The following is a 1153433-nucleotide window of genomic DNA, read 5'->3' as shown; positions in this document are numbered from 1 at the left end:
GCCCACGTGCCATTCAGGACAATGTTGCTGATCTCAACTTTGACAATGCTAAGGTGTAGGAATAGGAAAATCTCTTGATCTCTAACACACAGTCATGGCATAGGGTTCCCATGATTAGTTTTAGTCCATTGCTCAGGCCTCTGTTCCAAAGGCAGGACAGCTTTATTCCTCTAGTCATATCCAATCATACATTATCTATCTATTTCCGTGGGCACAGGATCACCTTACACCTTTTGCCCCCTTTTGTTGGGTTGTGTCCATTTGTATGTTTTGTATAATTTCAGGAACCCATATTAGTTCCCAAAATGGCGTTTGTGCCCATGTGACCCAGCTGATCACAATTTCCTCACCTTTTATTTCTCCTCAGAAGTGGTAAACAACTTCTGGATGGAACTGGTTTTTACCGCCTTTTCCACGGGGTTTCCCAGAAGGGGTTTTCGGCTCCTTCTACCGGGTTTCCCGGACCAGACTGTATAAGTCTGTCCCGAGTACTGTTCAGGTGCTGTCCATCTGAGTGACAGTAGGGGACTATCGCGGGTCTGACTTGCACTCACCAACCCATCCTAGTGGTAGAGGGGGCTAGGGTTTTCCTTTCACAGCTCTGCTTCCACTTGGGTGTGTATTTGCTATCCTATCACCTGCAAGGAGAAGAGGACAAACAGTCACATCCCACTTAACATCATCCTTCTTCAGCTGCTGTCCCCTGACGTACCATATACTCTTCTTCAGACCCAGAGGAACATCAAGGGACTCCCTAGAGCAACTTTCCAATGGCTTTCAATTAGCCAGAAGATTGAGGTTCCAGGCAACAATCGACACTTGATCTATAGAACAAGGTTTCTATTAAAGGGTTTACTTACCTGTTTATAGGGTTTATTTTTTTCCTTTGCCCTATTCATTGTACATCAATCCTTCAATACACTTTATTTGTTGTTCACCTTATTCCAACTGACTCCTCGTTATTCAAGCTGGAAGGAATCCTCTGTGGAAAAAATCAAACCAGTTGACAGATGCTGGATAGGGAGGGGTGAATCTAAGGGAACAATAAGCATAGGTCTCTCTCTGTCTCTCTCTCTCTGTCTCTCTCTCTCTCTTTCTTTGCCTTTCTGTCCTTTCCTCTAACACTTCAGAGATGAGTAGGGCTCCATCCTTGGTGTGGTAGCTGTTGTGTGCAGACTATGCCCAATCTTATTCAGCCAAGGCCAAAGGGTAGACCCAGAATGTACCAACTCGCACAACCAAATTCTTGAATCACTCTTAAGGCTAAAGTTGACATGAGGACTATGAGATCTCTAGTTGGTAAGAAGAGTTGTCACTTGCACAGATGTTGAAGACTCTTGGGATAATGCTGATGATTATGGTACCAGGCCCAAAAGTAGCTCAGCTGGGTCAAGTAGAAAGCCTGTGTAGCAGCAGAGTAGCTTGTATGCCTCCAAGATTCCTCTGTTAACTTTATTCTCTGATTTACTGCACATTAGATAGATGCACTTCATGAAATGCATACTTGTAATAGGGTGTCATTTACATCTGAGGATACATCCAAAGGCCACATCTGTTAATGCACCTAGACTCATGATGTACTGAATACTCAGCTGGAGAATACTGCTTTCACACAGGGCCAGTGGACTCACACAATCAGTCTTGGCAATACCAAAAGATCTGATGCTGCATTTATTGGTGATTGATCTTGCATTAATGGGCATGAACTAAAGCTTCAGGTTATCATCTGCTGTTTCCCAAGGATTCCAGGATTGTTATGTTGCCCTTTCCTGTGATTTAACTATGGAATATTTTGACAATAACTTGCAAAATGATTGAAACAAAAAGAGAAAGAAGATTTTCTATTATACAGCAAGGTTGTAAAAGACAGCACTTAGATTGATAATGCTAACAATACCTGGGATTACTACAGTTCATACACTTCCTTTTTGGACTGTATTCTTTCCTTTCCTTTACATTATGATGATGCTTTAAGGAAATGATTGATTAACATTACCCTGTATAAAAACAACTTTAAATTTGTTATTTCATATGGTAAAAGAGAAGCATTCTAATGTATTAGTATTATAATTTAGTAGTAGCAGCTTTGAGAAGATGACCATGCATTCAGAACATTTTGCTGACAGTGATTTTAGGCAACCAAATTTGCTAACTGTACAATATGTTGGCCAATCACTCTTCAAATGTTTTGACCTACTTTCCTCTTGAATTAGTTCCAAAATAATAATAATAAAAAATAACTAGGGAGAGAGCAGATTACACAGTTCTACAATTTCACTGATGGGAATGTGAATGCCATTACAATAAAAGTGCTTCCTGCTGGCAAACCAAGTATGTATTTGTGTGGTTGTAACTTCTCAGTGCTCATTCAGATTTTGGTAGAGATACAAGGCTAGAGAAGGACACTTACGCTAACTTAAACCAAGTCATTTCAATTTAATGGGCCATTTCTCCTATTTAATGCCCTATACAAGACATACACACACTGGATTCTGTAGCAATCATTTTATTATCATCTGGTTGCATATCAAGATTTCACATTTCACGGGGTTTATGGTAATTCAGTAAGAATTTCTTATGTTGATCTGTGACTAGCCCATTTGTTAGGCGATTAAGAGGTTAACATATATATAATCTAGGGAAATCTTTGAGATGCTCGATTTTTAAGACTTTAAAAAATATATCTGTTATCTTACTCTGTTGGATTTCTCTCTTTTCCCCCTTCTCCTTTATATTGTATTATAATACTTTTGAACACTTTATTTTTAGAAGATAAAAATGTTTAAAATTTGATCTATTCCTTTGTGTTTTTAGAGAATATATAAATCTACACAAGATAGCTGCAGTCTGCAGTTTATGTTTTCAAACTACCATCTGAAAATCTGCCTTTCAGACAAAGGTATTAACTTTAAAAAGAGGTGGGGAGGGAATTGAGAGGAAGCATTAATCCCTGGCATACAAAACCTGAGCTGTGTTTCCTTCCTTCTGCCCTAGATCTATTGTATAGTTACAGTGTTCCTCCCTGTGTTTTTGCCCCCTCCCAGGAAGAATTGTCATTTCCAGTAGGAAGATGATTTACTTAAGCCAGTTCCTTTCATGATTAGTTACAGGAAATCAGAATTACAATCTGATAGTTCATAGTGTTTTGCTTTTTTCTCTGGACGTTGTTCAAACAAATCAGATACCTCCCCTAATCCCATTTATACCCATATATGGATAACAGTTAAGACACAGTTGTGTGTTTGTAAGAACTCAGCACAAATAGGCTTCTTTCAAGGGCCATGATTCAGTAGAGAACACTTAAACATGTGCTTATAGGTAAGTATGTGCTTAAGTACCTTGCCAAATTGGGGGGTCCTATGTAAGCCATGTGTTTTACTGTAACCATGGCACAGGTTTGGAACAGCAGGAGTTTAAGGAGACTCAGTAAAAACTGAGGAGTGATATAAACTAAAAAGCAGCATTTCTGAAGCTCTAGCCCACTTAATTTTCTGAAAACTGCACATGCCTAAGTACTTTCCTTCAGTCAACAAGCAGCTCTGCTGACCTTAATCCTAAAGAATTATGTATTTAGCACAAAAAGTCTTTCTTGTATCTTGGTTTTATAAATTCTTATCTGGATTATTTAGAGAGGAGAAAAACTTACCGAATTACCCCACCAGAGGACAGTCTCTTCAAAGCAAACATGCAATATATATTCCTTTTTCTCTTTTTACAGCCAATGTTACAGTTAGTATCTTTTTCTTTGAACAATGACTCATTTTACACATCTGCTTTGGGGGTGTGTGGATTTTTCATATAGAGAGTTCTGCTTATTCTTTTCTTTTCTCTTTTTTCAAAAATCTCAGAGGAATCCCTATAAGAAAAAAAAATGTAAATGTTTCCAGAATGAACTATTCTCTTGCATATTTAAGACTGCATAATGGACATTAACTTCAGTTGGGCTACTCAACTGAGTAAGTGCTTGCTAACATCGCACAAACCAGTCCTTAATGTTTTAATAGTTTGGACTAGAGGGGAAATAGGGAAAATAAAGGAGTTCAAATTAGTTTTCAAATATTATGAGTCTCGTTTTCTTTTTTGTTTATCTTTTCATAGCATATTTATCCAGTTTCTCTTCTTGTCATGATGACAGTGCAGTTTTATGTTGGCCTCAGTTTTTAAAATATAATCTTTAGGATTAGATATGACACAAAGGTTTATCTTTACAAGAATTGTTTATAATTAAAAAACCAACAAAGCCCAACTGCTACATCCAGCAGAAAGAATGTTGACCTTAGTCTTCTGGATGCACTAGTAAGTATAGTTAGGCTGATGATAAGGTGTCTGCCAGGACAGGTGTAGTGGAAAGTTCATAATCTTGGCTATATCAGTTTTAGTATTCTATAACGTTTGTCATAATGGTAGTTGAGTGCCTATTTTAGTTCAGCTATTTTAGTTTAGATGGTTTTCTCTTCTGCATCATCTGTTAATCACAAATATATAAATATATACAAATATATAAATTGGCTAAGGTGATAAAGGAAAACCGTTATCTTCCTCATGTGTAGGTACTGAAACTATGAAAATTATTTCAGTTGGAAAAGTTATGGTCTTCTTATTCTGCTGAGTCAACTGAATTAACTAATTTACATTTGACTGGTCTCATGCTATGCTTGTAAAATAGAAGTGCCAATCTAACTCTTAGGTAGTGGAAGACATGTGCCATGTACACACACAATTTTAGGGCCAGATCCTCAGCTAGTGTAAATCAGAATGGCTCTACTAAAACCACGTGGAGTCAAAAACTCACCCCTTTTTCTTGGGTTTAGTTTTAGCTAAAGAAATTAACATTAATAAATGGTTCAACTCAAAACTTCTCTGCAGACTATGCTGTCCCAGGGTTCCTACCTGAGGACTGCTCAGACCTTACCCTAGATCCTCTCTAAAGCCACTCCCATTTTCATTATGTCCAGTGGGGGTAACAAACCAACAACCTCAGTAAGTGAGCAGAATCTCCTTCACCCTTTCTCAGCAGAATCAATACCTACTAACAGGGTAGCATTTCAGGCAAACACTGCCACCTGTTAGAAACATCTAGGCATGGTCAAGTTGCCTGAAATTCTAGTCAGAAATATATACCTTAGAAATTATACTTCAAGCAGCAACACTCAGGTTATTTCTTATACTGCCTCTTACAACATCTTAGCATTAGCAGTGTCCAGTGAAATAATTCTCATAGTTACAGTATTTACAAATCGATGAAGCTGATACTATTCCTGAGGCAGCTTAGGCAATATTTATATAAGTGGCCCAACAGCCCACTTACTGTAAGGTAGCAAAGACAGATGGAGAATCAGAGATAAGGAAGCACGGAACTGAGATGTAAGAGTAGATGGCTGCTATTCTTCCTAGTAAAAGGCCTGGTCTACACTACGGGGTTAGGTCAAATTTAGCTGCATTAGGTCGATTTTAAAATGAATGTGTCCACACAACCAACCCCGTTCCGTTGACTTAAAGGGCTCTTAAAATCGACTTCTGTACTCCTCGCTGGTGAGGGGAGTAGTGTTAAAATCGACCTTGCTGGGTTGAATTTGGGGTAGTGCGGATGCAAATTGACGGGTACTGGCCTCCAGGAGCTATCCCAGAGTGCTCCAATGTGACCGCTCTGGACAGCACTTTGAACTCTGATGCACTAGCCAGGTACACAGGAAAAGCCCCGAGAACTTTTGAATTTAATTTCCTGTTTGGTCAGCATGGCAAACTCAGCAGCACTCAGCAGCACAGATGACCATGCAGTTCCCCCCGAATTGTAGACCATAGAATGTTTCTACGCTCCCCCTATCATCTCCGTCCCTGAGGTTATCGCAGATTAGAAGGCGAAAAAAACATACTCGCGATGACGTGTTTTCTGAGCTCATGCAGTCCTCCCACACTGATAGGGTACAGCTTAGTGCATGGAGGTATTCAGTGGCAGAGGCCTGGAAGGAATTAAGTGAGCGCAAGGAGCGGAGGCAGAATGCGATGCTGAGGCTAATAGGGCAGCAAATGGACATGATGAAGTGTCTGTTGGAGCTGCAGGAAAGCCAGCAAGAGCACAGACTCCCACAGCATCCACTGTATAACCGATGACCCTGCTCCCCATGTTCCCCATAGCCTCCTCACCCAAACACCCAAGAACACAGGGAGGAGGCTCTGGGCACCCAGCCACTTCACTCCAGAGGATAGCACAAGCAACAGAAGGCTGTCATTCAAACAGTTTGATTTTTAGTGTGGCTACAATGAGCAATGTGGCCGTGTCCTTCCTTCCTCCCCCACCTCACCTGGGCTACCTTGTCCTTTATCTCATTTTTTAAAATTAATAAAGAAAGAATGCATAGTTTCAAAACAATAGTTACTTTATTTCAAAGGGGGGAGGGTGGTTGGCTTACAGGGAATTAAAATCAACAAAGGAGGCTGGTTTGCATCAAGAAGAAACACACACAACTGTCACATTGTAGTCTGGCCAATCATGAAACTGGTTTTCAGAGCCTTTCTGATGCGCAGTGCGCCTTGCTGTGCTTGTCTAATTTCCCTGGTGTCTGGCTGCTCAAAATTGGATGCCAGGCGATTTGCCTCAACCTCCCATCCCACCATAAACATCTCCCCCTTACTCTCACAGAGATTATCGAGCACACAGCAAGCAGTAATAACAATAGGAATATTGGTTGTGCTGAGGTCTGACCTAGCCAGCAAACAGCGCCAGCAAGCTTTTAAAGTGCATGATAGTGAGCTGAGTGGGCTCCATTCTTGCCGTGCTATGGCGTCTGAATGGGTAACCCAGGAAAAAAGGCGCAAAACGATTGACAGCTGTTGCATTCACAGAGGGAGGGGCAACTGACGACATGTACCCAAAACTACCCGCAACAATGTTTTTGCCCCATCAGGCATTGGGAGCTTAACCCAGAATTCCAATGGGCAGCAGAGACTGTGGGAACTGTGGATAACTACTCACTGTGCATCGCTCTGTAAGTCGATGCTAGCCACAGTAGTGAGGACACACTCCGCCGACTTAATGCACTTAGTGGGGACATACACAATTGACTGTATAAAATCGATTTCTAAAAATCAACGTCTATAAAATTGATTCAATTTAGTAGAAATAGGTAAACTGACATAGTACAGAGCCTGTTAAAAAAGATTATTGTTGCATCGATATACATTTTAAAAGAAATCTAAGCCAAATCTTCCAGTCACTCCTATACTCCTATAGTAGAGGTCCAAATCCTATACTACATTATTGATACCTATTAACTTGAGATGTCAAATGCTTTAGTCCTAAATCTCTGATCGCAAAATTAGTTTAGAGCTATTTCTCAATCCTGCAGATGGTCTCTGGAAAAGCTAATGCTGAATACTGCAGCCATAAAACTGATCCCAAAGAAATCTAGTATTTGATCTCTCAGATCCAAATCCATGGCATAGTGCTCAGGGCATGTATGCAGGCCTGATACTGGGCAAATGCACAGAAGTCAGCTGAAGGCATCCTCCTGAGGTCCAAGCCTACAGCACAGGGCTACTTAACCCCAATTTTGAAATGTCCTGAATATTTGTAATGCCCCCTTGCCCTCTCACATTGTGGAGCCAGTTTTGAGGTACTTGCATGGCAGTGGATTCTCTGGCTTTGCTGCTGCCTTACACTGTCCATGCTTTGTCTCACCAACCCCTGTGTGCTGACTCACATGCCCCCATAGAGCCAGGCTTCAGGTTACACAGGAAGTATGAACTTCCATATCACAGCCAGTCCTCACCTGGAGCCGTGGAACCACATGGTATCCCTGCCAGAGGATGCTTTGCAGTTATAGGGGATGAGTTTGGATTGGCCTCTTAGTGAATCAAATCTAAATCCATCAAGCTCTTAATTCAGGAAAGCATGTGAACACATGCTTAAGTCCTTTCTTTTTCAGGATGGCATTTAAGCATGCCTTTTTTAAAAGGCTATCATGATTTAGGAATATTTGCCTGAATCAGAAAAACATGTATGAAAATATAGTTCTTTCCCAAGCTATGCACAGTCTCTAGAAATAAAGACATGCTTGATAGGAACGGCTGCACAACTGGCAACTTTTTTTCTTTATGAAGAAAAGTTTCAAATAGTTTCCCAGAGGGTTTAGCTATTTAACATTTAAAGAGATGACAGAATGAACAGTGAAGACCACATTTCTTCCTTTTCTCTTTCTTCAGCCTCTGTAATGAGTTTGGTGGTTTTTTGTTTTGGTTTATTTTCTGTCTTATTTTTATGCAGACAAGCTTGGTCTGAGTAATATTCAATGACAGACTTGGCAGAGAAGACACATAGTATGCTTATGTGAAGCATGAGCTTTTATATCTATTTTGAATAAGTATGTATTTCTACCAATCTCTTTCAAAAACTGTCCAAAATCACCTAAAACTGGCCACATTTCATATCATATGGCCCCTTGTTAGGCCAAACTTTATTTTTGATTGCACTGGTGCAAGTCCACTGACATCAAAGGAATTGCAGTGGTGGAAATTAAGAGGTGAATTGGACCAAATTTACATTATTTAATATTTTATTGTTATCACTTACACTGTATTTTTCATTCTGTTTATAAAGTTTTCTATTTTGTAACATTTAAGGCTGCTAGGTAATATACCTGAAGCAAAATAAGCTCTGTATTACATTAAATTATTTCCACACCATTTGGTCTAAATTCCCAGCTAGTGTAAACAGAGCTACACTAATTTTCACCATTTGTAGATCTGGACCTTTTCAGTAACTTTTGCATTTAAGAACAAGCTGGATAACTCAGCCAGTTACACATACTATTTTTAATTTAATGAAAAATATTCTCAAGGGAAAATAACCCTACCTGACAGGTACAATACCCATTTCTTGTATTTTACCTTCTAAATGTTACTTTTCTTTCTATAATGAATTGGGCAGGAAACTCTACCCTTTCCTTTGAATGAGTCATGATGTAATGCAGTTAAAGATTAGAGACACAACTTGAGCAATGTACTAGGTAGGTTTTGCTCATTTCATCACATTCACCATAGTGGAAACACTACACTACATCACTTGTGCTAAAATTAGAATGTGTTTAGAGAGTTGGTGCAGGAAATCTAGCTCCTATTCACATATTTATGATTGTATCTTTACTATTTAATAATTTTTCAGCCATTTACCTGCACTTGCTATTGACTAAAATAAAGTATACGACAATCCCATTAACATCACACGTAACATTATTTAAAAAGCACAGAATACATGCCAATGAACAGTCATTTTAACACCTTAATTATTTAACACAGAACCAAAACAGTGATCTGACTGATTAGGGTTTCAACATGCAGAAAAGTTGCAGGGCCAGGCAAAAGTCCTACTGATGTGAATGGGGAATTTTACTTGTTTAAAGTAACTTTTACATGGTACAAACCCATCAGGCCCTGATTCACTGTGACTGTGCACCTTGTGCAGGGCTGCCCGGCTGGGGGCAAATGGGGCAATTTGCCCCAGGTCCCGGGCCCCGCAGGGGCCCCCATGAGACTTTTTCGGGGCCCCTGGAGTGGAGTCCTTCACTCGTTCCAGGAGCCCTGGAAAACTCTTATGAGGCTGGGGCCCCTGGAGCTTCTTCCTCTCCCGGTCTTCGCCAGTGGGGGGTCCTTCCACTCCGGGGCGGAAGGACCCCCCGCCACTGAATTACCACCAAAGCGGGACCCACCACCGAAGTGCAGCCGGGTCTTCAGTGGTAATTTGGCAGTGGGGGGTCCTTCCGTTCTGGGACCTACCGCTGAAGTGCCCTGAAGACCCGGCTGCGCTTTGGCAGCGGGTCCCACTTTGGCAGTAATTCGGCGGCAGGGGCCCCCGCAGCTGGTCTTTGGGGCACTTCGGTGGCGGGTCCCAGAGCGGAAGGACCCCCCACCTCAGAATTACTGCCGAAGCGGGAGCCCCCTGCTGCCGAAGACCCCAGGCCCCCGGAGTCCTCTGGGCTGCCCTGACCTTGTGTTGTCACTTTACACTTGGATCTGGGGGTGTGATTCCCAGCTTGAGGAGACATATTTGTGTTAGCCTGAGGAGAGAATTTTTCATACCCCTGAGTGACGTAGCTACGGTGAGCCAAATTTTAGGTGTAGACAGGCCTGAGAATCAGGCCCAATGTCTCTAAAATGACAAGCCTGGACTCACCAATTATTTCATGTGCGGAACTTCGAATAAAGTGTTCTTCCTCATATTTACTGATTAGTTGAAGGGGTCTGGTTATTCCCCTGCATAACTTAGAGCAGCTTCAGAGCTGGTATCACTGTAGCTCAAGATCTTGACTACACAGTGATCAATTCTGCGCTTGGATATGTATATGTGTCTCTCATTGAGTAATATGAATGCATCTGATGTCCAAATTAGACCCATCAAAGCAGAATTAGGAGCTTGCATCTTAAAAAGAAGGGCCTAGTCTTGTTCCCACTGAAGTCAATAAGAGATTTGCCATTGACTTCAATGAGAGCAGCACTGGGCTCTCTGGGTGGAAACCTGGCTTCACTGAGTCAATAGCAAAATTCCTGCTGATTTCACTGGGATGAGGATTTAAACGTTTGTTTTTGTTGCCAACGATAGAACAGCTTCACCAATAGTACCATCACACAAGGAAAGGATGTATTTCAGTTGGAAATTCCATCTTTACTTGGGAGTGAAGTGAAATTTGAAAGTTTCCATGTCTTTTATGAAATAAAATCTTAGTTAAAATTTAAAATAATGTTTTGACCCCAGATGGAGCAGTGCAATTTAATTTTGATTTGGACACAAGATGTCATGATAAAACTATCCTCCAAATGGAGATCTTCCTTTTTATCTTAGATTTTTGGAAGCTGAATTTAAAAATAGTATAAATCATGAACACGTTATTGGTACCCGTTTGTTTTTCCAATTTACTGTAAACTATGTATCATTTGCTTGATTTAAAGTTTTTGAATACAAATTAAAAAAAAGACCCCCCCATTCCAAAGTTTTGATTGGCTGGCTCTTATGTGTGTATAGATGTCCTTGACAAATATTCAACTTCATTATCTTCACTGGCTTAACTGCCAGTAGCTTTAATGTGCAAACATTTATATTAAAAGAATTTAAGGTGAAAGACAGTGATATGTGATTGATATACATAAGCCGAAATGTCATCTACAACTAAGCCTAAATTTCTGCAAAAACCAAGAGGGAATCCAAGAGTTACATAATAGTGAGCGTCTGTTTAATTAAATGTAATAAATTGTAAAGAAAAGATCAGACCTTACTGCTGAAGCATTAGCAGAGGATAATCTTCTGATTACGTTTGCTGTCTTCCACGTTACAAACTACTTAGTTTAAATTACAAACTTAGTTTGAGCTACTGTATTACAATAATGACTAACTAATGTCGTGTTTAATACTCAGATGTATTGAAGTAGGAATTGTAGCCTAAAATATTGTATGTGTTAAATAATTTTATTGCTGCATTGATCAACCTTGTTCAGACTTTTTTAGACATAAGATATGTCTGCCATCTTCCAAGGCTAAGTACAGTCCTTCTCTGGTGGGAAAGCCAATGTCATCCCTTGTGTAACACCACTGACCTTAGCAGAATGACACCAGACATTAATTTGAGCCTATTAGTTTTGACCCTGGTTCCTTCCTGGGGGCAGGGTTTTACCCTTATCCCAATGGAATGGGAAGAGGGTTGGGTCAAACAAACCAGGAGATGACTTTGTACCAGAGACTCGGTACGGCTCTATGTCCTCTTCCTTCTGTACTATGGGAAGGCAGATGGAGGTATGACGTTGCAGAGTCACAACCCATACTAGCCTGGTATGCAGAGTGTGATTCCAGCACTCCACCCTTAGGGAAGATTCCATAGAACCAGGACAAGGAAAGGGCTATGCTTTGGAACCTGTCCTCACCCATCTCATGCACCTCACATGAGATTTGTCTGATCTGGGCACCCTGCGCTTACAGAAGTTAAAGTCAGAAATAGGCCAAGAAGGGCATTGGGCCCTGACATTTGAGCCTAGTCCTGCATACCCTACGCTGACAAAATTAATTGAAGTTAATGGGAAGGTTTACCTAAAATAGGAGAGCAGGATCAGTGCTCTTGTAGCAAACAAATGTTTGAATATTATCCAATAAAAGTTTATGCAGTGTTTTGAAAATAAAAATCACTATATAAATCTGAAATAATGGTAGCAATAATAATGGACCTTCATGTCACAAGGCAGAGGTACTAGTAGATAGCGATGCATTTAGTTATCACATGGAGACATGGACCATTCCTTTCTATAGTAAGCCCTCACTGAAGCAAGATGTATATTTACATAAGTTCCTTGTAATTTCAAAGCAAATACATTATTATTTCTGTATTTTAAGTGACAACACATTGTACAGTATAACCATGGTCCTCTCTGGCTGGCACTGTAATATAATTAAGTGTGCTCATTGAATAACTTACAGCTAAATATGTAGGATTTTCCATACAAGATCAGATATCTTATCCCCCACAACTAATATCCTGCTTCCAGCACAAGCCCACACCTGGTTCTTTAGGGGAAAACGAAACTCCTCCCATATCCATAATTAATGTTCCTAGCAGCAAAATAGTGTACATCAGGGGAGGAGGAAGGGGGAGAGAGAGACTATTCTGAAGCTTTTGAAGATCAATTTACAACCTAAAGGTTTAATTACCACTATCTTATTATGCCGAACTAGAACTGTTATGATGATTGGTCATAACATTATCCAGAGAGACAAGGTGGGTGAGGTAATATCTTTTATTGTACCAACTTCAGTTGGTGAGAGAGACAAGCTTTTGAGCTTACACAGAGCTCTTCTTCAGGTCTAGGATATGTATTCAGAGTGTCAAAACTAAATACAAGGTGGAACAGATTGTTTAGCATAAGCAGTTAACATATATTTCAAGGGACCATTCAAGGTGAAGTGTTCCATTGACACTCCCTCCAGTCATGCAGGGAAAGGAGAGTAAAAAAAAAAAAAGGCAGCTTGTGGAGGCAGGGGTTGTGAGTGGGTTGCAGATTAATGTAATAAGCCACAAATCCAGTGTCTTTCTTCAGTTCATGTCTAGCAAAGTTCTGAATTTAGACTCCCAGATTCTTTTTTTGAAAGTGTTGTGTAGATTTCCTTTGATGATGAGAGCTGAGAAATCAGATAGAGTGATCCCTTTGTGAAAAGTGTTCATGCACAAGTGATGTGCTGTTTTTTTCTTTTATCATTTCCTGTGTGAGTTTATTAGAGAGTGTAGAGATTGTCTGGTTTCACACATGTAGTTGTTATCAGGGATTTAGTGCACTGCATGAGGTACATCACATGTGATAGATATGTGTAGGGCTTATGTATCTTGAAAGATGTGTTGTGTGGGCTTTTGATCATTGTAGCAGTGGAGATATGTCTGCAGGTTTTGAGTCTGTTTTTCTGACAGGTTCTAGTACTGCTTTGAGTTGGTACTGAGTTGTCCTGGTTTGTGGGGAGTTTGCTTCTGATGATCAGCTTGGAGAGGCGAGAGGTTGTTTGCAGGCCAGAAGAGGGGGTTCAGGAAAGATTTTTTTCAGGATGTGGTCTCCATGGAATATAGGTTGTAATTGTTTAATGATACCTTGTATGGGTTCCAGTGTGGGGTGATAGGTGACAATTAGAGGTTGGAAGGAGTTTAATTAATTGAAGCAGATTCTCTCAGGATATTTGGTGGCCTATTCCATGATTCAATCTACTTCTCTGATGGAGTATTCTTGTTTGGTGAAAGTGGTTTTAAGTATGTTAAGGTGTAAATCCTGGACTGTCTCCTTTGAGCATATTCTGAGATATATGAGTGCCTGGCTATAGTTAACAGCTTTCTTGGTATGTTTGGGGTAGTTACTGGATCTATGAAGGTAGGTGTTTTGATCTGTGGGTTTCTTGTATATAGTTGTCTGTAAGATTCCATGGTTGAAGCTGATCGTGGTATCCAGGAAGTTGATGCAGTGTGGGAGTGTTCTAGAGAGATTTTAATGGATGGGTGGAGGTTATAGTTGTGGTGGAAATCCATGAGGGAGTGTAACCCCTTTGGGGTTTAGAGAGCATGGTCCCTTTAAATCTTTTCCCAGCGGGGTGGGGGAGAGTAAGAAAAAAGGAGGGAAACTCCAGAGGGGAGGACTGGAGCTCCAGGGAGAGAGGGAGGCAGTCTGCAGGCCCTGGAGAAGGAAGCAGGGAGAACCTGCTGCAAGCCTGAGGAGGACAGGCCCGATCAGGGACACCCCAGGACCGGAGCCAGGAGGAGCCCTGTGCCAGGGAGGAATTACCTGAGAAGGACAGGCCAGATCTGGACCCAGTATCACGGCTGCCCAGAGCTGCATGGGGCTGTGAGTACTGGGGCTTGTGACTCTGCACTGGGAACAAGGAGGGAGGCTGCTAGCTAGTGAAGTGGGGAGGTGGTCGCTCTGTGGCTTTGCAGAGAGCGGCAGAAGAGGGCACCGGAGGGGTTTGCTGGGGAAAGTTCACTGGCGCCAAAGACGACCAGGAGCACCCAAGACTCACCACTAAACTAGAACTTTGCTCAGGACTCCTGAACTCTGTGTGCAGACACATTGCTCGGTGTCTGGCCTTCCAGACTGTGCTACCACTGGGACAGTGGGGCCTGGGTTTGAATGCAACCCTGTTCTACTGTGCCCCCTATATTTCCCCTTGTTGTTTTTCTCCTCTCATCCCTTTGTAAATAAATATTTCCCTTTGTTATATCTATTGTACTTTTCCTGTGGGTGGGTGTGTTCACTCTGGGGGGTTTGGAACAGGTGCCCCTGGGGTGGAAGGGATTTCTCCAGCTGCATTCCTGCACAGGCCTTCTCTTGGCCAGAGCTGCCTGCAGAGCAGACTCCATCTTGGCCACAAGAGCGCTAAAGTTACAGGAGATTAGCTTGTCTATCCAGGTATATAATTGGTTTTGTGGTGTATTTTCCCAGAAATTCTTCCTCAAGGTGGACCATGAAGAGGTTGGCAAACTGAGGAGTCATCCTAGTGCCCATGGGTGTTCCCATATTTTGGTCAAAGTGCTTGTTGAATGCAAAATTGTTATGGATAAGGATGAAATGGGTGAGTCTGGCAATGTGAGTCTGAGGGCTGTCTATTGTCTTGTAAATATTTGAGGCAGGCAACAATACCATCATTGTGAGGGATGTTGGTGTAGATGGAGGTCACGTCCATGGTGGCAAGGATGTTCTGAGGGAGGTTGTTAGCTGCCTTTCCTCCCTTCATTTCCCCCCTGTGACTGGACGGGTGTTAACAGGCCACTTCACCTTGAAAGGTCGCTTGAGATATGCGTTAACTACTTACGCTAAACCTTGTATGTAGCTGTGACACTCTAAGGCTGTGTCTACACTTACAGCGGCATGGATGTACCGCTACAGCTGTGCCTCTGTAAGGTCTCCCATGTAGCTGCTCTTTGACAGCAGAGGAGAGCTCTCCTGGCAGCATAATTAAACTACCTGCAACAAGTAGTGTTAGTTATGATGGCAGAAGAGCCTCTCTTGCCGACATAGTGTTGTCCATAGCAGCACTTTTGCCGGCTTAACTTATGTTGGTCAGAGGTGTGTTTCTTCACACCCCTGAGCAACAAAAGTTTTACCCACAAAAGTGCTAGTTTAGACAAAGCCTAAGCAAGTTTCCCAGACCTGAAGAAGATCTCTGTGTAAGCTCGAAAGCATGTCTCTTTTTTCAACAGAAGTTGGTCCAAAAAAAGATATTACCTCATCCACCTTTTCTCTCTAATATCCTGGGACCAAAACAGCTACAACAACCCTGCATATAACATTATCCAGGCACTTAAAAACTCCATTTACTCTATTAAACATAAAAACCTCCTGTGATAGTGAATTTCATGATAAGCAGAAATCATGGCTCCTAAGACCGTCCATGTCAGCATGATGAACAACCAGCCTTATTTATTATCATTGGCAGAACTAATTTCGGCCCGTTTTCTTTAAACCTATTTTAATGCTCAGAGAGAAGGTCTAAAACACTGTCAAGCAGGTGTGGTGTTTTGGCATCTTAGATCCTGCTGGCACAAACTTGGAGCAATAGTTCCTAATGTTAAAGCAGTAAAGAAGCTTTTAAGGCTGTTTGTGTGTGATGCATCAACATTACCTCTCTGTCAATAAGTTTTATGTGCGTTTGGACGAGGAGTCATTTAAATATTTTTTTTTTTAGAGCTCTCATTACTTTCAGCCGTAACCACAGTCTTCTGATCTATCCTGAATTTAAAAATGGGCAGATCATTCTGTTATTCCCAGAATCTTGCATATCCTGTTTCATATAAATAATCTACACCAGAAAAAACAGAAACAGCAGAGAAATTAAGGTCCATTTGTTTTTAAAATAAAAGTATGTTATATATTTACATGTTCACCTATTATTACAGCATTTGACACCTTTTCTTTATTTAGGGCTTGGCACACTGGGTTGCTGTATTAATATGGAACAGAGGGAGCTCTGAAGCTGGCCTTGTGTCTCATGTTTTGACTTTTTAAAGGGGTTTCATCAATGGTAAAGATCATCCAACCATCTTTTTATAATTAACTAATCAACTTGGAGCCAAATGATGCTCCAACACACAATGTTGTTTTACTGTAATGCATACAAACCCCACACTGGAGAATAAGGGGTTAAGGAGCAGCTCTGGAGCCAGGTGGCCCTACCCTGCTACACCTGCAAAACCTGCACAAACTGAAGATGGAACTTAAAAGGGGAAGCAGAGCAGCCCTGAGGGAGGCAGCCCCTGGAAGGGAGCAGACAAGTGCTCTGAGCTCTTGAGAAGGAGGACCCTAGGAGCTCTTGCTGCCTGAGGCTCGAAGATACTGACCTGACTAAGCCTGCAAAGGAGGGATGAGTGACTTTTGAAGGTCAGAAACTTTAATTTTGTGTTTGGTTCTTTATTTTACCCTGCAGGAAGAGGGGACCCTGGTAGGAAGTGATCCAGGGATGCAAGTGCATAGCACTCCAAGGTGTGCAGATCTTAGTTACCTACTATTGGGCCCACCCCCTACTAACCCCTAAAGAGGGGACAATAACAGAAATCTATCCCTTGGAGGGGGTCCTAGCTGGGGAAGATCCTAAAAGTGCAAGGGTGAAGACCCTAGGGCCCTGAGCCGGGGGAGCCTTGAAACCCTTACTGACTTCTGAAGATTTCCACATCATTGGACTCTTTATGTGTACCCTGAAATGGGTGAACTCTCAGAGAGCTGATTTGCTAAAAGGACAGACATGGCAGATCTATAGTGAGCCAGAGGAAGACAACCTGCTGCACCCTGGTCTGACCATTAGGCAGCACTGCTGGTAAGGTTCCCCTTCACACTCCCATAAGTGTTGCAATGAGAGTTGAATTCTTCAGAAAATCTGGCCCCAATTGTGAGTGTAGATTACTAGAAAATCTGGCACTTGGGATCAGTTTTAGTCCTGGGATTTGTGGGCTCAATTGACTTCAAGAAGAGTTGCATCCACTTACGCCAGGGCTGAATTTGACCCTACATGTCTTTAAACATATCTAGATTTGTAGCCTAACGTCACTGAAGATTTAATAACTAGAATAATATTTCTATTAACTAGAAGAAAAGGCCCTTACTTATTTTTTTAAATTAACCTTGAAACTCTAAGATAATGAATGACTGATTAAAACCCAAATAATTACACTGGGAAGACTATTAACTACAATGCGAAGACTAGTCACTGAGGGCCCAATCCTGGAAGCCTTACTGGAGCAAACCTGAACTGCAGGTTGGGCTTTAGTTCTTTTTTCTTAATTTTTGTAATATTTTTCCTCTTTTCTTATCAGAGTTATATCTTTATAAGGAAAAATGTCTCTAATCCCAGCTATTTTCTGTGGGCCAGATTGTGTCAGACACATTGTACTTTCTGGACAGCTAGGAAAACATAGCTGGTATGTCAGCGGGCTGGGATATTTTACATTGTTAGCAGTGATCACTCTGTTCGCTTTCTCCCTGGTTTATTTAATCACACACTCAGCATAATTTGTGTAACTCAATGTCATACTCAATTCAGAGCACATGAGAGGAAAATATAAAATCACATTGTGACCCTTCACACCTGCTGAGTCACAGTGGAAGAATGAGAAATGAAAGCATGTAATAGCTGTTCCAGAAGCTTGTGGTTTGGTTGATGGGGCACTGGACTGGCTCCCAGAGGATATGGGTTTTAGTCCCAGCTCTGCTGCTCTCTTGCTGTATGACCGTGGGCAGATAATTTCACCTCAATGTCTCTGCCCTCCTGTTCCACTCTTTGGTGTTTTGACTGTAAGGTCTCTGCCATGGGAATCATCTCTTGTTGTGTGTTTATGTAGTGTGCACAATGGGGCACTGATGTCACTTGGTGACTCTATCCATTACTGTAATACAAATAAATAACACAGTAGATTTCACTTATTAGCAACCCCTCATCTGCCAGCAAAAAGTTGCTATTATCCAGCAGTTTGTGAGGCAGCAGCCAGGGAAGGAAGTGCTGGGATGTGACTTCCTTGGCTGCAGCCCTGCAAACCTGCCCGTGGGTAGGGAGGCTGCAGCGCCATGCCATGGCTCTCTATAGAGCTGCACCGTACCTCTCCCAGCTCTCTCTGGGGGCTGGAGTTCAGCATATCTCAGCACTTCCTTCCCTGCAGGCAGTTCCCCAGCAGGACCTAGCCTGGAGTACATAGGGAGAGGCATCGTGCAGCTCTGGCATCAGGGGTGCAGCCCTTACCTCCTGTGTGGTCCCTGGGTGCAGGCAGTTTTTCGGGATTGCAGTCAGGGATGGCACATCCCAGCACTTCCTTCCTTTCCTGGCTGCAGCTTTGCAAACCTGCCTGCAGATGGGGCCTTTCTTTAAAAAAAAAAAGTTGCTAATAAGCAGCATGCGGTTGCCAATATTCAAATCCTATTAACAGTTATGTTAATGGGGTGGGATTTGTTCCTGGCAATAAGTTGCCATTAACCGGAAATTGCTAATATCAGGATTTCCATTACATGGAATCTACAGGAATATGTTCCTGACATACAGCACTCTGGGCCAGATCATTTGTCCTGCTCAGAAAGAGAACATACAAATGCAAGAATGGCCACTCTGGGTCAGATCAATGGTCCATCAGACCAATCCTATCTTCCTACAATTGCCAATCCCAGGTGCTTTAGAGGGAAAAATTACAATACAATAATTCACTGTCATTCTTTTGGAAAATATGCCTATGAAGCAAACCCAACCTCCTCCTTCCTGACCTTGAGCCCTGTGGCATCAGAACCAGTGTGGATCTGCTAGGTAGAGCACTGAGGATTTGGAGTGTGGTGGGTCTCTTGTGCTGGAGCTCTCTACATCTCTGCACAGAGAGGCTAGAGTATCCCCTGCAGATTTGGCTGGAAAATAGACTCCCCGCCCTACCACCATGTACAATTTTGATGAGGACTATTTTCTTTTCACCTTCATCAACATTTTCCATAGAAATGTTACCTCCTAGTGAAATATATTTGTTTTCAGGTTTTGATCATTCATTTTTTTTGAAAGAATCTCAAAATTTCTCCTGAAAACTACACTTGGTAACAGATAATTAGTCAAAAACCCAGTTTTCTATGGAAAAATCAGTTTAGCCAGAACATTTTTGACCAGCCATAATCCACTGCTTTCAAGCTTCTCCAGCACTCTCCCTGCTGGGGACACGCTAAGCCTTCTGTGCACTACTTCAATCGTTAGGTTGAAGAAGCTTCAGGGGAGCAAATGAATAGCTTGTCTGTTGCCTTCAGGGGTGGAGGAAGATGGCTCCTCCCCTTCTTCCATGGATTATGCCCAGGGCCCAGCTGTTCTACTTGCTCTGGGCACTGTGCTGAGGATTTGACCTTAATCACTATTTGGGCTTATGTTTTACAGAGGATTATATTGTTGCTGTCCATAACATTGTACTGGATGCAATCTGAGTGTATGTGCACTCCCATACTTGCACACTATTCTGAGACTACTTTTGTGAAAGATATTTTCGAAAATAAAGATTATGGAGCCAGATCCTTTGCTAGTGTAAATCAGCATAGTTTACCCCATACATTATCTCAGCTGAGGATATGGCACTTTGAATCACCATGTCTATGATTAAATCTTAGAAAGAGAATGGGTTGAAAGCCCATCAGTATAAACTGATGACGTTCAGGACCACATTTTGGGAAAGTTCACACTAGTTGAGTCTGGCGTCAAAAGTGGAGCCATTGTGTATAAAACTGCTGATTTGTGTACAAGATTAAAATTGAGAAAATACCACGTATTTAGAATTATGGGGGCACTGGAACGTGAATCTAAACATTTCCCAGTCCAGCCACTCCTACTTGTGAAACTTAATCAGGAGAACAAGAACAAGAACACAGAGCTGCCAAGTTGGTGTCTTTTGGTAGGCTGGAAAAAGTTCTCTGAGCTTTGAGCACAAACAGAGCTGGCTTTAGGAGTGTTAAAGGAGGGCATGAGGGGGAAGAGGGTCAATAGAAAATATATTTCAGATAAACACATACATAAATCACATCCTTTGTAGCAACCTCTGAGTACGAGCTAGCAGGAGGGATGCAAAATAGAAAGGAAAATTATCACCTTAATGACTACAGGAATTTCTCCCTTTCCATTTAAAAAAAGATCATTTCCCTCCATTCTATTTTGTAGTTTAATTCTTTTATTTGATCTCCACTCCTTTTTTCCTCCCCTGCTGGAAAACTCCCAACCTCTCTCTCCTTGTCTGCCTTCACTCTCCAGTCCTGGAGTGTCTCCCTTCCCTCTCTGAGTTCACTCATGAGTTCACCCTTCCCCCTCACCCAGAGAACACAAAAATACCTTTGGGACCCGCTCTCAGATCTGCCTGGCTCCCACTCTGCCAGCTTTTCTGCCTTTTCCATGTCTCCCAGCCTTCTACCTTCATCCCAGGAGGGAGGAAGATTCTTGTGGAAAGTCATCGATCTTACCTGTGTGTCTTTCTCTTAGGCCTGGTCTACACTACGCATTTAAACCGATTTTAGCAGCGTTAAACCGATTTAACGCTGCACCCGTCCACACTACAAGGCCCTTTATATCGATATAAAGGGCTCTTTAAATCGGTTTCTGTACTCCTCCCTGACGAGAGGAGTAGCACTAAAATCGATATTACCATATTGGAATAGGGTTAGTGTGGCCGCAAATCGACAGTATTGGCCTCCGGGCAGTATCCCACAGTGCACCACTGTGACCACTCTGGACAGCAATCTGAACTCGGATGCACTGGCCAAGTATACAGGAAAAGCCCCACGAACTTTTGAATTTCATTTCCTGTTTGGCTAGCTTGGAGCTCTGATCAGCACAGGTGACCACGCAGAGCTCATCAGCACAGGTAGCAATGCAGTCTCCTGAGAATAGAAAAAGAGCTCCAGCATGGACCACACGGGAGGTACTGGATCTGATCGCTGTATGGGGAGAGGATTCAGTGCTAACAGAACTCCGTTCCAAAAGACGAAATGAAAAAATATTTGAAAAAATTTCCAAGGCTATGATGGAAAAAGGCCACACCAGGGACTCAGTGCAGTGCAGAGTGAAGATTGAGGAGCTCAGACAAGCCTACCAGAAAACCAAAGAAGCAAACGGAAGGTCCAGGTCAGGGCCGAAAACATGCCTCTTCTACGCTGAGCTGCATGCAATTTTAGGGGGCTGCGCCACCACTACCCCACCCCTGTCCGTGGATTCCGAGGTGGGGGTTGAAATCTCAACCATGGCTGAGGATTCTGTGGAGGGGAAAGATGAGGAAGAGGAGGACGACCTTGCAGAGAGCACACAGCACTCCGTTAGCCCCAACAGCCAGGAGCTTTTTCTGACCCAGATGGAATTACCCTCCCAGCCCTCCCGAGGCACTAGCCCAGACAGTGAAGCCATGGAAGCGACCTCTGGTGAGTGTACCTTTGTAAATATAAAACATGGTTTAAAAGCAAGCATTTTTTAATGATTGATTTGCCCTGAGGGCTTGGGATGCATTCGCAGCCAGTAAAGTTACATGTCTGGGGATGGAGCGGAAATCCTCCAGGGACATCTCCATGAAGCGCTCCTGGAGGTACTCCAAAAGCCTTTGCAGAAGGTTTCTGGGCAAGGCAGCCTTGTTCCGTCCACCATGGTAGGACACTTGACCGCGCCATGCATGTAGCAAGTAATCGGGTATCATTGCATGACAAAGCATAGCTGCGTATGGTCCCGGTGATTGCTGGCATTCAAGAAACATCCGTTCTTTATCTCACTCTGTTATCCTCAGCAGAGTGATATCGTTCATGGTAACCTGGTTGAAATTCAGGAATTTAATTAAGGGGACAGAGATGGCCATTTTCCTACAGGGGTGTTTGCCTGTTGCTTACAAGAAATCCTTCCTTGCATGTAGCCAAGCAGGGGGAGGGGAGGAGGGGAATAGCGCTGAGCTTTTTCGTATTTGGCTATCAGGGATCTTCCCAGCTACCAGCTACGTGGTGCGGGGGCAGAAGGGGAGTGATTAGCAGTGATCTTCCATGATACCAGCCATGCGGTGAGGGGAGGGGTAAAGCAATCATTCTAGAGAATTGGATGTTGGGGGGTTGGCTTCTGCTGCTGCATGTTAACAGGAAAGAAGCATCACTGAATGGGATTTGTTTGGTATTTGGGAAAGGAGGGCACTGTGTATATGAAGGCTGCAGAAGCCGAAAGACAATGGCTTACCATGGCCACATGCAAGCTGAATTGTGATTCCCGGACCTGCGTCTGTGAGATCTGTAACACCAGAGCCGCAGGCACTCAATATTAAGATGTAAAATGCGACCTTGTAGTGAAATCACATGTGCTATGTAAGGTGAATAGTGTTGTTCACTGTGAAAGAGTATAACCATTGTTCTGTAAAATGTATCTTTTTAAATACTTCTCTCCCTTTTTTCCCTCCCTCATGCAGCTGCACATTTTTCAAGCCTCGCTACTCCATCCTGAAGGCTAGCTCAGATAAGGCAGAGGAAAAAGAAGACGTGAGACAAAATGTTCTCGGAAATCATGGAAGTAACCCACAATGAAAGAGCTCATCTGAATGAGTGGAAGGATGTGGTAGCAAAGTGCAGGAATGATGCTAGTGAACGTGAGGATAGGAGGGACCAACATGAGGATAGGATGGACGAACGTGAGGATAGGAGAGACGCTCAAGATGAGAGGTGGCGGCAGGAAGATCAGAGGTGTAGGCAGGAAGATCAGCGGTGGTGGGATGCAACGCTGGGGCTGCTGTGTGATCAAACTGATATCCTCCGACGTCTGGTGGAGCTTCAGGAAGAGCAATGGGGTCACAGAGTGCCGCTGCAGCCCCTGTGTAACCACCTCCACCACTCACCATGTTCCATATCTTCCTCACCCAGATGTGTAAGAACGTGTGGGGGAAGGCTTCGTGCACCCGCCCACTCCATCCCTGTGGACAGTCCAACCAAAAGGCTGTCATTACATTGAAATGTGTTTAATGGCTTTTTCTTTCCCTCCTATCCTCCTCCCAAACCACACCCAGGATACATTGTCAGTTCTCTCCCTCTTTTTATAATGACTTTTTTTTAATAAAGAATACATGATTTTTAAACAATAGGGACTTTATTTCCTTAAGCAAGCTGTAATCGAAGGGGGAGGGTGGGTTGCTTACAGGGAATGAGTCAATCAAGGGGGGCGGGAAACAAACACAGCAGTCACACCGTACCCTGGCCTGTGATGAAACTCATTTTCAAAGCTTCTCTGACGTGCACCGCTTCCTGGTGTGCTCTTCTAATCGCCCTGGTGTCTGGCTGCGCGTAATCAGCGGCCAGGTGATTTGCCTCAGCCTCCCACCCCACCATAAAAGTCTCCCCCTTACTCTCACAGAGATTGTGGAGCACATAGTAAGCAGTAATAACAAAGGTGACATTGGTTTGGCTGAGATCTGAGCGACTGAGTAATGTGCGCCAGCGTGCCTTTAAACGGCCAAATGCACATTCTATCACCATTCTGCACTTGCTCAGCCTGTAGTTGAACAGCTCCTGACTACTGTCCAGGCTGCCTGTGTATGGCTTCATGAGCCATGGCATCAAGGGGTAGGCTGGGTCCCCCAGGATAACTATAGGCATTTCAACATCCCCAACTGTTATTTTCTGATGTGGGAAGTAATTCCCTTGCCGCAGCAGTTTAAACAGAGCAGTGCTTCTGAAGACGCGAGCGTCATGAACCCTTCCTGGCCATCCCATATGGATGTTGGTGAAACGTCCCTTGTGATCCACCAGTGCTTGCAGCACCACTGAAAAGTACCCCTTGAGGTTTACGTACTGGGTGCCCTGGTGCTCCGGTGCCAAGATAGGGATATGAGTTGCATCTATCGCCACCCCCACAGTTAGGGAATCCCATTGCAGCAAAGCCATCCACTATAACCTGCACGTTTCCCAGAGTCACAACCTTTTGTAGCATCAGCTTAATGATTGCTTTGGCTACTTGCATCACAGCAGCCCCCACAGTAGATTTTCCCACTCCAAATTGATTCCCAACTGACTGGTAGCTGTCTGGCGTTGCAAGCTTCCAGAGGGCTATTGCCACTCGCTTCTCCATTATGAGGGCTGCTCTCATCTTGGTATTCTGGCGTTTCAGGGCAGGGGAAAGCAAGTCACAAAGTTTCATGAAAGTGCCCTTACGCATGTGAAAGTTTCGCAGCCACTGCGAATTGTCCCACACCTGCAAAACTTTGTGGTCCCACCAGTCTGTGCTTGTTTCCCTAGCCCAAAATCGGCATTCAATGGCTAGAACCTGCCCCATTACCAGCAGGATCTCCAAAGTGCAGGGGCCCGTGGTTTGAGAGAATTCTGTGTCCATGTCCTCATCACTCTCGTCTCCACTCTGCCGTAGCCGCCTCATCCTCGGCTGGCTTTGCAGGTCCCGGTTCAGCATAGACTGCATGAGAATGCGCGAGGTGTTTACAACGTCCACGATTGCGGTATTGATCTGAGCAGGGTCCATGCTTGCTGTGCTATGGCGTTTGCACAGTTCACCCAGGAAAAAAGGCACGAAATGGTTGTCTGCTGCTTTCACGAAGGGAGGGGTGAGGCTGTACCCAGAACCACCCGCGACAATGATTTTTGCCCCATCAGGCACTGGGCTCTCAACCCAGAATTCTAAGGGGCAGGGGAGACTGCGGGAACTACGGGATAGCTACGGGATAGCTACCCACAGTGCAACGCTCCAAAAATCGATGCTCGCCTCGGACCCTGGACGCACACCGTGGAATTAATGTGGTTAGTGTGGCCGCGTGCACTCGACTTTATACAATCTGTTTTATAAAACCGGTTTATGTTAATTCGGAATAATCCCGTAGTGTAGACGTACTACTAGTTAGTTCTAAGATCTCTATCATCAAATCCCTTTCCATAGGTGTAGAGATGTAATGGCATTCTCCATAAATAATTCAGCCTCCTGTGCCCCTGGTGCACTCTGGCCATCTGGTATTCAGAAGTAGCTTTTTGGGATGGGGAAAAGAGATGACGATGGTACCTCCTAAAGTGTGGCACCCGTCTGTAAAACTCCATATAACTAATTAAGATGAGAGCACCTTAACAAAGAACACAGGAAACCTTTGAGAAGAAAGCACTTTTCACCCAGTGCTGCTTGCTTGTGTGCTGTGTTTTGCTTTTTGCCAGAGAAATGGAAGCTAACCTCTAAAGTAGGTATTTCGGGGATCAGATTTTAAGCATTTTTTAAGCATTCTGACCTGCAGCAGTAATAATTCTTCCTGATAATGAAGTGATGCTATTTAGTTTGAATCGGGGAAAATAACTCCTGATCAACTTCAAACTGAGCCTTTATAAGAGTGCTGTCCAGCAACATCCATTTTACATTAGTCCCACAGTGTTTCCTGAGTTAAAAAATGAAAAGTATTTTGGCACTATACAGGTGAGTGAAGGTGGGTGGAAGATAGTGTTTCCATAGTGGGTTTTTTTTGCCTCTCCTTCTGTGTTATAGTTATTAAGCTCTAATATGCTCATCTCATTTGCTCTCAATTAGTTCCAAATGTGCCTATCACTGAACTGTTAAACAGATTTTATTTTGGCAGCTGAGGTTACTATTACAAGAAAGAAGGATCCCAAGTAAACCCCAGTGTGCAATGATTTCAAAGAACTGTTTTCAGAAATCTCAATCTTTCTTTCTAATCCAGAAAAAAATATTTCTAGCAACACTTTTTAAATTCATAGATTTTCTGCTAGAATTTTTTTCCTTTTTTTTAAAAATTGAGTAAAAATTTCCTTTGTTGCTGTAGTGCGGCTTGGCTGCGGTTTGTCCCTCAGCGGGGCTGTGGGGTATCCCACTGCCTCGCTCTAGTTCGCCGGCTGGTGGCTCTGCTGTCATGGGGAACAACGCACACTCGGTTAGGGGAGTTCAGACCCCAGGGCTGGGCTGAGTCAATAGTCCGAAGCTGGTCCAGAACCTAGGTCAGGGCGGGGCAACAAACATTGAGTCCGAATGCTCAGGCCCTCAGGCAGGGCTGAGCAGTACTCATAGGTTTCGACCTTCTCAGGCCAGGGGAAGGGGGAGTCTGCCACCCTGGAGTGGGGTGGCAGAGGGGACACAGGCCCTCCCACTCCACTGCGTCCCAGCCCGGGGCCCTAGCAGCGGCAGAGACACACTGCTGTCAGTGGGGATCCTGACCGCAACACACTGACATTGGGTCTGGCAGTGTTGCAGCCAGACTGGGGTTGGCTGCCCCCGGGCTACTTCCACACTCCCCCTTATAGGGTACCTGAGTCGTCGTAGTGTCACCAGCGGTCTCAAACACCATCGGTTCCTCTGGGTAAGTAGCTGATGGTATGCTCAGCTGCTCCTCGGGGTAGCAGGCAAGAGGCAGGCTTGGCCAGTGCTCCTCAGGGTAGCTGGTGCCGGGCAGGCTCAGCCAGTCCTCCTCAGGGTAGCGGGCATGGGGCAGGCTCGGCTGACTGGGTGTGAGCTCGGGCTGGCAGTGGCCATAGACATCTGCCCCCTGCGGTGGCTGGGCCTCCACTGAGCTCTGCAGGCGAGCTTTTATACTTCTGGGTCTGCGCCGTGACCTCTGAGGGACGGGCGCAGGATCCAGTGGCTCCGCCCACGGTGGTGGTAGGGGAGGTTTGTCCCTCAGCAGGGCTGTGGGGTATCCCACCGCCTCACTACAGTTGCCTAGGAATAGAAAATGTCAGGGAGATAAAGCAATTTAAGTGAATTCCTATCTGCCAAAGCTAAATTTAGATGTACCTAGGACATGTGCCTAATCTACTAACTGAAAGGTATAAATATGAAATAGTAGAGAAGGTACAAAGGCTTATCATTCTTTCCAGGCTTGAGTTCAAGTTTCCTTTTTCATTGCTTTCTCTCACGTAAGTTGTGTCCTTGAGCAAAATCCCTCTTATTTGTACTGTGGGTGAAGGGGGCCAACACAAGGCTATGTATTATGTAGCCTTAGCCTCCACAATGGAGCAAACTAGCTTGGTAGCTCTTGTGTTAGCCCTCTGAATTTCATCCTGGGTTGCTTTTATGCTTTGCAAGTGTCTAAGATCCATAGTATGCATTATGGCAGAAAAGCATAAGAGTTTCTATACAATATTTTCATTATTTGAATCAACTGTTTCTCAAACTGTGAGAACTTGCAAAAAAAATCTAACACATATTCAGCCTCCAAGGTACCAAACACAGTCCAAGCGGTTGAATCAGGATCTACCTAAAGTAATTTTGGACAATTGTCCTGTGTAACAGTGTGGCTTGCCCCTTTAATGGGTAGAGGCTACAGCCAGCCAGCCCTTGTTATTAAGGAGGCACACCTGAAAAGGAATCCACTGATTTCCTTATAAAGAGGAGCACAGAGGGGGAGTTCTTAAGGACAAAGTGTAGTATAGAAGCTGCTGCTGGTTCCAGCAGAGAAACCTGTAAACTGGGGAGTGAGACACAAGCAGGAAAGGCCAGGGTGTGACCTGATAAGGAGGTAACTGGATGGACTTGAGAACTTTTTAAATGTTTTGTTAATTTAAGAAACTGAGAAGTGCTGTGAATAGATAAAAGAGTTAGTGACTAACTGAAGAAGCCCCTTGAAGGGGGAAACTGAGGCAAGGGCCTGCCTGCAGGTCTGCTTTGAAGCTACCAGAGGGTGTGTGGGAGGTGACCACCTGATGACACCCTGCGACCTGCACGATGGCTTTTTGAATGGCTAGCAGCTAATGAGACTTTTGCACATGCAGAATGATTTTTATTTAAGGCCCTCATGGCATGTTGCAGTTAAGCTTTAAGCATTTCCTGTGGCTGGCATTATAGTGATTTTTTTAAATTTTATTTTTTATTTATGTATTTTTTTTTTTGACAAATGGTTGAAGTAAGGGACAGAAGTTATGCACCTAAGGGGAAGACTACATTAAATAGTGATTCTGGTAAAGGGCTGGGAATGGAAACAGTCCCCTGCTTTAACCACTAGTCAGCTGTCCTATGACAGAGGACAGTTATTTGATACTCTGTCCTAAATAGTTCCATGATCTCCTTAAAGGAAAGACTCCTTATGTAAGACATTTAAACTTATCCCCCACTTTAGGGCAAATTTTAGTTTTAGTCACCACATATACAGCTCCCAGTGAAATCAATGGGAATTCTATGAGTGTATCAGCATGCAGAATTTTGTTCTTGGATCAGCATTTGGTAGCAACAGTGCATGTTTTTCCTCATTACCCTTTACACAAACTCCTGGGGCAAGCCACTACAAGTGAATGCCGAAGAGGGCCACGTACACTTGTTCAGGTTCCTCCTCTGCAAGATGGACCTCCCTGAAGGGGTTCAGGGGACCACAAGTTGGGGTAGCTCATGACAACACAGAGTCACCACGCCAAGGAGCTGGATGCAGCACAGGACTTCCAATAGCTCCCCCTGGAGATTGGTTTGGGGGCCCTGTCTGTTGGCTGTAGAGAAAACAAATTCCCCCCGCTCAAACGCAATGGAGGAAACTCAACAAGTACAAACTCACAGAGAGCCTGATCCAGACTCAACAAAAGTCAATGAAAAGACTCCTATTGGCTTCAATGAACTCTGAATCAGTCCCAGAGTTTCCAGTTCCCTTAAGGTGGTGGCTGCACATGTTGGAGCATGAGGTCTTATGTTTAATACTTGGGTGTTTTTTTTTTCTTTAATGACAAAGGAAATGTTTTTCATCAAAAACTCAATATGTTCAATGAAGTTATGTTTGAGCTCCACTAAGCAAAACTAATTCTAAACATATTCAGAAACTACTCAGAACACGGTTTGGTCATTTTTAAGTTACCTGATCAAGAGCAAAGAGATCATCTTCAGACATTCACATTCTGTCTGAGAACAAGAATTAGACATGTCAGTCCAAAGTGTAATTTCTTAACTATTTACAGACATATGGTCTTAGGCGCACATCTTCAAATTCCATTGATTTCAATGGAATTTAGGAATCAAAATACCTTTTGAGGATCTGGGCCTTAGAGCACCCTTGTCACAATATACACCTGAAAAATAAGAGATTAGGATGAAATTTCTTCTTGCCTACTGCATTACACTGGTTTTATGCAGACTTCAGTGGAGTTATACCAGAGCAAAACTGGTGTAACTAAATAGAGAATGTGGTCCTAATATCTAACGTGATGGCAACAAATCTACAATATGTAAATGTAGATCATACAGATGGCTCAAAACATGGCAGACAAGCTTGTAGCAAATAATTCACTTTCAGAAAATCCTGTGGAAGTTAGAAGATGGAATTATGAACAAGGCTATGGCAGAGCCACTGCTGATAAACAGAGTTTTCAACTTAAACCCCACTATTGGGAGTTTTGAAAGTGCTTGACGGATGAGATTACTGTGCCATTCTGCATCTTTTTAATTCTTTTACAGTAATTCAGAGCAGAAGCATGGGGATAGGGCAGTGCATAAAAATGCAATTTAGTTTTCCACTGTTGGCAAGGAATAACTCTATTTTGTCATGTACCATATGTTTAGGGAACCAGCTGGCTTCACAATTAAATAAAACATTTCATAATGTAGGAGCTTGACTTTATTTCCGCCCACCCTCAAATTTTACAAAAACAGAAGTATAAAACTCCCAGAAATTTCAATGGGCCAGGATTTCACCCCATATTTCTAGGTAATATGCTCAGTCAAATTTAACCATACCTTTCTCCATGAGTTTCAACGGGTAGCCTAAAAACACAACAATTATCTTTTTTCAAAGAGAAACCACACTTTTCAGGCTACACTGGTGCCAATATGCCTTGCTAACTTCTGCAATGAAATATAAATTATGGAGCTAAAACAGAGGTCGGCAACCTCTGGCAGGTGGCTCGCCAGGGTAAGCACCCTGGTGGGCCGGGCCAGTTTGTTTACCTGCCACATCGGCAGGTTCGGCTGATCACATCTCCCACTGGATGTGGTTCGCTGTCTGAGGCCAATGGGAGCAGCAGGAAGCAGCGGGGGAGAGGGATGTGCTGGCCGTGGCTTCCCATTGCCCCCATTGGCCTGGGATGGCAAACCGTGGCCAGTGGGAGCCGCAATCAGCTGAACCTGCCAACATGGCAGGTAAACAAACTGGCCTGGCCTGCCAGGGTGCTTACCCTGGTGAGCCGCATGCCAGAGGTTGCCAACCCCTGAGCTAAAATCACAAGATGTGCACTCACCTGAGACATGGGCAGCATGAAGTGAATAACTTTTACAGGTCAAAAATAATGTCTGTGACGCTAAGAACCCCTGAATGCCAACTGGCAAAGGTTCACTGTTCTGTAACAACTCCTATCAGGACTGACCAACTCACTGCACTCCACATGCTCTTTTCTTAGTATTTACCCCAAAAGGGTCATGTAAAGTGTCTAAGAAAAGCTTATCATACTGATCTTCATAATCATTGCAGGATGTGTGTACGGATGATATTGGAGTTGTATGTACTGAAAATATGTTTAGAGACTGTGGAGACAGAGCTGAAAGCTGGCTTCTTCATACCTTATCTCCTGCCTGGATCTCTCATTAGATAATGGAAGTCCCATCTGCATACAGAATAAACAGAAGTATGTGAAGATACCTTGGAGCCAGCACTCCAGGAAAGGAACCCTAGCGAACTGTCCCAACTCGGAGGAAAAAAACAATGGACTTTGGGATATAACAGGAAGGCAAGAGGACACTTTTTTAACTCCATCACTGTGGATCCTGGCCAGGTGTGTTGGTGATGCTGGGAGTGAGAAACTACTTTAAACAAGTTAAAGTTAAGCTCTACATCTAAAGTTAAACTCTGAGAAGTGTGGTGTACTTTTTATTTGATATGTGTAACCATTCCTGTTTCCATTATCCTTACTCAATATCTCTTAAAACTTACTTACAATTGTTTCACTATAAATATATTTCAATGCCAGAATGTTATAAAGGACCTGATCCTGAATTGTGCCCGTCAAGTTGTGTGTGCACTATCCGTTGGTGGATAGCTTACGTGGCAACTTTTGTGAGTGTCCAGTGACAGGCTGGATGCTCCAGGGATCACTCAAAAGTCTTGGCCATTGGTGAGTGTCTGTCACTAGCCTGGGCAAAAAGGGTGAGGTCCATGGAGACCTGGAAGTCAGTGCCTTATACCCCCTTGCAGTCCCTCACCCTGTAACTGTGGCAGGATGGTGGAAGTAGGGGTGTTGTAGCGTGGTAATCCAGTCTAAAATGAGATAAACCACAGAGTTTCACTCTGGGGGAGTCCAACGGGATGAACACTGGCTCCAGCCCTGAAGGGATTGGAAAAGCCCTGCAGAGGGCTGCGGCTGTGGAAGGGAGTGAAACCCTGGCTGATTGGCAGAAGTGGCTGCAGCTGGGGCCACACCCCAAACTGAGCAACTAGGCCTTATAAGAAGGATAGGGCAGCCAGAAGCTCAGCAGTCTCATGTTGACTGGAGAAAGAGGCAGGCAGGCAGGGCTTGGCTTGGCTTGGCTTGGCTTGGCTGCTAGGGAACTCACCTGGGGACCTAGAGTGAGACAGGGCTGGGGAAAGGCATTAGGGGCTGAAAAGCCCTAGGCCAGCAACTCCCTAGGCTGCAGGGCCTGGTCCTAGGCCCACATAGATATTGGGGTTGCAGAGGGGCAACCTGAGGGTGGGTAAAGGCAGCCAGTCCAAACCCCTTGTTGCCTGTGATGATTAGCTGATAGACTGCAGTCTGCCCCAGGTTGCGGGGGCCAGACAGTGACTGGTAGTAGTCACGACTGAGGTGATGTGGGGATAGTGGATGGGGGTTCCTCTGGATGGGGAGACCCAGAGAGAGTGGGGTACTGCCAGGGAGGCAGCACCAAGACAAAGGCACTAGGTCCAGGAGGGACATGGGGGCCAATGACAAGTGGGACACCTGGCCTGCAGAAGGTGGTCTGACTGGTGAGCTAATTCCTGAGATGACCAGCAGGAGGTGCCACAGGGGTAAGTCTCATAACACTACAGGGAGGAATGCAGGTTAAGGCCTGTTAGTGGGAGGGAGAGCAGGGTGGGGCCTGTCACTTGGAAAGAGTACGCATGGGAGAGAGGTAACAGGTACAGCTCACCCCTGAGCTGTCACAATAATGTTATGGCAGGAGTCTCCACCTGGTGGTACTATACAAGCCTGGAAAAAGAACAGGAGTACTTGTGGCTCTTTAGACACTAACAAACTTATTTCAGCAAGTGCCACAAGTACTCCTGTTCTTTTTGCAGATACAGACTAACATGGCTGCTACTCTGAAGCCTGTAAAGTTTGCTTTCTTAGTGGGTGAGCATTGTGCTTTCTTTGAAGAAATGCCAGTGGTTATTAGTTTTGTAATGAATTTTAGTTCTGAAGGTGCTGTTGCAAGCAGGAGGAGCATTTGCTCTCTAACTGGAGTCAATTCTTGAGACAGGGTTGCTGGCTGAGAACAGGACACTAGTATTTTGTCTGTGGTCCTGAAAGAAGGAATTGCCTGTGTTCTGTTTGTCACCACCTCTGGCTAAAGACAGCTGTATATAATGTAAAATAAACAAATTGCACTTAGAATATACCAGACTCCCCATCGCTGATTTTTTTCTCCCCTCCAATTGGAAGCTGACTTGCAAGGCCCCCCAAATCTGCTACTGCTTGGCACAGAGAACAACAATAATAATGTATCAGTCCCTTGTAACTTAATTATGCTGCATGTACATACACTGACAAAGCAGATTGTGATCCTTACAAGTGAGAATATATAAGCCATGTGTGTTTATCCTTCAGAGCACTCAGCTCTGCATGTGCTGTCATCCTGCCTTGTGTATTGAGTCACTGTTCTCTTAGCATGGGACATGTCAATACTGTCATCAGTGGGGAAGGCCTTGTGTGGAACATGATTTTGCTTTGAACTTATGTGGCCATGCAATTGAGTTCTCATCTAATACTGCCTTTTAAAAGGAGATCTAGTTAAGAAATCATTAAGCAGGAGCACACAAATTTCTTAGTTCTGCATTCCAAATGTAGACAATATAAACCATGTTATCCCAGTTCAGTATTAAATTACAAGTTTATAGAGCACATGAGCAGATAGGGACTGGCTAGATCAGGGGTTGGCAACCTTTCAGCAGTAGTGTGCAGAGTCTTCATTTAGTCACTCTAATTTTAAGGTTTTGTGTGCCAGTAATACATTTTAACATTTTTAGATGGTCTCTTTCTTTAAGTCTATATAATATAAACTAAACTATTGTATGTAAAGTAAATAAGGTTTTTAAAATGTTTAAGAAGCTTCGTTTAAAATTAAATTCAAATGCAGAGCCTCCTGGACTGGTGGCCAGGACCCAGGCAGTGTGAGTGCCACTGACAATCAGCTCACATGCCGCCTTCGGCGCACGTGCCATAGGTTGCCTACCCTTGGGCTAGAACAAGTTGGATGGATATAAGAAAGCAAAGAATAAATCTTTTCTAGCATTCTTACAGAAGATTCCCCAGGATTCTATCTTCTTTAAATAATTATAAATTTCTCTACAACAGTTCTTCCAATGGAGTTGGTACAAATTTTGACATTTTGCATGCAGGACTTTTATTAAATTAATTCCCTTGTAGACATTTCTGTGGTGCTCATCATCATAGTATGTGAGCATCTGTTGAAAAGTCACTTCAATTCACTTTTTTTTTAAATAAAACAAACATTCCCATTTCTCTCTGACTTCCCCTAGGTTATATGAGCAGACACTACAGTAAGGTAGTGCAGAAACTTGTTTTAAAATTTATATCTAATTAGATTTTCAGTCTAGTATCCAGGGCTGGTGCAGCTTCTAGTGTGTTTCTGCATCCATAGCTAATATTTTGAGTGCTAATCTGTTTTCCTTTTATTTGTATGTTAATTTAATTATTTTCATCACTTTACACCCTGGGGATCTACTCTGTGTATCTAGAGGGTGGGACAGCCTTCATATTCTTTCATCACAGCCAAGTGCTCTGCAGGTGAATGTGGGGGAGAGGTCACCTTTTAAATCCTTAGAAGTGTCAGTCACCATCAATAGACAAAAATAGCTAATATGGTGATATTTAGTACTTTCTGTAGTACATTCCATCTGAAGCTGTCAAAGTGCTTTGCAGATATGAATTCAACCTCACAGACTCCCTCCTATTTAGTTTAGTATTATCCTCATTTAAAAGGTGAGCAAACTGTGGTACCCAGAATGAGAGCGGTACAGGAACTGGAATTTCCATATCAATGGGAAATTCTGTGATTTCAGAATTTGTTTTCCTTTAGAATTCAAACAAAATTTCAAATTTTGAAATTTTAAGAATTCATTATGGGTCAACTGAAACATTTTATTTTTATAAAATTTACAATTTTTTGTTTAAAAAGTCATTTTATGACAAAATTAGAATGTGCCTTTCTGAAAAGGTCAAAATAGAAAATGTTCTATTTTCAACCTTATTAAAATGCTTTGTTTCAATTTTTTATCAAAATTAAATTTTGTTGATATCAACACTTTCCCACAACATTTTGATTTCAATGAATGGGCATTTTCTGATTGGAAAAATGTTCTGCAGGAATGTTTTCTACCAGCTGTACATAGAACCTTTGGCTAACATTTTAAAAAATGTTCACTAATTTTGTGTCCTGCAGTTTTTTGTGTTCTCAACTTGAGTTTGTTCTCTCAAGGTGGGCATCTTAAAATTGAGGCAACCACAGTTAGGCCAAAATTTTCAAATATGTCCACTAACCGATGCATTCATAGACTCATAGGTCAGAAGGGACCAATCTGATCATCTAGTCTGACCTCCTGCACAAGGCAGGCCACAGAACCCCACCCATCCAATTTTATAACAACCCCTATCCCAGGACCGAGTTATTGAAATCCTCAAAAATGGTTTGAAGACCTCAAGCTGCAGAGACACCACCAGCAAGCGACCCGTGCCCCACGCTGCAGGGGAAGGTGAAAAACCTCCAGGGCCCCTGCCAATCCGCCCTGGAGGAAAATTCCTTCCCGACCCCAAATATGGCGATCAGCTAAACCCTGAGCATGTGGGCAAGAGTCACCAGCTAGCACCCAAGAAGGAATTCTCCGCAGCAACTCAGTACCCATCACATGCAACATCTCCCCGCAGACCATTGAGCAGACCTATCTGGTGGTAATTCAAGATCAATTGCCCAAATTAACGATCCTATCATAACATCCCCTCCATATACTTATCAAGCTTTGTCTTAAAGCCAGGAAAGTCTTTTGCCCCTACTACTTCCCTCGGAAGGCTATTCCAGAACTTCACTCCCCTAATGGTCAGAAACCTTTGTCTAATTTCAAGTCTAAACTTCCTAATATCCAGTTTATACCCATTCGTCCTTGTGGCTACATTAGTACTAAACTTAAATAATTCCTCTCCCTCCCTAACGTTAACCCCCTTGATATATTTATATAGGGCGAGCATATCCCCCCTCAGCCTTCTTTCAAGGTCATGAACAAAATCTCTGAAAGATCAGAAATAAAAGCAAGATTTTCTGACTCCCAGTCCTGAATGTTAGTCGTAAGGCTGTCATTCCTTTATTTTAAATACATCGCAGTTATCTGATCATCTCAAAAGCTATGGTAAACTAAGCTTTTGAGATGATCAGATTCGCATTTTCCCTAAATCTGGCTTCATGGTGACAGATTTTAATAGGAAATTATAGGTTTATTTCAAAAGAGTCTCTTGAAAGCAAGCGTACCCATAGTTACTAATTTAGAAGACTGACTGTTCATCAGAACAGGATACCACACTGATGTTTTTGTTTTTTTTTTAAATAAGCACTATAAAAATCTTATAGTTTAACTCTAGTTAACTTTAACTTTAGAATTAAAGATATAATTTTTGAAAGTTTTAAAGTAATTATTAATGTTTGTTATAGTAGTGCCCAGGGACTGACCAAGAATGGACCTTATTGTGCTAGGCACTGTCAAAACAGTAATCAGCAATCCCTGCCCTGATGATCTTACAATCTCACAGACAAGACAGGGTAGGAGGAAGGCCTAGAACATACAAGCAGAGTGAACAATGTGATGGCAAGAAAACTTTTTTTTTTTGTGTGTGAGTGGGAGGTTGTGTTAACTCTTCAATTTCTTGACTTTTTAAGGTAGTAGCTATTATTATTATGGTAGCATCTGAAGGCACCAGGAAAAGCATCTCAGTCTGCTAGATGATAAACACAAAGTCAGGTTTGAAATGCTATCCCACAAGGGTGAAGAGAAGACAGCCTTTCACACTACTGGAGATGTTGATCACCTTATCAGCTCTCATGCTGCAGGGCTGATAGCCTTTTTTATGCTAGTTAGTGTAGCTACAGATTACTTTTAATTAAGTCTTAATCCTTGTTGGGATTTTGTTGTTGAACTGGCTGTCTTGTATGGTTTCTAGAGCTGGCTGGAAACTAGAATCCCCATTCCCTAGGGAACTCTGAAATTAAAAAAAGTTTGTGAAATTTCCTACAGAATGGGAATTCCAGAATTTCATTTTAAAAAAAGTCAAAACAGCATTTCATGTTGATCTTTTCTAAATGTTTCTGTGGCTTCTGGAGCCCCAGAGCTCAGCAGGCAGGAAGCTAGGCACCTCAGGGACCCTTCTTCCGATGCTTTTGGGCTGCCGAATTGCTGGTATCCTGGGAGTCCTGACTCTCAGGCATCCTCCTGGTGAGCTGTCCTGGAGCCAAGAACCCTGGAAGTCTAGGCTGCCAAGGAAATGCGAATTTGGGAGTGAGGGCTTCCAGGCTTTTGGCTCCCTGTCAGCCTGCCAGGTGGACCACCAAGGAGCCAGGTGGGCGAGTTGGCAAAAAAATCAGGAACCCTGCCATTAGAATGTCATTACATCTGACATGTTTGTGTAAACCATTTAGCTTTCAACGAATCTGCATTTTCCAGTGGAAAAATGTTCTGCTGGAAAATTTCCAACCAGCTCTACTTATTACCTTTATGCACATTTTTGGGGATAATCTTGTTTCTGGGGATAGAAATAGAAAGTAAACTCTGGGCTGAGTAGGTTATGGGCTTGCAGACTAAAACACCTTCTAAGCCTTCTGAAACGAATGAGTCTAATGCTGCTATGGTTTCATATGTGGACATCCCCACTGAAATCAATGGTAGACTCTGCACTGAAATCCATGATCAGATATTCCTGTTTATAAGAGGATCTGCAATATGGTTTATAGGGTTAAACTCAGTCCAGTGTGCTGAATTTTACTGTATATTGAACTAAATTCAGGTTGGAAGGGGCAGGGAGAAGGAAAGGACTAGGGCTGAGGAAAGCTGGATTCTGTTTGTCTAATATAGAATTTGTAGGTGATTTTAAGTAAGTTCCTTAGGCCCCATTCCTGCAAAGGCTTATACATGTGTTTAACTGTAAGAATGATTAGTAATCCCATTGATGTTGTTGAGACTATTGACAGTGTATGAAGTTAAGCAAGTGTGTAGTCTTTGCAGGATGGGGGCCCTAAACCATATCTACTGCACATCTTTGAGATAGCAGTTCTTAATACTTACCTGCCTCACAAGGATGTTATAGGGTCAAGTTAATTAATGTTTGCAAAATTCTTTGAGGTACTTCTATGGAACATGGAAATGTATTAGCCTTGCTATAAATTATTCACACTATTGCACTCTTGTGGCATTCACTTCAGTAGAAGACTTACATGGCCAAACTTTAACCTTGGTGTGACCATGCGGTTCTGGCAGGACCCAACTGAGAGTGCCAGTTCAGGACCAATTGCTTAAACAGGGCAGTTATAGCCCAAGGCTGGGGTTTTTCCACCTCTAAGGCAAACCAAACCAACCAGACAAAGAGGACTTCGGTTTCACCCCACTGGCTAACCATAAGTCAACACAAGCAATTTCCTTAGACACTCCAGTCTCCCAGTATCACCACCAGTCCCACTCATACTGGGGATGAATGGTTATGAAAACCAAAACCCCAATAAAAGAAAAAAAGTTCTCTCGATCCCAAAGGACCAAGCCCCAGACCCAGGTCAATATACACATCTGATCTTACCCACAAATCATGCTGTTGCCAATCCTTTAGAATCTAAAATCTAAAGGTTTATTCATAAAGGGGAAAAAAAACAGAGATCAGAGCTAGAGTTGGTTAAATGGAATCAACTACATACAGTAATGGCAAAGTTCTTAATTCAGGCTTGTAGCAGTGATGGAGTAAACTGCAGGTTTAAATCAAGTCTCTGGAGTACATCCCCTGCTGCGATGGGTCATCAGTCCTTTGTGCCGAGGTTCAGTTTGTAGCAAAGTCCCTCCAGAGGTAAGAAGCAGGATTGAAGAGAAGATGGAGATGAGGCATTAGCCTTCTATAGGCTCTTCCAGGTGTAAGAACACATCTTTGTTCTTTCTGTGGAAAACTACAGCAAAATGGAGTCTGCAGTCACATGGGCAAGTTCCTGCACACTCTGCTGAGTTACAAGGCGTATCTGCCTCCTCTGAATGGGTCAGTTGTGTAATGGATGGTCCTTAATGGGTCATCAAGCAGGCTAGGTAGAGCTAGCACCAACTTGTCTGGGGTGTCTCCCAGAAGCACAGCACAAATTTAAATACAGAAAAGATAGAGCCAATATTCATAACTTCAACTACAAAATGATACATACATATAGACACCATAATCATAACTAGCAACCCATAACTTGGTTTTAGACACCTTATATGACCCCCTTTACATAAGATTTGGTGCCACTACAGGACCTTGGTTGCAAACCATGTTCTATATAGTCCCAGTTTATATCAATAACATCACACTTGGTTATACCCAAGTATTCACGATTGTATCTATTTTGTTCTCTTTATTATTTGGCTCCTAGTATTTTTGCTTAAAAATGTGTCTTGTGCCTCAATATTTTTTATTGAAATCTGGAACAAAACCCCAGCAAATTCATCAGGCTATATAGGCTGGTCAAGAATGATTAATGTCATGTGTTGGTTTTGGATATAGATATGCTGCAGATTGCAATGATTTGTGGAATCTGAGATTAAACTGTAGCCTGTCTGTGTCCTCTATATATTGTGTGATGGTTGGGGCTGATTAATCATAATCTGTTGCACTTGGCAGACTGTGGGTTATTTTGAACATATCATGGACTTCCTTTGCATGGATACTATAGAACAAAAAATTAAACTCAAGGAGAGCATTCAGTCTTTCCACTAAACTTAGTCTGAATGTTGAAATGTGCTGGCAATTAATCTTAAATTAAGTGATTGAATAGCTAAATTTACACTCTAGGTTTCATGTATTTATATTAGGAGCTAATCTTGCAGTCCTTACTCACCTCAGTAGTCTCATAGAACTTGATAGGGCTACCACATGAGTAAGCTTATCAGGATCAGGCCTTCAAATTCAGAGCTGGGGAGACGTCTGGATTTTGAGGGAGAGTTTGAAGTGTAGTTTAATATTTGAATTTTATTTACTCATAAGTGTATCTGCTTTGTTTTTTCTAGACAGTATGTTTACTGGCTTTCGCTATTAGCCACATTGCAGGGGAATTATGATTACAATTGACTGTCAGTTAAATGTTCGTGTTGAGAGTAAAAAGTGAATGTTTTCATTGTTCCTAGATTGCAATGCTTTCAAGGCAGGGATATGTCTGTCTGTCTGCATGCAGCACCTACCACAACAGGGCCCTTTCCCAGCTGGTTCTTCTGGTGCTACTGCAATACAAATAATAAATGAGGGTCAACATTTTCAAATGCATGTGCCTGAAGGTGGTTGCCTACATCATCCATATTTAGGGACCTTCAGACCTTCACTGAATTCTGTGGTACTTGTCAGTGCTCAGCTCCTTTCAGAATCAAGCCACTTGTCTTGAGGCCCCAAACTCTGGATGTTAGGGCCTAATATTCACCATTCATGTTTGAAAACCTATGCTGATAATATGAATAATTGGGTAGGATTCTTCTTGTAAATAAGATTCTGAAACATGTTGGACCCACTTTTAAAATGGGAAAAGAGTTTGGTTTCAGAGATTTGGTTGCATTTAAATATTTGCCATAATGAAAAATATTAATGTGTTGACATGGAGTGAAGCCCAGGCTTTCCCTCCTGGTACACATTCCTTTGTTGCTGTGAGTAGTGCAAATGACAAGACACAGAAATAGCTTTTGAAAGTCTTCTCTGCTGCCCCTTTTATGTGTGAACATTTTAAGCCTTCTGCCAAAAAGCATACTATGTAAAAGCCTAAGGAGCACTTAATCTCCACTCTTTTATAATTGTACCAGAATGGAGGCTATAGTGGTTCTCACTCTTGACTGATGGTAGTAATTTGTTGGTATTGTGATAGACCCAGGCCAGTTGGGAACAGCAGCATAGTAGAAGGGAGATATACTGGCCACTGGATAAGCAGTTTTCTGTTCCGTGAGTGACCAGAGCAGGGGCTGCTCCAGGCTAATGAAAACCCCTGACTCCAATTAACCTGCTAAGAGTCAGGTGAGGCTGGTAAGCACCTGACTCTATGGCCCCTCTGATGCTATAAAAGGGCTCAGGCCAGAGGGAGCCAGGGGAGAGGAAGTGTGTGTATGGGACTGGGAGCAAGAGTTGTGCAAGAAACTGAGAGTGAGCAGGCATACTGCTGGAGGACTGAAGTACAAGCTTTATCAGACATCAGGAAGAAGGTCCGGTGGTGAGGACCAAGAAGGTGTGGGGAGGAGGCTGTGGGGAAGTAGCCCAGGGAATTGTAGCTGTCGTGTACTGTACCAGGAGCACTCTAGACTGCTGCATCCACAGGGCCCTGGGCTGGAACCTGGAGTAGAGGGAGGGCCTGGGTTCCTTCCAAACCTCCCAACTCCTGACCAAACACAGAAGGAATTGACCTGGACTGTGGCTTCTACCAGAGGGGAAGGTCTCTGGGCTGTTTCCTGATTCATAGGGTGAATCTGTGAGGTGAGCAAATCCACCAATAAGTGCAGGACCCACCAAGGTAGAGGAGGAACTTTTGTCACAGTGTATTCCAGAGGTTTTCAAGTCCTGTACTGCTCCAGGTTCATGCATGGTGCTTGCAGTGATGTCAGTGTAAGGCTTACACCGACATAAGAGAAGAGTAAACACTATGGGAAGAATTCTGACCACTTTGAAGTCAGTTGGACTTTTGTGATTGACATTAGTGGACCCAGGATCTCACCCTTTACAAATGACCTTAAAGATTTGTTCTGGGCTAAGATTAGGCATACAAACCTCAGCCTAGGATGGCTATTTTTTTTCTAACATAGTTGTTTTAGATCTTTAGGCCGCTGGTGATTCACAGGAGTAAGTTTTTCTGATTTCAGGTGCTTTTTATTATCCTAGATCTGAGAAATCTTTTAGAAAGGATAATATTCATGAGTGGGAGGTACTTGAGTTTAACAGGGAAGTGTTAAGATACTGTAGCAGCCCAGGATAATTTTTTTTTTTAAAGTTATGGGTGGGCCCTGATACTGTGCTGAGCTCTGCATGGATGAAAGCTCACTGCCTTCAATGGGTCTCTAAATGAGCACCAAGAACTCACTGAAGAATCGAGAGGCCTTTAGTTTGCTTTTTGTTGCTTGTCTAATGTACCGATTTGTATCCTTGTTTGAAAAACAATAGACATATAAAAGACACACATGCACAAACAGAAGAAGACGTACTGAACTATCTCTTTTGCTTTGGGTGTATTTTGGAGAGAGCTTGCAGCATAGGAAGACTGTATTTAATTTTGTTCACATCTCCAATCAAAGAGATTGCAACCGACTTCTATGCTTCACTGGGGACATAAACTGAAACCTGTTTTGAAGGGAGTGATAATAAGGATTGGGAACTACCAGTCTTCTATTCATCTCTGGTGCTCTTCTCTATCCCTTGTAGCACTTCTGTAGGAGCAGGAGACTGATGCCATCTGACAATGGTTCTTTTCCATTGATAATATAGCAACTTTCAAATAAAAAGGAAACACACTCTGCCTTTTCACTAGTAACGTTCTGTTCTACATGGATTCTTATACCACCCTCTTTACTACAGTATCTGAGCACCTGACAGTCTGCTGTAATCCACCATGTTCTCATTTAGTCATTACGAAGTAAAGTGCTTTTAAGAATATACTTTTGGAGGAAGGTAATCTTAATGTGGATTGTGGAATGTCCCTGGATTGCGTGAGAATCTCCTACTTGTGTCAGCTGTAGCTATAGAAAGTGTCCTAAGATTCAGTCTGTAGTTAAAGAAATGTAGAAATGATTCCATTTTGTGAGGAAAATGTTGTGCCAGTATCAGCTCTATAATGTCAAATTGAGCTGAGCAAATTTTCAGTAATATCTTACTCACAGAATGTTACTTTAAAATCTTTTGAACTTCTGTATACAATTATTTGTGTACCTTCCCTCTCCCCTGCCATACAATAATTCTCTACCCTGAGTATTTATTGATATGTAGACCACTTATTTGTATCGCAGCCTAAGACCTTGGTCATTCAGTGAGCAATATGCTGGGAGAACCCTCCACTTGCATGGAGCTGTCGGACTGGGGCCTAAATTAGCAATCTATCTTTCTTCCAGGTCATCTCTGCATTCGCTTGCTTAAATGGTAGATAGTAGGCTAATCTCCTTCCACCATAGCCTTAAAGCTCCCATACCATGATTTGACTCAGTATTGCTGTAGTTAACAGGAATACTTGTTAGCAAGATAAGCAGGGTTTGACACGCATTGTTCTAAGTGGAGTGAATACTAAATTTCTGAAATATATTGCCTCTGAAAGATATTTTAAAATATTTCTCTTGCATTGTATGAGGCCAAAGATGGTGATCAGACTGGAAATAAGGCATACATTTTCACCATGAATGTAATTAACCTTTGGAACAATTTACCAAGAGTAGTGGTGGAGTCTCTTTCACTGGCAATTTTTAATCAAGATTGGATATTTTTCTAAGATATATTCTAGGAATTATTTTGGGGAAGTTCTATGGCCTGTTTTTTTATAGGGGGTCAGACTGGATGACCCTTCCTTCTGGCCTTAGAATTTATGATATAATAACTTGGCATTAAAAAGTTCTCATCAGAGTACTTGGCTTTCTGTTCTGCTCTTTTTATTCAAATCAATCATTTTATAAAAGTGATACATGGTATGGGGTCTACCAGAGACTCTTTGGGGTCTATACTGGTCTACCAGAGACTTTTTGACCTTCCCTGTGGATTCTGTTTGCAAATTACATGCTTGGATTTTCAGCTGTCCTTTGGTGTCCATGCCTTGTTGTGGCAAGACAGGTTTCATGCTTTAACAATCCCCAGAGTCTGTCAGTGGGGTTTTTTGCTCCTGGTAGGTTCAACCATACTGGATTGGTCTGTGGGGGAGAGGCCAGACAAAACAAACACCCAGTTCCTCCAGGTTGGGGGTTAGGTACAGGGCTAACAACCCTGTCCCGTAAAAAACAAAATATGTTACGGAAACAGCGATGGAGAAATTGACCATTACTGTGTGTGATGGCCTTCAGGAGTCAATGACCCATATGATTGCCAGTGGTGAAAGCCGAAAGGAAGCCACTGGTATGAAGACTGAAGTGCTCAACACCAAGGCAAAAATCAAACTTGGTTTTTGGAATGTACGACCAATGTACAAAACAGGGAAACTAGCTCAAATCACAGTAGAGATGAGATGCTACGGCTTACACATCCTGGATGCCAGTGAGAGCAGACAGATAGGATCAGGAAGATTAACAGCAGCCTCGGGAGAAATTTTGCTATATTCTGGATGGGATGATGGATGACACCATGCCATCCTTTTGAAGAAGGGAGTGGAGCATTCTCTGCTTGAATGGAAATCCATCAGCAGCAGACTTATGAGAGGCAGACAGAAAGGGAAGCATAATAATATCACCCTGATTCAGTGCTATTCTACAACAAATGACAGTAACGAAGAAGTAAAGGACAAATTATGCCTCACACTACAGGTATAGTTAGAGAGAGTACCACGTCACAACCTAACTATCATCCTGGGAGATCTGAATGCCAAGGTCAGTAAGGACAAACAACAACAAACAATGGGAAGACATGGGTGTGGCACCATGAATGAAAACAGAAAGGCTTGTTGATTTCTGTAATATGAATGACCTAGTCAAATAGGGTTCTGCCAATGAACCCTGAAATTCATAAGCTGATAGTGTTCTAAAATTGCAGAGATCAGAGCCAGATTGACCATATCCTGATAAATGGCAATGCTCACTGACAGATGTGAAAGTGAGAAGGCGGTTGCTGCCAACATTTTCACTCCACCTTGCGACAGCCTCCATCAAGCTAAAACTGAAGTGTGGGTCCACCAAACAAGGGACATAGATGTTGTTATATTGACAAGCTAAAGTCGCCTGAAATACAGAAAGCCTTCATTCTGCAGTTAAATGAAGGGGAGGGGAATTCAGATGAGATCAACAAGAAGTGGGACAAAAGTAACAATTTATAAACAGAGCAGTGAAGCCTGTCAAGGCTACAGGCAGAAAAGAAGGAATGAGTGGATTGCACCCAGCACATGGAATGCCATAGAAACCAGACAAACCCTGAAGAGAAGTTTGACACAGTCCTAGAAGCTAAGGGACTAATACCACAAGCAAGGCACACCAGGAGGTCAAACGCCTTGTGAGCAGACAAACGGCAATATAGTGATAATCTGGCAACACAAGCAGATGCAGCTGCTCATGGTGAACAAGGAACCATCTACAAAATGACACAGCTTATCAGTGCTAGATGGCAGACACCAACAAACACTCATCAGGAACAAACAAGGACACCTACTAACAACCAAAAAAGAACAAGCAGTGCCCTGGACAGAGCATTTCAAAGAATTGCTGAATAGGGAGTGACTTAAAGAGGAAGCAAACATCCAGGAGGCAGAAGAAGATCTTGATATCGACAGACACCCCAACTAAGGAAGAGACCATTCACGCCATCAAATCCTTTTTTAAAAAAAAAAAATGGGAAAGCTTCTACCAAGGGTAACTCGAATGCAGAATTGTTCAGGGTAAATCCTGAGCTAGCATCATCTATCCTGGCCCCTCTATCTACAATCAGTCTGGGAAAGGGAAAAAGTGCCAGATGAGTGGACCAATGGGGTTACAGTAAAGATTCCAAAGAAAGGAAATCTCAGTGATTGTAATAACTGGTGTGGTATCACACTTTTCTCTGTGCAAAGCAAGGTATTGTGCAAGATCATAGTCTAACATATATCAGAGGCAGTTGATGGTGTTCTCAGAAAAGAGCAAGCTGGTTTTTGGAAAGAGCATGGATGCGCAGACCAGATCTTCACTTTAGAAAACATAATAGAACAATGCTTAGAATGGCAAAGGCAACTCTACATAAATTTCATAGACTTTGAGAAAGCTTTTGATAGCATTCACAAGACAAGCCTATGGCACATTCTACAAGCATATGGAATTCCTTTCTGTATAATCAACATCAAAAGCTTCTATTTCAGCTGTACATGCAGTGTTGATCACAGAAAGCTCTGCTTTGAAGTCAAAACAGGAGTACATCAGGGGAGTGTCATGTCTGCAAGCCTCTTCAACATTGCCATAGACTGGGTAATGTGGCATACAACAGAAGACATGCCAAGAGGCATTAAAGGGATACTCTTCTCATCCTTTGAAGACTGGGACTTAGCAGATGTTGCTCTGCTATCATGTGCCCAACACCATATACAAGAAAACACAACTCAACGCATTCAGCTGCAATAAGACAGATATTTAATATTCTCACCATCACCAGTAAGGCTAGAGGATTATGTTCTCACCAATGTAGAAACATTCACATACTTGGGCAGCACCATCAGCCAGAGTGGTGGAACAAGCCAGAACATCCGTAACAAAATCAGTAAAGTCAGGAACACCTTCAGGAGCTTAAATACAGTCTGGAAATCATCAAAATACAACCCTAAAACCAAACTCAAGATTTATCAGAATGGTGTACTTTCAGCACTACTTTATAGTGCAGAATGCTGGAGAATGAGAAACTATCACATGTCCAAACTGTCTTCTTTCCATACAACCTACCTCAGAAAAATCCTCCATATCTTTTGGCCCAGAACAATCTCAAACCAAGATCTATTGACACAATGCAGACAAGAGGATCTGAGCACCATTGTTGCCAGGAGACGTTGGAGATGGCTCAGTCATGCTTCGGATGGAAACCGATTCCATCACCAGAGTAGTAATAAGATGAACACCTGAAGGTAAGTGAAAACGAGGCTGCCCGAAAACGACATGGCAAAGAGCTGTGGAAGCTGAGCTGAAAAACCTGACACACAGCTGGGAAACTATTGAAAGACTTGCCAGAAACGGACAGGAGTGAAGGAACTTCATCACTGCCCTAAACACCAGAAGCGTAATGGAAACATGATGATGATGATGGTGATTGATGGCTTTTCAGATCCAAATGATCTGGATGAGATAACAGCTGATCTATAGGGAGCACTTAAAATTGCGGTAACAGATTGAGGAGTTCCAGGAACACAGAGCTCCATTGGGTCTTTAATATGTAAAATTGTCTGTTTTTCTCTATACCGAAAACACTATTCTCAAAGGCCAGTATTCAAAAGGAGGTACCTATTCTTAGTCACCTGTATCCAGATTTAGGCTTGTAATCAAAAACCTAATTTTGAGAAATCCATGGCAGTGCAGGGTGCTCAGTGCCTCTGACGATCAGGCACTTTTAATTAGGTGTCTACTGCTTAGGCATCTTGGCTTGAATGTTTTGGTTCAAATTGTTTATAGAAATGCACTTCTACAGGTTAACTTCTATTAGACAAGGTGTTTTTGAAAGTTACTAGTCACTTTGGGTGCCTTCATTTTTGGGTGTCTAGCTGGAAATACCTTGAAGGGCCCTGATTTTTAGGAGGTGTTGAGCACCCACCCTCTGAAAATGACCCCTTCACTGGTGTTTCAATTTGAGTACCTAAAAATTGAGGCTCCCAAGCTGACTAGTCACTTTTGAAAATCTTAACCATTGTGCATGTTGAGGAAGGGTTTAAAACTAATCCACTCAAAATCAATACCAGTACTGTATTGTTTATGAACAGAGAAGTTTCTTTTCTATAAAGACCGTGGTGCACAAGTCACATATTCAGTTCCTGCACTTAAAAACGAAGTCTTGCACCCCACCCTTAAGATTTCTTGAAGTGTAATAGAAAATTGGTGTCCTTTCTTTTCTGTAAGAGACATGTTGGTATGCTAAGTGTCTAGTCCAGCAACAGATATTACTAGTTAGAGTTTATAGAGCCATTATCTATAGACTGGCTCCAAAGAAGAAACACAATTTTTTTGATTACATGTTTTGTTAGTCTTGACCAATTTATTTTGGATTATCCTATTGGAAGACATCACTGAGGTCTGGATAGCCAATGGAATTAGCTGAATTTGGGGTGACAAATGTTGTTTGCCTTTATTGTGGAAATGGAGGTAGGTAACATTATCAGTCTACATCAGATTGCTTAGAGTTCTGAAAACTATAAGGTCGTCATTGACTTAGGAAACCAAAGGTTAACAATGAAATTGTGAGATGTCTTTTCATTTTATTGGATAATATAGTTGGAATCAATTACCAGAGGTCTAGCCCCTCATTTCTTGTGGATTTTTGACCTAGTTTCAAAGCCACCGCATAGCCTAGCAGTCTTTGAACTATTCCAGGCTCTAGGCAGTATTAACTCTTACCTCTGACAGCAACACTGAATTTTACAAAATAATGGTAGAGGCTATATATAAGTAACCCTGCCTAATAACCAATAAAAAATCAGTTTGATTAAGCTTCAGCAGAAATATTGTAAAAATTCAGCCAAAACAACAATTTCTGAGAAGCTTCACAGTCTACAAAGGCTAAAATCCAACCTACTTTACAAAAATAACAGCTTGCATTGGAATAGGTTTCTGTAAATTTGTTTAATCTTTCTTTGGTTACATTAGTTATGTCTGGAGATAAACATGTTGAATTATGATGGTGTTGCAGACATTTTGGACTGAATTATCTTTTGGCCATGTTTTGTCCTATTAAAGTTTGTTAGTCAGATTTACTTGATTTACATAATTATATACTGTTTTCTGGTTTTCCTTCCAAACTGTTCCTAGTGATCTGTCAATAAGTAAAACTCTAAAGAAAACAGCTGAAGTCCTTACAATAGGATGCAAAAATTTTTGTGTAATACTTAAATTTCAGGGCAAAAACTGTACCTTTTTGTTTCAAATTTGTTTCCCCAGGATCAGCATTAAAAAAACCTGACTTTATGAAATTACAGGGATTGGGGTTTTCATTCTAATATCGAAGTGGGTCTTAAAGTAGGGATTAAAGTAACACATGAGTGTTAAGATTTGAGACTAATATTTGATTTAATTACTTGTTGAAAAGGTTTTTCAACCAGACCAACAACTATTTCTTTGATCTATGGAATTTTTCATGTGATGGATGAAATGTCACAGCTAATTAGGACAAATAATGGTATCCATGGTAATGGAAAGCATATACCGAATGGGCCTCTTTGACTACTCTGTTATACCACCAGTGTGGCTCTGTTAATGTTAGTGGAGCATCACCAGCATAAAATGGGAGTAATGAAGTTGTGAATCGAATAGTTTTTTCAGCTTCATACTGATGGTTGAGCATATAGTTTACAAAGTTGGATAGTCAGGCATCTTGGCCTAGAATTTGAAAACATGGAACATCTGCAACATGGAGCTTTGCTGTGGAGCCGGAAGCACTTCTGCACACATCCTGTCTCTTCCCCTGCTGATTCTGGTTCTGCCCCCACTGGAATCCCCAGTGTCTGCCCTTGATTTGACATTGGAGGAGGCAATGCTTTGGCACTGATCCGGCTTAAACTTGTGAATAGACTGAAGTGAGTGTTGGGGCCTTGACATCTAGAGACTGATCTGGCTATTTGCTACAGTGCAGCATCCCTGTATGATAGTTGTGAAACAGAACTGTAGCAGGGGAGAAGATATGGGATCCCATCAAGGTAAAGACAATTGCACATGACAATTCAGAAAGAAGCCCTGGTGGAAACTGTGGTATATTGAAAACTATATTAAAATTGTAAGCTATCATTTTAAATTAGGGTTGTTTTTTTCCCTGATCCTGCTTGCAGGCAAGGGGGGCTTTCTAGGGAAACGTGAGCAGCAGTTAGTTTGAAGCCAACCAGCATACAATACAATGAGGTGCAGTGTCCCTCTGTTTTTTAGGGAGCCGCCTGCTTTGTGTCTCTCTCTTTCAGGCTCATGTGTGTTAGGGTTCTGAATTCTAGGGAACTGTGTTATGGTGCAACCTTCCAGAAAGAGTATTTTATATTTTTATCTAGCTTCTCTTTGTGTGTGCTGTGAACATAACAAGAATCAAACCAATATAGAGACCTTAATTTAGTCCCAGCTTTCTCCCCTGCTGGAATTATACTGGAACTACTGAAATCCTAGGTCTGTAGTTACGCCCATGCCACAGGTAGGGATGGTGGGGTGAGAATCCAGAATGCTGCTTTAGAGGTGAAGTTCTCTATCCCCTTTAATACAGGGCAAATTGACTCCACAGACAGTTGGTCTGAATAAGTAGATTTGCATAGGTGTATACTATGTTAACCTGAGCCAGAATATGCCTTATTTTTAGTAGCAAAGGTAACAGATTATCTACTTCTACTGTACCTCTCTCTTCTAATAAACTTTAGATTTTCTTAAGAAGACATGAGATGGAAACATCACTTATTGCCTATACTTATTAAAGCTCTCCAAAAAGGCATTCACCAAACACCAGCACCACCACCACAAATGAAATAATTTATAGTGCGCACCTTCAGGACCTAAACCCAACATACATCTCTTAAAATGCCCTGGTCCAAATTATTAATAACTATGATATAAGGGCCAAACTGCAGTATGTTTATTCTCACATTGGGTAATACCCCCTACTCCACATGTAACCCTATTAACTTCATTGTGGCTACTCATGCTGTAAATTTATTCATTGTCAGTAAAAGTACTCCACTCTGACCCTAAGGAAGTTAAAAGATGCTCAAGGAAGTTCTAATATACATTCAGTGCTGTCCTCTATTCTTCAGCTGGAACTTAATACTTGTGCTATTCCACTTCATCTCATTCATACAGATCAGTGTGATAAACAGAATGCAAGCACTCCATCTAAGCTGGGCTGGAGCACAATAATTAGTTCATGTCTAATTAGTAATATCGAAAGATGTAATCCAAGTTTTATTTGGGCAATTTTGGCTTCCTGGCAAAGGGTGAGACCTGTCTCCTCCTCCTCCTCCTTCACCTGTTCCCTTCCTGTTAGATGGTAAATAGTAAATGAAACAAATTAACAATGGCATTGCTAATAACTTATCCACATCTGCTTTTAGCAGGAGAGATCTAGTGGGCTAAGCATGGAATCAGAAGCTTAGTAATGCTCTGTGCTCTCTTGATGTGGACACTCGGCTGCCTTTGTAGTCTTGGGTAAGTCATTCCAACTAACTGCATGTATCCCCCCTAACGGCCTCTGTTTTCAATCATTTTCCCAAGTGTTATGATGATTACCAAATTTAATGTTTGAAAAGTAGCATGAGTCAAAACCATGCATTCCTTATTCAGGGAAAGCACCACCAAAATAAAATTAAGTGATTTGCTGGAGTAAAGGCTGTGAAATTTAGTCCCACATTATCATCGTGTGTTTGAAATGCATCTGTTCACAGTAAAACATCAGAGTCATGATCATGCAATGTGTGGATGCCTGATTTGTAACTCTTCAAAAATAAGGATTTGGCTACTACTGCAAGTGGATAAATTTCATCTTGCACATTAGCGCTTCAGTCCAACCACCACTGAATTCAATGTGAGTCTTCATTGACTTCAGTGCACTTTGGATCTGGTCCTAGTAGAACATGTGCTTGTGTACCAAACATTGTTAGAAACGGTTATATCTGTCTGTCCATAAGACCTGTGGAATAAATACTTGTGTATATCTTCTATACCTATGAGCTAAATGAAGTAGGACCTACTGTATTTTGAAGTGAAATTTTGGAAACACATTACTAGTCAAATCCTGCTCATTTTACTCACGTGAGTAATCACATACATACTTTCAGTGGGATAACTCTGCTACAAAAGGTGAGCAGAATCTGGCCCATCACTAGAAGTGACTTAATTGTTTCTGTTAAACACTTTTTGATGGATAATGGCATCTTTTCCTGAACATATGATTTTGTGGAAAATTTTTATTGTTTGCATGTTCTAGGTTTTTTTTATGGCAACCAAAATTTCCCACTGAAAAGGGAAAGGGAAAGAGGGGGAAATAAACCACCTAAATCTTCCAGTTTTTGAAACCCAAAACACTTATTTAATTTTTTTAGAGGAAAAAAGCAATTTTTGAGGATATTTCCCCCAAAAAAATTTACATAAAAATAGCTAATCATTTTCATAACAAAGACAAACTTACAGCGTGTCCCTGTGAAGATGACTGACATACTGATTGTCTTAGTGTACTTTAGAAATGTCATTTTCATTAATCCTATTAGATTTTGTCTTGTAATCATATTGTACATCTTCACTGCAATAAAAAACTGACAGCCCCATGTCTCTCTGCCTGGGTCAGCTGCCTTGGCCTTGTGGGGCTCAGGGCTGCAGGACTAAATAGCTGTGTTAAATCTTCCTTGTTGGGCTGGAGTTGAGCCCCAGCTCTAAGACCCTCCTCTCTCCTCTCATGTGGTTTCAGGGCCTGGGCTCCAGCCCCAACCAAATGTTTTTATACTGCTACTTTTAGCTCTGTGGTCTAAGGCCCATGAGCCCAAATTAGCTGGCCTGGGCCAGCTGTGGCTATGTCATAGGTCTTTTACAGTAGTGTAGATCCCTTTTAGGATATGCCTATGTGGCACACTAAGCCCAGCCTTTGGCTCAGGTTTGGGCCCAAGTCCCCCTTCCTTTCACACACATCAGCCTGACTTGAGTCAACAAGCACTGAGGACCCAGACCCTAGATCCTAGTTGGGGGAAGGCTGGGGTCAGAGCCTGAATTCTGCTATGACTTGTATCCAAACTATCATTTTGCAGTGTGGACACAGGTCAAGCCGCAGAACCAAAAGAAAAGATCTGCGTAGTGCAGTAAGGCTATATTAGCATGACTGAGACTTGGATCTAGCAGTTGTAAATCCAGGTTTACAATGCAGTGTGGATGTTTAAGCGTGGGCTTGGGAATGCTGAGCCCACAATGTGGTCCCACAGACCTGGACTTATTGTGCAGTATAGACATACTGTTAGATGGTGACATACTTTACACTTAAGTAATAGGTGCCTTAGAAATATTTAAGACCAGTAATAAAGGAGGGAAATTGGTGGGTTTTTTATTTTGATATTTTAAATTATAATAAGAGATCCAAGAGCCTAGATAAAGGGCCAGATATTTAAAAGTATTTAGGTGCCTAGTGGGTTTTTCAAAAGCATCTAGGTTCCTAACACCTATTGAAATTAATGAGTTTTAGACTTGTAGGTATCTTTGGAAAAACTCACTAGGCACCTAAATACCTTTACAAATGTGGCCCAGAATCTCTGTATTGACTCAATTTTATTAAGCCACTTGTTTAGTACGTCATTATGGAACACGAGTTGGTGTGGTTTCCTATGTTTCTTGCTGAATAAGCTACAGTGCTGTGAAGGACTGAAACAAGGCTGGAATATGATGATATACAAGGAATTACAATAGAGATCTAGGAATGCCTCCCCAATTTACTAAATCAAGACATAAATGATATAAATATAAATATAAATCCTTGCTGGCAATTAGTTTTGTTCTGTTTCCATTGCCAAGTGCAAATATTTTTTTTCCATGTTCTATTGTTACCACTGCCACTGTGTCACAAATTATACATTTTAAAGAGATGTAAGTCACACATGGGGTAATATTTTAAGGAAGCAAGTCATTTTACATGACCTTTAGTGTTATAAATTTTGTAGTGACTAGATGCAATTTGTCTGTTTACTTCAAGGATTAGTTACTTTCATTGTGCAAACAGTATAATTTTGAGAAGCTGAGTCACTTAGGAACTGGAACAGGTTTTGAAAACTGACCTGCTGCCATTGACGTACATGTGAGAATAAAAATGTTTTTTTGTTTTAGAGTAATAGAAGATTTTAGTGCAATGGGCTGGAAGGAAATCACCTCAATCAGTAGTACGTATCAAATTGAAAGTGCACAGAATTACCACACACGTTTGAAATGTATTGTTTCTGGAAACCAATTTATTTAAATGCCCCATTCAAATTGTATTCATTTAACTATTAAAATGGTATATTTCCACACACTACTCTCCCTGTCTCTACAATTCAATCAGGAAAATTAGGTCATTGGATAGCAAACAATAGCTTTTAATTATATGCCTGTCTGTCCCCTCCAACCTCCCCCTCCCGCCACCCCAAAGCTTCTTTAAAACATTGCATTGGCCAAGAATTATATATTCACCAATGGAGTGGCCAAGAATTATATATTCACCAATGGAGTGGCCAAGAATTATATATTCACCAATGGAGTGAAGAAGCAAACTGCTCTTTCTGTGAGGAATAATGTCCCACCATAATAGAATTGTTTCTAAATTCACTAGTTAACATAATTCTTATAGTTTTATATCAGAAATCTACACCTTTTGACTATAGCTCCTTCAGCAAAAGAGGAAAATGAATAATAAAAATCTCCTCTCCTCCTTCCCCAAACACTGTCACAGAGAATTATACAATCCCAATTATGGCCCTAATTCAGCAACGCCCTTATGCATGGTTGTAACTTTAAGAGTGTGCTTAAGTATTTTTGTTGTATTTGGTCCTTTGAGGAGAGGTGTTTGGAGAACTGATACACTTTTTTGCCTCCTTTTTGGGCTGCACAGTCCCCCCCAAAATACCCATTCCCCTAGTGGACAGTGTTTTAGTAGCTGCTTTCAGCTGTCATTTCATCTTCCCATAGACTTCTTGCCTTGGAATTCTGTACCAGTACTTACACCAACAAAGCCTTTTGTGTATCAATTTCCATTGAATCCACTATGGTAAAGGAAAGATTTAGACAGGGTTAAATGTGTCCCCATCCCCAAAACATATTTTATGAATAATATCTGTCTTACAAGATGAGATAAGTGAGGCAATAAAGTTCACCAACAACTTTCTTTCCTTGATTTGTATTCTCAGACAGGGTTGCTTTGCATATGTTTTTCCAAAACCCCATTTTAAAGCTTCTGAAAAATGATTTATTTTTCACTGAAATTACAAATGACAGGGTCCTTGGGCATTTTTGTATGCTGCTATGGGAAGAATAACCAGTGTTCTAGAATATCAGAAATGGACACTAATAGAATGAAGCCTTGCCTGAAACTGTAGGTTTTTTCAAATAAAATGTCACATTTTTTACCATGTTTGCTTGCTCCTCTCTCACTTTCTTGAAGGTGACGTATAAAGAGGAAAATAAGTTGTACTTTTTTCTTTTTAAAATAAAGACGTGTGTGTGTGTGTGTGTGTGTGTGTGCGTGCGCATTTTTACACTAGTAAAATCACTTCTTGACTCTACCATATTTGGTGGAGTAACTCTGAAGGAGTAAAACTAGCATGCTTCTGACAGAAGAGAAAATTGATGGAAACCTTTGAAATGGAAATAAGTGATGTTTAGTCTGACCTTTTTTAGAATTTTGGTTAATATGTACTGTATTTTACTCAAACAGCTGACAAACACTTGGAAGAAAAGCTCTCAATGAAAAATGTGCTTTCACCTTTAGTTTGTGCTGTTCCAGTCCTTTGTTCTTAAGCCATCTGGATACAGCAGACTGAGATGATGAACAAGGGGAATATGCTACCCAGGCAGAATGCCTCTATTTGTTTACTCATCAATGACAGAGGGAATCACTGGGCCCTTTATTCATATCGACTTTTGTGGGATTGTTTTTATGAATAATTACACATGTCTAACCTGATAATTTAGGTCAAAATAGAATTAGAATCACCCTTAGAATAGTAATAGAATGTAGTCATTTAAAATTAGAAATCATCTAATTTTGTTAGATTTTTTTTGAGCTATATGAATTGTTCTGTTATTTGAAGTACTCTAAATATGATTTGGCTAATAACCACCCCCAACACTTTGCTTTAAGGATAAGCGTGTTATAGACTTTAAGGTCAGCAGGGGCCATTATGATCTTCTAGTCTCATGGCCTGCACAATGCAGGCCACAGAATTTCACCCTCCCCGCCCCCACCCTCCTGTAAGAAACCCCCGACCAATGTCTAAGCTAATGAATTCCTCAACTTGTGGTTTAAAGACTTCAAGGTGCAGAGAATCCTCCAGCAAGTGACCCATGCCCCATGCTGCAGAGGAAGGCGAAAAACCCCCAGGGCCTCTGCTAATCTGCCCTGGAGGAAAATTCCTTCCTGACCCCAAATAGGGTGATCAGCTAAACCCTGAGCATGTGGGCAAGACTCACCAGCCAGACACCCAGGAAAGAATTCTCTGTAGTAACTCAGATCCCACCCCATCTAATATCCCATCACAAGCCATTGGGCATATTTACCGCTAGTAGTCAAAGATGAATTAATTGCTAAAATTAGACTATCCCATCAGACCATCCCTTCCATAAACTTATCAAGCTTAGTCTTGAAGCCAGATATGTCTTTTGCTGCCACTCCTCCCCTTGGAAGGACATCACTCTTCTGATCGTTAGAAACCTTTGTCTAATTTCAAGTCTAAACTTCCCGATGGACAGTTTATATCCATTTGTTCTTGTGTCCACATTGGTACTGATCTTAAATAATTCCTCTCCCTCTCTGGTATTTATCCCTCTGATATATTTATAGAGAGCAATCATATCTCCCCTTATATACATGGCCAATGGAAAATTGTGATCATGACATCATAGAGCTGGTTGTTTTTCCTGTGGGTTTGCAATTTTCTGGCAGACAAACTGGATAGTTTAAACAGGATTGAAAGATGGTGCCAGGCCATCTCTCTCCTTGCAGTGAAATGAAATTGGCATTGCAGCTAGCAGGAGCAATCGTGCAGCGCTGGGCAATCTAATTGCCAGATTTCTACATTCTGAGGTAGCAAGGCATGTAATCAAGAGCTCTGTTAAGCACATTAATACAACTTAGCTACAGTGGGGGACAATCCATGTTGTAGATGCCCATCTGTTAACACAATAACATTTATAGTCTTTTGAAGCTTACAGTGATGGACACTAGAAAAAACAGATATTGTAATATCCCATTTATTTCAGTGGGCATTGTATCAGGCCCAAAGTGCTGATGTATGATGGCAATGTTAACAGGAGAATTCACTGAGCATCATGATCGTTACCTATCTAGGAAGCTCTGCTGCTGCTTGTTTGCTTTTTTCCACACCTTGGTCATGGTGGAAAAGATATAGCAAGAAGGTGGCTTCACAGAATGCTCTAAGGACCTGATTTAACACCTACTAAAGTCAAAGAAGCCTTTGCCTTTTGGATCAGGCTCTAAAAACAGTCCCATTTTTGACTTATTAGTTTATCTCAGTCTCACTGTCACAAATGAGTTTACCTGAGCAAAGACTCTCTTGAGCTCTTGCATGCTTTAGCCTGTTTTGTTAAATACATTGTTTCAGAGGAGCAGAGCTGTCTGAAAGGTGAACATAGATGTTAAATGTATGATAACTTGAAACATAACTCAAGAGATTAATAGCAGAATAAGAGCCATTTTATCCATCAGAACCTGACTAAAACAATATCTGGTAGGCATGCATGTTACTGTACATTATTGAGCACTGGGGTAAGCTGAGTCTGATGTATGCATCTGGTTTTAGTGCCTGCAGTGGAGATGTAATGAGGCTTCTGAATGATCCTTGGGTGCCTATTTCCAATTCAAATTCAATTCCCTTAAGGCTGAGATTTTTAAAGGCACCTAAGCCTTTGTGCTTTGTGGTGTTCGGGAAGCCAGGCTAGATGGTCATATTGGTGTCCCCTGGCCTTGAAACCTATGAATGTATTATTACATGAAACTTTGCACATGCTGAATAATGTGTACTAACTGGCCTAAGGCTCAGAAAATTGCAGAAAAGAAAAAATTGGGTGAGAAAAAGGGAAAAGAATAGTAATGATGTTACCGTGTGTGTGTGTGTGGGGGGCATGCTATTATAGACCACCAAATCAAGAAGAGGAAGTGGATGAGGCATTCTTCAAGCAAATAACAAGATTAGCTAACACATGAGCTAGTATTAATGGGGGATTTTAACTTACCTGATAGCCAGTGGTGAGCTGGAGCCGGTTCGCACTGGTTCGCGGGAACCAGTTGTTAAATTTTGGAAGCTGGTTTAGAACTGGTTGTTAAAAGGCTGGACAAACTCTGGGCCGCAGGCCACATCTGGGCTGTGGGACCATCCTGTCTGAGCTCCTGGCTGGGGAGGTTCCCCCAGACCCTCCCTTGTCTCTTTCCCCCCTCTCGCAGAGCCCAGCGCTCTGGACTGCTCCTGGGCAGCTCTGCAGCTTCTGCCACTTTGGGCAGCATGGTAAAGGGGTGTGAGCATACACACTGCTCTGAGCAGCATGGTAAGGGGGCCGGGCCAGAGCTGAGAGGAGGAGTAGGGACAGCGGGGCTCTGGGGCCAATTTAAAGGGCCAGGGCTCCTGCTGCCTCTACTTCCCTGGGCCCTTTAAATAGCTGCTGGAACCCTGCCACTGCTACCTCAATGCTCCGAGGGCTATTTAAAAGGCCCGGGGCTCCCCCTGACTCTCTGGTCCAGCCCTTTAAATAGCCACCAGAGCCCTGGAGTAGCAGTGGCAGCTGGGGGCTCTAGCAGCAGATTAAAGGGCCTGGGGTGGTAGCAGCAGCTGAGCCCTGGGCCCTTTAAACTGCTGCTGGAGCCCCCAGCTGCCACTGCTATCCCAGTGGGGGAGGGGGACGGCACTTACCAGAAGAGGGTTGGCTCTGACCCTCCCTATCCCTGCCCCTTCTACGGGCCAGAGGTGGCCCCAACCCAGCCCTGTACTGGTAAGTCTCTATTTCTACTTTCACCCCTGGGGTTGGGGCAGTCAGGGGACAGGGAGAGGAGCGAGTTGGGTAGGGGTTGGGGTCCTGGGGGGCAGTTAGAGTGGGGGGGTGTCTTGGGCTTGTACTCACTGGGCAGCGCTTAATAACTGGCTCCCTACGGGGTCAGTGATGGCACTTTGGCAGCAGGTCGTTCACTCTCTCCAGGTCTTCGGTGGCACTGAAAGACCCGCCGCCAAGGTTCTGCTGAAAACCCGGAGCAAGTGAGAACCCACTGCCAAAGAGCCGGTAGAGAACCAGTTGCTAACATTCTGGCAGCTCATCACTACTGATAGCTGTTTTGCTGTATTAATCTTCCATATGTCCTGAAAATTCTTAGCATGTGTAGGGAACAAACAACTAGGTGGTCAAAAAAAAAAATGACCAACAGGGATGAATTATGTGCAAACGTGAAGGTGGTTGGTAACTTAGGAGGAAGTGAGCATGATTTGAAACAATTCAAGATCCTCTGGAAAGGAGGACATGAACAGCAGATTTCAACCAATTCAGAGAAATAGTAGGTAAGATCCCATGGAAAGACCAATTAAGAAGAAAATGAGTCAGAGATCTGGCAGTTCCTAAAAGATGTAATACTAGAGGCTCAAGCTATTCCCATGCAGAGGAAAGAAAAGAAGAGCTATAGGAGACCAATGTAGCTACACAAGGAGATTTTTAGCCATGTAAAACCCCAAAGGGATACCTATAGGAAATGTCACTGAGGATATATACATGGGAATAGCATGAGCGTATAGGGACAGAATCAGGAAAGCCAAGGCAAGGAATGAGTTACAACTGGCACAAAGTGTTGGAGACAAAAGAAGAGTTTCTACAAATATGTTAAACAAAAAAGAAAGATCAGCGATGGTGTGGGTCTGCTGCTCAGTGGAGAAGGTGAGCTGGTAACAGAAGATGATTAGAAGACAGAGCTGCTCAATGCCTATGTTGCTACAGTCTTCACAGAAAAAAATAACATGCGACCGGATGACTAGTGGAGTTATCATAGACAATAAAGGGGAAAGGATGCAGATCAGGTAAAGTAAAGAACACATCAGAGAGCTGACTAATCTGAATGAATTCAATTCAGCAGGGCCTGATGCCATTCACCACAGGGTGCTGAAAGAATTAACTGAAGAAATCTCGGAGCCACTGGCAATAATTGCAAACTCATGGATGACAGGAGCTGTCCCAGAAGACTGGAGAAGGGCTAACGTAGTCCATCTTTAAAAATGGGGAGGGGAAGGAGCAACTAGGGAACTGTAGAACAATTAGCCTAACTTCAATACATGGGAAGCTACTAGATCAATGTATAAAATGTTCCATTTGCAAATACCTGGAGGATGAAGTGGTGATCACTAGGAGCCAGCACCAATTTACCAAGAATAAATCACACCAAATCAGCTTGATTTCCTACTTCAACAAGGTAACTGGCTTGGAGGATAGGGGAAATGTGGTGGGCATAATATACCTGGACTTTAGCAAGGCTTTTGACACAGTCCCATATGACGACCTTATACATAAGCTGGAGAAATGCAGGATCAGTAGAGCTACCATTAAGTGGATACATAATTGGTTAAACAACCACAAACAAACTATTAATGCAATGATGTCAGATTGGAAGGAAGTCTCAAGCAGAGTTCTCCAGGGATCCATTCTGTGTCTGATGTTTAACATTTATTAATGGCTGGATGTAGGAATAGAGTGCATGCTCATCAAATTTGCAAATGAGACAACACTGAGGGGGCGGGATTACAAACACTATAGAGGATAGAAGGACAGAACTCAAATTCAAAGGGATCTTGGAAAATTGGAGAAATGGGTTATAGACAAAATAAAATTCTACAAAGACAAATGTAAGGTGCTACACTTAGGGAAGAAAAAACAAATGCACAAATACAGAACGGGGAAAACTGGCTTGACAGCAGCACTGCTGAGAAGGATCTGGAAGTTGTGGTGGATCACAATATCAACAGGAGTCAACACTGTGGTGCTGTTGCAAAAAAAGCAAATGCAATTTTGGATTGCATTAGCAGAGGAATAGCATGCAAGTCATGTGAGGTGATAGTACCACTCTGCCCAGCACTGGTTAGGCTTCTGCTGGAGTACTGTGTCCAATCTTTGGTCACAGCTGTATAGAAAGGATGTAGAGAAACTGTAAAGGATCCAGAGATGAGCGACAAAGATGACCAAAGAGAGAATGCAAGCCATATGAGCAAAGGCTGAAGGAATTGGTTATGTTTAGTTTGGAAAAGAGGCGATTAAGGGGGGTACATGATAGAGATCTTCAAATATTTTAAAGGCTGCCATAAGAAAGATGGAGAAAATTTGTTCTCCTGCCACAGAGGGCAGGACAAGAGGCAATGGGTTCAATCTCAATCTGCTATACTGTAGTTTAAGTCTCATGAAAATGTTTCCTAACTGTAAGAACAGTGGGACAATTAAACAAACTGCCTAGGGAAGCCATGGAGTCTCCTTCCCTGGAGGTTTTCAAAAAGAGGCTACATAGCCATCTGTCATCATCCAAGATTTAGACACAATAAATCTTGCATCTTGGCAGAGGGTTAGACTAGATCAGTGGTTCTCAACCAGCGGTATGAGTACCCCTGGGGGTACGCAGAGGTCTTCCAGGGGGTACATCAACTCATCTAGAGATATGCCTAGTTTTACAACAGGTTACAATAAAAAACCACTAGCAAAGTCAGTACAAACTAAAATTTCATACAGACAATGACTTGTTTATACTGGTCTATATATGATACACTGAAATGTGAACACAATATTTATATTCCAATAGATTAATAATTATATGGTAAAAATGAGTACACAATTTTTCAGTAATAGTGTGCTGTGATATTTTTTGTATTTTTAAGAGAGTGTAACTTGGGGGTACACAAGACCAGTCAGATTCCTGAAAGGGGTACAGTAGTCTGGAAAGGTTGTGAGCCACTGGACTTGCAGTCCCTTCTAACCCTATGGTTTTATGATTCTGTGGTAGAGCTAGAAGAGCTAGAGCTTTTCAAGAGAAGAAACAAGCCTCAAACTCACAGCCCTCTGTGTATTTTAGCTTGCCTTTCACTTAAGAAAAAATTATTAGATACAACACTTAACATGTAATATCTAAAACTATAAAACCATTTTGGCTGTCTTTTAACAACAAAATTTCTCCTCTCAAAACACTGAAATACCTGGTAACTGCTGCTTTTCCGAATGTGAAAGCCTTTCTCTTTAGGTTAGTTGGATCATTGATTGTCTGCAGGAGTTTAGGTCATAATTACATGAGTTCTTCCCAAAGAATATGTATCTACTATACAACTACTGATCTCCTTTGTAAAGTGCTTTGAGATCTACTGATTAAAACATCTGTATAAGAGCGAGGTGGTATTATTACTAGATGGATACGTTAATTTTATTCCATTAGCCCACACCAATAATATATGTGAAAGTAAATTCTTTAGTTTACTGTAACACCAAAGATTTAAAATATCTTGCAGAACATACAAGCCCTCTAGTCTCTCACAATTCCCTTTTTTTTTTTTAAGGCAAAGTCTCTAAATCAAAAGCCTGAGTAAATAGCTGAGATTTACATTGTGCTTACAGGCTTTGTTGGGTCAGTAGTTTGAGTTGAAGGCTCTCTACTGAGACCATCTTGGGCTCATATAGTCCTTGGGGTGGAATTCTGGCTCTACTTAAGTCAATGGGAAATTTACTACTGGATTCAATAGGGCCAGAATTTCACCCTCAGGGCTTCCCCATTGAGAAGAACAGGGAAAAATGCAGTCTCTGAGCCAGTGTCTAAAACATATAGTTTACAGATCTAAGTACAAACAAGAATGTTCCCTCAGGATAGAAGAACGAGCTTCCTCACTCACCAGTCAGAATTGATTGAAACAACACTCTTCTGATGGTTCTGTTTGTTTGGGGATTCCTAGATGTGGTAGAAATAATTAATTGTAATTCAGAAGCGCAGAATTTGCTTTAGCCTCTGAAGAATTATTTTCTCCTTAAAAGAAAGCCTCTTTACCTGATAAGATCTACATTTTTAAAACAATTTGACTTTTCATAGTCATCTAAATACTATTGCTCCATGTGCTACAAAAACCATGCCAAAACAAAACCACACATAGCATTTAGCTCAGAATACTCCTTTGTGTTCATCTGTTTCGCATTAATTTTTTCCTCTGCTATGTACATAGTCCTTTCTTTAAAAAGTGTCATTGCATTTAGTTTGTATTATAGTTTTTTTTTTTCACTCTGCTGTATACCAATATAGAATCATAAAGTGTAGGCCTGGAAGTGACTTGCTTCCTATGGGATCTTACCTAGCAACTCCTTGAGTTTGCTAAAGTCTGCCTTCTTGAAATCCACTGTCTGTCTTGTGCTGTTCTCCCTCCTACTATTCCTTAGAATCATGAATTCTATCATTTCATAATCACTTTCACTTAAGATGCCTTCCACTTTCAATTCTCAGCCAGTTCCTCCCTATTTGTCAGAATCAAATCTAGAAATGCCTCTCCCTTAATTGTTTTCTCCATCTTCTGAAATAAAAATATGGTCTCCAGTGCATTCCAAGAACTTGTTGGATAATCTGTGCCCTGCTGTGTTGTTTTCCCAACAGATGTCTGAATAATCGAAGTCCCCTCATTACTACCAAGTCCTGTGTTTTCGATGATATTCTTTTTTAAAAAATAAAACCTCATCCACCTCTTCCTAGTTAGGTGGTCTGTAGTAGACCCCTATCATGACATCACATTTGTTTTTTACCCCTTTTATCCTTACCCACAGACTTTCAACAAGTCTGTCTCCTATTTCCATCTCAGTGCAAGAGTATACATCTTTGATAATATAAGACAACACTTCCTCCCTTTTCCCCTTGCCTGTCCTTCCTGAACAGGCTGTACCCTTCTATTGCAATATTCCAGTCATGTGTATTATTCCACCAAGTCTTTGTGATGCCAACTATGTCAGAATTGTGAGTATTCACTAGTATTTATAGTTCTTCCTGTTTATCCCCCATACTTCTTGCATTAGTATACAGACATCTATGGTACTGGTTTGATTTCTCCTCTATATAGTGGCCAAACTCTTCCCTCAGACACTGGTGAACGACTCCCATTGGAAGTCCTGGGAGCTGGGTATAGGTTTCTGAAGGCAGAATTCGCTGATAACATTTCTAGACAGTACCTCTAAGATATATATGCTGTAATTCAAATCAATGTAATGTAACTTCTTAAGCTAAGGCCAAGACAATATTAGGAAAGAAACATTGGTAAGAAACAGAAATACACCTGAACATTAAGCTCATGGTTTTTATGTCACTTTCTTTGTGCATGTATTTTTTAGCATGCGAAGAGACTGTGTGTAAGTATGAAGGGGTGTGTGTGTGTGTGTGTGTGTGTGTGTGTGTGTGTGTGTTGATATATTGCATTACTCAAATATTCCAAACCCTCTGAGCAACTTCATGTCCTGGTATAGGGTAGAGCAGCCTCAGGGAATAATACACCTACTGAGGATAGCTGGAGGACAGCATCTTCTAGCCTTTCCTCACTCCCTCTTGGGAAGTTTGCATCTGGGGCTGAGAAGAAAGAGGCTGAGCCCACATAGCCAGCTCCTATGGGACACTTCCCGAGACACTTCCCAGGACACTTGTGATGCAAAGGGAGTAGAGCAGGGTAGAAAATCTGCCCCCAAGAACTGATTGTGGTCCTTTTGACCTCTTTGAAACCATGTGTTTGACTCTCAAGTTGAAAAGTTTGGACATCACTGATCTAAAACTTTACTGAAGAATAATGGCACATTCAGAATGCATGATTGCGTAGTGTGATATAATGATTTAATTACTTATTTGGGGGATTTCATAATTTGCATATAGCTTTATCACTTGTAAGCAGAAGCAAGCATGTTTTGGAAACCCTTTTTTTAATAAACATAGTTGCTAAAGCTGATTCATGATTCAACAACTTTTTCACAAACACTTCAGCAAATACCTTTTGTTCCCATTAATTTTTAGGAAAGAGCATTTGTGAATGCAAGTATGAATTTCTTTGCTCATGAAAGAAACATGCACAATTCAAAATTCACACTATGATCAATTTTCATGATTATCTGAGAAGAGTTATTTGAAGAAATTCATTATTCTGAATAATAAATAAATGTAAGATTTTTTTCCCCTAATGGGGAGAGGAAAAAATATCTTCAGGTTAGTTATAAATATTGAAAAAATTGCTCAGTTGTGTTAAGTCTAAATACAACCCAATGTGTTAATCAGTATTTTTCCTTGTTAGGAGAGCTAATTGGCTAACTACCATTCATGAAGTCTGAATAATGCTGCCACTTCAGCCCAAGCAATAAACCAACATTCAGGATTTGGTTTATGTAAGGGTGAGAAATTGTTAACTTACAAAAGTTGTACAGTAAATATAGAAAAACAAACAGCAGGTAGTTCCTTTGCTCATAAATCCCCAACTCTGCCGCTCTAGCAAGTTCTGTGCCCAAGAAGTGCTATGTTTCCTCACAGGGCCACATTCACAAATCCTCATGGCTTTCTGCGCATACAGCCTGAAAATTAATATTGCAATCCCCGTGTTAATCTACCTGCATTAGCTCTGGTCTGGACATTGCTTTGAGTGGGCACCACCATTGTTCACAGCTGTTTTTTTTACTATCTAATGGGACTTGACCGCTTCTTCTGTTGAACCTGAAGAGTGAGTGGCACATCCACTGGCTTTAATGAGGTCTGTGGTTGGCTTTGGATCCAAGATCCACTTGCTAGAAGCCATTAGCACCTGTCATCATAGTATTGTGTTCTTGATATAATTTAAATGAGCCTAGCTATTATTTATTATCATTGTGTATTTCTTCTAGGAAATGCAACTATTTTTAAATATAGAAAACTGGATGCATCTGCTAGTGTTTCCAGGTTGATTTATAATATCTACCTTTTTTAAAGGACTGGAGAAGGTTTAATATATAAAAGTTCAAAGCAGGATGTTTTTCTTCTGTCATCAGAGAGTTCATCCCTAAGTCAAGCGATGTTTTTTTTAACTACTGGACGGAACAAACTTTAAGTTGAAACTGGAATTCTAATCTTTAGCTACAGAGCCTGGCTGGATCTAAATTTCCAAACTGAATAAAATATGAACACTTGGAGGCAACGTGCTTTTAAAACTATTTTACATTAATGTAACTTAAAATAGGCAGTGCCATGGAATAATATCTAGTAACATCATGGAAAAAACGTGTAGTAAAAACTGCTGGCTTCTAATCTAAGTAATGGCAAAATTCAATCAAAATTTATCTTGCTCTGCAATATAGAAGCTCATGAAAGGTCGTGCAAGTCCCCCAAATTTATTTTGAGGCTTGTGTGGGCTGTTGAAATATAGAAGCAGTAAGTTACCTATTTTTTTTAATTGAATCAGTCCCTAGTCTAGGCCCTGATTTGGCTCTAAGCACACGTTTAAGTGATTTGCTGACTAGACATGCCCATGCTCATGTACTTATATCACAGAAGATGTAAGATGCAAGACTTATTTTATTCCCTTCTGATTTAAAACTGACAACTCTGGAACAGAAAACTTTTGTTTTAAAAAGAGTGTCAAGTCCCTGTTGCACACCTTCTCACACACAACAGCTGTGGCATGGCATTTCACATTTTGGATAGCAATATCTGGGAAGCAGTGGAGTTCTGTAGTTTAAAGGAATGGAGATCAAAATAAGAATAGACAGAAATTAGGGTGCTTACAAACGGGGAAAGATATCAACGTAATTAAACTACATGGCTTCTTGTGGTCTCATACGACTGGACATAGTGTTTTGGAGGTTTGGCTCAGAAAGGCATCCAGAAATTTTGGAAGTTGATTTTCAGTGAGAGCAGAATTCAGCAAATGCTGAGTACTTCTGAGAATTCCATACTTCTTGCTTACCTGAACCAAGCAGCTCTCGGAAGTAAGCCCAGAGTGATATATCAGACTCTCTCATGAGATTTCCACTCCTATAGTTTCTCTTTCTGATCAAGCTAAAATATAAAAATCAGTATGTGACAACTTTGCATTTTAACTTTTGATACTAGCAGAAACCAGGAAGTGTAGGGAAATGCAAAAACAAAACTTTCCAAAGAAGGCACATTAACCAAATGTTTTGGAATTTCAAATATCAGTTCAGGTTCAGTGGACACTTTGTATGTAATTGTGGGTTAGTTCTGATTTCTATCTGATCCATTTTGCCTATTCCTAGTTATGCAACAACTATAAAGCAATGAATATCACTGGAAGTGCAGTTCTGCTTTGCAAAGTGACTATAAAATAACATTTGTGGGCTTCCCATTAATTGTGTTGCAAATAATTTTAGAATAAAATGTGTTTGATGTATAGGGAGGAGTGCTTGTTAGTAAATATTGTTCTATACCCTAAAATGTGGCTGGCTTACTGGATTTTTAGAGACAAGATGGGTGAGAAATTGGTCTAATAAAAAGATGTTACTTCACTCAGCTTCTCGCTCTAATTTCCCTGGGACCAACTTGGTTAATACAACACTGCATAAAACAATGTCCCTTTTGGTTTAGGTATGATCCCTAGAAATCAAGATTCTGCAGACCAAATTCTGCCCTCAGTTAGATATAGCCCTGTAATTGAAAATCAGTTCACAATGTTAATAATAAAACAGAAGGGAATCCATTTGTCTATAACTGTCTTGACTCTGTGTGTGCTAACAGGAATACAACTTATTTTTGTGACTAAAATAGGTACATTTAACTCTGAATGCACCCAGGAGAATGGAGGAAGGTGCCTATATTAAGTTAATTGGAGTCATGGCAATTTATAGCAGCTGATGATCTTACCCCAACTTCTTCTTAATTTAGGGTGACCAGACAGCAAATGTGAAAAATCGGGATGGGGGTGGTGGCTAATAGGAGCCTATATAAGAAAGACCCCAAAATTGGGACTGTCCCTATAAAATCGGGACAACTGGTCACGCTATCTTAATTACAAAATTTTTGGCAATAGGCTGAATAGAACTAAAAAGATCTAACTACCTGACAAGTACAATGGCATGTAGGTGCCAAAAATTCAAACCTTTCTGAACAAACGAATATTTGATAGGCATAATGTTGGTAGGTCAGTTATTTCAAATGCATGATTTATCACTGAATTGGCTGCTGCTCCTATCAAACGACTGGAGGATGTTGTTTCACCACTCTACTCGATTGACATATTCATTGTTAGTGTCCAGAGTTTACAGCTCATGCTGCCCACATGATGATTTTTACAGCCGTAAAATCAGGCAAAAGAAAGAATTTGGAAAGAGCAGTGGTGTTTGGGTGAGGGGGAACCTTATGGTTTCTGACCCTCCATCTGGTCACTGGAGAACTAATCTGTCCCTTTTACGTAGGTTATGGATATCTGAAATGGAATAGCCAGTTAATCACATCACAACACAGTGAAAATGCCAAAGTAGTAAAATACAGTAAGATCTATGATTCACAGAACATGTGAAGCATTGAACTTATGTGCCTGAGTGGAACAGGAACAGAAAACAGCAGAAGTGCACGTCTCTTCTTTTAAGAGTGATTTTTAATGACACTGGAAAGTAGAATGCTTTCTGTGATCCAATTCCTCTGACACACATTATATTCTTACATTCAATTTCTCTGGTGTGTTATCTAAAGAGAAACAGGAAAACACAACTATGATCAACTTGAATAGTGTTTCCTGTAATTAAATGACATTTTGTAATTACATTCAGGCATGTAAATTTATCTTTAAGCTGAAAATTATGCTGCTTACATAAAGTAATTGGTTCATATTCAGGACTGGTGTAAGTGGGGGAATTCATTGCATTCAATGGAAATTCACCTGCTTATACCAATTTTTAATTTGACCCCTTATGTTTACAGTGTTACCTTTACCTCCATTACTTGATTTTTTTTTTCCATTTTAACAATGAATATTATCCAGTTGGATAACTTGCTGTTTGAAGATAGGCGTTTTTTTCCTAAGAGATGAGTGGTAGAGAGAACCATTCTATAATTCTATTAGCCTGGTATACCATAATTATAAATAAATGCCTTATATAGTCATCTGTAAGACAAGACATGGTAACGTTTCAGTTATTACAGCCATTTTCCAGATATATTGAACTCTAAACTATTACCTTGCTGAAAATGAGCTAATTTTTTGTTGTGGTTCTTCATCTTCTGACCCCTTGTCATTACTATTCTTGCTTGTTAATACACCAATATAACATTAACAACAAAATATATAGAATCTGATTCCGACAATTAATCTTTCTAATCTGTCTTACATTACAGTATCATAGAAGTGTAGGGCCGGAAGGGACCTGGAGAGGTCAAATCCAGCGCCAATATAATTCCAGTCCATAAAATCTGCTCTTTGGACAAAAAAAAATCTGCCCTCCTTTACACACCTGCAACCACAAAGGAGTCCCCATACTTGAGACTATAAAGAGCTGACATCCTTCCTCCCTCAGCTGCCTCCAGTGCCAGAAGCCATAATTGAGAATTCAGTCCCAAAGGTCTAAAAAATCCCCCACTGAACAATCTATGAACATAAGGCTCTCCAGACAGACAGCAAGCTGGAGTTTTTCAGTTAGGGAGAAGGTCATCTATACACAGCTCTTTCCAAAACACCCAAGCCCATCAAAAATGCACTTTAAAGATATCAAACATTTTAAACATCTAACTTCCAAAACTTTTCTTATGATGCTACTCCCCATGCTACTCATCTGTGGGGGCACAAATGATACTGCGAGGTGTGACGCTGAGTGGATCAAGAGTGATTACAGGGCTCTGGGAGTACAGGTGAAGGAGTTTGGAGCGCAGGTGGTATTCTCTTCGATTCTTCCTGTCAAAGATAGGCGCCCAGGCAGAGACAGATGCATCATGGAGGTGAATGCCTGGCTGCGAAGATGGTGTCGCCAGGAGGGCTTTGGCTTCCTCAACCACGGGATGCTATTCGAGGAAAGACTGCTAGGCACAGATGGCATTCACCTTTCGAGGAGGGGAAAGACCCTATTTGCACACAGACTGGCTAACCTAGTGAGGAGGGCCTTAAACTAGGTTTGACGGGGACAGGTGAGCAAAGCCCACAGGTAAGTGGGGAACATGAAGATCTGGGAGATGGGTCGGAAACAAGAGGGAGCGTGGGCTATAATGGCAGAGAGAAGGGAGGGTCAGGGAAAAACTGGGAGGCAAGATCAAACCAGTATCTTAGATGCCTATATACAAATGCAAGAAGTATGGGTAATAAGCAGGAAGAACTGGAAGTGCTAATAAATAAATACAACTATGACATTGTTGGCATCACTGAAACTTGGTGGGATAATACACATGATTGGAATATTGGTGTGGATGGGTATAGTTTGCTCAGGAAGGATAGACGGGAAAAAGGGAGTAGGTGTTGCCTTATATATTAAAAATGTACACACTTGGACTGAGGTGGAGATGGACATAGGAGACAGAAGTGTTGAGAGTCTCTGGGTTAGGATATAAGGAGTAAAAAACAAGGGTGATGTCATGCTAGGAGTCTACTACAGGCCACCTAACCAGGTGGATGAGGCTTTTTTTAAACAACTAACAAAATCATCCAAAGCCCAAGATTTGGTGGTGATGGGAGACTTCAACTATCCAGATATATGTTGGGAAAATAACATCGCCTGGCACAGACAGTCCAATAAGTTCCTGGACTGCATTGCAGACAACTTTTATTTCAGAAGGTTGAAAAAGCTACTGGGGGGAAGCTGTTCTAGACTTGATTTTAACAAATAGGGAGGAACTCGTTGAGAATTGGAAAGTAGAAGGAAGCTTGGGTGAAAGTGATCATGAAATCATAGAGTTTGCAATTCTAAGGAAGGGTAGAAGGGAGTACAGCAAAATAGAGACAATGGATTTCAGGAAGGTGGATTTTGGTAAGCTTAGAGAGCTGATAGGTAAGGTCCCAAGGGAATCAAGACTGAGGGGGAAAAACAACTGAGGAGAGTTGGCAGTTTTTCAAAGGGACACTTAATGGCCCAAAAGCAAGCTATTCCGATGGGTAGGAAAGATAGAAAATGTGGCAAAAGACCACCTTGGCTTAACCACGAGATCTTGCATGACCTACAAAATAAAAAGGAGTCATATAAGAAATGGAAACTAGGTCAGATTACAAACGATGAAAATAGGCAAAGAACACAGGAATGCAGGGGCAAGATTAGAAAGGCAAAGGCACAAAATGAGCTCAAACTAGCTATGGGAATAAAGGGAAACAAGAAGACTTTTTATCAATACATTAGAAGCAAGAGGAAGACTAAGGACAGGGTAGGCCCACTACTCAGTGAGGAGGGAGAAACAGTAAGTAACAGGAAACTTGGAAATGGCAGAGATGCTTAATGACTTCGTTGTTTTGGTCTTCACTGAGAAGTCTGAAGGAATGTCTAACAGTGAATGCTTATGGGAGGGGGTAGGTTTAGAAGATAAAATAAAAAAAAGAGGAAGTTAAAAATCACTTAGAAAAATTAGATGCCTGCAAGTCACCAGGGCCTGATGAAATGCATCCTAGAATACTCAAGGAGTTAATAGAGGAGGTATCTGAGCCTCTAGCTATTATCTTTGGAAAGTCATGGGAGACGGGAGAGATTCCAGAAGACTGGAAAAGGGCAAATATAGTGCCCATCTATAAAAAGGGAAATAAAAACAACCCAGGAAACTACAGACTAGTTAGTTTAACTTCTGTGCCAGGGAAGATAATGGAGCAAGTAATTAAAGAAATCATCTGCAAACACTTGGAAGGTGGTAAGGTGATAGGGAATAGCCAGCATGGATTTGTAAAGAACAAATCGTGTCAAACCAATCTGATAGCTTTCTTTGATAGGATAACGAGCCTTATGGATAAGGGAGAAGCGGTGGATGTGGTATACCTAGACTTTAGTAAGGCATTTGATATGGTCTCGCATGATATCCTTATCGATAAACTAGGCAAATACAATTTAGATGGGGCTACTATAAGGTGGGTGCATAACTGTCTGGATAACCGTACTCAGAGAGTAGTTATTAATGGCTCCCAATCCTGCTGGAAAGGTATAACAAGTGGGGTTCCGCAGGGGTCTGTTTTGGGACCGGCTCTGTTCAATATCTTCATCAATGACTTAGATGTTGGCATAGAAAGTATGCTTATTAAGTTTGCGGACGATACCAAACTGGGAGGGATTGCAACTGCTTTGGAGGACAGGGTCAAAATTCAAAATGACCTGAACAAATTGGAGAAATGGTCTGAGGTAAACCGGATGAAGTTCAATAAAGACAAATGCAAAGTGCTCCACTTAGGAAGGAACAATCATTTTCACACATACAGAATGGGAAGAGACTGTCTAGGAAGGAGTATGGCAGAAAGAGATCTAGGGGTGTCATAAACAAATAGTTAAGGGTTAATGTCTCTTTTACCTGTAAAGGGTTAACAAACAGAGGACCAATCAGGAGACAAGATACTTTCAAATCTCAGTGGAGGGAAGCCTTTGTTTGTGTTTTTTGGGTTTTGCTTTGTTCTCTCTGGGTCCTGAAAGGGACCAGACGTGTAACCAGGTTTCTTGCCAATCTCCCTGCTACAGTCTCTTATATATTCAAAATAGTGAGTATTAAGTAGAAAAGGCGGTTATAGTCTTTTGATTGTTTTCTGTATTTGCAAATGTGTATTTTGCTGGAAGTATTTTAAATTGTATTTTTGCTGGGAGGAGGCTTCTCTCTAGTGTCTATAAGCTGAAAGACTCTCTGTAACTTTTACCATCTAAATTACAGAGACAACTTTTACTTCTTTCTTTCTTTTTATTAAAAGTTTTGCTTTTTAAGACCTGTTTGATTTTTTCCCCTTGTTGAGGCTCAAGGGAATTGAGTCTGTACTTACCAGGGAATTGGTGGGAGACAGGGAGAGAGAAGGGAAGGGGGGAAGGTGGAATCCCTTTGTTTTAGATTCACGGATCTTGAATCTGTCTCTCTCTCCAGGATAGCCCAGGGAGGGAAAGCCTGGGAAGGGGAGAGAAGAGGGAGAAAAAACCTGATTTCTCTGTGCTGTGATTCAAGGAGTTGGAATCACGGTGATCTCTTAGTGTACCCAGGGCGGGAAAGATCTGGGAGGAAGAAAGGAGGGGAAATGGTTTATTCCCCTTTGTTGTGAGACTCAAGAAATTTGGGTCTTGGGGTCCCTAGGGAAGGTTTTTGGGGGGACCAGAGTGCCCCAAACACTATATTTTTGGGTGGTGGCAGCTTATCAGATCTAAGCTGGTAATTAAGCTTAGAGGAATTCATGCTGGTACCCCATCTTTTGGACTCTAAGGTTCAGATTGGGGAATTATACCATGACAAGGGGTCATAGTGGACCACAAGCTAAATATGAGTCAACAGTGTGATACTGTTGCAAAAAAAGCAAACGTGATTCTGGGATGCATTAACAGGTGTGTTGTAAACAAGACACAAGAAGTCATTCTTTCGCTCTACTCTGCGCTGGTTAGGCCTCAGCTGGAGTATTGTGTCCAGTTCTGGGCACTGCATTTCAAGAAAGATGTGGAGAAATTGGAGAGGGTCCAGAGAAGAGCAACAAGAATGATTAAAGGTCTTGAGAACATGACCTATGAAGGAAGGCTGAAAGAATTGGGTTTATTTAGTTTGGAAAAGAGAAGACTGAGAGGGGACATGATAGCAGTTTTCAGGTATCTAAAAGCGTGTCATCAGGAGGAGGGAGAAAACTTGTTCACCTTAGCTTCTAATGATGGAACAAGAAGCAATGGGCTTAAACTGCAGCAAGGGAGATTTAGATTGGACATTAGGAAAAAGTTCCTAACTGTCAGGGTAGTTAAACACTGGAATAAATTGCCTAGGGAGGTTGTGGAATCTCCATCTCTGGAGCTATTTAAGAGTAGGTTAGATAAATGTCTATCAGGGATGGTCTAGACAGTATTTGGTCCTGCCATGAGGGCAGGGGACTGGACTCGATGACCTCTCGAAGTCCCTTCCAGTCCTAGAGTTTATGAATCTATGCTCTTAGAAAATTATGCTGATGGTCTGTTATGGCCTGTTTCCTAACTGAAGGGGAAACGGATCAGTGCTAACTATAAATTGCTCTGATCTGTTCAAGCATATGCTCCTGCCCCAACCCAAATATTGACACTGACAAAACAGTAATCGCTTGCAGACTTTAAATATGAACAGAGGAATTCTCATTCTTTTGGCTCTAAAATATAACTCCACCTAGGACCCCAGAGTGTGTAGGAAAAACCATGTTACAAAGTATTCCACCAACATACAATAGAAACAGTCTCTGTCCTCAGGGGCGGCTCCAGGCCCCAGCATGCCAAGGGGGGTGCTTTGCTGGGAGGGCGGCAGGCGGCTCCAGTGGATCTCCCACAGGCATGCCTGCGGGAGGTCCACTGGAGCCGCCTGCCGCCCTCCCGGCGACCAGCAGAGCACCCCCCGTGGCATGCCGCCCTGCTTGGGGTGGCGAAATGTCTAGAGCCGCCCCTGTCTGTCCTCATGCAGGAGCCAAGATGAATAGGTTGGGATCATAGCATAGAATGGGAGTTGCTCATATTGAGGCTCCTTTGGCAGCCACTTCCTATATTTTTATAATTTTGACAATAAGTCTACAGCCTGCTTTGTTGGTGGAAGGTCTTCTCACATCTTGATTCCTCTCTACCGCTAAAAACAGAGGGAGAGGGAGAATTCCTGAGAGGGCCAAGTGCAACTCGCATAATTGGCTCAGTGCTCATATGCTTACGGAGAGGGGGGAGCAGCACATTCCCTACTGGGTTCTGCAAACAGTGATAATAATAATTAATCATTAAGCACTTACTTCTGCTGCCTTCATACAGGCAAAGCACTCATTGACTTCAGTGGGTGTTTTGCATGAGTAATTCCTGCAGGATTATACTCAAAGTGGAGAAAAAGTGGAAAAATTTAATTTTGGTAGTGACATTTGTGAAATTTCACCACAAGGTCACAAGTACAAATTTGCGCCAGTTGGGTAATGACTGAAAATCATGATGCTGATGGTGTCTCCTACGACTCTATGTGAAATAAATTGGTGGGTCTCAGTCAGTTCTTCAAGGGCAGGTTTTGTCATGAGAGGAACTACAACCACTTTTAGTAATAATTGTCAGCTTTGTTAGGAGTTTCAGCTGAAGGGCGATGAAGATTTATTGCATTGAAAGGAAAATCTATTAAAATAGATGAAAATACAGTATGTGTCATAAAGTATTAAATATCTGAGGCCTATCATATCTAGATTTTCACAGAGCCACATTACAAAGGGCCATAACATTTCATCCATTTAAAGTAAAACATGCCCATTTAATCCACATGCTTATACATGGATGGGAAAATAGCGCCCAAAGTCGCTTGGGATAATGGAAGTGAAGAGCCTAAATACCTTTGTGGATCTTGGCCTTAGTGGTGTTTCCATAACAGTAGGTTAGGATTTTCAATGGAGACTAGGAGCTACGTGTCCGCATCTTGTTGAATTTCAGTGCAAGTTGAGCAGCCCAGCTGCCTTATACTCCTTTGAAAATCCCATCCAGAATGGTTCGCATTCAATGGCCAGTGGAGTCACAATTCACCCATGCAGTTTGATATGAATGTAATATCAAACACCATGTTGGTAGTTAGACTGGCTCAAGAATTGCTACACTTTCTCCTCCTAAACTTCCTATGCCTTAGTTTGTTTAGGTGTATTCCTTTATTTTTGCGTTTATAAAGAAACATCTAAAAAAAAAAAGAGGGAGGAAGCACATAGATGTTTGCAAAGCTAGATTCTAACGAGAGAGTCTTTCAAATGGGAACTGAGTAGCTTGCCAACATTCCACGGGTGTGTACCACATGAGTGATATTGTATGTGATTGTGAGAGGTGTGATGACAGTTCTGTATACCCCATACAATAATCTTATACTACAGAAATGCCTCTGTTATACATTTTAAGAATTGTTAGCATTAGTAACAGAGATATATTTAAGTTCCAATAGACCACAAAAGGGGAAAAGTTAAGAAGAGGCTATAAGGGAGTAACATGTTCACCGTGAATAGGAGTGGTGAGCAGGGGAGTAGGTAAAGTATAGATAAGAGCATTTTTTTAAAGCTTTGCAAACAAACAGCCCTCTCCTCTGCACATTATTTATTTTAGCTGAAGGTTAGCTTGCTAAGTAAAATTTAGCAACCAACAGAGTCTTAACACACACGTTGTTTATAACACTTACTTCAATAAAGTTAGTGGAGACACTAGCAGCAGAGGCTTGTTAAGCTGTCTGGAGTGGCCCACAAACATGAGTACCAATCCCAGCGCGGGACCATTACAAACCAGGGCACAAATCCCAAACTGGTTGTGTTCTATAATTAGATTTCACCAACCAAGTATCAAGTGTGAACTCCTCAAGAATTATGACGACTGCAACACTGAGTCCCAGACAGTCCCATTGGGTACTCTGGTTTGTCTTGCCACCTAGGCAAGCCTGCTTTTGTGATAGATGGTCCCTCACACTAAATATCATAACAAGAGTCAGGTTGCTCCCAGTCCCAAAGGACTGGTCACTTACCTATGGTTAATTGTACTTCAGATTTCACACCAAAGACAATGCTTATAGCTCCCTTAAATCCCCTGCAGACCCCACGTCTGATCTTTTTCCTCCCAACTGCCCCCAAGCAGACGTACGTGCATGTGTGTGTGTGTGTTCTTTGAATAAATAAACAAAAGAAAAGTCCTCTCTCCAATTCTTTCCCTTAGGAGAGAGGGGAGTCCACAGGAAAACAATGAGAGGCAAGTGTGGCTTAGATATCAGGCAATATTCCTGGGTCAGCCCTTCAGGTTTAGTCTAATATAGGGTCTAACTCCAGCCCCTCCTCTTGTGGCATACTGCTCTGAGGCTAGGTCATGCAGCTTTGAGAGCAGTGACGTCTGCCACTGTCTCCCTCTTGGTGGGCCTGTCTCTGCTATCTGTGGCAGGGTATCCCTTTTAAGCTCCCCCACTCGATGCAGAACAAGCCTTGCAGATATATCTTGTTGGTGTTGAACAGGCCCAGAAGAGTGTGCTAGTCTCTTCTGGGCCAGAGTGAGGGCGTGTCCCTTCACATCTAATATAAACTAACTACAGATTCATTAACTAGGAAAAATAAATGTTATTTACAAGGTTAAAGCAGGTAAACACACACACGCAAATGAGTTAGTGTTAGGTTCCAAATGGCAATAGAAGTTGTTGTAACATGCAAGCTCTATATGTCCTTTAGAGCTAACCCAGGTTATATAGCAGGGGGTCCCTTGCTTATGCTTAGAAATCTTTGCCCCCTCAGTGTTCAAGCAGCATAGAGATACAGTTCCTTCTTTGCAGGGATTTTTATTTTCTTCACCCAGATAAGTCCATTTGCACGTCTCCTCATCCTGGGAGTTGGGGGAGCAATCAATAATGTCCTTTGTCCTCTGATGTTCCACAATGATTTATCTGCTCTCTATAGGCCTTCTTTTGTTGGGAAGGAGATGACACCTCTTGTGGAAAACTAGTATTTCACATTTGGCAATGCTTCTCTCCAATTGTGTTTACAGTTTCAGAGCAAATACTTTCATAAGTGCAGAGCAAAAACTTTAAATATTAACCTATAACCTAGGATACAGATATTATAAATGAGATTAATGCATGCAGCAATTCACAAACATTTCATAAAGTCTGAATACTTTATGAATCTAATACCTACTTAACAATACTAACGCACAGGATGAGCCAGACCCATTAACACTTATGCATTTGTCAGTGTTCAGTGAGACCTAGGGGCCAGTGTCACAAGGCTGATGCGACTTATAGTACATTGCACAGCATAATTCTATTTTGGGTGGCTCACCAGCTGGGAGAAAGAACAGGAGTACTTGTGGCACCTTAGAGACTAACAAATTTATTTGAGCATAAGCTTTTGTAGGCTACAGCTCACTTCATCAGATTCATAGAATGGAATATATAGTAAGAAGATTTATATGCATACAGAGAATATGAAAAGATAGAAGTAGCCATACCAACTCTAAGAGGATAATTAATTAAGATGAGTTATTATCACCAGGAGAAAAAAAAACATTTGTAGTGATAATCAAGATGGCCCATTCCAGACAGATGACAAGAAGGTGTGAGGATACTTAACATGGGGAAATAGATTCAATTTGTGTAATGACCCAGCCACTCCCAGTCTTTATTCAAGTCCAGGTTAATGGTATCTAATTTGCAAATTAATTCTAGTTCAGCAGTTTCTCGTTGGAGTCTGTTTCTGAAGCTTTTCTGTTGCAAAATTGCCACCTTTAAGTCTGTTACTGAGCCCTAGTCTATAGTACGAGTTTAGGTTGAATTTAGCAGTGTTAGGTCAATTTAACCCTGCACCCATCCACACGACGAAGCCATTTTTGTTGACTTAAAGGGCTCTTAAAATCGATTCTGAAGAACTTAGATGAGAGGAAAGTGATCAGGAACAGTAAGCATGGATTCACCATGGGCAAGTCATGCCTGACTAACCTAATTGCCTTCTATGAGGCGATAACTGGCTCTGTGGATGAGGGGAAAGCAGTGGATGTGTTATTCCTTGACTTTAGCAAAGCTTTTGATATGGTCTCCCACAGTATTCTTGCCAGCAAGTTAAAGAAGTATGGGCTGGATGAATGGACTATAAGGTGAATAGAAAGCTGGCTAAATTGTCGGTCTCAATGGGTAGTGATCAATGGCTCCATGTCTAACTGGCAGCTGGTATCAAGTGGAGTGCCCCAAGGGTCAGTTCTGGGGCCAGTTTTGTTCAATATCTTCATTAATGATCTGAAGAATTGCGTGGACTGCACTCTCAGCAAGTTTGAGGATGACACTAAACTTGGAGGAGTGGTAGATACACTGGAGGGTAGGGATAGGATACAGAGGGACCTAGACAAATTAGAGGATTGGGCCAAAAGAAACCTGATGAGGTTCAACAAGGACAAGTGCAGAGTCCTGCACTTAGGATGGATGAATCCCATTCACTGTTTCAGACTAGGGAACGAATGGCTAGGAAGCAGTTCACAGAAAAGGACCTAGGGGTTACAGTAGACGAGAAGCTGAATATAAGTCAACAGTGTGCTCTTGTTGCCAAGAAAGCTAACGGCATTTTGGGCTGTATAAGTAGGGGCATTGCCAGCAGAACGAGGGACATGATCATTCCCCCCATTTGACATTTATGAGGCCTCATCTGGAGTACTGTGTCCAGTTTTGGGCACCACACTACAAGAAGGATGTGGTAAAATTGGAAAGAGCCCAGCAGAGGGCAAGAAAAATGATTAGGGGGCTGGAGCACATGACTTATGAGGAGATGCTGAGAGAACTGGGATTGTTTAGTCTGCAGAAGAGAAGAATGAGGGGGGATTTGATAGCTATTTTCAACTACCTGAAAGGGGTTTCCAAAGAGAATGGATCTAGACTGTTCTCAGTGGTAGCAGATGACAGAACAAGGAATAATGGTCTCAAGTTGCAGTGGGGGAGGTTTAGGTTGGATATTAGGAAAAACTTTTTCACTAGGAGGGTGGTGAAGCACTGGAATGGGTTACCTAGGGAGGTGGTGGAATCTCTTTTCTTAGAGGTTTTTAAGGTCAGGCTTGACAAAGCCCTGCCTGGAATGATTTAGTTGGGAATTGGTCCTGCTTTGAGCAGGGAGTTGGACTATATGACCTCCTGAGGTCCCTTCCAACTCTGATATTCTATGATTTCTGTACTCCTCCCTGATGAGGGGATTAGTGCTGAAATCAACCCTGCTGGGTCGAATTTGGGGTAGTGTGGATGCAATTCGACGGTATTGGCCTCTGGGAGCTATACCAGAGTGCTCCGTTGTGACCGCTCTGGACAGCACTCTCAACTCAGATGCACTGGCCAGGGAGACAGGAAAAGCCCCACGAACTTTTTAATTTCATTTCCTGTTTGGCCAGCATAGCGAGCTGATCAGCACAGGTGACCATGGAGTCCCAGAGGTACTGCATCTAATTGCTGTATGGGGAGATGACCCTGTGCTATCTGAACTCCATTCCAAAAGATGAAATGCCGGAATATTTGAAAAAAATCTCCAAGGGCATGAAGGACAGAGGTAATAACAGGGACCCGCAACAGTGCCACATGAAGCCTACCAAAGAACCAGAGAGGCAAATGGCCACTCAGGATCAGAGCCCAAAACATGCTGCTTCTATGATAAGCTGCATGCCATTCTAGGGGGTGCCTCTACAACTACCCCACCCCTGTACTTCCCTCCTCCCCCACCCCTCCCGGGCTACCTTGGCAGTTGTCCCCCCATTTGTGTGATGAATTAATAAAGAGTGCATGAATTTGAAACAACAATGACATTATTGCCTCTGCAAGAGGAGATCAAAGTGGGGAGGAGAGGGCAGTTGATTTATAGCGAAGTAGAGTGAACCAAGGGGGTGGGTTTTCATCAAGGAGAAACAAACAGAACTTTCGCACCGTAGCCTGGCCAGTCATGAAACTGGTTTTCAAAGCTCCTCTGATGTACAACGTGCCAAACTGTGCTCTTCTAACCCCCCCTAGTGTCTGGCTGCACCTAATCAGTGGCAAGGAGATTTGCCTCAACCCCTCCACCTCGCCATAAACGTCTCCCCCTTACTCACAGATATTGTGGAGCACACAGCAAGCAGTAATAACGATGGGAATATTGGTTTTGCTGAGGTCTAACCGAGGTCAGTAAACTGCGCCAGTGCACTTTTAAATGTCCAAAGGCACATTCTACCACCATTCTGCACTTGCTCAGCCTATAGTTGAACTGCTCCTTACTACTGTTCAGGCTTCATGAGCCATGGGAGCAAGGGGTAGGCTGGGGTAGGTGCTACCGTGCAGTGCTGCCGACTGGAAGAGCAGCCTGGCATGATATTCCAGGCAGGACTGAATCTCCATTAGACAAAATTTAAAGAAGAGAATGACCTGGAATCATTCTCATTTTTGTCCAGACGCCCCCAACCAACCTAACCGAAGTCGGCCAGGAGCACCCATGGGATGACTATGGCAGCTAGCAGTCATATTGCACCGTCTGCAGTCCGCAAGGCAAGGCAAGGCAAGGGGATGCTGCTGTGTAGCACTGCAGTACCGCGTCTGCCAGCAGCACCCAGGAGACATACGGTGATAGTGAGCTAAGCGGGCTCCATGCTTGCTGTGGTATGTAGTCTGCACAGGTAACCTAGGAAAAAAGGTGAGAAATGATTTTTTGCCATTGCTTTCATGGACGGAGGGAGTGGGGCCTGATGACATGTACCCAGAACCACCTGCGACAATGTTTTTGCCCCATCAGGCATTGGGAGCTCAACCCAGAATTCCAATGGGCAGTGGAAACTGTGGGAACTGTGGGATAGCTACCACAGTGCAACCCTCCGAAAGTTGATGCTAGCCTTGGTACAGTGGACGCACATGGCCAACTTAATGCGCTTAGTGGGGGACACACATAATTGACTGTATCAAATCAATTTTGAAAAAAATTGACTTATTAGATCAACCTAATTTCGTAGTGCAGACATACTCTGAGTGACCAGAGAGGTTGAAGTGTTCTCCTACTGATTTCTGAATGTTATGATTTCTGATGTCAGATTTGTGTCCATTTATTCTTTTGCGTAGAGACTGTCCGGTTTGGCCAATGTACATGGTAGAGGGGAATTGCTGGCACATGATGGCATATATCACATTGGTAGATGTGAAGGTCAATGAGCCCCTGATGGCGTGGCTGATGTGATTAGGTCCTATGATGATGTCACTTGAATAGATATGTGGGCAGAGTTGACATAGGGCTTTGTTGCAAGGATAGGTTCCTGGGTTAGTGTTTTTGTTGTGTGGTTGCTTGTAAGAATTTGCTTCAGGTTGGGGGGCTGTCTCCCAAGATCGGTGAGAGTGAGGGATAGGTTGTAAATCGTTGATGTTGCACTGGAGAGGTTTTAGTTAGAGGCTGAAGGTGACGGCTAGTGGCATTCTGTTATTTTCTTGTTGGGCCTGTCCTCTAGTAGGTGACTTCTGGGTACTCTTCTGGCTCTGTCAATCTGTTTTTTCACTTCATCAGGTGGGTATTGTAGTTTTAAGAATGCTTGATAGACATCTTGTAGGTGTTTGCCTCTGTCTGAGGGATTGGAGCAAATGCGGTTGTATCTTAGAGCTTGGCTGTAGACAATGGATCGTGTGGAGTGTCCTGGATGGAAGCTGGAGGCATGTAGGTAAGTATAGCGGTCAGTAGGTTTCCAATATAGGGTGGTGTTTATATGGCCATCGCTTATTAGCACACTAGTGTCCAGGAAATGGACCGCTTATGTGGATTGGTCCAGGCTGAGGTGGATGGTGGGATGGAAATTGTTGAAATCATGGTGAAATTCCTCAAGGGCTTCTTTTCCATGGGTCCAGATTATGATGATGTCATCATTGTAGCCCAAGTAGAGTAGGGGTGTTAGGGGACAAGAGTTAAAGAAGTGTTGTTCTAAGTCAGCCATAAAGGTGTTGGCATACTGTGGGGCCATGCGGTACCCATAGCAGTGCCACTGACTTGAAGGTATATATTGTCCCCAAATGTGAAATAGTTGTGGGTGAGGACAAAGTTCAGCCACCAAGTTTGCTGTGATATTATCGAGGATACTGTTCCTGATAGCTTGTAGTCCATCTTTGTGTGCAATGTTGGTGTAGAGGACTTCTACGTCCATAGTGGCCAGGATGGTGTTTTCTGGAAGATCACCGATGGATTGTAGTTTCCTCAGGATGTCAGTGGTGTCTCGGAGATAGCTGGGAGTGCTGGTAACGTAGGGCCTGAGGAGAGAGTCCACATAGCCAGACAATCCTGCTGTTAGGGTGTGTAAACGAGGTGGTGCCAGGGCTCAATCCTCTCTGGGGAGGAGGGGAGCCATGCCGGCTCACTCTGCTCCGGTTGGCACGGAGAGTTAGCCCAGCAGTCCTTGCGGTACTTGTCCGCCCGGCGGCCGAGGGGCTCAGGCCCTCCGGCAGGGCTGAGCCATAACAACCGCGAGGCGCCGGTTTCTACGTCAGGACGGATAGCAACACAGAATCAGTAAGCTCAGGTCTGGGTCAGGGCTGAGCAACGGTAATAGTTTAAGGCCCAACCCGTGGTCAGGGCGGGGCAGCAAAACACTGAGTTAATAGGCTCAGGCCTTGGTCAGGGCTGAGCAACAGTAGCAATTTTAAGGCCTAGCCCTAGGTCAGGGCGGGCAGCAAATGCTGAGTCAGTAAGCTCGGGCCTTGGGTCAGGACCAAACAACACTAGCAGTTTTAAAGGCCCGCCCCTTGGTCAGAGTGGGGCAGAAAACGCTGGGTCAGTAATAACAGTTATTGGCCTCCTCAGGCCAGGGAGAGGGGGAGTCTGCCACCCCGGAGTGGGGTGGCAGGGGGTACGCAGGCCATCCCACTCCACTGCGTCCCAGCCCGGGGCCCTAACAGTGGCTGTCACTCCACTGGTCAGTCAGTGGGGTTCCTGGCCGCAACACACTGACATAGGCTCCGGCAATTCCGCAGCCTGACTGGGGCTGGCTGCCCCCGGGCTGCTTCTGTACTCCCCCTCAGGACCTACCTGGGTCCTAACTTCAGCCTCAGTGGGGTCCAGGATCATTGGCTCATCATGACCAGGGCTGGGTGGTAGGTCTGGGAGCTCCTTGGGATACTTGGGCCACGGTAACACTGGTGGCTCCTCCGGGTAGCAGCAGGCATGGGGAAGCTCCTGTGGCTCCTCTGGGTAGTAGGCGCTGGGAAGCTCCGGCAGCTCCTCCTGGTAGCGAGCACGGGGAAGCTCAGGCAGCTCCCCTGGGTCACAGATGTCTCCCAGTTCTTCTTTGAGTGCTTGCTCATATCCATTCCAATTAGGTGTGCGCGTGCTGCGTGCATGTTCGTTGGAAGATTTTTACCCTAGCAACACCCGGCGGGTCGGCTGGTCGCCCCCTGGCATGCCGCCGCTATGGCACCGAATATATACCCCTGCCGACCCGTCCGCTCCTCAGTTCCTTCCTACTGCCTGTGTCGGTCGTTGGAAGAGTGGAGCGCGGCTTAGCTGATCTCCACTTCCCTAGCTATTCACTCATTCTAGTACTTGTTGTGTATATAGTTTTATAGTTGTAGTTAACACTTTTAATAACCTTTTGTAAACCTAGTTAGTGTATATAGTTCAGAGGGTTGGGAATTAGCCCCTTCCCCTCTCCTGGTGTCCAGGCCCATGCCTGGTTCACTGGGCTTCAAACCATGCTCAGCCTGCCGGCAGCCAATGCCAATGGGAGACCCCCACGGCTCCTGCCTAAAGTGCCTGGGGGAATCTCATCTTACAGATAAGTGCCGAATTTGCAAGTCGTTTAAGCCGTGGACGAAAAAGGAGAGGGACTTTCGTCTTAAGCAGCTCCTAATGGAAGCGGCCGTCACTCCTCCGTCTTTGGCACCGAGTGCCGCACAGTCCACGCCGCGGAGAAGTGCCTCGTCGGCACCGGAGAGCACTGGCACTGCCAAGATGCCCTGGCACCAGCCGTCACCGGCCTAGAAGACAGACTGGCACTGCTCCCTCTCTCCCCGTGTGCCAAAAAGGTCAGAGCTCCTGCGGCTCCAATATCTGCACCGCAGTCTGAGCAGCAGCCAAAACTGAGTCGCCTGGCACCAACAACTGCCGCGGCACTGGCAATCTCGGCACCGTTGATTCCGGCCATGCAAGAGCCATCGAGTCCAGTGCATGACAGCTCCCCGGCACACTCCTCGGTAGAGCTTATCGTTCCCACCACGCCAGAGACCTTTTCGACGGCGAGAGAACTCATTGCCCTAATGGAGCCCACCCTGCCTCAACCCCTGGCACCGCCGGTGCAGGTTATTGAGTCAACAGGGAAGCCTGCCCTGGTCAGGCCAACATTCATCGATGCCGCAGGCAGGCACCGATCGAGGTCTCGCCAGCGTTCCCGATCTCGCCACCAGTCCCGATCTAAGTGCCGCTCGCAGTCCCGGTACCGATCTCCTTGGTACCGGTCGTACTCGCGGCACCGCTCAAGATCCTGCTCTCTGGACCGATACTCCAGACGATGGTCCAGCTCCCTGCACCGTTCATGCCGCAGCCGCTCTCACCATAGAGCTTCACGATCCCGGTCGACCTCCTGGCACCACGCCGGTCGCAGGTCCCGGTCAACCTCTCGGCACCGGTATGACTCTCGGTACCACTCTCCGGTGCGGTATGACGTACGGTACCCTGCGCACAGGGCTCCTCCTCACGTTCTCTCTGCTCCGCCATGGCCATCACGGCACCCATCTGGGTCTTCGCACGCTGATAGTGCCACATATGGGGATTCAGAAACGCAGAGCTGTGTCCTCCAGGAGGCTCAGGGCATGGAACAAGCGCCTCAGTGATCCTTCTGGACACCTTGGGCGTATCACCAGGCCCAAGGCGAACCTACGGTTCCATCTCGTTCCGCCCTGTCTGAACATCGGGCACCAGAGGCCACTGTTAGCCGCCCTCCTCCAGCGGGTACAGACGAATCGGCTCTGGCGCCGGATCCTCAGGTGTTCCTGGACCCTGATGCTCCTCAGGAACAGGAGTCACTAAATGAGCCAACCGTGCCGGGTCTGTCGTCCTCCTCTTCACCAGATGAGGCAGTAGCCGGTACTTCTTCATCGGGCCCGCCCCCGATCGACCTCTGAGCCCACCAGGACCTTCTCCGGCGAGTCGCCTTAAATATCAGCCTCCAGGTGGAGGAGGTCCCGGAGGTGAAAGACCCGGTCATAGACATACTGTCAGCGGATGCCCCAACTCGCGTGGCTCTGCCATTCATCCATTCCATCCAAGCCAAAGCAGACACCATTTGGCAATCCCTGGTGTCTATCCCTCCCACGGCCAGAGGCATGGAAAGGAAACACATGGTACCCTCTAAAGGGTACGAATACTTGAATACCCATCCTCCTCCATGCTCTCTGGTCGTTCAATCTGTGAATGAGCGAGACCGCCATGGCCAGCAAGCCCCTGCCCTGAAATCGCGGGAGGCTAGACGGATGGATCTATTGGGGTGTAAAGTTTATTCCGCCGGAGGCCTCCAACTGTGGGTGGCTAACCAACAGGCCCTGCTCAGCAGGTATAATTATAATACCTGGCAATCGGTGGGTAAGTTCGCTGAACTGGTCCCACAGGACTCCCGCCTGGAATTCCAGGCCCTTCTGGAGGAAAGGAAGAAAGTGGCATGGACTTCCCTACAGGCCTCACTCGATGCTGCTGATTCGGCGGCCAGAACCTTGGCCTCGGGGATTACAATGTGGAGAATATCGTGGTTGCAGGTGTCAGGCCTACCTCCTGAACTGCAACACACTATTCAGGACCTTCCGTTTGATAGACAGGGCCATTTCTCTCAGAAAATGGACCCTAGACTCCAGAGTTTCAAAGACAATCCCATCATTATGCATTCCCTTGGGATGCATACTCTGCAAACCCAACAGAGGTCCTTCCGTACCCAACCTCAGCGCCCTTACCCCCCACCCAGGCCACGACAAGACTTTAGCAGGAGGCGTGGTCCTGGGAACCGCAGATGGCAATCGGGTTCCCAAGGGGGCCAGAATAAAGGTCCCGCCAAACCATCAGCAGGACCAAAACCGAACTTTTGAAGGTGCGCCCGAGAGCAGAGCACCAGTCCTTCCCCAGGATCCCCTTCAGTTTTCCAGCCGCCTTTCCTCCTTCCTCCTTGCTTGGGCCCAATTAACCTCAGATCGTTGGGTCCTACACATGGTGGAATTTGGATACCATCTCCAATTTATTTTGCCCCCTCCCTCCCACCCTCCCTCTTCAGTGACCCCTCTCACGAGCAATTCCTCTGGCAAGAGGTTTTGTACCCTCCTCTCCATCAGAGCTATAGAGGAGGTGCCGGAGGAGTTCAGGGGCAAGGGATTTTACTCCCGATATTTCCTAATCCCCAAGGCAAAAGGGGGGCTCCGACCCATCCTGACCTGCGTGGTCTCAACGTCTTTCTAAAAAAGTTGAAGTTCTGCATGGTGTCCCTGGGGACCATCATCCCATCCTTGGATCCCAGAGACTGGTACGCTGCTCTCGACATGAAGGATGCATACTTTCATATCGCCATTTACCCTCTGCACAGACGGTACCTACGGTTTACGGTGCACCATCAACATTTTCAATTTGCAGTCCTTCCGTTTGGCCTCTCTACTTTCCCGCGCATTTACAAAGTGCATGGCTGTAGTGGCCGCCTTCCTCCGTCGTCGGCGAATACACATCTTTCCTTACCTAGATGACTGGCTTATTAGCGGGACCTCCGAGGCTCAAGTCACCAGGCATGTTGCTATCATCACGGACCTATTCGAGCGGTTGGGACTGATGATCAATCTAGAGAAGTCTACTCTAGTGCCCACTCAAAGAATAGAATTCATTGGGGCCATTCTAGACTCCACACTCGCAACAGCCTGCCTTCCACTACCCTGGTTTCGGGCACTAGTATCGGTCATAGAAAGCCTCCAAACTTTTCCGACGACCTCGGCCCACAGCTGCTTCAGCCATCTCGGTCACATAGCCGCGTGCACTTTTGTAACCAAGCACTCCAAACTACGCCTGCGTCCCCTTCAAACCTGGCTCGCCTCAGTTTACCGCCCAGGCAGGGATGCCATAGACATGGTCGTCACCGTTCCTCAGAGCGTCTTAGGCTCCCTCAACTGGTGGCTAACACCTTCCCTGGTGTGTGCAGGCATGCCATTCCAACCGAGACAGCTCTTAGTATCCCTAACGATGGACGCGTTGTCTCTCGGCTGGGGGGCACACCTAGGCCATCGTGGCACGCAAGGCCTCTGGTGTCTCAAGAGCTAGAGTTGCACATAAACGTCCAGGAGCTGAGAGCAGTCCGCCTCGCATGCCAGACCTTCCAACATCATCTGCAGGGCCATTGTGTTCTAGTACTCACGGACAACACAACGGCAATGCACTACATAAACAAGCAGGGAGGGACTCGATCCTCCCCCCTTTGTCAAGAGGCGATCCAACTCTGCGAATTTTGTATAGCCCACTCTATAGACCTTGTAGCGTCCTTCCTCCCAGGGGTCCAGAACGCTCTGGCAGACCATCTCAGCAGATCCTTTCTCTCCCACGAGTGGTCGCTTCGCCCGGACATTGTCCATTCCATCTTCCAGAAGTGGGGCTTTCCCCACGTAGACCTCTTTGATTCCTGCAACAACAGGAAGTGTCAGAGGTTTTGCTCCTTCCAGGGTCTCTCCCTGGGCTCAATATCGGACGCCTTCCTAATCTCTTGGGCGAACCGCCTGCTTTACGCCTTTCCACCCTTCCCGATGGTGCACAGGGTTCTCATAAAGCTTCTCAGGGACAGGGCTAGACTGATTCTGATCGCCCCTGCATGGCCCCGACAACACTGGCACACCACGTTGCTGGACCACTCGATAGCCAATCCAATCCCCCTGCCCCTTCATCAGGATCTGATAACGCAGGACCATGGCAGGCTTCTCCACCCAGACCTGCAATCCCTCCTGCATGGTTAACCCAATCGGAATTACGCTGCTTGGCCCCGGTGCAAGAGATACTCCTGGGTAGCAGGAAACCTTCTACTCGGTCTACTTACTTAGCCAAGTGGAAACGGTTTTCTTGCTGGTGTCAAATGCGGAATGTCGGAGGTTCCCATCCCCACTATTTTGGACTACCTCTGGTATCTAAACAACAATGCCTCTCTATCTCATCTTTGCGAGTGCACTTGGCGGCTATCTCTACTTTCCACCCCGGAAAAGGTACTTACTCCGTCTTCTCCCACCCTGTGGTCTCGAGGTTCCTCAAAGGCCTGGAGCATCTATACCCCCTAGTGCTACGCCCTACCCCTTCCTGGGACCTCAATTTAGTTCTGACGAGACTTACGTCCCCCCCGTTTGAGCCATTGGCAACCTGCTCACTCCTATATTTATCATGGAAAACAGCCTTCCTTGTAGCCATTACATCAGCTAGGAGAGTCTCTGAGCTTCGGGCTCTGATGGTGGACCCACCATACATGGTGTTCCACAAGGACAAGGTGCAGCTACGCCCACATCTGGCGTTCCTCCCTAAAGTAGTCTCGGCCTTTCATCTCAACCAGGACATATTCCTCCCGGTCTTCTTTCCCAAACCGCATACATCTCATAGGGAGCAGCAGTTACATTCGCTCACTGTCCATAGGGCGCTCGCCTTCTATATTGACCGTACGAGGCCCTTCCACAAAACGCCCCAACTGTTTGTTGCAGTGGCTGAGGATGAAAGGCCAGGCCTTCTCTTCTCAGAGAATTTCGTCCTGGGTAACAGCGTGCATCCGGACTTGCTACGAGCTAGCTCATACTTCTCCGGGTCATATTACCGCACATTCTACCAGGGCCCAGGCCTCATTGGCCGCCTTCTTAGCTTGAGTACCTATTCAGGAGATATGTCGAGCAGCTACATGGTCTTCAGTACACACCTTTACTTCCCATTATGCCCTGGTGCAACAATCCAGAGACGATGCAGCCTTCGGCTTAGCAGTTTTGCATTCTTCAGTTTCTCACTCCGACCCCGCCACCTAGGTAAGGCTTGGGATTCACCTAACTGGAATGGATATGAGCAAGCACTTGAAGAAGAAAAGACGGTTACTCACCTTTGTAACTGTTGTTCTTCGAGATGTGTTGCTCATATCCATTCCAAAACTCGCCCTTCTTCCCCACTGTCGGAGTAGCTGGCAAGAAGGAACTGAGGAGTGGACGGGGTCGGCAGGGGTATATATTCAGTGCCATAGCGGCGCCACGCCAGGGGGCGCCCAGCCAACCCGCCGGGTGTTGCTAGGGTAAAAATCTTCCTACAAACGTGCATGCAGCACACACACTCCTAATTGGAATGGATATGAGCAACACATCTCAAAGAACAACAGTTACAAAGGTGAGTAACCGTCTTTTTCGAGCTCCCGGAGGGACGTATGTTCTCTCTGGCTGCTGGGGCTTGACTGAGCTCTGAGGACCGGCTTTTATAGTTCCGGGTCGCCGCCTGACCCTTTGAGGGGGCGGGCTCAGAGCTCCGTAGCTCCACCCACTCTGGCCTCTGCTGGGGCTCGACCCTCTCCGGGGAGGAGGGAAGCCACGCCAGCCCACTACAGGGTGCCAATACCTGAGATGATGGGACGTCTAGGATTTCCAGGTTTATGGATCTTGGGTAGCAAATAGAATACCCCTGGTTGGGGTTCTAGGCATGTGTCTGTACAGATCTGTTCCTATGCTTTTTCAGGGAGTTTCTTGAGCAGATGGTGTAGTTTCTTTTGGCAATCCTCAGTGGGATCAAAGGGTAATGGCTTGTAGAATGTGGAGTTAGAGAGCTACCTAGCAGCTTCTTGTTCATATTCCAACTTATTCATGATGACGACAGCACCTCCTTTGTCAGCCTTTTTGATTATGATGTCAGAGTTGTTCCTGAGGCTGTTGATGGCGTTGTGTTCAGCACAGCTGAGGTTATGGGGCAAGTAATGAGGCTTTTCCACAATTTCAGCCCGTGCACGTCGACGGAAGCAATCTATGTAGAAGTCCACTCTGTTGTTTTGACCTTCAGGAGGAGTCCACGCAGAATCCTTCTTTTTGAAGGATTCTGTGGGTTAGTATGTTGTTCAGAGGTGTGTTGGAAATATTCTTTAGTCGGAGACATCGAAAGTAGGATTCTAGGTCACCACAGAACTGTATCATGTTTGTGGGCCTGGAGGGACAAAAGGAGAGGCCCCAAGACAGGACAGACTCTTCTGCTGGGCTCAGAGTATAGCTGGAAAGATTAACAATATTGTTGGGTGGGTTAAGGGAACTACTGTTGTGGCTCCTTGTGGCATGTAACAGTTTAGATAGTTTAGTGTCCTTTTTCCTTTGTAGAGAAGTAAAGTTTTGTTATAAATGACTAGTCTAGTTTTTGTAAAGTCTATCCATGAGGAAGTTTGTGTGGAAGGTTGGCCTGTTGTGTAGTCTAGAACCTACATCAAAGTAAGGTCTAGGAAGAAAGGAGAAAAAAAAACTCTGGAATGCATAAATAGAGATTGGGAATCTTAGTGGTTTTGGTTTGGCGGGACTTTGTCCAACCTTTATTTTAATTTTGGCTCCACTTTTGTGCACTCTGTGACTTTTTTCTCTTTCAGGTTTAGGTTCAAATGAAGTTGAAATCTCGAAGAAGAGCTTGGGGAAACCCTTGAGTTTTCCTATTTTCAGGGTGACACTAAGTAAAGGCTTTGAGTTAGGTAATGATGTCTTTCTGAGAGGAGGGGATTTTTCTAAGTCTCAGCTCAGAATTGCCTAATGGCTGGCCCAGATTCACCAGGAAGGTTTGCAAACCTCAGCAAATCTTTTGGCATACATAGATCAAGTTTCAGCTTTATAATAGAACAACTCCAACCGACCAAACAAACAAAACAACCCCCAAAACAAACAAAACAAAACCCAAGATGAATCTCACCAGTTAAAGTCTACCATGCATAAATATTAAAGAATAAAAATAATACATTGCACTTACATAGTGCCTCCCATCAGATGAGTCCTTATTTTCCAGGTTAAGGAAACTGAGGCCCAAAGGTCTGCCAAAATCAAGTGAGAAGTTCATGGCAGAGCCAGGGATAGTGCTATCTTCTCACTCTTGTTCCTTCACCATGTCTTTCATTTTTAAAAAGTCTGTTCTGGAATTAATATTTTTATATTCTATTATACATAGGTCTGATGCCATTTATGTAGAGATCTTTAGCTTTTGAATTGAATATTATAATTTAAAAAAAGGCTAAACTGCAGGAAAGGTTATCATTTGAACTATGTGCCTGAAGTGAATTTTAACTGGTGTGTATATATGCTGCTTTGAACTGTGTGTAATGGACACCATTGTAATACCCTTATAAATTAGCTGTATATAAATTCACTTTACAAACTGCATCTGACTTTGTCAGTAAACCCTAATTCTGGTACATAGCAGAACACAGGTATATGAATGAAAATAATTGTTGATTTCATATTAAAAATCACACATCTGTTTTTCTGTTAAGTCCCTTTTATCCAATGCCACTAGATTCTTATTTTTCATAACAAGTAAGCCTTAGAAATATAATTTATAGGAATAAGCAATAAACTTGTTTTTTCACTTGTCTTAGCATAGAACTCTGCATGTTTAATTAGAAACAGGCACTAATTCTTCTTCTGACTTGTGTTATGGTCTCTTGATGTTCTGAAGAGGCATAAATAAAAACTGTTAAGCCACATCATAAAATACTTTATTTGTTTTGAGGTATCAGTTAATTTTACTTGGCATACAGTACACTTGAAACAATAGACCTCTCTGGTATAATGAACATGAAAGCGGCTTTATGTTCCTTTGTGAAATAATAGAGTTTGCCTCTTCCTTGTGTCATATATCAAAGCCACATATAATACAATAGTTTGGAGATTGGCTATGCAGATTTTTTTTTTACAATCTTGAACTTCCATCAAATAGGACATGAAGGTGCAGATTTTTAAACGGTACTTAGGTGCCTAATTTCCACTGAGAGTTTTAAAATACCTTTTGGAAATCTGGCCCTGAGTAACTTGTTATAACTGAGAAGCACTTGCTCTAGACTGGTCTTTTGTGCATGATGTAGTTAGTTCGTGCCCACTGGGCCTTCCCCTCTGCACCGCAGCACAACAGCCTAGTGTCAGCACAGTATCTGCGCAGGACACAGGAGAGGTGCTAGCATCTATGAAGTGAGTAGGGAAGAGGCCAGGCCTATCTCCCCAAACAGGCCAGCAGAGCTACGCAACCTTGAAAGGTTGCACCAGCAGCTCAACTCCTCCCACACACCCAACGAGCTCAGCAGAGGGAAGAATTGTTCCTTCCAGAGCTCCTGCTTCTATGTGCCCAAGAATGCATGGAACTAGTCTCATTATGTGAAAACCACAGTCCAAGAAACACTTTCCCCTGCCTCCCTCTTTCATTTGCTTCAGAATAGGTTAGAGGGAAGAGGATTGGCATATGGTAGGTGTAGAAGTAATGCTGAGAGTTTCTTCTCTCTCCTCTCACCCCTGTCACGGAAATCTTACTTTTAAAATGATCAGAAATAAGAATACTGAATGTTTGATATTCACTGGTATACTTTGCATCTACTTTGGTAACATAGTCAAATATCAGCACAAAAAATGAGTCAGATTTTATAGGAGGGTGGGGTTTTTATAAGGGAAGTCCTTTATCAATCCAGTAAGGGATGGTAGAACTCATTAAATCTACAAGGTCAACTGGAACTCTCTCGGATTAATGAAGAACAGCAAAAATGGCCCTTCTTTTTCTCCTTCATCCTCTCTTTCTCTCCAAAGTTGATACTTTTCTTTGAGTGTGGTCTATTTGTAGATTAATGTAAACCAATATTAGAAGAAATCAATATTTACATCAATCACAATGAATACTTTAAAATCAGTCAATATAAATCAATCAATAATATAGTCCAAGTTAAGCAATAAGTCTAATGTTTATCCTTCCAAGCTATCAGGAGCCAGTGTGTGACTTCCTATTTCCTTTAATGACAGTTAATTGCACAAATAGTCCCCATGATCTTAGTGGCACATCCATGCAAATCACTACTCGCCAGTGGGAGGAAGGGATCCACAATCTGGCCCAAAAGGAAGCACTTTGTCATATGTGTTGCCTTGTGAGAGTTATGGCTTTGCCCTAATGCGAGGACATTGAGGATAACTATATTTTTATGGATGGAGAATTGCTTTGGCTGTAATGACATGCCCCCCCATCTCAGTGTAAATTTTTTTTTCCCAAAAAATTTCTGAAAAACCATTCAGATAAGTCTTGGATACTGAAACTGGAAGTATTGAGATATCAGAAAGAGACTCTTATCTTTCTACCAGGACACTGGAGAGGTTCAACCATTCCTTACCCACTCAAGCCCCAGAACCATCTTCTACTAGATCAGAATACCCTCCTCCTTCACCTTGAATTTTCTTCAGGAGGGAAGTCTTATAGCCCTCTCCCAACAAGTATCCCACTTCATTACCCACTGTCTCGCAAATCCAGTGTAGCCCGAGGTCCAGTGGGCTTCAGCAGCATCCATGGAAACCACAGACGATAGGTTACAAGCTGCTGCATGCTGGGAGAACTTTCTGGTTCATTCCAGGAAGTGCCCATTGCCCTCCTGTCAGGAAATTTTAGCATTGAAGTACAGAGTATAAGGTAAGCAGAGAGGAGGCTGCTGGACCTTATGGAATAAAGCTTTGTTCCTGGGGGATTGTTGGAGTGGGTCTGGTCTGAGGCAAATACACCCTGACACATGCTGCAGAGCATATTGAGGCACATTAGGCCCTGCACCCCCAAAGTTTGTAAAAGCCACAAGCTAGACTTTCCCTATCTTGAATAACCCTCTCCTGTTCATCATCCCAATATAGGGGTTACACCTAAATCAAGGATCCTCTGGCACCCCTCTTTTGCTTCTTTGGGATAAGAATTACCTGCACACTCACTGTCTCACAAACCCTCCAGTTCCCCACATTTTTATCAGGAGGTGGCAGCAAGAACTAGAAAAGCTCATCTGGTACTGTTGTTGCTGCTACTAGCCTTTATCCCTCTGGTTAAGATGCCCCAGCATGCACTGAGCCGATCTCAAATCCTCAGTCTTTGGTGCTCCTGCAGATGTGGCAATTAGGGAGTGCCACCTAGCCACAATGGTGAGAGATGGGGCTTCCAGGATTCCATGGGGAGAGGATGAGTGTGGGACCCAGAACAGAATAGTGAAAGACAAAAGGCAAAGAGGTCCCCCTCACTAGCAACTTGACTCCCTCTGAGCTATCCAGCTATTTATAGCCCCCATTACGGTAGAATTTCAGCACCTCACCAACATTAATACAGTCCTCTTCACAACACCCTCACAGGAACAAACGTTTTATTATCACTAGTAAACTAAGGCATCAGGAGAATAAGTGACTTGCCAAAGGGGGCACAGGACACTTGTGTTAGAGCCAGGGATTTCCTGTGTTCCAGTCCATTTTCTTAGGCATAAGTCTATCCTTCTCTTCCCCACACCCCAATAGAGAGATGCTCTCGGTGGTAATGTTCTTTCTTTTGGCCCTTCCATGGACAGCCAAACACTTTACTGGATAATTTGCCCTGCCATCCACGTGTTAGCTACTTTTTGATAGATTGCCAAACTGTCCAGCATTTCCAGTTTCTGCACAGGACATATACAAACAGGATAGATTTACTGTGGATTAACAATGGTGTACTTAAGAATAGATTTGACCAGTTATGTTCTGTGAGTTTCAAATCTTGGGGAAAAAAATGATTGTCCTCCTTCCTTTAGTTCTGCTTCAATTTTTTTTTTTTAAATTGTGATCTGTTGTGGCACTGGAAATAAAATGACAAGACTGAGTGGAATGGGTCAAACTGAGAATCTCTGGCTTTCTGTAACAAAAAACCATGAAGCTAGTACCACTAGAAGTTTACTTCTTGATGCATTTAAAAATGTCTGCTTGTAAAGGAGGAGCTTCTTCCTTCCTATTAACTATTTATTAAAGGGCAGATTCTGCCACACTTTCTCATACTGAGTAATACATTAGACTCCAGTTCCACAGAGCACCTAAACAGAGCTGGGCAGCATTTTCCAGACAAATAGATTATTTGCCAAGAAGTGCAACTTCAAGTTGATCAGAACTGTTTGCAAATATGGGTCAAATTAGGTTAATAGTTTTAGCCCCCCCCAAAAGTAAACAAAAGCTGAAAACATCCAAATGTTTTGGGGGTTTTTTTGACGTTTTTGAAATGTTTTGACTTTTCATTTCAAAATGATATGTAATGTAGAAATTTTAGCTAGATTTTTTTACTTTTTTTTTTTTTTAAAAGTAAACCAACAACCGCCTCCCCACAACAAACCAAGAAAACCCACCCAGAAACAAACCAAAATGTTTAGTTTATGGTAAAATTGAATGCTTTCTGTTCAACCCAAACCAAGTTTTTTTCTTCAATTTTGATGAGACAAAAGCAAAATATTATCCTTTCATGTTGCCCTCGGGCTATTTTCTCCCTCCCCTTTTTATTGGTTCTGCCACAGAACAGAAAAGTTAATTATTTGCCCAGCTCTACCCTTAAGTACATGAATTGACTGGGACAACTCCTGCTTCAAGTTCAGCATATGATTGAGTGATTTTTGGATCAGAATTTGAATCTACAATCAGTTCCACTGAAATCCTGGAGTAAGATTCTACTCCATGTGAATAAGGATGGCAAACTCTGGCCCCTGGTAGCTGTCTAGAGAGCTGGTTTGATATAGCAGATCCAGTTTCCCTTTCACACACTAATATCAACAGGCACCTGCTTTGCTGTGTGAAAAACAGGACAAAAAGAATTTGAAAATCATGAAACTGCACTGTAAATTTTTCCAAGGGCTTCACTTAGTGACAAGTGAGCTTTATTATCACAAAGAGAAATAGTTTTGTAAAGGTGACATCATGGTAGATATTTTATTTTAAAAATGAAAATGGCAATGGAACGAATTCAGTGCTAGGTTTCACTTCCAAAATGATTGGAAGGGTGCTGAGAGAAGTAACATGGAACAAAACGACTGTGGGCAGAAAGTCCACTTGAGAAGGTTGGAGCAGTGCAGGACGCACCTAGTCACTGCTTCAAAAGTAGTCCTGGGTTGGTCATTTGAATACCCAAGAGGGATGAATAGGCATGGCCAGGAGCCCTAAATCTCCTGCCCTCTCTTTGCAGCTCATCATCCCCTGCTGGTGCAGGGGGATGTAGTTGACTGTGGAATGGAGTAAAGGATTTTCTGAGTTGGTTAATTTGTTCAATAAAGTTTGCAGTCATCACTTAAACCAGAGAAACAGCAGGGAGCCATGAACTGACAGTGTTGCTGATACAGCATCTCTTTAATTTAATTTACCACATTTAAACAGAACTTTTGTTAATCTCCTCAGACAAGATCAAAGCCGTAAAGGAGAACACACTGCATGGTAACAGGTAAAGCTAAACAAAATCAATTACAATGTCTATGTGAGGAGACTTATCTCCAAATACGTATGTCTACATATAAATAACCAAAAACATGCCAGATCCTGTGCAATCTCATCACAAGGGGGGAAGTGAATCTCCTCTTTGGGTTAACATGGCTAGAAGTTGCTTAATGAAGGCATGCAGTTTTTTCATCATTTATAAGATATTTCAGTAAATATTGACATGGATAAAGAATGTTAAATAACATTCCTCTTCGCAGGCATAAATCTGTCTTGCAGTGCTCCTGGAAATGGACAGCTTCTTAAATTATTCTTAATACACAAAGCACGCTTGACGTCAAAAACCCTTGTGTGACGCAGGTTATGCTTTTCAAGACAACACTGAAGCGTGCTTGGCATCTAAGTTGTCTTCTAAAATGATTGAGAGGTTGGTGAGAAAAGCAACTTCTTGCTTGTAGCAGAGGTGAGGGTTAATCTCCAGTCTCAATTATCTGCTGTGCAGACTGAAAGATATTTTTAAGACATCTGCTTTAGAGCCACTTTCAGCTTACCCTACATTCTCTTGGTATAAAAGGACAGCACAGCTGACCTATTTGGTTACACTGAGCGTACATTTGAACACAACAAGGTGTAATAAAAAGGTAAAATAATATCTCAGTCTCACAGGCACCGTTAATTAATTCCGCATCAGATTTGAGCCATGCAGCATTGTTTAGTCTGGGAAATGCACTCAGCACTTTGCTTGCTGTGACATGAGTAATAGATACTCATATCTCTTCTGCACTTATGTCTTTGAAATTTGACCTCTGAAAAGTAACCCATAAGTGGATGAAAGTTGGAAGTTTTAATGGCTAACACTGAAAATGTGTATACAGATACTCTGGAGTGACGCTCTGGTAAAGCGAAGCTAGTGCCTGCTATGTTCAGATGGGATTAGTGCCTGGTGAGATGACGTTCAATGTGTGTGTGTTCAAAGAAAAGAGAGGCCAAAGGGGAGAGACCATTTAACATTATGATTACACACCTTGAACAAGAAAAAAACTAAACGGAGAGGCACACATTATTGTGTAATATTAAAAAAAAAAAAACCATACAGGTCCAATTCTGTTCCCACCAGTCATACCACTGTAATCTAATTGGGGTTCAGAGGCTGGGGGACCTGTTTATGCAAGGTTTTAAGTGCCCTCAATTTCCATTGACCTCAATCAACAGTAGTCCCACTGACTTCAGTGAAACTGCTCATACATGAAAGTACTCAGTATATGAATTAAGGCTTTGCAATCAAGGCCAATAGCAGTTGTGAAGAATAGGGCCCCTCTTGTACTCTGACTGGGTCACTTGAATCATATAAATCTTATTCAGCTTTTCTCTGAGATGTTGCATAAAAATTTCAAAAGCACCAAGTGACTTAGAAGAACAACAGCTTCTCTACATGGTCAGTTAGTGCTTGGCAAGCTGGGTATGAATGTTCAGTGCTGTAGCTGGCCATGGACCTTGCTACCACCCATAGTAAATTCTGAGCGTGCTGTTTCAAACAGCAGCAAGTTGCACTGATTTGTAAGTCACTTAGGCATTTCTGAAAATTTTACCTATTCTCTGTCTTGCTTCCTTATAAATGCTGTCAATTACAGTAGCCCAGTACAATACTGGATTAGTGTGTTACACATAGATTTCTCTGCAATTTTCTTTATTTTTATATTTTATAACAAACTATTTGATGGGTTACAATGCAATACTGTAAGAGTGATATATGAAGAAAAGGCTAACAGAAACAATCCTCTTGTGGAAGAATTCTAAATATTACATCTTGAATGGAGATGCACTGCAATGAATGAATACATGCAAAGAAGTGTTGAATGGTTTTTCTATTTGTATCACTGAGGAAAGGCAGGTATGTCAAGACTGTGAGGAATTTTTTTTCCTAAATGCAGTTATGTAGAACTGTTGACACAATTAGATATTAGTATGCAATGATGAATATGTAAGGATCTTTACCACTATAGCAGTTGTGTAGTTGTGGGTTCTTGTATGTCACTGATATGATGAAGAGGCTGTATATCAGAGTTTGGATGTTATGATGAAAGAGTCATGGTTTACCTCCATTTCTGCCAGTGCTCAGAGGGAGTGCTGCAGGAAGATGATGCTTATGGGAAATGTTTCTGACTGATGGTAAAATACCTGCATAGTTAAATAATGTAATCCACATTTTAAATATATGAATGCTGTGTGAGATACTTTGCAAATGATCCATGGCGTATAGAATGATAGCACAACTATACAGACAGATCCTGAGAAGTGCCCAAAACCTTCAGCTTAGCACTTCTTGGGATGAGGCCACAGATTTGACATAATGATTTTAAAACTGTGGGCCTCCACCTAAGAGGCAATGAACACTTTCCGTAAATTGCTGTGCATCTTCTATTCCAGTTAAACTCATTGGTAGTTGATGATGATCAGCATCGTACAGGTGAAGCTCACCATTGTGCAGAATCAGGTCCCTGGAGATTATATTTTATGACTTTCTGTCAAATCCTGATTTTTTTTCAAGCTACTAAAGCAATTTGACAGAATTAATAATAAATCTCAAAATTAGATGCAGGATTTTATTTATCAAAGCACCTTCTGATAACTGTCTCTTTAAACTACTTTGCTTGCTATTCAGCAAAGTTCATTGCTCTAGGTTTGAAGGAATAGTCAGACCCTAAATACCACTGATATTTTTATTCAGCTAATTTTCAGACATTTTCACTTTCTTCGTATGAAAGAAAACTATGCTGCTGTTTGGAGCTGGAATCAGAAACCAGCTTCTGTGTGATGCTCTTAGGAGAGTATCTTGGGGTTTGTTAATTTTTTGGTCACTGAAGTTGACTTCCAGCTGTAAAATTGAAGTATATGTGGTTTTTGCGTTAACATGCAATGTTGGTATTTTAACTGCTCTCTGGTTGATGGCTGCTACTGTTGACTGTCAAAATTGCACATCACATATTATAAAGTCACTCTGGCTGGGAATGTGGCACTTGAAAGCTGTGATCCTGCAAACTCTTACATGAAACTCACCTAGTGCAGAGGTTGAGCACAAGGCCATGGTTATGACATGCTGATTCTTGGCCCTGTGCAGCTCCAGCCCTGGCTTCAGTGCAAGTTAGATTAGCCCAGGGCCCGTTGCAGAATTTGCCAGCTGGCCACAGTCTCCAAGGGACCATAAACCTGCTGAAAATTGGTGGATCACATTGGCTTTCTTGCCATTATCTTCTCTGCCCAACATTCATCCGACATTGGGACTTTGATGAAGGTAGTGGTAGGATGCAGCTACATTGGCTTCACACCAGCTCAGACTGGCTTCCAAAATACTGACAAGATACAGCCAGTGTCGGGTTTCCTGACACTACCTGCACAGATGTGAGGACAGTAAAATATCCCCAATAGCATATTTCCTGAGATGAAACACATTGATCTTTTCTTGCCGATACCCACATTTAATATTTCTTTTGACATGTTTTGGATCAGATGCCTATATTACCCGCGTTACTTTAACATTCACTCTTAGAGGCTTTTGGCTGGAATTGTACAGGAAAACAAGAGCAGACTTTGAAACCTCCCCCCCCAAAAAAAGTTAGAGCTGATTCAAAAGCAAATGTGGTCTATGAAGATCTGTAAAAGCAGCAAAGAGTCCTGTGGCACCTTATAGACTAACAGACGTTTTGGAGCATGAGCTTTCATGGGTGAATACCCACTTCGTCAGATGCATGTAGTGGAAATCTCCAGGGGCAGGTATATATTTGCAGGCAAGCTAGAGATAATGAGGTAGTTCACAATATGCCACACAATATGCCAATATTTTTATGGCCGACCTGGAACAATGCTTCCTCAGCTCTCGTCCACTCACGCCCCTTCTCTACCTATGCTACATTGATGACATCTTCATCATCTGGACCCATGGAAAGGAGTCTCTGGAAAAATTCCACCATGATTTCAACAGCTTCCACCTCACCATCAATCTCAGCCTGGACCAATCTACACGGGAGGTCCACTTCCTAGACACCACGGTGCAAATAAGTGATGGTCACATAACCACCACCCTATACCGAAAACCTACCGACCGCTATGCCTACCTTCATGCCTCCAGCTTCCATCCTGGGCACATCACAAGATCCATTGTCTACAGCCAAGCACTGAGGTACAACCGCATCTGCTCTAACCCCACAGACAGAGACCAACACCTACAAAATCTCCACCAAGCATTCTCAAAACTACAATACCCGCATGAAGAAATAAGGAAACAGAACAACAGAGCCAGACGTGTACCCAGAAGCCTCCTACTGCAAGACAAACCCAAGAGAGAAATCAACAGGACTCCACTGGCCATCACATACAGTCCCCAGCTAAAACCTCTCCAACGCATCATCAAGGACCTACAACCCATCCTGGACAATGATCCCACACTTTCACAGGCCTTGGGTGGCAGGCCAGTCCTCGCCCACTGGCAACCTGCCAACCTGAAACATATTCTCACCAGTAACTGCACACTGCACCATAGTAACTCTAGCTCAGGAACCAATCCATGCAACAAACCTCGATGCCAACTCTGCCCACATATCTATACCAGCTACACCATCACAGGACCTAACCAGATCAGCCACACCATCACCGGTTCATTCACCTGCACGTCCACCAATGTAATATACTCCGCCATATGCCAGCAATGCCCCTCAGCTATGTACATCGGCCAAACTGGACAGTCACTAAGGAAAAGGATAAACGGACACAAATCAGATATTAGGAATGGCAATATACAAAAACCTGTAGGAGAACACTTCAACCTCCCTGGCCACACTATAGCAGACCTTAAGGTGGCCAGCCTGCAGCAAAAAAACTTCAGGACCAGACTTCAAAGAGAAACTGCTGAGCTTCAGTTCATCTGCAAATTTGACACCTTCAGCTCAGGATTAAACAAAGACTGTGACTGGCTTGCCAATTACAGAACCAGTTTCTCCTCCTTGGTTTTCACACCTCAACTGCTAGAACAGGGCCTCATCCACCCTGACTGAACTACCTCATTATCTCTAGCTTGCCTACATATATATACCTGCCACTGGAGATTTCCACTACATGCATCTGAGGAAGTGGGTATTCACCTACGAAAGCTCATGCTCCAAAACGTCTGTTAGTCTATAAGGTGCCACAGGATTCTTTGCTGCTTTTACAGATCCAGACTATCACGGCTACCCCCTGATACTATGAAGATCCGCACAATCTACTGGAAGAGATAGTTAGTTTTGGCAATACAAAGATGGGGTTGGAAGAATATTGCTGATTTTCCATAGCTGCAAGAAGTCAAGTCCAACAGCCTAGCAGGGCCTGGTGGGGCATCTGACCATTTCAAAAGAGGGAAGCAAGCTCAGGGAGGCCAAGTGGGGCACACAAGCCTCCATGAAGAGAAGCCAAGTCCAAGTAGCTCAGCAGAGCCCATGGGTGTGTTCAGAGACCAATGAGCCCAGAGATCACGTATGGTCATACTTTGAACACTTGCACACTCTACTGTGGGTGGTGGAGCTGGGAAGAGTACTACTATTTTTTTTTTTGCCTTTCCCCAAACTGATCCCTACTCACATCCCTAGCCTGGGATGTTTTGTCCAACAATGGCAAATACCAGAGGTTTGAGAGGAAGGTAAGCCTCTCTCTCCTGTGTGAGGCCTGATCCAATGCTCGTTAAATTCAGTAGAGAGAATCCTATTAAAGTCACTTGGCTTTGGATCAGGCATTGTGTAATGCTATCAGGGGGAAAATTCCTTCCTGGGCTCCCAATGAGTAAAATTTAAGCCCTGGAGCATGAGGTTTAATATCCCATTATTTCATTCTCATAATTTGCATAACTCCCAAGTACTTATGGGTCCTAAAATTATCCAATTATTCTTAAAACCTTGTTCAAATATTTGTTTTTGATGAGCTAGTGAATTCCAGATTTACTAGTTACAGCTTGAGGTAGTATTTCTCTATTTTGTTTTATTTTAAATGTACCTTGATACACTTTTATTGAAAGGCTGATCAGTTCCATGTAACTCCACTGGAGATGAGTGAATACTTTGCAACAAATAATAATTTTTTTGCTTAATTTGCACTTGCAAAATCCAAGCACAAGCACTTGCAGTGCAAATACTTGAAGATGTGAATTTAAAATTCAGGTTAGGTGAAGGTTTTTGATGTTCATTTTGCATGCATATTTTCACGCATTATATGACTCTGAGTGCCACAGTTCCTTCTTTGCGGTGCACCGGGGGCAGCGCAACTCATAGGCAGGGCTTCTATCAAAGCTGAAGTCCTTATGGCCCTACACAGCTATGCACCCCAAATCAGAATCTAGCCCTAAGAAAATGCAAATAATTAAATTACTTGCACTTGTGTGTGTGTAGGTCTAGTATAAGTGTTGACAAGGATTGTTTTAGTGTTTGAAAATTATGTTCAAGAGTCAGACCCTGTACCCCCTCAAACACTAGCAGCCAGAATATATTATACCATTCAATGAACATGTCATTTTTCTGAGACATAACTGCACAGTGCCTAGCCAGGAACTTTATGTGCTGGTTCATTCTCTATCTTCCAACTCACTCTCATACCGCCCCTCATCCTCTCCGCCTGGTACTGTTCCTTCATGATGTTGAAGAAATTTTAGATTCACCCAGGCCCGGTAAGGATTTACAGCTCACCATAGAACTATTGGCTTTTACAGTTTGGTGGTAATTAACAGTACTGTGGCAATATGGCTATTTCTGTGGAAATGTTAATACTTTTAAATGATAATATTTTAAAGAGATACAAATAAGGGAGGTAAATATCTTTTATTGGATCAATTTCTCTTTACCTCACCCACCTTGTCGCTCTAATATCTGGGACCAGCATGGCTACAACAACACAGCATACAGCAATGGAACATTTGAATGGTGAGGAGCACTGCACATACTTTTTAAAAAATATGTTATTTACATTTAGCTGTTCTCCCTGAGCCTTAACTTGACCAAAATACGAGCAGGAAGGATTTTGTCCTGTGGAAACCAGCCATAAACTGAAGCCAAATTATTGTCACTCTGAATTTTGGCTGTTAGTTAGCTGGGCTACTAGAACAATGCAGTGCAGTTGGTGTGGGCTGCTCCCTGGGTGCAGACACTTGAGCACCAAAAAGATCCATTTTGGGTATGTTGTGACTCTTGCTCTTTACCCAACTCACCTAATATGAAGGAACCACATGGGCACAGCAGGATCCACGTGACCAAGTTTACAAACTCTAAACAACAACCAAGCTTCCGACGGCTTATGGAACACAGAAGACAGTGAGGGTCAGGAGAGGGCTCACAAATGATTTAAAGGGATACCCAACTCCTATATGCTCCTTTCTCTGGCTTGGTCCCTAACATGCCGCTCAAGCCAGGTACCAATGCAATGCGCTTTTGCCCCACTCAAACCTCCTTTTGAAGATGCACTATGCTTATACCCCCAGGGGCTTGCTACAGCTCAGATTGTGAGCAGAAACTCTGAACATTTAGCCCTAAAGCTTTGTCAGCTAGAAGAGGCACCATGAATTTCAACATTCATTCACTTTTAGGGCATGTAGTGCCTAATTTTTTTTCCAGGAAGCAGCATCTTCATGGAATTTAAAAGACTATGGAGACACAAAGGTAAATTTTTCTTCAACCAGTAAAACTGTCATTCAATGATACCTTACTTGCCTAGCTATTTGCACTAGCAACCAAGTGTTTTATTCCTGTCCATTCAAATAACATAGGTCATAGGGTGGATAAGGATTTCCTGAACATTGTGCTTGGAGGCATTAGTGAATGCTGGAGAAGACTGATACTGACCCTTTTTATTCTCCTGAGACTGATTTGGTCAGTCCTCCTGTCATAAACAGACAGTTAAGGGTTAATAGAACAGAAGTACTTCATGTCTTTTTTGCCTGTAAGGGGTTAACAAGTTCAGTGAGCCTGGCTGTCACCTGACCAGGGGACAGGATACTTTCAGATCTTGAGGGAGGGAAGTCTGTGTGTGTGCTGTTAGTTTTTGGTTGTTGTTCACTCTGGGGGCTCAGAGGGACCAGACGTGCAACCAGGTTTCTCTCCAATCTCTCCGATACAGGCGCTTATGAGTTCAGAATAGTGAGTACTAGGTAGATAAAGCGAGTTAGGCTTATTTTTGTTTTCTTTATTTGCAAACGTGTATTTGGCTGGAAGGATTTTAATTTGTACTTGTATACTTAGGCTGGGAGGGTATTCCCAGTGTCTATAGCTGAAAGACCCTGTACCTATTCCATTTTAAATTTACAAAGATAATTTTTACTGTTTTTCTCTCTTTAATTAAAAGCTTTTCTTGTTTAAGAACCTGATTGTTTTTTTATTCTGGTGAGACCCCAGGGGACGGGGTCTGGATTCACCAGGGAATTGGTGGGGAGAAAGGAGGGAATGGGGAGAGAGAGGCTAATTTCTCTCTGTGTTAGGATTACTGTCTCTCTCTGGGAGAGGGAGAGAGAAGGAGGCGGAAAGGTGAATTTTCCTCTCTGTTTTAAGATTCAAGGAGTTTGAATCACAGTGATCTTCCAGGGTAACCCAGAGAGGGGAAGCCTGGGAGAGGCAACGGTGAGGGAAAGGGTTTACTTTCCTTGTGTTAAGATCCCGAGGGACTGGCTCTTGGGGGTCCCCGGGCAAGGTTTTGGGGGGACCAGAGTGTACCAGGCACTGGAATTCCTGGTTGGTGGCAGCGCTACAAGTACTAAGCTGGTAATTGAGCTTAGAGGAATTCATGCTGGTACCCCATCTTTTGGACGTTAAGGTTCAGAGTGGGGAATTATACCATGACACCTCCACTTTGGATCAATATTCTGTTCTCTATTTCTTTGCCTGTAGCTCGTTGGAGAGCTCCAAGTCCGAGCACATCTGACACATCATAACTGGCTTTATCTTCTCCAGCTTCATTCGCTAGGAAATTCTGTCATCACAATGAGTCTTTTGAAAGCATCTGTTTATCTAGGGCAGAGGTTACCAGACTTTTTTGATGAGCGACTCTCTTTGCAGATTCATGTTCTATGTGTTCCCCTGTCATGGGCACCTGGGTGGTGGGGACGGGGTGCCTGGTGCCCATGGGCTATGGGGACACAGAGGGGTGTTCACCATGTGGCAGTTGAAGAAGCTTTCCACTCTCTGAAGTGGTCAGGTGGTCTTGGGTGCTGGGACCTAGCTACCTGCTCTTCTTGCTCCTCGCTGCTCTGGGCAAGCGAAGACGGCCATGTTGAAGGGGTGGGGTTGGGAGGACAGTGGAAGGCAGCACCCTCTTGACTCCAGCCTTTCAGTGTAGCCATGTCAGATCCTTGCACCCTCCAATAACTTTGTCAGGCATGCCCCGCAGTTTGGGAACTCTGATCTATAGGACTTATATGGTCCCCGTTACCGTAATATCTGATTACCTCACAATTTTTAATGTATTTATCCTCTCAAAATCCTCTGTAGCAGGGAAAAATTGTTATACCAAATTCACAGATGGGAAAGGAGGAAGAGAGACTAAGTGACTTTCCCAAAGTCATTGCAGAGCAGAGAATTTAACCCAGGTATCCAAAATACCAACCTAGTGCTCTACCCACTCGCCGGTCCTGCCTCGCTGAACCTAGAGGTTTGGTACCATTAAAGAACATAGGAAGAATGTTGGTGTGAAGGTGGGCGCAAGCAGGAAAAGGGTTTCCTCCTTTTAGATCATCTTTATTTTTTTTTATTGATAGCTTACCCTTTTGGAAATAATATTTTTGGCATGCGTACTGCAGTGTTAACCACAGAAGTATTAGCAGCAACATGCCCCTATTCAGGACTGATGAAATGATGACAGTTCTTTGGCAAAACCGAAGGCCCCACAGAAACCTGGATTGCCAGAGCATGTGTTGTTTTACTGCTGTGTTTCAGTTTTTCTCTTTTTTCAAATCTTTTAATGAGTCTCAGCAGAGCGAGAAATCATGTTGTATTATACAGAAGAGAGTTTAGAAGCTCAAGTCACACCCACTCTGCAGGATTTCCTTTAAAAACAAAATATTATAATGAACCAAATAACTATATGGAGCCACACTCAATCTTGGTATAAGCAGGAACATCTTCATAGATTTCAGAAGGGTTATACCTGTTTTCTTCAGGGCTGAATTTGACCTGGGGTGTTTATATTACTATAATCTTGTGAACATATGAGAGAGAATGTCTTTGTCTAAGACAGCTTGTAGCTGCTGATTAATATGATTAATCAAATAAAGCAAGAGGGCATAGGAAAAATTTGGAAACCAAGTAATGTTGGGAGAAAGTGTTGAGTAGGGCGCAATAAATCTTTTTGTTTTGGTGGGCTAGCAAGCTGAGTACATACTCAAGGTCTGGGCTTGTACTACTGGTGCTGAAGCCCACACTGCACTGTCTTCACTGCTATTGTTACTCATGCTTGCTAGATTCAAGCTAGCTCAGGTAGGCTAGATGACCGCAGCTTTTGCTGTGTAGGTATACATCTGGAATGGAGTGTATGCTAATCAAATCCACGATAAAAAGCAGCTGGATGAGACTCTGGATACTCTGTCAGACCATTTTCAGAATATACTAGCTGAGATTTTTTTCCAAGTCATGCCACTGTGCATAATAAAATTCCACAGCATAAAAGCTAGGGATCTGATTCACATTAATACTTTAAACCATAAGTGCATAAGGCATCAAAGATTAAGTAAATTATATTTACTTCCACTTTAAGTCACCTTTGCACAGCTAGAGTTGTGTAAAGTGGCCTTAGTAGAAATGGGAATCAGGCCTTGTGTGTGACTATACAATAACAAGAAATAAAAATTGGCTGTTTCCTATGGGAGTCATCAGAGGGGATTTGCCAATTCTGCAATATACTTCAGGGATTCTCCATTGGCTTTTCCCTGAGGGACAAGAAAACGCTCAGAGAGCCCTGCGGGAAAGGTGAGCAAACTTGTAGTAATCTCAGCTGTGTATTGGCAATTCTACAGTTTTCTTTAGCCAAATTACAAGTGTGAATTGCTGATCAAAAATAGGCAATAGGCTCTACGTGTTCTAGCCCTTGGTGGGTTCCCATAAAGATGCGCACACTGTGAGTCACTGAGGATTCCTTTACGAGGGCTGGCAGTGATAAATAGTGAAAATACCATATTCCGATTTTCCTTGTCAATCTTGAACACCCTGGGGTATATTTTGAGTGCGGTGCATGGGAATTCAGATGTTAACAGGGGGTGTACAGCTCCATTTGGGTGTATATTGTTCGGAAAATGTATTCTTATGCATCATAGGGAAACTTGCATGAGAACTTTGGAAAAGACCATACCAGTTCACTTGCAAGATATACAGCATCTCATTAGGACCAAGTTTTTGTTCCTCAAATTTATTATGCCAAACATTGCTTCCTCCACAGTTTGCATGTAAAGGAGTGTGAATATGTATATACTGTATACATTCCATGCTTTGTATACAGTTTAAAGATACTGATCAGTGTTTTCCTATCTGTTCATGGATATAATATTACTTTATTCAGTGGCATTAGAACTTAGTGGCATTAGAACATGAGTCTTATCCTGCTTCTTATTGGCATCAACATCTTTTCCCTAGGTGGGGAGAAGTGAGTTTTAAACTAAGATGCTGCAGTTATGATGGTGGAAAACCAAGATGTCTTCAGATCCCATCATTGACATTTCTTCATCTACGTGTTAAAAATAACACTGTTCTTCAGTCCTATAAAGATCAGCGGAATGGTATTTTCCTACTATAGTGGAGCCCATGTCACTGTTCCTCTACTCTGCAGCAATGTACAGTATAATATATCTTTAAAAAAAAAGTGAAAAATGTATTCCAGAATGCAAAGGAATGCAAGAGAAAAGAGTAAAGTACACATGAATGCTATAAGCAGGAAAAGCTGTTAGTGCACCTGCACCATTTCTCATTGCTGTGGAACATTTGAATTAGTTAGGCCTTAACTCATCACCTCAGAGTGCTGCAGTCAAAATCAATCTGCCTGTATACTGGTGGAAAAATATTTCCATAATGAAAGGTTTACAAGTTTCAGGCAAAGACACCTTAGTATACTGGGATCTGAAAAATTGGCTGCAGCCTTCTCTGGCAAAACCTACCATAATTCACTGTGTACTTGGGTGCCACTTTGTTGTTGCTGTTGCAGACAGAAGAAACCTAGTTAGCGCTGCCAGTGTTGACTGCTTTATTCTATAATCTAAAGTTTTACAAGCTATTTTTAAAGCAAGCCTGTCTTCCAGAAACTGTAGCTGAACTAGGAGGCCATGAAGATATCTGAGTAATTTATTAATCTCTCTCTATCTCTCTACACTTTCTTTATTTTCCCCCTTCCCAATACGATTGCTGTTGGCGAACTGAAAATTACTACAGCATCTGTGCATTGGATCTGCACTAATATCCAACATAGTGTTGCAAATCCATTCGTGAATCATACTAGTTGCCTTTTCATAAGATGGAATAAAAGAGACAATTGATTGACAGATACTCAAACAAAGTTTAGCCCTGCCCTCACAATCTCCCTTACCCTTTGAATCAATGAGTCAATCTAGTCCTATTCCCATTTTATAATCAAACTGTTCAGAGTTCAAGGGTGAAAGCAGCTCTTCGCATGTTGTCTGTTTTAATTATACATGGTTGACAGCAAATCTTTTGCTAATGGTAAAAGATTCACATAGGAGATCAAACAACCCATGTAATTCGAAAGCAAAATGACGTTTGGCGTGTGGGTTTCATGTTAATGCCAATGTTCTGCAGCTTATGAAGAAAATGTATGCTTTATCAGGTGCCAAATTCAAGATTAATAATAATAAAAAATAATCCCACCTGAACATGGGGAAAGTATGTTAACACTAGTCCCCAAAACAACCACGGTGGGCAAAGCTCAGGAAATTCCTACCTTTAAAACATGGCTCATTTGCTTTCTTGTAAGGAAAGAAAAATAATAATTCTAAAAGCCTTCCAGGCATTAAAATCAAGATTATTAAATTAAAAAATAGATTATGCTCTTTCCTTGCATTGAATTGCCTTTGTTGGGTAGTGATATATTATGGTTCTTAGCAGCACACCAGTGTTTACCCTGGTTACTGAAGGAATAAATTGTTCTAAGGATGCAGATGTCCAAGTAGTTAACATTACAGCCTACAGCTATTGCCAAGGAAATAGGAAAACCTGAGTTGTTCTCCTGCAAAACTACTTTAAGTTATATTTTCTTATTTATGTCATCCTTAATTTTCCCTCTTACCCAACATCCCTATGTCATATAGATTGTTTCTGAAGCTAAAATCCCAAGGCAGTAGTTGGTGCCTATGCTTTTATACAATGTAAAATATAGGCAAAGGTAAAGTTCTTGGCCAAGCATTTCAAGTAACCAGTGATTTTAGGTACTTCAGTTTTTGGCTGCCTAACTTGAAGAATCTTAAATAGGGGCAAGATTTTAAGAATGGGTATTCTTTCTGAAAATTAGGCCCTGTTACGGTGTTTAAAGTGGGTCATCCAATAATCACAGCACCCAAAATCACTAGGCACTTTTGAAAATCTTATTTTTTTATAATATTTTCATTTACTAGATGAAAAGTGCAATACCACTGAAGTGTTCTCCCCAATGGCTTATCATACCATGAGTTAATTGGTTTTAAAATGGTAAATTAAAATATCTGTACTATTTAAACTTTTCAAGTTTAAATGTAGTTTTTATTGGTCACTACATGAGACCCAGTCAAAAGACTAATGACATCAACAAAAAACCTTCCACTGATTTCCCTGGGATTTAGATTGAGGGCCTTGGATGTTGTAGTAATAGCGGCTAAGAAAAAAATAAGATACGTAAATGTACACACGACAAACTTCTGCTCTGTTGTGGTTTTATATTTCATTGGTAATTTTGTAGGCCTACAGACAAGCCTATGGTATCTTCTATGCAATTTATTAGCTTCTTTCTTTTCAATTAAGATATAAAATAGGTGAAGATTATATGGGGATATCCAATGTTAGTTAATAATCTGACTATGGCAAATCCTATATCTTCAGTATGAAATGTTGTTTATGTACTTTAATGACATTTTCTAACTTTTAATTTCTACCTTGCATCTCAATCTGCAGTCCCTGATGGCTTGGATTCTGGCTGGCAGAGCAGCTTGGACAGTAATTGCTAAATAAAAGTTCAGAAATTCTGCTGGAAAGACTGAAATCTTCCCTGAGGGATCTTTACTTTTTGAAAAGGAAGGGGCTAGTCATCTGGGTAAGATAAACAGATCTGAATCTTGCCAGTCTTCCACTCCTCTTGGTACAGGCTCCCTGCTTCACCACAAGCAACCAACCTTTCCCTCAGCTCACTGAAAGGTCACCTGGCTGCAAGTTCACCACTAGTACAGTGGTGTTCTCCAACCACAGTGAGAAGTTCTGGGTATCACCACATTGATGGCATCATTGTCTCTCTGCACCACCTCTGAAGACTGCATTCCTAGAGGGAGTCACGTCAGTCCTGGAGAGACTGAGATGCAGGCACTGTCTGATCCATCATATCTGGTGTTCCATAAGGTACATAAGATGTTTTATTTTGGACCAACCCATCACCTCTTAGCAAAGGAAGCCTGTCATTTCCATCTAAATCAGTCTGTTGGCCTACTTGTATTTTTCATCAAGCCTCATTCATTTCCAAGGAAGTCTGGGTTGTCTAGATATCTGAACCAAGACCAAGTCATTCCCTGAGCCACATAGATTGCCTGTAGAAAGTGGGAATATTACAAGGCGATCTGTTGATTTCCATGCAGAGATTGGCCAAATGGATTTGATTCTGCATCCTGTCTGCAATGAACTGGCAGGGATTCTAGTACCTATGTGTGTCAGAGCACATTCCTAAAGGTTTAAGGTAGCCACAGCTTCTTGTCTTAAATGTTTCTATTTTTAATATGCAAAGCTCCTCTCTGGAGTTCACGCCATACCTTGACACTGAATTACTCTCTGGCTATAGCTGCCAGGTCAGATGCTCAATACGGGAGAGCAGTCCTGCAACCATTGTTCAGTTGAGACTCGTTGAACCTAGCTCCTTTGGATTTAGGGACTACCTGTGAATGACGAACACTGAGAATCCAATCAGCCAGTGCCCAAAGACAAAACGCTGGTCATCACAGTAACTGTGATTCTTGGAGAAGATTGTCTACATGGATCCATATTCCCCAATTTCCTTCCCTGCTCTTCATGATTTAGCACTTGGGCCTACATTCCATGCATCACCTCAGGTGATGGAATCATGAGGAGATAGGTGGGGTGCATGTGCCATACCAACAGACACAACTACCCAGAAAGTTTCCAGGTCATGCACTAATAGTACATGCTTCACTAGCATTGGATTCATGCAGACAACCAGATTACCATTCTTTTAGGTTTGTGGTTGTATAAATTAGCAATCAGATACCATATAATTCTTAGGATCCAACTCAGACTGAAGTAGCAATTTTTTTATATTTTATTGCTCTGGGGCTAGAATTACTTTATGCCATACCACATGTTAAAAGCACGAACTCCAGGGCCCTCTTCTTCCGTGAGTACTGACACTTGAAGATTAAAAGCTTTCAAGCCAGATTCTCATCTCAATCATGCTGGTATAAATGGAAATGTAACTCCAATGAAGTGAATAGCTACTCCAGATTTAACTGGTGTGACTGAGAACAGCATTTGGCCCTTCATTCTTCATGCAAAATCTAAAAGTTGCTTTTGGAAAGCAAATAAAATAGATTTTTGTTTCACTACCATATTCTACCCTGGATCTAAATGTCTCATGGAGAATTCTGAAAACTTTTCATCAGTTGTTTTGAAATCATGAACTATGGGCTCACTTCTGCATTTTGCAAATAGATTGGGGCTTATTACTTTGAAAAGGAAAAGCTATCCATGGTATAATTCTTAAATTTATGGCACTCAGATACCATGGTGATAGACATGAGAAGAGAAGCTAGTTAAATAAATAATCTTACTCCATGACCACTTACACCCAAATAGCCATGTGAATATCTGATTTTAGGAGATGCTGGTGAAGGCTCTGAAAGGCCTCTGCAGCCTATGCTTGATATGCATTCCCCTTGTATAAGTGAATGTACAGGTCCAGATCTGGGGTTAGGAGAGTGGATTTTGGAAGCTCACACAGGAGAGCTCAGGGTAGTTTCGTAGGGTAGCATCTGTATTGTTGCACAGAGGATGTATGGAAATGAGGCAAAGGTGGGCTGGAGACAACCAGAGTGGAGATACCCCATGCAGAGTCACAGGCCATTGTCTTCATGAAGCAGGAAATACATGGGTACAACCTCAGGGCTGCAGCAGCAGCTGTGGAGCAGCCTGGGGAGAAAGATCCTTCATTCCCAGTCTAGCGGAGATGTTCAACACATGGCCCATTTACATGAGCTGTGTGCAGGGGGTGCAGCCTTTGTTCATGAATTAATATGATGGCAGTTGTGTGATCTTAAAATGAGACTATTAACAATAACAAAATGCCACCTTCAAGGGCACTCAGTTTAAGAGATCACATGGGGTAGCAAGATAGAATGGGCCCAAGTAATATAGGCCATGGGCTTGCTTTTCTTACCCAAAATAATCAGTAGGTAGTTCAGCCTCCTTACATTTAAAACATACGATGTACTAGCTTTATCTACACTTTTAACCACAGAGATAAGGGCCTAGAGATGCTTCCTTTCCATGCACATCAAACATCCATAATCAAACAAAAAACTCGCTCCTCTAATACAAGTTTCAGGATTGGTGAGTGAGCAAACACCCATATTAAGGTGTCCTGGAATCCTTTAAGAATGTGTCCGATTATTTTGTGTGTAAAGTGGTAAGAGGATGTCTGCCAAGTGAACTCATTTAATCTTATCAAAAGGCTCTTCCATCCCTTAATAGCTTCAGGAAGAAAATCAAAACCTGGATGGGGAATGGGAGTTGTAGTTCAAGCACGGAGCATTGAGAAGAGGATTGGTGGGCTCACTTGCTCTGCTCAATAAGGCCTCAGTACTGCACAGACTTAGGCACATAACTAAAGTTATGCACTATGAATTATAATGGGACCACTCACAGTGTGTAAAGTTAGGCATGTGAGTAAGTCTTTACAGAATCGGGGCCTAACTGTGCAACTCCCTTTGAAATCTGGCTGCTACAGGCTATATGGCAACTGCATTATTGAACACCCTGGGTGCCAGGTATGTTTGAATACAGCAGTTGTGTTCAACCATCTGCACTGCATGATGCATGGCAATTACTCTGAGCTGGGAGGAGTATCTGAGGTCGTATGGGCAAATCCACAGCAGAGTTAAAGAAATTCTGTTTTCCCACAGTTTAGTTCTGTTTTCCACATATGGCAGAGATTGTGCTGATTGAAGGCTTATGACAGAATACTTGGGCCAGTTTCCAAACAGTAATTTTCTGGTCATTCAATTCAGGTTCCAAATACATTATCTATGTTTTGTTAGGCTAGGTTGCCTGTCTCAGGTAGGTTAAGATTTTGAAATCCCTTCACCCACTACTCTCCCCTTTCCCCCCCGTAATATCCCCCTCAGCTTATTCAGATGTACAGAAACTGTCAAACAAAACAGTTAATTCAGTTCAGTTGTCAGTTAATTCAATAATTTGCTCCCTTTGGAGCAGCAGTTTTAAAAGACTGCAGTAGTGAAAAATTGAAGTTAACTAGAAGAGAACAAGGAATATTGTGAATAAGAATTTCCTAACATATACACATTTAAGCCCTGATCTGGCAAACACTTATGCACATCTTAACTTTAACTTGAAGGTGAGCAGTTTTTTGCAGGAAATTTATAATCATAACTTTAAAAAATGTTTTTGTAAGAGGAATAAGTTAGATGTTTCTGATTATGATCAGCAAAAGAAATAATTAACAGCATTTGCTCATTAGATATCAGTGTTTATAGCTTTTGAGATGAAGGAGGTAGGTTATAGTTACCTTTGACCGGGGATCACTGGATTGGTTCGCAGTGAGAAGATTGTCTGCATGGCATAAAGTCTGGGCATCTTCTTTTAAGTGAAAACGTCCATTCCGCCAAAAACAATGGTGATTCTAAAAACCCTCTGAGAGGCCATAAAGACTCAGAATCTGTTGAATTTCCATCTGGACAGATGTTTAGTTTCTCTAGATCAGTATTAAGGTTACCGGGGGCTTCTCATCTCCATGACACTGTTCCAGTATGCTCTGTGCCCGGGGCTGGCACTTCCACTAGGCGAGCCTAGGCGGCAGGATTTGGGAGATGGCATTTTGCAGCCCTTGGCGGAAATTCGGTGGCGGGGGTCCTTCCGCTTTGGGTCTTGGGTGGAAATTCAACGGCGGGTCCTTCACTCGCTCCAGGACCCGCCACTGAAGTGCTCCAAAGACGTGGAGGGGAAGGACCCCCGCCGTCAAATGCTCAGAGGAGGAGCTGCCGCCTAGGGCGGCAAAAACCCTGGTGCCGCTCCTATCTGTGCCTGACAGAGCCGCCTTCCCCCCAAGGGTGGGATTCATGGCTGAAGATGGACTAGGCTAGGACATGAAGTAGGAAACACTGCCCTGGAATATGTGTTGTGCTCATCTTTCCAAGCCTCAGAGAAAACACAGTGAAGAAATCATGCAGCATTAAGCAAAAAGCATCAAACAATAAGCTGCATTAACTCTCCTGCATGCTGTAGTACGTTGTGTGCTGTGTCTTTAACATTACATATATGACGAAAAAAGAGCTCAGATCCAGCTGGGCCATGGCATACACATATTGTGTGTGTCTCTTGTAGTATTGTTACTAGGCTTAGCAGAATTCAATTTGCATGTTTTATAATTTTGACAGATAATATTGCTATTTATTTTTAAGCATTTTAAACATTTTTTGTCGATTTTAAATTGTCACAGTTCCATGAAATTATGGGGAGGCTCAAACAATTATTTAATGATAGATTCACAAAGTTAAAGATTTATAACTTTTAAAACACAAATTGCCACCATCACATGTCAAAATATACAAAGTAAATATCCTGAAGTCAACAAATGTACCTGTTTTTACAATTCATCTGCCAGACCCTTTATAGCAAGCCTAATTCAAAAGTCTAAATCACTCTTAGATTTTGACTCTAAGTTCTCAGGCAGCATTTTCTTACTTTGCCTATCTGTAAATTTAGATTATTATTGTTGGAAATAGTTTTTCATTGGTTTGTGGGTGTACGGTGAAAGCAACATTTACTTATTTAAAAATCTAATCCTTCCAAGCCTAGTTAGAATTCAGACATCCTTAGCAATGGGCTCTAGGACCTGTGAGCTACGAAGTTCCCAGAGCTTGGGTTCTAGCCTGAACTCAGCAGTCTACACAGCAATGAAACAGTCTTGCAGCCTGAGCCCCATGAGCCTGAGTGGGCTGGCACGGGCCAGCCGCTGGTGCCTAGTTGCTGTGTAGACAGCACTCTTGACTGCAGGAGGTTTTAGCAGTGGGATAGGAGACAGCTGGAGCTTTTAGGACCTGGGGAGTAGAGGGAGGCAGTTTGGAATTGTGAGCTATTCACATTGGAAACAGCTGGATACTACAATGATAACCAGTGAAAAGGTTAATGATCTTTATCTTTAAATTATCATCACAAGGTTGCAGAGTGAAAACCACATTGAGAAGAATGGGGCAGTTCATACTCAAAGCTGTTATAAGACAACTTTGCATTGCTCGTGTTCAGTTCATGTTTTCAAAGTTATCTTCAGAGCCAGGAGGGCTAGAAACAGTGTTTAAGTGAAAGTTTATTTTATGCAGCAAAATATTCAGCAAGAGGTAGATTATATGACCTAACAAAACATGAAGCTCTGTTTAAAATTATCTATGCTTATATTTTCCAGTTTTTGGAAAGTAGACATTTTAACAGAAAATTACAAATCAACATTTCATTTAAAATCCAAGTTTAGTCCTTAATTTTGCTATTTTTAAAGAACTTTTATTTCATTAACAGCACTAAGCATCAAATATGAAAATGTTTTTCCCTTCTGTATTTCCATTTAAATGTAGTGATCCTGTCTACAAGAGACAAAAAGACCTCAAATTTCCTTTTTTTATTCTGATGTGACAGATTGAAAAATCATCAGGAAGTCAAAAGTCCCTGCCTTTGACCAAGTTTCTTGTACTTTGCATGACTGGCAGTTAACACTCAGTGCATTTTATTTAAAATGTAACCTTTTCTGCAGACTCTGCCTTGCAGCCCCAGCAGGAGATTTAGCAATTGAAACCTAAACATTACGCCCACAATACCTGGGAAGTCACATAAGCAAGTTAAGTATCTGAATGACCTTGATAGGTTATACTACCATTGTCAGGGTGGGAGCTGTATGTCATTTTTAAACTGCCCAAAATGTGCAGTGGAAGTATTCTGAAAACAACAAGGACAATACCATAAACAATAATGTAACTGCTGCACTCCAGCCTTGTCTATAAGAAACTGACTCATTGACGACAAAAACTGAACTAGGATTGTAAGTTAGTTAACTTCTGGGCTGTGTCTACACCAGACATCATCTTATCTGTGATTCCCAATAGGCAGCAATCTGTGTGCTAGCTCTGATGGAGGCCCTAACATAGGTGAGAGTTTAATCTCTGTGTTATAACACTGTTTTGTGCTGAAGTTATAGATGGGGCCCATTTTTTCCCCCATTCTTTGCATCAAATCCAGGAATATGTTAATGGAGAAGGTTACCTTGTTCTTTAATATTTGTAAAGGGTGACTGGGCAAAGTGCATCATGCCCAAATATTTGTAAAACTCTGAATTTTTTCAAAATGGCCAGAGGGGTACGCTCTTCCTGTCTCACCCCTGACATTCATGCCCACAATGATTCCCAAATACCCATTGCTGCCCTCGCTCACATCCCGATTGCACCAGGCAGACGGTGATTTTTCTAGACACTCCAGAGATGCAGCATGGTTGTGAAGTGTGCATTTGGTAGACTTAGATTGAGGCAATGGTATCTGACCCACACTGCCATCTGCAATATAGCTATTGTTATGTATGTCTATTGCATTCTGCTTATTCTCTGTGACAAAAAGGCTGAGATAATTAATGCATTATAGGCTATTGGGGTTGTGCACAAAATTATGCAGGCAGACACATCTGAGGCTGTGACTCACAGACTCATAGACTTTAAGGTCAGAAGGAACCATTATGATCATCTAGCCTGACCTCCTGCACAATGCATGCCACAGAATCTCACCCACCCACTCCTGTTACAAACCCCTAATCTATGTCTGAGTTATTGAAGTCCGCAAATTGTGGTTTGAAGACCTCAAGCTGCAGAGAACCCTCCAGCAAGTGACCCATGTCCTATGCTGCAGAGGAAGGCAAAAAACCTCCAGGGCCTCTGCCAGTCTGCCCTGGAGAAAATTCCTTCCCGACCCCAAATATGGTGATCAGTTAAACCCTGAGCACGTGGGCAAGACTCACCAGCCAGCATCCAGGAAATTCTTTATAGTAACTCAGATCCCACCGCATCTAACATCCCATCACAGACCACTGAGCATACTTACCTGCTGATAATAAAAGATCAATTGCCAAATTAATTGCCATTGACTCACATTGACAGAGCATGCAGTAAGTGTGTGTTTCACACTATGATGCTCTATGCACATAAGTCCCAATCCTGCGAGCACTTAAGCATGTGCTTAAGTTTAAGTATACACATAGTCCCATTGAAATTAATTCGGCTACTCACTTATGATTAAACATATGCTTAAAGCATTTGGCTGGATCAGGGCCATGTTTTGTTAGTGCAGGAGCAGGCGATGTGGCTGTGAATAATATGAGTACCTGATAAAACCAGATTGGAATGTTAACAGCTGTTGCTAATAAATACCATTGTTTGCTGGTCTTCATTTTATCCTTATATAGTAGATGTGGTTTTCTTTTTAGCTTATTTTTATAGGAATTATGTAAGCATAAGTGAAGTTAGAGAAGAGTGAATGTGTGATGTATTATGGACTCTTAACACAAGAGAAACAATTAGTCAACTTTATCAAATACATTAGTGTCCAGGCCAGTTCAATGAGTAACCAGTGTGCTGGAGAAACAAATGCTGGAAAAATATGGTTTCAGATTATGGGGACATGAACTGCATGTCCTTGGAGAAGGTTCCAGTTCTCTTTCCTGCTCTCGTGCAGGGTGTAGTGCTGGGGCAACACATGGGAGGGAAGAGTTGAGTACTGGGGCACTCCTACTATATGTCCTGGGATAGTATTATAGAAACATTAAATAAGAAACAGGTCCAGGGGTCTGTTTGTGGACTAAGAGTGCAATTTTCTTTTGTGCCTTTGCATACTCTATCTACAGTACCCTGTGGAACTACTCCTGCGGCCTACAGTCCATTTTAGAATCTTTGTCCTTGTGACAAAGTCAGAATGGACAGCTACCACAGAGTGGTGGAAGGCAGTTATAACAGCCCTAGGATGATATAGCCTTATAACAGCCTCCATGAGCTGAAAAGGGGTTACCTCAGGTCAACTAGGGACACCTGAGGTCAAATGAGGGCTGTCTGTGACTTTAAAAAAAACAACTCTTTTCTCATGGGAGTTTGATGGGAGACAAGCTGCAGTAGGACTAGTGGCAGCAGGGAGAAAAGGCTTCTGGGTGGAAGGGTGCTCTCCTCCCTCTAGGGAAGTACCCCTGCTAATGGGCTGTTTGGGAAAGGGCTAGCTGCCAGCATAACATGGGAAGGGAGAGGGATTCCCTTTTTGTGTTATGAACTTGTTTCTTTTTGTTAGGCTGAAGAGTACTCCTTGGGCCTACCCTGAGACCCACCTTATAAATATAAAAGAATAAAAACTCAAGTGAAGAATAAAAATAGCTGGTGTGGGACTGATTTACTCCAGGTTCCCCCACCGCCAAAGGGGGAAATGCTGAGCCTGGTGAGGTGAAGGAGGTACCTTCCCACAATTCTCTTGTCTTGTCTAAATAATTTTGATCACACTTACATCCTGGGTCTTTTGCTATCATGGTCTTCCTTCATACAGAGCTCAAAGACATTCAATCCATTTTAGTGGGGAAAGTGTAATGATGAAACAGAGTCTGTATTCTTGGAAAAACGTAACATAATTCTTTAATAAAAAATAATCAGAAGGCTTTTTGTTCACGAACAGCTTGTGCTCTTTTTTATTAATTAATATTTTAATGCTTATTTCTGGGCTGGGGCAACTTTGACCTTTTGGCTACAATTACATAATTAGCTTTGAAATACATATCACTTCACAGTTTCTTACTTTCCCACAAAGGTATTAGTGCTCTGTGGTATTTCCACCTCTTCCCACATTTGTATGCATATTTGGACCTCCTCAATGTACAGCAAATACAGCCAACACAAACATATTCTCTACTATTATATTAGACTCCAGACTCAGGCTGAGGAAGTGCTTTTGTATGTAGTCCTGATTTTCATTATTTTTTAAACAATTTGCGGGAAATAAAATTCATGGTTCGGTTTTCCAAACATATTTTTATAAATCAAGGAGAAATCTTTTAAACTATTAGTGCAGTTTGTTTAAAATGTACTGTTTTCCTAGTAGTGATTGTTGGGTTTTAAATGCAGACAATCACAAAGGATTCGTTCATTCGATTAACTGTCCCCAGACAGGTTATCATAATTCAGAGCCAAATTCAGATTCCCTTATTCATACTTTACTTGGTGAATAGTCCAACTGAAATAAGTGCCAATATTTGTGGAGAAAGATGCTACCCAAAATGAGTACGTGTATCAGAATCTGTCTCTCTCTGATTTCTGTGAAGAATGGAGGTATGGTGGAAGCAGCAACAAAACCAGACTGGGGTGGATTTTTTCTGCTCGAAACTCCACATATCATAGTCTTCAAATAATCTCACAAAAATAAATAATAGTACTAATAGGCACTGTTGTCTGGAAATTATGGGTGAAGACTGAAATGAAGACTTCAAGAAAGTAATCTGTCTTCTGAAATACATATTTAGCAGTTACATTGAGAGGTATCAAAAGTACACCTCCCTGTAGAAAGGGGAGCATTTGAGATTGTGACATCTCATGGGAAATAAGGAAATCTGTCAAACAATATATTGTTCAAGGAGGCCTCAATCCAGGAAAACTCTTAAACAAATGCTTAAGTTCATCTGTATTCAGGACAACACTTCAGCATATGCTAAGTGCTTTCTTGAATAGGAATGCTTTTCTAATGGGAACACTTGATGGAGGTATGATATTGTCTTGTCTTGCTTTAGTTTTCAGATCTGGGCTAATTACCAAATCTGCTGGAGAGTGGCTGCAGTTTTTTGGCTTATTTTTTCTCTCTCCCCTTGTCCTGCCCACACAGAGCCACAGTCCCTTGGAGCTCACACAAAGGAGTTGCCACGGGTTTCCAGGAAGCAGGAGACTGTCATTAAACTTCTAATTTACAACCTGCTCGTGGTTTCCTCCCTCCCTTCCTAGTGCCTTAGCCAAGGGTTCGTTCCATTCTGGACTTGTTTTAGTAGAAGAGAGAATACAATCTACACTGATTAAAAGTTTTTCATGCAGGATATCCCAACTAGTAACTCCCTAGCAAACACCACAGCCCATGAAGATAACAATCCTAGGATTATAGAAATGTAGGGCTGTAAGGGACTTCAAGACACCATCTAGTCCATTCCTCCAGCCAGAAGCAGGCTAAGTGAATCTAGACCATCCCTGATGTTTATCTAAGCTGTTCTTAGAAACCTCCACTGACAGCAGATTCCACAACCTCACTAGGTAATCTGTTTCAATGTTTATCTATACTTATACTTCAAAGGTTTTTCTTACTATCTAACCTAAATCTCCCATCCTGCAGATAAAGCTAATTATTTCCTGTTGTACCCTCAGTGGACATGGAGAACAATTGACCATCATCTTTATAACATCCTTTTACATATTTGAAGACTGTTGTCATGTCTCACCTCAGCCTCGGATAAACATATCCAGTTCTTTCAACCTTTCATCATAGATCATGTTTTCTAAACTGATCATGCTAAACTATCTCCAGTTTGTCTGTATTTTTCTTAAATTTTGATGCCCCAAATGGGACATATTATTCCAGCTAAGACCTCCACAGAATGGAATAGAGAAGACCAATTTGTATGTAAAACCTCCTGTGTCTTACATATGACACTCCTGTTAATACATCCCAGAATGATATTAGCCTTTTTTGCAACAGCATCATATTGTAGACATATTCAATTTATCCACTGTAACCCCAGGTCCTTTTCTGCAGCACAGCTTCCTAGCAAGTTATTCCCCACTTTGTATTCATGCATTTGAATTTTCCTTCTTAAGTGTAGTACTTTGCAGTTGTCTTTACTGAATTTAATCGTATTGATTTCAGACCTATTCTCCAGTTTATCAGGACCATTTTGAATTCTAATCCTGTCCTCCTAACTGCTTGCATCCCACCAATCTTGGTGTCATCCAGAAATATTTTGTGTCCTTTCTACTCCATCCAAGTCATTAATGAAAATATGGAATAGGACTGGAACCAGGATTGACTTGTCTGGGACCCCAATTGACATGTCCTCCCTGCTTGGCTGCCACAGAACCACTTTTAGACTATGATTTTCTAACCAGTTATCCAGCCACTGTAGTGTAACATCACCTAGATCCTATTTACCTAGTTTGCTTATGAGAAAATCATGTGGGGCTGTGTCAAAAGCCTTACAAAAATCAAGATATATCACATCTATTGCTTCACTTCTTCACACTTTCTGCCAATTAGCCCTTTCCTAAGGGGACTTTCCAGGAAATGTCCTTTGCAGAGCTATCTAGATTTGCCCAACAGTTTAGATATAAACCATAATCTATGCCAGCCCGGTGAATGCAAGAAGAAATTCCTCTTTGAAAGTGAATTTTAAATTTCTTCGTGAGAGAAGGCTATTAAAACCTCAGAGATCATTTCTATATGGTGAATTCTAATTGGGTCAATTGAAACTTAAATATTGAGATTTGTTGGGGAAAAGAAGAGTAAATGGAAGAAACTGAGGTTTTCCTTACTCAAAAGGGTATGTAGTTAAAACATGTGTTACTTATATATTTGTGTATTATACTAGTTATTTTTTACCCTCTGGAATTTTTGCTTCAGAGTTTATATGGTGTGTGTTTCTCATGATGATATGGAAAGGAAAGTTAAACCAGCTGAGAAAAAGTCTTGCACATCTGCCAAGGAAGCAGTGGATCTGAGTATGATTAATACAGGGACAGTTTTATTTTAGTTCCCTATTTCTGCATTTCATTTTTTTTATTTCAATTAATTTGCTTCTGTATTTTCAAGGGTGTTCACAATAAACCCTAGGCACTCATACATTCTAAAATACAATTTGTAAAAAAAAAAAAGAAAGAAAAGAAATCGAATCAACAAGCGACAAACTACCTATCCCAACAGCTCAACCTACAAAATATGGCAAATAACCAGCTAGGAAGTAAATCCCACTCCCAATCCCAAACCTACTCCAAATGCTGAGAAAATAGCTTGGCTTCATAGCATTCCTGTGTGGTGGTGGGATGAACTCCGCATTGGAGAGAGAAGGGTTCAGGAACAGTTCTGGGCCTAGGAAGCTCTCCTGGGTATGTTCCAGTTGGAGGAGGCTTAAAACTTCTCTCTCTGCCCCCAGGCCACCTCCACCTCTATCTCCAGCTCCTTCCCCATCCCCAGTTCCATCCTGAGCTCTGCCTTCAGCCCAAGCTTCCTGCCAAGAAAGCCTTGGCTGTGCAGTAACGTTTGTGTGTGTGTGTGTTTCTATTACTGGTAAGCAGGGGTATAACAGGAAAAGTTTGAGTACCACTGTTCTACTATCTTGACCTGTGTGTGATATCCCCAGGAAGAGAACTGCTGCACAGAGCCAGGACTCCCCAGCAGGCAAAGCCCCATGGGCCATATTGCAAGGAACAACAATGTAAGCCACGTATTAGCTGGATTGCAGGTTCAGACAACTTCCTTACAGGGCCCAACAGTGCACCTGGATTGGAATTCAATGGAATGGGAGGGCCTCAGTTCCCCTATCCTTTGAAATTAGGTGGGGCTGCCACCAGAGATTCTAAACATAGATGGGTGACCTGCTCCCACTCACAGTGCCCTGAAAAGCAACAGATTGCAATTTAATTCAGTTTTTGCATTTGTTAGTTCAGTTGTCCTTCTGTTTCCAGGCATTGTTCCCACCCCACCCCTCATTTCATCCTATGTGGCTCAAGAGGTGCTGTTGTCAAAATTAATAAATCAGCTATGTTGGTGGGATGGTTAAATTTGTAGGGCCCCCACTAACACTGTTTTGCTTTTGTTCTAGTGTTGCAAAGCAGCCTTAAAGCTGGTTTAATTGGTTCCTTGGGCATTCTTTGGGTGTGAGAATCCCAGAATGCATAGAGGGGATGTGGTCAGGAGTTGTGACTGCTGGCTAATCCTTGGCTACTGAAACAGCCCACTGGGATGTGTCACAAGCAACTGGATGTAAATAGATGGAGCATCCCTGTGGCTTCTCCATCTTGGATCCTCAGGTTCAAAGCAACACATTCATGGCTTACATCAAGTTGGTGTTCCCCAACTTCAGTGTCCCCAAACTGTGGGGCGCTCCCCAAGGGGCACAGAAGAACATTCAGGGTGCCACACAACAGGGCCCAGGCCAGTACCCATGGGGGGGCAGGGTCGGTGCAACACCCAGCCCCACTCTGCCCCCCAGAGGAGTCTGGCCCTGGTTGCACCTCCACTCTGACCCCTGCTCTGTCACCCAGCCCATCTCTTCCCACATTCTCTCTCTGCCCCCAGGCCACCTCCGCCTCTATCTCCAGCTCCTCCCCCATCCCCAGTTCTGTCCTGAGCTCTGCCTTCAGCTCAAGCTTCCTGCCGAGAAAGCCTTGGCTGTGCAGTAACGTCTGTGTGTGTGTGTGTGTGTGTGTTTGTTTCTATTACTGGTAAGCAGGGGTATAACAGGAAAAGTTTGAGTACCACTGTTCTTCTCTCTTGACCTGTGTGTGATGCCCCAGATCTGTCCATTGGTATTGTCATCTGAAAATGAGAGAAGAATAAATGCTACCAGTGGTAAGAATAGTTTTTGGTAATTAGTAATAGTTTCTCCTAATATCTATACTTCTGTCATAAAAACACAGCATTGTATATTGTGGGCTGCTCTTCTTGTTGAAAAGCTACAGATGAATTATTTATTTATTTATTTATTTATTCTAACAAGAGAATAAGGCTTATAATGGGAGAAAACAAACTAGCTATGATATTCTGTATTCAGCAATACAGCTGACTGAGAGCAGAAAGTCACTAACAAAAACCCGTGTAGGTGACCTGAGATAAAAAGAGAAATAATCTTCTTTAATATTTTCTATTTGTCAGGCTACATTTATAATCCTGAGAAAACACAGACTCATGGCGGGCAACCAGCAGGAGCATAATTTCTGGTCTTGATCACTTCATCCCACAACTACTTGTGGATGAGAACCCTTAGTATTATACAGTAGGTTGTTTCCCTTGTGTGGTTGGTCCTGTCTGTCTTCTGGCTGTGGAACGTATAAAATGATGTCCACCTGATGTCATGTTTCCAGTAATTGCATCTGTGTGGGGGTTTTTTATGAGTAAGTTGTAAAACTAATGGCAGCGTCTTAACCAAGGAAAAAGAACACATTCTGTATCCTAACCTAAGCACATGAAAACAGTTTGGGTAACTGAAGACATAATTAAGGTGTTTGTGGTTTCCATATGTGTGACAAGGCACAAGTTTTGATTTTTCATTCTGATCACATTAAAATGAACATATTTATTTTAAAAAAAAATACAGAATGGGACGGACTACATAATCATTTCTTTTGAAAAGCCTCAAATTCTAAATGAATTAAACATAATGGTCACAAGTTCAGATGCGGGTGTCAAAAACTGGCACCCACCATAAAACTGTATTTAAGCAACTAAGTAAGTGGCTTAAATTTCAAAGGTTCTGAGTGCCCACAGCTCTACTGATTCCAAAGGAGGTTTTGGCTGATCAGCACCACTGAAAACCAGGCCATTTATTTAGATCTTAACCATATTGAGTCAGATGTCTAACTTTAGTCTCTGAGAGCATGATCTAGCTCAACTGAAATCAATGAGAGTCTTTCTATAGACTTCAGTGAGGCTTGGATCAGGCTAAAAATTTTTTTGAAAATGTTGGTCCTTGCCACTGGGCTAAATTCTGCCCTTCACTTTTCATTTGTGCAATCCCACTAACTTTCATGGATGTAAACTTCATTTTGTTGATTGCTGTGTAAGTGAGGTGTTTTTGGGTTGACGTGTCTGAGTGCAAGGCTAAGCCATGCATCTGAAGTTAGAGATATATGGTGGGAGGATTGAAAGAGGTTTCAGGAGCCTGCTGGAGGGAGCTTAGCTGTAGAGCGGTGCGACGATTATATATTTTCTTGTAGTGTATTATTTAGCCATTACATTTTTATATGCATGGTATATATTTTCAGGTATAATGTGGGCCCTGCCAAACAAAAGAAACTAAGCTGGAACTCAAGTTGTGTTTGTAACTGTAGCTGTTTTCTTTAATAAATATTTCCTATTTATGATGGACTGTGAGTCCATATGTTATGAGAACTGTACTTAAAATATTTACAATTCCCTTTACAAATAAATAATACTAGCGTGGCAATTCTGTGGTAAGCATAGATTTTACAAAGTATGGCCTAGGTAAGCAAGGTACTTAAGCATGTGTCTAACTTTAAGCACAAAAGTAGACCCATGTGCTTAAGTGCCTCAGTGAATCAGGGAACATGAAAAAAATGAGAACATAATTTAGGCCAAACTGAAATTTAGGCCCTAGGTGAAACTTCCACCTTGCACTCCCCCAGCCTTGCAGCAGCTCCCCGCCCTACCTCCACCCTGAGGCACCTCCCCTCCCCGCAGCAGCTCTCGCCCTTCCCTGAGGTGTCCTCCCACCCCCCGTGGCAGCTTCCCACCCCCGGCCCGGAGAGCCGTGCGATACCTCCCCACCCCAGCTCACCTCTGCTCTGCGTCCTCCCCAAGCACGCTGCCCCCGCTCTAATTCTCCTCCCAGGTTTGCAGTGCCAAACAGCTGATTGGCACCGCAAGCCTGGGAGGTGGGAGAATTAGAGCGGGGGCAGCGTGCTTGGGGAGGATGCGGAGCAGAGATGAGGAGCCCTGTGGCAGCTCCCCTACTCTGCCCTGAGGCACCCTCGTGGCAGCTCCCCACCCCCTGGCCCGGGGAGCCGTGCGGTACCTCCCAACCCCAGCTCACCTCTGCTCCACGTCCTCCCCAAGCACGCTGTCCCCGCTCTAATTCTTCTCCCAGGCTTGCGGCGCCAAACAGCTGATTGGAGCCGCAAGCCTGGGAAGCGGCAGAAGTGAAGCAGCGACTGCGTGATGGAACCCCTGGGCTGCTGGCAGCAGTTCAGACTCTCTCTCCCTCCCAGCACAGCGGCCACTGAAATGCTTTAAAAATTTTTTTAGGGGTGCTGCTTTTTGGCACCCCTAAATCTTGGTGCCCTAGGCAACCGCCTAGTTGCCTAAATGGTAGCACTGGCCCTGAGTTTATGTTGAAAACCACTGCATTTTAAAATAATTTCTGTAGATTCTTGTCTGCCATTTCACATATTCAAAACCTAGCACATTTTCTGTAGCAGAATTTTAATTTTGGAATACTTTTTTATAAAATTAGTCATATCTCTATCAAGAATGCTAAAGAGTCCTACAAGTATGGTCCCAATCACTGCAGTATACAGTAGAGTTACTGCAGTGACTCTTGTCTATTTTTCTAGAATACGATGGCTGTTCAAGTTGCCCATTAAATGACAGCAGGTGAAGCAGAACATAGTAATTGTTTCAACAGCAATAAGTGACAAAGCAGGCAAATGAGCTGTAAGAAAGAAATCTTTATTACATAGGCAAACGGGCAGTATTTTATGCTGAGAGACCCTTGTTTGACCCATAGCTGGCAGGCCACCAGCTTGCATTCCAGAATTCCAGACTAAGACTAGGTCACACCAGACTAGGTCTCTCCTGAAACCTGACCCACTTTCTCAAGTCCCATTCACCTGTGCATTCTAAAGCAGTGGTTCTCAAACTAGGGCTGCTGCTTATCCAGGGAAAGCTCCTGGAGGGCCGGGATGGTTTGTTTACCTGCTGGGTCCGCAGGTTTGGCCGATCACAGCTCCCACTGGCTGAGGTTCGCCGCTCCAGAAAAATGGGGGATGCAGGAAGGGCGGCCAGCACATCCCTTGGCCTGCACCGCTTTCTGCAACCCCCATTGGTCTGAAGCAGCAAACCCTGGCCAGTGGGAGCTGCGATCGGCTGAACCTGCGAACGGGGCAGGTAAACAAACCAGCCTGGCCCTCCAGGGGTTTTCCCTCTATAAGTGGCAGCCCTAGTTTGAGAACCACTGTTCTAAAGCTTGTTATCTAAGTCCTCCATAAACAGAACTTGCTTTAATTCCACTCCTCTTCTTATGAGTCCCCCCATCTGGATGCCCTTTATGAACAGTAGCATGGAGTAGTCCCTGTAGCCACTGATGAGGTCTGCCTTGCTGTCTTCCTCAACCACATGGAGGAGGATCTCATCCTGGCAGCCTGCTTTGCCTTAGATCTTACATTGAAATCCCTGGTGGCTCTATGTTCTCTCCAACCCCCAGAAGTATGAATGTTGGAAACCTCTTTTGCTCCCAAGCTTTTGGACACCAGTGGGGAGCTGCTGCCTGCAGAAAGTTTAAGAGGACTCACCTCTGCATTGCAAACCCAATATAGCATAAAGGGTAACCTGCTATCTTCTGAACCTCTGTGTTAAGAGTACTATAAAATATAGAATCTTAGGGAGGTAGTGGGAGATCTTTACTTTAAGTTGTTTCAATAACCCAATTCCAAATGAGTGGGAAGTTTATTGTCACTAGGCTAAAATGGCTTATCTTGGTGCAGGATTAATGCCATATTTCAGAGTGCTGGCAGAGACAAGCAACTTTATAGTTCACAGTGAGAGGTTCCTGTTCCTTTTGAACGAATATATGGCTGAAGCGGTGTCTAGCTCCAAGAAATATTGAGCCCCTTCACTAAACATTGTGTTTACTTAATACTTACATCCAGGGGAACATCGAGAACTTCCCCTTGCCATCTAAGCTGCCATCTTTTTTCAGCATGTCTTGGGGCTTGTTGGGATGTGTATGTATTGGTGATAGAGGCCACAAGGGCAACGAGGTTTGCTGTCTTCTCAATGGTATGAGCAACTTCACCCCATGGTGCCTGAATTCTAGACTATAATTTGTGAGTGCATTAAATCTTGAATACAAGGGTCCATCTGCACGAGTTTTTAGTATTTCATAGAGCTCTAGATGTTGCCCTCTCCCAAGGTAGACAACATTTCTCCTTCATCAAGGTTCACTTAGCTAAAGGGTCGCATCCAGATGTGCATGACCCTTTTAATAGCACTGCCTCCACTGCACTCCCCATTTCTACTAGGAAAGAAGCTAAGGGTCCACTGTGAATCCCAAGCTTGGATCGCCTACACTGCAGGACGTTGCGCTGAAACTCTGCAGTTGAGTTAGCCGAAAACGTTTCCATTTCTTTCCACTTCTCAAATTCTCTTTTTATTCATATGTAAAAATATAAATACACTCATTTGAAGGAGTATTCCAAAGATTCCCAAGTGCTGGAATGTAAGTGAATAGATCAGCAGACCCATCACCTTTCAAAGATTCCAACATACAACACTTCTACAAACAATCCCTTCATTGCAACAAAACAGGATGTAAATAAGCTAGCAAATCTATGGGCATATGTTAAATCTGTCTTGACTCCTCAGCCACAGTATAGAAGCATTATCAGGTTCAGGTAAATTGTGATCGTGCACAAAATCAGAAGCACAAAATCTGTCTCATGGCTGAATAGGTGGAAATTGCTTCCAATAGTCTTTTAGCAAAGAACAGCTCATTGCACATGAATGTGCAAACAAGCTCTTCATTATGTCCCCTTGAAATCCTATATAATGCTGCATAATACTGCCATGGAAGATATAAAATAATCTTCTGGGGTTTGGCATGCAAAAAATATAGTAATGAGTAATGACATGATCTATTAGGAGAATATGGCACAGTAGTAATAATGCCAGCTCTCACTGTTAACATTGATTCATGTATTCAGTAACTTCCATGAAATCCTGTGCAGTACATTGCTAAATGGGACTGAAATTAATTCAGGCAGGAAGGGTTCTACATTTATAATGAGGTTTCCATTTAAAGATGTCAAAATAAGTTTTCAGAATTCTCGTTCTCTTGCAATGTTAATTTCTCTTAATTATACTGCCCTTTAAAGGGTAGACATGAGTTGTTTGGTTGACCTTTTCCTGAGTTTAAAGTTACTCATGTTTTTAAGATTACTGCAATCACTGTTTAAAAAGTCAAAGGTTACCAGCAGCAACCATATGGCAGCATCACTTATACTACATTATGCCCCTATACTTGAATCAGAAAACCAGGAGTAATTTTGCAGGGGGTCAAGGTTTGAGCTTTCTCATCCTTTGAGAGTGTGTTCAATTTTGCCCTGCCAGTAGCCTTTTCAAACCCTAATATGGCTCTGATATTAAGAGTTAACTGTTGACCTTTTAATGTTACATATAAATGTAGCAAACTAAATCTACAGTTCTAAAAGAAAATGAATTAGTGAGTGGCCTTTTCAGTTTTCTAGTCCACAGTAAGACCACATGTAGCCCATGCAACAATCATATAGTATAATATAAACTGATATATTTATAGAACCTTATCCCATAGTAAGAAACAAAATTTTGTCACTCCCCAAGTTAACTAAAATAATTCACAAAAGCACTACAGCTACTGTAGATGAGCAGTATCAAAATGCAAGGAAGAAAAAGGAAATACAAATAAATGGTTGGGGTAAAGGAAAAATGAAGATGAATTGTAAATCTTCAATACAAATATAACTGCACTACAAACAGATTATGATTATTGAGAAACTAGAATTAATTATTAGGAAACAAAGTGTAGAAAAGAATAAATTGTAACACATGTACTTGACACCTTATGGTTGCTTTTTTTGCACCTTATGGTTGCTTGGTTGTAGCTAGCATTCAAACAAAAAGCTCCCTTTAGTGGTTCCAAATGGCCCATGATGAATGTGTAATGCCCTAGGGATATCAGTATTAAGGCATTGATTCAGCAAAGCACTTAAGCATGTGCTTAACTTTAAGCCTGTTAATTCATCCCTATTCAAAAAGCACTTAAGCCCACCTTCATTGATACCCTCTCATTTTTCAAATCCCCTTTAAAAACATATCATTTTCTCTTTTTCCTATCCCTCTTAATTATTCCCTCCCACTCGATTAGCAGAAGTATAAATGAATGTCATAACTTTTTTTAACCATACCACACTATTTTCTGTAACTTATATCATATGCTGCTGTCTTATGTTTGTTTTGTAAAGCATTTTTGAATAGAGTTTATAAAGTTATACTAGTTCTATTCTATATTATTTTAAAATAAACTAAGTTCTTTCATAAAAGTTGTGGAGGATTCTTTCTCAGGTATAAAAACCCCACATAAATATAGATGTCATAGATTCTGAATGGCTCCGGTAGATTTGTATTCTAGGAGTGATACATTTCCTTGTTTCAAGAAAAGAAATGTACACAAATGTAGGAAGTCTATCTTAATCTTATATTTTAATCTAATTTAGGGCCAGTCTGCCACTCTGACTCGCATAGAATAGCACCTTAATCCACAACTAATCCCACTGAAATCAGTGGTAAAGAATCAGTGGGAATACTTTTGAAGTAAGGTGTTGTTCAGTGCAAGTAAGAGTGGCAGAATGTATTTCTTATTTAATTGTACAAAACTCTCCGAAATAGGACTATGTGGCAAAGAAAATGCCACTTGCAGCACAGAAATGTGCGATGCCTGATTGGTCTAAGTGTCCAAGTCAGACTGTGTCCTGAAACACACTTTTCCAGTTTCTGTAATATAATTGCTTTCCATCTTAAGGCAAAGTCTTCACCATGGAGTCTTTCATCCTAGCTGCTGAACAGTGCCACAGTAAGTTTTGGTTTTCCTTTATTTTTTAGTAACTTCTCTCCTTATCACATTATTTATGGTCAACACAAACTTTTTGTTCAAGAAAACCAGCAGAAGTGGGTTGTGCTTTGCCTTTGTGAATGCAGTTAAATAAACTCCAAGTTTAACCAAGTGGTACAGTTGTGGTAGGTTGATAGTCAGAATGTGATAATAGCTCTTGTTGAGTTCACGAAGAGATGTTGCTGGAAACTCCTCTCCTCTCAGTTCATCCATTTTGAGCTCCCAGTGTTTGAGGAGACAAAGGTTTATAAGGAAACATATGTTCTGTTAGGTAGGCTGTGTTATGGGGCTCTGAACATAATCTGGCCATAACAATCTGGATATTGAATGAGCTTTGTCCATAGCTGCATTGAAACACCAAATAAACCACCTTTAAGAAATAATCTTGATGAAAGATAAATTCTCTCAAATTTTACAATTACACAAAGAGGTGTAATTGTCATTTCTGTTCTTTTTCGAGGTGGTTAAGCATAAGGGATATGTGGGGTGTGTTCCCAGGAGAAAGGGCAATGCAGCTGGAGTGCAATAATATTCCAGCTATTCTTCATTACCACAACTGCCATTTGGAGTAGCTGAAAACTCAAGGAAGTTAGAGCCATCCTGAGACTGTTCTAATTTATACTAGGGGTCAGGTCCGGAATAAAGCTACCTTTGCCCTTACCCCAGTTTCTGCACTGAGGTGAAACTAGCAATTTGGTCAAAAGGCTTAAGTGTTGGCCATCAATGGCCCAACATCTTGACATTGTGTACTATTTCACCTTAAATGCCCCATTAATACAACCATCTACTGAAAAAAAGCTAATGTACAGGGAAAAAAATGTAATTTTACTCTCTTCCTCTGCCTCTGTTTTTCTCCTCATTACGGAAGCTAGAGTGCATTCTTAATTACCAGGGCGGGGGTGGCGGTGTAGCTCAAAACTAAAGTAATCTTCCATATGAACAGAATAAACTCACTGGCCTACAAATGCAGTGTGGTATTGTCTGTTCCCATAAGGTATGGAACTAGTCCAGTTCCATATGGAAAGAATCTTTCCTACCTATCCGGTTCCCTAACATAAATCAGGCTGTAAAACCACCTCTCCACGTTGAAAGGTCACAGCCCAAAAGAATAGTGACAAAATGCCACCAGGCCCACTGAAAAGCTTCCAGAAATAAACAAGGGAAGGAGAACATGCAGAAATAACAGTGATGAAATTTGCAGTGTTGTGGTAGCCATGTTGGTCTAACGATATTAGAGAGACAAGGTGGGTGAGGTAATATCTTTTATTGGATCAACTTCTGATGGTGAGAGAGACAAGCTTTCAAGCCACCCAGAGCTCTTCAGGTCTGGGAAAGGTATGCAGGCCTCGTCAACACTAGAAAATTAGGTCAGTTTAACTGCATTTGTCAAGGGTGTGAGAAAACTATACCCCTGAGAGGCATTGTTAAGCCAAAATAACCCCCATGTGTAGACACTGCTGGGTACACAGAAGATTTCTTCTATCCACCTAGCTGCTGCCTCTTAGGGAGGTGGATTACCTACACTGAGGGAGAACCCCTCCCATCAGCCTAGGTAGTGTCAGCACTGAAGCGCTACAGTGGTGCAGCTGCATTGCTGTAGCATTTTAAGTGTAGACAAGCCCTCAGCATGTCACAGCTAAATACAAGGTGAAATGTCCCATGACCTTCTCTGCAATCAGAGGACAAAGGCGGGGAGGAGTGGGTTACATTAATCCAGCGTCTTTATTAAGACCATGATTTTTAGGGTATGTCTACACTACGAAATTAGGTCGATTTTATAGAATTCAATTTTTAGAAATCTATTTTATACAGTCGATTGCATATGTGGAAGTAAAGAAAGAACTAACAGGGATTTGTAAGGGATTTTAATGCATGATAGTCTCTGTTAGCAAGAGTTAGGCTAACTGTAACCCTAATAACGTGAGATTTGTAGAAGCGAGGATTGTGTGAGGCGAGTGGAAAAGAACTGTGTGAGAAATTGTTTCAATCTTGTGTAGATAATCTGTAGATAATACGAAACATAGACTGGAGTCTCTTAAGTGAGAAAAACAAGATAGCAGGATGACCTATGTATAAACAAAATGCAGCTGTTGCTTATTATTGTCTGTTACAAAAATATAAATGCTTGCTGTAATTGTTTACCTGCTGAGAGACCTGTCTAAAAAAAAAACAACCCTATGTCCTAGTGCACTCTCTCCCTGTTGTAGCTCCTAAACAGAATAAAATATCTAACTCTACTGCACCCAACCAAAAAATAAAAACTAAGTTTTTCTCCAAGACGTATGTTCCCACTAAGCGCATTAAGTCGGCTGAGTGTGTCCTCACTACCGTGGCTAGCATTGACTTTTGGAGTGGTGCACAGTAGGTAGCTATCCCACAGTTCCTGCAGTCTCCACCGCCCATTGGAATTCTGGGTTAAGCTCCCAATGCCTGACAGGGCAAAAACATTGTTGTGGGTGGTTTTGGGTACATGACATCAGTCGCCCCTCCCTCCGTGAAAGCAATAGCAAACAATCGTTTCACAACCTTTTTCCCCATGCAGACGCCATACCAAGACAAGCATGGAGCCAGCTCAGCTCACCATCACTGCTGCTGTTGTGGACAAGTCTACTGTGGGGGCTGGTGTGATCCAAGTAGCCAATGCAATCATTGACGTTCTGTCATCAAGCATAGTGACTTTGGGAAATGTGCAGGCCTTTTTAGATTTTAGGTGCATCATATTCCTGTCTTTTGTCGCTGGTAAAGAAGTCTTTCAGCTATACATTCCAGTCCAGTCAGTGCTGTAAGACCCCATAGCACTTCTGTGGTTGACACATGTAACAGCTCCAATGCTCTTGCTCATTTGCCTTGGCTGAGGTACCTTGCCCTACCCGGACCTCCAAGCATTTGACACAGAAGCACCCGCAGCAGCTGGCATTGCTACACAGCAGCAGCATCTTGCCTTCTTAGCAGATGTGCAGTAAGATTGATAACCGTCCTCATCAAACATGTAGCTTGGCTAGGGGTTCTGAGAACGTCTTCCCTGCCCAGCTCCTAGCAACCTCCAGGGCATAGTGTGTGGCTCCACCACTTCCCCTACAACTCTGCCTTCCTGCTCTCCTGCTCTCTTCTCTTCTTTAAGTTTCATCTCATAGAGATTCAGTCCTCCCTGGAATATCATGCAAGCTGGAGGCTTCTGCCTCAGGCTGCTCTCCCAGTTGGCAGCACCATGCAGTCACACCTACCCCAGCCTACCCCTTGCTCCCATGGCTCATGAAGCCTGGACAGTAGTAAGGAGCAGTTCAGTTATAGGCTGAGCAGGTACAGAATGGTGGTAGAATGTGCCTTTGGATGTTTAAAAGCTCGCTGGCACTGTTGGTCAGACCTCAGCACAACCAATATTCCCATTGTTATTACTGCTTGCTGTGTGCTTGATAATCTCTGTGAGAGTAAGGGGGAGACGTTTATGGTGGGGTGGGAGGTTGAGGCAAATTGCCTGGTGTCCAATTTTGAGTAGTCAGACACCAGGGTGATTAGAAGAGAACAGCAAGGCGCACTGCACATCAGAGCGGCTTTGAAAACCTGTTTAATGACTTGCCAGGCTTCGGTGTGACAGTTGTGTGTGTTTCTCCTTGATGCAAACCCACCCTTTTTGTTGATTTTAATTCCCTGTAAGCCAACCACTCTCCTCCCTTTGAAATAATGTAACTATTGTTTTGAAACCATGCATTCTTTCTTTATTAATTAAAAAAAATGAGATAACGGACAAGGTAGTCAGGGTGGGATGGGGAAGGTGGGAAGGACAAGGCCACATTGCTTATTGTAGCCACACTAAAATCAAACTGTTTGAATGACAGCCTTCTGTTACTTGGGCCATCCTCTGGAGTGGAGTGGCAGGGTGCCCAGAGCCTCCTCTCTTTGCTCTTGGGTGTCTGGATAAAGAGGCTATGGAACATGGAGAGGAGGGTAGTCGGTTATACAGTGGATGCAGTGGGATCTCTGCTCTTGTTGGCTTTCCTGCAGCTCCAACAAATGCTTCGTCATGTCCATTTGCTCCTGTCATAAACAGATAGCTAAGGGTTAATGTCTCTTTCACCTGAAAAAAAAAAGTAACCTGAAACACCTGACCAGAGGACCAATCAGGAAACCAGACTTTTTTCAACTCTGGGTGGAGGGAAGTTTGTGTCTGAGTTCTTTGTCTTCTGCCTGAATCTCTCTCAGCTAGAGAAGGATTTTTCTATTTCCTGCTTTCTAATCTTCTGTTTCCAAGTTGTGAGTACAAAGTTGGTTTTTTGTTTTGTATTTACATGTCTATAGTTGCTGGAGTGCTTTAAATTGTATTCTTTTGAATAAGGCTGTTTATTCATATTTCTTTTAAGCAATTGACCCTGTATTTGTCACCTTAATACAGAGAGACCATTTGTATGTATTTTTCTTTCTTTTTTATATAAAGCTTTCTTTTAAGACCTGTTGGAGTTTTTCTTTAGTGAGGAACTCCAGGGAATTGGGTCTGCAGCTCACCAGGGAATTGGTGGGAGGAAGAAGTCAGGGGAAAACCTGTGTGTGTTAGATGTACTAGCCTGACTTTGCATTCACTCTGGGTGAGAGGGGAAGAGAGATTGACTCTCGGTAATTCTGTTCTCCAGGCTGGGAACGGGGAGGGTGGAATCCCTCTGTTTAGATTCATGGAGGTTGCTTCTGTGTATGTGGGGGAAGGGAAAAGGTTTATTTCCCTTTGTTGTGAGACTCAAGTGATTTGGGTCTTGGGGTCCCCAAGGAAGGTTTTTGGGGGGACCAGAGTGCCCCAAAACACTCTAATTTTTTGGGTGGTGGCAGCAGTATCAGGTCCAAGCTGGTAACTAAGCTTGGAGGTTTTCATGCTAACCCCCATATTTTGGACGCTAAGGTCCAAATCTGGGACTAGGTTACTGACAGCTCCCCCAACAGACTCTTCATTGTGTCCGTTTGCTCCTCCATTAACCTCAGCATTGCATCCTGCCTCCGCTCTTCATGCTGACTTAATTCTTTCCTGGCCTCTGCCACTGAATGTGTCCATTCATTAAGCTGTGCCCTATCAGTGTGGGAGGACTGCATGAGCTTGGAAAACACGTCATCGAGAGTGCGTTTTTTTCACCTTCTAATCTGCGATAACCTCAGGGACGGAGATGATACGGGGAGCGTAGAAACATTCTACAGTCTATGATTATGGGAGGACTGCATGGTCACCTGTACTGCTGAGTGCTGCTGAATTTGCCAAGCTGACCAAACAGGAAATGAAATTAAAAAGTTCCCAGGGCTTTTCCTGTGTACCTGGCTAGTGCATCGGAGTTCAAAGTGCTGTCCAGAGCAGTCACATTGGAGCACTCTGGGCTAGCTCCCGAAGGCCAATATCATTGATTTGTGTCCACACTACCCCAAATTCGACCCAGCAAGGTCGATTTTAGTGCTACTCCCCTCGTCAGGGAGGAGTACAGAAGTTGATTTTAAGAGCCCTTTAGGTCGATGGAATGGGGTTGGTTCTGTGGATGCAGTAATTTTTAAATTGACCTAACGTGGCTAACTTCAACCTAACCCCATAGTGTAGACTAGGCCTTAGTGTTTTGCAAAGTTATGACTTTATGCTCCCAGATCATCTGTTAAAGGTGTTGTGCAGGTTTCCCTTTAGGACAAGGAGTGTGTGGTCAGATATGAAGTGACTGTTTTGTGAAAATGTGCACCAAGGGTGGTTTTGTCTTTTATCATTTTTCTGTGTAAGTTATTCAGGAGCGTAGCGATTGTCTGGTTTCACCCACATAGTTGTTATTGGGGCATTTAGTGCACTGGATGAGGTACTATACAACAATATTCACTCTTTGGTTTTACCATGAAATAAGGGAAAAGAAGGATAGGAGAAACATAAATACACTTAGATTAATTGAGTCTGAGGCCAGAAAGGACTTTTAGGATATTCTAGTCAGACCTCTGGATAATACAGGCCAAAGAACCTCACACAATATTGTCTACATACATATAGCAGCCTGGGTAAATTTTTAATGAAATCAAAATAAAGGGCCAGATGCTTTTCCCCTGCTTTCGCTCTTTGTGCTTCTCTTGTAGCTCCAAAGATCTGGAAAGCTGCCATAAGAGGGCAACTGGGCATACCCCTTTGCATAGGGGAAGCCTCAGTTATTGTATAGCCAAGTCTACGCCGCTATCTCATGGCCCCTCTCCCCAGGTACAGGGGATGTATCAGAGATGTTCCTTCTGTGTCAGCTAGAGCTGGTCTTAGGAATGTCTAACCAATGCAGCCATATGTGGCATCTCGCTAAGCATTCATGTGATGTTCTTCCTTGCTGCAAGCCAGTGTCCTGATTTACACCTGGGCATCTGAGAGCAGAGTAAGGCCCACAGCTTCTGCTGAGTAAAGCGCAAATAATTTGTACCTGCCTGTTTTTATTTTCAAAATCTGTCATAAAATCTCATGCATTTATATAGCTTTTCATCCTAAATGATTCCAAAGTGCTGTACGTATTTCTACATGTAGATGTTTCTGCAACTCTATATTATGTTCAATTGCTATTTTAAATAACTTATCAATAATTCATTCCATTTGATAAAGTTGTCAAATGGGCTTTACGTCTCTGACTGATGGTTTTGAAAGCTATGATGGGTAGTTGACATGTATTTATATCTTCAATTAACCACACAGAAGACTATTTTGACATTACTGGTAAATGTCACAATTTGCCTGCAATTGACTGTTCTTCCTTCTATATGTTGCTTGTATATATTTTGAAGGAATTTGCCATTTGCTTCCCACGCTACTACAGCTGAATAAATATTTTAAAGTCAACCACAAAGAGCTAAGTCACGTGACATTCAGGGAAGACACAGATTTGAGGTCACACAAAATGAGTAGTTAAGTAAATAAGAAAGAACAAAGAGAGTCTTCTTAAAAATGTAGAGTGGTTAGTAAATTTAGTTCATATGAATCATGAATCTTTAGAAGAATCCTGAAAAATGTTACTGTTGTGGTTTATTTGGGATGTTCTAATAAGAAATGCAACTCTGTTTTATTTATATTTAAAATAAAAAACAAGATCTTTATTATTTCTGAAGGTCTAGAACAAATGCAACAATTCAGCATTTTGCAAAATCAATTTGTATGTTTGTGTGTATATCTGTATATCTACATATAGATAGATACATGCAGTCTCTTTCTAGGAAGAGTTTTGCATTTTCAGTTTTGATAATATCTTTGCTTTCAATAAATTAGTAACCTACAAACAAAACAAAAACAAGTTTCTTAGTTGCTTCAAGCATGGACAATGATTCTTTCAAATGTAGTTCCAGTTCTTTCAGCGTGAGAAAGCAACCAATTCTGTTGGGGTTGAAATCCAACATCAGATACGTGAGCTTGATTTTATTGAAACAAAACAATTCTAAGAGGACTAAAATAGGAAGAGAGAGATCCTTGGGATTCTTCTGTATTCCATTACTATATATATTGGTTGGTTTTTCAACCCCTCTGTCCCGGCACATAGCCCAGTCACATATCCCAGTTGAGTGCCCCCTGCCAGCCACCCATCAGACTGCTGTGAGGAGAATCCAAGCCTCAGGATCCTTCAGCGTTTTAAGGATCTGTGAGTTGGAATGTGGTCCAGATACTACTGCAATGTTGGGGTCCCTCAGTATGTTCTTGGAGTGCAGACACTCTGTGTAACGGTGCCTTTTGAGAGCTGGAACTTGCTATTCAGGCACCTAGCCTCTGGGATCAATGCTGACTCTTCAGACTTCCTGTAGTGTAAACATACCCTCTTCCAGAACTCCACTCCAAAGCTATGTATCTTCTGGTTTACTGCTTAACTCTCTTATAATGTACGTGGCTGTCATGGAGCATGGAACACACACACACAGCACAGATTCTGTCATTACTTTCTTATACCGAACAGATAAAACACAAGAGAATACAGATCATATAGAAAATAACATCCATCATTGATTCAGTGTCACTTACTAGCACACCCTTTCCTTGGGGCATCATTCATATTCAAGAAGTTAGGCAGAGTCTCCCATCTCATAAGGCATCTACATCAGCTCCAGCTGCTGAAACAGCCTAACACCCCAAATAGAGCAGCTCCTCCTTTTTTATAACCCTTTAGTCTCCTTTGTCAAGTGACTCCACTGTTAGCTGCAGTAGGTGAGCAGAGACCCTCCCCCCACTAGGTGACTTCGTTGTCATGTGACCTCTCCCCTGGGAGCCTGTCTACTGTATAGAGTGATTATATTTCTGTGGTTGAGCCCTTAAGTTAAATGACTTTCCATTGTCAACCTTTGCCCCATCCATGTTAGAATTCTGGAATTGAAAGAACAGAGAAGATAACTAACCCCCACCCCATTCAAAACTGAGTTTGCCGTCTGATACAGATACATATAGGGAATTCATGATCTTACACAGAATTCATGAATTGTGTAGACAGATTCTCCAATTTGTTGTAACCCAAAGAGAGCAACTGACCCAGAAGGGTTGTCAATGCAACACTAACGACCATCTCATTTTCACATTGTAGCATGTTCTTTATTTGAAAAGTAGATAGGAGAACTATACATGTCTACATATGTGTTCTAGTATAAGCTCCCATCACAGCCATTACCGCATAAGGTAATGTTAAATATGATTAGAACACACATTGGATGACTAGTTCCATTCGATCCCCCACCCCAAAACCCCTAAAGTAAATAGCTATTCACAGATAAAACCTGCTGTCATTTTTCATGTATATTTTAATATAAAATGGAAGCAGAATTGATTTGTTTAGGGCACTATGTTACTAAATACAAACAATAAGCACTTCAGTATGAAAAATCTCAGAATAATATATATGACAATTTGTATGTAAAAACAATACATGATATAACATAAAGATTTTATTTGCATAAATCCGAGATGGACTTGCTTCTTGCTTGTGGCAAAGCCATGAATGAGTTATATAGATGTCATGCTGTCTGGCATGGCTCATGATCTTGAGTGCCAAAAGCAGTGCAGATGCACTGAACTGGTGGTGTGTTCTATAATTCACCAACCCAGTACCGCATGTGAACTCCGGGAAGTACTACAATTGTCTTAAAATGGAGTCAAAGACAGTCCCCTTAGACACTCCAGTTTATCTTGCAACCCACTCTAAGGCAGGAAAAACCTTTTTCCCCCCGAAGGTTTCATTAAAACAGGTGAGCACCTCAAGGAAGGTGATGGAAGTTCTTATTGGTCTGCTGAAAATTCGATTCTATTTGGTCAGATGCACAGTTCCAAAGGCATATATTATTTGTCATTATTTGCATTGTGGTAGCTCCTAGGAGTACTAGTCATGAACCAGGATTCCATTATGCTTGGTATTGTACAAACATAAAACAAAAAGATGGTCCCTCCTTCACCGAATTTGCAAACCAGGGGCTTGTCTAACATGCACTACAGGGTAGTGATTTCTAAAACACACAAACATCCCAGATTTCAGCCAAAAAGATTAACCTTGAGAATGTTAGAAAGAATTGAAATTAATCCTTTCTCACAGGAATACATAGGCAACCATAGCCAAAGTCGTTGCTAGGAATTATTTCCTGGAATGTAAAAATTATGTATAAACTAGTTGTATTCCTGTGAAAGATTATGGAGCCATATGATTAAAATGATTTCTCATGCATGTTTGGACCAGCTTACCTGCATCCTGCCCATTCTACCATCCCCACTTAGACTTATTCTAACATTTCAAAGCTCTGATCAGATCAAAACAGCCACCATTTGTAGCCCCTGCTGCTGCGCACTAAAGGATCCATAGTGTGCTTTAATGTAATCCCATGTGAGACAGTGCTACTTTAAAGCTCACTAGGAAAGTTTTAGTGAGCATTGGCAGGTTCTACATGGACCAGCTAATGCGCAGCACATCAGTGTGCTTTAGTGCACTGTGTAGACAAGCCCTAGGTGTGTGCATCAGGTAATATCAGTTCCAATTAAGGGGATATTTCTCAAATTCACATTAGGGAATAAAGGCCAGATTATGCCTTCAAGCCACAGGCCACACTGTATGGAAGCGTAAGGCAGATCAGCAGGAGCCCCTGGAGGCTTTTTGGATGACTAAACTAGAATTCCTCCAACATCTCAAGAGCAGTAGAAAATGGGCGTTTCAAACCCGTTTGAAAGGTGCAGCACATGGCCACCACTTGACTCTACTCTGCATGCTGGGCCGGCTTTGCTGGCTAATTCAGAAATAGGCAACTCCTTTCCCCATCCTGCTGTGTCCACCCCCATGCTCCTATGGGAAGGCTAGTACACCTGACTGTGCACCTGTGATCCTGACTGTGGCTAGCCCCTGCCTGTTGTCCCATTCCTTGCAACACATAGACATTTATACCTGAACAGAGCCAGCCACAATCTAGCCATAGGGAGCCCATTTTGTGGTTGGTAGCACCTTGAATCAACACCTAATAAAGCACTTAATAAATATGAGGTTTATATTTTGGTCCATGAACACACGGGTCATGTGTCTGAGAAGAATGGATCCTGGCCCTTCCTCCTGAGAGCTGTACTGCAGGCAGTGGAAGGATTTGAACTGATTTCTGCCACCCTGCCTATGCTCAAAAATCCAAAGACAGTCCTGGATAGGTGCCCACAGATCTCCCTGACAGCAGGACTTTGCTTTGTGGAATTAGCCATTTGAGTTAGCATGATTCTTGTAGTGAAGTCATAGGCTTTCTGGCTTCCTATTTTAGTCACAGGATGGCAGCAGAGCACTTTCCAGCTTTCTCAGTTTGACACTCATATTGGAAAGGCAGAGAAATTATTACAGATATTCTGTATGTTTTAGTGGTTCCTGTCAAATCTATTACACATCCCAACCCCTAAAAGGAGGACTGATAAATGCATTTATCAAACTACAAGAAGAAAACCAGTTGGAAGCCAACACAAAACCCTTTCATTACATTTCATCTTTAGTGTACTGTGGCAGCAGTGCAGTAATTCAGGGATACATTAAAACTGACTTATTGACTTATGTAATTACATGCCATTTTCAAATATGCAGCCTGAACTATCTTACTCATTTGTGCTTTTTTTTCTTTTGAAACAAAAAAGGCATATTACATATTGTAAAAGCAGCAAAGAATCCTGTGGCACCTTATAGACTAAGAGACGTTTTGGAGCATGAGCTTTTGTGGGTGAATACCCACTTCGTCGGATGCATGTAGTGGAAATTTCCAGGAGCAGTTATATATATGCAAGCAAGAAGCAGGCTAGAGATAAAGAAGTTAGTTCAATCAGGGAAGATGAGTCCCTCTTCTAGCAGCTGAGGTGTGAAAACCAAGGGAGGAGAAACTGGTTCTGTAGTTGGCAAGCCATTCACAGTCTTTGTTTAATCCTGAGCTGATGGTGTCAAATTTGCAGATGAACTGAAGCTCAGCAGTTTCTCTTTGAAGTCTGGTCCTGAAGTCTTTTTGCGGCAGGATGGCCACCTTAAGATCTGCTATTGTGTGGCCAGGGAGGTTGAAGTGCTCTCCTACAGGTTTTTGTATATTGCCATTCCTAATATCTGATTTGCGTCCATTTATTCTTTTCCGTAGAGACTGTCCAGTTTGGTCAATGTACATAGCAGAGGGGCATTGCTGGCATATGATGGCGTATATTACATTGGTGGATGTGCAGGTGAATGAACCAGTGATGGTGTGGCTGATCTGGTTAGATCCTATGATGGTGTCGCTGGTGTAGATATGTGGGCAGAGTTGGCATAAAGATTTGTTGCATGGATTGGTTCCTGAGTTAGAGTTACTATTGTGCAGTGTGCAGTTACTGGTGACAATATGCTTCAGGTTGGCAAGTTGTCTGTGGGCGAGGACTGGCCTGCCACCCAAGACCTGTGAAACTGTGGGATCACTGTCCAGGATGGGTTGTAGATCCCTGATGATGCATTGGAGGGGTTTTAGCTGGGGATTGTATGTGATGGCCAGTGGAGTCCTGTTGGTTTCTTTCTTGTGTTTGTCTCGAAGTAGGAGGCTTCTGGGTACACATCTGGCTCTGTTGATCTGTTTCCTTATTTCCTCGTGCGGGTATTGTAGTTTTGAGAATGCTTGGTGGAGATTTTGTAGGTGTTGGTCTCTGTCTGAGGGGTTAGAGCAGATGCAGTTGTACCTCTGTGCTTGGCTGTAGACAATGGATCGTGTGGTGTGCCCGGAATGGAAGCTGAAGGCATGAAGGTAGGCATAGCAGTCGGTAGGTTTTCAGTATAGGGTGGTGTTAATGTGACCATCACTTATTTGCACCGTGTAAGGAGTTTTAGTAAGAAAGGGTGAGCCTCAAAATATGTGAGTGTTCACCATGAGTGTAAAAAACTGGATGGAAATTTTGAGAATAAACTTTCTGCCAACATTTCTGGAACTTTTGTGAGAATGTGCTTATTTGAGCTGTTTTCACTATTTCTAGTCCAGATCAGATCTTGGAAGTACTGACAAAAGGCACATTAATGGCAAAGTGAGTGGTAGAAGTAAGTTAAAGGCTTGATCCAAAGCCCACTGAACACTTCCATTGACCTAAATGGACTTTTGGTCAGGCCTGAAGTGAATATTTTTAACTCCCCAAAAGTGTGCCTTTGAACTGAGTCAGGTTATCTAAAGTGGTTTGGCCAGCCTGAATTTCGCCTTAGGTCAGGCCAGTCTTTTATTCCACTGGGCTTTTAAAATCAATGAGAGATAAAGTGCTACAATTAAGAAGATTAATCTGTTGGCAAACATATGTCTTCTAGCTTCCACTCAGATTGCACGTCATTCTCAGTGCTTTTGGAGACAGCAGGCAGTCTTTGCTGGCCAAGTAATTTCATCTGAATCCTGATTCTAATTTGTGGTCCTCAAGTTTGCATCAAACTGGCAAAGGAAATGTCCATCATATTTTAGTGACAATAGATGGCAGTATTGCATTTCTCACGAAGTTCTCAAATGAAATTCTGTGAGTGGAAAATATGTAGAAAAATACTACTCCAGAAAGTACAATCCAGTTATATGTACTGAGATATACTGAACATTCATATAATTAAAAATATTAAGTTTAAAGTGAAATTAGATTATGTAAACTTACACTTTCTGGTGGGAAATAATAATAATAAAAAAAAAATCCCCAGAGACTGACCTTAAAAACTATTACTACTCATATGAGTGGTTCTTAGCATGAGAAATCCTCATTATTGAAGTAACTGCTCACATGTTTGTCATGGGTTGCAGGATACGGCCATTGTATAACTTACTCTCTCATACTTTAAATCAGTCATCTGGGACCACAGTGGCAAAGGGATTGCTATTAGCATACTAACCCTTTTGCCTGTAGGTCATGAGTTCAAATTCAGATCACTTCTGTAGTAACTGAAAGTTGGCTGCTTTGTGCTCTATGTCAAATCAGTTTGGTGGTCACAGTTCATTTGTTAGTGGATGGATATATCTATCTCATTCAGGCAGAGCACTTAAGCATGTTCTTGACTTTAAGCATGAGTACATAATTTCAATAGGACAACTCCTATGCTTAAATTTAGACACACGCTGAAGTGTTTTTCTGGATCAGGGCTTAAAACAACCATCTCAACTTAGTAGTCACAGTAGAAAGGCCAAACACTAAGTAAGTTTGATGAATAAATTATTCTCTTGACCCTAGAGTTCATGCTGCCTCCATATCAGTGGTAGTATGAGTAAATGTCCATCAATAAACTAAGGAAGGGTCTCTAGAGATATTGGTTCAGCATTGCAACAAGGGGAGCTGGCCCTTGAAAAGAATCTGGACTTAGTCTTCCCTGTGTCAGGTTTGTCCCATTTCCCAAGTGAAGGGAAGGAGAGATGGGGTGTGGCAGTCATGTGACCAGTCACAGTTTATAAGGGCAGTCTGTTGTCAATCAGAGGAAGAGCAGCAGAGGTGGGATGAGCTCTTTAGTAAGAGAACTGGAGTACAGTTAGGAAAGGGGCTACTGAAGAGGATCTGGGAATAGAAGACAGGGAAGAAAGGGTGCTTAAGGATTGACAGCCCAATGATAGTGGAGACCTGGAGGGTATGTGTGGGTCCCTCCAGGCTGCCACCTTGGAAAGCAGTGCAGTTCTTCCTCCTGGCAAAGGGAGGAGTTGCCAATAGGTTGATTAGAGCCCAGGTGGATGGGAAGCAAAGCCCAGTGGAAGGGATAAGGGCAGACTCTCAATGGAAGAGTCTGGGGAGAAGGTATGTGTTAAATGTGTTGGGGTTAGACTTTATTTTGACATTCTGGAATGGGTGAACTCTGTGACTTAGTCCTCCAACTAAGCCACCTCAGGGCTACTAATGTCTCCTGCACTGGAGTACCATGGAGGACTATCAGCCTGGGTGATGACATTGGGAGATGTGGTAATTGAAGCAATGGATGGGCCTGATGCTGGATGGGTAAGTTCCTACCACTAGCCTCTTTCACAAGAACCTGAATTTCTTTAGATACTTCATTAAAGGAAAATCTGAAAGAAGTGTATTGTACCTCACCACAAATGTTCTTGATAAAGGGTGGAATGAAAATTTGGTGCTCTAAAATCTTGAAAGTAATTAGTTTGAAGATGCATTGTCTCCATATGAACTGTAATACGTATAGAATACTTCCATTATTGCAGCAAAAACACAGGTAAACACAAGCTGCAGATATTATCACCACTGTATGTGTACCTATTAATAAAGTAGTCCAGGGATCAGCAACTTTTGACATGCGGCCCGCCAGAGTGTTTACCCTGGCGGGCCGGGCTGGTTTATTTACTTGCTGCATCTGCAGGTTCGGCTGATTGTGGCTCCCACGGGCCGCGGTTCACTGCTCCAAGCCAATGGGAGCTGCTGGAAGCAGTGGCCAGCACATCGCTCGGCCTGTGCCGCTTCCTGCAGCCCCCATTGGCCTGGAGCGGTGAACCACGGCCAGTGGGAGCTGCGATCGGCTGAACCTGTGGACGCGGCAGGTAAACTAATTGGCCCAGCCCGCCAGGGTGCTTACCTCGGCAGGCCGTGTGCCAAAGGTTGCCGATCCCTGAAGTAGTCTAATGGGGCTGCTTACACGAGTAAAGATTGCTCACTTGAGCAGGAGTTTGCAGAATCAGGCATCAAAACATGAAATGTATTCTAGAGTTCAACTATTTAATGTATATGTCATACACGACAAAACTAGTCTATTCAACAGATATCGTGCATGTACATCTGTTGTAATTAAGTTCAGACTCATCCTGTGCCTTGCAAATGGACTGCTGTTTTATAAGTTATCATATAATGTCAGTTAGCATATTAAGATCTACTACCGTTGTAGCCTGACTGGTATTTTGTTAACTTTTGGGATAAACGTCTTCATCTCATGTTTAATGTTGAACTTAATGGCATATGTTACTTCATCTATCTATTTTAATTTCATTCCTTTTACCTGCTATCACTTGGAGTATAGAAGGCAATACAAAAATAAATATCACCCATGTACCACACACAATCCTTCTGGAACAGGCTAGTCTCCAGCAGCATCATATCAGCAATAATTAGAGCTGGTCATATATTATCCACCATGGGATATTTTGACTCTTCATCAAACCCCTTCCTCAAAATATTCAGCTGAAAACTCTCAGTTTGGACATTTTTGATGGAAACAAATCATTCTGACATTCCTGAATCAGAATGTGTTGGTTTGTGGAACTGAATTTAAATATTTCATTTTGGCTTGGGTTGATGTGATGTGAAACTGCATTGTAGTTTTACCCTAGGAATTTCAGTTCAGCTTTCCCATTACCCTGTTCTCTGTGGGCTGCATTTCTTGGCCAGACTACATCTCCCACAATACAATATGGTCTCTGAACTGCTGTAGTGTATCATGGGACTCACAAACTAAATTTCCATGAGATGTCACAAATTTCTGAACTGAACTTTTTTGGCTGATAACTTTTCTTTTTTCTTTTTCTTTTATTTTGACAAAATAGAAATGTTTGACCAGTCCTAATAATGCCATCACTTTCTAACACCTTATATAACTCATTGACAGAATGGAAACTTACTGTGCATCGCTCTTGTATCTCAGCATCTGTTTACTTCCAATGGCTTTAATGTCAATAATAAAATATTCCCACAGGGAAAAAAATTGTCCTTGTCTTAAGTTTGCTCTGGGATATTTTCTGTGAACACAGTGATACCAAAGAAAGGGTGATGTAGGACAATTTTCAGACCCCAAAGTCTCAGTCCATATGCCTTGCCAACCTAACAACATAACACCTACTCACTCCTTCATAAGAACTTTATTTCACTTGTAACATCCAATTGCCTACAATGCACACACCCCTTCTTTTAACTCACACGCAAACACACAAAGTAAGAGACGATGCAGCCAGACTGTGCTGACAAACCTAGTTGACACCTCCACAATGCTGGTGGAAATCTGGATCTGAACATCCTGTGGTTCATCAAGCAAAAGAACTTAGCAAATGAATGTTTGGAGGTTTGTAAGAGATTTGGTGGCAAGAGTTGCAATTGCTGATCAGAACCCTGGGTGAGGTAACTTGGAACTGGGGAGAAAAAATTGTAAACCAATAAACTGGCTGGCTGCTTCTCACCCTGCACTTGCTTATCGTAGCCAGCATGGTAAAAGACTAGAAACCCCAGGGCTGTGGAGTGAGGAGGCATATGGGCTACTCACAAGATCTTTGTGCTGGCCAGCTGGTCTCCTTGCCTCCTTACCAACAGGAGAAGTCTGTATCAGGAGTGTGGGTGGTGAGTCAGGGAAGCATGCTAGATGCAGGTTGCAACAGAAATGGGGAGTACCTGGCAGAACTTGACACTTTTGTCTGTTCCTCTTTTATGCCAAGTGAGGAGAATAACTATTTCATTTTAAAATTCTTGAAGTGGTCTATGTCGAAAATGTTACGATAGTGTATATGTAGTAAGTTGGGAGTCTGTGGGGAGAGTGGTGGTTTAGTTTGAGGAACCCAAAGATACTTATGCCAAACGGGGCAAAGCTTCAAAAAAAGGAGCACTTAAAAATATTTCCTTTGCAGACTCTCAAATCTCTCTCTAAAATTACTCTGCTCTCAGAAGAGGTTTTATACAAACTTGGAAAATAAATTTAACTATTAAAATATGAACGGTTCTGCTTTTAGTGCAAATCTCAATGCAACATCAGCTACATAATTCCATAATACACCAAAGCAACTGTGGCTTATTTATGAATAGTGGTAAATTGTAGGGTGTGGTCACAATGAATCATTGAGTCTGAGGTGACACATTCTCATGAGGTATTATCTGTCTTGGAAAACTCATTGTTTGAAGGAAAAAATAAATTTTATTTTAGGTGGAAATGAAATTTATTTGTCTGCTTTGAATATGAGAGAAGCAATTTGTTTTGAACAGGCTTACTAAGAAATTCCTCTTGGAATTTACTCCACATCCCAGAAAAATGACCTGTCAAAGTACTTCTATAGTGATACTCTGCACTATATTTAAACCCCTCCCCCCAGCCTTTTTGAGAGAGGTATCAGGAAAATCTTTATTTTTTTCTTTTTTAAAATGAAAACAACCTTCTGATTTCAATGTGTTGGAAGGGGGTATGGGAGGGAGTTGCCATTATTTTGTAAATAGCTGAAGGAGCTAGGATTGATTTGAAGATAAAAACTTGCACTCTTCCCTGAAATTGATCCTTCGTCTGTAGTGTGGAAAAGTTTGATTGACCCTCCAAAAGAGCTGCAATGGACAAATTCTTAATATGGCCTTTTTCCTCTTCCTACATGAAATCCATCCCTACTTACCTGTGGTGGCATATCTGTGAGGTGGGGAGGGTTGCCAACTCTACCTGAAACAATTCCAGGAGATTTCCCCCCCCCCCAACATGATATAATATCATTTTCTGAAAATATCCTATTAAAATCTCCTGGATTGCTTTCGATAGTCCCTGGGAGATCAATGCAAATTCTGGAAGACTCCAGGCCAGTCCTGGAGGATTGGCACCTCTAGAGGTGGGGTGGAAAGTAAGTGACAATAGGGGACAGACAGGATATAGCAGGGAGTCTGTTCTTTCTCCCAGTCCATAAGGACTCTGGGACATCTTGATTATGAGAGATGGTGTCATAAACAGATAGTTAAGGGTTAATGTCTCTTTTACCTGTAAAGGGTTAACAAACAGGGAACCAAACACCTGGCCAGGGGACCAATCAGGAGACAAGATACTTTCAAATCTCGGTGGAGGGAAGCCTTTGTTTGTGTTTTTTGGGTTTGGCTTTGTTCTCTCTGGGTCCTGGAAGGGACTAGATTTCTTGCTAATCTCCCTGCTACAGTCTCTTATATATTCAGAATAGTGAGTATTTAGTAAGAAAGGCGGTTATAGTCTTTTGATTGTTTTCTGTGTTTGCAAATGTGTAGTTTGCTGGAAGTATTTTGAATTGTATTTTTGCTGGGGGAGGCTTCTTTCTAGTGTCTATAAGCTGACAGACCCTGTAACTTTTACCATCTAAATTGCAGAGATAACTTTTACTTTTTTTTCTTTCTTATTAAAAGTTTGCTGAAGTCTGATTTTTTTCCCCTTGTTGAGGCTCCAGGGAATTGAGTCTGTACTTAACAGGGAAGAGGAAGGGAGGGGAAAAGGGTGGAATCCCTTTGTTTTAGATTCACGGAGTGTGAATCTGTCTATCTCTCCAGGAGCCCAGGGAGGGAACACCTGGAGGGGAAGAGAAGGGAGGGAAAGTCTGGGAGAGGCAACAGTGAGGAAAGGGGTTTACTTTCCTTGTGTTAAGATCCAGGGGGTCTTGGTCTTGGGGGTCCCCAGGGAAGGTTTTGGGGGGACCAGAGTGTATCAGGCACTGGAATTCCTGATTGGTGGCAGCTTATCAGATCTAAGCAGGTAATTAAGCTTAGAGGAATTCATGCTGGTACCCCAACTTTTGGACTCTAAGGTTCCGATTGGGGAAAGATACTATGACAGATGCCTACCTAAGCAATGCAGTGAATACTAGCAGCTCAGTGTCTTTGTAAACAATCACAGCAGCCATTGCATGCTTACCCATAACAATAGATGTCAGTAGCTGTCCGACTCAGAGAGGAGCCATTGAACAGGGTTTATAATGGAGGTACCTCCATAAAGGGTTCACAGTTTTGGTACTGAATCAGCCTTCAACTGTTTGGAGATTTATCCAGAACTTTGAGTGTCCACCAAGACTGCAGACCCTGCACCTCCACCTGTAGTTTTATTTTTGGAAGTGGAGGAGAAAGTACCTGGAAGCCTTCTTCCCCCTCCCCCTTGCCCTTAACTGATATGGACACTCAGGTTATATATGATATAACTTCTTTAATGGTATAATCCATAATAAAGCTAGTTAGAGTGGAAGGGTGTATTTTATCCAAATGGTACTCTGTAGTTACTTCCACTGCTCTTTCAGATGGGTTCCAGCTGGGAAATTTCTGCAATCCTGCAATGAATTCCCCACTTTAGCTGCATGATCAGCATCAAATGAATGTAACTATAAAATCTCTTGGTAGGGATCCACTATTTTAATCTTGCAAAAGCTCCCCCATTTCTCGCCACCCATTCTCTGTTAAACATGCTCATAAATTTCTAAGATACTTTTTCAGTTGAAGTATTCCATACTTTTTCTTGTTTAAAGGTGATTTTTAGCTTGCTTTTTTTTTTATTTGAACCAACTTATAGACTCATAGACTCATAGACTCTAGGACTGGAAGGGACCTCGAGAGGTCATCGAGTCCAGTCCCCTGCCATCATGGCAGGACCAAATACTGTCTAGACCATCCCTGATAGACATTTATCTAACCTACTCTTAAATATCTCCAGAGATGGAGATTCCACAACTTCCCTAGGCAATCTATTCCAGTGTTTAACTACCCTGACAGTTAGGAACTTTTTCCTAATGTCCAACCTAAATCTCCCTTGCTGCAGTTTAAGCCCATTGCTTCTTGTTCTATCATTGGAGGCTAAGGTGAACAAGTTTTCTCCCTCCTCCTGATGACACCCTTTTAGATACCTGAAAACTGCTATCATGTCCCCTCTCAGTCTTCTCTTTTCCAAACTAAACAAACCCAATTCCTTCAGCCTTCCTTCATAGGTCATGTTCTCAAGACCTTTAATCATTCTTGTTGCTCTTCTCTGGACCCTCTCCAATTTCTCCACATCTTTCTTGAAATGCGGTGCCCAGAACTGGACACAATACTCCAGTTGAGGCCTAACCAGCGCAGAGTAAAGCGGAAGAATGACTTCTCGTGTCTTGTTTACAACACACCTGTTAATGCATCCCAGAATCACGTTTGCTTTTTTTGCAACAGTATCACACTGTTGACTCATATTAAGCTTGTGGTCCACTACGACCCCTAGATCTCTTTCTGCCATACTCCTTCCTAGACAGTCTCTTCCCATTCTGTATGTGCGAAACTGATTGTTCCTTCCTAAGTGGAGCACTTTGCATTTGTCTTTATTGAACTTCATCCTGTTTACCTCAGACCATTTCTCCAATTTGTCCAGATCATTTTGAATTTTGACCCTGTCCTCCAAAGCAGTTGCAATCCCTCCCAGTTTGGTATCGTCTGCAAACTTAATAAGCGTACTTTCTATGCCAACATCTAAATCGTTGATGAAGATATTGAACAGAACCGGTCCCAAAACAGAACCCTGCGGAACCCCACTTGTTATACCTTTCCAGCAGGATTGGGAGCCATTAACAACTACTCTCTGAGTACGGTTATCCAGCCAGTTATGCACCCACCTTATAGTAGCCCCATCTAAATTGTACTTTCCTAGCTTATCTATAAGAATATCATGCGAGACTGTATCAAATGCCTTACTGAAGTCTAGATATATCACATCCACCGCTTCTCCCTTATCCACAAGGCTTGTTATCCTATCAAAGAATGTTATCAGATTAGTTTGACACGATTTGTTCTTTACAAATCCATGCTGGCTATTCCCTATCACCTTACCACCTTCCAAGTGTTTGCAGATGATTTCTTTGATTACCTGCTCCATTATCTTCCCTGGCACAGAAGTTAAACTAACTGGTCTGTAGTTTCCTGGGTTGTTTTTATTTCCCTTTTTATAGATGGGCACTATATTTGCCCCCTTCCAGTCTTCTGGAATCTCCCCCGTCTCCCATGATTTCCCAAAGATAATAGCTAGAGGCTCAGATACCTCTTCTATTAACTCCTTGAGTATTCTAGGATGCATTTCATCAGGCCCTGGTGACTTGCAGGCATCTAACTTTTCTAAGTGATATTTAACTTGCTCTTTCCTTATTTTCTCTTCTAAATCTACCCTCTTCCCATAAGCATTCACTATATTAGACATTCCTTCAGACTTCTCAGTGAAGACCGAAACAAAGAAGTTATTAAGCATCTCTGCCATTTCCAAGTCTCCCGTTACTGTTACCCCCTCCTCAGTGAGCAGTGGGCCTACCCTGTCCTTAGTCTTCCTCTTGCTTCTAATGTATTGATAAAAAGTCTTCTTGTTTCCTTTTATTCCCATAGCTAGTTTGAGTTCATTTTGTGCCTTTGCTTTTCTAATCTTGCCTCTGCATTCCTGTGTTATTTGCCTACGTTCATCCTTCGTGATCTGACCTAGTTTCCATTTTTTATATGACGCCTTTTTATTTTGCAGGTCACGCAAGATCTCAAGGGTAAGCCAAGGTGGTCTTTTGCCACATTTTCTATCTTTCCTAACCATCGGAATAACTTGCTTTTGGGCCCTTAATAGCGTCCCTTTGAAAAACTGCCAACTTTCCTCAGTTGTTTTTCCGCTCAGTCTTAATTCCCATGGGACCTTGCCTATCAGCTCTCTGAGCTTACCAAAATCCGCCTTCCTGAAATCCATTGTCTCTATTCTGCTGTACTCCCTTCTACCCTTCCTTAGAATTGCAAATTCTATGATTTCATGATCACTTTCACCCAAGCTTCCTTCTACTTTCAAATTCTCAACAAGTTCCTCCCTATTTGTTAAAATCAAGTCTAGAACAGCTTCCCCCCAGTAGCTTTTTCAACTTTCTGAAACAAAAAGTTGTCTGCAATGCAGTCCAGGAACTTATTGGATAGTCTGTGCCCAGCGGTGTTATTGTCCCAACATATATCTGGATAGTTGAAGTCCCCCATCACCACCAAATCTTGGGCTTTGGATGATTTTGTTAGTTGTTTGAAAAAAGCCTCATCCACCTCTTCCGCCTGATTAGGTGGCCTGTAGTAGACTCCCAGCACGACATCACCTGTGTTTTTTACCCCTTTTAGCCTAACCCAGAGACTCTCCACCCTTCCGTCTCCTATGTCCATCTCCACCTCAGTCCAAGTGTGTACATTTTTAATATATAAGGCAACACCTCCTCCCTTTTTCCCCTGTCTATCCTTCCTGAGCAAACTATACCCATCCACACCAACATTCCAGTCGTGTGTATTATCCCACCAAGTTTCAGTAATGCCAATAATGTCATAGTTGTATTTATTTATTAGCACTTCCAGTTCTTCCTGCTTATTACCCATACTTCTTGCATTTGTATAAAGGCATCTAAGATACTGGTTTGATTTTGCCTCCCAGCTTTGCCCTGACCCTCCTTCCTCTCTGCCATTATAGCCCGTGCTCCCTCCTGTTTCCAACCCATCTCCCAAGTTTTGTTCCCCACTTACCTGTGGGCTTTGCTCACCTGTCCCCGTCGAACCTAGTTTAAAGCCCTCCTTACCAGGTTCGCCAGTCTGTGCGCAAATAAGGCCTTTCCTCTCTTCGAAAGGTGAACGCCATCTGTTCCTAGCAGTCCTTCCTCAAGTAGCATCCCGTGGTCGAGGAAGCCAAAGCCCTCCTGGCGACACCACTTCTTCATTCGTTTTTGAGTTATGGGTTCATGAAGACTCATAATTTAAAACAAAACAGTCTAACCATTCTTCCTAGAATGGGGGTAAAGTCAATAGTGTCGTGGTTTAAAAAAATGGGTAACGTAAACTAAACTCCATGTTCCCCCAATGAGAAGTGGGTAAAGTTTATCTGCATTTCCCCTTGACTACACAACTGCCTAAAATGAGAAACTTGACAGGACTCATCAACCTGGTCCAGCAGCTCCTGCTATCTAAAGCTCTCTGCAAACAGCTCCTATCCACTGCCCTGTGGCTGCTCCTACTCCTGCAACTGCTCAACCTCTCCAAGCTTCTCCCCAGGTGTATTCTCCTTAGTAAGAGTGGCAGCTCAGTGGCAAGCCATTTCCCTAATATGCAACATTGCAGCAGCAGCATCAAGGACGTTTCCATTCCTATCTTGAATCTATCATTGCTCCTCAGACTTGCTGTAGTGATCAAGCTTTCCCTGCCCCCTTCAATGGGTATTGCTGCTTGCTGGATCCTAGTTTCTTGCTGGAGAGTTGGTATGGCTGATGGCCTTATTTCAGGAAGGGAAATATTTTTTTCCTTTAAATCGGGGCTTGGCAACTTCTGGCAAGTGGCTCACCAGGGTAAACACCTCAGCAGGCCGGGCCCGTTTGTTTACATGCTGTGTCGGCAGGTTTGGCCAGTCGTGGCTCCCACTGGCCGCAGTTCGCCATCCCAGGCCAATGGGGGCGACAGGAAGTGGCGTGGGCCGAGGGATATTTTGACAGTCTTGATATAGTGATAATTTGGTTTCATTGATTGAAAGTTTGCTTTGATACTTTTCTGGTTTTCATCAAAACACCTGACTTCTTGGCTTAAAAACCAAAATTTCAGTTTTTGATTTGAAGGAGTATTTTTTTCTCAAATGTGTGATGGCAAAGGCTCCAACTAACACCTCGATAGAATTTGACCAGCTGTATATGGGCCTCCTTTCTGCTCTTCCAAATTATGTTTTCTAGCAAATGTGGGGCTGCGTAAGCAAGTATCCTTGTATAGAAATGAAGCCGTGGTCTGTTGTCCTTTAACCCTGACCACCTCACCTCATAGTCACATTGCACAGATTCTGAATTTCCTGATGTTTTTGTGTTTAACTGTTAACATTTAAAGTTGCAGCTTCACTTAAATACAATATAGCTAACAAAAGCTTATTTCTGCTAGGGTCTGATATGAGTATTCTGACTCTAGAACCCATTGTACTAACATCTTTCAAGTAACAGTGTCTCACAAATAGTGATATTTTTCATTCAGTTGCCAAGTTCTGTCATATCTTCTTTACCTCTTTCTTCTAGAAAGTTACTAAAGTTGGTCCTGAGCTGTGAAATGTGGATCTTGACTTTGAGACTTTCTTCCATTTCCCCTCTCCCAAATTCAGAGTGTTCAGAGCCCAAGTTCTAGTTCATAAGTCTACATGTTGCAGAATAAATTGGTGGTGTTTGGGTTTCCCTGTGTTCTTACATAGCCCATCTGCTGCACTTGTCCCAGTCACTGGACTTTTAAAAGGTGAATCTTGTTGCCAGCCTGTTGTTATGGATACTTGTTCCTGCAGCTACGTTGCAGAATATGACCTGCAGAAAGTGCAAGAGAAATCCAGCTGGCACAAGTTACTGTGAAATAAACTCAAAATTAAATGAGAGCAAGCAGTGGGACTGTACTTTCCGCACAGCTGTTTGTATACTGTAGCTGATCTTTCTGGATCACTGCCCATTACATAAGCAAGCAGAGGCACCTTGAGCAAGTGTATGTAAAGCTGGATTTGGGAATACCAGAAGGGGGCAGTTATAATTTAGCAAAGAGTTAATTCTATCAAATACATTCTGGAAAAATAAACTCTGCGTGAAGCTGATAAAACGCAGCTGTGCAGTGCTTTGGCACATACAGTGCAAGTTCGACCTAAAGTCAATTCTGCCTTGTGTACATACTGTACATACTTAGAGAACATATAACATAATGTATGGAATGTTAGATTATCACTTCATTCAACTCTCTGGGCAGATATTTAGATTTAAGTTCCCTGTAAACTGTACTTATATCAGGTCACAACAAGCAACAGGATGATACCTTGCTGGAGCCAATTGCCTTGCAAACTAAGAAAAAAGTCCAATATGAGTCAAAGCTGGGAGGAAGAAGGAACAACTTTAAACTCTTAATTGCATAATTATTCAGCAGAGAATTCAAGACCGATCTCTTCTGAACATTACAGCAGCATTCGTGTGGAAAAAGGTCTTGGCAAAAAGTAACAGAGGAAGGTCAGCAGAGAACTTTAAGTTCTGTAAAATGACTTGCCACTGCTGTCTGCTTTGCTAACGCCACTCTTGCCTCAGTACAGAATAGCAGCCGGGGTGCAAACTATTTAGAACCTGAATTGTGAGTTTTAGTCTTGTTGTTATTTTAAATTTGGAAACAAAAGGACAATTTTTAATGATGTGGTTGTGCTAGACACAGAGACTGGTGGCAGCCCTGCAGTTTAGTCAGTTTCCTAACACACCTTGGTAATAATATCCTGAGGGACACGCCCGCCCTTGGGCAGAGACCAATGAGCTAGTACAAGGTCATGAGACCCATCCCTTTTTCCGTAGGCAGAGTTGGAGACTCTGCTTCCTGATATATAACACTAGAGAGTTTTCTTGTGAGGTTGAGTTCTTCAGAGCTTTCAGCTGGGGAGCATGTGAGGTGGCTAAAGTGTCACTCACCTACCCCTCAGAACTCCTAACGTTGGCAGTGTGACAGCCACAAAGGGAAGACATTCCACACAACAGCCCCCTGTTGTTGGCTAAGACCAGCCTTCCTCTACAGTCGATATGTGGGGATTGGACAGTAGAGCCTCTATGATTGCCTCTGCCTTACTCCTATGAACTACAATGTTTTCTGACGAAGTGGGTATTCACCCACAAAAGCTCATGCTCCAAAACTTCTGTTAGTCTATAAGGTGCCACAGGATTCTTTGCTGCTTTTACAATATTTTTGGGACTCTCTGACTCCCTCATCACCAGGCTGCTTCTCACTTTTCTTTTTTAGCCTCCTCTACAGGGGCTACTATAGTCCTAGGGTGAGAGAGGGCCCAGGATCAGTAAAGGCATAAGGGAGCTCTTTCTAGGAATATCTCATTCCTTTTGTGGGACTCATCAGTATGATGCATTGCAAACTATTGAAATTGTGGGCTATTGCTTTAAATGCTCAAGGTTTTTTCCTGGTCCTGCTTGCAGATTAGAGGGGTCTGTAGGAAAGTGTGCAATCTGGGTTTAGTACAGTCACTTATCAGACAACCAGCCTAGAGTAATGTGGGATGATTTGTGCCTCTGTGTTGTAGAGAGCAGCCTGCTTTGTGTCTGTCTTCTGGTTCTTGTGGTGAGGTCTTGATTCTAGGAAAGAAAGCAGAGATGCACTGCAGCCTTCCAGCAAGAGTATTCAACTTCTCTGTTGTGTGTTGTGAAACATAATACTTAGGACCAGGCTCTTACTGCATCATTCTAAGGTGGTGGGTTCCATGATTTGACTCCAAGACATTAGCCATCCCTAAGCAGAGTTGGCATACAAACTTTGTGGATGTAAAACTTTAAATCAATATGCAAATATTAAAAACAAATAGCCTTCTAGTAGACATGGTTTAGTTTTAAGAATCAAACAATTCTTTAGTGGAAATGTGTCAAGTGTATTACGTACCTAAACTGCATACTAGTTAAACAGATCACAGACAGTGCCACGTGAAAACTTTCCATCAAGATGGTTCTTTCATGTGAAATGTTTTTCTGATTTAAATGACATTTTTCACAAAAAGTCTGTTTTTTGGAAACTTCTAGTATATCGTTAAAAAACACCAAGATACTTTGATTCTGAAACTTTGCTGAGTTGCTTCATGTGAGTTACAGTTCCGGTGACTTACACTCATTTCAAATCTGTGGGTGGGCTTCCTACTGAACTTCATCTCCCATGGTGCATTGTGGCCACGAGGCTGCTATGATACACCATCTCCCCTCAGCAGGTGGCACAGTTGGCACCATTTCAAAATCAAAATACTTACATCTTTTGGCCAAAATATCTTGGATTTTGTTTTTAAATTTTTTCATTTTAATTGAAATTTTCCAAAGGGGGGAAATGTAAAATCCATTTTCTGACCAGATCCGATAAGATAAACCGGTGCCTAAATGTTTCCAATGTAGTTCTTGATAGAGGGGTCAGGACCTTCTAAAGCAGAGGTCGGCACCTTTCAGAAGTGCTGTGCCGAGTCTTCATTTATTCACTCTAATTTAAGGTTTCGCGTGCCAATCATACATTTTAAAGTTTTTAGGTCTCTTTCTATGAGTTTATAATATATAACTAAACTATTGTTGTATGTAAAGTAAATAAGGTTTTAAAAATGTTTGAGAAGCTTCATTTAAAATTAAATTAAAATGCAGAGCCCCCCAGAGCAGTGGCCAGGCAGTGTGAGTGCCACTGAAAATGAGCTCACGTGCCGCCTTCAGCACGCGTGCCATAGGTTGCCTACCCCTGTTCTAAAGCCTAGTGAAGAGCAGGGAGAGCAGTCTTATTGTCATCTTGGGATCCTCAGAATAAAACAGCTGAGCAACTTCTTTGTGTTCCCTGCTCAGTCTGTGACTTGGGTCTGGCTAATAATTAAGGGATATATTATTCCATTCCTTTTTTCACAAAGCTTTCTTTAACAGTGGGGAATTCAGTGTGTCAACTTATGGCATGATACAGCCGTGAGATTTTTTTGAACTACAGAGTGACTTGGGTCATTGTCTGTTACAAAAGCCAGCAGAGACTCCTTCATCAGCTATATGTGAAGTGGATTTGGAAGGCCAAAGTGGTAGTGACGTAGCTGATAAAAACTAAAATTACAATTACACCTTTTGGATGAAGTGATTTGGAATTTTTACATGCAAAATGTATAGTTTTGCATATGAAGCAATAGTGAGAGCAGCAGAAAATCTCATTACATTTAGCAGCAAAGAATCCTGTGGCACCTTATAGACTAACAGACGTTTTGGAGCATGAGCTTTCGTAGGTGAATACCCACTTCCTCAGATGCATGTAGTGGAAATCTCCAGTGGCAGGTATATATATGCAGGCAAGCTAGAGATAATGAGGTAGTTCAATCAGGGCGGATGAGGCCCTGTTCTAGCAGTTGAGGTGTGAAAACCAAGGGAGGAGAAACTGGTTCTGTAATTGGCAAGCCATTCACAGTCTTTGTTTAATCCTGAGCTGAAGGTGTCAAATTTGCAGATGAACTGAAGCTCAGCAGTTTCTCTTTGAAGTCTGGTCCTGAAGTTTTTTTGCTGCAGGATGGCCACCTTAAAGTCTGCTATAGTGTGGCCAGGGAGGTTGAAGTGCTCTCCTACAGGTTTTTGTATATTGCCATTCCTAATGTCTACAAAAAAACTTCAGGACCAGACTTCAAAGAGAAACTGCTGAGCTTCAGTTCATCTGCAAATTTGACACCATCAGCTCAGGATTGAACAATGACTGTGAATGGCTTGCCAATTACAGAACCCGTTTCTCCTCTCTTGGTTTTCACACCTCAACTGCTAGAACAGGGCCTCATCCTCCCTGATTGAACTGACCTTGTTATCTGTAGCTTGCTTGCTAGCATATATATACCTGCCCCTGGAAATTTCCATTACATGCATCTGAGGAAGTGGGTATTCACCCACGAAAGCTCATGCTCCAAAACGTCTGTTAGTCTATAAGGTGCCACAGGATTCTTTGCTGCTTTTACAGATCCAGACTAACACGGCTACCCTTCTGATTCATTACATTTAAAAGATTGATTTAAATATTTTCTTAAATTAGTTTAACTTCCTAAAATAATACCTATTCTGAGAAATACTTTTCTGATAGCAGCTGACAGGAGAATTCTCCTTTCATTGTGAGGAACTGTTACACACATGAAATAACTGCCATTCATAGGAATGCTTGAGTCAATCTTTCAGAATTGATATACAGGCTGGTGGGTTTTTTATTTTGAAAGTGGATTATTTTAGGCTTAATTATCATTTTCCAGGTTTCAGAAATATCCCCTAATGCAGCTTTTTAAAGAGCTCAACCCCTTTCCCACTTAGGACAATGGCAATGGATTAGCTGAAGCAGGATCATCACCTATGAAGGCAAATGCAATTCAATATCATGACATGCCAGTCATGGATGATTCAAAATGGGGCAGTTTGAAATTAGTCTCTGAACATCATTTAAAAAACAAACAAACAAACGAACAAACAATACTTTAATAAATTATTGAAAATGTTGCATTAGAGCAATCCAAGTACAAAATCAATGCCATTCTAGCAAACACAGAACAGGGGTCAAGTGTTTGCAATCTCTCCACAATGAGAAACAATTCAATAAGCAAATTGTCCATCAGCTCCAGTTTGTCATGGTTCTCTCCTATTGAGAACCTCCTGTGATACACCTATTATACTGCAAAATCATAATCTTAGATTGAAAATGACTCAACCTGATGCAAGATGTTGGGAAAGGAAATGGAGCTTGACCAAATGTGTTTCACTTCTGTTAATAAATATTCACCTCAAACCACAAGGTTAACAAATCCAGGCTGTGCTGGATGAAGGAGCTGAAGTAAGTTTCAAAGCTGCTGAGGACTCCAGAGGCAAACACTTTGCCTTTATTGCCAGATGATGCTATGATGGAGGTCAATACAGCGAATGAGAAAATGGGCTAGGTAGCAGTGTAGTCTGAAATAAAGGCAAATGAACCACCATATAGCCTCTATCTGAAGTGCATTTTTTTCTTTGAAAAGTGACCATTTTTTTTCTAAAAGAGAGAGGTTTTTGGGGGTTTCTATATTTTATTTGAATAACTCCCTGTCTCCAATAAATTTGCCCTGTTTACAAGAAGACATTCACTTAAACAATGCAGAACTTATCCTGAGATGTGAAAGTCAAGCTGGGTTCTTTCATATCACCAGTAATAAACATGGGCAAAATTATGCCATAAATGACAGCTATAATCTCCAATGATACCCTCAGTTACTTCTGTGCCACCCATTAGCTTTCCAAATCGGGTTGCACAGATGTTGATTGGCGGGCATAAAGTTCCTCAGGCCAAATGATTATTAGTAGCGATGTGTGAAGATCAAGGTCAAATTTGCAATTAAAAAATAACTTGTAAACTGTGTCAATTTTATATGTAACTAGTACAACACAAATATGGTGCCTCCTGATAACTTTAGTCACTAGAGTACAGTGCATTTGAATACATTTTTTAATTTTCATGTTTTCTTTTATGGTAACTTATTGCTTTCAAGTAAAATTGACAAAATTCTTCCCATCAGTGTGCATGTAGAAGATTGCTAAGGATAAATAGTGAAAATGGTGAGTCCTTTACTCAGGAACTTCAGTTAACTTGCAATGGGTCATTCAAACTGTTTTTATCTTCCTATGGACATAGACAATGTGCAAACTGCAAATAAACTTTTTGAGCGGTATAAGTCAGAGCCACGTTCTCTCCCCACCCAAAACAATCTTCTGCCTTCTGGAAAGTGAGGTTTTCAGCCTTTCTGGCTATTAAATATTTGAAGAAACCTAGGCTTATTTTTCATACCTGGCACAGCCTGACAATTCATAAATGAGAAATTAGTTGCTGCTTTTGAATCCTGAACACCATACGTTCTGCCACAGTCCTCTAATTTCCTCCATCATTTGCTTGCAGAAGACGTGAGAAGCAGCATTACTTTGTCTGGGAAACTTGTTGTTTTTCCAGTGTTTTGTAAAGTCCACTCAACTGTCATAAGAATTAACTTGCTTATAAACCTTTATTATGATTTAGCTCCAATTTCAGTCCTGTTCTTGGATTCACAGTGTACACTAACTCACCAGCCAGAATGCCTTTCCCTGGAACATATTTTTCCAATTTCAGAGTAGTCTTTTTTTCCTACTACACATCTTAAAATATAAGTGGAATGGCTTATATGGCAAGATGAAGAAATTGAGCTAGAACCTCAACTTTTCAGCAAACTTTTCTTCATTTTTATGAGGTTTTGTTGCAGAGCTAACACATTTTCCTTTTCTCATTCTAGGTTGCACGTTTTGTGATCCTAAGAGCTTCATAAGTCTAACTCATAGTGTAACAAGAACTGGCTGGAAAACAAGAATTCCGTTTCATGAACAATTTCTGGTTTCATTATACATCCTCATTAAATGAACCTTTGGAATTTTTGGTGAAAAACCAGGGATAGACCCCTGCTCCAATATAGCCAGTAGACCAATGTTTAGGGAATTCACCTGGGATCCAGGTTCAAATCCTTGCCCTGAATCAAGCAAAGCAGGGACTCAAACCTGCATCTCAGCCAGGGCTAGCTCCAGGCCACAGCACGCCAAGCGCTTGCTTGGGGCTGCATGCCATGGGGGGCGCTCTTCTGGTTGCTGGGAGGGCGGCAGGCGGCTCCGGTGGAGCTCCCGCAGGCAGGCAGTAGCATAAAAGAGACAAAAAAACCCAAAAATAAAAACAACCAAAACAATACATACAAAGGGAAATTTGTTATATGCTGCAGTAACATGACTGTAGAGTAATCCGAGACAGCTTATACATCTTACTATGTGTGTATTTATTTATATATATGGGATTAGTCTCCGGAGCCGCGGGACCACCGGATCCCCTGCAGGGAAGCCTGTGGGAGGTCCACCGGAGCTGCGGGACCGGTGAGTAGCGGAGCGCCCCTCGCGGCGTGCCACCGTGCTTGGGGCGGCGAAATTGCTAGAGCCGGCCCTGATCTCAGCATCCCAAGTGAATGCCCTGACCACTTGGCTATTGGCTATTTTGGGATTGTTTTCTGGTTTTGATCAGAAATTTCATTCTGGACCTGAAAAACCTTCCTGTTGAAAATGATACACCTCTGCGAAAGTTTTAGTTTTGATAAAACAATATTTTCTGATTAAAAAACCAGAAAAATTCCCAGCCTGCTCCAGTCATAATAAACATATGATCAGACTGGTCTTGTTATAAACAAATGCTAGTACTTCTGGGTTTCTAGTACCAGTGTGTAAAGTGTGAACTGTACATTCTAAGTCTCACGTGGAAGTGGCCCTAAAAGAATGACTTTTTCACAGTGCCACATGTATATCAGTGCTAGTCTCTTACACAAAAACAAATTCTAAGAGCTAACAAAAAAGAGCAGACAAATGGGTTCAGTCACACAATACAGGCCTAATTTTCCACTAGTGTATATAAAGTCCATGTATTAACATGACATTGCATTTGCACATGAAAGCAGGATGAGGGTGTAACTCTCATTTGGGGCTACATACATACCTTTCCTCTGGAGAAGCCTTCTCTGACGAGCCTGTGTTTTCTATTTTTCCCAGAACAAACTTTTCCCAACATGATTAAGATAATTATGCAATGTTCTGTAGTCCTTAACTCGCGTGCCAGAATAATAATGTTTTTCTGAAGTCTTTCTAGCCATGCATATATTCCTTTTATTTTATTGTCTTCCGATCTCTCTGTGCCTGTAAAACTGCAGATCAAAACCATCTGCTAAACTGACGTGGACATCTGTGGCAATGTCTGGCTGAAACATTTTCAGAAAAGCTGAACTCTGACCTATGAGACAGGTGTATATAACTCCTATCCATATGTTGGCACCCATTCTAAGGCCTCTTCACCCTGCAAGCGTGGTTCAAAAGGGCATTAGTGAAAATGAGCATATGGCCTCTATATGTTTAAAGGGGCTATTAATCTCTGCCTGTGCTACAGTGTCTCACCATTTTGAGACAGGTGAAAACACAATGTGAAAAACAAGCTAATTATGATTAGTCTCTGGGATATTTGCACTTGCCAGTTGCAACCAATTTTAGTGCAGCTGACCAGGAGGAAAACAATCAGGTAAATATCCAATCATTTTAAATGAGACAAAGGTGTCTCACAAAGCAATACTGGTCTGGATATCCATTGTCTCTACTTCATTAACATAGCACAACTGCTTGCTAGGCTGAAAGAGCATTTGGGGAAGTTGCAAATTTCTTGTTTTCAAAATCCCCAAATGAGTGTGTGACGTTCTATAATGCAGGGGAACCCCCTGAACCCCCATGTTTCTCCTTATAATATGATTGTGTGGTATCCAATGCAAAGTTTGTCATGTTGAGTGTCTTTGGAAGGTTTATGATGCGCTGAGCATTGTTGTTATAGTAATGTTATAGGTTGTAATTTCATATATATAGTTATGAGGCTTAAACAAGCCTAGACAAAACTGTTCAGGAGCAGAGGGGCAGTTCACTCTTCATCAGGGCATGTATGGGACAAACCCAGCCCAGCCTGACAGGAACAAAGGACACTGGCCTAGGCAGCAGCAAAGGATCTGTTGGACTCTTGAGTGACTCATCCCCCTTCGCTTAGTCACTTTGGGACTATGATGAGGTAATGCTCACCTGACTCTGAAAGGGAGGAGGCAAAGCCAAGAGGGAAGAAAGAACATGGTAAAAGGGAGAGACATTTGCCTCTTTCACCTCCATCTACAGGCACCACCACCAAATGACTGAAGTGCTGATCAAAGGGGAGAGCCTGGCTGTGGTGAGTAGCATCTAAGATTGTAAGGGCACTGAAAGTGTTAAGATCAGCTTAGAATGCATTTTGCTTTTATTTCATTTGACCAAATTGGACTTCTTTTGCTTTGACTTATACTCACTTAAAATCTATCTTTTATAGTTAATAAATGTGTTTGTTTATGCTACCTGAAGCAGTGCATTTGGTTTGAAGCATGTCAGACTCCCTTTGGGATAACAAGCCTGGTGCATATAAATTTCTTTGTTAAATTGATGAACTCATATAAGCTTACAGCATCTAGCGGGCATAACTGGACACTGCAAGACGGAGGTTCCTAGGGTTGTGTCTGGGACTGGAGATACTATCTAATGTCATTCACTTGCACAATCCAAGCAGCAGCTGGCCAAAAGCGCTCACTCACGTAGCTGGGAGCAGTTTACATGCTAGAGGCTGTGCGTGAACAGCCCAGAGGTAGGGGTTCTTATAGCAGAGAAGGGTAAGGCTGGCTCCCAGAGTCGAGGTTTGGAGTGACCTAGCAGGTCACTGGTCCAGATAACACAAGGGGAACATCATAGAGTGTCAAAAGAAATAACTGCTTTAGCACTTTAAATTTAGAAAGTCACCTGAATAACATAGTAGCTCCACTACTGGTCTCTAATTACCATTTTTTATTTTTATATAAGTCTAGGATACTCACCAATACAATACTGTACAAATTTATCTAAAATATGTTTGAAATAGAAATATCTATTTGAAATACATTGTAGTCTCATTGGAGCCTATGGAACAGAAGTGATCTAGCAGTAGCGTGGACTGGATGTATTTCTGTTCAAGATTAGATTAGCCGCAGGCTTTTAACATATGAGATTATACTTTGAAGTTAGCCCTGTACTAGCAATTAACTGATTATAAATGTCTTTAATGGGCTTTATATGACAAGAGCACGAAACTTCCTGTCATTACAGATTAGCTTTCTAGCATCCCCCTTCAACGACTACCTTAATGCTAGATAACAGCAGATGGTAGAACTACTTCTACAACATGAATAGCACCACATATTGTAGTGAGGAACTCCCTTTATCCTGGTACTATATTAGAGGGACATGCTGATGGAAGATGAAACACTTATGTGTGTGTATTTATGGGGGGTTTAGACAACATGGAAATTACATTTAGCACTGGAAAAGAAGAATAATTCTGTTTGGTGAAAAACGTTGAAGTTTTGAATTTTTTCATTCCACAGCACAATGAAAACGAGAATGTTAGAAATCTTTTGTGAAAAAGCACCCGCGTCCTGATAAGCCGATACCCCAGTGGTAAGGGCACTTGCCTGGGAAGTTGGACTGGGGCTGGGGACGTGAATTTATCTCCCAGGTGAGCACACTTGGCTTTTGGCTGTTCTTTGCTTCCCAGTTGTCTCAAGAAATTCCATTTTGGACCCAAGAAACTTTCCAGACAAAACTTTAACTGAAACTTATACAAAACAGAATTTTTGACAGAAAAAAAGTTTTAGAAAAACTTTAACCAGCTGTAATTACATTGTCATTCCTTACAAACGCATTCTTCAAATTTGAACAAACCAATGTTCTGATGAGGGCGGTAGCTTTCTTGTCTGTGTCTGCTCCTAAGTCAACTACTCGTTTACCATGATTCCACTGAAGTTTCCAGCAAGCTATTTTGAAATAATGCAGATTATGATAAAAAAAAACTTCTAATGGGTTAAGAGATGGCCAATTATCAAGAAAGTGAATGTAGTCTCACACAGCTAATAGAATTTATCTTTTTTACTGTATGTATCCACATACATGCAAACATATGGTGTGGGGAGGGGAATTGCTAAGGGAGGAAATCTTAGAAAGGCTCTACTTGTAGAGTCTTTCTGTTAACTACTGTGGTGAGGATAGAAGGAGGTGGCATTTGCCCCCATCTCTGAATGACGAAGAAATTCCACTCAAGACAAATGATTTGGCTATCTATTGTTACTCTGTATCAGCTCTGGGAATTCCTGAGCTGCGGCCTCATTAAGCTTCTTGCTCTCGAAACTCATCCCCAGCCCACCATATAGTCTCACAGCACACATGGGGAACTTAAAGTAAATATGATCTGAGACAGTAACTCAATGAGTGGAAAATGCAGATGCATTTTGTGGGTTCCTGGGCTAAGGCAATGGCTATGCAAAAGATCGATGTGCGCATGACTTCCATGGGACTTGTATCATGAAGGGTGCCATCCTCTATGGCTTGGTGAGGTAACACCAGGTCTAGCAAGATGTAGAACTGAAGGAAAACTTTGTTATTTGGAGGAATAGGAAAGGTCAGGAACAGGAGTTCTGCATGATTTTATACTAGATATATCCATTTGTGTCTTTGCAGGATACACTGTTCAGGAGGGCAACAGAAGATTTAAAGATTAGTTGAAACTTTTTAAAACTCCAGCGTCTTTACCTATAGCTCAACTCATAGCGAAGAATAACATTCCATTTAATTTAGTCTCCAAGTGTAGAATTGGAGATGTTAGAGCCATTGTTTGCATTGCAGTCTCATTTTTAAAGAAAGGTGGGTCAGTGATACTCAGTGGTCAAACATATTGTATTTCACTAAAAGAACAGCCAGCGAGCCAATTTTTAAATTCTTACAATTTAAAATATTTCCAAATGCTTTATTGCATTCAATCACATTTATTCAGATACAGACTAATGGAATATGTACCCTGGAAATGTCGTAATTAGAACTGTGTGAATTGTTTGTATTGGATCTTGATCCCATCTGAACTGCATCTGATTCCAGTTTGAATGTTTTGCAATCATGGGTCAAGGATGTTTGTACAATGGGAAGTTCACAAATACCATTAGAATATCTTTGGTGGTCTCATTACTTCAATTCCCATAAGCTTGTATCAGAGCTTAAGGCATTGTGGTCAAGGAATAAGTGTGGAAATCAGCCTAAATTCTGTACCTAGCTTTGTCAGACTTCTTGTATGACCTTCAGCAAGAACCTTGGTCTCTACTCCTGCAGAGGGAACCAATGCAGAGACTACACCCAATAGGAGCAGAAGCAGCCAAAGCAGGAACTGCTGCACCAGAGCTGGGTAAAATGGGGCCTATCTGAGCCACTCCCCCAGTACTCCCAGACCCAGAACTGTGCAGGTGAGACCCCAGTATGTAGGCACTAGGATCCAGATGATGCCTCCCTTCCCCCTGCCATGTGGCCTTGGAAGTCAAATTGCAGACAGCAGCCACCTGGAAACTACAACTGGTAGGGCAGAAGCAGCCAACTTAGAGACTTTCAGACAGTGAGAGAACATTTTAGAGTTTTGGTTGGACTGTCACTGCCCTGTGCTGATTGCCTATTTGCTTCAACACTCCCTCTCTCTCCTCCCTGAGTCTGCTGACCCCAGTTTCACTCCACACCTGCCCCTCTTACACTCTTCTCCCCTGCCTGTCCCTTCTCTTTTCTTTCAATTTAGTTGATCCTTCCTAAGTAACACACCTCCAAAATAAAAATAAATGTAAAAATTGTGGATGCAATGACATTTGCTGCCATCACATTCTTCACTCTTAAACTCTTTCTCCCACTCTGTGTTACAGGGACCATCTGCTACTCTGTTGGTATATTGTTCTTAAGCACTAGCGTGATAAACATGAATAACTAATCATATTCATTTTCCTCAGTTGTAAAAAGGGAGATAACACTAAATACATAAAAAGGCATTGCAGGGCTGAGTTTATAGAAGGTTGTAGAATACTTTGACAATACTGAAAAAATAGACCTTGTTACACGAATAAGGGTGTCAGCTTGCAAAGCCTTACTTACATAAGCAGAGTTTAATCATACTAATCACCCTGAAAATAGTGGGATTTCTCAGGTAAGGCTCCCACGAGTAAAGATTTACAGACATTTCATGTTTATGCTTCAATTTTTTAAGTTGCACAGACAGATTTTGAAAATGAAACTTGATTAGTGATGACACCTATATCTAATTTATATATATCTCAAAAGTGCATTAAGAAATCTCTTTATTTAAATATAACATAACAGTATTATGGATAATGTACATTTGAAATGCTATGTATGTTATGGAAGACTTTGTCCAAGGAATTGGTATGTTTAAGGATAAACTCATGCTTAGATACCTTGCTGAATTAAGGTCTTAGTCCCTACTGTATTTCTATACTGTATTAGTTACATCAGGCAATGTAGAGATTCGGTCAGTTGAGAATCAACATTTTTCCTTAACTTGCTTTTGTCAGGAACTGTGTAAGCTTGTTGAGTCGATGTTAGGGGGCTTATTCCTTCACCCTCTCACTTCCCTGGTCCTTCTCGCCTGAACAGAGAGCAACAATACCCGAAGTCCAAAGGCGCAAACAATTCAATGTTTATTGGGGTGAACTTCCAGCAAGCATGATTCCAGTTTCCTTCCTAAGTGTCCCCCTTCCCAGCTCTGACACCACAAAGCCTTGCTTGTGTCCCTATTCCTGTTCCCATCCCCTGTTCCCATTTCCCCTTTTAGCAAAACATGATCCCAATTTCCCCAGTCCCTGTTCCCATCCCCCCCTTTCTGATTGACTGCAGACTATATAGTAAAACCTGTGTTTTGCTTAGCTATTCCTTAACCAATCATTTTGCTGAAATTTAACTAACCAATCCTAACATACTGTAACATGGTTATTTAACCAATTATATTCCACCACCGTCATTGGTTGACACCCAACAAAATTAATTATACAGCAGACAGAAACAATCACAGAACCAGAGACCATGCAAATAAACATACAAAACAATACAGAAGTGAGTATTTTACAACTACTTCTATACAGACATAAGGGTTTTCCAGCTGTGTCTATTGATAAGTGAGTTCTTGCCTGACAGGATGCTCTTAAACTAAGCTTCCTTTTACATCTTCTAGGCTCTTCCCTTTCTCTGGAGGTGATAGGAATATCAGGACAGGACTGTAATCCTAATAGCCCAATAGCATCTTATTTCAATATGACTAGTTTGGAATGTGAGGATGTGATCATACACTTCCCAGCTTATGGCTGCCTAACTACATCTTAGCTGAAGGCCTTGGCCTGTCACAGTAAGAGAAGGCCATTACACAGACAGTGATTTTGATTCTTTCTTTTATACCTCTATAACTAGTTAAATGATAAGAATACACCTAAATTCTTAAAAGTATAAGCCTTTGCAGTCAGGCCTGAATATCTATATACTAACAGTCTACAACTAGCTCCAAACCCAAGCTATGCATTGATTATAAAGTTAAAAACTCATTTTGCTTAAAATGAAGTTTTATCCACAAAAGGCAATTCAAAGATAACACTGCATCAACCTTAAATCTGCTCCCCAAGTTTGGCTGCTTCTAGGGTTCCTTCCAGCATAACTTGTCCACATCAGTGTCAGCATTAATTAATTGTGAGATGTCTGCAGGATTCCAACACCTACCCTCACCATGGGGCAGAGTCTCCTACCACCCTCTTAGATTGTTTTCTGACAATACACCCAACCATATGTTTTAGACACCAATATTCTCACCCTTTGAAAAATGAATCATTTGTCAACAGCAAGAAGCTTCCAGGTAGCAACTTAGCTTAGGCTACAGAGACTATGAAGAAAAAATGTTTTACTTTGTGGCAATCTAACACCTTTGTAAATGGTTGTATCTCAAAAGGCCTATTTACCCATTTAACTCTTGATGTCATGGACTGAATGATGTACTGCTGGAGGGATAAGCACCATGATCTGGGGTAAGGGAGAATTCAATAAGAATGCAGTAGGTGTCACTCTATTAGTTTGCTCTTCAGAGTAAAAGGTTATGTTGGTTTGCTTCAGCAGGGAGTAACAACTTTCTCCCAATGCTTTTCTCCAGTATGCTCTATGTCTTGTATCATTTAAGAAGGATCCACATAATTTCACATCACTCTCCTATGTCCCCCTGACCTTTCCCCTGCTAAATGACTCTTTATCATGCCACCTGTAGTAAGATGAGGCCTTGAAACATAAACTCTTGTGTCAGAGGCCCAGTCTGAGGCCTGAAGTCTGAACCAAAGTACTTCCAGGCACTGCTAAGCAAAAGCTGGGCTGTGAGCCACAGGCAGGCCCCACTCACAGAAGTTGGTGAGAAGAGGGTTGCTAGAAACAGGTGCATCCACACATCAGGGCCACCCAGTGGAGGGGCAAGTGGGGCAATTTGACCCAAATCGTGGGCCCCACAGGGGCCCCCACAAGAGTTTTTTGGGGCCCCCGGAGCGAGGTTCTCCTGGAAAACTCTCACAGGGCCCTGGCCCCTGGAGCTTCTTCCGCTCCAGGTCTTCAGCGGCAATTTGGCAGTGGGGGTCCTTCCGCTCCAGGACCCGCCACTGAAGTGCTGGGTCTTCAGCAGTAATTCAGTGGTGGGGGGCCCCTGCCATGGGTCTTTGAAGCACTTCAGCAGCGGGTCCTGGAGCAGAAGGACCCCTCCACCGCTGAATTACTGCCGAAGTGGAGGCCCCTCCCCGGCCGAAGACCCCAGGCCCCCTGAATCCTCTGGGCGGTCCTGCCACACATAAGTGCTAATAAGAGGAACTTGTGCCAAGATGACATCAGGACACTCCACAGCCATAACAAGGAACAGGCAGTTGCATCTTAAAGACAGGGTCGAAAGGACAGCATGATGGATAGATCTGTTTGAAACAATATGATCAAAGGAGGAGACAGCACTCTAATGAGCCAAGGGACTGTACTTCAATACGTCAGTAGGGATGAGTAATCTGTCCTGTAACTGTATAAAATTAGGCCCCAGAGTGCACATCTTTGTCTGGCCTAGGGGGCAGTGGAAAGTCCTGTCACTGACTGAGCTGGTCCATTACCAGGGGGCACAAATTTGTAGTATGTCTTGTAGAGTCTACAGGAAACTATTACTGTGCTTCATTTGACAATAAACCTGGCTTGGGTTCCTTCATACCTTACTAAAGTCTGTGGGTTTTGGGGGTTCTCTCGGGGTTTGCTGTGTCAGCTCTCTGCGCCGAGCCGGGGCAGCACACAGAGGTAACAAGCACACAGCCAACTGTTATCATCATCGAACAAGAGCAAAGCACCACATCAGTAGCCGCTGATAACACCACCTAAGTCTCTTTGCTTTCCTCCCTTTAATGGGTTGTGAGATGGAGATCCTCATCTGAAATATTGCTAAAGCTATATAATTAAAAAAAATCTAAATATATACCAGATGTACAAGTGCTTTTGCACTTGTTATGGGTTCAGTAGCATCATAACAGCTCTTTCAATTATATATTCCCTTTCTCATGTGGTCTGCACATGGGACATCTTGGCTATGATCTTAGCTGCAGAACTGGGAGCTTCCAAATTCAAAACAAGTCTTATCTTAAGGTTCCTCATGTTAATTCTTACCCCTCCTCCAAACTACGTGGCATTTGCATGCTCTAACATGGCCACATCTGAGCAACAAAACTGAAGCACAGAAAAACAAAAGCACTATTTTACTTCAATAGGCTGTGGTGACAATTAATGTGGGAATTCTTGGATTAGGATCTATTTTTTAGTATGATGTGTGATACTTTTCACCATGCAGTTTGCACTGCGTGTTCTGTGACGAGCTCACTATGCATTGCTCAAAGAATATACCCAGTTTGTGCTCCAGTGTCCTTCCCCTTTGCATGCAGCATGATTACAGTAAAAGGTCTGCTGAATCTTCTAAGGTCTCAAAGATACAAGGATGACAGGGGAAGTTAGACAGAGCATATGGGAGAAGTTATAAGCTCACTGATCCAGTGCTTTCATTGGAATGTTATGACAAGGGAGTTGCAGCCAAGTTAAGTCTGACACAGGGAGACTCCCAAAAAATCATGCACCTTGAAGTAGGGGTTAGATTATTTTTTTAAGTACTGGTGTATGTGTAGTCTTCCTAATACGTGTTCCTGATTTATAATCAAAACTATACATTCAATTGGACTTTATTCAAGCTTTCAAGTCTTACTCTGACTAAATATACTGCCAACAGTTGAAAGATATACATAGAGGAGAGGAGATGACACTCTCTGCATCCCTAATGCATCCAGGTCAAGTGACACTTGTACATCTGCTATGAAGCAAGGGCTGTTTCCCTGTTTGTGCAGTGGCTTGCACAATGGATCCCAATGTTGGAATCACCTCAAGGCCCAAATAGTGATAAATATTTGTTGAAAGAACTATAGAAAGAAGCTATGAAATACCACACTCTTGGCTGGCCAAGAAGTGATATTTAGGCAGCGGATACATGAAAATAGGTTAAAATTAGTTCTATTGCTGTGGTATGTATAGATAGGGAGAGGTGGTATGAAAACAATCTTGATATGAATGTGGAGTCTTAGCACTCTAAAAATTTATATATTGAGTCGCTGCTCTGGGGAAGCAAGGCTGGAGTTGGACTGATGTTACCCAGAATCCTCCATGCAAACAAAATAAAGAATTAAGAAAATTAAAAGTTGTAAAGACTACCCTGATAAGTGGAAACTCTGCATTGTATGTGTATATTGGTAACAGTGAAGCACTGAAAAGTCAGATTACGTTACCCAGATGACAGCATTTTTCCCCATAAGATTTACAAATGGAGATGCAATCTTCACTTGCCAGTCATTCTACTTGCCAAATTCATTGTTGCAAGTGATCCAACCCTGGACAAATCATCCAATAGATAAATAACAGATATTCTATAACAAACTCTTTTCCATCTTTTTAAAAAATTGTAGTCTGATAAACTTATCCATTTAGTTCAGTCTGAAGCTCCTGGGTTTTGTCAGCCAAAGTGAGAACTCACAACTCATTCCTTTTTATTTAATCTTTGTGTTGAGACAGGCCTGCCTTAACAATGAAATCCCTGGCTTTTGTCAGTTGGTCACATACTTAACACTACTTGGCCAATATAGATCTGTTTTTGAATTAAACTTAACACCAGCTTAACTACCATCAATGCTGAAATTTGAACCATGGACCTGGAAACAGCTGTCAACTGACTAGTTTTAGGCTTTCTTTCTACACCTATAGTTAGACAGACAAGGTGGGTGAGATAGTATCTTTTATTGACCCAACTTTTGTTGGTGAGAGAGACAAGCTTTCGAGTTCACACTGAGCGCTTCTTCAGGTCTGGGCTAATCTGAATGCTTGGCTGTCTTACATCCTTGGACTAACTCAGCAACACTAGTGTATACACCTATAGATCACATTTTATCATATGCATTTTTTATTACAATGGCTTTGGCTTTCCTCTAGAAGTGAACCTTTAAAGAGAGAAGAAAAAGCCAATCATCTTTTCAACCAACTATTGTGTTTAGGGGATAAGAAAATAAGAAGCAGATTGATATTTATTGTATAAAATAACAGAAAAACAAAAGTATATACTCTTTCCAGTAGATTATCCTGTGAAACCTAAAGCTATTATTGAGAAAGAATATTAGGCTGTGAAATTTTAGTCCTCAATCATAATCTGGAAATCTATTTTTCTTAACCATACACTAGTTAAGAAAACAGAGATCCAGATCGAGTTAGTCTTCATATTGGAGGAGCGGGTGGCTGTTTACATTACAACTTCAGAACAGAGACTGGAACAATCATAACAAGCAGCTCTTGACTTCTGCAGAGCTGAAGATCAAATCTGTCTGAAGGAAGGATGAGGTAGTATTTACTTTGAGGAACTCAAGATTTGATGAGGGCTGGAATGAGCCAAAATTACATCATGACTGATGCACTTTCTGCAGAATTTAAGTTCTCTTCTTTAAAAAAACCAAAACCCACCCCAATCCTGCAAACAGTTAAGTCATCTCATTGATTTCGGTGGGACTACTCACATACACGAAGTTAAGCAGCTACATAAGTGTATTGCTGGCCTTACTCCCTGCCATATTTCAGGTTATGATGCCAAATTGCCAGGGCACTAGAACAAACTAGATTGTGGTGGTTTTTATAATGGCAAAAGTGTGTTATGTGTGTCTCCCCCGCCCCGGTTTTACTCTCTTCGCCATGTAACATGGCTGAAGTAGTTGTACTCAGACTGGAAAATTGTTCTCCTGGAATGAGAACAAACATGCAAAAATTCCTAAAATATGGAAAAAAGCCTAAAATATGTTTCAAGATTCTTTTCTTTTTTCAAAATAGAACAGAAACACTTAAACAGCTGAATTATAGTTGTTGCTGTGCATTCTACCTATAATACAGGTGTGCGTGTGTGTCTCTCTCACACTCACACATACAATGACTATGTGTGCTAGTTTTTTTACACTGTGTCATAGGAACTCCTTGTGGGAAACCAAAGACATCTCCATTCTTTCATTTCATCAATTAAATATTGTCTTTACAACCACAAACGATGAAATCCTAGCTCCAGTGAAGGCCAAAGCAAAATTCCCACTGATTTCTATAGAGGCAGGATTTTATAATGTTTGTTCTAGCCATATTGTTGAGCCAAATAGACTCTTCTTTATCAGGGACAGTCCAGTGGAATGAGTGTTCAGTGTTGGAAGTGAATAGAGAAGTCAAACAAGGGCAAACACCTTCAAAACTGTACTTCTAACTCAAAAGACCATTAATGAAACTTACAAGTTCATTCAGAACACTAAATTGCTAGGGTAAAAATGCTCTAATCTGAGAAGTTGTTTTACAGTCAGAAGCTGTCTGTAATGATACCAGCACCCTTTTTAAAAAGTGTTCATTTGTAGGACTATTGCACAACCCTAAAACAGTCACCATCAAAGTGTCCTACTTTTTAATTTTGAAAATCCATAACTATTTAATGGTTTTGTTATTATAGACTTTTGTACAAAACATATGTATTTATATATGTGTATATTTCTAAAATTTTACTTAAAATTATGGATCAGAAGTTCTTCAGAGTCTTGAGTGGAAAACTCTTGTTGTCCTGAGAGTGAATCCAATTAAGTTCTGTGTTGATGCCAAGAAAACTTATTGGCATATATTGCTAAAGCCAAAATCTACACTTCTTTCAATATGCGTTGACAGCCAAGAACGTTGACAGTTGCAGGAGATGTTTTTTCCAAGTGGTGTTGGAGTACTTTCTACAAGTTACAACAAACTTAAAAAAAGGGTGGGTGGGTGTAGGGGAAATTGCACCACATGATGAAGCGGAAGATTGATGGAATATTGAGGGAGGTACTAGTCTCTTTCCTGACTCCATAATTTCCTTAAGAAAAAAGCCCATTCCCTGTCATAAATAAAGAAAAAACATATTTCCATAATGTTTTTATTCTGATAATAGCTTGATGTTTTTGCATTGGCTCAGTTAACTTTTTCCTATCTGCTGCCTGCCAGGGGAAAAAGAAAAAGCTTGGTATATTTTATCATCTTTAATTTTAAATCTCCTATTGGAAAATCCTGCTTTCTGATTGTTATTGTATGTGTGTACAGCTACAAAGGTTCATCTCATGCTGGTACTTCTCACCTTCCGTAGAGAAGTCAATATAGTGTCATAAGTTGCATAGCACTAGTATCAGTGTAATCATGAGTATTCGTGGCTTACAGCAATTTTTATATTAAATGAGTAACTCCTGGCCAAGATTTTCAGAAGTGACTAATGATTTTCGGTTCCTCGATTTTGAAAGTCCAATGTGAGATGCCTTAAAGGGACCTCATTTTCAGTAAGTTCTGTGCATCCACCCTCTGAAAATAAAGCCCTTTATTAATGTGTCTGAAACTGGGCACCCAAAAATGGAGGCAACCAAAATCATTAATCACTTCTGAAAATCTTGGCTTTTCTCACTAGAGCAGCTACAGAGAAACACACAATAGTTCAAGAATTAAGGTCAGGGTTTAGTCACACACTTAAATCCATCCCTGTTCAGCAAAGCACACGTGTAATTTAACATTAGTGGACCTTGAGTAACTGCTTAAGAACCTGCTCCAAAGCCCATTGAATACTATGGAAAAACTCCTACCATGGACTTCAAATGGCTTTGGAGCAGACTTTTAAGCAAGTACTTAAGACCCATTAATGTCACATTACACATGTACTTTGCTGAACAGGGATTGTAAAGAATTTAGGTCCACATTCAAGTCAGTGTGTCTACTCAGAGAAAGTACCAATGGGAGATTTCTAAAGCTAGCTACAGCATTCGACTCAAGCTTTAAGAATTTGAAGTGCCTTCCAAAATCTGAGATGGATGAGGTGTGGAGCATGCTCTCAGAAGTCTTAAAAGAACAACACTCCGATGTGGAAACTACAGAAACTGGACCACCAAAAAAGAAAATCAACCTTCTGTAGCTAAACATCCAAAAATATTTAAATAAGTGATAATCTGTTATTGTTTAACAGTGCAATTAATAGCAAATAATTTTTTAATAGTGTGATTAATCACAATTCATTTTTTAAATTGTTTGACAACCCTAATATAAAGCTTATGCCCTAGTTCTACAATCATTAATCCTGTGGTTTGTCTCTTCAGTGAGAACTTTACACTCCTGGATTGGACTGTAGTGCTAATGGAGGCTTGGCCTTAATGTTAACCTTGAAGTCCAGCCTGTAGCTAGAGCATAGTGCAGCTATCCCCACCTCAGTTAATGCAGGCCAACATGAATGCCTATTGGCAGGTCTCTGATGGATTTTTGTTTGACTCTGGGTGCAAGTCAGTGTATTAATGTTGATTTTTAGACCACTAATAGCTTGTAACTCAGTTCTCTGAGGTACAGAGCTCACAATATACCCAATCACAGCTGTTACAGCTGCTCTTTATCAATTCCTCAGTCTGTAAACTATGTTCCCCATGGGAACAATTTTAATCGTAGGGCTTGTCTATACTTGAAACGCTATAGTGGCATAGCAACAGTGCTGTAGCTGCACTGCTGTAGTACTTGAGTGTAGACACTGCCTATGCCAATGGGAGAAGTTCTTCCACTGGTGTAGTTAATCCATTTCCTGCAGAGGCAGCCGCTAAATTGACACATTAATTCTTCTGCAGACCTAGCACTGTCTACACTGAGGGATAGGTTGGCTTAACTATGTTGCTTCAGGGTATGAATTTTTCACAGCCCCAAACAACATAGCTGGGTCAATCTAGGGCTTACCTTCATCAGCTTTTTCATATTGTAAAAATTATTTTACTGTAAATTACAGAAGTCTCTCCAATTTTCTGATAAGAATGCACACACTCTCTAAATCCAAAACATGAATAATTACTCAAACTTCTTTTGGTCTTGGAATTAGGCTGAAAATCCTGCAAAGTCAAGAATTCCTTCTGAGATTGCCACCACTTTCTGGTTCTAGCTGGTCTGTAAACACAAGAACAGTCTTTTTAATTTGGTAGCTCCACTGCTAGTCCTGAAACCAAGGCGCACCAAGATGTACAAAAGTGAAAAAACAAAAACAAGCAAGAGTTGTTTTTCAAGTGTTAGGGCTCATTAAGACTGAGTTCTTTCCGAGTTTTGGGAAAGGTCCAGGGCAAATATTACATAATCCAAACTGGTTCATGCATGCCTAATAATAGTATTGCCTCTTTTGTTTCATATTCCAGGCATCTAAAAGTAGGGAATTCTATTTTTACCCCATTGCTGAGCTGGTGTTTTCAATATTTTTTCCAAAATAAATACAGAAACCATGTTTTAGCTTTTGTAAAGCTTAATCAGTTGAAAAACCAAACCTGGGATGGGTTGGATCTGAACTTTAGTTTATCCAAAGCATCAAAATAACACTTGGGTAAAGGAGTTTATATAATAAGCTTCGGTTTAGTCCCATGTCTATAGTGGTTGTGCAAAACCTTGTCAATCAAGTTCTTGGTCAGTAAATCTCAGCCCCCAGGCACAGGTGATTAGGATGAGAGTTCTTTGTTATAACCCATAAGAGTGTGCACATAGAAGGCTGTACCAAGGAGTTAGAGTGGCCCTTGTCTTTAATATGATACATTTTGGAATAGCTCAGTGAAGAAATGGGAGAGAATAATATTATAAAACAGTTATTTTAAAAGCAAGTGTGTTTTGCTATCATCTGCTGTGACCCAACTTAATCCCAACTGGCAAGGGGGTACAGAGGGTTACAGGGTTCTCTTGGGTCTGACATATACATTCTAGTTCACCAAAGTATCTCACGTGAGGTCTCAGATGAAAGCCAGTGTCATGCTGGTGATCAATATCTTTGTGAAATGTATATACAGCTGTTATATAAGGACTTACGTGTATGTATACCAAATATGTTCTTAAAGTTTGTGTCTCAGGAGCTGGTCAGCAGCAAAGGTGAAAAACAAGTTTCCTGTCAGATGAGATGTTTATCCATCTACCTGTTTACATGTAAATTGAGTATTTCGGGCCTCTCTTCACCAGTTTGAACTGAATGCAAATGAAGTGTTGTGGGGACTTCAGAAAAACTAACAGGAAGATAAAAACAGCAGTGGGGACTGTACTTTATCTGGTGGTACAGATCAAAGGTTTGCTTGAGTATTTTTTGTGAGGGACAGAGAAGACACCCAGGCACCCTTCACTGAGGAACTAAAAGGAGTTTCAGTCAGGCTTGATTGAAAACTTTTGGTGAGATTAAAAACAAGAGAGTAACTTGTTAGCTAAATTTAGTCTCTAGAAAGCATGTTATGCCTTTGTTTTTACAGGTAACCATTTGTTTCCAATATTCTTACTTGAATCACCAGTCTTTGATAATAGATTTATTCTTGTTTTCACTATAAATATACCCAAGTGTCATGGTCCTAAGCAAAGTGCTGGTCCCAAGCTGAATCTTAGAAGCTGTTCTTTTGGGAACAGAAAGGCCAGTGATTCTGTGAGTATTTGTTGGATAAGGGTCTGGAGACTGCAGGACACATATCAAGGAGACGGGGTTTGTATGTGCCTATTGCTGCTTGTATAGCGAGGATGAGGCCTGCAGAGGTCTGGAAGGTAGTGTTTGCACTGCCAGAGATTTCAGAAAAAAGCAACTAGTCCTGTGGCACTGTAAGACTAACAGGTGTATTGGAGCACAAACTTTCGTGGATGAATACCTACTTTGTCAGACTAGTCCCAGATTTGGACCTTAGCGTCCAAAATATGGGGGTTAGCATGAAAACCTCCAAGCTTAGTTACCAGCTTGGACCTGGTACTTGCTGCCACCACCCAAAAAATTAGAGTGTTTTGGGGCACTCTGGTCCCCCTGAAAAACCTTCCCTGGGGACCCCAAGACCCAAATCCCTTGAGTCTCACAACAAAGGGAAATAACCCTTTTTCCCTTCCCCCCTCCAGGTGCTCCTGGAGAGATACGCAGACACAAGCTCTGTGAATCCAAACAGAGTGACTCCCCCTCTCCGTTCCCAGTCCTGGAAACAAAAGAACTTTCCTCTTCACCCAGAGGGAATGCAAAATCAGGCTAGCAAATCCAACACACACAGATCTCCCCCTGATTTCTTCCTCCCACCAATTCCCTGGTGAGTACAGACTCAATTTCCCTGAAATTTCCCAGTAAAGAAAACTCCAACAGGTTTTAAAAAGAAAGCTTTATATAAAAAGAAAGAAAAAATACATACAAATGGTCTCTCTGTATTAAGGTGACAAAATACAGGGTCGATTGCTTAAAAGAATATTGAATAAACAGCCTTATTCAAAAAGAATACAAATCAAAGCACTCCAGCACTTATATTCATGCAAATACCAAAGAAAAGAAACCATATAACTTACTATCTGATCTCTTTGTCCTTACACTTAGAAACAGAAGATTAGAAAACAGAAACTACTTCTCCAAAGCTCAGAGAAAGCAGGCAGACAGACAACAAAGACTCAGACACAAACTTCCCTCCACCCAAAATTGAAAAAATCCAGTTTCCTGATTGGTCCTCTGGTCAGGTGCTTCAGGTGAAAGAGACATTAACCCTTAGCTATCTGTTTATGACACAGGTGTATTGGAGCACAAACTTTCGTGGATGAATACCTACTTTGTCAGACGCATGTCAGAGATTTCAGGAAGCTGATCCACAGCATGCGCAGACAAGACTACTTCATGCTAAGGTGAGTACCCCTGGGGAGTGTCACATCCACTTTAAAGAGATGTTTTTAATCAACAGAATAATCAATCTCTGATGGGGTGGTCTAGGTCCGAAGGCACCCTCTTGGAAGCCTTGCAGCCCTGCCATTTCCCGTCCCAGAAAAGAGCAATAGAGAGGTTCTACAAGCTGTGCGGCAAGAAGCCAATTGAGGCCCAGCAGCCTAGTATAAGAAGAGCTGCAGGGACAACATGAGATCAGTTCCTTGCTGGAGCTGGAGGACCATGGATGGTGCATCTAGCTGGCTGAGGGAGCTACAGGTGCCCAGACAGAGCAGTGCTGGCAGAGGCTAGGGGGAAGGCAAAGGAGTTTCAGGCTGGCTGCTTGGACTCAACCAGGACAGGACCCTAAGGTAAGGGCGAAGCATGAATTGGGGACGTGGCCCACGGAATTGTAGCAGTAACACAGTTTTTGTTTAAAGGGACATAGTGGATGGCTGCTGTCTGTAGGGTCCCTGGCAGACATGCCAAACTTGTGGGAAAAAACACAGAAATTGGGTTTATTTTTGGCTTAATTGGCTTGTGAGTTGTTTGTTGGCTAATTTTTGGCTTGTAGCTTGTTTGGCTTGTAACTTGTTGTTTCTTTTTTTATGATTGGCTTCCAGCAAAGTGGGGCAAGCAGGGACAAGGAGGGAGAGAGTCAGGCTCACCACAGTGCCAGACTGCACACTGGGGTGATCTAGTCAAATCACATAGAGTGTTGGGGTTCTCAGGAATTGGCTTGTTTTAGCCTTGTTTTGAAATGGGATTAGCTTGATTTTTGGCTTATTATGAAAGTCAGGGTGCTTTTTTACCATGTGACAGTTGGCAACTGTGGTCCCTGGGCTGGGACTTGGAGTACAGGCAGGGCCTGGTCCTGTCCCAGCCACTGGGAAAATGGCCTGGACTTTGATACATCCCAGAAGGGGAACTGAACTCTTTTAGTGGCCCAGCTGAAGAGCTGGGGCCAGAAAGGCCCAGAGGGGCAAAGAGTATCTTGGGAAGGAGTCCTGGAGGACGTGTCCCGCACTAGGGGCAGGACTGCTTGAAGAGCAGGGACAATTTGAGATACCCCAGAAGTGACTGAGACAATTCAAACCAGGATACTGCTGGACTGATCGAGGAGCAAGTCCAGAGATAGGACTGCAGATCAAGAGACATTACTGGAGGGCTTTGAGAGAGGCCTGGGTTTGGCTTTTATTTCACGTACAGACTCTGTGACTCAGCTGGAGGGCTGAGCTAGCAAAGACCCACCACAAACACAGAGAGAGAGAGAGAATGAGTGTTCAGGCACATGCACTGAGACAAGGGATGCTCGTGAGAGGTGAGTGCACCCGATCACACGATCATAAATACTTCCTGTGTTCCTAGAACCAGTCTTCTGATTACTTCCCTTCTACCATTAGAAACAAACAAACCCTATTAACTGAAGCCTTTCATTGCTGACTAGTTAAGTCTCTTCCTGAACAAATGAGAGCTTTTTCCATATGAGAGAGAAACTCTTATTTGTAGCAAAGTGAGCAGATGTGGACACCCCAATTGCATACTGGAAGTGACTTGTTTGTCAGTTAGGAATATCCACTGTAACCAAGTGTCTCTTTCTGGTGTGCAGCCCAGACCAGAGAGGGCTTGTGTCACGGTCTGCCCTGTAACCTCAGGTGCCCTACAATGCTTTGCTGTTGCAACTCTCAAGGTAAATCACTCAAAGCAGCCTACCGGCACGCAGGTCACACCCTGACTTTCTGTGTACAGTTTCAGCCCAGGTCCAGCAGTTCTGACCTTGTCAGCAACACACAGCCACTCTCTGGCTTCTACCATCTTTGGTTACTACTTGGAAGGTGACCCCAACACGCTCCCAGTCCTGAATGTCCTCCCAAAAGTGTGCCCTGCAGTGTCCAGCCCTCTCCAGGGCAGTTCAAGGTTTATTGCTCCCATAAAGAGGCAATATTCAACAGTTTCCTATTTTAACAGAAGTTGGCAAACAGTTCAATTTAAACACAGTGCTGGATTGGTTTAGATTAAAAAGCTAAAACAAGTTTATTAACAAAAAAAGATAGGATTTTAAGTGAATTCAAGTATAAGTGAGGAAGTTAGAAATGGCTACAAGCAAATAAAAGTGAAAACGCATCTAAAAGTCTAAAACTTAATCTAGCAAGTTTTGGTTCAAGGCTTTGTTTAAGATGGCTTTTCTCATTCACAGTCTGCTATCAAGATGATGATTGTCCCTTTCCTTGGTCAGGATGGATCTCTCCCCAAGGTCTAAAGGGGCTGATGCCTTTTTCTTACAGTTCAGTGACCCTTTGAAGGAGATTATTCCATAGGCACCGACTTCCCTTCTGCCCCGTGGGTGCTTGACTCTCCCTCCCATGGCCCTGCCCCTGCACTGTCGTCACTCCGCCCCAGTTCCAGCCCCTTCCCCAAAGTCCTTGCCCCAGTCAAACTGCTAAGTCCAAAAAGATACATTTCCCAGGGCTGCCTGTGCACTATATGTGAAGGTTAGCACAGCAGTCCATGGAATTGACAAATCATCATCTGTAATAAAAGAAACACAGAGGAGTGTCTGTTAGACTAGTAGTTATTTCCTGGCTCAGGATTATATAAAACAACCATTTCACAAAGCAGGGGTCAAGTGTCTTGTGTCACCCTCATAGTAATCAAAACTGGCTGTCAAGATCATACTTGTGTTCCCTGGTTACAGCTACAATGCACGCATGGTGCCCTGGAGTCTGCAAACATTGAGGGTGAGATTCTGCGTTGCTCCAGAGTAAGGTGGGTATTGATGGCTTTAAATCACTTTGCAGCCCCCCCCACACCCCCATCCGATGTAACAGACAGTCCTGGAAGCTTGTCTAAAGTTATTGCAGCCTGTCTCTAAGTGTCTATGGGCTGCAGCAGTGCCCAGAATCTCCACAGCTGCCCAGGCACCCCTTACATCAGGGATTGCGAGGTTATTGTCAGAAGGCAACCTTACGGCTGTCTACCTCAGTACCAATGCTAATTTATAATTTTGGGCCTCAGTCTTGCAATTTATGATTACTGTACTTTTCCCTTTCAAAACGGGAAAATCTGAAATAGTTTAAACTACTGCACATAGTTTTAATAAGTTAAAGAAAACAGTTAGCTCCTATAGTAATATTAATGGAGCTATGTTGCAACTATTGTGTGTCTTCTATTCCTGTTTTCTCTATAAGTATGAACTGTCCCATTCTATAGTCTCATATCATGCTGTTGATGGACCATGAGACATACAATGTGCAACATAGTTTAATTTACACCATGTGAAATTTAACCTCTTTTATTTTCTAACTTCAGAATGTTTATATTTATAAATACTAATGTGAAACAAAAGCAAGCCTTTCTATTTTAATAGATACAATTAGCGAACAGATTATGAAATTGACCCTTGGATACTTCACTCACTAGCAATTTTTATAGAGTAGTTTCCTATTGGGATATATTTGCCTCTTGCTGAATAAACTTAGCAACAACAAACTATTTCACCCCCAATTCCATGGTTCTTTGTTATCTAATCTCTGTTAATGGAATTTAGCTAAATGCTTTTTGAAAACCAAACTCATTGATATGCCTTTGCTGTAAAGGCTTTAGTAACTTTAAGTCCAGCAATCTCACAAGAATCCAGGTGATTTTTACTATAATATTAAAGGACGGGATTTTCACCTAACACTGCTCACACTGATATCCGTGGGAGTACTAACATGCTTAAACTTAAGCACTTGTTTAAATACCTTCCTTAATCAAAGCCTGTTTACTAAGATCTGATTGAAAGCCCATTTAAGTCATTGTGACCCATGCCATTAACTTCAATGGGCTTTGAATTAGGCTCTAATTCCCTTATTTGGTTCCTTTAAAACTAGTAGATTCAAGCTACTTAGTCCATGTCTTGGTTTAAATACATCTAATCTCTTTTAGAATCTGTTCCACTGTTCTGTTTATTACTCTGGAAAATAAATGTAGTTTCATGACTTGAAGGTGTTAGCATCTCCATTCTCTTTAGAGATAGTCCAGTTAATTATATAACAATTGTTTCTTCATCTATGTAACTTTGCCCATATAATTGTATCTAGGGGACCAAACAAATAGAATTCAGATTGATATCAAATTTCTTCATGTTTTAAACTGCCTTGTATTTGGAGTCAAAATGGTTCCAATGTGAAGTCCACATTTTTGGAGAAGGGAAATACATTTTTACGTATAGAGTGGGAAAGCAACTGTGTATGGGATGGCCAAAAACTCAGCATTGGCCTATCTGTTCTCATTAAAATAAATAAGAATTTTACTGTTGACTCCAATAAGAGTAGAGTTAGGCCAATGAAGAGTGCTTTTGGAAAATCCCAAAATGTAAGAATGTAGTATTTGAAGAGCTTTATTGTTATATGCATTTGATATTGGGACCCAAATATGAAGCAGAAGCCCTATCATCTTGCTCTATAAACATCCTTCCCCCACTCTCCTTCTCTATGGTTCATGCATGCTTTGTTCTAGACACATGATGTAATTTAATAAAACAGTACAGTTTGCTGAGCTTTCAGGATTCCTCCTCATTGTCCCAGGAGGCTGCTCTCCCTGTTTGCTTTACTTTTCTTTATAAGGTGGCTCCAGGTGTTTCCTTACAAATGGTATCGGGAAATGACCAGAAAATAATACCTTAAACCTGCTGATGTTGGTGAACTGAGGGTGGATACTTTTTTCAGGTTTACGAGGTATTTAAGAGGGTTTCTATGTATGAGTTATGTTTGGTTTGTGTATACAAAAGGCTTATTATTGTAAGTCTTTTCCTGTAGACGTGCACCATGCATGGAATAAGGAAGTTTTTTCTTTTAGCTGGTTTATTCTTTTTACAACTATTTTTGATACTTTTGTGTTTCATGTGTTTGATTTGGTTTTCAATAGATAAATTTATTTATGTGTTAATTTAAAGTGGATTTCACTGTATTTGTAACTGGTGGTGGTGTTCACCTTGTGCTCAAATTCAATTTAAATGTCCACTGACATCAAGTTTGGATGTGCTGCCTAAAAGCTAACTTGGAATGCAGTGAGTATACTTTTCCTCCAGTGTAACTCAGACTAGTGTTAATATGAACTACTTTCTATGCAAAGAGGGGAGAAGCCAGAACTGGGAGAGCTGCTTTTTCGCTTGACTAGGAGAGACCTCCCTTGCTGCCTCTTCCCTTTACTCGAGCTCCAACTATTCCCCTAATATATCCTCTCAGCAAATCACCTTCCATAAATATTATCCCTCTTTTTTTACAGATGTAGGGGAGAGAAGATGGAAGGAATGAAGTAACATAGATCACAGCTGGCTAGTTTATAGCCAACTGTTCAAAAATGAGTCAGCCTACTTCACTTCCATCCCCTCAAAATAAAATAAAATCACAATGTTAAAAAAATGGCAGGCGACTTTTATTTGCCTTCTGGTTTTTTAGCCTTTTGGTCACACTCGTCCAACATTTGCAAGGTTCCTCTGCAGCCCTGAGGTCTAGAAATTTATTTTATGTAAAATGAGATTCCCATATATTCCTGTTACTTCAGGGGCTGGGCTTTAAAAAACCCATGAAATATTCTGAAATGTGGATAAAATCAGAGACTGAAGACTTTGAGATTACATGGTTTGCTGGAAGCCACACTGTAAATCAGTGTTATACAGCTGAGACTGGGGTTCAGGAATTCTTCTTTTCCCATGCATAATCTACTAGATTTACACTGCTTTTAAATGGGATTTGATTATTTTTGTAAAATGTAGATGATGCTTTCTCTCTGCCCTGTTCCCGTACTTTCATTGCTTGGGTGTATCAGAAAATCAATAAATATACAGCAGATCTAGCATGAGAGGGAAATATCTTTAGAGAAAAGTACCCAATAAGAGCTTTCCTAATGCCATAAACTCTTTTTGCCTGTGTTCTTTCTGAGTATTTCCAGTTCAGCCTCAGAACAAATAAATCCATGAGCTGGTTTTGATGTTTTTCGCTGTGGCTTCTGGTTTGGTTAATCAACAAGAATTTTTGATGTATTGTAAAATTCTTTAAACTGCAGTTGGAAAAAAATGAATTTCTTTTTTGCAGAATTCCAAAACTGGCAAGAAGGTAGAATTTGTTAAATTCAGTAGTGAGGCAGATTTGTTTTTGCACAGCCCTACTATAAAAATCTATAATTATAAGTCGATAGACTTGGCATGAATCCTTTTTCCTCTGAGGTTCTGAAGAAAATAAGGCGTTTCAAATGCCCTTAATAACATACAGGTAAATAATGAGTTCAGACCCAGTAACTTCTAAATGTGAGAAAAATGGCATATTTCAACTCCCACTGCCGGCTAGAGAAAGATCAGCGATTATCCATATCCTGCCATTGATATTTTACTTAGATCTTTGCAATGATTTCAATGGGGAGAGCTGGGCCTGTGCTGGTGGCAGGGTATGGACTTTTCAAAGTATTTCCTTCTGAAAAGAGCATATTGCATTATTGGCTATACTAAAAAATATCTACCTTAGTGAGTTGGATTGGTCCAACTGGATCACTACATTCAGGAGCTATTGTGTAAATTCACACCTTTTTTCTCTTTCAACATGAAATCCTCTATCCTTGCAGGTGGATCCCCCAGTCCACAAGGAGCCCCACTGAAGTCAAAGGTGCAGGGGCGTGACCACATGAAGCTTGTTGAAGAAAATAGAGCTTTCATACCCAGTCCTGCAACAGAGTGCAAACAGACTAACTTTGTGGCACCTGTTTATTTCAACCCCCTACCCCCAATACAGACTGTTAACATGTGACTGTGTGCACTGTATTTAAAAGCTCAGCTGCAGCTTTAACTATGGAGCAGCTACCACTTTTCACCAGTAAATTGCGCTTGTAAGATGATTTGCTTCTGTGAGGTTTGTAGCTCATTCAAAATAAGAATATTGGAAAATAAGAGCTCTAATAGGGACAGTCAGGTGAGATGGGGTTGGGAGGAAAGAAATGTCAAATAACTAAATATTTCACGGAAAAGGCCTTTGCATCATCTAGACAAAATTCAAGGAACTTGAGCACATACTGAGACTTAGAAAAGCTGGCAGAAAAATAAAACAGCAGGCGTCATTATTTATATAAACATTACAACTCTTGATTCAGAAATTTTTAAATTAAAATAAAGATTGGGGGAGGGGATTGCTTATATTTTCAGAGCCAGTAAAATGTTCATTTTAAAAGCTACATAAAAGTGTCTACTGTCCAAATTCATAGTTTTGTATTGATTTAACACTATTGATTACAGTGGGGTTTCAAAACAGGTATGTGTTTGGCTAACATGAAAGGTGCTAATGGCTGCCATCAGGTAGGTCTTGTATCCAAAGACAATCACAGATCTGATAAAGGCCAAAGGATGTGCCAAGCACTCTTTCAGGCTCAAGAAAAAGAGCATCAAGGTACAGTTTCCCCTAGAGCGGAGAGGGAAACCAAGAGGTGACTGTGACTGATTCATAATCTGCATCCCAGACTTGGCTTGGAACAGCACAACAAAGCACTGTCCCTTATACAGGGCTTCTGACAAATACACAAGTTTAGTTATGTTCTAAAAGTTACTTTGATATTTATGATAGGTAGCAGATAAATTGCAAAGAATTATAGAAAGGTAGGACTGGAAGGGACTGCGGTAGTTTATCTAGTCCAGTGCCCTGCACTGAAGCAGGAATAAGTATTATCTAGATCATTGCGGTTAGGAAGCTTTTCCTAATATCTAACCTAAATCTCCTTTGCTGCAATTTAAGCCCATTGCTTCTTGTCACATCCTCAGTGGTTAAGGAGAACAATTTATCATCCTCCTCATTATAACAACCTTTTAATGTATTTGAAGATTTATTATGTCCCCCCTCAGTCATCTCTTCTCTAGACTAAACAAATCTTATTTTTTCAATCTTTCCTTGTAGGTCATGTTTTTGAGGACTTGAATAATTTTTGTGGTTCTCTTCTGGACTCTCTTCAATTTGTCCACTTCTATCTTGAAGTGTGGTGCCCAGAACTGGACACACTTCTCTAGTGAAGGTCTTGTCAGTGCGGAGTAGAGTAGAATAATTACTTCTCCTGTCTTGCTTACAAAACTCCTGCTACCACATCCAAGAATGATGTTTGCATTTTTTAAATGGTATTACATTGTTATAGTAGTAGTAATTGGAGATATACCTATCTCCTAGAACTGGAAGGGACCTTGAAAGATCATCAAGTCCAGCCCCCTGCCTTCACTAGCAGGACCAAGTACTGATTTTTGCCCCAGATCCCTAAGTGGCCCCCCCTCAAGGATTGAACTCACAACCCTGGGTTTAGCTTGTGGTCCACTATAACTCCTTTTCTGCAGTACTCGTTCCTTGGCAGTCTTTTCCCATTTTGTTTTTGTGAAATTGATTATTTGTGCCTAAGTGTAGTACTTCGCCTTTGTCCTTATTGAATTTCATCCTATTTATTTCAGACCATTTCTCCAGTTTCTCAAGATAATTTTGAAGACTAAACCTGTTTTCCAAAGCACTTGCAACTCTCCCAGCTTGGTATTGTCTGCAAACTTTATAAGTATACTCTCTTTGCCATTATCCTAACAATTTATGAAGCTATTGAATAGAACTGGACCCAGGACAGATCCCTGTGGAATCCCACTGGATGTGTCCTTCCAGCTTGATTGTGAGCCATTGATAACTACTCTCTGAGTATGGTTTTCCAACCTGTTGTGCCCCCACCTTATAGTAGGTTTGACTAGACTACATTACTCCAGTTTCTTTACAACAAGGTCATGTATCAAAAGTTTTAATCTCTTCATTTAGGACTAGTATAGCATGGGTAAAGAGAAGGCAAGCTTACCCATATCTTGCTGCCAATGTGCCTCAATCTCAAGGGTATATCCAGTCAGTCTTTAGCCTCTATATAATTACAGGGTAACATACATATGCTCAGTACTACACAACCCAGAGTAAAGTAGGACCCAAACAGAAGAAACATATACAACCCCAGGCTGCAAGTCGATCTGTGTCAGTGTTCCCCTCTGCCTGTATTCAGCTCCCATGATTTCAGTAGCGTTCTGCACAAACTGGGGGCCTCTGCCAGTATGGATCAGCTTGCACTACTGGAGCTAAAATGCTGATTATAACAAGAGCTGAGCACCTGCAACTGCCATTGACACTACAGTTAATTTTTGTAACTTTCACCCTTTTGGAAAAAGGGAATATATAAAGTCTGGTATATTGTATTAGCAGCAGATCTGGAGGTCTGGGTTTCTCTCCCTATCACCTTAATTTACTCTTTAAAAATTCAGAGGTCATCATTTTTAAAGTAGCAATTTCCATTATCTGCACTGGAAATTACTAGTAATGATGCTGTAGCTTGGAAGATAGCACAAACACTAGCTCTGTTTCAGAACTTGAGTATTCAGTATTTTTTTGGGGAGGTGGTTTTAAAGTTCACAGACTGGCATTCCTCATTTCTAGCAACGATGCCTGCAAAAACTAGACCTGGACATTTTTGCTGCACAACTCTACCAATGAAAACTGATCTCCTAAGAACAGCATACTGTACAGAGTACCAGACTGGTGCATTAATAGGTACGCTGATCTCTCTATATGAACTTGCAGCATTGCTGGCTAAGGTGTGTGTATGTAAAATAAATTCACTACCAGATACAGCCAAAACATTCTGCATTAGATGCAGTTATCTGAGGCAATCTGTAAATGACTTTCCTTTCCTAGACTGCTCATCTTTGAGGTCAAAAGGTCATAAAGCATTCCAGCAGCCAACTCTGGCACACAGGTTGTCTTTTTGTTTTGTGCCTACTATAACCAAGGATAGCCTCCCTTCTCCCCCTTTTTTTTCAACTGTTCTTCTTTCATCCCTGTAACAGGAGGCCTACGTAGTTTGCTTGACCTTTAAGGAAGGTTTGTGGGAGGGAAACATGCCAGAGCTTCTGGCCTGTTGTTCATAACTGTAGCTTTATCTTATTTTGTGGCTCAGAATGCTGCTCGGCTTTCGTCAGAGAATCAGGAGTGGAGGCCCCTCTGGGGCACGCTATCTTTGGATTAGCAAAAGGATGAAAAAGTTTTATCTTAATGATGGGCTATGCTTCATCTTCTCAGCTACCAGAATTATCTGCCTGCATTGGAAAACATTTCCTGAGTGTTTCATTAAAACAAACCTGTTTTGTCAGAAAACATGAAAAAGAGAGAAGATTAAAACAGCCTGGTATGGTGTGTGATTAATGATGGCCCGTTCCTTTTGCTCCTCTGTACACCCTTACCTTTCAGCCATCAAAGAGCAGAAGATAACAACAGGAGCCAATTTCAACTAAACACTAACTTGTGGGCTGCTGTGACTGAGATTAGAAAAGGATGGATTCAAACAACCCCTTGGACCAGACAAAGCTCATGTTTTCTCCTTTTGGTGTGACTACAGTACATGCAGTGCAATAGGAGCAGAATATTTCTTGTATTAAGTCACCTTGCAGGAGGTGTTCAGTGTTTTGAAGGGTTTGGTTTTGTGATTATTATCAAGCATTTTAGTACCCAGGAAAATAAATTGTCTCCAATATAATGCATGTAAACCCGCTACTGTGGAACATTGACAGTTCCGATCATTGCCTACCAGCTATGGACTAGATTCTGCCACCTGGAGTAGTGCCTGACTCTGCAACTAGTTCCACTGAAATCAATGAAAATCAATTCAGTTTGAGTAAGGGTAGCAGAATGTGGTGCTTTCTGACTTGGTCTTTCTTGCTGTCCCTCCGGGTCACAATTTATGACTTCCTTTGGCGTTTTTGCAGCTACACCTGGATTCCAGATCTGATCCCCACATGTTTTACTCTGACTCCTAGTTGATGGCTGCGATTTCATTGACATTCACATGTGAATTTTCTGGCTGTTCTGTCCCCTGTGATTATAATTCCCTCAAGTGGCTGCTCTTCGGCCGAAAATCATAATTTTGCAGCAATTGTGATTTTTTTTCCTTTTCCATCCACAGGTCTCAATTTGACTTCCTCTCCTCTGATTGGAAGGTTCTTGTTCCTCCTGAAATCCACAATAGCAAGGGAACTATTACTCTGTCATCCATCTTTCACGTCTACCTTTACCCTAAGCACTGGATTATTAAGAGTAGCATTGACCCTGTACAAAGAATGCCAGCAGGTTTTCCTCTGCTGTATACCCTTCCTGTACATTGCTTTTGTCTTAATGTGTGCATGGTACTCATATGACCAGTGATCATTAGCCAAGCCTAGCTAACATTTAACTTTCAGCTGAATCGGATATTTGAAAAATGCAAACCAGAACTTTTGTTAAGCAACTGAGGAAAATCTGTTGCATTGGTGTTTAAATAGAAAGCTGTAAATAATGACAAATTAAGGGCCCTTAGATAGACTCAGTACTTTATCCTTTTACAATAATCAAGTTGATTTTATAAGGCGATATCTAGCAAAACTATCCACTTTATGGATGAAATGCATCCCTGTATAGCAGGCCAATACAGGTCCTAAATTAAGTATCCACCAACTTGAGCAATCTACAGTTTATTTTTTTCAGAGTATTTAACACTTTTATAGCGCTCTACATATTCAGTGCACAGATCCAACTGACCTGGGTTCCAGGTACTCTGCATTTCTGAAAAACAGACCCCAGTTGTCTCAAATTGGGCACCCAAAACAAGACATATAACTAGTGTCCTCTGTGGAAAGTTTGGATTGAGTGACCTGCCCAGCATTACATAGGCTACGTCTTCACTACCCGCTGTATCTGCAGGTAGCAATCGATTTCTCTGGAATCAATATATCTCGTCTCATCTAGACGCTATATATCGATCCCCGAACACACTCCTATCGACTCCGGAACTCCACCAACGCGAACGGTGGTAGCGGAGTCGACAGGGGGAGCGGCGAACATCGATCCTGCGCCGGGACAGTAGGTAAATCGATCTAAGATACTTCGACTTCAACTACATTATTCACATAGCTGAAGTTGCGTATCTTAGATCGATCCCCTCCCCTAGTGTAGACCAGCCCATAGAAACTCTGTGGTAGGACAGGTAAAGACTCCAATTAGCCAGGGTGACATTCAGGGGCCTTAAAATCAAGACTATCCTTTCTTCTTCTGAAATACTCTGCCTTATTCACTACACGTTTTTCAACTTCTGTAACAAATGAAGTAAGGGGTCACTATACATGTAAAAGGATGGGATCTAAATTAGCTGTTACCACTCAACAAAGAGATCTTGGAGTCACTGTGAATAGTTTTCTGAAAACATCCACTCAATGTGCAGTGGCAGTCAAAAAAGTGAACAGAGTGCTGGGAATAATTAAGAAAGGGATTGTGACGAGGCGTGACTCACTGCTGCGGCACCTCCTGCTGGTTATCCAGGGAATTAGCTCACCAGCTTCCAGAGCATCCTCTGCAGGCTGGTGTCTCGCCTTGCCACTGGCCCCGGTGTCCTTCCCGGACCCCGGTGCCCCTTCTCTTGGGGTTCTTCCCCGTGCAGTACCCTGCAATCTCACTGGGTCTCCCCTCCCTTTGGAATCCCCCAAACCCCTATCCCCATCTCACCTCAGTCTTGGGCTACTGCCAGTCACCATCTAGCCCCTGCTCATTGGGGCGGACTGCAGTATAATTGCCACTCATCATTAACAAGGAGGGTTTGAACCTGCTGCCCTAGCTTGCCCTGGCCTATACCTCTGCAACCCCAGTACCTTTCCCTGCCTTTACCAAGGCCTGCAGCCTGGGAGTTTTCCAGGCTGGAGGTCCCTAGCAACTCTAGCCTTCCCGTAGCTGTCATAACTGTCCTACTCAGATCTGAACCTTAGAGTTCAGAACATGAGAAGCTAGCATGAAACCTCCAAACTTAATTACCAGATTGGATCTGATATCGCTGCCACCAACCAGAATTCCAGTGTCTGGCTCACTCTGGTCTCCCCAAAACCTTCCCTGGGGAACCCCCAAGACTCAGATGCCCTGAGTCTCACCACAAAGGGAAATAACCCACTTCCATTCTCCCTCTTTTTCTCCAGGTGTTCCCTCCCTGGGTTCCTGGAGAGATATACAGATTCAAGCTCCGTGAATCTAAACAAAGGGATTCCACCCTCTTTACCTCCTCCTAGATTTCCCCACCCTGGGTACTCTGGGAGATTCCCTGCTTCAAGTTCTTGAAACACAAGTACCGAGAGATCTAATCTCTCTCCCCCCTCACCCAGAGGGTATGCAAAGTCAGGCTTAGTAAATCTAATACAAAGAGATTTTCCCCTTCCCTTCTTTTCTTAGCCTTAACCAGTGAAAAACACTCAAACAGGTCTTAAAAAGAAAGCTTTATATAAAAAGAAAGAAAAAGGACATAAAATGGTCTCTGTATCAAGGTGACAATATACAGGGTCAATTGCTTAAAGGAAAAAATGAATAAACAGCCTTATCCAAAAAGAATACAATTTAACACATTCCAGCAACTACACACATGTAAATACAAAACAACAATATAAACCTATTGTCTTCCTATCCTTGTACTTACAACTTGGAAACAGAAGATTAGAAAGCCTGGAGATTCCTGTGGTCACTCTCAGAGCCCAGAAAAAGAACAGACCAAGAACAAAGGACTCACACCCAAAACTTCCCTCCACCCAGATTTGAAAAAGTCTTGTTTCCTGATTGGTCCTCTGGTCAGGTGTTGTTTGTTACCCCTTTCCAGGTGACAGAGACATTAACCCTTAGCTATCTGTTTATGACAGTAGCCCTGGTATACTCCAGGTACCTTCCTCAGCTCCCAGCAGCCAGGCCCATCTCCCTCAACAGCTAGAGAGATACTCTTAAGCTCTGGCTAGCAGCCCTTTTATAGGGCCAGATGTGGTTGCTTCCCCAATCAGCATTTTCCCAGCCACAGCCCTCTCCAGGGCTGTTTTTAACCCCTCCAGGCAGGAGCAGGGTGACCACCCCACTACAGGGATAGATAATAGGACAGAAAATATCATGTTGCCTCTATATAAATCCATGGTACACCCACATCTTGAATACTGTGTGCAGATGTGGTCGCCCCATCTCAAAAAAGATATATTGGAATTGGAAAAGGTTCAGAAAAGGGCAACAAAAATGATTATGGTATGGAATGCCTTCCGTATGAGAAGAGATTAATAAGACTGGGACTTTTCAGCTTAGAAAAAAAGGTGACTAAGGGGAGATATGATTGAGGTCTATAAAATCATGAATGGTAGAGAAAGTAGATAGGGAGTGTTGTTTACTACTTCTCATAATACAAGAACTAGGAGTCACCAAATGAAATTAATAGGCAGCAGGTTTAAAGCAAATGAAAGGAAGCATTTCTTCACACAATGCACAGTCAACCTGTGGAACTCCTTTCCAGAGGATGTTGTGAAGGCCAAGACCATAACAGGGTTCAAAAAAGAACTAGATAAGTTCATGGAGGATAGGTCCATCAATGACTATTAGCCAGGATGGCAGGAATGGTGTCCCTAGCCTCTGTTTTCCAGAAGCTGGGAAGGAGCGACAGGGGATGGATCACTTGATGATTACCTATTCTGTTCATTCCTTCTGGGGCACCTGGCACTGGTCACTGTCGGAAGACATGCATCTGATGAAGTGGGTATTCACCCATGAAAGCTCATGCTCCAAAACGTCTGTTAGTCTATAAGGTGCCACAGGATTCTTTGCTGCTATTACAGATCCAGACTAACATGGCTACCCTGCTGATACTTATCGGAAGACAGGATACTGGGGTAGATGGACTTTTGGTCTGACCAGTAGGGCCGGCCAGTCTTATGTTCTTATGGTCCTGTAGTAGACAACAGCTTCCTTCACTACATAACCTTGATTCATTCCCTGAGTATTGTTCATCCTGTGCATGGAATGAGACTAGGTTCCTGTGGAAAAAATAGTATGTGAACATGTAATGTAAATACTGCATTATAATGCATATCCTTCAGGGAACTGAATTAAGTTTGCATAGGCAACCCAACCTTAACTGGCATTTCCCAACTTTTGAACCTGGCAACCTTACCTTTGCAACCTTATTATTACATTTTTGATGCCATTTCTTAATTTTTGAAAAGCAAATCAAAACAGGAATTTCATTTTTGGGAGCCTATTGAACCTAGCATGGGCCATTGGAAGAGTTGGGACCTTTTAAAGCCATAGCACACGCCACTACCATTTGAGATAATTGAGCCACTGGAAACAACAGTAGGCTAATCTATGTGGACCAGCCATTAGAAAGGGATGAGAGAGACATTTTGCCAGTGGATTTCATTTGCTGACAGCAGAAGACTGTTGGGACCAGGAATCCTTGGTTCCATTTGAAATTGTGTCTACTGGCTGTAAATCTTTCTGACTCCTTGTCCCTGCTACTGCTTCTGTCCCCTGTTTGCTTCTACTCCCCCCTGCCATTCCTGCTGCTCAGACCTCAATCTCTGAGTCAGGTTGCTTTCTCCTTGTTATTAGAAACCAGAAACTGGGGCGGGGGAAGTGAGGGCAGTGAGAACATGAGAGAGTCTCTCTCTTTCTCTGCTCTCAGTTCTGGTGTCACAGTACTTCCTGACAGTTAAGAGGAGTAATTATTCTAAATATTCTGCTCAGTCCTGAGATGGCGCATGATCTGTGGGGTAGCATATGCTCCTCCCACTTAGCAGATGGTAGTTGTGTGGGGATGTAGCATGCTCAGTGCAGGTGGAATTTTGGTTAGAAGCTAGCAGCATTGTTCTCCAAACAATTTGCATATGCTTAGTGTGGATGGAATCTTTTGAGATATCATGTTGCCAGTCTCTAACAGCCAACTCATACATGCTCAGTAGAGGAAATTTTCTGGGCTTACTAGTTGGCACACCCCTGATATCAGTGCAACCCCTGGCTAAATTTCAGGTCCCTGCTCTAAAGCCTGGAGCACTAGGGCTTCTCAATTACGCAGCTATAAGAATTTTTGAACACAGGTAAAGTGGATTTGGGTTTTTTCCCCTACAACCCAGTTCTGAGAAACAGCTGAGACATTTAAGCTAGAACTTAAAAAAGTAAACACCATAATAAAAAAAAATCAGCCAAGGTAGACACCTTGAAGTTGGTAGCAACATCTATAATATGAAAGAGAGAAACACAGATGCATAAAGGTGTGTTTTTCAAGTTGATATGTTTTCAGATCTAGTTAGGAAATAAAGATCTTTAAAAGCCAGACTCCCTGTCTTATCTTGATGCTGTACTTCTGGCTGCTTTACACTTCATACATTGACCCCTGTATCCACTGAAATCAATAGCAAAATTCCTGTTGACTTCAGTGGGGCCAGGATTCAACCCTCTGTCTGATTGCTTTATAGAATGTGAATTATATCCCTTACTTCAGCCTTAGTCCTGCATGCACTCATTACCAGATGTAGTGCTTGCCACCCTGAGTAGCTTCATTCAACTCAGTGCAATCAAGACCTTAGAAATCAATAAGGACCCTCCTGGTAGTAACCACTTAATTTAGTAGCAAGATTTTTTTTTTCAGGATTAGGACTTCATGAGGAATAAAGTGTTTGTTTAAAGGAGGCTGAATCAGTCCCTGGAGGCCTAATCCTATACGCAGTTGATCCCAGTGTAGCGGTTATTATCATGAGTAGTCCCTACTACATTACTATAAGTTGTCATTACAACTAGTAGTAAATTTTGCAGGACTGAGGCCTAAATAAGAGATCATAATACAAACAAGTATTTGTAAGGCCCTAAAGTAAGGTCCTATTCAGCATGAATAAGGTGGGCAAGATCTTGGGCTGTTAACTAGACAGGCCTGTTTCCTTTCTCTCTTTCTCCATTAACTTCATTAGGATTACTCATGCAAAAAAGAGTTTTCAAATCAGACCCAAATAGGAACAAAACTTTTGTAATTGTTATCAAACTAAACTTCGCGTGAACAACTCCTGAGAAGACTTCCTACTAACGTCTCTTTGGACAAAAACAATTGTGATCCAGCTACTAACATGCCTGTCACCATATGTTGATCACGTATGAGTAACCTTCCATATAGTTGTGTAAATACAAAGAACTCAGCCCGAGATAAACTTGGTAACAGGCCATTAAAAACCCCAACATTTATGTGTAGTGTTGCTGTGGAAGTGTTGGGCTGTGTCTTTCTCACTAACAGAAGTTGGGCCAATAAAAGATATAACATCACCCACCTTGTCTCTCAAACATTTATAGATTTTTTAAATTATTATTATTTTGTAAGGATTTGGCAAAAAGCTCAAAGCAAGAAAAGACAGCTGAGAGGAAGGAATAAGCAGGAATTCTGTATTGGCCTGCAGTTATGAATAGTTCATCGTACTTGGTGCTGGACACTGGGGCAGCAGCTGGCAGGTTAGACCAAATGCTTGTGTAAATCACAGCACCCACTGACTAATGTCAACCCTTTCTTGTTAGAAGAGTTGCTATTAGTCAACCCCCCCAAGCACTTCTCACAAGGATGGAAATTGAGAGGGAGAGGATTTGGGTGGGTGGAATTACTTTGTAAGATGGCACTTGTGAGAAGCAGACTTCTTCCCATTTTTCCCTGCCTTCCATGGTGCATGTCCTACATTCGCGTCAGGTTATGGGTGTCATTGGGCAAATATTTCTTTGTTGCTGCCTCTGAAAGGAGGTAGGTGTCTGCACATGCATTTTGTGGTAGCACTGGAAGTTGCAGTTGCACTTAAAGCACATAGGTACATCTCGACTTTAATGCAATTGTATGGATTTTGCCCATTTGGGTACATTGGGACTTCTAAACAAATGTTCTTGTTGCACTGGTATATTAAGACTTCAGAGCAAGTGAGTGGAGTTATTGGGCTTCCTCTTCCAGTAGCACCACAACAGCCTGTTAGTGTGAGTTCCCTTCCACCCCCAGGTGCTAGAGTAGTGGGGGTGGTGGTGGCCTGGTAGGCTGCAACCCAGCATAAAGCTCTGGGTGACATCTTGAAAAGTGATACCGGAGAGACAGCAGCTACCATGTAAATATTCCCTTCCTCATTACCCTGCCAGCACTCCAGACAACCAGGTGAATTTATTTGCATAAAGTGTCATCAGCCTAGGGAGGCTATAAGCTCTTGGGGAAAAGGGACTATCTTTTTGTTCTGTTTGTATAGCACCTGGGCCATGACTAGGGCTGCTAGGCACCACAGTAACATACATAATAATAGCCTCTGTCTCAGCTGGTAATGGTGCCTACACTCTACCCGTCACTTTGATGCTACTGGTCATTGTCATTCCCTTTTGCTATCTGCAGAAACCTCAGTTTTCCCCCTGCTTCTAACTACAAAGTGCTTGCAAAATGGCAACTAGAGCATTGCCAGCATGACCACTCTCACTAAGATTTGTGCTAGAACTTCCACTCAGTTAAATATTCCCCAATCAGCAAATAAAAGGGCTTGAGTCATAGCCAAGTGGAGATCAGCAGTTTCATTCACAAGAACAGTCTAATACAGCAAAAGATTTATTTAAATACCTTTAGTCATGATGTCTCAGATCCTCAGCTGGTAAAAAAATATAAAATACATCAGTGTAGTTTTCTTCACTTCAATGGAGCTACACCAATTTATGCCATGAACCACTGTTATTGTACACAAATCTGATAAGCAAAGATACATTAGAGAATTTATTTTAGCTGCAGTCATGTTCTAGATAGGACTCTAGATAAAAGGTAAAATGTAGCTTTGCAATAATCACTCATTGCTATGTTACAAAGATGCTATTACAGGTTCTGATAGTCTCTCATATAGAAATGATATTCAGTTTATACACACACGCAAAGTGCTATATTTGATGGCCACAGCCAAGTCAAACCAGCAAGCTGTGTCGTTTTCAAAACATAACCTGTCAGATGTCTGTACCATCCCATGACAGGTAAATTCTTGCTCAAAAGATAGTATTAAGTGTAGATGTAATGCTCCCAACCCCCCTTTTTAATACATATAGGTTTCTCTGGACCTAAAACTAACTTGTTTTTCTTGATTTCGGCTCTGAGGTACATGGGGAAGGGGCAGGGTTAAAAACTATAGGCTCCGGTCTGCAAACCCTTTCACACAAGTAAAATGAAGTATTTTCAGGATAGGGCTCCAAGTTAGGAATAAAAACCATATTAAAATTTACATTAGCAACAGATAATGCTAGTAAAAGAGAGAAGTTGAAAACTCTATTTAAAATGCTGACAGTTATCTGACGATCAGGAGCTAAATAAACAACTTGTTGGGTGACATCTACCAGACAGATGCTTGGTAATGAGAGGAGAGAGAGAGAGCAAGAGAGAAGAATTTTAGAAGCTTTACAGCTGTTGGAATTTTTCCAGAATTTTACATCCACTGCATATGTGTGGTCAACTGGCAGATTTACTGATTTATTTTCTGCAAATGATAGTTTTCATTGTTTTCTTTTGTTTAAATTAATATTAACTGTCTGCGTAACTTAGAACAAATGCACACTTTATCAGACAAACATATCTTCAGATGATGACATCAAATCTGAATGGCCTCTGATATGAATCTCAAGGATTGTCCTGGACTTGCTTTCTCTCAGCATTTTAATTCCTAATTTGCAAACAAAGCTCTTTGCATGTTGGGTTATTGGGCTTGATTTGGCTGCTTACTCCTCCTCAAATCCTTGGCGCCATACATCTCTTCCAGTGATGAATGATGTGTGGGTAGTGAAGAATCTCTTCTACATTTTTGCATTAAGTCTTTGGCCTGCTACCTACTTTTGTTGCAGAAGTATACATTTCCTGCCCAGCTCTAACTTAACTGTATTCTATTTCTTGTTTTGTTGAAAATTTTCATGGAATTTAATGTGTTATATCTATGCATGCTCCTGTTTTATATTGTCTGGTCTTGCATCTTTGCACTGTAAAATGGCACGGAAAACCCACGAAGCATGCAGTATTCAGGAACATACAAATTGTAAGCCATTTATGTACTTTTCATTGTCTTTTTTTATACAAATCAATACAAAATTGATAATAAAATAGCATTTTTCTTATACTTTATTTTGTAACAACCTGATTCAATCATAATATAATGCATACAAGGACAAATTCTGATCTTGGTTACGAACATATAACTCCTGGCAACATCAACAGGAGGCGTTCATGAATATTTAAGATTTCAGACTAAAGGAGAAAACCCAAAATAACATATTGAACAAATGCACTAATTAACATAGCTCTGAAACTGGATAAGAAATCCTCAAACTGCTGCTGCTTATTATTAATATGGTAAGTTATTCTTCAAAAATAGCCAAATTGAGCAAACCAAGATACTGTCCTGTTGTATAATGTAACACACACAATTTCCAGGTTTAGTTCCTTAACTGTTGTAAACGGGTATCGTTTCATGGACTATACCAATTTACAGCAGCTGAAGTTCTGGCAGTCACTTTCAATTTTGCATTATCTTGTAAATGTAGTATCATTTCTGTGTTTAACTGGAGCCATGTCTAGGAGGAATCACTTCGTGTCTTACACAGAATGGAACATTCTTCCTGAGGCCTGAAGCAAACTGTCTGGTGTTCTTGCAAGATCTGGATTGCACAAGCAGGTTCCTGCAAATTATTGCAAGCAGTTACTTGAAGCTGATTTTCTTCCATGCAAATAAAAGCTGTTTGCAGTAGCTTTTAACTAGTAACTATCTACGTGGGCAAAAACAGACTGTTTGTCGCCACTATACTGAGTGCATGATTAATGACGGTTTATTTGGGCAATCCAATACTGTAAATAAGAAAGCATATTTTTAAGGCCAGAAACAATGTGGTATATTTAGAAGTGTATATGCATACTACCGGTATTAAAGCTGCTCCAGATGAGCTTTAGCCACGTCCATCGTAGCAAAGCTATCATAGAAGACTTTCCATTTTTAGCATAATTATGACGGCACATTAGATTCATGAGAGAAATACATTGAAATAAAATAATTTTTGGCATTGAATTCTACTAGTTACTTATGTTGCCAATATATTATCAGCATCAATACATGACCATCAGAAAAAATCAAGAAAAATTGTTTCCCAGAATATAGTAAAATTGCACTTTGAGATTTTTTTCATAGCCTATTTATATTGAAAAGGTTCCTTATCTTCTGAACTTTCAGCCTGCTAGCCCATGTTTTCCTTTAGGACAGACATTTTTTTTAAAAAACGATGTGCTATAAATCTAAATGGGAAGCATCTGAACAAAAATGCAAGTGATAGTAAGGTATCTGTTTCCTGTCTGAATAAGCATGGCATGAACTGCCAAATCACAGTACTGTCGTCTGTCGTACTTTTAGGTGTTACCTCTGTGGAAGATGTAATTCTTGGATGATCAAACATTCCATACACTACTTTCCTGGAGCACTGTGATTATAGAAATTGTCTAACAAAATGTAATTTGTTTTAGATCTTACACTAAAACTTAGAATAAGGTCCTGATCCTGTCTTGAGCGCTGTGCAAGTGACCGACTGTGGACTACAGTGGGGTTGTGCTTGGGCACAGGGGTCTGCATATATTGAATTCACTGAAAGATTATGGCCTTAAACTTTGCCAGTGGTTCTTATGTTGCCTATTTATGCCCTGATCTTGCAAACTGAATTGTGTGTGGAATCTCATGCCTGCAAGGAGCCTCACTGAAATCCATGATGACTTTGTGTGTGCACAGCCATCTGTCTGTGTGGATGCATTAACAGGACTGTGCCTTAATTTGTAGGAAAATGTGCTCTCTATAGATGTCATTTTATACAAATTATAATGTTCACTGTCGGTAATATATCACATCAGAGAATAATCAATGACATGGTAAGCATTTTTGCATACAGTGTGCAGGTTCTCAGCATTTGCTTTCTTTGGCATTAGAGACTTAAAAAATATAGTATGCTGAAACCATATGTATAAAAATCAGTCCCTGCAAATCTGTAGAAACATTTCCCTTTACATTATCAGAAATATAGCTGAGTATAAGATGATTATAAAAACCTGTTGGGTCAGGAGGAAAGGCTGAAAAGCATAAAGTAGCAAAGCTCTACAGAATTTGGTTATATGTATCAATAGATCATAAATTTAAAAAGTGCATTGCAATGTTACACTGCAGGCTGCAATGTTCTTCCTGTAGTTTGCAAGACTTACCCACCTCACGGAGTTTTGGGAGTTTAATTAATTCATGTTGCTCAAGTGCTTTGAGATCTCCTGATAAAAGGCATTATAGAAATAAAAAATTGTGATACTAATAAGATCTATTTGTTTTATAAAGCTATTTGGTGAAACATTTCAAATCAGTGTGACTCACAATGGAATTTGAAACTCTAAAATGTTTTACAGATAACCTGAAAGGGTTTATTAGAATTTAGACCTTATGCCTTTTATTTTTTTATGATGTGCATATAGGATGCCTGAAAGGATTTTATTTTTTTCTCAAGTTTGTATTTTTTACTTTAGGAATATCAAGTCTGATCTTCTCTATTTATGGTGGAAGTCTCTGAGCACATTTATTGTGAAATCTCAACCTTAATTTGAATCTTCAACACTAGTACCCTTTATTCAAAACTGTAGTTAATTTTAAGTTTAGTACACCGATATGTTTAATAGTGAAAAAATACAAAAGCTAGGGAAAATGAAAGGAAAGACATCACTAATCTAGTTACTCTACTTGTATGTTCAGGCACTTATGAACTTTGATGGCTCAAAGGTTTGTTTTATGTAACATATTTTTTATACAGAACTTGTAAAAATAAGGACTTTTTTTAATTACACAATTTATTGTTTTGAGGTTTAGTCCCTATATCCCTTGTAGTCAGTGAGAATATGGGCACCCAGCAGTACCTTGTAGGAGCAAGCCTTTGATGTCTTAATTTTTCGGTCATTGTAAGTGTTGCCTTTTCTGTACTCATTGCATTCTAACACCCTTTTGTCTAACCTCACCTTCCCGTTTGATCATTAGAATTGCATACAGTATCCTTTACAGTTATTCTTTGGCATTCTAAGCTGTAAAGTGATAGTGCCCACTCATTGAAAGGGAAAGCTCTTTTGGAACATTGTTCATTGCCAGACAGGAAATGCTATAAAGAAATAGCTATTAATATATCTAAAGACTTCCCCCGCCCCCAGAATTAATCAGCAAAGTGGTCTATGTATATGAAAAAACACAAATATCCCAGTTTCAATATAGAGTATGTGCTAACTTTATATTCTATATTCAATATAGAGTATGTGCTAACTCTATAACTCTATATAACTCTAATATAGAGTTAGCACATACTCTATATTAGTTTAAATCCCACTAATGCTAGTGGGATTTAAACTAATATAGAGTATGTGCTAACTATGAGCACTAAGAAGCCTGAAGTGAGTACTCAGGTTGCAGCTCATGCTATCCCTGGCTACACTACTATTTTTTAGTGCACTAGCTTGAGCAGAGCTAGCACATATCTGTCTGTAGTAGGAAGCACACCCCTAGCTGTAGCGCAGACCTACTCTTTGTTTGTGCAAGATGAACACTTTCTGGGAAACAATACATATTTTGAATATGATGAATTCAGATACTGGGTTTCTTACAGAATCAAATGACATAGAAAACCAGTATCGTGTTCAGGAAGTGGAGTGGGGACATTTGGATAGTAAAGCACCATTCATGTCAGATCTTGTGTTCTAATCTTGCCAAGGTCAGTAGAGACCAAAAATGATAGTTGTTTGGTCACCTATGTGAAATGTGTTGGTGGTGCCAATCCAGTTCCTAGAGAACATGTATCTACTTCGCAACAATGTCAGTACACCGCTACCTCGATATAACGCCACCTGATATAACACAAATTTGGATATAATGCGGTAAAACAGTGCTTCAAGGGGGCGGGGCTGCGCACTCTGGTGGATCAAAGCAAGTTCAATATAACATGGTTTCACCCATAACGTGGTAAGATTTTTGGCTCCCAAGGACAGCTTTATATTGAGGTAGAGGTGTACTAATGAGCAGCCTTCAGAGAGAGTTTTAAATGGAGCTGGTGCGGCTCTCTCCTTCTTAGAGGCAGTCTAGCCGTCATCGCAGAGGCACACTGGTGGGAATGCTCTTGCACCGTTGCTGCTTGTGCTGTATCTTTCAATGAATTTGCTTCATTCTTACCCCCTTCCATTACCATTTGAGCGATTTTAGATTTACTGAGTGTATTAAATGTGAGCTGAGGGAACTCAGACCTCCTGGATATATTCAGTACTTTGCAGGATCAGGTGCCTAGAACCTGATCCAAAACTTGCTGTAGTCAATGGGAACCTTTCTTTTCACTGCAGTAGGCTTTGGATCAGGCCCCTAATCAGGAAACAAAGCTGACAGCCATAAGGCACTAAAATTTGAATTGTCGTTTGCAATTAATCCACAGAGCAAAACCATCATAAGATATGATGGGGACAGGTGAGCAAAGCCCACAGGTAAGTGGGGAACAAGACCTGGGAGATGGGTTGGAAACAGGAGGGAGCACGGGCTATAATGGCAGAGAGGAAGGAGGGTCAGGGCAAAGCTGGGAGGCAAAATCAAACCAGTATCTTAGATGCCTTTATACAAATGCAAGAAGTATGGGTAATAAGCAGGAAGAACTGGAAGTGCTAATAAATAAATACAACTATGACATTATTGGCATTACTGAAACTTGGTGGGATAATACACACGACTGGAATGTTGGTGTGGATGGGTATAGTTTGCTCAGGAAGGATAGACAGGGGAAAAAGGGAGGAGGTGTTGCCTTATATATTAAAAATGTACACACTTGGACTGAGGTGGAGATGGACATAGGAGACGGAAGGGTGGAGAGTCTCTGGGTTAGGCTAAAAGGGGTAAAAAACACAGGTGATGTCGTGCTGGGAGTCTACTACAGGCCACCTAATCAGGCGGAAGAGGTGGATGAGGCTTTTTTCAAACAACTAACAAAATCATCCAAAGCCCAAGATTTGGTGGTGATGGGGGACTTCAACTATCCAGATATATGTTGGGACAATAACACCGCGGGGCACAGACTATCCAATAAGTTCCTGGACTGCAATGCAGACAACTTTTTGTTTCAGAAAGTTGAAAAAGCTACTAGGGGGGAAGCTGTTCTAGACTTGATTTTAACAAATAGGGAGGAACTTGTTGAGAATTTGAAAGTAGAAGGAAGCTTGGGTGAAAGTGATCATGAAATCATAGAATTTGCAATTCTAAGGAAGGGTAGAAGGGAGTACAGCAGAATAGAGACAATGGATTTCAGGAAGGCGGATTTTGGTAAGCTCAGAGAGCTGATAGGCAAGGTCCCATGGGAATTAAGACTGAGCGGAAAAACAACTGAGGAAAGTTGGCAGTTTTTCAAAGGGACGCTATTAAGGGCCCAAAAGCAAGTTATTCCGATGGTTAGGAAAGATAGAAAATGTGGCAAAAGACCACCTTGGCTTACCCTTGAGATCTTGCGTGACCTACAAAATAAAAAGGCGTCATATAAAAAATGGAAACTAGGTCAGATCACGAAGGATGAATATAGGCAAATAACACAGGAATGCAGAGGCAAGATTAGAAAAGCAAAGGCACAAAATGAACTCAAACTAGCTATGGGAATAAAGGGAAACAAGAAGACTTTTTATCAATACATTAGAAGCAAGAAGAAGATTAAGGACAGGGTAGGCCCACTGCTCAATGAGGAGGGGGTAACAGTAACGGGAGACTTGGAAATGGCAGAGATGCTTAATGACTTCTTTGTTTCGGTCTTCACTGAGAAGTCTGAAGGAATGTCTAGTATAGTGAATGCTTACGGGAAGAGGGTAGCTTTAGAAGAGAAAATAAGGAAAGAGCAAGTTAAATCTCACTTAGAAAAGTTAGATGCCTGCAAGTCACCAGGGCCTGATGAAATGCATCCTAGAATACTCAAGGAGTTAATAGAAGAGGTATCTGAGCCTCTAGCTATTATCTTTGGGAAATCATGGGAGACGGGGGAGATTCCAGAAGACTGGAAGGGGGCAAATATAGTGCCCATCTATAAAAAGGGAAATAAAAACAACCCAGGAAACTACAGACCAGTTAGTTTAACTTCTGTGCCAGGGAAGATAATGGAGCAGGTAATCAAATAAATCATCTGCAAACACTTGGAAGGTGGTAAGGTGATAGGGAATAGCCAGCATGGATTTGTAAAGAACAAATCGTGTCAAACTAATCTGATAACGTTCTTTGATAGGATAACGAGCCTTGTGGATAAGGGAGTAGCGGTGGATGTGATATATCTAGACTTCAGTAAGGCATTTGATACAGTCTCGCATGATATTCTTATAGATAAGCTAGGAAAGTACAATTTAGATGGGGCTACTATAAGGTGGGTGCATAACTGGCTGGATAACCGTACTCAGAGAGTAGTTGTTAATGGCTCCCAATCCTGCTGGAAAGGTATAACAAGTGGGGTTCCGCAGGGTTCTGTTTTGGGACCGGTTCTGTTCAATATCTTCATCAACGATTTAGATGTTGGCATAGAAAGTACGCTTATTAAGTTTGCGGACGATACCAAACTGGGAGGGATTGCAACTGCTTTGGAGGACAGGGTCAAAATTCAAAATGATCTGGACAAGTTGGAGAAATGGTCTGAGGTAAACAGGATGAAGTTCAATAAAGATAAATGCAAAGTGCTCCACTTAGGAAGGAACAATCAGTTTCACATATACAGAATGGGAAGAGACTGTCTAGGAAGGAGTATGGCAGAAAGAGATCTAGGGGTCGTAGTGGACCACAAGCTTAATATGAGTCAACAGTGTGATACTGTTGCAAAAAAAGCAAACGTGATTCTGGGATGCATTAACAGGTGTGTTGTAAACAAGACACGAGAAGTCATTCTTCCGCTTTACTCTGCGCTGGTTAGGCCTCAACTGGAGTATTGTGTCCAGTTCTGGGCACCACATTTCAAGAAAGATGTGGAGAAATTGGAGAGGGTCCAGAGAAGAGCAACAAGAATGATTAAAGGTCTTGAGAACATGACCTATGAAGGAAGGCTGAAGGAATTGGGTTTGTTTAGTTTGGAAAAGAGAAGACTGAGAGGGGACATGATAGCAGTTTTCAGGTATCTAAAAGGGTGTCATCAGGAGGAGGGAGAAAACTTGTTCACCTTAGCCTCCAATGATAGAACAAGAAGCAATGGGCTTAAACTGCAGCAAGGGAGATTTAGGTTGGACATTAGGAAAAAGTTCCTAACTGTCAGGGTAGTTAAACACTGGAATAGATTGCCTAGGGAAGTTGTGGAATCTCCATCTCTGGAGATATTTAAGAGTAGGTTAGATAAATGTCTATCAGGGATGGTCTAGACAGTATTTAGTCCTGCCATGATGGCAGGGGACTGGACTCGATGACCTCTCGAGGTCCCTTCCAGTCCTAGAGTCTATGAGTCTATGAGTCTATGGATAAACATCAAGTAAGCATGAATATTAACTGCATTTTGGTAGCCCAGTCAGGCATTCGGGCCCATCTGTTCTAGGTCCTGTGAATGACTATAATGACTCCCTGCCCCAAATAACTTACAATCTAAGTATAAGACAAGAAGTGGCTACAACAAGCATAAGTAGAGGAGTACAATGTGACAGTAGTTTGAGTGTGAAAAATCGTTCTACTTACATCTATTCTGTGACCATAAAAAGAAGGTAAAAGTTGAATAAATTTGTTATTGTTAATTAAACAGATTACTTTAATAAAGACTTCTTACCATGGTATCTGCTGCAAAGGTTTCTTATTATAAAACCTTGATTTAAAGTAACAAATGAGCTACAGTATTTTTATGTTCCCAAGTCAACAGCGGCTCTGCACAAATATCCAAGAGAATCTAGCCACCTGATTTAATTATGGTTCTGTTTCTATTAATATAAAATGTTATATCAAGGAAATTCAGTAATTTATCTTTGCTTGTTGCTTTGGAAAACTTCCAAAATTTTGATCTGCAGATAATAATATGATACATTGGGGGAGTTATTATTTCTGGCCTTCAGGTCTAGTCTTGAAAGGGACTCAGAATTGTTCCTCCCTGCATAGAATTTTGCAGTTGCTTTTTTTGACCAGATAAAAAGAAATTGATTGGAGAATACCTTACAGTGCTGTAGTGTAAGCTCATTTAGTGTTTTTGTTAAAAGGTCAGAGAAAATGCCCACACAATTTTATGCAAAATACAAACTGAAAATAGAACTGCTTCCTTTCTTTGCAAAAATGGTAGCTTGATATTACCATTTGTTTTTTATACTACTGTATGTGACTGAATACTGTCCCAGCTCATCTTTCTACCTATAGTCTAGCGTGACAGCCTATCTTCCCAATAACTCTATGAAAAATTATTTACTGTATTATGGCTGGCTTGACATTCAGAAATGTGGAAGTTTGAGTGTACTCTATGCATTTAATGTTTTTTTTTATGGCCTGATTCAAATTGCAGCGAAACCAATAGGATTCTTTTTACTCCTTTTAATTACCTTGGAGTCAGGCCCTTAAAGGTGAAATTGTAATAGGGACAGTCTCAGTATACCTATAGAATTTAAAAAATGCTTAAAGCATACTAATATATTCCTTTTAAGTTGCATTGTGCTGCACAGTCATGGTAAACGGATTGAGTTTGTATCTGTTGCTCAAGATTCCTACATCCTCCTTATCTTATCCCAGCAGAATCATGGATCATAAAATTGTCACTGTACTCAAGCAGATGTAATCTTATGAGAGCTACTATTTTTGGCAGTGTATTTATTATTATAGTCTGTTCCAGGGTTTCTCAAACAGGGGTCTCCGCTTGTGTAGGGAAAGCCCCTGGTGGGCCGTGCCAGTGTGTTTACCTGCCTAGTCCGCAGGTCCCACCGATGGCGGCTTCCATTGGCCGCAGATCACTGCTCCGGAGCAATGGGAGCTGCTGGAAGTGACACGGCTGAGGGACTTACTGGCTGCTGCTTTCAGCAGCTCCCATTGGCCCGGAGCAGCGATCTGCAGCGAGCGGGAGCTTGAATCAGCTGGCCCGACCAGCCAGGGGCTTTTCCTGTACAAGAGGTGACCACTGTTTGAGAAACCCTGGTCTGTTCTTATGCTGCATGAAGTTGTAGAGAAACTCTCTGATAGCAAATATCAAAGGAAACAACAAAGTTTTCTGATAGTGAAAGTTTTCCAATTTCCAAGAGCTTTGTGCTCAATTTTTAATGATCTTATGTTTATCTACAGCTATATAAAATATAATAATTTACTCTGCAGAAGATCAATAACACCTTGAACCTAAAAGACAGTTTCCAGTCTGCACAATGAAAGGAAAAACAATAGCTATTTTAAATAATCCTGTGGGAAGCTCAGCAGTTTTGGTTTGTAGAGCCTTGTGTGTAACTCTGTGTTTTGGATTCAGTTCACGTTTTTTGGATGCAGTTCATGTGGGCTCATTATCATGGAGTTTTACTTTGATTTTTATGTCTCAACCATTTCCCAAGACTCTGCTTAAGACTTCCATGGTTTGCTTAGTTTTATGTTTTGAAATTTTGCAAAATCATCACTCTTTTAATTGTTTTCACTGAAAATTGTAAGTTGGCCTGGGCTTCTCCAAGTACGGTCCAAGGTTTATTTGCAAGGTTGATCAATTTCAGGTTTCAATGTGAAAGTTTTGCATCATTCTCATACTTTCTCATAATGATTATAGTAAGTCTGCACAATGTAGTACAGAACATACAGAAGACTCAGAATGTGTCCTAGTATGATAAAGACCTGAATTAGAAAGGATTTGACAAATAGAAAAACAAACAAAACCCTAAAAAAAAAAATAATAAAAAAAATAAATGGAGCGATCAGATTGTTCATGCTTTAGCTACTTACATTGTTTTTTTTATTAGTGCAGAGGAGCAAATTGCAGATGGATTTGTACAAGCTGAAAATGCTGCAAAAATTACCTTTCTTGTGGCATTGTTGTATTTCCCTTATGAAATCAGGAAATGTTGGGAATTTCTGGAAGAGGCTACCTTGTGCATATTCCAGACCAAATTCCACATCAAGGATGTTTGGGCAGGCTTCTCAACCCTTTCCCTCCCTCTTCTCCTCCCCCCTCCAAACCCTAAACCAGACCAAACAAAACCCCAAACCACAATTTATGGATACTCATATAAATTGATCCAAACCTCAACATTTTGAGGTCCGCTCATCTCTAAGAAGAATCTAACAAAATGCTAACGGTGAATACATTAGCAGTTAAGTAAGAGGCCTACCACATATTATAAAATGTTGTAACTCCTTTTCACTTTTTGTGTGTGAGTGTGTAATTTTCATTCTATTTTCCTGTCACATGTGTTGTAACAATTAGGCAAAATGAAACATATTAATCAATATATGATCTCTCTGCTGCAGACTTCTTTTTTTAAAGACCTATATGGGTCAATGAAATCTTTATTTTAATTTTTGGGAAACAATATTCATCAGGAGATCAGTTTCACAAGCCTATATGATATCCTTGGGTGTTAATGATGGCTACTCTTCATGATTGGGCAGATGGGAAATAATAGAAGTAGTAAGACCTCTCCCTGTTGCCTACACATCTAAGGTGATTCAAGGAAAAGTAACTTTTCCTTAAAAGTCGCTTATAATTGATGCTCAACAAATTGTCTCTAGACTGTAATCATTAAGGCAAAATGCCCACTTTTCAAAATAAAAATTCATCTTGATTAAATTTGCCACATGGAGGATATATGTATAATGAAATATCAAGAGGTCAAAACTAAAACACAAGACCAGATCCTCAGCTAGTGTAAATTTTAATGGGGAGATGTGTATTTGTACCAAATGGGGATCTGGCCCATAAAATCTGTTGGTCTCTATGGTTTCATCCAGCTGAAGTAATGAGACCCTTTCTGTTGACTTTACTAGCTGTTGGAGCAGACGTTAGCACTCAACTTTCTGCATTTTCCAGAGTTTTAAAATATAGAAAAGAGAAGAATTTGATTGCTTGTTGCCAGATTTGTTTTGAAGATATAAAGCTCTTCATGAAATGAATTACATGCAAAAAAGATAAAAGTATTACATTAGCAGTGGGCAAAACCACTGTTCAGAGATTGAGTTTGAGCATCCAAAAGGCACTTGGTCCTGATTCTGCAACCCTTACTTGTGCTGATAGTTTCACAATAGTAATAGATTTGTCTTTAATGCAGCACCTGAAACTCTCATTATCCTGATTGGGACTGGTAGGTACTTAGAAATTCTCAGGACTTGGACCCAAATGCTGATATATCTTCTATAACATGGAACCTGCAGACTGCAAGACTGGAAGGAAGAGACTTTCCTGTGACTATTGTGATAGTCCTTCATTCTGATAAGGCCAGAAACACTAACAGCTTTTCCTGTGGTGTTTTATCACTTTTGTTTCTCATCCCAGTCAGCAGCAGGGAGCTTGATAGCATGTAGAAAGGAGAAATGATGCTTTCAATTAAAGTTATCCAGTTGCTCAACCCTAATTTAAATGTATAGGGTCTTCCTTTGACCCTAAAATCACTGGCCTTTCATATTGGGTGGACCTTGGCATGTTTGGTTTCCCCTCCCTATGATCTGTCCTATGTTACCTGGGGAGGGGCTCTGTCCTCCTCCCACTGCGCCTGAGACTTCTGAATCGCAGGGCTTTCCAGAACCGCAGTGGCAAAAGGAGTAGAACGTGCAGCTCCTCTGGCATAGCTGTATCACCCTCAGCCCCGTCCTCAGCCCTTCCATGCAGCTGCCTACAGCAAACAGAGCTGTAAACAGGGGAGTTTGAGTGGGGCTTCTGTTCGAGGAGAAGGTATTTGTAGCTATTTGTATTTGTAGTTGTATGTATGGAGGCTGTTAGGGGCAGTGTGCTGGGAGAGAAGCTGAGCCCTGATAAGAGGGTGAGACTTCTCTGACTAGGGGTCCCATAAAGGTAGCCAGCCAGTCAGGCAGTAGCATAGACAGCTGCAGCAGCACAGAAGCCAGCAAACAGAGCTGTAAACAGGAGAGTTTGAGTGGGAATTTGGGGGAAGACTAAGGGAGGCAGGCAGAGGATCAGATGGGCTACTGAAGGGAGTGTGCAGTGTTCTAGTAGAGTCTTGGTGCTTGTTGGGGGGTTGTTTTGCTGTAGGTGGTGGTGTTTTGGTTTGGTTTGTGTTTCCCAGTTTTACAGGATTTAGGTGGGAGGGCTATGACAGATACAGAGGCAGCAGTGGTAGTGGAAGGCACAATGAAGATGACTGGATGTGGAAACTGTGGCATGTACATGATCCTGGAGTGGGTACCTGATAAGAGCTTCATCTGCATGAAGTGCCACTTGATACAGCTGATGGAAGAAAAGATCCAAGGATTGGAGATGCACGTGGAAACTGGTTGAGTTTAGAAGAAGGTTGGAGTGGATGATGGAGCAAAGACATGAGGAGTCTGAAGGGAAAAGCTCAGACTTGCAGATGGAAGCAGGACCAAAGAACTCTGATGGGAGACTGATGGGTGAGGAAAGTGGACAGTGGAAGCATGTGACTAAGAGAACCAGGCAGAGGAAAAGACGGGCCAGTGAAGGAGAAATAGAGCTCATTAACAGGTTTGAGGAGTTGGAAAATGAAGAAGGGGCACAGCAGGTGGTCGAGGAAGGTGAGAGGGCAAGGAGGAAGAGAAGAGCAGCTAGTCCTATAAGAAGAGGGGAAGAGTCAATGGAGATAACACCACCAAACATGAGCCCCAGGAGGATACGGGATGGGTTGCGGAGGATTGCAAGGGTGAATAGGAATTGAGAGGACTTGCAGCCAGAGGGAAAAGGGGCTAGATCGGAGAATTGCACTGTCACCAGGAAAAGGCAGGTCTACGTGATTGGAGACTTCTTACTGAGAAGAATAGACAGACCTGTAACTAGAGCTGATCCAGAGAACAGAAGAGTGTGCTGTCTGCAGGGTGCTAAGATATGGGATGTGGACCTGCGGCTGAAGAGGATCCTAATGGGAACGGGAAAGAATCCACTGATTGTCCTTCGTGTGGGAACAAATGATACGGCTAGATTCTTGCTGGAATGTATCAAGGGAGACTATGCCAGGCTGGGGAAGAAGCTTAAGGAAATCGAGGCTCAGGTGATCTTCAGTGGGATTCTGCCTGTCCCTAGAGAAGGGCAACAAAGGTGTGACAAGATTATGATCAAGAGATGGCTCAGGCAGTGATGCTATAAGGAGGGCTTTGGGATGTATGGCCACTGGGAGGCATTCATGGACAGAGGACTGTTCTCTTGGGATGAACTTCACCTGAGTAGGGAGGGAAATAGACTTCTAGGATGGAGGCTGGCACAACGGATTAAGAGAGCTTTAAACTAGGAATTGGGGGAAGATGGTTGGGAGTTGTCTAGGTAATCTCCATGCTGGGTTTTAACATTGAGAGGGAAGAAAACGAAGTAAGAAAGGATACAGCTGTGGGTACGAGAATGGACATACAGAGGAAGGGTAGTGTAGATACCAGTCTAATAGGTGATGCTGGCGGTAGAATGTCTGGGCCTAACTGGGTAAAGAATTAAGACATTTGTACACCAATGCAAGGAGCCTAGGTAACAAAATGGAGGAACTAGAATTACTAGTATAGGAAGTGAAACTGGATATTATAGGGATAACAGAAACATGGTGGAATAGTAGTCATGACTGGAGTACAGGTATTGAAGGCTATGTGCTGTTTAGGAAAGACAGAAATAAAGGCAAAGGTGGTGGAGTAGCCTTGTATATCAGTGATGAGGTAGACTGTAAAGAAATAAGAAGGAATGGAATGGATAAGACAGAGTCTGTCTGGGCAAAAATCACATTGGGAAAGAAAGCTACTAGAGTCTTCCTTGAGATAGTGCTTGGGGTGTGCTATAGACCACCGGGATCTGATTTGGATATGGATAGAGACCTCTTTAATTTTTTAATGAAGTAAATGCTAATGGGAACTGTGTGATCATGGGAGACTTTAACTTCCCAGATATAGACTGGAGGACAAGGGCTAGTAATAATAATAGGGCTCAGATTTTCCTAGATGCGATAGCTGATGGATTTCTTCAGCAAGTAGTTGCTGAACAAACAAGGGGGATGCCATTTTAGATTTGGTTTTGGTGAGTAGTGAGGACCTCATAGAAGAAATGGTTGTAGGGGACAACCTTGGTTCGTGTGATCATGAGCTAATTGAGTTCAAACTAGACGGAAGGATAAACAAAAATAGATCTGTGACTAGGGTTTTTATTTCAAAAGGGGCAACTAATAAGGAAATTAGTTAGGGAAGTGGATTGGACTGAAGAACTTGGGGATCTAAATGTGGAGGAGGCCCGGAATTACTTCAAGTCAAAGTTGCAGAAACTATCAGAAGCCTGCATTCCAAGAAAGGGGAAAAAATTCACAGGCAGGAGTTGTAGACCAAGCTGGATGAGCAAGCACCTCAGAGAGGTGATTAAGAAAAAGCAGAAAGCCTATAAGGAGTGCAAGATGGGAGTGATCAGCAAGGAAAGCTACCTTATCGAGGTAAGAACATGTAGGGATAAAATGAGAAAAGCCAAAAGCCATGTAGAGTTGGACCTTGCAAAAAGAATTAAAATCAATAGTAAAAGGTTCTAGAGCCATATAAATAAGAAGAAAACAAAGAGAGAAGAAGTGGGACCGCTAAACACTGAGGATGGAGTGGAGGGTTAAGGATAATCTAGGCATGGGCCAATATCTAAACAAATACTTTGCCTCAGTCTTTAATGAGGAGCTTAGGGATAATGGTAGGATGACAAATAGGAATGAAGATATGGAGGTAGATATTACCACATCCGAGGTAGAAGCCAAACTCAAACAGCTTAATGGGACTAAATCGAGGGGCCCAGATAATCTTCATTGAAGAATATTAAAGGAATTGGCACATGAAATTGCAAGCCCATTAGCAAGAATTTTTAATGAATCTGTAAACTCAGGGGTTGTACCATATGACTGGAGAATTGCTAACATAGTTCCTATCTTCAAGAAAGGGAAAAAAAGTGATCCGGGCAACTACAGTATGTACGCAAGGTCTTGGAAAAAATTTTAAAGGAGAAAATAGTTAAGGACATTGAGGTCGATGGTAATTGGGACAAATTACAACATAGTTTTACAAAAAGTAGATTGTGCCAAACCAACCTGCTCTCCTTCTTTGAGAAGGTAACAGATTTTTTAGACAGTGGAAACGCAGTGGAGCTAATTTACCTCGATTTCAGTGAGGCATTTGATACGGTTTTGCAAGAGGAATTATTAGCTAAATTGGAAAAGATGGGGATCAATATGAAAATTGAAAGGTGGATAAGGAACTGGTGAAACGGGAGACTACAATGGGTTGTACCGAAAGGTGAACTGTCAGGCTGGAGGGAGGTTACTAGTGGAGTTCCTCAGGGATCAGTTTTGGGACCAATCTTATTTAATCTTTTATTACTGACCTTGGCACAAAAAGTGGGAATGTGTAATAAAGTTTGCAGATGATACAAAGCTGGGAGGTATTTCCAATACAGAGAAAGACCGGGATATCCTACAGGAAGATCTGGATGACCTTGTAAATTGGAGTAATAGCAATAGGATGACATTTAATAGTGAAAAGTGCAAGGTCATGCATTTAGGAATTAATGACAAGAATTATTATTATAAGCTGGGATGCATTAGTTGGAAGTAAGAAAGAAGGAGAAGGACCTCGGAGTATTGGTTGATTACAAGATGACTATGAGCCATTAATGTGATATGGCCATGACAAAAGCTAACGCGGTCTTGGGATGCATCAGGCGAGGTATTTCCAGTAGAGATAAGGAGGTGTTAGTACTGTTGTACAAGGCACTAGTGAATCCTCATCTGGAATACTGTGTGCAGTTCTGGTCTCCCATGTTTAAGAAGGATGAATTCAAACTGGAACAGGTACAGAGAAGGGCTACTAAGATAATTCGAGGAGTGGAAAATCTGTCTTATGAAAGGAGACTCAAAGAGCTTGGCTTGTTTAGCCTAACCGAAAGAAGGCTGAGGGGAGGTATGATTGCTCTCTACAAATATATCAGAGGAATAAATACCAGGGAGGGAGAGGAATTATTTAAGCTCAGTACCAATGTGGACACAAGAACAAATGGATATAAATTGGCCATCAGGAAGTTTAGACTTGAAATTAGACGAAGGTTTCTAAACATCAAAAGAGTGAAGTTTTGGCAAATGCTTCCTTAACATTGGACTCAGTATGCTAATTATAAGCATGCTTCTGTTGTAAGGCATACAATGTACAATGGTCCATCAGGAAATAAGCGTCTCCCAATCTCCTGGCTGGAGAAGTTTGTCTCAAGGCACACTACCTTTCAGTGACCTGTCTTTAACTGCGAGGCCTACATAACATAATTTTCAACATATATATAACCGCTCAGATATTTTCCACACATACATCTCACAATGGTTACAATGACCAGTGTGATACAGGCTTTCATTAGAGACTTTACAAGACATTCTTTTGGCAAACCCAGGGGACCTGTACTCCTATGCCATCTGCCAGTTGGCATCAAAAGGTCGTTGATCCTAGTAGAGGCTAGATGATCCTAGTAGAGCCCATCCCTTCTGTTTCACTTGGTCATGAGGAGCCTGATCCAAGGTCCACTGAAGTCAATAAAAATATTCCCATTGATATCAAAAGGCTTTGGATCAGAACCCAAGCTGAAATATGGGCACAACACATGATTACCAGCCATAGTGAAATAAAAATATTTTGTTAAAAAGTCCTTGTGGATAGTTCATCATCTGGATAAAAGGGTTAAACTTATCAATATATTTGCTAGTAGAAGATTGCCAAGCTCTACTCCACATGCACACCTGTTTCCATATCCAAGGCTCAAGGAATTAGTAGCACGGGTCAGGAGAATAAAACAAAAAGTGGTCTCTCTCTATCAGTATCTAGCTTACAATGGTTAAAAAGATTAAGAAAGCTTCTACTTTCTAGAAAATCCTCCTTCAAAGGAAGGGTTTGTTTTCTTCTAATCGACTGAGGTTGGCTCACATTTTGGAACATTATAGTTTACATAAACCACACATCTTCCTGTGAGCAACATGTAGAACTGTATCTCTTTGTTTGTTTGTTTGTTTGAAAAACAATAAGCATTGTAACTGGTTTAGCGCCCGCAACTTTGACTGTCTCATGTGAAATCATTCCCTCATTAGCTCCAGCCAGCCATCAACAATCATTTTCAGCCAAAGATGAAAAGCTAGTTCAGCAAATCCCAACTAGGGTGTAGGTGTGTGTGTGTGGGGGATGAAAATCTATTTCCAATTCAAACAAAGTAGTGTTCAATATATGAACATCAACACTGCAATAGTTTTATTGATGCTTGGTTTTGGTCTAAACTACATTTGTTATAAAGTCTATTCTTAACAGCTGCTTTTGGCCTGACATGTAATGTTTGTTGCATATGTTTTTCAGTGATTTCTAGGTTATTCTCCATAAGTGCCATTCTCCTACCCTTTATCTGTCTTGTTTATTTAGACTGCAAAGTCCTTGGGGCAGGGACTATTCCTTACTCTTTATTTAAACTGCCTGTCATGATGGGGTCCTGATCTTGCTTGGGGCCTCTAGATGCTCCTGCAATAAAAATAATAATTTTACTATAGTCCCCTTATTTACTGTAAAATTTACCAGTAAATAAAAAGCCCAGTTGTGTTTCCTTGGAGGTCTATAGGAGTGAGTTTGTTCTTTTTGTTTCAGCTGGCTTCAGTGAGAATAAGATCAGGCCCAAATCAACTGTGTTTTGAATATGAGTGACATCTTCCCTAGCTGCTGCTGCCCCAATCTCTTCTGACTCATGTCCCATCACTAATGTTAAAAAAAGTGAAATCAGAGCAGTAGAATTCAGAATGGGGTTCCTTCTATCCTAACGGGAGAAATATGCAGTATCTCTAGATAGACTAAGATCACCTGGGTAAAGGAATCTTCTATCTATAGCTGACAACCTTCGGCCTCACCTCATGATAGGTGATAGATTGGCAGATTGAGGTGGAAGCAATAGGAGTGGGAAAGCTCCACATAGATCCTATAAATATATCAACTTTATAGGCAGTATTAGTCTCCTGTGAGTATTTATAAGGAACCTATTCTCTTCTGATTTAAGTGCCTATGATGAACAGTTTCCAACTAATAGGAGTGATGTAAAAAAAGTGGAAAAAATCAGATAGTTTCAATTTATTGGATGATGGTTATCAGCAGGTACATGGAAACAATACCTCTTCCTGTGATACCACCTGTGATTCTTGCCTGGGGAACTCCAGTCATCAGAATATCAAATCCATAGTTCTTAATTACAGACACGTCTCTTCTGAATTAACATAGATAAATAAATAAGCATATGTGTCTAGTTTCTCTCTGCTACTAGGTGGACAGTTGGGTCTCTTCTTTCCTCTTCTGGCAGACTGTAAACAGGTGAGTATCTTTTCTTCTTGGGCTCAAGCTCAAACATGCTGTCACTCAAGCTCTGATTTATGCAAAAAAAATTAATGCGGTTGTCTTGATCAGCGTCTTGCAGGCTGATGTTTCTGGTGGTCTCTTATTTAATTTTAGGTTGAATAGCCTTACTGAGTGCTCTTTTCTAGAACCACACAAGATTTCAACAAGAAAAATACATTTGTTTAACACATTTTTTTTACCAGCTTTAATGCAAATTTCAAATGTTTGAAAGGATTTTAAATTTTGAATATTTTTGAAGGGAAAAAAAGTCAATGTTTAAAACTTTCATGAGAAACCATTTTCCAATAAGATAGAATTTCAACACGTGTCCCTCTCTTTCTCCATGAGCATCTTTTTTTGGCACAACAGATATTACATAGTTTCCCCCCCCTCACTTACATTTGATAGAAAGATAGTTTCCAAACAACTCAGTGTTGGGAAATGAGAAGGTGGGAAGAACAATAACAGCCCAGTTATCATCATCATCGATTATTCACAAATTGCTTTTCCTTTTAATTGGAATGCCCTGAAAATTGCCTTGGGTTTTCCTGACTGAGATGCTACAACAACAGGAACATTAGAAATCACTTTTGACAGAGCCCATGATAACTGCAGTCATTGTTAGCTAGCCTCAAGGGCTTTGCTGTGCAGCTGAAAGGGGAAAAAGGATTTACATATTCTGTTCTTTCAAAGATATTCCAGTGGGAATCAAGCCATTGATCATTTCTTGTATCTACGCAATGTCACAAAAGTTTTATAATCAAAAGAGCTCAGTTATTATATCACTTTACCATGACTCCTTGCCAAGCCTAACTGGATGCTGCTGGGAAGAAATTATTTTTTTCATGTACAATTTGCATATCATAACTAAACAGAGGCAGGGAAGCATGGTGAGAACAACAAAGGGAGTAATAAGGGTTTTGTCTGAGGCCAGGTCAACACTTACCGCAGATAATGGTTGATGATTGAATCACTTGTACTTTGTTACCTACCAGCACTGACTGGTTTTCATCATGATGATAAAGGAAACAAACCTTGCACAATAAGCATTGATCCCCATTGTTAGAATCTGAAAGCAGTACAACTGCTTTTCACTCCAGGAAATCACAAGTGAAAAATGATCTTAAGAATATGACAGCCCTTCTTAAGTGAGTGAATTATTTTCAGTAATATACATAGTGTACAGAGCCAGAGTGAGAACACTGAGACATTTTGTACTCAGTTTAGCAGGAAACCTGAACCTGTTAAAAAATTGTTTAGCATAACCCCACAGTATCTGCTTAATGGTATTTATTTTGGCTTGCACACTGTCACAGATGCTCATTATTAAACAAGAAAAACACTGTAAATTTAGTAGATGGTTTAAAGGGAAGAAAGAAACCAGAGTAAAATTTATAAGCATATTTATATGTGACCTGACCAGGGTCTCCAGAGTGCTTTAGCCACCTGCTGGAATCTGGTTTCCTCTTGGGAGCACACTGACGTAAGTTCACTTAACCCTAATAGAAGCTATTGAGATTATTGAATGACTTGGCTAATGGGCAAATGAAAGGGGTCTATCTAGGTGAAAAACTTTCAAAGGATGTTTTCAGGTTTGGAGGAGATAAGATGTTTGTGTGGGTCTGTTATCAACTTTCTCATGCTAGGATACATTAGATGTGTCCACAGGAATTTGGCCCTTGCAGATTCAGTCATTATGTTCACATGGGAATTTTAGCTGACCTTGTCAACTCTGACAGCAGTGCTTTAGATAGCACAGAGAAACCCTTCAATAAACCTCCCCAGGTTTCAAGAGCCACGACATCTGAGAGAACACTAGTACTGGAGGTGTGAGGTTTTTAATTATATTAAGCTTTTGCTTGCTTGTGTTAGGTATGTACAATGATGCCAAAGATACATACTATATAATGGGGACATAACCCCTGGTGCTTCAGTGATACTCAGCTTCACTTCTGCTTCAATAAGTTTCTCCATTCATTGTATTATGTTTTATCATCAAATCTTTCCCCTTATTTTCAAGTTATTCTAAATGGTTTGAGATTTAAGACTCGTTACAAAATACTTATATATAATTTAATAACCTTGCACTTGTTTTGTATTTATAGATTCTAGATCCATGCATGGATTTGACTTGATGTGTGCATGTATAGTGTATAGTATCAATCAGTGTAGGATCATTCAAATATAATTGTGGAAGTAGTTCGCTAACACCATTGGTGTTCCTAGGACTTTTCACCTTTGTGGATTAGAATTAGGAGAAGAAAGAAAATCAGTCTTTTTTTTTAAATCCAGCATGATACATGTAAGGCAATAGGCCTTATTTGTAAAAATGGAATGTGAGTTGGAACTGAGTGTTGGAACATGTATTAATTCAGAACTACAGGTAGCCTAAATCAGTCACTTAAGTTCACATGGATGCATATAACAATATAAAAATAAAGGAGCACAGCCAGTGTAATAAAAACCCACTTGAGCCAGTCCAGTTTTCATCCATATAAAGCTCAGTGTACTATTGCTACACTAGACCACCAGTGGAGAAAGAGGAAAAGCTTCACATGAAGTGGAACATGAACATTTTGTGTTCTTGATGGTTTTGGGAAAGCTGAAGAAAAAAACAATGTTGGTGAGGAAGCAAAGGTTTAAGTGTCACAGAAAATATGAAGCAAAATATTTTTCCAAATATACACTTAATTTTAGTTGTTGGTTTCTCTTTAAACCCTGTTCTTTCTTTTTGCTGGAAGAGAAGGTTTGTAAAGATGCAGAAGTAAGATTCAAATCAGGGGCTGTTAAAATGGTGCCAAAGATAAAATAGCACATATAAAAAAGGGGAAAAAATTATAAATATTGCGATAGGGGAGAAGGAGTGCGGTTGTGCTGGAACATCACAAAGTCTATCAAGATAGTTTCATAATTCCTTCTATGATTTTTAAAGAGGAAAGGAAAATATTATGAGGTTGGGTTAGGAGGAGTTTGAGCTTGCAATGATTACATTCCACAGATTTCATTTTTGAAAGCTTCATTTAAATCTCATTGCCTTTGAGCGGAAACCTCTGATGATTGGTATAACTGTGGCAAGTAGAACAGCAAACTGGAAACACTGTGTGTAGTGCTGCTGGGGAAAAGGAATTTACAAGACTCATCACAGGGTTCCATATTAGCACCTTTGTTTGCATAATTGGTATCTTACCTGCTAACACTGGCTCTTTTCTGTCTGATGAGTGCATGCTTGAAGATGGTTAGGGATCACAGAATATCAAAATTGAAAGGGACTTTAGGAGATTATCTAGTCCAACCCCCTGCTCAAAGCAGGGCTAATCCCCAGACAGATTTTTACCTCAATTCCCTAAATGGCCCCCTCAAGGTTTGAGCTCATAACCCTGGGTTTAGCAGGACAATGCTCAAACCACTGAGCTATCCCTCCCCCAGCACCTGTTGCATTACATGTATCATGGCCTATTGCCTTACATGTATCATGCTGAATTAAAAAAAAAGACTGATTTTCTTTCTTCTCCTAATTCTAAAGTCCAGTCCAAAACCCATTCAAGTCAATGTGAAGATCTAATATGCAGAAAAGGCAGAGATATGCCATAATCCCAGAGTGTGAGCTATATCCTTCCTGGATGACATCAGAAATAAAAACTAGCCATCAACTGGAGAAACATCCAAGGCTAATCTGTCACCCTAATCTTACTGGCTAAAATAACAAAGAATATATGATGAAGAGAATATGCTTTAAAGAGGCTAATAGAATGTGCAATTTCTGATATTTTTTCCTTTCTTTCCAATGGGGAGTGTAGTTATAATTAATGTTTTACTCACTTTTAGGTGTTCTTGAAAGCTGACTTCCTAGATGGATTGTCTTGAAAAAAAAAAAGGTAGGGCCATGTAATAAAAAAAAATTGAATGTATGGCTTGTGGATAATTCAGTAGGAAGCTGTAATTCATGCTCAGGTGGAAGAGAACTTACGTTTTCATGAGTTCTCCACCTCTAGGCTGGATCCATACTTTTCTACCGCTTGTTGAGGAACCATTTCTTTATCTTATTCTGAAAACCAGGACAACTACTTTGAACAGATCCTAATATAGTAACACTTACTGACAAAGAAAGAATTGTGTGCTACTGCTTTGAATTTCTATATTCCCTATATAGAATTCTGCTTTTATTATTAGTTATGTCTTTCATGTCAATTTGGGGTATGAAACAGCTGCACAGTATCATACAATTCATTTTGCCTGGACTATAATATGCTAGTACAGAATTGTTGCACATAATGAAAATGTAGGTGGACTAATACATGTTAACTATATCACTAGGAATTATACACCATAGATAAAAGACTTCATTTTTCCATATGCCAGGTTTATGTGGAAAGACTCACTTGTAGTAATATACTTGTTCCTTGCCAATAAAAAACAAGGTAGGACAAACAAAGCACACAGAGGGCAGGTATGCTAAGCAAGATGATGTCATATTATGTACTCACTTTCTTGACCATAACGCCCCTTTAAATATGTTTGGCATTTTAAGTCAATGAAATTACTTCCTTTTTTGTCCTGTGAGTGCTCAGATAAAAGATGTTATTGCAGTGGTGGAGATTAAATCTTTAAAAGTCCTATTGTGAGTTACGGGAAGACTGCAGATATGGTCAGAGATTTTGACCTGTTCTTGTATTCATTACTGAAAATAAATTTAACAGTTTAATGAAGCATGAAACACAGTTTAAAATGCAAGGTGATTGGTACAGACCAATAGTTAATGTTTTACTGTTATACATACTTATCCTGTTCAGACTTGTTTAGATTTCCTTAGCTGTCACAGTTCAGAGAAACTTAGTAAGTTAACAAGCAATCAACGAGAGTGGTCATTTCCCATTATTTGTACAGTTCTTATTTCACTGTTTGTTTTATATGTGTTTATATCAGATTGTCTTCATGAAGTCAGGCCTTATTATTTTTTGTATTCTTATTGCTTCAGAATTTGGTGCAATTAATGGAAAAAAATGTCCCTCCTGTAGATGCATGTTCCCTTGTTATGGATCATATTGTATATCGGAGTAACTCCTCCATTGTGAAACTGAAGAGACTTTTCTTTGCCTAGCTGCCCTTTGATAGCTGAAATACGAATAAATCATTATGATACAGCACAGTGTACATACAAGTGTAAGTTTGAATAAAAATATTTAGTATTAATATAGCATTTTGCTTTTTAGTGTCCACACACATTCACTAATGCTCACCAATTATTTGAGTTAGTAAAGTATTATCCCATGCTATAGAAGAGGAAACAGTGGAAACAGATGTTCAGAGCCAGTTTTTCACTGAATACAGGCCTGTTATTTTTGTTCACTTTGCTTGTACATTATATCCTTTCCCTTCCCTTCTTTTTTGTCTTTCTAGATAGACTTGTACGCCTATGGGACAGGCCATGTCTCTTATTCTATGTCTGTGCAGTGCCTAGCACAACGAGGCCTTGTTATTTGTTGTCTCCTAGGCCCTACCGGAATAAAAAATAATAATAATTTGCATTACTGCAATTACATTGTTGCATATACAAAGCTATCTAGACATCTGCCTAGTGACCACTGAGCTAAATACAAATGCTGAGCCATCATGTCTCTGCTTTGGAAAATACAGCCCTGAGTGATTTGCCTAAGGCCATGCAGAAAATGAGTGGAAAAGTTGAGATTACAGTTCAGAAATTCTTGGCTCTAGTCTCTATTTTCTAGTTCACACATCCTTGCGATACTGATGACTATTTGAAAGACTGAGTAATCTAGAAGAGTGAACAGGAGTCAGACCAAAAATTAGCATCTAGCAGTTTGTCTCTAACTTGCTGTGTGAGATTGAGCAAGTCACTTCACTTTTCTGCTTCATAAATTGAGATAATGCAAAACTAGAGATGGATAGAATATGGGTGGGAAAATGACATTTTTGGGGAGTAAAATTTCATTTGCTTTAGTCAAAAATTTCTGACCAGCTCTAATACTTTGAAGGGTATTTGAGAATAAATTAATTAATGTTTGTGCAACACTTATATAATGGCTAAATGTGGTCCCCCAGATAGACTATGCCAACATGGCAACGCATAGGGAAATAGTTTCCCATACATATGTCTGTCAGAGAATATTGTACTGATGGACGCATGGTGCATGCATTTCCTCAGTATGTATAAAGTTGGATATGTGAGCAAGGGGAAAGGGAGGATTTATTAAACCATATAAAGGAGAGAGGAAATGAGTTTTTGTTATCATAATGTATTGTCTTTCCAGTACCAAATTTAAGCCCAAATTCTGCAATCACTTCACATGCTTAAGTGTTTGTAGAATTAGGGCTTTACATCAGAACTCATTCTTTCCAGAGGCAAAGAATCTCGTACATCTTGTTTGCCAAAGAGGTGCTTAGTTGAGAATTGATGAAAAGTGCTTACAAGTTACAATCATCCTTATTCATCCATTATCTTTGGAAAGTCATGGGAGACGGGAGAGATTCCAAAAGACTGGAAAAGGGCAAATATAGTGCCCATCTATAAAAAGGGAAATAAAAACAACCCAGGAAACTACAGACCAGTTAGTTTAACTTCTGTGCCAAGGAAGATAATGGAGCAAGTAATTAAAGAAATCATCTGCAAACACTTGGAAGGTGGTAAGGTGATAGGGAATAGCCAGCATGGATTTGTAAGGAACAAATCATGTCAAACCAATCTGATAGCTTTCTTTGATAGGATAACGAGTCTTGTGGATAAGGGAGAAGCGGTGGATGTGGTATACCTAGACTTTAGTAAGGCATTTGATACGGTCTCGCATGATATCCTTATCGATAAATTAGGCAAATACAATTTAGATGGGGCTACTATAAGGTGGGTGCATAACTGGTTGTGTAACTGTACTCAGAGAGTAGTTATTAATGGCTCCCAATCCTGCTGGAAAGTGGGGTTCCGCAGGGGTCTGTTTTGGGACCTGCTCTGTTCAATATCTTCATCAATGACTTAGATGTTGGCATAGAAAGTACGCTTATTAAGTTTGCAGATGATACCAAACTGGGAGGGATTGCAACTGCTTTGGAGGACAGGGTCAAAATTCAAAATGATCTGGACAAATTGGAGAAATGGTCTGAGGTAAACCGGATGAAGTTCAATAAAGACAAATGCAAAGTGCTCCACTTAGGAAGGAACAATCAGTTTCACACATACAGAATGGGAAGAGACTGTCTAGGAAGGAGTATGGCAGAAAGAGATCTAGGGGTCATAGTGGACCACAAGCTAAATATGAGTCAACAGTGTGATACTGTTGCAAAAAAAGCAAACTTGATTCTGGGATTCATTAACAGGTGTGTTGTAAACAAGACACGAGATGTCATTCTTCCGCTCTACTCTGCGCTGGTTAGGCCTCAAGTGGAGTATTGTGTCCAGTTCTGGGCACCGCATTTCAAGAAAGTTGTGGAGAAATTGGAGAGGGTCCAGAGAAGAGCAACAAGCATGATTAAAGGTCTTGAGAACATGACCTATGAAGGAAGGCTGAAAGAATTGGGTTTGTTTAGTTTGGTAAAGAGAAGACTGAGAGAGGACATGATAGCAGTTTTCAGGTATCTAAAAGGGTGTCATCAGGAGGAGGGAGACAACTTGTTCACCTTAGCCTCTAATGATAGAACAAGAGGCAATAAGCTTAAACTGCAGCAAGGGACATTTAGGTTGGACATTAGGAAAAAGTTCCTAACTGTCAGGGTGATTGAACACCTGAATAAATTGCCTAGGGAGGTTGTGGAATCTCCATCTCTGGAGCTATTTAAGAGTAGGTTAGATAAATGTCTATCAGGGATGGTCTAGACAGTATTTGGTCCTACCATGAGGGCAGGGGACTGGACTCGATGACCTCTCGAAGTCCCTTCCAGTCCTAGAGTCTATGAATCTATGAATCATCATCATGTTCCTATTATGCCTCTGGTGTTTAGGGCAGTGATGAAGCTCTTTCACTCCTGTCTGTTTCTGTCAAGTCTGTCATCCTTATTAAAGCTCTGATTATATGATTATTAAGAAAAGGACATGAAGTGCTTAAAAATAATGGTGTGAATGAGTTTACATAGAAGCTGCAGAGAGAGGAAAGGGGACAAAGGAAGCTTTACAGGAACACAGGAATTGCCATATTGGTACACTTAGTTCTCTATCCAGTCTCCAAAAATGATAAACCACTTCAGAGGAAGGTGCAAAAATACTGTGGTAGACAGTTATGGAATAACCTATCCATAAACTAAGTTTCTTCTTAATCCCCATTGGTGAGTTTGGCTTATGATCTAAACCAGTGTTTCCCAAACCTGGGATGCCGCTTGTGCAGGGAAAGCCCCTGGTGGGCTGGGCTGGTTTGTTTACCTGCTGCGTCCACAGGTTCGGCCAATCGTGGCTCCCACTGGCCTGGAGCAGCAAACTGCTGCCAGTGGGAGCTGTGATCGGCTGAACCTGTGGACGCAGCAGGTAAACAAACCGGCCCAGCTTGCCAGGGGCTTTCCTTGAACAAGCGGCGTCCCAAGTTTGGGAAACACTGATCTCAACTATCAGACCTACATGAAAGTTCTGTTTTTTTATTTGTTAAATGCAATATTAATTCTGGATATTTTTCATATCCATTTAAATGTCATGCTGTCATAAACAGATAGTTAAGGGTTAATGTCTCTTTTACCTGTAAAGGGTTAACAAACAGTGAACCTGAAACACCTGACCAGAGGACCAATCAGGAGACAAGATACTTTCAAATCTCGGTGGCGGGAAGCCTTTGTTTGTGTTTTTTGGGTTTTGCTTTGTTCTCTCTGGGTCCTGAAAGGGACCAGACATGCAACTAGGTTTCTTGTCAATCTCCCTGCTACAGTCTCTTATATATTCAGAATAGTGAGTATTAAGTAGAAAAGGCGGTTATAGTCTTTTGATTGTTTTCTGTATTTGCAAATGTGTATTTTGCTGGATGGATTTTGATTGGTATTTCTGCTGGGGGGGGAGACTTCTTTCTAGTGTTTATAAGCTGAAAGACCCTGTAATATTCCATCTTGATTTTACAGAGATTTCTTACTTTTTTCTTTCTTTTATTAAAAGCTTTTCTTTTTAAAAGACCTGATTAATTTTTTCTCTTGTTAAGGGTCAAAGGAACTGAGTCTGTACTCACCAGGGAATTGGTAGAAGGGAAGGAGGAGTGGGGGAGGAAAGGTGAATTTCCTCTGTGTTTTAGATTCACGGAGCTTGAATCTGTCTATCTCTCCAGGATAGCCCAGGAAGGGAAAGCCTGGGAGGGGGAGAGAAGGGGGAGAAAAAAACCTGATTTCTCTGTGTTGTGATTCAAGGAGTTTGAATCACGGTGGTCTCCTAGTGTACCCAGGGCGGGAGAGACCTGGGAGGAAGAAAGGAGGAGGAGGGGAAATGGTTTATTCCCCTTTGTTGTAAGACTCAAGGAATTTGGGTCTTGGGGTCCCCAGGGAAGGTCTTTGGGGGGACCAGAGTGCCCCAAAACACTATATTTTTGGGTGGTGGCAGCCTATCAGATCTAAGCTGGTAATTAAGCTTAGAGGAATTCATGCTGGTACCCCATCTTTTGGACTCTAATGTTCAGATTGGGGAATTATACCATGACACATGCTCACATACTTCTTTGAAGCTGATGAGCTCTTGGCCTCCATTATAGTTTGTGACAGTGGAGCTAACTTTCCATTGTATGGAATACGTATTTCATTTTACTCATTCTGAATTTGCCACTTTCAATGTTTTTGAGTGCTCCGCTGCCTTGTTTTTCTATTAAGTGACTAAAAAGCTCTGTTGGACTAGTATGTTAAAAAAGCCACTCTGTAAATACTACTTGGAAAAGGGAATGCACTAATAGAAGTTTCCAGGTAACTCTTTACTTTTTTATTTATTTATTTTTAAACAAAGTGCTGTGCTGGTCTTTGACCAGTGTATTACCCTTGAAATGTACAAGCTTAAAACAATGTAATAATTTGTCTTAACTAGTTATAATAACAAACTAACATGCTATGGCAGGCTAATAAAATGATAAATACTGCATTTAACTTTCATTTATAATTCCTGTTTTAAAAGGTTTGTATTGTTTGTATACACACAGGTCTATCCATTGCTAGATAGGTGGGTAGTGGATAATATAAGGACATGTCATATATGACTCCTGCATTTCTTAAAGTATTCTGTACACAATACTATGTCAATTTTTAATAATTTCTTGCTGGAGTTATATTGCAATTCAATATTTAAGGGTGCTGAAAGTTTATTCCATAGAGAATGCAGGATTGAACCTTTAGAAATATATGTACTACTTTGTTGCAAATCTTCATGCCACTGAGGACTCTTTATGCCTAATTGGAGTTCTAGCCTATATGGCTTAAGAGCTGTCAACAGCATTTCATTTTTTCAGGATTGGAGCCAGAGTCTTGTATTATGTTGAAATTCAGTATTGGTAACTATTGTATCAATATTTTATAGATTGGAGCTATTGAATATTTCACTACATAGTTCTCCAGCTAAAGTCAGAGATCTTCTGGGCATTGTACAAGCACATTACAAGAAAATTAATTTTGCATTTGTTTGTGATAAAATACTCTCTACATATAAACACATTTTTAAGTGCTACAATTCACTATAAATTCCAGATGAAGACATTTGTAACAACATTTAATACTTGAAAGAAAGTACGGCCAAATTTAATTTACAAACAATAGCCTCCATGCATTTTCTGGAAGCAATCAAGATTTGTGACTTTGACAGCTTCTTAGAGGGTGGTACACTGGGTGGTACACCAAGAAGATATTGTGATAGCTGCAAGATGGGAAAATCTGGTTGCTTTCAATTTCCACCTTTCTACAGAGTTCCTGATGCAGAATGTATTTGGCTATGATAGGTACTGTACAAAGAATGACAGTTGTGAAGTGTTCAAGAGGGATTTCTTTTTTTCAGGTCTGAATAACAATTTTCCTTTGTTTTTTTTTTGTTTTGCCATTTCTGGGATTGGCATTTCTCAGTATGATTCCATCAGCCAGATTCTGGGTGAAAGATCTCAAATTAGAATGGTTTGAATCAGAATTGACAGATTAATCATTAAAGCAGGCATACAGTTCACAAACTGTTGTATATCTTGTTCCATCCAGTCATGGTTCAACTGCTGAGAATTTGCCTCTCAATTTTTTGCTGTCATTCTGTGGATGCCTTGCTCTGGAACATCTTGTGTTTGAGTGAACTATCAGAGCTTGGGCAGCAGGAATAACTGCGGAGATAGTCCAAGTATATTTCCATCTGAACTTGAGATGCTTGAATAATTGAATCTGTGTCAGTAAGATTCCACTCCTACAAAATAGATGGGTTGGCTTTGAATCCTCTTGTTTTCCAGAAGGTAGTCAAGCATGTAAGTTGAGTTCCACATGGTGATAACACCTTCAGAGTGCTAGATCACAGCAAAGCCTATTGTGTATAATTTAAAGGTGGCAGAAGATGAATGCTTAAAATGGTTGACCAGTTTCTAGTCAAAAGAAGCAAATAACTTTCATAAACTCCAAAAGATGTGGAAAAGTAACATGATCAGCACGGATACAACAATATCATGTCTGTACTCATTTATGGAGCAGAGTCATGGTAATCTACAACAGAAATTGATAAGAAGATTAACTCATTCCAAATTAAATACCTGTAGAAGATCTTCAGAGTCTATTAGAAAGCTTGCAACATCAGAAATTCTAAGTCATATAAACCAACCTAAAGCATCATATATGGTAAGAAGATGATGAACATATTTAGGACATGCTTTAAGGATGACACCAACATTACTTCCTATCAAGTGAAAATATGAACATCAACTGGGAATAGAAAAAGAAGGTGACCTAGAGAAACATTATGCAGAACAATGGAGAAAGAAGCCAAATATGTCAACACAATACTCAGAAACCCGTACAGACCAACACAAGACTGAAATAAAAGGTGGAAACTGATGGAGGGCCTATGCACATGAGGGTGCAGGAAAAAAAATAGAAAGGAGGCACAATTTTAGGACGTGCCAAAGAGTCCCAGCAATTTTTGATAGTCTTTGAAAGATTTTATAACGTTAGTACCATTATGCTAGAGAATCATGTGGACGTTGACTTGAGCTTTCTCAGTAAGGCATTAGAAATGGTGGTTCCAGTGTTCTTTCTTTCAAAAGCCTCAGTACTGAACCACTTCTTCTGTTGAACTTCAGCCTCAGTTCCAGGAAAGGAGAGTGTGGTGGTGTTATGGGGTTCCACAAGGCAGGTTATGATTGTCATCAGGTTTATGACCTCATGAAAATGTTTATCAAGGATCATTGTGTGGTCAAACTAATTTGCAGGAGAAGAGCTGGACAGAGGGCTGAAGTAGTCTGTTTCACTGAAAAAAAGCCCAATATCTTAAATGCGGCTTCTTTTCCATAAACTCAGGAAGAGCAAGAGTCACCCAAAGGAGTGCCATTTCTTTAGTTTTTTCCCTGTCTAGGAGGCTCCCTCCTCATCCTGCTGCTACTTTCACTCCTATCATCTTTTTTGTTAGAGAATTTACTTTGAAGCCCACGTTGCTAGCTCCATGCCCTGGCATCTGGAGAGAGCACTCCAGGAAAGGAAGCATTGTAAGCAACCACACTGGCCTTACAAGTCTAGGAGTATCCAAGAAGCAAATGGATTAATGATGGTAATGTACCACTACATTCAAATACAAATAACATAAAAGTTACATTAAATATATGTATGTCCTAATTCTATACAAAATAAAACAGCTAAACTAAACAGATGATAGAATGTTACAGCATTTTCTGGATGCTAGCATTAGGAACTGGTATGTTGCAAAGAACGTATAACCAGGTGTGATACTGTCTAAACAGGTTACCAGCTCTCTGATGCAGACTGGTCAGCTCTAACCAGAGCAACAGGGCAATTCACTTGTATCTGAATATCAAAGAAGTGTTAGAGCGTGTCAGTATGTATTCAGGTCAATTCACTTGTGTTGATAGAAATCAAGAGGGATACTGAGTGTATTATTTTCATCTCTCTGTATCTTGCATTTAATTAGCCTTAGACTGAAATGTGTGTTATTGTTTAAATGTGAATTTACTTGGTGTGTAAAGCTGCATGAAAACTAATGAAGAATTGTTTCTGTCTGTCACATAGTGTTTACGTTCTGTTTGCCCATTGGAGATTAGAGCCTTGGAAATATAAATGAAGGAACACGTTGACTTCAATGCGTGGGTTGTTGTGTGTTCAACAATGCGGAATTGACAGACCCATGCAGATGGAAAGGGTTGCCAGATTGTTTTCAGCTATAAGAAGGGACCCTGGGAGCAATTCTGCATCTCTGATCTATTTGAGTGCTATCAGGGGTCATTCCAGATACAAGACAGAGGTTCCCAAAGCCACTCTGGGCAACCCTGAGAGACTTATAGAAACCAGCAGAATTTACATCTCTGCTACCAGTTGGACTTCTCAACTCTGACTCATAGTTTCTATTTTACCTGCTTTAACCTCTCAGTAATGCTCATTTCTTTTTCTTAGCTAATAAATCTTTAGTTAGTTTACTATTTAACTAGGCCGGGGTAGGCAACCTATGGCATGTGTGCCAAAGGCAGCACGTGAGCTGATTTTCAGTGGCACTCACACTGCTCAGGTCCTGGCCACCAGTCCAGGGGGCTCTGCATTTTAATTTAATTTTAAATGAAGCTTCTTAAACATTTAAAAAACCTTATTTACTTTACATATAACACTAGTTTAGTTATATATTATAGACTTATAGAAAGAGACCTTCTAAAAACTTTAAAATGTATTACTGGCATGCGAAACATTAAATTTAGAGTGAATAAATGAAGACTTGGCACACCACTTCTGAAAGGTTGCCAACCCCTGAACTAGGCTATCAGCATTGTTTCTCGTGTGAGATTGTGAGGTAACTGACCTGGGAAAAGTGACTTGCCCCTTGGAGCTGGGAGTAATGTGTGGTGATTTTTGGTTTTAATGACCTTCCATCAGAGAAGTCAAGTTTGTCTGTCTGAATGGCAAGATGTGCTGGAGAGCCTAAGGGGATCATCTGTGGCTCCATGGTAAGGCTAATTTAGTAATCCAGGAGTGCACACTTGTTACTGGTTTGGTAAAATGTAATTATAGACTATACCACCAGTTTGGGGGCATATTTCCTGACAATCTAACCTGAGTTTGGCAATCTTAGTTGTGAGCTTCATCAGCCTGACACCAGGAATATTAATTTAATAGTCTGTCAAATATAGGGTTCTCAGATGTCCTGTTTTTAAAGGGACAGTCCTGTTTTGGGGGAATTTTTCTTATATAGGTGCCTATTACTCTCCTCCCCCTGTCCCGTTTTTTTCATAGTTGCTATCTGGTCACCCTAGTCAAATAAACGAAGTCTTGCTGAGGTGTCTATGCCCATTCTTGCGACTTTAGTCCCAAAACACAGAGTTGGGAGGGGGGAATGAATCCTTTTCCAATATGGTTGAATTAGCCTATTTTGAATTATAGAGGCGTTAATTCCAAAGAGAAATGAGCAATTTCCGGTCTACAGCTCTGATTCAGCAAACTACTTGAGTATGTGCCTAAGTCTTTTTGAAGTAAATAGAACTGAGCACATACTTAAGTGCATAGCTGAAAAATGAAGGTTTTATGAATATATTTAAAGTTTAGCATATAAGGGCTCTGTTAAATCAGATCCTATTCAGGGGCCCCTAGAGTGCAAAAATGAAGTGTTTCGGGGATGCACTCAGTCACCTATAACTGTAGGAAATAATGTCAGCTCTGAGGAGGAATCGATGAGTCTATCAGAAATTATCACATTTTCAGCAAACCTCGATGCCAACTCTGCCCACATATCTACACCAGCGACACCATCACAGGACCTAACCAGATCAGCCACACCATCACTGGTTCATTCACCTGCACATCCACCAATGTAATATACGCCATCATATGCCAGCAATGCCCCTCTGCTATGTACATCGGCCAAACTGGACAGTCTCTACGGAAAAGGATAAATGGACACAAATCAGACATTAGGAATGGCAATATACAAAAACCTGTAGGAGAGCACTTCAACCTCCCTGGCCACACTATAGCAGACCTTAAGGTGGCCATCCTGCAGCAAAAAAACTTCAGGACCAGACTTCAAAGAGAAACTGCTGAGCTTCAGTTCATCTGCAAATTTGACACCATCAGCTCAGGATTGAACAAAGACTGTGAATGGCTTGCCAATTACAGAACCAGTTTCTCCTCTCTTGGTTTTCACACCTCAACTGCTAGAACAGGGCCTCATCCTCCCTGATTGAACTGACCTCGTTATCTCTAGCTTGCTTGCTAGCACACATATATATATACCTGCCCCTGGATATTTCCATTACATGCATCTGAGGAAGTGGGTATTCACCCACGAAAGCTCATGCTCCAAAACGTCTGTTAGTGTATAAGGTGCCACAGGATTCTTTGCTGCTTTTACAGATCCAGACTAACACGGCTACCCTCTGATACTTGACACATTTTCAGAACGTTCTCAAGTCTCAATGCCTTGTGCTCCTAATTAATAGCTGCCATAAATGAAATGTACTGTTCTGCTTTATTACACGTGAAAAATGTATGATCCTCTTTGTTCAATTCCTCAGTGCTGTGTATAATGTGTGTGTGTTTTGTCATCTTCATGTATATTTGGAGAATAGAAATCCCTGCAGCTGGAATATGTAGTTTTGGCCATGTTCTTAGTTCAACAAAGCCAGGAGGAACGGAGTTCAAGTGAATTCATAACGCTTTGTTAGACTTTTGGCAACTTTACTTGAATAGATTTTTACAAATAACAAATTGTGCCTGTCAGCATAACACACTTTGTGTATCTCGTAATGTACAGTACTTCTGAAATTGGCTAACAGTTGCATTTGTGCATGTGTTACAAAGAGCATGTATGTAATGTATTATATAATATAGAAATTTCTAGTGATATGATTCCTGTGCAGTTAATAGGTTTGTTTCCCTTTTAAAAAAAGCTTATGTGAAGAGAAACTCAAACTGCTAATCTTTAAATGGTCTATACTAAAATGGGCCAGTGTGGTCTGTTGCTAGTTTTGTCAGTTCACCAGAGCAATGGAGGGAAAAGGATGTGTATACATGCCTATAACACCTCCATACATTCCAGCTTAACACTTGGCACATTTCCTCCCCATTGAGCTACAAGCACTGAACATTTGGCACTGCAGCACTTCTGTTGTCCTTCCCAACTTTCAAACTGCCCTACAGCAGAAAGCAATCTTGTTCCTGCCTTGTGATCATCATAAGCGTAGGCTACGTGACTCTGAATTCCAGAGTCACTCATGTTTATCTTTAAATTACCAAAGCACAGTACTTCCATACCTTATGCAAAAGGACAAGGTAGTAATATAGAAGGCTTTAGGAACAAGCCATCTATTGTGAACTAGTCTGCTGGGTACGCTACATACTCACTTTCTTCTGAAGGAACATCAATGTATGTACAGTTTAAGATAATCAATATTGTCTGTTTTCTCTTTAAGATACCTCAGTAAATTTAAAAAGACATCCTCAAGTATTACTTATTTCTTGTTTTAAAACATGTCTTTTAGTTCTGTTTTTAACTCTCCTTTATTCTATAACTCCTAGATTCTTGAAAATAGCATTGATTTCCCCTGCTTTTATTATCCTTTTTCTTTTGGTAAAAAAATCCAACTCTCCTCGTTCTTTCTGGAGGACAAGCTAGCATTCTGCTTTGTCTATTTTTCTTTTTTGTAGTTAGTATTCAGTGATGTCATCGATGACAGCTGCACCCGTTTAGAAATAGGATTTGGTGCCGAAGTGTTGTTCTCAGTGGACTAACTGTCTGGCTATAGAAGCAGACTAAATATATCATGGTCAAGCATTTACTGGTCAGTGACTTTTCTGTAATTTTACCATGACAAAGCAGTGGGTTAAAAAAATATTAAAATGTCAAGGATGACCCCATGAGATTAGGATCATTCACTTGATCTTTGTTATAAAGTGCTTGAACTCTTAAATATTATGATCCAATTATTTCTTGCAACTCAACAATAAATTTTATACTTAAACACTGTATCTTCTTTCATTAGCACATAATCTACTAGTCATATGTTTTATAATGTGAGCATGTATCTCACTAGCAAATGCTTTTTAGCCAACAATAACATCATTTTGACATAGTTAGGAAGAAAAATATTAAAAAATAGCTTTAGATAAACCTTACTAGTGGTGAAAGTTAAACTGTTAACTCAGAATTAAAATACAATACAGAAAACACCCTCCCTGGGCATGTCCATTGTGAATTCAGAGATGGTGGACCTAGAATATTCAGGTTGGATCTTTAACATAAGGTACATAATAAGAATAATAATTCTATACACTTTAATAATGGAGACATATGTGTAAAATTAACCAGAAAAGGAAAATCTGCAAAAATAAAAGCAAGTGAAGAATTAAACAATGTTCAAAACAGGAAGAAGAATGTCCACAGCCTGTAGAGTAGTAAAGCTAATTTTGTCAAGCCTAACCAGAAAGTAGCCTGATCAGTAGTTTATGCGCAATATCGGATGTTGATTTAGAAGGTTTAAAAAAACATAGAACCAAATGCTATGATTGTATCATGGAAAACTGACAATTGTAAACTTCTGTGATGAGAAAATAAAGGTATATTCATTTGTAACACACAGCGTGTAACAGGTGGCTGACATTTATTATTCAACTTACTTATTGGAACCACATTAACATTTTCTTTTCTGTTCATTTTCTAACAACTTAAAAGACTTGGTTTCAGTTATTCACTGTGCAGTATTTATTGAAAAAATGTGCAGTTTGTATTACCGTTGGCCACTTACCTAGCCCTGTAATTAAATGTGTGTTTTGAATCATTATGAACCAGTAAATTTTCTGGTGACACTTGCTGGGTCACTTTTGTTGCACTGGTCTATTTCAGCAATGCAAGCAGCCACTTTATAGGAGATTGACATGAAAATAAACTGTTGTTCCAGTTTTGATAAAGAGGGGCACTCCTGTTCCTCAGGTTGAAGTGTGGGGGACTGACAGGTGCTATTCACGAATTCAAAACCTTGTGATTAATAATGAACATGTAGCAGACTGCAATAAAAGACTATTCTTTGTTCATATTAATTTGTAATGTCGTTAAGACACTCTACTAAATAAAAAAGTAAACTTACGTGTGTTAATGCAAAGAAGAATGTGTTGATGTCCCAAATGGATATCTTATATATACTGTTTCCTGGCTTTCCTATAAATCCGCCACTAAGGAAAGGAATTTAGAAACACTTCAACACCTTTAAAGTATATCAGCAATTCATGTTTCTGTTTTGTTGAAGTCATGGAAATGTAATGCAAAAATGCGATGTCTAGGTTGAGAAATCAAGAACAAACATGACAAGAAAATCAGTAGTTGGGAGGTTTGTAGCAACCTTAGGGCACAACTATCATACAAATAAGGAATAACAATCAAATATACATTGTACATTTCAATTGAAAACTGAAATAAAGAGGTTAACCTATTTTATAGTATATAAAATCTGTAGCATGTGCAATATAAGTGAAGTGGAGAGGCAAGATCATCTTGCGGGTAAGTCACTTGGCTAGGACTTACATTGGGGTGCAGTACCTGGCTCTGTCACAGACTCCCCATGTGACTTTGGGAAAATTGCTTTATCTCTCTACCCTCATTTTACAATTGGAAAACTGAGGCACAATAATATTTCCTTTGTCAGTCTAGTTAGGTTATAAACTCTTTAGAGTTGGAACTGTGTCTGGGTCTGTATATGCAATACATATCTCAGTAGGGGCCTCTAGATGCGACTGGAATATAAATAAATTACTGTAGGAACTTCAGGGTTAGAATGACTTTTGTGTGCTTGATTTCTCAACAGTAGTAGTGCACTGCTTTAGCCTTTTTTGAATTTAAACACTCACATCTGTGTTCTCAGCCTGTAACCTAACACTCAGATGTTGTAAGTGGAAACTCAGGCATCACTCCTTTAAAGGGCTGCTATGGTTAGACCTGAAGAATAAGCCTGCTGATCCTTACCTTCTAATTTGCTTCCAAAATGGTAATTACATGCTCTTTTTCCAAGGGGCCTGCTGGCACAGATGAGTAAGGAGGTGAATTTGATAACTAGAGGTGCTCTTAGCCTGATAGCAAATTCCAAACAGGGAAGACTCTTGCCTTAAGGAGCCTCCATTGTTTCTCACTATTATTTCTAGAGCTATTACCGTAAAAGCTGTGTTACTGGGCACTTTGCCAACTGGATATCTCTATAAACCGGCATTTATCATCATTGAAAGTCCGGTGCATAGGTGTGGGGCTGGAAAACTCCCTACCTGGTTCTGTGTGGCTCCCCGGAAGTGGTGACATATCCTTGCTGCTCCTAGGTGGTCGCATGGCTAGGTGGCTCTGCTGCTACCCCCACCCTGCCCTAAGTGTTGGCTCTGCAGCTCCCATTGGCTGGGAACCATGTCCAATGGGAGCTGCAGGGAGGTGCTTGTGGGCCGAGGCAACATGCAGAGCTGCCTAGCTACGCCTCCGCCTAGAAGCAGCAGGAACATGTCTCTGCTTGCGGGGAGCCGCCTGAGGTGAATGCCAGCCGGATCCAGCACACAAAAACCCCTCCTGTGCCCCAACCCCTTCCCCAAGCCCCAGCCCACATCCAAACTCTATCCCAGAGCCACCACCCCACAGCCCTCCCATACCTGAGCCCCTAGCCCTGAGCCCCCTCCCATAACCAAACTCCCTCCCTCTTAGTTAACCGGAATTTTTGACTTACCGGCACCCCCCATTCCGCCAACATGCTGGATAACAAAGATTTTACTGTACCTTCTAAGGGCCAGATTGTGAAACTCATACTCACAATGAACATCAATTTATACAACACACAGTCCCACTGCAGTCAATTACTCATTGTGCAGTAAGGATCTCATATCTGGGTGCTTCTGTGACACATTACTTTGTAAATCTATTGCTGGGTACATACAGCTGCCACATTTGCAATACCTCACTGCTTTCAGTTTATTATAATTAGTTATAACTATACAAAGCAGGGATAGGCAACCTATGGCGCATGTGCCAAAGGTGGCACATGAACGGCTTTTCAGTGGCACTTTCACTGCCTGGGTCCTGGCCACCAGTCCGGGGGGCTCTGCATTTTAATTTAATTTTAAATGAAGCTTCTGAAATATTAAAAAAACCTTATTTACTTTACCTACAACAATAGTTTAGTTATATATTATAGACTTATAGAAAGAGAGAAAATTTCATCCTTTTTGGAAGGTATTACTGTCACGAGAAATCTTAAATTAGAGTGAATACATGAAGACTGGACACACCACTTCTGAAAGGTTGCCGACCCCTGATATAGAGCTTTTGGTTCCTGTCGGTAAACTGACAATAAGCTTAGAAATCGGCTTTGATAAGATTTCTATGACACATTATTTAAACTTCGAATACCATCTCATTTTCTGTTCACTTTTTTGGCCACTGCAGCAGATGGACAGTTTACATTCTCACCTCAGCAAAATCTGGCTGGGCCAAAGGGCTGAAAAGTCTAACTGCTTTGTGTGGTCCATTGGTCACGTCTGAAAATGTAACAACCTATGTTTTGGAAAAAAAAATGTGTTGATAGATTTCAAAAGCTGATAAAGTGAAAGGCCCTGAAAGCAGTGTGGGTCCTGCTTTCTCTCTCTTCGTTTATATATATAAAAAAACAAATTGGTTAAAAAAAGACTGACTTTAACCACATGTACTGTACACCTGGCTTCAGTGTCCTTCCAGCAATTTCAGCGTCCTTCCAGAAATTTCTTCAGGAACCCAAATCAAACTAAGAAAAACTGAAACATTTTGGCATAGATTGTGTTATGATTATAAAAGCTCCCATGGAAGTGTTTCTAAAATGGTTTTTACATTACAAGAAACAGCTGGGTGGGAAATTACTCACAAGCCTTGCTGCATGAATATTCTACAACTGTGCATTATTGTCCTATTTAAAAAATTGTACCACTTGGTAGGTAATTTATCACTGTAATTAAATACTCTGGTTTTTGTGTGTATAGCATCTGAGAATATATATTTGAAATACCTTGGACTGATAAAGGACATTCGGAGTGACTTCTTGAAATTACATTAAAATATATGTTGTTCCTAATTTATTTTTATAACGTACAATTCTTAGTCAAAGAGATTAGGCTGTGGAGTGTGATTTTTGTTTAAAATTCAGTGGTCCTTCCAGACAAAAAACGAAGATCCTGTATATGCTCTACAATAATTTATTTTGGCATTATAATCCAAATAGTGATGGAGAAGTGAGAGATGAGTTACATTTCAGGCTGTAATATTCCCCTGGGGTGTGGCAGGGGGCTCAGGGCAGGGTGTTGATGTGGGGTGCAGCAGGGGTTTGAGGTGCAGGGCTCCGGCCCAGGGCCACTTACCTGCAGTGGCTCCAGGGTGGCAGCAGCATGTAGCAGGGCTAAGATGGGCTCCCTGCCTGCCCTGACTCTGTGCCGCACTGCTCCTGGAAGTGGGCGGCCCCATGTCCCTGTGGTCCCTGGAGGAGAGGGGGGCAGAGGGCTCTGCGTGGTGCCCACCCCTGTGGGTACCTCCCCCGAAGCTCCCATTGGCCGCAGTTACCCGTTCCCGGACAATGGGAGCTGAAGGGGGCGGTGCCTGGAGGTGAGGGCAGAGCACGGAGCCCTCTACCCCCAACCCAGGGGCTGCAGGGACGTGGTCCTACCTGTTTCCAGCAGCGGTACGGGTCCCATGGCACCACAAGGGTGGCAATCCTGCGGACTGGATCCAAAGCTCTGACAGGCTGGATCTGGCCCGCAGGCTGTAGTTTGCCCACCCCGGCTTATAGGCTTATATCTTCCGTGAACATATCTAGCTATTTTTTTAAACCATTTTTGTTTTGGCCTTCACAATATCCCCTGGTAACAAGGCCCACAGGTTGACTCTGCATTTCATGAAGGAGTACGTCCCTATGTTTGTTTTAAACCTGCTGCCTATTAATTTAATTGGGTGACCCATGGTTCTTGTGTTATGTGAAGGGATAAATAACTCTTCCTTATTCACTTTCTCCATGCCATTCATGATTTTACAGACCTCCATCATACTCCCCTTAGTTGTCACTTTTCCAGTTGAAAAGTCCTTATTAATCTTTCCTCACATGCGAGCTGTTCTATGCTCTTGATCATTTTTGTTGCCCTTCTCTGTACCTTTTCCAATTTTAATATATTTTTTGAGATGGGGCAACCAGAACTGCAGCTAATATTCAAGGTGTGGGCGTACCATGGATTTATATACTGGCATTATGATATTTTCTGTTTTATTAAGTATCCCTTTCCTAACATTATCTTAGCTTTTCTGACAGCTGCTGCAAGTTGCGCAGGTGTTTTCAAAGAACTAGCCATGATGACTAAAAGTTCTTTTTCTTGAGGGGTAACAGCTAATTTAGATCCCTTCATTTTATATGTGTAGTTGGGATTATGTTTTCCAAGGTGCATTACTTGCATTTATCAACATTGAATTTCATCTGCCATTTTGTTGCTCAATCACCCAGTTTTTGGTCCACACCTGTTCTGGCCTGGCTCCAGTCCAGCACTCTTGTTCAGTTCCTGACTCCGACTCTGACCCTTGGCTTATCTCCTAGTTCCTGACTGCAGTTCTGACTCCTGGTTTCTGTTCCTTCATTGACCCATGGCTCCAACTTCCAGTTCCTGGAACAGCAGGACATGCTGACACGCCGCGAAGTAGGGCTGAGCTAATTGACTTTTTGGTTAGGTGGCCAACCTTAAAAATCTGGAAGAAAATGTGTTGTTTTTTTTTCAAAACAAAACTGCACTTTTTTTTTTTCCCCACTGAAGTGAGGAAACTAAAACATTTTGTTCAGGATGAACTGTTTCAAAAGTCAATCTGAATCAGATATTTTTGTCAGGTTTTTTTTAGTTGAATGAATTTGTCTTATTATGAGGTTGATGAAAGAGAGGTAAGGGAAAGGCAGAAAGTAGGATCAGAGGCTCCACCAAGAAAAGTTTCATTGGCTTCTATGACACATTGCTGCAGAGTAGAGCTGGTTGGGAATTTTCTGTCAATGTTTTTTCAACAGAAAATGTGGTTTCCGCAAAATCAAACTTTTTGACAGGAAAATGTCAATTTTGCTGAAAAATTTCAATTGCCTATTGGGAGAATCAAAATGAAATATTTCAGGCCAGTCCATCTGTGTTACAGTGCCTTATGGGAGTTGCAGATGAGAGAGTAAAACTGATGGACTCTGTATGTTGGTAGTTAGTATGTTGGCCTGGGATGACGGAATTCCTGAGTCAAGTTCCTCCTTTGATTGATTTGAAGCAGGGACTCAAACCAGAGTCTGTCTTCTTTTGATGAGAGAAAACTTCAGATTAAATTGTCATCAGAATGGCTATTTCTGGAAAATACTTTGGTTTTGACTAAATCATGTATTTCTTTATTTGTAGCTCTTACAGTCACTGCGCAGACCCTTGCCCTTATAGAGTGAGATCACAATATCTTCCAGGACGTTGGCAGGGTTCCAGTTCTCCACACCGGATGAAAGATGGCCAGATGTGATTCTGCTATAGGTTCGATAGCACATTTTAGTAGCTTTGAGGAGATGCTATCAACACTGGCTGTATGTCCATTTTTCAGTTTAGAGATGGCACACTTCATTTCATCGAGTATTGGTGCATCAATATAAATGTCTGGATCTGGAACAGCAATGACTGCCAGATCATCCAGTTCGAACAAATGGCAACTAGAGGCTGGTTCAGGATGCTGTGATAATGTTCCACCCAGCGTGAGAGAATGTCATAATCCGATTTACATGAATGGCATTAGCTGCAGTTCAGGATGCCATTTGTAGTGACTATCTCTTGACCGCTGAGGCTGCGAATGGTGAGGAACGCTGGCTTCAAGTCTCCCCTGGCTAAGCCAAATTCAACATCATCCACCACTTGGTTATAATATGCCTTGTGATCGCAGAGTACCAGGGTGTTACATTTTCACTTCAGCTGATTACGAGTGTCCTTATCACCACGCTGGTGGGCTGCCACCTTCAATTTAATTATCTGGAAGGCCTTCATCAATAGCCATGGTCGGTGTGCTGGATGCCTATAGTATATCCAATCATCTGCTCAGCAGGCTGGCTGAGGGTAGAAGTGAACAGGGATAAGGCAACCTTCATGTCATCTGGCAGATTACCTAGAGCTGAGAATCTGTTGCTGATGTCAATATAAAACCTGTTGGCTAAACCTGACACACAGAGTGTGGCAATGTCAAACTTCATCATTGCAGAGGGCTTTCCTGCCTGTTGGAGCATCAATACCATACGGATGACCACTAGATGGCGATCTGTGTTCGCCATGCATTCCGCAACACAATATACTCTACAGGAGGCGAAGAGACGTCTATCTCTTGTAATGATGTGGTCCAACTCCTTCTGAATGACACCATCATGAGAGATCCATGTCATCTGGTGTATGCGTCACCACTTGAACCCTGACCCAAGAATGGAAAGACTCTGGGAGGCACAGAATGTAAGCAAGCGGTGAGAGTTATCATTGGTGTGCCTGAACCATAATGAACAACGACCTGTTCAAACACAGTTCTCAGTGTGCCAGTAACTTCTTAGGTCAGCCAGGATCACAAAATTATCATGTGGAGGGACTGTGCATGCTAGATGTTTCAACTGAATGTAAAAATGATTCATCTGTAGGCGCATAGACTAGTATGACAGTGAGATACCCTTGCTGATGTTTAAGATATGAAGTAAGTAAATGAGGAGACACGGGCATCCAGGTTGTCAGGGAGGACTTGGCCTCGCTTCGCAATAGTAGTGCTACCCTGTATAAGTGGCTGGGGCTGCCAGAATACAGAAGTAAAGAATCTTCCATCTCATGACTCCCATGATCTATCAGCCTTACTTCTGTTAGTCCTGTGATTGATATATCAAGATGGCCCATTTCACATGAGACGGCGACCTGATGACCATGCCTGTGAAGAGTTGAAACATTCCAAGTTGCAATTTTGGTGGACTGTCGGAGATCCCAGATACAATTGGATGCATTGTCACAATGTACTGCAGATGTGCCTGCCAATATCAGAGGATGCGTGTCCCCAGAGGGGCTTTGGCACGATCCTGTCATGTTTGCACCAATGGGAGACGGCACTGACAAGGCATCTACAGCTGAAAGAAAGGTAGGGGCTTTAACCCTGGTGCTGAGTACTAGGTTATTCATGGTCAAAAAAAGAAGAGCAAATGATTATCTCGGGAAATAATGGGACCCTTTTCCTGGTCTACCAGTACTGGCTTCACGCTGTTCGACCCAAACTGGTGTCTTTCTCAGCGACTTTCTTCACCTCAGGTAGCTAAGTGCAGCTGTGCCCTGCATCTTCGCCGTTGGTGTTAGCCATCATTTTCAGGGTTCACGTTGGATCTGTCCACCTCGCATAATGCCCAAGGCGATATTTCGGACAAGCCTTCATTGCTGATGGCATAGCTCCAACGAGCAATCCCCTACTTCACTTGTTATACCCTCTCCATCATGATGAGATACAGGTTGGACTTGGCGGGGGGTGAGGGGAGGGAGGGGAAGACAAGGTAGGGCAGGTAATATCTTTCTCTGGACCAACTGCTGTTGTGGGATCTCTTCTACAGTGTGACTGGATGGGATCCTACTGGGGTTTATATTTGCATTCCTAAATCTCTCTGTTGCAAGGATTTGTATCCATATAAAAGTAGTTTGAACAAGGATTGTGGCTGAGTGCTTATGTGGGGCCATAGGCTTCGTGTGAGCTATGAATGATAGCTGATTGCTGATTCATTGAATTACAGATCCAGATTATGCCATTTTGCTCTTCTTATGTAATATTACTATTTCTCTTCAACCATACTTCCCAGAAAAACATCAAGATGAGTTCAAGAAGTTAATTAAAACCAAACACTGAGTACAGCATACATTTATCAGAAATACTTCATATATGAGTGATGCCGTAGTCCTATCAAAGCAGACACAAAACATATGTAGTTACAAAACATGTGAATGTTGTGTTTCAGATCTCTTATGCCAATTTATCTCTAGTTCCAAGTTCCAATTAATAAGTTATGAACTGAAGAATGGATCCATTTAAAAGCCTATGTACTGATAAGTAGAGTTAACATAAAGAAGGTAACGAATATAAAACAGCATGAATCCTTTATGTAACTGATGGGAAAAGAACTTGTTTATATTTCTTGTTGCTGCAATCCTAACATGTCTTGAAACGCCTGCCTCTTGTCTTTAAAGAGGAAAAAAGATACCAATCCAATTATAAAACTTTAACTGTTATTTTTCCCCAAACAGTAATTTGTATGTTGTGTCATCCAATGAATGCCAAAGATTTAGCCTGAAACACATTTATAGTTACAAAAGAGTATAATTGGCAAAGGTCTTAAAATTAAAAAGCAAATCAAAATATACCTTTTAGAATATTTCCTTTGCAAAGAGTTTAGAAATAGGAAGCCCAAAATCATACGCTTAGCAAAGAAAATCTTCTGTCAATGTCCCAATCAAGTAAAAGGACAAAATCAAATCAACAGAGTAACAGAGAAATCGATTCTGAAAACTAAACAGCACTATTTGCAAAATAGTTATAGGTACTGACTCGAGCGATATTTTATACATTAGAAAATGAGTTATGGCCAAATTCTGTGTATCTGAGGAAAGAATTTGGCTTCATGAAGTTATGTAACATTTGTTATTAAGTTCATAGAACAGTCTCTGACAGCCACAAACTTTACACACATGCACTCTTGCAACAGAGTGAACTTTGCTAATTAACACGGGTGGGTGTCAATAAATGGGCCCAATTCTTGTGACTCTGTATGCTGAGTTAAGGCAGTAATATGCTATATTCAATAACTTGACTAAGGGTGTTGTTTATGTAGTGTGTGCTGGGTAATAACATGAGAGGACTTCATGTTTCTAAAACTAACCTGACTCTTTATTAAGAAAACTGTTTAGAGGTGCTGCAGCTAGCATTCAAGCCATACGCAAACAAACTGACTTCCCGGTGCCACCGTCAGACTCTTACCTACGGCAACTTGTGCTCCTTTTCTAAGTTCCATGCAGACTATTATAGGGCAAATGGATTCCCTCCAGGGTCATTTAAACCTCATACTGTCTGTACTGTTTCTGTGTATACTTTTTGCATTATTGTAAAACAGATATTTCCTATGGCCAGGGCAACATCAGAACTGAGGACAGTTTTACAAGAATACACTGCATGTCCTTGTTCTGAAATGCGCACGTGTGCACACACACACACGCGTACACACACACACACACACTTTACATTCCATGATGAAATCACTCAGAAGACAGTTTGACTCTGACACTTACAGAACAACTCATCATACCCTCTGCAGCAAGCTGAACATAAGTAGGGCACCACAATTTTCACTACTATGGATTCCATATAATGAAAGAGATCTAGTATGAATTGTCTTAAATAATGTGACCACTGGAGTTGTGCTTGTCCATTAAATACACCAAATAAAAATATAAATATCTGAGAATCCATCTTAATAAATAAAGACACAATAAAAACATTTTCATGGAAAACTTACGTCAGAACATTCAGATCACCTTGACAATGCATGATCAGTACAGTTACAATGAACATTGATGTAGGAGAACTACAGTACATGGATATAGCTATTTATCTCTATCTACTAGAAAATAAGATATAGTCTCTTTTCCCAGTTAAGATGAGTCATTGCTAAAGCTAAAAAAGAGAGCAGGGATGAGTTTTAAGTCCCTCTTCAATTTAATACTAGTATTAATATTTATTTTGAACACAAATCAATTCAACGTATGAAGCTAAATATATGATTCAGAAAAAAAACAAGAAAATTGGTGTGCTAACAGTTTGCTGTGTGTGAGAGTGAGGCCATTACAGAGCAAAACAGCCAAATTAATATAAACCTCTGCCTTGCTAAGATCAAGATGGAGCTTGCCGAATTCTGTAGTCATTCTAGGCTATAGCTTCCCGCTGAAGATGATGGTGCTTTCAGTGTCCTTCATTTTATCCAAGTGAGATGCAGCCCACAGCCTCTTGGCAAGTTGCCAGAGAGTCCTTTATTTGGGCAAGATTTTGATCAGTATGTTGTGTATTGATCAAGGGGGAGGTAGGCTCATGGGGGTTTGTGTACATGAGGCTCATGTTTGTGAATACAAGGACAGTGAGTTCACCAAAATGGGAGGGTCAACAAGTTATTAGTTCTAGCAAAGGCATTGGAGAAGAACATTTTAGTGTTTTTACTACTGCGGTCTGAAATGTATTTGTTATTTAGCAGTTTATGGCTGTCAACTATCTTGAAGAACTTTTTCACTTATTAGCCCTGGCTCATCAGATATTGTGTTAGCAAAAAGGGAGTGAGGAATCCCTTACTTTTTATGTCTGGGATATCTATTTACTGTATATTTCATTTATTATCTATTAGAAAGAAACTTTTTAAAAATATTTTTTATTTCTTTAGGGTACCATAAGGTGAAAAGGCAAAACACAAATACACCAGTTAAACAGGCAATAGCAAACTAAGGGCCATAATCATCACAGTGAAGCATTGTAGCAAAATGCACTAAGATATTCAGTAGTGGCTGAATAACATGTATTATTATTGTGACATTTTAAATGAAATTTTCTTAATATTGCCAAAGTTAAGTTGACACAACATAAACTGTTAATACTTTCCATCTACTATAACATACTTACAACAGAGATAGCAATCTAAATATATAACAATACTAGTCTCATATATGGAACTCATGGAAGATTGGAGAGATTCCAGAGGACTGCAATCTATAAAAAGGGTTATAAGGAAAGCCTGGGGAATTACAGACCAGTCAACTTAACATCTGTACCCAGAAAGATAATGGAGCAAATAATAAAGAGATCAATTTGCAAGCATCTAGAAGATAATAAGGTGATAAGTAACAGTCAGCATGGATTTGTCAAAAACAAATCTTGTCAAGTCAACCTGATTACTTTCTGTGACAAGGTAACAAGCTTATGGATGAGGGAGAAGCAGTAGACATGGTATATCTTGACTTTAGTAAAGCTTTTGCTACTGTCTTGCATGACCTCGTAAACAAACTAGGGAAATGCAACCTAGATGGAGCTACTGTAAGGAGGGTGCAAAACTCGTTGGAAAACCATTCCCATATAGCAATTATCAGTGGTTCACAGTCATGCTGGAAGGACATAATGAGTGGGGTCCTGCAGAGATCAGTCCTGGATTCAGTTCTGTTCAATATCTTCATCAGTGATTTAGATAATGGCATAGAGAGTATACGCATAAAGTTTGCAGGCAATACCAAGCTGGGAGGGGTTGCAAGTGCTTTGGAGGATAGGATTAAAATTCAAAATGATCTGGACAAACTGGAGAAATGGTCTGAAATAAATAGAAAGAAATTCAATAAGGACAAATGCAAAGGAAGGAACAATCAGTTGCACACATACAAAATGGGAAATGACTGCCTAGGAAGGAGTACTGCAGAAAGGGATCTGGGGGTCATAGTGGACCACAAGCTAAATATGAGTAAATAGTGTAATGCTGTTGCGAAAACAGCCAACATCCTTCTGGGATGTATTAGCAGGAGTGTTGTAAGCAAGACACGAGAAGTAATTCTTCCGTTCTACTCCATGCTGATTAGGCCTCAACTAGAGTATTGTTTGCAGTTCTAGGTGCCACATTTCAGGAAGGATGTGGACAAACTGGAGAGAATCTAGAGAAGAGTGACAAAAATGATTAAAGGTCTAGAAAACATGACCTATGAGGGAAGATTGAAAAAATTGGCTTTGTTTAGTCTGGAAAAGAGACGACTGAGGGGACATAATAGTTTTCAAGTGTGTAAAAGACTATTACAAGGAGGAAGGAGAAAAAATGTTTTTCTTAACCTCTGAGCATAGGACAAGAAGCAATGGGCTTAAATTGCAGCAAGAGAGGTTTAGGTTGGACATTAGAAAAAACTTCATAACTGTCAGCAGTACGGGAATTACCATAGTCTCAGGCTCATGCTTCAAAGGGGGCCCGGCCTGCTGTTCTCCACCCCTGCCACCCCCACTCTCTCCTGTGATGGCAGAAGCTTGATGCTACTGGCTCCTGGGGCTCCTGCTTCAGCAGGGCAGGCTTGCTCCAACGGCAACCAAACACCTCCCCCACCTCTTCCCCCAGCGTGCTGCATTCCCATGCCTCTCCCTCTCCCTCCCTCTCCCTGCCACCAATCAGCTGTTTGCCGGCATGAGGGATGGGGAGGAGTGGAGCCCAGCATGCTTGCTGCTTGGGGAAGGAGACAGAGAAGAGGCAGGGGCATGGCCTTGGGGAAGGGGGTGGAATCAGGGCATACCCCCTCCAGCCTCCTGTCATGAGCCGCTCAGGGCACGGGGCTGGAAGCACCCCTACAAACCCAGCCCACATCCCCAGCCCCCTGCCCTGACTCCTGCACCCCCTCACACACCCCTAGCCCCCTGCCCTGACTCCTTCACCCTCCATGACCACAGCCCTGACTCCTGCACCCCCCCACATACCCAGCCGCCTTACCCCATGTCCTGACGCATTCATCCCCCCACTTCCTCATCACCACCCCCACCCTGAGCACCAAACAGGAGCCACCTGCACCCCTCACACCAAATGGGAACTGCTCCAGGTAAGCACTCCACACCCCAACCTCCTGCCCCAACCCTGAGCCCCCTCCCTCCATCCTAGTTCCTGGCCAGACCCTGCACCCCAACTCCTGGGCTGATCCTGCACCCTAACTCCTTCCCAAACACTGCACCCCCAGCCCTGTGCTCAGTGCACCCCCACCCTCAGCTCAGTGCAGAGAGAGACAAACAGAATGGGCTAGAACCAGGGAGAATGTAGGTACCTGCTGTATGTGGGCACGGGAGGGAGGGGGATCCCCTCCCCAGCCCTGCTGTGTTTGCAGTTTACCCCCGGCCACTTCCTTGCTCCAAATACCAACCTTAGCTCCCACCCCGCTTTTGCCCCCGGCCCTTGCCTTGCTCCGGTCAGCAGGGACTAATCCTCCCCCCATACCCCACTGTGCTCCTCTTGCCTCTGGCCCCCGCCTCCACCCAGGTGGGGACCAATTCTTACCTCTATCCCATGCCCTGCTGTGCTCTTGCCCCTGGCCCCTGTCTGGCTACAGTTGGGGACCAGTCCTTCCCCCCAACCATGCCCCACTGTCAGGGTGGATAATAATCAATGATTTTTAAAAAAAATAAAAACATCAGATTTTTTTTATTTAAATCGATTTTTGAGGAAAAAACCTTTCTAAAGACACAGTAGTTTTAATTAAGATACATTATATCTCATCATGGAATAGGGATTATAAATTCTAATTCTATAGTATGAGACAATGTATTCATGTAATGTTTAAGAAAAGTTTTATAAATGAGTTTTAATAGTTTATGGATTAGGAACCCAATCATATGGGGTTCCACAGGCTTCTGTATAGATTATTTAGGTTAATCTTTCTATCTAACCAGAGGGACTCAGTGCTTGGTCTAGAAGATACCATCAGAGATGCTTAGATTTGCAGTTCTGAAACTGTGGATTTGTGTCTCTAGAGGTAACATGCTCGTTAACAGCAAAAATGTTTTTAAATAAATAAACAATATATAGAGGTGAGAAATAACAGACCTCAACTCTATTGTCCCTCTGCAAATTTGTGTAAACAGAGTTAATCCCTTACCTCTCTTTAAACGTGAAAAGTTTTAACAAGTTCAATGAATAGAAGATTGTTGGGGGCGGAATAAATGGAGATAAATGTGAGACGCTTTTTTTGTTAAAATATGTTTGCTGTTGAAGAAAAAAATTCCAGAATACTTAACATATTTGTTTTAGTTAAATAAAACAATGTAAATGTCTGTCTGGTGATGTTCTCCTCATAATGCAGCCTAGAAAAAAAATCCTCCAAATATTAATGATTAACCTGTTGAATTAGAGATAGTTCACCTTCCAGTGACTTCATAAATATCTGCTTCAATTATCTTTGGTAAATGAAATAACCAAACAATCATTCATTTTCTCATATAGTTGTAAAACGCATCTGAAAAGTTTAAAAAATAAATCAGTTTAAAAATGTATAGTGTGTACCTTCTAAAAATGAAACCTGCATCTATCTCTGAGTTGTGAAGAATACGTATAAAGTTTATAACAACCAACGAGAATGCACTTTTATGTAGACAACCATGACTGAATTGAGTCTTCCTGACTAGTGATTTAAATTATGATTTAAATCAAATCCGCCCTGCCTGCTGTGCTCTTGCCCCAGACCCCTTCATTCCCTAGGGGAGCCCACAAATATGTTTGGCACCAGGCCCACAAAAAGTTAATCTGGCCCTGACTGTTAGGGTGCTTAAGCACTGCAATAAATTGGTTAGGGAGGTTGTGGCATCTCCATCATGGGAGATTATTAAGAACAGGTTAGACAAACACCTTTCCGGGATGGTCTAGATCAGAGGTGTGCAAACTACGGCCTGTGAGCCACATCTGGCCCATGGGACCATCCTGCCCCACCCTTGAGCTCCCGGCCAGGAAGGATAATCCCCAGCCCCTCCCCCATAGTTATACTGCTGTGTGGGCAGCGCAGCTTCCAGTCCTGCCGCTCTGAGTGGCATGGTAAGGGAGTGGGGTGTGTAGGTGGGGGTTGGATAAAGGGCAGGGGGTCCTGGGGGACAGTCGAGGGCAGGGAGCAGGGTGAGGTTGGATGGGGTGGAGGTTCTGGTAGGGGCGGTCAGGGGATAGGGAATGGGGAGTGGTTGGACAGGCGTGGCTGTCCCAGGGGGCCTGTCAGGGGGCGGGGGTGTGGATACAGGTTGGGGCAGTCAGGGGACAGGGAGGGTTGGATAGGGAGATGGATCCCGGGGGGGTGGTTAGGTGCAGGGGGTCCCAGGAGGGAGCAGCCAGGGGACAAGTAGCGGGGAGGGGTTGGATAGGTTGGGGGCTCTGAAGGGGGCAGTCAGGGGGAAGGGGGCCAGGCTGTTTGGGGAAGCACAGCCTTCCCTACCCGGCCCTCCATACAATTTCACAACCTCGATGTGGCCCTCAGGCCAAAAAGTTTGCCCACCCCTGGTCTAGATAAAACTTAGTCCTGTCTTGAGTGCAGGGGACTGGACTAGATGACCTCTCGAGGTCCCTTCCAATCCTATGATTCTATATCAATGTATGGAAACTGTTGGCAAATGGATATTTTTCAGTTGTGACTATTCATTAGTTTGATAATTTTCAAAAAGAAAACAACAACAACAACCCCTCCCCAACTTGCTATTAGATAATTGATATGTCTCATTTATAACCAGTGTTATATTTTATAAGCACTAAAGTCAGCCCTGATTGCTATGATTGAAGCTGGATATGTAATTTTTCATGAGTATCTATTTTTCCTCCAGATGTTCTCATGTTTGGCAGAATCTTGAAGTACCAATGAATAATGTTTCTTAAAAGCTAAAAACTTCACTGGTTGTGACAGAAATCCACCTCTAGCTGAGAACAACATTTGACTGACTAGTCGCACATGGTGGATATCTTATAGAATACTCAAACTGCAACCCTCAGGTAGAGTCCATATCCTAGTGCATGAGAATCTGGAAGTGAACCTGACTACAGGCCTGACTTAAGGAGTCAACTGAAGCCTTTCCACTTGAATTCAGTAGGTTTTGGATTGAACCCTGTAAGTGAAAGTGAAATACAACATTCTAAATTCTAATTCATTCACTTAGCTGAGTGATAGGGGAAAAAGTAACTAAGCAGCCTAAACAATGAGAAGTAATTTAGCCTGTCAATTTAAATAATCTGAATAATGATGAATTTTTCATATCATAAAGATCTGGGGGTGGGGGTGCTCTAAGCCTCATCCTTTCAATTAAAGTTACCTTGAAAAGGAAAGAAATAGGGGACAAGTAAGAAAAAGTTAAATTTATACATTTTGCCAGTGCTGAGATTGGGTTTACAGGTAGGGTAGAAATGAATTGCAATGGTGGCGTGGAAAGCATTGGGTTTATATTTCAGCCATCAACAGTATGTAATTAATAATATAATTGAACCAGAATTTTAAAATCCAATATAGCACTAATGTTGCCATTGTCTCGGTGACTGGTGGCTGAATTAGACCAATATAAGTTCTGGCTCCATTTTTTCCTCAAGGTTTAGGCACCAAGAGTTTGAGGTTTTTTAGGAGATGTTGACTTTTGTGTTTAATGTCCATGCATTTTTTTGCATTTTCCTCATTATTTTGTTTCATTGTGACTCTAACTTCTGAGCGTCCTTGTTTTGGAAGAAGACTTTAATGTAACTGACAAGATAAACTATTTTAAACTACAGGAGGACAGATTAATTAATGACATTACACTTAACTGCCATATATCTTTTTAATATTTTGGGACTGCTAATTTAGACAAATGAATGATAGCTATAGGCCACTGTCTATGATATTAGCACTTCCTGACTGTGTATAGTTACTCTTTTCTAGGTATTTTTATGGCTTAGATATGAAGCAAAACACAAAATGGAATATGGTTTCTATATCCAAGGGAGGAATTATTATAGTAAAACAATTATGGAAGAGTAAAGATAAGTGCTTGTTACACACTTCAAAACTCTAAACATTTATTGGGTCATCCGAAACAGCTATTGCATAAATAATTAGAAAGTTGTAAAAATAAATTCAGTTATTCACTATATTTTGTAAATACATCACTTTAAAAGCTTTTTGTAAGGCAAACCACCCAATAAACTACAATGCGGAGTCAGTCTGGCTGCTGCAACATTATTTTTTTTAAAAGTAGATTAAAATCCAAATCCAAATTTCTTTTTGAGAAAGAACACTTTTAAGAAGGAAAAAGACAGGTAATGTGAGGGGAAGGTTCAAAAGGTGTTCAGAATGACCTCTGATACAGAAAAAAGAAGTGTGGAGGGAATAAGTAGACTTTTAAAAAATATTATGAAACCCTTGAAAATATGTTAATTTATTTTTGCAGTTTGTAGCCTGCATAGAGCTGAAGATGAGACTTAGTAAATATTATAATAATTTTAAATATTGTTTGTTCACTACCTCTCGAATTCTACAAAGAATGGTGGATTTAGTGGTGCAATTCTTCTTTGAAGGACTGAACTGAAAATGAGATGGGAAGAAAAAAATAGTCATCCATGCTGCCTAAATAAATAATGTCTGTCATGTAGATTCAGGGCATGAATTAGACGATAATCTCTGAAATAATTATCTGAAATGATTTTGTTGCCTTAGGGAATTAGAAAGATAAGAGGCTGTGAAAACATAAATCATACTTTATAGATAGTTTTAGACCTTCCCCTGTCTATTTACACTACACAGAGCAAGAACTAGTTTCAGCTTGAACTTCTGCAGCTGGCTTAGGGCAACACAAATTGAGAAACGGAGTGGGTCCTGCATGTCTTCTATGGCTGGTTCCTGTAATAATTCAAATTGCCATTTAGAATTGGGAAATGCTGATTATGGTGGTACCTGTTAAAGTGGGCAAGTCCGACACAGTGCTGCCAGTTTTCTAGATTCAAAACCTATGTAACACAGCAGAACTGATGCCATATAAAATCAAACAAACCATATTTTAATTGAATGTTAAAGACATGGTGGATTACGGTGGGCAAGACTTGGATGAACCCAAGAAAAAATATCCAATTAAATGAGCCCCAAACTTTAGCAAAATACTTAAAATGGACAACTATAGCCATTCACTAGAAAAATAGCTTTACCTTAGCCTTGCCCTCTTCCACTGCAGCTAATAACTTGTATGTCATATAATGCAGCTGCACAAAGTAATATTCCATGTCTCTTTCCTCCTTTCTCTGAGGATGTTTTCTTTACAATAAAAAAGCAAGTTGGTGCAAAATATTTACTGAATGTGGAGATAACTGAAATTCATCCATAACATGCAGCATCCTGTTATTTGCATCATAGGAACATAGGCTCTGACAAGTGGTCTGTCTAGTCTGGTATCATCTCTCTGACTAGTCAGTACCAGATGCTCCAAAGGGAGGTACATCCTCTGCCTCTTCCAAAACAAAAACAACCCTCCCTCTGCCGCAGAAAACTCTCCAAAACTAAACCAAAACCAAAACCTCTGTAGTGGACAAATAAAACTTTAGTCAAAATTGATACAGCTCCATGAAACATTTTGGCTTCACAATGAATAGTTCACCAAAAAGAATACTCAGTGAAAAATGTTTCAACCAGCTCTAATGCTTACTTTACCTACCTTTGTATAGATCTATGAGTTGTATGCATGGGAAGTATTATATAGATGTTAATCATTATATAGAGGCAGATGTAGCAGTATATTTTAAAGATCAATACATTTCAGTGGAAAAGTCTTTGTGGAAATACTATGTAGCTATTGGGAATGCTTCACTGGTATAAGCATTTGATTTGTAGTAAATCAGTTTTCTGGAAACATAGGTTCAAGTGGTTAGCAGGACTGACTATCCCTTCATCTTTCCAATGAGTATATTACATTTACTGAATGAGACTTGGATGAAAAAGTAATTAGAGTATTAGCCTGCGACTTGGATGACCCAGATTAAATTCCTTGCTGTGCCACAGACTTCCTGTGTAACCTTAGGCAAATTGCTTTCCCCTCATATATTTCTGTTCCCCATTTGTAATATAGGACAATAGTATTTCTCAGCCTCCCAGGGATACGGGGACCATACTCACATAAAAAGATTGTGAGGTACACAGATGCCACAATGATAGAGGCCATATAAGTACCTAAGATAGACTCATAGGACAGGAAGGGATCTTGAGAGATGATTGAGTCCAGTCCCCTGCACTCATGGCAGGACTAAGTATTATCTAGACCAGTGGTGGGCAATCTGCGGTCTGCAGGTCGCATGTGGCCCATCAGGGTAATCCACTGGTGGGTCACCAGACCGTTTGTTTACATTTGCACAGCAGCCTGCAGGCAGCCATGCAAATGGAACCCAGAAGAGCCAGAGGACTCCTCGCTGACCCAGGTACACCCCGAAGTTAGGGGACTGTGTGGTCCGGGGATAACTGACCTTAGTCTGGCTACAGCTCTGCCCGAGGCATGGTCAGCATGTTGGAGTGGGATCCCCACTGACCCAGTGGCAGACCACTCCACCACTGTTAGGGCCCTGGGTCGGGGTCAGGTGGAGTAGGGTGAGTATTGGATTTGTGAAGAAAAAGGTACGGTGTCAGATGGAACGGCAAGAACTTGTCATATAGGAGTGAACTGGCATCACATGGGGTGGGAAGGGAAGAGGAAATGTATTAGATTAAATTAATATGGATATTGAAAAGGGAGAGTATTTACTGGAAAATAGCACTTGCATTAAATGTTCCCATGTCAAAAGGTGAATAAAAATGGCAACATCACTCGTACCGGTCCACCGTATTTCAGCTAACATTGATAATGTTAGGAAAATGATGCCAGTAGTTAGAAGGTTGACTGCAAACTAAACCAATTGCTCAGGAGCAATGGCTTTAGTACAAAGCTAATTGAAGTGAATACAAAGACTCCCACTGACTTCTATGGGTTTTGGATCAGGCCCATGTCATGGTATAACCCCCACTCTGAACCTTAGCGTCCAAAAGTTGGGGTACCAGCATGAATCCCCCTAAGCTTAATTACTAGCTTAGATCTTGTAGTGCTGCCACCAACCAGGACTTGCAGTGCCTGGTACACTGTGGTCCCCCCAAAACCTTCTCAGAGGACCCCAAGATGCAGACCCCCTGGTTCTTACACAAGGAAAGTAAACCTTTTCCTCCATCATTGCCTCTCCCAGGCTTTCCCTCTCTGGGTTACCCTGGAAGATCACTGTGACTCAAACGCCTTGAATCTTAAAACAGAGAGGAATGCACCTTTCCCCCTCCTCTTTTCCCCTCCCCAAGAGGTAGTACAGATTCAAGCTCCGTGAATCTAAAACAGAGGGATTCCACCTCCCCCCCCCTTTTCTCTCCCTGTCTCCCACCAATTCCCTGGTGAGTACAGACTCAATTCCCTTGAGCCTTAACAAGGGGAAAAATCAATCAGGTCTTAAAAAAGAAAAACTTTTAATAAAAGAAAGAAAAAAGTAAAAGTTGTCTCTGTAATTAAGATGGTAAAGGTACAGGGTCTTTCAGCTTGTAGACACTAGAGAGAAGCCTTCCCCCCAGCACAAACACAGATTAAAATCCTTCCAGCAAAATACACATTTGCAAATAAAGAAAACAATCAAAAAGACTAAACCGCCTTTGTACTTGTACTCACTATTTGAACAGAAAATTAGAGAGCCTGTAGGTACGTCTGGTTACTCTCAGAACCCAGAGAGAACAAAAGACAAACAAACAACACCGAACAAAGACTTCCCTCCACTGAGATTTGAAAGTATCTTGTCTTCTGATTGGTCCTCTGCTCAGGTGGTCCAAGTTCACTGCTTGTAACCCTTTACAGGTAAAAGAGACATTAACTATCTGTTTATGACAGCCCAATATAAGGAGATGCTGTGATAGAACATTACACAAGATTGGTGCCAAGATGCTGAATAGGGTGACCAGGCAACAAGTGTGAAAAATCAGGACAGGGGGTGGGGAGGTAATAGGCACCTATAGAAGAAAAAGGAACAGACAGGCAAAGAACCAAGAGGAGAACCAGGATTTACAGGGCCTGGGATTACAGACGGGCTCTACAACAGGCTCAAAGCAGAGCCAGAGAAGCAGTGGCGGTTGTTGGCGTCTGAAAATGGAAAGCGCAAATTAAGAAATGTAAGAGTGCTTGGATCCAATTGACAATAACAAGTAAGTTTCATATAAACAGTTGTAATGGTTTTTAGGGACACAGGCACCTGCAGAATACTTTTCTGGTTCTTGAGGAAAATCTCATTACTGAAGAATAATTCTGAAACTTTAGATAACAGTTTGATATTTCAAAATATACAGATGTCATACCTGAAGTGATTACACTGCTCTACAGCCAAAATGCTTCTGAAATAAATGTAGTCCAACTTCACTAATTCTGGGTCACTGAGAACGAAAATGATGCTTAAAATTGTTGATTCGCTCTAGTTTTCAAGATATGCTATTGGGTCAGTATATACGACCCTTGACTTGGGAATGGCTGAGGATAAGTGAGTTATAAAGGGAAGGGATCTCAATTTAAACCAGAAATGACTAAAATACATCTTTGACTGGATCTATGACTAAATCTATGACTGGGTTTGGACAGTACTTGCTTTTGAGGCAAAACAATGAATGATGCAATCTGAAGCTGGTATTGCGTCATACATGATATGAATTGCATCATGTTATTCCTAGAAGTCATGGATGATGCAATCATAACGAAGCTTACATCACTCTGCTGAACAAATTGCCCTATATCAGCTCTAGAAATCATACAGTGTCATGCTCTCTTATTTGTCAGTGTTTGATTTTGCAAAGGGACACATTTCTGTTTAGCCAAAGTGAGCAGAGATGCCTCGTACTTGTGTGAACAGTGCAGATAACTTCTGCTATGTTTGTGGTGAAGTGACCTTTGCATCACAAAAGCGCAGTATAACCACTATGATTAAGAAAGCCTATCACCTTTGTTTTGGCTGCAAAATTGGAGATCAGGACAAGAGGTGGGCCCCACACATACGCTGCAACACTTGTGCAACAAATCTTCACCAGTGGTTGAACAGGAAAAGGAAATCTATGCCTTTTGCAGTGCCAATGATTTGGAGAGAGCCAACAGATCATACCAGCAATTGTTACTTCTGCATGGTGCCTCCAGTTAGGAAAGGTGTGTCAAAGAAGAAAAAGTGGACTGTGCATTATCCAAACATTCCATCAGCTATACGCCCAGTACCCCACGGAGAAGGACTGCCGGTTCCTGATGCACCAGAATCATTCTCACTTGCGTCAGAAGAGGAAGAGGATGAAACTTCTTGTCCTGAACCATCAATGTCACAGGACCCACATTTTCTCCCATCCTCCTCCTCTGAACCACACCTCATAACACAAGGTGAACTGAACGACCTTGTCAGGGATTTGGAACTACCCAAGAGTAAGGCAGAGCTGTTGGGCTCCAGACTACAGCAGTGGAATCTACTGGCAGGCTATCAGGGCAAATGGAGCCCATCAATGCTTGCAGACTATTGCTGGACAGTGACAAGAGATGCTCCATTTAATGAATACAAGAGACAAGCCAAGAAGTGCTGAGTAGACACTGAATAGGACTAAACTATGTACATAATAGCTTTTTGCCTTTTGTTTCATAATAAATTTTATTTATATAAGCCTTTTGCTGATTTTTAAAGTGTTACATAAACAGGACAGGTGAAATATTATCATGTAAAGCAACCATAAACACATGAAAAGACCTAGGTTTACAATTTATAATTAAAACTCTACTATTTACACAATATACATAGACATAAAATGTAAAAATTTAAATATCTTAGAAACAGTAGCCAATCAGTTGTTTTAATTGTCATATTTGAATTCAGCACATCAAAATACATAATAAATATCACATTTTATCTCTGAAGTAGACGACTTCTCAAAAATTGTAGACCAGTGTTATTGCTTCAAATTAATGTAAGAATTTCTCTATAACCAAAAAACTAATGGTGTACATGGTTTAATAATGTTATTCCCTTCAGTAAAACTAATATTACAATCCTATTTACAACCACTGCTGAGTTTCTCCAGCCCCGAAAAAAGATTGGAGGACTTTCCTTCCGTTTTTTAGAAGGGGAGCTGTGTTTCCATGTGTTCCCCCTTACTTTAACTAAAGATCATCAGCGCCTTTTTGCTGGGCTGATGTCAGGGTATAAGCATCTCTGGAGCTATGATCTCTGCACTTCTAGATTTCTGGGATATGATGAAGGCTCAGGCATCAATGTCTCTAGCTCAGCACCTCTACTTTGCCGGGACGATATACTTCAAGCAGCCTTTTGTACAAGGGTTATTGGCTCACTGTTTCTAACTGGGATGGTTCCAAGGCACAGGCTTGGCAGCTACAGCTACATTGCTGATGTCAAAGATGAGGTCTCTCTGAGGTCACTTGCTCCACAGCAGCTTTAGTAAGCTGGACTGAAGCAAAGGCATGTAAATTAAGATATGATTCAGCTCCTTTACTTTGATGGGCAGATACCCAGGGACAAGTTTCATTTGATGTAATTGACCAACACTTCTCAGTGGGGTTTAGCTGAGGAATGGTTTAGTACTTCCTATTAGCTTGCTAGGTTTGAGCTGTACTACACTTCTAGGAGATGACTGGTTCTGCATCTATGGCTTGTAAGGATTCATAGGTTTTAAGGCCAGAAGTAGAGGTGGGCTAAGAATTTATGTTCAACCTTTATTTTGTCAAGGCATATCTGTTTTGAGAGAGATGCTCTCTATAGACTGGTGGTCAGGGCACTTGCCTGGAATGTGGTTCAGAGCAGAGATCTTCCGCATGCTCTGGAATGAATCAAAGTGGATGGGGTAATATCTTGTCTTGGACCAATCTCTGTTGGTGGGAGAGATGAGCTTTCCTGGGACAGACAAGGCTATAACTACACTGCATGCTAGAAAGACTCCGACAGAGCAAAACGTTGAACCTGGGTCTCCAAAATCCCAATCAGCACCTAACCACCAGGATGCATATCCACATGCCTCTCTCTTCCAAAAATTTTAAAAGCTCAAAACTGAACATTTTGGTACAATTCCATTTTTACAAAAATGTGTGAAAGGTTTCAATTACATTCCAGTACAGAATATTACCAAATTCTGAAATCTCGAATGCTGCCACAAAATGGAATTGTTTTCTAGACAGTTCTAGTCACAAGGGACCATTTTATGATCTAGTTTGACCTCTTGCAAAACAAAGGCTATAGAATTTCACATAGTGATTCCTGCATCAAGCCCGTAACATCTGGTTGAGCTAGAGTACTTAAAAAGAATATATTTAGAAATGTTCTATCTCATGTTACTGTAAAACCTTTGGTTCAGATCTCCAGCTTGATGATCTGATGTCAATGAAATGTAATCTGAGAAGCTTGCTGGTGCAGAAACTGCTGGGCCAAAGCACAGGAACAGTCTTTGTGAGGTTATGGCTCAGCCCCTTTGTCTTGCTGGCTGATGTCAATGTTATGAGCTTTTAAGTTTATTGGTTCATTACTACTCCCTGGCTGAGCTGACTTCAGAGCACAGGCTTCTCTTGCACTTCTAGTCCAGCACCTTTAGTTTATAGGATTGATATCAAGCCACATGCCTTCTGAGGGGACTGATGTGGTGTATTGAAATCTATCTTAAAATTTCAAGCTATTATTTTAAGTTTGTAAGAGGTTTCCTGGTCCTGCTTGCAAGCTAGGAAACTGTCAGTAGGAAAGTGTGTGATCTGGGCCAGTCAGTCTGCAGAAAGCCAACTCACAGCAAGGACATTGAGCTGGGTGTCTTTGCTTTAGGGAGCTTTCTGGTTTTGGGTTCTTAGAATATCATAGAATATCACGGTTGGAAGGGAACTCAGAAGGTCATCTAGTCCAAACCCCTGCTCAAAGCAGGACCAATTCCCAACTAAATCATCCCAGCCAGGGCTTCATCAAACCTGACCTTAAAAACTTCTAAGGAAGGAGATTCCGCCACCTCCCTAGATAACCCAGTCCAGTGCTTCACTACCCTCCTAGTGAAAAAGTTTTTCCTAATATCCAACCTAAACCTCCCCCACTGCAACTTAAGACCATTAGTCCTTGTTCTGTCATCTTCTACCACTGAGAACAGTCTAGATCCATCCTCTTTGGAACCCCCTTTCAGGTAGTTGAAAGCAGCTATCAAATGCCCCTTCATTCTTCTCTTCTGCAGACTAAACAATCCCAGTTCCCTCAGCCTCTCCTCATAAGTCATGTGCTCCAGCCCCTAATCATTTTTGTTGCCCTCCACTGGACTCTTTCCAATTTGTCCACATCCTTCTTGTATTGTGGGGCTCAAAACTGGACACAATACTCCAGATTAGGCCTCACCAATGTCGAATAGAGGGGAATGATCACATCCCTCGATCTGCCGGCAATACCCCTACTTATACAGCCCAAAATGCCTTTAGCCTTCTTGGCAACAAGGGCATACTGTTGATTCATATCCAGCTTCTCGTCCACTGTAACTCCCAGGTTCTTTTCTGTAGAACTGCTTCCTAGCCATTTGGTCCCATTTGGTTCTTGTGTGTTATCCATCTGAATTCTGAGAAATAAAGTAGTGTTACATTGTGAGCCTCTCAGCAAAAAATATTTTATGTTTTTATCTAACTTCTGTATCTCTGTCCTGTAAACACAACTGGCCAAATACCTCTACTTTGCTGGAACATATTCAAGGTACAGGTCTCCTAGAGGTTTTTTTTGCCAAGAATCTGTATCATGCTTGGCTCTTGTAAGACACCAAGCCTTTGTTATAGTTTCTGGCTGAGCACCTCTAGCTTGCTGGGATGAGGCCCAGATTCAGACCTTTGTGAAATCTTTACTTTTGCAACTCTAGCTTAGTGTCTTGTCATCAGTCCACAATCTCTCTGTCATGACTAGCTCAGTAACTTTAGCAAGCTGCTCTACTGTCAAGGTGCAAACCTCTGTGAAGCCATTAACTCAGTTTAGTATGCCCAGCTGAAAGTCTCATGTGACTGAGATTGCTCACTCAGCACCTCTTGATTGCTAGAATAGTGCCAAAACACAGTCCTTAATGAGGTTAACAGGTCAGCATGCATAACTTGCTGCACTGATGGGAAAGCACGGGTTTCCATGGCATTACTGACTTAAGTAGAGCAACAAGAAGAAACCAAAATATTTATATATATTGACTGAGGAAACTTCATTTAAAAGTAGCACTTTTATGCACTCTGACTAGTATATTACCATTATTTCTTAAAATTATAGGGCAAAACGTCAACCTCTGATTTACGCAGAGGGTTTTAACTGCTCCTCATTCATATGCAAGTGTCTGACTACAGCGATGCAAATTTTGTGCATATTGAGACAGGGATGGCTCTATGTATTTTTCCACCCCAAGTATGGCAGGCAGGTGGCTTTTGGTGGCATGCCTGCGGGAGGTCCGCTGGTAACACAGATTCGGTGGCATGCCTGCGGGAGGTCCACCGGTCCTGCGCCTTCGGCATCCCCGTCGCTGAATTACCGCCGAAGCCGTGGGACCGGCAGACCTCTCGCAGGCATGCTGCCGAAGGCAGCCTGACTGCTGCCCTCATGGCGACCATCAGGCCGCCCCCCTGCAGCTTGCCACCCAAGGCACATGTTTGGCGTGCTGGTGCCTGGAGTCGCCTCTGTATTGAGAGCACAGGGTACCAGAACTTATCCCTTAAGTACAAACTGATGTTACTATAACTATGTCACTTGAAGGTGTGAAATATCCACACCCTGGAGAGATGCAGTTATGCGACCTAACTTCTGGCATAGACAGTGCTATTTCTGCTGCAGAGCTTCTCCTGTCAACATAGCTACCACCTCTTAGGGAGATGGATTATGTATGCCGATGGAAGAAGCTTCACTTGGTGCTTCAGAGGTGCAGCTGCATTGGCACAGTTGCCTTGCTGCAGCATTGTCAGTATAGACAAGCTCTTAGACATGTTGAAAGCCTCTAAAATAGCTACCACAAGGCTTATGCGGCATATGAGACATCAAATTAGGGCTTAATTGGGACTTATGTACTTCATAGGCCTACCTTGTGTTGGCCCTCTGCACAGGGGATATTTTGATCTAGAAACTGGGTAGTGCAAGTACAGGTAGAAGTTATTCCAAACTTTGGAATAATAGAAGTGAGGGTGAAAAGTTAAGCTAGATTTCTTTCTGACAGACAAAAGTAAACGTTAAACTAATAAAAGTAGAGATAAAACTGAATAGATTTTTTCGGTATCTTTCTTGTTGCCATTATCCTGAATTGCCAGTTCTACTTTTCTGATATGAGCAGATTTGTTTCTTTAGGGAGATGAAGATTAAAATGCTCTTCCCCTGGAACTTTTCATTGTTACAATCAAAGAGCAGATATTCCAGAGGAAATTATGAACAAACAAGCCAATGAGTTCAGTGTCAAATGATAAACACCACAGAAGGTTACAAAATGAAGAGACCATTTCTGTGACAGGTAGGAAGAAATATGAAAGCTACACAATCTAGAAGTCATGATGAAAATAATGACTTTTTAACCCCGGGTGTCCTATAGAAAGTTTGAAAATGACACTATCAGCCATGACTGTTTCCTGAAAGGGGGAGAGGTGAAAGAAGTGTACATATGTAGGATTTCTTTTGTACACTTCCAGGAACATGTATTTTCCTTATCTTGTGGCTACAGCTTTCCCAAAGATAAAATGTTTAATGAGTATAAGGCTTGTAGTCAGAAATGATTGATTATGGCATGAAAGCCATAGCCATCTAAGGGATAAGCCGAAATTGGTTACTGAGTAAGATGAGATCTTAAACAAAATTTTCATTGGCAATATTTACGATTTCATTTAAAATGAAGCTGTCTCTCTTGGAGGTGATCCTTAAGTCAGATTTCATTGCATATTTAACTTTTTTTGTGGTTTACAGTCAATCTTGTTCACTATATGTGAAGACAATAGAACTACCTGATGCCTCTTTTTTTTGTAACTAGGTATCTGCTGAACTACATGCTAGCGCAGTATAACTGAAACAACACAACTTTTCTTCTAATATGCAGGTTGCAATCTAAGGTAGTGTAGCATATATGTTTAGTGCTATGGTAGTTCAGTTAGCATTGTCTTTCTCAGGCACTTTGCATTACATAGAGCTATGTATATGTTATCTCATACTGTTGAATAAGCCCTGGTTTCCTGATAAACAGTTTGTTTGTTCCATGTTTGATTTCTTTTTCTGTCTCTTGAGCTTCCCTTCTCCCAGTACAGTACAAACATTTTGGTAATGTATAAGAAAAATATAATACATTCGATATAAAGAAAATAAAGTTTCACACAAAGTAAATTCCTGGCTTAAAAGAATCCATTCATGTTTTATGCAAATTTAAAGCATGACTGTGTGTTGTATTTATAGCTTCAAGAAGAAGAGTTCTTTAAATATTTTTGGATGGTAAAGACAATTCCATGTTGAAAACTGCAAATAAGGGAATCTTATCATAATATTTCATTTCAGATTTTTTTGATATCTAAAAATATTAAAATATTATTTAATATATTAAAGCAGTTGTGTTCACTCAGTACATCTGAAAATGACTCACCTTGCTTAAAATGGAACACTGTGTTCCTTGCATTGAGGTTGATGTGTACATATTGTGCGAGGGACAACTTTTGGTCTGCCTTGAAAATTTGTACCCTTTTTTTCAAAAGGCTTTTGGGAAAAAGTGGTTACCCTGTCCAACCACCACTCGCGTGACAGATTGGTAGAATTTAATAATCTTATTTTGTCCATTACCATTGATGAACTGGCCCTGGGCAATATCTTCAGCTTTGGCATCAAAACCAACCTTGGTTTATTAATGAGGCTGGTTGAAACCATTTTTCAATGGAAAATCGGGTTTTCAACTAAACACTTTTTGTAAAAAGTGTCTGCTTTCTATGGAAAACTTTGATTTAGAAATGGTTCCTTATGGTAGTTGTTTGGTTACCTCATGACCCTATTCTCCTCTATAGATTGGATGCTCCAGCCAACCTACATCTTCCATGTTGCACCATGACCAGGGAATCCCATAATGCACCACCCTTCTCTCTCCAAGAGGTGACACACCAAGGTGCATCATGGGCGATTTAGTCTACAAAAGGGATCCTGGTGTATAAAGAATGGGGGAGGGCATGAGGTAGCATAGCAGCACTTCCATATCAACATTTTTTTGGTATTTGAATTTCTGTGGAAAAACTGAAACTTTCTGAGGTATAAAGAAGGCTAGATAGTTTGCTCGTTTATTGCTTTTTGATTTTTTTAAACTTAGAAATATCAACAATGTCAAGTCTGGTTTTGCTGGAGGGCTTCATGGCAGTGCCAGGGATGTTCTTTTGAGCTCTAATATCTTAACTGAATGACCAAACACTGAATTTGTAACAAAGGCTTCCATGATCTAAATGTTAAACACTGTAATGTTAAATAGGAGTTGATAAAAACAGAGCAGACTTTTGAAGAGAATAAAACCTTTCCTGTCTTAATTGTTCAACTGTCACTTCCATGACTCTTGAGACAGAAGACCCTTTTCACTAGTTCCCTAGCCATCCTCGAGTCTTTCACATAAGAAAAGTTTGCAATTTTCCAATGAAAAAATAAGTCATTACACTTCATAAAGAACCAAAAAAAGGCTTAAGTCTTTTTTTTAATTCTTTGCAGGTCACCTTCAAGGCCAAATGCACTGGGTCAGGTCAGCCCTGTGTTAAGTATGAGCCACAAAACTGTATTCCACTAGATTTCTGAGAGTTTTCTTTCAGTGATAGTTTGAGTTAAACATGCTACAAGTAGCATTCCAGCAGTCCCAGAACTAGTGAATCAGCAGCAGTTCAGCTGTGCTTTGCCAGCATTACCATACTCCAAACTTTTTCATAGCATTCCCATGGAAGTCCCAGGTTGTCTGCACTGCATTTGTGCAGTGCCAGTGAAGTCCTAATTGTTACAAAAGAGTTGCTTATTTCCCTAACAGTCCTTTTATAGTGTGGGACCACTACGTAGCCAGCAGGGACTCATTTTGGGTAAGAGATGATAAATGAGATGCTTCCACTTTCATATTTATTGCTGTTTGAGAAAGAATTTAAGTCTGAATGATAGTTTCAGGATCACACACTGTTCCTTATATATCTGAATGAGAAACAAAAACAGCTCTAGCCCCACAATACGTGGCTGTTCAAAAAGCTGCTGCTAATATTGTTTTCAAGGATCAAATGCTAACCACCAATCTGTCATATGGGTGGAGGGTGTCAAAGGGAATCCCACCCCACAGACTATGAAGCAACAGTGGAATTGCAGCATGATTGCTAATGCCCTGAAACCAGACAGTAGCTTTATCCCCTGAAGGCAGCTAGCAATGGCTGGTAGGGAATCTGTGGGCTGCCATCGATGATAGCCTTCAAAGCACTCCCCTTCTCCTCACCCAACTCAAGGGATCCATGGTTATGGATTCTGTGGTTTCTAAAGACCCACCTGGAGGTGGCAATGAGGGTGGATCATGAATGACTCCTGTACTTGCAACATGCGAGACTCTTGGGGCTTAGTCCCGCACCATTTGAAATAAATGGCAAAAGGGAATTGAATTAGATTCTGAGTTCTATCTGGCACTGTCTTTCACTATGCGTGTCCAATGCCTAGCGTAATGATAATAGGGCCCTGGTTCCTGATTGGGGCTTTCAGGTAATACTGTGGCGCAATAAGAAATAATAATAATAAAATCATAGTGAAAACTTACGAACTTAGGCCCTGCTTTACAGTCCTTTATTTTAAAGGATATCTTCACAGCAAAAATAAGTAGAATTTTTAAAAAGCTGTGAATAATTCCAGTATTATTAAGTCTACATAATGAGACCCCAAAAGGCTGGCTAAGAATTAGTTAAGTAGTGTGTGTGGGGGTTTTGTGTGTGTATGTGTTTATAATTAGAGTTAGTCAAAAGACGTTTGAAATTCTAAATTTTTCAATGGCCAAAGGGACACATTTCCATGTCCCTTTGGCCCACCACGAAAGCTCATGCTCCAAAACCTTTGTTAGTCTATAAGGTGCCACAGGATTCTTTGCTGCTTGTACAGATCCAGACTAACACGGCTACCCCTCTGACACATTTCCATGGAATATTTTCAGGAATCCCCACCCTGCACCCCATTTCACAGACAGTTCTACTTTTAAATGATTTATCCAAGGAAATGGAGAGATGATAGGATACTAAGAGGAGTTCCCAGAGCTAGAAAATTATATCATTGCACAGTAGGCACTCGGCACTGCTGATTTACTGGAGATGATTAGAGAGTAACTAGTTTAGTTAGTTAGTATAAGAGACTCTGCTGTGGGATTTTGGAAAACTCCACAACTTTCCTAAACTTTGCAGTGGTGATAGTGTGGGGATGGGGAGAGGTGCTTTCCTATCAGGAGTCACATAAAACCAATTTCAGCCCTAAGGGGCCACGTAAGCCTCTTGTGACCTCTCTGATCCAGCGTTCTGGTCACTACAATACTAGCTATTTGCCCCTAGAGTGGACTTAGTTGGGAGATGGATGCTCAATAGCTTAATTAGGCAGGAGGCTGACGAGCTAATGAGAACAGTCAACCTACCAGGGGGCAACAGCTAAAGGAGAGGAGGTGGGTAGGGGCCAGAGGATACAGGATCTCAAGAATAGGAGCTCTTTCCCTCTTCCTCTCTGGAGTGTGGGCTTAGGAGGAAGATATGTCCACTTGCATGCTGCTGCTCAAGGCTGTAATGATGAACTGGTGGAGTGGACCCAATAAATAATACTCTGGTGTATATAAACTCTGAAGTATGCAGCCTGTTTGTGTGGTCCAAAGCATGGAGAAGGTATCCCTGTCACACTCTTCCCTTCCAAAGGAGTTTACGTCACACAGCCTGACTTCCACATATATAGCAAATGACATCTTTGGGTTCCTTTTGGGATGACTGCTTCTGTTAACCCAGGGAAGATTCTCTCAAAGGGGCCAAGCAGTCTGAAGTTGCCATTTCTGAAACAGCTCAGCCAGTCAGAGGTGATTGGGATGGGGGTGGGCATTTGACTACAGCTATCTTCTCCTCCTCTTCTCACACCAAAAGCCCAAAGAGTGTGATAAAACATTATGTGACTCAATGGTCTGCATGGGAATTTAGACTTGTGCAAAACAAAACAAAATTAATCTCACAGACAGAGCAGCAGCAACTGTGCTGTAATTCATTACTTGTTTTGAAAGCTTGAGAGCAGGAAACAATTATACTAAGGATGCAAAGGATGAACTGTTACCTTGGCTTCAGGCTCAGTCTAACACAATTTACACAGTGCTTTACAGTCACATAATGTACTGTTTCACTTGCTTTTGCAGCCCACCAATCTGGCTGTAATTAATGATGACCATAATCAAACTTGGCTAAGGACAGTATTTCAAGTTGTTCCTTTGATTTTAATTGTTTTTAAGTTTTCCATTGTACACAATGGATACTTGAAGACCAAGCCTATTCATTACTAGATATATTACAAATATAACAACTTTTGCAGACATATATTGTCTCCTTCAAGATGGATTTTTTTTAATATTGTCTTCAGATTCAGGATTTGGCCGCATTCTCACTGAATAACAAATAAAGAAAGACATCTCATGCTAAAGAAAAGGAGATATGCAGTTCTCTGTATATGTTGTTGTTTTGCATTGTGGCTGGAGTGTCTCCTAACATGTCTCTCCTAGCAGTTGCACTAAAGGCCGATCATGTCAAGTGATGGAAATTTGGAATCACTTTTTGGCTGTAATTAGAAGAGTAGCCTGTAGTCATTTCCACCATTAGAAAAGCTACATCTTATCCAAGGTTATGTTTATAAAGCCTGTGGCAGCAAACCTCCCAGTTTGAGTCGATAGATTTGGGCTAGCGTGGCTCATGCTAGTGCTTTAAAAATAAACGTAGACAGAGCTTTGATGCTGTGGCTCAGCCTGGTGCTTGGACTCTGAGCCTAGGGAGAGACAGATGCTTCAGAGCCCAAGCTGCAACTTCAAAGCACTATCTACATAGCTATTTTAGAGCACCAGTGTTAGCCCCACTAGCCCAAATCTGTCAACTTGGCCTGGGAGGCTTGTTGCACAGGCTGTATAGACATATTTGCAGAGGCTAGTTGCATAATGGCAGCAGTAAGGCCTGGCATCAGTATGTCTAGGGCCCCTCTTGAAGAATAACAAAATTGTGATGAGCCACCACCCAGACTTCAGGGGGAATATATATAAAGCCGCCTCTGGATTGCTCTTAGCCAGTAGATGTCCTTTGCAAATGCTCTGACTCCATATTGCAAAGCAAGGGAATCTTTATTAAGGAAACGGGGACATGAAATCTGAGGACATTCAGCAATACTGTAATATTTAAATAAAGCACGCAGCCATTCTGAAGTTTATTCAGCTCTTTCTCCACCTGTGTCTGTAGATGCCCAGATTCTCTGCTCACATCACTCCACTCACCTTAAATCCCACTCCTTGGTCAGGGCAGTGAACAGCAGTAGCTCAGGCATTGAAGGGCACTGAAGCTGCTTGCGTAGCCCCATCCTCTGACCCTGCACTGTGCTTCAGCTAAAAGTATGGACTGTTTGGGGGTGGACCTCACTGAAGACACCTCAGCTTCTGTTATCTCTGTGCTGAAAAGATCTCTGTGTGCTGCAGGATACTCAGAAGGGGGAAGCCAAGAACATCTAAGGTGCTTGGAGTAGATTCCTTCACCTCTCCACTAATGTCTAAGTCTGGCACAATTATGGTGACTCTGGTGGAATGTAGCTATGCAAAGTATGTAAATGAGGCTCTCTATAGCCATTCTTCTCCCTTTTCATCAACAGAGGGAGAAGAGAACTCCTCCCACTCTGAAGTTTCCAATTACAGGTTTATAAATACAAGGCCAGTTAAGTGGGCTGGGGAAGGGAAATAAAAGAGTAGGAGTGTGAAGCATCCCAGAAGAGTGCCCTTGAAAATGTTAAACCTCAAACAGGCAGTGATAAATCATTAGCTATAATCTACGTGACAACTATGACACTTCCTGGGGATACCAAGTATGGTGAAGCATCTTGCTTCCACCTGCTCTTAGAATGAGGAAACCTTGTCTATATCTGCTGTGAGTCAGTTCCCCACCACCAGCAGGCTCTGGCAACGTAAGCATTGCCTTCCAGGCTTCCGCAGGCCCCACTCTGACTTTATAGGTTAATTATAGGCACACTCCAGCCCCCAAGCCATCTGAGCATCCCACTGGAACGTCCTGCCCCGATCCACTGGTCACTCGCAGAATTCACAGATCTACGACTCTCGAAAGAACAGTGAACACCAGTCTACACCTCAGGATCACCACTCTGCTCAACACCCAGCACTTAGACATGTTTATAGTAAAAACAAGAAGTGTATTTAACAAAGAACGAGATTCAAGAAGAAGGAAGTAGAATTAATGGAAACAAAGGATTACATATCAAATAAAATCACAACATGCTTTCTAGAGCATAAACTTAAGTAATAAAATATTCCCCAGTCTCATAAATTCAAGTATCAGGGGTAGCCCTGTTAGTCTGTATCCACAAAAACAAGGAGTCCGGTGGCACCTTAAAGACTAACAGATTTATTTGGGCATAAGCTTTCGTAGGTAAAAAACCTCACTTCTTCAGATGCATGACTCCATGCATCTGAAGAAGTGGATTTTTTACCCACGAAAGCTTATGCCCAAATAAATCTGTTAGACTTTAAGGTGCCACTGGACTCCTTGTTGTCTCATAAAGGTTAGCTCACCCAAAGTTCCTCTCATAGGATCAAGCAGCCAGATCACCTGCAATCTTCCATTCATAAAACAATCCAGCTGGCAGCTTGTCTCCTCGATGAAGGATAAATAGATGTACCCCCAGATACAGTTCCAATGACCCATTTTCTTCTGGGCTTCTTACTGGTTTATTTCTTCCTGTAAATTCCGTCTCTGGAAGATTTCATAATCCTTCATTAACATTAGGCTCAGTCTGTAAATGGGCACCCACTACAAGCCATACAATACTCAATTTACATATAGTCAGATAGATAGATTAACATCTCGTGCCTGAAACAACCTTGTTTATCTCCTTATGGTGACCAACCCAAGCTCACAGGCCATACGAGCAGAATTTTCATCATATGTATATTACTCAATACACGTTATCCACACATACATCTCACAATGATTATGATGATCACTGTGACACATGCTTTCAGTAGAGATCTTACATGACACCTTTGGTGAAATATTATGTAGCTATCAGACCCAGGGGGATCCCTGTAATTCTCTTGTTCCCTGTTAGTTGGCACCGGAAGTCCCTGGGTCAGTGATCTCCAGAGCAGTATCCAGCTGATCGACGTTATGATCTCATTAGACACTCGGGTTGATCTGGAAGAAAAAGTGGAGTTAATTTCTCTGCTATTAAAAGTTGGGCACATGGATCATTTGTCTGTTGTAGCTCAGCTGTTTTTCATAGAGGATTGCAGTTAGCTTGACATTTGCTGTGAATATCCAAATTCATCTCAGGAAAGTTGATAACAACAAATCGTCAAATAATATTCAGAGTTTGTTTGGGTTGCACAATTTCTCTGGGACATTGGCTCCTGTATTAGTTTTCATGCTATCTCTCTGCTTTACTGCAGCAACAAAAAGCAAACCAACCGAACAGCAAACTATATTAAACATAAATCCTGGGAGGCCCGTGCGAAGTGATCACACGGTGAGGCTGGAGTGCAATGCACCAATTAATGAGAAAAAAGAGCACCCGTTAAAGAAAAACAATGTCTTTGTTAAATTGTGGAAGAAAACAGGGATTGTAGTAAGCTGTCTTTTAAAAAGTGGGCTTTTACAAATCAAAACCTGGTTGTAGTATTAAAGCTTTTAAATTGGCAGGGAGCTGGAAGCAAAATTAAGCTTTTCAGCTTCTCTGGAGACCGTTGTTAATAATACTTGGAACTTGTTTGTGGGATTCCAAGAACAAATTACGGTGTCCAGATGAGATAAGGCAGGTTCAAAAAGACCATTGCCAATTTAGACCAATTCAGGAGGAGTGCAGTAGTGAAAACCAGCAGTTACACATACAGAGAAGGACAGGGGGAGCGGGAGGGGAGGTGATGAAATCCTGCTCTGCCATGAGTTGAGATGTAGTGGTGTGGCGGGGGGGTGGAGAGAAGAGAGGTGCCGGCATAGGTCGGAATGGCTCCATGATGGACTGGGAATTTGTGGTGGGATACACTTCCTTTCTGCTTTTTGAAAAGGAGAAGCATGCACCTGGCTAGCATGTGCTGCTCACTCTAGCATATGTGTGAGCTGGTTATGCATTCCATCAGAACACACTCCTAAAAATCATGGTGCACTGGCCAATGCAGTAGCTGGGCCCCCACATTGTCCTCTCTTGAACATCTGTTAGAGAAATGTGACAGTGTTGAGAACCAACAGCAGCACCAGCACTCTGGTGACTGCAGGTCCAATTACCTGTAGTTTCCCCAGAGAAGGGCCTGACTGAGGTAAGCTGAGACAAGTTACTAGACCAGCCTGAGCTGGGGGAGCTAAGGAGCTATTAACCGGAAGAGTGGAAAAGCGCGCCAGAAAGAAGTGCAAGGGGAGAATGAGAGAGTGGGAGGGGCTAGCAGGCGAGAGTAAAGGGAGATTGCTGCATGGCTGGATCTCTTCCCTCTGGCAAAAAGGGAAGATTTTTATATGTTACTGAACATAGAGTTGCTGCATGGGACTGTAAAGGTGCGGTGGATGAGACAATACAAATAAACTATGCATTGATGTTTACAAACCACAGGTATTAGAGCCATTATTATGAGAAGATAGAAGTGGAGGGCCATGCCCTGTCACAAGAAGTTGCCTTCTTTCTTGTATGAAGGGGGTGGGAAGGTGAGGAGACTCACTATGCCATCTTCCCTTCCCACCTGTGCCCAGAAACAGAAGAGGATGATATCTATTGTTATGATTTGCTATGGGATATATGTAGTATATATAGTTGGTTTTCCATTTAGAATTTAGAACTTTTCTTTGATCATAAGTGGATATGGTACTGAACTACAAAACACCGACAGCCATGGGAAAAATATGTCTGTGGTGAGCCATGTAATGAAATTGACCTACTTGGCAAAATACCATAGAAGATTACTGCAAATATGTTTGAGTAACACACTAGAAATGTTCCCAAATTAAGTTCATAAGGAAGCTCTGCCTTTTTAAAAATAATGCCATACTCTGTAGTGCTTTGCTAATTTCTCATCATGAATTCAATCTGACTATAGACTAGAACATGTGTATTTTTTGACATATAATGGCTTTGGTAGTAAAACAAGCCAAACTTGGGAAAATCAACAGTGCATAAAATTCTTTGGCATATTTAAAATATACATTAAAGTATTTGTATTTAATTTTCTAAAAGTACAAAGCTTCAAGTCATCCCTATTAGAAAAAATATATTAAATCTGTTACTTTCATCCAGGCCATTTTTAATTTGATGTGCTGGAGACATGCTTAAAGAAAACTGTAACTCAATTAAGCAGTCTGAAAAACAAAAAGGTAAGAAGTCATGTGGCCATGAATACACTGAGAAACATATGTGAAAGTTCAGTTGCCTAATAATGATTTGGGGTTATTCCTGTGCTCCAGAAGCCATATTCTGGAGTGGAACCACAGAGCCACATTTACAGGTGTTATAAAGTTTTAAAAACTGTTATATTAGACTTCTTTATACCCTACTGAAACCTACTTCCTAGGTGAGAGTAAGGGAGTTGAGGCCATTGCATACTGAGGACCCAGAAGCTGTAAGTCGGGAGTGCTGATTTTAGCTTGCACCCTTGTATTTAGTTGCTTTTCTTGCTACAGTGCTTTCTTCATAGTTATCACATAAATTACATTCCTTTATAATGCACCTCATCTCTGAAAAGTGACTATGTGAAAATGGCCCCTTTTTACTGATGAATAGAACATGTTTTTGGTATGTATTTGGTCATATGTACTGATTTTAGTGACTAAAATCATCTTTGTACATAAATTTTCATACGCTTTTTCATATGACAGATTGATTAAACAGCCAAACTGTTGGTATACTTTAAAAAAAAATCAAACTGGAAAAAATATAAACCCCATACTGTAAATAATTGCTTCCATTCGGAGCCCATTTATGGCATTTGGTAGACTTATACCAGGGATTGGCAAACTTTGGCCCGCACCGCTTCCCGCCCACCCCATTGACCTGGAGTGGCGAACTGCAGCCAATGGGATCCACGAGCGGCCAAACCTGCAGATGCGGCAGGTAAACAAACTGGGCCATGTGCTGCGTGCCAAAGGCAGGGCCGCCCAGAGTATTCAGGGGACCTGGGGCAAAGCAATTTCAGGGGCCCCTTCCATAAAAAAATTGCAACACTATATTCTTATGGAAGCCCCTGTGGGATCCAGGGCAAATTGCCTCACTTGCTCCCCCTCACAGGCGGCCCTAGGAAAAATAAACCTTCTGCATCTCAGCACAAACCAAGTTTTGAGAAAACTTCTTTACAAGGTATCACTGGTTCTCAGAATCAGTTAGTGCTAAAAGGCGCTAAAGATCATTAAAAGGGTTGGACAAATATTTTCCATCAACACTTTTTTTGGTTCTAAAACTAGGGGATTTTAAAAATCAGAAAAAAATCGCGGACAATGTCTGCTTTCCTTCAAAATTTGTTATGGTTTTTTTTAATTGAAAAGCTGAAATTAGTCTGCCAAAACCTGAATATGGTTTGGGGTTTCAGAATTGTGTGGCCAAATATTTGCTGCTTGCTGTGTTTGATTGTTTAAAGAAACAATAAAAAAATTCTGCTTAAAAAATATCCAAAACTTTTGAACAACCTCAGCTTGTGACCAAATGCCTAAGCCCATCCAGTCAGAGATTTTTCCAGGTTTCTGATACTCTGCTGGCTTCCTTGACTCATATCTGTCTCCATAACTTTGGGTTCATTTAGGTTAGAACATAAGAACAGCCATACTGGGTCAAACTGGGTCAAAGTTCCTAACCGTCAGGGTAGTTAAACACTGGAATAAATTGCCTAGGGAGGTTGTGGAATCTCCATCTCTGGAGCTATTTAAGAGTAGGTTAGATAAATGTCTGTCAGGGATGATCTAGACAGTATTTGGTCCTGCCATGAGGGCAAGGGATTGGACTCGATGACCTCTCAAGGTCCCTTCCAGTCCTAGAGTCTATGAATCTATAAAACCAAAGGTCCATCCAGCCCAGTATCCTGTCTACCAACAGTGGCCAATGCCAAGTGCCAGAGGGAGTGAGCCTAACAGGTAATGGTCAAGTGATCTCTCTCCTGCCATCCATCTCCACCCTCTGACAAACAGAGGCTAGGGACACCATTCCTTACCCATACTGGCTAATAGCCATTTATGGACTTAACCTCCATGCATTTATCTGTTTCCTAGAGACTGGCTCCATGGGGTCCTTCACAAACTGGCACTGAAATTAAATATAGACTATAACTTGGCATTTGAGAAGTGAAAGGGATGGTAGCCCTAATGGAAAAGCTAACAGCGTGGCTCTTCTGCAAGCCTCAAACTGCTGAATAAGCTTTAGAGTAGGGAAGGCTGTACCTCCCAAACAGCCTGGCCCTGCCCCCTATCTGACCCCCACCCACTTCTTGCACCCTGACTGTCCCCCCTCAGAATCCCTGACCCATCCTGCTCCTTGTCCCCTCACCACCTCCCAGAGACACCACCACCACCCCCCCAGGACCCCACCCCTCCTCCTTGTCCCCTGACTTCCCCAACCCCTATCCGCCCTTCCGCTGAGTCCTGACAGACCCTCAGAACACCCACAATCCAACTCCCCCGTTCCCTGTTCCCTGACTACCCCCAACCTCTCCCCCTCCCTGTACCCTGACTGTCCCTGAGACTCCCTGCCCCTTAGCAAAACCCCCCAGCCCCTGCCTCTTACTCCCAGCTCCCCCTTCACCCAGAGCCTCAGCGCATCGCACCCAGGGCAGTCCCTGAACAGCTGCAGCATGGCTTCAGTGGGGCCTGAGCTCCGCCCCACTCAGAACCACATGGTAAGGGGGCAGGGCTGTGAGCTCCTCCCTGCTCAGAGCCCGAGGGTAAAAGGGGCAGGGCTGTGAGCTTCCTCCACTCAGCCCGGAGCTTGCAGCCCTGCCCCCTTACCACGCGGTTCTGAGCAGGGCGGAGCTCAGGCCCTGCCAGAGTCAGACTGCAGCTGTTCAGGGACAGCCCTGGATGCACTGAGGCTCTGGGAGAGGGGCAGAGATGGGGTCGGGTCGGGTTGGGGCAGGAGCTTCAGCCATTCTCTTGGGGGCCTCTGCAGAGCCTGGGGCAAATTGCTGCAGTTGGCCCCCCCCAGGCGGTCCTGGCCAAAGGTTGCTGATCCCTGTCCTAGACAATTGACTGGGAATATGTTAATTTTCACCTTCCTTCTAAAAGTTGATTTGGATGTTCCATTTACATGCTTAGCTGTAACACCAATTTACAAACGTCCAGGCAGAGAGGCAGGATGGCATAAGATAAAAGGGGAATGGAGGAATTATCCTCACCTCTTCCATTTCCTTATTTAACAAGAAACAATATATTTCTCTACCACCGGGGACAACTCCAGCGTTTCAGATGCTGAGAGAATGCCATGAGTCAGGGGGCATCTTCTGGGTTGCATGTTCCTGGGACCAGCTATTGTGCTGATAGTGTTATAATGTTCCATCAATGTACAGAACACTTTTTATACATCAGTTTAAGTACAGTGTCTGCCTATGTATTTATATGGGCCTTTATCATTATAGTGCTTCATAGTCATTAATGGATGGACTTTAGGCAACATTTTCAAAAAGTGCATAAATTACTTGCAAGCCTGTCAATAAATTACTTCATTGACTTTCAAGCTCCTAAGTTACCACCAAGAAAAGAATATTCAGAGCTCTTTTATCTTCACAGCTGTGAGCTAGAGAAATAGTACCCACAGTTTAAAAATCAGAGCGGTAGCCATGTTAGTCTGTATCGGCAAAAAGAATGAGGAGTACTTGTGGCACCTTAGAGACTAACAAATTTATTTGCGCACAAGCTTTTGTGGGCAAACTGGACAGCATTAAATTAGGCTTGAATAAAGACTGGGAGTGGATGGAGTCATTACACAAAATAAAACTATTTCCCCATGCTAACTTTTTCCCCTGCTGTTACTCACACCTTTTTGTCAACTGTTTGAAATGGGCCATTCTGATTATCACTACAAAAGTTTTTTTTCTCCTGCTGATAATAGCCCACTTTAATTGATTAGTCTCATTATATCAGGTATGGCAACACTCATTTTTTCATGTTCTCTGTGTATATATATCTTCCTACTGTATTTTCCACTGCATGCATCCAATTAAATGGGTTTTAGCCCACAAAAGCTTATGCCCAAATAAATTTGTTAGTCTCTAAGGTGCCACAAGTACTCTTGTTCTTTTTGACTTTTAGGTCTGCAATCGAGTGATCAGGGAGGTTGAAGTGTTCTCCAACTGGTTGTTGAATGTTATAATTCTTGACATCTGATTTGTGTCCATTTATTCTTTTGCATAGAGACTGTCTGGTTTGGCCAATGTACATGGCAGAGGTGAATTGCTGGTATTTTATAGATAGGGAACTGAAGCACAGGGCAGAGTAGGTGACTTGCCTAAAATCATACAGGAAATTTATAGCTGAGCCCAGAACTAGACCCAGTTCTCCCGTGTCCCAGTCCAGTGCCCTATCCACGAGAGCATTTTTCTCCCTTCCCACCTCCATATTATTAGGAGGTGGTTATCCTCTTACTATCTTTCATCCCACTGTTAACTGAATTTAAGCAAAGGTATGTTGCACCCATGTAATTGAGAATAAACGTGGGCCCTTTCTCCATATGTTTGCCTCACTAAGGGTAATGAAACATAAAATAATTATTCACAAGGGAAAAGGACAATGTCCAAAGACAAAGAACATTATTTGAATGTTAATTTCCAGGTGCTAATTCATAAATTACTATAATCAGGGTATTGCTGATTATAGATAAGTGTTATGTCTTGCATTCAGAGAACAAAACAAAAGTCATGGGCTTATAAGTCAATGGGACTCCGCCTGGAGTAACTGTATGCTTAGGCATAACCCTTTGCAGAACTGGGGCTCAGGTGAGATCCTTTTTCTCCTTAAAAAGTACAAAAGCAGTCTCTCAGATCTGACAATAACAATTCCATGGACACCCTTAGAAGTGTCATCTGAAATCATTACGACTCTTTGCCGTAAGCCTTCGCATTTATAAACAGCAATATGCTTTGAAATACAATGCTAACTACAAACAGAAAACTGGCATCATCACCTCCTCATCCCTTGCTTGATCTGTTTCTATGAAACAAATAAAATATTATCAAAAAATTCTTAGTCTTTTGCTTGCCTGATGCTTTTTAGCAGAACTAAAACCATGCCTGGCTTTTATAAATTAATGTGAGAATCGTGGAAAATTAACTTTTTTTTTAGACATTGGATTTTGTTTTTCCAAGCTTAGATCACGGCTTTTAAAAATCTCATAAGACTCCAGTCTATTACAATTTGTCTGTCCTTCTCTAGAGATTGCACAATTTAGTTTTTGGCATTCATAAATGAATTTTATACTGACCTTCTCTAACTTCCAGAGATGCTAGGGCCCACTTCAGCAAGCCCTCACCAACTGACTTAAATGAGTGGGATGCCTATGTGAGAAACTACTTGCTGGAGCATGCCCTGGATTACAAAAGAGCCTGGTTCTGACCCTCTCTGCTCTTTGAGGAAGCTTAAAGCTGGATCCAAACTATTCTATTTCACAGTGGTTTGTACACTTTCCTGCTCACCACAACAGCTGAGTGCCTTCCAATAGCACATTAAGCAATGTGATTACACATATGTCATGAGTTGTTTATTCTCTCACCCATCTGTCCAGGGGGAGAAGTGAAGTGTATGCAGTGGCGTGACTTGTTTTTTTGGGGGAGATGGGGTCTTTGTTGTGGGTAGAGGGGTGGTTTTGTAATATACATAATCTAAACGTCATGGCCAGCCTCCCCTCTCTATAATGGCCAAACCAAGGTATACTGAGTCATAGTGTATATGAGCTAGACATTAAATATACTATGTTTTTCTCTCAGCATCTCAACTAATTTCCCTAGAGGGTGGCAGCAGGCTGAATAATGTTGCATAAACTGCTGAGGAAAATCTGAATCAGAAAAATATGCTAGAATAGTTTATCTCGTCCAAAAATGAAGGATGGCCAACTTGTGCCTATTTCTATTGAATTTAGGTTAGTTACAGCATAAAAAGTCAACGCAATTAGAAACAAAATCTTAACATGTTGAATTCCACTATTCCCTCTTTGTTGCTGTCTTGTTCTAATTATGGACTAGTAGCAAATTACTACCCCTTCTCCCTGCACCAGCTCAGGTCTGCTGACCAGCACTTTGGGGTGGAGTAATCTGCCCTCTGCCCAGTCTCCCAGCCCCTTTTTCTGTGGAGGCTTGCAGCCTCTGCATATCTGGATATAAAGTATGTGGCGGTAAAGCCATAAGGGGGTCGGGGTAAAACGTGTCTAACTCAAGCAAGCTAAAATTTATCGCGAAACGACACACAACAAATGTCGTGTTGTTTCAAAGTGCTGGACTTCAGTTCTGCCACATCAGTTGAGGAGCTCTTGTCAGCATAGATTCACTATAGTAAGTTAACCAAAAATCCTGTCTGCATGTTTGAAAATTAGTCTACAATAATCCTCTTCAACATTGCTTTCAAAGTTTAAAAAAAAAAATCTTAAAGACCCTTTGACATTGCGGTTGGTCTCAGAAAAATGCTGTAATGATCCCATGCAAAGAGCATTTATATGAGTAGATAGGTGTTTCTAAATATGTTTGTAGGGCCTAAATATGTTTGGCCTAATTCTTATGTATTTCAATGTGGATAGTGGTTTGCACACTGACCTGGGAGTAAGCAGACAGGGTTCAGTTTCCAGGCGTGTTGGGGGTATATCTACAGAGCATTTTAAAACCACGTCTGTTGAACCTGGGCTTGTGGACTCTGTGTTCCAAGCCCACTTGAGCTGGGTCTCACAGCTGTGCTAATGTGTCCATACTACCCTACACAGACCTTCTGACTCAGGTCTGTGGCTTGAGCTGCATCAACATTGCAAAATGACAGGGCTTGAACCTGAGTCATAGTGGGACTCAGGCTCTGAACCCCCTCCCCAGCAGGGTCCTAGGATTTGGGTCCTCAGTGCTTTACGATTTGTGTATGGATGAAAGCGAGGCTTGGGTTCTTATCTGAATCGGAGCCCGGATTTAGTGTGCAGCGCAGACACACCCTTGGGAACCTGCTACTTGACTATGGGAAAGTCACTTCACCACTGTGTTCTTCTCTGTTCCCTTCCATCTTTCATCTCTCTCCTCTCTTTAGACCATGTCAAGTCTTTAGAGAAAGGATCTCTACTATTGTTTTTACAGTGCCCAGCACAATGCGGTCCTCATCAGAGCTGGGGCCTTGGGGCACTACTATATTCTATTAATACTCTGGTAAGATATGCCATATTTCTTTAATATGTTAAAAAGGATTTTATTTCAGAAGATAAATGTCATTATTCATCAGAATTTCCGTGGAACAATTACATACATAGAGGTGCAATTCCTTTACTTTCCTAAACTTTCCATACTCCCAAAAGCATGATAGCAATCAAATGAAGCAGAATTAACTAATGTGGGGTTTATAAGTGAGCTTCATTTAATGTTATAATATTCAGCAGTGCTACGTCTGTGTGTAAACTGCCGGAAGCTCCATAATTAATGACCTGCAATGATGTATAAGCAAAGCCCGTCTCAATAATCTTTCCAATTGCATTCCCTTTTCCGCATATGTCCGTGATGTGTGCAAAGAAAATGTAGAGTTTAGGAAAACCCGCACAGAGATTAAACTCATTTAGTTAAAAATAGTCTTGACTGTGAGCTGTAAGGAAAAAAATGTGGCATTTGAAGGAGCTAGCAATGACAAAATGGATTAAAGACCACAGAGAAAATGAAGAGAGATGAAATTAAGGCAGGATGAGAGAAGAAAACCAGGGAAGGATTCACATAAAGCATGAGGAAGAAAAATGTTTCTTATTTATACTTTTAGCTTTCTAACAATTCTACCATGTTCCTCAAAGAAGTATCAGTATGAAGTGCATGTTCTGTAGAAAGCTGAATGAGGTTTGACATTTGGTAGTCTGCCACAAAGCAGCCGGATGATTGATCAAGGCAGAAACATTTGCATGAGAGGGAAAGGAGAAGAAAGACTATTTCTCCCTAATTGGTTTGCACTGTTTTCTTGCTGGAATGTAAAAATTCACCAAGTTCACCTCCTGCATGCAAACTTGCGAAAGGGGTACACACAGCCTAAACCCATGTGCCTTTTGGGCAACTGTATTATATCTTCATCACAGATGTGACTGAGGCAAGGCAGCTGATTGCAGACACCAGGGATTCAGAGGAAGTTTTGTACCAAACTCTGACATTGCAAACAGAAACACATAACAGCCAGGTCTGAAGAACCTGCTGTTAATGACTGTAATAGTGTAACAATCAGACCTTAACTTCCAAATATGAAATAAATCTCAGCAACATCAAGCACATCTTTTGCAGACATTTCAGACTCCTTGAGGTTGAGATTCTCCAAGTCACATTGAGGATTTGGAGACATAGTTCCCTTTAACTTTAAGGGCGATTGGGAATCCAAATGACTTAGGAAGCCTAGAGAATATCTCAGCCTAGAACTAGATACATAATCTAGCCTCCTAGATAGATACAGTAGCTTCATTTTTCAGTTTCACAAATTTAGGTTGAATGCGAGGGCCACATCTCAAAGCTAGGCTTCAATTCTAGTAGGCATCTTATAACATAAATAAAAGAAAGGGCTCACATATGCTCACTCTTATCAGATAAGTTTTCTAGATCCTTGTCCATCAAAGAGTCTTGACTTTGTTCCATTTGTGCTTCTGTGTTCACCAAATACTGCTATTCTGCATGCACTGTACAAAATTTGGCTATATAAAATACTTGTGCCTGAACATCTGTACATATAAATCCTTGCTTGATTTCTACCAATTATCTTCTCTTTCTTTCAGTAATTGGGCTGAAATAAGAAAAAAAAAATAGCTCCTTTAAATTCCCCATTTCAGGGCACAGCAAAGACTGTGCCCATAACAGACAGACATCCAACGAAGTAGTTCCCACTGCAGATCTCACATAGGGATCTAAAGCATTTTTATATAAAATACATCATGAATGAAGTTCAGTTTTAAGGCATAAGAGATCAGGATTTGTACAAAATGGATCAAGGCTTCCAATTTATTGCCTGCTAGGCTACAAATCAAGCAACTATCACAACATATTACTTTAAATAAGTTTCAGGGCACAAGTAAGAATAACACTTTGGGTGTTTGCAGAACAGCTATTTATTTTCTACAAAGGGTCAATGGTCCCAGATGTAAGCAAATCAGGACAATAAATGTGAAAAGAAATGCCAAGCAAATTCAATTCACATCTGGGACAAAAGTCAAAAATGATCAGTTTCAGTCTCAGGGCCGTGCCCTTGCACAACTCTGTGTGTGACTGAACTTAGATTGAGAACAAATAATGCACACCTATAAGTTTCTGGATCAAAGCATGTGAACAGTATCTGTAGAGCCTTGATAATGTTACGACAGGTCATTTTCAGATTTTTTTGAATGGTTTGTGAACACATTTTTCCCCCTAGATTGGCAAACCTTGAAATAATTGAGCTAATAACGTGATGTTCTGGAAAAATCTGGAAGCACACAACATTATCTTGTGCTTGGACGAATTGACTTAGTGGTTCTGACACTTCAGTGTAGAGTTATCTTATGCCTTTCCCCTTGTTTATATAAAGAATTCCAGTCAAAACCCTTAATCTGCTAACTGAAGCTGCTGCCCAAATTGCAGGCCCAAATTATGCCAATCGTTCACCCTGAAAAAATATTAGCACTTGCCACTAATCATCCTAATATCAACCACTCAGTTCACCCTAAAGTTGTGTGTTGCTGGTAAGAATTTAAGTCATGAACAAATTTACAAAATAAGAGCTCTTCTTTTAGTTAGCACACATCAGAGGAAATTTGCCAAGCATAGCAAACGTCATGCATGGAATTGTGTAAGCTCATGAGTTACAGATGTCATTGCAACTAAGACATAAGGACAGGCACTTCTGTTTCAAATTATTAAGGCATATTGCTTCAACGAGTAAAATAAATGTTTTTTTTCTTCATAATAATCAAAATTAAATGTTTAAAAAAGCCATTGAATATAGCGTTAGGAACAATTAATTATTGCTTGTACTAGCATAGCACCTAGAGCTCCCAGCTAAAATTAGAGCTTCATTCTCCTATGCTCTATGCAGAGCAATAGTGAGAAACAGTCCTTGCCTCTAAGAGTTTACAGTTTGAAGACCAGTTAGTGAAGTGCTTATACACGTTGGTGGGCACATACGTAAGACCAGATCATGACATTATGATGTGTCCAGTAGTAGGGGCACTGGGTTGTTGTGCTTCCTCTGAAATAGGTCAGGAAGAGTCTCACAAAATCCCTCCAGGTCTCTCTTCAGCTCCACAGAGAGAGTGAACCATTCTTTGACTATCTCCAGCACACAGTATGCTACCCAATGCACTGTCACAGCTATGCTGTCAGCCACATTGACTTGAGTAGAACCAAAGCTCCACGCACACAACAAGAGGACATAGCAGCTCTGTGGAGCCTACTTCCCCAACCACACTGTTACCTGTCATGTAGGTAGCTGGTGCAGGAGCTTAAGAGGTGCAGTTCAAACACTGGTCCAGCTGATCCATGATTTAGCCCTCAAGAACTTGTATTGACACCAGTAGAACTACTTATATAAGTAACTGCTCACCAATGGGAATAAGGGCATCACAAGTAGACCTAAACAGAAAAGTGTGGGAGAAGGAGGTGGGAGGAACCTCCGTGGACAACTGAGGTATTAAGATCTTGGTTTTTTAAAGTTTAACTATAAAATTAAAACAAGCACTGCCGTCATTATGATAATAAATAAAAGAATGGAATCCTGGCCACATTATAATCAATAGGAGTTTTGTCACTGACTTTAACAGGGTGCAGGCTTACATCTATTTACAACCCAAATAATATCAGTGATATCACAAAAATAACTATTCAGGATAATATTTTAACAGAAAATATTTTGTAGAGATGGGAAAATACTTAATAAACTTGTTTCTGTGCTTACTATACACCACAGCCTGGTTAATGGGCAGATTCAACACACAAATCTAGGATTAAGTCAATTTTCATTTTTTCATTGCTGTACACCCTTAATATTTTTGAAAAAAGTGCTATGAAGTTAACTAACTTGGAAAAGAAAACAAATGCAATGAGCATAAATCTGATCCTATCAACATCAAGCCAGATACCTTGTATGTATGATCATTCCATTTGTTTAAAAATCATGACCATTTTAGTTTGATTTAGATTAATTAGGAGTTTATTCATAGATCTTAAGTTAAATATTACAGTTTTAATGATAGTTAATATATTTTACCTAAAAATATGTTGGCTCAATTTGTAAAGCTTTTCTTTTTAACATAGACTTTATTATGAAATTTAAAGGTTGCATAAAAACATAATAACGGCTACATTGGGTCAGACCAAAGGTCAATCTAGCCCAGTATCCTGTCTTCTGACAGTGGCCAATGCCAGGTGCCCCAGAGGGAATGAACAGAACAGGTTATCATCAAGTGATCCATCCCCTGTCGCCCATTCCCAGCTTCTGGCACCATCTCTGCCCATCCTGGCTAATAGCCATTGGTGGACTTGTCCTCCAGGAATTTATCTAGTTCTTTTTTGAATCCTGTTATAGTCTTGGCCTTCACAACATACTCTGGTAACGAGTTCCACAGGTTGACTGTGTGTTGTGTGAAAAAAATATTTCCTTTTGTTTGTTTTAAACCTGCTGTGTATTAATTTCGTTTGGTGACCCCTAGATCTTGTGTTATGAGAAGGAGTAAATAACACTTCCTTATTTACTTTCTCTACACCAGTCATGATTTTATAGATCTCTATCTTATCCCCCCTATAGCAGGGCGGTCACCCTGCTCCAGCTCTGAAAGAGTAAAAAGGCCTGACCTTGGAGAGGGCTGGGGTTGAGAGCCAATAAGAAGAGGCTGGGAGGTAGCCAATCAGGGCCAGGCTGGGCCCTATAAAAGATCTGCTGGGCCAGAAGGCAAACAGTCATCTCCAACTTTGGAGTGAGAAGGGCCTAGCTGCCTCGGAGCACAGGGTACCTGATACAGAGCAGTGCTGGGGAAAAGGCAAGAAGAGCTGGGGAACTCCAGCCTGGCAACTCCCCAGGCTGAGGCCTTTGCTAAAGGCCTAAACAGGTCCTGGGGCTGTGGAGGTGCAGCCCGGGGATAGGTAGAAGCAGCTGGTCCAACCCCCTTGTCAATGATGAGTAGCCATTACAGACTGCAGTCTGCCCTAGAGAAAGGGGGCTAGATGATAGTAGTAGTAGATTGTAGTAACCAATGAGTAAAGGTGGGCATAGGGGGAGGGGGTTCCTGGCCAGCAAGAGGTGCTCCAAGGTTGGAAGTGAGCTAATTCCTGGACTGAGCAGCAGGAGGCACTGCTCTGATGAATACTCTATTTGCTATACTCTCTTAATCATCTCTTTTACAAGCTAAAAAGTCCTACTCTTATTAATCTCTCCTCATATGGCAGCTGTTCCATGCCTCTAATCATTTTCATTGCCCTTTTCTGAACTTTTTCAAAGTCCAATATATCTTTTTTGAGATGGGGCAACCACATCTACATGCAGTGTTCAAGGTATGGGCGTACCACGGATTTATAGAGAGGCAATATGATATTTTCTGTCTTATTATCTCTCCCTTTCTTAATGATCCTCAACATTGTTTGCTTTTTTTTTTACTTACGCTACACATTGAGTGGATGTTTCCAAAGAATTATCCACAATGACTCCAAGATCTCTTTCTTGAGTGGTAACAGCTAATTTAGACCCCATCATTTTATATGTATAGTTGGGATTATGTTTTCCAATGTGCATTACTTTGCATTTATCAACATAGAATTTCATCTGCATTTTGTTGCCCAGTCGCCCAGTCGCCCAGTCTTGAGAGATCCTTTTCTAGCTTTTTGCAGTCTGCCTGGGACTTAACTATCTTGAGGAATTTTGTCTCATCTGCAAATTTTGCCACATCACTGTTTACCCCTTTTCCCAGATTATTTATAAATATGTTAAATAGGACTGGTCCCAGTACAGATCCTTGGGGGACACCAGTATTTACCTCTCTCCATTCTGAAAAGTGACCATTTATTCCTACCCTTTGGTAACTAGTTAAAAGATAGGAAACAATCCATGAGAGAACCTTCCCTCTTATCCCGTGACTGCTTACTTTTCTTAAGAGCCTTTGGTGAGTGACCTTGTCAAAGACTTTCTGAAAATCTCAATACACTATATCCATTGGATCCCCTTTTTCCACATGCTTGTTGACCCCCTCAAAGAATTCTAGTAGATTGGTGAGTCATGATTTTTTCATTATAAAAACCATGTTAACTCTTCCCCAACAAATTATGTTCATCTATGTGTCTGACAATTTTGTTCTTTAAAATATTTTCAGCCAGCTTGCCTGGTACTGAAGTCAGGTTTACCGGCCTGTAATTACTGGGGTATCCTCTGGAGCCCTTTTTAAAAATTGGCATCACATTAGCTATCATCCCGTCATTTGGTACAGAAGCTGATTTAAATGATAGGTTACAGATGACAGTTAGTAGTCCTGCAATTTTATATTTGAGTTCCTTGTGAACTCTTGGGTGAATACCATCTGGTCCCGGTGACTTATTGCTGTTTAGTTTATCAGTTTATTCCAAAACCTCCTCTAATGACACCTCAGTCTGAGGCAGTTCCTCAGATTTGTCACCTAAAAAGAATGTTTCAGGTTTGGGAATCTCCCTCACATCCTCAACATGAAGACCGATGCAAAGAATTCATTTAATTTCTCCATAATAGCCTAAGAAAAAGAGAGTCGTTCCATTTCCAGAATTATCTAATTACAGTGGACAGTTCATCAATAAACCACAGACAGAAAATCATGAAGATGAAATATATAATTGTGCACTTCTGAGAAACCACTTTCCCAGAGCAATTGAAAAATATACCATAAAGCTATGCCTAACACAATATTTACACCAATTATAGATTACAGATTAATTTATAATTAATAATTGATAAAAATAAACTAATGTGATTTGGTAAGTAAGAGCTCTTCAAAACCACTGAAATGACTAGTTTTATTCCAAATTCTTCTCTTCCTCCTGAAAGGAGAAGGTTCATTGAATTTTATTTATTTATGTAGTGCAAATTGATTACAAAACTAAAGTTACGAACTGACATATAAAAACAAATTAATTGTATAGAATATCTTCAAAGAAGTGGATTAAAAAAACTTCCTATAAGCATAGCACATATGCATAAATTAGCATAGGTATTTCTTCCTCCATATTATTATAAACCCACCCAAGAAGACTGAATTACATTACAAACTGGCTGGAATAGATATTATGGGTTGGGGAATATGAAGTTAGATAGAATGTCAAACACTAAGTCTGGGGAAACTAGACATGAAAACAAACTCAAATTACACCCAGTAACTCTGAAAGCATGTGGTCCTGAGGCCAAGTTCATCAATGCCATAAGTAGGCGCAGTTCCATTTACTTCAAAAGGATGTTAATGCATTTGGCATTTTCTTACATAGCTGATGAATTTGTCTTCTGAGTCCATTTACACATGCAGAGAATTTGGCTCTTTAAACTTTATTTTTCCCTATATTATTACACTTTTAAAGAAAAGAGTGCATATTTTATGTAATGTTCTAGATAAGCATTAATAGCTGAACAGGAGCTTGTCTTATAACATTCAAGAACATCTTAATGGATGTTTTACAGAAAATTGTCAGTTACATGACAGTCACATCTGTAATTTGGACAAATCATACAACCTCTGTGCTTTATTCTTTGTATTCAGTGGTTTGGTTACTGTATCTCACAATAGTCAGGCTTTCTGACTTAGCTGTAAAAAGCTCTGGTATATTTGGATGGAAATCCCTATGAAAATACAAAGTATTATCATTGCCACCTACTAATATTTACTAATTCAATTATATTCTTAAAGGAAAGGTTTTATCACATTCAATAGTCCAAATTTGAATCTTATTAAAAAAATTGTTTTTTGAATTCATACAAATTACTCTGAGGTGATTCTAAATAATTCTGGACAAAGAGACATTGGTATAAACAACACCTCTATCAGCCCCACTCTTATCAATGTTATACCAGTTTACACTTCCTATGGACTCCCTTAGACTTAATTAGATTCATGTAGATTTGCACCCATTTGCCAGTGACTTAATTAACATCTTTCCCTATGCATCATCTCTGAATTTGGGTCATTTAGTCTAGGGGCATCTATCTACATAATAAGATTCCAAGACTGTCACTAAGGATATGGCTACGCTTGCAGCCGTACAGCGCTGCAGCGGGAGTGCTCGCGCGGCAGCACTTTGAAGTGCGAGTGTGGTCGCAGTGCCAGTGCTGGGAGAGCGCTCTCCCAGCACTGCAGGTACTCCACCTCCCCGTGGGGATTAGCTTACAGTGCCGGGAGCCACTCTCGCACCGCTGGGGCAGTGTTTACATTAGTGCTTTGCAGTGCTGTAACTTGCTGCGCTCAGGAGTGTGTTTTTTCACACCCCTGAGCGAGAAAGTTGCAGCGCTGTAAAGTGCCAGTGTAGCCAAGGCCTAAGAAGCTTAAAATATATAAGTCAGTGTGATGCGACAGAAACTAATACAAGGATGGCTGAGAGCTCTTTTTGTTCAGAATATCACCAGATTGAATCATCACTGGGTTCTGCAGTCCGTTAATATTCAGTTTTTAAGTCTTCAGCCATCTTGACTTTAAGAATTACGCCTATATGGCAGATAGCTACACTAAGACATGTACCTAGGCCATGCCAAGAACCCTAGACTATTGTGATCTCATAGGTAACTCAAGCAATCATTACCTTTATTCTATAGCTCATTTACATACAACCAAAGACATTGTTGCATGTGGGAGACTGCACAGACGGTGGCTTAGCTGGTCTAACCATGCCCCCAACTGCCACCTGCACAAATCAACACAAATATCCCAGCACAACCCCCTAGACACAAATCAACACAATCATCCACACGTGAACATTCATCATCCCCAATAACTTCAAACACACAGACTGCCTCACTGCAGTGAAATCACAGGCTAAAGGTCCAAGGAGAAGGAAAAAACAACTAACAGAAGGTTGTAATTTAAAGTAATCTGCCTCCATATTTACTTTCATTTTAATCCATTTACAAATTGTATCAGTTTCAATTCCTTTATCCAACTGTGATTTAAGTAAATAAGTGTCAGGGTGTGTAATCCATACCACTTTACACATCATCTTTGAATTTTGCCCTTAGTCTTATTTTGCATGTAATATGGCTCTCTGACTAGTTGCGTGTTCAGGGGTAGTCTCTTTATTTTGAACCATACATTGAACTTACTACCCTTCCTACCTCCTTGGTAATTCAGTGGTAATTTGATCGTTGAAAGTCTTATTACCATGAGTAAATTGGCTACAGTAATTCTGGAATACAAGAATGTAAAATGAATAAATAAATAAATTGGCAGCATTAGATATTTTTGTATGTGTTTCTATAACTGAAAACTGGTGTTTTAGAAAACCAAATCTGACTAGCAATGGGTTGTAGTAAAAAGGTTAACAGGCTCTGATGAAAACTGATGGGGAAATGGGATAATCTCTGAAAAACAGAATGCAAGGACAAAATGAGTGCACCTGCCCCACTTAAAATGCAACAAGAAAACAAGCTTCTTCCTATCCCTCTCCAAATTCCCTGCACTGAATACAAGCCTAGAGTCTCAGATGTGTACATACTCAGGTGGCTAGCTCTCCCACCGCTGTTCGCACTCAAACTGTAGACCTTCCTTTAGAGCCAAAGCCTCAGCTGGTGTAAATCTGCCTAGTTCCACTGAATTCAATAGAGCGATGCCAATTTGCAGATAAAGTTATAATACAGAAAACATTATTGTGAATAACTTGTTTTCAGTATGCAAATATCTTTTTCACACAGATCTGAGGGAGACTGGACAGGTTTGTTATCTGGGCAATTTACCTCTGAAATTCATGTCTGAAATTCACTTCCTTGCTCTGACATCTGTATGAGTTTGTCTGACTTCAGCTGAGTCATATTCCAAACATGGGCAATACTTTTCATTTTTGACCATATAAACGAGCAATGCAATTATCTATTCCAATGACATTTTGTAAAGAACTCACAGAGATTCCATGATCACCTCTCTCTCTCTTTTTTTCTCTCTTACTCTCAATCTATTTTTTTCTAGAACAGAACAAACTACCTTTACACATTCTCACCTGGTGTTGTCATGTTCTCATGTTTACAAGGTTTGCTGATTTTCTACCTAATGCTAGATGTTCAGGAACATTTCTGGATGTTCTCCTAGAGCAGCCATATCAAAATGAAGCAATGGAAATTCAGGGCTCAAGTAACAAACTATCAGCATGGCAGTTCACCGGACAAACAGTTGCTCTTGATGCTTCCCCTACAATGCAAAGCCAAGCTTTTCTGGGGTTGTGTGTGCCCTTTGTGGTTCTAGAGCATGGTTTGAAAAGGGCTAAAGACAAAAAGAAAGGAGTTGCAATCTGACTGTAGAAAAGACAAAAAAAGCTGTGAGTGCAGAATATACAGCTCGCTTTTGAGAGCAACTGGGGTAACTGGGGTAAAGAAAGGGTGTGTGTGTGTGGAGGTGGGGTCGGAAGATAAACTATTTATTTCCTTTTGGGATAAAAGAGGAGTGTGTCAACATATGCCATTTGTTTCAGGAGGAGTTTCACTTTTACTTAATTATTCATTCTTTTACTTACTATTATACATAGCACCTCTCACAACATGTATTTTCTGGGAAATGTATAAAACACCACACAAATCTGGGAGAATGACAAAATTCTAGTCACATGCCTGAAACTCTCAAAGAGCAGGTTTTGTACCATATGTGAAAACAGATGATTCCATCCAGCTCAGATTGCTGGGCAATTTGCTTTATACAATGCCATGATATTTCAAGAGAAAACAGTGTTGTCTTGTTGGTTAGACCAGGATGGACCAACGGCCAGGTTTTCCTAAATATATTCCCAGTTCTGCCACTGATTTGCAGTTTGATCTTTTATCCTCTCTGATCCAATTTTCTTTACCCATCTATAAAATGGGCACAGTAATTGATTATTTACCTCACAAGGTTAGTGTGAGCCTTACTTTGTGTTTGTAAAGTGTATTGAAGTCTTGGGTGAAAGATGTAATTATCCATTTCATTTATTAATAACACTCTTTCCCTGACAGGCTAACTCTGTTTTCTAGTTTATGGACATTGGACACTTTCCAGTTTCCATGCACATCTGTCTGCCCAGCATGCAAAAGAACAGAGTGCATACTGCTTAGTAGTGCCAAAGCCATTAAGACATCCCAGTCATGAGGTAAACATAAGCATCTGCATTACAGTCCCCCTCTTGCTTGTTGTTGTTATGTTATTTTGCTGAACTTTAATAGGTCCAGAGTGGATTTTTTAAAAGCATGTAGCATTGTCCTAACTCTGCTTCCATTGAAGATCCCGGTAAAACTCCTGTTGACTTCATTGGGAACAAAGTTTGGAGATGAAGGAAAGAATAAAACACCAAAGAAACATTCCACCACCCTTGTGTATTTTCAGCAAGCAAAAAGCCCCTTGAATTAATCACTAAAGCAATAATTTTGATAAGAAAATTCTTTTTGAGCTTAATTTTGTTGTAATCAAAGGGTTTCACTATAGGAAGTTTAAAGGACCTCAGGCAAAAGAGGAGCATTTACAATACAAGTACTAATTTCAGTGTCACCTTATATATTCTTCAATATCTGAATTTAATCATAGTTCCAGTCTCCAGCCTGATGCTGTGCTCATCCATGAAAACCCTTCTCTTCCTTTTGAAAGATTTGCTCCCTACCACAAAAGAGATGGAAGAAAATGACAAGTGTGTTCATTGAACATTCATGGCCTTTAACTCAAACGGGTTTGTTTGGGAATACCTAGAGCTTTAAAAACAAAGGCATTCAACAAGATTTTATGTAACCATCCCTGACATGACACCTTTCACATCTGCTTCATAAAAGGAAGGAGGCATCTGATGTCATTAAGACACAGATATTAGCAATAAACTCTGTAAAAATAGCTGCTTCTAGGTAATTTCAGTCATTTTCTTTCTCATGTTCAAATCAGATTTATACATGCATGGGCACCTGTTGCAAAACACATATGTAGATTAGGTTCCTTAGCAATGTCACGTATAATACCCAGCTCTTAATATTCTACATTTCTATAATCAACTTCCATTATTTTGAAGAATTTCAAAAAGCTTGACAAATTTAGGGGTAAATTTTAAGCTATGCAAGTCTAGGGCACAGATATACCAGTCTTTCGGCAACACCAGCAATCAATATGCAACCTCTCCTGAGGTGGGACTCCTCCTTCACTTTGTTCAGTGAGGCACAAGAGAGATGGCATAGGTGTCAACCCATGATAAATACTGCACATCTCATTATCCTCAGCTGAATAAGTGCATCCAGGACTCTCCACCCAGTAAAGACAGTCAAGATGCTGCAGTGATGATGCCAGTGGGATGGAGGGGCCAGAGAGCTCAAACAGCTATGGAAGCACAGAATAGACCACATCATCCACAGTCACTATTCTGGACTGATAAGTCTGACACAGAGTTGGTGGTGGAGTGAGACAGGGAGAGAGATGCACCTCCATCAGACCCCTTCTCCTCTCCCCTCAATAACTGGAACTTGGTCCTGTACCCTCTATGCCTGTAACAGGGTTTTTCTCTACTCTTTGGATCAGCACAAACAGGCTGGATGCTTTCCAGGTCTATGAATGTAAATATATTATTAATATAGTGTAATAAATTTTACAAATGATATCAACTCTTTCCACAAGGATTGATCTTTGCTTTCCAGGTGATTAAGCTCCCTTTAGAAATTAGATTAACTAACACTGGCATATAAAATAGGTTTACCATTTTTTAATGTTTTGAAAACAGCCTTGAAAAAATACAGCTTATCACATATTTCCTGAGTATTTGAAGTCATCTTATTTTCAAAAGCCAGGATAGACTTTAACAACTAATAAATGCCTGTTCTTATTAAATAAATAGCACATTTTTAATGTACACACTCTATATGTGAAAGGAGTTGTTACCGGGGTCCCAGTGTGCACTGGCTGAGGTCACTCAATTAGGGGAAAACCCAAAAGCTGGTGTAATGAGGCGGTGCAGCTCCCCTCCTCACCCGGGAAGGTCGAGCCCTGTCAATCATCCATAGGGTCGAGGCCTCTAAGCGGAAGTCCCGCCCCTCAGAGTGTCAAGTGGCGACCCGGAAGGATAAAAGCCGGCCCTCAGCCCTCAGTTGGAGCCCAGCCACCGTCAGGAGCAGACCTGTCAGCGGGAGCTCCTGACTGGGAAGCTGCTGAGGCCGCAGGCCGGTGTCCAGACTGGCCGGAGCTTCCCTGCGCTCGCTATACCGAGGAGCTGCCAGAGCTTCCCTGCGCTCGCTACAATGAGGAGCAGCCAGAGCTGCCCCGTCCCTGCTGCGGCCCCAAGGACACCTCGGAACAGGCCTGGCCGGACTTCCCTGGCTGTAAGGAACCACCGTGGTGGGACATCCCCGAAGCTGATCCCACGAACCAGGTAGGCTCGGAGGGGGATATTGGAAGTAGCCCGGGGGCAGCCGACCTGAGTCAGGCTGCAGATTTCCCGATACCCATGGTAGTGTGTTGCGGTCAGGATCCCCACTGACCACCTGCAGCGGTGACCACCGCTTCTAGGGCCCTGGGCTGGAACGCAGTGGAGTGGGTGGACCTGCGTTCCCCCTGCCAGCCATCCACGGGTGGCAGAATCCCCCTCCCCCCTCGGCCTGAAGAGGCCAGCTAAACTGGTAACTGTGTAACTGGTGCCCCGCCCGAACCAAGGGCTGGGCCCCCTTTGACTGTGCCACCGCTCGGTCCTGTCCCAAAGGGCCTGAGCAACCCGCACCCTTGACCAGCCCACCCCTGAACCAAGAGGGCTGGAGCTGAGATAACTGTGTAACTGGTGCCCCGCCCGAACCAAGGGCTGGGCCCCCCCCCCCTTTGACTGTGCCACTACCCGGTCCTATGCACAGGGACCGAGCTACCCGGGTGGTGGGCGACAGTTCCGAGAACCGAGACCCTCAGACGACAAGTCAAGGCCGGTGTGGCTCCCCTCCTCACCCGGGAAGGTTGAGCCCCAGCGAGTCTCACTTACACTGGTCATAATTCAATACTTAGATTTACCACGCCAGCATAAAACAGCTTCTTAATTACCTCACTGGTTATTCAGAAGTCAATAATACCGTTCCCTTAAAGTACCCAGCCTCAGGCCTCCATCCAGGTACGCAAGTCAAATATGATGAAGATTTCTGAAAATCTTATTTCACCATATAAAAGAAAATGTTCTACCAATACCAAAGGATCAGACACATTACGTCCCAGGTTAATGAATATTCCAGATTTTACCCAAATACACATATATACAGCCAATTCTTATTAACTGAATTAAAATTTATTAAAAAACAAAAGAGAGAAAGAATATGGTTAAAAGATCAATATACAAACAGACATGAGTTCAATTCCTGAGGTTCAGATAAATAGCAGAGCTGGTGAGCTTTGTAGTTGCAAAGAGTTCTTTCAGAAATAGTTCATAGGTTATAGTCCAATGTCCAATATCATATTCAGGGTGGACCAGTCAGCACTAGAATCCCAATCTGGTGTCTTAAGCTTCCCCTGATGAAGCATTAAGTAGATCTGAGATAAACAGGATCAGGACCCAAGGGTCTTTTTATACAGTGTTCTAGCATCCACTTGACCATACAGTCCTGGGTAAACAATAGGCTTTTGATGTAACATTCTGTTTTCTAAACATCACCAGTAATTAGTTACACAGATTAACATAGGACAATTTATTCATTAGGCAGTCTATGACAAACTTCAAAGAGACATATAGACAACGACATTATTTTCCCCAAGATTCATCTAAATGTTAATATGCCCTTTTGATCTCTAAATTAGTAGCTATGGTGACAGACAGGAACTGTCTGTTTACATGGATAACATCTAAGATACATACAACTAGTATTACCTCTAATTTCTAATTTAGGTTTGCATTTCAAAGTTCTAGCCTATTTACCATGAATGGCCCTAATTACCATTCCTAATGTCTTTAAAGGTCAGCTTTGGGTTAGTTAGCTTCCAAACTGTTTAACCCGTTCTGGCCATGAGTCATATTTTGTATAAGGTTCATTGTAATTATAAAACAGTGATAGCAATGATTTGCATGGTTATATTTTAATCAGACGTCACAGGAGTTTTCACCTTTCTCTTGATAGAACTGTTCAAATGTCTGGTAGAAAAATTAGGTCAGTAAATAAAGATTTCAGTGAAAATACCTAAGAACCCTTGGTGACTTTGAAGTCATAATAAATATATTTAAAATTTACATAACCCTTTACATTTTTAAAGCATTACACAAACAGTATTTCTATTTCTTCCCAGTTTTACATATGCATATATGTTACTTAGACATATATGTTAAAGGAATATTAAGGTTGCCAGGTTAAGCACTCAAAAGCTAGGAAATGCCAGATTTAAGGTTGCCTGTGCAACCATCACTAGATGACACAGCTGATCTATCCCAATCCTGGTCCCTGTGTGGAGGCTTCCCTTTTGTGCAGCAACTACTTAGTAGTTTGTGTGTACAGAAGTTTACTGGGTTTAGGCTGATCTCAGCTTCATTGGGAACTAAAGAAAAGTTGAAAGAGATGAAAAGCTACATGAGTATAATAAATTGATAAAATAACTAGAATGATTTTGGGAGACGCTCCTGGGAGAAGAAGTCTCTGTCAGTAATAGGCTCTGACTTGCAAGGCATCTATGACATTCAGCCTGAAGCTTTAGCAGGTTACAACAAGCTCACTTTAAATAAGTGGAAATAATTGGGGGATGGGGGAGGAGAAAAACATTGGGGTAACATTTACATCTTGTTTTATGTTCCTGGAAGCCCCAAACATTTAGCTGAGGTAGCAATATAAACAAATAAAAGATCTTTGAAAATCCACTTAGACATGTTGGTTTTGGGATGACGAAGCATCTCCCTCACTGTCTTTTGAAGCTGTAAAATACCTAAATTGCTACTAGTCCCTGATCCTTCCAGGCATACTGAAATTGATGGGACTACTCATCTGCTTAAAGATAAGCATATGCATATGTCTTTGTAGGAGCTGGGACTCACCTGGCCTATTGAGCAAAGTACGCTGTTGCCAAATGTTGGCAGAGATCACACCCAACTTGGTCTTTCTCACTCACTTACGAAGTAAGTTCTTCCACATACATTCACCCGACTGAAGTCTTAAATTAAGAAAAAGCCATTTCTGAAAAGATGTTACTTCAACCATCTTCTAAAAAGAGGGAAAGTCCACTCCAGTGAACTGCAAGGATGGATCAAGTTCCAGAGCCAAGAGCCCTCCACCAATAATGACTGGCTGTATACCCACAAACAGGTAATGGGCACAAACAACAAAAGCCTTGCAGCAAATTGCCATATGCCCTGCCATTCAGCTGTGGAATGTAAGCCCAGCAAGTTTCAAACTTAGATCTATCAGACAGCAAATGCCTCCATGCTAGCACCCAGTAGCAGCTGTAACAAACTCACGCTCCACTACTTACTGCCTGCTGTGGACACAGACCACGGGGAGTCCTGCCTTAAGGGGCCTAACAGGCAGCAGCCTCCTGGCTCCTGATTGGCTCCCTGCCCTATATAAACCCAAGGAGCGTTCCAGGAAGTGTCCAGGTAACAGTACAGATCTTCTGTGTCTGCTATGACTACTCCTGCTCTTAAATGTGTGGCTGTGACCTTGGCTTGTTTTAGATCTTGTCTGCTGACCTTGGCCCTGAAACCTGATTTGGACTCTGATCCTTGGTATTGACCCAAGCCTGGAACTTGACTATGAACTTCTCTGAGACTCAGCCTCAGGTTTGACCCTGCTCTGACCATTGGTCTTGACTCTCCTTGTCAGGATCCTGACAGCAGAGATAGCTGAACTCAGTCTCACTCTCCTTTTTCATAGTGCCAGATCCAGAGTACAAGGAATTCTATAAAAGAACACTGTCATGGGCTTTGAATCAGGCCCACAGTAGCCCATCAGGTCAGGGCTTGCCACACATAGGAAAAGTTCAAGCCCATAATGAAAACTTAATGCAGTGATCTGGTTCTAAATGTTAAACTTTACACAACCTTTTGGAAGATTTGTGGTTTCCCAAGACTTTTAGTCATTAGAATTCCTCATTACCAAGATTTAATTTTTTGCCTCCTTTTTTTTTTTAGGTTCACTCTCCACTGTAATACTGATGCATGCTTTCCGGGTCAGGAAGTGTGAAAAATTGCTAATTTGCAAGTAAATGAAAGAGTGGCTTGTTTCCTCGAGTTTGGAAAGTTCGTTTCACCTCAAACCTTTTAATTGTATTCCCGGAAGGACTATTACAATGGCCTCTCATTTAAAGCAATGTAATTACTGCAGGTGGAGGTAAATTAAATATTGTAAAAATACTTACTGTGCTGCAGAGGCAAAGTCCGATATCTGGCACTCAACTGCCCTATTTTAGGCCAGGATAACCACTTTTTTATTTTTATTTCTTTATTTTGTAACGGAGTGAAAGACTAAATAAGGACTTTTACAGTTTTTGCAAAATATCTGATTTTATGTTCATAAAAGTCCACAAAGTAAAACCATCTCTTTTCCCCCCAGCTGATGTTGTCACAATTGGAAAGATAAGAAACACATCTCACCACAAACTAGCTTGGAATATATTGACAGCTAAGGCTAGTTTGTATCTCCGAAATGGTGTACATGGCACAGAGGGACTAGACTTCCGACTCCAGGTTGCCACACACCAGTATAGCAGCTGTTCTATCCTTGGGGAGGAGTGGATAAGGCAGCTCACTCTGGGCCTGATACAAAGCATATTGACATCAATGAATTTTGGATTAGGTTCTCTGTGCCTGGCCAGTGCATTTGGAGGGACCCTGATCAGGCCCCTATACTACAGCTCTCTGCATCCTCTCCCACAGCTGCTGATCACAGGGCTGTTGGAGCAAGCACAGCTCTCTCCTGTCCCTTTCTGGCAGCTAGCATCTGAAGGAGCATTGATAAATTGCAGGATCTGCTTCCAGCCACACTTTCAGCAGTCCCTGCACAGGGTGCAAACGCTTTTTGTGCCCTTTCTATAGAGCTAGTAGGAAAACTGTGCTTTTTTCCCCTCTTGTGGAAAATTCTGACTTCTCATTGAAAACTTTCACTGTGGAAAACGGAAACAAAATATTTTGAGCCAGATCACTCTGCCTGCACATCCATGGTGACTCGCAAGAGTTTCAGGTGCCTCACATCTTCATTCTCCCCCGGGAGCTATGCTCCCTGATCCACCTACATATCCCTTGATACACCACAGCCTCTCCTGTTATTGACCCATTGTGGTTCATCATGGCAGATATAGTCTGTCTGGGAGTCCAACTCATAGGGAGAATGGGGCCCTGACCTACAACTTCCATTGGGCACAGGGGTGGCTTATGAGAGTGTGGTTTAAATGTTAAATGAGTCAAAGGAAACTGCTAGATTCAGGCATGTTTAAAACATTTAGTTTCAATCAAAGATATTCAAATAAAATACTTTAACATTTTCAAATCCAAAATTTCAGTTGTTGGCCAAAACCCCTTCTTTTTTGGCATTTTTGTTTTCTTTAACAGGAAATTGAATTTTTCTGCTGAAGCTAACACATACAAAAATTCATTCAGTCAAAGGCCCAATTTTCCATTGAAAAATGGTTTGAATACAAAATTTATGAACAGCTCCACTTTCCTGTGCTTGTGTTCCTATGAAGGGATGAGCCACAGTCTGGCCTTGAATTAAGAAAGCCTTTTGATACTGACAGCATTGGAATTCTCCTAGTACCTAAGTACATCCTGCTGTTAGTGATTCCATATCCATAATACAGGATACTATCAGACCCTTCATAAATATAGATACTCTAGCTCGGGTATGTCTGCTTGAGCTGAAACCACACCCGCTGGACAATATAGGCAATATAGACATACTTTTAGTTTCAGTCACTTTTGTGCTATATATATGTTGCTTGCAGGCAATACATGTAAACCAGAAGTTTCAAAGTTTCATGATCCATTTTCCCCATAAGGAGGATATCTTAGAAAGGTGTAAGATGATGATAAACAGGTCCATAGAAGACTAGTTTCTAGTCTTTCTATTGAAATTTCTGAAAACATTATATAATAAAGGCAGCTACTTACCAAATGCATTATCTGAAACAAAATATTTCAGTGTGAAAACATTTTTTTTCTGTAGACAATTAGCCAATCTAGTTTGCAGGCTACTGTGCACAAATTATCTTAATTCTTCCACGTGGCTTCAAGATTTTCCTTCTGCTCTATATGAGGTACTCTTGCAGGGACAAAAGCTTCTACATTAGTGCTGTATGATGACAGGCACAATATCTCCCAAATTAAAGGAAAAAGAGATACTATTTTCATAAAACTAAAGATATCATTTTCATAGTGCTGTAAGTAAATGTAGGTTTTCTGCTTAATTTAAATATATAAATTACGACTATTTCTCTGAAGACTCAAAGGTTGTAGTACATCAGTTTATATTTGGAAGGTCATCTTCACAACCACAATTGGGTGGAAGCTTTTTTTGGTAAGAAAAACAAAATTCGCACAGGGTAAAAGGGGATTGCTGCTCTCCTCCTCCTGTTCGTGAAATGAAGTACAGGCAAGTGTCTCTGATTTTGAGGGAAGGTGAACAGTTTGCTCTGCTGATCCATTTGATCCTTCAGATGTTGACCTAGCTTACTATATGGGACCGTTTTCTTACTGAAGTACATAACCATCTTCCATTAAGATTAAGAGCCCTATACTAGCTTCACTACTCCTGTGAGACTCCCACTGTAGTCATTATGGATATTTTGTAAATAAGGTAAAGGAAGTACAGCCCCATGACTCTCCCAAGGAGAATAATTCTATTTATTCTTATCTGACAAGATTGCTTTGCCCCATACAGTAGTAAACAGATACAAGAATTACATATGCAGGACTTAGCATAGAATTGACTGGACACCAATGGTATATCTGTACTGCAGTCTTGGGATGTGATTCCATCTGGAGAAGATCTACCTGGGCTAGCTTTCATCTAGCTAGACTGGGTACTGGAGTAGTGAAGGTGCGGCAGCATAGGCTTCACTGTGACCTGCCCCATGCTGAAACTGCTGCAGCTTCACCGACCTGAACTATCTCAATTACAGCTAGCTCAGGTATGTCTACTTGAGCTGAAATCACACCCTGTGATTGCAAAATAGACAGATCCTTACTTAGTGTTCAGTCACTTCTCTGCTAAATCCTGCATATTTAATTCTTGTACTTGTTTACTGTGGTATGGTTCCCCTTATTTCCAGTACTCTAGGCCACTTTTAACATTCTCTTTTTTCCTAATAAAAATAGGTATAAATCATACACTCAACCGTACAAAACATGCATATGAATGTTGTGATCCGAGTGTATCCCTAGCCTGAGAACAAGTACTTCTCTGCAAATAAAAGGGTATATCATGTCCTCAAACTCTTTGTACTGGGACTCTGTAGAGAGAAACCTGCCAAATTAATTTGGCTTTTAGTGTTTCCTAATGCGTGTTTACAAACTCAGAAATTGAGTCAGTGAGGCAGCTGCTTGTTTCACTTTCATATCAGCTCTGTCACCATCATGTTAAAAGGTGAAGGCTGAAATGGGCCCTTGTTATTTTAAATTAATTTTGAGCTGGAGTCTGATTCTACTTGTGTGGGGGTGGGGAGAAGGAAGGGGAAGACGGGTGCGCGTGTGCGTGTGCGTGTGCGCATGTGCGTGTGTGTGTGTATGTGAGTGTGAGAGAGAATACATATACAGTTAGCCCTGAAAATGTCCATGTGAGCTACCTAGGATACTCATCCTTGTGGTTTACTGCAGAGCCCAGTTTTGCTCCCATTGAAGTTTTCTCTCTAACTTCGATTCAAAACATTTATCTTATTTTCTTCAAAAACACAGAATGCTTCTCTTATCTTAACTACCATAAAACACTAGATTCCTTGCTTCATTCTAAAAGTAACCCCATGAGTCATTTACTGTCTGTAGTACATGGGACAGAACAAACTTTTCACCATTATTGCATTGATATAGCCCAGTAATTTGTATTCCTTTGTTAAGCACTGTGCTGAAGACACCTTTTCTCAGATGGTGAAAATTGGAGCAACTTCCAGTCTGCACCTTTACCTGGTGCTTTATCACATGCTAGGATCCTATATATTCTGTGAGTCCATGAATGCCGAACTTGCTGTGGAGTCCACTACTTGGTGAGTATTTATGTCTACCATCTAAGCTCTCATTCAAAATTACATTTCTACCCCTGTTGTGAAGAAAATCTTCCAAACATAAACAGATTGTAAACTGATGCAGAAATCTTAACTTAAGTCTTCAGACCAGCCTGAAACATTCAAAAGGGCACAGCTGCCACAAAAATGCAAGGGCCTTGCTGTAGAATTCAAGACCAGCTTGCTGTGGAGGACAGTCATCTTGTCAAACATGGCTTCCCAATTCTAGTAAATGTTGTCCTAGGCAGTCAGGGCCGGCTCTAGCCATTTCACCGCCCCAAGCACGTCGGTACGCCGCAGGGGGTGCTCTGCAGTTCGCCGGAGCCGCCTGCCGCCCTCCCGGCAACCGGCAGAGCGCCCCCAGCGGCGTGCAACCCCAAGCACACACTTGGTGCGCTGGGGCCTGGAGCCGGCCCTATGGGCAGTTACCCCATCAACTCTTTGTGTGACTTAAAATGCTTTCTTGGAGTGACTTACCTCTGCCCTTCTGGATTCACAGTATTTTCCTTTCATAAAATCATTACAAATAGCAAGGTACTCTCCTGATATGTATCTGCCTGACATTGCTAGTAACTTCTGCACTGAAATTAAGCTGAGAGGTCTGTTTCTGTTTCGTAGGTTGTGGGATCATTCCTTTTTACATACAGTGTTATAGTTTCTCTACAGTTCACCTGCCCATGTTTCCCAGAGAGTTATTAGTATCTGTTAATATTCTAGTGGCTAGGGCACTGTCCTGGGGCCTGGGTTCTGTTCCAGGTTCTGCCCTTCACCTGCTGGGTGATCTTGGACAAGTCACTGTATCTCATTGCCTTCATTTCCCTATCTGTAAAATGAGTATAAGGACAATTCTTTTGTAAAGAGCTTTGAGATCTAATGATGAAAAGTGCTATTTTAGGAGTAGGTATTATTATTTTTAGGATGAGGTTAGTCCAGCATTCTCTCTGCCACCACAGTTTGTTAGTCTTTTGCTCTATATCGTTTCATATAAATAAAAGAGAACCTCTTCTGGCATGATTCGGATGCATCTTCACACTTAGAGAAATAAATCATTCCTTATTCTGGTATTTTTCTTTGACCCTTTTTAAACAATAAGACCCCGCCCCCCGCAACATTTCACCTCTTCTGTAGCTGTTAGTATATTATCCTGGCTGTATGCAGTAACTACTCATCTCCTTTTCTTCTCTAAGGAATGTCTACACTGCTCACTTCTCACGGGGGCATTTAGAGTACATACACAGCACCTCCCCGGCTCCAAGAGAGGAATAAATAGCAGTGTAGACAGTAAGGCTCTATTTAGGTAAGTAAAGACACATGGACCCTGCACAGCTCTCTAAACTCCCAAGCAGTGTCTCTCCCACACCCCCGTCTACACTGCTACAGTATAGTGCCTCTCTGCCTCTCTGCTGCTGAAGCCTTTCCCTGCCTCAGTGAAAGACTGTGGCAGAAGGGAAATGGGGGAGAAAGGCTCCCTTTTGACAGTGGCATGTACCCTACACCACCACCAGTGATGTGCAGTGTAGATGGAGCCCCAGTTACTATAGTTTTTGGGTTGTTTCAAGGGACACAAGAGCACATTTCTTGTGATTTCTATTGGTATAGTCTGCAATGTTCTTTTCATTGTTTTTCTCCCTCTTCATTAATTACAATGATGTACTGACGTTTTGTAATCCTTCCAGTCATATGTACTTGACATTTGTATACATCCCGAGAGTAACAGCCTCACATTCTAATCTAGTCTGTACTACATGCATCGTCACATTCTAATTTGAATATCTCTTTGTACTGTTTTACTTATCTCCAGTGATGTCAAAAGCATAGGCCAGGGTCAATTACCAAGGCAGCTTTTATTCGCTCTTGGTCCCTAAACCAGAAACTTTGCCTTTTACTCACACAGAAAAATCCCACATTTTTCCCTCTCCAATTTTAAGAATACAAAATAACAAACTGTGGCATGAGTTTTTAAAATGAAGTATCGTTTTATATGGGCCACGTTACAATCCCTTTAATTTAGTTCATAGCCCCTTAGTAGTCTCATTAACTTCAGTGGCACAAGTCACAAAGTTGAGGTAGCATTCAGGTGTAAGACAGTCATTGTGCAGTTAACCCCATGCTTAAGTGTTTTGCTGAACTGGGACCAGAATCTCAATGTGCTGGAGATGCAGCTACATCCACAGTCATCACTGTTGCATATCATATGGTTCTGCCAGGATGATGGACAGTCATCTGCATCCATATCTCAAACACCAAACTCCCACATTACCCCTTCTGTTAGACTCTGCCTCCTGGGCCTTCATGAGACTGATCATGTATCACTCAGCCTATGATGTAAAAGTGTGCAGCCACAGCTTTTATATCACAGATAAGAATTTTACACTGGGAATATCCAGATCCTCCTGAGAGTAGAAATCAGATTTAGCTACTCATATAGTAGGGGGGGAGCGAGACAAAAGATATAGTCTCCCTGTCTATAAAGAGTACCTGAGACTTGCTCTCCCAGTCCTGGGAGAAGCATCAGGATATTTTCTGGTTATATAAGCTCCTTTCTGAATACATTTTATAGTAGGTCCTTATCCTCTAGTTTGGTAAGGTCCTTGTTTGGTATCTCTTCTCCTTACTCCACTTTCTCCTTTCTCACCTTCGTCTCTTTATTTTCCTTCTGATTTCATTTCATACAGTTCAATAACATTAACTAAATATTTTAAACCTACATTGTAATAATATGATCATGTATTCTTTACTTCTTCCCTTTCCCTCACCATCTAATGATAAACACCTTGGGCTGAGTCAAATGTTGTCCATTAACAGGGCTAAATCCTCATTTGTGGTAAATCACAGTAACTCCATGGACCCCAGCTGAAGATCTTGTCCACTGTTTCTCTGTATAGACTTGGTCCAATCTGCTCTTTTTATAACTTTGTGCTTTATACTTTTATGCAGTGGGTTAACCATCTGATTCACTGAGTCCCTCTTTTTTGACCTACACATTTTTGTCTGAGGTGCTGGGCCAACAGAATCATTTTGAATATTCGGGTTCTGCAAACATTTAAAAAATATGTTAGATTACATCAGGAACATCAAAATTTTCCAAAACTGGTAAATGGTAAAATGTTTAACAGCCTCTTTCTGTAATTGTTAGGTTTACTAGCATTCTTACTTGCCATGCATAGCAGTCAAATCAATTCCAACCGTTTCACATACCTCTTTGACAGATTGCATAGGGCTCCATTTTATCTGTGTGACAAACTACATTTAAGTCCTACGTTGCTTGGTAGAATTATGACAGTGTTTAGAAATATGATACAATTTGAAGTCTTGCAATATAATAATCTGATATTTATGGAGCCATAAAGAGAGAGGACATGGATAATTTTAAACATACATTGTGATTTTTCCCCTTAAATATTTAAAATCTTGTATAGTTGAATTATTTTCAGTGGGAGTTGAGTACCCCAACTTCCCTTTGTATCTTTGAAAATCTCCATCTTGTTATTTGTTCTTATTGTGGAAAAATAACAGTTAATGGATATATATGCATTTTTTCCTTGCAATCGGTAAGAAAATGTATTTTTCATTAACATTGTGCTAGTGCTCATTGTATCTGCCAATGAGTCTCAATCTCTGGAAAAATATCTTCTGTAATCCACGTTCATCTCACAAAACTTTAACAAGAAACTTCAGATCCTGGCCACTTTGAAATATTTCAGTATTCTGCAGTACAGACAGAAAATTGCCACAAACTTACTCCTGGGGGAATTCTGAGCCACTGTGCATGTGCGGAATTCATGTCTTCCACAGATTTCTTTGCTTCCTGATAGATAAATGACTTTCTGATAGGGAAGCTGCAAGAGCTCCCTAGCTGTGCAGGTATATTGTTAAAGGCACCTGGAGCAGCCAGCAAAGAGTTGAATCACCGCAGGGCTAGAGACCCCCCAGCCAGTGCTTCTACCCTGATCTGGGATCAGCTGCTAGTCCTGGATGGGCTGGAGACAGGATAGGATGGGACTTCCTTTTCCCCTGCAATGAGTGGCTGGGGCTGTGCCAGACCCACTCCCAGAAACCTCCCCCAGCTGCAGGAAGTTCAGCATCCTACTCTGATTCCTTTCCCCATCACTCTCCAGACGCAGAGGGAGAGGTCACTGTATGGGGAGCTGCTCCCCTGTCTGCCCAACCCCATTCATCCAGACTTCCTATACCCAGACACCCCACCAAGTCTCACCCTGTACACCTGCAACCCTCCTAGCCCTCCATACCCGAACCCCACCCCATTGAACCTCAACCCCTGTATCTGGAGCACCCTGCACCCAGACCCCCCGCCTCCTGTCCCTCACCCCTGCACCCAGACCACCCCCCACTGAGCTCCCTGCACTGTAACCCTCACCCTGATGAGCCCCACCCCCTGCACTCCCCTGAGCCCCAACATCCAGACCCCTCACACCACTGACCTTTAATTAGCTGCACCAGACTCCTACCTCACCAAGCCCAACTCCCCCAGCACCCAGATCCCTCTCTGAAACCACCACACCCAGCGACCTTCACCTGGAAGCCCCTGCAGAGTCCCATTGCCTCTGCACCTAGATCCCTACAATGAGCCTCTGTGGATCCAGATCCTCCCACACCTAGATCCCCCACTGAGCTGCCTGCACCCAGATTGTCCCACATGGAATCCTCTCACCCCCCACACTGAGCCCCTCCACACTTGGATCTTGTCTGGTTGAACCTGCTGCCCAACACCTGGTGTGCTGGTACAGAGGGGCAGGGCCCCAGGGTGTTTCTGGGGCAGGACCAGGACTTGTGCTGTGTCAGGGTTGGGTGCACAATCACCACTGAGTCTGTGTCCCTGGGGTGAGGAGGCTGTAGGGTGATCTCCCACCTTTGTATGGCCTGTGCTCCCCACTGCCATGCTGGAGCCTCTGCATTTATTTATTGACAAATAAAACTTGCAGAATTTTGCAGAATTTTAAAATATTGTGTGCAGAATTTTTATTTTTTTTGGCACAGAATGCCCTCAGGAGTACAAACTGCAACAAGTTGTGAACAGATTTGCAAATTTTGGATGCTGCTACAAATTATTTGGACACTGATGGTTTTATTAAAATTAATTAACTTAACAAATAATAGGAATGAAATCTGCCTGAGATGCATTCTCCAGGCATGAAGACAGGTCTTGAGATTCTACTGCTTTGACCTGGGAAAAAATGGTTTTTTTAGACTTAAAATATACTGGTATGGCTTTTTATTGTAAGCAGAGTCAGGATGAGCTCTACCCTGACATCTGGTGGTGAATTATGGCGAGTGTGTAAAAGAATTTCAGGGTCTGATCGTGTTTGCATAGGCACACCCACCCCGCCTGGCATAGCCCACGGCAGCCTGGGATGGTTGATTTGGCAGCTGTGGATCCCCAGTTCCTTTGTTGTTGGGGCGGGAGGAGTGGATGTTGTCACCCTGATTGTGTGAATGAGGAACTGTGAAACTGCTTTGTGACAGGGAATCTCACCATCAATTGAGTGGCACTTGCTAGACAAGGGAATGGGATCCTTGTGTGAGCCAGAAGCATCAATTGCACCTCCTTCTCTCTTCACTGTTGAATACCAGAGCTGATTTTTGATTCCCTTAAGAATCTGAGTTACAGGTTCCTGAGCTGAACTCATTAAGAGCTGAAATCACTAAAGAGCTGTGCTAACTAATGGGGGAGCCTGAAGCTATATTGCGGAGTAGAGCAGCTGGTGGAGCGGAGCAGTTTGTGGAACAGTTGGAGCAACCCACAAAGCGAGCGGAGCCGAGCAGTTTGCAGGGACAGCTGGAGCGGATCACAGGATAGCTGGTGGAGCAGAGCAGCTGGCGGAATGGAGCGGAGCAGAGCTGAGCAGTTCATGGGGAAAGCGGAAGCAGAATCCCATGGAGAAGCAGGGCATTTGGCCCCGGACCACGTAAGGTGCCCCTTTCTACCCAGGCTGGCGGGGGGAAAACTCCTGCAGATAGACTCTTGAACTCTGGGGCTGCACTGACCTGGGACAGAGACTTTTGGGTTGCAGGATTTTTGAGACTCTGGGTGATCTTTGGGTTGCTGAACTCTAGGGACTTTTAGAGTATTGGACTTTGGAGTCTTGGCATGATTTGGGGGTTGCTGGACTCAAGAGCCCAGGGAAGAAGACATGGCCCAATTTCCTGGGGTGGGTCTTTGCTCATGGTTTGGTCTATGAACTCTAGTTGAGGTGTTTTCCCAATTTAATGCTATGTTGTTTCTGCTACACCGAGACTCTGTGCTTGCGAGAGGGGAAGTATTGCCTCTTCGAGGCGCCCAGGAGTGTGTGTAAGATTTTCCCAGGTCACTGGGTGGGTGCTCGAGTTGGTTTTGCATTACGTTGTAGGGAAGGGACCCCTATGTATTGAACCCGGCCCTTGCTGCTATCAATTTGGCCTGGCAGAATGGTTACATTATTTTAAAATATCTAAAACCATGAGAGGCCCAAGCTTTCATCTATTGTATCTCCAAACTACCAACTGAGTTCAGTTACAGTTTTGGCTGTGCAGCAAATAGAGGATTCGGCCCAACATTTTATTTGAGAATAATTCTGATAATCCTTTAAAAATATGATCATATGGTAGATGTAAGATTTTAGAAAATAAAATGAGTGCATGAGTTAAGAGCCCAATCATAGTACCATGAAACAAAATAATGTTTGTCAGTTCATCCCAACAGTACAATGCCTCTATGGTTATACCTTTGAAAACAATAAGTCTAAACATGCAGTCCTTATTCTGGCAACTCTTACAGGTTTACTTCAAACCTCCATTGAAATAAATGGAAAAACACCATGGGGAATTGCAAAATCTGGCCCAGTGTTAATTAAACTATATCTCACATGAATGTTGTTTTCTTTTGTCACTGTGTAATTAGTTTATATGCCCAATGCACTGGAAGGAGAAATTATATAAACAAAATATATATTTTTAAAAGGCAGCTTACTGAAGTACTTCACTTCTTTAATATTAATCTTCTCCCCATGCTTATTGTGTCTAAATTATCTTATGCTTAAATGCTACCAATTAAGTCAAGTGTCTCTTTAGCCTGATTTTAATGGGGCTATTCATGGGTAAGGCTCTGTAGGATCTGGTCCCTAAATTGTAAGCTCTTTTGATCATGGGCCCTCTTTCCCCCACCCCACTGCATCCCCCACCCCACTGCATCCCCCTCACCTATCCTTCTAAAATACTATGCAAATCAGTGTCACTGCAGAGATAATATTCTGTGCATAGTCTTGGTAGTGGTTGTGGAGAGGTTAATTTGTTTTTACATTTAGTGTAAGATTGCCATTTTTTTTACGTGAAAACTTCAGCATCTTCCATCTCCACCATCTCAGATATTAGTGACATTTTTGTTTTTTCTTTTTCTTTCTTTTTTTCTTCACCTTGTCTTGATTTTGACATCTCGAATAACAATTTGTTTGCAATATTTGAGATCCTATTGCTGTCTTATTTGCATCTGTTGAGACAATTGTTTTGAGGCATTCTGTTAAATTTCTGCTTGTAGAAGGAACATATGGCATGAATTACTTTATACAATTCTAGAGTGAAAGAATGATGATAGTTAAGGTTGCCTAACACTTTTGATTCTAAGCATAGCTGTCTAGAGGAAGACAATTCCATGTCATGGCAATTTTCAAGGTTTCTGCTAAGAGACTTATCACACTGAGTGCTGAGGAAAGAGCTTCCCCTTCTGTGTCAGTCTGCTTTATCCAGTTGAGGAAGGTACACTGAGTACCGTGACAACAGGGGACAAGATTCTGTTCTGAACCTCTCAGGAAGTGCATCTGGGATGTATGATAAAGGTGACTTTAAACCATGGCCTCCCAGTTTGAGCTGGTCTTGAGCTGATGAACCCCAAGCATAAGTGAAAGCAACCTTATGCCAGTCTTTTTACATGGCTACCTATTGGCTTCACTGCAGCCTAGAATTACTGGAGTGTGGAACACTCTGCCCACTCCCACTCTCTCCTCTGACATGCTGTTATACTGGGGACTATATGAGAGGAAGCACTGGTGCATGTAGCCCATATTCTGGGGAATTTTCCTGTGGGGACCCACTCTGCCCCCATTACAGTAGGGCCTAGAATCTGGCCACAGATCTCTAATATGGCAGACCCAAGTTTGACTCACTTAGTCAAGCAGCCTTTCAGAATGGATATGCTTGTCTCTTTTGCCTGTAATTCCCACTCCTTCCCAGGCTCAAGAAAAGAGCCAAAGAGTCTTCAAGATTCTTGATTTCCAACTTTCCTCTGCCATCTAGCAAAGAGCTGTGTAAGCCACTAGTAAAGCGTCTGTGTCATCGCCCTCTAGTGGCTAATCCTCAGAAGATACTGGGCTACTGATACCAGTTACTTCTGCTTGAGCTAAAGGAGAATGTGCTGTGGATCTAAAAGTCCTAGCTTCCAGTGCTTCTGATGACCAATGCAAGAGGTCAACGTAATTGGATTTTTATTGCTTCACTTTGTTTTAAAAAATAAAGCTAGTTGTTACATTTTAAAACGTTAAAAGAATGTTAAAATTACAAAGTAAAACATCCAAGCCTTAGGAAATGCCAGAACTATGGTTGTCTAGGCAGCCTTAATTCATCCCTTTAGTGTGTATCTGACATAAGCATTAAGTTACACTTGGGTTGGGGCTGGCTATGAGAAGCTGCCTTGTCCTTCCTCCTTTCCCGTGTTGGGCCAAATTTGATGGTGAGGAGAATCTAGCTTATAGTGGTGTACATAAATTGATTGCATGAGATTATAATGCAGCTACAAATGTTATAAGATTATACTGTGCAAAACAGAGATTGGCAACGTTTGGCACGTGACCCACCAGGGTAAGCCCCCTGGTGAGCCAGGCCGGTTTGTTTACCTGCTGCATCTGCAGGTTCGGCCGATTGTGGCTCCCACTGGCCACCGTTCACAGCTTCAGGCCAAAGGGGGCTGCGGGAAGCAGTAGCCAGCACGTCCCTCGGCCCGCATCACTTCCCGCAGCCCCCATTGGCCTAGAACAGCCAAACCTGCGGACGCAGCAGGTAAACAAACTCACTCTGCCCTCCAGAGGGCTTACCCTGGCAAGCAACATGCCAAACATTGCCAATCCCTGGTGTAAAACAATAGAAAACAGATTAGTTCTTGTTTGAGTGTTCTACTCCCGACCTAAAGTATATGGAAAACATACCTTGATGAAAAAATGTACAATATTTAAGGTGTTTTCTGACTTGAGTCTGGACTAACAAATGATTTATATGAATACAGTATCAAGCAGCTACATTCACTACAATATGTAACCAAGTAGGAACTTTTGAGATGTCTATGTCATTTATTAATAGAAAATAAAAGATTGCTCAGTTTTTTCTTGGGCACTGATTTACCAATATAAAGGCTAATCTACTAGTTTAACAAGTTATGTTTTAGTGAGCCATCCTCACATTTTGAACTTTAATGAGTCCTTCTATTTAATGGAAGTTTCACCTGCAGCTCTAAAAGATTACAAATGAGTCTCTTTTCCCTCATTTCCCGAATCACACTTAAATCTTTCTGAGGTAATGGCTCATAAAAGGTTTTATGAGCAATTAAAAAAAAAAGCTGTGCCTTCAGTTTTACAAAACAACTTTGCCACACATTGTATAAGCGTGGCATGTAACAGTAACGTGAGGCAATCGCATAAAGGATCAAACTAAACATGGCATCCTGACGCTTTAAGACACACACCTGCATGCACAATGCTGTTCTGCCCTGGCCAACATATAGAGTCAGCACTGAGGCTTTCCTCAGGTTGCCACTGAGGGAGGGGGCACCTGCCAGATAGAGCTTAGTTTGCTTCAGTGGGACAGGCTGGATTTGGAGCCGGGCCACAAAGCAGGTCTATAACTTTTAATGTAATAACTGCATAAGATATGCATCAAACTTTGATAGAGGAAGATAGATAAGATTTGTTGCTGTGTTGTGTCTGTGTTAATGAAACATTAGCTTAACATCAGTGCAAAAATGTTATCAGCATACCTTCAGTCTAGTACAGAGTACACTTTGAATAGTACATGAGTTAAACAAAACTCATTGGTTTTGACATACAATGGTTTTGACACTGTATTCAGTACTAGTTGCATTATCAAGCATAATTCTTTTCTAAAACAAGCACTTAATTAATTCATGTTCAGCCTTCTTAAGCGGTTACCTTATTATGCCACAATAATAAATCTTCACTGCCGTATGATTTTTTTTTTTTTTTTTTTGCACAGCTTTCAGCAGGGGGAAAGTGAATAGCTTTATTTCCACTTCCTTCTGTTTTAAAGAGTTTTCATAAAAAATTGTTTCATGTATTTGTGTTTTGCTGGTCTAGATAAATTACTAATTCCCTGCCCCTCTCTAGATATGACATAGAACTAGAGAATAAAATAAATATTAATAAAATCTTAACAAAATAGAAAGGTTACGTATAGCAGTCCTGACACTTATTTAATGGACTAGCTCCTTAGCCGGTGTAAATTGCTGGAGTTCCATTTAAATGTATGGATTTACACTGATTTATGCCAGCTGAGGATGTTGCCCTAGATGGATGGATGAATGGATAGATAGATAGATAGATAGATAACATTTCTTACTGAAGCCAATTAAATATGGATCTGTGCATTTATCTCACCCTAAGCAAGAGCAGTAACCTTATTTTATCACTGTTACCAATGGAATAACGTTACAACACCATTCAGTTATTCAAAGTTCCCCATTGAGTGTTGACTTTAGTTATTTTCATAGCTTATTATTGCAATAACTGTCATTTCCAGTATATAATATTAAATTTCAAATTAGAGCTATTTGAGAATTTTCCATCCAAATGATTTTTCAACAGAAACTATAGTGTTTTTTTTAAGTCAAAATTTTCTGCAAGACATGACCCTAAAATGTTGTTTTGAGTACGTTCAATATTAAACTGGACCTCCCTAGGGTGCTGTTAGGAGTTATAATTCTCCTGCCTGGTGCTCTCATGTTCTCCTATGGACTGGGCTCCCTGGGCAGACTGCATCTCCCGTGATGCACACAGTCATATGAACCCCATGATGTACCGCTCAGCTTCGTCAGAGGAGAGACTGTATTGCATCATGCAGATGTAGTCTAGCGAGGGATTCCAGACCATAAAATAGAATGGAAGCATCATGCTCCCAAAATACAACTCCTATCAGGCAATGTAACAACATAGAGTGATTCGGTTTAATGTTGAACTGAGTTGAAATGAAATGTTTTGGACCAGTTGAACAAGTCAAAATAAAGACTTTTGCCATTTCCAAATCTATTTTTTAAAAAACTTTTTGTTCGGAACCCAGATGAAAAGAAATGTTGAAATATCATAATTTCTATGGGATGGAAGTTATAATTTTCACTCAGGCCTACTTAATATAATTGAAATGTTTGAGACATTTACTCATGTTTTACATATCACATAAAGAATAGCAAGAAAGTGCATATTTATAATATGCTTCATTGTATTATATTGGCTTATGTATCTATCACAACTGAAACATTTTATGTGTTGTGCCTTGATATATGCCTTCTTAAAAAAAGATATGCCCATATCACTATGTATGAAACCAGTGACTAAAAGTGGCATTATTTCATAGAATATCAGGGTTGGAAGGTATCTCAGGAGGTCATCTAGTCCAACCCTCTCCTCAAAGCAGGACCAATCCCTACACAGATTTTTGCTGTAAATGGCCCCTCTCAAGGATTGAACTCAAAACCCCCAGTTTAGCAGGTGAATGCTCAAGCCACTGAGCTATCCCTCCTACTCTAGTTATAAATAATAGGCAGTTCTATTCCCCGCTACATATGACAGCTTTACATAATGTAGTTAAGCTCACATTGAATACAAACTAATAATCTGAAATTTACTAGAAATGACACAATTAACATCTATTGCAGGGGTCGGCAACCTTTCAGAAGTGGTGTGCCGAGTCTTCATTTATTCACTCTAATTTAAGGTTTTGAGTGCCAGTCACACATTCTAACGTTTTTAGAAGGTCTGTTTCTATAAGTCTATAATATATAACTAAACTATTGTTGTATGTAAAGTAAATAAGGTTTTTAATATGTTTAAGAAGCTTTATTTAAAATTAATTTAAAATGCAGAGCTCCCTGGACCAGTGGCCAGGATCCAGGGACTGTGAGTGCCACTGAAAATGAGCTTGCGTGCTGCCTTCGGCATGCGTGCCATAGGTTGCCTACCCCTGACCTATTGAATCAATGCAACACAGTTTGACATAATACTGAACAGAAAATGGAATGCTCCTCTTTACACTGCTGAGTGGCTTTGGAGAAAATTCAAGATTTCGCTCATGTAAAATCCTCTCCGTGCTTCAGCTCTGCCAAATATCTCACATAAGCATTACTTTGTTCCCCACTGGCACTAACTTCATTGATCACATGGTCCAGTTCCATTGCTTCTAATTCTTAACTCTGTCTTACTCATGGAGCCCCTTAAATCATGTTTCTGCTCCTCTGTATCACTAAAACTTTTTTTACCAACATGACCAATTACTTTCTCCTCCCTTAATCAGAGGGTCTTTTCTTTATCCTCAAACTCTTGACATTGTCTTCTTCATTCCAACTCCTCCAGAGTCTTTCAGAACTCAAACATTTCTGCATTGACTCCATCTCTCTTCTTTCCCTCTCTGTTGGCATTCCACTGGGCTCTCACTTTGGACTGTTCTTTCCTGTAAACACATTCACCCAAGGGGAGCTCTCTGAAACTCATTTGGCTCTATACAAGTGATTCTCAAATATAACTCTCCCCTACTGAACTCAACCCCTACCTCATCCCAACTAACTTCTATTTATTTAAACCTTCCCCCTCCCTCCCTTCTTCATCACTATAAAAGTTCTCACGCCCTCCCCATCACTCAGGCACATACGAACAGCCATACTGGGTCAAATCAATGGTCCCTGTAGTCCAGTATCCTGTCTTCTGACAGTGGCCAATGCCAGATGCTTCAGAGAAAATGAACAGAACAGACAGTCACCAAGTGATCCATCTCTTGTTGTCCACTCCCAGATTCTGGCAAACAGAAGCTAGGGACACCGACAGCATGGGGTTGCATCCTTGACCATCCTGGCTAATAGCAATTGATGGACCTATCCCACATGAATTTATCTACCTATTTTTTAACCCTTTTATAGTTTTGGCCTTCACAACATCCACTGCCAATGAGTTCCACGGGTTGAATATACATTGTGTGAAGAAATACTTCCTTTTCTTTTTCAAACCTGCTGCCTATTGATTTCATTGGGTGACCCTGGTTCTTGTGTTGTGTGAAGGAGAAAATAACATTTCCAAATTAACTTTCTGTACAGCATTCAAGATTTTATAGACTTCTATCATATCCCCTCTTAGTCATCTCTTTTCCAAGCTCAAAAATCCCCACCTTTTTAATCTCTCCTCAAAGTTATTCCATACACCTAATAAATTTGTGTTGCCCTTCTCTGTACCTTTTCCAATTCTAATATCTTTTTGTGAGATGGGATGTCCAGAACTGCAGCCAGTATACTAGGTACAGGCACACCACGGATTTATATAGAGGCAATATAATATTGTCTGTCTTGTTAAGTATCCCTTTCCTAATGGTTCCTAACATTCTGTTAGGTTTTTTTGACTGCCACTGCACATTGAGCAAATGTTTTCAGAGATATATCCACAATGACTCTAAGATCTCTTTCTTGAGTAGTAGCAGCTAATTTAGATCCCATCACTCTGTAGGTAGAGTTGGGATTATGTTTTCCAACGTTCACGACTTTGCATTTATTGAATTTCATCTGCCATTTTGTTGCTCAGTCACTTGGTTTTGTGAGATTCCTTTGTAACTCTTAGTTAAGTCCAAAGCAATCTTGAGTAATTTTGTATCATCTGCAAATTTTGCCACCTCGCTATTTCTCTGTTTTTCAAGATCATTTATGAATGTGTTGAATAGCACTGGTCCCAGTACAGACCACTGGGGGATACAACTTCCCACTCCCTCCATCCCCAGATATAGGCTGAAACCAAATCCTATTGCCTATTCCTCTACAACATCTCCAAACATTGATGCTGGAACATTTTTAATAGTGGGGGTCCTGAAAGCCAGCCCTCTTACCCCTCCCCCCCCCAAGCTGAGGCCGGGAGCAAAGCCTTGGGCGTGGAGTGGCAGCCAGGACCCCAGGCGCACAGGCAGTAATCGGAGCCCCACTCTCATGGGGTGGTAGTCAGAGCCCCAAGGGTGCTGTAGCAGCCCCCGCACCTGTAGTTCCTGCGCCTGTGTCTCCAAAATGTGTTCTTTTCCCTCCATTCAAACTGCTGTCTTTTGCTGTCTGTTGGCCAGCTCTCAGCTCAATAACTTGAACGTCTCTTTGGCTTTGCTGTTACTTAATTTTCTTCCTTTCAATCCACCCAAATACTGCTGCTAAAGTCATCTTCCCCCCCTCCATTTCATATTCCCGTGATTTCCCCTTGTCTTCTGCATCAGATTCAAAGTTTTTGGTCTCATCTTTTAGGCTATGAACAATTTCAACATTGTCTACATCTCTGCTCATGTTTTCCTTCTTTCTCTCCCAACTAACTGTGCTCTTCCGAAGCCGCCTATTGAAATGACCTCTATGTATCATTCTCCTCTTCAGATCTCCTTCCACGCTACCCATTTTATCTGGAACCCCCATTGTTCTTTGAGCACTCAATGGAACCTCTTTACTCATTTGATCTATTATTGAAATACACTTATTTCATGAGGCCTTTCCACAATAATTCCAGCATAGAAATGGGAGAAAAGAATAAAACCTGTCTTACCCCTCCTACTCCTCACTAAAAAATAACTTGCACCCCATTGACCATCAGCAAATGTACTGTTTGTCTGATCTGTTTACTGTTCTAACTCTGTAATTTAGGGCCTGATCCAAAGTCAGCTGAAGTCAATGGAAAGACTCACTGACTTCAATGGGCTTTCCATTGGTTCAGTGTCTTATATTATAAGCATTTTGGTACAGGGGCAGTCTTCTACATTTTGTGCAGCGACAGCCAGTGTGTCATTATTCAGATAATAATAAAAATGCCAGTTCCAGTTACAGCACGGCAATCTAAGTAGTTATGGCACATCTGCTATAAAAATTACCGTAGAAAGAGACAGTGAACTTCAGAGAAATATGGAGATAAAATTGCTTAATATGATACTATGGCTTAGTTAGGCTGATATGCAAAATTCAGTCTGTGTTGCTCTGTTGTGGTAATAGTAATATCTGCCTCTTCCATGTTAGGGCTAAGTCCATTTTGTTTGCAAAACAGTCTGGCTCTATTTTTGATAGAAAACCACATTGGATAATTACTTATCTGAACCTTAGGGGTATATCATGTCCTCAGACTTTTGGATCCAGTGCTTCTCAGATATAAAACTGCCAAATTAATTTTGGCTTCAAAGGGTTTAGTAATGTATGTTTACAGAGTAAGAAATGGGGTCAATGTGCCAGGCATTTGAGTATCTTTTTCATATGTCTTGACCACTTGAAAACAGAACATTTCATTAAACAGCAAGGGCTCCAGGCACATAGTTGGTTTAAAAACTCAGTTAAATTAACTTTCTGAGCTGGAATATGGCTCTATTTCCCTGCCCCTTCCTTGCCAACAAAGCACCGTATGAGAACATGGGGAAAATGTCAGGATGAAAGATGACCAGAACCTAATCTGTCATTCTCCTTTTGCGTTTGGAGTTCTAAAATACAGTATTGTTTTCTGACTGTTTGTGTAAACTCCTGTTTAAGCCAGTTTTTCCTTCTTGTCCTTTTTATTGACTCCTACTCCTGATAAGGAGAGAGCATCCATCTGAGGAGGGGAAAGGGGAGGAGGGAAAACATCTCTTTTAGTAACTCTTAAGTGTCAAGGATAAGGGGATAAGGTCCCTTCCTCCCCTGCTTTCTCAGGCCTGAGTGAAGTCCTTCTTACTCTGTTCTTTCAAAGAGACAAATTCTGTTATGCTTATTGAATACTACTGTACTCCACAAAGTCAAGGAGGTTACTTGTGGAGTAAAGTGCTTTTCAATATGGCCAATACTTTGGCCCAGAAAAATGTATTTTTTACCTTTATCTCTGAATATCTCCAGATCCTCCATCCTCTAGATCATCTTCCTGGTGGCCTTTTCTTTCTTTTGCATGTCTGTACTATTATTCTGCTCTAATAGGGTAGTCTTTTGTGTAGTACTACATCTGAAATTTCCTGTAGCTCAAGGATATGATTTAGTTGGGTAATAAGCTCCTGCCACTGTTTGGAAGAACCTTGCAAGGGAGATCAGTGTCTTCTTGTCATCTTTGTTAAATGTCCTTCCTGGGGCTGCACAAAAGACATAGACCGTGCACCCAAAGGCATACAGTTTAAAAAGGCAAAGACAGAGAATGGGCTTTGTGGAGAGGAACACAACATATATGCAAAACTGAACGAAGTTTTTAACAGTGTATACTGGCTCTTTAAGGCAAAGAGTAATCGAGATGGAGGTGGGTGATGGGATCCAAGCCTCCCCATTCCAACTAGCCTCAACTGAATGAAGACCCTGGGGACAGCAGAGGCAGGTGTTGAGGGAGACGAAGTGGTCCTGGGGGAAGACTTAGAGTTGGTGAGAAGAGATTACTGTTTCTTTATGGGACAGAAGCCTTTTAGTGCAGGGTGGGGAAAGGTTCTCCTCTTTCCCAATCAATCATCCAACCAATTAAGACAACCTTTGGGAATGAGGGGACAGTACAAAAAACTCCCTGTTCCTATTGTGGGTGGGGGAAAGTAGGGGAGGAGGAACTGGACTGGACTGTTTGCCAGTGGATTTCTAACACTGTGAGGGAAAGAGACGACCTAGAATCCCCTTTCCAAGCAGCAGAAGACAAATGGAACACCCAGGAGAACATTGGGAGGAAAGATTTTTGCTATCAAGATTTTGTGTTTGAGATAATTTTATTTTCAAAGACTTTTGTAGCCAGCACAGGTGGAACTGGACCAAGAAAGCCTTTTGAGAAAGAGTGAGAGCATGGTTTAGGGTGGCAGAGCTGTCCCAGAGCCTGATGGCCAACCCCAAACACTAAAAAATCATGAGTCGGGCTCTCTGGAATTATAAGGTTACTTTCAAAATAATGACCTTTTATTTAGTTTTTTAAAATTGTCTTCTGGTTTCCAAGCCTTTATTGAGAAGCCTCTTGCCCCCAATGTTTATGTGGGCATTTAAGATTCAAAAGTCAACTTTAAATGCCTGTAAAAAATGTGGGCTTCTTCAAAGTGGACTTAACTTCTGTCCTAACCTCTGGACTGGGGGAACTGCTGTTCTATTCCTCTTTCTCTCTCCTCCATTATTGGTATTCTCAGCACCTAGCCTAAGTCTCTTCTATTTCTCTTTAATTCTCTCTCCTTATTTCTTAAATTACTCAGTCTCCCTTCCTGCACCTACCCACACCTTTCCCTGAGCCCCATTCCAATGCACAGCCTTAATCTCCTGCTACTCCCCTGACATTCCCTTGCATTCCATCAGCGGCCCTTTTCACCTCTTCATCCTTTCTTTTGCTTATCAGATTCCCCTGTCTTCTCATCGTGTCCTTGCTAGAGCAATAACTATAGAGCGGCAGTCATCTTCCCTGAGGGTATATTGACTTCAGTCTCACTGATAACAGTAGGTGTTGGTGGTCATCTTACTAGGCGCAGCCTCACTTCCACATGTACAGGTGTAGAGAATGATGACCAACTTGCCTGAGTTAGACCCATCAAAAATAAGGGGACATAGTGGCCATTTTGAATACAAGAAAATTTATAAGATGGAATCCTAGTGTATTGTTATGGCAGGCAGCAGCAGCTGTTACTGTTGCACATTGTCATCCAAGTTCTTTTTCTTAATTTGTGAGCAAGTTTTGACTCTTAGGAAGACAGGGTTTTGTTCTGAACTATGCCAAGGTTTTTTTGCAAAGGCAGGTGTGGGAGACAAATAGCTATGCAAGCAGCAGGAAAATCTTCGCTATCCTTTGGTCTCTGATTAGTCAGTTCTTGAGGCAGAGTTGCTCACTTGGAACAGGGCTTTAGGCTGAGAATCCTGGAAGAAAAGATTGTTTTGCCTGCAGTTTGATCACTGCATTTGCGTGTGTGTGTGTGTGAGAGAGAGAAAGAGAGAGAATAAAGTGAGTAAAATGTAGTGTGTACTCAGAATCTGTGTTAGTGATTTCTCCTCCACTGGGAAACCAACCTGCAAGGTTCTGGACATCTGCTATGGCTTACAGAGGGGTTGGCAATACAGATGAGGAGAGTATAGGTATATTTCTTAACAATGTTAACTTTGATTGCCTTATTTTTTTTAAAGTAAAATACACTAGATTGCCCTCCTGCAGCAGCATCACTTTTCGTTTTCCACGCACTCACATTTTCAGCTGTAGTTCCAGTTACCTTACACCCTAAATCCTCCATTTCCTTTCTTATCACAATGAACAGTCAACTCATAGGATAAATAACTGAAATAATTATTTAAATGCCTTAATCAGCTAGTTTCTTGTCAGCATGACTGAAGAAGTAGGGATTTAAATTGTTAAAAGTCACTTTGGAAGCTTGATCCCATGCATAGAGAATGGGATAAGAGAAAGCATGGAGGTAGTTGTGGGAGAAGCAATCACAAGTGGTAGGAAGGCTGTCATATTTAGGAGTGGTAACAAAAGGAGATTCAACACAAAAATAGACTAAGTATGATGGTCAATATGTATGGTTTGAAGATGATTGCCAGAAACTCTATGTAGTGGAGAAGGGTCATTGCAAGTGTTCCAAGGGGACTAGGGATGACGGGATCAACATGATGGACCATGAGGAAGATTCTAGCAGTTACATTTTGTAAACACTGTACGAGGGGGTGTTATGGGTGGCATGCAGGCCAGTGAGGAGAGTACAGTAATCTTAGAGCTTGATTAATTTCCTGTAAGCTTGGAAAATCTGGTATAGTTTGCACCTTTTGAATTGACTTTCCAACTTTGTGCATCATTGCTATCCAAGAAAGGAAATTCACTAAATATGCTAAACCTAGGGGGAATTTTTGTTAAATGTAAATTGGAGTATGGATTTCTAAAATATTTAGTCTCGACTGATTATATGAATTCCAAATGTACAGTAGTTCTCTCTCTTACCTGCAAATTTTTTGGCGCTTACACATTCCAAGATATGGATATTTTGAATAATGTTTTTCACCTTCTCCACTGACAATAAGCACAGTGCTTTTGTTGGAAAATGTATGTATTTATCACACACATATACAAAAGGCAAGTAGTTTATTTAATAGTCTTGTAATTGAGAGAGAGGGATTTTCTTCTTTAAAAAATATTTAGTTTTTTTGCTAGTTACAAATTTCTCAATTTTTCTAAACCTATAGAAGATGATAGTTGTCCCTTTTGCACACCTTATCTTATTAGGTAGGGATTTCTATGCCTTGTTGAACTTTGATAAATAATAAAGTTTACCTTATTCTATTTTCTTCAGAAAAGTTTTGAAAATTACAGTGGTATGTTTCTGAACCTCAAAATCATTTTAGGTAGTAAAGTAGCTAATATTTTCTTAAAGAGACAGGCTGACCTGAAGAAGAGCTCTGTGTAAGCTGAAAAGCATGTCTCTTTCACCAGTAGAAGTTGGCCCAATAAAAGATATTATCTCACCCACCTTGTCTCTCTAATACCTTGGGAGCCACACAGCTACAACCTCACTGCAAGCATGATATTTTCTTGTCCATTCAGGTTAACATTTATTAAGAGATGACCAACGTTCATTTTCCTGTTTATAATATAAATTGAACATGTATATGCTGAACAATGCTAAAGTCAAACTAATTTTCTTAAGCACATTCATTAGATTAAAATTCATTCTTACATTTGTTTTAGATAATGGGCCAGCTTCTTCCAAGATCTCATAGAGAGATGTAAATTTTTAGTGAATATTTACCACAGTAACCACATGACAGTATGGGAAAAACTACAGAGATTCCACTTTAATCAAGATAAAAAATATCGACTGTGGTGTTGTAACTGCTGGCAAATGGCAATCAGCCTAAGTGTCCTAGGCCTTTGAAAGAGGACCCAGTATGTCTCAGATAACAAATTGCCAAATTATATCTGGCTTTCATTGACCTGGGTCTGGGTGGCCACATCCGTTCATGCACAGAATCTAGTTTGAAAAAACATTAATTTTCTTAATGCTGCTGATAAACTACCTGCCTTCAGTACACTGCATTTCAGCTTCAGGTGGCTGAATTTCCTCTCAATGACCAACAGCAGGCCAGGGGGCAGGCAGTTCACCATCTGATCGCCGATTTGATATAGTGAGGTGCCGATGCCAATTTCCCTTCCCTTCTCTGTGGTCAGTAAAGGAGGGAAAGGGGTCTCTTCTATTCTGACACCAACTGTGGTGGTCAATGTGTCATAGTTACATTCTGTGAAATTTAGGTGCTCCTTGGCGTTCCATTAGACAAAAGGGGAAATGGCTGTCTGAAAGCCAGGGTCTGTTTTAAACTGCAATGAAAATAATAAATACTAAAGTATAACTATAGTGGTGGCTCCAGCTATCTATTTTAGCAGTAACAAAATGACATGATTATTTTTTTTGTAGACTACTTTGTGTTAGCGTCTGGAACACACAATCATTTAACACCTGGCAATGGCCCACTGCAGCAATGCAGACCCATTCACGCACTCTTCGAGAACAGGAAAAACAGCACATGCCACTATAGTATTACTATCACCAAGAACAGAACAGAAAAAAAAAGACTGTTGGTCTGTTAATTGTTTTTATTAAAAGGTCATTAGATTTGATGATTAGCATGGAAAGAAGCAGAAACCAGAATTCTGGAGAGAGAGGAATTAATTATATTTTAAGGGTAGGGGACAAGATTTATATAAGGCCATATTCCTATTTGTAAAATTATACCAGCTGAGGCTCTGGCCTAAAGACTATATAAAATCCAGCTGAATTACAATCAGAGAGAGGGAGGGGAAGGTGTTAATTGATCATTTGGGAAGATTTTGTAGCTCCTTTAACCATTTACAAGTTAATATTTTATAGAGAGGGTAGCTAGGAAGGTCATAAAAAACAGATGAAACTTTGTAAAAGGGCATTTTAACATATCTTTATTTTGCCAGATTTTTATTAGAACTTTGTTTGTATAATATTAAATAACCCAATCTACTGTGCTTACATTGCATTCCACTCTTAACAACTTAAGAAAACAGTATCTTTTGTTATTTGGATTTAATCTGCACATCCTGTTTATACTTCCTTTTGGAAAACTCTTTTTCAGTTGACCAATGTTAGCTTTTATAATTCCTGCTTTATTTTATGAGGCTTATGCAAGTGAAGCACTTTAACATGCTTCAACATGTACAGTATAAGAATAGTAACATTCATTATAGTAATCCTTCTTCCTACGTGCCAGAAAGATCGTTCTACTGGAAATAAATCAGTATGTCCTTGCACTAACTGTTCATTACTATATCAGTATAATTTCCATTAGGAATGCTATATTTCAGAGTTTTAAAATATATTAGGTGAATACATGTGATTTGGGCAGAAATGTGGCATGTACGAGCTGAGTTTATTAAATCTATCTTTGCCTGAGAGACTAATTTTCTATTTGTGTTATTGAATTACAAGAGACTATCCTTTGAAATCAATGGAATGTCAGCATATTTACAGTATTAAGCATAGTAAATTTACTCAGCAGCACAGAATGGGGGTAACTTGCCCAATGTACTAGGCCTATTTTGCAGAAGTAAACTGGTTAAATAAAAGGAAGTGCTTAGCTGTTTAAGTTATGAGAGAAGGAAAAAAGTAGTTGGGCAATTCTTAAAAATCTATCAGCTTTCTAAAACATCCGTTACTCTAGCACCTAGGCATTATATATAGATTAAACTTTAAAAAAAAAGGGAACATTAAGGTTGCTAAGTGAAGCATCAAAATTAGAGAAATGAAGAATCTAAAGGTTGCTCATGCAACCTTAACTCTACCTTCTTATGTATATGCACTATCATATAGTCTTATGTTACATTATCACATATTACTATTTCTGCAGCAGTTTCTGCAGCCAGTCTAAGGACTACTATACAACTTATGTCCCCAGGCACTTCCTAAAGTATTCTGCCTTGTGTAAGCAGAGTGCCTCAGGCTACCTCTTCTTGGCCACTGAACAGCCACACCAAGTGCTCTTCCTGGGAATAAAGTTACAATTTGACTCACAATGTGTCAGGTTTTGTTCTGAGACCTTCATAATAAAAAGGCACATAGTGATAAGTTAGGAGTAGATTCAGAAACAGTCCACCTATGCTGCCCTTACTCGCACTGAGTGACACCTTACTACACAAGTTGTTTAAATGAAGACTGGCACAATAGGCCAAAAAATATTTTGGGCTGGATTCTGACACCCTACTCATACAGATTAATTCCTTACTGCATAAGCAGTCTCACTGGTTGCAGTGGACTACTTTTGGAATAAATTGCCACTCATTCTGAATAAGCCTGTCAGAACCCAGCCCTTTGTTAAAAGAAGAGCTGATTAAAAATCAGAATTTCTGTCTGCTGAGTCCTATTTGGGCAGGAGACTGTATCTTCCATGATGCACTATGTTCATGGGACTCCCCTGATGTCCCAGGTCAACTCATCCAGAGAATGCCAGGTCTATAGAGGAGAATGGGGGCATGAAGCACTTAAGCATGAGGTACTGTGGCAGCTCAATGGCCAATGTCAAACTCAGCAGAAACAAAACTTTTTTGTCACTTTTTTAAATGAACTTTCTATTCTACAAAAATAATTGATGTTTAGACTCGCAGGGCTGACAAGAGGTGGAGAAGCTGGTACAAATTAAGGGGCCCGAAGGGTCCACCCTTGCTGGGGGGACTGAAAAATTTGTTTCACTGGGGCCCAAACCCGTTCTCGGCAGCCCTGTAGACTCGTTGCCTGTTTCAGGAAGGAAACAAATGTCTAAATATTGTAGTGGATGGACGTGCTAATTTTTGACTCATTCTGATGGGAAAGTAGCTTTCACCTTAATTATGGAGTATGCACTGCCTTAGATTGCATTTCCTTGTTTCATGGGTTTGAATCATATCATTATGTTAATGTATCTTGTGTGGTTTTATTTCTAAGTTAATAATAAGCTACAATTATTAGCATAATGATGAGACCTTTTAAAAATTGACGGGCAGCTGGTTAAGCTGCATAGTTTCTAGAAATAGAAACAATTAAAAATGGAAGTTACTAAATGTTTTGGGCCATATCCTCAGCTGGAGTAGTGGGCTCTGTGCTGATTGACACCAGCTGAGACTCTGGCCGAGTCTGCATTTATTTCCTTTCTTCTGTGCTGCTTTCTTTTCCTGTTCTGTTATGTAAGACATTATAGTTATAAGGTGTCTATCACAAACATTTCTGTCTTAAATGCCATGGAGGAAGAGCACTAGCTATACTCCACATAAGCAATAAAATGTATATTGCTTGTGTGCTCTTTTGGTTTCCTTGGAGGTATATATGTATTAAGGGTAAGGTTCTGAATAAAATGATCATTTTTCAGTTCTCATTTTTGACAAACCATAGCCCCGATCAAAAACACTTAGCAATTACGCCCACACACTCATTAGCTTTTCACAGGATGGGAGTGAGGTAAGAAACAGAGGTCAGAGAAGAGGAAGTGGTGCCTGTCTAGATGGGAGACATGATCAAAGTCTTGACAAGGATACATCACACAGACATCCTTTTAAAATGAATCAAGAGTGTTGATACTAAGAATTGAAAAATACGTATATTTTATAAGTATAATCATTTTATAAAACACAACTGCAATATAGGACTTTCCAGCTTCCAAGGTCTTTACAATCACTAATTAACTAACTCTCTAGTTCAAACAGCAATCATTTTGGGGAAGTTCTATGGCTCATGTTATGTGGGAGGTCAAACTAGCTGATTATAATGGACCTTTCCTGTCTTACAATCTATTAATCTAAAATCAATGAAATCTCACAATATCTCTGCAAAGCAGGTAAATATTATACCTATGTTTACAGTTAGGGAAGCTGAGGAATAGATTATAGTGAATTGTTTAAAGTCATAGATAAAGCTAGTTTCAGAACCAAGTCTGAGCTTGTATGCCTATTCTCTGAATTACTAAATTATGACCCCCCGCCATGTATACGTATATAGTAGGGAGGGTCATAATTTAGATATTTTACATATATAGCCTCAAGACTAGTTTGGAATTTTTGCTCTTATCCCACCTGTACTGTGCTTGCACCAATAGACTCCAAATAACCCCATAATTAGTTTTCTCTGCTGTGGCACTTTTAATAAAGTACGTGCTTATTTTGTTTCTCTTCTTTTTTTTCCCCACTCCCCTTTTCCCTATATTTCATTTCTGAAGTTCAAATAAGACACCTGCACCTAATTTAAAGGAGTCACATCACTTATCATTTGGAAGTATGCAGAAAAGCTTCTTGATATCTGCCTATCCATATTTTTGACCCACTGGTTTACTGGATTCTAAGTACTCATTCAGATTCCAAAAAATATACTGAGGTGGACTTTAAAGCAGAAGTTTTTTGTTCAGTTCATAAATTGGTGAAGAGAACACCTTTTCTCACTTAAGATTATAAAATTCTTTGGCACATGTACATTTCATTTAAGGTGATGGTGGAGGGGGGGATTGTGGAAGTTATCCTGCACATATTAATGTAAAGAAATGCATTTTTTTTGCGCCTCCCATTTTGGAAACAAACTGGACAGATCCAGCTTTCTCCTGGTGAAGTACAGTTCACAGAACATAAATTGTTGAATAATAAGCTCTCAAATGAATATTTACAATTCTATATGCAGGGCTTTATCTATACAGCTAGAGAGAGAACCAAAGTCCTGCCCACTTATTAAAGATTCCTCAGCACTTTGTATAAGGGTAGGGATACTGTCCATGATGATGTAGACTCTTGGCTAAATTCCAACTTGGTTAATTACATTTTTGCCTTCCTAAACTCCATCCAAGGCTTCAGTCAGAGTTGACCTTCAGTTCCTGACCTAACTTGGTGTATACTGGGGATCAGCAATCTTTGCCACATGGGTCACCTGAGTAAGCCGCCTGGCAGGCTGGGCTGGTTTGTTTACCTGCTGCATCTGCAGGTTCGGCTGATTGCTGTTCCCACTGGCTGTGGTTTGGTGCTCCAGGCCAATGGGGGTTGTGGGAAGTGGCGGCCAGTACATCCCTCAGCCCACGCCACTTCCAGCAGCTCCCATTGGCCTGGAGCGGCCAACCGCAGCCAGTGGGATCCCCGATCGGCTGAACCTGCGGGTACGGCAGGTAAACAAACTGGCCCGGCCTGCTAGGGGGCTTACCCTGGCAGGCCGCTAGCCGAAGGTTGCCGATCCCTCTTGTATACCATTGCAGAATAGCTGAACTCTTACTACATTTCATACCACAGAAGGCTGCAACCAGCAGTAGATACAACTGATTCTCTCTCCATCTCTCTCTCTCTCTCTCTCTCTCTGAAACTTAACTGCAAGTGGTTGTCCTTTCCAATCACGAGATAGGTTCAATCAAACAGAATCCTTGAAAAGCCCATAATGGGTCTTTCACCATGTACTTTCTTGTACAATTTCTCAAATAATTTGTGAAACTCAAGTTCTAAAAATGCATATTCATCTAGAGCTATGAAAACATTTGATTTCTACTTAACCTGAGAGGTTCGCAGAACCAATGTAGTTTGCATGAAAGCCAGCTAATTTAATTCCTAAGGATGCCCATTTTCCAGCCAGGCTCAGTCTGGGATAAAATGTCCTTTCATATGAAAGGATCATCCTAGATTATGTGACTTCCTCCCATGACTAGCTCCTTTCTCTAATATTTGGGATTGCAAAAGCAACAATCAAATCTCTTTTTACAACACTCCTACAGCTTTCAGCTTTTCAGGAGTTTTTCTCCACCCCTCTCGATGAACACCATGACCTCACCCTAGAAACAAAGGACACTGCTATCATAACATTAAAGATGCTAATAGCCAGGTGACATTTAACATTTGTTTCCGGCGGATTATTTCCAAGAGATTTATTTGATTAAAACAGAAAAGAACATCTTTTTTTTTAATTACCAGTTCAAATAATCAAAAACTTTAAACACATTTTTGCCCTAGGATCTGCACACACAGAATGCAGTGGGAGACAAACATGGTCATCCAAGGACAAAGTTTTATTCTTATTGATTTCTTCTGCTTTTGCAATTCTAACCTTCAAGTTTTAAAAGCTCTACCAGGTGTTTTATATCTTTTCCAGCCTTGCCATCCCTTCCATAACTGAGAAAATCAAACTGATTTCTGATTGAAGGGCAACTGATGATGATTTTGTTACCTTTATTACAATAGCACCTAGATGCTGCTATGAAGAAGTGGGATGCCTTTATGAGAGGTGCTATATAATGATGAAGATAAAGAGATAGTCCTTACCCCAAAGAGCTGACAAGCTTGATTAATGAGAATGCACAACAGATGGATGAAGCAAACAGATGAGGGTGGAAGGAAAGGAGGATGTATAACTTAATCTCTCTCCTCAGTAATTGTCTAGAGCATGAATCCTCAACCAGCAGGTTCAGTCCCACGAAAGGATCAAGAATTTCTCTTCTTCCTTCCTTCCGTCCTTCCTGGGATGAAGCTCTACAAAGTGTTGTAAAATGAGGGGCCATGATATGGAAAATGTTGAGAACCACATCTTTTTACAGTCTTTTACAGTGATAGCAACTTATAGGATGATTCCCTTTTCCGCTTCCAATTTGGGGACAAATTTACGAATCGGCTTTGTAGAACATGACAGTGCATAGTGCTGTGGAATTCAAGTGAACAGTACCATGTATCTATAAATATGTGTATAGTAGCTTTCATTTTAGGTACCTGTCACCCATGGTATAATTTGTAGAGGGGTCAGAGAGAGAAAATCTCTCTAGGGATTATCTCTCAAATCTCTTTCCTGCCATTCTGTTGGAAGCAGTGGATGAGGCTTCTGCCCCATCTGCAGAATAGGTAGCAGGGACAGTGCCTCTAAACCTAGCAAATCACTAGAGATCTAGATGGGTCCTTGGGATGCCCAGGGACTCATGTAGAGCCCATTTGTCTTTGCACCAGGTCTGGGCCCCAGTGCCCTCCTTCTCCCCATCTCCCTTCATAGTCCTAGCAGCATGGTTCCATTTTTAAACATGAGGGCCCCAAACTAGACACTTACATTCATATTTGGGCACCTGAATTTCACTTTGGCTTATTTGCATTGTGTTCGTGCCCAGATATCTCAATCAAAATCAAGGTCCTTTTATGCTAAGCTCAAAACATATAGGAAGACATGGTTCTAGCATTGAAGATAACATAAAAATACAAACCAAATAAATAATATTATAAACACCCCTTAGCTCAACTCTCCCGCCCCAGCTCTCCACATAAAGTGAAGGTGGCTTAAGGTTTCCACAGCTCAAATGGAATCAAGCACCCAGAGGAACCAAAGAGGATGCCAACCAGTAAAATAAGAATGTCTGAGAATAAGCCCTGCCTTGTAAAACACGTGAAAAATGTATTTTAAGGATTCTTTCTTTCTTGTCCTTGCCTCCCAAACTCTCACAAGGTACTTTGGTGCTGTGTAAGGTCTCAAAATAAATTTTGAGTAGGATTTAAGCAATGCATGGGTCTTGTGCTGCCTCTCTGCACTGGGTGAATTTCACCCTCAGAGCCTTTATAATATTTAAAAATAATAATGAGGCAAAAATTATATAGAAGTGGCATATCAGGTAACTGTTTGGTTCTGATTTTTGTGTTAGAGCCATAATGATCACAGCATTCCTCCAACTGTCTTTACAATGGAGTTCTCTGACCCCTACTATATCTCACAGAACATGTACTGTCACCATAAGTTACCCTGTAAAAGAATCATATCTTCCACTGTATTTACCATGTAGTTACCACATACTTAACAAAAAAATAACATATTTTATTTTGTGGTAGCTCAGTGAGGGAATCAAATCACTACTGTGAATGAGTAATCAGTGCTGTGCAATGAGACACTGACTGGCTGGTTTTGCTAAGAAAAGGCCTATCTAGACGAGAGCATAAAATTCTTCCAAAACATCTATTTTCCTATCCTACAATGTATTTTGTTTTGTTTTAACAAGTTAACTGCTGCAAAACACACTGATTAAGTCTGGCAAACACCCACATCTCATGTTACTGAACTGATTGTACAATACAAGCTGATGTTCCACTGATTACAAAGGAATGGCACATTTAATCTGGTAAGACACATAAAAAAATTGGTTCTGCCAGCAGAGGGGTTAAACTATGACTATGCTGAGAGCCTGTTTGCTAAGTTTCAGCCTGCAGCACAATTAATTCACTTGAGTTATAATATATCCCTCTGTGAAAGGTATATGAAAAAACTATGTTCTAATGAAACTTAGAATGTTCCTTTTTATCTGGAAAATCTATATTTCTCTTCATCTTATAATACAAAAGTAGAACACACAGTAATAATATGATTATGTAGGGTTTTTTTTGGTCTAAAGATGTATTTACTAGGCCAAATTCTGTCCTCAGAGACATCCAGATAGCTCCACTCAACTGGGTTGTACAGGTATAACTGAGGACAGACCTTGGCTCATTACTTCCAGATGTTTTAGACCCTGCTCTTGTAAGTAACTCCATGCTGGTAGCCCCCTGCACCTATTCACTTCATGGAGCTCTGTTCACTTCAGTGAGGGCTACCCACAAAAAGTCTGTTGCAGAATCTGAGCTTAAGATGCCACTTGCTTACTTTCTTCTGAATTCCTCCTTTCCTCTTCCTCCCCTACAAGCTGTATTTCCCCCACAAATTTGCTTATATTGCACCCAATTCTGGCTACAGACAAGGAAGCTGTGCACAATTATTGAAGGGCAGAATTTGGCCCACTGTGTTTGAAGTAAAATGATACTTTCAATTATTAAATGAAAGCACCTGGCCTGGTTTTAGAGAAGGAGATCACCGGAGTCCCAGTGATTGCTTTTATTTTGGTTACCAAGACCTGTTTCCAAGAATCTTCTTAAAGCAAGACTTTCCATCACTTTTCTATTAAAAAAAAATCTGCATTGTGCAATATTATGGACACTTGCAGCCCTCTGGTAAATTCTTCACTTGAACCGTACAGCAGCTTTTATGAAGTTTTGAATGTCAAGTCTTTTCCCAGTGTATCTGAACTTTCCATTTTACAAGTGAGGTCTGCAATTTTTTTTTCTGAAATGGAGCAAAAGAATTGTTAAATATGAACCCTGGCACTCACTCTGTTTCACACCAATCCAACTGGAATGGTCAGAAGTGAACAAACAGGGTCATGTACAGTAAGCAGCACTCAGCTCAGAATCTGTGTTGCCTCTACTATGCTAGCTAGCACCTAGTGCACAGTTAAGGAGATGTCATATATTAAAAGGGATGAGCTATGCTGTGAGAAAAGCTTTGCATGACACAATATGCCGTTGGCTGACAGCAATCAGTACTTCCACCTACTAGATAATTCTGAAAATTCAGTGACTCTGAAGACTTGACACAATTCTTCTTCCACTTTTCATTATTAGGTGCTAAGTTCCTCCTAAAGATTTTTGTATGTCCTTAATTCCCATTAACCCCAAACTTCTCAAAGACTGCAGTACATTTCAAGTCTCATCGATATAAAGGTGCTCAGCACTTGGTAGTGTTGGACCCTAATATCATAACTGTATTTTTTTAAGTAGCACGTACCACATATTACTTTGAAACTCAGTATTTTTATGGATCAAACCAGTCACAAATGTACTGAGGCTAATGTAGGTCTACCCCTGAAGAAAAACATCTACCTAATTTGACCAGATGTAATAATTTACATTTTATACAAGAGATGTATGTACTGAGACCCAGAGGGTATGTCTACACTGCACACTAAGCTCCAGCTTGTGGGACCCAGTCTTGTGGATGTAGTGTTTCTGAGCCCATGCTTGAGCATCTACATGGCACTGTAAAACTGAGACCTGTGTCTCAGCCATGCTTACAGATTTGCACTAAGCAGACCTTCTGACTCAGGTCTGAGGCTTATACTGCATCCACACTACAAAATGAAAAGGCTTGAACCCCAGTTATAGTGGGACTGGGACTTTGACACAGCCTTCTAACAGGATTCTAGGACCCAGTCCTGAGTGCTTGCTGACCCAAATCGGGCTGATTTGTGTGTGGATGGAAGGGAGGCTTGGGCTCAAACCTGAGTCAGAGCTGGGCTTAGTGTGCAGTGAAGACATACCCTAAGTGACCTTTCCCAAAACTACACAGTGAGTCATTTGCAGAATCATGACTAAAACCAAGCTCTCTTATTGTATTCTATTCTATGTAGGTTCTTCTTAGAACTGGTCAAAACATTTATTTTTCTCAATTTATAATCACATTTGACATTTTTTTCATGAAAAATTGCAGCCATTTTCCAACCAGCTCTTATTCTCCATTGCATTCCCATCATGGTGGTATATGAGCACCTACCTAGCCTCTAAGTTCCAGAAAACATTGAGTTCCAAGCAAGTGCAGATTAAATAAGTGAGGACATTTTTCAGCAATAGCAATAATGATAAGTAAACCCTATACCATGCCAACAGCTTTAGCAAAACAAAATAAATAAATGAACAAAAAGCATCACTCATCTCTTAACTGGGACTTACACAAAGTAGTTGACAATTCCCTTCGAGCTAGTGGATAACAGAGGATTGAGTACTATTGGAAACAGAACTGATCAAATGACAGAAAGGGGAACTGTATCAACCTGATGAGGCTTTCATACTGACTGTGTAAATTGGAATTGACCTCAAGGAGCTCAGCACTGAAAGGTTGTTCTGAGAGAGATTTGTATAAATACTGCACTAGTAAAGCATTTGGTGTAGTTGATTAAAGAAATTCTAGCAAAAAAAAATTAGTTGTAGGATGCAATAATGCTAAAAGACAACTGCATGAGATATGACTCTATAACAAATAAAATTATTAATATTAACTTAGGTATCAAATATAGGGAAGGTGAAAGGGTGGCTTAAAGCACTTTGGTCTTATAACTCCCCTTGAGCTGCGAGTTCCTTACTTTTCACTGATTTCCTTTACCCCTGAAAAAAATGTCTTGAATCAAAATGAAAATATTTTGGGTTTTGTTTTGTTTGTTTCTGCCCCTCCTCCCGCTCTTTTTCCCTTCTTCTGTGTTTGTCTGTGCCCTAAAAATACACATTTCAGTTTCATGGTTTTTAAAAGTTTTTTGATTCCCTGACATTTTCTCTTCCCATTTTCTTTTTGTCTCCTTTTCTAGTGGAGAATGAGAGGGAATAAAAAAAACAACAACAATCTGAAATGATTCATTTCAATTACATTACATTCAAATCTAAAAGGAAATGTTTAGTACCAAACTGAAAGGACATTTTTTCATTACAAATCATTCAACTGAAAAATCAGAAATTTTCTAAGACAGAGATATTTTTTGGTTGTAATTTCAAAAAAGCCCCACCACTTTCTGAACAGTATTTTTTGGCTCTTAATTTGCCAGAGTGCATATACGAATGTCTTAAACTAGAGCACACCATTTCAGGAGGTGTGATGGATACAATAAGGGGCTGCCTATCCTCGTTCTACTTTTTCTTTTTGCCATTTTTCCAGGAAGCACTATAGAAATCTGTGTTTCAAAACAGCAGGGATGTTGGTCGACATAACTTAGATTACAGGATTGACAGGCGCCAAGGAACCTAGTGAGTGATCTAGAATCCCTTAGAAAAACAACCTCATTGCATTTCATCAACACTAGTTTCCAGATAAATGGCAGCATCTGCAAGCAAAATGCAGAAAATATCACGTTTGGCAGTGCCTTCCATTGACATCATTCACCTTGTGTGTTCTAAGTGAAATCCTATTTTCATCATTTTAACTGGCTTATCGGTGTTAATTCCTAATGCTGATATCTCCTTGAAAGTGGCACATGGACACATCTGCAAGGAATTAAGCAGGCTGCATGTTTCTAAACAGAGATATACATTTATTGAAAACAGTTTTTTCCTCTGGTGGGGATGGAGGCAGGAAGAGAAGAGCATTGCGTATCCCAAGATGAAAGTAAGAGCTGGTTGTAAGTTCTGCTCCTACTTACCCATTCACTGATTGCTGGGTGGGCAAAATTTGGGTTGAGTTGTCAGTTCCACTTCAGGATAAATATGTTTGTATCCAAGAAAAAGAAATATACATAGGCTTAATCATTTTCTTAATGCTGATGGATATTCCAAACTTCCAAGAGAATCAAAAAGAAAATTCAGTTTCATCATACAGAATGATTATTGCCAGCTAGCTAGAGATTTTATTTTAAAGGCACTTGATTAGTGTAGCTGAATGCAGAGTGTATTTAGAGTTGATGGATTTGTTGCAGTTGACATCTGAGTAGTACCTCTTAGGTTCCAACTTGATTGTTTGGTAAAATTTATAAATATGTAGTCGGAGTGCTGGGATGATATGTAAACAATGATGAGTATTAAAATTACTAAAGTTGATGAAGAATTAGCAAAGAGGAATTACACACATTTTCTATATAAAATATATGTGCTATTCAGCCAATAAATCATGCCCTTACCTCCTGGGAAAAAGGCTATTGTAGTTGGAGTGCTAGCAATAACTATGGGTAATCTGGGCAGAACATTCCCATTCTAAATACCTGATTTTAGTAATTCATGATGTTAAACATATTTCAACTATTGGGCTGATATTTTGCAGGCCTGATCCCTGCCTGGAGGTGATGATATATTTTTTTTAAAAGCATGAGGAGAAAAAAAGGAAAGCCAGTTGAACTCGGTGATACCTAATGGTACTTGAAGTTAATGTTATGTTTAAATGCTTTGCTGGACTGGGGCCAGAATGCCCAAAGACATCTCTTGAGGGGATTTGCTAGTGGGGATTCTCTATGTCCTAATAAAGAAGAGAGGATAGAAGTTGATAAAGTACAGGTAGGAGCTGAAGAGAAACAGTCAAATGAGCATCACATGAAGGCAGACAAATATTGACAAATCTTCTAAGTATTTGTATACAAATTCTAGAAGTTTAAATACTAAGGTGGGTTAATTTGAGTCCCTGGTATTAAATGAGAACACTGATATAATAGGCATCACAGAAACTTGGTGGAATGATGGTAACCAGTGGGAAACAGTGATATCAAGGTATAAAATATATAGAAATGACAGGTAGGTTGTGCTGGTGGGGGAGAGGCACTATATGAGAAAGCAAACTTATAGACAAATATAGTAAAAATCTTAAATGAATCAGACTGTACCTTAGAATCTCAATGGGTAGAAATTCCATACTTGAATATTAAGAAAATAGCAGTAGGAATATAATATAATATAATACCAACCAGGAATATAAAACTGACCAGGATGGTGATGGTGATTGTGAAAAGCTCTTGGAGATTGAGAGGCTATAAAAATAGAAAAATCAATAATGATGGAGGATTTCAATGCCTATATTGACTGGATACATGTCACCTCAGGACAGGACGCAGAGATGATGATTCTAGAGATCATTAGTGACTGCTGCTTGAAGCAGCTAGTCCTGGAACCCACAAGGGGAGATGCAATTTTTGGCACACAGGCAGGGCTGGCTTCAGGCACCAGCGCAAGAAGCAGGTGCTTGGGGTGGCCAATCGACAGGGGCGGCACATCCAGGTCTTCGGCAGCAATTCGGCTGCGCGTCCCTCAGTCCCTTTTGGAGCAAAGGACCCACCACCCAATTGCCACTGAAGAATGAAGTGGTGCAGTAGATCTGCCACCGATCGTGGCTTTATCTCCCCTTCCCTTCACTGCTTGGGGCAGCAAAAAAGCTGGAGCTGGTCCTGATCTGGGTCAAGAGGTGCCTATAACTGAACTGATCTATAATAATGACCAGAATGAAATTAAATTTAACATCATCATTTGTGTGGTGGGGGAAATACCAAAAAAGCCGACCACAGTCACATTTAACCTCAAAAAGGGGAACTACACAAAAATGGGGAAATTAATTAAACACAAATGAAAAGGAATAGTTACAAGACTGAAATGCCTGTGAGCAGCATGGAAACTTTTTTAAAAACAGAGGCTCAAATTAATAGAGGCTCAAATTAAATGTATACCCCAAATTAGAAACAAAAACCAATAAAAGGACAAAAAATGCCACCATGGCTAAACAACAGAGAAAAAGAGCTGGTTAAATGCAAAAAAGGTAACTTTTAAAAACTGGAAGTCAAATTCTACTCAGGAAAATAGAAAAGAGCATAAACTGTGGCAAGTAAAGTATAAAAGTATAATTAGGCAGGCCAAAAAAGAATTTGAAAAGCAACTAGCAAAAGACACAAAAACTAACAGCACTTTTTTTTAAAATACATCAGAAGCAGAAAGCATGCCAAACCATCAGTGGGCTGTCTGGATGCTTAAGGAGCTCTCAAGGAAGCAAGGCCATTGCAAAGAAGCTAAATTAATTCTTTACATCAGTCTTCACTGCAGAGAATATGAGGAAGATTTCCACAGCTGAGTCATTCTTTTTACGTAACAAATGTAGGAACTGCTCCAGATTGAGGTATTGATAGAGGTAGTTTTGGAACAAATCAATAATTTAAACAATAAGAAGTCACCAGGACCAGGTGGTATTCACCTAAGAGTTCTAAGGAATTCACATATGAAATTATAGAACTACTAACTGTGTTATGGAACTTATTGTTTCAATAAGCCTCTGTACTAGATGACTTGAAGCTAGCTAATAGAATGCCAATTTTTAAAAAAAGCCTCCCAAGGCAATTACAGTCCGATAAACCTAATTTCAGGACCAGGCAAAATAGTTAAAACTATACTAAAGAACAGAATTATCAGACACACAGATAAGCATGATCTGTTAGGGCAGAGTCAACATAGTTGTGGTGAGGCATGATTTCCCTTTACAAATCTAGTAGAATTCTTTCAGGGGGTCAACATACATATGGCCAAGGGGGATCCAGTGAACATAATATACTTGGCCTTCAGAAAGCCTTTTACAAGGTTCCTCACCAAAGGCTCTTAAGTAAAGTAAGCTGCTGTGGGATAAGAGGGAAGGTCCTCTTGGATGAGTAACTGGTTAAAAAATAGGAAACAAAGGTAGGAATAAATGGTCAATTTTCACAATATAGAGAGTTAAATAGTGATGTCTCTCCAAGGATCTGTAGTGAGACTAGAACTGTTCAACATACTCATAAATGATCTGGAAAAAAGGGATAAACAATGAGGTGACAAAATTCGCAGACGATACAAAATTAATCAAGATAGTTAATCCAAAGCAGATTGTGAAGGGTTACAAAAGGATTTCATTAACCTGGGTGACTGAGCAACAAAATGGTAGATCAAATTTAATATTGATTAATGAAAAATAATGCACGTTGGAAAACATAATCCAAAGTATACCTACAAAATGATGAGAGTTTTCACTCAAGAAAGAGATCTTGGAGTCATTGCAGATTATTCTCTGAAAATATCTGCTCAATGTGCAGCCTTAGTCAAAAAAGCAAACAGAATATTAGGAACCAGTAGGAAAGGGATAGATAATAAGATAGTAAATATCATAATACCACCATATAAATCCATGTTACGCTCACACCTTGAGTTTTGGTCACCCAATCTCAAAAAAGATATACCTTAGAACTGGAAAAAATACATAGAAAAACAGCAAAAATTATTAGGATTATGAAACAGCTTCCACATGAGGAGAGATAAAAAGCCTAGGACTGTTCATCTTGGAAAAGAGATGACTAAAGGGTTATACGATAGAGGTCTATAAAATCATGAATGATGTGGAGAAAGTGAATAAAGAAGTGTCATTTACCCCTTCATGGGTATCCCAATGAAATTAATAGCTAGCAGGTGTAAAACAAAAATAGGAAGTACTACTTCATACAATTCACAGTCAATCTCTGGAATTCATTGCCAGGAGATGTTGCGAAGTCCAAAATTATAGCTAAGTTCAAAAAAGAATTAGATAAATTCACAGAGAATAGGATCATCAATGACTATTAGTCAAGTTGGTCAGGGATGCAACCCAATGCTCTGGGTGTTCCTAAGCCTCTGACTGCCAGAAGCTGGAATGACAAGGGATGCATCACTCGATAATTGTCTCTGGAGCATCTGGCACCAGCCACTGTCTGAAGTTGGGATACTGGGTTTGATGAACTATTGGTCTGACCCAATGTGGCCATTCTTATAGCATCTTTTACTCTCTGGGTATATCCCACTGGACCCTGTTTCCTATGTATAGGCCTGGTCTTGGCCAATAATATGGAAGAATGATGGTCATCGATCATCTGTATATTAGGTATTTACAGAATGCCTATCTCAACAGCACAGAAGTGCTGCATATATTTATTTAACATTTGCATGGTATTATCCATAGAAGGCCTCTAGGTAGGTGTGTAGCCATAGAGCTAGCTTAAAAACATTTTATTGAGCAGTAATAGAAGAAACCTACAGGTCTATACCTTGTAAGGCATTAGTTTAAGCAGTTAGCATAAGGCTTTGAGTCTTATTAGCCTTAGCATAGGTAAATGGCCCAACAGTGACTCTGAGTTTGGGGAACTGGGAACATTGTGGTTATGGCAGGGGTGAGTGGTAGTGTAAAAAATGATAGTGGGTACCTGCAGGAAAATTGAAATGATACTAAATTTGGATATTTTAGGATAGGAACATTGGCAGATGCAAACCCACAAACTAGTATTGTTAATATATTGATCTATAGCAGTGGTGGGCAACCTGTGGCCGGCGGGCTGCATGCAGCCCATCAGAGTAATCCTCTGGTGGGCCTCAAGACAGTTTGTTTACATTGACCGTCCTCAGGCATGGCTGTCCACAGCTCCCAGTGGCTGAGGTTCACCGTTCCCGGCCAATGGGAGCTGCGGGAAGTAGTGGCTACCCTGTCAGGCCGTGTGTGACCCGCAAGCTGTCCACCACTGATCTATACAATAAGTAAACCACAACATTATCAGGATGAGGAAGATAGATATGGTCAAAGGAAGCTGGGCATTTGTATGAATATTCATGCCCTGAGGAGGTCTGGCTGTGGGGCTTTCCCTCACCTCCTTTGAAATTTCAACCCAGAGGTAGGTACAACTATGTGTGAGATGCCAGAGGGTCACCTGAATTAGTCCTGAGATTCTGAGGCTTTGGAGCAAAGGACTTTAATCATGCCCAAAACTGAGACATCAGGTGGGGCAAGAAGTGGCCCTGGGGAAGTTGAACAGGAGTTGTGCCAAGCGTAAGCCAGTCTGTGCTGGCACACTTTCCGGGCCCTAGTCTGGGACCTGTTAGAACGGAAGGGCCTGGGTCCTCCAATCCACCCCAGATTCCCCTATGCCTAGCTGTGGGATGGGCACAACTAGGGGGTTACCAATAAGAAAGCCGACACAGCTGAACCTTGCTCAGGGGGTCCCTGACACATTGAACTGAAAGAGAAACTAGAGCAGCAAGCACTGACCTCTAAGCCTCTGATCCAACAGACAACCCTGCTACAGGCACATTGTGGAAAGGCACAAAGTCTGTCATTCCTTTAAAGAGAGAACATGGATTCTAGGGACCTACATCTGAAATAGCACCTGATGGAGCTGGCTATGAGGCCTGCCTCTGCACCAATGCCTTCACTGGATTGTTCAGTCAGCATCAGGCACCCTCCACCTCTATGGCAGCTCCACACAGACCCCAAAACTCTGAATTTCCCCCAATAACGGTGTCATGGTATGACCCCCACTCTGAACCTTAGCATCCAAAAGATGGGGTACCAGCATGAATTCCTCTAAGCTTAATTACCAGCTTAGATCTGATAGGCTGCCACCAAACAGGACTTCCAGTGCCTGGTACACTCTGATCCCCCCAAAACCTTCCCAGGAGACCCCCAAGACCCAAACCCCTTGAGTCTCACAACCAAGGGAAATAAACCATTCCCCCTCCCTCCTTTCTTCCTCCCAGATCCTCCCCTCCCTGGGTACACTAGGAGATCACTGTGATTCAAACTCCTTGAATCTTAAAACAGAGAGGAATGTCACCTTCCCCCCTCCTCTTTTCCCCTCACCAAGAGGCAATACAGATTCAAGCTCTGTGAATCTAAAACACAGAGGAATTCCACCTTCCCCCTCCCTTCCCTCCTTTCTCCCACCAATTCCCTGGTGAGTACAGCCTCAATTCCCTTGAGCCTTAACAAGGGAAGAAATCAATCAGGTCTTTTAAAAAAGAAAAGCTTTTAATAAAAGAAAGAAAAAGTAAAAATTGTCTCTGTAAAATCAGTTGGAAACTGTTACATGGTCTTTCAGCTTATAGACACTAGAGAGAAGCCTCCCCCGCAGCACAAATTCAGATTAAAATCCTTCCAGCAAAATACACATTTGCAATCAAAGAAAACAATCAAAAGATTAAAACCGCCTCATCTACTTAGTACTTACTATTCTGAACATATAAGAGATTGTATCAGAGAGATTGGAGAGAAACCTGGTTACACGTCTGGTCACTTTCAGAACCCAGAGAGAACAAAGGACAAACAAACAACACAAAACAAAGACTTCCCTCCACCGAGATTTGAAATTATCTTGTCTCCTGATTGGTCCTCTGGTCAGGTGTTCCAGGTTCACTGCTTGTAACCCTGTACAGGTAAAAGAGACATTAACCCTTAACCATCTGTTTATGACAAACGGTCATTCATCTTCTTCAGTTGTTCCTAGTAAAAGGACCCATACAATGGATTGCAGCTATCAATCAAAGGGAGATTTGTACTCTTCATAGAACAAGGATTCAGTGACATTAAGACCCAGGTATCCAGGGTGGAGCTAGGGAATCAACCTGTGTCTCTCCTGCTCTGAGGTGGGAAATTCTCAGTATTATACCATTGACTCCTGTGGTATTTATTACTCAATCACAGGAAATTCTGAGGTGGTGTTTTTTTTGGTTTTTTTTTGGGGTGGGGGGAGAATACCATTACCAGTACATGGTACTTCCATTTGGCCCGTCATTGGCTCCCCACGTATTTACCAACTGCGTGTGAAGACAATGGATTTTTGGACAATAATTGTAGGAACAGAGAGACCCTGGATCCTTCACCGAGGGAACAAGCTGCCAGCTAGAATAGCTTATGAATGGAATATCACAGCCATTCTGGCTGTTTTACACTGGGAGACAAACTTTGGATGAGTTTACCCTTGAGAGAGAGGGAAATATCTCGTTAAGGTGCTCTAGAAAGTGTGTTGTAATTTTATTTTATATATAACCATCTGTTTCCATTAATTCTATGTGCTTCTCCTTGAATCTCTGTTTTTTGCTAAATAAACCTCTTGTTTTTACTATAAAGATACCTAAGTGTTGTGTGTTGAATGGAGTGGTGATCCTGAGGTGTAAGCTGGTGTTTACTGGTCCTTTGGGAATAGTGGATCTGTGAATTCTGAGTGTCCAGTGGAGTGACACTCCACAGGGAGCTCTCGGTTGGAATGTGCCTATTGTAAACCTGTAGATAGAAAGAGTGGGATCTCAGGAGGCATGAAAGGCAGGGCTTGTGTTGCCAGAGGCTGGTAGTGTTGGGGAACAGACAAGACTTCCTCACTGTAAGGGCACATGATAGTGAGGTGCCTCACAACCCTGGGTACCCCCAGAAAGCATCACATAGTATTGCAGTCATTGTTTAACTAAGACTCTGGACCACCTCAGAAGGTACTGCTCATGAGTGACCTGAGTGGAATACATGTCTGCAACTATTCAATGAATAAAAAATGGTTACATACCTGATATGTAACTATGGCTGCAGCCATGTATTCCAAACCCCCGCCTCCATCCTTTCTTCACTGGAGGTCTAGGCTGTCTCTCCAGTGGGAAGGAACTGAGAGGGCTCAGGGCAGTGCTATCCTTACATGGGCTCAAAAAGGGCCACAAGGAGGAACAGAACATGCCAGCTGCCCTGATGGGTACTGCTGTGGTGGGGGAAAAGTCTCAGACTCCTGGTACACTAGGTGCAAACACCTAGGTGAAATACACGTGCACATTCACATCTCAAACAACCATAGTTACACATCAGGTAAGCAACTATTTATTTGTTTGCTTTTAAATCTTGGTCTGAGGCCTGAAGTGTAGACAATAGATGTCCAAAAGATTATCTTTCACTAACTTTGCTTATATATAACTAAGTTTCGTTGCCTGCCTACAAAGGAGCCTGCAAAACAAGTTTCTGATGTGAGCTGTATGTAAACTTGGCTATTTATGAAATATCCACATCTGCAGAGTATTTCCCGGGGTTCTTTCAACCCAAAGCTCTTGGTAACTTTACTCTGTGCGAGGAGGTGTCAGGAAATAAATCAGGGGAGACACGGCCATCCGACCGATAGATGGTTGGCACAAACAGGACAACACAAGAGTGCTTTCACTTAAAGCTAAACTTTACTAGTCTCAAGCACTTACACACATCCACAACAAGTTAGTAAAACACTCCCAACCCTAGATAATTACTAAAGCTGAGTGTGGCTCTCGAGTGACACAGCAGCAGGCTTCCGGTGGTCAAATCTTCCGTCTGCCAGTGGGGACTGCAAGATGTAACCAGAGGGAGAGTCCAAAAGAGTCCCCAAACGAGTCCAACTATCTCAAGCTTTTCTCCCTTATTTATACATTAGTAATAGAATGGCATATCCCTTAAAGAAACCTTGTTAAGTAAGCAGTTTCAAGCAAGAGGTTCCTTCTGACTATTGATTAACCAGGTGTCGGTTTTCCAGAGTCTGCAGCTCTGAGACCCCAATAAGCATTCCTGCTCTTTTTAAACTGCATGTATCAACAACTTCAACACCAGTCTTATCAGGATGGACGCGGGGTCAAGCTTCCCTTTCCGTGGCACCCAAAACCCCCTCCTTTCCTGCCTTGGTCAAGCTGAGTTTGCTGAATGATCAGTTTAGAGCTTGCTGACTAGGTTGCTTTTTAACAGTAAGCCATAGTGGTTTTAGGCACTTTACTGGTTTGCCAAAGTCTCCCCATACACAGAGCACAGTGTGTGTTGTTAAAATATCTCTACTGAAATCTTCAGTTTATTAAATAGACAAATGGTAGGAAACATTTATGCCTCACAAGCTCTGATATTTAATTTTAAAGTAACTCCACCACAATCTCACATTTCTTGATGTTAAAGTAACTAAAGCTGTGTATGTGTCATAGCAGGCAACAAATCAAGCCTGAGCATCAATACTCCTGCTTCCTGGGCTTAAAGTAGAGCCATCAGCAGTCTGCAAGTGTAAAAAGGAAAACCCAAACCGTTTTCTTTGCAAATGTCAAAAATTAGCCTTCACCCATGGGTTTTGGAGACTGTTTCCTAGCTACTGAAGAGACAACTGCTGAAAAGGCTATTCAATCTCTAAGAATATTTTACATAGTGCATTTGTGTGTTTCAAGCACTCTTCAAAGATTAACTAGTTAACACTACTCCAGACTGGTGGCTTACTGTTGCATACTTAATTGTGATTGCAATGCGTATGTCATTGGAGTTCTATTTTATTCTATAAAAGTTCTGCTATCATCTTCATTATTGCAATATATCAGTGGCTTCCAGGAGTGCATTAAGCAACATTATTAACATCTGTCCCATTTGGTTTGTTCTCTCATCCTCTCCCCAGGAAGCAAATTGTGTGCAATGTAGTGTTTTGTTTAGCAGTGGTGTGTGTGTTTTGTTTTATTTATTTATGTACATGCTATTGTGCATTTATATTAGAGAAGGCAACATCAAGGAAGCATACCTTGCATTTGGAATAGAAAATGGGGACATTTGTAATGGCCTTACGTTTCTGTGGGACCTCATACCACAGTTTCGGATTGGCCACTGAGAAAGTTCTGTCTCCTGTTTTACCCTTATGGTAGAAAATTTATTTGCACCCGAGGAGCTGAGTTATTGAGTTATTCATTCCAAAGCTATAGGCAATCTTTTGTAAAGCTGGGCACTGCCCATTAAGCACCTTGAAGACAAGGACCAAGACCTTTAACTTGACTTGATGGTACTCTACTGGTATATCTGGAGTGGTCTAGTCACACCCAGATAAAACTTCATAACTTTATTCATATAAAGAAATAAGTAGTGAATACAGAGAAATAAACCTTACTACAGATTCAAAAACCTGCTCCCCCTGCTTAGCTCAGTGAGTTTACTGTCTGAAGAAGGCGAGTAAATATTGTATATTTCAAGATTTTCTAAAAACATAAATAATACCAAGAGAAAACACACACAGATTCACATTTCAATTAAAATAATATATTACAAACCTTCATGAACAAACATATTATTTTATTTTATTTTCATTTTATTTTGCCATGTTAATTATTGAGTAAAGAGAATTGTTCATTACTCTAGAAGGCTTTGGTAGGGTTTGTTTGCCTCAAATTGCTTAAAAAATCCACAATCCTGTAACTTAATTTTACTCATATATTAGAGATCTCTGTATTTCCTCATGTAGTTCTCTGCTAGATTCTCAAAGATAGAAGGAGAAATGGAAATAGCCATGTCCAGTCATTTCAGTCCTTGAAAATATCTTGTTCCTTGTAAATATTTGATCTTGTAATTGTCTATAAAAACTTTGGATCAGATGCTGACACTGGGAATGTTTTATTGCCCACCAAGGAGCACTTGTGGCTATGTTTTGATAGCCAGGTTTGCGGTTCTGGAAAAGTACAGGGACTCTGGGATGCCTTCAATGCAATAATATTATTGTATCATATTAATAAAGAAATACAATAGGCTGCTAACGTGAAACAAATGAAAACCTTTCATAAAATTAGGTAATTGTAACTGGTAAAATAGTAGCTTTGAGATACAATTTACAATATAAATAATGAGCAAGATCCTCAGCTAATATATTTCACTGGTTTATACCATATAGGAATCTGTGTATATCTCACATAAATGAGGTATAACCATTAATTACTACAGATATAACATTAATTAATTTTGGATTCTCTTTTAGTTTAGACTATCAATTTAACAGTCTTAAGTCCTGCTGGAAAGCTGTGTAGAGTCTACCTATTCCAGATTTTTCTTACTTATATACACATACACATTATATATATATGCACACATTCTTCAATGGGCAAAAGAGACAGATATGTTTTTTAAAAAATCTGTTCAAGTCATTTTGCCACTACAGTTTGCAAATTGGATTCTCAACTGTGCACATCTGGAAAAAAACAAACCAGCCCTGTTTTCATTGGATTTGACAATCATGGAATAAGTTCTTAAAAATTTGGCTTGCAGCTTGTGCAAATAGTGTGTGACCAATTATACTGTTAATAAAGCATTCCTTGCAAACTCTTCATGCAAACTCTTGCACATGTGAATAATTGAGCTCATTTGGAATATTCATGTGCATAAATTTAATCATGTGTATGGTCACTTGCAGGATTGGGGCCTTAATAGTCAATGGGACATAATTTTGGGATAAAATACCAATAAATGTAAAGAAGAGTGTTGAAATCTGTTTTTATACCTGTCCTTTTTGGTTTTTTTAGGTATTTTCAAAGTGTTGTCATCACTAGTTGTAGTTACATGTTGTCTCGCTGCATACTCCATGTATGGAAGTCATTAGTGTGTCTAATGATTCCCTTTGTATACTGTTTTACAAAAGTGCTCATGGAATGTATTGAGAAATTATGCAGCCACAGTAATGATTTCCTAGTTAAAAGCCCTATCCTGCCAACACTTACGTATATTCTGTTCTGTTCTGGTTCTTATATCACCCTCATCACCATAGTACCTGAGTGTCTTCCAGGAGTACATTAAGTGACATGGCTAACATTTGTCATGTGTGCAGTGTGGTGTTTTGTTTGTTTTAATTATCACTTGTATGTGCAGAGGGCTGTGTTTCTACATTAACAAAAGCGAGGTTGAAGAAGTGCATGTCTTGCACTTGGAACAGAAGGTAGTGAGGCTTCTGGTGATTCTTAATTCTAGTCCACTTAGTCCCAGGAAGACTGTGTCTCCTGCACAGGTGACCTATGAGCTACATGCATGAGAAACTTTATGTATGTCATTAGTCCCATATGTCCTGAGCTTGCAACTGACTGCTTTTGGACATAAAGTTACTTGCATCCATAAGGATTTGCAGGATTGGGGGTCTATAAATGCAACTCATTTTCAGTTATAAATTTCTCTTTCCTCAACAAAATAAAAGTCTGAGAAATAATAAAAATCACCTTTCTGCTTCAAATTTTTTCTCTTATATTTTTATTTTTAAAGCAAATTTGAGGTTAATCAGACATAGCATGTTAGAGCAATGTGAGTTTGAAAACTGAAATGTGTTACATTTTTGGGAAAAGTCTTCAAACATGATCATCTAAATGTAAAATCATCTAAAAAAAAGTCTAAAAGTCCTAATTTTTTTTTTCATTTGTCCTCAGGGAGAAGTAATGGCTTTGAGGACTTTTCACAAAGGTGATTGGTAATTGTTTGAGTTATTCACACAGGAATCTGTTCAGAAAGCATGAGCTTAACTTTATGTACTGGAGTAGCTCCACTGAAGCCATTGGGACTACTCACAGAGATAAAGTTAGACACTTACTTAAACACCTTTTTGTATTGGGGGCCTAAGGGCCTCACCCAACTCCTAGTCAGGTCAATGGGAATCTTACCCTTGGCTTCAATAGGAACTGGATCGTGCCCTTAGAATGTTTCTGTCTAACTATTTTTAAAGCACACATCACTGTGATATGTCAGCATAATATTTGAACATACACTACATATATATCAGATAATAGATTTTTCAACAATAATTTACACTACATATCGCTTTCAACACTGAACATTTTCTTGTGTTTAATGTATAACTGTTACTTTTGTCTCTGAATTTGCCAAATGTATGTTACAATATTTCATTCAAACATTCTCCATTTTATTTTTTTCCCTTTAATAAGTTTATTATTTGAGCATGAGCAAATTAGATAAGTCATAATAATGTTATACTATATTTTATAGTCTGATATGCAACACCATTGTCAACTATTAAGAAATGAGTAGTTTATAAATTATTTTCCAGGGTACTCAAATTAACTGCACCTAGATTGTTTTATGATCATTATTAAACTGTTCCTTGTTTACCTTGCATTAAGAAACCATTTTTAATGTTGGTTAAAACGATTTATTACCTCTCGTATGCCACCCAATGCTGGCTTTTTTTCTGGCTCTATCTTCCAAATTTAAAAATGTATAACCTAATAAATGAAATTTGTTGTCGTTGTTTATCACTTAGCCTATGATTTTCACTGTTGTAATTAGAGATGCTTGAACAATGTAAAAACCTGTTCAGTCTCTAAAGTAGAGACTGTTCTTGGCATTTAATTAATTAATTTGGTACTCATGAGTATTCACAAGAATAAAACTTTGTTGTACAGATTTTTGCAAACTGTGAATTTCAGGCCTGTGGTCATTCAGTCAAGAATATTTGTTTTGTGACAGAACAAAATTTGTTTGGGGGAAGCAGAAGTAGTTTGTAAAATTGGGGCCAATCCATCAGGGAACAGGCGATTTAGAAACACGTTCCATGAAAATGCTATCCTATTAGATACATTTAGCATACAATACATGGGCCAGTGACTGAAAATTTTAAGAGGGCATTCTGTGTAGTGACCTATTCCTGTGACAAGTGCTGTGTTAAATCCTGTGCATCTTTAATAAAAATGTGATACAGTGGGGCTCTCTCGTGAAGGGCCTGATTCTACACCCACTTGAGTCAAAAGAAGTTTTGCCATTCCATGGGAGTTGAATTGAGCCATTAAGATATACTCTAAGTGTGTCATGATTGTAAAGATTTTGTTCATTTCAGGAAATTTGCCAGCTACACTTACACTGTGTGTGTGACTGTGTTTAAAAGTGTAGAAGGCAGGAATTGGTTTAGAAGAACGACAATGGGTATATATATTCTTCCCTGAATAATATTTTTATTAATTTTTTTTTGCAAGAGCGGAATAGTAAGTGCATAATGTAAAGCTGAATTCAGTAGTGTAGTGATGTTGGCTCAAAGTATTAATATGTTCCTGGTGACTGCTTTCAGTAGAGAGTGACATGAAGTTTGTAACTTACTATGGGATACTCCAGCATGCAATGCAATATATATATATATATATGGATACTGTGTCATGTATAGATAAGATATAGGCCATGATATAATATATAGATTCATAACATATTGCTATATTAAACAGGAAAAGAAAGATACGTGTACGGTATGTTTGTCTTACTTTGATGTATGCATTAATCCATTTCCAAATTGAGACCCCTGTCATAAACAGATAGCTAAGGGTTAATGTCTCTTTCACCTGGAAAGGGTTAACAAACAACACCTGACCAGAGGACCAATCAGGAAACAAGATACTTTCAAATCTGGGTGGAGGGAAGTTTGGGTGTGGGTCCTTTGTTCTTGTCTGTTCTCTTTCTGGGCTCTGAGAGTGACCACACGAATCTCCAGGCTCTCTAATCTTCTGTTTCCAATTTGTAAGTACAACGGTAGAAAGACAATATAGGTTTTTACATTGTTTTTCTGTATTTGCAAATGTGTAGTCTGCTGGAAATAGTTTAAATTGTATTTTTTCTGGATAAGGCTGTTTATCCATTTTCTATAAGCTAAAAGACCCTGTAACTGGTTACCATCTAAATTGCAGAGATAAACCTTTTACTTTTTTCTTTCTTTTTTTATTAAAAGCTTTCCTTTAAGACCTGTCTGATTTTTTTCTCCTAGTTAAGGCTCGAAAGAAGGGAGTCTGCACTCACCAGGGAATTGGTGGGGGGAAGGGAAAGAGAGCAGGGAGGGAAAGGTAAATTTCATCTTTGTGTTAGATTCACGGAACTTGAAGCTGTATTGCCTCTGACAGAAGAGGGAAGAAAAACCTGCTCTCGGCTTTTATCTGTGTATCTCTCTCCAGGGAAGAAGGGAGGGGGGAGTGGTGATTCAAGGATTTGAATTACTGTGATCTCCTAGGGTACCCAGGGCGGGAAAGATCTGGGAGGAGATAAAGAGGGGGAAGGGAATGGTTTATTTCCCTTTGTTATGAGACTAAAGGAATCTGGGTCTTGGGGGTCCCCAGGGAAGGGTTTGTGGGACACCAGAGTCTATCAGGCGCTCTACTTAAGTTCTGATTGGTGGCAGCCTATCAGATCTAAGCTGGTAATTAAGCTTAGGGGAATTCATGCTAGTACCCATATTTTGGACGCTAAGGTCCAGATTTGGGAATTATACTATGACAACCCCACCTCAAATCTGATTGTGAATTTTTTCAGTTTTAAGCTGTTGTAAATTTTTGTAGAGTGATCTACTGTCATAGATTTAAAGGGCTGAAGGAACCACCAGATCATCTAGTTTGACCTCCTGAATATCACAGGCCACCACCAGCACCCACACACTAAACCCAAAAACCTAAATAAGATCAAATATTACAGTCTACAGGAGACTAGACTATTATGTGCCACAGGTAGAGAATAGAAGAGACCAAGGTACACCAATGCTTGATGCCCCGCACAATGGCAGGGAAAAGATTAAATTAGACATACTCAGATAATCTTGGCAAGTGACCCACACCCACATGCTGCAGAGGAAGATGAAAAAGCCCCAAGGTCATAGCCAATCTGAGCTGGGGGAAAATTCCATCCAGTCCCCCATATGGTGATCAATTAGACCCTGAGCATGTGAGCAAGAATCAGCCAGCCAGCCAAGAACCAGAGAGAGAGAGAGAGAGAGAGCTCAGTGCCACCTCAGAGCCCCAGCCTTCCCTATTCTGGCTGTGGCCATCCCCGATGCTTCAGAGGAGGGAGATTAAAAAAACCCTAGAATATATTGGTGGGGGGAAAAATCTGTCTGACCGTAGTGGTTGCAGATTTGTATTTTCTATAGTAGACCAAAAAGATAAAATTCCTACTCTTGAAGGAATTGCTTATTATGGTCCTAGCCTTTGCTACTATAAATGTACTACATATAGTACATTGTAAATGCAATCAAAACACATTTTTAAAGGTTAATATCCTGTGCCATACCATGTAGTCAACAGAAACATTCCCCAGATATCACTGGTATTGGCAATAATATCCTTCCCTAGGCTGAACTGTTCTTGGACAGACTGTTTTTGGGATTGATTATCCATTGCCTTGAGTCCTGTATAGTCACATTATACTGGTAAGAACTGAGTGTAACAGCATAATGGGAGTTTTTCCATTGACTCCATTAGGGCCAGAATTTCACTCTGTCATTCACTGGATCTGATTCTTCTCTCATTCATACTAGTGTTAATCAGAAGCACTTCAACTGAAGTCAAAGAAACTGCACCAATGTAAAACTGATGTAAGGAAAAGGGGAATTATGCTCATACACAAAGCGTAAATAAAAGGGGGATCAGACTTTGAGTGCAAAGAAGCTTTTCTCCAGTGTACTTTTTTGGCTCGTTTATTATGTACACACACTTCCAGCAAGCATAGCCATTTTGTCTAAATATAGTATGTCTATAGGATAGCAGAGTTCTATATCAAAGTGCACAGCAAAATGCTGGATTATAGACTGAGTCACTATTTCTTCCAGTGCAAATCTTGGGCATTGGGAGTGCAACACCACACTCACCTCTAAACAGGGCTCCATGCAGATTGCACAGTTAAGCCCCAGATGTTACATTCATACTAGTACTCATGGCTGCAGGGAGAGGCAGTAGCTTTTCAGGTAGCAAAAGGCATTGAATGTATCAGAAATATTAGACTGTGTGGAAAACAGTGACCATAGTAGGTGCTTGGGAGTAGGAGCGATCCAGTAAAGGTGGCTATCTCTTCGAGGCAGCTCCTGTTTAAAAAAGACAGCCACTGTGACTTGGGTTATGCTCTTGCATTTTTAGGGGGCTTCTTATCCAATACAAAAATGTTCATTTATTAAAACCCACCCATGGCTGATGCGTGACTGATTTGTTTGCATATAAACAAAAATGTGTGTGTGTCTGCATTTATGTTTGTTGGTGTATGTATGTATAGATTCATTCACAACAAATGTAAAACTTGCAATGACCCATGGTGTATTATTTTTGTCTGTGCATATTTCCTTTTGAGTGCAAAGTGACATATTGATGTATGGCTGAATGAAAATTCCACAATAGATAGCACGGTCTTTACTCAGACAGGTTTATGATTTTATTATTGTTCTGATTAAAGCCCTTTTCTAAACACTGTGTTTATGCAAATTATCTGAAAGTTTTTTAAAAAAATAGATTAATTTGGGAAACTGTGGGGGTCCTTTGCTTTTTACCTCTTCATTAGACTGACAAATGAGGTGATGTTTTTGTTTGCAAAATTTAAAAAATATTTAAGCAGCAAACTTGGTTTATAAGGCAGTATTTTAATGTAACACCCCAAGGAAATATCAAATTAATGTTGCTTTATAAAATGTTAAGGGATCTATAACATGATTTCCTTGCTTATCATTTCTTGTTTAAAATGGATTTTATTTTATTTGCTTTCTAAACATATCCTTGCCTGCAGCGTTCTGTATTTAAGTGTTAGAGTATGGCTACACTTGAAACTTCAAAGCGCTGCCACGGCAGCGCTTTGAAGTTTTGAGTGTGGTTGCAGCGCCAGCACTCGGAGAGAGCTCTCGCAGCGCTGCACGTACTCCACATCCTCTACGGGTGTAGCTTGCAGCACTGGGTGCCACGCTCCCAGTGCTGCGGCACTGTTTACACTGAGGCTTTATAGCGCTGTATCTTGCAGCGCTCAGGGCTGTGTTTTTTTCACACCCCTGAGCGCGAAAGTTGCAGCGCTGTAAAGCGCCAGTGTAGCCATGGCCTAAGTGCTTTTAATTATTTCCGCTATTTCAGTTAGTATGAGCTCACAAATAAAGTGAGTTATAATCTCATTTGTGCCTCTGTTAAATCTTTCTTCTATTTGTATAGATATGATGACAACACCATCTAAGTTTAGGTAAACTAAGCTGGCGGGGCTTGAGTTAGCCCCTTGTTAATGTAGTCAGACTTTGGGCCATGTCAAGAAGAGGCTTAGCTTTGATTTAAGATGAATGCAAGTTCTCTAGCCTTTTCCTTGTTTTAGCCAGGCAAATATAAAATGGTTCAAGCCCATTACAAAAACTGAAAGGAACATACAGATGGGGTCTAAGAAGGCTCTGGAATTGTAAAGAGCCCTACCCTGGAGGTGCACACACATGGGTGCACACACACCTTTTTATGTAAGTGGATCAATTGAGTTTGAGGTGTGCTCTCTAATCTTCCCACAATCCTTAGCCTAACCCTTTGTATATTGTGGTGTTAATCACAGACAGAAACCTAGGAGCCTTTCTCTCCCCATTCATTTTACAAGGACCCTTGAGGCCTAAGTCAAACTTTGTGATTTGCAATGTTGTTCCTGTGATGGTTCTAGGCCCCTTAAAGTTAGCGAACACAAGGCTGAGTCTTGCAATGCCTAAGCCCCTTTCTAGATCCAGGCCCTACTCCCTAACTCTGATCACAGCTCCTACTTTCTTCACATCCCACTTTGTCTCAGTGAGGTGTTTAATACTGTAAATCATTACTGAGCATCTAGATCAAACATTTTTGCCTACCGCACTCTTATGGTTTTCACTATTACCTTTCAAACTGCTCCTCTTTTGTTTATGGTTGATACTTTACATCTTCCCCTTCTTCTCTCTCTCCACCTTTATTATGCGTTGCCAGAGTCTGTCCTTGGCCCGTTTCTCTTTACCAGTGCAGTAGCCAAGACTGACAATGGACATGTGTGAATGACTTAATAATTCTGCATCTGCCTTGATTAACTCTTAGGTTGCTTTCTCCTCCCCCTTTTCCCCCTTTCTTGGATCAGTTTCTACTCTCAGTTACATGAGTAGCTCTATGACATTTAATGGAACTATGGATTTAGACTGACATTACTGACAACACAAACTAGTCCTTTCACTCTTGACAGTTCCTTGCCGTGCTGTAACTTCTTATTAAGGAATGCTTCAAAGACTGAAGTAATCTGTGTACAAATGCTTTTTCTCTCTTATATGCAATTCATTATCCACAGTTCAGACCCTTATATTGCTTACATGCCTGGAAATAGCAGTTATCCTTAACTGTAAATGTGTACATTTTCTCCCGTTATCACATTTGTCCATATGTTTGTTTATCGCCATGTCAGGAAAACTGCCAGAATTTTTCCTTTCTTTAACATGGAGTCTGCAGAAATCCTTATTCTTGGCTTAATCACTTCCTGCCTCAGCTGTTGCAATGTCTATTTTTTGACCTTCCTAATCACTTCCCTATAATCCTTAGAGTATCTAAAATATTGAAGCTGGGTCTTCACTTTCTTTATCCTTATGCTCCTCTTTCCCTGGCTTCCTATCTATCACTGAAACTAATGAAACCTCTACTTGGTGTGCAATGGCAACTAGAAGCCAAAAGTGTTAGAATGTGTTTTGTCTGGCCCTTGGCTTTGACACCCATGGAAGAGGCTGCAGAGCCCACCTACAACTACCTCCTCTCCCCTATCCCTGGGAGCTGCATGGATCCTTGGAAAAGAGCAGGAGGTTAAAGCCATTAACTTGGACTGTATCTGTGTCCCTGTAACAGAGCAAACTTCCCTTTTAAAGATCAGCAAGCCTGGGACTAGCCAGCCTGGATCAATCAGCCCTGACTGTGCCATAATTAGCTGCCACCTAGCTTAAGGGGGCTGGACTAACTGGGGTCAAGTGACAGCCTGAAAATATCTGGGCCTTATTTAAAAAAAAATGCAGAGAAAACCCAGTTTGGTAAAAGAACTACAGGGAACTAGCTGGGTTCCTGTGCAATGTTCTGAAGTAAGGCCTGGAAAGACTCTGGGGAAATAGCCTGGGAGTCAGTGCTCTATGCCAGAGTAGAGAGACTTCAAAGGAGCCCAGAAGGGGCTAGGAACTGAGCCTGGAAGGCATCACTGAAGAGGAGCCCAAATATGGTAAAAGAACCTTTTGTTTGTCTGGCCTTTTGTTACCCCCCCACCCCCCCGAAAGAAACTGAATTCAGCTAGTGGGATGAAATATGTGAGGAGAGATGGAGAACCTTGGTGAGGAAAAGATGTTGAGGCAAAGAGCACCTGCAGTTCCTGCTTGGCCAGCGGATGGTTCTGCACTACAGGCATGCCTTAAAATAGTCCCTCTACGCACACACATGCCAACATAAGCCCCCTGGCAGGCCGGGCTGCTTTGTTTACCTGCCACATCCATAGGTTTGGCCGATTGTGGCTCCCACTGGCTGCGGTTCGTGGTCCCAGGAAAATGGGGGCTGCGGGAAAGGCGGCCAGCACATCCCTCAGCCCACACTGCTTTCCGCAGCCCCCATTGACCTGGATCAGCAAACTGCGGCCAGTGGGAGCTGCGATTGGCTGGACCTGCAGACGTGGCAGGTAAACAAACTGGCCCGGACTGCCAGAGGGCTTACCCTGGTGAGCGGCGTGCCAAAGGTTGCCAACCCCTGCTATAAAAAAAATCCCTATCACTGGTGGGTCTGTGAGGAAAGATAATATGGGCCTTCTTGTGTTCTCAGTCCACTGTTAGCCTTACTAGATGCTGAGGGAATGATGTGCACTTTTCTCTCAGCCTGCTCGCGCCTTCCCCCTTCATGAACCTGTGGAATGACCACTGTGGGAATAGGGAGAAACCGAGATGTTGCCCTGGAGGTAGTTGAGACCCCTTCTGCAAAGGATAGATATGATCTGTGCATGGAGATGCATCTCATCAGCAGAACTGGAGCAGGAAGGGGGAGTGCAAATGGCAGGACTTGTCATTACTATTATGAAAATTTTAAAGTGTGGTTCTACCCTGAAAAGTGTTTGTGGTGGGGTGGGGGAGAAGACATTGTGGGATTCTTTGACATTTGTCTGTTTCTCAATGACTCTAGATCAAATGTATTCATTCAAAAGTAAAAGGATGTTTATTTTCCTAAGTGCAATCCTGTCAACTCAACTTAGGATCTGAAATTATGCCCTCAGTTACGCCTGTGAAAGCCTACCAGTGCTGTGAATCCTCCATTGGGTTGCAAAGGTGTAAAATGGCACATAACTTAGTCTGCAGATTTTTTTTGTTAAATTGATGATGATTTCCAAAAAGTTTTGCTGGGCTATACTGGGGCCTCGAAGTTGGGAGAGAATGTCAGTTGTCATTCAAAGAGAGTTACAGAATACCATGACATTCCAGAGTGGGGCTGTGCAATTCACATTTTGGGCTCCTATTCAGCAAGGTATTTAAGCATATCTCTAACTTTAAGCATCTGAACTGTCCCATTGGGGAGTATTCACGTGCTTAAGTACCTTGCAGAACCAGGGCTTTGCTAGGGTTACTCTGGGCTTTGGAGACCTATCACCCAAAAGTATCCCACATTCTGTCCAAAAGCTGGATTTGCCTTATTTTTGTTAGGGAGAAAACTGTGTCCCCTTTGCCTCAGATGGAAAGGCCAAATTTTGTGCTTGTCAAGGATTTAACAAACCTGCATATTTTCTCTATATTCCTAATCGGTGTGTTTGGTAGCACAGCTTCAGCATGAATGCCAGTCAAAGAACTGGACTACTGAGCTATGAAAAAAGAAAGACATTTTTAATGAGGAAAAAGTGTGTGTGCACTGGAGAGCCTGGGGCTAAGCCAGCCCTGATCTCAGGATGAGCCCACACCTGAGCTGAGTCAGCTGATCCCCATATGAAGAAAGCAGGAAGGTGCAGTAAGAGGAGGAAGCCAGAAGATTGAATTATGTTTGGAGATGCTGCAGGGAGCAAGAAAGCTTCTGCAGGGCTCTAAGTAAACATGGAGTATGCCGAAGAAGAAGAAGCAGAGAGGGAGAAAGCTCTCCTGGTAGGGAGGCCTGGGAGAGATCCCTGCCAAACCGGAAAGAGATTGTGAAGGACAGGTAGGCTGGAAAATATGTGAGTTTCTATTCTTTGAGATTAATTAAGAGAGAGATTGAACTGGGCTTGGGAGTCATAGGGGTTTTATTCACCCGAGAACTCAATAAATTGAACTCAGAGAGGGGACTGTTTGAACTACAGAGAACTGAGTGAGTTCATAAAGAGCTCTGAAGAGAGGGAAACTGAGATGGAGGCACTGAAGAGGCACCCCTGGGCTGCAAAGGGACATTTGGGTGGCAGGTGCCTAAGCTATTGTGTGCAAAATAGTTTGATAATAAAATGGACATCTTCTGCTTTTCCCCATACCAGCAAGAAAAAATATATACGAATTACATATTTTTTCTTTGATTTAAAAAATGAGACTATAAACTGATTTTTCATAAAGCCCAAAGAACAGGCATCATTATAATAATATTACGATACCAGGTCACCACCGAACCAATGATCTAGCAGGGAAGGTCTCAATATCCTATTACCCGTTCCCTGAGCCTGCCAGTCTTCCCAAGTTAGAGCACTGTAAATGTTTTCTTAGTTACTCAAAATATTAGTCTTGCATTCCAGGTTTTGGTAAGAATTTAGTCATATAAATGTATTACCCAAATATGGGTTATGTCACCTCCACTTACAAATGGTGCACACATGCATTAGTGAGTATAAAATATTAGTGTATAGAACAGTGGATTTTACAGTGCTGTTTCAGAAGACAAGAGTTCATCAACCTGTATCACCTATATCTTACTTGTTGGCTATCCATAAACTTGCCTTGGTAATCTGAGTTTTAGTTCTGTCACAGTTTCTTCTGAATGGGGGAGGGAAAGGCAATGTATGAACTTAACAGTATTTACATCTGAACACTAAGCAATTTCTGAAGAGTGTGGTAGGAACTAGTTCTTGCAAGAACTATTATTTAGCTTAATTGATTCCAGCTGGGCTTGGAAGACATTCTGGCCCAAAATCGTGCAAGTGCTTGCCAACAGTCTGTCATTTTTGATAGCTCACACTGCTATGAACTTGGCTAAGAGGGGTCAGTCACATAGCAAAAACTAAGCTCTTCTCTATATCCAGGCTAGCTTAAAAATGCAGATATATTGCCAGCGGACTAGCAGACCATTCTTTTTTCAACTTTGTTTTAAGAGGCCCCTGGTTTCTTGGAACTGGGGGAGTCATGTGCTGCTAAGCAATGAGAAGATGTTCCACATGTGAAACTACGGGCAGATGTAGCTGCTCTAAGAACTTTTAGGCATCTGTTTTTATTAAAACTTCACTAGTGTATTTGACCTATCAGTTCGATTCAGCACATGCCTATGGTAAAGATACATACTGAGAAAGCATGTAACATCACTACTTAATCAGTCTTGCTTAAGCTAAATATGCACTAGGAGGCAAATACCATAAATACTTTTTCTTTAATTAGGGTACTCCTTCTGAGGTTTTCATTAACTTTGTTAAAGATTATAAATTCATGTAACATAACTTAGTCCAAGTTGCCATAATAAACTATGTGAAATGAAGCTTTAAAATAGAGAGACCTTACATTGCCTTAGTCCCTAGATGGCTAGTTGGAGACAGGTCATTATAGTAGTCTAATTCAAGAACAGACTATTAGTTTTAAATGAATTTGGGGATACTTAACTAAAGAAAACTGTACCTTTCCTCTCCAACACTATAACAAAGTTATTTTGACACTGTCTTATGGGATTTAGGTTAAGTAGGAGAACATACTCCAATTTCAAGTAATTTTATCTTGGGTGGGGGAAATAATAGTTTCAAATGTTAAAATATGTGCAATATTTTGGACCCAGGAATGATATAAATAATAGCAAGTAGCATAGGAATTTTTGGTTGGAAGGTATCTAACAGAAGTAGAAACCATCTCCGTCAACCAAAAAGCAGTGTCTCTTATAAACTAGGGACAGTCTGTGGTACAGAACAGGGCTGAGCAAGACCCACTGAGTTGTTTGTGTGTGTTCAGATTAAACTTTACTAGTTATCAGGGTTGGCATCATAGATTGATGGCTCTTAAATTTACTTGGGGTTTCCAGTTTCTTTGAATGCAAAAAAATTCATGAAACTAAAGTGAAGCCAGGAGAGCTTGAGGAAAAACTGGAGCTATCCCTTTTGTTGACTTATCTTAAAAAAAAAAAAGCAGGATTTTTAATAAAAGTGTTTGTTTTTCTTTTCCTTTACTTCAGAATGGATGAAGAAAAACTGCTCTTTTATTATGTTTGGGGAAAGAACACGCATGAAAAAAAATCAGTTCTAAAAGTGAATGTTTCAGAAAAGCTATGAGTGACTGAAATGGAAGAAGTTGTACAACTTTAAAAGTAGTCATTGTCACACCTCCTAGAATGCGTATGTTAGAGAATACTCAAGTAACTACAGAAGAATTCCTGATAATGCTGCATTTGGCTGCCAACAATCTCTTAACACTGAACTGCAGTATTCTCAGGGCTAGCCTGATGATTTGAACGTTGCGGGGCCAGAAATGCATCAGGAATGTTGGCTGGCAAGTGATCGAGATTTAGCATTAGAAAGGACTTTGAATGCAGTCTGCTGGCTGGATGACCAGTTTCTCTAGTATGAGAATTGGGCACTCATGGGGTGCACAACAATAGCAGCATATGACACAGTCTGGCACACAGGACTCTTAGTCAAATTGTTACGAGAACTCCCAACATGGGTAGTCAAAATCACTGACCTTTTCCTTTGCAACACACATTTTCAAATGCACATGGAAGACAGACTTAGCATATGGAAAAAACAAACCAACAGTCTACTCTAAGGCTCTGTGCTGGCACCAATCCTTTTCAGCCTGTACACCAATGACTTTCTACTTATCCAGTTCTGCAGGTTCATCTGTGCAGATGACATTTGCTTAGGTATCCACACACTGTTATTCCCCAAACTTGAAGACACTTGAATGCTGACTTGATTAAGATGGCTGAATACTGTAATCAGTGGCATTTACAACTAAATGTGACCAAGACAGTTTTGAATGTGTTCCATCTTTACTATGCTAGAGCAGCCCAATATCTTTCTCAATGGTCATCACTTGAACCTGACCCAGATTACCTCAGAGTAACCCTAGGTAGGTCTTTCATATATCTTAACCATCTGAGAAAAACTGAGCCTAAGATAAGAATACATAATAACCTGCTAAGCAAATTGGCCAGCATTTCATGGGGAGCAAATGCTCAAATTCTCCAATCTTCCGGTTTAGCCCTCTGTTATTGTGCAGCAGAATACTGTGCTCTGATCTGGCTCAATTCATCTCATGGCAAGTTGGCTGACACACAACTACACTCATCCATGCGTGTCAGACCTGGGATGATTTGACTCACACCAGTGCTGTGACTCCCCATGCTAAGCAACATCACTCCTCCATGCAGCCATCATGAGGCTGTTGCAGTCAGAATGGTTCAGAAGATAAATGCAAACATGGGCCCACTGCTCTACAAAGAGCTTAGACCACCCAAGAGTGCGCTTGTCATCAGGGCGCCCATTGTGGGCCTACTTGCCCAGCCCAGATTTCTCTGTGATGTTGAGGTGGCATCAAGAAAGGTCTGCAGCTGAGGTCAGAAACCAGTCTCTGATAAATGATCTGCCCATGTGGGTAGCTAGCTTTAATTTGCCAGGCAGATGAACCAATTTTGAATGGGCCAGGGTCAATGTGCAGCCAGCCATGACATGCAGCTGTGACCAAAGTCAGACAATGTCACACATCACTTTTGTCTGCTCTACAACCAGAGATGAAGATGGTCTGAGGGCTCTGCACTTAGCTGATGAGGCTGCCGCAAATTGGTTTGGCAAGCTTTGCATCGGATAAGAAGACGACTGCAGAAGAATGAAGGGTATAAAGTCAAATTCTGCTCTGTTTACACTAGCAAAACATTAGACTGTAGCCATCGAGCTACTCTGGGTTACAGTGGGGTATCAAGGAGCAGAATGTGGCCCTTTGCTCCTCTTTTGGAAATGCTTATCTGTATCTTCTCTGTCAGACTAGTGTAAATATTTACAGAATTCATAAATATAGTAACCAAACATGGGCACAGATACTCGGATGCAGCCAAAGAGAGTGTGACCACAGGTGAAAGGCAGGAGGTGGAAAGAGTGTTGTAAAGGATGCTTCGCCCACTAACCCTGGGTTTGAATGAGGCTGGTCCTTCAGTCCTTTAGAATCTCCTGGCATTACTGTTGTGCTTGTGGTAGCCAGGCATTCCTTAGGCACAGGGATTCTCCTGGCAAAGCTCCCTTGCTTTCTCGGCTCTAGAGAGGGTCATGATAATAGGAACTGCTATGGTCTCCATGCCAGCTAAGGATTTTCCCAAGCAGGACACATTCTCTTGGCAGAGTAACTGGATTCAGGAAAGCCTTGTGCCACTAGAGTGGAACAAAGTTACCTTTCCATAATTGAGGATCTTTCTCATGGTCCATGAATCTGAAGTACTTCAATTCTTTCTGAATAGAGACTTTTAATGAGAACTCGTAAAGAAAATTAAACAGTCCTGTAAACTTGTCTGCTAAGCTTGTAAAAACTCAGCTTCCTGATTTTAAACCAAAGTTGTGCAGGTTAATTGTTAAATTTGGCAAGTAACATATAAAACTAAACATAGTTTAAAAGCTAAAGTTCAGGGGACTGCCTAGCTCAGGAAATAGATGATAGTATATGGAAGCTCAGGGAACTGGTAGTGGTACATGGAACCTCTAGGGGAAAGTCTAAACTAAATTGTAATTCTGGCCCAAACTATGCCCTGTGGTCCACACACAAATCTTTCTGAGTCTGGTCAGCATGCATCAGGACCCCAGGTCCAACATCTCCCACCCCCCATCGTTTTTTCAGTGTGGACACAGCTTAAAACCATATCTCCAGACTCATATATAAAAAGTGTGCCAATGCTATCCCACAATCCCTGGGCCTGTGTTTCTTGGCCCTTCTGCCCCCAAATTTCCCACATGAGTCCATGGAATGGAAGAAACCCTGCTTATTTGCATACAGTTGCTTGGTGTTTAACTCTTCCTTTCCGTGTTAACCATTCACCTGGAAAAGCATTTGACAATCTTCTATATTAGCTATGGCCACCAATGAGTAGAAACTCTACACCAAGTGTGCTACTAGCTGGCCAGAGGAACACAACTGGATTCTAGTTAATCTCTGAAGTTGTATCCTTTGCAGTTAATGTTTTCATGGTTTCCTGGTAGAGGACAAACTATGGGCACAAGTCCCACTGATGACCCCTGGTGCACTTTGGAAAGCCCATTCTCTCAACACCAGCAATTAGTTGAGGGATGTTTATTCCCACACTGTCAGGGTAAATCACAGTCCTGAATGCCTCTCAAACCTCTGCCTCCACACTCACCGCTTCCCCGAGCTGATGTGCTAACACCAAATTGGTTAGCCATGCATCCATAGCATTCTGAGGGATAGCTACTGTGATGGGTAGGATCACAGAAACTCCCCTGGGAGCTGCCAACTGATGTGCCAAGACTACCTCTGCTCCTGTTTTCCCTGCCATCTCAGGACTCCAGCACCCTTGTCTTTAACACTCAGATGCCCAACTCCCAATAGGGTCTAAACCCAAATAAATCCGTTTTACCCTGTATAAAGTTTGCGCAGGGTAAACTCATAAATTGTTCACCCTCTATAACACTGATAGAGAGATATGCACAGTTGTTTGCTCCCCAAGGTATTAGTACATACTCTGAGTTAATTAATAAGCAAAAAGTGATTTTATTAAATACAGAAAGTAGGATTTAAGTGGTGTGACAGACCCAGGCCAGTTGGGAACAGCAGCATAGTAGAAGGGAGATATACTGGACACTGGATAAGGAGTTTTCTGATCCCTGAGTGATCAGAGCAGGGGCTGCTCCAGGCAAATGAGAACACCTGACTCCAATTAACCTGCTAAGAGTCAGGTGAGGCTGTTAAGCACTTGACTCTAATTAAGGCCCCTCTGAGGCTATAAAAGGGCTCACTCCAGTCAGGCCAAGGGGAGTGGAAGTGTGTGAGCGCAAGAGTTGTGCAAGAAGCTGAGAGTGAGCAGGCATACTACTGGAGGACTGAGAAGTACAAGCATTATCAGACTTCAGGAGGAAGGTCCGGTGGTGAGGACAAAGAAGGTGTTGGGAGGAGGCCATGGGGAAGTAGCCCAGGGAGTTGTAGCTGTTGCACAACTACCAGGAGGCACTCTAGACAGCTGCAGTCCACAGGGCCCTGGGCTGGAACTCAGAGTAAAGGAAGGGCCCGGGTTCCCCCCGAACCTCCCAACTCCTGATCAAACACAGGAGGAATTGACCTGGACTGTGGCTTCTGCCAGAGGGGAAGGTCTCTGGGCTGTTTCCCGACCCACAGGATGAATCTGTGAGGTGAGCAAATCCGCCAATAAGCGCAGGACCCACCAAGGTAGAGGAGGAACTTTGTCACAGTGGTTCCAAGTAGTAACAGACAGAAAAAAGTAAGTCACCCAGCAAAATAAAATAAAATGTGCAAATCTATGTCTAATCAAACTGAATACAGATAATCTCACCCTCAGAGATGTTTCAGTAAGTTTTTTCTCAGACTGGACACCTTCCAGGCCTGAGCACAATTCTTTCCCCTGGTACAGCTCTTGTTCCAGCTCAGATGGTAGCTAGGGGATTCTTCATGATGGGTCCTCTCTCTCTTTGCTCTCTTCCACCCCTTTATATATCTTTTGCATAAGGCAGAAATCCTTTTGTCCCTCTCTGAGTTCCCATCCCCCCCTTCTCAATGGAAAGACACCAGGTTAAAGATGGATTCCAGTTCAGGTGACATGATCACATGTCACTGCAAGACTTCATTACCCACTTGCCAGCATACAGGTATACAGGAAGACTTACAGGTAAAAAACAGCCATTTGCAGACAATGGTCCTAGTTAATGGCAGTCATCAAGATTCCAAACCACCATTAATGGCCCACACTTTAAATAATTACAATAGACCCTCAGAGTTATATTTCATATTTCTAGTTTCAGATACAAGAGTGGTACATTTATACAAATAGGATGATCACACTCAGTAGATTATAAGCTTTGTAATAATATCTTACAAGAGACCTTTTGCATGAAGTACATTCCAGTTACATTGTATTCACTTATTAAATTTTTATAAAACCATATAGACTGCACAACATCACAGCTATCTTCTAGACGGTTATCACAGTTTGCTTCTGGACTGCCATAGCTTCTCTAAGACATGTGTCCTGATGCACTGCAAAGATCCAGTAATGCCTGAAAAGTTCTGGACCCTCTGCTGATCATATTATGTCCACATGATGATGTGATTACCAGTCGGTGCTCATGACCCTGCTCCAGAAGCTGCAGTCTACATATGGGGAATCTGTAGCTATGGGAAGAGCCACAAGCAGGATTAGCCAGGTGTAATCTGCCATCTTGGTATCCCCCCAAGAGGTGCCTTCGGTAGGTAAAAAAACATCGCAGTGTCCACCAGTCTCTTAAGGATGTTGTGCCTGTTTGCTGGAATAGGTGTGAAAACACAAGCTGGACAAGTTATTCCACTGGTGCTTGATCTTTGTTGGTGGGTCTGGTTGGTGAGAATGGGAAGTTTCAAAGACAGCTCAGCTGGATGGTGTTGGCAGTCTAAGATAACTTCCACTCAAGTACTGTGGAATTGGCACACAAGCTTTCCCACAGTACTCAATGACCCAAGGCCTAGAATGGCTAGTGAGGATGCTAGGAGCCCCGGGATATACTCCCAGAAGCAGAGGTGTGACTCAGTTCTGCACTGTGCAGTAGGGATTCATCAGCATGGTTCTTAGACATGGGTCCAGCAATTGTAAAGTTGTTTTTATAGTGCTATAGGGACACATGCCTTCCAAGGTGCTCAGAACATAGCGGTCTGCTATAGTTACCTGACAAAACCTATAGAGAAGGGACCTGTGATTCTCTGAAGATTATAAGCTTTATATTTGTGTTTCAGTTCTTTACTTTACTCTGTGAGAAGAGAGGGGATTGGTAGGAAGTGATCCAGGGAGGTAGCTCCAGAGAGCCACAAAGTGCAGGGCTTAACTGCCATTGGGCGAGCTTGGGCTTTCCTACCAAACCTTGAAGAGGGACAACTGTAGAAGTCTATCCCTTGGCAGGGAAACTGTTGGGTCTTGGGGAAAGACCCTAAAGATACAGGGGTTTGGATCACAAGGCCTTGATCCAAGAGGGTCCCTTGCTTAATCCCAAAGACATCCCTGTTACTGGACTCTTATATAACCTGAAAGGGGTGGACTCAAAAATGTGCTCTGGTTGGAGGACTGAGTTACTGAAAGGACAGACCACTGTGGAGTGGTTGTAAGAATAGGGAATGCCTGGAAATGAAACAAATTGCCACCCAACCACTAGGTACCACTTGTGGTGTTTGTCTTCACAGGATCTTATAGTTGATTATTTGACATTTTAGAGTGTTCTAAAATGTCCTAGTCAACCACAGCAGATGCGATGTTATAGGGTCACATCCTGATCTCATTGCAATCAATGGCACAGCTCACATATTTCAATGGGATCAGGACTGGGCCCACAGTGACTGGCTTAAATTAAAAAAAAAGAGTACTGTTCTAGAACCAAAAGAGAAACTATGGTTCGGGTAAGCCACGTGGCCGTCACTGGGAAGCTAAGTTAAGTTCTGACTGTACGCTGCACAGTAGGTGGTTGTATATACTTTGCCCCCATATCAGTCACTCTCTACACTGAGTATATGTATATCTTGTTAATACTGCATGAGCATAACACTTAGTATACATTGCCATTAGCTATGAAAATAAAAGAAATGGACTTTAAATGGGAAGGTAGTCTTCCTAGAGCTGGAAAGAAAAACAGCAGCTATTGATGGAGACCCATTCAGACAATTCCAGTGTTCCTGGGGGGAAGGGACTTATCACACTCTTTTAGGCCACTAAGAAAATGGGTCCCTTGTAATCTTGACCTTTTTTCTGTTAAATTATATTTAAAATGATAGTACACCTTTGAGGTGGCATCTGTATAACACTGCTGTGATTTGTCTTTACTATTACTACTACTGAACAGATGTGAAAGGCGTAAAAAGTGAGTGAGGCACACAGAACTGTCCTAGCACTGGGTTTCTATTCACTTGTGGGCTGATATAATTTATAAGATACAGTTCAGAACCCAGTGTCTCTGCTGGCAAGTTGTAAAGTCTTGTAGAAGTAAACATAGGAGAGCAAATTCACAGGCATGCGCACACACACAGTAGTGTGGCGTGAATGTTCCTCTATTAGCAGAGCTCCAGCAGTCTGCTCCACTTTCTATAGTCAATGTCTTCGTAGGTTTTTGTCTTGCTTGAGTGAAGCAAGAGAAACACTCTTTATTAACTAGGCAACAGTCTGCTCCACCCTCTAATTTGAGCACCAGATGAAAATCCAGCAATGCTAGATACTCAAAGTTATAATCCAGTGGTTTTAAAGGGATGCTACATTAGAAGTTCTTCACATGGGAATCTGGACAGAAAATCCACTAAGGTGTGTGCTGTCCAGAAATTAGTAGGTCTAACTTCTAGAAAACTTTCATTGTTTTAATATTAGCAAGGAGTTAGAAGTTGCCAGTTTCAATTTTAAGTGCAAACCAAATATTCACGCAGAACGTTTCATTATTAGAACTAAGCTGTTTGCAATCATAGTACTCAATTAAATAAAAATACACCTTGCAATTTCCCACCTGAATCTAATTTAGATAAGTGCCAAATAACTAGGCTGCAGCACCTACATGTTTCTAAGATCTTATTCAGAAAGCAAGTGGAAATGAATTTTAAATATATCAACAGAATATAAAAACAGAAAGTAACTAAGTCTATGTGATTACTGCAAGATAAAGAAAAGTAAAGTGCTCTCCATATGCTTCTCACCAATCAGGAAAAAAGTTTTCGTTAATTTTATCACAATAGTCTTAGACATTACTAAAACTCTCATGTCTATAATGAAAGTGTATTAACTACAAGATTTGTGGTTCTTGCAATTGTTGCTTTAGTCAAACTTGGTCTAAAAATCCAGTACTAAAGGCATGACATCTAATTATACTTTATATTGTAACTCCCTTGAACAATTTTTTTCCTGCTACTATTAATATGATTGCTAAAGTTTTGTCAGACTGGCTATCCAACTGCTTGATGGTTTAAATGCCAACTTTTTTCTCCTTAGAATACAAGGCTATCAAGTTTAGTGTAGCGCATTTGGTGTTGATCACAAGTAGTCAAATGCAGATGAAGCTTGGAAACATTTTCTAGGGGCTCCCTGGTCGTTTCCTTCCTGTCAAAAATCTGTGGTTTTGGCTTCAGTACCTCAAAGATGTATTTTTGACCTATTGGATGAGAAAGAAGTGGAGAGGTACTCAGTGAGAAGGAAGCCTAAGGCAGCACTGGGTAGGGGAGGAGTGGATCACAGGGAAGAGAAGTAAGCAGCAAGTGCAGGAGATGGAATGACAACTCACAAGAGAATATGAGATAGGCATCAAGTGGAGTAGGAGTGGCTGCTGATTTTGTATGTATTTAACTTTTGGCAGATTACTTTATCTGCTTCTCTTTCCATAGCAATGGAGACTATGTTGCTACTGTTAACTGGTTTATTGTTGACCCACTGTCTATAATTTCATAACGCTCCATGTATTTCAGAGCCAAGCAAATTTGCATACATATAATAGTTCATCTTGAGGTGGCTTTAATATCTGTTGGTGTTTTTTTCCCAAAAACATGCATACACACACCTTTTCCCCCTGCACTAGTTCTCCTCTTGTAGCTTCAATGTACCTGAAGACCAGGGTGTGTGAGACTATTTACTACATTTTTCTTGCTTACAAAATTTGCTTACACACACATACACATCTCATTACTGTCTGTATCATTTTAATTTTGACTAGAGCAGTTGATCTATTATGCTACAGGAGCTTGCTCCTTCCAAACAAACTTTCTACTAAAAACATGTATCTTAGAAAAGTGGTGAAAGTATAATTGCAAAAACTAGCTATTCTGAGAGAAAGAATTAGTAAATTGACGACAATGCAAAAGCAGCAAAGAATCCTGTGGCACCTTATAGACTAACAGACTTTTTGGAGCATGAGCTTTTGTGGGTGAATACCCACTTCGTCAGATGCATGTAGTGGAAATTTCCAGGGACAGGTATATATATGCAAGCAAGCTAGAGATAATGAGGTTAGTTCAATCAGGGAGGATGAGGCCCTGTTCTAGCAGTTGAGGTGTGAAAACCAAGGGAGGAGAAACTGGTTCTGTAGTTGTCAAGCCATTCACAGTCTTTGTTTAAACCTGAGCTGATGGTGTCAAATTTGTGGATGAACTGAAGCTCAGCAGTTTCTCTTTGAAGTCTGGTCCTGAAGTTTTTTTGCTGCAGGACGGCCACCTTAAGGTCTGCTATAGTGTGGCCAGGGAGGTTGAAGTGTTCTCCTCCCTGGAAATTTCCACTACATGCATCTGACGAAGTGGATATTCACCTATGAAAGCTCATGCTCCAAAATGTCTGTTATAAGGTGCCACAGGATTCTTTGCTGCTTTTACAGATCCAGACTAACACGGCTACCCCTCTGATACTGAAGATAATGCAGTGAATGATTAGAGAATGTACCACTATTTATTATTGCAAGATTCAATGAGGGCCTCAATATCATTTGCTACTTCACTCATTTAGCCTAAAGATTTATTTAAAAGGGCAGGGGAGAGAAGTCCCTACTCAGTGCCAGTATCCAGTGAAACTATTATACTGACCCTTTACATGAGTCTTCAGACTGTGTATTATCAGAAATTATTGATGGTTACAAGGGCTAGTGTCTCAAGCTTACAAAGCTCTAGAAACACTTTTGTCTTCCCACTTCACTAATAACGAGAACATAGTGGAAGACTTAGAGAAAAGAAATATAGATAAGAATATTTGATGCTTAAAGCTTTGATTTCTTGTTCTGAAGAAGCCATTTTCTACATTTTTTGTAACTTTATTATACTGATGAATGAATGACTGACAAGGGCAGTGTGAGCCACAGTTTTCAATAGTCCATGTCCTCTCAGTGAGATAAAGATGTGACTGGGGAAAGTAATCATGATTTTGAGGTTATTATAAAAATGATCCGATTCTTTTTGACATTATCGGATAGTAATTGTCAAGCAATACTTGCTTGCTTATCTATTTCCATGCTCCTTTTCTCCAGGGAAAAGCAATACATACTATTGATGAGATTAGATGTATGCAGATTTCAGCAAAATTGCCATGACAGGAGCTGATCTAATAGCCACTAATATCAATGAAAATATTAAGTTCAGTGGACTTTAGATAAGGGCCCATATTGAACAAGAAAATTAAATGACAGTGGAAATTAACAAATAATTCCTACTGAAAACTTTCAAAACATCACTTTCCATCTAATCGCAGGTGAAGTTGGGTAAATATGGAATCTCCATGGTTATTTACTTGTGGCTGAAAAGATGAGTAGTAAAATTCTAATTGGCAGTGTTTGGTCAGAAAGTTTCTGACCAGCTGTAAGTCTGACCTCTTGCATAACACAGGTCAGAGACAGACTGATTTAACTTTAAATTTCAAACAGCTGCATAGTATAAAGATACCAGAGCTGGGCAGCTTTCCCCCGTCCTTTCAAAAAAAATTTTTTAACTTAATTTTTTTTTTATTTCTGAAAGTTTGACCAGTTTTCCTAAACTCTGCAGTTTATGAGCTTTTATTGATAAAATTTTGCATTACTATGTGGGGGTATTTTTAGGGAGGGTGAGGAGACTGGATGAATCCCACACTGAACTACAACAGAACATTCTAGGTATGTAAAAAGACCACACCGGTTATGCTACTAAAAGTAGAGAGTACAACCTAAGGTTCCAAAGATGCCAATGAAATGTTAATAGCCAAAGGAGAGAAGAGCACGACTGGGGACCAGCAAGAGGGGCTCTTGGCTTTAGAACAGATGCTGCATCTCAGTCTGCCAGTGTCCAGCTTCGTTAACTTTTCAAGTATACTTCAAAGTTGTTTTTTTTTGTGCTTAGGCATTTGGGGAGCAGATGGCTAATGGAAATGGGATTGTTTAGTTTTTGGATGTGGGGGTGGGTCACTTTTTTGTGTGTGTCCTATTTGTTTATTGAACCTATAGTGCATTTATGGAATTTAAAATAACCAGTCATATAAATTAAAGCTTAAGGTGGTGACTTAAATAATCAGTATAGAAAGATCCTAAATTTTCCTTAAGTGGAATGACGCATTAGCCACATCCAGCAGACAAAGGTCTTCCTTAAACAACAGTTCTTCAAGTCCATTATACTGTAATGGAGAATATAAACTTTATGAGTACAGGATTTTGTGCCTGCCCATAACCATCTAGAATGTTCTTGGTTGTATTACTTACAATATCACCATAAAACAATTATTTTAACTTTTTGCCACTAGCACTAAGCTAATGCTGGTGCAGAGCACAAGCAATGCAGCTTGACTTCTTGTGGGCTTCTCCTTCTGGGGCTGAATGGGCACTTCATAGGTTAATCTGAGCTTCTCATATAGCTGCAGTAATAAAGGAGAGGCAACTAGTGCCTGAATCTCCACATTGCATTCCAAGTACTTACTTGAGTTGGTTTGTGAAAAGTAAAACAGGACTGAACTTTAAAAGCCATAATGAACTTTACAAAATAGTATTAAAGATTAACACTTAGTTTGGTAACGACCAAAACTGTGCACATTGTGCAAAGTTAGCAGTTTCTCATATCTGTGGGACCTACATGGAAGATGGGAAGGGGTGTAATAATATCCCAGAGCGATGCATTTTGCAACTATGGAGTCTATAGAATGGATACTTCACTGTCATAGGGTGGCCATGTCACTAGCTGTCACTAATAAGCTGCTTCCCAGCTGATGTGGTGAGGTCAGGGATCAGATGATAACTGGAAGATCAGAGTCCAGATCCACAAAGTTGTTTAGGCTCCTGACTTCCATTGAAATCAATGTTAGTTAAGAGCCTAAATACATTTTGGATCTGGTCTCTGATCCTCATAACAGTCAACTGGAATTCAATTGCTAGTGACCTTTCAGGGAGAAAAAAGATGCCTGCAGCGGAACCCAGCTACAGGGGAAAGAACCCAGTTCATATGTGATGCCCAGGCAGATGACCTGTGTGGTGTAATTGTGCAGGGAGTAGGTAGGTCCTAGATCAATTTTTAAGAAGGGTAAACAGAATGACCTGGATAACTATAGTCTGGTCAGTCTGACATTGATCCCAGGCAAGGATTGGCTGGTATTGGACTCAATTAATAAAGAATTAAAGGAAAGGAATGTGATTAATGCAAAGCAACATGGGATTATGGAAAACAGATCCTGTCAGACTGAGTTTTTTGGTGTATGTGTGAGATTACAAGTAATATACCTAGACTTCTATAAGGCATCTGAGCTGTTGCTGCACAACATTTTGAAAAAACTAGAATGATACAAAGTTCAAATGGCACAGTTAACTTGATTTGAAAATTGGCTAACTGATAGGTCTCAGTGTAATTGTAAATGGGAATCATCACTGAGAGGTTGTATTTCCAGTGAGGTCCTTCAGAAATCAGTCGTTGGCCTATACTATTTAATGTGCTTATCAAGGACATGGAAGCAAATAGTCACCATTGATAAAGTGTGCAGATGACCTGAAAGTTGGGGGAGTGGTAAATAATGAAGAGGACAGGTCACTGACACAGAGTGATCTGGATTGCTTGGTAAGCTAGGTATAAACAAACAAACAATGTGCATTTTAATAAGGCTAAATGTATACAATTAGGAACAAATGTATTTAGGCCATACTTAGAAGATGGGCGAGGGGAATCTGTGCTGGGAAGCAGTGACTCTGAAAAAGATTTGGGAGTCATGATGGATAATTAGTTGAACATGAACTCCCAGTGGGACTATGGCCAAAAGAGCTAATACTATCCTGGGATGCATTATCAGGGGAATCTCAAGTAGGAGTAGAGGTTTTTTTCCCCCTCTATATTTGGCACTGCTGTGACTGCTGCTCGAATACTGTGTCCAGTTCTGGTGCCCACACTTCAAGAAAGATATTGATAATTTGGAGAGGATTCAATGACAGATTGAGCTTCTTGAGTCTATTTAGCTTAACAAAGAAGGTGACTGAGTGACTTGTTTACAGTCTGTATGTACCTACACGGGAAACAAATATTTAATAATAGTATCTGTCATGCTGCCTGGAGTCGCTCGCAGCTCAGAATGTCAAACTCAGGACAGACTGTCAGAAAATAGGGCAGACACCCCACACTGGTGTTATATTCTCTTCATTAGATTTAATCAAGCCAGTCTGTAGCAGGGTGGTCGCACGCTCCAGCCGTGGAAGGGTTAAAGCCAGCCCTGGGAAAGGGCTGAGGCTAGGGTGACCAAATGAAAGGAAGAAAATATCGGGACACATTGGGTGGGAGAGGTGTCACCGGCAGAGCAAAAAAAAAAAAAAATTGGTCAGGACGTGGGACCAACGCCTAGATATCAGGATGGTCCCGATTTTTATCCGGACATCTGGTCATCCTAGCTGAGGCTGTGAAGGAAAGCCTAGGCTGATTGGGGAAGGAAGTAAGAGCTGGGGCCATGCCTCAATCAGGCCCAACTGGTCCCTATAAGAGGCTGTGAGCCAGAAGCCCAAACAGTCTGTCTCTGCTTGTAGGGAGAGAAGGCCCTGGCTGCTAGGGAGCCGAGCAGGGCACTGGGAGTTGAGCAGGGCTGGGGGAAGGCTAGAGGAGCTGGGGAGCTCCAGCCTGGAAAACCCACAGCCTGAGGGCCTAGCTGAGGGTCTAAGACAAGTACTGGGGTTGCAACAGGGCAGCCCAGCAATAAGTAGAGGCAGCAGATCCAGACCCAACCTTGCCTATGTTGAGTGGATTACACTGCAATCTGCCCCAGGGTGCGGGGGCAAGTTGGTGACTGGCAGTAGCCTATGACTGAGGCAAGGTAGGGGTAGTGGGTAGCGGTTTGCCTGACTAGGGAGACCTGGACAAACTGTGGGGGTGCTGCCAGGGGGTCACCCAGGGTCCGGGAGGAACACGGGGAGCCAAGCAGCAGTGGGACACCAGCCTGTAGAGGGCACTCCAGAGGCTGGATGAGCTAATTCCCAGAAGAGACCAGCAGGAGATGATGCAGCAGTGAGTATCACCTTGTTACACAGTTACAAAAGTGTACTCCTTTATCACTATATCAGTTTTACTGTGGAATCACAGACAGTCCCCTTAGACATCCCAGCCCCTTTTTACCACCTAGGTAAACTGGACTTCATAATGAAAGATTATTAAAACCAAATTCACCACACATTAAGTTACTTCCAGCTCCCGAGGGCCAGTCACTTACTCCCAGGTTAAGGTATACTACAGATTTCACCAAAGACAATGCTGTAGCCAATCCTTTAGCAACTAAAATATAGACTTTTATTAGCAAAGAAAAAAGAGTTCTTAAGAAGTTAAAGCAGATGAACTACATTACAGGTTAATCAGAGTTGTAATCCAAATGATGCGGAGATGTAATGTCTGTTTGCTTTCCATAAGTTCCTCAGGATTTCCCAAAATAGTTTTGGGGTACTCTGTCCAATTGCATAAGGCTCCCCGTCAGAACCTAAGAAGTCTAGAGATGAAGAATAGCCCCCAGGATCCAGTATTTATAGATCTTTCTATAGGTAGACAATCTGAAAACAGTTTGGCAGGTGTTCCCAGCACAATGTGTCCATAGACGTCCCATTACGGGACACACAACGACCCACTCTTTGAAGTTAACCTACTTCCCATGCATACACAAGTAATCCAGTTACACTGATTTACATGCTGGTCATTCATTATAATACGGATAGATACATGAAGACAATACAGATAACATTCATTAGTTTCATGCAGTGTATACTCATCTTTGACCTTAAGTTTAATTAAGTGCAGGATGCAGACAGATGAAAACAACATCCTCAACATTTTCCTTGATTTCTTATCAACACCAGTGAATGAACTTATGTCTACCAACTCATTTAATAGCTCTTTGATATCCACACCCAAGTGAATGGGTAAAATTAACATTTCTTTAAGGTTGTGATTTGGGCCAGCTAGCTATCAGCGCCGTAATATCTTCTGTCTAGCAGAGAAAGGTATAACTTGATCCAGTGCCTGGAAGTTGAAGTTAGACAAATTCAGACTGGAGATATGGCATTAATTTGACAGTGGAGGTAATTAACCTTTGTCTCAATTTAGCAAGGCAAGTGACAGATTCTCTATCACTGAAATTTTAAAAGTGATTTTAAAAAGATGCAGTGTGGGAATTATTTTGGGGAACTCTATGGCCTCTGTTATCCAAGGTCAGATTAGATGGTCACAGTGGCCCTTCTGGCTTTGGAAACTGTTAATCTTCAGTTATCTACCAATCTCTGAGTAACTCATAGAGTACTAAACCTATTAAGGATCATGAACATCAGGAGTCTATTGTTTTGTGGTACACTGGCTTGTAAGCATTTGAAAACATTATTCCACTCATGAGACTCTGAATTGATTCTGTGGTATTTCTCAGTGCACCAATCATGTATGCTTGCAATAATGACAAAACATTTTTACAATAGCAATTCTTCAATTTATGTTCTGCACTTGATATTTTCCACCAGTGCTGAGGACCTGTAGTTCCCACTGACTTTATCTGGAGTTGTATGTGCTCAGTACTTCTGAAAATCAGGCTCCAATCAATCAGATTGTTGACTTTGGTGCCTGTCCAGATCTATCTGCCTCTGTCTCAAAAAAGCCTTATGATTCTACATCAGTAATCTTTTTGCACTTCCATATTGTTTCTTGGCTTCCAGAATTAGTGGAAAGAGTAACATACTTAAGGACATTAGGCTACCTGGCAGTTACCCTATGTGACAATTACTTCTCTAGCCATACGAGACAGAAATAAGGAAATGCTGTGTCTTTGTTTACAGGAAGTTAGAAGGAATAGGACAGGAATGTTCTACACAAAATGGCCAACAATGGAAACTGCATGGTGCCTGAACTTACACCCTTTGGTTTTGCTAAGGAGTGGACAGAAACTAATGAGTGGGAAAGGTGTTCCATGTGTGCATGCAAATTTTGACCTTTAAAATAAAGTTTTAGAAGGGTTATGTGCAACCAAGCCAAACAGTCTATTTTTTTCAGACCAAAAGGCTGGCCAGAGGAGTCATGCAGGGAGCCTGTTTTCACCTTCTAACAATCACTTCTGAAAGGAAATTCTTTAAAGTAAGCCACCTGTGACTTTATTTTTAAGGATAATGAAACAGAGGGAAAAGAAACATCCTTGCTCAGTGATAGCAATAGTAGGAAATTCTCTGTACGTAAGAGAGACAAAACTTTGAAAAGAATCTTGACAATTCCTGACGCAGCCTCAAAGGAAAATAACGAGTGTGAAAAAGTGAAGTGGAGCTTAAGTAGTGTGGAAGAGCCTAATGCACTGGACAAATTGAACCCTAATGTTTGTAATATGCTTTGCAATCCTCCCATGAAAGGTGCTGTTTAAGTAAATTTATTCTGTTTTAATTTTACTGTTATGTGAATCCATAGAGATAGACTCTAAAACCTGAGCAGTGAGATCACTAGGTATGGATGCAGAACTTTTTCAGGATAAACAGTCAAATATATTCCTCTTCCAAGAGTCACTTTCCAAATGTACTAACAGAGCAGGATGAAGCACAATGAGTTTGCTCTTGACATTTTGCTGAACAGTCATAAAAACTTTGGACATGTACAGAATGTTAGTTACAACTTATTACCTCATCGGTCATGTGTATTTTTTTCTGATGCCCTGTGTGAATGTGAAAGACTTATCTTTGCCAGAAACTGAAAATATAAACAAATTTTATATTAAAATTCCCCTCAAATAAGACAATATAAGAAAATGCTTTAGTGGACCTTCTTGACTAGAGCAATATTGACCTTTATCAGCATTATTATTCTGATGCAAAAGCCAAAATGTGAAGCAGGGACTTTTACTCATATTTCAGTTACCTATCAGCATCTTCCAGCTTGACAAGCAGCTGGAATTAAAAGTATGAGTTGAAACAAACAACCACCTGTGTTAGGCCTAGTTGCAAGCATAAAGATATGGGTTACAGCTGCTCCACTTACGGTCTCTCTAAAAATATATATCCTTGTTTTCTGCTTTCCTGTTTACCAAGCCTCACTCTCCAAAAAGCTACCTCTCCCCTCAGGTTAGTGCAAGTGATACCTTTCAGTGCATTATACTAATAGTAGATCATCTTGTAGCAAGTGTCACTTTTACAGCCATTGAAGGATGAAGGCCTTTAGGCCAAAATACTGCATTCCCACTGTGTGAAGAGGAATTAAAGTGGGTGTAAATGTAATGTATTCCCACATTAAGGTCCCTTTAGCACTACAAAAGCAATAATAAAGCCCTGAATTCTCCCAATATACAAATTTAAAGGAAAACCTGCATTTATGATCTATGAACTCTATTCAACATTCATTAATTTCTGCCCTCACCCCTGCCCCCAGTAACTCTCTCTATTGATGAGTTGAATTGCATCTTTAGAACACTTAACTCTATTATTTTGCTATCGCCGACAGGCCACTTCTTTGGTTTTGTTTCCAATGGTGATAAATTGACATTCCACGGGAGTGGTTTCTAATATGATTATATTCTGAGTGGGTACCTGTGAAAAGGGCTGAAATAGTCTTAAAACTGCTACTGTTGAATAGGAGCACACTGACAATGGAGAAGAAAAAAATCTTTGCAAGGAGGAACAAAGGTACAAGTGTCTGCTTTGAATCTCTCTCACTGTATTGCCAGTTTCACAGGTGTGCACCATATGAGAAGCAGAAAAAACCGCAATTGTGAGGAGTGATGATTATAGTGCTGAGTCTGTAATGTATTCCTCTCCTAATGCACCTGTGCATCTGTATATATGTTTACAAAAGGTTTAGTTTTTTTCATTAAAGATATTTAAACTAATAAGTCTTTTAAGACTATATTCCATAGTCACCCATAAATGGTGAATTTGGCTTAATGTGCTGAAAATGTCCCACCATTCAATGTGGAAAAGCACTAATAGCAAGGGAAAGTGGAGGGCATTCTGAAAGCCAAGAGACACATCCTTGGCCCTGTGAAAGGTCATTTGCACAGCTCCTGTGTGTCAGAATTGCCAGGCAACCAGTTGCAAATGCAGGCTGGAGTGGGGGCTGGCTAGAATAGAAACAGGCATGGGTAAGAGCAGCAATAAGGGCAAGCTAGAACAGTAGCCTGTCAGAACTACTAGACAACAGGAATATTTCCTGGCCAGGTAGTGACACTCAGCAGACTGGAGAGACCACTTCCCTCGGGAGCCTATATACATGCCTTAGGATCACCAGGATGGATCCTTACCTGTGGGTTGGCTGAATCCTGGTTGTATGATGTGAGGCCTGTCACAAGTTCTGCAAGTAATTGCCTCTGACTCATCACACCCTCTTGTTCAGGGATGATTTATCAGGCTCAGAAGTAACTCAGGGATGTCTCTCAATGTGATCTTTAAAGCTGCTATAATGGGACAGCTGAGGAGCTTCCTTGGCCTCTCTGAGGGTCATATGCAGTACAGAGGGCTTTGCACTGGCTCTCCATTCCCAGATGAATTTCACCTTCAGTGATTAACAGCTAATGATTGGGAAATACGTTTTGAATAAATGGCCTCATGGAAAAGAGGCCTTGTGAATGTGCACTTGCTGCTATGCAGTGATGTTGCAAGATGACAGGTTCCACAGTTGACATAAATAACTAGAAGTGGAAAATATTTTAGTGAAAAATACTTTACATTCTATCTGGGTAGAGACTTTCTTAACACCTAGCATCCTAGCAGCATGGTGAGCAGCATTACTACTAGCTTCTGGATGTACTAGGCACTGCCAAAGCCTAAACACAAGGAGGATATTTACATTAATTAAAAAAGAAAAAAAGGATTGCAGGTTAGATCATGTAGAAAGCCTCTTCTTGCCTCCCGTGAACAGCATTAAAGGTCAGTTACAGATTCATCTCAATAAGTCAGGGGTGGGCAAATTTCTTTGCCCGAGGGGTGGGGAAATTGCATGCAGGGCCATGAATGTAGGGTTGGGGTGTTGGAGGGGTGTGGCAGGGGTTTGGGGTGCAGGAAGGGGGCTCAGGGCAGGAAGTTAGGGTGCAAGGGGAGTTCGGGCTGCGGGCTCCGGCCCTGTGCCACTTACCTGGATGGGTTCCAGGGTGTCAGCATGCAAACCGTGGCCAGGGTAGCCTGCCTGCCTGCCTGCCTGCCCTGGCCCCGCACCACTCCGGGAACCACTCGCCATGGGCCCCATGCTGTTCCAGGAAGGGGCTGGCACCACATCCCTGTGGCCTGGGGAGAGAGGGGAGAAGAGGCAGAGGGCTCCGTGTGCTGCCTTTGCCTATGGGTACCTCTCCTGACGCTCCCATTGGCCGCGCTTCCCCATTCCCGGCCAATGGGAACTTCAGGGGAGGTACTTACAGGCAAGGGCAGCACACAGAGCCGTCTGCCCCCACTCCCCTAGGGGCCACAGGGATGTGGTGCCAGCCCCTTCCCAGAGCAGCATGGGGCCCATGGTACCATGGGGATGGCAATCCTACGGGCCAGATCCAAAGCCTTGAGGGGCTGTAGTTTGCCCACCCATCCAATAAATGATAGATTTTTAAGAGGAAGGACAGGAGCAGAAATAAAATAGTTGCTTTACTAGCACTAGAAGTGCCTAGGAGAAGAAATGGACTCATGGTTCTGTTTTAAAGGGTAAAAGTCCAGGACAAAAATCACTGTTCATATATAAAAATGAAAACTTTAAAATCTGTTCAAGGTACTAAATAAGCTGTAACATGCCCAAGGAAAGTTTCTTGAAATAACAGATAAACACAATTGCTCTAAAACTATATTGAAGTGAATGGAAAGACTCATTTTGTGCATTGGGGTTTGTGTCAAATTCTTATTTGACTCACAAGACATATGCAGACATTGATAACTGACACATATAAGGGTCATAGGCCAAATTCTACCTAGGGTTATATCTTTGCAACTCCATTAAATTCAATATGGTTACAGAATTTTGACATTCAAGGCCAGCATTATACTCTGTTTTATGTATTTGGTGACATTTTGGCAGGTTATAAGCTTTTTAAATCCCCTTTAAGGCACTAACATGAAGTCTATTTAGCAAAACCCTGAATGGCCCAAATTCAGGCCTGGCATTCAAGTGCAACTCAGTTGGGTTGTAGCCACATGCACTTGGACTGAATGGAGCCCCCTGAATTGCAGGTGGTTCTTTTCTTTTTTGTGCTACTAGATGCAAAGTCTACTAATAAAACATTGTTTTATAGATGAATGACTAACTTCTCACAAGACTCTCTAAATGACCTTTTGAATGGTGTTGGTTCATTGAAACAGTAGAGCTTTTCAAACTTAGGACCTTATCTTCTATTCTGTATGAAATAGAAATTTTTGCATATATGCAGGAAATAGGAAACTAAGGGCATGGCTACACTTGTGAGTTAGAGCACATTAAAGAAGCCCAGTGCACTTTAACTCACTACGTGTCCACACTGGCAAGGCACGTAGAATGCTGTGACTCCGTGGCTAGAGCGCTCCTGGTAATCCACCTTGGTGAGTGGACTAACATTTGATGTGCCTCTGCTGGAGCGCCGTGGTACCAGTGCGGATGCCTTGGTCTGTTAATGGGCTCTGATCAGCCTCCAGAAGTGTCCCACAATGCCTGTTCTAGCCACTCTGGTCATCACTTTGAACTCTACTGCCCTGCCCTGCCGTCAGGTGACCAACCATCAGATCTGCCCTTTAAATTCTCTGGGAATTTTGAAAATCCCCTTCCTGTTTTCTCAGCCAGGCGTGGAGTGCTATCAGTGAATCTTTCCAGATGACTATGCCTCCATGTGCCAGGCGATCCCCAGTATGGAGCAACGGCGAGGTGCTGGACCTCATCAGTTTTTGGTGGGGAGGAATCTGTCCAGTCCTAGCTGTGCTCCAGCCATAGGAATTACAATACTTTTGGGCAGATATCAAGGGACATGATGGAAAAGGGCCATGACCTAGATGCACTACAGTGCAGGGTTAAAGGGAAGGAGCTGTGGAATACCTACCGTAAAGCCAAAGAGGCAAACCGCCACTCTGGTGCTGCCCCCACAACCTGCCATTTCTACAAAGAGCTGGACACAATACTTGGGGGCAACCTACCTCCACTCCGAGTACCACCATGGACACTTCAGAGCCCAGTTCAACGAGGCAGGAGGAGGAAAGCGGGAGTGAGGTTGCTGAGGAGGAGGAAGACACCCCGGAATCCCTAGATACATGCAGCCAGGAGCTGTTCTCAAGCCAGGAGAAAGGTTGCCAGTTGTGGTGGCCGGTGCTTGGGGAAGGACAAACACCAGAAGAGGTGTCCGGTAAGAGGCTTTTATTTTGGGAAGGAAGTTATTTGGTGCTGGCTTTTGGAATGAGGAGGATTAGGGCTGCATACATGCCTAGATGCGGAATAGGATGTTGATGTGCCCTCTCACATCACAGTAATCGGCCTCAGTGATCTCTTCAAAGGTCTCATTCAGAACTTGGGCAATGTGCCTGTGCAGCTTTCTTGGAAGAGCCACTGTGGTCCTTGTCCCAGTCTGACTAACATGTCCGTGCCACTGTGCCGTGAGGGGGGGTGGTGGTGGGGGGACCATTGCTGCACATAGGCAAGCTGCATATGGCCAGAGTGGAAGCTGCACTGTAGTAGAAGACCCTCCCTTGTTTCCCAGGTCACCCTCAGCAGCAAGATAACTTCCAGGACGAACTCCTGTGGAAAATGTAGGGACAGTGTTCAGTATAGGGGCCCCCTGAAGCTGTTAGCTCTCCCCAAGACACAAAAACTCAGAGGACAGTACAGTCGTGAAACAATCAGTCCCCCTTGACCCTGTGCTTACTCACCATTTTGGGGTTCCCATAGGTTATGTGTGCTCACTTTGGAATGGGCAAATTATGCTATTGTGTAGACTGTGTATTCCCTTAAGCATGGGGGAATCATTGCTCTGTCTAGTGTTGTCATAAACAGATAGCTAAGGGTTAATGTCTCTTTCACCTATAAAAGGGTTAACAAACAGTGACCTGAAACACCTGACCAGAGGACCAATCAGGAGACAAAATACTTTCAAAACTGGGTGGAGGGAAGTTTGGGTGGGACTTCTTTGTTCTTTGTTCTTCTCTCGGAGGGTCTGAGAGAGACCAGACATTACTACAGTAATGTCTCTAAGCTTCTTTCAATAGAGTAAGTAAAACAGGCGGTTTAGGTTTTTTAATTGTTTTAACTCTATTTGCAATTGTGGATCTGGCTGGTTAACTTTATATGTGTAGTTGCTGGGAATATTTTGATTTGTATTAGTACTGGGGGGAGAGTCTCTTTCTGGTGTCTGTAAGCTATAAGACCCTGTAATATTTACATCTTAAAGTTACAGAGATAATTCTTTACTTTTTCCTTTCTTTTATTAAAATATTTCTTTATAGAGAACCTGACTGATTTTTTTTTTTGGTTTCCTTTGTTTTATCCCAGGGGATTGGGGTAACTCACCAGGATGGGTGGGGGAGACGGGAGGAGGGAGTGATAAAATCTGTCTCTGTTTTCCTTGAATCTGTTTGCCTCTTTGTGGAAGGGAAGGGAGATGTTTCTCTGTATGGTGATTTAAGAGGTTAGATCAGTATCTCAGAATAGCCCAGGAAGGGAAATTCTGGGAGGGGGAGAGGTGGGAGAATGGTTTATTTCTCCTTGTTTTAAGAACCCAAGGGATCTGGGTTCTTGGGGTCCCCAGGGAAGATGGGGAGGTCAGAGTGCCCCAAAACACTATATTTTTGGGTGGTGGTAGCCTATCAGATCTAAGCTGGTAATTAAGCTTAGGGAAATTCATGCTAGTATCTCATTTTCTGGACTCTAAGGTTCAGATTTGAGAAAGAATGCTAGGACATGGTGGTAGCGGTGGGATAGATAAGAATCCAAAAGCCAGTAAAATTATTAAGTTTCTTTCCTCTGCTAGCTGCTTGTAAGCATAGAGAAGGGGCTTGTTTTTCAGTTTTTTTAAAACTGCAGCTAGAGAATTTTTTTTCTTGCTCCGTCTAGCTGTGCATAGGGAGGGCTATTAAGATTTAACGATGGTTGTTTGTTAAACAAAGCCTTAAGTGGTCAGCAATGCACTCCAGTCAGAACACATTTGTAAATGAAAGACAGTTTCTTTTGCTTTTTAACTCTTTCCGGAGAGGCTAGGAAGTTAAAAGGACTCTGTTGCTAAGCAACCCCAGGAAGCCAACAGAGAACCTGCATTTCAGGCAGTAAACACCAGAGGGCACCTCAGCACAAGAAAGTAGGAACCATGAGTTCCAAGGAAAGCCTGAAACAGGAACGAGCACTGCAACAAGCCATGGACAAAGAAAATGAACATAGGAGACGGATGGAACTAATTAATGCAGAACTAGCCAAGGAAGAGGCAGCCTACAAAAGAAAACAACAAGAAGAAGAGGTGGCCCACAGAAGGAAACAAGAAGAAGAAGATGCAGCCTACAGAAGACAGATAGAACTCCAGAGGGAGGCCCACCGACAGGCCCTGGAATTAGAACAGGCTAGGCAACAGAACACAGCCAATCCTAACAACCCTTTGCCAATAATGGTTCCACAGCACAAGAAATTTCCCACCTACAAGGCAGGTGATGACACTGAGGCCTTCTTAGAAAATTTTGAAAGAGCCTGCCTTGGGTACAGCATCTCTGAAGACCAGTACATGGTAGAATTGAGGCCACTGCTCAGTGGACCCTTAGCAGAGGTGGTGGCTGAAATGCCTAAGGAGAAAATGAACGATTATAAACTTTTTCAAACCAAGGCCAGATACAGAATGGGGATAACACCTGAACATGCCTGTCGGCGGTTCAGAAACCAAAAATGGAAACCAAATGTGTCATTCCCCCAACACGCCTACCACATTGCAAAGAATTATGAAGCCTGGATATCAGGAACAAAGGTTAACAATCTGGACGAGCTGCACCTCCTGATACAAATGGAGCAGTTCTTAGATGGTATTCCTGAGAAAATAGAGAGATACATCCTAGATGGGAAACCCAAAACGGTAATCGAGACGGGGGAGATTGGAGCCAAATGGATGGAAGTGGCAAAAAAGAAAAACGCTATTGTCAAGGGGAGCGAATACCCCAGGGGGCACACCGGCAATAAACCCTACAACTGAGGGCAGCCAAAGACCCCACCTACAACCCAAGAAAAGCCACAGACGCCCTATTCTTCCACTTCACCAGTCTCCAGTAACCCACCTCGACACAGTGACCAGTCAGCTGGAAGATGCTTCAAGTGTAATGAACTGGGACATATAAAAGCCAACTGCCCAAAGAACCCCAACCGAGTGCAAGTCATTACACCACCATCACACCAAAGATCCCTAGGCCCAGATGCCTCTCAAATACTCTTGGAGCGAAGGGAAATTTTGAGAGTGGGTGGAAAAAAGGTTACTGCGTTGAGAGACACGGGGGTACAAGTGTCAGCTATCCACCAATCCTTCGTCGACCCCAAATTCATCAACCCAAAGGCCCAAGTGACAATTTACCCCTTCATGTCACAAGCTGTAGACTTGCCTACAGCTGAACTGCCTGTCCAGTACAAAGGCTGGTCAGGAATGTGGACTTTTTCAGTCTATGACAATTATTCCATCCCCATGCTACTGGGGGAAGACTTGGCCAACCAGGTGAAGCGGGCCAAGAGAGTGGAAATGGTTACCTGCAGCCAAACCAGGCAAGCTTCCAGACTCATTCCTGTTCCTGAGCCGTCCACTGAGGCCCCGTCTGTGTTACAAGAGACCTAGACAGAGGTAGTGGACCCGGAACCCATGCCAACAACTGAAACAGCCACAGTGACTCCAGTTCCAGACCAGGAACTGGAAAAGCAGCCAGCACCAGAACCGGTGCCCGCACTGACGACAGTGCTTGCAAATCCATCTTCAACCCCAACGCCAGAGGGTGCCAGCGGGCCTGAACTGGCAGAAGCAGCAGACAACCACACCCAAGAGGCTCAGCCAGAGCCTGAAATACCCCCTGGTGCACCAGCAGAGAGTGGTTCACCAGCAACGGAAACAACCCCATCACCTACATCGCTTCCAGTTCTCTATAAAGAAATCTTTTAATAAAAGAAAGGAAAAAGTAAAGAATTATCTCTGTAACTTTAAGATGTAAATATTACAGGGTCTTATAGCTTACAGACACCAGAAAGAGACTCTCCCCCCAGTACTAATACAAATCAAAATATTCCCAGCAACTACACATATAAAGTTAACCAGCCAGATCCACAATTGCAAATAGAGTTAAAACAATTAAAAAACCTAAACCGCCTGTTTTACTTACTCTATGAAAAGAAGCTTAGAGACATTACTGTAGTAATGTCTGGTCTCTCTCAGACCCTCCGAGAGAAGAACAAAGAACAAAGAAGTCCCACCCAAACTTCCCTCCACCCAGTTTTGAAAGTATTTTGTCTCCTGATTGGTCCTCTGGTCAGGTGTTTCAGGTCACTGTTTGTTAACCCTTTTATAGGTGAAAGAGACATTAACCCTTAGCTATCTGTTTATGACAAGTGTGAACAATGCTGCCTCTGTTAAGTGTTGCATTTTGCCTTTATAGATGCAGCCTTGAGATCTCAGCCATCTGTATTATCACTGGCCGAAAGACTGCAAAGAATTAGGAAGAGAACACATAGAAGCAAAGAAGATATGCTGCATGAAGTAATGCAGCAGTCACTTAATGAGAATCTAAAAGCACAGGAGTAGAGGGAAAGTGAAAGGAGGATCTGCCAGCAGAATGTGGAACACTGGCACAAAAGCGCAGAGCTCTGGCAGCAAAGCACGGATCAGCTGATAAGCATCATGGAGTGCCAAGCGGACTTCATCCAGGTGCTTGTAGCCATGCAGGTGGGGCACTTCCCTCCTCCCCGCCCCTGCAGCCCTTGTACCAAAACTTTCCCTTGTGCCCCTGTCATAGTATCTTTCCCCAATCTGAACCTTAGAGTCCAAAAGTTGGGGTACCAGCATGAATTCCTCTAAGCTTAATTACCTGCTTAGATCTGATAAGCTGCCACCAATCAGGAATTCCAGTGCCTGATACACTCTGGACTCCCAAAAACCTTCCCTGGGGACCCAAATTCCTTGAGTTTCACAACAAAGGGGAATAAACCATTTCCCTTCCCCCTCCTTCCTTCCTCCCAGCTCTTTCCTGCCCTGGGTACACTAAGAGATCACCGTGATTCAAACTCCTTGAATCACCACACAGAGAGGAATGTGACCTTCCCCCCCCCGCCCCAGCTTTTCCCTTCACCCAGAGGAAATACAGATTCAAACTCCGTGAATCTAAAACAAAGAGGAAATTCACCTTTCCCTTCTCCCACTGCTCTCTCTCCCTTCTCCCCACCAATTCCCTGGTGAGTACAGACTCAGTTCCTTTGAGCCTTAACTAGGAGAAAAAAATCAAACAGGTCTTAAAAAGCAAAACTTTTTAATAAAAAGAAAGAAAAAAAGTAAAAGTTGTCTCTGTACTTTAGATGGTAAAAGTTACACAGTCTGTCAGCTTATAGACACTAGAAAGAAGCCTCCCCCCAGCAAAATACAATTTAAAATACTTCCAGCAAACTACACATTTGCAAATACAGAAACAATCAAAAGACTATAACCGTCTTTCTTACTAAAATACTCACTATAAGAGACTGTAGCAGGGAGATTGGCAAGAAAACTGGTTGCCTGTCTAGTACCTTCCAGGACCCAGAGAGAACAAAGCAAAACCCAAAAAACACAAACAAAGGCTTCCCTCCACTGAGATTTGAAAGTATCTTGTTTCCTGATTGGTCCTCTGGTCAGGTGTCTGGTTTACTGTTTGTTAACCCTTTACAAGTAAAAGAGACATTGACCCTTAACTATCTGTTTATGCAGCCCCCATGTCACCTCCAACCCACTTTCCACAACATCCGGGTTCTTATTGCCACCAGCTGCCTCCAACACCTGTAGCTTCATCACCCAGCCCTGCAAACTACGACTCTTACCTACTGCACTCAACCCCCATCACCGTGCAGTATAGCCATCCTGAAGTGCAGCACTCATTGTACAGCACTCCCGGCAGGAAGGCTGAGTATGATAACAGGACATATGCAAATCTGAGATTGTACCATTCATCCCACCTTGTCCTTTCTGTTTCCCAAGCAGTTGTGTTTTTTTTTCTATAAATGAATCTTCTTTTCAACAACTGGATTTTTTGGCTTTGAAAACATTCTTTATTATTGCATAAAGTAAAAGATAGCTTAGCCCAGGAAAGCAAAAGGCACTGCAAGTCTATGTAGCAAATACAGATTCCTACTAACATTGGAACCACTGTACTTCATTCCTGTTCAGGGCACCAGACATTACTGCTGGTTTTCAGCCTCAAATTGCTCCCTCAAGGCATCCCCAATACTTGCAGCCCCGTGCTGGGCCTCTCTAATAGCCCTGCTGTCTGGCTGTTCAAATTCAGCTTTCAGATGTTGAACCGCCAAGTTCCATGCCTGAGTGAATCTTTCACCCTTCCCTTCTCAAATGTTATGGAGGGGTACAGCACGTTGATACAACTGCAGGGATGCTGTCATCGGCCAGGTCCAGCTTCCCATACAGAGAGCGCCAATGGCCCTTGACATGGCCAAAAGCACACTCCATAGTCATTCTGCACCGGCTCAGCCTGTTGAACCGCTCTGTGCTGCTGTCAAGGTTCTCTTTGTGATGTGAGTCCACCACTCAGTGCTTCTTTCCCAAGCCCCAAAGTGGCATTTCACGGTGGTGAGCATGTCCATGAATGCTACAAGCAATCTCGTGTCATATGTGTTACTCAAGTTGATATCATCGTCCGAGTCCTCACTGTCAGTTTGGATCTTAAGGAGTAATTCGACTGCCAAACATGACGTGCTGGAGAGACTCGTCAGCATATTCCTCAGCAGTTTGGGCTCCATTCCTGCAGACTGAAAGGGAAGACAGAGCACGCAGCACAAAAAAATGTTGAAAGATGGCGCCAAATGTAGATGGAAGCAGAGGGATTGCTGGGATGCAAAGTGATGCATCACGGGGCATTGGGACAAGTCCCAGAATTCCCTGCATCCCCCGCTTCCTTCCCACAAGCCACAGCACCAGAATGGGAAGAGGTGCTTTGTGGGATAGCTGCCCATAATGAACAGCTCCCAATGCCACTGCAAGTGCCACAAATGTGGCCATGCCAATGCGCTTGCAGCTGTCAGTGTGGACAGACTTCAACACTTTCCCTAGTGTGCTCTCTGAAGGCTGGTTTAACTCATAGCTCTCTACATCTGCAGTTGTAGCCATGCCCTAAAAGAAACATGAATCCGTCTCATTTTAGAGTCTGAGCCTCTTCTGTGAATCCATAGGAAAGGGAAGGTCAGGTCCTGAAGAGGGTCAGTCCAATCTTGCATACTTCCATTTCTCACTTTCATTCACTTCTTGTGGAAAAGGGCTACCATTAGCAAACACCTGACTGTTATGTGGTGAGTCACAACATGAACCTCTTTCTACTTTGTCAGATTTCAGACAGAGAAGCAAAGACACAGACACCATCGAGCATTTACACATGAAGCTGATTATCTGAATTCTTGGAGAAAATACTTTTGCTTGAAATTACTTTAATAAAATTCACCTTAATGGTTCAAAGATTTAGAAGAACTTGCTCTCTGTATTTTACCCTGAGTTTTATTTTTAAAAAAGTAGATCTGCTTTAGCATGTCTCTATTTCCCCCTTCTTTCAACAACATGAAATTGTTTGAAATCTCCATACTACATTGCACAAATTGTTCCCTTTCCCCCCATCAAATCTTTAAATAGACTCTTTCTACTCAGGAAAGAGAATGAGGGAGAACGATTTACCTCCTAAAAGTACATTTATGGAATTTTTTTCACAAAGCATCCATCTCCCCCATTAGCGTGATTAAAATCATTTTCATGTAGTGCCAACAGGAGGATCGTTGCTTTCCCTCAAAGAACTATTGTAAACATGTAATCTCTTTTGTTTATATTATTCCCACTGTATAAGGCCTCTTTTGTAATAATATCTGTGTCTCTGGGCCTGCATTGTTATGCTCTAAACCTTCAGATAGAGCTTTCATCTTTCTCCAGTGTTTGTTTTAGAAAGGGCTTATAATTGATGTTGAGTCGGGTAGCACTCAGTGCGAAAGCGACAAGGTTATCAGAACCCAGCCCTTCTCTACACAATCAGTTATTTTGCCTTGTTAATTCAAATTGCTGTTAGCCTGACTTCTGCCCTTTTTTACAAGAGATATAAGTTATGCCGGGGTTTCTTCAAAGCTTACTTCTAGATATAAAACTGCTGTCTTTAGCATATGAATTATGGATTACTTCAACAGCAATTTCTTCAGTTTCTCCTGTTGTATTTGTTACTTCTGTCTCATGCTGCCATCAAGTTCTGGGATTAGAGTGCCAAAAAAAAAACAAAACTCAAAACTTAGGAACATAGACATTTCTATTAGAGCTGGGTGAATAACTGATTTTGTCAATTCTGAAACTTAAAAAAAAAAAGTCCCAAGTATGCACTCCAAAAGAGAGCATATGGACCCTGATCCTACCAGGTGCTCAGTGCCCTCCCCTCCCATTGACTTTAGTGAGAACTGGCCACTTACTCTTTGGCCACTGTTGAATTCAAACACTTTAATTTTACATTAATTACAACAATTTAATTAATAAATTACATTAATATTTGGTCGTCATTGCTGTTTGCTTCCTATCTCTTAACCAGTTTGATGGGATTTTAGGTCTCAAACTGTGGTTACTAAGTTTCTTGAATAGCCTCACAGTGCAGAGTGAACATCTGAGTTTCATCTGTGGTAGGTCTTGAATGTTCAGCTAGCTTTTTATACTTTTAAAATGTGGTGCTACGTTTCCCTTTACTAAATGGTATTGCGGCTTTGTTATCCCCAGCATATTTTGCTGTCTCAAGGGTAGAAGTTCCTCCGGTGATGGTAACAGAGTAGATCCTTCATGGCAAATGTGTTGCATTGGGTCTGGCAGGAGTGATGAGAGGGGGAATTCATCCCTGCACCCATGCGTAGACACTAAAAGAACTTATGCTGGGGCTAGCTGGGTTGATTCTTCCCCAGGACCGGTTAGAGCAAATTGAAGGCTGCTTTAACTGGTACCGCTGCTGCCAGAGCTCTTTAAGCATTGGGACAACAGGGAATATTAAGGTATAGAAATACTCTGGAACATATTGGAAGCTACTGCAGGAATGTGGGAGGGAAAGCAGAGTTCTGTGCCTGCCCTACACCAACAGGTACCTACATCTGGTAGGTAATTGTGGTAAGTTTACACTGGCTCAACTGGTACAAAGTGGCTATATATCTCTTCCAGTGTGTTTATGTCTTTAATCAATGATAAACCCTCATGATTAAAGACATAACAGTATCCATTAGACATTATTTTACTAATCCTTTCCAAGAAGATGGGTAAGGAATGACTTACAAATACCAGGCTGCCTCCTCTCTAGTCAGCAAGATATCGAATTTTCTCCTGACAGACTTTCTTGCACTTTTCCCCCCTACCACTAAAGTGAGGCTTGTTTATGTACAATTTTCAGAAGTGACTAGTCATTTTTGAGGGCAGCCAAAAATGGGGAGACTTGTGAAGAAATTAGAGGAGCATTATATTCAGAGGGTGGTGCTTGGCACTTTCTAAAAGCTGGGGCTCTTTATTGTCTCAAGTTAGGCACCTAACTGTTCAGGCATCCAAAATCTATTCTTCTTGAAAATTTAAGCCAATGATGTTTCCAGGAACCCAAGATTGAATTAAATTCCCAGAATGATAATGAACATCCAACAGTTCCTAACCATCAAAAGGAAGGCCCATAGCTGAGCCTGGACCTAGTAACTTCAGCCTCCAGGAAAACTAATTGGTCACTTGAAAGGAGCCAGGATGCATGCCCTTAAGCTGCTCGGTAGTTTTGCATGAAGCTGCCATCACCCTTGTACTTGCCTCGCTTCTGCCTTTTTCTAGCCTTGCTCTGACCAAGCCCCTGGGCTGAGTCACTGCTTCTATCCAGGTCATTCTGCTTCTGACTCTTGTCTCCAGTTCCTGGCTCTGGATCTGGACTACAGCTGTCACCCTTTGCTCTGGTTACTGGTCCCTTCTCATTCTGGCTCCAGCCACTAGACTGATTGCCCACATCCCAGTCCTGAAACAAACTCATTTTAACTTTGGACCATTTATTTATTGAACAAACATCTAATTCTCTTTATTACTTAAACAAAAGCGGTCAGATGATCAGGATCATACATCTTGCTGTCAAATTCAGTAACATTTATGAAAGACACCAATCATTTATTCAAACAGTAGCTGCTAGTTGATTTTGAGATGCTGAAACTAAGTCAGATCCTTGCCTCCAATATGTCAACTTTGGGCAAAGTGAAAGACCTAATGTAGCTCCCACTGAAGTCAGTAAGAGTTTCTTCCCTGGTCAGAGATTTCCCCTTTTGTAGGGAAATCCTCCAGTAGCATAGAGGTGCCCTAAACCCTGCTGAAATAGTTCAGAGTTAGGGCCATAATGTGCATTGACACAGGAAGTATCTACTGATATATTAATTTCGTAAACTAAAAATTATTTCCTAAATATTTCAGGCCAACTAACAGGTACTCAGTTGACAACACTTAACCTATTAGAATGACAGTAAATAAAATAACTTTAGTACAAACTTAGACATTAAATGGCAAAAAGTTTAGAAAACTATTTCTCAGAGACACATTTCCCATCCACATATATAAATGCACTCTATTCACAAAGTTACAGTTTGCCTTTAAGAACTTTCTTTTTTATCAAAACTTCAGAGATCAGAATGGATTTATGTTTGTTTATATGATATTTTGAGAAGCTAGTACTAGTATCGACCCTCTTGTTCTGTTAGATTCTGAACTTGCACTGCCAAGGGAAAAATATGTTGTGTGTTCCCCTGTAAAAATCTTGATGTTTTCTTTGGTGTTTTTTTCCCCCTATGTCTGTCTCAAGGGCCTGAGTCTATATGAGGGCTGTGTTTTGTTTTTCTGAATAGGAACAGCTGAAAGGCGGTGTCCAGAAGAAAGAACTTAAATCAGTCTAACAGGTGCTCCAAGGCCAAGGCTGTTGTACAGCCATAGGAGTCAGAGGAGATGGTCTTTGCACCTGAGTTGTCACTGATATACAAGAAAATTGGGTAATTATATACAAGAACTTTTGGGGTAAGTTTTCCAGACTTTCTAATTGTTTCACTCTATGATGAGCTGAGAGGTGATGAACAACTGTCCTGTGAAACTCCACTGTATTTTTTCCAGAGATTTATTTAATGAGTTGAAATCCATTATCTGTCATGGGCAATTCCATTACATTGTAAACTTAATAGTACCCAGAAAAACACGTGTACACTTCCTACAGCATCTGCTGTAACTGATTTTTGATCTATTGTTGAACTCATGTAAATGGGTGGGAGTTATCTTGTGGTCATGAGAACTGCTTTCAAATCTGTTCTCAGGGAAAACTAACAGAAAAATCTATGGCATTGGTTACAAACTGGAATATTTGAAAACTACCAAGACATTCATGTCAAATCATAAGTAGAGACAACCATCTAAATAGGGCTGGACAAAACTTTTTTCCACGGGAAAAAAAATGCAGATTCAGATTGATGTAACACTTTGGATGCTTTTGACTTTTTTGGCAAATTGTTTCAGTCAAACAAAGTTTATCCTGGAAATTTTTCATTTTAGGCTAGACTTAAAAGGGATTTAGGTGACATTCACAACATCAAGAGGGCACTGGTGCTACCATCTTAAGCCTATTAGCCTTATGGTTGGGGTATATACCTGGTATGTAGGAGACGTAAGTTTGCTCTAGAGGAGGGACTTGAACACAAGTATCCCCCGTTGGGAGTACCCTAACCACCTGGCTATTGCATACTGTGCACACTCTCTCCTCCTCCCCTTCCCCATCCTGTTGAAGCTGCTTCACTTTGACGATTCAAATCTTTTACACATTAAGCCAGAGAGAATGACTCTGCAGCCCAGCTGTTAGGGCATTCACCTGGTGGTGGTGGGGAACATTTGGTCTCTTGTTCCTGCTTCACTAAATGTATGTTTATACATACAAAATGGAGCACCTTCAACACGAGCCAATGAGAGAGCCTCTCCCAAGAATATCCAATAGCACCGCACTTAACACACTCATGTGCGGTAAGGGAGACCCAGTTCCAAATCTCTGCTGTGCTCTGGAGCACAGCCTTAAACCCAGGTGTCTATGTGATAAGGAGCAGGATCTAGATCTCCATGTTCATTTATTCACTGTATTTCTATAGCCATTTCAGCTATCCCTTATTGAAATAAACTATTCATTACATAAACTCTGCTAGGTTGTTACATAAAATGATCACTAATGCTTCCAACTAAACCAAGGAAATGAAGTTAATAAAAGCCAAACAAACAAATCTTGATCAATAGAAGCCAAACCCACTGAGTATGCCTTCTATCATGCCTTTAAATCTATGACAGATACCCAAGGATAGTGGGTTTTCTAATGAGACAGCCTATTGTAGTACCCACTCAGCAGTATTATGAAACTTGTGTTGCTACTTGACTGGAAGTTTTCAGCTTGGAAAAGAGGCGACTAAGGGCGGATATGATAAAGATATATAAAATCATGAGTGGTATAGAGAAAGTAAATAAGGAAGTGTTATTTACTCCATCTCATAATACAAGAACAAGGGGCCACCAAATTAAATTAATAGGTAGCTGGTTTAAAAACAAACAAGTATTTTTTCATGCAACGCACTGTCACCCTCTGGAACTCCTTGCCAGAGGGTTTTGTGAAGGCCAATACTATAATGGGGTTCAAAAGGGAGCTAGATAGCCATTGATGGACCTATCTTTCATGAATCTATTAGCCAAGAATGGTATCCCTACCTCTGTTTGCCAGAAGCTGGGATTGGGTGACAGGGCATGGATCATTTGATGATAACCTGTCTATTCATTCCCTTTGGGGCACCTGGCATTGGCCACTGTCAGAGGACAGGATACTGGGCTCAATGGACCTTTGATCTGACCCATTATGGCCATTCTTATGTACCCCACAATAATGAAGCATGCACTTGCTTGTTCCTGTTAATACTGGGAGTTAACATGGCAGATGAGAGAGTACAGCTTCAGTTTGGAAAAGAAATCACAGTTTTTGTATTTCAAAAGATCACAGGGTGGGGCAAGGCCAGCTCCAGCTTTTTTGCCACCCCAAGTGATGAAGCAGAAAAAAAAAAAAAGCTGCGACCAGCGGCACTTCGCCGGCAGCTCTACTGCACTGCTTCATTCTTTGGTGGTAATTTGGCAGTGGGTCCTTCCCTCCGAATTACCGCCGAAGACCCAGACGTGCCTCCCCTTTTCATTGGCCACTTCAAGCCCCTGCTTCCTTCGCTGGTGCCTGGAGCTGGCCCTGCAGAGTGGGAGAAGATCTAAAACACTTGATAAACAGAGACAGCAGCACAAGGAAGTATGATGTGTCAGACAATGAGAGCCCTGAAAAAGAGACGGCAACATGGGAGAAACCAAGGAAAGAGAAAATAGTACGTAGCTAATGGATTGTGGAGGTTTGGCAGAGAAGAGGAAGAGATGACAGAAGAAAAATATGTAGGGACACTTGGAAGAGAAAACAATATAACTGGGGAAGATAAACAACCAGCAAGCACTCTTGAAACCACTATAGCCTTGAACTAAGGTTTAAAATCATAGTGAAGCTGTTCACAAAGTAGAATATATTTGGGCATTTGAGCCATATTTCTGATGTTAGTCCACTAACTTGGGAAACACCGTAGTACTTTGTTAGCCACTATATACATGCTTTTCAGGCATAGTTTTTTAAAGTACTGAGTGACTAGGTGGTCAAACTTGCAAATAAATTAGGAAAGGTACCTCAGAGTAGAAATGGGGATGGTAGCTCTTTTAAAGGAAAATTGCAGTATCTGCAGTAATTCCATCATTAAATATCTAGTACTGTATATTATTTTTCAAACCAATTTTTAGAAATACGTATCTCTAGTCCAATGTCTCTTATTATTTTGTAGTATGATATTTTCTTAAGGTCCCAGACAACATTGGAGCCCCATTGTGCTAGATGTTGGGCAAACACACAGTAAAAGACAGTCTCTGTCTGTGTATAAATTCCACATTGGAGAAGGGGTTAAGGAGCTGTTCTGGACTTAGGCAGCACCACCATGCCACACCTGCAATGCATGTACAAGCTGGAGAAGGAACTTAAAAAACAGAACAGAGTAGCTCATGTGCTGGCAGGCAGTGGAGATGAGTAGGCCTATCCTCTGAAGTGCTGTAAGACAAACACTTTGGGAGGCTTAGCTGCCCCTGACTATTGATCCTCTGCCTGACCAGCTGAGAGAGAAGGTCTTTGGGTATTTGCAAGGTCACAGACACATTCTTTGACTTATTTTGTTTACCTGTCTTTGCTGATCCCTCTTGTGTGGGGAGGCTGGTAGGAAATGATCGAGGGACACAGCCACATAGCATTCCGGAGTGCAGGACTTAGCCACCTATCTTTGGGCCCAGGCTTAGAACCCAGTGGAGAGGGTGGGCCTGGGCTCCCTTACCCAACCCCTGATGGAACTGGAGACAAAAAGTCATCCATGATACCAGAGACCTTATAGGACAGCTCCCAAATCCTAACTGAGGGACAAGTCACAGAAAGGGACAGACACTGAAGGGCAGGGATGGCTGTCAATAGGGGGCACCAAGACAGAAATGCCTATCACTTCCTTGCCCTACTCCCTTGTCTGTCTGTAGGGAGCAGACCCCTTCACACTGCTCCAAAAATAAAGGGTGAGGAAAAGGAAGTAGACTATAACTATATATGTTAACGGTATCCTTCTCCTGTGAGTGCTCTGTCTTGCTGATACTGGTGCTTCATCGGAGAGGCTCTCCTGTTAAGAAATAGCAAATATGGATCACCATTGGAGTTCATTTGAAAGGCAGAGACTCTTGTACAGTAATGGTGTCCAGCTAGAGAAGAGAAAAAGATGACAGAAGAAAAATGTATAAGATTATAATGTATAAGAACATGGTCTCAGAGTAGCAGATACTCCCTCTCATACAAGATTTGTCAAGTGGTTTCATGGAATATACAGACCTATTGGCCAGGCCCCACCATCCAGTTCACAAATCTACCTCATGTCCCAGCAGGCTGATCTGTCATAAAGCTCTGTTTTATGGCATGCAATGGAGTATAGAAACTACTTACAGTCATGGATGTAGGGCCCTTAGGGTTCTATCCAAAGCGCCTTGACATTAAGGGAACTGTGTAAATAGTGCGTGGGTTTTTTTGTTTTTTTTGGAGGGGGGCTGACAATCCCGAAAAAAGAGGGAGTGGGGGTGGGATCTTATTGGAATGACCCCAAACTGATTTTTATTAAAATTCTTGGAGAATCAAAGTTTTGTTTGGAGCTGAATAAACATTTTCAATTTTGAGCTTTTTATGTTCATTGGTTAGAAATTTCCTTTAAGTTTATATTAAACAAAAAGTTCTTCAAACTGAAAAAAAATGGCTAATGGTGGTATGGTGGGTCCCACACTTTTCTTGGTGGTAGTGGTAGGGCTAGGATGCCATCCCTTGCTCCAGCTCTTGGGGCACCAAGGGTGAAGAGCCCCACTAGTGGCCCAGGAAGCTGGTAAAGAAGGAAACGGGTCTCAGTTTGCTCCTCACTCTGAGCCCCAGCTCTTCTCAACCCCTGCAGATTTCTTACCCTCTTCCTCCTTGGGTAGGATTACCCTCTGTCCTTAATACTGAGGTGAGGTAGGGTAGGGTTTGTCTGTCTGTCTGTCCCACCTTTCAGTTCTCAGGTCTTTCAATTCTCAGCAACACACCTCCAAACTCCTCTCTTCTTCCTCACTCTACCCTGTCTGCCTGAAGGAGGGTTTTTTTATTAGGTCCTGACAGGGTCTTAACTGGCTACATGTGCTCCAATTAACCTGTAGTAACCTTCCCTAGTCTATAGGGAACCACATTTTAATTAGCCTAGGGCTTATATATCGCCCCTCTCCCTGGATCTGCTGTACCACAAAACTGGAGAAATGAAATATAGTATTTTGGTTTGAAAAATGTTAAAACGTTTCTGACTTTTGGAAACTTTTTTTTAAAACAGTTTGGCAAAACAGACATGAATTCATATATTTCAGTGTCACCAAATCTTCATCTTTAATTAAAAAAGGCTGAAAAATGTTCCCAGCTCTGATTGGGAGTCTTCCATTGACAAGAGTGGTCCCTTACGGTTTAATGTTGCTGAAATAATTGCCAATAACAGCAGACTTATTAAGACAATTGTAATTGCATTTTCTCACATAGAATTCCATTTAATTTAAATATTGGAAGAATTGCTTTTCTCCATCAAATTTTGAACTGCTGCTTTGAGCAAAATGGAGACAGCCATTTTTGCAGCTAAAATATCTTCCATAAAAGCACTATATCACTTGTACTGGAAATTACAAAACCTCAGACGAATCTGCACCCAAATTTAAGGCCTACCTCATAAAAATGATTTTTTTTATTTTTTGGTCAGACTCAGTCTTTTATTTAATTGTTGTGTGACTGTCATGGAAAGCAGTTTTCTGTTAAATAGTTTCTAAAGTCCTGTGTAATTTATGCTTATTTGAAGGTCATTAAATGTCATCTGTGACATGTTTGTTATTGGTCTGAAGTGATTGCTGGAGTCTTCTTCTCAAAGGCCTACCATAAATTCAAGGTTCTAGTCTTGCAATAGGCCTCTCTACTGGAAAAAAGGTGATTCTCTAAACCCATGTTTGACTTCCATGAAAGATCTGTGATTCCCATTTGCGCTGCTTTCCCACATACTGATAGCTATCTGTGTAGACTGGTAATCAATTCTCTATGAAATGTGTATTAAAATGAAAAATTATACTGGATAAGACAATATTTCTTTTTTTTTCTTTTTTTTTTTTTCAAGGGGAGCAGGGCTATTAGCCAGGGCACTAAACTCTCTCTTCTGTGTAAGGTATGTTTTCTGTGGAGGGCTGCCATGTTTATTTCATATGCAAAGAATCATTTTTATTTTTTTAATCAGCTGCAGGAAACCACTGCTCAGACCTCCCATGCAATCCTCCCACTGAAATGATTAATTGCTCCCTTTGAACCTCTTGTATTTTTCCTTTAAATTTAAAGGACTATATTGAGAACCTAAAGTAGGTCCTGATCTGGCAAATGTTTAACAATATGATGAACTTTACGCAGTTAAAGCCATTGGCTTCACTGGGACTACTCACATGTGAAAGTGTGTGCTCAGTTGGGATTTTATAACGTTTCATGTTTGAGGATATTTCCATATTTTTCCTGGGTCACGTACACAATGTAGGAAAACTTTTTTGAGTAATATATTCCATATAATATGAATAAATGTGGTTATGAATTTAGAAAGATATAATATAACAGACATTACAGCTGCCAAGAAATTCATAGCTACAACTCATATTGCAACATTAATTGTAATCCCTTGTTCTTATGCATCACAACAGGAGTTTGATCACATGTTCATTAACACTGAACAATATGATAGTCTATATGTGTAAACCCATAGAGTTTACATGAGTAGAGTGCACGTGGAACATACTTTAACTGCTCTGCGTATGTTAATGATAAGCAAAGTTGAAAAGGCTTGAAGGTTTGGTTTAGAGAACTCAAAAATTCAGATACAAGATTTTAAGTGCTGTGGATTAATACTGTGATGCATTTCAATGTCACAATTTATATTATAAACACTTCCTTTTAGGCAACCCATCATAGACCATGTCTCAGATCAACTCTAAATCACTCACTGACAGCATGAGAACATGGAGTGATTTCCTGGTCCCAATGAAGTAAATGGGAATATTGCCAATGACTTCACCCGGGCCAGGATTTCGCTCATGGGTTTTCTAAATAGTCATTCGTTATGAGGTAAGTTCTAAAGCCTCTTTCCTTTGCAAATCTGCGGTTGGAACTGTATGCACACTGAGTGGAATTCACCCTTATTCAGAGAGCCAGTGTAAGGACTGTACCATTTAACACCCACTATTTTGATTAAGCAATGCATAAATCATGTGCTGGCTCTGTGCACTGCAGAAAATTTCACCAATGCTAAATCTCTACATTCAGTATGGGAGAGAAACCCAGCCCTCCCTACTGAATTCCAAATTCTGCTCTTAGTGGAAGTACCCCAGTGTAACTGAAGTTGGTGGGTTTGCTCTGTATTTAAACCATAACTTGTAGAAGAATTTGGCCCATTGAATTATTCATTTTCATGTCTTGTTACCTTGTCTTCTAGAAGGCAAATATGATTCCTGAACACCAGGTAATAGATATTGTATGCTTTAATTATTATGCTCCCTCTGTAGTGCTCCATATTGAATATAATGTTCCATTTACCATTTTCTTTTAATACTACTAAGTTTTCAATTGGTGAATTAAAAATTATATACAAACACTTCAATTTTCTGGCCACAATTCAAAGAGTAATTAAATTATCTACTATACTATACTGCTCCTCAAGATTTAAGTAGATCAACTAATTGGGTAAAAGGTCTAATGTACTTTATATAAATGTAAAATCAAGAACATTTTCATTATTTAGGTGCCTAAATCAAGATTTAAGAGTCTGATTTTCACAAAGAAGTGGCTAAAGTTATTTGGGCTACAGAAGGAGGCTTCTCCGTGAAGGATAGACTTGCAGTGTGGTGCTGAGGTGGATTAGTTTGACTTCTGGAAGCTCATTCCCCAGCTGTGCTTTCTCTACTGAAAATGTTCCTCTATCTCATGTGCTATGCTCTGGGGCTTGTGCTGACAACTCTTGGCTGGAGATGCTGTCACGTGACGTAGTTTTGACCTACTCACTGCTGACTTCAGGTACATTTACACTACTCTCTGCCTTCGGTGGCATGTTGAATATATAAGCGACATGCTCCCCAGCACTAGTATAAATAGTAGAGTATGTGGCGAGGCACTGCTTAGGTGAGGAGAGTAAAGACATACCTAAACCTCTCTGTCTACACTGAAATTTTTAGCAGTGTACTGTCCCACTGCCTCCCTGCAAAATAAAAGGATATAGCAGTCCCCTGCTGCCAGAGCCTTTTCCCACTGTAGATTGCTGCTGGATTGTTTCCCTGCCACAGCCTGCTTTTCACCGTGGCATGGAGCTATGCATACCTCAGATACAGGAGTGAAAATAGGGTGGTACCCTCCAGTATGCAGTACCTGCAAGAGATTTCTAGCCAGTAAGGGGTACCGGAAAGACGTGGGGCTAGCCCTTGCCGGGGGTGGGGATGGGGGTGGGGGTGGTGGGAGGGGAGCTGCGCTCGATTCCTTAAAGGAGCAGAATGCGGCTAGGGAGGGCATTCATTCTTGATACGGTTTTAACAGCACAACACATATTTTAACAAACTTAAACAAAGCCTTTGTTTAAGTTTGTTAGCATATGTATTGTGCTGTTTTATGTTGGTCAGAACATGAGTCCTCAAGAGGGGAAAGGGATGGAAGGTGTTTTAAAATAGGGAGTTTGATTCTGTTTCTCCCCATTGTTCAGAATTATCCATGACATTCATACTGCATCACATCAAGTCCAAATCATTAGAGGAATGCCTGACCAGAGGATATTTGGATTCTGATGTCAGCCCAGTTCTGCAGCCTGACAGGAATCAGTGGTGTTGTCCTCAACGTAAACATAGAATTCTTATGTAACCCTTCTGCCCCTCTGAGTTGGCAGCAACAAGAGCTGGGTTCAGTATCCAGGGGTTCCGTTTCAGTAACACAATGCATAACCGGCTTGAGCCCCCACCCAGTGACCTGGGACACTTACATACCACACCCCCCTGGGCGCCTCTAGGAGGCAATACTTCCCCTCTCACAAGCACGGAGTCTGAGTGTATCAAAATCTTTTTAATAAAGGAAGGAATCAATGCGGCATCCCATTGGAGAAACACCACAAACAGGGTTATAACACAAACCATAAACAAAAACCCACCTCCAAGTACGTTTGTCAATGTCCTTTTTCCCCTTAGGGTTTTAAGTCCAATCATCCCAAAGTCCAACAACCCAAAAGTCTCTGGTCAATGCCACCCCAGAGTTCGAGAGTTTATCTGTAGAGGTCCCTCCCCCCAGCCTGAGTAGAAGGGGGCACCTTACATGGTCCGTGGCCAACTGCCCTGCCTCTCGGTGTGTTCTGCTTCCGCCTTCTCCATGAACTGCTCTGCTTTACCTGCCGCTCCACCAGCCGTCCTCACAAACTGCTCCGCTCCACCAGCTGCTCTGCTCCATGAGCTGCTCCAGTTCTCCCTGCAAACTGCTCGGCTCCGCTCGCTCTGTGGGCTGCTCCACCCGTCCCACAGCTACTCCACTCTGCCAGCCACTCCACTCCACCAGCTGTCCCGTGATCCGCTCCAGCCATCCCCATAAACTGGTCCACTCTGCCAGCTGCTCTGTTCCACAGTATAGCTTCAGGCTCCCCCACTAGTTAGCACAGTACTCAGTGCTCTCAGCTCAGTAATTTCAGCTCTTTAGTGATTTCAACTCTTAGTGATCTCAGCTCTTAGTAGGGGAGCCCCAGTGCTAGTGCACCATTAGCCCAAAGTGAGTTCAGCTTAGCAACCTGTATCTAGATTCTTGAGGGAATAAAAAAATCAACTCTGACATTCCACAATGGAGAGAGGAGGATGTGGAACTGGTGCTTCTGGCTTCACAAGGAGACTGCACCACCAGGCACAAATACCTCTCTCAATTCACTGGATTTTGGAACCCATGTCCCTTGTCTAGCAAGTACCACCCAACTGAGGTTGAGTCATTTCTGTCACAAAGCAGTCCCACAGCTCGGCAGCCTGGGATGGGATAGGCGTGCCTATGCAAATACACTCTCTGAAATTCTTTCCACCGGATGTCAGGGTAGAGCTCATCCTGACTCTGCTTACATTTATTTGCAGCCAAACTACTCTAACATGCATTTTGTTAACTGAAACTGGAGCACCAAAACAAAGAAAACAAATGCCTCATTTTTCAGCTTTGTTGGTGAGAAAACTATAAATGAAGATTATAATGCTGGACACTGAGGGCCTTAAACCAGCTTCCTTAGGATTAGAATCTGCCAAGAACTTTGAGGAAAATAAGTTCCTCATCTTAGCAACAGAGTTAAGACTTATCACACATCTGCCCACCTTTATTCAAATGGAGTCCTTCTGATCCAGGAGTTGGCAACCTTTCAGAAGTGCTGTGCCGAGTCTTCATTTATTCACTCTAATTTAAGGTTTTGCGTGCCAGTAATACATCTTAATGTTTTTTAGAAGGTCTCTCTCTATAAGTCTATATATTATATAACTAAACTAATGTTGTATTGTAAAATAAACAAGGTTTTCAAAATGTTTAAGAAGCTTAATTTAAAATTAAATTAAAATGTTGATCTTACGCCACCGGCCAGCTCAGCCCACTGCTGGTCTGAGGTTCTGTTCACTTAGGCCGGCAGCTGGCTGAGTGGGGCCAGTGGCGGGACCCCAGCTGGTAAGAGTCCAACAGCCAGAACTCCAGACTGGCAGGGGGCTGTGCAGGGCCAGCAGCCGGGACCCCAGACCACTCAGGCCACTGCCACTCATGGGTTCCATCTGCCGGCTCCTGCGAGTCGCAATCCTGGCTGCTGGACCCACTCAGCCCACTGCCAGCCTTCGGTCCCAGCCCTTCCCACATACAGTGGGTACCTACCTTCTCCCTGGTTCTGGCCCATTCTCTTCCTCTCTCTGCAATGAGATGAGGGTGGGAGTGCACTGAGCACAGGGATGGGGGTGAAGGGTCTGGCCAGGAGCTAGAATGAAGGAGGGGGCTCAGGGTTGGGGCAGGAGGTTTGGGTGTGGGGCACTTACCTGGGCAGCTCTCATTTTGTGCGAGGGGTGCAGGTGGGAAGGTGGCAGGGGTGCAGGAGCTCCCGTTTGGTGCTCAGGGTGGGGGTGGGGACGTTGGGGGTTGCAAGAGTCAGGATGTGCTGGGGTGCATGCAGGGTGGGGGCCTGGGTATGTGAGGGAGTGCAAGAGTCAGGGCAGAGGGCTGGGGACATGTGAGGGAGGTGCAGGTGTCAGGGCAGAGGGAGGGCTGGTATGTGGGGCGGGGGTGCCAGAGTCAGGGATGGGATAGTGGGGGGGAGGTGAAGGAGTCAAGGAGAAGGCTGGGTGTGTATGAGGGGCGTACAGGGCTCAGGGCACGGGCCTGGGGTGTGTGTGGGGCTGTGGGGCTCAGGGCAGAGGGCTGTGTGTGTGTGTGTTGGGGGTCAGGGCAGAGGGCTGGAGGGAATATGCCCCCCCACCCCACTTCCCCAAGGCCCTGCGTCCACCTCTTCTCTGCCTCCACCGGGAGCAGCAAGCACGCTGACTCTGCTCCTTCCCGACCCCCTCCCTCGCAAGGGCCATCAGCTGATCGGCTGGCAGGGAGGGAGAGAGGGAGAGGTGGAGCAGGGGCAGGAACACAGCACACTATGGAAAGAGGCAGGGGAGCCGACAGGGCCAAGCTTCTGCCCATAGGCGTGGGCAGCACATTTCATTAGGGTGTGCACCCAGGGAGCCCTGCCCTAGCCCCACCCTCACCCTCGCCATGGCCTAGTCCTGCCCCTGCCCTGCCCCCATCCACTCCCTCCTACTTCCCGCCCCCTGACTGCCCCCCAACCCCTCCCATTCCTTGTCCCCTGACTACCACCTCCTGGGACCCCAGCCCCCCTAACTGCCCCCCAGGACCCCACCCCCTATCTAAGCCTCCCTGTTGCTTGTCCCCTGACTGTCCCCCTAGGACCCTACCCCCTACCTGTCCCCTGACTGCCCCGATGCTTATCCACACACCCACCCCCAGACAGACCCCCGGGACTCCCATGCCCCAGCCAACCCCTCCCTCACTCCATGACTGCCCCAACCCCTCTCCACACCCCTGCCTCCTGACAGGCCCCCCAGAACTCCCGACTCATCCACTCCCTCCAGCTCCTTGTCCCCTGACCACCCCCTCCAGAGACCATCCCACCCTAACTGCCACCCCAGGTCCCTCCTTGCTCCCTGTCCCCTGACTGCCCTGACTCCTATCCAGCCTCCACCCCCTGACAGACCCCAGGAATCCCATGCCCCATCCAACCCCCCCCCCGCTCCCTGATTGCCCTCTCCAGAGACCCACCCACTCCTAACCACCCCACCCAGGATCCCACCCCCATCCAACCCACCCTACCCTCTGTCCCCTGACTGCCCCCCCTTATCCAACCACCCTGGACCCCTTACCATGAGGCTCCTAGCAGCATGTTCTGTTCTGTTCTGCGCAGAGCCAGACACGCTGTCCCGTGGGAGGGGGAAGCCCCACCCCTCAGAATGCTGTGCGCACGGCGGCCTGGCTCCAGCGGAGGGGGAAGCTTGTCTGCCTCCCTGCAGAGCCAAACACTGCCCCGCAGGAGCGCACAGCCCCAGCCCCCAGAATGCTACGCGTGTGGTGCCATGGCTCCAGGGAAGGGGTGAGGGTTGCTGCAGTCGGCCGGGTGCTCTGGTCAGGGATGGCAGACCCCGCGGCTTGCCAAGCCAGGAGAGTGGGGCCATTTGTCCATCCCTGCATCAGGGTGTGCTGGGCAAATCCCATGTGCACGCCTATGCTTCTGCCCCCTGATCCCGCAAGGGTGGGTGGAAGGTGGAAAAGAGCAGGCTGGGCCAGGCTGGGCAGGATTTTTAATGGCACGGTGCTACCAGCTGGGACTCTGGCAGGCAGCAGCGTGCCATTAAAAATCGGTTCACATGCCATCTTTGGCACGCATGCTATAGGTTGCCAACCCCTGTTCTGATCTGACAGCTCAGGTAGTGTCAGTTTCATTCAGAACAATTTACAAAGTTGGAACCTAATCCTGTAAACCCTTAATCATTTGATCAATCCCAGTGAAGACAATGAGACTATTTGCATGACTATGAATAACTTTTGTGATAAGAGTTTCAGTATTCTGTTCCTATACAGGAAGTTAAATGAAATGCAATATTTGGGTATGATACCATAATGCATTTTAGGATACAGGTCTACTTACAATTTGTCTTTTAAATACATATGCACCCAACTCCCATATTCCATATAAACAGACTGAAATACTACATATGTGGAGTGGGGGGGGGGAAGTGAGTAGTTAAGTATGTTGATGTTTGTATATACAAACACTCATTTCATCACTGTACTGGAGAGGCGGAGAGGATGCCCTCCCACATTATAACCAGCAAAATAATAATAATAATAATAATAAAATTTGCAAACCTAAAAACTTGTTGTGCTTTAAACCACCTCAGCACATACCAGGTTTATGAACATTAAAAAGTTTACAGCAAAGGAACACTGAAGCCCATTAACCTGAATGTGTTCCAGTATGCCTTCACTGACTAAAGGCGCAGTCATACTTGAACAGCTAAATATTAACCAGCTCTTTTAGGCTAAACTGAGTGATGTCACTGGCTCCATCTCTGTTTTACATAACAGATAAAAAAACTCCAGTGGGGCATGGTGCTGGCACATAGGGTCTCAGGTATGTTGTGTGATTTTTAATTCCAGAATCTCTTTTTGGAATAGTTATGTATGTGAAATCGCTGGTGCTTATGATTATGCTATTTCTATGCATGTATATTCATCTTGATATCTGAAGTTATGAATATTAGCTATCTTTACTACATGTTTGCTCCTGTTATAACACCCACAAGGTATTTAGCCAGCACACGAAGGGACAAGTCAAGTTGAATGGCCCATTAAGGAACACTTAGTGTACAATGGACCCTGGAAAATGCCTGTCTACACTTAATGGACTGTTTCTGTGAATGTTCTAATTAGAATATGGGTGGGGGTGATGGACATGTAACTTGCCCATTTGACTCCAAACACCATCTTTCACAGTGAGAACAGAGTTCCTTTCACTTGACATAAGGCAAGAGCCCCAGGCTGGGGGCAGGATGGGGAAGAGTCACATGGAGGGTCACATGGGACAGTCATTCCCCCCCCCTTTTGTCCCTCCCATGAGTGCAGTACCAGCAAGACATGATTTCTACTTACACCACTACTCACCCAGCACTGCCAGTGGCGTGCAGTGTTGACATAGCCTTGAAGATCAGGATAATCCTTAAACGGGCAATGGAGACAAGCTGAAAGCCAGAGGAAGGGAGGATATGAGCTGTGTGAGCACCTCATTCAGGAGGTCAGCTGCTGCTTTCTGCACAAGCTGGAGCCTCTGCATTGCTTTCTCCTTCAAGTCCTGCTGTGGCAATCTGTAGTCCAGTGTGTAGTTGACTAGATCATTGTGGACAGATCCTGGTGAGCTGAAGGTGGAAGAAAATGTTTTGCTACTGGCATCGACAGTCTAATACACCTATGTAGTTTACAGTCTTCCTCCGGCTGCATAGCATAAGGCTTCAGTCTACAGAAGAGACTTATGGGAAAGTAAAAAGGGCTCAACCATTTTTCTGATGGTCTTTTTAAAAATCACGTATTTTAACCATGCAGATACTCTTGCTTTTAGATCAGGGGCTTCATTTCCTCTCATCATTTGTTCTTCTTTCCAATAAGGTTCAAATTAATTCTTAAATCTAACTGGTGGCTTGAGTCTATTGTGTAAATGAGCTTCTCATCATTGGAGGGCATGCACTTCTAGCAGATATTGCCATAAACTACCCTATCCTATCTAACGGGACGGTATTTTTAATAAGGAAAGCACAATGCACTGGAACAGTAATTGGTCTCTTTTTCACATGGTCTAAGCTCTATAAATAAGCAAAAATCCATAAGCCCACTCTTCATAGAGATCTGGTGGCTTTTGTTTCCTGAGAACAAACTGATGTTTTATAGCTAACTTAACTTCTAATGAAATAATCAACTGGTAGTCACAATGAAATGTTAAGTCAACCCTGTGTTACTGAAAATCAGTTACTAAAACAGTTTGCTATGCCCTATTCAGCCCAAGCTATCTGCTGCCTTCTGAGCTACCTCTGCTGTGGGAAGTTTCAGATGCCAACTCTGCAGCAGACTGATCTACTGTACAATAGAAACAACAAAAAGCTCATGCAATGCCCAGAATTTATAGCATAGTGCAGAGACAGGAATGTTCATAGATACCTCCAACTTGCTATTAAGAAATGATCTTCAGCCTTCCCCCAGTCCCTGCTGTCCCGCATCTGGGACTATGTAACCCAAGATGTTGTTTTGACATCTTGTTATCCTAGGCAAAGTCTGAGAGATCAGTAGTGACTGAGGAGGAACTTACCTTCTGAATCACAAACAACACTTCCTGCAAACTTCCTGGCTTTTCATTGGTGGTTTATCATTCATGTATTGACTGAGCTCATATTCATCTGCAGCCTGGTTTTTCTGTAGCTTATATAATGTCAATTAAATGTGTGATGCCAACTCTTCCAACAAGATTTAAAGAGAAGTAGCTTGTAGAGGATGGGGCTGGGGTGGGGAGGGAGTTAGTTTGAGAAATGATTAGGCAGACAGAAGACTACTTGGAGAGGGTTACAGGGTGACAGTGCCCTTCTCTTCTCCATAATCATCATGAGTTTTTTTTTCTGTGGGGAGGGACTTCAGACCCTGTTCCTGAAAAGTTAGGACTAGGTTGGGCCACTCAAGTATCTGTGCAGTCTCTTCCTGACTTTGTTATCTGCAGAGTCAGGGAGATATTGAGTATGCCCAATGTTTGCTTGATGTTATCATCGATCCTGGTGTGAGGTGGATAAAGACTTTGTCTCTTAATAAGGGGGAAGGGCTATATTGGCCCCAGCCTTATCTTCCTAAAGATAACTTGGTCCCACAGTCATGGAACAGGCCATGGAGAAGATCTTCATAACGTGTCTTCACACAGACCCAAGATTTGGCCACAATATCTCTCTTCCACTACTAATTTCTATGAAGTGGTTCAGACCAGTTACTACTTATTGATATTCTGATTAATTTGAGCTAGATTTTTCTCCTGTTTATAGCAAAATAAATCCAGTATTCTGTGATTGCGTTTGAATCCTTGCAGTGCTTGAGGCAGATAAAACAGATTAAAAGATCTGAATCCTCAACTGTTGTAAACTGGCATCGCTCCACTGACTTCCTAGGGTTGCCGTGGCTCAGCATTCCTACAGGTCAAGTGGCCACAGACTAGTGAGAGCAGCATGACATCTGGGGCTCTGGGCCAAATTCATGTGGCCTACGTTTGTTATTCTAATATTTGATTTTTCTTTCTACGTGCCCTATATTAATACTGAAAAGAATATTTTTAAGTTGTCCTACTTAGATAGCAGACCAGAAAACTCCCTTTTCCTTTGACTTCTCCTTTACAACACAAGGCTCTGACTGCTGCCCCATTTTGTTCTTATTAGGGAGTTTTCCTCTTCTTGCTTCTACTGACATATTGAACGTCAGTATTATATTGCAGAACTATGCCAGGCAAATAAGTTTCTTTAATCTATTCTGTGGTTATCACCAAGTTGAAGGTCTATGATGCACTTGCAGAAGATGACTCAGATCAATTTGAATCAAGAAGCAAAAGAAACTAAATGTTGGTTTAAAAGATCAATACTATGATGAAGGGTTTACAGTTTCTCTATTTTTTACTATACTTTCAGAGTTCTAATGAAACTTTTTTTTTCTTCTACTTTCAACTGACTTTCTGAGACTCAAGACAAAAATTGCTGGTACTACCAGGCTTATGCTATGATTGTAAATTGCTACCAATTTACATTTGCTCATATTCCTAAATCATCAATCACCCTCTCTGATTTAGCCCCAGCTGAGCTAGGCCTTCTGGGAGAAAGTGCAAAGGAAAGGGTAACTCCTTCAGAGCCACGTGCTTTCTAGATCAAACTGGAGAGAGGAAGCTTTATCAGGTAAAATAGTTCTAATGGGTATGTCCACACTGCGATATCAACCTGTGCTTGAGCTTGGGCTCAAGGCTATGCCTACGCTACAATTGCACTAACCCAGGACTCAGTTCCAGAACAAAAGCAAAAGTCCAAGCAAAAGTCAAGCCGGGACCCAGGGTTCACACCCTATTGCTTTGAAGTGTAGATGCAGCACCACTTGACTCATGTCCCAGGAGTCTGCCAGAAATATCCTATAATTCCACAGGACAATTTCCTTAGTCCTTTCTATCTCAACAATTTGCAACCCACTGTATTGAAAACCGAATACACCTCCCTACTTGGCAAACAGTAGCAGCTCAGGTCAGCATTAACACATTCTCTTGTGATCACTGGTCTGCAAGCACTCTTTCCGAGAGCCTGAGTTCACAGTGGAGAGCGAATCGATTGAGCCTTTTGCACATTAAGCTGCTTCATGGTAGTGGGAGGACAGCCAAATTTTGGTGAATCTGGGATGCCTGGGCAGTGAAACTGTGGACTTCAGTAAAATACACCAGGAATGACCTCACACACTAGCAGATAGCTAAAAAGCTGACAGCTATGCAGATTTTCAAACAAGTGATCAGTGCAGGGAGCGTATTAACAGGCTGAGGAGAGAGTACTGGACAAGGGTCCAGGGACAAGAACTGCACCTTGGGCAACTCACCAACAACATGCCCATTATATGATGACTTTGACCAGGCCAACTGTGCTTCGTGACAACTTGGGCAGCCAGGAGGGTGACCTGCTGGCCTGGTAACTGATGGCAGCCAGCAGCAGGCTCCCAGTGAGCAACTTTTTTTTTTTTTTTAATCAAATCAGTGCAAGACCAGGCTGTGGATCAGGATCAACAGCATATTCTCGGTTCCTATTTGGAAAAGCTGTTTGATTTTTCTCACCCTGCACCTGCTCCGCTCTCCTCCCTATCCCACAAGAAACAACCCACTGCTGAGATGGCAGAAAACTCTGTGGAGACAGAAGCTGCCTCAGAGTCCTGAAAGTATATGACTCAAAATTACAGTAATGGGAGGGATTTCTGCTTTAAGCAGCAATGCAAAAATGATAAGCCCTGGCTACCAGCGTTTGGCCACTAATGGTGAATTGTATCATAGGATGTAGGCTTCCTCTCCTCTTCTTCCTCCCCCTTTCCCCAGTGTTCAAAATGGTGACTTGGAATTTTAAACATTCATAAACAGCTGTAACCATTATTTTATCTGTCAAGTTACAGAGGTTTGCTAAGGTTGTTAATGTTTCCCTTTCAGTAATTAATTTGCCACTCTCTAATAACTCCTCCTGGGTCTAGGGAACCTCCTGTAAACAATTAACTGAATGTGTGTGTGTGTGTGTGTGTGCATGGGGGGATGGGACAGAGATCTAGTCTATTTCAGTTGGAGGTAGTCCGTGCAGGCTGCGGGTCAGAAAATCATTTCTCCAAAATACAAGTGGTATGTTAGTCTTTTCTCAAACTGTGCTGGGTGCAGGGTGGGAGAAAGCCGTGGATTTCAGCAGTTTTTTGCATGTAGCAAAAAGAGGGAAAGCTATGTGTGAGCTAATACAGCATCATGTTAATTCCCTCATGGATTCTGACCCAATCCTGGCTGCTGATAGCTGCAAACTTTTTCTGAAGCAGGAACTCCAGCTAGTCTCATTGCAGGGAGGCCTGGGAAATATGCCTTTCCCTGTATAGCTGGCTAGTCCACTCCACCCATATATGTGCTTGTTGGTCACTGTACGTTTGAATACTTCAGCTTCAGACATTGCAGATTTCCTTCCAGCAGCTAGAAATAACTTCTCCCTCTGCAAATAGGGCACCACAAGAACAGTTATGTTTTCCTGAATATGCAAAGCCTGAAATGACAGAAAAAGCCTTTTGCAGCCAGGGCACTATTTGCCCTCCCGCCAATATGGCAGTTAGTTATTAAATGTTTTTGAAACAAAATTATAATTTTAAACTGCCTCTGCAGTCTGTAACTGTGATTAACTAGGCTGTGCACAGAGACAATATGATGGTTCCATTTAAAAATCTTCCATTTTATGCCCTTGAAATTCTACAACAATTAGTTCTGTCCTCATCCACTGAGCTAGTTTAGACAATAACCCTCTGTTTCTTGTCCTGTTTCAGGACCCTCAACCTATACTGCCTGCTGTTCTTCAGGAACTCAATCCCTGGCTCAACATACCTTCATGGACTGTTCCAAAAAGAAGTGTTTCCATGATGATGTTATGGTCCATTACCTGAAGAAGAGGGACAAAAGACTGGAACAACGGGCAGGAGGAAAGGCTGAGGTTCACCACCCAGGACAGGGTTTCAGAGTGGGAGCGGTCACTTGCAAAGCAGTTCCTGGGATAGGAACCACGGCTAAGGGAGGAGGACAGAACTTAACAGAGAAAACTGTTTCAGCAGCTCCTGTCCATAATGGCTTCAAGAGTCCCATCTCCTGCTGCCTGCCTAGCACCATGGCATAATCACCCTGCAACATACCCTCAGTCTACCAGTAGCCTGGACAACTCCATATTGGGGTGGCCCATGCCTTTAGAACTCATGAGTTGAGCCATTTAGCTGGGCCAGGCAACTAAGCTTCATGGAGTCTTCTTTCTTTAACTCCTCTCTGGTAGCAACATTCCCCACCCGGCCCCCAACACCAAGTGAAATGTAAAGAAGGGAAAGGAGAACATGGGGCTAGGGGACATATAGTGTTATGGGGATTGTTGTGTATTAACTATTTCCTGCACTTTTCTTTGTGTGTGTGTGGTTTTTTAATGGCAGCTGGCCTGCCCAACACCGTGTGAGTGTATTACTGTTGTTAAGACCTGCTTACAGATAAAGTGTGTTTATGCTCTCAAAAAAGTTTATTGCTCTTACTGCATCACATCATGACTACAATCATGACTGTGAGATGATAAAGCTAAAAACATGTTCAGGAGCAATGAATCATTAGTAAGCAAACAGTAATCCTCTATTTAGCTAGATACATTTCAATAAATTCAATCTGTATACCCATTCTGCACCCATCCACCGAAATCATTATTCACTATGTCATTCAGACTTACACTGAGTGGCAATCAAGCCCACCCCAAAAATGAGCCACTTTTTCCCCACAGTTACATTCCTACAGCTACTATTGCCCCTTTCTCATTGGGCCATGCAAATCCATAATGTGAGAACACAAAGAATCCCTGACTTCTGCTCTCTGGCTGCAACAAGCTCCAGCAGTGCTAGCTGCACTTTCTGGCTGAGGGGACCGATTCAGCAGCCCCTCACTGTCAGAGGTCCATTCATGGGGAAATGGTTCACCTCTGGCTTCACAAAGGTTGTGAAGGGTGCAGCAAGCCCCAGTAATGTGGATAGTATTCATGATCCCAGCATGCAGATTGGTTTGTAGACACCTCCAACATGATTTTAATCTGCCAAAAGCACATTCAACAACGATTCTGCACCTGCAGAGAATGTAAGTGAAACCATCTTTTGCTAGGGCCTCTGAAATCAGTGTATGGTTTCATAAGTGAAGGCAAAAAGGGGTAGAGAGAGTCCCCCAGAATAACGGTAGGAACCCACATCATTTATGACAACAATCATATTTGTGGTGTGTGAGGGGTAGGGGTTCTGGAATATGGGTACTTTGACTCAGGTCTGCACACTGCAGTGTGGATGCCAGAGCCCCAGGTGCAAGCACAGGTTAGATAAGTCTTGACGTAGGGTTAAAATACAGCGTAGACACTCAAGCCCAGGGTTCCCTAAAATAGGTCAGCTGACTCAAGTCCCACTAACCATGGGCTTATGTTGCACTGTATACATACCCTTAGATTCAGGAGCTGATCTAAGCACTTTTCCCCCTTTCAGTTAGGAATCCCTGCCCCTTCTCCCTTGCCCCCAATTCAACTGCTCTGCAGCCAAAGTATATTACTCAGTTATTCAATGAATCTCTTATACTGGGCAAAACAAACAAGCAAGTAATCCTGAAATATATATATAGATAGATAGATAGATGTAGATATAGATGTATGGGGGGGCTTTTTTCTCTAGGCTGTGGGGGAGGGCTGGACAGAGAACTTTCCTTCAATTTAGAGAAGAGAAAAAGAAAAGTTAACTAACTGAATACAAAAACTTGCAAAAGTTCCAAGAGCAGGAGAGGTAATGAAACTAGCTGGGCAGGCACGTCCCCAGGGTTGTGTTGGTAGCATGGTAGGATTTTCTAAAATGCCCAAGTGATTTAGGAACACAAACCTCATTGAAAGTCAGCTTTTTTCAATGGGATTTCACAGATTTTAAGATCAGAAGTCATCATGACGATCATCTTGTCTGACCTCCTGGATACTGGATGCCATTGAACCTCACCCAAAAATGCCTGCCTCAAGCCCATAACTTGTGAATTTGTATTCATAAATCACTTACAGCCAGATTTTTTTATTTAGGCAGGTAGATGGGGAGGGGTTGTTTTATTTTTGGTTTGTTTTTGAAAATCCCACTAGGTCCCCTAAATACCTTTAAAAAATCTGGTCCTTAGGCACTCTTGAAAAATCCTACCATGTACTCCTTCAGGAGTTCTACTCTCAGGAATCGCTATTAAAAACACACACGCCATCAAGAGGATGGCAAGATATCACTTTTTTTCTCATCATGGAACTTCCTTCAGAGACCTTCCTCTTACAACTCCAGAGAACTAAAGGAGCAAAACCAAATACATACAACATATTATCTTAAAAGGAGAAAACCCACCCTCTCAGTGGTCTTGGTAAAATCACTAGTGATTAGTCTTACGTTGGTTTCTAGTGGTGCCAACTGTGGGAGTAATTTTTTTGTTGCAGAGTCCTCTAACGGGCAGCCTTTATAGCAAAGATGCCAAACTTTTACCCTAGTGGTTCCTTTAAGCATGAAGGAATTTGAAGGGGGAGAAGCAGAGATTGTTGCATTCTTAATCCCACTGCCTCATGTTCTGTAGATAAAGGGTTTTGTTCTTGGCTGTCAGTCTGACATATTTCCTGAATGAGCACAGATTCACTTAAAATGTGGGAGAATGCATATCGTACTATATTTTTTTTTAAACAGTGATGCTGCAAGGATGTGTCCGTTTCAAATGGAGATAGGTGAGGAATAAATTACAGCAGTTTCTATTTTCTTGAACACAGAGCTTCATGTTTAATTCTTAGGCCTGGTCTACACTACGCTGTTAAGCCGATTTTAACAGCGTTAAATCGATTTAACACTGCACCCGTCCACACTACACTGCTCTTTATATCGATTTAAAGGGCTCTTTAAATCGATTTCTGTACTCCTAGAAAACGAGAAGAGTAATGCTAAAATCGATATTACTATATCGGATTAGGGTTAGTGTGGACGCAAATCAACGTTATTGGCCTCATTATTTTACAGTAGCTACCCACAGTGCACCGCTCCAGAAATTGACGCTAGCCTTGGACCATGGACGCACACCACCGAATTAATGTGCCTAGTGTGGACGCACACAATTGACTTTATAATATCTGTTTTATAAAATCGGTTTAAGCTAATTCGAATTTATCCTGTAGTGTAGACGTAGCCTTAGTTCAATAAATGAGGCATATTAATGAAAAGCAGGCCTTTGTGGTACATTGCATTATAATATAAAACTACAGTGAGTCATGACTCCTAAAATACTGCAAATATTTAGTTAAGTAAAATAATAATCGAGGGAGCAGTTTTGACTAAACTGTCACAAAGAGTGTCCGCAATACTCCCGGATTAATCAGCTAACCTTTTCCACTTAGGTGCACTATAGTTTGGCAAGAGTGCTGCTGAAAAAAGGCTCAGCAAGATCTCTCATGTTGACTTTTACATCATCATTAACAGTGATGTTTCCTTTCTTGATGTAACAATATGCTTTCTGGATCCACACAAGTCATGAAATTCAAGCCAAAGCTGATTTATGGGATCCTTTATTCTGTGGTGGGGAGAGTGCCCAAAGAGTAGGTTTGGGTAACGTAGCACTTTTATGATAGATCAAAGTGGTTTCAGTTACTTTTACGTCGTCTCCTCCTTCATCTCAAACACTATCTGTAAGCATAAGAATAAAATTTAAAAAGACAATCTGGATGTACAGTAATGTGGATTTAAAGTATTTTTACTTATATACATGCTCAGCTAGGTGTGCTTATCAATCTGTTCAACTATTGCTTTAACAATGTGCTTGTTGTCAACATTCAACCAGGTCTCTCAGCATGATTCTGTCAGCAGTTTAAAGGAGACCACTTAAGAGAGAGACTTTTGTAGCCCTCTGGTAGAATGCGATTTTACTTTTCCCCATCCCTATCTATCATGATCTAGAGTCAGTAAAGTTATGGTAGAGAGGCATTGCATGTTAGCAAAGAGCACTATAGTGAGGACAGCGGGATGAACTCAAATGAGCATCAGCACAATAGGTAAATTGCATCAACAGTAGCTGTTTAATCACTTCCTGAGAGAACCTTTTAGGTGCTATTGTCAAAGCCTCCGTATTGAAGCTAAACAAAGTGGGGTGGGGACACTGGATCAATTTGCTGCTTTCAGAATAGGAATTCATAGCCTTGTCCCTTAGGTTGTTTTAATTTGTGGTGTTTTTCTCTGATGAACACATATAGTGTTTTGTGTCTCTGCCCAAACACCTTTGTAGTGTCTGCCACATTTCCAAGAGGCTTGCTTAACTAGCTTTTTCCCTGGTTGCTCTGGTATGCAGATATTCCAGAGTGGGTTGTTACAGTATCTGACACTACATCTAATGCCTCTTCTGCTCGCAAGAGCTATGAATGTGTGTGGTGTTATGCCACTGGTGTATGCAGCTTATTTGATCTTGGTGTGCTTCCTGCAACTGTTTCCTGGAGATGTTTATCTTCATGCATTTCAATGTGGCAGTATCTGTGCATTGCTCTCCCTCTTCTCCAAGTAGCTCATCACCAACTTTCCTTGATTTCTTTTTTTGTGTGTGCAGCAGGGGTCAATCTGGCTCAGTGCATTTTGTAGATGTGCTGTGCTGGATATGGGATAGGGAGGACAGAGAAAGAGGTTTTAAGCAGATAGTTTAGTCAAGGCTGAAATCACCCTGTATTCAAAATTACTGAGATATGTCCGTGTGCATTTTAATGTTCAGCTCTGTTTAAATTTAAAGGGTAGGCTTCAGGATTTGCACAAGGAAGATCCCTAAACTGGTCCTCTATCTTACTTTATCATGCAGCAAAAGGTCAGCAAGGGCACTTTCAAATTGAAATATGGTTCAGCCAAAGGCCCTCAACAACAATCACAACATAAGTTGTTCCTTTGTCTTTTTGTTAATCTTTGATGTTGTGGGCCAAGAAACATAGAATTAGCCTTAAAAAAGCCACTTCCTCTTTTAGGACTTAATTCTGCCCTTGGTTACACATGTGTCTCTCATTGACTTCTCCGGTTGTTATGCAAGTGGAATCAAGGTCAGAACATGACCTGTAGATTTTGAAAACAAAAGTGGAGTTTCATCTGTGTTCACATCCTTTTGAACTAACAGTTTGGAACTACAAGATACTGTTACCCATAAGGATGTCTTGTAGGCTGTACTCTCCCTTGCTGGCACTGCTGTAACGTCCTTAAATTTCTCGCAATATCCTTATCTGACCACTAGGTGTCACTGGAAGACTGAAGTAACTATCTCAGATAACTGTATTTGAATTTCTCTCAGAATCTGTGGGTGTTCTTGATTTAAGGTGGCCCAGAGGAGTTTAAGAAAGGTGACTTTACCCAGCAAGCATGTATGCATAATAATAATAAAAGCCAAGTAAGAAGTTATTTTTGCATCACTAGTTGTACTCGTATTGTTCTATATAAAATATTTTTATGAGCAGTTTGTTAATATGTATTAAAATTTTCCTCTTTCTCTCATCTACACAACACCCAGTGTAATACACAGCTGTGATACTTTATTGCTTTGCACGCACATAAATTAAACATTCAATGTAAAGCAGTGCTCTACTAATTCCTATTGCTATTGCTTTGTTGCTAGCCCAGGCCTTCTGAGGTTCTGAATACTTCCTGAAAGGTGGCTAGTACCCTCCACTCTCACTGAATTGAAATGAGAGGTAAGGGTGCTCAGAAGATGCATGTTCAAGCTTTCAAATTCCTCAGTAAACTGGACTAAACTCTAATGCATGGTCCCTGGATTGTGTGGCATCCTGGTATGACAGACTGGAATACCTGGTATAAAAAGATATAACACACAAGCTGGAAATTCTGTGGCAGCTTCTTTTAAGTTAAAAAGGGAGTGATTAATTGAATTAAATATGCAAAAGGTTAATATCCATATTGTAGCCCAATGTTTTTTTCTATATACTTGAATTTTATAGTGGGCCATCATTTCTGGGTTAATATCTCACGGATAGTTGTAAATGTATAACAGAATTATAGAGGGTGTTGGAAGGAAGCTAAGTGATTCTGGAAGTTAGGCAGGAGATGATTGGGACTGTTGACACTGGGTAGGTGTCAAGGGCAATTTGGGATTATGTAATTTTTGGCTAAAATGATCAGCATTGCCACAGAATTAAAAAAATACACAAGGTCCTAGTCAGAATAAAAGCAGAAAACACTAGACAAATGTTTTGTTACTTGTTCCACAAAACAATTTCTTTCAATTACGTCTGGATATTTTCACTCTTTATAAAATAGATATGGTACTGAATTACATAATGTAATTCAATCAAATTACAATTACATATTGTAATTGCAATTACATACTGTATTTCAATTACATGTCTGGATATTTTCACTCTTTATAAAATAGATACGGTACTGAAGTTAAGAGGAATGTTTTACTGTAGAAGGCTACATTTAAAATCTAGTGCATGGTAATATAATTCTTCTTAGGTCCCAATTTAAGAAAGCATTTACACACGTTTAATTTCATTGACTTGAGTGAGATTTAGGTACATGTTTAAGCATCCTTCCTGAACACTGATGGTTCTGTTAATTACCTAAATGAGTTCTGAAAAAATCTTTGTATAAGTGCTTTTTTAGTCAGCATATGAAATGCAGTTATTGCTAATAGGCAGAACTGTCTGTTCTCTTCTGCTGCCATAGGAAAATAGGATTTGGGATGTCTTTTATATGTAATCTGGTTTAAAATGTTTTAGGTCTGTCTGTAAAATCTAGTCTCTTTCAATATTAAGGATTACAGAAAATTGGGATCACTGCACATTTAGAGAATGGATTTTATTAGGGCTGAACAGAACACATTTCAAATTAGACTTGTGCAGTGGCAAAGTACTGACAGTCTGGCAAACGTGTGTATAAAGCTTACAGACTGGAAAACTAATACACATTTTGAGTTAGGCATCCTTTAGGCCTAATATTTCCTCAAATATTTAAAATAAGTAGCAATAAGAAAGTTATTAAAACCCAACTTTTTATTTCTGGTTGTAATACTTTAGCTCAGAATGTGAGAAACAGAACTGAAATGTTACTGCAGTGAAGAAAATGGGGACTAAGTATGCAAAAATCATCGTTAATGTTGTGCAAACTATTCAAAAAGGTCTATATAGAACTTTTACCTTTAAACCACTGCAGTACATACTTATTGCTCTTACCTCTTTTTTTATTTATGTTTTGTAAAAGACAGTGCATGCCTACGTATTAGGGGACGGCGGATTGGGAGGATCAACAACTAAAAACGTTGGCTGCTATAATTTGTGCAAGAAATTGTGAAGAGTTTTCTAGCTGTCAAGTTTGGTTTTAACTTTTTGTTAATGAGACATTCAATTTGAAGGGTTTTTCCTGTTTCCCATATTGCTCTGAGAGTGGGTGTTGGGATGGGGAGGTACTGAGCATCAAAATCCAGTCATGTTGCATGCTCCCTTCCATATCACAGCACCGAGGAGAACAAATCTTCTGATAATGGCACAGGAGGCTGTGAAGGGAGTTAGGCAGTATATTCCTCTGGCACCACACATCAGCCCTCAGCTTCTCCATATCCACATATGGTCTCAGCAACAAGCAGTGACATGGGGAGTGTGACTACAGTGCAGGAGAGAAGTCAGGAGCCAGACGTTCTATTGCTTTCCCACAGTTGACTTCTTTGGAGAGTCATTTGTGGCCTACTGGGTAGGGGACTGAACTGAACAGGAGGCCTGGGTTGCCACTGACCTGCTGTGTGACCTTGGGCAAATCACTTCACTTCTCTGGACTATTTTCCTTCCCACCATTTGTATGTCTTGTCCATTCAGATAGTAAGAGACATCCCCTGCCTTGAAGAGCTCACAATGTATGTTGTGAAGCAGATAACACAATGTAACCCAAGGTGCTATATTTACACATATAAAAACAAAGTAAATGTGGCTCCAAGGAGGTCACACGTACACAGCAGGGAGTCCATTTGCAGTGGTGAATAGGTTAAGCCTATGCCATGAGCAGGAGGAGCTGCCTTTTCCCCCCTATTCATGTATGTAAATGCCACAGTTTCAAGAAGACTGTGGACTGCATTGTCAGGTTCAGAAAGCAGGGTCTCTCAGAGGAGTGGGGTGGGGCAAGTGGAGCAATTTGCCCCAGGCCCCGGGCCCCACAGGGGCCCCCACAAGAACATAGTATTCTAAGGTATCGCAACTTTTTTTTATGGACAGGGCCCCTGAAATTGCTTTGCCACAGGCCCCCTGAATCCTCTGGGCAGCCTTGTCAGAAAGCACCATTTTTTAAAATTATACCCTGATGGAAAAATCCTACAGTGTTGCATGGAGAATTATATTTTTCTTTAGGTTTCAGCATCACCTAGAATTTAATGGAAAATTATATCCCTGAGCTAGGATTCTAGAAAGGATTCTTTAGGGGTTTTAGTCATCTACTACTAAAGTTTTCTTTATAAAGGCAAGATGCGTGAACTCTTCAGGACAGGGATTATGTCTTCCCTTATTTTAGATGTCTATAATTTAGGACTGACAACATTCATCCTTCTGATATACTACTTCATAGGTTGTGAAGAAAGAATGCACATTGTTTAAAAACAAAACTGAAAAAATAAAGGCCTATGGTTACTCATCAATGATATCTCTGACATATAGATACAGAAGCTATCAGAACACTGTTTCTTTGCTAATAACTTCCACTCTAGCAGTAAAGTCATGTCAATCAGTATGGATGAACAACACACTATATGGACACCACAGTATTACGCACCAACAGCTTTTATAATTGATAATCAAATGTGCAAGTTAAAGGCTTGGATTCTCACATTCACTAAGGCTACATCTACACTGGAATCAGAGATATGATTGTGGTACATGTAGGCATACCAGAGCTAACTTTGATTTACCTAGCCTGAACACCAATCACTGTCAAGCTTTGACATCATGGACTAGCTGCTTATGTACATATCCAGAGTTCCATGCTGCCACAGCTTCATAGCTATTCTTATTTGTGCTAGCTAGATGACAATTAGCTTAGCTATGTCTACACATGCTTCAGTCACACATTTGATTGTAGTATAGACATAATCTAACATCCCTCTCCTCTTTTCTGGCTTAAAGAAGGCACAAATTCACTGGCAAATAAAAAAAAAATCCTTAGCACAGTTAGCTGCCTGGTGTTATAGTCACATAGCTTAATGCCAGAAGGGATCACTAGATCATCTCATCTGACTTTTGTCTAGCACAGACCACAGCACCATCCAGCACCCACACATTAAACCCAAAACCTAAAATGACACCAAAGTATTAAAACCCACAGGTGATTAGACTGCTATGTGCCACAGGCAGAGAATAGGAATGACCAAAGTGTACCAAGTGCTTGTGGTCCCTGCAATGGCAGGCAAATGATTAAGTGAGATATACTCAGATAATCCTGGCAAGTGACCTGCACGCTGCAGAGGAAGGTAAAAAAAACCCAAAGTCACTGCAAGTCTGATTTGAGGGAAAATTCCTTCCTGACCCCACATATGGCCATCAGTTAGAACCAGCCAGCCAAGCACCTGAGAGAGCGAATGCTTGGTGCCACGTCAGAGCCCTGACCCTCCCTGCCCAGTGACCCATTTCCAGCCATGGCCATCCCTGATACTCCAAAGTGAGGTGATTTAAAGAAAAAAGCCTCCCAGAATACGTGGAGGGGAGGGGGAGATCCCTTCCTGACCCCTACTAGTGGCTGGCTGCAACTCTGAAGCATGAGCTTTAGGAACATAAAACATAAACCAGAAGTACGTCCCAGGGCTGTTGACCCCTTCCCCTACTATACCAAGCATCCTCATCATACAACTGCATTTGTAAATTTGTCTAGCTCTCTTAAAACTAAATTGTTTGCTCCCACAACTCTTATTCAGAGGCAAAGAATCTCATGAATTTGTGCAAAGGGACATAAGCTTGCCCTGTTCTTGTGCCAGCTTTATCCGTTAGCTTAAATAATTCTTTGCCATCCTGGGCATTTACCCCTCCCTCAATGTACTTATAGAGAACAATCATACCCCCTTTCAGCCCTCTTTTTGCTAGATTAAACAAGCCAAGCTCTTCCACTCTCCTAAGTTAGGCCCTCCATCCCCCTGATCATCCTAGTAGCTCTTCTCTGCATCTGTTCCAGTTTAAACTCATCTTTCCTAAACTATGGTGACCAGAACCATACATAGTATTCCAAATGCAGTCTTACCAATACCTTATACCAGTGGTTTTCAACCAAGAGTATGATGTATCCCTGGAGATATTCAGTGGTTTTCCAGGGGGTTCAGCTACTCATCTAGATATTAGCCTAGTTTTACAACAGGCTACATAAAAAGCACTAGTGAAATCAGTACAAACTAAAATTTCATTCAGACAATGACTTGTTTAAACTGCTCTGTGTAAGTACAATATTTATATTACAATCAATTTATCTTATAATTATATGGTAAACATGAGAAAGTAAGCAATTTTTCAGTAATCGTGTGCTGTGACACTTCTGTATTTTTATGTCTGATTTTGTAAGCAATTAGTTTTTAAATGAGGGGAAACTTGGGATATGCAAGATAAATCAGACTCCCAAAAGGGATACAGTTATCTGGAAAGGTTGAGAGCCACTGCCTTATACAATGGCGTTCATACTTATCTATGTTTATTGGAAATACCTCGCCAAATATGTCCTGGGCTCATATTTGCCTTTTTTCATAGCCACATCTCATTGGTGGCTCATAGTCATCTTATTATTGATCCACACACCCAGGGTTCTCTCCTTTTCTGTGATTTTTTAACCCAGACAGATTTCTGTTTTGTCCATACTATCACTTGTATTTCCTTACATCTTTCTGCTTCACTGATGTACTATGCTACTCCATCACCTTTACCTTTTTATTCGTCTCTCCTAAACAGCACATATCCTTCAGTACCTGTATTCCAGTCACAGATGCTTTTCCACCATGTTTCTGTAATCCCTATTATATGTGATTTTACCTCCTATACCAATTCCTCCATTTTATTGTCTGGACTCGGTGGTTGCATGTCAATGGATTCCCGTGGACCTCCCCCAAGTTTTTTAGCTTGTAGCATTCCTTTATCTCTGACCATATCTTCATTTAGCTGATTTTCCTCCTCCTGTGTATTGAACTGAGGTATGGAGAGTTCATGAGTCTCTCCCAACCTTCTCCCTGGACCTCCTAGTTTTGAAATCCTTTGTATTAATTGTGACAGCCTGAATCTCAGAAGGCTAATACTCCCAGTTACTCAAGTGGAGTCCATCAGATGAGAAGAGTTGTCTTTCTGTAAATGCCTCCCAAAGGTCAATCATCCCAAAACCTTCCTCATGATACCAGTCCTTAAGGCATCTGTTGCCTTGTCTTTCCAGAACTTAGAGCTGGCAGTAGGCACTGGAACTAAATAAAATTTAGTTCGTTCCTAACAAAACTGACTGTTTGCTGTGTCGTTCTATTAGGAGCACCTGAGTAGGAGTGGCGGCAGGGTTTTTGGCACCCTAGGCGGGGGTCCTTCCGCGCTCCGGGTTGTTGGTGGCAATTCTGCGGTGGGGGGGTCCTTCCTCAGCTCCTGGTTTTCGAGGCACTTTGGTGGTGGGTTCTGGAGCGAGTGAAGGACCCACCGCAGAATTGCCGTCCAAGATCCGGAGCACGGAAGGACCCCCTACCACTGAATTGCCTCTAAGGGTGGCAAAATGCCACCCCCCCAAATCCTAGTGCCCTAGGCAACCACCTAGGTCGCCTAAATGGAAGCACCAGCCCTGCACCTGAGTACTGAATGCTTCTGAAAATCTGATCAATTAACTTCACATTAAAAGGGGCAGGACAGCCTAGTAGTTAGGGTACAATTTCTTGTACCACCAAGAAGTTCCAGTGTGATCTTGGGCAAATCCCTTAGTCTTTCTGAGCCTCAGTTCCCCATCTGTGAAATGTGGATAATGACACTTCACAACCCTGTCATGTAGGGAGAATAAACACATTAAAAATGATGAGGTGTCAGATATTGTTGAAATAGGGATCTTTATTGTTTGCTGCTTGGGGCAAACATGTTTTAGAAACCATAAATTCTCTATTAAGATTTGTCAGCTTGTCTCAAATAAAAAGAAAACTTTCCACACTGTGGTTCCTACAAAGGATGACCTCATGAATACCAACTTGAGTGCTCCCATATTTTTGGAAAGAATTGAGGGATATCTAGAACATACAAAACTAGTAAAAACATTAGATGCCTAAGGCACTAGTCTCCATCATATGTAATGATTGCCCTGCAGGAACATTCATTGGTGCCTCTGCCTCTAAGAAGTGCCAAAGCCTTAAAGGATTTATTTCTGTGGTTTTAGTCTCAGTTGGATCATATACAATATGCCAACACAACAGTTACACATAGCATACAGAAACAAATGTATTTTAGGCCACATTGATTCTGTCATGTTGTGAAAACAAATCTGAAACTGGAAGTCCTATTAATTCATGTTTTATGATTAACTATTATTATCTATTTATTTATTATTATTATTATTATTATTGTATGGAGGTTACAGGGGGTTGGTCTAGGCGGAGAAGTTTCGGTTTTTTTTTACTCTCAGTGACTCAAAAGCACAGATTCATCCAGGTGTTTTCTAAAGCATCAGCATTTAATAAATACTTTGGGGACTTATTAGTATGATGATATTCAGGTGATGCAGAATCAACAACACTTTATTATGGTGATTAAATTAAACTGCTTTTCATGCAAAGCCTCGTTCAGTGAAGTTCTCTGGTTCAAAGATTAAACTCAGCCTGAGCAATGATGGTACAGTACATGCACAGGAACAAAATGCAAGGACTGCAGGACATTTTCTGAACTGAACTTAGTCCTAAAAATATTTTATTATAAAAATCATTGTGTGTCTTGCAGCTTTCCCATTGTTAGATAACCATGTTATAGGCAAGATGAAGAACATACATTTTCACTGCTTCTGCTTGGATCATCTATCTTATATGGGTTATTTATACTGCCATCATCACTGTACTATATGAGTATCTTTCAGCAGTGCATTAAGCAATGTGAAGAACATCTATCATGTGTGGTGAATTCTCTCTCATATCCTCTCCCCAGAGTGTGTAGATTCATGTTTAGTTGTGTTTAGAATGTGTATGGCACTCAGTGGTTATATAAGAGAGGACAAGCTGAAGAAGTGTGAGCACCTTTCACTTGGAAGGTATTAAGGTTAGTGAAGGTCCTTAGTTTCTGTTGGAGTTCATTCCACAGTCCTGGACCAGCCTTCAAGGAATCTTTTAATCGTAGAAAGAAATGCAGCCACGGATGAAAGTCCATTAGAATCCCGGCAGAGGTGTCTTGGTTTTCACTGAAAGATCTGTAGCCCAAAAATGCATTTCCCTATTCCAAAACTGGAACCAGTGGGAACCAATGGAAAAACTTCACCTGGAATTTCCAAGAAGAAACAGCCCAACTGATGCCCATTGGGATTACAGAAGTGTAAAAACAGTGCAAAAATTGATCATTATTTGCAATGCTTAGTTTTTATCAACTGCCTATTTCTGGAAGAGAAAAGCAATAGTTATATCTCAAACTTGCATAATAACTATAGTTAGCTATATATTCCGGCCAAGATTTTCAAGTGAGAGCCTAATTTTAGGCTGCTAAATCTGTATTTGTGTACTGAAATAATAGGCCTGATTTTTGAAAGTGTTAATTAGTCTTTGACTTCAGTGGGACTTACTGGATCCTCAGTATTTTTGCAGATTAGGTCATTTTTCAGTTACCCAATCTAACTTTAGGCTTCCAGATGTGAAATCTTGGATTCCATCAGTAGTGATTGCATTTCTCTTGTAGAATAATTTAAAATCAGTTGATTCCATAGATGTAGATATTTATCTTAGTGCTCTTTTTATGCTATTAACTTTTACGTTTTCCAAGTTTTTCTTTCCTGGGTTGTTTAATAAATTTAATTGGACTGTAGGTAACACAAAACAAGTACAGCAAACCGGCAAACTGTGGAGATAACTACTGGCATTCATGTGGTCACTTACGGTTTGAAGAAATAAATCTTTTAATTAAATTCAAAGGATTTTCTTGAATGTAAATGGGAAACAAAGAACACACATATTGGTAATTAAAAAAAGATCAGAGAGATAGGAGCAGCTAGCCTCAAAATGCAAATTTTAAGGCACACCAGAAAAGCAGCTTAGGTTTTGAGATACTGTACCTTAATATATAACCCTGTTTAATAAAATGAGCTCCAAAAAAGATTTTTCAGCAGCTTTCTAATACGACATTAATTACACCTTTTTAATCATGAAACTTGAATAAGGAAGTTTGTGTCTTAGGTTCTATTCGGCTTCAAAGTACTCACTATTGATAAATTAACGAATTATAGTAATGCGGATTACCTTTTAAAATGATTTATTGCTAGAACAGATTCACTTTTAAAAACAGATCTACCTCCTGAGAAATAACTTGTGAGAAAAATAATGGGTTCTTGTTAACAACCCTTTAATTTTGGTGAGCAATGGCTATATAACCATAAGACAGACATTAGGACTGTACCAAAGAAGGTCTTAGGTTACTTGATCCACTCCACAGGGGTGAGACGCTTGATATCTGCCTGAGACACTCCAACTGCTAGTGTATCTGGAATCCCCATCTAAACTGGGGGATTTGGTAAATTTAATGCTGTTTTGTTAGTAAAGTAATATTAACACAAAGTGCCACAGGTTTCAAGGGTTACAGTGCCATCTCCCAACTCCTGGCCCCACACACAGGATGTGTCAAGAGTGTAATCTTGGGGTGTGATTCCAGCTTGTGTAGATTAAGTGAGCTAGTTTTAATAGAGCTAGCAAGAGTACCAATAGCAGTGAACTTGCAGTACCATGGGCTAGCCATGAAAGTAATTACCCAAGGTTCTGGCCAGGCTTGTACAGTCCATGCTGAAATTTGTGCAACCACTGCTTCATTGACACCAGAATTTGAGCTAGCTGGATTAAAGCAAGAACCAATGTCTAGTCAAGCTGCAGTCAGACCCTGTGACTGTAGTGTAGATGTACGCCTAGGTCCCCAGTTGCTTCTGAGATTTTTTTGCAGGGAAATGGGGGGAACAGTGAAGTGGAAGTGGCACTCCTCCAGGTCCACCCCTGCCCTATACTAGGATGTGGTGGATCCCAGTTGGCTTTGCCCCCTGAAGGGACAATAAGGATCTATTAGTAAGAATGTCTACCTGCTTAAAAATATCTTAATCGGAAATTTCTTACAAGATTTTGGACCAGATCCTCAGTTGGTACAAATTGGAATAGCTTCAATTGACTTCAGTGAAGCTACAGTGACTTACACCAGTGACTTACACCAGCTGACTCTGAATTTCCATGTTAATGCTCATGAGGGGTAGAACAAAACCTATTTTAAAAATCCCTTATGCTTCAGGGGAATAAAATTTCTGGCATGGAACCAGCTTTCAAGATGCAGCAGTCAGCTTTAATAGAATGGATTAGATGGAGCGTAATTAATACAGATACATCAGAGAAGTGTAGGTTGGTTAGTACTGCAGAAGAACATGAGGAAGCTGTTCTTCAGTTTTTCTTGTTCATTTGCTATCTCTCTATCATTTACTTTCAATTAAAAGATTAGTGGGTAGGTTAGGTAACCCGAGCAGTATGAAGTTCTTGCCTTCTCCACTTATCAGGGAGTAGTGAGAGCTAAAATTAATCTTGTGGGGCTTAGAGATGGTATAGTTCTCATATTTTAATAAACAGTGTTTCTCCTGCACTCTACTGTTGAAAATTAATATTCCATAACAACATATTCCCTTTTTGACATGGTTGGTAATTTCTTTTACAATGGAGCCCCTTTAAATAAATCTTATCCATTTCTAAGTGCCTGATGCAAAGCCCATTGAAGTCACAAGAAAAACATGCCCATCAAAGGTGAGGGGAGCCTAGGAAGGCCTAGCTTCTACAAGCACCCTGGCATGCTTCTGGTGTCAGTCAGTTCTCCCCACTCCACCCCACCCCCCCAATGGCTCTCTAAAAACTGCTTGATCTCTGGCTATAGAGAGTCTTTTAAACCAGACAGAAGTCCTTTGTCTGTGATTCCCAGGCTTGGATTCCACTCCTCTCCCCCTTGCCAAACCAATTGGGTGAAGCAGAGGTACCGAGCAAATGGTTTTCGCTCTGTTTCTAAAGTGCTGGTAGATGGTGAACATCTGAAGCCCCTGTTCTCTTTGCTGCATACCTGTGGTCAGTTTCTTTTTCCATTAACCCTGTGCATTCATACAATACACTTTTTTACAATGATTTGACAACACAGAATGCACAGTACTAATAAATTATTACAGAGTGGCCCACTTGTGTCTCAGAGTTTCTCTAACATGCCAAACCAAGTCTTAAATCTGAATAACTCCTCTAACCCCCAGTTTTGCACTGATTGAAATCACCATTCATACCAAGAGCTGAATATTGTGATTTGGATGCTTTACCTTGCAATGTGAATTACTGGAATATCCAGCACGAAGTTCTCAGGAAAATTAAATGAACTTCAATAGAGTGCTGTAGATTTTCTCCTTGCAGAGGTGCTGGAACAATTTGTTTAGTGGAGGTGCTGAGCCATTGAACCAAACTGTAAACCATGCATATGATGGAAATCATTTCAAGCCAGAGGGTGTGGCAGCACCGCCAGAACCCCTATTTCCAGCACCTCTGTCTCCTTGAAGTCAAAACCTGCTTAACATCCTTGAGCTTGATGGGTCCCTTTACTAGTTGTGCCTGGACAGCATATGAAAAAAGATTTCACAAGTCTCACCAAGTCATGATCTTTAATACAGTTTTAATTGGATAGTTATACATTATTTAAACACCAAAAATCTTATTTTAAACAACCTATTGAGAATTAACCCCATTTATATCTGTCATACTGACTTGTTAATAAACCTCAGTAAAATGTGTCAAACAATTGTACAAAAAGGGCTTTTATTAAACTGAAATTACATTAATTTTGATTGCTGTAGTACATGGAACACATTGGCCACATCAGTATAGAAATAATGTTTAAGGACACATATTTTGGGATAGATCCTGCAAATCTTACTCTTGAAAAGTCCCATTGAAATCAAATCAAGTAAGTAGAGCTGAGCAGGTCTGAGAGAAGCATTTAGTTTCAGAAGCATTCAGTCCTAACTGAATCTAGTCATCCTATTTCATGGAGGATAGATCCATCAATAGCTATTAGCCAAGATGGCCAGGGATGCAACCACATGCTCTGCATGTGTCTAGCCTCTGACTGCCAGAAACTGGGAGTGACCATAGGGGATGGATCACTCGATAATTGCCTTGTTTTGTTCATTCCCTCTGAAATGTCAGGCACTGGGCACTGATGGAAGACAGGATACAGGCCAGATGGATCAGTATGGCCATTCTTATGTTTTTAAAATAAAACTCCAGATCTGAATTTTAAAATCAAGATTTTAACTTCAATAAGAGACATGCACTCTTCAACCCCTTAAAGCTTGTCATTTAGGCACTTTCCCCTAGATTTTCAGTGCTATGTGAAAGTGAAAATGCCCATTAAGCTCCTGTGGAGAGCATAACTAAAAAGAAATAGGGTAGGAAAGAAAGCCATCCCACTGAGCAAGCAAGAAATTCAAGTTGCTTCACACATCGGAACTAACTTAGGTTTAAAGACTGGTCATGCACAGATTACCAACATCAAACAAAATCAGAACATGGCTTGCTTTTGGAGACCTGAGTTTAAATGTCACCTTCAATCACAAGTGCTCCACATCACAAGGCAACCTCACAATTAGCTGCTAACAATCTAACAGACTAACAGTCTTTCTTGCAGAACGATCTGGGATTGAAGAAACAGAATGTTGCCCATCAGAATTGTGATGCACTGACACAGCTGTTTGAGCAAATTTACAGTGTCTCCAAGGCTATGGGCTAAATGCTTCTCTCAGATCTGGACAGCAGTGTTTAATATTAAAACTCTGATTTTCCTTTATGAACCGAACTCCAGCTGAAGTCACTTGGCGACCCTTACACACAGGCAGAGCTGATTCTCAGTGCTGTGTTACAGCCATGTGGACAGGAGAGAGAAATTTTTAAGGCTGCCTTCACTTCCCCTGTAAACCAATTTAGTTTTTAAAGCCAATATGGCTTTCCTCTTCATTTGTGACGTTTAGGTCATCTGGTGATGTCTGAATTTTCCATGGAGTTGACAGATGAGCTACAGTTAGTCACTTACTGTGGGTCGTGAAATGAGACCAAAGACCAATTTCGGACCTGCAGCCCTGTCCGCAATTGCCACAGGTGAAAACAATTGTAGATGAATGTGTGCTGCTTTTAGCTTTACACATCGCACATCTCTCCTTGATTGCAACAATCTGTGAGCTCTAGATGTATTTCAGATGAAGGCGGCAGAGTTTCTCTCAGGTGTTTAGGTCAAAATTGCAAGATTGGAGTTTGGCCTAGAGCAGAGGTCCGATTTTTAATGGCATGGTGCTGCCTGTTGGGGTACTGGCCGCTGGCCCAGCCCATCCTGCTGCCGGCCTGTGTTTGACCCTCTGATGTGACCCAGTAGGGCCATTCTTATGTTCTTCTGTTCTTATACCTTTCCTCTTTAGCTGGTTAATTTCATCTTCATCAACGGTATGAACATGAATTAATTCCTCTTCAAACTTCCTTTTATCAACTCCAAGCCTCTGACACACTACCCATATTTGCTCAGATCAAATTCAAATGGATTTGAGAGCAACAAGAGGAAGGGCTTCAGATCTCTCAGAGAAGAAAAGCGGTTCTCGAAACGCTCTGCCAGTGTACACAGTGCTTGTATGTGAACTGATGGATCTTATTCATTTCCTTGATCAGAGTGTTTTTCTAGCATTTTTTTTCAGATGTGGGAAGTGAGTGTAGTCACATGAAGATAACTGAGTTGACATTAACTGCAGGTGTAGCATGAATTTTCTGACACTAGCAATTAGCGTGGGCAAGAGGTGATTTTTCCCCTGCAACAACTCATTCAACACATTCAAGTGACCAGTGATGTTGACGAGAAATGCCACATCCAAAATCCAGTTTTTATCTTCTAACTGTGGGCACACTTGAGATTTCTGAGCAAGAAACTGCTTGATTTCTGGTAGAAGAGCCAGGAGCAGTCCACTACTTTACCACAGTTTAACCAGTGCACTTCAGTGTGCATAATGAGGTCTCCATATTCTGTTTCAATTTGGTCCACAAGTTCCACAAACTGATGGGAATGCAATGGGCGAGCGCATATGGAGTTAACAATCTGTACTATGTCCATTACAGCTTTCAGTCTGTTTCCCTTGTCAAGTTTAGCACAGAACACTTCTTGGTGTATTATGCAATACACACCAAATATGTCAGGTACACAAGCGTTCAGCAAAGCCACAAATTCATGGTGTGTTCCTGTCATGGATCCTGTTGTAACTGATACAATTTTTTCCAAAGGTAACTTGTGCTCTTTGAAAAAAATCAGGAAATGCCTCAAAAATACTGAGCCCTGTGCTCATCCATGTATTCCCAAGAGATCTAAAAATTCTTCTATCACGTTCAGATCACTGTCAACACAATGAACCCATATCCAGAGCTGAGCAATGTCATTCATATCTTTGCATTCATCCAGTGCTACACTGATAGCCACGCTTGAACATACAGTTCTGAAAAGCTGCTCTGACAGATCGGCAGCTATATCTTGCACTCTGTGACTCACAGTACGCCTGCTGAGTGGCAGACATTTAACACGTTTAATAATTTCTGCTTGGTTTTTAAACCCATCAAATAAAACATCTGAGGATTTGATGATGCATTGTTTCACTAATTCGCCATTTGAGAATGGCTTTCCATTTTTTTCCAAGTAACCAGGCAATAAGAAACCTAGCTGAGGTCACTGCGTCACTCTCATTTAATGCTTGTCTAAGCACCTGATTCTGTGTTTCCCCAGCTTCCTTAAGATTTGAAAGCTGTCGAGCACATCAGGCAGAACCTACCAGAAATTTTGCTATGTGAGAGGAATGGCTACATGTTTCATAATGTCTCCTAATGATGTATTGTTTTAGAACTGATATCACCTCATTGCAATTAAGCAAAATGGCCCTACCTTTCTGTTCAATAACAAAATAATCCAGCTCCCAACTCTTTTTTACCGTTCTGCCCTCATCACCTATTTTCCTCTTTTTGGCTGCTACTTCTTCCTCTGTACTTCTTGATTTTGCACTTGATTCTCCTTCTTTATCTTGCCTTTTCAACACAAATCGATCTGTTATGCAGTTAGGGGCAAATTAAATTACCAGCAAAAGTAACATAAAAAAGCGCAACCTCCCACATCCACCAGTGTCATAATCAAGATGGTTTCCCAAGTAGTTTTGCTAACTGCGCTTGCATACCTAGAATTTGCAATGTGTGCCAACTGAACTGTAGCAGTGCTTGATTGGATGTCACATATCTCGCGGGCCACACGTAGAACCCTGATGGGCTGCATGCAGCCCATGGACAGCAGGTTGCCCACCACTAATGTAAACCATACTTACATGATATAGTGGGACTCTATCCTTGGAACTCCGAAAAAGATTTGGGAGTCATGGTTTATAATTAGCTAAACATGAGCTTCAGTGTGACACTGAGGTCAAAAGGGCTAATGCAATCCTTGGATACCTAAACAGGGAACTCATGTAGCCGTAGAGAGGTTATTTAACCTCTGTATTCTTGCACCAGTGTGACTGCTGCTGGAATCCTGTGTCCATTTCTGGTGCCCACAATTCAAGAAGGATGTTAATGAATTGGAGAGAGTTCAGAGAAGAGTCACTAGCATGATGAAAGCCTAATGATTAAGATGGTGCTGCACAGGACTTGGAAAAATGGTGGGGGCAGCCGGGCTTTGACTGTGGCCAGGTGAACAAGGATACAGGGAGTTCAGGAAGAGATCCTATAGATCTGAGGAGACCTATGCAGACAAGTTTTTTGCTCAGATGAGGAAGATAAAGTATGTATTGTAGATTCTTTTTATAGTTGTTAAGAAAATAAGTATGACTGCTGTATAATTTAGGCTGTGAAATTTGACAGTGCAATAAAATAAGCTGCTAGGAGAATTGCCCTAGGAAGGATTTTATGGCTGTGAGCCTTTCCTCTTAAGGTTCTTGGAAATACTGTAGTACAAGCTTAACTTTGTTACATGCTTCTAACTGTATGTTCTGTTAATGGTAATATCCAATTTTAGACGCATATTCTATCCTGATGAGCAAGGCTTTCATTTAATAGTTAAAGCCTCAAGCATGAACTTGAGAATAAACCCCTTATTATAGTCTGAAAGTGTGGTTTGTTTCAGGGTTATAGTGACTGTGACAGGGAAGAGCTGCATATTAGGATTATTAACAGCATTCTATATTCATGTGAGTGCATAAAGTTGAATGATAAAATAGACAGCACAATTTGTAACATTGTGATGCAGAGTGCACAAGTCCAAAATGGCTGAAAACACAATCCTTCTGATTGAGTAACACCAGTGTAGGTAGTATTTTACATCCATAGGACCCTCTATTTGGGAACAGCAGGCACAGAGTAATTAAAGATGGAATCTCAGAATTAGACTATGAAATGACTTCTATAGTAAAACCAATGTAACAAACTGTTGCTAGGGTTGCCAATTTTGGCTGGACATATTCCTGGAGGTTTCAGCACGACATAATTTTTAATAAAAGATTAATCTTTAATTCCTGGAGACTTCTTGGACAATCCTGGTGGGTTGGCAACCTTAGTTGTTGTAGAAGCTGAATTATCTGACTGATGATCTCAAAGGTTTTGGTATCACTGTCTTTCATAATAAACTAATTTACCTGTTGCTTGGTTCCCATATTTGCTTTAAGTGTATCAGCTGTGTAATAAACAGTTGTCCAACCAATACACATATGCTATCACAGAAATAGGGTTGCCAGTCAGCTGTGCTGACTGGGCCACTAGAAGTCCAGTTGGCAGCAGCCAGAGGGCCACTGGGTGAGTGCGGCGCAGGCAGGTAGGCTCTGCCTGATGACCATGCTGCTGCTGGAAGATGGGAGCTGCGCGCACTCTGCAGCGGGCTAAGCTGCTTGCAATGGGCGGCAGCAGCCGATTCTTTCTGGGGGCTCCTCTTTAGCGGCCGTGGATGTTGTTGCTCTTGCTCCCTGAGAGAATCCTGGGCTTCTGTGTCCGTGCCTCTCCAGCGATCCCCACCCAGCCTCGCTGCAGCTGAAGCCACTCCCTGCTGGCCCAGGGAGCCTAGGGTCCTGGTTGAGCATCCCTGAGAGGATATGACCAAGTCGCAATTGCAAGCAGGGTTGTCCTTAGGCGTATGCAGCATACGTGGCTGCATAGGGCATCCGAGCACCACCAAGACCATAAGGGCTGACTTCTCAACTTGCTAGGGGGTGCTTGACCTCCCCACTCTGTTCCAGGACCTGACCCCCACTTCACCCCTGCCCTCAAACCCCTGCCCCCACACTTCCTACCCCTGCTCCACTCCCACCCTGCCTCTTCCCCACCTCCTCCACCTTCCTCCTGCAGCTTGAATGCCACAAATCAGCTGTTCACGGTGCTCTGGAAGCACTGGGAGGAAGGGTCAGGAGTTGGCAAGTGCAAGGCTGCCAGCTTGTGAGATGCACGGGGGAAGGGGGAGGAGCTTGGTGCTGGTGGGTGCTCTACACCCACTAAATTTTCCTTGGAGCACCCACCCACAGAGTTTGCACCTATGATTGGGACAGCAGGTAAGAGCGGGTCAGCTCCCATACACCCAGCACACGCTGCAATCTCCTTACTAGGCAGAAGGTAGGGGCCATATTCACAGAGCCAACTGTGCCGGTGTAGGGGCACCGGTTGCATCAGCATAAGGGCACCGTTAGGGGCAGTATAGAGGCATCAGTATTCACAGAGCCAAATGCACTGGTGTAGGGGCACCAGTTTAATAATACCAGTTATATATAGGTGTTCACCTGCCTAACTTGTTGTGGGCCTGATCCACTTGCATGCTGGCTTTTCTGAATCATGGTTAAAGGTGCCTATTTCTCCCCATTAATATTAGGGTTTGTGAATCTTTGCTCCTGTGATGTTGCAGGTGCCTAAAAGTATCTTTTAGAATCTAGACCACAGGTTCTAGGAAGATATTGTTTTCACTCTTTATTGCCCATCAAATACTACGATGACATGTGAGGGTCCAAGGAGGCCCTACCATCGGATGACTCACATCTTGAAACGAAGAAGATGTTTAAGTGCTTCCAGGATCATATCCTTGAACAGTTCTCATGACTGATGTACATGTGAAGCTTTACATGTTACACCATTTCTATGAATGCAAACACAAAGTTTCAATACTCTTTTAAAAGTGTATTTTACTAGATACTGCAGTCTTTGCTCAGTCAACATTGCCATTGACTTCCATGATAGCTTTCTCTTAATACGGCTTCATTAGGGAAAGCAGCATTGGCTCAGTAAAGTTGTTCAAAATATCCAGTACAAATGGTAGCCCTTAAAATATTTGTATGCTTCTCCAGCCCACGATCCAGGGGCTACTGACCAGCTAAACTCAGCTTGAACCATTAAGCTATACAGAGCAAATGCATTATCTCAAAATGTTAAAAGTTGATGAGAGAGATCTATGAGTTAAGGCCCTTAGTGTGTCCCAGCTCTAGCAGGAGTATTAAGGTTCACAAAAGTAAATCCCTTTGAATTTATATAGTTCTTTTAAAATCTGATTTGCATCCCAGTGCTGATCCAAAGCTCCATGGACTCACTGCAAACTTCTTCAGTGGGTTTTGGATGTTTTTAAACATTTAAAAAGTGACTCTTTTAAACAATGACTTCATGGTTTTCACAGTCTTTGCACTTTAACATATTTCTCTTTTTAATAGTGAATTGGCAGGTAAATGGATGGAAGTATAAGCTAATAAATAAATCAAACGACTAAAATTTTAGGATTTGTGCATGTACAATATTGTAAATTATTTAGATTTTGCACACTTTTTCTGCAGGTAGGTAGTGAAAATGTATAAAATCTAGCAGAACACTTCTTGCATTTTTGAATCTAAAGAAACTGTTATGGCACAGAATACGAATGTATATTGAGCCTGATCCAAACTCTATTACAGTGAATGGGAACATTTCTATTGATGTTGATAGGCTGTGGTTCATTTGAATAATTCCATTAGGAATAATATTTCTGCTACATCTCAATGGTTCACTTTACATAATATCAGTTCAAAAGGAATCTGAGACTCATTGCATCATATTGATGGGAAATGTTTTTTCTTATTGTTACTGTCATAACCAATATTAAAAGCCAGTAACACTAAACAGCACAATTCATCACTTAAATTATATCAGCGCTTTTACTTAAGGTCAGACCTAGGGATTAATTTTATCCTGTGTCAGATTGCATCAGTGTAAATTCACTTTTGTCACAACCATTGGATTACAGCTTTGTAAAATGTTCCCAATAAATCCCCCAAATTTGACAAATTTGCCTAGTTTTGTGTTTTAACAGGAATCAAGTAAACCTGGACCCAGTTTTCAGTTAACCTGTATACTTGTACCATTGGCAAAACAGAGGTAGCTTGTCATGCCATTAAGGCCTCATTGAATTCAATAAAAATTGTGTTTTTTTCATAGAAATGATGCCAACTTTGAATTTTGGCTGTAAAACATGTGGAAATGAGATGGTTTTAATAGATGTTCTATTTGAAAGTTTGCATTTCAAACATGAAGCAGAAAAGTAAAACTTGTGGTATATGAGCTGCATATATCAAAACTGAAGTCAGCTTTGTGTGAACTCCTGCAAAGAGAAACTGTCAAGATATGCACAGTTCTGTGTGGTAAGGGATGCTGAGACACTAACGCTGAAGTAGTTTCCTGTATATGGGTGTATGTGAAGGCACAGTTGACCCAAGTCATCCATAGAGGAAACAGGCACATCTACAACTGAAGACAATGGAATAGGTAAAGGGTAGAGTTTAAGCTATATTTTTCAATTTTTGTTAGGTCTATGAGTTTTAATCAGAATTTTAACATTATTTGAACATGTTTGTCCAAATTAAACTCTTTTTCAGTGGTATAAATCTAGAATTACATACAGCAGGATTTGGTCCATTTCTGACCCCGATAGGACTTCTCCCATATGGGGTAAAGTGTATGTTTTGGGTAATGAGGGGAGAAAGGAAGGGGGGGGTGGAAGACAATTTTCATCACAGAGTTCTCTCCAAATTCTTCCATTGGGGTCAGGCTCTTCTCTCCAACTTCCTGCCACCTTTGATAGAGGAAAGGGTTTAGTTACATTGTGGTTCCCCTGAGATTTACTAGAGATACGGGGGTCAGATACCCAGAGGTCCTTTGCCTCAGTGCTGGCTCCTATCCGCTTTCAGTTTCAAACAAAGGCTGCCCCTTCCCAGCAAGATTGATTCCAAAGATACTTTAGCTTGGGCCTGTATTGCTGTTATCATCTACACATTTCTGGTTTCCCTAGAGTGTCCCCTCCTCAGATATCAGCCCTCTTGCCTTTATCTGTCCTGGTTGCTATGATTCTCACACTCATAGGCTGGGTACCCATGCTACAGCACCCATTTACCAATGGTGGTGACTCAGCATTCTTGACTCAGTTTAAACCCTGCAATTCTTCCCTTCAGGAGCTAGCCTGAGACCAGTATGACAATACATTGACTTAAAGCAGCTCCTTCAAAACAATTTATTGTTTAATTTCAGCAGACTTGTTCTCCTACAGGTTTTTCTATAATTTGTATATTGCCTAATTAGGAATGGCAATATACAAAAATCTGTAGGAGAACACTTCAATCTCTCTGGACACACAATAGCAGATTTAAAAGTAGCCACTCTGCAGCAAAAAAACTTCAGGACCAGACTTCAAAGAGAAACTGCTGAGCTTCTGTTCATCTGCAAATTTGACACCATCAGCTCAGGATTAAACAAAGACTGTGAATGGCTTGCCAGCTATAGAAACAGTTTCTCCTCCCTTGGTGTTCACACCGCAACTGCTAGAAGAGGGCCTAATCCTTCCTGATGGAACTAACCTCATTATCTCTAGCCTGACTCTTGCCTGCATATTTCTACCTGCCTCTGGAAATTTCCACTACATGCATCCGACGAAGTGAGTATTCACCCACGGAAGCTCATGCTCCAATAAGTCTGTTAGTCTATAAGGTGCCACAGGACTCTTTGCTGCTTTTACAGTTTAAATATTAATGTTAGGGTAGGCTTGGCAATAGGATGAACTCTAGTGTGGCTTAATAGTTTTAGACTTATTGCTGTAAGAAGTCTTAGCATAAGTGACCTAGGGTTATGAGATTTAGCAATGAGTTCTTATCACAAACAAGTTAACCACAAGAGAACAAGAGATTGCATTACAATTGGAATTTTTTTTCAGGGGAGGGAGATGGGTAACATGTGCCCTTGCAGCTAACTGCATTACCATATTGGAAACTTTAGTTATTTGTGTCAATACAATTTCTAACATCAGCAGTGGGAACCTCAGTTATAGTTCCCTGGATAGCCACATATGGATAGTGGTCTGAGATTTAATCAGATATGATCATGGACATGCTAGTGTAAATAAAAGGGTATAGAAACTAATGCATGCGTGTTTACCAATGGGACACTGAGAGTGATTGAACAGGCAACAGCTCAAAACTTCATCTTCTCTCATGGCTTGCTCTACTGACAATTTCTTCCATCTTTGTTTCTAATGTCCTGCACAAGGTTGTAAGTATGTCAACTCTGGGAGATTGCTTTATCTAGTGCTAGAATCTGGGACCATGGGGATTCTGGGCCACTGATGCCTTCCCGTCACCACCAGAGGCTTTGGCTGGGTTACTGCAGGATAACCTGGGAAGTCTGGGCCTAGCCTACTACCCAGCAGGACCTGAGTGGCAGCTCCTCACTGCCCATTGATTGACTGGCACTAGCACTTAAACTAGGAAGCAATGAGAGAGAGTTGTCTGAGCAACAGTAGAGACTGCCTGCTTGTCTTGCATCAGCCCCTGCATGTGAGAGATCCCAGACTCCGACTCCTGACCCTGCCGGCCTCCTGATGCCTGCCTCCTGATTTGTCCTCTGGCCTGTGTTGGAGTCTAACCTCTCGGTATCCTGACCCATCCTTACGCCTGACTCTTGGTTTACCCTCAAGCCTATCTTGGACTCTGACTCTCTGGTACTCAACTTGGCCTGACTCTTGTTTGGATCACTAAGTCTGACCACCCATGAGCTGGTCATGCCACATGGGGTCATTTTGCTATAGTTTTTGTATATCCATCTTATTTTTCTGGAATTTCAGTTATACTTGCTGTACTAAAGCTCATAAAGTCTCTGTATGTCCTTCACCAATCTCAAACTTAGTGACATTTCTTGCATACCCATCTGAGTAAAAGAACCTGTTTTTTGTGACAAGTGCAGTTGTGGACTGGAGTTGAGTTAGCACTTGAGTTGTAACTTTAGCTAAACTGTTCTATGAAGACACACCCTTAGGCTATGTCTGTACTTGGAGCCAGAGGTGTGATTCCCAATGTGAGTAGACATACTTATGCAAGATCTCATAGAGCTATTGTTCTAAAAATAGTATTGCTGCAGTAGTATGGACAGTGACAAGCAGCAGCCAGGGTTGGCTGCCCTGAATATAAACCCACATGGATCACGCGGGTGTATGTGTATAAATAGTCAGTTAAGAGCGGAAACCATATGCACAGTCTCCAAATCACAGGTTTGGAGGATACGGTATAAGCAATGTAGAATCTAGGCCTACTGACTTCTCTTTTATTTTAACTGCCATAAATAAGGCTAGCTGCTGAAATAAAATGGGAAAGTTCTCTGAATAAATTAAAATTCTCAAATTTGCTAAAGCAGAATTAGTCTCATGCCAGCTTCAAAACATTATTACTCATTCGAAGAGTTTATGTTTTTCTAGTACCATGAAGGATAACTTATGAAAGAGTCATAACCTTGGATCTGAAATCCAAGTGCATTGAAATTGATAGAAGTTTTGCTTGTGTGAAGACTACAGGGTCAGACCAATCTAGAGTAGTGAAGGAAAATGCCCAATAAATCATCTTGTCTGCTCTACTCCCTGAACATGCAACACTGTTCCCTGAATGTAACCCTCAAGGACTTTATCAAATGTAATTTTAAAATATTGAAGTAATGGGGCTTCTGGGGCTTCCTTTAAAAGACTGTTCCCCAGTGCAATAACCATTTTTTAGGAATTGTTCTCCCAGTATTTAGTTTAAAGGCCTGTGAGATATAGTCCGGATGGCTTAGAGGAGAATAAGGGGATGAGGCACCCAATCTTCAATGCCCATAGGCATTATGGTGCTATTTCTGAATAGAACTTTTTGTTTTTCGACTGAAAGTTTTTTGTTTTTTTTTGACAAAAGATCAAAATTTCCTCACAGAAGTTAGACATCTTTCACATAAAAAAAGGGCGAAAGTCCAAAACAGTTTTGAGGGAAAAATTTTTTGATAGCCCTTCAGGAAAGTAAATGGCACTAATATAATTCATGCAGAATGGTTCTTGTGGTGGAATGAGTTTCTATATTTTAGTCTCATCCATAGTAATAATCCAACAATTTTATATATTTCCAAGTCTTCAGTTTTCATGAATCATCTCTTTGGCCTAATGCAACTTAAAAAAAAATTCCAACTGCCAAGCATAGAGAGTGCATTACAAGCCATTTTCCATTCCTCTAGAAGAAATGTGAAAAGCATCTGAAAGATACATGTATGTATGTATTTTAATTCTCCCTTCTGGCAGTGGTACCATGGGATCTTAAAGTTTACAGAGGCTCAGGTATGCATTTTGGTGAAGGTGTTCAGTCATCTCTAGTTAATGACACTTTTTTGATTTTTACTTGTGATCTTGCTATTTATATTTGTCTTGTCATCTAACACAGTGCTTTTCCGTGGTCAGGAATATAATCTCAAAAATTAAGTCTGCTGTGAAATTTCCAAGATTCTAGTCACTAAACCAGAAAATAGCAGTGGTAAATAGTAATTGCTCATAGAATTGAAGACTGGCTACAGAGCCTCTCTTTCCTAGGTTACTGGTTCAAATCCAGTCAAATTAAAAAACAACTGCACTGTGTTACCATCTGAAATCTAGTTAGCAGGTTACATGAAATGAGTTCATAGTCTGAGTTTAGTTCCAAATAGAGCTGTCTATGTCAATTTAAAAAAAATTACTCAGTCACAATGGATACTAAGTTTAATAGTCTCTGTTTCATATGTTATCTGACACATCACCTAGGAAACAGAGACCTCATGGACTGAAGAAATAATAAAAGTTAAAAGAATCCTCCGCAGGGAGGATATTTGCTCTCATACCACAAAGGAGTGGGATATCATTTAGAAAGTTCCATGGTGCTAGTTCAGGAGTCATAATATTTACCATTATCTGATATCTCCATGGTTTGTACATCTGATTTAGCATGGAAGGAGCAAGCTCTGTGATATACATCAGGCAGTAGGTTTCTCCATTTCACTTGGAAATTCATATTAGCCTTTAGGCAAGTGGATTGCTGTAATTAGGATGTCTTTATGCAACAACTCTTAAGTTAATAGACACACATCAGGGATGAATATAGTTCCATGTGCTAAACAAGAAGGGCTCAATCTTGATCAGGCCAAGCAGGCCTCTGTACTAATTCAGAGCCCCTTTGACTTCATTAGATCTTACTGATGCAGGGGTCTGCCCACCTGGATCAGATTGCATGATCAGGGCCTATATTACTCAGCCACCTGTTTCAGCAACAGCATCTTGAATAGGGGACTCTTATTGGCACAACCCTTTAACCTCTTTTCTACTGGAACTCCAACACACAGGTGTCCAGAAACAACTTTTTCAGGGAATGTCTGTTCAAATGACTAGAATGTTAGAACAGAATCAGGCAATTTTGGATTGTGAGTCTAGCAACACTGGCAGTGCACTAGCTGGAGGACCTATCCCTTCCTTAGTGTTAGCAGAGAAGTATTAAATTAACTAGGTTTCTAAATGTTTACACTGATCAAACATAATATTTCATCTCTAGTGTAGAGGTATGCCAAGGTTATCTGAGGATGAAAACCCTGGCATTCTTCAGTTTATTCACTTAGAGCCAGATACTGGGATGTCCTTCAAAATTTAAAAGCTGCATACCATTTAAGCAAGGAGGATAAGACACTGAGACCCTGCACAGGGGATTCTGTACCACATATGCTGGGGGCGGGGGTGAGCTGATTTAAAAAATAAGTGATTTTATGAGAAATGTTGAAAAAAAAAATAATTAGCACTACTAGCATTTGTATCCACTAATCAACAACCCTGTGTGGAACATACAAAGCTGGATCAGATATCTCCTTCTTCCCCTTTTATGATATGATGAAACCAACACTCTTTTTTGTGTGCCACAGTAAAGCCATACAATACAATAGCTAAACAAAAAAATTACTAAAAGGTAAGAAAACAAATGAAGGCATTCGTGAGGTCTGTATTGGCTTATTAAAAACACAGGATGCATGCACACCATACACCATACACTAAGGCTTGTGAATTGGAGAAGAACAAAAGTAGTAGTTCCAACTTCTAAAACACTATTCAGACAACAAAACTTTAAAAAAAATGAGTAAAAATATTATAAATTTTCAAAATGGACTGTATCTCAAGTGCATTGCACCGGTACCTGAGAAGTATACAACTAACCCAGAAGAACATGGAGAGTATTTACATTGTTTTCTTTGTTACACATAACCAATAGAGACCAGGATGAGACCTATGTGTGGAGTTCTTCACTTTCTTCTGAAACCTGTGGTAGTGGCCCCTGTCAGAGCCAGGACACTGGAAAAGGGGGACTTCAGGTCTGTTCCAGTATGACAATTGATATGTTCCAATGAAAGTACATTTTTTGTGCCCTATTGGCTCTAATGGTTCTTTGCTACCTTTTATATGCAATACAGACCCTCAGGCTCTCATTACATACTTTGTGTCATTCTATTCTGAAAAATGAACTATATAAAAATGTGGCCTTCTTACTCAGATTTGCTCATTGGGGGTCATGTCTTAACTGACAAGTGTTTTCACTAGGTTTTTTTTACTCTTGTTAGTCTTGCTGAGCAGAGACATCTATGGGCGAGTGAGCTGGATTCTATTCTGATAACACATCAACAGATGTTTACTGAGTTCTGATTATGGGGTCAGATTCTTCCAATAGTTGTATCTGTGTTACTACACTGAAGTATGGAGTTAATTACCTGAGGTAATTATTTTTGTTGTAGGACTTTTATTATTGATGAGGGTACATAGACAGTAAAGAACTCAGCTGGACTCTCACTTCCCAGGTTGATTTTACAGGGCTGTTAGGAAAGGGTGGGGGAAAGGGGGAAAAATAACTTGTCAAATGGGCAAATTTGATCTGGACTCACTGAGACATAATAAAGATGGAGCTGTCATAATGACATGTTTTTAATGACTTTTCAGAATATAAGGAAAACAGTGGCCCATAACAATCAACCTATCCAATGATCCAAAGACTTTTTAGGGGAATCCTGGCCTCATTGAAGTAAATAAGAGTTTTGCTATTGACTTCAGTTCCTCATAGACTTATAGACTCTTAGGTCAGAAGGGAACAATATGATCATCTAGTCTGACCTCCTGCACAAGGCAGGTCACAGAACCCTACCCATCCACTTTTATAACAACCCCTAACCCAGGACTGAGTTATTGAAATCCTCAAAATTGGTTTGAAGACCTCAAGCTGCAGAGAATCCACCAGCAAGCGACCCATGCCCCACGCTGCAGGGGAAGGTGAAAAACCTCCAGGGCCCCTGCCAATCCGCCCTGGATGAAAATTCCTTCCCGACCCCAAATATGGCGATCAGCTAAACCCTGAGCATGTGGGCAAGACTCACCAGCCAGCATCCAAGAAAGAATTCTCTGCAGTAACTCAGTTCCCATCCCATGCAACATCTCCCCGCAGACCATTGAGCAGACTTATCTGGTGATAATCCAAGATCAATTGCCCAAATTAAACTATCCTATCATAACATCCCCTCCATATACTTATCAAGCTTAGTCTTAAAGCCAGAAAAGTCTTTTGCCCCCACTACTTCCCTCGGAAGGCTGTTCCAGAACTTCACTCCCCTAATGGTTAGAAACCTTCGTCTAATTTCAAGTCTAAACTTCCTTATATCCAGTTTGTACCCATTCGTCCTCATGCCTACATTAGTACTAAACTTAAATAATTCCTCTCCCTCCCTAATGTTAACCCCCCTGATATATTTATATAGAGCGAGCATATCCCCCCGCAGCCTTCTTTTGGCCAGGCTAAACAAGCCAAGCTCTTGTCCATATTCCTTATGTTCATGCTAAATCAATGTTTTCCCAGTTACTGATGAGAAAATATATATTGAGTTCTTCTTAACCCCCACTTTTGAGGGTTGTGGAGAGAGGGACAAAAAAACAACCATGTGATCAGCAGTTTCTGCTCAGGAAAGTTCCAGGAATGTAATAGCAAAACTGAGCTTCAGGTGAAGATGTAAGTGCAATGGCAGAACTACTCTATGTGATGAAGCTTTCACTTTACCTTCCTGTTCTATCCCTGGTTTAAAACTAGGTCTGTCGATTCCTAAGTTTCATGAACAGCAAATTCATTCATAATTTTAAAAAATGAATCAGATAATAGCATGTCAGAAAATGGATTTGTTCCACTGAAATCTCAGTGACTGATTGATACTGACTTCGAGTGGAGGGATAGCTCTGTGGTTTGAGCATTGGCTTTCTAAGCCTAGGGTTGTGAACTCAATCCTTGAGGTTATCATTTAGGGATCTGAGGCAAAAATCTGCCTGGGGGTTGGTCCTGCTTTGATCTGGGGGTTAAACTAGATGATCTCCTGAGGTCCCTTCCATCCCTGATATTCTATGCTATGACTTTTCTTGACTGAGAAGTGACACTTCCCATGACAATAACCACAATTGGGAAATGAATTGCAAAGTGAGAGTGGGCAATGTAATCAGAAGTGTGTGTGTGTGGTTGGAGGGGAGTGAGAGAAATTGGGAGCATATGCAGACACTGGATTGGAATGGCAAGTGCAGCATAGTATATACAAAGGAAAGTGTGATGAATGGGTTATGTTGTATCCCTTTAAAAAATAAAAACCTGCAAAAACATTCTATTAAACAAATGATCTGGGCTTGAACTAAACCCACAGGATTGAAGAAGTATGAAATTCTAAATTCTAACCTTCATTCACCTTAGCTTGCTTGACTTGGGCATGTGAACTGTGTAAAGTTCATATCTGATGTCCAGTACAGTATAGCAAAACTGGTCTGAAGCCCTTTCACTGTAGGACAAGTTTAAGCTTACCTGTAAATTTCCATCCACGCTTAAATCTGACCCTTTACTATATTTTAAAGGAGTTTTGTACTTTGTGATTATAATAGATTGTTAAGTGAGACCATCTTGAAGAAAAATAAATGAAAGTGTTATTTTCTTAGTTTGTGGCAGGCATTCAAAATCTTCTTGAAAATGAGTTTATTTTTAAAATCAAAATACAAAGGATCCTTTTAAGTATATGTTTTCCTACACTGAAACTTAGACTGAAGTTTTTGTATATGATTTGTTGATACAAAGGTTAGATCTGGCTTCAAAAATGGCAAAATTTCTTTACGTAAAATCCAAATATGTCAGTGTTCACACACTGCCCCCTTTCTAAGGTCTTGTAGAATCCAAATCAAAATGTTTTCTTAAACCTGCTCCTTCACTTCAGAAAGCCAAAAAAAAAAAAATACAACAAAATTTAAACGGCAACACCTCAGTTTGGATCCTTTTTCCATGATGGTCAGGAGAAAAAAAAACTCTTTCCAAAAACATTTTTACAAGAAAGCAGAACTCCTAGCTTATCTTGATAATTTGGTATACTTCCAGAAAAGACAGCTTCTGCAAACCTTGGGTAGGTGGATTGCATCTGTGTGAGTGAAAGCATATAAAACTTCACACAGTGTGAAAAGCTATTACCTATTACACATATTTGTATATTTATACACATTTCATGTAGGGTGTATGTTATGGTGGAGACATGATGCCACGGTTAATGATGTGTTCTGTTTGGTCCTTCAAGAGGAAGTTAAATCTGTTTCCTTTATAAGAAATACAATATCTGCTGCAGAACTTCAGCACTTAATCACTGAATAAAGCTTGTAATTTCTTAGAAAATTCAACAAAATCAGGTAATTAGTTTGAATTTGAAACAATTAAAAATTGCTTGCCAAAACCTTTGTTTTCTGAACCTTGTGATTGTTTTGGGCTCCTTAACCTTAAAAGCTACAAACTGGAAAAAGGGAAAAAAAGTGCATGTATTTTGTGGGCTCTCTGAGGTTACATAATTATTTTGTTAATTAATAATTAAAAAGATTAACACTGAATCAGAGCTGAATTACTCTCTACTGTGGTTAGATGGAGAAAATAGCCTCTGGTGATGATTTTTGTTCTTCACTGTATTGTGCATAAGCCTTTTTAAACAGATTAGGAGGAGAAAACAACTTCCTTTTCATATATGCCATATATGTCTTTTTGATGAATAGTCAAAATTGTGCAAAAAGCAGATACTATCCGTGAAAAAATACTTTTAGTTGAAAATGCATCAAAACTGTTTATTTTCAATCAACCCTGGTGCTCAATAATGTTCTAATCCAAAATGAAGGACACATGAAATGGATTTTGCTAGGTTGAGGGCTTTGTGTTGCATTGAAGATCATCTTGGATGAAATAGCTACTGATTTATTGAAGCACCTGAGTGAAGTTGTTGCCACTTCTGTAGCTTCATTTTGCTCTTCTTCTGCACAATTTAATGACGAGCAGGATCTCTGACCTAGTAAAAGCTCTTTTCACAAAACTGGATGGTGAAGGTCCTGTTCTTATGAAAACATAAATTGTTGCTATGTTGGGGAGCTTATCTTTAAATAAAAAATCCAAAACATTGGAAAGCAAGTATAAGGAAACATTGTTGATTTGAAACCTCTTAACTGTTCTTAGAAGTAGTCTGTGCAGCCAAGTTCTATCTTGGTTACATTTTGTCTTAATTTAGTCTGTAAGCTCTTCAGGGCAGGGCCAGTTCATTTCTTCTTTTTAATAGGTCTTGGTACAAGTACCTAGCACAAAGGAGCCATGAGTTGAGGCCTTTTGACTCTAGTGTAATTCGTATGTGATAGTAATTCAACTATTTCAGACAAACTCTTTAACTTGCAAATGTATATCCGCTAGATACAAACTTAATGGAAGTGATAAGATTAGTCACAACACTGAGGCAATACTGTTTTATTTCCTCTATGAAAGTCTATATTCTATCTGAGCTAAGGTACCAATCACTAAATCTATCTAATTCAAAAGCCTCATGCTAGAGCCAAATTGTCTGCTGATGTAAATGAGTAAAACTCCACTGAAGTCAATAAAGCTCTGCCGGTTTACACCAGCATAGAATTGGGCCTGTAGTAGTCAGAGAGTAATTTACTAACCTACAAAGGGGCTGTTCCTCACTCCAGATTTACAGTGGCACTTCTCTGAGCCTACTTGCCCCTAAATTAAAAGTGTTTGGGCTTGTTCTACTGAAAATGATTCTTACAGTGTACAGTTACAACACTTGCTTCTGACTCAGTATCATTCTTCTGAGTATATAGTCATGAAGTGGTTAAATGCTATTTATAATCCTTGTACATTCTTGAAAGATGAACACAGTTACTGGAAAAACAAACAGTCCCTGGTGCTAATGGGTAATTTATGGCAATTTTAAAGTTAGGAGAAAAATGTGATCTCATAGTACAACCTGGAAACTTGTTCATGCATTACTACATTGTGAAGGAATTTGGTTTTGAAGTTGAGTTAATCCTAAAAAGACCTTTGAAATTCCCAGGTAACACTGGGGGGAGGGGGGTGGGAAAGGGAGAGTGTCACTCAGGTGGCCTAAGAAATTACATCACTCTTCTTGTCATCTTTTTTATAGTAGGCATATCTAGCTTGATCAAAAAGACCCTGGACATTTTTAATAAGCTTTATAGATTCCTCTTTCACTAAAGATTTTATTATACTAGTGATGGAACTACATCACACCTGTGAAAAGATATTGCCACAATCTGGTCTGTCCCACTCCCATAACAGACAGGAGAATGGTGTGCTGGGATCCAGCCACTCAGTCATACATGCTGCTGAATCCCTGGGGTCTGGATAGTAATTGGTCACTCTTCCAACCTCTGGATCAATCAGGTGCATTTCCAGGTTCAGACCCCACCTCTGACACCCTTCTTGGCAGTAGGATCCCACAGTCTGCCCATTGAGACTGTGAAGCTTGTGCCTTGGCCCAGTGTTTCTCAATGACAGGTCTGTGGACAAGCGCTGGTCCCTGAGATCTCCCTGGCACTGCTTAGGGAGGCAGAAAGCCAGTCCCTGGTATCAAAAAAGTTGAAAAACACAAGCCAAACCAAGCCATCAAGTTGCTTAGATATGGTTCTAGTTTCTGTAATGAAACCCTTCAGGTGGCAAATGTCAATAAAGCAAGGAAACACAGGCTAGAAAGCAAATTTCTAAACTCTCTCTTTCTCTCTCTCTCTCTCTCTCTCTCTCTCTCTTCAAAGTTAGATCTATGGAACCCCTTAGTGTTTTCTCACCCACTATTATAAGAGTCTAGGTTTGGTCCAAGTTCCAAGAGAAGGAAAAGTTCCCTCCTCCACCCACCCCCACCTTTTGGGTATTCAGATTCTGATGATGAAATAGCCTCTTTTTGATTTAGAGTACCTCTTTTAATAACTGTCTCTGCTCCTCTTTGGTCAGTGGAGAAAACTGCATCTTTTCCAGTCACGTGCTTAGACATGGAGGATTGCACCCCACTCCCCCGCCCCAAAACAGATTTCTATGATGAGATAGCCCATTGGAAAGCAAAGGCCCTGCTGGCACAGCCTCCTTGTTCAAGCTGGTGAGATCCATTCAGTATTGATATGCCCCATGATTACTTTCTCATACCCTTCTAGACACAGTGAGGAGCAATGGCTATGGCTGCACAGCAGCTGGGAGAGTTCGTCCCAATGCAGTTAAACAGACATGCACTAGCTCTGCTCAATCTAGCATACCAAAATATCAATGTGACCACAGCAGCGTGGGCGGTTGCTTGGGCTAGCTGCCTGAGTACAATCCCCCCAGACCCTCTGGGTATGTACTCAGACAGCTAGCCCAAACTGCTGCCTGAGCAGCTGGAGTGAGACTGCTATTTGTAATGTAATAGCTCTTGTCTATCTATCCTAGCTGGGAAGCTTACTTCCAGCTGCTGTGTAGCCACACCCTAAGTACCAGGTTCCTACCTCCAAATGGATTATGTATGTCACTATGACTGTAATAAATACATTAAATAAAGAGCATTCATAAAACAGAACAGAATCATAACTGGACACAGCTATAGTCCCCAAACTGTCATAATGCCATTTTGTATATGTCTGTTGTTGTTTTTTCAAGTCTAGTTTATGAAGAAGCTACTAACTTTCCTGGTAATGTGGAATATGAACGCCTTATCTTTTGAAATTAATTGGATTTTGGTGCCTAACTCCCTTAGGCTGCTTTGAAATTTCTGGCCTGAAGCTTTAATCTCTGTCTTGGCATATAAACAATGTAAGCACATAATCCGAGTTGAATAGAAGGCTAGTTATGTCTTGATTCTTTTAGTTTACATAATAACCACTGTTTAATGTTTATGTCAATATCCTAGGAGACCTAAAGTTTTGACATATAGATTAACTTTTTAAATTTAAGGTTTGACCATTTAATTCTAGTTCTTGAAATGTTGCCAGCTGTAATGCCCATTATCAGACTTGTTCTCATAAGTAACTCGGAAATAGTCAACTTCTTTTGAAAGCAAAAGGTGTTCTGTTTAAAATGATATCACCTGGGAGTGAGCTGCCAAGGACATATTTCATGAGAGACTAAATCAGAGATAATTCATTGTTGCAATTTGTTTTAATTATCAACCTTCTCCTGGAACATAAACAGAATCTGCAGAGAAGGAAGTATAGTCTCACTCTCTTAAAAACAAGATAGTTTTTTTCCTTCTAATTCTTTGTGTGAATTAATTCTATTTGCTTCACCAAAGGTACCTATTGTATGTATCTTCCTTTTAAAAGTACATTTTAAATAGTACTGAACCCACTGAAAATGAATATTTTTAAAAGGAAAAAACTATTGACATTAATATTAAGCAACTATGAATACATTCTGTTTATGCTCATATAATTTCATAATAAAGCCCTGATTTAAGGGATTTAATCTACAATGAGTATGTGAAACAATGATGCAGGATGAGAATAAGCTGAGGTATTGAGGAAATAAATATAAGCATACATACACAGAATGAGTTCTTAGTGCTGTCACAGTAGAGGCTAAATAATTTAACCTTTCTGTGCCACATTTTTACTACTTGTAACATGGAGAATTGTTACTTACCTATCACAAAGGGGAATGCTGCAGCTAAATTCCTGTTATGGAATGTTACTAAAATACTTTAAGCTTCTTGAATGGTGGTTGCTAAAGAAGTGCACAGTATTGAGTTTTGGTCAGTGTCTTACATAAAATGAACCCCCTTGTAATTAAACATCAGAGAGGGATTTGAGGAATAAACCCACTAGAGATGAGACAAGTGACGGCATAGACTAATAATACAAAATAACTGTGTATAGCAGACTATAGATGCAATCAATCAGTCAGCCACAGTGTTATAAATGACAGTGGGGGTAAATTATTTACATAGATACTCCCCAAAATATAATGAAAGGAATAATATTTGAGAAACTGTTTAACAGCCCAGGAAAAAACTTGTATCGCTACTGTGCATCTAAAAGATTAAATAATTCTGAGATAATGAAAACCTTTGCATTTCCATTAATCCACACCTGCTATACTTACAAAAGAGAATAACTTGCTAGCTTGTTAATGAATGGATATAAAGATGTCTCTATATGTTTATTATTTTTTTAAATTTAGCTGTTGTTACTGTGTATTCAGAAAACAACTGATCATAATTTGAGAAAAGGTGAAAAATTTCTGTTAGCTAAAATGTGAGGTTAAGGATTATGGCTTAGAATAGATAATGTATCTCAAATGTGATGAGACACTTGCCTATTATGCCTGAAATTATGTTTTCTTATAAAGAAGATGATGAGAAAGTGACACATGAAAACTTATGTATAGTGAATATGTTACAAGCCTTAAACATCATCCATTTCAAATGCTCTTCACATCAAGTTATGCTTCTGGTGTCTGGGAAGACTATGGCAGCTGGGATATTAAGGGAGTTAGCCAGCTGGTACTGTACATGAAAGAACCTGTCTTGGGAGGAAAAAGGTGTATCACCAACAGCGCTGCTAGCTCTTCCTCTGCAGGAATTCCATCCAGACAGGCATCCTGAGCTGGAAGTTTCCACTCAGGCCTTAATTGTGACTTGCTGGGAATGCAGCCTGCATATCTTCACCAATGACAGCTCGGCAGGGGGAACCACAAGGTGCGAGAGGCGTCTGTTGCTGGAGTCCCTGAAGAAGCAGGAAAGGGAGCAGAAGGAGGCAGCTCATCTGTGTAGCATCCAGGAATACAAGGACTTAGGACACATATAGAGACATCTGAGATCGAGGATGCTAGCAGACTACAGATGACTATAGCAGCACCATAGGAGGAAGAAGAACTGGCTGCTCTGCAAGGAGACTGGTGGCTGGCCACCTTGGCCAGTGGATAGTGCTCTACCCCCCACCAAGCTCCTCCATCCATCAAGATGAAGAACTGGTATGCTGTACTGGCAAAAGGAGGTAAGTAGCAGACCCCAATGGCTGAGGAGGAGTCATTTGCCCCTTCAGCTGGGAGGCTTGTGGGGACTCCTTTCTGAGGGGAATGGAGGCAGCCATCTTCTGACTTGACATGATATCCTGGGAGGTGAGCTACCTGCCTGGAGCCCACATCCAAGATATTATGAAAAGGTTGCCAAGGCTCATCTGTCCCTCTGATCATTACCCCATGCTTCTCATCCATGTGGACACTAGTGATACTGCCAGGTCTGACTTTGAGCAGATAAACAGTGACTAGAAGGCTCTGGGAACTAGATTGATGGAGTCAGGCATATATGTTGTGTTTTTGTCCATCCTCCCATGTAAAAGCCCAGACAAGCACATGCACATCATGAATGAATGGATCGCTGAGTAGATAGTATTGACATCAGGGCTTCAGCTTCTTTGACCATGGGATACTGTCCCTGGAAGAAGGTATTCTGGGAAAGAGAGAGTCCACCTAACTAAGAAGGGGGAAAGCACTTTCATGCACTGACTTGCTAACTTAGTGAGGAGGCTTTTAAATTAGCTTCAGAGGTGTCAGATGACAAAAGCCCACAGATAAGTATAAAAAAAAGACCTTAACAGAGAGTTAAATGTTGTCGGAGGGAGGACATGGACAATTATAATAGGGTTATAGGAGCAACAGGAAGGAATCAGTGGGGAAATCTGCTCAACAACTTAGATGTCTATACAGAAATGCAAGGAATATGGGGAATAAACAGGAAGAACTAGAAGTCTTACTATACAATCTAAACTATGACTTTATTGGCATCATTGAGACTTGGTGGGATAAGTCTCATGACTGGAATATTGGCATAGAAGGGATATAGATTGTTTAGGAAGGACAGGCAAGGTAAAAAGGAAGAGATGTTGCATTATTCATCTAGAATATATACACTTGTTCGGAGGTCTGGCAGGAGGTAGGAGGCAGATAAGTTGAGAGTCTTAGGGTAAATAATAGGGATAACATTCTGGTAGGAGTCTACGGTAGACCACCAAATCAGGTATTGGGGGTGGATGAGACATTTCTAGAACAAACAACAGAAATATTGAAAACAGAAGACCTAATAGTAATGGGCAACTATACGTACTGACACATTTGTTGGAAAAATAATATGGCAAAACCACAATTTCCAATAAGTTCTTAGAATTTATTGGGTATGACTTTTTATTACAGAACATGGAGGAAGTCATCTGGGAGAAAGCCATTTTAGACTTGATTCTGACCAACAGTGGATCTGGAGGTGGAAGGCAGTTTGGGTGAAAGTGATCATGATAATGGATTTCATGACTCGAGGTAAAGGAAGGAGTGAGATCAGCAGAATAAGGACAATGGACTTCAAAAAAGCAGACTTTAGCAAAGTCATAGAACTGGTAAGAAATATCACATGGGAAGAAAACTAAGGGGTAAAGGACTTCAGGATAGCTGGCAGTTTCTCAAGACCATATTAAAGGTACAACAGCAAACTACCACAATGCAAAGGAAAGATGGGAAGAATAATAAGAGGCCAATAGAGCTCCATCAGGAGCTCTTTTACGATCTGAATCAAAAAAGGAATCCTACAAAAAGTGGAAACTTGGACAGATTGCTAAGGAGAAGTACAAAAGTAAAACAAGCACTTAGGAACAAAATCAGAAAGGTTAAGGCACAACATGAGTTACATCTACCAAGAGACATAAAACACAAAAAAAATACATTAGGAGCAAGAGAAAAATGAAGGAAAGTGTAGGTCTATTTAGAGGGAAAGAAGAGCTAATAACAGATGACATCAAGAAAACTGCGGTGTTTGATACCTATTTTGCTTCAATCTTAGCTGAAAAGTTTAATGGTGATAAGATTATCAACACAATACTAACAACAAAGGGGAAAAATACAAGCAAAAATAAGGAAAGAAAAGGTTAAAGAATATTTAGACAATGTAGATGTCGTCAAGTCAGCAGACCCTGATGAAATTCATCCTAGAGTACTTAACTAGCTGAAGCAATATTGGAGCTGTTAGCAATTATCTTTGAGAAGTCCTGAAGGACAAATTAGGACCCAAAGCACTAGAGAGGGGCAAACATAGTACATATATTTAAAAACAGCAAAAAAAGAGAACCCAGGGAATTATAGACCAGTCAGCCTGACTTCAATACCTGGATAGATACTGGAACAAATTATTAAACAATCAGTTTGTAAGCACGTGGAGGATAATAGGGTTATGGGAAATAGCCAGTACGGATTTGTCAAGAACAAATCATGCTAAACCAGCTTCATTTCCTTCTTTCACAGGGTTACTGACCTAGTTTTATAGAGTGGAAGCAGTAGATAGGTACTTGTTTTTAGTAAGATTTTTGTCACAGTCAAAATGACATTTTCATAAGCAAACTAGGGGAATGTGGTCTAAGTGACATTTCTATAAGATGAGTGCACAACTGGTTGCAAAATGGTACTCAAAGAATAATATAAAGGGTTTGCTGTCAAACTGGGAGCGCATATCTAGTGAAATCTGGTAGAGGTCAGTCTTAGGACTGGCACTAGCCAATATTTTCATTAATGACTTGGATAATGGAATGACGTTTATGCTTATAAAACTTGCAACTTACAGAAGGTAATTGTCCTTCTCAATTCACCATTGGCAGGACCTAAGCTGAAGTACTTTGTCCAATGCTGGGTACCATACTTTAGGAAAGATGTGGACAAATTGGAGAGAGTCCAGAAGAGAGCAACACAAATGATAAAAGGTATAGAAAACCCAACTTATGAAAAAAGATTAAAAACAAAAAAAACCTGGGCATGTATGGTTTTGGAAAAGAAGATTGAGGAGAGAAAATAACAGTCTTCAAATATGTTAAGGGCTGCTATAAAGAGGATGATGATCAATTATTCTCCATGCCCATTGAAGATAGGACAAGAAGTAATGGTATTAATCTGCAGCATGGGAGATTTAGGTTAGATATTTGGAAAGTTTTTTCCTACTATAAGGATAGTTAAGCTCTGGAATAGGCTTCCAAGAGAGGTTGTGGAATCTCTAATACTGGAAGTTTTCAAGATTACGTTGGACAAACACCTATCAGAGATGGCCTAGATTTACATGGTCCTTCCGCAGTGCAAGGGGTTGGATTTGATGACTCTGAGATTTCTTCCAGCCTATGATTCTATAATTCTCTTAGATGATAATTATAAAATGAGTACATATAGTAAAAATTTGCATCCCAGAACAACTCAATGAAGCATTTAATCTAGTACCTTACCTCTGTTAGTGGGCTATACCTAAGCTGTCCACAAAAAAAGATTAAATACATTCATAATTCACCCAATATAGGGCCGGGTTATGTCATCCTTACTTACATTGAGTAGCACCCTACGTTTGAGTGGTCCCATTGCTTCCAATTCTGTAGTGTATATAATACAGGAATAGTGGTTTTTCAGGGGAGATAAAGGGAGGAAGTACCTTTATGACCTCATCTTACCCATTTGTGTTCTGAATCATGAATACTGATCACTATTGTGAGGACTATGTTAACCAGCGTAAGAGTATATCAGGAAAGACTCCCGTTGAAATCAGTGGGCTTTCAATCAGATTCAGAACACATGTTGTTCAAATGTAGATATGACTAATTTCTTTTGACTTCTACCCAGTTATTTGCTGAAATATTGTAAGCCCTGATCCTACACAATTTGAAATCAATGGTAAAACCTTATACCAAACTAATATTCCTCTGTGTCTATTCTAAATGCATTGCTTTTAATTACTAACTTATTAATGATAAGAAGAATTTGCCAGTGCAAATTACTTTCTGTAAATATTTAGAAGAGAGAATGATACATATAAAAAGTAAAAACAGCATAGCTGACGCAGTATAGTTTATGGGTCATAGTAAGTATATATTGTGATTATAAAAGTTACGCCAGCAAGCTTTATCATACAATCCTGTTTGGCCTATCTTTCCTCAAATAGTTCAGTGGTTAATCTAATATAGACAGAATGGCATTCCATTTCTCAATATTTTTATTGTGGTCAACATTCTCCAGTTGGTATTTGTTTTTGCAAGCACTGTGATGAAATGTGTTGATAGGCTGCAGTCATAAGAATTCTAAACAAGGGTCTAACTTTGTTAAATTTCAGTAAATCAGAACATTTCCCTCACACTCTACTAACAACAGTTATTTAGGGTCTATACCCCTCAAATAGCACTTCCATCAATTTTCTAACATCAGATCAGCGGCCTGTAGTTCCAGAAGCCCTAATGCTGCAGAAACCTGCAGTTCCCTAAACCATAGACTCTCCTCTAGAAATTTGCTTATGAATTTTGTGTCTTGTTTGGAAAGACTGAAAAAGTATCTGACCATAATTTTCCTCCACTGCTATTGCTTCCATGGAGGGAATTTGTATAGCTCATAGGTTCTGATCTAGCCCAATGAAATCAATAAAGAAGCTCCCATTTATTTCCACAGCCTTTGGGTACAGGCCTCTAGTATCTATCATACTTCCTGGTTCATTTGCTTTTCCCAGCTTAACCTCACATGGTCAATATTGCTCTGCAGCTCTGCAGAAATGCATCAAACTTATTTGCATTTGTCTTTTCAAGCAGAGAGCAGCTACTTTCTTTACTTATAATCATCAAGTGTCCCCTTCTTTCTTGTATTATGAGAACAGTTTAAAAGGAGCACCTATTTGGCTTTCAGTAAACTATGATCTTCTTCCACATCTTGATCATATCTCCTCTTTTCTTGTCTAAGATAATTAATTTTTAAGAGGTTAGGATTAGTTAGTTTTAGATTGTGCCTATTTTAACTCTATGCACATTACAAACAGTTACATAAAATACATTTTCTAAGTAATTAGAACCTAGCAATACTCATAGATCTTATTGTGAAAGAACAGACATCATGTTGTAGTCCTACGCACCATACAACCCAGCTACCCTCTTCTTTAAACATATGAAATATCTGAATAGCCTCTGATTATTTTTGTTACTCTTCTCAGGGCCTTTACTGTTCCTGTTATTTCCTTTGGAGATGAGCAGTCCAAACAAAATTCATCATTAAAGATCAGAATATAGAGCTGAATGATATACTAGTGGCATATACTTTTCTATTTTGTGCTCTCTCTCTCTCTCTCTCTCTCTCTCTTTTTTAATACTGTCTGATATTTTGTTTCCCCCTTCTCACTGTGAATTGAGTACATGGCTTTTTACATACCTGATTTTATTTCTGGATCTTCTTCCTGAAGTGTTACACATAATTCAGGATCCATCAGTGTATAAATAAATGTTTGTGGTTCTTTGTCAAATGTCATGGGCCATCTAAACTGTTGATTCTTTTGAAGTCTCTTGCAATCTATGTTGACTAATTTAAGTGATTTAGTTAGCAAATATTGGTGCCTTGCTAAACACAGGCTTCTAAATCTTTGTAAGTATTCTGAATGCCACTGGTCTCCTTACTGAATGCTGGAACCTCTCTATTTTTAAACTCTTTATTTTGAGATTTGGACATATATTTGTACTCAGATGACTTATTCAGTTTTTAATCTATATTGAGATTCAACAAAACAGTTACAAAATGTCCATAATAGTTTCTCCTGAAGGAAATTCCCATGTAATCAAAATTCTCATTTTTAATACCAGTTCAGTTGACTTCAAATGCCTTTCACAATAACACTCTTACTGATTGAGGTTTGGCTTAGCCCTAGAAGCAGAGACAATGCAAGCTCTGAAGTCAGTGTTTGTGGGAGATTTTTAAAGCTAAAATGTGTGACAATCACCTAATTGTTTATTTGAACATTGTAACCATTTCCTCCCACCCTTTAGGCTTGTCAACACAGTCAGTGTACAGCAAGCCAGGGTATAATCCACAGCACTAAGTTGCAGTGTGGACCCTACTATCATGCGCTAAGTTCTGTAGTACACTTTGACGCACTTTACTGTGAAACAGCAGTCTATCAACATGCACTGTGGGACTCTTAATGTGCAGTAGCTGGGATCTCATGGCCAGTGTGCAGCGAGCTGGTGAACTTTAGATTTACACCTTGGTTTGCCGTGGAATAACTGAGCATATATACTTGTATTTTCAACCGGGGAGAAAGTAACTCTGAACTCATTATTGGACCCCGGGGATCAGGAAAGAGTATGTTATTAAATCATGTCTTAAAAGAGCTCATGGAAGTAAAACAAGTGAGAGAGAACCTCTTGCAAGTTCGTCTGAATGGACTCATACAGACTAATGATAAAATAGCTCTTAAGGAGATCACGAGACAACTGCAAATGGAAAATGTGGTTGGAGACAAAGTTTTTGGGCAGTTTTGCTGAAAACCTTGCATTTCTTCTTGAAGCTTTAAAGAAAGGTGACTGAGATAGCAGTTGTCCAGGCTATTTATACTGGATGAATTTGACCTCTTTGTTTATCACAAGAATCAAATATTACTGTATAATCTTTTTCATATATCCCAGTCAGCACAGACTCCAGTAAAAGTTATTGGACTTATGTGCAGACAAGATATTCTGGAACTCCTGGAAAAGAGAGTGAAGTCAAGGTTCTCCCACTGACAGATATATTTGATATTTACTATCTTTACTTAAAATCCTCAAGTGCCCCCTTGTTCTCATTTGTTCTCTTTTTGCCTTTTATATTGCACATTTTTCATGGCAGGGACAAACTCTTCCCATCCGTGCTGTACAGCCCTTAGATCAGAGGGCACCTAATTCTGATTGAGACTTTTGGAGGCTATTGTAAGATTAATGACACCAGTTATGAAATCAGCTCATGTCACTTGTGGCTGGTATAAGTCAGTGGGTGAATACATGAGAATGCTTTGAAAATGTAGGTCTCTGTTTAAATGTGAAAGTTCAGCAGTCTGAATGTGTAATTTCTAATGGATTTATGTCCATAACATAATTTGGCTGAGCTTTATACACATGTGGCCTATGTGAGAGAGGTAGTGAATAATAAATGGAATTTAGAGGTAACAGCTTGTTCCTTTATGGATAATTCCTCATTGTTAGTGACACCCATCACTTCAGAGAAAACAAGATATCAATGGACTGTGAAGCAGTCAGTGTGGAAGTGACAGGCCTTTTTATTTTCTAAAGATAATAAAAGGTCACAATCCCATAATTAAGGAAAAAGGCTGCATTGGTTAAAAACAAGCCTGCTTTGAAGCAGCAGTAAAACACAGTGTACTAGGGAACTTTTAGCAGCAGGGTCCACAGAGCCAGCAGGGTCCACAGGGCCAGTTACTGTGTGGCAGGTTAGTTTGAGGTAGATTTACACTCCAGCTTGCTGTGCACCAACTGTTTATAGAACCAAGCTGTTAAAAGATACCCTGTCTCTTTGTCACTGATTTTTCCTCCTGAGAAGCCAACCTGCAAGGCCACAAACATCTGAGACCACTTGGCACAGGGCAATGCTGATTTCAGAATAGAACATTAGAAGCAGAAGAAAGGATAACAATATTGAAAGAGAAAGATTAAAAGATAGAGGAGAAAAAAAAAAGATGAAAGGAAATGGAAGAAAAGAGTAAATGAGGCAGAAAATTCTTTCTCTTTATGGCCACTGATGTTCCGATTTCTGAGAGCAGGAAGCCATCTAAGCAAGTGGTGGCTCTAAGTGAATTTATGGGTCACATATTCCAAACCTTGAGATTCAAACCCATGCTTCTGAACTGACTTGTATTTTTGATGAGCCATGTGAGAGTTTGAATTCATGGCCCATTCAGACAAATATGCAGAATGATAATTCTCATTTTTTAAAGTGGCATAGCATGGTCCGTGATTAAAGCTGGTTGGAGATTTTCTGATGAAACAGTTTTGTCAGAAAATACTGAGTCGATGGAACTAAAACTTAAGTGGGAACATATGTCTGTTGAAAGTTTTAACAGGAATCAGACAGAAATATGCCTGCTTTCGTAGAAGCTCATTGCCCATATTCTCAGGCTCCCTGGCTCTTCAGATGACAAACTTGGTGGACTGCCATGAAGCCAGGGCTCACTGTGCTGTTCAGCTCCCCAGATGCCGAGCCAGCAAGCAGTCAGGCAGAAAGGAAGGTGGCCTAGAAACATTCCGAAAAAATCTGTTTTGGTTTTTCTAAAATGGATTTTTTCTTTGTTGGTAAATTTTCATTCTGTGGGAATTTTTGCTTTTGACTTTTTGTTCTGAATTGGAATGAATTTTTTTTTCACAAGACTGAAATTCTAGCCATTGCCAAAGCTCTAATGAGAATACCTAGACACATAGATCAAATCTTTAAACAAAGATTTGTGTGTGCAAGAACTGTTCTGGTCAGGAAGATCACTGGATTAACAAACCCATCTGGATAAATACCTCAGATTTACAATGACGATAATCAGCTCTGACAATATTTTCATTCTTTAGAAATAAGATGAAGATGTGATTTCAAATGTCATGCTTTAGCTGTATTGTATTCGCCTCTCACCCACAAGATTTGTATTATATTTATTAATACACATAATAGGCACAATAATAACTAATCCCCCCTTCTCTCCTTTTCTATTGACAATGTTCTTTCTAAAGTTCACAAGCTTGGTGCCTAATTTAACTCTTTCCCCCTACACATCCAGGATATAAGTAAATTTTTGTCTCCTGTTCTCTTTAGAGAAAACAACGAGGAGTCCTTGCGGCACTTTAGAGACTTAGCTTGTAAGGTACCACAAGGACTCCATATTGTTTTTACTGATACAGACTAACATGGCTACCACTCTGAAACCTGTTCTCTTTAGAGTTTCTTGCGGGGAATCATGACTATGACCTGTGCATAAGCAGGACGCCTTTTTTGACTCCTCACTTTACCCTTACGTACCCTGCCACAACCAGTCACAACCTATCCCACTATCTATCCAACATTGAATGAGATCAAGCCATTTATTAATAGCTTCAGATCTAATTTAATCTTTCATTTATCTTTTTCTAAGGCGCTATAGAAATGGATATCCAAGTTGGAAGAGGGTGGCCATTATTATAATTTAGCTCAGTTTTAGTTTCTTGGCAGCTATGCCTGACGACTTCTAGGAATTTAATGAAATTTACATAAAACAAATTACCAAGAATATTAATTAATTGAGCATGTGTTTTCCTGGAACAGAAAAATATAATGAACATCAAGGAGATAATCTTCAGCTGGTGTAAATGAGTGCTGTGTTGCAGTCAATAGAGATTTACACCAGTTCAGGATCTGTCTCCCCTATCCTCAATATTTCTCATAAATAAAAACATCAGAAGCATAATTAAAGCCAACTCCTATTTAAAATTGAAATGGAGACGATGAAATGCCATTGGAATCTCTGCCTAATATATTTAAGGAACTAAATTTATTAGTTCAGTTTCTCTTAAAAGATCATGTACCAGGAAAAAAAAGAACATAAGAATGGCCATATTGGGTCAGACTAAAGATCCGTCCAGCCCGGTACCCTGTCTACCAACAGTGACCAATGCCATGTGTCCCAGAGGGAGCGAACCTAACAGTAATGATCAAGTGATCTCTCTCCTGCCATCCATCTCCACCCTCTGACAAACACAGCCTAGGGACACCATTTCTTACCATCGTGGCTAATAGCCATTAATGGACTTAACCTTCATGAATTTATCTAGTTATCCTTTAAACCCTGATATAGTCCTAGCCTTCACAACCTCCTCAAACAAGGAGTTCCACAGGTTGACTGTGTGAAGAACTTCCTTTTATTTGTTTTAATGCTGCCCATTAATTTCATTTGGTGGCCTCTAGTTCTAATATTATGTGAACAAGTAAATAACTTCTCCTTATTCACTTTCTTCACACCACTCATGATTGTATATACCTCTATCATATCCCCCCCAAGTCTCCTTTTTTCTAAGCTGAAAAGTCCTAGCCTCTTTAATCTCTCCTCATCTTAGTTGCCCTTCTCTGAAACTTTTCTAATGCCAGTATATCTTTTTTGAGATGAGGAGACCACGTCTGTACACAGTATTTAAGATGTGACCATACCATGGATTTATATAAGGGTAATAAGATATTCTCCATCTTCTTCTCTATCCCTTTTTTAATGATTCCTAACATCCTGTTTGCCTTTTTGACTGCCGCTGCACACTGCGTGGACGTCTTCAGAGAATTATCCACGATGACTCCAAGATGTCTTTCCTGATTAGTTGTAGCCAAATTAGCCCCCAACATATCGTATGTATAGTTGGGGTTATTTTTTCCAATGTGCATTACTTTATATTTATCCACATTAAATTTTCTTTGCCATTTTGTTGCCCAATCACTTAGTTTTGTGAGATCTTTTTGAAGTTCTTCACAGTCTGCTTTGGTCTTAACTATCTTGAGCAGTTTAGTATCATCTGCAAACTTCTCCGCCTCCCTGTTTACCCCTTTCTTCAGATCATTTATGAATAAGTTGAATAGGATGGTCCTAGGACTCACCCTTGGGGAACACGACTAGTTAGTGCTCTCTATTTTGAAAATTTACCATTTATTCCTATACTTTGTTCCCTGTCTTTTAACTAGTTCTCAATCCATGAAAGAATCTTCCCTCATATCCCATGACAACTTAATTTACGTAAGAGCCTTTGGTGAGGGACCTTGTCAAAGGCTTTCTGGAAATCTAAGTACACTATGTCCACTGGATCCTCCTTGTCCACATGTTTGTTGAACCCTTCAAAGAACTCTAATAGATTAGTAAGACATGATTTCCATTTACAGAAACCATGTTGACTTTTGCCCAACAATTTATGTTCTTCTATGTATCTGACAATTTTATTCTTTACTATTGTTTCAACTAATTTGTCCAGTACTCATGTTAGACTTACCGGTCTGTAATTGCCAGGATCACCTCTAGAGCCCTTTTTAAATAATATTGTTACATTAACTATCTTCCAGTCATTCCAGTCAACCAGAAGCTGATTTAAAGGACAGGTTACAAACCATAGTTAACAGTTCCACAATTTCACATTTGAGTTCTTTCAGAACTCTTGGGTGAATGCCATCTGGTCCCAGTGACTTGTTACTGTTCAGTTTATCAATTAATTCCAAAATCTCCTCTAGTGACACTTCAATCTATGACATCCTCAGATTTGTCACCTACAAAGGATGGCTCAGGTTTGGGAATCTCCCTAACATCCTCAGCTGTGAAAACTGAAGCAAAGAATTCATTTAGTTTCTCTGCAATGACTTTGTCGTCTTCAGGTGCTCCTTTTGTATCTCAATCGTCCAGGGGCCCAACTGGTTGTTTAGCAGACTTCCTGCTTCTGATGCACATAAAAAACATTTTGTTATTAACTTTTGAGTTTTTGGCTAACTGTTCTTCAAACTCCTTTTTGGCTTTTCTTATTACATTTTTACACTTAATTTGGCAGTGTTTATTCTTCTTTCTATTTACCTCATTAGGATTTGACTTCCACTTTTTAAAAGATGCCTTTTTATCTCTCAATGCTTCTTTTACATGGTTGTTAAGCCACAATGGCTCCTTTTTTAGTTCTTTTGCTGTGTTTTTTAATTTGAGGTATACATTTAAGTTGGGCCTCTATTATGGTGTCTTTGAAAACTGTCCATGCAGCTTGCAGGGATTTCACTCTAGTCACTGTACCTTTTAATTTCTGTTTAACTAACCTCCTCATTTTTGCATAGTTCCCCTTTCTGAAATTAAATGCCAGAGTTTTGGGCTGTTGTGGTGTTCTTCCCACCACAGGAATGTTAAATGTTATTGTATTATTGTCACTATTTCCAAGTGGCCCTGTTATAGTTATCTCTTGGACCAGATCCTGTGCTCCACTCAGGACTAAATGGAGAATTGTCTCTCCACTTGTGGGTTCCTAAAACTCACAACTCAACAACCTGAGATGTTATCACTTCCTTTATTCCCAAAAAACTAAAACAACATTGATTCTAGCTTATCCCCAAAGACAATCTGCATCTTCCTGCTTTGCCTTCCATTCCAACTTCCTTTGTTTTTGTTGTATATTATGAAACATCACTGTAGCTAGTTATACTGAGGTGGGGTTTTGTGTATCAAAATATCAAGGGGACCAACTATTCTGCATTCACATATTGTAGTTTGAAAAGGAAATGAAATGTGTAACTGAGGATAAACAAAATGATTCTACCATCCATACACTGTGTAATATCTCCTCACATAGTCCTAGTGAAACCAGGTAAATATAGGTAAAGGCGGCAGAATTTGGATTACAGTGATCTGAGTATTTGTTATTCTTAAAGAGGCAGATAATTGAAATGAGTGGAGCTCACTGATGAACATGGCATTTTGAAGATAGAGGATAAAAGCTGATTTCCTGTAGCTTGGAAAAGTACTGTTCTGTAGCTTGGAAAAATAGTTGAGTGTTTGGAAGGGAAAATACAACTGGGTTAGAACCACTAACTCAGGGTGAAGTTCCACTGCCTTTACACATGCTGAATATTACCTTATTCCAGGACTTGCCCCAGAAGAGTAAGTGGACCACTAACAGAATTAGAATCTGACCCCTAACTGGAGAGATACCATAATATGAATCCTGGTTTCCTTCATAACTAAAATGCATTATGCTTTCATTTAAAATAATTTCTTAAAGGCCCTCATGTACTGCATACAAGCCTACAATGAATTGTTATGAAGAAACTCTTATGTGTTCTTTGCTTTGATTCAAAGGATTAAAAATAGAAATCTTTCTGAAGTGATTTTATGTGACCATCAGCTGCTGAACTTTGATGATGAAAGCACAAAATACAAGACTGATGTAATTTGGTATAATATAGGGGCAGATTCTGCTGTCAACTACAATGGTGTAATTCTGGAGTAGCTGTACTGGATTCATTGTGGGCTTACACCAGGTTGGCCTACTGTCTAGTGTTCAGAGTAGAGGCCTCGGAACCAGGCCCCTTGGGTTCTAATCCCAGTTTTGCAACTGGTTCATGGTGTGATCTGTGACACGTCATTTAACCTCTCTACCTGAGTTTATACATAAGTAAAAAAGTATAGGGATACTTGAATATCTGAAAAGGTGTTGAAAGGCTTCTTTGTAAAATGTTTTGAGATTCTCTAAGATAGTGCTTATTTATGAAGTGCAAAGATCCACTACCCTTTCTTTTTTAAATCAACTGTTACATTGATATAAATTTTATTGTCTATGGTCTCTTCTTTCATGATGCCCTCCAAGTATCTTGATGGGTTTTTATTTTCTGAGTACTGTGTCAAAATCTTGTCACTGGAACATCCTAAATTTGATTTGGTGGATAGATTTGATTAGAAATCTGCCAATTCTGCCTTAATAGGTTTGACTGAATAGGGCTGATGTTGGAATATTGTTCCATTAAAAAGGATACCTGAAATAGTTTTAAAGAGTTAGGCTCAAATTGTACTCTTAGGCCTGGTCTACACTACGCGTTTAAACCGATTTTAACAGTGTTTAACCGATTTAACCCTGCACCCGTCCACACAACGACGATATAAAGGGCTCTTTAAACCGGTTTCTGCACTCCTCCCCAATGAGAGGAGTAGCACTGAAATCGGTATTACCATATCGGATACCATATACCATAGGGTTAGTGTGGCCGCAAATTGACGGTATTGGCCTCCGGATGGTATCCCACAGTGCACCATTGTGACTGCTGTGGACAGCAATCCGAACTCGGATGCACTGGCCAGGTAAACAGGAAAAGCCCAGGGAAATTTTGAATTTCATTTCCTGTTTGCCCCACGTGGAGCTCTGATCAGCACGGGTGGCCATGCGGTCCCAAATCCAAAAACAGCTCCAGCATGGGCCGTACGGGAGATACTGGATCTGATCACTGTATGGGGAGACAAATCTGTTCTATCATAGCTCCGTTACAGAAGACGAAATGAGAAAGCATTTGAAAAAAATCTCCGGGCTATGATAGACAGAGGCCACAGCACAGTGCTGTGTGACAAGCGTAAAGGAAAACCAAAGAATCAAATAGACACTCATGGAGGGAGGGAGGGGGTACTGAGGACTCCAGCTATCCCACAGTCCCCACAGTCTCTGAAAAGCATTTGCATTCTTGGCTGACCTCTCAATGCCTGTAGGGTCAAACACATTGTCCAGGGTGTTTCAAGGTATATGTCATCAATTTACCCCCCCTCCTCCCCAGTGAAAGAAAAGGGAAAAAAATCATTTCTTGACTTTTTTATATGTCACCCTATGTCCACTGCATGCTGCTTGTAGACGCGGTGCTGCAGCAATGAATAGCGGCATCCTCTCCCCTCCCCTCCCTCGTGGCAGACGGTACAGTACAAAAGGACTGATAGCTGTCCTCATCATCCTGTGAGTGCTCCTGGCTGGCCTCAGGTGAGGTCGGCCAGGGGCACCTGGGTAAAAATAGGAATGACTCCCGGTCATTCCCGGTAGATGGTACAGAACGGCTGGTAACCGTCCTCTTCATAGCAACTGGGGGCTGAGTTCCATCAGCCCCCCCGTTTCATTTCTAAAGAAAAGATTGTGTACTGCCTGGACTATCATAGCAGTGGGATGCTGGGCTTCTCTCCCCCGCACTGTTTAATTTCCTGCTGGACTATCATAGCAGCTGGAGGCTGCCTTCCCCTCATTTTATCTCACTAACAAGTCAGTGTTTCTTATTCCTGCATTCTTTATTACTTCATCACACAAATGGGGGAGACGCTGCAATGGTAGCCCAGGAGGGTTGGGGGAGCAGGGAAGCAAAGGATGGGGTTGTTGCAGGGGCACTCCCTAGAATGGCATGCAGCTCATCATTTCTGCAGGATCTGATACGGAGTGGCTGTGCTCTCTGGTTCTCTGATACACTGGTTCTCTAGTACACTTGCCCCATAGTCTAGGCAGGACTGACTCTATTTTTAGATACAACATAAAGGAGGGATTGACTCTGGGAGTCATTCCAATTTTTGTCTTTGCACCCCCAGCTGACCTCAGCGAAGGCAGCCAGGAGCACCCATGACAGCAGCAGATGGTACAGAACGACTGATATCCATCATCTCATCACCAATTTACAAAGCCACAACAGAATGTACAGAAAGACTGGTAACCATCTCTGCTACCTTGCAAAGGCAAATGGATGCTGCTGTGTAACACTGCAGTACCGCCTCTGTCATAGGCATCCAGTACGCACACGGTGACAGTGACAAAAAACAAAATGGGCTCCATGGTTGCCATGCTATGGCTTCTGCCAGGGCAATCCAGGGAAAAAGGGCGCGAAATGATTGTCTGCCGTTGCTTTCATGGAAGAAGGAATAAGTGACGACATTTACCCAGAATCACCCGCGACACTGTTTTTGCACCATAATGTATTGGGATCTCAACCCAGAATTCCAGTGGGTGGGGGAGACTGTGGGAACTATGGGATAGCTACGGGATAGCTACCCACAGTGCAATGCTCTGGAAATCGACGCTAGCCTCGGTACATGGACGCACACCACCGAATTAATGTGCTTAGTGTGGCCAAGTGCACTAGATTTTATGCAATCTGTTTTACAAAACCGGTTTATGTAAAATCAGAATAATCCCACAGCGTAGACATACCCTTAGTTATTCTGGTGTAAATTAGATTAATGCCAGTGAAGTAAATTGATTTAATCTGGATTTAAGCCAATGTAACTAAGAACAGCACTTCCCCCTTAGTGAGTCCAGCTCATCACTCTCCCTGTTTTACTGAAGGTTAGGAAAAAGAGAATGACAAGAATGGCACACTAACTCAAATAAGTATCTCCATATTAATTTACCTAAGCAGTAGACATAATGGCAATTATTGCAGAGATGTCCAAGGATGAAAATGGCTTCCTAGTACTACTTTTCTTTGAGAAGTAAAATTTCGAACAAGCAGAAAGCAGAACAAAAGTTCTGAACTGCTTCACCAACTAAACTTCAGATAACTTTATGTGCAGATCATAAATTCGTTACCAGGAACAATAGCTTGATAAACGGGACTTGTGGAATTCATCAGGAAAACCTCATCACACTGTTCTCAATGACAAAGCACCCATTGAATTCAAGGAAGCCAGGATTTCACCCTTGTCTTTAAAGTAATATTTAATTCTGGCATAGTTCACACAGAATCAGTAGAAATAGTTTGTTTTTCTGCAGGATCATAATTTGTTTTTTTTTTGTTCTTTATTATGTGATGGCTTTTTTTGTGTGGTGGATTACTTGTTTGGACTTTTTTTCAGGTTTTAGTAGGCTATATAAAAATATAGTTAAGGGCAAAACACTGAGGTTTATCCAAATTGAGCAGGAATGATTTTGAGCAGGATACCTTAATCTTAAGGTGCCTGATACCAACGCTCATGTCTCGGCAGATTTATCTGGTAAAACAAATGATGAGAGGTCTTGGGGCCAAAACAATCTCAATCTATTCTCAAACTTTAAATGGGTAAGAAGCCCGGCTTGCTGGCATGGAGCCAGGCATGGAATGTGAGTTGCCTAGTGGGCCATTTTTGGTAAGCAGAACTTGCGCTGTGGGATGAACCAAACACCGGGTTAAGGAGCCCCATGCTGATGCTCATGTCTTGGCAGTTTTATTTTGTTTATCTTCCTCAGGTTTTCTACCCTGTTTAGTGTCTGTAAGGAACCTATATTAATGGGTTGAAGAGTTACAATGAGATCAAGAGGGTACTATTCTAAGACTTGTGCCCTGGCTCCTCTTTTTTAAATTTCTGAAAATTTCTCTTAAACCTCCCAATTTATCTTTCCTCCTATCAGTGTTTAAAAATGCAAATACAATCTCAAAATTAAAAAAAAAATCATTTGAATCTGGATTCAACTCTTGTCCCAACTTTAGACTTGTCAGTGAAGGGAAGAAGGATGCCTTTGTAGTTCAGGCACTAGACTAGGACTCAGGATATAAAGGTATTGATTCAGTCTTCACACAAGACTTCCTGTGTGACCTTTGGTAAGTTATGTAATCTACTCTGTTCCTTAGTTTCCCCATCTTCAAAATAACACTTCAGAACATGGTGAAGCAGGGAATGTAAAATCCATTAATGACTGAGGTGCTAATTTGAAATGGGAGAATAACTGTAGTGGTTTAACACTTGTGAAAAATTGGGGGGAAAAATGGTCAGGTTGAACTAACTCTGAAACGTCTCAGACCCAAAATATTTTGTTTCCAGCCATTTCTAAAAGGCCAAATACTTGAATTGATGATGGTGGTTTAGGGGGGCATGAAAGACTCTATAGCTCAGTGCTAGTGCACTCTTGGGACAGGGGAGACCCAGGTTTGAGTCCCACCTCCACTGAATACTTAAAGTAGAACAGCTTCAAGAAAAGAGATGGAAAACCATACCTCAAACTATACTATAGACTGCTAGGTAGGGGACTTATCTAGAAGATGGGAGATCTGGGTTCAAATTCTTCTTTCTTCTAGAACTGGGATTCAAACTTGGGTCTTCATCATCAGAGGTGAGTGCCCTAATCACCAGTCTAAAGGTTATAAGATCCTCAAACCTTGTGAATGGTGCTTAAGGCCCCTTTGGCACTCTTATAATTAATCTCTGTGAGTTGTTTTGGGTACTCTGTTCGAAAAATGCCATACAAAATATGCTCTGCTTTCTACCAGTACTTGATTTTCTCTACATATTTTATGTCTTAAGAGAGAACACCATCCTTTCTGGTTAATTTTCATGTTTTGAGGGCAAACCATCCATCTCAGTTTGAATTACAGATGTACCTTGGCATTAAATATGAGATAGTGACCTGGTTTTTGACCTTGATAAGAACAGCTGTTCTTTATTATGTGGAGAGGATCAATTCAAAATGCTATTCAATCATTATTTGCAGCTTTAGATGCATTTTATTTACTTTGTCAATGCACTTGCTGATAACTAATCCATCTGCTAGATTCCCTAAAAACACCACCAGAGGGTTTCCTTTCCAGATCAGATAACTTCCATAGTTTGCATGATTATGACTAATATTAGTTCCACTTCAGTCCCAGAGTGGAAGGATTATATCTGTAATCTAATAAACTGCCTTCTTTATACACTTACTGCACCTCATCTATTTTACTAGCAGCTTTTATGTTACTCTCAACTAGAGTACTTTCATGTCAATATGATATACTAATTTCACAAGCTTTGTCAGTGTTCTGTGCATCTAGTCCTTTCTAATTTAGTTAACTGGGTATCTTCCAGTTGATCAATATTCTAGGAACAGCTTCTTTTGTTTAAGTGGGTTGCACAGTGTCAAGCTGATGAAGAATGTTACTTTCAAACTAGGTTCTTACATAGTTTTGTTTTTATTTAATTATATACTGTTTTAAAAGAATGTTAGGGTTGCAAAGTCAAACACTCCAGAGTTAGTAAATGTCTGAAATAAAGTTGCCCGTGCAGTCTTTATTTGTCCCCCTTGTGCATATTCATTATGGTACAGTCTTTAGTTATATGATCACATGCAGTTGGATATAATTTCCTAAGTTTTAAAATACTTACCGTCACATTTTTAAGGGTGCTTGCACCTTTTACCTCCCCCCCACCACCCCCAATTGTCCACTCCAGGAATTCCCCTGAGGTTTCAGGCCTCCAACTTTCACCTATCTCTGGGTAGGGACTCATTTCCCATTCCCTTTTAAATGGGGGTTTTAGGCTGCAGTCCCCTGTAGTTCACGGTAATATTCCTGGCAAGGCAGTCTGGCTGAATGACCGACACCAGTGCTTTGCTTTCTCTCTCCAAGGGCTATGAACAGAGTATGGCATCAGTTAAGTTGCCACATAAATCTTCCTAAACATTTATTCAGGATAAAGAGCATCCAAAACCAGAAAAACAATAAAAGGTTCTAAGCACACACTTAACACACCAGGAATTGCCCATCATTCCTAATGGGCTTTGTAGGCCAAAGTCCTTTCAACCCTTCAGAAAACGCTGGAGTCCCCAAAGGTCATGTCCATTTGCTGAATCAAAAGGAGGACCCTGAATCTCTTTATACTCAGCCTTTTATACTTTTCATAAGTCTCTCAGACTACTGAAAATAGGTAAATGCAGTCTGTCCACACCCGTTGCCCAGGAGATCAAGTTTCAAAGCCAGCTAAAATGAGATTTTGCATTAAACACCCTCTAGTGATCCAGGAACATAAAAACACACATCACCTGTATTGGTACAAGGGGGCATGAATATTCTACAGTTCATACTGTTTAGCCTACCTCAATATAATGGCTTTTTAAGGTTTTCATGCTTTCAACATAAAATACAATCTTGTCCCCAAAGATAACACAGGTGCTTGAAATATCTGTCACATTTACAAATAGAAAAGAACAAAAAAAATCTTGTCATATTGATCCCTCCCATGTAGGTCATGAAGAGATCTGGGATTTTCAGATCCGCAGTACAGTCCTCTCTTTGCTAGCCAAGTAACGGGTAGAAATGGAAGGTTTCTGTGTGGATCAGCACTAGAGGAGATGCACTCTTTGCTAGTGGGATTCACAGCTCTTTGCTGGCAATAGAGGGAATGCTGAGGCTCAGGAATAATGGGCTTATTTCCAGGTTCTGTAATGGAGAGTCTCTAGGGCAAAACGTTCTGAAATCACATGTCCCCGCAACTTCTCTCTGTCCCCATTTCCCCAACTCTGCTGCCTGACTCCTGCCCCTGTTCACTTTCCTCCACATATTCTCCTCCTTCTGCTTGTATCCCTTCCCCCGGCTTAAATTGCTATCAATACTTCCATCAACATTTTTCAACCTCCCCTACCACACACACAAAAATAAAATTCTGCCAAACTTACTTATAATTCACAGAAAACAAGTCTGACAATGGAAAGTATCAGGCAACCTTAACTAAAAGTGTTGCTATCTGCACTGCCTATATTGTGTGTATGTAACTATGTTTGTGTATATAATATAGTATATACGGTTCAAACTACCATTAAGCTAGGTCTTTGTGATATTGATAAAAAGTTTCTGCTAAAAATTAATGAGTAAAATCTGTGAATTAAGCAACAAAATATAAGGGCAGAGGAAATCTTAAGAAATAAAGATCCTGTTTTCATATTCATGTGTTTCCAGTAGTAAAGAAGGCAGAAGTGCAAAATGCAACATTGTATCCGAGCAAAGCTATTTTAAAATAGTGTCCTTTAAAAAGTTTTCTTTGGTACATTATTGGTGCTTTAAGATTTTGTGATCTACTTTTATGAGCACATCATCTAACTGTCTAATTATGTAAAAGAAGGCAGTATCCAGCCAAAAAGATCAATAGAATGTAAACAACTAAACAAATGCTGAACTTTGAGGTTCCTGTTTGTGCACTTTGAAGACTCTTCATATTCTATTTGTTTTTAATATTGAGCATAATGCTATAGCCCTGTCATGATTTACAGCTAAGTTAATACTCTAGTAAGCCAAGAGTTTTATTTGTTTTGCTTTAACAAATAATGATGTTTCAAGCTTTAAAGTGAAACTCTACAACAGTGAAATTGTGGGGAAGAGAGGATAACATTAGTAAATGGCCCTTTTATATCAGTTGCAGCAGGATACACTGGTTATGGGTGAATGGAGGACACTGCATTTTCTAGTGATTATATTCTATATCTAGTGATAGAAAACATTTATGAGCACACCGGAAAAATAACATCCTTTCAAATTACATGAGGTGTAACTAAACCAACAGCCTGCTCCTTCAATAATATTTGTGCACAAAACCTACTGACTTGATTTGGTCCCTGGGTGGGTGTAAGGATCTGATCACAAGCATGCAGTTCCAAGACTGGAGCCTAAATTGGAGAACCCATGCTATTGTGGGAGCTAGAATGGTCCTTTAACTTCCACTTTGTTCATCTCCATTCCCTTAAGTTTTCCAAAAAGCAGGAATTTTTAGTTTTGTTCTGTTAGTTAGAGTAAGACACTGTGGGTCTTCTAGGAAAGACAGTTTTCTCCTTTTACTGAGATATTAAAATGCATTAGGAATAGAGAAGCTAGTTGCGCTGGTGGGTGATGAGAGTTGTAATTTCTATCCTTCCCAAATGTGGTATTAGGTGAATGGGAGAGGGTATGTTTTGTTCCGCCACTTGTTTAGGGAAAGTCCCTGGTGGGCCAGGCCAGTTTGTGTATCTGCCATGTCAGCAGGTTCAGCTGATTGCAGCTCCCAGTGGCCACGGTTTGCTGCTCCAGGCCAATGGGAGCTGCTAGAAGTGGCGTGGGCCGAGGGATGTACTGGCCACTACTTCCAGCAGCTCCCATTGGCCTGGAGCTGTGAACCACAGCCAGTGGGAGCAGCGATCGGCCGAACCTGCGGATGCGGCAGGTAAACAAACCGTCCTGGCCTGCCAGGGGATTTCCCTGAACAAGCGGTGGAACAATTTTGGGAACCACTGCTGTAGCTCTTCAAAGTAGCCACAAAGCATACATTCTCTTAACAAAAGCTCATGTGGTTGCCATCAGGAATTATTGCTTTTAGCAAGAAACTATTTCTAGTGAGTCATAGCAATGTCAGAACTGTAACAAAATTTACAATAAAAATGCTGATGCAAACACTCTCGTTGTCAAGTATTTTAAGGCACCATTAACACAGTGCACTGTAACTGGCACTCTATTTACTATACAAGTGGGTATACTTTGCACAGCATCTCTTTGACTCAGACCCTCCGTAAGGTATAATCATGTTTTCCAAATAAAGCAGTAAACTGTAAATAAAGATAATATAAACACCATAGAAGATAGATTTAGCAATCTAGAATATTCAGTTGATTCTAAATTTTTGTTTGGAAGAGTCGGATAGATTGAGAACTGGGCCTTGTCAGTTTTCACCCAACATTTTGTAATATAGGGCAAAGGACTATGAATCTGTTGAAATACCACTGAAGTCAAGACACTATTTGACTCAACATTGAGTATTGTAAAAATCAAATTTGAAATTTCTTGAACAAGCTTCAATTATGACAAGGAGTTCAGTGGCACATTAAACACTAGCAGATTTATTTGGGCATAAGCTTTTGTGGGTAAAAAAAGTGGTTTTTTATCCATGAAAGTTTATGCCCAAATAAATCTGTTAGTCTTTAAGGTGCCGCCGGACTCCTCATTCTTATGGATACAGACTAACAGGGCTACCCCCTGGTACTAAGCTACGCTTGTGACTATGAAAAATAAAAAATGTATACGGTGCAATTAGCCGTAATAATCAAGTTTATCAGGGGACATAAGCAACAGTCTAAGTCACTTTTGTGATTTAGAATAAAGTTAACTACATTTTAAAGTACAGTGTTTAGGTTTTGAACAACAATATATATTTCCTTTAAACCAGCTCTTTTTCTACTATAAGATATAGACAGTTTTATTCTACTGTGCCACTTGTTAATAAATATTACCAGATTATTTTGCTCAGCAGATCTTTTCCCCTTTTCAGGGAGGGGATTAGAGAAAAACAAAAGTATGTTTATAATCTTCTTAACTAAGACATTTAGAGAGGCAGTGGAAAATGGGAATTAGAAACACTGGTCAAGTGTAAAGCTCTGCCATTGACTTGCTGAAGGGAAATCACATATATCTGTACCTCATTTACCAACCTATAATAATGGGGATAGGATCAATATTTGACTCTGTACTTCACAAGATTGCTGTGTAAAGATTAATTAGCACTTGTAATAGTGACTTATCCTGTCCAGCTGCAAATCCATCTGTTGCCTTAGTTTCCCCTCATCTTGTGTCATTTGCCTCAGCTTTCAGCACTTGAGGTTGCTGAGGTGATGTAGCCCTCTGATCACATCACAGGTGGTCCATACTTCACCAGTTATCAGAGACCAGACAAAAATTGCCATCTTCTGCCCAATCTTAAATTGTGCCTACAATATAGCAAAACATAATATGCCCTGCAAATTGTCAGCATGTGTGTGGAACAACTTCAGAAAGTTGAGGAAACAACTAGAGGGTCATCCATTTTGGATCTGGTTTTGACCAAAGGGGATGAATTAATTGCAAACACTAAGGTGGTTGGGAATTTGGGAGGAAGTGATCATGATCTGATAGAATTCAAAATCCTATGGAAAGGAGGGCATGAGAACAGCAAAACAAGGACACTGGACTTCAACAAGGCAGATTTCAATCAACTCAGAGAACTAGTAGGCAATGTCCCATGGAAAGGCCAGTTAGGAAGAAAATGAGTCAAAGGGGCTGGCAGTCCCTAAAAGGTGTAATACTAGAGGCTCAACACCAAACTATTCTGATGCAAAAGAAAGATAAGAAGAGCCACAGGAAGCCAAGGAACACAAGGAGCATTTTAGCTATCTAAAAACTAAATGGGATACATACAAGAAATGGAAGGAAGGGCATGTTAAGAAAGTATATATGGGAATAGCATGAGCATGTAGGGACAACATCAGGAAAGCAAAGGCAAGGAATGAGTTACAGCTGGCAAGAAATGTTAGAGACAACAAGAAGGGGTTCTACAAAAATGTCAGACAAAAAAGAAAGATCAGCGATGGTATGGATGTGCTGTTCAGTGGAGGTGAGCTGGTAACAGAAGATGATTAGAAGACAGAGCTGCTCAATGCCTACGTTGCTTCAATGTTCACATAAAAAATAACATGTGACCGGATGACTAGTGAAGTTATCATAGACAATAAAGGGGAAGAGATGCAGCTCAGGATAAGTAAAGAACACATCAGAGATCTTCTGACTAATTTGAATGAATTCAGGTCAGCAGGGCCTGATACTATTCACCACAGGATGCTGAAGGAGTTAGCTAATGAAATCTCAGAGCCACAAGCAATAATATTTGCAAACTCACAAAAGACTCCTCCTTTGAAAAGGAGGAAAAGCAGGAACTATAGACCAGTCAGCCTGACCTCCATATCTGAGAAGCTATTAAAGCAATGTTTAAAACATTCCATTTGTAAATCCTTGGAGGATGAAGGGATGTTCACTTGCAGCCGCATTGATTTACTAAGAACAAATCACACCAAACCAGATTGACTTCTTTCTTTGACAAGGTAACTGGTTTGGTTAATAGGGAAAATGAGGATTTTACTAAAGCTATTGACACAATCCCACATGACATTCTGCTAAGAAAGCTGTAGAAATGTGGACTCGGTGGAACTACCATTAAGTGGATACATAACTGGCTAAACAACCTCAAACAATTGTTTTAATATTAATGGAATGATGTTAAATTAGAAGGAAGTCTCACATGGGGTTCCACACGTATCTGTTCTGTATCTTGTATTATTAAACATCTTTATTAATGAGCTGGATGTAGGAATAAAGAGCATACTGATGAAACTTGCAGATGACACAAAGCTGGGGGGTTGCAAACACTTTGGAGGATAGAGCTAAAATTCAAAGGGACCTTGATAAATTGGAGAATTAGGGTATTGATAACAAAATGAAATTCAACAAAGACAAATGTAAGACACTACACTTAGGGAAGAAAAACCAATTGCACAAAAACAGAATGGGGAAAAACTGTCTTGGCACTGCTGATGAGGATCTGGGAGTTGTAGTGGATCACAGCCTCAACATGAGTTCACAATGTAATTCTGTTGCAAAAAAAGCAAATGCAATCTTGGGTTGCATTAAAAGAAGAATAGCATACAAGTCATGGCGGGTGATAGTACCACTTTACTCAATGTTGGTTAGGCTTTAGCTGGAGTACTGTGCCCAATTTTGGTCACTGCTATATAGAAAGGGTGTAGAGAAACTGGAAAGGATCCAGAGGCTAGTGACAAAGATGATCAAAGGGATGGAATGCAAGCCATATGAGCAAAGGCTGAAGGAACTGGGTATATCTAGTTTGGAAAAGAGGAGATTAAGGGGGGAATGTAGTAACAGTCTTCAAATACTTGAAAGGTTGCCATAAAAAGATGGAGAAAAATTATTCACTCTTGCCACACAGGATGGGACAAGAGGCAATAGGTTGAAACTGCAGCACAGCAGATATAGATTAAATCTCAGGGAAACTTCCTTAACTGTAAGAACAGAAGAAAATGGAACAGACTGCCCAGAGAAGTTGTGGAGGCTCCTTCACAGGAAGTTTTCAAAAAGAGGCTGAGAATCCCACGTGAAAAAAAAAAATCAGGTAAAGGATGGAAAGATAGTTGCAACCTTAACTTTGGTGAGATGATAAAATGTGATGAAGTGGCCACAACAGAAGATGTTGTGATGATGATACTGATATATGTCCTTTAACCAAGTTAGATGTATTGGCAACCCTGCCATGATGATACTTTATTTTGAGATAATAGTGAAATTAATGGCATCAAGCACCAGTGAAGCTATTTAATTACCACCATGTGCCACGTAAATAAGTTTTTGAACTGAGTTAAAAGGACCACAATGGGTGGAAGATGCAAAATAGGAAGAGAGAAAGTCATTTTGCCTCTGTCAGGTGTTTAAATGAACTTTCTAAAACATGGCACAATGGGCAAAATTAAAAATGAAGGTTGATTAATCAGAAGGCTTTCTTCTTTTACAGCTTTATATTAATTTTACCTGTAGTTCATGACCAGGGGATTATCAGACTTTAAGAAAAAATCAGAAGAAAAGCAAGGTGGAGGGAGTGGGTTGCTTTTCTAAGCCAAAGCAGGCATGTGAGCTTAAAAAACCTGTCTGAGCATGTTAGGGTCATTTCAGTTTAACACGTTATTACTTGTCTAGAGCTTGAGAAACGTACCTATATAAAACTAAATAAAATTATGAAAACAAGATTAAGCCATCCCGTCAGCTTTGCGTTGATCTCTGAAAATGCTCCTTTTTTGCCCCAACTGCACTATTGGCACCAAAACCATAATGTGGCAGTATGCTGGCCATGACCTATCACAGTTGATACATCTTTGCTCTGAGAGTTGTGGATTTCCCCCCGTACCCTCAAAGGGATTAGGATTCAAACCAAGGTGGGTGTGATTAAAAATAAACCCACTTCAGCTTATGATATTGTCAGAAAAAGGTCAGATATCTGGTGTACACATAAGGGCAAGTTAAAGTTGACCTCAGCAGAAATAACTTTTGCTGCTCACCATTCACGTGTAATATATATACTCCTGATAATCTATGATTCCAAAAAAAACCTCAATATTCAATCTCAGATTAAATATGCTCTTAGAAGTAGAGAGGTTTGTGTGTGTTTATCTTAGAAATCAAGGATTTTGTGATGTTTACTTGTGTTAAAAAATAGCCATCTTCTAACATTAAGAGGCATATTTGCATGTGAGTGAGTATATGGATGTGACAGTAACATTTAAGCAGCAAAGAATCCTGTGGCACCTTATAGACTAACAGAAGTTTTGGCGCATGAGCTTTCGTGGGTGAATACCCACTTCGTCAGATGCATGTAGTGGAAATTTCCAGGGGCAGGTATATATATATATATATATATGCAGGCAAGCTAGAGATAATGAGGTAGTTCAATCAGGGAGGATGAGTCCCTGTTCTAGCAGTTGAGGTGTGAAAACCAAGGGAGGAGAAACTGGTTTTGTAATTGGCAAGCCATTCACAGTCTTTGTTTAAATCCTGACTGTGAATGGCTTGCCAATTACAAAACCAGTTTCTCCTCCCTTGGTTTTCACACCTCAACTGCTAGAACAGGGCCTCATCCTCCCTGATTGAACTACCTCATTATCTCTAGCTTGCCTGCATATATATATACCTGCCCCTGGAAATTTCCACTACATGCATCTGACGAAGTGGGTATTCACCCACAAAAGCTCATGCTCCAAAACGTCTGTTAGTCTATAAGGTGCCACAGGACTCTTTGCTGCTTTTACAGATCCAGACTAACACAGCTACCCCTCTGATAAGTAACATTTAAATACATTTAACTGAGAAGTCTGAGATCTGCAGAGTTAAAAACTGGCTGATACTCAAAACTCTGCAGAGGAACTGCTCCTGCAGAGACAGGAATATAGGACTGACAAAATGCAGGAAAAGCTTTCTCACACCCATGTTCCTGAACTGTTGCTGCTCTGAGGCTGAACCAACCAGCACTATAATACTTTAAATGGTTTAAAGCTATTAGTTTAATTTTAATAAATAGTTTTAGAGAGTTTTCATTTCAAAATATGGACTTTGCCACTGAGGGAATTACAGAGATTCAGATATTGGTTAGACTGAGAAGGTGGTGGAGACACAGTGCTCTCTGCAAAATGACATCCTCTGTGCAGCATATTTTGCAAAATGGTGCCCTTCTTGTGGTACACTCTGCAACAAAGCCCAAGCAGAAAAACCCATGGGCTGCAATTTGGTTAAAAAATACCATCAGTTTTTAAAAAGGTAAGCCCCAAAGTACTGGAATGGTGTTCCAGGTCAATTATATCACTTATTGTATGGCTGTTGCATGGACAGACTCACTACAGGGCAAAGTTAAGGTTGCTTGGGTGCCTTAAGTGTGCATTCTTTATCTTAACATGTTCAAATTTGGTTTAAGTATAACCTTAAGTCTGAGTTCTCTAGATTTATATTGCTTCATTATGGGATAAATAAAATATTTCTGTAATGCTTTTTATCCTTAAGTTATTATATGTATTTTCAACTTTAACTCAGTCTTAACGTAGTCTTCTATTTCGGAAGCTCTTTGTTAGACTAGATTTTAGACCAATCCCAAGGTACCATAATGGGTACCTCCTCACTACTCAAAGAATTTCTATTTATTATTCACTATCTTTATCTTGTCAGACCTGCAGTAAGGCAAATGTAATAGCCTTTCATATAGCAATCTAGTGCTACTAAGTAGACCAAGAGGCCCAACTGAGTCATTCAGTTGTGATTCACTTGAGGCTTCTCCCTTTGATTATCCTGGAACTGACATATGAGAAGAATTGGTAGAGCCTCATTGCAAGACTCTGGAGCTGGGCAACTAATGGATTTTTCAGTTAGGGAACTCAACAGAAAAATCTGGAAAAAGAAATCCAGTTTGATTCAAACAATTGTTTTTCAAATTTATTCATAGGACTGAAAAACTCAAATTCCACTTTAGTCAACTCAAAATGAAACTCTTAGTTTTTTATTCATTTTGAGCTGATCAAAACATTTTCTTTGAATCAGAAAGATTTTTTTTCAGCGTTTCTTATTTTGATTTGGTTGTTTTAGGTGTTTTTCCACTCTTTTTGTTTTGGCCAAATTTGAAATTGAAACAATTTTGAATTGAAAAGTCAAAATGAAACATTTTGACTTTTTTGAAACAAAACAAAGTCAAAACAAGATGTTTCCAAGTGACCAAAACAAAATATTTAGGCTCTTTCAAAAAAAAATGTTTTCCAACCCAAACCCTTTGTTGCATTTGTCCCAAATATAGTGACTAGTTTGGGGCCCTGAAAATGCATTTTTTGGTGTCAAAACAGTTAATCAAGAAAATTTCACCCAGCTCTGCTTGACAGCCTGCACATCACCCCCCACCCGGAAACATTCTGTTGTGAGGAAAATAAAGCACTGTTCCTGTTTGGCCATAATAGACATCACATGACAGACAGTGCAAACTTTGAAGCTGCTGCTTCTTTCAAAAAACTTTTCAGCCAAACATGTTTAAGAGCAACCAACTTATATGCAGCTTAATAACAATCAGCAAAATATGCTGAAAAGCCACCACCAATGCTTCAACTGTGTTGAACTACTGTATGTTTAGAAAAACTTTTAATAGACACTTTCATTTTAGGAATCAATACATTAATAAAAAATAGGGCTGTTGATTAATTGGTTAACTCATGCGATCCACAAAAATTCATTGCAGTTTTAATCGCACAGTTAAACAATAGAATGCCATTGAAATTAATGAAATATTTTGGATATTTTTTTACATTTTCAAATATATTGATTTCAATTACAACACAGAATACAAAGTATACACTGCTCACTTTATATTATTATTTTTATTACAAATATTTGTACTGTAAAAAACAAAAGAACAGTATTTTTCAATTCACCACACACAAGTACTGTAGTGCAACCCATTGTGAAAGTGCAAATATAATTTTTTTTTGTTACATAACTGCACTCAAAAAACAAACAATGCAAAACTTTTCAGCCTACAAGTCTACTCAGTCTTACTTCTTGTTCAGCCAGTTGCTAAGACAAACACATTTGTTTACATTTATGGGAGATAATGCTGCCCACTTCTTATTTACCATGTCACCAGAAAGTGAGAACAGGCATTTGTATGGGAATTTTGTAGCCGGCATTGCAAGGTATTTACGTGCCAGTTATGCTAAACATTCGTATGCCCTTTAATGCATTGGCCACCATTCCAGAGGACATGCTTCCATGCTGACGACACTCATTAAAAAAATAATGCATTTATTAAATTTGTGACTGAACCCCTTGGAGGAGAATTCTATGTCTCCAGCTATGTTTTACCCACATTCTGCCATATATTTCATGTTATGGCAGTCTCAGATAATGACTCAGCATATGTTGTTCTAAGAACACTTTTGCTGCAGATTTAACAATATGCAAAGAAGTGCCAAGCTGAGATTTCTAAAGATAGCTACAGCACTTGACCCAAGGTTTAAGAATCTAAAGTGCCTTCCAAAATTTGAGAGGGACAAGGTGTGGCACATGCTTTTAGAAATCTTAAAAGAGCAATACTCCAATGCAGAAACTTCAGAACCTGAACCACCAAAAAAGAAAATCAGCCTTCTGCTGGTGGCATCTGACTCAGAGGATGAAAATGAACATGCATCGGTCTGCACTGCTTTGGATTGTTATCAAGCAGGACCCATCATCAGCAAGGATGCATGTTCTCTGGAATGGTGGCTGAAGCATGAAGGGACATCTAAATCTTTAGCACATCTGGCATATAAATATCTTGCGACGCTGATTACAACAGTGCCATGTGAATTACTGTTCTCACTTTCAGGTGACATCGTGAACAAGAAACCTGCAGCATTATCTCCTGCAAATGTAAACAAACTTTTTGTCTTGAGTGACTGGCTGAACAAGAAATGGGACTAAGTGGACTTCTAGGCTCTAAAGTTTTATATTATTTTATTTTTGAATGCAGCTATTTTTTGTACATAATTCTACATTTGTAAGATCAACTTTCATGATAAAGATATTGCACTACAGTACTTGTATTAGGTGAATTGAAAAATACTATTCATTTTGTTTTTTACAGTGCAAATAGTTGTAATTGGAAATAAATATAAAGTGAGCACTGTACACTTTGCATCTTATGTTGCAATTGAAATCCATATATTTGAAAATGTAGAAAACACCCAAAATATTTAAATAAATGGTATTCTATTATTGTTTAACAGTGCAATTAATCACGGTTAATTTTTTAATCGTGGGATTAATTGGAATTAGTTTTTCTAACCACTAAACAGCCCTAAAAAAATATCTTTGCAACGACCATACTGTAATGATATAAATTAGCCCTGACTTTGAAGAACAAATCTACACTGAAGTTTTAGCTACAGATGATTGAAACTTTACCTATAACACAACCAGAGGGATGTTTTTGGTGTACAAGCATAGTGCGATCTTGCCCTCTTAGAGAACATCTGGCATTTTCATGTATGTTCTTGCATTATCAGATAAGTGTGTGGGATACAGAAGGTGTGTCTGCTGCTCAAACCTATTAATGTGAAATCACAGATATTTAGATACTTTGAATTGCAGTGCATTTAATGAAAAGAGGAAAAAATCAATTTTCTTTAGAACTTTCTCATTGGAAAAAATGCTTTTGTGAAGCTGGTGAGGTAACTCCAGTAAACAATATAAATCATGAGAAAAGTGGTAATGCCATATAGAATCATGTAATTTGAAAGAAAGGTTGTTAGTGCTAAAATGTAGGCACAAGAACAGAGCAGAGTTGAGTTTTTTGCGGGGCAGGGAGCATAAATAGTACTGTTGTGGGGGGAAAAATCATGAAATGTTCTTATATATTATGAAATATTTTGCTAAGACCAGTTGTTACAGCAAAAACATGACAGTATATGTGAGCCAAAGTTCAGTATTCTAGGTGGGTGGAAATGTTGAGAGTATAGGACTGGAAGTATTGCCAGAGTTTTATTTCAGCTTTTGCCACTTATTCATGTTGTGACCTTGAATAAGTGTATCTGAGCCTGAGGATCTTCAGGACATGGTGCAAAGTTATTTCTCTCTCTCTCTCTGAAGTGTGGGTATTAGGAGTTGACTCTTTAATTTATCTGCTTTACTGGTAGTGGGGTCATATTAAATTGTACTGCTACCCTTAGAGTATTGGTAATGTATTTTTAAACTGTGTCCAAGGTGCCTTGATAGGTGTCCTTTTTAGCATTTCTATAAATCCATAAATATGTAATCTACACATCTAAATATTTGGATCATATTAGTCTTAAGTAACTTTAATGTAGGCTATATACTGAGAAAAGTAATGACACCACATCACCCTTGGAAAAACTGATTATTACTGCCAGGGGCAAGATAATCTGCATAAGGCATAGTTTAGGAAGCATAGGCACTAAAATTAATGAACAAAATCTGACTCCAGGCATCTTCCCAGAATGCCTCTCCACAGCTCTAGTCATAGAAGATCTGAGGAATGTGAATTATACGGTCTGCAAAGGAGTGGGCTGCAAAAGTCATAGTGATATATCTTTTTGTTTTTTTAACTTACTGCTGTGGGGAAAAATAGAGCTGTCATTTAGCAGAGTTCATACTCTGCTTGTTTGTGACATAAAACTACAGGGTTATGGAATAGCAGCTAAATCTTTGTAATGAACTGAGTACACACAGATAGAAAGGTAATTGGGGATAAGAAATATGACTAAACCATAATTTTACATCACTTTTAAATAACTTTATGGAATCCACTATTCAGTGAATCTGGATAATTTATTAAGCCCTGTAACTATACTAGACATTGTCTTGCAAGCCAACAACTGAAAAGGTAGGAAGAAAGTAATTAGAAACTGGTGAAAGTTTCCCTCAAATTAATTCTCCAATGTGAGTGGAGGGAAGGAATCAATCTAAAATCTGCTAGGAGAAGGTGCATGGAAGGAGTGCTGATTTAGCCTATTCTCCAGCTTCCTGGAATCACAAAGATGAACCTACAGTGAGGGTGTGATGCAAGCACCCCAGGTACTGCTCCCTTCTGAAGCATGCTTCCTTCCAGACCCCATGGATATTAGAGGCCAAAATTTAAAAAATGAGTTTTATTTTATTTAGGAAAAAAAGTGGGAAGTAGAAACTTCGAATTCCTCCAGAAAGTGAATTTCTGACAACTTTATTTTGAAATGACTGAATCATGAAAAATGTCAGTGCAAGTGTATCTAGGAGCCCTGTCTCTTCACTCAGCCATGGCTCCTAGAGCTTTTGGGTTCCTGGTTCCCTGTGTGCTCTCAGCTAACAGGGAGTGAGGAGCCTTGAAACACTGGTTGCTGAGGCTTTTGTGGATTCCAGGCTCCATGCTGTGGATCCTAGGCCTAGACTCTGACTCCCAGCTCAACTGGCACTTCCAGCATGGCCTGGCTCTGTGGCAGGGAGCTGGAAAGTCCTGGAGTTCCCAACTCTGGGTCAATCTGCATGGTGGGCTGCTGCAGACCCAGGAATCACCAACCAGTTGTCCAGGAGAGCAGCCAAGAAGCCAGGCAGATGAGCTGGCAGTAAACCAGGTTTCCAACAAACTTGCCTGGCAGGCAAGATTCAAAACCTGTCTGTGGGTTCTGTACAGTGCAGTGCATTTCCTCAAAATGTGTCACTTCTGATGAATCAGCATTTTCTTGAAGAAAAAATATGTGGCTGGGAAATTTCCTGCCAACTGTAGTGGATACTCAACTGGATATCTGGAAGGAGTTAATACATATGTGGTATTGATTAATAAAAGGCATCTTCTGTCTTCTGAAGCTTCAAGTATTTTAACTCAGAGAAGATTTTTGAGGAAGATAGAATAGAGTGTCGAGCCTGTAGAGGTATTAACATTCTATTAGTAGAATTAGGCTCACACAAAAACTCTAGGTGTGAACACCATTGAACTCTGGGAAGGATCAGATGTGGACCAAAACTTTGCAGTTTAGGCTTATCTGTTAAGAGATTCTGCCACTTCAAAGAAAGATTCCTTCAACCACTGAAGCTATGCATTTCCACTCATTGGTAGTGTAGCCTATAGCCTGCTACATTCCCTAATATTTGCCTGATAACTAGCAGATGTAATGATTTTTTATATATATATACAACAACAGAATAATCAAACCTTGGAAACTTGTCTAAAGGTTTAGTACTTTGAAAAGTGTGATCTTTAAAGTGAGGCAGACTTCATTTCTGCTGGGTTGATCACAAGGCAGAGCATATAAATGTATTATCCTTGCCTCCCCTCCATACACACCTTCATTCCCAGGTACACCCCAGTTATATTTGTATATCCTCAGATGCATAATGCTTATAGTATTATGTCCATCTGCCATGCTCTTTGCAGATTCTGAGATAAAAGGAATAAAAGATACTTACTAATTTAATAATCTTTTCATCACAATAATGCATATACCGTTATAAACAACCCTGTTTTTTTAAACTGCCCCCAAACTTTTATGATTTGACCTTTGTCACTGATGGACACAATTGGTTGGGGGATAGTCAACATGGCCTTTGTAAAGGGAAATCATGCCTCACCAATCTATTAGAATTCTTTGAGCAGGTAAACAAACATATAGACAAGGGTGATCCAGTGGACATAGTGCAGCGGTGGACAACATGCAGCCCATGGGCCGCAGGTTGCCCACCACTGATATAGTGCACTTGGACTTTCAAAAAGCCTTTGACAATGTCCCTCAGCTAAGGCCAGGACCACTGACAGGGAGTCACTGGGGGCAATTGCCCAGGGACCTCGGGGCCTGCGGTAGTGGCAGCAGTGACCGGGAGCCCTGAGCTCTTTTAAATTGCCTGAGCAGGCTGCAGGGCTCCTAGGCACATGCCGAGTGGCAACCACTCCGGGCTCCATGCTTTGGAGGCTCCCTGGGCTGGCGTGATTGGCCAGTTTAGCGCAGTTGGTCCCGGAAGTGAAGTGGGCCATGGGCCTGGAATTGCTGTCAGCTTTTAAGCAAACTAAGCAATCATAGAACAAAACCAACCCCTGAGGCACTCTGGTTGATACTGGCTGCTGACTAGACATTGAGCTTTTTGAGCCCTACAATCTAGCCGGCTTTCTATCCACTTTATAGTCCATTCATCGAATTCATACTTTTTTAACTTGCTGGCAAGAATACTGTGGGAGATCATATCACAACTTGGCTAAAGTCAAGCTATATCATGTCCACTGCTTTCCCCATATCCACTAAGCCAGTTATCTTATCATAGAAGGCAATCAGGTTGGTCAGGCATGACTTACCCTTAGAGAATCCATGTTGTCTGTTCCTGATCACCTTCCTCTCCTCCAGGTGCTTCAAAATGGATTCCTTGAGGACCTGCTCCATGATTTTTCCAGGGATTGAGGTGAGGCTGATCGGTCTGTAGTTCCCCTGGTTCTCCTTTTTTAAAGATGGGCACTATAGTTGCCTTTTTCCAATTATCCAGGACCTCTCTCGACTGCACAGGTTTTCAGAGATAATGGCCAATGCCTCTGCAATCATATCAGCCAATTCCTTCAGTGCCCTCAGATGCATTAGATCTGGACCCACAGACTTGTGCATGTCCAGCTTTTCTAAATAGTCCTTAAACTGTTCTTTCACCACTGTTCTTTCTTTCACTTATCATGGGATAAGAGGAAGATCGTTTCATGGTATCTTGTTAAAAGACAGGAAACAAAGGGCAGGAATAAATGGTCAGTTTTCAAACTGGAGAAAAGTTAATAGCAGTGTCCCCTCAGGGATCTGAACTGAAACCAGTTCTGTACAACATATTCATAAATGATCTTGGAAAGGGGATAGACAGTGAGGTGGCAAAGTTTGCAGATGATACTAAACTACTCAAGACAGTTAAGTCTAAAGCAGATTGTGAAGATGATTCAATGTTGATAATTGCAAGGTAATGCATAGTGTAAAACATAATACCAGCAATACATGGAAAATGATGGGGTCTAAATTAGCTCTTACCATTCAAGAAAGATCTTGGAGTCACTGTGGATATTTCTCTGACAATTTCTGATCAATGTGCAGTCACAGTCAAAAAAGCTAACAGAATATTAGGAACCATTAGGAAAGGGATAGATAATAAGACAGAAAATATGATAATGCCATTATATAAATCCATTATATGCTCACGTCTTGAATATTGCCTGCAGTTCTGGTCTGCCCAGCTGAAAAAAGATATATTAGAGTTGGAAAAAGTACAGAGAAGGGGGCGGGGATGATTAAGGGTATGGGGCAGCTCTCATATGAGGAAAGATTAAAAAGACTGAGTTTGTTCAGCTTGGAACAGAGATAACTGAGGGGAGATATGATAGTAGTCTATAAAAATCATGGATGGTGTGGAGAAAGTGAATAAGGAAGTGTTATTTACCCCACACAAGAACCAGGAGTGACCCAATGAATTCAATAGGGAAATGTTTATTTACCCTTTCACATAACTCAAGAACTAGGGGGTCATCCACTGAAATTAATAGGCAGCAAGTTTAAAACAATCAAAACACAACACACAGTCAATCTGTGGAACTCATTTCCAGACGATTCTGTGAAGGCCAAAACTATAACTGGGCTAAGAAATAATTAGATAAATTCCTGGAGGATAGGTTCATCAATGGCTATTAACCAAGATGGTCAGAGATGAAACCCCATGATCTGGGTATCCCTAAATCTCTGATGGCCAGATGCTGGGACTGGATGACAGGGAATGGATCACTTGTTAATTGCCCTGTTCTGTTCATTTAGAAAAAATATCAGGAGAAACTTCCTGAGAGAGTGACATGTATTAAGATTTAGGATAGTCTCCAAAAAGAAAGGGTGGGAGAGCCCTGGATGTGGTATCTGTCTGCTCCTCTGACATTAACTCTGGTTCCTGTGACACACACATGCACGTAGATCTTGCTGCTCCAGCAAATGCTAATTAACCTGTTCTTCAGCTCCCCAGTTTCCGGTGCCTAGTGTGAAGATCCATGCATGCGTTTTTGCTTCCTCAAACAAAGGTGCCAATTTTGACCTGATATAACACCACCACCATCCACTCACATCTGACCATAGCAAACAATCTTTTTTTAATTCTCTCTCTTCTTGTTTTGTTTGTTTGTTCGTTTTTGTGTATCTGAAAAAAAACTTCGTGAGAACATTTTGATTGCAAACTCATTTGTATTTTAATTACAGATGCCTTAGTATTTTCCTTGCTTGTAACTCCCCCGGGCTAATCCTGAAGTCGGTTTTTCTTATAGCACTTCAGTTAATAAAATAAGTTTTCCATCATATGTAGTTATTAACAAGTTAAAAGCAAAAACCATTAATGCCCCCCACTATTTCCTGAAAACACAGTACTCACCTTAGAGCGCAAAAATAACATCTAAATAATCCTATAACCACAACAGGACCTTCTCTACTGACTCAAGGTGATGGGGCAGCTTGTGTCCTCAATATGCACCCCCTCTCCCTTACATTGCTCCAACAGTGTAAAAGGCCATAAGGAGGGAAGAATGCCACCCTAGGGAATCCACATGGTTCAAAGACAATGTAGAGACACAATGAGCAGATTTATGTTGCTCTTGTGCAGACCTCAGTGAAGGAGTATGACAGTGTGAGGGCATGGTGGAAGTGGGAGAGAGTAAGTTAGGAGTGAGAGCAGGACTTGTTAAGTATATTGTGTTGTGTCTATGCTGGGTGAAGAAGGGCACTGCCTTAAACTAGAGCAGCCTAGGGATCTCAGAGGTTTGGAGGAAGGAACTAGGTTATTAATTATTTATTATAAGCATAGTATCAGCATCCCTAGTACCTGTGAATTAAACAAGTGATAAAATGGAAGATGCTTTTAACCATGATGTACAGTGTTAGTTGACACTGGAAAGGGCAGCTAAATGGTTTTGGGACTACTTTCACAATCAATTCTAGGCTACTAATTGTGAAGTATAGTGGTGGAATACATGGCAATGACATGATGCCACAAGAAGAGGAGGTTTGCTGCAGTCATGGGTGAAGCTGTGAGGCTGGCAGGTCAGTGGGTGATCTTTTAATTTCCAGATGTCCAGACATCCTTACAGACCAGGTGACAGGGATGCACTACACTGAAAATCAGTTTTGTTATTTAAAAACAGCTTTTTGACCAGTAGTGGAGCTATATCAATAAGCTAGTCTAAAGCAGTATTTTTCCTGACACCTGGTAAAAAGCACAGATCTGCCAGTATCACGCTACATTCAACTCTTTGCAAACAGTTCCAATATTTCATAATAGCAAAATAAGTTAGGGTGTTAATCTTTTATAAAACAAGTTAATGCTTGCTAAACAGAAATTAAGTGTTGATTTTAAATGTTCCAACTGAGTACAATTCCAACTGTGATGATAATTGCAATCAGAGGGTGTGTGGAAATCAGGCAATGCATTGCAAATGGCAATTCGTTTTGCAAGGGGAAATGGCAATTTGTTGTATAAATCAGACCTCGAAACAAAAAGAGACTGTTCTCATTTCCCTGTGACTGGTATGTTATGGAACAAATTCATATACAGTTGATAACCAGATAAAGGTGCAAACGAAAGAAAGAAACCCAAATCCTAGATTATCACAACTCAAGTCAAACTCAAACAAAAATTTGATAGGTTTGAAAAAGTTTGTCTAACATTAGTTTAACGTAATTAATTTATTTTGGTAGTCTCACCATCTCTGTGCTTTTCAGTTCTGGCTATAACTAGAAACAATGTGAAAATACTTCAAAAGCATGCTTGTGCTCCTGTTACAGCGTCTCCAGCTCTATCAGAAGCAGGAGCAGCCTGGTTGTAAATCATGTGGCAGAGCCTGTGTTCTCAAGATTTCCAGCCCTTCATTGCAGATCCAAAAGGTTGCTGTTAGGGAAAGATTCAGATACCTTTGAGCTATTTAGTCTAAACTGTCATGCTAGGTGATTCACCCATCACTAAAATGCATAGGTCTCAAGATCAAAAATAAATTATATTTTTCGTATGAATGCTTGTGTTCTTTCTGTTATGTAAACTGTCATAGGCCAGGTATAGAATTTCTAGAAGTCTTTCTCCTCTGAGTACACTGGACAGCTTCCTATAAGTTTTATTGGACACTTCTGTAAATGGAGGAGGAGATGTAGGCCCCTGATCTTGGGTGTACATTTGAACTGTGCTATACATAGAGCTGAGCACTATTCATCATTTCAGTTAACTCCCTGAACTACAAAATGACGCCATCTGGGCTATTTCCTCACAGCTGTGTTGCCCTTACACTTCAAACAAACTTAGTCAAGAATGGTAAAGAAGCACTATTCACAACCACCCTGCAAGGACAGTCATGGTCATCTGTGGTCAGACATACGGCTAAGAGACCCATTTCTACTGCAAGTATTTGAAGTGCCCCCCATCCCCGTGGCAGCCCCGCCTTGAACTTATTTAACTTTTTAGTTAACACAGCCTGAAGGCACTAAATTACAAATGGTGTTTGCTCATACTGAAATTAAAATCTTCCTCTTTCAAAAGATAATTGTTTCCAGTTGATACATGCCACATATGATGTGGATAAGTCAATCATTTTTTGAATGAAAATTGCTCATGTATTCCTAAGAAGGGAAACTCTCTAAAAGGGCTCTGTCTGCCCTGGGAAAGAAAAGAGATTATGGGTTATTTCTGGCACAACTGCTCTCATTTTAAGCATCAACACTACCTACAGTGATTCTGGTAGCAAAGAGGAAAAGTATCAAATGTATCTTATTTGTAGTATATGAATGGGGAAAAAAATGAAAAGATTCTATGCTCAAAAAAAAAAGAACGCCACTTACAACAGTAGTTTGGTTTGTTCTCAGTAACCTTTGCCAAAGCTGTGGATATGCTGAAGAACTGATGACCAGATAACAAGTAAACAGACTGTAAATGTTCTGGGGCAGGAGCTATGATTTTACAATATGCTTGCAACACAACTAGCACAACAGGGCCCTGATCCTTAATTGGGGTCTCCAGTTGCTACACTAATAAAATATTACATTACATTTTTAAACTACTTTAAAGTCTCTGTCTCAGTATTTCCTTGCCCCACCCCTTCATCACAGTCCCCGCACCTCTGCTCCTCTTCCCACTCTACCTCTCCTCCCCTCTTGGCTCCTCATCTGAATCCTCCCCCTTCCTCCACCAGCTCCATGTCCCAGTTTGTCTCTCTCTTTCTCTCCCTCAGCTCCACATCCCAGCCCCCACCCATCCACAAACACCATTCCCCCCCATTTTTAAGTGCAAAGAGAGTAACAAAGATCTCTTGATATTTTGAAAATGATGCCAGTGGGAGTTATGCCCCTACTTTGAGAAGATAGCACTTTTCTACAAGTGCAAAATCTGCCAGAAATGCATACCTGAAGACACTAGAAGTAGTTTCCTGTTATGAGTGCACTAGACACAAGCTCTCAGGCTAGTTCCTGCCCCTGCTTCTAACTGAGATTTGGACGTTTCTAAAACTACCAACTCACTGAAGTGAGTGACTGTATTTGCTTTATTCAGGAACAAACACTCCAGGTTATTGCTATGTCAATGAAAACAAAATTATTTCCTACTGTATATTTTCACCTCCATTTACTTTAGCTGTATCGGATAAGAGATGCAGTAAATGTTAATTGATACTGTTCTTTCCTTGTTTAAAATACATTAAATCAGCAACGGTTCCCTAGAAACTATCATTCCAAATAAAAAATGAGCCCCCCCAACTCCAGGTAACATATGTTGGCCTGTTGCTTCATGGGAGACCCACATTCATTTTCTATGTCTTATCTCTTGTTCCTCAATCCAAAAATAATTCTGAGCAATATGGGGGAAAATTTTCATGTAGCTTTGCGGAAATGGCAGGGCCAGCTCCAGCATTTCTGCCGCCTCAAATGGCGAAAAAGAAAAAAAAGCCGCGATTGTTGGCATTTCGGCAGCTGCTCTACTACGCCGCTTCATTCTTCGGCAGGGACTGAGGGACCCGCTGCTGAATTACCGTCGGACATGCTGCCCCTTTCCGTTGGCCGCCCCAGGCACCTGCTTGCTGTGCTAGTGCCTGGAGGCAGCCCTGGGAAATGGTCATGACTTACCAGCTCAAACAAAAATCAACGTCTCCAGCATTTACAATGATGATTATATTATATTAAAGAAACAAACAACAAAAACCACTTGCTAGTTTAGAAAAAGCATTACTCTCCATCGGCAAGTGTGCAAATATAGTTTCAGGATGGCTTAGCCCTTCAGGGATGAATGCATTAGCACTCACTAATGTTTTTGCACAGCTTTCTTAGCAGCTCATTCATAACTGTGGAACTCAAAACACATGAGAGATAACGAATCTTGCTGCCTTCATAAGAAAATGCAAAATATGCTGTTTTCAATTTCATGTCCCTGCAATGATAACCATACATCAAACAATTTTCCTCCACTTGAGGGACAGAGAGAAAAGTGGAGATCTTCTGTGTATTCTTCTAAAATGGGTAAAGTGTTGAAATACTGATAATTTTTATGCATTAAACACCAGTATAGATAGGCCCTGATTCTGCAAAGCACTTAAGGATATGCTTGACTTTAAGCACTTGCTTAAATCCTTCCCTACTCAGCAAAGTACATGAGACAAAGCAGGAAAATTAGGCAGGCAGGAGAGGTGACTTCTGATTAGAGATGGACTTAAATGAGGCCATAGTGCTCTTTCCCACCATCTGCTGAACAGTCTTCAGGGCTAAGGAGAGGGTTTTAAAGAAAGGAACGTATGTTTCCTCAGGCTTCTGTTGGTAAGACAAAGCTTATGTGTACACTACAAATTTAATTTGACTTATATTAGGTCGACTTACAGCCACTGCAGTAATTATTGTGGTGGTGCATATCCATGATATCCTCCTTGGGTCAGTGGTGCATGCCCTCACCAGAAGCACTTCCATCGACCTAAGAGGGGTAGTGTGGGGAGCTGAGAGCCTGGACTCTGAGCTCCACTGGCAGCTCCCTGCCAGGAACCTGGCTGCCCCACAGGCTCACAGGGTCCTGGTGGGCTACCACCGTAACTTATTTCATAGATTTGTCATTGAAATTAGATGTCAATGAAATTTTTAATCAAGCTGGTAATTAAGATCATAAATATTTATTTTCAAGAATTCTTTGTAAGAGTCATTGTGCTTTCCACATGATATAAATAAAACATGAGTACTTCACATTAAAATGTGGATGCCAGGCAGCAAAAAAAAAATACAACAACAACAAAACAAAACAAAAAAACAACCCTATTCCTTATATCAGCTGAACCTACTATAAATAAAACTTCTAGACATATTACAGAATTAAATAATGTTGTACTAAGTATTGCTTTTATTCGAGCAATAAGAGTCAGTAAATCTGATCTCACAATTTACTTTGCACTACAAGCACAACAAATTGGGTTAATATATGTATATATTTTAGAGGCCTAATTTCAAAATTATCCCCTGAAACTGAACCTTTGAATGCACTCACTCCCCCTTTGCAGTTAAGACAGAGTTATGCTGAGTTACACTAGCTGAGGATCTGGCTCTTGTTGTACATCAAAATAGGTGATTTGCACGCACTTGAAAACTTTTATTGGTGTAATTTCCGAGGCTCATTTGAAAATTTGGCCCTCTATCTATAAATGCCTGAAATGAAAATGAAGATCAATTTAAAGTGCAAAAATCTACTGTGATTACGCTATCCTGATATTTAGCAGTTGTGGAATTAAGATTTTTCTCAGCACACAATCTTTTTTATCTGCCTTTGCATTATGAAAAAATACTTGGTAAAAGCTAAAAAGGTAATTATTCGTGTCTCCTCACTTTTCTTCCAAACCACACAGGCATCCAGAAAAGATAATTTATTTGGCAAGACATAAAAAACATAGCCTTTCTTTTTATGCTCTACTTCATAATAAGTAGTTCTTCTGCTTAGCAGTTTGATGAGCCTCCTTTTGAAGAACAGTAACAGAAATCAGTTTGGTACTTTTTTATCTAATTCAGGCCAAGGTACAAGGCTGAGGAGAGGGGCTGTCTCGCTGAGAAAAAACAAAGAATGAAGTGTCTATACAGAAGGATGTATTATATCTAAGACTCAAGTGAATGATGCACTTGAAAGGCAAAGGTATGGCTTGGATATTTGACCATACTTCTTTGAGACAAAGCTGGATAAAAGATTAAAAGAACAGTCAATCCTCGATAAATACATAATTGTATACTACTGCTTCCCGTACAATGGATCCTTTATGGGCTGTCTCCTGTTTTCAGTTCCTTGCTAATCTCCAGCTATGACAGTATAGGTGTGCCTTGGAGTCTTGAAGATTTGTAAGAGTTTTTTTTTTTTTAAGAGACTGCAGATCTCTCTCAGGAAACAAAGGCTTGGCTTGTTTCTAAAAAAATCCAAGTTAAAAAAAAAAAGAGAAATTAGTGCATTACCACTCAGAAGGCAAACATTCTTTGAATATGATTATTTATCCTCTACTTTAGTTATATCATTTAAATCTAATTGAACTAGCATTAAAGATTGCAGCAATATTTAGTGCTACATAAAATTCAAACTTCAAGATAATAAAGTGGAAAATTCTGTGTGAGTGTGTGTGTGTGTGTGAGAGAGAGAGAGAGAAATTACTTCCAAATATTAAGTCTAAGGAATCTAGCCAGGCAGCAAGTAGGGAAAATATTAATCAGTAGATTTCCCTTATTGTTTCATAAAGTCTCTTATTTTATATGGCAGTATAACTGGCTCCAGAATCAGAGATTACACTTCTGGGATAGGAAAGGACCTCCTCCCACTCACCCTGAGAGAAACATATAATTTATGGAATAGAAAAGTCATTTGTTTATATACTTCCTTTTGTTTGAAGAGTTTCTTCTTGTCATTAAGGCATGATTGCTATATTTAGACTGAAGAGTAAATTGTGTCAGGAATGACCTTGCTTTGAAAAGTCTTACTGTGGCTGTGAATTAGAGGGTGTCCTGTCTGCTAGACACTTGAGCAATTTTAACTAATTAGCACAGCCTCCCATCTGGTGCCTGCACTCACTTTGTGTATCTCATATTCCTCCAGCAGAGCACTGATGTAGGTCCCTCTTGCTCTCAAGTCACTGGCTCAACCAGGTCATCCAAGAGGGAGCCTCTCTCTGCCTGAGGAGTAGGAGCTGTGCTCAGCTTTTCTGCGCTGAAAGTCACTCTGTACATATTTTACAGAAGGAGACAGGTCAAGTCTAAGTATAGTACATGGTAGTTTCCTCATCCAGCATTAGATTTCACTCAGTGAATAACGATGGGTGTGTTACATTTCCATCCTTTTTCTCTCTCTGCCACTTACTAATTTTGGAACTTGAAATTTATAATGATACTACCAAGCCAGGGTTCCTGGCATACGAAATAAGAATGCTTTAAAGAGAAGCTTAATGTCTGAACCTCAGTTAAATATATAGTTAAGAGTTCAGACTGAACAGCAGTAAAAGCTCAGAAGCCAATTCAATTTGCAAGTGAAAAGAGGGTCCAAATACAGAGCAAAGGCTCAATGTAATTCATCGCTCACTGAGCCCACTAAAATTCTAGGGAATAAAAACTGGATGAATTGCTATCGTAGGCCTTCTCCACAGTTGTTTCACTGTTCATAGTGGTGCAGTGTATCTATACTAGGGTTCGCACCAGTGTAGCTACATAAGTGTAGCTACACTGGTGCAAAAAACAGAACAAAACAAAATCAAACTCTCTATAGATGATGCCATAGTAGCCAAGTTGTGTTGTCCAGCAGCGTCTTTGGGACAGTGCACAAACGTTACTCAGTTAACAGCTGCTACTAAGAAGTTTCAGATTCAAAGCAGATTTGAGACACACACACACACCTCTGCAAACTTTGGAGCCTGAATATATTGTAGAGATTATGAATTTTACTCTGTAAGTATCCATTTTGTAATTAAGATAAAGCATACATTAATTGGCTCTCTTATTGGAGATATTAAAATATAGAATTGTCCTTTCAAAAAAATGATCATTCAGTGGGGAAATGGAGACCGACAGAAAGTGGGATTTACTGAGATTGTGTATTGATCCAATGTGCAAATATTGCTTTTGTTTTTGTTCCCCATGAGAACAAGGAAAAGAAGTTGCTACATAAATTTCCCCTGTTCAGAGTCATCTTTAATTTACACAGTGAATTCAACCTTAAACCTGTGACTTTATTGAATTATGTATTCACTTTTTTCCTTTACTATCCAAGAGCATTTATAAATATTATAGTGTGGTAGCTGCACTAGGGTTGAGGTTGATTTTAATGTAGACAGCCTATTTGTCTGAGTGTTCAAAAACCCGCTCGCTTACTCAGATTGCTTTGCAATTTGTCATGTCTGATTAGGGCTCAGTGCGGGATTAACAGTCCAAAACTGAGGTTGTCTGAGTAAGGAGGTCTAAGACACAGCTCTTCCTCCCGCCCCACAAAAAATGGTGACATCAAAATGTTATGGTCCTTTGTGCCCATCTGGGGCTCAAATTACTGACAAGATATCCCCAGGAAAAAAAAAACACCACCAACAAAAACTCCAATAGCACCTGACTGGGTTTCAGTTCTGCTAGAGTACAGCACCTATTGCTCCTTTGGAGAAGAAGTATTTCAAAAGTTCTCTGTGATGAAAATTGGATCTCCTATATAGTCTGAGCCTGAGTGAGAAGCTAGAGAGAGATTTCAGAGTGGTAGTCGTGTTAGTCTGTATCAGCAAAAAGAACAAGGAGTACTTGTGGTACCTTAGAGACTAACAAATGTATTTGGGCATAAGCTTTCGTGGGCTAAAACCCACTTCACTGGATGCATGCAGTGGAAAATAAATATATAGAGAGAGAAAGATATAGATATATATCTTCCTACTGTATTTTCCACTGCATGCATCCAGTGAAGTGGGTTTTAGCCCACGAAAGCTTATGCTCAAATAAATTTGTTAGTCTCTAAAGTGCCACAAGTACTTCTGTTCTTTAAACCAGAGAGAATGAGTCTCACATGTGCTCTGGGACTTCTGATCTGCAGTGGTCAAGAGACACATCTAATGTTGGAGAGACCAGGTGGGTGAGGTAATTTTTTTATTGAACCAACTTCTGTTGGTGAGAGAGACAAGCTTTCAAGCTATAAAGAGCTGTTCTTCTGTTAGTCATGGAGAAGCTCAGGACAATGTACTGTAGCCATGTAATCCAAGCCATATTCATCAACTGTAAATTTGAATCTTAAGCATGTCTCCTGTGCATATTCCTAATCTCTAACTGCATTCTGCTTCAGGTAGGGGCTGCACAAGAGTTATTTTGCCACCAGAACAGATCTTTTTCATAAAGAACCATTATTTGAAAGTGTTCTAAAATATACATGCATACCTAGATTGTTTTAAAAATTGCAGGACCAGTGGTGGAGTATTTGGATACTTTTGATCAAGGGGGTTCTCAAATACATCCTCTCCCCCACCCCAAAAGTAGTTGATTTTAATTTTCAAATAACTGTAAAATCCACGTGCATAGGGAGCGTGCCCTTAAAATCAGTGTGCTACAACGATGGCTAGGGAAAAGTTAGTGATGCAAATTAAGGTTGTTTGATTAAGGGATACCGATAGGCTCTCCAAAGCTCACTTGAGAATCCAGCCCCCTGACAAAAACAAACAAGCCAACAACCAGAAGAATGCTCTGATGTAATGAGCTTTCCTGGCAGTAATATTAGTGGGTCACGTCAGGTTTTACATTCATGGTGGTCTAATTTGGGAGGACAGAACCATGACAGAAATAACAATGTTGTTGCCAGGAAATGTACAAGTCTTCCCAGTTTCTAAATATACATTTTGAGCATGAAGTTTCAGTTTCCAAAAATACAATAATGAACTTGAAGTTCTTTTAAGGCTGCTTAAATTTTCAAACATATAAGTGGCTATGCACTTGCAGTAAGCATTCCTCAAGCCCTTAGGTTACATAGACTTATAGAAGTTAAAGTCAGAAGGGACCATTATGATCATCTAGTCTGACCTCCTGCACAAATCAGGCAACAGAATCCTACCCATCCACTTCTATAACAAACCTCTAACCTATGTCTGAGTTATTGAAGTCTTCAAATTATGATTTGAAGACCTCAAGCTGCAGAGAAGTGCAGTGGAAGTGACCCATGCCCCACGCTGCAGAGGAAGGCGAAAAACCTCCAGGGCCTCAGCCAATCTGCCAATCTGCCCCATCCGCTTCTTCCTCTGCATGATCAACAACCCAGTTATATCACTGTGAGGAGTTGCATTTTGCCACAGTCGGTCCTTACTATATTGCTGATAACCATGTGATCAAAGCTATAATTTCCCTTAGCTTTCTTCTACTAGTATATATGGTATTGTTGTAGTAGCATTGGATATTAGAGACAAGGTGAGTGAGGTAATAACTTTTATTGGACCAACTTCTGTTGGTGAGAGAGAGACAAGCTTTTGAGCTACACAGAGCTCTTCCTGCTGCTAACTGTCAGTTTGTTTGTTTTTCTGGTTGTGTTACAAATTATCAGCTCACACTGAGTAGAATTAAATCTTTTTCAATAGATTTCTGTATGAACACAGAGATGAAGATCAGAACTCTACAACTGCCAAGCACTGAAACTGTGCACAGCTCTTTCTCTCTGGCTTGATGTCCTGCCTGTAAACTAGAATTAAGGCTGAGGAATAGAGATACTGTAGAAGGAAATACATTGAGGTTTTGAAGGTTGGATCAAAATTAAGCTATCTAATCCTCTGATCCAAAGAGACAGGCTTATTTTCCCCTTTGAGCAGAGTTTCATTACTTCATGGCAACCCGTTCTGGAAAGGCATACCACATATTTTTAACATAAAATCTATGATAATATTTCAAAACCAAATCAGTGAAGGCAGTGATAAACTAAGTGTGAGTCCCTAAAACGATGTAGGTCTCTGTGATTAACTTAACCCCATAAGACTGTGTATGAAGTCATTATTTTATATTTATTCCATGTTTAGATTTTTGGTGCACTATTTTAAGTGGTTGCAGACAATCAATGTGACATCTTCCTCTTTTAAATAGGAAGGCTGAAAAATTACCTTTCTGCTCAGTGAAAAAGCTACATCAGATACAGGTCTTGTAGGTCACATAGAGTAAGGCAAGATAATTCCTAAAATCCTGGAGAGAGAGAGAGAGTGAGAGAGAGAAAGAGAGAGAGAGAGAGATTTTGTGTGTGTGTGTGTTTGTGAGAGAGAGAGAGAGAGAGAAAGAGAGGAAAAAATGTGGAGGAGCAGAGACGTATACAGAGTTCTTGGGCTCCCTAAATCCTATCTTGCATTTAGAAATGCATCCACAAATCCCTGAAATTCCCTGAGGATTTACAAATGCCCTGCAGTCCCTGATCCTGCTGCTGGAGTTGCACAAAAAGAACCTTACATCCTGCTGGGGCTGCACTGGTTTCATTGAGGCTTAAGGATCCACCTGTGTGGATTGAATAGCAGCACTGAGGCCTAAACCATCTTCTCCAAAGGAGCCTCTTGGCGTGCTGAAGATGCTGTCAAGCCCCCCTAACTCCCTGGTGGCCTAATGTAGCATCTCGTGGCATCTATCTGTCTGTGATTGTATAAAAGGATTGACAATGTGTTTGCTTTATGTTCAGTACCAAATATGAAACAGACATGGTATTACATTTTCCACGATTCATTGGAGGAATAAACAAATCTAAACCAATCATAGTCAAACCAGACACTGGGACACAGCTATGCAACCAATACATTTAGTGGGATTTGATAGAATTGTCTATTCATTTTCACAGGATTAAGGATGTGTTAGGGGGATCTTATTCCAAAACTTTAAAAGGACTATGTTTGTATAACATGTGGTTTGGTTAAGCTGATATAATGTGTATAAATAAATAAAATAGTCACAGTGTAGTGCACAGTGTTCATTTTTGACATGGAAGGATAATGCAGATATAGTAAACCACAAAGCATATGCATATGCTAAATGTCACTTTGAAATACAATCCGGGTATGAGAGTGATTTATATGTTCAGTGTGAGGATAATGGCCTTATCGCTGCAGCAGCAGATTTCACACTGTCTTCAGGATTGATTATCAATATATTTTCAAGATGCTGCATTCGTAGTAGCCAAAACTTCAAAGCAACTCAACCAGGCGCTAAAGAAAAAAAATATCAGATTAGTTACCATATTCCAATGCATTCCATAACCAGCCCTATCCATTTTTTAAAAGTATGTCTTTATCCCAGAGGGCTTTCCTGGAAAGAGGCAGCCAAAATGAAAAGTCAGTGCATTCTCTGCAGCGATTGCCACATGTGTTGTTTGTAAAGTGATGTCAAAATCAGAGCAAAGAATGTTGGTGGAGTTAATAAAACCAAACCTTGTTTTAAAAATCAATTTTTAAAAAAAAATAAATGGCTATCGAAATTAAGCAAAAACTAAAAGTGTTACAATAAAGTTTCTGGGCAAATCCTTGGGTCCAGGCAAATTCCAATCACCACAGGGTCTGGGATGGGAGTGCATAACTGGTTGTAAACTTCCTTTATGCACCTGAGCTTGAAGTTGGGCCTGTTTTACCCCTTGCACACTTCAGTACAGACTCAAGTCTGCTCTAATTTACACCCAGCTGCCACAGCATCCCCCCTCAAAGATCACTTCAGTAGCTGTGAATCTCCAGGTTGCAGTATCAATCTGAACGCACTGCCTTTCCACAGCCATACCCCAACACAGATACTTAAGGACCGGTGCCAGTGTTTGGGTGGGAAGGGGATTGTGTATGTGATGTAGTTGGCCTCACACCCATCAGGAATTTCCTTATACCAGGTGAATCCTTAGGCATCAAGCTAACGTAGCTTTGAGGTTGCTTTGTGTTAGCAGACTGTCATAAAGCAGGCCCGGTGGTGGGAGCCAGGATCTGGGCCTTTTTTCTCCAATTTGCATTTCCATTATAAATAATAGAGCACTGTTTGCTTCAAACACCCATCCTTACCAACGCCTTTGGGGAGGATTAAATAAGAAAGTCACAGGAGCTGGCAAGTTCCACATAAAACAGCAGGGAGAGGATGGGAGGATGCAGAGGAAGTGGCAATTGGAAGTGGGATGTCCTAAGGCAGCTGAGATAATACTTCCTGAGATATAATACTTGAATGACACGCACATACTGTGTCTACTCCACCTCTTATTTCCCTGGCAACAAGAACCATTTTTTTCACAATGAAGTGGCAGTAAATTCCACTATCTGTTTCGGGACTAAAACACAGTGAAGTGATCATTCTTTTCTTTTTCCTGCTTACTCTGCTAACATAATGATCTCTTCAGCAGAGAGAAATCCACCCACTCTCTCTATGAATTTTTTTCAGGTTTAAAAGTTCTGCCTTGTTTGTACCACTAACAGTCCATATCCACAAGGTTTGCTAATGATTTGCTCAGCCCAGCCCAAACCCTAATATTTTTGGAAGGAGCATAAGGGAAGGTTTACCCTAAAGGCCATTAAAGGCTCTTGAGTGATAACTGCACACTGCTCGAATGTCCAGGCTGGCACTCCCTGTCTGTCTACCTAAGTCAGAGTACATATACTGGTTGCAGTGTTCCTACACTGAAAAATGAATTCATTTTTAAAACCAGATTCCTTTCTACTTGATGACTATTTAAAAGCCCATGTGACTTGACTTTGTGGTTTGAGTCGAATGCTTTGTTGCTAGGTGTCCACATCCAGATGAGATCCAGTGCAGTTGATACTGCATCTGGCATGCAGAAGAGAGTCCATTGTTATGATTATTTGTATTGCCCTAGTGATGGAACAGAGCCCCACTGTGCTAGGCACTGTACAAACACAGAACAAAAAGATAGTGCTTGCTACAAACAACTTACAACTTTAAGGCCACGTCCAGACTAGAAATTAAAATCGATTTTAGATACGCAACTTCAGCTACGTGAATAACGTAGCTGAAGTCGAATTTCTAAAATCGAGATACTCACCAGTCTGGACGGGGCGCCATCGATGTCCGCGGCTCTCCGCGTCGATTCCGGAACTCCGTTCGGATTGATGGAGTTCCGGAATCGATGTAAGCGCGCTCGGGGATCGATACACCGCGTCCAGACTAGACGCGATATATCGATCCCCGAGCAATCGATTTTAACCCGCCGATGCCGCGGGTTAGTCTGGACGAGGGCTAAGTATAAGACTAGAGACAATAGATAGATACACAGACAGACAGATGGGGGAGTACAGTGAGATAATACTGGTCATCGTGATAGACTGCGGTCTCAGCAAAGCAATTGCCTGTTTATTTTTTTTGTAGGCATCACAGCAAAGAAGAGTTTTATGAGGCTAGGAGGAGGACGATTCTGCTTTGTGGATGTTTCTGGGACTTCTCCCTAACTGTGAGGAGTAGCATGGCAGAAAACATGAAGGTGCTTGTTTGAAAATTTAACAAGTGGGCAATAGAGGCTGGCATTGTGGGCTGATTGGAGGCAGGAGCTGACCTCTCAATAGTGAATGAGAGATGATAGACAGGGTGGAGATAGGCCAAGAAAGGCTGTGATGAAGTGTAAAAACCGTACACCTGTTAGGAACCTGATCCCAGTTAGACCACAGAGTGGCATCTGGAGTGGTGTTAGGCATAACTGGCAAGCAAATGTAGCTGTGGAGGAGCTGGGTCATCATTGAGGAAGGAACAAAGGGCAATAAAAAGAAAGCCAGGGAGGAGACCCAGGTGAGAGGTTTTTTGGGGGTTTCCTATCTTAAGCTAAAGGCTGAGGGAAGCCTGAAGCTAGAGGAGCCTAAGCCAGGAGGCAGCCTCAGAGGCCAAGGCCAGTGAAATATGGTGCTACAGGCAGATTGTCTTGAGCCAGGAGAAAGTTGGAGGCAGTGAAGGTAAAGCATAAGGGGTGTTTAGATTGAAGTTTGGGGTTCTAGAGAGGAGCTGCAGGAAGGTATAGGCTCCTGCAGTTGCCCTTAAGGAGCAGAGATTCCAGGGAGGAAGCCCTGGGAGGCAGTGCTCTGAAATAATGATCAAGAAAGAAAGTTGCAGGCATTAGGCTGGGACCCAGCAAGAATCCCTGAAGAAGGAGGGTGTGGGACCTGAAAAGGAAGCCAAAGGTCTCAGGGAAGGCCTCTAGGGGTAGGAAAACCAGTTAAAAGGTGAAGGCTATAGAAGATGGTGATTCTTACCTGGCGGGCTCAATATGGAGCAGAAACCAAAGAAGTACCAAGACAGCAGGAGACAAGGGGTTCTCTCTGTGGTGAGCCAAAGCTAAGTAAACTACTGAGAGTTGAGTGGGACTAGAAGTACTGGAATTGAGATTTTTTTTTGAGTGTTCTGCATTGAAGATCCTGGGTGAGGATCCATGGGTCTTAGTAATCTTTAGGAAGAGAAGCTGAAGAGACTAGAATTTGGGGTATTATATTGTGGATTTGGGAGTGAAGTACTCAAAGAGGATGTGGAACCAAAACTTGACCTATCTGGAAGGCTGAGTCATGAGAAGAGGTTGACCTTTTCAGGACTGGAGAAACTGTTGCCAGGAGGGTGCTAGAGAAGGGAGAAATTCTACACCTATACCTAGCCATGAAGGAGAGTTCCTGTCGTGAGTCCTTCCTTCTACTAGGGCCTTGGAAGTGAAAATGAGAAGCTTATGTATGTGATAGAGAAGAGAGAGCCAGTGGAGGGATGCAAAGGGAGGGGTGATGTGGTCAAAGTGATGGGCTAGGAAAATGGTCTTTTCAGCATTATTCTGAATGGATTTAAGCAGGTGAGATTGTGTTTGTCAAGGCCAGAGAGAAGGTGGCTGCAGTAATTGAGATGTGAGGAGATGAGAGTTTTAGCTCTGTGGATGGATAACAAAGGTCATATCTTAGAGTTACTATGCAAAAAGAATTGGCAATATTTAGGCATAGCCTGGACGTGAGGCCCTAGAGAGTGGCCTGAGTTGAATATAACGCCCAGGTTAAAGGCCTGAGTGACAGGCAGGATGGTGGTGGTGTCCACAGTGCTTGAGAAAGGAGGTGTGCAGGGGGAGGGTTGGGTGGAGGGAAGATTAAGAGCTCTGCTTTAGCCATGTGGAGCTGGAGCTGACATCTAGACATCCACAAGGAGATGTCAGAAAGAAAGGTCAGGTTTCTGTATATGAAGAGAGACTGAAATGAATTGGTCTGACCACAGGCTCTCATATTATTTGGCTTGACCTACAATTTTAAAATACCACATGAGTTAACTCATCCAGCTACCTGTTGCTTTTTCTGTGACACCCAAGCGAGAATCGCCCAAGAATACCCAGGTGTTGTGGGTATTTAAATATCAATAATCCTGTATTTGTAATTTGTAGTTATGTGGCAAAACATGTCTCAGTATTACGTGAGAGCAGATGAAATCTGTCATTTACTGGCTCAACAGCTCTGTGGATACTTTTGATTCATGTACTTTATGAAAGCACTACTCAGATTATTGCATATTCTATGTAACTGAGATAAATTGCATTATTTTTGTGGTGTAATGTTACATGGAAATGACTTTCCTTCCAAAACTGGAGCACATATTGGAAAGCAAAACAGGTACGTGGAGCATATGTAGTCTGTGTTGGAGTATGTATGGCTGGAGAGTTAGCTGGAGAAGGTGCCAGAGTTAAGAAAAGCAATATTGATCAAACAACAAAAAGGGTGAAAAAATAACAGGCCAATTAAATATATTTTCTTGCTACAAGAAAAAAAAAAAGAAAAATCATTCAACTTGCTTATAGATCACCTGGGGCAGTTTAGTTAGTGATCTTTGCTTGTTGTGGATGTTGCTAGAGTAATTCATTGTTTTTAATTACATCAAACAATCCCATTAGACTTCATGCAGAAGAAAAATTAAATTATATAAGCAGCCATGCAGTTTCCAAAACCCCTTCACACACTCTCCAGATTAGAACAATAGATGCTATAATCCTACAATGTCTTGACTCAGATCTCTTATAATTATAAGCTTAATTTTAAACACCTGTTTTCACTATTTTATAATAAACATGATAAACAAGCATTCACTTTCCTACTTCTCTCTAAAATGGGAGACAGTTTCAACATTCTATACTTTTTTTCACAATAAATAACTTTAAAGCAATGAATGCATTTTCTCCACTTGCAAGAGAGAATTACTTATCTATTTCAAGAGCCAGATTATGGCTTTACCACAAGCCTTCTCTAATGGCAGTGTATTGGTGCGCTGCTCCTGATAACATAGGTAAGGCATAATATCCCGGAGAGCATGATTCCTTCCTTGTGAGAAACAATCTCTATAGCAACATTTTAATAGAAAATAACATAGAATAAAGAATTAATCAGGAGTATAATTTAGTTTGGGGAATAGATCTGTAAATTTAATTTTCTGGGAATAAGCATGGTGGCTAACAGAGATTATTTGGTTTTTATATAATTGAGGAAACTTGGATGATGGAAGAGCTGTCAATATAAACAAATACCCTACAATTAACACTCATATGAGTAGGAGTCTGTGTCTGGTTTTAGTGACATTGGCATTTGTGCATCTGCCTAGATCACCATTAGATGTTTACTTTGAGTACATATTTAGTAGGGTTACTCACCTGCTGTCCAGCTAGTGAGAAGACAGCCTCACATTTCCACTCCCACTCTTTTGGTGGTTCCTATTTACCACTCATATGTCCCATCCAGCTAATCCTAACATGTGGGTTTGCTGACAACATTAACAAAATCCCACTCAATTGAGAAAATGCGAAAAACGTCTAAAAAATAAGTAGGAATTGAAACATCTCTTCCTCGCTCTACAGAGAGAATGTGGGCAGAAGAAAGCCACACTAGTAAAATGGAAAAACTACATAAACTGGGAATGACTCTTTCTGACTAGCAAGTATGGGAGTGTGATGCTGCCCATGGTTGTGAGGCTACCACCTACACTTAGTGTGAGAAAGCCTTGTCTGTGCCTGCCACGGGTCACCTTTCTGATACCACCAGCCATAGGCAATATCTGCATTCCCTCCCTGCCACAGTCTACACAGACTCCAGTGATAGATACACACCCACCCTTGAACCCTGGAGTGTCCAGCCCTTGTTCCACTGGGCACTCACACTATTCACAGATGTGCTGTTCCAAAAGCAGCCCGGCACTCCGGCTTACCAGTTTCTCCTCAGATCATCACTGTGTTTAACACAGAGTGCTTAGATATGTTTATAGTGAAAATAAGTACACATTTTTTAATGAAGTAAAGAGCTAGCAAAAGTACTGGAAACAAATGGTTACATGTAAATAAAATCATGACACTTGTTCTAGAGACAAGACTTAGTGAACAAGCTACTTTCCTGTCCAAAGTTTAACTCACCCAAAGTCTTTGCAGCATTTTCCAGACACATTTCCTTCCTTTCATAAGACAGAGCACACTGCCAGTTTGTATTCTCAGTGAAGGTTCCAGGGAGTACTTCAGTACCCCCAGTTATAGCCCCCAAACCCACTGTCTTTACTAGTAAACAGGATACCCCCTCCCTGGGGTCCCCCTCCAGCTTTCCTTTCTTGTTGAATTCACAAAGTCCTAATTTAGCATTAGGCTCAGTAACACATAGGCTTCTATTGTGAAGCAGACAATGTACACATGATCTGACATGTGATGGAACCTGTCTAAAGTATGTCATCTCCTGGTGACCTGCCTTATCTTAATAACATAAGTTTCAGTAAGATGCATGGCTTTAAAAAATATTATCCTTCCATATATTTCACAATGATTATTATGAGCAGTGGGGTATAGGCTCTCGGTAGATACCTTACGTGTCATCTTTGCCAAATTATTATGTAGATATGGGAACCTTTAAAATCTCTATATATCCCCTACACTCTCTGCCAGTTGGCTCCAAAGCATATTTGGGTCACAGGGAGCCTCAAAATGTGCAGATATGGTGTCACTTAGCAGAAGCCATTTGAATGGCAGGCTGGGTTCCTACTAGTAAAGCTGCTGGAGGTCAGTTTATTTCTGGGTTGACATAGATTTCATTTAAATCTTTCTTGCTTGCTCCATTTACTTATCATTTCCCTTTTCTGCATTTACAAGACAAGACTCCTTCAACTAAATGTGGATAATGGACAATAGTGTAGCTGTAGCTTAGAAATAGAAATGAATTATCTTGTCTCTACTTAGCTTGGTGGTTTTTGTTGTTTTCTAATTTTATCCACTTTGTACCATTTCATACTACTTTTTTCCATATATTGTTCCATTTTTTTTAAACAAATAGGTCTACTCTGGATTTTCTAAATTATTGTTATTAATAAAGGTCCATTATTATTTTTCCATGATTTTCCATGTCTTATCTGCAATTCAGCCTCAATTATTTGAAGATCACGCTGTGATTCAAGTAGGGTCTTACTCTTGTGCCAAATGCCTGAATTGCAAATAGTGAAAAAGAGGAATAGTTTTTTGGCTGGGTTTCACAATCTCTTCCCTTCTCAGTATATTTTTCCTATTCTATAATGTGGATAATTTTGTTCTACATCCATTGAAATCAGCAATGAGATCTTTTGTACCAGCAGATCTACCTAGATCATAGTAGATGAGAAGTACAAATGAAGACAAGCATTGGGACACATGGACTTTTTGATTTTACACCAATGCTGTAATGCTGGAGAGAGTGTGGCTTTAATAATTCCAGGGTCCATTTAATTCTATCAGTTGGCCCTATGTTTGGTTTATGTGCACCTATTAGGTCATTTTCCATGACGGATTTTCAGGAAAGCAAATTTGTAGCTTGTTTCTCACCATGTAGCCCGTGAGTAAGGGGATTTTCAAGACTCTCAATTTTCTCATTCCTCCCAATTCAAATATAGTTACAAAGCTAAGCATATATTCAGCAACTGGACGAAGCTTTATTTTAAGCACATCTCTTTGATGTAACAGTCTTTTGGTTGACATGATTAGCAGGGAAAGTTAATTAATTATAAATAAATGCATCTGACCCATACTATTCAAGGATCAGTCTTAACTCTGCCTGGCAGCCCATTATTCCACTAGGCTTATGGAGAATGTAAATAACAAAGCCTGCCATCACTCTTCTAGCTTTTATCTTGGATATCTACTGAGCCTCCCACCAAGAGCTTAGGTCAGAATTTCCTGTAACATCACTCATGGAAAAGCGCTGGCCAAATGTGTGCTCCGAAGTCTGCATAAGCACTCGAGGCAAACATTGCAATGCAAGGTGCTTCTATTTTTTCCTTATAAACACCTTATCAGATATTCCAGACAAATAATATTCGTCTGCTCAACAGTCCCGAAATGCCCTGACAATAGAGATAATAGTTTTATCAGAGGTAGGACAATTCCATCTGCTTCTGTCAGGCCAGTTTTCAGAATGTTTTCCATTCTTTTTTTTTAAACCAGAAATCACCCCACCTATTCAGAGGTAGGTAGGGGTGCGTGGGTGTGTTACTTTTGTCTAAAGTTAATGGAATAATATAACAGCTGCTTTGCTAATATTGTCACAATTTAAGCTTCAAGCACATTTTGACTATTCATTATTCCAAAAAATAATGTATTTCCATTTCCTTTTTTCCTACCATAAGGCAATGGGCTGTCATTACTCAACCTCCTATGACACAGATGGCGTAAGACATGTTACCGCAAGGACAATTCAAAAGAACAGTGAAAGGGGGATGGAACAATTTTCTTTTATAGGATTTCCTTCCTTATTAATCAGAGAACACTAGGCTACCAGCACATACTCTAAGAGAGCTATAACTGAAAAAGCTGCAGTATGGGTATGATGGCAAAATGCCACTGTGTATTTGAAATTAAATGACTGCCACAATTTCTTGTCATTTTATTGCCACAGCTTCTAACCTACACCCCCCCATAACAATGTCCAATTAAAAAATAATGAGTGTAATAATTTCATCATTGTGGGAGGATCCTAGAAAACCAAATGTGAGGTCTGAAGGCATATCAGATTCTTCACAATGCCAGCCAACCAGGATGCATGATGAAGAAGCAGAGACCAATTAAAATAGATGCTCAGAACTCAGGCATGATAAAGAGAAGTGTTGCCTCAGGAGAAAGGAACCATCTAGCAGCAGCCAATATTAATCCTTGTAGAAGTCTGGATATAGTATCTGACAGAAGTAGGTAGTGGAATAGACATGCTAGCCAAATTAAATGGTGGGTAAAGGTACCAGGAGTATGTAATATAGACCCATGTATATTAAAACTCTTCTACATTTATGTAATTAGACATAGTACTAGCTGTAAATTAACAGGGGGCGGGGGGAAGCTTACATGTGTAGATTGTAGTTTAATTAAGAGTTGAGTTTATGTTGTTACTAGACAAACTCATCAGGATGATAAAGTACATTTTAAAAAATCACTAAAAGACTTCTGAACATTACAGCATAAAATTGCAATTAGAGTTCAAATATTTACAAAGATTCCTCAATGCAGGAGACATTTCACCATTAACATATTTCACAAAACAGCATATTCTCAGAATAGTGGGTAAAGCTTGTCAAAATATTTTGGCATTCAAAAATGTTTGATTAAAAAACACAGGGAAACACTTTTTTCATGACCATTTTCAGAAAAAAATATACATCCTGTTTTTCAATCAACTCTAAATGAAATATCTTTTTTTTTTCCTGTGGAAAAGACAGGGTTTTTTTCACATAATTTCTCCAATTTATCAACGAGTCCTAATAGCAGAACATGGGAAGATGACAGCGTAGAGCTGGCATACCAGCTCCCACAAATCTGTCTACTTGAATCTTATAGTCAGGGACACATTCAGTTTCCTCTTATGCCAGCAATCATTAAGTGGTGCATCAGCCTATTGTGCAGATTTTAGAATTATAATAATGGCCAAAATCTACTTTCAGCAGCATCCTAGCCTCATTCAAGGGAAATAAAACCCAGAGTTACCATCGGAGTCCCTTGAGGTCATTTGTGTCCTAAAGAGCAGGTGCTAAGCCTGAGGAGCACTGTAGAGTATGCATGATAATATTTGCAAATCTGAGCTACTGACTGAAAGCAGGATCTCATTTTGGCAGTTCAAGTGGGTGAAATTTGATTTGTCAATAGAGCCTGGCAGAATACCATGGCTTCTGTTTTCTGATTTAACCTGTGGTGAGACTGATCTGTTGTGTGACTGTAGGCAAGTCACTGAATTTCTTTGTTTCACCTTCCCTTATCTCATGTGGGTACTGTGGGGCCAAATGAGATGTGATTGTAAATTACAAATAAGTACAAAGGTACATTATCAAAACTTTGACTAACTCCAGAGTTCTATGCTACCAAACATGCACTCTCCTCTCTAGGTTTTTACGGATTCAGGCAAGTCTTCTCCTCCTCCAAAAAGGAGCAAATGCAAAATGTTAAACAAAATATATTCAGTTTCCCAAAATAATGCAAATCATCTGAATGTTGGATAAAAAGCACATTAATCCAGCCATGGGTACTGACTTTCAGCTTCACCGGGGGTGCTCCACCCTGAGGCTCTGTCCCCACTCTGCCCCTCCCCTCAAGGCCCCTCCCTTGTCCCACCTCTTCCTACCCTCTGTCTTCCCCCTCCTCCCAGGCTCCGCTCCCACCTAATTTTTTCTCACCCCAGACCGCCCCATCCTCCGAGCGTACCCTGCCTTCAGCACCTCCTATGCACCACTAAACAGCTGATCCATGGCAGGGAAGAGGTGCTGGAGGGGAGGAGAAGCTGATTGGTGGGTGGCTGCTGGGTGCTGAGCACCCTCTATTTTTTATCCATGGGTGCTCCAGGCCCAGACCACCCATGGAGTCGGCACCTATGAACCCACTTCCCCCTGTTGTCAAAACATAAATAACTTGAGGTTTATGCATCACTTTGTAATTACTGGACTAAGAGATGGTCACCATATTTCCTTCCTATCCTAATGGAGTTTCACAGGTCTTGAACAACAAATAAAAATAATTTATTCTATGAGGACTTAGTTCATACCATGGGTCTGCCATCTTATTTAATCAAAGGTTACTGGCAATGTCTTTCACCTCAAATTTCTAAAAACCAGGGGGGCACATTGCAAACAAACCAAACTTTATTTAAACCAGTGTAATTTAAGTGAAATTAGTGCTCATGTGAGTTTCTGGGTTGACCATTTATACACAGAAGTTCATCAGACTCCTCAAGTGAGTGAAGTTATTCACATCTGTAGAGTCAAGTCACATATTGTCATCGTTCAACGTATCGTGGCAACACATACTTTTGTTGTGCAATTTGGGCTGCTATAAATATTATTTCCTTGTATTACTATAGCACAGTGTAGCTCTTGTCAAAGATGGTTGTTTAGGCCACAGGCTATCAAAAGCCTCTGATGGTATACAGCTACATTTTGAAGTGGGACTCCTCACCTCGGTCAACAGACTTGGGCTCGTGCTAGCACTGTCAAAAATAACTGGGTGCTTTGAAGTTGTGGCTTGAGCGAGAGCTCTGACTTTGACTTGTAGGGATGGGGGTAGGTTTCAGATCCCAAGCTCCAGCCTGAGCCACAACTTCAAAGTGCGGTCTACTCAGCTATTTTTAGAGTGCTAGCCTGAGACACACTAACCCAAGTCTGTTGACTCGGACGAGGAGGCTTGCTACAAAATGCTGTGTAGACATACCCTGTCCGTTTATTGAAAAATCAGTGAACAGGCATGACTCTATGGCTAAGGTTAAACACAGCTTAGTGGAGAGATCATGTGAGTTGATGGAGGTGGAATGCAGTGTATGAGAAGAAACACCAGCTGCGTGAATACAAAGCTACAGAGTGTGGTGGTACAAATAGGGTGACCAGATAGCAAATGTGAAAAATTGGGACAGGAGGTTGGAGGTAATAGGATCCTATATAAGAAAAAGACCCAAAAATCGGGACTGTCTCTATAAAATCGGGACATCTGGTCACTCTAGGTACAAGCTTTCTTCACCATTAACCTGGAGGGACCATTTCTATGGGTAAAAGACTTGTTCAACCTCCATTGCTTAGTTCATTCCTTGGCTTTGGTGCTGAAACTTCAAGCCAGTAATATAACTGTATTTTCCTTCAAATAAGGTGTTGAATTTTTTCTAAATGCTTGGGGCACTGTTGTGCATAACTTCCATAACCAAAATTTCTTGTACCTTCCTCCTCTGAAGCATCTGGTGCTGTCAATTATCAAGCCACTGGACCAAATGGACCATGAGTCTGAACCAGTGTGGAAATTCTCATGTCCCATAATGGGATAACTCTTTACTATGAATTCCCACATTTGACTGAGATAATGGATTCCTCTGTATTATGAAAGACTGGAATTCACATAAAATTAACTCTGTTTTTCAGATTCAGTACCCTCTGAATATGTGTTATATAGATGTTAATATTTTTATTCTGTATTGTGGCAGTGCCTGGTGACACAAGTCGGAGATCAGTACCCTATTGTGCTAGGCACTGTACAAACACTTGCAAAGAACTTATAATCTAAGATATAACAGAAGATAATTAGTGGAGAACGGGCAGAGGAGAGGGAAAGAATGGAGGACTAGATAACAGTAAAACAAGCATTTTTGCCCAACAAGAAATAGTTATGATTTACCATATGTTTAGCCATTGGCAGCTGCCAATTTCTTGTAGGTATCCCAACAGGGGTGAGTCTTCTTGAAGGACTTGAAGGTAGCACTGGAGTTGTGCCAAATTGTCCATGATCAGTAAATATGGAGTGACAAACTTTGTCGTATCCCATCCCTTATATTGAAGATACTGGTCTCTGCTGAATCCTTGGCTGAAGTGTGTATGGTCCGTAGTTCTAAAAACTTTACACTAGGTCTTCAGAAATGATGTCATATTCCTATAAATACATTTAGGGAATCTAAAAATCCAACATCAGCAGTATTTTTTTTTATTTTAAATTTGCAGTTGGTTGCAATCCGCTTAAATTCCCTGAAATAATTCAGATTGCTTCCAAACAGGTTTGCATGCCAAGTGCTTCACACATTCAGCAAAGGAGTTGTTCTTCACTCATTTTCAGCTGGCAATCTAGTTCTGTTATAAAAAGTTAAAGCACTACTCTACCAGTTTAAAAAAAAACCCCAAGGTTATAAAGACCATTGTCATCATATACATAAATTTCAAGAAGGTAAAAATATTGTTTTTCATCATGACAGTCAGTGGGGGAAATGAGACTGAGGAAAGGTATATAGAAAAAGAGAATTTTACTGCTGTACTTTGCTTATAATCTGTTAAATGGAACAGTTATCTAGCCATTGAAACTTTCTACTACATTCTGTGGAGAATAAGCACCACTTCCAGTCTCAGCTACAGATCTCCAAAGGTCCTCTAAGCAGGGTCACGTACACACACACTCACACACACACCCACACACACAAAAGAAAGAATTCCTGCTTTTTTCCCCCTTTGCAATGGATACTCCAAGTTGACACAGATGGTAGTAATAAGAAGGCAAACTCCAATGCTGCCAACTGCGTCAGTACTAGCTCTTTCAACATGCCTCATCTGAAACGATAACTATAATTCATGTCCCATTGTATGCTACTGCTGTGCCACGCATCTTAAAAAATATTAAGTGAATTATTCAGAGAACCGACAGTACTGGAGCATTGGTGGAAATTAAAAATGATCTGTAATAAACTAGCTTGTATTTTTTTAAAGGATTTTAATGCTTCCCAGCAATGATCTACTTTCTGAGTTGGATTAAAAACCACATGCAGGTTTATTTCTTGGTATATTTCTACTTCTGCTGGTATTATTTTACTTAGTGTCAGCTCTTCAGCCTTGTAATAGGGTGAAGCTGCTGAGAATTAAGGTGTGAATACCATATTCCGGGTGTACACTTTGGATAAGAATAAATGTGAAGTGTGCCTTGTGTAGTGGGAGTCACCTTTTTCAGGTTTCAAACAAAGACCTGTTAGGTGAACACAAAACTAATAGAGGAAAAAAGACATTTGGGGCCAGATTCTCACTTACAATCAAGCTGCTTTACACTGCTCTGGCAGCGTAAAGGGATCTTAACATAGGCATCTGTAATCTAACACACTCTATGGATCCTTTCTATTGCTAGAAAGGTGTATAGCAGCCTAAGTGTAACTGGGTATCAGAGCATTACTCCCTCCTGTTGACTGTTGACAGACATCACTTGCAAAGTGCTGATCAATACTAGGATTGTGTACTGCCTTAGTCAGGAGTGGCGCCAGGGTTTTTGGCGCCTTAGGTGGGGGTCCTTCTTCGCTCCTGGTAGTTGGCGGCAATTCTGCGGCGGGGGGGTCCTTCCGCACTCCCGGTCTTCAGGGCACTTTGGCAGCTGGTCCCAGATCGAGTGAAGGACCCCCAGCAGAATTGCCACCGAAGACCCGGAGCGCGGAAGGACCCATCCACAGCCGAATTGCCACCGAGGGCGGTAAAATGCTGCCCCCCCGCAATCCTGGTGCCCTAGGCAACTGCCTAGGTCGCCTAAATGGAAGCGCTGGCCCTGGCCTTAGTACACAATTAGTGAGAATGCTTTAAATCACTCCAGTGCTGATCTGTTTTCTTTTCTCTTTGTTTGAGTTTCTTTTGCTGGAACTAATGAGAACTAAATCTTCTAATCTTGTTTACTGCGAGGACAAATATTTAAAACACTAAAATCCATTTTAATATTATTACCAAAAGGAATCTCAGATTAGAGGTGGGCTGTAGGGGCCCTCTAGGAACTCAAACTCCTTGCCCCCGTGAACTCAGTCGAAGGTTTTTGCATAGACGTCAGATGAAGCCAGGGTTACTTGACTTTCTGCTTTTATCAAAGATCAGATAACTTTGTGCTTCACTGCTCAGTGCATATGGCTGAGGAGAGATTGTCTCTTTGCGGCTGGAGGTGGAAGAAAACTCTATTGCTGCTTTAGGATAATCTGAAACAAACGGGGGATCCAGGAGTACTGCCATTCCTGAATGTTTGCAGTCAGGACTCTCCTGTTGCTATTACAGATTTGCATTTTTAAGTACATTCTGGGACTTGTGCGTATTGTGTGTTTAACTCAAAATACATCGTTCAAAATCAGCTGAATCATGTTTTCTCAAAGCTTCCCCTAAAAAAGTTCATTTAGGTGTGACTAATAAGATAGTAACTTTCCAAGCCCAAAAGGAACTTTGGAAAGGTGCTGTTTTCTCTTTTCACCACGTGCAATCATTAACCCTTCGTGCACATGCATTCCTCCACTTAAGGCTAGCGAACAGTGCACATCAAAGGCCTGATGTGAGGTTCAATGAAATCAATAGATAGATTCCCACTGACTTCATCAGGCTTTGGAGTAGGCCCCAAGTTCATAATTCTTGTCCTTACTTTCAAGGCTCTGCAGCAAATAATTCCTGCATATCCCTGACCTGGTCGCTTTTCTCACTCTTTCCCCTTTCCTTCTCTGCTCCATAAGTGACATCAGCCTCAATACCCCTTTCATCTTTTCCTATCACACTTTCTTTCATGCAGCCCCTTATTTTGGGAATACCATCCTCATTCCTATTTGTAGTGTGATGACAAGCACAAAGAGCTATGTTTTAAGCAGCAAATAGATAACTCCTTGACCAGAAAGTTCCCCCATTTACTAAACTCCCTACAGCAACACATCCTGGTCCTCTCTTATAACTGTGAAGGAAGAGAAACTCCATAACCACTCCACATCACTCTTTCTTTATAATCAAATAAAACCTAAATCATAAACAAATATCTAAACCAACATTTCAAAATAAACTTTAAATTCCTTAAAACTGTTTACACTACTATGTCCCCGTATCAATTAAATTTAAATATTCCTGATCAGTATTCTAAAGATTAAGTTTCTAAGGTCTGATCAGTCTTCCAGCCTGTGCTCTCACTTCTGTTGAGGTTGCGTGTGGAGTTCCCTGTGGAGGAACTGTCTTGCTAACAGAGTACCTGCAGGTCCCAGATCCTCTCTTTGTTGTGTTGGGGAAAATTGAAGATGAATCCAGTTCCTCTGGAAAAGTCCTTTAGGGGTCTCCACTAGGTAGGATCTGTGAGTTTCTGCCTGATTTAGAACAGTTCCAGTGGTTGGGAGCTTTTGAGCCAAACTTGTCCCCTGGTCTCAGTTCAGGTAGTGCTTTTTGTTCTTTGCCAAACACTGAAGTTGCTACCAAATTTTCATTTTGACATCCCATTTTTGAGAACTCCTTGATCAGGATGGTCTCCTTGCCCCTGTTTCTTAAGCTCGCTGATTCAACACATCCTGGATCAGGAACTCTATAACCACTCCACGCTGGTCTCCAAGCCATCTCCCTCATTTCATTCATATCTCTCCAACATATTACTCCTTGAGAAGTAAGAAAGGTAACATATGCATACAAAGAAGAAAACAAATCAATATACCCATCACAATGTGTACATATATTTCAGCACAGCTGTGATCTAATTATTGTTGCTCTTAGCCTTCTCTCCCCTTCTGCTCACTTCCCCCGCCCCATACCCTTCCCCGTTTGCTGTTGTCAGACCAAGCTAGGATCACAACATGGAAAACATGTCAAGGATACACTTAATGCTCCTTGAGCCAGGGACCAATTCTTTATTTGTGACATATCTATCTTCACATAAATTTAACAGTTAATAATTTCTCACTCCTTGTTCAAATTTCTCCACAAAGCTCTATTTTATTCAGGGCTAAAACCAGCAAAGTACTTAAGCATGTATTTAACTTTACTGACATAAGTGATCTCATAGACTTCAATGGGATAACATCCCACCACTAACTTCCACTTAGACTATGCCCATTGCCACACCTAAGTATGAAAGGATTATTAAACAAGCAAACCGAAACTTTTGCATTCCCATGTGCTTTTTGTGAAGCCTTTTCTTCTTTTCCTTATTTTTCTTGTTTAATTATTCCAGTAATTCTTTCCTTCTCTGTCATGTTTCTTTCTTCTGAAGGCCCTTGTTTCTCAAAGTACTTAAACTCAAGCCTAACTTTAAGCATGTGTGCACTTACATGCTTGAAACTAAGTACATGCTTAAGTATCTTGCTGAATATTGGCCTGAACAAATAAATTTGTCATCAGCTATCCACCATTATTATCCAATAATTGGTTGGCAGCCAGTATCCAGTAGAGAGAATTAGGGTACATCACACTAGTATAGATTGCTCATCTATCAATGATATTATGTGCCTGTGCCCACAATGACCGTGATGGCTTTAAACATCGATCATGAAGTGGTGAATGAAAAATATTCAAATGAGCATAAAGATGGATTTGATCCTAACATAGACTTACAATGGGCACCCTTTAAAGTTTTCCTTTTACCATTTTTTCCCTCTTAGCTAAGGGATTACTGCTATGAGAATGTATTCCCCTTACTTAGACCTGGGAATCGTACGAGTACTATTAATAACTTACCCAACAGTAAGAATGAAAAGCAAATTGTTTAGGGGGCTCATTTTATAGGGAAGTTATTTCAGAGTGATTGCTGAGGAAATTAATTTTCCAATTTCTTACTGGGACCTGCCTACTGTAGTTCCCCTATCACACTGAAAAGTTGCACCACAGAAAGATTCCACTGCACCCAGGGTCACTGAAATTAGTTTAATTACCAGTAGCACTAAATGAATAGCCTTGCAGAGCTTTCTACTGAATATGAGAGGCATGCATTGTAGGAATTAAATGAGCACATGCATTGAATTCCAGCAGTTGCAAGCAACAGCTTTGCAAAAAAATGGCCAGTTGTTATTTTTTCCTCATTTTTTATTTCTAGCAGGTGTCCCCTTCTGGTGATCATGAAGGAGTCCTAAGAGCCAAAGTGGAAATAGTGAGTGAATAAATACTCCCCAAGTTCTTTTAAAATTACATGCACATTCCAAAGCTAAAAATATCCTCAAAGTGTACGTTTATAATTTCATTTAAAGCAAAGGACTGCTTGTCAATAACTCCACTTGCTCTGTTTATTATTCTTTGCTCAGGTTAAACATTTGACATTTAAGCCCTAAACAGAGGGTCAATGGAACTGAGTCTCAGCAAGATATCTCACAAAGAAGACTTGCATTTTCTAAAATTCTTTGGGGTGTATTTCAATAAGATGGATATGCATTTCCCACAACACCTTAGCACTCTGGGAGGTGGCACAGTGTCGGGGTGTTAAATACAAAACAGCTGCATTAACCACTGACCCAGAAGAGGAAAGATTAGATGCAGCAGTCTAACTTTAAGCCTGATTTGACCCCAAATGTCAGTCCAGGTCAATCACATATAAGGGATGCAATCAGCATAAGAGAGGGGACGTCCAAAGATTTTAATGGAGGTCATGGGAAATGTCATCTACCTTGAACTTGATCACAATCAGTTCTGATTGTTAAAAGGCTTGTGGTGTCTTTAAGGAAAGCATTAATATATTCATGGCTTTCTGGCTTCTGAAACCCAATGTAAAGTTTTAATATAGGAAGATTCTTACCTTGTGGACAGGACATGTAGATCATATAGTAAAAGGGATTTGTCATGCTTAGTAGACAATGTAAGTTCTATCCATACTAAACATTAGTGATACTTTTTCTTGTCTTTTTAAAAGCTGTATTAGAAATGTGCTACATGGGAATGCTTAATTTTGTTACATGGATGTAAATAGAAGTAGCTTGCCTCTCAAATAGAAAATGTAAACAAATTACACATTATACAGTATATTTCCCATCATATTTTATTTCCACTAAATAATTTCTCTTTCTTTAATTACTTTAGAAACCAGTGTATTTACAGAACTGAATTTACACTATTAACTTCGCTAATTTTGTCCACTAAAGGAAAAATCTCATTGCTAGATATTAGGCAATTCAGAGATGAAAGTGTATCAATCTGCCAGCAAAAAGGCTTGCAGCAGATAAATTCCTGATATATTCCACTCAAACTGACGTAACTGGGAAGCAAGGGGTTCCTCTGGGACAGGCTCTCTACCACTCCTTCTGCACCCTACAAGATAGTGTAATGTTCTAACGACAATCTATCTAGGATCCCACTCTTGCAAAAACTTACTTCTATGCTTACCATCACACACTCTGAGTAGAGCCATTCAATTCAATGGAGCGACTTACATAATTGATTAACTGTATGTACTGCAAGTATTTGTAGAATCAGGGCTTACAGGTCTTCTCTACACTGAAAACTTAGGTCAATCTAACTACATCGCCCAGGGCTATGAAAAATATTGTGCTCTGTGCAACATAATTAGGTTGACCTAGAACTAGGAATTCTTCTGTCAACCAAGCTCCCACCTCTCAGAGAGGTGGATTACCTACATCAATGCAAGAACTACTTCCATTGATGTAGGAGAGATCCTCACTACTGTAGCACAGCTGCAGTGCTGTAGTGGTGCTACTGTAGTGTAGACCAGTGCTTCACAAGCTGATCTGATTGCACTCCCCTTCTTTGTGTGTGTAGTAGTTTATGCCTCCACACTCCACAAGTACAAATACTGATTATAAAAAACAACATGCAACTCTCACTAAATATTAAAAACAGCAAGGCATTGATTCAAACAGAGCCATTTAAGTATACAGTAATGTCAATTTTAAGTGAGATACTGTTTACTGGCATTGCCACCCTTACTTCTCCACTGCCTTCAGAACTGGCTATCCATCCAGCAGCTGCTGTTCTTCGGCAGCCCAGCTCTGAAGGCAGCGCCATTGTCAGCAGCAGCATGGAAATAAGAGTGGTATGGAATATTCATTGCTGTGGGTAAAATGTGTGGATGTTTTTTTCCCCTAAAGTTTCTAACCACCGCCCCACCCCCGAATACATTCCATGCCCTCTCCGCCTCAGTTTGAGAACCTTTGCTGTAGCCATATCCTGAGGTTGACCTAACTATGTTGCACAGTCGTGTGAAAAATTCGCATAGTTAAGCTGACTTAAGCCATGGTGTAGACAAGACTAGGTCAACAGAAGAATTCTGTCAACCTAGCTCTACCTCTGGAGGAGGTGGATTTACTACAGCTATGGAAAAAAACACCTTCTGTCACATTAGCAAGTGTCTGTGCAACAGCAGTGTAGTTACAGGGCTGCAACTGTTCCATTGTAGCGCTTGTAGTATAAACATACCCTCAGTATGCATATTGTGCTTTTTACTGAGTTATCCAAGCCTTGAGATAAACAATGCAGTAGAACCTCAATTTCTACAAACACCGATCTTACCCATGACCAATTATACGAACCATTTTTTCTGATGGGAATTTTTTTTAACTTCCCTAATGAAAGTGATGTAGATGAAGAAAGTCAACATGCCCTCAGTGCACTGGAATCACTTTGCAGTCATTTGACGGACAGGAAGAAAGTGACATGGTGCACCATACTGCAATTTATGCATCATACCTACTGTAATTTTGAGAAGCTCACTTTTATTATCGTTGAGGAATTAATAAAATCAAAATCTACTTTTTTTCTCTTAAATGGGGATTCTACAGTAGCTGCAACTTGTGTAGTTTTATTACAGAAATAAGATTAGGTTTAATCATCTGTCTCTCTAGTTTTATTCTGTACTAGTTTTTCATAAGTAGAGCATCGTATCTTATGGTATTTGTCATACCAGTATGAAAGGGTAAAAGAACATCATTAGTGAAATTGTTTCATGCCAATTAATAATGGTCTGAAGGCAATTAAATTCATTGGAGAAGATAGTATTCTACAGTTATAATCCATATTCATGAGTTCTCGAAATTAGGGCCTCAGCATGCTTTTCACCAGGGATTTTTAAATGTGGCATAGGTTGGCATGAAAAATATGGGCTTATCCCACTTTGTTTGCCAATTTGTCCCCGCTTCCTGCTAACCTTGCTTTTTCATGCTCTGTTAATCTGAAAGCACTAGCTGGCTGTGGCAGATGGACTGCTTTCCTCAGAAGAGTTCTGGTTTGTTCCTGCTTTGAAACAGCCAGTGAAAATCAATATGAAGGAGTGGCAGTCATCTTGAAAGGAGCATTTGTATCTGTCTCCAAAATATTTCCAGGCTCTGAAGATGAAAACTGGATGGTGAGGGATTCCTATGGCTAGAGGAGATTATCTTAATTTTAAATATATTCATTATGGCTCATAAAAGAGGGATCAGAGATGAGAATCTGCTACTGGCAAGAAGAAGGCAGGAGGAGAAAATGTTAATTATAAACACATTTATTAACAGTAAGTGTGGGGACATGGTAGAAAGAGGGTTTTCATTTTTAACACATGTGTAGTATTAATCATGAATTATACAAGGGTTACAAATGAGAATTTGCTGGGAGACAGGGCAGAGGGGAAGATTATTTTCAATAAACATACTGAGCCAATTTGTGTCCTCTGATATAGCCACACAACTCTGATTGATTTCAATAGGATAACTCCACTTACATCTCAGAGGATAATTAGGCCCTGTATGTGCTGCATGTATTAATCATAATTAAAAACATAGTTCAGGACAGGATCGAGGGAAGTGCAGCTAGGGGAGGGGAAAGGCAAAGGATATCTGTATTTCTAAACATACGCTTTCCAATTGTCATCACATTTTGGCAGGGGATAAAAGGTATAATTCAATAACATGAAACAATATGCAACATGCATTAGAGTAACACTAATAAAAAATCCTCCTGCTTTGCTCTCAAAAGGGATGTTGAAAAGGACAGTAATGCTAACGAAGAATAAAACAAGCGGGTTTAATTAGCTAGACCCAACCTTTTGGTAGCTTGGTGCCTACTGATACACAAAGAAGAGATGTGACCAGATTAAAAAAAAAAATGAAAGCAATCATTCAGACATGCCTGTTTCTTAAGTTTAAAATGAATTGGTTATCATCTTAGATGGCAGGGTTTTTTAAAAAGCATTTAGTGCTGCACAAATATAAGAAAAAGTAAGTCTTTGTCTAGAGGAGCTTATTGACTAGGGCAGTGGTTCCCAAACTTGTTCCACTGCTTGTTCAGGGAAAACCCCTGTCAGGTCGGGCCGGTTTGTTTACCTGCCACATCCGCAGGTTCCGCCCATCGTGGCTCCCACTGGCCACGGTTTGCTGCTCCAGGCCAATGGGGGCTGCTGGAAGCGGTGCTGGCCGAGGGATGTACTGGCCGCTGCTTCCAGCAGCTCTCATTGGCCTGGAGCAGTGAACCACGGCCAGTGGGAGCCATGATCAGCCAGACCTGCAGAAGCGGTCAGGTACACAAACTGGCCCGGCCCACCAGGGGCTTTTCCTGCACAAGCGGTATCCCAAGTTTGGGAACCACTGGATTAGGGGCCTGGTTCACCATTTTTTTTTCCAGTTTTACACCTGAGTATAAATGCAACATTTAAATTTAAATGGAATTTGGAATTCAACTTTAAATAGGGTTATGCAGGTGTAAAACTGGAGTAACACATTAGTAAATAAGGTCTGAGGGAAAGAGAGACCACAAGGCTGGCTGGAGGGCAGGGTGGGAGGACATTTGTAGATTTACATGCTGTGTGAATGTCCTACCCAGACTGCAAAATGAAGTGAAGTTCAAAACCAGGCTCATTTGTGTGGGCTTATGTCATAAACAGATAAGTAAGAGTTAATAAAACAAAAGTGCTTCATATCTCTTTTGCCTGGAAAGGGTTAACAAGAACACTGAGCCTGGCAGTCACCTGACCAGAGGACCAATCAGAGGACAGGATACTTTCAAATCTTGAGGGAGGGAAGTTTTTGTGTGTGCTGTTAGTTTTTGGTTGTTGTTCTCTCTGGGGGCTCAGAAGGATCAGACGTGCAACCAGGTTTCTGTCCAATCTCTCTGATACAGGCTCTTATAAGTTCAGAATAGCAAGTACTAGGTAGATAAGGCAAGCTAGGCTTATGGTTGTTTTCTTTATTTGCAAATGTGTATTTGGTTGGAAGGAGTTCAAATGTATATTTGGCTGAAAGGAGTTCAAATTGGTATTTTGCTGAAAAGATTTTAATTTGTACTTGTATACTTACGCTGAGAGGGTATTCCCAGTGTCTATAGCTGAAAGACCCTGTACCTATTCCATTTTTTAAATTTATAAAGATAATTTTTACTGTTTTTCTCTCTTTAATTAAAAGCTTTTCTTGTTTAAGAACCTGATTGTTTTTCTATTCTGGTGAGACCTCAGGGGACTGGGTCTGGATCCACCAGGCAATTGGTGGGGAGAAAGGAGGGAAGGGGGAGAGAAAGGTAAATTTCTCTCTGTGTTAGGATTACTTTCTCTTTCAGGGAGAGTCTCGGAGGGGGAAAGAGAAGGAAGGGAGGAAGGTGAATTTTCCTCTCTGTTTTAAGATTCAAGGAGTTTAAATCACAGTGATCTTCCAGGGTAACCCAGGGAGGGGAAGCCTGGGAGAGGCAATGGTGGGGAAAAGGGTTTACTTTCCTTGTGGTAAGATCCAGAGGGTCTGGGTCTTGGGGTTCCCCGGGCAAGGTCTTGGGGGGACCAGAGTGTACCAGGCACTGGAATTCCTGGTTGGTGGCAGCACTACAGGTTCTAAGCTGGTAATTAAGCTTAGAGGAATTCATGCTGGTACCCCATTATTTGGATGCAAAGGTTCAGAGTGGGGGTTTATACCATGACAGCTTATTTTATGCTGACCTTAATTAAAGAACCTTTGTAATCCTGTCATTTAACTGATTGTCCTTCTGTTGGTCTTTGCAGGACTCCTTCTCCCATTCACTGTTGGAGACCCCTGTATTCTGTCTTTGTCCCTAGCCTCTTCTCTGTCTACGCACACTCACTGGATGACCTTACTGATCCAGTTCTTACATCTATGCTGATGACTCCCACATCTAACTCTCTGTTATTGGTCTTTCATGATCTATCCTGTCATGCATCTCTAACTGACTTTTGAACATCTCCTTGGGAAACTCGCCCGCCACACAAACTCAGCATGTCCAGAACCAAATTCATTACCTTTCCTTTCATTACCTTTTCATTCATTACATACACCCTTCCCTCTTCCCATATTCTCCATTGCTTTTGACATTACTACCATCCTCACCATCAACCAGGCTCACAGTTGAGTGAGTCTTTCTCAATACATGCCCAGCTCTCATCTAATTCTGGCCTTTCTTCCTTTATATTGGTCCTCACCTCCTTCCACTCTCATTGAATTCAAGGAGGCATTCAACTCCTTTGAAGGGTCTGGGTCGACTATCTCCAGCTGCATGTCTCTATCCTTACTTCCAAGATTCAGGTTCATGCTCCAATTTCCTATCTTGTGTACTGCAACCTCCCATTCTCCTGACTCCCCCTCTTTTCATGTTTCACTTCCATTCAACATGTTAATCCTCAGACTGTGTCTTCCCACTTTTTTGTATCTCTAGACTGTCTTCTATTTTTCTGTATGAAGTTCAATCTCCTGTATAATGATCTGGCCCATTTTGGTTCATTCTGTTTGTTTTTCTTCAGTCTAAAGGAAAATTCGGCCTCTTAATTCCTATTCTATTGTTTAATTACTTCCCAGTGAAATACTGTAAATTTACTGAGTAACAACCAGTACTTCTTTGCAAAGTTGAAGTAGATTAACTGTAATAACTTGGACAAAGTGTAAGGTTATGATATTTGGAAATCTAGGGCTGGGAAAGTTGCATTCCAGTCTATACAGCGATAGATAATTATAATTAAGACAATTTGAAGAGCTGAGTAGTTCTATAGGAGTCACTGATAACATCTAATGTGTTACCATAAAGGTTATCAGATAATTTCCATTTTGCCCCCTCTTTTTGTTATGCTTGTAACTTTCCAATTTATCCAGCTTTGGGGTTGAAATTTTCCATTTTTGGTCTCTGGCTGAAGGTGTCTATGTCTTTAATGTCTGAGTAAAATCCCTCAGCTGTCTCTGTGTTAGGGAAGTGTGTGTGTGTGTGGTGGTGGGAGGGGAATATAAAGTTTCCAAGTTTAAAAAATATTCTAACCATGCTTTTTTGAACAGTGTATGACTGATGTCAGAAATCTGAAACCTAGCTAACATATAGACTGAGACTTTGTTCTGCATCTCCTGGAGGAGCAGCATAAGAAGGCACACCTCAGGGAGAGGTGAGGCCAAGATGGTTTTAGCCTACTTTTATACCCTCAGGATTCTGGATAGTTCCAAGAAACAATGTAAAGCCCCCAGTTCTTCTAATTTATGGCAGCCTCCTGAGGGTTGGCTGTGGGCTGCTCTGCAATCCAGAGAAGCCCAGAATCACCTGAAGATCTCTGTACTATGACCTCACCCATTCCCACCCCAGGCCTTGCCCTTGCTCAAGCATGCACCACGTATTGACTTGCTCAAAGTAGACCAATGGCGCTTCTATGTTATGCCTGCACCAGGGAAACTCTCCCCAGTTCCTATATGCCATTATAGCAGTATATGGAGGGTAACAGCATGAGGAGAATCTCCTCCAAAGTTTTCAGTGAGATTTATAGCTTGCCTTCATTTGAGGGAGGGTGAGCACAACAGGAAGGTATTAGAAGGGGAAAGGGCTTGAAGTTCCCTCTTGAAGAAGCTGAAGGAAAGGTCAGGGTAGCAGACCCCCGCTGCCTGCCTCCTACCACAAAGGAAGCTCTAAGTACAAGTTAGATAGAATATCATCAGATTCCAAAGGAAGATTAGCTATTCCTTGGAGTAATGGTGCCATTACAGATAAAGCTCCCTTGGTAGCCAAAAAGAAATTGAATCCAAAGCACATGACACATCATTAACCTCAGACTATGTATCATGTCTGAATCAGATACAGAAACCTCAGTGAAGCTACTCAAATTTCCTGGGTGGCAGTTTAAAAGAACCAACTCTGGAGGAGAATAATCACAAAATTAACACGATATGCAGTTTGTTCTCAACATCTGGACCTTATTAATTAAATAACTGCTGACTATGTTACAAACATCCATAGATGGAAAGAAACTGTAAAGTATGGGTAAAATCCTGACTCTGTTGAAGTCAATGACAAAACTTGAACTCAACAAAGCCAGGAATTTCACCCTGTGTGTTTTCTGATTTAAAAGACTGGCATCAAAAATAGATGCGAAGTGCCTTCCCTCTAGAGAAATAATACCAGAGAAATGAACTACCCTGCAACAGCATCAATAATATTTTAACACGCAATTTCCATGAAAAATAAAGAAATTTACTTTTTAAAAATAATTATGTTAAGTCAGGAAACTCGAGATACAAAAATGCATTGGCTGTGTTTTTGATTAAAAATACCATGGATGGAATTATGGCCCCACTGGATTTATGCCATTGACTTCAATGGAGCCAGGATTTCATCTTATAATATAATATACATGTGAAATCCTGTCCCCATTGAAGACAATAGTTTATTCATATGTCAAATATGCAAACAGAACTTCAAAGATTGAAGCTAGGCCATATGCATCCTTCGTGTAAATTCATGACTTTGTTAGGGTTTGGCCATTGTCTTGTTTGGAACTACAATAAACAATAGCATTTACAGACAGCTGACAGACCTTTTTCTTAAGAATTTATATGTTGTTTGAGATCTCACTGTAACAATATCAACACAACAACATGTCAATAACTGAGGTCTGACATGGTAAGTGAAAGTGGACATGGCCTGTTCTTGTTCCCCTCAGGATTAAAGGATCAATTCTTGACTTTTGGGACCTGGGAGAACCTTCCACATACTGTAACATATATGTAGGACCCTACCAAAGTCATGGCTGTGTAAAATGCATCGTGGACCATGAAATCTGGTCTTTTTTGTACTTTTACCCTATACTACCCAGATTTCAAACTGGGTGTCCTGACCCAAAAGGAAGTTGGAGGAGGGGTTGCAAAGCTATTCTAGGGGGGTTGCAGTATTGCTGCCCTTAGATCTGTGCTGCCTTCAGCGCTGGACAGCTGGAGAGAGGTGGATGCTGACCACCTGCCCAGCTCTGAAGGCAGTGCCACCTCCAGCAACAGCACAGAAGTAAGGGTGGCAATACCACGGCCCCCTACAATAGCCTTGAGACTCCCCCATGATCCCCATGGTTACAACACCCTGAAATTTCAGATTTAATTATCTGAAATTTCAGATTTTTAAAATCCTATGACCATGAAATTGACTAAAATCGACTGTGAATTTTGATAGCGCCTTACAAATATGTAATCTGAAGATTCTCACGAAGCTATCACTGAGGCTTTACATTTTCCAGGCATTTTAAAAGCTTCTTTGAGTTTGATATGAACATCTTCAGATCAGATGAACTCAGTAACTTCACTTCCTCATCCAGCAACTTAGAATTGAATGCATCCAATTTTCTTTTGCAGAGTATTAAAACAGGATTTCATTTAGGATTTAATGCAATCTGTAGTCAACTGTCTGCTCCTGACCACAATCCTACCTAACTTTTTTTCCTAAGAATGCTCATCTCACAAGGATAATATAGTAGCAGTTACTTGTGATATTTAATTTAGCATGAACAACTGTTATGTTCTTTTGGTAAAAGAACTTGTCCTTCACAAGCAATATGCTTCCCATAATGCAGAATACAAGTGATATACACTGTCACGTATTGAATATAACATATTACAGTTTAAATGAGGGAATCTTTTGCATTCTGTCCCCAATTCAGTAAATACTTACAGATATCCCTTACTTTAAGCATTTAAAATAGTCCAAGACTTGTCTACACTAGAACTTACTCATGTCGTTCAGGGGGAGTGAATAATCCACATGCCTGAGTGACGTAAGTTACACTGACTGTAGACAGTGCTATATTGGTGGGAGTGCTTCTTCTGCTGTCATAACTGCTGCCCCTTGTGGGAGATGGAGTAATTAAGCGCTACGGGAGAGCTCTTTCCCGTAAGCTTAGAGTGTCTTCCCCAAAAGCGCTACAGCGGCATAGATGCAGCACTTCAAGTGTAGATGTAGCCCAGTGGAGTCAATGTAACTGTTTGTGTACTTCAAGATTAGCATGTGTGTATGTATTTGCAGGATTGGGGTCTGGATAGTAGAATGTTCAAGAAGTATACGTTTACGTTTTTTTTTCTTCCTTGGAGTCTTCAATGCTTGAAATTCCACAAACTTCTTCATGATGCCATCTGAATTTAGCTGGGTCATGACACACTACTATATAGCTATTTACATTTACTGATAATGCAACACTAAGTACTTGCAACTGGATTTAATAATCATTGTGACATTCTATACCATGGGGGAGTGTCCTGTAACCCCTATATTCCTCATTTATATATAATTGTGAACTTGCATATAAAGCATGTCTTGTAAGGTATAGAGGAAAGGTTATCATCTGGTGAAAGTCACTGTTCTATCTGAATACGTATATCATTATTGCATATGAAGTTATGAGAATGGTGTTGTATGATTGTCACTATAATATGCTGTGGGTTTGGGAAGCGCCCAGATATTAGCTCCCCAAAGACAATACCAAGGGAATAACCAATGCCTGGGTGGGCAAGTGTTGAACAACCACCAACAACCATTGTCCAACAAGGGAGTTACAATGCAATGACTCACCTGCATAGGGCCACACCAGGGGAATTGCTTAACTTTGCCTGGGGACTCAGCAGTGCCCACCAGACATGCCTGGACTTGTGTTCTCCAAACACGAGGACTAAGGGTATAAAACAGAACACAGGGGCCCCATACTTGGTCATTCTCCTATCCCCACATACACTGCAAGCAACAAGGACACTCTGAAGACTCCAACAGAGGGTACTGACCTGTGTACTACGTGTACTATGAACTACAGTATCCAGTGGGATGAGAAAAATTGCTTAATCTAGATGTTGCCCAGTCTAATAGGGTTGAGAGTTTAGACCATGATTATATTTTCTCTTCTTTTGGTAACTAACTCTGACTTTTTGCCTATCACTTATAATCTCTTCAAATCTATCTTTTGTAGATATTATTTATATACTTATTTTACTGTTGATGTTTACCAGTGATTTTGCCTGAAGTGTTTGGCAAATCCACTCAAGTTTGCAAAGGCTGGAGAATATCCACTTTCCATTGATGAAGTGGTGAACCAATTAATAAATTTGCACTGCTCATCTTGAACAGTGCAAGCCAGTATATTCCTGAGGTACAGTGCTGGGAGCTGGGAGGATTTGGCTCTGGTGCCTTTCTCTGTGTGATTCATGAGTGGCTCTGGGAGCATTCATACAATCTAGCTGGGTGTGTGGCTCCACATGTTGTTGTGCAGAGTGATCACAGTGCCTGGAGGGGTTTGCTGCTTGTCACTAGCACACAACCAAGTATATGGAGGGGATGTTATGATAGGATCGTTAATTTGGGCAATTGATCTTGAATTACCACCAGACAGGTCTGCTCAATGGTCTGCGGGGAGATGTTGGATGGGATGGGTACTGAGTTGCTGCAGAGATTTCCTTCTTGGGTGCTAGCTGGTGACTCTTGCCCACATGCTCAGGGTTTAGCTGATCGCCATATTTGGGGTCGGGAAGGAATTTTCCTCTAGGGCGGATTGGCAGGTGCCCTGGAGGTTTTTCGCCTTCCCCTGCAGCGTGGGGCATGGGTCGCTTGCTGGTGGTTTCTCTGCAGCTTGAGGTCTTCAAACCATTTTTGAGGATTTCAATAACTCGGTCCTGGGATGGGGGTTGTTATAAAATTGGATGGGTGGGGTTCTGTGGCCTGCCTTGTGCAGGAGGTCAGACTAGATGATCAGATTGGTCCCTTCTGACCTATGAGTCTATGAGTCTATGAGTCTATAACTGTGAGAGACAGCCCAGCCTGGAGAGTTAAGGGGGCACAGCAGTCCCACAGTCCTAGGCTGCACCCCAGGGATCCCATCACAGTCATTTATATAGACCCACAAATCTGGGGTACTTTACTCCCTCTCCCATGAAAAGCCATGACATGCAAGTAGCTAAAACCAATTACAGGTTGTTCTTACTTAGCTCTTTTCAAACAATTTTTTTCTAATTCTGAGCATAAATTCAGCACATATAAATGTAAGAACAATCAAAAGCCTATCAAACTGTTTTCTCACAGGCCATAATTTTCCTACAGGTTACTGAAAAAAGGTAGACGCAACAATTAACTCATTCATCTCATTAATAGGGAGCAGCTTAAAAGTTGCTCCACTTTTGAGTCGTTTGGCAGCAAAATGAACTTTCTACAAAGTCACTATCATATTGCACCTAAAATCTGGCATCTGCAAAACCACTTGGAATTCTTATGTTAGACTGAAAAATCATATTCAAACAATATACTTGTGGACTGACTACGAAGATTTACATACTTCCTTGAGATTAGTTCATAAAAGGTTTGAATTAGAAATTAGAGATCTTGCATATGTTTAATTCAATTTTACCAAAAATGTTTGGCCAAGTAGAGAGAGATATATCAACAGTGTTGGTCTGCTTTAGCTGTTAAACATCAGAATATGGTATGGTATGCTATGACATGGAAAAAATCAGCAAGTTAGAGCAGACAGAGAGAGAGAGAAGTTTTTATCCTGATTAACTCACAACTAAATATCTATTTACAAATACATTATTTACTAATTAAAACTCCCATGTGTTCAATATCTGTGACTTTAATCCACATGACAAATCCTAAACATATATCTAACATTTGATGTAAAACTATATGATGTATTTTATACTACATTTTAAAGTATGTTAACAATACAATATTTTGTCACTGGTGATGTGACCCAAATATTTTAATCACCCATCATATGTTAGGAGTAATAGAAGTTGATTGTAATACTTTCACTGAATAAATTCAGGTACAGAATCTAGCAGCAATTTAGTGTACTATTCTGCATGAAACTATTTTCAGGTCATGATATTCTATTCTTACTCTCTATGCTAAACCTCTTTTTCATAGATTCATAAATTTAAGGCCAGAGAAGGAATTATGATCAGCTGCTGTAACCCTCATTGACAAAAATCAGAATTTAGCACGAAGATCAAGAACATGAGTCTTGTTGAAGTAAAATATAGATGGCTCTGTCTTAGCCCCTGAAGCTTAAGTTTTGAGAGGAACAATATTCAATGATTAAGAGTTTAAAAGGGAGGCCAACACAGTTTTCACGTCTCCTTTAGATAAACATTAAAAAAAATTAACAACAAATACCATAATTTAAACTAAATTTCTGTATTAATACAGCAGAAATGTAACAACTTTTATGTCCATGGAATAAATAATCTTAATCTTAGCCTTGATCCTGCAGTTGGATTCTCACCTGGCTTCAACTGCAGGAACAGGATCCTTTTTAAATATTATTTGAATTCACAGAAGAATTCCATAAATTATTTCTAATTTAGTGGTTTATGTGTGTGTATATATATATATAACAGAAGACAAGATACAAAGGAGGTATGTGGATTGCTGAATGCCTATCCCTTTCTGCTTTTTCATGTTCATAGCTTACTACTCTGTCTAAAGACTGGGACAGACATGTTGTTGCTTCCCCAAGGGAACCTGCCAAGTAGCTTTTCGTAATGCTAACAAACACTCAAATTCCAATTGCAATCTTTGGTGTTTCAACAAATGATTTGGTATGTACAGGAAGTAAGATGAAGGCCTATTTTATTTTTCAAATAGTTTACTGAGAAATGAGAAGGTCCATATAAGATAAAGGCTATTGACTGTATCTTCCTTCTTAAGTTTCTCATTTGAAACTATTGTCGAGAGCCAAAAGCCACTTTGGTATCACTCTATAAAATACATATGGAGTACTGGGGTTTAAAAACGAAATAGGAAAAACTTATAATTATGTGCAACTGTCAGGAACTGAAGCAATGCTTAAGTATCATTCCACTGATAGAACAAACACTACAGCCTCTGTCCTGCAGAGGGCTATGAGAGACTCTTTAAGGGTATAGTTTTATGCCTGGCAAGAAATCATTGTCCGGTTTAGGCCCCAAGTCTGCAAAATTTATTCAGTGTGTTACGCCTCTGAAATCCATGGAGTTACATGATGGGTAAATTTGGGGCAATACATTTGCTTATTGAGGCCCTGCATCAGCAAAGCACTTATGCGTGGATCCACAAAGAGACTTAGGTGCCTACAAAACTGGGCAGCGGTTTTTTGGGGCTGGAAAAAAGCTGAAACTGGGGCCTGGGCCCTTCCAAAAAAATTACCACTGAGGTGAGGCCCCGAGGGTTTTGGAGAGTGAACTTGCCCTGCACTTACCTCATAGTGGTGGCTCTTGACCCATAGTCTGGGCCCAACTCCCCATTCTGGGTGTTATGACCAGGATATAGGGCTGCAGTAGGGTGACCAGATGGCAAATGTGAAAAATCGGGACAGGGGTGGGGGATAATTGGTGCCTATATAAGAAAAAGCTCCAAATATCAGGACTGTCCTATAAAATCGGGACATCTGGTCACTCTAGGCTGCAGTGCCACTCAGACTTGACCTGTGCTACCTGCAAAGGGGCAGATGGTTAAACCTGATTGGTGCCATGACTTTTTGCTCTAGGTTGCAATACCATTCTGTTTGGGGGCCTTCTCAAATGGAGGGTTCTGGGAAGGCCTGAATGCCTAAATCTCAGATTTATGCACTGCTGAAATCCATACAAACCCCACTCCACTGCCACCTAACCCTGTAAGTGACAAGTAAGTTTAGGTACCTACATTCTTGTAGCAAGACCCACTTAAGCATCTATATTTCTACCTTTGGGCATTCATACTGGTCTCACTTCAGGTATCTGGACACTTATCCCGACCTAAGTCCCCAAGTGATCCACAAAACAGGAGAAGATAGGCAGAGGGGCACCTATTTCACCCATGCGGCCTGATGCAGTAGACAGTAGCTTAGATCACATATACCAGAGTGGGCCTCATTCAAAATCTGGCTGGAGGAGGATTTGCCTACCTTGTAACTTTTAGCCCAGTGGTTAGAGCACTCACCTGGGTTGTGTGAGTTCTGGGCTCAATTTCCCCCCTCTGCCAGAGGAGGAAAATGGATTTGAACAAGTGTGTCCTAACTCTGAGAAGAGTGTTAACCATTGGGTTATAGAGTCATTCTCCCTGTTGCTCTCTTGGTCCAATGGTTCTTCAATTATTTATCCAAGGTGGAACAGCTTCAACAGGTGAGATGAAGAGATACCCACTTCGGAACATCCATTAGCCCAATGTTTAGAGCAGGCTTCTGAGAGGTGTGGGCAACTCCTGTTCAAATCCTTTCTCCCCCTCAGACAGAGTGGAAAATTAAACCTTGGCCTCTTACATCCTGGGTGAGTGCTCTAACCTCTGGGCTAAAGATTATAACATAGAAAGCATCATCATCACCACCTCTGGCAACTGTTTGTGTGGAATGAGGCAGGGGCCCAAGTCATTCTCAAAAGAAACTCCTTAGATGCCTAAGCCTCCTGAATTGGCTATCTTGGGAGGGAAGCTGCTTAGCTTGCTGGCTTTTGTAGATTGCATTCTTGGGTGCCTGCTGTCTCTCCCCAGGCATTGTAATGAGAGCCTGGGCTTTTTGGATCCCATTATTGCCCAAGTGATTTCCTGAGCATCTAAAACTTAGGCATTGCAACACTGAGCATTGTAACCCCTAAGTTCCTTGGGGATCTGCTTAAATTCTGTACTAAATTGGTGCCTGGTGACACAGCCGATATATTCTACTCCTTAGCTATTTCTGAAAAACTAGGGAGGTTAATAATAATTATGAGCTCTTCTTTCTCTGGGGTGGACTAGTGGCAAATGGAATGTGGTAAAAGCTGCTGTTCCTTTGCAAAGGAGCAGCATAGGTGTTCTGGCTGGCATGTACTGCAGACAGCAGCAGACAGCATCTGGGCGGGATAGTTAAGTCCCTTAGGTGGTAGACAATGCGCATTTGGGGCCCCCGTGTGCCAACTAGCATGGAAGTGGGTTAATTTTCCTAGCACTCCCTGTAGGGCTGAGAGCATGGGTGTTGGGGAAAGAGGTTTCCTTTGCACAGCATAGTTTACTAATCACTGTTTAATTACATGTTTTATACGAAGATTTTATACAACAAGAATTAATTGAATATACTCGAAAAAATGCTTGCCTTCCTAGACTGTTAATTTTCCATGGAACTGGTTTTAAACCTGGTGGACCAAGTTCTGCAACCCTGTTTCACTCCATGGATTTGGGTTTTTCCTGCTCGTGCGGAAGGTGCGTGACTATTTTAAACTTGTGCTGAAAATATCCCCTGGATTATGTCCCATGTCTATAACCAGTTCTGCTAACGCTAACACGTTTTTATCCCCCATGAATATGGGTCTATAGAAAGGGAGAGATAACACAGAGAGAGGAAAAAGCACAGAACACACCCGGCCTCTTCCCACCGCCACTCTGCCCCTCCCTAAGGTTCTGCCCTTACTCTACCTCTTTGCTCCCTGCTCTGTCCCATCTCCCAAGGCCCCCCTCCTGCCTCTTGCTGCTCTCTGCTCCCTTCCAAGTGCCTCCCGCTGGCTGTCGAATCATGAACTGGCAAGGTGGCCGAACAGCTGTGCCTGATGGGTGCTGAGCACCCACAATTTTTTTTCCGTGGGTGCTTGAGCCCCAGAGCATGCACAGAGTCGGCACCTACATTGTTTTGAGATCAAATTTTGAGTTGGAATATTTTTTATTGAAATAAGCAAAACATCAGTAAGAATAACCAGGAAACAAGTCATTTGATTATTACTAGCTCTGGAGATTTTATTGTTAGTTTGAACAATAAAGCTCAGGTTTGCATCAATTTGATTCTTAACTTATGCATGTCTTTACGTCCTATTTGACTTTTAACTTCATGCTTCAGGTGACTATGGCAAATGATGACAATGCAAAATGCATGAAAAGGTTGCCCAATACAGATGAAAATCAGACAGCAATCTGTTTTATTTTTAATAGAGAGACAATACAATTTAAAAAACAACAACATCTGTTAAGTAGAATGATTTCCAGCCAATCAGTTTGTGTTTTTTTGTTTTTTTAAAAGTACTGGCATGGTACAGTTTAAATTGCTGAAGGACAAACACAGTGCCTTGGATGACCTACTCTAAAACCGCATGCTTTTATTTCTTCTTCTTTGTTTCCTGATAGATTTATCTGTCTTACTATTTTTACGCAAATGAGGAAGATTAAAAATTGTCCTATTTGCATAAGCTTATTTTAAAAATACAGCATATGCAATGCCATCTGAACTTACAACTTATTAAACTGCTGCACATGCAATAAAAATACTGCTGCAATATAAGTAGTCCTTAGAAGAATTTAATTTTCCTGACTGTGCAAGAAGGTATGAATCCATATTTGTTTTCAGTTTATCCTGAGGCAGCTTTTGGATACTTGTTGTGATGAAAGAATCTGACCCTTCTGACTAGGAATGGATTTGAACTATGAAGTTTGGAGCTAGAGCCCAGCTCTTGGTTTGGTCCATTATTATAGATACTGGGTTCAGTTTTTCATTTAAGGAAGAGATCAACTTTCCTGTTTTGCATCAAGAATAATGTGCATCTTCTGCAAATTTACGGAATGTAATCAGTGAATAAAGATTGACTTATCTAATTTCTTTCCAAGTGAATCGCTTCTCTAATTCGAGTTACATTAAATGAAAAATAGGACCTCTAAGTGAGAGATTTATTTTTCTGCATCCATGCTTCTTGTTTTTCACACTTTAAAATGAGTTTTAATTTTATGGAGGCAAGAGATGAATGTACATATGAAGAAATTATGTTGTGATTAAGCAGTTATGATTTCCCCTCTAGCTTCTCGATTATGTTCAGTGTTCCCTTAAACAAAATGTCTGTCATTTCCCATATTTATAAAGGGACTGATGCTACTCTATATGATTTAAGCTACTTATGTTTTCAGTAAAGATGGCCACTACTATTTCCTAGATACTATAAATGTCCCTACTGAAAATGGCTATTGTTTTCAATGGGACTAGAGCAATAGTCTTCCCTTAGTTAAGCTAGCTGCCATTTCACTAGTCTTGTCATGTGAAAGTGAGGGTGCCCTTAGTAAATATACTTGCAGCTTTCCACAGTTTCCAAGGGAACTGAAGCCACACATTCCCTTCAGAGAACACGATGACTGTTTCCCTAAAGTTTTAGGCTCTGAAACGTCAAACCTGACACTAATACAAGCAATCAAAACTTAGTGACAAATGATTGCAATGTGGAACCTGTGTTCTCTTGCTTGAGAGACCCATAATAATCAAAATTATAATGGTTTTTAATAAAACCAGTCTTTAAAATGTTTTCTTGTGTTTCTTTCAACAAAGAAAACAGGAAGAATAGAACTTTCATCATGTGTAACCATAAGAATACCCCACATGTGTTGGCAGCAGGATTTGAACCTAAGAATTTCAGTTCCTCCATACAAATCTTCACCATCTGAGTGACTCCTAGCCTATGGGGAACAGCTACTAGAGTGGGGATGTGACACAATTATTTGCTAGACAGCAATAGAATCTTGGGGAATCCAAATTTGTGGGTTCTTTCCCTGGGTCTTACAGAGGTTTGTGGTCTAGTGGTTAAAGCAGTGGTTTCACACAGGATACCCAAGCACACGTATTTAGAACCTCTTTTATATTGAAAGGTAATTGGATGAGACTTGGGTCTGCTAAATTAGGAACCTAGAATATACATCAAAATCCAAGGTCTGCCATGATGACTCTGCAATCTGTTAGTTAAATTATTTGTAAAACGGGGATGAGAGTTAGAGTTAACACTTGAGTCTCTCTGTGTGTGTTTGACTCAGCTAAAATGGGGTTAATTACAATTGGATACTTTCTGCACAAACCTATATGTTCACAGGTAAGTGCATGGTGTGTTATGTCAGCTCAGGGTAGTCAGATATATGGGGGCATAGGAGGGTTCACAAATGTGATTTTGTCCAAGATTTTTTTGAAATGTTGTCACTTTTGCTCTTATATCAATGCTGAATATTTGCTCAGGTGGTAATTGAGATGTTCGCGTTATACTGTGACAGTAATTATTGTTGTGTCTGCGTATCTATTGAAAACTACAGAAAGTTCCTTGTGAACAGGTGGACTCTGTTACTGGAAATAAGTTGTTTGACCTTTAGATATGGTTAGAGGGTATCCCATAAATTGACATTTCCTTGCTTTTAAGGAGTTTAAATCTTAATCCCTTTTAAACAAAATGTGTGGAATACATGGGTTGTTTGCAGTGTAGCTGTGTTGGTCCCAAAATATTACAGAAATAATGTGGGTAACAATATCTTGTCTTGGACCATCTGTTATTGGGGAAAGAGACAAGCCTCTCAGCTTTTGAGCTCAAAAGCTTATCTCTTTCACCAACAGCAATTCTTCCAAGACAAGATATTATGTCATCCACCTTGTCTCTCTAATTTATGGAGACAGTCACAAAGTTCCCATTGGATTGGATTTTGCTTTTATAATTTGATTTATCCTTCTAAAAATTTCTTTTTAGTAGAGCTAGTAAGAAAGTAGAATTTCCCAAGAAACATACATTGCAATGTAGCGCCCCTCTCCACCTAGTTACCTTCTTTAATGCCAGTCCACTTACAGGTTTTGTTGGACAGGTTTGGGTTCTTTTGGATCCTGCCACCCACTCAGCAGGGTTTATCTTCTTTCTTTTTTTCCTATGAAATTATTTGGCGGTGTCTCCACCCCCCTCACTCCTTCCTGTCAGGGTCAGCAGCGGAAAATTCTAACTACAGAGTAATCCTCACTTATTTGCCAGATAGTTGGAGACTTCCAAGAAATAACACAAACTCATAAATATATATTCAACACAATAGTTATATTAAACAGGAAACAAACACAACATAACAGAGTGAAACACTATTTTTAGGGTCACCGATGCCCACACTGAAAATGTAAAATTAGTGTCCTGTTGGGACGCGTACTTTGCTGAGGCCCTTGATGACCTATAAAACACAAAATTCTTCTCTGCAGTGGTTTAGCAGTGTGGCTGATTGGGTCCAGTACAGCCCAAAGGACTCACAAGTGGGAGGAAGTAGTAAATCCTTCCACAGGTGTAATGAGCAGCAGGTTATAAAATCCTCAAACCCTTACTCCCTGGCTTGCAGACACAGTTCAGGGAGTAGGGGGGCCCAAAAACAAATTCCCTGACTAACTAACTAAAATCTGGTGCACTCACAAACTCCATGAATGATCCTCAGGTTCGAAGATGACGCTGGACTCCTCCGTCACATCAGAGGGGCTGCTGTTTGCAGGCAGGGATCCTTTTGAGGCAGGAATCAGACTGCGTTGGTCCCAGGATTTCCCCTCACTAAAAAGGGGTGCAGGACTCAAGGTGTAGGTCAGGAGTCATCAACCTCTGGCACATGTGTCGCCAGGGTAAGAAGGGCGGCGGGAAGCGCCGCAGGCCAAGGGATGTGCTGGCCGAGGCTTCCCGCCACCCACATTGGCGAACTGCGGCCAGTGGTAGCCGTGATCGGCCGAAACTGCCGACGTGGCAGGTAAACAAACTGGCTTGGCCTGCCAGGGTGCTTACCCTGGCAAGCCACGTGTCAGAGGTTGCTGACCCCTGGTCTAGGTTATACTACTACACTAACATCCAAACTGTAGCCTCCTAGCCCAGCCTCCAGTCACACACTCAGCAGGCAGCTTCCCTGGGCTAGCAGACAGAGCAGAGCTGACCATGTGGTGACTGGTCTCACCCAGGGAGTTAGAGGGCTTGGCTGGGGAAATTTCCCAGCAAACACTACAAATTGGGAATCCTCAGGGGAACGAAAAAAACCATCTGAGGGATCTGCTGTCAGGTCCCTAGAGGCCTGTTCTCAGGGGGAACCCTGCATGCGGGCCTGGGACTCACCAGCTCCCCACAGAGCCAGTCCCTGCCCTTTTCCTGGCTGGCTCCAGACTGACTCCAAAAATGGCTTCTCTCCTTTTCTAATCTACCTGGGACAGGTATCTAACTCCCTATTGGCTGCTGGGCAGACTCTGAGTTTGCCCTAGCTCACCCTCCCTGAGCTGCCGGCAGACAGAGCTCCAGGAATCTAGGTAATCTCCTTGGGGGTTACACCAATATTTAGGGAAAAAAGATCTGAATCATAATCAAAAGTTGAACCTACTAAGATGAACCTCATAATAATAATACTTTGCACTTCCACATTGTCTTTCACATGGGAAGCTCAAAGTGCTTTACAAAGGTGCATAAATTTTCAGTTATGGAAATCCTTTCAATCTTAGTTCAAAACAGGTTTGGGAACTTTTGTGAAAGAACCAGTTCAAATAGAGGGGCAGGCCTGGAATCTGAAAAAGGGTGTTTTTTTTTGTTTTTTTGAAAACACACTGTTTTCCCATGGCTGAATCATATCGCAGTTCCCTTATGCAAACTTCAGGTGCAATTGATTGATGCCTATTTGCACAGATCCTCACTAGTTTACTGTGTAATTATCAACCCAGACCTAAATGTGTGACAGAGCCAGGTGTCTAAAAATGTAGATAAGGATCTAGTGAGATTTACAAACGTGCCTAAACAGGTTAGGAGCTAACTCTCGTTGAAAGTCAGTGTATTTAAGGCAGGACTGGCTCCAACTTTTTTGCCCCCCAAAGCAGAGAAGAGGTAAAAAAAAAAAAAAAGCCATGCCACCAAATTGCCAAAGAAGACCTGGACATGCTACCCCTTTCCATTGGCTGCCCCAAGCATCTGCTTCCTGCACTGGTACCTGGAGCCGGCCCTGACTTAAGGGGACAAGGTGGATGAGGTAATATCTTTTATTGGATCTGTGGCACTCAGAAGCTTTTCTCCTTCACCTACAAAAGTTGATCCAATAAAAGATTTTACGTCCACCCCCCAGGTCTCTCTCATATCCTGGGACTAACATAGCTACAACAACAATGTATTTAGGTACATTTATAAATCCCACTAGGTGTCTGTCTGCGGCTTTAGAACATAAATACCTTTGTGAAATTGGACCAAAATAAGGGACACAATTATTCATTTAGGAAACTAGACTTTCCCTGGGATACATTCTATAAATGTAAATGATTATTCACTTCTGATTTAAATGATTCCCAACAATCAAAGTGAGGGGACATCATATTAATGTGGAATGTGAGTAACTCTGGGACTAAAATGAGACATACTTCCAAATGAGGAACATAGTAAGTATGATTCACTGGTAGTCCAGCATCATAAATGGGCATAAATCATAATTTTAAGGCAACAACAGAACTCTTATCTCAGAGAAATTTTCCCATGTGAAACTGGATTATAATTATTATGAGTCTCTGCATAAAATAATAAGACAATCCCTAATAGGTGGGTGAATTGCAGGAGACTATAAGCTTCTTCCAGGAACTCACACAAACTAGGGCTCAGTTCTGATGTACAAGAGAATTATCATCTCAAGGAAACAAATTTCCTTTTCCAAAACTGGAATACAATTAGCTGTATGAGCCATAATCTAAAATAATAATAATAGAATAGTTCTTAACAGCTATGTGTATTAGAGAAAATAGTGTACTGTACAAAGAGAGTAAGACAGATGGGGGTGGGGCTAAGTAAAACTGTGTTTTTTCTGATCTGATTGTTCCAACTGAATCAGAAAGCTCAACTCAACTGTAGCCACTTTCTCTCTGACAAAACAAATGAAAATGTCTTCTGCTGATCTTGATTGACCAGTTTGATAGCCCATATGGGGACACCAAAGCAATACTAAGTAGGTTCCATTATATGACCTGGTCTACCCTAACAATGACATTAATTACATGATGTACAGCAATCTGATAAAGCTCTGATATATCTAAATACAACAAAACATCTTGGCTAAGGATGAGTCATTGATGCAAACCATGGCTGGTTGACTGAAACAGATGTAACTTAAAGCAAAGCTCTTTTCAAATTCTAAGAGTGTGCCTACACTTACTGGAGGATCAATGAGAGGCAATCAATGCATCAGCAGTCGATTTAGCGGGTCTCATGAAGACCATTAAATCAACTGCAGATTGCTCTCCCATCGACTCCTGTATTCCTCTGGATTGAGAAGAGTAAGGGGAGTCAAAGGGAGAGTATCTCCCTTCGACATCGCATAGTATGGCCCCCATGGTAAGTAGATCTAACCTACATCGATTTTAGTTACACTATTCATGTAACTCAAATTGTGTAGCATTGATCAAATTTCCCCTGTAGTGTAGACAAAGCCTAAGTTTCAGATGAAGTTTGTACAGCTTTCTTATTATTGTACTTACTTTATAGGTGGGAAAAACCAAGGCACAGAGGTTAACTATCTTGTCCAACAAAATACAATAAGTCAGTGGCAGCGATAACACAACTCAGCGCATCTGAATCCTATTCCCCTGCTTTAACTACATATAATGCTGTTCCCTGATAGACCATCAAAGTAACTAAAAGGAGAATGTGAAATAAAGCGGGCAGGGATGAGGCAGAAGGAGTTAATACAGTAGTAGAGATGGAAAATTCAGATCAGCATTTTGCTTTCCAAAGCACTTTAAGGTAGGGAGTGTTCAGATTTTGAATTCCAGTTCAGTTCATCACAGATACAGACTTTCAGAGGTGCTCAGAATCCCATTTGTGTAAAAATAGAAAAACTCATTTAGCTACATAAAACCTACTTAGGTTCCTATTTTTGAGAATCTTGGCTACTGCTGATGAGATACTTGCTCATATCCCTGGGCTCATTATGATGAATGGAATGGAGCAGGGAGACCTATGGAGTGATTCACCATCACCTCTTACGTTTATCATCACACAAAGCTGTGTGACATTTTTTTTGGATAAATAGTTTTTGTTGAAAAAATGCAGTTTTGGATTGATTGAAACTTCTTGTGAATTTAGGGAATAGTTTCATCCAAAAAAAAAATTCAAAACATTTCATTCTGAAGTTTTCAAAATGAAACATTACAACTTCATTTCAGAAAGACATTTGGATTCGAAATTTAGCTAGATTAATTTTTTAAAGGGCTAAAACAAAACAAAAACAAAATGAAACAAAAACAGAGAAAAACAAATAAGAAACCCCAAACAATGTGGGTCAAATGAAATGTTTCAATCAACCTGAAACAGGTTTTTTTTAGTTTTTCATTTTAGTCAGAAATTTCCTTGTGTTGGGCCGACCCAAAACAATTTTTTTCCCATATTTTTCAGTTAGCCATAGAACTGAAAAATAAATTATTCACTCAGCTCTAATCACACACTGGGCTGGTAAATGTTTGGCAGAGATATATTTTTCAGAGGAAACCTGCTGTGTCCTGGTATCCCTTAAATGTTGGTAGAGCTGTGACAAGTGCACACTGTCCAGAGAGCAGAAGGGGGATATTTTTTGTCCTGAAATCTTGTCTATTATAATATATGATTTGGCTTAGATTGGAACAATTTCCATTAAATGACGTCCATGATTTATCGGCTAACCTGGGCAGCCATAATCTTTCTCCCATTATCTTTCTGTTGACTACAAGTGGGAGCTGGATCAGGACTTACACATCTCTATAAAGCTATGTATGTTATACAATATTGGTTGGTGATGATTCTTTACATGCATTCTGTAATTTTTTATGCCTTGTTCAGTCTTTCACTCAGAAATGTCTGTGATTTATAGTGAAGGAATTGGGTATTGTCAGTCTTGATTCAGTTTTCAATGTCAGCGGTACCTTTCAGCTTGATAGGAAACAGTGCTCAACAATGCTTATTGGCTTTTTCTTTTTTTTTAAATTACAGTTTGTGCATAACAGTTATTGAAGACAATATTTAGGTGAATTATAAACCTCAGACATATAAGAACACAAATCTCAAAGGGAACTGGGTTTGTAATCATACAATGTCTATAAAAAGACTAAATGTAAAGAGTATACTTAAGATGTCTGGAAGGTGTCTGGAAGAAACCAAACTTCTCTAAACTGCCTGGGTTTGTATTTTTACTTTATTGTAGAGATGTGTTCCTCCCTGAGCTATAAACTAGAATATGCTATCTCAACAACAACAAAAAGGTTCAAATATGAATGTTTCCAGGAAAACCATATCAGCTTGTCTCTGGCATGATTTTCATTCTATCAAAGCTAATCTCCTACAATGAATAAGAGAACTTTTCCAAAGCATAAATTGTGTGTAAATTACAGTGAAAGGCTTATGTAGCTCGGTTAATGAAAATATCCAAAATATTTGAAATAATGGAAAATATTTTGTCATTTATGGCGTAGCTCTCTAGTTTCTCTCATTCTCTTCCCTGTCTACAATCCTGGAGGGACCATGTCTGAAAGCAATGATTAAAAAGTTCTCTCATATCCTGGATTCTAAGAGGTGCTGGCTATGCAGTATGGATTATGGCTGTGGGGAGGAAGCCTAGAAGTTGGCCCCACCCCAGGCAGCATCATGGTTCCTATGGGCCCAGGGCAGGCTCTTCCCATTTAAAGACTTCTATTAGTTTACTTTGGGGCCTTCATTAAATTCTGGTATTGGCTGGCAGATGGAAGGGCACAACCCATAAAACGTGGCAGAAGATGAAAATACACTCTTTCCTGGCTACTCTGCTGCTTATCGAGAGTAAAGAACTGGTTTGGGTAAAATTGAAAAAAAACTTTCTTCCAGTTTTTCCCTCTTGCTGTAGAAGTGGCTCTCATTGTTACTGAGTAGCAGCTATCAGTTGTCTCTCATCCTGTTCCTCTACTCCAGGGGTCAGCAACATATGGCACGCAGCCCATCAGGGTAATCCACTGGCGGGTCGCGAAACATTTTGTGTATGTTGACCATCCACAGGCCACCGTTCCCAGCCAATGAGAGCTGCAGGGGACCGTGCTTGTGGATGGTAAATAAAAACAAAATGTCTCGTGGCCCACCAGCAGATTACCCTGATGGTCAGCGTGCTAAAGTCTGCTGACCCTGTTCTAGTCTGCTTGCTAGCTGCTTTCCTAACACGATGGGGAGAAACAGTGGGGAATCAAGAAGGAAGTATACAAAAAGGGTTTCCACTGACTGAGAAAATGGAGGCTGTACAGAACTGGCCATCACCAAACAGTCATAGACGTGATCGGCTCCTATTACAGAAGGTTCATTTGTGGGTTTGACAATATCTCAAAAGCAGAACACAGTTCGTGTGAGAAAAGGAAAAACATTTCAGTGGTCAGTAGTGTGTGATGTAGCATTGTTGGAGCTAAAAAAGGCTCTTGGGACTGCCCCTGTCATAACTGCTTTCATATTAGGCACAAACACTTGTGCTTATGGTTTGGGTGAAACGAGAACACAAGTGACTTGAGGTTGGTACGATTTTAATAGCAAAAGTCTATGTTTTCCTCAGATAAATTATTGCACCACCCAAAAGGAAATCCTAACAGTGGTTAAATCTATAAACATTTTCATCACTATTTGTGTGGGAGGATGTTTTACGGCCAGGACAGACCATGCTTCCCTACAATGGCTCTTTACCGCCAGGAATCCTGAAGGACGGCCTCAGGTAGGAGAAACTGCAGTGCTCTGATTTCACAATTACATCCAGGCCCGGCCATAAGCATGGTAATGCTGATACCTTGTTGGGAGGCTAATTGCAAACATTGCTGTAGGCAAGGAGTCAGTTGCTCATAAAGATGGGTGTGTCTCTCTTCCTCTAATTCACTGAAGTGCCCACATTCCTGCGTCATCCACTGGAACAATGCAGATAGGGTTGCAGGAGTGGTCTCTAGACCAACGAATAACTGCCTAATAAGAGGATATCAGGATAATGTGTGATTGCAAAATTAACCATGGCCACCATGGAATGTAGTGTCTCCTCACAATACCACACTGGGAAATCTTGCAGTTTAAAGACGAAATATTTTGTATAGAAGATGGGAGAAGCCAGCAGTTGATGGATACAGGTATCAGCTAGTTGTACCAGATATATTGAAAAAAGGAGGTTCTGAGGTTATGTCATGGTCTTAAAACTACTGGAGATTTTGGGTTGCAGAAAGCTAACGGAGAATATGTAGTGGGTAAAATGTAGAAAACTGGATCAGAAAATATGATGTTTGCATTGCAAAGAATGATCCCCCTAAAACTAGGACAGCCCTTTGCAGCAGTTTCTTGTGAGCACACCAATGGAGCACATTGTCATTTATGTCCTGAGATAGAGGCTGGCAATCCATATTTGTTGGTTGCTATGGACTACTTTATAAAATGGCCTGAGACTATCCAATACGAAATCTAGAGGCTGTCAGAGTAGCAGAGGTCCTAGTGAATGAACTGAGATCATTCACCACATTTAGGGTCCTGAGTGAGTTTACACAAAGAGCAAGGAAGTAACTTTGAATCCAAAGTGTTTGAACACATTTCTGAGCTTCCAGGAATCCACAAAATTCTCACCACCTCTGCACACCCACAATCCAATAGCATGGTGGAAAAGTTCAATAGGACTTTGGGGGTTCAGCTGACTCCTTCTGTATAACAGCACAAAGGGACTGGGAACCAACATATCTCCTTTCTTTTGATGGCTTATAGAACAATAGCCAGTGAAAGGACAAAGTATATTCCAGCTCACTTCATGTTTGGTCATAAGCTAAGGACCCCAGCAAACCTCTTGTATGCAGTTCCAGAGGAAGAACAAAAAGATTTGAACTATTTGGACTATGCAGAAGCCCCACAATCCTAAACTGAAGAAGCTCACATCTTCGCTAGGGAAAACTTGAGGATAGTTTCTGATAAATTAAAAGGCCATATGAAGGCCCTATAAAATGAAAAGGTCAATGAAAAGATGTAAGGAAAGCTTTAAAAAAAGAGGTCCTGGACTAGTTCTAAAATCTTCACAGAAAGAAAAGGTAGGATTCCTAAAACAGATAAACTCTGAGCAGCACCCTATAAAGTATGGACCTGAATAAATGAAATGGGGCACAGATTACAACAGAGTCCCAGGACTAAACCCAAAGTTATCTATAAGAACTATTTCAGAAGATATTGGCTGCTCCTTCTCTCCACAAACTGAGAATGTAGCTGTGGGTGGGGACTGTCAGAGATAGCAAGTTGCACAGAAACAATAGACACACCGCCGGGGCACACTGAAAGGAAACCCCAGGAGAGAAAAGCCCTAAAGGGATTTGGGTGGGCATAAAATTTTTGTGTGTTGGTAATATGAAAATATCCTGACAGAGAGTCTGTATATATGTAAATAGTTAAGCTTGTATCCTTTGTAATTTATTAAATCATTTCTTTTCTTTCTCTTTTGCATAGCTTATTTGAGGAGGGGGGTGTTGGGTGAAAAGTTGTTATGGGCGGAGTTTAAAAAAACTCAAATGATGATGGTGGGACTCCAACACCCTTCAGTTAGCAAACTCCCAGGATAAATTGATCACAACCCCCAACCTACTACCAAAGGATTACATGAACTGCCCAGGAATTTTAGACTGGGTGGGAGGAAGGACTTCGCTGAGAATTGTTTTGGCTAAAAGTGTATGTGAGGGAAGGGAGAACAGAGGCAAAAAGCAAGAAAGCAAAATTTGAGAGATTATTTTGTTGGGTCTGGTGTTGGCTGAAGAGAATTGGGGCTATAATAAACTATTCTTTGTTTCTGATTTCTTGTGCATTTGGATAAGCAAGGCCTTGTACATTTGCTGTAAATAAGACTGCATCAAAGAAATTACCAGGCTCCATCACCAATTTCTGCCCCCAACTAGAACATTCCCAAGGCCCTGAACTTTGACTAAAAAAGGTCAACAACATTAAAATACAATTCCCTTGCTTATTAATGAATGAAACAATAAAGGGAGTCGTATCGGCAAACAAGTTACAATAACAACTTTTATACAAGATCATTTACAGTACTGGTATTACACAATAGCACTGTCACCTGGCAGAACAAAATGTTACTGACATCACTTAACTTGTAACAGAAGACTGATAAAGCCTAACGATAGAAGGCCTGATTCTGAAAAATGCCTTTTAGGATTAAAGCCTTCATTTATTAAAAAAACTGGTCTTGTCTTCTGCTTATTTTGTCATATTCAAGTGTTCAGACATTCCACAGACTTAATGCTTTAAGCAGTGATTCTGCAGTCTCTTTTCTCTTAATTGCATTACAGTTTTCACAGGTACTTGATTGTGACATTCTTTTTTAATGTGTGGTCCCTGGATATGGTCTTCCAAAGCAAATATTTTTATAGCTTCTGATGGAGCCATTCAAACTGCATGACATGAAAACATAACAATGACTATCAATTAAATCTCACTTAGTTGTTGGACTGTGGTTTTCAAAGGTTAAAGTTCTCTTTCTAGCTATTAATTGATGTTTAATTCCCCTCTCTCCCTCCCCGTCCCATTTACAGGCTAGTTAAAGGGGTAACAAAACTAGTGTTTTCTGTGGGAACTAATAATATTATATTTCCAAAGGAAAAAAGGTTGAAGGATTAAGAAAGGGATAATTCACACTAGTGATTTGCCATGCTTTACTGGTTTCTGAGACGTCTTAAGTTTTGCCCTCAGCTGGTATTCTAGCCCCATATAAATAAGTGCTATATAGCAATCCTCATTATTTGTTGAATAATGTTTCATGTGATTTTCATACATTGTTAATTATCTCATTATATCCTGGTGCTTGGAGATGACATTTTCATTGTGGACATTAACTTTTTTATTTGGGTTTTGAAACTTGCTTCATCTGGCTGAACTAAGATGCCTTTTAAATCATAATCCATGTTCGTTCCTATTTTAAATGTTAAAATAAACAAAGATCATGCATTTTTCACTGCTAAGGTACCTTTCATGTGGTTAGCCTGCTGCCACTTTAGTAATGTCAGACACTGCTGTAAACACACAGCACATATGCTAATGAAAGACTAATATTGAATATACTTACTGCAACATAGAATAGATATTTATGCATATCTCTGTATAGATGAATACATTTAAGATTGCCATTTGAATAATGCATAGTAGATTAAAGACATAGGAAATACAAAATCAGAGGATTTATTATTATTTATTTGCATTGCAGTAGCACTTTTCAGCTACAGTTATTGAGTGGAATCCCCTTGTGCTAGATACAGTACAAACCCCCCAAACCTTAGAGTCTAAAAGGCATTGGTTCTTTATATCTTGATACGCATAGCTTTACATCTTGATTCACATATGTTAAGGTGGGAGGAAGCTAAGAAGGAAACAAAACTTTCTGTTAACAGTGGTGTATTTCTTCTTTCCATCCATTGAACCACAACGTTTGTATACTGTTATGTAATGTTACAAAAAGAGGTTGTCAGATGTGCTATTAGTACCAAACTGGTAAATATTGCACTGGTTTGTTTCCTATCCAGTTAAGTTTACTTTTGTTTTGACAGTCTCATGCAGCATGTGTGAAAAGGAGTAATAACAGTGTCCCAAAAAGTGTACCATAGAGGTGATCAGAGTAATAATATTTATATTAATATTAAGTTTCTGACCCCAAATATCTATCACTATTTTTCAGTTGTTAGAATGTGGGTAGGGTTTGTATTTTAAAAAACTTCAATTATTCTTTCCAACAATTACTTTAATATGTAGAGTGGGTTGTCATTTTCTTGGGGGGAGGGGTGGTTCCATTAATTTATTTCATGAAGCTTTAATAGTTCAAAGGAAAACTTCAGTGAGAAAATAAGTGTTATTTGGTATTGTAAGCTCTGTGTAAACAACAACTTGAGTTATTTGTATTTAGAATTCTTAAATTCCGTATGTGTAATTGTTAAAATAGTAATCCAGCATGATTTGTCTTCTTGTTGGGAGTGCTTCCTTTTTGTTCTTTTAGTTTCTGTTCTGGCAAATGGTTTTGTTTTAAAGTTTAAAGCTACTTTTGGCAGGCCAAACTAACAAAAGCCACATCCATCATAGTTTTAACCAAAACCAAACAAGAAATAGTCTTGTTTCCTAGAATTATCTTTCTTTTCCCAAAATCTGTACAAAGTAAAACAGTTATATAAAACAACTTTGGGAGAAAAAAGTTGATTTGCTTGCCCACTTCACTTTCTGTAGATACTCTTTAGTTTAATTGGCTGTTTTTCTGCTCAGTCTCTCCTGATACTCAGAAAGAATATGGGTTATTTACTTTCCCCTGTTGACTTGGCCTGGCTGAGGAGTAGAATGATGGCTGATACCTTTATGACTGGAATTATAGGACAAGTTTGCCTGTGATAGAAGGGAACTGTGGACTTGATGACTGAGGAAGTGCCTTCCAGTTCTATGTAGGTCTGGGTGACTAATGGAATTTTTGGTTTCCTGGCAATTCTAAAAATACATTTTGGGTAAAACTGAAAACACGATTGTAGTTTTGACATGAGCCCACTTAAGCCCCCTATATTTGGCACAGGGGATACCTGAAGAATACTGTGAAAGCTGTGGCAACATTTATTTAGTTAGAAAGACAATTGATAAATATATTTGAGAGTGTCTATATCAGGGGTCAGCAACCTTTCAGAAGTGGTGTGCCAAGTCTTCATTTATTCACTCTAATGTAAGGTTTTGCGTGCCAGCAATACATTTTAATGTTTTTAGAAGGTCTCTTTCTATAAATCTATAATATGTAACTAAACTATTGTTGTATGTACAGTAAATAAGGTTTTCAAAATTTTTAAGAAGCTTCATTTAAAATTAAATTAAAATGCAAAGCCCCCCCAGACCAGTGGCCAGGACCCAGGCAGCGTGAGTGCCACTGAAAAGCAGCTCGCGTGCCACCTTCGGCACTCGTGCCATAGGTTGCCTACCCCTGGTTTATATAGTGAAAACCACTCACACATTTTCTGCTTTATGGCCAGTACTATAGAATGGATAGCAAGCAAACCATGTTACAGTTTGGTTGAAAGTAGAACCACCTCTAGCTGTTCAAATTGCCTCCCAGTGGGCTGTCACGTGTCTTCACAAACTGTTGCAAAAATAATATTAAATATGTTCTGCAATAGACTATAAGAATTAAAGGAATATTAGGATCTACTGAGTTTTTGAGTCTACTTAAAGATCTTTCCATATAAGTAAATAAACAGTCTACATTGTTGTTTTAATAAATAAAAATGTTATATTTTTTTAAAAGAAATCTTACTAAATCCTTAATCCAGAATTGTGCTGTGTAATAACACCATCACTGTTACATTATGTCATTGTGCTAATGCAGTACACATGGAGAAACATGTGTCACACAGCTAGGTACACCACAGAGTGAGTGGAATGAGATGATCTCATTCTGTTTTCTGTCTACTGTTCCTATAAACATAGAGGAGGCCTCACCTGCTGCAGGGGCAGCTGTGGGGCAACTGACATCCTATGTTTTCAGTTCAGATGCAGAATGTTGCAGCATGAATCCCTAGGGCTAGAGACTGCCAAATCTTACTCATCAGGGGTAGGATTTTCAAAAGCATCTAAGTGACTTATACGCCCGTAACTTGTGATTCTAAGTCACTTGAAAATCCCCTCTCCCAACCCCAAATTGATTTAAAGGAATCATTTGCACTATGAGGTAACACCCTATTATGTGTAAAGGTGAAAGAATTGGGCTTTGTCTTCTTTCTTCATGAAGATTTCTGATACGTTGTCTTCCTTATTTCAAATTAAATCACCTAAGAGGAAAAATACTTGCTTCACTCTATGTGCTCTAGAAATAATCCTGAAGAAACAGGATAACTGAATTATCTTCAGACAGCTGATTCTTCCACCCATCTAAGGAGTTCCTCACTTGTAGAGGAATCGTCACTTGTTTGTCCAATATGTCTGTGACTGGAGAGTAGGTCATTCTGAGCCAGCCCTAGAAGCAGGGGAGATATAGCCTTGCATGAATGGTGACTAAGGTGCAAGCTTCTGTGTGTCCCAGGAGCTGAAGACAGTTTCTCATTGTGGTTCAAGGGTTCTCCTGAACTACCCATACCATATGTGGTGAAGGGTATGGTTGTGTTTATTTTAAATAAAATGTGGTTTACAGGGTGCTTATGCATAGGGAAGCATGCTGTGGCTCACCGGCCTAGCAACATTCTGGAGAAGGCCATGGGGAGGGGTGTGAGCTCGGCATGTGGACTGGAGCACTATGAGCATGTGATAAACAAACCCATATATGGGTTTGTTTAACTCTGATTGGTTAAGGTTCATGTTATGTAAGTTGTTATATAACTTGTTATATAAGCACCATGTGCTATAAAGTAGCGAGGGGAGGGGCTCCTTGCTGGAGGGACTCTGCCTGATTCTTTGTACCAGGGGCTCTCTTTGTGCACATGTTGAATAAAGCTTTATTGAATTGAATCGCATTGGATCGAAGTCCCATGATTTCTACCCAGCATCAGACTCACTGGGAACCACCAAATCCCAAGAGTGGCAAGATTACAGATCTGTGTAAGGGAAGATAGGTTCTGGCTGTCAGTGAGTCCAAATATACCCCTATACACTGTGTCTTCTTTATAGGGGTTAATGTGGACTTTTGTTTTACAAACCCAAGGCTGGAACAGAGCAAAGGCTGTCTAGTTGGAAGCTAACATGACTTCATAGGACAAGCCCTTGAGTAGCAAGTCATCAAGATATAGGAAGACTAGGATCTCTTCTTGTCAGAGGTCAGCAGCCACTTCTGCTAGCACTTTTGAGAACACTCTTGGGGATGAGGAAAGGCTAAAGGGAAGCATTTGTATTGGAAATGATCCTGGCCTATAGCGAAGAATAGCTATTTCCTGAGCAATTGGTATATCATTAAATGGAAATAGGCATCTTGTAGGTTAAGAGCTGAAAACCAATCCCCTATCTCTAGTGAAGGAATTATAGCTGCCAGAGTCACTATACTGAACTGAGAAGTTATTGAGCTAAAATTGGTCTCCGCCCTTTGTTCCTCTTTGCCACAGGAAACACTTAGAGTAAAATCTTTTTCCCTTCTGAGGAGGAAGACCCAGCTCTATTGCTCATGATCTAGGGAGTTTACTTCTTGTCTCAATAAAAACTCTTGAGAGGGGTCCCTGAAGAGAAATAGGGAGGGGGGTTAAAGGTCAAATGGATGGTATAGCCTCATTTTATGACCTCTACCACCCACTTGTCTGTAGTGATCCACCTTCAAGCATATTAGAAATAGGCAAGGCGGTCTTCAAAGCAGGGGAGGTGGGATAATGTACACATCTGTATATCAAGAGGGGCAGGAGGATTTGAACTCTTGACTAACCCATCAAAACTGTTACTTTGAAGATGTCTGGTTGGTTGTGGAGAGTGGGTGGGCAAGCAGCCCCCCATCTCTGAAATCTGTATCCTTCTCTGGGACCCCAGTAGATCTATGGAGCCTGAAAAACTGAGCAGAATGTGATCTCTAGGCAATCTGTGACCAGCTAAATCTTTTCTTATTTGTAGGTGTATATACGTCCAGGGGTTGCAAAGTAACCCTAGAGTCCTTTACAGTGTGCAAACACTCATCCATGGTTTCCAAGAACAGTTTAAGATGATCAAAGGGGAGGTTCTGCATAGTGTTCTTTACTTCTCTCGGAAACCCTGGTTATAGAGTTATGATGCCCTGCGCACAAGCACCGCCATAGAGATGGAGCTGGTAGCAGTGTCCACAGCACCTAAGGATGCCACATGCATCGATACCTTTGGTTGGGCTGGATGCAGAGGTTCCAATGGCTGGGCTGAACTTAACAGTGCAAATCCCAAACATCTATACTTGCCCCCCTTGCTGGTAGACAATACATAGGCCCTATTGGAGCCTGTCTCAGCTTCATGCTGTGGGACTTTATGGCCCTGCCAGTGCTGGAAGAGGAGTCCTTCAACTCAATAGTACCAAGCTCAGAGATCAAACTTCATACACTGTAGTTCTCACCAGGATCCTGAGCTTTTTCAGATCTGGCTCCTTAAAGTAAGAGTCTGCTCTCTTCTGTTTGGAAGCCTTCAAAACCTTCCCCTTCTTAGGGGAATCCTGTGCCAATGTAGAAGTGACACTGGATCTGTCTGGAGGCAGGTGTACAGGGGTGAAGAGGGGTGTCTCCTGACCTATCTCAGAAGCTGGCTGAAGGGAGCATTCCTTTCTTCACAGTTTGAGTTTATTTTTTCCTTGCTCTGGGTATGAGGTCCAGGCAGACGTTGCCCTTCTGGGTGATGTGGGACTCCCCCAAGCAATGAACACCCTTGGAGTGGCCATCATTCCCATCATTCTTGGCAGAGGAGGCAACATTTAAAACCTGGCAAGCCAGGCATGCCCTGCCAGGAAAAAAAATAAGTCTCTCGAAGTGGAAAGAGAAGCAAAACAATCTTCTCATTACTTATTTAACTAACTATAACTATGCCAATGACTATCAATAGAGACACTAGACAAGCCAAGGCATGCTAAAAGCAGACATGCTAGGGCTCTGTCTGAGAGAAGGAACTGAGGGTGATTCACCTATTTACCCCTACATAGCCTCAGTATCTGGCACAAGGAGGCAGAGGGCTCAAGTGAGGGATGCCTGGACACTGACAACCGATCAAGTACTTGAGAGGTGCTTGCACACTTGATGTGAAGCACCCACAGGGACACTATTCGAAGAAGAATTTGAGAGTTGCAGATTTGGTTTTGTTCTGATGTGCAATGAAATTTGAAGTTTTTCATTATAAAACATGAGGGGAGGAGAGAGAGACTGAGACTAGATCCCTGTTCCAAATCAGGCAGAACAGGGACTTGAATCTTGTTTCTATCAGTATTGATCAGAAAGTCTGTTCTGAAACCCAGAAATCTTCCTGATAAAGTGTTAAGTTGTCCTAACGATATGCATGTGAGTTGGGAAACTGAGGCAGAGGCAAGATCAGATGCTGGTTTGGGGTACACCCTGTTACAGCTCCTTGCTACTCTAATTTATAATCACATAACTCAATTGATTACAATAGACTAGCATGGTTGTAAAAATATATGTCCTAGTCTTATGTTATTAACCGTAATAAAATAACACTTGCTAACATATGCAAGATGGCAATAAATTGGTTTAAAATTCCACTCCTCAATTTCTGTTCTGCAGTTCCTCCCACATACTAGAATTGTGTGAAACTTTTCTAATGAGTCTGGAAACCAGACAAAGCTGCTTAATTTAAGATTATTACAAATTTGGGCCATAGAACCACAAACTGAATTTTGAGCAAGTCTTGGCCAAATTTCAAATGAATATGGCCCACTTTACTGTTTTAGGGGGAAACTCGAAGAATACTGGTAGTTTTGACCCAAAACCATATGAAATTTGGCAATGTTAGTTGAGTTTCTTTGTGAGTTTTAGGGTTCATTCAAACCCAGAATTCAAAGTTAACCCCAGGATTTATGTATTGAGATAAAAATAAACTGAGGAATTAAATCCATACAAAGAAAAATGCTTGTATGTAGCCCTGTTAATTGGAACTGTAGAGATCTGCATGGCTCATTATTCATCTGCCTTCATCATGAAGCCTTCTCTGTGCCAGACAATCATTTCCTCCAATTTAACATTAGTAAACATACCTCCAGGAGCTAATATACCAATAAATCAATGCCAAGATTTAAATAAAGCAAAAAAGTTATTTACTTTCTTGGATGGCCCATGCTATAGCTGATTTTAAAAAGTCATTTTTTAACTACAACGTTTTCATTTCAAGGTTTCAAAACAGAAAAAAAAAACTGTAGTTTTCACCTTTTACTTTTTTCACCCATCCTTCAGCCCGCCCCCTTTTTCAACTATACCACTGGAAAAAGGAGATTGGTGGAAGGAAAAAGGGGCAAAAGGGAATAAAATAGAACCAGAAAATTTAAAAAAATGAAAAATTGTTGGAAAAAATGTCAATGCACTCTAGGCCATGCTGTATCATTTTGAACTTTCCATCAACTCTATCATTCAACAGCTAAGGTCTCTATCATAACCTAGTCCCAGATTTGGACCTTAGCATCCAAAATATGGGGGTTAGCATGAAAACCTCCAAGCTTAGTTACCAGCTTGGACCTGGTAAAGCTGCCACCACCCAAAAAATTAGAGTGCTTTGGGGCACTCTGGTCCCCCCAAACCTTCCCTGGGGACCCCAAGACCCAAATCCCTTGAGTCTCACAACAAAGGGAAATAAACCTTTTCCCTTCCCCCCTCCAGATGTTGCTGGAGAGACACACAGAAGCAAGCTCCGTGAATCTAAACAGAGGGATTCCACCCTCCCCGTTTCCAGCCTTGGAAAACAGAAGTACCGAGAGCTAATCTCTCTTTCCCCCTCACCCAGAGGGAATGCAAAGTCAGGCTAGTAAATCTAACACACACAGATTTCCCCCTGACTTCTTCCTCCCACCAATTCCCTGGTGAGCACAAACTCAATTCCCTGGAGTTCCCCACTAAAGAAAAACTCCAACAGGTCTTAAAAAGAAAGCTTTATATAAAAAGAAAGAAAAATACATAAAAATGGTCTCTCTGTATCAAGGTGACAAATACAGGGTCAATTGCTTAAAAGAAATATGAATAAACAGCCTTATTCAAAAAGAATACAATTCAAAGCACTCCAGCAACTATAGACATGTAAATACAAAAAAAACCATATAAATCACTATCTGATCTTTTGTACTTACAACTGGGAAACAGAAGATTAGAAAGGCAGGAGACAGAAAAAATCACTTCTCATAGCCGAGAGAGTACAGGCAGAAGACCAAAGAACAAAGGACTCACACACAAACTTCCCTCCACCCAGATCTGAAAAAGTCTGGTTTCCTGATTGGTCCTCTGGTCAGGTGTTTCAGGTACTTCTTTCCAGGTGTAAGAGACATTAACCCTTAGCTATCTGTTTATGACAGTCTCTTCAAAGGGATTACTCCCAGTGAGTAAAAATAAGTGCATGCATACGCTTTTGTAGCATTGGGGTCCAAAATGCTAGTGTGTTTTGACAAAGGAAACAGAAACATACTAGATTTTTTAAAAAGTTAATTGAAATATAGTCATATCTATTTTTTTTGTCCATGTCCATAGTTTGAAAGATGAGAGCTGGAATTAGAGTATCTGTTTAGTGTTATTCCTGGTTACAGATATAAACAGAAAAGTGATACTTATAGTGACAATGTGTGGATTTTTCTTCTCAACTTTTTCTGGTTTCCTGGCAAAGAGAGAAAACCGCACCAGGACAAGGCTGGCTCCCTGATGAATTTCTAAAGGGTGACGAAATTGCAGGGCTACATGAATCCTAGTTCTATTGGCTTTGCACTGAGGAATTTTTCAAATTTCACCTTCAAAAATATGCAGATAATTTTCAGTGTTGCCAAAAGAAGCAATGTAACTTTACACAGTCACAAAGTGTCCAGTCCACCTAGTGTCTGAGCTGTGAACCCTATGAAAGGCAAGGGAAAAGTGTGATTTGACTAAAACATGATCCTGTCAGAATGTAAAGAATGCATGAATGTGCAGAACTATGACATATGCTTCCAAGCATGTCATTCTGCCTTGAACTACCCACTCCAGTCTATTTGAAAGAAAGTGTTAGCATTTGAATGAAAAGGGAGCTTCCACAAGATCTTAGCAGGCCACACGTAAAATAAAATGATTCATTGTAACTAATATTGCTCTGACATCACAGCAGAGGCCCAACCTGAAAATCCTAGTTTTCCATTAGTTATGGCTAACCAGGCCTATAAACAGAATACACTAAGGCCTCACACTCTGAATTCCCTTTTCATACATATTACACACCAAGCTGAAACTGTCAGCAGGCTTTGGTCCTAGATAGCTATGCCAGTATAAACACTAGCACACCTTTGAGGAATAGTGATGAAGTCCGTCATGATTTTGCTCTGAAAAGAAGCGATTATTAACCAGGAGAACCCAGGTCAGTTTTATAGGTCTTCTCTGGGAATCCCAGCTAAATACCTGACTGCTAACTAATACCTGCTGAAAGGGTGAGATTCCACACAACTCACTTGGCTGTTGTATTGTGAGGTTGAACTAATAAAATGGTACAGCAACAAAGAGCTTAATTTTTTTCAAGAATGAAACTGCTTGAGATATTGCCCAGTGTCTTCTGCAACATGAAGCTTTAACGAACAATTTTCAGCTGTATCAAGGCAAAATCAGATGCTGGTATTTTCAGAGACCCATTTGGCCTGACAAAAAGGCTCTGGAGGAGTAGACTAAAAAGGCATTGGGATGGGATGAAGAAAATTCTTTCGTTTGGACACCATTACTTATACAAACATGACTGAAACGCCACACAGTTGCACTTTGTAATGAAAATGCAAATAAAATAATGATATTTAGCTATTCTGAAAGACCAAAAACTACTGCGAACCAAATGCTGCCCTCAGCTTTACAAGCCAGAGTCTCAAAAATATTTATATAGGGTATAAGTGAGAGAAGGATTTGACCCTATGCACTTAATGTAGTGCATCCATTTTCAAAGTTAGCCCTTTCATATGCACTAAGGGTTCCACTCTCCCCTATGTAATAACCCAGATAAGGGTGAGTAAACGCCACAGGTTTCAACTCATTGACTTCTGGTCCTTTGGGGAATGTGGTCTGCCCTTCTGCAGAAGAGAGCCTGGATTTTCACCCCTGAAGTATGCAAATCCCAGGAGATCCTCAGAAAACAAGACAACTTCATAGCAGTAGTTCTTTCCCATTAGTATTGAGAAGCAAAGTATTACTGGGTCCTAAAGGGACCAGGTCCCTTTAACTATCATTGCTTAAGGCTCTACTTTTATTACACTGGTTTTTTTTCAAAACTTTTTATTGTTGTTAGCAGCTTAATTGTTTAATTTTTTTTTTATTTTGTGCTTGCTACCTGCTGGCTGGTTTTTAAGGAGGTATTATTTGCTTTTCTCACAGACAGAAATAAGTGGGATTATATGGTATACATGCTCTTGCTTTTGTTGCAAACTGTTAAATTTCTCAGGCTATTGTTTTGTAGGTTATTAATCCTGCTAATTCCATTCCTGCTATGGAATATGTGGTTATATCAGAGTGGATCATCTTCTTGTGAATGGGCAGTGTCTCCCCCCCACGGACAGACTGGCATTTAAACACTTTTTGTATATTTATGGCTGCACATGGACTGCCATGAACTGCTAAACAGAAAAGACACAGCTGGTATCAAACCTGTTCCTTGCATTGTCTATAGTCCATGACTTCCCTTGTTCTCTACCATACAGAATTCCCTAAATTTGGAGTCTAATCCCTCTTCTAAGGCTTGCGGGATGGTTTGAGCATTTCATAACTTTCTCAAGGAGTTCCCATTACTTCCCTAAAATAAACATGGTTGCTTGTTCAGTAGTAATCATATTAAGACTGAAGACAAGCCAAGGGGTGCTCTAGACATTTTGCCTCCTCAAGCATGGCGGCATGCTGCGGGCGCGCTATGCCGGCCACCGGGAGGGCAGCAGGCAGCTCCGGTGGACCTCCCGCAGGCGTGCCTGCGGAGGGTCCACCGGAGCTGTGGGACCAGCGGATCCTTCACAGGCACACCTACTGGAGGTCCACCGGAGCCGCCTGCCGCCCTCCCGGCGGCCAGCATAGCGCCACCCACAGCATGCTGCCCCAAGCACTCACTTGGCGTGCTGCAGCCTGGAGCCGCCCCTGGTCAAGCCTTATCTAGAGACTTGAATTTAGAAAATGCTCATGGAAAGCACCTGACCTGTCAATATGACTTTATTATCACTATTTTGGCATTAGAGAGAGATCCTACATGTCTGTATAATGCTGTTGATATTTTGGATATTAAATGACATGGCACAGGGTGAAACAAAAGAGAGGAGAAAACAAATAACCCCAGCTCTGGCTTCTTCCTCTGTCCCAGCAGCTGGCCATGCAAGGGCCACCCAGTAACATTCATTTGCACTACACATCCACAGGGCAAGCTCTAGGTTTTTTGCTGCCCCAAGCAAAAACATTTCCCCTCCACCACCCTTTTTTTGGTTTTTACACGTTTGCACTTTGCAATGCTTTTGTTTTGTTTTTTGACTGTTTAAAATTAAAAAAGAAATGAAAACAGAGAATTTATAGTTAGTGAAATAAAACAATTTCCTACTAGTGTACTCATTTAATTTCAATAAAATCACAATTACAAACAATTTGGGTTCAATTATAAACTGTAATGAAAGACGTTAGTGTCTTCTGGTGTGCCCAGTTTCTCATAAGTAAAAAATTTATATGAACTGAATGTTTCTGGTTTTTATGCTTGCGTAGCCTTTTAATAATTCAGTGAAATCTATTTTTTTTGCAATGATACTTTCAATTGAAATGAATGTGAGTCCTGACAAATGATTTTGAGACATGGTGGACCTCAAATAATATTTTAGTAATTTCAGTTTTGAGAAACTGCACTCACCAAAAACCAATGATACTGGTAATGTCACCTTTTAAAAAATACTTATTTGAAGTACAAGACAGTTTTTCTAATTCTTTTTGCTGTTTCTCTCTTTGTTGCCAGTGAGCAGCACCGGAAAGTTGTTTTCATTTTTGTCCCCGCATTACCACTGGCACCAATGCGAAGTGGAAATTGGCATGAATGGCGCCAATAGGACGGCACAGTACATACAAGTAATCGTGATTTGTGATTTAATCAATAACCATTAAAGTTTATACATGTACGCACTGTGATAGATCCAGGCCAGTTGGGAACAGCAGAGATATACTGGCCACTGGAAAAGTAGTTTTCTGCACTCTGAGTGACCAGAGCAGGGGCTGCTCTAGGCTAATGAGAACACCTGACTCCAATTAACCTGATAAGAGTCAGGTGAGGCTGGTAAGCACCCTACTCTAATTAAGGCCCCTCCGATGCTATAAAAGGGCTCAGGCCAGTCAGACCAAAGGGGAGCCAGAGGAGAGGAAGTGCGTGCAAGGACCTGGGAGCAAGAGGTGTGCAAGAAGCTGAGAGTGAGTAGGCATACTGCCAGAGGATTGAGAAGTACAAGCGTTATCAGACTTCAGGAGGAAGGTCTGGTGATGAGGACAAAGAAGGTGTTGGGACGAGGCCATGGGGAAGTAGCCCAGGGAGTTGTAGCTGTTGCGCAACTGTATCAGGAGGCACTCTAGACATCTGCAGTCCACAGGGCCCTGGGCTGGAACCCGGAGTAGAGGGAGGGCCTGAGTACCCTCCAAACCTCCTGACTCCTGATCAAACAGAGGAGGAATTGACCTGGACTGTGGCTTCTACCAGAGGAGAAGGTCTCTGGGCTGTTTCCCGATCCACAGGGTGAATCTGTGAGGTGAGCAAATCCACCAATAAGTGCAGGACCCACCAAGGTAGAGGAGGAACTTTGTCACAGCATGTTCACATGATGAGTGACCATGTTACAATGTGACACAATATTTTTCACATCATACTCCTGTCACATTACTGAAGATTTTTTTGATCTTCATGTATTTTTTTTCCCGTACATTGGTGGATTTTTCCCCAAAAAAAGGATGGCCGGAGTACCGCCCCTCGAAATGTGCTGCCCCAAGCACGTGCTTGCTTTGCTGGTGCCTAGAGCCGGTCCTGCAGGTCCAGAATGACCCAGGCTGTGATCCTGCAACCTGACCCACTCAAACCCCCATGTGGAACCACAGTGAAATGTATCAGAGGGGCAGACATGTTAGTCTGGATCTGTAAAAGGAGCAAAGAGTCCTGTGGCACCTTATAGACTGACAGACGTATTGGAGCATGAGCTTTCGTGCGTGAATACCCACTTCGTCGGATGCCATCACAGTGAAATGAACAAGGCTCGGAGTGAGTGCAGGAATTCACCCATGGGCATCATCTGGCAGGTTCAGGGACTCAGGTGTTACCACAGATGTCCATTAAAGTATTAACTTGCTTTTATTCATTGGCTTAAGGCCTCAGCATTCTTTAACTGTGTTCGTCATATAATTACAAGTATGTATTGGATGCTGTAACGTGTTCAAAGGCTTCAGTGCAGGGATTAGAATACTGTCATGGGGCTTGATTTTACAAGGGGCTGAGCACTCCCACTGACTCAAAGCGCTGTTGGGATTCAGCCTGGTGATGGACGCCCTTAGGATCCACAGGAGCACTGAGTCCCAGGCGCAAAATAATATTTTTTTCTCCTAGTTGCAAAGGGCCAGATCTTTAAAAAGATATTTAGGCACCTAGAGATGTAGATAGGTGGCAAAAGGGATTTTCAGAAGTACCTCAGTTTCCAGGCCAAGATCAATTAGTGGAGTTTTTTTATGGGGACCTCTCTGCAAAGGCTCTGCCTAGGCTCTGCTGTTCCTATAAGGTCCACACAGACCTGGTTCAGGCTGCCTGTTGGATTTCACACCCTATTCCACAGTAGTTATCTAGCTTTTGCTGCAACCTAGTTCCTTCTGCATTTCTCCCTCCATCTCTCTTCCCTGCAGCTCTGTCTAGACATGCTGCTGCTGCCAAAAGTTGCCCTTATCCAGTCACATCCTTTTACAGGTCTTTTCATTGAGTTTCTGTCCCCTCTACTTCCTAGCCAGATGGAGGGGTTTGATGTGCACTGTAGTCTCCTGTTTAGCAGATGTGTCACAACACTCAGATAACCACCATCTATGGAAGAATTTGGAGGAAACTCAAAGTTTTTCTCCTATTAGTGTCTCCTCCTGCAGGTTTTCCTTTGGAAGGGCAGAATCAGGGCCAAAGACAATGCAAATTCGAATGCAGATTTTGATAACATCCAGCTTGGATTATTTTTTATCACATCAATGGAACTAGGAGGTACTGATTTTTAATGAACAGTATTCCCACCCGTTTAAATGATAATGGGGAAAATATAATAGTAGTATCTCCTCATACTTCAGTATGTATCTGTGCTATTATGACATTCTGGTTTAGGATGCTTTGCTCCTTTCATTCTAAGTCCTTCTGATCTTCAAGACCTTTTCAGTTTACCTTTTTTCATAAGTCACAAAGACAAGAATCAATAAAACAAAACCTTTAGAAAGCTGCCACTTCCTCTTCCTCCAAAAACTTCAAGTAAAGGGCATTATCATGACATTTCTGAGAAAAATCCAAAGGCAGCAGCAGCAGCAGCACTATTTTATTAACACACATAAACAAATTTATGAAGAATTTAATCCTACCATTTTAAAATATACCTTATTATTACAGTTAACAAATAGGGAGTCTTTGGAGAGGAAGGATAGTATAGCGATTACAATACCAGTGGGAACTTAGGGGCAGGGATGCTGAGAGCGGGTTCGGCCCAGGTGAAAAAAAATGTTTGGGTCCCCCAACAAGGGCAGACCTGCTAAACAGGGCCGACGAAGCTGGGGAAGCCGGGCCCCGGGCCCCCTTCTGGACCCCCAGGCTCCAGTAATTTGTACTGGCTCTCCTCCACCCCATTGGCCCTGCTTGGGGCCCTGGCTTAAAGTCCCTGCTCTGCCACAGACTTCCTGTGACATTTTGGGCAAGTCAATTCATTTCACTGTGCCTCAGTTCCCCATCTGTAAAATAAGAGGAATAGCACTTCCCAGGGTTATTGGGAGCAGGTCTGCCAATGATGGGGAGGAGAGAGGCAATTGCCCAGGGGCCTGGGAGATTTAAAAGGGCCTGGGGGCCCCCAGCCGCCTCCACTGCCCTTTTAAATCATGCAGGCGGGCCGCAAGGCTCCTAGGCATGGGTGAGGTGGTACCAGAAGAGGTGAAGGCTGCCAGGGGGCATGTGGAAGCCCTGGCCATGCCAGAAGAGCATGCCCAGCAGCACAGACAGCAGCAGCAGCTTGCTGAGCACCAGCCAGCGCATGTGCAGCACCCTCAAAATGTCAGGTGGGCTTTTCTAGGGGGCCCATTGACTGTTCTGCCCTGGGGCCCGAAATTGCTGTCAGTGGGCCTGCTTGGGAGGATAAATATATTAGAGACGGTGAGGTGCTCAGATACTACGGTAATGTGAGACTATATAAGTGCTTTAGGTAAATAGGAAAACTATCCTGTACTTAGTTTTAGAAATGTCAAAATATGATCAGAGACCTTCCCTCTTCTCCTATTCACAGCTGGAACCATAAAGCCCACTAAAGTTAATGGATAAAAGGCATTGCTTCAAGGAGCCCATTGTAATGGGAGTATCAATGGGCGTTTTGGGTATGCAGAGAATACAGGATCAGGTACATTAGCTCTGTATTACACAGTGACCTTTACTGCCAAAAATAAAGAAACTGCAGCTTGTAAACCTTGCTTGAACTTTCTTTTCTACTTCCTTACATTTACTTTGCAATACGAAAGGATCACATTTGGCAAGCTTTCCAGAAATACTAGTACATTTTAATGTGGGTAAACCCGTGACATATTTTAATACACAAACATCATATATTATTCCAGTTTGATAAATAAAATGTTTCATAGAAAAATGAAGAACATGTTCATACTCTGTTTAAAAATTCAGGTCATGATTCTGATCTTAGGAAGAGTGGTGTACATTCTGGATAATTCTTAACTTCACTGGAGTTACCTCACATTCACACTAGCGTGAAATCAGTATTTGGTCCCCTATTCCACAAGGTCCAGATTCTGATACCCTTGGTCAGAATGAGTAGTATCTTAGTTCTCAGTGGCCTGGTCTACACTATGAATTTAGCAGTGTTAAACTGAATTAACTCGGCACCCGTCCACACAACGAAGCCTTTTATATCGATATAAAGGGCTCTTAATACCGTTATCTGTACTCCTCCCTGACGAGGGGAGTAGCACTGAAATCGGTACTGCCATGTCAGATTAGGGTTAGTGTGGCCACAATTCGACAGTATTGGCCTCTGGGCGCTATCCCACAGTGCACCATTGTGACCACTCTGGACAGCAATCTGAACTCGAATGCACTGGCCAGGTAGACAGCAAAAGCCCCACGAACTTTTGAATTTCATTTCCTGTTTGACCAGCATGGAGAGATGATCAGCACAGGTGATCACGCAGTGCTCGTCAGAGCAGGTAAACATGCAGTCTGAGAATCAAAAAAGAGCTCCAGCTTGGACTGTACGGGAGGTACTGGACCTGATCGCTATATGGGGAGATGATTGCGTGCTAACAGAACTCCATTCCAAAAGATGAAATGAAAAAAACATTTGAAAAAAACTCCAAGGCCATGATGGAGAGAGGCCACAACAGGGACTCAGTGCAGTGCAGAGTGAAAGTTAAGGAGCTCAGACAAGCTTACCAGAAAACCAAAGAAGCAAACAGAAGATCCGGGGCAGGGCCGCAGACATGCCGCTTCTACGCTGAGCTGCATGCAATTCTAGAGAGGTCCGCCACCACTACCCCACTCCTGTCCATGGATTCTGAGGTGGGGGTAATCTTAGCCATGCCTGAGGAGTCTGCAGATGGGGAAGATGATGAGGAGGAGGAAGAGGAGGATGAACTTGCAGAGAGCACACAGCACTCCGTTCTCCCCAACAGCCAGGAGCTTTTTCTGAGCCTGACGAAATTACCCTCCCAGCCTTCCCAAGCCACTATCCCAGACAATGAAGCCATGGAAGGGACCTCTGGTGAATGTACCTTTGTAAATATAAAACATGGTTTAAAAGCAAGTGTTTTTTAATGATTAATTTGCCCTGAGGGCTTGGGATGCATTCGCAGCCAGTACAGCTACTGGAAAAGTTTGTTAACGTGTCTGGGGATGGAGTGGAAATCCTCCAGGGACATCTCTATAAAGTTCTCATGGAGGTACTCTAAAAGTCTTTGCAGAAGGTTTCTGGGCAGCGCAGCCTTATTCCGTCCTCCATGGTAGGACACTTGACCACGCCATGCATGTAGCAAGTAATCTGGTATCATTGCATGACAAAGCCTGGCAGCGTATGGTCTCGGTGTTTGCTGTCATTCAAGCAACATCGGTTCTTTATCTTGCTGTGTTATCCTCAGGAGAGTGATATCATTCATGGCAACCTGGTTGAAATATGGGCATTTAATTAAGGGGACAGAGGTGTCCTTTCCTACTGGACTGTTTGCCTGTAGCTGAAAAAAAAATCCTTCTCTGCAGTTAGCCAAGCGGCAGGGGTGGGCGGGAGGGGCAACTGGCGCTGAGCTTTTTCACGTTTGGCTAGCAGGGATCTTCCTTGATCCCAGCCACGTGGTGGGGGGAGGGGTAATGCGATCATCCCAGAGAATTGGATGGGGGGGGTTGGTTTCTGCTGCTGCACGTTAACAGGAAAGACGCTGAACTCAATGGGCTTTGCTTGGTATTTGGGAAAGAAGGGCACTGGGTATATGAAGGCTGCAGAATCCAAAAGACAGTGGCTTACCATGGCCTCGTGCAAGTCGAATTCTGTTGCTCTGACCTGCATCTGTGATTTCTAACACCAAAGCTGCAGGCACTCAATATTAAGATGCACAATGTGATCTTGTACTGAAATCACATGTGCAATGTAATGTGAATAGTGTTGTTCACTGTGAAAGAGTATAACCATTGTTCTGTAAAATGTATCTTTTTAAATACTTCTCTCCTTTTTTTCCCTCCCTCCTGCAACTGAAAATTTTTCAAGCCTCTCTACTCCGTCCCAAAGGCTATCTCAGATAATGCAGTGGAAAAAAAAGACGCAAGACGAAATGTTCTCGGAAAACATGGAAGTGACCCGCAATGAAAAAGCTCATCTGAATTAGTGGAAGGACATGGTATCAAATTACAGGAAAGATGCCAGCGAACGTGAGGATAGGAGGGACGCTCGAGATGGGAGGTGGCGGCAGGAAGATCAGAGGTGTAGGCAGGAAGATCAGCGGTGGCAGGATGCAACGCTGGGGCTGCTGCGCGATCAAACTAACATGCTCTGGCATCTGGTGGAGCTTCAGGAACGGCAGTAGGATCACAGAGTGCCACTGCAGCCCCTGTATAATCACCCTCTTGCCTCACCATGTTCCATAGGCTCCTCACCCAGATGTGTAAGAATGCGTGGGGGGAGGCTCCGTGCACCGGCCCATTCCACCCCAGTGGACAGTCCAACCAAAAGGCTGTCATTACATTGAAATGTGTTTAATGGCCTTTTCCTTCCCTCCTATCCTCCTTCCAAACCCCACCCGGGCTACCTTGTCAGTTCTCTCCCTCTTTTTATAATGAATTAATAAAGAATTCACAGTTTTTAAATGATAGTGACTTTATTTCCTTAAGGAAGCTGTAATTGAAGGGGAAGGGTGGGTTGCTTACAGGAAATGAGTCAATTAAGGGGGTGTGTTTTCATCAAGGAGAAAATCACAACAGTCACATCATACCCTGGCCCGTGAAGAAACTGGTTTTCAAAGCTTCTCTGATGCGCACCCCTTCCTGGTGTGCTCTTCTAATCGCCCTGCTGTCTGTCTGTGTGTAATCAGCTGCCAGGTGATTTGCCTCAGCCTCCCACCCCGCCATAAAGGTCTCCCCCTTACTCTCACAGAGATTGTGGAGCACACAGCAAGCAGCAATAACAATGGGGACATTGGTTTGGCTGAGATCCGAGCGAGTCAGTAATGTGCGCCAGCACGCCTTTAAATGGCCAAATGCACATTCGACCACCATTCTGCACTTGCTCAGCCTGTAGTTGAACAACTCCTGACTACTGTCCAGGCTGCCTGTGTATGGCTTCATGAGCCATGGCATGAAGGGGTAGGCTGGGTCCCCCAGGATAACTATAGGCCAACATCCCCAACTGTTATTTTCTGGTCTGGGAAGTAATTCTCTTGCTGCAGCCATTTAAACAGAGTAGTGTTCCTGAAGATGCGAGCGTCATGAACCCTTCCCAGCCATCCCATGTGGATGTTGGTGAAACGTCCCTTGTGACCCACCAGTGCTTGCAGCACCATTGAAAAGTACTTCTTGCGGCTTATGTACTGGGTGCCCTGGTGCTCCAGTGCCAAGATAAGGATATGGGTTCCATCTATCCCCCCACCACAGTTAGGGAATCCCATTGCAGCAAAGCCATCCACTATGACCTGCACATTTCCCAGTCATTAGCTTTCGTAGCAGCAGCTTAGTGATTGCTTTGGCTACTTGCATCACAGCTGCCCCCAAAGTAGATTTGCCCATTCAAAATTGATTCCCGACTGACCGGTAGCTGTCTGGCGTGGCAAGCTTCCAGAGGGCTACCACCACGCGCTTCTCAACTATGAAGGTTGCTCTCATCTTGCTATTCTGGCTTTTCAAGGCAGGGGAAAGCACGTCACAAAGTTCCATGAAAGTGCCCTTACGCATGGGAAAGTTTCGCAGCCACTGGGAATCGTCCCACACCTGCAACACTATGCAGACCCACCAGTCTGTGCTTGTTTCCCGGGCCCAAAATCGGCGTTCAATGGCTGGAACCTGCCCCATTACCAGCATGTTCTCCAAAGCACAGGGGCCCGCCGTTTGAGAGAATTCTGTGTCCATGTCCTCATCACTCTCGTCTCTGTGCTGCCGTAGCTGCCTCTTCTTCGCCTGGTTTTGCAGATCCTGGTTCAACATAGACTGCACAAGAATGTGCGAGGTGTTTACAATGCCCATGATTGCTGTCTTGAGCTGAGCAGGCTCCATGCTTGCCATGGTATGGCGTCCAAACAGTTCACCCAGAAAAAAAGACCCGAAACGGTTGTCTACTGCTGCTTTCACGGAAGGAGGGGTGAGGCTGTACCCAGAACCACCTGCAACAATGTTTTTTGCCCCATCAAGCACTGGGATCTCAACCCAGAATTTCAATGGGCGAGGGAGACTACGGGAACTATGGGATAACTATGGAATAGCTACCCACAGTGCAACGCTCCGAAATCGACGCTAGCCTCAGTATATGGATACACACCGCCAAATTAATGCACTTAGTGTGGCCGCATGCACTCGACTTTAAACAATCTGTTTTAAAAAACTGGTTTCTGTAAAATCGGAATAGCCCTGTAGTGTAGACATACCCAGATAGTCCTATTGAAGTAAAATGAGACTACTCATGGAATAAGATTCTTCACAACATGATATCACAGTCTTGCCCTCAACTGAAGTACATCAGCTAACTTATCAAACAACTCCTGTAACTCCTCCTATGTAAATACAAAGTAACAATTGTGATACTAAGCACCCTAGTATTCACACCCTATATGCTTCTGTAATAACCTTTGTACGAAATATGCTTTGTGAGTTATCATTGGCAAACTGATCATTAATATTCTTGTATGATGTATGTATGTAATGGGGATTAAGTGCTATGAATATATTCCAGAATTATAACTGAAGTGTGTATAAACCAGGTGTGTCAGGAGGAGCTGCAAAACAGGTCTAGTCTAAACAAAGGAAAGTGTGTTTGCCTCAATTTACACATAAGTAGTAAACAGACCCATCAATGGGTAGAGGTAACCCTCACACTAACAAGTGGGGGAGAAGACAGCATGGCATCTTCACCCACCCTGACAGAGAGCATGGTCTGGGTTTTACTTTTCACAAGAATCCATTTAAAGATTTACTGGTTTATAGAGATGGGGGGAGGGAGGACAGCACAGGAGCAGATGAACCTCAAATGATAATCAACTGATTGTATATAATATTACGCTATTATAAAATGCATAGAGTTAGGTCTTTTCTGAAAGCTAATGACACACTGGTGATTAATATTGTAGTGAAATGTATGTACTAACAATATATAAGGTATTATGGATACTCACTGATATTAGGCTGTGCAGTTTGCCCATACAGGAGGGAATGTCACAGGTGGAATCAGAAACAAGGCATGCCCCATTTACATTTAAATCTTACAGGGGGAATGGGAAGACCACAGGAAGGGAAGATTAGCATGAGATGATCCTGCCTCTTGAAACAAGGTAATTGAACTTTGAGAGATATAAACAAGGATAGCACCAATCTTTTGCAAGATGTGAAAGATGGGTCCTTAAACCAAGGGATGGTTTTAGGTCTCTGGAACTATGTATAGGTGAGAAACATACTTAGGCAAATATCTATCACCTATGAAGACAAGGCAAGTCAGCTCCGAGTACTTTTGTGGAAGGTACTGACTGACGGAAAGTCAGCCATGGCTAGGAAGAAGAATAACTGGGGAGAGAAACCATCTTGAACACAACCTGTATATTTCTAGATTAAGTTTTAGATCTTTATAAGGGCATTTTTTACTTGTAATTCTTTCTATCTTTATTCCTTATACTTGAACTCACTTAATCTGATATATATTTTGTTAATACATTTGTTTAATTTTCACCATAAACCAACTCAGTGCAGTGTTGAAACAGACTAGTGTATTTACCCCCAGGTATGTTACTAAATTGTGATGTGGTTTGTGTCTTTAAAGGAACAGATTAACTTGTTTATTTCTCTGAACTGTCCAGGAGAGGGCTGAACACTTCAGGGCACACAGGGGAAAATTCAGGACTGGGGGTCTGTTGGGATCACCCACGTGGTTGTAACTAAGGCTGGTGGAAGCCAGAGTGGGACTTTGGGGCAGCAGACAGGCTGCTGGGGTCAGAGCTGCTGACCCAGGGCTGTCTAGTGCACAGACACTTCTGGGTATGACCTGCATGCTGGTAGGCTGATTGTGAGGCCCAGGTTAGGACCTCCAACAACATAGCCTTGTGAGGCCCCAAGGTTATGGGACAGGCAGTGACACAACCCCTCAATGGTCTGGAATTGGCCCTCTAAACTGTGACAACTACACTAGTTCATTTTACCCTTAGAGCCCCATAACATGATTTAATGGCATTTTCCTTAAGAATGTTTTATATCTACTTATATATTAATACAAGTAAATGTTTTATGAAGCCTAACAGAACTGTTGTTTTCTAATTGTTCGTTTTCAAATTTGATTATAAAATCAGACCCACTGTTTCTTTAAAAAAAATTATCTCCATTTTGTCTTTAATAACAACAATTCACGGGTATTATTGTCATTGTGACAGTGGCAGGTGCTTAGGTTATGACAGATCCTGTGTTGCAAAGGCAAATAAAATAAAATATAACAGTTATTTAGGCTAGTGTGTGAATGCCAGTGATAGCCAAAGTAATGGTGCCTGAATGAGGAATGCTGGTTAACGTTTATATGATGTCAAAGTAACCACACAATTAGTGAACATGAAGAAAATCAGAGGAGAAGCTTACTTAACTACTGAAAAAGGGCAACTGATGTCAGTGTATACAATGCCGCTCATAGCCACTAACAACCATAATAAACTGAAGAGCATGTCTGAACAAAAAGGATCTAAGCAAGCATTTAAGCATGCAAGCATTAAAGTAAAATGGCACATCACAGATAAATAAAGATGAAAGAAGTGCGTCAGTTTTACTTAGACATGCTATTGGAATTTTTAAACAATAGAATTCAGGACCTTTTTTTCTGGCTCTTTTTCCTCAACCCAGTGCTTAACTTTCTGGCAGTGCACACAGAGCTGTATATATACAGAATGGAGTTAGAAATCTCAGTAATTAAACGGATTTATGAACTCACATTCATGGGTTCCCATTACTTGAGCACTAGTATATTTACCAAAGAAAATAATTGGTGGCATTAAACTGGATCCTGTATTTAAATATACTAAAAAAAATAAAATAAATAAATAAAATAAAATAAAAGCTCTCTTCTTATCTTGTCCTGTATTTGTCTTTCCTTCCTTCCTTCCCTGTATTGTTTAAGGACCACTGGGCAAAAGACTATTAAAATAACCATTAAAAAAAACCTTTGACTGAAATTGTCTTAAGTGTCATTGATTGTGCTTGTTAGGAAAAAAAAGACAATGTTAGATGACAGTGCTCAGTGTCTGTTATTAAAGATTTCTTACTTTGAAACAAGACAAACAAAGTGGTAGAGGGAAAAAAAACCCATCTTTGATTCTTGCAATTAATTTGCTTGAAGACTACTGGCACAGTACTTCTCATATGACAAAAGTTAGCTATTCCTGAACCCCAACTTTACTTGCCTAGCTCTTGAAAACATTTGGCTAGGTTGTTCTTATTTTTCACTAGCCTATCAATGGGAGAAAATGTTCAGCCTGTGTAATTTTTCACATCAAATTATTGCAAGGTTAAATCTGTTTCAGATTTCTTTGATCCAGGCAAATAGCCAGTTTCTACTCATACTAAGTAGTAGTTTAGGCCCTGATCCTGCAAATGTGTCTGTGAGAGCTAATCCTTGCACCAGCACTGAACTTCTTACAAGAAAATCACTGGGAATACTCATAGTAAGGACCCCTCAATATGGGTAAGGGTAGCAGAAACTGGCCCTTAGAGAATAAAGAAAAACTAGAATTCTGCAAAGGTGGAGACACCTGAAAGTAATTGGGACTTAAACTAAACATTTTTTAGTTACATTTGAAACACCATTGCAAGTACACACACCCAAAAAGTACAGCTCAGCTACTACCGCCGTGAATCATCAATGAAGCAATTGTATCAGAAGCCACTGCTCATGAACTATTTTTTTCCAGTGGGAACACAGCCATGATGTTCTCCTAATTTTGACTCTTTCCCTGGATACAGTTTGAAAAAGCTATCAGATAAAAACTACATGGAAAATAGTATTTGTCTATTTCCTGATGTATTGTGACTTATTCACAGGAGAAGAAGACTGGATTGCAAGAAAATGGAGTTTTATTACATTACAGGCATGTTAGTGCCAATAATTTCATTAGAATGATTCAACATACCAGTAATGGGTTAAATAAATCTCTCTTGTTTATAAATAGGTGAAGAATATTTGATATTCTGAGATTTCTATTCAAGAAGAAGAGGAAAGACACTTTCCAGGGAAGATTTTAGCTTACATTGAGGCCCCAATTTTGCATTCCTTGTCCACCCAAAAGACCCGTTGGGTTCACTGTGCACTGGGAATGAAGGCTCGAATCTTGGACACCCTTAGTCATGTGAGTAGTCCAACTGAATCCAGTTATGAACAAGGGCTTGCTAGATTAAGCCCTTGTTTATTTTTTATTATTGATCTCTGAAGGAGGGTGATATGTTTCAATGAAGACCCAGAGAAGGTTTATTATAGTCAGACCTCTATTTCTTCAGGCCTGTCTGCAAAGGCCTATACTTTAAGAATTTAGGTGTATTCTTATCACTTAACCAGTTATAGAGGTATAAAAGAAAGAATCAAAAATCACTGTCTGTCTGTGTAATGGCCTTCTCTTACTGTGACAGTCTGAGGCATGATTCTTCAGCTAAGCAGCCATAAATTGGGAAATATATGGTCACATCCTCACATTCCAAACTAGTCATATTGAAATAAGGTAATCTGGGGCTGTTACGAAGGTGATTTGATCTATCACCTCCAAAGAAAGGGAAGAGCCGAAAACAGGTAAAAGGAAATTTAGTTTGATAGTTTTCTGTCTGGTAAGAACTCACTTATCAATAGACACAGCTGGAGAACCCTTATGTCTGTATAGATGTAGTTGTAAAACCCTAAGTCTGTATAGATGTAGTTGAGAAATTCTCACTTCTGTATTGTTTTGTATGTTTATTTGCATGGTCTCTATCTGGTTCTGTGATTGTTTCTATCTGCTGTATAATTAATTTTGCTGGGTGTAAACTAATTAAGTTGGTGAGATATAATTGGTTAGCTAATCATGTTACAACATGCTAGGATTGGTTAGGTAAATTTTAGTAGAATGATTGGTTAAGGTACAGCTGAGAATATTACTATATAAATTAGGGGCAAACAGGAAGTAAGTTGGGATTTGAAAATAAGGAAAAGGAACTTGGATTTAAGCTTGCTGGAAATTCACCCCAATGAACACCGAATTGTTTGCACCTTCGGACTTCAGGTATTGTTGCTCTCTGTTCATGCGAGAAGGAGCAGGGACGTGTGAGAGTGAAGGAATAAGCTCTCTAACACTCTAACACTCTAAGCTAAGTGTTAAAATAAACAGCCTCCTGTCATAAACAGATAGTTAAGGGTTAATGTCTCTTTTACCTGTAAAGGTTAACAAACAGTGAACCATCTCACCTGACCAGAGGACCAATCAGGAGACAAGATACTTTCAAACCTCGGTGGAGGGAAGCCTTTGTTTGTGTTTTTTTGGGTTTTGCTTTGTTCTCTCTGGGTCCTGGAAGGGGCTAGACGGGCAACCAGTTTTCTTGGCAATCTCCCTGCTACAGTCTCTTATAGTGAGTATTTTAGTAAGAAAGGCGGTTACAGCCTTTTGATTGTTTCTGTATTTGCAAATGTGTAGTTTGCTGGAAGTATTTTAAATTGTATTTTGCTGGGGGGAGGCTTCTTTCTAGTTTCTATAAGCTGACAGACCCTGTAACTTTTACCATCTAAATTGCAGAGATAAACTTTTACCTTTTTTCTTTCTTTTTATTAAAAGTTTTGCTTTTTAAGACCTGTTTGATTTTTTTCTCCTAGTTAAGGCTCGAAGGAACTGAGTCTGTACTCACCAGGGAATTGGTGGGGAGAAGGGAAAGGTGAATTTCCTCTTTGTTTTGGATTCACGGAGTTTGAATCTGTATTGCCTCTGGGTGAAGGGAAAAGAGGAGAGGGGGGAAGGTAACATTCCTCTCTGTGTGGTGATTCAAGGAGTTTGAATCACGGTGATCTCCTAGTGTACCCAGGGCAGGAAAGAGCTGGGAGGAAGGAAGGACGGGGAAGGGAAATGGTTTATTCCCCTTTGTTGTGAGACTCAAGGAATTTGGGTCTTGGGGTCCCCAGGGAAGGTTTTGGGGGGACCAGAGTGTATCAGGCATTGGAATTCCTGATTGGTGGCAGCTTATCAGATCTAAGCAGGTAATTAAGCTTAGAGGAATTCATGCTGGTACCCCAACTTTTGGACTCTAAGGTTCAGATTGGGGAAAAATACTATGACACCTCCCTCCCAGTTTAAGTAATTATCTGCTACAGCTCAAACTAGGACTGAAACTAGGGATTGCTTTTATTTGTATTATGGTAGTGCCTAGAGGCCTCAACTGAGATCAGGGCCCCATTGTGCTGGGTACAAGCACATTGTAAGAAAAGATCTCCACCATGAAGAATCAACAATCTAAGGCCATGATCCTAGAAAGATTCTAGGCCTTGTTTCCTCTACCACTCTTTGTCTCTTTTGCCCGTTTAGGCCATGATCCTGCAAAGACTTGTGTATGTTCTTAACAAGCTAGACAAAGAGTAGAAAGGGAAACAGAGTCACAGAGAGGTGAAATAACTTGCCAGTATCTCATAGCAGATCATTTATTGAGCTAGGACTAGACACTAGGTTTCCTGAGTTAAGTCCCAGTCTAATGCTCTGGACCACACTCTCTCTATAAAGATGATTAATTAATATCTGTATAATCAATGGGTTTCACAATATTTTACACACACATTATTTAGTGTGTATATATATGTATATATAGAAAGAGTTCACTGTCACTAAATATCTATCATTGCTTCCCTTTATTGCCTGTACATTTTTTCTGACCCTAGCCCTATCAAATTTCTTTGTGTTCATTCCATACTTTCATTCCACTTAGAAATGTTTGCACATGTATTTGTACTTTTGCTTCATACTCTTCTTACCTTACAAAAACAATTTCCAGCTGAGAACTGGATGTGACTTATGGCTTTCTTCCTCTTCCCTGTTAAAGGACCACTGGCACAGCCTGTGCTTGCATAGCAGCATCTGACAGGTCAACTCTCATTATTGGATGAGCTCACAAATAATCTCCCAACCCAGAGAATTAACTTGTTCTAATTAACTCTTATACTTTGCAGATAAACCAGGTTCTTTACTGAGACTAATCACAACAGTCAATTAATCACTGTAACAAACTGGCCACCTGTTAACTAAAGGCCAAAATGCCTCAGGCCAGAGGTCAAACCTCACCACAATCTACTCATTTACAAGAACACCTAAATGCTCTTTGTGTCTCTATGAAAAGGACTTCAGGCAACAAGAACACCACCTAGGGTAAGCTGATATTTCCTAAATTGCTAGCCAGTTTATGTCACAAAGCAAGCTCACATTTATTTAGCAATATGATACCCTTAAGAATATGTACATAATTCTATTATACACCAAACCTTTCTAGGCTGCAATAAAACACATTAATTTTGTAATCACTCTATTTTCTACCAAGATTTAATAACATCAAAAGTCTACTTAAGGTAAAGAGCCTTTTTAAAAAAAATCTTTTCCTCAGTATACTTCCTGTTGCAAGGTAAGACCTATGTATTTCAGGATTACTCCATGGTACACCGAAAACAAAATGGAAAATCTTCTGGATAGTGTTGTGCTCTGAATGGGATGGAGGATTGGGAGGAGTAAGCGCATGAGAAGCTTGACAGATCTTTATTGTAACAAGACAGAAATAGTTACTTACATAACTTCTGGTGTCTTAGCTTTCCTGAGCACTTTGTGTACATAGCTTTACCAAAACTTCATTTGCCGTGATTCCTGTTTGGATTGAGCTCTTGCCACTGTCCCACTGTTTAACCAATGCAGTGCAAACAAACCTTAAAGCACCAAGCACATGCACAAATCAGTTCCTATTCAGCCTAAAATCAGGGCCCAAAAGGGTAATCTCTTCCTATGTGCGTTGAATGTAGGAAGGCAATAATAATGTTTTTGGAAGGGTTGTAGACCTACCTACAATCATGTGACTGGATGCACATCTATTTATTTAACTCTGCTTGAATTTAGGGCGGAGAGAGAAAGAAAATGGAAAAAAGTTGCAGGGGAAGTAAAAGCAAAGAATAAAACTGAAGCTTTTGGCAGGTTTTTTTTTTTTTTGTTTAAGCAGCAAAGAATCCTGTGGCACCTTATAGACTAACAGTCTATAAGGTGCCACAGGATTCTTTGCTGCTTTTACAGATCCAGACTAACACGGCTACCCCTCTGATACTTTTTTTTGTTTGTTCTTCAAGGGTGGTTCACACTTGTTTGCACTTGTCAGCAGCAACAAATATTGACAAAAGAATGTAAAGAAATGAGTTTTTTGTGTAAGTGGAAGGAAATGAAACTCTAAGAAAAGAATACTTGGGATAGCCTCATGGGACTGGATGAATTCAAAGAAGCCATTTGGGAATATGAATTAAGAGTTCATGTAGGCTGTTGGCCAGTAAGAATGTCCCCCGAGTAATATCAATGGTCACAAATGGCCTGAGTTACCTTAAAGAACTAAATAGTGCTGAATCAGGAGGTGCAGCAGGTAGTTTGTGGGGAAACTATAACTGGGACATCCTCTCAAGTGTTTAAAGATGTACTTGATCTACTGGGAGAGGATACTCACAAACCACTTCAGCCCACAATTGGAAAAGACACCTATTTATTTTTCTGAAAGTTTTCGCTACCACAAACGTTACTCGACCAGCTTCCTAACCCAGAGTTTTTATTTCTATCATCTATATAAAGTACATGCTTTTAAAATAGTCTTCAGGTAAATCAAACCAAAAGCTAAAAAAACAATCTTGTTAAACTAAATTTGTTAGCTGATGTATTCTGAAGAGCATTGCATCAAGTACATTGCATACAGTAACTGATTATCAGTAAAGTCATGTCAATCTTATTGGATTTTGACTTTTTTCACATCTGCAGTTCTCACTGAGATAGTGGACCATGTGGATCCTTGGTGATGCTCCATTATAGTCAACACAGCTCAAGGATGCATGTGGCTCAGTGTCTTTAAGGGCTTCGTTGAGACTGGTTTCTGGTCTAAACTATTGACTTGGTGCAGTTTGTTTTTGACTTCACAGGTCATCCTGCGCAAAAGAAGGCTAGCACACATCCTATCCATTACTTATGTCCCACTTAAGCTATCAAAATGCCCAGGGGTAGACTTCACTTAGAGTGAGTATAGCATATAATATATGCTTCAAAAGTCATTAGTTTAGTGGCATTTAAGGAAAATAAGGAAAGATGATCTTATCAGTAGGATACTGAACACAGATTCATGAGACATGGATTCAGTTAATTGCCTATCCACAAAATTCCTGTGTGACCTTCGGAAAATCATTGTATCTACCATGTGCCTCAGTTCCTCATCTGTGAAGTGAGGATAATACTTCCCTATCTCACAGTGGATGTGTGAGGATAAAATCCATTAACACATCTGAGGGGCTCTGATCCTTTAGTGACACAAGCAATATAAGTATTCAGATAGACGGAACCCTAACTGCTTGTCAAGGTGGCTAACTGCATATGGGGAGACTTGTTCACTTCTTCAGTATTGCCACTCACAGGTATGCAAAAATCATGGGATTGGTGCAAAAATCATGAGATTCTTACCAGAAAGCAAACATTTTTCTTCTTGTTTGTCTGAGCCTTTAGGCTGAAGCTTTTCTCTTTTCTCACTGAGAACTACAAAGCTACTTAAAAACATTGAAAATTTAGTTTCTCGTATTCTAGCATGACTGAAGTAACTGGGGTTTTAACAAAAATATCAAATGTTGTGACTCCCATAAAATCATGAGAGTTGGCAACACTGTTAAATTTTACACTGGTGTAAATGGCCACCCATGCTGCAATGGAACAGTGAATTTGACCATTGACTACAGCTGGAGGCCTGCACAGTTTATATTTTATTACCCCACCTTCACTTTCAAGCATGTTCCCACAGGTGTATCTTTTCAGGTTTGGGACCTATGTACGTAAACTTACATCTGATGAGTAGTACTATTGACTTCATTGTGTATAGTTCAGCACATGCATAGATCTTTTTCGGATTGAGGACCACAGTTTAGATGGATAAGGAAGCTTATTGATTCATTACCCACTAAATACAGCATATGGTCTGTGATCTAGTATTTTATGAAACTCTAAACACCCTTTCATGTTAAGGATTTAGAAACAGTCTTACTGGCAAGTATGTTCTCAGAGCATGTTTCATATTTCCCAGTGAGTTCACATGGCTGGAGACCAGTTCACTCCCAAATAATCCATATTATAAACAGATCAAATATTTTTAGTTACGCTGACAAACAACAAATTCCTCAAAAAGAGAAACCAGGTCATTTTATTCAAGAGGCTGTGGACTGTTTGGTTTGGTTTTGGTTGTTTGAATGGATTAGCATTAAAATGGAACCTCTGGAGCACTAAAGTTGCCTCTTAAAAAACAAAAAAATCAGCTTTTTTTTAAAAAAAACTCTTAAGCTCCATAGTCACTGATAAAGATGTAAAAGGGTTGTTCATGCTAAAATGGCATGAGGAGGAGCTGTCGAGACAGAGAATGAGGAGGAGGAATGAAGTTCAATGTGACAGCACTCATGTTTGCTAGCTAGGAGGCCTGCACTGGCTGCAGAATGTAGGTCTCCCTCTCCAGCTAAGTGCATAAAACTGCTGAAAAACAGGACAGGTGCATGAATGGGGAGGGCAATAGCCAGGACAATAAGGTGTCAAACTCCTTGGTTCAAATTAACATATGGGATTTTTATATAGCTGATAGGAAGAAGTTGTTCTATACTGGAGGTGTTTTAGGTGCACATATGTCTTGTATAAATATATACATGCACATGGGATAATATTCCATTATTTACTGTATTATATAATGTATCTGATCATGTACTCCCAGTCTCGGGAAAAAACTTCCATTTAAGTCAATAGGAATTTTGACCTAGTAAGGCTTGAAGGAAATGACCTGTAGAAAATACAAAAGGATGACAGCTCTTATTTGCATAATTGAATTTACTCAGTTTTCCTACAGTGCATAACTATAACATAAAAAATAGTTGAGGCTAATTTTAACAAACAATGAACAATTCAGTTTGTACTACCCTCAGAACTGTAACTCAGTTTTAACCCTGACCCATTTCCAGTAAAATTGTGAGGAATTTTACATTTTAAATTATAAATTTAATTTTATATTTATAAATAAAATTTGCCAGAATTGCACTACAAAACTTAGCTTGCTCATAGTCAATGAAATTGCTATGAGTGGCAGATGCTGTTTTCAGTCCACCAAGATATTATAATTGGTTTCATTACTATACTTCACCAGCTTGAAATAATCATTTGGGAAGCCTGTGTGGATAAGGGAAGTTTGAACATGTGCTGACACTTCTTATTTGAGTGCACTTGTTAACTACATTTGAAATGAGAGCAGACATTGCTGCAATAACCCTGGCAGAAGACATGTCATTAAGCTTTGCACCAAGTGCAGAGTCTGAGGAGTGACAGGCAAGAAATTATACTGGAAATATTATATTACATGATCTACTTTTCACAGGCAAAATTGAAGCTATATTTTTAAGAAGCACACTAGGAGAACATGTTTACACCAAGCGCTGAAAGCTCACCATGTTGGCTGTTGACCCTTGACCTGATCATTGAGGATCTATAGTTTTGGGTAAAATATAACTACCCGCTAAGCATGCTTATAGAACTAATAAGGGAAGTTCCTGAAGCTGAAGTAGGGGAACATAAATAATTGGATTAGTAGACTTTGTTATAGTTAGAGGCCTGTTTTGCTGGGGTGCAATCTAGTGTGAGAGTCCTGGTGGTAACCATGCTAAGGCTGGGGGGTTTAGATACAATAATATAGGCCTGAAGAACTTTCCACAGGTCACAATTTATGCCTTCTCATTCTGTGTAAGTAAACAAGACTGGAAGGGTATGGATACAGTGTAAATTGCACAAGTTAGAGGGGGTTTGGGCAGCTTTGAAATATGGTAACAAGGTAGTTAAACTGCAATGAAGTATAGGAATTAAGAAACAATTGATGCAAGATATTAATATTAATGATTAGAAGTTTAATTATGGAGATCCAGAATGCCACATGTGATAATGGAAACAAAGGTGGAAGGAAAAATAAGACTATGCATAATACAAAAAGCCACACCAGTATACTTATGTATATTAATTTTTTCTATTATTTCAATTATATTTCTATTAACTATAGCCCATAAGTTTGTGTGTGTTCCATCAGTTTTATTTTCTTTATTAACTCTAAATAGCCGCGTGGGGGGAAAAAAACACCTGTATCTGTGATGAGCAATAATATTTTTAAAATTGTAATAATTATGAGGCTAGAACCATTTCCACACTTTGGGGAAAAGATTCTGTTACAGTAAAGCACATTCTTAACTTTAGGAATAAGAACAGAGACATTGATTTCATGGGGCCTAACCGCATGCTTGAGGTAAAGCAAGTGGTCTGCTGGGTTTGGGGCATGGGGAACATCTCATGTTTAATGCCCTGGAAAAATATAGGAGTAAAGGAAGAACAGTATCTAGCATGTCTAGCAGCCACAGCCTATAAAATACATTTATTTCTACATATTTGACCCACAGTTAGTGTTGAAACTAGCTCTCTATAACAAGCCACATTTTCAACCTCTTCACATCCCAAAGTCTCCCAACAGACACTAATTTCCCTGACATTTTGCATGATGTATCTCCTACTAGAAAAAGATCAAGAGAGTGTGGTTTATCAAGGCTCTATTCAGCAGAATTATTTAAGTGTGTGTTTAAAAGCCATGCTGAATTGGGGCTGAATGTGCAAAGTGTAAGTGATCAATGTGCAGTTAAAGGTGAAAAAGAAAGTAATTCATAACAGGATGTGCTTTCAGCCCCTCTCCATTCCCAAGATACCCTGCGAATAACATTGTTCTTTTTTCCATAACAAACATGGAGTATACCCCCCCAAAATGGGCACCAGAGAGAGAGAGGGACCTCGGTGAATCTCCAGTAGATGTAAATGGCTATACCAATGCTGGAACTGTCAGTAAAGATTGTCAGTCTTTCTAGCTGATTCAACCCAAGTAAGAACCTCTGTCCAAACTGAGCCAGGGAGGCCCTGAGGAAGCATAGCTTTCCTGATGTGGCCACCTAGTGTATGGACTCTGCCTTAGGGAAGAGTTTCCTACTCAAGATCCCAATAAGTCACTGAAGCAATATAGTTAGGTTGGATCACAGATGCCAGCCAGCTCTGTGTAAGGTAAGCAAGGAGGGCAGTATTTGTGGCTTAATTCAATACCCTCTGAAGTCAATGGAAAGATTCTCACTGACTTTAATAGTGTGTTGGATCAGTCCCTTGGCCCATAGCGTGAGCTTCAAAACAAATAGATGGAACTGGAACACTGGGTTTGTTTTAAACTGAAATATGGGTGTTAGCATATTTTGACGTTTGCCATATGTCAATGACATTAAATGAAACATACAGAAAGGCAAATAAACAAAGGAATTGTTATTGGAAGCAGTTATCCTGTCTGTAATTAGGAGGAGAAAGTGAGAACATTCCAGTTTTAGTTTAATTGGGGTACTTCAGAACTTCTCTTGTCAAATTACGTGTTTTTTTTAAGCTATACCTTATTAAATTTTTATGTCTTCCATATTCTATGCATTTAGTTTCCAGTAAGTGACCACAGTACAGTAGTTTCCCAGCAGTGATGTAATTTTTCGAAGTAGTCCAAGCTGAGTATACTTCAAGGTGTTACATTTTTTGCTTCATTTTTTGTCCTTTATATAACTTTTCCTTCAGTAAAGAATTCATGGCTGTTTAAAAATGTTTTTGTAATAGGAAACATATATATATATATATATACTAATATTCTTTATAAACTGTACATACAGATAGTTCAGTGCGCTGGGTGCAGTGTTATCAATATTCTCTACCATTTGTAACTAGATCAGACTAGAGAAATCTCTTTGCATTTCTGGCCTTTGTTCAAAGTTGGCCCAAATGCCAGCTAGCTCTTTAAAGCTCAGTCTGGAAAAAAACAAAGTGTGTGCTGTATCTGTTCAAACTAATTTCTCTCCCAGTAAAGATACAATTCTTTGCTTGGAAGCAGACACAAAATGTGCGTGGTGTCACTTAGCATGGGACTAAGACGAGAAATTATGTTGAAAACATATCAGTGGCTATTTATTTATTTTTTTGAGAAGTCTGTAATTAAATATCAGAACTGAAGACTGTTATAAAGTACAGTCATTTGCATGCCCCACCCGTCCAGCTGGCCTGTGTATTCATAATTGCCTCTTCCTCTCATCACTATATTTTTCTTTCTCTTTACAAAAACTGTCAAGTATTCATTTTAATAAAGATGTGAGTAAATAGTTAATATTTTTATGTAAAATTATAAATAAACGTAGAGCAGTGTTTCTGCTTATTACAACACGTACTGTAGAATGGGCAGAGGCAACTGTAACAGAAGCCAAGGATATGCCTGCTTGGCTCAAGAGTTTATTGTAAGCCATTTTGGAGCCAAGGACATTTTGAGGACCAAGGCCAAGTCAGTATGGAGATGGCAGTGTGCAATATTTTGTCAATATGGAAACTATCTAGTTGAATTCAATGCCTTGTGAATGTATTGGTCTTGATTCACATTCAAGAAGTAGCCCACAGGGAAGGGCAGGGAAAAAATCAGTTATATGAAGTCTGATGCTAACTTTTAGTTCTTAAAAGCTTGGGACACCAGTTAACAATTTGTGCCACTTTCTTCATGCTCCAGTCATCTAACTCATCTTTCTTTTTGTTATTTCTTCTTTATTTTCCACATGAATGCTAAATTTCCCACAGCAAATGGAGGTGTCTCTTTGCTGAATGTGAAATCATGCTGTACTATAACTGTCATGAAGTTCTGATTTGTTCTGGAAGATGTTTTTGGAAATAACTTACTTGGAATACAGCCGACTCTTTAGCTGTTTAAAGATTATTTTACACTTTATGGGAAAAATAAATACAAATAGTTAAGGAAAAATGATCACAGATCTTCTTACTGGATAGCTCTCTTGGGGTTCAATGGATCTGTTATGCTTCATTCTTTTGTTCCTTTTATTCATGTCAGGATCTGAAGAAGGGGAATTGGCACCAACGGTAAGAGCAGGGTCAAACATAAGGCTGAGAGTAGCGAGGAGTTCATAGTCAAGTTCCAGATCAGGGTAAATACCAAGCATCAGAGTCTTAATTGAGTTTCAGGGTCCAGGTCAGAAGGCAAGATCCAAAGCAAGCCAAAGTCAAAGCCAAGAGCTCAAGAGCAGGAGGAAGAATGATCATGACACCTACAGGCAATCCACACTGTTGCATTAACACTTCATGGTTCATAAACCCTTTGGGTTTATATAGAGCAGGGAGACAATCAGAACCTTTGAGGCAGGACTTCCCACAGTCTGTGTCCCCAGCAGGTGGCGGAGTGGGAGCTAGTTCTAGAGGCTGCTGGGTGGCAGTGTTTATTATCTAGTAGATCTGGAGGCCTGGGTTCAAGATCCCCTTGTTATTACAATGCAGGCCCTCTTTCCCCTATATCAGTTGTATGTGTTTGCATCTGATTTAGGCTAGAGAAGAGGTACTAAACTAAATTGGGGCTAAGGTTTGGATCTGACAAGCAATCACATGAGATTGTGAGGCTTTGGCATCCTTGAAACTAAAATAGGAAAAAACAGTATTCTGATTTTTAGCTGTCTTAACCACAACCATTGAGTTTGGGTTTAGATTTGGAAATCTGATATTAGTTCATCTAATCTTTCTCTTCACCTGTAGATAGATATAGTTCAGATATTAGTCCAGCCATCATTTAATCTCTTCCTGCCTCGATAGATAGATACAGTATATATATTCTCCGCTTCTCCATCTTGTCCTGTCTTCAGCTCGCCCTTTCTCTATCTGTTCTAAGGTCTTGTAACCTCACAATCTGCCTATTAATTTGGCTCCTTCTCCAAGAAGTTGAGTACTTTCTGCTTCTCTCTGGATCAAACACACCTTGGAAGGTAGAGTAGTTATATTAGTGCCAGTGACCTCATCCACTTCAACATGCATCCAACGAACTGGGTATTCACCCACGAAAGCTCATGCTCCAATACGTCTTTTAGTCTATAAGGTGCCACAAGACTCTTTGCTGCTTTTACAGATCCAGACTAACACGGCTACCCCTCTGACACTATCCACTTCAAGTGACCTTAAATAAAACCACACTTTATTTGGCATAAGAAAGTGAATAAAGAACTTTAAAAGGAGTACCTACCTATTCAGTGGCAAAAGCACTATGCAACAGTCACAAAGATTGTTCGATAGTATGAAAATATTAACTGTAGTTAATATCATAGTTTCTCCCTCTTTCTACAAGGTGTCACAGCTGGCCTGTCTCAGCAAGGTGTGTGACCCTCTTTTTGATAAATCCCACTTTCTTTTCATCTACTAAATGAGAGGTTTACTCAGTTCACTACCCTATCATGTAGAGGACTCCCTGATGTCCTTGAAGCCACTGCACAGTAATGGTATGTGCAACAGGAAGAAACCATCAGCAAAGCAGGTCTTACTGTTTTCTGTTGTTGTTGTTTGTTTTTGTCTTCTCCTGTTTCTGTGTTCACAAGTATACTTATTTGCATTCATAAAATGATGTTTTTTCCTGTTTGTGCCCAGATTGTGGCTCTAAAGCAAAGGTGACTAGCAGGTGGCTTGTATAACCTCTTTATTTTTGACATCTCTTGGAAGAGATGCAAATAAAGAGAGATCCTGTTTTCAGGATAATTTTCATATAATGTAATAAAACACAATATTAAATTCTCTGTGCCTTATTATAAGCCATATTGAATGGGAAGGCACCAGCCTCTATGACTCCATTATTATCTCATTATGCTTTAAATAAAACTGTGGAATCATGGTTATACCGTGCTGGAAAAAGGGAAACACTAAAGGGGCTAATTATTGGCAGAAGGTTAATACTATTTTAAATACATATCATGACACTTCTGGCTATCTATGCTATGCAGGTCTATAAAGACCATGTAAAAAGTCTGTCTTCTGGTTTTATGGCATTCTTCTCATTTGAAGCCAGAAACAGAAGGAATAGATGCATGCCAACATGATTGCTTTTTAAAGTTATCCAAACTTTTAAAGCTCAAAAACCATCTGGTTAAGGTTTGGTTTGACTTGTTGAAGTTTTTGCATCCTTTCTTTCTTATCCTTAAAAAACATCCAAAATAATAGAGCTGTGAAGGCCTCCTGAAAATTTTAAGTAGTTTAAGGTCATGAATAACTAAATATTGATGCCAGTGAAGGCTCACACAAACTGTCTTTTCACCAGATATTGACCATCAGATCCTTTCCAGGAATAAAACTAACTTGTGTGTGTTTTTTATGTCTTTCATATGACATTCTTGGTGACATACTTTTTACCAGTGGTCTTTTTCTTGGACATTGGCATTCAACATGTAATGTAAGGTGCTGACAGCTCTGCTGCTTGTATGGGGCTGTGTGTGTGTGTGTGTGTGTGTATGTATAATATGGATAGATAAAGATATTAATACCTGAAAAGGAGGTTTTCCTTCAAACCAGTTTATTTGGACTGAAGAATGACCTCAAGTTAAGAATAATGATACACTTTCATCTGCTTATGCAAATCATTGGTGTGAAGCCAATGCTAACCCACAAGAACAAGACATGGTTTTTATATTCCACTAGCATTTCCCAGCTTTTCAATTTCACTTTGTAGAAAGAGCTTATACAGTAAGTCATGTACAAGTTGCTTGATTTTCCTCTTTCACAAATTAGGTAGAAACTTATTTTTTATCACAGAAAGTGTCAGAAGTGTATTGTTTTTTATTTTATTTTTTTAAACCACATTATGGCCAGTTGAATTTCATACTATTTTATCTGAAATGTGCTGAGGACAAACCTTCAATTCCTAAGTGATGCAATAATAGAATATTTAAAAAATAAAATCTTTGCAGAACAAACATTTTTGAAGGATTTTCAAAAGGCACTCAGCATTGGTCTAAGTCTGCTCCCATTCATGGGAATAGAATTAGTCCAATACTTGTTTAATGCTTCAATGTTTCAAAAGCACTCAACTGTGTTATTGACTCCAGAGTACTCATGGTCCTGACCCTAACCACTTTGGGAAAAGTGGTGCTCATGTTACTGATAAAGTATTGACTGCTTCTGACTGTTTATTTTCAGGTACTACTATCAGTCTTGCAACCAGCTAAGTAAAGAATCTACCTTTTGAAGCTAATCAATTCACTTTGAAATGTATGTATTAAAATATTCCATTTATACAATAGAATAGCCCCTTATTCAAGTTAACGAGCATTAATTTTGTATGACTTTACCAGAATGGAAGATATTTTTAATAGACGTTCTCAAATTATTGTAGTTATAACTGTATTTTTCTTACAGATAATGTGGTAATTCTGGATTTGAAATTATGAGTGGGTTATTCAGTTGTACATCAAGGAAGAGATGTAATACTGCAGTGTCATGAGACCTAGGGGTTAAACAATATGACTATACATTAAACTGTGACCATTTGTCTGTCCGTTACTGTGACTATCAGAGTCTCTGCCCTCAGAAACAGAAATTAAGCTGTGTCCATTTCACCTCTTGAGTTTCAAAAAACAAAAATAAATTTATTCTTGACTCAAAAATTACTTTTCCTTGAATCAGAGGATTCCTTATTAAAATTCAGGTGATGTCCTGGAACCATGAAATGAAGAGCCAGTCTGGCAACTTAGCCTTGACCTATTCACAGGATATCCTCTAATGCAAACAGAGGTAACCACAGTAAGAAAGGCAAATAAACACTCACTAGAGGGCACACAGTATCCTGACTTCATCAAGTATTCACCTTCATTTTTACTGTCTCTTTCTGGGATATGGTTCACTGAGATGGTAAATCCTTTTTTAAATAAAGAGAAGATATTCTAGCTGCAGAATATAGAAATGGTGCTTCTCCTGCTGGTCTGAAAACATAAGGGAGCCAAAGATGAAGATAAGCTTCATCCCTCTACCCTGCTTCCCCCTCGCTCCAAAGCCCCCCTCAGTTTTCTCTTGTAGCTGTCAGGTTTTTCTTTAGAATTTTTTCTGAGAAGCAGACTGGGATGACATCCTGGCACCATTTGAAATTAATGGTGAAACTCTAATTGACTCCAGTGGAGCCAGGATTTCATCCTTGGACTCTGAGGCCTGTCTGGGGAAGGAGCTTCCTGGACAATTTTGGGTAATTTTTCATTAGGAATATCTCAATTCTCAAGGCCAAAAAAGGCAATAAATTCAGCTAAGTAGCCCAAACCCATGAACCATTCCTCCTCAAACACCCTGTCCTTCCTCAACAGGCACTGCCTCCTCCATCTGTAGTTTCTTTTTGTGGAGGAGGCCCTAGGGCCTACAATTTCCTCCCCCCACTCACTGGTATTACCATGGAGGAATGATAGGACCACTTCCCTCTTCTTGTGTCTTCTGGGTGCTTCTCCTGCATGTTCTCTCAACAACAGAAGTCACCATGGTTCTGCCCTGCCTCTTCCTCCTGGGAAAGCGGAAGGTGACTGGAGTTTCCCCCATCCAAAAGGGTCCCTCATGACCTTATCTCTTAGAGTACCTCTGTGTGCTCCCTGCCCATCTTTCACTGACTTCCTGTGGTGGCCCCTGTATACTCCCAAGCCTAAGAAATAAATGCTTTCCCCCTCCCACTCATACTATGGCCCCTTCCTGTCTCCTCCCCAAACTTTGCATTTATGTGATGCAATAAATAGCCTGTTTTAGGTAGTAGTCCTGAGGAGCCCCACAACAAAATAAAACAGCAACCCAAATCTTTTGCACAGGCTGCAGCATTTCTTCAAAGGAGATACTACAGCAGATTTCACTAAGGATTCTTTGTGCATCTTTCTCTTTCTCCCCACCCCTCCATCTTCCATCTATTTGTGTTTTGTGTCTCCTTTCCTTTTCCTCGTGCATTTCTATCCTTGCAAATGTTTTTCCTGTCTTTCTCTCTAAATCTTTTTGTCACAGAAAAGAGAAATGAGAACTATATGTTTTATTTTCTTATTATGCGCTTCAGCTTTTTTGTCCTTTTGCTCCGTGAATGATCTCTGAACCGTTAGCAACAATAGCACTTTAAACCTGGGAAGACCTCAGTAGGGAGAAGAGACCTGATTTTTATCACACAGATAAAGTCTTTATTTTCTTTTTGATACTCAAGTCCATTAACCCAAGAACCTTAACGGGAATTTATCTACAACTTAGAAAAGAATTATTTTCATAGCAGCAAGTAAAGAGGTATTCTGAGGTCATTGGACTTCCTTCTGGAAGTGGGATATGCACATTGAGACAACGCCTGATTTTAATAAGAACATCAAAAGGGAATGTGAGTATTTTTAAAATATAATTTGTGTCTTTGATGTCAAAATGAAGGACAATATTATTTTATGTTGCCTTTGGAAAAGTTCCTGAAGTTTATTTTCACTTTCTTTTAAAATCCGTATTCATGATGATTGGCTAACTGAACTATTTTGGCATGTGAAGGAAATATTAATTAGACAACTGGAACCATTTAGTCCTCATTAATGAACTTAGATTATTTCTATAATATTTAATGATTTCCCACAGCAGATCTAGTCAAACAGACCCAGGGAAAGATTGTCTTATTACATGAATACATTTTTTCTAATTTTTGTTAAACCAACAAAGAATTAACAGGTACTTTAAAATCTTTCTTTTTTGGAGAGAAGAAGAAGAAGATAATGAGAACAATCCCCACTTCCATACATATAAAGAAATGGACCATTTGAATCATTGCATGCAGCTGAAGCTGGCACACATATTACTTATTAAGCATTTCTTAAGGCTGGATTCTGATAACCTCACTCCCAGTGAAAAGTACCTCATCTTGCACTTGGTTACACTGAACTCAAGGAGGATGTTTGTGGAGAAAGATAGTGCTCAAGGTAAAGGTATCAGAATTTGGCTTTTAGATCAGTGCCCACAGCTTTATCCATGATGGAAACTAAAGATAATGATCTGCTTTAAGAGTCAATAGGCATGCCAGCTACTTATTCAGTGGGAATTTCTCCATTAAAAATTAATACCTCTCCAACACTTATGCAGAGTATATAAACCTTTTGGTATCCTCACTGTCAAGCCACCTCTCTTCTCACCCCAGAAAGTCCTGGCTGCCATACAGGTGGTTGGACATCTGTGCCAATATCCTTCCATTAGGCTGTTTTAAAAGTGGTGGCCCTGTGATCTGTTCTCCTTCCTGTGGATATTCACTTTTGGGGTGGACCATAAGCACTTTAGCTTCAATTCACTATGTCTTGTCTTCAATGACAGCCAATTAAGCTCCTCCTCCAAATTGAAGGGGTTCATTGTCAACTGTGAATAGGCAGATGACAGCCCTAAATTCTAGTCAGATCTCCTTGGAAGATGGCCTGGCAGCTTTTTCCCATCCTTCCACTGAGCCCACTTTGTTGGCTAAAAATGTAAAGCCTCACTGGATCTTTGGATAATTGCCCTAGCATGCACTGCAAGATAGTAAAAGGCAAAAAGGTACAGTATTTCAAAACAATCCAATGAGTGGGCCCAGCAAGGAGGGTCTACTGTGCAGGGGTAGGGCTGTGATGGAGGGGCAATTTCCTGCAACACCTAGGACAAACTTTAATGAATGAAGTTGAAATATTTTAGGAACTGATTGTATTAAAAATGGAAAATGTTTGTGTCTATAGTTGGATTGTCTAGGGTACATGACAAATGTAAATCTTGGGAAATTTTAAGAGCTCTCACGGAGTATTTTTAACAATGGACTATGACAAGACTGAACTGTAGTTAAGTAGGTTTCCCAAGAAATCTCTAGAAGGAAGGATTATGCAAGAATTCAGCCTTTGAAGCTTTATGAGCTCTGGACCCTTCTTCCACTGATCACCCGTTACATGACAGATCAAAGATGCAAAAATTGTATAAAGTAGCTGTCAGCGAGTGAGCTGATTTTATGCTCACTGCTCTAGTGAACTTGCAACCACAGGAAAGCCCCTGGGTAGGGATGGAAGGAATGTTCACCAGCCAGAGCCCTACTTGGAGTCAGGGAGTGATCAGCATGCATGTAGGTTCTCTTTATTGTTTTAATGTTTTCTCTATAATGCTTTTACCTTAAGAATAAATGTGTTTGATTAGAAAGAGCTGTGTTGTAGCTTAACTGTGGAAACTACGCTGTCTGCTGTCTCTGAGGACAATAATAGAGAAGACCTGATTAGGCAACTTGACTTTGCTGGGGAATTCACAATGTTGGCAGGGAGCTGTCAGCCTGGCAAGACTGCTCAGGAGGGAGAGAAATACAGGTCTTCACCCAAGAGAGACAACTGCTGGGGAACAGGAAGTATAAGCATAGGTTTGTTTGCTGGATCATGGAGGAGGAATACAGTGCATTTGCCCTGAACTGTGATAGGCCCTACTTCTCAAGAAGCTCAATCTGGCCTGAGGGCAGAGTAGGTTGAATAGGGACGAGCATAAGCTCACATACATACACAAACATTTTTCAAATTAGTTTTTTTGTTACATAAAAATATAATTCTAAATTTCACATGTGATCTTGTTCCAAAAAGAATTTTCAGTAGCTTCACATATTATCTAATATGCCTATCACCTCATCTAACACTCTCTCCCTCAATATATCTACCTTGGAGGACTGAATGATAATCACTTAACAGATTGGACAGAAATTCCCAAAGGGATGGTGTAGCGGGGTAGACCCCTCCCCCGCTCTTGCCCTGAAGGGGTAAAAACAGCTCTGGGAGGGGGCTGTGGCTGGAGAAAGCAGCTTTTAGGCTGGGCTGATTGGAGGAAGTGGCTGCAGCTGGGGCCATGCCCCAAAAAGACTCAGCTGGCCCTATAAAGGCAGAGAAGCTAGGGGTAGACAGTCTCCTTCTGCCTGTACAGGGAGAAGGGCTTGGCTGCAGGGAGCTAAAGACAGGGCACTTGAATGAAGTAGGGCTGGGGACAGGCTGATTTGCTGGGGAGCTCTAGCCTGGAAAGCCCCAGGCTGTGGCCTAGCAGAAGGTCAAGGAGTACTAGGGGTTGCAGAGGGCAGCCCAGGGGTAGACCAAGGTAGCAGGTCCAAACCCTCCTTGCCAGTGATGAGTAGGCTGATATTGCAGTCTGCCCTAGGGTGTGGGGCTAGATGATGACTGGCAGTAGCTATACACTGAGGTGAGGTGGGGATAGAGGGTGGGGGTTTCCTGGGGAGGGGGACCCTGAGAGAAAGGGGTTATTGCCAGGGGTCAGCACCCCATGTAAAAGGGCCCTGGGTCCAGGGAGGGACACGGGGGCTAGAGAACAGGCAGATCACTGGCCTGCAGAGGGCACTCCAGAGCTGGAACAAGTTAATTCCCAGAAGTCACTAGGTGCTGTGGGGTGAATCCGCTCATCTTCAGATGGGTATGTCATATAGCCTGAATCTATTGATTTGATGTGTATGTTGGGTACAATTGAGTTTTTTCTATAACTGCAATAAAAGTATTCTAAAAGAATCACATTTTAATATCTTGTAGGTAGGTAGGTTAATAAATTCATAAAGTGAATCATAGATGTAAATGTATAGTGCCTAATCATACAAGATACTTTGTATTTTACAAGATTGAGCCCATACTCTGGAAAATGTTGGGTTTTTTTTTGTTTTTAATCATGCTGTATCCAATCTGTCTGAGCCTCAAACCACAAATATCAAGAGAAATAAATATGGCAATAGGGATTATTCATGCTACATTAGTTGATTCTGTAATAAATTTAATCACATTTTATTTCTGGAAGGCTTGACATAGCCAGAACTTAATTTCACACCAGAAAAGTATGTGGTAATTTCTTAATTTTCATATTACATTTGCAGAGCTTGGGAGCATGAAAATCTAATTAAACTTTTTTATATAAAGTTTCCAAATGAACAATTAGTAGTAATACTTGAGATACATACTGTAGTGCCAGCATTTCCATTCTAAGTGGTCATTTGCTAGAGTCTCTATTTATTTATTTTTATATAAATTAACTATAAAGATTCATTAACATTTTAGGCCTGGTTCTGTACTCTTAATTACACTGGTTTTATGCAGCTGCAACTCCATTAACAGCAGAAAGAGTCAGGCCTTGGGTATTTCTTTTTATTTATATATATCCATAAAGACCTGTATTAACCAAAATTGTATATCTGACTAGCAAATAGGAGTAACACACATGGGGGTTTTGTGAGGGTTGGGTTTGTGATAATCAGGAGAACTGCATGGTGAATTGCTTGACAGGTGTGAAGGATGAGGACCTGAGACATCTAGGCAGATTTTGGTGCATGCAGGGGAGGAGCCCATGATTTGGGTCAATGGTACATGTAGGAATGAGAAACAGACTGCTAGGCAAGAGATTAAAGTTCAGAACCTCCATGTTACTAGTAAAAAGATTGGAAACATCAAGTTGCAGATAAAAGAAAAATAAATAACAGTATCTAGAGCAGAGGTTGGCAACCTACGGCACGGTTGGAACCCTAGGTCGGCAGGATGCTGAGCAAGGCTGGTGGCCGGGATCCCAGACTGGTGGCAGGCGCACCCCCCACTGCCCCTTCACTGCGCTAGGGTTCTGCACCTCCCAGGAGTGTGAGCTGCCTGGGTGCTGAGCGCTGAGCCTGCTGTGGGAGGGACAGCAGCGAGCAGGAGACAGGGGGCACATGGGGACTGCTGCCCGCATGCATCTGCTTCAGGAGCCCCCCTGTGGGGGGCACTGGGCCACAGCCCAGGCATGCATGCCCCCCTGGCTCCCCCCCACCGTGCTAGGGTTCTATGGCTCCCAAAGCGTGAGCCGCTGCTGCCTGTCCCATAGCTCCCCCCCTCAGACTGCCTCAGCACTCTGCCTGACCAGCATGGGCATGGTAAGGGGAGTCCCAGGGAGCATGAGGAGGGTTAGATGGGTCAGGAGTTCTGGGGGTCGTGTCAGGGGGTGGGGAATGATTGGATGGGGCGTGGGAGTCCTGGGGGTGTGGATAATGGTTGGGGCAGTCAGTGGACAGGTAGGGGGTAGAGTCTTAGGGGGGCAGTTAGGGTGTGTGTGGGGAGTCTCAGAAGGGGGCAGTCAGGGGACAAGGAATGGGGGGGTTGGGGGTTCTTTCAGGGGAAGTCAGGGTGGGAAGTGGGAAGGAGTGGATGGGGGCAGGGCTAGTGCAGGGGTCTCCCCTCTCTTTTGATGACATATGGTAACTCTAGGCAAGGGGGGGACGGGGGGGCACATGGGGGCTGGCACCTGCATACATCCACTGCAGCCTGTAGGAGCCCCCTGGGGGGTGCTGGCCTCAGCCTGGGCAGGAGGGGTGGGGCGGGAGGGGCGCGGCTGCTCCTTGCTAGTGGCACCATTGCCTTTACAGGGCTGCTGCTCCCCTGCACCTCCCCGGCTCCTCCATGGTTGGGGCTGCTGCTGCAAGCGAGATGCTCTGGCTCTCCGATGCCTCCAGAAGGAAGCTTCTCCCTGCTGAGCTGCTGCAGCAGCCCAAGCCCGGCAAAGCCAGTGAGTGGACTTGTGGCAGGAACCACTAGGGGGAGAGGCTGTGCACCCTCCAGAGGAGGTGAGTGGGCAGGGAAGGGGGAACTTGGTCTTGGGAGCAGCCCCTAGGCACGGCTGGCCCCTGGGGTCTATAAAGGCTCATTGGGATTTGCCCCTCAATGAACTGATGTGAGGGGATGGGGGAGGGGGAAAGATAGAAGTTTCACCTAGGGTGCAAAATATCCTTTCACCGGCCCAGCCCCAGCCCAGCCCCTGGACCAGCACTCCAGGTTAAGAACCACTGCATTAAACTGATAAGATCTGCATTTTAACTTAATTTTAAATGAAGCTTCTTAAACATTTAAAAAAAACTTGTTTACTTTACATACAACAATATATAGACTTTCTGAAAATGTTAAAATGTATTACCGTCATGTGAAACCTTACATTAGAGTGAATAAATGAAGACTCGACACACCACATCTGAAAGGTTGCTGACCCCTGGGCTAGAGCTTATACTTATTAACAAGTTCTATTCCAGTCTAATAAGGGATTTCTCACCCAACGGTCAGTGCTTGTCTAGTTCAGAGATCTGGACTTTACTTTTCATGAGGCACTCATGCTGGCAGAGTTTTGCCTCCACAATGGATACAATCTTGTGCCCTTTCTTCTTCCCTTGGGCAGTCCCAGACTTTGTCTCTTTTCATGATCAGGGTGTTTCATTAACTTCGGCTCAAGGTCCACTAGTAAGACTTTTTCTTGGTTTTTCTTTTGACTTTGTAAACAATCGGATCTGCATCTGGTCCAGATTGGGCTGAATCAAAAGATGTTGATTCTTGTCACCCTTGATTGAATTAGCTGTGAGACCTACTCACCTCAGGTGATATGCCTCATCTCCAGCAGGCTTCTGGAACATAGTTTACATTTTACACATCTCAAAATATTTCCTGTACAAACATCTTGCAATAACTATGATGATCAACTTGGTCTTCTCTTTCATGAGAGACAGCACATGACCCCTTATCCCTGATCCCTGTCCCCCTCACCCTCCCTGACCAAGTATTGAGAACATGATCAGACATGCATAATATGATTGCCTGGGCATGCCTATGTCACTAACTCTGCCCACTCACTCACTTACGGGAAAGGAAGTAAAGTAAGTGTGTGTGTGTGAGAGGGTCCTTTTTATCTGTTTGTCCACTCTTTTGTTCCTCTCCCTACTGTGTTACAGAGAGAAGTGTTTCTGAATAAATATTTATGCAAACATGTTTGCTGCTGCAATCATCTGAAATACAGGCAAGGGCATGTGCAGAATAACTAAGGTAGCTTATTGTGTAGTTGTAAGGAAGGAATCAGATCATCAGTTAGGTACTAATTCTCCAGCTTCATAATCGTGAAACAATTCTGATCATAGTGAGAAAAGAGCAATCATGTGTATCTGGCTTTCAAGACACTGGGAAGTTTCCTTTCATGCCAAAGCCAGCCCATAAGTGCTTGGCTCTGATCAGTTTAGTTGGCTCATTATAAACATTTTTGTTTGACCTTTTTATTAATGTAAGTATCATCCTGAGCATACATCTTCCCCAAACTGTCAGAAAATTAAAGATGCCTTTGAAACTCAAATGTGATAGGGAGCACTAAGAGGAACAGACAGCAGTCTCTATTAACCTTGGATGTTACAGAGAAGAAGCCAAGTAGGATAAACAAAATGTGGCATAAATAAAATGTCATGCTCCATTTAAACCAATTTTAAGATATCAGAGAATATGCTGTAAATACCAAATTTTGTGGGTTAGTTGTGCCTGTAATAGTCTCATTTTAAATATGGAAATTTTCCTGTTTCTACTAATAATAAATTCTGTCTTGATGTAGTCCACTTAAGCAAGTATACTTTGTTTCTTGGAGATACTTACATGTAATATTCAGCCAGCTAGTGAATAAGCACATGCAGTGACACTTAAAAATGAAACTTGCCTTAGAAAAATCTAGATGTAAATGGCAAAATTTTTCAACTCTAAACTAATTGTATGAGGTGTCATCAAACGACAAAGGTGAGTATCAAAATGTATGGCAGACAGAATAATAACTAACACTGGGATTTCCTGATGCTCAGGAATGACCAATATAAAAGGTATTCTACCACGGCTAACATAAACAAGATTCATGCTAAACAGAACATTCTATTTGGTTGGTTCTTCATTCATAGGCTTGTATCTCCAACAGATGTACAAGCAAAAAGAATGTGAGACTGGGAAATATTTGTGTTCTGGAACAAAATGACTTCGGGCTTCGTAATGGATACAAGGTACTATTGTTCAAGGTCAATTATTCAAATCTGGCCCAAGTTGATAAACAGCAGATAGTAATCAAAAGTTATTACTATGTGAAACAAATTGGGGATGTCATGCAGACGTCTACAAAATGTAAAATGTCACATGACTCTTATAGATTCATAGACTTTAAGGGCAGAAGGGACCATTATGATCATCTAGTCTGACCTCCTGCACAATGTAGGCCACAGAATCTCACCCATCCACTTTTATAACAAACCTCTAACCTATGTCAGAGTTACTGAAGTTCTCAAACTGTGATTTGAAGACATCAAGAGGCAGACGGTCCTCCAGCAAGTGACCCGTGCCCCATGCTGCAGAGGAAGGTGAAAAACCTCCAGGGCCTTTGCCAATCTGCCCTGGAGGAAAATTCCTTCCTGACCCCAAATATGGTGATCAGTTAAACTCTGAGCATGTGGGCAAGACTCACCAGCCAGCATCCAGGAGAGAATTCTCTGTAGTAACTCAGATCCCATCCCATCCCAGACCACTGGGCATACTTATCTGCTACTAATCAAAGATTAATTGCCAAAATTAGGCACTCCCATCATACCGTCCCCTCCATAAACGTATCAAGCTTAGTCTTGAAGCCAGATATGTCTTTTGCCCCCACTACTCCCCTTGGAAGGCTGTTCCAGAACATCACTCCTCTGATGGTTAGAAATCTTAATCTAATTTCAAGTCTAAACTTCCTAGTGTCCAGTTTATATCCATTTGTTCTTGTGTCCACATTGGTACTAAGCTTAAATAATTCCTCTCCCTCCCTAATATTTATCTTCTTGGCAGATTCAGCAAAAAGGCCAAAGACAGACTGGGTGTAAAGAGAGTGTGGAAAGTTTTGTCCTGAGTGGCACTCACTGAAAAGCAGGGCTGAAGCATATTGGCCAGGTACCAGGAAGAACATTTTATTGACACTGTCCATACTGAACTAATTCCATGGAAAAAATTAAGAACTGGGCTTCTGGTGTGGACAGTCTGGTAGATTTCAGAAAATCCTACGTTATGCTCCATAATTTCACCTAAACTCAGCTGGGAAATGCTAAACAACCTATGTTTGAACTCCGCATGATGGTTCACAGGACTTCCTCATTTGATTTCAGAAGCTGCTTCCCTTAGCCATCAGAGCCAGAATGTGCATTGAAGATCATGCAAATGACTGATGCATTTATTTGGGGGAGGATTAAATTAGCGGTTCTGTTTTTATTCATGTTGGTGTTTAAATCTCTGTAGCTAAAGCTGCCACAATCATAGATGCTACTGAATTTAATTTAAATCTGAAATGGTGGAACAGATTTTGCTTATCACTTTTTTTCATGCTTGTTGGTCATGAGTTACAAGCTCTGAGGCTATGATGGAAGACCTTGTTGTTCTTATGGAACTTCAGCCATGTTCTTAGGAAGATTAGTCCCTCCACTCAAACTACTATGCTGCTGGTACATAAAGTCCATGAGCCTAGATTCATGGTACTCGGAAGGCTTATAAGCCACCAATATGAGGCTGTTTTCCTGCATGCCCAAGCTTAGATGGCATAACCTGTGGAGTCTGTTACCACTATGCACCTCCTATTTCAGACCTCTGCTAACACAGCCCACAGGACTCTCAAAAGATACAAGCTCCACTGCTATAGAGCTCATGGAGAATATAATATTCTGTCCAAAGTCATGGTTTAGAAGGATGAAACTATTTCAAATGGTTCAAAACTCAGGTGGAAATATGAGGCTGTTCAAGACAACATTAGTGATTCTTTGCACAACCTACTAAAGCCACAGAGTCCCTGGAAAAAGCTCCCCCACTCCCAAATCTCTGTTTTTGATTTTTTAGTGAAAAATGGTTAATTATTTCCAGTGACATTATTTGGCTCTGTCCTAAGGGTAAAAAATGAGACAGCTGTGTCTTTCAAAGAAAAATGAAGCCCAGGTACCTGGGAAATCATGGTGATTTTTAATAAACAAAAAGTCATGAACCACTCATGATTTGTAGGCAAAATCGTAACTAGAAACTTAAAAGCCCAGTGATAAGTGTACATTTTCAAGTGAAGACACTGTTTTCATTGTAAAGGTTTAGAAATATCTTTCTTAGAATGAAAGCTGAATTTAGATATAATGGGATTGTAGCTTTTTCCAGACCTCTCATTCAAGTGTTAATGCATGTGAAGTTCACCTCTAATAATGGAAAAAGTCCTCTCCAATATGGAAAAATACTCATATACATCAGCTCTCATTAGGAATTAGCACGTAAAACACGTCTGTCTTTTTATATCAAGTTGGCTGTCAGTGGACAAAACAATTAAAATAGGGATGGCTTTCAACCTTCAGAAAACTTTTTTCAAAATTTAATTTGAAAACAACTTGTCTGAACAGCTTCAAAGGTTCCAACCCAATTTGAGATTACACTGAACATTTTATATGGAAGACAGCTTTTTTTCCTTCCCAGAAAGTAGGGGTATGGATCAAACTGAACATAAGATTTGTAAGAATTTCCATTTTAACTACATAGACATGAGAATGACTGACTCAGTCACTCAGAACCAAACTTCAAGAGCAATATATACATTTTTCCTTTTTAACCTATGCCATCATATAGACTTATATTTCTAACATTTGATTCTCCTTTGTAACTGATGTCTGAAATGTATGGTCTGTTCTTTCTCATTCTTATTTTTTTATCTGATGCAGCATACAAGTAGATGTTGTATGACATCACAGAAGTATGAGACTGTGCTGTAGAGTGCTGGAGAAGTATATGTGTTAGTGTTAGAGTTTAATTTGGTTTAGATAAGCATCCCAAAATTCTGGTACCTATTAACAGCTGCATTTTTGGTCAAGAAATTGGACTAGAAAGACCACAAGTACAAGCAGTCTGGTTAGAATTTGCGAGTCCTGGGTTTGATCACATTCAAAATGGCAAGGGATTAGCTTTTTTTTTCCTTGTGAATTTTCAGCTTCTGGTTCCAAGGTGATGTGACAGACCCAGACCAGTGGGGTACAGGAGTCTGGCAGAGGGCAAATATACTGGTCACTGGATGAGTAGTTTTCTGTTCCTTGAGTGACCAGAGCAGGGGCTGCACTAGAGTAATCAGGAACCTGCTAGAACGAATTAAGGCAGACAGGCTGATTAGATCACCTGCAGCCAATCAAGGCAGGCTAATCAGGGCACCTGGGTTTAAAAAGGAGCTCACTCCAGTCAGGTGAGGAGGAACCAGTGGAGAGGAAGTGCATATGAGGAGCTGGGAGCAAGAGGCACAAGGAGCTGAGACTGAGAGGATGTGCTGCTGGAGGACTGAGGAGTACAAGCATTATCAGACACCAGGAGGAAGGTCCTGTGGTGAGGATAAAGAAGGTGTTTGGAGGAGGCCATGGGGAAGTAGCCCAGGGAGTTGTAGCTGTCATGCAGCTGTTACAAGAGGCACTATAGGCAGCTGCAATCCACAGGGCCCTGGTCTGGAACCTGGAGTAGAGGGCGGGCTCGGGTTCCCCCCAAACCTCCCAACTCCTGATCAGACACAGGAGGAGTTGACCCAGACTGTGGGGAAGATCACTGAGGTGAGCAAATCTGCCAGTAAGCGCAGGACCCAGCAAGATAGAGGAGGAATTTTGTCACAACGGTCATAGCACTGCAACAAGAAACTTATTGGATTTGTATATGTGTGTGAGCACACAGGACAGCTACGTATAGAAAAGGGGAAAATTATTAGAATAAAAGGGGAACATCATTAGGGAAAAAATGTCAGCCACTGGCATACACATTAGTCTAACTTCTGACAAATTGCACTCTACAGATTTATAGTGACATAAGACACTAATATTCCAATGACTGTAGAAAACAGACTGATAAAAGTTCACTAAAATACAATGAGGAAATACTAGGGACCCATATTTCAAATGTCACAACAACATGAGCATGCAACTTGGATGGCCCATTCTGAAAATTTAACTAGTCAAAATAGAAATTAAATAATTATCACAATTATTTTTTATCTGAAATAACATGTCAGAGGGGGTAAAAGGAAGCTTATATGCCAGACTGCACTATTGCTGGTATTGGTAAACATTTCATAGACATTGAGAGAGAGCTACGGTACAAAAGCTTTCAGATGGTTCCACTCAAGTCCAGTTTTTATAGCCTTCCTACTTTGAACAAAAGGCCAAGTTCCTCTACAAATGGCAAGTTTCTGTATTCACACATGTGTAAATCTTCTTGACCACAGTGGAATTACTCCAAATTTAAATTTGTGTAAGCAAGTGCAGAATTTGGTCCCAAGCATGGTCCCTGTTATGTAACCAACATTTAAAGCTGAGTGCAAGTCTTTCAAAGTTGAGCCTCTCACTGGATTTACACCATCCCAAACTTCAGCTTCAAATTACCTGCAAATCTCAGAGTGAAACTCATTCATAGATGCCAAATATTTTAGTTTTGCTATGAACTTTGCTTGATTTTATATATCTATATAATAAGATTCCAGAAATGTTACACTCAAGCCTGAAAAGTCTGTATTGTGTGAAGCAGTGGAAGCAGCTACAAGCATGGTTGAGAACTTTTTGTTCAGAACTCATATTCAATTATTACTGGCATTTGTGGTCTGATATTGTCTAATTGTTAAGCTCTCTGCCACTTAGACTTTATGAATTACACCTATATATATACACACTACATACAGTAAGGCATGTATCAGCTCACAAATCACCAAGAGTACTAGGCTATTGTGACATCAGAGATAACCAGTCACCATCCTTACTGTACAGCTAATTTGCATGCAACAATTTCATTTGCTGTATCGGCCGGCTAAATCCGTGGTGGATTACTTAGCCCAACTACCATACTCATATGACAATATGGACTTTCAGCAGCTAATAATCATAAACAAAGATGGAAAACTTGGTCTGGACAGATAAGACTTGAGATTTCAGTTTTCTTTGCTATTATTTCAAGCGCTTCTATTTGTGTCATGATAACATGTTGCTGAACTGGTACTGTAACAGATTCATTTATGCTTCTGTTGACTCAAGTGTATTTTAATGGTTGAGGACCTCAGTGAGAACTGAGCTTGAGTCCCAAAACCAATGTGGGTAATGGTAGGGTGTCTGTCAAATATATTTTTTTATGAACATAGATCCCGTATGCTCAGACTCTCAATTAGGTCAGCACATAAGTCTGTATGAACAAATTGATAGATGACAGTCTGAAACTATTGAATTATTAAGTTCATATTCTGTGTAAAGCTTGAGAGAAGCAGAGCAAATGTTTTTTCATTGCTTGCTAGATAGTATAGAGTGGGAAGGAGGAAATATTGCAGTTCCTGGATAGACAGGAGGAAAACCTTCAGATTTGTATCAAACGTGGTTTGCAGTCAAAAAAGGAGCATTTCCATTTCACTCAAGGCTCAGTGGTGGTCCAGAACAAGGAAGTGAGCCAGAAGATAACATGTAGTGAATTCTGGGGCACAGAGACTGTGGCCTTTTAGACACCTGAAATTACTATAGGCCAAGCAGAAAGGAGCAAACAGAGCATCTGGTTTACTCCAAACAAGAGTGACATTCTGTGGGCTAGGGGAGAGGATGGGTCATTAGCTTCCTGGCATATAGACCAAACCTGAAATATGAGGGAAGCTAGCATCTTCTGTTAGAGAGAAATGTCCCATAGCCTGTTGCGAAGAAACTCAAATGTCTGGAAGATTTGGATAAGGTTCAGATAAACTTCCTGATGTCTCTGTGCTCATTGAAACTGAATCCAAACTTTGAACACTTTTTTGTAATTACTTCTAATTACTCCTTATCCCATTACATGAGATCTAACACCTGATTTGATAATATAGCACCAAATTCAGATCCTATAAAAGGATGTATGTCTGTCGACTTTGCTGAAGTTGTGACCACTTCCCTCAAGTCTGAATTTTGCTTATGAAGTTATTGAAACCAGCCCTGTGACAAAAAGGAAAGATTTTATTTTTTTGGCCTGATTCCACTCCTGATGTGAATGGTGCAGCATCAAGCTTTGTGTGATTCTGTTTTTAAAAAATCTTCCTCTATAGCTATTAAATTTTTAAATGCTTTCTTTCTGAGTAAAAGGAAAGCTCCAATGGAAGGCAAATGAAGGAGGTTCAAATAATGGAATAAATTTTGTGGCAGGAGGAACTGGGGAAATATTATTCAGACAGAACTTGATATAATGAAGTCTAGTTGTGCTGTAATACAAACTGTAACTTTCATGACACATGCTGTGTACATTTCCTCCCCACCATAATCCATCTTATCTGTGAACAGATGCTGTAGTCCAAGAGTTTCTTCCTTGCCAGGTAAGGTTGAAGAACGTCATTGCTCAGGGCTCTTTGTACTCTTGGAGGAATGTGGATTGGGAAATGGAGACAGAGATTAGCCAAACAGCAAATGCTAGTCTGATTAAATTATTTCAGTTTTCCCTAAACACATTAAAATACTTAAATAGATGGGTCTACTGTTCAATACTCCGTAATAATGGATCAATCGTGTTTAAATCATCTTTGGATCGAGTATGTGATCCAAACCTGTAGGGATCTGAAATGTATAGAGCAGACAACCAATAAAGGGATATAGTGAGAAAATGAAACTAAACAACAAAACAAAACATCCTAATTTCCATGACTTTAGACTTTACAGGTTGATATATTCCTATAAACAGTCTTGCACAGTATAGTTTAGTTGCTCTGATGATCTACTGTGTAGTGTGCAACATTTAAAAGCTAAACCTACTTTAAGTATCATCCTATGGTGACTTCAGTACTATGGCATTCTCAATACAGTAAAATATAATATAGGTACTTACAGTGCAATTTTGGAGGATGGAGGAGAGATTTATCAAAAGCACAAAGAGCGGTTAGGTGCCCAACTCCCATAGAAAGTGAATAGGAGTTGGGTGCCTAACTGCACTTCGTGCTGTTGAACATCTTGCCCTGAATTTTAACAACTTCGTAAATTTAACCTGCAAACTCTGAGATGCTAGAACTGAAGATCCTGTGAAAGCAGCCTTGTAAATATAGAGGAATGAGTTCAGGTGGATAAACATTGTAGCTACTTCACTTTAATCATGTAAATTAAAAGTGAGTTAAAGGAGTAAAACCTTTTCTTCTGAAGAGCTGCACCCTTTCTCTGCTAGTTGGATACTTCACCTAAAATGCAATAGAAACTGGTGGGGGGAGTATACTTGATTCGGAGGTGTCTGACTGTCCGAGGGAATCCTTCATCAATATGCTTTGATATTGATAGTAATCAAGTAGAATATATGCTGGTGGAATTGTTTGACTAGAATTATTACATGGTTCTTTATAGAAGTACTCTAAGAGTCATACTGCAGTTCGGAGCATGCATCTCAGCTCAGGTAAGCAAACACATGCTAAGAATAGCAGTGGAGCTGGGTTAATACACATAGTGGGTTGGGCTAGCTGCCTGACTACATACCCCGGGGGTCAGGTTTATATTCCAGTGGCTAGGCCAAGTTGCTACCTGTGCTACCCGTGGCTACACTAGTATTTTTACCATGATAGCTCAAGTAGAACTAGCACGTGTCTATCTGCCCGAGCAGGGAAGCAAGCCCTCCAGCTGCCATGCAGACATAGGCAGATCATAATCTGGTGTAAATTGTTATATCTCAAGTGCTTTGCTGGATTGAGGCCTCTTATTTTATCTAACTAATAATGCTGGTTCCTAAGCAATACCATAAGAAACCACAAATGGGGCTGCCTTGTGCTAGGCAGTTTACAAACACACTAGACAGTCCCTGCCCTGAATATGGTGACCAGATGTCCCCATTTTATAGACAGTCCCAATATTCAGGGATTTGTTTTATGTAGGCACCTACTGCCTCTCATCTCCTGTCCCAGTTTTTCACATTTGCTATCTGGCCACCCTAGCTCTGAAGAGCTTACAATTTAGATAGACAAGATAGACACAGAGTAGGGAAAACTGCTCAAACATACAAGCAGAGTGATTGCAGTAAACATAATAGTAAGTATCCTGATTTTTTTAGCAGGGTGGGGGAAGGAGTTAGCTAGGGAGAAGAGCAAGGGGGATAGAGCAGGTAAGTAGAGAGAAGGATGAAGGAAGGTAGGAGAAGCAGGCCTGGAGTGAAGCTGAGATGAAGAAATTGAGGGAAGTGGCAGGAAAGGGTTGGAATACATAGGCATTCTTTCTTCTCTGCTGATTGGCTATCCAAAACTATAGGGAAAAAAAAACAAAATAATGATGCCATCAATGTCTGCTTCCGTAGCTGTTCCTGCTAACTTTTGAGTCTTTCTGGCTGGCTCATGACAACACTATGAACTTTAGTTGGGATGAAGGAAAATGTGAATTTCTAAATTTCTCTCAGAAAAGTATTCTACAAGCTCTGTTATAAAATGCTGTAATGGTCCTTGATATACATCTTAAACTGTGCCTGCAGTAGAGAACCCAAATCATTTGTGATTGCACTAGTTAGCTTAACTAGTTAATGCACCACCATTTTAATGCATCCATATTAGCCATTCTGAGTCTATGAAGCCTGCTACTGCAGCCCCATACGTACACAGGTACTCTTAATATTTTCAGTTGCAAAGCTCCCTTTAAATGTATCCCACAGCTCCCAGAAACAGTTCTCTCTGGAAGACATGGAAAGGACTTGTGGGATACCTTAAAGAATGCCATAGGAATTATTGTAGCACAACCCATCAGCAGTGACTACTAGTAATTTGTCCCATTGAAGAACTTTAAGTTTCTCTCTTGGTAGAATCTTTTCTTGCCCTCTGTTGGGAGCATATCAGCTGATACTAGCACAAGGAAGCATAATTTGTAGTGTCCTGTAGTAGCAGGAGTAAATCAAGCCCAGAGAATGCAAAGGTTAAAATTCACGTGGTAACTAATTCACCCATATTTGTGTGTGTGTTCACAAAAAATTTACTAGTTGGGCTAGTAAAGCTATAACAATGTAAACTGTTATCTGCATGTACAATGTAGGTTAGCTAATGGGACTGAGACCCTTTACTGTTACAGTCCCTTATCTGTGTTGACAATGTTAAGGTTACACATGTATCATTCTTATTTTAGCAAGATTAAATATGAATCTCCACTTCTTGGAATATCCAGCTAGCTGTAACAGGTTCATGTCATTTAAGGTCTGGCTAATAACATGGAAAGTGCCTTCAAAAAAAATTTGCCCCTCTTCCCATTCAGAGGAATAATTCTGTGAGGAGGGGAAAGTGTTTATTTTACAGCAGTCCAAAGGGTGGTCTAAGACTTGTCTGAACCACAGTATGGCTTTGTCCTTTTTTCCCCATGCCCCTACTCCCCAGTAGCTAGACAACTTGTGGAGGCTTGTCTTCAAGCTGATAAACCTAATACTTTAGCTCACACCGTAGCCCTGCATGATTTTAGATTCAGAGCACCCAGATTCCATTTCTGAAGATGATGCAATCAGTGGTTTGTTACACGTGTGTCCTGGAGTGGAGTGTTAGTGTATGACAATAGATGGAATAGCTTGCAGATAAAATGTACAGGAGCCTGTAATATTGCGGGGCTAGGGAATGGGAATAATTGGCAGACATTCATGTTCAAGTGGTTAACTGCTACAATGTCTTCCCATTCTGACAGTGGAAATATGATTTAAGAATGTCAGAATTTGGATAATGGTGCCAGAGTTAGCTCATCCATCTGTAAGGCACTGTAAGATAAAACTTAAAAACTAAGCCCCAGATCTCTAAGGTATTTGGGAGTCAGTGTGCTCGGCACTGCAACAACTAAGTGATTTAGGAGACCAGATCTCACTTTCAAAAGGGATGTAGGCACTTAGGAGTCTAAAGACCATGAACAGTCAATGGGAAAGCTGGAATACTGTAGGGTGGTGTTGTTCTGGGTTTTTTCTTCTTATCGTAGTCCCATCTATATGGGGTGAGCTCTTCAAGACCACCTTCTTGATTCCAGTTTTTGAAGCTGTTCCTTGGGACCTCTGCATCTAATCACATGCATCCATTTAGTTGTAGGTTTTCCAACCATTCTTCTACCCTTAACGTTTAAGTTTTACACCCTGTTTCTATTGTGTTGGGTTTAGGGAAACCATTTGGGACACTTTTTATCTGAAAACAAACATGTTCGGCCCATTTCTGAATTCAGACAAAGGTCCCATCACCTACAGTGTAAGACTTGTGAGCATACTCACACACACCAATTACAATGGAAGATTTTTACATATGACACATTTATAAAATGCTAGATTATATCAATTAATTGTCATTTGTAAAACCATTTACAGACTTTACTTTACGTGAGTAAAGTCTGTAAATGGCTTTACAAATGACAATTAATTGATATAATCTAGCATTTTAACTTTTCAAATATGGATCAACTTTTCAAATACGGATCAACTTAATTTCTGTAGTGTAACTATTGACATCAGTAATAGCTCTAAAACTAAATGTCTTTATAGTTTTGATAAGGCCTCTTTTTACAAACTCTAATCTGCTGCAGGTCAATAGGCAATGAAGCCTAGAGGATAAGGCACTAAATTGGGAGTCGGGAGACCTGTGTCTGTTCCTGTCTCTGTTCTGCTGGCTAACTTTGGGCAGGCCACTTCAACTTTCTCTGTCTCACCTTTTTTTATTTGTAAAAATGGCAATAATGCTTAGGGTAACACTCAATTAGGATCGGGGCCTGTTTTATGCTTGATGCTGTTCCAAACATAGAAAAGAGACAATTTATGCCCTGAACACTGTATCTCCTTCATAAAGTGCTTTGAGATTTATGGATGAAAAGCATAGTGAAAAAGCTAGAAGGTGATATGAATATTTTTCTGACATGCACCTCTGACAGGCTAATTCTGCAAATCACAGGAACAGATCTTGTGGTAGTGGTGGTAATCTTTGCGTGGCAACTTTCTATATGTACCATATTCTAAACCTTACATTTTAAACAAGTGAAAACACAGGCTGGTGAAAATATTTAATTTCTCTATGGGGATGGGGGGAGAATTGGGAGTGAGGAAGGGTAGATCTGATCCTTAACAAATAGGGAAGGAATATATTAGCATTACAAAATATCTGTATTTCAATTTGCTGAGGTACAGTGTCTGCCCTTCTGTCTCCACCAAAAGGACCATGTGGTAAAGTGCTTGCTTTAGAGACACTGGCCTTTTCTTGTGGAAAATAAGGAGCTCCTGTTTTATGGTGGCCTGGAGGCTGAAGAGCAGCTTGTTGCCAGGGCTGCTACTCTAATGGTTTCAGCAATCAGCCTGGCTCCAGCTGAGATGCAAAGTGATTAGGCCTCTGCATGCTGTCTGTTCTGTAACCTGGAGCAGTCTCTTTCCCTCTTTTTCCTGATTTATTCTAGTAAACTGAAACACAATATCAGCATAAAAATGATTAGAAATTGCATATCCTGAATGCATTTACAAATTGATGTACTTAATTTCTCTGTCAAAGAAAGAGCCTTTACTTCATTCCTTCCCTTCCTCTTTCCCTCCTCCCCCATCCCTCCACGAGCTGGAGGAATGTCAAGATTAAAAAAGGAAATGAAATAAAATGAGTGAAAGATCCTCTTCACTTGTTGTGAAGATTGTGGGAACAGGTAAATTTTGACCACAATATCATTAGAAAAAGCTGTTAGCTCATTTGGCAAAGGAAAGGTAAAGATTAGTTGCTTACCTCTCTGGTTACTGCAACTATTAATGAAAATAATGGCTACCCCTCTGAAAATAGCAAAGCTGTACCAGGAGCAATGATGAAACAAAAAATGTCCACACATGGCTGGCTTTGAATAATCTCCCTGGCCATTTTGGTTGTTCAGCTATATTATCCCACCCATTTGTGCCCAAGTATAAAAATACTAAGAAAAGTTTATTGATTGTACCTACGTTATGTTGCTATGTGTCATACAATATGGGACATTGTCTACTATTAGTTGTTAACATTGTTGGTGATCTTGTTTCTATGTTTTTATTAAACTTTATTCAGGGAAATCAAGTTTAATAAAACTCTGCAGCAGATCTATCTGTTTCTGTATGGGAATGTACTCTAGCAGTCAGATTAGGGAGCTGCTACTAGGTTTGTCGCATCTATATCCCAGTCCCTGCTAATTGTTTATTCCTGCATTGTTTGGCCCAAATTTTCAAAAGTTTCTGAGCAAACATTCATGTATTTGTCTGTGGATGCCCACCATGTACACATGCAATATCTGTGTATATATACAAGTCAGGGATTCGCAATGTTTCACGTGCAGTTGTGTTCCTGTCTTCTGTTAGCAGAAGTCAGCCCCTGCCCCTCCTCCTCCCCCCCCCCAACACATTTCAAAATATTCTCCTTGTTGGTCAAGTCTTCCAGTCTATATTAAAGCAATGGACGATGATTTTGGAGCACAAGTTCAATTGAAGCCAGTGTCACTTGTGTTCCAATATCGCTTGAGGCGATTTATTTATTTATTTATTTTTGCACCCTTAGGTGTTTAAGGGTATGTCTACTCTAGAGGTGCAGGCAGAGTTGATGGGGGAGCAGCAGCAGCCAACAACTCACTGCAGTGAAGACCCCTCGGTGAGTAGGTTTAAGTACGTCGACTTCAGCTATGTTATTCATGTAGCTGAAGTTGTGTAACTTAGATCAATTTTCCCACCACCACCACCACGTAGACCAGGTCTAAATGTAGACTAATATTAGGCTTCTACTTCAGAATTTTAGTTGTCCCCGGTAATTTGACTTGCTAATTTATTGGTCTCATTCTTTGAATTCATTAGAAACCACAATTGACTCAAATCATCACTTATTTGAGCTGGAAAGCTCTACTATAAAGTCCACCTCTTCCACTTTTAATTTTTCAACAGTGCTCTGTGCACTAGGGAGTGTCTGTAAGCTATTGCGTGTGGTTTTTCTTCATTGAGAGTAAAATTCTCCCATGTGCGCAAGGCCCACAAAAAGGTCACGTGCCACTCAACTCCTACCTCAACATAGCATGAGACCTAATAATTTACAGTTTGCTATATCGTTATTTGTGAGGGGTCATATGACTTGGGTGGCCTTTTTTTCCCTTCTTTCTGATTTATATGAGCATTAGTCTTACATACAAGGAGCACCAGAGAGAGGCAGCAGTTTAGCGAGGTAGCAGATAGGAAAAGGTTTGATATTTTCTAAAATTCTCTTTCAGTGGCACTAGTCTAGCCCAAGGAATCATTCTGAGAAAAATGCACGTTTTAGTGATTGGGAGTGGAGTTTAAATCAAACCGGGGTGGGGTGGGGGGAACTGAGGAAATGTGTTCCCTCTGCTGTGAAAGCAATGTTCCATCTTATATCAAATGCTTTGTGTTTATGAGGTCTGCTACTGTAATACACAAATATAGCAGTACAATATACCACTTCTGGTATGAATATGGCAGTATAAAAGTATAATACTTGTTTTGCTTGGGCATTCATGCAAGTAAAGCTCTATTACAAATGTTCACAGAAAGCGTACACAGATGACATCAATGCACATCTAAAGCAAAATCACTTAAATTTGAATGAATCCTATTGGAAATGGTTTTGCAATATTTGTCCAGCTTAAATTCTGATCATAAGGTGAGCTGCATTTTCCCACACCTTTCGAGGGCAACAAATGAGTACCGGTAAATCAGATGCCAATATTTTTGTTAGTCTGACATTAAACAAAAGAGCCATGGGGCTGGCTCAATGGGATTTAGGCTGGGCAGGGAAGCAGGACAGAGCAGCATCAGTCCCCATCAAACAATAGCAGCAGCCAGATCAAAAGAGAAGGCAGAGTTTAGCTAGAAAGTATATGCAGAATTATAGACACAAAATATCTGGAGCTGCAAAAGCATTACATCCCCAGGCTTGTCCTCAAGCAGGATCCTACTGTTAACGTAGGCATTACTGAATCAGACTTGTATTTCACACAGTAAAATGCGTATTATCCAAAAAAGGTGAAAATTAGAGGGATTAAACTAAGGCAACAAATTCCATTCAATCCCTTCAGGCTAACAGGTGATTAAACAAGGCAGTGGCCAAACCTCTGTCACCTAATAGAGACCCAAGTATTAATGGGGCACAGAAGCAATAGGATAGGAACTCAGGTCAATTGAAAGTGGTAGGACTTGGTGACCAATAACATGGGGGAACAAATATTAAACATAATCAGATCCTAACAATCAATTTATCTCCATGGTTTTCTTTTGGAAAAGCAATACAGGCATATTTGGTGTTTAATTCACCGAAAGCTATTGAATTAGATCCTCTCCTTCAGAGGGAGCCATTCCTTCTAAATGCCTTACCTGATGGTATAATTAACAGACCTGGTTGAAAAATGCTTTAAGTTTTGTGAATAATTCTGAACAAAATGATTTTCTTGAAATTTTTAACCAAAATATGCATATGATGGGGAAAAATATACAATATAACAGAATTTCAGTTTTCAAAATCAAAACTGAATTTGTTTCATTTTTTGGTATTTCCTCCTTTCTTCCCCCCCCCTTTTTTTTCTCTGTTTGCCTCTAAGAAGGGGAGGGGAAAAGGGTGAGAAGAAGGGTAAAAATAAAAGTTTTGGGGAGTTGAGTTAAAAAATGGAAAATTGGAAAAGGCTTGGAAAAATATTTCCATGAATATTTGCATTTGGGATTGGTGGTGGGGAGCCAATATTTCACTGAAAAAAGGTTTTTTTTTAAAGAAAGCTCTGACAGCCTGTAGCAATGAGCCAGTCAGCAGCACAGCCAATACCACTTGATTTAAACCACATGACCATTCCTAAAACAGCCAGCTAAAAACTGGCAAAAAGCTCTAGAAAAATTTCTGCAGGACACCAGATAGAGGAAAAGGTTTTTTTTTTTCTGCTCCTTTTCATGATTTTTTTTCATTTTGTGAAGGAGATCTGCAAATTCAAAAAATGTAAATCTCGTTTTTTCATTGTGAATATTTTGCACTGTTCCCTTTATAACTGCCATCCTCCTCCTCCTCCTCACTAGATCTGAGTCAGTTCTGTTTGATTCTTGTGTGCCCCTCCTACCCCTGGTGCTTCTGAAGTATGTCTGGGAACCTTCTTTTTAACAACATTTATTGCAAAATGAGGGACACCACAGTAGATGATGCCAGCTAGTGATTTTGCTGTTTCATTGTACACACTTCCTCTTTGTTAGGTAATTCATTCCCAATTTTTGATTTATTTTCCATGGCTCAGGCGTCTTTGGTTCAGATCTTAAAAGTGGGCAAGGAATATCTTCTTTCACAACTTCATCATTAATCAAAGCATGTGTGTATAGGAGACTAATAAAGAAGATTTCTTCCTCCTCTTGAGAGCCAGTTCTAGCTAACACAGAACTCTTAGATAAGAGGCATTAGACTTTGGCTGGTGATTCAGATGTTGATTTGTCAGTATACTCAGTACACACATTTATGAATATCCCCTTCACCTCATCCAACTACTATGCGTGTATTTTAATTCTGGGAATAGCTATTAAGGAAAACTTCTGCATTAACTGTGTTAAGTTGATGATTTGTGACTAGAGCTGGGTAAGAAACAGTTTTCCATCCTGTGAAATTTTTTGAGATTTCAAAATGTTTCTATTCTGCACTGGGATAAAATTGAGGCCTAAGAGACTCACACACCTGAATAGCCAATAGCTCAGTGGTTAGGGCACTCACCTGGGATGGGGGAAGACCCAGGGTTAAGTCCCTGTATTCCCCACATTACAAGTGAATGCCCTAACTGCTATGCTATTGCTTATTCTTGGGCTGGGTGGGGAATCTGTGATAGTACCCAGGGTTCTGAGATGCCTCACCACTACCTGCTCTTGGCATGAAGCAGTCTTGCCTGTCCTTGCTGTGCATGAGCTCCCTGAAACCATTAGCCGCACAAGTAACACAAGCACTGGGTCCCACCCATCCACCAGGCACTGGGAAAGTGGCTTGGATGTTGAGATACCCCAAAAGGGGAAGTGAGCTCTTCTGAAGAGCTGGAATTGCTTGAAGAGCAGGAACAATTTGAGGGAGCCCAGAAGAGGCTGAGAAACCATTCAAACCAGGGTGTAGGGCACACACACTCAGCCAGGGGGTGCTTGCAAGAGGTGAATGAGACTGTTACAAACACTTTTCTCAGATTTTAAATGTATTGAAAGGCTTATAACACTAAGATTTGTAGTTCTAGTCATTTTAATTCAGACAGTCTATGAGCATGACACACTGTACAATATTTGTACAGCTTAAGAAAGGGGCAGGTTACACCTCTCAAATTTGGATCTCACACTATTGTAGAGGCTTAATCCCCTGTGTCTGACTTCATGACTAGCCATTTTTGATCCAGGCACATCATCCATCCTTTCACCCAGGATTATTCATACAAGCAAATGTCTAGATTCTGAAACACTTAGGTGCTTAAGTTAACTCACGTCAATAGTCCACTGGTGTCAGCTTTGCAGTAGCCAATAAGACTAATGTTATGTATTTTAGCAAAAATTTACAGACAAGCTTGCCATGACAATTTATGCAAACACCTGTCAATTTCAAACTCAGTTCCCTCAAATTTCTTATTTTGAGCCTTAGCAATACTGTCCCTTTGTTTTCCCTGGCTGAAAATCCCCACCCAAGCATACCTATTTTGAGCCTTAATTTTACAAAAGAAATATTAAATAAGATCTTCAGCAGCCAGTCTCAATGAATGTCTGGAGAGAAGTTTAAGGTTTTCAAGCAAAATATTCATAATAGAAATTTACCACAATTAAATTTCAACTGGTATTTTAAATGTTGGTAGCATTTTTTTTTCTAGTCTCAAGTGACATTCTGACAAGAGCAGATAATCAAACTAATAAATGTTGAGCATAAGTAGGTTGTATCTGAAGAGAAATATAATGTAGGTGTGGTTGGAATGGAACCAAGAAGGTGGTGTTGGTGGTGGAATCAGCCAAATAATAGGGAATTTACTGGAATTTGAGGGAGTAAATCAGTAGTATGTCTATGATTAATGCACAGTTGCATAAAGGATTTTTCTCATCTTTCACAGTGACCTAAGTTCAAATAGCTCATTAACATCTGCAAAGAGAAAAGGTGGGAGAACCCTATTTTCACACTGCAAGGTGTCATTTTTATTAACACTTCCTAATAGCAGATGAAGGTGAAATGAAGTCATTCAAAATCATAGAAGGTAGAGAGCTAGATCCTGAGCTCACTTACACGGTGTAATTTCAGAGTAACTCTACTGATTTCAGATGAATTACTGTGGATTTCCGCCAGATTACTGACATCAGAATCTGGGCCACTGTTTCTACCCTGTGTTAAGGTTCAAAAGGTTGATTGGCGGATAACATCACTGTTTAAACTCTGGAACAACCTGTTCCACTGGCAGAATCTAAGAGAACAAAGTTGGAGAAATAATTTATTTTCATTTTATTCTAGCATAGTAATTGTTTGGCTTACTTTTTATCAGACACCTGCATTTTTTTTTTTGGTGGTCTTATTGAGCCAACATTGGGCTCTCTGCTGTATTGGGGTAGTTCTTTTCTCTACTTCTGGATGTGTACTATAGTTTTGCATCAAACTTTTTTCATTCTCCACCACTCCTTTCCTTTTCCAGTGCTAAAGCTGGTACAACTGGGAAGAATGTTTGGAACTTATTTAAACAAGTGGTGTATTTGTCTTTGGGGCACCACCTTAATATAAATAAAATAAAAGAATACAATCACGATTGAAGTCCCAATGTGCTAAGCACTGTATACATATAGGTAGACATAACAGTGCCCGAAATCACTTACAATTGAGTTACCTATCAATAATAATAATAAAAAGAACCAATTGTAAAACAATAAGACAGAATGAGGGTCACCATAATACAGTAACTCCTCCTTTAATGTTGTAGTTATGTTCCTGAAAAATGCTATTTTAAGCAAAATGATGTTTCCCCCTAAGAATTAATGTAAATAGGGTGGGATTAGGTTCCAGGGAAACTTTTTCACCAGACAAAAGACTGTTTGTTTATAATAACACACACACACACACACAAAATATAAATTTTAAACAAACATTTTAATACTGTACACAGCAATGACGATTGTGAAACTTGGTTGAGGTGGTGGAGTCAGAGGGTGAGAAATTTTCCGGGGAATGCCTTACTGCTAAATGATGAACTAGCACTTGGCTGAGTCCTTGAGGGTTAACATGTTGTTAATTTAGCCTCACACTCTACAAGGTAGCACAAATGGAGGGAGGGGACACAGCATGGCAGAGAGAGACAGAGGCACACACCGTGTGAGAGAGAGATGCACATTGCCCCTTTAAGTATGCTGACCCCACTCTAAATACACTGCCTTTTAAAGTAGATCAGCAAGTTTGAAACAGCAACTTCTACCAGCAAGCTCCATCTTTCCTGAGCCCTGTCCTCTTCTCCCCTGCTCTGTGGAGATGGGTTATAGGAGCAGGGGACAGGAGTGGGGGGATGGTGACACCCTGGCATTAGCACCTCTCTTCTCTCCTCCACTTCCCCCACCCCCCTGTGCATAGCAAGCAGGAGGCTCTGGGGAGGAGCTCCAAGTGGGAGGGCAGGAGCAGCAGTTGGGTGAGGGACAGCTGAACTAAGTGGCAATTGATAACCTTCTAGGCGGCTGTAGCACAGAGAACTTTAAGGGAGCTGATGTGGCGGAGGGGCACTGCCGGTCCACCCTGGTTCCAAGCCCTCACCATTAGCTCCAACGGGCTGCTCTTCCTGCAAGCAGTGGACAAACAGGCAGTCACCAAACAACATTATAAGTGAGCATTGCACAACTTTAAATGAGCATGTTTTCGAATTGATCAGCAACATAACAACAAAACAACGTTAAATGGGATGATGTTAAGTGAGGAGTTACTGTAATATTGTGCAGTGAACTAGGCTCAGCGTGCTCAGCGTGATAGTTCCAAATCAACTGAATAGGTTTTTATTAATGGCCACTTAGGGAACGTTTTATCAAACCCTGAGCTTCCTTAAGTCTTTCTGCCCACCCCCGATCTCCTCTTACTCACTAGAAGAAATTATCTCTGTCTGTCTGCTTTGTGGTTTTTATAGTTGTTTATTTGCTCTCCCCTCCCTCCATTCTATGTAATTTCTCCCCTTCCATTCTTCCACCTAGTGATATTAGCTCTTTTATTGAATACTAACTATCCCAACCACTCCCTTCATATATGGAGGTTGTAATGGGGGGAGGGGGAGTGCCACCTAAAAGATGCATGCTAGTAGTGCCAAAAAAACTCTCCTCTTGAAATTTTTTTATCATGTTAAAGGTATATTCTAAAGCAACACTCCTTCAATGCTAGCTTAAGTCCTCTTGTCTACTTCCATGGTTCTTTACCTCAGGAGCTGTCTGTGCTAATGCTAGCTGACTCTCTACCAGAGGGCTATTCCCACCTTATATTCACAGTAGAACATGAGGAGCTACACCTCCCCGAATGAGTCAGCTGTAACTAGCTTGCAATCGCCCCATTCCTGTTAGAACTTTGCAGACAAGAGGAGAATCCTACTGTCCTGCTACAGGCTTCTTACCTCCACATAAGCCCTTTTTCCCTTGGGATGCATGACTGGCACTTGCTTGTGAGCCACTGATATTCTCCCATCCTGTTGCTGCCTGGGGGGAAGGATGTCATTGCAAATATCAGGTTTAACAGAGTGCAGAGTCCACTGATACCTTCTGTAGTCAAGGGATGTGATATTGTCACTAGTACAGTCCCATTATCTTAATCCTCATTTCCCACCCCTACCCCCGGAAATCAGATACCCTCCTTCCTGACACTTCCCTCAGCCCCAGAAAACAGCTTCATTCCATGGAAAATTCTGAAGTTCTGACAAATTTCTGTTTCGGAAACAAAGTAGAAATTTGAAAATTTCCCATGGAAGGAACTATCCAAATAAAACTTGTTTAGAAAATTTCAAAAGGAAATTGATCCTGTGAGCTAAGTTCTGAGGCACCTAGCTCAGCCACGGTTCCCAGAGCATCTAGGCTCCTGGCTCCCCATCAGAACCCTGTCCATTGGAACTCTGCCTGTAGTTTCTTGGAAGTTCCTCCAAACCAACAGGTTTCATGAAATATTTTGGTTTTGACAAATTGGTATTTTCTGGGAACAAAAAAAAATTGTTTTCTTGGAAGATTTTCAATGAGCTCTATTAGAGATCCTGAAGCTGAAAAAGCTCCACCCTCTAGTGTAGCTTGCCGAACCACAAAGCAGATTTAATGGGACTAAAAATCTGGCTTCATCTCCATACTCATCCTATTCCTTAGCAGCTTTTGACATGACTGACTGCAAAGTATTATTGATCTATCATATATAGTCCTCATTACCGTAGTAGCTGAGCACTCACAAGTACTTCTTATTTATTTAATTTTAATGTAATCCTCATGACCCTCCTGTGGGCTAGGGAAATATTCTCTCTATTTTTACAGTGAGGGAGTTGAAGCACAAGCAGATTCAATGACTTGCCCAAGGTCACACAGAGAATTGTGGGTAGAGCAGGGAATTAAACCCTGGTCATCTAAATCTGATGCTAGTCCCCTAGACCACAGGTTCCCAAACTTTTTTTTCCTTGAGACTCACCTGTGCAGCGACAATAGGCACTGCGCCCCACTATTAACTTCTTGAGAGAAATTATTTTTAATTATTATATACATATAAACTATAACACTGCAAATAAACAAAACTTTTTCATTTTAATGTGAACAATTGTAATGATAGAAATCCCCAGTGATATGCACTCAAATATCTTTGAAATCAGTTTTACTAAAACTTTAAAACAGTTTTAAAAAAATGATGAGAGCAAAATGGGGAATTCAAACAGGGAAAACACAATGTATAAATGTACACTGTATAAAACTGGACAATAAGGAACAACAATGATAACAATTGTTCACATTTATATGATTTTAAAACAAAATAGTTGTCCACTATATTTAATATTTAAACACTATATTGTTTTCATTTTCAGTGTAAAATTTGAGTTCCTAGGCTGTCTAAAGACCCAACTCTACTCTCTACTGATTAGGAAAGAATCAAATATTGCAAATAAAAAGATTAAAATCACAGTCGTATTATAACACACTGTGGCAATGGGTACTCATCCAATCCAGTAAAGGAGAATCCAAACTTCAGTCATGTCATCATATTTTCTTATTGCTTTCTTTATCTTTTTGGCTGGCTCATTTCATGTTGCTATAGATGGTCTGAGATTTTCAATATCTTCTCTACCAGTGCCCCCTTCTCATTTTTGAAAACTAAATTATTCCATAACAGATTGAAATACGGCTTGCCATTTTTTACAGTTGTAAATGGCAGACTGTATATGTTGCTAGGTTACCTTGCAGTGAAACGCACCATTGTACTTGTGAGAATTAAACTTGACATACTGCAGCTTGTTTTTTTTTTTAAAGTAATTTTTTTTCTATACTCTGTCCAACATATACAGCTCAAAGCATTACATTTATATAGCTTTTACTTAGATTACATGAGTTACATGGAGTTATAGATTTACTAAGAGCTTGACTAGAGAATGCAGTTGCACCAGGGGATCACCCGGGATTGTGTCTCAGCTTACTGTTGGGCCACCATCCATAGTTTGGCCACCTCTGCCCTAGACACTGTCACCAGAATTTCTCCTTTCCATTTTTAGTGTAAGCACTAAAGGTCTGCTTGCATGATGATGTTGCTGGAGTAGACAGAGGAGTACTACAATGACTCATTATCTCTAAGAGGACAGAATGTTGGTGAGTTACTGTTCCTCTTCCTCACACAGGTCTATCTAGTCTCCCTTCACTTGGAGAGCTAATGAGAACACGACCATCTGATAACACCCAGCTGTATATCTTGTTCCCAGGTGCAAACAGCACTATCACCAGGGTACCAATATGCTTGCAAGAGATCAACTCTTGAATGAGGAAGAGCGGTCTCAAATTGACCTTTGGAGAGACAGAAGCGGTAATGATCGGAAGGGGAAAATGATTTATAGAACTATCTAAGACACTATCCATTTGTTAAAGTGGTGAAACCTCTGGGTCCTGTTTGATTAATCACTCAAAGTTCTTCACAAAGGTCTATTTCATAATAAGCCCTCCAGCAAGGAAGTGCCCTCTAACACCATTCCTTAATGAGCCAGAGTAGGGTCATAGGAGAGCTATGTAAATTGCATTCTTTCTTGGGCATATTGGCCTATGCTAGGCTCCCTTTCACTGCCAGCCACAGAGAAAGGACAATAGAGGGATCCAAATTTGGCTTTCTGTATGGCAGTATATCTGACTAACACTAGACTGCCAGGCTGGGCTATGCCTTTCTACTATCTCTTGAAAGAACACTCTGAACTGAATCTAAAAAGATGACTAAACTTTTAGAAATGTTCCCATTTAACAAAAGGTCAATTTATAGTGGATCATTCTTTTTTTTTCTTCCAAAGAAATGTACACTGATGATTTGTCAGATTTTTAATTAGTTTCGAGAATGTACTGTGCCTGCACTCAACTCTTTGAGGTGTTAATCTTGTGGGTTTTTTTGTTTTTTGTTTCTTTCTGTTTTTTCCTGCTCAGTTCAAGTGTAGCAGAAAGTGTGTGTGATATTTTGTCATGTGGTGCCTATCCTCTGAAAGTCAATTCTTTGTTAGCTTAGCCAAAAAAGTTTTGTTTATTTTTTTATTTTATTTTTAAGACATTAGAAATCAAATATAGCACCTCTCATCTATCTGGCAACTTCTGGTCTAGGGGCCTAGCATCAGATTGACATGGCCTATTTAGATGAATGTCTGAGATGTCTACCACAATATTAATGGAGAAAATAACATACTACAGATGAGATAAATGGTCACTTTTCTTTGAAATGCAGCCCTCCTGCAGTCTTTTGAAAAGCCAGTCCAAACCTCACAGTTTGTATCAATAACAAGTATGCAAGACCTGCACTGGGCCCCACATTGTCAATCTTCTTGCACTGCAGTAGCCATCAAGACTCCTTTTCCTCTTTTAATATTCATAACAACTAAGAGAAATGCTTTAACAGCAATACAATATTTCTAGGAAGGTCACTAAAATTGAAGTCTTAGAAAGAAAGCTTTTGAATATTAGGTTCCTTATTTGTCTCTAAACCTTAATATTCCCATTTTTTTGGATAATCTTTTATTTCTTAATTTTAATTTTTAAAACAAAAACTTCAGTGAGGTCTGTGTAGAATGGTGGGAAGCAGTTTGAGTAGAACATGTTCTACAAAGGAAAGGATTTTGGAGGAGCCTGCTCTTACCCTTTTTTCAAAGTGCATATTGCAGCAGCAATGAGCTGAAGTCAGTGAGAGTTTGGTGGGTATTTGGAGTGCAGAATCTCACCCACAGACATAGGAACTGTAAGATGATACAAGGTATGAGAATGGTACTGTTCAAATATACTAATGCTTTATAAAAAGTACAGGCTGCCTATGCAAAGAATCCATACTGTATAGAATTCTGTACTGTATGGATTCCAACTGGAAGAGCAAGGCAGCAGTGAGCATGTAATATGTCTTTAGTAAACACTCTACAGCAAAGATTGTCTACATGAAAAGCTCTTACTGTTATCAAGGATGCTCTTCTGCCTCGCTTTGTGTGACAATTTCTTTTCTTCAACCATTTTGACACACACACTACCAAGTACATCTTCATATCCTTGTATGGAAAGGACCAGATACTCAGCTGATATAAATCTGTGCAGCTCCACTGAAGAGAATAGAGCTCCTCTGATTTACAGCAGCTGAGCCTAACCTGCAAAATTAATCAGAATTCCCTTGCAGAACTAAGTTAAACAATAAAGGATAAGAAAGGTTACTAACAATAGTGAATTGAGTTTTCAAAACTACTCAGCTTTGGCCTAATCCTGCTGTCTTTGAAACCTGTGATAAAATTCCTATTGATTTCAAATGGCCAAAGCTAAGGGTTTTGAAAATTCTCACTTTGAGGCCTACTCCTCGAAGTCCTACCCAAACAGAAGCCTTATGAACTTCAGTGTAATTTTCATTCATGAAAAGGGCTTCTACTATCTTTTATGTGTCACAAAATAAATGTAATAAACATCAAACTTCTGTAGCTTTATGTTGATGCTGCATTTCTCTTCAGGATGGCTTTACAAAAACATTTCCTTGACTTCTCTTTCCAGACTAGGAAATGAGTCAGACAAATGTAAAGTGAGGCAAATATCTAAGTAAGATGCAGGAGACAGGAAACAAATAGATTTATTTTTGTCTTTATTGCATTTTTTTAAACTACCTTCCTTCCCACTTTCTACCTCCTTTTTTTTTTTAAACAGTGACACTGCATCCTAAAGCCTTATTGTGCAGAGCACTCTTACTCAGATGCACACATGCTGTTTAAACAACTACTAGTACAATCAAAAGACCTGTTGTAATTAAGAGCCTGATCCAAAGTCCACTACAGTCAGTAGAAATACTTCTATTGATGCCATTAGATGTTGGATAAAGTCCTTTCTTATCCTATCGCCTTTCTCACCTCTATCTCCACTATTTCAACACCACCTCTGAGACGTATATCAATCCAAATGCTGTTCTTAGTTACACTGGTGTAAATAATTTCCCTCATTCCTTAGTGTTAAGTCAATATATGAAGGATAGTAATATGTCCATAGGTGCTAGATTTAGGGGTGCTGGGGGTGAAGCATCACCCCCTGCCTTGAAGTCATTTCCATTATGTACAGGGTTTACAGTTTGGTTCAATTGCTCTCTAGCACCTCCACTATAAAAATTGTTCTGGCACCCCAAATATGTCCTCTCTTGACAAGTAATGTGTGTACACACACTAGCTAGGGATGCCAGGGAGCAGTTGTAGCTGCCACCAACCAGTTGCTTACTGACCCCAGCAGGTGGACCCACTAGCCCATTCCCCCCATACAGTCCCCTTTCGCAGGGCAAAAGAGCCTTTCGCTGCCAATTAATCCTGCAGCTCAAGAGGTAGAAGATTTAAGGTTCAAACCCTGCTAGTGACAGGGGGATTTTGAATTTGATTGTACCCATTTCCATTAAAACAACAAACAAAACAAAAAATATATATATAAACTGTTACAAGAATACTAATGTTGCAAAATCAAGCACTCCAAAGTTAAGCAGTATCTGTGGTCACAGTTACAGTGCTAGTCTCTCTGAATATATCTCCTCAGGCATCAGGTCTCATGTCTTCACCTCTCCAAGGGTGAAATTCGCCAATTCCTTTTTAGAGGTGACTTTGGGCTGCAGCATCCTGAGTCTCAGACAACTGTGCTTATCCAACAGGCCCAACTGGATTCAGCACCTGCGGTTCTTCCCTTAGATAGCTGTGACCAGTGGTATACAGTGACCAGGCAACCTTCTTAAACCAAAGCATTGTTTGTTTTAGCAGTAGGAACAGAGCATGAGAGAGGAGGATTTTGAAACCACCTATACATGTTTATCTTGCCTAAAGCCCTACCATTGTGTGATGGTGATCTATGTAGGCCCAGACTCTTCAGATACCCCAAATGGGTGCCTGTGTCATCTGTTTTTCCTAAACAGCTACACCTTTTCTTCAGAGAGAGTCAATTTTAAAGATGATAGTCCTCTGGAATTGATTCCCAGGTCTTTTCTGGTCCTAGCAGTTTCTTCTAACAACCCTCAAGTGTTTGCTGAGGGTGGCTTATCTTCAGACACTCTGTTGCATTCCTGTTTGTTTTCCCTACAGCACCCTGTTGAACTACCCTGCAATTTATCCTGGAGTCTGTCATATTTAGTCTTTGTTATCTAAGGTGACTATTCCTTAAAAGATTTCCTTCAAGGCATTGAGTTTACATAGCACAAAGTCACTTAATATGTAACTCATTCAAAAGTTAAGCAGATCTGGCAAATGCTATCTTCCCAAATTTTGCAACTTCTGAAATATTGTTTCACCGATACACTAAATATGGTGACATGGGTTGCTTCAATTATGCAAGAATCAGTCTTTGTAATGTAGGCACTAAAATGTTCTGAACTTATTAATTGTAAGGTATTGGTAATGTTCAGTCATACATGCATTTATCATGCTTTAATGAAGTATTTGAAGAGACCCTGGAATTTATCTTCCAAAATACATATCTTACTCAAGTCATTTGACAGCTTTATTGCCTCATTGTTAAGCACCCAAAGTACGTCATCTAGAAAAAATATCTCTGGACATACAGATTACAAAATACAATTTGGAATGTACATTGTGTTTTCAGTTATTGAGGCATTTGCCACTTCATTATTTACCCTCAGCAAAACTCACATGGTGGATAACTTGACCCTTCTACCTGGTAAAGAGGGAGGTGCTAGCATGCAATAGCTACTCCAAGCTATAAGCCTTTACTCACCAAGATACTTAACCACACTATTAATTCCACTGACTCTGTTAATTTAGATTAGATAGAATTGCCCATGTGTCCAGTTTTGCTTATGCATAAGCCCTACAGAAGATAAAATCTAAAGATTGTTATATTTGGTTAACATAGAATTACATGCTTTCCATAGTATGGATAAAATAAAAAAACCTTCTGAAAGGGCAAATTCTGCTCTCAGCTATACATGTGTCATGATGTAGTTACTCTTCTGAAGTAACGAGTTAGTTACAGCAGTGTAACGCTGGAGCAATTGTGGACAGAATTGGGCCTTATAGGATGATTTTTAATTTTAACCATATTATAGCAGGCATATAATTCTTTATTAACCAAATATAGCATCCTATATAGCCTATCTTCTATAGATTCTACAGGTTCTTAGAGTAATTTCTATAGAATTCAGATATACTGATGGATCCCAGTTGGTTTTATCCTCATTTAATTTTGTAGAACTCTTCCACAAGAGTACACAGTTAGGTTTTAGAATGGTTTTATTGTTCAACAATCTGAAATAATGCTGTGAAATACAGTAATTTGCTGTTCATAACACAGTATATTTATACATTCTTTCTAGACTCTTCAGTTAACCTGCAGTGAGAAGTCATTTGCTCCTGAGAGCTATCCTGAAAGCACTGAATAGCATATTTGTTAACTTCATCATAATTATATATGCGTGTGTGTGTGTGTGTGTGTATATATATATACACACACATTATTGAGGTATAGTACTTGGTGATATTCCTCCACTGAAATCAAGTGTTGTTGTAGGGCTAAATCCTTTAGCTTTCTTAAGAACATTTTTCTCTTTCCAACTATGTTCTGCAATGCATTGCTCAACCTGTCCTTGTCTTGCCTTTTTAGTGTTAGGGTACATTGTCAAGAACATGAAGACCTGGGAGAAAGTTTGGAATTTAAGGGGAGGATGGGCTGTTATAGCAGGGGTAAAGGAGAGACAAGACAGAACTGAGGGGTGAAATCAAATCAGATGTCTGTATACTAATGCAAGAAGTATGGATAATATGCAGGAAGAACTCAAAATGCTAGTAAGTAAACACAATTCTGACATAGTTGGCGTCACAGAGACCTGGTGGGATAATACACATGACAGTAATATTGGTATAGAAGGGTACAGCTTGCTCAGGAAGGACCAGCAGAGAAAAAAGGTAGGAGGTGTTGCCTTATATATTAAAAATGTATACACTTGGACTGAGATTGAGATGGAAATAGGAGACAGGCTTGTTGAAAGTCTCTGGGTAAGGATAAAAGGGGTAAAAAACAAGGGTGAATCATGGTAGGGGTCTACTACAGACCACCTAACCAGGAAGAAGAAAAGGATGAGGCTTTTTTTTAACAGCTAACAAAATCATCCAAAGCACAGGACTTGGTGGAGATGGGGGACTTCAACTACCCAGACATTTGTTGGGAAAATAACACAGCAGGATAGAGATTATCTAATAAGATATTGGAATGTATTGGAGACAATATTTTATTTCAGAAGGTGGAGACAGGTACCAGGGGAGAAGCTATTCTAGATTTGATTTTGACAAATAGGGAGGAACTAGTTGAGAATTTGAAAGTGGAAGGCAGCTAGGGTGAAAGATCATGAAATGATAGAGTTCATGATTCTAAGGAATGATAGGAGGGAAAACAGCAAAATAAAGACAATGGATTTCAAGAAGGCAGAATTGAGCAAAATCGGGGGGTTGGTAGGTAAAATCCCATGGAAAGCAAGTCTAAGGGGAAAAACAATAGAAGACAGTTGGTAGTTTCTCAGAGACATTATTAAGGGCAAAAGAGCAAATTATCCCACTGTGTAGGAAAGAGAGAGTATGGCAAGAGACCACCTTGGCTTAACCAAGAGATCTTCAATGATCTAAAAATCAAAAAAGAGTCCTACAAAAAGTGGAAATTAGGTCAGATTACAAAGGATGAATATAAACAAATAACACAAGTATGTAGGGACAAAATTAGAAAGGCCAAGGCACAAAACAAGATCAAACTCGCTAGAGACATAAAGGGTAACAAGAAAACATTCTACAAATACATTAGAAGCAAGAGGAAGACCAAGGACAGGGCAAGCCTGTTACTCAATAAGGGATGAGGGTGAGGGAATAACAACAGAAAATGTGGAAATGGCAGAGGTGCTTAATGACTTTGTTTTGGTTTTCACCAAGAAGGCTGGTGGTGATCAGACGTCTAACACAGTGAATGTCAGTGAAAATGAGGTAGGATCAGAAGAGAATAAAATAGGGAAAGAACAAGTTAAAAATTACTTGGACAAATTAGATGTCTTCAAGTCACCAGGGCCTGATGAAATGCAATCTAGAATACTCAAAGCGCTGACTGAGGAGATATCTGAGCCCTTAACAATTATCTTTGAGAAGTCATGGAATAGGGGAGAGATTCCAGAAGACCATGAGCTAAATATGAGTCAACAGTGTACACTGTTGCAAATAAAGCAAACATCCTTCTGGGATATATTAGCAGGAGTGTTGTAAGCAAGACATGAAAAGAAATTATTCTGCTCTACTCCACTCTGATTAGGCCTGAATTGGAATATTGTGTCCAGTTCTGGGCACCACATTTCAGGAAGGATGTGCACAAATTGGAGAGAGTCCAGAGAAGAGCAACAAAAATGATTTAAAGGTCTAGAAAACATGACCTTTGAGGGAAGATTGGAAAAATTGGGTTTGTTTAGCCTGGAAAAGAGAAGACTGAGAGGGACATAAGTTTTTAAGTATGTAAAAGGTTGTTACAAAGAGGAGGAAGAAAAAATGATTTTCTTAAGTTGGGCTTAAATTGCAGCAAGAGATGTTTAGGCTGGATATTAGGAAAAGCTTCCTAACTGTCAGAGTGGTTAAGTGCTGGAATATATTGCCTAGGGAGGTTGTGGAATCTCCATCATTGGATATTTTAAAGAACAGGTTAAACAAATACCTGTCAAGAATGGTCTAGATAATTAGTCCTGCCACAAGTGCAGAGGACTGAACTAGATGACCTCTTGAGGTCTCTTCCAGTTCTATGATTCTGTCATTAGTGTTTTTCCTCCAAATCACAACACCATTTCTACTTGGATCTGACAATTCTATGCATTGAAAAAGTTTATATTTTCTAATAAGGCTAAAATATAATTAAGCACTGGAATAAGCTTCCAAGGAAGTTGTGGAATTGATGATCACTGGAGGTTTTTAAGAACAGGTTAAACAACCACTTGTCAGAGATGGTCTAGGTATACATGGTCCTATCTCAGCACAGGGGGATTGACTTCCAGCCCTACATTTCTGATTCTGGGAAATTCTCATTGCCTGAAAGGACTATTGGAAAAATAAACATATATATTTCTCTTTTTCTAAATTCCAATATTAAAAAAGAGGGGAAACAAAATATATGTTGAGGAGTAATGTAAAGTGTATAAATCTGAATGAAATGTTTGCAATGAACCAATGAAAACTGAAAATACAGAAAGCTCACCTTGTTTTGAGCCTTAAATTCAACCTGAAATTTAATCAAAGTTTGTTTAAAAAATGTAGGAATGAGAACTTGAGCTTGGTTCTCAGAGACTCAGTATTAGTGTGTATGAAATACACAATTTACACTCTTCCATGTTTTTGGCCTAAAGCAAGTTTAAGCTCAATAACTGATTGAATTTTTACTTTGAGATTTTGGACCAACTTCAGATCTGGTATGTAACTGTGATGAACTCACAGGAGTTGAGCCTGCTTACAATAATTCTGAATCCATTTTGCACTCAAAATAACACTTGAGGCTATGCACCTTGAACAAAACCAGAGAAAAGGCACACACAAGACCTTGTGAAGTTATTTTTTTTCCGTTTCCCATAGCTCAAAGAGAGAGAGAGGTGGAAAAGTGCCAAGTTCTTCTCCCATTTAAATCAATGGCAAAATGCCTGATGTTTTGTCTACTATTGAATAACTCCAATATAAGCACAGACAAACAGCACAGCAGTCTAGCCCAATACTTACTTTCACTTTCACTAGCTGGTAATGACTAAAGCTATGTACATGCTACAGCTTAAGTTGGTATGAGTTATGTTCAGGGGTGTGAATAAACCACTTCCTCAAGTAATGTAAGTTACACCGACCTAAGCATTGATGTGGACAGTCTTGTGTCAGTGGGAAAGTTTCTCACATAGCTACTGCCACTTGAAGGGGCTAGAGTAGTTCAGAGTATGTCTACACTATGAAATTAGGTTGATTTAATAGAAGTTGATTTTTTTTCTTTTTTTTAGAAATCAATTTGATACAGTCGATTGTGTCCCCACTAAGACCATTAAGTCGGCGGTGTGCGTCCACAGTACCAAGGCTAGCGTCAACTTCCGGAGCGTTGTACTGTGGGTAACTATCCCACAGTTCCTGCAGTCTCTGCCGCCCATTGGAATTCTGGGTTGAGCTCCCAATGCCTGATGGGGCCAAAACATTATCATGGGTGGTTGTGGATACATGTCATCAGGCCCGCCCACTCCCTCCCTCCCTCCATAAAAGCAATGGCAAAAAATAATTTCTTGCCCTTTTTTCCTGGGTTACCCATGCAAAACGACATACCACGGCAAGCATGGAGCCCACTCAGCTCACTGTCACCATATGTCTCCTGGATGCTGCTGGCAGACGCAGTACTGCAGTGCTACACAGCAGCATCCCCTTGCCTTGCCTACAGCAGATGGTGCAATACGACTGCTAACCATCGTCGTCGTCCCATGGGTGCTCCTGGCTGACCTCAGTTAGGTTGGTCAGGGACCCCTGGGCAGACATGGGTGATCCTGGCCGGCCTTGGTGATGTCAGTCGGGGGCACTTGGACAATAACGGGAATGACTCCAGGTCATTCTCTTCTTTAAGTTTTGACTAATGGAGATTCAGTCCTGCCTGGAATATCATGTCAGCTGGAGGTTCCTGCTTCAGGCTGCTCTCCTAGTCGGCAGCATCGTGTGGTCACACCTACCCCAGCCTACCCCTAGCTCCCATGGCTCATGAAGCCTGGACAGTAGTAAGGAGCAGTTCAACTATAGGCTGAGGAAGTGCATAATGGTGGTAGAATGTGCCTTTGGACATTTAAAAGCTCGCTAGCGCAATTTACTGACTCAATTAGACTTCAGCGAAACCAATATTCCCATCATTATTACTGCTTACTGTGTGCTCCACAATATCTGTGAGAGTAAGGGGGAGATGTTTATGGCAGGGTGGGGGTTGAGGCAAATCGCCTAGCCTCTGATTACACACAGCCAGGCACCAGGGCAGTTAGACGAGTACAGGAGGGTGAGGTGCGTAGCAGAGAAGCTTTGAAAACCAGTTTCATGACTGGCCAGGCTATAATGTGAAAGTTCTGTTTGTTTCTCCTTGATGAAAACCTGCCCCTTTTGTTCATTCTACTTCCCTGTAAGCCAGCTGCCCTCCCCTGCCCCCTTTGATCTCCGCTTGCAGAGGCAATAAAGTTGTTGTTTCAAATTCATGCATTCTTTATTCATTTGTCACACAAATGGGGGGATAACTGCCAAGGTAGCCCAGGAGGGGTGGGGAAGGAGGGAAGCACAGGGGTAGGGTAGTTGTAGGGGCACCCCCTGGATTGGCATGCAGCTCATCATAGAAGCGGCATGTCTGGGGCTCTGACCCGGAGCAGCTGTTTGCTTCTCTGGTTCTTTGGTAGGCTTCACACAGTGCTGCTGCAGGTCCCTGTTATAACCTCTGTCATTCATGCCCTTGGAGATTTTTGCAAATATTCCAGCATTTTGTCTTTTGGAACAGAGTTCGGATACCACGGATATGTCTCCCCATACAGCCATCAGATGCAGAACCTCCTATTTGGTCCATGCTGGAGTTCATTCAAAAATTGTGGGGCTTTTCCTGTCTACCTGGCCAATGCATCTGAGTTGTCCAGAGCGGTCACAATGGAGCACTCTGGGATAGCTTCCGGAGGCCAATACAGTCGAATTGCATCCACACTACCCCACATTTGACCCATCAGGGTCAATTTCAGTGCTAATCCCTTTGTCGAGGAGGAGTACAGAAATCGATTTTAAGAGCCCTTTACATCAACAAAAATGGCTTTGTTGTGTGAATGGGTGCAGGGTTAAATCAATCTAATGCTGCTAAATTTGACCTAAACTTGTAGTGTAGACCAGGGCTAAATCGACAGGAGAGCTCGCTCCCGTCAGCTTAAAGCATCTGATTAGCAGCGCTATATCAGCGCAGCTGCAAGATCTGTAGTGTAGCCATAGCCTGAGATTCACTAATATTGTCATTTGGGTTAACCTAACAACTTGAAAAAGTATAGCAAACTACAGTGGGCAAAATTCTCGAGTTACACTGATGTGACACCTTTCCAAAGGCGAATTGGGCCTGAGAGCTACAAATAACTGAGGACTATGGAGCCCTGAAAATCCACGGATATGCACTTTATATCTGTGGATATCTGCATCCCAAGATGCGGTTGTATTATTTACTATCTTTGTGGACGGCAGATTGGATAATGGATCCAAATTTTTGTATATGCACAGAGCTCTACTTATGTATATGAGTAACCCTGAACATGAGTAGTCTCCTAGGCTTTGTCACAACTAGAATTTCAAGTTATATTAGAATTTATTGGCTAGTGTGATCGTTAGTTCAGTTAGCTCAATTTAACTTACCCTTTGTAATAGTCTAGTTAAGACAAGGCAAGCTGGACACATCCAAGATTTAGCTGGTTCTTTAAAGCCTAGTTTCTCTCCCTCCCCTCATGCTTTAACTCAACCAATTTAGTATGTGTCAAAGTATCTTATCCTGGCTTGTCAAGAGTATTAGGAGGTGTAAACTATATGGTTAGCTAACATGCTGTAACATTAAACCTTTAAATCCTAGTCTAGACAGAGCTATAGAGTTCAACAAGGTTATTCATATGTATAAAAATCTCACATGCATAAGTAATATCACTTACACATACAAAAAGAAAAATAGAAAAGAAACAAGAGTCTAATATTTTCAAAATATTTAATAAATATTTGTTCTCTCTGTCTGAACAAAACAAAACCCTCAAAACAATCAATTTTTTTCCCCATGTGTACTTCCTGTTACTCTAGTGGTAGTGGTGGTGTCCTGTGGTAACCAGATGTTTGACTCTTTTATAATGAAGTCATGCAGTTTATCGAGGGAAGACCCTGTTATCAGCTGATCTTAGATTTTGGACACAACCCATTCACATTAAAATTGTTAACTCTTCTATTTATTTAAGAATTCTTTTTAAAAAGCATAAGAAACATATCATTTTTCATTGCGTCTTATCTGAAATGGTCTGTCACGTTGTAATCCCAAATGCAACACACTGAGGTACCTTTGTTATTAGCTTGCAGTTTTCTTCTGAGTTAATTCTGTCTTCTAATTACTTTTTTAAGCCCAATGATATGATTTTTTTTAAACTTCAAAACAATATAACAAAATATTATGGTGAGAGAGAATACTTTTCGTTTACTGGTTTGAAAAGTATGTCTTAACAAGTAAATGTCTATAGTTTTATTAAACACCTTAGAATCTATTTAACGTAAGTGGCTAATGACTGTTTTTCATATTAATAAAATGAGATTGTCTCACTATTTTAGGAATAAATATATATTTGGTGCCTGACCTAAAGCCCATTGAAGTTAATGAAAAGGATCCCATTTACTTCAATGGGCTTTGGATCAGGACCTTAACTTGGGGGAAAAAAACCCAACCAGGACTGCAATAAACTATAAAACAAAGAGCTGCATTGCCAAATAGCAGGTACAAAATATAAACAAAGGGCACATATATGTAATGAGGTAAATATGCTGATTTTTTCCATTGGTACATACAGTATTTGAAATATGGAAAATATACACCTTAATGAGAGAAATTAACTAAGTAACGTGTTCCAAGAGATTTTACAGTACGCAAAGACAAAAGTGGGCCATTGTGGTTTATAGATCTTAATTATCTGAAATATTGACTTGTTTATGAGCTATATTCACAGAAATACTGGCAGAAATTTAATCAAGATTTTTGCTGCAAATTTACTGATCTAATGGTTCATATACTCATAGGACAGGATTGTGACCCTCTTTTCAAATTGGTGAATACACAGCTATATCTATTGAGTAGCGCTTAGAAATTGGAGATGGAAAAGGCCTATTGATCACTTTGATCGATCAGTTCTTCACCCTTCATATAGATTGTACTGATCACAACACATCTTCTATTCTTCTCTTATCCTGGCCCTACTTTTCCATGGTGGTCATGCCATTTCACAATAAAAACTTCCCATCTCTTTGGAGGTTGGATGAGTGATCATTTCAGTTCCTGTGGGTACCACTCGATGACAGCTGTAGTCTATAGATTGTCAGTGAGCCTAGCTATATACCCGGCCCATCACATGTTACTGTAACTACTTTCAACAACAATGTCCTGCACCTCATTCTGCTGTCTAATCGCTTCATTGAAGACTCAGTTACAGATTGAAATCCTCAGAATTCTTCTTTCCATCACTCTCTTTGTGACACTGTTGTTGCTCCTTTATCTTCATCGGCACCCATGTTTTGCTGCCATACAACATTGCCAGCAGTACTGTTGAGTTGAAGAAGTTGGCATGTGTTGCCTTGCTAATTTTTCCTCAGTGATCAAAGAAAGGAAAGTAGTCTGCTTTTTTTTCCGTATAAACTTTACAAAAGAAACATTAATAATTCTGTTTCCGAAAAGAAGTCCTAGAACTATTCAAATCCTAAAATAAGAGTTTTATTTGATAGATATAAAAATACTACTTTCTCTACATCAGTGGGCTTGAAATATCATCTTCCCACTTGTTTTCTCTTTGTTTCTATAAATAATGGGGTAACATCATTGTTGTACCAGCATACGGCAGTTGCTATAAGACAGGGGAAGCTCTTAGATCATTGGCTTGCTTTCTTCACAATTTCCATGTTATAAACACTGACATGCAGTATAATGATAAACTCCATCTGTGTTTTCTCTAAAATTGGCAGACAGGAATTTTGGCAGCTAAATATTCATTCTTGCCCCCCACCAGCTAGTGCATATTGTAAGCTTATGTCTGTAATATGTAAAAAGTCTTTTTCTGTGAGATTTCTGCAGGTTCTGAGTTGACCCTTTTCTTTAGAAATCTATGGGCCAGACCCTCAGCTGGTGTAAACTGGCATATCATCATGGATTTCAAAGGTGCTACACCAAATTCATATTTGTTACGGATCTGGCCTATACATATTGGCTCCTAGCCCTGAGGATAATGGCATAACTAATGACATAACTCTCATTGACCTCAGTGGAGCTGGGATTTTAGCCATTGTATCTCCTATGAAACCCTGTCAGTGGTATGCAGAAAAGAAGAGGTAAATGCCAGATGTAGCGAAGTCCTAGGACTATGAAGTTGAGTACTGAAACTCAGGTCCTCAAAGGTATTTAGGCTCCTAACTTCCATTAATTTCACTGGAAGCTATGAGCCTAAATACCTTTGAGGATCTGGGCCAAAGACTTCAAAGCAGGTTCTAAATTGCACCAGGGTTGAGGGAGGGGAAGGGGAGGGAAATTGTATGCTGCGAGTTATGGATGTCTTCAATAGGCTGTAATCTATTATACCAACTGATCCATGATGTATCAGATGTGGCCACCTCTGGCAGCCCTGCTACAGAGAGAGTGCACTGCAGCAGTCCAGTCAAGAGGTGATAATAACATATGTTTCTGTGGGTAGGAATGCAGTGCCCAAGCTAGCTGCTGAATGGAAGATGATGTTTCTGGCCACTGTTGCCATTTGGATGTCTAGAAGAGAGAACAGGGCCAAAAGAACTCTGGCACTATGCACCACCTTGACAGTCAGATGGCAGATGTCCTAAAAACAAAGTAGAAACATGAAGGTTAAATTCTGAGCTCCTTTACATCATTGTAACTCTGGAGTAATTCCATTAAGGTCAAGTGGATGCCAATAGCGTTTCCTTCCACTTAAGTGAGATCAGAATCTAGTAAACAGTTCTGTCAGTTACTTGAATCTTTCTTCCTCCTTCAAGTGATGGTCCCTATATGTATTCGACATGTGAGAGTGCATGTGTGCCAGGCACCTGAGTCCAGAAGTTTCTTCAAACAGTGTTCGTTGACCCACACATGTACAGTGTCCCTGCTCATGCTCCCAACTGAGGGCATAAGGGGCAGTGCGGGTCAATGCCACTCCACTTCTCTCTTACAGCCTCATAGCCTGAGCTGGAACCCTGTTCCTCCTTAGCTCTTCTAGTTTATAAGACAGTGGTTGTAAATATTTGTGTAAATAGTTATTCCATAGCTCATAGATTCTTAGTGTACATAATATAATTTAGTGTAGAAATGACCCCCACCTCATCAATCGGGCGGAAAACCACTTTCTAACTTGGGGACTCTGCCCAGGGTCCTGGGCATCAAGAACTCCATCTCCATCTCTTGTTCCTTTTCCATCAGCAACAAGCATCAGGTATGATTGATTTCTTGCAACATTTTTGTTTTGTTTTGTGTTTTAGATTCTCTACATCCTATTAAGAAGGAGAGGATGGAAGATGATCTGATGAGAAACAGTCAAATGCAAAAGAATCTCATTCAATTAAATCATGTAATGGCAGAGAGCTAAAAAGTGACAAGTATTTAAAGTGCTTATATACAAATGCTAGAAGTCTAAATAATAAAATGGGTGAGCTAGAGTCCCTCATATTAAATGAGAATATTGATATAATAGTCATCAAAGAAACTTGGTGGAATGAGGATAATCAATGGGACACAGTAATATCAGGATACAAAATATATTGGAAGGACAGAACAGATCGTGCTGGTAGGAGAGTGGCACTATATGTGAAAGAAAATGTAGAATCAAATGAAATAAAAATCTTAAATGAACCTATCTGTAACCTAGAATGTCTCTGGATAGTAATTCCATGCTCTAATAAGAATATGGGAGTAGGGATATATTCCTTATCACCTGACCAGGATGGCGATAGTGACTGTGAAATGCTCAGAGAGATTAGAGAGGCTATAAAAATAAAAAACTCAAAAATAATGGGGGATTTCAATTCTCCCCATATTGACTGGGTATATGTCACCTCAAGATGGGATGCAGAGAAACTTTCTTGACAACTTAAATGACTAGTTCTTGGAGCAGCTAGTCCTGGAACCCACTAGGGAGAGGCAATTCTTGATTTTTGTCCTACATGGAGCCCAGGATCTGGTCTAAGAGATGAATATAGCTGAACTCCTTGATAATAGTGACCATAATATAATTAATTTTAACATCCCTGTGGCAGGGAAAACACCACAGTGGCCTAACACTGCAGCATTTAATTTCAGAAAGGGGGACTATACAAAAATGAGGAGGTTAGTTAAACAGAAATTAAAGGTACAGCTCCAAAAGTGAAATCCCTGCAAGCTATCGGAAAACTTTTTAAAGATACCATAATAGAGGCTCAACTTAAATGTATATCCCATATTAAAAATCCTAGTAAGTGAACCAAAAAAGTGCCACTGCGGCTAATTAACAAATTAAAAGAAGCAGTGAGAGACTAAAAAGCATCCTTTAAAAAGTGGAAGTTAAATCCTAGTGAGGAAAATAGAAAGGAGCATAAACTCTGGCAAATGAAGTGTAAAAATACAATTTGGAAGGCAAAAAAAGAATATGAAGAACAGCTAGCCAAAAACTCAACAAGTAATAGCACAATTTTTTTAAGCACATCAGAGGCTTTAGGTTAAAGCCTAACTTAACTGGCATTAGGTTTAACGAGGGTCTTTTGTTAAACAAAGGGACTCCAGCTGTGAGTCAGCAAACACCAGAAAACACATTTGCAAATAAAGAAAACAATCAAAAGACTAAATAGCCTTTCTAACTGGTACTTACTAAATTGAACAGAAGAGGCTGTTTCAGAAAATTGGAGAGTCTGTATACGTGTCTGGTCCCCCTCAGAACCCAGAGAGAACAAAGAAAAAACCCAAAAAGCACAGACAAAGGCTTCCCTCCACCAAGATTTGAAAGTATCTTGTCTCCTGATTGGTCCTCTGGTCAGGTGTTCCAGGTTTACTGAGCTAGTTAACCCTTTACAGGTAAAAGAGACATTAACCCTTAACCATCTGTTTATGACAGGGCCACTGAACAATCAAGATGCTAAAGGAGCACTCAAGGACTATAAGGCAATTGCTGAGAAACTACATGAATTCTTTGCATCGGTTTTCACAGCTGACGATGTGAGGGAGATTCACAAACCTGAGCCATTATTTTTAGGTGACAAATCTGAAGAACTGTTCCAGATTGAGGTGTCACTAGAGAAGGTTTTATAACAAATTGATATATTAAAAAGTAATAAGTCACCAGGATCAGATGGTATTCATCCAAGAGTTCTGAAGGAACTCAAATGTGAAATTGCAGAACTACTAACTGTAGTTTGTAACCTATCATTTAAATCAGCTTCTAGAGGAATGGACTGCAGGATAGCTAACGTGATGCCATTTTTTAAAAAGGGCTTCAGAGATAATCCCAGCAATTACAGGACCAGTAAGCCTGACTTCAGGACAATGCAAACTGGTTGAAACTATAGTAAAAACAAAATTGTCAGACAGATATATGAATGTACTTTGTTGGGGAAGAGTCAATATGTTTTTTGTAAAGGGAAATCATGTCTCGCCAATCTTTGAGGGGGTCAATAAGCACGTGGACAATTGTGATCCAGTGGATATAGCATACTTAGATTTTTCAGAAGGCCTTTGACAAAGTCCCTCACCAAAGGCTCTTAAGCAAAGTAAGCTGTCAAGGGATAAGAGAGAAGGTCCTCTCATGGACTGGTAACTCGGTAACAGATAGGAGACAAAAGGTAGGAATATATGGTCAGTTTTCAGATTGCAGAGAGATTGCAGATAGTGGTGTCCTCCCAGGGGTCTGTAGTGGGACCAGTCATATTCAACATATTTATAAATGATCTGGAAAAAGGAGTAAATAGTGAGGTTGCAAAATTTGCAGATGATACAAAGATAGTTCAGTCCCAAGCAGATTGCAAAAAGCTATAAAAGGATCTCACAAAACTGGGTGACTGGACAATAAAATAACAGATGAAATTCAATGTTGATAAATGAAAAGTAATGCACTTTGGAAAACATAATCCTAACTATACGTACAAATGATGGAGTCTAAATTAGCTGTTATCACTCAAGATGGAGCTATTGTGGATAGTTCTCTGAAAACATCCACTCAATGTGCAGCGACAGTCAAAAAAGTGAACAGAATGTTGGGAATCATTAAGAAAGGGATGGATAATAAGACTGAAAATATCATATTGCTTCTATATAAATCTATGGTATGCCCACATCTTGAATACTGTGTGCAGGTGTGGTTGCCCCATCTCAAAAAAGATACCTTGGAATTGGAAAAGGGTCAGAAAAGGGCAACAAAAATTATTAGGGGTATGGAATGGCTTCCATATGAGAAGCAATTAATAAGACTTGGGACTATTCACCTGGGAAAAGAGACAACTAAAGAGGGATATGATTGAGGTCTATAAAATCATGACTGGTGTGGAGAAAGTAAATAAGGAAGTGTTATTTACTCCTTCTCATAACACAAGAACTAGCGGTCACCAAATAATGTTAATACCCCATTAAGATAAATGAGAGAAATTAAAATCTTTGAGTCTGCACCTTCACTAACATTCCATAAGGAAGGCAATTTGTTGTTTGTTTATCATCCAGTGTAAATATATGGTCCCTTAAAAACATTCAGGGAGAAATATTCTCTTATCCTGCATGATTAGGTAAGGTCCTTCACAGGATAATCTAGAACATGAGAAAAACCGTATTTCCTAATGACATTTTATCTAAAATGGAGGGGGGAGGGGCAAGAGGGGTATATTTAAGACTGATCATGCAGTAGCCTTCTCCAGGCCGTCCGTTAAATCTGAGGAAAGGCTATTCAGCAAACCAGTAACTGACTAGTACTGCTGCTTCAGTCACTGCCAAACACATTTCAGAAGTCAGCATCTGGGTACTGTGACTGCCAAGCATATGGCTCCCTAGGAATCAGCTTGGGTGTTGGCTCCTTTAAAGGGAGCACTCCAAAGGTGAAGGAGAGGGCGGGAGGAAAGTGCACTGTCAGCAAGGCCAGCAACATTGGTAGTGACAAGAAAATATTCAAGCTACAGAAATTACATGTGCCAATTTATTTTTTAAGTGCCTGTGTGTTTAGAATTAAAAGAACAGGTCTTCAAGTATAATCTGTGTATTTAATACATGGAGTTATATGGTTGCACAGAAAATACTGAGATGATTTTATATATATGTATGCATGAAGGAAAGAGAGGGTCTGATTTTCAGTTATTCTGTTCCTACACCTGGGGCAAGGATGGAGATCAGCAAGGGAGGGAGGTGGGCTAAGAATGCCTACAGTCACCTTTGCACTCTCTCTGTTCTAGGGCCAAACAAGGCCCCAGTATGAGTGAGGACATCCTGAGAGCTGCTGTAACCTAGGCACTGCTTTCCATAGCCCGCCACAGGCCCTAGAATGCAGGAAATAGTCCAAGTACAATGCACTGTGGCTATGCCCCAGATGGCAGGAGCTGGAGAAAGGGCTAGTGCAGAGCCCTTATGTCAGATCTATGCTGGTCAGGGAGGCCCCTGTGGAGGGGATTCTTTCTGGGGACTGTTTACACCCTTTTAAGGGCCCTTTAGATTGTCAGAGCCACAGTGTCCTTGGTGTGAGTGAGGATCAGGACTAGCCAGCACAAAGCTGCAGTAATGAGTACTACTGAGTTCCCAGAACGAGTTGAAAGATGCTGCCTTGGCATCTGGATTCTCTTTGTGAGCAGTCAGGAGAAAATGCTTATTATGCTTCCCTTAATCATACTAAAAATACTTAATGCTACATTTCTGCTTCCCTGAAGGATGTCCCTGTGATACTACTGATGTGTTTAGCTCTTTCTATAATGCCAAACAATTGCTTTTGCTTTTGTATGAAGGAGCTAAAACATTTTACTGTGAGACTAATGTTATTTGAGTTGTTTAGGTGGGAAGCAACCCAAACTAGTGTCTTAGATGAACTGAGTCCAGTACAGAAAAGCCATACATAAGCTATTGAGCTGGATAAACAGGTAACAGGGTGAAATTCTATGGCCTGTATTACACAGTAGGGCAGACTAGGTGGTCAATCGTTCCGTCTGGCCTCAAAAACTTAGAATCTCTGAAAATAAATTTGGCTAAGCCCTCTTATCCTGACAGGTGTTTCTGGCACTACTATAACATAAATAATAAAGGGTCTGAGTTACCACTCTCTTACTCCATTTTTTAACTGGTGTAATTCCTTGGATTGCCTTCCTCTTACTGTCCTTTTGCTATATAATAGCACAGCACAAAAGATGGAATTCATGGCATATATCTTCTCCTGCATAGTTTAAATTAGTCCAATACTATGTCAAAACTCCCATTGATTTTAGTGGGGCCAGGATTTCACCCTAATTAGAGCTCAAATCCTGGCAGTATGGCAAAAAGCCTATTCAGCATGTGTTCCAGCACTTATACTGTAAGGCATGACAGTTACAAGAGCGGTCCAACTCTTTTATAGTAGGTCTTGCACACACTGTCAATATCTTGCTCCTTTCTGCACAGGTAACATGCTATCTGCATTTACAGCTGGGTAGTGGCTACTCTGGATGGGAACAATATGTGTTTGCTGGATTTTGACTCCACTTTTTCTCTTCCTGGAAACCATATCCCTTGTGGGCATGGTGCACATCTCATCCTATTGGCTGGTGCAGTCTCTAGACCAATGCCATATCCTCAGGCATTTGAACGTTGCTGTATATGTGCTTGATTTTGGCCATTTGCCACTTTTTTCATCCATACGCATCTGCACACACATTTGTCAGATTTAGATCTTAAGAATTTATTGATCTTATGAAATTTTGAAAAACACTGACAATTTGTTAATATTATGATGATGTAACAAAATTTTGCTCAGATCTCTAGCTGGGCACAAAAACCTGATTTTTTTTCATTGAAAAAATATTTTTAATTGAGCATGTTTGGTGAGGGGGTGGGCAGCGTTGTTTTTTTTTGCGGGAGGGGGCAAATTTTCCACAATTTTTCTTCATCTAACTTGAAATCTGGGAAATTTCAGCCAGCTCTTGTACTGCCATCAAGTTTTCAGGAAAGGGTTCAAATGTCAATTAAGTACAAATCAGTTTGGTGACATCCTCCTAGGCTGGAGTATTGCAAGGAAGTTCACATGGGCTCTGTACCCCTGTGGAGCCATTTTGGAGTCAACCACCTGTTCTCAAAATCTTGGAGTTGCTGGGGCACTGCACAGGCAAAGGGCCTGCCTGGCTGCCTGTTGCAAGATCAGAATCTTAGTCATGCAAGGCATGTATCCTTATCACAAACGTCACTGTTAAGCATAATTCTCTGCCATCGACAATCTATGTAAAAAGAAGCCAAGGACTACTACATATGTTCAGAAAATTAAAAGCCTCTAAGTGCTGAAGGCTGAATACCTTTCAACAGCTTTCTAATAGCACCACCTCGGACTAGGAAAGTTCAGTTATCAGAAGCCAAAAATAATAGTTACCTTCCACCTTCTGTAAAAAAAATATTTTTGAAAAAACAATTCCACAAAAGTACAGAGGAATATTGAGAGAGAGAGAGAGAGCTGACTGCATTAGTTCCAGGTGATGATTCAGACTTTCAATATAATGCTTGGAACATAAGATGCCCTAGAGACTGTTTAGAGGGACAGCCATTTCGACTCTCCAGCCCCTTTCAGGTTTACCCAAAGAGGCAATACAATCCTTCCAATCTAAGGGACACTCCTTATTTGGACTTTCACTCAGTCAAAAACACCATTGAAGTCAGTGGAGGTTTTGGATGAGTAAGGATTTTAGGATTTGGCCTAATATAAGTGGTCTTTTCTGCTGGCTGAATATATTTTAACATTAGCAATTGGATTTGCTGTAGGGATATGCATAAACTTTAATCATGGATAAGTTTTATTATTTATTTAGCTACACGGTGCCAGTCCCAAACGCTATGTAATCTAGACAATTTAAATATTCACTGCAAGGTTTTGTAACCGAAAGGCATTTCGTAACCCTTTGTGTCCCTCCCTTTTCCCTCTTACTACACTTGAATACTACTTGCTGTCTCCTGTTCCCTTCCCTTGACTTAAAAGACAAAAAGTTCACCCAGCCTTCACCATTTTCTGTCTGGCTTTCCTACCTTTTAAAGAAGACTTTATAATGGAGTGGGCCTGCACCGATAGTCTCGCTCAGTCCTTATTGGACATGTGTGGCTAATCCAATCAAATGTATTGCTTTTCTGATAAAATGCACCTCAAAATGCATGTTGGCAGAGGTCCTAGAAGCATGCAAGATATCAGTGGAATGGTTGCTGTTGGACCCCCTAAACCCAACCTCAACTCCCTGGGCACATATTTGGGTGGCATCCTACTTTCAGCTCCACTCGTGACTTTTAGCACATTAGCTTGAGCAGACCCTGCATGTGTCTGTCTGTCCTGGGAAGCCCACTCCAAGCTGCAGTGTAAACATACCCTTTGTGGTAGTATTATAAATTTCCCTATAATGTCTGTGTTATCACCATATTAGGATTTAGATTCATCGGTGATTTTTACAGAGACTTGTCTGCAGGGCCGGCGCTTCCATTTAGGCGGCCTAGGCAATCGCCTAGGGTGCCAGGATTATTGGTGGGCGGCATTTTGCCAGAGAGGGCGGTAGGCGGCTCCGGTTGACCTGTCGCAGTCATGCCTGCAGAGGGTCCACTAGTCCACAGCTCCGGTGGATCTGCCGCAGTCGTGTCTGTGGACGGTTGGCTGCTTGTACGGCTCCGGTGGACCGCCCGCAGGCATGACTGTGGCAGCTCCACCGGAGCCACGGGACCAGCACGCAGGTCGGCAAAATTGCCTTGCGCCTAGGGTGCTAAAACCTCTAGCGCCGGTCCTGTTTGTCTGATTACTTATTGCTTCGTGATGTACATCTTTTGTATGGATATTTACTATTTTAATTTGTACAAACATGAAAGCAGGAGCACATGGAGGATATAAGCACCTTTTCCATATATTAAAAAGGCAAAAAATAAAGAAATAAAAAAATAAATTTCTATCCAAGCTGCAAATTCCTGTCCTCAGTGCAGACATCACTGTTCTACTTAGACTTCTAAGAGCTCTTTCCTCTCCAAATGTCAGGAAAACAGAATGTTTGTATAGTACCTATCACAGTGAACCTCCTATATAGATCTTCTAGGGGTTATTGTAATATAGATAATGATGTATGTGACAATGAAGATACAACACAATTTCTTTAAAAATACTATTTCCTTATAGATAACAATAAAAAGCAAATCCAATATTTCCATGGTCTGCTAATATCTGTATTTCTTCCTCCAATATTCCCAGGGAGAAGACAATGGAGATACTGTGGGCTAGTGGGTCTGAGAGGCAAAAGACTTGAGTTCTGTTCCTCGTTCTACCGCTGACCTCAGCAAGTCATTTCCTCTCTCTGTGCTTCTTTCTCCTCCCTTGTTTTCTCTCTTCTATTTAGATAGGTCCTGCCCCAAAGACCTTACAGTCTTTCATTTTGTTTGTACAGCATTGATCTCAATCTCAGTTGGAGACTCTAGGCACTGCTGTAATACAAATAAAAATAACTGTCTGAGAGATGGATCCTAGTGTATTCTAGTGTATCTAACACTCTAGTTCAAAACCTGTGGCTGGTTAATGCCGGCTGACTCAAGCTCATGGGAGTTGGGCTACGGGGCTGTTTTAAATTGAAGTTTAGATGTTTGGGCTCAGGCTGCAGCCCAGGGTCTAGGAGTCTGTTAAGTGGAGGGTCTCAGAATTCAGCTCAGGCAACAGCCTGAGCCCAAATGTCTACACAGCAATAAAACAGCCAGTTAGCCTGAGCCCCAAGAGCCTAAATCAGCTGGCACAGGCCAATTGCAGGTGTCTGTCTCTAGCCTGTAATTATAGCCTAAAAGTACAGCTCACCTGGTGCCTGGGAGTCAATATTGCAAACTCCAAAGCTACTGTTTTTGTCTACAAAAGAGGTGTAAACTCATTCCTAGAAGAATCCCCAGTAAATAGGGAGACAAAGTAGTGGTTATATTTCTCTCTGAACATTACTTTCAGATATCAGAGGGGTAGCCATGTTAATCTGGATCTATAAAAAGTGACAAAGAGTCCTGTGGCAATGCATAGACTAACAGACGAAGTGGGTATTCACCCACGAAAGCTCATGCTCCAATACTTCTGTTAGTCTACAAGGCGCCACAGGACTCTTTATTACTTTCAGAGCTGGGAGTGAACTGGGTTTTCATCATGCAAATGAATGCTGTGAAAAATAATGGTTTTTGTAGAGTGGAATGTCCATGGTGAAAACAATAAGCTGATGCATATGGGCAAAACTTAAAGTACAGTTAAAATAAAATAAAATAGAAAAGCAGATGTTCCTGTCATAGTGCAACTGAAAAGAGAAATTAAAGAATCAAGGGGGAGGGTGTTAATCAGAATGTTAAAACTCAGAGCAACAGTAATTTTTATGAATACTGTAAAGCCAGTGGGAAAATGTAGCATGTTTTACCTTTATTGTTTTTGTGTGTGGAAAGTATGTGTCTTGCATACTGTGCAATTGATGTGAGAAATAGTTACATATGACAGGTTTAGTTTCTAATCCACAACACAATTGTAGGGGGCACATAAATCTCCAAAGGCTGTTGGCAAAATCTGCTGAGTGTTTTACCCCACCTCAGGAGCCTCCAGATCATTAATCATACATTATAAGCTTTAATAGGCTAAGCATTTTAAAAGCATCTGCTGTGTCTCAAAAGAAAGAATGCAGATGTTGCACTTTAGAGCATACTGGGGTTAAAGCAGTAATGTATGTAAAAATCTTTTACCCATCCCTCTGGCTACAGTAAGGAGACGATGTCAGCACAAGCTAACTGCAGTGAGAATCTGAAAAATAAAATTAAGCATGCTGAGTATAAATGGATCTGGGAAAACTTCTTTCTAGCCTGGTAATGGTGACAGGGAAGTCCTGCTCAGGCAACAAGTGTGTAAAGACAGGGCTCTTCTGTGTGAATTTGATGTGAGCATAAAACAATGAGTAATGCTGAACAATGTATTCAGTGTGCCTGAAACTCATTTTACTTAACTGAAGTCTAGTTTATTTAGTAAGTTTGAGTCATTCATTTGAATTGATAGTCTAGTGAAAATCATTGTCACATCCATAGTATAGAAGCAACAAAGAACTTAAATATTTATTTGACTCCAGCTGCGTTTTATTTCTTAGACTAACATTTCTCAGTAAGACACTATGTAAGTAGTCCTAACAAAGCCTTGAAGTTAGCACTTGATTACGGTGGATGGTGTCATACAATATTCCACAGTTACATTGTTTCCCTGGTTACCTGTTTGCCTGCAATCACTTTTCTAAAGGGCCGTGTTGACATAGGCTTCAATGGATTATTGCTCTATAACAAAGAATCTCCACAATGGAATGGGCTGCAAAGTTTGATGTCTCAAAAGAGAACTTGGAGATTACAGTTTGGAAAAAAGGAGGAAACATCAATAAGGAAGCTGTAAAATCTCAAGATTTTCACCTGTACAATGCTGAGGAGGAGTCAAACCCTAGCAGCCATAGCTCCTTCGTTAAATTCTTGTCCTCTTGATCTTATGATTACTCTCTTGCACTAGCAGCTCAAGTAAGAAAGAACTTCATTATGTGATTCCTTTTTCTTTTCTCTGTGCTGCTATGCTTGACTCTTCCAGCATGAAGATAGCATGAGTGGTGTCTCTTTGCACTTATAATGGGATGCCTTGCCGTTGCCTTACAATCACTGTAGGCTGAATCCAGCTCCTCATTGACTGTGGTAGGCCCCCAGGATTTGGCTCTGTCACACAGCTTTCTGTTCTTTTGAAGTAGTGTCTCAAGGACTCAAACTCACTTGATCACTCACAACCAAGTAGGAAATATTCCCTGGCAAGCGATGGGGAATATATATCATTCATTATTCTAATGACTTTTGTTACCTATAGGGCCTAACTGAGATTAGGGCCCTGTTGCACTGGAGACAATACAAACACATAGAGAAGAGAGCTCTTGCCCCTCAGAGTTCACTATCTAAAGAGGCGAGACAAAGAGCAGGAAGGTAAATAGATGCACAGAGGTGAAGTGATTGTCTGGGGTCATACAGCAGGTCAGTGGCAGAGTTGGGAGTAGAATCCTATCAGTTTTTGCGGAACAAAAGCTGTCAGTTTGAAAACAGAAAACAAAAATAACTTATTTATTTGAACTCAAGTGTAAAAATGGATCCAAGGCAAGAGATGACACAGTTTCTAAACAGAATTCCACTGGGACACATCTGCCTTCTCTGCAGAGGGCCATTAAGCACTAAGCAGTACTCGCTGCTCAGTGCAGTCCTCAATAGTATTTTCACCCTACTTGCCTCTGCTTCTAGCTCTTTTATTTTTACAGAGGAAACTTGAGTGTGTTGTTTTTTATCTTCTCACTCCTTTAAGAACTTATTTTCTTCCTCCTGTTCTTTTGCCTCTTTCCATTTTAAGACATTCCTCCCCCACCACACCCACACATTTTTTCATATAGCCCCAACATTTTCTCTCAAAAGAAAACAAGGGCCTCATGGTACAACATCCTGCAATGAAGCTCTGGTGGAAGCTGGAAACACGTTTTGCCTGCTATTTTAAAGGGTGTGTGAGAGGGGTTTTTTATCTTACTTTTTCACATATGTCTTGCTGGATTACCCTTAGATGTATTGCAGTATGTCAGAGCCTTATATCCCAGGAATCACTTAGTTTCAAAATATTTACGTCGTATTTAATAAATAATATGTAGATTTCCCAATATACATCGTCCAAAACATCTTTCCATTATAGAGCAAAGGCAATTTAAGGCTGAGTGAGTGCAAGTGAATAAAGAGAGATTATATGATAGTGAATTTTCTTTTATGGCAATGATCTCTAGTGATCCCCAGAGTACAGTAAGATGAAGACATGCTACTGCTTTCACATTTGGGGCCTGCCTTTGATGCAGACATTCTCATTTCACAAAGCAAAAAATAGTTTCGCTGCACGTGGCAAACTTGTCAAAATTGCTCCAGGTGAAAAAAGCACTGTCAGGCCATGCCCAAAGAGAGACAGGAAGCATCAGATGTGCTTTAATTAGGCTGCAATTTTATTCAACTAAAATATCCGGGAATACTTAGTAATAATTTGTATAGTGCAAGTCATCATAATTTCCTTAATTATTTCCAGATAATCCCCAATCTGGTCCCAAACATCCTGAAGCTGGGACATCGCCCACTCCTTTCCCTCATATAAGGGGTAAGGAGACTAGAAAAGGAAGGTGTAAGGGGGTCTACAAAGCGCATGCTGATCTTAGACAGAGAGGGGAGGAGAGTATGGGCTGTTTACAGGCAAGCAGCTTGATCACAATCATATGCAGCTACCAGAGCTGCCAATCAAAGAAGCAGGCACTCACAGCTTCAACCAACAGAAGAAACAAGGCCTGCTATAAAGGGGAGAGTACAGAGAAGGAAAAGGGGGCAGAAAACCATAGGCTAGCAAAGGGGTGACAGCCCTGCAAGAAAACTAGATCCAGATCCAGTGAGCACCACTCAACTTCAGGTCTGATTCTGGTACCCCTCCTCCTCCCTTCAAGGAAACCCTGTTGCATTGATTAAGGGATTGTTCCAGTACCCAATTTAAAACTTCCATTTCTTAATGTTCTCTCAATAAATTGGGTCTGATCATGACAGTGGAAGCCACCGAATGTAAAACACCCATCCCAAGGGCATCACCGGAGGGGTGAAATTGAAGATGACCAACCATGTAGTTAATCTTGGATGCCTCAGTCATCCTAGCTAAATCCTGCAATCCTGCCAGTTTATTAACGCGGAATAGACATACCTGCCTGTACCTAACTTGTCTCCAGACAAGCAAGCTTAGGGGAAGGAAGGAGCTTTCTGTTTTTCATTTTGCTGGCAGAACTCCTAACCTATCAACCAGCATGCAACACAGGTCAACAGGGTGGTAATTTTTTTTTAATCCAACCTTGCTGCAAACAGAAGTGTATCCAGGTGGCCCTTGACATGCAAAAGGAGTGTTAAGTAGCACCTGGACTTCAATTACCCAGAGTAGGAAGGAAGGGATTCAGCCTCCCCGGCTGCAGCTCCTGTTGCTGTGGCATGCTGTTCTGGGGTTTGTCTCTGCTCCTGGATTGTGGGTGTATATGGGGAAACCATCTTTGCTCTCTTAGGTTAACACTGTGTTTCTTCCTTAGGGACTGCTTCCTTTCTCTGCCCTGCCTCCGTGTGTGCTGTAAGTCAGGGTCCCTTAACTTGAGATTTCCCCCTAATTTCCAGGGCCCCGTGGCTCCCCACTTCTAGTGAAGTTCCAGTGCTCCTGTCTGTAGAAGTATTTCAGACAGTATGATGATACCTACAATAATATCACTTTTAAAAATGCTTTTTATTGAAAAGTTCACTGGGTAGCTCATAACACTAGATTTGTTTGCATAATATCAAATGTATCAACATTGTTGCACATGTTCAGAACAAATACAGTCTTTTCGGAATAGGATGAGGCTGTGAAATCGAAATTTTGACTTGAACTTCTAACATCTATGAACGGAAAGGAGAGCTGGTTTCAGTTTTGACCTTGAACAGGAGCAGTTTATGAAGTGTGATTCCAAATTTTAAATTATCCAAATTTAAGAATTAGGGAGTTTGGTTTTAGGATTCTACCTTTTTTTTCTTTAAAGCCATATACTATTATCTATCCTGCATGTCAACCTCTCCCTGTTTAGCCACTTCCTGTGTCTTTTCATAAGCCTCAGTATCAATCTGTCTGGAGCAAGAACTGTCTTTGCTGTATTCATCTGTACAGCACCTTGAATTATGGGTCCCTGATTGGGACTTGTTGGTGCTCCTGCAACTAAATAATTAACAATAATAAACCACCTGCACCATTCCCTGTCACATACCAGTGATAATATTAAGAGAAGTGTCCTGGGAGAGTGAGTAAGTAAGAAATAAATTAAAAGCAAACAATTAGTCTATGCTATTGGTAAATGGGTTCCACGATAATCCAAAATCATGAAAGTGCTGTTAATAGGGCAAAAGTAAAAGAGTTAGTGATAATGATGCCTACCTCAGAAATAATACAGAACTTTCTCTGTAAAACTTATTTACAGACAAATATAATTATGGATCAAAGGGATGAGGGAGTGCAGGATCCTGTCAGATCAGATATTTCTGTGTCTTGTCCTCATAGGTAGCTAGGTATTTTGTTTGTGGGTTTTGTTTTCGTTTTTTGCAGGGGGTGGGGTGGGGGGACAAGATGCAGGTTTGGTATTTGGTTCTATACCACATAAAGATCACTGGCATCATTTTTTTACCAAACCTTTAATCCCTATTATAGTTCTGTGATACTGGGTAAGAGAGTAAATTGTCCACTAGGACTAAAATCTTCTTAAAAATAATATTTTTCTTATTCAAACTGCTTAGCTAGCCATTTTAATATCACGATTTCTCAAAGAAATTTTTGTTCTTGGCACAGATTAATAGAGTAGTTTCCAGTAAGTAATCTTTCTTTTAATTTACCAAAATCTCAGGTTTGAAACTTTTAGAGAGGGCACTGGTAGTGTCACTTTATTATTAAAAGTCTAAATTAGGTAATGACATGCAGTCACCAGGTGGCGGTCTTGGATCACAAAACCTTTCTCTCTGTTTCTATTTTTATAACTGAAAGAAAAATATGGTTTGTAGATTGAAACTAGATGTAATGGATTTAATCATTCAGATGTCTGCTTTAACTAAGTGTGATGCACTTGGTATCTGGAATAGCACAAACAATAATTATCATTTCCAATTAATAATTGCACCATAAAACAATAATGTTGCTCCTACTAAGATATAACAATCTCTCTCTACTTAGCTATGTTAAATGTTTTCTCTCTCAACATAGTACATAAATTAACTATGTATAAACTATCTCTTCATATCTCTTAAAAAAACAAAATAAGAAAGAAGGGAAAACAGAGTAAGGGGTGAAAGAGTGTTTGTGGAGTCCAACTAGCCTGCTACTACTGCCTCTCAAAAACACATTCTACACTTCATTGAGACATTCTACATCTTCAACTTTATATTTTCAAAAAATGTGGAAAAGAAAATTAAAGGACCCAGCCATTTCTCCACTGCCATGTAACCCTTCATCACTTGTTCACACTCTATCCAATTTGTACCAACCACTTAGCCTTGAGTTGTTCTGTTCTGTAATGGAAGTATACTGTAGGATGTGTACTGTCAATTTTACATGTGATTTAATAAATGCGTAGTAAATATTTTGAAAGGAATATAGTCCCAGATTGCATTATATTGTGTAAAAGTTTTATAAGCTTTGGTGGCTTAGAATAATATTGTTATGCATAGGAAATAGGAGCTCCCTTTGAAAGAGGGGTGGAGGGTCTGAGTGAAATCTGAAGCCTAAATGTACTAAGTATCGGATGATGATACCGAGACCATATGCCCCTTAAAATATTTTTCTTTCTATATATGATGCATCCCACACCAAACTGTATGCTCCTCAAACCTGTGCCCACCAAACCACTCCTCAAACCCTCATGCTTTGTGTATTGATTACACCTTTTACTAAAACAACCATTAAATTTGGTGCCAAAATGACAACAGAGAAACCAGTCACACAAGAAAAGGAGTCTTGTCTTAAAATGTTGAAAAAAATGAATGTGCTGTGTCTAGCTGAAATGAAATCCTTCACAATTTCAGACATTGTCCATTCATCCACACTTGGTTTATACACATGCAAAAGCATTGCTTTGTTCAAGTGTTCTTGAATCCTCATTGTTCTGAGGAAGTTTTTCATTCTTGGCAGTGCTAAGAAGTTTCTGTCAGCCACAGCAGTGGATACTGATGAAGAACAATTGCTGAAGTGAATGAACTTGGAGAACGAAATGCCAAAGGATTGGACAGCACTGAACACATCAAAGTGCCCATCTTCTTGACTTTAGTGAGGACTTTAGTGATGTTTAGTGACTTTAGTTGCAACGTTCTTACTGGCTGCATTAATCAAACCTGGTTGAATCCTTTGTTGGTTTTGTAAATGAATAACATCCACATCTTTTGCATATGTGAGCTAAATAACTTGAGGAATAACAATGTAGCTGATTTTTCTCCATTCGCATGGGAACTCAATAGGTTTTCTGTTGCTCTTGGTTGACCCAGCATGGTTTCATCAAACTGCCATCTCAGTTCACCCAAACAATATCAATCACTTCAAGATATCATTGCCTAAAAAAGGCTTCTGGTGTTTCATATGGATGAGGATGTGCAACATCATCTAGATGTTTGGGCAGTCTCTTGGCTCTGTCTGGCAGACACAGTATAGTAAAATAGCTTAGACTTTTCATTGTTTTTCTAACATCTCGGAAATGCTACACTAAGCACAACAGATTGAAAGCCTTCTTGCAAAGACCAGTCTTTTCTTTGCAGAACTCAGGGCAGTCTGGTCAGTTGAATCGGATCAATTTTGGACTTTGATTGGTCCATCTAATAACTTGAACTGTTTACTCTGGGCAAGAACACCTCCAGCTATGCTACATGCTCAACATTACAAGAAAAAATTATTTTTGTGGCAATATTCCAGAAGAGTATGGTAACTTACAAGAACAGTATTGGCGGCACCTGTTTGAACTGTCCACCTGGTGGGACAGCGTGGCTTTGATGGAAACTTCTTCAAATGAAAACTCTTTTTGTAATTGTTCAAAAATCACTATCTATTTGGCTGAATAAAAGATACATTTTTCAATGTCCATGCAAATATCTGAAACACTCTTTAATGCAACACTCTGCAGGCATAAGTTTAAACAATGCTTGAAACAGTGTCCATACACCGCTGCTGGCTCTAGTTCTCATATCCATGCAGCAAGTCCATGATGTCCCAGCCATGTTACCTGCTCCATTGTAAGCCCCCACCAGGTAGAAAGGGGTAACATGCTATTAACCAGTGTTTCTTTCACATTGGTGCATAGGTGTTGCATGTCAGTTTTTTGCCTAGCTATACAAAGCCTATGCAGTCTTCATGATCATCAAAGAATTTGTTGATGATCTAATACAAATAGCCATCTGTTCCTTTATGGATAGGTCAGTGGCCTCATTAGCAATGATGACATACTAATGATATTGGGGGATTTCACGTTTTGTTTCATAGAAGCAAATTTCCCACAAGAGAGATCACTTTGTTCATGGTCTCATGTGATTGATAGCTTGTGTTAGCAACCCATGCATTGACATTCTGATTGTCTTCAACTCCTAAAAGTAACAGCTGTTGGAGGTTTCCCAGAATAACATTGTGTCCATGTCTTGCCATAAGAAGAAATGAAGACTGGATATCTCACTCATTAGCATCCTTGTCCATATATGCTTTAATTGGTCACTCAGTTGCACTATGAAAGAGGGCTGATCCTTTGTCAGAAAATTCATATTGGCTTCATTATTAAGATCACTTCTGTTATGTTCTCTGACTCTTACTATTGTCTTCTTCCAATTATTGGAACCCTTCTTGGTGAAAGCAGACTCAGCATTTTAACTCAGAGAGACTAAATTTTGAGCTTTTCCTGAGCAACAATGGAAGCAATATGCTACATTCTGTCAAAGAGACAAGCTCAGACATGGGTAACAAGTGTACCAGCTTACTTGAAATATTTAGTGCTTATTTATGTTCCCACTTTGCCTTCTTGCTCATTCGAACATGTCAGATGGTTCATGAAGAGCAACTGCTTCAGAGTGACAGCATGACCCAAAACAATCACTTTTCTTATCATGTGACCATAAAGGCATATCATCAATAATTCTTAGCAGAGATTGCATCTTCCCAAACTTTACTAAATTGCACTTCAGTAGTTGATGGCTGCAGTGGTTCTGGTGAGGATGACCCTTTTGGGAACTTTCTTATATCCATCAGCACGGCACAATAGTCACACAGTTCACAACATTTCTCAGCTGGAGCCAACTCTTGTTTTTCTTATGCTGAAGGACAGGAAGTCATATCCTATAACTCAATATATTTTGGTGGGGACTGAAAGAACAACAGTTGCTACTTTTGGTTTATTTAAAAAATATGACACAACAAAGAAGTAGATCTTTTCTCTTCTCTGCATGCTCAACCTCTTCCTGAGCAGTGAATTGAGTCGGGGTGGCAGGGCAGAGGTGGGGAGGTCTGGACATCAGAGACAGGAAGGGCAGCCAGAGTAGGGGAAAGATGTGATTGTACAAGCAAGAGCAAAGGAGAACTGAGAGAAGATGCTTTAAGAATCAACAATGATAGTTGTATTAGTTCTGTGCATAATATGTTATTGACATTACAACTACTGCAAAAATGGTGTGTTTGTTTTTCAAAGGACAGAACCCTCCTGAGGTTTGCCAGCATCTGATTCGGTACACCAGGCAGATGACTTCAGTGTGTTTTTTGTTTTTATTTTTATTCTCCTGTCTCTGTCACGCTAGTCACTCTCACTCCTGTAGTCTCCAGGAATTAAAGATTAATCTTCAAGTAAATATTGTCATGTGATGAAACCTCCAGGAATACGTCCAACCAAAATTGGCAACTCTACTCTCACAAGCACCAGCAGCCTTCCAGCCCTTTGACTCACCCTTTGCTCCTGTGTCTGTATCATTAGGGGATTTTCCATCATTGCTTTTTCTGCCTTTAGCTCCTGCATCTGGAATTTGACTCATAATCATTGGTGCACTCACTCTGGGCACTATTTGTCTTCCCAGGAGGAAACTGCCTCTGCATGCACCTCCTTCCTGCTATGTACCTGACTCCCTCTTGCTCCCCACTCAAGTGCTGTTGCCCCATTCCCCACAGAGCTCCAACCCTTTCCCCAAGCCAGGTGTGTCCACTGGGACCCACGGTGGCTGGAAGATGGGACTGGGCTGGGCCAGGTTGTCACATCAGCAATTGCCGCTCCCACCTGGCAGGGGCAGACATTGTGTCTCCTCTACCCTGTTCAGATGAGTGATAAGATGATGGCGGGAGGAGACCTGTTCCTATCTGCTCCCTGGTAGCTGGCCCAATCCCATGCACCACAGTAGCTCTTCCCTCCTCTGGGTTCCGCTCTCACTTCTGTGAGATATCGTGGGGTCAGAAAACATTGGGGGAGAATTGAGGGTCAAAACACATACCAGCCCCCACAATATTTCCATAACAGGGTGTTACGGAGTGTGGGGGAGATCAGGCCCTGCACCCCTGGCTTCCTGTGATTCACCATGACTCTCAGCCAGCCAGTAAAACAGAAGATTTATTTAGACAACAGGAACACAGTCCAAAACGGGTCTTGCCAGTACAGACAACAGGACCCCCTTTAGTTAGATCCATCTGGGGGCCCCAGGGAGGCCACAGCCCTGTTGGGAAGCCCAAGCCCCTTTGGGGCGCCCCTCTCCATTTCCCAGCCAGCTCCAAACTGAAACTCTCTCCAGCCGTCTCCTTTCTGGCCTTCCCCCAGCTCCTCCTCCAGCCTTTGTGTCCTTTGTCTAGTTTCCTGGACAGAGGTGTTACCTGGCCTCCAACCCCCTTGCTGGGTTCTCATATTACATGCTCAGGTATTCTTCCTTCCCCAATGCAGCCAGTCCCAGCAAAACTCCCCTGCAACCTTCCCAGGTCAATACTCCCCATTCAGTATTCAAATAACACATCAAGAACATTCCCACTTTGTCACACAGGACACTAACTCCAACCACCCCTGTGAATAGAATTGGGATGACTGGGCTGTTTGGTTGTAAGAAAAGTAAAGACAATGTGGTGCTATAGGTGTGACAAACTGATAATTTCCCACAATATCCTGAATGGACTTAATTCAATTCAATTAAACCTCACTGAATTAGTTTTAAAATCTTTGGAGTTCATTGTATTGAAAATGCAATTGTCTGTGTGTTTACTGTGGAATTGTATGCATTTCCCTGGGAAAGGTAAATAGGAAAAAAGTAAGGGGTGATAAGGCAAATTTACTCAGGTTGTAATATATCCAGAGAAGCCGCTTCCTGGAAAAGTATGCATATACTAGTTCTACAGGGTCTCAGGAACAAACAAAGCTAGTGCTTTCTTCAAACTCATTCGTCATATTTCACCATTGGATGCTAGCAGATCACCAAGTGATAAGCAGTAAGCCTACAAACCTTGTTCTTTCATGTGGTTTGGCGTTACCCTCCACCAGTGTGAAGATTTCCTTCTGCTCCTGCTGGAGTCTGAAACAGATATTTGGATAGTAAAGATGATGTCCAACTATTTAGACTTTTTTTGGTCTGGGTCCTTGTTTGTTGTGTTTATATCTCAATAATAGTGAGGGTTGCAACTCAAAAGGATTGATAGTACCATGTAGAGGAGAATCCCAATGTCTGGATGGTTATTCAAAGTTAACCTTGTCTTATTGAGTTCTTCTGTCTGTGTGTCTCATCTCAACATAAGTAAATCTTACTCCCTTTCATTGACCCAACAATCCCTTCCCCAGTTCCCCTCAACGATTCCAAAAACCTGCTTCCTTTCCAGATAATCAACAACCTAAGTGATCCCCACTCTCACTGTTCCATTCTAAAACTGGGGACATGTGATTTTCCTAGCCCACCCCAGCCCCCAGATGCCTCTTTCTCTTCACTCCCCATCACCTAAATTCTATTCCAGCTTCCCTTCTGTCCTCCCCTCCTTTGCTAATGTTATAGATCCACTTAGATTTTATCAGGTCTGGCAATAGTACTATTTTGCAGTCTTCATATCCCAAGTGCTCCTGAGCTTCCTTAGATCAGAGAAGATCCATAATTATTTCAGACCCTTTGATCCTAGGGAAGCTCCAAAATATGCAAGACAGGATAAAATCATCATCCAGCACAGGATACTCCAAGCCTGTTTAGATATCAATAAAGGCAACAGAGTATTTGGAGGCAAAACACTGCTTGGATCAGACATGGAGATCTCTGTGGTGGGATATTATGACAAACATGGTGGTGTTCTTTTGTGACTGTTACCATTGTATCTGGATCCAGTAATACTCTGGTGTGTCTGTATCATAAATGGGGTAGATATTTCACCCGAGGGGGTGTCTGAGTAGTGAAGTCTATCCACTTGAGGAGAAGGAAAGGTGGCCTTATTTGATAGTTGTCTAATAGCTTAGACTTAAATGTCATTAAGAGAGAATGCCAAAGCGAGTAGCCTTCATGGCTCTGCTCCCCAAGGAAATTGGGTTAGTGAAACCAATTTGAATAGGGTGGGTCAGACTGAGAGAATCAGAATGAGAAACTCTCAGGTTCACAGAAGGATCTGAGTTTTCTAGAAGATAAGATTGCTCTGTTCATATAACTTAAAAAGAAAGCCCATCTAATTTTGCTTGTATTGACCCTTAAGATTAAATGAGATTTAATATGCATGTAGTCTGTTTTGTTTTTAAAATCCTTTTTCTCTACTGCTTTTTCCCAACTAGTAAAAAAATACTGTTTTAAGAATGCTGCTGGGTCACTATATCACAGATCAAAGGTCCTGAAGAGAGGAAATACAGGTGCTCCGAATCCAATCCAACTATAGAGTGATAACTGGTTAGTATACACCAGGTGATGTGTTGGTATATACAGGAATGGTCTCAGAGTGGAATAATTATGAATTTCCACCACAACATAAGTGAAGGCAAGAGGCCCAAGCCCCGAAAAGGTGCATTCAGGGAGATCAGAAAGGATGCAGAGATGCACTGAGGCAAATACTTACCTAAATATTCAAAAGGATTTGGTTTGGGACAGTGATTTGGCTGAGGTTTTCCATTATTTGCTTTTAATGAACAATTTCACTTTCCCTATTTAATATTAATCAGCATCACTTTTTGCACTGTCATGGTATAATTCCCCACTCTGAACCTTAGCGTCCAAAAGATGGGGTACCAGCATGAATTCCTCTAAGCTCAATTACCAGCTTAGTACTTGTAGCGCTGCCACAACCAGGAATTCCAGTGCCTGGTACACTCTGGTCCCCCCAAAACCTTGCCCGGGGACCCCCAAGACCCAGTCCCTCTGGATCTTAACACAAGGAAAGTAAACCCTTTCCCTCACCATTGCCTCTCCCAGGCTTCCCCTTCCTGGGTTACCCTGGAAGATCACTGTGATTCAAACTCCTTGAATCTAAAAACAGAGAGGAAAATTCACCTTCCCCCCTCCTTCTCCCTCTCCCTCCTAGACTCTTCCTGAGAGAGAAAGTAATCCTAACACAGAGAGAAAATTAACCTTTCTCTCCCCCTTCGCTCCTTTCTCCCCACCAATTCCCTGGTGGATCCAGACCCAGTCCCCTGGGGTCTCACTAGAATAAAAAAACAATCAGGTTCTTAAACAAGAAACTTTTAATTAAAGAGAGAAAAACAGTAAAAATTATCTTTGTAAATTTAAAATGGAATAGGTACAGGGTCTTTCAACTATAGACACTGGGAATATCCTCCCAGCCTAAGTATACAAGTACAAATTAAAATCCTTTCAGCAAAATACAAATTTGAACTCCTTTCAGCCAAATACACATTTGAACTCCTCCCAGCCAAATACACATTTGCAAATAAAGAAAACAAGCATAAGCCTAACTTGCCTTATCTACCTAGTACTCACTATTCTGAACTTATAAGAGCCTGTATCGGAGAGATTGGAGAGAAACCTGGTTGCAAGTCTGGTCCCTCTGAGCCCCCAGAGTGAACAACAACCAAAAACTAACAGCACACACACAAACTTCCCTCCCTCAAGATTTGAAAGTATCCTGTCCCCTGATTGGTCCTCTGGTCAGGTGAGAGCCTGGCTCACTGATCTTGTTAACCTTTTACAGGCAAAAGAGATATGAAGTACTTCTGTTCCATTAACTCTTAACTATCCGTTTATGACATGCACATTTTGCTCTGCAGAGAGCATTTACAGTTTCATAGAGTTTAAGGTCAGAAGGGACCATTAGATAACCTACTCTGATCTCCTGTACACAATAGGTCATAGAATCATAGCAGTATAGGGCTGGAAGTGATCTGGAGATGTCATCAAGTCCAACCCTCTGCTCTGAAGCAGGACCAAATAAACCTAGGACATCTCTGATATGTGTTTGTTCTTAAAAACTTTGTTCCTAAAAACTTTGAAGCCTATTCCAGAGCTTAACTACCCTTAGAAAAAAACAACAAGGAGTCCTTGTGGCACCTGAAAGACTAACAAATTTAGAACCCACTTCATCAGGTGCACAGAGTGGAAAATACAGGAGCAGGTATAAATACAATGAAAATATGTGAGTTGCCTTACCAAGTGTGAGGTCAGTCTAACGAGACAATTCAATTAACAGCAGCATACCAAGGGAGGAAAAATAACTTTTGTAGTGGTAATGTGAGTAGCCCATTTCAAACAGTTGACAAGAAGGTGTGAGTAACAGTAGGGGGAAATTAGTATGGAGGAATTATCCAACCACTCCCAGTCTTCATTCAGGCCTAATTTGTTGGTGTCCAGTTTGCAAATTAATTCCAGTTCTGCAGTGTCACCTTGGAGTCTGTTTTTGAAGTTTTTTTGTTGAAGAATTGCCACTTTGAGGTCTGTTATTGAGTGACCAGGGAGATTGAAGTGTTCTCCTACTGGTTTTTGAATGTTATAATTCCTGATGTCAGATTTGTGTCCATTTATTCTTTTGCATAGAAACTTTCCAGTTTGGCCAATGTACACGGCAGAGGGGCATTGCTGGCACAAGATGACATATATCACATTGGTAGATGTGCAGGTGAATCAGCCCCTGATGACGTGGCTGAGGTGGTTAGGTCCTATGATGGTGTCCCTTGAATAGATATGCAGACAGATTTGGCACCGGAGTTTGTTGCAGGGTTTGGTTCCTGGGTTGGTGTTTTTGTTATGTGATGTATAGTTGCTGGTGAGTATTTACTTCAGGTTGGGGGGCTGTCTGTAAGTGAGGACTGGCCTGTCTCCCAAGGTCTGTGAGAGTGAGAGATTGTTCTTCAGGATAGGTTGTAGATCCTTGATGATGCACTGTAGAGGTTTTAGTTGGGGGCTGTAGGTGATGGCTAGTGGTGTTCTGTTACTTTTTTTGTTGGGCCTGTCTTGTAGTAGGTGACTTCTGGGTACCCTTCTGGCTCTATCAATCAGTTTCTTCACTTCACCAGGTGGGTATTGTACTTTTAAGAACACTTGATAGAGATCCTGTAGGTGTTTGTCTCTGTCTGAGGGATCGGAGCAAATGCGGTTGTATCTTAGAGCTTGGCTGTAGACAATGGATCATGTGATGTGGTCTGGATGAAAGCTGGAGGCATATAGGTTAGTATAGTGGTCAGTAGGTTTCCGGTATAGGGTGATGTTTATGTGACCATCACTTATTAGCACTGTAATGTCTAGGAAGTGGAACTCTTGTGTGGACTGGTCCAGGCTGAGGTTGATGGTGGGGTGGAAATTGTTGAAATCCTGGTGGAATTCCTCAAAAGCCTCCTTCCCATGGGTCCAGATGATTAAGACGTCATCAATGTACCACGAGTAGAGTAGGGGCATTAGGGGACGAGAGCTGAGGAAGTGTCGTTCTAAGTCAGCCATAAAAACTGTGGGGCCATGCGGGACCCCTTGCAGTCCCGCTGACTTGAAAGTATAAATTGTCCCCAAATCTGAAATAGTTGTGGTTGAGGACAAAATCACAAAGTTCAGTCACCAGGTTTGCCGTGACATTATCGGAGATGCTGTTCCTGACAGCTTGTAGTCCATCTATGTGTGGAATATTAGTGTAGAGGGCTTCTACATCCATAGTGACTAGGAATTATTTCCTGATATCTAACCTAAATCTCCCTTGCTGCAGATTAAGCCTGTTGCTTCTTGTCCTACCTTCGGTGGACCCAGTTCTCTGTAGAACAGTCCTTAACATATTTGAAGACTGTTATCAGGTCCCCACTCAGTCTTCTTTCCTCAAGACTAAACATGCATTTTTTAAAATCTTTCCTGATAGGTCAGGTTTTCTAAACCTTTAATTATTTTTGTTGCTTTTTTCTGGACTCTCTCCAATTTGTCTGCATATTTCCTAAAGTGTGGCCCCCAGAACTGGACACAGAACTCTAGCTGAGGCCTCATCAATACTGAGTAGGGTGGGACAATTACCGCCCATGTCTTACATACAATGCTACTGTTAATATACTCCAATATGATAATAAAATTCATTGTTACTCCTTGGTTGAGCCCAATAACTTATGTTTGGCTAAAGCATATTTTCCAGAAAGGCATCCAGTCTTGATTGAAGACTTCAAGAGAGGGAGATATCACCACTTTCCTTGGTAATTTATTCCAGTGGCTAATCACCCACAAGTTAAAGACTTATTTCCAATTTGAATTTGTCTGGCTTCAGCAACAGCCAATGACCCCTGTTATGACTTTCTCCACTAAGTTAAACAGCCCATTAGCCCACAAGTCATTTTTGTGGCTCTTTGCTAAATCCTCTCCAAATTTTCAACATACTTTTCAAAACCTGAACTATACACAGTATTATAGTATTGGCAGGGCCGGCGCTTCTATTGAGGCGAACTAGACAATCATCTAGGGTGCCAGGATTTTGGGGGGGCGGAGCCGCCGCAGTCGTGCCTGCGGAGGGTCCGTTGGTCTGCGGCTCCGGTGGAGCTGCCGCAGGCATGCCTGCGGATAGTCCGCTGCTCCCACGCGGCTCCTGTGGACCGCCTGCAGGCACGCCTGTGGCAGCTCCACTGGAGCCGCGGACCAACGGACCCTCTGCAGAAATGGCTGCGGCAGCTCCACCGGAGCCGCGGGAGCGGCGTGCAGGTAGGCGAAATAGCCGTGCACCTAGGGCGCGAAAAACTCTCGTGCCGGTCCTGAGTATCGGTCTCATCAATGCTGTATGCAGAGGTAAAATTACACACACACACACACACACACACATACACACACACACACACACACACACACACTCCTATTTGCTACTTCCCTCTTTATACACCCAAGTATCACACTAGCCCTTTTGAGTTGCTTGTCCTCTATGATCCCTAAATTCTTTTTAGAGTCACTGCTTTCCAGGATACAGTCTCCAATTCCATAGGAATGGCCTATATCCCTTGCTCCAAATGTGTAACTTTATACTTAACTCAATTAAAATTCATTTTGAATTTGAATAGGCCCATCTTACCAAACAATCCAGATCACTCTATATGACTGCCCAGTCCTCATTACTATTTACCATGCCACTTATATGTGTCATCTTCAAATTTTATCAGCAATGATTTTATATTTACTTCCAGATCATTGATGAAAATGTTGAATAGGGTCAGGCCTCGTACCTGCAGAACCTCACTAGAAACACCTCATTTGATAATGACTCCCCTTTAACAACTAATTTTTGAGAGCTGATAGATTTAATGTGTACTACTTGATACTGTATAATGCTAATTTTTTAATCAAAATATTGTGTAGTACTAAGTCAAACACAATACAATAGTTTAAGTATATTATATCTGCATAGTTACTTTTATCAGCAACATTTGTAATCTCCTCAAATAATTAAATTAGATTTGTTTGACAAGACCTATTTTCTAACCATGTTGACTGAACTTCCATTCCTACTATTTAATTCTACATTAATGGAATCCTGTATCAGCTTTTCCATTATTTTATTCAGGATCGATGTCAGGATTTAGCACTTTTACCACAACATTAACACTCTTCCAGTCATCTGGAATTTCCCAAGTATTTCAACGTGATGACCAATCTCCTGGCATAATAACCTCCTATTAAACTACTACCAAAACCACCTGGGCTTATTCATACCACACACCCTTTCAAGTATGCCTTAGCAGATACAGTCATGACTATATTTACCAGTGAAAATGCCAATCTCAAATCATATATGGTAAGAGTGAACAGTATGTACTGAGCAATTAATATCCAGTTGTTTTATTTATAAAAGAGTTAGGGATTATTATGATGGAAACATACCAGATGATCCCTTGTATAGACTTGTTAATGTTGCTGAGGAATATATTTAACCCTCCTGTCAGGTGAAGTCAGTAGCAACAAGAACTGGATTACTATCTAGGGGTTCCTATTAACCAGCTTAAGCTCCCACCCGGTAAACTAGGAAAACTTACCACTACCCCTCAAAGAGGCAATACTTCCCACTCACAAGCACTGAATCTGTATATAAAAAACAGTAACTTTTATTAAAAGGGGAAGAGAAACAAGCATAAGTTTGGAAAACACTACAACCATATTCAAAAACTTGAGATCATAAGCAAAACATCTACCCCACAGTACATTGGGCAGTATCCTTCATCTCAGTTTCTCATCTTGCAGGGTGAAAGTCCAACAAACAAAGGTTCTTTTAATATGCCACTCTCCTCTCCCTCCACTGTAATCCATTCACAGTTGCTGTCCTGGGTCAATGAAGACCCCGAGTTCAGAGGTGCGTTCACATGAGTTCATGTTCCACCCCAATGAGCGATGTCTCAGCTGCTGCCGCCACCACCACAACTGGCTGACAGTTGCTGTTGTTTACTCTGTGTCACTGCCCACTGGGCCATCATTCACTCCACTGCTGCCCTGTTGCACTCTCTGCTACCTCCTGCCTCTCTACTGCAACCTCTGTGACACTTGAAGTCCCACCACTTAATCCAGCTCTCAGTAATTTCAGCAGTTAATGCGGAACCTCACTGCTAGTGCAGGGTGTGCAGTCTTTCATTGGTATGCTGCCCCACAGCAGGCCTAAGGCTTAGCACTTAGACCTGGTTATCAGTGATTTCAGCTCTAGTGAGCGCTCAACAAGAGAAGACTCTCCGTGAGTCTAATCAGCTCAGTATTTAAAGAGTGGAGAGGAGGAGAGTCAAATGGCATCTAGGATTCTTAGGGAGACCCCACACCACAAGGTAGGAACATCTGTCCCCGACCTCGCTCTCCTTTCACTGGGATTTGGCATTTCTACTCCCTCCTTAGCGAGTGCAATTCAGTTTAGTAAAAGGAATGAGGAATACTTGCGGCACCTTAGAGACTAACAAATTTATTTAGGCATAAGCTCATAAATTTGTTAGTCTCTAAGGTGCCACAAGTACTCCTCATTCTCTGCTGATACAGACTAACACGGCTACCACTCTAAATTCAGTTTAGTGTTGCCCCCTCAGTCAGAACATGCTAAGCACAGTTCTGCTGCTCTTTACCCTTACAACAAGGATAACAACATTTCTTTCCCCTGTACTCAATATATTAAAGTGATTTGTAACCCAAAACCAGCCAAAGCTGATCACTTTGGCAATTCAGCTTTGTCTGCTGATTACCCTGGTGTGTTCATGTAAATATGGTCTGATCCTGAAGTCTTTCCCCCGCCAGCACATAACTAGATGTCAGGGGAGAGCTCATTCAGACCATGCTTCCATATACAAGTATTTTATATAGGGACTCCTCAAAATTGACTAGTATGGATGTACCTGCTTAGAATTGATATAGTAGGCACCATTTTTGTCATCAAACTTTTTAAAAAATTTCCAACAAAAATGAATTCAAATGTTGAAAAAATCTGTTTTGAGGCATATATAAAGTTTTGATTTCTACTGGAGTGATGATTTTAGAACTGGTAAATACATTTTATGCCAAGCTTACTTGCTGTTTTGGTAGAAAAATATAATTTTATTTAAATTAAGCAATCTCAGGAAGACATTCCTCAAATTCTTTGGCTGTGTTTAATGTAGGTAAACTAATAAATTGACTCTATTCAGCTTTTGTAAGTCTTACCTAACAGAAAATTAATACGAACAGAGGTTATATGTGGTTGGTGAGAATATAACTCTATCTTCAGAGACCCATAGCTCAGTCCTCTACCAGTCTGGTTTCTGCCAGATGTAGAAGTAGAAAAAAAACCCTTAAAGGAATCTTGTGGCAACCTGATCCTGTGGGAAGAAAGGCCCAGTTCAACCCTTAACATAGACCACAACAGCTTCAGTGCCATTCTAAACTATGCGTTGGTTGAAATACTCCTCGGTGTCTTTGTCAGCCAAGGATTGCTGGAGTACAACACTGGAGCAGTTGGGTTTGGTACAGAGCCAGCCATGTCAGCTTCACATCACTTAAGGAGTCATTGAGCCTAAATTAATTTATTTCACATTATAGGATTTGACATACCAGGCCCAATCATTGGCATTGTGTTTCTGGCACTGGCCAAAACCTGATGCTTCAGAAGAAGACAAACACTCACCATAATGCATTTGTACAATTGTACAATGCTGGTGAGTGAGGGGTGAGGTTCCAATTTTTATTGACAATTGGCTTATACCTCGAAGAATAAGATTTTCAGATAACAAAAGAGTCATAGTGTAGTCACACACTTGTAATGTAGATATTTATTTTTCCATTTTATAGAACTGCACTCACAGTGCTCTGAAGGATCATGGAGTAGCTGCAGAACTGCCATGTACCCTGTCTCCAAGCTGGGAATGATGGATTCCATCTTGTCATCCCCCGAAAACCTCTGTGAACCTATGTTTGTTCAGATGTTGTGCAGGGGTTTGAGAGCAGTGATTCACCCAAGTAAATTCCATAATTAGCCCTGTGTTTGATGTCCTATTTTTGTATTTGTCCAGGGTAAAACTCAAATACCTAAAAAGATACCATAGTAGTGTTGTGTAGTATTAATTGTAAGTTTTATATTTAGCAGTGCTTATCTTAAACTTGTTGGTGCATGGCAGTGCCAGGGACATATGGTAGACTCAAGAAGACTAATAATTATAATACAGAAAAACTTATGAAATAAGGCTACCAAGCTGGAGAAGGTCCAGGAAGAGACATTTCCACATACTTATTTTCTTATTTTCAAAGTGGCAGTTCTAATCTGCCAGGCTAATATGTTGTTACCGGAAGATTTGAAACCAATTATCTTACTCCATCTATTCCAGTAATTAAGGTTGTGACTGCCTTGGTTTGTCCCTCAGCCAGGCTGTAGGGTACCCCACCACCTCGCTACCAATAGTCTCCCTCCCAGTCCTCAGTCAGGGCGGAACAACCGACGTTGAGTCCAAACGCTCAGGCTTTCGGGCAAGGCCGAGCAGCAATAGTCGTAAGCCCAGCCCTGGGGTCAGCGTGGGGCAACAAACACTGAGTCTGTATGCTCAAGCCCTCAGGCAGGGCTGAGCAGCAACAGTAGGCCTGGGCCTCTTCAGGCCAGGGAAAAGGGGGAGTCTGCCACCCTCAGAAGGATGGCAGGGGGGACAGGCCCTCCCACTCCACTGCATCCCAGCCCCGGGGCTCTAGCAGCGGCAGAAACTCGCTGCTGTCAGTGGGGATCCTGACCGCAACACACTGACATTGGCTCTGGCAGTGCTGCAGCCAGACTGGGGTCGGTGCCCCTGGGCTACTTCCACACTCCCCCTCGTCAGGTACTTGAGTGTCGAGGTGTCACCAGTGGTCTCGAATACCATCAGTTCCTCGGGGTAAGTGGCGAACAGCAGGCTCGGCTCCTCCTCGGGGTAGCGGGCAAGTGGCAAGCTCGGCCAGTCCTCTTTGGGGTAGCGGGAGTGGGGTAGGCTTGGCCAGTCCTCCTCGGGGTAATGAGCTAGGGGTAGACTCGGCCGGGCCTCCTCGGGGTAGTGGGCAAGGGGTAGGCTTGGCCAGCCTGGTGCTACGGCAGGCCAACCGCGACCTTCTGCTGTCTCCCCAGGGGGACTCAGTCGCAGACGTCTGGCCTTTCTGGCGGCTGGGCCTCCACTGAGCTCCGCCGGTTAGCCTTTATACTTCCGTGACCTCTGAGGGGCAGGTGCAGGACCCAGTGGCTCCGCCCACACTGGTGCTAGGGGAGGTTTGTCCCTCAGTGAGGCCGTGGGGTATCCCACCGCCTCATTACACCGCCCTAAAGGAATTTCCAGAGAAAGCTGCAAGTAGCTAACTTTCCCTTGAAAGGACACGGATACAGCCCTCCGATCAAGAATAGGCAGCAAGCAGTACATTCTTTGAAAACAAAAATAAAAATGTATTTGAAAGTGAAGGATTACAATAAAAGAGGAGAGACAGAGGTAAACATAAAACAAACAGTAAAGGTTACAGATACAATGTAAAGGAAGCAGCACGATAAATAAAAACACAACACAGCAATAACAATTCCACTTAATTCTGTAACATACAATAATCTAACAATATATCATTTACTTAATACTCTATAACAATATAACAGCCAAGCATATAATGTAAACATGTAACAATATATTGATTAACTCTAATATTAATTACTTAACACTAAACATTCAATAAATGCTGATCAGGTGATTATCAGATGGGTAGGAAGATCTCACTCAAACCACAGGCATCCAGCTTTATTTACACTTGAAACCTAGTCACTTTAGGATGATAATATTACATAATTTATTATCATAATTCAAACAATCAGCTTTCAGGTATTCGCATATTCTAATTCGTCATGTGTATCAGAGGTCACATTGAAGCTCAGCCAGTCAGCTTCCAGAGATTAGCGTATGCTAATTAGTCACATGTACAAAAAGCTACTCCCCTGTCTCATAGACTCATATGGGCTCAATGAATTTGTATGGGGTTTGTCAGCTGACCTTTAGATAAACTCTAGCTATTTCCTGTCTGGAAGTCTGATTGGTTTCTATAGGCTACAATATATTTCTATTGGGTTTTGCTGAGTCATTCCCACAGGAAGTGATGTAATCCCTTGTGTAAATTGCATCATCCCTATTCATTTCAATGAGCTCCCATGTAGTCTTTTGGGATTTTCTGTTACATTACATAATCCTATGGCCGCCATTTCTGTATTTTCTAATTTAAACTATTGCTAACTTTTATTTAATTAAAGCCTTATTCTTAAAACTAATTTTTGTTCTAAGAATGTGAAAGGGTCCTGACACTATCACCACTTCTTTTATGTTCAATTAAACAATTTTATAGTTTAAATGCTTTCCAAGGTTTTACTGCAGATTTTCCCCATTCAGAATTTAATAAGGTATTCCAGGCAACTGAGGCAAAATTCTTTCGTGACAACATCAACCATTCAAGGAATGAGACTTAACAGATGAACTTGCTCTGACATATAATGGTTTTTTGTGGCCAAAGTAGGGGAGATTTTTTGGAAATAAAGAACTTGGAAAAATACTGATTGTCAGTGTAACATTTCTGGATGCTTTTTTGCTGTTAAATAACTAATAAGTGTGTTAGTTATGGAACTAGACATCTGTAGGCATGCAGTTTCCAGGAGAGTTACCAATGTGGAGAAGTGTAAAAAGGCTGGCTAAAAAAATGTCTGAATGCTCTAGATCATATATACCCTGAGGTTCTCATTTAGTTTATTTAGTCCTTACTCAGGCAAATTGCTACTGAAGTCAATGTGAACTTATCTGAATGAAGAGTGAGTTAAGACTTAGGCCCAGATTTCTGAAGGTATGTAGGAGTTTAACGTCAATGGGATTTAGATTCCTAAGTGCGTAAATCCCTTTTGAAAATAAGTTTTAGACCCTAAATCAGTTAGGTGTTGACACTGACTGCAGCAACAGCTACATACCTCTACAAATGTGGGTGTTAGTGTGGTAGCTTCATATTTGACATGTGCAGTTTACTCACTACCTGCTTATACCTTTACTTAGCACATATTTTCCATAGTGGAAGTTTCACATCTTGCATGACTCACAGGAGGACTCACCTTTTGAAAATAATTATCAAAAGTACCTTTGTCTGTTTTGGTGACTATGACTAAGCCATCCTTCTATTAAAACTGCTTCAAAAGCCTGAATTTTCAAATTATTTAACCAACTATAAATATAATAACTTGCAATTACACAGACTGTTTAATCATAGGTTTTCAAAACAATTGTAAGTGGCATCCTCGGAAGAGGTAGAACACCTCACCATTCATTTCAAAGCCCTTGGGACAAACTGCTTTGTTCCTGATTGGAATTGAAACTTACTCACTACAAAATGCAATCAAGCAAGCAGGAGCATTTTCGTGAAATCAAAATCTGTGCGATACAGTGAGAATTCAATGCTTTGGATTTTTCATCTTTCAGATTAAATGCCCCACTGCTGGTTTAAAAAAATAAAGGCAAAACTTTAAGTGCCAAATATTTATTCTGAGGAAATAATCCTGCATCACTGAAACCAATGAGAATTGTGCCACTGACTTCAAATTAGAGATGCTCAGAAATTGTTCGACAGAACTCTGTTTTGTGGGAAAATGCCCAGTTCATCAAATCCAAAATTTCTCTCAAAAGCAAGTCAGGTTTAACAAACTTTAACCTCATTACAGGTTCCCTACTGATTCCTCTATATGATCCAGTTGAAAGATCAGGGGCATAGTGTGGTCAGATAGTACACTTTGTAAAGCATTTAGGGATGTATCTTAATCAAGTGTTGTTAGTTTAAGATCATATTGCTGCCCCTTCTTTGGATACAAGTGTCCCATTCTGGCACTAGCATTGACAATCTGCAGATATCTGGAGCCTTGAAGGTTGGCTTCCCAGTAGAGGAGAAATCAATGTTGTAGAGTCTAGGTATATTCTAAGTGTATCTTGTTTTATTTTCTCACATGTACAAGTCTTTTGTATTGCGAGAAAGGCTAAATAACATTTCCCAATTCACTTTCTACATATCATTCATGACTTTGTAGACCCTATCACAACCCCTTTTGTTGTGTCTTTTCTAAGATGAATCGTCCCAGTCTTTTTAGTCTCTCCTCATATGGAAGCTGTTCTATATCCCTAATCATTTTTGTTGCCCTTCTCTGTTTTTTTTCCAATTCTAATATATCTTTGTTTTAGATGGGGGTTAAGCAGAACTTCACACAGTTTTTAAACTGTGGGTGTACCATTGATTTATATAGTGGCATTATGATATTTTCTGACTTATCTATAGATTTCCTAATCATTTCTATCACAGTTAGTATTTTTGATTATCAGCACACATTGAGCAGCTGTCTCCAAGATCACTTTCCTGAATAGTAACATCTAATTTAGACCTCATCATTTTGTAGGTATAATTGGGATTATATTTTTCAGTGTGCATTACATTGCACTTATAAACACTGAATTTCATCTGTCATTTTGTTGCCCAGTTCACCCAGGTTTGTGAGACCCTTTATAACTCTTCACAGCCTGCTTTGGACTTCATTATCTTGAGTAATTTTGTATTATCTTTAAACTTTGCCATCTCACTGTTTATCCTTTTTTTCCAGATCATTTATAAATATGTTGAACAGCACTGGTCCGGTATAGATCCTTGGGGGACCCTGCTATTTATTACTTTCCATTCTGAAATCTGACCAGTTATTCCTACCCTTTGTATCCAATCCTTTAACCAGTTACTGATCCATGAGAGGACCTTCCCTCTTATCCCAGGACTGCTTATTTTGCTTAAGAGCCTTTCATAGACTCATAGAAGATTAAGGTTGGAAGAGACCTCAGGAGGTCATCTAGTCCAGTGGTCCTCAAATAGGGATCCGGGGTCCTCTGGGGGGCCACGAGCAGATTTTTTGAGTGTGCCAAGCAGGGCCAGCATTAGACTTGCTGGAGCCCCACCGCATGGGGCTGAAGCCCAGAACCCTGAGCCCCACCACCTGCAGCTGAAGCTTGAGCAATTGAGCTTTGCAGGGCCCCCTGTGGCATGGGGCTCAGGCAATTGTCTGGCTTACTACCCTGTAATGCCAGCTCTGGCTTTTATATGCAGAAAACCAGTTATTGTGGCACAGGTGGGACGTGGAGTTTTTAATAGCATGGTGGGGGTGCCTCAGAAAGAAAAAGGTTGAGAACCTCTGATCTAGTCCAATCCCCTGTTCAAAGCAGGACCAACCTCAACTAAATAATCCCAGCCAGCAATTTCTCAAGACTGACCTTAAAAACCTCTAAGGATGGAGATTCCACCACCTCCCTAGGTAACTCATTCCAGTGCTTCACCACCCTTCTAATGAAATAATATTTCCTAATATCCAACCTAGACCTCTGCCAGTGCAACTTGAGACCATTGCTTCTTGTTCTGCCATCTGCCACCACTGAGAACAGCCGAGCTCCATCCTCTTTGGAACACCCTTCAGGTAATTAAAGCCTGTTATTCAATCCCTCCTCGCTCTTCTCTTCTGCAGACTAAATAAAGTTCCCTCAGCTTCTCCTTGGAAGTCATGTGCCTCAGGCCCTTAATCATTTTCCTTGCCCTCCACTGGACTTGCTCCAATTTGTCCACATCCTTTCTGTAGTGAGGACCCCAAAACTGGACTCAGTACTCCAGATGTTGCCTCACCAGTGCCGAATAGAGGGGAATAATCACTTCCCTCGATCTGCTGGCAATGCTCCTACTAATACTGCCCAATATGCCGTTAGGCTTCTTGGCAACAAGGCTACACTGCTGTCTCATATCCAGCTTCTCATCCACTGTAATTCCCAGGTCCTTTTTTGCAGAAATGCTGCTTAGCCAGTCAGTCCCCAGCCTATAGCAGTGCATGGGATTCTTTCTTCCTAAGTGCAGGACTCTGCACTTGTCCTTGTTGAACCTCATCAGATTTCTTTTGGCCCAATCCTCTAATTTGTCTAGGTCACTCTGGACCCTATCCCTACCCTCCAGCATATTTACCTCTCCCCTCAGCTTAGTGTCATCCACAAGCTTGCTGAGGTTGCAACTAGACATTGAGCCATTGATCAATACCCATTGAACTCGACAATCTAGCCAGCTTTCTATCCACCTGATAGGTCATTCATCCAGTCCATACTTCTTGAACTTGCTGGAAAGAATGCTGTAGGAGATCATATCAAAAGCTTTACTAAAATCAAGGTATATCACATCTACCGCTTTCCCCATATCCACGGAAGGCAATCAGGTTGATCAGGCATGACTTGCCCTTGGTGAATCCATGTTGACTGTTCCTGATCAACTTCCTCTCCTCCAAGTGCTTCAAAATGGATTCCTTAAGGACCTGATCCATGATTTTTCCGGGGACTGAGGCGAGGCTGACCGGTCTATAGTTCCTCGATTCTCCCTCTTTCCTTTTGAAAAGATGGGCACTATATTTCGCTAATTTCCAATCATCTGGGACCTCTCCCAATCACCACGAGTTTTCAAGGATAATGGCCAATGTCTCTGCAATCACATCAGCCAACTCCCTCAGCACCTTTGGATGCTTTGTATCCAGCCCCACGGACTTGTGCATGTCCAGCTTTTCCTTTTGGTGAGAGACCTTGTCAAAGGCTCTCTGAAAATCTAAGTACACTATATCGCCCTTATCCACATGTTGGTTGACCCCCCTCAAAAAATTCTGATACATTGGTGAGGCATAATTTCCCTTTACAAAAGCTGTGTTGACTTTTCCCCAATAAATCATGTTCATCCATGTGTCTGATAATTCTGTTCTTCGCTATAGTTTCAACCAATTTGCATGGTACTGAAATTAGGCTTATTGGCCTGGAATTGCCAGGATTTCCTCTGGAGTCTTTTTTTTTTTTTAATTGGTGTCCCATTGGCTATCATACTGTCATCTGGTACAGAAACTGATTTAAGTGATAGGTTACCTACCACAATTAGTAGTTCTGCAATTTCATATTTGAGTTTCTTCAGAACACTTGGGTGAATACCATCTAGTGCTGGTGATTTATTACTGATTAATTTACCAATTTGTTCAAAAACATCATCTACTGACCGCTCTATCTGGGACAGTTTGTCAGATTTGTCACTTAAAAATATTGGCTCAGGTGTGGGAATCTCCCTCTCATTCTTTGCCATGACGTCTGATGCAAATAATTCATTTAGTTTCCCTGCAATGGCCTTGTCTTCCTTGAGTGCTCCTTTAGGACTTGAATTGTCCAGTGGTCCCATTGATTGTTTAGCAGGCTTTCTGCTTCTGACTTACTGAATTTTTTGATGTGTGTTACACTAGTTTTTCTTCATTCTTTTCTGGCCTGCCTAATTATATTTTTACACTTGACTTGCTAAAGTTTAAGCTCCTTTCTATTTTCCTCAGTAGGATTTGGCTTCAAATTTTTAACAGATGCCTTTTTGCCGCTAATTGCCTCTTTTATGCCTCTGTTTAGCCATGGCAGTATTTTTTTTTGGTCCTCTTACTGGTTTTAATTTGGGGTATAAATATAGTTTGAGCCTCTACTTTAAAAAAAATAGTTTACATGCAGCTTTCAGGCATTTCACTCTTGTGATTGTTCCATTTAATTAGCTTTCTCATTTTTGTGGTGTTCCTCTTTTTGAAGTTAAGTGCTACTGTGGTGAGTTTCTTTGGTATTTTCTTCTCTACATGGATGCTAAATTTATTTGCACTATGGTCAATATTGCAATGCAGTTGAGTTACGCTCACCTCTGGACCAGATCCTGTGCTCCACTTTGGACTAAACCAAGAATTGCTTCTACCTTTTATTGGTTCCAGGACTAGCTGCTCCAAGAAACACTAATAAATGGCATCTAGATATTGTCGCTCTGCATGCTGTCCTGAGGTGACATGTTCCCAGTTAATATGGGGACAGTTGATATCCTCCATTATTATTGCTTTTTCTGTTTTTGTAGTCTTTCTAATCTCCCTGAGCACTTTAAAATTACCATCCCCATCCTGGTCAGATATGGGTAATGTATTCCTACTGCAATACTCTTATTATTCAAGCATGGAATTTCTATCAGTGGAGATTCTGTGATACAATTTGATTCATTTAAGATTTTTACTATATTTGAATCCATGATTTCTTTCACATATAGGGCCACTCGCCCACCAGCATGACCTACTCTGTTATTCCTATATATTTTGTACCCTGGTATTACTGTGTCCCATTGATTATCATCATTCCATCAAGTTTCTGTGGTGCCTGTTACATCGATATCATTTAATACAAATATACAGTTTAGTCCATCTTAGTATTTAGACTTCTAGCATTTGTATACAAGCACTTAAAATGTCATAGTTTAAGCAAAACCAAATAATAGACTTTCTTTTGGATTTAGTTACCCTTGTAGATGGACCTAAATAAAATGTACAGCAAAAAATGGATACATCAAATAATCCCATGGCAAGATACCAGGAACACAGAGATGAATTTTTTTTTCTTTTGAAGTGGTAGTGTCAAAATCACCAGTAAATTACCAGAATTATGAAAACTAATGATTAATCACCATCTATGGAAAACCACATACTAGTATTACACAGAAGACCACATGGCTCCTTCCTAGTTTTTTATTTTTTCCATGGAAACATCAAAGGACTTTCACCCAGTTTTTCATATGTAGGCCAATCCCTTTTTTAAAATGGGATGCACATAAAAAGCATTACTAGCCAAGTTTTGGTCTCAGTTGAGTTCTTTGTTCCCAGAATATTGTATTGGCTGAGTACAGGGAATTTTCTAAGTTACTGCAGTACCACTCTGATGTCTGGAGGGAAAAAATATCCCACATCCTATGTCAGTTACAGCATGATGCTATGACACCAAGGGGCTTTCCACTGGTTGTTGTCATGGCAAAGCAGTGGGAGATCTGACCAAGGATAAAAGAATTTGGTCTTAATGCTATAATGATAATTAATGAAAATCACTTTGGTTAATAAATGTTTAAACAAATTAGTGAAGGGCTCAACATCTTATGTATATGTATGAAGCAATATTCATTGTAACATATTCTGCAATTGAATAAAGCATAGTACAGCTTAGACAAAGGTACTGACACGATTAGTTTTAACCAGTTTAGTACGTTACTAGCAGTGCTGGCACCATTTAATCTGTATACTGTAAGACCAAGTCTTCATTGCAGAGCTAGCCTGAGCTGTCTACACTAGAGTTAAATCCTCTTGAGCTAGCCTAGTTCCAATGACAGTGGCCACACTTCAGAATAACAGTTGTGTTTCACAGTAAGTTTGTGCTATCAGCTGACTTGTAGAAACTTGAGCCATAGTCTATACCCCCAACAGGCCAGTCAAATTGAGATAAAAGCACCACCACACTTGAGTTACAGGTTTCTGAGGGTGGACAGGATTTGAATTAGGGACTATACTTGAGTTACTTCTTCAGTGAAACTGAGTCCTCAGAGCAGTTGTTGAAAAAAACATTTTGCTGTTGGTTCCCAGAACATATTTACAAGTTGCCAGTTCTCACTTGTAATTTTAGTGGGGTTTTCCCATTTGTAAGAATACAGGAAGTATGAGGCAAAAATCCAATAACTAGAATAAGGAGAAAGGTGTTCACTGAAATATCTAGGATATCATCATTTTGCTAAATCTCATTTTAAACTACATGGCAGCAAAGAATGAAATTACTACCCTCAAAACTGCTTTAATTAAATTTGGCTTCCACAAGCATAGCCTCAGGAAGGAGATTGTTAATCAAAATGGTCAGAGTATGATTTTAGAATTCAACAATTCTGTTCATCCAGACAAAGAGAGAGAACTCAGTATAGTTCAGTAAAATGTACTGCAAAGTAGGCAAAAACCCTTTTTACAGGACATCTAGAATATTACACAATGAGCACAGTAACATTTTAATTTTGGTATATTGTAACTTGGAAAATATTAGTAAACTTGCTGACAAGTAACTTCCTAGCAAGTTAAAAAAGTATGGGCTGGATGAATGGACTACAAGATGGATGGAAATCTGGCTAGATCGTCAGGCTCCACAGCTAGTGGTCAATGGCTCCATGTCTAGTTGGCAACCGGTATCAAGCAAAGTGCCCCAAGGGTCAGTCCTGAGGCCAGTTTTGTTAAATATCTTCGTTAATGATCTGGAGGATGGCGTGGGACTGCACGCTCAGCAAGTTTGCAGATGACACTAAACTGGAAGGAATAGTAGATATGCTGGAGAGTAGAGATAGCATACAGAGGGACCTAAACAGATTAGATGATTGGGCCAAAAGAAATCTGATGAGGTTCAACAAGGACAAGTGCAGAGTCCTGCACTTAGGATGGTAGAATCCCATTCACTGTTACAGACTAGGGACCAAATGGCTAGGCAGCAGTTCTGCAGAAAAGGACCTAGGGGTTACAGTGGATAAGAAGCTGGAGATGAGTCAACAGTGCGCCTTTGTTGCCAAGATGACTAACATTTTAGGCTGTATAAGTAGGAGAACTGCCAGCAGATCGAGGGACATGATCATTCCCCTCTATTCAACATTGGTGAGTACTCTGTACTCATCTAGAGTACTATGTCCAGTTTTGGCCCCACACTACAAGAAGACTGTGGAAAAATTGGAAAAAGTCCAGCGGAGGGCAACAAAAATGATTAGGGGTTGGAGCACATGACCTGTGAGGAGAGGCTGAGGGAACTGGGATTGTTTAGTTTGCAGAAGAGAAGAATGAGAGGGGATTTGATAGCTGCTTTCAATTACCTGAAAGGAGGTTCCAAAGAGGATGGATCTAGACTGTTCTCAGTCGTATCAGATGACAGAACAAAGAGTAATGGTCTCAAGTTGCAGTGGGGGAGGTTTAGGTTGGATATTAGGAAAATCTTTTTCACTAGGAGGGTGGTAAAGCACTGGAATGGGTTACCTAGGGAGATGGTGGAATCTCCTTCCTTAGAGGTTTTTAAGGTCAGTCTTGACAAATTGCTGGCTGGGATGATTTAGTTGGGGATTGGTCCTGCTTTGAGCATGGGGTTAGACTAGATACTTCCTGAGGTCCCTTCCAACCTTGATATTCTATGATTCTATGATGAATAAAAATAAACAAACATTAAAAAGTGGCAAGTATATTAAAAACAAAGGAGCAAAAAGTTAAATAAAGTCAGTGGGATGGTACATGGTGCAAATCAGCACTGACTTTGGCCCAATGTCATTGATCAAACTCAAATGTCGAAGGAGAGTTCTTTCCTCAATCTAAGTTATATCTCCTTTAAAACATGCTACAGTTTCATCATCCATAAAAGCAATAGAATCAGTAAATATCCCAGCATACCTTTTCATAGGGATATGAATATGATTAGTTTTGGTATGAGGCAGAGTGGTGGTGGTCCTGTTGATGTGTGTTCAGGAGCAGAGATGCGTAGAGCTCCTGCTCCCACCTGGTATTTGCACTCCTGGAATGAAAAGAATGGTATGGATAAGAATTACTAGTGATTCTAGTGGTATTAAATGCCCCAAAGTGAAGGGCAGAGTAGGGCAGGATGGGCGCTGACCAAGCTTGCTTTCATGCCATCTGTTAAACCAGGAGAGCAGCGTTATATGTCTGTTGTATTCCCTCAATGTGCCTGAGGTATCTCTCTCTGTCAGCACCTCTGGGAACTGTATCTGTTGTTGAAGCGTCCTCCCACCTCACCCCACACACACTTAGAAATCTGTGCCTTCCTTTCTGGGCCAGACAGGGCAAATAGATCAGTGGTTAGGATTCTAGCCTGGGAAGATGGGGTTCAATCTGTAGCTTCATACCAGGCTTACTGGTTAACCTTGGCAAAGTCACCTCATCTCTCAGTTCCTTCGTTTCCCCTCTATAAAATAAAGATAATAGCACTTCCCACCTTACCAGGGTGCCAGGAGGATAAATAAATCAAAGATGGTGGTGTGTTCATACTACCATAGATAGATGTGAACAGTATTTGTACACACGTCTAACAAATTTGTAATTTAAGGTCTCATTTTGTGTATCTATAACTACATTTTAGGATGGGGTGGGGGAGCCAATAGCAATGACCAGTAAAGGTCATATGGGAGACTTGATGTGTTCCAGGAAACTGACATTGATGCTGAGGGTAGTTTTGCACATAAAAATAATATTACAACAGCCACACAAATTAAGACACAATGCACAGCAGAAAAACTGTACAGAATTACACAGGTTTTCGCCAATCAGACAAAATGTACACATCAGGGATGATATGCTCTTAAAGATTTATGTTCTGTTCTCATTATACACCTATTCATCATACTAAGCTGAAAGGTCATGAGCCCAGTGTCTGTGGAAACATCTATTTTTACAGCCTGGACCCTCTCCAATTTCTGTGGAGAAATTGGAGAGGGTCCAGAGAAGAGCAACAAGAATGATTAAAGGTCTTGAGAACATGACCTATGAAGGAAGGCTGAAGGAATTGGGTTTGTTTAGTTTGGAAAAGAGAAGACTGAGAGGGGACATGATAGCAGTTTTCAGGTATCTAAAAGGGTGTCATCAGGAGGAGGGAGAAAACTTGTTCATCTTAGCCTCCAATGATAGAACAAGAAGCAATGGGCTTAAACTGCAGCAAGGGAGATTTAGGTTGGACATTAGGAAAAAGTTCCTAACTGTCAGGGTAGTTAAACACTGGAATAGACTGCCTAGGGAAGTTGTGGAATCTCCATCTCTGGAGATATTTAAGAGTAGGTTAGATAAATGTCTATCAGGGATGGTCTAGACAGTATTTGGTCCTGCCATGAGGGCAGGGGACTGGACTCGATGACCTCTTGAGGTCCCTTCCAGTCCTAGAGTCTATGAGTCTATGAGTCACACTTGCAGAGTATTCTTTAACAATGTGAGTGCTGGCATGCCTCACTACATAATGAAGACAAACTGTACTTTTAAGAACTAGACAAGCTACACATCATATTTTTTCTATTTTTCTTCTATGTCTTAAATGCAACTCCTAAGGGAGAGAAAGGAAAATTGAATTTTTAGTACATAATTCATAAAGAACCAGTTATCCTTAATGGCCAAAGTCTTGCATATGTTTATCAAGAGAGAAGATATGTGCAAGAAACATATGGTTTTATGGTTCAGACCCATATAGACTTGACCCTGTCTTATATAATTTATAAGAAGTTCTGGTTTTCTCCATTGCAAAATGGTTGCAATCGATGTCTAGAATGGTATGAATAATCACACAATGTGATTTTGGATGTTGTCTTGTGGTGCAAATTTTACCCACTTTTATTACACAAACATTTTCAAATGTAGCCCTGTGTGTGCAATTTTCTTTTTTCACTTGCATAAAATTTCCTATATGCTGTTGGTAAACTGAACTGATGAAGATATAAAAGTAACAAATAAAGCCAAATTATGCCCTGTTCTGAGAAACTTTTCATACAGCTCCAGTCATAACTACTCCAAAAGTTGGTTCAATAATGGAAGGCTTTATTAGCAAGAGCTTGGAAGAGTTAAGACATGTCAAGGAATAACTTTGTTTAATCAAATCAAAAAGGCTATCTCATAGAATCATAGAATGTCAGGGTTGGAAGGGACCTCAGGAGGTCATCTATTCCAACCCCCTGCTCAAAGCAGGACCAATTCCCAACTAAATCATCCCAGCCAGGGCTTTGTCAAGCCTTACCTTAAAAACCTCTAAGGAAGGAGATTCCACCATCTTCCTAGGTAACCCATTTCAGCGCTTCACCACTCTCTGAGTGAAAAAGTTTTTCCTAATATCCAACCTAAACCTCCCCCATCTCAATATGATGTGTCAGATTGAAAACTACTGCCACACACTGTGAGGATCAAGGTGATCAAAATGGAAAGATCATGGGCTAGATTAATCCTGAAGTGGGGAGGGAGGGTCACACAGGTGGCTTTATGCCACGTCCTCACACCCGAACATCTCTGGGTGCAATCAGGGGTGGTTTTGGCTTTAGGCATAAATTAAATCACCCTCAGGGTTGTTATAAACTATGTCCACTGTGTTAAGGACCTCAAGGGGCTGTCTATCCATTAGGGTCATTGGAGCCTATCACCCTGTGGCCATGCCCCTTTGTTCTCTTGGCATGTTTCCCACATTACACCAAGATTCAGGACTGTGTAGTGTGTAACTAGCTATGCTGGCTGGCAGTGATTGCTCTAAACCAGCTTTTCCTCCTACTTACATTGTTTGTGCAGAGTAAAAGAGGTCAAAGGGAAGGTGAGGCTCTGGCCCTTTCAGATAGAGGAAAGTGAGTTTTGTGTAACACTACTCCTTTGAAGGAGCCCCAGCTAGACAGCAGAGAGTTCTCTCAGAACCGAGCCTTGTGACGAGAAAGAGTGCAAGGAAATAAAGGAGAGACATTTTGCTGGTTAATGGAAAAAGAAAAAAATTCACATTTCAGGCTGGCAGTGGCTATGAATCACTTCTTTCATTTGCTAAGGGTCTCTATTTTGTTTGAATTGCTAGGGTATATCTACAGTGCAATTGGAGGTGTGATTGCAGCACTTGTAGAGATACCCAACTAGCTGTAATCTAGGTAGCTCGGGTACAAGTAGTGGTGAATCTTCAGCAGCATAGGCTTCAGCATGGGCTGCACAACCATGCCCAGGATCCTAGATACTTGTGTGGCTAGCCTGTGCTGAAGTCTTCACAGCTGCGTCTTCACAGCTATTGGTACCTGAGCTAAATAGATTAAAGCTAGCTTGGGTATGTCTAGATGTGGTGCAACTGCACTTCAGCTACATTGTAGATATACCCTTAAGGGCTCACAGCTATGCATGCACACATTTCTGTGAGACAAATATGAATCTGAGTCTTGGTCCATGACTGGAACTGAATTGAACTTATTTTGGATTTTAAAACATTGGCATAAACACCCTGGGTGAAATCTTGGCCATATGAATAGCCAAACTCCTACTGATGTTAAGGAGGCCAGGATTTCACCCTTTCTCCTTATGTCCTCATAACAGGACAATAACAAATATGTTGTCCTCATTTTCTGACTCATCTCAACTTTTGATTGTATCACCATGTCTAGTATATCTTCTTCCCTTGGAGTGAGCCAGGGGCTGTTTTCTTCTTTTAAAATCTCACACTCTTTTACATGGTCTCACCCAACACCTGCAATGCACTCTGAGGCAATATTAGAATTTCCCCACTGAGCACATGAATAGTATAACAATGACAGCTTGTAATGCTGACTTAGTATAGAGAAAGTGTAGGTCTGCTGGCCCCCACAGTTGAAACATTAGCCATAACAACATGGTTTGGAGGGAAGGTTGTGGCAATTCATGTTGCAGATGACGGGAACAAAGGAAGGGCTACTTGGGAATGGTGGGGTGAGGGACAATATTAGTTTCAACTATAGCCAGGTTTACACCATTATGGCATTTTAAAAAAATCAGTAATCAATAAACAATTCTCCATTTCATAGGCAGCCAATGTGAGTGAATGGAATGGAATGCCAGTCATTCACACAGTTTGGCGTTACTTATTAAAGCTGACAGAAGAATTGATTTTTTGGTCTAGGAGCTGAACTGAAACATCTCCCCCCAAATTCAGGGGTTTTTTTTGCTTTTTTTTTTTAATCAAATAAAAAATGAAGAAAATTTGTTTCATGTCAACAAAACATTTCATTTGACCCACAACATGTGTTTTGTTTAATTTCATTTAGCATATTTTTGAGGCATTGGGAAGACTTTAGTAGTAGTAGCAATGGTATTATGATCTCTTTCACAATTAGTTATACTTGTCCAGTATTTCAACAGAGGTTGTATTGATGACTCAGTGGATCAATGAAGAAATTATTTACTTATAGGATTTACACTTTACTATATCATCTGAGATTCCTCACTTATTTTGTCTCCTCACTTGGAGAGTATCAAAGGCAAGAACATTCACATAATTAAATCACCAGCAAGTCTTTTGATTTTCTGGAGCACAGACAGGTTTTACTTTTAAGTAGTGTATTTTGACTTCTGTGTGTGACTATTTTGTGAATAGCACTGTGTATCATGAACTATCTTCAATTTACTGCCTCCCCACAAAGGGAGAATCTGAATGTGATGTAAGTAATTCTTGATGACCTGCTGATTTGGAGCAAAAATGATCAACACTACAATAAGACTGTGATAGATTTTGATGAAGAGTTAGTTTATTAGCATAGTTTTCCCAAATGAGAGGGTAGATCATACCCACTGAGAGCAGGTGTGCTGGAAACTGTAGAAGGTACTCACTTCTGGAAGGATGCCAGGAGATTAGATAAGGGATAAGCCAGTGGACGAAAAGGGGCTGGTGGAATGTCATCTGATTTGAGAGTAGATGAGCATTTTAAAAGTTTCTGATAAGAATTTAATCCAAACTGGAGTAATCAAGAATACAGAGTGAATCATGTAATGTTTGCCCATACGTATTCATAACAATTGGATATCTTCCAGACAGGTATGTGGCATATCTTAAGATATGATTGAGTACTGAAGAATCAAGCTGGATGAATAACTGATTTTTCAGTTCTCTGACAGTTTTGGAAAAATGGTTTGGGTCAAACCAAATCTGATAATTATGCCAGGCTGAGACCCACCTGCCATTTAGGAGCAAGTCAAAATATTGCTCACCCTGGCTTCAGATTTAACACCTAATATTATTCAGGTTTTTGTTGGAATTATTTATGTGCATAAGTTACAAAGCAAATATCAAAACTTCTGGGAACTTTACAGGGTTGTTTGTTTGTTTGTTTTTTAATGCTTCTCTCCTGACCAAAGTCTGGCCCCTTTCCAGAAGTCATTTTTGTATTAGAGACAGGAAAGAGATTTGTAAAGGGTTTTGTTTGATTTCAGAAAGTTGAGAGAAAGAAATGCTCATTAGTTCCAAATTGCCAATAAGCTCTAAGGCAAGAGTTATTAAGAGAGTCATGAGGGAGAAATAGCTCTGGGAAATACAGTATAGGCTCATAAAATGCTGGAGCTGTGTACTTAATTATGCCACTAGAGGACAAAAAAAATCAAATAAAGTGTGGCTTTGTAGGGCATACTATGCGATAGAGAAGTGTGATTGCACAGATACTGCACAGAGCCTGGTTAGCAATTAGCCAGGTTAAGTCACTAAAGCAAAGCTTGTTTAAAATGACCTAGGAAAAAGACTTGCATCCTTAACAGAAATTAACTAGTACTTTGTGTGTGTGTGCGCGCGCAAACATGTGACATCTTTACAAAATCCACAATTTGGATTAATGTGGCTGCGCCTGTTGATTTATGTACAAATGGATGCAGAAGTATATTTTCCAGCTGTAAACTAGATTGGTGCCTAGCAGCGTGGACAGTATTTCCATTGCCAGCAACAGCTGGCATGAAAAGGAAAGCCATCTTCCTCCATGGAAAGGTTAAAAAAAAAAAGAGAGATGATGAAAGGGCCATTTCTTGTGTTTGGTACAACTCTGATCACCAAACCTACAATTAACAAGACTGGGATTTTTGAAAGACACAAAAAAGAGTTAATCACCCATCTCCCATTGAACTTCATGGGAAACTGGACACTTATAAACCATAGAGTATTTTGAAAATCTCACCATAACGTAAGTTATTAAACTGTATGCTGAAGAATGAGAAGCATGGGAAACTCTTGTTCTCCTTCATTAATGAGCTGTGCAAAATCAGGAAGAAGTATCTGAATATCCTTTTGAAACTTTAATAATAGTGGTGATGCTCTATATTTGATTAGTGCTGTATGTACGTATATAGCAAGTGAAACACTTTTGAGACACAAGGATTATCTAAAATAGTACATTTTTTCAAAAAGTTTCTGAAATGACATCTGTTGGGATACTTAAATATAATAAGCAAATACCAATATCGCTAGAAAACTAAATGAAGATTGAGCTTTTTAAACTATACAAGTTCAGCCAAATGACATTTGCACAATATAGTACATGTAAAAAGTTTTCCCTTTGCAAAAGTGAAATTTATAATAAATATGTGACATTCACAGATTTTCATGTTAGGATCTTTCCCCTGTTGGGATCGAAGAGGCCTGGAAAAGAGAGAGAGAGCTGAGAAACTGCAAAATCAAGAGTCTGATCTTGCAAGCACTGAAGTAATGCGTGTTCCTGGTGAGCACAAGCGTCCACATATGCAGAGCATCATGCAGGACTGGGACCCAAGATGAGACACTGTCACTGGAGAACAGATTTTTTTTCTGTAGCACCGTGAAACATTGTGGACCTTGAGTGCACTCCTAAGAGGCTCACTCCCTGTCCCTGACCTCATTAAGGCAGCCCACCTGGCCATAGTTCTCTGTCTCAAGGTGCAGCAGAGTCCTCACATCCATCCTAAGGGATCTTTGACTACATGTGGTCAGGCTATGTCTGTATTTTATACGTGACGGAGTTTTGAAACTAAAATGTGTATGACCTGGAACACTGGATCCTACCTCCCCTAATCTTTCAGAAAATGTAGGTCCTGTTCCTACTTCACATTCAAACTTTGCAAGTCAGGTTCTTCTCTAGTTAAAATAATTTCTTTCCTCCCATCTGGCATCTGATTCAGGCCAACACCACTGTTCAGGACTGCACTTAATAATGTATTTATGTCCCATTGATGTTAATGGGTATGTCTACATTGCTTCCAGGAGCAAGCCTCCTACTCCACCTTGACAGACTCATACTGTCCAGGCTCAGACTAGCGTGCTAAAAATAGCTGGGTAGATGTTGCTTTGATGTTGCAGCTCAGGCCACAGCTTGGAATCTCAACCCCCCAGCTCCCTCCCAGGCTTGAGAGCCTGAGCTCCAGCCCAAATCGCAATTGTACACAGATATTTGTAACATGCAAATGCAAGCCCTGCTAGCACAAGTCTGTAACCCTGGGCTGGGAGGATCTCTCCCAATTGCAGTGGAGACATATCCAACAAGACTTCAGCACATGCTTAAATGCTGTTCTGAATCATGGCCTCTGATTTAAGGACCTGTTCCTCTAAACAGAGCCACACATCTTGATTCTTAATGCCTTCAAACAGGAGTAGGCCATCAGTTGTACATCTTTCTTGACATCTAATCATAGCTGTCAGTATACAGTCTGTCATCTTGCACTCATAAGTTTATTTGTTTAAATAACGGTTAATTATTGTTTTTTTTCCCAACACTTACGGTTTAATATGCAATTTCAAATATATTGTGTTCCTTTTTACTGTTTAAATGTAATGATAAAACAACATATATGGCTAGTAGTTAAAAGTAGTACAGCGATTCTCAAACTGTGGGTCAGGACCCCAAAGTGGATTGTGACTTCATTTTAATGGGTTTGCCAGGGCTGGTGCTAGACTTGCTGGGCTGAAGCCAGAACCCCACTGGCCAGGGCCTAATCCCAAGCCCCACTACCTGGGGTCAAAGCTGAAGCCCAAGGGCTGAAGCCCTGGGTGGTGAGGCTCAGGTTACAGTACCCCAACCCCACCCACCCCCGGCCTGAACTGGGGCTGAAGCCCTTGGGCTTCCACTTTGTCTCCCTTTCCCACCAGAGGCAGAAGGGCTTGGGTCCTGTACCATCCTAGGGTCCTGCAGTAATTTTTGTTGCCAGAAGGGGGTCACAGTGCAATGAACTTTGAGAACCCCTGGAGTAGTAACAACTTGAAAATTTTCTGTTGACACTTTTATTTTTTTAATATCTTAAAACCAAAATTTGGCCAATTTTGGCCAAATCCTCAAATATTTTGATTAGCAACGATGCCATGGTGGCTAATCATTGTGGCAATTCATAGTCTTTCATAATAACAGTGAATGGTTATTGTGTCAGGCTAAAGAATTAGAATGACTCTATAGCCATGGGAAGTTAGTTCACTCATCTAGAATGTGGGTGACCCAAGTTCATCCCTACTGTAATGATTCTTTAATTGTTTATACAAAGTGGAACAGCATCAACAGGAGAAATTGAGAGCTTCACACCAGAGTGTCCCATTGCCCAGTGGCTAGGGTGCTCTCCAGCAAAGTAGGAGAGGGAAGAATTGAATCTGCATCTCCCACATCTCAGGAAGGTGCCCTCTCGCTCACTGGGCTAAAAGTTATCAGGAGGGCACCACCTCCTCTTCTGGTCATTTTGTGAATATTGTCCTCCTTTGCTTTTGTTAAAATGACCAAATTCAAAACAAAAAATTTAGAGTTGGGTCTAACAAAACATTTAATTAGATCCAACTTTTTGATTTGCTGAAATTTTTCAAAAAGCATCACTTTTGGTTCAACCCAAAACTAAATATTCTTTGTTTTTTTCAGAATTGCCAGCAACCCCCCCCAAATCAATTATATGTCCACTTCTCCAGATGCACCATGTGCCCTCACTAAGAGGGGAAGCTGTAATATGTCATGAGAGGTATAGTCTGAGGAGAATGGTTGTCTCATCCTCACCCTAACTACAATTCCCCGCAGGCACTGAGGAAGCATTTCCAAATTGAAAGATTTCAATGTTGCCTGAAATACTTTAGTGTTTATTTTTTCATCAAAAGTCAAAATTTTCCACACGACCTCCATCCCTGCTGCCCGTTATCTTACCAGCTCTAACATAGTAGTAATAATTCTTAAAAAAAATCACTCTTCAATTAATAATGATATTTACCCTCCAAAATTGAGTGCTTCATTTTAAGGTGTGTTTAGGGGCTGCTAAAATATTTCTGGAACTTGCCACCAGGGGTAGAGGCCTTCTATCCTCCAGTTATGTGGTTGTAGCTTTAAAAGTCTTTTAAATTTCACTGTGTTCTCAAACTTTCTTCTAATATACTGCAGATTAAACTAGTTTATACTTTTAGGGCCAAAATTAACAGCTCATTGAGAAATGATGATCTGTGCCCTAATGAAAAATTATCACGTCTCAGCTGCTAATTAGCAATAATAACTTAGATTTACAGCACTTTATCGATTTGAAAGATTATGCAAACTGTCCGGTACAGTCAATTATTTTGAATTATCTAGCTTCCTCATACTATGCATCAGGAAAAACTGCCACATTATTTTTATTTTATTTTGTGTATATGACTCTGTCCAGAAAGACATCAGAAGTTAGTGAATTATTAAAAGAACAGCACACCTCTGGTTCTGCAAGAGGTTTCCGTGTGCCTGCACTTTAACAATTAATAAGAAAACAGTGGAAAAATCAATAGCCCCTAGACAGTTTTTTCTGTAGCTCTGCAGTTCCTTTACACCGCTTTAGTATAGTAAATGAGCTATAGAAATTTGAAATTGGCCTCTGATGGGGGAAAATACTCATTGAGAAATTGGACTCCCCAGCTGGCATTGAGCTGGTGGAGCATCTCAGGGCCAATACCACCTTACAGTCTGCAACATAAATATTGAGAAGGGGTGTGTCAGAGGATGGAGGGAGCATGGCTGCAGTATGCTGTGCTCTAGTTATTCTTACCCTCACATGTCCCCTGAGGTGCCATGTGCAGACCAGGGATAAATTAGAGCTGTCTTGAGACTGCTCTAACATCCTACCTGGGTTCAAGGTGGTCCCCAGCTAGCCACAATCTACCATAAGACAAGAACTGAGAACTAGGGCCCTAATTTCTGTTAAGATTTCACAGTGGAGTGAGCCTTTCCTTTAACAAAGTGGAGAGGGGAAAACCCATCAAACCCATAGCCTGAGAATAGGCAGGAGTACTAATTAACTTTGAAGAGAATAGGAAAGTCAATCGAAAAAAATATTTCATGTAATGATGATTTATAATGTCTTAACAGCTTCCATATTTTACTTTTTTTTTAAAGAAAACCCATATAGAATTCCCAGTTCTAATTTTTATTCCTCCTCCTCTCTGATGTGTTCTTTCATTAGTAATTTCCGACTCACTGCCATTAGTAAAATCATTCACTCTTCACCACCATATCTTTTACAATAGTTTTTTATTCAGTCCAGAGCTGAACATTGACAATATGGATAATGTTTCCTTTATTTCAGAAGTCATAATAGCTCCATAAGAAGGACAGCCTTGGAGAAGATCAGAAAACTAACAGCCAGCTCTCCTACATAGTGTTTGCCCTGAATAGTGATGCTGGGCATTGGGCATCTGTACTGGGGTTTGTGTGGGGGAGTTCTTTCCCTAAGGACCATAGAGCAGTTGTGAAGCTGATGGCTGAAGTAACTTACATTAAGCCACTATGCAGTTAAGGGCACAGGAGGATCTCTTCAGCAGTGATGTGGCGCCACATCCTTCCCCAGCCCACTCACATCCTGTCCCCTCCTGCCTGCTGCATCTTCCAGCTCAGGGAGTTTTTGTAAAGCAGGACTCCAAGAAGGGGGTGAACTATATCTATGTCACCCAGAGACACACATCCAGGTCTGCTGCTTGTGGATTTCTTGTGCCTGTAGGAGCAGGAGCTGAATTTCCTGATAAGTTGCCAGATCAGGCCAGGCTACCCAAAAGTATCCCATATAAAGTTTTCCCTGATACATTTAAGTAACTATTTTCTAGCCACTTTTTAACACGGCCACCTTTGAATATGTATTTTTTTCATTTTATTTAAATTCCTTGTATTGCTATTTTAGTTGCTAACTTTTTATTAACTAGGACAGTTATTTTCTTACGGAAGTTTTAAGAGAGGATGGCTGTGGAAGCCTTGCAACAAAAAGGGGTCTACCCACAGATTTCAAAGATCAAACATATGAAAAAAATCCCCCTTTCAGGAGTTTTCTACTTGCCCCTCAGTCTCTCCTTAGGTTTGTCTCAGAGGATGGGGTGGGGGGAGGGCTGCAGCTTCTAGTCCAAAACAAGCATGAGGCCATGCCATGCTTCAAAGTAAAATAAATTTGAACTGACAGAGATCTCCTTCCCTAAATCAGGGAGAATTTCTCAGGGCTCCTTCCAACACTTCATGAAGTCCTTCCCCTTCTGAGAGAAAGAAAATCCTTATATGCAGCCCCCTAGCCTTTCCCTAAAAGCCTTGCTGCAATTCTGGACTAGAATCTTAGCAAAGGCTGATTAAAAATTTCTACTAAACAATTAGTTTTCCTCTCTCCACTTTGTTAAAGGAAAGGCTTTTGGGGAAAAATCCAAACGTGTTGAAAAAACTAAGAGAAAACCAAATAACTACAGGTGAAAATCAAAAGCTTTGAGTTGAAAATGCCCCACTCTGTTGGCCAGGCTTCCCAGCCAGACTATCTTTCCCATGATGCACCACAGCCACAGTACACGGTGGTGGCTCAGCAAGAGAGGAGAATATGGTGCCTCGTGGGAGATGTAGTCCTGCCTGATAGCCTAGCCCATACGGGAGAAGAGAGACATGAGGCATTAGTGATTTATCGTTTCAACCCATTTGGCCCATCTTTCTTCAATTAGTTAGTTTAATTTAATACAGTTGTTCCATTTCTCTTAATTCCAGTCAACACATTTCTATTGCTGGTATTTATTTTTGCAACCATAGAGATGAAATATTTATTGGATGCAGTTGTCATAATTTTAAACTGGTATGTATCTTCATTTAATGTTAACCATTCAGGACACTTTACGAACACTATTATAATAGAAGTTTGGGGATATATCCTTGAAATAATTCTTGAATCTGTTTTCTAATATCACATCAGAAGACTCTTTGGGAAAATCCCAGAAGTTATGAAGATGATTCCCTCAGCCAGGCTGTGCCCTCTAGCATTTTGCAGTGATTACTCATGCTTGGGGGCAAACCTCCACTCCGAGTACCACCATGGATACTTCAGAGCCCAGTCCAACAATGCAGGAGAAGGAGGTGAGAGGGGAGAGGATCAAAGCAGGAGCAAGGATGCTGAGGCAAAGGAAGACACCCTGGAATCCCTAGATACATGCAGCCAGGAGCTGATAAAATGACTGGCAATTTGAGTGTGCCTCAGTTTTTGGGTGTTCAGCTTTGAGAAAACTTAAAGGGACCTAATTCTGAAAAAGTGCCTAGGTTCAGTGATTTGGCTCTATTTTAATACTAATATTAGCCAACCTCATTTTTACTTCTGAATCTTTTTTTATTCTGGAAAATGATTTGCATCATTATTGAAGTCTAGCCTATTGTATCTGTTTACCAACATAGGCATTCAGAATCATCATACAAATGGTTCTGAGTTTAGTTTATTACATTCATAATCAAATAAATTATGTAATCTGATTTGTGCACAGACTGTAAATTGAGCATTATGTAAATTAATTTGAAATACGTACATACATACATCTGACATGCGTACCATACAAATTTGCTAATATTTGCTCACAGTGATTGATATCCCATATAACAAACTTCTAAACTAAATAATGCAGAAGTAGTGTGTCTTGTGTATAAAGTATTTCTTTATTAAGCTTAAACTTGCACGGCTTATGTTTTTAATGCAGTGGTTTCAAAATCAGGAACCACAATTCCTTTACAATGCTTACATTAACTTAAAAAAAAGATATAACAAAATAAAGGACAAAAATAATGGAGATAGACAGTGCCCTAAGTAAAGTGATTGCAGCATTTACTGCACATGATCAATATTCATTTGTCTTCAGAAAAATACTCTTTTTATAGAATCATTAACTCTTATCACACTGACAAATCCTAAAGAGTTAGACAACATAATAGGGAAACTCTTAATGGTTAACAGAGGACACCATGGTGGGAGGAGAAAGGATTTCTGACAATCAAGGCTCTGGACCAGTGTGAGACCTTTGCCACCTAGATGAAGCTTGTTGGGCTCCACTTCCCTGATGCAGGGCATATGCCTGTTATTATGTGGTGTTTCTTTTATGGTTATGCCTCTGGGCTCTGATCAGGAAAAAAGGCCTCATTGTACAAGATACCATACAAATAAACAACACACAGTTCATGTGCCGATGAGCTCAAATTATGGGATTTTTACAACATATGACAGATTAATAAACAGACAAACATGAGGACAAGGTTCTAGTAGAGGCAGGCATATTTGCATTTTTAATTGTACAATGATTACAGGAGTCACAAGTGGTTGCCAGTGTAGTATAAAGGTTAAAGAAGTTCCAAAGTTCAAATGAGGTACAGAAAAATACTACGAATTGTTAGGGACTGGAAGAGTTTGGGTCGACTATAGTATAGAAATTAGCAATGGAAATAAGTTTCAGCACATTACTTTCCTTTCCAATGCAAGATTGTTCTCTGTTGTTATTCTCTAGTACTTTTCCAGTGTGATTTTAAATTCCAGTGATATGGCATTTAGCACTTCTCTTGCAATAGTCTATAGTCTAATAGTTAGGATTTTTTCTGATAGCCTAGATTTTCCTTTGTTTCATTTCATACTGTTACTCCCAACTATATGCAAATACTTTTCTGCTGTTTGTTATAATTTTTATTCTTTCAGTCTTCACTGTCTAATGTGCAATTAATCACTTCAAGTACAAATGCTATAAATGTATCTTGCCTATAAGCAACACATCTTCATCTAGTGTCCTTTTCTATAATCTTTCCCATCCTGAACTGTGTGTTGTACCTCTTTTTTCCTGCCTCATTGGCCTTGTCCTCCTTCTCCACATTCTGCTGTGAATATCTTTTTGGTAGCTTCTGCATAGTATATTTTATGGATAGCTTTTAACTTTCTATATCTGTCTAGATTGTTCCATTTGTAGGCACCCTTTGTATGCTGCACTGTGCTTATCCCCACAATTGCTACATTTTAGTTCTGTTCCATCCATACAGTTCTCATGAGTGTTCTCCTCCACATTTATTAACTCTTCATTTTCCCTTTACAGGCAGGTAACACGTGCCCACACCTTTGACATTTATAATATCTCAAAGAGGCCAGCATATATGGCTTAACCCATAAGAGCTGACATCCTATATTAATCTTATTGGGTAGCACTGCACCTTTAAATATTATTTGGGTGGCTGTGGATGATTTGTGTTCCTCCTCACCTGATAATCAGTTGCTTAACAACTAGCACTTGGTCCTCACTTATATCCTTTTAATTTCATTCTCAGTCATGCCTAGTGGAATCCCATACATTACCCCCCTGGTTTCTGTCAAATTTAGGTAGTTGGCAAATTTTATTCTTTCCTAAAACTGTAGCGTAAGAAGTTTCTCAGCCTATTCCATATGTGCACATTCTCCTAATAAACTTACACCCTGCATTCTTTTAGCTCTTAATATGTCACCAATATTTCACTGACTCCTTTCTGTTGTTTTCAAGTGATTAACATCTTCAGCTAGAGATCTGATTATTGTAAAATGTCAATCCTTTTCCTTCCCGCCCCCATCTGTCTACTGCCTTCTCCAGAGGGATATATCTATTCTTTTTTCCCTTTCCCTAATTGACAGCCATTCCTCATCTCTTGCTACTTTTTTCCTCATTTTCCAACATCACTTCTAGCTTTCTCCTCTCAGCCTTCGTTTCCAGGACTGTTCAGCCAGCCGAAGTCACCCCCTGAGTTCTAAGCCTCAAATTTCAGCCTCTCAGAGCTCTCTTCTAGTCTCAGTTTGCTGGCTTTAGACAAGCTCAATCTGCCCTCGCCCAGCTGGGCTTCATCAATTAGCCTTTAAGTCAATGGCTGTCTTCCAGGTGCAGCCTATCCAGTTAATGGTCCTAATTTACCCTGCTTTGCATTGTGTGGAGTGGGCATCTCATCACAATCACCTACCTTGTCTCTCTAAAATCCTGGGACCAACATGACTACAACAATACTGCATACAACAGTCATCTGATTTCTGGCATTTATTTAATAATTCAGTAACACATCCGTATTCAGGAAAGCCCGTAAGTACATGCTTAAGGGCTTTCTTGAATAAGGGTCAGAGCATATAAAAATAAGCATGTGCATAAGTCTTTGTAAGAGCCCAAATCCTGAGAGGTGTTGAGTACCTGAAACTCCCATTGACTTCATTGCAGGATGGAAGTGTGTCATGTTGTGCAACACTGGTTCTTTTCTACTGCAATTACTTAATAAAAGTGTTTCCATCTTTGCATTTTTTTCTTTATGCATGACAGGATTAACAAAGAAGACCATGGAAAATTATTTTATTAACTCTATTATAGGTAAATCTGAAATTTAAACAGATGCTTATGTGCTTCCCTGACTTAGGGCCTAAATCACCTGCTTATACACAATACCAAACTCTGCACAGATTATAGTTCACACTACAAAGAGGGCTCTTATTGTGGCTTTACTGGCTAGGGCTACTTGAGGGATGTGCAAAAAGGGCACTGCACCATTGAGTCTGCATAGGACAGAACTGGGAGAATAGTTAAGGAATTTTGCTGCACAGGCCTGGCAGAAAATAGGCTCTCTTGCTCTGACCATGGAACCTGAAGAGAGAGAAATCTCTCTCTCTCTCTCATACACACACACATACACACCTTTCCTCCTCTCTTAGGTTCAAATTCCCCAGATCATAAGCCTTATATCCTATGTGTGCAGTGGTTTTGTTACTATCTGTTATACGCACCAAACGAAATCTTGGCTCCATGCAATTTAAATCAATCTTGCCACTTACGTCAATGGAGCCAGGATTTCACCTCAGATTGTACAATGACTAATCTTCATCCTGAATTTTCTGGGGAATTTAGCTAAATACTCTAGCCTCTTGCCATTTGAATCCCATAATGTAAAATACAGAACTGAATATTCATTATAGTAAGAATCTGACCTGTAAATCCAGAGTGACTTCTCCTAATTTACACCAGACCAACTGAAATCAGAAGCTTGTCCAATTTCTTTCCCTAAAGCTGTTTTTGTTACAGTATTCTGTTCATTCCAATACAATGTGAAGAATCCAAAAATGAAAAGCCTCGCTTTATATGTACTGTTAGTCTGACTGTTTTCTGGTAGCTTTGTAAATAGAAAACAGAGGGAGACACTAAAGGGCTCACAAACTATTTAGAGAGATTCTCTCCTATTCATTTACACTACAACCATGTCAGGGTTATTTTTGTTTTTTCTTTTTTTCATTAGCTTGCAAGAAATGTTAGGAAGGGGGCAAATAAGGAAGTAATTATGTCTGAGAAAATGTCTCTTTTCATTGTAGTTTGCCTAAATAATTCCACTCCATCACAGATCATATTACGGAGTCAATTTCCTCTTCTTTGTTAGGTTGAAGCTGTGCTTTTCTAAGATCTACCCAATAAATAAAGTCAGATTGGCCTGAAAATTGGAGGTCACTGTCTATGACCAGGCTAGACTTTGTGGGGAAATTCTGAAGTCCTCCTTCTCCCTAGTCCAGTAAATTTATTTACAGCATTGAACAATAATCTCTAAATTCATTAGAATCCTACAATCCAGTCATCCTTACCAAAAACATCATCAGTCTTGAATGGCTAGTCCAGGGGTCGGCAACCTTTCAGAAGTGGTGTGCCGAGTCCTCATTTATTCATTCTAATTTAAGGTTTCGGGTGCCAGTAATACATTAACGTTTTTAGAAGGTCTCTTTCTATCAGTCTATAATATATAACTAAACTATTGTTGTATGTAAAGTAAATAAGGTTTTTAAAATGTTTAAGAATCTTCATTTAAAATTAAATAAAATGCAGAGCCCCGCCCCCCCCCCCGGACCAGTAGCCAGGACCCAGACAGTGTGAGTGCCACTGAAAATTACCCCTGGGCTAGACAATAACATGGAAGGCTGGAATTTTCAAAGGAGCCGGAGGGAGGGAGTTCCCACTCAACTTCCTTATGTCCCTTTGACAATTCCAGGCTAAATGTACCACAAAGCACATATTTTAGGGATTTTCCATTAAGCATTCAATTATCTGGTCACAGCATTTGAACACTAATTTAAAGAAGACAGTGCAGAATGTTCTTGGTTCAGTGGCAAACACATGGAGTTAAATGAAACAGAGGGGAAATTTGAAAAACGTCAGACCTGGAGTAGTTGTCAGATGAATCCAAAAGCAAAACTGAATTTGGAAAAGGCCAACTTGTCACAGGTTGAACTTGAGCAATCATGCAGTTAAAATATTGCCTGCCTAAGTTACTGCCATTAGACATTACAAGGAATGACAGGAAGAACTGTGGTCTTTTGCAGTGCTGGTAAATCAACCATATTTGTGTTACTCATGCAAAACTCCCTTTGACAACATTTGGGATTTTTCTTTTTGGAGTAATATGAGCAGGTTTTGGCTTTTAATGGCAGAAAATTGTGAAATCTGGTTTTGAAACAATGCCTAAAGTACTGCTCTAAATTTTACTGCTCTTAAGATCTTCATGAGGACAGTCAGCCAGTGTGTGTGTGTCTCTGAAAGCAAGGAAGCTTTCATGGTTCTGTATGGTTATGTATACACTGCAATAACTGGTTGTGATTCCAAATCTAGCTGACACACCTGAGCTAGCTTTAATCTGGATTGTTTTAGCTTGGGCATTGGAACAGTGACGCTGCTGCAACACACACTTCAGTGCACGTGAGACAGGTACAGGGGTTAATCTAGGCCAGTGAGAGGTTGTGTCACCAATTGTCCTGCTACCCTGGGTGCCTCACAGTGCTTTGTTGTTGTAGTTCCCAGCATGGGATGCTCACAACCAACCAACAAGCATTCAACTCCCCCTGCAGTGTTGTGCTTAAACAGCTCTGTCTTTCTACAGCCTCACTCTGGCTTCCACCAGCCTTGGTTACAACAAGCAAAATGATCGTTAATACGCTCCCAGTCCTGAATTTTCCCCAAACTGCATACTCTGTAATGTCTAGTCCTCTGCTGGACAGTTCAGATTAACAGTACGATTAGTTAGATCTTTAAAGAAACAAAAACCACATCATGGCTTTTTAACTTAAATGGAGTGAGTACCTCCTTTCCTTGAAACTCCGCACTGAGCTGATTTATAGTGAACAAAAAAAAAAATGTCTTAACAAAACATACCTAAGATTAAGGGAGTTCAAGGAATGAAAGAGTAAAACAAAACAAAATACGCTTCCAACAGTCTAAAACTTAACGTAGCAAGCTACAGGCTTTATTCAAGATGTTGCTTACCTATACTCAGTTTCCAGTGATTTCAACCTCCCTTGGTTGAAGGTCCCATTTTTCTCAGCTTGCAAGAGCTCTGTTTCCTTGTTTGTCTGGTCATGGATGCCAAAGATGCAGTGTTGCCAACTCATGATTTTGTCATGAATCTCATGATAATTATTGTTTTCCTTAAAACCTCAGCTCCTGGAGTCAAGTGGATATGTGATTAGTTCAGCCTTAATTCTTAAAGAACAAGTAAGTTTCTAGCCCTCATGGCTGTGGAGAAAGCTTCAAAATGTGACCCTATAGGCTCAAAAAGCAGACGGCAAATAAAAACAGCAAATCTATTTATTTTTACAAAATATCAGGATTTTTGGTGAGCCTAGCTCATGATTTTTGAACATTTTGGGGTTGCCAAAGTAAGATGGATTATGTCTTCCAAAGTTCAATGACTTAGTTTCAAAAGGCAGGATGACCTCACTCTGTTTTACTATTCCTGTGGGCTTTCCATCCCCCTGTATTTAAATGGGACTTCCAGTGTGATGATGACTCCATGCTTAATTTACATAGAAGACAGGTAAGTAGCTGCCTTCCTTCCTGTCAGCGGGGAAGAGGTGCCTGTTTTTCCCTGGTTGGCCACAAACTGGGAAGTCTAATGTCAATGAGTATGCATAATTCTTTATGTAGTGTTAATATCTGCAATTCACAATGATATTAATGTGTCAGAGGCTTTCATAAAGGATCTCACTCTATACACTTTATCATACAGTAATATTGTATACAATCAGTTGAATCAGTTGCATACTACTTCAGGTTCAACCCCTCCTCCCCCAAACCCAAACCCCAAACCCTTCTTGTTAGACCAGGAAACCATTGCAAAGTATATTCTGAAAAGTGAAACCCAAACCAAGCTTCTTTCTCCTGCTGGGTGTAGATGCCATGCTGACTTCTCCCCCACTTGTTAGTGTGGGATTTGCCTCCACCCTTTGTTAGCTTGGTGCATCTATTTTGATACATTCTCATAGTCTTTCAAAGTAGTTTGGAAGTAAGTTCCAGTTGTGGAAAATTTTGTTTCTTTGACAAGTGCTGACCTATTTACCAACCCCCTGGTATGCCTGGCTTAAACACACTTCAGACATAATTCTAGCATATAACCATAACTCTTAATACCCATTGCTTACATATTTCATGCAAGAATATTAATGATCAGTGAGTTATTATTTTCCAAATGATAAACTCACAAGGCATATTTTATACAAAGATTATTACAGTAGTGGTGTAGGGTGTGAATACTGGGGTGCTTAGTGTCACAGCGAGCTACCCTCACAAGTAATTACCTAGGGTTCCAGGCAGGTTTGTACAGCACATGCTAAAGCTTGCACTGCTGCAGCTTCACTGCTTTGAGTCCCGAGCTAGCTAGTTAAAGGCTAGCTCAGGTATGTCTACTCAAGCTGCATTCACACTCCATGACTGCAGCATAGAAATACTTAATTACATAATTAAGGAAAACTAGTATGAACTACCTACTCATAACAGATCATCACTGAATTATTCAACTTCCTGAGGATTGTACTTTTATTAAAGTTAGTAATGGGCAAAAGTATATTATTTATTTAAACCTCCCTTGAATCATTAAAGATCTACATAAGATGACCATGTATTCCATAGTTACACATGGACCAGCATCTTTAGCAAAAGAAAGAAGCTATATATTGAGAAAAATGTCAGATCAGAAACTACTTTGACATATTTTTGATAAGATCAGTGAAAAAATTTTACTGTGAAATTTAATAAGGCATTCTAAATGTAAAGCCCTTGGTGAACTTTAAAATCATGGGACGGGGGCAGGGAAGAAAAATAAATAAAAAACACTTAAGAGATGCACAGAAACAAAAAGGGAAAATGGAGGCAATGGAGAAATACAATAAGGATATTTTAATATTGTGAGACATGGTCAAGTAAAAGATAAATTGGGCCTTAGGGATAAAACTGAAATGAACATACTGGGTCAGACCAAAGATCCATCTAGCCCAGTATCCTGTCTTCTGATAGTGGCCAATACCAGGTGTCCCAGGGAGAATGAAAAGAACAGGTAATCATCAACTGATCCATCCCTTGTCACTCATTCCCAGCTTCTGGCAAACAGGCTAGAGACACCATCCCTGCCCTTCTGACTAATCACCATTGGTGAATCTGTCCTCCATGAACTTATCTAGTTCTTTTTTGAACCCTGTTATAGTCTTGGCCTTCACAACATCCTCTGGCAAGGAATTCCACAGGTTGACTGTGCGTTGTGTGAAGAAATATTTCCTTTTATTTGTTTTAAACCTGCTGCCTATTAATTTCATTTGGTGACCCCTAGTTCTTGTGTTATGAGAAGGAGTAGATGACACTTCCTTACTTACTTTCTCCACACCAGTCATGATTTTATAGACCTCTATCATATCACCTCTTAGCTGTCTCCTTTCCAAGCTGAAAAGTCTCAGTCTTTTTAATCACTCCTCATATGGAAGCTATTCCATACCCCTAACAATTTTTGTTGCCCTTGTCTGTACCTTTTCTTTTTTGAGATGGAACGACTAGATTTCCATGCAGTATTCAAGATGTGGGCGTACCATGGATTTATAGAGAAGCAATATGATATTTTCTGTCTTATCATCTATCTTTTTCCTGTATCAGAGGGGTAGCCGTGTTAGTCTGGATCTGTAAAAGCAGCAAAGAATCCTGTGGCACCTTATAGACTAACAGACGTTTTGTAGCATGAGCTTTCGTGGGTGAATACCCACTTCTTCAGATGCAAGGCATCTTCCTCATGCTACAAAACGTCTGTTAGTCTATAAGGTGCCACAGGATTCTTTGCTGCTTTTATCTTTTTCCTAATGATTCCCAACATTCTGTTAGCTTTTTTGACTGCAACTTCACACTGAGTGGATGTTTTCAAACAACTCTCCACAAAGACTCCAAGATCTTTCTTGAGTGGTAACAACTAATGTAGAGCCCATCATTTTATATAGATGGCTGAGATTATATTTTCCATGTGCATTACTATCAACACGGAATTCCATCTGCTATTTTGTTGCCCAGTCACCCAGTTTTGTGAGACCCCTTTGTAACTCTTCACAGTCTGCTTTGGACTGAACTATCTTGAGTAATTTTGTATCATCTGCAAATTTACCGCTTTTCCCAGATCATTTATGTATATGTTGAACAGTACCTGTCCCAGTACAGACCCCTAGAGAACACCACTATTTATCTCTCTCCATTCTGAAAACTGTTCATTTACTCCTATCCCTTGTTTCCTACCTTTTAACCTGTTACCAGTCCACAAGAGGACCTTCCATCTTATCCCATGACATCTTACTTTGCTTAAGAGCCTTTGGTGAAGGGCCTAGTCAAAGGCTTTCTGAAAATCTAAGAACACTATATCCATTGGATCCCCCTTGTCCACATGCTTGTTGACCACCTCAAAGAATTCTAGTAGATTCGCTAGGCATGATTTCCCTTTACAAAATCCATGTTGACTCTTCCCCAACAAATTATGTTCATCTATGTATCTGACTATTTTGTTGACTATAGTTTCAACCAGTTTGCCCAGTACTGAAGTCAGGTTTACCAGCCTGTAATTGCTGGGATCACCTCTGGAGCCCTTTTTAAAATGTGGTGTCATGTTAGCTATCCTCCACTCATTTGGTATAGAAGCTGATTTAAATGATAGATTGCAAACCACAGTTAGCAGTTCTGCAATTTCATATTTTAGTTCCTTCAGAACACTTGGGTGAATACCATCTGGTCCTGGTGACTTAGTACTGTTTTGTTTATCAATTTGTTCCCAAACCTCCTCTAATGACATTTCAATCTGGGACAGTTCCTCAGATATGACACCTAAAAAATGGCTCAGGTCTGGGGAATCTCTGTACATCCTTAGCCATGAAGACTCATGCAAATAATTCATTTAGTTTCTCCACAATGGCCTTATTGTCCTTCAGTGCTCTGTTAGCATCTCAGTCATCCAGTGGCCTCACTGGTAGTTTAGCAGACTTCCTGCTTCTGATGTATTTAAACATTTTTTTGCTATTTCTTTTGAGTCTTTGGTTAGCTGTTCTTCACATTCTTTTTTTGGCCTTCCCAATTATATTGTTACACTTCACTTACCAGAGTGTATGCTGGTAAATTTCTATTTTCTTCACTAGGATTTAACTTGCACTTTTTTAAAGAATGTCTTTTGGTCTATCACTGCTTCTTTTAATTTTTTGTTTAGCCACAGTGGCACTTTTATGGTTCTCTTACTCTGTTTTTTAATTTGGGGTGTACATTTAAGTTGAGCCTTTACTATGGTGTCTTTAAAAAGTCTTCCTGCAGCTTGCAAGGATTTCAGTTTTGGCACTGTACCTTTTCATTTCTGTTTAACTAACTTCCTCCTTTTTTGTGTACTACCCCTTTCTGAAATTAAATGCCACAGTGTTGGGCCTCTGTGATCAGGGATTTGGAACTCCAGCTCCTGGCAAAAACCTACCGGTCTGCACTCCAGCTCTGGGCTCCCCTTGAAAGCCCTGGCTGTGATGTTTTCCCCACCACAGGGATATTTAAATTAAATTATATTATGGTCGCTATTACCTCCCCTCTTGTGAGTTCCAGGACTAGCTGCTCCAAGAACCAGTCATTTAAGGTGTCAAGAAATTTTATCTCTGCATCCCGTCCTGAGGTGACATATACCCATTCAATATGGGGATAATCCCTGATTATTATTGAGGGTTTTATTTTTGTTTTTATGGTCTCTCTAATCTCCCTGAGCATTTCACAGTCACCATCACCATCCCAGTCAGGTGGTCAGTAATATGTTCCTAGTGCTATATTCTTATTATTGGAGCATGGAATTACTATCCATAGAGATTCTATGGTACAGTTTGGTTCATTGACAATTCTTACTTCATTTGATTCTATGCTTTCTTTCACATACAGTGCCACTCCCTCACCAGCATGACCTGTTCTGTCCTGCCGATATATTTTGTACCCTGCAGTTACTGTGTCCCATTGATTTTCCTGATTTCACCAAGTTTCTGTGATACTTATTATATCAATATCCTCATTTATTATGAGGCACTCAAGTTCTCCCATCTTATTATTTAGACTTCTAGCATTTGTATATAAGCACTTTAAAAATTGCCACTTTTTATCTGTCTGCCATTACATGATGTAACTGAATGGGACTCTTTTTCATTTGATTATTTCTCATCAGATCCTATCCGTATTTTATCATCATCCATCCTCTCTTTCTTAATAGGACATAGAGAAGTAACTCTAATAAATATACATTTAGGATTTTCAAAAATGAGAGCCTAAAGATAGTGGCCTGATTTTCAAACATGCAGAGTACCAGAAGCAGGGCCGGCTCTAGCCATTCGCTGCCCCAAGCACTGCAGCACACTGCGGGGGGCACTCTGCCGCTCGCCGGTCCCGTGGCTCCAGTGGATCTCCCGCAGACGTGGCTGCGGAGGGTCCGCTGATCCCGTGTCTCCGGTGGAGCATCTGCAGGAACGCCTGTGGGAGGTCCACCGGAGCCGCCTGCCGCCCTCCCAGCAACCGGCAGAGTGCCCCCAGCTGCATGCCGCCCCAAGCACGCGCTTGGCATGTTGGGGCCTGGAGCTGGCCCTGACCAGAAGCTCCCACTGACATCAGTAGGAGCTGCAGCACTTTGAAAATAAGGTTTCTTATTTAGGAGCATAAATATGATTGAGGAGCCAAACTTTAGGCTCCTGGTTTTGAAATACTGGCATTAAACTTTAAGGAAGAACCTGACCATGAAGAACCACTGAATAACTCTGATATCCTCCTCTGTATTCATCAGTGCAAAGGTCCATTATGGAGTCATCAATGTATGCCCAAAGCCTTCCCAGCCAACAGCTCCCAGGTCAATGTCTGACCCATGGTCTAGTCAACAACACAAACAGCAGACAATGCAACCTCTGCATTTTCCATTTTTAAGGGTCCTGGCTACTGGCCACAGAGTCTCATCTACAAAGTAATCAAAATAATTGTCTAAATAGTTGGTTATAATAGCCAATGACAGAATCAAAAGGACACGTAAAGTCAAACATGGAGGAAGGGGTGTCAAAATAAAATTTTCCAGGATTTTATCTTTCACCAGTAAATTTGAGAGACTCTGGCCTTAGCTATAGCAATACAATGTTTTTGGAATACAAGTATACTTCTCATTGCTGTTTCTGTCAGGCTTAAGACTAGAATATCTGACTTCAAGAGAAGTATTGTAACTTCCCATTTTCGTCTTACAAATCTGTTTGTCTATGGACTTTTCAGAGAAGGTTCATGGGTTCAAGTAAAATCATGAAGTAATTCATTTTTCTAGATATGGATCCCTAGTTTTTTAATTAAATTAGGATGAACAACAAATGCTTCATCCACATTTACAAGATACATAACAATAGTGTAAGTAAATACTGTTTAGCAGCAATGAATGTTATAATAAGAGGGTAGGAAGAATAATGATTGCAAATAGAAAGTTGAAAGTTCTATTAAAATTAACTAATTTAAATAAACCCAAAGAAAATTACATATAAACGTAGTCAGTGAAATTTTAAAAACTGAGGTAGAAGAGGCTTTCATCCCAATAACAATAGCTCCAGAAATAGCAAAATCAGTAATTTACCAGGAGACTCACAGGCTATAGCAATTATGAAGAAAGGTTCAGAAGAGTAGGCTTAACTCTGAAGGGCATGATGTACATTTCCATAGCTAAACTGTAATTATGTGACTAAATTTGCAGTAATCCACAAACTATGTGAGAACACAATTTTAAAAAACTAAATAAAATCGACCATATGACAATAAGATTATAGAATAACTCCCATAATAAAGAATAAAACAAGTAAAAAGAAGATGAGGAACAAGTCTTGCAATAAAACAACTATGAACCACAAGCTACATTACTTTAAACTTTGTAATACAAAATAGGGCCATTACCCAATGAAATCAATGGAGATTTTACCATTGACCTCAGTAGATGCTGGACTGACTGGGCTCATAAATGTTGTTTGTTTGTTTTTTCTGTCAAGAATATTTTTCTATGGTTAGATATTGAGGCATTAGTAGAATTTTGGGGTCAGAATGAGAAGTAGGGAGAAATTAACCAAACCATAAAGTTTCCGTTCCCTTCTCCTCTGTCTCTCTCTTCCTCCATTGGCCTACATTTCCCTACAAATTGTCTCCTGTTGCTTTTGGCATTGCAAGATATGTGTTCAGACTGATAGGCAGAACAAAGGATAATATCAGTTTGTACTTTTAGATAATAACTTTAAAACACATCAGTAACAAATAATGTTTTTCTTACAGTGACTTTCCCTACATGTCTCTTTGGCTAACGTTGACAGAATAAACTTGTCAGTTTGCCACAACCCTCTGTGTTTGGAAGAAGGGCCATTTCAGTTGAAGTGCTTCGCCTCATTCCCTTTTGACTTTGGGACAATCATATGTTTAAAAGTGATACTATGCAGCAGTGGTACTTTACTTTGAATTAATTTTTGCATGTCCTTGGTCTATAACAAAGACCCACAAGATTTCTCTAATCTCATTTTGTCATTCACAAGCAATGCCAACAACCTTGGTAGGCTTGGCAAATAAGACTACTAGCTAACTATGCCTAAGATGCACATCTATATTCCAGGCCTGCAGTAGCTAGGTAGAAAAGGCTAGTAAGTGCTAAACTTCTTTGTTTAAACCCTGTTATGAATACATCACCATCTATTTTGCTGGGATGTAGACCTATATTTTATGTGATGATTCAGAAACAAAATTCAGGGAGGAAGGGTGGTTTTGTGGTTAAGACACTGGCCTGGGATTCAGGAAAACTGGGTTTAGTTCCCAGCTTTATTGAGACCTCCCGTGTGACCTTGGGGAAGTCAAATAATCTCATTTTGCCTCAGTTCCCCTTTTGTAAAATGGGAATAATAGTGCACCTGTAGCTGTGCTCCCTACTTCTTTTCATCTCCACAGTTCTACAGCAAGAGGTGGATTCAATGGCATGATCTGTCACCACGGAATTGCAGAACACACTAGTCCCTGATTACAGTTTCACCCTTTATTGCATGCACAAAGGTTTAAGAGGTTGTAAGGATTTGACTGCTAGGTGGATTGATTCATAAATGCTGACAAAATGGAAATCCTTCCGGTCTTATTTGTAGAAAACTGAAAAAGAAGCCAAACTTAAAATGGAACATCTTGTGTGGTCTGCAAGATGAGGATGGCCTACCATGGTGCAATCTGCAAATCAACTGTTACGCTGTAGTATTGAATAGTTGTGTTCCTTGGTATAACTCCCTTATGTAAATGCAATAGGTAGTGAGAGAAAGGGCTCCTAAACACCACCCCCTTTTTGATAAAGTCTAGATCTCCCTGAAATGCAGACCCTGGTCTCCCTAGCTAGGAATTTATAGCTCAAAGTCTGGGGAGGGAGGAGGGAAAACTGACCTTCTACATCGCGTTTCTTATTAGCTAAGAATTGTCATGATCTGAAAGTCTGGGTGTGCTAACGATCCTATTTAGGTTTAATGAAGTGGAATGTTGTTCATATTATCTCAGCTCTACAGAGGAAAACAGTTAATTGGCGTTCGAGATATAGCAATGTTTAAAAAAATATGCATTCCTCCATTTCATTATATGGCTGTCAGTTTCTCTGATTTTCTTCTACTCCTACTGAACCATGTGTATTTATTAACTGTGTGACAAAGGACTTCTTGGCCTACTTTCTATTACTATTTCTATTACTACTTTCTTATTTTTTCTTATTACTATTTTTTCTTATTGTTATGGCTATTTATTCAAGATTTACCAAAAGAAAAATCATTTTTTGCCAGGTCTGTGAGAATGATCTGAATATCAGGTTTTCTGATTCCAATCAATTAGACATTTAACTTTTTTATAAAACACTTGTGTATTTTAACTTTGGTTTGAGCAAGCCAGGTTACCATTTTATACAATGTTACATAGAATATATATTTCTCCAAGACTCTGCGACCTTTGATAATCTAGTCTAAATTCTTTTGATAATTGGACACTTAGGCTCTATGCCTCTGTTCTTGATCTATAAAATGAGAACAACAGCACTTCTCTGTGAGGGTAATTATATTAATGAATGTGAGATTCCCAGATACTACAGTAGTGTGGGGCATAAAGTACCATAGGCAAACCTAACTTCATGTAATCAATTCCATTCTCTCTCTCGCATGTACTAAATAAAGATGTTCTTTAATGGGTCCCTTAAATGTTTATGGAGACTTGATCCCTATGTATATTATTTTACATAAGAACGGCCGTACCGGGTCAGACCAAACTTCCATCTAGCCCAGTATCCTGTCTACCGACAGTGGCCAATGCCAGGTGCCCCAGAGGGAGTGGACCTAACAGGCAATTATCAAGTGATCTCTCTCCTGCCATCCATCTCCATCCTCTGACAAACAGAGGCAAGGGACACCATTCATTACCCATCCTGGCTAATAGCCATTAATGGACTTAACCACCATGAATTTATCCAGTTCTCTTTTAAACGTTGTTATAGTCCTAGCTTTCACAATCTCCTCAGGTAAGGAGTTCCACAAATTGACTGTGCTCTGTGTGAAGAAGAACTTCCTTTTATTTGTTTTAAACCTGCTACCTATTAATTTCATTTGGTGACCCCTAGTTCTTGTATTATGGGAATAAGTAAATAACTTTTCCTTATCCACATCACTCATGATTTTATATACCTCTATCATATCTCTCCCTTAGTCTCCTCTTTTCCAGGCTGAATAGTCCTAGCCTCTTTAATCTCTCCTCATATGGGACCCATTCCAAACCCCTAATCATATTAGTTGCCCTTTTCTGAACCTTTTCTAGTTCCAGTATATCTTTTTTGAGATGAGGAGATCACATCTGTTCGCAGTATTCGAGATACGTACCACCATCGATTTATATAAGGGCAATAATATAGTCTCAGTCTTATTCTCTATCCCTTTTTAATGATTCCCAACATCTTGTTTGCTTTTTTGACCACCTCTGCACACTGCGTGGACATCTTCAGAGAACTATCCACAATGACTCCAAGATTTTTTTCCTGACTTGTTGTAGCTAAATTAGCCCCTATCATATTGTATGTATAGTTGGGGTTATTTTTTCCAATATGCATTACTTTACATTTATCCACATTAAATTTCATTTGCCATTTTGTTACCCAATCACTTAGTTTTGTGAGATCTTTTTGAAGTTTGTCACAGTCTGCTTTGGTCTTAACTATCTTGAGCAGTTTAGTATCACCTGCAAACTTTGCCACCTCACTGTTTACCCCTTTCTCCAGATCATTTATGAATAAGTTGAATAGGATTGGTCCAAGGACTGACCCTTGGGGAACACCACTAGTTACCCTCTCCATTCTGAGAATTTACCATTAATTCCTACCTTTGTTCTCTGTCTTTTAACCAGTTCTCAGTCCATGAAAGGACCTTCACTTTTATCCCATGACAGCTTAATTTATGTACGAGCCTTTGCTGATGAACCTTGTCAAAGGCTCTCTGGAAATCTAAATACACTATGTCCACTGGATCCCCCTTGTCCACTTGTTTGTTGACCCCTTCAAAGAATTCTAATAGATTAGTAAGACACGATTTCCCTTTACAGAAAACATGTTGACTATTGCTCAACAGTTTATGTTTTTCTATGTGTCTGACAATTTTATTCTTAACTATTGTTTCGACTAATTTTACTGGTACCACATTAGACTTATTGGTCTGTAATTGCAGGGATCACCTCTAAAGCCCTTTTTAAATATTGGTGTTACATTAGCTAACTTCCAGTCATTGGGTACAGAAGCCAATTTAAAGGACAGGTTACAAACCTTAGTTAATAGTTCCACAACTTCACATTTGATTTATTTCAGAACTCTTGGATGAATGCCATCTGGTCCTGGTGACTTGTTAATATGAAGTTTATCAATTAATTCCAAAACCTCCTGTAGTGACACTTCTATCTGTGACAATTCCTCAGATTTGTCAACTACAAAAGCCGGCTCAGGTTTGGGAATCTCCCTAACATCCTCTGCCGTGAAGACTGAAGCAAAGAATCCATTTAGTTTCTCCACAATGACTTTATCCTTTTGAAGCGCTCCTTTTGTATCTCGATCATCAAGGGGCCCCACTGGTTGTTTAGCAGGCTTCCTGCTTCTGATGTACTTTAAAAACATTTTGTTATTACCTTTGGAGTTTTTGGCTAGCCGTTCTTCAAACTCCTCTTTGGCTTTTCTTATTACATTTTTGCACTTAATTTGGCAGCGTTTGTGCTCCTTTCTATTTGCCTGACTAGGATTTGACTTCCACTTTTTAAAACCAGTCTTTTTATCTCTCACTGCTTCTTTTACATATGTTTTAAGCCATGGTGGCTCTTTTTTAGTTCTTTTACTGTGTTTCTTAATTTGGGGTATACATTGAAGTTGGGCCTCTATTATGGTGTCTTTAAAAAGCGCCCATGCAGATTGCAGGGATTTCATTTTAGTCACTGTACTTTTTAACTTCTGTTTAACTAACCCCTTCATTTTTGCATAGTTCCCCTTTTTGAAATTAATTAACACAGTGTTGGGCTGTTGAAATGTTCTTTCCACCACAGGGATGTTGAATGCTATTGTATTATGGTCACTATTTCCAAGCGGTCCTGCTATAGTTACCTCTTGGACCAGCTCCTGCGCTCCACTCAGGATTAAATCTAGAGCTGCCTCTCCCCTTGTGGGTTCCCGTACCAGCTGCTCCATGAAGCAGTCATTTAAAGTATCGAGAAATTTTATCTCTGCATTTCGTCCTGAAGTGAAATGTTCCCAGTCAATATGGGGATAATTGAAATTCCCCACTATTACTGAGTTTTTAATTTTGATAACCTCTCTAATTTCCCTTAGTATTTCATCATCATTATCACTGTCCTGGTCAGGTGATCGATAATAGATCACTAATGTTATATTCTTATTAGAGCATGAAATTACTATCCATAGAGATTCTATGGAACATGTGGATTCACTTAAGATTTTTACTTCATTTGATTCTACATTTTCTTTCACATATAGTGCCACTCCCCCCCTCCCCGCATGACCTGTTCTGTCCTCCCGATATATTTTGTACCCAGGAATGATTGTGTCCCATTGATTGCTCTCAGTCCACCAGGTTTCTGTGATGCCTATTATATCAATATCCTTCTTTATCACAAGGCGCTCTAGTTCACCCATCTTATTATTTAGACTTCTAGCATTTGTGTACAAGCACTTTAAAAACTTGTCACTGTTTATTTGTCTGCCCTTTTCTGATGTGTCAGAATCTTTATGTGAATGTTTATCATCTGAACTGGCCCTTACATTATCCTCTTCCATCCTGTGTTCCTGATTTTAACCTGGAGATTCTCTATCATTAGACTTTCCCCTAAGAGAAGTCTCTGTCAGATCCACATGCTCCTCTGCAGCAGTCAGCTTTCCCTCATCTTCTAGTTTAAAAACTGCTCTACAACCTTTTTAATGTTTAGTGCCAGCAGTCTGGTTCCACTTTGGTTTAGGTAGAGCCCACCTCTCCTGTATAGACACCCTGCATCCCAAAAGTTTCCCCAGTTCCTAATGAATGTAAACCCCTTCTCTTTACACCATCGTCTCATCTATGCATTGAGACTCTGAAGCTCTGCCTGCCTATCTTGCCCTGCACATGGAACTGGGAGCATTTCTGAGAATGCCACCATTTTGTGCACATCAAGAAATTTGCATTAGATACTACATAGATGAACTTGCCATTATGTCCCACAGGATTTTTATTTTCCATTCCCCTAAATATTCTTTTTAATTTTAATTTCCTTACCTGGGTGTCATAAACAGATGGTAAAAGGTTAACAAGCTCAGTAAACCTGGCTGACACCTGACCAAAAAACAAATCGGGAGACAAGATACTTTCAAATCTGGGTGGAGGGAAGTCTTTGTTTTGTGCTGTTTTCTTTGTTCTCTGTTCTCTCTGGGGTCTGAGAGGGACCAGACATGTATACAGGCTCTCCAATCTTTCTGAAAAAGTCTCTTCTATTCAATACTGTAAGTACTAGATAGAAGGCGGATTAGGTATTTGTTTGTTTTCTTTATTGCAAATGTGTATTTTGCTGAAAGGATTTTAACTCTGTTTGCTGTAACTTGTATACTTGGGCTGGGAGGGGGAGTCCCTCTGGTCTAGGTGAAGTTGAAAGGCCCTGTAATATATTCCATCTTGATTTTACAGAGATAATTTTCACTTTTTTCTTTCTTTAATTAAAAGCTTTTCTTTTAAGAACCTGATTGATTTTTTTTTATTCTTGTGTGAGACCCCAGGGGATGGGGTCTGGACTCACCAGGGATTGGTGTGGGGGAAAGGAGAGAAGGGGGAGGGAAAGGATAATTTCTCTCTGTGTTAGGATCATTGTCTCTCTCTCAGGGAGAGTCTGAGAGGGGGAAAGAAAGGGGAGGAAGGTGAATTTCCTCTCTGTTTTAAGATTCAAGGAGGTTGAATCACAGTGATCTCCCAGTGTAACCTAGGGAGGGGAAAATCTGGGAGGAAGAAAGAAGGGGGGGAATGGTTTATTTCCCTTTGTTTTGAGACCCATGGGGTTTGGTCTTGGGTCCCCCAGGAAAGGTTTTGGAGGACTGGGAGTGTACTCAAGCACTACATTTTGGGTTGGTGGCAGCGTGATAAGATCTAAGCTAGGAATTAAGCTTAGAAGGGAACATGCAGGTCCCAACTTTCTGGATGCTAAAGTTCAAAGTGGGAAAGAGACCCTGACAATGTCCCACAGGATTTTTATTTTCCATTCCCCTGAATATTCTTTTAATTTTAATTTCCTTACCTGGTTAGAATGTTTTAGTGTTGGGAGCTCATCTAAGTACGGCTGCTAAGATTTTTGGAAAGCGTTGGGTATGTCCCATGGTTAAGAGGCTGATGCAGGAGCACACCAGCCAAAAGAGGCATGATAGTTGCTGGGAAGCACTCCTTAAACAACCAATGGAAACATCTGGTATTTTTCTCTGATACCTCGGTTTCAGGTTGTGCCCTTATAGCCTTGTTCTCTGTATGTGGATCTTCCATCACCACTTTCATGGCAGAATTTCCCCCATACACCTGGACCCCTCAAGGTTTTCTCTCACTCATGAATTCTGCACATATGGACGTGATGGAAAGTGGACAAGGGAGGAATGAGTTGGCCAAGATTGAAGAAATGTTCCTTTTCTCTGAGCCTAACAGAAAATCCTGAAGAAATGTAATGCAGCCAGATGCTTTATTAACTTTCATGGAAAACCCTCTCCGTACTGGAAAAGCCCCACTTTCAAAGGTAGGTTCAGAAGAATCCAACTGAGCCAAGCCATGGCACTAGGCAACTGGGTCACAGCCACAGAGGTCAAGAGTTGCTCTGATAGCAGTAGGCTTTCAAGTGGAAAGTCTTGTGTCTCATCAGATCCCCAAAATCTGCATGGATCAGAGGGGATCATTAGGGTTGTAGGCCAGATCCTCATTGTTTCCTGTGTCTGCTGGGCAGTGGCCAGGGCAAATTTCAAGGCGTCTTGATCCTTCCACAGTTTTCATTATGTATGGTTGGACCCTGATTCTTGCATTGAACTGAAGTCTGCATTGTAGTTCATAATGGGCCCAAAATTTCTCCTCATGTGAATGTGGAGTTTTGAATTCTCATGAGCCATTTACTGAATATTCATGAGTAAACCAGTGTGATAACGTCAGCAGAATTCTGTGTGAACTGGTTTTGGAAAAATTCACACAGCTGTAACAGCTATTGTGGGCATTTCCATACTTAGTTCAATAGCGTAATTGCCTTCAAAGACTTAGGAAGGAGATGCTCAGCCAAAAGCTTTTAAGAAGTGCCAGTTCTATTTTTACAATTCGTATTAAGCCGCCTTTGTTTGAAAAACACATTTTTATTTCATGTGACTTGGAGCACAGCTTGAAATGGATTGTTAAATACAAAGTGTCAGCTAGGAAAATTTAACTCAAATGGCACAGGAGTGAGAAGGGTAGTCCAAGATCCTACCAGCAGAACCCAAGTGTGTGACTGAAAGCTGACCTGGAATTAGCTGCATCTCTTTCTGTAGTGTTGTAGTGGGTATGGCAGCATGCACTCTCTGTGTTGTGAAGGAATCAAAATGAAATAAGTCAATTTTGCTTTAGCGTAAATTCTTCCCAGAAACTCCAACTCTATATTGTATCTCTGCACCTCTTCTAACGCACCTGATGGAATGTAGGGTAGAAACTAGGTCTTAATGATATTCCATTTCTGTAATGTTGAGTATCACTTGCACTATAGTATAAAAAGAGTCTCAGAGCTCTTGAAAAAGGATTAGATTTAGTTTCTGAGTGTGACTTGTCTAGAATACAGATAGAAGGCCTTATCTCCAAATAGAGAATGTGCCACAGCTGCTAATGCTTGATTTAATTTTACATTGCTTATGATCCCCAAGTTTTACATTCTGGGCTTTGTAGATAGTACACAAAGCTGGTTAAGTACCTAACAATTCACAAAGACAAATAGGAGTGCTTTTGCCAAGCAATTTATCTGCCAAGTTACAGAGGAAAAAACACTCTTTGGTGTATAGATCTTTGTTTGGGAATCTAATTTTATTTACTGCTGAATCCATTGAGAGTGCTGTTGCTTTCCCAGTCGAAGTGCCTATGGCATGTTCATTTTTTTAAAATCAGACTCAACTATACTATCAAAGCAATTGTTTCCTCATCTCACACAGGTATAGCTGCAGGCTGAAAGGGTATCAATTACCGATAAGAAAGCTAGCATTGATTGCAGGAAATTATCCAACCACACACTGCACTGTGATTCATGTTCATCAGTTTTCCATCCCAACAGAGATTTTCCCCAGAATTTTTTCCATTGCGGGAGAAGGGGAAAAAACTGATTCTCAAGGTTTGGCTCTCTGTTCAAGGGAAATAGGAATTGAGTTTCTCATCTTTCCTCCAACATTTTCTCAGTTCTAGGGTGTGTGGGAGGAAAAGGGAAGTTATTCAGAATCAATTACAACTTTCCACTAAATGGCTGTATCTTGGATTACTGTTTGCAGTGTTCTGCTTATTGTCTCCTTGGCAAATCGATTGTAGACTTTCCCATTCAATTAAGTCTCTAAGCCACTAGTGTGTGAAATGAATTTTAGGCAACTTAGATCAGCTATGAAAAAGAGGACCTAGATATACTCATTTGATGCCTGATCCAAAGCCCCTTAAATCCACAGAAAGGCTTTTACTGACTTCAGTGGGCTTTGGATTGGATTTGTGGTACAAAAGAAGTATTTTGGAAAGGCAGAAAACAGTTTTTTCTACCCGGATATTTGTTCAAAAGTCCAAAATGGAGAAGGATTTCTACTAGCTTGCAGTGTAAACAATTGTAGCATACAGAGAACTGGAGGAAAGAGCAGGTGGGAACCTAAAGCCACTGTGCTGAGCCAGATTAACTGGATCCAACTCAGAATTATTGGGCCTTAATTAATTTATTCTTTTGGGGATCTTCATTGAATGGAGAATGTATATGATGGTTCCTCAAACCTAATCATATTTATTTGCCTTTTAATCTAATCAACTCACTGACACAACTGCCAAGCCCTTAAGTTCCAGGCAAAACATAATGAGACAGATATGCATTATTTATTCATTAAATTAGATTTTTAAAAGTGTTTTCCCTTTAATTTTGTTTTGAAACAAAACCAATTTTGAAAACCAATACCTCAGTAAAAGAAAAAAGGTTCTCTTGATCCCAAAGGACCATGCCCCAGACCCAGGTCAATATACAAATCAGATCTTACCCACAAATCACACTGTTGCCAATCCTTTAGAATCTAAAATCTAAAGGTTTATTCATAAAAGGAAAAAAGATATAGATAAGACCTAGAATTGGTTACATTGAATCAATTACCTACAGTAATGGCAAAGTTCTTGGTTCAGGCTTGTAGCAGTAATAAAATAAACTACAGGTTGAAATCAAGTCTCTGAAGTACATCCACAGCTGGGATGGGTCCTTCAGTCCTTTGTTTAGAGCTTCAGTTTGTAGAAAAGCCACTCCAGAAGTATGAAGCAGGATTGAAGACAAGATGGAGATGAGGCAGCAGCCTTTTATAGTCTCTTCCAGGTGTAAAGACACCTCTTTGTTCTTACTGTGGAAAACAACAGCAAAATGGAGTATGGAGTCACAAGGGCAAGTCATATGTCCATCTGACTCAGTACTTTACAGGTGGCAGCCATTGCCTACATGCTATCTTGAACGTTCCAGGAAGACTTCTTATGTGAGATTGGAGTCTCCCAAGGTCTATTGTCAGGTAAGTGTTTCTTGACTGGGAGTTTACCTTTCAAATTCCTTTCTCAAGAAGCTGACCAAATGCTTTATTAAGGCTACTTCAGAATTAAAACACATTGATATAAAAGTACATAGCGAATGTTCATTCCTTTAACTACAAAAGTGGTATATGCATACACATAGCAAAATCATAACCTTTCAATAGACACCTTACACTACAACCTTTGTACAATAATTGCTGCAAATATATAACAGTGGTTGCAACAGTGATCTATATGGTTACAGATTCTGTCAATAACGTCACATCTGGTCTACACTGCAGAGTTAAGTTGATGCAAGACAGCTTATGTTGAACTAACTATGGAAGTGTCTACATTTACCTTGGTGGGAGCACAATTTAACTGCTCCACTATACTGACTTAACTCAACTTTCAAGAGTGGCATAGAGTCAAGGTCGATGTAGTTAGGTCAACACAGAGTCAGCATAGACACTGCATTGCTTATATCAGCAGTTACTGGCTTTTAGGAGCCATCCCACAATGCCTCACTCTGACAGTACAATTGATACAAGCGCTCCTAGTGAGGACACATACCACCAAAAAGAAAGAGCAAAGTGGAGATGCACAAGCTATGTACTATGGTGGCTGTATGCCGATGTAAGTTAGGTCGACAGAATTATGTAGTGTACATAAGGCTTAAAAGAAACATTCCTTGCTGCAGGTAAAAGTGTGCCACTGATACCTCACTTCTTAAGTTAACCGTTATCAAAGTATGTTGCTTTAGTTAGCTTGTTTCTAAAGTTGTTGTAGTGGGAAAGTACATATAGCTCAGAAACCACTGAAGTATTTTGTGACGTACCAAACTCCACAGCCTGCAATTGACATCACTCTTTGTCAGATATATGACTATTTTGCACTGTAATTGCTATCTTGTTCATTTATGTGTTCCTGTCTATAAAACAGAATGATATACTTGTGTGAGGTGTCTACCAGTCCCTTCTATTTGCAAAGCAACTGGAACTGCTGTTAACTCACCAGTTAAAGAGCAAAGTTTGTATTTTAGGAGGTTATCTTATACTGGAGTTATGTGGTGGTTCTGAGGATATAGTGGCTCTATTTGTTTTTTAGCTGGAGAAATATTTCAACTTCTATAAATAGCCCCTTGAATAATATATTGCATTTTATTTCTCTTTTTACTTGATTTCCATGAACAGTCTAATGAACTCGTTCTCCCTCTTGGATTTGTGGTCTTTGGGGTGTTACGGGGCATTTTCAGGAGCTCATGAATATCATCCCTTTCTTTGGGAGAAGGATCCTGTAACTTTTTTCTGTTGTAAAATTGTGAACCATGTTGTGAAAATGGCTGGCAGTCACCGTTCTAATGAGCAAGTTTCCTGGCAGTAATGAGGAGAGAAAATATTTTAGTAAATATTAGAAAATATCTTTGTAAAGTGAATTTAGATCTTTTAAGGAATATCAGCCCTAGAAATCGAAACTTAAAAGATATTCCAGTGTTTAAATGAGCAGAAACAATGCAGGAACTTATGGCGCTTCTGTAACTCCACCATGTGAGCCCCCATGATGATATGGGTTGATATTAGCTGTACAAAAATGCCTTTGGCTTTGCTAATATTTAAAACTTAAAGATGACATATTAATAAAACCCAAATCCTGTCAAAAGTTTATTAATAAGCTTGAAAATACGGAGAGATGTTTATGTTCAAAATGTCCTCAAATCACTGAGAATATACACTCTGCTTTTGTGGGGAGTGGATTAACACTTTGATTGACCTTATTCTGTTTTCTTTAAGGTTGATGATAAAATTCAGACAAGGAAATTCCCCAATCTGTTGTCTAGAGGGAGCTCTTGCCTTTAAATAAAAATGGTATGTCTCATAACATAAAGGTAAGTTATTCCATCTTCTGACCTGCAATTCTTGTCTAGACACAATACACTCTAGAATTATACTTCCATACTGGAAGTGGGAGTAAGTAGGCCACCCTGCAGGTCCAAATTTCAAAACTTTCATGTGTGAGACCTTGATGTTTTAATTGGCTGGTTTGGTCTTTTTTCTTTTAAGTTAAGATGAGTTGCAAAATACAATCAAATGTGAACTGTTGCTGCAGATGTGAGCATCATTAGATTAAAAAGTTGAAATGTTTTGAAGTATTAGACCCCTAGTTCCTGTGAAAATGTTGCCCATTTCACATTGTAATTAGTGGTAACCATAGCTGGGTCTGATTAAATAATCACTCATGGTCAAGAAAGCTTTCAGGAATATGTCTCATAATAATGTTATATCCTCTAATTTTGTTAAATTACCACACAGATAACTTTTTCCACATATTTTTTGACCTTATAGCTAATTATAAGCCATCAGTGTTCATTTTTTTTCTACTTTATACATCTCTTGTTCCTCATGCTCTATTCCTCTAGTGATGCCACAATATGAGGCTTGTCCCAGGCCATGAAAGTAGATGCAGAAAAAGGTATGTGATCATTTAGTAGTTTTCCAAAATCCCTTTATTGTTTTGAAAGTCTGCCAGAATGTGGCAGTGGCTCGGAAGGGGGTAGGGATGTTTGTGAGGGTGTAGGGGAAAGAAAGAGAGAGAAGTGGTAAGAGAGATGTTTGTAAGACAGGAAAAGGCTTGTATGGGCTGTTTGTCAAATAACATAATTACGCTAATCAGAAAACACTCACATTGATACTGTATTCACTAGGCTTAATTCAGACCTGGATTTAAGAATGTGAAACTCCACTGATTTCAGTATATGCATTTTGGTTAGGCACCAACTTTGACACAATGAGGAAATGGTGATAGTGTCTAAGGGTGAGGAGGTAGTTAGTGCTTGAGATATACATATTCACAGACAAACTGTTGTCCAATTCACTAGCCCTACCCTCCATCAGCTGACTGATGTTAGAGGGGTTTGCAAGTGCCAGGACAAACTATTGTATTGTATTGTACTGATGAGGACCAGGGCTGAATTAAGGTACCCCCAATCACTAGGCACACCCCATAAAGGGCTCCCATAGCTCAGTGCTGTCAAACTTTTTCCTCAAAACTGTTTTTGCCAAAAATGGGTTTTTACTAAACATTTTTTTTCACTAAGTCTCTGCTTTCCATGGAATTTTCTGACTTAGTAAAAAAAAAAAAAAAGGAACATTTAAAAAGTGAAGAGTTTTCATTGAAAATCCAACTTTCCATTCTGAATGGTCAAGACATCATTTTGGAAATTTTGATCAAAATGAAATGTTTCAACATTTCTGGATTGTAGAGTTACATTTTAGCTCAGTTGGATGTCAAACTGCATCCTCTGAGCCTCATGGGAGTTGTTTATTCCGTTCTGTCATGCTCATTCTGTTCTGTGGGCCTGACTTGCCACTTAGACTACATCTTCCATGTGCACACAGTAATGCATCTTCCATGATGCACTGCAATAGGCCAGCAAGAGGGAAGACCATGGTGCATCATGGGAGCTGTAGTCTGTCCAGGACATGTGGTCAATAAGCAAGAATATGAGCATGAAGTACCCAAACTATGCCTATGAGGCACAGGATACAGTTTAACATTGAACTGCCCCAAAATGAAACATTTCACTTTGGTGTGATAAACACAAATATTTCAATTTGAGTTGACCCAACCCACATAAAAATATTTAATTTAAATTTCATGATGGAAAAGTTCAGGTTTTGTCCAAAAGTTTTTGTATTTCATGTTTTTGATTGAAAATTGGAATTTTTTCACAGACCTGGTTGGAAATTGTTTCTTTAACCTACCTTTGGCCCTGTCACTGCGCCATGATGCAAACCCCAAACTGGGGGGAAATTGATTTCAAAATTAAGACGAATGAAGTAGTTCATGTTTCTTGGAGCTATTGTACCAGGCTTCCTGCAGACTCAGGTTGACATTGTTACACTAGGGTCACATTTTCAAACTTTTCTTCACATTCATGAAGGCTAGAAAATATATTTATAATTACTACAAGAACTGAGATTCCAACCTCTTCACATGGCTCTAGCAGCCAGGACCCTAGTCATGGGTCTACAGTACCAGTGCTTAAATCTGGCCTTAATTAGGGCACAATTCCAGGGACACTGCTCTGTTACAAGGACACAAGAACTTACCCAGTATGCAGGTGAGATACATTCAAGAAATGATAACGAAAGAAAAAACAAGCAAGCACAAACAAAAAGTCCCTACAATAATAATAAAGTCCTGAACAGTGCAATCACATCTTGAGTACTCCCAAATGTGGAAGTTTCTTGTATTTCTGAGTTAGCATATCAATGGTTTCTAAAGATTTTGTGAAAGAGAAAGATAAAATATAAATGGTTTAATATTAGGAACCTTTTTTTTTTTGTTTGTACATTGAGGGCCTCATCCAAAGGCCACTGAAGCCCAGAGAGAGACTCCCACTGAAATCAATGGGCTTTGGACCCTACACTAAGGTTCCAACTCAGTAAGCTACTTAAACATGTACCTAATTTTAAGCATGTGAGTAGTTTCATTAACTTAATTGGGATGACTCATATGGTAAAAATTGGGCAAATGCCCATATGCCTTGGCTAAAAAATGGAAAAACAATTTCAAGATTAACTTAAAAAATGTTTCACAGAGTTTGAAATTTGTAATTTTTCAAACATTTTCAGAATTTTTTTAAAATTTGGAATTCTGAATTTTGGATTTTGAAACTTCAAATATTTTGTTTTTCCACAATCTACTCCTCCCCTTGCCACTATATGCAATTAAACAAGTGGTGTTATATTGCGGTTTTCTTTGGGGTTTTTTCGTTGGAAAAAAAAATGAAAGAAAATGAGCCATTATTTATTCTCTGGCATTTAGTAGCTTAAAAAGGGGGGCAAGAAGGAGAAAGGGGAAAATATCAAGTGTTTTGCTTGTTTGTTTCAACGAGAAACCAGAAAGATCATACAAATCAAAAACTTTTGCAAAAGTTTTTGGTTTACAAGAAAGGCTTTTTTTGGTCGGGAGGAAACAAAAAACTTGAATGAAAAATTTAAACCGAGATTCTCAAGAGTACTCTGACGTATAACTGTCAGACTTCCTAACTAAAGCAGAGGCTTCTCGCATTCAGGAAGGGTTGGACTAACAGCAGCTTTTTAGACAGAGGATACTACACTTACAACATCTCTGAACAGATGGAAAAGATAATTTTAACAACTACCTGTGTCATTCACATCAGCATAAATAGATTTACTTACATGATTCATTAAAAATCAAGGTTAAAACATGGAACACATAAACAAGATACATACAAAGATTAGATATAAACATGCAGTTGCAGGAACCTACTAAACAGTATTTTTTGTTCATGTTTTATCATCAGTATTAATAGTTTGTTTTACATTGTTAACAGTCTTGTCACACAGTATGGGGTGGGGGAAGTCAGGTTTTGCTCTCCATCTGTTAACTTAAGCTATCAGATTTCTCTCTAGTCAATTTTTAGTATGAAACCCTCTAGCAATACAAAGAGGAATATATGTGATTGAATTAGTTAAATTGTTCTTTCTATATGCAAATACTCCTACTTCCTGGTCTCCTCAGCCAAAGGAAATAGTTGAATTGCCTTTGATCCTAGTGTCTTACTCTTTTGATGTGGATTTCACCATTTGCCATTAAGTTCTCACAACCCGCCTTATTTTCAAAATATGTCTGAGCTCTTTTACAGCAATTCCTATAATCTACAGGTCAGTATTGTTCTATGAAGAAGTCTCACACTCCGACTCTTTATTTAAAAAATGCACAGTACTGTATTTTCTATTTCTTTTAGTTTCTCACTCACATATCTGTCTATGTATTTGTAAAACCCAGTCCTCCCTGTGGCCTGACTGAACCCTCCTGGCTTTACTGTACATTTAAAATAAATAATCCAGATTGTATTGACAGCTGCTATTGACAGACATGAAGGTATGTGGTAATGTGACACTGTCATATACATTAGAGCTATCCCTGGGCAGCTGTGACTGTGGGCCTGACCCAACATAAAGCATTTGTGGTGTTCTAAGACAAGCATGCCAAAAAAGATGAATTCTGGCTTTTGGATAGGATGACTTGCTGTAGAAAGTCAAAATTTAAAAGCAACTTGAGTGAGTCTTGGAACAGACATGGGAAAGAAGAGTTCATTAACATAAGCCCCCTGTCTCCCAGTGTTCATTACTTTGAGCTATGGATTTCTACACCGTTCTTCCTTCATTGTTGTATCTGCACAGCTCGTGAAAAATCCCTAAGCACAGCATTTGTTGGGGAAGAGTCAACATGGTTTTTATAAAGGGAAATCATGCCTCACCAATTTACAAGAATTCTTTGAGGGGGTGAACAAGCATGTGGACAAGGGGGATCCAGTGGATATAGTGTACTTAGATTTTCAGAAAGCCTTTGACAAGGTCCCTCACCAAAGGCTCGTAAGCAAAGTAAGCTGTTATGGGATAAGAGGGATGGTCCTCTCATGGATCAGTAACTGGTTAAAGATAGGAAATAAGGGATAGGAATAAATGGTCAATCCTTAGAACGGAGAGAGATAAATAGTGGTGTCACCCAGGGGTCTGTACTGGGACTGGTACTGTTCAACATATTCATAAATGCTCTGGAATAATGGGTAAATTTTCAGATGATACAAAATTACTCAAGATATTTAAGTCCAAAGCAGATTGTGAAGAGTTACAAAGGGATCTCACAAAACTGGGTGACTAGGCAACAAAATAGCAGATGGAATTCAATGCTGATAAATGCAAAGTACAGTAATGCACACTGGAAAATATAATCCCAACTACACATATAAAATGATGGGGTCTACATTAGTGTTACCACTAAAGGACGAGATCATGGAGTAATTGTGGAAACATTGACCAAATTTGAAAGCAATCACTCAATGTGTGGTGGCAAACAAAAAAACCCAAAACAAACAAAAAAACCCCATAATTTTGGAGAAAGTAAATAAGGAAGTTCATATACTTCTTCTCATAACACAAGAATTAGGGGTCACCAAATGAAATTAATAGGCAGCAGATTTAAAACAAACAAAAGGAAGTATTTTTTCACACAACACAAAGTCTAACTATGGAACTCCTTGCCAGAGGATGTTGTGAAGGCTAAGACTATAACAGGGTTCAAAAAAATGAATTTGATAAATTCATGGAAGATAGGTCCATCAATGGGCTGGGATAGGTCCATCAATGTGCTGGGATATAAAGTAATGTGAATAACATATGCCACCTGTGGTTCTTTCATCCTCTCCCCAGGGGGAGAACTGTGTATGCAGCGTAGTGTTTTGTTTTGGTAGTACTCCGATTTATTTTTTTAAATGTACATATCACTGTCGGTTTATGTTAGTGAAAGTAAGGTCAAATAAGTGTGCTTTGCACTTGGAGCAGAAGATGGTGACACTTATGATTGTCCCACCTTCCAGTCTCAGACTAGCCCTTGTGAAAGTGTTGTCTTCTGCACAGATTAACATTATTATTATTACATTTACATTTATTTGTATTATATTAATTGTTTTTGTATTGCAGAGGGCCCTGGTCAAGGACCAGGACCCCACTGTGCTAGGCAGTGTACAAAGCTTTACCCTTATTGTAGAAAGTTCCATTGTGCCTGCGGAGAAGAATTGTAGACCTCAGTCTTGATCCTGGAAGTTTGGGTGGTCTTTTAGTGTAAGTCTTCTCCATGTAGACATACCCAAACTAATCAGATTAAAGCTAGCTGGGGTATCAATAGCAAAGAAGTTGTGGCAGCATGGGCTTCAGTGCAGGCTGCACAAGCCTGCCCAGAACCCTGGGTGATTACTCTAGCAGCAGTATGTAAAGTATCTAATTAAAGTCTGCGCGAGTTGCAATCTATGGGTGTGTCATCAAGTTAGTGTGCTAAAAATGGTAGTGTAGTTGTGGTAGCTTAGGTAGCGGACAGTGGTGGCATGGGCTAGTCACCCCAAGTATAAAGCCTCCTGGACTCTCTATTGGCACATACTCAAGATGGTGAGCCTGTGCCACCACTTTCTGCTGCCTATGCTATTGCAGCTACACTATCATTTTTAGTGCACTAGCTCAATGACACACCCAGAGTACATACCCAGGGGCTCCAGGAGGCTTTATACTCAGGGCGACTAACCTGTGCCACTGCTCACCACAGTCATGCTACTATAACTACACTATTTTTAGTATCTTCTTCTTCTCCTTTGGCTATCCCTTGATGCGAGGATGATGTCTGCCAAGATTTACGTGGCTGAGGAGCCCAATTCTTGCCCTGCAGATTTTCCCACAGAAGTGACACATGTAATCTTGGAGGATACATAGTTGTTGTCTAGAGTGTTGTGCCCTTTCTTTCCTCCTTTTGTCACTTCTCTGTCTCATGAGCACATCTGTTCTCCTCAAAGTGAGCCGTCGCTTTTTGTATGGTGTGGCCCCACTGTGTTCTGTTCCATGCCAAATCCTCCCTGTTTGTCGGGTTGATTCCTTCCTTTTTTAAGATGTACTTTCAGTACATCTTTGAAATGTTTCTGCTGCCCTCCGTGAGTCCTTTTTCCCTGACTTAACTGAGAGAAGAGAACTTGCTTTGGGAGGCAAGTGTCAGACATACGTACGCAATGGCCAGCCCAGCAGAGTTGGTATTTCACAACTTGTACTTCTATACTGCTGATGTTGGCTGCAGAGAGAACGCTAGTGTTAGTGTGTTGCTCTTCCTAGCTGATCCTGAGAATCCTTCTTCGGCAGTTCTGTTGGAACCATTTTAGCTGCTTGAGATGTCGTCTGTAGGTTACCTAGGTCTCATAGAAAAGGGTAGGGATGGCAACAGTCTTGTAAACCAAGATCTTGGTGCCTGTTTGAAGATCCCTACAATTGAAGACTCATTTGAGTAGTCTTCCAAAGGATGTTCTGGCACAGCAGAACGTGTATTCAATTTCTGTGTCAATGCTGGCTGTTTGGTATGGAAAATGGTCCACATTTTCCAAGGGTTCTCCACTGATGGTGATTTGTGGAGTACGAGGAATAGTTTATGCAGGTGAGGGCTCGTAGAGTACCTGGGTTTTCCCAATGTTGAGAGAGTATCCCAGGCTGTGATCTGCAAAAACAATTAAGGGTGCCTCTCTATGTGCAAGAATGACAGAGTCATCTGCATACATAAGGTCAGTGATGCCAGTTCTCGTGATCCTAGATTTTGTTTGGAGATTGAGAAGTTAGCCATTCATACAATATTCAATCCCAATTCCATCAATACAAGGAAGGTGGTCACAAATGAGAATCAGAATCACGACAAGGTAAATGGAGAAGTGTGTTGGACCAGTGACACAGCCCTGCTTGTCACCCGTGCAAATGGTGAATGGTTCCGTCTCTGAGCTGTTGCTCAAAATGGTGGCAGTCATCCCATCATGGAGTAGTCTGATAATGGAAATGAATTTCTGTGGACAGCCAAACCTACACAGCACTTTTCACAGGGCATCATGATTGACAGAGTCAAAGGCCTTGGTTAGGCCGATGAATGCCATGAACAGTTACTTGTGTTGCTCTCTAAACTTCTCCTGAATCTGTTGTGCCATGAAGATCACGTTGGTTGTGCCTCGGGATGGCCTGAAGCCACACTGTGGTTCAAGAGGAGTTCCTCGGCAAGGGGGAGGAAGCGGTTTAGTAGGATCCAGGCAAGAATCTTTCCTGCAATGGAAAAGAGAATAATATCTCTGTAATTCCCGAACAAAGATTTGTCCCCTTTCTTGAATATTGTAACAATGTTAGCATTCTTAAAGTCAGGTGGAAGTTCTTCCCAGGTCCAGATTTTGTCAAGGAGTTGGCAAAGTTTGTGCTGGAGCATTGTTCCACCAGCTTTAAAGACCTCAGCTGGGATGCCATCTGGGCCTGGTGCCTTGTGGTTCTTTTTGTCTGAGTGATGGCATGCCAGACTTCCTCAGAAGATGAGGGATCAGCAAGGTGTTCCATTGCTGAGCATTGTGAAATAAACTTGATGGTGTCTTCAGAGACCGTGGATTCACGTTGAGCAGGCTCTCAAAGTGCTTCTTCCAGCATTGTATAATGGCTGCATTTTAGTATACTAACTTGATGACAGCTAGTGCAAGTGTATCTACTTGAGCTGGGAATTACACCACTCCAAGGGTAAACACAGCATCTGATATGGGTGGGTCCAGGCCACTGACTGTCTTGAAGATAAGCACTGAGAATTTGAATTTGATTCTCTTCCATGGATTAGGCAATGTGGAGAGTGAAGGACAGATGTGATGTGCTCTGAGTAGTCTGGGTTGCACAGCTGATAAGCTGCTGTCTTCTGTACTAGTTGGAGTTTCCTAATCAGTGAAGGCTTCTTGCTCAGGTATATTGTATTACTGTAATTATTGAGGTAACATGTATATAACTGAGGCTCCTTTAACATCCGTCAGGATGTGATGGAGTATCTTGGCCATCTGGAGACATGGATGTTGCTATGTGAGCTTAGCACCAGCAAGAAATCCCAGAGGAATCCCAAACTGTGAACTGACTTGGCTGTTGGTGGGTGTGTACATTCAACCAAAGGAGACTGCACTATGGTGCAAACTCTTCAAAGTGTTTTCATCTGTCCACCAATATAATCTCCCTTTTGCTCAGGTTTGGCTTCACACAGCTGTTCTTCATTGATGGGCTGCTCTTGCCCAAGCACAAGGCCATCTTAGTGGTAATAGTTTGACCATATGTGGTGAAGGATAGCTAGAGCTGTGTGTCATCTGCATATTGGTGGTATGTGAGTCCATGTTGTCTCCTCGCAGCTCCATACTGATGTTGAATAGGAGAAGGGAGAGGATTGATCATTTTGGAATTCCAAAATTTAATGTCACAGAGGTACACTTTCCCATCACTACTTTTTGGCCGAATCCCTTCAGGAAGGACTTTAACTATTTTAATACAGTCCTCTTTAGTCCTGTTGCCTAGTACTTTTACTAAGGGTACATCTGCATTGCAGCTGGGGGGTTGATTTGCACCTTTTGTAGACATGCATGTGTTAATTTGAATCTACTTAGTTCACTAAAAATAGAAGTGAGGATGTGGTAGAGCGGACTGCACAAGTATGTTCCAGGGGGCTCAAGTGGGATTGAGCAGCCCACACTGAAGCACTCATCACTACATCATCATTCCTATTTGAGTAAACTAGTTAGCTTAAAACAAACAAACTATCTAAGTTGGAAATCAGAACTCCAGCTGCAGCATAGCAATAGCCATAGGAAAAGAAAAACAATCCTAGGTTATGCCTATCAGGTATTTACAGTGCAATACTGTCTTTCTAAATAAATAAATTACTGATGAATCTGGTTCAATGGAATGGAAAAACATACTCTACCTGTTTTTGTACATATAGAAAGCCGAAAGAGTTTCTCATTGAGTCTTATTATTTGTGTAAGGAGTAGCTGGAGCAATGCTCCCTTATGGACCTTTCAGGTACCCTGATGCACCCACAGGCCTCCCTGGGAATAAAAAATCTTTATCTCTGGTGTCAACTGAGATGGGCTCCAGCCCACTGGCTAACTGGCCTGCAGTCCTATCCCCTTCAGGGGAGAAGGCGGTTGGAGTAACCTAGCACCAGAATGTTCTAAACAAACAGCTCAATACTGGGCTGCCCACCAAACTTCCCATTGGGCATCCCTTCTATTTACTTCAGGCTAGGTTCCCAAAAAGACTTACTCATATGTTGCCCAATCTTTAGGGTATAATTATTCCTTCCCACTGACTGTTCAGCTAGCAGGCCTGTCTCTCCACAACTCTGCAGATAAATGTTCCTTCAGGCAGAGATGCAGTGCTCTTCCCCCACTTCCTGGCCAGTCAGCCCCGGACTGAGCCAGGTTCTTTCCTTTTATTTCTCCTCTAGGCTTGCCACTGGCTGCAGGTATAATGGGATGGGGCTGGCTGAGCTCATAGGCTCTCCTTAAGCCCTTCTCTGCTGGTGTGGGACATCTCTGCCTGTAACGGAGAGCTTCGCTGCTCATCCGAAAAATCAGTCGGAGACGGCTTGATATGCAAGCACCCGTGCTCTTTTATTCCTTGTGTCAGTTCCCACCACCATTTATATACAGTCCATTCCAGCCAGCTCCCTGGGAGACAGCTAGCTTCTTCAGCCAGCTGGGAACTACAGCCACAGGCTCCTCCCTTTCCTGTTCCCTCCCTCTGCTTCCTTCCTGCCAGCTTTATATAGCCTCCTGGCTAACAAGGCCCGCAGGTGTTTTTCCTTAAGCCCTTTGGCGAGCCATAGCCAGCCAGTACCAATTAATACCCCTTAATTGGAGCTGGATTAACAGGGGCCTGGCCAGAACCTTTTTGGCCAGCACCCTGTTACACTGCCCTATCACATTTTTAAAATACACCTTTCTGAATTAGGTAAAAAGAAAGGCACGTGCTTTCTAGGCATGTAAATTCTATGGAAAGCAAGAGCCATGAACACATTGTAAAATGAAGAAGAAAAATAAAGACTACTATGTTTTAGCTGGTTTGCTTCCCTCACTTAAGCTTATGATGTATAGTAAAATAGTAAGTTTTAACATATTTTTGCTGTGAAGTGTAAGTAGGGTATGAAATACAGCAACAAGGGCTTTAACTGACACGCTCCTATTGCCTTTGTGGTGACATCCCCATCCTTCCACCTCAGTATGTAAATGTATACTCATTTTGCAAGCAAACTGGTGCAGTTTATGCTACTTTAACACTTATGTGTATTTCTGATCAATTTACATATGACTTGCAACATAAAGCACCATTTTTATCCTCACCAAAACTGGACCAGAAGGAGTTGTATCTAACTACCCCAGGACTGACTCTGGCCTAGGTGTCTAAATCTATGTAAGGATTCTATTGAAGCTTATGATACAATTCCATGGAACTGAACAAGTACGACAAAATAGTATGAAAAAACCCTCTTAACCAGAAACTAAAAGACCATGGTACATTACTTACAAATTGTCCTGCTCTCAGCCTTTTTCGTTTTAAAGATGGAGGAAATACATGCCAAGTTTATTAGGCCCCTAACTCCCAGTTGCATTCATTAACCAAGATCCTTCGTGTCTGGGAGGGTGTTCCCAGCAAATACATTTTGGCTTGCAGTTGCTGTGAACTGATACAGAACAGGAAACTTCACAATGTTATACCCTTCTCTGATGGAATTTGAACTCTTCTGGAAGAGTGATGATCATCAAGTAATCATTAATGACCCCTAATTCTTTACCCATAGATAATTTAATTTAGAGTAGTGAGTTATTGCTGCTACTAATATAAATCAAGATTTTATTAGTGTTTCATAATGAATGCATGAGCATGTCTTATTTTTATATTGAAGGAAAACATGGCTAGCCATGGGTTAATAAGTATGGACAGTTCTCATATGATTGATAATAGCAAGTGATGATACAAGGAGGGATGGTTTTGATTTCTGCAAACCCTCAGTCCCTGTTTTGGTTTAGCAAGTCTAAAACCAACTTGGTTTGGGATATGTAGCCTGTAGGAAACTGAGAGTTTCCAGACCTTCATAGGCAATACTAGTAAGGGCTTCTAAGAAGCAATGGACAGAATTAACTGCAGCCACAGAGTAGGAGGGGAGGGGGGACTATGGTTTCTGATGGACAAGGGCCCAGAGTGAGGTTAAGGTCAATACAGCTCTCAGCAGTAGAGTTTAGACAGTCTCAGAAAGCCCATTGTGACTAGGAAGGGAAACTAGCTATAAAAGCTGCTGTGACTTCATTGACATGGAAGTCGGAACTCCTGGGCCCACAAGAAGGTCAAGTTTAACATCCTTAGGAGACCCTGGAGGAAAAAGAAATGGTTGAACTATTCTAGTTAGAGAGCACAGGAAACAAAGAAGGAAAACTTAGAAGAAATAGAAGTAGAATGATGCAGCAAATTCACATCTACAGACAGTAGCAACACTAACTGTGACAGCAGTAACCTAGCCTGCTCTGTATTAGACTTCCATTAAAGTTATTACAGCACACCACAGTGACCGTATAGTGCAAAGGAAAGATTAATATGAACTGATTCAAAAGAAATGAAGGTGTCAATTACCCAGGTACATATGCCACCTTACAGGTGCTGCTTATAAAAGCATATGCAATGTTATTTCAATAGTAATCTTCATGGGGCAGGGACACTCCTTAATTTTACTTTTTACATCTCAGTTTCACCTGCAAGCAGGACTGGAAAAGAGTAGTGTTTAAGAATTGGTTAGTATCCCTTTAAATAGTTTGGGCATCCTCTAATGGACCACCTTGTCTTCTATTGAAGAAGCCAGCAGATTCTAATGGAGCAGCAGTGTAAATATGTAGCTAGGTCTTGTATGTTTGTATATGTTTCATAAACACCTTTATTTGGAACCAGATTGTGTCCATATGCTAACCACATATTAACAATGTTTTAGAGACCAAAAACACAATAAAAAGTCAAGGTCCACTTCTTTTATTTCAGTCTCTTGTCATGTGTCATGTTAAAACTACGTATAGTACATTCTCCACCCAGTGAGAGTGTCTGTTGATTTTAATATTTGCTGGAGATAATGTAATGTACTAATAAGAGCTAAAGCACATCCTGCTATCAGATATTATTACTTTAGTTTACCTTGGCTCACTGTCTTCTTGTTTACTGCTTAGTTACTTGTGATTGTCAGGTTTGGACTAACTGTGTCCTTTCTCCAGTCCCCACTCATTTGAGAAGGTGACTAGCAGGAGTCCTAATTCTTTTATGTCTCCAAGTCAGAAGCTATCCAAATAAAATAAGTGCCTTGTCATGGGACAAGAAAACACTGAAATCACAAATGGGCAATGCCAGCATTTCCCTCTTTTCCACAGAGAGTCAATGAAATTCAAATAAATATTTTGACTATTCATCGCTTGAAATTTCTAAGCCTTCCTTTCTTGTCTCTGTAAATGACAAACTGATTTACTGAGTAAAGTTAAAAAAAAACCATACTGAGGTGCACAATGAGAACTTAAAGATTTAGAGTTTACCCAGGCTGATTTACTAATATTGTACAATTTAATGTTTATTTTCAGAAAAGTGTGATTTGGCCATTGTTAGGAATAATCCTTACTCTCAACCTACTCTTCTTAGTCAATATGTTTTTTAACTATCAGAACTATAGCTACAAACTTTTATGCATCCTCTGTGCACCCTTTACACTTAAAAATCAAGATTTATGATCTGAAAATGAATTATGTACTTCACCAGTGACCTACTTTTATTGTAATTCAACCTCCCCAGCCCCACTGCAACCTTCTCAGCTTCATCTGCCTCTAGGAGACAAGAATATGCATGGGAATACCAGCCAACTTTGTCTCAAAAAAGGTGTTTCTGACTTCAGGAAGCACATCACACTTAATCAGAAAGGAAAATTTTGACATGTTTTTTAGATGGTAGATGTACACAGTTTTCTTTGCTAATACATGAATATGTTTTGAACTTTTTTTTATGTTTTCCCATTTTTCAGTAGCACCAGAATAACTAACGAGTGGGATGTGACTACATCATGCATGTGAGAGGGGAAAAAATAAACCATATTAAATTCAATAGTATTATTTAATTATTGCTTGTTTCATGTAACGAGGGTGCTTAGCCCTGTATAAAAACTAGAGTCCATATCCCAAAGACTCTAAAACATAGCTCTATAAAATGTGCTGGGCACTAGAGCTGAGCGGAGGATGACCATTCCATTTCACAGCAACTGTCAAGGTTTAGAAATTTGTTTAAATTCTGCATTGGCAGGAATGCAAAACTTTTTGAATAGTTTAATGAAAACAGAAGTATCTGCATATAGAATTTCTGGTGGTAAGGGCACTGATGTGGGACGCCCTGGTTCAATTCCATGCTCTGCCTAATTTAGAGCAAAGCTTCTCATCCCAGATCGCTTTGAGTAAGGCACAGTGGGGACTTTCATTGAGTCTTGCACATCACAAGGCCCTAACCATGAGGCTGGTGTGCCCTCTCTGATGAAAACATTTGTTGAAACCGTACATTTCTGTGGAATTTTATTTCACCAAAAAATGTTCTTACCAGCTCTATTGGGCACTCCAGAGTAGGGAGATTCAAGCATTTAAACACATCAATCACTTCATGCACGTTAGGAACTTTAACTTTGCATTTGCGTAAACTGACATGTAAGTGTCTGTCTCCTTGATGAGCGTTTCATTTTGATCTAGTTTCAATTTTTTTATAAACTTCTTTGAGAAGTTGGGTTTTCAGATGGATTTGCATGAAAAAAGGCTGATGATTCAGTGTTATGAAAGTTTTTCTACTAATCAAAGGAAATAATGAACAAGCAACATATCAGTGATGTGGAAAAGAAAACAGAAAACTCCACTGCAAGGGAATACCTCACAGGAAGGAGAACAAATAAAAAGACATCAAGAAAAATGATAATGATCATCTGCTGTAATCATTCTACTGATATTAACTTCCCTTCAGACCAAAGGGCTCTCAGGGGCTGGAAGAGACACAGGAGTGGATATGGAATAACTGAAAATTTGGACAGATGAGTATGTTAAGGAACTTTTTCCCATTTCCACCGCTCCTTTCCTAACTCATCCAAAGTAACCCCTGATTTCTATCTCTTTCTTCTTTACCAACAGCCACTTTTAAGATTGCAGTATAAAAGCCAAATGAAAGCCATGTTGAACATCTGCAATGCCCAGTGACTTCAGTGTAGAGCAGTGGTTCCCAAACTGGGGTTTGTGAACCCCTGGGGGTTCGCGAAACGTTACAAGGGGTTCTCAGGAAAAAATTCCCTAATGACGGACAGAACTGTCCCTAGGGACTCCAGGCAGCATGGGGCCAGCAGCCCAGAGCCCCTGGACTTCCAAGAGCTAAGCAGATCAAAGCAAGCATATCTATCACATTGAGGAGATTTAAACTTCAAGACTCCTTACACAAAATAGAAAGGAAGGTGTTTGCTGTTTTTAAAATTAAATAGGCAGCTAGTATTGTTTTAAAAATGATTATGAAGAACAAGTTTAAGCTTTGTTGTAATGTGCATTGTTTGTGTGGACTGCTCAAGACCTGAATGCTTGTGTAGGAGGAACCCTTTCAGTTGGCTTCTTAAATACCTTCATGTGGTTTCACATCTGAAACTCCTTGATGAAACATAGGATCTTTGTCTTATAACAGGATTATTCAAAGTGATACAAGCTACGAAAGTGAAATCTTGGAAGAGTGTTGCCATTTTCATAATGTAATCAAAATATTGTAATGATAAATAATAATAATAGTGTGTAACAGGCATGTCATAAAAACAAATTGTGTATTTCCAAGATCATTGCTTTTATAGTTTATACTCAGGTAAAGGAAAAAATCCCTGGAAATATTAATTTTAAGAGGGAGTTTGTGAGACTTGACATTTTAGTGAAAGGGGTTCACAGGTTGTTAAAGTTTGGAAACCACTGGTGTAGAGTTACAGGTGCTCATCACCTTCTTGGCCTTAGTACATTGTGAGATGCACAGAAAATAAAGAATAAAATAAGCTTGTCTTTCAAGAAATCATGACTTCTATGGGACAACTTAATGACATAATGGAAAATAAGACTGCCTCTGTTTTAATCTTGAGGAATTATGGTCAAACCTGCAGCCCTTACTGGAGTTTAGAACATTTAATGTAACAAGTTAATTTATCCTAAGGTGGGTGGAAAGTCGATGTTTAGTAACACATTCTGTTGCCTTACACTCTGTATTTCTTTATAAAAAATGATTTTACCTCTAAACTCCCAAAGTTGAGTGAGGACCAGCTGTTCAAACAATGCAGAAATGATGTCATACTGGCAAACAGAAGAAAATACTGTAAGGAATTCTGGCTATGTAAGTCCATTTTAAGGTCTGACATTTTTATAAGTATAACAAATACTCAAACCATCCAAAAATGCTTGCTCACAAAAGAAGTATAGCTGTACAAAGAACTATTCTTCCACGTGTATAAGAATTTGTCTTGTGGTGATGGTTTTTTTGTTTCTTTCTTTGAGTTTCCATAACATTTAATTAGCACTCTCTGAGTAATAATGGAACTGCAGTGCATATCGAAACTGTACAACAAATTATAGGACAATAAAGTCTCACTGGAGAAATGAGAATGATTGGTACTACGTTAGATTTTTCTAGCCTCTGATCAGCTTTGAACTCTTTATTCTTGTGATATTCTCTGTCTCTCTTTTTTTTTCCAAAAAAAGAGCAATCTGAACAATCAGTTGTTGCAGAAAATATAGGCTAAATATCAAAAGTGATCCATTCAGCTTCATTTGAATTTAAGAAATAAAAATTGTAAAGACTTTTAAAATAGTACAAAAAAAGGAAGAGTAAGAGGTTTCTAAATCCCAGATTTTAAGAAGCTGATCCTGATCACATATGTTGATTGAGGCGATTTTACACTTTCTGTCTCCCTCTCTCTCTCTATCTCTCCCCTACCATGGGACTGTACTGTTACTTAGCAGCTGGCTACAATCTGATTTTTTTGTCTTCTGGGTACAAAAACCTGCGCATCACTGAGCTGGTGATTCAAGAAATGAGGTACTGGAATATTTAATACAAATCTTGAAAGCCGCCACTCCAAGTTGGAATATTCTCTGTGTATTATTGAAAATGTCAAAATCTTTGAATGCGAGGGGTTAAATTATGTCTGATCAGAGTATGCATTAGAGGAACTGGGTTTTTTATTGGAAAATTGGGATTTCGACAAAATATTTTTTTTTCATGAAAAGTATCTGTTTTTTCCATGGAAAATTTAAAATGTTTGTCAAAACAAACCTCCAAGTTTTTGGACCTAAAAATGTAAACTTAGGGTGTTTTAGCCAAAAGAATTCCATGTTGTGGTTTTTGATGAAAAGCTGAAACTTTCCATGGTGGTGGAGAACACCTGGTTTTATGACCTAGTCTAGCAACAGTGCTAGAAAGCTCTGACTGGATGACACTTTTATTCTTACAGCAATTATAGAAGAGCTTGGGAGAGAGATGAGTTAAAGAAGTGGACAATCAGGAAAAGGTACAAATGAAGAGGCTCTTTAGGTGAAAGTAAAGGAGGAAAACAGACTGTTATTCTGACCTTGGCCCTTTTCATGGGAAGCCATTTCTCCAGGTTCGGTCATATTCCTCCTTCCCAGGTTACCCTGCAGCCTTCTCCCAGGCTTTAATACATCTGTAGTTAGTTGACCCAAAAGAGCGTGCTTGAGATAGATGCCATCACTGCGATTGCCCATTTCTGCCAGATTGAAGTGTGAGGGCCTTTGCATTAAATGTGAATCTTGGCTTAGTGAGAATTCCAAAACTAGCTGAATCTTGTAGTTGGGCATTCTCTAGCAAGTAACAGTGAACCAACTATGTTTTTTCCACTGCTTTGGTGTTTGCAAGTGAATTGAACACATGAGTAAAGCTTTCCCTGAGTCTTAATGTTTCATTTTCTTGGAGGATATAAAAGGATTCACATTGCTCCCTCTCTCTTGTTCTGGGTACTGACTTTTTCAAAGTGTTGCAGCAAATTATAAATTATGTGTAAAATAAAAACTCCCCAAGCAGTGTCCTAAAAGATTAAAGAGTGTTAGAGTCCTTGTTGCACTCTCTTGTTTCTAGAAATATTTTCCTCAGAGTGACACAAGCTTTTCTTTTATATATTCTCATTGCTAGTCTGTAATATCACCACATATGGATATGTTTTCTGAGAATAATGGGTGAAAAAATGTGCTGTCTGCATTATAATAAAGAATCCTTTGCTTAAAATGGGGGCTAGGTTGTTTCCTTTCAGGGGAAAAAACAAAACAAATTTCAGGCCAAAAAAAAAACCACCACAAAATAAAGCAGATTTTTGAGGGAGTCTAAATGCTGAAGTCTAAGAGTAGAGCTAGTAAAAAAAAACAATTACTTAAATAGTGTGTGAGAATTTTTCCCATTTCTCTATTACAGAGATAGGCAACCTATGGCATGGGTGCCGAAGGCGGCACACAAGCTGATTTTCAGTGGCACTCACACTGCCTGGGTCCTGGCCACCAGTTCAGGAGGCTCTGCATTTTAATTTAATTTTAAATGAAGCTTCTTAAACAGTTAAAAGCCTTATTTACTTTACATACAACAATAGTTTAGTTATATATTATAGACTTATAGAAAGAGACCTTCTAAAAATGTTAAAATGTGTTACTGGCACGCAAAACCTTAAAGTACAGTGAATAAATGAAGATTCGGCACACCACTTCTGAAAAGTTGCCGACCCCTGCTCTATTGGCTCTAACATGGACTTTCCAATCTGGCTTGTTGTTTCTAAGACAGCTAGAGAGGGATTATCATGATAGAGATGGAGCCCATATAAAAAATGCCTCAGGGACTTTAAGCAATTGTCCTAAGCCATCCTCTGAGAACATGTAGCAAGAAATGAACACAGCCACCTTTAGATAGTGAATAACAACCAATAATCAAAGGTAACAATCATCCATCATCTCAAGGCATATTTCAAAGGGACATAGCCTTCTTGCAGATCAAGTACCACATGGATCAATCTGTAGCTAGGTCCTTAAGATGGTCTGGCTGGATGTTCAGTGCGTCTGTCCCTGGCAATCTGATTGAACCAAAGAAGCTTTTGGTGACCACATGATTGCTGGCTGTGTAGCAGCATTCCTTGGCAAATATGCTTTGTAATTCACCGGTCTGTCCTCCTAATAATATGTCTGTAGCAAGAAAGACACCACAATTAAACCAATGCTGATGGAGGCAGCTGCTGGGTTCAGCAACAAATATCCTCATTGCTGATCTTAACAAGGAGCAGCTGACAAAGACTATAACAAAGGCAGCTGATGAATCTAATAATAGAGCCGGTCTAAAATTTTCCGATGGAACATTTTTTTCTATTGAAAAATGCTGATTTTGTTGAAATTGGAATGTCAAGAATGTGTCAACAGTTTTGTGGGAAATTATTGAAATGTATAATTTCAATAGGCTTAAATATTTCATTTCAGATATAATTACTTTGATTGTTTCAACTTTATCATTTCATTAATTATAATGGTATGCCCTTATGAAAATGACATAGAATCATAGGACTGGAGGGATCTCAAGAAGTCATCTAGTCCATACCCCTGCACTCAAGGCAGGAGTATGTAATAATAATACCATTCCTGGCAGGTTTTTGTCTAACCTGCTCTTAAAAACCTCCTATTATGGAGATGCCACAACCTCCCTAGGCAATTTGTTCCAATGCTTAACTACCTTTATATGTTTTGAAACAGTTGAAATGAAATTTCAGAATATTTAATTTTACAAAAAAATTGTGGTAAAAAATAAATCTCAGAATCAGGGTAAAACCAAATTTCATAATCTCAGAATTTCTTATGGGATAGAAATTCAGGGATTATTTGTCGTCCTCCCCGCCCAAACTCTATCTAATATCATAGAAGCATGATTTCATCCATTGGTATGAGGAGATCATTTACCAATGCAACCAGTGCCCTCTTTTTACTATGTCTTGATCAGAACTCAGGTTAATATGAACTCTGAAACATCTGGATACTCTGAGAGCTCTCACCAAAACCTTTTCAATAGCCTTAATCAAAAAATGAAGACAGGCAAAGGACAATTTCTGTGTTAAGTGATGGTTTCCTGGGCAGAAGTAATATAAGACCATCTTAAGGGAAGTTTGAACCCCATTAGAGAATGTTTCCTAATATTCTGCTTACATGTTTTATTGCTTAGTGTAATGGCTAAGCCATACATAGCTTGACCATACCCCCAGGCAGTTGCCCAAACTGCCAGTCTTGGAGGCAGACACCCACAGCTACAGCCAATAGACGAAACAAGGCCTGATATAAAGGGGAGAGTACAGAGAAGGAAGAATAAGTAAAAAGGCCTAGGAGAGCAAAGAGATGATTGTCCTATACCTGGCTACCTCCAAAACACAAGCTGGGAGACTGAAAGAGATTATAAGCCCTAATATTGAAGGGCTGTTAGACTTAATTGGAGGTTTCAGAGTGGTAGTTGTATTAATCTGTATCAGCAAAAAAAAAACGAGGAGTTCTTGAGGCACCTTAGAGACTAACAAATTTATTTGAGCATAAGCTTTCATGGGCTAAAGCCCACTTCATCAGATGCATAGAGTGGAAAATACAGTAGCAGGTGTATTTATACATATTACATGAAAAGATGGGAGTTGCCTTAATACGTGGGGGGTCAGTCTAACAAGACAATTTAATTATCAGTAGAATACCAAGGGAAGAAAAATCACAGATTGACAGAGCCAGAAGGGTACCCAGAAGTCACCTACTACAAGACAGGCCTAACAAAGATAGTAACAGAACACCTACACCTAACTGTCACCTACACTAACTAAAACCTATACAGCGCCTCATCGAAGTTCTACAACCGATCCTGAAGGATGATCCCTCACTCTCACAGACCGTGGGAAACGGGCCAGTCCTCGCTTACAAACAGCTTGCCAACCTGAAGCAAATACTCACCAACAACTATACACCACACAACAAAAACACTAACCCAGGAACTCAACCTTGCAACAAACCCCGCTGCCAACTCTGTCCGCATATCTATTCAAGGGACAGCATCATAGGACCTAACCACATCAGCCACACCAGCAAGGGCTTGTTCACCTGCACATCTACCAATGTGATATATGCCATAATGTGCCAGCAATGCCCCTCTGCCATGTTCATTGGCCCAACCAGACAGTCTCTATGTAAAAGAATAAATGGACATAAATCTGACATCAGGAATTACAACATTCAAAAACCAGCAGAAGAACACTTGAATCTCCCTGGTCACTCAATAACCTTAAAAGTGACAATTCTTCAACAATAAACGTTCAAAAACAGACTCCAAGGTGACACTGCAGAACTGGAATTAATTTGCAAACTGGACACCATCAAATTAGGCCTAAATAAAGACTGGGAGTGAATGAGTCATTACAAAATCAAATTTTACCATACTAATTTCCTCCTACTGTTACTCACACCTTCTTGTCACCCTCATTACCACTACAAAAGTGATTTTTCCTCTCTTGGTATTCTGCTGGTAATTAAAATGTCTCATTAGACTGACCCCTCCACCTGATAAAGCAACTCCCATCTTTTCAAGTACTATGTTTAAATGTACCTGCTACTGTATTTTCCACTCCATGTATCCTATGAAGTGGGTTCTAGCCCACGAAAGCTTATGCCCAAATATATTTGTTAGTCTTTAAGGTGCCACAAGGACTCCTCTTTGTTTTTTTAATTGGAGGTGAGGCTCCAGGAACTGACCTGACTAAGAACAAACTAAGGAGGGTCAGTTCAGGAGCCTTTCAAGAGCACAACAAGAGATGGTGACACTTAATTTCATCCAGCTACTTTTATTTACCCTATACTGTACCCTAGACAAAAAACTAGCTGTAAACAATTCTCTGCTTATCATACTAAAGCTGTCTAACAGATGCAGGGAAGCCGAATGTTGCCTAGGTTGCCTATTGCATATCCTATTTTTTTTGCATTTACGGTACAGAAAAAAGGGTGGCACTTTTATGTATGGAGAATATTCTATGCATTTTTTTCTGATTTCTTTTGCTATCCCATTATTGCAACTGTCTCTTTTTTTTTTAGGTGAGTGTGTGTGTTGGTTTTGTTGATATTAGATTTAACGCACACACACCCCCACACACAAAAAAGCAGTATTAGACTTGCACAGTATGTTTTTTGTCAGTTTTCTTTAACACTGTCATAAACAGATAGTAGGAGTTAATAGAACAGAAGTACTTTATATCTCTTTTGCCTGTTAAGGGTTAACAAAATCAGTGAGCTTGGCTGTCACCTGAGCAGAGGACCAATCAGAGAACAGTATACTTTCAAACTTGAGGGAGGGAAATTTTGTGTGTGTGCTGTTAGTTTTTTAGTTGTTCACTTTGGGGGCTCAGAGGGATCAGACGTGCAACCAGGTTTCTCTCCAATCTCTCCAATACAGGCTCTTATAAGTTTAAAATAGTGAGTACTGGATAGATAAGGCAAGCTAGGCTTATGTTTGTTTTCTTTATTTGCAAATGTGTATTTGGCTGGGAGGAGTTCAAATTTATATTTTGCTGAAAGGATTTTAATTTGTACTTGAATACTTAGGCTGGGAGGATATTCCCAGTGTCTATAGCTGAAAAGACCCTGTAACATATTCCATCTTAAATTTACAAAGATAATTTTTACCTTTGTTCTTTCTTTAATTAAAAGTTTTTCTTGTTTAAGAACCTGATTGTTTTTTTATTCTAGTGTGAGACCCCAGGGGACAGGGTCTGGATTCACCAGGGAATTGGTGAGGAGAAAGGAGGGAAGGGGGAGAGAGAGGTTAATTTCTCTCTGTGTTAGGATTATTGTGTCTCTCAGGGAGAATATGGGAGGGGAAGAGAGAAGGAGGGGGGAAGGTGCATTTTCCTCTCTGTTTTAAGATTCAAGGAGTTTGAATCACAGTGATCTTCCAGGGTACCCAGGGAGGGGAAGCCTGGGAGAGGCAACGGTGAGGGAAAGGGTTTACTTTTCTTGTGTTAAGATCCAGAGAGTCTGGGTCTTGGGGGTCCCTGGGCAAGGTTTTGGGGGGACCAGAGTGTACCAGGCACTGGAATTCCTGGTTGGTGGCAGCACTACAGGTTCTAAGCTGGTAATTGAGCTTAGAGGAATTCATGCTGGTACCCCATCTGTTGGACGCTAAGGTTCAGAGTGGGGAATTATACCACGACAAACACTTTGTCCAGTAATAGTGGCAGTGGTTCATCTTATGCTTATAAACAATATTCAGTACAGTAAAGTACTCGGTAGAATATTTTGCAACAATATCTGGTAAGAATGTGCAACAATCAGATATAAACAAGTGATATAAAATATTAAAAACTAATGCTGAAATTCTGGGATGGAGATTTCCATTGTTCTTTGTAAGAAAAGCTTTTCCGTACCAAAAATGTACTACTACATATTTAGTGCTGATAACTGTCTTCAAATCACAGGGGAATCTACTTTTTGAGGAAAATTCCCTCTCCTTCTGCATTATTACTGCCCTGCAATGACTCTTGTGTAGGCCAGTTTGTAAACTAGGGCTCTGGGAATTTTCTCACGCCCGTACAACTCTCTCAGTGGCCTTGTCTGGTAATGACCAGTGCTAATGTATAATATGAGGTTCATGTGTTAGCGTTTTCATAGGAATTTCCCAACCTGCATTCCTGGTATTTACTATACTGCTGCAAAGTGAGACATTAGTGAAAAGCGGGGGCGGGGAGGACCATTCTACAATTTCCTTTCAGCACATTTACAGCTATTTTTCAAGCTCAGCATGTATGTTTTGGAGGGAAGAAAGGGTCAGGGCACTCAAATTGTTGTCTTAAATAAAATTTCAATCAGGCTAAAGGCTGGTTCTCTAGACAACTGTTAAATTGCAGGTGTGCAAATCTACAAAATGTGCAATTTGGTTAAACAAACGAAAGCCAGCTGTGACTGTAAAGCCATGAAACTTTTCTTAGTCTGAGGTGAAATAAATATAATAAAAAAAATGAGGAGCAGCATGAAAAAAGCTGGGTCAGGATTCTGGCTAGAAGTTAGGAATGTGAAACACCTACTGTACTGTACTTCAGTGAATATGCCCCAGGAGACCTTATTTAGGCAGTAGAAGTGGTGCTCTCAGAAACATTGCTTGTAAAATCCCTGTGAAGTCTTGCAGTCAAGAAGACTTCAGTGCTTCCTATCCATAACATCCCACAACTGAAATGTTAGCTAGTCTTGAACCATTTTCAGATTCTAGTCTCTGTTTACTCACTGGTATTCATGTTTAATAAGCTTCTGAGTCAATATTTATAACTGAGATCAGAGTAATGAATAGATTGTTACGAATTACTCTTGCAGGTCTACTCTTGTTCTCATCTTCTCCGGGGGGCCACCTATGTAAAACTCATTGCAGGATTGAGTTTAAATTGTTCTGACCAACAATTCTGTTTAGCATTACGTAGTAAGAAGAATTTAGATATTGACAATAGAAAGAAAAACTGGAACTTGCTTTCTTACTAATTTTAAGTCCTCACTTATGCCAAACTGTGAATTGATTTCCTGATAGGAGTATTTCACCAAAAGCAGTGATAGTGAACCAATGGTATGTGCCTTGAGTTGGTCAGAACAATTTAAACTCAATCCTGCAATGAGTTTTACATAGGTGGCCCCCCGGAGAAGATGAGAACAAGAGTAGACCTGCAAGAGTAATTCACAACAATCTATTCATCAGATTTTGCCTTTCCTTTTCTGTTTGCTGATTAGCCATGAACAAAACCGATTTTCTTAGGGATATTCACTATTCAAATTTGTTAAAAGAATTATGGGAATAATTTTATGTTCCTGCCTCATTTGCCATCAGTTTGTTGTGACTGTGAAATTTGATTCAACACCTAGATCAAATGTTTCCTGATTTGGAGAGAATTGGTTTTCCATTATAAATACTGACATTTAGTATTTAAAAATTCAGGTTCTGTAAATATTCACAAATATTTGCTTAAAACTGATCATTTATTCCTGCCAGAAAACTCTTTTGCTAGGATATTTTTAGGACAGAACCACAAATGGGGAAGAACAGCTATTTATCTAGGTAGGTACAGGCGTGTCTACACTGCATACTAAGTCTGGGGCTGTAGCACCCTGGCTTGTGAACTCTGTGTTTCCAAGTCTATTATGCTTCAGTGTCCACACAGCATTGCAAACCTGGGTTTAGAGTTGCTAGACCTGGGTCTGAGAGCTGTACTAACACATCCATACTGCAATAGGACGAGGGAGAAATTTATTATCCCCATTTTACAGATGAGGAAATGAGGCACAGATAGCCTAGAGGTTTGCCTGACATGACAAAAGGAATGTGTAGCAGAGCTAGGAACTGAATCTACATTTCCTAAGACTAACATCTTAATCAGAATGACATCCACAGTCTGAATTAATTTTCCTGAAACCATTTTTGTAGTTGTCCCTTTTTAAGTGGAATATGGACTGAAAGGGAAGGCAGGCGTAGAACAAAGGTGGAAAGAAATGAAAGAGGATAATGGGAGGGGGACACCTGAATAACCGATTTTTTTTCCACTGGGCATCACAGCATGGGGAGGAGACCACCAGCCTCTGTGGAGAAAGAAGTGGTTCAGGACTATTTAGAAAAGCTGAACATGCACAAGTCCATGGGGCCAGATGCCCTGCACCCGGAGGTGCTAAAGGAGTTGGCGAATGTGACTGCAAAGCATTGGACATTAAGCTTTGAAAATTCATGGTGATAGGGGGAGGTCCCGGATGACTGGAAAAAGTCCTAATGTAGTGCCCATCTTTAAAAAAGGGAAGGAGGAGGATCCGGGGAACTACAACCCAGTCAGCCTCACCTCAGTCCCTGGAAAAATCATGAAGCAGGTCCTCAAGGAATCAATTCTGAAGCACTTAGAGGAGAGGAAAGTGATCAAGAACAGTCAGCATGGATTCACCAAGGGCAAGTCATGCTTGACTAACCTCATTGCCTTCTATGATGAGATATATTTGCAGATGACACTAAACTGAGAGGAGTGGTAGATATGCTGCAGGGTAGGGATAGGATACAGAGGGACCTAGACAAATTAGAGGATTGGGCCAAAATAAATCTGATGAGGTTCAACAAGGACAAGTGCAGAGTCCCGCACTTAGGACGGAAGAATCCCATGCACTGCTACAGTCTAGGGACTGAATGGCTAGGCAGCAGTTCTGCAGAAAAGGATCTAGGGGTTACAGTGGATAAGAAGCTGGATATGAGTCAGCTTGTGTGTATGCTCTTGTTGCCAAGAAGGCTAACAGCATTTTGGGCGTATAAGTAGGGGCATTGCTGGTAGATCGAGGGATGTGATCATTCCCCTCTATTCGACACTGGTGAGGCCTCATCTGGAGTACTATGTCCAGTTTTGGGCCCCACGCTACAAGCGGCATGTGGAAAAATTGGAAAGAATCCAGCAGAGGGCAACAAAAATGATTGAGGGCTCGAACACATGACTTATGAGGAGAGGCTGAGGGAACTGGTATTGTTTAGTCTGCAGAAGAGAAGAATGAGGGGGGATTTGATAGCTGCTTTCAACTACCTGAAAGGGGCACTTCCAAAGAGGATGGATCTAGACCAGGGTTTTCAGATAGTGGTCGCCGCTTGTGTAGGGAAATCCCCTGGAGGGCAGGGCTGGTGTGTTTACCTGCCCTCAGGGCTAGTGCTACCATTAAGGCAAACTAGGTGGTTGCCTAGGGCGCCAAGATTTGGGGGCGCCAAAAAACGGTGCCCCTAATTTTTTTTACAGCATTCCTCCCCGAGCGCGCGGTTGCTGCTCCACTTCTCCCACCTCCCAGACTTGCAGCACCAGGCAGCTGTTTGGACCCGCAAGCCTGGGAGAAGAATTAGAGAGGGGCAGCGTGCTTGGGGAGGAGGCAGAGCAGAGGTGAGCTGAGGTGGGAAGGTGCCGCACGGCTCCCCGGGGTGGGAGCTGCCACGGGGGGAGTGTCTCAGAGTGGGGGGGGAGCTGCCGCAGGGCTAGGGGGAGGGCACAAGGTGGAAGTTTCGCCTAGAGCAAGAAATTTCCTTGCAGCGGCCCTGCCTGCCCCATCCGCAGGTCCAGCCAATCGTCACTCCCACTGGCTACAGACTGCTGCTCCAGGCCAATGGGAGCTGCTGGAAGCCTCTTGGCCCGTGCCACTTCCAGTAGCTCCCATTGGCCCGGAGCAGCGATCCATGGCCAGTGGGAGTTACAATCGGCTGGACCTGTGGACAGGGCAGGTAAACGCACGGGCCCGGCCCGCCAGGGGATTTCCCTACACAAGCGGTGACCGCTGTTTGAGAAACCCTGATCTAGACTGTTCTCAGTGGTACCAGATGACAGAACAAGGAATAATGGTTTCAAGTTGCAGTGGGGGAGGTTTAGGTTGGATATTAAGGAAAATCACTAGGAGGGTGGTGAAGCACTGGAATGGGTTACCTAGGGAGGTGGTGGAATCTCCTTCCTTAGAGATTTTTAAGGTCAGGCTTGACAAAGCCCTGGATGGGGTGGTTTAGTTGGGGACTGGTCCTACTTTGAGCAGATAACCTCCTGAGATCCCTTCCAACCCTGATATTCTATGATATTGTATGATCCATGTTTCTTTGCCAGGCATAATATGTGGCATCAAAACATGAGAGAATTGAAATATTGTGTCAGAACAAATGAGTTACCCAAGAGTCTGAAACAGTGGTATATATATGGAGGCTCTCAGATGCCAGAGTGATGGGTAACAGTACAAAATCCAGCATAAGAGAAATTCATATTTCTGCTTGAAAGGTCTGGCTGGTGGGAAGGCAAGTTTTTTTTTCTTCTGCAAACTAATCATCTGTTGCCATTTTGTCCTCATACTCCCATAAGAAGTATTTGGGTGGTATTGCTTTAATCTGTTGGAATGGGAAATCATGCATATATGAAGCGTTCTCATATATCATTGTAGTTTTTTATTCTACATCCACCAACTGATATAAAATATTTCCTCCCATAGACTGAAATCCCACAGATGATGGTCAAGTGACCTTTACCACAGTCAGAAAGAACATTCATTTCCCATCAGACTTTTAAGTAAACATACATGAGGTTCATATTTACTTTACTAGCACTACAGATTTGGAACCAAAATGAATAGTCACCATCTGTGTGATATCCAGTAGTAAACACTTTTTTAAAGCTCTAAGCTTTTGGAAGTGTTAGTTCACCTGTCTAAAGAACAGACAAACTTGGTTAAGGATGAGACATCTGGCAGGGCATATAATCCACCCAGGAAATATCCTTTTCAAAATTAGTGTTGAAGACTACAGTAATAATTAGCAGGTAGCAGTTGGACTTGCATTTAGTGAGAGAGAGGGGGAGAGATTCAGACCCCGCAGTATTACTCATCAAATTTAGCCAAATTGAACTTGTTCATTTGGCACAGGCACTCGAAACAGATGAAACACCTTCTTTCCTGGAACAGTGTGAGAAACTCCCTGAGAGTGAGAAACTCCCTGAATTTTTCATGGGATTCTGGTAACTTACACTTAGACAAAAATACTGCAGGTTGGTTTAAGCTACTGCCTGCATTAGAGAGGGTTGGAGTGTGAGAAACTTTGCAATAGCAATAGCCCCTAGGAACGTAGAGGCTTGTTTTCCATTACTTGTAGCTAACTTAGTCATTGATCTCTGTGCAAAGTGGATATAAAACACCTACTTTATGATTTAATAGTTTTATGATGATAGCAGGGTGGGTCAGAAGTTAGGACACTGGACTAGGAGAGCTGAGTTCAATTCCTAGATCTGCCATTGACAGCCATGTGACCTGGGGCAAATCACCTCACCCCTCTCTGCCTTTCTTTGTCCTGCCACCTTTTGTCCATCTTTCCTCTTTTTTATTTAGATCGTAAACTCTCTTTACAGCAGGGCCCCTTTCCTCCTAACTCCATGGGAGTGGAGCGTCAAGAGCCTAACGCAATCTCAGCTGAGGCTTTTTGGTGCTATTTTATTTAAAACAAGTAATAATAGCCCCAAAATTGCTGATGAGCCTACCATCTTAAATAGACTAAGGAGGTATTATTCCCAGTTTGCAGATGTGGAACTGAAAAATCCAGAGATTATAATTTGCCCAGAGCCACGCCCGAAATTGAGTAGGGAATTGAACACAGATCTCCTGACTGAGTCATTGACTAGTGCTTTAATTACCATCTGTCCTCTTTCTGTAGCAAGGATCCTTCTTTCTTGAGTTTAATCCCATCTCTTTCTTGACTTCCATTGTATGGTTACTTCTTGATCAGTTGGTCAATTTTACTTTCACCAGTACTAATTTTGGGTTATTTCACTAGACCGCTTGCCCTGTGGGTTACTGTTTCCCTCCCTCTCCCCCAGGAAATCTAACTTTTGCTGTTCTTTGTAACCTGCATGTCTGCCACATGCAAGAAGCAGGGATGGAAGTGCTAACTGAGTGAACAGAGTCAGTAACATTTGAACCCTCTCTGACCTTCAAATGGCAAAATAAGGGAATTAAAAGGAGCTGCTACCAGAATATATCCCCCTCTCAGGTGATGAACCATTTCTTTATAAATCTTGCATGAATCTTCCTTTTGAACTTGGAATTCAACTGAATCTGTATGGTAGAAGTGTCAGGGACAAGTAAAGGGGAAGGGCTTAAAAGTGTGCATATGAATGTGTGTGAGGAAGTGGATGGAAAGGTAGAGAAGAAACAGCCTGAAGTATAATCTGGCCTGTGTCTAGGAATATGATCCATAGTTGATACAGGGCATCCAGCACTAGTTTCTATTCCAATCTATCTCAACCCAGCCTGTAAATTCTTTGGAACTAGTGAGTTAAAAGAGGAAAGGGCCTGGCAAAGATAGTGGAGTAGCATCCCAAAAGCAGACAAAGAATGGAGTGGATCCTGATGCATGATGGATGGATGAGTTACCTACAAGGTCATAGGCCAAAGAGCCTTGCAGAGGTTACCAGTGCAGGTCTGAAAGGTATCAAAGTCCAGGGAGTGCTGAATCTGAAACATATTTTCTTTTTCATTTTGGTTCATGCTACAAGAAATCATGTGGTCATACTATCTGAAAGCACATGTTTTTATTGTATTCAGAATTATTTTCTACACTTAAAACAGAACTTTTATAAATGTTATTCAGCTGTTTTGAACTGAAATGTCTGTAAAGTTTTCCTTACCCTAGTACCCCTTTTCAAGACCTAGACAGAAACAGCTGTTAATATCTTTTAGTCCTTCCGCTTAAGTGTTGTGTCATTACTTTAAAATGGCAGTTTATCTCCTCTCCCAGGGTTCTCTGCATTGCAGGAGTCTTGCTGTTTTGCCATATTCTTTTTGCACCCACCACTTCAGAATCGCTCTGTCAAACACACCAATCCCTGTTGTCATATTTTAAGCATTAAAGGCATAGCTTTCATTTCTAAAAAGCATGTAGGAGTATGATTGAAAGGTATTGTTAAGCAAAAACAATGCTTTGCATTCTCCAGTAAAACTTGTAAAGTATTGCAAAGTATTAGATGGCTTTCTCAGATCCTGTGGGACTATAAAATATATATTTGTTTAATTAATGTGTTAAGGAATGAATTTACTTCAAGCACAGAATAATTGGAATAACAATAAACAATTTGTGCCCAGCACAATGGGAGTCTCAATCCCAATGTATAATATACACATTTATTATTATTGCTGTTGCTGTTTTTACTGCTGTTAATGATAAACATTTCTACAACTTTTGAACTGTCAGCATATCATTTTTTTCAAGTTGAGAGGCAACATGGCCTACTACATAGGACTAAATTCTTTTCCTAACTGGCACTGTCCTGCTATAAGGCCTTGAGCAAATAACTTCATCTGTGTCTGCTCCAACCCCTACTCTTTGTCTTCATGTCTCTTTCAATTATAAGCTGTTTGGAACACAGTCTGTTTCTTTCTATATGTTTGTCCCTAGCCTCTGTTTGCCAAAAGCTGGGAATGGGTGACAGGGGATGGATCACTTGTTGATTACCTGTTCTGTTCATTCCCTCGGGGGCACCTGGCATTGGCCACTGTCGGAAGACAGGATACTGGGCTAGACGGATTTTTGGTCTGGCCCAATCTGGCTGTTCTGAAGTTGTCCAGAGCATGGTACAATGAGTCCCCAGTCTCAGTTGGAGCTTCTAATCATTACTGCCATACAAATAATAGTCTGCAGATTTTTTTTGATTTTTTTTACAAGACTATAGAATTGTAAGGAATTATTTCCATGCCCACAGATTCTCTGGAGACTAGATATGAGGATGTGGGGAGGCAAAAGGCTGTTGGAGGTACCCTAACGATGGGAAAGCTGTTTCTTTTTGGCGGTCATTTGGTTGAAATAACATATATTTAATTTTTCAAAAGGCTTTACATAAAAATAAGTGTCACCTGTGTCTCTGTATTATGTCTCTCTCTCTCTTTTTTTTTTTTAAATACATAAAATGGCATCACTTTTTCATTATCTCTACTGTGTGAATAGTGTCTCTGCATTTGGAAATTGTTATTGGACTCTTACTTCACTGCAGGGTGTCCACTGATAAATTCACCAGATAAATACATGCGTAAGTAAATTACATAGTTTTTTTTAAAAAAAATCCATAATATAACTTTTAAAACTTCTTAGAATATTCTTACTTTTCTGTTAATTCTGCTAAATTCAGCATTGTTTCAGTCCTACTCTAGATTGTCAAAATGATGGCTTTCAGTTTTGATTCTGAGTATCTTTTTAATTATATTTGACAGCAAGAACTTTGTGATTTACTTTTTTTTGTCAGATGTCATTGTTAGAATGTGCAATATACAATGTTACCCTGGAGTTTGCTGTTATGTCCATAGGTAGGGAAGGTGTCAGGATATCACCACCTCACCGATGCCTCCAGCAAGTATGTTAACAGCTAGCTATGAAGGCATCTGTGTAGGTGCTGGTTGTCTTCACTTCTCCATTTGTATTTTATGCTTCATTATAATTTGTAATGTTGTTATAGTCATGTTGGTCCCAGGCTATTAGAGAGACGGGGTGGGTGAGATAATATCTTTATTGGACCAGCTTCTGCTGGACCAACAGAAGTCAGTCCAATAAAATATATTATCTCACCCATTTTGCTTCCTTATAGTGGAAGTTAAAATACTGGACTTCAGATCACCTTATAGCCTTGGAAAAAATGAATTATCTTTTCAGGGGAAAGGGAATGTAGCCCTTGAGTGTTTTCTAGAGAATTCCCCAGCCATTCACCCCCATAAATTGCTGGTGAGACGTTTTTAAATCCAAGTTAGGATTGCAGCTATTGAACTTTCTTAAGACCTATCCCAGCAGCATATTTGCACTGAGCACTCAAGTTTCCGAGGTGTGAGTGACTAAAAACTAGAAAACATAGTAGGTTTATGCCAGAAATGTAGAATTCAGGTACAAAATAACAAAATAATCTGGCTCACACAATGGAATATTTCCTGTCTGAAATAATTACACACAACTTGGGTGGGCTTCTGAATAGTGAGCAGGGGGAAAAACCACCACCACCAAAGATTAAAAATTGACTGTTTCTCGTAAACAGGGGAGGCAACCCAGAAAGCTTGAAACACTGAGAACCACAGTAAATGTGTAGCAGGTCTGGACTGACCCAACTGCAGGCAAAAGGCTGCACTGTATTTTGTATTAGCCAATTCTGTCAGCTCTTAGCATTTCATGCCAGCAATATCATAGAACTGTTTGAGTGCAGATGAAGGGGGGGGGAGGGAAGAACAAAAGAACTTTGAAAAAGATTAGATATTTAAATAGCTTGTTTGAATGTCCCTAGTTATATTAATTAGGCTGAAAACAAACTGTAAAGGCTTGAAACCTTCATGTTTCAGGGCAGAAACTAGCCACTAATGGACAGGGGTTAGAAATGTTGTATGCAGTGTTCCTGTATCCATGCCAGGATATTAGCGAAACAAGGTGGGTAATATCTTTTATTGCACTAACTTTTTGTGAGAGAGACAAGCTTTCTGGCTATACTGAGAACCTTTCCCAGGAAGAGCTTTGATTGTCACAGCTAAATACATGATCAAATAGATAGTTTAGCATAAGCTTTTAGCACATATTTTAAGGGTTCATTCAAGGTGAAGTGGCCCTCTGTCACTCCTGTAGGCATAGGACAAAAAGGAGGGTTAGTGGATTACAGATTGTTATAAATCATAAATCTGAAGAGCTCTGTGTAGCTCAAAAGCTTGTCTCTTTCATAAACAGAACGTGATCCAATAAAAGAGATTCTCACCCATCTTGTCTTCCCCTTCCAACTGTAGAGTTGTGCAAGGGCCTGACATAGTCCCAGGCTATGCTGTACCTGTGCGATCGTAGCACCATAGTGCAGTGGAAGGGAATTTTCCATTGCTGTAGTTAGTCTTCATCACCAAACGATGGTAGCTTGATTGACAAAAGCATTATTCCATTGACCTGGACATGCCTACACCGGGGGTTATTTCAGAGTAATTGGCTAAGGGATGTGAAATTTTTACATTCTCTGAGCAACATAGCTAGGTAGATCTAAATTCAAATGTAGAGCAATCCCCACTGCCTGCATTATGGGTGCACGGGGAACATGTAAAGCTGGTGCCCACCTCAATACCAGACTTCCTGTGAGAGATATGAGGGGAGCATAGGGCCAAAGGGAGAAAATCTAAAATATTACTCTACATGCGTCTCTTTTCTGGGGTAAAAGCTGAAGTCTTCCAGCTTCCTGTCCCCACAATAAATCAAACCAGGGTTGTGAAAAGTATCGGCACTGAACATCCATCTGAGTCTTGATATGGTGCATTTTAAAGTCTGATGGGTTCCAAACCTGTGTCCATGTTTGCAAACATACACTAAGAAATTTGTGAATTTTACTCTCTCAGCTAGGCTACCTCTCTCTCTTCCACTAGGAGCTGCCTCCTCTAGGATGATCAGACAGCAAGTGTAAAAAATCGGGACGGGGGGGCATAGAAGTCTGTATAAGAAAAAGGCCCAAAAATCGGGACTGTCCCTATAAACTTGGGACATCTGGTCACCCTAGCCTCCTCCTTTCCTACCCTCCCCTCTCCCCATAAAGCTCAGAATTCCCCACTAAAGATGTCTAGGGTATTACTTGTTGGGAGTACAGTAGAGACAAATGTGGAGGGTTTTCCTTAGATGTTACACTGCAGCACACTAAAAACTCCATGTGAACACAGCAGTGTTGATTAGCTTCCAATTTTTATGAACCAAACTGTGAGGCTGAGTTCATGAACCCCTTGATGAATCAACCCTCCAGACTTGCAAGCTCCTAGCCAGGATATAATCACTCCTGAAAAAAAATCTTTTTATTATACTTGAACTAAAAATTTACCATAACTGAATATTTTTACATGAGATCTATGGGAGAAAATTCATCTCTGATGTAATGCCATTAACATTGTTGGAGTTACACCATGCAAGAGTTTGGTCCATTACATTTTTTTTTCTCTTAAGGAGATTTGATCCATTTTCTGCAAAAGCTCTATTGATTGAATATTTTGGCCAACAGTTCGATGAAACCAATACTACAAAAACATATCACACGATCCTCAAAAATGTCTATAATGATTTTTTTTTGGTACCATACAAACATTTTGAAAAAATTGCAGAAAGGAAACCAAACCACAAAGTCTATTTAGCAAATTCAAAATGATCTGATCTCAAAGCACCGTCTAACACAGCGCTTATGCTGCTAACACAGATGCTTTCTCCTGAAATATTTAGACTCTTGTTTCTGTGTCTCACTGTTGTGGCTTTGAACTTACCTTCCCCTCCTCTGTTGCATATTGTTTTCTTATTTAAAAGGCATGTGGTTATGTCTTTATGTGGGTAGCCTTTTTGGGTCCATTTCATTTTCTTTTCAGTGAAATTAAAAAACAAAAGAAAAAAAACTCAAAACAACAATGACTTGGTCTTGGCATTAATTAAAAGGATTATGCTGAAAGTTCAGATGCTCGTAATGAAAAAGCTTTTACCTACTAAAAAGTTTAAATCAAGGTAACGAGTATTTTCACTTCAAATCTTGCTATCTCCTAAAGCCAAAGTCCTTGTAGGCTATCAAACAATGTCTTTTAGCCTTCACGTTTCTTTTCTGTCACTTGATTAAAGGCTATGCATTACATTTGTCATTGCATGAATAAAACAAGGATTTGCTCAACTGACCACAGTGGCTCTGCCTTTACAGCCAAACAAGTACAAAGTAAAAGCAAAGACCAGGACAGGAATGGGAGGGCTAAAAAGTGACATAAATCAATGTATGTGTACCCCTACCCAGGTGGTTCAAGCATTGTTCTGGTGCCCTTGGAGAACTAGTCCTCTATGCTTGGAGTGCCTCTGGTGGAAAGCTTTCCTGTGCTGAATCTGTGCAAAAGAGCATTCTGACATATCTCCCACCGTGGAATGTTGAGTCCAAATGGACCCAAACCTTATATTCCAACCACTTTGAGTTCTCATATATGAATCTCTAGGTCTGAACCTGTCCCCCACAGTTCTTGTTCTGGGGGAGATTCAAAAATGTCAATCTTGATTAGTTCTTATCTGGCATAGGTTACTGCTTTATTCCTCCAGGGTGCCAGTGACAGAATGCTGTTTAGTATTTTAAATACATGGTGGCACCACATCAATTCTAAACTCCATCTTCTGGTGGTGATTATTTGTAATGTTTTTGTTCTATAGCATCATCAAGGTTTCTTCAGTCTGAACAGATCCTCAGTGGTTTTATTATAGATCTTTCAAATGCTCTAATTCAGTTTTCCTTGTTGGTAGTAGCAACAGCAGATCTTTTCTATGTGTATGTGTACGAAGGTGGTTATGTTATTACATGTGTGCAGTAATCCCCTGCCAATAATCCTAATTCTTTAAAAGAATTTTCTTATATTATGTTAAATTTAGACAGGGGCCACTCTAGCTATAGTCAAACTAGGAAGCTCCCTAGGGCGACAGGGATGGCTGGGCCAAACCTGAATGTGTGGCACTGTGGCCTGGCTCTTTACCCTCTTCTACATAACCACTGAAACAACAGACAGCTCACTGAGCCCTCCTAGAAATTCTGATGTGTGACCCTCCTGCTGAAAACTTCTGTTCTAGGCAGTGGAAGGGGAGCAGCACACTGAAGTTTTCTCTAGAGCCAGTTTGTCTTCAGCAGCCTGTGCATTTAGAGATGTACCACAGAGGCAGTGTACAGAATTGGATCTACCTTGGATTCAGGCTTGGGCTCAGGGATCAGATTCAGGCCAAGTCAGGAATAGAATTTGGCAATGAAATATTGTTTGTTCTTCTTGCAAGATTTAGGCCTTAACAGCCTTCAGCTGACTTCACAAGATACCTTCCACTGTGAGTTGTGGAAATCTCAAACACAAATGAACCATACCCAAGAAGTAGGGGATTTAGGATTCCAATTTGGGATTAGACCATGGGATTCAGTTTTGACCTTCCCTGAAATGTGTGTTCAGAGCTGAGGTTACCAGTTTTGACTCATCTCTACTTACAGTGATGTTGCCTCATCCACTTTTTCTTTTTATATTGAGAATTATTTTAATTTTGCTAAATTCTTCGCTCATTGTTTATAGTTGAGCACTGACATAGAGGTAGCATCCTCAATACAAATGCCAGAGGTGTTCTTTTATTCTTTTAAGTCTGTTTGCAATTTTTCCACTACAACTGGGTATTTGTCAAAATTGGTCAGTTCAGATATAATTTTATTGCAGAAAGGACTTAGTAAGATTATTTTTCTTGAATTCTCTTTCATGCAAGTTGGCAAAAGTTATTATTGAACAAATCATCTTTGATTCCTTAAGTTTGTGTTTATAAGATGAAATACATAGAGAACACAATTCATAGGAAAGTAGAGGTGAAAGGAAGAATGCATTAGAAGAATTCAGAATATTTAGTTAGTATAAAAATATATACACAGTTCCAAAATATTGTATTGGACATGAAGAGCTAAAGGAGTGGAGAGGAAGGAAACCTTGTGGTTTAGTTGGTAGACTAGGATGTGGGACACCTGGTTTCAATTGAAGCAAACATGGTAGTCATTTTGTGTCTTCTGAGGAAAGTTACTTAATCTCTAGGTGGCCCAGTTTCCATCGGTAAACTGGTGGTGATGATTTTCTTTCTTCCACTCTTTGCCTGGTTAGATTGCAATTTCTTTGGGGCACAAACTGCCAGAATTAAGGGAGAAAGAAACATAATTTTTAAATATGGGATTTGTGAAATATTTCACCTCTTCTTTTGGAATAAAATGAGGGGCAGATGAGAAAGGAATTAATGGCTAAAAGCTGCTGACATTAACAAAAAATACCCTATTTCCCAGTCCTTACTTTGAAAACACCCCTACTAGCTCCAGGGAGTTTTGCTTGCAGAAAAATGAGGATGACAGGTTGACATTCAAACAAAGTCAATATTAAGAATAGAGTGTAAAAGAGCAAACGAGAACAAACACCTATATATTTTAAGCAAACAAAATAACCATTAAAATGTTATATTATAATAGCTTTTCAAGATATTACAAGAATATTCTCTCTTTTACCTGAGCCCCTATTGGCCAGCTCAGTGTTCCAACAAGGCTATGTGGTAGCTCTGATGTCACAATATAGTGTTTGCTTGAGCATTGAAGTGTAGGGTTGAGTGTTACTCTGAGACCTGAAGTGATGTGTGAAAAAAGCTAGTTAAGTGTTCCACACCCCTCCCTGGCTGTTTTGAATATTCAGAACATAAAAATACATTGTGAAGTACTTTCAGGTCTTTTTAGGGGCCCTAGAACTAATATTTAACCCTAACTGTCCTAACATGTAACATGAACAAATTATAACTGTACAATCTTATGGACAATATTCCAGTCCAAAACTTGGCTTATTCCAAGCGGGCAAGTTACTGGAGTCCCTTCACAACTGAGCTCCCATTGATGTCATAGGATGTTTGGCCTGAGAAAGACCTAAAAGTTTGATCACCATCTCTTTTTCTGGGGAAGGGATGACTTGACACTGAGTAACGACTACAGGATTTTTACTAGGGCACAATTCAGCTACACAAGGATCGCTGCCTCTTTGGGAAGTACTTTGTTCAGTAAAGACGTGATTCAATATCTATCCCAGAAACTTTTTTGGCAGATGGATTTTTCCTTAAATTAATATGCCTGAAACTTTACACTCACACACTAATTTCTTTGTTCCTGTCATGAAACAGGAACTCATTACGCCCAACTAATTACTCTATGTCCTTTAACATCTGTGATGATTCATGGTTAAAAAATACCTTAGTAAAGTTGTTTGTTGGAGAAAAGAGACTGCTGTTAGGAGGATCATCTTGCGGATTTGAATTTTTTTCCATGAAGTAAGGATTATTACTATATGAAACAAAGACTATGTTAGAGCTCGTTTACACAGAGATATGAAGTCATTTCATTAAAACAGCAGTGATGGATAAAGACTCAGTGATTCATTTTTGTGAGTTTCAGCTCCATTTACAAGTGGGAACCAATACTCCTTTCACATCCAATTTGATGGAAATTTGAGGTATATAAGCAATGCAGTATTGGACCCCTTTGTCCCCCAGAAGTACAAAGTGATCATTATGATTACTCTAAATTATAAACTCTATAAAACCAATAATATACTTAAAATCTGATTTCATGTTAGTCATTTTTATTAGGCTACAGAAGAACCTGATGCAGTCCAAGGAAGATGTGAAATTGTAGATAACATTTGGTAATGTTTTCCAGTAAACATAAAACAAAAATCTGTTTTCGTTTCTTTTCCCTGTGTTCTACAATGGTTGAAGCTAGTTCACCAAAACAGTGACAAATGTCCAGAAGGTGAAATACATACGAATGTACTTGTAAAAAAGAGTAAGTTGATGGAAAGTTCTGAATACAAATAACTGTGTAGAAGTCACTATTACATTATAGGGCAGCACATAGTGACACTTATATTGAGGTTACCTAGTGCTTTCCATTAAGAAAGATTATTGCAACCTTTCCTTTGAGAATCACTCAAACTTCCATTGCTTGCAGCAGGTCTTTAACAATCATCAGGCTATAGAAGCGTATTTTCTTTGTCCCATAAAATTCTGTTCAGGTTTAGCTAAGTCACAAATTGCTAGAAATTGCTATTTCCCTTCCCTCAGTTGGAGTTCCTCAAGAAAATTTTGTCACCATGCCAAATCAATTAGTGAAAATGGACATTCTTAGATCAGGCTGATGCTGCTGCCACCAAAGTATCAGCAGACACATGTTACACTGTGCCCACCAGTGCTTAATTTGTGCTAGGGCTGAGCCCTGGCACCTCTAGGCTTGCTGCATCAGTTATAAAAGTAAAAAAATTGCTTGATCCTTAGCATCTCTTTCATTACAAATTAAGCACTGGTGCACATCCAATACAGTGCAGTCTTTAACTACAGATCACATACTTTTTTTTCAATAGGACCTCTGCCTCATTCAATGCACAGAATGCTTCACAAAGGAACAGAATTAAGTTTGCATGGGCAACTGTACATCTGGTATTTACTAACTTTTGCAACCTAAATAACATGGTTTTATGTTGGTTTTTCATATGCATATGCACATATAGCCCAAAAGTACATAAATGGAGTAAATGTTGCACAAAAAGCACTCAATATTTAGGTAGTGCCAGAATTAAGACTGGAAAGGCAACCAACCTTGTCTGATTTCAGTTTTCCCCTTGCTGCTGTTTCACTGCCAGTCTCAGTTCTCTCGCCCTCAGGGCCGGCGCAACCCATTAGGTGACCTAGGCAGTCGCCTAGGGCGCTAACATTTGGGGAGCGGTGACAGCGGCAGCCAGATCTTCGGCCTCCCCGGTCGTCGTCAGTATTTCAGGGGAGGGACATTCCACCACCTCTGTCAGAGGAGACATTTCAGGGGCAGGACCTTCCACTGCCTAGCGCGGCAAAAAAGCTGGCAGCGCTCCTGCTTGCCCTAGCGGTTCTCAAACTGGGGTTGGGACCTCTCGGGGGTTGTGAGGTTATTACATGGGGGATTGCAAGTTGTCAGCCTCCACTCCAAACCTCGCTTTGCCTCTACCATTTATAATGGCGTTAGATATATTAAAAAGTGTTTTTAATTTATAAGGGGGGGTCATCCTCAGAGACTTGCTATGTGAAAGGGGTCGCCAGTACAAAACTTTGAGAACCACTGCCCTAGTCCACGAGGGTGACTCCCTTGATAGATGTCAAGTCAATGCTCTAAAGCATGGTGGCAATTGACCCTTCTCAATGCAATGGCTGTAAGAATATATATACATTACATCAGCAAAACAATCATAGAAATGTAGGGCTGGAAGAGACCTTGAATTCATCTCGTCCCACCAGTGGTGAGGCAGGACCAAGTAAGCCTAGACCATCCCTGATGGGTGTTTGTCCAAACTGTTCTTAGAAAACCTCCAGTGACAGGGATTCCACAGTCTCCCTTGGAAACCTATTCCAGAGCTTAAGTACCCTTATAGTGAGAGAATTTTCCCTGATCTCACCTAAATCACCCTTGTTGCAGATTAAGCCGATTACTTCTTGCCCTGCCTTCTGTGGACATGGAGAACAATTCATCACCATCCTCTTTATAACAGTCCTTAACGTATTTGAAAACTGTTATCAGGTTCCCCCCTCAGTCTTCTTTTCTCATATGTCCGGTTTTCTAAAACTTGTGGGTTGTTTTTTTTGTCCTTCTTTCCTATAGGGTGGCACCTGGAAATGGACACAGTACTCCAGCTGAGCCCTCATCAATACTTCCCATGTTTTATGTATGATACTTCTGTTAATATAATAATGCATTTTCTTTATTGCATTCTCAGAAACTGCTGAACTACTTTTACTGAAACTTTACAATTAAATTCAACCTTATGCAGACACCTGCCATGAAAATTTCCATCTGGACAGTAAAAGTTTGGCAAAATTATAAGGAACTGAAAGCAGAGTCTTATAATGGGAAGCGTCTGGTTATTGATTATAGGCAGGTCTAGCAGCATTTATAGATATAAAATCAGATTTTCATTCATGTTGTTTCAACAATAGAATTACCACCTACAATCTACAGTGATGCAAACTAGTTCTGTATACTTGTATCTGAAGGAAGAATATTGAGAAAAGTTGAAATCAACAATTTGTAATAAAACCAGGTTGGCTGAAAGGTTTAAGGGAGTTCATGGTTTGAGCCAAAATTTCATTAGGATTCAGCTAAGTTATGCACTGAATCCTCAGAGTGTCTTATAACAAGCTCCTGACCTTGTTATTTTCTAAGAACACAGGCTCTTACACCCCTTCTCAGTTTCATTGTCTTCAGTTGTAGCTTGTTCCTCCATCCTATCGTCAGTCTTCTAAGAGAACAGCAAGGTAGTCCAGATTTACCAGAAGGTTCCTTTCAGTGACAGGTAGTGTATCCACCTTTCTTCCACTAGTGGAGCCCAGAAGGCTACAATGGATCTTGTTGCTGTGTTGGCTGTTCCTATTTTACCCAAAGCCGCCCAGAGGACTCAGGGGGCCTAGGGCAAAGCAATTTCAGGGGCCCCTTCCATACAAAAAAGTTGCAATACTATAGAATACTATATTCTTGTGGGGCCCCTGCAGGACCCGGGTCCTGGGGCAAATTGCCCCACTTGCCTCCCCACCACTCTGGGCGGCCCTGATTTTACCTTAGCCTGTGGGCAGAGACACTCTAGATTGTATCCCATTATAAAGTTATTCCCACAGCGGGACTCTCATTAGTAAACCAGTATATGACAAACTGCAACAGCCCCAAAAACCACTACAGGCCTACTGGGCCACATCATCAGCTGGTATAAATTGGCATTGCTCTACTGAAATCAATGAAACTTTGTTAATGTATGCTGTCTGGGAGCTGGCTCAGTGAAAATATTGCATGTTGTTTCCTGAGCACGCTCCCAAGACAAGACCCGCCTACTCCTTCCTTCCCTGTAAAGCTAGACTGTGAAATTTACTCACTGACGGAGGCAATGCAGCTCCTCCAGTGCAGTGCTAAGGATCAAGGCATTCTGCACCTGAGAAACAGAATGCCTTCCTGAACTCCCAGGGGGAATGTTATCTACTATACCACCCTAAGGGGTATTGCATACTTCCCATATGAGGCTGGTCAAATCTGTCTGCCTCAGCTCTGCTTACTCCCTCCTGTCTGCCCAAGTTGCTCCCAAGCAACTCAATAGCTGGGGCTATGACTCTAGGTGTGCTGTGCAAGGAGTCTCCTTCCACCTATGCCCCAGTGAAAAGGCTGAGCACAGTCATAGTGACAGCACTCCAGTGATAGAGGCACAAGCTACACCAAAAGGGGTGGGAAGAAGATAGGAACATAACCTTGTCCCAAACTCTCACACCAATAAGCAAAGCAACTGTAGTGCCTATCTGTGGCAGTATCTATAAGGCAAGATCCAGCCTTCAGCATCCATGCATTGGGTGCAGACAGGTATAACAGGAAGCTTCTAACTTTGGTAATGAATTAAAAACATGAAGATAGGTGGTAATTCATAATTAAGGTCCATTAGCCTGTATTTAGTTATTTTTGCTATAAAAGTTTAAAAGTCACGAGGGACCTATTACAAGGATAACCATCAGATGTTAAAGAAATTAGATCAGAATGGAAGAGGGTGGTAACTACTAGGCTTGGACATTCTGCCAGCCACACAGAATTCTCAACAGCTGCAAACCAAACATTATTCACACATTTGAGACCTTGTTACACTTTTCAGCTATGTCAAGTTTTCCAGTTCTTCAGAGCTCATCTGTATGTTGGTTGCTGTTTTACACAGGAGGCAGCTTGACTCACTGCTAAATTATTTTCAAGCTGTAATACTGAGTGATTGCAAATTCACAGGGTAACTATAAATGCCTCAAAATTTTGTGATTATCCCCCTCAGATAAACTGGTTTTAACTATTATAGACAATGGATGTAATGTAAGAATAGAAGAGGTGCAAACACAGCTCAGCCTAGCGATCGTTTTACTATTGTCCTTGAAATAAGATGCATTGTTTGTCTAGGATATCATACGTGAGAGTTTCTTTTCCCTGATGCTTCCAATATTTCTATAGATTACACTCTCGTTTGTGCTTTTTAAAGACCTATGTGTGACTACTTCTAAACAAATGTATTTATTTTATAGTTATGTTTATAAAACACATACTTAAAATCAAAGAAAGAAACATTATTATTACATAATATTGCCAGGTAACCAAACCACACAAAAATAAACCAAACCCCCCCATGTCCTTTTTTTTTTAGGAAGTAATTATTGCTTCACACAGATTTAGGTTTGTATTTAGGTTATGGAGGGAAGTTTTATAATACAGGTCTGTATTTTACAGCACAAAAGTCATGAGTATATGGGACTCAGGAAATGATGCTAAGTCCATTGAGGTCAATGGACATCTGTCCACTGATTTCTATGGGCTCAGAAACAGTCCCTTAATGCATTAGTGTAACTCTCATTTGGGTCAAATCCTGCCATCTTCATTCAGACATTTGCCATTTGAATTCAATGGGAATTCTTCCTGAGTAAGAACAAAGTAAGGATAACAGAATTGGACCCACTAATGATAATAGAAATTAAATGTTTCTTTTAAGGAGAGAAAAGAGTCAATGTAATTACAGTGAGGGGATAAAATCTCTTTTCCTCTCTCAACATAATTAAGGGTCAGATTCTGATACCCATATTCATGCAAAGTAGCACCATACTCCACAAGTGGTCCCATTAACTTTCATAGATTATAAGACTAGAAGGGACCATTACAGTGTTCTAGTCTAGTCCAGTTCAGTCTAATCTGAACATGGGATTTCCCTGAATTAATTCCCCATTGAACTAGAGCAGTGGTTCTCAAAGCTGGTCTGCTGCTTGTGCAGGGAAAGCCCCTGGTATGCTGAGCCAGTTTGTTTACCTGCAGCGTCCGGCCTGCATTGCTTCCGCAGCTCCTATTGGCCTTGAGCAGCAAACCACAGCCAGTGGGAGACACGATCAGCCGAACCTTTGAGAACCACTGAACTAGAGCATATCTTTTGGAAAAACATCCAATCTTGATTTAAAAATTTCCAGTGATGGAGAATCCACCACAACCCTTGGTAAATTATTTCAATGGTTAATTACCCTCTCTGTTTTACAACGACATTTTGTGACCTATCAGGCAGTTTTTAATCCATTTAATGTGTACGATGTTGAATTGTATTGTTGTAGTTTCTTAAACAAAAGGTCATATTGTACAAATTAAATGCCTTATAAAAGTCTAAGTATATTACATCAGCACTATTTACCTTTATCACCTAAACTTGCAATCTCATTATAAAATATATCAAGTTAGTTTGACAGGATGTGTTTCCCATAAACTTATGTTAATTGGTATTAATTATATGTGGCAAATTGCCAGTACTGTTATGCTGGGTCTCACACTTTCTCTTCTTTGGGGAAGGTTTCAGGGCACCATTGCTTGCCTCTGAACCAGTATTTTAATTACCCCACTAGTGTCCTTGAGGAGGGGAGTGGAGAGGGAGGGACCTGGGCCCATCCTCTTCTCCAGGTCCCAATGCAGAGGCCCTGAGGTTTGTGGTGAACCACTTGAACTAGCGGTTCCTTCCCCTGGGCTACTTTCCCTCTCCTGCCCTTCAGCTTGGGAAGGGGCTTCTTGCCCTCCTTTTACACAAGCCAGGTGCCCCTTACCTAGGGTTTCTTTTGGATTTCTCAGCCCACCACCGCACTCCTCCAAACTTTCCTTTTGTCTCTCTTCAATACTGTTCTCTTCTCAAACTGCTCTCTGCTCCAACTCCCACTCTGTCTGACTGAAGCAGGGGGGTTTTATCACATGACTGACTGCTAGTGCTCTAATTGGCTTCAGGTGCTCTAGTTAATCTATAACAAACCTTCCTCCCCTTGCAGGGATTAAGACTCCCTGCTAACACTCTCCTGCTGCCCTCTGGCTATCCTATATCACATATATTATCCTTCTTTAAGTTTTTTTATTAACTGAGTCCTATATCAGGCATTTCATTATTTTGCCCAGGGTCAATGTTAGGCAACAGGCCTAAAATTATGTGGGTCATCCTGTTTAGTCTTTCAAAATATTGATAAAACATTAGCTTTCTTCCAGAATTTCGTCCGTGACCAAGACTTATTGAAATTCAACATTAATGGTCTAGAGACCTCAACAGTCAGCTTTTTAAAAACTCTTGAATGCAAATTATTTGGACCTGCTGATTTTAAAATGTCTAACTTTAGCAGCTGCTTTTAACATCCTCCTGAGTTACTGTTGTAATGGAAAATATTTCATAATCATACAGTATGAATTTTTTTATCTTTTTTTCCCCAAATACAGAAAAGAAATATTTCATGAACACTTCTGACTTTTCTGCATTATTATTGACAATCCTATCATTTCCATCTAGGAATGGACCAATACGATAGTTAGGATTCCTTTTTCTCTTAATCATTTTAATCCGTCTTCTAGTTATCTGGCCACTGATTTCTCCTTATGTCCTTTTGCTTCCCTTATCTTTTTTTTTTTACAATTCATAGCTTCTAATTTATATTCATTACTATCAACTTATCCCTTCTCCATATATACATATAATTTGCTTTCACTTCCACTCTAAACCAGTTGTTTTTTTAAACCACAGTAGCCTTTTTCTCAGCTGTGGGATTTGGGCTATTTTGGATCTCTTAAGCAACCAGATGCTATTCAGCGTATATGTGTAAGCGTATTGGAGCGTGTTCCTAAGAATTTTCCATGAGAGAATTCAATTCAAAACAGGAAGAATGAGCATGTTGTTTATGATGAGCCATTGACATTTGGAATTTTGTGCTGCCTAGAAGTGTTTCCAAAAAGTTCAGTTTATCTCTCCTCATTTAGTTTATTACAAATTTATGTAAAATTAGATATGTATTTTGTGCCTCCAAAATATTTAACTATGTCATTTTCCCCCAGCACACTGCCAATACCCTATTTAGGGCTTCAGTGGTTTCTCAACATCATTTTAGGGATTTGAACTGAATGTACCTTTGAAATTAAGCCTGAAAGTGAAAACAAATAATAAAAAAAATCATTATTTTTGGGCATGAAAGATCTGTCCCTTTAAGGGATGGAACATAACTCCAAAAGTGTTTATAGTATCAAACTTCTGAGACACATTCTCATTACCTATGTCAAAGTTTGGGGAACAGAACACTTTATTGACAGTCTGTTCCTTGTTGTGAATGATGTTGTAATTATGAGTTTAAAAGCTTTTGATTCAACTCACAGAAAAATAAAATGTTCTCTTCATTGCAGTTTAGTGGTGCACTTCTACCACTACGGTATAAAGTGTTACAAATTCCATTTTAATTCCCCATTTTCTGGATTTCATAATTCAATTGCAGATATTCAATCTTGGTTTAAACTTAGCTACACATTCTCTTGTCAAATGGTAAAGATGAAGCACATATTGGATATTAGATCACAATTTGTTCTCAAGATACCCTTGATTTCTGATGGATAGGTGAGACAAATCAGTCTGATAACCCTGACATGACTTCAGGAAGTACCATTCTTATGAGAATATCATTTTTAAAAACCTATCCTATTGCTGTTCAAAATTATCAAAATGCTGATCTGCTGCCTTTGCCCATGTTAATCTTTTATGATTAATTTAAAAAACTGGTGTCAGGCTTTCACAGCTTTTAGCTTCCAGGCCTTTGTATCAAAGATAACCCCTGTCTGTTCAAATTGAGGAAGTTAAAAGACTAATAGACTATGCTCAACTAACGCCCTCTTTCCTCCCCAAAATAATCCTACAGTTACTATTTAAAACAAAAAGAACTGTTTGTGAGAGAACATTTTAGTACAGTAAAAGGATGAGACACTGAAGCTGTCAAGGGGAAAGTGGATTCCAAAGAAACACCAATTTCAACATGTAAGTTACTGATTTCAGCTGAAAAATACAATGTAGATATAAAGTAGTTACAAGGAATAGCTTTGTGCTATTGAAAACATGGTATATTACCAATCAACAGCAACATTTTCACTTGATCCACTTAGTATATTTGCCTAACTGTATATGAACTTGTTTCAATGGCATTTTCTACATTTTTGTTTTAAAATCCTGACTTATAGTATGTAGCCCTGAAAGCTGCTCATTTCAAAGCTTTACATGTGCTCCTTTCCAGTTTGCATCCCAATATTTGCTCCTTGATTTTAATTTTAAGACAAAACCCAGAGCAGTCTAGACTCATTGGTCTGTGCATGAACACACTTTCTAATACAGATAAATAGACTCATTGCTCTTTTCAATCAAAAGACAAGGTCAAGTATGAAGTAATCCATCTACTGTTGCATACCAAACCTAGTTTTTTAACTCTATGGGTATTTTTATAGTACTAGGCGGTAAACCACAGGAACAATAAACAGTGGAAGTAACATTCCCCATTAATTGGGGGATAAGTCACACTAATTATTCAATGTGAATCAGACAGTAGATGAATGACACAATTATCCATGTCTCCTAGTGATCAACGTCCAATGATTACATGGAGATTCAGAGAACAAAAGTATTTAAAGAGACAAAGCATACATTGTTAGGTCCAGCTGACATAATCTGTTCACTCAAATAATAGTGAGTAGTCACCTCTTTGACTGAAGAAAAGAGGAATTTGTGGTTATTAAGTAAGACATTCTTACTGTTCTGCTCCAAAGGGGAAACGATATTTCTGAACTTGTAAGAACTAGAAAAGGTCCATAGATGTGGTTGATTACCAAACAATAGATTTAATCATGCCTGCTCAGTGTTGCCAAGTTGGTTGGTTGATTAATGATAGCATCTTGGTAACCATCTGAATGACTGTTTGCCATTCATTCTTAAGTGTCCTATGGAGTGAAATATGAGCCTGACCTATTGGAGATAAGGTCTTTTTTTAAAATATGTTCTTTGTTTCCGCTATGGCAATGGGGAGACACTCAGGGTGGCAGCAAAGACTTTGAGTTACATGTGTTCTACTGCATGTAGCTTGGGACAGGGAGCAAGACAAAGAGAAACATATTTCGGTCAACACTGGACTAAGTAATAGTTTAAATCATGGTGCCAGATGTTCTGATTGTTTGTTCCCGAGTGCTGTAAATGCCATGTGATAAAAAGAACTTGAGTACAGTTGCTTTTTCTTGATATTGGCATATGAATGTTTTCTCTCATGAATCCGGGCAACCACTGAAAACATTTAAAACAAAATTGTTATAGGATGCTAAATGAATAAAATTAAATTAGTTAATACAGATTTCTTGCATGTACTTAGAAATCTTTAGTCCATTCCTTGTATGGTACAGAAATAACATATAGCTTTCACTGAAGAGTCAGTCCTGCAGTTGCCAATACACAGTGTATATGATTTTAAAGAGGCCTAAGATTTTCCAAGCTGCTTAAGGCAGTCATTCTCAAACTTTTTTTCTGGCTACCCAGTTGAAGAAAATTGTTGAAGCCTGCGAAACAGCAGGGCTGGGTATGAGGGGCTTGGGGTGTTGGAGGGGATCAGGGCTGGGGCACGTCACTTTGAAACAACCCAAACCATTTTTTTTTAATTTGTCTCAGAAAAATGGAAAAAAAATACAATTTTGGTTAGAAACAAACTGATTTGTTTAATCCGGTTCAGACATTGAACCAGCAACATCAATTATTTACTCAGCTCCAATCATAGGACCAGCACTCCCAAAATTACAAGCTTCCACAACCAAGAGAGTCCTTAAAACAATGGGGTCAGACTGAGTTCCCATCACACTAAGTTCTTTGTGGAATACCTCCACTGACTTTCAGTCAGGTGCCTCCCCATAGATATTCCACATTTAAACTGGTGTAGCTTAGATCAGGGGGCAAACCATTATATTACCATGAGATTTGGGTATCAACATGCTCATCTGACCCGCGAGTGATGCTTTTTACATGTGGCTATTGTGACACTTTCTCGGGGTACCCATGACCATGAGCCACCTTGTTACCCCCTCCCTCCAGTGAGAGGAAGATTTGCTTGTGCTTAATTGGGTGTCAGCTCTTTGAAACCATCAGGCTGTTAGCCTCCCAAACAATCTGCTCAGGGCTCTGCCAGCATTTATTTTGCCTTGCAGTGGACAGGAGGTGCATGCCAATCCTCAAGCCCCCTTGCAGCATTCTCTTGTAGTGTCCGGCTCATAACCACTCGTCACTCACAGAAATTAACAGAGACATTGTCCCCAAAGGAACAGTGCACACACCACCTTGTTTAGTTCAACTGAAGATCAACTCCAATAGATCATCACAGCCCTGAGATATATTTACAGTGAAAGCAACCATGTTTATTATCAAAGACTAATTTTTAAGACATAGTGAATAAGGATAATAATGGACAGAGAAATCATTACATATAAAACAAAAAGTATAACATGCTACCCAGATTCTAAATGTAATTTTAATAGGCTAAAAATCTTGTCTAAAGTAGTTTATCTGATTTTCAGCAATATCCCAATGTCTCCAACCAACATGCCAGCGATCCCCCTTTCATGAATGCAAGAAATACTGTCCTTTTGGCTTTCTCAGTGAAGGATGAAGGGATGTCTTTTTTGCCTTCCCCTTATAATCTCAAAAGTTGTTGTTTGTCCCCAGAGTTAGAATGACCCCACGGTTTGTTCCCTGGTCTGCTGGCTCCATGTTGCCTTCACATACTTATGTTGAGACCATATGCAAACATGCTTCCATGACGTTGGCATACTATTCCTATTTTACCAAGGCAAAGAGGTGAATATACATCCCTTATTTGGCAGAAACCTGCTTGTCATCCCTGCTTTTGACTCAGACTTTAAAACATATTTGCTAGTGTATATATACACAACTCCTTAAATATCATTGGTACCTATATCCTGCAACAATTATGAAGATCAGTATGACAAGCTTTTTATTCAATATTTCACTTGACCCTCTTTGGATAAATAATATTACAGCAATAACCCCTTTGGGGTTTAGAGAGCATGGCCCCTTTAAATCTTTTTCCTAGGGGAGAGGGAGAGAGTGAGAAAAAAGGAGGGAAACTCCAAGGTGTGGCGCTGGAGCTCCAAGGGAGAGAAGAGCTGAAGCCTACAGGCCTCACAAAGTGAAGCAGCAGAGAACTCACCTGAAGCCTGGGAAGGACAGGGCGCCGATCGGGGACAGCCCAGGACAGGAGCCAGGAGAAGCCCTGTGCCAGGGAGGAATCACCCGAGAAGGACAGGCCAGATCTAGACCCAGTATCACATCTGCCCAGAGCTGCATGGGGCTATGAGTGTTGAGGCTTGTGATTCTGCACTGGGAACAAGGATGGAGGCTGCTAGCTAGTTAAGTGGGGAGGTGGTGGCTCTGTGGGGCTTTGCAGAGAGCGGCTGAAGAGGGCACCAGAGGGGTTGTTGGAGGAAAGTTCACTGGCGCCGAAGATGACCAGGAGCACCCAAGACTCACCACTGGACTGGAACTCTGCTCAGGACTCCTGAACTCATGTGTGTGAGTTCACTCTGGAGGGGGTTGGAACAGGTGCCCCTGGGGTGGAAGGGATTTCTCCCGCTGCATTCCTGTGTGCACCTTCCCTTGGCCAGAGCTGCCTGCAGAGCAGACTCCATCTTGGCCATGAGAGTGCTAAAGTTACACAGCAATGCATTGGGTGTAGTGTGTTTGTCAGGACTGCTAAGAAGTGCTGTTACAGAACAGTAAACCCTTTCCCAGATGGCACCAGCAGGCCCCTGTGTCACAAATGTACCCCAGTTATTTGGAGATAAATAATCAACTCTGTTTTAAATATCAAAGTTCAATGTAAAATGTTGATGAACCACACCATAAAGTGCTGACATCTGATAACAGATAGGAAGCATTGTTTATTATCAGAATGTTGAAATGTTGCTTTGTCTTGTCCTTCATACACTCCTTCCTTCCTTCACTTCTCATCCAGTTTCCGTGCCACTTAAAAGTCCCACACTCTCATTTAATGCTATTACTCACACTTCTCTAATTTACCATTCTCTACTAATTACTTTGTGCCTTGGAGGATTGGGCCAAAAGAAATCTGATGAGTTGCAACAAGGACAAGTGCAGAATCCTGTACTTAGGAAAGAAAAATCCCATGCACTGCACCAAGAAGGCTAACAGCATATTGGGCTGTATTAGTAGGAGCATTGCCAGCAGATCGAGGGAAGTGATTATTCCCCTCTATATGACACTGGTGACGACACACCTGGAGTATTGCATCCAGTTTTGGTCCCTCATTACAGAAGGGATGTGGACAAATTGGAGAGAGTCCAGCGGAGGGCAACAAAAATGATTAAGGGGCTGGGGCACATGACTTACGAGGAGAGGCTGAGGGAACTGGGCTTATTTAGTCTGCAGAAGAGAAGAGTGAGGGGGGATTTAATAGCAGCCTTCAACTACCTGAAGGGGGCGTTCAAAGAGGATGGAGTTAGGTTGTTTTCAGTGGTGGCAGATGACAGAACAAGAAGCAATGGTCTCAAGTTGCAGTAGGGGAGGTCTAGGCTGGATATTAGGAAACACTATTTCACTAGGAGGATGGTGAAGCACTGGAACGGGTTACCTAGGGAGGTGGGGGAATCTCCATCCTTCGAGGTTTTTAAGGCCCGGCTTGACAAAGCCCTGGCTGGGGTGATTTAGTTGGTATTGGTCCTGCTTTGAACAGGGGATTGGACTAGATGACCTCCTGAGGTCTCTTCCAACCCTAATATTCTATGAATCTATGTTCATTTCCTAGCTTCCCTACAGTCATTCTAATAAAGCTTTTATCTTCCATTTTTCTTTTTGTTTGGATCTTCTAGAGATATTTCTTTGGAACTCTCTTATATTCATTTTTCTAGCTTTCTCAGCATGTTGAAACCCTTTTCAAAATCTCTTTCTCTTTCTCCTCAGGGCTGATTTTAATATTCTGTAAGCACATGTTTTTTCTCTCATTCAAGATGACAAATTGTTGAATATAATTATTTCCTTTATTGCCAGGTCCTTCTGCTCCTTTTTATCCATTTATAAATAAATAAATTAAATGTAATGACTAGAGCACAGGAATGTGAGTCAGCTGGATGACACTGTCACTGACTGTGAGTGACAGTGGCCAAGTCACTTAACCTCTCCTTGCTCCAGTTTATCAAGCTGCAAAATGGATATTAAAATGCTTACAAAGGCTACGTTATAAATTGTATACACTGTCCACTGGGTCAATAAGGTTCAAAAAGGCATACTGGACCAGGCAGGTGTTAAAAACCAAAATCTCACATGAAGGAAAAGCTCTTCAATGCACTTACACTAAATAAACACTTTTTCCAGCACATGTGCTGACAAGAATGAAAGTTCTACTGTAGGTTGGACATGAGGATTTTGGATATTAAGTCTGCCTTGCTGAAAAGAGGGTAAGAAATTTTCTAACAAGATGAGGCCTTCTTTACACCACAGAGGTAGTCAACTCTTAGCTTTTCCCCAAGGCATCTGTAAATCTTTGCAAGTGAGGCTGCTGCAGTCCTAATGCAACTGTGTTAATCCCAAATGCAATGACAGAGACAGAATGTATTGAACACTGTCTATAGTATAGTTCTACTCTGTCTTTTGCTTAGTTTTTTTTCCCCCCACTGGATTTTTGTTTCAAAAACAAAAGAGATTTCCAAACCTGTATCAGTTGTAGCTGATCCTGTGTTGCAATGTACAGTCCAGACCATCACAGGAGCTTTATAAAATCTTCCTTTTTCAGCAGATATGAGCTTTGCTTAAGGACTTTTTAAAAAGCTGATTTCTGCTCAATGGATTCTAAAAGTTAATTGTGAGACCCAGCACCTTATTGTGTCAGTGATTGTGAGGGGAATTCAGATCCACATATTTGGCTATCATGCACTAGAGCCGCATGTTAAAAATATCAGTGAAATATTGGTTTGAAAAAATGAGCATTTGCAAATGAGAAACCTCTGTCTCTTTAAAATAAAAAGTACCCTACGGTATAATCCAGGTTGTTGAATAACAATTTGCAAAGTTCGCTTAAAAACAAAACATTTGGGGATTTATCGGATGGAAAAAATGCATCTCAAGCACTGGTCCATCAGCATACTTCTGAGGCATCTACAGTGCAGGCTACAGACTAATTGCAGCCTGTGGACACTCTCAGATGACCCATATCTTTAATGCTGTGGTGCAGCCAAATAATATTTGTATTTCTACTGTGGTTTCCTCTTCCACCGAAGTCTGAGAGGTTGTGTGAGTCCCAGGCTCCAGCTGACATCAGCATTCTTTTTTTTCACATTCAAAAGGAACTGCTGCAATGTCCCCATTGAAGTTCAGTGCAGTAAATACCATACTGGGGATTATGCTGGAGAGCGAGAAGCTGACAGCTATGTGATGAATTACAGATTCATCTTATAAAGGTATCATGCCCGTTTGACTGCCTCCTCTGCCCGCTATTTCATCTCGTCTTGAATTTTTCCTAACATTCCAAACCCATGAGCAGCTACTTACAGCTGCTTCAGAAAAAGTCAGCCTGCCAGAAAAACATTTCTTCCTCCCTCAACAAATGTCGTATTCTTCCAAAAACTACATTGGCCTCAATTCAGGATGGGCAAGATACATTTTGAAAAAAAAAGGAAAATGAGGAAAATGTTGAGGTCTAATGTCTTGTAGCCACACAGAGAGAGAAATACGAGCCTTATGCCATCAAAAGGGAAGATTCCTAGCTTTCCAGTGGGATCCCACACTCATGTTGAGCATTAGAAGATCTTCAAATGTCAGATTTCAAAATTATGACACTGTTAAATACAGAAAAAAGTTTAGAGAATTTTTATGGCTCCTTCTGGATGCTGCATAATTGGCCTAACTAAATATTCTGGATTTACAGATGAGGAGTGATGAAAATAGTCCCAGTAACATTTTTCAAACTGAATTATTCCTATAGCTTTCTATGAATAAGGGTCATATACAGAATACATGATGGCATCAACAGCTATTGTAATGACATATACAACTTTCTCATGACTAGGGCACCTGTGACTAAGTCCTGGTTTACACTACACAGGTTGACATAAGGCCGTTTACGTCGACCTAATTATGTCAGTGTACACACCACAGCTTTGTCTTGCCGAGCTACATGCCCTACTACACCGACATAATAACTCCACTTCCATTAGTGGTATAGAGCTTATGTTGGTGTAGTTATGGTGACGTGTTTGTGTAGACACTGTAGATTACTTACATCAGCTGTTGGCTGTCTTGTCAATTTCAGGGCTCCAGGCTCCCCACTTCCTGCCAGGCTGCAGCCCGGAGGCTCCGCGCTTCCCATTTAGGGAGCTGAGAAGCCCAGATGATTGGCCCCCGCTCCCAGCTGGGCAGCAGCTGGTCTCCCGGCCAGCAGTTGCACAGAGCTCAGAACCGTGGTGAGGACATGCATCACCAACAGAAGGAGGGTAGTGTGGACATCAGCCACTTACTTACTTATAGCATTTAATTACTGCGGTGGCTGTAAGTTTATTTAGATCAATTTAAGCCTGTAGTGTAGACATGCCCTAAGTCCTTGTCTAAACACAACGGTTGTACCACTTTAACTATACCAGTATACCCTAGTGTGAATGAAACTATGCCAGTTTAAACATCTTTATATTAATATAACTTATTCCCCATGGAAAGAAGAAAAAGCAATACTGATATCAGCATGCTTATTCTGCTGTAATGGTGTCTACTACACTATGAGTTGTGCCCATATAACTATATCATTAAAAATCACACCCCTAACTAACATTGTTATATAGGGGTGTGATTTTTAATGATATAGTTATAGATGATCAGGCTAAACTGATGTCCACAAAAACTTGGTGGTGCCTCACAAACTCTGGAGAGAAGTAAATAATAGGGGACTTAAGCAAAAGGAAGCCTTAAAATATCCCGAATAAAGGTGGATGAATTTTTTTTAATTATTTTTTTTATTAGGAAATGGCCATTTTTCTAAAACAAACATTTTCATTTTTGTCACCTTTTTAATCAAAATTTTACAGCAGTTTTATGATGATGTTTATCGTAACTGTCATCATTTTTTTTCATGTACCAATAACCTAGTTCCAGTAAATGAAAAATATTGTTCACTACTTCAGTAGTGGATTCCATGTTTGATTTAGAAAAAACAAACAAACACAATTTCATTTGGAAACTGAATGCCAGTTTTCTAAAATTTTTGGCTGAGCCACTCTAGGCAGGTCTGTAGTAAGAGAGGCTTGGTGGGAGAAAGGCTTCTGGGAGACAGCAAGACAAGCTTAATGAGAGCCCTTGAGAGACAGCAAGACATAAAGAGACAACTTTTATTTTTAATTAAAGCTTTGTCTCGAGATTTCTAGGTACACATGTGAGCCAGTCTGACCATCCAAGCCATCCTTTTTCCTTACCAAAAGGCCCTAGTCTATCATGGTATGTCTACACTCCACACTAAGCCTGGGTACTGACTCAGGTTTAAGCCCAAGCCCTCATATCCATCTGCACACGAATCTGCCTGATTCAGGTCAGCAAGCACTCAGGATCTGAGTCTTGGGACCCTGCTAAGGGAGATGGATCAGAGCCAGAGTCCCACTGTGACTGAGGTCCAAGCCCTGTTGTTTTACAGTGTGGACGCAGGTCAAGCTACAGACCCAAATCAGAAGATCTGTGCAGGGGAATATGGATGCGTTAGCATGGTTGTGAGACCTGTGTCCAGCAATTTTAAACCCGGGTTTACATTGCAGTGGATTTAGAAACACTGAGTCCACAAGCCTGAGTCTCATAGAAGAAGGCTTAGTGTGACAATGTACACATTCCCTCAGAGAGGTCCTACTACTTTCTCAGAAGGCCACTGACCCTGCTCTGCACCCAGGGCTGGCTCCAAGCCCCAGCACGCCAAGTGTGTGCTTGGGGTGGCATGCCGCGGGGAGTGCTCTGCCGGTCGCCAGTAGGGCGGCAGGTGGCTCCAGTGGACCTCCCGCAGGTGTGCCTGCGGAGGGTCCGCTGGTCCCACAGCTCTGATGTAGCATCCGCAGGCACGCCTGCGGGAGGTCCACCAGAGCCGCAGGACCAGCAAGCAGCAGAGCGTTTCCCGTGGCGTACCACCATGCTTGGGGCGGTGAAATGGCTAGAGCCGGCCCTGTCTGCACCCCTCCCCTGCCCCGGCCCAATGCTGGCTAGCATCTATTCTCTGTGCTTTGAAGAGGGAACTTAGAGGGAATCAACTGGATCACTAGCAAAAAAGAATTACCTCTACCTCACCTCTGATTATATATTGCGGGAGGGAAAGCCAAGACAAAGGTTTTGCTCCCAAAATCATGGCCTTGACATTTGTCTCTGCCCTATTTCATTTTTTAAAATTATTGTACAAAAAGTTCTCATCAAGTATCGTCAATTTGCGTAATTTCAGTGGCTAATGGTCATCCTATTACTATCTGTCTTGGGATCAATGGCATTATATGACTCTTACAGAGTACAGGGAATGTGTACCTTGCAGTGTACTATAGCACTCATTAATGCTTGTCCATGTGCCTGGACAGAGTTGTGGTTGATCTCCAGAACTGGTTAAACACAGGGTGCTGCACTGATATGTTTGTTTTTATTTTGCTTTCAGAAAAAAAAAATCTCTGTGCTCCTTTATTTGACAGGAATAAATGAATAGCAGTACATACCATTCAATTTTGTTCCGAGAGGGGGAAAAACATTTGTAACTTAATCATTTTGTTGATCCTTGCCGGTCAGTCCATAGTTCCATACGTGATTAATTTAGTAGAAAAAGCTGTTGTGGACAGCTGGTTGTATGTCCGTCTATCCATCTGCTGATTTGAAACCATATTGGTGATCCCCACATTGATGATGGGGACTTGAAACCACAGAAAAAAAGAAGACATCCAAGTGATTTGTTTGTCAGATGTTAAAAACACCTCACACAGTGTTTGAATAAGGCAGCCAAAGATACTTAATAACACATAGTAAAAACAAATTCTGGATCTCGGCAGGCCAAGTGACATCATAATATCATTAAATATTTTAAATCAACCCATATGTTACCACCTCTAGTTTGTGAGTAACAACCATTTGGTTCTAATGCAAGTATTAATACATGTTATGTTATGAGACTTCAAAAGCTTTGCATTTTCTCAAGAGGATAAATCACTTACTACATGGCTATTGTGTTGCTCATAATTTTTCAGTGCTTGATAAACTGAGGACTGTTCCTTCCTTTCTATTACAATACACATCAAATTTGTTAATAATGTGGTGTATGTTTTAACACAGAGATGGATGCTTGTGGACTACCTTCTCTCTTACTCAAGATTACATGGATCACCTGCTATCTCACTGGTGATTAAGTATCATCCCAGTGACACAGCAATTGTCTAGATAGAAAAGTACTATTAGGAAATTGTTTAATGATTTTTATCTTGTATATTTTAATTTAACATTAACTGGAAACAAAACAAAAAGTCAGCAGCACATGACCAACCACCATCCCAGACACAATCAGCAAGTGCTCCCTGGGCCACAGTTCAGAAACCACTGCTCATGTACAATGGAGATGGAGGAACTGTTGTGATACGACATCAAATGGCGATGGACCTGACTCTATTCTCAGCTGAATATACATTTCTGCACTGGTGCACTGAAAGGTACTGAGTGAATGGAAAAAAAATTGAGAAAATGAAACAAACTGAACAAAATGAAAACATTTTTTTTTAAAGAGAGAGGTTTCCTCTGTACTTTCATGAGAACACACCACTATCAAATGCTCTTCTTTGGATGACCGCTATGTTAAGTTATGGAGATCAGAGTGATATGAATATAAGGGAGCTAATTCTAAATTTGATGTTAAACTGAAGCTTTGGGATCCATCTAGCCATGGCATTCATTATAGTGAAATATAAGCAGGTACTCCCTTCTGTTCTCAAATAAAAGCTACTTTTGTATTCATTTTTGAGTCTGCATGTACTTTTGGTTAACATCAATGGATTCTATTGCATTAATAACTTTCTAGTTTAGCAGGTTTGGTAGAAATCTATCAACATAGGGTAAACTCCTGGCCCTACTGAAATCAATGGAAGTTTTGCCATTGACATCAACAGAGCCATAATTTTCCCCTGTAATTCTTTCGCACATAAAGTTATGCATGGGTAGGACCATGTGGGTCAGTAACTTCATTGAGTCAGAGGTTGGCCAAACCTGACCACTCCTGAAAATCTCAATCATTGAGTTCTGGTACCTTAAACTGTTACCATAAGTTACAATCTGATGGCCATTGGGTGGCTTCTGAGAAATGAACTGATGGTCTGAGTGTCAATGGGCAAGTCTTCCCATCACAAAACACTGCCACAGTTCAGTGTTGGTATCCTACTTCATAGTCCCAGGCTGTCATAAACAGATGGTTAAGGGTTAATGTCTCTTTTACCTGTAAAGGGTTATGAAGCTCAGTGAACCTGGCTGACACCTGACCAGAGGACCAATGGAGGGACAAGATACTTTCAAATCTTGGTGGAGGGAAGTCTTTGTTTGTGTTGTTTGTTTTGTTCGTTGTTCGCTCTTGGGACAAAGAGGGACCAGACCTACAACCAGACTCTCTAAATCTTTCTGAATCAGTCTTTCATGTTTCAAAATTGTAAGTATAGCCAGGCAAGGCAGATTAGTCTTATGTTTGTTTTCTTTCAACTTGTGAATGCTTTTCCTTTTGCTGGAAGGATTTTTACCTCTGTTTGCTGTAACTTTGAATCTCAGGCTGGTGTGGGGGAGTCCCTCTGGTCTATATGAATCTGAGTACCCTGTAAAACATTTTCCATCCTGATTTTACAGAGATAATTTTTACCTTTTCTTTCTTTAATTAAAAGCTTTCTTTTTAAGAACCTACTTGGTTTTTTCCTTGTTTTAGAATCCAGGGACTGGTGGGGGGAAAGGAGGGGGGGAAGGTTAATTCCTCTTTGTTTTAAGATCCAAGGAGTTTGGATCAGTGTAGCCTCTCAGGGTAACCCAAGGAGGGGCAAGTCTGGGGGGAAAAAGAGAGAGAAGGTTAATTTCTCCTTGTTTTAAGAGCCAAGGGGTTTGGGTCTTGGGTTTCCCAGGGAAGATTTAGGGGGAACAGAAGTGTGCCAGACACAGACTTCTGGCTGCTGGCAGTGTACCAGATTTAAGCTAGGAATTAAGCTTAGAAGGATCCATGCAGGTCCCCCACATTTTTACTCTAAAGTTCAAAGTGGGGGAAAAGACCTTGACACAGGCCAACATTTGAATGGCCATAGCATGAGAACTATCATCTCACTCTCCACAGACATTCTATCCAGGAGGGTTGAATTGTATATTACTGGGAGAAATTTGTGCTATTCCTTTAGCTAAGCAGAGGACTTGAAAACTGTCAATTTAGCAATTTTCATAGACATTAAGTTAGGTAAAACCAAAAAGATTTTGAATATAAGCATATCATCGGATATCTCTTACTTGTGTACTTAGCATAGGGTTGAATGTGTGGGTCATATATATACTTGGATTCTTCACTAAATTTCACTTATATGTGGTAACTATTTAAATTCTCACTAAGAAAGACAAGTCCTATAATTTTTATTACAGTGCTACTTCTAGTTATGATGTACAATAATGAAAAAATATATACTTATAACCACTCCATTTAGATTTAACAAATAATTTCCACTTAATCTTTGCTCTTGCTGAAACCCAGAATTACAAAACACATCTCAAGCTTGGCAATGGGAATTAGGATTGCCTTGGTTTCTAATGACACATTATTAATAATATCACTGCACCTTTTCTTTCCTTCATCTGAAAGGAATGCAGGCAGCATATGGACTTCAACATATTTTGAAGCCATTGCCTCTCTCTAATGTCTATGAAAACTATTTGCTTCCAACAACACCAGCCATTCACGAAAATGACCAGGTGATTCTAACGTAAGTACTGAGAGGTTTACAGAATGGAAAAAAGGCAAAAAGCAGTTCAAAGGATCACACAGGATCTTTTTTTATCACTTGGTATGAATGCTTGTAGCAATGACAAGAAATGTTAAGGGCACAACCCAGGGATTGAAGCCTTTCACCCTAAGACCTGACTTCCTTTTACAGGAGATCCTGAGGACTTCAAGAAAATTGTGTTAAAATATTTGATAAAATTTAGAAAGGAGATTAGAGCAAATCTGGAAAAATAACTTAAACCAAGTGGCTAGATCTTCAAGTATACCCCCGCTGAACTTTGTGAAGTATCTCAGGGGTGGGCATAGGTGACTTCAAGCCATCTTAATGCTCCCAAGAGCCTGAACCAGGTCCTAGAACAGCCCCAGTCCTAGTGCCCTGAGGGAGCCTTCCAGTCATCAGGATCCTTCTGGAGTGTAAAAATACTTTAACCTTGCCCCCTTTCCATGCAGTGGGTGCCAGGAGTGACTAAGGGCTACAGATTTTCCTCCTGCAGGCAGCTTTCAGATCTGTCATACCAGTGCCAACTGGAATGGGCAACCAGGATCTGGCCCAAAAGCTACTGCAAAATATAAACCTTACAATGAAATCCTTTAAATCCAGTATTTCAGTGTGCAAACTTATTGATAGTTTGCTGTAGAGTCGTGATGTTACTATGCCTTTATTAGAGAACAGAAGGGCATCCGAATTATGGTCTATAGTTTGCAGTTTAAAAAAGAAATATGAATCAAGACCTGAAAAGCAAACCATGCTGGATAACTCTTATGCCTGTACAGAGTATAACTGGAATAATTGTGGTGCCTCAGAGCTGTAATGATCCACCAGCATGGATTGTTTTACAAGATCTGGGCCTCAAAATTGGAACCAAAACAAGTAACAATGAAAAATTGCAATTTAAAGATTTTTTTAAGGACAAATGCAGTTGTATCACAACAGCCAATTAACTCAGAAAACATACAACTGAGTTAACAATGCCCAAGACCTTGTTAGCATTACAGCAGGGATCAGCAACCTTTCAGAAGTGGTGTGCCAAATCTTCATTTATTCACTCTAATTTAAGGTTTCATGTGAAAGTAATACATCTTAACATTTTTAGAAGGTCTATTTCTATAAGTCTATAATATATAACTAAACTATTGTTGTATGTAAAGTAAATAAGGCTTTAAAATGTTTTAAAATCTTCATTTAAAATTAAATTAAAATGCAGAACCCCTCAGACTGGTGGCCAGTACCTGGGCAGTGTGAGTACCACTGAAAATCAGCCCGCATGCTGCCTTCGGCACCCGTTCCATACATTGCATACCCCTGCATTACAGTGTAACTCACACCTCCCCAATAGGGTGTGGATCTTTGAAGTTGACAACAGGTTGTCTTAACTGAAAGTTTTGCAATGTGGGTTCTCAATAAGCTAAATTAATGGTTACACAACCATTTTTCCCCATCACTGAAATGTACCAAGGTAAAAGCCCCAATTTGCTGAATGATGATACCAGCTGGTATTAAAATGGAGATTAGGATACTTGTTTTCATTTTGCACCACCAAATAGTATAGTGTTTGTATATGTCTCTCAAAATTCTCTGTTGCCAAATGTTTTCATGGTTATTTTACAATTGCAAGCAAGATTGCTCAGACACTACACATTAATTAGCTGACACATTCCAATCCTGTTGCTGTAAGTAAAATTTGCAGCTTTGATGGTAGGAGTCTGACTATTGGGGAGAATCTAATCTGATTCAAATACATTTGCTGCTTAGTGCTCCCCATGGTAGTTTATGTAGGAACAATGCACTGAAACATTTGGGTCCTTAGATTCTTGCTCAAGAAGCTATGTGTTTGTCCTGTACAGAAAAATGCTGCATGGTACTGTATTTCTTATACCTATGTTCTTCATCATAATTGTCTTTCAGAGACAATTAAGGTGAGGTTTCTGTGCAATATAGTTCAAAACGGAATCTAGAGAAGATTGAATATTTAGCTTTTCTGAATCTGAATATGCTACAAATCATCTAGGATCACCATTGTGATCCACAAAACCCCAACTTGGCTTCTAACTAACCCTGTAGGCATCTAAACTCACTAGGTACTAAAGTCTTGGCTACATGGCAAGTTACTATGCAGCAACAAGTTGTGAATCTACAACACACCATCTTACCATGCAGTAACTAGCTGTGTGTGGACCCTGTTGCAGTGCAATGAGTGTTTGAATGCAGTGTAGCATTCTGCACTTTCAAGGATCCAGGCCTAGGGCTTGATCCAAAGCTCACTGGGCATAATAATATTCCCTTTCTCTGACCATTTGTCTGTTTATTTAGACTGCAAACTCTTTGGGGTGGCAACTGTATTTCACTATGTTCAAGGACAATGTCTATTGCAATGGGACCCTGTTCAGAGCTGGGGCCTCCACATGCTACAGTCACAAATACTATTTTTATCCTTTTCAAAATCATGTGGACATTTCAAGAAACTTAAACTATTCATGGCATTTTGTAAAGATACAAAATGGCTCCTGAAAATGTCAATTATTTTCATGGTCCCAGAATCATTCCATCGTCTCAAAGGACAACAATGCTGACTTTTTTTAGATGTCTACCCTTTATTGAGAACATTTTTTATTGTGCACATAACATAATTTCCAGGTCTGGCTGTTTCCCAATCAATTTATTTCCAACTGGGTTCAATTTCCAGAGAGAGGCAACTTTCTGTGATTTTTTTTTTTGGTCCAACAAAGGTAAAAATAGTGTTCTCCAAACAGGACTATTTAAACTGGCATGCACATGTGGCTAAATGGTTTAATTCAATTTAAATAAAAATGTTCACTGGCTGGAAATAGCCTGAAAACTGATAGTCCAAATGGGGGGAAAACGTTAAGTGTTCAGTGAAATGTGAGTTTCAGATTGTCCTGATTATCCGGTACCTTCTCTAGTTTAGATTTTTGCCCAAGTGAGCACATTTTCAAGTGTGAATTAACAGAACAGATATTAACGTATGGCCTGAACTCATATGAGGGACAACCTCCAAAATGGCCTATCATATTCTTTAATAGAGGATTTTTCTCTTCCTGGCCATCATACTCAATGTTCTACATCCTATCGATCAATCTATGTGTCTTAGGTACTTTTATGACCCCTGTTACTGTAATATCTGAGTATCTCACTATCTTTAAAGTATATAGCCTCATATTTGGTAGACAAGTACTGTTATTAACATTTTACAGATGGGGAACTCAGACATCAGAGGTATTTAGGTGCCTGGATCTTCAATTATTTAGGTGCCTAATTCCTATTAAAATCAATAGAATTTAAGCAGCTAAATACATTTCAAGATCTAGGCCTCTGGCTTGGCTCCACAAAGGGATTTAGGTGTTGCAACATCTTATTTTAAGGCACCTCGAAAATCACTAGGATCAACAAAGCCTGAGGTGCCTACGCTCTCTATACCATGCATAGGATGATATAGATACCTAAGAATGGGATCCACAAAAGCCAGCACACAAGGTAGAGAATCCCCTAAGCTAGGCAATGAGAGATGCCAACAAGAGGTGGCTATCCTATGCCCTGCCTCCTCACAGAGTTTGGCACCTAAGTCTGAGCCGTAGGGAGATATCTATCTCTGACTGTGATCCACAGCCAGGAATTCCTCTCCTGAAGTCATCCAGCTTAGTTGCCTAAAACTTTGGGAGAATGGTTTAAGTGGCTGCCTAACTACATGCAGGATGCTTATGGGGTGGGAGGAGGAAGTACTAGCCTCCCCTATGATATTCATCCCAGAGATTGCACTACTCACCTGGGATGTGGGAGACCCCCAGTTCAATTCCCTAAACACATCTGACAAGAAGGAAGGATCAGAACAGGGATCTGCCACCTAGCCAGTGGGCTATGGGATATTCTGATGTGGTGCTCTCTTCTATTGAAGCTGTTCCACTTTGCATAAATAATAAACTAGTAATTGGGCCAGAGACAGACTGACTATAATCCCATGGTTAGGGCACACCCCTGAGGTGGGAAACTTCCGTTTAAATCCCTTTTATTTATCAGGGAAGGAGGATTGAACCAAAAACTTACACATCCTGGGTGAATACCCTAACCACTGGGCTAACAGTTATAAAGAAGTCTGCCTCCTATGCTATTTTATGTGTAGTTAGGCAAGCTCAGACAAGGCCCTCTAGATCAGGCCCCACAAGCACAATAGGCATTGTCCCGCCTATCTTCACCTGGTTTGAGGATCATGTTGGAAGTTAGGTGCGAGACAGACATCCAGGTGCCCACCTGAGGCAACAATGCACATGCTTAGAGGCAGGAACGTAGGCAGCTAATTAACTTTTATTGCAAAAATTTAGGCTCCGAGGGAGTTTAGGTGCCTCCAGGGTTAGATGGCAGTGAGCAGATGTTTAGGCAATTTTTGCAGTGGTGCCTTAAACTAGGATTTAGGTGCCTAAATTTGGGCTTTAGGCTCCTCGGTCCATTTGTGGATCTGGACTTAAGTTATTTGCTTGAGATTACACAAGATTTCTAGTCTCAGGTCAAGCACCTGCCCTTCCCTAAAGATGACTAGATGAGGCTCCCTTTGAAATTAATTATTGCCTTCCCTCACTCAGTCAAAAATGTTGCCTCACTGGTGCAAGACATCTTCCAGGCACTGAGCAAGCTGACTTCATAGCATTCCCAGCACCAGCCAACCCAGACGGTAAGAAAAAGACCCTGTAATCTAATTGGCCTGCTCTGTATTCAAATTGTAATTGCTTAATGCCTTTTCTTAAAGAAATGAAGAGTAACTTAATTGTACATTTAGGGTGCAGTCCTGGACTCCTTACTCAGAAAAAATATTCAATGAAATAAATAGTGTAATAATGACCAGTGTCCATTTTCTGGTTTGGTATGAAACATAGAAAAAATATTAGTTTAAAATCTAAGGGCCTGATTCTCCTCTCATTTGCACCCTGAGTGGACTTCATGGCTTAGAGAATACAGTGATGGATAATAAAGACAAATCTCTAAAAGAAATCATACGAAGTGAGATTTAAAGGCATCAGAAAAATATTCTGAACTAAGAAACAGCTAAGTATATAATATGAGAAAGAGATATAGGGCCAATAACATTGACAGGTGAGTAGAAAACAGAATGTGGCCTACATCTATCTTTGGGTTTTGTACTGCCATCCATAGTATCGAAGTACCTCCAATATTAATTAAATTGGCAATAGCAAAGTTCCACAGGGCTTAATAGAGACATGGGCTCTTCTCCCTTTCTAGCTGTAGAAAGTTCTGATTGGGTGGAAGATTTTGGGTTGGGTAGAAGGGAAGGAGGATGCAGCTGTGCTAAATGACATTTAAGGAGGTTAGAATTTTGTGAACCACCTGAAGCACAAAACTTCCAATAGAAGTTAGTTTGTTAACAGCTATGAGCTTCCCCAAACCACCCACAGCCTGTATAAATGTCTTGCCTCTGGAAAATCACTTTACCAAGGCTTCCTGAGGGTTGTGTGTTTTTCTTTTCAGGTTATGAGTGATCTTGAAGCCAAATTTCTCTTTTAAAAAATGCTTCTGCCTGATGACCCTTTGAAAAGATATAGATAAGTGTCAGATTGCCTGCTTGCCACATAGTTGTGGCTGGCTGAGATGAGCAGCCTAATGTTGCCATTAGAGAGGCAAGGTAAATCTTTTATTAGACCATCTTTAATGAAGAAGAAGGGCTTGTTGTAGCTCAAAAATTTGTCTCTCTCACCAGTAGGAGTTGGTCCAGTAAGAGACACTACCTCAACCACTTTTCTCTCTAATATCTGGGACTGACATGGCTACAACAACACTACATACACCTGTGTTGCTATGAGAGACTGTGCTTTTGTGCATTTTATAATTATCTCTTGCAGTGTGAGAGTTTCAAACAGAGAAAAACTCATAGTCTGAATTCTGCCTTTCATTCATTGTGTGCAAGCCTGCCTTGTAACAGTTTGTCTCTTTAAGGGCCAAGAGGCCTTGGGCCAGCCAACCATATTCAATCAGCACCATTTGTGCCATAATTAACTGCCTCCAAGCATTAGAGGGTGGGACTAATGGAGTCAGGTATTAGCAGGATGAACACCTGGCTCTCATAAAAAGGCTTGAGAGAGGACAGTTGAGGGAAGAGGCTCCTACAGAAAGTAGGACGTAGAGGATGTTGGTTAGGCTCATGGTGGGGGCTCTGAGGTAAGTCTGCCAGAGGCAAAGAGGCCTCTGAAAGAAGCTGCTGAAAATCCTAGAGAAGGGATATAGTGGCACCTGCTAGGAGGAAAAGAGTCTCCAGGAGAATAAGCTGTGGGAGGTGGTGCTCAGCTTAGAGTATAGAAAAACTCTGTAGGGCCCAGGAGTAGGACTGAAGGGCAAGGAGCCTGAGCATAGCCCAAAAGGGGAAGAAGAAGAATTGTTTATTTGGGTTTTCAGATGGACTTTTGTTACCTTGGAAGGCGACTAAACTGGAAAAGTTACCTGGCCTAAAGGCTGGGCAATGAAGGTGCTGATAACTGCAGATCTGAACTGGCATACAGTAGGGGATGCTAGAGTGGAAGAACCCTGGACATGTCTGTCTGACTCAAGAGGGAACTCCAGTGCTGAGTCCCCCCAGTTACATCCTTCCTCCCTCACCCTCCCCTGCAAATGGTAGAGTTGGTTGGAATTTTGTTGTCAACTGTGTGTGTGTGTTTGTTTGTCCTTTTGGATGAAACCTCAAAAGGAACTTTAAACTTTTTTTGTAGGAGTGAAAGATCTCTCCTCCCTTCCCACCCATGAATGGGAACAAAATGTAAGCCAAAAATTGCAATTGGTTTCTAAATGGAAATATTCATTTCTTTTTGGTTTGTGGGGGGATATCTTACTCCTTTCCTCCTCTACCTTTCCTTTTACCAGTAGATCAAAAAATGAATTTTAATTGGGGGGAGGGAGGGGGTGAAAAATGTCTTTTCTGAGGGGAAGGGGACTTTCTCTATCCAGGAGCAGATCCTTGTGATCCCCAAAGACCCCAGCTCTGATAGTGACTCATAAGACATGGAATCACTTGAATATCATGAACAAGTCACTACACCCCTATAATGGGTTTCATTGCCAGGGATCAGTGGCAAACAAAACAGGACAATATCAAGTAGGAGAAAGGCCTGCCTAGATCTTTTGTATGGCTCTTATTATCTCTTTCCTTCTGTTGGCGGTGGTCCTAAATAAACACAGTGGGACACTGACTTCATTGCCCTTTCTCACTGTGAGGCAGGAAGTACATTGTTTTTATTTCCAGTTCAACTAATTCTGGTTCATTTCATTTAATTATATTATTTCAGACTGTACTACTGTGTGTTTGTGTATTTAGTGCAACATCCTTGAATTATCCATTACCAGAAATCATGAGTGAGTTGTAAAAATATTTCCCTGAAACTAAACTTGCAGCTTAGACCCATTTTATTTGTTGTTTTAAAAGGACATATTTATTTCCTTCACTTAACATAACTAAACTTGACCTATTTACGTATAACATAGCAAAAACTGGCACAGCCATATTTGAAGTGACATCATTCTTATCAAATATTGTCTCCTTCAAATACAAGCAGTGTTACCAAGCCAGATACAGCCTATACTGCCCTTAACAACTTTTTAAAATATTGTACTGAAAACGAAGTTGTTTCCTGTAATAAAACAGCTTGATTTTTTTGTCCGTGAAATAGTATTTATAAAACTTACAGTGGTTTTGAAATGCCAAAATTCATTTACTACTTGTTTTCGTTATAAAGACAGGAAATGTACAAAATAAATCTCTAGACCCTGGTAACTAGATTTGGTGAAGGATTGGTAAGTCTTTGAGGCAGAAAGAACTAGGGGCTGGAACAAAGAAAGTACTGCAGTGAAAAATCCTAAGAACAGCCAAGTTTCAGAAGAAACCCTACCCTTGATGTTCAGCTAAGTTTGGATTAAACATAATGGAAAAACTTCAGTGGAACCAGGATATCACTCAGCATATTTAGTAGACCATTCACATTAGGAACTTCATCTGATTTCAACAATATTCCTTTTCTTTTGTAGTTATAGAAATATAGAATGTATATTTAAAGTGATCCATATCCAGTTCCACAACATCAAAACCTCCCACTATCTAGAGCTGACACTAATTGTTACCCTTGTTGGCAGTCTCAGTAGCAAGCACTGGCAGCATATTGAGTCCATTAATATGCTACTTCCTCCACCCCTTTCAGAACAACTCTGATGTGAGGAACTCTACACTGTTCTGCCCTCCTACTACCACAGCACCCTGTATAGGAGGCATGCTAAGGTCAGAATGATGTATTGAAAAATGTGTTTACAATTACAAGCGATCACTTTAAATTGTGTTTCCTGGTCCAGCTTGCAGGCTTAGGTGCTCTGAGGGAAGCCATGTTATCTGGGAGCCTCTTGAGTAGTCTGGAAAGCATGACCCTGGAGCAAGGTGGGTTGAGTTATGCCTCTCTGCATTAGCTAGCAGCCCTTTCTCTCTATTTGGTTGTTTTCATGAGCTTAAGAGTTTCTAAGAAATAAAGCAGTATTATATTGCAGCCTTTAAGGACTAATATTTGTTTTTCCTTCTGCTTCCCTATGTGCATATTGTGAATGTAACCATTAGAGGAGTGAAGCTCTGGAACAGACTTCCAAGGGAAGTAGTGGGGGCAAAAGACATATCTGGCTTTAAGACTAAGCTTGATAAGTTTATGGAAGGGATAGTATGATGGGATAGCTTAATTTTGGCAATTGATCTTTGATTATCAGCAGATAAGTATGTCCAGTGGTCTGTGATGGGATGGGATCTGAGTTACTGCAGAGAATTCTTTCCTGAGTGCTGGCTGGTGAGTCTTGCCCACATGCTCAGGGCTTAGCTGATCACCATATTTGGGGTCAGGAAGGAATTTTCCTCCAGGGCAGATTGGCAGAGGCCCTGGAGGTTTTTCACCTTCCTCTGCAGCGTGGGGCATGGGTCACTTGCTGGTGGATTCTCTGCAGCTTGAGGTCTTCAAACCACAATTTGAAGACTTCAATAACTCGGATATGGGTTAGGGGTTTGTTATAGAAGTGGATGGGTAGGGTTCTGTGGCCTGCTTTGTGCAGGAGGTCAGACTCGATGATCATATTGGTCCCTTCTGACACTAAAGTCTGAGTCTATGAGGCCTTCAATGAATGACATACTGGGGATGCTGAGCTGAAGTATAGCCAATAGGTAGCTCTAAAGAGGCTGCAATATGTTCCCAGTCATATAGGCCGATGGGAGGTGACTGATTTTACTTTATCAAATATATATATAGATGAAGCTTCCATTGGTCTGTATGACATGATTTAGGAAGCAGTCACTAGTCCATAATTTTCGTACATTTACTTTGTTTTGCAGAAACTCCTCTAACACAAGTGAGAACTTGAGTGTGATGTCTCATAAAAAAAATAAATAAAATGAATACAGATTCTCCCCTCTGCCCCAACCGGTAATCTTTTTTTTTTTTTTTTTTTCTGGTTGCCTCTCGCCCAATACTTGGCAGATTGCACATTAGAATTTTGTTGTTGCATACTCAGCTGTACAGGACATGTAAAATCTGTCCATTGAGCGCGGTGTCAACTCCTTCAATGTTCAGAATCTTCTCAGAAAAGGATCAGTTTTCCTTATTGACATGAACAAATTTGACTAACCCACTGAAAACATGTAAATCACGAACTAGCTTGTTTTTCAACACCAGGCAAACGAAAGTTGTTGTATTACTTATTGAATTAGCAGGCTTTCACTGTATTTGGCATCACCAAAAATGTTAAGAACAGTCATATTGGGTCAGACCAAAGGTCCATCTAGCCCAGTATCCTGTCTTCTGACAGTGGCCAATGCCAGGTGCTCCAGAGAGAATGGACAGAACAGGTAATCATCAAGTGATCCATTCCTTGTCATTCATTCCCAGCTTCTGGCAAATAGAGGCTAGGGACACCATACCTGCCCTTCCTGGCTAATAGCCATTGATAGATCTATCTTCCATGAACTTATCTAGTTCTTTTTTGAACCTTGTTATAGTCTTGGCCTTCACAACATGCTCTGGGAAAGAGTTCCACAGGTTGCCTGTGTGTTGTGTGAAGAAATACTTTCTTTTCTTTGTTTTAAAACCTGCTGCCTATTAATTTCATTTGGTGGCCCCTAGTTCTTGTGTTATAAGGAGTAAATAACAGTTCCTTATTTACTTTCTCCACAGACATGATTTTATAGACCTCAATCATATCCCCCTTTAGTCATCTTTTTCCAAGCTGAAAAGCCCCAGTGTTATTCATCTCTCCTCATACAGAAGCCATTCCATACCTCTAATCATTTTTGTTGCTTTTTTTCTGAATCTTTTCCAATTCCCATACATCTTTTTGAGATGGGGAGACCACTCTGCATGCAGTATTCAAGATGTGAGCGTACCATGGATTTATGTAGAGGCAATATGATATTTTCTGTCTTATTATCTAACCCTTTCTTAATTATTCCCAACATTCTGTTTGCTTTTTGTTTGCCACTGCACATTGAGTAGATGTTTTTCAGAGAACTATCCACAATGACTCCAAAATCTTTCTTGAGTAGTAACAGCTAATTTAGACCCCATCATTTTATTTGCATAGTTGGGATTATGTTTTCCATTATGCATTACTTTGCATTTATCAACATTAAATTTCATCTGCCATTTTCTTGCCCAGTCACCCAGTTTTGAGAGATCCTTTTGTAGCTCTTTGCAGTCTGCTTGGGACTTAACTGTCTTGAGTAGTTTTGTATCATCTGCAAATTTTGTCACCTGTTTACCCCTTTTTCCAGATCATTTATGAATATGTTGAATAGGACTGGTCCCAGTACAGACCCCAGGGGGACATCACTATTTACCTCTCTCCATTCTGAAAACTGACCATTTATACCTACCTTTTGTTTCCTATCTTTTAACCAGTTACCGACCCATGACAGGACCTTCCTTCTTATCCCATGACAGTTTATGAGCCTTTGGTGAGGGACCTTGTCAAAGGCTTTCTGAAAATCTAAGTACACTATATCCACTGGATCCCCTTGGTCCATATGCTTGTTGATCACCTCAAAGAATTCTAGTAGATTGAGTCATGATTTCCATTTACAAAAACCATGTTTACTCTTTCCCCCAACAAATTATGTTCATCTATATGTCTGGCAATATTCTTTACTATTCATCTTTCAACTATTCAAAAATTCTTAAAAATAAGATATCTATCCTTAAAAATAAGATTGTTCCCTGTCCACACAATTCTGGCAGTGAGTAGTATAACTAAACTGAGATCACAGACAAAACACAGAGAAAGAACTACTAAGAGGGTTCTTACCAACTTATTTTCAGTCTGAGGAATCTTTGCCAAGAAGACAATAGGGAGACTTGATTGTCCTCTCCTGCCAGGGTAAATCTCTAAGAACTTCACTGAAGTGCTGTTGTGGCACAAAGTAGATGTAGCAGGGTGCAGAGATGGGACCTGAAAGTTGGACACCCCCAAAATCAGGGAGTTTGGTTCAGCCCTATCACTAGTTTTCTGTTTTAAATACGTGATTGTGACTGGTATCAAATGATATAATTAAACACATCCCAGAGTTTAAAACTAATATTTATTATTAGGACAAACAGAAAAACAAGAGCAAATATACCAGCAAAAAACCAAAATATTTTTATTTTAAAAAAAGAACCAAAATGACAGGCAACTCTATATTAATGCTCCAAGCAAGGTCATTTATTTACTGCCAAGTGACTTCTGCTAAATAAACATGGAACACAAAGTGCACAAAACAGTCTGAAATGATTTTATCCTTTAGAGAGTCTAATAAATATTTATAGATAACCAGATATTTGCAAACCCACTAATTCACATATAAATGTTTACAAATTGGCGTAGGGTGCCTTTTATCCATTCATACTATTTCCCACAGAAGCACTCTTCTACTTAGAGTTAAAACAGTCTAAGATATTTTTCTGGGGGCGCTATAGCTTCTGTAGGGAACAAATATAATGGATTGTTTCAGACTTTAAAGTAAAGAGGGGTAGAATGGAGTGGAATCCATCTTAATCCTGAACATTCTTGTCTACCTCCTCCTATTTCTTTAGTGGCTGGTAAAACAATGTAGGTGAATCTGAAGTGTAATGAGTTGGAGGAGTTTGTCTTTATGTTGTTAACAAGTTTCCAAGCCTTTCTGCCTGTAGTTGGAGCAGCACTAATACCCAATAGGAGAGGATGGATTGTCCAAGCTAGGAGTCCCCTATTTTCTCCCTTTCTTGGTCAGGAAAATTTGCACGCTGCTGGTTTTCCCCTTCACTCCAGTGCAGCAGAGAAGAAAAGACTGAGTATGCAGCCCGCCCCATCCCCTCCACACTCCCAGCTCTTCTCCTCCTGCAAGGAAAAGCAAAGACTATGCCACAGGCTTCACCTCCTATAGCCAGAATCTAGGTTAAACAGAATAGCCTTCTCCACTCCCTCTACTGCTCCATTGTGGGTGTTCATGAAGAGATACTGGAAATCATGTTTGGGAGTAGAAGCTTTGCACACTCCCTCTCTTATGGGAAACTTGTTTGACAGGCCAATTATTATTATTTGGGGTCAAAGACTCTATTCAAGTACATTAATTCCCTTGTCACAATGTTCTTCCCCATACCAAGACTGGATAGATGTCAGCATGTGGTAGTGCAGGCACAGCATGCTGAAGAATCTGAGAAGGCAGTGCAGAATGCGGAATAAAATGGCAGCATGTGACCTCCAGAAGAAGAAAGAGGAGAACCCATGTATCTCCAATTCAGGTAGAGGTAAGAAACCATTTTCAGGCTCTCTGCACAGGTACTATGGCAGAGAATGGTTTGGAAGAGTCATCTGAGGGAAGGGATCAGAAGGAGACCCCCACCACTGGAAGGCATAGGATGCATTGTCCTATGGATGAGGGTTCCACGACCACCTCTACCAAGATGAAGAGACTGGTGGTCGAGGACTTCCTCTTAAGAAGGAGAGAGTCATCCATTTGCCGTCCATACCGGGAAACTTGAGAAGTGTGCTGCTTGCCTGGAGCTAGAATTCAGGATGTGGTGGAGTGTCTGCCGAGGCTGATCAACTCCTCGGACTGCTACCCCTTCCTACTTCTCCATGTGGGCACCAATGATACTGCCAAGAATGACCTTGAGTGGGTCACTGCAGACTAAGTGGCTCTGGGGAAAAAGGATAAAGGAGTTTGAGGCACAAGTCTTGCTTTCATCCATCCTCTCTTTTGAAGGAAAAGCCCCAGGTAGGTACCATCAAATTGTGGAGGTAAATGTGTGGTTACACAGGTGGTGTCAGAGAGAGGGCTTTGGATTCTTTGACCATGGGATGGTCTTCCAGGAAGAAGGATTGCTAGGAAGAGATGGAATCCACTTAACAAAGAGGGGGAAGAGTATCTTTATAGGCAGGATTGCTAACCTAGTGAGGAGGGCTTTAACCTGGTTTGCCAGGGATGGTGACCTAAGCTCCGAGGTAAGTTGGGAAGTGGGATGCCGAGAGGAAACGCAAGGAGGCGGGTGCAACAGGGGAGGTCTCCTGATTCATACTGAGAAAGTATGGCAATCGGCTAATTATCTTAGGTCCCTGTACAAGAACACAAGAGAGCCTGGGAAACAAGCAGGAAGAATTGGAAGTCCTGGAACAGTCAAGGAACTGTCATGTAATTGGAATAACAGAGACCTGGTGGGGTAGCTCACATGATTGGAGCACTGTCATGAATGAGTATAAACTGTTCAGGTTAGACAGGCAGGGGAGGAAAGGTGGAGTTACATACAGTGCAAGGGAGCAGTATGATTGCTCAGAGCTCCAATAGGAAACTGGAGAAAAGCCTGTTGAAAGTCTTTGGGTTAAGTTTTAAAGGCAAGAGCAACAAGGGTGATGTCATGGTAGACATCTGCTATAGACCATCAGACCAGGAGAATGAAGTAGATGAGGCTTTCTTCGGATAACTAACAGATGTTTTCAGATCACAGGCCTTGGCTCTCACGAGGGATTTCAATCACCCTAACATCTGCTGAGAGAGCAATGTATCAATGCACAGACAATCCAGGAAGTTTTTCAAGAGTGTTGGGGACAACTTCCTGGTGAAGTGCTGAAGGAACCAACTAGTGGCCTACTCCTTTTGACCTGCTGCTCACAAACAGGGAAGAATTGGGCAGCAGTGACCATGAGATGGTCAAGTTCAGGATCCTGACAAAAGGAAGAAAGGTGAGCAGCAGAATATGGACCCTGGACTTCAGAAAGCAGACTTTGACTCCCTCAGGGAACTGATGGGTAGGATCCCCTGAGAGGCTAATCTGAGGGGAAAGGAGTCCAGGAGAGCTGGCTGTATTTTAAAGAAGCCTTATTAGGAGTGCAGAAACAAACCATCCTGATGTGCAGAAAGAATAGAAAATATGGCAGGCAACCAACTTGGCTTAGCAGAGAAATCTTCAGTGAGCTTAAACACAAAGGAAGATTACAAGAAGTGGAAACTTGGGCAGACTGGGGAGGTATATAAAAATATTGCTTGAGTATGCAGGGGTGTAATCAGGAAGGCAAAAGCACAATTGGAGTTGCAGCTAGCAAGGAATGTGAAGGGTAACAAAGGGTTTCTACAGGTATATTAGAAACAAGAAGGAGGTCAGGGAAAGTGTGGGACCCTTAGTGAATGTGGGAGGCAACTTAGTGACAGACAATGTAGAAAAAGAGGAAGTACTCAATGTTTAATTTTTTTCCCCTCAGTCTTTACAGACAAAGTCAGCTCCCAAACTCCTGCACTGGGCAGCACAGTATAGGGAAGAGATGAGCAGCCCTCAGTGGTGAAAGAACAGGGTAAGGACTATTTTAAGAGCTTGACATGCACACGTCCATGGGGCCAGATCTAATGCATCCAAGGGTGCTGAGAGAGTTGACTGATGTGATGGCAGAGCCATTGGCCATTATCTTTGAAAACTTGTGGCGATCGAGGGAGGTCCCAGATGATTGGAAAAAGGCAAATATAGTGCCCCTATTTAAAAGAGGGAAGATGGAGAATCCAGGGAACTACAGACCAGTCAGCTTCACATCAGTCCGCGGAGAAATCATGAAGCAGGTCCTCAAGGAATCCATTTTGAAGCACTTGGAGGAGAGGAAGGTGATCAGAAACAGTCAACATGGATTCATCAAGGGTAAGTTATGCCTGAACAATCTGATTGCCTTCTATGATGAGATAACTGGCTCTGTGGATATGGAGAAAACAGTGGACATGATATATCTTGACTTTAGCAAAGCTTTTGATATGGTCTCCCACAGTATCCTTGCCAGCACATTAAAGTATGGATTGGATGAATGGACTATAAGGTGGATAGAAATCTGGCTAGAGCATTGGACTCAACAGTGATCAATGGCTTGATGTCTAATTAGCAGCTGGTATCAAGCAGAGTGCTCCAGCAGTCTGTCCTGGGGCTGGTTATGTTCAACATCTTCCTTAATGATCTGGATATGGGATGGATTGCACCCTCAGCAAGTTTGTGGATGACACTAAGGAGGGGGGGGGGGAGAGGTAGATACGCTGGAGGGTAGGAATAGGGTCCAGAGTGACCTAGACAAACTGAAAGTTTTGGCCTAAAAGAAATCTGATGAGGTTCAACAAGAACAAATGCAGAGTCCCGTGCACTGCTACAGGCTGGGGACTGACTGGCTAAGCAGCAGTTTTGCAGAAAAGGACCTGGGGATTACAGTGGATGAGAAGCTGGATATGAGTCAACAGCGTGACTTTGTTGCCAAGAAGGCTAATGGCATATTGGGCTGTATTAGTAGGAGCATTGCCAGCAGATCGGGGGAAGTGATTATTCCCCTCTATTCGGCACTGGTGAGGCCACATCTGGAGTATTACATCCAATTTTGGGCCTCCCACTACAGAAAGGATATGGACAAATTGGAGAGAGTCCAGCAGAGGGCAATGAAAATGATTAGGGGGCTGGGGCACATGACTTATGAGGAGAGGCTGAGGGAACTGCACTTATTTAGTCTACAGAAGAGAAAAGTGGAAGGGGATTTTATAGCAGCTTTCAACTACCTGAAGGGGCAGTTCCAAAGAAGATGAGCTAGGCTGTTCTCAGTGATGGCAGATGACAGAGCAAGGAGCAATGGTCTCAAGTTGCAGTAGAGGAGGTCTAGGTTGGATAGTAGGGAAAAACTATTTTACTAGGAGGGTGGTGAAGCATTGGAATTGGTTATAGTAGAATTTCCATCCTTAGAGGTTTTTGAGGCCTAGCTTGACAAAGTCCTGGCTGGGATGATTTAGTTGGGGTTGGCCTTGCTTTGAGCACGGGGTTGTACTAGATGACCTCCTGAGGTCTCTTCCAACTCTAATCTTCTTCTATGATTCTATGTCCTAGGGTATGTGGAAGCTTTTTCTTTGTAGTTGTTCATTGCTAAAACTGTCAAACAAAAGAGTGATACATATTTTAAATGTTAGACCAGCTATTTAATCTTCTGCTAGTATGTAAGCTTTTGAATATTCAAAACACATTTGTGTAGTTGATGCTAATGTGTTTATTTTACATTGATGCCATTTGGGATATTTAAACCCATTCATTTTGGAATTTATATCTTGATATAGAAAGCTGTAAATAAACCATTCATGTTTAGCTTAAACTGTGTGAGCTTTCTCTCACGCTGCTTTTAATGGTAGCATCATTGGTATAGTCCCAAATGTCACTATAGGTCATGAGCAGCATAACAAATGCATTGCCTGGAACCAGAGTATGTTGGCTGTAACTTGTTGTATGATCCAGTGTTAGATACTGCAAGCACAGCCCTGTGCTGGCAACACTGAAGATTGAATGCATTGAACAGTGTAGTCTTGCCTGAAAATGTCAAATGTAGCTAGTATATATTCCAAAATAATAGTACACTCTCTTCCAGGGTGCATACTGAGGCCAATTATAATTATTAAGGGTGGAAAGAAGATAAAGGGTAACTGAGGTTTTGAAAATTATGAAAGTGATGGTGAAAACTGACTAGTCGCTACTCTTACCTTTTCTGATGACACCAAAGTAACACTCAGTAAAACAAAGGGCTGTAAATTTAAAACATACAAAAGAAAATGACTAGATGGTGTAAGATAGCAATGTGAGGAAGTCACTGCTGTTGGAAGCAGGATCCTATACAGTGGATGGATTTTTAAGAGCTGAATAATTCCTTAACTTTGTCTGTAATTTGCAGTTATTCAAGCCACACCAATAAGAGTAATCAAATCTTATACTGTGATGTATAGAATGGTTGCCAATGGGGGTCAGGAGGAAGGAACTCCCTTCATTATATGCAGTGTTGCAAAATTTGCGAGAGGCTGGATGCCAGGTTAGATGGGTCAATAATCTGCTCTGAAATATTTATCCTATGGAGATGGGAGGATCCAAAGAAATGTCTGATTTCTGATAAGTGTAAACCGATTTTATTCAGCAGCAGGACAGACACACATGGTTGGAAAAGAAAAGCTGTGATTCCTGTGTTTTTGGATTATTTTAGAACAAGGCTTTAGGTTAGAACAAATAAGTCACAATTAAAAAAAAAAAACACACTGGAGGAAAACATCATGCACCCTGGGTAAAAGTGTTTATGGAGCCTTACAATCCTTCCAGACTACTTCTCCCTGCCCCACCCCCATGATCATCCACCCAATAGGGAGGTTTAGAGAAGGCTCATTGTTGACATAATTCCATTAGGAGAATTTTAGATAACTTTAATGTTAAAATACATTAATAAAAGTAACTAATACCCCCAAATCAGCAATAAATATCACAAAGAAGCAGCCAGTTGGGGTGGACTTTCAAAGCTTTCTATGGGATTTGGATGCCCTGTCATTGAAATTTATAACAGGAATTGGGCATTCATGTCACTCTACCTTTGAAACTCTCAACTAATGTCCTAATTCTCCTCCGTTATAGCAATGGAAATCATTAATAAGTCAATGGACTTGTACTGGGGTAAATCTGAGGTGAGCTCAAAATCTGGCCTTTGGAAGAAAATTCTGCTCTTTAATCAATTTATTTACCTATATGTGGTGCAGACTCTCTTCTCAGGACATATGCATTCCTCCTCCAAATATATGATACATAGTATTGTTTGGATGAAATTAAGCTGTAGGACCAAAGACCACCTCAAGGCAAACTGCACCACTCAAGTCCTGCTTAGGGGGCTGCACAGTGGTTCAATAATTCATCTAATCCAGTTCCCTGCACTCAAGGCAGGACTACGTAATAACTAGATCAATCCTGAAAAAAGAGTTTGACTAAGCCAGGAGCTGTTCCTGGCCAATGGGAGCTGCGGGAAGCGGTGGCCTGGCCTGCACCACTTCTTACAGCTTCCATTTGCCAGGAACAGTGAACTGCGGACACTGAAAGCTAGGAGCATCCAGCCAAGGGCTTACCTTGAACAAGCCATGAACCAAGTTTGGGAACCCTGGTCTAAACTGATGGAGATTCTGAAACCTCCGTAAGCAATTTGTTCCAGAGCTTAACTACCCTGACAGTTAGGAAGTTTTTCCAAATGTCCAACCTAAACCTCCCCTGCTACAATTTTAAGACCACTGCTTCTTGTCCTATCCTCAGAAGTTAGAGAATAATTTTTCTTTTAAAAATCTTTTATGTACTTGATAATGGTTACCAGGACCCCCCCCCCCACTCTTCTCTTCAGTAGATTAAACAAACCCAATTTTTTTTAAATCCTTCTTCATAGATCATGTTTTCTTTAATAATTTTTGTTGCTCTCCTACGAACTTTCTTCAATTTCTCCACATCTTTCCTGAAATTTATTCCTCGAACTGGATGCATTACTCCAGTTGAGCCTTATCAGTGTGGAGTGGAGCAGAAGAATTACTTCTCATGTCTTGCTACAGTACTCCTGCTAATACATCCCAGAATGACGTTTGCTTTTTTTCTTTCTGCAACCCTGTTACACTGTTGACTCATAACAAGCTTGTGATCCACTGTAACCCTCAGATCCCTATCCACAGTATGCCTTCCTAGGCAGTTGTTTCCCATTTTGTATGTGTGCAATTCATTGTTGCTTCTTACAGGAAGTACTTTTGTATTTGTCTTTATTGAATTTCATCCTCTTTACTTCAGACCAGTGCTCCAGTTTGTCCAGATCGCTTTGTTTTAATCTTATCCTCCAAAGCACTTGCAATGCCTCCAAGCCTGGTATCATTTGCAAACTTCATAAGTGTACTCTCCCTCTATTCCATTATCTAAATCATTGATGAAGCTATTGAATAGAACCAGACTCAGGACCGATTCCTGCAGAACTCCACTCATTGTTCCCTTACAGCCTGACACTGAACTGCTGAGGACTACTCTCTAGGATCAGTTTTTCAACGAGTTATGCACCCACCTCATAGTAGTTCTATCTAAGCTGTATTTCCTTAGCTTGTTTATGAGGCGGTCATATGGGACAGAATCAGAAGCCTTAATAAAGTCAAGATATACCATGTCTACCACTTCCCCTCATCCACGAGGTTTGTTGTCCTGTCAAAGAAAGCTATTAGATTGGTTGACAAGATTTGTTTTTGACAAATCCATGCTGACTGTTATGCATCACCTTATTTTCTAGATGTTTGAAAATTAATTGCTTGATTATTTGCTCCATTATCTTTCCAGGTACTGAAGTTAAGCTGACTGGTCTGTAATTTCCCTGGTGGTTGTTCTGCTTTTTATAGATCGGCACTATATTTGCCTTTTTCAGTTTTCTGAAATCTCTCCCATCTTCCATGAGTTTTCAAAGATAATTGCTAATGGCTTAGATGTCCCCTCAGTCAGCTCTCTGAGTATTCTAGAATCCTCTCAGATTTATTATTTCTGTTGGAACATTTTATGCCATTTTAAAAAATCAGGCTTCTTGTCTACCCTGTGAGGTAATGCACACTATGGTGATGTGATTTCTAAAGCTCTCTAATATGCTACTCCTTAATTGGTTTCTGTAGTCCTTGCTGGTGTGCACTAAAGGTTTTCTAGTGTACTTTAAAGCATAAATACTATGTTAAAGTGCCTTAGGGCCACGTTTCTTGACCTTTTTTGCACTTGAAACTGGATGCCTTCCTAAACTATATCAGGGAAATGTCCAGGATTGGCACTGGTCCATGGACTCATTGTTGAGAAACACTGCCCTAGAGAACCATTAGTGTGCACCAGTTGGGTCTACACAGACCAATTAATATGCAACATGTTAGTGTGCTTTAGCAAGTCCTACACTGGAGAGAAAGATCTCCTTTCTGAAAGGAGTCAAATATCTGAACAGGGTACTACTGTGAGGCTTTTACATCCATGCCTCATGGTAGGCATATCTTGATACATCTCAGACTGTTTTGGTAATGTATTTAACACACACGCACTGTGGCATGGTTGGATCTGCACTAATGAACAAATTTTTAGAAGTCCTGATCCTGTAAATAGCTCTTCACATGCTTAACTTAGCATTTGTGAGGGCTCCTATTTGCTTCCATGCGATAGATCACATGCACAGCAATAAACATGTGAATGACTGTTTGCAGGACCAGGGTGTAAACACCACCTTACAGTGTAAAGCATTATCTACTAAGCTCAAAATGGGAAACAAAATAATCGGAGTACCTGAGACAGGAAATTGGATCCCACAAAAAAAGTGGCTAGGAATAAATCTCTTACAAACTAAGCAGATGTTTCTTTCTAGATTAACCTAAAACAATGGCTTTTCACTCTAATTGTGCCTCCATGGTCACAACTGAGAATACCAAATTCAGGAGAAATTGCCAAGATGCTGGTTATTCTTCCATAAGATATACCAGACCAGCAACAAAAGTAAACTTCTGTCTCACCACATTGGCTAACAAGAAATCAGAAAAGCAGTCTACTTAGGTATTCCAGCTCTCGTAACACCACCAAAACCACTAGACTTAATGATGAGTGGTTATTAAAAACCAATTTCATTAATCAAAGGGTTCTTCTGATCCCAAAGGACTAGCCACATATCAGATCTTGCCCAGTAATCATGCTGTTGTTAATCCTTTAGGATCTAATATCTAAAGATTTATTGAAAGAAAGGTGAGAGTTAAAATTGGTTAAAGGAATCATATACATACAATAATTGCAAGGTTCTTGGATCAGGCGTGTAGCAGTGATGGAATAAGCTGCTGGCATGTTAGTCTCTGGCTGCTTCCAAATCATTGGATGGTCCTCAGTCCTTTGGTTAGAATGTTTCCATTAGTATAAGTTCATAGTCCAGAGATATGAGCAGAAAAAGCAAAATGGAGATGTTTCCAGTGCTGCTTATAACTTCTGCCAAGTGAAGGGAAACACTTTGTTCTAGTTTGTGGGGAAATTAAAAGTAATATGATGGAGTTTGGAGTCACATGGGCAAGTCACATAACCATGCCTCCTTCGCTTAGTCATAGCAGAGGCCATTACCCATACTCTAGTTAGAACGTCCTCAGGAAGTCCATTAGGTGTAAAGAGGCTTCTTCCAGGTCCATTGTGCTCATTGATGAGCAGTCAAGTTTAATACTTCATTCACAATGTGCTGGCTAAATACCTTGTGGGTGCTATCAGAGGACCAAACGTTTGAAATATAGGTACATATTCAATATTTATAAGTTTGTATGCATGCATCATTTTTGTATGTAAATAGCATAATCCTATTCAACAAATCATAACTTTTTATAGACATCTTACATGATATACTTTGTACAAGATTTGTTCCAATTTTATAACTGTTGTAGCAACAATGATCTACATAATCATATTTTAATCATGTAACATCACACACACACACTTTAGCCAAAAACTATGTACACATTAAGAAAGTGTGTGTTTGTTATAATGACATTGTAGCAGCACAGTAGAAATAAAACTCTCTATTTTCCTATTATAAACCCTTATTTTCAATTGTTTTATACATTTTCTTGAAAAATTAGCTCTGAGCTGAAAATTTTCAAAGGCCATGTTAAGTCTGGAAGTCCTAAACACAAACACCTTTCAAGCTTTTTTTGAAATACAATATTCCAATCAGGCAAAGGCTTCTGCTTGTGTTTAACTTTGAGGCACCCACTTCAGCCTCTCCACCCTTTTTTTGTTTAAAAGATGGAAACGGGAGAAAATGGCAGAGACTGCCATTGCATGAAGTCCACTAGTGACTTTGCTACCATTACTGATCTTATTTAAATAATGCTCGAATACTGCAGTGATGGTTGGCACTACAAAGTCATAAGATAAAGTGGTCCTACTGACTTCAAGGGGACCACTTGTGCTCATAAGCCTCAATTAAAGCACTCAATAGCAAAAAGAATAAGGGGAGGAAAAATAAGAGCGTTTCTTTTTTCTTCAGACTTCATTTGGATGTACTTAATAAATCTAAGTACCTTTTGCTTGTTAAAACCAAATATTTCCAGCAGTTTGTGTATGAGGGCTAATCACTGAAGTTTTTTGTTTGTTTTTTTTTGTTTTAAATTTAAAGCAGCTCCCATGTTTAAAACATAAACAATAGTATTTGAATCCAAAGTAAGACAGCAAATATCATAATGCCACTATATAAATCCGTGGTATGCCCAGACTTTGAATTCTGTGTGCAGTTCTGGTTACCCTATCTCGAAAAAAGATATGCTAGAATTGGCAAAAATACAGAGAAGGGCAACAACAATGATTAAGGGTATGGAACAGTTTCCACATGAGGAAAGATTTAGAAGACTGGGACTGTTCAGCCTGGAAAAGAGATGATTGAAGGAGAATATGATAGAAGTCGATAAAATCATGAACGATGTGGAGAACATAAATAAGGAAGTGATTTGGGATCATCAAAAGGAAGTAATATGCAGCATGTCTTTAAAAAAAAAAAAAGGCAAAAAACATAAGGGAGTGCTTCTTCATACAATGTAGTTTACCCTGGCAATGAATTTCACAGGTTATGTTGTGAAGGCCAAAGGTATGACTGGGTTCAAAGCAGAATTAGAAAAGTTCATGGAGGATAGATCCATCAATGGCTGTTAGCCAAGGTGGTCACGAATGCAACCCCATGCTCTCTGTGTCCCTAAACCTCTAACTGCTAGAAGCTGGGATTGGGTGATAGGGGATTGATCACTCGATTAAAATGACCTGTTCTGTTCACTCTCTCTGAAGAATCTGGCACCAGCTACAGTTGGAATATGTATGGCCATTCTTAAGTTATTAACCATTTAAGAGTCAAATTCACTCCCAGGGAGAAAGGGTCAGCATAAAGCTCATGCACCACTTAAATCCTCCAAAATAGAGCTTAAGTAGTGCAGAGGGCTTGTGCTGACTTTCTGAAGAGGGGTGAATTTTGTCCAAAATGTATTAAAGACCTTTATGATGCCAACATACATTGTGAGCATGTGTGGCAATTACAGCTGGGATTCCATAAAAACTCCAACTGGCTTCTGTGCTGCATATGGCCACACAAGCCCCATAAATCCATTATTGAGGGATTGCTCTCCAGGCATCCACAGCACACAGTCGTGTTCCAGTTTCCCCTTGTTAATTACAGCCTTCTGTAGCTGCTTGTATGTAGCATTCATTTGTACAATGACATAAGTGAAGAAATAAAAATAAGAGCAAAGTAATGATTACTGCTATGAAAACAAACCTAAAGGAATAAAGTATCTGTGAATCACAACCACAAAAATAAATAAATAAGTCTGGGAAGAATTAAGCTTCCAACATTTTGGGTATAACAGGATTAGTTTAATATAACCCTGCTGTATCCCTCTACTCCTTTGCACACAAGTATTCTCTCCATTTTGTCCCCCACTTACATTGTTAAATGTATCAATTCACAGAGACAAAAAAGTAAATGATAAAGTTCAGTGTACTAAAACGTTGGCACTAGATTGTCTGTTTCTCCACCCCCACACTTTGTTCTCTATGGAAGAGCTAAGGGACAACAATGGTCCCTGCACTCTGAATCTCCATAGGCTGGAGAGTGCTACTCTAAGGTACCATCTCTCCCTGCCTCTGGGTGGAGCCCAGCAGATGGAGCTCTACTGTGGGTTTAAGACAGGAATTGGGGTAGCACAGAGGAAGTGTTGCTCCATTCTGGAGTTGGGTGACCACATGGATATGTAATCTGAAAATTGTACTACTTACCTCTGTGTCCTCTCAGTGTCTGTTATTAGGCAGCTTCATCAAGACCCAGCCAATGACAGGACAGTTGCAACAGAAGGCCCATATGATTTTTCAGTAGGCCAAATATAATCTTGTTAACATGACAGGTAAAACAGTGCTCCTAGATTGAAGGTAACAGTGATTCAGGGAGACCCTCCATGCCAACTGGCAGATGGCACACCAGGCCTTAATCACATCATTCTGACTCACTGACTGCCCCCAACTCTCTGTTGTCATAATCTGTATCTGGAAGGTCATGCAAACTGTTAACATGCTGGTCATTAATACTTGTGTTATGCATGTATGGGTAGTATATAAAGAATTAGAGATGTGGGCTGGAAATACGTTCTTAAACTGTGTTTGGCAACCAGTGTGTAAGCCCAGCCTTCCCAAGACAAAGGAACATTGTGTTGCCTGCTTGACTGTCTCTCCAAAGTAAATTGTGCAAGGTGAGGCTAGAAACAATGAAAGTAACGCTTACATATAAAGTAAACAAAACCATCCAACAAGCGAAGGAGATGACCACTTAAGAATCATGATGGAGGATTGAAGCTCTACCACATGCTTCCCCTTCCTGGAAACTTTCCTGGCCCTTGAAATGGAGGCAATAGACTTTGGAAAATATAAGCAGAAAGTTGTTTTGGCATCCTTCACCAGAGGAATGCAAGATGCCAGAGCTTTTGAATCCTAAGAAAGGCGGATCCTTCAACCGAGGAAGCTGAAGTCTCTAGAAACTGGGTATAGGTAAGAAACCTGCTTAGATAAAGATTACAACTTACTGAAGTTGTTTTAGTCACTAGAAAGCATGGTTTGTTTTGTTTGTAACCTTTCATATCTTTTCTTACTTACTTGAAATCACTTAAACCTGTGTTTTTGTTATTGCAAAACCACTTCAGTGCTGTTATATTGAAGTGTAAATGTTCAGCTAATTTAATAAGCCATTGTGCTTTCTGTGGAGCAGCAAATTTAATAACTTCTCTGAGGATCCAGTGAGAGAGACAGGACACTGCAGAAAGACATCTCTGAGGAACTCGGGAATTGAGGTTCACTGATTGTTACCTACAAGGCAAGGTTTGGACTGGCAGAATCCTGAAGAGTTTGCTGTCAAGGCAGACATGCTTGGTGCGTCAAGGAGCTGACTCATAGTTCAGCAGCAGCAGCACTCACTTTTGCTGTGGCAGAGTGGCGACAGAGTGGCTTGCAGTTTTGGGTGCCTTCATCAAAATATCACAGTAACTAGATTAAATTTCACTGGAACTGAGCTTGCACTCTGAGTCGCTGGAGGTTTTTAGTGGCAATCAAGAGCTACTACAGCAGGGTTCAGCAACTCTTGGCACGCGGCCCATCAGGGAAATCCACTGGTAGGCTGGGACGGTTTGTTTATCTCCAGTGTCCACAGGTTCAGCCGATCGCAACTCCTACTGCCTGCAATTCACCGTTCCAGGACAATGGGGGGCTGCAGGAAGCAGCAGCCAGCACAGCCCTCGGCCTGCATCGCTTCCTGCAGCCCCCTGCTGGCCTGGAACGGTGAACCACAGACAGTGGGAGCCGCAATTGGCTGAAACTGCAGACGCTGCAGGTAAACAAACCATCCCGGCCCACCAAGGGCTTTCCCTGATGGGCTGTGTGCCAAAAGTTGCCAATCTCTGTTCTACAGCATAGGCATACATCATGAGTTAAACTGTATATCAGTGTGTATTTAAGACTGCATGACAGTACTTATAGAACCTCAATCTTCAATCCGTGGGTCTGCTGGGCTTGATTCTTATTCACCCTCAGACCATTTTAAACTATGCAGGTGAAATAAAGGAGCAATTACATGAACAGACTCTTGGAGCCTCTTTACACCGCTGGAGCAGTGTAAAAGGGCATTATTGTAGCTAAGAATCAGGTCTGTAAAGTACATTTATTCTTTGTCTATGCAGAATCTTCTGCTGCCAGTATTTTACTTCAAAAACTACATTAAAATTTGCTCTATTTCATCTCTTTGCTTAGTGGTAACTATTTCAAGGTACACCTTTTTACTCTTTTAAATGAAACATAAAAATAAGCATTCTGAAATACAATCTCTCCTTTGCCAAAAGTTACCCTTTCACTGTTCTCCTACAGATTCTCAAACAGATGTTAATGCTGTTTCCTGCTGGAGGAGCATGTCTTCATGCCACCGTTTACATCCCTTTTGGCTCTGACCCTCTATTTTTTTTTTTTTTTTTAAACTGTTTCTTGCAGGGAAGCTCATCATAAATTCTGTTGTGGAAGTGCTCTGCAAAACACATTTATGTGCCTCCAAGCCAAAGAAATTCATTTGCCTGCTGATTTTTTCCAACTATATGAAAATTTAGTACACGTTTGTTTGACTACTCTAACTATTTGAGCGAACTCACACACTTTAGGAAATGATGAAACAATTGTCACCTGCTAAGGAAGAGGAGCCTGTCCTTGATAGACCTAATTGTATCTCCACCCTTACAAGTTTGGTGTGAGTTTTCAAACAGTGTATTACCCTATTCTTGTGCTAATGATTGCATATGTTATTCTGTGGTCCTGTTACAGAAAGCAAAATTAATAATTTTGCCAAAGAAAGTTAATGTCTATCTAATATAGTGTGCTGAGGCAGAGAACATAACAAAATGTTTGGCCTAATCTTACAACCCTTAGGTACTCCTAATTTTATCGAACACTTATCTTTTAGATGTTCTGAAAGTCAGGCATAACAGGAGAGTCTAAAGAAGAAACTCTATTATTGGAATCCCCAGAAGTTAGTTTTTGCCTTGAGGAAAGAGTACAACTGCAAAATTTAGAATCCATCTTTTTACTCAGCTAATGGCCCTGTGGTTATTTTGTCTCAGCCACTTCAGACTTAAAAGCGGCTCACAATATTTCAGCAGCTCTAATGCATTAACTAAATAACTAAAAAGGTTTAAAAACAATGCCCAGTGGACAGAGGCACTGAATTGAAATCAGAAGAGTAACTATTAAGTAGATTTGCAATAACTGAGCAAATAAGTACTATTGAACCTCAGAGTGGGAAACATTTACTTTACAGTGTCACTAGATTTTTTTTTTTTGTAAAGACTCAAATCTAAACTGTATTTTTGTCACTATTAAATGTTACATTTTTCATGGTCCGATTGCCTGTCATTTTAGATTGATGATTGCTACAGCTACATTTTAATTAAAAGCCAAGTTCATATGTGGCCTGTTCTTATTCTTTAAATCTATTAATTAGCACACTCAGAAAAAGTAAATAATGCTCATTTTCCTACCTGACACTGTTTGATTATTTCTTAGATCATTTTCTCATGAGTACAATAATTAGGCACATATCCTTCATACACTTGAAAAGGATATTGTTTGCTGAGGTGGTAAGTGCCACTTTACATAAAGCCATTAGTTTACTGAAACAAGCTAGGTAAGGTTGATATATTGATACTATATTTGCATTTATTCAGGTTAGCATAGTGAGATCCAGTACTGTGCATAATGTGTGTGATTTTTAGTTTTTCTTGTGTGTTGTGTTTTGTTTTGTTTTGTTTTTAAGCAATACATATGAAAGGGGGTGAAATCCTGGTACCATTGAGGTAAATGGCAAAACTCCCATTGACTTCCGCAGGGGCCAGGCGTTCATACAGGCTTTCTAAGTTTGGGTTTGAAATGAAAAATAAAGTCTCTATCCATATAATCTGGAGTCATCACTTCTTAATATACAGGATGTGGTGTGTAAGTGGAATCAAAGTGGTGTACAGGCCTGGTTCTGGCCCTCTTCAGAAGGTGTGAATTTCCCCATGTAACTGGCTGAGTAACTGTGTGTATAAGCATCTTCTTTATTTTTGGTATATTTATTTAATTCTTTCTTGCTTTGATCAAAACAAAATTGCTGTATTTGATGACCTCCATGTTAACTGTGATGGTAAGTCTTTGCCAACCATATGTTTTGTCTACAAAGGTAAGACGGACAACCACCATGGGATGATCATGCATCTCAGAGGTTTTGTATGTTGTAAGGGATATTTCTGTGGATAATTCATCTCTACATATGAACTTCTTTTAAATGCAGGTATAGTGAAGTGGTGTATTATATCTTGAATCAGTCTGAATAGTGATGGCTCTCCAACCTGTCTGATAAGAAGGCTCTACAGGGAGGGAATTCCAGGCATAAAGAATGACATGTGGGGAAAGATGAATGGGGAAGGGCAGTCAAAGCTAGTATCAATGACAAAGCCAAGGAGAGTGTGAGGGAGATGACAAAAGTTATGTGAGGCTGACAAATAGTAAGACCTGTTCTATTTCATACATTAAATGAAAAATTATAGCTACATAAATTGTAACTCATTTAAAAGAAAAATATGAATTTGAAGTAGTATGATCATTAATAGCTTAGCATGATTTATCTTCATATGAGTATAAAACATGACAGTTCTCTATTGGATTGCTGGAATTCATAAATATAGGAAATACTTGGAAACAGTCAGTCGTCTTCCTGGCTAAAAGGTTATGTTAAATGCTCTCCTTTTCCTGTTTAAAATCTTTTTGGACAGAATGTCCACAAAGTGAGCAGCTGCTCTGGACTGAAAACTACACTAAATAATTTATAGTACATATGATGCTATATAGCCATATTGTTTACCCCTCATATTTAAGCAACATTGCTATTTGATGGAGAGATAGGAAGATAATGGATGGGAGGAAATGAGAACCAACCCAAACTTTCATACAAACCAAACCAAGCCTTGATCTAACTTTCTTGATTTTAACCAAAACAAGAGAGAAAAGATTTTTTTTAGTTTAATTTCTAAAGACAAACAGACCAAAAAAAAACCCCCCAAATGATTGCACACATCTGCACTTTATGGCTTGGGTCCAGAGCGGAAGGAGAAGTCTTTGAAATGCCACATGAATGTCTATTAGTGAGGGGAAGAGGGCTTGTTTCGAGAACATCTGGGTCCTTGGGCTAACCCCAACAATTCTGGGATCCCCACTGCTTGATGTATGTGCATTAGACAAGGCAGAGAGCTCTGCTTTGGTGATATTCTGCCAACCTGGCCTGATATTAGACAGAAGAATACCAGTCAGAACACTCTGTAGAACAGCAGACTTGAGGTGAAATTCTAGGCCCATTGAAGTCAATGGTAGAACCCACTGAGTTTAATGGTACCAGGATTTCACCCCAAGATGTCAACAGCTTCCAAACAGTGGGCAAGATTTTGGTTGCATCTTTCATTTGCTTTCTGTAGTCTTTAGCACAAGGCAGCAAGAAAGCCATTTCAGCTTCCTGGAAAAATCTCTCTCTCATAATCATATAGCCAGTGGGCATAGAATCCTTGTACCCCAGAAGGGGGGACATGGCCATGGAAAGGAGAATATAGCCAGAGCACCACTGCTCTCCATTATTTCTGACTAGTGCAATGGCCCCTTGTGGTCATGGACAGCTGGGCCAAACTTATTGCTTCCTGAGGTCTGCTCTGACTTATGATGGGGTCTGGACCTAGCTGTCCTAAGAATCCCAGGGGCTTTAAAGGTAGCACATAGTCACTTTTGCCCAGTGCTGTGAGCTGCATCTCAGCATAGCTTGCATAAAGCTTAGAATGTGGGTCCATGACTCAGGCCAACATCTGATTAAAAAACAAAGAAGATTGTGGGGGACATTGACAGAAGGCAAAAAATTGCATCTTCCACACAACAATGCCTCTTCAAATAACTATAAATAAAGATTTCTGACAAAGTTTCAGCTATTTTATGTATGTATGTATGTATGTAGTGTAATAAATATATATGGCTCCTTGTATTACATGTGTGAGAACTCTGCCAGACACATAACATGGACCAGACACACTTTGTTTCTTTTTCTCTGTACATAAATTTCAAGAATTATATTTTAATAATGATTCTACCCTGCCTTAGGAGTGGTGGTTCATGTCAAACAAATGGAGCTGATACTCTTCATGCAGTTTCAGGTTTCATCAGATAATCTCGGTGTGAAATAATTCTGGTTTGCTTTGTTTCATCTGATGCAATGTCTAGCCTTATTAAAATTACAGATAAAAAGAAGCAATGTATAATTTGATTAAATCGGCTCTAGAAATTGCTCCTAGGGCCTACTCCAGAGCCCATGTAAGTCAATGGAAGTCTTACTGTGTGTTTTGCTTTAAGATAGGATGGGTACCTATTACTTGCATTTCAGATATTCTCTGGTTATAACGAAAATCAATTAACTTACTTTTACCTAAAATGTTTGATACTATCACAATTAGAATCCATCCAAATTTAGGTCAACATGTCAAGATATTAACATACAATCTTTACGCTTTGTTATGGAGGAAACTTTAACCCACAAATGGTTTTAGTTAATCTCTAGTTTCTAAGCGCAAAGTGAGAGTTGGTGGTCCATAACTGAGTTCCTATCTATGCCACAAGCAGAACTATATCAGCAGCTCTAGTTACAACCCAGTTCCATCCTCCAGTGCAGATGGCACCTTCAACTGTTTTGTAATCAGGCTGCTTCAGCAAAAAGAAGGCATTCAATAAAACTAAAATAGAGTATTGCAAAACCCACACTACTTCTGAGGAGATGATATGCTGAACCTCTAAGAGTGCAGCACAGAACTCACAGCCTGGGGGAGTTCAGTGTGTGTTTCATATTTTACGTTTACAGCTTCCCAATTCTGGAGGGTGTTGGTGGCAGCTACTGATACTGTTGGAGAGGTCCTCAGCATAACTCAGATAGCTTTTTGCTAATGACTTTATTGGGCTCATAGCACCTAAATATAGCTGCCATATAAACACAAACATATACCAGAAAACCTTGCTTATGTGCAAATGGCTGTCAGGAAAAAAAACACTTTTTTTCTGAATTAATTGTGGCAGTGGTATGCAAGAAAGGCTGTTTTGGGAGGATTTTGTGTCTTAGTGCATGCTCTCTACAGATAATTCCTAAGACTATTCTTAGCAGTAACAAGAATACATTTGAGTCTTCATCATTGGGACCCTTACTTGTATTTACTTTATTTACAGGATAACTCCAAAAGATAATAAATACTGAACCACAATGTGGCTCAAAAGTCCCAGCCTTGCATAGTGGACACTGTACAGACACACTGCCCCAGAAAGAGCAACAGACAGGCACAATCTCTTTCAGGGATGCTCCTTGCATGAGCAATGTCTCCTACAAATTTTGCTTTTCATCCACAGGCTGGTTAGGGAGTTTGGGGAAGCATGACTCCTCCTCATTCTTAATTAATCTTTAGGTTCCTTTCTCAAAGTGAGGCCCATGAATCACCAGTCCCAGCATGAAGGACCTCAGTGCAGGAAACTCTCATGATTTTATGAGCAGTCTTATGGTAGTTTTTGTTTCTTAAAGTCCAAGATCCTAGAGTTGTGAGAATCCCTCCTCTTCTTTTTTGTTTTGTTTTTTTAAACATAAGTTTCTAGTCATTGAGTCTTGTGGAGAAAAGCCTGAAAATGTGACCTAGGTGCACCCTAAAGAATAAAAAATCAGAAACTAAATAAAAAGAACCCAAAGTATTTTTATGGTGAACTCATGATTTTTGAATGAATGATACTGAAAATATTGGGGAATGCTATTGTGAGTGGCCCTTACAAAGCTGTACAAGGGTAGGAGGGCAGAGATTTTTGTTCACATCTGTGTGGCTGCATAAGAACTTCATGTGATCTACCGCATGTGTTTAAATACAGGCAGTTTGCATATAATTGACAGACTATCATTTCTCTGTTAGGAGCACTGTCTTTTGCTGTTCTATAAATTTACATAGTAGACCATAATGATCAATCATGAAATTAGCACAAAGGTATTCAAACAGTAATTTTAAAATTACACTACAAACTTTTACTCTTTCAAAAAATTCTTTGTCTATCAGTTCCTTACTTTTGGTATAACACCTCAGAATCTCAAGACACAAATCTGTTTGCAAGGTAAGCTTGACTCCCCATTTTGTGACTTTCTTTTTCTGCTGCCAGGTATGCTTCTGCTATGAAAACACTGTTTGTTTCCTAGACAAGGGTCTAAAAGTGAGTGAGTATCTCTTTGCAGGAGTGGTGCCTTACTTGAGAATGGATGGGTTATTCTGTACAAAAGGTATAGCTGGTATGACAGGCAACAAAACTGCTGAATGTTTCTTGCACATGTTAAGCAATTGTTCACTGTATTCCATCCACACATCACACCCTACACCAAAGAGTGCTAGAATTCACATACTCTTAGGCTTGGCAAAATTAATTTTATAAATTTTTGGTATAGTTTTGACAGATAATACCAATGTTTATTTTTAAGCATTTGCCCCCTACTTTTTACAGATTTTAAATTTTCATACTTGTGGGAACTTATGCAGGAAGGGGATCAGGGAATAATTATTTAATGACAGTAGATGGTGAGATTCAAAAAGTTAAGGCTTTATAACCAACAAAACACACATTGTCAACATCACTATGTCAATATACAATGTAAATATCCTTAAATCAAACTCAAAGTTCTCAAACACTTTTCTTTCTCTGCCTATCTGTACATTTCAATTATTATCAGTGGAAATATTTTTTGTCGAGTTGTGTGTATGGCAAAATTGTTTACTGACACAAATCTAATCATTTCAAGCCTACCTGCATGTAGAATTACATGAAATTGGAAATGCTACAACAATGATGACAAATCTCAGGAAGTCAGAGATTTTGATCATACACATTATTGTTTGGCAAGGGCTACAGATAATATATTTTTCCTCTGTGCCTAAATCCAATGGCTATCTTGCTGGGAAGTTTTTTGGTTGTTTGCTTGCTTATCTCACTCCCCAGAATTCTAAGAAATTGAGTTGGGCTAAGAAGATTCAGTCTTGATATGAAAAAGCACCCATGGCTAAAAATTTTTATTTTTCCTGCCTTAAAAATTGCCACTTTTGCTGAATTCTCTGAATGGTTCAGAAGTACAATTTCAATCTATTCAGTTGTTTGAGGCAGAGTGCTGTGCATAGCTGGCTAATCATGTGTAGGTGGTTCCAGTTGGAGCTGGCACTAAGGGACAGGAAGAAGAGTTCTCCAGATGTGTAAAGTTTTTATTCATGGTGTGTAAAAGTTACAAAAATAAAAAGTCTTGTGCTTGATGTTTCAAGTTTCACGTAAAGCATGGTGGCTGTTCCTTTAACCATATTAGTGCTGAATCCGGTGGAAGGTACTGTAAGCTTAATCATATGTTGTAAACACTTGTATTTACCTGTGATAGACCTTAGATTATTAAAAGTGAAAGAATTTTGAATATCCAGTGTACTTTTATATGCTCTTTACCTCTTTATTTCATTTGTCTTGGGGTAGCCAGTTAGGTCAGTCTCTCCCTTGTTTAAGGTCAGCTTCACATTCAGGTTAGTTATTAAAAAAAATCCCATGCAGTGTTTGAAACCTATCTGTTTCCTTTGGGATTTTATGAAGTACTGTGAAATTATTTCTATTGGTCTTTGATTTTTCCCAAGGCTCAATTTTACAAAATGTGCCTTGGACTGAATTTAAGTTGACAGTGTTACTTTAAGTGTCTGGTCATAGCTTAACTTTCCACTCCTTGAAACAATGTTCTGCAAAACCCTACAGGCATGATCTCTTCCCTGGTACAAAATTACTTGTGTGCAGGAGCACTGCCTGCTTTTTTGGTGCCCTAGGCGGCGGAAGGTCCAGCCCTCAAAATGGCGCCCTTGACCGAGGCGGCAGAAGATCCAGCCCCTGAAATACCGATGACGACTGGGGCGGCCGAAGATCTGACCACTGCGGTCACCACTCCCCAAATGTTGGCACCCTAGGTGACCACCTAGGTCACTTAATGGGTTGCACAAGCCGTGTTTGTATATTACTTAAATCTCATTCTGAAATTCTACATAAGCTTGGGGAGGTGGGGGTTGGTTGAGACATATCAAAGTATAAGAAGATTAGGTACTCAGGGACCTCTCCACTCACCTCCCAGAAACACCACGTTGAGGTAGCCCTATTATTTATCTGTTCAAATACCATAACTCAGATTCATGTCCTCAGTAAGAGTCTGACAGTGGTAGCGTGCAACACCCAGTAAGAGCCCTTTCTGATGGAACACTTTCTTTAGTAATTCCCTGGTCATTGCTAGTTGTCCCCTGTGCAGGGTTGCTTATTAGAACTTTTTTTCCTAGCATGCCTTGCTAGGAATGACCCTTTAATTGAGCAGAGCTAAGCAGCTGCAATCCTAACATGGCCATTTTGCAACTGGTTTTGCTGCATTTCTTTCACTTCTAACTGGTAGGTACTCAACTCTTTCTTTTTTTCTTTTTTTTTTCTTATTCCTCCAGAGATACCACATTCTCACAGGGATCACAAAGCTATTATGACCTTACAAATTCACCTTAACAACCTTGAATTGAAAAGTAATCTGAACAGTTTGGTGTGTGTTCTCTGATGAAGTAGAAGCTTCATTTGGAATTTTCCAGCATTCTAACATTTTGTGTTTTTGAGACAAATGCAAAAGAGTTTAGCTCCAGGTTATTGAAATATGGTAGTGTGACAGATACTACAGACATGGACTAGCCAAAGACTATATCAACTTCATATATGTTATATGTATCAATCTGGGCTAAAGATTGTATTCTGGCTCTATAGGGATGTTACAGGAGTTCCTGCAGGAACTAAAATTACTGCATGGTGGCAGGGAGGCAGTAATTAATGCTGCTTCCTAGTTAAGGAGCAAGTCTGGAGCAGTCTCACCCCCTTGAGGAAACTGAATATAGTGGCTTGATGTGGTTAAACAAGCCTAGCAACAAACTGAATATTGTATTAAGTAAAGACCCTAGGATGGAGAGAAAGGCCTCATACTTGATCCAAGAACTGACATGGGACTGTGACCGGACGGACAGGCCCTGTGAGAGGACCTTAAGTACTCTGAATCCTGCCATGGTCTCCCTGTGGAAGATAGGTGCAGTTTGGTAACCCATCATATGGAACCCTGCATATAAATTGTACATTGTTTTCAAGATATTTTCCCCTGTGATGCTTTTGTTTGGAATAAATAATATTTTGCTTCATGAGGGCTGGTTGATCACTGGTTAACCTCCTCATTACCCATGATGGAACAGGACTACAATTGCTGACCTAATGTCAGACCTGCTGGGGTGATCACAATGAATTGCAGCTTAAATGCCCAGCCGAAATAGTGTGTATGTCATGGGCTCTGCCCCAAGAAGGGTCATGGCTAGAGGCCTGAGATTTAAATGGGGTGCCCTGAAGGAACCCACAAAGGAGTCAGAGGTAGTTATGAGTTGTGGCAGTCAGCTTAGTCCTGAGGTCATTAGAAACATTTACGAATTGCTCAGAGATAAGAATCTCTTAGCAGCTTGCAGTGCCTACAGTATGGTCCCCAGAATGGTTCTCTGACAGATGATCATCTCCACATATGGCTTCTGCCCTTCTACATAACAGAAGCCTTGGCCACTCATTTTTTTTTCCTTTCCAGACAGGATCCACCTGCCCCCCATATAGTTCCAAGTCTGCCTTGACTCTCCGTAACTCTCCATATCATAGCAGCCTCCATCCAAGTCATGCACACTTTGAAAAGCAAATATCAAACCGAGTATGTTCTATTCATTCTGAAAGATCTAGCTGTATCCATTTCACAAAGCATATATGTAAAGTGGGTCTTATTTTCAAGTATGTGAGTAACCTATTGCGTCCCTTCTCCTAACATCGGTATTCTGTTCTGACATCATTGTCGCTCTCTGCTGAACAGTAGCAGATGTCCTGTGCTTTGCAGGTAGGCCTCCCAGTTAGAGAAGAAATCAGGGATGTGGAGTCTGTGTAAATTCTAAATGTAACTTTGCTCTACAAGCTGTCTGACCATCCCAGTTAAGAACTAGTGCGTGTGTGTAAATAAAGCAATCTCTTCATCTGGGGATCGCAGCCTAATGCCAATGTCATGTTCCCAGAGAGCAACTCTGCCTCACAAATTGACTTATAGACTTTAAGGTCAGAAGAGACCATCTTGATCATCTAATCTGACCTCCTGCACATTGCAGGCCACAGAACCTTACCCACTCACTCCTGTAATAGACCCCTAACTTCTCACTGAGTTACTGAAGTCCTGAAATCAGGGTTTAAATATTTCATGTTACAGAGATTTCACCATTTATACTAGTTTAAACCTGCAAGTGACCTGTGACCCAGGCTGCAGAGGAAGGAAAGCCCCTCCAGGGTTTCTGGCAATCTGACCAGTGGAAAAATTCCTTCCAAACCCCAAATAGGCCAATCAGGTAGACCCAAGCAATCCAATCAGAGACCAAGCAAAGATCAAACTCTCCTGCTGCTCGTGCAGATTCTTCTACTCAGAACTGCATATTACTGAAATCTTATATTTTCTGGAATAAAACCCTGCTCACATACTGAAGGTATGGCTTCACTTCAAGTGAAGGGTGTGATTCACAGCTTGAGGAGCCATACTTGGGCTAGTTCCTGTTGAGCTTGAGTGCTTAAAATAGAACATAGCCACAGCAGCCTGAGCTCAGTCAGAAGGCGGGAATCACACCTTAGCTCAAATGTACAGTACAGTAACTCCTCACTTACTGTCCTCCCACTTAATGTTTCGAAATTACGTCGCAGCTCCATTAGGAAACATACTCATTTAAAGTTGTGCAATGCTCCCTTATAACGTCATTTGGCTGACTTTAGAAGGGATCATTGTACAAGTTCCTCTTCTCTGCCTTCTTCCCCTTCCTCCCTCCGTCCCTCCCAGTGCTTCCCCTGCTGCCAAACAGCTGTTTGGCGGCATTTTGGACTTTCTGGAAGGGAGGGAGGGATGGAAGGAGGGAGGAAGGGAGCAGGGAAGCTGCCCCCCCCGGCAGGCAGGGCCAACAGGAACTCTTTAGGAGCTCCAGGGCCTTGGGCTAAGGGGGCCCTGGCCTGCAGCTGTAAAGCTCCTTTCGGAATGCGGCCCTGCGAGCACAGGCTGGAGGGCTCAGGAGGAGCAGTGACAGCCGCGCAGCCGGAGAGAAGCAGTGCTTTCCCCTTCAAAGCTGGTCAGAAAGAAGCAGCACTTTGAAGGGGGAAGCGCCGCTTCTCTCCAGCTGCTGGCTACGTGGCTGCCCCTGCTCCTCCTGAGTCCTCCAGCCTGTGCTAACAGGGCCGCATTCTGAAACGGGCTTTACAGCTGCAGGCCAGGGCCCTGGAGCCCCCTTAGCTCAGGGCCCTGCAGCCCCTAAAGTCCCTGCGTTCCAGATGGCTCTGCCTTGCAGGGCAGGGAGGGGACAGCTCCCAGAATCACGGCTCCCAGAATCACAGCCATAGGGGTGGTGCCACGCTGTGCAGAGCCACCTGCACACCCCCTGCACCAAACAGGAACTGCCCCAGGTAAGTGCTTGGCACCTCCTGCCTGCCCCAGCCCTGAGCCTCCTCCTGCACCCTAACTCCCTCCCGGACCCCATACCATACCTGAGCACCCTCCCACACCCTAACTCCCTCCCAGACCCCGCACTCCCACCCTGAGCCCCAGGGGTAAGCCAGGGGCACCTCCCCACCAGAGTACAGTACATAATATAATGCCTTTTGTCTGCCCAAAAAATATTTCCTTGGAACCTAACTCCCTGCATTTATATTAAATCTTATGGGACAATTGGATTTGTTTAACATTGTTTCACTTAAAGTTGCATTTTTCAGGAACATAACTACAACGTTCACTGAGGAGTTACTGTACACGTAGCCTAGCAGAGAGCCTAGAAGGCTGTGAAACAGCGCCACTTAGTGACGCCTACCATAACTGGTAGAACCAGGTAGTCATGCCTCTGCCTGACATTGCTAATACTTGCCATTATGACCCCTGGTTTCATTTACTTTGCCACACTTAACCATTCAGGCTGAAGTTTTCCGTGTTTGCGTTCTGCTTCAAGCATTTTTTAAAAGCTTCTGCAAAAACCATTCAGTCATTTCCAAGAATGAGGTTAGAGAAAAATAGTTTAACTGCCACTATTAAGTTTGTTTCCAAATGTTCCTTGGAAGATTTCTAGTAACGCCACACTTTAGAGCAGAAACTCAAAACTGTTGTCATGAAAATCTAGCCAGATGTAGGGAAGGTATAATGTTCTGGAAATGGCTGTTACCGCATACGAGGGAAAGCTTCTGTGAAGCTTGCAGCTAAAAATCTGACAATGCCCTTTATACTGAGCATGTCCCAGCCCCACAGAGCCTCCTATGTGGTAGAGACTTAGCTAGATAGCTGTACCAGGAGAATGGAGAAGTTGCATCAACTCCTACCTTCCCCTAGGCCTAGAGGAAGGTACATGGCCTATGAATCAGTGAATGGCATTGTCTTTTTGTGACCCCAGAACTTATGATATCAGAATAAAGTAGTCAGCCCAATAGATTGGCTAATTAAAACTTGAAGATTGTTGTTGACCAGAGAAGATAGTCACTTTTATGAATGCTCTTAAACCTTAAGATTGTCTTTAGCTTTAGATTTGGGCTGTGGGAAAACCTGATTCTTACTGGCTATTTTCCCCATCAGCTTGTCCATTCTTAGCAAGATGCAATGCATTATATGTTAGTGCAAACTATACTGTGCTGAACTGATATACTACAGGGCAATATTTTCTTTTTCAAAATCCAGACTACAGCATTGTGATTGTCCAGTGGATTTCTTCTATGAAGTGAATGTTGCAAGGAAACATTCCTTTTTCATCAATATATTGTACACTATTGGATCTCTCTGGGTTTGTAATGAGATGCAGCATTCACACTAGCATATTTTCCTAGGACTAAAAGGTGTTTTAGAAAACATTCTAAAATAAGTTTTGTTTATATGCTATTCAGAACACTACCATTTTTTTTTAAACAAGAAGTCTCGGGAGTGGGGCGGAGGGGTTGAAAATACCAGAATCAATGTGTGTGTGTTTGCATCATAAATTGTTCTCTTTATTGTAATAATTAGATGTCAGGCAAATTCCGATCATAGTCTGATGGTGAGGCTGTGGACTAATGATACTTTGAAATCTGGCACACCCTCTTACTATCTAAGAGCAAGTCCTCAATTATCTGCTGATCTGTCCTCAACGGTTAACACAAACAAATACATGGCCTAACCATAAAATGCCAAAATAAAGTGGGACACCACCATATTTGCCCAGGAAGCTGTAAGCCAATGTTTTTGTTTACTCAAAGCTGTTTGACAAAAAGGGACGTTCTAGATCAGTATAACTGGCAAGGGGGACTTATGGATTAGTTTCTTGTTTTTTGTATGCACCTGCTTCAGAGTCAATCAGGACTCAAAAGCTGTTGGCACTAAAATGACAAAATGCATGTATTGCTCAGTATCACAGTCCAAATTTCTCCTTCCCAGCATCTGAAGCATTCTGGGAATTTGTACAGCCATTTTATTTTTCTTTTACATACAGTTCCTTCAATTTGTGTCTTTATGCTCCTCCAGTTCTCCACCTAACAAAAGACTTTGCAGTTTAAAATGCATACTTTTTTGGCCACTATAGGCCAAACTCCACCCTCTGATGTGTGCATTCAGTTTCTAATGGGGCTGACCCAGAAAAACAAGATTAACAGTTCAAAGAAGAAAAATGAATATCTGTCCTTACTAGAGCCCTATGTCTGAAGCTGAGACCTGGGAGACTGATACACTTAAGAAGAAATATCAATCTGAGTGGGTGGAAGATCATCTGTTCTTCTAAATCTAACTACTGGTGACACATAATGGTTTCTCTTTTGAGACTTAAAATCAGGTCAGAGATTCCTAGTCAAGATAGAGGAGAGAACCCTGAGCCAGAATCTCAAATGGATGAAGAAGTGAATCCAAGAAAACCCTCTAGTGAGGTGAAAATACTTTTATAACTGAACATAAGCATATTTCAAAGTCTCTGGAATTGGTGTACAGTATTGAGTCAGTCTCTCTCTCTCTCTTAAAAACTGGTAAAAAGAATAGTTCTTTCAGTGCAAGTGGCAAAAGAGGGGATATAGATGTTTGATATTGCACACAACTCCATGGCTTGCTCTGCTCAGAATCAGTGCTTTGAAAAATATAAAGCTGTCAAATGGCTGGGTTGTTGCTAAGCTGTTGGCCTCATTTCAATAATTATCAAGGCCTATTGTGTGACTTCCAAGCCTCAGCCCACCACAAAGGGAGAAGCTGCAGCCCCGGTTAATTACCAGTACAAACATTAAATAGTTCACTAATTTAGGTAATTCATTAACATTTTAATTTGCTATATCCTTCAATGCATTGACCAAAATCAGAAACACTAATCATTAGCATTAAATGCTAAATCAATTAAATGAAACATTACATACTCTAGAACTTCACATGAGACTTTTCTATCTCAGTCTCTACTGAATTAATGCACATGTTTTGTGTTGGGAGTGAAGCATATGAAAGATCCAGACTCCATGTGATAAAGATTTTATGGCTCTTCTTGTAAGGGAAGGGACACTTGTCCTGCTGTCCTGAATATAACTCACTTTGCAAAAATATTTTTGCTTTCCAACTTCCTCCTGCAATTTGAAGTGAATGATTTTATTTCAATTACTTTGTTCTAAATTCTTGTGTTGCTTTGCACTGGTAAGCAACTGAATTATTCCACCCCAGAGCTGGTTGCACTTCAGTGCTGGGTGCCATGAATCCTAGATATACAATATGTGAAGATGCAAATTGTCTTGGAATGCTCCAGGAAGCGAGGACCCGTGTATATACAAGATACCTTGTTGTTAAAACTGTCATTCATTGACTCCTGTGCCGCCAGGTTCAGCAGGCACTTAAAACACTAAATTGAAAATAAACTGTCTTGTGACCAGTCTCTACTGGTGACATTAGGTCAGATTTGAAACATACCATGTGGTGTGGGAAGTCTGCACTGCTCTTTGCCCATTCTATATCTGTTCTGGGAACAAGCAGAAGGCTACCGTCTGGAACCTTTCACCATTATTAAAATTAGGAAAGAAAAATAGTGATTACAAAATGCTTTTGATTCAGGGTGCATTTATGCTAGATTTATTTTTTCCCATAGAACAGTTAAACGTGTTCAGCAGATGAAAATACCATGTGGAGCTGTTTGTGTTCTAGATTCTGTTTCCCAGAAAATCCACCTTCTTTTTCTCTCTCTCTCTCAAAACCAGCATATATATATATATATATTTTTTTTTTTAAAAGCAAAACTTTCTTTTCTTCTGCTAACAATGGCTGCCACAAATTAAAAACCACATTTCCTTCCAGCAGCATATGAGGATAGTTCATTTGGACAGGTTTTAAGCTCTGCTGAGTTCTGAGGTAATATTTGCAGACGTTTAATATAATTATGTGTAATGGTTATAAAAATGCTTGACAGCACTATTTACTGCACATTGTCTTTCAGCAGGAAAGCTTTAACCTCTAAATTTCCCAGGAACCTGCTGAAGTAACAGATGTGTCGTCTTTTTTTCTTTTGGAAGAGCCAGAGGACATTTTTGAGTGTAGGATCCAAATATAACAAATCTACAGTGCTCTGTGCAAAAACAAATAAAATAAAACATAACATAACTATTATATTCAGGGAATAAGAACTCTTCCCCTCAGGATTGAGTATTTTGGACAATCTACTTATGTATTTTTTTTTCCAGTGTTGAGCAAATGAATCTACAATTGATCAAATGTGTGTAGACCTCACTTGGTTATCTGCTTTTCTTTGTTAGTGGTACTCAGGCCATTCAGGATTCCAATGTAACGCACTTTATACAGTCTTACAGTTTACAGATCCTTGGGTTTTTTGGCAATTGCTGCTGGCTGCAGGCAGAAGAAAGTGCTTGGTATTAGTCTCTGTACTTGTAGGTTGTACTGTTAATGTGCATCTTGCCCCATGTGTTTTTACAAGCTTCTGATTAGTGGACCTGATTTTGATCTCATTTATACTAGTTTAAACCCCATTGACTTAAGTGGAGAAATTCCTGGCGTGAAATCCTGCTCCTGTTGAAATCAATGGCAAAACTCCTATTGACTTCAATAGGCCAGGATATAATCTTCATTGTGTAGTGGTGTAAGATCAAAATCAGGCCTGGTATTGTTTATCAAAAGCACTTTCTGACTGCAAAGCATCAGACCTACAGTCTGGTCCTACAGCCCTTACTCACACAAGTAGTCCTTATTTATGTGAGGAATCCTACAGAAGTTAATGGAACTATTTATATGACAGAGCATTTCAGGATCAGGTTACCTAGAATAGAAAATAACTATCACATGGCACACTGCATTTAAACTAGTAAAGGTGTTTCATTTTAAGAAAGCAAACCATCTGTATACTCATCAGAGATGCTCTCTTCTCTGGTTCAACATACTGCAGTTGGGTTGCAAACTGGGATTGCTGTGAGATGTAATGTTTGGGTCTGGATATGAACTTATTCTTAAATTAAGTTCTAGGATTTTGGTTTGTCCCACTATATTACACATGGAGAGCCTAGCCACAAGGTTTTGATCTGGGGGATTTGGTTTGAATCTCCAGTTACTCAGTAGTTGTAAATTGCCATATATAATGGATCTTAAATTGTTGCTGGTTTATGTAACCATGATTGGTATTTCTTGGCCTAGCTCCATATCACAGATGAAAATGTTGGGCTGCTAAGGAAGTCACATCTCCTTTTTTTGAAGGAGATGGAAGTTGATAAATGGTAGGAAACACTCTCTCACTTTCCCCATAATTGTGCAGTTGGGGACATATTCATTGCCAAAAAAGACATGGGTGTTTGTAAAGCAAGTATGGAAAAGGCCTGGTTTATATACAAATGAATGACATGTATTTGAAAAATAATAAAAGCTACTACCTTAATTTTTAAAGTGAGTGAGTTTAAACTTCAGGCATATTTTTGTTGGGGTGAATGACCCTGCAGACTTATGCTTTACATTTCTCTTTTAGTATCTCATACTTCATAACAGTACAGAAAGTGAGAATTTAAAGACAGAAATATGATTAAATGAGAAAAATCTGGAAACACTCAAAAAGCTGATAGTTAAGAATTTTTAAAATGTCTTTCTTTTACACTAATTTAGAATAAACCCATAAATAGTCTGCCGTTTATTTCAGTTTTACCTATGATTTATTGTAAGTATCTAATGCTGTCTTGCGTTTTGAGCCAGAAGTGAACAATGTAGAGGCAAGATAGTAAACTCCTGAGAGTCTATTGCATTGCTGGGAACAGAAGCCAGATCTCCCGAGTCCTCAAGTTCCTTAGTTACAAAACTATCCTTCCTCTCTTACTTAAGTTAGATTTTTCTTCATAATAACTAATCATTTGCAAAAGTCAGATGTTACAAATGGTGGGTGAGCTCTGAGCCTTAATAAGAGACTTTTAGTAAAGAAGTGAGAGAAACTAACTTGTGGCTTGGGAAAAGGATGAAACCTAACAGACAGATGAAAGTTAGAAAGGGAAAATAGATTCTGACGGCTAGTGGGATGACTGGCACCACAGAGGGAAGACTGAAGTGTGTTTTTTGAAGCCTGTCATTTTGTCAGACTGGCTGACTTGGTAAAGAAAGTGAGTGCCATAATACTAAATCCAGCTTTAATTGCATCTTTATATTTGAGCTATCCATAACAGTAGCTAGACATTAAATGTGCCCCTAACATTCTCTCAACATTAAGAACATGATACTAAGGGGCTCCTTAATTTAATACTGATGTATAATTTAAATATAGAGTAGACTCTTAGCAATTACCTTCCAAAATTTAATATGGACTACTTCTATATTACATTATTATTTGTATTTCAGTTTGGCCCAATCAACCCCCATTGAGCTAAGCACTGTACAAGCACAAAGTAAAAGACACCCCCCCTCCCGGAGGACCTTGTAGCTTAAAGCCTTTAAGCACTTGTTAGTCATCTTTATTCAGAAACGCACGTAAGTATATGCCTACATTTTAAGCATATGCTTAAATTCCATTAAGTACAGTATGCTTAAAGTTAAGCCTGTGCTTAAGTGCTCTTCTTGAATATGGATTTTTTAATTATTTATTTATTTTATTTATTGTAATCAAGGTCTACCTAGCAAGACCAAAGATAGGAGAAAGAAGGCATAATTATCTAGAGTTAGGTTGACTACAAATGTGCTGTTCCATCTATTCTCAGCCTTCTGATTGGACTGTTTATAGACAGTGGTTTTCTAATGAGCTCTGAATAAACTTTAACAACAACAAAACCCAACAACATTCAGGAAATTTTTGTATAAAAAATTGTGGTAATGTCAGCTTCTCTGTTTAAATGTTGATCGAGATATTGCAACATCTTGATCAACTGGAATTGTGACTCATTGTTTAGGGGGTGGGTTGGATGACATTTAATGAAAATGACTCTACTCACATTATGCATTACTTGGAAAGTGACATTTTTAAAGGATACTTTTCTTTCATTTACGAGATGCGTTTGGGGTACTTGGAGGCCAAGAGGGTTTGTCATTAAACTGAATCAAGGCTCCTAGTGAAGACCAAGGATATTTTTTTTCCTGTTACTGTCCTGTAGGGGGAGGGATAGCTCAGTGGTTTGAATATTTGCCTGCTAAAACCCAGGGTTGTGAGCTCAATCCCTGAGGGGTCACTTAGGGATCTAGGGCAAAAATCAGTACTTGGTTCTGTTAGTGGAGGCTGGAGTCAATGACCTTTCAGGGTCCCTTCCAGCTCTATGAAATAGGTATGTCTTCATATATTATATTATTATTTTTTATTATGGGAGCTATGTGGATAAATGGGCAAATGTTTCCTGATACACTTGTCTGTTACAGCTATCCCCCTACTCCATTTTGTTTCTTACAGCTGTCCCCATACTCCATTTTGTTTTTGTTCTCCTCCTGTGGCCACCCTTCCCTGGCTGTTAAGTTGTTTACCAAGAGCCATTGCCCTTCTCAAAGGGATGGCCACTTGTGCTGCGTGCTAAGTGGGACCACTGCCCTGTTCAAAGGGTTAGTCCTGTTATCACCTTGTTGAACCTGGGCTTGGTGTAGGGCAGGCAATGTCCAGAGCTGCAAGACCTATTGTGTTTTTAAGATCTTGGGCATGAGTCATAGGCCTCATGTGCTTTTGAGTCACCTATTGCACAGGACTCTGCCCAGGCATGTCTCTGTGCTCACCTGCAGTTTTTCCCCTGTGCCTCCTCCCTTTGACAGAGGGAGCCTATCAGGATCACTAGCGGGAAACTGCCTAAGTTTGCCTTTAAAAACAGACATTTTTGAAACAAACATCAGAAAGGTTCCTGCATTGCTGCCTGGTCTGATCAACCAGCGGTTTTGAGGGGGTCCTTTCTCTGCTCTCGTTTTATTTTTGAGCGTACCCCCAGTTTTTAAAAAAAAAAAACCCACAAAGAACGAATTGCTGCCTGAGAGATCTCCTGATTATCAAGACCGTACCGAGCCCTCCTTGCTTCTTCTGATGTTGCTGCTGCTTCTGCCTTTGCTGCTGCCTTGGGGACTGGTAAGAATCCCTCTGTAAAACTTTCCATACTTTTATTTTATTACTTTAGCTGCTAGCTCTGTTTCCCTAGCACACAGACTCAAGCTAAACTTTGGTCTGTGTCTTAAAACCTCTCTTAAACTCCACAGCGCTTTGCTGCTAAAAATAAGCTTGTGCCGCTGCTAAGCTCTGCTCCCTGCTTTCAGTTGTATCCACTACTGCAGCCACCATCCCTTGGCTTCCTTGGGAGCTGCCTTGGGAGCTGTATCCTGGGCACATACCACTCTTCCCTCTGTGACTTCCCCATAGCATAAGGTGCACCGTAGGTTTTGCTTTTTAGTTTAATAAGTCATAGTTTGCTAAGATTGTAGAGCTTGTAAGTTTCACCTGCCTTGTTATAGTTTGCTGTTTTGTTGTACAAAAGAGAGGTATTTGTACGGGCGTCCAGCATAATTTGGATCTGTGGTTATATTTCTGAAGGTAATATAAACTGTCCCCAATACCCAGGACCCTAGCAAGCCCCACGACCACTTCAATTTTAACCCTCAATACTCCACCATTTGGCAATGGCCCCGACCATCCCTATCCAGTGATTTATATTTCTATTGTGCATCTAAACTTTTTTTCTCGGTAGAAAATCTTTTATATGAACGTATAGTAGAGTGGTGAGTGTTGGGAACAGTTTATATTACTTTCAAAAATATAACCACAGATCCAAATTATGCTGGACGCCCGTACAAATACCTTTCTTTTGTACAAAGTTGGGAAGAGGACGCAGACACAATGCTGTTTCCCGGTCTCTGTCGGGCCCAGGATGATCAGGGTCCTGAGTGTTATCTAATCACGCAGGTCACTAGGAGTTCCATGTCTACACAGAAATACTGTCTCTCCACACCGGTATTTAGATTCAGTTGTCTAGAGGAACAACCCCTCACTGAAAACATCACCTGTTCCCTGATACAATCTACCCAATCACACTCAGTAAATTTCTCTATGTCTAAACATGGTATCCAAGTACAAATTCAACAATTTTGGTATGAATCCAAAGGGAAATTAACAGAATTCAAATGGACCATATTGAATGCCGCATTGGGGACTATTAAATTTTCTATTCCCCTAACCCACTTTCAAATCACCGCCTACTATTCAGACTGCTCCAAGGGGGCTGCTTTGAGACTTTTGCAGCAGCACGCATGGAGTAACTCCACTAGAATGAAAAGGGATATAACTGATACCCTATGGCTGGGAGCAAATAGCGCTGCCTCAGCCTGGACCGTCTATAAAGCTCAACAGCATGAAGCTAGGCTGGGGAAAATAGAACAAGCGGCAGGGTTCATGTCGGGGGTGCAGATTTCGGAGGCGCGAGCTGCCATAGGGGAATTACACGTGATTTCCTCCCTCGGTTACATCACCCAGAACTCCATGCGCCAAATGATTCTGGACACTACTGAGGCTGGCAAAGGATTGCAGTGGGACCTTGCTTGCTCGGAGGTTCAAGATTATCTCAATGTTGAGCTTGCCTCCATTTACAGAGACCTTATGTATCAAACGTGGCCCACTGCCTTTGCAGAACCCTCAGGTGTCCCGCCCAGCCTGTGGCCATGGAGACATACTTGGAAATTTTCAGGGTGGAAGTGTTGGCGCTCGCTTCCAGGCCTACGGGCCTGTGAAAGGTGTGTGGGCCCCGACCTATCGAATTCTCCCAGGTCCGTGGGGTGGTTGCTTGTGGGATTGGGTGGTTCACCGAGATGTGTGGGAAATCAAGCACCCTCACAGCCCTAACCGCTTCTTAATCAGCGCCCCAGCCATAGCCCCTGACCTCTGGATAGGTGTGGGAAACCTATGGACTTACTGGCCCTTAGAACCTCCCCAGCTTCAATGCATTAGGAAACTCAAGCCTGGGGAAGTCATTACAGTCCATCAACATGTGTGTTGGGAAGGAAATGGACACATTACAACCCTTGGCTCTCAGACCCTCCTGCACGCCAATGACAGCTGCATCTCTCTCAATACATCTATCCTATCGGATGCAGCCTTTAGGTTAGTCACAACTTCAGATTCTCATGCTATAAATTGGCCTTCAGAAAAATCATACGAAGTAACACTGACATTTCAGATTTCCTTTGACTGGACCTCTGTCATACCTGATCATTTTCACTCTTTATTATCCCTTTTACCAGAAGTCCAGAAAATCTCTCTGTTGGAAAAACAACTCCATCTCCTTGAAAACATATATCAAACCAAGCTAAATGCCTTCCAAACTGCCCATATCGCCACTTCTCTCTGTGTAGAAACGGATGTCCTCTGCCAAATTACCAAAGTCCTCCATCCCTCACAGCATCCATGGTACCTTTGGGTATTATTGGGAGGGGGACTGCTAATTTGTTTCTGGTCTTGTTATTGCTGCTGCTGCCGGCCATGTTGCCTACGCTGCTGCTACCGGACGTGTTGCCTAGACCCCAAACCAACCCCGCCTCCCCCACAGCGACCCATACCTTTGCCCCCCATGATAGAATTGACCCCCTTATACATACATCATAACCCAGACCAACCACTGTATACCTCCCTGGAGTTTCCCCATGATAAGGGAGAAGACCCCTATTCAGAAATCCAAGACCTAATGAACATCCAAGTTTAGGAGTTTGCAGCTGTCAAAGGGCCGCAAAAGGAGGGGAATGATAGGGAAAATAACTCACTCCTTAACAGGGGCTTTCCTACTATTCCCTGCATAATAGAGACTGTCAGGCTGTTAAGATCATTTTGTAGGCCTAGCCTTTAGCCAACTAGCCTTAGCCAAAGTACCCTTTATAGACTCATAGACTCTAGGACTGGAAGGGACCTCGAGAGGTCATCGAGTCCAGTCCCCTGCCCTCATGGCAGTACCAAATACTGTCTAGACCATCCCTAATAGACATTTATCTAACCTACTCTTAAATATCTCCAGAGATGGAGATTCCACAACTTCCCTAGGCAATCTGTTCCAGTGTTTAACTACCCTGACAGTTAGGAACTTTTTCCTAATGTCCAACCTAAATCTCCCTTGCTGCAGTTTAAGCCCATTGCTTCTTGTTCTATCATTGGAGGCTAAGGTGAACAAGTTTTCTCCCTCCTCCTGATGACACCCTTTTAGATACCTGAAAACTGCTATCATGTCCCCTCTCAGTCTTCTCTTTTCCAAACTAAACAAACCCAATTCCTTCAGCCTTCCTTCATAGGTCATGTTCTCAAGACCTTTAATCATTCTTGTTGCTCTTCTCTGGACCCTCTCCAATTTCTCCACATCTTTCTTGAAATGCGGTGCCCAGAACTGGACACAATACTCCAGCTGAGGCCTAGCCAGTGCAGAGTAAAGCGGAAGAATGACTTCTCGTGTCTTGTTTACAACACACCTGTTAATGCATCCCAGAATCACGTTTGCTTTTTTTGCAACAGTATCACACTGTTGACTCATATTAAGCTTGTGGTCTACTATGACCCCTAGATCTCTTTCTGCCATACTCCTTCCTAGACAGTCTCTTCCCATTCTGTATGTGTGAAACTGATTGTTCCTTCCTAGGTGGAGCACTTTGCATTTATCTTTATTGAACTTCATCCTGTTTACCTCAGACCATTCCTCCAATTTGTCCAGATCATTTTGAATTTTGACCCTGTCCTCCAAAGCAGTTGCAATCCCTCCCAGTTTGGTATCATCCGCAAACTTAATAAGCGTACTTTCTATGCCAACATCTAAATCGTTGATGAAGATATTGAACAGAACCGGTCCCAAAACAGACCCCTGCGGAACCCCACTTGTTATACCTTTCCGGCAGGATTGGGAGCCATTAACAACTACTCTCTGAGTACGGTTATCCAGCCAGTTATGCACCCACCTTATAGTAGCCCCATCTAAATTGTACTTTCCCAGTTTATCTATAAGAATATCATGCGATACTGTATCAAATGCCTTACTAAAGTCTAGGTATATCACATCCACCGCTTCTCCCTTATCCACAAGGCTCGTTATCCTATCAAAGAACGCTATCAGATTGGTTTGACACGATTTGTTCTTTACAAATCCATGCTGGCTATTCCCTATCACCTTACCACCTTCCAAGTGTTTGCAGATGATTTCTTTGATTACCTGCTCCATTATCTTCCCTGGCACAGAAGTTAAACTAACTGGTCTGTAGTTTCCTGGGTTGTTTTTATTTCCCTTTTTATAGATGGGCACTATATTTGCCCCCTTCCAGTCTTCTGGAATCTCCCCCGTCTCCCTAAAAGTTCCCTAAAAGTTGTTTTACTCAAATACACTGTCTGGAAATGTACTAGGAAGGGCCCCCGGGGGAAACACATTGCAGCTTGGTGGGTTATAGTGTAGCAATAAATGCTTGCTTAAGGTAACCGCAAAGTCACGGGTCACATAACAGTTAGGCCCACACGACCACCCTAAAGGAATAACAGGAAGGTTGTGAAATATGCAGCTGAAATTGCAATAGGTAAGCCATATAAGGAAAGTTATCAGTTATGTTCCTCAATATTAACTGTGCAAAATGCCAAATAAGGAATATATCAAATATACTACTGTATGACGCTTTGCGGTTTTAAGTTTTAAAAGCTGGGTGAAATTGTAAGGGGCAGATGAGCCTTCCCTCTGCGTAGGGAACCGCTGTCTCCCTGTGTGCACACTTGTAATCAATAAAGAAAGCCTCAGGCTATCTGATTCAAATTCAACGGTGTGGTCGATTTTCCACAACACTCTGTATAGTTGCTTGTTATAGTTTGCTTAGAATTGTGATTTGTTGTTTTGCCTAGTCGTTGATTAAAATAGATTTAAAAAAACCATTGCCTGGTTGTATTCTGTACCTGTTTTATAACTTTGTATAAGCTGCGTGTAATTTATATAAGTTTAATTAAGTTAGAGGATAGATAAGGTTTTTACTGCTTGAATTCATCTTCCCGCTGTCCCAATCTCTCCCTGAACTTTCCCGTGTCTGTTTTTCCCCCGCTCCAATCTCCCCCTCTGTGTGATTCTCTGTGTCTCCCTGTGGTAACCCCTTGCTGCGCCCCCCCGTGTAACTTCCCAAACCCTTTGCCGCTTCTTTCCCTTTTTTTGGGGGGGGTGTCCCTCTAGCCCTTCTTTACACCTCTCTGCTGCCTCTCCCCGTATCCCTTGTGTTCGTGCCCCCGCTCCTCCGCTGCCTCTCCCCTGCCAAAGATCACCATCACACTGCTCCGTTTGTCTTCACCCCGCTGCTCCGCAACTTCCCTCAAGTGCTCTCCACTGCTGCAACCTGCTTCTTCCCTCAGCCATCTCCCCCATTCTCCACGTGCCTTCCCATCGCTTACACGTTCAGCGCCCTCCCCTCTTGCTGCTCCCAGACTCCCCTTAAGTGCGCTCCAGCTGCTCTTGTCTCCCGTACCTCCAGCCCGCAGGCTCCTGAAGACTGCTGCTCTGGGCTTCAGAGTCTCTCGCTGCTTGCAGCTGCACTCTCCTCTCGTTAGTTAACACTCCCCTCCCCCCTGCTGCTTCTTGACCCAGCTTTTAGGTACACTCTTGCTATCACAGCCTCACAAATTAAGTCAGTAATTTTCTACATTGCATAATTTTACTTATCACCCATATTGTATTATTGCACTGTGACTCACATTTTATTTGTGGTTATAACACCCCATTAGTTGCCTCCATTTTTCTAACATACTTTGTATACTATTTTTATACAGAAGCTACCATTTTATTTCACATTCCACACTGTATCTAGAGTTGTTCCTATATAAAGTTAAGTTGCTTATTGACTACTGTATCCCATTGTGCTGAACCCCACTTACTGTACCCCACTGTTAAAACTCCCTACACTGTTCAATAAGAACCCCCCACTTATTATTGTCTATTGTAAACACCTTAGACACCCCATCCCATCGCATTTCATTGTTAAATTACCACCACTTCCTTTTTCCTTTAATAAAGAAATTAATTGGCACCCTACCTGTGTGGTAATTGCTCCCCAAGATCCCATATACCTGCAGGCAGGGACAACATTGAACAATTTATTTGGCAAATTCTCCACCTGGAAAACTTCTGCAGCTCTAATCATGAATATTTTTATGCATTCACTCATGAGCAGCAAGTGAACCTCAGGCTCAGGGAGACTAGCCCCTGGTCCAGCTCATCGCTTCTGCCCAAGGGCTTGCTCCTCCCAGAGCCCTACATACACATGGCCATCAGCCCCACCTAACCCTGGGCTGCCCAAGCACCCACCCTCAGCACACCAGGCAGAGAGGCATGGCCCTCCTCCCCCGACCCCATAGGGCCAGGCAGTTGGCACACCCTTCCTCCCCTGCCCAGCATGCTGGGTAGGTGGTGCGGTCCCACTCCTCCAGCCCCAGAGCACTGGGTGGGTGGCTGCATAGGCCCCCTGAGCCCTGGAGTGCAGGCCAGCTCCCATTAGGCCCAGCCTAGGGCCCCAGCCATGGAAGCAAGAGCCCCCCGCAGCACAGCACCAGGAAGCAGGAAGAGCCCTAGGGGCTGAGAGTGAGCGGGGCTATGCAAGGCTGTTTGGGGAGGCTCAGCCTTCCCCTGTCTTTGATACCTGCTGCCCATGCATTCACACATCCTTACTGTAGCAAAGGGGCGTAGCCTCCTTTCCAAACAGATGAAGGGACAGCTGCAACCACCCCCTGGTGGGCAGAGCCAGGACACTCATACCCACCTGGTCAGAAGTGGAGGGGCAGGACAGGAACTGGAAGTAAAAAAGACAGGCCCCCCAGCTCAGTTTGAGAGGAGCTGCCAGAGAACAAGGATGTCTCTCACCCGCTGCTGGAGCTTGAACCTGACAACCAGGGCCAGCTCCAGGGTTTTCTGCCACTCCAAGTGGCAGAAAAAAAAAAAAAAAGCCACGGCAGCACGATCACACCGCTCCACTCTTCGGCAGCGGGTCCTTCGCTCCGAGAGGGACTGAGAGACCCACTGCAGAATTGCTGCCCAAGACCCTGATGTGCTGCCCCAATAGCATCCAGAATGCCACCCCTTGGTATTGGCCACCCCAAGCACCTGCTTGTTTAGCTGGTACCTGGAGCTGGCCCTGAGAACTGGAGGGTCTTCCGGTTGCTGGACACACAGAGGAGTTGCTGGGGCTGCTGTTAGCTGTTTATTCCAATGAGATTGATGATGACTCCAAGTACCCCCCTCGAACGGGAGTGTAGGAAGTAGCCCAGGGGAGCTGAATATAGTTCAGCTGTGCTGCTGACTGGCAGCCGGATTTCCCCACTGACAGACCACTCTGCCATGGTTAGGGCCCTGAGCAGGGATGCAGTAGAATCAGATGGGCCTGCGTCCCCCTACTCCTGTCATCCCACCCCTGGGGTGGAAACTTCTCCACCACGGCTAAGAGGCCTGCATTGGTCAGCGGTCTGCCAGAGCCAGGGTCCCTGACTGTTTGCTCTTGTGCCTGGGCTAATAGACTGGTCACTGTGCTGTCCTGACCACAAGCCAGAGCCCTCTGACTTTGCTGCCCTGCCTGTTCTAAGGGCCTGGTGTCTAGACTAATTATCACTCTGTCCTGAATCCCAGCCAGAGCCTCCTAACTGCTTGCTTTCTTGCCCTGCAGGATGGTCAGGGCTTATAGACATTGCTGCTCTACCCTGATTGTAGGCTAGAGCCCCTTAACTGTTTGGTGCCATCTCTGGTCAGAGGACTGGGGGCCCTAGATTCAGTACTGTTACCCTGCCGAGTGGCAGAGACCCTGATGCTAATTCTCCCCTGAACTGTGTTCTTGGAGAGGACTTGTAATAAGGGGGCATGACCTCCCTCCCAGACAGACAGAGGGACAGCTGTGACCACCTTACACTTACAAGGTTTCTGTATGCTTCAAGTGCACTGATGGCAAAAAGACTCAAATAATTCTGCTGTCCTTCATAGCAGGAAGTGGGCAGACACAAAATGCCTTATCTGGTTATGTTGGCAGGCTATGAGCACTTCCAGTCAAGTGTCATGAGATGGACAGACAAGTTCTCCCACAATATACCATGAACCAAACTCTAGAGTAGCTACACTAGCAAAGGCACTAAGAACCCTGCAAAGACACATGTAGCATAATAGTCTGGAGGTGCCAGCTTGGATACCAGGTGAGTATGAGGATGCATTCGATGCAGTGTGAACACTCGCAGACAAGCTTGCTATACCTGCACATGCAAGCCTGTGCTTTCCAACCTAGGTATATAATATTCAGCATGGACTCTACAGCAGTTAGAGTATACTTACCTTGAAGCAGCTTTGCTCTCATAAGACAGAGAAACCTACAAATGAAATTAAGGGCATATCTAAGGTGCAGGCCACTTGTCCTTGTACATTCTCCTAATTCAATATGCTAGACTTCAAAATACCCTTGAAAATAAGAGGTGAAACCCATCAACCCAAGCAAAAACAGACAAACAAAAACAAAACCCATAAACATGACAGTTTAGATTCCAGAAGAAGTCCTATTATCATTAAATGAGTGGAGGAATCCAGATCAAATTTGCAGGGGTATGCTGTTTTCTCTAACTTAACTCACAAACGTATTAGTAATAGATGTTTCCAACTTGGGATATGGAGCACATTTGGACCATCATAAGACCGAGGAACTATGGACTACAGCAAGGCTAATAATAGATTTTTCATTTTAGTGATTGAACCGAAACATTCTGTTTTTTTCTTGGCAAAATAAAAACATTTAGATCGAACAATGTTTTGTTTCATTTTTGGATGTTTCTACCCTTTGGGGGTTCTTTGGCTAAATGTAGCTAAATTTCAAAATAAAATGTTTCAAAATAAAAAGTCAAAACATTTCATTTAAAAAATGTCAACAAAATGTTTCATGCAGTGTAGTTGTAGCCATGTCAGTCCCTGGATATTGGAGACACAAGGTGGGTGAGGTAGTATCTTTTATTGGACCAACTTCTGTTGCTGAGAGAGACGAACTTTCGACCTTACACGGAGCTCACCCACCCTATGTCTCTAATAAAATGTTTTGACTTTTCCAAAATTTGTTTTTCTCCATTTTAATTTAGCTGAAACTATTCAATGAATTCTACCCAAATTCCCAAAAAGTTTCATTTGATCAAAAAATTTGTTCACTTGCCTCTTACCCCTCTCCCCCCTCAAATCACTCTGGTCTATTGTGGACATGTGAGGAGACTTGCGTGTACATCAGTATACTAGAACAAGGTGATCCATTTTGCATGTGCAATATTTCTTCCTTTTATTCAAGGCAAGACAAGTCAATTAGTGACTGATGATACTACAGTAATGTTTTAAGTAAATAGGCAAGAGGGATCCTGGCCTTCTCCTCTCTGCCAGAAAGCTGTTCATCTAAGGAACTGGTGCATCTAGCACCAAGTTACTATCATAGCTGTCTACATCTGCTGGGATTACCAAATGTTGGCAAATCAAATGAGTAGATAGTTTTTGTATAACCACAAATGATATATAAAAGAGTCATTTAAAAGGTAAGTGACAGGGGGTATCAGAGCCTCAGTTTCCAAGCAAACACATTCCTTATACCCTGGGCTCTAGTTTGGGATGTGGTGTATGTATTCTCACAAATTCTTTGATATTAAGAGTGGTTAGACAAATCAAGCAGAAATTGGCAGCAATTATATTATAACACGGTGCTCCAAATAGTACTGGTACGCAGACCTATTGCAACTATCTGTATGTCATCCAATAATATTAATGCTGACTGCAATGGAATTTATAAGGACCAGACTAAGAGTCTCCATCCAGGCCTAGAATTTCTACATCTCATGTCATGGATGCTGGCTAGTTAATTGATGTAGAGAAAAATTGTTCCAGAGCCAAATAAAACATTTTGATACAAAATAGAAAAGATTCTGCAAGATTGACTTATGCCAGGAAGTGGAAAAGAGTTTGTTTCATCAAAAAAGTGTAACTTATTTCCTACATAAACTGAGATCTCACATGTTTGGACTACCTGTTGTTGGTAAAAAGCCCAGAACTCTTGTTGAGCTCGGTTAAAGTTCATCTGGCAGCTATATCAGGATACCACCCACTTCCACAGGGCAACACTAGAGTCTGACATCCTACAGTAGCTAAATTACTTAAAGGCCTGATGCATGAATTTGCACAGCATAAGAACTTCCTTCTTCCTCCCCTCACCAACTCCAGTCCTAATGTCCTGGTGAGACTGATGGGTTCCTGTCAGAGTAGCTGGCCTCTGGATAGATTGAGCCCAGCTCCCCTGGACTGGAGCTGGTGTCCCTAATCCACCTAATTCAAGAGGGCTGGGCTGTAACTGGGCCAATAAAGGGCTGCTCGTAAGCAGCTGCTGGGAAGGACAGAGACAAGCTGAGCCCCTGTCTGGGCACCAGCCATGCTGGAGTGGTGCTAACTCCTGTGGTGGGTCCCTGGAGAAAGGAGGTCAGGGGCTCAAGGTTGCAACCCCCTCACTGCTGCTCCAAGAGGGGAACAGAGCTGGTGGAGGCGAGGCAGCTGCCAAAGCACCCTGGGGGCCAGTTATTAAGTTATGACTTTATTCTGTTTACTTTTATTATAAAAGAATAAACCTCCTTGACTGAGATTGGGTGTGGCAGCATATGCTTGGAGCTGGGGAGCAGTGGCAGCCCCTGGTGACAGTCCCTCATTTGAGCCCTTAGTTTCATGCTGCCTACTATATCACTGTATGATGACTGCTTTCTTAGCAATCACTTCAGCCCAGAAGAGAGGGAAATTACAGCAGGCCTGCCCTGAATGCTTATCTGCTGTATGGACAAAGTCATGCTCAGGCTGCATCCAAAGTTTTTCCAAAGTCACTTCAGATGATTTTCACCTAAACTAAATGGTGAAAACATATTTTACCAGTATTTTCCCTATGCCAATTCTTTGTAAGGGAGGGAGACTTCATACATTTGATGACCTTATAGCCCTATTTCTTTATCTGAATAGAACTAAGTCACTTAGGGTACATCTACACTGTAATTAAAAACCCACAGCTGGCTCAGACTAAGGGGCTGTTTAATTGCAGAGTAGACACTCAGGCTGGAGCCTGGACTTTAGGAGAGGTGGGACCATCCCAGATCTCAGGCTACAGCCCAAGCCCAAAAGTATACATTGCAGTTAAATAGCCCTTAGTCTGAATTAGCTAGCATGGGCCAGCCATAGGGTTCTAATTGCAGTATAGACATACTTTCAGGGTCTCACCAAGCTTATTGGTTGCATTTGCTGAAAGAATGAAGGGACAAGCAATGTTACCAACGTGATCTAAATCAGTGTCAAATTGTATCAAACGAGGCACCAGTTAGGTAGATTAGACTCCCATGTCAGGTCAGAGGTCATTCCACTAGAGCACAAGCTGCTTCTGCAGCATCTTGTAGAAGTATCACAGGAATTCTAGGGAATTATCTGGGAATCAGTTACATTTACTAAATGGAATTCTTTGATGGAGGCATCCAGATCTGAGGCTTGTTTTGGCAGAGCTATATTTTAATATCTCTTTAAGTAGGCTCTAAGCACCCTCTTTTCATCAGGTTGATACTTGTGAGTCATCAAGAATGGAGTACATATGGATGAGTGCTTAAAGAAGAAAAAAAGGTTACTTATCTTACAGTACCAGTGGTTCTTTGAGATGTATTTTCCACGTGTATGCCACAATTCACACTATGGGGTCTCATAATACCTGGATTCTGTATTGTTGAGGGAATTGAGAGAGATGCTTGACCCCAGTCTACCCTTTATGCCCTCAGGTAGGGAGGCATGAGGGCACTAGGAGCTCAGGCACAGCCCCAGCAGGCACTGCTGGCCAAAAGATTCTGATCTCACATGCATATGATGCATGTGCAACAAAACTAGAATACATACGGACAACATGCCTCAAACAACCATAGTCACTGTAAAGTAAGCCACAATTTTAAGCAAATCATTAAGACATCCGTAGCAAACTAACAATCATTTATTTCTCATCTGACTTACACCAATATTACTTGATACATTCAGGAATGAGTGAGATCAGAATTAGGACCAAAATGCAATAAGATGCACTCATTATGTCAATTACATTGGAGACCTGAAACATGCAACACATAGATCCCATTTGTCTCATAGGCACAGCTATTTATATGGAATTCAGTCTTCATATGGAAAAGGAAATAAGTAATTTGTCTAAACTCAGAGGTCACACATGGGACACAATTTCCTTTCAGTTGAGTAGATCCGTGTACAAATAAGAAAAACATGAGCAAAGCTTCTCTGTTAGGGTGCTTGGATGTGTGTGAGTAGGGTAGATCTAAACCTCAGGAAATTGTGTTTGCAAAAAAACTTATCTGCTTTTGGATGATGAACTCTATAGATGCTTTCCACAGGTCAGAGTCTAAAAATTGTAAAATATCTGTTGCTCAAACAGCAATGTTAACCATAGACTAGAGAATTTAGATATTTTAAAGTTAGTAAATTAATGTATAAATTTCAGAATAGCAATATGATAAAATAATCCAAAAAGTCCTATGGCCCTAAGGCAAACATCTTGGAATAAAAATGATAGACTAATTTCAATTAGAACTAAAAAGGAACTGTGTTCATAATTTGAGTTAGCCAGAAAACAAGAATATATTTTCACAAAAAATTGAGTGTTTAGAATTTATTTTTGTTCTGCATTATAATGAAACTGGAACCTTTTCAAATTTTTTCACTCAAAAAATGACAGGAGCACCCAGCTAATAGATATGTTGTTAGAATACTCAACGCAGGTGTGGGATACCTAAGTTCAAATCCTGTCTTTGCCTGATTCAGAGCAGGAATTTAAACCTGGGGGTCTCATGCCTCAAGTGAGTGCCCTAACCACCACAGAGTGAGGCCATAGAGTCAGTCTGTCCCTCTTCTTAGTTTTGACCCAAAACCTTCTGATGAAAGTTTAATCAAAGTTAGTGTGTCCCCAAAAAGTTCCAGTTTTGATTGATAGGTATTTTATGACAAACATTTACTTTCAGTTGATCCCAGGCTGCTTTTTTCAGCAAAATAAAACTTGCCTAAAAATTTCACTTGGTTATAGTTGTATGTAGGTATGTATGTGTACAAGAAGATATAAATGGACCTGAACAAAAATGTCAAATCCATTGTAGGTAGGATGTTCAGAATGGAAATGTAAATTTGAAGCCCCAGTACCAAATAGCCCATTACTTTTGGAGTTAGAGATGTATGCAACTTTAATCTGAATTTCACTATTAGTTCTCTCTCTAACTTTGTGCTCAAATGTGCCTGTATCCAAAGATTGCAGTTTCTTTAAGGTTGCTATAGTGTATATTTATATAGGTTGTATGTATACTGTCTACCTATCTTCTCTGTCTATAACCCACACTTACTGGATGTATAATAAAGTATACAGACATTTTTAAAAAAAAACATTAAAAGTTAGTGTATATCTTCAGTGTTGCAACTCATTTTATTGAGAAACTTGCAGTATTTTTTATTACTAATATTAAAAACCCTTCTCTTAGAAACATGCAATTATGTGAGACTTTTCTTTCAAGGTGATTTCTAGGCTTCCTGGTTCCACAGAAAAGCTTGAAGACATCACCCGAGTGAACCCAGAAGGCAAATAAAAATAACCTTAGTTTTTTCTTAATTGCATGATTTTTTTGAGGCTTGGGGTTGGTATATTGCATCTGTTATATCTGAGTTTGGTAATTAGGCTCTTAAAAGAAAAGAATTTATCCACAGGAATTTTTATGAATTTACATGAAATTAGTATGCACACAGTGTAGTAAGAAAAGCCTGCACATTCATTTTATTCATACTTACCCTCCAGATTGAAGAACTTGTCCCAGAACAAAGTCTGTCTTGCTATGACCTGGCCTTCACCAAAGCTTCTCCCACTCTAGTTTACTCTACACTTGTGGAAGTAAAAGGAATGATTGCCCAGGTCACATGTCTTTAATAATGGAACCATAGCCACCTTCCCTCACTCTCTTTAGCTTTCTTTTGTGCTTAATAGTGTTTAAAATGGACTTTTTTCTTCTTGTCTTATCATCAACTCCAAATATGACCAAAACCAGTAAGGCCACCAACACAGATTTTAGGAAAAATAATAATTTTTCTATTTAAAAGGAAATTAACTTCTGATACAGGATGACTTAGGTTTTAGATGAGATAGGAAGCACTTAAGAAGGGAATTAGCAGAGGAAACAGAAAATTGAGACAGCTCTGGTCTTCACTGAACTAATTCACAAACAATGCACCAAAATTCTGCATTATTCACTCATTTAATTAAATAGTTTTGCTTGATTTAAGGACCACAGAGTGCATCTGTATTGTCTCAATCCTGCAACCGGCCCTGTGTCATCAGATGCCCGTGCCCTGACAGGAGCAGTTAAAGAATTGAGGCCTAATTGACTAATTTAGACTTCCATTTGTCAAGTTGGGAAGAAATGAATGATCCACTTTACTTCTGGTTTTTAAAAAAATGCTTATGTCAGAAATTTTTATAAGCACTAACGTTGAATTCATGTAAAGCAGGATCAAACCACACTCCTCATTCATTTCAATAGGACTTTGGAATAATCGGACTACAGGATTTGGCCCTGTAACCGGGGACAACTCACCCCCACAGTGCCTCCTACTAGTCATCCTGCTGGTTGCTTCAGGGAATTAGCTCAATTCCAGCTACGGAACACCCTCTGCAGGCCAGTGATCCACCTTGTTTCCTGCTACAGGCCCTGTGTCCCTCTCGGGACCCCAGTGCCCCTTTTATGTGGGGTTCTGCCCCCTGGCAGTAACCCCTTCCTCCTTCTTAGGGGTTTCCCCTCCTTGGGAACCCCCCACCCTCTATTCCCACTTTGCCTCAGTGTCTTGGCAACTGCCCTGTCATTAGCTAGCCCCATGCCCTGGGGCAGACTGCAGTATTAGCCTCTCATCATCAGCAAAGGGGGTCGGACCTGCTGCCTTGACCTACCCCTGAGTTGCACCCTGCAACCCGCAGTACCTCTTAGCATTCTGCTAGGCTGCAGCCCGGGGCTTTCCAGGCAGGAGCTCCCCAGCTCCTCTGCCTTTCCCCAGCCCTGCTTCACCCTAGGTACCTTATTTGGTTCTCTACAGCCAAGCCCTTCTCTCTCTGAATGCAGAGAGAGACTGTCTGGGCTCCTGGCTTCTCTGCCTTTATATAAGGGCCTGTTGCTCAGTTTGGGACGTGGCCCCAGCTGCTGCCACTGCCCCAATCAGCCCAGCCTAAAAGGCTGCTTTCTCCAGCCCCAGCCCTTATCCAGGGCTGTTTTAACCCCTTCCAGGCCAGAGCAGAGACCCACTCTGCTACAGGCCCCCAAGTGAATGAAATCAATTTGAACAAATTACTGTAAAAGGGAAAAAGTAAAAATAAACACAGAATGAATATGGTGCCATTGCATTTTAAACAAAGTAGGAGATAACTATAAATATCACAACAAAAATTATTTTAACAAAAACACTCCTAAATCTGATTTTAAAAAAAATGAAACTACAAACATTTGATCATGTTGAACAAACTACAAACATTTGAACCTTTACACTACTCTTGGAAAATAAGATTTGCTCCCTGTGGTAACATTTGCCTTGACTGTCCAATGGCATTTTAACTATCCCATCATCTAACCCTGCTCGATGATATGCTGGTTAAAACACTGACATGCAACTTCCCTTTCCTCTTCCATATCCTTCCTCAAAACTCATTTCTTTCCACAGAGAAAATGTGACATTTAGTTGCTGTGTTAGAATTTCCTACCTTCTAAAGGCCACAACTATGCTCAGGCACACCCTGCCACCTACTGTGTCACCACATGTGGCTGAAGTTTTTAATTTGGTAGTACAAAGTTAGGCCCTGATCCTGAAATTTCCTGACCATATGGCTCCATCTGAGGGAATTGCAAAATCAGCACCAAACACTGTATTACCAAAATTACAAGCCTAGCCACATATGGCAACATGGCTAAAACGTAGCAGTTTTGATATCAACCATAGTATATGACTTTTGATTTTTATGTATTTCTTATTTGTGATCCTCATATCATAGATCTTATCTGGAAGTCTCCATCTACTGGTTCTGTGCACCAGTTTACCCAGAAATCTCTACTAACCAATGTGGTCACTGTTGTTACTTAGAGTAGAACCACATTCTGTCATGGTTGCCAAATCTATTCCTCATTTAGGTCTTGCGTGTGCAACTACCACTGTCGCCTTAGGAGATTCAGCTAAAAATGGTGGCATTTATGTTTCTTGCCAAATGACAGGACTATAATCTGAGGCAGATTTCCCTGGTTTATTGAAGGTGGGATCTGTCTTTTGTAGGAAATGTGATTCCTGAATTACAGTGTAATGTTCTATTGTGAACCATTTTGGTTCTCTGCATGAGGTTTCTTGTCTCCTTTCAGGTTTATATTGTTTCTATATTAAATAATATAATTTCAATGTATATTTTGTTTTCCTTTTACATCTTTGTGGAGAAGGGATATTTCTGCTACTTCTGGAACTAGCTTATGAGAATTTTGGCTAAAACAGATGTGCTAAAGGTCAAATCCAATGCCCATTGACTTCAACAAACATTGGATCCAGCCCTTTATAAACACTTCTCAGATTAGATCAAATTAAAGTTCTTTCATTACTCCTGTCGCCTTCATCTTTTTTCTCCTCTTGTATATTCAGCCTATAGTCTATACAAAACAGGCAGAACAGTACCAGTCAAGGTAACAAGTTTAGTTCAGATTATGAATATTGTTTCCTTTTGTAACATACCATTTGTGAAAGGATGCATGCAACACAATATGCTCTCAAAGTCTAGCTGTAACTTAAAACTCCCATCCAGCATAAGGTTTTCCTCTTTAAAATCCCCTCCCTTAAAACTAATTACTGGACTAGCCCATAATTATATATATATTTCCTATTCTAGTAGAAGAGGAAGGAAACTTCCAGGTTAGATGGACGTCAATTGGGCTGCAACTTCTGTTGAATAAATGTGTGTATACAGCAGGAAAATCTCTGTTGCCAAGATATGGATAGGAATTGGCCTTCCTCTGTTTAATGGGCAGTCTAAAGGCCAAGTGTACGAAAGGGAGAAAAATGGTGACATTGTGCCTGATGACTAACTTGTTGATTTGGACTGTAACACCGGAAGAAGCTAAAGGCAGTCTGTAAACTGATTATTACTATCCCATACCCACCACATCTGCAATTTAACAAAATGTACAGGGAACTTTTAGGATTGTATTTGCCTTGAGCATTATAGTTGCAATAAAAACTGCTGTTAAATCATTTTACAATATTAGCTTAGTAAAACAGAAGTAGATATCTGAAACTAAAAAGACAAGAATAAGAAAGAACTTTGAATGGTGTTTTTTATAATGTGCTTAAGTGTATGGTACATGAACTGGTAAACTCACAAACCACTAATACTATTCACTTTTATTTTCACCAGTAAAATCCTTAGAGCTATCTGAGAAGCACTGATGATTTTACAATGCTGGCATCTTCGGGTAAACAACAAATATATTTCTTTGTTAAAGAGCTTTTTATGGGAATTTCAACTTTAATGCCTGAATTTCAGAATGTGGTATGAGCTGGTCATATGACTCCCATAGACAAAAGTCTGTGTACTACTTCTAAAATTTTCCCTTAAAATATTATTGAAGTTTGTGAATTCAATTGCTTTTAAAATATTTTTGAGCTAATTATAAAGTCCCAATTAAATTGGAAACACGTGGAAAGCCTTTTGAAATGTTTGGGATTTTTCCCCCTCTAGAGATTGGTATGGTTTAGCAGTGATACTCTTAAAGAATATAAAACAGCTGAATAAAAAGTATAAAATATGTCATTTTATTTTTTATAATAGAAGTATACTACTTAAGGAAACAATTGGATGAAATTATTATGCTAATAAAGTTTTCAACAAGAAGTTTTGTATTACAAAATATTTGGTTTCATCAAATGAATTTTTTACTTTCAAAACATTTCATTTTGAAATAGTGGCTAAATGCTCAATCTCACTCTCCTTTTTAAAACAACTTCTTTTCTTTTGCACTGTAAAGAGCGAGAATGGAATGGGAAGGTAAAAATGATTGTGAGCGATGCATTTTTTGTATCCCCCCCACTTATTTTTCCCGTAGGAAAAGTATTGTTGGGTTTTTTTAAAAGGAAAAAATTTTCTTCTCCTTTCTCTCACCTTCTAAAACATGTTCCCCTCACTTTCCAGTAGAAAAAAGAGCTGGTCGGGGAAGGGAGGGCTTAATCAGTTTATTTTCCAGTTTCTCTCACTTTTTTCTCAATTTTTTTCCCTGGCAAAATGAGACAAGGAAAAGAGGGATAAAATTTAAAAATTGAGATAAAAATAGCACTTCACTAAACAAAAATGGGAAACAAACAAACAAAAAGCCCACCTTACCCTTTTTATACACTTTACTAGTGAGAAAGGTTAAACTGCAAGCTGGGGGAAAGACCTAAAAATTTTACTCAAAACTCTGTAACACTAAATTTTAATCTTGCTTTGAAAAAAAAATGTTCTATTGAAAACAGAAGAAATTAAAACTATTCATTTTCTTTTAGATTGTTTAGGGGGAGGGAATCCAAATAATCAGCTCCAATAATTATTATAAATACACTAGGATCCAGTTTTGAAAACTTCATGAGGTGTCTCCCACCCACATCTCTAGTCCTGAGAAAGGAGGGAATTCAATGCCTTCCCTAGCAGCTACTTTCTCTGTAATTACCTGGTCACTCCCAAGTCTTCATAGACCCTCTTAAAAGAACCTATCCAAGCATGGTATTTCTGGTAGTTGGCCCCTTAAATATTGGAGTGACAAGAAGTTGCAGTGCTAATTTAGAAATTTGTCTTACTGTGATACCACAGAAGTCCATGAGCATTTCTCTACTGATTTCAATGGGAGCAAAGTAAGACCAACTGCAAGTCATTTTCATGTTCCCACCCCTTTTATGTGGATGATCTAATCTGCACTTCCCTCCTCCACAGCTGCTAAATATTAGTTTCTATTATGATTCCCTCTGCTTTCCCCATCTCCTATTCCTAAGGAGATGGCACAGCCTCTCAAAAGGTGACTATTACAAACATTGATCTGCATGCAAAATCAAGTTACAAACTTTCAGAACTTCTGAGCAAAATCTAATCTGTCAAGTTAGCATGGTGTGAAAATGGGACATCTGTATATCATTTTTGTTTGTATTAAATGTGTAAATTCAAATAGTTTTTATTTTTTCCAGTAAAAAAGAAGATTGAAGTTGCAAAGAAAGATAGACTTTCTTTTACATATTACATGAACAATCCAAACTGTACTGTGCATGAGTTAATTTATAAAAGTTTTCTAAAGTAAGTTGACTAGAAAAGACTGCAGTGCAAACACCAAACCTATAACCCCCACAATACTGAAAAAGTATTTTCTCCTTAGCATATGGCATTTAATCTGATGGCCCCAAATAAAACTCCATGTGTTTATAAGTGTATGATTTTGTTCTAGTTCTTTGAAAACTATACTTAAAACCATCAGTACTGTGAAGACATACACAAAATTGACTCTAGCCCAGGGACGGAAGGCATTAAAGATTGGTCCTGGAAGCAAAGTTGCAATGAGCCTCAAGTGCAACAGCTGCATGGACTATCAAGACTAGTTGAGAGTTCTCCAGTAGTTAGTTATCAAGTGGGAAGGCTGGCTGGCTTGCTTTAGAAAAGGTTTTGTATGGTACAGAAGAAATATTTTTTTCACAGGTCTAGGAAGGTCTGAGTTCACCAGACCAAGGACTACAGGCAGCTGGCAAAAGTAGTAGCATCCAGGCTTTGCTGGAACAAAATAAAGGTAGGCTCAGTCAGCAGACTCCCACTGAGTGGGTGAGTGGGGGAAATTCATCATTGTAATGGCAGTAGGACCAGTGGAGAGATTAAGAAGATATAGTTGGCTTGTCCCTGATGGCAGGGCTTCTTGGAACTAGTTTGCCCACCCCTAACGTAAGCAAGGGTTACCTTAATATGCACCTTAGTTGCCATGGCAGCTACCAGGCCTTGTGGAAGCTGAAGAACATTTGAGATTCAGGTCACCTTATTTATACCCGTCCCCCCCCCCAACTGTTTCTAGCAGGTCCCTAGCACTGAGGGCTCCTACTGGAGAGGCCTCATGAACCAGAGATATTCTCTGTAGGGCTCCGTGCTCCTCTGTGACCACATCAAGGGAGAATAGCTGGTGCAGCTTTGTTGTAGTGGAACAATGAATTTGACAGTAAACTTCCCTGAGCTAAGGAGAGAGCCTGTGGGCAAACTTTTTTAGATTTTCCTCTGAATGGATTAATAGACTCCCCATTTGATGAAGGGAAGGGGGAGATTTGAATGTGAACTAAATGGTTTGTTTTCCCATCTTGATGGGATCTAGTCCATATCAGCCTTAAAGGCCATGTTACCATCTTGTCTGTTTGGTAATTCTAAGTAAAGAATCTTTTCTCTTCTCATTACTGCCCAGCAGCCCTTCTGCTGTGCCCCTCCTCCCACACAGCACTAATATAAAACTATTTCATTGTTCAAAGATACCTTTGCCAGCAGTATTGGTTAAGATGCATGAAAACCCTTTGCTAAGTGCCAAATAAATGATCTATTTTCAGAGGACCAAAAACAAATGTACTTCTTCTTTCAATGTAATGATATAGGAAGAGGAATCCTAAACCCCTTTCATTTGTAACCACAGTATGACACTAACGCATGCATGCATTCACCCTAAAGCTTCCTTCCTGTCCTATGTTTAACTATGTGTTATGCCAATATTAACATGTAAAGGAAAGATAGCCTTAACTAAATCTTACTAAAACTAACGTAAAAATTCTCCCCCACCTCAAAACAAAATTGAGTGATAAAGGTAGGTAAATATTGAAAATAACTCTTCTGAGAATTTGTTGTGCCTTTTAAACTTTGTGCCTTCTTTCGGTTCATAGGGCTATTACAGAAAAGATTTTGAGTAGCAACAATGTTCATCAAAATTGCAACTTTTAAGAGAATACTGCAGAATATTAGTAGAAAGCAAAGTTCAAATTTGAATAATAACTAGTTGCACTGTAATAGTTGTCAATCAGAGAACAAAGCTATTTTGACTGTACACCAATCATAATTCGCCAGTACTGAAGAGTCACAGCTTACAACTGGTCCATAGTTCAAGAATTATTTGGGGAAATAATTCAATTGAGGTTACGAACTGTTGATGAATTCAAGTAAATCACAATTTGTTTGTGGACAATCCACAAACAGAAAGTAACGATAAAATCGCAAAATGACTTGTTATGAATTATTCACTCAGCTCAAATTCAATTAACTCTTATTTGTTGGTTTGTGTGGTTTCACACTGCTTTAAATTTTGCTCTATATTTTGTTTTAATTGAATGTGACAAAACTGAAACTCAAAAATGAAACTGGTATGTGTTCAGCTAAATTCATTGCATTGTCTATGGGCTCACATGAGTCAATTGGATCCTGATCTACTGTATGAACAACAGTCATGAGTCATAGTATGGAACCTTTAAATTAATTTTTGAATAATTAAATGACTTAGCACCCTTGATTTCTGCTTTCAATTTTGACAAGTCAGGGGCTCACTTGTTTCTATGGTCTTACTCCAAACTAACAGGTATATTTCAAATTATTATTAAACTGTATCTCATAGAGCTGGAAGGGACCCTGAAAGGTCATTGAGTCCAGCCACCTGCTCTCACTAGCAAGACCAAGTACTGATTTTGCCACAGATCCCTAAGTGGCCCCCAGAAGGATTGAGCTCACAACCCTGGGTTTAGCAGGCTAATGCTCAAACCACTGAGCTATCCCTCCCCTGTGTTTGTGGTTTTACTGTGAAAGGTTCTCTCAACTCATAAGCAGATGTGCATATGTCTACAATTATGTCACAGGGTGGCTTTCTGCTTTAAGTGAAACGGGGTCCAGTTCTCCTGTGCCAGCACAGGCACATCCCAGGTTGATCTGATTAAGAGGGAAGGGTGCCTCGGGGGCTAAAAAATTAGAGGAAAACTGCTGTGATGGGTTAGGAGGTCTGTGAGGAAGGCTGAGGGCTAGGAGACCAGTGCAGTGGCCTGTTTGAGTCAGACCACCAGGGCTGCGAGGCTGAAGAGGGTTGAGGGTTAAGAGGCAAATACAGGGGTTAGCATGCTGACCTTTCCCAGGCAGAGGCTTAGAAGGCTGGGAAGGTCCCTCACTGGAAGGGCTGATGTGGCTGTTCTGATAAAAGAACAGGAAAGGACTGACAAAGAATCTGGGTATGGCAGAAGACCCTAGAGCAGGAATATGAAGTACGTGATTGACATGTATAGACTATGTGCACTGTGTACGAGATAAATGGACTGCGTTCTGGGCTTTCAAGGACTCTTATTTTTCTCTATGTGGGATAAACTTGGCCTGGGTAGGGGTAATATCAGACCGAAGAGAATTTGTGATGGAGTCGGTGAGGCGCCTGAGAGGCAAAACTAAGACAGTAACCCTGATGTTACTGCACATAACTATAAAGGTGTGCTTAGAAGCAAGGGGGAATCTGTGACATACTGTTGAAGCTGTTTCATGCGTGGAGTTTTTACCTGATGAAATTTCTTCCATAATAATAAAGTCATGTGGGTGGGACAGCTTGTATATATATACTTACAAATGCCACCGCTTCCTTGGAAGAAAGCCAGTATCGGTGCTAGGTAGCAGAAATATAGTGAAACTACTTGAATTTCAAACTAAACTCATTATGAATACTTTTAAAAATTACTTCTTCACATGGACCTTATTCTAGCCAGGGCTAGAAACCAGAAATAATCTGGAAAAACTCATAAGGAAGCTTTTTTTCTTGTAAATTATCCATGCCACCTTTATAGACTGAAAGTTTGGGATAAACTTCCTTATTTTTGGCATAGACTTTAGCAATGCTCTGAGGTTCATTCACCTTTCAACGTGACATAATTTAGGTCTTCTGATATATGAACTAGAGCTGGATGAGAACACTTCTGAGTTTGGGATAAGATGTTGTGAGAATTAAATTGTATAGCTTTGTAGGCCCATCTTCTTCCACATTCACCTTTGAATTAACACTGTTCTCCTCTAGTTTAATCTGGTCATAAACACAAACTATAAGCAAGAGTTTGGTTCAGTAGATATTTGTTATGGGTTCCCTGAAAATTGGAGTGCAATTCAAGCCCTTGTTTGAATCAGCAATCTGGAGGGTGGGGGTGTTATACAAGAGTATCTGCACTTCTAAAGTGTGCGGCTCTTTTTTCATTGGAAGTTGATTGCTTCAACAGAGCAGTGAAGGTTAGCAACAGAAGGTCACTAGCAAAATGAAAAACAGTTTAATGAGCAATACTCAATTTTCTAGAACTGAAAGGTCAGAAGGTCATGGGTCTTACTGTAGTTCTATAAGGGGCTGATCTATTTGGAATAAATACCAGCATGCCAGACATTTCTTGTGGTACAGCATTCATTCTTATTTAGAACATCAGAAGTCTGCAAATTTTGGCTCACTGTGGCACACTGACCTAGTCCACAGAGAGAAAGACAGTTAATAAAAAACAAACGAGCAACCCCAAACTCTTTTACAATACTGAAATATCTTCTCTTGAATCTCTATGCTCCCATCTCCATGTATGTTGCATACAGACAACTTTGTGCTCTCCACAATAGCAGGTGTGGTCCATTTCAGTGACTTCTCTTCTGCAATAGGATGCATCTTGAGGGCTGAGGGCAATGTGACAAAATCATAGGTACTATTTTAACTCTTGAGTAACATTTTACTATTATTTCCCATAAACCAGTTAATATTTACATTCTAGTATTGTGCAAAAATCTTCAGTGTGACATTATAGCCACCTCGAATATGCCTGTTCTCATAGTTTGGTGTTCCATGAACACTGAATATTTTACACAAACTCTTGGTATCAATGAAATGTTAACCAAAATTAGGTTTCTGGCCATCAGTGAACCTTGAAGGCAATTTGGAAGCTGCAAATAGCTGCCTAGAGTCTAACAACTGCTAGTGTGCAAGTACTGTATTATAAATTGCATACACACACCCCTATTAGGGCCAAAGAATTCTGTGGATAGAAATTCTAACACTCATACACATATTAATTTACATATAGGAACAATTCTGTATGCCTGTCAAGTGTTGACGTTTGCATGTACATATGTAATTGTGGGCATGCATTATTGGAGACCAGAAGAGATGATACTTGTAGAAAATTTACTCCACAGTACACAAATTAGATCATAAAAGAAACACTTAGTTTTTTAATTTACCTTCACAACACTTCTTATCCTATCAGCATGTTGTGTTATGCTTGATTATATCATTTATGAGCATTACAGATCCTTGGATAAAAGATGCAGTAGAAGTGTAAATCATTATTATAGTTATGCTGCAAAATAAAACTCGTAGCACAGACCTAATGTGAGGGTAAAATGAAAAATGAATTGCACCGTGTGCTTTTTACAGCAGAGTCAGTGCCATGGAGAGAAAAGGGATGATGTAGTTTTCTTCTTGATTTTATATGCTTAGTCACATTTCTACTTATTGAAATATTAAACTGTTTTACCCATATGTTAAACAGTACGTTACATTTCTCACTTCTCTTTTGTGATGTCTAAATATGTGCATAGATAGATGTAAATAATTAAGAGTGGCAATCCTGGACTCCAAATACCTTGAACATCATTTTTAAAACTAAAAGTTGTTTAAGAAAAAAAAAAAAGGCGCCGGCTGCCTTCCCACAACTGGGGTAGAAAATCAACCTGAGATGATGATCAAACAATACCTTGCCTTAGCAACAGGTACCAACCCCTGTCATGCCCCTCACTGCCCCATTCAGGAAAAAGATATGGGCCCAGAAGGTAAAAACACTTGGTCTACATTAGACCAAAGGCAGGATTGTAGGTATGGGAGGAATTAATTTTATACATGAGATGTCTCAGAAAACAAGGATTTGCCAGCAGCTCCCCTTCTCATACTGAGAGTACTCCAACATGAAGAGAGAGTAGATCATAAACCTGTTAGGGATTTATATCAGCACCTGAGGGTATGTCTACACTACCTGCCGGATCGGTGGGCAGCGATCGATCCAGTGGGGATCAATTTATCGTGTCTAGAATAGACGCGATAAATCGACTTCTGAGCACTCCTGTGTGCCACCGCCACGAGAGGTGCAGGCAGAGTTGACGGAGGAGTGGCAGCAGTCAACTTGCCGCAGTGAAGACACCGTGGTGAGTAGGTCTAAGTACATTGACTTCAGCAACGTTATTCATGTAGCTGAAGTTGCATAACTTAGATCTATTTCCCCCCTAGTGTAGACAGGCCTTAATTTCCTCCTGGAAACCAGAACAGATCATGGAACGCTGGTCTTAAGTGCTCTTAATGAAATGCACCACTTACTAAGTAGGTTGCTTTATTCTACCCCAATTTCAGTTTCTGGATGGCTCTAAGATGATGTCTCATGTAGAAGACTTGATGATCTCACCTTAAGATGACAACAGCAATATCACTTTCTTCTTATCTGAAATGAGCTTCAGTCTGGGGCTCTTTCTCTCTCCCATCCCTCCCCCCAGCAAGGATTTCAGCTATGTTAGTTTACTTAAACAAGTGACTGGATGATCTAGTCCCTATACGAACACAAGTTAACGTCTTGTTTTATCTGATAAAGTGTTTTTTCTGACTACTTTCATGCATGTGCACAAAGCATCAGAGAGGACAGGGACTCCTTTCCTCACCTATCTCCTATCCAGGTGTGTATGGGAGGAGAAATCACTGTCGCCTAATAATATTTTAGTAGTAACTGGTATACTAACTTATAATGACAGTGACCCCCCACATTCACTCTGACAATGTTCCCAGCGCACGTGCCCACTTCAGTTAGCTTCTCATTTAAGAATCTCTCTCCTTTGCTCCATGCTGCCCCATATGCATGGGAAAATCTCGCTAATAATATTCATACAACTGCTACATGATCTTCCTTCAAACTCCACTGTAAGACTCGCCTACAGAACCCAGCTTGTTGACCATGCCTAGACAGATGACAAGCTGTATCTGTTCCTCTTCCCCTTCCCTCCTTTTATTTCTCTATACCCAACCCCCACTCCAAGTTGAAACAGAGTTCATGTGACTAAAAAAGTTGTGCCATGATCATCATTGTCTGCTAGTGTGATATGTCCCCATCCTCAACACGTCATCTGTTTTATGTGTTTTAGACATAGAGCAGGGATAGAAGAGAGACAGTGTTTGTACAATGCCCATTACTATGTGACCTATCCCAACCAGTACCTTTGGGAGTGCCCAAATTAAATATTATAATAAGAAATGATTCTGTAAGAAATTAAACACCCTCATAGCCAATGAAAGTCAAGGCTTTTTGAGTCACTCGGTATTTTGCTAGATTGGGTACTTTATACTCCTTATGAATTGTTGTTTCATTGACTACTCAATGGTTCTAAGCTACAGGGAGAGTTGACATATTGGTAAAATACCTATTTTTTTTAAAGATTAAAAGATCACAGGGATCAGATTTTCATGTGCTTATCATCTACAACTGGGGTGGAATTTTTCAGAATAGCTCCTCTCCTTTAGGCATCTAAACAAGAGCCAGATTTTCAAAAGTGCTCAGCACCCACAAGCTTCCATTATCGCCCTTATGGGCAGCTTCTCGGAAAGAACCAATTGCCCAACATGCACCCAGTGTGCTGAGCTCCTTATTTCTGGCCAATGACTCTAGAAAGGGCTTTCAGCTATGTACATGCTACAGCTTAAGCCGGTGTAAGTTTTAAGTCACTCCAGGGTGTGAATAAGCCACCCCCCCAAGCAACGTAAGTTACACCTAACATCAGTATGGACAGCACTTTGTCGGCAGGATAGCTACCATTGCTTTTTGGGGGGACTGGAGTAATTAAGTCGACAAGAGATCTCTCTCCCATCAGCTTAGAACACCTGCATTTGCATCAGTGGAGCTGGGCTGCTGTGAGCTCTATAGTGTAGCCATAGCCTAAGTTTATTTCATTTAACAGCTGACTGTATTTAAAAGCACATTTTCAGTGGCACTCACTGACCTGATTACAAAAATGAACTGATTAATTGGGACAGTGTTAATCTAACATTCTGCAGCTTTACAATGCATGGAGCTAAGCATTTCCTCCCCAGTTTTAATCACCTAGGAAAGTTTTCTTGGCCACAGATTTTGGCCTTGTCTTTGTGAGAACTGGGTGTAAAAGTCCTGTTTTTTCTGATTTCAATACTTTGAAAATTACTAACTATTAACCCTTTGAGAAAGTTCTGTAATCAACCATTTAATTTAGTGCAGTATTAGAACTCACCCTGTAATTGTAAGAAATTGTGTGTGCAATATCTTGTAATTTCAACACATTGAAATTGTAATTCTCTAATTGCTTTAGTGGCTATGGGTAGAGAGAGCTTTTAGGTATTTGAAATCATTATAAAGATTAGATGTATTATGTTTTTATTATACAAATGTCTGCTAATCCTTTTTAGTTCAGTGAAACTTGACAATTTTAAACAGCTTATTTTTCATGTTCTGTTTAATTACATTCTATCCATAAGAGCACAATCTCTGAATGACACTAATATCTGGCTGGAATATATATATATATATATCTGAAAATTGCCCTAAAAGTTAAAAGAAATCTACCTGTTCTCTTTGAATATTTATTCTAGCTTCTTATAGAAACATTGACTTCTAGGAACAGTTTGAATCACCAACGATAAGCAAGGATCCTTAATGCAGAGGCATAGGGTTAATTCATCCTTTCTATGGAAAAATTCACAAGAGAGAATCAAGGCTAAGGACCTACATGAAGTTCTCATTCTGGAAGTTTTTGATAAATTAGTAAAGAGTACTCAGTTTTCTTATGATATGCTGTGGGATAGTGATAATCTAACACCCTGCAGCTTTACAGTGCATGGAGCTAAGCATTTCAGTGTGGGCTGTCTTTGGCCCTGCTGCATGCCCCCTGAATGTTCTTCGGTGCCCCCCGCACACAAACACCAGTTGGAAATGCCTGGTTTTAGTCTTTTCTAGTGACTTCAATGTGTTCTGGATCAGGGCCTTCAAAAGGTAAAAAAAAAAAAAATCCAATAAGCCTTTGGGATTTTAATGACCTCTAGAGCTATGATTGGTGCTTTATTGAATATAACAACTGGCATTTCAAGAAGGAAAAGTGTATTTGCATTCTGCTCAACTCAGGGCTTGTCTACATCACAAAGTTGCAGCGCTGGTGAGGGGGTTACAGCGCTGCAACTTAGGAGGTGTACACATCTGCAGGGCATCACCAGCGCTGCAACTCCCTGTTTGCAGCGCTGGCGGTACTCCCGTTTTGTCTCGGGTGTAGAGGATCCAGCGCTGGTGATCCAGCACTGGTAATCAAGTGTAGACACTTACCAGCGCTTTTCTTGACTTCCGTGGAATAAGCAGGTATCCCAGCATACCTGAGGAAGCCTCTCTGGTAATCAAGCAGGTCTCCTTCCCCGGTTTGCTCTCGCGTTCCCCGAACCCCCGAGCAAGCAGGTCTCCTTCCCTGCGGTTTGCAGGGGGGTTCGGGGAACGCGAGAGCAAACCGCGGGGAAGCTGGTCTCCTTCCCCGGTTTGCTCTCGCGTTCCCCGAACCCCCCTTGAAGCCGCCCAACAGCGCTGCAGTGTGGCCACATCTAACACCACTTGCAGCGCTGGTTGCTGTAAGTGTGGCCACTCTGCAGCGCTGGCCCTATACAGCTGTACTAATACAGCTGTAACAACCAGCGCTGCAAAATTGTAGATGTAGACATACCCGTAGATTGAAATGCTACTGTAGTTAAATGGCTCTATACTACTGCTGCTGTGATGGAACATCCATTAACATAAATGGGAACTGTGTACTTTATGTGCCATATAACATCCAGAATGCCAGTTTATTCAGCATGGAGATGTTTTCTCCCAAGAATTTAAATCCCTGAGAAGAACAACCCAGTTCCATGGACTTCAGCTGGAACTGTGTGTGTTCAGCACCTCTCAAGATCAGGTCCCCTCTGCCCGTAGAAACAGCATTATTTAAGAATACCTAACAGTAATGCCTGGACATCAAAATGCTTCCTTCAGTATTTTGGGGGTTTCCAAGTTGGCAAGTGTAAGAATGGGAGAGTTTATCAAACCTTGCAGTACATGCTTGCATATTTAACATGTGAGGGCAATAATGTAGTGTGAAGCAAATCCAGGTTTTAAAAAGTTAGGATTAGATTAATCACATTTACAGATGTTCAGTGTGATTGTTTTGTTCTTTTAACATAGTTGAGCAAATCTGGTTGAAACTGTTCAGACAGTCTCCATCAAACTTTACACTGACAGCTGGGAAGTGTGTACCTTTTTGCCTTCTTGATTGAGAGCAGATCCTAGCATTGTTTCCAAGTTACAAATGTACTGCTACGCATTGTGGTTTGGATCTCATTCGTGAGTAGAAGGGAATTATATCTTCACCTCAGTGGAAAAGAAATAAAAGAATCTCTTGAAAATATATAGAAAAATAAATTGGTAAAAATCCTCTCAATTATGCCACATCATTAAAACCTCTTTCAAATCCTAAAATATTTGGGAAAGGAGCTGATACATGTACATGATAAACTTGTGTGTTTTTAGAGAAGTCTTCTGTAGCCTGGATGATGAGAAGCGGAAGACAGACCAGGACGGTTTTGATTGTTATCCCACTCTTAAGATGGGTCTGGCACATACGTGGGAAAAATTATCCAAAAGTCTCTCCTGCAAGAAGCATGTGGGATAATACAAGGCTGCGTACACCTCAAAATGCCAAGCTTTCCACTCTGTTCTCAAAGTTGACACAAACATTGCTGTGGTTTAGCCATGGGACTGAAAGAACACTAAAAATATTGGCATATGAATAAATTTATCAACCCTTCAGAAACAAAGTAGGATTCCACAATCATCTTCAGATTTAGTTATAGTGTGGCAGTACTAGTGTATGAACTCTGGTAACAAAATGAACTGTTTCATGTCATGGTGAGCAACGAGTTCTACTCTAAAACTGCAGTGAAATTCACATTTTCAGATGGTGATTTAGTTCGCAGTAAGCATGTTCTTATCAGAAAGAAAGAATAGCTCCACTACTTCTGACTGTGGTGTCCATGCTGATGTAGCTTTGGACTGGTCGCTGCTACAAGAGCTCAAAATAGTGGTAGTCAGTAATTTGCTTTTTTTTCTTCTCAAATAGTAGAAAAAGGGAGTTAGATGAAAGTATGACAGCTGATAATGTTATACCATAGTATGCCTATGAAGGCAGAGGTAATAAAAATCTTCTTTTAAAAGGGTATAAATAAGGACCTACTTAATTTGAGATATTGTGGATCCCACAATTCTAGGCTTCTGGCACAATTTTCCCAGCTGCCTGGGGCTGAGAGTGGGGCTGAGGGGGCTGCTGGCCCTCTAGAGCTCCCACTAGCCACCCCACGCATTAACGTCTGTAATATAGTTGCAGTAAAATGTCTGGTTATCAAAAAAATTAGCAGACATAACATAATACATGAATGTTTATATTATTCCAGCACATTTTTCTTAAACAAATATGTCTTCTCCGGCTCTTCCAAATTACCACAATTAATAAAGGCCATTATTACTTTTCTGAGATTTTTCATGTCTTGTCGCTACTCAACTGCAATTATTTGGCAATCATCCAGCGATTCAAATAGGGCCTTAGGTATAAACTAACTGGGGCAAAAAGAAACTTGTCAGTACTGAAGGTGGTCAAAATTGGAATTTCCCTCTTGTGGGAAATAGATATTTCAACACATTATGTTATTTTTGGGTTTGATTGAAATGAAACATTTATATGTTCATGAATCAAAATGTTTCATTTTGGCTCAGTTCAACATTAAATTGCATCTGCATGAGCTGCCACAGGTCTTCGTGTGAGTTTTAGTTCAGGTGCCTCATGCCCTTGTTCTCCTTTATGGGGCAAGCTTCCTGGTTGGACCACATTCCTCCTCATTCCCCTTCTGCCCTCCGCCCCCAATCCCACCACAGCAGCTCATCCAGAGAGGAGAACAAAGTGCATCATGGGAGATATATTTCACCCAAGGAGCCCAGCCCTTAAGGGTAATGGGGACATGAGATAGCTGAACTGTATCTTCCATGAGACATCACAGAAGCTCAAATGAAGGCTAATGTGGAATAGAGCCCAAAACAACATTTTGGTATGGGCTGTCCTGACTCAAAACTAATTATTTTTGTTTTGATTTTTCTGATGGAAAATCATCTGCGGAAATTATTTTCCATTAAAACACATTTGGATGGAAAATCCCCAAGAAACTCTAATGTAGCCTTGAACAATTACATGGACCCACTGTAGGTTTTTGTTTGCCTTCCTCTGATGCTTCATCTGCAAGCTACTGCTATGGGAAAGATAGCAGACTTAATTGACCAAAGTATGATCCTCTGTGGTAAGTGTTTCGTTGTATTCCAGAGACTGTACTGAACAAGTGTATGCGGTATGAGAATGCACTGAGCTGTAGGAGTGTTTTTTTCTCTTGAATGCTGTGTAAAACCAAGGTCTTGATTCATGGTCCTGTATTAAATATAGGACTTCAGTTTTCTGGACAAACTTCTATTTGACAGTATTCCCTTTGAAGTCAATCGGACTCTTAATGCTTTAATTTAGGTACAGGCTTAAGCACCTTGCTGAATCAAGATGAAAGGAACTCTGTGGTGTTCCATTGAATGAATTTGTTTTTCCCCTGTGCATTGTCTCAGATGATGCAACAAAAGCGCTTGTTTTACAAGGCATTTAAATGAGTAAAGTGGTCAGGGGAACAGGTTTGGGGACAGTGTCTCCATGCTGCCCTCTCTGCATGGAACAAGGGTAGAAGGAAATGAAAGAAAAGTCAACAATTAACATCACTGGTGGAATGATAGGGATAGAGAAGCACAGGAGGTATATTGGAGAGGTAGGTTGGGGTTTAGTGAAAGCAAGAACAACTTTTTAATATGCATTTCTACTGTATTATTGTTAGTTAGAAATTCGTGTAATGAAGCTGAATTACTGGTAAAATATATGGTGCAGTTGTTCTGTCCTAATTACAAAATTATCTACAAAAATCTTAGGCTTCAAAAAGGATTTTCATGCTGCTACCGGTATTAGTGACAAGGCTGAGCCCATGCCATGTACGATATATAAATTTCACCTGCCTGAGGCCTTGTCTAAGATATGTATCTGCTCTGACTGTCTCTGAATTCTTAATTTGATGTCACCTGTATTCTTTATCCACAGGTGTCCTTTATTCACTGTTTTCTTCCTAGTTTTTCACTTGACACCAGCTAACCCTTTCCTTCCTCACACTTTCCCACCCAGCCTCTAATCCTCTGGAGACTATTGCTATGAACAGTGATTAAAGTAAATGGAAAAAAGGAGGGGAAATGTCACAAACTGGACTGGTCCTTTAAGGGATTAGAGTTAACCAAACCTCTGATGGCTTCCCCAGGAGATGTGTTGAAGCTTCTTATTAGAGGGAGCCTCCTCAGCCTAGTAGGAGGAAGAAACCTTCCTAGATCATTTATAAGTATGGATTATTGTGTGATGCATGTTACGAAAATATAGCCAAAGCAATCAGTACATAGCTGAAAGTTCTAGTTAGTTTCAATATACCAATATTCTTAGCTGTTCAATTTTTTTATAATCTGACTCTTAAATATGAACATACATTCATATTTGATAGCAAGATCTACCGGTTAGAATGGTGTCACGCTGTCTGGAATGGCTCACGACCGTGAGTGCCTACTTCAGGGCAGACTGTCAAAAAAAGGACAGACACTCCAAACTGGTGATGTGTTTTATAATTGGAATTCACCAAGCCAGTAACAAATTACTCCTGGAGGAATTCTGTAACAAAAAAATAAAAAATCTGCATATTTTGACAAAATAATATAATATAATCACACCAGTCTCAAGTATTTTGGTCATTTATTTCAAAATACCTGTCAGCAAGTATGTCTGTAACAATACAGACAACAAAAAAGATTCAGGAAATGTTTTTGACAAATAGATTCCTTACTAGGCATATTAATACAGAACTCTGAGTAATAATTTAAACAAACTACAATACAGAACCATATTTCCTGCACCTCTTAATAGCAGTGCAAAGGCTTGGGGGAGTCAGGGGTAATGGAGGAGCTGAGGGAGAGGAAAGTAAATTGCTGGGAAAGAGCCTGGGTGTGACCTTGGATGGCTGTTGGGTATGGGTGGGAAAAGTATGGAAACTTTTTGGGGGAGGCACAGGAGGGACTGTTAGGGAGCATCACCCATGCAGACCCTGGTTGACCCCTAGTCTATCCCATTCAGTCAGGCACATCTGCCCTGTCCCCAAACGTTCCTGCAACCCCTGTGTCCTTGCACCCCTCCCCATCCCCACGTGGCCCTGCACCTCCCTCCCCCATGTGGCCCTGTGTCTCCACTTCCATTCATCCCCTGCCCCAGTCTGTCCTCCCCCACTAGCCCTTTGAGCACCTGTCTGATCCCACCCCCAGCACTCCATGCTGTCTTCCCGTACCCCTGTCTCCTGACCTGGCCTGATAGGCACTGCAAAGAAGGCAGGCTCTTTCTCTTCTCTAGCTGGCCAGGAACTGCTGCTGTGTTCTTGTGCCACAGCGCCATCAGGTGGGCAAAAGACAGAACAGCAGCAACATTTCAGCAGAAGCTTTTTTCTGTGCAAAATATTTAAAATATGTGGGGCTCATTAATTATGCATGTAGTAGTGCAGAATTTCCCCAGGAATAACAAATGTGAACTCCTGGATCACTATAACAGTCTTACTATGAAGTCACAGACATTCCCTTAGACCATTGGTGGGCAAACTGTGGCCCATCAGGGTAATCCACTGGTGGGCCCTGGCACAGTTTGTTTACGTTGCCCGTCTTCAGGCACAGCTGCCTGCAGTTCCCAGTGGCCACAGTTTACCATCCCCAATGGCAGCTGCAGGCGGCTATGTCTGTGGACGGTCAATGTAAACAAATGTCTTGTGGCCCACCAGTGGATTACCCTCATGGGCTGAAGGTTGCCGCTTGCCTTAGACTCTCCAGTCTATCTTGCCACGCAATTACTTACACCAAAAACCACACCATGCTCAGGTTGCTTACAGTCATAAGAGATCAGTCAATTACCCCCAGATCAGTTGATACCCTAGATCTTGCACCAAAGCCAATCCTGTTATAAACAGTCTAAAGTTGTATTAACTTTAGCTTTTATTGTTTAAAACAAGCAAACATATAGACACAAATGAGTTACCATCTAACTCCTAAGAGTGACAGTGTTATTGTGGTCTGTTAATTCAAAGTGTCTTTCAGGGTGGACCCAAGAGTAACCCCTGGGGTCTCTGTCTCAGTTTAGAGTCTCTGACCCTGTCCAAGTTCAAACACCAGAGAGAGAAATGGGAAAATTTTCCTGTGACTTAATTTCCTTCATTCACTTTCCAAGTCCACAGGACAAGCTTCCTTGCACTTAAAATTTTCAAGGTGCAATAGGGCCATTCACCAATCCTTTGTATTACGATGCTCCTTGATGGCCCATCTGATTTTGATAGTTCTTCTGGATGGACAAGGGGGCGATTCCAGTGCTTAGGTTCATAAATTCAGAGCAAATATTTTCAAATTTAAAAAGCAAATCTTACCTATTTTCTTATAGCATGGAATACTGACATTACAAGTGAGATTAATGCATGCAGCAATTTACAGGCATTTCACAGAGTCTAAACACTAAATACACTCTTATAAGACTAATATCTATTTTGAAAAAAACTAACATACAGGTGAACTGGTCTGGTCTCCAGTTATAAGTTTATCAGTTCTTAGCTAAAGCCTGCAGCCTGGGCAAGAGCTGGCATCTGGCTTGCCAGGATCACAACCAGGACTAGGCATCTCACATGATTTGTATTCCTGATTCTGCCACTGGCTCATTGTATGACTTTGGATAAGTAGTTTAGCTCCTTGTGACTCAGTTTCCCTGTCTCTTGAATGAAGATTAATACTTAAACTCCTATGTAAAACACATCAAGATCTTCAGATGAAAAGTGTTTTGCTGTAGAAGTAAAGGATATTAAATGCTATTTAACTGGAATAATAGCAAACACTACACTTAAATTGGCAAAGTAGTTTTATAACCTGTTTTCACTTGCTCAACATTTTCTAAAATGTTACCATTTGGGACTGAAACAGTGCATGTTTGGTTTTTGGCTACAGGTGAAGTATTCTGGAAAACTTGAGTAATTTCATGTGAAGCTGTTTTTGAATTCTAAGTAAAAAATATTTCCTGTTTTTGACCACCAATTTTTTTCCCCTCCACAAATAACTGAGAAGCAATTGAAATCTGAAAGATCATTCTTGACCAAAAATTAGACCTCTCTGGCACTACTGTGTCTGAAAAGCACTTTTTTTTTATTTAAAAATGCCATAGCATGTATAGCAGACAACTCTTTTTTGAGTTTCTAAAGTGTTCATCGCTGTAGAATTGAGACCTTGTTGTGCTGCATATGTTTTATGTCTATAAGTGTGTAAGTATGCCTACACATCCATCTCAGTGTGCAGTTTTCCACCGTAGTTATCGGAAAGTAACTTGTTGTGTCTAGATTCTGTAAAATCTGGCCTGTTTGTCAATTCCACCGCATAGCCTTACTGAGTGCTGTGGAGCTGTGCAGAAATATGTAGAAGTACAGCAAAGTGATTTGGTTGACTTATGCCAATCATATTAAACAGAGGAAAGGGCCCCTTTTTCTGTGCAATCCTTGGAGCTTTTGCCCTAAGTGAAATGTTGTTTTCACTAGAGGGAACTTATATGTGTGTTTGTAAGATAAAAAGTTAACTTTTCTCTCTGAATTTGTGGATGTAGTGAGCAGAATATCTGCTAACTACATTCTGAGTTCGGCAGTGTTTCTGAGAGCAAGAGTTCATGACTGTTCTGAAAATGACCTGCATCAGGGATGGGCAGAGTACGGACTGGGGGCCATATCTGGCCCTTCAGATGTTTTTAATCTGGCCTACGAGCTCCCACCAGAGAGCAAGGTACAGGGCTTGCCCTACTCTGGCACTCCAGCCGGGCAGCCGGGTTGGTGGCTTTCCCCGCTCTGCACGAGCCGTGGTGTTGCGCGGCTCCCAGAAGCAGTGGCATGTCCCCCCTCCAGCTCCTATGTGTAGGGGCAGCCATGGGGCTTTGCACACTGCCCTCACCCCAAGCACCAGCTCCCATTGGCCAGGAACTGCAACCAATGGGAGCTCCAGGGTGGCGACTATGGAGGGGGCAGCGTGCAGAGCTGCCTGGCCGTGCCTCCACCTAGGACCTAGAGGGGGGGACATACCACTGCTTCCGGGAGCTGCTTGAGATAAGCAGTGCCTGAAGCGTGCACCCTGACCCCCTTCTGTGCCCCTACCCCAGTCCTGATCCCCCTCCCATCCTCCGAATCCCTTGATCCCAGCCTGGAGCACCCTTCTGCATCCCCAACTCCTCATCCCTCAGCCCCAACACAGAGCCCACACCCCCAGCCAGATCCCTCATCCCCTAGCCCTCTCCCACACCACAACCTCCAATTCCGTGAGCATTCATGGCCAGCCATACAATTTCCATACCCAGATATGGCCCTTGGGCCAAAAAATTTTCCCACCCCTGACCTAGATGACAGGGTGGAAACCATTTTTAAGAAGTGTTTAAATATCCCCCCCTTTTTTTTTAATTCATGTGTTTTTGTTTCCAAACAAAATCATTGTGTCTTAATTTTCTAAAATTGGGATGGAATCAGTGATGAGAAAAAAAGAGTTAGAGAACCTGACAAAGAGTCCAGGAATCTCGACGGAGGGAGTTGAGTGTACTATATTTTCTTTTAGACCAATCCCAAGAGGTGTTTAGACTAAAAATTAAGGAAAGGAGAGGAGATAAACTAGTTAAGGTGACTCCAGTCTGAACCTTCTGAAGTTGGATTATCACTAGCCTACACTCTGTGTTTGTAGAAAACAGGTTCATATCTTTTCAACTTAATGCACATACTTGCCATATTTATTGTAATTTAATGATTTTCTAATGCTTGTAAATCATGAGATTAGAATGTTGCACACTGTTGCTTTGAAACATTCCTTCTTCTCCCCTCCCTCAAGACTTCAGAAAGCCTCAGTTGCGCTTTGCCAGCACATCATTGTGTCAGGGTCCATTATGCACAACAGCTGGAATATGATTTCATCTGTATTAAGTATTTTATTTAAGTCTAGCTCTTATTGGGAAACAGAACAAAATTAATTGTCATGAGCCCACTCCAGTACTGCACTGAAGCTGCAATTAGGAAGTTCAGTAATTCACACACCATTCTGCAGCCCTGACACTACACAGAAGGAATGCAAGGAAGTCTCAGTCAAAAGCATATTAAAAAATATTTGTACATAAGAAAATATTGTTTGGGGCAAATGTGCAGACTTGGGGGGGGTTGTTTGTTTGTTTTTTAAACAAAGTCTAAACCTACCTTGGAAAAGTAAGTCATAGACTTTTTAAGACCACAACAAACCTCACTTGCATTTTAGCAAAACAACATCTGCTTCACAGAAATGTCAAAGGCATGCCTTTTCAGACTGATGAGTTTGGACATCATGGCCACAGGAAACTGTTGGCTTCCTAAACTGAAGAATGCCAGTGACAGAAATAGGTTATGGTAACACCTAAAATCTGGTGCAATATACTTCAATGGTGTTTTAAGAAGACTGTATTGACTTGATTTCCTTTTTATTATTTTTATTTTTAAGGAGTAGTTTGCTAATTTTAAGTTTGTTGTGAAATATCTGTTTATAACACCAGCCTAAAAATGAAGGGGGAACAAAAAAAGAGTAGTGGAGAGGGTCCTCCAAGCAGCCTAGAGTGGCTGTGTCCCACACAGCCACTTTAGGCTATCAGGGCACAGCAGCCTAGTATAAGAAGGGCTGAAGGGCCAGAGGGAGTTCAGTTCCTTGCTGGAGCTAGAAGGAACCCTGAGTTGGTTGCTGGGACTACATTAGGACACAGCCCTGTGATAAAGATGAAGATGGCGCAGAGCCGTGGGGAAGTGGCCCAGAGAATTAGAGAAGCCGTGCAACATAGTTAGAGACACTGCAAACAGCTGCTCTCTACAGGGTCCCTGGGATGGGAGCTGGAGAATTGGGCAGGCCTGGGTTCCCCCCACACCCCATTAGCTACTTGGGGGAAGTGGCCTGGACAGTGAGGCACCCTAGAGGGGGAAATGAACTATAGTGGCCCAGCTGGAGAGCTGTAGCCAGGAAGCCCCAAGAGGGCAAAGACATCATCCCTGCTCTGGGATAGTGCAGACAGACAGTGCAGGCATGCGCACTTGGTCAAGAGGGCGCTCACGAGAGGTGAGTGCACTCCATTACAGAGGCAAACCTACAGGCTGGCTCTCTACAATGGTGCCAGAATGCTCTCTGCAGTGGACCAGGGAACAAGCCTAGACAGGGAGCCAGAGCTCAAGAAGGGGATGTGGGAAGGATCTAGAGTAGTGGTTCTCAATCAGGGGTACAAATACCCCTGTGGGAATGCAGAGGTCTTCCAGAGGGAGTACATCAACTCTTCTAGATATTTGTCTAGTTTTACAACAAGTTATATAAACTGACTAGCAAAGTCAGTACCAAAAAAAAGTCATACAGACAATGACTTGTTTATACTGCTCTATATATTATACACTGAAATATAAGAACAATATTTATATTCCAATTGATTTATTTTATAAAACATGATTAAAAATGAGAAAGCAAGCAATTGTTCAGTAATAGTGGGCTGTGATTCATTTGTATTTTTATGTCTGATTTGTAAGCAAGTAGTTTTTAAGCGAGGTGAAACTTGGGAGTACACAAGACAAATCAGACTCCTGAAAGGGGTACAGTAACCTGGGAAGGTTGAGAGACACTGATCTAGAGGCAGGTGTAGGTAGCAAATTGTTCAGGGAGGAGAAGCAAGGGGCCTGCTTCATAGTCCTGCACTGGAACCCAGAATATGGGAACCCAGACCGTCCCTCCACAGGCCCACTAAAGAAGTGGGATGAAAACCCTTGACATGAAGAGTGGGAGAACTAATTGAGCCTGTAATTGGGCAGAGTACCCAGCATGAGGTTGCTGGATCGTTTTTTGGATTTCTTATTGACCCCCCTTGAAGGGCTGTGAACATCGATTTGACTTTCTGGCCAAATCACTAAGAAGCACTGGAATTTGCCAATCCAAAAGTCAGAGACTGAAGTGCCTGGAGCCAGAAAAGGGGAAATTGAGACCTGAAGCACCAGCTATCAAGGTGATCTTGTCAAAGGGAGTATCAGACAGTGAGAAGAGAGTATTGTTGGAGATCGGGGTTGCACTATTTCTCCAAAAGAGAGAGAAGATACATTTCCTCTGCTTTTAGTCGAGATGGAGAGCTGCCTCTTTACCATCCTCCTTCACTTTATTTTAATCTGCAGTTTTAAACAAACAACATCTTGTCCTAATGGCCCAGGGTAACTAGCTGTTATAATAATTTTTAAAAAATGGGAAACAAACCCCACCTCCAAATCACTCTGTTCCTTAACTAGTTAGTAGAAATTAAAGAGGAAAGGCTTAAAATGGGCTGACCTGAGTGGTGTAAGTATTTCTCAAGTCTTGAATACAGCAACCCACAAATAGGGACTTTGGAATGCCCCATCTGAAAATGCTTTACCCAAGGATCCCTCTGCCTAAACTGAGAAGGTCCTCAGGCCAAATGAGATGGAACCTTGGAGAGAGACCCTTTAGCCCACCTCAAATAATTTGATTTCAGCTATAACCTAAAGACACTCTCCTGATTCACTAGGTGCCCTTAGCACTATTAAAAATAGTACAAGTAAAGCAAAGCTAGTAACAAATGCTTAGGGGTAGATTCCACCTCCAGTACTAGTCAATAGGAAGATCAATTTAATGTGTTGGTTTATTGACCACCGGAGGCAGGTCCTGATAGCTATTTGCTATTTGAGATGTGTACATAAGAGGAACAAGTGACGTGACATTAAACTCTGACTTTAAACCTATGTGAAACCAAAAGCTTTTTTGACAACACAGTTTCTAGTAGGCACTAGTAATTGGTATCTAGCAATTAGAAGTGCTAACTCCTTTTTAACTTTGCAAGGAAATACGTGCATTCAGAGTACTCCTTACAATGGGCTCAAGGTGGATTTCCTAATCCATGCGTCAAGCATGTTCGTTTTGGAAAAAGTTTTCTCCAGAAAAGTCTGCTCTCACACAGGAACTGACATACATTTTTGTGATTCCAAGTTGTATTGCTTCAGGATGGGAAGGGGGGAGTCCTAAACTTTAGGTGACAGAACATGCTCTTCCTTCAGTATACACACATGTAATTATTTTAGACTTTCCTACCCATGTGGAAGGTTCACATCTGTCAGCTAAATAAGAAATCTGTAAGCAATATTTTTGAACCAAGAATGTTATCTGGATATAGGACATTCCTTAATGGACTGTAGGTCTAGAATGAATTACATGGAGATCTAATTAATCTTACTAAAATATTCATGTTGTCTGAAGGAAAACGATATTTTTCCTCAGGTCAGTACTCTGATATATCAGAAGATAAGCATCTCTAAATAGTATAGGTATAAGATCAGCAATGTCCATATAGTTATTTTGTAAAACTTTCTGCAAGCAAAAACAATGGTGTGGAAATTATCTAGCAAAAGTGACACCTTAACAATACCTCAAAGTGGATTGATGCCATAGGAGACTGCAATCTTCATCAATCACGTTGGTATCTATGTATGTGTCATAGCTGTAGATAAAATGCTGGTCATGTTGCACACTTTCTTTTGATATGAAATCTAGGCTGCCAAACTCATGGGTTATAAATATGATAGGACAACTCCTCTGGAACATTCCCAGGGTACAATCCAGATTGAGTAACTGTGTCACCTCTGACCTCCAAGCAGGGGTGCCCTTTACAATTCTTTGCTGCTGTAGCTTCCAAACTCGGTTGTTCACAAACAGCCTCCAGCCCTCTCCTGGACAATACAAACATATGCAGGTCCATTATTTCATATTATGCAAATGTTTTGTTATCCCAAGTGGAATTCCCCAAACACTTGAATTTCAACACACTGGATTAGATAAAGCAATAAAACAAGTTTATTAACTACAAAGAAAGAGATGTTAATTGAATACAAGTAAAAGGCATAAAAGTCAGAAATGGTTACAAGGAAAAAAGATAAAACACAACTAATGCCTTAATTAACAAATTATATGTTAAATTAAAAGCAAAGTTTTTCTCACCACATGCTCTCAATAATCTTATTTGCCAAACTTCTTAGGTCAGATCTCAATGGGAGTTAGGCACCTAAATCCCCTTAAGGATCTGGGTCCAGGTGACTAAGAGAGCTCTAAAAACAATAGATCTGTTTGGTGTAGGTGATTTGGAGGTGACACTTTTCCTTTTGGGTTATTTCTTCATCCATGTAACAGCCCGGTGTTCAAGACACTGTGCTACTATTACTCAGTATATCTCCTACATCTGCATCAGATCATAAACTGAATATGTTTATAAATCATTACATACTGCTCCATAAAATAACTAAATCATAGAGTGGAATGTTCTTGTAATCAACATGAACCCCTTCTTCTGTTTAATGGCTGCTTCCTTTGTTCCTTCTTATGCAGTGAATCAATCTATATAGAGAGAGGAGGAGGGGTGTCTTGGAGTGTCTGGCCCTTCTTTTTATAGTCCTACTCCCAGCTGGAAATGCTTCTGAAAGTGGGGAAAGATGACAGGTAGTCTGTGTGGAAGGGAACTCTATGCAGTTTCTTTGCTAAGAGGTAGGTTCTTTTTGCCCCTGACCCCTTTCCTGCCAAAGAATCACCACTTAACAAGTAATGGCCTGTCAGTCTCGTTTACACCTGGCTGAGGCATCAGCTTACCCTGTCTCCCTCCCTGCTTGATGACTGTTTTCTGCTTAAATGCAAATTAAGCAGAGCACACATTCTTTGGTTTGAGGCAGACCTGTGTGCCAACTTCTGTGTGGGCAGGGCTGTGGTTCGGAACATGCGTTATGATGCCACTGTGTGGTGTTATAACTTCACATATAGCATTGACACACATTTTACCAGGACAGTAATGACTATCAAATTATGAGTTTTCAAGTGATACCTCACAAGACATACATTGTACAAAGATTATTACAATAGTGAACATGGGAGTATTCTGTCACACTGTCTGCCTATTACATTACACGTTTGCATTTTGGTTGTCTTCTGGCCATGGATATGCATGCCACAAACTGCATGCACCCTTACTGCATAACTTGCCAATGTATAATATCAGACATAATGTTGTTGTAACATTGAAAGAGGTAGGGAAGTTTGTTAGCATAAAACCTATGCACCTCAGATACACAATAATTTTATTAGTCTCTGTCAGCAAAATATTATCTTTCAGTTGCTGGCCCATATTTATGATGTGACACTCCTGCTATATACTTCAGGGAAACTCTATCATGGAACAATGTGTTTGACTTTCTGTCCTTCTGCTCCTCTAGCACAAACACAAATGTTCTTCAAATGTCTCTTGGAAAAATAATTGGCATTTGGAAAAAGAGCCTTTCATCTAATTCATGAATCTTTTCACAAACATTGAAATATTGCTTTCGATATGGCTCTTTGAAAAGAAAGGCACTTATATATAATTTTATTTAAAAGTACCTTTCCTCGTAGGTGGGTCAGCTTTTCAAAGGATTTACTCTTTTTGTTTCAGTTCCCTGAGATAAATGTTTTCAATCTACCTTTCCATTTACTTTTCCACTCCCTTAAGCTCCTCACAAGGAGCTGCATATTGGCTGTTTTGTCAGCATTTTAGCTTTCACTCTGTCTTGTAAGCTGCGATGTTTACAGAGTGGTAAGAATATTAAAACCACCGCTCATAAAGTGAAGGAGCTAACGGAAAATCTCACTTGTGGCTGTGGAGGAAGCCAAATCATGACTGAACTCGCATATTTTAATTCCTAAGTCATAGCACAGTATTGCATACCTCTGTGCATTGCACATAGTTTCTGTTGGGAGAGGCAAAAATCACCCTAGATGAATTATTCAGGAGGTAAGAAAGAAGCTATCCAAAACTGAGTGGGGGATGTGTAATTTATTCAGAAAACATCATCTTTACATGTGTAAGTCACAATGTGCTGCTAGACCGTAAGATCTTTTGGTCAGGGGCTGCCATTTACTGTAAGACTGTGCACAGTGCTTAGTACAGTGAGGCTCTGACCTGGATGAGCCTTCTAGTCACCACTGGTATAAAAAGTGTTCAAGTGAATGCATGCAAGTAAACACAATCTAAGTCACGCTTATCTCTGGTCTCCCTGATTCTCACCTCATCACCCTTGAGTCCATCCAGAGTTGAGTTGCTACAATACCTTCTTCCCCACTCACAATTTGGAGCTCATCCCTTGTTTAATCTTCTGTTCTTCGGATTACCTCATGGGTTACCAGTTGCCTACAGCATCTAGTTCCAACTCCTGGTCCTGACTTTCAAGACTGTGCATAACTCTGTTCCTCCCAACCTCCCTGCACTCAGAACTTTCCTACTTCCCCTTAACATGCACTCTGCTCCCTCCCCTCAAGTCTGACACCCAACGGCCTTTTAATTCCCCTTCTACCATGTCTATTACAGTAGTGCTGAAGGGCCAAACAAGAATAGGGCCCCATTGTGCTAGGCATTGTACAAACAGTACTCTGTAGATGGTCCTCACCCCCAAAGAGACTACAATCTCATAGTTTTGGATCAGACTAGCATGGGGGGAGGGAAAAGGGTAGAGCACACAAGCAGAGAGAACAATGTGATGGTGGCAAACATGCTAGTTACATGTTTTTTTTGGAGGGGTGGAGAGGGAATGTTCCTTAGGAGTGATGAGCTAAATGGCAGTGGAAGGGGGACAGGACACAGGAGAAGTCGGTAAGTGGGGCATGTGTAGAGTGACCCTGAGGCGGGTCACTGGAGGTGGGGGCAGGGGAACATGAAGGAGCGGGAGCAAATAACCAATCAGCATAGGGCAGAAAAAGAACAGTCAGAACTTTAGAAAGTTGTGTGAATGTCCAGAGGTCCCTGCTTTGGCTGCTTCTGGTCCTGTCACCTAAAGTCCCTGCCTGGCTCAACTCCTCTCTGCAGTTTTCCCCAAGGCAACATGGGGAGAGGAGGCACCATCTGGGTCCTAGTGCCCCCTAAATATGTCTCCCCTGATCTAGAACTGTGCTAGAGGAGTGATGGCTCCAGTGGGGCCTCACTTTCCCATTCCCCTCCAATCAGTACTTCCTGTTTTGGTAGCTTCTGTTTCTGTGATCTGGAGTCTCTGGCAGCTGACTTCCAAGTTGGAGCAGATTCACTGGCCTGGTGTGTCAAACTTTTGATTTTTTTCCACTCAGAATTTTTTTTTAAGAAACACTTGTCATTTAAAAACTTGAGTAAATTTTAATATTTTCTGTTCAAAATTATTTTGAACACACTTCTCATAAAAGAAATCCAAATTATGAAAATTTCAACTGGTTCTTCTGCTCACTCGCTTCCATCCACAATGTTTGCTTCTTTGACAGAGCCTATTAATTCCACTGTTGAGGCAGACTCAGAGCCCATGTTGTGTAGGTTGAGATCTAAATAAAACAGCAGCAACCCTCCAAAGTCTTTTCTGTTCCATATACACTCCCTCCACACATGGTCCAATCAGGACAGTATCCCATTGTGGCATTCACTTTGCTTGGTTTATTTATTTTTATTGCTTCTCCTGCCTTCCCAAATGTCAATTCCTACAAATTTTGCATTGACTAGTATGTGCATTGTAGAAATTGTCAGGGGGAAGCTGGAGGTTTTGACAGCTGAGTATGGGAGAGCCAGTGCTCTTGGCACTCAGGAAGGCCTAGGAAGTGGTTTTGGCTTTTGATATTGAGATGGCAGTTGAGGCCTTAGACATACCTCAACGGCTGTATCCTGCTCCCCTCTGGCATTGAGGTAAGTCCATTTAAAATGCTGCTGCTAGGGTCATCTCCCTAGTCATTGTGTAACCCTCATGCCTCCTGGGTGTGGTGTTCTGTCCCACCTAATGGCACTGAGACCACTTAGAGAGAGATTAATGACTTTGCTCTACAGCCTTATTTAACAGCAAGCTGATTTTTAGCTCACGCTGTACAGGCTCATGCACTAAGCTCCAGAGGTCCTCAGTTCGATCCCGCCTGCCGAGGGCCGCCCAGAGGATTCAGGGGGCCTGGGGCAAAGCAATTTTGGGGGCCCCTTCCATAAAAAAAAATTGCAATACTATATTCTTGTGGGGACCCCTGCAGGGCCCAGGCAAATTGCCGCACTTGCTCCCTGCCAGGGGCAGCCCTGGGAAAAATAAACCTTCCGCATCTCAGCACAAATCCAGCTTTGAGAAAACTTCTTTACAAGGTATCACTGGTTCTCAGCATCAGCTAGTGCTAAAGGCACTAAAGCTCATTAAAAGGGCTGGACAAATATTTTCCGTCAAAACTTTTTTTGGATCGAAAAATAGGGGTTTTTAAAAAGCAGAAAAAAAATCACGGACAATGTTTGCTTTCTTTCAAAATTTGTTGTGTTTTTTTTTAATTAAAAAGCTGAAATTAGTCTGCCAAAACCTGAATACGGTTTGGGGTTTCAGAAGTGTGCGGCCAAATGTTTGCTGCTTGCTGTGTTTGATTGTTTAAAGAAACACTAAAAAATTCTGCTTAAAAAAATCCAAAACTTTTGAACCACCTCAGCTTGTGACCAAACGCCTGAGCCCATCCAGTCAGAGATTTTTCCAGGTTTCTCATACTCTGCTGGCTTCCTTGACTCATATCTGTCTCCATAACTTTGGGTTCATTTAGGTTAGAACATAAGAACAGCCATACTGGGTCAAACCAAAGGTCCATCCAGCCCAGTATCCTGTCTACCGACAATGGCCAATGCCAGTGCCCCGGAGGGAGTGAACCTACAGGTAATGATCAAGTGATCTCTCCCCTGCCATCCATCTCCACCCTCTGACAAACAGAGGCTAGGGACACCATTCGTTACTCATCCTGGCTAATAGCCATTAATGGACTTAACCTCCATGCATTTATCTGTTTCCTAGAGACTGGCTCCATGGGGTCCCTCACAAACTGGAGACAGTTACTGTGGGTTTGTCTTTAGTATAGCTTATGTACAAACTCCACGAACTGAGCATTTGAGCTTGTTCCAGAATCTGGGATGAGCCTATGTTGTGAAAACTGACATGCTCAAAATAGCACATGCGTGTGAATGGACACAGGGTGCTAAAATTAAATTAACCCAGAGGTTCTCAAACTGGGGGTCGGGACCCCTCAGGGGGTCACAAGGTTATTACTGGGGGTCGCGAGCTGTCAACCTCCACCTCAAACCCCGCTTTGCCTCCAGCATTTATAATAGTGTTAAATATATAAAAAAGTGTTTTCAATGTATGGAGGGTGGGTCGCACTCAGAGGTTTGCTATGTGAATGGGGTCATCAGGACAAAAAAGTTTGAGAACCACTGAATTAAATCCTCTGAAGCCTCAGGGAATGCCGGGGGGGGAGGGGGAAGGGGGAAGTGTCTCCCTTAGTACGGTCGGGAAGGAGGCAGGTGGTGCAGGATATTGCTCTTCTCATGCGATCCCTCCCCCAGTGGCTAATTTTAAATGAAGCTAGTCTCCCCTGACATGAATCTCCCTCTAGCACTGAAATTAAATATAGACTATAATTTGGCATTTGAGAAGTGAAAGGGATGGTAGCCCTAATGGAAAAGCTAACAGCTTGGCTCTTCTGCAAGCCTCAAACTGCTGAATGAGCTTTAGGGTAGGGAAGGCTGTGCCTCTCAAACAGCCTGGCCCTGCCCCCTGTCTGACGCCCCTACTTTCTGCCCCCCAACTGCCCACCCCCCTCAGAATCCCCGACCTATCGTGTTCCTTGTCCCTCACCATCCCCCAGAGACCCACCACCACCACCCTGGGACCACACCCCTGCTCCCTGTCCCCTGACTGCCCTGACTCCTATCCACCCCCCCCCACGGAGTCCTGACAAACCCCCGGAATGCCCACAATCCAACCCCCCCATTCCCTGTCCCCTGACCGCCCCCCCCACCTCTGCCTCCTCCCTGTGTCCTGACTGTCCCCAGGACTTCCTGCCCCTTAGCCAACCCCCCCGGCTCTGGCTCCTTACCCCTGGCGCCCCGCTCACCCGGAGCCTTAGCGCGTCGTATCCAGCAGTGTCCATGAACAGCGGTGCGGCATGGCTCCGGCGGGGCTCCTGAGCTCTGTCCCGCTCAGAACCACATGGTAAGGGGGCGGGGCTGGGAGCTCAGGAGTCCCGCTGGAGCCACAGTGCACTGCTGATTAGGGACACTGCTGGATCCGTTGAGGCTCTGGGTGAGGGGCAGAGGTGGGGTCGGGCTAGGGCGGGAGCCTAGTCTGTTCTCTTGGGGGCCTCTGCGGAGCCCGGGGCCTGGGGCAAATTGCCCCACTTGCCCCCCCCGGGTAGCCCTGCGCCCACCAAGGGCCAGGTTATAATGTCAGTGTTACAATTGCTCTGCTCATACATCCTCCCAGGGTGGTGGCTTTTTTACTACAACCAAATACAAGCTCCTTGCTTTTATGGCTCTTCATCATCCTCGCCTTCTTGCACTCAGATATACTAGCTTGTTGAATTGCCGACCTCCTGTCTTGGCACTGACAATTATGCTAGCTTCTTCCTTGAGTACTTCTGTGCTTTCTCCCATGTGTTCCCCTATGCACGGGAGAAACAGCTTGACAATTTGTAAACCCACCACCTTATCGTCTTATAAATCCCTCCTTAAAACACTCCTCTGCCATCAGACTTGCAAGGTATTTGTTTGTTTAGGGAAGCGGTGAGTTGTGTTCTGCTTTTCTTCTAAACCATTCATCTTATAGTTACCTTATTCTCCCAAAACCTTACTTCCTGTTTGTCTATTTCATCCACCTGTTGTGTCCTGTCTAGCATGTAAGTTGTGAGCTATTTGTCTCAGGGACCTTCTTGGTGTGTGTACAGTGCTTAGCACAATGGGTCCTTGATCCTTGACTGATGTTCCTAGATGCCACTGTAATACACCAGTGGTTCATCTAGGCCGATATCTTATCTGATATCACCAAGTGTAGGTCTCAACGTGAGTTGTGATCTCTAAAGGTTTACGAACAGGTCACTGGAAAGGAAAGGAAGGTTGCAGCTACTGACCCTCTTTCTTGATGGCCTTGTGGAGGGGGACACTCAAAATGTCCTTTTCTGTTGTAAAACATAGTCACCATATGGAATGCTGTAATGGACAAGGATGGAATAATCTACCCATAGGATTCTTAGTTAATAGCTGGCATAAGCTCTAAAACAAGAATTTTATATTCTTTATTATTTTTATTCTGTCTAATATAACTCTGAAAGTTACTACACATACAGGGTTTGTCCCATGTGCTGGCCTGTTTGCATCCCGCTGGCAGTACAAAGGAATCAGAGGGCAGCCAGAACTAGCCAGATGAAAATTCCCTTAGCATGCCTTCTAGACATGCCCCACCATGGCCTGCTATAGAGATAATATTAAGAGTGGGGAGGGGCATATCAAAACCACACTGTCCTCCAGCTTTCCCCAGCTGGCTATGATCCTCTAGAGATCATTGCCATCTGGTGTAGGTTACAGCAAACGTCAGGCTGTTCTAACCTATGTCAAAACACAGATTCTCCCTGATAAACTATGGTCCATACGTGGTTGTATGATGCCTTATGCCTCACTGCATCAAATGAAACAGAATATTTTATACTGAATTGTAAAATCTTGTGTCCTTTCAAGTCAATGGCAAAACTTGAATTGATTTTCAGTGAGGCCAGGATTTCATTTTGAGACATCAAAGTAGTTTACAAGCAGAATTTATCGAAACAAGTCTGTTAAAAGTAATATTTCAGTATTGAATGTTAGTAGCTATCTGATTATATTTTTTCCATTGGAAGACTTACTGCCCATTTTGGCCTATATAAAGGGGGAAAATGCCTGTGGGATCCAGTCTTCATGAGTATTTAATAAATCAACACTTATCTCAATTCTGGTTGGTTTATCTCTTGTTCTGATAGAATCTGTTCCTAACTTATACACAGAAGAAATAATGGAACCATGATGGCTGCGATCATGTTAAAAATTTAATTACTTTGGGCCCTTTGACAATCCTGTTTGCCATCTGTTTCCTTTTTTCTGAGGTTCATGATCAGTTTAACAGTGTGACCCATTTGGTATTATCATAATGTAGAGTACTAAAATCAACACCTTTACTAGTACCTCTACCTTATCAAATATTTTACATTAACCAATTTACTAAACAAATATTTAAGTAAAAAAAATGGCAACTTAAATATGATTTAAGGACATTTTAGAGTATGTCACTGAAAGTTTAAGGGAACTACAACTTTGTAAGCAAAGATTAGATTTAGGTCAAGAGCTAGGAGGGGAAAAACAACTTAATTTTTGTATGTCCTAGGGAAGCTCAAAGACTTATAATTGTTTTACAGAAAATGACAAACAAGTGAGCTGACTATGAGCCTCATGTGATTGTAGGGTGGGAAGAAGGAAATCCAGTTGAAATGGTTTTGATCTGATTTTTGTCCAAAACCTACCAGCTGGGATAACTGGCTATTTTGTTTGTGCTAAGTAAAATCATAGAAAACCATCTAGCAGTATAGTCAATCTAGTCTCTTTTAAAAAAAACCCACAACTGTTACTAGAAAACAAATGACTTTACTGTTCTTCAGTTCTTTGCTGGGGTCTGTGTAAGTGCTTCCCAGACTGCCTCACAGAGGATTATGTAATTAGTTGGGCTGTCAGGAGATTTTAAAAAATTAATCACAATTAATCATGCAATTAATCACACTGTTAATAGAATATCATTCATTTAAATATTTTGGATATTTTCTACATTTTTAAATATATTGATTTCAATTATAACACAGAATACAAAGTATACATTGCTCATTTTATAATTATTTTTATTACAAATATTTGCACTGTAAGAAAACGAAAGAAATAGTATTTTTCAATTCACCTAATACAAGTACTGTAGTGCAATGTCTTTATCATGAAAGTTGAAGTTACAAATGTAGAATTATGTACAAAAAAAACTGCCTTCAAAAATAAAACAATGTAAATCTTTAGAGACTACAAGTCCACTAAATCCTATTTCTTGTTCAGCCAATCTCTCAGAAAACAAGTTTGTTTACGTGCCAGATGCTTTGAAGATTCATAGGTCCCTTCCTGCTTCAACCACCATTCCAGAGAACATGCTTCCATGCTGATGACAGCTTCTGCTAGATAACAGTCCAAAGCAGTGCGGACTGATGCATATTCATTTTCATCATCTGAGTCAGATGCCACCAGCCAAAGTTTGATTTTCTTTTTTGGTGGTTCGGGTTCTGTAGTTTCTGCACTGAAGCAGCTCTTTTAAAACTTAAGAAAGCATGTTCCATACCTTATCCCTCTCAGATTTTGGAAGGCACTTCAGATTCTTAAACCTTGGGTCGAGAGATGTCTCACACTGGTACCATCTTTGCGCTTTGTCAAATCTGCAGTGAAAGTGTTTTTAAAATGAACAACATGTGCTGAGTCATCATTTGAGACTACTGTAATATGAAATATATGGCAGAATGCTTGTAAAACGGCAGGAGAAATTCTCCCCCAAGGATTTCAGTAACAAATTTAATTAACACATATTTTTAACAAGAGTTATCAGCATTGAAGCACGTCCTCTGAAATGGTAACCGAAGCATGAAGGGCATACAAATCTGGCATGTAAATACCTTGCAATGTCAGCTACAAAAGTCCCATACAAATGCTGTTCTCACTTTCTGGGGACATTGTGAATAAGAAGTGGGCAGCATTAGCTCCCATAAAAGTAAACAAACTTTTTAGTCCTAGGGGTTGGCTAAGTAGGACTGAGTTGACTTGTAGGCTGTAAAGTTTTTGCATTGTTTTGTGTTTGAGTGCAGTTATGTAACAAAAAAAAATCTACATTTGTATGTTGCACTTTCATGGTAAAGAGATTGCACTACAGTATTTGTATGAGGTGAATTGAAAAATACTGTTCATTTTTATCGCTTTTTACAGCGCAAATATTTGTAATAAACATACAAAGTGAGCAGTGTACACTTTGTATTCTGTGTTATTTGAAAATGTAGATGAACATCCAAAAATATTTAATAAATTTCAGTTGGTATTGTTTAACAATACAATTAAAACTGTGATCAATCATGATTAAAAAAATTAATCACAATTAATTTTTTTAGTTAATCACATGAGTTAACTGTGATTAATCAACAGCCCTAGTAATTACAACTTTTGGGGTTATTCAGTGGAACATAGGTGCAAGTGTATATTTATCTAACTGAAAATATACTTGGTACCAACACAGTACGATTAAACTATTACATGTATTTTAAAATATAGAAGTTGAACTAGAATGAGTTTTGTTTTTTTTTTGTGACTCCAAATTAGTATTCACTGTATAACAATTTAATAAAAAAACAAGCTCACCTATAAATGATTAATAATGGAGATAAAGGGATTGGTATGTTCCTCTGTCTTTGTCTGGTATTCTCAATCTATATTAAACAAGTGAAAATGAAAGGTTTCTTTCAAAATATGTTACTCGTATACTTGGAATACAATTGTACTGTCTAGCCTCTCCCTTCCCCTGGGAGGGAAAAGCTCCCCAATGTCTTTCAGACTGTATTCTTCATATATCAGAGGGTATTCTTCATAGTAACTCAACTATACTTCCCTTCAGAGAGGAGGAGCTGGAAGGACTGTGAAATAAGCAGGGGGTATAGTTTCAGAAACCTATGGTGTGCCCAGCTCAGTGGAGAAACAAATGGCAGACCACCTGCCTCAATTCTGGGATTCCTCTGCATCTGTGCTGGCACTCTAGCCATATTCACATTAGCTGCCCCTCTGTGCCCCAAGTGCCTGGTAGAAGGAAGTGGTGCTCTCTGTGACACTGGGAAAGTGTAAGGATGTGGATACTGAAATGTGCCAGACAGGCATGGACTTCTGGGAGAATAAGCATGAAGTGGGTTTCTTGAGGAATCCCTGCAAATTACCCTGTTTATGCAAAACCCAGCCTTTTGAACATAAGCTCTGAAAGGAGAACAATTGACTGGTTGTTGCCAGAGACTGGAGATCAAAGACCTTCGTTGTGTATAGTTTTTCTACACTTTTGTCATCTCCTCTTCCCAACTAAGTACCTGGTCCAGGTCAGAGCTACCTTTTCTGCAGCGAAGTCAGCCTGCTAGAAATGTCCAAAAAAACCCTCACATTTTGAGCTTGTTTTTTTTTTGTTTTGTTTTTTTTTTGCAATTTTTTCCCCAACTAGATTTACCTGCTAGAAAAGCAGAATTGTAAGGCCTTCTGAGGTTTGTAAACTCAAAAAGGCCTTTATATATTCAGCTAGGATATGTCCATTACTAACAAGACTCTAGAGTCTAAGGTAGGCAGGACACAAGCTTTTGTTGCTAGGATTGTTAAATCCCCTAGGACTTAAACATGATGAGCAACAAAGATTTGTCCTGTCTATTCTAGAACCTTCAGTTGTTTGTGATGACATATGTTAAACATAACTTAATTTTTTCATGTATAGACATGTCATGGATGAGACACACATTTATTATAAAGATGAAATAATTTTGCTTAAAATTAATCCCATTATATTTTAATGTTTTGTTCTACACTTTGGTCTATTACTTAGGCAAAGTTAATTTGCTTTCTAATTTCAAACCCATTCAAACTTTCTGACTTTGAAAAGCTCAATTTAAATGTTGTTGAATTCACAGTACATTTAGAAGACTGTCTCGGAAAATGGGGGTGTGGAGGGGGATAGTCAGGGTAGGAAAAGATTTAATGAAAGGAACTGGGTGAAAACAATAGAGAGTGGGCAAAGTAGGGAGAAAATGAATTGAAAAGGGCAATAGAGAGGGGACACTTATACTGAGGCTGGCACAGATTAGTAGGTGTGGGAATTCTATCCTTAATACATAGCACAGGTTTCATTTTGGTAAGAATATATTTTATTTTTGAAAAATTTATTCATTCTCAAGGGTGCAATGGGGAGCGGGGGAGGGATAATCATAAGTTTAATTACAGCAAAAAAGTGTTTTGAACTAATTTAATGAACCTTCAAATAGTATAAGGGTTACAAAACCTTGAACACCATTATTGTATCCTGTAGCAATGTATTGGTCATATTGGGTCAGACCAATGGTCCATCTAGCCCAGTATCCTGTCTTCTGACACTGACCAGTGCCAGATGCTTCAGGGGGGATGAATAGAAAAGCGGAATTATGAAGTGATCCACCCCTGTTGTACAGTCCAGCTTCTGACAGCAGGAGGTTTAGGGACACTCGGAGCATGGGAATGTGTCCCTGCCCATCTTGGCTAATAGTCATTGATAAGTTAATGGAGAACAGGTCCAGTTCTTTTTTGAACCCAATTATGCTTTTGGTCTTCATGACATTCCATGGCAATGAGTTCTGCAGGTTGACTTGTGTGTTGTGTAAAGTACTTCATTATGTTTGTTTTAAACCTGTTGTCTATTAATTTCATTGGGCAAACCCTGGTTCGTGTATTATGTGAAGCAGCGAATAACACTTCCCTGTTCACTTTCTACACACCATTCATGACTTTTAGACCTCTACCATAACCCCTCTTAGTCATCTCTTTTCTAAATGGAACAGTCTCTATCTTTTTAGTCTCTCCTTGTATGGAAGCTGTTCCTTACCCCTAAACATTTTTGTTGCCCTTCTCTGTACCTTTTCCAATTCCAATATATCATTTTTGAGATTGTTCGCAGTTCTGGTCACCCATTATTCAAGTTATGGGTGTACCATGGATTTATATATCGGTATTATGATATTTACTGTCTCATTATCTATCCCTTTCCTAATGGTTATTAATATCCTGTTAGCTTTTTGACCTGTTGCTTCACACTAAGCAAATGTTTTCAGAGAATTATCCAAAATGACTCCAAAAATCTTTGAGAGCCAACAACTAATTTAGACCCCATCGTTTTATATGTGCATTACTTTGCATTTATCAACATCAAATTTAATCTGCCATTTTGTTGCTCAGTCACCCAGTTTTATGAGATTTGTTTGTAATGGGTGGGAGGGATGGCTCAGTGGTTTGAGCATTAGCCTGCTAAACCCTGGGTTGTGAGTTCAGTCCTTGAGGGGGGCCATTTAGGGATTTGGGGCAAAAATCTGTCTGGGGATTGGTCCTGTATTGAGCAGTGGGGTTGGACTAGATGATCTCCTGAGGTCCCTTCCAACTCTATGATTCTATAATGAGCTTTGGACTTCATTATCTTGAATAATTTTGTATAGTCTGTGAACTTTGCCACCTCACTGTGTACCCCTTTTCCAAATCATTTATGACTATGTTGAACAGCACTAGTCCCAGTACAGATCGCTGGGGGACCCCATTATTTACCTCTCTTCACTGTGAAAACTGGCCATTTTATTTCTACCCTTTGTTTCCTATTTTTTAACCAGTTACTTATCCATGAGAAGACCTTCCCTCTTATCCCATGACAGCTTACTTTGCTTAAGAGCCTTTGGGGAGGAACCTTGTCAAAAGCTTTCAGAAAGCCAAGTATATTGTATCAAGGGAATCATCCTTGTCCATATGCTGCTTGTTACCCTCAAAGAATTCTAATAGATTGACAAATGATTTCCCTTTACAAAAATTGTATTGACTCTTTTCCCCCCATCAAATCATATTCACATATGTCTGAATATTCTGTTCTTTATTTTAGTTTCAACCAATTGCCTTTGCATCACATCAGCTATCATCTAATCATATGGTACAGTGGCTGATTTGTAGTTCTGCAATGTCACATTTGAGTTTCTTCAGAACTCTTGGGTGAACACCATCTGGTCCTGGTGACTTATTAGTGTTCGTGTTTTAGTAATCTCACTGTATTGACAATCATCTTTAATTTTTTCTTGACAAATGTAATCTTTGCCTTGATTTTTTCCCCCGGGAAACCAAAAAATACTTCTCTGGGCTCTTGTTCTTTGTTTAAAACACTGAACAAAATTACCTTCTATACTACTTCTTAAAGATAGCATAGTGTTAAGGGATGACTAACATCTTTCATTTTGTGCTGGGTAATTTATGGAGCTGCACTAGTCCAGGGAGAGTACAGTGAGGCATTTTTCTCCAGGGCGAAGAAGCATGGTTCATCAGTTTGGGTGGGGACTTGAAACCTGATTTAAATTCCCTGCTCTGTCACTGCTTTGCCATGTGACCCTTGGGCAAGTCACTTGGCCCCTTTGTACCTCAATTTGCTATTTGCAAAATGGGATAATAGCACTTCCCTATCTCATGAGTTTTGAGGACAAATTCAGTAAAGATGCTATAGTAATGTGGAGCACTAAAGTAAGAGACAGGGAGGCCAAATTGCCTGCATAGACTATCCAACACTAATGGATAGAGCACGGTGCAGATACAAATGTATACCGGTGGATGCAGATATCCGTGGAACCGCAGGGCTCTCCTGGGTACTGCAGCAGTGAAAGGAGCAGAACACGGGGCCTCCACTTCCAGGAGACAGAGCCACGCACCAGCAGCTCCTCTGGCAGAACTGTACCACTCCCAACCCCAGACCTTCCATGCAGCTGTCTGCGTGACTGCATATCCTGGCAGAAGAGTTTAATATAGTATTTCACAAAGGATGAGTTTAATGTTTGACTCTGACAGCAAGCTATTCTGGGATAATGAACAGTGATTACCTTTTAAAAACATTTAAAACATTTAAAACACCTTAAATAAGTGAATCTTGCCCCCAGATTTTTCTCTCTATCTGAACAGCAAATGCAGAGTTAACCTTATCTAAGGTTATGTCTATACTACCCACGTGACAGCGTGGCTGTGGCAGTGCTGTGACATAGGCATTGTAGAGAGGCTTTATAGCTGGGAGAGAGATCTCCTTGTGATTGAAAAAAAAAAAAACTACACCCGGTGGGAGCTTTATCGCCGGGAGCACTGTCTATACTGGTGCTTTTCAGCACTGAAACTTTTGTCGCTCAAAGGAGTATTTTTTCACACCCCTGAAGACAAAAGTTTTAGTGCTGAAAGTGGCAGTGTAGGCACAGCCTTAGACAAAACTGGAAAACTTTTTAAACAGCAACCTTTGTGTAAATTTTATATCTTGTGTTTTTCTTTCTTAACTCTTGTATCACAAGTGAAAATGATTGGAGTCCCTCTTTATTCATATCAAAACTATACCACACAGGCTAGTATTATTTTCACGGGAGATCCAGAATTCACATAGCAGAATAGCTGAAAGTCCAAAATGACACTTTACGGACAGAGCAGCATATTATACTCAGGCTACATATAATCCACCAGCACTATTGCTAGGTGAAGTTAATGCACTTAGACGTCACTTTTTTGTTGTTGTTTTTTTTTAGCAGACAAAAGATCCAGAGTGAGAGTTCATGTTTAAAGGAGCAATAGTTTTTTGAGGGGGTTGCCAGGATCAATGCAGAACTTTCCCAGCCTTGCCTGGCTCAGTGACTGGCTGTTCCCCACAAAATCCACAGAACCTCAGCTGTATGATAATGCAGAGGTGTATCTGTGGGCATTTTCAGAAAGAGGTGGAGGAGATGACTTAATCCTTTATATTTTGTTACTTAACATACTTTGAGAACATTTGTATCCAAAGCACAGAATTGCTTTGTGAATCAAAGGGGTGTGGCAACAAATATTGCTTGGGATAGGAAAAAGTCCTCCATTCCCTAATGAGGGAGGAAGTTTACCCACACCCAGAGTTTTCCAGAGGCCATTCATCACCAAAATAGAATACAAGAGGGCAGGGGGGAAGCTGAATTCAAACTGTGCAAAGATAAGATAGACTGATGAAGTCATGGACCATGAAAGCATGTTTCCAGTTTGCTGAGAAATGTTTTAAGTTGTGTTAATTGAAAAGTGCCTTGTAAGTTCACAGTATTACATAAATGAATAACATTTTAAATACAATTTCCCATAATCTTTCTTAGCTATCCAATCTCCATTGTGTCGTCCTCCTAGTGTGATTCTTTTCGAAGGAAAAGGATCATGTGGGAGGTCTTCCTCTGGAAGTGCTGTATTCAATTTGATTGTCACTAAAAGGTGTCATAAAATTTTTGCTTCATGTAAACTGTGGCACTCTTACCCTGTTGTCTTATGGGTCTTTTGCCTTCCTGTAAAGAATCAGTATAGCCCTGTCTGCTTCTAAAGACAACCTGGGCGAATGAAGTGTGGCAAATCCCATGACTTTCCTTTAGCTCATCTTATAGAGCTGCAGTCTACAGCTCAAAGGTCCCTGGTACACCTCTCAAGTAGTGATGAACATGTAGACCTACACACAGCCAAATTCACTTCTTAAGGACACTGGTGCAAGCTTATCTATAAACCCCATCTGTAAAAAGGGAAATAAGGACACCCCAGGGAATTACAAACCAGTCAGCTTAACTTCTGTATCTGGAAAGATAATGGAGCAAATAATTAAGCAATCAATTTGCAAACATCTAGAATATAATGAGGTGATAAGTAACAGCATGGATTTGTGAAGAACAAATCATATCAAACCAACTTGATAGCTTTCTTTGACAGGGTAATAAGTCTTGGGAATAGGGAGAAAGCGGTAGACATGGTATATCTTGACCTTAGTAAAGTTTTTAATACTTTTGCACATGACTTTCTCATAAACAAACTAGGGAAATGCAACCTAGATGGAGCTAATATAAGGTAGGTGCATAACTGGTTGGAAAACCTTTCTCAGAGAGTAGTTATCAGTGGTTCACAGTCATGCTGGAAGAGCATAACATGTTGAGTCCTGCAGGGATCAGTTCTGGGTCTGGTTCTGTTCAATATCTTCATCAGTGTTTAAATAATGGCACAGAGAGTACACTTAGTTTGTGTACTATACCAAGCTGGGAGAAGTTGCAAGTGCTTTGGAGGATAGAATTATAATTTGAAATGGTCTGAAGTAAATGGGATGAAATTCAATAAGGACAAATGCAAAGTACACCACTTAAGAAGGAACTATCAGTTGCACACATGCAAAATGGGAAATGACTGCCTAAAAAGAAGTATTGCAGAAAGAGATCTGGGGGTCATAGCGGACCACAAGTTAAATAGGGGTCAACAATATAACACTGTTGCAAAAAAAGCAAATATAATTCTGGGACGTATTAGCAGGAGTGCTGTAAGCAAGACATGAGAAGTAATTCTTCCGCTCTATTCCGCACTGATTCGGCCTCCGTCAGAGTATTGTGTCCAGTTCTGGGTGCCACATTTCAGGAAAGATGTGAACAAACTGGAGAAAGTCCAGAGAAGAACAACAACAACAAAAATTAAAGGCCAAGCAAACATGACCTATGAGGGAAGATTGAAAAAACTGGGTTTGTTTAGTCTGGAAAAGAGAAGACTGAGAGGGGATATAACAGTTTTCAAGTATGTAAAAGGCTGTTAGAAGGATGAGGGAGAAAAATTGTTCTTCTTAACCTCTGAGAATAGGACAAGATGCAATGAGCTTAAATTGAACATTAAGAAAAACTTCCTATCAGGGTGGTTAAGCACTGGAATAAATTGCCTAGGGAGGTTGTGGAATTCCCATTATTGGGGATTTTTAAGAGCAGGGATGGTCTAAATCAGGGGTCTCAAACTCAAACGACCACAAGGGCCACATGAGGGCTAGTTTACTGGCCCAAGGGCTGCATCACTGACCCCCCCCGCCTCGCTGCCCCCGGCCCTGCCCCCACTCCACCCCTTCCCTGAAGTCCTCACCCCAACTCCACCCCCTCCCTGCCCCCAGAGGGTGAATGAGGGTTGTGGCAGAGGGCTCAGGTCAGGGAGTTGGGGTGCAGGAGGGGTGTGGGATGTGGCAGGGGGCTCAGGGCAGGGAATTGAGGTGCAGCAGGGGACTATGGTGCAGGCAGGGGACTCAGGGTGCAGAAGGGATGTGGGATGCAGCAGGGGGCTCACGGCAGGGGATTGGGGTGTGGCGTGCAGCAGGGGGCTCAGAGCAGGGAGTTGGGTTTCAGGAGGAGTGTGGGATGCAGCAGGGGGCTCAGGGCAGGGGGCTGGGGTGTGGGATATGGTAGGGGACTCAGGGCAGGCAGTTGGAGTGCAGCAGGGAGTTGGGGTGCAGCAGGGGGTTGGGGTGCAGGCAGGAGGCTCAGGGTAGGGGATTAGGGCATAGAAGGAGTGTGAGATGCAGCAGGGGGTTGAGGTGCAGGCAGAGGGCTCGGGGCAAGGAGTTGGGGGGTGGGGTGCAGGATGGCTTTGGGCTCCGGGCTGGCAGCGGTGCACACCAGGGACAGGGCTGGCTCCCAGCCCCGGTCCCGCTCTGGGAAGTAGCTGGAACCATGTCCCTGAAGCCCCTGGGGGAGGGGGGATGCAGGGCTCTGCACGCTGCTGCCGCACCTCCTGGTACCTCCCATGAAGCTCCCGTTGGTCGCGGTTCCCTGTTCCCAGCCAATGGGAGCTGTGGGGGTAGGGGGCAGTGCTTGGAACCAGGGCAACACAGGGACGGAGCCCTCTGCTTCTCCTCCCCCTGCCCCCCCTGCCCGCCGGCTGCATGGACTCTTCAGGGAGCGGTGTGGGGATCGAGGGGGGCAATCCCACAGCTGTAGTTTGTCCACCCCTGGCCTGGAGGTAGGCCGGCGGGGTGGGCATGGACCATTTGGCGGGCCACAGGAAATAGCCCTGCGGGCTACATGTTTGAGACCTCTGGTCTGGATAATACGTAATGCTGCCATGAGTGCAGAGGACAGGACTAGATGACCTCTCAAGATCCCTTCCAGTCCTATGATTCTGTTGATGTTTCACTGTTTAACCCAACAGTACAGGCTCAGACACTAACCAAGACATGTGGAACTCTGTTAAATGTGGAGATCTATTCTGAGTGCCTGCCCCAGACTGATGATCTCATAAGGAACACATGAGGACCAAATATTATCCATAGACATGAGTTTTGTGAATTATCTCTGGATAATCTTGTAACTTGCTAATGGCTCAATTGTTTTTGTGTCAGTTGGCACAGTTAAAGAAGAAAGCATTCTAAACTCCTAGTTTCAAAAACAGTTCAAGGGGAAAATATGTGGATCTGACTGAAAAGTGATGTGATGGAAAGGTACATGTTTCCTTTATTTTTGTTTCATAGAGAGAAATTGGGTCCATGTGAAGAAAAATAAAATATTCCAAATATGAAGATTTAAGTGCCTAATACTAGCTGTGGCCCACATATACTGTGCACCTAAATAAACAAATAAAAACAAAAGCAAACACTGACAGCCAAATGAGAAGGAACTATGGGATACACATGTTCCTCAATCCTGATTTTTTCCTCCAAACCCATGGAGTTCAAACTTTGCAAGTTACAGATGGGCATTCCAAGTAGGATTTAGAAATGTATGTTGCATATTCCATATATTTGTGTAACCTCCAATCCATCTCTGACAGCTGAATACCATCTCCCATTTGAATTATATGCTGGTGTGTGTGTGTGTACGTATGTTTGTAGTATTGCATACAGATCCTTGAGTAGGCAGTCTCAGGTTATCCAGACTATTCATATAAATTATAACATTGTTTTTTTTCATTGTTGAATCTATTTGGGGTTTAAAGCAAGAAAGATCAAGAGCCTTTTTCTCCTGATTATACTTATTGTCTCCTGGGTGAGGAAGGCTTCAGAGAAGAAATATCCATCAAATATTTGATTCTCAAGCCTTAAAAGGTTTAGAGTATTAAACATTCAAACCTTCTGGGTTTTTTTGTGTGTGTCTTTGTTTTCACAAAAACAACCTTTTGGATTACTTTTTTAAGCAATTCCAGTTCCAACCAGAAATTTCAAAGTCAAGGCTTTACTGTTAAAACAAAATTGCCAAATGTCTTTCTGCTCACTTAAGAGAGAACCAAAATTTCAAGCTTGTTCTCATTTTAGCCAAACTCGCTCAGCCATCAGTAATAAATACTCAAGTGGATTTTTGTAGTGGGATCATTAAACAGTTCCAAAGGTGGTAAATGTAAAATGTTAATTTGAAATTGACAAATTGTATTTGCAGTAAATATAGTAAAGATGGACAAATTGTGTTGTCTCATTCTAAGGAACTTCAGTTTCTCTCTATGTTGCTAAGTGGAACCTCATTCCTATGGAACAAAAGCCAGAGAATCTGGCATATGAGTGCTTCCCTCTGAGGATATATTTCCTTCTGACATCAGTCATTAATAAACAGTTTGGAGTAGTGGGGCAGGTAAATGTGGAGAAGTCAAGCTTATGTTTCCAAGATCTAACCACAGTTAGTCACATTTCTCTTGTTTGTTTATATCTCTGTAGGACAGACTAACAAAGTTCACTACTGTTCCTCTTTATCACCAATAGTATTTCTTAAAATAATCTCATAAGAAAATAAAATATGCATTTAGGGATCACTATCAAAAAAGATATTGGGTTCTAAATTATTTAACCTTTGACATGTTTCAAAATCTGAAATGCTTAACACCATGGTATCAACGGGCTAGTCAGTGACTTTTAAACTGTTTCATGGGAAAATTAAAGAACTACAGTTTTTAAAAAGTAGTGTTTTTTTCTGTTTAACTTAGTCTTACACAGTACACAACTTATGGCATAAATGGCTACAGTGAATATAAATGTAATGCTCCACCCCAGAGGTAACTGGCTAGCATAGAGAGTGCCTTCCTCCCTATGTGAATAATGAGATCAGCTGAGATGTTTAGTAAAAGTCCCTCTATAAAAACTCCTAGGAGGCTAGAGTTGGGGTCCTTGCAGATGAATATCTTCAAAGTTTGGTCCCTCCCCTGTTGAGTTTCAAGTTGACCTTCAGGCTACAATACCGGGCTTTAGTATTTACTGATGATGGGCCCTGAGCAGGTAATGTTTCTTTGGTGGGCTGTGGAATCCTGTTTTATGTTGAATAGTGTGAATTTATTTATGTGGTGAGACCTGTTAACTGAGAGGGAGAGATACAGAAGAGGACATAAAATAAGAGTCATTGAGTGTTTTATCAAAAGATGATGACATGTAGGGCCAGCCACGTAGTACTGCATATGCAGTCCTGTCAACACTAGCGGACTGCAGTAACTCCAGCTCCTCTGCATTTGCTTTCCTGTTGGAGAAGGTTAGTGCACAAAAAGGGAGAAGGAAACCATGACAGCATGTCTTCTGAGGAGACACACTATTTGTAGAGTGGTGGCAAATTACTACATAAGTGCTGGTGGGCTGTTGTCCTAGTAACTCCAAGCTCACCAGGGAACCATTCAACCTGGAAGATCCATGGTATTTCAAGACAGCATCCCCAACCCCTTAAACCAGGGCTTAAACGCTCCAGCCCCTAAGTGGAGAGTATTCCTCAAGTTCCACAAACTTAATCTCCTGGAGCATTCTGGGCACCTTTTTGCCTTTTGATAGGTTGTGAGGTGAAATGAGATTTTTTTTTTTCTAAATGAGATGTACTTGCTAAATCTACTGTTGTCAGTGGACTTCTACAACGATTGATGGTGCCTTTCACCACCTCCAGATGGCCAGGAGATTGCAACTGTTGGTCTTTAATCCAGAGCCCTCAGCTTCATCCATGTCTTTGTTACTTCTGGACTGGACTCTAAGGGTTGTCCTAAAATCAACCATACTATAAAAATTCATTCAGAAGCTCCAGCTTGTAGAAAACACTTTCCTCTTGAGTGGTATGAGATGCCATGAATGCATAACATCTGTGCTCAAGTTTCTTCACAGGCTTTCTTCTCCAGGTCTGTTAATGGTATAAGTGATTAGCTCTAAAAACATTGGGAGATCCATTTATTCTGGAGAGTGTCTCTCTGTAACTGATTACAATGCAGCACTGGGGTGACTCCTGTTGTTGGCTGATCATTATGGTTGCCATATTCTGCACCATATCTTTCTCAGTTGAGGCCTCTGCCTGTGGAGGATTCATTCCTTTTGTTAGCACACCAGAGCCAAAGTCCAGAGACCTTCATGAAGGTCTGTCTTCAGAGTTTAATTAATTGTTTGACTTCATAGTTATAGTGAATGATGTAACTATCTTATTTGCTCACTTCTATAATTCACTCCCTAGTTATCACATAAATGGAACCTACAGAAATTAGCTCCTACTTATTATTCCAAAATTAAAAGGTATTGCCATCTTCTATGACACAATCAGCCATGATATTTGAAATTTTGTCCACACTTGGCTATCATGACTTTGTCATCTTCTGGTTCGCTTTCTACTTCTTTAATTGATCCTTCAGAGAATTTTCCTCATCCACTCTCCAGCTTTCTGTGGGGATTCACAGGGCTCTGATCTTGGTCCCTTTATTTTCTCCCTCTGCCCCATATAGTGGTGTAATCTCATCCACAAACACAAATTCAAGTACCATCTCTCTGCTGGCTACACACACTCTTTTCCAAAACCCTCTCCTTCTACCCAAACTAAAATGTCATCCTGTCTCTCTGACATCTCTTCATGGCTATCTAGCTGCTATCTCTAGCTCAAGCTCAAAATGGTTACAACAGAGTTTTAAATCTTTTTTCCTAAGTCTCCCCACCCCCAGATCTCATTTATCAATCATTGGACAAAACCAACATCTTGCTTAGCACTTGGTCCTGTAACTTGGGCATCCTCTTCAACTTGGACCGCTCTAGGTCTTCATATCCAGGCTATGTCTAAATCTTGCTAATACTTTCTGCATAGTATCGCCAAGATACTAACTACTAACAACTAAAACGTTCTTCCAGGCCATCATCAGCTCATGTTGCCATAACTGAGATATCTTTTCTCTGCCCTCGACACATACAATTTTGTTGCACTTCTGTCCATAGAGTGCTGCTACAAAAGTCATTTTCCAACCTTGTTACTTTTCCCAGGCCACCCCTATCTTTGGATCCTTACACTGGCTTCACTTTCTCCATAGCATTAAACAGAAGCTGCTTCTCTTCACTTTTAAGGCCCTTCACAATCTACCCCTACTCTGTCTCAGTTTTGACCCATGGTATCTGTCTCCATCATCCACTTGTTTAAATTTTTAATCAAGCACCTTTCTGCTTTTTCCCATGCTGCTCACACTTGGAAGGAGTTCCTCATAAATATCTACAAAGCTATCCCATTATCCACTTTCAAATCCCTCCTCAAAACTCTCTCATTTGCCATAATGCCTACCGGGGGGTGGGGGGGGAACCTCTTGACAATGGTTAGGCTTCTGGTGTGATGATACAATTTCCTATCATGCTGGCCACATGCCAATGTACACTGTTTCCATGTATGCCCCCATCTATCTGTGTGCACCACTTGTCTGATACTTAGATTATAAATTTTCTGGAGCAGTGACAGTCTTTTTGTTCTCTTATATCGTACCTAGCATGATGAGGTCTCAATCCATGACTAGGGCTCCTTGGTGCTATGGTAATACTAATAACTATTCTGAGTACAGTGAGCATGCCTGACAGTGTTCAAAGCAAAGATGAAGTCTCTCTCTCTCTCCCTCTCTCTCTCTCTGTCTCTCTGCACCTCATGAAATTTCTAATCTAGATTAGACAGACAACCTTTCAGACACTTAATCCAAAGGGTGGCCAATCAGAGGTCAGACCTTAACTTATTGAGAAAGCACAGTTTTGTTTTGTTTTAGTTGGAGAAGGAAAAGCATTCTGATGTAGCCTAGATAAAGTAATGTATCTGTAGGAAATAGACCTAAACCTACATAATCCAGTTCCAAAAGGATGCTTACTTTATTTATTTATTTACTGTGGTTGTTGCTGAACTTAATTATTTGGTCTATGCTGTAGCTTTATGTTCCTTCACTAATATAGCTTAAAACTAACTATATGTAGTACAGTTTACTACTCCCTCTGCATACAGGTTTTTTTTTTTTTGGAAGCCTGCTAGTGTGTTTACAATAATGGACTCTGGAGTTGAGAGCTAGAGCAGGGCAGCATGGTAACTTTGATATTTTACTGACTCCAGGAACTTTACTAATAAGACTCTCTGGAAGGGTTACAGTTTTATCCAGTAAATGTCACCAATTTTCCCACTCAGACATTTTCAGTAACCACACACACACACACACACACAGATAAAAACAATTATTTAATAATCCTATTTATAGCAGCTAAAAACTTTAAAATGGCAGTTGTTGACAACTGGTGCTGTCAGTTCTGTCTAGGAGTTAATTTGTATTGATAACTATTAAATGTTAGAAATTTTGCCCTAAGTCTATTATGAATCTGAACTTTTACAGTTACTTTCTAATTTTGTTTTATTCAAAATAATCTGAGGGACTCATTACATTTTTGGGTAATGCAATTGTAAAACAGTGGAAAAAAGTGAAAAAATAAACATATAATCAACTATTGCTATTATAGTTGAAATAACAGGCTATTAAAATTGGATTATTCCAACCCTCTTCTTTTAATCATTCATAATTTATCAAATAGAAGACAAACATAGACATTGCCTCTTGGACATATTCTCTGTGAACAATTTTTTGTTTGAGAATTCATCTCAAAGGTAATTTTTTTCTCCTTTCATTACATGTCTTTCTAAAAACTCAGTGTTTTAAGAAAAAAGAATCAAGTGTCTTATGTACATTAAATAGCTTTCTGCAGTGCCAATAAAGTTTTTTAAAAAACAAACAGATAATGAAATGGAAAAGTCTCCTCCTAACAAATTAAGTTAAAATGTATTTTTTAAATGCTATTTTCCAGAGAATTAAGAAAAGCCAACTAGAAAAACATGAGTTCTGCCAGCTGTCTACATGGAAACTAACTCAGAGTAATCCTGATTTACTGCTGCAAGGCTGATACAACATGGGTTCTGATACATCAGTGTGGAGGCAGAGTGCTGCTCAGTCACTTTTGGACCTAGGCTGTGAAAATTTTAAGCATTTCATAGAGATTCATCTTTCAACTTAGAATAAATAAATACTCCAAAGCTGTGGAGCATGACTGGCTTTGAATCCAAACCAAGAAAATAAGTTAACCAGCACTCAAAATCCCTAGCCAGTCTACCCTTCCTCCCTATAGTGATGCAGGGAACTTGACTGGGGGGAAATGTCTCCTTTACCACCGGCAGAGAGTCCCATTGCCTGGGACGCTGCATGTCAGTTGCCAGTCTGGTGTTGTGAGCAGTACGGTACTAATGGCAGCGCATCATTGACCAAGTGGTGTTTCAACTCTGAAGATGAGATGAGGTCTGAAAACTGTAAATGTAATCTGTTCAGTTATGGTAACGTTGTTCTGCTGTGCTGGAAGGAACACTCTGACAAGTAACAAGGGAGGATCCTTTGTAGGAACTTAATATTGGTCAATAGAATTCATGATACAGGACAGGAAGTTCCTGGCAGAACAAGTGGTATTTTAAGGCACTATTTCTGTACTGTATTAGCAAGTGTGACTTTCTATTTTCACAACCATTTATACCAGGGGTCGGCAACCTTTGGCACGTGGCTCGCCAGGGTAAGCACCTTGGCGGGCTGGGCCGGTTTGTTTACCTTCCGCATCCACAGGTTTGGCCGGTCACAGCTCCCACTGGCCACGGTTCGCCACTCCAGGCCAATGGGGGCTGCGGGAAGCGGCAGCCAGCACATCCCTTGGCCCGTGCCACTTCCAGGAGCCCCCATTGGCCTGGGACTGCAAACCTCAGCCAGTGGGAGCCGCGATCAGCCGAACCTGCAGACGTGGCAGGTAAACAAACTAGCCTGGCCCGCCAGGAAGCTTACCCTGGTGAGCCACATGTCAAAGGTTGCCAACCCCTGATCTATACATTGTGTTTACAGTATGTATATTTGTAGTAGATTAACATTAGGATTATAATATAAATTAGTTTTTAAAAGCCTCAGCTGACTCTGGGCCACATTGTGTGGGGCTGTGTACAAACTCATGGTAAACAACCCCTTCATTAGGGATTTTTACAGTCTGACCCCAATATTGTAAACACTGGTATGCTTGATTTTAAGTATGTGTAAGTAATCCTGTCAAAGTCAGTGCTCATGTGAAAACAGTTAGACATGTGTATTGTGGCAAATTGCCAGCACTATTTTGATGGGTCTCACGCTTTCTCTTCTTTACAGGGGGTTCAGGGCACCATTTCTTGCCCCTACAGTGGAATATTAACTGCTCCACTAGTGTCCTAGAGGAGGGGAGTGGAGAGAGAGGGACCTGGGCCCGCCCTCTACTCCAGATCCCAGCCCAGGGATCCTGAGGATAGTGGTAAACCACTTGAACTGACATTTCCTTCCCTGGGCTACTTCCCTCTCCTGCCCTTCAGCTTGCAGGGGGCTTCCTGCCCTCCCTCTGTACAAGCCAGGTGCCCCTTTAGCTAAGGTCTTGGACTTAGCTCACCACAGACTTCTTCAATTGTCCTCTGCTTCCCTTCAAACTGTTCTCTGCTCCAACTCCCACACTGTCTGATTGAAGCAGGGGCTTTTATCATGTGACTGGCTTCAGGTGCTCTGTCTGGCTTCAGGTCCACTAATTAATCTATAGCAAACTTTTTTCCCCTTACATGGAATAAGGCTCCCTTCTAACCCTCTCCTGCTGCCCTCTGGCCATGCTGTATCACAGTATGTTTGTCATATTGTGGCCTAAATAGCCAAGACAAAGAGTAGGACAGAGGAAGTTCAAGTAGAATACCCATTTTAGAGATTCTTTCTTTCCAGGTTATACAGGAAGTCTGGCACAGAACTAAGTTCTAGTCCAGTACCTTAACCGCAAGGCCAATCTTGCTCTCACCTCCAGTATGTGTATCCAGATATGTAATATTTCTGAGGTAGGTATATTTGTCACTTATTGACTATAAATCTTCAGTAACACAAATATTCAACCTCAATCTATTGTATAACATATCTGACAAAGATTTGTATCCAACAGAATTTGCCAATAGTACAAACTAGAAGAATGTAGCTTGTTTCATTATATTCCTATCACAGAGGTTAGCATGTTAGAACTGAAGGAAGAACGCTAGACCATTTTATTGATATATTTATAATTTGTCTTTATAATTTGTTGTGTTTGTGTGGAGAAAGATTGATTACAACATATATAATTAGAAAAAATAAGTTTAGATGTGAAAGTGTTGTGATTAGTGACATAGCTGAGATTAGTTGAGTACAAAAATACATTACACCTTGGAGTGAACCGTGAAGCACTGGCTTGTGTTGGAAAACTTTTTAAGCCAATAACACCTCTTTATATTAAAATAATTAAAAATAAGTCTTTTTATTGAAGACTAGGAAACTTGAGGAATTCAACTCCTGTCTTAATACCACCCTGCATCCTCCTTCCAACAATCTACCCCTCTGACTGAAAGCTATTAATTAGAACAGAGGACACTTTTTGTGCTTATTGCTCTTCTATCTATGGCTTTCTGACATCCTTGCCAAATCCCTTCGCTCAGTCTAGCAGAATCAGTAGAGATATACAGTTACACTCTAATCACACTTTACCCTTGTCTGTTCTTGCTTTATCATTGCTTGTCTATATCAAGCGGGAAGGAATGTTTCCATATTTCTGTGTTTTCATGACTAAGGAGAGAATTGCTGTGTAGATAAAATGTACATTTCCTTTAGTATATTTGAACATTGTCGCTAAAGAACAAAGGGAAAGAGGTGCTCTCTTTTCATGTTGCTTAAACTCAGTGGGCACCTTTAAAACAGCAAAGAATCCTGTGGCACCTTACAGACTAACAGACGTTTTGGAGCATGAGCTTTCGTGGGTGAATACCCACTTCGTCACATGCATCTGACGAAGCGGGTATTCACTCACGAAAGCTCGTGCTCCAAAACGTCTGTTAGTCTACAAGGTGCCACAGGATTCTTTGCTGCTTTTACAGATCCAGACTAACACGGCTACCCCTCTGATACTTGACACCTTTAAAACAATAAACAGTTACTGGCACTAAACTATAATATTTCTCTTTTGTGTTGTGTGTAATATTTCTTTGCTGTGTATTTTTCTCCAAGAGGGAAATTCCATACACTTAATTATTGCAGAGGGAAAACTTGAGGTTTTTTTCTTTTTTTTTCTTAGAGGCACTCTCAGTGCAGTGTTGACATATGAGGGTATTACTGATGGTAATAACTGATGTAAATAACTGTCAGTTCTGGAAAACAGTGGGAAAGAATGTCTGTGTATGCTTTAGACCCCATCTCACATTCAAAGTAAGTAGAGGAGTACTGAGTATGGAGAGGTGGAATTCTCTTATTAAAAATGTGTTATGGTTTTTAATGCTTGGACATCTTCATTCTATATGGACTAGTTCTTGTGCACAGAACAGTAGCAAGAATGCAGAGGTGGAGTCCAATAAGTGTTTAACTGACCTGCCTGTGGTGAAGCAAACCTTGAGAGGGATCCACCCCTAAATACAGTAGATAATGAAACACCAACATAGAAGCATTAGAGCATCCGAACAGCATCTTGTCCTCAGATTTAAAATCAGCCAAAAGATCATCTCTAGCAACTCTCTAGCTTCTGTTTCCAAATCAACCCATTGATAGGATTCATACGTACTAAATCTGGTTGTGGTTGCCCATAAAAATCTCATTGTTTAGATTACTGATACTGGTGAGTTTTTCCAATGACGCTTGCATGTATGGGACTTATATGGCTCAGAGTTGAGGCTAGGTCCCTCTCTAGCTGACTTATCAATGTGAATTTTTTAAAAATATAATACTCCTGTGTATCTTTTGCTGTGGTGTGCCCATAAACAACTGAAACTATTACTGAACTTAATGTATTTGTTTTGTTATTTTTAAAAAATAGTCCTATAGGTCCCAACCTGTGGAGTTTGAGATACTGGGTCATGACAGAAATGCTGACATGAGTCTGAGCAAAAAGGAATGTAGAATCTGAGGATAGTGCCTTAGTAAATGTTAATCCGCTTCCCCATCCTTAATATCTGTTCTGCAGGCCATTGCCTTGTGTCAGGACTTATTGCCTGCTTGGGTAAAGCACTTCACTGAGACCATCTGCTTCATCTACTCTTTTATGGGGAATATCTCCACATAATTGCCCAATTGGTTAACTTGGCACAGGATTTTGAGGATGATTCTACCACTTCTTCACCTGTGTCTGAAAGATGGATGGAGGATGTGCATAAGGCTATAGGCGCACTCTTGCTGGAACATCCCTTTGGTAACCTGAACTATCACAGCTTTCTGGGTAATTATGAATGGAAGCAGGTCTTGTGGTTAAGGATGGCTATCCTAAGCCACTTCCCTTGCTTTCTGGAGCAAATCTGATTTTGTCTTCTGTCACAGAAACGCTATAGGTGGATTGTTGAGGGTTGACTCCCACTCTGCACACCATTTTAGGAACCAGGCCCTGTAAGATGAGTAATTCTGGGGAAGTTGCATCCGACAAAGTGAGTATTCACCCACAAAAGCTCATGCTCCAATACATCTGTTAGTCTATAAGGTGCCACAGGACTCTTTGCTGCTTTTACAGTTCTGGGGAAGACAGTGTAAAACCTGTGGTCAGTGGCTTCCTAGGCCCAGATGGGGTTTACCATGGATTGTGAAGTGTGCATAGCAAATGCCTCTTTTGTTACATGAGTTAACTTAATGTGTTTGTGTCTTGGTTTTTTTTTTTAATTGCAGCTGCTACTGCTGTTTTTGTTTGTTTGTTTTGTTTTAAATGCACTCATTTAATAGATAAAGAGTTTGGTATTCTTAATTGTTCTTTTTCCAGCTGCCAGCCAAAATTAGACATATATCAAATTAATCATCCTTTCAGTTAGCCTGTACTTAAGGAACTAAATGACATTCTGAATCTCTCTGCCCATTTTCTTTAACTGCTATTCATTTCTGCTGTTACCTTTAGTCTAAATTCAGACCTGCTAGTGCCTTCACACATTTTGCTTTCGGTGACGTTTTATCAAGTCTCTTGTTATTGTTTTTTGTTTTGAACCTAAAACCAGAAAATTTACACTGCATTGTTGCTTACTTATAAAAAGCCCCAAATTATGTTTGACTGCCATACCCAAAATACGATCAGTCCTATCCCGAAAAGCTTGCGGATACCACACTGACAAGGAGAAGAGGCAAGGCACAAGTGGGTTTGGTCTGTAGCAGAATAACAGGTCACATGAACAGCTGTTTTAAGAATGAAATCTTAGTACTGTGATTCCCCCGTCCTCCTCCCCAGCCCCCCCCCACCCCCTCCCCCCGCCACCCAAGAAGCTGAAGACACTTAGAATTGGCAGGCTGTTTTGGAAACACCTAAATGTCAGCCCAAATATCAGCTCCTTCTTTGCTGCTACAGTGAAACGTGTTGAGAGTAAAAAAGAAAAAGTTGATCTAAAGTGCCCCCTTAATCCAGATGCCCAATTCTAAACCCCGTTCCTCTTCCTTCTCCTGTCTCTGTCTCCAGCTAAGTATAATCAGATCTTCCATGGCTAGGCCCCCAGTGAGCTTTGTTTCTTCTTCCTGGACACCACAACTCTCTCTGGTCTCTTCCCCCTTAGTTAGGGAATAATCTCATTGCACTTCGTCATGTCTGGCTCTCTGTAAGTGCAATATCTCTATAGCCTGAAAGCAGGCTGCTGTTTCCAAAGCTTGTGCACTTGGTGGCTGAGATTACGATCTCTTCTTTGTGATGCAGACCTTGACATGGTGGTTAGCTTCTCTTTTTGTATCAAAGATAGATTACTGCAAAGTACTCTACCCAAGTTTAATCCTGAAGACTACTAGGAGGCTTCAGTTAGGATATTCGGTGGCTTCCCACCATATGAGAAAAGCATACTGATGGGAAGGTAGTCACCTATGATGTTCTCTGTACTTCCTGCCCAGGGCATGGAAAATGGGATTAAAATATGTACAAAGTGTCATATATCCTCTTCTGACCTACCTGCCTAATAAAAATTGACTGGCTTCTTGTAGGCTTAGCAGAAGAGGTGGATCTTGAGGGTGGATAATAATCCATCAAATCTAGTATTTATGTATTTTGTCTCTTGCTCTCATATCTTTACTCAGAGCTAGATAGTACCTTTTGAACACAGCTCTCATTCTGTTGTTCTGTCTATCTCCACTGTCCCAGGAGAAGTACTAAGAAACAGACTGGCTCCCAGCTGCATAGAGCATGTATGTCCATTACTAACCCCGTAATAGAGTGCAGATTACTACCCTGCATGTGGCTGGCATCCAAATGGAGGGAGGGTGTGCCAAGGCCAAGACTCTAAGATTATGTGTACCCCTACCTCTCCTTAATCATAGGGGCTTCAATTCTGCCTAGCTCTCTCTGGGCTAGGTATAGAGGGTTGCGAATAAGAAGACTGCTTAAATGTTCATAGCCTTGGGAAAGTCTATCACAATATGGCTCTTAATCCTAATGTTTTCAATGACTTCAATAAACCTCCTTGATACATATGAGAATTAATATTTTCTAAGATGAAAAACGAGTTCCCTTAAATGGAATGGTGGCTGCCACTGCACTCAGACAATGTCTTTGCATTGCATGAATTGGATAGAGGATGGGAGTTGGTAATTGAAATTACTTTACAGTCTGGAGCCAGGAGAGTTTTATTCTGACAGTTAGATATTCATCCTTTTTATTGTAAAGATGATCTTTTAAATCCTGGTATTTAGAGGGAGGGAAAATTTAAAGAGCATCTCTTCAGAAATATTTTCCACAGTCTGCAATAATAGACCTTACATTTGGTGGTTTACTGACGTATTCAAAATTAAAAACACTTTGTGTGATTTCATTTTCCCATCTGAGATTATATCATGCATAACAATGTAGTCACATTTAATTATTGCTCTAATTGTGAAATATATTAAATACATGGCAAACAAAAAATTCCCCAGTTTCAGCTTTCCTATGGTTTTATTGTGGTTACAAAAATATTGTATCTTATGTATCGTCATTCAAATATTTTGTTTTAGCCTTAACCACTTGAAAAGTGGAAACAAAAACTTGGGACAAATCCTGCTGTATCCACACTGCTGTCCTTTTCTACCACTTCAAAGTACAAAGTAGCTTTAATCAATATCTATATTTGTCACTTATTCTAGGCCTCCATGTCTTGATAGCTAAATCAGATATGTGGATATTCTTTGCTCCAGCTATTTTTGGTATGCCTTTGCTTGTGTGAAGTCCTAGTTTGAGCTGCCATTGTCAGTCCTTGACCCAGAAACAAGTCAGTTAAATAGTATTTTTTTGGTATCTATGATCTGTTATCCACCTTTCCTCCACACACACGTCCTAAATGTTGTTTTCCAACAATGTGGCTGAGATTTTGGATCTTAAATGAGTAGGTTTAAAAGAGGTGATTTCTCAGTATATTGTACAGTTAACGACTCATTCAAGCATATCCTTAAGTAAATCATATTCAACGAAGCACTTAAGCATTATTTAACTTTAGGCATGTGCAAAATTCCTTTGAAGTGTATGAGTCTTAAGCACATGCCTTAAAATCTAAATTTAAGAATGTGCTTATGTGCATTGCTAAATTGGGATGGGATGCTGAAGTGAAGCCCCTGAAACAGGGTTGGCAATCTTTCAGAAGTGCTATGCCGAGTCTTCATTTATTCACCCTGATTTAAGGTTTCGCGTGCCAGTAATAATTTTAATGTTTTTAAAAGGTCTCTTTCTATAATATATAACTAAACTATTGTTGTATGTAAAGTAAATAAGGTTTTTATAATGTTTAAGAAGCTTCATTTAAATTTAAATTAAACTGCAGTGCCCCCCAGACTGGTGGCCAGGACCCGGGCAGTGTGAGTGCCACTGAAAATCAGCTTGAGTGCTGCCTTTGGCATGCATGCCATAGGTTGCCTACCCCTGCCCTAATACGACAGTAGAGTGCGTATGTACACCACTTGTGTAGCATTGCTGGAGATGCCTTCGGCATGTGTGGTAGTTTATTTTAGAACTCTGGTATGATCACGATTGGAGTTTGATGTGAAGGTCACATGTTCAGTCTCAAAGCAGGAAGTTTGGGTTTTGAATTTTTGCCTTTATTTACAGTGTTAACTTATTGCATGTGACAGTTGCAAGATCGATAGCCTTGAAAACTGAGGTCCTCTTAGCCTAGGACAGGTAAAATGCAGTGTAAATTTATTTACACTATGTTATTGGAATACCTTGGTCATGACCTGCCGTGACTGTTTTTGAGTTACTCCAGGAAGAAGAGCTTAGTCTCCATGCCTTATTTATTATTTGGCCTCTCTGTTAAGGCTTTCAATAACCGTGCCAGTTGTGATTGTGGCTTTTATGCATGGACGTCTGTCTGCTGGGACTTGGCTGAGCGCACCAGCTGCATCTACTGAGGAACCTCAGATGATAACAACTTGACCACTATTGACCCAAGCTAGAGTTGAATTTTCTATTTGTACTCCATTAAATCCCCTGAGACATACAGTTTCCCACTCCACCCTATCACCACTGACTGTAATGGAATTGCACAATTTAGCCCTTAATTGACCGTCCCTATTCTCATTACTTCAGAAAATGGAGATGCACTGTTATACTATCTAATCGAAATAGATTAGATTCCAGGGCCAGAAGGGAGCACTGTGATATCTAGTCTGTATAATACAGGCCATGGGACTTCCCCAGAATAATTCCTGTGTGAACTAGAATGAATCTCTTGGAACAATCCTCAGTGACTAAATCCTCAAAAATTTGAGAAGAATTCTTCAAAATGCAGTATTAAATATGAAACTAAATCTAAATTAAATATCACTAAAAAAGTAAAAGGGAAATCCCTTAGCTTTGTAAATTCCAAAATCACATAAAGCTAATTTGTAATCACACTTTAATGGACAATTGTTATTTTGCGGTGTGATTGACATAAAGAAGTAGGTGCATCTTGTCATGTCAGTAAGATTTAGGTTGCATAGATCCGCAAAGCAGGAGGAAATTAAATATTATGTTGGGGACATGCTCACTCAAGTGTGTACAAGAACTAGTCACAATAGTTACAACTGGAATTCATGTACACTGTAGATCCTCATTTAACAGAATACTACCCTCCTTCTTTGTAAGACTCCTCTGGGAACCTATGACTTTTTCATTGTATGCCCTGAAATTTATTACAGGGCATGTTGTGAAGGGTATTTCATATTTATAAAACTTGAAAAGTCTTGATACTGGAGCCAAAATGCACTTGGCTTAAAGAAGCAAGCCACATACTGAGGAAGTGATGCTATAGTAGCACCTGTCACTGATTCATGCACACTCAATAATAAGTGGTGGCAAGAGAAGAGACCAGCTGATGTTATCTTAGTTTTTCCTCTTTTTTTTTTTTTTTTTTTTAATTTAGGAAAAGGAAAGAGGAAATTGTTCATGCGGAATCAAAAATAGCTAATAAAATAAAACCTGTATTAACACTTGGGGTGGGGAAAATGTCCATTTTTTCGTAACTAATTTTTTAAACCTTGTAAAATATACAGGTGTTCGTATGATGCTTTTTTCTATGAAGCATTTTTCTTTCAGGAGTAGCTTAGCAAGCAGCCTTCAGACACAGGGCACGTGCATGATATTTTTATTTAACAGTAGAATTCAAATGCTATTTTTTTACAAATACAAACAGAGTGGGTAGAGTAACATCATGCACTTCTTTACTGAGTTATTTAAGGCTTTTATTATGATCCATATTTTTTGTCTTGTACCTCCTGAACCCAGGAGTATTCCTTCTTCAGCTGCCAGTAGGCCCTCTTTTTTTTTTAAAGGAAATTTCACAAGTTGTATCAGGTAGTTAACACAGGTTCCTGTGGCACCTTATAGACTAACAGACGTTTTGGAGCATGAGCTTTCGTGGGTGAATACCCACTTCGTCAGATGCATGCCATGCATCTGACGAAGTGGGTATTCACCCACGAAAGCTCATGCTCCAAAACGTCTGTTAGTCTATAAGGTGCCACAGGATTCTTTGCTGTTTTTACAGATCCAGACTAACACGGTTACCCCTCTGATACTTAACACAGGTTGTTAGAGACGTATACTTAACTACTGAGCTGAGCACTCTCAAAAACCTGTTCCTCAGTGAGAGTGCTGAGCGCTTCTGAAAACTTGGTCCTGCAAGTACAACCAAGACCTGCCAGGATTCCTGTAAGCGTCAAAATTTTATAATGTCTTTTTAATTACCATTCCTTACTATTACCAGGGTGAAATAACCCCTGAAAGTGGATCCATTACAGTATTTATCATGCTGTTCTGACTGCACTCAAAAAGATATCCAATATGCATTGAAAATCTTCCCAGTATTAGTAGATGTAGGGAGTAAAACAAAGATTTTTATGCGTACTGTAATACCTTTGTATGGCGATTGAATGATCAGATATGAAGGTATTCCAATATTACACTTCCTGAGCTGAAACAGCAAGTTGGAGGGAAAGCATGTGTACATTAAAAAGACAGGCCTACTTACTGACTCGCTGAAACAACTTCAGGATTATACTGGTGTAAATATACTTCAGCTCATACTCTAAAGGGAACAGGTGCCTACACTTGGCAAAGTGGTAGCAAGGAAACAATAGGTCATCCTCTTTTATGCAACTGATCAATTCTTTGGCCATTGAGGGGGCCCCACTGAGAACAAGAGAAGAAAGTGAAAATGTAAAATAGAAATCCTCACTGACAGAACATTGACATAAAGCAGCTTGTTACTCTCAGCAGGAAGTTGAGGGCTTTTCAAGGAGAGGAACAAAGTGAAAGCCAATAAGAAATGCCTGCTGTCCTGTTGAAATTACAAAACAATTGCAAAACAAAATATCTTTTAACTCTGGAAATAATGATACAAAGAAAGCCCAGCATCACTACAGGCCTGGCCTGAAGAGCATGCCTAAGAAAAACAGATTTAAATCCAGCAAGTTTATGAGAGAGTTCTTCTAAAATCACTTCTGTAGCATAACAATTGCAAAAAGCCAATTTTAATTGAATTTAAATGTACATGCAAAGGATCAACAATTGTCTTACATATATTAACTTGGGCAGTGAAAAAGTATAGCTTGGGATTTTTTTCTCCCTCATAAGTTTATTTTGCAGAAGTATGTGGTTTTTGTTTTGTTGAGGCTTTTCAGGGTGTGTGGGGGAAAAGATAATTTGGGGAGGCTATAATATCTGTTGTTCAAGCCATTTAATCCTCTTGTGCCCAAATAGAATCTTCATGTTTTTTTTCCTTTGAAAGACCACAGCTCTATTTGTAGGGACAAGTAAATAAGTTTTCAAATACTACTTTGTGTTCTCTGCCACCTTCAAGAGAACAGATATTTTGTTAGCAAATTTGTTAGCCCATTACTTTATGCTGGCAGAATAAAACATTTCTGAACCACTACCTCATACACATTATGTTGCCACCATGAGGGGGAATCTAAACTCTCAGACAACCTAACCCGTCTTTCCCAAAATGGAGCCTGACCCTTTCTGACTCTTCTCTTGGGAAATGTCTTTCTGTCTATAAGAGTTTTCTTCTTAACATGTTTTTAGCCAGCCACGCCTGAGATAAATAGCCAATAACACAATTATTTATTCCTAACCAGGTATTATTTGTGTTATCTTGACGCGCCAACCAAGATTAGAATCCCATTGTGTTAGGCATGTGTAAGGGGACTGTTGCCACCTTACTAACATTCAGTGGGGGTTTTTGGTTGCTAGCTTCCAGCACTAAAAAGGGAGGGGTCAATGGGAAATCAGGAGCTTGAGACTGACAGTCTCCAAGAACAATGTGGAGAGGCCAATGCTCCAGATCAGCCTGATTGACAGGGCAGGCAGGCTAATCAAGGAGTTAGGAGGCCAGGGGGGTCCCATGCTCCGTGTGTGAGCTGGAATTGTCTGAGTCAGATGGAGTGGGGCTGAGCTAAGGAGAGAGCAGGGGCCCAAGCTAAGCTGCTGGGAGCAGAGCTGCAACCCCAAAGCCAGAGCACAGCCCAGAGAGAGCAGCCCTGCCCTGGGAGGAGAGCTGCAGCAACCAGAGCCAAATGGGCCAGACAAGCAGCCCAGGAAGCAGGTGGGAGCTGAGAGTAGAGTCACAGAAGCAGCCTGCAGAGCAGACCTGCCCTGGGAGCAGAGCTGTAGCAACTGGAGCCAGAGAGGCTAGAGAAGTAGCCCAGGGAGCTGAAGGCAGAGCAGCAGCAGCAGCCGTGCTGAGGCAGAGTGGAGCTGGAGCTGGAGCTGGGGCTGGAGTAGTCCGGAGCTGGGTGCGGTGAGCAGCTGAGGAGAGCGAGGGGGACCCTGAATAGTGGGCACCGCACAGGGAGACGTCTCAGCCAAGAGGCCCTGCAGGCCAGACTTGGAGGGGGATCATAACCCCGATGGGGCAGGGGTGACACTGAGGAGGAGGAGAGTCCTGCCACCTAGAGCCTGAGAGTGTGTGGCCACCGCCAGAGCAAGTGTCCAACCTGCAGTGTCCCTGCAGCACAGCCAGGGCCTGAGAAGGAGGCCTGGGACCTACAAGGAACAGACTGTGAACTGCCCTGACATTCCAGAGACACTGTTTGTGATGTTCTCTGCCACAGAGCAGCGTGATGTGTTTTTCTTTAACCTTTCCCATTTTTCCTTATTCTTTTTTAAAATTAATTGTTAATTAAATAACTTATATTTGCTTTAAATTGTATGATCTGATCAGTGGATCAGGGAGGTGCGCAGTGGGTCAGGGAGGTGCGCAGTGCAAAGAGAGTGGGGACGCCCTAGCCCCTGTCCTGGGTGACCCCAGCAGGGTTGGGGGTCAAGCCCCCCAGGAATCCTGAACCAAGCTGTGTTGGGGTTAGGAGGACTCTGCCAGACAGGAGAGTGGAAGGGGAGTCCTCAAGGGCAGGAAGGCCTCTGGGTAAAGGAAGTGGGAGCGAGGACTCAGATCTTTTTGCTAGCCCACTTCACCAGGGTAGTGCAGAAGCCAGGAAAGTTCCCCACAATAGCGGGACCATTCCCCCGCTTACACATGGTACAAACACATCCTAAGAAACAGCCACCAAGCCAAAGGATTTGTAATCTAAATAGACAAGAGGGTGGGAGAGGACACCAGTGATGCACAGAGAGAGAGGTGATTGGCAGAACTGGGACTGGATCTCAAGTTTCCTTATGCCTAGTCCAGTGCCCTATCCATTTGAGTATTCTACCTCCCTAAATCAAAACATTATTTGAAGCTTTCTCCAGCATAGTATCTTGGGGCAACTGAGAACACTACTCACCTTGGTGAGTCAGTCCAATAGATATTGATTATTCCAGCATTTTTTTCAGTCTGACAGCATTTTTTTCTTTGGCTTTAAACAGGAATCAGGTTTGAAGTTCTTAACTGATATACTCCTGTGTCCAGGGCCGGCTTTAGGCCGATTCCCCTGATTCCTCCAAATTGGGCCCCACACTCTAAAGAAGAGCGCCTAACTTTGGAGCCTTTTTAATTTTTTGTACTCACCCAGCAGCAGTCCGGGTCTTCAGCAGCACGTCAGCAGCAGGTCCTTCACTTACTCCAGGTCTTTGGCATTTCAGCGGCGGGTCCTTCAGTGCCGCAAAAGACCCGCAGTGTGTGAAGGACCCACCGCTGAAGTGTTGCTGAAGACCCGGACTGCCACCAGGTATTCGAATCGGGCCCCGCATTTCCTGAAGCCAGCCCTGCCTGTGTCTAATAATTCAAAATACAAAGCTTAAAAAAATTCATAGTATAGGCATTACTCAGGTATAAATTATGTCTGTTATACATTTTTTCACAAGTATGAGTGATATCAGAGACTTTAAAAGGAGGTGAATCTGACTGTATTTTCACCCCATATTGGTGAAGGAGAGCAACAAGTTATCAGTTGCAGAGATGATCTTGAAGATATTTACTTCCATCACCTCTCATTGGGCTTTTTATTCATTAAGAAATCTTATTGTGCTTAAAAAGGATTGTGAGAAGTTATGTAAATGCTGAACGAGACTGGTTAGTGTAGAAAAGAGCAAGTCATGCTCATCATTATCCATTAATTGTGAATAAACTTAGTTTCCTAGTGAAGACACGTCCACTGAGACTCAGCCCTTCCTCTGTTAAAAGGGTTTGTTTTTTTTACCAAACCTATTAGGTTTTTTACCAAACCTATTAGAATAATAGAATTCTAATCATAGAATCATCAGAAGATTAGGGTTGGAAGAGACCTCAGGAGGTCATCTAGTCCAGTGGTCTCCAAGCTTCTTTGATTGTGTACCCCATCAGTGAAAAATTTTTGAGTGTACGCCCCCTGCCGCGCTGCAGGGCCGGCTCTACCATTTTTGCTGCCCCAAGCAAAAAAAAGGTTGCTTGGACTTCTGCCTGAACTGCTGAAGCACTGCACCCTGAAGGATCCTCTTGCGCACTCCCTGGAGACCATTGATCTAGTCCAATCCCCTGCTCAAAGCAGGACCAACACCAACTAAATCATCCCAGCCAGGACTTTAAAAACCTCTAAGGATGGAGATTCTACCACCTCCCTAGGTAACCCATTCCAGTGCTTCACCACCCTGCTAGTGAAATAGTGTTTCCTAATGTCCAACCTAGACCTACCCCACTGCAACTTGAGTCCATTGCTGCTTGTTCTGTCATTTGCCACCGCTGAAAACAACCTAACTCCATCCTCTTTGAAACCCCCTGTGATGGTGCGGGACTCACTCCTATGGTGCCTCCTGTAGTAGCTGCTTTCTCCCAGCCACAGCCCTCCCCAGGGCTGCTTTTAATCCCTGTTCCTCAGGAGTGGGGCAGCTACCCCACTACACCCCCCTTCAGGTAGTTGAAGGCCTCTATCAAATCCCCACTCACTATTCTCTTCTGCAGACTAAATAGCCCCAGTTCCCTCAACTTCTCCTTGTAAGTCATGTGTCCCAGCCCCCATTATTAATGAAAAAGAAAAGGATGAGCTATTTCAGAAACAACTGAGTAGAAAATGTAACAGTAATACACAATCATGGGTTAATTCTGACAGGCTAATGCTATTCTTAAAAGGTCCCCTATTCAGAGACGGGACTTCAGGTAATGTCCATGAAAACCAAAGCCCTAATGTGACTTCTTTATGGGAGTTCTACTGCATAATGGAGTGCAGAATTGAGCCAAATAACTCTTCTTCATTCAGAATTTGTAATATAAATAGGATTTTGGTGGCATACTACTTTCACTGTAAGTGTTGAGTAGTCAGACTTTGACCCAGGTGTACGTCTTGGATTTGGGCCTTGCCTATAAAATTCAAGTCCAGATCTTGAAAAACAACATTTGGAGGCTTTAAGATCTGGGGATTTGGTCTGACCTATAGCAATGGTAAAGGCTGTCTGAGAAATTTGGACACAGATTGGGATTTGGACAATCTTTTGCATTTGTATGCAAGCACCTCCTTCCCCAGATGTCATATTTAGGGTGTATATCATTTTAATTCTCTTTTTTTTTTAAAGGGAGATTGCATTTTGTAATATTGGACATAGGAGTATATCTTGGTTCAGTTAATAACTTTCAAACCTGATTCTTTTTTAAAGTCAAAAGGAGGCAGGATGGAGGATTGAAGAATGGGTATAATTTTAGAAAATAATCTGCATTCCAAAATTCTAGATTCAAATCCAAAACCTGCCATAATTGAAAGCCTGAGTTGACTAGTTGGAACTAGTCTTCTAGCTGAGGCTTCTTTCGCAGATATAGGTACATAATGGAAGACAGATGTGAGCACAAGAATGCTGAAACTCTTCAATTAATTCAAGGCATGAACCATAATCACTCCATGTAGGTGGGTCAACAACAACTAGTTATAAAAAATATCCATTTTCACCTGGCTGGATTACACAAGATTTCTCTGAGGCACTCCTACATAAATTTAGCCAATAAATGGATCTACATTATAAAACAAATTTTGGCATAAATCACTGCATATGTTTTAGTGTTGTGTATATGAAACTCCATTAACTTTGAACAAATGTATTGGAAAGAATAATGCTTTTTTTCTTTTTTTGTGTACTTTTATTCCCAGTGGTTTACACTCATCTCAGGACCTACTTGTTGTTCTGATCCTGCTACCAAAGTTTACTGCCCTACAAGTAGTACTGCTGGAATTAGTGGATTATAGGAGAACTTCAATTTTTATGAATACCAGTCTCAAATGACCAGTTATAAGGAACTATTTTTCACAATGGATAAAAATATCTCATAACAAAAGTAATGTTGATTAAGATTAAGTCAATATCCAGTCACTTTCCAATATCTTTGGTGCACTGGAAATCACTTTGCTGTGGTTTGAAAGACGAGAAAGTGATGCAGTGCACTATACTGCAACCTATGCACAATACATACTGTACTTATGAGATGTTCAATTTCATTACTTAATTTTATTAACTCAATCCCTAAAACAGTGGTTCTATTGTATATAATCCCTCCCTCACGCTTACTAAATGTAGTGGTTCCCCCCTCTCCCATCGTTACATGGATCGGGTCATGGGTTCTTTATTGTGATGCCAAGCTCTGTGCCTGGGACACAAGAGGTGTTGTCCTTTTGGAAATTAATATTATTGCTCTGAACAAAGAGTATGACCCAGTACACGAGACCCAATACAATAATGAAAATCCTAGGAAATGAAATTCCACACCTCAAAATAAGAATATAAGAAAGGGGACTTTACTGGGGACGGAAAACAGGCTCTAAGAAGGAAAGGGTTAAGTTCAACAAATACATTGTAAAACAACAATACAACAAAGTCTCCACCTCAGACCATTCACAACTGCACCAGAATGTCCAGCTCTCTCCCTCACACCTTTCCATGCGGATGAAATGCAGGGATTTATATAGCAGCACTGCAAACATTGGCTGGCTTAAAGAGAATTAAAAGGGCCTTTTTACACTGTTTTCATCCTTGGGTGGGCACAAGGCCACCAGAGGATTCAGGGGGCCTGGGGTAAAGCAATTTTGGGGGCCCCTTCCATAAAAAAATGTTGCAATACTATATTCTTGTGGGGGTCCCTGCAGGACCCGGGGCCTGAGGCAAATTGCCCCACTTGCCCCCACGCCCACCTCTGGGCGGCCCTGTGTGGGCAGAGCTCTCTTCTGGTTCCTTGACCTGGAGTCCTGAGCTGGTGCCAGGTCAGTTCTTTCCCTGTCAGGCCAATGGTCTCCTCAGGGCTGGAACTGTCTGACTATTGCGAGTGAGGGTTAATTAGAGATTCCGTGAGCTGTTCTGCTTCTCTCTCAGCTCCAGGCACAAACAGCCATGTACATTGGCCAAACAAGACAGTCTCTACACAAAAGAATAAATAGACACAAATCAGACGTCAAGAATTATAACATTCAAAAACCAGTTGCAGAACACTTCAATCATCCTGGTCACTCAATTACAGACCTAAAAGTCACAATTCTCCAATAAAAATACTTCAAAAACAACAAGAAACTGCAGAATTGGAATTAATTTGAAAACTGGACACTATTAAATTAGGTTTGAACAAAGACTGGGCATTGATAGTTTTTACTTTGTGTAATGACCCATTTCCCCATGCTAATTTTCCCCTACTGTTACTCACACCTTCTTGTCAACTGTTGGAAATGGGCCATCTTGATTATCACTACAAAAGTTTTGTTTTCTCTTGCTGATAATAGCCCACTTTAATTGATTAGTCTCATTATAGTTGGTATGGCAACACCCATTTTTTCATGTTCTCTCTGTATATATATATATATATATCTTCCTACTGTATTTTCCACTGCAGGCATCCGATGAAGTGGGTTTTAGCCCACGAAAGCTTATGCTCAAATAAATTTGTTAGTCTCTAAGGTGCCACAAGTATTCCTTGTTCTTTTTGCTGAAACTAAACCTATTCCCTTTGTCTCTGAGTCAGGCTGTCCCCACCAATGACGGACTAATCTGTCCTGGCTCCTCACTGGCCCAGCAAACCATCTCTCTAAATCACCCCATCAGAAGGCTTCCTGTTTGCTTTTTGCAGAAGTTTGCAATCTATTTCATTCCAACCCTAAACTTTCTAAACAGGCAGGGAAATGGTGTATGGATGCTCTGGAGCTATTGTTGGGTATCCATAGAGTAGGTCCCCTACAGGTTCAATCCAGCTTTCCAGGACCTGGCAAACTCCAAAAGGAGAATATGTACTTGTGTAGTAAGATTATAATCAACACGCAAGGATGGCAAAATTGGTTTTTTTTTTTAAGTAGCCCATATTCAATCCAAAAGTTAGAGAGGACTTTCAAAGCCCTGCAGATAGCATAATACCTTCCCACTGTGAAGTCTTTGTCCAATCCTGAATTCCTTACTTAACCAGAATTCTTAATGAAATCCATAGGAGATTGGTGAGAGTGAGATGCAGGATTGGACCACCTTGTCCTTTAATCACAATTGAAATGAAAGTTGAGTACAGAGAAGAATGGATATGAGAAGAATTAAGAGGAATTCATGCAATCTGCTACACACCTTTAAGCTATCAAATTGTACTATTTTATTTCTATTACAAGAGAACATTTGAATAAATCTAGGAACCTGCAATATTAAGAGAGAAATTATAAATGGGGAGGAAATATAATGTCAATGCCTACAGAAACCCATTTTGCTGGTTTTAGGGACTGTGAGATCAGAGACCTACTTGTTTGCTGTAAGGTGCACCCATCATTAGAAATGCCAAGTATTTGTAACATACACTTTTTTCCTTTTTCATCTGACAATATACTGCAGAATGATGATCATTCCTCATGTACAAGGATTTCAATTAAAATCTGTTTTGATGCAATCACATTATGCCAGAAATAAATGTATTAGTGTAATCTGCTTTGACTGTAGCTTCATGCTTATAAAAGTTGGTTCAGCTGCTTGACAGCTTTCCTTTGATGGAATTTTACTTCAGTTATAAGATTAAATAAACTTGGGTATTAATGCTGAGTAGTGTGACTAGAGCATTTGTTATAAAATCTTAGCTTTGTGTTTATAATTTAGTCATAAATAATCCAGGGCTAAAAAGGGACTCACAAAGTCTGAAGCTTCGGAAAGAAGTTTTCATTTACAGAATCTAAACTAAAAAAAAACAGTTGAGCCCATCTTAAGCTATTGAAGGACCAAAGATTATTGTTGTAATTGCAAATGACTCATATTTTTGTAATTAAATATGATTGCTCTTTAAAAAGTGTTTGAAAACCATTACCTTCATAATATGAGCTAGAGAAGCACACCATAGTGATTGTAAAACATGCATTAATTATTCAAATTCATAGGTAAATTGTAAAATGAGAAATATTGTGCCTAATTCTCCTGACTTTTCAAATTTTGTAGTCATTAACACCGATGGATATATAATGCTATCAAATAGAATGATATCATGTCCAATTTACATTGACATAATTTACTACATAAATGTGGATGCCATTCTAATTTAGTGGGATTATACACCTGCTGGTGCTGATGACTACACAAGTTACAAGGCTGGGAAGAATCAGGCCTTTTATCTGACTTTTTTTTTATTTTTCTTTCTTGTGTGGATAGGAAAATAGCTGTGAAAATTCTACAGTATTGGAACAATTTACATTCTTCCTGCATTGTCTACAGTGCCTCCTACACAATCTCTAACTCCCTCCCTCTGTACTTCAGAGATGTATCTTCTACAATCTATGATACTGGCTACTCCAGCAAAATCTGCCCCCACTATCTTCCCACGTGCAGGCCCAACTTGGCAATACTCCCATCCAACATAGTAACACTTGTCCCCTTCCTCTTCCCTGCACTTGACATTTCTGTGCTGCTGCTGCTGCGCCCATTAGTACTTATGCTTGTCCTTCATTATCAGGTCATCAATCCTATCTACCCAGTTTTGCGTATACTCTCCTACTTTTTGCTTTAGCATTGTGTTTTGTTCTTGCTGGGAGGAAGAAGTGTGCTGCTGCATAGAAAGAAACAGGCCTAAATAATTGGCCAAACTCTTCAGGATATAAATCTTGCATGTAATAGATATAAGCTATATGATATCTTGGTTTGGTAAAACGCTCTGGAAGTGGAAGCATTGTTAAATTAAACTGGCCATACCAATTTTCAACTTCATTTGAAAAAATGAGAGGAAAAACAGTGCTTGCCAAACAGAAAATGGCTGGAAGATGTGCAGAACTTGCTGGTTTTGCTTCACAGGGGTTCATGCAAATGTGTGTTTGGACTTTCAGTCCACCTGATTCTGGGTTCCTGAGTTTCGTTATGCATCAAAGTCATGTCAAACCGACTTTGGTATTTTGGTGCAAAACCATGAGTCAATCCAAGTGTATTCAAATTAGCCCTGGATTCAGACCAAAGCCTTAGTCTACATGGTTTGATTTTCAGCTTTTAAACAAAAGAAATATAAAACTTTATGGGTTTGGTTTTCATTCTGAACTTTTGGACCACTCTGGAAAGAGGATATAATGGATGGGAGAGAAAACTTCTTGTAAACCTCTAGGAAAGGATTACAAAAAATTGAGAGCCAAACCTTTTAAAACAATACAAAGAGGTTTGATATCAAATTAAAAGCAGTCATTACAGCCAAAGGCTTAGTAGTAATGTGTAGATTAACCAGGTTTCTGGGAAATAAAATACACCCAATTCCTCGTAATGGTCAGTGTAGGAAAGACTTTTCTTTCTTTCTCCAGTCATGCGTATTTGCTTTGCTTGTTGTGTGCTGTCAGTAGGGTTCGCTCAGGCCAATCCTGAATCCATAGTGAAGTGTCGTGATTCCAGCTGGCCTGAGAAGGAAGCACAGTGCCCCTGTTCCATTTACACAGTCAATTTTGGGGGATGGGGTACAACCACAGGCGGGAGTAGTATGCGGGAAACAGACTGTCTGGGCGAGGCAGTCCCCCCCAAGGCACGGTCCAACATGGTGCAAGATGGCAGGGGCTATTGCAGCTCTGAGGCTGCAATTGTGGCTGTGGAGGAGCTCCATTCTTGCTTTGCAGTCATTGTGGGGAGGGAGCGGGAGACGGGACAGGATAAAGTTGCCCTGCCCCTCCTCCAATATCAGCTAACCCACTGTTCAAATATAGTGAGAAGCCCATGATTTAACCTTTTATACTAGACTCTTCTGAGTAGCAGCATGCAATCCTTGATCTGTTTAATGTATTTCCTGAGGTAGCTATGTTAAGTATTTAATCTCTCTTCACTAATGGTTAGGCCACTTTTGGTGGGCATTTTCATCTGCTTTATTTGTATTATGTGTAGTACCCAAACTAGGTACTGACTATCACCCATGGAAGAGTATTTGGTGATGGTTCTGTTTGCTACCAATCTCTCTATTGTACTTTTTTCTTTAAAAATATTATTCACAGTGAGTTGGGTAGGATCTGTAGCACTGTAGGTGGAAAAGACTGTGCAGTCTTTATTTTGGCAAACAATAGGCAGGCTTTCAAAATGTCTACTTGAGAATTGGTACTCCCTTGCTTATGTAGGCAAGATTCAAGAATAGTTTCTTGCTTTTTCTCCAAGAAGTTTTATGTGGCAAGTGTTTGAAACATGCCCCAATCACTAGGGTGATCAGATGTCCCAACATTTGGGAATCTCTCTTATATAGGCACCTATTCTCCTCACTCCCTGTCCAAATTTTTCATACTTTCTATCTGGTCACCCTACTAATCACACAGAATGTGTCAGAAAACAAAAGGCTAAGAGAAGATAAACTCTGGTTCATATTTTTATGTTTCAACTCAATCTACATTCTCCTATTTTCCAGGGTCTGCTGTTTCATAGCAGCTGTGACATTTTTGAAGGGATTTTTGTAGATGCTAATTAATTTAGTCTCTCTACTCAGCTGGGCAGAGAAATAATGAATAAAAAAGAACAAAACATCATTGTATACAGAATGAGATTAAACTGGTAAATATTGTTTCCTTAATGATACCTGTCAGATAAATGAAATGATACAAAACATGAAAGTGCATAAAATGATTCTTGAGAGTGTGTTTTATGTCTTGCCTGATGATTGTCATGCAATACAGATGAGACTGAGGCTATGATCCTGTAACCAAGTCCCTCACTGATTTTAAGGGGCCTGCCCACAGGATACATCTTGCAGAATTGTTTTAATACTTCTGTGAGCACAATAAATAACTTTACTATTTGCAGTTAGATTTACTTGAAGCAGGCCATGTTTTACTGTGGCATGTGAGAGGTATTTTAAAAAATACAGTGGAACCCCATTTATCTGATCTAATTGGGACCAGAGCCAGACTGAATAATGAAAAATCCAGATAATTTGAAGAACAGGCAAAGAGCTTTAGCCCTGAGAGGTGGGGCTTGGGCTGTCAGCTGGATAATGGAGGCTTGGATAAATGGGGTTCTACTGTATCATAAAAACTTTTCAGGTAAAGTTCATGTGACCCATAAAGAAGATATAGGCTGGGTAACTTTATTGCACTATCCAATGGAGCTGCCTAAGAATATTATGGATTATTTTTATTGAGGGAAACTGTAGCAATAGATAAGAAAGAGATAAAGTACAGAAGTTAAAAAATCAGAACTATAGAAAGACACCTTGTAGACTTACTTAAAATAATTAAAAAATATATTTTTGACTCCAGTATATGGCATCTATCATCTGAGGATCTCAAGGTAATTTTACAAACATTAAATAAATTATAGAGCACCTATGAGGTTGGTAAGTGTATCTTGGGAAAGTAGTAGTGTTAGAACTGGATTTTACCATTTAGAGACAGCCCTGCTTTGGGAGCAATTTGGAGCTGCACTGCCCCTGAGGAATATTAGGGTATATCTACACTGCAGTTAGACACCTGCAGCTGACTTGGGCTCGGGCTAAGGGGCTGTTTAATTTAAGTGGGAGGGTCCCAGAGCCTGGGCTGCAGCCCAAACCCAAATGTCTACACCGCAGTTAAACAGCCCCTTAGCCCAAGCCCACAAACCCAACTCAACTGTCACAGGCCAACCATGGTTTTTAATTGGAGTATAGATAGCCTCACAAGGTATATCTGCCTTAGGAAATCAGAATGCCTCCTGGAGTTCTTCCGTGTGTAGAGGAAAACTGGTATAACATTACTCTCCTTCCAACACTGGTAATCCCAGCCAGTTCAGCTGCTGTGTGCGCAGGAGGTGGAGCCATGGCCCTGCATACAACTTACCTTTGCCCACATCCTCTGGGGTGTGTTCTCAGTTGGAAAGTAGTCCCAGTTCTCGCCTGAGCATAGGGGCTGAATTTTTTCCTGGGCCTTCTGATGGCTGGTCAGGAGTTGAGGCACGTCCTACCTGACCCTGCATGTCTACGTAAGGGATAACCAGAAACTATGGTGATCATAAAAATGTGCACTCTTCTCCCCTTATTGTTAACAATAGCTATTCCTGTAATTCTCTCCACATAATTATTAATCATGGCCATTTAATTCCATGATATGTTTATTTCCTGACCTTCAGAAGAAGTACCATGAGCTCAGTTCCAAACAGGAATCCAAGGTATATTGTTTGAGACCTCTTAAAATGGCAATTGGTGGCACGAATGTTTGCTTAGCTTATGTGAATTCCAGTGATATTGGGAGAACATACTGTTCTTAGGATGGTGGCACATTCTACACCCTATAGCGGGCTCTGCAGAAAAAGGGAGGAAGTGAGTTATATTCAGCCAATCTCAAAGCTATATTCATTTAAAGTGAGATCCAGAACATTATTTGTATCTGTTGTGATCTCAGCCATAAACTGGAGTTTGCTTGTATAGAAACTCAGATTATTACTGTTTTGACATGAGGTTTCAGAGAAGTTACATGCTGGAAGTTCAAGCTCTGGCAAATAAGCCCCTTCTAAACCGCCTGGATTTTCACTACCAAAATAAATAGAGAGTCCGAAATGTGGCCATTAATTCCACTGCCAACCACTGTTGAACTTCCAAGTGCTGCAGTGAAGGAGCCAAAGTATTCCATAATGTCCTCACTGCATCATCATAATCCTCTCATTCTGTTCTGTATTCGCTGAACTCTACCTGGTGACTGAGACAGAGGCTTGAGGATCTCAAGGCAGGAGTATGTGTGGGTGAAATGAGATTGTTTGTTTGTTTGTTTGTTTCCCTGGATGAATTCATATTGTGCTTGGAAAACAAATGCCATGAAAGAAATCTAAAACACCTAAACTTTTAAACTGTCTTCCCTTATCAGTCTTAAAACAGTTAAAACTGGTCCTAAGCTGGTTTTTGCTAAGCAAATTGCAAAAATGCAAAGTTTGCTAACCACCAATCAAATGCTAACACAACCAAAGCCTATATATAAATATGTATAAAAAATTCTTAGTTTTTGTATAAAATAAAGTTTTTTATACCAAGGTACAAAACTCTCCTTTCTTCTGCAAAATAAAGCAACCTTTCCTTATCCCTGTCTGGCTGTCATTAGCTCACAGCTAAGCAAACTCAACATTTCGGCAACAATCCTGAAATGGTTAATCATTATTTTTAACGTGAATTTAGGTCTTGGAGGAGGAAATATTTATAAAACGCCAGAGAATGGAATTCTCTTTTTATCCAGAAAAGAAGTATTGACCCATATGTTCAGCAAAAGTAGAGGCTTTGGCATGTTGTGCTGCTAATGTGCCTCAATCTTGTCTTGGAAGGATTACCTCTAATGGTGAAAAAGTGATAGCTGCATATCTCTGCATTCCTTGGCCTTCTCCTGAAGCTGTCCTTGCATTGTTGGTACCGTACTGTGATAGCACCTAGGAGTCACGGTCATGGTTCAGTATCATCTTGTGCTAGGCACTGTACATATACATAATAAAATGACAGACTCTGCCCAAAGAGCTTAAAACAAGACCACATACACACCAAATAGGCAAGGCTGCAGCACAAGGAAACAATGAGACAATACTAAAATCCTGATAGTCAAGCAACTGGTATACTGTGCCTACTGTCAAGTTGTAGGAATTATGTCAGAGAGTTTTATGAAGGGATTTGAAAGAAGACAATGAGTTGGTTTGGTATATGCTTATGGGTGTCTCCTTCCCTACAGTGAGGACTAGGAATGACACTGGAAAAAACATGATGGTGCTTCTTAAGATAGTCAGTTGTGACTGACATTTGTGGTATGGAAATCTACCCACTGAGATCATAATATGTGATAATTTTTATAGTGTTCTACTCCCGTCCACCCCCACAACCCCTACTGAATTTAAGTAGGTGGAAGAGCATCTTGAAACCAATACAGAGATCCCAGGTTTTTCCAACTCCTCTCATTTCAAAGTCCCATGAAGCAAGCTGCAATAACATCTGTACTTTAGAAAAGGTACTTATTAATGCACATCCTTCTTAGATCTATTTCTTCCAGTCTCCTTTGAAATGCAGAGTTGAAAACATTATGTTGCTGCTGTTTACATTAGTGGCTGGTTTTCAAAGGAAACAAATGTAAGCAGGAAACATGTTGCTCACCCCATGCAATTTGTTAGATTTTTTTGCTAGTCTTGCAGTTCTTTTGTTCAACACGGAATTATGTATTTTCCTGCAATGCAAACAGTATCTGTGGATATCTTCTTTAAATGCAAAATTACATCAGTAGGACAAAAACATTTCATGTGCATTAAAACCAAAATATAGAATATAAGTGACATAACCTTAGTCCCAGATTTGGACCTTAGCGTCCAAAATATGGGGGTTAGCATGAAAACCTCCAAGCTTAGTTACCAGCTTGGACCTGGTACCTGCTGCCACCACCCAAAAAATTAGAGTGTTTTGGGGCACTCTGGTCCCTCTGAAAAACCTTCCCTGGGGACCCCAAGACCCAAATCCCTTGAGTCTCACAACAAAGGGAAATAATCCTTTTTCCCTTCCCCCCTCCAGATGCTCCTGGAGAGATACACAGACATAAGCTCTGTGAAACTACACAGAGTGACTCCCCCTCTCTGTTTCCAGTCCTGGAAGCAAAAAGTACTTTCCTATTCCCCCAGAGGGAATGCAAAGTCAGGCTAGCAATCCAACACACAGATCTCCCCTTGACTTCTTCCTCCCACCAATTCCCTGGTGAGTACAGACTCAATTTCCCTGAAGTAAAGAAAAACTCCAACAGGTCTTAAAAGAAAGCTTTATATAAAAAGAAAGAAAAATACATACAAATGTTCTCTCTGTATTAGATGATACAACACAGGGTCAATTGCTTAAAAGAATATTGAATAAACAGCCTTATTCAAAAAGAATACAAATCAAAGCACTCCAGCACTTATATTCATGCAAATACCAAAGAAAAGAAACCATATAACTTACTATCTGATCTCTTTGTCCTTACACTTAGAAACAGAAGATTAAAAAATAGAACTACTTCTCCAAAGCTCAGAGAAAGCAGGCAGGCAGAAAACAAAGACTCAGACACACAATTCCCTCCACCCAAAGTTGAAAAAATCCGGTTTCCTGATTGGTCCTCTGGTCAGGTGCTTCAGGTGAAAGAGACATTAACCCTTAGCTATCTGTTTATGACAATAAGCTCCATTACACTGAGAGACGTTAAAACTTTCTCAAAATCTGCCCACCTACCTACCAATCTGCCCACCTACCTGCCTGCATATATATATATATATATATATATATATATATATATATATATATATATATATATATTACATACATGCCCACACATACAGCTGGAAAAACAAATTGGGTCAAGACAAAGTAAACGTCAACCCAAGCTATTGTTTTTCTCTTGAACAAACTGATTCTGAACTTTTATTTTAAAATTTGAAAAGAAAGAGCTAGAAAGACAGAACAGGTATAGAGGTTCACAGCATGGCTAACATGCTCTCTCATCCTCTCTGATTCTCCAATAACCCTAATGCCTCTCCTGTTAGTATGATCTACTGAAGAGTCTCACAATCTCTCTCTTCTTCTCAATATGGAACTTTCCACCTCCAAAACAATCTCTTTATCCAAAACATATTGATAAAATTGCTGATAGATTTGCTCTTCAGAATGGATGTAAGAAGATAAATGATGTCATATAAATGGTCTGTTGTGGTGTACCATATGAATTAAATTGCTTTAGACATTTCTTACAGGAGCTCTTTGTTCATCAGGACTTTAATTTATGGTTTATGTCCATTTGTCTGACTGTACTTGCTGCATTTGTGACCATGCTATATAAATTAGCATATCAGACTTGGGAGATTATTGACATACCTTGACTGGGAAAGGTGGTGGAGAGCGGAGCATGAAAGCTTGAGGGAAACTGGGTGTAGTAAATTCAAGGACTGTTATAAAGTTGGGGGAAGAGAAAGAGATTGGCCAGATCAATCTTGGGAGGATGCTTTAGAGAATTAGTTTCCATATGTCTGTGTACTCTTTCAATCCAAATCTTTCCTTAACCTCCAAATCTCTCAAAGCTTTTCCATCACTATTGTTGCCATTTAATTAACTGCTGGCATTGGAGGCTAATGTTCTAAAATGTATACCCAGGCTAGAGCAAAATAGACAAAATATGCACTGGGTAGTGAATGGTGTGAGCTGAACTCACCTTTTGCTTCTGGAGACTGTCAGCAATGAAGAACCTGTTTTGTTAACCATGGGTAGGATGAACAGTTGGGGATTTTAGATTGAGAATAGTGGCTTTGTTCAATTGTAATTGTGATTTACTGTTAAACTTCCCTTAAGTTAAAAAGTTGCAGCCTTTGCCAAAACTGGAGCTGGGTAGGAACCAGATTTTAACTTTATGGGGGAATCTGCAAATTTGAAACTTCTCCAAAATGGGTAAAAACACAAAAAATACTTCTCAAGAAATAAAATTCATTTCAGGAGAATTGAAACACTTAATTTTCTATAAATTCTAAATGTTTAATTCCAATTTTCAGCTTTATTTTTCTTGTTGCTGTGTTGTGTGCTGTGAGATGGATAATGTAAAATTAAAAATTGAAATGAAGTATAGCTTTGAAATGGAGAACGAACATTCAGTTCTGGCAAGGTCTAAATGGAATGGTTTGACCTGACTGAAGCATTTTTTAATTTCCTTTGAAATGAGCATTTGATAAATCTACATGTTTTCATAAAATGTTTTGCTTTTGACAAATCAGCGTCTTCTGATTGAAAGTGCTCTACTGGAAAATTTCTGATCTGCTCAATATTAGTATGCCATCTTCCTGCTGTGTTTTAAGGCAAGGGGATTTTTTTCAAGTGCCCAAATGCCAACGTTTTGTTACTTTGGCATTTCAGAACTTAAATGAAAGATGTATTTACTAGGGGCTTAGCAGAAGAGTTCATATCTTTGTTCTGTTTTGTTGGAGAGACCATTTGGATAAGGCTGAGTTAAAGGAACAAGATGTGATTTTCATTGGGAAAAGATTATCTTTGTGTGAATGGTGTGATAGAAATTGCCTGTGATTCTAAATTAAAAATGTGAACAACAAAATTCAATAAAAAAGCAAAAATTACCAACATGCTGCAAGATCCAGTATTTGTGTGTGTGTGAGATTTTTTCCCCACTGTCCCATGTTAGCATTATTTTTATGGTAGTTATCCTGTATTTAATACTTTTTTAAATGTAGCACATTAATTATGCAGTAACTATGCAATTGATGTTTGTCACAGTTTTTTAACATCTGACTGTTAACTTCAGTTCAATACCTGATAGTTCCGTAAACAGAGTAATCACTTTATTCGTTTCCTAGTCACCATATCACAATCCTGTCATCATTCAGATTTGACACTTGGATTCCTTTTCCTTCAATCCTTTTGTTCTTAATGTAAATTTTGTCAGACAAACTTGTTGTAAGGCCATAAAAATGAAAGTAACCAAAAATCTAGTTTCTAATAGTATTTGCAGTCAGGCTGGGTGTTTTTTATTTGTTTGGTTTTTTTTCTGTTTTTTTTTGTTTTGTGTTTTGTTTTGTTTTTTATTACTATGGGAATGTAACTGGTTAAGAGACTAGGATCATGTAAGGATAAACCTAATGGAATGTTGTGGATTTATAAATTAGAAGCTTCAGCAGTCTTGCAATTTCAGTGTAGGAACTGGAAAATAAAATTTTGAAACTCAGGACCAAATCCTCAGATGGCATAAACAAGTGTAGCTCTCTTTATTTAAACAAAGCTATACCAACTTTCACAGTACCAGCCAAGAAGCTGATCCTCCCACCTCCAAAAAACCTACCATAATATTAACAGGTATTGAAGAATAAGGTACCGTTTTTGATACCTGCTATATAAATCATATTTTGGAAAGTATGGTAAGCTTTGTTGAAGGAACTTGAAGGAATGTTTGGTTGTGAATTTGTCCTGACATATCACTCGACTGAAAATTGGATAACTATGTCAAAAGGATTTTAAACTTCCAGAGCAAATGAGATTAAAAGAAGATTAACATTTACATCACTAGCAGTTTACAGACGGACAACCAAATAAATGCTTTTCAGGTTTGACTAAAGGAAAAGCTGGCTTGAACCTTCACTGAAAACTCACATCTAGTCTTTCCTGAGGTTTGGATAACTCTTTTATTCCAACTATTTGTTGTGGTCATCCAATTCTGTGTTTTCTGGTTTCAGCTAAAAGCTTAAGTGCTAAAATATCTCAAGGAAGGCTGTTCCTGAGGCCACAAGGGCTGACTTTTGTTTTTGCCGGTGGGTGCTTTTGAAGAGAGGTGTGTGTGTGTGTGTGTGTGCGTGTGTGTGTTTGGAGGGGGGAGTTTTGGAGGGAGGCTATTTTCAGCATACTTATACACTTCTTTCACACTCTAGTTATTGAATATGTCTATCATGGGTATCTTAATTTAATCATTGTTAAAATAGTAAGGAACTACATCGTTAGATTATCATAAATTACAGTATATTAAAATCACTGCATTCACCTATAAGCTGTCTTCTCTAATGTCTCAGTTCAAAGACATTATGTGTCACTGTAGCTTTTTGGATGAAACTGTCAGCAACACTATGTCTCATGGGAGGTGCTCAGCACCTCTCATTTTTTTCAGTGGGTGCTTAAGTCCTGAAGCACCCATGGAGTCAGCACCTATGCCTGAGACATTTCTGATCTAACCGGAAGTAAGGGCCTGCTCTAATTGTATTTCAAGTCCAGTCTTGTAGAATTATGAAATTTGGATGACCATCCTACTCTTCTGCAACTATTTGGAGAAGAATGAAACATTTAGAGATTGGAAACCCATCCAACTGAAGAGGGAAAAGTTAAGACACAAAACAAAGACAAAGAGATTTTTAGTGAAAAATTAAATACATGCCTTGGAGCCTCAAACAGCCTATACAGTACAGCACAGAAATAAGGAAGAAGCCCATTGGATCTTGAGCTGGAGAATGTGGTGCTCTTTTTACAATACAAATACAACAGGCAAACACCAAGGGAGGCAAAATTAGCTCGTAACTTGATTGTGAGAGTGGAAGTAGATAGAGGAAGTGCTAGTTTGTCTAGAACTGCAGAAACCAGAGCCAGCCCTAAGGAGGACCCATTATGTGTGTAACCTTTTTATTGTGATTTTCACCATTTAATAATCTATGCAGGGGTTGCAATTTATTCTGCAGTGTGTTCTTGCAGATTGTATGCCAGGATTTCTTGGTATACCTCACTTTATCATTTTTCTGCCTGAGGGTTGCACCTCGATCCCTCTTATTCTCTGCCTGTGGCACATAATAGTCCAGTCTCCTGTGAACTGTAATAATTTGGTCTCATTTCAGTTGTTGGGTTCAGTTTGTGAGTGTTGGGTGATGTTGGCGGCCCATGCTATTCGGAAGGTCAGATGAAATGATCTGGTGGTCATTTCTGGTCTTAAACTCTGACTTTACAGGACAAGTTTTGTCTGAGTGCATGTTTAATGTGACTACTGGCTGTTTCTTCTTTGACTTTTTATAGCATTGCACTTATGATGCCAAACATTTCATCAACAGTAATCTGAACTCTTGCATTATTTGTACATCATGGAAGAGGGATCAGGTAAAATTCAGTAAATAATTGGCAATATTAAGCTATGCTGTAACACGTCAGACTTTGAAATCTGGCTGTATAGAAATCTGGCTGCTTCTGTTAGAAGCATCATCTTATGAGAATGCCCATTGGCTTAATAAACAGCTGGTTTTGTGGGGGTTTTTTAGCAGACAGTAGCTGTGGTCTTCTATGTCACACAAGCTACAGAAGTCACAAATACCTATTAGGTTTGAAGGCAGGCTGAAGCATCTAAGAGAGAGGACACACTGTTTTGGAAGGGCAAAGTTCTTTGGTCTGATCTACATCAGAATATTAGGTCAGTTTAACTATGTTGGTCAGCAATGTGCAAAATCCAAATCCCCTGAGCAGCGTTGTTAAGCCAGCCCAAGTCTCTTAATAGACAGTGCTTGGTTGATTGAAGAATTCTTTCATCGACCTAGCTACTGCCTCCCAGGGAGAACCCTCTCCCATCAGTATAGGCAGTGTCTACACTGAAAAACTACAGCTGTGCTGGTATAGCATTTTATGCGTAGACAAGCCCTTAGAACAGCTCCTTCCCTTTCATGATTCATTAAGGAGTACAAACAGGCTCACAGGCTAAGATAATTTTTGTAGACCTACTGAAATGGGGCAGGAAGGAATGATCCCACAAATGAATACCATAATAGAAGCCTCTGCGTGACCCTTAACTTTCATCTTCATTTTTCATTTTCTAATGTTATAGATTAGATATTGGAAAAATATACCTGTCTCTGAATCTGTGGCTGCCGTCTTAACCATAAACCATTTCTTATCTGAAAACACTGTGTTCAGAAGTCCAGCAATGGTCCCCATTCTTCTGCAGGAGGATCTAAGTATCTACTACTGATATTTTTGTTTATTTATTAATTTTTAAGAGAGGAGCCAATTCAAAGTGGGAGAGGAGTTATCGTGTTTTCAAGGCTCCCAAAAAGTACTGCTTCTAAAGGCTTGTATATTATAGCATCGGACTGCTCTGATTTAATCTCTACAATTCCTGAAAACATGACCAGAGACAATAGTTCTGGAGAAACATTAGACAGACTCCATAAGGCAGCCTTGTAAAGCAATCATGTGTTTACCAACCCAATCAATCTGCTTTCACCTACCCTTGCCATTAAGATAACGAGAAGCTAATGATACTTTACTTGCCCATCAGTGAGGGGAGTGTGAGTGGGCAAATTTTAGGCAAGAATTGGGTTAAGCGTGAATTGGTTATTTGGAGGAATGACTATTGGAGATTAATTAGGAAGAGTAAGAACCTTACCTGCAAAAGTCATTTGCAAAACTGTCGCACAGATAGGTGTTAGTGATCTATAAATCCTACATAAAATATAAACAAGAATAAGTTTAATTTCTGACCTGTTTTATGGTTTAATTATCATTTTTGTTCTAATTTTATTAATCTGTCTTTTTAAATGTCCTCCATGAGATATTGTCTTATACTTTTTTCAAGTAGTTTTAGGTGAACATTTAGTAAAAACAACAACGAAAGAAAATACATGTTCACTCTCATACTGTTAAAAATGGAATCACTTGCTCTGCCTTGGATAAGGATATCCTTTTTTGCCATTTAACCTGCAATCAAATATTAAGCAGAATGTATGTTCTTATTTTTTGCATGAAACCACTAGTTATGTATCACAATATAATGTAAACCTATATTGAATTATCCTCTTCATCAAATCTGAAACAGAAGAAAATCGCTTAACACTTAAACTTCTGCAACGGAACCAGGTCAAGGTTTGTCTTTGTTACAATTTCGAGACCCAATCCTACAATGTTTTGAGTGCTACCTGCAAAGTTTGAGAGTTGTCTTCTCCCCATGGGAACCAAGTGCTTTCAGCTTTCATAAGAGCTCATTGCAGGAAGCAGTCCCTTGATGAAGATGACCACCAAGAGCCATGGGCAGAGGTCATTTATTGCAAGCTTTCCCTCATCTTAATTCTGCCAGAAGATCACTTAGAAATGTAGATATTATAAGTCTGTCTGTCTTTAGATTATGGAAACTTTAGGGACCATTATTACCTCCACACACACATTTTCAAAACAGATGCAGACATCTAGAAACTACACCATTTCATGCCAAGAACTCGGTACAAAGATTCTAGATTCTACTGAGTCTTCCTTAATTTTCTCTTTAAGTAGAAATATTCATAATTTATTAACATTTTTATCTATTGTTCCATGGGACAAACATGTTGGCTATCTGACTGCCTCCTGAGTTGGTTGCATATTTGAAATGATGCAAATATTTTATACATTTATTTATAGATGATACAAAGGTAAACCATAAATGCTATTTTATCATTTATCTTCACTGTTTCTATGATTTTTTTTAATTAAAGTTAATTTTATGTATTGAATGGCCAATTACCCAGTTTGTCACAACTGGAATATTTTATTGAAGACTATCCAAAAATAATTAAATTAGGAGTTAATTTCACTGAAGTTCATGCAACTGCACCAACGTAATATAAGGTCCATCTTCCTTCATCTTTTCCTGGTTTCTTCAAAGTGGGATGCAAACTGAAAATACTGACTGAAAACTGTTCATGCTCTTTGCTGAGCTACTTTGTTTTTTGCTGCGATTAGGTTACATGTGTTGATTTTAGTTAGTCCACATGAAATGTAAAACAGTGGAAATGGAAGGTGAGTAAATGAGGAAAAGTAGAGCTAGTCAGATTTTTTTTCACTATAAATTTTGACTTGTTGGTATTTTTACAAAAAGGTTTTGGCTAAAAATTAACACTTCTTAAGAAATGTTTCATGTAATTGTAAACCCAATTAAAAATTTTGACCAGCCCTAGTGACAAGATTCCAGCTGAGCCCTTACTGTTTTCACTAGATCTATCAATTTCATGGCAGAATACTGTCCACATACTAACAATAGTAGTCACACTGTAATGCAGGGTTTCTCAAACAGAGGTCGCTGCTTGTGTAAGGAAAGCCCCTGGAGGGCCGGGCGGGTGTGTTTACCTGCCCTGTCCAGAGGTCTAGCCAATTGTGGCTCCTACTGGCTGTGAATTGCTGCTCCAGGGCAATGGGAGCTGCTGGAAGTGGCGGCCAGTACGTTCCTCAGCCTGCGTACTGAGAGTATCAACAAGCATGTGGACCAGGGTGATCCCTTTGATATAGTGCACTTTGACTTTCAGAAAGCCTTCGACAAGATTCTATGCCAAAGGCTCTTAATCAAAATAAGCAGTCACGAGATAAGAGAAAAGATTTTCTCATGGATAGGTAATCAGTTAAAAGGCAGGAAACAAAGAGTAGGAATAAATGGTCAGTTTTCACAGTGGATAGAGGTAAATGGTAGGCTCCCCAGGAATCTGTACTGGGTCCAGTGCTGTTCAACATATTCATAAGTGATCTGGAAAAGAGGTACACAGTGAGGTGACAAAGTTCACAGACCATACGAAATTATTCAAGATAAATCCAACCAAAGCAGACTGTGATGAGTTACAAAGAGATGCTTCAAAACTGGATGACTGGACAGCAAAATGGCAGATATTTAATATTGATAAATGCAAAGTAATGCACATTGGAAAACATAATCCCAACTATACATACAAAATATTGGAGTCTTAATTAGCTATGACCACTCAAGAAAGAGATCTCAAAGTCATTTTGGATAGTTCTCTAAAAACATCTGCTAAATGTGCAAAAAAGCTAATAATATTAGGAACCATTAGGAAAGGGATAGATAATGCGATAGTAAATATCATAATGCCACTGTATAAAGCCATGGTATGGCCTTATCTTGAATACTGTGTGTAGTTCTGGGTGCCCCATATGAAAAAAGATATCATTGAATTTGACTGAGGGGGGATTGTGATGAGTCTATAAAATCATGAATGGTGTGAACAAAGTGAAAAGGGAAGTGTTACTTATCTTTTCACAGAACACAAGAACCAGGGGTCACCCAATTAAATTATTAGGCAGCAGGTTTTAAAAAAAGGAAGTATTTCTTCACACAATGCACACTCAACCTATGGAATTCTTGGCCAGTGTATGTACAGAAGGCCAAAAATAACTGAGTTCAAAAAAGAATTGTATGTATTCATAGCAGATAGGTCCATCAATAGGTATTAGCAAGATGGTCAGGAACACAACCCCATGCTCTGGGGAAAGGAAATGTATTACTCAAGGTAATGTTTATAATATGCAACCTTTCACCATCTATATTCAGATATGGCTTAGATGAGTAATTAAAAATTTTTACCAGTACTTTAGTAAAGGGTAAACGCATGTAAATAGAGTTTATCCATCTCATTTGGGGAATGTGGAGTTTTGTTTAGGATAGTAAAGCCAATTCTTTTTCTTCTCTTTCTGTCTGTCTTTCAACCATCTCATGACTCTAGGATATATGAAATGGATTGGTCCACTTCATACCAGATGTATTCATTTCAGAAAACCACACTCAGAATGGGTACTAACTGTTGTCCTTAAGTATGATCTCAGCAGAGAAGTCATAGGCAGAGATTGAATTGCATTCCCATCTCTAATGATGTTTGCAAGGCAACAGGGTTGAGATGCTTGTGAGGTGTGGAGGATTGCATAACTATTGTTCAAACTGCAAGAATTTATTTTTGTTTTGAAAGATTTTACTTCTTAGAGAGCTTTTCCCTACTTAGTATGTGGAATATAGATGGAACAAATAATATTTCCACAGAAGTAACTGTAAATGTAACCATTCAATATGCTATTTGAATGGGATTTCAGGCTTCTGAGATGATGGATTTCTAACATATGCTATCTAGAGCCATATTATTTTGTATCACATTTCACAAGGAAATGACTATGATCACCATAGCTGCTGCTGCTATTCCTCTGTGCTCTTAGATTCTGTTGAAGTTAGCAAGTACTCTAAATTTCAGCTCAGTGAGACTGCTACTTCCCTCCTCTCCTCCATCTTGACACAAACACACACATACCTGGTAAGAGTCTCGGCCCTCTTTAAAATTGAAGAACCGAAAGCTCATGGCTTACATGGACCCCTGGGGACTGTCATTGACCTAGAGATCAAGTTACATCTTTCTTTTTTACTTTAAAGCTACCTTTGTAAGGAAAAGGGCTGCAAACTTACTTTTTCACCTTGAAAATGAATGTTGCAATTCTCCTTTGTTTACAGGTTGTCCAAATAATGGCATTCACACGTATGGTCTTTGCAGACCTCAATGGGTATGTCTACGCTGCAGTTAGACTCCCATGGCTGGCCCATGCCGGTTGACTCAGGCTTGCAGGGCTTGGGCTAAAGGCCTGTTGATTGAAGTGTAAACGTTCAGGCTCAGGCTGCAGTCCAGGCTCTAGAACCATTCCACCTCACAGGGTTTCTGAAGCCCAGGCTCCAGCTGAAGCCCAAACATTTACACCTCCATTTAAACAGCCCCTTAGCCCGAATCAGCTGGCATAGGCCTGGTGTGGGTTTTTAATTGCAGTATAAACATACTCAAAGACTTTTCTCTTTCCAGGACCTAAGGAAAAGGAGTGGTTGTGGGAAATACATACCTTTTTAATTGGGTAAATTTTGGTAAGGCTAGATATCTATCCAGACTCCTGAAAATCTTAAAGGAAATTCAGGGTCAGCTTGGTTTGGTGTTTGGGGGTTGGTATAGTTACAACTTTTTCCTGAGGTGCAATCAGTTGGGACAGGTAAACTACATTATTCAATTATCTTTTATATCCTCTTTGTTTCTGGAGTGGGGGAAAATAACTGGTTAACTTTAATGTTGAGGATTTTACATTCTGCTGAAAATATATGATGTACTACAGCTGCTGCTGTTTCAGATAAAGTCTGTCAGTAAAAGTAGACTCAAAGGTCAGATAATCTTTAACAACAACAAAAGAAATCACCAGATCTGGGAGTCAAACTCAGCATTAAAGAAGAAAATATTTTTCTTCTGTGGTCGACATTTCTAATGTTAAAAAGTCCCAGGCGCTTGGCCAGTTTCATTAATCATTTTCCACTGTCATAATGATGCAAGAAACACAGAATTACAGTACAGAAAACGTTCTCTGGTGAATTAGATAACATTGGACACTTTGCAAACACATGATTGTGGCCACTAGGAAAAGGCTAGCAAAGTTCTAAAAAATTCCACCCACCTTTGTAAACTGGTTACAACAGTTTGTTAAAAGCAAGGGATACCTAAACTACACACTGTTCCTGGCTGTATGATTAAACTATGAATTTAAAGTAGGGGAAGGGTCAAAGATCTCAATTCTCTTCTTAATTATATAGTTGCCAATCAGGACTGATTCTCAGAAGTTGTGTGGCCCACTGAATAAGGAACTGGACAGGGATTCAGGAGCAGAGATGGGCAAAAAAAAAAAAAAGACAAACTGATTAAAAAAAAAAAGCACAAAGGAAAAACAAACACAGAATGATGTCCATTCAAAAAACAAATTGAACAAAATATGAACAGTACATTAGAGTGATGTTATATACACAGAAGTGCTGATTAGTATTACTTGCAGAGGTGAGATAAATTTGTGTTGTACTGGGAAGTTGCTAAGGGCAGAGTGGTGCTCAGGACAGAGAAGCATAAATGTATTACCTGTACATTTAGTTAGATGACCAGTGAATCTTATAGTAACATAACATGGCTTCCATTGGTTGATTTACCCTTTTTTTTTCTGAAGAGGGAGAAATATCTATGGACCTTTATTGAGCTGTTCATCAGATACTTGAACAAAGTAATTAAAGCAGATAAACTGAAAAGCTCATTTTTTAGGCTGATAAGCAATCTTGGCCCCAGTGCTGCTCATTAGAGAAACTGGAAGGAAGCAGTCATTTTAAAGATGTATACATATTTGCAAGCAGCACAGCTGCTAATCATAAAGGCTGAAATAGCCTCCAGGGTGTCACTATGCAAAAGGAGTAGCTAAAACTGAACAGTGAATTTAGTGACTCATCTTTAAATCAGCTTGTGCCTAATCCCACCAAATCATTGCAGTACAGCAGGGTGCTGGGAATCCTGTGGAATGCAGTGGGTGAGCATATCATGAACAACTCCCTCACTCTGGCCTTTCATGGAATGGAACCACATCAGTTCTGCAAGAAAATTTGCCCAATAATGAAGAATGATACAAATAAATATTCTCTTGTTCTTGTTCAACCCATTTCTTCCTTTTCATATTTTACTCTTCACCATCTTTGGGTTTTGGTTTTTTTTGCCTAGCTGTTCTTTATTCACTGCTTCTCTTATCCCCCGCTTTTCCTCACCTTTCTTCCGGTTGCCCCGTCATGATTCCCCTGTGACTTTTATTTCTATTACAATTCATCTTAATCAGTTTCTCTCCCCTTCTAAATTCTACAAATGGCTAGGGCTAAAAGTACTCTGAAAATACATTAATTAACCAGAGAGAAAGTAGAGTGGCTAATAATTGCCAAATTACCAGAGTATGTTCCCTGGCTCCAAGCTAAATTCTAGGTGCAGAGAAAACCTTGTATAATGAAGTCGTCATTTTTCCAGACAACTTATTTTGCTCTAAGAGAGGTTAAGTATATCCAGAATTGCAGTTTGAGCAAACATTCATTTAAACCATCAAGAATGTTGTGTTCTGTTTCACTATAATATAATAAATTGTCATTATATATACCATTTCTAAAGAGTTCATATAACTTAGTTTACTTGTATGCCTAGTGCCAGGTGAGAAAGGGGAATGATGGAAATGGCTGTCAGGCATGAAACAAGTCCAGCTGTTGTGGAAGACTTGTGCAACTAAATTTCTCCCTTTTAATTTTCATCCTGCTGCTAAATGTGTAGAAAGTAAATCTTTATGCATCATCTGATAGCTTCCAGTTGCTGGAGTTTGGTTTCTGGTAAAAACCAATATATCTTTGATTTCAATTCCAATGGACTTGTACAGACCCCTTCTCCCTCACACCCCCCACACCCTGCCTCCAATTTGCTTTGATTTTCAAGTTCTAATGCAACAAAAAGAACACAAAACAAACCACTGTCAAATCCATCCAGTATCACTTAGGTTCACATCTAAATAGTGTAAACCACAACATCTGCATGTTTTCTTTATTTGAAATCTAAATCAGCCAATGTTCACTAGAGGCCAAAAACACCTAATTTTAAAAGATGACCAAGAGCCAAAAATCCCTGCTCTGACAAGATGTCTGAGAGACCATCAGTTTCCACACACAGCAGGAAAAACTCGATCAACCTCAACTGAGGGCTAAGTCATCTTGTAAGTCCATAGGCCTCATTGTGTGTGTTCTTAGTTTTACTAGTGTAAATTCAAAATAGTTCTTGGGACTTGGGTGGAGTTAATCCAGACTTATGGTAAAATAAGTGAGATGAGAATGTGAGCCAAGAGGTTGAAAACCTGTGGCTTACATGGTCATCTACTCCAAAATGGAACACTTGGATGATGCCCACTATATAGCTCCCCCCTTCCAACCCCAAAAAAGCTTACACAGGCATGAAATGCTACTAGGAACATAATTCCAGCACAGTTGATATTATTAAAATATATCATTTTTAGTAATAAAAAAAGGATCTACCTTTTGTCAGGGTAGTCTCTAATATAAACAATAGGGAAACAAATGGTTGAAATAGGTAAGAATAATTTATTTTTGGGTTTTTTACGTTCGTGCTAATTTTTCAATTTCAGAATGATCTGTACAAAAGTTGATGCTGTATCAAAAAGGTTCTCTTCTAGTTGTATCATATGCTTTGAAGTCTTATCTGCTCATTCCAAAAGTAAATTAGTAAACAAAGTTTATCACTTTGGCTTCAGTGTTAGGTTTGTCTTAAATATCTAACCAGATTGCCCATGTAAATAAAATATATCATTGTAACCTTTTAAAATGCTGTTCTTCAGAAATGTTGAGATCGTCTTCAAAACTGCTTGTGAACCTACATTATTCAGCTGTTTATTGACCTCTTAGCCACAGAGTAGTTAGGTATCTAAGTCTGTGGTCAACATTTTCTAGTCCTTAAATGAGTTCCAGAATAAAAGCTAATAAATATACTTGTGCTAATTATAGCTCTATACTCAGATTGCACTTCAAGCACTCTCATTACCTCATTTTGTGGTTTAAAGATTGAAATAGAATACTCATATTGTGGTTTGCCTTTATTTTTGCAATGTTTTGTGAAGTATGAAGACTCTTTGTACTTCAAAATTAACTTAGCTTTACTGATTATAATGTTTTTATTTGGTGACGGTTACCATGATAACTATCATCCCTAGTTATGTTAATGACAAGGCATAAATTGGATTGCTTTTTTTCAGCTATACATTTTGATTACTGACTAACATTGAATATTATGGGTGAGAGAGTCTCATTTATACTGAGGGAACTTTATTTAGCCCTAGTAGGGAAAAGAAGCCTTGGAGTACAGAATCGGGCCCTGTATTTATCCTGATACAGTTATATTTATTTTATTAATTATTTGAAAAGCAGGCTGTTAGATTGCCATAACTGGTGATTATGTGGTGGTTAGATTGTAAAGCAGACTCACTTGAACAATAAGCAGAGCCTACTGTCGAGTGGCTGGACCCATCGCATGTTCTGCATATTACTACAGCCAAGAGTCTAACCCAGGGATTCTGGGTCGAAGGTAGAAAAGCTACCAGATGGGGGAACAATAAACCTTCCCTGACCAAGCTAGTAGTTGTACTAAGCTAGTTTCAGCTGAAAGTAATTTGTGTATAGATTTAAAATGTAATAACCAAACTATTCCTTGTAACCAGCTCAAAACATAAGCTAGCCTCATTATTTTAACTACCACTGTTCTATCTTATTTTGAATCACTACTAGATATTGCTGTCTTGTTTGAATATCCACAGCAGTTTTCTTGAATCTGAGGTAGGAAGACAATTACTGCTCTGCAGTTTCAATAATGCACTAAATTAATAAGAAACACAACAGATTGGAAACAAATGCCTTGTGTATGGAGAAAATGCTTGTTGGTGATTCCTTAGTTTCTATAACTCTGATTTCAAGCTTGCCAGAGTATCTCCTGTGGAAACTTTTCTAGTTTATCGCTTCAGATGGCTCCACTGTTGGGTGCCAATGTTCGTACAGATGTACCAGCAGGGCACTTCATTTGATTTTATTATTAATTTTTTTCCCATTTGGAAAGTGTGGAAGTAGAGGCAGCTCCAGGCCCCAGCACGCCAAGCGCGTGCTTGGGGCAGCAAGCCACGGGGGGCGCTCTGCCGGCGCCGCGAGGGCGGCAGGCAGGCTGCCTTCGGCTGCTTGCCTGTGGAGGGTCAACTGGTCCAGCAGCTTCGGCGGACTTCCCGCAGGTGTGCCTGTGGAGGGTCTGCTGGTCCCAAAGCAGGCAAGTCACCGAAGGCAGTCTGCCTGCTGTGCTTGGGGCAGCAAAATGCCTAGAGTTGCCCCTGCATGGAAGAATATTCCTTTCCAGTACTTCCCTTTTAAAAATGTGTTAAAAGAATGCTACATTGAAATCAGTAAAGATTATGAATGTCATATTATAGTGAACTGAAAATGAAATACATTCCCAATAGGCCTGTTCAAATCAGATAATAAGGAATACTCTGTAACAGGTTACTTCTTAGCTATGACAGCCATAGTTGCATGATCAAGGTGACGTTTGCCACTTGCACAAAACCTATGAACCATTTACATTCTCAAAATAGGGCTTACGTCAGTTTTCAATAGTGCATAGGCCCTTGGCTGTCCCTTTGCTGCCTCTCACATGCATTTGTGTGTGTGTGTGTGTGTTTTGGTTGATGTTAGTTGAATATTACTGAACTGGAGTTGCAAACCTGTAATTGCTGCTGTTTCTGTCTGGTTCCAGATACAAAGTAGGATGTCAGAAGGATAGATTCTCTGGCACCTGCAATTTGCTTTATAGGTGCAAAACTGCAGATGTACATTTTTTCCAGTCCAAACTGCACCTATGTAAAAGTATCTCTGGAAGATAATTTTAAAATGTACATCCTTTATCTTTTTTACTGCTTTGTGGATGTTCTGTGAGCAGACTGTATCTTCCTTAAGTACCTTCGTCATTCATTCAAAACTATTCTGCGACTTCCACCCTCAAAAATAGTTTTAGCCTTGTGGACTGCCAACAGTTCAGAGTCACCATTTGCTTAGTTGTCATTGGTCAGATAAATCACAAATGTCAGGTGCACTGCTGAGTTGTGTCTGCCAAAAGATGGATCTACCTAGACAGTCCTGTAACCAGGATTATTACATCAATCTACGCAAGTCCTGGCTTTTGCAATTTTACTCACTAAAGATGCTTGGATATTTACAAAAGCCTGTACTGTAATGGATACCTAAGTGAGAGCTGCACTTTCAAAATAACTGCTAAGTAGATCTATCCCATAGTATCTATAATCTGTAGATCTAGGAAGCATTTGTTTTTAAAATGTAGTAAACTAAAGCTGCCATCACATGTCACCAGACTTCGTTGTTGTTAGAAGGGTATGAGAACTGATATACAGTATCCACCACTGTTGAACTCACTCACTCATAGTGGTTATGGGGCTGCATATGCTATTTGAATGTTTTTTTTTTAATCCTACAGGTATAATGGCAACTGTAGGGAATACAAAATCACAAGCACTGAATATGTCCAATTCTTTAGGCTTCGGAGATATCTCTGCAGTTATGTAAGTAATATTACTTCTAGCAAAACAGTAATTCTAATAGAATTTAAGTTGGGCATTGTTTTCCCTTTCTTCTGAAAAGACCTCTTTAGTAGTGACTGACTTATTTCATGTTATTCAGCATCCAAAATACAAATCAGATTATATAATACATGTAAAAATCTTTTTAATTCCATTTTTAATACATCACTGTGTAAAGCTCTTCCACCAGTCTGTCTGCTGTAGCTCCTAATGCATTTCTAATTTTACATCTGTTGTAACATCATTGTGAACTACTGAGTTTCTAGCTCTGCATTAGACTAGAAAAGCTTAAAACTTATAGAGAATTTTAACACTCATGAGGTAGAAAGAGATGAGGGTAATTTAGAATTCTTGTTCCTTGGCTTGTATGTATAGCTTGCTTGAAAAGTAATGTTATTCTGGGTGCCATGTGGAGGTTGTGTTTTTGAAATTATGTGAGCTAACAAGCAGACTAGATGGAATAGGTCCAGTCCTAAATTTTACAACATTCCTGGGAAAATGAATACTTTCCTTTCCTGTGATTGAGTCGATTGGTTTATCTGTGACCCTTCATGGTCTTCCCGGCATCTGTGGCAAATCTGCCATGGCTTTTGCCAGTTTGTGAGGCTTCATGTCCCCTGGTGACCTGTAAAGATGGACTGGGAAAGCCAGAAGGCAAGGACAACAAGCAACTTTTAGAGCAGGGAAGGTGGTTAGGAAATTGATATCCTCCATGTCCCACTGGTTCTGGAGTTAGACAGGTTCATGGACAGATTGTTGGGGGCACAATGTTTTGGCTAAGGGAGATGTTTGTAGTGTAGGACTGAGGGAGGATGTTTGCAGTATAACCTCACTTTTATCATGATGCAGGTATTCATCTTTTAAACAAGACCAATCTTAATTGAGAGAGATTTATTTTTAATGTTAATTTTAATATAGGATTTTATATTACATGTTGTGTCATCAAAATTCCTCATCACTGTCAAGCAGAGACAGGAATCCTAACTGTTTAGGAACCTATATCTTTTGTATGGCTGTGCTATGCACTAACTACTTCTCCAACCATGTTTTGTTTTTAATTAATTATTTTTTTCTTTTAATTACTTAGGCTGGTATCACTGTCCAAAAGATTTTTTTTTTAAAGTAACAATTTTAAAATCACTTTGATACACTTGCTACCTCTTGACAGATACAAGAATCTTTAGTTTGTGTGAGGAACAATTTCTCCCAAAAGCTTTGAGTAAAGTTCTAACGCAAATGATATATTGCAAGTCCAGATTTCAGAAGTCAAGTCTTTTTTCCTCTAGGGTTGTGAGAAAGGGTAGCTCTGTAAGCAAAGCCCATTTCGGAGGGGTGGGGGTTATATGTATTAAAGTTCTTGATCTGGTTGAAAGAACATGGATAGTTAAAGGTCAGGTACTGTTGGTTTTAGAAAAAAAGAAGAAGCGGGGGGAGTAGGGGAAGGAGGGGTTTATGTCAAGAGGCTGCAGGATTTTGTAAAATGTTCCATCTGCAATTTCAAAACAAAATGCATGATCAGCTCAGTAAAATAAGCCCTTGTCATCCTTTACTTATCAGCGTAGTGGTTTTTAGAAATTTCAGAGATGTCCACGTAGAATTTGAAAGGACGATTTCTCATATCAGAAATATAGCTGTAGTGTCTCAGATGGCTATATTTAAACAATTTATAATATGCACAATTTACAATGGTCATCTTTGTTGCTACTGTGTAGCTCACAAGGGATTGCTAGAGCAGTAGTTTGGCCTTTATCAGGATGTTAATGGCAATAGACACCTTTATTTTTCTGTTTAGGCTAAAAATTCATAATGAGTTTATGTAAAGGAGATTTTAATATTTAACTGATATTAGAGATTTTAAAATATCCTAAAGGAAGTTACTTGAATCTCGTATATTTGGGCTAAATTCATCCCTAATGTAGATTCATTGGAGTTATATTACATTGTACTTTTCATGCCTGGCCAATATGTTGCCCCTAAAATCATTTTCTTATCTCCCTTCAACTGTATTACTACCACAACCACTGATTCCCTGCACTAGATTCCAGTCTCTGTCCACATTAAATCCCTAATCCTGCAAAAACCACTGTGGACTAAATGGAATAGATAATCTGTTGCATCAGAGCTCTGCAGGGAAAAGTGTTGGTTTCCAACTTCCTGATTGTTCATGCCAGACCCAGCACCACATAAAGCTGTGTGGCGGCAGTCTAATTTATACTACTGTTATGGGGTCCTTAATGTAACCTAGACCAGTGAAAAATTATTGGGAAGGGTACCTTCTACCGTACTAGCGCCCACCCTCAACATGCCCATCTGCACCGGAAACAAAGGCTGGGAAACAGAGCCAAGCAGCAGCACAGATGCACTGGAAGAAAGTTGCCATATACTAGGGGAATTCCCTGCTGGCAAAATGTGACTATATTGTGGTCCCTGAGTGGTGAAAATGGGCTGTAATTAATCTTAAGAATTTGGCCAAAGTGAGTCTACTCAGAGGTAGAAGTGAATATGGCTGCTGTCTCTGCCAGGAATAACCTCCCAAAATATCAATTAATCAGTGACTTATTTTACTTTAAACTAATTAATCACTGGACTCCAGTCCAGATTCTAAGTGAGAAGTTATATTTTGAAGCACAAATCCCACCAGAACGATCTATTGTAACAAGGGGGTTATAGCCAGTGAATGATTCATAGCTGAAAAGAGTTACTATCTTTTCATAAAGTCTTACTGCCATTTTGCAAAAATTCTAGGAGAAAAAGGTTCAGTGAATTTTTCAGATAATTTGTAAAATTAGTCTTTAACTGCACTACATAGCTTAAACGGCAAAGTACAAAGTCAGGGAAGGAAGTGGTCAAACAAGTGAACTTTCCTTTGGAAGGGAGAGTCAAATTGTTGTGAAGCCGGGGAAAAAGAAGATTTCTACAGGTATTGCTGCTATTGCTACACCTTTTTAATAGCAGCAGGCAGATCTAAACTCGAACTATACAAGTAAATTGTAGTTCAAGGTCCAGGATGGTAAGTCTTTCTTGTTCACTTGGAGTGTTACAACGATCCCATACACTTCTTCATGTCTCTTTTGTTTTTTTACAATTCTCTTTCAAAGTACCTAATTGTTCTCACTCATATTCCTTCACTTTTAGCTAAATAAACAAAAATCTACACAGACTTGAAGAAGATCTCTGCTCGTTAGTTCGAAAGCTTGTCTCTTTCATTAATAGAAGTTGGCTCATTAGAAGATACTACCTCACTCACCTTGTCTCTTAAATATTTTTTTCTAAAAGAGCATTCTACAGAAATCGACCATATCTTCTCAGTACTGTGAGAATGTGAGTGCGAGTCAGTATTTTGGAGCAGTATTACAGTATAATTCTGTTGGATGGGAGGAGGTATGTTTTCAAAAAGAAAATATTTTTACTGCTGAAATTATATTTGTTTATGGCAAAACCTCACAATACCACTTTAACATAAAATCTTGCTTTCCCCAGTAAGAGAGAAGCCCAAAGATTTCTGGTTCTTCTGTAAGAATCTTTCTATGCAACTCCATCCTCTGTCTCATTTATTTATTTAATCTGTAATTAATTGACAAATATATGACATCTGAAACATGCCCATCCTTACAGTATCTAGGTGAAAGATGCACTCATTAAGGACTTGCATTAAGTTTGAGATGCACCAGTTTTAGGTTTAATTTCTTTTACTCAGATTTTATTTTCTTTTTTTAATTTCATGGTGACTAAGTCCTCATCTGAGAGGAATAGGTGCAATACCAAAAAGATAAAAGTGGATGGAAGTCACTTAATAGTTCTCTGGGGGCTTGAGATTTTCAAAAGCACTTACATGATTTAAGAAAATCTGAGAGACTTATGCTGTTAAGTCACCTAAACATGTTTGAAAACTCCATCCTAGGTGTCTAAGATGTAGAGAAATTGGAGAGGGTCCGGAGAAGAGCAACAAGAATGATTGAAGGTCTTGAGAACATGACCTATGAAGGAAGGCTGAAAGAATTGGGTTTGTTTAGTTTGGAAAAGAGAAGACTGAGAGGGGACATGATAGCAGTTTTCAGGTATCTAAAAGGGAGTCATCACGAGGAGAGAGAAAACTTGTTCACTTTAGCCTCTAATGATAGAATAAGAAGCTATGTGCTTAAACTGCAGCAAGGGAGATTTAGGTTGGACGTTAGGAAAAAGTTCCTAACTGTCAGAGTAGTTAAACACTGGAATAGATTGCCTAAGGAGGTTGTGGAATCTCCATCTCTGGAGATATTTAAGAGTAGGTTAGATAAATGTCTATCAGGGATGGTCTAGACAGTATTTGGTCCAGCCATGAGGGCAGGGGACTGGACTCGATGACCTCTCGAGGTCCCTTCCAGTCCTAGAGTCTATGAGTCTATGAATTTATGAGTCTAAGGTCCAGTGATTTAGTTCTTTGGGACCCTGAGGATTCAGGCTAATTTGAAAATGAGTATATGCTCTTGATGAGAGAGTGAGGTAAGTTCCATCTGTCTCCCAAACATTTCCAGCTGTGTACATCCATGTACGTGGTGATAGATGCTCTGATGTTTCTGTGATGTTACTGTGTATCCTGTGAAGAAGATGCAGTGCTGGGTTCAATCAGCATAGTAATGACATTGGAGTCTAGGATGTTTTGCATGTGCACTCGCGCTCTTTCTCTCCCCTCTCCCCCACCCCTCCAAAAGGTTTCAGGTGAGTGTTGAAAAGGAAGAGATTGACCCTTTCAGGACTCTACCTCAGAGGACTGTTGGGGGAAAAGGAACCAATACACAAAAAATTTATTGGTATCCTGAGATACAGGTGTATACCATATGGTGCACCAAAATTGGCCAGCCGAGTGGCCTAGAAATAGTGCTTTGAACAATCATGTTGGAGATCTAGAGTTAGCTACTCTTCCCAGCCTCTTGTTTCTTAAATTGGCAAGGACTGCAAGTGCAGTTTGCTCTCAACACATAAAGGACAAATAGAATTGCTCTAGTGTCTTACCAAGCAACAGCATTAGCAGACGCAAAATAATTCCTATACAGTTATATTGGGTGGAAGTAGACTAACCTTCTGGGAGGAGTTTGTAATGGTTAAATCATGTGGGCTGGGGACAATCTGCTGAGCAGTAATGCACCTAGAAATACCACAGTGAAAAAAGTATTCAATTAAACATGCATGAAGCTGGACCTCTTAAAAATAAAGCTTTTTGAAAAATTATTTTGTAGCTAGTTTAGAATAAATAAGAAAAATTGAAGAGGTGAAATCAATATTCTCCACTTCTAATGTGTGTCTTGAGAATGTATAAATAAACATTTTACAAAAGACATTAACAATATTTTTTTTTTGTCCAGTGATCATGTGCTAGATGTCTTCTGTAACACTGGCAAATGTGAAGTCATCAATGTACTAAAATAGTTGCATCTGCCAATTGAAATTGATGTGCTGCAGTGCTAATAGTAACTGTAATATAATGTTAGACCCTTTTATATAATATATTACACATAAGAAAATTACACTGAAAGAAGATTATTAAGGTTACAAAGTGAAGCACTCAAAAGTTAGGAAATACCGGAATTGAGGTTGTCTGTGCAACATTAATTTGCCTGCTCATGCCTCCATTGTGCATATGCATTATGATAGCCTTTAATTACATGAGTACATGGTAATTTTTCCACTGGACGCCTGTTTTATTCAGCACACAGGGTGGAGGATGCTCACTTAATGGGCAACGATACAATATTTTGTTTTCTCCTCATTCTCCAATGTGGCTCCATCTCATATTTAGTGTACACTATTCAAACCCTGCTCTGAAGACAGAATTATTAATTTCCCGATAGTCTTTTTCTATGCCAGTCATCACTACTCTTCACTACAGTGCCTGACTGCTTCACAAACATTAATGAAGTTACTTTCGTGACACCTTAGAGATGAGGGGATGTGTCACAGACTGGTGAATAGTTGTTACCTCTTACTCTGTAGCCCTAAGTGCCTTATGATGTCTTGCCAATGCATTCTACATGTGCATTGGGCCATTCTGGTCCAATGCCTTGGTTGCAGGAGCCCACCTGCAATATCACAAGCTTCCACTGGTCTTCACCAACTTTTGTTAACAATTGGTATGGCAACTCCATAACCTCCCCGTACATGAATGTCCCCCAAAACATGTGTTCTGAAATGTCCAACCTATCCTGGAACAATAAGAGGAATGTTAAGGTTTGATGCTCATTTAAAGCATCAATATTCAACAGTTTGTTACTTTAACTGGAATTGCCAACCAGTTCAGCTCAAACACAGCACTGGATTGGTTTAAATTAAAAATAAAACAAGTTTACTTGATTAGAAAGAGAGATTTTAAGTGAGTGTACAGGTTTATTGATTAACATCTATAATGGTTACAAGAGAAATAAAGACAAAATGCTTTCTAGAAACTAAAACTTGGTTCAAGATTAAAATCCTCACCATGTTTCCATCAAGATCAGTAGTCAAACTCCTGGACCAGGATCTATCCTCGAAAGTCACAAGGCTGGTACCTTTTGTTCTCTCAGATGAAATATAGATACCGTAAATACATTCTTGTTGTCTTTCAAAGCACTTTGAAAGTAATGCCCCAGGTGGGGAAACCACATTGCTTTCCTAGGGTGCAGTAATCCCTGCTTGGCCTGTAAAAACGTTTTAAGAGCTATCATATCACTTTATGTCCATAATTTTGTATCAGTTATTTGCACCTACATTTCATTATACTAATAATCAGTGATTCCTGAGTTTTTCATTGACATTAATCAGATACATTTCATCACATTAAGGAACTGGGGTATATTTGAAGTGGCTAAGTCAGCTGCTATTCATTACCAGATATCCAGGTGCTTCTTAGCCTCTGCCCTTGGGTTGTTCTTAATGTCAGTGGGCGGTATGATACCCATCTGTAAATGGGGAAATGAGGCGCAGGGCAATTATTGTCAATGATGCCTACAAATTTTAGGTGCCCAAGCTGAGACACCTCAGACCTAATTTTTCAGAGTGCTTACCATTATATAACATGTGCAAACTGCAATTTCTCAAAGGCTTTTAATTTGTCAAAATGTGTGAGGATTTTCATGGGGATTGCAAAAGACATATTCTTGACACAAAGGCCAAAATTTTCTAAATTTCAAGTTTCTGCTCCAAAGCTCGGGGGAGCTAGAAGTTTTTGAAGAAAGAGTCACCAAATTTTTTTAATGTGGGCAAACCAACTGATTGAGGGGAGGGATAGTTCAGTGGTTTGAGCATTAGCCTGCTAAAGCCAGGGTTGTGAGTTCAATTCCTGAGGGGCCATTTAGGGATCTGGGGCAAAAATCTGTCTGGGGATTGGTCCTGCTTTGAGCAGGGGGTTGGACTAGAGATCTCCTGAGGTCCCTTCCAACACTAATAATCTATGATTTTTTGCCCTAACCTTGTTCTCAGAAGAGGATGAACCATTTTGTCTGAAATTTTTCAGGAAGAATCAGCCTGAGGCAGACAGCTAACAAAGAGAATTTCAACTAAGGTAGTTTAAATAAACAACTGAAAACAGTGTATTGTGATTGGAAGTCTCAGGCAACCTATAATGCCTTGAAAGAAGTACAAGATCATAATAAAAATAAAATGAAAATAGTCGTCATATCAAAAAGTTAAGGTGACATCTCAAAACTAAAACATGCAGCAATCACAACTAAAAATCTGGTATAGCTGGATGTCATAAATCTTTCTTTTTTTATGATGTAGTACTGTATGGTATGTACAGCACATAACTGTGTAAACTGTTAGAAGTGGTGCACAGTAGCATGCTAGAAAGTGTCAAACAGTTGGAAAAGTGTTTTCTTCTTTCTCCCTTTTTTTATATTTTTGTGTTGGATTTGTTTCAAGAAATTTTGAATCAGTTTAAACTTTTAATGGCTTAACCTGTGTATGAACTCTGGAACGTGTTTCCACAAACTCCATTTGTCCTCTGTTTAATGAATGACACAGGTTGGTTAGATACTGTCAAACGTTATTTTATGGCAGTAAGAAGTTTGCAGCTATGCTATCTTGAGAATCCAATGAACAAAAATATCTGACATTTATAGTACTTAAAAAGGTTTTATGAACAATCTCCACACTGCATATCCTTAACTCAACTCATTTCTTCCATTTCTGTAGTAATATATTTGTACTCAATAACTTTAGAGAACTTTGGGGCCTTCTTGTACTCAAATAGAAAGCTCTTTCTAAGCTAAAATTCATAACATTGTAGCATTAACTTACCCTTCCAATACTGCAAAATCTATATATTTATTTTTAAAAATGTAGTTTTCAGTTTCATACAGCTTATTCTTGTAAAATTGTGGGGGGGTTCTTTCCCCTTCCACCACCTGTTAGTGAATTGGAAGGGAGTTGATTAGAATTTATGGGGTTTTTGTTTTGTGTAGTATTTACAATTTATCTAACATCATAATTCTCTGATTTTTATCTCGTCTGCTCTATATAGACCTGCTCAGTTCCCATGAAAGTCAATTAAGAGTTTAATTGACTTAGGGAGTTGGATTGAGCAAATACCCTACTCAGTGGTTGTACTTTATGTGGGTAATTGACTGTACATATGAGGGGTTCCACAGTGGGGCACTTCAGTCAGTCTTGCTGATTTCTGCAGTTGTTGATTTCTGATGAGAAACCATACCAAGATGCTCAGCTACTCAACTCTAGAGCTGACCAGAATATATCTTGGGTTTAGTTTTTTGTTTCTACACGCCATTCCTGCAAAAATGTTGACTCATCAAAAAGCATAAAACAAAGCATTTCACTTTTTGGCAATCAGAAGCAAATAATAAGAAAGATTGTCAAACTGCTGAAAACTGAAATTTTGTGGTTTTGACAGAAAATGTTTGGTTTTCATCTGAAACATTTTTGGAGGACAACGAAGAAACTTTCCATGCATTTATGACTAAATGAAAAACTACAGTTTTTTAAAACTTTTGACAAGCCCTGTTCAGCCCTCTGAAACTCAGGTCACTTTTTAAAAATTGCTAAATAAGAATTTAGTTTCCTAAATTTAGGCACCTTAGATTTCCTTAGATTTCCTGGTGAGAAATGTCCTTAGAAATTCCCAATGGAGATGGATATATCCCGGATAGATATTTAAAATAGAGTAATATATTGTTTATATTTGCAATACTACATGTAATTTAATAAATTATAGTCCTCAAATGGTACTTTCTAAGACCTACATTTTAGAGTAACAGTTAAGTAAAAACATATGCAGTGAGAACTATAAGTTTCTATAGTTAATCCATTCACTTACACCTATTGCTAAACAGTTTATCCTACATGCCACTTGCTCTTATGTACTATGCACACCTGTGATTTTGTTTTATACTTGATCATTGTCCCAGCCACACAGGAAGAAAGAGATGCTACAAGGGATGTGGTTTAATTAGACTGCAACTTTATTAACTTATCTGGGCAATGCTCGGCAATAGATTAAACACCTCAGGACTATTCTTTCCTTAATATTTTTCACCTATTTGGGAGAGCTGCTGTCAGCCCTCCCAACTTTAACCTGGTCCCAAGTCATTGCTGAGACACCAGGCCCTTCCTTTGTATGAGGCTTAAGTGACTGTGGAAAGGGGATTGTCTCCACACTGTACTATGGAACCAGATCGCCTAGGAAATGAAAAGAGAGTTCTTTCTGGGAAGAATGGAGTTCTGGAAAGTTCTGTCTGGTATGCATGGGTTAGTGGCCCATCTAAGGTCCTCCCAGGCAGCCTGTTGCTTGGGTGATGCCCCTCCCTCCTCACTTCTCCCCTACTCCTTTGGGTGAACTCTTAAAGGAGTCAGACTCCTTTTCTTCACACTGGCTAGACTAAATATAGACCCAGCCTTATTGTCAAGTTTATGGGAAATGCATTTTAAAGATGTATGTTACATTAGCTACTACTTCAACAGGATTCTGACCACAAAATTTCTTTAAAAAATGCACCAAAAAAAGTTAAATCTTGTTGATAAAGACCCTCCAAATTAATTTTTTAAAGAGGATTAATAAAAAAAATTGAGAAAGCTGAGATACTATACCAGGGGTCAGCAACCTCTGGCATGTGGCTCGCCAGTATAAGCACCCTGGCGGGCTGGCCCAGTTTGTTTACCTGTCGCATCAGCAGGTTTGGCCAATCGCGGCTCCCAATGGCTGCGGAAAGCAGCGGCCAGCACATCCCTCGGCCCCGCCGCCCCCATTGGCATAGGACGGCAAACCTCAGCCAGTGGGAGCCACAATCGGCCAAACCTGCTGATGCGGCAGGTAAACAAACTGGCCTGGCCCGCCAAGGTGCTTACCTTGGCAAGTTGTATGCCAGAGGTTGCCAACCCCTGTACTATACCTTCAGAGAACTTGCCCCTGGAACTTGTTTCTTGTAAAATATTCATAATCTGAATAGATTAAAAACTGTAAATTGATTGGAATCATACCTAACTTTGATTTTTTCTGAGGAATAGTTTCAAGTAACTTTATGGCTTACAAGGCCAAGCCCTATGTGTGTACATTTTGTGAAGTTACTCTACAAGAGTGAGGTGTTACTAGGAGCCAATAGATTAATCAACTCCATATTCATTACATTATAAACTGAACCCTCAGATTGAGTCAACAGCAAAGAAAAGAAAAGTGGTAGCTCATTTGGATGACAATTCCATTGAGCAAAAAAGCTCACAGTTAAGGTCATTAATAACTTCAATACAGAGCAAGGTGAGAGACTTGTGGTGTACATATTGCGAATTACTTTTAATATTCAAAGTTTTTATTAATTCTAAAGCCAGAAGGGACAATTGTTATTATCTAGTCTGACCTCCTGTATAACACAGACTTAGAACTTCTGCAAGATAATTCCTAGAGCAGATCTTTAGAAAAACATCCAATCTTGATTTAAAAATTGTTGATGGTGGAGAATCCACTACAACCCTTGGTAATATAAAGTTTATATACAAAGTTACTAATGTCCATAATGGTCTTAATGTCTTAACCTTTTGACAAAGAACATTTTTAATGTTCAAATGGGGGGAAATGCTATTTGATTATGGGGCATTTTTGTTCTTCATATGAAGTATTGTATGCACCCCACTTTTCCATTTAATGAATTTTTGGGGAAAAAATGTTTGCTACACCAGACTCTTGCTATTGCGACAATATAATCACAGTTGGTTGGTGGACAAAGATTTGTCCATATTTAAGACCAAGAAGAAAATCTTTGAGCAAATAGTTATTCCCCCTCCAAAATGCAGATTCAAGTCAACCAAAACTATTTGTGTATTCAGTTTTGAATCTGGTGAATAGTTTCAACCAAAATAAAGAAAAAATCCATAAATATCAAAACATTTTGTTTCAGCATTTCCAAAATGAACATTTACACAATTAGAAGTTTCATTTCAGAATTTACCTAAAATGTTTTTCTAAAAATTAAATTAACCCCTCTTAGTAAAAAGAAAGAAGAAGGAAACCTGAAAAGAATGTATTTGTTTGCTCTTTGCTCTTTTTGGTTTGAGCAGCAGGCAAAAATAAACTGGTTTTATGCTTATCACTAATTTATAGATTGATTCTTGAACATCTTTTCTTCTGGTAAAATTGATTATTTCCCTTTCCCGTCTTCAACTTCTGAACATGCAAATCCATGTTCATTACAGCTAAGTGAAAACTGAAAATATTAGTGTGTCAATATTCATTCTAATTTTAAAACAATCTTACTTTGGGTGTGTCCATGCCCCTTTTTGTGTTCCCCAACCAGTGAACATTTTGCAAACATATTTTACTGGTGTCAGTTCTTAGGAATGCAAATGTTAAACTTGAGTGTCCAAATAATCACTGAAATTTGGAACTTCAGAACTAACCAACAATATAGTTCAGAATTCGAATTGTGAATTGCTGACTTTACATGCTAATACGCTATTTGCAATTGATTTAACTGACAAAAAGAGGTGATTTTAAATTATTCATCCATTATTCAGTGTAATACAGATAAATATTTATTGTTCTAGCAAGTAACTATTTTTTCTGTAACAATGTCTAGCATGTGCTCCTAAAAGTAGGCATGAGAAATATGCAAAATCCTAATATACTTTTAAGTTTATTTTTAATTTTAAGCACCCAGAATCCACCAAGCAGAATGTGTTGTCTAATAGAAGTGAGTCAGATCTACTCCTTCTCATTTATTTATACTGCTTTATTTTTTTAGTCAGATTTTAGATTCATCCACAGTTTCAGTGATCTCTTATTGCTGTTAAATTTTTTTTAAACAATATATTCTAAGGCCAGGTCTATACTATAAGCTTACCTCCATATAACTACATAGCTCAGGGATGTGAAAAATCCACACTCCCTGAGCTACGTAGATATACCAACATAGCCCATGTGTATAGCTACGACTTCCCTCAGAGGCGAAGTACCCGTGCTGACAGGAGAAGCCCTCCCGCTGTCCTAGGTAGCATCTTTACTGCAGTGTCGCAGCATTTAAGTGTAGACCTGCCCTCAGGCTCAGTTCTGCAAAACTTGAATGCTTAGAACTTCCATTGAGCGCTATTACTAAGCTGTGCATGGGGGCTTGTAGGACTGAGCCTCTGTTTCATAATTTTACTTGTTATAAATGATTAACACAGCAATTGCTTTACTGGATTAGACCCCCCAGCCCATCTAATGCAATGTCCTGTCCTTCTCTGTGACCAGCAACTTCAGAGACAGATGGAAGAGAGTTGGTTATAATCCTGTACTAATGAACACTTTTATCTAAATGAAATTGTGCTCAAATTTAGAATCCTAGTCATAGAGTTTTTAAGGCCAGAAAAGTCCACCAGATAATCTAATCTTACCTCCTGTATATCACAGGCCACGAACATCTCCCAGCACCCACACACTAAACCCAACAACTGAAATGAGACCAAAGTAAATGAGACACACAGGCTAGACTATTATGTGATGCAGGCAGAGAATAGGAAAGACCAAAGTGCACCAGTGCTTGAGGACTCTGCAATGGCAGGGAATTGATTAAGTGAGAGATACCCAGATAATCCTGACAAGTGACCCACGCCCCCACATTGTGGAGGAAGGCAACCCATCTCCCATTCCTAAGGTCACTGCCAATCTGATCTGGGGGAAGATTCTTTCCTGACCTCACATGTGGTGATTAGTTAGACCCTGAGCATGTGAGCAACAACCAGTCAGCCTAAGCACTGCCCAGTATATCACTCCTGACCTGAATGGTTCTCCCACTCTGTGTGAAAAAGCTGTTGCTGTTGTGTAGTGCAGAAGTTGCAAAAATCAAAAAGGCCATACTGGCAAACAAGACTCTGGGCTGCAATGGAGATGAAGAAGAGCAGGTTGCAGCATTAGCAGTCTGTAGCTTCTGTGGTTATATAAAATGTAGTAGTTAAATGCAAGCTTTCCTTCCTTTACTATAAGAACCAACACACATGTACTTGTTGAAAAGGCAGAAGCTGGGGGTGGGGAAGAACAACTGGGAGCTGACTTTGTTGGTTTGTTTATTTACTGTGAATTTTGCAAGTCTCTGTGGCTTATTTGTGGTCTGGATCAAACCTGTGCTAAGGATGAATCTGCCAAACTCATTTTATATAGTTAAAAAGAGCTACAATATGTTGTTAGTGTTGGTGGTGGTGTTCTTAGAAAAGAGACAATCAGAGCTGCCCAGAGGATTCAGGGGGCCTGGGGCAAAGCAATTTTAGGGGCCCCTTCCATTAAAAAAAAAGTTGCAATACTATATTCTCATGGGGGCCCCTGTGGGGTCTGGGGCCAGGGGCAAATTGCCCCACTTGCCACCCCCCTCCCCCGGAAGCCCTGGAGTCAATATACAACACTCAAAACAGATGTTTTGATGTGGTGGTTGTAAAACACACATTTCAGCAAAACCCAGCTGCAAGTGATGAACTATTGCTCTGATAATACTGTTACATCCAGAAACAAAATGGACATGAATCATGACAGTGGTTTGAGGAATAGCAAGCTTGTTTCTACTCATCTCATAAACCTATGAGATACTGTTTGTTCTTCTAAAAGGAAAAAAAAAAGATTGAATAGTGTGGAGGCATAACCAAAACAAAAAAATCAACATGAATATTCCTAGTACTATATTACAAAGTGAAATATTTTGTTACTTTCTATTTAAAATGTTTCTCTGAACTAGTGTTGAGGCAAAAAGGACAGAACAACTATGCAAAATGAGATAAGACAGATAGATAGTTAGTATTTTGACCTTCAAGGAGGGAAGAATAAAAACAATACAAATAGTTGATTTTTATTTATTCATTTATTTTACAGATTCCATGAGAATTATCTAGCAGAGTACTTGGGCCCACTTAGGAACAGCAACAAGAATTGATGAAAAATGGTTACTCAGCCTTACATTTTAGCAACTTTATATAGTGAACTCATCTGTTTTGATGCCAATATAATTTCAGAAGTGCCAGGAAGATGGAAAAACAGTTTAATAAGAACCATGTTTAAAAATACTTTAAATGGTTCTGTTTATAAAACATATATATAATATACAGAGTCTTTTCAGAGTTATTAATTTTAATGCACATGGAAACATTTAGTATGTACTTTTCCTATTAATGTTCTTTTTAAAATTTATTAGTAGCTATAAACACCTCAATACTTGAATGCTAGAAGACAGGGAATGGAGCACTTCATGATTACCTGTTCTGTTCATTCCCTCTGGGGCACCTGGCACTGGCCACTATCAGAAGACAGGATATTGGGCTAGATGGACCTTTGGTCTGACCCAGTATAACCGTTCTTATTTCTCAAAGTGGTGCACAGACATTATTTAACTGTGTGATAAATATTCTCCCCTTTTCACAGATGAACAAACTTCACAAAGAAGGTTGAATGCTACACATCTAGGACCTAGAAAATATGAAGGGGAAATATTTCTGGTTATAGCAGCTGTGTAAGTTCAAGACAGATATCTGTTTAATAACTCTGATGATTAAACTGGGGAACATCCTGCAGGAGGGGATACTCCTTGGCTCAGCCCCCTTCTGCACACTGCTGAGCTGGAGCAGTAGGACTTCCATGGCTTCCATTACAGAATGGAGCCACTGTTCCTCCCCTCTGCAGATTTTGCAGCTTTTTCTGCCCTTTCCTCCATGTTGCAAAATTAATTTGCCCAAGCTCACACAACAAATTAGAAGCACAGCTGGGAGAAAACCTGTTCCTAATGGTTATAGGCAATGCTTCCTCCCTGGCCCCTTACCCCAAACACCCTTCATTCCATTTGTGATGTTGTGTTTTTTCCTTCTTGGTGTACCTTTCTTTTAGACTTCTGTTGTACTAGCATCAAGAAATCAAGTTAATCAAAAGCAAGGGTAAAAGGGATTAGGAAGTGCAGTGGGTGAATACACTCATTTTTTTTTCACTTCACTTGTTGAAGTTACAAATGGAAAGGCATCCCCATTACACATCAAAAAAGTGCCAAATATGGGTTATAATTGCAAGTCTTTGATAATGAGGGACCTATATTTGCAACAGAATGGGGAAAAAAATCTGTCCTTTTACTAAGAGCTCAGTTGCAACTTTCTGGCATAGCCCTGCATTTGGCTTTAAAGGAGGGAAGTAAGAATAGCTGCACCACCCCAAGGTGAGCCCTTAGAGAAATGTAAGCCCCAAAGCTTCTAGGTTGTGCTGGGAGGAGGAACATCTGAAACACTCCTTGAAGACATGCAGCATATTCTTACTCCTTCAACCACATGTTCTGATGTCTACAGGGAGAGCAGTTTGGTTCTGCCCACTCATTGCACTGCCCCATTCCTGCAAGTTGCTCTTTCGGTACTTGTGGACTGCTAAAGGGGAAGGAAGCCCTTAATTATCAAATGTCAGTCTAGAATAAACACACACCTAATCAGTCTGTGCCATTACTCACAGGAACATCTTCATCAGGTTTGAAGGTGCTTACCAGAGCTGTGCCACATGATGTGTAGCTTGTGTACATTCTCTTTAGTAATTGTTGAAACCCAGCATGCAGTTGCTCTGCTGGAGTTTGGGTTAGGAAGATCATCTTCCAGCTTTTTTGTTTATTTATCTAACAATTTACATGTGTCATCCTCCAGAATGGCTAGGATAACTGATCAGAGTGGAAACCAAGATAAGAAGAGGACATAAGTGCCAAGTGTAGAGACATAAGTCAAATGGAAGGGTGAGTCACAGATCAGATGAAGGCGAATAGTCCATGCATATACCTAATGGGTTCAACACAAAGAAACCACACACACCACAATACACTAGCACAGAAATGAGAAATCTAAACTGTTTAAAATATCAGAACAATAAAAATGATTTATAATTTGACTTTATTATAGAAAAACACACTGAAACATCACCTTCACAGGGGAATACCGAAATTGACATTGAGAGAGACATTGAAAGTCAGAATGGGAAAAGGTCCTGCCCATACTATTTTCCTCTCCTCCTCGCTGCTCCTTAGGTCTGCAGTATGTAGCAAATACATCCACATCCGAGTGGAACTAGAGCTGGAGCTGTGTAAGGCTGAACGTATCCAAGGCTGATTCTGGCTTTGTGAGCACCCAAACTCGTCTCTGACAGATCACTAGGCCAATCACATCTAACAGTACAGTCTAACAGGGAAAATACAATATTTGCTAAATAATAAGGCTATGCAGGCTTTGAACTGCCGCATAACGAGAGCAAGCTCTGAAATTTAATGATGTATTTAGCAAAGTTCTCTAAGGCTAAAGCTTCTACGTCTTCAGTAAATTGATGAACCATTGTGTGGTGTTGAGGCTATTCTAATTAGGAATGACACTGCAAACATTTTAGCAGGAGACTTTTATTTTTTTGTTTGTTTTTCACTGAATAGCTATTTGAATCCTGCAGCCACATGGCTTCTAACACGTACATGCCTCTAGCAGAAGTTGCCCTTCACCTCATCTTGCTTCTTTGAGAGGCTGGATAATGAAGTACTTTCCCAATAACTATGAAAAAGAACACACAACATCTACTGTACGTTATTGTTGGCATCTTGAATTGGCTTGTCTTCTGCAATTAAACAGAAGTTCTAAAAGATTCCTGGTTCAGCGTTCTTTCAGTACTGGAAAAGAGTAAAACATGCTCAAAAGAAAGAGGGCAGAAATGCTCATCTAGACTGCAACATGAAATACACAGATTGGAAAGGAAGTGCAGAACTGAACAGATTAAACAAAAAAAGAAAAAACAATAAAACAAAATGAAAAGATAATGCTATAGAAGTACAAAGATTACAAACAACTTAATTTGTATTTAAAATGGCAAATCAGATGTGTAGTTGGTCATATGCATTTGATAATTTTTATTTCATGGAATTTTTCACCCTGTCACATTCTTGTTTTATATGTAATTTCAATAACAAAAAAGAGAAATATTACTTTTTGCCATGATTTCTATGTTTTTTTGCTGTACAAAATTGCCTCTTTACTAAAAAAAATTGTTTAGCTTAGCAAAATTGTCCGCAAAAAGGCCCATTTTTCACTTCACAGTAAAATCTAAAGACCTTTTTAATTCTGCCCACTTTTTAAAGTAATTATGTGTAGCCTTAGTTCCAGGCCTATATAAAAACCCGTTTCTAAGGCAAAAAAGGGACAAGCTGACTAAATAGTATACAGTGTGTTCTATTAATTTAGCTCAACAAGTCAAAGGTGCTTATGTGACCCTGTCATTGCCCAACATTAAAAAATGTAACAGTGTTTGGGATTTGGTATACAGAGATCTAAGCCTCCTTAGTAATATACCAGACACTATTAAAAATCCTTTTATTCAAAATATGGGCCAGGGGTGGGGAGTTAAAAAGGCTTTCATTTTAACAACATCCCTTGTTCCCTTTCTCTTTAGCTGTAGAGAATCTTTAGAAGTGGGGAGGGGAAATCTTGTCTGACAGTCTTTTAAATGGTGTTAAAGATAACTGTCCATTTGAGGAAAAGGTGCATGTCCCTCCCTGCAGGTATATGGGATCTTGGGGAGCAATTACCACACAGGTGGGGTGCCAATTAATTTCTTTATTAAAGGAAAAAGGAAGTGGTGGGAATTTAACAATGAAATATGATGGGATGGGGTGTATAGGGTGTTTACAATAGACAATGATGGGGGGGTTCTTCTTATTGAACAGTGTAGGGAGTTCTAACAGTGGGGTACAGTAAGTGCGGTTCAGCACAATGGGGTACAGTACAGTCAATAAGCGTATCAAAAAGAAATGCAAAATAAAATGGTAACTTCTATATAAAATGGTCAACAATCTTAGATAGAATGTATTAAGTGGTTAGTGGCCTTATACACAATGTAACACAATGGTATCAATGCAAATAAAAAGTATATTAGAAAAGTGGAAGCAACCAATGGGGTGTTAAAATTACAAGTAAAATGTGAATATAAGTGAATTTATGCAATGTAATGGTATAAAAGAAAAGTAATGACTTAATTTGTGAGGCTAGGATAGCAGATAATCTGTCAAGGAACAGGAGGAGGGAAGGGAGTGAATGATTAGTGGCAACTGATGAGAGGAGAGTGCAGCTGGAAGCAGCGAGGGACTCTGAAGCCCTGCAGGGTAAGGACAACGGAGCAGTGTGATGGTGATCTTCGGTAGGGGAGGGGCAGCGGAGAAGGGTAAAGAAGGGCTAGAGAGAGGTTTAAGCAACAAGAGGACACCAAAAACAAAGGGAAAAAAAGCAGCCAAGGGTTTGGGAAGTTTCACGGGGAGAAGCAGCAAGGGGTTTGGGAAGTTCGGAGGGTGATGCAGACGCGGCGGGGGGGGGAAGCAGCAAGGAGTTGGGAAGTTCGGAGAGAGTGCAGATGGGGGGGAAAAAGCAGCAAAGGGTTTGGGAAGTTTCACAGGGGGAGAAGCAGCAAGGGGTTTGGGAAGTTCGGAGGGTGATGCAGACGCGGGGTAGGGGCAGCAAGGAGTTATAACAGGGAGACACGGAGAAGCACACAGAGGGAGAGATTGGAGCGGGGGAAAAATGGACACGAATTCAAGCGGCAAAAACCTTGTCTATAGACACGGAGAAGTAAACAGAGGGGGAGATTGGAGCGGGGGAAAAACAGACACGGGAAAGTTCAGGGAAAGATCGGGACAGCGGGAAGACGAATATGAAGCAGCAAAAGCCTTATCTATCTTAACCAACAACTAGGCAAAACAACAAATATCACAATTATAAGCAAAACTATAACAAGCAACTATACGGAGCAACAAAACAGTAAACTATAACAAGGCAGGTGAAATTTACAAGCTTTACAATCTTAACAAACTATGACTTATTAAACTAAAACAACAAAACCTATGGTGCACCTTATGCTATGGGGAAGTCACAGAGGGCAGAGTGGTATGTGCCCAGGATGCAGCTCCCAAGGAAGCCAAGGGATGGTGGCTGAAGCCAAGGGATACAGCTGAAAGCAGGGAGCCCCGAGGCAAACCCCACAGGAGCAGAGCTTAGCAGCGGCACAAACTTATTTTTAGCAGCAAAGCGCCGCGGAGTTTAAGAGAGGTTTTAAGACACAGACCAAGGTTTAGCTTGAGTCTGTGTGCTCGGGAAACAGAGCCAGCAGCTAAAGTAATAAAATAAAAGTACAGAAAGTTTCACAGAGGGATTCTTACCAGTCCCCAAGGCAGCAGCAAAGGCAGAAGCAGCAGCAACATCAGAAGAAGCAAGGAGGGCTTGGTACAGTCTCAATAATCAGGAGATCTCTCAGCTAGCAATTCGTTCTTTGTGGAGGGGGTTCAAAAAATGGGGGTACGCTCAAAAATAAAACAAGAATGGAGAATGGACCCCCCAGAACCCCTGGCTGATCAGACCAGGCAGCAGTGCAGGTACCTTTCTGATGTTGGTTTCAAAAATGTCTGTTTTTAGAGGCAAACTCAGGCAGTTTCCTGCCAGTAATCCTGATAGGCTCCCTCTGTCACAGGAGAGGAGGCACAGGGAAAAACCAGGCAGGTGAGCACAGAAACATGTCTGGGCAGAGTCCTGTGCAATAGGTGACTCAAAAGCACATGAGGCCTATGACTCATGCCCAGGATCTTAAAAACACAATAGGTCTTGCAGCTCTGGACATTGCCTGCCCTACACCGAGCCCAGGTTCAACGAGGTGATAACAGGACTAACCCTTTGAACAGGGCAGTGGTCCTACTTAGCACGCAGCACAAGTGGCCATCCCTTTGAGAAGGGCAATGGCTGTTGTTAAACAACTCAAGGGGCCCTCCCTTTGAGAAGGGCAGTGGCCCTGGTAAGGAACTTAACAGCCAGGGAAGGGCGGCCACAGGAGGAGAAGAAAAACAAAATGGAGTCTGGGGACAGCTGTAAGAAACAAAATGGAACAGACAGTGCAAAGTTAATTGAAATGTGCTGGAGCTAAAACTGCTGCTCCTATCCTATCCTGTCTTCTAGAAGATGAAACAAGGCAAACACACACAAGGGGAGAAAGGAAAAAAGAGAGAAGCTAGAAAATGCTGCTTTTGTCTCTGATGTTGACTTTAACTTGCAACCTCACTGCTGGAAAAACACAGGAACAACACATTGTCTTATTAGCTATTCCAAGACCTGGCAAGCTTGTACAAGCAGCATCAGGCTATTTAGGGCATCGTGTTTAGGTACCTCTTTCTGGTGATAGTCTCTCAGTGATGTTGCTGTAAAATATACAGTCTTGGCTAGCTGAGCTAGACTTTAAAAAGAGAGGGATAGGAAAGAGAAGAAATAGGGTGGGGAAAGAAAAGGGCACATTGGGGTGACGGGGGTGGTGACAGTCTCACATGCCAGGTGGTGTGTGGGATTTAGTTAGAGCAGTGGAAGAAGTGATGTCATCTGGTTCCCTTTCACAGGGATGTCTGGTCAGGACATCTCTCAGGATCAGAGCAATGAAGGCACAATATTGTTATGCTGGATCCAGGAGATGGTGCAGGAGATGGTGGGAATGGTAGCCATGATGGTGAAGTGTGCTCCTTCCCCTTCTTTCAGTCAGAAATTGTTGCATTCTTTCCCTTCCATAAGCACCCCTGTCCCAAAGTCCTTCTTTTTCTTTTTTCTTTAGGAACTCCGAAAGGGGAATGTTAGCCGAAATAGCCCATCCTCTGACTGTTTTGTTTACCAATTAGGATTAATTTCTGACACATCCATTTTGGTCCATTGATTTCCATCCCACATTACTTTTGTTTACCAGACATCTTAATACGGTCTTTGAGTAATAGCAATAGGCCTGTTTGTTTGGATTTATGCAGTCTTTCTGTCTCCCTTTTGCAACGTTTCCCATAAACATCTGTTGTAACACATTATTGTGACATTTTATGAACTTTCACTCACTTTTAGCAGTTAAGCTCAACTGCATAATTACTGTAAATTTGTAGGCCCAATTATTACAATAGTTAACACTTATGAACTAGAAAATATCAAGAGTTCTGAAAGCTATAATTCTTTTAAAATTTCATGTTTTAGAACCTGATTATAGAAGAGGAAAAAAATTATACTTAAGAAATGTTCAGTACTGTCAGTGTAATTTAATTTTACTGTTGATGTGTGCTTTGAAATTTTCTGTGATAATTAATTGTGCCTGGAAGCATGTGCATGGTATCAAATAATAAATGTTTAAATCTAGATGCTTAAGCAGGGGTTAAATCACTTGAGTTACAGTATAATTGCTTCTACTTAGACCTCATCAGTCATGGTATCTTTTTTTTTTTTTTACCATCTAAAATATTTTAGCACTAGTGGATTATGTTCTTCTCCTCCGAGCCAGTTTGCATAATGTTGCCAAAACCAGCTGCCAGGACTCCACCAAAGGCAGGCTTAAGTGCTGGTGTGGTGATAAGTGCTGTGAGTATGCAGTATGAGTTGCTTTGTACTGGCTGAGATCTCTAGTGGGGATAGCTTGATACTGATTTCCCTGTCTATTGCCATCATCACTGGGCCATAGAGGGTATGTCTCACTGCAACTGAAAACCCACGGCCTGCCAGTGCCAGCTGAGACAGGCTCACAGAGCTCAGGCTAAGGGGTTGTTTGATTACGGTGTAGATGTTCAGGTTCTGGCTGCAGCCCAGGCTATGGGACCTTCCTACTTCATAGGGTCTGAGAGCTCAGGTTCCAGCCCAAGCCTGAATGTCTACATCACAATCAAACAACCCCTTAGTCTGAGCCCTGCAAGCCTGACTCAGCTGGCATGGGCCAGCTGTTGGTTTTTAATTGCAGTGTAGATATACCCATATATGTTTGTTCTCTTCCTAGTTAATAGGAAACCTCCATCTTCACTATTCCCAACTCAGTGGTAAAAACTTCACATTTCAGTTCTGGCTACAACATATGTCCTTCCTGCCCAGGCTTCCCATGTGGCTTAACACCATTCTTCATCTGTCATGACATAGTTTAGTGTAAGTGTTCTTTGCAGACTGCAGAGATTTCACACAGAATCTTGACCATTGCATTGTGCACTTCTAATTGGAAAGCTTAACTTTCACCCTTTTAAAATAGTGTATTTATTTACATCGGCCTCAGCACTGCAATTTAATCTATGGCAAAAAGGCTTGATCTACTCAAAGAAAATTACTACCTCATATTTTCTCAGCCAGAATTACATAAGAATGTGTGAAGGTGCCACTGAAATCTGAACCAAATCAGGAAAATTTGATTGATACAGGGTAGCTCACACTTTAGGGAAAAGACTTTTCTTGTTTAAAAATAAGACATCTAACTAATTTCAGTCTTGCAAAGTAGGCTGCAAAAATGAAGTTGAATGAGTTATCACTATGCACCATATCAGCCAGTCTCTGTTCATTGCTGGGTAAAAGCCTATCCTGTATTATGCCTATCCATAGGCTTTAAAGGAGTTGGATAGAACATCCACCTGTGTTTGAGTGTCAAAATTGTTCAGAAGGTTCATCTTTGTCAGTCAACATACAACTCCTAAATCTGACATGAACTATCCCAATGGCAATGCTCAGATGGGACTCAGTCCTGCAAGGTTATGAGCACTCTGCTCCAATCAAAGAAAGCATTATAAGTTTATGTTGTTGACTAATATACACTTGTGTGTGTGTGGGTGTGTGTATGTATGTATGTGTATATATATTCCAAGTATTTAAGTATACATATTATTAAGCATTAATATAGCAATTTTATAACACACATTGCCTGGACCTTATAATCCTGTTTACTTATGCTAAGTATCCCATAACACCTTGCACTAGGTGAAATAAGCCTTGACTTAAATAGATTAGGGGAACTGTCAGTATCAGGACATATAATTGTTTCCTCAAGGCAACAGAAAGAGAGTTACCCTCACAAACCTAGTTACCCTAGTAGAGGCTTAGGAGGTGTCTTCACATCCCTTCATACCTTGAATGTGTGTACCAAGAAAAAAGATAAGAGTGCATCATGACCTGGAATGCATGGGTTCAAAGTAGAAGATGAAAAAACAAACAAGGTAAAAAGCTGATTACTTGAATCCATTTTCACATGATTTATATGATACCTTTTCCTGGTAATCAAACAGGGTGTCAGAAGATGGCTTTAGGGATGTAACTTTGGTGAGCCACACTCTCTGCGTAAAGTGAATTTAACATCATTGCACAGGATTGTTCTTTGGAGACTGGTATCGTATCGAATTTTTTTCCTGTACATATTCATAAACCTGACTGACATTGGTTATTTGGTTCCTTGAGCATATATTACAATGAACCAAAGTATGATCAAGCAATTGACTATACAATTTATCAAAATTAATTTTAAGTATGTGAGAAAGGCACTATGCAATGTGAAACATAAGCTTGACTTTAATAAGTGCTTTGCTGGATTGAGTGAGAGACCCCAGCACCTTGCAGTGATGAGTTCATGAGGGTTTTATCACATTTGCTCCCACTGAGTCTTTGACTTCTGGACATTGGTAGTCTCCATCTTTCTCACATAAAATAGGAAACTACCTGGTACATGTAACAGATGTCTAATGGTAGGTAAAGAAAAATATACTGTCAACTGACATAGCAGTTGTGCCCATTCTAAAGCAAGTGCTATCTGTCCTTCTAGAAATAGTATTATGACACTATTGTCCTTAAAACATTCTAAACTAAAAGAATGACAAACAGTTCTTTAAAAATTGTGCTTTATAACCATATAATCCTATTGAAGCCTCTGTTAATTAAACTGCTTAATCTCACGTCTTCATAATGATAAGAAACATAGCCTCATGATAAACTTCCTATGACCTGTGCTTATGTTCTGCTTTATTATATAAGGTAATTTTATAGAAGTAGGTATTTGAAGCATATCAAATTCTAAATCCCCAATGAAGTTTGAGATTGAAAAATAATTTTTCAGCTATATGTGGCCTATATGATCATTAGTATTAAAACTTAGTTAATTGAAAGTAATTTCTATATTTGTGATTTGATACCTGTTAACATAGTGCTGTATTTGGATGTAGAAACAGAAAGTCTTTAAACAGACAATTGCAATCATTAATCAATTAATGGCACATTTTTCAGAGGAGTCTGCCTCAGTGTATTTATTGGTGCAGGTTTTTGAATGGGAAGCTATTCACTTCAGGGCCCACAGTTCCAACCCAGCTAGTTTTTATGGCTTAAAGTTTTACTTTGCTAAAATGTTCGTGATTGTCTAATAAACATAAGGAAAATTAAAAGGATGCAAGAACAAAATTTAATTGAAAGTTGATTTTTAATATTGAACAGCATATTATCTAACATAGGATTCAGCTGTTTCAAATTTTTAGTCTTATGAACTGTGTAATTAATTTGCTAAGCCCTTTTCTGTTTTACATTCTTGTCCCATTGAGAACAGAAAATACTTTGCAAAAATGTATATTTAGTTTATGGCAAATCAAATTATATATATTTGTTGACTTGGGGTAATAAAACAGCCCTTTATAGTATTGATGGTATGTGAAATACTATATGTGGTGCTTTTCAAATTGTACTTGAAAAAGAAAGAAGCTACCAGGTCTTTTCTTGCCAGTCTATGGATTTTATTCTCTAAAACATTGTTCTTTAACTAGGAGAAAAAAAAATTTCTTTCTCTTTCAGCCTTAAGATATCTGAGGCCATCCAAAGGTGCTTTGGTAGTTCATGAATAGCTGCTTCCTGGGCTTCCTCAGGTTGATACCATGGGTCAGGATTGCTTACTCAGGGTCTCCCCTCCCTGCTATCAGCTGCTGGCTCCTCCTTAGAGCAGGGCCTCACAGCTCTGCATAGGAGGAACAGATGAGTGGATAGAGGAGATATTAACCAGGCCTGGAACAGCATCATTGCACAAACCCCCGCCCCGCCGCCATCTTAATGTATCAATGAGAAAAGAAGCAATCATTGGTTTAAAGCACTGGAGGCTGTGGGTGGGGGTAGAGGGGAATCTAATCTCTCTGTATTTATTTTCTTAGGCGGGGGTTGTTTTGGGAGAAACTAATGGATTTATTTTGTTGTGGTGGGAGTGAACTGTGGTGAAGTGACCTAATGAATTTGTTGTAGGTCTTGATGTCCCACTTCAAAGTTTTGCAAGGAGTTTCATGCAAAAATTGTTATCCCTCTGCCTCCAGCACAAGTGTGAGAGGAAGCTATGCATGCCAGGCCTAGTCATCTACACAGGTAGAAATCTCTAGCTCCTTTTACTCTAACTCCCTTATTGTTAAGAATGAAGGGACAGGATGTGAGTGCAGATTGGTGTGTCTTTGACATATAGGTTTAAGCCTGATTCACAGCATGTAAATGAGATGCTTACTTTACGTACCCCTCTTCTACCTTATAACTGCTATTGACCTGGAGTAACTTCACAGCAATGCTCTCATTAAGAATTGAGATTTCTCTGTTCTGCTTTTCCTGTTCTTCACTGTTTGCACTTTTATGCATAAGTTCCTCGACTGCAGTGTGCACATGTCACCACCATGTATCCTGTGTATTGAATAATGAACAGAGGTCATCAATAGTCTTATGTCCAGCAGAGCGCTGCACGAGACATAAAAACTAGCTGAGCTGAAAATGGTTTATTGTGGCATTCCCTTAATATATTCACCAGAAGTAACTGCTATCGTTAATAATCAGTAATTGAGTGGCTCTATTAAGAATTATTTCATAATTCATTAGGTCAGGTGATGCAATGTGATAGAATCCTGTTTTGAGATAATTGCATTAGACAGTACCCTAAGTAAAGATACATTTCAGTGAAACAATATTTTTTACCTTTTTGTTCTATATGAATTCCATATATATAGTAAATATAAAACAAATCTTACCTTCTTCTCATATTTAATTCCCTTATCTTCCAGCTATAGTACAGTAGGGCAGAGAATGCAAATCTTGTTCCAAAACATTATGTACTTTCTTCCCACTGCCAGACTAAATATCCAAGATGAAATAGCTAATGTTTAATGACTTTTTGCCTCAGCATTTCCTTCCTTTGGGTACAGAAACTGACTTTCCTTATTTTGACATGAAAATATGGAGGGTGCCCTTTGCCTGAAAGGGTCCAGAGACATCAGCATTAGGGAAATATAGAGAGAGCCTCCATCAGGGTAGCCTGAAAGGGAAGCAAAGGAAAGAGTCAGGTCAGTGGATGAGGTCCACCTATGCTAAGCCATGAACCCAAACAGTTCCTGGTTATAACTATGTAAAAGTGTTTGCTGAAGTGCTTTGTTCAGCTTTGTATGTATCCAGGATGAGCTTGAAAATAAAAGCTATCACTAAATGATTTTATTTTTTTGGCGGAGCATTCCATTAATTAGATTTTTTTTTTTAATAGCACAGTGGCCTTCACACTTTCTTTCTTCTCATGATCTTCAAATCCCACCTGCCTTGGTTTGCTGTCCCCCAAAATCTTGTGGGATTGGGACCATGGCAAGAAATTATTCTTAGCTTTGGTTGGAAAGACTAGAGGGATTGATTAATACTGGGTGGAAGTGGTGCCAGGGGGTGAGGGATGTTAGGTTGCTGGGTGGAGAGGGTTAGATTGGCAGATCTTTATCAGCGCCTCTCTCTCAAACTTTCTTTCCCTTGCCTGCTCTTCCTGCCCACATGTTCTACACTTGCTTCAGAGAAGCTGTGGAGAGCTATGAGCACATTGAAGCAGCACCTTTCCTCTGGCGCTGCGTGCAGTGTCAGCAGAGAGGAGCTGAACCATGAGAAAGCAGAATTTATCCATTCCTTCCCTTGCACCCTACTAGTTGAGCTACTTTTGGGAGGGAAGGAGAGAAAGCAGTTTGTTGCAACCCAGCAGTCATCCTTCATGACCCACTTCTGGGCTGCACTAGGCTTGATTAAGAAATGCCTCTATAGAGTATCTTCCATCTGAGGACTGCAAAGCAGATCACAAAATGTAGTTAAAGAGGTTTTCCCTCTGCATAGACTTAGAAAACTCTGCCCAGCAGAGGCGAGTTCTAACAATGTGTCACTTAGTACATGACAACATGAGAAGCTTCTCATTGATGATGATCAGGGTCATTATTTGGTCTGCTTTGTTGCACAAATCCACCCTATAAAAGGAAATCTGTATGGTAGGGGCCAGATGATTCTAACTGCTCTTTATGAAGATGTGCAACATGAGGGAGAGTGCACCAGAGCTGCCCGGAGCGGGGTCCTTCACTTGCTCTAGGGGCCCTGGAAAACTCTCATGGGGCCCGGACCCCCAGAGCTTCTTCAACTCTGGGTTGCCATCAGCAATTCAGCGGCTGGGAGTCCTTCCACTCTGGGACCTGCCAACGAAGTGCCCCGAAGACCCACAGTGGGGGGGTCCTTCCGGTACTTTGGCGGCGGGTCCCAGGGAGGGTCTTCGGTGGCAATTCGGCGGCAGGGGCCCTCCACCGCCAAAGACCCCAGACCCCCTGAATCCTCTGGGCAGTCCTGGAGTGCACCCAGAATGTTCTGAGGGTGAAAATCCCCTCTGTGTGAAGGACTCTGTGCACCACTTCAAATGGGTCCTCTGCAAGAGGTGAAATTCAATGCAAGACTTGAAGGTATGATGGAATCCTATTGCCATCAGCAGTGCCAAGCACCCCAAATGAGGAGAGGGGTGACAACGTTCACGTTCTCTTTCCACACAGGTCAGTGGTCTATGGCTGGAGCAGTGGGGGCATGGTGTCTCCAGAAGCATCCTGTTCAGCTACCTCTATTCTCTTGCCCAGAAAGTTATGTTGATGTGGTGTGTCTCTGCACACCTCCGTCCACTGCAGCAGTGGCTAGTAAAGTCACATCTGCCCTGAAATCATTGTAGACCTTTAAATGAATGTACACCGAGGTTAACTGATGTTAGAAAGGGGGACAAGTCTGTTACAGTGGTTAAAATCAACACAGGCTGGATGAAAATAACTCCGTATAATGAGACAAAGGGTAACATTTTTGAATATGCCTGAGTGACTTGGGAGCCTAAAGCTAATTGACTTTTAATGGGATTTAGGCTCAGCCTATAAGTCACTTATGCACTCTAAATATTTCTTACTCAGTATCTAGCTTCTGTTCACTTTCCATCCATTTTCACCTTAATTTAATTATATAACCCCACTTAATGTGTTTTCATTTGGTCTGGTTGGTTTTGATTGTTTTCTTCCTGAGGCCTCAAGAGATCTAGATATCAGTGGCTGTCAAATTTGAAAGGAAGTACATTTATCAATAAACAAACATGACTCTGCAGGATGTTCCTAACTGAGCAGGTTTCTGTGCAAAGGAAAAGGACTGAATCCACAAAAATGACCTCTGCCACCAGAGTAATGGGCTACTTGAAATCCTTTCATGATAACAAAAAAGAACTGGAACAGGTCCATGATTGAGGAATTTGCAGATATAAAGAGCTAGTTATCTTCTCTTGTGCTTCTGCTATGTGGAGGCCTAAATACTTGCCATCACTGATGTGATTGAATGTATAGATTACATTGAAATGCACAGCAAAAGATCTCTTCTGTGCCTGAAACAATTGTCTGGCCTTTATTCCACCTTGTAAGTCTGAATAAACCATTGATTTCCACCCCTGAAACACTTGCACTTGTCTGTCTTTTTTTGTTTGTTTTTTTTTTCCCAGAGGGGGGAAGGAGGTTGCATCAATTGCATTATTAGATGATTGTGTGAGCTGTTCTTCTGTCTAGCTTCATGACCTGTTGCAGATTCCTATGTCCATAACCAATAGGATATTCATTTCTTTCTAAATGTTCATCCAGAATTCAGCTGACTAGTGCATGAGGTAATTAACTGAATATGCCATTAGGGTATTAATTTTTCAAAAATGTATTCCAAACAGTTGACAGTGTCTTCCAAGAAATCTCTTCACAGTTAACTCCCAGCTGGGTGTAACAACAAAAAGTCAGAATCTGTAAAAAGTCGTTTATAAAACATGACCTGTTCTTTGTTTGGTTGTTTTGATTTTTTTAAGAGGTTAAAAAGTTTTATAAACAAGTCACTATAAATCCAAATTATTTGGAGGGGAAAAAACTTGCCTCTTCAAAAATGACATGCAACTTTTCAAAATAATTTAGGAACACTTATGTCCAGGCAGCTAAATATGCATTGTAATTCAGAATTTGGAGGAAATATTTAAGTTGTGGATAAAAACTTTTACCGAGTTAAATCACAATTACAAAAGCTAATAACAGAAGGAGAATTTTTGAGGTCTAATCCAAAGGAGGAAGATTTGCATTTTTGCTTGGGGTTAAGTTAGAATTTGTATCTGAGTTGTACAAATAATCTTTGAATAATGAACACTCCTTTTTGGTGAAGATATCCTGTCCTTTGCTTGTTTAAAAATAAGACTCAGTGAGTGCTATTTGCTCAGCTGCAGAACAGAGAGGATAATTCATAAATAATTTAATCCCCATATACAACATAAATATACTTTGATACTTTGTCTGTGAAGGTTCCTAGTATTTTCCAAACACTAGTTTATGAATCTCAGTGTAAGTACATACAATATTCCATTCTGCGGTCAGTGGGAGGATGAGGGAGAAGGAAGAACAATAGCCATTATGGGAACCTGTATTATCTCTGTTATAATTGCCACATTACATTAAATTTGCCTAGAATTCAGACTGGTGAATGTCCATCACTGGATTTGGTGCATTCATTTATTTATTTGTACTACAGTATTGCCTATAGGCCAGAATCAAGATTGGGGCTCAAATAAACATAGAAAGATACTCTGCCCCAAAGAGTTTACAATCTAAATAGACAAGATGGACAAAGTGCTCACAAAATCATTATTTTTATGTTAAAGAAATAGAGACACAAGAAGTTTTCTCCAGGTCATGCAGGGTACAGCTACATAGCAAGCAGAAACTCACTGCAGCAAGTCTCAGAACCCAGGTCTACAGATTCAGGCTTTCAGTGCACAAACTTAGGGTGCTGAAAATAGCTGTGCAGATGCTCTGGCTCTGAAGCCCTTCTCCTCCCACCCTCCCGACCCCCGGCTGTAAAGCCCAAGATCCAGCCTTAGCCCAAATGTCTACACAGCTATTTTCAGCATCATAGCTTGAGCCCTAAAGCCTGAATCTATAAACACGGGGGATGAGACTTGGTGGTGAAGATTTCTGCTTGCCGTGTAGATGTATCCCCAGAAAGTTTGTGGCAGAGCCAGAAACTGAGCCTGGCTCCTAGACTCCCCTGCCAATGCCTCAACCATAAAACTGCTCTTCCCCTCATGGGCACTTGACTTTACAGAAACAATTTCTAATTTTAAAGGAATTAGCATAAATAGCCAGAGCTCCTGGGAGAGGGAGAGAGAATCATCTCCCAGCAGCAAGTGGTTGTTTTATTTTTGTAAGTTATTAACAATCCAGTACCCTTGAGGATGTTTACGGGTGCTTACCTTGCTGCTTACATACACCTCCTGAAGAGGGGAAGTAAAAATCCCTATTCTGTGAAAATCTATTGTGGCCTGAAGATGAGTGGGAGTATTAGTCATTATATACCGGGTGATTATGTCCCTGAACAGGCATGTCTCATGCAAGTAGAATGCACAGTGTATTGTGGGAATGGATCCCCATTAGTTAAGTATATGTCAGTCTGAATTAAGGCCCTAAGAAATCCATTCTAGTCTTGCAATATGTGAGTAACTCAGTTTCCCAACTCTTGCTCTCATTGCATTCTATAGCAAATGTCCCATTTATTTAAATAGTGAGGATCAGGCCCAATATGCATGTGTGACTCCTGTTGACATTAACCGAGCAGCAGATAAGTCCTCTAAATTTTCCTGGTTGAATACTTCTGATCTGTTTAACTCCCACTGGTGCCAGTGGGAGATGCTGTACATCAGGGAGATTCACACTTGGGGAAAGGCAAGCAGTGTCAGCTGTGGAGCTCAGACTAGGTGGCTTCACAAGGTAGAAGTTTAGATTCATGCTGGATCTATTGGTGGAGGCTGCTGTCAGGGTGAGTTCTGTTGGCATGTGATGTGCACCCTGGCAGAGCAATGGCTATGGCCATTTTGCACAGATGAGGCCTCTTCAGCAGGGATGTGTGGCTATATAATGTAATCCAAAATTTTCAGATAGCTCTTCAAAACCACTGCCTTATCAGGAGTGATATGATGGGGGAAAGGCCAGTATCAAGAGCATTATGTCTGAGCACAAGGAGGCAAAATGCCACTGGGTCTGTTGGGGGAATTCTATGCAGTGTGCACTCTCCCCAGTCTAGTCTTATCAACCAACTGGTGGAGGTAGTTTTGCATGTTTTCATTCCTTTAATGCCTAGGGATCTGTGGCATGCTAGTAAGGTACATCACACACAACCTATTACATTCTGTAGAAGCTCCTGAATGATTACTTTATTTAGTAGTTTTGATAATAACATAATATATTTTCTATTGTCTAAAGCCTCTGGAGTTTGATTACAGTGTTAAAGCTTTCAAAGCCTCGGAGGAGAATCATCATAGAAAAATTGCCATGTTTAATTAATCTCATTAATTAATAAGGCTCACATTTCAGTATAACCCATTGAAGAATATGCCTACTTTAATTATAGGTTCCAAAAAAATTTAAATCAATTGTTTTAATAGTTTATATTTTTTTGTCACTAAAATACATGCATTTTACTTTTCTAGGACCACTTGGAAGTTGGGCATTTAATTTTCAACATATCCTCTTCATTTGTTTCTTTAAATTAGTAAATACTGTATGTCTGGGTAGATCAGGGAAATAAAAACAAAAATTCAATAGCTCTCATAACAGTTTAATCAATCACAACCCCCTATTTTAATTCTTTGTGATATAATTTTCCTTTGAAATATGACACTGATGCATTTAACTTCCTGAACACTTAGTGCTTTTACCACTTGTAAAGAACCTGGAAAAATTACAAAATGAAGTAAGTCTCCACCCTTACATAGCAGAGAGGTAATTTTGCTTTAGTTCCCATCCTTTTTTAAAATAGAACAGATGGCCAAATTATGGCTTGTGTCTTGAATATAGTAATTATTAACTATAACTAAAGGGACAGTGTTCTTGCTCGCTTTGTTCACCAACAATAATACGTTTTGGTGTAAGTGATGGCCTGGATCCACAAAATTAGTAACTTAAGGCTTAGAATATGTAAAATGTAGTGACTGGGGATGGGAGGTGTTGTGTTTTTTTTTTTTTTCTCCATTTACCTGCTAAACCTTTTTGGTTAGCATGACAGAAGTCACAGCCTTTTTATGGGTTAGGTTAGACACATTTTTATTTTGGGGAGGAAAAGGGATAAGGGATTTGTAATGGTGTTGCTGAAACTGCAGGAAAGCAAATCAGGTATAGTTTAGACATAAAGAGCCAGATTCTAAGGCAGTGAGTTGGGTGGTGGTGGAAAGAAAGGAAAGGTCTGCTTAGATTACCCAGATATTGTGGCCAGCCAGCAACCAGAATAGGAGGCAGTCTGGCCATGGTCCCTTGCCCTGACACCTGTGGTTGAATCTGTGGAACAGGTGGAGCTGCGCTGACTATGCTGGTTTTATACCACCTGAAGATTCCCTACTAAGGCAGCTCAGTAGCTAGTTTGCATTGCCTAAGCGGCGCAAAAGATCTGACCCCAAACTATTTTCCATTTTGACACGTGATTCTTTTGTAAAAGCAGCAAAGAATCCTGTGGCACCTTATAGACTAACAGAAGTTTTGGAGCATGAGCTTTCGTGGGTGAATACCCACTTCCTCAGATGCATGTAATGGAAATATCCAGGGGCAGGTATATATATGTGTGCTAGCAAGCAAGCTAGAGATAACAAGGTCAGTTCAATCAGGGAGGATGAGGCCCTGTTCTAGCAGTTGAGGTGTGAAAACCAAGAGAGGAGAAACTGGTTCTGTAATTGGCAAGCCATTCACAGTCTTTGTTCAATCCTGAGCTGATGGTGTCAAATTTGCAGATGAACTGAAGCTCAGCAGTTTCTCTTTGAAGTCTGGTCCTGAAGTTTTTTTGCTGCAGGATGGCCACCTTAAGGTCTGCTATAGTGTGGCCAGGGAGGTTGAAGTGCTCTCCTACAGGTTTTTGTATATTGCCATTCCTAATGTCTGATTTGTGTCCATTTATCCTTTTCCGTAGAGACTGTCCAGTTTGGCCGATGTACATAGCAGAGGGGCATTGCTGGCATATGATGGCGTATATTACATTGGTGGATGTGCAGGTGAATGAACCAGTGATGGTGTGGCTGATCTGGTTAGGATTCTTTTGCTTACACTCGACAGAGGAATTAGGACTTTTCCAGAAAGATGGACCTACTCCACTGCTAAGGATCCCCTTGGTGACAATTTAAGATGATTTTGAATATATAAGGGGAAGAGGATGTGGGTGGAGAACCTTGTATGACTCTTTCTTTCTTCACTTTTTATGCTTTGTAGGAGGGTTGGCATAATAGTCTGGTGGCCTCAAGAGCTGAATAAAGTTGAGATTTCTAAAGCCTCCTGCTTTAGACTCTCTAATTTGGCTTTTGTGGTTGAAGCTACTTGATAAGGGACTTGATGCCACCCAGCCATCATTCTGAATGTGTCTTTGAAACAGTCCAATAACCAAAGCAAATAAATTTGTAACCTCAGAGGGATGTGTTAGAACAACCTGACCTACCTTTAAATGTTTCTAGTTGAGTGAGGAATGTCGTCAACAATTTCTCTCTCTTTAAAATCAACTTTTTGTCAATGAGAACTTCAAAAAAAAATCTTTTTTGTGCTCATTTAAAAATGTGCCTAGAGAAATAAGTACACAATAGGTCCTTTCCAAATACTATGAGGGCAGCAGAACTTAGCGTGTTTTCTTTTTTTGTTTTGACCAATCTTGGTGTGTTAAATTTTCATAGTAATGTTGCCTACAAATATAGTCATTATGCAGTGGTGTAGCTGTGTCATTCCCAAGATATTAGAGACATGAGGTGGGTGAGGTAGTATCTTATAGCCAACCAGAACAGGAAGCAATCTGGTCATGGCCCCTTGCCCTTATAACCGGGGCTGGATCTGTGGAACAGATGGAGCTGAGCTGGCTATGCTGGTTTTATGCCACCTGGTGATTCCCCGTTAGGGCAGCTTAATAGCTAGTTTGCACTGCCTGAGCAGAATAAAAGATCTGGCCGCAAATATTTTCAGTTTAGACACATGGTGACCTGAAGAAGAGCTCTGTGGAAGCTCAAAAGCTTGTTTCTCTCATCAACAAAAGAGAAGAGATTACCTCACCCATTTTGTCTCTCAAACATGGTTATTGTTTATGAATCTCTGACTGTAGATCCTTGTTAGAGTTTAAAGCTAGAAGGGACCACCAGATGATCCAGTCTGACCTCCTGTATATCATGGGCCACCACCATCACCCAGCACTCATATGCTAAACCCATACATAGAGCAGTATATCTATATATTTTTGTATTTACTATATGCATCATTCTAGTTTTCCCATCCAGAATGGGGTCCCTCACTATTTCTAAACCACATTTCAATGACATTCATAGTTTTCAATACCAAACAGCTTATGGTTAATTAACATTATTGTGCTGAAATGGCAAGATCCAGTCTAGTCATGAGTTATTGCAAGACTTTGCTATCTAGGCCAGTCTGGCACTGAGAATTCTACAGAGTTCTACCAACCCAGGCAAAGCACAAAATTCATCCTGAAGCTCTTTGGTGCAAGGGGGAACAAACACCCTACTACACCCCTTGAAAATGTGCAGTATACTGCCCTCTCCTATGGATTACCCACTCTACTGGCCCGTGAGTAACGGGAGACAGATGGCTAACAGGGTGATAGTTATGGAGCAGTCCTCGCAGCCCCTTGAGAAGAGGGATTGCAGCTCTGCCTGACTTGTGCCCTAACAGCACAATTTCAGTAGGACCCTTCTCCCACAATGCATACCTGAGTATGGGCCCGCAGAATCTACCTGACGATGCATGGAAAATGCTATACAGTGGCTGACATTTAAACACTGGCCATTAAATTTACCATGGTATTTCTGATATTTCCAATCTGAAATACAGGGAATACTGTAACTATTTCAGGAAAACTAAATACAACAGTAGGTTCAATTTCTATGAATGAAGTCCTCTGGGCAACCATGTAATTTTAATTCTTGTCATCCTTTCTTCTGGGACTGAAAATGATGATTGTCTGAGAACTACAGAGGTGTAAACTGTGGCCACTTGTTTAATTTGCTGTGGAACACAATCTAGACAACAACAGATTGGCCCTGGAGAACAGCCAAGTCTCTTAACCACAGCATCACTCAGCTTCATCTGTGCAATAAATTGTCTTATTTGGTGTTCCATTGCATTTTTCCCAGCTTGGCTGAAAAAGATGTTAGATAACAAATTAGCATACTTTGTTCCGATATTTCTTAATCAGTTCATCTCAGAACACATTTTTTGTTTTTAAAAAAAGGGTTCATGTCTAGCATTTCTAACATTGGGTGACTTTTAAATGAAATTAACTGCATTTATTATGAAATATTAATAGCGAACTATTGTTCCTGATGTTTCACAATGGATCTGATCATAAACATATGCTCTTTTCCCTAGTTAGATGGAATAGCCAAACTAGCATATCAAATAAAAATATTGTTGGAAATCTGTGTGCTACTTTAGAGATGTGCCAGCTCCAAAATATCCAATTCTATGCCATCACTGTCCAGCCCTTCCTTTGTCTCTTACACAAAGTGAGTGACAGGGTTGGTGCTCAGTGACTCAGCTTTGAGAGTAGCCCAGTTGGTATATGCCAGTTATGTCCTTCTCTTGTCCCAGGACCCAGAAGATCTGGTGTAGATGGAGGCCTGCCAAGCCATCTATTTGTTCGCATCCTCTGCCTGATAGTTGGGGGTGGGGCACAGGTGTGATCCTTCCCACCTGCATTCCACACCATCCAGTGATGTGCAGGTTCGCTGCTATATCTGAGTTTGTACCTCTCACCACTGAACTCTCCCCTGGAAAAATGGACCGACTTGGAGGCCAAGATGTCTGACCACTTGTGCAGGTGGACAGGGCTCGTATTGTGCCTTTCCCTTCAGTACAAGGTGCTGGTTATTAACGTGCTGGTTATTAACAAGCTGCTCCTGTCCATGCCCTGGCACTGGTTCAACACCCTAAGCCCATGCCCGGGTACCCTAGCCAGCCTTCAGAAGAAGGCAGTTCTTCTGGCCAGAGAAGCACTTGGTCTCTGCAGATATCCTGAGCTTCCCTCCAAAAGAGTGAGGGCGAGGACTGGTATGCATTCACAGCCAGGTCCACTCTTTCCATCTTCAGGCCCTGCAGAGGCTCCTTTATAGTATTTGTAGTTTGGCTTGGGGCTAGTTAGGGAACATCTTCTTCCGCTGCCTCTGAGAACTCTGATATGATTGGCAGCTCTTTTGTCTGCATCTGAGAGGTCTCCCTCGAGATATTTCTGAGCTGCCCATCTTTTCCCAGGACCTCATCCTGACCTGGAAGCTGATTTCCATGGCCAGGCCTTTGTGACTGCTGAGGGTGTGAACCTCCTTGCTGGACCCCTGTTCCACAATCCACATCTTGTGGCACAGATAGTGGAGGGACCTTTGGATGCACCAAAAGTTGGTCCTGGTTGATGTCACCAAAGTTTAAGACCTCATGGACTATGGTTGGTGGGACTGGGTGGACCCCGGTATGCTTGCTCGGTGAGTGAGGTTACCCACACTGTGCATCCCCAGACATGTGCTTGAGTAAGTAAAGGCTACCCTGCCACCAGTCTCTCTAGTTTTTTCTCAAGTGAGTCCCGTAGCCGGGGGTTCCCTGCCCATCTGTTTTCCCTGGCCCTCTTGAGCTTGATGTTGGGCCCTTGCCCTGCGAGACTCCCCAGCCACTTCACATCTCCCATATGAGCTGTTTCAGTAAGATCCAGACACTCCACTTCTGAGCTGCATCCTAAGAACAGATCTACTTGCTTGTGCTCAATTCTATGCCTTTCCTCAGACCTGTGTCCCACTCTGACATGATATGGCAGGAATTGTTGCCATCTTTGGAGGGCAAGGAACACCAGTGAGTCAGCCTGTATTCCACATTGGTGTCCTGGCCTGCTAGGGATATAAGTTGGCATCTCCTTCATGGAGCTGTGAGCATGGGCGTGTTTTTTATGTGGTTTTTGGACTCCCCTGACATGTGTTCTGCTTATGATGAGAGAGAGACACTGGCGCATGCATATTTACAGTGCAACAGGTTACAGCCCCTTTTCGCCTCTTCCAGAACCTGTTGTTGAGGTTCTGGCTACACTTTTCCCTGCACCTATTTATGCACTCCCTATCCACAGCCCCACAAAGTCATAGGACCTCCTCATTAACCACCTTCTGGCATTGGCCAAGTTGGGCATCTGTAAATCAAGTAGGAGTGGGTTAGATGGGGACTCCCAGTGACTAAGACTGGGGGGCTGAATTTTGTGCACTTGTCCAATCATGTCTTCAGGTGCAGTTCCTGTGAGTGGCATCCACCAGTTTTTTGGACTCTCTCGAGGAGCAGTGGATGTTGTCCGGGGTTCTATGCTCAGTATCCCCTTCTGGGTGCCTGGTTCTAAAGCAGTGACCTTCACTCCAATGCCACTTTTTCATTTGTTTTCCCCCAGAATCAGCTGATTGCTGGGTGTGGTTTTTTGGGTTTTTTTGTTGTTGTTGTTTTTCTGGTTCTTCCCCTCTAGAGGGTGGCTGGCCCTTTCAGTATGCTAGATGGGTCCCTGTAGAGGGTGCCAGCTTTGCTCTTCTGTTACCCATATTAGGATAGTTTGATGGCTGTGTTGCAGTACCTTAGCAGCACAAAGCAGCCAGACAAGGGCCAAGATACCGGCTCATTAATTTTACTAAATTTTTGCAATGTTTCCTTTACCAGCTGTGAAAGAACATAATATTTTGTACGTCAGAGCTTGCTTCATTTTCCCCAGCAACATTTTAACCACTGCAAACAGCTTTTCCCACTGGAGATTTTCCTAAGTTAAAGATTTTTTTTTTCTTGAGAAAAGCTTCAAATATTTGAAGGAGTTATCACACATTTTCCTTTTAATAAATCTGGCAAAGATATTATTTCCCCATCTATATTGACTTTGTTTATTTATTTATTTATCTATTACAAATCTCTACAATGTAGTGTAGCAACTTTAGAAAAGCTTTTGTTTTGAAAATATTCTAAAGTTTGTCACTTTGTTCAAGTGTATACAACTGCTTCTTCTGGTAAGTGATTAGTATCAAGGAAAGGGTAGCCAAGTAAGGCTTATTGTCTGAGATCTGTGTCTGCTGGGTGTTGTTCACTTTAAGAAAACATCTTTAGAACAGTCCATTGTTTGTAAGTACAGTCAGCTCTATCCTTGAGAGACGAATCAAGTTGTCTCTTTAAAACATTCAGTGGTGTCTAGAATCTATTAGAGAAGTTGGGTTATCTGCAAATCATTGTGTACATGGGATTAAAATTCACCTTACTCTTTGTCTAGTAAGAAATGCAGAAAATAGGTGGCACAGGGTTAATCATTACTGACATTACTGCTCACATAATTGCTGCTGACTTCCTGAGTAGATACTTGAGCAATAGGCCTGGTACTATACATATGAATAATAAAACATGGATATGTTTCTTCAGACATTTGAGATTATTTTGCAGTAATGCTGGCAGAAAGTTATTCTCATGAATATTCACGTGAATGTGTTCATGGAAAGAACTGTACCAAAAGATTTGACGTGTCTTTGATTTCTTTCCCCCTGTTTACAAAACTTGCTATGAAGTTAAGGAGCAGAAAATAATAACAAAGTTTTCAAAAATGCCTATGTGATTTTGTAGGCATCTAAGTTACCTTGGAAAAGATATTTTAGCTCTTAAGTCTCTCAGGCACTTTTGAAAAATTTTTCCCCATTTGACTTAAAAGGTCAATCACATACCCTGAATAATTATGAATAGCTAACAGAGTGAATAGCTTCGACAACCAATAGTATAAAACGGTATGTTGCATTCATCACACAACTCTGAATAGCAAACTGATGTGCAAAACTCAAGGTGTGTTCATGAGTAATAGTTTTCTCTAGTCTCTAAAACCATGGAACAAATTGGAACAAGTTACTGTGCATGTGGGGACAGTAAACTTCAGTAGTTTTCCCCTCTCCACTGAGAAGCTCACTTAGATTGTTGGAGTACTTGATATAGTGACTGCATCCGAATAGCATGTCTAATCATTCCTTTTAAGAATGTTCTCTATACTTGCAAGGAAATTCAGATTCACCCATATGAGCTGACAATAGAAACTAAACCCCTATATTTGTCCCAGTCTGCTTCTTTCTTAAGGTTTTTTATTGGAACAGGGAGAAATAGAGAACAGATTGAAATCTTCCCATATCCCAAACCCAAGTTTGTTCTGAGCTTAGCATCAGGCTAGTGTACATGACAGATGTTGTAAAGCCCAGGGAAAGACTGAGGAGAAGATGGTAATCTGTTTTAGGATGACAGATGGAACACCATAACTAAAACTGAAAACAGTAAGAGAGGAAACAAAAACTAGATCTTGTAAAATACTGCCATTATTATTATCATTAAGGAAAGTATAGAGTATTGTACTTTTTTTTCTTGGTCTGAAATGATCATATTGGCATATTTTATGCCGTATGTGGGATTGTCCATATGTACTTCTTCTATTTAGCAAATTCTTAACATAACATCACTACTGTTGAAAAACAATCCCAAAATAGAGCACGCTAAGCATGATTGTCATCCAAGTATTACAGGTAAATCTCTTATTTGCCTATGGTGGAAAAACCAACATAGCACTATCTTTCTAATGAACATGGAAAAGTAGAATATATTCATGAAAATTCTACTGGGAATAAATCACAGGAAAAATGTTTTCCTTGGGTAAGGTTTTATTTCCCGGATCATGAGCTTCTGAAGGACACGTGTATTTATGATGAAGCCTCTAATACGATAGGTAAAATGTTATATGAAAGACTGTAAACTCCAAGGGGAAAATAATAAATCATGTAACCACTGAAAGTTCTTCATTGAAATATCCACTGAAGCTTTATCAGATCACAGTTTAAATGAAAATGAATTTTAAAGGTGACCCACTAAGTAATTGCTCCAAAATATTCTTTGGTAACTAAATAACATAACGTATTTGATACCTGAAAAGGTGAAATCAAGTGTTAAGTATCTGAATGTAGCCTAGTACCTAGAAAAAGGAATAGGAGAGGTGAGGACTAAAGGAAGCTGAGAGCAAAAAAAAGAAAAACCACACTAGTGAACCTCCGAGTCCATTCGTATTTTGTAAAATATTCAGCAGTTACTAATTTCTTATGTAATAAGCAATGGTAACCACCTTTTCTGTGCTGCAATAAGTGTGATGACTACACGCTGAGTTAAGCTCAGCAGTTTTTTCTGACTCAACCGATGGGATTCTAACTGTTGGTGCACTCTATACAGCTGCAACCTACACATCCTGAGGGTTCTAATTTGCATGGCAACTACTATGTGTGAGATGGACACACTGAGTTCAATCACTACGAGGCTCTGTATAATGGGGAAATCTAGTCTGCCTGGTCACCAGTAGTTAGAAAATATCTATTCCATAGTTTTGAGCAGTGAGCGTCAAGCAGAGCTTTAGCCAAACTAATCACCAATAGACACAGACAGTTCCTTTCTACTGATTTCATGTAGACCTAGTCCTCCAGTAGCCAGTAGAGCCAAAACAAAACTTTCTAGGTACGCATGTGTAGCCAGAGGAGAGTGACATATAGTATATGTCATGTTGGAAACAGACGACTTGCCAGTATACAAACGCAAATCTCAGAACACAGGACAACAGAGTATTAAAGAAGAGAGAATGGCAGGAAATTGAGACTATGCAATAAAGTAGGTTAATGTATTGTCACAGGAAGCCTGGATCTATATAGAAGTGTTGGGCCAGGTTGGCCAAATTTCACTTGAAATCAGCTGAACGTGAGTTTCACTCATCTCTCATTCTGAGGTGCGCTTGCTCAAGTATCAATACAACTAGAAGTCAAATAATGGCTGTGATTTTCAAAAGAGACTAAGGAAATATAAGTGGGATCTGAGTGCTTAACTTTCCCAGACTCCTTTCAGAATCCCAGCCCAGTACCTTCATGTGCACACACGCTGTATGTTGTTTTATTTTCACTAGTTCTTTCTGTTTATATCTGCAATGTATTAACAATGCCATTTATCACCACAGTATGGAGAATTCCTAGGTTTAAAACAAGTATTTTAACACTTTTTCTCCTCTATAACTAAATTTATAAAACTTCATCAGGCAAAGGTCTATAGTCTTCCTGAGCATTTTAAATGACCTTTCACTTCACAAGTGATGGACTCACTGCTATAACGTGAATATAAAGAGATGCATTCTGCTCAACACTAACTTCATTATGTCTTCACTTGCACAAGTGTAAATCAGGACAATTAAATTAGAGTGAAATGAGAATCAGTGATAGCAGAATGAGGCATTGACTTTAAAGGGGTGAATTTGGCTGTATCCCATAATACTCAGAAACCTATGCTCAAGGATGCTGATTGATGATACATAAATTAGCAGATTTTTAAGGCCAGAAGGGAGCATTATGATTATCTAGTCTGACTTCCTGCATAACATAGACCAGGGAACCCCACCCACTAACTTCTGCATCAAGCCCATCAGTTTTGCTTAAGCTACATCATATCTTGTAAGAAAGGCATCCAGTCTTGATTTCAGGACTGCAAGTGACTGAGAATCTATCACAAAACTTAGTCATTCTGATGGTTAATTAATTACTCTCATTGTTAAAAATGTGCACCTTGTTTCTAGTCTTAATTTGTCTAGCTTCAGTTTCCAACCACTGGGAAGCCCTGATGAAGTCAATGGTTGAAATATATGATTTCTTTTGTTTAAAAAAAAATGTATGAGCTTTGATTTTCAAGAGAGACAAAGTCCCTATAAGAAAAGGGAGGAGATAACAGTGGAATTCCTGGATGATACAAAGGTTGTCTGCTGTACCAAATAGTGGATGCAAGCAACTTATTTTGTTACTCTACAGTGATACAAGACTTAATGACTAAAACTAACAAGATATAGGGAGAGATTTATATCTGCAATTTTTAAGGGATGAATTGCATCACTGAATGGAGTAACAAGAACAACTTTATTTGTGCCAGGGTTTCTATAATATCTCTAGCACCATTTCCTTTTTTAGTTAATTCAGCACACCTGAATCTCGTATGTTATCTTTAATAGAATTGTGTTCATAGTAATGTGTTTGTCAGACCATATGATTGGAAATCTCAGGGCTCTCTAGTATTTTTGACATAGTGAAAATATTACTGGGGAAAGTCTTTTGTTTCCTTTATCGCTCATTCTAATCAACAGACTGACCATTTAATGTCAGAATAGCATTTAAAAATATAAAATTGCATGCTTGTCAAGCTAGTCTCCTGGTCATTTTTGGTTTAGTATTTCCTACCCTATATATGTCACTGGATTTTGCAACAAGCCAATTAATGACAAAGTGCATTATTAGAAAGATAGTTTGGGAGAAAAAGATACTCAAGTTTTATCTTAAAATGCTAACTAAATTCTGATTTAATTTTCTGCTTAAAGCTTTCTGATTTCAAGACACTAAAAATAAACTAATCTAGAACACACATACACCCCTGGATATGAAGAAATGCAAAATAGCATTAGAAGGAAATCTTTTTTGGTACTTTCCCATTGGAACCTTGGCTCCAGAGGGTTTTGATTACCCTAAACGAGACTTTTTGGTTTTCTGACTGTCCTAATTTTCATAGTTTCATATTGGAGCTAAATATGAGGCAGCAAAACAGTTTTGTTATCTTTTGAGAAGCTCAAACTGTTTCAGAATAATTTAACAAAAAACCTTCTGGGCAATTAATACAAGGTGTGCCTCTTTCCAGTGATAATATTAGGTATGATCCAACTATAAGTCTAGAAGATAAGAATTTGAGTAGTTTTCCCAATGAAAATGCCTTTTAAATGTCATGAATGGTCTACGATTTTGCTGCTTCGTATACTGCTTCTCTCCCTCTGTTACATTGCCACAATTGCAGTCAGCAGAGACACTTGAGCTAATTCTTAATTTAAAACAGGGTTTTGCCAAGAAAGTGACCTCCAGTCTGGAACAAACTCCCATTGATCCAAAATAGCCCAATTCTATAAATCTTCAGGGCACTCTTCAAGTTGTATCTATTTGTGTGGGCCACTTTGGAGGGTAAGTTTTTCTGCTGCACTGGCTATTTAATTGTTTTTGTAATTTATGGCAGGGTCATCTAGAGCCTTGATTTGATCCCTTCATTCTGCTTTTGTATAACTCTAGAGAAAATAAATACATTTTAAAATACAACACAGGCCTATTCTAATCCTGTAAACCATATTAGGCACCTTGCAAATTCAAAGGAAGTATAGGCAATAGAAATTGTTATTATTATGGGTAAATTTAGCTTAGATTCCTTTTCACCTATTAGAAATCATTCTCTCCATTTGGCTTCAATAAAAGCAGCCCAAAAAAGCAAATCTCTTGACATGAATTAAAAGAAGTGATGAGGATTAGAAACCCATCTAGACAGTCATGTCATCCCATTTAACTAATTACACTTTTAAGTTAGCATAACCACAGTTTTAAAGGCCGCCAACTGATTTACATTTACTCAAACTGGAACTTGTGATGGACCTCTCTTGAGCAGTTTTGTTTTTGAATTAGGAGTGGTAGCTCTCTCTGAGTGAGACATTTTTCATTGTAAACTAGTCCCGTTACAGACAAGATTCACAAACTATTGTGTCTCAGCCAAATGTACGGGGGTGGGAGAGAGAGAGATCTGCGGCTGCAGTTCTAGACAATTAGGTTTGTGATTAGGTTTCTGTGGGTATTTCTACACTGCAATTGAAGGTGTGCTTGCAACTCAAAGAGACAGACCTTTAATCTAGCTAGCACAACTTCAAAATAGCAGGGAAGCTATGATGGAATGGGCTTCAGTGCAGGCTGTATAAGCCCACCTGGAACCATGGATTCAGGCACTTGGATTCTAAGTCTGCACCAAGGTCTTTCCCAATGCAGCTTCACTGTTTTTTTTTGACATATCCAAAATTCGATCACAGGCGAATGGAGAGAGTCTCCTATTTTACATTTAGACAAAGTAGACAAAATATTTGCTTATACTGTGTGCTGCCACAGGGAGTCCCATCCTTGATTAGGGAGATCTGAGGCAAACTTTTCTAGGTCCTGATCCAAAGCCATTTGAAAGTAATGGGAACCTCTCTGTTGATGTCATTGGATCAGGCCCATAAGTAGCCAGGCTTCCAGAGAGCATAGTAAGTTCACCTTTTTAGGAAATGCTAGTAAGAGATGAGTGAGAGCCATGTTAACACAGATTTCTCCTTCAAAGCCTCAGTCTCTGATTAAATTGAATGAAGGCCTAAATCGCCAGCGGATTGTATTTTGGTGGAATCTCAGTGAAGGAGAAGTGGTAATCATATATATATATATAAAATATACTGTCTTTCATCCAGTGGGGTCCTAAAGGACTGCGCAATTTGACTATTAATATAGGAATTAAAAACCTGACAACCGTTTAAAAGCAACACAGTAAAACTGCTTCATATCCCAAGTCAAGAAGGTATCTAGCTGAAATTGCAAGAGAAAGTATCTTATCTGTTGGTACTAAATATCCTAACTAAAATTTAACCAAAATAACAGGGGTAGTTAAGACTGCAAAATTCTGTATCTTCCATTTTTGTGTGCAGTTTTGTTGCAGCCATGTTGGTCCCAGGATATTCCAGAGACAAGGTGGATGACCTAATGTCTTTATAAAGAAATGTGTGTGATTTCACTTTATTTTAGATTTAATAGAGCACTTTTCCAAGGATCCAAATGTTGTATGTAATAGACAACATTGTACAATGAAATTACTTTAAAAAGTAACTTGAAAAATGAGTTTGAAGCTTTCTTTGGATACAAATACTCAGGACTTCAGATATTTTTATCATGTGACTTTTAGAGTTATATTTAGTCTATTTATTGTCTATTATTTTATTCTGATTTTTTTCCCAAAGTAATGCACATGTGTCATTTTGTGTCTCTGAAATAACGGTTCCTGATACACTGATATATGGTAGGTCCATAGAATCCTTGAGGAAACTTTGTAATAAAATTGCACTGATGCTTTTGAAGTCTCTCAGATTTGAACAGTCCTAAATAGAGCCACCTAATTCTTCTATTTGCAAGGAAACATACTGATAATGTACAAATTACTGCAACTTGATTGATGGCTTTCCAAGTGCTTTTAAACTTCACTCACTCATTCAGGATTTTAGACTCTTAAGAACATAAGAATGGCCATACTGTGTCACACTAATGATCCATCCAGCCCAGTGCCCTGTCTTCTGACAGTGGCCAGTGCCAGATGCTTCAAGGAAATAGAACAGGGTACTTTACCAAGTGACTCATCCCCTGTCGTCCTGTCCCAGCTTCTGGCAGTGGCTTAGGGACAACCAGAGCATAATAGCTATTCATGGACCTATCTTGCATGAACTTATCTAATGTTTTTTTGGACCCAGTTATACTTTTGGCCTTCACCGCATCTTCTTGCAATGAGTTCCTCAGGTTGACTGTGCATTTGTGTGAAGAAATACTTCCTGACGTTTGTTTTAAATCTGTTGCCTATTAATTTCATTGGGTGACCCTTGGTTCTTGTATTTATTTGAAGAGGCATATAACAGCTCCCTATTCATTTCCCCCACACCACTCCTCATTTTATAGACTTCTATCATGTCCCCTCTTAATCATCTCTTTAATCGTTCCTCCTATGGAAGCTATTCCATACCTCAAATCACTTTTGTTACCCCTTTCTGTACTTTTTATTATTCTAATATATCGTTTTTGAGACAGGGTGACCAGAGTTGCATATGGTATTCAGGCTTTGGGCATAGCATGGATTTATATAGTGGCACAATGATGTACCCAGAAAGGAGATGTACTTTAAATATATGTGATGAGAAGTATGTTTTTAAATCCTTAGAGTGGTTTCATACTCATTTCCCCTTCAATCCATCCTCTAGTCAAATACGTTTCAGCAAGTCTCAGCTTTTACAACAGACGGAAAGTATCACTTGAATTTGGAAAAAAATTATACAAATAAGCCATTGATGGTCAAACCGCAAAAGATCTGGATGTTTAATGGAAGTTTAACCCCAGTTATCTAGGGTCTGCAAAACATATTTTAAATGGTTCATTTGTCATGTGTTTTTTATTAAGTAATAAATCTTTTGAATTTTTCTCTTGCATTAATTTTCTGAATGTTTTCTCGTAATTTTTTACAGTTTCCTCTGTTTTGTTGGGCATCTGGTAGAGCTCGTCTGAAAACAGGTTCGGTTCTATAGAAAATTTTGAAAATTTTGAAATTTTTTTTCCTCATTTTTGTCAATTTTCCATGGAAAATTTTGACTTTTTGGGAAAAAGTCAAAATATTTTCATTTGATAAAAAGCGAATTATATTTTGATTCAAAATGGTGTTGCAGTGCCTCATGGAAGCTGTCATTTAAGTTTCTTATGCTCCCATTCCCTTTTATGAGCTCAACTCTCTAGCCAAACTACATCTTCCATCTTCTGTTCTCCATTCTTGATGGCAGAGAGGTGTATGTTGTTGAAATCCGATACATCATGGGAGATGTAGTTGGATTAAAAAGCCTTTTTGGTCTTCAGGAATTTGGTCTTTTGATGAAAAATCAAAAATTTCCACAGAAAACAGATGATTCTCATGAAAAACTTTGTTCAGTTAAAAGCCTAATTTTGTAGCCGAAATTTTTCAGCTATCCCTAATATCTGGTTATCTTTTCCATCATTTTTTTTTCTATTCCCTTTTTATAATGTGGAATATCTGTTCCTATCTTTCCTTTTCTTCCACCTCCATGCTATTTCATAAACTCTTTTTTTCTGTTCTCTCCTTCCTTTCTCTACATCATTCTCTCCCTTTTATTACTTTCCTCTCGTTTTCCGCTCCTAATATCTCAGAACACTCCTCTTGTACAGTCTTACTTTTAATCTCCCCCCACACAAAATCAAAATTGCACAAACTATAGCCTTCTGTCCCCTTGTCCCCCCAAAAATCACCTACATACTGCCTTGCCCCATGTCAGAGTCATAAACGTACATGCAGGGTTCCTGACAAAAGCTCCTGCACAATAAAGTTCATTCATGCACTCATGTAAATACCTGCTAACGTACATATACAGCTTTTCTTCCACCCTAGAGAATAACAAATTTATTTGAGTATAAGCTTTCATGGGCCCACTTCTTTGGGATGCATAGAATGGAACATATATTGAGGAGATATATATACATACAGAGAACACGAAAAGGTGGGAGTTGTAGCCCACAAAAGCTTATGCTCAAATAAACTTATTAGTCTCTAAAGTGCCCCAAGTACTCCTGTTCTTTTTGCCGATACAGACTAACACGGCTGCTACTCTGAAATCTTTCTTCCACCTGTATCCTATGTAAACACATGGCCTCAGGTTCCTTTCCCTGTTCACAGAGAGATGCAGACTCCTTTCCCTAATTATCATCTCATATGCACAGCTTCCACCTATATTGCTGTCTCATACTCAATCAGCTTTTTATTCTGTCATGTATGAGATTTATTCCTGCCCCCAATTCTTGTGCACTGCCTGTGTGTGTCACATGCAACCTCAATCCAGAGGTTCTGATCTCTGTCTTGCTTCTCCTCCCACCCAAGAAGATGGGTGGCAGACTGTTTCAGCACTTGGTGGAGAGGGTCACTAGGGAAGGTTAGTAGCATGTAAAGGAGTTTTAGAAGGAGGAAGGAGCATTTTTATTTTTGCTTCCTGTTCAATTTGAGAAACGGATCTGTGTAGAAGAAAAGTTGAGTGTGGCAGATTCCCTTCCAACTGTTGTGCATCTGACATAGTGTCTTAAGGACACCTCCTTCCATCTATATGTAGAATAGTGACCACTGCTTGGTGCATTCTGTGTGTGAAGATTTTGTGCTTGCTAATCGGTATAAACCTGTATCCATAAACCAATCCATTCTGCCCCATTCCTAAGAAACTCCCTCTACACAAATCTATATAGAGCAACACAAATATTCCCATTGTTTTGCCTTCACTATTCCACACAGACCAACCAAGGGGCTAAAAGTGTGAAGATTTTTCCCACTTGGATTATGACTTCAAGGAAATAATAAAAGAAAAGAGATTAGCATTTTGTTAATCTCAGTTCTTGTAGGCTCTAATCCTGCATGTTGAAGTCAATGAGAGTTTTGTGGGGGAAAGGCCTGTGGGATAAGACTACTTTGTGCATATCTTTTCAAATTGGTTTTCATGTAAAAAATAAAAAGGACAGTGCTTATTCAGAAACATCTGATTCCAGCTGCACTGTTCAACAGGAATTCCTCCATAAAACGCTGCAGTTAAGTACTGAATGAACAGACCATAAATCATGCCAAAAACACATCTAAGCATTGGTAGGAAGTACTCATGTTTTACACCAAATGATGGAGATAAAAGTTCATGGGCTTTTAGGTGACCAAAACTATGGTTGACAAAGATGATAATATAGAGAAAAGGGATTAAAGCAAGACAGACTCAATTTATGAATATTAACATTATCCATAAGTTGATTTGCCTACTTTGACTGTGTCAAGCAAATGGTCAGAACTGGGGAAGGAGACAAATGCAAGTTGTCTTTTCCAAGGCTGATAACAGGTGATGATCTGTCAATGTATTAGCTGGCAACGTGTTCAGCTGAGTTTCTCAGATTTCTGGGTTATTTTGAATAGATGAAGATAATACCACATTAGCCAACAAATCCTCAGAATGTGAAGGAGAGTGAGCAGAAAAGACCTTATATGGAGTTCTGTAAAGAAGACAGACTTATAAGACTTTAAGACCAGAAAGAACCATCATGGTCACGACCTTCTGCACACTGAAGGCCAGAAAACCTCCTTCATCCCCTTCTGTAGTTAGACCCCTAACCTCTGGCTGAGTTACTAAAGTCCTCAAATGTTGATTTAAAGACTTCAGGTTACAGAGAGAGACTCTACCCTTTAATCTAATTTAAACCAGCAAGTGACCTGTTCTCCATGTTGTGGAGGAAGGCGAAAACCCCCTGGGTTTCTGCCAGTCTAGTTTGAGAGAAAATTTCTTCCTGATCCCAGATACTATTGGTAGCAAGCATGAAGAAAAAATATTTCAGTACCATGCTGCTAACATATTACTATTCCAGTATTCAAAATGCAAGTGCATGTGTTATCCATGGAGGGACGGACAGGGAAGATGAAAACAAAAGACCACACTTAGAGTTGTTGTGTGGGTGGGTAATTGAGATTTCAACTCATTTGTCACTGCTGCTGCTGCTGCTACTCATCAGCAACAAGAGAGACAGAAATGTTGGATGTGGAAGTATATTTTACTTGACTCCTGTGATGTCATGTAACTTGCATGGTACATTTTCAACCGAAATATTTCAATTTTCAAATTGTAGTTCATTTTTTTAAAATTTCAAATGTACTGTAGGAACCTCCTCCCCTTCCACTCTTATGCCCCCGCATACCCAATTTTCCAAGCAACTCTAGAATCAACGCAACTGATAGGGAAACTACACCAAGCATAACTGTAGACCTGAGTATAGTATACAAGTTTAGCAGCAGACTGGTTCAGAAAAAGAGGCCTCTCCTTCATATCATTCAGACCAGTGGATAAACCATTAGTGGGCACTAGATCAGATTTATCTCCTCAAAGAGGAGCATGTAGCCTCTTGCAAAGCTATGTATGATGGCCAGGAGAGAAGTGTGGGGTAGGGTAACCTCTGCCAGCAACATATTGGAGAAACTGGGCTGTCAAAGAGTGGCAGCTAAGCAGTACTCTTGCTCCAAGTTCATCACCTTTGACAATGGACTAACATGTGGAAGAGAGTGTTTACCTTGCTTTGTGCATTGCCCCAATAGACAGTGAGAGTGACAGTCCTCAATACAGGGACTGGGGACGGTTAACTTAACAGGGTTGGGAAGATCTGGTGCCACTTCATGTGATGCTAGACTGCATGTCATAACTTTCATTGGGAGAACTGGTGTAGAATTGTCTTTCCTACTATATGAAGTAAAAGGGTGATATAGTGGGGTTCCCTACTTCAGGTTATTAAGCAATGAACAGCTACCCAGCATATGAATGTATTCCACTTAGGCCTAGAATGACAGCATCTTCAATTTTATACCAGAAGAATGATTCTGTGTGACATCCTGGGTCTCTCAATGGTGTTACAAAGCTTGACAATAGTGATGCTGGTATTAGCCAGGTGATATTGGTGATCCAGTAGTGTAAGCAGTAAACTGCAAGATTGGGCTATGTTGAAGGGTAAACCATAAACTACAGAACTGTGTGAACCAGAGTGTTGCAACCTGGCTAAATGTATGGCCCCTACATTCAGAAATATCATGGTTGTTTTCCTGCCTGAGGGAAAGATGCAACCATAGGGCCAAATTTAGAGATAAATTGGAGTAAATCTAGAAGGAGTCTTAAATTGTTTCAACTTTAGGCTTTCTTTAGCCCCCATATCACAAATACAACCCCCTTAAACTGCTTCTAGACTCACTTAGACTCACTCATCTACCAACATATAACTGACAACCCACCATCACAATTTACATACCTCCTCTGAACGTGGCCCACTTAATCTAAAGGAGTTAATGTTGATTTGACTCTCATGGCAAATCGCTAGAAGAGAAGAATGTAGCAAGAAAAGCAACTTCCTTCTGCTTGCATCGTCCAGCTTATTGGTGTGTTAATTACACTGATCTGGATTTCCTTATAAGGGGTAGAATGGGTATAAGTAGATGTAAGGGAGTCTCAGTCTAACCAAATCTATAACAAGGGTCTATTCGCATAAGGAAGTCTATCTTACACATCTCTTCTGAATTTGGCTCATAAACTAAGTATTCAAGCATGAGAACTTAAAATTTGCTTTACATAAATATTTGACTAAGTAAAATGTGGTAATCAAATATTAGTTGGAGGAAGACACAAAAGACACAGGACTGAAGGACTGGAAAAGGACAAATATAGTACCTATCCATAAAAAGGAGAATAAGGACCACCCAAGGAATTATAAACCAGTCACCTTCACTTTGGTACTTGGAAAGGTAAGGGAACAAATAATCAAACAATCAGTTTTTAAGAACCTAAAAGATAAGGTGATAAGGAACATGAATTTGTCATGAACCAATCATGTCAAATCAACTTAATATCCTCTTTCGAAGGGTAACAAGCCTTGAGAATAGGTTGGAAGCATAGATGTGATAGATCTTGACTTTAGTAAGTCTTTTGATACTCTGTCACATGACCACATCAACAAACTTGGAAAATATAGCCTAGACAAACTTACTATAAGGTGGCAGCACAACTGGTTGGAATACCATACTCAGCGAGTAGTGATCAATGGTTCATAGTCAAGCTGCAAAGGCATATGGAGTGGGGTCCCACAGGGATCTGTTCTGGATCTGGTTATATTCAATATCTTCATAAATATTTTGGATAATGGCATGGAGAGTACACTTAAAGACTGCGGATGATACAAATCTGGGTGGACAAGCACTTTAGAGGACCAGATTAGAATTCAAAATGACCTTGACAAACTGGAGAAATAGCCTGAAATAAATAGGATGAAATTCAATAAGGACAAATGCAAAGTACTACACTTAGAAAGGAATAGTCAATTACACAACGGCAAAATGGGAAATGACTGCTTAGGAAGGAGTACCGCTGAAAACGACCTGGGTTTATAATGGATCACAAATGAAATATGATTCAACAGTGTAATACTGTTGTGATGTAATACTGCTTTAGATAATACTTGGTCCTGCCTCAGTGCGAGGGACTGGATTAGATGACCCAACAAGGTCCCTTCCACTCCTACATTTCTGTGATTTCTATGAACATGGTTGGAGAGCATTCATTTTTATTTCTGGATAGATCCATATTTTTTCAATAGTCACCCAGCTTTAATTATAAGTAAACGTTGGAAAATGCTGAAGATTGCTAAAGAAGGAATACAATAAGCGTCAACTAAGCTGATACTAGACCCAGGGCTGTTTGACAAGAAAAGAAACAAGGTAAAATAAAAATGGAAACAAAACATTAAGTTCTAAAGGTGGTGAGCTAACTATAAAAAGCATCAGCAATCGGAGCAACAGGAAAATCTGAATTTATTCAGTGAAAAGACAAATTTCTGCAAGCTATAATGAAAGCAGAGGACATTTTTCCCCCCTATAATCCTAACCCCCCTACACAAATAAATAAAATAGAAATGGAGAGGCCTATGCCTTGTAGATCTGAACTTGGGGGGACAAGTCTTGGAAACCTCCTCTCCCTGATCATATTCAACAGGTTCTACCACTCCTTGTCTGATTTGTATGTCTCTTGCTCTACAGTTGTTTACAGGAGTTTTTTGTGTACAAATGTGTTGTCAAAAGAAAGTACATTTAATTTTGGTAAAACAGATGCCTGCTACACTGCCTGACTTTGAGGCTTTCTGATTTATATTTGTATAATAGTTTTGTATTATAAATAAACACGACGGCATTTATAAACAGCAATATTGGGCGGGAAGCTGACCTTTGTAAAGGATCTGAAATGTGGATGCAGCATTGTCCGAGGAAAGTATTTAATTATATATTGTCATCTGTTTATCTGCTAAGACCACAAACTAGCTACTTCTTAGTCTATTGTTTTAGAAACATATTAAAACCACAGCTTGTAGAATATGGCTTTCATGTAATTATCTGTCAATTAATGTCTTGCGACAGAATATCTCTACGTACATGAGAGATTCTCCCAGCCAGCTAAATCAACTGCACAGAAAATCTGTAAATTTCTTTCTCCAGTATACTTCATAAAAATGAAAGTTGTGACTTGCCCACTGTGGCAATGGATCAATGGAAAAATACAACCTGTTAATTGCAGAGTTGCTGGAGAACCTCTGCAGCAATGATTTTTTTGTGGCAAACCCAAAAGTTCAAGTGTACTTGTGAAAAATTAGCCAATGGTTGCCTTAGGGTAAGAATGTCTTCTTAGGACATAACCCAAATCAAGAGGTGGCAAGTTTCTGTGCATCCAAAGAGTATTCTGCAGAAAGAATAGTCTCAGGGAGCTGCTATTTCCTCCCTTTTCTCCCATGAGGGAAGTAATATATCGCTGTTCTACCCCCTGTGCTCCATCAGCTATGTTCACTGATGCATTGAGGACATAGAGCCAAGGCTCCACCCATTGCAGAAGCTGGGAATGAATGACAGGGGATAGATCACTTGATTGCCTGTTCTATTCATTCCCACTGGGGCACTTGGCACTGGCCACTGTTGGAAGACAGGATACTGGGCTAGATCGAACTTTGGTCTGACCCAGTTTGACCATTCTTATGTTATGTTCATTCTCTGCTTCTGCCTGTTTGCTTGTCCGAGAAAAGAATATCCACAGCACCCTTTTCTCCTGTGTGGCCAAAACCAAGGTCTGTGTAGCTCACACATAGTGTGAGATGCAGTATTTTGGTCTGGATGGCCATGGAGCCCAAGATAAAATCAATCCTTTAGTGGAATGCAGCACAAAAGCAAATGTGGTGCAGGCTAAACTGCAGCTAACATTACTGCAACCTTGTGACTGCCATCTTCTGAGCACAAGCCTTGTTTTGGATCTGGTAAGACCTCTTCATGCCAAAGAGGAGGTTAGTGGAATAAAATGAGGAAACTATATGATGTGATACCCTGACTTGGTCATCATTTAAAATATAATGATTACAATATCCCTTTAAAAGAATACATTTGTCAAAATATCTGTGGATGTAATTTGTTTGGAAATGGAGAAATTACTCTAATAGGAGAATATATTATATGACCCCAAGCAGGAACAAGCTTTTTGAATCTTAATAAACTCGTTTGTACTGGGAGACATTACACTTGAAATAGTGTGCATATCTGTCAAGGTGCTGCCAAATGAATTTCAAGGATTGCTTCTCAACTTCAATGAAAGCAAGGGCTTTCTATTAATTGGCATCATCTGCAAGATTGTCCTTTTGATCATCTTCCAACCTAGTCCCCACTCTTGCAATCTGATCTGTGTGGACAGACTCCTGGACTTGTATGGTGCTCCATCGATTTCAGAAGGACTCTCTCAAGGTATTTGGCTCTGCAGAGCAGCTTGCAGAATCAGGGCCCAAGATCAGCAGTAATAGGAATACCTGGAAAATGCTAAGGATGGTGTTTGGGTTCTTTGTTTCAGAGCTTCTTTTTGTGGGTTCTTTGTGTGATTTTCCACCCCCAGTATTGTGCATGCTGTAATATTTCTAGACTTACTTTTTTATGAAACATAATATTAAATGTTTTCTTCACTTCTCAACCAAAGGAAATATTAGTATCTTATATAAAAGATTCTACATTTTTGTTCATTCAGATTTTCTTTATATGGGCAGTTTGCATGGAAAGGCTACCATTAGACTCTGGTAAACCAGAAATTTTGGATGCAGAGCCAAGCTAAACTTGGCACTGTAAGCCCAAACAAAAACTGAGCCACTAGAGCTGACTGTACATATATGAAAATGAAAATAAGTTATATCTATGTATAAGGTCACTTCGACCTTCAGAAAATAATGCCAGAATATACTTTCTGGTTGGGCTGTTCTTAATTTCTGCATATATTCCTGTTAGTCTGGAGTGAGGGCAATTTAGAAGGGTATCAAACATTTCTTTTGAAAAATGGAATGAACAAGCTGCCTTATTGACGTGTTATGGTATCAAGGTACTATCGGTATTCATTGGGATGTCCACATTATTCATGAGTGTATTTTGCAGAGCATCGTAAATAAGGGCCAGTGTAACTTCAGACAAAAACATCCAGATATGCCATCCACTATATATATCATACAGATTCCATGTCACTTCTTTAAGCTTGTTAAAGCTTTTATTGATGAGATCTATAATATTCTTTTGCCTTTAATACCATATGCCCTGTGTGTTATGAGACCAGTCATAAACACCTCAAAAGGAGAGAGAAGTGATAATATATAGTAGCAGAAGTATCTAAAAATTACATAAGCCAACTGTGTTCTATAAATAACATCATATTTTAATATCTAATGTTTTGTGGTCTGCCAGGTCTGGAAAAAAACTTTTGTATTGATACCCATTGACATCCATGACAAAACTGCAATGAACTTTAGTGGGAGATGGACTGGTCCCAAATGTCTTATATCCTATGGTGTATGGCTTCTGATTCTATCTCTGAAGGGGGGGTTGCCTTTTGAGATACTAGACTTTAAATCAGAATATTTCCTTTCCTCAGTCTTGTGCCAACATAATTCTACCAGCATTTTTTGGAATGGAGGAGAGAATTTTTTTCAAGCCATTTTTAAAAAAAATGGCAGCTGTATGAAGATGGAGAATGTAATTTAAAGAGCTGAGTGTATGAGAGGACGCCAGAATGGATGATAAATGCAATGTATCACGTGGGCAGCAACATTCTATTTGTAATGTGTGTGACATTTGATATATGCATATTATAAATTCAATGATTTAAAAAGTGAGTTATATCCTCAGCTGGTATAAATCTACCTAGCTGCATTGGCTTCGATGGAGGTGTGCTGATTCATACCAGCTGAGGTTCTGGCCTAATGTGTGGCAAGCTGTCATGGTACAATTCCCCACTCTGAACCTTAGCGTCCAAAAGATGGGGTACCAGCATGAATTCCTCTAAGCTCAATTACCAGCTTAGAACCTGTAGCGCTGCCATCAATCAGGAATTCCAGTGCCTGGTACACTCTGGTCCCCACAAAACCTTGCCCGGGGACCCCCAAGACCCAGACCTTCTGGATCTTAACACAAGGAAAGTAAACCCTTTCCCTCACCGTTGCCTCTCCCAGGCTTCCCATCCCTGGGTTACCCTGGAAGATCACTGTGTGATTCAAACTCCTTGAATCACAAAACAGAGAGGACAATTCACCTTCCTCCCTCCTTCTCTTTCCTCCTCCCAGACTCTTCCTGAGAGAAAGTAATCCTGGCACAGAGAGAAATCAGCCTCTCTCTCCCTCTTCCCTCCTTTCTCCCCACCAATTCTCTGGTGAATCCAGACCCAGTCCCCTGGGGTCTCACCAGAATAAAAAAAAAATTAGGTTCTTAAACAAGAAAAGCTTTTAATTAAAGAAAGAAAAAACAGTAAAAATTATCTTTGTAAATTAAAAAAAAAATGGAATAGGTACAGGGTCTTTCAGCTATAGACACTGGGAACACCCTCCCAGCCTAAGTATACAAGTACAAATTAAAATCTTTTCAGCAAAATACCAATTTGAACTCCTTTCAGCCAAATACACATTTGAACTTCTTCCAACCAAATACACATTTGCAAATAAATAAAACAACCATAAGCCTAACTCGCTTTATCTACCTAGTACTCACTAGTCTGAACTTATAAGAGCCTGTATTGGAGAGATTGGAGAGAAACCTGGTTGCACGTCTGATCCCTCTGAGCCCCCAGAGTGAACAACAACCAAATTCTAACAGCACAGCACAAAAACTTCCCTCCCTCAAGATTTGAAAGTATCCTGTCCCCGATTGGTCCTCTGGTCAGGTGACAGCCAGGCTCACTGTTCTTGTTAACCTTTTCCAGGCAAAGAGATATGAAGCACTTCTGTTCTATTAACTCTTACTTATCTGTTTATGACACAAGCCCAAAGATTTAGATATTCAAATAACAAAAACTAGGATTAGTGACAGTTAAGGTTAAAGTCAGGACTACTCAAAGTCTTGTAAGCATAACTATAACCAGCAAAGGGGAAAGTTGTCTTCAGCATTCTTCGCCAGCTTCACGTTATCTACAGCCCTTTTGTGTCGCATTCAAATCCTCGATAAGGCACTCACTTCTATCCCCAGTACATATTGAAAAGCAGCATATTTCCAAATTTCATCCAACTTGCTCTGTCACACGTTCTCACTATGCTGTCAAGGGGTCCCTGCTTTCCTTGAGGGCAGCTTGGCTTCACTCCCATTTGGGGAAAAAAGAGAATCACCAGCCATTTTTTGGGGAAAAAACACTTTAAATGTGGGCAACTGTGGCCTCAATTTCATTGAGCACACTAGGACAATGGCTCCAATTCTGAAAGAACCATTCTTAGAAAATACAAACATAAGAACGGCTGTAGTGGGTCAGACCAAAGGTCCATCTAGCCCAGTATCCTGTCTACCAACAGGGCCAATGCCAGGTGCCCCAGAAGGAGTAGACCTAACAGGCAATGATCACGTGATCTCTGTCCTGCCATCCACCTCCATCCTCTGACAAACAGAGGCTAGGGACACCATTCGTTACCCATCCTGGCTAATAGCCATTAACGGACTTAACCATCATGAATTTATCCAGTTCTCTTTTAAACGTTGTTATAGTCTTAGCTTCACAGCCTCCTGTCATAAACAGATAGCTAAGGGTTAATGTCTCTTTCACCTGAAGCACCTGACCAGAGGACCAATCAGGAAACCGGATTTTTTCAACTCTGGGTGGAGGGAAGTTTGTGTCTGAGTCTTTGTCTGTCTGCCTGCTGTCTCTGAGCTTTGGAGAAGTAGTTTCTGCTTTCTAGTCTTCTGTTTCTAAGTGTAAGGACAAAGAGATCAGATAGTAAGTTATATGGTTTCTTTTCTTTGGTATTTGCATGAATATAAGTGCTGGAGTGCTTTGATTTGTATTCTTTTTGAATAAGGCTGTTTATTCAATATTCTTTTAAGCAATTAACCCTGTATTTTGTCACCTTAATACAGAGAGACCATTTGTATGTATTTTTCTTTCTTTTTATATAAAGCTTTCTTTTAAGACCTGTTGGAGTTTTTCTTTATTTCAGGGAAATTGAGTCTGTACTCACCAGGGAATTGGTGGGAGGAAGAAATCAGGGGGAGATCTGTGTGTGTGTTGAATTTGCTAGCCTGATTTTGCATTTCCTCTGGGTGAAGAGGAAAGTGTTTTTTTGTTTCCAGGACTGGGAACGGAGAGGGGGAGTCACTCTGTTTGGATTCACAGAGCTTGTGTCTGTGTATCTCTCCAGGAGCACCTGGAGGGGGGAAGGGAAAAAGGATTATTTCCCTTTGTTGTGAGACTCAAGGGATTTGGGTCTTGGGGTCCCCAGGGAAGGTTTTTCAGGGGGGACCAGAGTGCCCCAAAACACTCTAATTTTTTGGGTGGTGGCAGCAAGTACCAGGTCCAAGCTAGTAACTAAGCTTGGAGGTTTTCATGCTAACTCCCATATTTTGGACGCTAAGGTCCAAATCTGGGACTAAGGTTATGATACCTCCTCAGGCAAGGAGTTCCACAAGTTGACTGTGCACAGCATGAAGAAGAACTTCCTTTTATTTGTTTTAAACCTGCTGCCTATTAATTTCATTTGGTGACCCCTAGTTCTTGTATTATGAGAATAAGTAAATAATTTTTCCTTATCCACTTTTTCTCCACATCACTCATGATTTTATATACCACTATCATATCCCCCCTTAGTCTCCTCTTTTCCAAGCTGAAGAGTCCTAGCCTCTTTAATCTCTCCTCATATGGAACCCTTTTCCAAACTCCTAATCATTTTAGTTGCCCTTTTCTGAACCTTTTCAAGTGCTAGAATATGTTTTTTGAGGTGAAGAGACCACATCTGTACACAGTATTCGAGATGTGGGCGTACCATGGATTTATATAAGGGCAATAATATATTCTCAGTCTTATTCTCTATTCCCTTTTTAATGATTCCTAACATCTTGTTTGCTTTTTTGACCACCTCTGCACACTGCGTGGACATCTTCAGAGAACTATCCACGATGATGCCAAGATCTTTTTCTTGACTCGTTATAGCTAAATTAGCCCCCATCATATTGTATGTATAATTGGGATTATTTTTTCCAATGTGCATTACTTTACATTTATCCACATTAAATTTCATTGGTCATTTTGTTGCCCAATCACTTAGTTTTGTGAGATCTTTTTGAAGTTCTTCACAATCTGCTTTGGTCTTAACTATCTTGAGTAGTTTAGTATCATCTGCAAACTTTGCCACATCAGTGTTTACCCCTTTCTCCAGATCATTTATGAATAAATTGAATAGGATTGGTCCTAGGAATGACCCTTGGGGGACACCACTAGTTACCCCTCTCCATTCTGAGAATTTACCATTAATTCCTACCCTTTGTTCCCTGTCTTTTAGCCAGTTCTCAATCCATGAAAGGACCTTCCCTTTTACCCCATGACAGCTTAATTTACGTACAGCCTTTGGTGAGGGACCTTGTCAAAGGCTTTCTGGAAATCTAAGTACACTATGTCCACTGGATCCCCCTTGTCACATGTTTGTCGACCCCTTCAAAGAACTCTAATAGATTAGTAAGACACAATTTCCCTTTACAGACACCATGTTGACTATTGCTCAACAGTTTATGTTTTTCCATGTGTCTGACAATTTTATTCTTAACTATTGTTTCGACTAATTTGCCCGGTACCGACTTTAGACTTACCGGTCTGTAATTGCCGGGATCACTTCTAGACCCCTTTTTAAATATTGGTGTTACATTAGCTAACTTCCAGTCATTGGGTACCGAAGACGATTTAAAGGACAGGTTACAAACCTTAGTTAATAGTTCCACAACTTCATATTTGAGTTTTTTCAGAACTCTTGAGTGAATGCCATTTGGTCCCGGTTACTTGTTAATGTTAAGTTTATCAAAAACCTCCTCTAGTGACACTTCAATCTGTGACAGTTCCTCAGATTTGTCACCTACAAAAGCCAGTTCAGGTCTGGGAATCTCCCTAACATCCTCAACCGTGAAGACTGCAGCAAAGAATCCATTTAGTTTCTCCGCAATGACTTTATCATCTTTAAGCACTCCTTTTGTATTTCGATCTTCAAGGAGCCCCACCAGTTGTTTAGCAGGCTTCCTGCTTCTGATGTACTTAAAAAATATTTTGTTATTACCTTTAGAGTTTTTGGCTAACCGTTCTTCAAACTCCTCTTTGGCTTTTCTTATTACACTCTTGCGCTTGAGCTGGTAGTGTTTGTACTCCTTTCTATTTGCCTCACTAGGATTTGACTTCCACTTTGTGGAAGAAGACCATTGTGTGTAGAAGACCATTATTCATCAGTCTCTTGTGAAGAGACTTTCAGTTATGAAGAATAATGGCAAAATATGACTATTAATCCTGGGGCGGAGGGGGAAATCTTCAAATACAGCCAAAATTTCAGTGAGTTTTACTATATGGAAAATTTGAAGAGTGTGTATTACTCTGCTGAAAATTCTTGATTTTTTTTTTTAAATATCTGATGCAGTTTGCTAAACTTCTGAAGGAACCTATTTAAAATTAACTCAAAAACTAGTCAGGTAACATGATTACTCAGAAAATACATTGTGCAGTCAAAACATAGTTGCTTTAATTTTGAAGGGGATACACTGTAATCTTCATATGTAACACAAAGGTTGTATCCTTGATGTGCGTAGAAAGCACTACTAACTTTTAACAATGGAACCATGACCATCACTTCTGTTATATTTATGAACTCGTATTAATAGGATGCTTTGAAAAATCTCACAAAGCAAAGATTGTATAATCCATTTTAGGCAACCATCATTCCTTATATGTACATTTCACAAGAAACAAGAGGAGAACTGTCATGTGATTCCTTTCTTAAATATAGAGTAATTCATTTCTTATCTGGCTCATACAGGAACACATAGGACTTATGATATTGACTTTAATGGGAGAAGTTCAAGACCATACATTTTGAATTTAACAAAAAATGCATGGTTTTACTAAAGTTAAAGGAAATAAATCAACACATGCTTAGGAAGCTCACACTTATACATGCGTTAGCAATCATGAAGTCTTTTCTCTAGATCTTAAATAAATTGGACTTGCTAACCGCATACTTATGTGTATATAAACAGGGAATAATATTATTTCAATTGTTACAACATGTGATTTGTATAATAACAACATTAATACTATTCCATATAGATGTAACAAAATTTCCTAACCAGGAGAGTTTAGCAAATCTGGTTTTAGTTTGTTTCAGACTGCATTTGTGAAAAAAGCCAGACTGCCAGCCAGCACTAATTCATACATATTTTAGGCTATAGATGTCTTATGCTGTGCAGCATGACAGTGCAAGGCTAAATGGAAAATATTTTTTTTAAATGGATGCCTAAAGTTAGATTCCTAAGTCCATAAATAAATGACCTGATTTTCAAAAGTTCTGAGCACCCAGAGACTCTCTTTAGTCAATCTGAGTTGTGCATCATTAAGGACTGAAGAATTGGATTCTTCCTTTGTTCAGGAGGAAGTTATAAAGCATAGTCCAAAGAAGCAATGTATCTATACCATAATTTGGGTATCTATTCTCATTTTCCCTTTTGATGAAACGTAAATATTTTTGGAAGCATGAATTTTAGACAGACAGCACTGGGAAAGAATGAGTTAAAGTCTTAGGAATTTGTTTATGCAAAAGTATTTATATTCCACTTCCAAAATCGTCTTTTTCATACTCTCACCCACATAATGTGCTGCACCAGGGAACTGCATAAGCACTTTTAGCACGGGAATTTACAAATACAAGAAATTAGGCAAGCATTGCATATGCAGAACTCCCAACATAGTTCATGGGAGTTCAGCATGGAAAGGATTTGGCCATAAGTAATTTTGGGCCAAAAGTAATTTTTTTATTAGTGTACAGTAAAATTATCTTTCCCCAAAATACTACAATAATGCTGCAGTTGTGATCACTGGAGGAAGGAACTTGAGCTTCCCATACCTTCAGGTCCTGTCTTGACTGGCAATAAGAGCATGATTTTCAGTCGTGTTAGCTCAGTTGTTAGCCTACATCCTGATGGGACTTTTCAATCATTTAAGCTAATGTGATCTCCTGTTATCTGGCCACATTTTAACCTATGCTCTATTCCTCACAGTAACCCAGAACAGACCAACTATGTTATGCTTTGTGGCACACGTGCAAGACCATCTATTTGCATGGACATTTGGGGAGAGCTGCGGTGTGAAGGGCCTTGTGATCACTGGGATTTGGAGGGTGGCAGGGGTTATTCTTAGTGGGTATGTCATAAACAGATAGTTAAGGGTTAATGTCTCTTTTACCTGTAAACCTGGCTGACACCTGACCAGAGGATCAATAGGGGGACAAGATACTTTCAAATCTTGGTGGAGGGAAGTCTTTTGTTTGTGCTTTTTGTTTGTCGGTTGTTCGCTCTTGGGACTGAGAGGGATAGGACATCAATCCAGGCTCTCCAAATCTTTCTGAATCAGTCTCTCATGTTTCAAACTTGTAAGCAATTAGCCAGGCAAGGCGTGTTAGTCTTATGTTTGTTTTCTCAAATTGTAAATGTTTCTTTTTGCTGGAAGGATTTTACCTCTGTTTGCTGTAACTTTGAACCTAAGGCTGAGGGGGGGGCCTCTGGTCTATAGGAATCTGATTACCCTGTAAAGCATTTTCCATTCTGATTTTACAGAGATAATTTGTATCCTTTTTTTTTAATTAAAAGCTTTTTAGTTTAAGAATCTGATTGATTTTTCCTTGTTTTAAGATCCAAGGGGATTGGATCTGGACTCACCAGGGATTGGTGAGGGAAAGGAGAGAGGATGGTTAAATTCTTCTTGTTTTAAGATCCAAGGAGATTGGATCTGGAGTCACCGGGGATAAGTGGGGGAGTGCAAGACCATCTATTTGCATGGACATTTGGAGAAAGCTGGGGTTTGAAGGGCCTTGTGATCACTGTGATTTGGAGGGTGGTAGGGGTTATTCCTAGTGTGGGTAGAACTGGATATTGCATATAATGCTGCTGTAGTTGCAATGGTTTTTGTTTTTAATGGTTTGTCAAGATGCCAATAGCCCAGAAGAGGCTACAGAGCTAACACACCTCTTGTGTATTAAAATTAAAGTAAATAAAATTATTATGGTGGCACCAGTCACGGCTCCATTGTTAAGGTTGAGAAATACAGTATATTTTTCCCAAAAATTACTGCACTCACAAAATTAATATTCCAAGAATTTATAAACAGATTGGTTAGTTAATTTGATTTCATTTTAAAATGGATCTTTGTTTTGCCCTGAATGATGAAATAACACAGACTCTTAATTCTGCGGGAAATCTGAAAACTCGCTGAAATTTTGTGACTAGGCTATATTGTAAAGAAGTTAGGTTGTAATTGAGCTAAATTGTTAATTGTAAGTAAGGCCAAGTGAACAGGCCAATTCACCCATAACTGGGCCCATTGCAACATTAGAAATGATTCACCCACTGACCACCCTGTCTTGAAAGTCAGTTTCCATGTTCCATTTCTTTTGGTTATTATGAGTCAATGACATGAGACTGGACTCTTTTGTGTCAAGAATTCTGACTGGTAGCTGACTTCACCCATAGAGTCATTATTCCTGTAAAGTTCCTCATGACAGCATAAGCATCACTTTTCTGAAGGCTCTCCAAAGCACTGCTACTTCGCTCCATTGTGCACTCAGGCAGAATTACCAGGGAAGCTGAAGCAGGCGCACAGAGGAAGCTCTCAAAGTACAAAGGCATTGGGACTCAGGAACTGCACCTCTCAGTTCTTTTTTCACAGTGTTAGTGAAAACACAGTCTGTTTCCCAAAGACAGTTCATCTCTCCATTGGGCCCAGACACATCACTGATTCTCTCTGTCAATCCCCTCTACCCAGCCCCACTCTCTCCTATGAGGCAGTGTTCCAGATTAGTGGAAAACAGTCGGAATATACTGGTGAATCTGGCTCTTAAACTAAATAGGTGAATGGATGTGTGTGTACTTCTATATAATATATATTATAATAATCCAACTGGTCTTCAAATCATGAGAGACATCACCTATAACATTATTTTTGGGTTTCAGAGTGGAGCTGTGTTAGTCTGTATCAGCAAAAACAACAAGGAGTTCTTGTGGCACCTTAGAGACTAACAAATGTATTTGGGCGTAAGCTTTCCTGGGCTAGAACCCACTTTGTCAGATGTATGAAGTGAAAAATACAGGAGTGAGTATGAATACATGAAAGGATGGGGGTTGCTTTACCAAGTGTGAGGTCAGTCTAACGAGATAAATCAATTAACAGGAGGATACCAAGAGAGAAAAAATAACTTTTGAAGTTAGTTTTGACCCAACCACTCCTAGTCTTTTTTCAGGCCTAATCTGATAGTATCCAGTTTGCAAATTAATTGCAGTTCTGCAGCTTCACATTGGATTCTGGTTTTGAAGTTTTTTTGTTGAAGAATTGCCACTATGGTTGGGACATTACAAAACTTAAACTTAATTTCCCCAATACTAATTTCTCCCTATTGTTACACCATCTTGTCAACTGTCTGTAATGGGCCACTTTCTTACCACTTCAAAAGTTACTTTTCCTCCCTTGGTATCCTGCTGTTGATTGATTTATCTCATTAGACTGACCTCACACTTGGTAAAGCAACCTCCATCCTTTCAAGTATTTATACCTGCTCCTGTATTTTTCACTCCTTGCATCTGATGAAGTGGGTTCTAGCCTACAAAAGCTTATGCCTAAATAAATGTGTTAGTCTCCAAGGTGCCAAAAGGACTCCTCCTCATTTTTGGGTCTTGTTTAGTGTTCATGTATGACATTTAAAAAAAATAAAAGGAAAGGAAATACTTAGACAAAACTTTATTGAGATGGAGTTAAGGTGTTTACATAGGGTGACTAGATAGCAAGTGTGAAAAATCAGGACAGGGAGTGGAGGGTAATAGACGCCTATATTAGACAAAGCCCCGAATATCCGGACTGTCCCTATAATATTGGGACATCTGGTCACCCTATGTTTACATTGCAGCAAATAAGGGTAAAATATGTTCTAGAGATGTTGAAATTATCTCCAAAACAAACATTACAAACCCAGGAAATTTGGTATTAAGGTCACTCTCTAAAGAAAAAATGGAAACACACTGAGATGTAGAAATGTAGTTAAGGCACCTAAATGACCGTAACACTGCTCTGAAATGCATTCTAAACAGCCAGGATGGATGGATAGGTGGGAGAAAAGTAGTAGCAGTAGTATTCCCTTTTACAGATGGGGAACTTAGGCACAGAGGTATGTCCTAGGTTACCAAGGAAGTGTGTGGCAAAACCGGAAAATGAACCCGGATCTCCTCCTGTATCTCAGTCCAGTTCCCGATCCACAAGACGATCCATTCTCCTATTCTGCCTGTAGAGTTCAGGAGCACTGGAGAATCTTTCTAGAGTATAAGAAACAATATATGCTGTGAGTGAGGAAGAAGGAACTCAACAAGATTTGGCAATAAATCCTTCCCGGCTATATAATAAAAACCCAATGTCTTATATGTAACTTCTTAACATAAATCAACAGATTTTCTTAAAGTTAGTTACATTCCCCTACAGATGTGCATGGTATGTTGTAAATACTAATGTACCAGTGATGATGATGGAGACTTCTTATGAAAAATGGTTCTTGAGAACATAAGGGATCAGGTCATGAGAGAGATTTTATAGCTCAAAACCCTGTTCAAGATTGTTCTATATATGTATACTATATGTACATACCATATTTATGTAAATATAACATTGTTTCCATGGGAAAAATGTTTGGAATGTGCTTTCCTTCATAAAGAAAACATCACCCAATTCATCAATCTTCTCCTCTCCTGGGTAATCAGTCCTTTCTGGGTTACATTTTGCAGAAGGTCATAATCCAAACAAAAAGTGGAGTTGCCATGAAAGGGGAAATTCCAAGCTTTAGCACATAAAGCATGCTCATAAAAAGGTAAAGTGTTTTCCAAAATAAAGGGGCAAAAGTTACTTGAGCACAAGAGAGCAATAAATCAAACGTGGAAATACACACAGGCTCTCACACACGTATGTACATCAGGATTGTTGGCTCATCAGTCACAGGTGAAAAAATTGTTATGATTGATTAAAAGGGAAAAAGATACTAAATAGCCTTTCAAATGGTATTTTAATTGGAAAGTCTACTTTTAAAGTCTCTGATTCAGAAAAGTGTCTTTATTCAGGATAGCACTCAAGCACATGCATCAAAATAAGTGTGTGCTTAAATGCTGCCTAGAATAAGGAGAGATGTAAGTATCTGCTAAAATGTATTACTGACCAAGACCAAAAAGTGAAAGGCATTATTCCACTGGGCAAGAACAAAGAAAAGTTCAATACATTCCTGAAAATAGATCACTTTCCTCCAATTTATCATTTCCCTTTTCTTGCAGTGACTGGACTGCTTACTCTGTGTTAAATTTGTAAATCCAGATCTGAGTGGGGTCACACAGAGAAAGACCCCGAGCTCCAAATGTGTCATTATGACAGAAAGTTTTAAACATTTTTTTAGACTAAAGAAGAATTTACTAACGCCCTAGGAAAGGGGTAACTTATGTGTTGATAACTTATATATGTTTGCAGAAGGAATTTTTCTGTTATGTATTGTTGCTTGAGAAAACTTACCACCCTATTCTGTCCTACCAAGCACAGATTGGCTGTGCAGCTGTTTGTTGTTGTTAGGGTGATCCAATGTCCTGATTTCATAGGGACAGTCCCGATTTTGGGGTCTTTTTCTTATATAGGCTACTATTACCCACCTCCATCGTCATCCCTATTTTTTACACTTGCTGTTTGCTCACCCTAGTTGTTGTTTATATGGCATTATAGAGGCACATGGAGTCTGACAAGTACAGCTAGTCAGAAAACTAAATTTCAATCTTGGGGGAAATTTTGACATTTCAAAATTTTCTGCAGAATGGAAATTCTGAAAAACAATTATAATTTGGAGATACTGCATTGTTTTAATTTAATAACATCAAACATAATATTTTATACTAAATAGAGCATTTTATAAAAAATTTAATATAATGTAAAATAAAAAAGTTTTTACTGTAACAAAAAAGTTTATCAAAATGGAATATTCTGATATTATCTACACTAAACAAAAAAGTTGAAACAATTTGTTTTTATTGTTTCCTACTAAAAATGTAGTCCACTTTGGCACATTCCTGTGAAATGTTTCTGTTTTGACTAAATTGAATTTCTCAACAGAAAACTGCTCCTTTGAAAATTTCTTGAGCAGCTACAAGCGGGCAATGGAAGCTGGCATTATGGGTCAACTGGAAATGGGAGTCAAAATCTCAATAGTGAATGGGAGATGATGGGGCTGGGGATTGGCTGTGAAGGGCCTTGAAAATGAAGACAAATACCTTATGTTTGATATAATAGAGAAAGGAGAGCCAGTTGTTACATGTGATCATCATTGGTATCTAGCTGGAAAAAAATTGACAGCTATTTCATATTTACTAGGACTATGAAAGAAAGGCCCTGATCCTGCAAACAAGCACACAGGTAACTTTCCTTACATGAGTACTCCCACTGAGGTCATTAGGGAAGATTTTCAAAACCACAAATGGAAGTTAGGTATGTTCAATCACTGGGTGGCATTCACAGACAGAGGACTGCTCTCATGGGATGGACTCTATCTCAGTAGGGAGGGAAATAGACTTTTGGGATGGAGTTTGGCACAACTGATTAAAAGAGCTTGATACTAGGAATTTGGAAGCGATGGTTGGGAAATGCTCATGTAATTTTCACACCTAATTCTAATATAGAGCTGGAGAAAAATCAAGTAGATACAGCAATGGAGAAAGGAACAACAGAGGGTAGAAGAATGGATATTAAGAGGAAAGATCGTATCAATACCAAAGATGCTAACAAGTGGGCGATAGTGGCAGTGACTGTACTTTAATTGGTCAAGGAATCTGGGTGAAGCAAAGCAGAAACAGCTAAGATTTGTGTACACTAGTGAAAGGAGCCCAGATAACAAAATGGAGGAACTAAAACTAGTGGTGCAGAAAGTGAAACCAGATATTATAGGGATAACAGAAACATGGTGAAATAGTAGTCATGACTGGAATACAGGTATTGAAGGGTATGTATTGTTTAGGAAAGACAGAAATAAAGGTGGTGGAGTAGCATTGTATATTAATGATGAGGAGGACTATAAAGAAATTAAAAGTGATGGAATGGATACAACAGAATCTGTTTGGGGAAGAAAGCTACCAGAGACTCCACTGGGATAGTGCTTACAGTATGCTACAGACTCCCAGGGATACAATTTTGTTATGAATAGATACCTCTTTAACATTTTTAATGAAATAAATGCTACTTGGTATTGTGTGATTATGGAGACTTTAATTACCCTGATATAGATTGGAAAGCAAGTGCTACTAATAATAGTAGGGCCCGGATATACTCGGATGTGTTAGCTGACAGATTTCTTCATCAAACCAACAAGAGGTGATGCCATTTTAGATTTCGTATTGGGGAGTAATGAGGATCTCATAGAAGAACTGGTTGTAGAGGAGAATCTTGGTTTGAGTGATCCTGATCTAATTCATTTTAAATTAAATGGAAAGATAACTCCATTCCAAGAAAAAAAATGGTTTGAGGACAGTAATTAACTGGGATATGAAGGGGCAGAGAGAGAGACTGACTTTACCATGTCTAGCTGCTTGCATCTTTTGTTGACTTCAGTGTGAGCCAGTGGAAGATTAGCCACTGGACCAACAGGGCCTGTGCCCAGGAGTCCAGCAAATTGACGGGCTCCCCAGAAAAAATGGGCATCCCTGCACCCTGACCCACTCTGCCTACCCGGCGCTCCTGTCAGGGAGTAGGGTCGAGGCACGCGAGCTTGCCCTGCTCCCCCTGCCCAGCACCCCTGCTGATGAGCAGGGTCAGGACGCAGGAGCTTGCCCTGTTCCCTGGCAGGCGCGCTGGGCGGGGGTGGAAGGGGTGGGGAGGGGCCCCCACTTGCTCTGGCCCAGGGCCCCACAAACCCTTAATCTACCTCTGGTGTGAGCTGCTGGTGCTTAGCAATTTTTTTGAATCATGCCACTCTTTTAGGTGCCCAATTATGGATTTAGGAGACTAACTTTAGGCACCTATATCTGAAAATCTTTGCGAAGTCTTTTGGTAAAGGCTGTTCCTCCAGCACTCAACAACAGGAAGTGAATTACTGTTTAAAATTAAGATTGGATATGACCTCAAACTAAACTATATTGAATATTCAGATTATAATTTATTTGTAGACTGGTTCAAATAAATGCTTTCCTACCAGTCCAGTGTTTTCTTCCCTGGGAGGTCCTCTCGCTCTTCTGATGTCCCATAGAAATCAGCAGTAGGATTCAGCATATCTGTTAATCTTAAGCAAAATTTGTGATTGCTAATGCACATGCTTATGTGGAAAATGCCACATGAAATATCGTGACATAGATTTATCCAAAGCTACAATTACAAAAAAAGAGAATGAGCCATGATAAATCTGGAACTGTTTTGGCAAATCTGTACTTAGGTGCCATGTTAACTGGAGAATGGTTGAGATCATGGAGATGGCTGCTTCATGTATTCAAAGTAAAGTAAAAGCTCTTGTTTTATCATGACCTCGTGCTGCTATTCATGGCTATTTGGAGACCTGCTATCTAGTTCACAAGGTAATCTTGAGTGTGCTAGAAGAAATCAACTACTTTTTCAGCAAGCATGAATTTAATACCCATACTTACCAAATAAAACAATCAGTTGACCTGAGAGAGTCTACAACTTGATCAAAATAATTCTTCCACAATCATTCAGCCACTAAAGATGATGACTCTAGTAACTAAAGCAATAACTTATTGTAATCTAGCACACTCTGACACATGCTTATGGGGTTCATATAGCCCTGGTGGTACATAATAATGAGCATATTTGGCAAACCACCCACTGCCATATCTAATTTAATAAAGCTAGTCTTTGAGCCAAAGTAGTGCATAAACATATTGGCATAAAAATGATATGAAGATAAGTGAACAAATACCCCATGAATGCCATAATTAACTAGATGCCATTCCCAAATACATCTGTTTCAGACACTGGCAATGACTTCTGAAAAGAAACTGTTCTTTGTGTCTCTGAGTTGAACAAATATCAGATAGCATGTTGGGTGCAATCAGATTTGAAAGACTGAACAACAGCTACAGCGAGGGGTGGAAATTCAGACCCAGGCCATAATTTGTAGGCTGCCTGAACTTACTTGTCCACAATTTTCTAACAATCAACAATATTACACATTCTATTAGATAGACTTACATAATCAGGGCCCATTTAAGTCACAAGGGACCAAGTGATGAGCTGGTTCCCCTTTACTCAAGCAAGTTCCCAATGGTGCTGAGGCTATGGAATGATTACTAGCCTTAAAACTAGCCCTGGAGGCCTTTCATAAAGCAGGTGATACACACTGATCAGCACTGGCAATAGCTGTATAATCAACTAACTGGTAGTCATACACTAGGGGGGAGATTTGCAAAAGTGCCTTTAGGAGAATTTAGCATCTGCTACAGATCACTTCTTACATACCATTCAAAGCTATGAGACTTTAATGAAAAAGGATCCTCTAATTGTACTTTCATTTGTATTATAGCAACACCTATTGTAACAATTCTAATTTTCCAGTGAGAGGTCACTCCTCAAAATGCCAGGCCCACTCAGGGCTGCCTAGGAGGGGAGGGGGCGAGTGGGGCAATTTGTCCCAGGCCCCGGGCTCCACAGGGCCCCCCACAAGAATATAGTATTCTATAATATTGCAACTTTTTTTATAGAAGAGGCCCCCAAAATTGCTTTGCCCCAGGCCCCCTGAATCCTATGGGTGCCCCTGGGCCCACTTCACTTAAATCACTTCCAAACTGCTATGAAAACCCAAATAGAGAATTGTTTGTTTAATTACTGTAAATCTAGGTAATATAATACATCAAAGAGATTTATTTCACCTGTCTTGTGTCAAAAATTTTTAAGGAAACAAAAACTGGATGAGAATACCCATATTTTATTTTACTGTGCTATCAACTATGGTTTTATTTATTTGGAGTGAAACAAGTAACTCATTTGTTTAATCCTTCAGTAGCTGGAATATAGATGAATACTAATAAGGCCTCATGAAAGTGCAGACAGGGACTGTTTGAGGCATTCTGGAGTCAATCAGCAAGGAGCTCTGAGATGTTCTATAGTTAATCAACAAGGAGTCAAATATGCTCTACATCTATCTCTATTGTTATTTCTAGAGAGGTTAGTTTCTGTTCATGCTTATATTGCGCTTTTGTAACTCAGACAATGCATGACTTTCTCTACCTTTCCCTTATCTGTTCTCTTGGTAGTGTCAGGCCTCAGGGGGTTTCTGCAGAATTGGCCTTCAGGATAATGCTTGAGTCTTTTATCACTTGTTTTTACTGCCCTCCTCTTTTCTGATGTTTAAACTCTCCATTTGCTTTAATGAAGTTTTCCAGACAAGACATTCAGGGCTCTTCTTATTTATTTTTTTCTTTTACAAGGAGCTTGCTTCCCTAGTACTATAGGTTTTGCCCATCTCTAAACGTTCCATAAAATACTTTCAAAATCATCCTAGGAATTGAAACTACATTCCCGGCTAATCAAAATCCTTTCATTCTGGTAGATAACATTTACTTTTAAACTATACGAGTGCCATATTCTTGTTGACAAAGCCCTAAACTTTTTAACAGTGGGTTAATCTGATCTAGTAAACAATTTCTTAAATTTACATTTTATTTTGGTAAATTATGAGAGTGTTTTTGAACATTTATTTCAATGGCCAGAGGCAGATCAAGATGCCCAACAGGATTTCAAACGGGATGATTTTAAAAACGGAACAAATACTTCTTGTTTCCTGTCTTTAAACAGAGAGTAGAGAAATGTGTAAATGTAGTATATAGCTTTCATCTCTCTCCAGGCATTTGGACAATAGAAGGGAATAAATATGTGCAGAGAAGAGCACTCATACCCTATAATAAATGTCAAGATGAACAGAAACTTCACAATGGAAAAAGTATCTAAATATACTTTGCTTTTTGCTTGGAAATCACTAATTCTGGAAATATAAATTGTATACTTCTGTAATGTAAACAGGGATATCCTAATTTGATTATTTCACAATCAGTAAATTAGAAGGTGCTTTCAGGAAAACAGAGCTGAACTCCAGCTGGATAACTTTGTAGTCTGGGTTGATACAATCAATCCTGTCAGCCTCAAGGACTGAAGCGGTCTAACTCACAGCACTTTCCCCAGGTTATCCCACAGGCATGAAGTGTCCCTCCCACACCTAGTCCAAACTATGGCATTCCCCTTCCACTCCAGACATCTGCGCTTGTAAGGAAGCATTGCTGCTCTCTTCCATGTTGTTTGCATTGGGGAAATCTTCTGTCTGGATACAGGACTTTCAGGCCCTTTTTACGCCATTCTAGCCTTTTAATTAGTCATAATGGGATGAAGATTTCACCATATGATTTTAAAGCAAAGCATATGATACATAATTTCCCTCAATTGTCCATGCAGTCCTTTCTCATAGCTTTGTCTTAATTTTATTCTCTTAGTCTAGTGATAACTTTGAGACAACAAGCAGAGCCTAATTTCAATAGTAGGTATAAAATAGTACAGCATATCAGAAGATAGTCTGTTCACCTTGAAGAAAATTAAATTAGTAGTGAATTGCATCGTTTCACAAACAGTATATCAGGAGAAATTAACCTGATATTATTTCTGGATATGATAAGCATTTTGAGGGGGGAAAAGGGTTTGCTGTGGACATATTATATGATATAAAAAGATTTCAGCAGAGAATTGGTGGAATTATTCATAGTGAATAGTTTGTTTGTCAAAAGTAACCTTTTTTCTGTTTTGAAGTGTCTGTGACTAATTATTCTAAAAATGTTTTGTGAATGCATGTCCACCAATGAGTTGCTTGTATTGTATTTCCTGTGTGTAAAGCTGCAAGGATTCAATATTTGAAATTCAGAATGCAAGCTGAATTGATGACACAGAAGCTAGGTATGAGTCTGTTCCTTGACTTCATGAGTATAACTGCTAGAACTGTTTCTAGAATAAATTATTGTAATTCTGAATTCAAAATTTGCTTTCAATGACTATTCAGTTCTGAGTGAGTTACCAGTGTCTGAAACATTCCCATCAGTAAACTTGATTGCTTGAAAATAAATGGAAGATAAACCCAGAAGGGGCATCAATATGTCTAGATGACTATTCACACATGTTTGGCAGTATTCACTCAATTGTATTTCAGCAACATATTCAGCTGAGTTCAAGATGAGATTCCCACAAAAAATACTAGCAATGTGGTTTGGATACAAATGGAAATAGACCAGCCCAGAGGGCTATTAACAAAGAATTGTTTTTAATGGTACTGTGTCAAGTTCAGGAGAGAGTATTGACTAGCATTGCAAAAGATCGGCCATGGGTCATGTGTTTGCTGCATTCTTCATAAATAATCTAGACGATTTCTTCCCTCAAGTCTGAGGTCACATAACCTTTCCTTTTGAATCCTGCTTGAGCATAAATCCTTTTTCTACCACTTATGAAACAGTTATAAATGTGAATAAAACTAAAGAAACAATTCATCCTGTGGTGATCATTGTATAATAGATCATCTTAATTGCTGATGACACTTCTGAGGTGTTTAAATAAATAACTGAGAATGGGAGACCTAGGACAATATAAACTTCAATATGAAGGATATTCAGACTGAAAAAGACATTTCGTTAGTTGTAAAGAATTGAACTTGTTTGACCTTGTCTCAGTTTCTAGTAGTTAGTTCTGAGTCATGGTGAGAGTTTGGGTTGGAATGTAATTTTGATTGACAAGTGGCCTCCCACAAGGGGGAACGTTGAAAAGTGCTGAGGAAGTAACCTCTGTCTGAGTGGGTTATTTTGTGGGTTTGTTTAACACAACTGGGATAATCAGGAGAGGGAGAAGATTAAAGGGTTTAGTAAGTAAGTAGTCAAAACAGCCAAAGTAGAGTCCAAAAAGGTGGAGAGATCTGATTCTGGAGTTAATAGTAGAACTCCCATTGACTTTGGTGGAGGTAGGATCATCCCCTTGGAGCACTGTTAGAGTTATTGGGAGACTAGTCAGGAGGCTGAGAAGGATAAGAATCTGAACCCAGATGTAAAGGTTTCAAAAGGCAAAAATCTTCATCTGCTCAGGGCCAGAACAGCTTGGCAATTTAGTGTAGTCTTTCTCTTAGTTTTCAATGTGTTATTTTCTCACGTGCATACTGTAAATGGCAGAGGATGCAGGGAGATGTATAATGCAGTACTAATGAGCAGCTGTATATAGGGTTAAATGGATTTGGCATGGCTGAAGCAGGGACTTATCTGCAAAAATACAAGGTGAATTTGTAGCTGCAGAAAGAGATGTTTAGCCCATGTAAATCACGTGGTATTGTTATGGGTTTTGCAGACCTGTTTAATGAGGTCTCCACCTCTGTTTGTCCTGCCACAGGATGTCCTTATAAAATGTGCCAAAACAAGCTATTGTGTCCCAGGAAAGTTTCATTTCTTCCAACAAACTTCTCTGAGTGGAAGAAAGGTGAAATTTCCATGGTGTGGATAATGGTTTTGATTACAAATGGAATCAAGATAGAAGAAAAGCAAATCCTGAGATATGAACACAATGAGGGATAATCTTGGATCCCTATAAGATATTGTCAGCATAGAGTAAATGAACAGGAGACGTGTGTGCGTGTGTGTGTGTGTGTAGCCAAGCTATATTATTTTTCATTGCATTTGAAGAGAATTAAGCCAGCACATTAAGGAGTTATAGAATTATCTCTTCTTTGCTTGGCAGGATTTCACAGAGCGACTTGAACCCACCTAACTTCAGTCTATGTTTCATCTTTAACATAAATCATCTAAAGGGGTTCAGAAACACATAAGCTATTGAAAATACACAGTGTGATCTTTTCCCACAAAAACTTCAAACATCTCAGCTGCCCTCTGTTTTTGTAATTCTTCTGAGAATACAAAGATTTGACAACTTGCAATATGGATTATATTTATTTAGTACACATTCTGTTTTTCAACAATTATTGAAAATATTTGAATGTAAATTTTTGGTTGCAAAATGTACTTTACATTTTTCTTTCCCATTCCACTCAGTATATATAAACAATGACCAACAATATTGTTATTCAAATGATTTAAAGTTAGCTCAGAAATACGTTCTTCCCACAACATCTCTGGGCTTACTTAGCAAATATTCAGATTTTGCAATAGCGCATTTCTAGATTGTTCTCAGAAGATAACTATTATGGGAAATGCTTTCTTGGTTTTGGTGCTTGCATCAAAGAAAGAATATGTAATTAACACAGATCACTGTGAGATGTAAGGTAGCAGAAGTGATCTTAAAGTTGGTTTCTGTAGGGAGAGTAATGACTCTCTTCTTCAGGTGCTTTTTGCTGGATGACTGCAGAAAAGCGCTGATGGTAATCTCAGAAAGTGCCACTCATCTGCTCCTCTGCTGAGAAAACATTGTACAATGGCTGCCATTAAATACTAGACACACATAGTAGGAGCCACATGAGCTAAAGATGCTGAATCTTTATTTCCCGTTATAATACAGGAAATAGCTCAAATACCACAGCAAATGTCAGCACTGTGGTATGGTAGAAAACCATTTTTAATGGCACCCATTGTAGCAAAATCTGCCATTTGCTACATGAAAGGGAACAGCTTTTTGTTTTGTATATCTTAATTCCCTAGTTGGTTAATTAGGAGCCCCACAGAATTGTTTCAGTTCTAGATTCTTCAGGGATACTTGTATAATGGAATGCACTACAGATGCCACATGCATCCTCACTTCATAGGCTAGTGATGTCCCAAAGGGAGTAGACAAAAGTGTCAGGTAAAGGTATGTTCAGAATCAATTTATTGCAGCAGTTAAAGTTAGTTGTGTTTCAGACTCAAAATAGAGTAAGCTAATTCTACCCTGTCTTCCTAAGGAAACTCCATTGTACATCAATAAACTTTGTTTAAACAAAGCACTTTTTTAAAGTGTGCAAACAAAGTTAATTTAGGCCCAAATGCTGGACATTGCAGTGCATTGTATTTAAATAACTGTTTTCTTACATATTTATGAATTGCCAAGCACAACTATGGGATTATACACAAAAGTAGTATAAATAGTGAAGAAAATAATTGGATCTAGTACTTTAGGAATGCGTGCATATACATATGTATATGCATATGTGTAAATGTGTATATATATATATATAAAAAATAGCATCCAGCAACTTTGCAGTGGCAGCAGGAGCACAAGTAGCTAATTATTGTTTCTGGATAAAGCTAAGTGCTCAATGGCCAATTGAAGGGCTGTTATTACAAGTTCTCTAACAGCCAACATTGATAATTTGAACCACTGGATAAGTTGTCAGCCATCTGAAGAAATTCTCAAAAGCCAAGGTTTTGGGGGTTAGCCCTAATGTTGAATTTCATACTACTTTTCAGAGGTTCTGAGCATCCACAGCTCCCACTAACTGAAATGGAAATTAAAGATGCTCAGCATTTCTCAGGATCATCCCAAGAGTTTGTATATGTCAGACAACAACTGCTATGACATTCCTAGTGCATTGTCCTGTTTAGTATCCCAAGTGGCTGAGGCTGTCAAATCAGCCTTACTGAACACTATGCTATAAAACATTCTGTTTTTCAATAAGTTTACAAACTCCTGAAAAATTCAAGGAAGGCTTTTATTTCACTATTTACTTTCACTGAGCCTTCAGAAAGAGACTGCTCCAATATTCCCTCTAAATAAAAAGATCCATGAGAATGAGAAGTATTCCCATTTCACATACACATATATTTTGATTTCTTTAAATGTGTAGATAGTAGATAACTGCTAAGAAATTTGACTATTATTTTATTATATTATAATATATATTACAGTAGTACAAGATAGTACAATATACTAGGCACTTTACAGACATCGGAAGACATAGTCCTTACCCTAAGGTGCATAGAATCTATAAAGACAAGGACTTAAAATGATTGGGGGGGGAAGGATACAACAGAATCAAAGTGGTCAAGGTGGTGCACAGCACATGCATTTTACATGCTCTTTACAAATTTTTATATGACTATCTTCATATGCCTCTATAAAATACCCCACACTTCTTATCTTCTGAGTCAACACATTTCTTCAGTTTTAAAGACTATCTGCCACTGTTTATGAAAATATCAAAGGATCAACTTCTTTCATATCCCAGCATTAAGGCATACTAAAATCTAGGCTTCTCAACTCTGAATAGATGCTTAACTCTGAAACAAATTGGTGATTATTTTCATTTTACTATATTCTGAGTTGACCACAAAAAAGTTATTTTGTTTTTCCATCTGTTCAGATTAGTATGAGTGAACAATGATTGGTCTTCCCTGATCCACTGCAGAATTTCATCACACATTTTCTAACCCTCAAAATTCAGCACAGAAGACGGGTAAGGAGGCTCATAAAAACCTCAGTCAGTGATTTAAAGGACCTTTGAGATCTTCAGAATGAGGTTAAGGTGTTTACATAGCTCTGGAAACATACTAATGCCTACCCAACTCATGGAAATTCTTCCAGATGTTTTCAGTTTCATGCATGATGCAAAACATTGCAGATATTAAAGAAACATTCCTACTGAGCAAGGGCAATCTTTTCTTGAGAAACATGAGTAAGGCCCTGATCCTGCAAAGACTTGCATACACTTTGTCATTAATTTTACACAGGGTGAGTAGTCCCACTGATTTCACTGGAACAAGTAACAGTGCATAAAGTTAAGTATGTGTTTAAGTCTTTCCAGGATCAGGACCAAAGTAAAGTAGTACTTGATAATGAAGCCTTGAGGAGAAGGAAAAAGATGATAGGGTGTAATTAGAAATGTGAGTTTTGCCATAGACTTCAGGCCAGTATTTCACTATAAAAACAGTAAAAACGTATTCTTTCTGGGACAATGACTGTGTCTGTGTTGGGATTTTTACAATACCTACTATCATGGCATCCCAGTCCTGCTAGGGGACTTCTGCCATTTCTACAATATTCGTATTCTTCTTAAACATTTTCTCTCTTAGATAACAACTGATGGTAAATTAAATAAAAAGTTTGGCGAGTGTGGTTGGGTGAGAGAAGCTGTGTTCGAACCAGATGTGGAGAACCTGAGATCTAAGTTCAGTACTTGAAATGGTAAATTTAAAACTATGCTATCCAGTTCCACAAGATTGTCATAAACATTAATCACCCAACACATAAAGAGCTGAAGAAGAGTTCTGTGTAAGTTTGAAAGCTTGTCTCTCTCTCACCAACAGAAGTTGGTCCAATAAAAGATATTGCCTCACTCATCTGGTCTCTCTATTATCCTGGGACTGATACAGCCACAACAACTGCATATAACTTTAAACATATGAGTAGTCCCACCGATGTCAATGCTAAGCAAGTGTGTAAATCTTTGTAGGATAAGGGCTTTAATCTATGGCTTCAAGTGTCTAGCTTTTCTTTACCATGAAAAGCAAAATATTCTATCTTAATAGCTTCCATTAAATTAAGTTCCTTGTCCTGGAAATGCCATATTTTAACACCTAAGACTCTTGACAATTCATTCTTCTTAGATTTCCCTCTGAGAAATTGGTGCACTCTCCTAGGCTTCATTGCTGGCAGCATCAGATTTTGTATTAAGAAGATTGTTGAACTACTTTTTTGCACAAATAAATGGGATGAACCTCTTTCTTGCACTCAGGGACAGCAATACATCTTACAGTACAATGATTATTTTTATTTTCTTAACTTTTCATCGTTTTGTAAAAGCAAATTCAACATTTTTTTTAAATCAACAGATTAATTTTCAGCTGTTACATTCTCTTATATGTTATCTTTTGTTCAGTAGTCTTGTGGGGTGGGGTGTTAAGTGTCAATGTTTATATTCATATTTAGCATGGTAATAGGTATTACCTCACCAGTTTCTCATGGAACTTTTGTGTGGGATATGTTAGACTAGGGAGTTCACAACTACCCAAAGGAATTAGGTGCTCAAGTGCCATTGAAGTTCAATAGCTGTGTGCCTATTTTCCTATGGCTTTTCGGAATGTCCCACCTTAACCTTGAAAATTAATAGAGAGGGTCAGTTTTCTGATGTTTATTTCTTCTCTATGTTGTGCAAGGCAACCCGCATGTTCTATTTTGGGGCTTCTGCTTCTAAAATATCTGCTTTGGTTACAAAGTTTTGTGCTGGATTGTGTCCCAAGACATTAAAGTACTTAAGCAAGTACTAGATGTTAAGTATGGGTTGACTTCAGAGGAACAACTCTTGCTTCAAGTTAGGTATGTGCTGATGTTGGAGCTGGATTCAGGAAAACTCCTTAGATTAGGCATTTGTCAGTGTAGTATTTTGGGTAACTTTAAGCTAAGACTTGTCAGCAAGTGGATAAAAGGACAAAACAAAGCAGACCTATTTCTCATTCATACAACATGGCAACCCTCACCCCTAATTGAAGCACTTTGAATGAACTGAGGTGAGCAAGATCAGACATGGAGGCCAAAGGGGATTGAGATAGTACTGAGGCAACGTTTGACTCAGGCTGGGCTGGAGAGGAAAAGTCTGGTTTCCTAATATTGGGAAATACATAAACCAGACCAAACATAGAATTTAATTTAAGTCTAGGCAGTTTCCAAGTTGATTACAGATAATTAATGTACCAGGTCAGAGCCTGCCAAAGTTACCCAGACTGTCAGCTTAAAAATTCAAAGCTCAATAATAATCTTATTTTGATCTTTTCTCTAGGTTTTATACACCATCATCACATTGTACTGCATGTTATGCTGTATCAAGTCTTAAAGTAATTGTTAGTATAACTGGAGATCAGCAAATTTCTTTGGCTTTATTTCAAACTCACTCAAAACCAGCTTAACTCCAGTTTGAAGATTTTTGGAGATCATGTCCTTATTAGAGACAAAGAAAGAAACAGGAGAGAGGAAAAATTAGTTGCGAAATAGGATAAAAAATGAAGCAGAGAACAGGTACAGTGGAAAAGAAATCCACATTGTGAAAAGAGGAGAGCAATACAATGCATAATGTACAAGGTATGAGAGGACACATTTGTGCATGGTTTTTAGCAAGTATTAGTGTTGAAGGGGAAGAAGAAAACACTTCTGATTGGCTATTGTCCCCTGTAAATGGATGGCTCTAGTGTTTGAGGGCATTGTCAGCACCCTCTGCATGAGGGTGACTTTCATGTTGTACACATAAAGAAAAATGAAATTGTGCATTTCTAGGACAATACTAAATATGGCTTTTGGAAAAAACAAACGACTTCTTGGTGATGATTAAAATATTAATTATGGAAGTAACTAATATTTAGCAACATTAGCAAAGAAAAAATAGTAATTAAGAGTGAAGTATATTTGTAGTTTTTTGGTGAGACTATTGCCAAACATAGGATGTGAAATCATCAATATGCCACACTTATGCAACTATAACTCTTGCCCTGTGGACCTTACTAGTCTTTGCCATGACCTGATTGGGGTATGGCCCCATCTGAGGCTGCTTGCCCCAGCCACAGCCCTCTCCTGGGCTGTTTTAACCCCTCCGTGCAGGAGCCGGCTGACCTCCCTGCTACACTCCCCTAGGGAAACTTTCATAACAAATGGGTAACTCATAACGGTCCCTGTTGAGAGGCCTCTTGCACAAGGAAGTAACCCAGAATAAAAGAAACAGTTTATTAAAATGAGCTTACACTAACTAGAGAGGAAAATTATTCAAGCATTTAGCTGTCTGGATGATTAAAAAGAAAGAGAGAGACACTGGCTGAAATCCCACCATTTCATAAAATATAATGTTTGAGATTATTTAACAGTCCTAACATTTTATATTAAGCATGTTTGAAGGCTGTTTTGCATTTTTCATTTATTAATCAAGCTGAATAGTTCATTAAAGTGCATCAACTTGGACTACTTTTTTTCTATTGTCTTCAGGTTTCAGCTTATAGGCTTTTTATGACTTTACCTCTGTTTCCATATATTGAGTTGTCATGGAGTTTTCTGGTGATAGAGGTCAAAACAGTCAAAACAGAAAGTATGAGTATGGGTCAGTGTTTCTGGAAAAAACTAGGTGCTTTCTAATTTCCAAGGAATATCTCAAAATTCAGGCTTCAGTTCAATAAAGCAATCAAACGTATGCTTATATCCCATTGAAGTAAATGGAGATCAAGCATGTCGTCTAGGCACCATGTCAACTAAGCACTTGAACTAAATCAGCGCTTAAGATCATATTCTTATACTCTTATGTTGAATAATACCTTACTCACCAAGTAGTCTCACTGATTTCAATGGAACTATTTACAGACTAAGGTACTACTCATCATGAGCAATGGGACCTACTTGTGGAGTAATTTATTGCAAACAAGTGTGGGAGAATTCATGCTAAAGGATGGTAGATTGGTATACTTTACCTACCTAGTTATCATCATGCCTCTAACTGCCTAAGCAATGGCAGTCACCATGGAAAAGAAAGGACAGCCTACACTGTAATGGTAGGAGAAAATGCAAATTATTGATATTGTGAATATTGTGACCTGAAACTCAAAAATGCTACTAGAGTCATAAGATTGACAGTTTTTAAAGTAATAAAATTCGCCAAAGACTGACAAAGATGGGAAACAAGTAAGGAAATTAAACAAAGCTCCGTAACTTCAGTTTTTAAAATGAACTAAAGTTGCTTTGAATTCCCTTGTGCTCAAAGAGAAAATTGGCAGAAAAATAGTCTGATATGGTAACAAAAATATCTTCCAAAAAAGAATCTAACTTTTCTTCCAACCATTATGATATAAAATACTGGTTTGTGTGGGAGATTCCATTGCCATATACTGGATGGAATCAGACCAGCATGATTGTCTATCATTAATTTATTATTATTGTGTCCTGCAGTGGTTGATATAGAAAATAGTAATAAGTCCTAACATTACAGACTGGAACACAGCAAAACTTTCACAAAAAGGCAACTTGCCTGGGTTCTAGTTTAATTATGAACCAAAAACCTGGCCCACCTTCACTAAGGTACACAAAACTTTCAAAGCTCCTAGGCTGAATTTTGAGTAAACCTCCTTTCAGAATAGGAAGGAAAGTGATATAATTTGTTTGCGCAGGGGAAGACATTTGCTTTTGGATCCAAATCAAGCAAAACTTGGCTGATACAGTTGAGTTTCACAGAGAATTTCTCTTTGAACCCAACACTTTAAGAAAAATTCCAGGTGAAACAAAACCAGAGGAAAAGTGGTTTCTGTCCCTGCCTGCAGGTATATGGGATCTTGGGGAGCAGTTACCACACAGCTGGGGTTCCAATTAATTTCTTTATTAAAGGAAAAAAAAGGGAAGTGGTGGGAATTTAATAATGAAACACGATGGGATGGGGTGTATAGGGTGTTTACAATAGACAACGATGGAGGGGGGTTCTTCTTATTGAACAGTGTAGGGAGTTCTAATAGTGGGCTATAGCAAGTGGGGTTCAGCACAATGGGATACAGTACAGTCAATAAGCAACTCTAGATACAGTGTGGAAATGCAAAGCGTACCCAAAAGAAATGCAAAATAAAATGGCAGCTTTTATATGAGTTAATAGCTAGATACACAATGTAACACAGTGACATCAATGTAAATACAAAGTATATCAGAAAAGTGGAGGCAACCAATGGGGTGTTATAATTTCAAGTAAAATGTGAGTTACAGTACAACAATACAATATCAATATAAGGCTGGGTCAAGAAACAGGAGGGGGGGTGTGAGTGATTAGTGGTATGCAGATGAGCGGCTGGAAGCAGCGAGAGACTCTGAAGCTGTCATAACCTTAGTCCCAGATTTGGACCTTAGCGTCCAAAATATGGGGGTTAGCATGAAAACCTCCAAGCTTAGTTACCAGCTTGGACCTGGTACCTGCTGCCACCACCCAAAAAATTAGAGTGTTTTGGGGCACTCTGGTCCCCCTGAAAAACCTTCCCTGGGGACCCCAAGACCCAAATCCCTTGAGTCTCACAACCAAGGGAAATAATTCTTTTTCCCTTCCCCCCTCCAGGTGCTCCTGGAGAGATACACAGACACAAGCTCTGTGAATCCAAACAGAGTGACTCCCCCTCTCCGTTCCCAGTCCTGGAAACCAAAAGCACTTTCCTATTCCCCCAGAGGGAATGCAAAATCAGGCTAGCAAATCCAACACACAGATCTCCCCTGATTTCTTCCTCCCACCAATTCCCTGGTGAGTACAGACTCAATTTCCCTGAAGTAATGAAAAACTCCAACAGGTCTTAAAAGAAAGCTTTATATAAAAAGAAAGAAAAATACATACAAATGGTCTCTCTGTATTAAGGTGATAAAATACAGGGTCGATTGCTTAAAAGAATATTGAATAAACAGCCTTATTCAAAAAGAATACAAATCAAAGCACTCCAGCACTTATATTCATGCAAATACCAAAGAAAAGAAACCATATAACTTACTATCTGATCTCTTTGTCCTTACACTTAGAAACAGAAGACTAGAAAGTAGAAACTACTTCTCCAAAGCTCAGAGAAAGCAGTCAGACAGACAAAAGACTCAGACACAAACTTCCCTCCACCCAGAGTTGAAAAAATCCGGTTTTCTGATTGGTCCTCTGGTCAGGTGCTTCAGGTGAAAGAGACATTAACCCTTAGCTATCTGTTTATGACAGAAGCCCTGCAGGGTGAGGACAACGGAGCAGTGTGATCTTCGGTAGGGGAGGGGCAGCGGAGAAGTGTAAAGAAGGGCTAGAGAGAGGTTTAAGCAACAAGCGGACACCAAAAACAAAGGTAAAAAAAACAGCAAAGGGTTTGGGAAGTTTCACAGGGAGAGAAGCAGCAAGGGGTTTGGGAAGTTCGGAGGGTGATGCAGACGGGGGGGGGAAGCAGCAAGGAGTTGGGAAGTTCGGAGGGAGTGCAGATGCGGGGGAAAAGCAGCAAAGGGTTATAACAGGGAGACACGGAGGAGCACACAGAGGAGGAGATTGGAGAGGGGGAAAAACAGACACGGGAAAGTTCAGGGAGAGATCGGGACAGCAGGGAGGCGAATTTAAGCAGCAAAAAACCTTATCTATCTTAACCAACGACTAGGCAAAACAACAAATATCACAATTCTAAGCAAAGCTATAACAAGCAACTATACGGAGCAACAAAACAGTAAACTATAACAAGGCAGTTGAAACTTACAAGCTCTACAATCTTAACACACTATGACTTATTAAACTTAAAAAAAACAAGACCTATGGTGCACCTTATGCTATGGGGAGGTTACAGAGGGCAGAGTGGTATGTGTCTAGGACCCAGCTCCCAAGGAAGCCAAGGGATGGTGGCTACAGCGGTGGATACAGCTGAAAGCAGAGAGCCCCAAGGCAAAGCCCACAGGAGCAGAGCTTAGCAGCGGCACAAACTTATTTTTAGTGGCAAAGAGCCCTGGAGTTTAAGAGAGGTTTTAAGACACAGACCAAGGTTTAGCTTGAGCCTGTGTGCTGGGGAAACAGAGCCAGCTGCTAAAATAATAAAATAAAAGTATAGAAAGTTTTACAGAGGGATTCTTACCAGTCCCCAAGGCAGCAGCAAAGGCAGAAGCAGCAGCAACATCAGAAGAGGCAAGGAGGGCTCGGTACAGTCTCAATAATCAGGAGATCTCTCAGGTAGCAATTCGTTCTTCGTGGGGGGGGGGACGTTCAAAAAACGGGGGTATGCTCAAAAATAAAACGAGAGCGGAGAAAGGACCCCCCAGAACCCATGGCTGATCAGACCAGGCAGCAATGCAGGAACCTTTCTGAGGTGTGTTTCAAAAATGTCTGGTTTTAAAGGCAAACTTGGGCAGTTTCTCGCCAGGGAAAAAACTGAAGGTAAGCCCAGAGACATGCCTGGACATAGTCCTGTGCAATAGGTGACTCAAGAGCACATGAGGCCTATGACTCATGCCCAGGATCTTAAAAACACATTAGGTCTTGCAGCTCTGGACTTTGCCTACCCTACACCAAGCCCAGGCTCAACGAGGTGATAACAGGACTAACCCTTTGAACAGGGCAGTGGTCCCACTTAGCACGCAGCACAAGTGGCCATCCCTTTGAGAAGGGCAATGGCTCTTGTTAAACAACTTAAGGGGCCCCACCTTTGAGAAGGGCAGTGGCTCTGGTAAACAACTTAACAGCCAGGGAAGGGCGGCCACAGGAGAACAGAAAACAAAATGGAGTCTGTAAGAAACAAAATGGAATAGGGGATAGCTGTAACAGACAGTTTCCATATCCTCTTGTGAACCAATGCTATTGTGGCATGCAGCTCTATTGCTAGTAACTAGTGGACACTCGTTTGGCTCAGGTAAATATATGTGTGCAGTTTACAAGATGACAGAGCCAGCACTTGTGGTCTTCCAGATTCTCCTCAATCCAGTTGTAATACATATTGATTCCTCTAGTCCAGAAGCAATATCCACCTGTTTATCTTTCCATCTGCACACCCGTTAGGGTTTGTAATGTTTAGGCACTGTTTTCCTGTGAATTCACCTTCTTAGCAGTAATTGATCATTCTGGGATCTCATGCTGCTTCAAGTGCCTATCTCTACCTTGGATAAGAGGGGAAAGTTTATCTTTAATGAGAGGTGCCTAAGCTGCACACCAGTTAGCGGGGGAACCCTAGTAGCAGCAAAGGCCTGGGCACAAGGTTTGGGCTAGAATTGTGCATCACATTGATTGTACGTTTCTTTGCAAATAAACCAAAACACCAGAAAGATAGTAAGTTTTGATCCTATACAGGACACGTGGACTTTTTGAGTGGGCTAGGAAAGTGATTTTCTTGCTAGGCCAAATTGTACTTTTAGGTAATACCCCCATGTTGAAAGCAGTGTGGAGAAGCATCACCTTGAGGGACACCCTGGACAAATTGTGGAATGGCATGGAGAAAGTAACTGCTGGAACATTCTTATATGCTTTTTATGGAATGTTCTCCTCTGCATGCAATGAGAATGTCTGAACCAGCTCCACTGGCTGTTGAGGGGAAGGGGTTATGTTCCTCTTTGGAAATGCAAGTGGTATTAGTTTTATGCAGTCCTTTTGTTTTCTGAGTATAAACCCTGCTTTGGGCTCCTTTCTGCCTCTTCCTCTCTCCCAAAATAGCTAGTCACAATTTTGCCCTCACTGTTTAAAATGAACATATGTAGGAAGAAGATACATAAGTGCATCCTGGCCTGAGGGAGGTAACCAAGTGATCAACAGTCACTGGAATTTTTGAGTGTTGAGTGTTTTAGCGTTGCTTCGTTTACAAATAATCAAGCCCATTGAAATGTGAATGGAGGAACATTAGGATCCTAATGAGGTAGTTCTCCATATATTGAGCCAACAGGGTACTTTCTAATAGCTGTCAGGAGTAGAAGCCTATTTGGTGCCCTCTTTTTTTAAAGGTTCCCAATATTATAAAGAACATCACTATACTTTCCCTTCCACCCTGATTTGAAAGAGAACCTGATCTTGTAATTTTCTGAACCTAGGCCAAATTGCATGTGACTCTCTCAAGGGAGAGATATTCTTTGCTATATTTAGAATATAAGGTCTGCAAGGATCTCCTATAACATGCATAAACAACAAAAACATGTTTCCTGTCCACTGTGTAAATCTCTGGTGATGATACAGATCTCCTGCAACATCATCTGGAGTGATTCAGAGCAGTAGAATGGTGATGAAACATGTTTCTTCGTTATTGACACACGCTGAAGGTTAATCTACGAGGACAAGTTTTCCAGCCACTTTGAAATTCATTGTTTTCCCAAGTGTACTAGGACACTCTAAAAACTAGACTAAGCGTGCTTAGTAGGCCCCTTTTGATAAAGGATAGCTTCATCAATTTCAAGGGTTCTTTCTAACTGGGCAAAATGATTGATCTTCAGTGAGAGTTAGATATGTGAATGGTAAGAAGGATGGGCCCATGGTTCAGATGCTGATCTGGCACTCAGAAAACATGGGTTCAGTTGTCTGGTCTTGCCTTGGGCAAGTGACCTAAGCACTCTCTTTTAGCTTGCCATCTCTAAAATAGGAGGAATAATATCTACCCTTTCACTTAATCTTATTAGCTCATCATATATACCAGGTATGTCCTGCAGAAAGATATTCACTATTTAATTATTAGGACGAATATTAAAATTATATGATATGATAATATGAACATAAATTTATATAGCACTACAGTTTTTTATACTGATCCCCATCACCATACCATCCATACCACAAATAATACTACTCCACCAAAATACAGAAACAGACCAGTTCATATTATAGGTTTACCACAGGTAGACCCAAACGCACTCACTCACTCATGCCCGTCACCCCAATCGGGGTATGGGCTGCCAACAACAGATCTCCAGAGTCCTCTATCCTGGGCCATTCGTTCTAACTGGTTCCAGGTATAGCCTATTTTTTTGCTATGAGCCTGAAGGTTACGTCGCCAGGTGTTTCTTGGATGGCCTCTTTTCCGCTTGCCTTGAGGGTTCCACCGTAGTGCCTGTCTGGTGATGTTAGTTGGCTGCTTGCGTAGTGTATGTCCTATCCAACCCCACCTTCTCCTTCTGATTTCTTCCTCTGCTGGGAGTTGACAGGTCTCTTCAAGAGGTGGATGTTACTGATGGTGTCTGGCCAGTGGATCTGGAGAATCCTTCTGAGGCAGCTATTTATGAAGGTCTGGATCTTCCTGATGGTTGTTTTGGTTATCCTCCAGGTTTCAGCTCCATACAGTAGGACTGATTTCACACTGGAGTTGAACAGTCGAATTTTTATTGCCAAAGACAGCTCTCTAGAGCTCCAGATGTTCTTGAGCTGTAAGAAGGCTTCACTTGCCTTACCAATCCTTACTTTGATGTCTACATCTGTGCCACCCTGCTGGTCGATGACGTTACCTAGGTAGGTGAAGGACTGCACTTCTTCCAGGGGGCTTCCATTCAGTGTGACTGGGCCATTGCTAGTGGAGTTAATCCTAAGGATCTTGGTCTTGTCCTTGTGAATGTTGAGGCCAACCTGTGATGACATGGCTGCCACTACGTTGATCTTCTCTTGCATCTGCTGTTTACTGTGCGAAAGGAGTGCAAGGTCATCAGCAAAGTCCAGGTCATCAAGCTGGGTCCACAACGTCCACTGGATTCCATTCCTACGCTCGTAGGTGGATGTCTTCATAATCCAGTCGATGACAAGAAGAAAGAGAAGTAATGACAACAAGCATCCTTGCCTGACTCCAGTTTGCACCTGGAAGCTGTTAGTAAGCTGCCCTTCATGAATCACTCTACAGTGTATACCGTCATATGAGTTCTTGATCAGGCTGACCACCTTTGCTGGGATGCCGTAGTGCCGAAGGAGCTTCCAAAGGGTCTCTCGATCCACGCTATTGAATGCTTTCTCATAGTCAACAAAATTGATGTACAACGAGGAGTTCCACTCTATAGACTGCTCGACTATGATGCGAAGCGTTGCTATCTGATCCGTGCATGATCTGTTCTGCCGGAAACCTGCCTGTTCATCTCGTAGCTGTGGATCGACGGCATCCTTCATTCTCTCTAAGAGGACTCAGTTGAAGACCTTCCCTGGCACTGACAGGAGTGTGATTCCTCTATAATTGGCACAGTTGCTAAGGTCTCCTTTCTTGGGGATTTTGATGAGATATCCCTCTTTCCAGTCTACCGGAATCACTTCTTCTTCCCATATCTTCTCAAAGAAGGGGTACAGCATTTCCACTGAAGCATCCAGGTCTGCTTTCAGGGCCTCTGCTGGGATGTCATCAGGTCCAGCCGCCTTCCTATTCTTCATCATGGTGATGGCTTTTCTGATCTCATCTCTGGTTGGTTTATCGCAATTAATTGGGAGGTACTTAGCTGAGTTGATATCTGGTGGATTTGGTGGTGCTGGTCTGTTCAGGAGTTCCTCAAAGTGCTCCGCCCATCTGTTCATCTGTTGTTCTATTCCTGTTATAGACTTTCCCTGCTTGTCTTTAACGGGACGTTCTGGCTTGCTGAACTTTCCAGACAGTCGCTTGGTAGTATCATACAGCTGTTTCATATTACCACTGTATGCTGCCTGCTCCGCTTCTGCTGCCAGTTCATCCACATACTCTCTCTTGTCCTTCCCGATATTCCTCTTCACTGCTCTGTGGGCTTCAGCATACTCTTTTTGAGCTTTGGCCTTTTCTGCTCTAGTCCTGCTGTTGTTGACTGCTGCCTTCTTCTTCTTTCTGTCTTCTATCTTGATCATGGTCTCTGCTGTGATCCACTCTTTCTGCTGGTGTTTCTTAATTCCAAGCACTTCCTGGCATACTGACCTAAGTGTGTCTCTCACTTTCTGCCATCTGTTTAGTACACTGTCTTCCTCTTCCTCAGACCGATCCTGTAATACTGAAAACTTATTCTTCAGCGTCAGTCCAAAATCTTCCTTGGTCTTATGGTCCTTCAGAAGGCTGACGTTGTACTTCACTCTTCTGTCTGATGCATCTATCCAGTTCTTTTTCAGCTTCAGCTTCAATCTGGCCACCACTAAGTGATGGTCAGACGTCACGTCTGCTTCTCTTCTAACTCTAACGTCCTGCAAGGATCTTCTAAACTTCTTGCTAATGCAGACATGATCGATCTGATTTTCTGTCATGCCTGCTGGTGATACCCAAGTACTCTTGTGGATCCGCTTGTGAGGAAAGATACTACCTCCTATGACCAGGTTGTTAAGTGCACACAAATCCACAAATCTCTCTCCATTCTCACTCATCTCTCCCAGAGCATGGGTCACCATGACTTGTTCGTATCCTGTGTTGTCAGGTCCAATTTTGGCATTAAAGTCTCTCATAAGGATGATGATGTCTTTGTCTGGGAGAATCTCTAATATTTTCTGGAGTCTGTTGTAAAAATAATCTTTGTCCTCCTCTTCACTGTCATTAATTGGAGCATAGCACTGAACAACATTCATCTTAATCCTCTTCATTTTAGTTCTGAAGGATGCTGTGATGATCCTGGGACCATGTGCCTCCCAACAAATCAGTGCTCTCTGTGCCTGCTTGGACAACATGAAGCCTATTCCCTGTGTGTGGGATGCGTCGCTCTCTTCATGTCCTGAATACAGCAACAACTCTCCTGTCAACAGTTGTCTCTGCCCCGCTTGCGTCCATCTTGTCTCGCTAATGCCTAATAGGGTCAGGTTGTTGCTTCTCATCTCTGCTGCAACCTGCGCTGTCTTTCCTGACTCGTACATGGTCCTCACATTCCATGTGCCTATGGTAATCCTCCTGGTTGCAAGAAGGGTAATTGGCTTAGTGGCTTCCTCACGGCTTTTACCACCCAGCGTCATGCATCTTCGAATTGAAGACCCTTCTTTTTCCAGGGTAAAAGTCTCTGTTGTCTCTATTGTTAGCGTTTCTGTAACAGGTTGATTTTTTAGGGGGTGGAGTTGCTAGCCCCATGCCCAACCCTCCTCCTTTATCCTGACTTGGGACAGGCAGATGGCCCCAAAGGACCTCTCTGGTGGAGTTGTAGACCCAAATGCATTCTAATATTTCTGCAATCATGAAATATGCTGCAAATTTTTAATTCCTAAATGCAGCATTGTGTTCTAAATCTAAGCTTTTATTTAAGAAAATGTTACTAGCTTCTTTGGTTGCAAAGGTAACTTTCCATACCAGCACTATGTAAGCCAGTGGGGCAGGACCACAAAATCTAAGTTGTGCAGAGGAATTTTGGTCACTGTTCCAATCCACAGGTATCTGTAGGGTAAAGAAACATGGCCCACTCTTTGTCTCCTTCCCGATACAAATGAGTGATAATGTGAGAGGAGAGCTCCCATAAGGGCCAGGAGGTGCAGGAAGTCCACGTTCTGTGTGTTAAAAGCATTTAAATGAAGGGTGGCTAATGTAGATCAAAGGCGCTTATATAAGAGTAGATAGCAACAGACCCAACACCCTTGTTATCTCATCACTTTGAAACATAAATTTTTTCCATAGTCCTGTCAGTATTTGTACAAGCAGGATATTTAAAAGACAGAGAAACAGGCAGAGCAGATTCTGAAAACATTTCTAAGTATGTAGGAGAACTGTAAATAAACAGACTTAAACAAGTTTTCCAGTCAACGGAGCATTATGATAATAGTTTTCCTCTAGCTTTTCTTATCTGGTAATAAATATTTCACCTCTGATGCATTTGCAGTATGGATTCTTAAGAATATTCTTCTGAATAAAATGTCACCAATATACCTGAAGCAGCTTGAGAGGTTATTTTGAAATTACATACAAATATAAACCCCAGGACTCATTTTACTGTATGTCTTCAAGTGCTTTAAAATAAATAAGACATATCTTTCCCTCCCTTGTGTCTGCCTCCACATTCACCAAGGTTTCTTTGGCATCTATGCTGCCCCATAATGATACATTCTTGGCACCACTTCATAATGATTTCAGGGGATCTAAAAAGAAAAAAAAAGTTACCCTAACGCTTAACGTTTAACATTCATCCTTTTTGTCTGGTTAGGGGGACACTGAGCACAGATATCGGAAATAAAGGGCATCTGCACAAATTTTTTGCATCTCACCTTTAAAGTAATTTCAAATCCACACACAAAGCATAGCTGGGGATGGTGGGGAAACAGTTTTCCTCTTCAAAAATGTCTAGCTTCTATGTTAAATGATGGAAATTAGCTGCTAACTACTTAGAGTGCAGGCTTTTAAGAAAATGATGTGAACCTATAATGGTTCTAATAACAGACTTAGCTGTGTACATTTTTCATAAACAAGAAAAAATGTGTGATTTTGCAACTCTGAGATCAGTGTTTGCTTTGCCAACTTGTCCTAAGCTGTTTGGGATGTGAGAAGTGATGAACACTGTCAAAGAGTGCCAAAATCCAGGAAGCAGATGGAGAAACTTGTTTCAGTCTTGAATATGGTTATCTTGACTGATTGCACAGGACAGGATAATCAGGGTCCAGATGCAACCACGTGCAGCTATCCTTGTTTTTAAGGTTGCCATGGCATGGGATCTTCCAGGTTAAGATATGCACAAAAAGAAGTAAGTAGGTTCCCAGAGGAGCTCAATGGAGAAGATAAATATATAATGCCATCCCAAAAACACTAAGGAAAACTTATAAAGCAAAACCATTATTATGGCATAAACAACCTGCAGTGGCCAGACACATTAAAAATCTCACTTAATTAGTGCTATTGGATCATGTGAAAGATGTCACTAGAGTTGAGCTGCAAATTTCTATTCAAATGTAGATATGCCCAATGATTGGAGATGTCTGGATCAGCTTAGATTTGAATAGGGGGAATGAGTTTCTACAAAATTTTCATGGGGTATTGGATCAATGTTTGGATTTTGTTTTGGATCCACTGTAGCTGGAACTAACAAAACCTAATACCAAAAATCTCCAGTCCATGTAAGTTTAATTTCTTCATACCTTGAATGGCATTATTTATTTTTAGCAGGTACTTTTGAAGCTGTTATAGGTGGAGCTGGTAGCGCTGCCTATTATTATGGTTAAACCAATACTTCTCTTTTGCCATACCCTTATTTTCAGTTGCTTATAACTTTGCCACAATTTAACCATTCGGAGTTAAATTCATCATGCCGGGTTCTGCCTCAGGTTGAATTTTTTGGAAAAATTCTGCCAAAACAATTCAGTTGTTTCCAAGAACAAAGCTAGGGAAAATGCACTGTTTTGCCCAAGTTAAAAAAAAATCTAGTGACGTTTTCGTTGAGAAACTCTAACATTAATATGTTCTGGAGCAGGAGCTTGAAAATTGGTGTGTGGGGGAAGACAGCCTTTGTGTCAGAAATGTGCCTTTTGCCAGTTCTGTGAAGAATAGCTTCATTTGTTGCAGAAGTTGAAATGTGTGTAGTTAATTATCAGAGCGGTAGCCATGTTAGTCTGCATCCTTAAAAAGTGACAAAGAATCCTGTGGCACCTTATAGACTAGCAGAAGTATTGGAGCATGAGCTTTTGTGGGTGAATGCCCACTTCATCAGACGCATGCGTCTGACAAAGTGGGTATTCACCCACGAGAGCTTATGCTCCAATAGACTCTTTGTTGCTTTTTATGTAGTTAATGAGGCAGGAGATTGCAGGAAAGGAAGGTCTCATAGATAAAGCAGTTGAATTGCCACCTTGAAGAACTGGATTCTTTCATTGTCTTTAGCACAGAGTTCCTCTATGATTCTAGACAAGTCATTGGAAATAAGCATTTAACAGGTGGTAACTAATTTTGTATTCCTCATCTTCTGGGTATGGACTTGACACCTTGGCGACTGATTTGCAGAAGCTGCAAATAAAGTCAATGGGAGCTGTCTTTGAACATATAAGTGCTATATATTACTAAGCACTCTGAAAAATCAGGGCCTAGTCACCTCAAACTGAGCACCCCAAATTAGAGGGGAACTAAGGTGCAGAAAGTATGCTCTAAAAGTATCCATCTATAAAATGAGGACAGTAATACCACTTAACATCACAGGTGTGTTGTGAAGATAAATTTACTTATATTTGTCAAAGCACTCTTACTATAGTGGTGAGTCGCAGGGGCGGCTCTAGGCATTTTGCCACCACAAGCACGGCGGCATGCCGTGGGGGGTGCTCTGCAGGTCACCAGTCCCGTGGCTCCGGTGGACTCCCACAGGCGTGCCTGCGGAGGGTCCACTGGTCCCGCGGCTCCACCAAAGTCACGGGACCAGCGGACCCTCCGAAGGCACGCCTGTGGGAGGTCCGCTGGAGTCACCTGCCGCCCTCCCAGCAGCCGGCAAAGCGCCCCCCAAGGCATGCTGCTCCAAGCATGTGCTTGGTGTGCTGGGGCCTGGAGCCGCCCCTGGTGAGTCGTATAGAAAAGCCCATGAGAAAATTAATAATTCTGTTTTCACAGCAGGGTTTGAATAATGTGCAGTAAATAAGTCATGGGACCACACATTGAACAAGCACTAGCAGCTAAATGTTCTGGAGTGATTTGTTCCAGGTATGTAGCTTGATTCAGTGTTGCTGATATCCCTCAGTGGGGGGGCCAGTGTGACCTAATTTGACTAGGTTTAAAAGTCAGTTACTAGTGAACTTTGGAGCAGCTAACCAAAGAGTTTCTGTGGGAGTTTGTGGGGGAAGATTTTATTTTTGTTTTTTTTTAGGAATAGGGTCTATGAAGAGAAGACTTTGACTGTGACTAAAGCAGCACTAGAAGTAACCCAAGGAGGAAAGGATAGAAAGAAGATGGTCAGATGCAGAGATTGTGGGATGTACATCATCCTTGAGGGGGTATATGATGGAAGCTATGTATGCATGAAATGTTGCCTGATAGAACTCATGGCAAAGAAGATGCCAGGATTAGAAATGCAGCTTGGAACTATGATGGAATTCAGATGGGGATGCAGGAGAGTACAGAAGAGGAGAGAGGTGGGGTATAGACAGCTCGAGATTTGTAGACACCAGCTAAACAAAAGGACCTGGAAGGCAGACTACCAGAACAGTAGAGTGATCCATGGAAGAATGTGACCATGAAGGCAAGGCAGAGGAAGAGACCAGCTAGTGGTGTTGAAATTGTGTCAAGTAACAGGTTTGCTGCACTAGGGGAAATGAGGAGGAGAAACAGGTAGAAGGTGGGGTTGTGAGGATTAAAAGAAGAGAAGCTGGACCCTGCAGAAGAGAGGAAGAGATTATGGAGATAGCCAGAGACCAGAGCCTAAGGGTGATATACAGGGGACTGCAAGAGAAAACATAAGCCAGATTCTTGACAATATCAAGAAGAGAAAGGGTTTATGGGATAAAAGACTCCATGCTCAGAAAAATCCACAGGCCTGTCACCAGACCAGATCCAGAACAGGAGAATGTTCTGAGAGACAAGATAGGTGAGGTAATATCTTTTACTGGACCAACTTCTGTTGGTGAAAGGTACAAGTTTTCAAGTTTCATTAAGTTGTTCCTCATCTCTAGAGAAGGAAACCAGAGTGCCTGAGCTAACTACAAGTTGGGACAGATTGTTAAACATAAGGGATTGTATGTTGTAGGAAACTACTTAAAATAAAGTTGGCAATTAAGGGTTAATAGGCAAAGGGGTACATTACAAATTATTGTAATGAAAACTATAACCAGGTTTCTGTTGAGTTCATGGTATCTAGCAGAGTTATGAATTTGATTTCCCAGGCTCAGCTTTTGAGGGTGTTGTGCAGATGTTCTTTTAGGACAAGGACTGAGAGGTCAGACATGGAGTGATCATTTTGTGAAAAGTGTTTGCCCATGAGTGATATGATGTTTGTTTTTTTATCATTTTTCTATGTGAGTTCATTTGAGAGTGTAGTGACTGTGGCATTTGATGTACTGGATGAGGTGTGCCACATGTGATAGGCATGTGCAGGACCCATAAAGAGTTTCCTATCTGCCAGGAGAAAGGATATGAGATATGAGTATGAGGCTGAATAGGATCCTGAGGGGAGTGGGGGAAAATCTACTGATTGTGCTGCTTGTGGAGATGAATGATACTGCTAGATTCCCACTGGAATTGATCAGGGATGACTACATTTGGCTGCGTAAAATGCTTAAAAAAGTGAAAGCTCAGGTGATTTTCAGTAGGATACTTCTGGTCCCCGGAGAAGGAGGGTGAAGCTGTGACACGATAATAGAGGTCAGCATATGGGTCAAGGATTAGTGCTATAAGGAAGGTTTGGGGATGATTGACCATTACAGAAAGAAGATTCTTCTCGACTGATGGACTCCACTTGAATACCTGGAGTATTTATCTTTTGGGTTGAGGCTGGCCTGATTGTTAAGAATGGCTTTAAATAGGACATGCGGAGGAAGAAAACTGGGAGAGACTGATGACGATGCCTGGCTTCAAAACACAGGAGGAGGAAAATCCACTCAATCTAGATATAGGAAGGAATAATGGAACACCATAAACTAGAAAACTGGGTAAGGTCCAAAGGAAGCAACTGAAATGGTTGTACAAAATGCAAGGAGTCTGGACAATAAAATGGAGGGCCTGGAACTAGTGGTGCAGGAGGTTATAGAGATTACAGAAATTTGGTGGAATAGGACTCATAGGTGGAATAGGACAGGTATTGAAGGGTATTTGTTATTTAGGGGAGAGGGAAATAAAGGTTAAAGTGATGGGGCAACATTGTACATCAAGAAAACAATGAACTGTAAAGAAATATATAGTGATATTATGGACAAAAGAGAAACTCTTTGGGTCAAAATCACTTTGAGGAAGATTATAAAAGAGATTCTGTTGCGATAATGTTAAGGATCGGCAATGTACCCCAGGGTCAGACTCAGATATGGATAGCAGCCTCTTTAATATTATTAAAGAGAGAAGTACTTTGGGGAATTTTCATAATGGGATACTTTAACTTCCTAGATATCGATTGGAGAATAGATGCTTCTAATATTGGTAGGGCTCACTTATTCCAGGATGTGATAGATGACACTTTTCTTCAAATTGTCACTGAACCTACAAGACTAAAATTGAATCACAGATTTGGTTTTGAGTAAGTAGTGAGGACATCATAGAAGAGCTGATAATGGGAAATAACCTTGGATCAAGTGATTCCGAGTTGACTCAGTTTAAATTGAAGGATAATCAAAACCAGGTTGTCAACTTTGATTTTTTTATATATATAAAGGGCAGATTTTGGGAAATTAAGGGAATTCAATCAACTGGACTGAAAAGCTCAAGGACTTATATACAGAGGAGGCTTGGAATTGCTTCAACTCAACTATACAAAAAAAAAAGCGTCCAAATAAAGAGGAAACTTGTAGAAAAAGGCTCCAGACCCAGTTGGATGAATAATCACCTCAAACAAGTTATTAGGAATAAGCAAAGAGTCTATAGGGAATAGAAAAAGGATGTGATCAGCAAAGAAAGCTACGTGACAGAGGTTAGAAAATTTGGGAATAAAGTGAGAATTTCTAAAAGTTGAACTGAATTAGCTCTTACCAAGGAAATTAAAATAAATAATAAAAGGTATTTAGCTATATAAATAAAAAGAGACCAAGGAAGCTGGCCAACTATGCAATATGGATGGGGGCAGGAAATTAAAGATAATTTAGGTGTGGCCCAAAAACTAAATGAGTGCTTTGCCTCAGTTTTCAGTAACAATGATAATATAGCACGTGTGCATGAAGGCAGTATGGCTGATGGAAATGGGTGTCTAGAAATGGAAATTAATACATAAAAGATGGAATAAAACTTAGAGCTTAATGCACTCAAATCAAGGAGACCAGATAACTTCCGTCTCAGAATACTGAAAGAACTGGCATGTGAGATTGCTAGTCCAGTAGCAAGGATTTTTAATAAATCTATTTGGGAGTAGTACAGGGTTTCTCAAACAGGGGTCACCGCTTGTATAGGGAAAGCCCCAGGAGGGCCAGGCCAGTGTGTTTACCTGCCCCATCCACAGGTCCAGCCGATCAAGGCTCCCACTGGCCACAGGCCAATGGGAGCTGCTGGAAGCAGCATGGGCCAAAGAACGTACTGGCCTCCATTTCCAGCAGCTCCCATTGGCTGGGAGCAGTGATCTGCGGCCAGTGGGAGCTGTGATCGGCCAGACCTGCAGACGTGGCAGGTAAACACACCAGCCCGGCCTGCCAGGGGCTTTCCCTACACAAGCAGAGACCCCTGTGTGAGAAACGCTGAAGTAGTACCATATGACTGGAGAATAGCTGATGTCATACATATATTTAAAAAGTAGGGGGAGGAAGGGAAGTGATCCGGACAATTATAGACCTGTTAGTCTGACCTCAGTAGTATGCAAGGCTTTAGAGCAAATTGTGAAGGGAAGAATAATTAAATTCATAGAGGTAAATGGTAAAGGGGATGAAATGAAATATAGGTATGGCATTTTTACCCAAGGTAGCTCAGGCCAGACTACCCTGATTTTCTTCTTTGAGAAAATAATTCAAGAGACATGCAGTTCATCTAATACAGTTGGACTTCAGTAAAGCATTTGACACAGTACACGTGTGTCATAAACAGATAGCTAAGGGTTAATGTCTCTTTCACCTGGAAAGAAGTAACCTGAAACACCTGACCAGAGGACCAATCAGGAAACAAGACTTTTTCAGATCTGAGGGGAGGGAAGTTTGTGTGTGAGTCCTTTGTTCTGTTCTTGTGCCTGTACTCCCTCTCGGCTATGAGAAGGATTTTTCTATCTCCTGCCTTTCTAATCTTCTGTTTCCCAGTTGTAAGTACAAAAGATCAGAGAGTGATTTATATGTTTTTTTTTTTTGTATTTACATGTGTGTAGTTGCTGGAGTGCTTTGAATTGTATTCTTCTTGAATAAGGCTGTTTATTCAATATTTCTTTTAAGCAATTGACCCTGTATTTGTCACCTTAATACAGAGAGACCATTTTTATGTATTTTTTCTTTCTTTTTAAGACTGGTTGGAGTTTTTCTTTAGTGGGGAACTCCAGGGAATTGAGTCTGTGCTCACCAGGGAATTGGTGGGAGGAAGAAGTCAGGGGGAAATCTGTGTGTGTTAGATTTACTAGCCTGACTTTGCATACTCTCTGGGTGAAGAGGGAAGTACTTCTGTTTCCAGGACTGGAAACAGGGAGGGTGGCATCCCTCTGTTTAGATTCACGGAGCTTGCTTCTGTGTATCTCTCCAGGAACCCAGGGAGGGAACACCTGGAGGGGGGAAGGGAAATGGTTTATTCCCCTTTGTTGTGAGACTCAAGGAATTTGGGTCTTGGGGTCCCCAGGGAAGGTTTTTGGGGGGACCAGAGTGCCCCAAAACACTCTAATTTTTTGGGTACGGGCAGCTTTACCAGGTCCAAGCTGGTAACTAAGCTTGGAGGTTTTCATGCTAACCCCCATATTTTGGACGCTAAGGTCCAAATCTGGGAATAGGTTATGACAACATGGCACATAGAAAATTATTAGTCAAATGAAGGAAGACAGAGATCAGTGCAAATATTGTAAGGTGGATCAGGAATTAGCTAAAGGGAAAATGGCAGTGGATTGTGATGAAAGGTAAATTTTCAGACATGTAAAGGTTACTAATGAAGGAAAATGTTGGTAGACGAACAAATGGATATAAACTAGCCATGAACAAATTCAGGCTGGAAATTTGAAGGTTTCTAACCATCAAAGACATGAGGCTCTGGAACAGCCTCTCAGTAGGTGTTGCGGGTTAAACTGCTGAATTAGTTTTAAGAGAGAGATGGACAAATTTGTGAGTGCAGTTGTATGATGGGTTGTTTATTGATAGTGGGGGTGAGGGTTCAGCAGCCTTGGGCCTCACTTCAGGTTTGTTTTCTTTGTAAAACTCATATTTCTGTATTGAAGCCAGCTACTGGTAGGGGTCAAGAACAGATTCCCTCCAACCCCCAATGTATTCTGGGAGGTTTTATTTCTCTCCTTCCTCTATAGCGTCAGGGGTGGCCATGGCTGGAGATGGAATATTGGGCGGGATGGGCCAGGTTTCCAAGGTGGTACTGAGCAATCTCTCTCAGATGCTTGACTGGCAGGTACTTTCTCACATGCCCAGGGTCTAACTATTCAGGGAAGTGGGGTTGGGAAGTAATCTTGCCAAGGTCAGATTGGCAGTGACCTGGAGGTGGGAGGTCCCCTTCCTCTGCAGCATGTTGGTGCAGGTCTCTTGTATATCTGGTATATATCATTTAATTATTAATCATTATCATCTGATTATCTGGTATATATCATTTAATTATTTCCCTGCCATTGTGCGGGCTTTGAGCGTCTGTGTACCTTGGAACTTTCTATTCTCTACCTGTGGCACATAATAGTAGGTTGTAACACTTGGTCTCCTTTCAGTTGTTGGGTTTAGTGTGTGGGGGATGTTGGTGGACTGTAATACGCAAGTGTTCAGACTAGATGAGATGGTGATCCTTTCTGGCTGCAAACTCCTTGATTCTTGTGACTAAAAAGACAAAAACAAAACACTGAATAGATGCGCCAGAAGTGAGCACTGTCCATCCTGTGTACTGAACAAAGCAAGGGTCCTATGGAAAAAATAGTATGTGATCATGTCATGAAAGATTACACCGTAGTGCATACGCACAAAGGAGCTGAATCAAGGTTGTACAGGAAGTCTTAATTCCTAACTTTTGAGTGTTTGACTTTTAAATATCTTTTTTTATATATAATTTGTAAAATAGACCCCACTACTTTGCAGAACAGAGAGTCATCCTTATTTTGAAGTACACTACAACTGTCTGAGTCATAGAATGTCAGAGACCTCAGGAGGTCATCTAGTCCAACCCCCTGCTCAAAGCAGGACTAATCCCCAAACAGATTTTTGTCCCTAATGGCCCCTGCAAGGATTGAGTTCACAACCTGGGATTTAATAGGCTAATGCTCAAACCACTATCTCAGTCCTCCAAATTTCTACAATTAAAATTATTCACTATAAACAGATTTTCACCATAAGAAGCGAAGCGGAAGATCGCTCTTCATTTTAGGGAATTTTGCTAGTGCCTCTTGTCTCCTCCTACAAATCCTGGGAACTCCCTCAGCTGCACAGGGCTCTGGGAAAACATGATTTTACTCCACTGGTGGGGCAGGTGCAGCAACAATAGGAGCCAACAAATTTTCTTTTATCTTCATATACCAGCATAATAGCGGCAATTTCTCTTCCCATTCCTTTTCTGCTCTAGCTGAGCAGAGGGAAAGAGGGAACTGAATTGTTCCTCAGAATTCAGGAATGCTGTTCTCTAAGTGGATTAGTGAGGGGGCTAGGTAGGGGAGAGATGGTACTTAACAATGAACGGAGATTTTACGGTAGAGTGAACCTTCTGTATAAGAAGAGTAATAGTTCATACAGGTATTGAAGTAAGCCAGAACTTAATTTCACTTCATTACTAGCAGAGTTTTGTTTTTATCAGAGCCCATTTTAAGTATGGGGTGAGTTGGGAGATGTTTATTTCTTGAATTGTAATGGGGGTGTTTTTTCAGTTTATCATTGTGTCACTGTGTGTTAGAATTGTAAAAAAAAATCTCACAGACATGCTTTTGAATGCTGACATGGGTATTTAGGGTGGGATTGATTTCAATGGGATCACAGCTGGATGAATCCTGTTTGCTCATGAAAATCCCATCATTAACTGTACAGATAAATACAAGTGTGTGGTGCTAAAGCATTATCTGACTGATAAGAGGAGTTTGTGATAAGTGACAGGCAGTGGGGTCTCGTAGATGAAGTTTGGGCCACAGATCCAGTAATTCCTGAATTCTAATTCTGGCCCTTGCTATTGAGTCATTCTCTAAACGTGGGCAAATCTTGTAATTTTGTCCTTCCCTATCTGTAAATGGGGATAAAGTAATAGGTACTTGACTATCTCACAAGGGTGCTGGACAGAGTTAGTTGGAAAGAGAGTTTATATAGCAGTTATATCCAAAAAGCTAAGTAGCATGTCAGTGCATTGGAGCATGGAAGGGTACAAGCATAGGTGCTGGAACTAGGTATGCTGTGGTTTGAAGTGGTTTCCAAAATATTCAGGTTTACAGCACGGTTTAATGAGTCTCAGCACCCCTGTTATACAAATTATTCTAACAAGTGTGTTTGTGTAAATGCACATCACTGTAATTTATTAACTAAATGGAAACTGCATGTAAGGAAAACAGCATTACTCAAATAAAATATGATTGCCTTTTCTCATGACTTTCTTAACACATGTATAAGGCAAGACACAGGAGAGAAGAACTGGGAATAGTTTCATACCAATATTCTTCCCACTCACAGGGGTTGCCAAATCTTGTGAATTTAAGACACCAGTCCATGGAATCAAATGTTTATGTAAGGATTTAATAAAAACGTAAATTTCTAGCCATCGTGGTTGCAAAGAGAAGCTTGAATTGTTGACCTGACTGCAGTCTAAGTGCTTCAAAATCAGAATGCAAAAAAGAATCCCAAATTCATTATTGTTTGAAATTGTGAGAATTAAACCAATCTCCTGATTTTTGTGTCGTCTGACTCTTGATTTTCGAATACTTGGAACTGGCAATACTGATTACAGTACAAAATATTTTGTAAGAAAAAGAACTTTGCTTTTTTCTTTTTTTGTACAAATAAATTGGAGACTTACATATATACTGAAAATATTTAAGATGAAACATATAATAACCCTGTTAACATATATAGGGTGTGATTCACCACTTCTTTAATCCAGTTTCAGTGGGGTTACACAGGCATAAAACTGAAATACAAGCAATATTTTCTCTGGAGGACCTCAAGGGAACATGCCAGAACATCTATTCCCTCCCTGTGGTGTTGCTTTTGTTTTTGAATTCTTTTCTCCGTTCACACTTTTTCACAGCTGCTGCTTGTAAAATTTCGTTAATGCTCTATGATACATAAATATAATTTTTAATAACAATTCATAGGTTTGGCATTACATAACATATTGGATTTGTATTTCTTAAATTAGGTTATTGTGTTTCAAAAACCCAATGAGTCTCTTGGAAAAATAATTTTATAAATTGTGTAATGTTAATTTGAAGAAATTGTATCTCATAGTCCATATAATTATGATTTATTTTAAATGAGTGAATCTGATTTTCCTCTTGGAGCAGTTTGGGATTCTCAAAAAGATAATTTTGTTAGTTTGATTTTTGTGGTTAGATTGAAAGAGTTTATTAGACAAAATGCTACAATATAGCCGTTATGTAATATCCTACTTTTTATTACTTAGCAGTTATTGAATATCTCTCACTGAGACAGAGAACATGGAAACAATTATGTAAATTGTACAACAAACATACACAATGTAAGTTGAGAAACAAGTTCATAGTGAAAAACCATTTTTAAAAATGATTACTGTGTGAAGTATTTTGTTTTGTGAAAGTTGCTTTTACAGAATAAATAAAGCTTATTTTTCCCTTTTTTTTTTTTCAAAAACCATACCAGACTTAAAAGAAGTTTACTTACATTTTGGTACCAAGGTTCTGGCCTTTGGATCTAGTTCTGCAACCCTTGCACATGCAAGCCCACTTAAGGCCTCATCCAAAGCCCATTAATGTGAATGGACAGCTTGTCAATGGACCTTACGAACTGAGGCTGAGGGAACTGGGGTTATTTAGTCTTCAGAAAAGAACAGTGAGGGGGGATGTGATAACAGCCTTCAACTACCTGAAGGGGGATTGCAAAGAGGATGGAACTCAGCTGTTCTCAGTGGTGGCAGATGACAGAACAAGAAGCAATGGCCCCAAGTTGCAGTAGGGGAAGTCTAGGTTGGATATTAGGAAACATTATTTCACTAGGAGGATGGTGAAGCACTGGAATGGGTTACCAAGGGAGATGGTGGAATCTCCATTCTTAGAGGTTTTTAAGGTCAGGCTTGACAAAGCTCTGGCTGGGATGATTTAGTTGGTGTTGGTCCTGTTTTGAGCAGGGGATTGGACTAGATGACCTCTTGAGGTCTCGTCCGACCCTAATCTTCTATGATTCTATGAGCTCAGTGGACTTTAGATATGATTTTATTAAGCCAGATTTGCAAGACTGGACTTCCCAGCTACAACAGGGGAAAATACTTATGCATATACTTTCGTCTATGCCTACTCAGGAAAGAACTTTAAGCAATTATTTAAGCATGTGCCTAAAGTTAAGAACTTTCCTGATTTGCGATGCTTTCTGAATACAGATGTTTAATAGTAATTGAATGTTTTGTAGTAGTAAGGTAACAGTAGGTAAGAAAACAATAACATTGCCAAACTGGAAATACATACAGAACACCTAGTTTTTAAATAAGTGAAGAGAACTATTAGAAAAAAATGGTTTCATTATGTACTCTACCTCTATTATAAATTTTCCCACCCTCTACCCCCGCCCCCGGCGTTTGATACTGTGTAAATGTCATGTAATGCAAATCTCCTGAAGATCTGAAGGTGAAATTCACCAAAAGCCTATGTGCCACTTAGGTCTAATTCTGCCCCAATGCACAAGGGAAATGTAATCCTTAAGGATTAATGTTCAGATATATATGTAACAGAGTTCAAGAAGAATGAAGTCCCTTTCATTTTACTAGCACTCGTGTTAGTCTGTAAAATACACACTGGTCCAGAGTAATTTTACAATCTCTGGCAGAGCTGGTGGGAAATTGATTTTTTGAAATATAATTTCCTTCACATTTATACAATAATTATTATATAAACAGATGAACTTTTGGTTTTCATTCTTTTCTGCGGCTTCATTTTGACATGCTGATTTAGCACGCTTGAGGGCTGTATTCTCGTGGCACTCTTTGGATTTTCCACAGTACAAAAAGGTTTTCTGGCAAATCAATTTTAACAAATTTGTTTCCCTGCTAGCTGTACTCTGCGATCTTGTTACCCATTTTATGTCACTTGGTAGATCCTAAATTAGACATGACTTTTGTTGCACTGGTAGGATTTTAAGCCTATTAGAATTCGGGGTTTCTAAAGTATAATCCTGCAATTTTGAGTGGTTTTTCCCTTATGAATATGAAAAACAGTAAGGCCATGTATTTCAGCTGGAGGAGGAAAGTGCCAATAATGTCAAAAATTGGATGCAAATTTGAGTGGCAGGTGGGAGTCACTTCTGGACGTTATTGATATGTGGCAGCTGCTTTTCAAAATATACTTTCAATGTGTTCTCTATAAAAGGAGATTATTTTTATCGCACCACAGTGATGTGGATTAGTATTTAAGAAGGCATGTTAATATAAACAATCTCTGTTTGCATTTGTACACTTATCTGGGGTATAGCTTTTAGCACAATGCTGCGAGGAGCATGAGCTGCCTATTATATCATTGCTATTCAGGGGAATGATATCACATGAAAAATGTACTGTGTCCAAGTTCTTCTTGTAGTACCTAGTTCCTGGGTAATCACATTGTAACTAGAAAGCAAATCATGAATTAGTAATTTGGCTTAATGAAGTTAATTGTTTCCTACTGGTACTATCTCTAATAGCAAGAAAAAAGTATTGCTTGTGACACGAATTAGTGCATGGCAGTAACATGTTTTGGGAAAGAATATGAACCTATGAAATCAAGTATTCCAGAACTGTGAACTTCAGCTGAGGATGATCCCCCTCAGTAAGGCCAGGCTAAGCACAGTTCTGCTCCCCTTTACTCATACAATAAAGATTATACTGATAATATTTCATTACCCCTACATTCAGTACTAAAATGATTTGTAACCCAACACTAGCCAAAGTCGATCACTTTGGGCAACACAGCTTTGTCTGCTGAATACCTAGGCAGAGTAGTTGTGGTTCTTGTAAATACAGTCTGCTCCTGAAATCTTTTCCCCTTCCACATTGCCCAGAAGCTGGGAATGGGTTGAGCAGGGGATGGCTCACTTGATGATAACCTGTTCTGTTCATTCCCTCTGGGGCACCTGGCATTGGCCACTGTCGGAAGACAGGATACTGGGCTAGATGGACCTTTGGTCTGACCCAGTATGGCTGTTCTTATGTTCGCCAGCTAGCTGTCAGTGGAGAGCTCATTCAAATCTTGCTTACATCCACTCTGAAAATATATTTGAATTTAAATAATTCAGGTATTCAACTGCTCTTTTCTTTGGTTAATATTTTTAATAAAATTATTCCTCCTTCGCTCAATGAATTTAATGGCATTGTTTCAACAAATCAGTGACCAAAGCAAAATGGATCTGTGAAGAATACACCTAAGATACTGACTGTGTGCAGGCAATAAAATATATGAACTGTCAGACATTCCACCAGCTCTTTGAAAATATAAAGTAGACCTGGTCAGGAATATTTTTTGATGAAATACATTTTTCCATGGGAAAAATGGTGACTTGTCAAAATTGAAATTGTTTGCAGGAAAGAGTTGGTTCTGATGAATTTTCTGTATGAAAATACTTTTAATTTTTTTTTAATTGTTGAACCATCTAGTTTTTGGTTTTAAATTGCTTTTTGTTATTATATTTAAGCTAATTTGAGATAAAAATGAAAAAAGAAAATGGTTAAAATCAGAATGAAATGTTTCAAATGACTGGATCAAAACAAGATTTTATAAAAATTTTGCTTTGCAAATTCTAGGGGACTTGGATTCTTCTCCCTTACTGACACAGTACTGCCAGCTCTTGTGTTGTCCTGAGTTACATGTTATTTTGTGTTTTCCTTAAAAACTCAGCTCCTGGAATCATAAAAATGTAGGGCTGGAAGGGACCTTTAGAGATCCTCTAGTCCAGCCCCCTACTCTGAGGCAGGGCCAAATATACTTAGACCATCTCTGACAGGTGTTTGTTCAACCTGTTCTTAAAAACCTCCAGTGATCGAGATTACACAACCTCCATTGGAAGCCTATTCCAAAGCTTTACTACCCTTACAGTTAGAAATTTTTTTCCTAATATCTAACCTACATGTCCCTTGCTACAGATTAAGCCCATTACATATTGTTCTACCTTCAGTAAACGTGAAGAACAATTGATCACTGTGCACTTTATAATGTCCTTTAACCTATTTGAAAATTTCTTATGAGGTTCCTAGGCAGTGTTCTTTTCTCAAGATTAAACGTGACCAGGTTTTATAACCTTTTCTAATTGGTCAAGTTTTCTAAACTTTTTATCACTTCTGTAGCTCTCCTTTGGACACTCTCCAATTTGTCCACATCTTTCCTAAAGTGTGGTGCCCAGAACTGGACACACTGCTCCAGCTGAGGTTTCATCAGTGCTAAACAGAGTGGGACAATTGCCTCCTGTATCTTACATGTGGCACACCTGTTAACACACCACACAGTGATATTATCCTTTTCCACAACTGTCACATAGTTGGCTCACATTCCATCTGTGATCACTATAGCCCCCAGATTATTTTCAATAGTACTCCCACCAAGCCAGTTAGTTCCCATTTTGTAGTTGTGCATTTGATTTTTTTTCCTACCTATGTGTAGTACTATGCACTTGTCTTTAGTTGCATCTAGTCTTGTTGATGTCAGACCAATTATCCAATGTATCAAGGCAACTTTTAAATTCTAATCCAGTCCTCCAAACTGTTGCTACCCCTCCCAGTTTGGTGTCATCTGTCAATTTTATAAGCATTCTCTCCTCTCCATTATCCAAGTCATTAATGAAAATATTAGATCCATGACAGAGCCCTGTGGGACCCCACTAGATATGTCTTCCTAATTTGGCAGTGAGAGCCATGCATAAGTACTCTCTGAGTGGTAGCCATGTTAGTCTGTATCAGCAAAAACAATGAAGAGTCCTTGTGGCACCTTAGAGACTAACTAATTTATTTGGGAATAAGTCTATGAAAGTTTATGCCCAAATAAATTTGTTAGTCTCTAAGGTGCCTTTCTGAGTACAGTCTTTCAACCAGTTTTGCATCCACCTTATAGTAATTTCATCTAAACCACGGTTCCCCTAGTTTGCTTATGAGAATGTCCTGTTGAGACTGTGTCAAAAGCCTTACTAAAATCAAGATATATCAAGTCTACTACCTCCTCTCACCCCCACCCCAACCCCTACACACACACACACACACACACACTAGGCCAGTAACCCTGTAAAAGAAGGAAATTAGTTTGGTTTGACATGCTTAGTGTCTGAAAAATCAATGTCGACTTACTACCTCTCTAAGTGCTGTTGTATTTATTTAGATTGAAAATAGCACCAAAGGTATTACTGTAACACAGTCACTGTCCAGCATTAAACCTTAAACCTTTTAATAAAGACAATGAAAAGAAAGAAAAATAATTGAAGCATTTGAAATGTTAAGTATTAAATGAGGCTTTCATTTCGGCAATGTTCCTTGTTCCCCTTTCCTTTAGCTGGAGAGGGTTTTAAAGGGTGAGGGGACCACTTGTTTGACAGGCTGTTGGATGATATTAAAGATGGTAGTAACTGTCCCTTTGGGGAAAAGAAAAGTAATTAGTTGAGATGAAGAACTGGAGTTATTGCTGTTGCTGTTCATCCTTTCATCCCCGGTGTACTTTGGGATTCAGATGGAGCGGGTATAGGTGGTGACGTCATCTGGCTCCCTCTCTCTGGCCTGGTCTGATCAAGACATTTCTTAGGCTGAGGATGATGAAGGAAATGGAGGAGGTGGCAGCTATGATCATGAAGCTTGCTCATCAGTAGAGTCTGTTCTTCGACCGGTCTTCTCAATTCCTTCTCTATCATCCCTGGCCGGAGACGGAGCTCAGCGGACTCATTAGAGACTTTTCTCTCTCTTTGTTTAAATACCTTCCTTGTTAGTTAGTTTTTTACCAGTAGTACTTAGATATCACTTCTCCTATATTTTTCTCTCTAAACAGCATTCTTAGTGGCAATCACCTCTGCCAGATGGGCAGGAGATATAGCAGCTCTCATGGCAGACCCACCTTATATACTATTTTTTAAGGACAAAGTTACCCACTGACTACAACCCAAATTTCTTCCAAAGGTGCATTCGTCATTTCACATCAATAAGCTGATACACCTACCAATCTTCTTTCCTAGACCCCAAGCAAACTCTTTTGGATCCACAATGTATACATTAGATGTACATAGGGCTTTGTCTTTCTATTTGAATGGAATCAGGCCCTTTAGGAACTCTTCTAGACTTTTTGTCTCCATTGCAGCACACTCCAAAGGGGTACCTATTTCTCCCCAGAGACTTTCAAATTGGATTTCTGAGTGTATCTGACTGTGCTATCAAATAAAGAAAGTTACACCTCCAGCCGGCATCAGAACTAACTCCACTAGATCTGTGGCTACTTTCGTGGCTTTTCTACGAAAGTTCCTCTGGCTGACATCTGTAAAGTGACCACTTGGACTTTTGAATACATATTTGTTAAGCATTATGCCCTTACTCACAGCCCTCTCTCTGATACATGATTAGGCAGAGCTGTATTATCTACTGCATTCTTACCAGATCCAAAGTCCCTACCTCCTTGAGATACACTGCTTTTAAGTTACCTGGAGTGAAGCACCCATAGGGACATCTCTCTTGAAGAAGAGGAGGTTACTCACCATGTGCAGTACCTGACGTTCTTTGAGATGAGTGTCCCTGTGGGTGCTCCACTACCCACCTTCCTCCCCTCTACTTCAGAGGTGGGGTAGCCTCCATTGTAGAGAAGGAACTGAGGAGATCTGTCGTGCATATGTACTATTAAGGTACATACAGCATGGGGGAGGCAGGCTCTACGCATGTGCAACCAGTATGAGTACTGCTGTCAAAATCTCTGAGAAAAGGTGCAGGGATGCACGAACACCTGGAATGGAGCACAACAGGGACATTCATCTCGAAGAACGTCAGTTACTGCAAAGGTGAGTAACCTTCTCTTCTTCCCCACTGTTCTTCTTTTTGTTCCTTTTATACTTTTCCCACCAAAGGTTTCTACTGTAAGGACCCAACAAGGGTGGAATAGCCCAACCCCTCATTATTTTGACCACAAATTATGCCTATTATCTGACACACCAATTTTAGTTAATTTCTGGTTCTACATCTTCTGTTTTTTCAATAATCTTTGAATTATATCAATGTGGCCTTTTTGGTTGAGCCTAATCCAGTTTCTCTGTCTGGTTTTCTTGTACCTGTTCTCATCCAAGTTTGTTATTATACATTGTGACATTTTATGAATTTACACTCAATTTTTACAGTTAAACTCACAGTTAGGGTCAGTTATAGGCCCAATTGTCACAACAGTGCTTAAAAATTGATTGTTTAATAATTTGTTCCAGTATCTTTCCAGGTATCAAAGTTAGGCTGGTTGGTCTATAATTCCCTGAGTCCTTTTTGTTCCTCCTTTTAAAGATAGATACTATGTTTGCCCTTCTCCAGTTCTCTGGGACCTCACTTGTCCTTCAGGACTTGTCAAAGATAATTCATAATGGTTCTGAGATTGCTTCAGCTAATTCCTTCATTACACTAGGATGAATTTCATCAGGCTCTGCATACTTGAATAAATCTAAATTATCTAAATATTCTTTAACCTATTCTTTTCCCTGTTCCAGCTTGTATTCCCCTCCTTCCCCCACCCCATGTAAATATTAATTGTGTTAAATATCAGGTCACAATTAATCTTTTAAAGTGATAATCAAAGTAAAATAAGCATTAAACAATTCAGCCTTCTTGAGGTCATCTGTTATTCTCTCGTCTTCCACCCTAAGTAGTGGATATACTCTTTCCTTCATTTTACAATTGCTTCTAATATATTTATAAAACCTCTTCTTACTGCATTTTATGTCCCTTGCTAGGTGTAACTATATTTTGTGCCATGGACTTTCTGATTTTCCCTATCTGCTTATGCTATTCTTTTGCCTTCATCCTTAGCAATTTGTCCATTTTTCCACTTTGTTGTTAGGATTCCTTTTTGATTTTCAGCTCATTAAAGAGATTCTGCTGGACTTCTTTGAAACTAAGTTTCTAGCCATCCTGGTTGCAGAGAAAATCTTGAAATCAAAAATGCTAAAGACTCAAAAAACAGAAGGCAAATAATCCAAAATGTGTTATTTTATTTAAAGTGTCATGATTTTTTTTGAGCCAATCTCATGATTTTGAGTGCTTGGGGTTGGCAAACTGACAGCTTCACTGTGGTTGTGGGTGTTCTGTTGGCTGAAGAAATCTTTAAGATTTTCTCGAGTTTTCTGTCACTCCTCCAGCAGAATTCCCTGGTCACAGACTTAGAGAGGCAGTGAGTATGTTTATCAGATAATGAGCAGGGCCGCAATGTCATACGCTCTGTTCTTGAGTATAGGAGTGGTTAGCAACACGTAGACAGCTTCCCCACGACTGTGGAACTTATGCAAGCCCTGAAAATCTGCCTGGCAACACCACAAATATCCCAGAGCCAAAGATTTGGCTTTAGTTTCAAATGGTCCTTCTTTATTATGACCATAATACTACAATTACCCATAACTTCTTTTCGTATATTGCATATGGTTTTACAGCCCTTTTTAATGCACATACCATAGTATGTTCCAAGGAGCTTGCTTTCTCAGCCTAAAAATCTAACATCCACTACTGCATGTATATATAGAAAATCCTTGACTTTGTTAGGTTGTTAGGGCTTACCAGACCAGAAGATAGACACAGTTATTTTAAAAGAAACTCTAATAATTATTTCAGTCCTACTAACAAATAGTTCAAAAACTTCCAAGTTCAGGCCACGTTAAATAGGGAAATTGAGTCCTGTAAAATGGTTTTAAATACTGTTCCAAGTGGAAAAGCTGCAGCTCGGACTTAAAGTAATTGGGATAGATAGTCGGCTCACTTATCTACTCTGCTGTGGTACCAGAGGTTACTGCCACACCCATGAAAAATGCCTTTGCTTCATGAATTGGCATCTTTGTGTAGAATACTAGTCTACTTTGAATGGGTCTGGTGGGGATCAGATTTATATGTGTTTGAATTTAACAGATGTACTTGAATTGTTCCATATAGCAGGAGATGTTATGAAAAGACCTCTGTTGTCTTTTATTAGCTTATTATTTTATTTATCTATATATATATTTGAGAATCTTAATACAATTTAGAGATGGTTAATAGCTTCAAAGTGTAGAAATCAGAAAAATTAGAAGCCAATAATGTTCACATAGCATTCTGGACAGAGTATTGACATACTGCTATAATATTACATAGTTGGTTTTGGATTGGAAACTGTGAAAGAGAGGATGGAACCCAGGACTAGTATTTCTGTTCAAAAGTATATTGTGATACTACATTATCAAAATGGCAGAGGTCCTGTGAGGAGAATAGTGTGTGATGATGATATAATTCAAAACTGTATCATAGTGCATACACATGATGTGTTGAACTAAGTTTGTAATCTTTATTCTGGTATTTCTTAACCTTTGAGTACTTGATTTGCAAATTATATATGTTCTTCTAACGTTTTTTTTTTGTTTTGTTTTTTTTCTGAAGGGAATTCTATATTTAATAATATAATAAAGCTGCATAATAGTCCAAATACTGGCTGTTTCTCCAGCAGTACAAAGCAGCAGGAAAGCCAGCTAACTGGGCCCCCTGATGATTCTTCCTGTGTGGAGTAATTCTCAAGTGATATAAGGCCGACACAGAGGCTTCTAGCACTCACAACCCCCGCCCCTGATGTAGAGGGTGTGTTTATGGGGGAAAGGGCTTAGCCCCAGCTGTGTAGTCTACACTTGGCAAACCTCAGCCCCCAGAACAGTCATTAGACTGTTGGCAGTTAGCACAAACTAAAGCAGCCCTGGAGCCGCGGTACTTTGTACCAGCTACTTCTTTGCCTCAGGATCAGGAGATATAAAAGTGGCTAAAGGCCTTGTGTATAGAGAAAGCTAGACTTCTGTTTGAAAGAGCAACAAGGTGGGTGAGGTAATACGTTTTATTGGACCAGCTTCTGTTGGTGAGAGAGACAAGCTTTCAAGCTTGCACAGAGCTCTTCTTGAGGTCTGGAAAACTTAATCTGCATCACAGCTAAATACAAAATGGAAAAGCAATAAGTCAAGCAGAGAGAATGGATCACATCTAGCCAAAAGTATCCTTCAAATTTGGTCCACAGTCTTTAATGTTTTGTGTTAATTTGTGTTAATTTTTAAGAAGGCTAACTTCACTTTTTGATGTGAACTCATCTGATCTTTCATTGTTGCTGCTGTTGAGTCTTCAAAGATCAGAGGTTATAATTTTAGACATATCAAATGAAAAGTACAAATTCTGCTCTCAGTTATACCAATGAAAATTCAGAATTGTAAGGCCATTGAATTTTGTTCTTTTCTTATGTGTTCCATTAAGGTATCATCTGCGAATTTCATTAACATGCAATTTTAGTCCCATGCCCCTCTTTTCATGAAGATGTCCAACTGAGGTACAAACCTCAATAAATAAACATTTTTCATCTCAGTAAGATGTCTTCTACCATCCTTTTTGTTTACAGTCTTCTTTCAGCTAGTTTTCAGATCATCTGCAAGTGTTTGTATCCAAGCCAATTTGAATTCATTTTGAGGTTAAGATTTTGTGACACTGTATCAAATGCTTTAGTAAAACTCATAGAGATCATTTCTGTTGCACTTCTTCGATCTACCAAACACATGTTGTTCATATGGCATGATATATGTTCTCTATAAAACCAGGATGATTTCTGTATCAGGTTTCAGTTCTTTTGTTATAGACCAGGAAACCATGGAAAGTTGTGACACTGACCCATTTACTCTCATGACCATTTCTTCTTTAAGGGATTCTGTACAGTTAAAATTGGGGAATAACTAAGATCTAAGTTCTGCTTTTAGTTAGATTTGTGCAAATCCACTGCAATTAATGGCCTGCCTGAGATCTGACCCTGAGTAGTTAGTTGAATTTTCACCCTGATTCCCAAATTTAATATTGCAGAATTCTTTCACAGCAAAGTAGCATAGCAAGGGGGGATGTTGATGTCATGGTGCCATTTGATGCACTGTCAAGTGATGTCTGTGCTAGCAGAGAAGCTGAAACCTGTGATAGTTAAAGCTGCAGCAGGAAAGGCAAAGAGGTGAAGAGATTTAGCTTAAAACACTTGGCAATATTTTAAATGTTTTCTTTCCTGCCCCAAAAGGGAGACAAAGTAGGGAAGGAGAGTGCGTGTCTGGCACTGATATCTTTCTGCCATGTGACTGTGCTGGTAAATCAGTTCCTGGGACACTGACATGAGGAGCAGGTCAGGTAGTTCACAAAGGAAGAGCACTGAATTATGGCTGTCTACCCAGAAGTAGGAACAACAAAATTGTTTCTAGTTTAATTAGTGAAATAAAGTAGCAAGTCATCAGTTTTCCTCAAAGGACCTTAGACTAAATGGCTCATCAACTTTGCCCTAGAGCTAGTGTTTCACTCAAAATAAAAAAGGCTGGTGCCTGCTGTGCTCCATTATGACATGCAGCTGGGAATGGGAAATAAATTGCACTAAAAGGATCATTGTTAAGAGATTGTTACAGTTGCAAGATTAAACACTCAATAGACAGGAAAAAACAATTTTAAGTTTTCAAAAAAGTTGCAGGAAAGTCTCCCTTACATACAGATAAAAACCTACACTCCTCCTCTTCTTCCTCTTGGTGCATTAATCCATTGAAATAAGTAGATGAAGGGCTTGCAACAGCTGGCACCAGTTGTCTCAGTCTAATTTCAGCCAAGCCAATTGCCTCCTCGTAGTTGTCCAGCCATGGAAAAGAGGAGTGAGTCAGATCAAAGGAGATATTTGATGGGAGTTAGGGATTTGTGCCTTCAACAAAATCTCATCTGGTCTGGAAAGTCAAGTTTGGAGTTACTGATGTCGGCGTGCTGTCACCAGTTAGGGTGACCAGATAGCAAGTGTGAAAAATCGGGACAGGGAGTGGGGAGTAATAGGAGCCCATATTAAAAAAAGCCCCAAATATCAGGACTGCCCCTATAAAATCAGGACAGCTGGTCCACTCTATCACCAGTTTTGTTGTTCCTTTTGCTGGCAAATGAACTTATTGTACCATATGGTGTATATCCTGCTTATAGTATTACTGAGATGAGGTGGCCCTTTGTCCTAGTTGATGATTTCTAGGTGCATGCTTACAGAATTGAGAGTTGGACTATATTAAAAGAACATTATTAAGGTTAAGTCAAGCACTCCAAACTTAGGAAATGAAAGAATTAAGGTTGCCCGTTTTTCCTCCTTCACACTGCTTAGGCCCAGAAGGGGGCTCATTGAGATCACAGGAAAGCCAGACTCCCTGCTTTCAGTTCTAGTGCCCACCCCACCCCATCATGAAACAGCCAAAGCTGCAACTCCAGGGAAAGCCCAGCTTAGCCCTAGTTCGAGCATGTGCTGTATGTATGAAATCTTTGGGAATTTTAGCTGGCAAACTGTGATTTTAAAAAATCTTATTTGCCCAAATTTGGGCAGATTTTCACAGAGATGGCAGAAGGCACATGACTGAAACAATGGCCAACCATCTGCTAATTTTAAGTCCCTCTTCCAAAGCAAGGGGGAACAAGAGCTTTTCAAAAACTTTCACAAGAATTTTTAGCATGGGCAAAACAACTTATTTTTCCCTCACCTCATTCTTGGAAAGAGCTGAACTGTTTTAGCTGACATCTTTCAAAAAACTGAGCCTGAGGCAGACACCTGGTGTGAAAATGTTCAGCCCAAATAGCTAAAGTTTGGCAAAGTTATAAGCAACACAGAACAGGGTCTTATAATGGAAAGTGCTCGCTGGCTAACCTTAATAAGTGGTGCTACCAGCTCTGCCTATATTAAAACAGGAAGATTTTGAATAATGGAGTCACTATTGTGATTTGGTCCCCAACAGAATGCCGCTATAGAATTCTAACCTCATAATTTATCGTTGACTGGTTATATAGAATTAGTGCTAATGGATGTTCTCTTTGTGAAACTACAATTGGTAACATCTTAAAAAAAAAAACTAACTGGGAAGTCCAAAATCAAACATCTCTGTGCCAGATTTTCACAGCTATACTCTGTGTGCTGCTTCATTCTACCACTAATGATAGCATGTGAGCATGCTAGGTAAATCTCATGATGATGCACAAGCTAACACATCACCCATATACATGCAGTATTAAGCATCAGTTAAATCTCTGTTTAATAGATGTTCAAATTATTGTGCTATCTGCTAGGAATCTGACCCATGCTACATCATTTACTTAATGACAATAAATTAGACTGGCTATGAGGTGACACACTGAAAGATCTGTTGGATCATTCTGTGTTTATTTCAGCCTGGTCTTAAATATCTTTAATTGATGCTCATCATGGTAGTGGAACAAATACATTTTCTTCTTCATTGCCAGTTTTCAGTTTTTGTTCTTGTTTTTTTAAGTATCTTCTCAGATGTTAGCTGGGATTTTATGGAAGGAATACACTAACTCATTTGCAAGGAGACAGCAGAGGTTTTTCATGTGGTTAAAGAGGGTTTTTTCTTGATAACTCCATGCCAAATTAATGTCAAGGAGCATAGATGGATAAAGAATTGATATCATAAGAATGGGAGGAAATAATCTTACTTGAACTGAAATAATTCAAATATCCCTTTAATCTTCAGCTGAGGATCCTAGGTACAAACATGAACTACACTGTTGTTCTAAAAACAACTTGCAATAAGCCAATATCGATGTAATAAGTATACTTAAAATCCCAGTGTCATCACCAAAAAGAACAGAGACATCTGTAAGTTTGATTTGTGTAACATGTGGCATTACAAAGAAGTACTGACAGCTGAACTAAGTATCACTGATAAAATTATTTAGGTGGAATGGATTAGCTGGAAAGCTTTTTAAAGTATCTAGCAATCTTCAAAACCCAAAGTTGTTATCTCCACGCTGTTGCCTTAATGAGCTCTTCCATTTGTTCGTGATAATGCCCATAGGTAATTCTTTATAGAAAAGATTGTGTCTTTTTAATGTTACCATATACTGAGAAACTATCTGAGAAATTGCAATTAAGTAGGCGCAACTGTCAGGATTAGCATCATAGACTGTGATGTTTTCACTTGGAAAAGGATCCTAATGATTTTGAGTCATTAACAACTGACCGAGTGCATCATCTTTCCTGTTGTTAAAGGAATAAAGAAAACCACTTCTGAAAATATTACAGCTGATTTATTTATTGCCATCTCTGTGGTCTGCAAGCAGTTACATGAGTTGCCTTGCAAGAGAGGTCAGTTCATATTCTTGTCAGGGATAGGAAGGAATGGAAGTACTGCAGAAACAACACCTTCAAGTCCAGTGGCAGAAAAAGGCCACTGGCTGTGTGGACATCCCCTTAGTGCCTTAGAAACTTCAGTCACTTCAGGGCTTTGCATTTTGCCCCCTGGCCTTATTTGTGAAGGAAGATTATTCAGTGCTAGAAATCAGTAGTGGCATTATAGGTTAAAGGGAATGTGGTTGAGTGATGGTGTTGCCTGTGATAGCAACGATTAGATTCAGTGACTGAGCAGGTCCCCTCTAATCCTGTGTAGAATATAAATTAATTTCAGTTGAAAACTGTCAACAACACTTGGACTAAATGCACTGGTCAACTAAAATACTTCAGTGCTTCAAATATTGTAAGTACCAGGAGACAAGGTGTAACACGTATATTGGGTGTGATTTTTCTGGTGCTGAATAAAGCACTAGTGGAATATTATCTACAGTTTTAGAGGAAGGATACTGGTGAGATTGAAAATGTAGAGGATAGCAAACAGGTTTTGGGTGGAAGTACAATGAGTTGTGAATAATTAACTAAACTTGTCTTACAGAGGGAAATCTTATGTTGTAAATGAGGTTAAATAGTAAATAATTTGAAATTTCAAAAGGTCAGTGTTGGCAATTCTTGTGATAATCTGTGTTCTTCTCAAAGCCCAATGTCTGGGGCCAACTAATGCATCAAAATCTCAACTTTTACTTAAAATAAAGAAGTAACTCCTCAAAGTTACTTCTTTATTTTAAAGTTTTCTGGCCCTCATAGTATCAGAAAAAAAATCTTCAAAAGATGACTTGAGTGTACCCTAGAGGTTCAGAAACCAGAAGGCAAAGAAAAATAACACTGAATAATTTAAAAAAAAACTCTCATGATTTTAGACTCATGATTTTTTTGAGCCTGACCCATGACTTTTGAAGCCCTAAGATTGTCAATTATGCAGAAGATTGTGAATTGATTTAGGTCAGAAATAGTAAATTCAGGGGCAGAAATTGTCCAGAATGGGATTTGATTATAGGTTAAACTACCAACATTATTGGAAGAATTTAGGGATGGGTGAACAAATTCAGACAAACCTCAACTTCGTTTTTTTTCCACACTAAACTCCAAATTAATCCTTTATATTTATTTATTTATTTATTTATTTATTGAGTTACTGTATTAAAAAGTTTGATTAATTTTTTATCTGATGTTCATACTCATTTGTTCGTGTCCAAATAGAGTTAAATCTGAAGGGGAGCTGCCAACATATATAAGGAAAGCAGGTTCCTATGGTATTTTTGGCTTTGCTCATCTTATTTTTGCACTTCAAATCAGATGTAGTTGGTTACATTTCTGTCCTTTAACATTCAGTGGCTTTACTTCATTTGTTTTCTTTTCTACTAACAAGCAATTGTTGGACCATTTAGTCCTTCTCAGGACCTGCAACAGTGTCCCATGCTACTTTTCATTCAATTTCAAACATAGATACAAAAAAAGCCTTTTTCTTCTGTAATAATTTGAAAACATTGAAACTATTTATGTTCCTTTGATGAAGTTAGCCCTATATCTCTGCTTCGATAGCATAGCTTGATAGAAGTATTCATTTTAACCCAGCTGTTTGTGCTGGCACATTGTAGAAACAGGAATCTGATTCCTGGGGCAGGAAAGACTAACCATATCACAGAACTGATCAGAAGGGAAAACCACCTGCACCGTTGACCAGGCTTTTTAGCCAATCCCAGAACTTGTGTCCACTTCAGCATGGAACTTATTTGCAAACTCATTTTGAGATAGGTGTACAGGTGGAGAAAGGAAAGAGTATAAAAGGGAAGTAAAAAGAAAACAATATATTGTAATTACCTTTTAAATTTCCAGTCAGATTTGTTTATTTACATCGGATGGTATCAGTAAATACCATCATATGATGTGTTCTGGCAGCAGTGAATTTATATCATGCTTCAGAACCAAATGTTATGAGACATCCTTGAGATTTTATAAATGGCTTCAGTGGAATATATTTTAAATCCTTATAATTCAGACAGCATAGGTAATCTACCATGTTCTAGTGATTTTTAATTAAGTACCACAAGAATCTCCAGTACAAAGAATTTGCTTATTTAGGTAAGTTTTCCATGCTGAAGTATTCAGAGAGCCCAATTCTCTGGCTTCTGCTAAGAAAGCCTGTTTTGACAGGTCACAGTCATTCAGGGAAGGGTGCAATGGAAGTTTTAGGAATTCTGTTTTCCTGAAGTATGCAAAATCTGTTATTTACAATATGTTAGGATGTTTATAGATTGTGTAGTGCCTAAGTGACCAGCGAAGGATTATGTATACTGATTGGATAAACAAAATTATAATTAACTAACTATTTTAAAATCATGCTCTTGAGACTAACCTAACCCCTGCCAGTCTTTCTGCTGTGTGTGGTATTTTAATTAAAGACTGTATAGCAATATATTGGAGAATTAGGGTTCCTTATGCTATAAAACGTACGTTATATATCAGATTATTCAAGGTATGGCTGGGACCAATAGCACAGTGCTGCAAATGTTAACAGTAACTGCATAGAGAGTTGCTATTCATCTTATGTGTGTTTTAAGATGAATATTTACACTTTTCTTTTGTATCTTTTAGCTTTTTTAGACTCGGTGCAGCATCTAAATATAGATAAAACTCAACAGGGGCAAAAAAAATAATTTGGAAAAATCTCAAAAAAATCATCTTTGCTACAGTTCCTTAAAGTAGAAAGATTTATTCAGGTAGGGGAAAAATACATATACAGCAATTTCCTTCACTTGAAGATAATACTATCACCCAAATAGAGATGCATGTGGGAAAAATTCCCATTGACTTCTCTGGGCTTTGACTCGGGCCCTTGACTGTGTCCCATTGCCTCAAGGATATTATAAATGCCTTTTCCCCAATGTTAGTAGTCTGACATGGGATGTGTACTAGTGCTAAGCTTCCGTTTTTGTGAGGTCTGATATTTCAGATTTCCAAACAGAAGAATGGGGCACAAAATAGGAACTAGATTTTTTTCACAAAAGGTGATGCAAATATCCAGCATCTAGCAGTTGCATCATGTAGGAGCCGTTCATCTCTGCATTCTGAGCACAACAAATAGCTTGAGACCCAAATACTAGATAAATTTACATGGTGTTACCAGTTGATATAGTGTTCTTGGACTTTCGGAAGCCTTTGATAAGATCTCTCACCAAAGGCTCTTAAGCAAACTAAGCAGTCATGTGATAAGAGAGAAGGTCTTCCCTGCATAACAATGACCTGTCATTCCATCTTACAGGTGTCCCTAAACCTCCAAATGCCTATAGCTAGGACTGGGCAACAGCAGATGGATCACTCCAAATTGCCCTGTTCTATTCATTCTTCTGAAGCATATTGCACTAGCCACCATCAGAGACTGGATACTGGGCAAGATGGACCATTGGTCTAACACAGTCTGGCCATCTTATGTTATGTTAGACTTCAAAAAGAGAATTGTATATCACACAGCTGCATGACTGGGCATATCTTCATGTTAGAGACACTACTGTGTTTGAGTTCATGATGATGGGTAAATAGTATTTATTGTTTAATTGACAGATCCTATTATGACAACTAGGCATATTTGACTGAAATAATTCAAGTACTTATTCTGGCAAATGAGAGATTTTGTTTGGGATCTGTGTAACACACTGGTTTTGCTCGACTCTTAATTTTAAATAGTGAAACTGTGCAATAATTTACTTAGCAATTAGTATAGTCTTTTATAACATATGTTTATAGAAATACTGAAATAAGTACTGTATTTCAAGCTACTAGCCAACTAATAAAAGAGTGTGTTAACATTACAACAGCATAGTCACAGAAGCACTCTCTATATCCTTTGCCATGCTGTCCTGGTTTTTCATAATGAATATCTGGTCATCTCAGGCCTTGCAGCCCTCCAAAATAATTATCACATATATTTTTATAGCAAGGCAGGCACACTCTAGTGGGGACTCATTCACTGCCAGCAGATTGAGAGACGTGATCATTCCCTTCTATTTGGTATTGATGAGGCCTCTTCTGGAGTACTGTGTCCAGTTTTGGGACCCACACTACAAGAAGGATGTGAAAAAATTGGGAAAAGTCCAGCGGAGGGCAACAAAAATGATTAGAGGGCTGGGGCACATGACCTATGAGGAGAGGCTGAGGGAACTGGGATTGTTTAGTCTGCAGAAGAGAAGAATGCAGAGGGGGGGATTTGATAGCTGCTTTCAACTACCTGAAAGGGGGCTCCAAAGAGGATGGATCTAGACCAGGGGTAGGAAACCTATGGCACAAGAGCCGAAGGCGGCACGTGAGCTGATTTTCAGTGGCATTCACACTGCCTGGGTCCTGGCCACCGGTCCGGGGGGCTGTGCATTTTACTTTAATTTTAAATGAAGCTTCTTAAGCATTTTAAAAACTGTATTTACTTCACATACAACAATAGTTTAGTTATATATTATAGACTTATAGAAAGAGACCTTCTAAAAATGTTAAAATGTATTGCTGGTACGCGAAACCTTAAATTAGAGTGAATAAATGAAGACTTGGCACACCTCTTCAGAAAGGTTGCCGATCCCTGATCTAGACTGTTCTCAGTGGTACCAGATGACAGAACAAGGAGTAATGGTCTCAAGTTGCAGTGGGAGAGGGTTAGGTTGGATATTAGGAAAAACTTTTTCACTAGGAGAGTGGTGAAGCACTGGAATGGGTTACCTAGGGAGGTTGTGGAATCTCCTTCCTTAGATGTTTTTAAGGTCAGGCTTGACAAAGCCCTTTCTGGGATGATTTAATTTGGGATTGGTCCTGCTCTGAGCAGGGGGTTGGACTAGATGACCTCCTGAAGTCCCTTCCAACCCTGATATTCTATGATTCTATGACTCTGAATTCAGAGGGATTCTGGCTCTTGCAGTTTTGCCAAGCCTTATACTAACACAACGTCAGACCCTTCCATGCATACAAATACTGTACCTGGAATGTGCATTGGCTGACATTTGAAACATTTGTAATTCTTAGCAGAAATTTAATTAAGTAAAACTAACAAGAGTATTTTAAACTGGGAGCATTTTCCTAATTTGCCCTTGTCGAATCTGTAACAGTATCAAAAACAGATAAAGATCTTTGCTTCTTAATAAGCTTGACATTCCTCAGCTTGGTCCTCTCCTCCCCCAAATGTTTTTCTTCGTATGTGAGTAACATTTATATGCAGCATGCACCTACACACGTACTGTCTTGGATTCTCCCATTCTTGGTTGATTTCATCTTTGGAAGTGGGGGTTGTTATCCAATTCTGATTTTCAAATTAACTAACCTTTTAAACAGACAAGAAAAAAGAGTGTCATAAAATTCTGTTTAAGGTGAGTCTGTGCGAGTGAACAAGGGAGGTGGGCAGAAACAGTGACAGGAAAAGAATAGGATTTTACATTTCATCCTCAAAAACAACAGCAAACTGTAAATACAGGCAGGGTAGAAACGAGGATTTTTCTCACTCATGCCTGGTCTACACTATGATTTTAGGTGGAATTTAGCAGCGTTACCTTGATTTAACCCTGGACCCATCCGCATGACAAAGCCCTTTTTTTCGACTTAAAGGGCTCTTTAAATCAATTTCTTTACTTCACCTCTGGTGAGGGGATTAGAGCTGAAATCGGCCTTGTTGGGTCGAATTTGGGGTAATGTGGATGCAATTCTATAGTATTGGCCTCCGGGAGCTATCCCAGAGTGCTCCATTGTGATCACTCTGGACAACGCTCTCAACTTAGATGCACTGGCCAGGTAAATAGGAAAAGGCTCACAAACTTTTGAATTTCATTTCCTATTTGGCCAACATGGCGAGCTGATCAGCACAGGTGACCATGCAGAGCTCATCAGCGGAGGTGACTATGGAGTCCCAGAATCGCAAAAGAGCTCCAGCATGGACCAAATGGGAGGTACGGGATCTGAGCACTATATAGGGAGATAGTTCCGTGCTAGCTGAACTCCATTCCAGTAAACAAAATGCTGAAACATTTGAAAAAGTCTTCAAGGGCATGAAGGACAGAGGCTATAACAGGGACTCATGGCAGTGCCACGTGAAAATTAAGAAGCTCAGGCAAGCCTACCAAAAAACCAGAGAGGCAAACGGCCACTCTGGGTCACAACCCCAAACATGCTGCTTCTATGATGAGCTGCATGCCATTCTAGGGGGTGCAGCCACCAGTACCCCAACCTGGTGCTTTGACTCCATCAATGGAGTAGGACACAATACGCAAGTGGGTTTTGGGGATGAGGAAGATAGCTCACAGCAAGGAAGTGGAGAAACCGGTTTCCCCAACAGCCGGGATCTGTTTCTCACCCTGGACGTGGAGCCAGTAACCCCTGAACCCACCCAAGGCTGCCTCCCAGACCCACCAGGTGGGAAAGGGACCTCTGGTGAGTGTACCTTTGTAAATATTAGACATGGTTTAAAAGCAAACATATTTAATGATTAATTTGCCCTGGCATTCATGGCCAGTACAGCTACTGGAAAAGTCTGTTAACGTGTCTGGGGATGGAGTGGAAATCCTCCAGGGACATCTCCATAAAGTTCTCCTGGATGTACTCCCAAAGCCTTTGCAAAAGGTTCTGAGAAGGGCAGCCTTATTCCGTCCTCCACGGTAGAACACTTTACCACACCAGGCAAGCAGCACATAGTCGGGAATCATTGCACAGCAAAGCATTGCAGCATATGGTCCCAGTGTTTGCTGGCATTCAAATATCCATTCTTTATCTCTCTGTATTATCCTCAGGAGAGTGATAGCATTCATGGCCACCTGGTTGAAATAGGGTGGTTTCATTAAATGGACATTCAGAGGAGCCCATTCCTGCTGAGCTGTTTGCCTGTGGCTGAACAGAAATGTCCCCCGCTGTTAGCCATGCAGTGGGGGAGGGGTAGAAGCCATCAAAGTGTGACCTTGTAATGAAAGCACATGTGCTATATAATGTTAACAGCAAGGTTTACCATGAAAGAGTGTACCCATTGTTCTATAAAATGTGTCTTTTTAACTACCACTCTCCCTTTTTTTTCCTTCACAAACTGCATATGTTTCTCCTTCCCAGAGGCCAGTGAAGATAAGAAGGCGAAAAAATGCACTCGGGATGAAATATTCTCTGAGCTCATGCTGTCCTCCCACACTGACAGAGCACAGCAGAATGCATGGATGCAGACAATGTCAGAGTGCAGGAAAGCACAATATGAATGCAAGAAGAGGTGGTGGGATGAAGAGAATAAGTGGCAGGTTGAAGATGATAGGTGGCGTCAGCTTGCTGACAGAAGGCAAGAGTCAATGCTCAGGCTTCTGGAGCATCAAACTCATATGCTCCAGCATATGGTTGAGCTGCAGGAAAGGCAGCAGGAGCACAGATCACCGCTACAGCCGCTGTGTAACAAACCGCCCTCCTCCCCAAGTTCCATAGCCTCCTCACCCAGATGCCCAAGAACACGGTGGGGGGCCTCCAGCCACTCCATCCCAGAGGATTGCCTAAGCAACAGAAGGCTGGAACTCAATAAGTTTTAAAAATTTTAAGTTTTAAAGTGCAGTGTGGCCTTGTCCTTCCCTCCCCCACCACCTCCCCCCGGTGCTTCCCTCCTCCCCCACCCCTCCTGGGCTACCTTGGCAGTTATCCCTCTGTTTGTGTGATGAATTAATAAAGAATGCATGAATGTGAAGTAACAATGACTTTATTGACTCTGTAAGTGGTGATCAAAGAGGGGAAGTTAGATTACAAGGAAGTGGAGTGAACCAAGAGGATGGGGTGGGGTGGGCGGTTCACCAAGGAGAAGCAATCAGAACTTTCACACCATAGCCTGGCCAGTCATGAAACTGGTTTTCAAAGCTTCTCTGATGCGCACCACACCCTCCTGTACTTTTCTAACTGCCCTGGTGTCTGGCTGTGCATAATCAGTGGCCAGGCAATTTGCCTCAATCTCATAGTCTCATAGGTCAGAAGGGACCAATATGATCATCTAGTCTGACCTCCTGCACAAGGCAGGCCACAGAACCCTACCCATCCACTTTTATAACAACCCCTAACCCAGGACTGAGTTATTGAAATCCTCAAAATTGGTTTGAAGACCTCAAGCTGCAGAGAATCCACCAGCAAGCGACCCATGCCCCACGCTGCAGGGGAAGGCGAAAAACCTCCAGGGCCCCTGCCAATCTGCCCTGGAGGAAAATTCCTTCCCGACCCCAAATATGGCGATCAGCTAAACCCTGAGCATGTGGGCAAGACTCACCAGCCAGCACCCAAGAAGGAATTCTCTGCAGTAACTCAGTTCCCATCCCATCCAACATCTCCCCGCAGACCATTGAGCAGACTTATCTGGTGATAATCCAAGATCAATTGCTCAAATTAAACTATCCTATCATAACATCCCCTCCATATACTTATCAAGCTTAGTCTTAAAGCCAGATAAGTCTTTTGCCCCCACTACTTCCCTCGGAAGGCTGTTCCAGAACTTCACTCCCCTAATGGTTAGAAACCTTCGTCTAATTTCAAGTCTAAACTTCCTAATATCCAGTTTGTACCCATTTGTCCTCATGTCTACATTAGTTCTAAACTTAAATAATTCCTCTCCCTCCCTAACATTAACCCCCCTGATATATTTATATAGAGCAAGCATATCCCCCCACAGCCTTCTTTTGGCCAGGCTAAACAAGCCAAGCTCTTTGAGTCTCCTTTCATAAGGCAGGTTTTCCATTCCTCGGATCATCCTAGTAGCCCGTCTCTGGACCTGTTCCAGTTTGAATTCATCCTTCTTGAACATGGGACACCAGAACTGCACACAATATTCCAGATGGGGTCTCAACAGCGCCTTATATAACGGTACTAACACCTCCTTATCCTTGCTGGAAATACCTCGCCTGATACATCCTAAAATCGCATTTGTTTTTTTAACAGCCGTATCACATTGGCGGCTCATAGTCATCCTGCTATCAACCAATACCCCAAGGTCCTTCTCCTCCTCTGTCGCTTCCAACTGATGCGTCCCCAACATATATCTAAAATTCTTATTATTAATCCCTAAGTGCATGACCTTGCACTTTTCACTATTGTATTTCATCCTATTACTATTACTCCAGTTTACAAGGTGGTCCAGATCTTCCTGAATAGTATCCCTGTCCTTCTCCGTGTTAGCAATACCCCCCAGCTTTGTGTCATCCGCAAACTTTATTAGCACATTCCCGCTCTTTGTGCCAAGGTCAGTAATAAAAAGGTTAAATAAGATCGGTCCCAAAACCGATCCTTGAGGGACTCCACTAGTAACCTCCTTCCAGCCTGACAGTTCACCCTTCAGTACGACCCACTGGAGTCTCCCCTTTAACCAGTTCCTTATCCACCTTACAACTTTCATATTCATCCCCATCTTTTCCAATTTAACTAATAGTTCCCCATGTGGAACCGTGTCAAACGCCTTACTGAAATCGAGGTAAATTAGATCTACCGCATTTCCTTTATCTAAGTAATCCGTCACCTTCTCAAAGAAGGAGATCAGATTGGTTTGGCACGATCTACCTTTAGTAAATCCATGTTGCAATTCGTCCCAATTACCATTGACCTCTATGTCCTTAACTACTTTCTCCCTTAAAATTTTTTCCAAGACCTTACATACTACAGACGTCAAGCTAACAGGCCTATAATTACCCGGATCACTTTTATTCCCTTTCTTAAAAATAGGAACTACGTTAGCAATTCTCCAGTCATACGGCACAACCCCCGAGTTTATCGATTGCTTAAAAATTCTCGCTAACGGGCTCGCAATTTCACGCTCCAGTTCCTTTAATATCCTCGGATGGAGATTGTCCGGACCCTCCGATTTTGTCCCATTAAGCTGTTCAAGTTTGGCCTCTACCTCAGTTGCAGTAATATCCACCTCCATATCCACATTCCCGTTTATCATCCCTCCATCATTGCTAAACTCCTCACTAGTCTTATTAAAAACTGAGGCAAAGTACTTATTTAGATATTGGGCCATGCCTAGGTTATCCTTAATCTCCATTCCATCCTCAGTGTATAGCGGCCCCACTTCTTCTTTCTTTGTTTTCTTCTTATTTATGTGGCTTTAGAACCTTTTACTATTGGTTTTGATTCCCTTTGCAAGGTCCAGTTCAATGCGGCTTTTAGCCTTCCTCACTTTATCCCTACATGTTCTGACCTCACCAAGGTAGCTTCCCTTGCTAATCCCGCCTTTCTTCCACTCCCTGTAAGCTTTCTGCTTTTTCCTAATCCCCTCTCTGAGTTGCTTGCTCATTCAGCTTGGCCTACAACTCCTTCCCCTTTCTTGGGATGCAGGCTTCCGACAATTTCCGCAGCTGCGACTTAAAGTAATTCCAGGCCTCCTCCGCATTTAAATCCACAAGTTCCTCGGTCCAATCCACTTCCCTAACTAATTTCCTTAACTCTTTAAAATTAGCCCTCGAGAAGTCGAAAACCCTAATCCCAGATCTACATTCGTTTATCCTTCCATCTAGTTTGAACTGAGTCAGCTCATGATCACTCGAACCAAGGTTGTCCCCTACCACCATTTCTTCTATGAGGTCCTCACTGCTCACCAAAACCAAATCTAAAATGGCATCCCCTCTCGTAGGTACTTCAACTACTTGATGAAGAAATCCATCCGCTATCACATCCAGAAAAATCTGACCCCTATTATTCTTGCAAGCACTCGTCCTCCAGTCTATATCCGGGAAGTTGAAGTCTCCCATAATCACACATTTCCCCTTTGTGTTTACTTCATTAAAGACATTAAAGAGGTCTCTGTCCATATCCAAATCAGATCCCGGTGGTCTATAGCACACCCCAAGCACTATCTCAGGGGAAGCTCTAGTTGCTTTTTTACCCAGTGTGATTTTTGCCCAGACAGACTCTGTCTTATCCATTCCATCGCTTCTTATTTCATTACAGTTAATCTCATCATTGATGTACAAGGCTATTCCACCACCTTTGCCTTTCTTCCTGTCTTTTCTAAACAGCACATAGCCTTCAATACCTGTACTCCAGTCATGAGTACTATTCCACCAGGTTTCTGTTATCCCTATAATATCCGGTTTCACTTCCTGCACCAGTAGCTCCAGTTCCTCCATCTTGTTACCTAGGCTCCTCGCATTAGTGTACAGACATTTTAATTTTTGGCATTTGGCGTCAGTGACATTCTTCCCCCCATCGTGCACAGACCTTCTACCACCAGCATCACCCGTTAATCTGGTTTCTACTCCACTATTCCTCCTTGGATCAATTCTTTGGTCCGCAAGGGTATCCCTTCTCACTTTGTTTACTTCCCTCTCCAGGTTATATTCCGGCGTGGAGATCTCCTGAACATCTCCCAACCATCTCCCCCAACTTCCTAGTTTAAAGCTCCCTTGATCAGGTCGGCGAGCTTCCATCCTAGAATTCTATTTCCCTCCTTACTTAGATGAAGTCCATCCTGAGCAAACAGTTGTCTGTCCGTAAACGTTTCCCAATGACCGTACATCCCAAAGCCCTCCTTATAACACCAATGCCTGAGCCATCTGTTGATCGCCATAATCTTGTCACTCCTTCGTCGCCCTGCTCTAGGAACTGGCAGAATCCCACTGAAGATCACCTGAGCCTCGATTTCTTTGAGCGTCTTCCCCAGTCTGGCATAGTCCTCCTTGATACAGTCCAGCGAGTAACTAGCCGTATCATTCGTTCCCACATGAAGGACAATCAACGGATTCTTTCCCGCTCCCGCTAGGATCCTATTCAGCCTCAGGTCCACATCCTGTATCTTAGCCCCTGGCAGACAGCACACCCTTCTGTTCTCCCGATCAGGTCTAGTTACAGGCCTGTCTATTCTTCTCAGTAAAGAGTCTCCAATCACGTAGACTTGCCTTTTCCTGGCGACAGTGTGATTCTCCGGTCTATCCCCCACACCAGCTGGCCACAAGTCCTCTTGATTTGTATTCGCCCTTACAATCCTCCTAGGGCTCATACTTGATGTCGCCTCCATTGACTCCTCCCCTCCTTCTGCAGGACTATCTGCTCATCTCTTTTTCCTTGCTCTCTCTCCTTCAGCAGCCTGCTGTGCTCCATCTTCATTTTCCAACTCAGCAAACCTGTTCCTGAGTTCTATTTCTCCATCGCTGGCCCGTCTTTTCCTCTGCCTGGTTCTCCTAGTCACATGCTTCCACCGTCCACTTTCCTCACCCAGCAGCCCCTCCTCAGAGTTCTTTGGTCCTGCTTCTATCCGCTCGCGTCTGAGCTTATCCCCTGTGCCTCATCATGTCTGTGTTCCATCATCTGCTCAAACCCCCTTCTAAACTCAGCCAGAGTTTTCACCTGCATCTCCAGTCCTCTTATCTTTTCTTCCAGCAGCTCTATCAGGCGGCACTTCATGCAGACAAAACTCCTTTCAGGTGCCCCCTCCAGGACCATGTACATGCCACAGCTACCGCATCCGGTCATCCTCAGTGTGTCTCTACCTGCTGCCTCTGCCTCAATCATACCCTTCCAATTCTGTGCCTGGCAATCCATGCCTCACACCGCACCACAGGCCACCAACAAGCACTGGGCTGCTGGCAGACCCCTGCCCCTTCCCTTGTCTGACTTCCTGGTTTCTCTGCCTTGGTCTCCCCTGTAACCTCCCCGTGGGAACTCCCACTGAAACTTCCCTGTTAGCAGCTCTGTTTGCTGGCTCCTGTGCCGCTGCCTGAGTGCCTGGCTCCTTATATAGGACCCCTAATCAGGTAAGCCCCGCCCCCAACTCAGGGCTCAGACTCGCTCCCAGCACACGGCCCCTAGCAGCCTGCACACACACTCACTCACACACAAACTCCACAATACAATCCACAAACTACAAAAACCTGCTCCTCCAACAGAACTCCCACTGAAACTCCCCTGTTAGCAGCTCTGTTTGCTGGCTCCTGTGTCTCCCCCTTATTCTCACAGATATTGTGGAGCGCACAGAAAGCAGTAATAACAATGGGAATATCGGTTTCACTGAGATCTATCAGAGTAAGTAAACTGCACCAGCGCACTTTTAGACGTCCAAATGCACATTCTACCACCATTCTGCACCTGCTCAGCCTATAGTTGAACAGCTCCTATTACTGTCCAGGCTGCCTGTGTACGGCTTCATGAGCCACAGCATTAAGGGGTAGGCTGGGTCCCCAAGGATAACTATACGCATTTCAACATTCCCAACAGTTATTGTCTGGTCTGGGAAGAAAGCCCCTTCCTGCAGCTTTTGAAACAAACCAGAGTTCCTGAAGATGCGAGTGCCATGTACCTTTCCCGGCCACCCCACATTGATGTTGGTGAAACGTCCCTTTTGATCCACCAGTGCTTGCAGCACCATTGAAAAGTACCCCTTTCGGTTTATGTACTCGCTGGCTTGGTGCTCCGGTGGCAAGATAGGGATATGGGTTCCGTCTATCACCCCACCACAGTTAGGGAATCCCATTGCAGCAAAGCCATCCACTATGGCCTGCACATTTCCCAGAGTCACTACCCTTCATATCAGCAGCTCTTTGATTACGTTGGCTACTTGAATCACAGCAGCCCCCACAGTAGATTTGCCCACTCCAAACTGATGCCCGACTGACTGGTAGCTGTCTGGCTTTGCAAGCTTCCACAGGTCTATCGCCACTCACTTCTCAACTGTGAGGGCTGCTCTCATCTTGGTATTATGGCGTTTCAGGGCAGGGGAAAGCAAGTCACAAAGTTCCATGAAAGTGCCCTTATGCATGCGAAAGTTTCGCAGCCACTGGGAATCGTCCCAGACCCGCAACACTATGCGGTCCCATCAGTCTATGCTTGTTTCCCAAGCCCAGAATTGGCGTTCCACAGCAAGAACCTGCCCTATTAACACCATGATGTGCACATTGCCAGGGCCCGTACTTTGTGAGAAGTCTATGTCCGTGTGTATGTCCTATGCCCTCATCACTCTCGTCACTGCGCTGCCACCGCCTCCTCGCCTGGTTTCGCTTTGGCAGGTTCTGGTTCTGCATATACTGCAGGATAATGTGTGTGGTGTTTACAGTGCTCATAATTGCCGCGGTGATCTGAGTGGACTCCATGTTCCCAGTGCTATGGAATCTGTGCTGAAAAAAGGTGCAAGATGATTGTCTGCCGTTGCTCTGATGGAGACAGGGGAGATTGATGACATGGCTTACAGGAAATTAAAATCAACAAAGGAAGTGGCTTTGCATCGAGGAGAAACAAAAACAACTGTCACACAGAATGGCCCCCTCAAGGATCGAACTCAAAACCCTGGGTTTAGCAGGCCATTGATTTCATGAAGGGAGGGAGGGGGGAACAAATGAATACAAAACAAATCGGGTCCATTTCTTGTTTTGATCCACTCCATCTATCTTTTACATCTTAGGCTTGCAGCAAACGGTGCAGTAGGACTACTAGCCATCGTCATCTCCTGGGTGCTCGGCAGAAGATTGGAATGACCGGGCTGAGTAACTCCTATGTCTGCCCAGGCGCCCCCTGACGACCTCACTGAGGTAGGCTAAAAGAGCTCCCAGGAATATGATGACGACAGATACCAGTCATAATGCACCATCTGCTGCCAAAAGGCAATGAGCTGCTGCTGTGTAGCAATGCAGTCCCACGTCTGCCGGCACCCAGGAGAAGTACGGTGATGGTGAGCTGAGTGGGCTCCATGATTGCCGTAGTATGGCGTCTGCACAGGTAACCCAGGAAAAAAGGTGCGAAACGATTGTCTGCCATTGCTTTCACAGGGGGGGCCCTGACTACATGTACCCAGAACCACTCACGACACTGTTTTTGCCCCATCAGGCACTGGGATCTCAACCCAGAATTCCAAAGGGCGGCAGAGACTGCAGGAACTGTGGGATAGCTACCCCCAGTGCAACGCTCAAGAAGTCGACACTAGCCTCAGTACTGTGGACGCAGTCTGCTGACTTAATGCACTTAGAGCGTTTTGTGTGGGGACACACACAATTGACTGTATAAAAACGATTTCTAAAATAACAACTTCTATAAATTTGACCTAATTTCATAGTGTATAGACATACCCTCAGTGTAGGAATATTATTTTTCAATGCTCATTTTAAAGCATACTGTTTATTTTGATTTATTTATATCTTAAAAAGCATGGGTCTGATTCACCTCTCACTTTACCTCACTGAAATGATACAGAACATTCTGACTCATTTAGTTCACTTTCAAAACACAGGCATAAGGGAAAAGACCACTTTCTGAATCTCCCAATCTCAATGATTTCATTCTTTTTACCTCTCTTTGGAGTACTTTCTTATTTATTCAAGTGATGAGAGAAGCCTGTGAGAGACTCCAGCTTGCTTAAAGAAATTCATAGAAGGATTAAACTGGTGATTTAATTGTAACTCTATATGATACTTATACTAAATATGACTTAGTATTTCATATCAGCCATGTCAGGTGATAAAACAAATCTTAAAATTCAGAGATTATGCACAGTAATGTACACCAGAGCAAGAATGTAAGTTTTCAATGCTCTAAAATAGTGAAAACACGCCCACTTTTTCAAAAGTGCACACACTAAAGTATGTACAAACTTTGGACTGCACCCATCTTGCACATAGAGAAGTGTAGGCAAGATGATAATTTACATGCATGCATGCGTACTTGTGCTCTTGCAAATATTATGTAAATCAGGCAGGATAAAAGTACATTTTCTTCTGAAAATCTTACCTTACTAGAGTCAGACTGAGCTAGTGCATGATGATGCATTATATCAGGATGTCTCCGGTGTCCCCTTCAGTTACTCAACAATTTAAATTTTCATTAGTAAAAAAGAACATGTGTCTAGTCCCTCCAGCTGAATGGACAACCTGCTGAATACATTTAAGGCCTGTATGAGTCTAGCACCAGAATGAGGGGTCCTGAATAAGGGTGGAGAGTATGAGGCCATGACTCCACAACCTTCCACAATGGCCAGACAAGCTGAGACTGTATGAGAGAAGCTAATGCTGCACCCTTGAAAAAACGGCAGAGCTACTGTCAAGTAGACCAGAATGCTGTTTGGGTCTCCTGCTGTTGAGCAGCTCCACCACCCACCCATATTGTTGTCTGCTGCTAAAAGCTCCAATATAGCCATAGTATTTTATTCTTCACTAATTTAAATGTGAAGCTCCAGATCCATGTTCATGTCTAATATATCCTGGGGCCTTGGAGGATGGGGGAATAAAGATGTGTGAACTCCAAACAGTTAAAAAGTAGAATGGTGTCTTAGTAACATTTTATTATAGTGTTCAAACAATCAGTTAAGAATATTTCATGTGACATTATTTCCCTTAGGACAGAAATATTCTCTGTAGTGTACATTAACTTCTCTCAGATTACTTACATTTTTAATTCTGCCTAACCAAAATATAATTTTGATGGTGAGAGGTATTTAATCTGTATTTGTCAAAATGTACCTGGAAAATTCAAGTAATATTTAGCTATATTTTTTAAAGTCTAAAAGTTCACATACAGCTGTTCTCACACAGTGAGACTGATGCAGTTTTTTAAAAGACATTTGTTTAATAAGAATACTGGCAATCCCTGAACCTCTCCTTTTGTGCAGTGTTTAGGGTGGTAGGGTCCTGGTCCATCACTGGGGCTCCTAGGTGCTACAGTAATTCAAATAATACATAAATTATTGTCAACCTTGGGGTGTGGGAGATAGCTAACACAAAGAGCATTTGTGTTTCAAACCTAAGGAGATGTTTGACACATAGTCATGATAAATCCCACAAATTATCAGTTTATAATGAGAAATGTTTGCAAACCTTTAGCCTGAGTAGTGTTCTGATGCCACTGTAATATGCCACAATAATTCCATATATACACATAACTCTAGTGGAAAAATTCATACAGATTCATAGAATCATAGGACTGAAAGGGACCTTGAGAGGTTTTTGAGTGCAATCCCTTGCACTCAAGGCAGGACTAAGTATTATCTAGATGATTCCTAACAGGTATTTTTCTAACCTGCTCCAATGATGGAGATTCCACAACCTCCCTAGGCAATTTATTCCAGTGCTTAACTGTCAGGGTGGTTAAGAAGTTTTTCCTAATGTCCAAACTAAACAACTCTTGCTAAAATTTAATTGTAATTGCTTCTTATCCTATCCTCAAAGGTTAATGAGAACAATTTTCCTCTCTCTTCTTTGTAACATCCTTTTATGTACTTGAAAACTGTTACCATTTCCCCTCTCAGTCTTCTCTTCTCCAGACTAAACAAACCCAGTTTTTTTCAATCGTTCCTCATGGGCCATGCTTTCTAGGCCTTTAATCATTTTTGTTGCTCTTCTCTCGACGTTCTCCAGCTTGTCCACATCTTTCATGAAATGTGGACAAATTAGATTCATATTATACTGTAGATATATACTTTTGTTAGCAATCTTCTACAAAAATAACATCTACTGTAGGCTGATTTTCTTTAACCAGGTTTCCAATCTCAGTAACACAGCTGCGGAAACAGATTTGATCCAACTTCTCGCCATGTTGATTTTTTATGTTTGAAACTTATTCTGATGATCGTCTTAGCTTAACTGCTTTCTTGTGCAGAAAACAAAGTGATCAGATTTCATGAGAGCTGGGATACAGCTCACTTACGTGTAGCTCTTGGAGGAAGCTGCTAGAGGAAATAGAAGTCTGTAACACGCTCCAGATTCCCTGCAGGGCCCCTGGTTCTTTGATTTAATCTAGTTACAGTCAATGACTTTTAGCCATCCCTCAGACACACATAGGCAGTTGCATCAAATACACTTACAGGAAGTAAATCAGAATACTGTATTGATCTTATGTTTAGCTAAATTATTCTTCACCCATCATCTCAAAACCTCCCCACACAGCATTGAAAACCTACTTAAACAGAAAGCATATCTATGCACATTAGGAATCATAATGAGTAACCTAAAAGAAACAGCATATTTCCAAGTAGGCTTTTTCTCCCACCCCTTATGCTTAAAGATTGGTTTTTAATAGGCTAAAATAAAAAGATAACTAGGACAGGGATGGTTCATCTTTTCACTGGTATTGCCACTAGAAACTGTCAATGTAAAAAATGGGGCTTTTATGCTACAATCATATAGAGCGGCGAATCCTGATTTTATTTATAAAACAAGTACAGTACCTTGCAAATTCCCAAGGGCCATCTGCTGGTATTTTTTCATAATCCAGAAGGAAATCTCATAAAATTCAGGCCACATTTTTACCAAAAAGTTGCATCAATTCAACTACTCCTTTTATGAACAGTTCTTTTGCATTTGTGCATTATGTAAGTCTCACATGTTCTCAAAATCTGTTCACTAAATGTTAACATGTGGGCTGTTTATCTTTCAGTATTCCCTGTGATTCTCATATTAAAGGGAAAGGCTACAGTTCCTTTCCTCTCAACTATAAGTATATGACACATTTTCAGGAGGAAGACAACACCCATGTTCATGAGACAGACGTGCTATCTATTTTCCTGCAGACTGACATTAACAAGTCAAGCGCAAACCTCATAAACCAAATGGCTTTCCCAGGCATCATCATCTTGATAATGATGTAAAATAAACTAAATAAAAAATGGCGTGTTCTTCATGTTTCTCTAACATACTACGCACTATGGTGCTCTCGTGACGCCGATGGCTGAGGAAACATTGCCACTTATAGTAGAGAAATCACATTGTGAATTCCCAAGTCATTTTAACATCTTACAAAAAGCCTCTTCTAATAATATTTTTGCAGCATTCTGGAGATTAGACAATAATGAGATTAGAGGATATCTAGAAAGAGGATGGTGTGTGGAGTACGTTTGTTTTCTAATCTCTCTGAGATCGTTATGTGTTCCCTGTTAATTGAAAGAAGTCATGATCTGGTTATCACAAAATAACCATTGTAACTAGAGTTGGCTTCAAACTATTTGTAATGAGTCATTATTTATTTCTCTCTCTCTCTCTGTTTGTTTATGTGTATATATAGATCTAGATAAACCAATACATCTAGCCCTGTTTTCTTTTTGTGAATTTTCCACCAATTCACCTATAAAACAGCTGTTTTATGTGCACATGGTTCCATCTATGAATTACCTGCAAACTGTTTGCTTCAGCTCTTTCTTCATGATTTGTGCTGTAGAATGGCTTGTATAAGTCAGATAGTATTGCATCTGCTCCTTGCCTGGCATGAACACTCATGCCAATACATACTCACATGAGTATTCCCAACAAAGTCCTCTGCCTTTTTGCCATAAGAGTCATCAGCAAAGGTGCTAGAGCTGGATTCCCCAGGGTTTAAAACAGAATGGTCTGTTAGTAAAGCATTGGGGCCATCTGCTTTGGACTCCCTGCTTTTTGACCTGAAATAGCACTGTTTTGATGGTCTTGTGGGGACACCGCAAAACTTGTCTCTTCACCCATGCTTTTCAGAAGGGTGGGGCTTGATGGGGGCTGAAGGTTTGTGTGAAGAGTCAGAGTTTTGGTTGGTTAAGAGGGAGTTGCTTGGGGGCTTTGTGTTTTATTGAGAGACCTATGGGAGAGGGTGCTGGGTTAGCTGCTTTGTTAATATATCTTGGGGTTTGGGAATTTTTCAGAGAGGCATCAATTTTTCTGTTTTGTTAGATATATACTTAAAAATAAAAAGAAACAAACTTCCTGCAGGAATAAATGAATGTATGCACAGGGCAAATGGTTAAGGGGCGGAGGGGGGAGGATACTGTCAGAGTTATTCCCTGATGACATTGGACCATGTTGCAGTATCTGTCCAGCTCTAATCATAAGACTTGGCTGATCTACTGTCAAAACAAGCTATTAACATAAAGCTGTCAAGGAAAATAAATAGTAAATGGGTTGTCCCCCTTTTGTGCTATTATAAGAAGATGAGGAAAACAGACTGGAGATCATATAGTTGATAAAGGTCATCTGTACTTACATTCAGTGTAAGATTAAGGCATGAGCAGAACGGACCTGATGCAAGGCCCACTTAAGGCAATGGAAGTCTTTTCTTTAACTTCAGTGGACTTTGGATTAGGCCTAGGGTCCTGACTCCTGCAATGACATGTTTGCCTCAGAATATCAGTGTTTGTTAAAGTGTGTGTATGATTTCCTAGTCCTGATCGTTGCAGACCTAAAGCTTGGAACCCTGATCCAAATGTAATCAATGCAGGTGCAGTCTGCAGAAACCCTGGAAAAATAGTTCAGACACGTGAACTGCACCATTCATTTTAATGGGTTGTTAACTCAGAAACCTGATGCTTTGAGGCGGCCTCCGCCAGCACCACCCCAGCAGAGGATTCTGTGTGCATTTCCTCATGGATCTGTTAGGATGGTGGCAGGTGGTTCCACCTCCTTCAGAATTCTGTGCTCTGGGGGATGGAGGCTTAGTCCTCCATCCTCTGTTGTGGACCCCCAACTTACCTGACGGTGGGAAGTAGTGGTCTGAGAGTTAGGAGGCCCTAGCTCTTGGCAAGAGGAATGTGAGTAGGGGGTCTTCTGCAGCCTAACAGATACTACTTCTATGTGTGACTCCTGCCATTGCTACAGCAAGCAGGAGCAAGGTATGGAAGGGCACTGTGTGGGAGATTGCTTTACCTGACCCTGCATACATTAGGAGGACAATGACATTTTCAGTAGTAAATTGTTCTCTGGAAAAGAAGCAAAGAACTCGAAAATGAAGTATGAATTTTAAAAATAGCTGCTATGGCTTCTAAAGCAGCATTTCTGTGAATGTGGAAGTCCAAAGTACCTACAATCTGGATTTTCTGTCTCTGAGGTAAACCTAGTTATGTTTGTATTTTATGTGAGATATATTAATTAAGGGCCTGATCCAAAGACCAGCGACATTAATAAGCATCATAACATTGACTCTTCTGGGCTTTGGATCAAGACTTTGACTGTGGCCTTGTCATAACATTTTTTTCCCAGATCTGGACCTTAGCGTCCAAAATATGGGTGTTAGCATGAAAACCTCCAAGCTTAGTTACCAGCTTGGACCTGGTACCACTGCCAACAGCTAAGAATTATACAGTGCCTAGCTCACTGTGGTCTCCCCAAAACCTTCCCTGGGAAACCCCCAGACTCAGATGCCTTGAGTCTTACAACAAAGGGAAATAACCCCCTCCCTTTGTTTCCTTGTTACTTCCTCCCAGGCTCCCCTCCCTGGACGACCCTACGAGATTCCCTGCTTCCAGTCCTGGAAACACAAGTACCGAGAGATCTAATCTCTCCCCCTCACTCAGAGGGTATGCAAAGTCAGGCTTAGTAAATCTAACACAAAGAGATTTTCCCCCTGACTTCTTCTTCCCACCAATTCCCTGGTGAGCTGCAGACTCAATTCCCTGGAGTCCCCACTAAAGAAAACTCCAACAGGTCTTAAAAAGAAAGCTTTATATAAAAAGAAAGAAAAAGGACATTAAAATAATCTCTGTAATAAGATGACAATATACAGGGTCAATTGCTTAAAGGAAAAAAAATTAATAAACAGCCTTATCCAAAAAGAATACAATTTAACACATTCCAGCAACTATACACATGTAAATACAAAAGAAAACAATATAAACCTATTGTCTTACTATTCTTGTACTTACAACTTGGAAACAGAAGATTAGAAAGCCAGGTGATAGAAAAATCACTCTCAGAGCCGAGAGGGCACAGACACAAGACAAAGAACAAAGAACTCACATCCTAAAACTTCCCTCCACCCAAATTTGAAAAAGTCTTGTTTCCTGATTGGTCCTCTGGTCAGGTGTTTGGTTCCCTGTGTTAACCCTTTACAGGTAAAAGAACATTAACCCTTAGCTATCTGTTTGTGACAGGCCTTATGATCTGATTTTACACCAGAGTAAATCAAGATCAACTCTGTCATTGATAGGGTGACCAGATGTCCCAATTTTATAGGGACAGTCCTGATTTTGGGGACTTTTTCTTGTATAGGCACCTATTCCCCCCCCACCCCCATCCCAATTTTTTACACTTGCTATCTGGTCACCCTAGTCTTCGGAGATTTAAGGCTGTAAAATGTGCGAGGACAGAATCATGTCCTATGCCTGGACTATAAACAAATTAATTGAATTCAGCATTGAAAAAAGTGAAAACATATCATACAGACCTAAATCTCCTCCTTTTTCATTTTTTTTAAAGAAGACAAAGAATTTTTAAGTCTAGCAGGCGTGGCACTCTTTTTTTTTTAAATATTTACTTTGACTGAAAGTCTAACTTTTATTGAAAGTAGGATGGTGTAGAGTTCAAAAGGCAAAGCCATTCTTCATGTTACTAAAATACCAACGAAGTGTTTATCTGAACTTACTGCTCCCTTCTGTAAAGGTGAGATGGGGGGTGGGGAGGAAGGAGTGTTTCTAATGAATGGAAAAAAAGTTGGCATGCATGCTTCACTTTTGATCATGAACATATGTTGCAGCTATTACCAAGACAGAAGGGTGGAATGCATGTTCTATTTTTTTATGTAAAAGGTACTTCTTTCCAAATAAGCATTTTTTCGTGGTTACAAGAAATAATTTTGCAAGCAAATGGTCACAAAATACACATGCATATTATTGCTGTATGGTGCCAGGATGGCTCAACTTGGAAGTCTTTCCAGGTTTCTTCGGAATATATAAGTCAAACCTAATACATTACTAAATGTGCGTTTTAAACCATTCATAAGTGTAATTCACACGTGCAACACATGATTGTAAATGTTGATGCTTAATTAAAGAGCAATAGTTTATAAAATTTTAATATCAGTGTGTCCCTTGATTTTACACAGACATCCTTTACAGTATTTTATTTCAAGTCAGTCATCTTAATTTGTTTCTTCTGCAGACTTTGCACACAATGTCTGTGCTAGGAGAGCAAGCACATTATCTTTTCTATTTTGCATATATCAATATAAGCATATTTGTAATTGGTAGAAAGCTTGCTAGTTTATGCTACTTTAGGCCTTCCTTTTTCCTACTTGCCGTAGTTTTGTGTAATATATATACAAACACACCATATATAGTGGACCCAATTCTTAATGTATCCAAAAAAAAAGAACTATTGAGATCTATGGAAGTTCTGCCCAAATCATGACTTAAAGATAGGATCAAGTTTTTAGTATACAATAATACTTGTGAACTATAGCACTGACAGGTCACGAGGTGAAAAGGCTTTAAATTATTATACAGTAACTGAAGAATCCTAGCAAATGGCCATACATAACAATCTCTAAATACAAGAATGTTAACCACAGATTGATTGAAATGGCTGTTTGGTAGAATATTACTGTTATTAATGCCCACCTGTGTCAGGTGGATATTATCCCCTCACAAGATGGAGAAGCTGAAACACAATAGGTTAAGAGACTTGCCTAAGGTAACACAGCAAAATTCACAGATGAACTGGCAATAGAACCCACATCACCTTACTTCTAATCCTGTGCTCTAACTACCAGCTAAGAATTCCCCACTAGGATCTTCATAAAAGAAGTTTAATTCCATTCACCCTTTTACTTCTACATTAGAGGTTCAAGTAGAGGCCATATTGGTAGTGATCTAAAGTTATTATGAGTGCTCAAATAGCTGTTTGATTGCATATGTAGTATTAGCTGCTCTCAGTACAACTGTGCATAAAATTTAGCAGTTGATGCAAATTTGCTGAAGCTGTGAATTAGGGAGCCGAGAGATCAAAGTCCAATTGAGACTGGAAACTGAGCTACCCTAGACATGGGTCTGATGCCTGAATCCTTTACTCATGTGCCCACTGGAATTTGGCCAGAGCAGTGGTGGAGAATTTGCCCGAACTGTGGATAAATAAGACTTTGGGGTTACAATTTTCAGAACTGACATGATTATTAGTACTTCCATTTTTGAGTGCCAAGCTTTTGAGACACCTTAACTGCTGTAGATGTTTTCCTCAGTTCCTGCCCAAGCGGAATTCTGCTGCAGCTCACAAATATTGCTGCAGCCCCTCTACCCAGCATAAAGAGGTATTTCAGGAGAACCAGTGCAATATAAATTGCCATATTTTGAAATGTTGAACTGAGTGGTGCATTTGTGTTCCTGATTTCCCTATGATATCAAAGAACTGAAAAAGCTCAATGTGTGAAAAATCCTGCATGCCACATATTGTAGTAGCTTTGGTCTGCAACATGAATTTAAACTGCATCATGCTTTTCATTTCAAATCCGCTGTTTAAAATACTGTGATTCAGACATTTCCACATGTCACATCTGCTAAAGAATATTTCAAAAATATTGCCAGAACAAATGCTTCTAATAAAGGAATTATTCTTCCAGTATTTCTTGCCAAAATATTTTTGATTTTTCATAAGTAAAAATCATTGTATTACTTGTGCTTCATTTTTAGTAGGATGCTCAAATAGGCCATGACCCAGCAAAACACTTTAAGCATGTGCTTAACATTAGTCATATGCATAGTCTTATTGACTTCAGCGGGACCAATCATGTATTTGTGTTTAAAGTTAAGCATGTACTTCAATGCTTTAATGCAGGGGTAGTCAATAGGTGGACCGTGAGCCAAATCTGGACTGCCAGACACTTTTGATTGGACCACAAAATCTTTTTATTTACTTAATATCATCATTATTGTTCTTTTTTTATTATTTTCTCTAGAGTTTGGATCTTGGCTACAGCTTGACCAAGAAATTTGGACCTTGACAAAAAATAATTGACTACCCCTGCTTTAATGAATCAGAGCCATTAATGTTAAGGGCATGGAGTCAGTGAGAGCTGAGCATGGTCATAACCTTTCAGGAAGCCCTCAACACTGCAGGATTAGGGCCCTAATTGTATCAATTAATTTTTCTTTTTAAAGCTATGTCTTTGTTCTTATATAGTGACATTCACTTACAACGATGCTATAGTGAAACTATTAATTAGTGCTGGTCTATTTGTAATAAAAAACTTTTCCTACTTTTCCTGGCATCTCTTTCTACTCAGTCTGTGTGTGGACTGTGATTTCCTCAGATTTGTTCGTTATTCAATGTAATTTACTTTTTCAAACTCTGTAGCTTGAGGAATAACATTTCTCTGTAGGTATAAAATACTCACCATATGAGCTGTATTGATTTGTTGTGATTGTTCAGGTAAGTCATATAGTATTTCTTTTCCTTGGCTGGAAAGCGTACTAGCAGGTGTGGATAAATGTAATATTTTATTTTCATACATACATATGTATGGGACAGTTAAACTTGTTTTGCACAAACATTTGTGACAGTAAAACTGGATTATCTGAATTCTCATAAGCAAACACCAAATGGGTGGAGATGTATAACTGAAGCAAATATAAATGTAAATTGGAACAAATATTTGTGGGAAATATTTTATATTAATCAGCAATTTTATTGACATATATGGAGAACTAGATTGAAAGTATAAATTTGTTTCAATGGTGCAAATAAAGAGTAACATTTCTTGCTGTTTCAAAATCGGGAAAATAACTAGCATTCCTTCTGTTAAATCACTTTAAACAAACTTGGTCATCCTGTGATGTATATTATGAAACCGATGGCCCAATCCAGAGCCCATTGATGTCAATGAGCATGGTCTCAGGTCCTGAATTTGTCTCATTGTTAGGAGGTCTTCTTGGCCAGGAGGTAAAGCAGAAGGAGATGAGTATTTTAATATTACATAAGTAGTGAATAAAATTGCTGTTGAACTCCATGGTATCTCTTCTCTCTCTTGTGCCAGTCCCGCAAATATTTCCCTCATGACAGAGATGGACAAATCTGTTTTAGTTTAATTACAGGACTGACTTTCCCTTCTAACCCTAAATTGTTGGAAAAGAGCACACACAAAAGACCACTTTTTGCATGCAAAAACATCCAAGGAGCATATAAAATGGAGGGTATCATTCTGTAGCAGGAAAAGAGAGGGAGAGAAATGTGTCTTTAAAAGAAGTGTCTCAACCACTGCTGACTTGAAGGATTTTTCTGAGAAATAATCACTGCAGATTTTTCCAGAAATCAGATTTGAGTTTTGAAAATTCTTACCTATTGTAAATCTAATTCCACTTTGTTTTTCAAGCAACAATATTTAGTTGTTTAGTTAATCCTTTTCAAGACTATATTTAGCCCATTGATTACACATTTCAATGAAAGTTCATTCTGTATAACAGATACAATATTTGTTTACTCCACAATGATTAAAAAAGTGGAATAAACTTTTTCTCTCTTTCTTGTGGTAAATTTACCTACTGTTGTATGAGAATGGCAGCAATATCTTTGGGTTATGACTCAGGAAAAGCTGGTAAGCAGTCTATATTTATTTTTGGACTGAGTGTTAATGTAACTGCAGAGTACTGCACTATGCAAGTAATCAATGGGACACAGTCATTAAAATTAAAAAAAAAGATCAATATTGAATTTTACAGATGGCTGTAGAAAGGAAATGAAATATTTTAGTAAGACTAAAATAGCACAGTGTAGGCATTTGGTCAGAATAAAATTGCAATATTTATTTGCAGTTTCTCTGCAATGCTTCAATGTAATGGGTCAGATTGTAAGTGTTTCTGTCGGAGATAAACTGTTACATAACTGTTTCCTCCAGCTTGCACATATTAAGGCTGGGGTCAGGTCAAGGTCAGGTGGCGGGCCCACGTGATATAAACTAGAGTAGCTAAGGCAATGTAAGCAGAACACATATGGCCCATGTACGTGTTTCTGCATCTCCTGATTTTTCTGGTGAAATTTGTGGGAAAGTATAAAAGCCAGAGTACAGCTTGTTCATGTAGTCATAGGATCTGGTCATTCTTTTCCATTTAGATGTCACAAAGGATGTTTTAGAAGGGATGCTTTTGTGGAACCTGGAACTATAGTTGTGCAGAGAAAAAGTCACCCACTGTTATATTACACTCACCTTTTGGTAATTGGGAATCCTGCTCGAGAACCTTCAGTTTTATTTCACTTAAAATATGTTCAAAATGGACTGGGTTTCTCAGGGCAATGGTATAATGGGATAGAGAGACTTTCACCTCTAGGTAGCTTGTTCAGATCTGACCCAGGTGAGAAATATTTACTGGCTTTGTGGCCTCTGTCATTTTATTGTGTTTATAGTGCCCAAAAATGTGCTGTGCCTTACAAAATGAAGAGAAGGAAATGGTCCCTGCCCAGAAGAGTTCACAATCTGTGAAGTATTGGTCTCAATCTGAGTGCTAAGAGACAGGTGAGCAACTGGCACTCTTGTTGTCTGTGTCAGGACTGTAGAGGTAGAACATGACCAGTCTTTCTACACTGGAGAAAAATCAAGAGATGAGGCTCATTAGTTTGACTGTGTGGGGAAGCTTTCACCCTTGCACTCCACCTGTCCTGTAGAGAAACAGAGGATTTCAATCACAGGGTGATCTCCACTCAGCACCTAAGAGGTAAATCAAACACCAAGGGGCAACTTCATGGCTAGGGTAAGTGGACACAATCTCATTGTGGATTGTCAATCTAGGTGTCTGTTTTTACAAATAAAGTTTTAATATGCACCCAAGTTTTCAGTTCTGCGGGTGTACATCAAAGTCTAGGAAACCATGGTTGTGGTTCTACACTGGTATAAAAGAGAAATGTTGGCCCATTACATCTGCTTTAGCTGAGGATGTAATTGTTTCTCTGCTAGGCTGTATCAGCATCTATTCTGCAAGTGTGAGCAAAATAATAAGCAAAGAAAGAGATTTTTTTAAAAGGTAAATATTTACACAGTGAAGCAGCCGCATCAAGCTGATGTGAAGTGAAAAAAGTATGAGAAAGTGATGCTATAGATTCTGGCTGTTTTCAAATGGCATTTAATTTATCTGAATTCTCTAAAGTATGAGCTGTAAAAAGGAATCGAGTTTAATTTTAGAAACCAAGCTGTATACGTTGAAAGCACTGGAGGTTTGTTTTCTTTTCCTCTTTGAAAGCAATACAAATAGAGAATCGCACAGTCTGGTAACAATTAGGCAGTGGTCTTTTTTTATTTTGCTGGAGTTTGAAAACAATAAAAATAGATGATAAATGAGGCTTATGTGTGAGCCAAACGTTATTTTACGGCAGTTGCATTGTCTTAGCAATGGATGTTAATTCTATTCGTTCTTTTCACAACTTGCTACGAATATCTCACAGGTGATAAGAATGCATCTCAGTGTCTTGCACAGAGTGGGAATTCTCTGGAGTGTTTTTGACTCCATCTCTTCATTTCTTACAGTTACATCTTAAAGGAACAAAACTATAGCAAATGGATTAATTTAATCACCACTACAATGACCCTTATTACCAGAGGCTACATGGTACTTTGGGGACCTTTTATAAAGAAAACCAAAATTAGGAGAAACTCATGCAATGTTGGTTTCATTGCAGGGGGGTGAAGGAGGGAGGCAAATATTTTTAAAAGTTGGGTGATCTAGTTGATATGGTGCAAAAATGGCCATGCTCTTTTTCTAACATGGTTCCTAAGGCCCAGTCTTGCAGGTTTTCCAAACACAGAGTTGTTGCTGACTTTAATGGAAGTGCCATGTAGAACTGGGCCCCAATGAATTACTGTCATATCTAAATAGTTAAAATGGTATTCAGCCTGCAGTCTGATGCTCCATATCAAAAACAATAAAAAAATTATACTATGTCACCTTTTACCCACCAGCGAAATGCATGGTTTGCACTAGCTCTTTTGTATTCATGTTTAATAAACATCTATGGAAACAATTTCAAATGCTAAATAGCAGAACAGAATTAATGTCTGGAACGCAAAAGCAAAGCACTCCAGGGTATTTCTTTTAACTTTGATGTATGTTGGAATAAAGTCAGTTTACTTATTTTTAATTATTTGGAAAATACAACTATTAACATTACAGTCTGCTAAAATGGCTGTTTTTAAGCAGGCACAATTTGGATTTATTTAAAGCACTCTATAATTTGGAACTCTCGTTCTGCCATTTTCCATCATATAATGATTCCATTTGTATTACCCTTTAGATTAAACCAATACTTCTCATTTTATTGTGCAGATTTGGTTTTCTCTGCTCTATTAGAAATGTCTAATCTATTCAAAATAATGAACTACTCTCTGAGCTAACAACAGGATGAAAATGATTTTAATGAGATCATTAGGTAGCATTTTAAAGTTCCACCCATGCCATTTTCTCCATGCTTTTTTTCCTTCGGAATCATTAGCAAGTACCACAGCAACTGAACTGGGCAGGGAGAAGCATGTCCACTTTTGAAACATACTTAGATGCTTATCTTCAGAGGGGCAGATAGGAAATATAATAGCATTAGTGTAGGTCAGGATTCTCAAACTGGGGCTGCAGAAGCTCTGGAAACTGTAGGATTCACAGGCTTTCTGCTCCTGGATCTCTCTTCTTTGTGGTCCAGGCTCTTGCAATGGCCTCTGGTGTTTCCCTACGTTCAGGAGGAGAGCTTCCCAGCTCTGCTCCAGTACTAGGAGCTGTCCTGTTCTCAGCTCCACCCTTTACCTTCATTCTTCCATCTCACCTCAGGAGTTTGCAGAACTGAGGTCTGAGGCCCAATCCTAAATTATTGAATTTTGGATTTTGTCCTACTCAGACCTGTAGGTCAGGGCTCATGCTGATGAAAGAAGCCCCAGAACAGGAAGGTGGAGAAAGATGAGGAAAGGGCGGCCAAGGTCTAGAAGCTAAAAACTGGGATCTGAGGGAAAAAAAAAAGGGGGCAGGGGACTAGTACTTGCGTGCTGACATAAAAAGAGAGCAAGGGACCCAGACGGGGGCTCAAGAGGGGAGAAGTAAAGGAGAACTGGGAGTTCAAGGGGAATTGTGAGGAGATTTGGGAAAGGAAGATGGAAGAGGGGGAGGAGTGGGAGAGTGGGAGAATTTGGGAAAGAAAAGAACAGAGAAGGCTGAAGCAGGGAGGAATAGAGAGAAATTCTGTTTGAAGGAGCCACTGCTTTTGGAAAAATATTTAGAGGTCTTCAACTCAAGAAATTTATAAACTATTTCTGTTAACAGTAGAGATGTCAGCTCTGTGACATGCACCTAAGCTCCAGACCTGGTACATTCTACATCTAAATTTGTGTCTTACTGGTAAACTAATAATTTATTTTCCTTTCAATGTTCAAAACAAATCTTCTGAGTATCTAACAAAATAGAAAGGTAGATCAAAGAATGTCAGGAAATTTAATTTGATCTGGTATCTTCATGTGGGGAAGGAGGGGGATTAGCAGGCACATGGAATCATTTCTTCAAAGGTATATCAAGACATTTTCCCCTGGAGGAGGAAGGAAATGGCACCTATTTCTTTCTACCAAATGTGGTGAAAATGGTATCTTGCCCATCTCTCACTCCCAAGGTGGAGGGGAAAGGGTTTCTCCTTTAGTTAAAAACCAAATTCATATGAGAACATCACAGATCACTGACTTTCATTTCATATAACTTGTACATTATGAATATTGCAATCCAGAAGTCATAAACCTTTCACAGTTTTTTTTAAATGTATTTCTAATTAAACTGATTTTATGGTAGAAAGAAAATATGTCTAATTAAAGACAAACTTTTGTATTTAGAAGTTTTGGGAAGACAATAAAATATACTGCATGTGTTTTCATCTAATGCCAAAGGACTTTGTTCAGGGATACAGTATCTGCAATTCCAGTTTGAGAAGTTTGTCAAGTTTCCAACATTCTTTGATGAATTGCAAATGGAAGAGGAAACCCTTGAAACAGATCTGCATAGCATGTGATATAATAGATGCATAGTAGATATGGTGAGCTTTGTAGTTGCAAAGAGTTTTTTCAGAATTAGTCCAGAGGTTATAGTCCAATGTTCATATTCAGGGTGATCCAGGCAGGACTGGAGATCTCAGTCTTATAACTCAAGCTTCCTCTGCATAAAGCATCAAGCAGATCTGAGATTAAAAGGATCAAGACCCAAGGGTTTTATACAGTTCCACACCTTCTCGACAGCTTGAAGTTCTTAGGTGAAAAATAAGCAATCATGGAGACTTTGAACTAGACCTATTTCCTAAGCATCTCTGGTAATTAGCTACAGGGATAACATAAGGCAATTGCCTGTTTTCCACCATTTGCAAGTGATTTGCTATACATTTCAAAGAGAGATGAATACAGCAATATCACTATGTTTACAGTTGATTTAAATGTTAAGATCTCCTTTTATCTCTGAATTAATGGAATACAGCATAGACAAGGACTGTTTGATTACATTGTTAATCCCTAACAATATATACATAAACACACAAAAACACAGACATTATATACCAATATGTCCCTAACGGTTGAATTTGGGTCAACTAGCCTGCAGAATGCTTAACCCTTTCTGGCCATGTGTCACAGGGGGAAATCTAGGAGGGGAGATTAGGTCACCTTAATGTAGATCTTCCAATTTGATCTGATTGTCCTCTTGTGTTATATATTAGTCAAATTATCAAAGCTGGCTGCAACTAAAACCTTGAAAATACAAAGTAATCAAAGCCGCCTTTGTACGGAGAGAGCTAAAGCAATTTTGGACTCCTGGTGATATACATGAACAATGGAAAGAGAGTTTCTATTTGGTTTAGGCTTCTTCCATATGGTGCTTAGACAACTTCTTGAAAGAATATGAAGAACACCGTATCGATGATAGTTTTAATCAAAGAGAGAGAGAGTATTAGATTCAGTCTGTGTGTCCAGAGGAGACTTTAGCAGACAGATCCAGAGATTTGCATTATGCTGACATTCTGTCTGTTAGAACTGAGTTCTTATTGAAATTGGCAACTGTTATTGTTTAATGCTAATTAACTATATTAAAGTCCATTCAGTAGGCATTTGACTCTGTAGTTTTTTATAGATAGGAAAATAAGAACTGTATTGATACTGATCAAAGACCTTTCTAGTTTGGTGTCATGTTCCCAGCACTGACAATGATGAATGCTTTAGTTTAGAGGAAATTATTAACTTCCCCTAATTTATTTAATTGTACAAACCATGGCAGTATGGCTGATGGTGGGGGAACTGATTGTGCATTTGGAGATTTTTTTTATTTTACTGTACCTTTACATGTCAATTTATTATTTTAGCCTGTCTGGAGAAGCAATCCTTGTCACTTAGTTCATAATTGCTTCCATTACACAGAGTGTCATTCTCACAGAGATTTTATATTTGGTCTTCTTTCCTTTTGTCTAAATCTTCAGACTCAAAAGACATGTTTGTTCTTTGTCTATGGAAAGATATAACAGATGCATTCCATCCTGTCCTCAGTTGGCATCCAACTTGTATTCTGAAGCACAAGGCTTCCTCTAACCAGAGTTCCCCAACAGAGCACAACGTTCATTTGAATGGGGAAACAGAAAACTACGTGATCTACTGTTGACAGGTTTGCCTTCCAAATATGGTACATGAGAATGAAGTTGTCATGGAATCAGCTGACATTGTGGCATCATTTCTGGAAATACTGCCTTACTAAACAGCACTCTTGATAGGGATGTCAGAGAAGTATGAGGGGTGCTATAGCTATCAGTTCTGGTCCATGTCCGTTACAGCTATTCCCCTATTCCATTTTGTTTCCCCAGACTCCATTTTGTTTTCTGTTCTCCTGTGGCCGCCCTTCCCTGGCTGTTAAGTTGTTTACCAGGGCCACTGCCCTTCTCAAAGGGAGGGCCCCTTAAGTTGTTTAACAAGAGCCATTGCCCTTCTCAAAGGGATGGCCACTTGTGCTGCATGCTAAGTGGGACCACTGCCCTTTTCAAAGGGTTAGTCCTGTTATCACCTCGTTGAACCTGGGCTTGGTGTAGGGTAGGCAATGTCCAGAGCTGCAAGGCCTATTGTGGTTTTAAGATCCTGGGCATGAGTCATAGTCTCATGTGCTCTTGAGTCACCTATTGCACAGGACTATGTCCAGGCATGTCTCTGGGCTTACCTTCAGTTTTTCCCCTGTGCCCCCTCCCCTGTGACAGAGGGAGCCTATCAGGATTACTGGTGGGAAACTGCCCAAGTTTGCCTTTAAAACCAGACATTTTTGAAACACACCTCAGAAAGGTTCCTGCATTGCTGCCTGGTCTGATCAGCCAGGGGTTCTGGGGGGTCCTTTCTCCGCTCTCGTTTTATTTTTGAGCGTACCCCCGTTTTTTGAACGCCCCCCCCCCACGAAGAATGAATTGCTACCTGAGAGATCTCCTGATTATTGAGACTGTACCGAACCCTCCTTGCCTCTTCTGATGTTGCTGCTGCTTCTGCCTTTGCTGCTGCCTTGGGGACTGGTAAGAATCCCTCTGTAAAACTTTCTATACTTTTATTTTATTATTTTAGCTGCTGGCTCTGTTTCCCCAGCACACAGACTCAAGCTAAACCTTGGTCTGTGTCTTAAAACCTCTCTTAAACTACAGGGCTCTTTGCCACTGCTAAGCTCTGCTCCTGTGGGCTTTGCCTTGGGGCTCTCTGCTTTCAGCTGTATCCACCGCTGTAGCCACCATCCCTTGGCTTCCTTGGGAGCTGGGTCCTGGATACATACCACTCTGCCCTCTGTAACCTCCCCATAGCATAAGGTGCACCATAGGTCTTGTTTTTTTTTAATTTAATAAGTCATAGTTTGTTAAGATTATAGAGCTTGTAAATTTCTGTGATATTTGTTGTGTTGCCTAATTGTTGGTTAAGATAAGTTTAGAAAATCATTGCCTGGTTGTATTCTGTAGCTGCTTGTCATTTTATATAAGTTTGATTAAGTTAGGGGATAGATAAGGTTTTTACTATTTGAATTTGTCTTCCCACTGCCCCAATCCCCCCCCCCCCGAGCTCCCCAGTCACTCATTGCAGTCTCTCTGCTGTTTAAACTTGCAGCCTGTCTGCTCTCTGTGTCTCCCTGAGTTTAAATCTCCCTCTGTAGCGCCTCTATCTTTGGTTTCTGCTCCACCACGTGCTCCTCTTCCCCCATCCCCTAACCTCATTCCTCTACCACTGCCTTTCTCTCTCTCTCTCTCTCTTTTAATCCCTTCCCCCACGTGTTCACCCCGCTCCTACTGCTGCCAAACCTCAATTGTATTACTGAAGTCTAGCATAAAACCCCATTGGTTACCCTTTTTCTCTCTCACACACCTCACATTTTATATTTACACCACTGTGACACATTTTTACCTAGAGTTGTTGGTTATTTAACACATTTTACCCATAACTGTTAGTTGGTTATATGCTGCTGTGACACACCCTTTACCTAGAAATTGTTAGCTACCTGTTACATTTATACTTCAGTGTTAGTTGGTTACCAACTGTATTGTACCCCACTGTATTGTACCCCACTATTGAAACCCCCTATACTATACTAAAAGAACTCCCTCCCCAATTGCCTACCTTAACAAACCCCATACCCCTCACTATTAAATTTTCCCTGTTTTTGCATTTTCTTAATAAAGTTTATTTTGCACCCCACCTGTGTGGTAATTGCTCCCCAAGATCCCATATACCTGCAGGCAGGGACAGTCCATATCTGTCATTGTTTCGATCCTATGAAAAAACTAATACTCTAAACTTAATGATGGACTGAACCCACAGCATCTTTAAAGGAAAAAAAGTCTGAGTCCATAGAGAATGTAAATCATAGTAACTTGGTATGATTATTACAGAATCACACAAGGCTTTTGTTTGTTTGTTTGTTTGTTTTATAAAATCTTTCCTGTATATGGATGCATACATCTCATGCACACCTCTACTGTCAGTAACCATCATCCCCACTGACAAAATGCATAGCAGATGAGAAACAGGAGGCATTAGTGCCTATTGCCGCCCTAAGAAAGAACTGTAGCTTATTTTACACCAAACATTAGGCAGTCCTGTCATTCCCCTCTGGGAATCCCCCTGTCCATCTCCCAATCCCTCTAAGATTTTTCTATGTCACTTATTATGCTTTTACATTCTCCAGACTCCATCCAAAATGCCATCTGTATGTTTAAATCTATTTCCACAACCACATGTAGATGGAGATAGAATGGAAAAAGGAAAAAACCCAACCCATTCTGTCAACAAGAAAGCCTTTTAAAGTGGTGAAACACAGCAGAGATTTTGTTGGAAATGAAGGTGCTCAGCTTCCAAGGTAATCCCATTCTCCCTTTAGCTGGGAGATACAATTTGGCATTAAAAAGAAGAAATTAAATGTTTTCATTTTATTTTAAATGAAAACTTGTTGAACACAGGTAGCTAAAACTTAGTCCTAGCACATAGCCAGAGTAACCAAGCTATGTACTGGGGATCTACACTGGGGCCAGATGTAAGAAACTACCCTGCTCAAGGTGGTGGCGGTGAAACTAATTGGCTACCATTACTGAAGCTTTGGGCTAAAGCAGCCCTGTGGTTCCTTTTTCTTGCCCTGCAGGGTGGAAATGGTCAATGAATTTCCACTGGTTCCACTGTCCAGGACCTCTGTGGCTGTAGAGCCAGTAGTGTCACTATAGCTAACACATCCCATTATAATGTGGGGCCTATTTTCAATGTCAGAACTTTGACAAACTTTAACAGTTTGGGCTGAAATTTTCCCTGCCAGATGCCTGCCTCAAATGTAATTTTATTGGAAAGTTTCAGGAAAAAGGGTTCCGCCTTTTCCGAGAACAAGTTTAGGGGAAAATATGTTGATTTGCCCATGTTAAGAAATGAATATTATGACTGTTTCACTGATAAGTGCTATTGCCTCCTTGCTTTGGAGCAGAGACTTGAAATTTGGCAGAGGGGTATGAAGGATGAACCATCTCTGTGAAAATCAGCCCAAATTTAGTTCAGTTATAAGTGTCTGGAAAATCTCAATGCACACATGCTCAGCAGAGACTTCTTAGCATTTGGCAACTAAATTCTCTGAAGATTCCATCTGCACTGAGCATGCTCCAGCCCAGGGCTGAGCAGGACTTTTCGTGCAGTTGCTGCTGTGAGCTGCGGTGGTACTGGGCACAGGAACTGAGAGTAGGAAGACTGTCTCTCCTATGCTCTCAGTGCTCCCCTTGCTGGCACCCAGGCAGCAAGGGGGAACAGGAGGGGGAAGCTGCCTGACTGAAATGCAGAGCGGGGAGAAGCCAGACATGATGGGTGGGAGGGCAGAGGGAGCAAAGTGGGACAATGAGCCTGGGGGAAGATTGGGAGCTGGGGGTAGGGGATATTGCAACTGGCTGAGCAAAGAGACTGGGACTGGTATCTGTAGTCGGGGGGAAGATACTGCAAATAGGTGGGAAAAGTGACTGGGAGCTGAGAAGAGATTGGGACCAAGATGATTGCACTATATCTTCTCAACCAAGAGAGTAGAAAGGTGAAGTAGGGATGTGTGTGTGTGTGTGTTGGGGTGGGATGGGGTGGGGAAGTGATGTTGGCAGGGCCAATTCAGGCAATGCTCCAGAACCTGCAGCTATATGGGGGAGGCCTGCACCTGAATAGGGACAGGTAGAAATGCTCTATGGGCACCAGGCTGCTGCACCAATTGGAGTGAAGAACAAACTGCTTTGTGCCAGCAAAGCTCTAGTGGCAAATAATTTGAGCCTCCTGTGCAATCAAAATGTCTCCCTCTATCACCGCAAGAGCTGGGGTACACAACAGGTTCCCCCCACCTCCTGATTACAAGGAAACTGCCATCCATAGTTGCTCCATACCAACTTACTCACACCCCTACTACCTTGTTGGACTCCTTATCCATTCCACTAGTGTGTCTCCATCACTATCCCCCCTAATCCCGCATCAGTGTTTGTTCCTGGGCAGGCGTGGAATAAGAATTTGGGGCAAGTGGTAGTGGGGAGAAGAGTGATGAGATTTATCATTAAAGGGTCTCTGTGATAAATGAAGGGGAGGGCGGGGTAGCTCCCTTTTATGGACACCCAGCCAGCCAGTTAGCTATAAAACCCCTGTTAGTAGCTGTTCTCTACTTGCTTTATCTGTAAAGGGTTAAAAAGTCCCCAGGTAAAAGGAAGTGAGTGGGCACCTGACCAAAAGAGACAATGGGAAGCCTAGAACTTTTTAAATTTGGGGAAAAAATTCCCTTTGTCTGTCTGTCGTTGTTCTCTGGAGCAGAGAGACAGGGCTGGAACTATGCTGTAAAAGTTTGTGCCAGGTATGAAAATCATCAGATCAGACCTAGAAACTACTCATTTGAAACCCCAGATATATAAGTAGATCAGAAAATGTCTAGGAAGATACAATTAGGTTTATCTCTTTTGTTTCTTTATGGCTTGTGGACTCTGTGCTAACCCCAGGTGCCTTTGTTTTGCTTGTAACCTTTAAGCTGGACCACAAGAAAACCATTCTTGATGCTTAATTATTGTATTTGCTTTTTTTAAATCTAGCAGTAGCCTAGGTTCCAGATGTATTTTCTTTTGTTTGTTTGTTTTTAATACAATTTACCTTTTTAAAGAACAGGATTGGGTTTTTGTGTCCTAAAAGGTTTATGCACAATTTGTTTAATTAGCTGGTGGCAACAGCTGATTTCTTTTATTTTCTTTCTCTGCTCTTCCCCAGAGTGGGGGTGAAGGGGCTTGAAGTTACCCCACAGGAAGAAATTCCCTGGTGCTCCTTCCTGGGTTCCCAAAGGGGTTTTTTGCACATGGGCGGTGGCAGCATCTACCCATCCAAGGTCAGAGAGAAGCTGTAACCTTGGGAGTTTAATTCAAGCCTGGAGTGGCCAGTATTAATTTTTAGAACCTTTGTGGGCCCCACCTTCTGCAGTCAAAGACCCAGAGTGGGGAATCAGCCTTGACAGCCTCATTCAAACAGCTTTTCAGGGCACTTCAGATTTGGTTGAACCAGTCCTGGTGTCAAGGGATTCCAGTTATCATGCACGGGGCATATACAGCATTGCTCCTAGCATGGGAACAGGACTTTCAAAGCTTCATGGATTTCAGTCAGTTGGAGAAAATGTTCAAATGGGCCATGACTGATTTCTTGATATTGTGTTCTTCTGAAAGGCTGATTGCTGAGTTCAGCCAGAAAATGTTGCTTATTGCAACTATCCACATCTCTCTCTTCCCCCCACCCCCAACACAGATAGAGAGAGACAAATGTCTTTGGGCTGATCTTAAAACAGCCAACTAAAGTGAATAGGCTACTTATTGTGCAGGCTAAAACAGAGAACAAAACCCAAAAAGTTAGACTGAAGGGAGGCAAAGATCCTCCTTTCTATTCCAAACTCTCCCAATTTTTGGTTTTAATTTGAACCGGTGTGTGGCTAGCAGGGACTTGGAATATTGAAGAATCAATCATTGATCCCTGACCATTCCCGATAACCTTACTTCAGGAAAACACATCAGCTTTGCAGCTTCAGGTCTGGGTGTTTAAAGAGAGTGGAAATCTGGCATCTCTTCACTTTTCACTCAGCTCCATACCTTTTGGTCATGGAGTTGACAGATTAATTTTCATTAGAGGCTTTCCTGGCAAGCTAATTTCTGGTGAACGAACTGGCCTCCTGAAAATGTATGGCCTTGCAAGATGGGTTGCTGCAGATATTTTGTGATTTGACATAAAATCTTGGCTCCATTGAAGCCATTGTAAATTTTGCTACTGACTTCAGTGGGACCAAGATTTCACACCTGAACTCAATGGGATTAAACTTCCATACAGTAAATGGTTATAGAGTCACCAATATTTTTCCAGTGTGAAGTCAAGTCACAGACTTACAAAAGACTTTCAAAATACTGTGTTTTGAGGTTTTTCATATGATGCATGGGTTAAAACTCTAACAAAGGGAACAGGCTATTTCTGACTTTCATTTTATTTATTACCAGTGTAACATTGATTTCAAATTATTTAGTGTAACAAAAATAGCAGCTTTCTACCCTGGAGACCCTTAGCTTTACGTTCTGGAAATCTTGGTGCATTTTTGCAACATCTGAATCCATTTCACAGTAACGTATTCAAATGTCACTCAGTCAAAAGTTCCCTGATAAAAAGTGGAAAAATGCAAATAGCAAGTGTGTGTTGGTCACTGCTGTTATCTACACTGGAATTGGAGAAAACTTCTCAAACCTAAGCACCTGCAAGGAAGACAGAAACTTTTTTTTTTTCCATTTCTTTAACATTCTCTATATTCAATCATAAAAAATTTGAAATGCCCCCTTGGGTAGAGGGCTGTACCTTTTCACCAAGTTTAGCTGGAAAATAACATTTTTTTTTGCACTTACCCCATGTAGATATTATTTTTAGTGGTTGGTACTGTAAATTAAAATAATGGTCTGAATAAAAACATATGGCAGCCAGGAACTCTATAGATCTCATATGACCAAAATCCTATGATTAACCCATCTCATTGTGCCTACACACTGGAATACAAGTAGAGACAAGTTCAGTTCACAGATACCTATGTATAACTCCTACTAAGCCAGAAAGAGTTGTGTCTATATATATGAGCCATAATGTGACAATTTACAAGTGATTAGAGATAACACAAATACGCACACATGCAGACAGATATGTGATGTCAGACACAACAAGGTGTGAATTATCTTATTATTGTGAGTCTGACCTTTCATATTACTTTAACAAATGTTTTCCAAGGTTTAATTTCAATAACATACCATTTCCACGCTCAGAAGAGATTAAACCTAATGCTGCAACAACCTGAAAAAGAATCCACAGCTAAACCACAAAGACTGACTCAGAAATAAGCAAATCACAAAATTCTTGAGAAGCCAAAACTCATGTCTAGGCTTGTGGGAAAAAGAAAGCAAAGTAAAAAAATGTCACATTTTTCAACATTATTTACATCAATGTAGAGCTTAGATGCAATGCCTGTCTCCAGCTCTAAGTACCTCTCACAGGCAATTAAAAATACAAAGCAAAGGGAGGAAAAAAACAAACAAACAAAACACATATTACAAACCAACAACTTTCCTCCATATAAAAGAAATCAGCCCAAAACATAATTTTGCCAGCTTGGTTCCTGAATAAAAAACCATCATAAAAACTCAGATCCCAGTCAAACTCCCAAAACTTCATCCCTCCCCAAAAAACTGCCTAAGTAGATTGTTATTACAGTATGCCCTATAATCAACAGATTTCTAAACAGAAGTACATCTGTAGGGTCTTTTTTCTCCTTTTCTTGGACCTCCTTGGAGAGCATGCTACAGTAATTGCCATTAGACATGAAATATTTGCCAGTGGTTACTACTCAAAAGTATCTGAACTACTTTATTTATCTCCTATTTGGGAGAGAAGGGAAATATTTCAGATACTACTGTGCAATAACTGCTGGCAGATGTTATTCATCCTAACCATTATATACATTTTAAAGTGAATTAATTCTGAGCAGGCACCATATTAAATCAAAATATGAAATAATTAGTATTGTGCTCTCATGGAACAGAAAGATTTTTTTAAATTAATACTAGTTAGCTTAAATGGATATTATACAGAGACTGGGGCACTGGTCTTTTTTCATTTCTCTTTACTAAAAAAACAAAGAAACAAAACCCTCCACATTCAGGTTGGCAACATCTTCATCAACACTTTATATGAGGAGGTATTAAATACAGTGGGGAACACTCCACTGCTAAATGCAGAGTTCAAGATTCTCATGGAAAAATTATTAGGATATATTTATTTAAAAGATGTATTATACAGTAAAGAATTATACAGAAACCAGACTGTGGTTTCAGTAGAGCTGTAATGTGCCCATATACCACCTTGCCACGCTCCCTTCCCTCCCCATCAATGCTAATGGCCAATCTCAGCCACTGGTGAAAATCTAAGAATCTGTGGCTGCCTGAGACTGGGCATAAAAACCCCTAGCAGCTGCCAGCAGAGGAAGCCCTGCCAGACCCTCAGCCACCACCTTGAGGGAAGAGCAGCAGGAAAAGCTATCTGAGCTAGAGTCCTTTCCCCACGCAGGAGGGCCAGCAGCAGGTGGAGAAAAAAATCTGAGTGGAAATCAGGAAAAGCAGGTTTTAAGGAGCTGTTCCAGCAGCACCTGAGGAGAGCCTGGCACCTGCCTGCAACACTACTCCTGCTAGGTATCAGACGGTGCTATTGGACACCCAAGAGGAGAAGCAAGAGATTAATCCCAGGGAGCTGAGATGTTGAGGCATACTGGGTCCTACGCAAAATTATGGCTTCTGCGTGGAGGATGATCTGCTGATTTCAATACAAGCAAAGCACACCAAAGGAGAGGGACGGTCATATTATGAAGACTGACATGAAATTAGGTAAGTGCTATTACATCTTGGCATCAGAATTTTTTTTAAAAAAACTGACTATCTCTTTAGACTGTGGGTGGAGCTTTGGCTGTGGTAAAAGCTACAGAGAGTGCCATCACCATTTGTTTATCTAGTGCTGTCTCTGAACCAAACTCTTATTATATTAGGCCCAGCTTTTCAGCAAGCCACTTATGCATGTGTTTAAGTTCCTTACTGAGTAGAGATGGACTGCTGAGTCAGGGCCATCCTGAACACTAATGTAAGAGCCATTAGAACAAAGAAGGGATGAGGTGGGCATTTTCCCACTGCATTATGGAAAATTCTCACTGCTCTAACTGCATTTATTTCATGACTTCATGATAGGAATAGGCAAGAGAGACTAAAATAGGGCATTTTGATTCAAAGACATGTAAAAAGAAAAGATGCTCTGTATACAGTGCCACTGAAGAACATTTGCAGTGAATTATATCAAGATTCTGAACTCCTGTCCACCCTGCTTGAGCAGAATTTATGTCAGCGAGGTGATGAGTGACCAGCAATGAATCAAAGAATAAGAATGGAAAAAAAAACCTGGCTTCTTCCAGAATACTTTTTGATTGCTTTAATAATTAATCATGCTAGTGCCTCTTCTTATAACATCTTTCGTATGCTTAGTGGTAGTCTGTCAGCATTTCTATTATAGATTTTTTTTTATGGTACAGTAAGAATTTGCTCAAAGCTGTGATTTTGTATACAGAGTCCTTGCACAGTAGAAAGGTTGTCTCTAAAATTAACCATGTGGTCACTTTCAAACTATACAAGTGTTCAGTTCCAGTTCCCAAAGTTCACAAGTTTATGACCTTGAGCCACCAACTTTGAGGGAAGAGCATCAGGAAAAGCTGTTCAGCTAGACTCTTTTCCCCATCAAAAACTGAGTTAACTTTTTTGGACTAAAATCCCAAACTGGCAAATTGGTCTAATTATTTTGGGAGGTTTAGGTTGGACATTAGGAAAAAACTTTTTCACTAGGATGAAGCACTGGAATGGGTTACGTAGGGAGGTGGTGGAATCTCCTTCCTTGGAGGTTTTTAAGGTCAGGCTTGACAAAGCCCTGGGTGGGATGATTTAGTTGGGGATTGGTCCTGCTTTGGACTAGATGACCTCCTGAGGTCCCTTCCAACCCTGATATTCTATGATTCTCAATATATGGAATACTGTGTCTACAAGCACTTTGTTAACATCCTTGAGAAATCTAAGATGTGTGGCAAACTCCCCAATATTGCACTAAAAATCTCAATCTCCATCTTCTTTATTATAATCTAATAACATTTGATATGGAAGCCATTGTGGAAACAAAATGTGGAAACCTTTGTTTTGTTGCCTGGACACTTTTCTGACTTAATCTATCTACATTCTTTTCCCTTGTGATAGTACAAAAAGCGAGTGCTATTTTGTAAAGTTATAACAACAGATTTAAAATATCTATATTTTCTCCAGACATTATTGACTACCACATAATTGTGAATGTTTTAAAATGCATATTACATCACATCTTTGATTAGCCAGAATGGCTTCAATTTTTTTATTTTTATTTATTTTTTTTTTATTTTTGCGGTGGTAGGAGAGCTTGGTAAAGATCTCTTGATGGTGGGAATAAACTGCATTTTCTAAGTCAAGAATGAACCAACTTCATTCTAGTGCAATGAAGCCCAATTGTACTCAGTGTGCCGTTTTTTCAATTGCTAAAGTGAGGTTCTGAGCATTGGTTACTATTAAAATTCAGTTACGTAGTTAGCATAAACTCAGAAGCAATGTGACTTTCCCGTCGGTGCTGATAATATTGAACTAAAATAGCAGGTGAACTTAGTTTCTAGTGGTTCGAGAGATGTGACCATTCCTACTAGTATATTCCCCCTTTTAACTGTAGGAAATATCTGTTAAACTGGTAGAAACTTTAAAAAGAAAAAAAAAAAGGTTTTTTAAGCATGACCATTGAATAAGGAAGGAATAGTGGTAGTTACTGATAGTTCTTGTGATTTTTTGCAAATAACTAGTATTACTGTCTGATTTGCTTTTTTACATGTGAGTAAGCAGAGGGGAGGAAGCTGAATTTTCCTGTGTGAGATTTGTTCGGCCTATCTCCTGCTGCAGAGACATGCCCCCAACAATGGAGCCAAATTATAGCTGCTTACTGCTCTTGCCATATAGAGCCGTGAGCAAGAGGTTGCAGGAAGCTCCTTTCTCTTCTCATGCACCCTCCACCCAGAAGAAGCAGCTGTAATTTGGCTATGTATGCTCCAGGAGTAAAAGGGAAATGGCTGGCTAGCACTGCCAACAACACTCCCTGGCTTTGAGGGGACATATCTGGCCATGGACCAACCCTTCTCTTCATTTATGCATGACCCAGTGACTTTAGAAGAAGAGTGCCATCTCCGCCTGCAGGTTAGGAGAGGATGCGTCAAATGGACTGCCAGCAGACACCCTTCTCCAACACCTCGGGTTGCATTGTGCCTGTGTAACCTTTGGGTGGGCTACAGTTCACTTCATTACCCTTCTCCAGTGCCTAAAAAAAACCCCAACTCCCACAGAAGTGTAGCTGAAGACCCAGAGTTCAGTCTAAGGATTTTCAGCAAAGATTGCACAGGGTCAACCTCCCCACATTCAAGTCCCAAAGGCAACTAAAGAAATGAATTTAATTAAATAACTTTATAAAATGTTATGATAAAGAAACAAATAATCTAATTTTTACAACATAACATGGCTATTTTGTAATCCACCGGCATCACCTTCGCAGTTACACATAAATATAAATAAAGAAAACAAATTAAAATCTAAACAGTTCAGTTCCCACAGTAATACAATGAGAAGAAGCTGAAAGTTCCCAAAAGCTTAAATTTTGTTCACCTAAGTCTCAGTTAGAGCCTTTGATCACCAAATCTAGAGAGTCTGCTGAGTCTAAAACAACATCTTCCCACCCCTTGCTTGTAGGAGTCTTCAGTTGGAATCCAGGCAGACTGGTCCTCTGCTGAAATAAACTGCTAGCCAGTCAGCTAACTGATTAACCAACCACTCAGTTACGTTTATAGATGAAAGAAAACCCTACTACATTTAAATAAAAGTTGGTGACTCAGATTAGTTGGGACAATTTACCTAGAACAGTTTTGTAAAATCTAAACAACATTCAAAGCATACAATTAAAATAGAAGTTATTTTTCCCTCCCAATTTCCCCTTGCTATAATTAGCATTGCCCATGGTTCCCTGTGTAGAGGGTTAACAATATCACTAACCCTCTGCAAAATGCTTCAGAGTTAGGGACAACAGCCTGCTTCCTGCTCCTGTGCTCACCTTCTCCCAACTCACACAGGACACCTGGCCTTCTGCAAAGCAGCTGCCCTGTCTGCTTGTCCTCATGGAGTCTGACCCCAGCAACAGGGAACCTATTGGAGCAGACCCAAAACTACCACACCCAATTCCAGAAACTTCTGGCTGTGGAGTGCTTAATCTGCCTAGCAACAATGACCCAGACAGGGCTCACTCCTACCTTCCCCCAATGGGTCGCTCAAAAGAGATGTCTCCCTGTTAGGCACATGGGTTACACCTGCTCCCAACTGCAAAAGTTGTAATGGTTCCAGAGGTCCCAAACCAGTTACCACACATCTTCCCCTTCCCTCAGAACAAATCTCCTGTATGAAATCTTAATTTTGTCCTAAGGGTTGAAAGTTCCTTGCTTCTGATCACATTCTGTCCGTAAAGGACCAGATTCTGACACACCTACTTATACGGAGTAGCATCTTATTTTACAAGTTATTTCACTGAACTCAGCAGGACTGCTCATAAGGTAAATTATTATTCAGTGTTAATAACCTTCCTACAATGAAATCTTCTCCACACAACACTAGTGTAACTCACAGTAAGGAGGACAGTGTTAATCCAACCAGCTCCATGACAATGCACTCTCATTACTTAATGGAGGATTCTGACTAAGAGCTGTTGCAATGCCTGACCTACCTGTCTCTTGAACATGTACATGTTACCAAAATACATGGCTTAGCAGCAGGACGCTTGGTTACTCAAGGATTCAATTTACTGTGAAATCATTTCCAAGAGTGAATTACTGAATCTGCCAATATATATGCCTAATCCAGCAACCTCATTCCCGTAAGTATCTCTCTAAGGTGCTGCTGGACCTTGCAGAAGTGACATCACTGAAAATGCTGCCATAGTTAAATTACACATGGGTACATGGATAACTTAGTGTTCAGGGACAGCCACTGATTCCTAAACAGAGCAAACTCTTTCCTTCCTGGAGCTATAGATTTAGAGGCACACTTTCAAATGGGCCTTTAAAGAGCATCCAATTGAATTTGCAAACACATGGTCTTCCATGCAGATAATCTCATAAATTGCATGTGCAAACCTGAATTTGTGCCTGTATGTGTGCCTCTAAAATGTACCCACTGAACTTGCCAGCACACTTGGATGCAGAGAATTTTGTAGTTTCATCTGCAAATCTGTATTTGTGACTGCATGCACAAGTGCCCATTTCTTCAGGCAAATGTGTATTTTTGTGGGTAGGTGTGGTAAGGTGTGTGTATAAACAGGTGGACTCCCAACTTTTGCAGGCATATTTTTGAGTCCTTGGAAAATGTGGGCCACAGTATATAGAACTCCTGCTATACTGTCCGTGGTTGCTGAGCTTTCACTCATTATGGATCACACTGTGGCTTTAAGCCACCAGCTATGCTCTGTGAGGGGAAGTCAGGAGGAGCGGGAGCTCCTGAAGGAATTCTTGCTGAATCCCAGCATTACAAGGGGCTTTACAAGGGGATATCAGCTCTATTAACTGTCGAAAGTGTGCAGTGTGTGGTTAGTTTATACTAGCAAGCATAGAGGCATAGTCTTGGTACCAGCAACTCCCCATATTGGGCACTCAGTGCTTGTGCTAGCCTGGAGCAGCCTTTATGCTCAGGGAGAGCAAGGGATGGGATTTTAACTTGTACTTTCACAAGGGTGGCATGTTAGCAATAAGTTACCTCCTCAACCCACATGAGCACCTGAGCAGCACAGTTGCCAACTTTCACATGGTAAATAAGCACCCTGACTTTCACAATAAGCTGATAAATTCAAACTAATCCCATTTCAAAATAAACCAATCTCTAAGAACCCCAACACTCTATGTGACTAGATCCCTCTGCCGTGCAGTCTGGGACTGTGGTGGGCCCACTGTGCACCACTGACTCTCTCCCCCATCTTGCCCCTGCTTGCCAGGAGCTGATCAGAAAAAAAAAAAGCAACAAGCTACAAGCCAAAAACTAACCAACAAGCACCTCACAAGCCAATTAAGCCAAAAAACAGCCCAATTTGTGTTTTTTTTTTTTGCAGGTTTCACATGTCTGCTGAGGAGGGCCAGCTAACATCTGTCCTTAAGCCTTAAAAACAGTTTCATTTCTGTTAAAAAAAAAAACTTACATCCACATTACTCAAACAATTAGGGATGAATAATTAGGCATAAGGCTGACATAAGATCCCTGTACGAAAACAATCAGTTTGTGGAGCTGCCATGTTATCCTTGATGCAGTGCAGGTGACAATAGATCTGGGATTCAAAATTATTTCTTCCAGAAAAAACTTTTTTTTCTTTTACTGTGAGCTGTCTTAGCAATAAAATGCAGCAAAATATATGAATAAGGTTACTATTCTTGCTACAGTAAACAATTCCATTGCTTAATAGATCACTGAATGGCACTGCAAAGCAAAACATTGTGGATGCACATTGCACACTGCATGTCTATAGCAATTACTCTTACAAGATATATAAGCATTCAGAGAACAGCTGAATCTTTTGACAGGTCTAGACTAGACCTTAACAAGAAACAAAACGTTTACATACTGACTGTAACCAACAGCCCTCCACTGAATCAGGCATTGAGGCAGACTCTTCAGAGCCGAAGGAGAGAGGATACTTTCAAATGGCAGAACCATATATAGGATTACAGCTGGTGGGGAAACCCTGCTGCCTCATAGGTGCATGAGGGCCCCAGTGTAACGGAAACTTGGACCTTGAAGCTCTGCTTCCTTTCTCATCTATGACTGACAGTGCAGCACTCATTTATGGCTCCTTCCTTTTTTGAACTTCCATCTCCCACGATCTTGGAGGAGAGAGGGAAATAGAGAAGATCAGCAGTGCGTATCCCACTCTCTCCAGGGCTCCTGTTCTGCAAGGGAATAGATACCAAAAGAATTGCAACAGGTCATTCAACTAGCTGTCGAGACTGGTATAAACAAAAGGCTCTCTGACACTTAGGTGACAAGAGGCAAATGAGGACTTAGATACAGTATTACACCTCTACCTCGATATAACACTGTCCTTGGGAGCCAAAAAATCTTACTGCGTTATAGGTGAAACTGCTGGATTTGATTTGATCCGCTGGAGTACACAGCCTCCTCCCTCCCTCCCCCAGAGTGCTGCGTTGCCGCGTTATATCCAAATTCATGGTATATCAGGTCATGTTATATCGGGGTAGAGGTGTATATATACAGAGAGACTATAAGTGACATTCAACTGAGTTGCAAAAATATAAATTCACATAAGTGGTCTGATTATGGTACACTGTGACCCAGGAAAGCATAACTGAAATGGTTTATTATATACAATTACAAAAATATAACCTTAAAATCAGACATAAAAATGTTCTGGAAATCCACAGCTAGAAAGAAGTTTTGCTTTAAAAGCAACTCATTTTTTATTTAAGTATAGTAGCCAGTCTGTGGATGCCATTAAGAAAAGGAATCTGGAGCATTAAAAACCTTTCAAGTTTTTAATCAAGGTTAAAAGCAACTGATTGCCTCCTCTCTCCAGACTAAGTTCAAGTATCTATAATAAATAAGAGTGAGCTAACCTAAGCAGTTCTTGCCCTGTTTCCTTGCCTAATGTTGAACTCTGATTTCCCATCCCAGATTAAGCTATTCCCAGATTCAGATCTCTAAATAAGTGTTAAAATAAACTAGGGCAGCTTGGTACTTGTGTGGGGTTGAACTTGGTCCCAGCTGGTGGTAGCTGGGAACGCAGTGAAGAAAGTGTGCTTAGTGCCAGTGGAGGAGAATATCTCTTCACAGTCTAGAGTGACCCCTTTTAGCTGAGCCAGAGCTGTAGTGATGGAATCTAGAGGAAACTGGAGGGAGAGACTGACATTTGAGGCGAAATCAAGAATGTCACCCAAAGGACAACCCTGCCCCCCGCCCAATGCAATATCAAGTTAAGCAGGTTTCATTTCTGTTTCAATTTGGCCTCTGTAGTTTAAATTCAATATAAACACAAGTGTATAGTAGCTTAATCTGAATAGCTCTCCAGGTTTCCTACCCTTACCTAACACAAAACACATTGAAAAGGTGTGTTGTAGGTTTATCATTCTTCAGATCTAACAGATTTCTCATTGTTTTGTCTTGATATCTATTTGGCCTGGAATGGGGCTGAAAGCTCCCACAGTTGCTTCCCATCCTAATACATTTGTGATCAGACATGCCCTTCGGTTTTAGCCTCTCTCTCTGTCAAAACCTGCTTTTAGTGGGAAGAAAAGATGGATTTTTTCCAAGCTGTCAAAAACGCACTGTCCAAATGCCATCTTCAGAGTTCTCTCTTTCTTAGAGGCAATTTTGGTTCCTGTTTTATTCACAGTTTTCCCTAATGTTCACTGATAATCTGCGTTCCTTGTGGCAAGGGAATTAAGGCTGGAAGTTTTTAGTTGGCTCAGAAAAATAAGAGAGAAATCAAGTTAACTGTAAATCTCCACTTTTTAATACTGGTTACTGTGACAATCAATTCTACCTTATAAAGTGAACTCACTGTGTTTCACTTTGCCATCAACTATCCAGATAAACCAAAGAACACATTTAGTGTCAATAGTGTCAACATTTTTTAGTACACGGTGTCCCTGAATTGGATCTGCTTTTACAGATCCAGACTAACACGGCTACCCCTCTGATACTTGACATAATATAATAGTTAATAACAACTAAATTTAATTGAAAGAGACACAACACTTGCTTCTTCAGAATTAACTGGGCCTCCGGGAAAGCATCATTTCTGAAAAGTTACTTTTCCTGTACTGCTCAGTCAGTTCTACTACTCCCAGTGGAGGGAATGGCTCCAGTTAATATTCAGACAATCGATTCCCTTCTAAACTGGAGAAAGGTGTCAATTGCACTTGCTAACAATTTCCAGCTCTTCCAGATGAAGTTGTATGAAGGAATTTCATGTACAAGGAAGCCAAGGCTACCAGGCTCATTTTCAGTCTTATTTTTACAGTCAGATCTACATATTTCAGTCTTTAGCCAGAGCATGACTTGAATGCCCACGAGTGAATACTCAGGTGGCCAAGTTAAACATAAGCTAATCGTACAGATTTCCCAGTCAGTTAAATATTTCTCTCCTCCCCCCCTTCAAAATAAAAGACAGCTGCTAAAGTTATGAAAACTGAGGATTTTTCAAACTAGGAGTACATCTTAAATAAATAACATGCCTACCATTGGGGAAAAGTGTTTGCCCTACTTATAAATTGCTTATTGAGTTAAAAGTTGTGATGAATCTTGATCTGTTTTTCATGTTACTTGTGGGTCTTGGATCACCCATGAGGCATCCCTATCCTGGAAAGATTTAAGCATTTGATTTCCTTTAGACATTATGAGTAGTTTGACCACTGTGAATGGAAAGTCATAGTTTGTAAACTAAGCATGCGGTACGCAGAGCTGTGCAAATAATGGGTTTTTCAGTTCCTGTGCAATCCCAAAAAATCAGGGCAGGGGGATCTTTGGGTCAAATTAAAAATGAATTTTTAAAAAAATTTTAGGCAAATTTAAAAGTAAAAATACATTTGGGCTCAAATGAAGTGTTTGTTTCGACATAATGACAAATGTTTTCTTTTAATTTCAACTATTTTTAAAATGTCTTTGATTTTTTAAAATAAAGTTAAAGGGAATTTTGAAATGAAGTTATTTTGAATGAGAAAAATCAAGATGAACAGGAATACTTTTGGCACCTTAGAGACTAACATTTATTTGAGCATAAGCTTTCATGAGCTACAGCCCACTTAAGCGGATGCATAAAATGGAACATATAGTAAGAAGATATATATACATACAGAGAACATGAAAAGGTGGAAGTTGCCCTACCAACTCTCATTGGAGTCTGTTTTTGAAGTTTTCTGTTGCAAAATTGCCACCTTTAAGTCTGTTACTGAGTGACCAGAGAGATTGAACTGTTCTCCTATGATGGACCTATGACAGACCTAATCACACCAGCCACGCCATCAGGGGCTTATTCACCTGAACATCTAGCAACGTGATATATGCCATCATGTGCCGGCAATGACCATCTGCCATATACATGGCCAAACTGGACTGTTTCTACACAAAAGAATAAATGGACACAAATCTGTCATCAGGAATCATAACATTCAAAAATCAGTAGGAGAACACTTCAGTCACTCAGTAACAGACTTAAAGGTGGCAATTTTGCAACAGAAAAGCTTCAAAAACAGACTCCAATGAGAAACTGCTGAATTTGAATTAATATGCAAACTAGATACCATTAACTTTGGCTTGAACATAGACTGGGAGTGGCTGGGTCATTACACAAATTGAATCTATTTCCCCACGTTAAGTATCCTCACACTTTTTTGTCAACTGTCTGACATGGGCCATCTTGATTATCACTACAAAAGTTTTTTTTTCTCCTTATGCTCAAATAAATTTGTTAGTCTCTAAGGTACCATACGTACTCCTGTTCTTTTTCCGGATACAGACTAACACAACTGCTACTCTGAAAAAAGTCAAGATGTTTCATTTAAGAAGTGTTAAATGAAGCATTGGGGGGGGGGGGTTAAAGAGTTTTTTAGCTATTTTTGAATTAAACAATTTGGTGAAACCAACATGAATTCACGAAATGTTTTGTTGTTCTGAATATGCATTTTTCATATGCTTGTCCATCTCGCTAAGCACTTCCTGGCATCTCTCAAAGCAGTTCCTGGCAATTTTACCTAGCTATTGAAGTCTCCTGGCCTCTCACCTAGTTCCAGCCTCTGAAACTCTTCTCCAGATTGAGGCCTTTCTGACCATTATGTTTCTCATGTTAAGGATAAGATCTGTTTATCAAGCAGATAGATAAAGCAGCCCTGATAGATCAACCAAGAAAGTTAATTTGGCAGGACTCCACTGTGAGACTTGCAGCTTTATCTACCCATTTTTCAGATGTTCTCAGCTGCTATGTGTATCGAGAGAGCAATGTACTGAGTAGCAACTGAAAGTACATACCATACTGTGCACATTACTTAATGTTGCATCATATCTATTTTCAGGATAAACAGAATCCTAAAAATATATTTTGGGTGGTACACTCCATCAGCAGTTACTTTAGCCAAGAGAATAAAATGGAATGGAATAATAATTTATTAGAAGATTAGTTAAAGCAGACAGATGTAAGTTATTAAATGCTTCTTGTCACAAGCTTGAACTCTGCATAAATAGACTATCAAGCACGAAAAAATCCAGGAACGTGATGAACTGACCTGCAAGCACTAAAATCTGATCACCAGTACATTTTCCATCTGTAGCTATACAGTGTGTATGTGTCTAAAAGTTGGTATGCACTGCTCAACATCTAGAATACATTGGACTAAGAATATGTCTATATTTGGAACTGGGGATGTGATTCCCAGCTCATGTAGACATACTTATTCTAGCTTGCATTGAATTCCCAAGTTAAAAAACGAATTAATAATGTATCTGGGGTAGCATGGGCTGCTGTAGCACACACTAGCTACCCTGAATAAAACCCACCTGAAATCTAAAGACACATACTCAGGTCAGGTAGCCCGCATGGCCAGTCGCCACTGCCCAGGCTTCCCCAGCAATGCAGCTCTTTTTACCAGGCTAGCTCAGTGAGAGCTAGTGCAAGAATGTGCACTCAAGCTGCAAATCACATCCCTAGCTCCAAGTGTAGATGTAGCCTACAGAACTTGGCTGCAACTTTACTGTATCTAGATTGTGAACAAAAGGGAAAATCATAGAGAACATGTGAACAACTGGAAACCAGACCCCAAGCATTCAAACACCAAGTCAGGGCTCCAAAATCATGGGTGGCTTAAGATTTCCCCCAATATCTCATTTTTTTTATTTGCCTCCTGGTGTTAGCATATTTAGGGTTCACATTTTTAGGGTTTTTCCACAAACATGAGGGGTGGAAACTTACCTTTTTTTTTTTTTAATGAAAGCTGAGATTCTTGAGTAATATACAACCTGATCCAACAGCTAGGGTTGTGAGAAAAACACTTAAATATGAGAGAGTTGAGAACATGGAGAGACAAGAAACCCAAGGAAGTCGACTTTGTGGGAAGTAATGTGGGTAAACATACTAGAAACCATGGGAAGGGATTTGTCAGAGACTGTGATGTTCTGTGTGACTAAAGTGGACCTGAGGGAGGGGAGAGTGGGTACATGTATGAGTGCTGGGACTAGGGGTGCTGGCTTGAAGTGGTTTCCATTATGTACAGGGATTACAGTTTGGTACAATGGCTCTCAGCACACTCACTATACAAATTGTTCCAGCGCTCCTGGGTACATGTATGAATTCGTTTAAGACTTGAAGGAGATAGAGCTTGTTAGGAGTGTGGTGGGAAACAAGGCCCTACTTACATAACCCTTGACTGCCAATACACCTGAACTTCCTAAAGGCCTCTCTTTCAACTTTATTTGTACACAAACTTTACCAGACCAGCCAGACTTTATTTATGATGACGTATCGAGAGAAATAGACTTTGTTGTTTAAATGAATTTGGAAATTTTGTGATTTCAGTTGGACTGTTCTCTGAAATATAAGAGAAACTTCATTTTCCTTTCTCCTTTGATGTTGTATCTGTATTTATATAGGGTAATATTTTACAATACGCCTAAGTCACATAGCGGCCCAAGTCACTATTTCTGGCCCCACCTTCCTCAGTTCATATTGGAGAGACAGTGAAGCAGGCAACACAATGTTCCTTTGTCTAGGACAGACTGGGTGTATGCACTACTTGCCAAACACATTGTAAGAACTTATTTCCAGCACACAACTATAACTCTTTATGTACTACCTGTACATACCGCATGCAATAGTATTAAGGACCAGCATTTTCACAGTTTGCACACAACACCTGATATGACACCTGTTGCATATAGATTATGACACCAGTGTGGAGGGGCAATGAGTATGCCAGGCCTGATATGAGTTACTGTGTGGTGTGCCCTCTGCCAGCTGGCACTGAGGGGCTCTCAGGGTCACAATATTAACGTTTGTTAATGAGCGTAAACCAGTGTCTCCAACACAAACAAGGAGGGAAAGAGGGAAAATATCAATTCAGTACTGCTGCCAGTTTTCGGCCAGTCTTGAAGAATGGGATGTTTCATACAGCTGCTAAATCATGGTAACCTAGGTGTTCTGGCCATTGGTAGTAAATTTACCTGAAGGTAGCTCTCATTAGAAACTATTTGAAAAGCTTCCATAAAGTTTGATAGCAAGCCTTTTTTCAATTTAAAAATAAAATGTGTTGGGGTTATCCCCTTATGATTCATGGCAATGCCATTATGAAATGGAATAATAACTCTTTTCCATCAGGGGAGGGGCAATTAACTAGGTACAGGTCAGAGACTCTTCGCAGGAAGTTGGAGCATTGTCAGATTTTACACATGAATTTATTATGGAGCTGCTTGGTCATGACTTTATAGTTAAGGTTGTATTCTGAAACAGGCTTGAAATGAGGCATTGATTTCTTTTTTTATGTATATGCATGGGGGACATTCTTTGTGAAATTTTACCCAGGATTAGTTTTCATTCCCTTTGAATTTTCTATGTAGTTTTTCTTTAGTTTCTGTTCATGTTTTTGAAATTGGAAGTGTTTGAAATTTGGCACTGACTGGAATTTGTTTGTGACAGTCTCTTTTATTCGTCAACTCACATTTTTGTAAAAAAAAATTGTCTCTCTATACAAATTAGTGGAGAGATTAATCTTGACTAGATCTGGGGCAACAGGCAGTTGGAAAATGGGATTCAGGGTCGTTTTTAAAAGTTCTTGTACAATGGATAGCTGATGGATACAACATGAAAGGTTGCTGACGGCAAAGGTTTTATCTGCCAGAGAAGTGAAGTTGCATATGCCAACTTTGCATTCGCCCTTTACCAAGCTCCCACCCCACTACACACACATCAAACTGTTACCCCAAAAATCCTCAGCTAATACAATTGAGAGGATAGTTTGGGAAAGGTGTAAGTGCTTCGTCCAAAGCTTCCTCCTACAGAGTTATGGTTGTAGTGCATGATCTATGATACACAGTAGGTGTGTTAGTGCTAAGATATGTGGTTTTGGCAAAGGACTAGAGAGTATGTATTGTTAGATATCTTAACTTTTCAGTTACTTCCTTTTATGTTATGGGTTTTTTTGCTGTTGTTGATATTTTTTTTTGTTATGTTATATGTATGAAAGCTTTAGCTGTTAACCAAAAAAGGTTTTCTGGTGTATTAATAGATGTAAATCAGGTCCATAAAATAACTAAGGATAAATTTAGCCCCTGTAAATATAAGATAGAATGAGAAAAAAATCTATTAATGGAAAAAGGGGTAAGCAGTGAGGCAGAAAAATTTGCATATGATACAAAATGACTTAAGATAGTTAAGTCCCAGGCAAACTGCAAAGAGCTACAAAAGGATCTCTCAAAACTGGGTGACTGGGCAACAAAATGGCATTTTCAATCAAAAGAAAACATTTAGATATTCTTGTATCAAAATATTTCATTTTGGTTTATTGAACTGAACTGAAATGTTTCCCTATAGTGGTGCATCGCCTTATGAGGGTTGTCCTTCAGAAGCCTGATTCCCCCATTCTCTGCTATAGGCTGGGCTCCTTGACTAAGTTACATCTTCCATAATAAAACGCAATCTCCCCTAGGACCCAAATGGTATGGTGCACCATGGGAGTCACATGGTTGCAAGGGCATCATAGAAGTTCTAGACCAGCCAGGGAACATGGCCCATAAAAAACAATGGAGGCATTAGGCTTCTGAACTACAGTTCCCATAATTCAGTGGACCACCATAAGGAAATAAAGTTTAACGTTGAACTGAGTCAAAACAAAACATTTCAGATCAGCTCAACAAAATGAAATATCTGACTGACCAATTTTGCTTCGGGTTTCCTAGAGAAAATTAATAAAATTAGAAAACATTTTGATTGTGTGGAAACTGCATTTTTATCAGAAAATCATTCTGACAATTCTCAGCCAGGTCTAACTTGTTGCCGTATAAACACATAGAAAGACTGAGTCTCTTTCCTGAGGGATTTGCAGTTGAGGCTTTGATTCTGCAAGCTGCTCTGAACTGATCCTTATTGTAAAGTGTACCTACTTTTATAATAAGGTTCAGCATGTGCATCCTTGTAAAACATGGTACTGATATCAGTATTTGTCCTAAAGGAAAGAAGTCCAGGCCTTGTCCCCTGTAATACCAGTCCCCTGCTAGACACATCTCTAAGGACCTCCTTGTTCCCAAAGCGATTTCCAGTCCTTTTTTCCTATGTGTGCTCTGGGAGGGTTGAGGTTTCCTATACCCATTTCCTTCCATAAAGTATCTGTGAAACACAAGTCTGAATTTGGTGACATTGCTCTTTATTCAGGTCTCTTAAGCCTAAATTTTCAAAGGTCAACCTCATTTTTGCACATGCAAAATTGAACAGGTGCTGTGCGTGGACCTTGCTGTGCAAACGTATACATGTTTGCCAAGACCTGTGCATGCCGTGTAAATTAGGGTTGCCAATTTTCTGCTCACACAAACTGAACACCCTTGCCCTGCCCCTTTCCGAGGTCCCATCTCTGTTCACTCCATCTCCCCCTCCCTCTGTCACTTGTTCTCCCCACCCTCACTCACTTGCTCATTTTCACCAGGCTGGCTCAGGGAGGTTGGGTGCGGGAGGGAGTGAGGGCTCCAGCTGGGGGTGCGGGCTGAGGATGAGGGATTTGAGATGCAGAAGAGGGCTCTGGGCTGGGATCACGCAGTTTGGAGGGTGGGAGGGGGATCAGGGTGGGGCAGAGGGTTGGGGTGCAGGGGGGGAGGGTTCCAGTTAGGGGTGTGGGTTCTGGGATGGGGCTGAGAATGAGAGGTTTGGGGTAAAGGAGGCTCTCCAGGCTGGGACTGAGGGGTTCAGAGGGTGGGAGGGGATTAGGGCGAGGGACCGGACTGTTTAACAGCAGTGTTGACCGAAGCAGCCAGGGTCCCTTTTCAACTGGGCGTCCTGGTCGAAAACCAGTCACCTGGCAACCATACAGTAACTGTGCTGAGTCCTATGCATATATTAGTGTTAGAATTTGCCTCTGCATAATCTACTAAGGCAATGGGGGAATGAGTATACAAATGTTAATATTTGTTAATCCACAGGTAGCGCACAATTTACCTTGCACATACAGACATTAGAACTTTTACAGCTGTGCCCATGGAGGATGGATGAGGGCCCAATTGAATCTATCGGGCCTGCAGGAATTTTCAAAAATGTAAACAGCAAGCTAGGATTTGCGTATGCAAATTTAGATCTCTACTCCAAAGGAGCTGTTGTGTGCAGTGTCTTGTAGAATTAGAAGTTTGTAGTAAAATATTTTAGAAAATCTGGTACCATTTTTACAAAATTAAATCAGTGACTTCATAGATCCACAGGAATTTTTCACTGAGCCAAAGCTGGCTCTATGGCTCCAAATTAGTAACCACAGAATTCTAATATTTTCCTGAAACCTACATCAGAAAGTTTTCATGTTGCAGATTTATATTTTTTGTGTACATAGCCTCTTTTCCACTTGCTGAAATTTGTTGTTGCTGGCGGTTGCTTTGATTTCCTGGTATAGGTTTGCACTTAAAGATTCTCTGGAAGCAAACAACAGCATTTTACTCTGATAAACAAAGGACAACCCACAGTATTAATTAGCTGATATTTCTCTTCCTGTCTTCATCCTGTGACAGGACTGGAGAGATGGGTTTATAACCATCAGAGTTTCCATTTAATGTGCTCTAACAATAGCGATCTGGTTTACTCAGGTTCCAATAATATTGTCTGTCAAGAATCTGATTGTGTTTTACTAACACAGCTCAGGCAAATACCGAAAGAATGCAATATTTCTATTGAACCAGTCATAACTGTAGGTCAGCCCGCAGCATTCTTGGATTTAGAGGATACCAGTGCAACCTCAGAAGTTTCAATTTCACAATCTCTTTCACACACATACACATAGAAACACAAACAAGCAGCTTGATTGAGGGCAGAAGCAAATCACTACAGATTATTTTTTTATCAGTTCTACAGAGCCGTGGTTAGAAAAACAAATATTTTGGGTTCAAAAAGAGTTTATTTAACTGCATAAGCATCACTTTTCTAAGGGTTGTACTCATATTTTCCTGTAAAGGGAAAATCAGTGATACTTTTCCAGCAGCTGAAATTCAGATTCTTGGTATCTAGTCACTGGTGGTCTGTGCAGTTTAATATTCCTTCTTAAATTGTCCAGTGTGTATTTTTTCCCCAGAATCTTACAGTTGTCTAAATGCTTTTATGCAAATATTTTTGCTTTTCTTTTTAATGCCATAATTGGCCATATAAAATCGCATTACAAGGTGATATGGCAGATCCTTGCTAATTCTTGCTTGGGGAAAGAGCGCACTTGCACATCTCCTATGAAAGCAGGGTTTCCTTTTGCCTTTTGGTGGAACAGTGGGAGTAAACAACTGTGCGGTGGGTGGACTCAGTGAAGAAATGCTTGCATTGGTCAGCGATAGGCAGGTCAGTCACACTCATATTCCTCCCTGCTGCCTTTCAGAAAAGTGCATGTTTGTAAGGGGAAACATATAGCGCCGTTGACTTTTCTTTCATTTCAAGCACAACAGTATGGGTGATGGCATAGTCTCCTGGGGCAATGGAGGGATGCATTATATCATCATATAATCTATTTAGCTAGCATCCATTCTTTGTCTTCTTCTCATCAAAATTGTCTCTTCGTCTTCTCAAGTGTCTCCTACATTCTACTGGGGCAGGTTTACTGCTCTTGCAGGGCTCTGTGACGGGTGAGATCACAGAAACCCCCTGGGGACCTGCCACCCAATGTGCCAAGACTACTACTACCCCTGCTTTCCCTGCAAGTTCGGGGCCCCAGCACCCTGTCTTGCTGAGCCAGACACACCAGTCTGCTCCAACACTGACCCAGGATCTGAATTACTTGCCCCAAAGCTGCAGGTTTACCTGAAAGCAGCTAACAGAAGTGTTCCTGTCTTTAACACTCAGATGCCCAACTCCCAATGGGGTCTAAACACAAATAAATCCATTTTACCTGTATCAAGCTTATACAGGGTAAACGCATAAATTGTTCGCCCTCTATAACACTGATAGAGAGATATGCAGAGTTGTTTGCTCCCCCAGGTATTAATACATACTCTGAGTTAATTAATAAGTAAAATGTGATTGTATTAAATACAGAAAATAGGATTTAAGTGGTTCCAAGTGGTAACAGACAGAACAAAGTAAGTCACCAAGCAAAATAAAATAAAATGTGCAAATCTATGTCTAATCAAACTGAATACAGATAATCTCACCCTCAGAGATGCTTCAGTAAGTTTTTTTCCTCAGACTGGACACCTCCCAGGTCTGGGCACAATTCTTTCCTCTGGTACAGCTCTTGTTCCAGCTCAGGTGGTATCTAGGGGATTCTTCATGATGGCTCCTCTCCTCCCTTTGTTCTCTACCACCCCTTTATATATCTTTTGCATAAGGCGGGAATCCTTTGTACTTCTCTGGGTTCCCACCCCCTCCTTCTCAATGGAAAGACACCAGGTTAAAGATGGATTCCAGTTCAGGTGACATAATCACATGTCACTACAAAACTTCATTGCCCACTTGCCAGCACACACATATACAGGAAGACTTACAGGTAAAACAGAGCCATCTGCAGACAATTGTCCTGATCAATGGGAGTCATCAAGATTCCAAACCACCATTAATGGTCCACACTTTGCATAATTACAATAGGCCCTCAGAGTTATATTTCATATTTCTAGTTTCAGACACAAGAGTGGTACATTTATACAAATAGGATGATCACACTCAGTAGATTATAAGATTTGTAATGATACCTTACAAGAGACCTTTTGCATGAAGCATATTCCAGTTACATTATATTCACTCATTAACATTTTTTTAATAAAATCATATAGACTGCAACATCACAGGCTCTGCTGCTGTCATGAAAATACTATTGGCTTCAGTAGATTAGGGACACATCTTTATGAATGCCCTCTCTGCCTTTCTTCCTACAACTACCATTGCTACTGACTTACTCCAGATAGGATTGATCACAGTCATAGGGAACTGATCTCTTCCTCCTTCTTGCTGAGGGCAATAGGTCATTCTCCCTTCCCTTTGTCCTTCTCATGAAGATTAGTGACAGCAAAACTGGGGACTAGTCCATTACCCTGAATCAAATGACAGGCACTTGCCCTTTTCACTAGCTTTTCATGAGTGGTTTCACTGCCACCAAAGACATGTTGGCAGTGAAAGGAAAGGAGTGGGGAAGCAAGCAAAGCCTTTCTTAAAAGCTCTTCATCCTGCTAACTGTGGGAGCAATGGTCTGGTCCTCACAGATGGTTTTGGGTTGGTCCTGAAAAAATGGTCTGTAGCTGTTGGGTTATTCCTTTGTCTGGAGAGAAATAAGTGAATGGTTGCTAGTCTAGTTTAATCACAGATAATTAAATTCTTGGGGAAAGATCTTGATAGCAAAAACAGATCTCACGAAAGTTACTCCTCATTCAGTATGCCACCAACTACAGCTGTGTTTGAACACATTAAAGAATCCGATAATAGCTTTCTCTCACCTCCTGTCTCACCCAGCACACTGTTCCCCAAATTATTGTGTTGGTCACTCTTAACTTTGTCTCTAAACACGTAAAAGATCTTGTAATATTAACACTGTCAGTAAGTCACCACTCTACCGACATGGCCTGAAAGCTACTTGAGGCTAACTCAGCATTGAAGTTGATGTATCTGGCTACACAATTCTCTATATCCTTTCTCGCTTTTTATATATGGAAAATGAATCTGTGACAGTGGAGACGGGTTGGGGGGGCAATTGCTAGTATGGCACCATTTTTGATAGGTCAATTATAAATCTCTGGAGCAAGATTAGTTTCAGCTACTCCTCAAACAAACCTGATGATAATGTTTTTTGTAAAATATGATGAGTGGAACTGGAGGAGTAGGATTTCAGGAGGAACCTAGTTGTCTGTCACAACAGGTGCTCAGGAAAGCAAGAAGCTGCTTACAGACAACTTCTAGAGCCTAAGCATGTAACACTGGCCTATTTATTAAAGATCTCTTTCCTACCATTCTAACTTCTTGCTGTATCACTTGTTGCCAATGAAGCAATATGGGTGAAACTGCAATAGCTTTTGGCTCCTGCTCTTCCCATTTTGGCTATTTTATTTCAAACAAATTATTGGTTAATTTCTTTAATATTATGTGTATTGTCAAAAGGACAATACTGTAATCAGTGATATTCAGTTAGACATCTCTGCTCTTAATGTCTTTTTGATTTTCTTTTCTTTTTCAGCTGAGTTATTTTGGTGGTTTTCCTGGCAAATTAATAGTTTTATAAATGGCTCAAAATTGCTCTTGAAATGTATCCAACTAACAAACGTGATAGGACGGGCATAGTAACTGTCAAATAAACCCTAGGAGATTCGTAAGTGTATCTGAAAGACAAAATAAGTGCAGCCAACAAAGAATGACAAAGTTGCATGGAGAAAGTCATTTCACAGCCACAATGTGTGTTTTGGGATGATGAGAATTAAGGCATCTTCTTAACTAGAGAGGAAATGTTTGTCTATATGTTCTGTGCTGTATGCGCTATGATATTGTTTGTACTATTTCGTTCTCTCACTGGCTTAGCAAACCTCATCTTTTTTTGTTTGTAAATGGGCTCTGTGTGCAAGAAGTTTGAAGTGCTGAATTGTTAAATTTAGGTTTAGGTAAAAGTTCAACTTAATTCATTATGTAGTATTAAAAGTAAAGTATGTTTGCGAATAGAATATAGCATTGCAATCATATCTTTTGAAATAAGCATTGAATTTCTGAGCAGGTCTTCCAATCTGTTAGGTTGAAATATGTGGTTTGATTTTTAAATTTGAAGAGGTGTTGAAAGACAGCAGCTTTTATTTGAGGATCCCAAAGTCCTGTCAAAATATTAATTATAGCTATCTTGTATATGGCGCTTTTCATCCATAAATCTTAGGGCTTAAAAGTAAGTATCATGTCCAGGTGAAGAAAATGAAGGATTCATTAATCCTCCCAACACCTCATGAGATGAGTAAATGTTGTTTTTCCTGTTTTACAGATGGGAAGGCTGAGGCACAGAGAGACTAATTCATTTGTTTAAAGTTAGTCAGGATGTTAGTGGCAGAGACCAAAGTAAGAACTGGAATTTTTGTTTCCCAACCAACACTAGATATTCTCCTTTTCTTCAACAGTGAAATAAAATATGAGCTAAAATAATGAAATTGTTCTACAGATTAACTTCACAGTAATAACAGATGTTGAGTGCTTTTTAATTTCTCTTTTTAAATAATGTGATCTGTGTACTCCCCAAAGCAGTATTTAATTTGTCTCACTGTATTATCAGACAACTAAGCCGCCATCAAAACAGGCAGCTCAGAATTTATGAAAACATGTCTTTATACATTTCTGTGATTATAGTAAGCAGACAACTTTATTTTAATTTCCAAGTGCTGAGGTTTCACATTCATAGTTCTACATGTTTTAGTCTGATTTCTTATCTGCTTTCAGATTGTTAGGCTCACTCATCATCTACAGTTTTAATGCACCCATTAGGCTCTGAAAGGGGAACAAGTCTACACACACACACACACAAATATTAACAATCACGTCACTTCAAACCACAGTCAGGACTGGCACAAACTGGAGCCCTTCCTTGCTTTCTGTCTCAGCTGCCAAGCCAAGCACTTCAGTGACTTGCCCTCTGAAGCATCTAAGCAGTGCCTCAAAAACAAGATGAAGCCACGTGGATGGTGATGTGTGGGGAAGATTATACTGCCATGGCCCAAGTTGTGCCTGTTCTGTGTCTCCTGTACCTTTTCACAAGTACTAACTCGCATTCACTATAAAGATGAAGAAAATGACTCCAGCCTTCTGGGAGACTGAAACTTTTCCAAGCCAAGGAGATGATGGAACAGCTGAAATGTGCAATATAAGATTATCAGCAAAGGCACGTTTTACAATGTTACCTCTATCTAAGTTATTTACATGGCCTCCATTATTGTGAACTGCTGAGATACCACGATCTCTGATGTATTTATCCTCACTATAAGGCAGGGCAATACTTCTATTCACATTTTACAGGTTGGGAACTGAAGCCCAGAAGGGACGTCTACACTGCAGCTGGCAGGTTCCAAGTGTCGGCAGACAGACACAAGCAAGTGTGCTAAAAGTAGCTATGTGGACATTGTGGCACTGGTGGTGGCTCAGGCTTGAGTCCAAGCCCACCCAGCACTTTGGATCCTTACCCATCCTGGCTAATAGCCATTGATGGACTTAACTTCCATGAATTTAAACAGTTCTCTTTTAAATGCTGCTATAGTCCTAGCCTTCACAACCTCCTCAGGTAAGGAGTTCCACAAGTTGACTGTGCGCTGTGTGAAGAAGAACTTCCTTTTATTTGTTTTAAACCTGCTTGGGAGGCTAGCCTGTGCTACCTCCAGTGCCGCAATGGCCACACTGTTATTTTTAGCGCTGTAGCCCATGCTGAGCTTGCACGAGTCTGTTTACCCACCATGGGAAATATATCTCTCTAATGCATTGTAGACATACCCAGAGAACCTGTGATTGCCCAAAGTCATGCAGGAAATCTGTCATGCATGGAACTGACCCTGGGTCCTAGGCTAGTGCTCTTACCACTGGAGTACTTAAGGGAAGTTTCTTAATGATAGATACCTAAATTGTACCTGAATTTTATGATTCAGATGCACAAACCGTAGCTGGGAATTACCCGATTTTCCATGCATTTGCCTGTTTACAATACATATGTGCATAAATCATTTATGATTGCAATTTAGGGACCCAGTCCAAAATCCATTTACTTCAATTGGCAGCTTTCCACTGACTTCAGTGAGCTTTCAGTCAGGCCCTTGCCTGTGCATTTTACTGTTCTGTTTGCAAATGTGACTTATAAAGTGATGTGCTGAATGTCCCACATATACAAAGTTGGAGGGTAGTTCAGTGCATATGACTTTTAGTTTTCAGGTGAATTGCAGAACCCACATAAACACTGACTCACTCGCTCTCATGGGAGTTGTCTCAATGCTAATCAGATGCATGTCTGTTACCCCTCTTCAAACTGAAGCCTGTCTGTAAGGATAAATCAAATCTACATGCACATCACCCTTAAAGTCATTCTCAGAATGTGATCACTGCAGCATAATTTCATTTGAAGCATAATTTTTTATTAGCATGTTTAAGGTTTGGACAGCACAAATGATTGTGTTGAAATGATTCCAAAATAAATTTGGTGAGTTTGCAAATAGAAGCAATTACTTATCAGATGAGTTTGCAAGTAATAGGAGCTCAGCCCTATCCCCATTTCAGAGCAAAGCCGACTGTCCATAGGAATGTATTCAATTCAAAGGGTGGTTTTTACTGCGACTACTAGCCTACATTGGATTCTGTTCAAACATAGAAAACAAAATGCAAATAAATATGGAAAGACTGGGTCATGCTATGAGATTCTATCATATTAGGAAAGGCCACATTACTCAAGAGTATTGGAGCTATCATAAGGGTAATAAAATATCATGTTGTCAGTGTATAAACGTAACCCTAGGTGTAGCTGAAGGGAATGATTCCCCTAGGTACAGTATTGGACCGCACATTTGTCTACCTGCAGTGTGAAAAGTTTTCCTCCTCAGTTTTCAGCAAAGCATTAAAGGGATGTAGCATGGTCTAATGGACTAAGTCTGAAGCTGTGGCCTGGTCTACACTACGCGTTTAAACCGAATTTAGCAGTGTTAAACCGATTTAACCCTGCACCCGTCTACACAACGAGGCCCTTTATATCAATATAAAGGGCTTTTTAAACCAGTTTCTGCACTCCTCCCCGACAAGAGGAGTAGCACTGAAATCGGTATTGCCATGTCAGATTAGGGTAGTGTGGCCACAAATCGACGGTATTGGCCTCCGGGTGGTATCCCACAGTGCACCATTGTGACCGCTCTGGAAAGCAATCTGAACTCAGATGCACTGGCCAGGTAGACAGGAAAAGCCCCAAGAACTTTTGAATTTCATTTCCTGTTTGCCCAGAGTGGAGCTCTGATCAGCATGGGTGGTCATGCAGTCCCAGAATCCAAAAAGAGCTCCAGCATGGACTGCATGGGAGATACTGGATCTGATCTCTGTATGGGGAGACAAATCTGTTCTATCAGAGCTCTGTTACAGAAGACGAAATGACAAAGCATTTGAAAAAATCTCCAGGCTATGATAGACAGAGGCCATAGCAGGGACTCAGCACAGTGCTGCGTGACAAGCGTAACGGAAAGCCAAAGAATCAAATGGACGCTCATGGAGGGAGGGAGAGGGGACTGAAGACTCCAGCTATCCCACAGTCCCCGCAGTCTCCAAAAAGCATTTGCATTCTTAGCTGAGCTCCCAATGCCTGTAGGGTCAAAAACATTGTCCGGGGTGTTTCAGAGTATATCTCATCAATTTATCCCCCATTTTCCCCCCTTGAAAGAAAAGGGAAAAAAATCATTTCTTGCCATTTTTCAATGTCACTGTATGTCTGCTTCATGCTGCTGGTAGACGTGGTGCTGCGGCGCTGAACAGCAGCATCCCCTCCCCTTCCTTTCCTGATGGCAGACGGTACAAAATGGTGGAAAACCGTCATCATTCCGTGAGTGCTCCTGGCTGGCCTCGGTGAGGTCAGCTGGGGGTGCCTGGGTAAAAATGGGAATGACTCTCTGTCATTCCTGACAGAGGGTACAAAATGCTTGGTAACTGTCCTCATCATAGCAGCTGGAGCCTGAGCTCCATCAGCCCCCCCGCCCTTTGTGTCTAAAGGAAAAGATTCTGTACTCCCTGGATTATCATAGCAGCGGGAGGCTGAGCTCCTCTCCCCCTCAGCCTTTAATGTCCTGCCTGGATTATCATAGCAGCTGGAGGCTGCCTCCCCTTCATTTTATCTCGCTAAAAAGTCAGTGTTTCTTATTCCTTCATTCTTTATTACTTCATCACACAAATGGGGAGACATTGCAACGGTAGCCCAGGAGGATTGGGGGAGGAGGGAAGCAACGGGTGGAATTGTGTTGCAGGGGCACCCTCTAGAATGGCATGCAGCTCATCATTTCTGCGGGATCTCTCTGGGGCTATGACCCGGAGTGGCTGTGCTCTCTGGCTCTCTAGTAGACTTGCCCCATAGTCTAGGCAGGACTGACTCTATTTTTCGACAAAACATAAAGAAGGGAATGACCCGGGCAGTCATTCCAATTTTTGTCCATGCGCCCCAAGCCAACCTCAGCGAGGCCAGCCAGGAGCACCCATGACAGCAGCAGATGGTATAAAATGATTGATAACCATCATCGCCAATTTCCAATTGCAAACAGTGCAAAATGACTGATACCATCATTTCATCGCCAATTTACAATGGCAGACTGTGCAATAGGGATGGTAACCATCTCTGCTACCTTGCAAAGGCAAATGAATGCTGCTGTGTAGCACTGCAGTACCGCGTCTGTCAGCAGCATCCAGTACACATACGGTGACAGTGATGAAAGGCAAAACAGGCTCCATGGTTGCATGCTATGGCGACTGCCAGGGCAATCTAGGGGAAAAAGGGCGCGAAATCATTGTCTGCCATTGCTTTCACGGAGGAAGGATTGAGTGACGACATTTACCCAGAATCACCCACGACACTGTTTTTGCCCCATCATGCATTGGGATCTCAACCCAGAATTCCAATGGGCGGGGGAGACTGCGGGAACTATGGGATAGCTACGGGATAGCTACCCACAGTGCAACGCTCCAGAAATTGACGCTAGCCTCGGTACATGGACGCACACCACCAAATTAATGTGCTTAGTGTGGCCGCGTGCACTCGACTTTATACAATCTGTTTTACAAAACCGGTTTATGTAAAATCGGAATAATCCCGTAGTGTAGACATACCCTGTGATTCAGAATTGCCTAAATTCTCATCCAGTCCCAGGGTGGCTCCAAAGCCCATTGAAGTCAATGGCATTCTTTCATTTTATTTAATATATTTTGGCTCAGGCATTCAGCCACTGACTCACTTTGTCATTGTGGAGAAGTTATTTAACCTGTGTTTCCCAACTTATCTACTCTTAGGGTTTGTGTGAGGACCATGTAAAAAATTGTCAGTATTTTTGAATTGTACAATACCATGTTACCTCTAAGTATTAACCACATGACCAAGCCCTGGCTGCTGTTGGAAGCAAAGTATCAGGCTTGATGCAGTTATCAATGATAGGAAGAGGGTGTGGCATGTCTCAGAATGCTACTGCTGCCCAGCAGAACCATGGAAAGGGTAGGGGAGGTGGATATGGTACTCAGGTAAGAGGAGAGATCTACTTATGGGCTTCCCCTTCTGATTGAAGTCAATGGTTTTTTTCCCAAATCAATGGGAGTAGTAACTGGCCCTATAAAATAAGTTGAGACTCATACAGCACATTTAAGAAACACAGATTTGTCCTTTCTTGTTGCTCTATTTTTGATTTTCTTAAAAGGCTGAAAGTAAAAAGGCCTAGCAATCTTGGCATGCCTTCAAACAACATTTAAAGACTTCTTTTGCACACATTTTCTCTTTTAATTATTTAGCCTTTAGGTTGTTTTTTACCCTTCGAGTTCTTTTTAGCCATCCTGTTCAGTCTTTTGCTTTGATTTTTATATTTCTACTTGATTATAAGTAGGATGATTCTTAAATTATAAGTTCTCATGGGACTATTTAGTGTGGCCTCCTGTATAACAAAGGACATAGGATTTTCCTGAATCAATTCCTCTTTGTACCAGAGTACATCTTGTAAAATAACATCCAATCTTGATTTAAAATGTGCTAGTTAGGGAGCATCCACCTCAAACCTTGGTTAATAACATTCACTGTTAAAGATATGCACCTATTTCCAGTACTACTTGGTCTAACGTCAACTTTCAGCCACTAGCTCTTTTTATACTTCTGTCTGCTTGATTGAAAAGCCCATTATCAAACTTTGTTCCCCATGTAGGTACTTATAAATTGTGATCGAGTCACCCGTTAACTCTTTCTCTTTAAAAGAGATTTAACGCTTCGAGTATGTCACCCTAAGATGTGTTTTCCAATCCTTTAATTGTTCTTTTAGCTTTTCTCTGACCGTCTTCATTTTAGCAATATCCTTGAATTGTGGATCCTAGAGCTGCACACAGTATTCCAGCAGCAGTTACATCACTGCCAAATACAGACTTAATATAATCTTCCTACTCTTACTTGGTATTTCCATTTTTATATATCCAAGAGTTCCATTAGCCCTTTTGGCTCCAGTGTTGCACTGGGAGTGCATGTCCAGCTGAATATCTATCATAATCCCCAAGTCTTTTTCAGAGTCACTGGTTCCTGGGATAGAATTCCTTATCATATAAGTACGTCCCACACGCTTTGTTCCTTGATGTTTAATTTTTCATTTGGCTGTCTTAAAACTTGTATTCTGTGCTTGCACCCAGCTTACCAACTGATCCTGATCACTCTGTCTCAGTGACCTGTTCTCTTCTTAGTTACCATTCCCCCAACCTTTGTGTCATCTGCAAAATTGATCAGCATAGATTTTATGTTTGCCACTGAGTCATTGATAAAAATGTTAAATAGCTTGGAGCCAAGAACTGATACTTGCAGGACCACACTAAGAACACACCCACTCAATAACAATTTCCTATTTACGATTACACCTTGAGACCTATCAGCCAATTGTTAATGATACTTTATGTGAGTGTTTTTATATTATTAAGTATTTGTGTAGTACCTGGACAGGAGCAGGTGCTTTAGATATAAAATTATTTCTTTGTAAAAGACGCACTGAGCCTGTGTGTTCACCCAGTTCCATACAGCTAGTTAGATATCTAACTGACTGGCTGTTGACCAAAATAAATTGAATGTTTTTGATATAACAACCATATAAAATCAGTAGTAATGCACCAAAATAATAAATCTTGAGGAGAAATGAAGAACTGAACTACAGGACTCAAAACATTTTTTAAATCTCTTCCTCCTTAGAATTTAATATATATATATATATATATATATATAGCCTCCAAATTACCTTGAATATTCACTCTGGATCCAAAGTCACAATGCTGTGGCTTCATAATATAAAATTCTCAGATGCTGCCTGAACAAAAACAAAAATGTTTTTGGCATAGTCAAAAGGAGAAAACCAAAATTACAGCCCACATTAAAGTCTGTCTGTAATAATCTACACTCTTTTTGAAAAGTGCAAAGCCTATGCTGTGGTTCTAGTATTTTCAGCTTTGCTGGGCTGCACCAGTACATTCCATTCCATTCAATTTTGGGGGGTTTTGGTTCAGTCAGTTGGTTTATTTCTCCTCCAGCAGCACAAACGGGGACAGAAAGCAGGCTTAGTTGCAAGCCAGGGAGTATCTTTATATAGGGGAGTTCTAAGGTGGGATGGAATGATGCCTGCTCTTCACTATCACTGCTTCCCACTTCCCCAGCATTGAGACATTACAAAGGGAGGGGGTAAGACAGTGGGTGTGATCAGAATGCCTTATACTGTGGACATGTCCCACTATACAGGAACCCCTATGGCCAGTTACATGCCTAGAACCAGCCAGCATAACTTAGGACAGCCCTGAGCCCTGCTTTAAATTTCTCAGGGAGTCACATCTGCCTCTAGGGTCAGGGGCAGGTAAAGCAGAAAGGGAATTAGATGTCACATTAGCTTTGTGATGCAGATAGAATTATCCTTATGTTTAGAGCAGTAAAATGAGCAAATTTGAAATTTTCTAAACAGCTCTACCTTCTTTATAGATGGGAAAGCTGAGGCACACAGAGGCTAAGTGATGTGCACAAGGCCATAAATCAAATCCTACATGTTATATGAATTTAACTAAATCATAGTAGAAATTATAACTATGGTATTCCTTTTCAGTGAGAAGTGTTCACCTAAAGGCTGATCTTGTAGTCATTGAACTCAGTGGTAGGTTTGCATGCAGGAGAATTTGTGATCAAATGACAGTATTCCAAAATCCTAGACTCTGTCACTTAAGTACAGTTTTACTACAGTGCAAATGTTTATGTAAGTCTCTAATGTACCATCTTCCTCAATAAAAGTTTGTCCAGATGAATAGCAGCATCACATAGAAAGCATATTCCGAAGATATGGTTTATGTACAAATTAAACATAATTTTCTATTTAGACTGACTTAGTGATAGAATTGCTCAGACCATTGTAGCCTGGGATTAGTCTGTGGTGCGAAGATTCTTTATCCAGCAACTACTTAGAGTTGATTAAACTGTGATTAATGAAGCACACACAGAAACTTTGAGCTTTCGTTAATACAGGCAAATACCAAAAAAAATAAAAATAGATAAGTAGTACAGCGGAGTGATTTCCTAAGTTGTTCATACTTAAGTCTTACATTGTGCATACAACTGTATGGAGACCATAAGAAACAAAGATGTGGGAAACAGTCAGTGGAGCCCACCACAAGAGGAAGGCACTAGGCCAGGCTTCCTACGCAGTTGCCCCATGCATTCATCCTAGTGTTCCAGCTAGGGATGGGTTTGACAACCTTTATACATTTTTCCCATTCTACCCATATGCACCCAGGACCATATCTGATCAAATCACAACCTTCTATTTACATTTGTATTCTGGGAGAGCAATTTTAGGGTTTTGGTCATCTATATGTGGTATTCCAATTGACCATAATTATATTTCTGATAGTTAACCCAACCATTTGTCTCAGTCCTTTTCCCAATAAACATGATACATCAATGAGGTTAGCTCTTATTGTATAAAGCCTCTAAAATGCTACCATCTGTTTATTTGTGCTTTGCCTGTTTATCACAAAATACATTGCTAAACTATCGCAGATTCATATTGTTAAATTTTATAACATTAGGTCAAGCACACATTATTACATAACCTTCAGTCAAGCGCATAATACTCATGCTATCTTATGCCAGCTTCCACTAGGCTTCACTCTCTCTAAGACCTAACACTTAATGCTTAAGAAGCTTCTAATAGAAAGCCCGAAGGTAGTGACTTGCACCACTAATCAAATACTGGTGCTGATGAGGAAAGCACATTTTGTCCCTTCAGACATAAGAATGCTTTAATGACGGAAGAGAATGTAGTTATATAGCACTTTTCATACCTGAGGTATCCAAAAGTGTGTTACAGAGCAATGAGCTTCATACTGGTAATGCATCGGGGGTAGCCGTGTTAGTCTGTATCCACAAAAACAACTAGGAGTCTGGTGGCACCTTAAAGACTAAGAGAAGTGCACTGAAGAAGTGGGGTTTTTACCCACAAAAGCATATGCATAAATAAATCTGTTAGTCTTTAAGGTGCCACTGGTAATGCAATCTCTCACTAAGCAAATCTGACAGTCTTGATGTGCTCATCAACAGCTCGTGCACATCTGTGGAGATGAAAGTCTGTTTTGAAAAGAGCCATGGGTTTTTCAACTTCTACTTGAAATGCCACCAGAAAAGAGCATAAGGTATCTTGGACAGACAGTGTCAGATTTTCTAAGGATCCCAGGGCCAGACTATCCAGTGCTCAGCACCCACAACTGGGACAAGATTTTCTAAGGTGTTCAGCATCCAGCACGCCCATTACGAAGCACAAGGTCAGATTTTCAAAAGAGCTCAGTATATTGGGAGCAGAGTTCTGTTGAAAATATGGTCCCGAATACAGATATTGAGCTGATGTGAAAATTCTGGTCTTAATATTCCATCCAAATGATGACAATGTGTTTATTGTGGGGAGGGACAGAGTGTAAGGGTGTGGTAGGAGAAGGGAGCTAGTACTTCATGAAGTTTTGTGTTAAAGCTTTGCTGTGATAATAGCAAATTGTGGCATTCATCATGCCTGTTGTCAGAGGCCTAGGGCCATAGAAATTGAGTACATGAATTTGTCATCCACCTGTAAAAGCTACTAGTGGAAATGAGTTTGTCAGAGAATACCGCCATATTTATCAATAGATTCGTGGACTCGCATTTACTTTTAAACAAATAATTTTGTCCAGGTTGGTCACCAAAATCACACAAGGAAAACTATGTACAAAGTAGCTCCAGATATACCTATGCATCATAAGGGAACTCTGACTCAATCCATGGTGTAAGTGAAGGCCATATACATTCTGTTCCATTTCAGAGCATTAGTTTGTAAAACTTCATGCTCTCAGACACTGGCCAAGAAAATAATTCAGGTCATTCCCTACTGTACACATAATTGAGCAGTGTCGTCTTAAAACATGAGAAGGGAGACTGGAACAAATGAAAACGCTTCAGAGTTTATACTTGGGGGAGGGGGATGTTTTGTTTTGTTTTGTTTGGTAAATGATAGAAATTAGAACATAAAGTGAATGGTTCAAAACCAACTTTCGAAGGCAAATCCCACTCAGTCATGACTGTCCTTGCTATAACCTCTTTGAGGCATTGAGCACATCAAATTAAAACTAATCATATTTTTGTAAAATGCATTTGTCTATCATCCTTAAAGAAATAGTTAGTGAAAATCACATTCTAAAGGCCTTACTCATGCAAAACTCCAGTTGATTTCGATAAGCATTTTGCCTGAGAGAGGACTGCAGTCCTATCTCATGTCAAGCCCCAGTTCTGTACAGGCTTGCCCCAAGGTGGGGGAAATATCCCTCCCCCAAGGCTGTGAACTGACAAAAAGTTACCCTGTAGCTGCTGGAGGTGGGGGGAATATCTAGGGAATCTGTGTAGTCATTGACCCACTGATCCCAATGCCTTCAGTCCACTCTCAAAACATGTGAAGGCCCAGAAAAAGAATTCACACCTCAACCAACCCTTTCCTCCATGCTACAGGATTATAGTGGCATCACTGTTTTCAGGGCCCTCTATCCCCAAATCAGGATTAGAAAGTCTGGATTTTCCTCTTAGAGTTCATTGTGAACTGCCTTATGCAACTAGACAGATATAGTTGGAGGAAAAAAAGCCCCATTGAAAGTGGTGTTGAACTTGTTGGGTGCCCCCTTGTTCTGCTGTATAACCTACCCACATGAATACTCTGTCCTAGGAGTAACGAAGGTAAGAGCAGTTGCTGTGAGGCTGCCATTCCTCTACCTTTTCCTGCAGAGGTCCAGAAGTGGGTCCCATCCACCCTTACTTTCCCCCATGCTCAGAACAAGGGGGGTAGGAGGGAACCTCATTTTGACTGAGTCACAATTGCTTTCCTGGACTGCTCCTAGGGCAGCACATGCTATATTGCCCTTTCCTCAGGGCTTGTGGTAACTCCACAATCCAGCCCATAATAAACAAAGTTCTCACTAACAAAACTTCTTGGACAGATTTGTACAGTGACACTCCTTAAGTTTGAAAATTATTCTGTTAAACAAATCATTAAGTTTTTTGATTTTTTTAATTACAGGAGGCATACAATTCAACCCACCCATCTCACAAATTTTATAAGCTCTCACCTTGGTGCATGTGTTACTGGAAGTCAAAGGCTGAAAAAGCAAAGGACAAAAGAAAATCAAAACAGCCTGTCCTGAGATCAACAGTTTAAGCAATAAATCACTGATCAATTTTGACTGTCCTAATGAAAAATCTTTTAATTCCAGTTGTCCAGCTAGAAAGAGAATGAATGTTATTGTTAGAGGAACCCAAGAAATACCAAACACATGAGTATAAAATGGTGACCTTCAAAAGAGCGTGAGTAATTATAGGTATCATACAATGGATTTTATCCAAGGTATGTTCCTGGTCACGCAAATGTGTCAACTTTCTTGATATATAGGAAAGTCCAATTATCTTCCCAAATTTAAAATGAAATATATTGTGATTCCATAAGTTTAGTCTAGATATCCTTAAAACTAGGTCATATTTTCTGATGGGAAAAGGACAGCTTTGTTTCAGAGGCCGATAAATTCCACAACGCTGATGATACGATGATACACTTTAGTGTTTATTAACAATAATGTAATAAGCACAAACAAACTGGTTTCCTTGATGCTGATCTTCTTTTTATAGATCCTTCCTCTCCAAAAAGTTAAACAAGCAACTTCCCAGAAGAGCTTTCTTGATTCATTGAGATCTCAGAGCTTTATCATGGAAGCTTATAATGTGTTTGCCCTTTAAGAATTTTCCCAAAACAATGTTTTATTACTGTTGCCAGTTAACACAGCTTTGGGTCCTAAATCAGCAAAGCACTTACTCATATGCTTAAAGTTAAGCATGTGAGTACTAATGTACTTAAGTACTTTGGGGAAAGAAAGGTAGAATTACATTTCCTAGGCTGAATTGTGGAGTGTTCATGAGCTTGACCTAGGTGGAAATGGTGAGGCCTGAAACCCCACTACCTTACACCTATGCAAAGTGTGTGCAAAAACACTACCATTTTTTATTTGGTAGCATTTTGCAGCCACTTTGCTTAGGTGTGTTTGACTGCACAAGGAGTGAAGCAGTGGAGTATCAGGCCTGAGTTGTTCTTGCCAGTGGCAAGTGGCAGTGGCAATCCACTATATTCATAGCAAAAACTGCTTCATTCAGCAAAATACACTTGAGCAGAAAATTCTTTCCTTTTCACAAAAGATCTGCGATGAAATCAAGTATTTTTGTTTTTCAGCAAGCCCACAAAAATATAAGGCCCAATCTGGATCCCATTGAAATACATGAACAAGTTTGCGTTGGCTTCAATGGCTTAGGATTTAGTCCTGGATTTCTTTTTCCACCTTGTAACTGTCTATTTTGTCAATAGTGACAGATTTTTGTATGGCTCACAAAATCCCAGTGAATCAAATTCCATTAATTCCCCTTCCTTTCCTCAATCTTTTTCCTAATAATTTCAACATTTGTTTCAAAAGAGCTCTTTTTCTCCAACAAAATCTGTTAGGTTTAAGCTTAAAAAAATGTTTTGATTGCAGTCTCTACAAATGTAACTGACATAACAATAGACTAGCAGGTATATGGGGTCCCAAACTAGGCAAAAGCCTTCAGCCAGACTGATTCTTAACAAGTAAGTTTATGATCCATAAAACTTTTCACCACATTAGGTTCTTTCTGAGCCAAGGTCCCTATTTTGAACATATGGGAGTTTGTTTCCAGTCCCATACTAGGAGGCTTCTGTCATTTCCAGGTTGGTATCTTCAGCTGAACCCACATATTCCACCACTTCTGTTTTTAGAACTGAAGCCTGACTTTACAGATTCAAACAATATGCTCCCTTCTCACCTACAAAAGGATATGGGCAGCATTTAAAGTGCTCAGCACCTTATAAAAGCAGAATTTCCTGTTGCGTTATCTTATTTCAGAGGAATTACTATGGCGTGCTCTGTGTTCTAATAGTGTTTGATGATTTCTTTTATTTATTGTCATATTCTATTATTGGTGCACATTTTATAACATGCTCAGCATAGCATGTGAAATTATAATGGCCTTTAAGAATATTCATTTGTTTGTTTTCCTCTCATCTGTTAATTCTGCCTTAATATTTGATTGATGCAATCATAGGGTATCTAGAATATATACAGTGTATAATCAGTCAAATTTCTTTTTTCTTTTTAAAATTTCATAACTAATTAATTCCTTATTTTAGAACTTTCTGTATTTCAATTGAATGGAACAGATTTATGAGACAATTGAATAACAAAAACATGATGGTGGTTACCAACCTTTTTCCAAAGAAAGTATGTTGTGAATTAACTTTTTAAAAAAAAACCAACCTTCTATTCCTGACAGAACTGTAAATTATATAGCTGTAGTAGCTGACTGTTATTTACCTAACTTTAAGCCAACTCAAAGGCAGGAAATCATTATTTTTTTCCCTTATACATTTTTTCTCTGATTTATTAAATTTAAGCAGTTAGAAAAATTCCTCCATTTTGGTCCTATACACCAGGTTATTGAAGAGTTTATAAATAAGAATGTGCAAATAGGCCAGTACTTTTTAATCAGCATTTCTGCATCACTGTAATCTGCCATAGCATGGAAAGCATCTTCTTAGTTTGTTGTCCTGTTTAGGCTTAAACTGAAAATGCCATTGTCCTTAACAAACCTAGGCCCTGATCCCACAAAGACTTACACATGTGTTTAACTTTAATCAGACTAGCAGCCCCACTGATGTCTATGGGACATCTCATAACATGTAAGTTTAAGTATGTGCACAAATCTTTACAAGACAGAGGTCATTCAGGCCCCAGTCCTGCAGATTCTTGTTCACACGCTTAACTTTACTCATGCATTTGCAAGATTGGCATATTAGTGTAGTACATTATTTGTTTGATCCAATTGAAGTTATTAAATTACTGCAAGTAAATAAGAAGGTTACAAAGAACATAAAACGAGAACAGTTGTCTTTTGATTACAGCTGGGCTTGTACTAAATCACCAGATCTAAATACAATACAGAGAAGCCAGTCTAGTGTTTCTTTGACCTAGGCAGCTTTGTTTTATTAAATTGCTTTTTCATCACAACTATAAGTTTTATTTTTATTGGTGGAATGTATCGACAGGCCTGTTGGGGAGACCAGTTTCCAAATCACTTTCCAGACCACTCATGTCACTCAGAGTAAGGCTGTCAACTTGCAGTTTTAAGAATAATTTTGCACTCGTCTGAAAAGGGCATTTTCTTTTTGTGACTATTCCACAAAATGTCAGAAGAGCCAATTTCAAAAAACAGTGAAAATGAAGTAAATTGCACATCATATTGGAATGCAGAGGTGATCACATAATAAATATTGTGGGGGGGTTATTTTTATTCTTTAATCAGTCAAGGTGAAATAACAAATGTAACCTTTGAAAATGTATAATACACACACACACACACTGTAATCAAACATAAATTAATGGTACCTTTTTGTCAATCAATATGTCGTTTGGTTTGATCCACAGAATTGGCCCTCTAAAATATTTACTTTTTGCAGAGAGAAATTCTTAAATACTCAAATGTCTATTCAGAATATTGTATAAGTATCTTTCACTCAATATACTCGCTGTGTCATGGTGAGTTCTGAATTTTTCAGCATTACTTTATGTCAGATCAAAACTAAATCTGCTGGCCAGTTAAATGAAAATAAAAGAGTAAAACAAACACACACCAGCCTTTAGCACTCCCCCCTCAACAGTGATCTATGCATCTCTATGACCCTGTCCAGGCAATTACTCTACACAACTACTATTTCAAGTCTTTCAGTCCCAGTAAATACTATCAAGTAGAGACAGTCAAAGTATTTTCATCATTATTTATTCAATGAAAAATGGCTTTTCTCCTTTTTCCCCCTTCTTCTGGATGAAATAGGTAGGAGAAAAGGGGGGAGAAATAGCAGGGACAAAAATAAATCCTCCAAATTTTCATTTTGACAAACATTCCCAGCAATTTTTTAAAATTTTCTTTTCTAATATTTCCTAGAAACCCTTACCATCTTTCAACCAGCCCTACTAATAACCTAGCTAGTTAGAACTTCTGTGTGCCACAGGTACAGCATCTCACCAGTCTATCTCATTCTGAAGGTGCTAGTTACATTCTGTACTAGGCACTCTGAGAATGATTTATGCTTAGCCCATGGTAGAACGTGTTGAAAAGGTCGCTAGTCTAGCGGCAATGAAGGAATGAGTAAGCACAGATAGAGCTGCATCTGAGAGGAAAGATGGTAACTTCAGGCCCAGATGGAAATGAAAAATGATTCTAGCCACTAACACATTCTGGAATCTAAAGTGAAATCTTGGCCCAGGTGAAGTCGACGGCAAAACTCTCATTGAGTTCAACAGGGCCATGAGGTCACTCTTAGATTCAGTGGTAAGTCCGGTAGGACACTGAAACTGCAAATCTTTTTGATAATGATTGGATAGATACCTTGAATTGAATATCAGAGAGGTAGCCGTGTTAGTCTGTTAAAGCAGCAGAGTCCTGTGGCACCTTATAGACTAACTAACACCTGTTAGTTTATAAGGTGCCACAGGACTCTTTGCTGCTTTTACTTGATTTGAATGCAGATGTAAAGATTTTGCCAAAATGCTTCCCCAGCTAACGGTCATTACCTCCATTTTATCTACATTGATTTTAATCCAAGCTGACTTTCATTCAGATCCTAGACCCTGCCAGACACTGGGAGAATATGGAAACAGCTACATCCGGGTTTAACAAAAAGCAGACTGAGGGATGAATGTCATCAACATGTGGATAGCACTATGCCTCATACTGCCTCACAATAACCCACCAGGGACTTCACATAGATGGTAAACAAAAGGGGTGATAGAGCTGAGGCAAGCAGGACTTGACAGCTGAGAGCCCTTAGGGAGGAGGAGCAGTTGTTCATCCCCAACCTCCAGAATCACTCTGAAAGGAACAAGCAGAACCATGCTCTGAGGATTCTATCTATCTCAACCAGGATCCACAACTGAGTCAATACCAACAGCATCACACACTCCATTGAATTCAAAGGTCAAGGAAAGGTAAAGTAGTACTATCAAGAAAATTTGGCCTCTCTTTGCAATAAGGTCAGCCAAATGAGATAAATGCTGTTCCCAGGCAATGCTCCAGTCTGAAGGGGTTGAAGGAATTTGAGGATATCAGATGTTGTTCTAAAAAAAAGGTAGGTTAGGGGCTGCATGCTTTGAGTGTACAAAGTTGCTTTCTTAGTAAGGGCCAGACCACAGAGTTTTCCAGGACTGCCACCTGCTTTACCTCCCTGAGAGGCATGTACAGAGCATACAAATGGGTACAAAGCTATGTTTGAAGAATATAAGCAAAAATATGAAAGTAAATGTTCTAATCTAGGATGGTTTAAAAATGCAGTGGCAAAGCCACAATCTGTTGTTTCCATATAGTGACAGTTCATCAACTATCTGATCTGCTTTTTTCATTCCATTTTTAATCTTAATTATTAATCCTGACCACCAGTAGCATTTCTATTTTTCAAAGTAAGGTCAATATGTGTAGCGTATTTTCTTCGTTTCTTCTAAGAAAATAACTCATTTAACAGTAAAATTGTTGGTTTTGCTTTTCTGCTTCTTCCATCATCATATCTGTAGTATTGGTTAAAATGACACATTACTAACATTGCCTTCAAAATCTGTGCAAAATGAAAGTAGTTGAATAGTTTAGGCAATTCTTTATAGGATATGGAACCTCTTCCCTTTTATATCTCTAGTTCAAATACAACATAAGGTACTAGTGACTAGTCCTTACCATTGCATGGGTCTTCAGATGCAAACTGATCTCAGTCCAATTCCCATTTAATGGACATCTATATAATAAAACCCACCATCATAACTAGTACTATCTGGGGGAACCTTTGTGTCGGCAATCTTAAACTGTGAGATTGAGGACTATAGGGGCCTGGAGATGGAATGGCATTATCCTTTCAGTCTTAGAGGAAAGCTTGTGCATTCAGGTTGCAGGACGGTATAGGAAAGGTTCCCTGGCTTGTAATGTATTTTATCTGTAGAAAAATCAGGGCCTTTAGTTTAGCTTAGTTTTATAGAGTGCTGTGACGTTTTTGTAAAGGGTGGGATGCAAGCCTTATTTGGGCTGGTTTGGTTTCTAGGGCTGTCAGTCTAACACCTTTCACAGGCTTTAAATCCTCTTTTAAAATGCACAAGTCCAAAAATATACAGTGTAATGCTCCTTATATCTGGCAATTAGACTAAAACTGAATGACAGTATTCTGTTCTTTAGGTTTTTTGCAAATGACTTAGTTTTCTCCATCTGTTCAATAAAACTGTAAAAGAAAAGAAACTCTTCATATTTAAGGGCCAGTTCCTGAGGTTTGTCCAGAAGGCACAGAGCCCAAGATGAGGTGGTGTCCAAAAAACAATTTAACATTCCTCTTTTTGCTGCCTGAATTGTGATGCTGCTCTGTGCATCTTTGTTCTCCTCCTGCCTCTACCACGTTAGAGCTGTTTGAGAGCAATGAGGACAGCAACTGGGGCAGCAACTTGAGAGAGGAAAACAAAACTCCACAGGCAGGAACTCAGCATAAGAGATACATAATAGAACTGGCCAGGTCTGACATTTCTGAAAGAAAATGTTTTGACTTACTTGGTTTAAAATGACCATATTTAAAATTTCTCTTTAATTTTATTTACATTTAAAAAAAAAAGTAAAATGATTCAGTCTAAACAAAACATTTCAATTTTGTAGAAATAAGATTTGTTTTGAGGTTTTTGATTTGCCAGAAATTTCAATTTTGGTCAAAACCAGACAGATTTTTTTAATATATTTTAAATTGCCAAAAAACTGAAAAATCCATTTTTCAACCAGACCTGCTTAATTCCCTTGTTCCTGTGGTATGGTGTGCTCACTGAACTGAACTGCCCTTTTGCCAAGGAATATTCCGGCCCCAGCCATCTCTTCGATTGCTCCACAGACATCATCCCTTGTTAGAGCTTTTAGATTCTGTATTTTAGATACCTGATTTCCATTGTGGGCCGCATCCAGTACTACCTGTATGACCCTGAGGATGTCACATGGGCTGCAGCTCTGTGCTGATTGGGTCACAAGTGGCACGTGGGCCGCAGGTTGAGAACCACTGAGGTCTGCTAAACCATCTCAGAAGACAGACAGACAATATTATCTGCATTGTCCCCACGCTGTGTCTTCAGCCCAATGGGGAGAGAAGTTTTTCTGTGCTTACTTTTCAAAGAATACATTTCATAGGTTTACTGGACTATAAAAGAAAAAGGAGTGAACCCCTTAGGTGTCCATCACTTGGGAGATTCAAAGGACCAGAGCTCTTGATATAACAGGATGTTGGGTTGTTCAGCCAAGGGGGAACTGAACATAAGTGAGAAACTTACATAGGCAGAGATTATAACTTGCTGAAATTAGAAGCATATTTTTATTTTTGTTTGTAACTATGTCTATCTTTACTCCTTATATTTCGTATCACTTTAAACCTATGACTTTTTGTTTAATAAACTTGTTTTACTTTTACTATAAATAAATTCAGTGCTGTGGTTGAATTAAGAATGTTTGTCAAACCCCAGTTAAATTAGTAAACTGCTGTCCCTGTCTCTTGAAAGGAGTAGGAAATTAATATCTTCAGTTAGTGGTCCTGGATAGGGCTGGACACTGCAGGAAGAAATTTTCTGCAAGGCATAGTTTGGGCTGGCAGAGTCCTGAAGAGCTTGTTTGGCAAAACAGACAGGCTGGGGCTCCGGGAGTTGTCACATAGCTTAGCACTTGCTGAGAAGGGTAGTAACTCACAATTCTGGGAACCCCAAGCCACTTCATCCAGTGTATGGAAAACATCTGTGTACAGAGCATTTGAACCAAAGCATTTGCATTGACAGAATAAGAGGTTAATCAGTACACAGGCTCATAGCATGTCCAGAAATAGTTCTACCCTAAAATTAGTGGGTTAAGAACTGAGCATTCCTTGTGCAAGAATATTTTACTAGTTACATTTCACTGATGACCCTAGCTGCAAAGCTTGATCCTGACTTAAAAGGAGAATGAACAAAACATTTCAAACTTCAGAAAATGAAACCTCCCTGTCTGTAACCATCAAAGAAAATAAATGAGGGGGAATACCATGTATACACAAGCAGAAAATATTAACTACTTTGCTACATTACATGCTTTAAACAGATAGACTAAAAAACAAGCAGTATGGAACATTTTATATAAATATAGAGTGTGTGTGTGTGTGTGTGTGTGTGTGTGTGTGTGTGTGTGTGTGTGTGTGTGTGTTTATATATATAGACACACACACACACAAGATGTCTGCTTCATGGCTTATTGCAGACCATTCGGTCAATCTGGCATCTCTGTGAGCAATAAAAAAACCATCGTTGTCTACAGTATGTTACTGTTGTTCTGGGTATATATTCCAACGCTTACTATTTATAGTCTTTTTTTTCTTTACATATGATATAGATACAGTAATGGTAAATGTAAGTAGTAAAATATATTTACTAATGTCAAATCTATATAGTAGAGAGGGTGGGTGAGGTAATATCTTTTGTTGGAGCAACTTTTGTTGGACTAACTTCTATTGGAGAAAGAGACAAGCTTTCCAGCTACAACTCTTCTTCAGGTATGATCCACTGTTACCCCCTCTCTGACTCTGAGTTTTGCTGTTGCTAAGCTGTGTGTCAGCTTCCTGAGATACCAGCCTGTTTGCCTTGTCTAGCTAGCAAATTCTTCAGCACTCTGCTAGTCCAAACCTTGCCTGGCAGGTAACAAATCAGTGAACCCTAATTCCCAAGAGAGACATCTCTGCAGTGTCTCTGGTCCCTCTCACTGTGACACTCACAGAAATGATTGTTTGCTTCCTCCAAAGAGACAGAACATACACAAGCCCATTGGTTTAGCTGACATACTTCACTTTAATACACCTCACTGAGATGGTTTTATAATAAAACAAAAATAAATGTATTAACAAAGAAAACAGATTCAAGGGATACTAAGCAAGACTTAAAAAGACAGGTATGGTTCCAAACAAAACAAAACAAAACAAAACATGTTTTTAAGTGACTAATTTAAAGTCCCAACTAGCTTTCTTCTGCAGCTGATAGGAACTGAGGTGACTCAGCAGTAGTTCCTTATGTAATTGTAACTCTGCATCTGAATGTTCAATAGACTAAAATGTTCTTAAAACCCTCACAGTTGTTACAATAAAGGGAGCAATGGAAAAAACATATACCCAATTATTTCTCCAATCACTACATCTTTGTAACTAAAAGTAAAACACAACCAAGAACAACTCATGTAGAAACTCCATGACTCCAGGAAATGTTTAGATTGGCTTATAAACATGGAGTTTCCAAATCAGTAGCAGTTTCCAGTTGTTGCTTTTTTTTCCCCAAAAGAGTCATATTATTATTACGATCGCTTTAGAGTAAACACAGATGATCAAAGTTGCCTTCAAGGGAAGATTTGACCCCTATAAATTGCTGACATTCTTTGTAACCTTTCAAGTCATCAAGATTGAGGCTACTAGTCCTTATGTCCGTTATTATGTTCCTTGCGAATATTCCAGTGTTTTACTAGTGTGTCTCCTGTCCAATGGCATATCAATTTCATATTTCACTTCACACACATCCAACTTTTGCATAATTTGTGTACCTTTCAGTCTACTTTATGTAGTGAAGTGATTTAACTTTTCCTCAGGAAAAGACCTCATAAAAGTAGGTGGTGGCATGCTGTGTTTATGAGTATTTCCTAAGAGCAAGCTGTAGCAATTTCTGTGGGTACAATAGTCTAATAAGACTGGGGAGCTGTTGAGATCCATGTTGGACTTTAACCCTCCAAATGAACACAATTTCCTAGTGGGGCCTTGCTCTACCAGGCACTGAGCACCCAACTCACTGAAATTTCAGCACTTTGCAGACTTGGGATTCAATACAGGAAAATACCTTGTTTCTGTTGTACCCCATTCGGTATAACACAGAGCTTCAAACTGACTTTTAAAAAAACTATGTTGTTTAACGTCCATATAATACCTTATGGACAGTTTTGTTCAGTTTTGCAACTTTTAACAGCACAGCTCATTTCTATCTTGTCTTGTTATTTCATAAATAAGCTATAGGCCTAATCCAAATTATCTGCAGACTTGACCTATAACAGATGTAGAAAAGAACTACCATTGATGTTTTTTCGTCCAGTTAAATCTTCTTCAGGCATATATGTTCCTTTATATGCATGTGGGATATAGATGCTAGAAAAGAGACTACCATCTTCCAAAAAAGAAAAAAAGAGGAGCTGACATTCAAACGTACAGAGTTCACCTTGTGAAAACTGATGTGTTTCAAAAAGGGTGTAGCATCATGAAAGGCATTCAGAAAGAAGTTGGCAAGATGTGACATTGTAAAAGATAATCCACAGGCTTTATTAACATGTCCCAATTTGTACCAATGCCACATTTTCATCCTCTTCTCACTTCAGTGCTGTTTTTCAAGATTAAGCTTTACTAGACTGTTTGCAGTTCAGACCCATAAACCAACACAATCTGCCAAATTTCTATTAGGAATATAGAATTTGAAAGTGAGACTCAAACATCCATCCACTTCACTTGCTGCTCTGACAGTTGCATCTTTCTGTTCAATAAAGGTAATTAGCTGGTGTGTATTTTATTAATTATGTGGACTCAGTTCACTCCTGCTGGTGTGCAAATTACACTCTCCTGAGCCAATAGGGAGTCCCTCTGAAAGATTTATTTTCCCTTGTGCAAAACTAAGGGTCCCTTATTACCCTTTACAGATGCCTTTGGTGGAAATTCTTTGGATGAATTAAGGAAGGCATCTGGCTATAATTGTTATTTAAATCTATAGCAAACATAAATGAAAAGGGCCATTAAAAGCTATGACATATTTACTGAAGTGTGCACTTTACATAAAATATTTCCAATCATACCTGGAGCATTTTCTGTGAGATTAATCAGAGTTTCTCAGTTTCATTTTGCAATTAGCACTGGCTGCTGTAGAACAAATCTTGATGATTACCTGTTCTGTTCATTCCCTCTGAAGCACCTAGCATTGGCCACTATCCAAAGACAACATACTGGGCTAAGTGGACCGTTGGTCTGACCCAGTATGGTCATTCTTATGTTATAATCTTAAATCAAATTAATGGACAGTGAAGGTGTGGCGGCCGGGCAAGTACTCTCCCATCATGTTGCCCTTCACAGTATACAGATGGAGACAAATCCTTTAAATCAAGTATACATTCAGCGGCAGAGCCTCTAAAGGCGCTCTGACAATTTGCATCAGCTGGGGACCTGTCCCACTGAATTTTAAATGGGAAACTGGAAAATTTCCATACTCTAGTATAAATTTGAACACATTCTTACTACCATTACCTAAAACCCTTGCCTTTTTATGCAGCAGCAGCAGCAGTGTGTTTTGTTATTTTTAAAAGAAAAACTTTTTTTCCCCCTCTTCCATCAGGATTTATTTGAAATTGTGGTTTCCTGAGACAGCAGCCAACTTAGCAGTTGCCAATTTAGACCAAAAGATTGACCTGGATTATAGATGATATATAGGTGTAAGGCCAGTGAACATGCTCCACACAGGCCTACCCTTATAACAAGTCCCTTTGTCCCACCCTCTATGGAGATTAGGTAGTTAAATTCATAAGATCACTGGCTCATGGGAGAAATTGAAAGCATTTATGTGAAGAGAAATGTAGCCTGTTCTATAGATTATGAATAAAAAATCCCAGTTATCACTTTGAGAGTTGACAGCTTCTTGTCCCAAGATCAGGCCCAGTGTTGTTAAAATTATTATATAGCTGGGAACCCTGATGTGCATGATTTTTGGTGCTTAGCAGAGTTGTGAATTTAAGCACCAAGGCTCATCTTTGGAAGATGGTGTGCAGGTTTCCTTTGAGGACGAGGACTGAGAGGTCAGATACAGAGTGATCATTTTGTGAAAGTGTTTGCCCATGAGTGATAGGGTGTTTCTGACTTTAATCATTTTTCTTTGTGAATTCATTCAAGAGTATAGAGATTATCTAAGTTCACTCACATAGCTTTTGTTGGGGCATTATGCACTGGATGAGGTATACTCCATGTTGTGATAGGCACCTGTAGGACCCATGTATACTGAAATGTGTGTTGTGTGGGCTGTTGATTGTCATAGCAGTAAAGATATGCCTGCAGGTTTTGCATCTGTTATGGCAGGGTCTGGTGCTGCTTTGAGTTGGTGTGTCTTGGTCTGTGCTTGCTTTTTATGATGAGTTTGGCGAGATTGGAGGGTTATCTGAAGACCATAAGAAGAGGTTTTGGAAAGGTTCCTTTCAGGATGTGGTTCCTATCAAGTACAGTTGTAATTGTTTGATGATACCCCACATGAGTTCCAGTGTGGGCTGGTAGGTGACAACGAGGGATGTGTGGTCAGTGGTTTCATTTTCCTATGCTGAAGCAGGTTCCCTCAGGGAATTTGGAGTGGCCCATTCCATGATGCAATCTATTGGTGGAGTCTTCAAAGGAAATCTGCATAATACCTTCAAAAGACAAGCCTGGGAGCTTAAATTCATAACTCTGCTAGACACCAGAAATCATAGATTCAATAGAGACAATGGTTTTAAGTCTCATCACAACAATCTGTAACTCATTAAGGCCTGATCTACGCTAAGTTAGTCAGTTTAATTACTGTTGAGCTCACAAGCTTGTTTCTTTCATCTACAGAAGTTCATCCAATAAAAGATATTACTTCACCCATCTTGTCTCTCTCAACATTTACATTAGTCTTGATTAGTCAAGATATAAAGGGCTACATTCTTCTCAGCAAACTGGTTTCTTTGCATTACTCATGTAGCACAAAGAATCCGGATGCAGACTGTAACTGGTCTGCTGAGAATTTCTTCTCCAGAGGGAGCTTTCAGAGAGTTCCTTACCCCTAGCACAGCCTATGTGGCTGGGATGAGGAAGCAAAAGGGCAAATCTTTTCCCTGCCCTGTAAATTCTGTGTGTGGTCCCTTAGGAACCTTAGGCAACTGTCATAAATTACAGCAGCCCTAGGATGCTGCAACTTACTTTGGAGCCAGGATAAGAGCAGACGTGACTTGAGAATCAGAAAACTGTAGCACACTCCCTCTTCCTCACCACCAGTGAATGCTGAATGGATCTCAATACAGGAGGGAATCTAGCCCAAAATTCAGAGCACCTTAGACTATGTAATTGCTTCTGCCAAGTAAAGTTTTGAGCATGGAACTATCTATTCTATTGGCAGATTGGTCCTGGATTGGCAGTAAAATATTTATAGAGTTAGAGAGCCTGACTCTCTTTTCCTTCACACCAGTGTACTTTAAATCAAAAGTAACTCTATTGAAATCAGTGGAAATATACGAGGATAGACCTCTACAGTATGGAGAATCAGGTTCCTGGAGCCCAAGTCCAGTCTAGCTGAAAGAAAGTTATGCTGTGTGGCTAGTGTCTCAGCATGTGATTTATTTTTTTTCCTCTGCTTGTGGTTTGGCTCATTCATTTTCCTTGATTTGTTGTAAGTGGCACTTATTTACTATAGTTTTGGTTTTCAGCTCATGTTTACCGTCATTTAAAAATGAAAAGATATAATTGATCTAGAACTACAGTACCCTCTGTCTGCTTTGACACCAGCATGACATGGGCCCAAGTACAAATTCACATACATACACATGCTAAACAAGGAACCTGTGGTTCTGCCCTGTAAGTATAATATTTGTATTGTGGTTTTCCAATCAAAACAAAGTGACAAATAATTTTCTGAGTCTAGCCAGGGCTTGGCATTTGTTTGGAAAGTGAAGTCATTGTAAGGAATAGGTAAAAAACTATACCGTGTATAATGCCAAAGGCAAAGAAGGCTAAAGAAGAGCATCAGCAGCAGGAACAGAAGAGTAGATGAGTGAAGGGGCCTGCCCACACACACCTACTCTACACTGTCTTGACATCTCACTGCTTCACTCTCTGATGTCATCCATTCCTCCTTCCAGACTGCATTCATTCTCTCTCTCTCAGACACAAGCACTATTGCAATTGCCAATTAATTGTTCCATCTTTATTGCCACTGCTATTTAATTGCTCTGACCATCCATCCTTATTGCCATTTAACCAATCTTCTTTCACTCATTCGCCTTTTCTTGAACCTCCTGCCTCCTTCATCTCCCTTCTTCTGCTGCTTTTCTTCTTCACTCCCCCGTCCTGTACTCCCACATTCCCACTCTATGTTCACAGCTACCTCTATTCATGAGAATGCTGCTTCATGTCCACCAAGATAGTCCTGCCTGGAAACATACATAAAGCCGAAGAGAGGGCAGGGAACAGGTAACAAAGGGTCTGTTTACATTGCCAAGCAATTTGGACTAAGGTGGTGTGGATGGCAGTGCACACCAAAGTGCTATGCTATCATGCCCTCTCATCCTCACTGTGTGGAGGCCACAGGTGTGAACTTAAAGCTACCACATTCACCTGCTATTGACACCCACTTAGTCCGAACTGTATGGAACCTGATGGGAAAGGAAGGGGTGGGTTCTGCTGGCACACTGAGTCTGGTGTCTGTACCCTGATGGTTATAACAGAGGTGAGGGTGGTTGTAGAGAGAAAAGTTCTAGAGGGTGGTCTGTGCAGTTCAGAGGGAAGAATCTTAAGAGCAGAAGCCTGAGCTGAACTTGGTCATGTTATTGTTCATTTCTTTGTTAATAAAGCCAGTACCCAAAAAGGGGGTACATTTTTGGCTGTACACAGTGTGTGGAATTTTTTGTGGCCAGGTGACGTACTCAGTCTGCATTAAAACAAAGTGAGTCACTGAGAAGCACACCCCAACTTTTGTTACTATAGTCCTGGTGAATCAACATTAAAAGGGTGCAAAAGAGGTTTGAGATATTCTTTCACTCATTGCAGAGGACTCATTTGGAGCCACTTTTCCCCACCATTCAGCTCTCCTCCTGTGGTATTTATGTAGTAAGTGGTGATCTGTGCTGCTATATTTAGGTGGATACTGAAGCTATCTATCTTCAAAGATGATGGCGTTAAGTGCCAAAGCAGTTCAGTTACTGTGTGTCCTGCTGCAGCGTCTCAAGTGGCTAAAAGTCCAATTCTTGAGGGACAAGTCCTTGCCACAGATAACGCAGGCCTAAGGTGCAGGGCCGGAAGATAAAATCAGCATGTTACTAGCTTTCTCAAGTACTTTGGTGTCAGGAACTTTGGCTTCCCACTTGATATTTAAAATATGAAAAAGACAGTGGGTGTGGAAGGTGTTGAGCCTTCTCTCATGCCTGCTGTAGGTGGTCCAGCACTCACCACCAAAGAGCAGCAAGCTCAGAACACATCTGGTAGGGCCATATCTTTGTGTTCATTGTCAGTTTCCTGTTATCCCACTGCCTTTAAGTACCTAGCAGCATTCAAATAACAGTCTCAGCCATTGCTTACATTAAAGGACTTGTCCTCCTGATTGAGCCATCTCCCAGTGTGTCTGTCAGTGTCTTGATCTTACACTGGAGTGCATCATCTTCTTGATATTAACAAATTTACTTGTAAATTCTCAAGATATCCATTGTATACTGAAAGAGTTAGTGCTGTCATTCTGGGAGAGATATATACTGTATATGTCATACATAATAAAGGACATGAATCCCTGCTTTAAATGTAAAACTCATCTCAACCTTGACTATGGAGCTTCAAATGGTGCTTCTAAAATACACATAAGCATATATTACTTTGAATTCTGTGGCCAGTAGTGCAGAACAACTTTGAGCTCCTGGTTTCATGAGCCAGTGTAGCTACAAGAAGCTAAATGCTCAGCAACCCCAGATAACTTCTTTATAAATAAAGCCCATCACTATCAAATTTCATAGCCTAAGTCTCTCTAAAGGCCTGTTGACATCATAGAATATCAGGGTTCGAAGGGACCTCAGGAGGTCATAACTCCAACCCCCTGCTCAAAGCAGGACCAATCCCGAACTAAATCATCCCAGCCAGGGCTTTGTCAAGCCTGACCTTAAAAACCTCTAAGGAAGGAGATTCCACCACCTCTCTAAGTAACCCATTCCAGTGCTTCACCACCCTCCTAGTGAACTGGACCCCCCCAGTTCCACCCCCCAACTGCCATAAACAGACAGTCCAGGGTTAATTCATTTTTTACCTGTAAAGGGTTAAGAAGTTCACATAGCCTAGCTGATACCTAACCAGAGGAACCAATGGGGAGACAAGATGTTTTCAAAGAGGGAGGAGGGAAATCAGTCTTTGTCTGTTCAGAAAAATGTTGTGCCGGAGTGAAGGATCCAGGAATCAGCCATCTAACATTTCTTAAAAGTAGTAAGTGTTTAGAAAAGGAATGTATTAGATTATGTTTATTTTCTTTTGTGACTTCGTTTTTCATAGAGGGAGAATCAAATTGGATTTCTTTGTGTAACTAAGGTTTTTGCCCAGAGAGACGTCCTCTGTGTTTTGAATCTGTTGTCTGTGAGAGTAGCTTGCATGCTAATCTCCCAGAGGTATTCCTTTCACCCTTTTTCTTTAATTAAAAGTCTTCTTTTAAGAACCTGATTGATTTTTCCTTGTTATAAGATCCAAAGGGTTTTTTGGATCTGGGCTTACTAGGAATTGGTGGGAGGTGAATCAGTCTCGATCCTGCCAGGAAAAGGGGGATAAAGACTGGGGAAATATTTGGGGAGAAGACAGAGTTTCCAAATAACTCTCCCATAAACGTTTGTTTAAACTATTTCGTGGTGGCAGCTACTTGATCTAAGCTGGTAAATAAGCTTAGAGGTTATCTCATGCAGGTCCCCACATCTGTACCCTAAAGTTCAGAGTGAGGGTGACACCTTGACACTAATCTAAACCTTCCCCACTGCAACTTGAGACCATTACTCCTTGTTCTGTTATCTGGTACCACTGAGAACAGTCTAGATCCATCCTCTTTGGAACCCCCTTTCAGGTAGTTGAAAGCAGCTGTCAAATCCCCGCATTCATTCTTCTCTTCCCAGTTCCCTCAGCCTCTCCTCATAAGTCATGTGCTCCAGCCCCCTAATCATTATTGTTGCCCTCCTCTGAACTCTTTCCAGTTTTTCCACATCCTTCTTGTAGTGTGGGGCCCCAAAACTGGACACAGTACCCCAAATGAGGCTTCACCAATGCTGAATAGAGGGAAATGATCACGTCCCTCTATCTGCTGGCAGTGCCCCTACTTATACAGTTGCAAATGCTGTTAGCCATCTTGGCAATAAGGGAACACTGTTGACTCATATCCAGCTTCTTGTCCACTGTAACCCCTAGGTCCTTTTCTGCAGAACTGCTGCCTAGCCACTCGGTCCCTGGTCTGTAGCAGTGCATGGGATTCTTCCATCCCCAGCGTAGGATTCTGCACTTGTCCTTGCTGAACCTCATCAGATTTCTTTTGGTCCAATCCTCTAATTTGTCTAGGTCCCTCTGTATCCTATCCCTACCCTCCAGCATATCTACTGCACCTCCCAGTTTAGTGTCATCTGCAAACTTGCTGAGGGTGTAACTGATCCACGCCATCCTCCAGATTATTAATGAAGATATTGAACAAAACCAGCACCAGGACCAACCCTTGGGGCACTCCACTTGATACCGGCTGCCAACTAGACATGTAGCCATTGATCGCTATCCATTGAGCCCGATGATCTAGCCAGCCTTTCTATCCACTTTATAGTCCCTTCATCCAGCCCATATTTCTTTAACTTGCTGACAAGACTACTATGGGAGGCCATATCAAAAGCTTTGCTAAAGTCAAGGAATAATGCATCCACCGCTTTCCCCTCATCCACAGAGCCAGTTATCTTATCAGAGAAGGCAATTAGGTTAGTCAGGCAGCGCTTGCCCTTGGTGAATCCATGCTGACTGTTCCTGATCACTTTCCTCTCCTCAAAGTGCTTCAAAATTGATTCTTTGAGGACTTGCTTCATGATTTTTCCAGGGACTGAGGTGTGGATGACTGGTCTGTAGTTCCAGATCCTCCTTCTTTCCTTTTTTAAAGATGGACACTACATTAGCCTTTTTCCAGTCATCCAGAATCTCCCTCAATCACCATGAATTTTCAAAGATAATGGCCAATGGCTCTGCAATCACATCAGCCAGCTCCTTTAGCACCCTCGGATGCAATGCATCTGGCACCGTGGACTTTTCTAAATAGTCCTGAACCACCGTTTTCTCCACCTTCTTGTTGCTAACATACCTGTCGAAACCTTTCTTGTTACTCTTAATATCCCTTGATAGCTACAACTCCAATTGTAATTTGGGCTTCCTGATTTCACTCCTGCATGCCTGAGCAATATTTTTATACTTCTCCCTGGTTATTTGTCCAGTCTTCCACTTCTTGTAAGCTTCTTTTTTATGTTTATAATCAGCAAGGATTTCACTGCTAAGCCAAGCTGGTGGCCTGCTATATTTACTATTCTTTCTACACATCAGTGGAAGTTGGATCTGGGCCTCCTGTTATTAATCTGTCTAGTCACAAACCTTTCCACAAATAGTGCTAAATTAATCTTGTAACTTGAAAGAGATTTGATGACTGTTTTCTCACTAATTCCATTCTTGTATTATGTAAGTGTCTCTTGGCAATATTAGCAGCTTTCATCTTACACTACCTAGTTGTTAATGTGATAGCCTTTTAAATGGTCCCCAATGTGATGCAAAGGTGCAAAATTACTTATTCTCGCTGCTAGGTTCTCCCGGGGACGTGAGTTCTTCTACAGACTTAACATGCTTTACCTCATATTAAAGTTCGATAACATAATATAGGTTTTATTAATATGATACTTTATAAAATCACTCATGAAATTAAACTTTCATATCTTATTTAGTAAATTCAATATGAAATTCTGCAAGTTTGACAACACAATCTGACTGTGTTAACAATTTTTATATTACATTCGGCAAAGGGCTCTGCTGGATTGCCTGCAGGCTTTTCTTTCAGGCATTATTCAGCCTCTTCAATATGCATTAAGCTGCTGGAGCATTACTATCATGCTCTAAAAAGTCATTAATAGGACTTTCATCTTTCCATGCTGATAAAATTAATGGAATACAGTTTGTGCCTACTACTGACATGCTGAGGCAAAGCCAAGATGTTCATTTCAGAAGTTGTAGCGCATTATTGGACCATAAGTTCCTGGTCCATTAATGTAATGTTATATCCCATTTTTGAGATGAGGAATCCAGGAAATTGCTGGGCTTTTCTTTCTAAATGAAGTCCGAGATGACAGAAGCTATGCGGCATGTTCTTCCACTCAGGTCATTATGGTTGATCAGAAATAGATCTATTCATAAAATCTCAGGTTCTATGGACTTTGAACAGCTGATACCTGAAAGGGTTTATTTCTAAATGTTTCTGTACTTTTATGGGTAACGCATTTAAATAAGTGACTGGCAAAAATGCAATCTGGTATAAAGCATTATATGCTGACCTTTAAAGGCTTGCAGATTGTTTTGTGTCACTAAATAGCATTCCCTCTTCGGACTAGGTTATGACATTACAATCTGCCTTGAGTACGGCATGTAGCTGTGTCATCCCATGACAAGACCAGGGAGGGCTTTGTGAACCTCAAAGAAGAAGTAATCTCTCATTTTTCTGAGGTGAAATAAATTGCTGTCCATCATGTTAGGGGGGAAGAGCCAAGGCTCCAGCCCCACATGCCAGCTCCCTGGCCACCTGCACAGGAGCGGGAGAAGCAGCTCTACAGAAACTACTACCTTCCCTGCAATGCAGGTAGCTAATGTAGGAAGTAAGAAGGGGCTTTCCCCTCTTATACCCCTGCATAGCATTGTAAGGGTAGGGCATAGTCCTGCCCATTCTTTTTAGCCTTTCCTAGGTGACCTGTATAAACGGTTATCCAAATAACATCTGGGACTTCCAATTGTTCTCATACCCTCTTAATTGATTGTAGTAGCTTCCTCCTTGAAGCATATTCCCTTACAGCTGGAGTCTTCTGTCTTTCATGAGCGAGACAGGAATTAAGAAATTACTAACTCTGTTAGAAACCAATATTTTTAGGTTTTTCAGTGTAGCACATGAGATTTATTTCATCCATTAAGATTCAACTGGTCTCTTTATACTTTCCTATTTGGGCTTGTTCTTTCCCTTATTTCTTTAAAGTGAAATAATACTGTATTTTACTACAAACTGAAAGTTTTGAGCCTGTCCTTTTTTGGATAGGATACAACTTCAGGTATGAAAATTTCAGTATTATTTAAATGTGATGTGTTCAGGCTAAAATATTTTCTGTAATAGAGGAAAAATTTGCTGAAGCTAAATTCTTCTTGTATCCTCGTACTGCTTCCTGCCATATCTGTGCATGTGCAATTGCCCAATCGTTATGCTTTTCCAGGTCAGTGGTTCCCAACCAGGGGTACATGTAGGTTTTCCAGCGAGTACATCAACTCCTCTAGATATTTGCCTAGTTTTTACAACGAGATGCATAAAAACCACTAGCAAAGTCAGTACAGAATAGGATTTCATACAAACAATAACTGGTTTATACTGCTCTATATACTGTACCAGGGGTGAGCAACCTATGGCACATGGGCCAAAGGTGGCATGCAAGCTGATTTTCAGTGGCTCTTTGCTGCCGGTCTGGGGTTCCATTCGCTGGCCCCCTGCCAGCCGGGGTCCCAGCCACCAGTCCCGGGAGCTTCACTGCCGGCCTGGGGTACCAGCCTCCGGCCTCACTCAGCCTGCTGCCAGTCTAGGGTTCCGGCCACCAGCCCTATGCCAGCTGGGGTCTTGGCCGTGGGACCTGCTCAGCCTGCTGCCAGTCTGGGGTTCCGGCTACTGGCACCCTGCCAGCCCACTGCTGGCCTGGATGGATGGAACCCCAGGCCAGCAACAGGCTGAGAGGGGCCAGCGGCCAGGACCCCGGCTAGAAAGGGACCAACTCAACCTGCTGCCAGTCTGGGGTTCTGGCTGCTGGTCCTGCTCAGCCTGCTGCCGGCCTGAGGTACCGGCCGCTGGCCTGGAGCTCTGCAGTCACCCCCTGTCATGGTATAATTCCCCCACTCTGAACCTTAGCGTCCAAAACATGGGGTACCGGCATGAATTCCTCTAAGCTCAATTACCAGCTTAGTACTTGTAGCGCTGCCACCAACCAGGAATTCCAGTGCCTGGTACACTCCGGTCCTCCAAAAACCTTGCCCGGGGACCCCCAAGACCCAGTCCCTCTGGATCTTAACACAAGGAAAGTAAACCCTTTTCCCCACCATTGCCTCTCCCAGGCTTCCCCTCCCTGGGTTACCCTGGAAGATCACTGTGATTCAAACTCCCTGAATCTTAAACAGAGAGGAAAATTCACCTTCCCCCCTCCTTCTCTCTCCCCCTCCCAGACTCTCCCTGAGAGAGAAAGTAATCCTAACACAGAGAGAAAATTAACCGCTCTCTCCCCCTTCCCTCCTTTCTCTCCACCAGTTCCCTGGTGGATCCAGACCCAGTCCCCTGGGGTCTCACCAGAATAAAAAAAACAATCAGGTTCTTAAACAAGAAAAGCTTTTAATTAAAGAAAGAAAAAACAGTAAAAAATTATCTTTGTAAATTTAAGATGGAATATGTAACAGGGTCTTTCAGCTATAGACACTGGGAATACCCTCCCAGCCTATGTATACAAGTACAAATTGAAATCCTTTCAGCAAAATACAAATTTGAATTCCTTCCAGCCAAATACACATTTGAACTCCTTCCAACCAAATACACTTTTGCAAATAAGGAAAACAAACATAAGCCTAACTCGCCTTATCACCTAGTACTTACTATTTTGAATTTATAAGAACCTGTATCAGGGAGATTGGAGAGAAACCTGGTTGCACGTCTGGTCACTCTCAGAACCCAGAGAGAACAACAACCAAATTCTAACAGCACACACAAAAACTTCCATCCCTCAAGATTTGAAAGTATCCTGTCCCTTGATTGGTCCTCTGGTCAGGCGACAGCCAGGCTCACTGATCTTGTTAACCCTTTACAGGCAAAAGAGACATGAAGTACTTCTGTTCTATTAACTCTTAACTATCCATTTATGACACCCCCAGTTGTGGCCCATTGGCCCCAGCCTGGGGCAGTGAGGGGTGCAGACAGGGGCAAAAAGGGGCACAGCTTAGCACCCCCACATTACAAATTGTTCCAGGCCACTGGGATATTTTTAAGTCCTGACTGGCTGCTTATATCAGGCCACATGGAACAGTGCACTGAGTTTGACATTGTGTGTTCCCTCTGTCTGCTCTATATACTGTGAGTTGAGGGGTACATTTGACAAAACATCGGCTCCTAAGAAAGCAAAGTTAGATGTCCATTCGTTTCAGCCTTCTTGGACAGACACATTTGGATTTATTCAAAAGAAGGACCTTTGCTGTTTGTGCTTTCTCTTGTGAAAGTGTTGTTTGTCACATATCAAGTGTTCAACATTTTGAAATGAAACACGAGAAAACCTTTCTTGACTAAGCAGACAAGACAGAATCGATCAAAAAGGCAGTAGCAGGATATGAGAAGCAAAGCAGTGTTTTTAAATGCTTAAACGTAAGTACAAATCAAGCTACAGAAGAAAGTTACAAGATTGCACAGTGCATTGCAAAAAAACAGAAACCTGTTTACTGATGGGGAATATATAAAAGAAGTTTTTCTCAGCAGTTTGGAGGTTTTGGTCAATGATTTGCCAAATAAAGGTATAATCATATCTAGAATAAAAGAACTGCCTGTCTCTGCCAGAACAGTTGACAGACGCATGGCACAATAAGGGGGAAGATTAGCGGAAAGTTTTGTAAACCATTTTGAAGAATCATAGATGTTAAGTTCAGAAGGGACCATTATGATCATCTAGTCTGACCTCCTGCACAGCACAGGCTACAGAATCTCACCCACCCACTCTTGTAATAAAGCCCTAACCTATGTTTGAGCTATTGAAGTCCTTAAATCATGGTTTGAAGACATCAAGGTTGTTACCGAAATGTCGGGTCCGCCTAGCTGAGAGCCAATGACAGCCAGACAGGGATAAGGAAAGGTTGCTTTATTCTGCAGAAGAAAGGAGAGTTCTGTACCTTGGTACAAAAAATTCTACTCCATACAAAAACCAAAAATCTTTTATACACACTCACACACAGGCTTCGGTCGTGTTAGCATGTAATTGGTGGTTAGCAAACCCTGCAATTTTGCAATCTGCTCAGCAGAAACTGGCTTAGGACCAGCTTCTACTGCCTCAAGACTGATAAGGGAAGACAGTTCAAAAGTTCAGGCTACTGTGTCCGTGAGGTGTCCAGTTTCTTCTAATGGTTGCCAGCTATTGTAAGGCTACTAGCTGTTAAGGGGTCGCTGCTGACTGTCACAAGGTGAAGACAATCCTACAGCAAGTGACACGTGCCCCACGCTGCAGAGGAAGGCAAGGAAGAAGGAGGAGTTGACATCAGAAAAATATTTTGTGTAACAACAGATGGTGCTCCTGCCATGATTGGAAAACAAGAGATTTGTAAAGTTACTTGAAGATCAAATTGTCTGCCCAAATTTCACTGTATCATCCATCAAGAAAACCCTAAATATCTAAGTGTGCTAAAATGTCTAATTCAGAGCTTAATAATGTGACGAATACAGTAGTGCAAATTGTTAATTTCCTTGTTGCTCGATCTGCTTTGACTCACAGACAATTTCAAACACTGCAAGAAAAGATGGACAGTGCTTATACCGACATTCCATTTCACAGCAACATTCGGTGGTTAAGTTGTGGCAAGGTTTTGATGCACTTTGTAAACTGTTTCAATGCAAGCTAGGCCTTTTTGTCGGAAAAAGGACAAAACTACCCTGAACTGGATATAACAAATGGCTGTGTAAGCTTATGTTTCTAACTGGCATCACTGCTCACCTAAACGAGCTCAACCTCTGTCTCCAAGGCGCAGGGCAAACAGTTCTGGATCTTTATGAAGCCTGGAAGGCATTTGTTGTAAAACTAGGAGTTTTTTCTCAGGATATTGAAACTTCAATTTTCTGCTACTTACAACATTTGAAGTGTTCTGTCATTGCTCTGTCAGTGTCGATGAGATTGGCATGTACATGCAAGAACTGGAGTCAGAATTTTCTGACAGATTTCAAGATTTCTGGCAATTTTGACCCAACGCTTTCTTTTCTAATTGAACCTGAAAAGTTCAATGAAAGCAACTTGGATGTGTCTGTATTTCAGTGGATGGGTGTTGAAGATTTCAAATTGCAGCTCATTCAGTTAAAAAGCTCAGAATTGTGGACATCAAAGTTTGTAGATCTGCGGAGTGCACTTGAAGCTACCAAGAGAGATCATGGGGCCTCTATTCTGACCTGCTGGACGTCCCTGCAAGTGAAATTTAACTGTTTGAAGAAAATTGTGTTTGCAATGCTTTCGGCATTTGGATCCACATACCTGTGTGAACAGGTATTTTCACATGTTAAATCTGTCCTCTATCCCTCTCGGAGCCGGTTAACAACTGATCACTCAGAAGCCTGTGTGAAGCTTAAAGTATCCAAATACATGCCAGACATTGGAAAACTCAGCAAAGAAAAGCAAGGGCAAGGATCACACTAAACTGATAAGCTCTGCATTTTAATTTAATTTTAAATGAAGCTTCTGAAACCTTTTAAAAGCCATATTTACTTCAGATACAACAATAGTTTAGTTATATAATATAGACTTATAGAGAGAGACCTTCTAAAAACATTAAAATGTGTTACTGGCACACAAAACCTTAAATTAGAGTGAATAAATGAAGACTTGGCACACCACTTCTGAAAGGTTGCCGACCCCTTTACTATACACTGAAATGTGAGTACTATATTTATATTCCAATTGATTTATTTTATAATTATTTGGTAAACATTAGAAAGTAAGTAATTTTTCAGTAACAGTGGGCTGTGACCCTTTTGTAAGGAAGTCATTTTTAAGTGAGGTGACACTTGGGATATGGAAGACAAATCAGACTCCTGAAAGAGGTACAGTAGTCTGGAAAGGTTGAGAGCCACTGCCCCAGGTCACTGGAAGAGTATTCACACTCAAACAGCTGGCATCACAGGAGATGTTTCATATTTTGAGGCACTTGCTTTAGTCACAGATATTGGGCCAGTGACGTAGCATCACTTGATTCTCGCATTTCTAGATCGTCTAGTTCCAGTGTGGACTCGATTAAGGCAATGCCGGGGTGACTAACACTGGGTGGTGGGTGATCAACTGGTGGGAGTTGGAGCACACAGGCTTACAAGGCTGTTCTCTACACTTGTTTTACATAACTGAACCCTCGTCTGTTTAGATGACATGTTAGGGATTTAATAGTGGCAGGAAAACTCTGTTGTGACTTCAGTCAGCTCAGTGTCGGTATTATATAGCAGATGTCTCAGATCTGTGCACTGCCTTGTGAGCTCAACTCAACTAGCAAAATTGAAGCTGAATTGAAACTCATGTATAGTTTGTGCATTCTATGAAACTTCCACTGGGAGAAAAAAAATCTTCTTTGAGTGCAGTATATCTGTAAGGAGACAGCATTCAATCTGGCAAGCTGGGATAGGCCTTTTCAGCAGCAAAGAGCAATGAAGCTTTCCAGAAGCAGGCATTGTGTACTGCCAGTTTCACATTAACTGTAGGCTCCAGAAATCCTATATGCTGTTTACTTCCTCTTCCCCTCCTGCCCATTATTGAGCTAGAAAGGTAATATCACAAGTGTCAACGCTAATGCCTTCAGATGAAGGGAAAGTGTGTGTTTTTTGCCTGGAGAAATCATTTCTTTTTTTCAATAGCAATGATAACTAAATGGTGCATATGTTTTCAAACAGTGGATACTGAGTCTTCTTTAAAATCCCTTTGGAAAAAGTTACATTGTTCTAAAATGAAATAACCGTGTTCACACAGTTCAAGAGCACACTTGAAGAAACCTGTCTGGCAGACTTTTTGTTGTTCCTCATTGCTGCAGTCCTTTTCCTAGCACATTCTGTTGCACCTGAAAAACCAACAGAGAGCCTCAGTCAGAGCCTGGGGCGAATAAAATTGTTTTTTCCGAGAGAAAGAAAAACGCACCAAAGTTCACGAGTCAGCATACTAAAACACAGTTTGATATAAGGGTGATGAACATGGCTTAAATGCACAGACAGAGGTTGCCAAGATTTTAAAGAGCGTCTAGTGATTTGGGTTCCTTAAGTTTTGAAAGAACTTAGAGGGACCTGAAGCTTTCATTCACTAAAGGCCAGATTTTCAAAGGTATTATTAGCTAAAGGTGCAGATAGGCACCTAGTGGGACTTTCAAAAGTGCCTGAGCATTTTAGGTGCCCAGCTCCCACTAGGCTCCTATCTGTGTCTTTAAGTGCGTAAATATCTGGCCATAAGCCCTTTCTTAGGGGCAGAGCTGCTTCCTTCAAGGACATTATGCAAACAAACAAAAACAGTGAATGGTACCAAAAGCATTACGTAGTGTCAGAAATCATCTAAAACAGTGGGTTTCAACTTGTGGTCCATGGACCCCAGGGATTCACAGACTATGTCTAAGATTTCCAAAGGGGTCCTTATCTCTTCAAAATATTTTAGAAGTCCGTAGATGAAAAACAGTTGAAAATCACTGTTCTAAAGTGCAGAAGAAGCCTAAGAAAAGACATCAAGTCCATATAGGAGCTGTGAAAATGTACTTTTTCCTGAGCAGTGGATGAAATTTAAACCACATATGAGAACTCCTTTTCACGAGTGCCCTGAAATCTAAATATGAGGAAGAAAAATGTTCTTATCTACCACTTTGGAATGGGGACAAATGTAGAGATGTTTATAATACCCTGAAAGAGATTACACCTGAAGAGGAAGAAAATAGGTGAGGGTACATTTAACACCTTGAAAACTAACCCAACAGTGGTACAATGAACATTTTGTAGCCAAATACAAGGTCCAACTGAGCCCATAGAACACACTCTGACATAGTTAAAGTTTCTAGATAAAGATTGTATTTACTGGAATAAATGAAATGACTAAGGACAGGATAGTGTTTGGCACAAATTTGCATGAAAAGCTTATAAATCAGTTTGCTGAGCTTAATTTTAAAAAAGTGATCAGTCCTGTTATAGCTCAGGGCAAACATAAAGCTAAACAAGAAGTGTTATTCCAGACATAACCACAGGCACACTAAAGTCCTACCTCTTCTCCAGGAAGGAGGGAAAGAGGGTGTTTGTGCAAAATCATAAGTCAGTGACCGTCTGGCAATGTCAAAGGCAAATTGCACACACCAAGAGCCTGTCTTGACATACTCAAAAAACATTGGCTCTGGCTGCAAAAAAAATAATCCAAGTGGTGCTGATTTCCATTCTGTACTATTTCCAAACTGCAAAACAGTTGCATTCACCAGGAGGATGTGATGACACTTTTGACCACACCTTTTTGTTTTCCTCCAAAATTCACAGAGAAACCAAAAGACACAGACAACAATCATGTTGTGTGTCCTGGCAGTATGGTAAAACCGCCTAAGTGAACATTGGGCATCAAATAGGTTTCAGCAAATATTTAATATTAAACATGATTTTTTTTCTGTAACAAGGGGTGTAATGACATTGGGAGTTATATGATGGCTTTCTGCTAGGTGGTTTTACATGTTTCATTTAACCAGCTTTATAGGAGTTATATCTGAGCGGAACGCTGATTGTTAGGGGAAGTGGAATTCTTTTCAAACCCCCATCTTAGCACCAGTAACATTGATTTTCTCTAAGTCCCTTTTGGGCCATATCTATACAAGGCACATTTCTAACAATTTTGCATTGTTTGCTTACATCATTTCAGTTCCACCACTATTAGCAACTCTGGGAGTCTTAATGCAGGATGGGCCACCAGGTATTCCTTGTGTTTTGAACACATAGGATGAAATCCTGGTCCAGTTAAATGAATGGGAGTTTTGCCATTGACTTAATGGGGTCAGGATTTAAGCCCATGTCTTCCAACCCTGCTCAGAATTGATGCAGTGGTGAAAATGTTTATGGTGGCTGCTGACCTTCTATACTAGGGTGCCCAACGTTGCTAATGTTAGTGGACCTGTAATGGTTTTACTCATCGTGACCTTTTTTTAGGAAAATGTCCCTAGTGTAGATAGGGGTTTTGGCTGACAGGTATTGAACTGCTGAGAGGATATAGTCATGCAAGCGAACTAAAACATGGCATGGTGTCAAAATATTGCAATAACATACCGGATGATATTAAAGTATGATGATGTGTGAACCAGTTTTGCTTGTGAGTTCTCCAAGGAAACTGCCTTTGTGTTTAAAGCTGCAGGAGTAAATTATCCTCGGTAGACTAAATCATTGCATCTAACACTGTATACTGATCTAATTATTGTTTTATCATTCAGAAGTTACACTTTGATTTGTAAATGTTGTGATATCTGTGGCCAAGTATTTCAAATGATGTTAGCACAATTTGACAGGTCAATGTGGAATTTGGTCATATCGATAAGAATTGAGGGTTGTTTAGTCTCTGCCCTATATTAGACTTAATTCCTTTGAGAAGAGCTGCCAGTCTCTATGAGTGCCTGTCAGCTTCAGATTGTCAGCATCATGCCAGCTGGGCATGTCACATCCTGATACTTATGACCTTGGATTTAAACATCAAAGCAGAGTTTCAGAGGAGAAACAGATATGACTAGTTTAGTGCTGTAGCGGTGAAGATAAAGCTCAGAGTGAAACTTAACATATCAAAACAGTCAAGACTGAGCCAAGTGGACCTCAGGACTTAAACTGTTGCTATACTTTGGGTTTTCTAAACTGAAAATAGCAAAATCATGGGAGCATATCTTGGAAACCATTATCAGTTTCGTGCGAATTTCATTTTCTGAAAGGCTGAACAGGTTTGGAAAATTACAATTTGTGCCTCAGATTACAAATTACTGGGGTTTCATTACTGGCATCCCTTTCAAATAGCTGTTGGCTGTGCTATTGTGTACGTGATCTTCCAGGAATGGCATTGTTGGCAATATATAACTTACTAGTTCAGTGGTGCCACTTCTGCTAGTGATACCTCAAGGATCAATACCGCAGCATTGCAATTTGGTAAATAATTGGGGCACCTGCAAATGGACAGTGGGTGATTTCATTTTGCTTCCTCTCTATTTTAGTCATCATACTAGGGTAAATATTCACTTCTGTAAGCAATGGATTAGCTACAACAGGCTAGTAAGCTAAATAATGGGAATTGCAGATCTTATCCCCAGCAGATGCTGCTGGAAATTCACTTAGGGATGTTACTTTGCTGATAGATTACTTTAACATTCAGAAAAGTTACACTGACATAGCTTTATGCATAAAGTTGGAAATTTACTCCTAAGGGCCTAACTTAAACCAGCAAAGGCCAGGAAATTCAAATCAATGGTTGTCGTTCCACTCACCCCCTTCTAGAAACATTTCCTCACTGGGGTGAGATAAGATCATGATGTCAGTCTGGATGGTTAAGCTATATGGACCTGATCCAGTTCTTATTGAAGTCCAAAGAAAAACTCCCACTGGATTTCAGTGGAACTTGGATCAAGCCCTATTTACATTGCTTTTATATAATTTATTTCTATAGTCTTAAGTCACTTTAATATAGTGTTACTTTGTTTAAATGTAGCGGTTATATAGTTATTTACAAATGGTCTGTTTATGATCAGTCAATAGTACACAGGTTTAAGACTGTGTGCTAAAAATTCCAATTAAACTGTTGATGGGAGAAACTTCTTGTACTTCTGTAATATCCTATCTTGTAAATGAAAGAGCCAAGGCAACTTTAAAGTGATTTTTAAACAATTCATTATTTATTCATGTAAAATACATTTTGTGTACATCAATTTCTCTCTCTCACACACACACACAATCACATTGTTTTCTCATGCATGTTCTCCTCTCTCCAGATGCCCTGGTTCTGGCTGAAGACCATGTGACTCTTTCCATGGCTCAAAGACCAGAGAGGATATGGGGTATTCCCTCTACAGAAGGGCTGAAGGAAGGCAATCAATCCTAGCTCAACTTGGAGCAGAACTTGGATCCCCCCTGTGGCAGAGCATGGCCACTAGATCACTTTCCCAAATTTACTGATTCCTTCTATGTAAAGAATCTGCTATGAGTGAGTTTTGTCTTTGTTTCAGTGCAGCTAGAATTCCTGTTGCAGTCAGCCTAGCCTTTCTACAGTATGGGTAGTCTTGGAAGGATTAAATATTTATCGGTTAGTGTCACTAAATGTCATCTCTGCCATATGCACACTGTCATAAACAGATGGTTAAGGGTTAATGTCTCTTTTACCTGTAAAGGGTTACAAGCAGTGAACCTGGACCACCTGACCAGAAGACCAATCAGAAGAGAAGATACTTTCAAATCTCGGTAGAGGAAAGTCTTTGTTTTGTGTTGTTTGTTTGTCTGTTGTTCTCTCTGGGTTCTGAGAGTAACTAGACATACCTACAGGCTCTTTAATTTTCTGTTCAAATAGTAAGTACAAGTACAAAGGCGGTTTAGTCTTTTTGATTGTTTTCTTTATTTGCAAATGTGTATTTTGCTGGAAGGATTTTAATATATATTTATGCTGCGGGGAAGGCTTCTCTCTAGTGTCTATAAGCTGAAAGACCCTGTAACCTTTACCATCTTAATTACAGAGACAACTTTTACTTTTTTTCTTTCTTTTATTAAAAACTTTTCTTTTTTAAGACCTGATTGATTTTTTCCCCTTGTTGAGGCTCAAGGGAATTGAGTCTGTACTCACCAGGGAATTGGTGGGAGACAGGGAGAGAAAAGAGGAGGGGGGAAGGTGCATTTCCCTTTGTTTTAAGATTCAAGGAGTTTGAATCACAGTGATCTTCCAGGGTAACCCAGGGAGGGAAAGCCTGGGAGAGGCAACAGTGGGGGAAAGGGTTTACTTTCCTTGTGTAAGATCCAGGGGGTCTGGGTCTTTGGGTCCTCTGGGAAGGTTTGTGGGGGACCAGAGTGTACCAGGCACTGCAAGTCCTGGTTGGTGGCAGCACTACAAGATCTAAGCTGGTAATTAAGCTTAGGGGGATTCATGCTGGTACCCCATTTTTGGACACTAAGGTTCAGAGTGGGAGTTATATCATGACACACACATTCCAACTAAAAATATTTCCATCAATAATATAAAAAATTACAGTAAGAAAAGTAAGAAATTATATTTTTATAATACCCCTACACACACCCCAGCATAGTCAAAATTATTAACAGGAAAAAATATCATTTCCCAAACAGCTGTAATTAATGGTTAAAAATGATGGATGGGGTAAGCTCCATGTGAGATTAGTTGATGTTGTGTCTGTCCTGCCGGTGGCTATGCCTACTCGATCTCAAAGTGATCTTCAACTTTAGGCCAGGTCTTAGAATCCAGAAGCAATGATGAATCTAAAGTCACAGCAGTAGTTTTTGCACCTCTGTCTGGGAAATAAGCTATGTTTGTTTTTTTGAGGTTTTTTTTTTTGAGTTTTTTTGTTCCTCTCTGGTGCAAGACTTGCAACAATAATTGAAGGAATAATGCTCTTTAGCTTGGGAGGTTTCCTATCTTTCCCCCCCAACCTGAGCAAGCATAACAGAATGATTAAAAGTCACCAATATTTCTCCATTATAAATTCTCATTTTCATTAGCAAATAATTCATCTCTCAGCCTTTAATTTTAGAGTTATTCTGCATATTGTCATGTTTGGCTCGGCTTCAGTGACTTCTGTAGTGACTTCTGTGTGAGAGAATTAAAGAAGTAGGTACTGGAAACAAAATCTCATTCTCTTCCCATGGTAATTTCCTACAAAGCTCTCATTATTTTTACCATAGGTTGTGTTATTGGCACCACCACAGAGGATCAGGAAACAGGATCAGACAACATAATCTGATTAGTACTCTGCCCCCAGTGATTGATTATAGTGTTTCTTTTAACATGTAAATATTCTTGGGGGCTTTCTACTGCTACAAAGGACAGACCATTATAAAGACAGTGCATCACGTGTTTTTGAAAATGTAATCTGTAGTTAATAAGGGATTCCTAACAAGAAGCATGCAAATTACTCTCTGGAGTGTGATAAAACTGAATCACTGAGGGGTGTCAAAGATACCAGTGAATGATGGTGAGCAAGAACATTTTACATTTCACATGGTCCTTTAAGTAGACTTTGCTGTAATTTAATTCCTGTGCAGAAATTGGCTCTCCTATAATGCTTCCTGCACACTTTTTTATTTTTATTAAACTAGTCAAAAATACACATGGAAAGCTTTTCTGACCAAAAATAGCCTTAAAGAAAATGGAAGTTTTCATGAAAAAATATGGACATTTTTGAAATTTCCATTTTTCATGAAAGTTTCCACATTTCTGTTTATATCTTTTGATCAGAATTTTTAATGAAATCACATTTGAAATAGTTATCATTGCTAATATAAAATTTCAATTTAAAAAATACATTTTTCTCAGAAACTTTTGTGGAAATGGATCCATTTCACATCCTGCAAAATTGAAACTGTTTTTTCAAATGTCCTGCAAATAGTTTTACCCTTTTTTTGTCTATTGCTAATTTTTTTAATATCTAAAAAATATTACATATGCTCATACTAACGGTATATATAGTATCTGAACATTATAGAACTTCTATATTTCTTTTCTAAAAGGGTTTTGAACTGGATTTATACTTTGGAATTATTGGTGAATGAATAATATTTATTTTGGGTCAGAGTTAGAGTTGTGATGTGGTTAAATATACATTACTTTGTACTTTATAAGAATAATTTTTTATGTAGGCAGAGTAGGATGTATGACGGCCTTAACTACACACTTCCATACTTTTTAAATGCTTATATTTTGTAAATTCTGTGACAGGTAATACTTTTTTTTTCTGGGGTTGTCTACCTGGGGAAATAGACTGGCATAGCTAGTGCAGAATAAGCTATTCTTCAATAGCCTGTGGGCACTGTTCCAGAATAAAAGTGATTTTATTCCAGAATAAGTACTCTGCTTTGGAAACTCGCTAATTATTCCAGAATAAAGTATTCCACAACAGATCATTCACACGGGGAGCTATTGCTTTCAGCTTTTTCCACGATAGCTATTCTGGTCAATTTCCCCATATAGATAAGCCCTCACTCTCCAACCTCATTTGGTTTTTAATGTGTTTTTTAATGATTATAAGAGTGTTATACAGCTATTTCTCAGTTTCAATGAGGAGTCCAGCAGTTTCTTAAATTAAATCTCATAAAAATTTGGATTGTGAGTCTGTTTTGTTCAGCAATCTTAATTTTAGAAAACAGGGATAGATCCTCAATTTGTATGAATATCATAATTCAGTCATATGTCATAGCAGCTGAGGGTTTGGATTTGGGGGATTTATTTTTTGTTTCATTTTCACTTTTCCTTTTGTGTAACTAAAGGAACCTTTTAATGAATAGGATGACACATATCACCTGGCAGTTGCAGAGGGGCTGAAGGGAGGGATGGACTCCTTATGCCCTCCCCCTCAGCATTCCTAGTAAGTGAATATAAAAACATGTTATTGGATGTTCTTTTGGGAGGAAGTGGGAAAGGTCAAGATATTAGATGAGGCTTGACATAGGTCCTCCCTCCTTTGCTCCGGCCTTTCTTCTGCCCTGGTTTTCCTCTCTCTGTGTCATTCTAAAACTGTCCCTTCTTCTTCTCCTCCTCCTTCCTCTTCTCCTCCTCCTTCACCGCTGCCACCACCAGTTGGTGTCATGGCCATTCATATGTTTCAGTTTAATTTATGTAGTGGTTTTGCCCTAATTTGTACATTAAATCCTACTCCTGGGACTTCTCTGAAGCCAAAAGAGTTACATTCATATGAAACCTGTATAAGTGGGATCAGAATCAGATCCTGGGATGGAGAAACCAACAGTGAATGGAGAGAATGCATGTTCCTTGTTCTCAATGTATTTTTGTGATATGGAGAGAGAGCATACATGTCACCAATATCTTATATAGACAAAAACAAGTATCCCAGCAACTCTTAATCATTTACACACTTCCACAAATCACATCCTTAAGCCAGCATGTGGCTTCCAAACAAACCAACAAAAAAGTCTGGTAACATAGGTATCCACTGAGCCATATAGAAAAACTGCACAAAAAGCCAGGGTGAATGTGTGCTATGAAAAGTAATCAGAATGATTACTGAGTATTACTGTGTAGGATGATTCTGTGTAGGATTTAGAGAGACTATGTTTCATTGATATATATTTGTATCTTAAAATGTTGAACTGTATGATGATTTTTATACAAAATGCTAAGGGACACATACTTATTCAGGACTGTTAGACAACATCCACTTCAAATTGACAGTATGATTTTGCCTATTGCCTGTACTGACTACATAAGTAGCTTTGGTGACCCAGGCATCACAAGATGGGACTGATGCCTTCTTAGCTAACCAAAGGGTTAGCTGGAGATTTTCTGTAACTCTGATCAAACCTGAGGAGTTCTCATGCTGTCAAGCATCTCAGCTATGCATTGGCTGACCATATTTCCCTATGCTGAATACGGGAAACCTGGTAAAATTACAGCCCCCACTGTGTCCCAATTCTCTTTAAAAACAGGATGTCTGGTCACCCTAACTATGCATTGCTGTAGCATAGTCAATGGGAGATCATCCAGAAGCCCATATTGGACTTCACAGCAGGGCTGCAAGAAGAGAAGCTGTCAGATTGACTATGAGTGAGACTCTTGTCCCTGCCAGCAGGTATATGGGATCTTGGGGAGCAATTACCACACAGGTGGGGTGCCAATTAATTTCTTTATTAAAGGAAAAAGGAAGTGGTGGGAATTTAACAATGAAATACGATGGGATGGGGTGTATAGGTTGTTTACAATAGACAATGATGGGGGGTTCTTCTTATTGAACAATGTGGGGAGTTCTAATAGTGGGGTACAGTAAGTGCGGTTCAGCACAATGGGATACAGTACAGTCAATAAGCGTATCAAAAGGAAATGCAAAATAAAATGGTAGTTCTATATAAAATGGTCAACAATCTTAGATAGAATGTATTAAGTGGTTAATGGCCTTATACACAATGTAACACAATGGTATCAATGCAAATACAAAGTATATCAGAAAAGTGGAAGCAACCAATGGGGTGTTATAATTACAAGTAAAATGTGAATCACAGTGCAATGATAAAATATGGGTGATAAGTGAAATTATGCAATGTAACGGTATAAAAGAAAAGTAATGACTTAATTTGTGAGGCTAGGATAGCAGATAATTTGCAAGAGTGTACCTAAAGGCTGGGTCAAGGAACAGGAGGGGGGAGGGGAGTGAATGATTAGTGGTAACTGATGAGAGGAAAGTGTGGCTGGAAGCAGCGAGAGACTTTGAAGCCCTGCAGGGTAAGGACAACGGAGCAGTGTGATGGTGATCTTCGGTAGGGGAGGGACAGCGGAGAAGTGTAAAGAAGGGCTAGAAAGAGGTTTAAGCAACAAGCGGACACCAAAAACAAAGGAAAAAAGCGGAAAAGGGTTTGGGAAGTTTCACAGGGGGAGAAGCAGCAAGGGGTTTGGGAAGTTCGGAGGGTGATGCAGACGCTGGGGGGGGGAAGCAGCAAGGAGTCGGGAAGTTCGGAGAGAGTGCAGATGCGGGGGAAAAAGCAGCAAAGGGTTATAACAGGGAGACACGGAGAAGCACACAGAGGGGGAGATTGGAGAGGGGGAAAAACAGACACGGGAAAGTTCAGGGAGAGATCAGGACAGCGGGAAGACGAATTTAAGCAGCAAAAACCGTATCTATCTTAACCAACGACTAGGCAAAACAACAAATATCACAATTCTAAGCAAAACTATAACAAGCAACTATACGGAGCAACAAAACAGTAAACTATAACAAGGCGGGTGAAACTTACAAGCTCTACAATCTTAACAAACTATGACTTATTAAACTAAAAAAACAAAACCTATGGTGCACCTTATGCTATGGGGAAGTTACAGAGGGCAGAGTGGTATGTGCCCAGGATCCAACTCCCAAGGAAGCCAAGGGATGGTGGCTGCAGCAGTGGGTACAGCTGAAAGCAGAGAGCCCCCAGGAGCAGAGCTTAGCAGCGGCACAAACTAATTTTTAGCGGCAAAGCGCTGCGGAGTTTAAGAGAGGTTTTAAGACACAGACCAAGGTTTAGCTTGACTCTGTGTGCTGGGGAAACAGAGCCAGCAGCTAAAGTAATAAAATAAAAGTAAGGAAAGTTTCACAGAGGGATTCTTACCAGTCCCCAAGGCAGCAGCAAAGGCAGAAGCAGCAGCAACATCAGAAGAAGCAAGGAGGGCTCGGTACAGTCTCAATAATCAGGAGATCTCTCAGGTAGCAATTCGTTCTTCATGGGGGGGGTTAAAAACCAGAGGTACGCTCAAAAATAAAACGAGAGCGGAGAAAGGACCCCCCAAAACCCCTGGCTGATCAGACCAGGCAGTAATGCATGAACCTTTCTGATGTTTGTTTTAAAAATGTTTTTTTTTTAAGGCAAACTTAGGTAGTTTCCCGCCAGTAATCCTGATAGGCTCCCTCTGTCACAGGGGAGGAGGCACAGGGAAAAACTGCAAGTGAGCACAGAGACATGCCTGGGCAGAGTCCTGTGCAAGGTGACTCAAAAGCACATGAGGCCTATGATTCATGCCCAGGATCTTAAAAAGACAATAGGTCTTGCAGCTCTGGACATTGCCTGCCCTACACCGAGCCCAGGTTCAATGAGGTGATAACAGGACCAACCCTTTGAACAGGACAGTGGTCCCATTTAGCGTGCAGCACAAGTGGCCATCCCTTTGAGAAGGGCAATGGCTCTTGTTAAACAACTCAAGGGGCCCTCCCTTTGAGAAGGGCAGTGGCCCTGGTAAACAACTTAACAGCCAGGGAAGGGCAGCCACAGGAGGAGAACAAAAACAATATGGAGTATGGGGACAGCTGTAAGAAACAAAATGGAATAGGGGGATAGTTGTAACAGACAACTCTGAGGCCCATAACTGATGAGTCTAGAAGGTTCAGAGTGATAGCTCAGGAGCAGGTAAGAAACATTTAAATTACAATTAATTTGCTTCTTGGGGTCAGAAGATTGTTTAATTGTTGTTTTTTTTAATTTTGCGGGTATATAGGGGGGTATATTATCCATTCTACTGTCATACTTTTTCTATTACTCTGCACTGCTTTTCTATTTTTTGCCCACCGTAAGTGGGATTAGAGCAGTGGTCCCCAACCTTTTCGTCTGGCGGGCACCAGACGAAGGACTGTGGCAGCAGTTGAACATCTGCTGAAATGCCACCAAAATTCAGTAGCATTTCGGCGGCGACACCTCTCGATGACGTAGCTTGTCGGTGGCAAGCGGCGTCATAGAGAGGCGTCGCTGCCAAATTGCGGCATTTCGGTGGATGCTCAACCGCCGGCCAGGACGCGGGCACATTTAGATGCCCCCGTGGGTGCCATGGTGCCAGTGAACACCGTGTTGGGGACCCCTGGATTAGAGGATAAACAACAGTATGATCATTACATGCACAGAGTAAAACTAATCAAGCATCAAACTGGGCTCAGGAAGGACTTTCTATTCAGAGCAAATGGGAAGTAACCTGGTCAGGCTGGGATGGGGAAGGAATGAAGGATTAAGAACTTCTTTCTCTGGACCATTTGGTGTGGATTAGCTGTTGTGCCCAAGCTGAAAGTAAATGGCCAGTTCTACTCCGACAGTACTAAGGTTGATGGAGCTTGGTATTAAACCAGTATAAAGAGCTTTCATGTCCAGGTTGTGAGTTTCTGAGGAGGGTTATTGTTCTTATTTATTATTTCTATTAACAGCTGTTCACAGAAAGCCCACTGGATCTGGGTTCCATTCTGCTGGGCACTGTACAGCTAGAAGCAATTCCTACTCCCAAAGAACTTATAGAGTAAGTTAAGATAAGAGACATCTTTCTGCTGAAAGTGTGAAACACACGTTCATTTGTGTGGGGATTATGGAAAGGCTGCATTTGATTTTAAAAAGAGAAAACAGTGATCACATTTGTGTTTTTACAATAATGTTTTTCAGCTGGATAATTCAAACATGTATTTTAAGTCTTCAGTCAGGCATTTCTTAAATATGTGTGTGTTAGAAATAACAAAGAAATAGCTATATACCAGAGTATTATTATGTCATGCATGTATTTGCATGAGCAAAATGCAATCATTCTAATAAATTCATACAGGTCATTCTATTTTCTTTCACATTAACCATAACTCTGACATATTGCATATCTAGAGTAGGACATTGGACCAGATTCTCAGGTAATGTAAATTGGCATAGCTCCGTTGTCTTCAAAAGAGCTACATGTTTAGCATCAACTGAAATTTAATGTCAAATACATTTTCAGATTTTTTTTAAGTCTTTCTTGTGCCAGTTTCATGGCATAAAGTAGAGTTAAACCTAACAGAGGATTCCCCAGCATCTCTAAGCACAGGAAGTATTCCATGGGGAATATATTGTGTCCAGAACTCTTAAGACCGTTGGCAGTTAGCATAGTTTAGAGCAGTCTGGAGGCAGTGCTGAACTGGCCCCAGGAATAGGGGCACAAGTGGCTTCTTTGTGTCCCCCCCAACTTCCTCCTCCTCAGCTGCACCCAGTACTTCTTAGGTACAGTTGAAAATATGACGATATATGGTCACAAAGGAACTCTGTTAAAGCTGACGAGTTAATAAAAAATATGAATTTCCCAACTTCAGCGCATCTAAAATCACAATATTGCACATTTTGTTTATAACACTGGGAAACTTCATGTAGTATATTTCCTGAATTCTCACAACCAGATTTTTCAATGAGAGCTTATCCACATCACTGTATATAGTATGTGATGGGAACGATATATTACCTCTGTAGAAACCAGTAGCATATGGAAGTAATGGGTGGAGATGAGTTTATACTTGTTTCATATTATCATTCTTAGTATCACTATCTGTTCTAAAGTTTTAAAATTGCCAACAATTCTCTATTACAACCTGGCATTTGCTGGCAGGGTAAAAATTTGAATTTGTCTGATTTAAGAATAACACCGGTGGTACTCAGTAGCCTCAGATTCCAACACTTGACTAACAGTGTGTGATCTGGAATATCTTGCATAGCATAATAGCATTATATATGTGGCCCAAGTGGAAAATAGAAAAAGATTGGAGGAAAAGCTTAAGAATGTCAAAGAAAATCATTACTGGCTTTAATTTGTCAGCAAAGGGAATTTGAGTAAACAGAAACATCATAAAAGCAAGAATTGAAAAAGATGGATGTTAAAAGCAAGCAATGTCAAATGTCAGCTATTATCTCTCAAGCATTTAGTAAATCAGAGATTGAAAAAAACAACTAGAACTCATTTTAAGATCCCTGAAAACATGTGTTGCTTTTGGACTAAAAGTAATCATGCAATATTTGTAATCAACAGAAAAGTGAGCAAATGTGATTTGTTTCATTAGAAAAAAGCTGAATTAATTGCTTACTCTCTGCATCGTCTATTTCTCTATTAGTGGCTCTTCCTTCTGCTTATTGGATAGGTAACAGGACACAAATGTCCCCTTCTTTTCTATTATTTTCCCCACTTTGTTTTCAGTTAGCAGAACTCATTGCTGGCAAGACTAGAACTGAAGAAAAAAAAGCATACTGTTTCACTTAAAAGCTTGAGCTGAAGCCAGTTTAGGGACATGACTGCAGCACATTATACCGTGAACTCAGAGACCTCAGTTTTGGAATGAATCAATCTGAATTCCTAGGCACACAGCACAGCAGAAATGAAGGGAGGGACCCAATTGCTTCACTTTCAGCAGCACTAGCAACCAGTTTATGGGCAGCTTCCATCTGTTTCTGGGTCTATTCACCAGCGGTTTATCTGTTAGAGAAGATAAACACAAAATAAGTAGAGATCATCAAAATACAAAAGTAAAATAAACAAGTAAGGGTGGGGGGAGGATATATAATGGAGAGATCCTGGATGCAAAAGCAAGGGGTTATCCAGGGGCATTTTTCATAACAAGATGGTAGTTCTTAGAAGAGATTTACAATCTCTGATCCCCAGATCTTAATACCAACCACTGTTTGCTTTAAGTCTATAAATGTGAGCCATTTTATAATATTTGCTTACCTTCTGGTAATAGGGCAGATGTTCTGTGTAGCTAAAGGATAAAGACTGAAAGCAAAGTGGTGGAGGGAATTAAAATCTAAAAGTATGATCTCAGGTACCAACTTTGAATTTGTGACACAAACAGTATAGCAGAACTCTCCATCTAGGACTGGGAAAGCTATATCAGTATAAACACTAGTAAATTGATATAATTGCATGCACACTACCAATATAGTTAAAGTGGTAAAACTTTCTAGTGTAGACAAGTCTTAAGAGAGAATCCCTGCCCTAGAGAGCATGTAGTTTAATAGACATGACAGAAAAAGGGTGAGAGAAAGGAAGAATTATTATCCTCATTTTATAGATGGAGAGCTGAGTCCCTGTTAGACTTTAGTCCTGCAAACCTTTATGCACAGGCTGAACTGAGAGTATAGTCCCATTGAAATCATAAGTAGTAAAGTTCAGCATGTGCCTAAGTGATCTGCCCAAGACTTCCTCTGTGATCAGGCTGTGAATTTAACCCAGATCTCCTGAATCTCAATCCAGTGCCTTAAGCATATGACCAATCTTCCTTACTAGTAAAATGTAAGAAAAAATCTTAGTAATAAAAGAGCCCAAAACTATTCCATATAATATAGGCAAGTAGTCCCCTAATGGACAATTTGCAAACATCTGAATATATGGAAAATTTCTTCTAACCTCAGAGAGTTAGTGACTTTAGGGCTTCATGCCCTAGAGTTTGAGAGATTGTATCCCTTGTAAATTTGCAATTAGTGAGTGGAGACCTATGACTTGTAGATCTAGAGCTTTTTTTAAGAAGAAGAGTCTGGTGGCATCTTAAAGACCAACAGATTTATAGGGCATAAGCTTTTGTGGGTAAAAAGCCACTTTTTCAGATGTATGTTTATTTACAGTACAGGCATAGATATACTGCCCCTCAACCTGAAGCAAATACTAACCAGCAACTACACACTACACCACAGAAACACTAACCAATCCCTGTAACAAACCCCATTGCCTACTTTGTCCCCATATCTACTCTACATCACAGGAGCCAACCACATTAGCCACAACATCAGTCGCTCATTCACCTGCACATCTACTAATGTGATATATGCCATCATGTGCCAGCAATGCCCCTCTGCCATGTACATTGGCCAAACCGGACAGTCTCCACATAAAACGATAAATGGACACAAATCAGACATCAGGAAAGGTAACATACAAAAGCCAGTAGGAGAACACTTCAATCTCCCTGGACATTCAATAACAGATTTAAAAGTAGCCATCCTGCAACAAAAAAATTCAAAAACAGACTTCAAAGAGAAATTGCAGAGCTACAATTAATTTGCAAACTTAACACCATTAATTTGAGCTTGAACAGGGACTGGGAGTGACTGGCTCACTACAAAAGCAATTTTCCCTCTCATGCTATTGACACTGTCTCATCAATTATTGGGAGTGGACCACATCTACCCTGATTGGATTGGCCTTGTCATCACTGGTTCTTCAGTCGTAAGGTAATTCCCTTCTCTTCATGTGCCAGTATATTTACGCCTGCATCTGTAATTTTCACTCCATGCATGTGAAGAAGTGTTCTTTTACCCACGAAAGCTTATCCCCAAATAAGTCTGTTAGTCTTTAAGGTGTCACCGAACTCCTTATTGTCTTTGTAGATACAGACACACAGCTACCCCTCTGATTTTTGAAGAAGTAAATTCTGCTTGCTACTGAACATTCTAAAAAACATCGACAGTAGCATTTTGAGATATATATTTCAAATCAAACCAAATGAAAATGAACCAACAACATTTATTAGAAAAATTAGGAATTACAAAAATTAGTAATTGTTTATCATATCCTAATTATGTTGAATGATCTATCTATTTTCTTTCTCAGAACATTTTCAAGGTGGAACATTGAGCAATTTTTTGTATGAATAATTAGTCTTTCAATATAAGGTCAAAAGCTGTTTTTCATATGCTCCAAGCAATTGAATTTCTTTCTGTTTATGTAATTCAGAGGTCAGGCTGCTTGAAGTACTTCATGCACTTTTGTGACTGCCAATGAGAAAAGGCAAGCCATTTTTGCAACATTTAATTGAGCTAAATTTAAATTTGTTTTTCATTTAAAATACAGATTATAAAAAAGTTAATCAAGCAGAATTTAAAATGACATAAATATTGAAGTGTGACAGTACATGTTAAGCAAAAACTGCCTGCTTCTCCAAGAAAATTACAATATTATTAATCTTTTTAAGGATGGGATTTTCAATAGCACTCTGGTGGAGACAGGACAGGTTGGAGGAAGTTGCAGGTGGGAAGGCCAAAGAGAAAGAAGCATGAAGTTCAGTTTTAACCACAATGAACCTGAGCCTGCAAAAGCTTAAGCTTGCTCCAGGAGATGAAACACTGAGGACAGAGGGAGAGGTTTGGGGTGGAGAGTAAAATCTGCAAACAGCTGATGGTAACTGAATTACTGTGTTTGGATGAGGTCACTCTGGGATAAAGTGTGGAGGAGAAGAGAAGAGGATCAAGGACTGAGCCCTATAGGACTGTCAGAAAGGGAGGAGTAAATTGGAAGGGGAGTCACTGAAAGAGTTGCCAAAGGAGCAGATGGAGATGTGGAAAGAGAATCAGAAGTACATAGAGTCCCTAAAGATGAAGGAGGGTGTGACATATCTAAAAGTCAGGAATAAGCCACCAAGTCACAGATGTCAGACAGAGGATAATGTAAGAGAGGTATTGTGATTTGGCCAGAACAATCACTGGTGACTGTGGAAGGTAGTTCCAGAAGAGTGGAGTGGGAAGACGCTAGATTGCAGTGGTTCCAAGAGAGAGCTAAAGGGAGAGTAAGACTAAGAAGTGGGAATAGAGTGTACATGTGAGAGATTTGGAGGCAGGAGGAATGAAGTAGATGGGGTGGCAGTTTGAGAAGCTGGTGGGATCAAGAGAAGGTAGTCTGGGGATACAGA

General features: G+C 40.7%; 1 pseudogene; it reads left to right on the top strand.

The window, feature by feature from the left end:
• Positions 1–449534: 449534 nt before the first annotated feature.
• Positions 449535–456147, top strand: LOC127043250 (origin recognition complex subunit 4-like; annotated as a pseudogene).
• Positions 456148–1153433: the final 697286 nt, after the last annotated feature.

The sequence above is a fragment of the Gopherus flavomarginatus genome, chromosome 1 (genome assembly GCF_025201925.1).
Source record: "Gopherus flavomarginatus isolate rGopFla2 chromosome 1, rGopFla2.mat.asm, whole genome shotgun sequence".
Lineage (NCBI taxonomy): Eukaryota > Metazoa > Chordata > Testudines > Testudinidae > Gopherus > Gopherus flavomarginatus.
The sequence above is the reverse complement of the archived record's forward strand: the minus strand, read 5'-3'. Positions and strand labels throughout refer to the sequence as shown.